This window comes from Cuculus canorus, chromosome 2, assembly GCF_017976375.1.
Source record: "Cuculus canorus isolate bCucCan1 chromosome 2, bCucCan1.pri, whole genome shotgun sequence".
NCBI classification, from domain to species: Eukaryota; Metazoa; Chordata; class Aves; order Cuculiformes; family Cuculidae; genus Cuculus; species Cuculus canorus.
Window position 1 is genome coordinate 150,091,152 of NC_071402.1, and position 1,153,433 is coordinate 151,244,584.

Below are 1,153,433 nucleotides of genomic sequence, written 5' to 3' on the forward strand. Positions count from 1 at the left end.
TCTTAACCAAAAACTGAGAAGCCCAGAAAAGATGCAAACTCACAGAACAAAAATTAAGTGAGCCTTTGCTATAAAAAGAAAAAAAGATATGAATCAGTAAGAGGAAAAGTTATTGAATTTGTACACCCTACTGCTTTATTTCTCTGCTTGACCATACTGCATTTTCCTCTGGGGTGTCCTGTAATCATAAAAAACTGAGCTACTACTGTTCAGGACTGCTCCATCTCCAACAGCTGAGCCAGCGCTTGCCTTTTCTTACCTTAACTGAAAAGTGGAATGAGTTAGCTTAAACCACCTGACTGTTCTCAGCACCTTTGGGACAGTTTGAAAGTCAGTAAACAATCAGTTACAGAAGCTGAAATTTGCTTTGCTGTGCTTGCAGCTTAGGATGTAATGTGAATAGCTCCTCTGATGCCAGGACTGTCCACATACTCAGCATTTATGAATTCTCATACTTGTTTGAAAAGAGGCATATGCTTAGACTATTTTTTGTATGTGAGCTCCTTTGGGTTTAACCCCCTGTATGGCCCAACTATGAGAGTTAAGCAGTGTTGTTTCTTCTGGGAATAGTCCACACAAACCACCACAATTACCAGCTGTAATATAATGAGAGGAAGCCTATAAGAAGACTTTAGCACAGGTAAAATTATGCATAGGTACTGTCACTTGTCTGTTCTGTCATGCCGAAACACGACCATTTTTTACCATATTCAGGCTCCTCTCTGGCACGTCAGATAGCTTGAGGCAACGAAATGTAGCTGGAATTGGACGCTGTAACTTTCATGGATTTCTCCTATGTATTTATATATATATAGGATAGATATGACCAGCAGCCAATGTACTAGACAGCTGTCCTCTCTTGAGCAGAAAGATGCACCAAAGCCACCTGGCAGAGAATTGGAGAGCAGTTCTTAAACAGTGGAGAACAAGCAACAATTCAGCCATGCGCTGAAGCACATACTCACTGAATCTCTACCTGACTTAATGTGAGAGAGAGCCAGTTTGCCTCTGAGGTCTCAGAAGAAGTTGGAGAAAAATGTGTTCTGCCTTCCTTCTACCCAAACCAAGTTTTATGGACACTAATGCACTGCACTTTAAAAAAGTGGTTGAAGCGTTGCACAGAGCAGTCCTAGCCAGGCATTGATTGTGACAACCTAATACAGGCATTCAGAATATATCTACTTTTCAAGCTGTAGCAATGATCAATAATTGTTACCAGCCGCAAAAAACAAAACCACCCATGCCAGAGATAGTATATACACCCAGCTTGGTATTTGCACGGTGGATATCACTGTGTGTAGTACATGTGTGTGTTGTGTGCAAACTGTACACAGAACTGACAGCCAAAACAAACAGGGCTTAACTTCACTCCTTGACTCTGACATCCTTGATAGCTCATGTTGAGCTTTTGCAATTTTCCTTTCTCTTATTGTGTCATCAGCCTCCTAAGGCAGCTGGTGGGGTTATGAACTTTGCTTCTGTATTTGGGCTATTCCTGTTCTGCCACAGAAGCACATAGCGTCCTGTGCCAGTTACTCACTCCTGAGAGTCTATGGGATGGAGAAAGAAGATGGACAGGAGATCAGACACCAGTGAGAAGCAGGAGCATATTGTGCTCTTAGTAGGAAGTGTCAAAAGACATTTTAAAGGCTACTTCATTCAAGTTTTAACTGCAGGGTGATGAAAAGCACTGAGTTGAAAAGGAGTGGGCTGCCCTATGCTTTATTTTTTGCAGAGGGAAGAATTTCAGCATTCAGCAGCATATCATACAGCAGTTCTGATTGATAGGTGGGTGCAGCGCAATCATAGCCAGAAGAGATAGTGATGACATGAGCAAAATAATTTCATTTACTTCAGGCTGTCAGCAAGTACTGTCCCCAAAGAGACGAGCAAACAGCATGCTTGCTGGCAGAAAATAATTTACAGCTAGCAGAAGGAAAAAACATTTCTGAATTTTAATGGGCCTGAATTCAGAGCCACGCGAGTAGCCTCAATGATCAGGATCTGGATGTGAGAAGTAAGATTAGCTAAGTTTAGCTACCACGTCCTAAAAGTGAGCCCCTTTCTTGTGGTCAGCTCAAGCTGCACCACTTTTTATACAGTACTTTGTTCCGCCTGACAGTGAATTTGCTCCAAGTGGCACGATTACGCCTACAAGCAAGTGAGAGAAACCAAGGAAAATGTATTCTGTGACTCTAATATTACCAAGAAAGAGACTATCTGCTGACAGATGACGTGAAATGACAGCAGCGGTCTTCTCTGTACCTGTATTTCTAGAGACATATAGAACTACCACCACAAAGCTTCACGTTTTATTGTGTATATATGAATTCGCTTCACTCCTTCGCAAAATTTAGAAAAGCCACAAGCTAACTTTAGCCTTCCAAGTGGCCAAGGTGAAAGAATAGCAGAATAACCTTCTCTTGCATGCACAAAGATTAGCAGCAGCCTCAGCACATCGTCAACCCTTGGGGGCCAGGGGTCTTAGGCTACTCTCCTGATTGCTTACCCCAAAATGAGCCCTTCACCTCTGAAATCCAGTAGAGACACCAGACACTTCACAAAGATCATAAGATAAAGAGGACAATTTTAGACAGTCCAAGTAAAAATGTCACTGCCTGTCATCTTTCAGATCTGGCAGCAGCTCAAAAACCTCATCTGGGACTCATACCTCACATGGACTGAGAACAAGGCAGTCCTCCACCTTACACGTGGCAGCATTTGCATGAACACATTTATTTTTAGGAACAGCCATAAAGAGACTGGCTGGCTAGTATGAATAAATAAATGATATCTGGAGCATTTCAATTTCAAAAACATTTCAAACAGGTAGAAATCTCCTAGTAACCATAGGATCAGAGAATCAGAGAATGGTTTGAGTTCAAAGGGACCCTAGAGATCATCCAGTTCCACACCTCCTGCCATGGGCAGGGACACCTCCCACTAGATCAGGCTGCCCAACGCCCCATCCAGCCTGACCTTGAACACCTCCAGGGATGCGGCACCCGCAGCTTCCCTGGGCAACCTGTGCCAGAGCCTCACCACTCTCATTATGAAGAATTTCTTCCTAATCTCTAATCTAAATCTTCCACCTTCCAATTTAAAGCCATTCCCCCTCATCCTATCACTACCTGCCCTTGTAAAAATTCCCTGCTCAGCTTTCTTGTAGGCCCCCTCCAGGTACCGGAAGGCCATCATATAAGGTCTCCCTGGAGACTGACATCTTTCCTGCTCTGCCCCAGATGGCAGACAAATGGTATTGTTTTCTCTATTTAGTTATTTGGAGGAGCAGTGCATTACAAAGTGCCTGAATTATAAACCGAACAATGATTTTTCACTTATCAAAACTTCAGCAGTGTGTGTTTTAGAATATCACTATTTATTTAAGTATTACCACTTATACACACTTTTTTTTTCCATTTTTTATAGCAATATCTTCAGACACATCCCACATCGTAGGCATTAATCTCTAGGATTGGGTTCACCTTGGCGTACATTCTCTTGCTTCTGGTTATGATGCTCAGAGGGAAATCCAGTACACCTCAGTTTATGATATAGAAATACAAAGAGGCTGGTGCAGGGCTGACACATGTAAAGGAGAGATCTCAAAATTCAGCTCTCATAAGTGATATCGTAAATCAGCTACTAGATTTTTTCATATTTTAGCACTGCTTGGGTCTGCAGGACGGTGAGGGATATATGGCATCCCCTCCCCAAGCTTTCAGCAAAGTGGCTGCAGCCACTGCTGTTGAGCTGATGCCAGTGGACATCACAGTCACTGTGAGTCCTTCTCTTAGCAAACTCACAGCTATGAACTCCTTATTTCAAATGCCAGACTTCTTTCACTATATGCTTTTAAATATCTGAGGGACCGGGGTCAGGAGGATGCGGCCAGACTCTTCTCAATGGTGCCGAGCAACAGGACAAGGGGCAATGGACACAAAATGCACTACAGGAAGTTCCACCACCCCAACATGAGGAAAAACTTCTTTACTGTGAGGGTACCGGAGCACTGGATCACGTTGCCCAGGGAGGTTGTGGAGACTCCTCCAGAGATATTCAAAACTTGGCTCAATGAGTTCATGTGCAACTTGCTGTAGGTGAACCTGCTTTACAAGGGGTTTGAACTAGATGATCTCCACAGCTTCCTTCCAACCCCAACTATTCTGTGATTCTCAGATTCTGTGGTGAGACAGGTACAGCCAAGATATAAGACACCAGCACTTTAGGTGCAAACGTAGTTTAATTAAAAGTTTTAAAAGTGACATCTGAAGAGAAATCAGGAATGAGTTGCATAGGTCCTGTAGAAAATACTGTTATGTGACTTTTGTTACCTTGACAGGTCTGCACACCTCTCATGATCTTCTAAGCACTGGTGACACTATTAAAAAGGCACAAAACACACTGAAATGCTTTTGAAACTCCTAACTGCTTTCACCCACCCACCTCTTGTGCTTTTTCTTCATATCTCCAATTTATCACAAACCTTTTCAGTCCCAAGGTCATTAAATCAAAGTTAGTTGTCCTAAATATTGAATTAGAAACCTGTCGTGTTGGCTCTGCTGTAAGCTGCTGCTCCACGGTGGCACTCAGCACTCTTGCTAAAACAGAAATAGATGGCAATAATCCAACCAAAGTCACTGCAGGAGGCACTGCAGGAGCTGGCACCCATCTGCTTCCACAGCACGGCTCCTCTGCCAGCAGGAATCATGATGGCCCCAGTGCCCTCTGCTCTTTTGAAGCACCTCCACTCTTGAGCATTTGAAAAACACATAATAAACACTAATTAACAAGCACTGTCAGCCACCTTCTTTCCACATCAAGATCAGCCTGCATAGTATTGAAAATATTTTGAGGTAATTTCATCGTAACATGTTTAATTAGCTCAGCCATTTAGATGAATTGGTTTCAGCACAATTAATTGCTCTCTATTATTCCAGTTATTCAGGATTGTGATACAATTTTTGGAGAAAAAAGGTTCTCAATCACAGTGTATTAGATAGACAAGTGCAATCAAAGAGCAGCTGTCATCAGGAAAAATGAAGAACAAAGACTGCCTGTCTGGGAACGCAAATGAAAGGACCCACACCTATGAAACACAGGCATCATCATATCAGACCGTGAAACTGCCCCCCTGCATGTGCTGCTTCTCCCACGGTGCTCAGCCCACAGAGGCTGGGAGGAGGAAGACACTAGTGCAAGAGGAGTTATCCTGCACTTGACTCTTTCCCTGTGTGTTCTCCCATAATTAAAGCATCGCTGGCCCCAGAAGCCGAGGACAGATTTGCTGCAAGAGCAGATAAATGGTAAAAGCATTCTTTAGCAATCTTGAAGCTGAAAGCAGGTCACAAGAGTACCAGGATAAGGCAGAGCTGATGCACCGAATAGATTGTCTGTTTCTTTTCCTAACTTTCCCTCGTGACACTGCCCACGCATGCAGGGAAGCAGTGCTCTTCAGCTTCCTCTGATCTGCCTCCTTATGTCCCTTCTTGTCTCTTTTCTGACCACTTTCTCAGCACAGACTCTGTGTCCTACATCTAGGCAGCAGCTGAGCCTGAGAAACTGCCCTCTGCCCATAATGGCACACACACGGTATGCACTTTTCCCATGATTTCAGCTTACCCCACACTGCTTACTTACAATTCATTTTTCCAGGAACCTTAATAGCTGAAACTTATAATAGCAAACTGTTTTTATGAAGGATTGTTAATTAGGCTTTCTTTGCTCTTGATATCGCTAGAATTGGGTTGGATCCAAGCACACACCCATGTGCCAGTTTTGATTTTATTTTCTTCAGTGTCTGTCAGGACTCAGGTTTTGCTGTGAAGATTCATGTTTTTTACCATTGAACTTGTTCCTTATATTTTTTTTTTACTGGAATATTTATCTTCCTCAACCCATTTCAGCATTCTCCGACTGCTCCTATCATCAGTAAGTGTCCATATCCACATAAAGACTATGCATTTGCTTTTTGATTATGGCTTTTCCCTTCTCTCACAGATAGAAAGCTGGCACGATTACTTCAGTTTGGCTGCTCTCTTTGCCCAAATAAACCTGGTCAATGAAAATAAAACAAAAAATGCCTGTGACTGTCTCATGTCATCAAAAATCCTGCAGGGATACAGAAGAAGGAATGGCAAGGGGATTGGGGCCTAGGTAATACAAAAGGTAATTTCACTCCCTCCTCAGAAAGGGCACTACCCCGCAAAGGCTCCCGTTCTTTCGAGCAGCACAGACATGCAGACAAGGCTGGCATGATCCATCATCCAAGGATGCCCAGGTGCGTAATGTAATACAAGCAGGTTCTTCTATGCAGATTGAGTGGGAAAAAGTCAGTAAGATCTGCAGTACCAATAACCCATTGGATTGTGGCACTTCATTACGTTACAGCTATCCCAGTGCTTTTGATATTTTATTAGCATTTTAGTAAATGGAAATGATGCAAATATAGGCAAATTCACAGGTGTTAAGTAGGACTTTTTTATCTGCATTCTTTTCTAGAACTAGCCGTTAATCCTGGTGATATCTATGAGATATCCATAATGTACACACCTCCTGGCAATAGCCAGACTTTTGTGTGAGGTACCTATTGCTTATTGGTTCCATTTGTGCTTAAAGTAGCTGAGCAGAAGCTTTCCTGTGGCAGAGCATTGGTCCATGTCAGGCTTCACTCAGTGCTGCTAGGCATTGTTTAGGAGTATATTGTGAACTTCCAACAGAAGTCATGTTCGATGGTCCAGGTGAAAAGGCTTCCACCACTGCTACCGCAGAGCAAGAGTTTCAGAAACAAGGCACAGCTAAATCATAGCAGCTGTGAGGGTAGACATAGCCCTCACTCCAGAGCCGGCTGGGTGCTTGTGAGCTTGTGTGGGTGCCTAAAAGTGTGATACCTGTAGCCTCAAGGTAAGGCAAAAAGGCACTTGGCCTAGACATAAGGAAGAATTTCTTCACTATGAGAGTGGTGAAGCACTGGAAGAGGTTGCTCAGGGAGCTTGTGGATGCCCCATCCCTGGAGGTGTTCAAGGCCAGGTTGGATGAGGCTTTGAGCAACCTGATCCGGTGGGAGGCCTCCCTGCCCATGGCAGAGAGGTTGGAACTAGATGAACTTTAAGGTCCCTTCCAACTCAAATGATTCTATGATTCTATGATATTATGATTCTATGATTCTAAAAGGTCAGCAGATTCTACGTGATATCAAACCCCATGTGGGATGAAGGTGAGACTCAGATTTGAAACCTTCTTTCTCCTGACATTTTGTAGGACTGGCTCTATCTGGCTCCTAATTCTCTGCAAAGTACATCAGCGTCACTGCTAAAACTAAGAGAAATGAAAAGTCATGCGTGACTTGCACTACAAAAATAGCTCCCAGTTTTCACTCCAACCTGCCTGCTTTCCAGGTCAGCCCATTACATGAGGATTTCCACCTCCTCATTTATTCTTCTCCTAACACTACTCATTTCATGATAAACAACAGCACAATCCTTATCTTCACTGCTTTTTTAACCACTGCCAACTACATGTATCAGATTGTTACAGTGCTGTCATTTATGGTACTATTACTCTTCCCTTAAGGTTTTTTTCAGCACTTGGCAGAAATCGTTGCAGCCATCTCTTTTAGAGTGAGCTCTCATAAAATTCTGGAGATCTCAAGGTTTTCAAACACTATCTCTGTCAAAGGTTTTTTTTTTTTTAGGAACTGATTAATTTTAAAGAACAAAAATGTATTTTACTGCCTAATTTAAGGCAGGTGTGAGCATCCACCACCCTCTTTTTACTAGAATAAAGGGTGTTGTATCATAGTGTCTTGTAATAATTGCTACTGTCTACATGGCTGGCATTAATTATCATTAGCTCCATTTTATCAGTGCTAAGAAGATTGTGGAATGTGGTGTTAGGGAAGAGAAAGTGCCAGAAAACTCAAAACCCCAAATAATTCTTTGGCATCAACACCCTAATATTATTTAGAAAATTCTGGGTTTGCTAATGATAGAGAGACACGGATGTGTTATCTTTACAGTTGGGTATTGAAAAATACTGATCACCTTTTATGGAATTCAGCAGCAGTCTGAAAGCATTAAGTTTTCATTGGAGTGAAAAAAAAACAGAAACTGTCTGCCACTCGCAAAACAGAATGGAAAGTTCAGAGAGGAATTGCAAGATTCCTCCCTTTATATATTGTCAGAAAGTATTTACCTCACAAATACTGCATCATTCAAATTCTCAGGAACACTTTTCCTCTTTTTGGACAATTGAATTTATTAATCTATTTACTTTTATCGAGGTCAAAGTAATGGACATTGGAATAACCAAGATCCAACATAGTAAGAGGACAGATTATCATCACTGTAGCTGTATTGAAGAAGAGGATATACCATATCTTTGAGGGTTGTTGGCGTCATTTAGATAGGCTGGTTTTAAGGATGCTTGGAGGATGCTCTGGAAAGATGATTGACAGGTTTGGGGCCAGCCTGGCAGGCAGGATAGTGGTACACAATGGGCTTGTGTAAGGAGGTGGTTAAAGGAGTGAAAGGTGGGAGGAAGGCATAAAAGGAAGCAAAACTATGGGTGTGAACAAACAGAACTGCTGTCTGGTTGAGGGAATAATAAATGTTAGCCTTTAATCATGTGCTGAGGTATTAGACAGAAGAGGTGAATCCTGCCAAATCCTGCACACAGCCCCTTTCAGGGCTCGTGTTCATTCAAGACCACCAATAATCATAGGTCCTGATCTGTTAGTGCCTTGCGCCTTGTCTTGTCCCTTGCATTCATGCAGAACTAGAGGGAGAGGGACTGGTAGAGTTTTATGCTTATTTTCAACTTACTTCTATGTATTTTATACTTATTTTCCACAGGTGCAATACTTAAATTTCTGGTGTATGTCAATGAAGCAGCATAGCAGTATTGCTCTACTACCTGTACTTATTTTCACAGGCTTAAAAATGGGTGGTCATCGTGGAAAGCTGGACTCAATTGGCAGAGATGACTTTGCCATTCTACAAAAAGGGTTTCTGAGGCAGCTATTTCGATGGTGTTTTAGCATTAAATACAGTAAGAGAGACTGAGCAGTCACTGCAGTTGGGAGTTAAAAACGTATAAGGACTTCCACTCAGATGATGCTCAAAACTTTATAAAGCAAACGGAAAACAAATGCTGGTAAATCTGTGAGTTTTGTGTATGTCCTAGCACTACAGTCTGTTTAGTCTATGCATGTGTCAAGACAGTTTACACTAAACTTCAAAACTCTCCATGGGCAACTTTTTACATTTGGATAGATCTGCCTAGCCTTAAAGCAACCTGCATAAAATATTTCTCTGTTCTTTCCTTCCTTCTGTTGATTAGAAGTAGTCTTTAACTAAGTGTTAAGTGATATTATTGCTACTATTGCAAATTGATATACGTGCTATAATGCAAAGAGCCTGTGGGACAATAACTGCTTTTGACTACATTTCAAAAACATCACAGTAATTGTTAAGTAGGCCATTATGGACGTTCAAGTTCTTAAAATGTATTTATTTAAATTATGTATGTTAATGCACCTATCAACATTACAAATGTAGTTTGCAGCAAACCACTTATAATACATGAATGATAAGCCATAAATAATAACTATGGCTGTAAATTAAATTACTTGATTATGCTGCAAAGATGCACTAATTTGGAACAGAGCTTACTTTGAAGTTATTTCAGCAGCTGATAATGCTTTTAGAGAAGCAGAGCTTTATGAGACATGGTCTTAAGTCAAACATCAAACTTTCTGACAGATTTTGCCCACTAACTTGGTTTGTATTGCTATGCCCTGAGTGCAATGGATGTGACAGATCGACAAAATAATGAGTGACATTTGGTTAACACTTTTTAACCAAAAATATACAAACACTTTAAATCAAAGACATAAATACTTTTCTGATAGACAGCAAATAACTATGGACTGGTTATCAGTGAGAGCTTAATTTTGAGAGAAAAGAGAAAACCATTGCATCTAAAGGACTTACAGCACCTTGGAATTTTTTAATATGCAAAAGGAAATAATGCTATTATTAAAACCTATAGCAGAATTTAACACAAGGCTCTGAAATATAAGCTGAGCAGAAATGCAATAATTAAGCACTAATCCCATTATTTCTGACATTGCAGGTATAATAGCTCAGATTCCAGATGAATTTAAATAGATAGAATGACCAAAAATAACTTATCAAACATGGATTTCTGTACTCAAAAGCTGCTTCAATAGTCTGTATGTACCTAAGTGGAAAGAGATGAGGTTGTGGGAAAGTACTGGAGAGCTTTTTTCAAGGAGCAGTGAGCCTCTTCTGTATATCCCAAGTTAAGCACTGCACCTGCAGTGCTGCACCTAGACCACCCTTATTCACAGGGTAAAAAACAGGGATTATTAAGGAACATGGGAATAGCTCAAGGACCACCTGGAGCTCAGTGCTGTGGTAGCACTACTATATATCCATAAGGAGACTCCTTATCAAATTTTCTTGGCCCTAAGGGCTTCTAGGTACTTGCTGGGGCACATAGATCCTTTGAAGAGTATTACATGGTGTGATAGTGGGGTTTGTAATTTGTGACCTTCTCCTTTAGAGTCATGTCACTTTTCTCCACGATCTTTGATTTCAAAGACCAATACCGATCAATACCAACCAACAAATAGTGTTTTTTCCTACAACTTCTACAAACCAGTTAATAGCCAGTTTAATCCAATAGCTGTCCACTGCTAAAGTGTTACACCTTGAGTCATTCTGATAGTCTAATTTCCAGCTGAAAAGATTAAAAATTGTAATATTATGGATCAAATACTATTTACATTAAAAAGATGCCTACTGAGGTGTAGTTAAGAAAAAGAGAATTGTTGTCTTCTATGAAGTCAAAGATAATCTGTTCCTTTCTAAACAATCACAGCTTTTCCACTGCACTACGCAGAGGGCTCATTCCCCCATGTACCAGAAGGGTCCTATAACTAGCTCAGTTGTGGATACTGTTTGGTTTTATTTTTGCACTTTGAAATGGAATGTGTGTCTGGAGACTCTGAAAACCAAAACATTAAAGGGATACACACGCTTATCGTATTCAAATTGGTAACTGCCTAGCAGTCAGTCAAGCAGTCAGCACCTAAAGGAAAGGTAGTTCATCCTTTAACAGTTGAGGCTGATGGAACACATACAGCTACACCAAAGGAGTTTTACGTTGCATGAATCTGGAATTTGTTCCTGAAGTGTGTGTAGATTTGGATCCCGCAACTCAGAGTTCACAAGCCCAGTTTCCAATGGATCACAGGGCATTTGTTCTTTGGCAGGTTCATTGTCTGAGGATGGTAACCCCATCACTGGCTTCAGTTGTCACTTGTCCTGCCCCCGTTTTAATGCGCCTTCTTTTCTGTCTTGCTTTGGAAATCTTCAAACTCTAAATGAAAGCTACCTTTCTTATTTCTCCAGGGAAATCAAACATGGATGGCTATTGCCACGTCACCTACAAACTGGTTGACCTACCATGTCACTTGCTTTTATTCTAGTGCAAGGCATCCCTGACCATGGCAGGGGTGTTGAATTTAGATGATCTTTAAGGTGCCTTCCAACCTAAACCATTCTATGATTCTGTGCCAAAATACGGATTCCTTATCTTAAAAAGTGATAACTTTAAGAGTAATGATGTGTTCTGTTGTTGAACTTTACTGGAATCAAACAGGCTACAACTACATTGCGCAAGGGCTGAAGCTCCCAGGCTCTGCTTGAGGCTAAATTCAACACACACCTACTTCCCTTATCAAAACAAGTGCCCTTGAAGCAGGGTCTGATGCAACTTACTGGTATTCACAGTTGTGACTATTACTGAAACAACTTTTATATTTGAAAGTGAGAAAATATTTGAGCCTAAATTATCTAAATGCAACTTACCTCAACATAAAGATGAATAAGGAATACTTGGAAGAGTTTCTGTATGAGGAGCCATTAATAGAGACAGTATGAGAAGTTTCCCTATTTATTTCCCAGCTAAAGTTTGCCTTTTCAGGTAACACAAGATCCAGGACATTGGTAATGGACTGATCAGTTAATAGGCTTAAAAGAGAATTTTTTATTTACACAGTGTAATTATTTGGTGGAATATTCTGCCACAAAATTTTTGCAGGCCAAAATAAAAACAGCTTTTAAAAGCTATTGGATGAATTAATGGGAAAAAATGCCTCTCTTTCTGTTAAACACTGTGATCTCTACCATCTGAGTCAGAAAATTCCTATGCCACAGATCGCCAGAAGCTTGGAAGACTTACCATACTTGGAAGAAAAGTATCATTGCGTGCTTCCTGTGTTATTCTCTATTCTTTCTTCAGTGTTTGCTGTTGGTCCGTGTCGATGGGATAGGATGGACTGATTGTCTGGATATGGCTGTTCTGACGTATGGATAGATTTTTTTGGTAAGACCTTAAACTGCAGGGATCAGTAAAGACACCAAAGAAGTGAAGTTTTTTATTTTTAAAGACATGGACGTAGGGATATGAAATGTAGTATATTGTGAAATCCTTACCTATGTAAAATATGAAAAATATGTAAATTGATGCTTAAACAAACGTAGACTACTCTATGTCTTTGACAATTGTGGATAGGTAGTTTTCATAGCATCATAGAATCGCTAGGTTGAAAAAGACCTTTGAGATCGAGTCCAACCATAACTGCCCACTATCAAATCGTGTCCCTAAGCACTTAATCTACCTTTCTTTTAAATGCCTCCAGAGATGGTGTCTCAAGCACCTCTCAGGGCAGCCTCTGACAGTGCCAAATAACCCCTTTGGACAATCATTTCAGGGAAATTTTTCTGATACCAGAAAGATGCCACTGGCCTTCTTGGCCACTTGGGCCACTGCCGACTCATGCTCAGATCAGCACCCCCAGGTCCTTCTCTGCCAGGCAGTCTTCCAGCCACTCTTCCCCAGCCTGTAGCGCTGCACAGGGTTGTTTTGTCCCAAGTGTAGGACTCGGCACTTGGCCTTGTTGAACCTCATCCCGTTGGCCTCAGCCCACTGATCCAGCCTGTCCAGACCCTTCTGTAGAGCCTCCCTACCCTCCAGCAGATCAACACTTCCTCCCAGCTTAGTGTCATCCATGAACTTACCAAGGGTACCTTCAATTCCCTCATCCAGGTCATTGATTAAGATATTGAATAGAACTGGACCCACCACTGAGCCCTGGGGTCACCGCTTGTGACCGGTCTTCCACAGTATTTACCTCCATTTACCAGGACTCTTTGAGCCCATCCACCCAGCCAGTTTTTACCCAGCAGAAGGCGTTCCTGTCCAGGCCAGTGGCAGCCAGTTTCTCAAGCACAATACTGTGAGAAACTGTGTCAAAGGCTTTAACATTTCAGTTGTATTTGTACAGCATGGACCCCATGCAGCCACGACAAAATTAACCATGTATTTGCTTAATAAATTAACCTTGATGAATGGCCAAAATTCTAAATATTGAACAACTTGAAGCTTAAGGAAACCTGGGGAACTTATAGTAATGCCGTGTCTTTCTGTGACCTGGGCCCTGTGTTCCAACCCCAACAACCCCATCAAAGGAATTTCATGATACTCAACGTGGATTTAATAATTTTGGATTAATTAATCTTTAAATTAGGCCACTTGACACTGTCTTATAATATGAAAAATAGTTGGATATCTAAAGTAAGCTCAGTAATCATTACTGTTATAAATGAAGGTTAAAAGGCCAGTTTCAGATCCATTTTTTTCTTTATCCTACTTTTCTGGTATTTATCATTTTGTCCTTTGGCTCAACTGCACAGGCATTAGCAGCATCATGTTACCATTGTAAATAAAAGCAGCAATCAAAAACAAAATATCGGTTCCACCCAGAGCACATAAGCTGAGACAAAGACTGTTTTCTTGGTTACTTATTTCAATAGCGCAATAGAATTTGACTCCCAACTGGCTGTCAAAGATTATTCCAGATGAGGAAAGTATTAAATTTTTCTCTTAATCCTTTGCCCTCAAGATATGCCATTTAAAATCTGCAGTACCAAGTGCAGTCACAGTAATTCAAATATTTATATAACTCATTGTAAGGGTTCACTGTTTGATATTTAAATACGATATCAAATATTTCATTATAAACTATTCATTCTCTAAGCCTCTGGAAGAGTTTTTTCATGTTTCTAAACAACACAAGCATTTTACCCAGCTCTCCATTCTTCTGTCTCAGAGAAGAACAAAGTAAATCAACAGTGTGGGTTTTAAAATATGTGTCTTATCAGCTGTTGTGTTATGTCTTTTTTCTATAACAGAAAAAACATTGCGGTCTGAGTTAGGGGCAGGTTATGAAATCCCTAATGTACAACAACTGTGGTCTAGATGAGTGGAATGGTTTTGCCTGGTCACAAGACAGACAGCATAAGAGGAATAGCACTGAAATTATCAACTGGTGAAGCAGCACTTTTGGCTAAGAAGCAAGGCCCCTTGAAGAACACTGCAGACACCTCAAGGCTTAACTAAAAAACTGGTAATATATTCTAACTGCTTTATATTTATTATATTAATCCTATTCAGCAGCAACAGGCTGCCTGACCTGTGCATGGGATTAGTTTCTAATGAAGCTGTTATATATCAGACTCCTAAAAGCAAAAACCACTTGACATCCGGGAGAAAAGGGCAACAAATATATTACAAAATTTAATGAATCCAATATAAGTAAGGGTTCAACTAAAGGTGAAAAATAATCACACTATAAATGTCAATGGGTAGAATAGGCTATTACAATACTTCTTTACTCCTGCTTTTACTAGGGTATCATTACTGTTTTCAATTACGTTGCACCTATGTAGAACTGGAAAATAAGAGTACTTAGGTTGCTTAAATTTATAACAGGATATAAACTATTTGGAGATGAAATTCCATGAGTTTAATGGCTTAGAGAAGATCTTTCTGACTACAAGTGTTAGTGCTTTTATTTGAGCCTGCATTTGACATTGTCAATAACCAATATGAAGACAAAAGCACAGTTTTCCTCGTGCTCAAATTCAAACCCATCAATGATAACAAAGAACCCTTCCCCCTTCATATTCAGCTTTTGCAAAACATAATCAGAAGAGTAATTTGAATAATAGATATGATTGTCTTTTGCTTGGCTTGGTTTGATGTCACTCTATTTCCACCTGCGAAATCCTGTGGGATGTAACTATTTCTGTGTCAAGTGAACTCTGCTTTGGTTTAAACAGCTTAAAGAACAGCAAATACTGTGAACTACACTGCAACTGCTGAAGCATCAGACACTGACAACACATTTCTTTCCCTTCATAAAGAGAACATGGTTGGTAACCTTCAGTATCTCCTCACAGAAGCAAATAGGTACCCTATTTATTCAATTTCAGAACAGTCTGAATAATGTCCAGATTCCAGGACTGGGCAGCCCACATCTCCCCTCCACCTTTCACGCCAATGATCTACATGTGAGAGGTGAGCAGGAAAACTCTGTAGTGATGCTAAGAGGCTCTGAGAAATCATCAGTCTGAAATATAATCCATATTTAAAAAGCTCCAGTGGGATATTTCACATAGCATTCAAAAAAAGGGATAAATAATTGCACATGCTACTCAGTTTTTATGGAACAGCACCCTAAATCACCACTTCCTATGTTGTAACATCCAGATGTAGGCTCTCCTATGGAAAAGGAGAAGTCAGCTGATTTTTTTAAGAGAAGCTGTAAATGGAATTGTCATCCTTCTCACAGCTGAGGAGGCTCAGAAACACAGGAGCATTTGTCTATAAATAGAATCCTCATAAGCCTGAGTGGAAACTAAGCTAGCAAGGAAGATAATGGCTCACTAGCCATTTTCCTGTCCCAGCATCTCCAGAACTTTGCCTCGTATGCACGCCAAGCATGCCACTGATGGTCAAATGCTGGTTACCTCCTAAGTGAATTTTACAGACAGGCCCATTCCAACAGTATTTGACACTTAGCATTCATTTTGCTGTGAATGCTACAATGTTCCTGTATCCTTCAACATGTCTTAACTAAATGACAGCTATGATTAATGAAGGCAAAATCACATTGGATAGGATGGTCACCTTCAGTACAACTGAAAAAAGAAACATTTTGGTACAAAACGTTCATGCTAATCCTGTTCTCCCAAGCTCTACAGCAAATATAGGCTGACAGGTTAATAAAAGCATTTCTAAACAGTTGTAAGAAATCAGCCATCTGATTCAAGAACTCTGTTCCTCAGATAAGTTATTATTCAGCTACTGAAAACTTCCATTTTCCCATCTGTGAGATGACAAAATCCAATGAAAACAGTATTAATATTTATGTTCTAAATAGAAAAAAGGCTTTCAAAGCACGTTCATAAAGCAAAAAATAAAAGCAGAAGTTTATCCAAAACTTTCTGGCATTTTGCATATTTAAAATTTTTCAGCCTTGCTGCCAGGATTTGTTGGCTTAAGAGCAAGAGGTTATATTTTATGAAGGTTATTAATGTGGGTGAAGAGTGATTCAACTTCCATATCATTTGAATGGCTAAATTTCTATCATATAGGTCAGTTAATTTTAACTGCAGTATTTCTGTTAATAATGTGGACTCCGAAATCGCTCACAGGTGGAAAACCAAATTATATATATTATTTGGTCTATTTTAAATGTTTCACTATAGCAGTGTTTGCCTCCTATACAAAGATCATTCAGCAGAATATGTGTGCATATGCATACATATCCGAACCATCAGTAAAAATGAAATGGATATAAAAATAATTTGGAATTAACGGTTAACATTTTTCTTTCATAACCAGGGCCATGTTGTTCTTTGCTTATGAAACATGAGTAAAATCCAATACCTTATGTTACCAATACAAACTTGGCAATCATGAGAAGTAGCTAACAGAAAATGAAGTATTCTTATGTTTGAAATGATTTTGTAAGTCCTTATGTATGGAATACTTTTCTTGTACTGCAGCCTACCAATACTTCCCACTTTTCTGACTAAATAGATGCTCAAAAATGGTTACATCAATATGCCCAGCTGCTAAGACTACATGAAGCATCACTCTAATGGTCTGGATTTACTCATGCAGAAGAGCAGCAACTTCTACACATTTTTTCCTCACTTTCTTGTAACAGCAATTGTCAGCACAGAAGACATTCATACTATTATATTATTTTGCTGCTCACGAGAGAAAAATCATCTTTTAGGCAAGAAACATAGGCCCAATGTGGGAACTGATTCTCACTCAGCTCTGCAGGCAGTACAAGCACCGCTGGCCCAAACTATTTGGGTCTTTGAATTCAAGCATTCCTATCAACAGCAGCTCAAAAACAGCAACAGGTTTTTGTATGAAGATTACATAATTTTTTTCTTTTTGCATATTGGGAAAAAGCCACCACCACTGCACACAGCCCACAGCAGAAAAATCCCAACCCTTTGTTTAGTTTCCATGTGCAAAAGTTACTGCAGTTAAGAAAATTGAGGGTTGTTATGTTCTGAAAGTGATGAAATTATAATACGTAACAAGTTTCTTTCAGAAGACTAGTATAATTTCGAAGTTTAATTTTGATCTTAAATTGGGAAGGGACAGTGTAGTGGGGTGGGTGCATGTCTGAGAGGGAAAGAGAGAGAGAGTTGGGTCCATTTTTCACTACAGCTCTCAGTAGTGATGCTCTGCTACTTTATTGTAAAAAAGTACCTGCCATTGTTCTTCGTCTGAATTATGAAAACTATTCTAGTTTAACTTGTAGAGTATATTATCAGCATATAAGCCCAACAATGACATGAGGAGACCCTTTTGCATTTATGACCCTAAAAGACCCCTATGGCCGATCAGGGAGTTTGGATAGCGAAAAGTCTCTGAAATATATGACTCCCTGATATTCATCAGGCTCTCTGGATTGCAGCCACAGCTTTTGAGAAAGAGGACCATGTAATGGACTACAACAAATTCATTGCCAAAGTGGTGTATGTTGTTTACATAAGGCACACACTTTCTACTGCTGTGACTTGGCACCATCATGCGGCCACTTTTGAGTTTGCTCAGTTTAAGTAACAATTTACATAGAAAAATGCTTGAGACAAATTAATTAGAATTGTTTCAGGCTAATTTAGAAGGTGCATATCTTCAATATATATTCACTAAATCCTAAACACACTGTCTTTATCTCCCTGAATCTGTGCTCATTTAATCATAGTTTTCCTCATGATCTTTAAACCAGAAGCTGTTAGGCTACAAAAGTTAGAGATAGTTTCTGTGGCTGGTCTTGGTTCAAACTTTACCAAAAGCATACAAAAATTAGAATAATTATATATATCAGCTTCCTCACTACAAGAGCCCTGGGAATGATCTGCAGGACTAAATGTTTTACATCAGAAATTCAAGAGGATTTAGAATTTTAGTTAATCTCACAAGCATACTGTTTAATACTGTTGATCCAAACAGGTAGTGAACCTATCAGGACAAATCGTGTTAGTCAGATATTCCTTTTGCAAAGTTTCAGGATCACAATGGGAAGAAAGATATCATGCAAAGTAAATTTTTATCCTGATATGTTTGCATACCATTTTTTTGGTGGATATAAGAAAGTTTTACCAAGTGCTAGTCTGTAGAATGCCCGGAGGTAGAAGTCTCCATACATTCGAGTTGCTTACATGGAGGCATAGCTTTATGCTGACCAGACAAGGACTACTATCATTTACTCCAGCAGAATAATGAGAAACACCACCATAATTTATAGGAATATATTTTCAGTATTTCTTTGAAAGTATATACATCTAGAGTACTTTCAATAATGAAATACAGTTCATCTTTGAGAACAATGCTAAATTCAGTTTGCCATTTTTGTGTTAAAATATATTATTTCAGCTGAAATACTGTACTGATATTCTTTGAAATATATACAACTTATATACAAATACAAAATTACATTACAAATCCTTTAATTACAATCTAAAAAAAACCCCAATCTAAATACTTTGCAGTACTGTGTGCACCCAGACGGGCGCACTGTTTCTAAAATGACTGCAGTAAAAGCAAATGCAGTTTTTCAGATTCCTCAGGCTGAGGTACTGCCCACTTCTTCTTTATGTACTGAATGTCTATCTGTCCAGATTCTTTGGCCAGTGCAATGCCTAACGGTCCACTTGATTTTTCTTTTTCTCCCAGCAGAGCCATAGTTACAACACTGAAATCAAAAGAATGAGGGAGTGTTTTTAAATTGAGGCAAAATTAATAGAAAATGGTGTTTTCATACATGTTTTAGCAGGTTATAGTTAACTAACTGATTCCTTTTTCCTGCTAGTCACAGTGCAATATTCCTCACTATTTCAAATCTCAGCACGTTCTGTAACTTTTCACCAGTTAGAAGCACTTAATGTAAACGCAACAGGTAATTCCTCCCCGTTCACAGATTCCCTCATCAATTTCTAATCATGTCTTAAAAATTATTTCAAGCTTGTAAAAATGAACTATGTTTTATGGTATTTTCCAGTACAGCGTTATCAACTTTAAAAATTATATTATTTTCTCCCCAAACCAGACGCACTTTGTTACAGTTTACAAGGGTACAAGGCAAACTTTTAGTTAGAGAGCTATTCACCAAGACTAACATAAGCCTAGGGAAGACAGAGCCTCCCAGGAGGGCTCACACCAGAAAGGAAGAAGAGAATACTCAAGACTATAAAATTCAGAAAGGCTAAATTAAACTCCTTTTCTGCATCAGTCTACAGGATACTCGTATCTCTACATTGGCTACAGGAACAGTATTGTTAGTGTTGGTGAACAAAATACTGTAGTATTTTGTAGTCAATACTACAGTCAATGCTTTAGTAATAGGTAGCCAAAAATATTCTTGTTTACTTTCTGACATTGAACACTATGTAACTTTTTATATTGGTAACCATACTATATATAGATATTTTAAAATTTTGTCTAGCACATCTTGATTATTTTAGGGATTGATCCTGATCCAGCAAAGCTATATTTGAACATAAGCGGTCCAGTGATTTTAGTGGGAACAAAATTCTTCTGTTTATTATAAACAGCAACTCTCCATGTACAAACATCTATCCGTACTGACAACACTGTAGCTGATTTTGATTAATAATAACATTATTTCTCCTTTATCAGGCTGTATAAAATGGTAAGTAAATAAAGACAAAATTTAGCTTGTTATAGTCTCTTTCCACACCTCCAACAATTTAAAAAAGATCTAGAAAAGCAAATCCTAATGAAGATTTAATGTCAAGCAAAAAAAACCCATCCAAACTGTAATGAAAATGTAGATGACAATAACATCAATATCTGTTAAAAACTGAGTAACATAATGTACTTACTTCTCTGATGGAATAGCCTGCTTTGCCACAGGCAACAAATCATTTTCCAGAAGATCCCAAATGTAAATATTAGATGATGCATCCAGGACAAAGAACACAGCGGGTCTTGTTAAAGCCCACTGCAGGGCAATAATCGGCTGGCCATTTGTGCTGTCATTCCACTGCATGAGGGGATACTCCGATGTCATCTGATGTAATCTAATACTTCCATCTGAACAACCAACCTACAGCATAGTGAAAGAGAAAATGCTTTCTGGGAACAAAACAAACTAAGCAGGATAAAAATGGCAAGTCAAATGTTCAGAATATCAGGCCTATCAATAAAATCAGTTATCTGACTCAAGTGGCACAGATCTCTCATATCTCAGTCTATGAACTATCCAGATTTTAACTCTGAGAGGAAATTTTAGTTCAGCAGCACTAACTTTACTGAGCATACCAGACTAATCTAATCACTAATCCTCTGAAGAAGTCCCAATTTCCTATTTTACAAAAGTTCTTAAACTATCAACTCTAGTAATACTATGACCCACCACAACTTGACAGTGGTCTGATCTGGGGTGAGGTCAGAGCCCGGAGACCAATTCTAACGGCGACTTAGTGACAGGTATAATCTGTAAAGCCAAGAATAGCCTCTAGCGGGACAGGCTGTGCTTAACAGTATAATGATATTAAACTGACCCATAATGAACAGCTAAGCCCAAAGACAGGCAGACACCACTGCTTCCAGACATTTTGTTATAACCTTTGTCTCGCCTAATATAATATTTATAAATTTGCTCTGATCCAGGTATAAAAGAAACTTCTCTATGAAAACAAAACCAAACTTATTCTTACTACCCTGGACCATCTCTGCATCAGGAAGTCTTCCTAGAATTTTCCAAGTATGATGACTTCTTACAGTGACTCCGCAAATTGTGCCTACATTCAAAAGGACTCTGCACATACAAACTTCAGAAATCAGTATCACTCAAAATAAATTCATTTGGAAAAAATGTAAGAATATCCACACTGGTAAAAAAGTTCTGACTGCCCAAAGGTGACACAAAAGACGTACACTATAGCCAAATACACCAGTTGTGTACCTCAGGCAATTTCAATGAGGTCATGTAAATCACAGCAAATTTAGCATTTTTTTAAGAGAGGATTGACTACAAATACATGCAGGGAGAAGCTGACAGAAGATCCTACCAAAGTTAGATTCAACTTGCGTTGAATAAACTTCCAGAAGGGAGAATAGTGAAAACAGTAGGTGCGCCAACAAAGACTGGTGAGGGCAGGTTTGAACACACCTGAACACACAACACACGTGCTGCCAGGCACACCCTGAGGGGCTGGCAGAGGCCAGGTGAGAGAAAAGGAAGGCAGGAAATGCCCAGAGCTGCCCCACAGACCTTTCTTTCACAGGTGCCTTGTCTCCAAAATGAATACATCACTAAGAGATGTATGATAAGAGTAAGAAACAGCCGAGGCTTCACTCACAGCAGAAGAACCACTAGCAATGCTGAATTTCAGGAAAACCAACCAGCAAGATGTAAAGGGAATGGCTGAAGCATGATCTCCATTGTTTCTGTGAGCCAGAGGCTCCACCTTTCTCGTAAGCAAAGTTCTAGCAATCAGGACACAAGATTTGTTGTTGCCCTTCACAGCATATCAGAATCAGTGAGGTAAATCAAAGTCAAATACGTCAAATTAGAAAATCAGAATCAGTGAGGTAAATCAAAGTTAAATACATCAAATTAGAAATATTCCGTTAGAAAGAAATTAAAAAATGAAACTTGTATCGTATTAAAATATCTTCATACCAAAAACAGTGGCTTTCCAAAAGGGAAGAAATCAATTGCATTGATGCTTATTGATCTTACACCGCTCTGTTGGGGTCTGAATAGCTTTGGAAAAACTTTTATATCATGTCTTGTACCATGGCCTACCAGCCCCTATAAAAATATTAAAAAAATTAATTAAACAACAGAAAACAAAATTTGCATTATCATTATTTTAAGAAAAAGTTAAATAATTCACAGAGCTGTTACCTTGAAAGTTTTTTAATAGCTAACAGATTTTAATAATAGTCTCCAATCATAAATTTTATGATTTATGAAATTAATTTTACCATATTACTCACAATGTTTGTTCCAACAACGAAACAATTAGGATTAGAAGTCAGAAATTTAATAGTCAGCATTTGGGGCATTCTCTGTCGTACATCCTTTGTGAGAAGGCTAGGAAAAATATAAAGGTAGAAGATGACATAAATACAGGAAGTTGTCTCCTAAAGCTATGCAAGTACATACAGAAAGCCTTGATCTAAAATGTCTATGAACAGCTCTAGGAAAAGCGTACTTCAAAAATTCCCCAAGCAACTAATGAAAACCTTGTTAAACATGTAACAGCAAATTAATAAAGTATAGGAAAAACTAGATTTGTGAAATACAAGTGTAAAACCTAAATGCCTCTGTTTTCTTACCTGTTATTCAATTCCATAGTAGAACTATGCACTAACTTCACTTTCCCTCCAGGAATTAAACCTAAAATTACATAAAATAATTGTTTAAACTGCTTTAATGACCTTACATTAAGAAAGCACTACGATAAAATTAAAACCCAAGCTAATAAAGGATACATCATAATTAAATGGTTTATTGTAGATGCAGCTTTAGATGAGCAAGACTCCTACATCATTTAGAACTATTTATTTCAGAATTCAAATCTGAAGGGTTGTAATCTTTGACAGAAATCGAAGAAAGAGAACAGAGAAATGGAAACATGATTATACGTTTGTTTTAGTTTTACAACATGCATATAACCCCATGTAGTACCACTCTACAAACCCCAACTCTACCAATGGTGAAAATGCACACTTATCTCACTTGGACCTCTGGCAATGAATTATAGTATCGAAAAACTGTAAAATGCTTCCATAAAGTTGGTCTATGTTACTTGTTAGTAGAGATTTGCACAAATAATTCTTTGCAAAGGAAACAATTGAATGCTGGCGGCAGTAAAACTATGTCAGCACATGACTATAGCTTTAAAATGTACATCTCCATAGACATAATGTTCAGCTTTAGCAGCTTCATACAGGCAGGCATTGCACATGAGTTTATAAATCATAGATCTGATCAAAAATTCTAGTTTGTTAACATTACTTCATTGTCCACAGATGTATTTTAAAATGTATCAGGATTTTAATCACAGCCTCTTCCAGTTAGATAAGTAAGTCTACATTTGTTCAAAGAACAAAAAAATGTAATTTTTTTCATTCAGATAAGTCAAAAAGGGCTGAATTTACTTTGTTCTTTACTTTTTTCATTGACCTTTTTTTCTTACACTCAATCTAGTACCTTACCCAAAAGACAACTCTCAGGACAATTATCAAAATGTAGATAGAGGCACCAATTAAAGCATTATAACTGATTTGGTTAAAACTAAAGAACAGAGAAGGACGTAAAATTGCATATTCTTCGGAAAAAAGCTGTGGAGGACACAGAGGTCTGCTTTGACATTATAAGAAATGGAGTTGGCTACGGCAGCAATTACCTATACACAATTAGCAGACGAAATTCAGGTAGCAGTGAAAAATAACTCTCTCAACACCTAACCAGTAACCCCAAATATTAGATACATGTCTTATTCAGAATGAATGTTTTCTTTGGTAATTTTACCTTCTTCTAAACTATTTTTGTCATCCCTGACTCATCCTCTCTCTTCTGTCTTAATAATCATGAAACTCAAGCACTTTACTCTAATGGACAGTACTCACCTAAATCAGTTTGTGAACCTGCTAAATCCACTTTTTGTAATTCAACGACTACCTGAAAAGTCAATATTCAACATTAATAACCATTTTTTTCACTAGCTGTAATAAAATACGACACAACTCTAAAGGAACGTTTAGATAGGTAGGTCCAAAATTACAATGATTACAGGTAGATTCTGTATTCCCTGTCAATGTCTGCAATGGTAAAAATACCTTCACATGCCTGCTGGATGTTCCTTGCTAGAAAGCAGAATACGGGAAGTTAAATCCTATGCTTAATCAGTAGATGACACCTTGTTGGTTGGGTTGGTCACAAAAAAAATCACCCCGAAGTCCCAAAAAAGGAATTGTAACACATTTCCTGTGTTTTTCATTATTCATGAAATAGAAAGGGCAGATCATGTGGCCTGAGTATGTTGCTATTAAAGTTACTTAGAGCTTTAAGACACTTAACTAGCGATACAGAAGGGAAATACTTCTCTTATTATTCACTGAGCCAATCAGTTCCTCAAGCAAGGCCAATTCAGATGGAAATAACACGTTCAAGCAGTTGGGCCAAAGCTGCATCAGAAAAAGACTGAAAGCATCCAATAAAAAGAATAGTTGTCAGGACAGTAATCAGAATCATAGAACCACAGAATTGTTTGGGTTGAAAGCGACCTCTTGGTCCAACAACCGTGCAATAAGCAGGGCCACTTTCAACTCGCACCAGGCGGCTCAGAGTCCTGTCCAATCTGACCTTGAATGTTTCCAGGGATGGCACATCCACAGCTTCTCTGAGCAACCTGTTCCAGTGTCTCACCCTCATTGTAAAAAAGTGTACTCCTTCCACCTACTCTGAATCTGCTTTCATTTATTTTAAAACCATTACCCCTTATCCTGTTGGAACAGGCCCTGCTAAATAGGGGCCCGAAATTTCTCATAAGCCTCCTTTAAGTATTGAAAGGCCACAATAAGGTCTTCCTGGAGCCTTCTCTTCTCCAGGCTGAAAAACCCCAACTGTCTCGGCTATTCCGCATAGGAGAGGTGCTCTAGCCCTCTGATCATTTTTGTGGCCCTCCCCTGGACTTGCTCTAACAGGTTCATGTCTTTGCTGTGCTGAGGGCTCCAGAGCTGGACATAGTACTCCAGATGAGGTCTCATGAGTGGAGTAGAGGGGCAGAATCATTTCCCTCAACCTTCTGGCCACGCTTCCTCTGATGCAGCCCAGGATAGAGTTGGTCTTCCGGGCTATGAACTCACATCGCTGGCTCACATCTACCTTTTCATCCACCAGTACCTCCCAAAGTCCTGCTCACCAGGGCTGCTCTCAATCCCTTCATCCCCCAGCTTGTTTTGATACTAGGGTTTGCCCTGACCCAGGTATAGGACCTTGCACTTGGCACTGCTGAACATCATGAGGTTTACGTGGGTCCACTTCTTGAGTTTGTCAAGGTCCCTCTGGATGGCATCCCATCTCTGAGGCATGTCAACTGCACCACTCAGCTTGGTGTCATCTGCAAACTTGCTGAGGTTGCAATCAATCCCACTGTCCATGTTATTGATGAAGATATAAAACAGTCTTGGTCCCAGTATGGACCTGAGTGATACCACTCATCACCAGTCTCCATTGGGACATTAAGCTATTGACCACTACCCTCTGGACGTGAACATCCAACCAATTACTCATCCACTGAGCAGTCCACCCATCAAATCCATACATCTCCAATTTAGAGAAGGATTTTGTGGGAGACTGTAAAATGCCTTACAGAAGTCCAAACAGACAGCCATAGCTCTTCCCTTCCCCACTGATGTAGTCACTTCATTCTAGAAGGCCACTAGATCGATCAAGCAAGACTACCCTTGGTGTAGCCATGATGGCTGTCTCGAATCATGTCCCTGTCCTCCATGTGCCTCAGTACAGCTTCTAGGAGGATCTGTTCCATGATCATCCCAGGTACTGAGGTGAAGCTGACAGGCTGGTAGTTCCCAGGGTCCTCCTGTATTTTTAAAAATGAGTCCAATGTTTCCCTTTTTCCAGTCACCAAGGACGTTACCTGACTGCCAAGACTTTTCAAATGGCATGGAAAATGGCCTGGCAACTACATGAGCCAACTCCATCAGGAGTCTGGGATTCATCTCATCAGGTCCCACATACTTTAATATGTTCAGGTTCCTCAAGTGGTCATAAACCTGATCTTCTCTTAGAGTGGGAAGAACTTTGCTCCCCCAGAGCCAAGGGCAGGTACACTTTCTTTGACCTTATTCTTCTGGCTGACACACACCTGTAGAAGCCCTTCTTACTATTCTTTGCATCCCTTGCCAAGTCCAGCTGAGCCACATACTGGCCTTCCTGATCCCATCCCTATATTCTTCCCAGGATACCAGTCCCTGCTTCCACTGCCTGTGCATTCCCTTCTTGCCCTTTAGTTTGACCAGCAGGTCTTGACCCAGACATGCTGTTCTCGTCTCCCTTTCCTTATTTCTTACACCTTGGGATTGAGAGCTACAGACCCAGTGCTCACTTGCCTGTCATATTTTAAGCAGAATAATCTTATCCACAGATTTTCACATTTTGCCTCTTGTACACTTATTTTATATAAATTATGAACATCACTTCTCACATTTTGTACAGTCTCTGACAATAGTGGGACTCAAATAAAACAAAATAGGTGAGTTAAAGAGGACCAAGGCCTATTATTCAATAAATAGAACTACATGCCTTTATTCCTATGAAGCAGAGTTACTGACTGCCTGTTTTCATGAATTCATGTATCTGATAACAGTTTTGCCTAAGGATAACATCATGGCATTAGGGAGTCAGGTCAAACATACTGAGGAGAATGCCAACAGAATGGCTAGCATTGCTGTAATTTTCAAGGAGAAAATTCTCATCAGAAATCCTGGATTTGGGGTGCTATATTTGAAGAAGTGTTTTTATTATTCCAACACGTGATGTTCTTTCTTTTCATAAAATTATTACTCACCCACATATTGAGGATTCCATTTTCATCCATTGAAGCTATCTGAAATGGAGGGCTTGACATTTCTACAGGAGGAATAGTAACAGTTTATTTTCATACACTGACCTTCATCCTGAACAATATCAAAGGATTCCTAGGTTAAACATTCTCTCAAACTTCTACGACCCTCTCAGCAGCACGAAAAAGGAAAATGCCCTAATTCTACCAAAAAAGAAGGCACGAAACTAGCATTTTCAGTTTGTCCTCCCAGACAGGCAAATGATCTCTGTCTGTATCTTTTAAAATGTCTGGATTCTGCACGGACTTTGGATCAGAACATAAAGTGCAATAAATGAACTCTTGTAAATCCTGCATCATGCAACACTTTTCATTGAACTGCTATGAATTTCAAAGTGAAAATCTGCACTGCAAGTAATGATGTCTCTTCTAGTGCACTGCCTGAGAATTAGAAGGCACGAGGATTCAAGTTTCTTTGTCAAGTTTGATCATTAGAAAATAAGGCAAAAGGCACAGGAAGAACCAAGTCAAGTCAAACAGTTTCAAGTGATTTCAGATACAAGCAAGTTGCTCCAATGATTTCTATAGAGTTTTTCTGGACATTATAGAAACACAAAGACTTCTCTAAAGGCAGGTTTTGAGTGATAACTTGTTTTATCATGGAAGAACAAAACATAGTCTTGAAGGCAGTCATTATAACAAACATGCCCACCTCTGATGTGAAATGGCACTGAATGAAAATTACATAAAAATGAGACCAGGAAATAAACATGAATGTTTCACACAATTGATACTACAGACACCTTCTGAGGCAGAATACAATTACAAATTGGATTTTGGCCATATTTTTTTTTACTAGATATGTAAAGAAAAACTCAAATGTGATGATGCTTCAAGAGCAGCCTACGTACCTTCCTGATAAGAGAAGCCTGAGAGCCCATAATTCTGATCAGCGTACAGGGAGGTTGAGACAGGTTCCACTGCTAGTATAGGAGAGGTGTGGTTTACTGAGTTTAGAATGCCATCTGTAATTAAAGATAATGACAGGTGAACACTACATTGTTTTCATTAAAAACAACAAAACACTAATCACTTTTCAGCTTATGGAAGAATGACAATTACCAAGAAAATAGAATAATGAAATTCATAAGAAAGTACTTTGTAAAAGTCTCAAATATAATACTGCAAACTGTTGCCTGAATTAAAAAAACATTACTAGATAAATCAATGTTTCACCATTTGTATTTACTTCTCATTTTCCACATGACTGCTCCATCATTTATGCCACTGTACCAGACATAATTTGTCAATTCAGGGTTACAATGAAGAGAATTGTTAATTTCAAGCTCCATAAACAACAGAGGTAGAAATAAATCGCTGCTTACTATAGAAAAGATAGAATTAAAAACAAAAAAAAGTTACTCTTACAAAGTATTATTTAATAGAAAGTAACTATCCTGAAACAAACAATTCACCACAAGAAAATATGTATTTACCCTTTAATAACATTTTGAAGTAAAATGTTTTGAAGTATATTTAGAGCAATTTCAAAATGCATCCTTTCTCAGATACTCTTGATTCCTGTATTTGTCCTGTGCACTGAACTTAATCTCACTTTAGACTAATGGCGTAAATCTTCCTAAGTGCACGGCATTAAAACCTGCTTGCTTACATAAGCAACCATATGAAACAGCACGCATACATTTGACTGCTGACACACTGCAATATACAAGACCAAGCATCTTTGATCTACTGAAGAAATCAAAAGTCTACCAACAACTAACTGATGTTTACTTCGGTGAACAAAAGAGGATTTTGTGCATGCGTGTGGTAGTATTATTTTTCTAACCCCTCCCCATGAGTGTAAGTTGAATGGTAGCACCTGCCCACACAAAAAAAGGAGAAATACATAGAGGACTTATTTCATCATCATAAATTTTTTTTTTAAAAAAATGTTGCTATGTGGTTTTTTTCTCTCTAGCGCTGAATATAGTGCCAAGAAAAATGGCAGAAATTTACAATTATGATTGAGACAAATCAAGGGTCAAAGCACAGAATCAATAGCATCATAAAGACAGCTGTATATGCAATGAAAACATGAGAAATTTCTACATCTAACATTGCTACAATAATTGATAAATTGGCAATAAAAAAGCACAATCCTGATTCAACTTTTTGTGTTTCTAGATAGAATCCAGAAGTGATAAAGTTACATAAGTGGAATTTTAGAAATGTGTAAGAGTGAGATTTAGGCCAATTATTATGTCACTTACAATGGTATCCACATTTAAGACAGCTGTATAACACCTATAAGTGAACTAAACCTAATCAACACAATCAATCAATCCAGCTAACCATATACAGATAACTGCATTAGAATGAGAAGAATAGTTCGCCATATCCTACACAGTAGCACTGCACTAATTCTAAGAAGTTATATATTTATACACTCGCATACATACCTTGCATGCAACCTCATCAAGCCCTAGGTGACAATTTGTACAGACTGTAACCTTTAAATGACATCTGAAAAACTCTGGTTTACAGTCTTAAATGACTTCAGTTTTTTTAAAATACATCTTAAAATGTGTGTTTAGATGTAGACAAAAAAAGAAATGTAGGTTCTATTGAAGGAGATAATTAAATCCATTTTCATTATTTTATTTCAGATGAGATAGTAGTTGAGTAGCCCATTTTGATATTAAAATGCTCCTTAGGTTCTAGATCCATTGCACCTCTGTACTCTCACTGCTTGATGCATATTAAGCTGGCTTACGTTTCTTTATGGCTATTACTGACTGTCAATTTTTACTAGATTAAATATATTATCTGAACTGGCTACTCAAGAGTGTTCTTAGCAGAACTAATAGTGGAATTGTTTCACCGCGCACAAAATGACTAATCAGAACGCATAGATACTAACCAGTGGAAAAAGTTGGAACTCTAAATGTCCAGTCAGTTTCACTGATTGTCATATGAGGGTGCATCCTTGACTCTTCTCGAAGATCCCACACCAATAATGAACCATCTATTGTTCCAGCAAAAACTAACGTTGTTTTATTGGGACTAAAGCAGCAACACGTTATCTGTTAGGCAGTAAAAATACATAGGTTGATATTACGAAAAAGACCAATGAAGTCATAAGCCTGAAATACATGCATACCTAGGCACACAAATCCAGAAAAGACAGCTTATAGGTGCCTTCTTAAAAGGAAAGCAGGATACAAGACTTTCAGCAGGCCTTCCCTTTTCAAGACAATTGTGTCATCTGCACCTACTACCAGAAAGCTGAAGAGGGTGATTCAACTGTATGATAGCAATGGTAGAAAGGTCCTGACAACATCCGAACCAGCTGTTTTACTTTCATTCACTATTCAACCATGAAATGGAATTAAAAATAAAAAATAAAAATAAATTAAAAAAAAAAACAAAAAAAAAGAAAACCAAACCACCACCACTACATTCTAGTACTGGAGCACGAAATGGAATGAGGATAGTGTTTTGCTTAGTAGGCTCAAAAGTGTTTCACAAAAGATGACATACAGTGCAGCAAGACAAGGAAACAAAATACACGTAAAGAAACCATTTAGTAAATGGGCAACTACACAATGCTATTAAAACATACCTCTGAGTCACATATTAAAACCTTCTGAGGACTGGAGGGCTGCCAGATGTTCCAAACACATATGATACTTTTTCTGTTCAGTTTAACAACACCTGTCTTTTCAGGTAAACCATGAACGGAGAGTAGTGTCTGCCTCTGAACTTGAGAGACATATAAGCAGGATATTTTTCGGTCTAAACCATTAAAAATAAATTAAGAAAGAAAAGAAAGAAAGAAAAAAGTAGAGTCACTGCAGATGAAAAAGCATATTTAGCTGCTATAGCAACAATCAAAGAAGCTAAAACATAATTACAAAGAATATTTCTATTAACAGTGGGTTGCTTTTGATGCTACATAAGAAGAAAAGGAGGAACTAGAAAAGGAATCCAAAAAATTAGAAGTAGAAAGCAAAAAGGAAGAGAGCTAGGAAGTTGACAGAATAACTATTTTGGGCACAAGCAAGACAATCTGATCAGACTTTCAGTATATGCACTGAAAATAAAACTACATCTCAATCAGGAAACAGCACAGGCCAGGATTTTTCTCCTTCATCTCATGGGTTCATGTTAGAACATAAATGGTTTCGCGCTATAACAGGTTTTCCTAACATAATTACAAACGTTTATTTTTTCATATCTCTTTTTTTCTGAACTTTAGCTGTTCATATAGGGAAGATACAGCTGCAGTTCAAAAATATCAGGCTACATAGCCACTGCTCAATAACCTTGCTTTACTTGCAATTCTGGCCCAACTCTCAGCATAAAGAGCCTAAACGAAATGACACCCTTTGGGATGGCCCTTCAGCAACAACGGCAAGAAATTACATCCAGGGCACCACTATATTATGCTAATCACTGGCTATATTTCCGCTTTCAGAGCAGCTAAAGTGCATGTTCCGTATGTGAAACCCATCTGCAGAGTTACCACAAAATTAGCACAATTAAAAACAAATTGGGCTTTATATCATCTCTATATCCTGATATGTGCTGTTTGCATTTCAGTCATGACAAAGGGCATGATATTTTGCATAAGGAAGAAGAGCACACAGTGTATACTAAAAGGTGTAGAGTAAAGTTCCCTTACCATGGAGGAATGGCTGGTTAGTATTTAACTGGAAACAGCTGTCACTAATAGACAGACTGGTTTGTTGAGATCTTAGATTCCAACTGGGTTGTGTTGCAACTTGATCTTCCTCTAGCAAAACAGCAATCACCTTTCAAACATAATTACATTTATAGAAGTAAAAGTGTCATCTTATCTTTCAGCTTTGCTAATTGCAGCTTTCTAAAGTATGTGGATTGATTTAATAAACCTTTACCAACTCTCTTGTTAATTTTGTATCCTTGCAAATAGGGCTTTAGAGACATAAAAGTTGCACAGCTCTGGTTCCATTCCTTTGCAGAGAGGTGAATCTCACTGACAATGAGTATTATTTAAGCAATTTATTTAAATTAGTCAGGACAAGTATTGTATTGTTCTTCCACACTGTATACTCATGCACACAACTCATGAAGGATACTAGTACATAAGTGTACCTGGCAAGCAGAGCGGAGGAAATTCACTAATTTTTGTGAATCGATTTTAGGTGTTAGAGCTCCATTCACTGATATATCCTGGCTATTTATGGGACCTAAGAAAAAAACAAAACCAAAACCAAAGAAGCTTCAAAAGAGAAGCAATTAAGAAAATAAAAGCAGCATGTTATTTTTTATGCGAGAGGAAAGCGACAGGGATCAACTTCTCTTCAGGAGCAATAACAGTACCAAAGAACGAGATCTGTTAGGGAATCATATCAGCTGCCAACAGACACACCAATCCAGGAGGAAGAAATTATTTCTGATGCTTTCTATCCCCTACACAAGTGGATTCAGAGTGCCTACAGCTGTTTGCTATTGATGCAGCCTGCCACATTGCAAATTCTGACAATAGGTGGGTTCAAAACAGAAAGTTTACAGGCATATATCCATAAATGAGTAAGATTAAATGTTCTTCACCTCCAGATACAAGGGCACTTTCTCCTGGATGCTGGGTCCATTTTTCCAATGTCTCAATTTCCTCAGTCTGAATGTCTCTCTCAAGATTGTCTTCGTTACACTGAACATATGCCTAAAGAAGATAAAGTGGTCATTATATGGATGACACAGCTTACAACAACAGCACATAACTGAACTTAAAACAGTCACATGTGCCCAATCTCTTCTGTTTGTAAATTCAGACCTAAGCATATTGCGGCAGACAGCGTCACCACTTTGTGCATGCACATTTCACATTTTGCACAAGAGAGTTACAGCTACTGCAAAAACACAGAATGTCTTACATTATGCACAAACACTAAACCCAGCATACCAGGGACAGCAAGCCACATTTACAAAGTCCTTCAGAGAATGAGTAAGGAACATGAGAGAGACCTCTTCTGACACAGAAAGGAAAAGGCCTGTCTGGACAAAAAGTTTTTATATCATTGCTTTACAGTAATTAAGGCTTAGATGTGAATATTATTATTTTACTGTCCTATTAGCTTTAGTAACTTCCTTTTATAAGGAAAATTACTTGTCAGAACAAGAATCAGCACCTTCACTATTTAAATATTATTACATATTTGTTACGCACCTGCTTAGTGTTCATTTTACCAAAATTCCTGATGTACATGTCATATTCATTTACAGGAGGCAAATCCAGTAAAGAAAAACTAACTGAGAAGTCCAGATCAATTAGTGGGAGGAGTTCCGAAAAACGTTTTCTTTAGAATGTATTACAAAAGAGGGAAAAAAAGCGAAAAGGTAAGATAAAGTATTTTGTATTCCAAAAGAAAATTAACCTGATTTTGCACAGTACCACTGATCTACATGAATTGAAGCTGTACCAAAATTAACTGATCGATAAAAATAACAACAGCAGTACATACAATACTGTTATGAGTTCTCAATGTTAATTTGAAAATGCAACACTGATTGCAAGCAGCAAATTTATGTAGTCAATTATAAAACAGACCCAAACTTTCAAAACCTAGCATCACCATCTTGCCTAAGCATTCAAAAGCAGTTCTGTGAGGCAACAGATTAATGTCACTTTCTTCCTATAGTGAAGATGCTGGCTAATTCTCCTATTTCTCGCCACAAAACTATATTTCAATCTGTAATTGGAAAACAAGTCTATCTTTATATACTCTATCTTAATCTGACAAGATGCTCAAAACACTTGCGTGATATTACTTATTACCATCAATTACAAAGAGATTCTTACCGTTCCACTTGTATGGATGTGTGGACAATGGAAAAACTGTCAGTCTTTGTCACAATTTACACAACTATCCATCTACTTTAATGTCATAAAACTGCTAAGATATTATTTTGTTTTAAGCGTTAACAGCCTTAGTTACAGAGGTCTGTTTACAAGTTAATTCCATGGTCTTGCTATCGCACAGATTTCTTGGCAAGAAGAAAATTTTTGTCATCTTTCCCCTTTCTCGCTCTGGCAGTTTCAGGGTTTTTTCAATACACTTAATATAAACACAAACCAGATACAATTACAGCTAATAATTCTGTATCTAAATAACCTTCTAGGCGCATAGTCTAGTTGCAATTTCTTCTCAGCTAGCTAGTCTCAGAAAAAGGAAAAGACTAGAGCAACATGAGCTGGAATTGCTCCTCCAATATTTTAAGCTGAATTTGTCTTTAAGCATAAGGACAATTTTCACATCTCCTTTTTGCTACTTAATGACATCTACTGCATTTTCTTATCCACATTTTTATTTTTACTTCTACTTCCTAATATACCACCTCTTCACAAACACTGTGGGCATAGATTGTTGAGATCTATTTAAAATGCATGAAAGTTGCTTCCTAGTTACTAATCTTAATGATACATGTAGACGAATCCTTAAAATAAACTCATAAGTCTCATACTAATACTTCCAACTCTAAAGTGCCACAGCTCACTTATGGGATGCTTTCAGTCTATTTACTGGCAGTAATATATTATCACAGCATCAAATTCCACAAACCTTTTCTCCTTTCCTAAAAATGCTAATTATTTTCATGGGCTATATGTGTTGTTAGCATGTACACAAAGTTACACACATAGGCATAACCAGTTATAGTACATAATTGGTAGCAGCTGAGAAACATTCCAGAAGGCAATTCTTCAGGAAGATGACTTCCTACATTTCGTAATCTGACTCTACTGTCTAGAGCGGAAGCCTAGACAATGAACTTGTGTAAAATTTAGGTATATACATTTAGGCCAGGCGAATTAGATAGTCCAAACAATAAAATCTCCCTTCTGTGAAGATCAGCTACTGATGTGCAGCCACAAAGCAGTGGAATCCAGTTGTATCAATAAAATCCAATATTCTTGCTTTATGCATCAAATTGATGCAAGAGAAAACTGGAGATCTACACAGTGCTTCAGACAAATCCAGAGCTCCTGGCAAGTTCCACCAGACACAGTTATCAATTTGTTTCTTTAATAGAAAGCTGTCTTAGATGTCTCAAATCTAGATCAATTTTAGATCAGTAATATCACGTTTTTACACCAGGTGGTGTTATTCCTGAAAGGGAACATGCTGTTTTGGCAACAATACGAACCACATAGAGTCTTGACTATTTCAAGACATTACAGTTTTGCAGAGCCCTTAGAGCAGCTAGAGGACTCACACTCTAGTGCCAGAAGTCAATACCTAATTAGCCAGCTGAAGAACCAAATGAAGACATTACAATCCTGGCGACTCATTCGGTAATAAAATCATACACAAATTGACATATAGATAAATTTCTGTTATGAAATAACACCTAGCAAAGCCCGTAAAATACATTTATTTAAGAACTAGTTCCTGCTAGGTTACAAAATACTATTTGACCCTAAAAGCCTCAAGTTAATAAACTTCCTGTATTTCAGATATAATAAAAAAATTACATCTCACATAGTGGGTTGTCATTTTTTCTGTAATATTTAAAATACACTTACTTCTGCTTACTAGCCATACTTCGGCTACTTTGTCGTTGGTTCGCCATTTCAAAATCCATGAATATTCCACAAAAAGAGTTTCTGACAGGGCATTGCCTTTCTGTGATATCACAAAACATTGTTAGTGTTATAACTCACACTTTAAAGAGCATTACAATGTAAAGAAGTAAGTCTATAAAGTAACAGATTTATTGTAATACAGCTTTAAACTTACTGGTTCGCACACTGCCCAACGTCTCCTAGCACAGTTATCAGCACAATAAGCTGCTTTAGCAGGAGGGCAGAATTTTTCCCTTATTATGGTCCTTCACTAGTCAATTCAAGATAATTGATAATTGTAATTTTTATTTTAGACTATTATCATGCAGAAAGTGCATCTTTCCTTCTCATGCCACTAGCAGGTCCCTTGTTTTCCTGTGTACAGTATGACAAATTCTAAAAATCATATTGAATTCACTTAAGACGACGCAAAGTGCATGCTACACCTCTGAGTAAGAATGCATCAGTACAGCTAGTGGAGAACCTCAACGACAGAAGCGTAACTGATGGCCTTGGATGAATACGCAAAACACTGAAAACTTGCTTTAAAAGACAGTTAATGGAACAACTATAATAGTTGACATCATGTTGATTTTACTCTCTGTCCAAGTCAATTTACCTTAATATTCAACTTCAAGTCAAGACCTATGATGTTTCACCTCCTCAGAGACTACTTACTGCCTTTTTAGATAATACTGTTAAGTGCTTTTAAACTTCTAAAAATCATTACCAGAATGATCAACAAGAATTGTAACTAAACAAGATCAAAACTTCACCAAAAAAGTGTTGTGTAATTTACAATAAAGTACTAAGTGCTATAACTCAGAATTTAGAAGTCTGATTCTATATCAGAATTCTATTAATTAGATCTGTAAGCAGCATTAATTGAATTATTTTATTAATTCCATATTGTTTATTAGAAAAATAATAATAATTGCATAAATCTTCTGCAAGAAGACATTCAGATTAAAATTTACTGGTTCTGACTTGCAATGACCACCTAACCAAAAATCTATCGATACTATAAAGACTTACAGAAACTCCATGCTACCCTTCCATGATTGCAACAGCTTTGTATTAACTAAAGTAAAAAACTGTTTAGATTCTTTTGCACAGTGATTCTATACTGTCATTCACATGAGTGGAGAGCGCAAATGGAATGCCAGCTGCAATGCACTCAAGGGATGAGACCAACTGCTGACAACAATAATTTCATGGTCATGCTTCAGAAAAAAACCTGCATTTTAGAAGTAATATAGAACCACGCATATCTGTATTTCTCTTGCCTTCCCACGCAGAGCAGCGGTTTCAACCTTGCTTAAAAGGCAAATTAATGTCACCGGAAGCCCCAAACTGTTCTAGCACTCCTCCGGTTCTCAAAATCCAGACTATCATATCCTCCTCTTACCCAAAATAAGACATACTAAACGTCAGTCTGTAAATTTTCACACTTCACATTTTAAATCATCAGTTATGCCTCTGAGTCATTCTTTAGCAATGTGAAAGTTACAGTACTTACCCACAAATCTAAGTGACTCATCCAGAGGACTAGATTTCTGCTTTTAAGCAGACTTCTAGAAAAGTGGCCTGCTTACTCATAAGTTGTACGTGTTACTCATATATTTGATAAAACCAGACCGGTATCTAGTCACATACCTACGATTGGTTCCTTTTTTTCATTTTCATTTTTCTCTATCAGCAAAGTATAAATTCTCTCATTTTCTGCACTAATTGCTCTTTGAATTTCTTCAATTTCTGATGTTCTGGAAAATGGAATCTCTTTTAGGTTGTCTTCTGATTCTCTTTCTTCACCACTTATGTCTTCATCATCCTCAAAATCATCTTCATATTCCTTTAAAAGCAAAAGGACTTTCAATAACAAATAAACATGGATTATAGATTTATTTTTCAAGATAATCCTAAGAAATTATAAAATGCCGTCAAAATAAAAATTAAGTTCTCATACAGACGACTATAAAGCCTCTGGCTGAAAGGCATTTTTAAATAACTGTTTGATAGAAACAAAACGGCACATCTTGATTGTGTGGTTATTTTAATCAAGAGAAGACAATCCCACATGTTGCATTTCAGTGCCCAACGACGATTCCTTTTTTTTTAATAAAAAGAACATCCTAAAGTAGAAACTATATGTTTAGCTGAATTATGTGTTCTTTAAAGAAATAAAATTACAATGTTCAGGGCCATAAATGCTTCAAAGATGTATAAAGTTGTTTATTTGACAGTTTTAATTCCAGCTGCCCTTCAATGTCAGGCTCAAATTTACCTCAATACCACACCACCTATTTGCAACCCATGCATAAGGCTCATACTTTAATAATTCTCTTAACAAATATATATATAACAAAATCAGCATTTTTCACAGAAAAACATTTAAGTAATTGAAATCCAGGATGACAGAAAGAGTATCTTGTGAAGACTTCAATTCAAAAGCAAAAGTTCGTGCCCAACTCGTGATGAAAACTAAGTAAATACATAGCAGAGTTTCTACATACCATTTTATTTTCTTATTACGTACTTTTAGCCAAGTTAATGTCACTGTCACCAAATAAGAACAAGTAAAAAACATGTAACATCCTGTAATTTTTATTTCTGTGAATAAAGTTAATCACTATTTTGATACTTGAGCATTGCTTCAGAAGGACAATTGTATGCTTTTAACTTACTTCAAAATCATCTTCATAATTTGTTGAAAAGTTATCAAATCCTGTGTCTGAATTACAGATGTGTGTATCTTCCGTTTCCTAAACAAGAAAATTAAATGGAACTGTTAAATCATTTTACCAAAAAAAATCTTTACCTTCCAAATCTTAGCATAAAGATAGATGAATAGTTGTTCTTCTCAGATATTTCTGTATTTTCAAGCAAATATGCAACAAATTCAGTTTAAAAATATAAATAAAAGAGTATTAACAAGTGATAATTAGTGACTTAACATAATAATACAGGAAGACAAAACAGAACTCAACCTTATATACCTAGAAGACCAATGATTTTTCCACCAGTATTTTTACTGCAAAAGACAAAAATGCTGTATTGCCTGTATATTTAACAGCATACCGCAGCTCTTATGATGGTGTAACAACAAAACAAGACTTTTCTACTTGTTTGAGGATTAGACAAAATTCTCCCTATACATAAGTTATACCAGAGGACTCAGCCTGTTAATAAAATAGTGCAGATGTTGGAATCAGGAAAACAGAGACATGGATACAACAGGAAAATAAGATATTTTTATACGTACATAATTTTGTTATCATTGAATCATTTCCTGTATTTACATGGAATAAGATCTATGTCATCCCTGAAATAAATTCAAAGAAATTGCCTTTCTCTAGCTATGGAACTTGATTAGAATAAGGCCATTTAATTACCCCAACATGTACCTTAAACGTAAAGCTTAAAATGACATATACCAATCTATCCAATCTTTAGTCAGCCTTTTCCTTCAACAGCCTCTTTTAAGTCCTAGATAAAGTTACCCGCAAGGAAGGGATTTCCACAGATTTCAAACCAGAAATAAATGCAAGGTTTTATGGAAATCATCCAGCATAACAGCATACCTACTATCTGCTTCTACTTTTACAACCAAACAAACCCTAGTCTATGCAGCTTACACTCCAGACTCACTCAAAACCTGCATCTGTCTGTACCTGTCCATTTAAACACACAAAAATATTTTTCTCTTCCTTACAAAACTGTTTTAAGAGACATATACAAATTACATTGCATGTTACTTACCTTACACTATGTATTATTTCCCTATGGCAGCTGTTTATAGGAAAAAAAAATATAGTATAGCCATACACAGATTATTTATATTACACAACTAAACTCTTCCCACTAATTGAGAATTATCTTTTCAAGAACGTGATACTGACATACAGCTGAATCGACAGCTACCTTCAATGCTTAGAAAATTTTTACAGAATAAATCCATTTTCTAATGTTGTATCCAGAAAGAGAAGTTAAGAGATATCTGAAAACAAATACATGTAAATCTTAGAATGGCACTGTATTGAAATGCATATTACAACTGTTATTAATCCCAAGAAAAACACAACATTCTAAGATGCAAAATCAAAGTTTTACCTCTTGTCTTGGGGTTCTTTCCTCTTTTTTAATGAGTTTTCCTGTATCTTTTACAGTCCTGTTGAAACCGAGAATACCCATATTATTCATTAATGCAGAGGAAAGCATTAATTTTTATTTGGGTGGGATTTTTTTGTTGTTTCCCGAGGCTTTGTTTGTTTTGTTTTAGAAAAAAATATTTCTTCCTAAACGGAAAAATAGTTGAGAATTTCCAATAAACTGAAATATTTATCATAGAATAGAATCATAGAATCATTACAGTTGGAGAAGACCTTTAAGACCATCATATCCAACTGAAAACCTTACACTGCCAAGTCCACCACTAAACCATGTCCCTAAGCACCACATCTACACATCTTTCAAATACCTCCAAGGACGGTGACTTCACCACTCTCCTCTTCCCAGGGCAGCCTGTTCCAACGCTTGCCAAGCCTGTTGGCAAAGAAATTTTTCCTAATATTCAGTCTAAATCTCCCCTGCAGCAGCCTGAAGCCATTTCCTCTTGTCCTACCACTTGCTATTTGGGAGAAGAGACCAACACTCACCTCACTACAGGTGGTTGTAGAGAGTGATAAGGTCTCCCCTTAGCCTCCTTTTCTCCAGACTACACAGCCCAAATTCCTGCTTCTCATAAGACCTTTGTGCTCAAGAGGAATTTCTACATATACTTTTATAGATCTGTATTTACGATATGAAATTATAATGAAACAGTGAAGTGGTTAATCAGCTACGAACTGCAAAAATCTTGTCCAAATTTAATATCTGCAATCTTATCAAAACGGAAGAAAAAAATAAGGAGGAAAGAAACTATTAAAACCATACATATATTAGCTGTATTAATATGTGCAGTAGCCTGGAGACCAAGATGAAGTTGGTGTAACGTGTTCTAAAGCTGTAAATTATGTAAATGACTGACATTCAAACCTGGTCTTTCATTCAGGAGTTTTATTTATGAGGACAATAGAATCGAGGTCAGAAAGCAGGGGAAAACCAACAACCAGCCTGGTGCCGTAATAATCTGTTTGATTATTTTATAAGCAGAGTATCACACTTCAAGAAAAGAATGTTCTGACTTCTTAACTAAGAGGGTATTCATGCATACTGCTGTCGGGACTGAGGAACATGAGAAAAGGCAACAATAAAAATAAAACACTGGCTGGATCCTCTCATAACAGATCAGCGTGATTAAACACTAACAGCGTCTGAGGCTGAACCAGGGTTTGGGGACAACCCATACTGCCTTCCTTGCCATTCAGAAATAGGAAATTCCTTTTTCCCAGATATGCACAAGCAGTGACAACGCTCCATCAGCAGCAGCTTCAAAATATAACCTGTATATTCAGCTCTGCTTGAAACAGAAATTTTACTTATCTTGCTGATGACCTGGACCTTTCCCTTTCACATGTAACAGCAAACTTGCTATAAATATCTAATGTTTCAGATGCCATCCAGAGTAGTAGGTAAGTAGAGATATTAAAATAAACAATTTAACAGGGTCCAATGTAGTTCATCACGAACCCTACATGTGTTCATATGACTGCATAGTGGATTTCCAGGTGGTAAAACACAACATTTCTGTCTCCCAAACCAAGTACTCTGCTAAACGTATATGAGTTTGCATGGACAGCAAAATCTCTCTTGCTATCCTGGGGGAGAAAAAAAAAAAAGGAATACAAATACACACATTTTTATACGAATTCTCCTAGACGGAACACAGACTTCTTCTTTAATTGCTATAGTATTGTACAAATGGCCTATGAAAAAAAATTACATTCACTCTAGATATTTGAGAACAGGAATCCACGCTTATTGTTTCGGTAGTGACTTAATCTCAGTCATACCATACAGTATATATTTACTTTAAATTTTTGAACTTACCTTACATCTTGATGGCTCATTTCTTCTTGAATCTTTTCCTCTTTTTTGTATTTGCTATTCTGTAAAAGAAATGAAAATATTCATGTATCACAAATGCTGAGAGGAAATATGGGTATGAACCTGCAATAGCATTAATGATATTAAACAGCAAGAAAGGTTCTAATGAATTATTTCAATGACGTGGTATTTTTCGAGTTATGGCTTGTAAGAAGTTCTGCGTATGAACTAACAGCAGAATAACCTCTTCCTCACAGATATGATAAGCAAAGAAAATAAAAACACATAAAATATGTGCTATATGCATAATACGAGCTTCTCCTGAAAATATTGAATACTTGGGAGTGAAGTTTGGCTACATTCCTTTCTGCAATGCACTTCGGAATGGAAACAAGAAGGGATCTTGGGGTTTTTCTTTTCTTAACAGAACCTTATGATGCTTTACCAGAGTAAATTCTGGCTTTTTTTAATAAGATACTTTCGCACTAATAATAGTGGTTAAAAAATGCTGAGCCCAGGTATACTGCTTAAGTTGTGAGCGCAGAGCACTTTCCTGAGTAACACCTAGGTGTGGCTGAAAACCTGGTAGGATGTAAGGGCTGACATCAGCAGGCTGTGGCCAGCTTGTTTCGAAGAATGAGATTTTAACAGTATGGACCGCACTGCAACAGTTCACACCAGTTGGAACCTACATGGAAGATGCCTAGCATTTTCACTAGAAAATACATTCCTGAACTTTTCTTTGAGAAGCTTGTGCATCTTCACCCTTAGACAGCAGAAAAAACTGCCCTGGACCATATGAATGGTTCTATGTTCTATAGAACTTGTCTCAGATTTTTAGAGTTACAAATTACATGTATTGCTTTCGTCATTCTTGTAGAATGAGTGCCTGTATTATAAAAAACAGTAAAAACATCGAAGTTTTCTTAACTCTCTGGTATTAGAGGTCTAGTATTGTGCTCGTATTAGAAACATGGAAGATATTTTATGGCTTCAGAAGTAGAGGCAAACTCTATAAATACAAGGGATCTACATTCACGAGCCTACTTGAGAGTTAAGATATTCATTGTCCTTTTATAGGCAGTATCAAAACCAGCTTCTATTAAAATATTTTTATATGGACATCCAGCCTAATCTCATCTCCGCTTCAGACTGTCATTAAAAAATTCAAAAGTCATAGCAATAAAAAATGTCATGAAAGAAAGACTACTCTAACACATAGACAAGTCTGTACTTTAAATTTCATGGAAGGAATCAGTGCTGGGTTAGGTTACTTAAATGCAGATGCAGGATTTTAATCTCCCATCTTAGCCTCAAATTTCAGAAAATGCTGACTTACAGTCCAACTATTTTTATTATTCATCTTATCAATGATGATATATCAACAATTAAAGTAGGTTATAAGGCAATATTTTAAAGACTTAACAAAACTAACCCTTAGATCATGCTTCTTTCTTTCATTTTCTCTACTTCTCACTCTCTCATTAGCTTCTGCTGGTTGCTTTTCTCTGTCTCTGTGGGAAGATCCCTCCTCAGATCTCTTTGATGTACGCTTTTCTTTCTCTTCCTTTTCATAACGTCTATGACTTCTCTCTTTCGAAAGTGTCTCTTTTCCTGGCCTAACAGAATGTTCTTTTTTTTCTTTGTGTCTTCGTTCTCCTCCTTTACCCAACTGTTGCTCTTTCTGTAACTTCTTCAGAAGTTCAGCTTCTTCAGCTCTGTAGGCTAAAAATTTGTCAATGCTCTTTCTGGTATCATTATCCTGGAAAGATAAAAATAACATTAAGAGTTCGAAAGTTCTCCAAGACCATTTTATTTTCAAAAACTATAGATTTTTTTACTATTAGAATGGTGGATTTGCAAGTACCTAATCTCTTCCTGTCATATGGATATTTCAATCACTTTTTTTCAGTTTCCTACAACAGCAAGTTTCAAATTATGGTATCAATTGAGATTCTGATATTTCTTCTGTGACACTGCGTACTTTGCAACAGCGAATTCTCTGGATTATGTATTCTTCACACAAAAATGTAATTCTTTTTTGCCTACGAGGTCCAGGATGTATACTTACCAATATCCTTGTAGTAACAGCATAGAAAGCAGGTAAAAAATGTTGATGCAGCTGTCTAAAAATATAGCAACACTTTGCTATGCAAGTTTTATTTTATTTTTACTTAAAAAGAAGAATTAAGTATGCCCTTAAAAATTTTTATTTAAAAAGAAGAATTAAGTATGCCCTTAAAATAGAAAGGCTCAGCTATATTTTGGTTTTGTGTGTTTTATACACTTGTAAGGACCCTGTGAGACTTGGGGACTGCAATCTTACCCAGTTTCTACATCATTCTACAATTTTATCTTAAAACACTTTGACCCTTTCCCTTCCTTTACCTTCTTTTCTGTATGCCTTCTTTCTCTCTCTTCATTTCTTGTTTTCTCTTCCTCTAGAAAATCTATATAGAAATGAATTAACAAATTTTGTTATACCTCAACTATCTACATAATGAACTCTAGCAAGTAGAAAACACTATTTCAACAACATGGGTTTTCCTAAACATAATGGCTTGCAAAAATAACTTAGTATTCTGTTGAAATTCTCTCTCCAAAGCTGATTACTGCTTTTTCTTTCCTAAAGAATCCCTCTGTTCTCTATTGTCCTGAGTAATGGTAAGCGTAATGACACATTACTAGCTTCAGCAATCACCCTGCAACTAAGGGATTCAAATGTACCACTCAGTAGAGAATGTTCAGGCAGGAAGGTACTTATTCTCTTCAAGCCAACTGACCAACACAACCAGTGACGTTCACTCTCTCTTCAGAGACAGAGAAGCGAGCACCAAAATTTTTAAAAGCACTAAATTAGAAATAGGATACCATAAGATCCCATTAAGATACACATTTTAGCAGGCACTCACACCTGTCTGTCTTTATCCTCTTTGTACAAATGGGGTGTGGCCTCAGAATATTCCTATCTAAATATCAAATATTTCAAAGTACAACAGCAACCCAAAGCAACTTACCCAAATGATGCCTGCTTTCTCTTCTTCTGTGTTGTTCTTTATCTCTTCCTTCAAATGATCTCAGATTATTTGGTGTATCTATTTGCCTTATGTCATGTATTTTATGCTTCCTGTCTTGTTCTCTATCGCTCTCCCTGTCTTTGTCTTTTGATACGCTGGGTCTTTCCTTCTCCAAGCTTGCCTCTTTATGCTTATCTTTGTGCCTTGCTTGGTCTCCTTCTTTTTGGTGCTCTTTTCCCCTTTCTCTATCTCTCATTTTATCCCTGTCTCTTTCACCAGATCTAAATCTCTCTCTCTCTCTTGTTCTCTCCTTGCTCTTCCCTCTGTCTTTGTGCTCATGTTTGTGAGTATCTGTGTCATGAACAGATTTCTCTTTTTGTAGTTTCTTTTCTCTGTGCTTTTGGAATTCATTTTGACTTTCAGGTTGCGATGCCTGAAATTAAAAAAATGAGTTAAAAGTCTGTTATTATAATCCATTTACATATATCAATGTGAACAAAAATACTATATTCCTAACTATTAATTTAATACCCCAAAATAAATTTAAATGCTTATATATTCCTAGGTTTATTTCATAAAATTTATAATATTATGTGTACATTTATTGTAAAAAGAACTAAGAAATAAAATAAATCATAAGCTGCATTTTCAATGTATTCCAAAGAATTTGGTAAAAAGAGAAAATTTGCTGTGGAACAATGCATTCTGTCTAGAATTAGGCCGAAAAATTACCTAAGCATCTTAAGGCTGTTATCTGATACAGACAGAAACTGTTCCATCTTGTAAAATATGTTACAGATATAAACAATCATGATAGATAACTGGGCTTCCAGCAGCTGCCTTTAGAACAGAAGATTAGGTTTTATTTGAACAGAAAGCAGCATAATAAAATTACGAAAGTTAATTTTAGGCCTGGATTCTTTGAGGGTGCAACTATTTTTATATTTTTCTAAAGTCATTAGAGCTTATATTTTAACCTTCCTGAATCAAGTGGCACAACTCCCACCAATTTCACTACATCCACGATTTCAGCTGTTTAGTCAGTGCAGAACAAACAGAAATTGCTTTGATTATACTCAATGAGTAAAGTGAACTGAACTTTATGCATCTGTTTCACAGAAATGAAAGTCCAAACATATCACTAGTTGGAACTAAAGCATTTCAAATCAAATTCGTTTGCATTAGCCTACACAGAAGTAGTGTGAATGTTACCAAATGTCCAAACAATACAAAATACTTTTACTGTAGCACTGGCACTGAAGTAACAGGGAGATAGGTAATGAACAAGTAGGATGCTTTAGTTTATCAAAGGACTAATGAAAATCTGCACAAGACAGAAAAGAAGACAAATATTAGAAAACAGCTTTTAAAAAAATTATAGTGCAAAACTAACACGAATATCAATGCTGCTACTGACTGGAGACTGAATGCCTAATTGACCAGTGGATAAGTAATTAACGAGTTTAAAAATGCATGACAAACATGATAGATGATGATAACAAACGCAAATACGCAATATACATGTATGAAACTGAGTAAGTATACACAAAGTGGAGCTATAGCTTGGATTTGGGTGGACAGTAAATCACACTCTGTTGTGTGCTGTGTGATTTTACAACACGGTATTTGTTCCATTCACCTAATCACAGAACCTGCAGAGTAATCTTGTATGACTTGTGCTGCTAGAAACAGTTGAGTGAGCCAGCCTCTAGGCATGCTTGGACTAGAGAGATTCTAAAAGTCAGATACAGCAAGAAAGTTACCCGCTAAACAGTTAAGAACTGTACTGTCTGTATTCCATGATGTGGATTCCATGCATCTAGTGTACCAAAAAGCCTTGAAGAGCTACTATAGATCCACAGGGCAGACTGGCTTGTAGAACAACCAGCCAACCCTGTACATTTAGACTGTTAATAAATCCCATTGCTGTAAAGTAATTTAACATCACAAATAATAGAAATAAAATAAAATTACCCTAAGATGTTTCCTAAGTTCTTCTGATTTCCAGGTATCTTCTTTGGTTCTTCTCTAGAAGAGAAAAGATAGAAGACTGAGTAATCAGTTTGCAATTTACAAAGGAAAGGCTCATGGTGCATATGTCAAGAACCACTGATTTGTGTTACGTAAACATGAATTTGATTTAGTCATAATGTGTATTGTTACAGTGTACTGGATCTGAATGCAGATGGAACAAGCCTGAAGCTCAGAGTTCTGCTGGGTTATCCAACTCTGTATACACACAGTAACCAGTTTCGAGGTCAGTGCCTACTGTGGATGACAGTGCAGCCCTTCAAGAGGGCTCATAATTGGCCTTCCAATGGTAGCCATTCAACTATGCTACAAACCAAGTGAGTACACAGTCAAGTCACCAACATCAACGTATCAATGTCATTAAGGTCAGCCTCCTCTATTAGATTTAACTTCAAAGTAAGTCCTGGTCAGGGACTTATTCAGGTGAGGTTTTAGTATCTCTGAGGTTGGAGCTTGCCTGGGCAACTTGTTTTTTAGGTTTGACCACTCTGGTTTGGAAGTGTTTTCTTGTACTGAATCCCGATTTCCCTTGCTGATAGTTACAGCCACTGCCTTCTGTCCTCTCACTGTACATCCCAAAGAATTTGCCTCAATCTTTTCCACAGAACCTCTGAAGATACTTGAAGACAGCAGTCAGGTGCCCTATGATTTGTATTTTCTCTAGCCTAAGCAGCTCAGCTTCCTTCCCACACACACCAGGGCTCCAGCCCCGCAGCCATCTCAGTGTCTGGCTCTAGAATCTCTTTAGTACCAGAGACCCTGAAACCAGACACAGGACTGCAGGCAGGGCCTTAAAAGTGCTGACAGAGCCACAACACATTTTTGTTAGATTTTAAAATACTATAAGATAAAAATAATTAGATCACTGCGCATTCCAGGTGAACCAGGGAAGCTTCTGGTTTAGTAATTGCATGCATCTCAAAAAAATGCTGGCACTATTTTTCAGCTGTCGCTTGATGTTTTAAAATGGTTCAGACTGTGTATAAGGGGACTTCCATATAAAATATTTGCATCTATCACTGAAGAAAAAAGGAAAAAGATAATGATAATAATCACAGCATACATGGAGACTCTTTCAGTAGACCTCTCTCTAGTTAAACAGGTTATATTTTATCTGTCCTCATTTGCAGTTATTGCCCTGAACTGCTTGGCTGCTGCTAAACAGATTGAACAGAAAAAAAAAATTATATTGTTTGAGATCACTAACACAAATGAGGAATTTTAATCTAGTGATTATTTTTAACTAGCTCACAGAAGAATGATGGCTATATCCAAAGTGACATGATCAAGCTACACTTGCTCTCAAATTCAGACTTGATAACAGTTACTAAAAATTAGCAAAATAATCACTAATAAATATCTGAATGATGAGCTGCATGGTGGAAGAAAATAAACATACGGTGCCTATTTTTTGCTAATTCATTATACGGAAGCTGCATTTTAGAAGTATATCTCCACGTTTTAACTATTCTACATGAGAACTTCTTGTCTTTTCAAACTTATTTGAATAGAATATTTTACTGAACTGGTAAAGTTCATCCAAAGTTGATCAGAAGTGCAAAGAAGAGAACTTTTGAAACAAAAATAAAGTGTCCTTCGAGTTTTTAAGTTTTATTTTCTTCAGATCCTTAAAAAAGGCAGAAATGTACAAATATTTAGTACTGCAGAAATTCAGATGAGAAAGTAAACCCAAAGATCATCTTTTTCTCAAGTGAAGTTTTAACAAAGCCTAAGAAACTCAACAGAACTTGTGTGAGGGTAAGCTGGAAGGAAGGATATGGATGGAAAGAGAACAGAGTGATGTACTATAGTATCCTAAATAGTAACCTATTTAAAACCCCTAATATTTATGAGATTATGTTTTGAGTTTAGACAATACTTTGGCATATATCAACAAAGAAAGAAAGAATGCCAATTATGTTTATAGACTAAAACCAGCAAAACCAATAGACAATATGAGATAAAGTAGTTCAAGATTTATTTCAAAGCTGATGCAAGGACCATGCAGCAAACATTTAGAGAAGATTCTCTGGTGCCCAGAAAGGTGCATCTGCCAGTTTTCTGGGGTCTGTAGTTTTAACCTTACAACTTTAAAAGAATTCATCAGTTTCTCACCTGTCTGCTAATTTTCAAGTCCTTATATACTCACTTGAATGCAGATTAAGATCAGTTACTTAACTCACACTGCGGTTTCATTCATTCACCTGAGAGCACATGGACCTCATCAACTCACACAAAATGCCACAGATTTACTTAACTCAGAAAGTGCTGTGAAAACGTCGAATATTTAAGAAGCTGTCCTTAAATTAAATGTCAATTATGTTGCCTAATTAAGTTAGTGGAACAAGCGAGCTAGCTACTTCAGATAAACTCTTCAGGAGAGATCAAGAAGGGTTTCTTCACGCTCAGACATAGAAAGACTGGAGATTTTCAGAACTTAAATCCCCAGCTCCTAAGCTAAGAATCAAGTTGATTTTCATTCTAACAAAAGAGAAAAACAGTAAGAGAAATTTCTGTAGTCCTTAAGCCAGAGAAAAGTACTTTATTTTTTACACATAAATCCTTATCTAAGTTCCAGTACGAGTTGCCTACTCGAGAGGCCTCAAACAAGTATACAGCACATGCAAGAGACTTAATACAACAAAAGCAGCAAAAGGAGGCTTTCTCATACAATGGGGTTGTCTGTAAGACTGCCTCTGGGACTTTGGCAGTCAAAACAATACATGTGAAAAATTTTAGATCTAAGTTTTACTTCCCATCACAGTCCACTAACTCAACTCTTCAGTAAAGAGGTTATTGATGTACTGCAGATAATGAAATGATATCCGAAAGGAAGTTTTTAGAGCGGTCCTAACATGCGACACCACATAGCCTGCCCAGCCACTCACTGTCTGACTCCATTTCCTACTCAGCATGATCAGAAATTAATTAGCTGTAAAATCCAGATTCACAGAACAGTAATCCACAGTAGTTCATGGCAAAGTGATTTGACAATTCTGCTTTCTCAAGTGAAAATGCAACACAATAATTGATGTGAGCACATCCACATGGTTTTGTCTCCTTTATTTTAGAGTTTTTCAAACTTTTCATAACTTAAAACCCATACACTGTGAGAAACACTTATGCACTGGTAAAATATTGAAAAGGACAAAGTCTTCAAAGCAAAGACAATAATATTTTTATTTTACAATTCAGAGCTGAATCAGATATCCTTCTAAAAAAAGCATCTCATCTTACAAAAGCAGTAGGCATAGATACTAGCTTTAGACAAAGAACCATGTCAGTCCCCAAAGAATGTTTACTTTTTTTAGGTTATCCAACCATGTCTGGAGAGTCTCTTCAGGTTATCTCTTGACCTAAAACAACTACATCTTACAAGACAATTAAGCATAGCAAAACTTATGAATTAAGCCTCACAGCACAAAAGTTATGCGAGTTCCTACAGAACTAAAACCCAACAGTCAGCAGCTACAGGGGTATCACCTATTAAATACAACTTACCTACAATCTGAAACAGTAATAGCTCTGGATATTTTCACAAACCACCTATCCTCTTCTGCAGAAAGCCCTACAGCTGACACGGTCTCACAATTCACAGAATGGTTTGGGTTGGAAGGAACCTTAAAGATCACCCAGTTCCAATGCCCTTGCCACGGGCAGGGTACCTCCCATTGGATCAGGTTGCCCTTATCCCTGAGGAATACAAGGACTGCCTTGCTAGCGCTACTCGGGCAAGAGCTTCACCAGGGTGGCACAGGGAGAACTGAGTTGTCCAATGAACGCCACGGAAGTTCTTGGGGCCAGCAGAAAAAACTGCCCCAGCGTTTCCCAACCTTAATCATAGAATCCACAGGTTGGAAAAGACCGCTTGGATCATCGAGTCCAATCATTCCTATCTGCCACTAAACCATGTCCCTGAGCACCTCGCCTACCCGTCTTTCAAACACTTCCAGGAATGGTGAGTCCACCACCTCCCTGGGCAGCCTCTGCCAGTGCCCGATGACCCCTTCTGTGAAAATTTTTTTCCTGATATCCAGTCTGAACCTCCCCTGGCCCAGCTCGAGTCCTATCCCCTGTCATCTGAGAGAAGAGGCCAGCACTCTCCTCTCTACAACCTCCTTTCAGGTAGCTGTAGAGAGCAATAAGGTCTCCCCTCAGCCTCCTCTTCTCAAGGATAAAATGATTCTATACAGATGGTAAACAGCCCCGCCCGCGCCCCCTCAGTCGCCCTGACCGATTCAAACCGAGGCCGCCGGGCGAGGGGCCGGCTTTGCAGGCGCCAAGGGGTGAGGGGCCGGGCTGCGGCCTCGGTGCCTCCTCAGGGCTCCCGGGGCGATGCGGGACGGCCCCTGTCGTGCTGTCCGCGGGAGCCGGGCCCGGGCGCCCCCGCAGTCCCGAGCGCGGCCGGGCAGCCCCTCACCTTGTCGCCCTCCATGGCGGGGGCCGCGCCTGGCAACGGGCGGCAAGGGGAAAGCAGCCGGTCGGCCGAGCGATGGATGAGCGCGGGGCCGAGCGATGGATGAGCGAGGGGCCGGGTGCTGCGGCCGCGCAGCATTGTGGGGAGGAGGCGGCCGGTGGGCAGGTCCCGGATTTGCAGTGTGGAGGGATGGCGTCTGCGTGCTTGTGGAGCTACCTCGGCTCGGCTCGGCGTGATACCAAAAACGCCAGCAAATAACGTCACTAGGGCTCGTTTTGGAGTTTGAGAAAGCAAGCGCCCTTTGTCAGGCTGGGCAGCAGGAGGCGGTGATCTCCATCGTGTGCAGCGAGACAAGAGCTGGGAGACGGTGTATTTCACGCTTCATAGAATCATAGAATAGTTTGGGTTGGAAGGGACCTTAAAGATCATCTAGTTCCAATCCCTTGCCAGGGGCAGGGGCACATCCCAATAGATCAGGCTGCCCAAGGCCCCATCCAACCTGGCCTTGGACACCTCCAGGGATGGGGCATCCACATCTTCCCTGGGCAACCTGCGCCAGTGCCTCACCACTCTCATGGTGAAGAGATTCCTCCTTATGTCTAGTCTAAATCTGCCTCTCTCCAGTTTATACCCATTCCCCCTCATCACTACAAGACTTTGTGAACAGTCCCTCCCCAGCTTTTTTGTAGCCCCTTCCAGGTACTGGAAGGTCACTGTAAGGTCTACCTTGAGCCTCCTCAGGCTGAACAACCCCAATTCTCACAGCCTGTCCTCGTGTGGGAGGTGCTCCAGCCCTCCTCTTACATGCGTTTAAATTTTCCCAGAAGTTTTATGCACATTCTGTTACTTTCCAGGGACTAATTTTAATGCTATTATGAACTTCACAACAATCAAAACTCTTGCCAATTTGGAGCTGGTTCCAGCTCTCTGCCTTTGAGATAGGGAGAGTCTCCAAACAGAGATGATCACGGGAGAAGACATCTGTTCAGCACTCACCATACCTCATACAAGACTTTATTATCTCCAAAAAATGAGCAGTGTCTGGAAAAACACTGTTTTAAAGAAACCGTGCTACCGGAAGTACACTCTGTCTAACTTTCAAGAATTACAATTACTTAGATGAAACTTAACTCTACCTTATCTTAAATCCACTTTTTGTAATAGTACCTACTTCTCGTGTCATGAGCAGCAGGTGGTGGCAGGAAGGCTTTCCTCCTTGAGTGGGTGCCCAGCTGGGCCCCCACAGGTGGAGGGAGCCAGGGGAGAGTGCAGACCCACTTTCACAACCTTTAGACTGCTGCCACTGTTGACCTCTTCTAGGCCAAGTATGCCACAAAACTGTTCCAAGCCAGAGCTGATTCACTTCTAGTGAAGCCCTGCTCCACTGCTATGGGAAAAAACCCTTACGGATAAGGGTGATGTGTTTAACTTAACCTGCCGTTTGCCCAGATGTTGGGTAGAGGCAGGTATGAAGAATGATGAAGGGTCCGGAGCACAAGTTTTATGAGGAGAGATTGAGGGAATTGGGGCTGTTGAGTCTGGAGAAGAGGAGGCTGAAGGGAGACCTTATTGCTCTCTATAACTGCCTGAGAGGAGGTTGTGCTTAGGTGGGTGTTGGTCTCTTCCAAAGTGACAAGTGGTAGAATGACAGTAAATGGCATCAAGTTGCACCAGGGGAAGTTTAGATTGGCTATTAGGAAACATTTCTTTACTGAAACATTGGAACACACTGCCTAAGAAAGTGGTGGAATCTCCATCTCCTGGAGAAAGTGTGTAGAGACGGCACTTTGTGACATGGTTTAGTACACATGGTGATATTGGGTTGACAATTGGACTTGATGATCTTAGAGGTCTTTTCCAACCTTAGTAATTCTATGCCTGTAAAAATAAAAATGTTAATAATATTCCCACAGTAACAACTACTGCGGTTATTTTCTGCAACAAGGAGCAAGTGGCAGCTTTCCAAACAGAGGTGACACAATCTTTACGTAAACAATGCTTGCCTGCAGGAAAGGTGTGTGCGATTTTCACAGCAAGTATTTACAACCTATTAAAGTGTGGTACAGTTTAAAACTGGGTGAAAATTACTCTAGGCACTTTTAACTTTGCTGCCTATTTTGGCGGTTTAAGAGTTAAAGAAATAAAGAAGTAGTTAGTATGTAACTGTTACCACTAATATTCATTATTAATGTTTGTAGAAAAGTGACTACTGAGGGAGGAAGCAAAGGAAAATGCTTTTTTTTGCATGAGAAACATTCTTGCTGCAGTTCAACAGGAGTTTGTTGCATTGATTTAAAAGAGGTAAAATTTAACTTGGCCTTAAATAATCAGTTGACAAATACATACAAAGTCATGATACAGTTGCCTCCTGTTCATGCTTCCAGAATAGATTAAAAGTGTTGTAAAAGTTGCCTCGCTGTCCAGACTATGAAATGTTTTCTTTTATCGTATAGCAGAAAAGCAAAGGCAATTAAAGCAGACAATTAGGATGAAAAAACTCCCAAAGCCCTTGATATTTTATTTTTAAAAAGCAAACAACAATTAACTGTAAGTATGACCTTTAAGGACTAAATTACATCCACTAAACATAAGCATCTATGGATACCGATCTATTTATAAACATTCTTCTGAATTATTTATTTGTCTTTGGTAGAGCAATAATGATTTGTAAGCATTTTGTATCTTCTTCCCTGAACAAATAAAAATGCATTTGGAAGCCATATTGGACTAAATCAAAGATTTCTTTAGACAAAGTGGTGATGGTGTTACAAACACATGGAATCAGGCATCTGCTTAGTGAAGGATACTCTAGAGAAATGCTGTCCTATATGTGGAGCCTGCAGGACAAGTACTACCTTCAAGTACTGTAACTGAACTTTGTGTTTAACAATATAGTAAATACATAACTAAACAGGGATAGCAAAACCTTGACAGAAGAAAAGGGTTTTTTTCAAGTTCTGGTCCTGCCATCTACTCATTACAATATGCATATGTATTTGTTAGGAAAAAAAACAGCCTGGGCTGTCAATAGCTTTTCCTTACCCGTATCAGAGTATAGCAGTCAAGCAGCTTTATGGCAAGAGAAAAATTACAGATGTGGGAAGGCACCACTAGAGGGTTTGGAAAGCACCTTGATGCCTGTGTTTAAGGTTTGAAAACTGAAGTTTAACTGTTTCATGACAACACAAGCTGGAATAACAGAACTAAAATTTGTGCATTTTCAAGTGTTTCCAACATATGTTAAAATAAACTACAGTTTCTCACCAGTGTAGTGGAAAAAATGAATACATCGATAGTTTTCTGGTTTTATAAAAATGGATGTTAGAATCATGTGAATACAGGCAATAAAATGGCCCATCTGTGTTATATTACTAGACAGCATAAAAAGCTGTCTAGTAATTTTCTAGGGCAGCAGAAAAGCTGCCCTAGCTTTTCTTGGGAAGAAAAGTGTTGTAAAACTAGGGTTTGGTACCGTGGGAATTTTAATGCAACCTTAGCTTTTATATGCGTTTCTCTTGTCTGGCTTGGTACACATTTCTTCTTCTTTGCCTGCAGTGTTATCTGAAAAACAGGAATAAAATAACTCACCTTTTTACACTCTGTAGTAATGAGCTAGTTTTTGTCTTTTGATGTTCCTCTAATCCTGTGAAGCAATATTGCTTTTTTTCTCCACCTCTGTGTGGAATGACACACCACAGTGTTGCACCAAAAAATTATTTGAAATATCAGCCCTCATAGGGACAACATTGCAACCCTACACCATGAGTAAAAATTATAATTCTGTTATTTAAAGGAATGACTATATTTCATATGAAAGAAGAGACTTTTTAGAATCCAAGCTTGATAGCTATATTTTTTTCACTTTTTTTTAAAACAGTTTCTGCTGAGGCCTTATGAAGATAAGAAGAAAACTCCAATATTACTGTCAATGTAGGTGCATAAATGACCTCTTGTGAAGTGTTGAAAATGCTTATGATATCCAGTCCTCCAGGTTCATAAATGGAAATGGCAAAAAAAGTGGATCTCTGAAGTAAACTTTGTGCCTTTAGTTCTGAACTACACTTTGTAATAATCCCATTGGGGGGAAAAAAAAGGAGATGATGATTAATGTGAAGACTTACGGAGAAACACAGTTGAGCAGAATGTATTCTGACTTCAGGAAAAATAAATATTTGAGGATTTTATCACTAGAGTACAATTTATGCATTCAGTGATACCAGGGATTAGACATGTTTGCTTTTGTTTCAAACAACAGAAGCTCAAAGCTGTGCATTGAACAGGTATGGAAGAATCTTCTGGCTCTTCTTTATGCTATGTATTAGACAATTTGAAGCAGGCAGAAAGTATTAGTGCTATATACTAGATTATCTGAAGCAGGTTGAGACATCTGCATAAAAGCAAACACAGAAGTAGTGGGGTTTCCATCATAAGAATTTACTAGGATGAAACTTTATGTAAACTATGTTTTCATTAATAATTCCATGTTTTTGGGGAGAAAAAACCTCCTGAATAAACATTCTCAGATTTCTACTCAACTAGTTAAAAACCTGCAAAGAGAAGCATCAGACTGAAACAACAATATCAAATACTGTTCTTCAGGAAGTTTAACTGTTACTGAAAATGGTCAAGAAGCAAGAATCAATATTGCTCCAAAACGTTTTCTAGTGTGAAATCCAAAGAAGTCAGGGAAACTTGGATTTCTTTTCACTGCATAAACAGAATTTTGCCAGTTTTTCTCATCCTCAGGAGCTCAGATGTATAAGATCTTTTGGAAAGTTATTCTGAAGAAGATTGTTGGTACCTACTGGAAAAAAGCATCATGGCAAACTGATGTGACAAGGTAAAGATAAACACAGGACAACGCTACTTTGACTCCAATGGAAACTGTTGAGTTTGAAAAAGCTAAAAAGGAATCCAATAAAAAGAAAGAGCAAACACACGTGGCTAAGAATGGGTATAAAGGAATACTGCAAGCAAAAAGTATTCATTAGCATTCTAAGAAGGCAACAGACCCACAAAGCAGGATATAAAAAGAATATTATCTAAATGAAATAAATATAATGATTTCTCTAGCTGATACAGTTCACTGTAGGATACTTAAAGAAAAGCCAGCATAATCTCTGTGCCATGAGTATCTTTGAGAGTTCCTGATGCATCCAAGACTGCTATCATAAGTATAAAAATAAGATCAGGAAACACGTAAATCAACAATTCCAAGATTCTGGAGCAGGATTATTAAACAATTTATCAGCACCAAAGCAATTAGAATAAACAAATAACTTGTGTTTATCAGGAACATTTTATCAAAAACTTTATACTAGAGTAATTGACCCTAATTTATCCCTTATCAGCAGTTTATGTCTTGATTTTAACAAGGCTCTTTTGTCTCTACTATAATAATGGCATGCTAATTTCGTACCACCTGGTTTCTTCATCAAAATACTGTGTGGGCCAAGTCAGTTATCTACAGAAGTTCTAAGTTGTCAGCGGTGACTTCTTTATCAGAATTTTCTATTAGTGTTACAGATAAATGCTATCAAATTAATGCTACAAGATCTTGCTTCTGTTTTCCTGTTTGATCAGCACAGTGTTCTGATCACCTTTAGTTCTGATTAATCAGACTTCCATATCAACTGATGAATTATTCTGCCCAAGATCAATGCTAGGCTGTCATCCTAAATGCTACAACAAGATTCATTTTTTTCCCAATGGGTTTCTCCAGTGTTTTAATACTAACTGTACAGGGTACTACTCTACAAAACCTATATCCATCTCATTTGCAGAATACACACTGAGACATAAAGGAGAGCAGAATAAGATTCAGCCTATGGTAAAGTGTTAGTTGGCAAACGTCATCTTAATTCAATACTTTTTTTTCTCATTTTCATTTGGGTTTGCAGTACAGTTGTATTCTGCTTCAGATACTGTAGAACCAAATAGGGAAGTAAAATGGAGCAGTAGAGTCCAAGACTGAGAACTAAGGGCTTGAAAAAGATAGGAAATATTAACAGTCTTGGTTATAATGGAGGGAGCCAACGTAGAATATGGCCATTTGTACTAGGTGGTACTGAAACTCATCAGCAGGGAGTTCACAGGAAGTCTGTCAGCAAATTAAGTAATGAGAAGAGGAATACAATAAATGCAAAAAATCACCCACATATACTGTAGTTTGATATTATTGCTGTCCAAAGGAGTCACAGAGCCATACTTGATACCCCAAGTTCACAGTAACCAGCTTTTATAGGGTCTTGCACTGTCCTTCAGTCCCCTGACTGTCACAGCCTGTAGGTGTTTTGATTCTCCATAAGACCCAAAGTAAGTTGCTATTTCAAGGCTTGGATTGCCATAGAGTTGTAAATCGTGGATTTTGTTACTGTTTTGTCTCACTTAGTCCCTACAAATTTTCGTCCTGACCAACCTAGTTATTCAGGTGGACAACACAGACCATCAGTGAAAAAGAGAGAGTAAAAGAGAGTGACATGGGTGTATGGCCAGAAATCATTTTTCTTAAGAATGGTCCATGGTGTCTGATTGCAGGTGTGGAGGGAATTTGGAAAGATGGTACAACAGAACAGCACATTTGTTTGTCAAGATCCTTTTCCCAATTCTGCTTTGCAGCACTGGGGAAACAGCTTTTCTTTTTGTGCTTTTGCCTTTCTGACTTCCCAGTTCTCTGGATAATTCAGATGAACTTGCCTTTGCTTATGAAAGAAATGAAGCTTAGGCAGCTTTTCTGTCTGTCTGTTTCCACAACTTTTCCACCTCCCCTTCTCTGCCTGCAATACTACCCTCATAAATTCCTACAGATTTTGTGGAAATAGGCAGCTGAGGAGAGGAGAAAGGACCCTCATTCTCGCTAAGTGAAAGGCTGACTATTTAAAGCCAAAAGAAAAAAAAAAAACCCAAACCGGTAAATGCTGATTAATGACCAAGTGTGCACCAGCAAACCGATAGCACACAGCTAAGGAGAAACAGCAGCTGCCTCTTCCAGAATGGGTGGTTGCATAAAAAATATTGACAAGATAAAGGAATGGTAGGAGCAATGATGTGAGAACTAGGTGTTACTGTGATGAAGGGATACAATTCTGTATAAAATCAGCTTTTTCAGTTCCACAGATAGAGCTAGTGAAATCCCAAGATTGTGGGTGCCACCTGCATATCAGAGAGATGATCAAGGAGCAGTTTTATCCAAGGATCACAGAATCATAGAATGGTTTGGGTTGGAAGAGACCATGAAGGTCAACTGGTCCAGCCCCCCCTGCAGTGAGCAGGGACATCTTCAACTTGATCAGGTCGCTCAGAGCCCCATACAGCCTGACCTTGAATGTTTCCAGGGACTGAGCATCTACCACCTCTCTGGACAAGCCATGCCAATGTTTCACCACCCTCAGCCTAAAAAATTTTGTCCTAATATCTAGTCTGGATCTCTCTTCTTTTAATTTAAAACCATAAGGTCCTGCTAAAAAGATATCCCCCCATCTTTCTTGTAAGCCCCCTTTAAGTACTGAAAGGCCACAATACAGTCTCCTCGGAGTCTTCTCCAAACTGAACCCCAACTCTCTCAGCCTTTTTGCATAGGGCAGGTGTTCCCGGCCTTTGATCATTTTTGTGGCCCTCCTCTGGACCAGCTCCAAGGATGTGTGAGCAAGGCTTCAGGAACACCTATTGTAACTCAGGAGTGGAGTGAGAGGCCTCTGGGTGATCAGTGGGGCCTTAATAACTTCCTTCAGCAGGCAAACTCTCGTGGCTCATGGGCAGCACCCACCCAGAGGAGAGCGAGGGGGCTGCCGTGGTGCCCTGGTGAGGAGGTGTTTGCCTTGGCTTGCAGGTTCTGCTTCTCCCAGCCGGCAGGAGCTCATTCCCTTCTCACAGTCCCGGCGCTGCTCTCCCACTGCTCCTGGCTCCCCTCATCCCTGCAGGGCCGGTGGCCGCAGGGAGAGCTCGGATCCTGTGGGGCAAAGCACAGCTTCCTAGGGCAGCCCTGGAGGGAAATCATAGAATTGTTATGTTGGAAAAGACCTTTGAGATCGAGTCCAACCATACCTGTCCGCTACTAAATCAGATCCTTAAGCATTTCATCTACCTGTCTTTTAAACACCTCCAGGGATGGTGACTCAACCACCTCCCTGGACAGCCTCTGCCAGTGCCTGATAACCCCTTCGGTGAAGAAATTTTTGCTAATGTCTAACCTGAACCTCCTGGCGCAACTTGAGACCATTCCCTCTTACCCTGTTGTCATCACCTGGGAGAAGAGAACAGCACCATCCTCTCTACAAACTCCTTTCAGGTAGTTGCAGACAGCAATAAGGTCTCCCCTCAGCCTCCTCCAGGCTAAACAGCCCCAGTTCCCTCAGCCACTCTGTATAAGACTTGTTCTCTGTCTCTTAAACAGCTTCATTGCCTTCTCTGGACACGCTCCAGGATTTCAATGTCCTTCTTGTAGTGAGGGGCCCAAACAGAACACAGGATTCAAGGTGTGGCGAGTGCCAAGTCCAGGGGCAAAACCGCTCCCTGCTACCGCTGGCCACGCTGTTGCTGATTGAGGCCAAGATGATTCTCTGCAGCTACCTGGGTGCACAGTGAACCTTGCACCTCGAGTACTGTGTTCAGTTCTGGGCCCCTCACTCCATGAAGGATGTTGAGGCTCTGGAGTGTGTCCAGAGAAGAGCAACGAAGCTAGTGAGGAGGCTGGAGAACAAGTCTTATGAGGAGCAGCTGAGGGAACTGGGGTTGTTTAGCCTGGAGAAGAGGAGGCTGAGGGGAGAGCTTTTTGCTCTCTACAACTGTCTGAAAGGAGGTTGTGGAGAGGAGGGAGCTGGGCTCTTCTCCCAAGTGACAGGTGATAGGACAAGATGGAGTGGCCTCAAGCTGCACCAGGGGAGCTTCAGGCTGGACATCAGAAAAGAAAAATTCACAGAAAGGCTCATTGGGCACTGGCAGAGGCTGCCCAGGGAGGTGGTAGAGTCAACATCCCTGGAGGTATTTAAAAGACGGGTAGACAAGGTGCTCAGGGACATGGTTTAGTGGCAGATAGGAATGGTTGGACTCGATGATCCAGGAGGTCTTTTCCAGGCTGGTGATTCTATGATTCCATGAAGGAGGAGCGAGAGTAACGGCGAGAGTGGCGCGGGGCGGGGAGCGCGGGGCGCCCACGGTCGTGGGCGAGGCCGGGCGCCCCCTGGCGGACGCACCCCCCTCCCCCCCCCCCCCGCGGCGATGGTTTGGGCCGGGCCGCCCCGAACCCGGAAGCGGGCGGCGGGCGGTGCCGGGCGCGGGCTGCGAGGAGCCGCCCTGCCCCCTGCCCGCCCGCGGCCGGCGCCCCAGGAGGAAGAGGAGCGGGAGGAGGAGGAGGAGGAAGCGCCGCTGCGGCAGCATGAACGCGGCTAAGCAGCCCCCCGGCGCGGGGGCCGCTGCCGAGGAGAAGGCGCCGGTTGGGGACTCGGCACCGGAGCCGTCGCCGCCGCTGCTGAGCGTGGACGTGACGGGTTTGGTGTCGCAGTTCGCCAGGAGCTTCGTGCTGATCTTCCCCGTGTACGTGCTGGGCTACCTGGGGCTGAGCTTCAGCTGGGTCCTCATCGCGCTCTGCGGGCTCTTCTGGATCCGCAGGCACCGCGGCGGCAAGACCTCGCGGCTGGGCCGGGCGCTCGCCTTCCTGGAGGACGAGGAGGAGGCGGTGCGGCTCAGCGTCTCCTCTGCCGATCTGCCCGCCTGGGTGAGTGGCTGCCGGGGTCCCAGACGCCACCTCAGTGCCTGGGGGGTTCCAGGAGATGCATGGGTGCAGTGAGGGCTCTGCAGCGCACGGATGTCGCGGCTCGGGCAGGAGGCGTAAAAAGTTGTGGTTAGAGGCAGGCAGAATGGGTATTGTAAGGGGTTTGTGGATTTCGGTGAAGTATTGCTTACGAGGGAGTGAGGGGAAGATGTGATGGTGTCTCTCTGCCTGGTTTCGGGGTCGTGAGATGAGGACCGAGGCAGAGGGGCTTTGGTGGCCGAGCTTGGACATAGCTGCGGTCATAGAATCATAGAATCACTAGGTTGGAAAAGACCTCTTGGATCATCGAGTCCAACCATTCCTATCTGCCACTAAATCATGCTCCTGAGCACCTCGTTTACCCATCTTTTAAACACCTCCAGCGACTGGGACTTAATCACCTCCCTGGGCAGCCTCCGCCAGTGCCCGATGACCCTTTCTGTGAAAATTTTTTTCCTGATATCCAGTCTGAACCTCCCCTGGTGCAGCTTGAAGCCATTCCCCCTTGTCCTGTCACTTGGGAGAAGAGGCCAGCACCCACCTCTCTACAAGTTGTAGAGCTAGTTGTAGACGCCAATAAGGTCTCCCCTCAGCCTCCTCTCCTCCAGGCTAAACAACCCCAGTTCCCTCAGCTGCTCCTCGTAAGACTTTTTCTCCAGCCCCTTCACCAGCTTTGTTGCTCTTCTCTGGACACAGGGTCGGTGTGGAAAGATTTTCTTCAACAGCGAGGTCTTCTTTAGGAAGTCTAAGGCTTTCCAACAAGTGCTTGGAAACTGCCATTATTATTATTATTATTATTATTATTATTATTATTATTATCATCTTTTAAGCTGAATCACATCTTCAAAGTTGAATACTTTTTCTCTGTGATTTTTTTCCTTGGAGGATTAACAGTTTTTTAAATACAGATGACACCAGTCACCCAGCAGTGTCAGTGCTTATCCAGGCCTCCTCGCATCCTGCTGTGCCCCATGAACTGCTGTGCAGAGCCTGCTGCTCTCTTCGTCCCTGTGCCTGGCTTCTTGAGTGTTTGGTCTATATCTTCCCTTGTGATTTCTTTGCTGCCTACTCTCTGCTCCTCAGTACCAGCCATCCACATCCCTGCTAGGCACTCTTTGCAGTGACTGTGCATGGAGCAGTGTTGGCAGTGATAAGTATCCAAGTAGCTGTTTTTGTGGGATTAAATTGCTGTACCTGATGTGACCTGTCCCAGTTCTGCTAAGGAAGTTGCAGGAGTTCCAGACATTTGGAGAGAATTGTGTGTAGGTGTGAGATGGGAGTCTTTTTTTCACTCGTACTTCTTCATATCTTTTACTCAGGTTGTAGTAGAAGATCATGGTAAAAATGGGGACGGTGTTTAAAAGAGATGAGGTGGTTTTAGTGCTTGCAGCCGAAATACGAGTCTTAGATAATGGGATTAATAGTTCTTATGTTGGCTCTGTGGTGGTGTTTTTTTTTTCCTGTAGTCATGCAGCCACGTAATGGAAGTGTTCTGAGTTGATGTATTTAAAATTAATTAATTAAGTTTACATTTGTTGTGGAGGGTTGTGTATAGCAACTATCTGCTGTTAACTAAGCAGTAGATATTCATGCTTAGTGTTGTATGTAAATGTTTCAAATCACAATTTTTTACTTTCCATAAAATGGTAATTAATTTCTGTGTGGAGTTATCCAAATACTTAAGATTTAGAAAGGGGCCTCTTGACTGAATTCAGAGGCAAAAAGTCATAGAGAGGAATGAGTGCTGCCTGCAAACACCTGCGTGTCCTATAGAGTTATGAGAAAGCAACTGATAATTATGCAGTGTTTTCTAGGAAGTGTGGCTTTCTGATATGCCTGTTGGCAGATGTATTGTAAATCACAATGTGTTTTTTTTGTGTGTTTGTCTGTTTGTTCTTTCCTCTCATTAATAATAATGTTAAATTTTGAAGGTCTCACATTTGTTTATTCTGCTAACATATATGGTATATTCTGGAAGTATCATGCTTCCAAATAAATGTAGCTACCGGATGAAGTACAATCTGGAAAACACAGGTCTTCTGAGAACTGAAGGCACACTTAAATCAAAAGTGATCCTCAATGTCTGCTGTCATAGTCATTAAGCTTTATATGAGCCTATGCCTCTGTAATGTATCTTGGAAAACTGTTGTTCTGCTCTCATCTGTTTAATGTGTGTTATCTTGGAGATTCATGGATTTCAGTTGCATTTCGAGGGCTACTGGATAGTATATGGAGCCTGACATCTCTTGTAATAGGTATCAATTTATCCATCTCAGTGTGAACTCAAACTGGGGTATTTTCCCTTGGTTTCTGGTCAGGAAAGTAGACTCAAAATTGCTTGAGTAGGACAGTGCTGTGTTTTAAACATAGGAAATTTTTTACTCTTCCTGGATGGAAAATAAGGTGTAATAAACCATTTTTCAACTAACATCACGTAACATCCCAAATATTAACGTGACACATGGTATTTTTCTGAGCCTTGATTAGAAAAGAACTTTAGCTGAGCAGTGGTGTATGTAAGGTGGGATTTCCTTCCCCCTCACTTACTTTGGGATTGATACTGCTCTAGTGACTCATGTTTAAATATTCAGCAATACTACATTGAGTTATTTATTTTTAAGACAGTGATTAGTGCAGGAGTAATGAAGTAAGATTTTTTTCTGCTGGCAGTATGCTCAGTTACAGTATTAAAGTTACTCTGTTGTGCTATCAGACTAGAGTTCATAATGTTAATTATTAGTTTTCTAAATTAAATTTGCTTCTTCCGTAAGCAGATGGTTATACAATAGGAATTTTCTGTACTGTCCATGTAAAATGCGTTAATTCAGCATGAGTACAAGTTATGTTACTTAAAATGTGAACACTGAATTATTTGAAAGAAATATGTTATAAAAAATATTTCATTTACTGTCTTAAAAGAATGAGATTTATACTTGTAGACTCGTCAGCTTGTAGTTATAACTCTTCTGCATGTTAGAAAGATGGTTATATGTGGTGAGAGGGATCAGAAGTGGGTGTTTTCCCAAGTCATTTAAAACTAGGCAGCAGAGAGTACAATGAGGAAGGACTGGAGATCAAAAAGGTCTTTAAATAAAGTCGGTATTTCTTCTTTCTTAGCAACGTTTTTATAGACTAGATGTATTTTATACTGGAATGAATGTAATTAAGATGCGAACATATGCAAGGAAAAGCGGCAATTTAGGTGTCACTGCTTAGAGGATAGATGGTAGAAAACCAGGACTCGGTTTTTAAAGGCTAGGTATCACATAGCCTTTTATTTTTTAAAACAGTAATGGAATTTCATGTTCTAAGTGGTACAACAAATTTACTTTGTTCTTTCTCAGAACAACTGGAAAAGTTAATCCAATTTTGCCACTGTGGGGGGCTTTGCTTGCCTAATGTAACGTTTGTAACATGCCAACATTCTGTGTTCCACATCTTTTTTGATAAGTGAAAGTTTTACTCCTGTTTTCTGCAACATAGAGAAACTAAGTTGACTTTTTGCCCTCTCCCCCAGATTAATTGTAAATTTGGCCTCGTGCCAGCAGCTGTCTCTGTGTGCAGTCTATCAGCACTCAACAGTAGACCAAAATAGGAATAAATCTTAGCAGTTTTAAATAATTGATTCTGAAAACAAATTTAGACAGTTTGTCTCCCTAAGCATGTGTCATACAGAAACTGAAATACTGTATGTCATTGTAATAAAAGTAATGCCCAATTAAAATATTAAGTCTGCTGTAGCATTTCGGATCCTACAGACTTGCTTGAGTTTCTGCTCTAGTTTGGAGTGGCTTCTAGTGGTTTGGTTTTGTTCTTTTGTTTTCTTATCTACTTAAGGTAAAAGGAAAAATCTGCCTAAATCTACATACGTTTCTTGTCACCGTTTTAGCTAAACTGATTTACGGTCCTATTGTAAGGAAATATCCTGCAGATTTTCTTTTTCTTGGAAAGCTGTATGAGATTCTTGCAGACTGGGAGTGTCATGAGTTACCATTGAGCCGCTGTATGACCACTGTACCTACAGGGGAGACTTAAGGTCAGCATGTACCCTTTTTAATAGATGCTGATGCGTAGTTACAATGATCAATGAAACAGTTCTCAAACTGTTCTTAATTGAGTGTTTTTGCAATGGTGGTGTTCAATAAAACATGACTTCAATGGCAGTTGCATATTTCTTGGTTGAGTGTTTTATTGAATGTTGAACAATCTGTTATTTGAGGAAAGGGGAACCACTGAGTAAAAGAAGACTTCAGAACATTAGACTTAAGGGAAAATTGAGACTTATAACGATGAAATTAATTTTAGTCGCATGTGTTAAAATAAAACATACATACCTTTTTTCCTCCCAAGCCCTTCCATGAGCTTCTTGTCAAATATACCAATTATGTGATTAGAGCGATGAAGACTTTGGTATTTACTGATACTAGGAAGACAGAAGACTGTGGAAGAAAAGTGGTTAGGTAGCTCTGCAGCATCATATCCTGTACTGAGTGACACCTGCAGAAAAGGCTGAGGTGGTTATGCTCTTATGTGTATTTGATAGGAAGATTTCTTAATGCTGAAGAATCAAACTTGCTGATTGGATCATTGACAGCTCAGGACAGGAATCTCCAAAGAATCCGTCTTGATGAGTGTTAGGTATGTGCTCACTAAACCTGATTAAAAAAAGTGGACTTCTGTGATACAATGTGTGTTTTTAATTGTCATAGAACAAAAAGATTTTCTTCTTCAGTTTTTCTATCCCCTTGGTTAATGTTGTTATTACTGTAGCTGTAGGAATTGTAGGTGGATTTTTATACAACATTCTCAAATATGAAAAGGAAGACTACGAGGCATTGTATCACATTCTTCTGATCCTTTCTCCAAGTGTTAGTTGAGCATGTTAGATTGAATTTAGTGAGAAGGAATTTATAAGAAAAACTACTTCCATGTCTGTCTGCTTAGTGCTAAGCTGGATCTAATCAGTTTATATGGTCAGTACTGCAGATGGCCATGTACTCTAGGCTGCCAGCCTGCATCTGGAAAGCAGGAGGAGGTGTAAGAACAGAATAATAACTTGTGAGTAATTAACAACTGAAGTCCATATCCTCCTCCTGCCTGATTATTTTCTTTCAAAAGTTGTTTAATTTGGTTCACTGTTGTAGTGTAGAAGGTAACTCAGGTGATGTTCTTAGAGTACCCCATGGTTCAGAGACACATCCATGATGGTTTTAGGAATGGAGAACCAGAGGAATGAAAAGGCATTTATGTTGGCTGATTCATTATATTTTCCTGTTTCTCAAATAAAGCTTTCAAATTTATTGTGTTGAACCTACGCTGAGATGATGTCTGTCACATAACACATTCTCTCACATAGTAATGTGGTAAGCATCACTCTGTGATTCATATGTAAGATCCTTTTCCAGAATATTTGTGGTAGAAAGCTGCGTAGTGAACTGATGTTTATGAACATGACATTTTTCTTCAGCGGTTTGGTATCAACCTGAAAACATTAATATGCTTCTTGAGCTGGTTTTAGGTACCACAGGTCTTCTAAATGTGTACATATAATACCTTATTTTTTCATATGACAAATTGATATTATGTAACAGTGATTACTGACTTATGGGACTACTTCTAATGTGCTGTTTAAAGGTTCATTTTTTTTTTTAATTTGCGTTTTAGTCTGCTAGTGTTATTTCGATGCCTGAATAGTTTTGCATATAAGGATTGGCCCAGCTTTAGCCATGTTTGAAAACGTGGATATCATAAGGGTCTTGTCAGTAAAGACTGAGGTTTTATGGAAGAAAAAAATGTCTAATGTAGCAGTCAGTCTTTTCTCCCTTTTCTACAAGATTCTTCTCTTTTTAAATTCTGCTGTACGAGATTGCTAGCACACCAGTGTGGTTGGACATGCATTCTAAGATTTTATCTTTTTGCCTCTCAAAAAAATAGTCTCCTGGGAAATGGGAAGATGAATCAGGTTATTGTCAAAATATTTTCATTGTATTTTTTTTGTAATGAAAGTGTTTTCTAGAAATGTTAAGTGTTTGAAACAGCTTTTTAGTGTTCTGTTCTCGCTTTTTAAAAATGAAAGTAGAGGCAGTATTCTGTTTCCGGTAAGATAAAAAACTTTTACTTAAACTGCAATATAAATCAAATTTTTTATCTCTCATTTATCAAATTATCGCTAATTATAGCACTGAAAAGGTTCTCTAGTTGCTGAAATTGCCTTGAGCATAACTTCTGAGCTTTGCAAGAATTTCATGCTGACCGTATGTCTGTACTGAATCTGAGGTGTGGGTTTGTAGAAGCTGTTTTTAAAATTTATTTTAAAATCTGAAGTTTTAAAGGAATGTTGATTTTTTTTTAAATATCATCTGTAGTATCTGAAAGCAGTTTATCAGAGCCCTATAGTAGTATATCAGATTTTGAAGGCAGCGGTTAACAATTATAAATGAATCTATGCCGTTGGTTTGGTATGTTTCAAGATGTGAATACAAGGTAATCAATAACAATATGATCCTTCTGGAGGGTTTACAGAAATAAGATATTTTGTATGAGATGCTGGCAATTCAGATACAGAGTTTTTTGACCTGTGAAGTCTAGTTTTTCTTTTTGTTGGATAATATAAATTAAATCTGCTACTGCCCTTTTCTAAGGAAGTTTAGAACAGACACTCCTCAAGCAGCTTTGGAGCTTTTCTGTGGCCTATCAGGGGACAGGTTCTAAGTTTTATGTACTAAACTTGACAGGTCAGCAGAACTTCAAATGTAGTGTATGTAAAGCTGCTTTTTTTGTGTTCGGGGGAAATACTACACAGCTCCAGAACAGAAAAATTAAATCCATATCTTAGACTGGTGTCTGTGAACACTTAATGAAAATAAAGGATATACAGAGATTCAAGTATTCAAAATAGCATCATGTGAATAAGAACAGTGGAGAAACATTATTTTGATAAGAAGAGTGGAGAGTGATTTTATTTTAAACAACTGTTTGAAATGAGTAAATTATGAAACTGAACTGTTTAGGGATGTCTATATCATTTGTATAACTTGTGGATAATACGGCACTTTGATATTTCTAGGTAAAATTTGTTTTGGTTGAATGAAGAGGTATTTCTGTGAAGTTTAGAAAGAAAATGTTGGATGGGGAATAAGAGGGAAGAATCAAATCAAGAATTTGCTAAAAGTGACCATGTGTGAAATGGTGGAAGGCAGTTGCCAGCTTGACAGGGTTTGTACTTGTCCAGCATGGCATGAACTGACCCAGGATTCTCCTGAATTTCCCATGAACTGACCCAGGAACCCTTCTTCAGTTGCATCTGCAATGTGCTTAGTGCTTTTTTACTTTTGCAGCAAAAGAAATGGAACTGGACAGCACTTGCATTTCTTAGACAGTTATATCTTTTTTGAGGAAGCCTTGGCCTCTCACTGGATGAGACTAGTTCTGTTTGGCAGGTAGGGAAAGATGATAGTGTAAACAGATGTGTGTATATGTTTTGAAAATAAAGAGCCAACTTATATTTGGTTTTTTTTTCTGGCACTTGCCACCTTTTCTGTGTTTTCATTTCACGGATGTTGTTCCTTTTATTATGTTTTTAATGCAAGTTTAATGACTTTTCTTACCTGGCCATTAAAGAATAAGTTACAAAATGGATCATTGTCAGGCCTGGAAACTGAGATTGTACAAACTTGCCACATCAGCCAGGGGAGTAACTGACAGCAATAGTAGGTTTCTTCTCCATTGACTAGAATTAGTCCAGATTAAATTTGGTTTAGAAGGAAGTTTCAATACAAAAGTGAAGTTGGAGAATCTTAAATTCTTTCCTGACTTTGGGGACATGCCTTTAACAGGTACGCTGGCCTTGCAAATTTCGTTCTATTTACCTCAGCTTCTCAAGATTCTTTGTTTTGTTTCTGTGTTCCTTAACAGTCTTGTATTTCTGTCGAGTCTTCGCCTTTATGTTAGGGTTCAGGTGAGGAGCTGTGTCCCGTATCCTCTTGAATCCCATTGGTATGGTGCCTGAGAGTGGGAGAAAAAGAGGCGCTCCTCGTCTTTCTTGCAGTCATTTGATCCCTATCCCCAAACTACTTCTAGTTTTTGTTCCCAATAGCTTCTATCAAACTTTGTGTACAAGTCTTTGGACTGGTGGAATTGTTATTTGTTTGCTGTTTAAATTATGCAGCCTTGTTTTGTTTTGTTTTGTCTTTTCTCTGTGCTTCCTGTGATATTGTTAAAAGTTAGAGGAACAGTGAGAATTTTCAAGTTTCTTCCTACCAACAGATCCTTATTTGTGAGAATATATATAAAGAGCATCCTTAAATTTTATAGAGATAGGCTTCATAGGCTTTTCTCTGCATTCAGATGCACTTATTGCAGAGAGAATCGGGGAGTTTAATAGTTAAAGAGAATGATTCTGCAGTTTCAAAACAACATAAATATGTGCTCCTGACAAAAAGGGTTTTCTGCATCCCATTGCATTTTCCCATTGCATTTTCCCACTGCCTTCTTGTGCCAGCATTAGAATTTACTTGGCCACCTAACTGTAGTTCTTTTGCCAGGCTTAGTGTTCAGCTGGATCAGTTCCCAGAGCTGGTTTACTGTGCAAGCATACAAGCGCTAGTACCTACAAAAAGAAGGTTATGGAAGCCTGTGGCCAGGCGTAAAGTGAAAAGGAACAATAGCCTGCATGAAGAGGACCTTCTTAGAAAGATGGGGCAAATTACTCTGCTGAGGTATCTTTGTGGGTAAGCAAAGTTTAAACCAGAACAGTTTATAATGTCAAGTTGCACGTCCAAGTTCTTTTATAACATGTCAACAGACCTGTTAACATAATCATCAAATGTAGAAATTCTCAGTATTTTGATCCAGCTTAAAAGCTCCCCATGATTTTAGTGTGTGGTTGAACCAGATGGACTCCAGAGGTCCCTTCCAACCTGAATTATTCTGTGCTTTCTGTTTTAAGCTGTCATTTAAATAAGCATCCAGTCTCCAGTTGTGGCTTTCAAATGGCAGGAAATGTTTTCAGTATAGAATACCAGTATTTGCTTAACTATTGTGTACTAGCAAAGAAAAAGATGGCTATCTTTAGAGAGGTGTTTTGTGGGAGGTAGTGAGACTTAAGTTGTTCAGATGCCTGTCAGCTGAATAGCTAGTATTAAAATTCTGTGCAGCAAATTGCTAAAACATACAGTTTTCAAATGGAGCTCCTGTTATTTATATAACCTTTGGAAGAGGCGTGTTCACGTAGAACGAGTCATTGCACAAAGTTGTGTCTGCTACACCCTGGTGTGACTTCAGAATTCTGCTTAGGAGTTGAAAATTTGAAACAGGGCTAACGGTTTTCAGCTGAAGAAGTCAGGAATTGCGTACCATGAAGTTGTTACTAGAAATACGAAACTAGTTTTACTTGGCTGAAAATAACTGTCATATGACAGACAGGCGTTACATTGTCATTTGACTGTCCTTATCATATAGCAGCATGGGTCAAGTTTACATTAGTTCAATTTCAAGCGCTTGCACCTAAGAAATTTATATTTGTGAGATATATTGCATGCCTTTTTGCATCTGTTTTAATGAAGACATTAATTGAGAGGTTCCGGTACGGACTCTAGCACTGTTGTTTTCATAACCTTTGTTTGCATTTCTTTGTTTGGATACTGACTTTTATGAATTATCCAGATCTACTGAAATAGTTTCCTTTGGGAACATTTTGAATTATGTAACACTACATGCGAAATTAAATGTATTGACAATCCAGTGTCTTGTATTACATCAGTTTCTACCTTAAAAGGGAGATGAGAAGCAAGTGGGTTTACAATTAGAAATGCAGTGTCTTGCTGCTTCAGTTTTAAAAGTAACCACACGATATGCTGAAGCATGAAGGCAGTTATAAAACCTTTATTGTTCCAATTCAAATTAATTGTGCAGTATTGTGAGCCACACTTCTGCTCTTAAAGTTTGTGAGTGTTCGTTTTTAAAATAACTTGCTAGAAAAAATGGGGGAAGAACCTCAAATGGAACTTAACAGCTCAGGCAGTCATAGTTTGCTTTATATGTGAACATTATTACTGCTTCTTTGGAATACATGATTCTTCATGCCTTACTTAAGATCTACACAGCTTGGTATAAAAAAAGGTATCTGTGCTTTCTCAGATGCCCTTATTCACATAGCATATTCTGTAGACAACTTTATCAGCTTTGGAAAAGTTTACAACTTTATATTCAAAGACTCGGCAAGAACTCTTGTGGTGTTCTTCAGGGAGAAATATTACAAGACACGCTCTGTGCTGTGAGATTTTTGTGCATGCTTAGAGCAAACTCTTGGGACTTGTTGGTAGTGGGTCAGTTTGATCTATCAGCATGTTTCAAGTAGACAGTTAAAGTAATGAATGATACTTCAAATGAGGAAATGTCTTTTCTGAATTTGTTAATATTCCCTAGTACAGTAAGCTTGCTGGTCCAGAATTTTGAAAAATTGTAATTTATGTAGAGGCAAGTCTCCTCCCTCCCCCCCTCAGTGTATGGATTCATGTTGCTAATTATTGAACTAGCATGCCAGATTCTTTTGCATGTGTGGCTAGGAAGTTGTCTTAGTCTAGTAATCAATTTTATGATACAGGCTAAATTTATTTTTTAAAATGTTGTGTTCCTTGCCCAATGACTCTCTCCTAAAATACTTAAACTCTAAAAAGAACACTTTTCCACCCACCTACCCACCCACCCTCTGCCAGTTAAATGTCAAATAGCAGCCAGGAAATGAGAAGTGTGTGTTGGGAGGGGGGAACAAAAAAATGCAGTGTTCAGTCGTTTGATTTGTACATGTTATAAGAATGTTCAGTAGTGACTGATTAGTTTAAATTGTAGTTATTTCTTGTTCTCTATTTGTTAATGATAGTCTTTATTTTGGGTTATATTTTAGGGAAAGCATTTGGGCTTTTGAAAGCGTGGGTGTTTTTTTTCTTCTTTTTAGGGTGTGTTAGGTATGAGTACTGTGTTGATGTTAATGTGCCTAGACTGCCCATGTTCCTTTGATAAAATCAGTGTTCTTGTTTCTGTGTTGTTCATATAATGTTCAAACATCTACCTGGGAAATGGGTCATAGGAAAACTATAGGATACCAAGGGACAGTCTCTGGTGGTTCTGGCTGAAGACATACAAACTTCCATCTTCACTTCAAGTGAGTTTGGAATTTGGAATGTAGAATATTTCATAGGTATTTTGTACAACAGTTTTTGGAGTAAGAAGTGGAGACATCTGTGCTTGAAGTGCAGCTCTGCTAAAGGGATGGAGGTGATTGTAACTTTTACTTACAGGAGCTTTAAAGCATTTATCCTTGACTGTAATAACATTGATTCACATCTGTGTCCTCAGGGTGCAAGCTGAAAAACTGAAGGATATCCTTTAAGCTTCGATTTATTGAGAAGCAATAGAAATTTATCCACTTGTCAGAAAGAGGGGATTAGTTCATCAGTGTTTCTAAAATTAATGGATTTTAAGCACTGACATATCACTTTGGAATTTCCTCTGCTGTAAATTTATGATTCTTGATTCCCGTGTAACATGAGCTTCTAGCTTAGATGTAACCTGTAAAAACTTAGAAGGTAATTTGCTTTCTTGCTTGAGACTTGCAGTTCTTGGTGAGGTTGTTCTTTTTTGTCAACTCAGTCATCTTAGGGGTTTCATTTGTTCTAGTTTTTCTTCCAACAAAGTGATGAGCACCAGCTCTACATTCTGCTGCTGTGGTTGTCTGCATTGCCAGGCATGTGGAAATAACATTCCCGTTGGTCATACTCTAGCAAAGAACACACTGTATAAGTAAGGCTGTTACACTGCAATCTCCCACTGAGTAAGTGAAATGGAAAAACCCTCTGATTTGGAGCAGCTTAGATTAGTCAGTGACATGGGATTTGTGATCTCACTATTTTAAGAGAAAGTATGAGTTCCTGCTGATAAAAGAAAACTTTGAGAATGAAACATTGAAATACATATCCCAAGGACTGTTTTAATTTTTTCCAACATAGTTTACAAGTTACTTTTAATTGCAGACGTTTCCATAGGCAAATAGATCTTCAGCTATTGACTGAAAACAAAACTCTTTGATTTACTAAGTTGAAAAAATGCATCAAAGATGAATGTTAAGCTTTCTGAATATTTGATGTCCTAATGATTTTTCCAATACATTGAGCAGAGTCAGGACTGTTTCAGATGTGCCAAATCACATATGGCAAGAAGAACGGTGGGTTTGCTTTCAACATCCTTTTGATATTGAAAAGAAAGAAAGAAAATGCTTCATTTTTCTCTCGGAGGCTAGTTGTACATTGAGAAGCCTTTACCAAGTTCTTGAAAATACTTTTTTTCAGATGGAATTATATAGTTGCAGATTAACTGCTATTTATGCAGATCTCTGAAAATAACTGTGGCATTTCACTCAGGGGGGTTTGGTTTCAGTTTAACTGTCATCACTGGATTCTTCCAAACTCAAGTGATGTCTTTTGCAAGAAAGCTATTACATGTGATTAAAAGCTGCGTACAGATCTTGGATGGCTGAAAATCTCTGTTAGTTGTACTGGGCTGGGATTCAGACTCAAACCAACATCAGCAACAGTAAAAGCCAAAAAAAAATTATCTATTTACAATTAGCACACACAGTGAAATCTGTTGTAACAAAGTGAAGTGTAGATTTATCCTACTGAACTTGGGCACATCATTTCAGAGCTGTAAGTCTCTTTCTGCCATCTGTGTTTAGTTAGTGGGAAGGGATGAGCTGATTTTTTTTGGAGGTCCCTTTTGTCTGTACAATAAGAACGTAGAGTAATGAAGTCACAACTTCAGTGCTACTTTGTACGTGCCTAAATTTAGCAAGTGATAACATGGGCTACAGCTGTTAGATTTTAATTACTATATGTAGTAAATATTCTATTGTAGAACTTCTGAAAGAAATTGTTAGCACTGTGCAGCAGCATCTGCTGTAAAATCTGCTGAGAGTTTAGGATCTTACAGTGACTTGGCTGCATATTTTACTCCTTGGGTGTGCACAAACTTTACCCACACCTTCAAGATAAGTGCAGGCAAAGGAAGGTTCTGCTTAGGAGCAGTCAAGTAAAGTGGCATAGTTATTTTGGCATTGCCATGGGTGAGATATATTGAAGGTTGTTTTAAGGGAACTGATTGACTGGGTAGTTGATTATTTGCAGTTCAGGCATTTGTCTTTGACAGAAATTTCTTTCTGCTCATGGAATGGATAGTCATTTTATTTCTAGACACAAGGTGTTTGGTTTCTACTTAGAGCTAGGATTTGCTGAACTTGAATTTAGACATATGAGTCTGAATTAATTTGAGATTTTCTTTGATCAATCCAGCCACCTCCAGAGGAGAATGTTTCAAGATGGCAGATGTATTTCTCTCCAGAGGCCCTTATTTCTCTCTATTGATGATATAGTACATATAGAGTGACTAGATTATTCTTGGACATGTGAAATATAGAATTTTTAAAAAATTTTGTTGATCACCGATATTTGAGTCTTTAAAACGGAAACCTCTGGAATTTCCGTGAAGCCATGTGTAGGTAAAAAGGGTTGCTGAGATGTAAAAAGTCTTCCTGTTGTGAACTGCAACCAGGATGTAGTAGGTATGGTCTGATCATCTCTGTTCTAGCTGTACACTGTGCAAATATCCACAGCAGGGCAGTAGGTGTGGATTAAAATGCAGAAATGATGAGCTGAAGTATCAGTTATAAGCACCTCAGTCTTTAAAGAGTCTATTGTATACTTAATGTTTTATGATTCAGTTGCAGGCAGTATGTAAGTGGCTAGTTGCTGCTGTCATAATTAAAATAGTATTGATTTATGATGGCTATTTTTGCCGAACTGACAAGTGCAAGAATGTGGACTGTTTGTTATGGTTGAGTTTGGGGTAAATGGTATTCAAGAGATCCCCAAATGCCTGGGTTATCTTCTACACTGATGACAATCAGTAATATGAGAGAAGAGGTGACAGCTCTGCTGCCTTTATAAAAGGAAAAATATATCCAACTCTCCTTTTTTCACTTTTGCCACCTCTCCAGCCTGTGTTTCAAACACCCAGTGATTCCAGCAATGTAATGCTAGAATTTTTCTCCTCTGCATCCAAGAAAATACAAATTTTCATGACTTGGCTACTTGCCACCCGTCATTTGTTTGAAGGCCAGTAACAGCCTTTATACAAGGACTGGTGTGAATTGTGGGCAAACGTCACCATGCAAACACCTCCTGAGCATAAGCAGTGGTTGTGTGTATAGAAACCACTTTTTGTGGCTCAGGTGCCTACTGGACTGGTCATGCTGCCTGGAAGGAAATCAATGGTATTATTGCAAATCTTTGGTGGATAATCAAGATAGTAGTTTCTCCACTGTTTACTTTCCACCAAAGGGCTGGCTTTGTAACTGCTTATGTAAAAACTACAGTATATTCTTTCGAAATCGTAGGACCTGTGCTCTATATGCAAATAAAATAAACGAATTTACATTAAAAACAGACAAATGAAAATGGAGTTTTATTTAAGACATATATTGCCAAACATAAACCTTCTCATCAAAGGAAGACAGATTCTTTACTTTCCAATAGCGTTTTTAAAAATAGCTGAGCTTAGAAAGAGGATTTATGTTTTATAGAGTTTATGATCACTTTCTTTCCCTATTTTTTAAGATGGAGAAAATCTTTAACAAAGGCTGGAGAATGTTTTGATGCAGAACATTGTAAGAGAGCTGTTTTGAAAGACGGTACCAGTGGTGGTTTGCAGTCATAACATGATAGAAAATGTGTCTGCAGGAATCTCGGATCTTTCCTGGAACCAGGTTCTGCAGGAGCTTTGGTAGGGTGGAGCATTGCAAACTAACAACTGAGCTTTTTATTTCTGTTTGTATTTTTGTATTTACTACTGATGTGTTAAAAGATGTTTGTATTTTTGTATTTACTACTGATGTATTAAAAGATGTTATTTTCCTGAAACCTGGTACTAATGTAAAAAACCCCTAAATATTGGTTTTAAATCCCAGATTTCCTACTAAGAGCAGTATTTTTTTTTTCCACTGACTTTGTTAATTTGTAAAGGCTTGCAGGGAAGGACAAGTGATTGAACAAATGTTGCTGTGTACACTAGTCAAAGGATAAACAGGACTGTCAAATATCTAGGCATGTTTTAACTAAAATATTGCAACATGCATTGGTGTGTTGGAGAAAAGGTACTACATGGCCTTTGGTACTCATTTACTCATTCGCTTCAATTACCCTTGAGGCACTTCATCTTCCTTGCTAAGTATAGTCTATGTTAAGTTGCGAACTCATTGGTGCCTACCAGGCAGTATTCATTTGTTTGTGGGCAATCGTAAGTCTTGTAGAGCTGCCAGCAGTGTGTTTTAGTATTGAATTCACTTTCTGATTAAAATGATTGTACAGTTCTAGAGAGACACTGCAAGTACACTTTGTCCTCCTACTTCTTCTGTGTGTAGTCTAGAACAGCAACTTCTAAAAGTGTGAAATTGTGTTTATTTTTATTTTCTTACTATTTTAAATGAAAATCGAGTTCATCAGCATCAATGTTAAGACTCAGTGCTGGGCTGTCAATCTGTTTTTAATGTTGTGTTTGTCTTACACACTGTATTTACATTCCAGGACAAAATTGTATATGTTGTGTCCACCTGCTGAAGGATTCTTCCTAGGAGCATATTGAATTCATGGGAGTTTGGCAGCTGACTTTTATTCGTACCAGGATTTCAGTCACATGTGCAATTCCCAGAATAAAACCATAAGACTTTGCATTTATGTATGAAAGGCTGCTGCTTCTGACCTTCCCAGAATACTTGTCTGTTGGTAACTGTGTGGCTGATAGGAGGCATAGGTCTTGCCGATTTGCAGCTTGCTGGCTGTTGCAATGTTCAGATGCCATGCATGTCAGCCCAGCAGCATCAGCATGCCTGTTTTCGTTGGAGGATGCAGTTGCAGTAGTATCCTTTCCTGCTGCAGTTTTGATTTAAGTACATCTACTCTGCTCTTTCTGAAATAGCTTCTTGGATAAGAGGTGCTAAGCACAGTCATGGGACAGGTATTCCAGCTGAAAGAGAGGCTGTCAAAAGAGATCCACGGTTTTTATGAGTACAGCAATTGCAAGCTGTGGGAGCAGACTGAAAAACATACTTGTAAGGCGTTTTCAATATATAATGAAAATACTTTTTCTACTTCAAAACCAATTTATATTACTGGGTGGGGAGTTTTATTTGTGTTGAACATAATCTGACATTTGATGAAGATTTATTTCCTCTAAAGTACCTTTTGTTGCTATACATAGAATCAATATTGTAGGGCAGATATTTAAGGATGAGGATAATAGTTAATTTAGTTGGGAGGCAGTCTGGGTTTTGGTTCCGTCTTGTAGCTCAAGCATACGGCGTAGCATACCTAAGTATAGAAACTTGGTTTGGCAGGGAGCGCTTCAGCGTTTTTCCTTAGCAACTCAGCATACCAAAAACACAGAGCTGCCCTTCCTGGTGTGTACTGAGAAATGGTAGCAAACTCCATGGTTTTAAGGTGGAGTTTATAAACAGAAATAGGATAGTGATGCCTACAATTGCAGGGGATTGGTATTCAGTGATCAGAGTGTTTTCTAGTTATGTATTTCATTGGTCTTGTATTTTTAATATGATACTGCGTAAGGACAAGGGCTGTCCTGAAAATCTAGAATGTCAGTTTTGCCTTAAGTAAGCTTACCTGATACAAGGGAATTTATAAAATGGAAATAATATTTTCTTTCTGCCCCCAGCAAGGGGCTGAACATTTTGGGAATAGAAGAGTGACTAAGGGTTACAGGCTCCCTTTGCTGAGAGGGTGTGCAGGGGAGGATAACTCCATAGTACTACTTTGTTTTTATTATTCTTAAGATGTCACTTCTGGTTCCTGTATTCTAAAGCTGGACCTTTGATCTTTAGTACAGAAGTTCCTACGTTGTATTGCCAATGAAATGTGTGATATATTTTGAGTACCTTTTTCTAACAAATAACATTGTACTGTATTCAATGTGAAATACAGTCCACAGGGGGAGGGCAGAATTGGTTTAGGGAGAATACAGAACATGACACGAATATTAAAAATTTTAATGTGCACATGATTATTAGAAATATTGAGCTTTGTAGAAGAATCTAGTTAAATGCTTGAATGGAAGAACCATAAAGAGTTACACGTCTAGGTTGTCATCTGATGCCTGGTGCTATCAGATTAACTAGGGCTTTTCTCCCCACCATTTGTTATCACTGTGTTAACTGAGACCCTGATTAAACATTGCCACTCTTTTTGATTTCACATTATTAGAATGTTCTGGTTTCTGTTACATTCTCAGCAGAGTTTTACAGTTTCAGAGGGAATTTTTCACTGAATGTGTGCAGGTTCAACAAAACTGCCAGATAGTCTGTCTATACTCTATATTTTCGGTATTTCATATAGTAAGGTTCTACTGTTTCAGCTAGAAATAATACAGGAGGGTTTTAAAATAAAGTCAATAAAATTATTGAATAATTTCTAATTATGTTAAAAATGTTTTAATACTAAAAATAAACACTGGCTGGATAGTACTGGATGCAGTGCAGTTCATAGACATTAATGTGCTTTAGCTGGTATTAGGTTGTCAGATTCAGTCAAAACATGTGCATATATTTTCTTTTAGTGTAAGAACTAAATAATAAGCAGGTAAGAGCTAAACAGTGAGCATATTCTGTAGACTTGTTTGACTTCTTAGACTGCAGGTTAATTTGCATGCTCTGACACTGTGTTTTAGCTTGAATATCACAAAAAAATTCAAGTTCTCTATTTTGTTCTTTCGTATTTTCAAACAGGAATTTGCAGTTTGCTCACCCTCAAAGAATAAAAAATAACTGAATGATATTTGTCTTGTCAGGGTTCCTAAGGATTTGTTTCAAATGTATTGTGAGTTATTAGTTACATTAAAAAAAAAAAAAAAGGTTAATTTATAAAATTTGGGATTCAGTACATGGACATATTTCATGCTAAAATGTGCCTGTTGAGTCATAGGAGATAATTTTATTTTCTTTAATTAGGTACTGGTAAGCCAGTTAATGACAGGGAAGGACATCTAATCTGCCTGAGGAAGAGGACAGGCAGTCCTGCAGAGGGTGGTCAGTACTTCTTCAAAGCTTGTATGTCTTGAAAGTTAATGTCCATTTTAACCTCTGTGGAACGTCTGTATGGTTCCCTTAGAGGGACAGGTTGTGTGGTCCAGCAAATGTTAACAGGAATGAGACCTTCCTGATGAGGGAACCTCGGGCTGGGTGTCTCTGAGGGTTAGTAAAGTGGGCAGTGGGTCAGTGGAGTGAAAGGCAAAGAAGCCTTCAGTGTTTCAGTCTAGACAGCGACAAGAAGGATGGTTGATAGTTTGGTGCGGAGCCCAGCACTGCTTTTCATAGCTGTAAACAATTCAGAGGATAGTGAGCTGTGCTGCAACACTGGTTGTATAAGCTATTTTGAAAGCTAATATTTAGCAATCCAGAGGGGAAAATATTTCTTCCATTGACCGTCAAGAGAGCAAGGCACTAGCATGCACTGGAGTGGGAACATGTCTGGATTCTCAAGGGAACTGAAAAGGAGTTTGTTATACAGACTTGAAAATACAAAAGATGTCACATTTTTGCAGTGTGACAAATGGAAAATAAGGTGCTAATGCCTTTATAAAATTTTTAAAACCTGAAAGCTTGAATTTCAAGGTGTTAAGACTTCATTTGTGAAAAGAGGAGAAGGAATGAAATGCCTTTTGAGAATAAAAGGGTGAAGTTGCTAACACGCCAAAAAGTAGTACCGTGCAAGATTTTCCAAGGAGTAAAATTCAGTGAGTCCTTACAGCTATGATCCTTGCTGCACCATTCAGCATTTTAAACTTTCTTTATCATCTGGGTCTCTGCTTTCGGTAATGACTGTAATGCTCGTAGGAATTTGGAGATGCAATAATGTGGGCTGTCATGAAATGTTTTATTTTGTAAGTATTGGTTGCACTAGGTGTCTGTAACCCAGTGTGACAGCAAGACTTTAATCAGTATGAATCCAGTTCTTGATATTTTGCTTGTGCAGATTGTTACGCTCTTCAGTTTTGGGGCTTCTTTTTTAAACTCTACTTGTCCTGGCCTTTCATTGGACATCAGCATTTGAAATATAATTGTTATTGCTATGAATACCCACTGAAGGTTGAGGCTGGGAAAGGGCGTCCTGCCGTCATAACAGTTGATAATGAATTCTGGTCTTCTAGATAAAGAGTTAGTGTAGATAACAGCAGTATTGTGAATGTGGGTATTAAGTGATCAAAATGTTAAAATAAACCTAGACTCTTGTGTTGCTTCACTTTTAAGAAGTGTTCAACATTGTTGCTGTTCAGTTGACAATTCAGAAGAATGATGAATGGTTAGATAAATAATGCCTTGAAATATTTTTGTTAGCAGTCTTCCACTCCCTGTAAACTTGAAGATTGCTGTCTTTCAGTGAGTCTCTATTCTTGATGGGTTTTCAATGATGGATATGGATTTCAACAGTGTCATCAAAGGGTTGCCCTTTAGCAGGCCTGCCAGGCCAGACATCAGTAAGATGTTGGGGGAAGAAATGCATGCTGAAACTAATGATAATTTTAGACCTTGCATTTCTAGTAAACACAGTGATTTAATAGCTGCTTTTAAAGGTAAATCCCTTTATATGAAATATAAAGGATTTTTTATTATTACATTTGTAATGCAATGCTCAAACCACAACAACATTAAAGACATTTTAAAAACTGAAGTAAAAAGCCTAGCAATCAAACTATAAACAGTATTATTTCATTTCCTCAGTCTGTATATTTATCATGATGAATTTTTTTTTCTTGTAGAGAAAGATTAAGGCAAGGTGAATATTTTTATTTAGTGAAATCAAGTCTTAAAGGCTCTAGTTCTTGTTTTCAGTAACTTAATTTGAGTCCTAGGAACACTCCCTGTCAAATTTGACATAACGTGCCAAGTTGCTGAATTGCTTATTGGAAATATCCCACCCTGGGAAGCAAATATCTTATTTTAGACATGGTCCAGAAACCTTCATTATATTTTAGAGAAAAATACTACCTAGATGTGAAAAATACATCTTTTTCTGTATCAGGATATCTGTCTGATGTCAGAGGTTCTGCCTGTGAATCCTTCAGAAAGTGGAATCCATTAAGGTTCCTGCAAGTTAATTCCCCCATATGAGCGATTGAGGAAAAATTACAAGGTCTTCTCAAGTGAGAATATTTCAAGATCTTCTTCAGTGAGAATAAAGCAGTTTGTTTCGAGAGTTGATCTCTGTATTGAAGCCTGAGTTATGATACATAATACTAGCATATTAGTACTTGGAACTGGGTGGTCTTTAAGGTCCTTTCCAACCCAAACAATTCTATGGTGCTCTGTGAAGGTGATTGTGAAATTGGGCTGCACTAGAAGATGAATCTGGGGTAGAGGACTGAAGGCTTAAAGATTTCTGTTTAGAAAGTGGAAACAGATGAGAGAAGGAAAGCTATCTGGTTCTCCCTAGCAAGCATAATATGCTGTGTTTAGGGTAGATTTTGCATCCAGATACGAAAGAAACTCATGGCAGTGTATTTCCAGGTGTTTGGAAGGAAATTGTGTAGCCATTAGTGGTAAAGCAAGGGATTTATAGTTTGTGTGTTGTTCTTCAGGTGATTAAGCCAGGATGCTTCTGGAAGTTAATGATGCTCAGCTTTTAATTTCTAGGCTGAACTGCTTTCCTTGAGCTGGAGTTGCAAAGGCTGAGTGTCAAGCTAGAAGTAGGATTTCCCATTTCCCTTACTTACTGGCAGCCTACTGTTCTGTCATTCTTCCAGAGCAGCTGCTTATAATGCCTATCCTGGAGGATTTTGTTATGGCAAGCTGTGGCTAAGTAGGAGGTTTCCGAGTTAACTGTATTGCAGCATGCTTGATCCATCTTTGCAAAAATAACAGCACTTAGGCAAATTTTATCTGTTTTTTATACTGGTAGGACAAGTCACTGAAAAGTAATAAAAAGTTAACAAGCCTCGCTGTGGGTTTGAGTGAAGCGTATTTAATAGATGCTGAAGGGAAAGGTGTACGAGGAGAAAATGAAACTGCTGCGCTCTGTAACATCTCGGTGTCCTTCAGCTCTGAATTACGTGACTGGCTTCTGGGCTGGCATTTCAGTAACTTCAGAGCTCTGGAGCCTCTTTTAGTCAGGGCTTTTCTTTTGCACATACTGCATTATTTTACATTGAGAAAGACGTTTTCCATATAAGTTAGAGGGAATGTGTGGGTGAGAATATTTTGGTGGTATTGCAAGGCTGCAGAGGGATGGATTCAGAATCCATAGCTACCACAACTTTGAGCTGATTTGATTTCTGCTAGGCTGCTAGCAAAACCCAGAGGATTGTTAATTTTCTAGATGCTGTTCCAGTGAATTCTGTAATGAGAAAGAAAACAGAGTAACAACATTCTGAAGTGCAGTCTTACATATGTATTTATAGATTTTTTGAAGTTTAAGCAAAGTAGCATCTTTGTATTAATTAAATGAGAATCATAGGTATATTTATGGTCATTGATAAATTTTAAAAAAGAAAACTATTTTGTATTTAATTTTATGTTTCAATTATACCACAGCAGAAAGGTTGGATGTGAGATCCCTCTGTGTAGTTTGGGCTTTAGTTAAATTCAGCAGTGTGTGTTTGGGTAGTGGTGCCTCTTCTTACAGTTTGCAGCATTTGATGAAGATCTGTTTTATGCCATTTTAGCCTGACTTTACAAAAACCAGCATATGTGCTGCTGGTTGTTTTCCTTGCCTCCCAGATAAGATTTCTGCAAATGTATGTTAGGAAATATGTCCTTCAGGACACTATGAGGATGCTGAAGTATCTTGTGTATGTAAGGTACTATTTACTCCAGGTTTGAACTGGTCAGTAAATCAGGCCTTTCATTCAACCTTGAGAAGAAGGGGGGAGGAACAGAGGGAACAGAAGGCTATGGTGAAAACTTTCTATACCACATAAAGAATCTTAGTTTTATTACTTAAGGTATATTAATTTTATTACAGAAGCTTTCCTTGTTAGTATTGAAACCCGGAGGTGTTGAAAAATCATTTGTTCCAGACTTTCTACAAGTGCCAACTTGTTATGTGTTTAATTGCCGTGTTGTTGAAAGGATTATTTTTCACTTTGATGCTCTTCCTGACTGAAAACACTGGAAAACTTGTGCTAAATAGCTGGCTATAATTTGTTGTGGCGGCTCTTGAGACTTGTGGAACTGATAGCGGCAGTTCACATGGGATAGCAGTGTTTGTGCTGGTGGAATGTTTTTGGAACATTTGGTGGGATACCAAGTATACCACCCTTGTCTCACAGGTGCAAATCTGGCTCAGAGGGTGTGTAATTTCTTTTTTCTTTTTTTTTATTTTAAGGTTTATTTTGTTTTCCGATGTGTTGTCCAAGTATTTAAATGGCGTATGTTCCAGTTTATAAATAAATACAATCCTTAACCTTGCCTGGCATCAGAACTGTTTCCTCCATTTAGATACGTGTCTACTTTTTCCAATATTTACATTTTAATTTCAGGTTTTATAGACATCAGAGTGCTGTGGCAATAAGTCCAGGGCCCTTCCCCACCTCTTTTACCTTTGTTTCTTATGCTCGGGGGAGGGAGCGCGGCGGTGGTTTGGGGTTTTTTTTTCTGTTTTATTTTCTAATGTTTATTTTGTTGGTTTTGGTTACTGTCAAAACCTGTCCAGCTTATTTTATATACCTTTTAGTTTTAGATTAGTCATACTGATGTACTTGGGTCCTTCCAACTACCAGCTTGGGAAGTACCCTGTGGGCTTTGATAGTGTATTCGATGCTGATTTTTCTGTATTCAGTCTGGACATTACATATGCACTATACCCATAATGATTCTCAGTGGAACTATTTAAAGAATCCTTGTTTAATCCCCGTTCTGAAAACATACAGCATCTGTAATGTGAAATATGAATTTTGCTGTGCAAAGGCTAATCACTTTAATATATTTAAGACTGAAAACACAAAATCCATGCCAAAGCATGCTGAACAGAAACAGAATCAGAGACAAGAAAAAAAATAATGGAAATAACAGTTGTTTGTTAATTTACTAGCGAGTGTTTGTGGTTAATTGCAGCATTTTTGTAGGAACGCTAATTATTAACAATTTAACTTCTTCTTTCAGGAATACTGAATCTTGCAGTAAACATTTAGTGTGTTTTTCCTTCTAATTCAGAAGGTATGGGAACTGCAGTGTTTCTGGGGTTGAAGTTAGGAGAATTGGTAAGATAACTCCAGAGGCAGATTATCGGAGTAACAGGAGAGCACTGGCTGCTCTGTTCTCCCATCCATCCCCTCTTCGTCACATCCTATTAGGAAGGAGCTGTTGTCCCCGTCTGTGTTTGAGGATAAGCCTCTTAGTTGGCGTTGACCAGCAGAGGACCCTGCTCTGATTCCTCTGTGGAAAGGAGCAAATACTTCACCTACTGCTGATCCTTGTTTCTCCAGAGAACTGCTGCCTGGAATACACAGGATTAAGCCATTAGCCCTGCTCAGCTCTGTTTTACCTAGAATGTCCTTTGGCTAGCCTAGCCTGCTTTACTGACTGGAAAACCCTGTCATGGACAGCTGTTAAATTGAGCTTGAATATCACTGAGCAACGCTTCATTCTGTTCATTCTGGGATTCTTCTCAATGCTTCTACTAAATTTCTCTGGCCTTTTTGAGTTGCAAGTGCAGTAAGTTTAGAGAAATTAATCTGACAGTTGTAATTCAAAGGTTCATTTAATTTTGGTGCATGTCTTTTTTGCCACACCACCTAGCTTTAGGCTTAGTAGTTAAAGAACTGCTCACACTGCATTCAGAAGGTGATTTAGAACAACTGTGTTGGAATTTTGTTCTGAACAGCCTTCTGTGGGATGTTCTCCCTCTTCGCTGAGGATGCATGAAGAGACTATGAAGACTTAGTGCAATACCCTTTTCTATCCTTGCATTTAAGCTAGGCAGATGGGCTTCTGTTAGAGGAGGATTTTTGTGTGTAATTTTAGCTTTCCAAAGTAAGCAGAAGGGATCAATCTCTAATGTAAGAGATTTGTGAAATAACTGGAAAAATGGTCAAGGTTATTTAGTTACGTCATAACTATATCAAGAAACTTGGTTATATTGTGTGACCGTCTAATTAAACTAAAAGTTACTGATACAGTTTCTTTAAGATTTTTATGTGGAGCAACAAATAATTAAACTGTGCAAATGGAAGGGCGTAGATATAAGCTAAGTAATGCTGACTCAGAAGTTTCTGTTAAATGTAACTATCATAACACATTATTTTTCATGTACTCTAAAATGAAATTCTTACCTTTTAACCCTTAGATGGGAATAGTGGGGTAGGGGGAATGCCAGTATGCAGTGGTGTGGGGGTTTGGGTTTTTTGTTTTTTTTTTTTAAATCTAAACTGCTTTTATTGCTTAGTTTTTTTACTTTGCTGTAATGCACAATTCATGAGGAAGTAATTGGTTTGTAGAAAAAAGCAAGTTTTCACTTTATGGAGTACTCTGGTCAGTAGCAGTGGTTTTGTGCTTTCCATGTAGGTGCCATTTCTGTTGTTTTAGTTCGCATTAATAATACTTAGGATCTATGTATTAATCATGTTCATTAAAGTTAAATATAACAAGGGTTGGCCGATAAGTATCTTTAAGGATGGAGAAGGCTGCAAAGATAATTTTACAAAGAAAAGTTTTTGCAGTGAGGGGCATCACTGAATAACAACAGCTACTCTGCAATTTGTATTTTTAAGTAGATTATTAATACATTAATCCTGAAAGTGGTTCACCATTACTCCCAGAAGGTTGTTGTAACTTTATTCTTTCTGATTTTTCTTGTCAATGCTTTTAGTGACAATTATGTGGATAATGTGAACCCCCTCCCTTATACGAACAAGTAATTATAATTAAGGCGGCAAATTTGGACTCTTGAAACTTATTTGATATAATTTACTGATTACTGTTCGACTTTTTCAAAATTTCCTACCAAGCCTTAGTGTTTAATGGTTATTATTTGTTGTCTGACTCTTTCCTCAGAAAGACGCAGGCTAGAAAACTTGAGTTAATTTAGCCAATATGAAGAGCGTATATAGAGACTTTGAATAATAAAAGAATTGTGGGTAAGAAATGTTTCTGCTGTTATTACAGAAACAAGAGCTTGTTAGTGGTCTTCTTTTGTCCCTCTTCTTTTTATTATCTTCCTGGACAGAACAAAGAACTGCATTCCTTAGGCTCTTTCTCGTGTTTTATTGGTTGTTACAAAACACAGTGTGTTCTGAATTTAGTTTTTGACAGTGCAGGATGTGGGAAATAGGAAGTAAACGTGAGAGTTTAGAGCTGAGCGCAAACAGTGATGTGAGAAGGCTAAATCCTGTATTTTTAATGTGCAGAATCACATCTTTTGAGCATTTCTAAGTATTTTGCAGTATAACTTTTAATATCAGAAGTTTCCTGGGATATGTGATTTTATAGTTTTGGTGTTGAACATGATTGTTAGGGTATATCTTTTTACAGTTCTCTCTGGTTATACCTTCCTTAGAATAATAAATAACTACACCAAGTAGTTGAAATGAGGCATTGCTCATGAAACCTGCATGAGCAATTAAATAACAGAAACCAAGTAGAAAATGCTTTTGGTCTTTGACTGTCTTTGCTGAAATCTTGACTTCTGTCTCCTTCCATCATGCTTGTCTAATAGATTTTATACAGGAGTTAACGGATTTCGCACATCAGTTAGTCTGATTTCTGTTTCTGGCCATAAGATGTTAGTGCAGTTGCCACGATGCTCTTGCGTCAGTCTTAACTGATCCAGAGTACTGGCTTCTGTCTCTCAGGTTTTCCCCAGTTGTCTTTGCTTAAGGTTGTGTTTGATATCAAAAACTCTTAAAGCAAAATATAATGTTGCTGTTAATATTGCAGTCCCCTATATCAGGCTAAAAATTTATGGAAATAGATTGATTGATAAGTGTTTATGCCTTGCGTTCAGCCTACCTGGTTGTGAAATATCTAAAGATTAAATAAAGCTTAACTTTTGATTCAAGTTTGGCTGGATAAAAAATTTAAGTGTCTTGAACATGGAAGATGTGGAATGAGTAGGAAAGCAAGGATGGAAAAGGGTGGAAAAACAGGAATGGAAGATATAATTAATTGTATTATTTGTTGCCTATGTGCAACTGTAGAAGTAAACTCAGCTTTTATAATTAAGATGACCTAATACTGACTTAAATAATGGTAGGAGCGTGATAGGTGTTGCACAGTATAAGGACAGGTAATTATTAAATCTGTGGAAAAATAAGAATCATGTCTTCTTAAGCAGTTTCTTAAACACTGTACAGTAGATTAAGTTCAAAATTAATAAATTGGTGTATATGGCTAGATATGAGTATATGTGTCTGTGTTCCTCAACCTATCTGAAGTGATTCTGCATAGTTCAGGACTGAATGTGAAGAGTGCTTGGTGGGTGCATGAGAAGGTAAAACAGGAGAACCTGTTTTGTTCCAGTCAGATGTATTGAATGGTAGCTATGGGCTTAGTGCAGAGAAGCTGGCGTATGCCTTGGGGAGTTTCTGTCCTGAATGGGGGAAGCTGCATCACTCTATGGAGGAAGATGAATTTCATCTGGGCTGAGATAATGTTTAGGGTGGGAAGTCATTCTCAGTCTAGTGCGGCTCTCCTGTTGATGTCAGCTGGATACTTGTGCAAAAAGTTAAAAATTAGTTGTGAACATGGTAACTCTGTTATGTCTTGCATTACTTGCAGGAGACAGATTTGATTTTGGTATTTCCCTGAATTTTCTTATCCTTCCTTCATCGCTGTGTTTAATTTGTTGTTTCATTTTAATTTATTTTGTTGCCATTCATTACAATGGCTGTAGTTCACGTTCTTCCCTGTATGGAACAGCTCTTGAACTCCCAGCCTGTGAACATCACTGATTGTTCTTCTAAGCACATCAGAATGAAATATTTGTGTTGGTCAAATACCACGCTTGAGAGAAGTAATTAGTTGAGAATTGGCACGTATTCCATGTGCAGATTCAGAAGGAAAATATTTTAGGAGAAAGATAGAAATGTTGCGATTAGCATTAAGGGTAACATAGTGTTTGTTCTTTTTATTCTTTTAACTTTTTGACAACTTGAAAACCGTGAAAGACAAAAGTTGAGAGTTAACTCTGTTCAGCTATAAATATGTGCATATAGTAATTACTTGTGTTGCATATGCCAAAAAATAAAGTATTTTTTATTTTTACGAAGGAAAACAAACCTCACACAACCCTCTAAGTATGGACTTCTGACATTCTACTCACCATAATTTTCTTAAAAAAACAACTCTGAATAAATAAAATATTATTACATGGTTCCAAAACTGTTCCATCCATTATTAATACTTCTGTTCTTTGAACTCACTATACAAAATAAATCCTATTGAATGTTTTTGTTACAGTCAAGCAGATCATCAGCCATTCTTGTGCCACTTATAATTGTTTTGATAGATATGTGCTGTACTTGAAACAAGTTATGGATCTGGGAATATTTAGACAGAAACAGACCAGAGAAATAACTGACAATATTGATGATGCTGTAGGGACTAATCCTCCAGCATAGCTAAACGATAGGTGTATAGATGAAATTAAGGACTGCTCTGAAGGTAACTTGAGTACATTCCAGAACATGTTGATGTTTATTAAATTCTTGCATTGACAATCAAAACTAAACAAAGCAGTCATTAATGGAGCTTGCTTTCAAATCTGACTTGTTGATAAAAACAGTTTACAAGTATGTATTTAACCGGCTGTTCACATTTGGGATATGTGCGTAGTAAAAATAACCAGTAGGTACTGCTGTTGAAACCTGTGGTTGAATCTGTTATGCTATGAAGAGATTAAGACTTCACAATTCGTTTGAGACAAAAAGTCAGTCAGATATGTAGGTCACAGTCTTTTAGTGTGTTCAAAGGCTCTTTGTGTTTCAGAAGTGTGATCTGCATTTTGTTGTAGAAGCTGTTGCTTTCTAAAGAAATGTTTGTTAACTCTGCTTCTGCTGAACTGCTTCAGGTTTTTATTTTGTGTGTATGTGTGTTTAAGATGTAAAGCTACTCGCCATGGTCTCCTTTCTGGAAAAGTGCACCTGTTCTTCCAGCATTTAACTGGTATCCTATTGTGATGTGTGCTTTCCATCCATGTATATACCATCATACTTCTGTCTCTGACTGATTTCTGCAGTTGTTCAAGAAAACTTATTGCTAAAAATGTCTTTTGAAGGGCTTTTGGTAGAGCTTAAATCCATATTCCTGAGCTTCAGCTTCACTGATTAAATGTTTCTAGCCATGATTTATTGATATTGCAAAAGATCTGGCATGAATGAAAGGAAGTAGAAGTGCAGTCAGGACTCTGGCAGTCACGTGTGTCATGTTAAAAGCCTCTGAAACACGAGGTAAATTTGGTTGACATTAGCTGGGTCAGCTATACTTATTATTCTTTTGGTTCGTTTATGGTGTTAAAGCGATTCTTTATTCCACATGCCACTACTAAAGATATGCTTGGAGTTGTATCTGTGTAGCTTAGAAGTGAGTTCACGTTTTATCTGCTTAAATTCTAATATTCGTGTTAAGACTGTTACCTGCTTAGTATGTTGTTCACTGTAAACACTGCTCATAGGGAGGTCCCTAAGCTTTCCATGTATTATAAATGACCGTACATGATTAACTAAAAAGTATTTGGTATTTGTACTAATTTTTTTTCTTGGTGTGATTTTTTCAGGTCCATTTTCCGGACACAGAGAGGGCAGAATGGCTCAACAAGGTAAGAGTAGTCATTAGCATCACTTGCAAATGGGAAGGAGGGGGAGGGAAAGTTGAGATTAAAAAGTGAGGCAAGAATCTGAGAACAGAGCAGTTGTAACTTTCTGTGCACTCTATACACTCCAAGCTTCTGGTTGTGGATCTATTTAGTCACAAGAAAGATTAAATCTATTTTCTTGAAATTGTGAGCTTTGGAGAATGACTTTTAAGTGGCATTAAGGTAATGACAGCTATAATTGTGTCAGTTATAGCAGCTGTAAACACAATCTTTTATGTTCTGCTTGTCTGGGATGCTTTCCAGTTACTGTAGGTTCCTGACCTACAATCTAAAAATAAAGCAATTTTGCATTTTGATTTGTATGTGTGAAATGGAAGATGTAGATCCATGTAGCTTGGGCTTTTAAGAAACATTTTTCATTCAAAGGGTATAGAACAACATGAGTGAATTAGAAAATAGTGAGAAAAAACCCCACAATATTTACTTTTTCAGTTATGACACTAAAATATTGTGTGTTTTACATTTGTAAACCTTATGCATGTATTTAAGAAATGCATTTGACCCATTTTCTGTTATTCCTTTCTTTACATGCAAATAAGATAACCCTCTTCACCCCATTCTGCAACATTCGGCATCAGTGGTGAAAGCATGTGCATTTTTGGGATACAAGAGGAAAAGTCTTAACATTGTTTTTATCCTCCTCCAGTGCCTCCTCAGGTTTTTGCAAATGTATAAAAGACATAATTGAGAATTCCAGAAAACTTTCCTGCATGTAAAAAGGAACTAGTTCTTATGTATGTAATGAACCATATAGAAAACTTACATGTTTAAAACTGTACTAAATTTCTTACCTATGTCTTAAAGAATATTTTAGTTATATGTTAATTTGTGTTCCATGTAGATATCTTTTTTTTTTTTTTTCTCCTTAGACTGTAAAACAGATGTGGCCTTTTATTTGCCAGTTTATTGAAAAGCTCTTCCGGGAGACCATAGAACCAGCAGTAAGAGGAGCAAACAACCACCTTAGTACCTTCAGTTTTACAAAGATTAATATTGGTCATCAGGTCAGTGTCTGGTGAAGGTTTTTTTAAGAGACTCTGTCTTACGGTTTTCATGTGGCCTGTTTAAATCCACACAAAAACATTTCTTGGTAACACTTGGTAGTAAGCCTGATTCTGGTTTCTGTTGTAACATTAGAATAAAAACATGCATGGCTTTTTTAGCAGTGTCTTCATTTTGATTATTTTTTTTTCCTGGGGTCTCTGCTTCAGAAATTTGCCTGACAATTAGGAGAAGAGTGGAAATATAGTAGCTTCTAGTCAAGTAAAGAGCTCATAGCAACAAGATTTTAGTAATGTTCATGTAATGCTTCGCATTAAGTGAGCAGAGACTATTATCCTTCTGTTGCCAGATGGTCCAAGTGCAATTACCTTTCTTGTAACAAATGAACTTTTAATCATGTTATGTACGGAGTCCAGTGACAAGGCTGGACTGCACATAGCATAGTATCAGGGAGCAGATAGGTGTTTACCTTCTGTTCGGCCCTACGAAAGAAGGGTTGTAATATGTACCTCTCACGTGCCTGCAGAAGAGTCTGTTTGACCAGTCCAAGCTAAGAATAAGTCACCTCTTCTTACAGTAAGTTCACCACGAATTACTTTTACCTGTATCATCCAGAACTTTACTTCTATAGAGATGTAGCTTGGCAGCTTTTTGTGAAGTTGTATTTTGTGTTCCTCTTCCTTGTCGTAAATGGGATTTTAAGTAAGGCTTTTAAATTTTTTTTTTCCTCCCACCTTTCCTTGAATGTTAGAAAAACTGAAATTAAGTTGCAGTTGCCTTGGAGGGAAATAATTTTTCTCTTTGTGACTCTATTTTCTGTATACTGCAGTTCACTGTACTTTACTGCACCTTTTATGTGATGGTACTTTTGTTTTTTTAGAAGTTCTAACTCCTTTTACATAGGGCCTCTGTCCTATCCTAGATACAACTGTGTTACAGTAGAACAGCATTCTTTTTAAGCCCACCATTAGTTTTAAGTAGGGTTTAAATTAGCTTCCACACCACTGTGTGTTCCTGCAGCTGGACCCGAGTTATCTTGAACATGAGAAGCATTTATTCTTACTTTCTATGGCAGATTTGAATGAGTTGCACCCTGTGAGCTGCAGAGCCCCAAACACAACAGGAATCCATTTTCCTTAAATTACTAAAAAGTAAATAGAAAATGCAAATAGAAATGTGGCATTTTTTTTCCAGAAGGAAAAACTCAAAATGTACCAGGAGGTGGTGCTAAGTAAGGTCGTCCTCTCCCACCAGTATTTGATGACTGTTTGAGTCTTGCGAATGTTTAGTTATCTGTTGTTTCTCTATGAGAGGGGAAACGTGTGCACAGCAACCTAGAGAAGAAAGCACAGAGTTATTGAAACAACTTTTTGTGGGGGTTATAGATTATTTTCCATCCATTCCGACTAAATTCCACTTCAGGTAGCTACCTTTTGGGGAATTAAATTTGGCTTGTTTTAGTTGCATGGAAAAGAATGCTTTGTCTGGGAGTGTTAGACAATAAACCTCATTTCTCTGTAATAGTTTTTGTGGGAGAAGAAAAGCTTGATGATAAACATTTGGTTAGTCTTGAAATCTAGTAGTCTAAACCCAGGGTAATTGCTCGAAGGGTGGTTGTTGAGTGGATCCCAGCAAGGTAATTTTTACCCTTGAAAAACCAGTTTGGGCTAAAATGATAGCATTTCTTTACACCTTTTAATAATGCTTATAGTAAATGTTTAACTTCAGGGATGTATATACATATATTTGCCTTTATTTTGAAGTTAAGAGTGGAATGTGGTATACTTCAGTAGAAGGATCCAACTTCTACTTGCTTCGTTGTTTCAGCCTCTGCGGATAAATGGTGTAAAAGTGTACACTGAAAATGTGGACAAAAGGCAGATCATTTTGGATCTTCAAATCAGGTAAACTTTATCATAATTACAGTGGTGCCCATGTACGCAAATTTAGTTAGTTCTAATGTAGATGAATGGAAGAAGGAACTGGATGCTGTAAATAGCATTTATCTGAGCGAAATATTATATCAAATCAGTGTGCCTGCATCATTAAAGTGGTGTTGGTTAATAAAAAATATTTCCCAAAGCTAAAGCACTCTCTTTGAATTTTTTTTTTAATGTTATGAAACTGTGCCATGAAGTTTAGTCTAGGCTGAAATAGGGATATAAGATGTTTGGATTTTTCACTTTTCTCAGTTACTTAATTTTTTCTATAAACACAGTATTAGAAGAGGAGTGTCATAGCTATGAAGTACCTTTGCTTGTATTGCTAACTAAAGTAAATTAATGTATTCTATAATGCCAGGGTGACTGTGCTTCACTGCTTCAGGTTTCTTTGCCCTTTCATCATGACTCTTTTTATATTGGTTATAAATAGATCTCCCAATGTTTGCCAAAGTCTTTCTCAACACACTCTGTAGCTACAGAGTTTTTTGAAAGTTCATTCAGTGAACCCAGCAATATTTTTATATTTTGCCTTCCTAGATATGTTTAACAATGACTACTTTTGCCAGATTGCAGCTTGTGGAAAGGCCAAATTTCTCAGTCACCGACGATCCACAGCCTTTGGGCTTCTTGCTGCTTCCTTGGCAGTAACCAGACCTCTCGGATTTTCTTTTTCAGAGTCACTTCCTAAGTTTGAATTTGGTTATTCTTGATTTTGAATTATTTATCTAAAACTCAGCTATGTTGACATCTGTGCTCCTTTGCCAAAGTTGGGCCCAGAGTGAGAGGATGCTGCTGCATCCTTTCCCTGGTTTCAGAGGGGAGTGAGAGCTAGGTCTGTGAGCAGGGTCCATTCTTTATTGAATTGAATCACTTTATTTCTGTATGAAGACTATAACTACTCAAATCAGGGATTGGTGTTGCTGGACAAAATACAGCAGGATTGTCTCTCAAGAATTTGTTTCACTGGATGGATGCTGTTAGCTCTAATGGAGTAATTTCCTTCTGTTTTCTGTTTGTTGCCATTTTTGATAGCAGCTATGAGAACAACCTCACCTCTTCAGACTTAGGCCCTCATGAAAACAGTCTGGTCTGACTGTTGTGGACACAGTGCAAATTGGTTTTGAGAAACTATTTTTGAGACATTTGAGGGGCCAAGTCTTGCAAGACCACTTCATCCCTTCAAAGCGGGCGGAGAGGGTAAATCTAATTCTTCTTTTTCCCTCTGGCTTATTTTCCTGAAGTAGTTTGGGACAGATAAACATAGAAAGGACAATAGGTTTGTACAAATATTTGAGGAATGGTGTCCTGTTACCTAGACATGAAGGAAATCTTTATGCATGTGTCTCACTGCATTACATTTCAACCTTCTTAAAGAAGTGATAAAAGCTGGATTAGAATCCAGTCTAAAAAACTGAAATAACTTCCTTGAAGTGGTTTAAATAACAATAATCCTGTTGAGTCACCTATGTACTGATTTACTCTAACAACCTGTCCTATGCCAGTGGCATAGGCTTCCAGAAAGAAAATGGAAATAGGAGAGCTATGGAGTGACTATCATAGCTTCTCGCAATTAAGGCTTAGACAAAGCTACCATCAAAGGAAGTCCTTCATATTTAGGACATGCCCTTGACACCTTCTCGTTGGGAAAGGGCTCTTTTCCAAAGGCTTATACTTATGCCAGAGTAAGACCAATGGAACCCCTGTATCAATTGTTATGGTTTGATGTCTTTTTTTTTTTTTTTTTTTTTCCCCTTGTATATTCTCTAAGGGTCTATCACTGGGATTGTTTCCGTAGTAGTGGGATGGAGGAACAGGAGTTTCTGGAATAAATATTCTTGGCATATTTAGAAACAGAGTTATGTTAAACTGTTTCTTAGGGAATCATCTTTAGTTCAGGTTTGCAAGGTTGTAAGAATTGGTCTTACTGCAGGAGAAAAGTCTGTCCTCCAGAGTACTTATCCTGTGGGGTTTAATCTCCAGTTAAATAAGTTTGTTCTAATTTTAATTTATTTTTAAGTGTAAAGTTAGGAGCTTTCTATAAACCCTTCATTCCTTAAATACTTTCTAAGCATTTGTAAGAATAGCTGTATGAAGCCAAGCCTGGGCTGTAGGGACAGAGGGGTGGGGAAAGAAAGATTTTATTTTATTTATATATTTAATTGTTACTAAGTATAGTAATTCTTCTAATGATCTTTTATTTTGCTCGTTCATCTTTGTGGCTTCCTTTAGCCCTTTCTACTGTCACTTGTTTGTGACAGAGTATATCCGTTTGCTTTGGACCTTCCATACAGTACATTTAAGTAGTTTCACCGTGTCTCCAAAACACTACTGCAGTACTTTTTACATCTCCCTTGAGTTATTTTGAGTTTTGCTTTTAATTTTAATTGCAAAAGGAGTGTGTTTTGGTTTAGTTTTTACTGTTTCTGCAAGGATATTGAGTTGTTATGATCATTGCTTGAGGATATTTTCCAGAACCTTTTGAAACGGGGGTCCTATGCATCATGCAGGATCCAGTTAAGAACTTTACTCTTGTAAGCTGCTTGACCAGCTGATCCACAAAGCAGTCATTGGAAAAGGTATATAAAGATTAAGTTTCAGGACCGTATTTGCAAAGGGAGTGCTTTACCTTTCTCTTACTGATGGTGAGTTTTATGTTAAAAAAATTGTCAAAGGTCATGTTATGATTTAAATGCCCAGTTTCTGGTGACAAAGATGTGCAAGGGAAAAATTCTAACTACTTGAGCAAACGGAAAGGAAGTCTAAATAAACTGTTAATAAATAGAAATCTTACGTTTGTTCAAGTGCACAATTGTAGTAAGCACTTAGGAAAAGTTAAAGGTTACAAATCTGCAGAAAGCAAGAAACTGTCAAATTAAATGTGAATTGTAGTAAAGAAAGCCAAAAAAGATAAAGAGTTTGAGTAAGTATTTCTTAATAGCATACAACTGAGCTTTTTACCTCATGACACAAAAAATAGAGATGCTAAAAGAAAGTTTTAGGCTGCAGATTTGAACACATGGAAATGTTTTTTTCATGTACTGTGCTTGAATGGAGAAACTCGCCACTGTTGCGCTTGGAGAAGAGAGTTGTAAAAATGAGGTTAAAAGACCTTCTAAAGACCTTCTAAAGGCCTTCTAAAAAAACGATCTGAAATACAGAACCACAGATCATTGTTATTTGGGAATTATGGGTGTCCTGTTCCTTGTGTTTCTTCTGGGTATCTTCTGTGCGCTACAATGACCATGGCTTGTGCTTCTCATCTGATTCAGTACAGCTGCTGTAATGTCCTTACAACACTGTCCTCATTACACTGTAATCTATCTCAGGGATCTGTACGTTACAGGGGTCATAAATATTTCAGGGATGTTATGATCTGAATGTGTAAAATTTGCTTACTAAATGAGCCTTGAAGTTGTATGTTGTGTTACAGTGGAATCCTGTACGGCATTGACTGTTAATGGACCCAGCCAAATATCTTAGGGGATAAAACCATGTTTAACTTTATAATAAAGTTAAAAGTTGTTTGTTACTATTTTTACTTCAATTTGTCATCATGTTATTATGGATTTTCAAATGAGCATGTTGCTTCCCAGTCTTCACAGCACAAATAGTTTTGATGCTATAAAATGCCAAGATTGACGTTTCAGTTGCAGATATTAATTGACCTTGCTTCTCTGTGTCATGTTGTTATGTAATTATATATGTGTATTTATATACATATATCTCTACTATTTCTATATATAGTTAGATAAAAATAGAAATTACATCGTTTTACATTGTGTGTTAAAAATTATATACCTATTTTTAAACTATACAGTCACACTGTGTTCTTTCCGGGGACAGCAGTGGTCACCTTACTTTCACCTAGACCCCTGTCATGTTGTTGTCTTCATATTCCCCAAACATGTCATTGTATCAAAATGATTCTGCATAGTGTTATTTTTTGAGTAGTCCAAAATAAATCCAGTGTCAGATGTTTACAAGAATGTCTTGGTACTACTGTTTATTTCTTTTGAAGGGGCTGATAAGATTTGCATTTGCTTGAAATCCAGGAGACAGCACCATCACACAGAGCACAGGAGGCTACTGATGATTTGAGTAATGGATATCCTGAGTGCAGCAACTCTCACCTTCATTTTCGTACTTCTTGATAGTACCTTGTGGCCATCAGTTGTTGGGGGGGCAGGGTTCCTGCTGCTCTGCTCATGTTGTGAGAGTAATTTATTTTATCGTGGCTTGATCCTAAAATGGCCTCATGAGGAAAGCAACTCCATTTACTTCATGATTTCCCAGACTTTTCTGTAATAAGATGCTATGAGACTCCTAAACACAGCTGAACAGTTTCCCATGGTACAGGCTAGATCTGAGGAACTTGATGTGAGGAAGCCTGAGTTCTACTGTAAAAGAAACAATTTTTCTGCACCTCTCAGCAGTGTCTGGCTTTAAGCTGCCTTATCTCGTCACCAGTTAACTCCTCCTTCCATTTTCTTAACTGGGTACTCTGTTCAGATTTTATTTGTCACTTCATTATAACCCATATCTTAGCCAGTCTCCTTGTCCAGCCAGTCTGTCCCTAGCTGTGGCTTGGTGTTCAGTCTATCAGGCTTTGGTTTTAGCTCTCATTATGTAGACTCATTGGCCAATTCTCTTGCTAAACCAGAGTCTCAAGCTTTCTTCTTAAATCCCTTGTTGAACCTCAGAATTAGTTTAAGACTCCATGTGGCTTCCAGCAGCAGCAGTTAGTGGAAAAGATCTGCTCAACACGAACCATACATGTTTAACCTACATGGAGCTTCAGGAAAAAACAGCTGCAAAAATCTGAATCTGAGTTGTGTGCAAATAATCTCCTAGCCTTGTAGCATGGGTCAAATAAAAGATGGTAAAAAAAGCTCTATTTACAATCTACCCTGAGATACAGGGCAGCATCTGCAAAGTTTCAAGCCCTTAACTTTGCTTCTCCAAAATGGTATGGAAGAATTTTTCAGGGAAAAACTTGCTCTGTTTTCAGTATATTGTTTTCTAAATTGTTTCCTACCTCCTTTCTCCCTTCAGAGAAGGGTCAACTGTTCTTGACTTAAACCTTACTTAGTCGATCATCCAGCTCAGCATGCTCAGCTTACTGAATTTCTAAATATGACTATTTTTGCAAGTCTCTGAATGTTTATGATTTTTAGCAAAATAACCCTCTCTGTGTAGCGCTTCTCATGATTACATTAGATGAGAGTGGATTTGGGTACTGTACTGTCAAATGAGACCTATGTAGAGCTTTCCTGAAATTAGCTCTGTTATTTCCCAAAAAGTAAGGCTACTTGCATGTTTTTCTTACATGTGATGGAGATGGTAATGTATCTCTGTATTAATTTGAGTGGTTTTGGATGAAAGTAGTGATATTTTGAAGGGAATTAATATTTTTAACTATCTTGACTTTGTTATATGTTGAAATGTTTTAACATGTATTTTTTTGTGCGTAGACTGAAATGCAAAATATTTTGTCATGACAGTGCAAAACAACTAACAGTGTATTGCAATTTAGTCCATAAAATTGAAATTTTGCTTTCGTTTTTGTCTTAGTTTTGTTGGAAACTGTGAAATTGATTTGGAGATCAAGAGGTACTTCTGCAGAGCTGGTGTGAAAAGTATACAGGTGAAATTCATTTTTTTTCTTTTGATTTTGATATTAGAACATTAATCGTTTTCTGATTAAATACTTTATAAGAAAGAACCAGTAATTGTGTGGTTTCATTGCTTGCTATTTTTTCTCAGTTGCATAATAATGATATTGCAGAATAATTTCAGTAACATGACTTAGTGAAAAGGGTAAATTCCTTTCAGATCTAGAACTGTTGTGCATTTAAAACATTTTCTACTGGAAAAGGCGGAGCTAATTTCACATCAAGCCAATGTTCATGTGATGTGTAGGCTCATAAAGGGAACACAAAGCTTAAAATTGGATTTTTTAATATTTCAGTGTTAGATGCAATTATTAGTTTAGATGCTTTTGTTACTAGTAGCTTTACCTTGTGATATTGGTTCTCAAATTTCCTTAACTTTCTGATAAGTTATCTCTCTCTAGTCAGGAAAATCAATATGATTTTTTTTTGTGTGTCTTGACTAATCTATAAGCACTTACCTACTTTTGCTGTAGTATCTGTGGATGCAATTAGATTGCTTTCTGCCTCATTTGTTTACATTGAGCTATATAGATAATGTACTTCATATTTTTAACAAAATTACCACTAACATGACATAGAATCTTGTAGATTAACATAATGAATTTGTAAGCCCGAGTATTTAGTGCTTGTGTTAAATTTTGGGAGGTCAGATGACGTGTAAAGCTGTACATATAAAATTCTGCCATAATCAAGAATTTAATTAATTGGAACTTTGAGTATTGCCAGTGAAGAAATTTTATTTAAAATTTAACTAAAGTCAATTCCATTCCCCTTTTTTCCACCCTGTCCACAGATCCATGGCACTATGAGGGTTATCTTGGAACCACTAATTGGAGACATGCCCCTAATTGGAGCACTGTCCCTTTTTTTCCTTAGGAAACCTGTAAGTACTTCTATCTCAAGTCTCTACTATTTAGAGTGCTAATGAAAGCAGTCAGAAAATTATGGAAAGATAATTAAGCAGCTAAAGCATTCGGGAAATCGCTACTGTTTGGTTGAACTTTCTGAGAAAAATAGTAGACAAATTTTGTGAATACTAGAAGAAACCAAAATGAAAAATTACCTTGGAATTAGGAAGTGTCTTTTGTCAAAGCTGTCAAATTTTTCTTACAGGTCTTCTGGATAAGGGAAGATCAATAGATCCCATCTAGGTTGTTTGTAAAAAAGCTTTTGTTGCTGTTTCTCATGACAGTCTGCAAGTGAGCGTAGTCGAAGTTAAAATTCCACAAGATCTGTGCAAGGTTGTTTTGAAAACCATGCTAGTGTTACTACAAATTAAAATCAGATTGGGTCTGATTGAGATTTCCCACTATGATGGTTGAATTCTTTATTCTAGGGGGCAATTTCCATTACATTTACCAGAGGTATGAAAATGAATGAAGTACAGAGTGAGATAGAATTGGAATTTAAAACAATCACGACAGTAGCAGAAGTTGGAGTGGGAGAGGGTGTCATGTAATTCAACTGGACTGTTCCAGGCCAAAGGGCAGATTTGAGCAGGAATAATAGCAAAACAAAAGTAAGCCAATAAGGTCTTGCCAGTACAAAAATGAAATAGCTAGACTGGCATCTATAAACAAGAGGATACCCCACAAGATGCTTTCAGTTCAACAAAGATACTGGCCAGTTGGAGAGTGCCCAAAGTAGGGAGATGAGAATAAACTTAACCCTCAAGAATGAAACAAAAGAATGGGAATTGTTTAGTTTAGAGAAGACCGAGGAGAACATGTTCTTCAAAAATGTGAAATGCTCTTACAGAAAAGAAAACCACAACCTGTTCTGCATATTCAAGGCTGGTAGGATAGCAAATAATCACAGCAAGGAAGCTGGGAACCCAGGTGCTGTAGTCATACAACTTCAGTTCAACACTTTCCTCTACATTAAAATTATAGATGTATGTGATCGAAGTTTGCGCTGTGATAAGGCCCTGTAGATTGTTGCGCCTTGGAGTGATTGTTTCACTTCAAAGGCTGGGTTGTGGTAGTCTGGGTGTTGTAGGTAAGATTGGCTGACAGACACTAGTGTGTGTCAGTAACTTGTGCAGTATTGTTGAAAGAACAGAGGTAGATAGGCAGTGTAATTTTCAATGTCTAAGAATGAGTAACCTTTTAAAATAAGACAGTAGTTCTAGTCTAGGTTTTACTACTTCCAGGAAATTTTTTTTTAGTCTACACATGCATCAGGAAATGTTAACAGATGTTTTAAAATCAATACAACAATCTTATTTTAGCAAAATATAAAGGAGAACATAATTAACATTACACACTTGCTGGCAGAAATTTCTTGAACATTTTCTGTGTGTCTGTAAAGCAGTTTCAGTGATTCGGAGTTTAATACTGCTTTAATAAGTATCAGTAAGTGAGCTTAATAGAAAATGTGAACATCATTGTAATTCTTATGCTGCACAGACTTCTTGAAAGAAATTAATTGTTTCCATGTCTTACTTAAAGATGTATTTCCTATTGGAAGCTTTGATTGTTTAATTAGAACAAATCCATGAAGCAGAACTTGTGATCTCAAGATTTAACAGTTTCAGTCTGTGCTAGGTCAGAAATTGCAAGTATACGGGTTTAGGCACTTTGAAACAGTCTCAGATTGATGAGTGTGGTTTCCTCCGCAGTCTGCAACTGTAAATAAGTTGATGTAGTCTTCAAGGTTTGGGGGGTGGGAGTGAATTCTTTACTTCAGCAGCTTTAGAAGGTGTGTTGTTATTTTCTGCAGTGAAATTGCGTTATAGTAACACAATTCTTTTGAACAAATGTCCTATGATAAATTTTTGCTAACTTGTTGAAAAGGTAGGCTTGTACAGGTGTTTATGTATGGCCTAGCAAAAACTTGCGTTGTCACTTTTGTTGTTTATATGGCTTACGTCATCTGTCTAAAGAAACCATATGAGCTTGGGTGAAGCATTTTTATAAAAATGAAATAGTTCATGTCAAAGAGATAAAACATCATTACTCTTATTTGGGAAGGGTTGGGGAAGTACATTGGGATTAAGCAAATTTGGATTTCCACACATTTCTTTGAAACGAGTCTAAACATTAGGAGATGTCTGCAATAAGGCAATAAGGTCTCCCCTCAGCATCCTGTTCTCCAGGCTAAACGACTCCAGCTCTCTCAGCCGCTCCTCATAAGACTTGTTCTCCAGCCCCCTCACCAGCTTCATTGCTCTTCTCTGGACACGTTCCAGAACCTCAACATCCTTCTGTGGTGAGGGGCCCAGAACCAAACACAGTATTCGAGGTGCAGTTTCACCAGTGCCGAGTACAGGGGCAGAATCACCTCCCTGGACCTGCTGGTCACGCCGTTTCAGATACAAGGCAAGATGCCATTGGCCTTCTTGGCCACCTGGGCACACTGCTGGCTCATGTTCAGTCGGCTGTCAACCAACACCCCCAGGTCCTTCTCCTCTAGGCAGCTTTGAATGTATGTATCTTTGAATGTAATGTATCTTTGAATCAAGTTGTTCCATGATTTTGACAGTTATACATGGATGTTTAGTTCTTTTCTGAGCATACGTCTCGCCTCACAGCAGTGTGTCTTCTTGGTATTTTTCTAACTTCTATAGAAAAATGTAAAATAATGCTTATTATCGCAATAACCAAATTCTGTCCTCTTACTAGAGGGCAAGTGGCTGCAGCCAAGGAAAGCTTTTTTTCAATATTTTTGTTAGAAGGGAAAAGGAGTTAGTTGGCAGCTAGCATTAGATTTTGTTCTCATATTTTCCAGCCTAAAGTAACTGGCAGCAATTCCTCTTGCTCTGTATCATCTGTTTGCTGGCCTTGATGACTATATAAGGCAATGCTGCCTAAATTAATAGTTCCAAACATACTTGTTTAATGAGTTTACCAGTCTGCTTTTTCTTAGTAATGCTTGAAGGGTTTGATGCTGCAGGAGCTTTTACTTTATATGAAACTTCTTGAATACTGTATTTTATTATTGTGAAGTAGGTACTTAAACTTTAATAGGCTTATAAAATATGTCCAAATATCTAACAAATTTCAAGAGAGAGAAATATGTGCATTCCAGTGTTTCAAAGTAGTGTCTTCAATTTCAGAGCTCCAATACTAGAGAGAAGTTTGCACTGTGTAAATAGTCTGGATTTGCAGTAAATAGTCTGCATTACTTCTATTACATTAACATTATGTATATTTACCATATATTCGTCGTCTTTATGTGTGGTTATCTTTTTACTTTTAGAACAAAAACTATCCTATGATCCTATGAAAATATCACATGGTTAATTATTTTGATTTTAGTTTAGTAATAGAGGTGTTTATGGTTTATAGCTGTACTGCAGATTGGTAATTTTCAAGCTTTAGTGGCATACTTAATATTGAAGGCATATCCTAACCCAACCTTTTTCTCTTTTTTAAAAAAAAAAGAACAAAACAGACACATGAAAATACCAATACTGTTGTTCTAAAATAACAATGGCTGGAAAACAGGATGCCTTCCAGGAAAAGTGGGCAACTCTTCCAAAGTTTATTTTTGTGTTCACAGTTTTGCCCTCTACTTGCCGACTTGAGCACTGTTCTCATACTCCCTTTACAGATTGGTTATGTCTTGTACTTTTGGTTTATTTACTGTTGATTGAGTTTCATTTAATAGTGATGACCACTGGAAAATTCTGTGCTGGATGTGGCTTACAAAATTATCAATACTGATAAAAATTAGACTCAAAAGGAGTGTTCTTACCAAGAATGAATTCTAGTGAAGCGGCTCTAAAAATACATACAATGGTTATGTAGGATGCAGAAGAATGTTGTTTTAGCTTGGTTTTAATTGGTAGACAAAGCCTTTAGAAAATATGAGACTGTTGATATCTTTGCTTCAAAACTTTTTAACCTCTGTTACAGGAGCTTGTGAAACACTTGGATAAATTCTGTAGCATCGGTACTGTTATAATAATATTTGTTAAGAATTTGTCATGTTACTTATAAAATTAGTTATTTGCACTGTTACTTTGTATACTTATAATTTGCTATAACTTTTATTTTGATAGCTTATGGGATGTTTTAAGGGCCATTACAGTGGGTGCTTCCACACTACCCTATTCATCTCTCCCTGTGCCCTCCCATTCAATGTTATTGTCTCTCATACCAGTGCTGAAACTTCTGCTCCTGATGGAAGATGGTTAAAGGATGTCAGCTGGCAGAATATTAACCAGAACAGGAAGTGACTAGTTTCCTCTTCTTGAGATGTATTTTAGCATCTTGAGCTAGCTCACTAAGGAGTCAGGAGGTTGTCTATATCAGTTTAAGGGTGTGAACCAAACTGTAGGACTGGTAGAAGGGCAGAAAGCAGTAGAAAGTGGAGAGGATTAGTTTGAACTGTAGCTTTGAGTAGCTGATGCTATGGGGAATAGCAAGGTGCACAAAAACTTGCCTAACCTTTCTCCTACCCCCAAACATATCTTATCTCAGCAGTTATCTCACTTAAATCTTTAAACATTTACCACTGAAGAACTTAGTACTGTTAAACACAGTTTCTGTGCAGAGATATGCTGTGTTTCCCATAGCAACGATGAAAACCAGTGTCATAGCTACTTTGTACAGTATTGTCTAGTCAAGCCTTATTTGAGAGGCTGAGTTTATTGTATGTTTACTGGTGAAATACACTGGATAATGTTACTTATTAAACTATTACAATAATGTTAGCACTTTAGCATTGTAGTGGTAATGGGCTCTACTAACAGACAAATGGTACTGTGTTGCTGCATGACAATTCACAAGTAACAGAAGAGGGCTTGTTAGTCCTGTTCTCACAGTAGATTTCTGAGAAGAAACACAATTTACACTATGGAGTTGTATCGTTGTGCCCTGCAGCAGACCTTAAATTTGTCCTGCAGAAATCTTACACTTCCGTAACCTGATTAGCAGGAAGTTGTTCATCACCATTTTAAAATATGTTGTGGCTTCTCTTCTGAGAATTAGGAGTGCTAATGGCAGCCAAATCAAGCCACAAAGCTGGCAGTGTTTAGAGGCTGCCTTCTGTCGTGACCCTCTATATTTTGCATTCCAGTACAGTCTTTTCCCTTTGTAAAGTCATGTAGGGTATTGAAAACACCAAGTATGTAAACACACTTATCGGTTTTTAGCCTACCTTTCCTTATACGCTGCAGGGGTATATATGTTTTTATTAAATCTTTCAATGTAACACAGAAGAAATCACGAAAGAATAAAATGTGAATATCATAGAAGAAATCTAATTTTGGTGCAGAACTGAAGGCAGCAGTCTGTGCTGCTTGCGTGCCATACAGCCAGTATAATTCCATGACTGAACGGAATAGAAAAAATGAACTGAGTTGTTACTGTCTCTGTTCAGAAAGGCAAAAGCTCAGTAACACGATTAACTTTAAAAATTGTCTCCCACTTGTCTGCTATTGTCAGTGAATGGTGTGTTGTACCAGGAAGTTTTAAAGGATTACTGCTTGCTGGATTTGATTTTTCTTTTGAATATAGTAAATGGAAATGTAAGTCACATCTTTACAATACTTTGTTTCTTGTATTCTAACAAAAGGTGAATGAGGCTGTCCTATCAATTCTAATTTGTATTCCTCCTTTTTCCTTTTAAAGTCCCAACTTCACAGGCTGTAGGTCTTTGCAGATTTTAGGAATATTGTTCTATTACTGTTTGTTTAGACATTGATGGACATCAGAATTGTTCTGTTCTACTACTTATGCATCCTGACATTTGTTCTGTGTTACATTTAATTTATTCAGGGATCTATCAAACTGATTAATGTAGTAATAGATTGAAGTAGAGCTTTATGTGTTTATTGTGACATGTTCCCCAACTGAACATGAACAGTTTCGCCAACACTGAATTTGAATACTGTGTTTTGTTCCTCTGCATTATTTTGCCTTATTAACAGTAAAATACACATCTTGCACATTAAATGCTCTTGACCTTTTTCACCACCTCTTGAAATAGAAGAAGTAGCGCAATAATTAGCAAATTCTTTTGTTTTGTTCTCCAGTTCTCTTTACCATTGCTTTTCCAGATGATTAATAAGCATTACGTGTAACCAACTGTCTCCATCTTTTACATATGAAGACTATATGGGAACTTTCCATTTCTGTTTGCTGCAAGCTGTCTCTTGAATAAGCTTTGGAAACCTTCCCCTTTTCGTGATGCTTCTGCCACTGTTATGTAGGTGAATTCCAGTGTTTGAAGGCTGCTTTTTTTTTTTTTTTAAGCATACTTGAAAGTCTCAAAGACTGTGAATAAAAGATGTAAAGAAGACGGGAAATAACAAACACGGAATTTCCACCATATAACACGATATACAATATGATTCTATGTGATAACTATTTTTGGTTGAATGTTTCATAAATTCCAAAATTGCATTATCCTGTTATGAGACCTTAAGTCATCCAGGGTTTCAAGGTACCCCAAAACACTTCTAATCACTGGGTATCCTTAAAACACAAAATAGTTGGGGTAGGCTTTAAAACATCTCAGCTCTAATATTTAAGCGGAAGTCAACTAGAAAAAATTGAAAACTAGTTTTGAGTATTGTTGTATGAGAGGTCCTTGCCCCCTTGCAAGAAAGGCTCAGAGAAGGTGTTTGATTGGTGCCCTTGCTGCATCAGTGCTTGCACTGTTTCCACCCTTACTATGAAGGCTTCTCTGCTCAGAAGGTTCAGCTGCTCTTGGGAGGGATGTAACTTCTGTCTCTTAACTAGTTGGTGCTTCAGTTGCACATCCAGTAGCCCAGTACGGAGCAACTAGCAGCCTTTTTAACCTTCATCGCCCCTGCCTACTACAGGCAGCTTCACTGTGAACTCAGTATATTAGTTAGTCCTTTGTGTGTGTTAGTAGTTCGAAACTTTATTTAACAGTGCATCCAGACTCCTATGTCTGCTTCATCAGATCACAGGTCTCTGCCTACCTTTACCACTAGCTCGGGGGCTAAACCAGTAAGCCCAGGACAGCCCATGAGCTCAAGCTTTGGACCAAGTCCATGTTTAAGTGTAAATATGTTTTGTTATAGCAGGTGCAATAACAGAGTTGCTGTACCCTGTGAGTACAAAGATGTCTGATCAATGTGGGACACTCACTGGTTTCCCACATAGGGATTGTCTTCCCTTCCTCCCACCTGCATAACAAAATGTTTATAGGAGTAGGAAGGATTTGTCTTGGTATGAGTACACTTCAGCGTGTGTTGCATTAGTTCTCAATACAGAGCATTGATAAGGCACAAATTTCTTGGTTTTCAGGGAGGAAACATGATTTGTTTTCACTGTTCTGAGCAGAAGAACAACTGAAAGAGAAATGACACACATACTCCCTCATCGGAAAGCATTAACTGGTGTCTGAAATCCCACTCCAGGCCAATGAGCTGGCTGTTAGCAGTTTCTGCAAGGCATATCATCTCTTTCAATTGAGACGTGGTGTGGAAAGACAGGACGTCTTTTCTGCCTCCTGGCAGAGTTTCACTTGGTGACACATCATGAGCACAGTCTTTCCAGTGCCCTGTTAGTTCTGCCTCAGGGAACCAGCTGGCCTTCCCTGAATTTAGCTAAATTAAGAGAATTATGCATTGGTCAGAGTGGAGACAGAGAAGGAAACGATACTATTGAGCTATTTTGGAGATCTGTACGTGAAAACTTTTTTTAAGTATGGATTTTTTTATATTCAGTGCTTCATAAAATGATTCATCAACTGGCAGTCTTTTGCTTGTTCCCTTTTTCTCCACAGGATTCTTCAGTTTGATAGTCTGGTGGCATTGCTTTAATTTACTGTCAAAATCACAAGTTAGGTGGGCTTTTTCTTCTCCAGCAAATCATGTCATGGTAATGCCGAAAATGTAGAATGAAAATCCTGTTATTCAGCTGGACTATGTTTGGAAGGACTCCCTCTTGCCTGTCAAGCAATGTGGTAGATTTGACTGCTTTCTTCTCTTTTGCTGTGCATTTGTCTGCTCTCAGTGCAATTTCCATTCTACTTGTAGGTATAAGTTTTTGGCCTGAACTCTGTTTTCTTGCATTACAAAATACATGTCTTATCCTGAAGCCTGTTTCTGTTTGGAAGCCAAAAGTGCAGGCTTGAAACAACCTTATTGAGAGGAGTGTGGGTGGAGAACACTAAAACCAAGAACTCCCCATTGAAAATAAAAAGGCATTTGTTGTTAGTATCTATGGACTGAGATTAGAGAGTGTGTGTTACCGCAGTGATATCAGCAAGCTTTGTTAGTGCTGGGTTTTTCTGGTAGAGGTGGAAAGGAAGTGCTGTGGTGGACAAATTTACTGATCTTGCCTGCCAGGAGAACTTAGCTTCAAAACCCCAGTAGTTAAAGCTCGATTTATGCCGGTAGTTTGAAGGCTTGTATTCCTTCCAAAACATTTTCGTGGCTTAAGATTTATTTGCAAAGTTCTTCTAATAATCCTATAAAGTGCTTAGGCTTAGTAATGTTTTTTAATTTCTTAGCTCCAACTTTGAATGGAAAAGGATTTGTTGTTAGCATTTCTGAAGTTGACCTCTATCTTTGTATTCATTCCTGTACAATAAGTGGATGAATAGAAATTTATGATATTATATGTACTAATTGCATTTCTTGCCTAAATGGCGACTCTTAGAAGACTGCTATTTTTCAGTTTCTTTGTGTAATTATTTTGTACTTACTTCGTGCTCCAAGGACTGATGACAGAATGAATTGGTAGCCTTATTTTTGAGCAGAGGTGTGTAAAAAAGTATTGATAGTGAGGATGTACTATAGGCACTGTACATATTTCATATGCTGTGTTGTAACCTTTTGAAATGCTTTTTAGTCATATAAATTGAAAGTCTTTCAGTTCTCAGTGATATCTTATAGGTTGTTTTTTATTTTATTTTGAGTTGTGACAGTTAATACAGAAACCACTGATATATATTTGTCTAGTGTAAGGGATGTTTCTCAATGCTGAATTTCAACATGCATTATATTGCTCAATTCATTTAGTTTGGTTAAGTCTGTCTAGGAGACAGCATACAACTTTATTGCACACAGTTTTTAAATCAACATACTAATCAAAGCATGAAAAAAATTATAGGAAATGCAAATATTTTCTCATTTTCTATTTATTCTGAAAACACCAGTATGTAAAAATTAAATATGGGGTGCAAGTATGAACACCTTAAGTTAGAGACCACTTATTGAGGTATTCATGATGTGTATTTGCCTTCTAATTTGCTTATGAGTAATGAAAAAGGGAATAAATTATGTAATAATGCGTAAGTTGTGTAATAAACTGGTTTCTTAAAACAGTATGAAATTACTTCTTCCAGAGTGTTGGTAGCCTACATAGATTTTTAAAGTGTGACATGATGTAATGTCAAAACTTGTGATTAGAACATGAAAACCAATCTGAAAACTCAAGTTGTGGTTAGTCTTATCAGCTATTATGTATGTTACATTACCTAAAGCTTTGTGGATACTTTTCATTAAAATTTCTAGAGTCTAAAAATCACCTATTTTATCCCAGAACTTATTTTTGGAAAGCTGTCTACTTCCACCTGTTCATGCAATTTGGCCTCTAGAGCTACTATTACATTTGGAGAATACCTTTCCATATAGTGTTATTTCATTTACCTCCGATGTGTGTGCATCTGGAAACATGAACTTAAAAATTCAGATTTATATTAAATAGTAGCTGGTGCTATGTTTTGGTTCATCCTGCAAGATAATTTTAATACACAGAATCAAATAAATAAAAAAGTGAGAGGATGACTTTGGAACACACTAATTATAAAGACAAAATACCATATTTGTGAAATGTAATTACCAGCAGACAAATATATTTTTTCACTTTTAATTTATCCAGTGGTGCATTTCACCAATTATATAAAGGCTGAAACAGAAGTCATACCAGGAGCTCATGCAAGAAGTATTTTATCTTTGTTTCTTTATCCTGTGAGCTGCAAAAAAGAAATCATTGCTATTTAGTAAAAAGTTCAAAATTATGTTACTTATTTTTTTTTCTTCCTTTGACGTATTATTTTCTGTGTCTGGCATATTGTGCTGAAAAGTAAATCAAAAGGAAAAAAGACCCCTTATAATGAAGCTTGCAAACTCTTTTAAAATTCAGTCTAAGTTTTAACAATAGTATCAATTTTGCAGTATCTTATTAGAAAGCTCCTGTTATTTCTAAGGCTAAGTATCTAAGGATACTTCGGGAAGCTGTTTTTTAAGAGTCAGAACAGAAAAATAAAAATATTGGGTTTTTTTTCTATTTTAATAATTTCAACAGTATTCTGTCTGTTGAGTTATTGAATAGAATTCCTGGGTAAAAATCAGTATATGGGAGGGAGGGAGGGAGGGAGGGATGGATGGATGGATGGATGGATGGATGGATGGATAAAGGGAATACTCCATAACTGGCAAGGAGAAAAGTGTGGAACAAAGGCATAATTAAATATAATAAAATACGTACCTTTGGTAGAAATTTATTGTTTACTGCTTTTTAACCCACACAGCTTAAAATTATGCAGAGTAAGAAAATGAATTGACTAGAACTAGACCATGAAGTTTAACTGTCATTCCAAGAGCTCTTCTCTTCTGTCTGATGCTGTAATGACAGAATGAGAAACTGTTTTTACTGTTGCTCATTGTTTCAGACTCTGGGAAACATGAATAGAGTTTAGAAAATTGCATTCAAAAGAAGCAAACAGATAAATTTCTTGCTTTCTATAAGTTTGTGGTATCTCCATTGGACTCATTTTGGTTGATGGAAGCAGAGAGAAAGCTTCCATCAGTCATCCACTGGAGTCTATTAGATGCCTGTATTAGAGGAGTCTGTTTCTTTTTCTCTCCTGCCTATACAGAGACACAGGAGTGTAATACAGGAGGCTAAGAAAATTCTTGCAATGGTTTTTTGAATTGGTATCAGGAGAGAAAGTAGTAAATTTTGAGCCTTCTGTTGAAGTCTGTAAGTTTATCCACCCTTCTGAACGGCATGGTTAGGAAGACATTAATCTTATTCCCTGGGTGGCATTAAACGCTTGTGTTCTGCTGCAATAAGTTCACAGACGCTTAGAGTAGTTGAGGTTGGCAGGATCCTCTGTAACTCATGTGGTCCAACTTCCTTGCTCAGGCAGGTCCACCTAGAACAGGTTGGCCAGGATCATGTCCAGACAGCTTTTAAGTATTTCCAACGATGGAGACACTACAACGTCTGTGAGCAACCTGTACCAGTGCTTGGTCATCCTCAGAGTAAAAGAATGTTTCCTGATGTTCAGAAAGTACCTCCTGTGTTTCAGTTTGTGCCAGTTGCCTCGGGTCACCGGGCAGCACTGAGAAGAGCCTAGCTCAGTCATCTTTGCACCCTCCCTTCAGGTTTTTATAAACATTAATAGATTCCCCCTTGAGCCTTCTCTCCTCTGGGCTTATAAACAGTCCCTGCTTTCTCAGCCTTTCCTCATAGGAGAGATACTCCAGTCCATGAATCATCTTCATGGTGCTTTCTTGGACTTTCTCCAGTATGTCCATGTGCTGAGGAGCCCAGAACAGGACAAAGCACTCCAGGTGTTGCCTTCTCAATGATGAGTAAAGGGGAAGAATCCCCTCTCTCAGCCTGCTGGTAATGGTTTTCCTAATGCAGCCCAGGATAGCATTAGCCGCTCTTTTGGCAAGGACACGTTGCTGGCTCATGTAGATTCTTGCAGTACATCCCATGATCTATCTTGCCTTTTGTGTTGGAACATTCAGTTATTAAGTCTTACTACGTTTTCCATTGAAAGGATAATGATTTTTTTTTTTCCACTTAATTGTTTGTTGCAGGCAGGCTAGGTGCTTCATAGATAACATTGTTGAAATATTTTGCGATCCTTACAAAAGTATATTAAGTAACAGCAGTGCTTATGTAAGTAAATGTATCATGTGTTATCTTTAGTCCAAGCATTCACAAAGGAAATCACTAATTAAGCTATTAATAGATCCTTTATAAAACAATGGTGTGTGCTGGGCTTTTTTTAAATAGAAGATGAATGTAGGGTGATTATTCTTGCCTGTTTGTGGAAAGATGCAACATATTATTGTAGAGTTGTGTTAGGTTTTTTTCAGCATTTAACTGAACCACTGCAATGAGAATCTCAAAACCTTTTTAACTTTTTCATGCAGTTGTTCTTACATTGGGTTAGTTCGATTTGGAGGTGTGGTGGTAGTTGAGTGGGTCTGGATTTCTTTGTTGCTTATATTCACTTAACTTCTATGGAATTAATAGAAGGTTTTCAATGAGAAGGGGGATAAGGAAACTGATGCTGTTAGTTTTGTTATCTAGAATTAGAAGATTTTAGGATTAAAGAGGACATCAGAAATCATTTGTTAATGCCTGCAGCCCTGACACAGTATAAGTACCTATATAGAATATGTATGTCTAATATTCTGATAAAAATTTTCCATGAAGGAAGTATGTATGATCTAACAATGAGTTATCATTATTAATTCTTTCTGAGGATTTTTCTCACTTCTGTGCTTAATCTTATTGATACCTTTCCTCTTCACTGCATCAGTGGTAGAATTAATTTGCTTCTTTGTAATTGAAAAGAGCCTCCCTTGTGTTTCCAAGTTGCTGTCATGTCCTCCTGCTTTTTTAAACGCAATCCTTCATTCTTTCCATTGGGCATGTCTTCTAAATGTTATTTTCCTGGTCTCAAATGCAATTCTTCATCAGCTTATACTTTAAATATTCATATTGGTGACTGTTATTCTGTAACAGGTCTATGGTGATATGAAAACATTTCCCCAGAAAATAGGACCACATCTCATTATTTGTTATTGGTTCTATGTAGTGGATACTATGTACATGTATATATGGAGGGCTCATGCATGTATTTATGTGTGGAAGGGTGGATAAGAGGATAGTGAGTTGTTCTTATAACTGTTGTACAAACTTGCTAAAAATTACTTAGAATAGAAGTTGTTCAAGAAAGTTCTGGGAACTATTATTAACTCTCCACTGAAGAGACTCTATAGTGATTAGATTTATTTCTTCAATTTTGTGAATTCTAACTTTCTTTTCTTCCCTCCACCTTTGTAATTCACAGCTTTTGGAAATTAACTGGACTGGACTGACCAATCTTCTAGATGTTCCAGGACTGAAGTGAGTATATGCTCATATAAAGCAGTGTTTGATGCTTCTATACCCAAATAAATCCCAGAAAATCTGAAGACTGTCAAATAAAGTATTTTAGTTTAAATTACTCTGAAAAATTATCTTTTCATTTAGAATTATATGCAGTTGCTCAATACGCAGAAGGTAGTGATTTCACTACATGGAAAGGTACATCAAAAGTATATCTTAGTTTTTTTAAAAACATTTTGAAAAGATAAATTTTAATCTGCTTTTTAAAGTGTTCTCAGCCTTCCCAGATGTCCAGAATCTTGTGAATTTCCTATCTGCCATCTCCTAGGACACTGGAAAGACACAGAGCCTCATTTTTCTTGCCAGTGGGTTCACAACATCTTGGCTCATGGCTTTGTATGCCAATACGTCTCTAGTTGCTTGTGTAAGAAATATCTTAAGACAGTTGTCAAATGAAATAAACTTCCTAATCTCTTTAAGTACATACTGCTAAAGCTTTCAGTCTATTATGTGAAGATCAAATGGGGTAGCAGAAAATTGACCATATATAGCTAGAAAAAATGACTGGCTTAATCAGAGCTTTTCAAAAAAGTACGTGATAAAACCACAATGAAAAAAGCAGAAGCAGAAATGAAAAGCAAGCTTCTTTGAATCACAGCAATCCTGATAAGGTTAAATCCATTAATATATTCATAATTATGGAGTTGTAATAGTTACCCAGGGGCTTTTTAATATTGAGACAATGGCTAAGGGGATAGTGGCAGATCTGATATACATTTGGATTTTATGAATAGTCCTTTTATTGGATCCCATACTCTCAAGAGCTGGCTGACTCCAGGATTATTTTTATTGTTTAAAAGCAAGACTGTGAATGTAGGTATTAATTTAATCCGTCAGTGCTGACTGAAACAGTTTTTGCTTTACTTAGATATGTGAAGCCCAGTTGAACAGTTTTAATTTCAAACTTGCTTTAAGTAGGTTAATGGCTGCAAGAATTGCTTATGTTTCAAGCCTACTTAAGACTGTCTCTGAGGAAAGAGATTTTCTTGATGAGTGAGAAAATAGTTCCAAAATACAGCTCCCGAGTAATAATTTGCTCTTTTGACTTAACACTAATAAATTTATATTTAGTACTTAAGCTTACTAGACTCTTGAGATTCATGTCATGCAACATACTTGTAGGAATGCAAACGCAAAAACCTCAGATGTAAACAAAGTCTCACCAAGTGTCTGAAGTTTATGGTTTCCAGAGCAACCAAGCTTGGCCATGTATGCATATAATGGTGCCATCTAGTCGTGGTATGGTTTCTATAGTAACTGTAACCGAGGTGACTCATGCTCTGCCTTGCAAGCAGATTTCTTCAGTGCTGTATTTGTTTTTGCTTATCTGTATAGACAGATTGTATATTTTGGTGTGATAGCTTGACATATTATAGTTGTGATAAACAATGATGAACAAGAGATTGCTGCCACCACAGGTACCTTTTTTGTCCTGTGGCTCTTAGCTGCACTACTTGTTTGTATTCTGCAAATGACTTCAGCTAAGTGAATTTCTGAATTTGCTGCTGGAAACTTCCTTGTCAGCTGTTACCAACTTCCATTGCTCTTTGTAAATGACTCTGCTAGGAGAAGGACACCAAATTAATTCATATTCCAGCATTAGTATAGCTTACAGAAGACTAGAGTTGAAAATCTGTGTGAGCAGGAGATAGGCTGTTAGAATAGGCAAGTGCTGTCAAGTGGGGATGTGGATGATGGGAAGATTAAGTCTCTTATGGTTGCTTGAGATGTAATAAAAACACTCTATGCACTCAGAGATGTGCTGTGTCTGCAGTATGGATAAAGATGATGCAGGAAAAATACATGACTGATTATTCTGTCACTAAAAATTAAGTAGAGATGAGTAGAGAGTAATACAACAGAGTAGGCAACTGCCAATTATTTTTCTGCAATTAAATTGAGTTTTGAAGACATTTACTATAATAAACTATCATCTGAAGCAATACACACATAGGTCATTTTTTTAATTGGAAAATATAATTATACCTAAAATCAATGACCTAAAGTTTTATGATCTTAAGAAACTGTTTATCAATGGCACATCAACATAGGAGTTTAAATTGGTACATTCTTCTCTGTTGGCACTGGAACAGTTTGCCTGGAGAAGTCGTGAATGCTCCATCCCTGGAGGTGTTCAAGGCTCAGGCTGGATGGGGCTTTGAGCAACCTGATCTAGTGAAAGGTATCCCTGCTCGTGGCAGGAGGGTTGGAACTGGATGATCTTTAAGGTCCCTTCCAGCCCAAACCATTCTATGATTCTGTGAAAAAAGATTGTAATTTTTGCCTTTTAGTCATGAAGAGTATTTTCCAACAGGGAGCATCCCAGTTGGCTAATATTTGGTTTGATAAGTTTTAGACAACTTGAAAGTGTCGTTTTGTTTCAGAATTCATTTGGTTCATTACTTGGTTACAATCTTCAGTGTTCTTTTTCAGCTCCCTGTTTTTAAAGACAGAATATCTGCTACCTCCTATGAGTTCAGTTTCTCTTTGTAAAATTTGTGGGATGCAGGCTGTACAGGTTGCAGATCTTTGTCATGAAAGATCAATGTGAATTTGAAATGGGGCAGATCATATTTAACGAGTTAATTCTGATACCCATCTCTATGATAATATGATTATTGCACATGATGAAAATGTACACCCAAGTGAAAATGTAATATATATTGCATACCACTACAGCTCCCGTGGTCTATAAGTGTGGTAGCTGCTGACTCAGAGATGGTCCCAACTGCAGATTGAGTCTTAGAAAAGCTTCACAAGGTGATTACAAGCAAGTGCTTCACCTGAAAAATGCTCTAAGTAATCAAACGTTATCTGCATCTCGATTTCGTGAAGGCTGTAAAAGGAGAATCTTAAAGTACGTTTAGGAGGAGAAATCGTTCGTGGCTGAAGCAGCTCCATCAGTTTTAGCAAGACTGCACCTGCAATGCAAAATATCTCAAGTATTTTTATAGTTGCCTCTCAGAATCTTTGTATATAGCTTTGTATATAGCCCTAGAGTCTTCCTGGATACTTATCTTCTGTGGCAAATTGCAGCATTCCAGTTCTGCCTTTTTGCCCATGTATATGGCCCATGTATATGATGTGTGTAACCATTGGTGTTCCTCTGACATCATACTGATTTGTAGTCCGTTCAGACACAAACAGGGCAAACTTGTAGCTGAGGAAATCTTTTTCTTTTCTGTGTTTGTAGGGGGCACAGACTTGTTTTTTTTAAATGATTCATTACCAGTGTGATTGTATTGCCACTCCCTTTTTGCCAGAACCTGTTTTGCTCCCCTAGGCTGTATTTTACTCAACCACAAAGGTTTTTTCTATTGTGTTTCTGTTTTAAATGATAGTCGTCCCAGCTCCAGAGGACAGCTTGTTTCATAACAGTACAGGAGTGGTTAGGCAAACTTTCAGGGACAGTTAAGTCATTATTGAAATACAAAAGTAGATTAACGTTTACCATCTGCTTGGTTATATGCAATGCAGGCAAGAAAATTTATGCAATGGCTTTCAACGCTGGGTGGCTTTAAAAAGGCAAGAGTGAGGAGGGACCGTGGTGGTCCAGGGAAATGGGAATTTTATATTTCTCTCAGTGGGTTCTGCTGTTCAGCGTCAGCTGCTTCCTCCTGGTGGCCGTTTTGGCAAGAATCCTTTATTTAAAAAAAAAAAAAGTGTTTAAAATACAGATATCTGTTCATCCCCCTTTAAAAGACAAATGCGTTCTCCATTTATGTTATTAAGCAGAAAAAGGAGTAGATTAGTGTGACATAACGTGTTTAATTTTCATGAATAAACTGACGATTATTTTCTCCAACAGTGGCCTATCAGATACGATAATATTGGATATAATATCTAACTACCTGGTCCTTCCAAATAGAATTACAGTCCCCCTTGTCAGTGAAGTGCAGATTGCACAGTTGCGGTTTCCTATACCAAAGGTAAGCCTGTTTCTGTAAATACTAATAATTTAGCATTTAATTTTTCTGTAGTAGTAACTGTTGAAAGGTATGCATATCTGTGTGAATTTCTACATATAGTTATTGCGGTAGGACAAGTTATCATGAATCCAGTCACTTAAAAGAATCTATTTTAATTTATAAATAATTTCTGTGAAGTTAGCATTTTATAATAATGCCAAGAAGGACTTTCTTGGTTTGATAGAATCTTAAAACATATTACTTGCTAAAATATAGTTCAACTGGAGAGATTAAAAATTAATGTATGTTTTATATTACCACTGCAAGTTGTTGTTTGTATTCTGCACTTGGAAGTTGTTACTACTTCCTGCTGCTCTCTTCCAGTAGCATGGCAATTCTTCATATAACCAACGTGTCTGATGATTGATTGCAGTTTTTCTTTTCAGGAATCTCTTCATAATTGATATCCCTCCACTTTATAGTTTGTCCACACTACGTTTTATGTTAAGGAAATCACAGTGGAAATTATAAAATATATATTGCATAAATTGTAATGACAAAGAAGCTTTCAGGTTATTACATAAACTCTTTTTTTCCTCTTTCAGGGTGTTCTAAGGATACACTTTATTGAAGCTCAGGACCTGGAAGGGAAAGATACTTACCTAAAAGGCATTGTCAAAGGGAAATCAGATCCTTATGGAATCATCCGGGTTGGCAACCAGATTTTCCAAAGCAAGGTCATCAAAGAAAATCTCAATCCAAAATGGAATGAAGTTTATGAGGTATAACCATTAAAACACCTCATTGTGAGTTCTGTGAAGTTGTTCTAAAGTTTCTTTTGTTAAAGAATGTGATAACTCTCGAGGCTTCCCCAGGGAGCTTCTTTATGTCTCCCTCTAAAAGCCCAAAGTTCTATGACGGAACAGAATTGCTTCATTGATATATATATATATATATATATATATATATATATACACACACACGTTTTTTGTCTGGACTACCTATCAGTAATTCTGAGAAGCTGTCTAGTCTCTTAAAGCCAGCGTTAGCAAATCATATTTGAAAAGCTATTATACTCGTTTTACTCACTAAATTGCTTCTTTTTTAAAGCATTTGCTTTTTGATATGTTTTAATACACCAAGGCAGTGCCGTTCAATGTTATACTATGCCGCTTAAAAAAACTAGTTAGTTTTACCATTGACACTGCCGTGTTACTGTACTTCTAGGCCTTAGTGTATGAACATCCAGGACAGGAGCTGGAGATTGAGCTCTTTGATGAAGATCCAGATAAAGATGACTTCCTGGGAAGGTAAATGTTATGGAGAATATATTTGCAGACCTAAAAAAAGATGAAATGTTTTTATGTAGGGTTTGTTTTTTTCTTTTTGCATTTTATTGCAGTCATAGTTCTTTATTTATAAATTATCTTTTCAAAATTATGGTAGTAAGTTGTCCCTAATTACTTCATATGTGTAAATATACGTATATAAAAATGTGCTTGCGTGTGTATATACACATGTATATGTTCACATATTTTTTCTAAAAAGGTAAGTATTGGGGGCAACCAGAGGGCAAAGAAGGTGGTGTTTTATTTAGGAATTGTGCCCTAATGCTTTAATGTTCATAAGCTAGCACTGAGTCTTAATTATTTCTTCAGGCAAAGTTAATACAGCTTTATAACTGTGCATCTTCTTCATCTTCATAGTTTTTAAATGGCTAGCTCATAGTTTATTTTTCTTAAAAGCTGATCTTAAGTATTTCATTAAAGAAAAAAATTTGCTATAATGCTTCGCAAACATTACTCACTCTTAGATTACATAGGCCTACCTTTAGTGTTTACCCATAAACGTTTCAGGGTTTTAGTCAGCTTCTTTCTCCAGTAATTTGTCACCTTTATTTCTTGCAGAGTTTTGGAGCTTCCCATTGTTGCTTTCCATACAGAGTAGAACTCCCTTTTCTTTCCAGCTCCTTCTCTCTTAACAGGAGCAACAGTACCTACTTCTCTTCTCATAAAAATAAAGAAGTAGGTAGTACAAAGGCTTCTTTTCTTTGCACTTCCCTAATCTTACACTGAAGTGGTGGGGGGGAAAGTGGAGTAATGTGTACATCAGTACTAATAAAATAAAAAAACATGACAAATGTTCGTGCCCTGGCGTGCAGTTGTCTGCCCTGTTTAATTTTTAGCAGAGTCTCTCATACGCTTTTAAATTGTGTGAACTAGCACTCTCCCAAACAATGCCAAAGCATGAATTTGGTCATAGCGTATGTCCAGGGGCTATTTCCAGTGGGTAGGTTGGATGTGGTCACTGTTTTGAGAATTTGGTCATATGTATGTTGAGCATATGTGCCAATTGCCCTTGTAGCTACAAAATGGGCTCTAGAATAGGCATATTTTCTGTTATCCTGCATTCATCTTTGTTCAGCCATTTCATTCCCTACTTCTTCCTCTCTTAGGGGCTAAAAGAATAGTATTCTGTTCTTTTGATCTCAGTGGAAGCCTGGATACTCAGCAAGCACAGGGTGGGGTTTGAGTTCTGTGTTAGATTTGTTTTTCTTCTTGGTTACAATACTGATTCTTCCTTTTTTCTTTTCTTTTTTTCTAGTTTGATGATAGATTTAATTGAAGTGGAAAAGGAACGTCTTCTAGATGAGGTCAGTGTTCACTAAATTTTCGTTTAAAGAAACTCATATGATGTGTAAGTAGCTGTTCTTGTATTATATGTTTTCCTGGGGATAGTTCCTGCATGTACATGAATAAACTTAATGTGACAGAAATAGATTCCCTGATGTTCAGTACAGTGGGTTTAAGTGATATTTGGACTGGTGAACTTCAAAGAATGATGCTATTCTTTGTGTCTTGGGATTTTAAGATTAATAGTGGGTAAATTCAGAAGAGAGTAAATTACGTATTTGGTGAGAGATTTCTCTTGTGGGAGAAGAGTTAATTGCCTGGTTTAACTACTGTTAGACTCAGCAGACTCATTTTTGTCCTATATGTGAGAGATTTTATAGTATTGTTTGCAGGGTTTGCATATCCAGAAGGTCTTTACAGAACTTAAAGAATTCTCTTGATATTTTATAAATGCTTTTACCCTATAACATAGTTTTGCATCGCTGTTTTTGTTATTCTATGTTGTAATATTTAGTGTGAAATAACACATTTGAAACAATGAATCAGATCTTTCAGGTTATGCAGACTTCAGCTCTACAAGATTTCTAGTAGAGCTTAGCATTTCCTAAGTGTCTTGAAGAACCAATTGCAATCATGTTATTGTTTGGTGTCAGATTATTTCATGTTACTTTGCTTAACTTTTAGTGGTTTACTTTGGATGAAGTGTCCAAAGGAAAATTGCATTTAAAACTGGAATGGCTCACATTGATGCCAACTGCTGAAAATCTAGACAAGGTATTAAAGGAAGACGTTACTTTTATCCTAATCTTAATTGTTGTGGGGTGTTTTTTGTTGTGTGTGTGGGGTTTTCTGTTAAGTATTTTAATTCTCTAGCTGTGTGGGCTTGGATAGACCTGTACCTTTATACCAAGCTATTTGTCTCTAGAAATCCCAAACTAGTCATAACTGTCAATCTACTCTTGTGGTATGGGATCTTAAAATGCTTTTGTCATCTTCTTCTTGTCTCTTAACGTTATGGTTTGAGAAAATTGGGTAACATTTCTTTAGCCTGGGAGATACAGCTGGATATGATATTATTATCTGTCCAGTCTAAAAATGGTGGAAGATTACATAAAAATGGGTTTGAATTATATATATGAGTCTTGAAAAGTTACTTTTTGTGCTTCACAGTGTGCATTTGTGAAGGTTTGTGTCTTGGAAGAGGTTTTAAAAATATTTTTCAGGAATGGGACAGAAAAAAATATTATTTGATTTTTCATAAAGGCTTACAGTATGTTTTTGGTTTAGGTGCTAACAAGCATTAGAGCTGATAAAGACCAAGCCAATGATGGGCTTTCTTCTGCATTGCTTATTCTCTATTTGGACTCAGCAAGAAACTTGCCTGTAAGTTACTTTCTGCTGGATACCCTTTTGTCATGGGTATCTCTTGCGAACTTCCAGCATGTATTGCTTGGTAGTACGGCACACGGCTTTACTAACACACATTATGCCATGTTTTCTATACTTCTCTCATTTCAAAACGTGTAATGTAAGGTCCACATTTTTAGCAGTACAGTAATACAGATACGTCTTTAATAAAACATAAGTCTCTAATCAGTGTGATTTTTCTTTAAAGAATGCTCCTTTCCTGGACTTGAAAGGCTGCATGTTTTTATTACACAGTGTTTTCCATAAATAGTGTGGGATCAGCATGGGGAATTTTAAGGAACTAACTGGGAAAAAGCCCACTTCCTTGAGTTCAGGTAAACTTGCTTGTTTTGGTTTAGGGTATCTGTTGTAGATTTGATGGTCCTGAAGTCCTCATAATGAAATCAGTACTGTTCAGTTGATTTTACAGTGGCAGAGCACTTGTATGAGAATTCACCAGGTTGTCCTGTGAAGTATTGTTTATTTGCTTGTGTGAAACATAAAACCCCAAAAATTAATGGTTATATCTTTATGTAGATTATACTGTGGCACTGTGAAATAGGTTGTTTATGACAAGCACAGACTGTTTCATAGTTTATTTGATGTTAGTAAAGTACTGCTTCTGGTTGTAAATGATAGCATTAAAAAAGTAAATCCTACCATAAATAGATATGCAAAGCATCATCCTGAGTTTTGCTGTTTTTCAGCATTGCTGTTAAATAAGGAATTCTGAAAGCGGTGACTAAAATAGTAATCAGGAAAAAAAAGCTTCCAAGCCTCAGATTTTTTTGACCACATTTTTCAAAGTTGTCCACTCAAATTTAAATTAAAATGCTGCATCAAACAGAGTAGTAACAAATGAAACTTGTGTAGCCTAGTAGTCCTGTGTTACCTTTTTAACCTCACTGAAATGAATTCAGGGAACTCTAACATAGCAGGAAGAGTAGAATTACCATAGTACGGGGTAATGAGAAATAGAATAGGATTATGATGTGCTTAACATCAGTTTGAGAATACTGCAACAAAAAGATACAAAAAGGCTTTTCAGTTAAGTGGGGGAAAGATATCATTGGAAGACTTTCTTGCAGGAGAACTGAAAAGACTGCTATAGATTCTATAAAGACAATGCTTAGATACTGTCATGGACCTGCTAGAGAAACTGCAGTTAATTATAGTGAATGCAGTGGTTTTGTGTCCATTTGATTCTAATGTAGAACAACATTTAAAGAACTAAGCTTGAAAATCTTCTGGCTTCTCATGTTGTGTTCCTATTCAGTGATAGCGGTTGTGTAGCTTAATAGCAAAATTGATCACACTTTTGGATTGCTTGTGTATTTGTGGGAAACAAAGTTCAAAGAGAATGAAGTCTGCTAAAATGACACCCTTATTAATAACTTTGAAAAGTTTTGTCTACAACTTTAATATTGCAGCTGAAATATTTTCTAGATGAATAAGTATTTTTTATTACCTTAAAAATGGATTTCTTAACATAAGCTGATCACTGATACATTTCAGATCTTGCATCATCCTTGTTTTGTTTGAATTATAGTGGATAATCCCCAGCGTAGGAATTTCTTTTGCATCAGATGCATCTTGGTTATGAGTTTATGAAACACTGGAAAGATTTATCTGAAATATGTTTCAATTGAAATAGAAATGGTGTGGAAAGCTGGTCTCTAAATTTACTTACTTAGTTCAGATTTATATGGCAGATCTGCCAACAGTAAATTTGGAAAGTGGGCTAAAATGTTTGAATAATTAAGAAATATAAAAACCAAAAAATCTTCTCACCTTGCTGCATTACAGGAAGTCATATAATGGAAGAAACTATTTCTTAATGAGAAATGTTTACTTACTTTTTGTTAACTGCTGTTTTCTCTGGAATCCCTTGACTGTTTTCCTTAAATTTTTTGTGTAGTAAAGCTGCTTATGCATTCATTCTGCCACAATCCCATCACTCTGCTTTCTCCTTCCATTTCCATCTTCCTAAGAGTATCTACGAGGGAAACTTTGGGTGTGGATACTTAAAAGAGAGGAGAGCATCGGGACTAGTCTTTTGTGAAAACACTACCTCACTCTATAGAGCACTATTTGTGAGTTCTCTGGTATTATTTGTATTGTACCTTTTATCTGCCAGAGTGTGGATTAGTGCTACTAAAGCCACTCACTCTAGTGGAATGAGAGCATGCAATTTGTTTTGCTGCATGGTTTCAACAAGTGTGCATTGTTTTTGTGCTATTTTTATTGCATTTTAAAGGCTACTTAAATTTCATTGATCAGCATGTCATTGGGTAAGTAATTAACTTTATAATAAAAACCCAAGATAAGTTTGTTGTAAAAGCTCTTACATTTAACTTAAATTGCTGATTCATCGAGAAATAAAACGCATACTCTACTGGCACACTATGTGCTGGTGAATTTTTGGCTTTTATTGCAAAGAAATTAAACTAATAAATGTTACAACCAACATCCCTGCAGTTTCTTTAAAAGGTGATGCGTTCAATGTTTGTAAGAACCTCTCCACACTGGTTCAAGTATTGCATTAAAAATGGGTGTAGTTCTTTGTGCTCCCCAAACTGTAAATTCCCTTGTAAATTCTATTTCACTCCATGATGCTCCTTGTTTTGCAAATTCCCAATCTCCTTTTCTTTTTTTTTCAAATTAGTCTGTAGTCAGGAAAATCCAGGCTAGGGAGGACCATGAATTAATAATAATTAATTAATTTAATATTAATTAATTTATTTAATAATAAATAATTAATTTGCCTGAATTTAATGTTACAAGATTATTACAAAGTACTGAGCGTCTGAATATCTTTGGTATCTTCAAAAAGAAGAATCTGTTCAGAGCAAGAACTCTCTTGCCAGAGAGAGGTGGCTCTGCCATTGTAGATTGTGCAAATCAATCTGTTGCTGGCTGGCTATTTCTGGCTTCTCTCATAAATTTTGATTTAAAAACACCTTTCCACCACCACCTTGAATCCCAAGAAAAACTTTTCTGGGAGTCTTTCAGTTAATTTCTGTGTAGAAGTTCATTTTAAAATATCAAAAATGTTACATCTGTTATCAAACATTGTTAAAATTTAATTCATAAGAAATACAGTTCATAAGCCGTGGTTCAGTTATCTTGGTATTAAATCTGCTAAGTAGTTGCTAGTATATACTATATCTAGTAGAAAAATACTAGATACATCCTAAAAAAAATAATAATTTTTTTAAAAATCAAAATGCTTCATAAAGAATGTAGCTCTGGTGTTTTTGTTAGCTTAGGGACTTTGCATTAGGACAGGTTGTCTACATATAACAGCATCTAGTTAGACGTTGGACAAAACTTGCCAAATCCCTGAAGCAATTTGTTAGCCAGAGTGGAACAGCAACCATTTTAAGATAGACAGGTCTGGATTTCCTTCAACAGCACTGTCATCTGCTTTGTTCTGCAGTTCTGTAGCCGCTAGTCTTGCAGCAAGCAAGAGGATGGATGATATTTATGGCTGGAGGCCAGGAGAGGGAAGAGGACTGTAGTATTCCAGAGATAATAACACCTTCAGCAGTCATAAAACTGCACCTTGTTTTCAGGGCATCTTTAAACAGGAGGTGTTATGCAAACGTTCACACCTGCAAGCTCACGTATCTAATTGACATGTAACACAAGTTATGTGGGCGGTTAAAAAGGGGACTCACCTTATATAGGGAGAGGAAAATCGAATGCTGTCTTTCTAGTATTTCTTTTTAGACAGTTTTCATTGACTGCTGGGAACTTAGATTCATGACACCTAATTTAGGCATTTACTCATCTAAATCTGATTTATCTGAAGTTAAGGAGTAAGTGAATAACACTGATTCTGTGATATGTTATCATTGGCTTATAACAATTTTTGGTTTTAATTTGTTGTCTATAAATAACATTCATATTTTAAATCAGCTCCTACAGATCAGTGACTGTCTTCTGGTCATCAGTTGAGGATGCACTCACAGATTTAGAAACTTGTGAAGCAGCTTTTTCACCCCAAGCAAGATCTAGTGAGTCAACAGAAGTAATGAGTTGTACTACAAAGCATATTGAATTAGGATCTGGATTAATACCAAACCAGCTTGTTAGTTGTGGTGTAGTTTATGGGTTTGTTCTTAGGATTTACTGCAAATGTCACTCACTGTTACAGAATGCTAGCCTGAAATTTGATTTATTGTACTGTGTCAGTTATCAGTATAGTTCTTCGATATCCATCCACTTTTCCTATAACTGCAGAGACACTCAGAACCATGGCAAGACAGTTTTATCACCTGAGGCAAGACCTTTTCTTGGCTTTTCTCCCTTTTCTTCTAGTCTCCTCCCGTAACACCTCTCAGCCACCATCCCGTTTGACCTGCAGCCTCTTCCCTTGAAACCCAAAGTCTGGCTTAAACGTAATTGCCCCAGCTGATGTCCCTCTTGGCCTATCCTTGCTATGATTCCAGAGGAATTGAGACATGTTCGATATACAGGAATCATTGGTTACCTGCCTTTATAATTGATCACAAAGGTTCGGTTTTTACTTTTAAAATTCTTTGAAATATATGATACAAGGTGGAAAAAAGATGTGCACTGAATATGCAGGTGCCAATGTGATGGCAGGATAGCCAGTAAGTTGAAAGGCAGTTTAAGGTTCAAAATAATTTTGATGAATTGCACATGTGAAAATAAGATACTTTTCCATAGAGGATGGTCATTGCACTCATATAAATATGGGATGGAAGTAGTTGTCTGACAGATAGCTGGGCAGAAGCAGATCTGTAGTGGTGTTGTATCATACCGTTGCAAAAGACAAACACTATACCGTATACAGAAAGAGGAGAGTAGCCTGTAAGGTATGTGGACTAATCCTTTGGTTCTGCTTTGCCGTTACGAAGGCCCTGATTTTGGCTGCAGCAATTTAAGAACTGGAGGGCAGCAGTGATGACAGTGAGAAAGCCAATAAATGTGACTAGCAGAGGAAGGGTAATGAGGGTGAGTTGAGCCTTAGGAAGTGAATATGGGGACGAAAATTATACAAGGCTGCTGTAAAGTGACTTTTTCATCTTTATCAGAAAACACAAAACGGTGTTTAAACTCCAGCAAGGAGCGTACCTGCTGGGCATTACAATTTTTTCTATTGAAAAGAACAGCTAAGCATTAGGATTGATGTGTTTGTGGGTATTTTGCAGTTTGATCTTTGAAGGTGTTTAGGTACAATACTAAATCCCTAATGTACCAGATAAGTAGCTGTGGAAGATTCCTTAATTTATTTTTTTTTATATTATTCCTTGATTTTATTTTTTAAATACCTTAATTTTATTTTTATAAGAATGATTTAAAAATACCCCCAAATCAGCCAAACCTTAATTATGGTTTTCTCCAGTTCCTTATATTGAATGTTCATTCTGAAATAGAAATTTTAAAGCCAAATGCCAGGAATCTCAGCATCTATATCAATCAAATTTATGGCATTCCAAAAGAAAATGTAAAGAAGTATTCCTGCACAAAGGTTAAATCTCTCTTCGAATTTAAGTAATTTTTTGATTTGAGTTTAAGGAAGGTGTTTCTTTTGCCAAAGCATTAATAATATCGGATTCATAAACCAGCATATTTAAAAAGGCCATTCTGCAATTTTTTTATTGCCATGCACTACAGCTTTTAAAGCAGAATTCTCCCTTGAAACAAAAATTTGTGCTTAAAGAAAAAGCCAGCCATAAGTATAAAGCTTGAATTCGTATTTCCCAAAATTAGTTTTTGAGTTGAATGCAGATTTTCTGTAACATTTTTGTACCTTACAAGTGTCACTTCAAGAACAGTGTATTATTCTTAAAATAAAACTTTAACATTTGCTTAGTTACTGGAAAGTTGTCAGAGGTTTTGTCCTACTAAATCAGTTCAAAATCCTCTTGTTAGTATATTTGCATGTCTTCATTCAACTCAGTGAACTAGTAGACCTTCATTCTAGTTAGTGTGCAGAGTGTGTATCGTTCTTCTCTTGAAGAGGCTCAAATGCCTTAGATTTTTATAATTATCTACGTCCTACCAATACTTCTAGCATAGTAATTTCTCCCATAAAAAGACTTCTTCACGTAATTATTTGATTTATCAGGAAAGTTTCTATGTCATGAAAATATACTTAACCTGATTTAAAAAGAGATTAATTCAGAAGGCAGTCCCCAAAGTATCAGGCATTTAGTAAAACCTATTTTGTGAAGTTCGTTATGGTAAAAAAAAAAAAAAAAATTATTAATTATTATGGTAAAAAAAATTGGTAAGGCGAGTGTAAGTGGACTGAAAGTGACTGTTTTTTTCAAGTAGAATACAAATGTCCAGAGAGGACAAGAGGAAAAAAAAAAGTTTTGTCAGGCTTCTTGTTTTGTTGTTGTGGTTTCTTCATTTTTTTTTGTTTGAAAGACCTGAAGATTTTTAGTCTGATTTTTTTTTCCCCTGCTTTGTCTTGTGTTGTCATGTTGTAATTACTTAATTAACCTAGTGAAATTGCTTCATTGCATGAGTTATTAACCCTTCCTATGTTCATTCTCTCCTGACTTAAAAGCATAATCCGTTAGAATTTAACCCCGATGGCTTGAAGAAGGCTGCTGTTCAGAAAGCCCTAAAGGTAAAACTAATGTAGTTGTCCATTTAAGGTCACAAAAGTAATTGGAAATGCACAAATGCCTGCAACGCTTCTCTTCTGACAGTGGATGGGATTTCTGTTGCCTGGTATATTTTTAGTGCAATTCCATTTTACTTCAGTTTGGTTTCAAGACGTGGTCAAGACATTGGTAAAGCACTCTGGGCTGTATTAATTTGAATTTTAGATGAGTTGAGTGGACTTCAATCCACTCCATTTACAGAATTTGGAGAAGAAAAGTAGTCCTGAAAACTAATTTGAAGCAGTAACTCAAGAACAAAGCTGACATGAAAGCTAAAACATCTTTTACGTATTGAGTGATACTTCATTGATCAACTCCTACTGATGAGCCAATCAATCTCTGCCATGTTTTGAAATAATCTTGTTTCTGCTTGATGGTTTTTTTGAAGGCTTTACATCTTTTACGTAGATGCTAAATAAATTTAGCTCGTCTTTTTGGTATGGAAGACGCAGAGTTGGGAGGCAGACTTGGAAAGCGTAAGCCAAGTTTTCAGCTGAAGGGAGTTGGACAAGAGGCAGTCTCTAGTGGGCTGTCAGCAGCAAATCTATTTAGGGGCAGGTGTTAGAGGTGTGATGTGTGTGTGTGTATACATATTGCTGCCTTTTTGGCATGAATTACAGTTATTTATGTTTACATATTGGCATAAGCAACAGAGTCTTGTCAATATTGGTAGTTTCATCATTCTATGAAGAAAAGCGAGTTTAAGGCACCTTTTTATGAACAAAGAAAAAAATGAAACAAAGGTCATCTGCCATTTTTAAACACCATCAGATGGAGTGTGATCTGGCTTTCTGTTGCTTAAGCATTTATATTCAGTTGTTTTTAAAAGCTAAATATATTTGATTAGAAATCATGAAAGAAAAAAATGCGGCATTCATCCAAGAAAGGAGTGCTTTCTTAAGTAGCTTTTTTTTTTTCTAAAGGAATGTATGGTTATAAGCAGAGTGTCACATTGAAGTCAGGTAATATGAGTGGAAGTTTGATGTCCAAAAATGTAATTTCAGATTGAAAAATACCTAAAATTTGCACATTCTTAATTTAAAAGTATGAAATACTTTAATCACTTGGTTGTAATTGTGACCTTACATGCATTAAGTAGATTTTAACTAACTTTCTGTTTACATACCTGATCTGTGCATTTTCCTGTGTGGTGGAATTCAAAGGATATTATTAACCATGTGTACTATGTTTTCTAGGCTTTTTAAACTGTGTTAACAGCTGCTTGAGATGATTAACTTTCATGTCTAACTTTTCTTTCTGACTTAAATTTTAGTTAGGCTAGTTTAAAATTTGTGAAAGAAACACGTAGTTGGAAATGTTTCTTTCTGTATATAATTTGTTTCTAAACTGATGTTTATTTTCACAGCTTGATGTAATGCTATACACCTGGTGAGCAAGGCAGATGGTTGATTCTCTAATAGAGTATTTGGTAAACGGTAGAAACATCATTAGGTACATTATAGTGCATCTTCTTTCTCCCCAAACTGAAAAGAGGAGAATATCAGTATTCTGATTTTACATTCCATTTAATAATATTACTACAGTGTAAATACAGTAAGCTTCCTGAGTTTGTGCTTTCTCCATATCTCCCATCTGCATGCAATATTCATTTTGCAGTTTTAACTATGCTTTATTAGCTTTGGTGGTTTTAATGCTCATTAAAGGGTAAGAATTCGCACATTACCAATTTCATTCAAAGAAAACAGAAAGGAGTCTAAAACTCCTGCTTGTTTGTAGTGTATTTAGGGTAGGTGGATATCTTCACATTAATGCGCTCACAAGTTACTAGCCAGTCTGCCATTCTAGCCTGTTGAATAAAATACTAAGAATAGGTAAGCGTATAGTAGAATGCATATGATTTGTATTATTAAGATGCGAACATATTAAATTTCAGAGGAGAGAAGTTTTGCTTTATTCTGAAAGCAAAGTTTTTGCTTTTTCTTTACCAGTCAGGAAAGAAATTAAACAGCAATCCCAACCCACTTGTTTTGCTGTCAGTTGGACACAAGGCACAGGAAAGTAAGGTAAGTTCCTACTCTTCATACTTGGCTTTGTCTGCAAACATTTGGTGGCTCTGTGTGCTTGGCATTGGCTATCAAGCCATCAAGTGCATCCACTGCATTCAAAGTTACCACCAGAACTGAAATTGCCAGCAAGAGATCAAGGATTGAATGGGTGCTTACTCAATTTAAACTGTCTGTGAGTAGAGACAAGAATTCTAACAGTTTGTAGATGTCCTTCCACAGTAGGCTCTGATCTGCAACTGGGATTCCTACAGTAGTGATTATATAAATAACAGTGTGGGCAAACAGCAGGCTTCAAAATACTGATCACGTCTGGAAAATCTACAGAATCACAAAGTTGTAGAAATGCCCAGGTCAAAAGGGAGCACTGAAGATCATCTTCTTGAACCTCCTGTTACAGTAGGAGCTTAAATTAGCCGAAGTCCTTTGTAGCTCTCAGGAGCTTGTAGTTTATCCTGGCTGCTTTATTGTTATGTCTGCTGCTGTTTCTGCTTTGAGGTATGAAGTACTTTAGTGCTTTGAGAAGGCTGTCCTCTAGCATTCTTGAGTTCCTTTGCCTTCCAAGGTAGACACTTATGGAATCCCTCCTAACAGTTCCTAGATCAAGGTGATATCTGCTTTTCTGCAGTCCAAGGCTTTTATTCTGCTATTTATTTTCCTCGTGCTCCTTAGGTTCTTAAGCTCTGTGATCTTAGAGTCACTGTAGCCAAGGCTGTCATTGATAGCTACATCTGCAAATCGGTATTCCTCTCCTGTAATTAGTAGGTTCAAAAGACACCACTCCTGGTCAACACATCCAAAGACAGAGAACAGCTGTAACACAACAGACTGTGTTTTCCAAGCACAAACTCTTAAATTGCATGTGCACCTCTGTGCTGCTCTCCTAAAAAACTAATATTAGAATAGTTGAAGCTGTCACTGAGAACCTGGCTCTGCAGACCTAAGACAGCTTTGAGTCGTGTTTCATATGGGTGGTCTGTAGCAGATGCCTGTCCTGAGGTCAGTCTTGAAGGTGGTCCTTCCGATTTTGACCCAGGGCATTCAAACATGTCTGTCATCTTGTCCATAACTTACCTCTGTGCATTCAAATAGCTCTTTAAAACAGAGGGTAGGTATATGCAGTACTTTTTAAAGTAAAAGTGTCAGTGAAGCAAAAGGAGAGGACATCTAATTTGAATTCTTCGTGGCCTGCCAAAAATTTGTCACAAAGCCTAAAGCAGATCTGATATGCAGTCTTAATTTTGGTGCTTATCAGAGAATGGAGAGAGCAATTCAAGTCTTTTGTTCCTAGAGATAGCTTCTTTTATGAGTGCTTTTTTCTCTACACACGCACCCACACACCCACATTAATGGGTTGCTGAAAGTAGTGAGATTTCGCTGTGAAATCTTCCACATGGCTACTTGGAGATTAGCAGGAAAATCAGTAAATTCTGGGAGTTTCATTTAGTTAGTTCCGCCCTTATAGGGAAGTATGAGACGAAAGAGAACGTACCAGTCTGAAGACACTGCATTTGTTCATAGACTGGAAGGTCTAAGCAAAATAAAGCTTCTTTAACATGAGTTTTACTTTACATACAGCAACTTTAATTCAAAACATTCTATTACTTTGTGTATAATTTTATGTGATCTTATATATGCCTTATGTAGACCCCACTTGGCCTTCGTTTAAATATGTGAGGTTTCAGACCTTAATTTTGCAAAGCCAAAATGAAAAATGTACTCAACTTACGAAACTGGTTTTATTTGACAAAAATATTTTGCAATTTGTGTGTTTCCTGTCCTCTAACTAGATTCGATACAAGACCAATGAACCAGTATGGGAAGAAAACTTTACCTTCTTTGTACACAATCCAAAAAGACAAGAACTTGAAGTTGAGGTATGTTAGCTCACTCTCTTTTACATAGCTTTCTTTTCTAAGACATTCTAGTAGTAACATTCTGACATTACAAGCTTTAATGAAATGAGGCTGAATATATTGTGAACACCATTAAAAATATAGTGTTTTTAAGACTAGGATGTGAAATGTTTATTTGTATTCACTACTAAATGGAAGAAAGACTGTAACCAGTCTCTCACCAAAAGAACTCAGGTTGTCTTCCTTGAAAAAAAGAAAACAAAAAAGGAAAAAAAGAAAATTTTGGTACCTGTTTCAGACTTTAACAGTCATTAACAGCAATTTTTGCTAGCAGTTATGTGTGGCTGATTTGTTTCCTCTGTCATCCTGAAGAGATCTTTGCCTTATCCAGATTCTGTATACCTTTACACTGTCATTTACATAGTTCAAAGAGACTAAAATATAGATGAGTGCTGTCCTATTTACTAGTCCTCCAAGAGCTTTGGGAATCCCCAGTTGCACACAGACTGCATGGAAACTGTGTAATTATTTGATCAAGGGACAGGTAGATGTAGCTGTGATGGTTAGTTTCTGTCTTGCTTTTGAGTGTATATGCTACTTCCTTCTTCAGCGTAAAGTAATCTTACGGTCAAGGAAATTTGGTTTAAGAACAGAGTAAATTCAATATTGTTTTGAGATTTTGTTTTTAAATAAAAATTTCATTTTCCTTCTCTGAATTATTACAAAGCAGATGATACAAAATGACTTGGCTTCTGTTTTCCTTTAGGTGAGGGATGAACAGCACCAGTGTTCTTTGGGGAACCTCAAACTGCCTCTAAGCCAGTTGCTGGAGAGTGACGATTTGACTATGCATCAGCGATTCCACCTGAGCAACTCTGGTCCAAACAGCACTATAAACATGAAGATTGCACTCAGGGTACTCTAAAACTTTTCCCATTGTAAATATTTGAAAGCATATCTAAGACTTGTGACTTCTGGTCATCTGGCTTTATGAAGAATATGCTATGTTTTCTTGGGTGTCACAATGCCAGGTGTCCTTATTTGTGGCAGCGCTATCAAGTATACAAAGTTAACCTCTAATATAAATATCTTCTATTTCAAAACCAGAAAATTCTCCAAACACCACAATAATCAGCTGCCTTAATTAAGATGGGAGTTCCCTTCGGTCTCAGGTTGAGAAATCGTTTGAAATATGAATTCCTTCAAGTCTCTTATGACTCAGTAGGCTACAGATCAGTGAAATCACCTTTATCTTATAGAAATGGAACGAACTGAGGTCACGACGGTTTAAAAATAAAGTTTCTAGGGAAAGGAAATACCTTCATAGCACTAGAAAAATTCAGACTAACTTTCAAGCACACTGGAGTTTTGAAGATGAAACTTGCATACCTGAAAGTTGGTTTGTGTTTCTCCCCAGCTAAGTTACTTTTTTAATAAGGTAGTGTATCTCTTTGCAAACACTGTCAGACTTCACTTAAGTTCTGTTATTTGTTCTTTTCTAAAGCATTGTTTTCCTTACTAGTCACTAATAAATGACAAAAACGTGTAAAAGAGAAATTAAGGACAATGACTAAGAATAACTTCCAATGTAGGATTACATTTCAGAAGATGAGAAGAAAAAAATTCTAGAACAGCTTTCCAGGTGGCTCGAGCTGCAGAGTTCTGGTGCTTGCACCAGAGCTGTGTAGAGTATGGAGAGAGAGTAGTGGGGAGAACAGTTCTAAATGAATGGAGAATTTCACGTTGTTTTATGGTTATTGCCATTTGCACAAAGATGATAGAGATGTCTTGCTGTGTGAAAGATTTCCTGTTCTAGAGTGAGTAAGTGTGAATATTTTTGGTCCTTCGTTAGTGTTTGAACTTAACAACTTGTCACCAACCAGTACTCTTGTAGAAACAAATCTGTTCCTATTTTTTATACTGGAAAATAGTAACATTATATATATTTTTACTGTATCTAGGTCCTTTCTCTTGAAAAGCAAGCAAGATCTCCAGATCATCAACACTCAGCCCAAGTAAAAAGGCCATCTGTTTCCAAAGATGCAAGAAAATCATCTTTTAAGCCTCAGGTTCCTATCTCACCACAACCTGACTCAAACAAACCTGTTCCAGCTTCCCCAGTGACTGATAGTGATAAAAAGACTGATACAGCTGAAAAAAGTCAGCCTCCCAATGCGAGCCCTCAGTGGCCAACGGATCTCAGCCGAAGTTCCTCCAGTCTTCATGCCTCTAACTTCTCTTACTCTCCCAGCCACCTCTCGGTCAAAGAACCCACTCCAAGCATAGCCTCAGACATATCTCTGCCGATCGCCACACAGGAGCTACGGCAAAGACTACGACAGCTCGAAAAGTATGGTGCTAATTACTTGGTTTTGCCATACATCTAAGTTGTTTTATAAAAAATGTCATCAGTGCAGCCAAAGTAAGAGTGCTCAGTTTGTGTTTCAGTAATATTTTTTCCTGTTGCAGTTTGAGCCTGGCATTTGAAAATCAATTGTGATTTTGTGCGTCCTCCCAGTACCTCAGCTAGACAGATTCTGCAATCAGAAGTTACCTCACCATTGCAATGATCTGCAAGATGAAGGCCACCTTGTTGTCATAGCTACAGTGTGTAGTGCTAAAAAGTGTGGGATGGCAAGTGTTTCAATACAACATTAATCACTTCTGTGGCAATAGTCGCCTGTTTCACCACTGAATCCTATTGATATTAAGCCAATTAAGCTGAATATAGCTGGTGTTTTTAAATTACTCGGAGAGATAGATGGCTATTAAGAACGTTAAGTGTCAGTTACTGTTCAGTTAATGAGGATTGCTGCAGCCACTCTTTCTTAAATTCTCTGATTTTTTTTTTTTAAATTGCTTCAGTGGGCAGCTGTATTTCCTGGTAAAGACAGCTGAGCAGCCATTCCTTTCTGAATAGGAGAATGGAAACCATTGATTTGCTGTTCATGTCCCTGTGGGATTAAGTAGAAAGATTTTATTTTATTATTTGTAAGGGACTGAACCGATTCGTCTTTTTCTATATCAGAGTTCATAGAATCAATATACTAATATGGGTTGGAAGAAGACTCTGGACTTCCGTTAGCTCCTTGTCCAAATAAATTTTGTTTATCTCCAAGGATGGAGATTGTATAAACTTTCTCAGCAGTTCCACTGTTTAACCGCTCCACTGTGAAAATGCTTTTTCCTTACTTCCAATTGGAATTTATCTTGCTTCAACTTGACTATGGCCTTTTGGTTTTTTACTGTGCCACGGAGTCTGACTCAGTCTTCTCTATAATGTCCGTTCCAAATAGTGAAAGACTGCAATTTAATCTGCTGTTGGCAACCTCTTGCATTCGTACGAACCCACTTCCTTCACCATCTGCTCACGTGCTTCAGTACCTCATTTATCTTTATGGTCCTCTGCTGTCTTGTCTTCAGTTTGTCAGTCTCTTTTCTGGCCCAGAGTTGGGTTATACTTTGTTAATTAAGATTAATGTTGAAATATTAGTTCTTAATTAATACAGAAATGTCATACTTTCTCATTTGATAAGAGTAGTAAAGCTACAGCTAAGGAGGGCCTTTATTGTATGTTTTTAGGTGCTCTGATTTTTGTTTTATTTTCTTTTAACTAAGAAAATAATAAACCGAAATATTTCGTTCTACCTTTTCAAGTGAATTACTTGGGAATTTTAATGGAACATACTGCAGCCACTTTGTAGTAGCTATTCACAGGGTTAAGTTATGCCTCAGGCGGTTGAGAAATGCCAAGCCTGCCATATATTGTCCTGCGTGAAATGGAAAATACTTGAGGTCACTTTACAGAAACTAACAAGCGTTTTATAGAGATGAGGAAACTGTCCAGATATTGGCCTTTATAACAGAAATTCTTAGTCATGGTGCTTGTTTTTTATTTAAGTATGACCTGTATTTCTAAGTGTAAATTGACTGTAATCATGTTTTCAATGTGGCATGAGCTGCAGCAAACTAAAATGGTTGTGTTTATGCTGTGATTTGAGCTTTCAATACAGTAAGTGGGTTTAAAGATCACTATTTTAAGCCAAGAATATTTATATTTATGCATTAGAGGATACAGAAAAGAGTGAACTGGTCTTCTAATTGGCCATGAGTAAGAGTGGCCCACCACTGAGGTTTTGATTGCAGTTTGCACCACTGTTCTTTCCAGTTTCCTAGATACTGGTTTAATGTTTGTTTTAAAATAAGCAAGTTCTTCACTGATCATGGTTTTCAAAGTACTGAAGAGCAACTGGCCTCTAAACTGAAAAGAATACTCCAGAATAGCTTATTTTGGAGAGCAGAGCTGTTGGACGAGGAAACGAAATACAAGAACCTGATGAAGATCTACTCGCATGCGAATGTATGCTCTCTTCTTCCACTTTGTCTAGTGAAAAGTTAAATGGATAATGAGGGATTTCTGGGAAAACGAAGCAGCATATATTTCAGTTGTCTTACTTTAAATATGTGTTCTGCTTTCTCCTGCAGTGGAACAACATTGGGGCACTCTCCGTTAGGACAGATTCAGCTAACGATTCGTCATAGTTCACAGAGAAACAAACTGATTGTGGTAGTGCATTCCTGCAGGTGAGCATCAAATACCACATTTTGTTTCTGTGCTTATTTCTTCGTAAATTTTGTCATATCTTGACTTGTCCTCTTAAATTGGTTGTCTGGGTGATCTTTTTTATTTTTAAAATACCGTACTGATTGTAATTATACATAAATATAAAACCATAGAGATTCAGTAAAAACTTGATTTAATATTTTGCTTTGATTTTGTGTTTATCTGTGATGCCTCTGTCAGATTTTAAATTAAAATGGCATGTAGATTTTTATCAGCAATGTCTGAAAACTCTCTTAAGAGACTGAGTTTCATAGAATCACCAATTTGGAAAAGACCTCTTGGATCACCGAGTCCAACCATTTTCATGGAATGACAAAAACACATGATTTTTGGAAAGCCAAATTTAAGAAATTTTATATTCCTACCTCTGCTGTCTGCTCACCATTTATCTGATATTGTACAAGTCCCTGACAAGCATATTTTAAGGTTTTTACCCCTGCTATTAGCTATTTGCACGTCCTACTTTGTGCAGGATATCCCACAACTTACTAATGTACTATACTGAGTGGCAGTGGTGTAGAAGACACTTATATGCAGCATTATCTCATTTATTTGCTAAGTATTTTTCCTTGTTTTTCACTGGTTACAGAAATCTAATAGCATTTTCAGAAGAAGGATCAGATCCATATGTGCGATTGTATTTATTGCCTGATAAGAGACGATCAGGAAGAAGAAAAACACATGTATCAAAGAAGACGTTAAACCCTGTGTTTGATCAAATGTATGTTCTAAAATATGTCGTTTATATCATGTAATTATACAGCTGTCAAATCAAGGTTTCTCAGCTTACTTGAATGAGTGTGCTGTTGAAACTCCTCTCTGTCACCACCAGATTTGGTCGTACCTTTTTTTTTTCTGCTATAGTAGCTCTTCCCATCCTTGTGTTCCCTGTTATCACTGTGGCCTTTTTTTCTCTATTACCAGCCACTTCTCTTATTTTCTGCCTTACTCTCTGTCACTCACGTCCCCTTTGTGCTAATAGCTTAGCAGCAGCATGCACTCTTCTGGCAGGTGGCCAGAACACGTGTGCCTTTTTGCTGGGCAATGCTGTTGGTATCCCTTCCTGCCAAGAGTTGATTCCGACTGGCCAGTTGCCTGGTTGATTGATGCTGCCTCCTCGGTAGGACTAGTCAGCCAGTACGTGTGTGTTACCGCATTGCTCAGTCAATCTACTTGGTGGCACTTCTCAGCGTCTGGGGGTCTCAGGAAATTTCCTTGTAGGTTATAGCCTGGACCATAGGTTGGAAGTTGTGCAAGCTTGTGCAGCGTTGTATTGCATAAAAATCCTCATCTTTGCACTCAGCTTTGTGATGGTAGTTTTGTTCACACATGTACCTCTCCCCCTCTACCCATGACTTATCGATAGAGATACCTTTCTCTGCAGACAGAAACTTAATTTGGACAAACAACCCTTGAGTCCATTCTCTGTGAGGGAAACCTGTAAATCATTAGTTAGGGGATCTGGTAAGTTTTCCTCGTACTGCAGCACTCTCCTGTTTATTCCAGGTAACAGACTTATTTAACTGGGCCTTTCGAAGTAAAACGTATTGCAAAGCAATAAAGCTATTTAAGAACTATAGGGACAAAGAGATATAAACTGTGGTATAAACTTGCCCTTACTTTCAGGAAGTTTCAGATCTGGCAAACAAATTACATTCTTCCTTGATAAGTTTCCTTGCTGTGTCAGGGAGGAAAAGGAACACTGGTTCTAGAGGACTGAGGATCAGTAAGATTGACCAAGTCTTTCCCTTTAGGAGGACAGTGATACTGAACAGTCAAGATAATAAGATTCTTTATTCTTTTCTCTGTAGAGTCAGCAGTTGACCTTCTCCTTGTTTTGTTTGGGGTTTATTTGTTTGGGGTTTTTTTTTAACCAATAGCTCCTAGAGGCCAAATGTAACAATTACCAAACATTTGATGTTGCTATTGATCATAGTATTCAAGAAAAATGTTAGGTAAAACATTGGGGCTTTTTCTTCATTTCTCTCAGACCTCATATTTTGTTTGAGGAGAGCGATGGTTTGGTTATGATTTGAATTGCTGTTTAGCTGTAGGAACTTGAACTTGCACTTCTGGTACAAAATTCTCTCTAAAGTGTCACTTTACCTGTCAGATTTGATTTCAGTGTTTCCCTGCCTGAAGTACAGAGAAGAACACTAGATGTAGCAGTGAAGAACAGTGGTGGTTTCTTGTCCAAAGATAAAGGGCTGCTTGGCAAAGTAAGTTGACAACAAGCAACTTCTGTTAATACAGAATGTAATTAGAAAAGACTAAAATCCTCTTGTGATATGAGCTTGTTAGCGTTGGTTGAAGCACCTGATTCAGGTACAAAGCTTTTAAAAATTATAAATGGCTTAGATGTTAAGCTTCAGCAAGGGAAGGAACAAACTGTAGAGACAGAAATCAGAAGATGAGGCAGTAATCTCTTCTAGACAATGGTAACTTCTGAGGCTCATGGTAACAAAAGAAACCTGCTTGTCAGACATGAATCACAGAGAAAAAGAAAATAACAAGTAGAAAACAGATGCTGTCTCAGGAAATGTTCAGGCAAAGCTGGAAAAACAAGCAATAGTATTAAGAGAAGCACACAGGAAAAAAAGGTATGTTCAGTAATTCAAATTCCAGACTGTAAAATCCTTGAGAAAAAACTACCATTGGAGACATTCCCAATGCCAAAACCAGCTAATGAGTTTACAGCCTCTCTTTTCTATAGACACTCATTAAATCACTCCATTTCCTACATGTGGGATTTGGAGCATGCAAAAAGGAATAGTAAGTTCTTACACTCTTGCAAATTGCCATTTTCAAGCTCTGTAATGAGGATGAGAGGTACCAGAATCATGATCAGTTCATGGTGAATGGGTTTTGTAATTTTGCTCTCTACCAAGAAGTCTGTCTGGTAGATGCAGCAGTTGATTTCCATTGCCAAGGAATGCCATGTTCAGAATTTAAGCCTGTGAGGTGCTCTGGGACCACAGCATTAAAGCATATAGATTTTTAGGTCAAAAACAGCAACTTGAAACTTTACTACAAGATGGGCAGATAACTATGATGGCAAAGGTGTAACACACTTGTTTATTAATGGCATTACTTATACTGTAGTTAACAGGCTGGTGAGATTTGATCTTTAAAAGATCTAGAATAAAAAGGTGCACACAGTACATTGATGGATAATTTAACTTTCCACAGGTATTAATACCTCTGGCATCTGAAGAACTTGCTAAAGGCTGGACCCAGTGGTAAGTAGAATATTTCTTTTATTAATAATAATGCTATACTAATAACTGGTGTCTTAATTATACTTTTAATAATGCCTGCTGTATGTAAAACCAAAAAAATGTGGGTTTTTTTATTTCAGGTATGATTTAACAGAAGAAGGTACAAGACCACATGCAGCAAGTTAGGTCCATGGATGCTGGGAACTCCCCACGTGTAATTTTGCCAAGCTCTATATATTTTTAAAGCGTTGTTCACACAGATGTACCAATATTATTTTTGTAGCTTTACTGATTTAGTTCTTAAGACACATCCCCAATAATTTTATAACACAGTTATTTTATGTAGACATAGCCTTCCTCATGGTTAAACTTTGTATTTTAATTTGCTTAACAATTTTATGTGTTACTGTAATGTGCAATAGTACAGTAAAGTAACCTTTTGTGTTTAAATTGATCTTTATGACAGCTGTACCTATTAGCAAGTGAAAAGATTATGTTCTGCTGTTTTCCTGTCTTGTTTTATATCTCACCAAGTATACTGTACCATGTAAATATATACTATTTTTTTATAATTCTTTCATGCTGGTTTGAATTCAGAAGAAAATTGGATAAAGGATATAGATATTTTCTTCTTAAATGCATGTTAATTTCTTCAGATTAATCTCTTTTGTCTTTGCAGCACAGTGGTCTTAATCATTTTGTGAAAATCTTCAAAAAGAAACTGCTGAAGAATGTTTTTACTTTATTGTGTTTCTGGCCCAGTGTGGCTAGCTTAAAATGTACAAAACATTAACATTTTAATATTTATATATAAATGTATTATTGGAAAAATCATGCTATAGAATATTATGAACAAATATGAGAATTCTATTAATATTGTATAAATAGAGAATGAGGTCCATGAATGACAGTTGCTAAATCTGAGTTTTCATTTAATGGCATAAACATTGCACCCAGTGCAGTTTTATTATACAGGTTCACTTGGATTTTGTTATTTATTCCTGGGCTCTATAATACCAGATGTGACCTTTTGAAGCTATGAGGACATTAATTTTTTCCATATTACAAACAAAATCTGTAACCACTTAGAACTGTCCTTACTGCCACATTTCACAGATTTATAAGGTATACAATCAGCTTGCAGTGCAAGTCCATACCGTAGGCATACATACCATACGTATGTTGTTTTTCTTATAGAATACTGTGCTAAATAGTCTATTATTACCTTCTATAATACTAAAATGGAACACAGATAAGTTAGAAAGTGTGAAACTAGGTTGAAACTGCCTGTCTTTGCAGTTGCTTCATTGCCCCTTAGTATGTTTAGTGCATGGAAGAAATGCACTTTCGTGGTCCCCGTGGGTTTCTTGGGGACTAACAGCATTCTGCCGAAGCATTGCTATAGTCGGCTGCACAACTACGCTTAGCTCAAAATGATAAAAGTAGGCAGTTGAGAGGTGAAGCCAGAGTATCAGTCTCAACAGCTGAGCTCGTAACTCTAATTTTAAGCACTCTGGGGAAATTTTTTGTGTTCAGAACTGTTTTTTCTTTTTCTGGTAGATTTTCTCAGACTGTTATAAAAATGTGCATTAAGAATCCAAGAGAACAGTTCAGCTCTTCCAGAGCCAGCACCCTCATTCTTGGATAAATATGCAACTAGACAGACAAAGTATATTATTTAACTAAGATTGTAGAATGATCTCTCAGCCAAGAAAGAATGTTAAAGCAGAATAATAAACTCCTGAAATTAGCTTTATTGTGAGATTACTGACAGAACCTTAATTCTAGATGTAGAATATGCCTACATTACTAGATGTACCAAAGTGCCTACCGTAGATGTAGCTTTTCATCTTTTTCATGTTTAAGATTTGACTCATTTCAGTTTGTCTCAGTTCAGTTTACCATAAACATCTGTCATGGATGTGTGACGCACACTTACACCTCTATACAGTGTTGGCCTTCTTTTTGCCACATTTTATACAGGACAATTATAGCAAACAACCTTACATTGTAAATTTTGCTGTTACTTTCTGATAGATTGGGCAATCAAGAGGAGTTATTTGTAAGAAAACATTTCCATTTGAAGGCTTTACTCTGTTAGAATGTATGAGTATCTATATATAGACACACACTCATCTGTTCATGTTAAATGTAATATATTATGAAATACATATTTTCTTTGCTATTTCTCCATTAAAATGTTAAGAATGGTAAGAGAATTATTGTTAGTGCAGAAAGCGAAAACTAATGTAAATAATGGAGGTCTGAGTGCAGCAGTTCAGCATCATCGTCTCTTGCCTTGGTTCAGGCTGGGGTAGAAGGCCTTTTGCTGTACTTCTTGTCCAGTGACTCCCAGAGTTTGATCCATAGCCAAGAAATGGGCTGTTAGACTGATTTGGTGTTTCAAGTCTGGAGCAAAGTCTGGAGACAGATGTTCGAAGGCTCTGAAATTAAACAAATAAAAGTACACATTTTCTTTTCTGATGTCTTGAGTGGGACAAAAAGTGTTGTTTGGGTAAATGTGGGATGATAGCATTAAGTGAGTAACTGAATAAAGAATATAGGGCAGTTTTCCAAAATAACTCACAACTTAAAATTAGGGATAAGTTCTTAAGAGATCTCAGTTCCTATTTAGGAATCTAAACTTAAGAGATTGAGTTGTCGTTGTAATTCAGTACCTGTAATTCACATCAATTGTAATCAGTCTTGTATGCTAAACTCTTTAGAAATGTTCTCTGGAGTGAATTTGGATCAGAATATGATGGCCTAGATGAGACTGATTCTTTTGATAGTGGAAACAAGCCTCTGATTAACAGTTATCATATTTTGATTATTCTGTTTATATGGAAGTAGGAAGGATGAACATCAGTTTTCCTCTAGGCAAAAATTGCACCTCATTATTCCATATCAAATACGTATTCAATATCAGCTGACAGCTTTTCATGTAGTTCTTTTTTATCCTGTGCCTTAAAATATGAACATATGATGTTTAAGAAATGGTTAAAAATAAGCTTTGTTACCTGTATGTACCAACATATTCTCTACTACTGAAACTGTTTTTAGAATTACTCTGCTTCATTGACAAGAAAACCAGCTTTCTTCATTATAGCAGTGGTATAAGCCGAACTCAAATCAGCATGCATATCACTTGGACTTGGATTAAAAGAATTTTCATTTTCTGTCTTGAATCCTTTATCAGAACTGCAGCAAATGGTGAGAGTTGAAATGAGAACAAAGGGTAATCAGTTTTGTACAGATTGCCTCTTTTGCTCATGTAATTCTACATTATGATGCATGTATTTATTCAATAAATGGTTCATATGGAAGTTGGTGTAGTTTTTCCCTCTTTTGTGTATCCTCATCCTAATCAGTAATATGATGAGGTGAATTTTTCAAGTAGTCTTGCATGCTGAGTGCTCTACCCCAGGTAGGCATGCTCTGAGGGGCACTGGCAAACTTTGGGGTTTTAACTGAAAGCAGTGAGAAGTACGGGATCCTTCCTTGGGGAATTCCTTGCTTATTGGTCTGGAACAGATTCACCTGTAAGAATTAGTAAGTTCTTTTTTCAACTTATGTGTATAAAATATTCTCTTAAAATGATCAGTTGGAGAGACTGTCTCAATCCTAGAACTTGCTTATCAACTGTAACGAACTATGCTTTCAGCAGGACATGGAACTCTGTGCAATTGCCTTAGATTTGGAACCAGCAGATTTTTACATGTTGTGATCTCTCTTGTCCTTCCACCTGCTTGTTAAGGCAAATACTGATAGAAAATACATGTATGGCATAAATAAGAAAAAGGGTATTGGATCTACTACAGAAAACCAACCACAGAAATACCGCTGTTTGCATTAAACATTAACATTTAATTAATTATAATAGCAAAATTATATTCATGTGGTTCATTTTTTTTATCTGTGAGAGATATATCTTCCTCTTTTTAGCAGAATGAAGTGTTTCTGCTAATCAATGGGAAGGGAGCTAAAGCCAAGGAAAAGCATGTCCATTTTCCCAACTCCCTCCTGGCATGGGGCTTCTGGCTGCACGCGTCCTGGCAGTGCCAGGGCTGATGAAGTATCTGCATTTTACAGATCTGGATCAAAATCAAACCTATTCCATCCCGCAAGACAGGTGGTAACTGGATCAACACCTGTGGAAGAATGCTGCCTATGTTGTCCTACGGTCTTGTTAGAGAGCAGAAATAATTGTACAAGACGTTCTTCCAGATGGATTTGGGATTAATTTGATGGGCTCAGCCAAGCCTAGAATTTATTTTAATACTTCCTGGACCATCATTTAGTTCATCCACTCTCCACGGAAGAGTGTTTGCTATTATAGTTACCAATGTGATTATTTTAGATATTTTCTCAGCTGAGAGCTGAATACAAAATTGGATGTGGTTTCTACTTTGATCAGTTTGATTTTGGGGAATATGTAAATAAATAACTCTGGATGTTGGATGGTACCTTTGATATTTGGTAGAAAACCAAAACTTCAGACAGTCCCAGGCCTATCTGTGCCTGTGGCTGGTTGCTGGAGGGATCAGGCTATTTAATCACAAATGATGTTTTTATACATCTTAACAAAGTGTTTCACTTGATAATTGTATGCTCTTCTACTGATTCCCAAGGCTTGCTGTAAGGCCTTCAGTCATCTCAGCTACCTTCTGGAGTAAGTTATTTGAAAAATGCAAAGCACCTAAAGAAAAAAAAAAATCCACTTTTCTTTCTTTCAGTGTTGTGTGTTGAATTTCGCTGCCAGATGAGATGGCAGCTCTGGGAGGAATCTTCTCTAATCTGTATTCAGGGGATAGAGGTGATGCGCTCTGTTCTCACCATCTGCAGGGAGCGTCACTTGCCTGTCACCTACAGTGAAATCCAATTTGGACAGACTACCACAGATCTTATTCCTCAGATGCTACCGAGGTGAAGCCAGCCGATCTTCCCTTGTGGTTTCTTTGAGTCCTCGGTAGCCATTAACTTTATTGCAAAGCAATTAAAGGCTAAGAGTGACCATTTTCCCCTCTAAGATCCCTACAGAAACAGGTTCAAGCTAGACAGATTCCAGCCCTTCACACCTGGGCGGTGGTAGAGGTGGTTCATGGCTTGGGGATGGTCGGTCCATTCCTGCCAGGACTTCATAACTCAGCTGCCCTCAAAGCTGGGCTTGTGGCACCTCAGCTTGAGCGCAAGAAATGACATAGAGAAGAAAGCTGTGAAGTCCCAGCACGCCGGCTGTCCTGTGATTTCATTCCTTAGGTGCGTGCTAAGAATCTGTTGTGTAACTGAGGATCAATTGTATGTATTTTCTACGCACAATTTATATATTTTCTCCTTTCAGCAGGAGGCTGAGCTAAATCACCTGCCGAGGTCCCTTTTAATCATTCTATGACTCCTGAGTGAATCTTCTTTAAATGTTGAAATGAGACCAGTCTATGTACTGGAGCTCCTGTGCGATCTCAGGCCTGTGCAGTACGCCTTTCTGGGCATTTTGCTGCCTGATCTCAAGCTCTCGGAGATGGGGACATAGAAACTCTGGTTTTGTGAAGTCAGGATGCAAGAATTGTGTAGTAATTAAAAATATAGCTTGAGTTGCAACATAGATAACGCTAGCAAATTGATAATTGTCTGTAGGTACTGAATGAAGATGATTAAATGCACTGGGTAACTGGGAGGAGATTCCTAAAACAAAAACCCGTTTCTGCATTTAATGGTGATTGTCTCCAGCACAGAATTTCAAATAATTTTTTTTTTATTTTTCAGCTGGCTTTGTAAGCTAAGGTGTTATTCCACAAACTCTCAGAGACTGACAGCTGCAGCTTACCCAGCATTTCACAAAGATTAATAATTTATTGAAGAACATTCCACAAGACAGTTCCATACAAACTCCAACGTGGGAGAAATCCTTCAACTGATATGCTGAAATCCCCTAAGTATTATGCATGTTTTTTCATCACTATCTGAAAGTTTAGTTGAAGTTACCATGTTGAATTTTTTTTCAACTTAGAATTGATCAGAGCTTCCACCTGTTCATGCATGAATCGTGAAATGTTCTCTAAGTTATAGTAAATATGATAACCGCTGAACAGGTGCTTTATTGTAACTGTCAGCTCAGAGCCCAGCTGGATAAATGTGATGAACTGTAACAACAGCATCCGAACAAAGAACTCTTGTCTCTAGACCTGTCCTTCACAGAGGCGATGAAAATGACCTCAAAGGGGATGAAAATGAGTTAATGGAAAAGGCTGGTCGAGACTGGTAAAAAGATATTTGTACCAAAGCTGGTTCTGTGTTTTATTAGGTAAATAATTAATGTGCATGTAAACTAAACTGGAATTGAATGTTTAAAATACTAAGATGAGCTTTCTGAAAAGATGTGTAAATGTTGGAGTTTTAGACAACTTTATTCTACCTTTTTTAATATAAATATCACTTTCAGGTTCAGATTACTGGAAATTTAAAAAATACTTCATTTTTAACATTTTTATAAAGCATTTTAGTTCTGCTTATCTGTCTTTTGCAATGAGACTTGAAAGTTTATGGGTTTATACTCATTACTGCACTTTTTGTTTTCTGAAGAAACCACTGTTTTCCACTAGATGGCACTGCACACCCTGGCCTGAAAAGGTTTTTTTTGCTGCTTCTGCAGTTTGTTTCTTGGAAGATAAAGCAGTGTACCGGATTTTAGGCATCTGTGCTGGTTTTGGCTGAGGTAGAGTTTCATGATAGTAGCTGGTGTGGGGCTGTGTTTTGGGTTTCCACTGGAAACTGTTGATAACACAGGGATGTTTTAGTTAGGGCTGAGCAGTGCTCACAGAGTCAAGGCCCTTCCTGCTCCTCACCCACCTCCACCAGCAAGGAGGCTGGGGGTCCACAGGAGCTGGGAGGGGACAGAGCTGGGTCAGCTGCCCCTGACTGATCAAAGGGATATCCCACACCATGTGACATCATGCTCAGCACATAAACCTGCGGGAAGAAGGAGCAAGGGGAGAAATCTGGAGTTACGGGGTTTGTCTTCTGAAGTCACCATTACATGCGGTGGAACTCTGCTTTCCTGGAGATGGCTGAATACCTGCCTGCCATTGTGAAGTAGTGAGTGAATTCCTTGTTCTGCTTTGCTTGTGCACATGGCTTTTGCTTTACCTGTTGAAGTGCCTTTATCTCAACCCATGACTTTTCTCACTTTTACCTTTCTGATTCTCTCCCTCATCCCACCGGGGCAGGTAGCAAGTGGCTGGGTGGTGCTTACCAGCAGGCTGGGATTAAACCATGACACCATCTTCTGAAGAGGAGCCTGAAGTCATCATCCCACCTTAAAAGCAGCGAAACCCAGGCATGGTCCCCACTGCACTGAGCTCTTCTCCTTTCCTCTGAGGCACAAGTGATACTAGAAGAACAGACTTTAATAATGAGGGTTTATTTTATCTGGATTCAATTTGCCAAAATATTTTTGTAAAAGCATTTAGTCGTGAGGCACTGGGAAATAAAAACAACTGGTTCATGATTTAAGGAAACGTGAAAACTCTGGAAGATTAAATTCTGAGTTCACGATGAATGCCTCTGTCAGCTGTCTCATAGGTGTTTCATGCCTTAGATACCTAGCCTAGACAATTGGAGCTGATTATAGAACTCTCAAAGAGCCAACACAACTTCCATAAGATTAAGTGCAAAAACTTGAAATTAATCAGAGAAGGGTCTTGACCAGCACGTTTCAAACAGCATCGTGCTTTAAGTATTTATTTCTACTGTTGGCTCAAGCATGAGGCTAGAAACTCAGGCTATCTAACAACTGTGAAAAGCATCATGGAGCAGTACCATAAACACAGGGCGAGGGAGAGGGGGCAGAGATTAAATTCTACTAGAAAAAATATCTTACAATTTTCTTTTGTTTAAGAAAATGATCAGAAAATATTTACCAAATCACATTGTCATGAAGTCTTCCAGTACTCAAACTGAGGCACAGAACAGGAATAACAGAGGGGTGTGTCTGAACTAGTGAATATTTGCTTCCAAGTACCTGACTCCAAGCCTATCCCCCCTGCCCGATATTGCACAGAGCCAGTACGACACTCACTCAGTTCCCTGTTTATTAGTATTATGCAAAGCTGGATCTGCATCCTCTGAGAAAAGCATGATGAGCTTTGGTTATGTTCCTGGCCTGGATCAGGAGCATGGGGAACACAAACATACAAACACATATACATAAATAATATGGATGATCAATCCATCTCTCTTCTGATAGAACGTATTTTCGTGTTTCATACTAGGCAGATGGAACAGAGATGGTGCCACCTCTATATGATCCATGTCTATCACAATGAAACTTGTAAGAGAGCTTATAGAATTAATAACAGCATTTTTGTACTGTAGAAACAATTCTTCTCCCTATCCATAAAGTCTAGAATAGAATGAGAACCAAAAGGAGACGGAACGCTTACAAGAGGTGTAAATCTGTAAAAATTCAGAATGTTAAATTTAATAGGGTTAAAATAATCTCGACATGGCAGATGTCACTAGAGTGTTTTATATCTGAAACAACTGGCAAACTAGTATCATCTGAAAGATGTTAATGACTTCATACTAGAAAATGTCTGCTGTAATTATGAGAAGCGATACTCTATTGTCAGTGGAATAGATTTAGCTCTGCGAATATTTATCATCAATTTTTTTGGTGAGCATTTTATAGCATTTATGAAATCCTTCCATTTTCATGGTATTAAAAGTGTGCAGAGTGAAATTACTGTGATTTGTAACACTGCCCATAAGGGAAGAGGGGTAACAGTAAGAGCATAATAATAAAGCAAATAATAGTAAATAAGTATTTTATAATAAAGCAAATAAATAAAGTTGCAGTGTTTTCACGCCTTAACTTCACCTTGGTGTGAACCACCTGCAAGACACCCAGCAGTCTCAGCAATCTCCCAGCAGGCAGCAATTCCACACTGCAGCAGCTATGGGGAGCAGCTCTCCAAAAAAGCTGCTGCATTCCCCAGCACTGCTTATTGCCTTGTTTTGGTTTGAGTTAGTAAGGATTGCTTTTTTCTTCTATACCGGATATTATTCTTCCTACTTAATCTGTTAAACTCTAAAATTGTTTTGTGTTAACATTAATAATTTAAGGGAAACAAGCAGTCTCGTGGTGTAATCACACCACCATGGAAAGCTGACAGTTGCCTCTGCATAAAGGATGGCATGATTGGCAGTATTACCTTCAGGCAAAGGGAGATCTGGGAAGTGGAATAGTGTGAAACTTCATCTCTCTCCCATACTGTTCAGATTATTTATCAAAGTATATGAAGATCAAAAAAAAAAAATGAAGAGAAATAAGTGCATGTAAATTGTTAACAGCCTGCCTCAGAGGATGAGCAGATTTCATGGATACTGTATTAACTAAAACAAATTTTATTATGTATTCAAATAAAAAGAAATAGGAGTAACAATTCAAACATGTTATGGGATAATGTGTACAATAATCTCATCAGAAACTCTTATCTAGAAAATAACATTGTAAATATGAAAAAAAACCCCAACCAAATGTCAAGAAAGCATCTGACACTCACAGTTTATTTTTCATAACCATTTATAATGTTGGGTTGCATTGGTTAAAATAGACTATTTGCTGCAGTCCAAACATTCCTGTGAGAGACATTTGTGATTGAGATCTCCGATACCAGCCACCAACGAGAATAAAAACTGGTTTATGAAACAGTAGCACAAAAGCAAATCTTTAATTGCTGTTGCTCAGCAACCGTGTGTGGAAGGCCCATTTTTCATTTTTGCCTTAACTTGACTTGACAGGAAAATGATAATAAACATGAGATTATTATCACAGGGTATAGATTATTTGGAACAGATAAACAGATATGTCAAAAAGAGGCATGTAATTTGGTACTCTTGAAAGGGAGAACATTAGAGACACTGAAAATAGAGTTGTAGCTTCATTACTAGCTCTCAGTTCATGCACAACTCTTGAAAAACCTACAAAACACTACTCTGCTTCTCTGGTTTCTCGGTGTGGTCCTTTAAAAGTAATCATTTGGTGTTATTCAGTCTGTTATTACCCGTCAACTTCTAGTTTTAATACAATGAAAAAAGTCATTCTATGGTTGCTATGCAATACAAATTATAAGCTAAAATATGGTTTAGTTTGCTAAATGGATACGTGCCCGACCAAATAAACAGTAACCAGGTGACTAATGTAGCATCTCATTAGAAGACTAATCAAGGTATAAATTAAGTATTCAGTCCACACAAGACATGAAAAAATAAATCTACCAGTTTGGGTCTAGAATGACAATTTTTTTTCCAATAGATGCAGAAAACGAAGATATTAGCACGATGTATAAATGTCAGGCTTCATACTTCTTAAATATGCTTTTACTCTTCTACAAGTATGATGATTTCTCATGCAACTTATTTCCAGTAAACTATTTCACAAGCTACTTGCACTTAGCTAAATCCCTAACTTAAGAAATATGTCAGGATCTGAAACAATCTTAATTCTTCACGCTTCTTCACTGTACCAGCAAAACGCTCCATTCTTTTTCACAGTCTACTGCTGGAAGTCAATGCCTGCCAGCTGTCACAGTGTGGGCATTAGGGTTAGAGGATAGATGCTATTTCCAGTGACTGTGCAAGGCTCTGTCTCTCCTGAGAACTTTCGCAGTGGGTAGATATTGGTAATTTGCTGGATTGTCCTCTCCACACTTCAATGGTGACAGGCCTTTGTCGAGATGGAAATACGATGTGCAAAGGTATGTGCACATTTAGCTTTGGGTGGAGACAAACATAACTGCTGTGCAGTTATGCTGCTCAAGAAGATGAGCTTTTTGGCTGCCAACTCCTGCCATACTGACTTTGTTCCGGGTATGCGACCATCTCAATTAGAACTTGCAAGTAATGTAACCCATGCTCCTACATTACCTGCAGTACCTTCTATCAGGCATATAGTTGGTTTAAAACCCAGTTATTTTAGAAGTTTCATATGCACTCAGTTGACAATTCAGGAATCCCATTTTTTAATCTTTGTTTCCAGTAACATCAGTCATTTGTTATATACATTTTTAAAGCAATGCAGAATAGCATTAATTATATGGGCTAAGGATATAATAAACTATTTTTCATCCTGTAGTCTTCAAACTGTATAAAAAACAGATAAACATTTACTCAAAACTATAAAAAATGTAACAGGAAAAATCCGCAAGTCAAATGTCTATGGCAGAAAATGTGAACAAGTCCTTATTTTAAATACAAATTAATACTGAGAGATGTAGAACGATTAAGGAAGATTCTGTTAAAAATGAAAATATTAGCAGAAGACAAATCCTGTAAATTTTTACATACGATATTAAATAACATCCAAATTACATCACGTTTTTTAAAAATTACAAACTAGAATAGTCCAATCAGATGTAAGAACTTTTATGGAAATTACTGTTGGTCTTCTGTGTATTTGGGCAGTAAAGCAGCACGCACTGAACTGCTGTGACTGACTGAAAGGTTATGACTTCAGTCAAGCACGTGCATCTTCTGAACAGCCATCACTGAGAAATATTGAGAAATATTATGCTACTTTGAATGCAAAACAAAGATATAAATTAAGCCCTTCACAAGTCATATTGACTGTTTTTGTTTTGCAGGAATATTCCATACAAAAAGAGTATTACAGAATTTGAAAGCTGATTATACGTCCTTCAAGGAACTGAGTTCAACTATATCTGAACACTGCAAAATAAGCTTGGGAAGAAAGAGAAAGCAGCCATTCCCTGACAGATTAAAAACCCAGTTAGATAACAAAGTCTAAATATAATCCAATCTGCATGATTTCCTATAAATTCTGCGTCACTTTGCATGTACTGCAATGTATCGTAGAATTCATGTACTCTTCACCATGACTAAGATTACATACATAGCTGTCAACACTAGCAGCAAAAACATTCTTGAAGAAGAAAAGTCACCAGTATAATGAACTGGATGATGCAGGCTTCGCGAGCTAGTAGAAATGCTTTTGTAAAAATATTATGTCCACGTTATCCAAGATCCGTGGAAGAAGGCACACCATTTCTGAAGCCTATACATGAATCTAAATGAACATCTCTTACCCCTGTTTGAAGGCCATGTGACTTAAGAGAGAGCTACAGGAAGGTAAAAGTGAGCTGGTATGTACTCCCTGTCAGCACCTCTGAGTAAACGATTGTGTGCTTCTCCAGCAAAAGGTGTGTAAGCAAGCCAGCTTTATTTATAAAGTGAAAGCACCAGGCAATCATATAATGGTTTGGGTTGGAAAAGACCTTAAAGGTCATCCAGTTCCAACCCCGCTAGATCAGGCTACTCTCAAGGCCCCATCCAACCTGGCCTTGAACACTCCCAAGGAGGGGGCATCCACTTCACTGGGCAACGTATTCCAGTGCCTCACCACCCTCATAGTGAAAAGTTTCTTCCTAATATCTAGCCTAAATCTTCCTCCTTCCAATTTAAAGCCATTCCCTCTCATCCTATCACTACAGCTCCTTGTACAAAGTTCCTCCCCAGCTTTCCTGTAGCCCCCTTCAAGTGCGGACTTCAGAAAGTCGCCTTCCTTTCTCCAGGCTGAACAACCCAAACTCTCTCAGCCTGTCCTCAGTCACCATGAATCCCAAATAATTTTATGAATCAGCACCAATGTCCCAGACCATTTCAGTGTATCCACATTGAAATCTTGAAAACTCTGCCTGGGCCATCCAGATGTGCCTATTACTTGGCCCTGTCTTCTCCAGACATTTACTACCTAGCACATTTTCTCCACCCCAGCTCCTTTGGTCCTTCCACAACCCCAGCAGCTGCAGCAGCCTGTTCTTCAGCCCCTTCCTCCATAAAAGGTGGTCTGGGGGATGCGGACAGTGGTGACCTCTGCGAAAGGCAACAGTGAGGAGCCAAAAGTCACCCAGGTATACAAGTGGCAACCGACTTTCGAGATCATTGAGTGTAACTGTACTGGTCCACTACTAAATCATATACAATAGTTCGAGTTGGAAGGGATTTTAAAGATCACCTAGTTCTAACCCCCCTGCCATGGGCAGGGACACATCCCACTAGATCAGCCTGCTCAAAGCCTCATCCAACCTGGCCTTGAACACCTCCAGGGATGGTGCAGCCACAGCTTCCCTGAGCAACCTGTGCCAGTGCCTCACCACTCTCATTGTGAAGAAATTCCTCCTTACGTCTAGTCTAAATCTGCCCCTCTCCAGTTTATACCCATTAAATCATATCCCTAAGTACTTCATCTACCCGTCTTTTGAGTACCCTCAGCGATGGCGACTGCACCACCTCCCCGGGCAGCCTCTGCCAGTGCCCGACAACTCTTGAAGAAATTTTTCCTAATGTCCAACGTGAACCTTCGCTGTCGCGACTTGAGGCCATTCCCTCTCGTCCTATCGCCACCACTTGGGAGAAGAGACCAACACCCCCCTCCTTACAACTTCCTTTCAGGCAGTTGTTGGCAGCCGTAAGGTCTCCCCTCAGCCTCCTCTTCTCCAGACTAAACAACCCCAGTTCCCTCAGCTACTCAACCAATCCCTGCTCTCTTTGCTGGCTCTGCTTCCAAATCTTTTGGCTTTATGCCATTATTTAAATGCACAGACCGTCCTGTTAAATGAACTTGCACCATGGCTAGATTTTTCTCCAATATAGTGGATTCGTGCCCTTAAAACCCTGTCAGAGTAACGCGCCTGTGACCGCCCCCAACCTCCCGCCTCGCCCCCTCTCCGCTGTATAACAGCCCCGCGGCTGTTCCAGGCAAACGCCTCCCCACCAGCCGAGTACCGGCCCCGCCCGGCTGTTCCAGGAAAACGCCTCAACACTCTCCCCCCCACAATGTAACAGCCCCGCACGGCTGTTCCAGGGCATACACACACACCCCCGCCGCTGAGTAACGGCCCCAGCGGCTGCTCCAGTGTATCCCCGCACCCCGTGTGCTGAGGAGGAGCCGCGTGCGGCTGTTCCAGGATAACGTGTGCGTGTGTCCCCGCAGTCTAACAGCCCGTCTGGCTCTTACAGGGTACGGCCTCCCCACCCTTCCCCGCAGGAAGCCCCCCCCCGGGCGCTGTGCCAGGATAACGCCCGTGCCCCTCCCGGACCGGCCGCGCGGGGGCACTCGAACTCTCGCGAGACACGCTGTCCGCAGCGCGCGCCCTCGCCCGCCCTCCCGCGCTCGGCGGGAGAATTCGAACGGGCCTCGCTCGGCTCCCGGGCGCGCGGCGGGGTTCCCGCTCCGGGCCTCCTCTCTAGGCCTCTTCCTGAGCCTCTTCCTGAGGCGGATCATCCCGCGGGCAGCGCTGCCGAGAGCGCCCTGCGTGTCGCTCCGCGCTGCTGGAAGCGGAACCCGCAGCTCCGCCAGGATTCCTGCCTGAGGGAGCGTCAGGTAAGCGGCCGGTCTGCCCGCCTGCGGCCACACCGAAGGTGCCGGCGGGTGACCTCTGTGAGGCTCGTTTAGGAGTTTTAGATTGCAAGCGCCCTCTATCAGGGCTGGGCAACAGGAGGCGGTGATCTCCATCCATCGTGTGCAGCGAGACCAGAGCTGGGGCACGGTGTGTTTCACACTTCATAGGATGATAGAATAGGTTGCGTGGGTAGGATCCTTAAAGATCATCCTGTTCCAACCCCGTGCCACGGGCAGGGACTACTCAAGGCGTCCCACTAGATCAGGCTGTCCAAGGCCCCATCCAACCTGGCCTTGAATACCTCCAGGGATGAGGCATCAACAGCTTCCCTGGGCAACCTGTGCCAGTGCCTTACAACCCTCATTGTAAAGAAATTCTGCCTCATGTCTAGTCTAAATTTGCCCCTCTCCAGTTTATACCTATTGCCCCTTGTTCTATCACTACAAGCCTTTGTGTACAGTTTCTCCCCATCTTTCATGTAAGCTCCCTTCAGGTACTGGAAGGCCATGTATAAATTTTATCCATGCGTATGTACGAATTTTCCCAGAAATCTTACGCATATTTTATTACTCTCCAAGGTTTCATTTTAATGTAATTATGAACTTAACAACAGTCAAATCTCTTGCTGCTTTGGAGCAGATTTCTGCTTGACCTTGCCTTTGAGATAGGGAGAGGCTCCAAACGGAGGTGATCACAGAAGAAGAGGCATCTGTTTAGCGTACGTCATCCTTTACAACAGGACATTATCTGTTCCAAAGAATGGGCAGTGTCTGGAAAAACAGTTTGAAAGTAAACGTGCTATCAGAGAGACATTCTGTCTAGCTTTAAAAAAATACAATTACTTAGATGAAGCTTAATTCTAATTTAGCTTAAATTGAAAATATTTCACTTTTTGTAGTAGTAACTGCTTGTATCACCGGGGGCACGACCAGCAGCAGCCAACTCCTGACAGTGCCCTTGCCACTGCCTGCCTAGTCCTAGGGTATGGTGTCACACACAGTTAGGGCTGTGTGAGGCAGCCTGCCCACTCTTGGGGAAGGGAAAAGCACATCTGGAATTACCCGAGGTGGAAGGAAGGCTTAGGTGTGCAAATTAAGCTCTTGGTATCAAAAAGTGGCCTTGCACATTTCCCACAGGCTTCGCTTGTGAGGAAAGGAGAGAAGCTTTTGCTGCCCATCAGTACTTTTCATCTAAGTCAGTGCTGTCATCAGGAATGATGGCTAGCTAAATAGGGGGTACGTGCTGGATAGCTGTTCCATTTCAAAACAAAAGCATCCATTAAAAGGTTCTTCTGTTTTAAGTCTTGTTTAGTAGAAAAAGAACTAAAAAAAAAAGACATGCAAGTACTGTAGTCTCATGCCATTATGATTCAGACAACAGTAAAGTATTTTGGAAGGGGAAACATCTTTTATTTATAACTATGGAGATAAAGAATATAAGTTCAGACATTCTTCATTGAGACCAAAAATCATCTTATTTTGAGATTCAGTATTTCCTCTAACATGTCTGTTTTATTTTGTTTATAAAGCCAGGATAAACAAGACCACAATGAAGCGCGAAGCATTTTTAAAAGTGGTGTCTAAAGACTCAATTGAAGACTTCTTGCATTATACGCAGAATTCTGTAAGTAAGCCATGATACACATGGCTAATAAAATTGTAAGTTTATTATTGCAGAAGTTTTGAGACTACTTGTCTGCTGCCTGCAGATATGTTAGAATAATTGCTGTACAAAATAGGTTCAAATTGCACTTTAGTGAACATAGCTGAAAAAGTTCTAAGATCTGAAATTTTGCTATTTATAAACCAAGTAATTTTTTAGCATTTGGTTGCTGTATATACAGTTGACATTTTTTAAAAATAAATGCTTAGTGCCATGGTAATACTGAAAAATACTTACTTGATGTTGATTAATTTCAAGCTATGAAAGAATTAGTTGCTGTGTGGTGAATATGAGCTCACATGCAAATATAGCAGAGGCACATTTCACTACTGTTTGTTCATTTGATCGTTTAGAGTCTCCACTTATTCTTTAGCCCGTGTGTAATTGTACTTGATAGTTCTTTTTATCACTGAATGTTTTTAGAGATGTGATAAATTGCTGTTTGTAAATGCAGTGTGGAAAGAAGCAGGAGGAACAACAAAACAAATACACTGGAACCTAGTGATTAGAAGTTCGCTTTCACATTGTATATATGATATAGCATAGTAATCAGAATAATAATTTATATTGTGTCCTTTTCCACTAAGCTTTGGTCTGTTTGGTATTAAGATATAAACGGTTTCTCTTAAACATCTTTTGCTAGCCTTAGTAAGTGTTATTGTCAGGTTAGTTCCTTAGGCTTCTGTATTCTCCTAATATTTAATGTATAAAGGTAAAATAAGTGGATCAGTTGACCTCTGTGCCCACAGAGGCAGAAACTAATTGACTAATCTAGCAGATGTGTTAAACCTGTGATTTCTGTAGTAGGCATCATGTTCTTTGTAATAAGCTTAGGAATGTTTGTCTCCTGAACATAATTGAATCTCTTTTTCCCAGAAATTTCTAGCTTTTTCATTTGCATTCCTGTATGTAATTATAGGTCATTGCTTAATTAACAGGTTGCCTTTGCTTGAAGTCTCCTTCCCATTTTTCCCAAAATCTAAACACTTTAACAAGAAACTATTCTGGTTAGGGTAAAATACTGTAGTTGCTGCATTTCCTTTTTGATTAATTTAGCCGTGTTGTTTCTGCCATCTTCATCCATTAATCTATCTTAACAAATATTTGCCTATTTGGATTAAAAAATGTTTTTCTGTCCTTTTATCATCAGTTCACAAGAGTTGTCTTGCAAGACCTTTCAGCTGTTGCAAATATTTCTGGAAAACTGTACGTCACCAGCTATAATGAATATATTGATTAAAACTGTCTTCATGCCTTTATTGCATAAGGGAACGTGAATATCCAGATTACTTTTTGTTGTCTAAGAGGCCTGAGTTATTTTTTTCATTTAATTTTGAAAGCTTCAGCGATGAAGAGTGTTTGACCATGTCTTATCTTAGGATGAGGATCTTCATTTTAGGATAATAATTCTTGACTGCTTTCCTGGAGGAGGCTGTGGTATTATATTCTGTCCTCTAGAAGTAGAGCTATAAATGTAGAAAGAAAAGGAATGCGTGGTTAGAACTTTACCACTTTCTGTAGTTTTTGTACTATATTTATGCCCTGCTTTTTTCTCCCTGCTTTGTGCTTTAGCCTCAGAATATGCCTTTTTGACTTTTCTTAAAAAGAAGTTCTGTTCTTAGCATCACTGCTTCTTTTAATGTCTCTCATTTCTATACCTTCCCACCCTTTTTTAGTTTTCCTTTTTCCTCCTGTCAAAGTTTTGTTTCATTCACATCTTCTAAAATTCAAGGGGTTTGCTGATTTTCCTTCAGGGTTTGCCTTTGGCTTTTCACTTTTCTTTCTTTATAATCCTTTTGAGATATTACCACATTGTGATAGTGTTCATTGAGGTCTTTATCAGGTGCTGTTAACTGTTTTCTACTAAATGCTGTTGTAATAGAAGAAAATACATTATTTCTTCGGAAAATAGGAATCATGGATTTGACTGTCATTCAATGCCATCCTTTTCTCTCATAGGTTTTGGAATAGTTATATCTCATATCATTCCCCAAAGAGATCAGAAAGCTCTGGTCTTATAGAGTTCATTCTTTTTGTTCAAACCAGTACAATCTTAATATCCTGTCTTCTGGGTTTGTTTGAAACGTGGAGCTGCAGAACTCCCTGTATTGCCTTTGGTTTATTGTATTTGTTTCCAGCTGTAGAATAGGATAGAAATTCTGCTATAAATATGTAACAGGATCTTTCTTATACCCTTCTGAGAACCTTCTATTACTTACTGCTGCTTTCATTCATGATTTTCTATTTTCTTTTTCCCTTCAATTTTTTTTCTTGATTCCTGTTTTTTTAATGCATCTGCAATCTAAAAATATTTTTACTTCAAGATCATGGGCATCTCCTTCTCCCCACCAAAGTGTTTTTAATCCAGTAGACCTTCCCTTCAGTATTGCAAATTACATCTCAAAAATTATCTGTATTTCCTCTTCTGTGTCTGTTTTTCCTTCTCTTCACTGCGGATTGCTCCTAGCAGGTTGCCTCTCCTTTGATCCTAACAGGCTCTTTGCGTCTCTAAGGTAAATTCTTCTAGATAGGTTCTTCTGAGGAAATAGTTCAGATAGAGGCTAATAGTGACTTCCCATTCAGCAGAGCATAAGAGGGAAGTATAAGGTTCATGTACTCAGGGGTTAGGTTTAATGGAGGGGCTTTAAAATAGGCTAGTCTACAGAGCACTGTTGTATGAGATTGTACTCCAAAACCTGCGTGCTGTCCTTGTGGCTGTACTGACTGTTAAGTTTCTAGTACTTGCATAAGTATTTTCTTTCAACAGTCAACATCTCTCTATATTTAACAGCACAGATATGATGAGGGACTTAATTCAGTGCAGTCGTGAGCTTCTTAGCTAAGGCAATGGAGTTCTCTCCATTGGGAATGCAGTATTTAGAATACATGAAAGGCAGAAGTTGATGTTAAGGTAATGTGATTTATGTTCAATAGTGTTGCTAAAGATTCTAGCCTAAAAGAAGGAAGCACTCTTGTTTCATGAAAAACTTAAGCAGCAGGAACTTCTTGTGCTATTTTTCAGAGAAATTCAACTTCTGAAAGATTCAATCAGAGGAATGGCAATTAATCCTTAATTAATCCTTAATTCTTAATATAAAAAAAGCCATGATCAAATACAAGCCACTTCACTGTTGTGGAATTGTGTGATATTTTCTGACTATTCACAGAAAAATACATTTGATCCTTTTGACTTGAATGAACTACTTCAAGAACTGCCGAGAAAGCAAAAAGAAGTGCTGTGGGTGAGACTGACACAGCTATTGACAGATACTTTGATGGAGAACCCTGTGGAAACATGGCAGAGGATTGAAGATGATGAATGTAATGATGACATGGAAGTTGAGATAGTTCCAGAAATGGTAAAAATCTTGTAAATAAAAATATGATGAGTATTTCATATTTATGATAGCATCTGAAACCATGCAAGGGTTATCAAACAAGATCAGTTCCAACCATCTCCCTGCTCCATTCTTAAGTGAATTCTTAACTGTCATGCTTGGGTTAAACTGAATTTATGATTGGTCTATACTATAAGAGATTAGATTTGCTGATAATATAAACTATGAAGGATAAGACCTAGCTTTTCCACTAGAGTTGAGTGGGTTTTTTGTCTCTTATTTCATTAAACAAACGTTGATCTCTCAGATGTTCCCTAAGTATCTGGCATATACTATAATGAATTCATTACCTGGTTTATCATGTCATTGTATTGAATAAAGAGCGTGAAGTTTAGATTTGAATGCCCCTCCCACAAATTTTACTTGTACAGATTTTCTCCGACTCAGACCGTTACATACTTTCTTCTGTAATGCATGTAGTCTTGAGAGTATTGGGGAAAGAAGTAATTCAGTTTGGGGGGGAAAAAAAAAAACGTGCAGTGCAGGAATCATTAGGGAAACCTCTAGAAGCTTTTAGAAAATCCGTTATATGTAGAGAGGATTTTGGAATTATGTACCTGAATCTAAAGTGACCAGATTTAAACTCTTGAGCTGCACAAGACCTGGCTAGTTAGGGTCTTTTTAGTTCTGGAAGGGGTGTGTGTTTCAGTGGTTTTGTTGCAAATGAATTTTTTAATGATGGAGCAGATACACACTTAATAGTTGCCGAATCATCTCCTAGCTGGAGCTGAAAGGCATGTTCAAACTTTTTGAACTGTATGCACTTTATGCTTTTGCCTCTTCTTATTTGATTAAATTTTGGCTTCAAATATACTCTTTGTAAAGTGGAACCATAATAACAATTCAGCTTTCCTCTCTACTGCTGAGGTTTATTGCTTGCCATAATTATCTTCTGAATATAAAATAAACTGCAGAATTGTTTCCTCAATGTTGCTTTCTTTCAGAAACAAACTGTAGCTGTGATCCAAGGAGTGACAGCTGTAGTTACTGCTTCCATACCTGCAGTGGATGAAACTGTGAACTACAAAGCTCTTCTAGAATGTGTTTTGATATTAAATGGTGAGTCAATATAGCATTATACTTATTTTTTATCAGATGAGAATTCTGGGCTTTTTGTTTGACCTGTCAGGTCTATGGAACAGAATTTACAGAAGAAAAATTGGTACTAATGCAAGCTCTTATTTATGAGACAAAATTGAGGGAGCATTTTCTTAGAAGTTAAATAGTTTTCTTTCACCCAACTGTTAGCTCAGTGACAGATAACTTTCTTTATTCTGTGACTTATAGCATTTTTAAGATAAACCTTAAGATCATTGTTAATGTTGGTTCATTGTTACTGATTAAAAAACTTGGCCAAAACTCGATAATTTAATAAAGCTCCCTAAATACCCACAATGAGAATAAGCCATTAGGATGTGTAAATGTGGCAAGAGCGAGTTGACATTGTGAGGTATAGTTAGTGTACTAACAGGCTAGTGTTTTACAGGAATAACTTTATTACTTTATTACTGTTTCAGGTATCCTTCCTGCATTATCTAAATCTGAAACCCCCCTACAAGGTGCTATCCAGTGCGTATGTGAAATGTGGTGGGAGAAAGGACTGGAAGGGAAGGAGCAGCTTGGGAAGACTCTGTTCATCATTCTGCTAAGAAAAAGCCTGAATAAAGCTTCTACGGTATGCTGAAGCTGTATTGACTTGTATGTGACTACTGAATATTCCAAGAGAAATTATCTTTTCAAAATATTTCAAGTTAACTTCTTTTCCATGTCTTAGTGCTTCTCAATTAATGAAATGTAGGGCATGTGTTGGTAACAAAGTGTCTTCTCTTTGGCTAAAATGTTGCCTTCTTTAGGACTAACTGAAAAATCATTGTCATCAATATCACAAGGGAACTTTATCTTCTTTCATTCTCTGTTTTTGGCATTCTTCTCTTTCTTTTTTTCATTTTTTATTTACTTTTTTATTTCTTTACCCCTTTATGAAGTCAGTGACTAAGGTTTAAATAGCAATGAACAATTATAGTTAATTCAGGTTTTATCTTCAGTTAGTCATAGAGACTTCTTATGTGGGAAGCTTCAGTTTTTTGTTACTGTGTATCTCTGGACAAATAATTTGTCTTATTTCCCAATTAACGGACTGAAATTATTTTTTTAAATGTGTGAGTTACTTAGAGTGTTGTGGTTTACATCTTTTGTACTGATGCAATAGATATCTCCTTATTTATATGTTCTTTTATTTTTTCCCTGTTAACTGCTTTCATTATATAAAACTTCAACAGTGGAATATTTTGCTTGAAATAGTAGCTTGCTTTCTGTACTTGAGCATGTCTTCAGTTGTTAGGAGTCAGTCTTTCTGCAGTTACGTATATTATTGTAATTTTTCCCAATTATGTGAAAGTCAGTTTTTGTAATTTTGCAATCTGAATGTCTTCTATCTGTAACAATGCATTTCAAAGTAATTTAAAATCCTTTAAGTGCTTCTTCACATTAAAGCTGTACTTACTTCACTGTAATGTGGACACTTCTTTCCTGTCAGAATGCAGATGTAGTTCGTCTATGGAATCTACATCAGACATTACTTTGTTTTGATTATGATTCAGAGGAGTGTAATGAAGTCAAGGACTTGTTGCTTCAGTGTTTTATGACTGAAAAACACATTAAAAGAGAAGAGGTAAGCAAACTTTTATCTTACTGTGAATTTATGTGAGTGGGCTTGGTTACTTTTAATGGATTTGCATTAAGCCTCTTTTTTTTACAGTGCCGATGATAGCAATACTATGCAAATAAATTCTGACTCCAAGCTACAAGTGGTTAGTATTTGTTTCATTTGGGAAACCAAAAAATTCATATTTCTGACTTAAATATAAAAGTGTATCTCTAAATCACCACTAAAGTTCTTCTATCCTGAGGTAATAAAAATGAAGTGCTTTGTTTCCAGCGTGTGTCCCTCAATACTTAAAACCATTCCCTGGTATAGTTATCTCTTTAACATCAGGGTTTCTTTTATTGGAGACCAATAGCTGTAGCAAAACAATTTCACTTCTATATTATTCCATTTAGAAGACTGCATTGCCATAATCTGTTTTAAAAGTAGCATAAAAAGAACCCAAGTTAACAGCAACATGAAAATTATTTTATTTGACTGCCTAAATTTTTCTCTGTGAAGAACTGTTGAGTTGTAGTATTTAGTTTGTGCCTGTGCACTAGACACTGCTGTCCCAACTTTTTTTCTGGTTGGGTAACAAGACAACCAGGCGTTCTCTGAAGTTCTTACTCTTCCTTGCCTGTTTAGTACACATTCCTATATTCCCTTTGATGGAATATACAAACTCCTGTCATGAAAGGAGCGCCAAGATTGCTTCATGTTTTAAAAATGGTGGTGGGGAATGTGGGGAATTAATTAGGTAAAATGTTCTGGATAGTTGACACTTTAGTTTTTTGTTGGTTTTTCTTTTACTTACACATCATAATTTAAGTTGCTTTATTTTTTACTAAAATTGGGATGTTCTAAGGCAATATGAGAGGTAGGAAGGGAAGAAGACATGGGTGCAAAGAAGGAAGACAGAATAAGACTGATTTTTCCATTTGGTTTCATGACCCTGGTGTATTTTGGTTTAGGTCATTTTTCGTCCCCTTGAAAAAGTGTGTACCTATGTGTGTTCTTTCTTACAGTGCTTAAAATACATTAATTATGTTTGAATCTGTATTAATTATTTGCTTCTGGTTTAATTGAATTGACTACATCAATTAAATATTACTTATTCATCTAGACAGAGTAAATAATTGGGAATTACTTACACAAAATGAAACTGTCCAGGCTTCAGAAAGAACTTCTTGCAGTTATTTTTTTTCTTCTACAACTTGTGAGATTTTTAATATAACACATCTTAATTACTGTACATAGGTTTTTCTAAAGAAAGGTCGTACCTTGAATATTTGGTGAAACAGCCTGCAGTATTAAGCTGGTTTTCTGGTTTGTGAGTTTTTTTCAATTTTGAGGGGAAAAAGCAGTGCTAATCAGACTTAGTACTGAATCTTTCTCTTGGCATAGCAAAACACTCTTTGCATGGCAAGAATATACAGGTTTGGTCACACTCTGCACATTTACTTTTCTTGCTAAGCTTTTTCTTTTCCCTCCTCCCCATGATTTCTGGTCTATGACATTTTGTCACGTTCTTTTTTTCATATGCCTGTCTCTTTCTAGGTACATATAGAGCACTTTTTACTCTGGCATATGATCTTTGGTGGTTTAATTCCTTAATCCTGAATTTTTAGCTTTATAGCTAGAAGGACTGACTGAAAGCAGCACGTCCCAGCTGAGAGTTGAATTTGCATTTTGTTAGTCCATCCATTCCCTTCTGATAAAGGTGAAAGATCTAAACCACTGTTCACAAATATAAACTCTTATGATGTCCAATGGAAACATTCTTGTTCAAGTGGGTGTTCCAATCAAACAGCTGGAGAACCCTGCAGAGTGTATATTATTGTGGTTTATAGGTAGACTTATTCTACTGTCTTCTTCCTTGCAAGTCTTCTGTGTGTATATACAGCGGACAAAGTCACATGTACTCCGTCCACAAGTACGAGATGCTCAACATGCTGTTGATGTATTAAGCCCAGAGATAACATTACAGTGTATTCACCTTTCACTAGCTGACTTCTCATGATACTGATAATGTTGATTACACTCATTGTTTCAGATCCATTGATTACAAGCAGCATATTAAATTAGTGGTACTTACTGTCGTTTTCAGGATCAGGGTCAATCTGTTGAAATCTAAGGTAAAAAAGAATTAGTTAAACTGCTGAAAGCAGTGTACCTTTTGAACTTCTGCCAATGTGCTCTTTACTGTTGCATCTCCTTATTAATATTCCTGATTTATTTTTGGCTAGAAAGATGACAGGAGCAAAGGATGCTTAAAACTGCCTAATTCACCCTTCTGTATCATGAAACTTTTCAGTGTCAGAAGATTAATGCCTTCACTTCATCTGAAAGACGAGCTGGAGTGAGGCTGTCTGTACAGATACTGTATAAGGTTCTAATTTCATGGGTGGATCTTGCTGATTCTGGAAGAGCAAGGCCTTATTTCCTCCATCCACAGCCTTCCACTGCCTTTTCTTGCAAAAATTCTGTGGCCATCAGATTTGTCATCACCATTTCGAACTTGCTAAAATGGAAGAAAACTAATTCAGGAAAAAAATGGAACAGTGTTTTTCTGTTTTCATTAATTAAAGCAGCTCTGGGAGGCTTACAATATTACTTTTCGTGAGGCAGTGGGAGTGGAATTGTCCTTGATAATCAGGACACTTATTTTTCTCAGGGGCCCAGTTTTTCTCCTTGGCTTTGTTAAAAAATGTTTCCATATCCAGTGCTGGCAAAGTTGTCATGCTATTTCATTTGTACTTCCACTGTCATCCTGGAATGACACTGCACTTGATGGAGCTCTGATGATGTGCCCTTATTGAGGGTCCTGAGCTGCATAATCCCTTATTATGCAGTACTACTTCAAGTCTCACCACAGGGATACTGAAAAAAAATCAGCCAGATACATAATCCATATGTTCATTTGTTTTGTGTTTTCTCTATAGTATAAATAACAGCAATGATTGAATTTTATTTAAAAATAAATAATCATAATTTTTTTTTCTGCAACAGTCTCATCTGTGCTGTGTAAAATTACGGGTGTCATTTCTTTTGATCTTTAAGCTCTGTATCTTCTGATTTTTGAGGTGGCTTTTAAACTGGGTATTCCTCTGAGGTTTGACTTCTCTTTTGTTGTTCCTCTTTTCCTCTCCCAACAGGGAAGAAGATTCTTGAGCTTTTTATTCAGCTGGAATGTAAACTTCATTAAAATGATACATGGAACTGTTAAAAACCAATTACAATTCTTTCCAAGGTATGCATCACTGTTAGAGTTCTTAACGATCATTAAGAGCTTGGCTAAAATCTTGCTTGTCTCACACTCTAAAACGCCTAGTACATTCGTAAAACATATCAGAATCCAGAGACCTTCAAATTTGCTGTATTGTTCCAGCAACTTTGTTTAATAGTTGCTCTGCACTTCTATATCTACAATTATAAGTGTAGTAAAATGCTTATTTGTCATTAGCTAAAGCAAATTACTTTCATATAAACTGTGCTGCATGTGTGAGAACTGTTTGTGTGAGAATACCATTTTGGTTTCTGCTTCTGCAAGTTGTTTTTATATTTACCTATGAGCGACCTCTAATTTAATGTTAAGATTCTATGTAGAGACATTCTAATAAGAAATGACTTGCAGGATCGTTGCTTGAGAACTTGATTGATGGAAGAAAAATGTGGATTTTCTTTTGATTATTTGATGAAATATTAAAATCAGAGGCTTTCTAATGCTTTCAGTTAGAATAATACATACCTGTACATCTTTATAAAGAATTTAAGGCATTCATTGTGAGATAAATGATAAAATATCTGTGCTAATGTTTAAACTTTCCTAACATAAAAATATTTCCTGTGTTTTTTAATAGTGCTTGAGTTCATTAATTAACTTTGTTTTCCATAATTATCAGTGTAGAATTTCAAGATAATTTCATCTTCTAAAAATAACACTGATACACAGAATTAAAAATTATATTGGGACTTTCAGGTTTTGCCTTTATGAATTGTGCCTAGATATGGTTAGGATGCTTGCTTGAATGTGTTTTCTGTATATTAATACAGATCCTTGATGGAGTCCATATCTGAAGTTTACTTTAGGGCCTGGAAGAAAGTGTCAGGAGAATTCTTAGAGGTAATACTATGCTTGAAGTTTCGTTTGGATGGTTTTGAATTTCAAAGTGGAGAAAAGATACATGTCTTTTCAACCTCGGAAAGGTTCCTAAGCAAGCCTTAAGTAATTATTTCCCGAAGGAAAGGGCCTCTTCAGCATTGTCAAGGAATAACAGCATGTCATGCTTTAAATATTTGCCCACTGTCATCAGCTTGGTTGCATTTAAGCACCTTTAATTCTGCTGCTGTAATATTGGTTCACAGAACTATGCATATATACAGTGTTTTTCATTAACACAGTAGTTGTCTGAGATATTGAAGTTTTTATTCAGTATGTGCAAGTCTATATATTTGATAGCTGAAATATTTATCTAGTTTTAGTGGATTTCCATGGAGATAATCAAAAGCATAATTACAGCATCACAGTAATACTATGGTCAAATTTCAGCTATTAAATAATTCTTATTTACCATGTGACGTTCTTTTGAATTCCAAACTTGGTTCCGAGAATCGGATTAATTGTAAATTCTGAAAATCAGTTTAAACAGACAGAGGCCAAAATTTGGGCCAAGCAGAAGCCAAGTATAAAATATCAAAGACTGTTTTCAGTTGTTTGTTTTAAAGAAAAATATAAAGTACTGCACAGCCTGCAGTACTTATATTGTTCTATCATGTGTTAACAGTAGCATGTATGTGTTTTTACTGTAGATACTTGAACATAACTGCATTCAGGATTTCATGCATCATGGAATTCATCTTCCCAGAAGTTCTCCTGTTCATTCTAAAGTTAGAGAGGTAAGTTCATGACACAAAGAGGTAGCATCAAAACCAGATGAGGTACTATAAAGTAGAAAACTTCCGTTTCATACTCAAACAGTACTAGGTCTGGCTGGGATAAAATCTCTTTCCTCCACAGCAGCCTGTGTGGTGCTATGTTTTAGATTTGTTGACTGGAACAGTGTTGACAACACACTGATGATTTGGCTGTTGCTGAGCAGGACTTGCATAGTGTCAAGGCTCTCTCTTCCCCACTCTTGTTTCCCTAGTGAGTCTGCTGGGGATGAGAAATAAGTTGGGAGGGGACACAGCTGAGATGGCTGCCCCAAACTGACCAATGTGCTGGGCCTTGGTAGGCTTGTGGGGAGGTAGCAATTGATTGTGTTTGCATCGCTTATTTTGGTTCACCCCCGTGCTTTTCCCCAGGTATATAGAAATTGGAGTGTATAGCATGTGCAGTAACAGCTTGATATACCAGCATGCAGTCCTATGTTGTTTTTTTGTTTGGGTTTTGGGGTTTTGTTTTTAATTAAATATAAAAAAAGATCCTCATATTATCTATAGTGGATTCCATTGTCCTCTGAGTTCTGATTGATGCCATAAGCTTTTGACAGGGCATTTCATTTTTTTCAGACTCAGAAGCTCATGATCTTGAAAGAGGACAGTGATGTAAATAAATCTGTCTTTGAGTTGTGAAGGCAGTGGGTCTTGGAATAAATTTGAAGGATGTTTTCTTTTTCAGTATGCAAGAGTTGGATCTAAAATGGCCCTTTAGAATCCAGAAGTTCCATTAGCAATGAGGAGAGTAACCAGCCGCAGTCACTCGAGCTATTTTATTGAAAGAATAAGGGCAGGGGGGAAAGCAACATGTACAACTCTCCTTTCTGAATTCAAAGTTCTGGTTATAAAACCCGTGTCCATTTTTCAAATATATAAGACTCACTGGTCTAATGAAATCTATTACAAAACAGTACTGCTTGGCCATTAATCCTGGGTTAGATCCATCATTCTCATGTATAAATAAGAGATACATAGTCTCTTCTGGACTTCATCATGTCTTCTGTATATTTCAAAATCAAAGAATAGGGATTCTTCCACGAAAGCATTGTTTCTGTGGATGATGATCAAAGGCTTAGTTGTCCAGAGCTGTTGCTGTGATACCTGAAGTATTCCAAGTTGCCGCTAGAGGGTCAACTTCTTTTCAAACGATCCAGTGTTTTGGGTGGAAGAATTACTTTATATCAAGTTACATGATGGCCTTTCTCTTATTCTGCTCTAGTCTTCTACTTTTCTTTTTTCTCTGTGTAATTCAGCTACAAAAGAGGCTTTAACTCTAACTAAGAACAGTTCTGAGTCACATGGAGTGCTGATACTTGCATTTCATCAATGCATACAGTATGTGTTTGTACACTTGTTTTTGGATAATTCCAACTACCTAATGATGTTCCTTTGTTCTTAACACAAAAATGGCTTATTTATGTTTAGTTGATAATTACATGGTTTCAAAGTATTTCTAGCAGTTACATTAAAAATAAGTTTTTACTGTAACAAAAAATGAGTCGTTGCTGTGAAATTGACCCTCACCCATGATTTTATTTCTCAGTTGTATATTTTTATATAGACTTATTGAATCTATGAAGTGATAAAATATTATATTTATTCTTATTTTATGATTTTGAGGACTTTTAAATAAAATACAGAGTCAATTCATATGTTTAGTTTTATCGTTTTCCATAGTATGGAAACCTCTTTAGTCTTATATAAATGATGAGATTGGACATCTCCTGCATGCTTCTTGAATGTAGAAAGTACTGTTAACAGTGTTTTTTTTTTTTAATTGATTTGTCTGTTTTTGTTAGATACTGTGTTATTTTCATAAACAAAGTAAGGTTCGTCAAGGAGTCGAAGAAATGCTCTATAGATTGTATCAGCCTATCCTTTGGAGAGCACTGAAGGTAATTACCCTTTTCAGAAAATAAGACTATCTTTCTCTAACTACTAAGTTTTCGGTCCCTACAGCATGTCCTGGTTTTAATTATTGCTTTTAAAATATAATGAAAAAGAAACTCGGTGTGTTTAGTATCTCAGCTGTAGCAGAGTAACTTTACCAGTCGTAATTAGGCATCGTTTACAATCCTGTATTCTAATTTGTTAATATAATTTACTTCTATAATTCAGTTTTATTTACCAGTACACAGAGTGCTTTCCAGGATTGCAGCCGGCAGTCGGACTAAGTTTGGTATTTTCATCTTCTCTGTTTGGGAATTTTGTGTAATCTTGTCTTCTGTTTTATAAGGTTTTTTTTTAATGGAATGGTCTGTGCTTTACTAATCAAAGCCAGAAGTGTTCGAAGGATGGTTTAGTCTAACCTTCTGATTATTTACAAGTCTTCGAATACAGCTCAAATAATTTATTTGACTATTATTTTAGAAAACCTTTTATTCTAGTTTGAACATATGTACAGACATTCATGCTATGGATGTGTTTTTAGTATTCAGAATGAAATTTCTGACTTCTAATACTTTTAAGGTAAGTGTGTATGTCTTCCTGCGGATTGCATTCACAGACTAAACTATTGCAGTTTACCTACTCAGTTGCACTCTATGATTAAGATAAGCCAAGCTTCCCTCTTTGAACAGTTTGTATTTTGACTGAGGTTATGGAATTCCTTCAGTGACAGCAGACACATACCATTTGTTACATCCAAATTAAGTGCTTTTTAACATTTACTGAAGTTTCACTTACAAATTGGTTATATCATATCTTCTCAAGCAGCAAGAGAAGCATTTGAAAACTCTTAAAATCTTTTTAAATGGATTTTATGAGTTACAGGAAGGATTTGAGAGCTGTTTGTTTTCAACAGAACCCTGTGGTAGAAGTGGGAAGATGGACAGGCTTATAGTATGTTGTTTGGGCTTACATTAAGGGTTTGATCCCATCCCTTTAGAATTAATATAAACAAGGATCCTTCTGGATGAAACTGATGTTCTCGGTTCAAGAGAATAATAATAATTTCTGTAATTTCTACATTTCTGTCTCTAAAAAGAATAAGGGTTTTAACTGTTTTTGATAGCATAGCAAAATTCCCGACTAGTGTGTCAGAAACAATTTCAGAGAGGTTAGCAAAACATGGCATTCTATTCTTAAGGGAGTTGCTATATGTAAATGGAGACTAGTAGTTCACTTTCCAAAGCCCAGGATTCAATTAAAATATAAAATTAGAGTACATTTGTAGAACTTTCTGTCAAACCTTATTAAGTGTGCATAGATTTGTTTGGAGAAATGTAACAAAGTTCTGGTTCAAGCTAAAAAAAGTTAATTATTGATTTGCAGCAAGACAGTGAGAGAAAATGCTGATTTCAAGAATGATTCAAGTTTTTAACAGCTGCTATTAATACTTTTCCTATGCCTCATTGTTCCATTACTAGAATAAATCTGAATTTTAGAAAGGTTTGGGAGATGTTTTTTTGTTTGGTTTCTTAAGGTTTATTGTGGATTTTGGTGGGTTTTTTTCTGTTTGTTTTGTTTTTGCCTCGAAGGCTTCTGTGTAGGTACTTCAGCACTTTAAGCTTAGACATTAACAGGCATATCAAACAGATCATGGAGAATTTGTTCTAATACAGCAAAATAGTTCAGCTGTTGTAAGTGCAGATTTCATGGAGGATAAAAAGGAAGGATTGTAAAAAATTGAATGCAGCAATTATGTTACTCATGTGATGATTCAGTGCAAGCAAAGAGTCTGAATTCCAAGTGATTTGGTGCCATATTTCATAGACTCACAGAATACAGGTTGGAAGGGATCTTGAGGATTGTCTGCTCCAATCTTTCTTGGCAAAAGAAAAAATTGTGATTGGTGCAAGGAAATATGTGACTGAATGTCAAAATTTGGCAATTTATTTTTGGATAGACCACTGTCTTGCTGTGTGGCTTCTGTGTAGTTAATCTTTCTTTTTCCTATAGTACTGCTGCAGTATTTGACATATTTACAATAACTTATTGTGATTCAGAATCACCAGTAATTTAAGATACAGAACTAAGAAGGTAAGCTTATAATTATCCTTACTAGTATGGATTCCACTCGAGAGCCTGTAATGTCAGTTTAATTTTTGTTAAACAGTTTAATGCTCCTATTTTAGCCAGCATACAATCCCTACTGTAATACAGTGAAGAACAAATCTTGTTCTAGAACACTGGTTACAAAATAGAAAGGGAACTCGTAGGAAGACCTCTTTGCCACTGTTTCTTGCAGAAAGGCAAGATACTTCAGCTGTAAGAACACGAAGGATTCCAGAACTGTGTTGAAACTACTTTTTCATCTCTGAAATCTTTAAACTAAGAATGCATATGTGTAATTCATATTTCTCCGTTTTTTCTTAAATTGCTTGCTTTGTGAATACTTAGATGGCACAAGCTTCCTTTGTGGCTTTTTCCTACAAATATTTTATAAGCCTTCATGCAGCTTTAAGTTTTTATTACATAAGCCCTTACAGAACTTTTTCATCTTTTTTCACTTCTTTATTATGAAAAGTAAGTCTCATGCAAACATAGCAGACAGTTGTGCAGTGATTGATTAATTAGGATAAGAAGCTATATAAATATAAAAATATGGATATTTATTGTGAGATAAGTAGTGATTAAGCTATTTCTTATCAAGCTCAAAAAGTCAAGAACCACTCCTCCAGAAACTCAAGCTGTTGAAGGAAGTGATTCCTTTGAAGTGGTGTGTTTGATTGGGGGTTTTTAACATTCCACACTTTTAAACTAACCTTTACTGGGGAAAAACAGTGTTTGAAATAATTGGAATTGAATTTCAGGACTTACAAGACCATATGAAACTTAAAAGAAAACTCTGAATATTAACTGAACAAAAAAATTAAAATTTTTAAATGTTCCATAAGTTCCTCAGAATAGTACAGTCAAGAGGGTAAAGAAGTATTACTTATTTAAATAACTGCAGGCTCCTCTTGCATGGAAAAGTCAGTGTGGAATAAAATAGGAAACATTTAAGGTCCTAGATTCTACCTCTGTGAAAGCATTTATTCTGTTATGAATTTGAATATGCAAATACATTTGGGATAAATTCCAATTAATTAAAAGCAGGAATTTAAACTCTGGATACTCAGTTCAGAATTAAAGTGAGCTTAATGGAATTCAGTGTAAGGCACTTAGGAAGTTTATTAACATTAGCTTTCTGAAATGGCCATGGTAGACAAGGTCTAGGTTATTGCACAAAAATATACTTGAATTAATTTTCACATGAAATATCAGTGCAGAAGAGTTATTTCACCCTGAATTCACATACTAGCTTGTTATGCATTATTTTTTCAGTATAGACAAGCTCAAAGTTAAAGGATTTTCTACAGCTTTATAGAATTGAATTAAGAATTATAATCTTTTCACTTTGAGACTGTTGGTATTATCCACAATAAACAAAGTAAAACACAATTCCCTAACTAAAAAATGTATATATAGGCTTTATTTCCCTTTGTAGCATTACATTTAGAATTGATGTTGATGTTGTTAGCTTGAAGAATTTGCAGTTTTTCAGTTCTACACGGAGATGTGATCCACACTGTGAGGATCAGTCCAGAAGGGAAATACAAAATAAATTTTAAATGAAGTAATTGTTGCTCATGTCTTTTGTATTTTTCTGTTTTTAATTGCCATTAGTTTATTTAGTTCTAAATATTGCATGGTTATCTTCATTTTTCTTTCCCTGTCTCTCATCTGAATGTCTCTTACAGCAAGGGAAGAAGAAAACTGGATGATCAGGATAATCAGGAGTTTTCCTGAACTGTCTCTTATCTTGCTGTTAAAATTAAGTCTACATTTGCTTTTTTCATTTGACTGTATGTATAGAGGTTTTTTTAACTTAGACCAAAATCTGAACAAAATTCATCTGTCCTTCTTCCTTCCAAGATAAGTGAGCACAGGCTCTTATCGTTGTACTGCTGTCTTTAATAAATATAATGAGATCTGATTGTTAGACTTCAGGTTTCTCCCTGAGATAACTTGAGTTACATTTTTTCATTGCCTGCTCTCTTCCTCTGTCCTTTAATAAGAGTCCACAGGGCCAATTATTTTTCACTGACTGTCTAAACATACATTCTCCATTTTTCTTGACGTTTGAAGCTCTACAACCAGTGAAATGTATAGTGTAATGTACTGAAAACTCACAAATGGTAAAATAAAATGTCTGAGGGTTATGAGGCTTGTCTTAGATTTTTGATGAGCTGCTTGGAGCTCAGAACATGGATATTTATGTGCGAAGATGCAGAACTGAGTATGTTTTATCACACACAGAATCACACAGAATCACAAGGTTGGAAAGGACCCATTGGATCATCGAGTCCAACCGTTCCTAACACTCCCTAAACCATGTCCCTAAGTACTTCATCCACCCGTTCCTTAAACACCTCCAGGGAAGGCGACTCGACCACCTCCCTGGGCAGCCTGTTCCAGTACCCAATGACTCTTACTGTGAAGAATTTTTTTCTGATATCCAACCTGAACCTCCCCTGACGGAGCTTCAGGCTATTCCCTCTAGTCCTGTCCCCTGTCACTTGGGAGAAGAGGCCAGCTCCCTCCTCTCCACAACCTCCTTTCAGGTAGTTGTAGAGAGTAATAAGGTCTCCCCTCAGCCTCCTCTTCTCCAGGCTAAACAACCCCAGCTCTCTCAGCCGCTCCTCATAAGACTTGTTCTCCAGCCCCCTCACCAGCTTTGTTGCTCTTCTCTGGACACGCTCCAGAGCCTCAACATCCTTCTTGTGGTGAGGGGCCCAGAACTGAACACAGTATTCGAGGTGCGGTCTCACCAGTGCCGAGTACAGAGGGAGAATAACCTCCCTGGACCTGCTGGTGACCCCATTTCTGATACAAGCCAAGATGCCATTGGCCTTCTTGGCCACCTGGGCACACTGCTGGCTCATGTTCAGTCGGCTGTCAACCAGCACCCCCAGGTCCTTCTCTTCTGTGCAGCTCTCCAGCCATTCTTCCCCCAGTCTGTAGCGCTGCACAGGGTTGTTGTGCCCCAAGTGCAGGACCCGGCATTTGGTCTTGTTAAACCTCATCCCATTGGTCTCGGCCCAGCAGTCCAGCCTGTTCAGATCCCTTTGCAGAGCCTCCCTACCCTCCAGCAGGTCGACACTTCCTCCCAGCTTAGTGTCATCTGCAAACTTGCTGAGGGTGCACTCAATGCCTTCATCCAGGTCATTGATAAAGACATTGAACAGAGCTGGACCCAGTATTGAGCCCTGAGGAACTCCACTTGTGACTGGCCTCCAGCTGGAGTTAACTCCATTGACCACCACTCTCTGGGCCCGGCCATCCAACCAGTTTTCAACCCAGGAGAGTGTGCGCCTGTCCAGGCCAGAGGCTGACAGTTTCTGAAGCAGAATGCTGTGAGAAAATGTTATGTTGGCTAAGCTACTCTCCAGGCTTGCTGGTACTTAGTTTCTAAATACTGTTTTCTTGAAGAAATAGGTGTGAGCTTTTCAATTAAATCACCTGTATCTTGACAGGCAATATAGTTAATTCTATCTGCTTGAATTCAAGATTCTTGTATTCTGAAGAGGAGCTCTAATGTGACCAAGAGAAATCTCAGCTATTTCTAATTTGCTCAGCATTACAGAGAGCAGAAGGGCTCTAGCTGTGACTCTTCAGGGTCACTGAAGTTGATATGCCTTGAAAGCTGATTGTGCCAATAACTGTGGTTTTACTGAATGGGCAAAAATGTAAGGTGAAAAAAATTACGTTACTATATATATTTCTTATATGTTACTATAAGTTCTTCCACATATTTAAAAATTCATCTCTTCCGTTTACTTAATTAAAATGCTAACTTGCTAGAAGTGTCTGAAGAATAGGACTTTACAGGATATGCCTTTTGATAGTAAAAGTCTGTACTTACTGAAAAAATACAATTTTCGTTCATTGTAACAGGCAAGAAACTCAGAAGTTCGATCAAATGCAGCATTTTTGTTTGTTGACGCTTTTCCTGTGCGTGATCCCAGTTTTAACACTGAAGAGATGGATAATGAAATTCAAAGACAGTTTGAAGAACTTTTTGTAAGTTTTAATTAATGAAACTAAAATGTTAAAAATGGAATTTTCATCAAAACTAACTCAAAAATAAGCTATTGATGCAATTAACATTTATAAAATTTCAAGATAGTATTCAAGGAAATATAAGCCAGTAGTGCAGAAAACACAAAGAGAAATCAATATTTTGAATTTATGTAGAAAGTTGACAACAGATGACATGCAGTACCTTCAGCTCTGAAAAGGAAATATTTGGCATATTAATCTGTGAATGAAAGATGCTTTTGCAAGACTAGAGGCATGAGTAATGGATCTTGATCCGTACTTAACTTGGTATTGGTGAAGACAACTCTACATTTAATATATAAGTATTCAATGGAATTTTAGCTCTGTATTGCTAAATACTTCTCAAATTAAACATAATGGAGACAAGAACCTAAAAAACTCTTTACCAGTCTAGATGGTGAGAATGGACATACTATTTTCACTAAGAAGATTTTGGGGAAATCCTGACTATATTCTTTAAAAATGTAAACATAGATAATTGAATGAATTTCAAAGTTTTTATATTGTTACACAGGAGCAATGGACAGTGTAAATTCATATATAAACAGAAGTCTAAATATTCTTAATTAAGTCACAGATGCAAGGCTTAATGTGAGCTCTTTTTTAAAAATGTATTTCAAAAATCCAGTTAAAAGAAGGCTGGTATTTGTCTTAATTTTGCATCTGATTTAAATTTCCTAGTTTGCTTCATAATAAAATGCCTTGAGGGATTATTAAAATTGCACTTCCTTCATAGTATGACAGTTTCCATAATGATTAGAAAGTAATGGAATGCTATTTGTTTATGATAGGTTAATGACAAACAACAGTAGTCACAATATTGCATATACTCACCTTATTGTTCTTCTGTTTGTTTCAGAATCTCTTAGAAGATCCTCATCCAGTTGTCCGCTCTGCAGGCATACTTGGAGTTAGTCAGATAACCTCCAAATACTGGGAGATGATTCCTCCACCAATTCTTGCAGATCTGTTAAAAAAACTAACTGGAGAGCTGGCATGTGACATAACATCTGCTGATGTTCGATGCTCTGTTTTTAAAGTAAATATTTTTTTTCTAGATTTAAAACTATAACTGTCTTTTTTATAAATTATTTGATGCACAGGTTTCCAGTATAGGCCACTTTAAGTCAAGGAAATTACTTATTCTTAAAAATGACCGATGCAAGAAAGTTCTTAATGCATGCAAGTTTTGCATGTTTTATAAAAGCCACACATTTGGAATGAACAAATGCCTTTTAAAATAGTGACTGTTTGGCACTTCTAGTCTTATATGCATAGTTTTGACCTGAAATTTAGTTATTTGAGCTATGAGAAGTTATGCTTGGATTTAAATGTAGACAGAAATGTATGCGGGCAGGTTCCAGCGTGTTTCTGTCTCATTGGTTTTAACCCATCCTTAGACATGCACAATTACGTTATGATTTTGTACCTCACTTGGTGTTTCTGAGGTTTAGATGACTCTAAGTACTGTTTCTCTGCGAATGCCAGCCTCCCATGCATTATTCAGTATGTTAGGATAGTTCATCTACATCTTTCTGTCATCTGGTAAATAACTAATAACTTGACAGAAAAATGAACTCCCTAAGCGGTATTTTCACTTAAAAATTTTGTGTATGTGTCAATTCAGCCTTGATTTGGTTGTCTTCATGTTAATCCTCACTTGCTCTGTGGCTTCATGATGGCCTACAATGGATAAGTAGAAAGTGCCGATTTAAAAATAACTTGGTAAAAAAAGACATTTTTAATATGAAATTAGCAGAGTTTAGGAAGCCCGTATTACTACCACAAAAAGGACCTGACACTGGGCCCACAGGTAGAATGCAAGAGGATGGTTGCCTCAGTGTAAATCTGAGACTGCTTCATCTGAAATGAGTTCACTGGAAATTTGAAATAACCACAGCAGTTTCTACTAGAGAACATTACAGGAAAAATATGCATGCATAGTGTCTGTGTCTACTTAATCTAACCTTAGAAGTGTTCTGGTCCAGTTCAACAATTTTTAGCTACATCTTTTGCATCTACTCTTTGGGGTTTTTGTTTCAGATTATTCTTTCTTTTCTTGCAGTGCCTACCAATAATTTTGGACAATAAACTAAGTCATCCATTGTTGGAGCAGCTCCTGCCAGCTGTCAAATACAGTCTTCATGACAGTTCAGAGAAAGTGCGAGTGGCTTTTGTTGATATGCTGCTAAAAATTAAGGCTACCAGAGCTGCTAAGGTAGGCTAAGTGGCACTTTAATAAGTAGCAAGAAGGAGATACAGTCAAGGCATTTATTTAAAAAAGACTGCCTTTTGAGACTTTTGCAGTATTTCCAAAAGGAAATGTTGCTGTTAAATGTATTAAAAAAGTCTTGTTTGAAAGTAGTCATTCTGCATGAAAGTTCAAGCAAACAATCTTTTTGGCTTTCCTGAATTCTTCTGAATTTTCTGCCATTAAAGACAGGAAAATGAAATTGTTAACTTAGTATTAGTTTGTTCTTTAGGCACAACATATCTCTTCCATCCACTCTGTGATTTATTTTTATGTTGTAAAAGATTCAGGTATTCTAAAGCAAGGATCAGGTTTACATAGAGGAAAAAAAAGTCCTAGAGTTAGATAAATTGTCAGTAACTTCCTGTTTATTTATAAACTGTAATGTGTACCTCTGGCAAGACCTGGGATTCCTTTAATGCCTAGTCCGCCCTTTTTTAATCTGAAAGTTCACAAGTTCAAGGCATAATTAATTCAAGATCATTTCACAAAAATTACAAATATGAGTGGTGTTACTGCTGTCATAACAAGCTGCTTATTCTTTCTGAATTTTATAGCCTTCGATTACTGTGTTACAAATAACACAACTGCTAAAGATGGAGTGCACTCATGGTTTGGGATGGTTTTGGAAAGTGTCTTGTTCTGTTCTTATACCATACTCGTAGGTAGCTTGGTCTTTGTCTTATGCTGAGAATAAGCATGGCACATAATGATGAATAATTATATTTTTGGTGATATCCTTGTAAAATAAATAGTTCTTCCCTATACCTATGAAATTGGATTAGCATCGCAGGTATATTGAACTGGAATTGCTTGAACCAGAGTTTTATCAGTCTGTCAGAGATACCAGGAAATTGAGAGGTGCATCAGCACAGTAAAGCATCATTGTTGCAGCAATATATGACCTCAAGTAAATGGTAAAAATTAATAAGGCTCATGCTTTTCTGTTAATAGCTGTTTGTATTTTTGAGACATTTGATATGGACAACACTTGCTAAAGTTGGTTGTTTTCCTCTTTTATTTTTAACTCCTTAATATCTTTTTCTCGCTTTGAAAAGTTCTGGAAAATCTGTCCCATGGATTATCTTCTGACTCGTCTTGAAGTTGATTCACGGCCTGTGTCACGACGCATAGTGGATCTCTTATTCAACTCTTTCTTTCCGATTAACCAACATGAGGATGTGTGGTGTGAGCGCTGTGTTACTCTAATCCAGATGAATTCAGCTGCAGCTAGAAAGTTCTATCAATATGCTCACGAGTATACTGCCCCCACCAATATAGGTAAAGTACAAAACCTTATGAGTCTTTGCAAATACCAATATCACACTGTGTAATTGCTTTTTTTTTCCTCTAACAGTGGTACATTGCTGCTAGATCTTTTGTTTTCATTATAATATTAGTTTGTAACGTTTTAAATTCTTGATGCCAGCAATGAACCCTACTGACAACAGTCAGAAGGTTTTTCAACAATTAAAAGACCAAAGTTTTCCATTTCTGCTCTTGCGTCCTGTACAATACTCTCTAGCTGTGGTGCTGTCTGGTCTTTCTTTTCCTTTCTCCTCACACGTACCTTAAGTTTATTATAATATATATGTATAGATCATTATTTATCATCCAAATATAGTGAAATAAAGTACACTGGTGTCTCATGTGATTGGAGATTTTTATGTGGAAGATTATTTAGAAGGTGAAAAGTATTTATGTCTGACAATCTGATTATCTGGGATTTGTGGATCAGTAGTATTTTCAAGTTGTTCAGAGAAAATCTAAAAATCCCTCCTTCCTATTAAAAGCTTCAGATACTTTCAGTGAAAAGCATATGTAACTGCACAGAGTGTAGCTGCTTTTTATAAAAGTGCTGTTGAATCGGGAAAATTGTGTCAGAGGAGTTCTGGTAGTATGAAAACAAAGTAGTCGGCATGCAGTGACTTGGGTAAAATGCACAAGCTGTTGCTTCTGGACTGATCATGTAACCCTGTGAAGGTTGTTTTGAAATAATACCTGCTAGTATGCTCATATTTCAGCTAGCCATACTCTCACCAGAATGGGCTTTTTACTTTTATCTAGAGATGAGCTCCTCATTAAGGAGTGCAATGATTAGACTACATCTTTTATAAATAATTGGAATTAATATTGGAGGGGATGTGTTATTGAACACAGGTCATTAAATTAATAGCAATGCCAGGTGAAAGTAGGAGTCGTGGGAGCTTTCTCTGGTTCTGATTTAATGATAGTTGGATTTGCATTTTTTAGTAGACTTTTTTTAATAATAAAATTGCAGAACCTGATGATAATGTTGCCATTTCTTCTTCGTACTTGAGGTTATGAAACATTTTTGCATTTTTTGATTTCTTTTTACCAAGAAATGTTCTTTTTTCCCTCGTTATTTCTGGTTCTGTTGTCTGCTTTTCAGACGGGCTTTCCAGTATTACATTTAGAAGGATTCACTAGCAACTTCCTTAATATATTGTAAATGTCTATTCATATTGTATTCAAATTTAGCTAAGTTGATGCTTACTATTCGGCGCTGCTTGAATGCCTGCATTCAGAAAGCAAGGAAAGAGAATCTTCATGATAGTGGCGACGACGACGACGATGATGATGATGATGATGATGATGATGGTGAAAGTGAAAAGGAGAATACAAGTGTAAGAAAGTCCGCTTTATGATAAGTTCTGGTAACTTTAATTTGTGACATAGGCGGTTAAAAATATGACAGAAATCTAAAGGAAAGCACTTGGGCATCTGTGGAATTAAAAGGAGAGAACTACCATTATGGTGTTTTCATGCCCTGCAATAGCAAAACTTTGGGTTTTAGTCTAGTTACTAGACTAAAGTAGTTAGTAGTAGTTACTAGTTTTTTAGTCTAGTTACTAGACTAAGATAGAAGAAATATGAAGAATATTTTAAATGAATACTTCCCAAATTCCAGTGTCAATTATAAATTGGCTTGATTCTGCAATTAAATTATTGAAAAAAATCAATGTAGCAAGGTGATTCAAGTTATATGTAAAGTAAGAATGAATTGTGGAGTTCATGTTTTACAACAAACTCAATGCCTTTCTGAAACTAATGGAAGGATTTTCAGGTGTTTTTGAAACCTTATTTTAACATAAAATTATATTTCATAAAATCATATAATCACCGGGTTGGAAAGGACCCACTGATTCACCGAGTCCAACCATTCCTAACACTGTCTTAAACCATATCCCTAAGCACTTCATCCACCCGTTCCTTAAACACCTCCAGGGAAGGTGACTCGACCACCTCCCTGGGCAGCCTCTGCCAGTGCCCGATGACTCTTTATGTGAAGAAATTTTTTTTTTTCAGAATATAAAAGGTAGTATAATCTAATTGTTTACGTTTCAGGTATTGAATAATGTGTTGTCAATAAATGATGTGGCCAGCATGGCAAGTTTATTGGAGATTACTGTAATTCTCTGGAGAAGTATTCACAAAGCACTAGATCACAATCAAGATGCCAAAGAATATGCTATCAGAAAATTTGCTTCTGTACTGCCTGAATATTTTAAAGTATTTAAGGTAAAGAGCCTAGATTTTCCTGTAAGTGCTTAGTATTTTATTCAGATGCTCTCATGTGTTATGTCTTTTATCTATTTCCATGGCATTAAGTATTCTTTTTTTATTGTTGCTGTGAACTATAAACAATAGCGAGTGTCTTGGAATTCCACAAAGGGGTAGGAGCTATTCTCCCATTGCAATATCTGAATGATGAACTATGATTTAAATGGTCAGCACAGAAATACATAGGCAATATATGCTCCACTTGTCATATTCTTACAGGATTCTGGTTTTTTAATGGTTTTGGATTCACTGGAAATCAGTAACTGAAATGCACTGTTGCAGAATAAATAGTGTAGATGAGAGTCCACGCGTTCTTCTGCCCACTCCTCCCACAAACCCTACCACCACTACTTAGGGTTCAACTGCTACTATAGACAGCTGAAGCAGCTGAGGCTTCTTTTACACTTTCTTGTGTTTGGTTTCTGCTAATTTGATTCTGTTCTTTAACAATCTTTTGATGCATTTATTTCTTGTTTGGGTTTGGTATAGCCAATTAATTAAAATCGGTCAATCTCATATTCTCAGTCTCCTTGACCTTTTTAATTGTTCTGGTGTTATTCTTCAGGATGCTATCTTTTGATAGTGGCTAACAGTTATCTGCTGCACCCTGTAGTGTATTTGGTAGGATTATCCACTGGATGTTTTCTTTTTTTATAGTTTTTTATGCTGACATATACCGAGTTATGCTGTCTGTTATACTGAAGAGTGTTCAAGTTTCCTTTAGACAGTCGGGGAGTGGAAGGCAATTCAATGCTATACAATATTCTGCAGCGCACACACACCAAATGCTCTCTCTACCCTGAAAGCATTTGGAAGTTGTCAAGGACATTTCAAATCTTTTTTTGGGAGAGGATGTAACATTTTCCCCGAGAGGCTCTGGTGAGCAGACAAGATATCCAGCTTTAGCAAGCCACCTCTTTGACTCTGATATTCTTACAGTGAGTAAGCAGCTTGGATCTAAAAAGACCTGTCATCAGAGGCTTAGTTTCTAAAAGACTACAGATTGAAGCAGCATGTCTCTTTCCTGAATAGCTACAAGTATATTTTTAAATGTTCTTTTAAAAATCATCTCTAAAAGATTTTAGCTCTTCAAATGCCTAAATAGACATTGTATTTGTGAAACTTGGACATAGAGATATGCTGTTTTTTAAGTCTTTTACGTAGATTCATTTGTATATAATCTGAGTGAGACCGTGTCATTGTAACAACTTATAGTGCATTTTATATTACTGGTCTAAAATAAGCACCCTTTCCTTTAGGGTTTTTTTAATAAATTTCTGAAGTGATTGAATATTCATTTAAGGCAGTAGTTAAGTTACTTGAGAGTTACACTTAGATGATGTCATGATTGTGCAATTAAGTATTAGCTTCTACTAAAAAGAAAAAAGTAAACTAGAGCTGTCATTTAATTTGCAGTGGCTATTAATCTCATGGAGCTGTAATTGTTCATGGTAGTTGTACTGACAGCTTGTCAGAAAGCTGAATGCTAATTGATAATTGACCTCTGACTTGATTGATAATTGAATCAGAAATTTCAGATGGCAAGCTCTATGTTTCCATGAACTTCTTTCAGTTCCTTTTCTTGTGAAAGAAAGGAAATCCTTAATGTGAGATTAATCATATTTGTTCAGCACTATCTTTAGTTTTGTGTGTGTTTGTATCTGTCCATGTACATCATATAGAGCACTTTTTTTTTTTTCTTAGGATGAACGTTGCATGATTCCATTGGTTATTCTGGCATCTTTTATGCCCCCTGCTGCTATTCCTACATTCAGGTATGATATTTAAGTCCAACATATGAATGACAAGACATCTCTTGTTTTTCACAACTTGACATATCAAATGTCCATTTTGATAAATTATTCGCTAAACAAATTCAATAAGTTAAATCTGTGAGGTGCAAATATGCCTTTGGCGAATCTTTTTTGTATCATAATGATTGGTTTTCATTGAATTAAGTCTGCATTTATGGTTGTAAAGCTAATGCATCTCCTTTTTGTGTTTGTTTTTCTTTGAAGCTGTGGTGTGATCTCCAGACTCAAAAATATTGACAGTGGAGCTGACCAAAGCAAATATTCTATGCTGATAGACTGCATGTGTCGCTGGGGCCAAGTGGGACACGTTATGGAATTAGTTTGTGATTGGTTGTCTGACACGCTAACCCCAAGAGAGGTGTGCATATGCATGTGTTGAAAAATTACAGAATTGCTAGATTACTTAAAGGCATTACGGCTGTGAGCTTTTTTAATAGAAGCTTCTTTAGTGCCATATTACTCTGCTTTGGAATTAATTGTAAAGTAAGATACTAACAGTTTTATACTGGTTTTGTGCTTTCTTCTCATCTATAGAGTATTAAGACATCTGAACGACGAGTACGTATTCATGTAACACATGAATCCAAGCCAGAATTAGCAATTGATTACCTCGAATATTTATTGACTCATCCTGTTAATCGTGATTGTCTACTCTCTGTTCCTAAAAAAAAACTGAAGAAGCTTTTGAAAATTCTCAGTGCTGCAAAGGTAGTGTTGTCCTTACCATAAACCATATTTATAAAAGAATGCTTGAAATCATATATTGCCTAAGTCAAATTTAAGACGTGCAAGAATAAATAAATAGGATTCATGAACCCTCCTTTCCGTCTATAAAATGTTTTTGCTTTTGATTTGTACTTCAAACAGATATTCTAGCCTAGAATTATATAATTTCAGAATTGTTCATAGGTAGCAAATTTTAACCAGTTTTTCATTCTTGGATGCCTTTCTTGGATGACCTAGTGTTGAGCATGTTTAAGAGACCTGACTTTTTGAATTTACATGTGAGAAGTAGTCTGAAAATTAGTTACGGCATTGCAAAATTAAAGTAATTGAGAATATGCCTGTTGGTCTTTTGGGGTTTAGAGTGAGAGTTTTTTGTTTGGTTGGTTTGTAAATCCCTTGTTGAAAGCTGTTGAGAAAGGAAACATTTGAAAGGATTTTCTGAAAAATATAAATGTAAACCTTGATATTTCAGGAGGTTCTTGGCTCAATTCTTAAAGCAAACGATGCAGGTCCTGGTAGGTGCAATCAAACAACTGCCCTTAGAGCCTTCAGCCTCTTCTGCAGATTGAATATTCATCTTCAGAACAAGGTATGGATATACCTTTTAAGTATAAGCTGTAGTTACAGCTGACAGTATGAGGAAATTCCAAAGGAATTGGAAAGACAATTGGTAACTTACTTATGATTTTTTTTTTCTAGTTTTCTGAAGAAGGAGAAGATTACCTCTCGCTTCTGAAGGAGACAGGTGCTTGGCTAGAAAGTCAAGTTATGCCTTTTATAGTAGAAAGTGATCAAGCGGATGGCATTTCAAAACACAGTAATGTTTCTGAATTAATTATCCAGGTTAGAGGCTTCTTATAACGTAAATCAAACACTTGCCAATCTGAAAAGCCATATGTGTGACAACTATATAGTGACAAACATAGTGCACTGGAGCTTTTTGATCCCAGCGAGTGAATGAGCTAATGAAATACAGCCCTGATTGTTCTGAGGTTACAGTTTTGTGCTTTTGCTATTCCTTTGATTGCTTAAAATCACATGCTTTTTTTTTTTTTTAATGGCTGTGAGTTTATACACAACCTTTGTATTTTATAACTATAAATTACATAAATGTAATTGTGCATACTCTACCAACTAAATCAAGTAGCTGGAGTTAACAATATCTTATTCTTATCTAGACTTTTTTTACCTACCATATATCTTCATCATATCTGTTCAAGTGAGGAGGAACATGTTCTATGCTTCATACTTGTGAAAGTGCCCATTCAAGAAATTTCTATCTTGGCAGGCAATGTAACCTGGGTCTCCCAAATTTTAGGTTTCTAACAAGTAAATTTAGTCAGTCTTTCATCCCTCACATTAAATAAAGGTAATGTTTATGCTGTTCTATGGCAAATGCATTAACAAAGTTAAGATTGCCACTGTTCCACAAAGGAAAAGAAAATGAGTTGCTGAAAAGGGTATAGTTATGTGGGATTCTACCAGTTTAGTAGCTTGTTCTGTAGTGTAGAAAGTCCTGGAAAGGACATAGAATCACTGCAGCTTGCATACGCTGTGTTGAGTAGCACAACAGAGGATGACTTTAGGACTAGGAAGGTGGTGTGATTATGAAAGAGGATTTAGATCTAATCATATTTGCTTGCTTCCTTCCTATCTTTCTTTCTTTCCTTCCTGCTTTCCCAAAAGAAATAGGTAAAATTATACTCTGAGGAATTCTGTAAGCTTCATTCTAGTGCCGAGTCCAATAGAATGTATCTTTGGAAGTCTGTAGAGAGGTAGGGCAGGAGTTTCCTGGGAATTTAATAATGTGAAGATCAGTCTTGTATTAATTCCCGCTGTTCCAGCCATATAGCTTTTTAAAAATACGAAGAGATAGTAAACTTAAACAAGTGCTTTAGTTGCTCCTGACACAGGTTTCTTGTGTGTTTTATGTGGTGTTGTCTCTTTTCTGTGAATGAAGAAAATGGTGTGCATACCATAGGTCTTTTGTGATTATATACCAAAAGTTTGGAGGCACAAATCTCAACCTTTTAGAAAGACAAACCACAAAATAGGGAATCTTTACCAGTATTACAGGAATGTTTACCATCCCTTGCCTAGATTTGAATATAAAATTAAAATGAAACTTTATTGATAAGCAATAAAATAGGTAGTTGTCAGCTATAAAAGCATCTGAAAATATTACTTAATTAGCCAATAATGAAACATGGTGATCTTTACTAGTAGATCTTAAAGTCCGTTTACATCATTATTTCCAGAGAAGAACTGAGGTGTAAAGACTGATGTGAGTTTTCTGCAAGTCAAGAAGAGGATCCAGGCCTCTTGCACCTCCTGGAGTAAACTACAAGCTTATTAAGCAGCAGGCTTTTGCTTCTCACTTTGTGTACTGTTTTTTAATTGGAATGAGGTATTGATTATGCTTTTTAGTTGTTTGGAGTGTACATTTGTTAACAATGTTAGCATTGTCTCAAAATATCTACATAATATAAAATAATTGCAGTTCCTTCTCTAATACTGTCGCACATGAGAGCGGACCAGAGTGTCTCTTGTTTTTCTGCTTAGGTTTCTCTGTCACTTTCCCTGAGACATATCTTGTTCTTTCCCATTTCCTCCTTCCTTCTCTGCTTGGTCTGTTACTGCACTTGCTGTTATGGGCAGGGATTCATTGGGAAGCTGTTCTCTTCAGGCCACTGATTTGTTGAACATAGCTGATAGGCTCTCTGACACAAAGAGCAATGTCCCCTACCGCTTGTCTTCATTTGCCCATCACAGGAAGCATTTGGTTATATAAAGTGTATGGGGGGAAGAGTAGCTAGTTTTTACTTGTCTTCTGTTACATTCCCTTGATACTATCACTTAACCCAGGGTGGATTTTAGCATTGAGCCATGGGTCCTATATGGTTTTGGTTAAGGGAAAGATTTGGACTAACTTTAGTCATAGCTGGTGTCCTTGAACAACCCAGCTCATGGATACACAGACTGTTTAAAAATTCTCTACTCTGCCTATACATAAGTATTATAATCTATTTCAAATGCAACTGTGTGTGTCTATGGAGAAAAGCTCTGTTTGTATGCTGGTTTTAGTTTTGCTATTGAAGATAGGCAGATATGTCATATTCTGCCTTGGTAATAATAGGTATTAATGCCTGTGAGCTAAGCCTCAGTGAAAAAGGGTTGAGCATTCACTGCTTTTTGAAAAACTGGATTTACTCAAGGAAAGGGCAATGGAAGCATCTGCAGAAGTTTGGAACTCATGTTTTTCAAAGGCTGCAAACTGACTAATGCCAAGTAGATGTACCGGCTTTCAAGGCAACTTGGCTAAGATTTTGTGATTTTATTATTTTCAGGTTTCACTGAATTGTTACTTTATACAAATTTTTGTTTCTTATATACGTTTTCATCTTTCTAGGCCTACCTCTCAGTATGTAAAGATGTCATAATGGTGGGCCTTGGAAATCTCGCGTTTCAAGCACAGCTATTAGATATGGCTCTTTCAGTTATACAAACAGGTACAGTATTTTGTACCAATATCCACATCTCCTTATATAATTACTTGACTTTTCATTTATTAGCAGAACTGTTGCTTTTAGCATTTTGGAGTCTGTGTCTCAAAAAAAATGATGTTTACATCTTATGCTAGCTAGTACCAATGTTATGGTTGAAAGCCACAGCAGCTTTTCAGGACACTGAAAACAAGCAGAGAACCACCTGTTCAAGCAGAACCATGGCACTTTTGATAATTGATGTTTCTTCCTTGCTCTTGGATTCCAGTTATGAATATATACTTCAGGGATGCATATATATATTTTAAAAATAGATAAAAAAAAATGTATATCGATATATATCTATCTCAGTATGCCTTAGGATACAACATTGTAGCAATATTTAAATTTAGCTTACATTTGGAAAGTTATGTCCACAGTACAGAGAGACTTACAAGAATTCCTGAAGAAATATGCAATTTTAATCCCTATACTTTAAGGATTGGAAGGAACACTGGATTTATACTTTAAATATTAATTGAACTGTATGAAAATTTCAGCTAAGGGTGCTCTGAAACTGAACATATCACCTACACTTGTAAATTGTGGCTATTTCTGGTATATAATGGAGTTTTATTCTAAGATTGTATTTTAAGAACTCATTACAGTTTTTGTTGTGATATTTATCTCTTTTTCTAGAGAGAGGCGGCTTTTGTGCTCCAGTGTTACTGTATACTTTAAAAGAAATTATTGAAGCTTCTTTAACTCAGAATACTGAGTCAGATGATGTGACAAGTCTTTTGCACACTGTACAGACTGTGTTCCAGAAAGTTTTAGAATGTGTGGCACATAGACTCAAGAAACAGCAGGAAGAAGGGATTCAGGTATCACGTTACTCTTGAAATTGCTACCTAACGTGTAGATGAATCCATGACTCGGTTATATGTAATGATCTTGTGAGGGAGCAGAAATTGTCATTATTTTATCTTATTTATTTCAGCCTGAATTATATCGGCTTCAAAATATGTCTGATGTCCTAAAGTTCTTCAAAAGCTTCTATCTTCACAGAAAAGTTAGCTTCTTGTATTTTATAGCAAAGACTAGATAGTAATGAGAACTTCTGAAAAACATTTCAGTTCTTTTTTGTTACAATGATTGTTTTATTTGTTTGTTTCTCTCAAACATATGAATAGACTTAAAAGTGTGTTGCTGATTCCCCTTCTTAATTCTAGGTGTGTAGAATACCTCAGTAGCTTTCAAGGTGTGATTTGCACTTCTTCACAGAGAAGCTTGCTAAAATATTTCAGTTAAACATTGTTAAACATGACTCTGTTTTCCTTTGGTTTTAGTTGATTCACACTATTCAAATGCCTCTTGGAGAATTCATACATACAGTCCAGTGCTGCCATTCGTCTTGCCCAGCAGTTCACAGAGGTGTACTCTCTACTCTCCTAGCTGCAATAATTGCAGAGATAAATTATGTGCTACAGAAGGTAAAGTTGATGCTGACCTGTTCAGAAATTGCCATCATGATTTTGTGTGTGTTGGCATGGAACAAACAGGAAATTTCATTTGCCATAATTTCTTATTACAGCATATCTCTCAGATTTATGAGTACAACTGTGTAAAAACAGAGTTGTCCTGAAACCTTACCTGCCTCTCACAGATTAGGCACCATGGGAGTTTAGCAACATTGTTTTTGAGATGTTCTCTCTATCCCTATTTGTACAGAGTCTGGCTAGGAAGGAGTTAACTTTCTTCACGGTAGTCCCTGTGCTGCTGTGGTTTGCCTTTGCAGCTAAAACAATGTTGAGGGCACGCCAGTTAGCTCTGGCTGTTGCTGAGCAGTGCTTGCAGAAAGTCAAACCTTTCTCTCCCCTTCATCCCCTGCCCTAAAAAACCCATGAGCAGGCTGTGGGTGGGCAAGGGATTGAAAGGGGACACAGCGAAGGCAGCTGACCCAAAGGCACATTCCATGCCATACAATGTGGTCAGCAGTAAAAGCTCAGGGAACAGATGAAGAAGGGAGGTTGTGCTAAACCTGCCTCATTCAATCTCACCCAGCATTAGGGAACCTAAGAAGTGAACCACTGATCTCTGAGAGTCCAGTGCCTTATTCTTGGAACTGTCCCATGAGGTTCTGTAATCCTGTTCTAAAGAAGACTGATGTCTTGTTTGGCACTGATCACTTATGTGTCCTGTGCTTCTCTTTTTTGAGTTCCTCTGTTTTTTGCCTAGAGGATTTGTGAATATCTGATCTGAGTTTCTTTGGAAAGTAAAGAGCTCTAATAATGAAAAGAATATATAGGCAGAGGTTATTGTATGTGCTGAAAATCCAAGGAACTAATGCTGTCCTTGAACGGGAGGGTAACATTCCCAATGCATGTTCCTAATGCACGTAGTGTTAGGAGAAAATAAAACTAGTAGGATTGGAAACTTTGAGAACTAACAAAGGGGAGCAGAGGTTGTTTAGCAGAGGCTGTACTCTTACTCTGGTTGTTAGATATGTCAGAAACAGGGCAGTAAATGATTGCTAGCAAGTACTGAGTACAGCAGAGCAGCTGCTAAGATTCTGCGTTGCAGAAGGAACCGAAACAATACCAGAGGTTTATCTGCAAATATTAGTATGCTGCAGAGTAAAAGTTTATGGTCTTGAATGACACCGCAGATTCATACCCATAGATTATGACTGTTTGTTGCAGTCACTAGTCTCAGCTGGGGTTTTCCCTGCCTCCATGTTATTGTACTAGTACCTCAAAATTAATTTCTAACTGAATACTTGTGATGCTACTCAGGCCTTGATACAAAAAACAGCTGACACAGGGGTCAGGAGAACGATGTCACCTAAGTTATTTTTAGTTATTATGTATGCAGACTTTAACTTGGAGACACAAAGGATACTCATTTGTGTTTAGTAGGCTATGCCTTTATAAATAGCTATCAACAATGTAGTTCAATTAAACTTCTATTCAGAAAAACTGTAGAAAATATTTACCTTGGTACAAATACTGTTCATTTGTTTTAGTTTTAGCCTTCCTAATTAAAGTTTATATTGTTTATTTGGACACAACACAATTGGATTAAGGCTGTGCAAAAAACATATGTGAATGTTTCTTCTAATTATTTAAGGATAGGTCTTGGTTAGTGTAATTATTGAAATAGTTTTGCTTCAATGTTTTCTGTGTATGTAAATTTCTTAACTTGCAACAGTTGCTGACTTTTTCAGACTTCCCGTGAAACAGACTTCACTATACCAAAGACGAATTCAGAACTTCCTCCTCTTTCAAGCAGTTTAATGTCCATAATTATGAAATCAGTTAATGTTGTCAGGTAAATGTTTCTACATTAATTTCTCCAAGGTTCTTGCTAATGTAGAACAGCTTGTATGTTGTCATTAAATTTTTCATTTCTAAATTCAAATACATTTTGAGAAACCAAATATACCTGCAATACTTCCTAGTCCCTTTCTTTTAGTATATTGCTAGATTTTATTTTACATGGCGTTGGTTCCTTTTTTAACTGCTTTTAAGAGTGTTTCTTATTTTACAAGACTGTTCGTTTAAAATGAGTTCTTTAATCGTACATCTTTTCTGAATCAGTAGTGGAGGCTGGTTCTTTTCTTAACTGCATGCTTCATTTTGATGTCTTAGCACAATAAAAGCCTGAAAAAGAATTAAACTCGAAACTGGTTATTTATGGTGTTGAAGCTATGGTAGCAGGGTAGTAAAATCACAAGCTTGTTGTGTTCAGTTCTATTTTGAAATAAATGTGATTTATAATGTATTTTTGCTTTATTTTTCCCATAGGTCATTTTTAAACGAATTAATGGAATGCATTCTCTCTGAAGAAATAGAAGGGATTTTTAGTCTAACAGCTACTATCTGCATTGTGATTATAATTAAAGGTCAGCCAAACCATTTTTGTCAGGTTTTCTTCGTTTATTTTATGTGATACATTTTGAAACCTGAATTCTTATACACTTCAACAGGCACATTTCGTCATCATGTTAAGTTACCAGTTTTCTACAAGATTTAAGGTTATATCATTTCTAAATTATGTTGTTAACCTTTGGATTTTAATTGTTATGTAGCCAGTTTAAAAATGCAACTGTCTGCTAACTCTGTAGTTGGATTTACTGAAATACACAGTAATTGATCCACGACAGGGAAAATTTATCTTAATATCTAATATTTCATTAAGCAATGCTTTATAGTAAAAAATATTTTATTAAAATATGCAGGGGTTTTTTTTTGATAAATCATTATTTTTGTCGAACTTCTCAACACAATCTTATTTCGCATAGGTAAGCACAAAACTTCACTTCTGAAAGATTTTGTACCTGCCATTCAAAGGAAGCTGATGACATGCAAGGATGCTGCCACAGAAGAATCTAGCAGCACTGAAAGGTAAATGTGCTGTAGGAAACGAATACTTAACTCCTCCTGTACCCTCTTTGCAATAATCAGCTGTTTTGTACTTATGTAATACACTTAAGTGTTCTGAATGATTGCAAGATTTAAAATAGTAGGTAAGAAAGTTGTGAGGTGTTGGGCCCAGCACAGTGTTAAATTTCCTGCCTATACATTTGCTGTGATTGCAATCTTCAGATATTTAGTTTGGGGTTTTGCATTTAATTTTAAATATGTTATGACTTGATCCTGTATATTGCAATATTCAGTTCTGTTAGCAGCAGGTGTTGAACAAAGTAATTAGTCCGTTTATTATTTCTTATTAGTAGAGTTTTCTCCCACATTTTTGTCTTGGGCATATGAATCCATACCTATGCAGACGGTAAAAAAATTACCCGACTCTGACAATGACTTTAAGACTTTCAAAGATTTTGCTCTTTTTATTGGATTTCAATATCATATCTTGTTGAACTTCAGATTTTCTGGGATAAGTTTCTTGAAGTGATGTGCTGCATTGCGTTTACAATCATTTATTTCAGACCTGCCTACACTACACAGTTATGATGAATGTTTTAGCCTTAAGTGTTTAAAAGTTGCTTAAGTCTAAAAATTTGAATGTTTGGTTTCTGCCTAGTTATTAAACTGCCCAAAGAATGAGAACACAGGCAAAGTAGACATTAAAAAGCACAAACAGTCTGTTCTCTTCATAGTCTATGGACATTCATCCAAAAATATTGAGAAAGTTAGTAATGCACCACAGTGGCCTGAGCCTACAGAGGTCCTTGCAATCTTTAATTGTTCAAATTGATGATCCAATGGATTTTTAATTTAAAATAAAACAAAACACCTTAATTTTGCTCAGCATTTTCTTGCATGGCTCTTCAGATCTAAGCACACTTCCACAGCATGCGCTTCTGGTGGATCATGAGCCTCAGGCATATTGTTCTCTGGCATTGTAGTAACTCAACATAGACCTTTGGCCACTGTCCTGTGACTTAACTTAAAGCCAATACTAAAGTTATGAGGTGCTACTGTATGGAAAATAAGATTATGAATCTATCAAGGAGTCCACATGGGCTATATCCCTTTCCTGCTATGATACTTCAAGTCTTTGGAGATTGCACTTGGGTTGTATGAAGGAGCTCAACAGCTGCACTAAGTTTTTTGGCAGTGGTAGAACTTTTAGAGGGCTGTGCAGTAAATATCCATTTGGAGTAAGTTCAGAAGTACTGAAGGTAAATTGGATTATTTCCAGGAAAAAACAGCCTGATTTTCAGGACAACATAATACAGTAGCTGTGTTGTTGCTAGCAAAATACACGTTCATTCATTTAAATCTGCTATTATATCAGAGCCGAAGAGGTATTCTGTAACTCTCTTTAAAGAGATACATAATCTTAAGAAGTAGACCGGAAAGTTTTATGATATATATGAGCCAGTTCAGTTATGTACCATCAAATGTGAATTTTTTTTTTTTAAGAAAAATGGAAAGGAAAAAATAATTCAAAACCAGTGCACCTTTCACTTCCATTTCCTGTCCAGGATACATAAATCCAAGAACGGAAATTTTGCTGCCAAGACTTTGAGCGTCCACATAGGACGCTGTGCTCATGTAACATGAAATTGATAATGAACCAAAAGATATCTTTTTTTTTAAAAAAAAAATCACTACATAATTAGACTTCTAAAACTCAGAGTAATTTTTCTTCATGGGTAGATTGTTTTAATTAGTTGCTGAGCTGTGAACAGATTTCTTTTGGTTGGGACCTAGCTTAGAAACAAAATCAAACAAAAATACACAAAACGCAATTTTTTTCCCATTAAATCATTTAATATAGGGTTGCCAACTGTTCTACTAGTATATTTTTTTAAAATAACAACAATGATTTGGAAAAGAAAGGTGAGCAGCTGATTATCATGATTCAGCTGTGCACTTTTAATCAAGACAGTGGAAAAAGCTGAGAAATTAAAGAAAATTTTAACATGATTAAATAGGCACATTAAAATGAATAATTGCTGCCACTTGAGTGCACTACTGGCTATAAATTTCAGTAAGAACACAGATAATTGCTTTATGAATCTGTATGATTGTCTCTGTCCAGTGAACAGGGACAAATCCACCCAGAAGTCGGGGTAGATGAAGAGCATAAGATACTATAGTATTTTATTTTAATTTTGTGATATCCAAATGGCTATCCTTGTAGAATACTAAACCAAGAGGTAGTTGCAGGAAAAATTAAAAGATTAGGAATATGAACATGATGATGGGAAGTATAATAAGAATCAGAATTGCGATATGTTAACAAAAATTCAGAATCTCTTCTGCAGTTTTGCAGAATTTGGAAGGATTCGTATTTGTACAAGTATGGGTTTTTTCTCTCTCCTGAGGTTAAAATTCATGATGAAAAAAGGTCTGGAGGAAGTTCTTCAATGACCAGGTTTTGCTTGACTAATTGACAGCGTGTTTTCACTTTCTCAGGCAGACAGAATGTTGGGCCAAGATGTGCCTTTTCTGACGTGCCACTTGTAGTGCTCTGGCACTGGTGTGCTAATCACTAACACGCCATTCTATGCAGTCTGAAATGCGCCCTGTTGTTTGTGAACTATTCGATCATCCTACTCTGCTTACCAAACCCTAAAATTTTAATTATGGTATGCTGCAAGCTCGATCTCTGATCATTACTTTGAGTACAATCTTGGAACACAACAGTGCTGCACTGATGCATGCTAAAATATATTACTGCTTTTTAAACTCATACTTAATAGTATTATTACTTTTTGCTTCTGAATGCATAATAACTCCTTGAGGCATTGTTTTATTTAATATCCAGGTATACTGGGAAATTTTGACATTCTTTAATTTCCCAAGAGACTTGGCATTCTGTACCAGCATCTTAAATTTAGACTTTGAAATAAGGTATTATATATTAGCAAAAAAAAAAAGAAAAAAGGAAAAATGCTGTCTGGTGTAGTAATTAAATTGCTGCCCTTAAACAAGGAATTGTTGCACTAATTCAGAGGTAAAACTTTTCATTGCAATTTATTCTTCCCTCTTCAGCTGAGTTAGCAGGTTAGGATGGCTCTGTGGGTCTATTATTTTTAAAATGCTCTTCAGTGCACTTTAAAATTCTGGACAACATATTGTATATTGAGAGAATTCCTCAAGAGTAATGGCACAGACATTAGTTTAGTTTATAAAATGCAAATATTTATGCCTAGCAAAACAATACAAATAAAGCTGTCAGTGCAGTGATTTGGAGGATATATAAAAATGTTCCATGCTCTGTAAAACCAAATGTGCTACAGAAGAATACATTTTATTTATTATTTTGTATTTACTTTAATTAGCATTTAGATATATAGGTACTAGAATTTAAATTTAGCTAATGGCTGTGCTGAAAGATGTTTCTTCAGTGTTGTCAATTAGCTTCCCAAACTCTTATTGCTCTCTGGTTGTATCTGTAAATAATGATTCTTGAGTTACTCTGTAATATAACTGTGTATCTGATTTTTTCTGAATGGTTATTCTGAATGATGGCTCGTTGGCCAACGAACTGCAGGTACCTGGTCCAACATTACAGATCTATTGTTTTATTAGCCTTAAATTGTAACAAAATGCAATTTATACAACACAGCATTGTGTCTAAACCCACAGTACTTGACTATTTATACTAGTTTAATAGTCCATTGTAATACTAGCTTATTTTGACAGTTGAGTTCCTTCATGGCTTAAAGGATCTAGCACTATAAGTAGGACCATGTGATGCACTCACGGCAGTCTGAATTCAGGGAACTCTAACATCTGAGATACTGTGATGAGAATGCAGAGTTGCCCCTCATATTTTAGGTCTTAGTGTCTCGTGCCAAATCACTTCATTATGATTAATGACTGTCTGACCTTGCTCATTTGGGGCACCAGTCTAGGACTATATGAATAAATATACAGAGGAAAAAAATGCTTGAGAAATAAAGATGACAGGATCTTTTACAAAAATAACGTGAAGGGTAAAGTTTATAGTGGTTAACAGTGGAAAAAATGTTTTGACAGAAGACCAAAAGTGCCCATTTTTGTCTTTGAGGATATTTAAGAGCAATGTTAGAGTAAGTTGCACGTGGATGCAAATATGAAGGCTTAGGTGAGTGACACTCAGGGAATACAGGAAAGTAAAAAGGGTCTGCCAAATGGAAATTTCAAAGCTCACCTCAGAGATGGTTTAGGGAACAGTGTGAGACAAAAGAGAGTCAGAAAAGGGCTAAGATGGGTGTATATGCAGCTGAAGGAGGCAATGGCTAATAAAGATAAAATAGAAAGCTCAGGTTTGGAAGAAAGATTGCTGGAGGTGAGGAGAAAAATTATGAAGTCTGAAGAATGAGGGAGAACAGAAGAAAGTAGAAGAATGAAAAATGGCCTTTGTATGAATTATTGGTAAAAGATTTGACTATTTATGTTTAAAAAAGAGTAAAAATGCTGTGAAGAAAATGAGTGAGTTCTCTGAATAGATGATGAAATATTAGAAAATGTGGTTGAACTGGCATAGTAATTTAAACTGGCTTGCTGTAGATTACACCATAGCTAGAGATGATCAGCAGAAAAATGGAAAAGTTGAAAGAAAAAAAAACCCAGCTATTTAAAAAGTAATTTGTAAAGACATATTTAATACTTAAACTGATATGGAACAACTTGTCAAAGAAATCATTTAGCATATCTAATCCTGCTATGCGTTGTTTTTTATACTGTTTCAGAATCCTGTATGCATCATCTCTGAAAATTTTGGATGAATTTTTGAATCCTTGACCACGCAGAAGCTTTTGTCATGAAAATTAATGGAAGGAAGGTGTATTACTTTCTGAAAAAAAAAAATTTGTAAACTTCTTAATAGTTAAAGTTTGGAATTTATTCTGTACATTTAAAGCAGGAAAATGTATAAAAGTGTGTATAGAAATGATGTATTAGTAAAGGTTTTTTCAAACAGCTGTAAAGAGGTTATTCTCTATAAAAATGTCTTATTTGGGGGTTGTAAAGTCAGTATTTTTGTAAAACTAATTGTGTCTTACATACTTTGAGACTGAGGTAGTATGTAACCTCCGTCTTGTGAAGATGAGAGCGTATTTTTAGAGTTTATGCAAAGGAATTTAATTTTGATACGCATGAAGGACAAAATGGTGATTGAGAATAGCTGACATGAGTTCACCAGGGGCAAACTCTGCCTGATCACCATCCCTTTTGCAGAGGAAAAAAGATCAGAGAATATCATCTTTCCTGTCCTTCCTCCTAACAGAGACTTTTACACAGGCTTATATAGTATCCTTTTAGTCAAGTTGGAGAGAGAGTTGGACTGCATGGGTGGACTCAAAAGTCAGGTGGGAAACTGGACCATCAGACTTGAGGAATAATAATGCTGCACATTAAGATTGCAAGCCAGTTACTGTGGCAGTCTGTGGGGCAGATACTGTTGCCAATACTACTTAACATTTTTAATAAAAGCTTGGGCGATGGGATGAATTGCAACCTTAGTCTGTTGGCAGATGACCCCAGCTTGCTACCAGTGCTTGATACATTGAGGATTAGAGTGGTCCTGTTCAATGGGATCCTGCCAAGCTGGACTTAAGGATCAACACATCTCATGACATCCAACAAAGACACCTGTAATGGAGTAATCCTGTGTTCCAGCCCAGGCAAGTGAAGAAGAGGGGTTGCATTGCTGTCTTCACCTACCTGTATGAGGATTAAGAAAAGATTTTACTCAGAGGTACCAATGAAGAGAATACGTGGCAATAGAAACAACTTGAAGTAAGAGAAGTTTTTGTTGGATGGAAGAAAAAAATTCCATCATAAGAGTGAATTGAAACTGGAAATGGAACAGGAACAGGTTCCTCAGCAAGGCTGTGGAATGTCCTTGCTCGAGAGGCGCGCAGAACTTGACTGACCATTGTGTCATCATTTTGAAGTTAACCCTGACTGAGGCAGGGATTGGACTAGTTTATATCCTGAACTTCTTCCCAGCTTGAATACTCATGTGATTCAGCCGCAAGTGTACAGGAGGGGAAATACCCTAGCTATTAAATGTATACTTTATTGACACATAAGTTAGATTGTTTTATGTTTAACTATTTTTATAAATTAATACTAATGATGCAGATGATAATGCAGACATGTAAGTCACTTATTTAATTCTGTTAATGCAGCCAGATGCTCTCTTAAGACCAGTAATAGTGCTGATTGCAGAATGTTATTTTGCCTTAACTGAGATATCTGTGAATTTCATGTCTAAGCTCATAGTGTGGTTTAACCCAGCCAGCAATGAAGCACCACACAGCTACTCACTCATTACCATGCCCTCGGTGGGGTGGGGAAAGGATTGTAAGAGCAGAAGTGAGAAAGAAGCTCATGGGTTGAGATAAAATAACCTGAAAATTGAAATAATTTTTAAAAATTGTAAGGAAAAGAGAAAAAAAAATAGGAGAAAGGAAAATAAAACCTAAAAAGACCAATGAAAACAATTGCTCACCACCAACTGGCTGATGCCCACCTGCTCCCATCGTGGCAGTCCTGCCACCAACCTCCCCACCCTGCTGTTATTGCTCAGCGTCATGCGGGGGTGTCCCTTTGGTCACTGGGTCAGCTGTCCTGGCTATGTCCACTCTTAAATTCTTGTGCTCCCCCAGCCTCCTTACTGGTGAGGTGAGGAGCAGAAAAGGCCTTGGCTCTACGTATAAGCACCACTCAGCAATAACTAAAACCCTGATGCTCTTAGTGCTGGTTCCAGTACAAACCCAAAACACAGCCCCATACCAATTACTAAGAAGAAAATAAACTCTTCCCCAGCCAAAACCAGCACAGCTCATAATGCTGGTTTTGTCTATTTGAGAAGATCTAATGCATCCTCAGAAAACAACTCACCAACAGGCTAACAGTAGCATACGGTGGCCAGCTTAGACCCGGATATCCAACAGTTCATTACCTACAACGAAGCACGATGATTACTCGCTGTGTCTATGGAAATGGTTGACTGAGGTCTTCAGTGGTATGGAGTGGCACTGAAACCAAAATTAACAAATTTAGCTGGATTGAGACAGACTCCTTATTCCTGATTCAGACTTGTGCACAGCACCGTGCCCCCATCCCTCTAAACAGTCATCTGCTGTGCTGGTTTTCTTGTGGTAAAAGATTGTATGATTTTTTTCCAGTATCTGCTCCATCAGGTGCCATGAACTACTTTCATCCTGCTTTACATCAAATTCATACTTGACCTTAGTGCATGAAACTTCCCTACTGGATAAAAGCTTATTTATCTGGAACACTGATATTTAAAAGCAATCAAATTCTTAATAAACAATGATCAAGGTTTGCAATGGGAAAGTTCTGGATTCAGGAATTCCAGAAGATTTACCTTACCCACAGCAGCAGCCTGAGCCAAAAAGCCTAATGCTGCCGCAGCAGATATCTGTAAATCTGCCAACTGTTTATCTATCAACATCTCTACAAAAACTATGTTTTTCGGCCTTCATTCTTATGCATCTGTTATCAGGCAGGTGTTCCAGTAACGACCTTTTAAATCTTCTGATTATACAAATTACTTAATGAATATGTAAATCAATTTCTTTTTTCTGCTTCTCAGTCTTTCAGTATTTGCTCATGTTATTGGATTAGAAGAGAATCCAACTTTACTGCCTTGGTTTTCCTCCGTGTATAGTATTGCTTTTTCAGCTTTCACTTTTCATGGAATACCTGTTACAGATCTGATATCCCTGGAGCCTGAAAGAAATCAAGGTAATGCCAAACATCAGAAATACACAGATTTCTTCTGAAGAACTCTGAGGTGATGCTGCTACAAATGTTAAGAAAATTTAAAGATAAACTTTTCTCCTCCTGGTGACAGGAACTCAGGAGTTCTCAAGATTGTTGGAATCGTTTTGCATCAGTTATGCAGCTGGTGTACAGATTTCAGCTCGCGTTCCAGCCCAGCTCTATCATGACTGCTCTGACAGATGAAAAAACATTGGCTCTTTCTGCAACACAAGCAGAGATTCCTTGCACCAAGGTCTGGCAGAGCTTAGGTCTTTGGCAAATTTCACAAAAATATCATGAGAGTTCTAGGTTTTACTTGCTGTTCTTAAATCTTTACGTTTTCCTTCTGTTTCAAAGGCATAAATAAATATTATGTTCCTTAAGCTGAGTTATCCTTTGGAAACCTGTGAAACAGATTTGTTTCATCTTATTAATTTAAAGTGCTGCCAAAGTGCTGCTGGGCTGGTCTTCAGGTTTTGTTATGGAACAATTGTGCTATTCAGCCAGCTGCACTCTCCGAAGTGTGTGTCTGAGAACTTCCTGTAATTTTTCAGACAGAACCTTTGAGATCGCTTCAGCTTTTTCAGGAAGCCGAACTTGACTTTGATTAATAAAATTGCCTGAAATATGAACAAGATAACAGTATTCTAAGATTCTCCTTTGAGCAACTTACATCGGCAGTCACTGTTAGTGTGCCTGAAGAATAAGGGTTCTAGTCACAATTGCACCTGTGAGTGGCACACCTACAGCACTCCACACAAATATATTTAGTATAAATATTGCTGAAGAAAGCAACAGCTTTAAACTCTTTGAGGTAATCTATGTTTTAACTTTATTTGCAGGGCCTTGGTCCCTGTTTTAATGATAGTGCTCATTTGCTCTGTTCTCCGGCTGGGAAACAACATCCAGCAGTCTAACATCTACCACAGCTTTACATTATCATGGAAACAGAATAGTGTGGGTTGGAAAAGACCTTTAAGATCATTGAGTCCAACTGTAAACCTAGCATTGCCAACTCCACCACTAAACCATGTCCCTAAGTGCCACATCTACATGTCTTAAACACCTCCAGGGAAGGAGACTCCACCACTTCCCTAGACAGCCTGTTGTAGTGCTTGACAACCTTTTCAGTGAAGTAATATTTTGTAATATCCAATCTAAACCTCCCCTGGCACAACTTGAGGCTGTTTCATCTTGTCCTATTGCTTCTTACTTGGGAGACTGACACTTATGAATTAAAGAAAAACCAAGAGAAGTTCTCAAGCTTCTCTCTTACCAAATAAATATCTTCAAGTATGGATCAAGAACACAAACTTTCAGACTTGCCAAGGAAAAGAAAAAATCCATCTTGCACCTGCTGTTTATTCTCATGATGACTGCAACTCACTTTGCATTTAAACACACGTGCTGCTGCTGCGAAGTGCTTTGAGGTCTCTGAAATCAGAGACATGAATTTTGATATAATCTTTCACCTCACTTGATAAATGCTTAGTGAAGAACTCTTATGATAGTGACTGCAATGTGAATTCAGAAGACACACTAGCTACCTTGTGTTATTTCCTGATCTGCTTCAGTGTCTTGTGAACCTGGAGCATAGAATCATTGAAGTTTGAAAAGACCTCTAAGATTATAAAGTCTAACTGCCAGCTCAACATCACCATGCCTACTAAACCATGTCCCAAAGTGCCATGTCCACATGCTTCTTTTAACAGCTTCAGGGATGGTGACCCCACCACTTCCCTGGGCAGCCTGTTCCAATTCTTTACCACTCTTTCAGTAAACAAACTTCCTAATATCCAATCTAAACCTCCCCTGGTGCAGCTTGAGGCCATTTCATCTTGTCCCAGCGCTTGTTACTTGGGAGAATAAACCAACACCTGCCTCACTACAACCTCCTTACATGTACCTGTAGACAACGATAAGGTCTCCCCTCAGCCTCCTTTTCTCCAGGCTAAACAATTCCAGTTCCCTCAGCCGCTCCTTATAAGTCTTGTTCTCCAGACATGTCACCAGCTTCTTTGCCCTGTCCTGCCCTGTCTCTGATAGAAGGACCTATAGTGACAGCTGCCTGTTTCAAAAGGAAGAGTGTGGCTTAGTCCTCACATCTCAGCAATTAATTGGGAAGGGCAGCTTTCAGAAACGGCTGCAAAACTTTCCACAGGCAGCCAGCAGTTTTTCACTTTCATTAAGCCATTGCAAATAAGCACAAATCTTACCTAATCTGCTTCAGATAAGACTTCTTAGTCCTGGGCTCTGTGTAGCTGTGTTGCTGCTTGGCTGAGCATGACCCTAGGCGCAGCCTCAGGCTTCAAATTGCTATTAATTTTAGCTTCAATTTACTTGGTAATTGCCGAGATATTTTCACTGGGTTAGGTTGCTCAGCATCGATGTGTCCTTACTCTTCTTTAACAACAGTGGGTCATTTGCCCGCAGAAATTATAAGTGTTGGTGCTGAGGAAACTTTAGCAGTGGAAATTCCCTTTCTGTTCTATTTGCTAGATAATATTTTGAAAATACTATCATGATAGGAGTTATTATATCTTTACTGCTTATGAGTCTAGGAAGTAGAATCTGCTACCAACCTTTTTCTCTTGGGTCATTTCTTTTCAGAGGACCACCCTGTTTTCAGCAAAATAACCTGGCTCTCAAACACATGACTTCACACTTATTTATTTCATGGTGTTTACATTTCTCCAGACTTCACAATACTATATTCTTCCTGTGTGTATTTCTAGTCCTCTGTTTGATATTGCTGTCAGCTTTGTCCCGGTTTCAAATATATGTTCAAATTTCATTAGTTTATGCTTTTTTTTACAGTCTTTAATGAAAATATTAAATAAGGTGCTGTTCCAAAACATCATTAGTAATTCCTTTTCAGCCTAATCCATTTCCCTCTTCCGTTCAATTAGTTCCTTCCCCATCTTACTATTCCTATAATAATCCTTGTCTTAGGTTAATAATTTTTTTACATGCTACAGTAACAGATGCTTTGCTGTAAAGCCTTACATTTTAAGTAGGTACATTTCAGCAGTTCTTGCTGGAAAGGTGCGTGAATCCTGCACAGCCATATGCCTACATCAAAGGACGTACAGAATTGAGCCAGCCCTGCCTCCTTCTGGGTTCTCTGCAATGTGTGATGACACATGCTTCCTGCCTCTTGGGGTAATTATTAAACACTTCCATAAACTGTCTGTGCCAGCTCAACTTTCATGTGAATAAAGAGTATTGATTTGGCTTTTTTTTCCGTTTGTTTCTTAATGTCCTTACTTACCAGTTGCCTAAAACTGTACTTGAGTACCAGCTTATAGCAAGAAATGTAGGCTTCATGCACTGGTCTTTCTGAGATCTTGCCTAAGGTTACTAGGAGAGTCCTTGAAAATGCCAAGCCACGCCAAAAAAAGGGTGAATATCGTTCCTAATCTGCAGTTCTCCCACCACTCCACTGAAGGGAAGCTCCTTTTTCTCAGAAAGCTCATTTTACCAATCATAATGGCAAAATCTGTGTCCTTGTGTACACTTTTCTTTATGACTGGTCACTGCTAATACACAAACTAAACAGAAAAGTTTCACTCTCAGGATTTCCTGCATTCCACAAGAGAAGTTCTAAGGTTTGTCCTTTATTTAGAAGTGGTTCTTTATTAAAAGTGACCATTCTTCATGACAAAAATAGAGCTGCCTTTCTCTCATCCTCAGTCCTCAGATTCCCTCTCTCGGGCAACTGCTCTGATCTGCAGGATGGCTGTTTCCATGTGGCTCTCCACCCACTATGTCTAAAATACTTATACTTTCACAGTGAAAGCTGTTTCTGTCCAGTGCCTTATCCAGTCACCGAGCTCAGCAGATGAATTTGCACATGTACAAGAGCTGCCAGGGGAATGCACATTCTGATGACCACAACAGCCTGTCTTCTTCAGAAGTTTCAATCCACACTGGATTCATACAACAATGTGCAAACTCAAGGACAGCAGCAAAAATCTCTGAGACTTAAACTGCCTGGTGTACTATATGCCTATGTCCCAACAATCTGATTTTTGAATGAAAAAAATTAAAGGTGATGTTACTAACTTCCAGTGTTTACCAGTTTTGGGGTTTTTTTGTAGTTTTTCAGATGTCTGCTAGTCTCAGAATTTAAAAAGTTAAGGTTATGTTAAGACTGAAAAAGGAGGAATGTAAAACTAGTCCATCTGCAAGAAAATGAGATAACTTATCACAGGATCTGATTATAGCTGCCTCATTCCCTCATTCGATCTATGCTAGAATTGACAGCAATATTTGGCCCCTCAACCATCCATCACAGGACAGACAGCCTCTGGGGAATTCTTATTTTCCCAGTTAAGATTAGAGAGCCTTAAACTGCCTGAGCAGCATGCAGAGATCAGGGAATCTAGCTTGCAGTTTTTAATTTATCAGTGTATCACAAGCCCTTGATTGAACGCTTAGAAGCAGACTTGTTTCAATGTGGTCTAATACCAGAACACACTCTGTGCTATTTGGTGAAAGACCCTCCTGGGCAATTCACACATCTCAACAGGTGTGATGCTTTTGGCTCTGGAAAACATAAAATATGGAAACAGTTTTATTTTTTATTTTTAAATTATGGTGAGGGGAAAGAGGGAAATTCTTTTTTTCACAAACATGTTGTGAAGGCCATCTTCATCCCCTTAGCTCTTGACCTTCCTGTTGCAGCTCTGGTTTAGGACAGCTCTTTTGCCTCTAGTTTTATTCACTGCTAGTGAAAGAAAATGCCAGTTGCAGGTTTATTTTTGTCTCAGTATTCTTTGTAACTATGTTTAGTGTAATTTTTGCCAATTTTGTACCTTTGCCACTTTTTCACTATGATATTCCTTTTCTCATTGGTAATACAGGAGATTTAATGATTGAACTCTAAATATCTATCATAAACCTCAAAGGAAGAACCTTGTTCTTCATCTGCTTTGTGAATCATTTGGAGAAATTCCCCTTTCACAAGATTGAACTCCCTCTGATAGCAGTGGATTCCTTCAGAGCACCATGGAGCCCAGGCCAGGCTCGTGCTCAAGATAGCTCGCAGTGAAGCACGCTGGGAACCTGTGATGGAAGGAATTCAAGTTGACAATCCCAGGTCAGACCACACTCACTAGTGCTCACTAAGCTACTTCTGCTATCCCTCAGCCACTCTAATCCCTTCAATGGGTGAGACGTCATCATAGTATCTTTGCTTTCCTTGCTTTCCCTTTTATTTTCTACAGGCCAGGGGCTGCCAACCTCATCACAATTTTCTCACGCTGAAGAGGCTAACTCTAGGTTAGGACAGCATAAGGAGATACGGATTCTTAAACAGTAAGATTTTTGCAATAGTGACCTGCTTTTTCAAAGCTGACAGTCACTCCTCAGCTTTACCAAGAGCAGCGCATGCACATTTATCAACGTTATTGTATAAGAAAATAATTCTGTGTGACTCAACCCACTTAGTCATATACAGTAGAAGCTTTATCATACAGAGTGGGAAAGTTCATGGAAAATGCTCAGCCTAGGAGGAAGATTCCCTTGAGAAGTCAAGTAAGTGTTTTTGTTTGGTCTTTGATGCTCTTTTGGAACATTCTGCAGAGAGCAAAGGCTTTTTTCAGTGCTGATTCAGAACAGAGCATCCCATGCCTTCTCTTATTCAACTTTTAATAGTTTCACCAAAACCTATGACTATTCTTAATGCAATTTTGTACTTACAAAGACACATAATGTAATTTCAGTGTAGTCCAAACAATGTTGTTTTCTCCAGCTCTCATTACCATGAACTTTACCTACATTTTTTTACTCACAGACACAGCACACCCTCAGTAACCTTCCTTAAAAGAAACACATCACAAGCAATGGTCAAAGCAGTCTTGTACTTGGAGATATCAGAATGCCTTGAGCAAGATTTTCTATTTTTTTCCACTAGAAACTACGTACTTGATTTCTTTTTTTATCTTTTGCTATTGAAAATAACCCATGTCATTAAGCATTAAGCTATAGAACTGAAGTGAAAATTATCTGAGCTCTGTTGTTCTATATCTATTCTGAGCTGCTATCAAACGTATTGTTCAATTGTAGATTTGCTCCCTGTACATTTCTCAAGGATATTCCAATTTTGTAGCCACACAGCTATAGCAAATATTCCAGCCTCTAGGTCACCAGCAGCTTTGCTTCTGTCTATTACAGAAAGCAGGACAACGATGTTTCCTGGACAGAACACAGAGAGAAGACGAGCTTAACACTGAAGCATATTATGTCTTCAGCAATAAGCAGCCAAAGCGAGGGAGACATGCTGGAGAAAAACAACTCATAGAATCATAGAATGGTTTGGGTTGGAAGGGATCTTAAAAATCATCCATTTCCAACCCCCTTGCCATGGGCAGGAACGCTCTCCACTAGATCAGGTTGCTCAAATGGAGAGAAGCACAAGTGACTTTTTGACTGTTCGCTGTTCTGCACTTCCTCTTCCACCGCTGCAAACAGCTGGAAAATGCAAGCATCGGCACTTTGAGCTTTGCAAAACCAGATCCTCCCTCGCATGTAACACATCGAAGCATGGTTTCAGAACAAGACTAGAGCTGAACAGTCAGGCATTCAAAAGTCAGGAGACATCAAAATGAAGATGTGCACAGCTTTAACATCACCTTTGATTATGTGTCGAGTGGCATGATATCTTTAATCACATTAAGACAGATTATTCCACACAAACTGTTCCCTACTCAGCACTCCATCTGTATCTGCTCTGTGGATGATTCAAACCCATTGCTGCTGATGACGCAGCAAATATTTAGTTCTTTTTCTCCACCTGTCGTTCCACATACAGCTCTACAATTAACCTGCTGCATGCTACTCATACACAGCTCTGAGGACACAACTGTTGACTTCCACAATGGCGTTACTATGGTACTGTTCACTGCAGCCCCAGAATTTCACAAGGATTCATGTAGCTTCCCAACTCCCTGTAGGTTTGCTTACCACCATTTTACAAATGTGCAGTGAGACTAAGTTAAAAAAATCTCTATGAATTTTGGGAACTCACTGGGAGATGTCACATTGTGTAGCTCTTGTCACCTCCAAGCACCCATCTCCAGGTGCAGCTGTGGGTGCTAATGCTTGAATCAGGCTTCAGGTTCCCAAGTCAGACACAAAAAGCAAGGGACATGTAACCACAGCTCCCCAGCAGCTTTAATCAACAGCAGGGCTATTCTTTCAGAACAACTACATGCAGCAATCTCATTCATCCTTTAATTTAGCACAAGAGAAGTGGATCTCTCAGGGGATTAGTAATTGGTAGTAAAATCCATTCACCAAGCATCACATCTAACATGTTAGCAAAGATGGATAAAACCAGATTTTTTTTTCCACTGTTTCTGAACTCTCTGCCATTAAAAGCACCTAATTAATTAAAAAATTTGGCTCTTTGTTGATATTTCTAATCAATTTTGATCAATGGCAACCAATTCATTGCACACCCAGGGGTTTCAACCTGATTTTCGAAGAACAAGAGCACATCCACAAAAAACATTTAGGAATGTCTAATTGTGTCATCTGAATTTAACATCTTGGTATGCTCAGATGGAAAGTTTTTCAGCTGTGCTTAGAACTCAACACTCATGAAAATCAGGAATTCAAGTGGTTTTGATGTTGAAATCTGTCTCCTGTGACTTCAAGATAGGCAAGTCACAGTTCAGCCTAGACATTGATCTGAGATGATGGTGGGCATTAGTAAGAGATCAAGCCTTTTTCAGTTAAAATGAGTGAGCTCTACTGCTTGTCAGTGGTCTGTGCCATCCCTCTCCCAGTGAAGTCTAAATCCCCTTTCCTTGCCTCACACTAGATATAAAGATGTCAGAAGTAGCCTCAGAGTTTGTATTCCTCAGTTGCTGTATCCCTGTTTTGAGACATTAGAGGTCTGTTCTTCACAGGGTCTGAATATCCATCCATTGTTACTCACAGGTGATTTCATGCCCCCCTTTTCCTTCTCTTCAACCTCGTCCGTGCACCACACAGCTTCGACAGCCTGTTTAATGCGGATATCATCACCATAAGTGATATTTGAACAAGTCAGCTGGAATTTTAAATGAATCTCAAATGAATTTGGGTTCAATCCAGATTTGCAAATACTTGGACCTGCAAAAGTCTACATTTACAGCAGCTGCTCTCTTCAGCATCCCTAGCAAACCAGCAGGAAAGATTATGGAAATTTTCCTCAAAGCTCCAACTACCTCACAGGCTGAAGTGGCTGGTCTGGTACTAAGGGTTCCTACAGCCCTAGAAGTCAGCTCAAAACATGCTGCCCTCAGCGTTCATAGACACAGATGTTTAGGTCTTCGGTTAATGTCAGTCACATTTATAGTTTGCAGTTAATGTAAGCCACATCTCCTGCTATTCTCACAGGTAATTTTCTCTAGCTGCATTTCATCTCCCAGGCCCTGAACACTCCATTTTAGGCTCCTTTCCAACTGCTCTTTCCAGCAACACATAAAAAACATTATCATTCATTTACAGCATAGGGAATAAAAGACCAGCTCACAGCTTACCAGTCAACTAAAATCAACCTACTTTTTTTCCTTTCCTTTTTTAAGGTCTATCAGTTGTACAGTGCTCAAGGGTTTTTACTTCTGGCTCTGTGCTGAACTCCTGCTCTTCAGTGATACAGAAATATTTAAAGTAAAACTTTTAGCATGCTCCTGAGTAGAGATATTTTCAAATACAATTTTGGAAACAAGAAGAAAACCTTCAAAATTGCTGAAAACAACAGTACATTAAAACACTAGATACAGCTGAATAGCTGTGACAGTCATAAAGTGAATCCCACCATACTCTTCCATCAAGCAATTTGACATCTTCTAGGCCCTGCAAATATTTATTTTCATGCTGAACTGAATTCAGTGTGAATTGATTTAAAAACCTCAAAGGCCCTGCTGGTTTTATAGATATGAAATAACTAATATAAAAAATAAGTACTTTTTGTATTGAATGATAAAATCCTTTCAAGTAATTTTAGTTACTATAAAATATTAAATAGTTGAGAAAGAAAGACCACAACCACTGCTGATGTGACCTGGGGCCACACCTTTTTACACAGTTAAAGATGTCTCCCTTTAGGAACTCTTCATTGCTTTAATGAACTTAGTCCCCGAATGCAGAATACAAAAAACAACTTGAAATTTAAGTGAGTATTTGTCTCACTTAAAGTGAGTATTTGTCTCACAAATTAAGTGAGTATTTGTCTCAGGCATCGGATCACTTTTTAAACATATTGCTTATGTATTGCAGGACAAAGTCCTTCAGTCTTAACTGGTTTAAAATATTAACTATTTTATTTTTACATTAAAAAAGAAAATGTGTGCATGGAGTAAGTGATACATTTTCTTTTAATGGAAAGGTTGACTATCCAAAGCTATATAACCATGCATACACTTTTTCACAATATACAAACAAAGACACCACTTGTAAGTGCATAGTGCAAAATTTCTGTTAACTTTTCTTGGTAGTTTTTAATCCCAAAAGCTATTATAGCCTGTACAATACAGTTGCAATACCCTTCCCCCTACCACTTTAAACTTCACAACAGTGAATAAATATAATCAAAACATTCCAGGATATGAATGTGTGAACTGTTCTGCAGTTCCTGTTCTAAGACTCTTTGCCAGATCATCCTGAAGAAAGCCCAGTGTTTGTCAGCCACTTAAAGCAGAGTTCATGGTTGCTCAAACCAACAGAAAGCAAAGGCGCAATTGGTACTTTTCCTCTTGTGACCATGGTACTCCAAGAGGTGGCTCTTGGATGGTTTTTTTCCTAGCCTTATTTTTCACAATCTTCTGATAGAAGTGTTCAAGTCATAAGCAAGGTTCAGGAGGATTGATGCTGCTCAAACTGGCTCTTTCTGCCCACAAAAATGTATGGTGAAAGTTACATGTGCAGCACTAGGCATCCAAAAGGCTTCCTTTCTGTCTCTATATACGTCTACAGGCTTTGAATAATTTATGTATGTCCTCTAGAGCCACAAAATGTAAATAATACAATAGTCTAAATTCTGTCTTGTCTGGGCATGGATATAGCACAAACCTCCCTCCTCTCTCGCCTCTACCCCCCTCAATATGTCTTAAAGCTCTGCCAAGACATCTAAGTTACTGAGTCTTAGATACACTGCCTGATAGATACTATTCCCTGGGGGTTTTGGACCCATTAACAGGACAAATGATCTGCAATTAACGTGCTCAGGAGCCTTGATTTGGAGAGGGAGGGACTGGGGACAGGAAGACGAGAAGAAGAAAAGGAAATGAAGAAGGTAATTATGAAGAAGGTAATTTTAATGCCTTCTTTTAAGGGCATGTTGGCCTATGCAGGTATTTAGCATAGCTTGTACTGACCTTTTGTTCAGGCTCTTCTTTATACTTGGATAAACTGACAAATAGCTCTGTGACCCTTAGATGAAACATGCAGTTCTATCCTGTACAAACACACATATACAATTTCTACAGTCCTGCAGACGTGGCTATGCTTGCATGTATAATTCCCATCTGTAATTAAAAGACAGACCTGCAAAGGCTTACAAATGTGACCTCAGTGACTAAGCACACAGCAAAACTCAGATTATACTATTGTGTTTTATAGTTTTCATACTTAGCCTTTAACTATCACATATTCTTTTTATCCTGTTTACGCTTTGTTACCTGTTAGTATGTAACTATTGAGAGTATTTTCCCATAAAAAAAGCTCAAATTATTTTGTAGTAATGGTCTTCTTTAACTGAATCAGGCCTGCAAGAAAGTGGGGGAGGTCCTCTTTATGAGGGAGTACAGTGATAGGACAAGAGGTTTAAAGGTGAAAGAGGGCAGATTTAGACTAGATACTAGGAAGAAATTTTTTACTGTGAGGGTGTTGAGGCACTGACACAGGTTGCCCAGAGAAGTCATGGATGACCCACCCACAGAACTGTTAAAGGCCAGTATTGATGAGGCTTTGAGTAACCTGATCCAGTGGGAGGTGTCCCTGCCCATGGCAGTGGTGTTGGAACTGGTCCCTTCCAACCCAAACCATTCCATGATTAATCTTGTGTTTATCTGGGTTTTTTTACCTCCTCTTAGTTTTTTTATTTATGAAATTTTGGCACTTTTTTCTTACATGTCTAAAAATTCTATCATTTACTCGACTTCCCAAATTATTAATACATTTCTCCTACTAACTAATTATAAACAGTATTAAATATATAAAATAACCTATACTTACTTCTTGCCTCATCCATGCAGCACTATTTCTGCCTGCCAATGGCTTTTCTAACAGGGCTGTTTGCTTTTAATGTAATCTTTACTGGCCCCCTGAAACTGAGAAAGTGCGAGGCTGGTCTTGTCCATTCATTAGGTCATATCTTTTAACCAACCACAGCAAAAACGTGAACCTTGAAAATGTCAGCCCAGGCAAGTGTCCTGGCTGCTGGGTGATTAACCATTCTGGGATCATTCCTGGCCCTTTCTGGATCTTTTTTCTGTCACTTACTAAGGTTTTTTTTTTTTTATTAAAACATGTATGTTTCTAATGAAAAACATTAGTCAGACAACACAGCATTTTCAAACAGAAAGTGTTTCTTTCAAAAATGGTTCAGCTGTGGTTACCATGGCTAAGGATGTAAATCTTTCAGATATATAAAAAACCCCTATAGATTATCCAGCCCTTCTTTTACTTTGCCTAGCATTTTTGTAACATCTATATGGGTATCGCATAAAGACATAGAAGGATATGCTAAACTTCAATATGCTTTTCACTGTGCAGAAATGTTCAGGTCCTGTAATTTCCAGTATCACTCTTCCAAGCAGCCTCCCATTCACCTTCAGACACTTTAGCAATGGAGAGCTGATATTCTACCCCTGCAGCCACCATTTAGTATCTGTAGTAGTTTAGAATCCCTCACCAAAAAAAATTTAAATATGCCCTTAGAGGAATAACTTACCAATACCCTCTTCTACTCCTATTTTCAAAGCAATCAAGTCCTGCAGTTTTGTTAGAGCCCCTCATCATCACAGACTTCAGGAATGGAGTTTCCTTTTTCTAATCTTTCTAGTAATTTTTACAAATAACTTCTGCCCTTTAGGATTTCTTTTTCCACAGTTCAGAAACTTATTGAAAACATGATAATAAAACCCACAATCAAAACAACCTCCCAAGGCTGGTAGACTTAACATGAGTTCTTAATTTATTATACAAACTATTAAAAACCTTGGCACTGAGAAGTGTCTGGGGGAAAAGATTGTGAACCAGCAAATAACCTGCATGTGTCATAACACGTGACTTACACCGTGATTCTGTTATTCATCTAATTTGCACACAGACTCAAGGCTTGCAGTTTTTACATGACATTAACAAACTCATTATACCTAGTACCACCAGTTTCTACCAGGCTGTTCCTGGGGCTTTAGGACAGATCTGTGTATCTTTGCTCAGTGTAGCCTACTATAAAACTGTAACATACAACGAGGTAGGGAATAGTTTACACTTTCCAGTCCTGAGAATTGCTACTTGAGTTATTTCCAAATGCCCAATTCACCTACTGATTGTCTCTTCACTCCTTCTTTGACACCTTACTCCTGTCTTTATTAGCCTTGTGTACTCAAGGACTTCTTCCCATCTTTGATGAATGCCCTTTCTCTCTTGATATCTGACATTGTTTCACACGCATTTGAACACATATCATTATTTTGCAAATCCTTTGCACGGAGTGGCTACAAGAATTTTAATTTCCTTTTAAAATCTGCGCAGCATTTGATCATAAATTGACAGGAGCTTTGCAGATCATTCGTTGCTGAGCTGTGATGACTTTCAGCAATACCGCTGCTATTCTGTGTTCTGACGAACAACTTGTTCTCTCGCTGTGCAAGCCATTTGCTCCTTTCTTACCTTCAGTTGTTTTGCAGTTCTCTGCTAATTCAGATGACCTTTTTCCTTGTTCCCACTACTAGCTTTTAAAGCCAGATGGTTTGCATAACCCATGAGAATATACTAATTTATGTTTCAGCACTTTCATTTCTCATCTTGTCCTTTACACAGAATGCTTTTCCCTCCTTTTTTTTAGCTCCCCTTTCAGTGCTCAGATTTCTTTCAGAGCTGTCAAAATTGATTTTTCTGAGGTAAAGGAACCTTTTGAGTTAGGGAAACCACTCCCCTGCAAGATGCAAGCATCCATGTAACAGACCTCAAGGACAGAAATGCTTGAAAAGACCATCCAACTGTTTTGCAACCTGTGGGGTAGAAAACTCGATCTAGTACTGATATATATATTTTTTAAATTTTCTGTTTTCTGAATCAAATATTGCCCTTTCTTGCATCTGAGTCACCTGCCTTAACCACAAAGGTAAGGAGATGACTTTGCACCAATTCTAGAAGCCATGACTCTTTTTTCCCAGCATAGACACTCATGCTTTTCCCTGAAAGCAAAACTGAGAGACTAAGAGAATTCTGCAATGTCTGTCAGGGCACCAGGAGCTGTAAGTGCCACGTGTGCTCCCATGAGCTCCCACGCAGCCCTCCTGCCCTCAGCCTGGAACAAAGCTCCAACCTGGACATTTAGGCTTGGCTGACCACTCCACAGCAGTCCTCACTGGTCCCGGATGTGGTGGCTGGACTCCTTCTGTCCACTCTGGTCTGGATGAGTTGGTGCTGTATCCTCTGCCACCTTTGAGGTGAGCAAGGAGGAACAGCTGTGCTCTTCCAGGGTGAGTTTGCTCTGTGGGCTTGCCTTGTTTGGTTTTCTGGTCTATAGCAAAACCACTTCATACATTACAGATTTAAACATAATGACTGGAAAGACCTGTAAGATCATCGAGTCCAATTGTAAACTTAGCACTGTAAAGTTCACCACTAAACCATGTCCCTAAGTGCCACATCTACACACCTTTTAAATACCTCCAGGGATGACGACTCAACCACTTCTCTGGGCAGCCTGTTCCAGTGCTTGTCAAGTCTTTCAATGAAGAACTTTTTCCTAATATCCAATCTAAACCTCCCCTGGCACAATTTGAGGCCGTTTCCTCTCATCTTTTCCAACCTAAATGATACTGTGATTCTGTGACTGTACCTGATGAAAGCCAGGGATGGATGAAGCGCATCAGGGAGTACAGTCAGAGCTGTTTACCTCAAGTAAGAAGAAGATTGTGAGAATCTGAAACATGAGGGAGGAATAAAGCAGATGTCAGGGTGAGGGAGGGGGCTGGGACCAGCCATCCCTCACTGTGGCACAGAGCTGGCTGTTCCAGTCAAACACACATACCCTGCCAGCAGGCATGGCAGCTGCTCTGTTTCACCTTGGTGACGGCGGCGTTAAAGGCTAAACATTATTATGCCAAGCTGGTGAGAAACAGAGAGACTGTGAAGGAGGAGGGAGTCAGTGAGCCCATACTGGAGACTCCTGCTCCCTCTGGGCAGCCCAGGTCCCACTCACGCAGAGTGAATCGGGGACGGGAAGTGGAGGATGAACACATCACTGCTGCGGACATCTTCCAGGCATGCCCTCCCTCAGCTGTGGGAGGTGTTTACCTGAGGGCTCATAAAATCCTTCAGGATGGCAAGTAGTTTTATGTGGAAAACCAATACTGAGGTGGCTGCAGGGAGAGTCATACAATGCCAGGTTGGAAGGGACCTCAAGGATCCCTCAAGGATCATATGGTCCAACCTTTTTAGGTGATATATAGTTTAAATGAGACAGCTCAGCACCCTGTCAAGCTGAGCCTTAAAAGTGCCCAGTGTAGAGGAACCTACCACTTCCTTGGGCAGATTATATCAATATTAAACTATTCTCATTTTCTTCTGGAATCCAATCAGAATCTCCCCAGGAGCAACTTAGACCCATTACCCCTTGTCTTTTCCATGTGACTCCTTGTATAAACGGAGCCTCCATCCTCTCGGCAGACACCCTTTAGGTACTGGTACATGGTAATAAGGTCTCTGCTAAGCCTTCTCCTCTCAAGGCTGAACAAACCCAGTTCTCTCAGCCTTTCTTTGTGTGGTAGGTTTCATAGTCCTCTGATCATAGAATCATAGAAGAGCTAGAGTTGGAAGGGACCTTAAAGATCATCTAGTTCCAACCCCCCTGCCATGAGCAGGGACATCCCACTAGATCAGGCTGCCCAAGGCCCCATCCAAACCGGCCTTGAACACCCCCAGGGATGGGGCATCCACAACTTCCCTGGGCAACCTGTGCCAGTGCCTCACCACTCCCACGGTGAAGAAATTCTTCCTTATGTCTAGTCTATATCTGTCCCTCTCCAGTTTATAACCATTCCCCCTCGTCCTATCACCACAAGTCTTTGTGAACAGTGTCTCCCCAGCTTTCTTGTAGCCCCTTCAGGTACTGGAAAGTCGCTATAAGATCTCAGAACCTTCTCTTCTCCAGGCTGAACAACCCCAACTCTCTCAGCCTGTCCTCCTAAGGGAGGTGCTTCAGCCCTCTGATCATCTTTGTAGCCCTCCTCTGACCTGTTCCAACAGTTCCACATCCTTCTTATGCTGAGGATTCCAGAACTGTACACAGCACTCCAGATGAGGTCTCACAAGAGAGGAATAGAGGGGCAGAATCCCCTCCCTCGCCCTGCTGGCCACGCGTCTTTGGATGCAGCACAGGACACGGTTGGCCTTCTGGGCTGTGAGCACACATTCCTGGCTCATGACGAGCTTCTCATTGACCAGCACCCCCCAAGTCCTTCTCTGCAGGACTGCTCTCAATCCCATCATCCCCCATCCTGTATTGAAATCGGGAATTTACCCGACCCAGGTGCAGGACCTTGCACTTGGCCTTGTTGAACCTCATCAGGTTCTCACAGCCCCACTTCTCCAGCCCCTCCAGGTCCCTCTGGATGACATCCTGTCCTTCCACTGTGGCAACTGCACCATCACCTCAGTGGCCCTTCACACCCTCTCCAGCCTGTCCGCACCCTCTTTGTATAGCGGGGGCCAAACCCCATCGCAGTATCTCAGCACTCCTGGCGTGATTTCCAGGGCAGAACTTCATCAGGGACTGAACTGGTTCCAGATACAGGTGTGCACAACCAGCGCGGTTAATAATTCTCCCCCCATTCCCACACCCCTCAGGGGGGATCCAAGGAAACAGCCCTTCTGGTGACTACAGCCCCCGCTGCCCCTCTCCCGGCCGGCTGAGCCCCTCCCGCCCTGACCCGCGGGGGCGGGGCCGGTGCCGGAGAGAGCCCCCCCCCCCCCTCCCCCCCCCGCGGGCGGGTCGGGGCGGGGCCGGGCAGGCGGGGCCGGTCGCTGTCCCTGGTGCTGAATCCTCTGCGTCTGCCGGAGCCGGGAGGCGGCGGGATGGAGTGAGGGCCGGCGGCGGCGGGCAGGGGAGCGGGACGGCCGCCTGCGATGGGCCAGGCATGATGGGGGCGCTCGGCTCCGTCCTGCCGCTGCTGCTGCCGCCGCTGCTGCAGCTCCTCGCCGCCGCCCCGCGCAGCCAGCCGCCCTCCGCCGCCGCCGGGGCGCGCACCGGTGAGTGGGGCGGGGGCGGGGGGACCCGCGCGGCTGCACGAGGGCGGCCCCGGGGAGCGCCGGGCGGCGGTGCTGGGGCCAGCCGAGGGCTCCCGGTGTGCTCGATAGGGGTCCCTGCCCTCCAGCTTCTCAGGAGCGGCTCCTGCTGAGGGTTCCTGTCCACCAGCTTTCCAGGAGCAGCACCCACTGCAAGTCCCTGCCCTCCATCCCCGCGGGTTCAACTCCTGCTGAGGGTCCCTCTTCTCCAGCCCCTCACGACCCGCTCCTGCTGAGGGTCCCTCTTCTCCAGCCCTGCAGGAACGGTTCCCTCTAAGGGTCCCTGCCCTCCAGATCCTGAGGGGCTCGTCCTCTGGCCTCTCGTGACAGATCCCACTGAGGGGCACCATCCTTTGGTACCTCACAACCCACTCCTGCTGAGGGTCCCTGTCCTCCATCCCCTCATGGCCCCCAGCCCTTGATGACTTTCCCTGCTCACCCCGAGGCTGGCCAGGGTCCCAGCTCCATATCCTGGCTGCGTGTCCTGGCACGATCTCTGGGGACATCTCCGAGGAGCCCATCTCACTGAAGCTCCCTACATACTGACAAATTCAGCCAAGGCAATCGTGAAGCCCCTAAAATCGAGGTACACCAGTGGGGAGCTACCAAAAATGCACACAGGCTCCAAATATCTAATCCTCCTCCCAGTTTAGAGGATTCAGCCCACCAACCTGCCCTGATATTTGGAAACCGTGAGAAATCCTCAAGCCACAGACCCTCAGGTGCAGCTCAGCTTTCGCTAGTGTCCACCAGTAACTCATCCTGCGGGAGGTGGAAGGTGGCACTCATTCCTGGTTAAGGCTATTTCAGAGGTGTCTAAAAATACCTGGTGAAGACCATTAAACAACTTCCTTCTGTTGATATATTCTCCGACCAATCCTTTCCTCTTTTAGAAGATGCCATCTGCAATAAACATCCCAGCTGCTAAAATGACCCCCACTAACATGCAGGGATCCTGAAAACAAACTCTGTGCATTTAAGATTGATGCTATTCTGTGCCACCCTCTCTGGCAGTCCTCTCATGCTGAGACACTTGTGATTCTATGCTCACCAGAATTATCTCCAATGATATTTACTAATACAACCAGTCTCATTTCACTTACTGTATCTTTCCAAAGCTCCCTGTAAGTCAAGAAGGTCATTATTTGGAGAATTTTATTTTTTTTTCCCAATTTAGTTCCTACCTAGATTGGTTATGGAGATCAGAAAGTGAAAGGTAAACTAGCTGTCCCTAAGAAAATATTTTTCTGAGACAAAAAATAAAATTACTTTAAGAAGCAAAGGAAGCTGTCTGCAAAAATATCAGTGCAGTCTTCCTCATGTACATTCTGTTTTTTAAGAAGGAATTAAAATCAGCTGACCATGTTTTTAATGAGGCTTCAGTCAAGTGGCAATAAAAATGAGCTATTAAATGCTAGCTGTAGTGAAGGTAGTGATGCAAGGTTTTAAGGAGAAATGATTTGGACTGGCTAGATCCCTCCCTTCTCTCTCCTGGTTGCTATAGATATAGACAGTTTCTGCTAATCTGCCAAAGAGAAAGCTTGCAAAATATATTGAAAGTAATAGCTGTAATTTTTACATTTAATAATGCAATAGGCAACACATTGTGCTTTCAAACTAGTCAGGTTTTGATTATCTCTCCCCATACATAAACTGCAAAGCAGTCTGGGTCACAAAGTATTTTTCAGCATGTTGTAGCTACAGAACAATATTTGTTTGTTTGTCACTTCCCTGTGTTTCTGCCTCAGCAAGGATGCCTTCCTGCCTGTTCCTTGCATCGAAGGGAATGGGGGAAGAGCAGACTCAATTTTACACAGTGAGTCCAGTGGTGTGGGAGGTATAATTGAGAGATATTTCAATAGCAGTAAGGCAAGCTGAGCCTTTCTACTTCTTGCTGAAATACAGAACTAACTCATATCTCATGGATGTCTATGAAAGATGGGAAGGGATTTATTGTGTTTGACAAGATGCAAGAAAATGTTTGCATTGCTGGAGGTGAAGCAGTTTTAGCTGTCTCTTCCTTTAGAGTTCCTTTATTTCTTTTATTGATCAATGTTTCAGATCTCATTAATCTTGATTTCAACTATTTATTATGATGGGTTCTGTTCAATATTAGACTACTATTTTTTAGACACAATCGGGAGATGCAACTGTAATTTTACAAAGTGTCTGAGTTTTGGGATCATTTGTGATTATAGATGGGAGATACTAATTTGGTTTCTTCTTGTGCATGGTCCCATTTTCTTTAACTGAAAACCAAACACAGGTGCCTTGTACAACCTCTGTAATACGTGCTAGAAACTGTCTTAAAAGCCATGTAATTATAAAAACAAGGTTTTTTTATTAATTTGCTCCTATTGTTCCAGAAAGTCTTCCTAAAAGCTGGTTCAGAAGCAGAAGTTCATGACCTTTACCGTTTCATAGGATGTTTTCATTCATTTAAATTATTTTCCTCTTTTTTTTTGTCAACTTTGGCCTATGCTTTAGGCCAAATATTACTATTACAATATAGTAATAGCCTCCAAATGGTGACCTGTTTATTTTGTAACATACTTACAAACTTGTTTAAGAAACTGGAATTTTTAAAGTTACAGTTAAATATAATAAAAGATTTGGATTTGAGCTTCTTTTTCCTATACAATTCATGAGGCTTTGTAGATTGTTCCTGTGAATAGATTGAATGTGTTTTTATAAGATGCTATTATAAACAAAAACCTGTATTTTTCCATTTCTTGGTATTTTAAGTAGCATTTTAAATGTGAATAAATGAGGTAAAGTATAGCCCTTCCTCTCTCATTGTCTTTTGCCCAGGTTTAGCCTAGGAGAGAGAGTCTTATCTTTCCCGCAGAAAAACATTTTCAGCTGAGTACGTAGTACATTTGTCTTTGGCCTGGTAGCTTAGTATTCTAAATAGATCTCTATTTTTTGATCAGACACAGTCCATTTACAATTCTGGAACTTCTTTGTAAAAGTGGTTTAGTAAGTAACCACATCTGAACAATATATCCTGATCATGTTTACTCAGTTCCCCAGGTCTGGGTTATTCTGCTCCTGTAGCAATGGTTGTAAGGACTTTTTTTCTCAATGAGACATTTTCTTATTAGCCAATAATTATGCTGAGGAAGCAGTTAAACTTAAAATGCTTTCCAATAAAACATAAGCAGTTATAATACTCAAGTAAAAACTGCAGCTCCAGCAACTAAAGTATTTTAGTGCAGTTGTACAGTGTTTTAAGTAGAATCATCTATTCAGAAAGTTGCAGTGGCATTTTCTTTTCCTATTAGATACTCTAGGTAAGGTGGACAACTTTGAACCGAAGTAAATTGTGAACATTGTTAATCACATTATTTCATTAGTCCTAAAATAATGATACATTCCTGCAGAAGTCATCCTTATATGTGTGTGCTTGCTGCAGTGCCTTCACAGTGACCTCTAATGTGTAAAATGATCCTTATAACCTTCAGTGAATACAAGTATAATTTTGCAATATAATTTGATATTTTTGTGCTGTGTGCAACCCCATTTTTTGGTCTGCATTTTCTTCTTCAGAAGTACATTAATATGCTGCCAAAATTTCTGAAAACAGCTATTCCATGAACCACGTAAGAAAAACTTCCTTCAAAGTTGTATACAAATCATCGTACGCAAAATTTCTACATGTTAAAGATGGGTGAATTTAGGTTTTAAGTAACTAACAAAAGGACAAGTCAGACACATTTCAGCTTATAAGCATGGAAGATGCTACTAAACCTGTGGCTGTGAGTTCCTGACACATACAGTGAGCAAAGACCATCTTACATTCCACTGGGGAATATTATTAATGGTAGAAACTTTACTCAGAGACACTTAAATAGTGTTGCATGTTAATTGTAGTACTTTCACAAAGCATGGTGTGTATGTTTCACAGCTGAAGAAAGTATTTTAGATGTGAATTAGGAATTTCAAATGATTAACATTGAACAGAAGTAAGAAACTACAAGGTTAGGGACCTAACTTAGCATTGGTAGAAAGGGTTTCTCCAGTGGTGATTCTTAAATTACAGGAGGATGAAATAAATACTGGGAAAAAAGAAAACATTTTTGGCTTTTCAGTCAATACTTCAAATACAATCTAAAGGAAGTAGTGATAGAGAGCTTTTACCTATGGCTGTTTCATGAGGAACAGCAAAAAAGTGGGTCTTGGTTTAGTTCTTGTTGGGTAGATGTTACCGTAACAAAACTAACAGAAATTGACAGAAATTGCTCTCAGCTGTAATTGTCACCCATCTTAGAGAGCCATGAGGACTGAAATGTTGCTTCTTGCAGAAACTATGAGCTGAGCTGAAGCTCATCAAAGGCAATGCCTACCTTCCCAATGATTTTGGCAGCATTTGGATCAAGATGCTGTTGAGGCTTGTAGCAGAGTGGCTGAGAAAGTAGGAGAATTACAGTGTTGCCATCTGTTCGGTAGGTAAAATCGCCTGGCTTTCCAGTTACATTACTTTTCATAAGCACTCAGGTATTTTGATACGTTGGTTGATTTGATGATGGTGTGTCATTTTTGATATAATGCTAGCAAATAAAAGTATCAGCAAAATAATTTAATTAGGATAATGCTATCTGCTCAGAATGTGAAGAATCCAGTGTAGGAAGCTGTATGCTTCCCTTCATTAAAAGTACTTTTGTATATTTTAGAAATGTTTCTTAAGCAATCAGTTTTATTGGAAAGCTACTTGAAAGTAGTTTGGTATCAAGACATGCCTATCTGTTAGTTCCACTGAACTAAACGTAAGAGTAAGTGTTACTGGTTTTGGCGTCATGCTGCGACTGTTCTACAACATTCTTTCCTACAATATCTTTTTACCTTCTCACGTGTACTTGCTCAAAGTTTCGAAAGGACAGGAAGTGGATTCTTTGTCTCTCAATAAAAGAAAGTCACTGCAGGGGGATCTAAAGGTTATTCATAGGGTGAGATTTTAAGGGAGATTTTTTTTCTTTTGGATTCTTTTACTGATTGAGAGAAAACAGACAGGATTTTTTTTGAAATATAAACTCCATTCTGCTTCCTACCTGAGTGTACCCCAACATCTTGCTGTATCATTTGGTGAAATACAAGAGAATATTTGTACTTGTCTTGTTCTATTTGCCTGTTCACAAAGGCTTGTAGTGATAGGACTAGGGGCAATGGGTATAAACTGGAGAGAGGCAGGTTTAGACTAGAGATAAGGAAGAATTTCTTCACTATGAGGCACTGGCACAGGTTGCCCAGGGAGGTTGTGGCTGCCCCATCCCTGGAGGTGTTCAAGACCAGGTTGGATGGGGCCTTGGGCAGCCTGATCTAGTGGGATGTCCCTGCCCATGGCAGGGGGGTTGGAACTGGATGATCTTTAAGGTCCCTTCCAATCCAAACTATTCTATGATTCTGTGATTCTTCCTTCTTTTTTTTTGCTACCAAGGAATAACACTAGTCGTACTACTTTGTTGTCAGACCACACTGTCACTCAGCGTATTGAGAGGACATTAGGTTACTCCTAGTTATTAGATCCTGGAATATTTGGGCAGTTCTGCTAAAATAGCACAGGGTAATTAATATTGACACATTAATGATAGCTAGGCAGTTGCCTGTGTACTTTGTTAGGGTGACCAGCAATGCTTATAAACCTTAGTGTTGAGAGAATGCCGTTAGTCGGAAAAGGGCCAAGGCAGTCCCTGGAGGCAGTGGAGCCTGTGGATAAACAGGGGTTGAGGTCTACTGCATCAATCAAATTCGCATGGGCTGGAAAGAACGAGAATACAAGCTCAAATGTAGGTGATTACTATCAGTCATTTGTATCCAAATGCATAAGAAGACCTGTGGAAGCCAAAAAGCAGTGAATATTCCAACTTTCTGAAAATGACAAATATTTTTTTGCCCTATCCTGCTTACACTGCAGCCTAAAATTTCAATGTAATCTCTGAAGTTATTCTTACAAAATCAGTATATATAATGTCTTGCTAAAATCTGTGTTGGTGTTTACAAGTGGTTTTAGGAGGGCATTCCATAAAGATTGATGGAAAAATCAGTCTGGTTTTGGTGATAACATTGGCAAAGCTGTGGAAGTATCCAAGAGGCAAAATCCACTTCTATTCTCTATCAAACACAGGATGCTGAGCTCGATGTGTATTTTGTTAGGCTCAATATGGTCAGTAGTAATAAATCCAGGAAGGAAGTAAATAATATTTTTGCTTGTGCAACAGAGTTATGTTTGCAAATGAAGAATAAACAGATTAAGATGCAGATGAAGTGCACGTTTGCAGGGGAACAATCAGTGACATACCAAGGAACAGAGGCATGTTGGGAATGTGGATGTTTAAAAGAGGTAATGAGAAATGAAATGTTTAGTAGAAGTAAAATTATTGGAATCGAAGATCAGGAATGGAAATTAGTGTTGTATAGGACCTGTAAAGATGGAAACTGGTGTCTGGGTGGAGTTACTTTTTCTCATGGAAGAAACAAATGCAGCAGCAAAACTGAAATGCTCAATGGACTGATTTGAAGCAAGAGAAGAAGAGGCAAGATGACAAGAAAGAAAAAGGATTCACATAATAGAAATATTAATTCATTCATTTAGGCAAAAGCTGTGGCAAAAAGGGAGTTAGGAAATGTGTGTAGACTACGAGAAACTGCTCTGGGGATAGAACAAAAGGATTTATTTCTCATAATGTAAGGGATGGGATTCATCTAACTAAATGTAATTATTTGAGCTAATCACTCTAGGCTCCTTTTAACCTATATCTAGTTTCTAAATTTGAATTAATTTTACCTAAATGTACTTATCAAACATAGGTCAGATAAATATCTCCCTGAACGCTGCTATTGCTTTCCACTTAGTATCAAGGTAATACATTTCTTAGATTAGGTTGAGTACGTGGCTGTAAATACCTACATGGTAGGTACTGCGCCTTAGGTATGCAAGAGTCAGATGCTCAGATTAAGCTCAGGGAGAGGTAGGCACATTTTGAGAGTGATTCACCTGTCTTTCCCCACTGAGGTGAGACTAATGAGGTAGCTGAAACTAATGTTGGGTTGGTTGAGGATCACCTACTACATCACTTCAAAACCACAGGCATGACTTTGAGATATTAGTAGTCCTAGGAAAAAATGTCTCTGAGAAAATCTCCCTCTGGTAATTGCAAAAAAATGAAGGTCACCTCTGAACAAGAGAGAGAAGAAATGGGCATGATGGAATGAGCAAGCAAGGGGGAAAAAAGCAGGTAAATGAAGAGGAGGTCTGCAGGTATGATGGACAGATAGTAGGGGAGCCTGGGATTGGAGAGCTGAAGGAAGGGGATCATGAAGACTTACTAGTTTTGGATAGTCAAGAGAAAATATAAAGGGCATGGGGGTTAATATGTACGTAGGATCACTGAGCTTTCTTATGTGAGTTTTAGGGGCTTTACTTGAGAGGGTAGTGGAAGGGCTGTATTTTTATCTCAGCCATTTCACAATATCAATACACTATAGCATTCCCAATAACAGTATGCTGTACAGAACAGCTGTGCTCACCAAAAACCAGGGAATTTCTTTCTGAAAAGATTACAGAGGCTTAGCTTTATAGAATTTACTCCTGTTGAGAAGGAATTTTTGAGAAGTAATGTAGATTAGTAAATTACTGCATCTTACTGCATTTTTTCCCGTAGTTTCTTTCAGTGGGGCATTCTTAAAACACTAAACATAGAGCATTGATGCACGATCTCTCTGAATGGAGAGTTAGCACTTAACATTGCATATCTATTTTCCTTCAAACTAATATGTTGATAAACCAAGCTATTTTAAGGAGTAAAAATCAGTAACTAGAAGTCTGGTGGGAAGTACAGCTGGTTGTAGTGGGTGTAAGGTCTTTTCTTTCAGTCATAGTTTAACAGATTGCAATGATGGTTATATAAGCTTGAAATCACAGGCAACAAGTCCAAGGTACAGAGATACATGTGCCTCTCAAAATGTAATGTACTTCCAGATGTCCTTTTAGAAAACAATAGAGACCAAACACACTCTACGTACTATATACTCTAATAAACTTACAAAGTTCAACAAAAGGTATGAAATACCCAGATACGTGTAAAAAAATCCGTTTTACCCCCTTCCACCCAAGTAATCTTTTATCTCTCGGGTTTGAACCTCAATAAATTCTACAAAATAACTTATGAAAATCAATATTGGATGCTGAAAAACTGACATATTTTGGATTTCTGGCACACAGAAATCTTCTGCTCTCATTATTCTGCAGGAGATAATTACCTGTCTATCTGCTGCTGTCCTAAAAGGGCGGATATTATAACCTCTTCTCTTGTTAATATTCTACTCTGCACCAGGTGCACTATCATTTCTCTACATCATTTTTAGTTGGTTAACATGATTCTGTTAAACTGAGAGCAGTTGTTCCAGATGACTGCTTTACTTCGCCTGGAAGGCCACGCCTCATCTTCAGGCCTGAGGAAGAGTTTTTATGTTAAGAAATTGTCTGTGGTTTTTCAACTATTATTGGACTGCAGCTTTGCAATACAGAACGTTTGGCCACAACAAAAGTTTATGGTATTCCAGCCAGTTGCTGCTTGATCTTGTCTTTGTAGAGGGTATTGGTTTGGCTGAAACAAAACCACCAACAACAAAATAATCTAAAACAGGGTGGATATTAGTGCTGCTGCCTATGAAATGGCAACAGGGAAACGGATTTGGGGATAGGATTAGTTTATGCCATCATTACCTCTGTGCTCTTCATGGCATGGAACCTTGACTTGTGTCCTTATGAAAGATCGTGTCCTGTTAACCTGACCTCACTTAAAGAATTGATTAATAAGTTAAACATTAAATTCTATTTATTATCAATGCTGAATTAAAAATGTGGCATCAAAGATTATAACCTTTGATTAATGCAGATAAATTACCACTAAAGAGTGTTAATGCTTATTCTATTTTTCAAAGAATGTATGCATTGTGGTGCATTTCTCTCGGCAAAGTGATTTGTTATAATTTTAGTTTAGATTGTGGAATACTTGCTGCTTATATTTCAGCTTTATGTGCTATCTGATATGATAGATGTTAGGCTATCAAATATATTCTGTGAGCTATTACTCATAAAATCTTTCTTCTTTTTCTAGATTTTAGCACAGATCAGTATTCTCAGTATGTAGCCAGTGCAATACTTTACTTACACTGGCAAAATATTATACCCAACTACTTCTATGACTTGTCCCCACATCTCAAAACAGTTCCTCAGCTAAACACAGTTTATCACTGTAATAAAATCATAGAATCAGAATGGTTTGGATTGGAAGGGACCATGAAGGCCATCTGCTCCACCCCCCCCTTCAGTTAGCAGGGATGTCAACTCAATCAGGTTGCTCAGAGCCCCATCCAATCTGACCTTGAATGTTTCCAGGGATGGGGCATCTACCACCTGTCTGGGTAACCTGTTCCAGTGTTTTACCACCATCAGTGAAAAAAATTTCTTCCTATTATCTAGTCTAAACTTATCCTCTTTTAGTTTAAAATCATTACTCCCTGTCCTGTTGCTACAGGTCCTGCTAAAATGTTTTTCCCCATCTTTCTTATAAGCCCCCCCCTTAAGTATTGAAAGGCCACAACATGTCTTTTCTGCACTGAGGGATCTAGAGCTGGACACAGTCTTCTGGGTAGAGTCTCACTAGAGCAGAGCAGAGGGGCAGAATCACCTCCCTCAACCTACTGGCCGTGCTTCTTTTGATGCAGCCCAGGATACAGTTGGTGTGACTCTGTCGATTATAGCAACTCCTTCCATTTGTTGGAGAAGGCTATAGTCAATGGTGACTATCCCACTACTTATTTATGTACTAAATGAAGGAAAAATGGAGGAGAAAAGAGAAATATGGGAATTCTTTCGTTGGGAATTCCATCATGAAGTTCTGGAAATAGCTGGATATTAATGGAGACAAGATACCAAGGTAAATATCATCAAGCACTTAGGTGGGTGAACACATGTTGGAGTTAGAGACACAGCTGACAGAGATGCTGTCTTCTCTCCCCTATTCTTTGGCACAGGGTATTCCTTCTAGATTTTTCTTTTTTTTTTGTTTGATCTGTGTTTAAAAAATGTCTGGATTTCTTGGTTTTGGTTTTGTTTTACCCTTGAAATCTGGGATCAGATTCTGTAGCTTTCCCTTTCCTCCATTATAAAGTAAAATTTTAAATTCATTACAGTATTCTTGTTATTACTACCTGTCTGGAGGTTTATTTTGGTTAACTAGGTCAGCTCATACTTGTAGTTTATCAATGTACATTGCAAGCAGGGAATGATTTCCAAGTACAAAGGCCAGCTATAAAAATTGCATATTCAGAATAAATGCAACAATAATAAACCCAGAAATTTTGAAGGAAAATCCAAAGTTAGCTGATGCAATCTGATGAATTTCCATCTGAGCTGCAGAAAAATAAAACAATCCTGCTCTTCAGGAGCAACTGCTCACACTTTTAGACCCTATACTATAATCAAATAACATCTAAAAAGCAGAATAGGAAGGTTGCTTTAGTGCTATATGTGTTTGGTTTTATGCTGCCCAACAAGACAGAGATCGACAGTTGAGGGCTCTTTTTCCCTGTCCATTTGCTTTTCTTTCTGTGAGTAACTGCTGCTCTAATGAGTTTATAATCTGAAAGTAAATAACTGAGAAGGGAGGAGGAAATGGACACAGGGCAACGGCCTGAGAATAAACAGCTGTCAAACGGCTGGCTGTTGAGAAAGTAGAACACACAGCTTTTGTGAAGGATCTGATTCAGCTTGAATGAAGGAACTGATCACACCCGGTTGTCAAACATCCTTAATTAAAGAATTACTTGAGAGAATTTTTGAACAATGCTTTATAATCGTCAGATTATGGGATTATTTTCATAGTTTAGCAGGTGGGAAAGAGCTGGGAAATGATCAGCTACCCAGTGATGGGTGGGCTACACAGGTGATTAAAGGGAGCATGGTTGTACTTTCTTCTCTTAACTTGCAGTTTGGGGAGGTTCATGCCGGAGAGACTAAAATAAATGGTGGTGTATGTAAAGGAGAGGATGAGCTTCACCTAAGCCTTTGCATGAAGCTGCCAGAGTCTGAATTTGGGTGTATATATGTTGGCTGTATACACTCTTTTAACAGGGTAGGGTCCTTGTCATTCATTATCTTTCTTTTGACCACTCAGTATTAGAATGATACTAACTTGTTTTCCAATGAAAGTTCATCGCTTCGCAAGGACACTCTGCTATCAACAGAAGTATATTAAATACAGCCTTTCATGAATAGCTTCACCTGTCTGCCTGAAGCTGTTTTTGTGTTTGGTGTAAATAAGAATGGTTGCAGGTTCGGATCCTTCTGATGTCACTGATATTAGTCCGGCGTTCCTGGATTTAAGGTGATTTAAGGCATCAAATATTTGAATAGAACTTGCCTAGAACTGGTTTTATAGAATATGTTTAGCTCTGTTTAAGACAGAGTACTAGCAAATAAATATTTGACCATTTTCTCTCTGACTAGTCAGTTTTCCATTGTCTCTGTTGGGTAGCCTTGGCCTGTGAGCTTCAATGCTACTTGGCAAAGGTACTTTGCTCATTTGACAGAATTCCACTTGCTGAAGGGTGGGCAATGGTGGTTTGATGGTTTGATGGTGTATCATCTTGCAATCCTGATCCTATCGAATGAGGTGTGAGTGTTACTTTGTTTGGGATTGTCACTGTCAGGAAAACAGAGGGTGTATTGTTCTGTAGTTTGCCAGCCACACCTAAAGCACTCCTCAGTGTTAGATAATGTTCATATATAAATGTTAAGAAAGCAAATATTCTACTCTATGCAGAGTTCAGTAAAAGAACTATTATATGATGAAATAGGTGCAGGAAAAGATCACAACGTTCTTATACCTGTAGAGCTGGCTTGGCTTCACCGGACTGTCTGATTAACCTAATTATCAGAACGCTTAATGAAATTTCCCGGAGACAGATTATTAGGTCTGTTTTCAGCCTCCAAAATGGGTACTGACTTGTGAAGAATCTACTTTTCTGCTGTGGTTTCTGTGGAGGGAAGACTCATTCTTACCTGGGATTTTTTTTCCACCTTCCAGTCCTTTCAGCTCTTGTCAGCTGTGCTAACAGGACTCTGTTTGACCAGCTTCACCATTGCCATGTAACCTTTGGAAAGTCCTTCCCAGCTGAGCAGATATTAACTAAACACCAGTTTGTTATAAAAACCCAACAAACCGTTTACAGACCACACATATGGCACTGGCTGAATATGTTAGATGCAATACGTAACTTTCTCATTACATTAATTTTACAAATATCTGTAAATGAAAGCAATGAATGCTGATAGAGACCTAATGTGTTGCCAAATATAAAAGCAGGAAAAAAAGTGCGTGTATGTGTGAGTGTTAGGAATAAATAGCCTTTAAACGTGGCAAGCTGGTCATTAGTGTACTATAATAACTTCTATGATGTTGGAGTCAGTAGATAACATCTCTTTTTCCTAGTCTTAGTAAGCAAAAAATCAGCAAACTGGCACCTTTGTTGGAAATAGATTAATTTCATTGTGTAGTTTTATTAACACTAGTTTATTCCACAGTATTTTATGTTGCATTAATTCATAATCTATTTTTAGCCACATTTTATTTGTGTGTAACGTGTCATATATTAGGATGATATTTTTTTCTCATGAAAAGTCACAGGACAGCCGTTTCTATAATTACCTGAAAGACTGTCTGTTTATTTCAGTTCTGATTACCAATGCAAATATGTATGCGTGTGCCTAACTATAGGTAAGTGCCATTGTCACATAGTAAATGGGACCGTTCACCCCTTTTGCTTTCAGCATGGGAAAAAATAGGCCACAGCAGTTTTTATTAGACCTTGAATTTCTGTAGAATCTGGGCTTCTATTTCACTCATTTCTTTGGCAATTGAGCACTTCAATGACATGAAAATTTTATGCACTAGAAGAGTCTGTAATAACAAACTTCATAGTACTGTCACCTGTGTACCTTTTTAGAGTTACCTAAAGAATTTATGGCATTTCCAAATACAGTATTTAGAACAGGGTTTTTAAAATGAGACTAGATAGACATTTCTTAAATGACTTTGAAGCTGCTATTTGGAGTGCCTTCTGCAATAGCAATACTTTGTGTGTTTCATTTAACTCTTTAAAAATTATATGGCACACCACTTTAGAACAAGTTAGAAGATATGGTTTTCATTCTTTGATGAGTAGGTATCTGGTGACATCTGGGAAGGATTGTAACAACCTACAGCTGATAAGTTGCAGATTAACTGAACATTTCTCTGAAACCAGATTGGTGCCAAAAATGCACTAACTGAAGCTTTGCAACTGCATGAAAACTGAAAGATGTTCCTTCTTTTCCAAAGGTGATCCTCAGCATGCATATTGCCAGCTCTCCCACAGAAAAATGAATTTAACTCTGGACCTTAAGGAGCAGTGAAAGAATCCCAGATATCATGTAGTTATGCAGAAAATAAATATATATTCCTTTTATAATCCCCAGGTGCCATATGAATAAATTTCATACTCACTCTGCAGTTTCTCAGTTCATATATTACCTACATGTAGTTATTCTAAATATATGACAAATGTGAAGTAGCTTTTTATTCTTTGTCTTATCTCTGGAGCTGCAAACTTACATCTGCAAATATATCTTTTCACAAATCTAAGATTTTTCTTTTTAATGAAGATGATATGTTGCTGTAGGTTAAAATATTATTAGGAATTTTCCCTTAGGGGCAATTGAGAATTGTCTTCTCAGAAGAGAGACTACTGGGTGGCTAAAAGGAAAGAAAGTAGGACAGACCACAGCAAGTGAGAAGTCATTATGGAAATAACTAAAAACTTTAGTTCACCTTTTCCATTGCATTCCTACCCATGGCGAATATAAACTTGATTCCTCTGAAGAGATTTTCTGTACTTTTTTAACCTGACCAAGAACTCTCTTAAGACAGTGTTTAAATTTGAAGGACTTATTAGGAAGATGTCACTGTAGCAGTAGAAAAGTAATATTTTTCAGATTTGATAAAAAGCTTTAGTGTCCTTTTGACTGAATCTTTTCCAGATTTCACAGTAAGATTTCTTTTCAGTGCTGCCTATGATATTTCTGGAATGAATTATCAAAATATAGCTCAGTGGTGTGAAGAGGAAAAGCACAATTTCAGATAGTGACTTTTTTTAAGAATCTTACCTACAGTAATATTTTGCCATTCCATTATATGAGGCTTTAAAATATTAATAGACTCAAGATTCCCTTTTTTCTGCACATCTGCTGAGGGATGCCTCTCTGTTGGTAGATCAGCTCTCCAAGCTGATATGAGGGTTGATAGATGTGAGGGTTGTCTGACAGTGGCAGATGGCTGGCAAATGGGAAGGGCCCACCAACGCGGGTGTCACGGTGGGTTGCCCCATTCTTACCCTCTTTCCCTCAGCGACTGTGGCTGACCACTGTCAGAGACAGATTTTGGTCCAATCTGATATGGTACCATGAGATCTGACACAAAAAAATGGAGAGTAACCCTATAGTTCAGGAACCAGGAGTGGAAGGGAAAAAGAGATGGTTGTAGAACATTTTCTAACCTGTCACAGTGAGACAAACCTCAACTTGATCGCTTCACTCAGTACAAGTGGGCATGTATTCAGATACAGACAATTTCTTACCCTCGGTCAGAAAATGTCACTGTGCACCAGCCCCCAACACTTTGTGGAGCAGTTCTTAGTTAATAACAATCTCGCTGTGCTTGATCACCTGACCTGTTCACTAGACCTGGCTCCCTGCGATTTCTACCTCTTCCCAAAGATCAAGTTGGTGCTCAAAAGAACCTATTTTTTGTGAAAGTAAAAATGACTCAGAGCCTCAACAGCCTTTCAGAAAATGATCTGTATAACTGCTTTGAATGTTGGCAGCATCATATGCCGCTGTGTGTTGGCTCAGAAGGGAACTATTTTGAAGGTGATCGTAATTGATTTTCATAATTTGTTAGATAAAAAGAGTTACAGGCACAGTCTCAGGGTTTTTTTTTTTTGTGTTGGACCTCATATGATTTGCTCCTAAGAAACTTTTGACTAGAGCTAATTGAGTAATCACAAATAGCAGCTCACCTGTGTTCCACTGTAGACTGATGGGGACAGGAGACTTGCAGCCCTGAGGGTATTCTAGCAACAGAACAATTCTGAAGCACACAAATATTCTAGGTGTAGATATACACAAACTTTCCTCAAAAGAAAAAAAAATTACAGTCATCACACTCATGACTTAAAAATTATGTGAGTATTCACTCATTAGGCTCTGAAAAAAGGGTATTTTATAAGAAACAAAACAAAGTGTATTTTTTCTAGTAAACTGCCAATGCAATGCTAAGTATTTCTTGCCACTATGGGCAGAAAATACACTAAGTTAAATGTTTTGTTTTTAGAACTCTGTTCCAGTCAGAAGTTTCTAGTTTGTTTTAAAGTACTCCCGCTGGGTTCCTTTAGCCATGGAATGTGTATAACTTTGATAGCTGGAAAAACCCATGCCCTTGCATTATACTTTGTGTTCAGTAGAGGTGAGAAAGAGTGAATGGAAAGATATTACATCAAGACAGAAAGCACATTTCAAGAATTATGGGCTTTTGAGATGGATCATTCTACCCACTGCAGAAATACCATCACGTCAGCCCCTGTCTGTTGCAGAAGGCAGTGATATAAGACAGCATAGCAGTTGAACATGGTAGCATGTCAAATGTATTGAAATCAAGTTGGACTTTTGAGTAATGAATATAAGTGGGGTTTGGGTATGCCCTTCAGCTAATGTCTTTACTTTTGTCATTAGAAAGGAATAGGACAAAGATTTGGTTTATTTCTTGTTTGTTTCTGGGGTTGTTTAGCCTAGAGAAGAGAAGGCTTTGAGACCTTATCACAGTTTACAACAACCTGGAAGGAGATTGTAGAAGGGTGGGTGTTGGTCTTTTTGTCTAAGTGATAGGATGAGAGGGAATTGCTTCAAGCTGTGCCAGGAGAAGTTCAGGTTGGACATTAGGAAAAATTTCTTCACTGAAAGGGTTATTAAGCACTGGCAGAGGCTGCCCAGGGAGGTGGTTGAGTCACCATCCCTGGAGGTATTTAAAAGACGGGTAGATTAAATGCTTAGGGATATGATTTAGTAGTGGACAGGTACATTTGGGCTGGATGATCTTGAAGGTCTTTTCCAACCTAGTGATTCTATGATTAAAGACTTATTCTTCAATGAACAGTTACCCTTCTGTCCCCTTTTGAGGCAAGGGTCCAGTACTACTCTGGAAGGTTGTGTGCCTTTCTCAGAATTATGGTTTCTACAACACTTAGTGTGGAGATGTAAGCACTGGTGAGATCCATCCCTGTATGGTTTATAAGAATTTCGGAGCTACTTGTCTCGGGTAATGTATTTTGCACGTAGAGAAATATATATGTAATTAGCAGAAGAGAATGGGTTCTTTTTTCCTCAAAAGGGTGTGAAATAATGAAAGCATGCATGACATCTGTGTGAGAGGGAAAATAAAACTGAAAACAAGATGAATTTAAAGAGAAAGTATCTTTATAGTGCATTTGGAGAATATATAGTTGAATAAGGTAGAAAGAAATGCTGTGGGTGTATGTTTTACTGATTTATCATGGTCTCATACCAGATTGGTGGATGGTGTAACCTCAGCTAAAACCTTTTTTTCATTGCCTTGGTTCACTTTTACAAATGAACAAAGCCTTAAAAATAGTCAGGTGTGGAGACAAGCAAATGAAAGATGATAATATTGGTGAGAAGGTAATTCCGCTTCAGGATGATCTATTGATATTTTGTTACCTTTAAGTCACACGATGTACCTTTTGAAGGGTTCTTTAAAGGAAGAAGGTGAGAGATTTTAACTAAATGAAGCAACTTTGTTACTTTTAATAGTACTGCTTTTTCTCAGAAAATGCAGTTGAAAACAGAACAGTTCCTTAAATGTTCTAGCTATCATAACAGTTTTGTTCTTCTAAAGTAAGCCCATAAATATATATTTGTCACTTTCTTTAAAATGAAGAAAATGCAAGAGAATAAATACATTTAACTCTTCACTAACAATTACTACAGTGACAGAAAGTGGCTGTTATTTTTCTCATCTTTGGCTATTGCATGTAAGTTATTTCAGCAACGATTGTGAGTTTTTACTTGAAGAGTAAGAGGTCCCAAATTGCTCCCATGTGTAATATGGCTATTACACACTGCATAGCTGCTATTTTAATTTCTTGAGCCACTGGTTTTATGTGATCATTGGATTAAATATCTACATACAGTACAGGTACTAAAGTTATGTTTAACAGCAGCCAACAGAACAAGGAAATAAATGATATTTTTGGATGGTTCTGCCACTATGCTGCTTTTTTTTTTTTTTCTTTCAGTTCTTAATTACAGCAGAGAATGTTTCTTGACGAGGTTTTCATTTTGTCTGTTCAACATTTGGAGTTTTTTCTTATGGGAGCTTCTCATATTTCAAAAATTGTTTTTGCTCCATGTCAGGACAAAAAAAGAAAAATAAGGATGTTTTACTAGAATAGAACATTTTTTTAAAATGATTTTTTTTTTTTTTTTTTAAGAAGCAAAATACTGAAACATTAAAAAAATTTTTAAGGTACCACTAAACTTTACCAATCTGGACTGCCAGGTTTGTCAGCCTGAGGGCAGAGAGAAAGTTTGCTACTCCTGATGCTATAATTTGTATCTTCAGGTCCTTATATGCCTGTAACGGGAAGGAGGGAAAGTGCGGAGTTACTGCTGTGCAACAGAGGCCGTGGTCTTGTCACTGGGTCAGGCTGCTTTGTTCAACTCATCCATGAGGAATGCCATGTCCAAGTCCTGCTACTCAGATCTGGCTCTGATGCACTGCAATGTTAAATTGACCCCAAATTAAATATTTCGATTTAATTAACTGGAATACTTTTTTGCAGTTCATCCAGTTAAGTGTGTTGTCAGAAGTATCCCATAGCACTTCGACTTTCTGAAAACTACATTTTTAATGGAAAGACCTGTTGACTATCTCCAGACAGCTTTAGTTTCTATAAGGATCAGAATGTTCAGAGAAGAGTGTTGGTTTTGTTTTAAAAAACAATGTAAACCAATCATTTAATTTTCTTACATAAGAACAGAATATCAGTGGAATTGTCATGAATGTGATATTTCTAAGCTTTTACATCTCTTTCTGAAGGTATCAGCTGCCTGGTCTGTTTTTGGTTTTGTTTTATAGCAGAAAAGAAACCTGTTTTCCAATTTTCTTCAAAGAACATGCTATTTTCAATAAAATTGGTGTGTGGTTTTATGCACTTTCAAAAGCTCTAGCTTTTTCGAAATAACATAAACTGTGTCAATACTTGTCCTCTAGAGGGAATCCCATCAAAAATAAGATTCTGATCAATTTTTCAATCATTTCCTAATCCCAGACACATTAGAAATTATACCTATTGACAAAGGCTGAGAGAAATAACATGCAACACATTCTTTTTCAGCTCTAGCAATTTAGTACTTCCTCAGAAATTAAACTGTACTGGATTAGATATTTAAAATTCTGTCTTCATTTTCTTTTGTTTAAATATCCGTTTCATAAGAAACGTTTCAAGCTTATTATGTTGAGAAAACTTTTGCAGGGTAGTAAGTTGTGGGGTGTTCAATTCATCTCCCAGCAGATGGCTGTAGTTGAGTCAGTTATTCAACGGCCCATTTACAGCCATTGAAGACAAAGAGGCACTTACAGAACATAATTGATCTGACCTATGTGTCTGGTTCAGGATGAGATGAGTGGTACTCCAGTAATATTTGACTAAACTGACTAAATTTCCATCAACTGCAGAAGCAGGGTGGCCTGGATACAAGCTGCATGACAGACAAGTGTAGAGGAGCATAAACTCCCATCCCAACTTTCTAATACGTTCTCCACTAATTTCTTAAACTTTAGATCTGCATCTTGCCTTCATGTGGGATAGTTTCCAAATCCTCTCTCTCAAGAGTACTTTTTAATTCAAAATTCATAATCTTTAGCAGTGCCTTTGTTCAACCTAAAAGCCATATAACATAAAAGGCAAATATAGTCTCTTGCAAAGTCTTTTAAAACTTAAGAGAACTCCAGTAACAGGAACTCTGTAGAATGATAGTGTGGTCTTCCCTCTGTTAAAGTACAGTTTACCAATGGAGCAGTGGAATATATTATAGTTTGGGTTTAAATGATATTTTTGAAAAATCAAGTCTTTCAATTTTTTAAACTAATCTTCTTGATTTGTTAGTTTAACATTTTTTTGTTTTAAATAAGCAATTAAGATATGAGAATTGCCGAAGTAAATTCCAATTAATCATTAACTCTAAATTGAATAGATGCAGTTAAATCCCAGATTTAATAATAATAAATCCCTAAATTAGATTGCTTCTAATCTCAAAAATATGTTGGCCATGAAAAATAAACATGCAAATGAGCCAGCACAGACACATTTGACTGAAGATACATTCCTTCCTTGTTCTACGGTATAACAGACTTCATAATTTTTGTTGATTATTTGCCTCATGATGCTTTGCTCGTGTTCTGCATATTCTTTTATTTTCTCAGAATACTAATGTGTCTGGATGTGGTGAAAAAGCACAGAGATACTTTGTAAGGATTTTTCTTTCACCCGCATTCATTGGAAAACAAATCTTGTCTTTACTTCTCATGTAGACTATTTTATACATAGAAATACCACTGTTTTTTCTAAGTTTCTATAAACAACTGTATGGTACTTATTTATGTTATCAACCAAGTGTGCTGGCAATTTGAAAGACCTTTGAAAAGTTGCAATTCCAGTCTGAAGGGTCTGAAGAATTAGGTAGACAATATATAAATGTAAGTTACATACATAAATAGTAATATAGAGATGGTTAACAATGATGTTTAAATTAACTTATTTTGAAGTTATGACAGTAAATGCTTTTCTGTAATAAGAAGAATCATTTTTTAGCTCATTGGAGTAATAGTGATATGTAGTTATTTTGTGCTGGCCACTGAACTATGTTAAGCTAGAAGGGCTGAAATGTTGTCTGTAGCGATGAGTAAGGACTGAAAATTGGTTACACACAGGGACACCTTCTGTGATGCTCCATCATCATGGAGCATCCCTCCATTCATGAGGGATTGTGTTTTAAGCTGACAATTAATAAATAAATGAGAATTTGTATCTTGATTCAGAAAGGGAACTCTAAATGTGTTACCAGCATGAAAGGAAACAACGAACAAGAACACAAGAATTTGGAGGACTCAAGTTGTCTGAGTGTTGAAAGAGCAAGGAGTGACAGGAGAGGAGAGGCATATTAGGAAGTAGATTATGAAGGGCTTTGAATGTCAAGTGGTCATAGAACAGGATTTGATTTCTGTTTCCTGCTATGTGACATTAGGCAAATCATGACATTTCTCTATTTTTTATGAGCAGAAAATGTGGATAATGCTTGCACGTCACGTAGAGAACTGTGGTGACATCTCTGGTCTTGGTGGAATGTAAATGAGATATTTATACTAATTTTAACAATTCTTGAATGAACATGGCAATGCAAAAGCATTAGATTTACAGTTTCCTTGACCTTACAGTGTATTTTTTAGCAGTACAAATTAACATATTTTGCTGCAATCAAGATTTCTGCAGAGCTTGATTTCTGTATATAAAGCCTTTTATTTATGGAAAGCAAGTTTCTGCAAGGTGTATTTCTCTCTAATCTGTGGCCATATTGAATAGTTAACGAGGAAGTGTGCTGCTTTTTGGACTTAACGATCCTAATGTTTTTCTTAAAATAGATAGATAGGAGATTATACTGTATCACTAACTGTTAAATTCAGTGTCTTTATTCCTTACATAAGACAAATGTGAAATAATATGTCCTAGTCATGCTATATAGGTTTTATTTATTGTTTGTCATATTTTTTTTCTAACACCTGAAAAACTCAATGAGACAGTGAATCGTATTCTACTGATGCCCTTCTTACCTGTGTCTTGTGCTATTTTGCAGTGCTTGTAGGTACATTTTGAGTTTATTTGGAAAGTCCTATCTATATAATTATGGACATTCGAAAGCTTCTGTTGGTCCTAGCTAACACTACTGAATTAAATCCAAATTCTTACAAGATATGCTCTACATTGTTCAAGGTTAGATCACCTAATATAGAATGCAAGATTAATAGAGATGCAAAACTAAGATTTTAATGTGGGACATTGTTAGACTAGAAACCTCTACAAGAATTTGAAATATAAAACTGCTTTAACAGAAGCATCATAAAAGGCAGTGTGGCTGGAACAATATAAATTGTTGGTGACTGAATTGCCATAAATTTATATCAACCTGAAATTAAATTGTTAGTATTTTAAAAATGCTTTTTTAGATTCATTTTTAGGAACAAATGCAAATATTTTGTAAGAACAAAAGAAAGGTGGGAATGAAGAGCTGGACTACACCAAGGGTCTTTAGTCATAATTTCCAGAATGGCGGAGAAGGTGCATTCTTCCTCTCTTGCCAGGCTCCTCAGCTGGTCCATTTTATTCTGAGCCTAAAGATTTTCAGAGGTAGGTTGGGCCTGTTCTGTGTAAAAGTAATTTGGTATTAAGCAGGCCATAGGAATACTGTTGGCTTGGGTTGTCCAGAGAAACTGGGATGGATGTCTTTTGTCTCAATGAGGCTGCAAGGGCATTTTTCCTCAAATTCCTCACATTGCCTTTTATCTAGCGGCTAAGATGCAGCATAGCAGAAAGCACCAATCACATTGTGCTTTCTCCAGCAGGACTGTTAGTGAAACTTGCCCCTAATTACTGAACTGGAGTTGGACTTACAAAGCTGAGATTTCCTTGAAATTATATTTTTGATGAATGAATCTTCAGTGAACAGTTAACGAGATCTAGTGTTTCAGAACAAGGTGGCTTTGGGTTTTGGTTTTTTTTTTTTTCACTTTTAAATCAAGTAAAAAATCCATACTTTTTCATGGACAATATTTAAAATAAAATATATATATCATCTAGTGGCATGTTCCTGCCCATGGCAGGGCTGTTGGAACTAGATGATCTTTGAGGTCCCTTCCAACCCAAACTATTCTATGATTCTATAATTCTAATATTTTTGCCATGCAGCACTAGAAGTATGGCTTAGGAGAACTATTCAGATAAGATGGTAACAGTTCATTTTGTCCAGGAGGGAGAATTACAAACAGCTATCATTACTATTTGTCACAGTAATAGTAACTATTTTAAATTGCTGACAGTTAATAATTCCCTGGAAAATGGAAACACCTACAGCCAGTAATTACAGCCTCTTCTCACCCTTCAGCCCTAGAGGAGTCTGGCTCCTGCCAACAATTACACAGTCTGGCACTCCTGGACCATGCTGCACATTAGGTTAAACTTAGCTGTCAGGAAGGGGAGATCTCATGCCCAACACAGACAACCAAAGTAGCTTTACATTTCCAAAAAGTTTGAGAATTGCTGCTTTCTGCAGTCCTAGAGGCATAGATTGGAATGAGCTGTCAAATACAGTTTTTCACAGAGTATTGTTGAGTTTATATAATGAGGTGGAAGCTACCCATAGAACAGGATGAGGAATGAGAAGATTAAGAGAGACATTGAGCTCCACTGGCTGAACTCTATGACAGCAACAAAAAAAGCTGAATGAGATTTTTTTGTAAACTTAGTTGAAAATTCTGTATCTAGTTATGATACAGGCTGGAATTGTACATTTTTTTTTTTTCTTTTCCCAAAACTTTATATGACAAAGTAAGAACCTGAATAATGGATTATTTGAGGTATCTCTTACAGAACAAATTGCATCTTTTTCAGTAGTTACATACAGTTTGCTGATCAGCTGGTAGTGTGGACATATCGATTTGAGTGCAATATCCAAACCTAATGTTTAAGTAGATTTGCTTTGTATCAAAGAGCAGGAATTTTATTCTATGAAAGTAACATATGCTTTTATTATTTTTTTTCCCCACTACATATGGCTCCTTTACCTTCTGAGTAAGATTTTGTTACTGTTACAGATCTACACACATTCTTAATGGCAATGCTAATAGCGGTTTACCATCCCACGAAAACAGATGCCAGTTTTCCAAGTGTAAACAGTGCAGAAAGAGATAAAAATTAAGATGGCAAATAGATGTACAGTGCCTGGCTGGAGGAGTTACATCAGGGTGAATGAAACATGAACATCTACTGAAATAATTTAATATGTGGCAGTTTGAATCAGTGATTTGTAAGAGATGACAGATGTAGCCAGAAACACCTTGCTAGCTGAGGATTGAATATAGTGTTTCTGACCATCTGAAAATGTTGTTATAAATGTCAGCTACAGGCTATGTTTTCCTTCTGCTGCATATCTCTGTTCAGACATTATGTACTTGTCAATTATGCTTATTTGGGTAAAATTGCAAGTATCCATGTGCTATGTGGTTCCCACAAGCTCTTAATTCAAATATTTCTTGTCTTCTTGGAGTGAGGAACAATGATAAGATGTAGAAATCCAGAATTAACAGACCAGACTATGCATCCTGTCTGTTTTGCTCAAAGAAGGGCTTTATTGGATGGATTTTGATATAGATTTATGTTGGGTTTTGGGTTTTTTTTTCTTTTTTATTTTGTTTTAAAAAAATAGAAAAAAAAAAGCAAAATACAGTCTGTTAAGGTGTGAGACCTAATACAAAAGCAATGTGAGGCAGGCTGTTTTGCATAGATTTTAGATTCTTACTTGACTGGCTAAAATCCCCAGAAAGCCTCCTGTGATTTAGTTTTAACTAGCTGGCAGATGTTGACTGATCTCAGCAAGTGTCTTTGTTGCTGTTCCATAGTAAATACATAGCAGACTGACTGTTTATAATCTCTGTAATAAGGGATTTGTCAGTCTTTCTTTATTACCTGTAAAATGGATTAGGAGAATAGTAAGATTGCACTGATCTCCTAGGAACTTATGATATTGGCAGACGCCCATACTTATTGGGGGTTTTCATGAAAAAATTGTCTCCAGTGCTTATTTTAAAAACATCAAGTCTACTGGCTCTGCTTCAGCCTTCTCTATTTCTCCTCGTCCAGCTAGAACCCTCTCGGTTTCCTCTGTTTCTAAAATTACTGGGAAATTACATTCATGTTTGGACAGAAAATGCCGAGCACCTTACTGGACTGAATTTAGGATTTTAAATCTGTTCTCAGTCATGCAGTAGTAATGAAGATGCAGATCTGGCTGGGGAGATAGAAACTGTTTATTTTTCCACAGATGTGTGTTTTTCCACCTCTTATGTTTACATGTTCTTTTTCTTTTCAGGCTTTATTAGAAATGGGTTTAAAAGATCAACATTGACACACGTGATGTTGTCTGTTATTCCAAACTAGAACCCATTTCTAGTTTCCTTGCTGTGGAAGCACAATACGGTTCAGCTGAAAAAAAGTCTGCAAATATGTTCAGTCAAATATAAAGCAGTTGCAAGAGAAAATATGCATTTTAATGAATTGATTTTAAAAGATCGCATAGCAACTTGGAAAACCCACACAATGTAAAATGAAAAAGGAAAACTAAACCACAAAGAGATATTTTGCATATCTGATTAATTAATATGTACACATGTTGTGTTGGACCTAAAGTGTATGCTGTAAAAATAAAGAACTTGATAGAGCAGGCTGGATAAATCACATAGTTAACAATAAAAGAGACACTAAAGAGTCAGCTTTTAATTTCATTGATGTGAATGAATCATCCTCTGTTCTCCTTTGGAATCCAAACCAGTTTGGTTTTTTTACCCGCTGCTGCTAAGATGAAAAAATTGTGTGTGAGTTCTTTTATTTGGAATAGTTAGAGAACAGAATACAGTCAGAATAATTTATTAGAATGAATATAGTCTATTTTGCTCAGGAAATAGCTCACAGTGAAACATCAGAGAAAAAACAGTACGAAGTCTGTCACGTGAGTAAGGATTAACTGTTTATCTGAAAAGATATTCACAGTTTCAGCGCTTCCAATGTAGCAGCTAAATAGTATTGCTGATACATGGCTTCAGCATTGTCTGGGAACACAGAAGATGGCTGACAGCAAATATGGAGTAGAAAGTAGAACTGTTTTATTTACTGAGGTATTAAGTAAATTTCAGCAATCATTGTTAAGGCTTTGGATGACATCCAGGTCACGTTGGAGCTGGATGATAGCTTTAAGGTCCCTTCCAATGCAAACCATTCTATGATTCTATAATCCTGTGATATCCAAAACTTGGACAACATTTTTTCTGTAGTTCAAGGTCAATAAGACTTGAGGAAAGGCAGGTAAAGGTTATATCTGTAATAAAACGCAGGTGGCTGGAAGTTTTTTTCAGTAATTTTCCACTTAAATACTTAAAAAAACAACAGCAAAAGTAATCAAGGTAGTGAACGAAACTGATGTGAAAATCTTGAGAACCCCATACCTTTTCTGGGTGGCATGGAATACTTAGAGACTTTGAGGGAAAATATAGAAATTACAGCTTTTATATGCCCTAAAGTAGCACAGGTAATTTAAATGATTTGTGCAGAATGTTTATGTGGGAATGCTGGATGGAAGGCTGCTCACCAAAACAATTTTGTTCCTAGTTTTCTTGATGAATATGCCTGTGAAGTGCTTCTGTACCACAGAGAGGTCGTATACCACTAATCTGACTTATAGATGGTTTAAGGCAGCTGTAATAAACCCCATTCCTCCAGTAAAACTGTACTTACTGGTTTAAAGCGTCATTCAATTTTACCTGTCTGCCACAGAAATCTCTGAAATATATTTGTATTCTATTTAAATTAGTTGCTATTCATTTCCAGTAAACAGAGCTCTGCAAAATTCCTTTGTTTTACAGAGCTTAAAAAACAATTAATGCTACCTGGTAAATTCTGAGATCTTTACCAAATAAATGTGTGTGAGGATTATAATGTTAAGAACACAGAAACACCTACACTACAAATTCCCAAAGCAACTTTTATCATACTCCTTTATTATTTCAAGAACATTTTTGCTTGTTTTCCAGATGCTGCCATTATGATGCTTCTGTTGTATTCACTTTTTTTTTCACTTCAGGATTTTTGCAATACTATCAGGTTTACTTGGAGGGATGGAAGAGTCTATACCCTCTACTAAATCAAGCCACTTCCACATAATATTGATGTGTAGATATGCAGCCTCCTTATTCAGATGGGCTGCATTAGTTCCGAAGCTGAAAGGAATATTGTGCTCATATGTTTCTCTATTTCTTTTACAAGTTCAATTTACACTAAAGGAATTAAAAGAGTATTTTAACTAATGTGGATATTAGCTGTGATTTAGAGTATTCTCCATATTTAGAGATATTTGAAGGCTAACTGGCAACTTTCTCCTAAGTTGCATGATACAGTTGAACATTATTGGCACTTGGACTACATGATTATGGATCTCTTCCAACTGAAATATGCCATGCCATCCTATCCTATCCTATCCTATCCTATCCTATCCTATCCTATCCTATCCTATCCTATCCTATCCTATCCTATCCTATCCTATCCTATCCTCAGCTGCTGTGTGTCTATTGCCAGAATGCTATAATCAGTTGTAAATGATGCACGTTTTAGAAGGGCTGGTCAGAAAATGACGAAAGAGGACAGGCTCAGAACACCAACAGTACAATGACAAGTGGGGGGAAAAACAAAAGATTGTAATAGTATTGGAAAACAGATAGAAAATTTACAAGTAGTTAAGAAGAGAAATGTATATTACAAAATCTCATTAAAATTAATAAGGAATATTTTTTATCACAAGTTACTTCCTGAAAAAAAAGTTTTCCTTTTGCTTTTTTAACAGTAGTAGTATTACTGACACATTTACTTTGGCTTCATGAGATGCTATTTATTATTAGCTGGAGGGCATAGTCATTTATTATCTTCAACCAATACTTCTGTCTATGCAAGCTATCTCCTTAGCAAACCAGGCTATTGTCAAATCCACTGAAAATTAGAAGAATATTTAATAATAAAACACCCGTGGAAGTGAAGTAAGTGTCAAAAGAAGAATCTTTCTATGACTGCAGTGAAAACAGAGGAGCAACATGACAGAAAAGGGTTAGTGGTAATTATCAGCTAATGATGAAATGCTATGCAAACCCTGCATGTGAATGGAGTTATAGAATCATCGATTCATATGAGATGCTTTCTGCAGCTCATTAAATAAAAAACTAAAAAGAGGCTGAGAAACTAGTTCTTGAATATGCAGCAAAACATAATGATTACAGTCTGCATTGATAAACCAAGTGTCTGACCCATTGTTTGACCCACAGCGAGAGACTATAGGCAATTAAACCAGAATTTATTAACTTCTGTAATTCAGACATGCTGCCATTCTAATTTTTAAAACAGCACAGATTGATCACTGCATTGTGGAACAAATCCAATATAAAATCAAACTCTGAATAATTTATGACAGTGCTTGTAAGCCTATATTAAAAAACTCCTCAAATATATAAGTCCTCTGAAGGCCAGAGAAAAGTAATGAGTTTATATTTGTCTTATTTCTGCAATGTAGGCAGCTTCTTCAGTATATGGTGAGAGACTATTCACAACTTGAAATCATAAAAATAACTTTTTAAAATGCTAAATTGTGGAATCTTTATCTTTTTTCAACATTCTTGTGATTTTTTTTTCCTGATTTTATCATAATGCTTGACAAAGACCAGTGGCATTCCACGTGATTTCCTTTTGTCATCCTCATATTGAAAAAGACTGTTTAAATGAAAACTTTATCACATCTTCAAAAAAAACCTCAGTATAAGCAGAAGCACTTCCTATTCCCACTAAATCTAGAGTATCTAGATCATGGAATCACAGAATGGTTTGGGTTGGAAGGCACCTTAAAGATCATCCAGTTCCAACCCATGGGCAGGGACACCTCCCACTAGATCAGGCTGCTCAAAGCCTCATCCAACCTGGCCTTGAACGATTCCAGGGATGGGGCAGCCACAGCTTCCCTGGGCAACCTGTGCCAGTGCCTTATCACCCTCATAGTAAAAAAATTCTTTCTAATATCTAATCTAACTCTCCCCACTTTCATCTTCAAACCATTACCTGTCGTCCTATCCCAGCACTCCCTGATAAAGAGCCACTCCTCATCTTTCCTGTAGGGGCCCCTTAGGTACTGGAAGGTTGCTATAAATTCTCCCAGAGCCTTCTCTTCTCTAGGCTAAATGAGCCCAACTCTTGTAGAATGGGGACTCTAGATATATAATACATTTCTAGCTATCTTACTGCCCAAATGCTGATAGCATAATGAGAAAAGGACCCAGTACTGATTGTGCTGGTGAGATTAGCAGTACAGTTCTGATTCAGAATATATTTCACCAGTCATGTTGCCAGAAATACATATCTGCTATTATGCTAATGAAATAAAACTATGTGACTATGGCAGCATGAACCAAGATTCTCTTCATAATTGTCACCGTAATATTTGCGCATGAGATCCATGGTTATTTATTTAAGCCTTATTGAAAATATGAACTTTTTAGTAATAGGTTTTATAAGTTTCTCCACCTTTGGGAAAAATTACCTATTGTTCTGTCTACTGTGCTTTCCTCCATCCCCCATCCAGACTCAGAACTCTGAGACGCTAATTCATCCTAGTGATAAGGCCACCAATTCTTGTGATAAACTTGGCTCTGTGCTTTCCTGTGAATTATTGACAAAATTAGGGAAATTTAGGAATGCTGCCTAGTTCTGCCCTGCTGAATTCTGAAGGACAGGAAAAGCAATAGGAATATGAACAACAACCCTGTTTTACTCCCCCAGGCCTGCTGCTGCTAGTGAGACCCTAAAAAATTATTGCTGCTGCTATATCAAATTTTCTCCCATTTCCTTCTTCCCTCATTGAATGTGGAAAACAATATTTAATTTCTGCTTGGAGCTGATAAAGATGAGGAAACCTTTTGGGTGGTATTAATTTCTCTGAAAAATAGGTAAAGGCCATCAATTAATTAGGCTTTGAATGTAGTAATAATTCTGGTGATAAACATTGGATTTCTGTGATCATGAGACTAGCTTTTTCAAAACTGGATCCCAACTGACTTCAGAAACTCTCCCAAACTTTATATTGCTCATATTATGTGTCACCCTCTTGTTGAGTTCTAGAAGTTTACCGGGCTGTGCACATATATATATAATGTTTATTTTATGGTAATACATTTTATGAGCCAAAATATAATATAGGCTTCTTAAATCCATTATTCAAAACTTACATTTCTGTCATTGCAGGAGATTTATGGTGAGTAATTCCAGTATTCTGGAAAGTAGCCATCAACTGAATGACTCAGAGTACAGGGTTTTACACAAATGTAGATCATAACAGTTTAAATTCTTTCATAAAAAGATTGAATCATTGACAGTAATTGTTCTCAATAAAGACATATTCCAAGGGCTCAGTTAACATTTTTTTAATGCAACCTTTGTGTCGTGAAAGAAAGAAATGATATTAAAAAATAGTTACATGTACTTTCTAATTTAATCTATTTTTTTTGTGTAAGTGTTCTGCTTTATCCATAATATCCTGATGGAGAAGAATAATGTATTACTGTACATGAAATGACTGGATGGGCTTTAAAGACTGTTGAATCTTTCAGGTGAAGAAAACATTTAGATGCTTACCTGTAAAGTTTACATTTTTATTTAGAATGTCTCTGATAAAAAAAAAAAAATAAGAACAGTAGGAGTGTATGGCAATGAAATAGCCCTTGCAACAAAACAAGTTGGTGACTGCCCAGACTTTTGAAGGGGTGGTAAAGGGAAATAGATGTTGAAATAGAACTGAAATGGTGAAAATATGGAAAAATGTAGAATGTAAGTGACAAAACAGTATTTCTAAAAGATTAGAAGACTGTACAGTTCTTACCAGGTGCAGATCTCGTAGTACATCTTCACATTTTATTTGTAAGAAAAGTGCAAGTGGATAGAAAATATTTTTTAGTGGTAAAGATAGGTGACAACTGAAGCAAACTGGGATTTAGCTAGTTTATATTTGTGTTCAATTATTTGTCTCCATGAGTCAATAGAATTAAATAAAGAAGAAGCAGTAATAAAGCTAGAGAAAACCTTGAAAGGCATGTTTTCAATTTAAGACTTGAAACTGTAGCTTTGAGGAAGAAAGCCTTTCTAGGAAAGGTATGGGAAAGAAGGAACGCACTAGAAAGTGCTAAGAAAGAAATTGCTAGACTCTTGGGAGATGCCTATTAATAAAGGAAAGCAATTACAATCTCTATATATCCTGAAAGATTGCGAAGAGAGAAAAGAGAAAAAAAATATTTGATTGCATGATTACAGAGCCAAAGTCTGCTTCTATCATAAAAGGTAAGATTGATACACACCACCTAGATAAAGTAGTCAAGAACAATAATGAAAGCAGCAAGAATCCTTTGAGCGTAATTGTCTCTCAGATGGTAAAAGCCAAGTGCTATTTTAGCAGAAGTAAAAGTCTGAATGAAAAATGGCTCAGAAAGAATCTGCCAGGGAACAGCAAACACTGTCTGTTCCCTGAAGGGAAGTGAACCAGGAGCTGAGGATGGTAACAAGGCTGACAGAGGCAATAGTCTCAACAAGGATCCAGTCCCACTGCACCTCTACAAGGCAAGCAGGGCAGATCTAGTGACCTTAACCAGGTTTAGCTGAGAGCCACCGAGGAAGCCCATAGGCATTAGAAAGGTCTGACATCAGGCTGGAATATTAAGTTGGAATGTCTGGGTCAGAGTCTGGATCAACAGAGTGCATGCCCAGGCATCGATGTGGTGGGAACACAACTGCAGTGTAGTTCAGGCTAAGGACCAGGGTCTCAGCTTAACAGCAGCTCCTCAGAGACAGGGTGGGAAGCCCTTGCTTGCAGCTCCGTTCTCATAACAGCTCCTATCAGTGAGCTGGCCCTGAGCTGCCTTACTTCTAGGAGAGGAGAGAACTCAGGGTCCTGAGAGCATCACAGTAAAGTAAATGATTTGGGTATCTGGAAGAGGATTGGGTGAAGGATAAAATCACAGTCTAATAAGGCAACAGATGATTTTTTTTAATGTGTAACAGAAGAGTCAGATAACAGACAAGAAAAGAATAACCTTTTCACCAGAAAATTACAGAAGAAAGAAAAGACGTGAAAGGAGAGATAAAGAAACATGTTTAAGGAACAACTGATGTGTTCAAAATAGAGAACTGAAACTAAAATAAGATGGAGGGACTGGGAATTACAATAGCATAGGGAAAGTGGAAATTATATCTGAATTCAGCAAGAAAAGGCAGCAAGAATTTTGAGAACCTGATCCAAAGAATTTGATTGCTGCTAAGACCACCTATGCCAGCAATGCATATATATTGGGTGTTTGGTTAAGCAATTTTGGTTTAGGCCACAGAATTTTCTGAACAACCAACAGGAAGAATTAAACACCTGATAGAAATGAGTGTCTTAACAGCATACAAGACACCAAACCTGGAAATACACAGCAGAAATTTGGAGGGAAGAAGAAACAATAGTCTAAACTCTCTCTTGTCTCGATTTCATCACCTGTCTCAAAGTTGTAGCTAAAATTCCTTGTAGTAGAGACTGTTGGTCTTCACCATTTTACTTTGATGCTTATAGTGTGAAGGTGACTTACATAGATGCTTCTCAAAACATTTTTTAAGGGGTTTGTTAAGGCCGTCTTCTGTAACTCATATGTCCTACCCTCTGCAGACAAAGCTTGCCACAGCCAAGATGTCACTAAGTGATTTTTGAGTGATTGTTCCATTTTCAGAGAATGTCATTACATCCTCATACTAAGAAAGGACAGAGAAAGATACATCCCCAGGGAAGAAGAAATATAATTGCTGTGGGGAAAAAAAAAATCTTCACTGTAACATGCCCATTAAGAGGTCTACTTATCCTTACAGATCCAGACTGAAAAAGTGCACTGCCACCCAAACTGCATCATACTCTAGAAGCGTGAGGTTATGTCTTTGTTAAGAAACTAATCATGGGCAGAATTTGGGCCTGAGCACAGATATGTGATCATCCATAATGCTGAATTGCTAGCAGGGCCCATGACTGAGTTTGGAGTGTTAAAAAACACCACTTTTCCAGATAAAACGCAATCAAGAACTGGGGATATATCAAGGGACAAAGACCACTGCAAAGAGGTAGGATGCAGCTGTTCTGTTTTGGAGGGCAAGGAAATAGGATTAGAGTGAGATGAGTCAGCCAAATGGATGTAAGCCATGTTGTGCTAATCAATACCAGGGTCAGAGGACTGTTGCTGTCCCGTTTCATTTATTTTTAGAAGCAGCCTGAAAGAACAAGTACCAGCATCCTATAATTATATTGACATTGGAAGTTATGTGTTGAGGAATCATAAGACTGGCTAGCAAGCTTGTAATTGTATAGGCATCACCTTTGGTTGTGGTCAGGTAAGTAGCTTCTCAACTTTGAACCAGTCCTTTAAAACATACTTTGTGTCAGTGATTACCTGCTGCCTATATTGAGACAGAGCTGCACATGTGAGGTCAGGAGTTCCAAAGAGTTAAAAACCCAGTTCCCAGAGACTGCTAATGAGAATTGAGAAGTGTAATCATTTAGGTCTCTTTGAAACTCTTATCTGAAAATAAAAATTGGATGAACTGTGAGGTTTATTGGTTCTGACTAAAAAAATGAATAGTAGCAGCAAGTTTTCAGACAAGCTGCAGGCTGGAATAATAGAGGGGAAGTAGTATGAATTTTCTAACAAGACTTGTCAGTCTTCCTATCCTTATTAAGAAGAACAGAACATCTGCAAATGGGGCAGACATGGTCTTGAAAATAAGTCCTGAAACAATTCAGCAAAGAACAATCTGTACAAATGAATTTGGTTTTGGCAAATCATCAAACAGCTACTAACTGGAGAGATAAATGAGGTCAGCAATCAAAGCCTGGCTGGAAGATAATAAAATAATAAAATCAGTGTAATATGCATTTCTTAAATATAAATAGTCAATATACATTTCAATTCTGTGTGACAGGATTCAGCTGCAGATTAAGACACCTATGTTTAGATGTCTTCTTGTAGGTGACTCTACACGAATTAGTTATCTAAGATCACATTATAATCAATAAAATCTGTCAAGTCTAGAGAGCTCTTCAACTGATCAGATGTGGGTTGTTAAATAAAGAATAGCTATTGGCTTTTGTGTCTGGTTACCTATCACAGCTGCTTCACTCTTTGTGAAGAATATGCCTTTAGTCAAATTCATCACAGGAAACTTCTACAATGCTTGTATTAGAAACAAAGAATTTATGATTGTTTCTAATATACCTTTGTAATGCTATTGACTATTTGTTCACGTTAAAATATATATCCCTTCACAGCAATATCTGTATGCTACAGAAAAATAATACCTGGAACTGAATATGACATAGAATATCTCTATCTGGTTTTGGCTCCTATTTACTTCTGTGTAACCTTGGTCCTATTTTTAACTGTGGAACATTGCTACCTGCCAGTGAACCTGATAAGAGCTGTTCTAGGTCACATTCAGGATCCATACAGCTCCATACACTCTCTTCACCTGTTGCCTATGGTATTTGCCTAAAAGGATATAAAAGAATAGGGCAAGCGTATAGTCACGGTTCTTTACTGTACTTTGCCAACTTCCAGAAGTTTTGAGCTCAAGGGGTCATAGACTGAAGACTGTTACACATACTTGAGCACTAATTTCTAGTGTTTTTTAAAGTGACATTTTTTAAAAAGTGTGCTCTTACTTTTTTGATGTCTTGTAATTATTGTGGTTGAGGGATGGTGAACTTAGTTCATGCTACTTACTTTTTCCATATGACTATGAATTTTTAAGCCTTCAGGTTTACATCTCCCTCAACTGGGGAAAAGGCTGAATCCTTCCACTGTATTTTCTGGATTTATTTATTTGAAGATAACTAAGGACAGAGATGACATTTTCATAGAACCTTGTAGCATAAGTCTAAGATCTTGTTCCCTAGTAATAATACTTAGAAGGAGAAATGAGTTCTTATTCATCTCGGTGTTGGCAAATACCATCTACATCCTAAGTGTCATTAATCTAATCTTAGTTTGCACTAATGTCATAGAATAATAGAGTCACGGACTGGGTAGGTTTTGAAGGGACTTGAAAGATCATCCAGTTCCAGCCCCCTGCCATGGGCGGGGACACCTCCCACTGGATCATGTTACTCAAAGCCTCATCCAGCCTGGCCTTGAACACCCCCAGGGATGGAGCATCCATTACTTTTCTGAGCAATCTGTTCAAGTGTCTCACCAACTTCACAGTCAAAAAAAAAAAAAAAATCTTTCTAATATCTGATCTAAATCTCCACTCTTTCAGCTTAAAACAATTCCCTTCCTCTGATAGAGTCCCTCCTCAGCTTTTTTGTAGACTCCATTCAGGTACTGGAAGGCTGCTATAAGGTCTACCCAGGGCATAATCTAGGCTGAACAAGATGAACTCTCTCAGCCAGTCATATTGGAGGTGCTCGAGCCCTCTGATTTTTTTGTGTCCCTCAAATAAACTTCATAGGGGACAGGGTAATTAAAACAATTTTTCACAATAACTGTGGTTCTACATTTTAGATTTTGCTAAAATTGAGAAATACTTTGGAATCATTCCTTTTCAAGGCCAAAGATAATGAAGGATAACAAAGGTTTTGTAAATCAATAGCAAACAGATGTAGTTCCCCAGAAAATTCTTGCATTCAGCCTGCTTTACTATTTTGTTCATAATATTAAAGCTCTAAAATTAATAGTGCTGTGGGGCAGAGGATGTCATTGAACTACCTGAGTATGTAGGGTAGTTTACAGGCATCAAGAGGAGTGGAAAATGAGAATAAAAGAAGATTGTTTGGAATATGCTAAACAATCTTTTTAAATATAAAAGGTCTGACATTTCTCACTCTAGTCAGGCTGAAAACAAAATTTCACCTTGTTACAAGGGAAGTGAGCAACCTGTGGCTTATTTGTCCTATAGCATATATGCTCAACTATGTAATTTAATCGTGAAGATTATTTATACAAAATAATATTACTTTATGGTTTAGGTTTGGGTTTTGCTTAATTTCTATATTTGAGTAATAAGAAAAGTCATGAGAAGATTACGCGTGGGTACTAATCTTAACTAAAAAGTGACAAATGGCATATACTTTGAAAAATTAAATCAGAAATTAATGAAACGAGAAGATACTGCTGCCTGAACTAGTGTGGATTTAAATCTCCAAATTATGCTTATAATTGGAAAAATTAGGAAAGAGTAAATGTGTGTTATTTGAGTAGAATTATACTAATTGCTGTAGTTTTGGAAAGCCTGACACAAACAGAATGGTTGAGGTAAAAAATAACATGTAACTTTTAAGGCTTTTGTGTGGAAGATGGTTCTGGGAAAATTTTAACAATTTTTAGATACACAATATCAGCATGGAAGTTACATTTTGCTTTAGAGATGCTAATTTTCTTTGTTTCATTAGGCTTATGATCATAGATATTAATATGGATAATAATTTGTCACTAACATAAATTGAAACTTGATTATAATTTTATGTTCATATTTAAAAAATGTTACAAAATCTAGAAAAATTAGATGAAAATATCAATCCTTTCCTTTTTGGACTGATTTAACACTTTTTCCCCCACAGTATGTTAGGCTTAATTTGACTTATTTTTAATTCTTTTCCCTAAAAAGCTAGTTTTGCACATAACCTGGAGCAAGGGCTTAACTAATAACTAATAATAAAGGGCTTAACTATGACGATTTGTACCATTTGCTTCTGAAGGGAGGTTGCCTGGGATTTTTTACGTCTCACTTTGAACACATGGTGAAGTTTGATCTCCCTAGAGAGCATTGCTATGGTGGGATAGCAGCTGCTCTCTGTTCTCCTTTACCTGTCCCATCTCAAAGGATTCAAGTTTCTGCCTCCGCATTGTTACCTTTCGTCATCACAGGGCCAAAGTGAGTACTTTGATTTTCATTCTGCATAAAGTACGTTGTGATACAATTTGGCCAATAATATTTTTTCCCACTGAGCTACAAAGCTGACTCTGTGCTGGAGCCTAAGGAAAGAAACAACATCAATAATAAAGTATTGTAAATTTTATATTTATGGACTTTTTTCAAATATGGAGATACATCACAGTGGCAAGTAAGAGCGGCTGAGATGTAGTGGTGTGGAATAACTGGTTTCTTATTGGCAGACAAAGCACTAATTTACCGGTGAGAAAAATTCCTCCTCTGTTCCTCTGACAATCACCAATAAATTACTGTGTCTTTTCCCTAAGTTTAAGTATTTACAAGCAGCCCTGGAGAATAATTTATTCTTCATTCTTTGTGCATGCTTTCTGTCGTGTTATCACTTACTCAGTATCTCAGTATCTCTCAGAATCCACACCTTTAAGGCATCTCTGTCTTCTATTCTGTCACAAATAAGGTGACATGTTTCTGTTTCCTTTTAAAGATGTCCTGTGGATGAGTTAAATTTAGTTGTTGAATTTAATGAAAACCTAGAGATGAGTTAAATCACTGACCTCCTGCAGCCAGCGATTATCGTCATCCACCTTGCAGTTTTATGAATGTCACTTTCGGTCACTGAACTGCTTTTAAGGCAAACTCCTCCTGACTCTACACTCATACAAATCAGAGGGACAATAAAGTAATTTCTCCTATCTACATCCCAGAATTTTAGAAGTTTATAAATGTGCTAATACTGCCAATCAAACTTGATTACTCGGGATTCTAGATCTGGAACGATGTATAATTTTGACAGAAACTATGGGAGTATTTTAAAATTAATTTAGCATTTTAGTCAAGTTTGAGGCCTGGGTTGTAATTAATTCTGTTGTTCCGCTTCATACAATGCTTGTTCCTCTAATCTTGAATTCTTTTTTTGTTGCTGTAGTTTATCCATGTCTGGTTACTTTTCCCATTGCTCATACATCTTTTAGTCTTTACATTTTAGAGTGCCATTCAAATACAGTTTTTAAAACATTATCTACTTTTCTGCACAATCATTCTTAATAAGAGTTTCCAAATAGAAATTAAGATAGACACATGCCATAATATGTTAGGAATTTAGAAATTTCACTCTAATAAATACAAAAGTAGAAATGATATAACATCTTAAAATATTTGAATAGTCATAGCAACACATTATTGCAAAAATCGGAAAAATTATGAGACGCTTCCTAAAATCAAGACCCCAAATTTATGTACTCTAGGTCCTGTTTTACAGCTTTCTTCCATGAACCCAAGGTGTGGAAATATATTGTCAAAAACCTATTTTTATTTGATTTTTTTTAATTGCATTTTATTGTATTTTCTTTTTCATTGCTTTCCATAAACCTTGATGGGTTGGTTTGCAGTAGTAATCATTTGTCCTAATCCAACCCAATCCCCTTGGATAACAGTGATTTTTTGCCCAATTTCTACTTTGTATAGAGGTGTTTCCAGAGACTGGAAGAAGGCATAGATCACATTCTGCAACTTAAGAATAAAACAATTAGAAAGAAAGCTTTTAATATTTTGGAGCAGATGTCTGTTTTACATCAAATTTGTACAGGAAGCCTACATGTTAGTGTAATTTAGATTTTCATCTCTTAAACAGTTTTCAGCTGTGAAACTGTTGAGAAGTTACTGGTTGAGCCAGGGAGTGTGCAGGAAGTGCTAGACAATCTTTTTAAGAAACTGGAAGCCAGATTTGTCCTCAGTTATAGGAATCAGCAAAATTAGTATTCCTTTACAAGGTGTATGTAGGCTGGCTTTTATGTGAATACTTATGTTCTTTATATGTAGTATCAAACTTGACTAAACCACATAGAGTAAGGAAAATGCTCAAGATTTGGATGGTTTGATCATCCATTTGGTCTGTCAGTGTCTTGAAAGAGTAGCAAAGGCAGCTAAATTTATTCTAGACAAATATATCTGCTGCAAAGGATAGCCTTGATTTGTAAATGACAGATCATTCAGCATTGCTTGCTAACAATAATTAACACAAGATCTGGTCTGGAATAAGGGATCTTTCCATGGGAGCTACTATCAGCTTGTTGCAAGCAGCAGGAAGGCACAGGGCTCTCAGTAGAGATAATGTAATTTGGAAGCAATACAGATGCTGAGTTGGGCATCAGTTTAGATTTGGCCACAACCTCCAGTCAAGAACTTGGGACAGTATATCTGAATAATCTTCATGCAGAATTCTAAGATTTGTATATGAGGCAGACTACAGGACAAAACAGTTCTTTTTCAGTTCTGACAACAATTTAATAGGCATTTACAGTGGAATTCCATGCGCGTTTTAAGCTAGCACATTACCCCACTGCCAAACAAGCTGCTTTTCCTTCTACTGAGCTGGCAATTATCTCCCACCATGCTGCCCTTGCACTGCTCCTTTCCTCTGTGGGCTGGGAGAACTAATCCCAGTTAGAACCAGCCAGAGGTGAAAGAGGAAGAAATGAGCAGTCAGGGCTGTGATAATGTCACTGTGCCAATATTAAGTACTCATGGAATTGTTATTTTCCAGAGTTTCTTTCCTTCTCTCTGTCCCTGCAGATAATTATGTTCTCTTCTTCCTGAGACAGCACCATGGTAAAATTTCCTCAAGGCTACGTATCATCATCCAGCTAATATATCTCAGTGTCATAGAAATATTTGCTTCAGGACAGGTATTCTTTTCCTAAAAAATGAAAGTGGCTGGAGCTGGTAATGGGTTGCAAATGACTCAATTAAGTTGTCATGTGTCAGAAGTCCAAGGGGGTTATGAGATTTAGTTACAATGAAATTTCTACCAACTACGAGGATTTTCTGCCAACGATGTGTTTTAAAAATCCATAATTACATATTATTATTGTCTAAAACTATCAGGATTAATTTTATTTTGCCTTCTGTCCTTTTGTCTCTTTTTACTGCTCTAACTTGGTCAGGTTATTGTGGTCTCTCAAGTCTACAAGGCCGTTTTCAGTTATTTGTTAGATTAATACACTGTCAGGATTTGTTGAAATTAACTCATAAAATTCACAGACCTAATCAAAATACTGCTTTTGACTAGGCAGAATGGGAAGAACAAACTAGCAAGCAGCACTAAGATTCTAGCAGAGGCTTATTTTACTTTAACCCAATGCCTGCACCAAAGGGCTTTAACAACAAGCTGCTTGACTTCAGAAGCAGAAAGGCAGTGAAAATGCAAATACTACTCTGGAATGAAAACCAGTATTAAAACAACCTCTTAGTGAGAAACTTTGAGTCAATGAACTTGGATATCTTCTAAAAGCATTTTTGTGTTGAAAGTGGAGCCGTATATTCTTGATGAATCACACTGCATCTGTAGTATATCCACGTCCCGATGTGTCACATCAATAGAAGATTCAAAGAGAATGACAAGTAAAAGCAAGGAGTAACAGTGTGATGGAATGTAAGTAACATCAGAGTGTCTCTTTTTTCCCCCAACATGCTATTTAAGAGGTCTGTGCTTTGATGTATAATACAAAAGGGTACTAGTGGAGTGAAATGTGAAAGATGTGTAGACATTATAATGTGCAAAATAGCAAGCTTGATTGTAAATGGTTTGGCAAAGACCTAGCTGTGAAAAATAAGGCACTGTTGACAACTTGGAATCCCCCAAAGTGTGATGTCCCTTCTCCTTGACAAGACTTAAAATTGAAATAGTGATATGCTTTTAGTTATGTTCATTTGCCTTCTCATTACTGAAAATAAGGTAGGAAAATTTTTATTAACTTATATAAGAAAAACCTGAAGGAATGCTTTCAACTTGAGAATTGCTTCCACTTTTAAATAATGAAGGTATTTTATTAACATGTATACTTACTTTAAATAAAAGAGGATAGAAAACAAGGAGTATTTAGTGTGATTATGTTTTATTCTTGTTGCATTATTTTGTGACAAACCAGGTTAATGTCTTTGCTGATGGTCCTTTGTGCTTCCTGGCGCTTGTCTTTCACGTTGCCTTGGCTTAAATTCCTGCATTTTATAACTTCAGGTAGAAAATGTTTTCAAGAAATACATGTGCTACTCAGTAGTTTTAAAACGAAATTACTAAACTGCTCTGCTACTCCAATTTGTGCAATAATTTTTTTGTTTTAGTTAGAGATCTGATTCAACTTTTAGATTGAAGGAAATGTTCCATTATGTTTTGATCTGAAAGTTTTCTTCGTGCTTTTATCTCCAAAATGGAAAAACACAATGAACCACCCAGGCGTAATTGCACATCACCTTTACAGAAATAACAGTCTTTGCAAAAGGAAAGCCTGACATCTGTTGAAGTAGTAAGAGGGTAAAGAATGGACTCCTGGAAATGTATTCCCAGCTTAAGGTCAGCTTGATGCAGTGCCAGTATCACAATCGTCTACTGCCTTTAGCAAAGGGTAAAGTCCTATAGGCTAAGTGGTAAAGGCCTTATCTACAGCTATAGACAGTTTTTTTTTTCCTTTAAAACAAAAGAGTATGAAAAACACATCCCCAAAATAAGACAACTTTTCTTTAGAGCTTTTCTGCATGTGCACACATAAACAAGATAACTTGAATTACTGGAAGTGTGAATAGAGGGAATTTGTTATGCAACATTTGTTACACACCCACTCTGTGTGGGCACTCAGAAGTAAAGTGATTTTCTTTGACTTTAGCTTAACTGGTGAGTTAATTTTTTTTCATAGAATCACAGAAAGATTGAGATTGGCAGGGACCTCTGGAAGTCATCATGTCCAACCCACAGGCTCAGCAGGTCCATCTAGAGGCCATGACCATGTCCAGATGGCTTTTGAGTACCTCTAAGAGATGCTACAACCTCTCTGGGCAATCTGTCCTCAATCATCCTCACAGTAAAAAAAACATTTCCTGTGTTTCATTTTGTATCCGTTGCCTCTAGTCACTGGGCACCACTGAGTAGAGCTTAGCTCCACCTTCTTTGCATACTCCCTTCAGGTATTTGTACACATGGATCCAATTCCCCGAGCCCCCTCTTCTCCAGGCCAAAAGGACCCAGCTCTCTCAGCCTTTCCTCACAGGAGATATACTCCAGTCTATTATCATCATGGCATTTAGTTGGACTCTCTCTGGTATGTCCATATGCCGAGGAATGCAGTACTGGACCCAGTACTCTAGGTGTGGCCCCATCGATGCTGAATAAAGGGGAAGACTGGCAACAGTCCTTGAATATATATCCTGGGATACCATTAGCCTTCTTTTGTGGCAAGGTTATTGCATGTGGCCACATCTTTGACTGTAGCATTAGGCACTTCAGCTTTGGGGAACACCTGGTTTAAATTGCTCTGTTTGCACACATACTCTCTGATGTTTTTTTTAATTATGTACTCAGAGACCATTCCTCACATCTCTCTCAATCAATCTCTCTTCAGTGAAAAAGTCTTAATTTAAGGTTATATTGTCACATTCACTACACTTTAGTTTTCAGAAGTTGTATTTGGTGAATACCTGGAACTTAAATTTACAGAAACATAAAGGAACATAAATTTACCTACAGGAACATAAATTTACAGAAATGTTAATGTATAATTAAGGTGTATATTCTATGAGGCATGCTCAGAAGGAGCTCACTCTTATTGCATTCTTATCTGTGTTGGAGATCCTGCATGTTACTTTAATGGAAATAATGATATATTCTTCAGAAGGCTTCCTCATTCTTTTCTGGCTTTGGGATTAGCCATCTGGTCTTCAGTCAAGTGCTGAGTTCAGCCAGGCTGTGAGAACAGTAGGAGAATATGCCATGCATATCTGAACTGAAACAATTGTAGTTATCTGCATTGCTGATAATTCAGTGCAATTTACCTCTCTGGCTTTCCCAGGTTGTTGTTCAGTAAAATAATGCTGAGGGCAGAGGCCCTCAGGCTTTGTGAGGCTTATGATGGTCCTTTGGATTCATCCTTTGGGGATGCACCATTTTATGTACTTCTGTTTATCCCTGTAACCACAAACGTCTGAAACTACCCTTTCCTGCACTGCACAGGAACCCAATGGTGTGAGCCTACATGCATTTTCCTTGTTAGTGGAGCAGAGGAGGGTATTTGTCAGAGCAATGGATGCTGTCTCAAAACTGCCCTGGCCTGAAGCCTGGTGGTTACACAATAGTGGCAACTGACTAGGAGACTGCATTTTTTGTTAATGTTTTAATTACTCTTCTCTTGTAAAAGTGTCACTAAAAACTGAGATGTGGTTTATGAGGTCTTTGTTATTGTCCCTGCTGCTGACTTGTACATATTTATGCAAATGCCAATGTTTTGTCTCCTGAAAGAGGAGTGGATAGTCTTTGCAGAAGATGTTGGCATACAATCTACCATCATGTTATCATCCAAGAAATGCAAGTGCAGGAGATGCGGACAATTATTGTGGATATTTTGGATAGCGCCATGACAACTTGTGGGCTTGCTGTTAGGCAAAATTTCTTCCCTAAAGCAAGCAGATTGTCTGTAATGTATTCAGTCCATACCTACCTCATTTTCCCTGTGCTCTGTCTTTTTGGGAGGTCATCTCCTGTGGTAATTTAAATGTTTAAATATTGTTTTCTGCTCTTTGCAGTGAGCAGGGTGGGAATAGGAACAGTTTAAGTGTAGAGCTGCTCAAAACTCAGAAGACCTCTCATACTCTTGGATGTCCTATTACCTCTTTCAATGAAAAGGTGACCTTCCTCTTCAGGGGTAAAGAGTTCTGTAATCAAATGCAGATATTATTGACCAGCTTGGGATTTGGGAGCAGTACACATACATGCTAATAAAGTGTATTGGTTGGGATAATTTATTTGGGTTCCACTACACAATCTAGCACCAAAGAAAACTTAGAGACATTCCTAGCAAGTTAAGATGCTGGTGTTACACAGCATATAGCAAACAAGACCTCTACATCTTCTTTTCCCAGAGAAAAAGATATATGCATCCAGACACATTGGCAACTGGCAATTTAAGAACTTACTAGGGTGACTGGTGAAGGTTTATTTAGGGTGTAAACAGCCTTGGATTCATTAAGCATTTCTTCCTCCTTCATTTCTAGAGGACTTATTAATTTATTTACTTATCTATTTATTTATTTATTTATTTTTGCTTTTGATGTGGAAAAGTGGTTGAATCTGTGGCATCTAACTTCTTGCACACTAGAAAACTATACAGATAAATTAAATCAAGATGAGTTTTAAACATCTGGTTTACAAAAAAGTGAACACTAGGAACCATTTTCTTTTATAAGTCTCTGCTAATGCTCAGATAACTGGAAAATATATAGTGCCGACTCAATTTAAACATAGAAGCGTACAATAAGAAGCTTTCTTACTTGTGCTCAAAGCATGTATATTATTTATCATCTTCAGTGTTTTGTTTCTGCTATTCTTAGCATGTGGCTTTGTTTCATTCAAGTAGTATATTGTCTGGGAGAGCTATTTAGGAGCAAACCACACAAGGTAATGACAGCCTCTTTAAATTTTTATTTTAGAAATCAACCTTTGCATGACAAAAGTTATAAGGTGCAAGGAATGCCTAATGCAAAGTTGCTTGCATTTTGGTTCTTCATTTATGAAGCAAAGAATTACTAGAAATATGAGTTCAGGCAAAATCTTCCATTTTTTCTATTGTATAGATGATGTGTGCTATGAAATGCAACCCGTATGCAGGAAAATTTGAAGGTAATATAGGTGTAGGATGGAGACAAGACCTTCAGTAAAGGTCTTTAGCTGATAGTAAACTGATTTTAGGTTGGCTTTTTTTTTTTTTCATTCACCTAGAATTGAAAGAAAATTTGATTTTTTGTAAGCATTTCTTAAAAATCATAAGGTATTGTTCTACAGAACTTGCGCTTCTCACGAGCAGAGAGTTTGATTCCTGTTTTCAAATTCCTGAGCTCTTATGCTTTCTTCCAAAGTGCTGAGTAACAGACTTGCTGTAATCTAGCACTCCTCCAGACTCATTTTTTTTTTAATACTTTTCACTTTAGTACAATCTTTTATATTTTGGCTTCTAATCACCTGGACACTGTTATTACAGGAAAGTTAAAGATCAAAAGTTTGTGTTCTGCCCTTTCTGTAAAGCAAGGCTCTCTCACGGTCTGTTTTGTTTGCTGGCTTATAGCTGTCACCTTTAGTTTGCTCAAACTGTGTTTTCTGTTCCATTTCTTATTTGTTGAGTGTCAGGAGCTTGGTCTTGTTGTCCTAATGGGAATCTGTGCTGCTGATTAATAGCACAAGCGACTAAAAATAGGTGGAATTCAAGCAGGCTGCATCGGCTGATAAAATTTTTTATGCCTGTTAAGCAGTGTTCTTGAACATAATTCAAATAAGGTGACAAAATGACCATTAATAGTCACAAAATTAATGAACCATTATATAATTTTCTTTCAGTCGTACTCTGCTGAATGAAAATTTCTTGTGTGTGTAAAGAGGAAGGCACAAATATGTTAAACAGTTCAAATATTATGTATTGTCATTTCTTTGCCATTGGTGACAGGCTCCTGCTGAAGGAGGCTGTTGTGAGTGGTGTGAAAAGCACCAGTTATGAACACCTTTTATTCCTTTCCAAAGTGAGAGACTTGCTTGCTTGTCTAAGAAAATATGAGTTTTGGTTTCATTTGCAATTCTGAATTCTATTGAGCAAAGCTACGCGTAGTGAAGTCACCAATCATTATCTTGTTGCTAAGCTGGAAATGTACATTCTAATAATTATGTATGTTTTTTTCTAGATCAATATGTAAATTGTAATTATTCTTGCAATGAAGTTTATAGTTATGGTTGTCATTACCTATCACGGGAAAGGCCAAGTACACGCAACTGCAGGCAACTAGCATACCCTGTGGCGCTTCCCTTCAGTACTACTACAGTTATGTGCACTCTGCTGTTTTGTACCATAAATTCTCTTTCCAAAAGGTGATAAACCTCTAGTGCACAATTATAAATATTACATGTTATGCTTTAGACATAAACTGGTAGTATTAATTAATCCTCGGATGTATTTAAAAGATTCTATTCACATAAAACTTGTAAAGCAACACAGAAGAAAACTGAGCACTTTTATAGGAGAGCAGGTGGCTCAGGCTACGCAGCAAGTACAAAAAGTTTCTGTTCATGCTCCCTTTTATCACATGCTGATGCATTTCCAAAAGTTTCATCTCTAGAGCTTAATCTTTGCAAGTTTTGTTCTTCCGATTCCTGTGACTGGGGAAAGTCTGGCAAGTCCTTTTGAAAGTTTTAGTTAGTTGTCTGTGTTCATATATTTGTCCACTGGAAAGGAAAAGTCAGGTAGTATACAGTAGCTCTAAGAGCAGTGAACTCTAAGATATGAACCACAGATTTTAGTTTTCCTTTGGATACCCATTACATTCTATAACTGAAATAATAAAATTCTTTTTTAAAAAATGCTCAAGTTGAAAATACTGTTTGGTGCATAAAGGAAGACATTTCATTAGCATGAAAAACACTGTTTGTTGGATGTAATCTGTGAATGATTGTATAACATTCCTCATATGAACACAAAATACCCTATCTTACCAAGATCTCCTTGGCATTTAGATACCATGAGTCTATCTCTAAATTTATTGAAAGTAAAAATTTCTGTTTAAAGGTAGAAAAATGAAATCCACTGTAACCTAATTTCTACCCTAATTCTAGTATTTGAATCTTTTATACCTTAGAACTTACGACTGAAGAACAGGAAAATAATATTACCTCGACTTTAGCAATGATCAAATTAGACTGTAATGAAGATGGTAATGCTTTCTAGCCTGTAAAGTAGTTTATCTTCTGCTGATGGCTTCAAAAAAGAATTGTTTAACTATTATATGTGGAAAAGTAATGTACTGAGAAAGCAAAAGAAAAACAGGGAAGCATTTTGCTCTGAAAGTATTGAATGCATTAAAATAGAAGAGGGAAAAGCAATCACCAACTCCTATATTTAAAACTAATTATAATAATAATAACAATAACTTTCACTGAGTGTCAGGCTAGACACTTTTCTGTTCTGCTGGAGTATTTTATGTCATCTGTTTAGACTGTAAGTTCTTTATGGCAAAAAGATACGAGTGGCACACAGACCACTTCTAGGACTGTTAATCGCTTACTTTTCATCTGACGCTCATCGTATAAAGTATTTTCTTCTGCCTGTTTAAAGTAGAAAATATTTATTTACCTGCCTGTCACTGGGGCTTTGAAGAGTCTTGTGGAAGCCAGAAGAATACATGAGCTCTGAGAGGGAATTTATGCTTCTCAGACATCACAGTGCAGATACAGCCTCTAATTCTGGGTTTTTCAAGTGTGTTGCCTCCCACTGGAAAAGTCCGCTTTCAGAGCTGGAATCCAGGCCCCGGCAGAGCTGTCCTGATGTAAAGGACCAGCCTGATGTTCTTAAAATCTACATGCTGTTTGGAGTGCATTAAGTTTCATGCTGGTGATTTTATTGTGCTATCAGTGCCACTTTGGTCAAGCAAGTGGCAGCTGTCATAAAAAGGGAAGAAAAACATTCCATCTTCTGTTGCCTGTGTTTCCTTCTGCTGAGCTGAGGAAACATAAAGGAGCCATTGGAGTATGGAAATTGAAAATGTCTCGGCTGGAAATGGTCATCAGTGCTTCCTTCTGCAGAGCAGAACAAGAAACGAAATAGGAGCAAAAAAGTTCACGGTGCAGGAATAGCATATAGAGAGTTAAGCTTGCACTGGGTCACATAGCAGGAATTTATTACTTTTTCCTTTCTCATTATTTCTCCTGGCTTTGAACCATTTACATTAAAAATGAAACGTCTTCAGTTAGTTATCATAAATTAGTCATCCACCAATGTTTGAGGTATTTGCCACAAGTGAACTAGCCTACTACAGCAAAGGACAATTCGTATCCTGTGTAGCCTTTCTTTGTCAACTGCAAAAATGAGCTTGGATGTGGTCTCCATTTTTTTGTGCTTGAATTCCAGCTGCTGTAACTGGTTATGGAGGCCTCATACGTTCTCTGTACAGGTCTTACCGTGGAAAGTAACCTCCTGGTGCTGTTCCTTACATCTTTCTGGCTGCATGAAACATCCAGATCCTATCTAGGCATATTTATCTGCATGAAGCTGCAGAAGCTATAAAGTCATCCCACGTTTTTTAAGCATATGTTGAAAAATGAAATACTGTCAAACTCCTACAGTACTTGAAATAGACTTGAAATAGCCTTACATTTTTGGTCCTTCACACTTTTTCTGTAGAGATCATTCAGGGATTCAGATGCAGTGGAGCACATAAATAGAGAACGAATCTCTCACTTGTCGAACTAAAAATTAACCTTCTGAACTAAGATAGTTTTTGATATATATAATCTCTAGTTTCATGCATACTTTCTGTGTTACACACTTTTAAAGCTTATTGTTCTGTGCAGAACGTATAATTCAATAAGTGATGTCCAGGTTTATGTTTTGAAAAGAGAATTGTCAAGAAATTTTGTATGAATGAGATCTTATATCTTTTAAAGGTTAATTACTATCAGTGAAGGTGACAGTCTGAAAATACACTATTTGTTATTCCATCATATCTATTCAGTGTGTCTGGTAATGAAATTTTATGTTCTGATCAGTAGTCTAAATCTGTAGAATAACACTCAGAAACAGTTGCCATGAGTGGGAGTTTACCATTAATTTTAATTTTAAAGTGGCAACATTTCACTGCTATGTATACAGTTAAAACAATCTTAGAGGTGGAAAATATACTGAATATCAGTGCCTTATTGTAAACAATTAGGAAAGCATCCATCCTTCTTTGAATGTGGCAGATGCTGTCCAACTTGAATTTTGTAGTTTAATTACTTTACCTTTTGTATCTGTATATATATGTGTGTGTTTGATGACAGTCTTCTTATCAGACTGGTTTATTACCCCAGGATTTTACAGTGATTAAATAGTAATAAAAGGTATATTGAAGTGTTAATGTCCTTTACCCTCCTGTTCTTTAAACAGCCAGCATAAAGTAGGGTAAACCCTGTTAGAACAATTTTTACTGCAGTACAGAATGAGATTCTACCTCTTCCTTAAGTTGAAAGAAGGAAAAAAACCCAAACCCACACTAAAGTTTCTAAATCATTGCCTCACTTCCACAGGTGAACATTTGTAAGTTGGCAGATGAATGTTTCTAGAATAAAAAATCATAATGCTTCCAGAACTGTTGTTTTGTTAGTTTTCTAAACTGCATTTTAAATACTGTTTAGATATACGTAACACATATATACACAAAATAATCCGAAATACATAGGCTAGAGGCAGACCTATGAGGAATGTTCTGGACTTTTCTTGTATGCAATGATTATTTGAAACCATTCCTGACTATGCTCTGTGGATGATTTTTGGGCTGCAGCTGTCTTGCTGAATATTCATTATGAAATGCTTGTATTTAAAAATAAACCCATTAGATTTGTTTTCATCACACAATCTTGTTTTTCACTATTTGCCAGTGACCTGGCATGGTGACTACATTTCTAAGCCTTAAATCTCCATGGAAAATCTTCATGGGTTAGTGTTCTTTTTCTAAGAATATTCAATAACATTTAGATAATTTCAAGTATTTTTTAGGAATGTATCCTAAAAATGTAATGGAAATTTATTTAGGTGTTTTCTACCCTCTCGTTTAAAAGCCAAGATGGGCCAACTTTCTCTTCGGCTAGGCCTACATCTCTACCATAATACTTCAAGGCAAAATTGTGTGCTTTTCAGTGTGGAGTTATTTCTGATTCACAGATTTGCTTATAAGAGAAGGCAATCTGTGCTACTAAAGCAAAATATAGGGAAGGGAAAGCATAATTCTTTTTCAAGGAGAAAGAAAATTAATTCACTTTTCTGTTCCTAGTTTATTTAAGGAATAGTATCTCTTCTGTAACTTAGCAAGAGCATTTTCCAGTGTGCGTTAGCTCCTGTTCCTATCCTGAATGTTTAGGATCCAAACTTGTTATTTCAAAAATCAGTGAAGGCTTGCCAGTGCCTGTGGGAGGAACAAGATAATCCCCTGTTGACTGTTGCGCTCTATGTTGTGGAAATGTGACCACCTGCAACACTGGAAAATGAGGCACATAGGAGCAGTCAAGCCAACGTTACAATGCCAACAGAATTAGTATCAAATAAGGACATTCAACAAACCTTAAAACAGCACAAAGAAGTTAAATACAACCGACAGTGGCTCTTCTTTAGTTCTTCCTTCCTCTTGAGTCCTTGTATTCTATGCACCTGTATTTTTCAAAAGTGTTCAGATGACCTAGTCTCAGCAAAATTACCAGTTTTGAAAAATTGGAATTTGAGTTTTGACTTTTCATAGTAGAGGTTTCTTGGGGCCTCATCTCAGGAAATTGTATGCTGAAGAGTTGACATTTAGCTCTAAAATCATTACAGAGAAACTTGCAAGACCAGTTGACAGAAATAAGAAGGTTATAGCATGATTCACTTAAATTATTTTAAAAATCAAGACTGGATTCAGTTGCCTAAAGAAGGTCACCATGTGTTGTCACATGCTGCAGGTATTCTACCTGACCTCCCTAACAGAAAGGACTGAATCTTCCACAAATCCTGTACAATCTTGCTCAGTGCTGTGTGGGTATCTTAGTCTGTAGTATCTCGGATGGCACTAGATGCCAATGTTTTGGACAAATTTAATCTGTATTTTAGCATAATAAGAGTAAGAACAACAACAATAATAATTCCCTCATATATAGTATGTATTCAATATATGTGCATTCATCTATATGTAATATGGATATGTACCCGTAGCTTTCAAAGACAAACATTGATTCTGTTTTGTGAAGTGGATAGCACTGACTGGAAATGGAAGAACTCACATGTAGCAGTTCACAAGATTAGCAGTCGTATTTGATCTGTAATTGCAGTTGTGTTGTTAGCCCTTTTTATCTGCCATGCCTCCTGCTGATACAGGTGGTTCGTCTTCAGGAGCTTCCCAAGTGAAAACGTAATGTACATTATTATTCTTAAAAAAAGGGAAGGTAGGAGCTAAGCAGAAAATAACAAGAAACAAAAGCAAAGTACTTTTACCTTCCCTTCATCAGAAAGGAAAAAACAGACAGGAGGAAAATAGCTTCCATATTTTTAGACATATTTGAGTCACCTTAAATCTCTTAGGATATTTTAGTAAAAATTATATTAAAAAATCTTCCAGGAAGTAATGAACTGGAAGGTAGCAGGTTTTTCCCTTCTGATATGTTTCACTTTTTTTTTTTTTTTTTTAAATTTCTTCAGGGTATATAATCAGTTATTCACCTGGGAACACAAATGTTGTGAAATGAGCTATGTGGATTATAAAAGGAAAGAAGATAGAGTAATCTTTTCTAAGGCTTGCTGTTAGCATTCTGCAGTCATATACCAGTCTAGTACTAGCAACAAACGTGTTCACACATCTGGAAACATCATTTCTGGGGGAGTAATCCATGGCCGAGACTCACTGTCCTACCCATAAGGTCCTTATTGGTATGCGGTACAGTACAAGCAATTAGGCAGGATATGGAGGTGTGGTGATGATCTCAGAAGAGGAAAGATTACAGCAAAGTCACACTGTTGTCAAAGAAAAATGACAGGGGAATCACATCCCCAGAGAAGGTTTTATTGACAGTGAAGGTAAAGGCTTGGGAGTTCTGGAGTGATGAAAGCATCTAGCACGCAATTGTTTTGAAAGTGTGCAGGCACTTTCATATTTCTTCATAAATAAAGCATTACAACTAAAATAAAGAGTAAATGTGTAGTAATTGTATTGTATATGCGTCTACCTGTAACTCGAAGTTGCATAAATTGCATGCTATTATATCATCAGATGTCAATGGACGGAGCTACTGAGTATAGGGAAAGTAACGATTTTCTGGGACTTAGGGAAGATTCAAGTATGTTCACATACTGTTAGGCATGAGGAGCCCTCTCCCATTCCATCACAATTTCACCCTGTCCTCATACTCTGTTTAAATTTGGAAGATGAAGAGCTGGGTTACTCTGATGTAATAATCCAGCAGACTTGGGCCACTCCAAGGACTATATTTTCATTGAACCTACACACGTTATCTTCATGTTTTTAGCTATGTAAAATTGTTAAAACTGTGGTGATTGCACAGAAAGTGTTGCAAAGTACTTTTTATTTTAGTTCTTCTGACATTACATTAATAGGTAAAGCAAAGTTAAATTGATAGACAAAACCTCTTAGCTGTAAAAATCCCAAGGCTACCCTGAACCAAGTGCCAATGCATGCTTTTCAGCAGCAGAAGAGCAACACAGCTCATATTCTCTGAATTTCATTTTTCCCCCCACATTCCTGTTCCTGAAAATGTTCCAGGAAACTTTACAAAAGGAAGAGAACTGTAGACATGGTGATTGTTGTTCTTGTCCTTGACCTGTTACTCTTCAACTGTCTGCAGGATACTAAAGCCACGTTCTCAACAAGGCTGGTACTTGATGTGAATTTGATAGTTCAGCTTTATTCTCAGAAAAGGTAAAGGAAGAAGGGTAGTTGTGTCTGTTTCCTTGCACAGACTACTGTGTAATAACATATTTCTCTTCCATGGTTTGCATTTTTTTAACAAACCTTCTATGAAACAATTTCAGAGCTTTCAGACATTCTTGTTGCGGTCTCATGATGGTTTGAAAGAACACTTCAAATGAAGTTGCACTGTACAAAAAAAAATTATTCATTAATTCATTTGGGCATAATTTTAATGTTCTTGTTCCTGTACATGTGCTGCAGGATGTATAGCTTGTAGAACAGAGGAATAAGGTAACAAAGGATCGCTTTGTTTGGGTGATTTATCTGTTGCTTTTTGTGTTTTTTTTAAAAAAAATATTATAATTAGGATTTTTTTGTGATCACTATATTGATGTACAAACCAGTGCATACACACTGTTCTTTGCTGTCTTTAGAGTATTAAATTCAGAAATAACACAAGATTAAACTTGTAAGATATTCATCAAATAGAAAGTCTCCAAACATACTTTTAAAGATTGTGATTTAGTGTTTTGGCTGAAGTTCAAATCCTTAAGGAAAGAAAATATTTTTTTGAATAATACAGGTTCATTAAAATAATTTAAGAGTTCTTAAGAAGGCTCCCATATGAGGTGCCAGACTGGTTCTAAACCTCATTGAATATCGTGTCTCACAGACTTATGCAAATGTCAGTCAACTCACAATCAACTGTAGACTGAAGACTCATGTCTGGGACTTCATGAAATGTTATCACCAAACATTAACTAAAATCCAGTCTTGAATTAATGAAACTTTGGAATAGGCTTGCAAATGATCGGTGGGATTATTGTGAAAGAGCTTCTGTTGTCAGGATGCCTGCAAGAAATGACAGCCCCCTTCAGCTAAACTCAGAGATCCCAAGGCAGTGTAACAGGCTATCAGGAAGCTTGGGTTTTTACCTCTGCCATTGGTTTATCTTTGTACTTCGGACTTCTTCTCACTTTTAACTCATTGTGCAGATATTTCTGTAATGCATTTCTCAAGGTTATTCTCCTTCACTTCCTTTCTCAATCTCTTTTATCTTCCATTTCCTCTTTTCATATACATTGTTTTCTTCACTTACTTCTCAGTGAAATGTTTACCATTTCCTCTATAAAACCATGCTTCTCCCTCCAGTGTTTTCTTCTAAATTTCTGCCTCTTACTGCTTCCAAGTTTGTAAGTTTCCTCATCGACCCTAATTCTGTACCTTTATTAAAATAAAATAAATAAATATATAAGTAAAAGATGCCTCTTTTGGTAAGCCCTTTCTGACATTAGTACGCCCCATTCTTTTTCCTTTGGGATATTGATTGTTAATAGTGAGAGGCTGGACTCAGCAGGCACAGCCAGCTCTGGTGTAGAGAGCAGCTTTGTGGGGCAGTGGAGGAAGCTGGGAGGTAGCTTCCCATTGGTGAGTACTGGTGCAAAATCCCCATGCCCTTCTCTTTTCCAGTATGTGCCTTCCACCTCAGGAGGAAGGAACATCCACAACATAGGATAGGGAATGAGCATAGAGGAGGTTGTAATGATGGGAGTGAAGACTGCTGCATAAATACAAGCAGGAAAAGGTACTCATTTTTTTATAAGACGATGTTATAACAATATGAAATTCAGTGAGGCACCTGCATATTCCATACATGTACATACCTTCTGTATGGAATTTGGTATGCCTTCTCCATGGAATTTATTTTCAGCAAATATGTTTTGGAGACTTTAAGTCTAAAAGACTAAAGAAATACAAATGTCCATGGCCCAGGGGTTGGAACTAGATGATCTTTAAGGTGCCTTCCAACTCAAACTATTCTATGATTCTATGATTCTATGATTCTATGATTCTATGACTTCAGTCATCAGCTTAAGTTTAGATAGGAATATGAAAAACACTAGCATTCACTTGTTCTTAGAAGTGGATTGTTACCCTGAATTGGATCATGACACCATACAACTCCTGCTCATCTAAAAGGATTATGATAAAGGATAGATGCAAGGTGCAGACTGGTTCTTTTCTTCTCTTTATATTTGCCTTTTCCCCCCTTTCATTAAAATCAAACTGTTAGTTAGATAAATCAAACTCACTGCTGAAAGAAGCAATCTGAGCAGAGACTTGAAAAACAATCTGTCACTTCATTAGAAGTATCTGTGCAACAAGTCAAAAAAGACTCACAGATAGTGCTCCTGAAACACTACTGCATAAGTTTCACACTGACCCTTTGGGCATTATTACTTACAGAGGAAAAATTGTTAACAAAGATTACAGACACGAACGAAAGAAGTAGGAGGCATTTGGGCCCTAATTCACAAAACTGCTCAGACACTTAAATTCCATCAATATCAATAGTTGTTAGATGCTAAGTTAATTAGAGCTAGTGACTATGTGGCTATAGTATAGTAAAAGTTTTGGGTAATCTTATTGGTGGAAGCCATGTATACTGGTGGAATGCATCCATACTTCATTTTTTTTCCCCATTTAAATGAATTTCCTTGGAAGCAGTTTTTCCTTCTTTGATAGAGTTTAATAGTTACATGAATTTCTAGAAACAGGGAGGTTTAGTCTTATAATGATCTTTGGTTTTTTTCAAGAGAGAAAAATTTTCTTTTCTGTACTTTGCAGGAAGGAATAAGAACATGAATTCTGGTGTTACTCTGTATGCATCATTATTTGTCATGTTTCAGAATTATCTCTGATTTTCTTGTCTTCCTCCCCAAATTGCTTTAATCATTAGTCTTTTTCTTCAACAACTTCTCTGATATGTGTCATTATAGTGCCTGCCTCTCAAAAGCTAGGCTGGATAATAAAACATCTCGCAGGGTAGGCAGAGCTTCTTCACAGAGACAATGGCACAATGTATTCTGGGACAGCTGGCTCTACGCCAGCCTCACCCTCATCAGGGTGAGTCAGGAGTAATTAGAGCACAATTACTGGTCAAAATCAGGACCATTCACTCTCAGTTCTAGATTTTCTTTGAAATCAGTGTAATTTCACAAAACTAAGTAGAAGCAGATAATTTTAATCTGTAATGTATTTAAACTACTGTCAGGAGTGAGTTTTGAATCAATGCAGGGTAGACTTAATTCTTTATCAGTGCAACAAAGTATTGTCATAAGTCTGTTCCTTCGTGTCAATCCTAGACAAGAAAGTGGAGTGATGCCCATGTATGTAGTTACATGAGTTACGATTCCAAGAGGACTCGAACAGAGATACATAGTGCCGCAGATTGACTCCATGTCAAGAAAGAATTTGTATAGGTTGGAACAGCTGAAGTCTTGGTAGCTTTAGAAAAAATTCTAGTGCGTAAATATTTATAAGATTCCTTCCTTTTTCTGTGGAAACGGAAAAGTCTTAGGCATCTTCACTAAGTAGTTAACTTTGATGTACTACCAGTATCCTTATATGACCTGTTTCTCATAACTCTGTCCCATACTGCAGCTTCATTCGCAATTCAAATTCCTAGGGTAAATTATATAGATAAATCTTGGTGCCACAGTCCATTGAGTTTTACCTAATATTATTATTTTTCCTTCAAGAACTTTCAGAGGCTATGACTTGCTGCATTGACTTTCATTATTTTTCTCCAACACATGAATAATTAATGTGGACTCCTCCGGACTGTTTAAACTCTTTATTAAAGAAATTACCAAGTGTATATTGTAGTTTCTCTTTCATGAGATGAGCTTAGGTGGTTTCAACACTCTAAATAAACATTATAATGTGATTCAAAATTGCATGATAAGGTATGAACCTATTTTTCCAAACACACTCCCAATAACAGCAATTTAAATTGTTTTCAACATCTAGCGGACCTCAATATGGATACACTGAAAGATAGAGGACTGGTTGGGCCCTGTCTCCCTATTTGGAGCTCATGTGATAACTGCAGCTCCAAACCCCATGTGTGGTGTTGTCCAGATTAGAATTATTTTCCTGCGATAAACAACTGAACTATCCCCTTGCACTTCAGACTCAACTGTTATAAAAAAATCTTTTTTTTCCTTCCAAAGTTGTTTTTTCCAAGCTGTCATCATAATTTACCCAACTCAAATTAACTGTGCAATAGAGATGGAACAAAGAGGAGAGTGATTTTCTAAGGAGAATGAGGACAGGAAGGGATCATGAGTGTCAGGTACTGGCTGCACCGCAGCTGTGGGCACAGGTGTCATCGATTAAAAGATGCTGCATTATTTTCTAAATAAAACAGAACAGAAATGTCAATCATTCCAAAGAGATCTTCTGCAAAAAATTTGTTTCTCTTTTTGAAGTCTTCTCAACACAGTGTTGGGAGAGGGACATTATCTCTGAATATTGGATAATTACTTACTTTTGGAGGCACTATAACTGGGTGAGGATTGCTGTGAACTCCAGTTCTGTTTTCTCAAGAACCAACCAGATATTCATTGAGATTTTCTGACAAATAAAGAAAACAAAATTTTGGTGTTGTTAGGGGAAAACGATAGATATACTTCTTTTCCTTTCTTTCATTGTGTGAATAGTGGGAGTATTCCCAAAACATGAGGCGCAACTTTAAAGAACTACTTCTTAAAAAAGCTATCACTGAATGTGCATCTTGGAGACTGATTAGCTTCAGATGATGGAACATAAGCTTCCTCATAATTTAATTGTTTTGGAAAATTCTATCTGTAATAATTGTCTTCCAAGGCATATAACTCCCAGACAGGTGGTTCCCATTTGCTCTAGCTAATGGTTCATTACTTATTTTACCCCTCTAACCCTGACTGTGGAAGAAGGCTAGAATTATGTTTTAATTAGGAGTTCAATCTATTCTGCAGTTTTGTAGAACAAGTGTACAGGAAGAGACTGACAGTTACTGATGGGTAAAATGAGGTTGACACATATAATGGTAATGGGAGTTCTGTCACAGAATAAATATGTCAGAGGCCACTGAGCTGCAATGCTTGCTGGCCTGTGTGCAATCATATCGAGGAACGCTTTGCAAGTAACATCGTACTGTGCTATACATAAGTCTCAGTGTTACCTTTTTAATATCTTATGGCTATGAACAGTTTTAGCAGGCTTTGATGCCCACAGATTTTGTGGGAGAAGTTCCATGCCACTTTTTGGTGTTTTTAAACAGGAAAGTGGGATTATTAATTTAGAGTCAATGGTGTTCAACTCTCAAATTCTCTGCTAAGTGCAAAAAAAGGTTTTGCTTAGGTTGCAGTTGTTGTGCGTTGGGTAATTTCAGTTTAGTGCCAAGTAAGGAAATTAATTTTAGCAACTGGTGACCAGTAGAATGTATTGAATTGAAGCTATTGAAGGCCTGCTCCGGGTCTTTATGATACTTTGTTATACAGCTTGTGAGCACTTCAGTTCAGATTTTATAATTTTGAAGGAAAAAAACATACAATTTATAATGTAATGATCCAAATTTTGCACAATTTAGGCTACTCACATGGCAAAGTTCTCGTTTGGTGCTGAGTCACTGGAGCAAAATCACATTTGGTTCCTCCTGCCCCAGTTAATGGGTGTGGGTAAAAGATTTTGGTCTTGATCCTAAGAAATAATCATTTTAATGTTACTTTTTAAATTAACTTCTATTTGTTCTCAAATAATGAGTTTGCCTGTAAATATTTTGTTTAAATGAAAAGCATGCTAATGTTCAAAGTAACTGAGTATTAGCGGTGCTACTTGTTTGCCAGAAGTATTATATATTTGTTCCCCATTTGCTAAAATTATCTGAGCTAATGGCTGTATCTGCTAAAGAAACAGAGTTTGGAAAAGTAACACTGAGAGAACTGTAATTTTTCCGGGAAGATAACGTCAGTTCTTTTAATATTTACTGTGAAAAAACTGACAAAAAGGCACACCAAAACGCAAATTGCCTATATCAGCCTATGAAATATCATTATCTTTCTGAGCCCTGGGCAAATGCAAATACTATTCTGGAGCTCTCCCAGTGATGGCCTTTTCCTGTCTCTTCGCCTCATAAACTATTACTACTGCTCACATCTTCAATTATTCTTAGCACTGACCTTTCCTCAGTGTTCCGCAGTAGAAAAGTCCTACATCATTGCAATCATGGCACTAGTAATCAGATAAGTTAATAGTATTTTCATCACAAAGCTTGCATAGTGACAAATAGTATCACAGATTTTTGGACTATTGTGCCTGGTTAGTGCATCAGTCCACGCACATTGAAGGGCAAGTGATAAAGTGATAAAGAAGGTAATTGAAGCACTAATATGTACTGTCATTGAGGCTTCAGGGGTAAATCTTGGTTTTAAGTTTAGTACTGACATTTTCCCTTCTTGAAGGAAAACTCTATTCCTTGGTGAATTATTCTGGCTAGGGTCATATTTCAATGTACAAAATCAATGTGTATGAAAAATGATTGAAAGAGGAGTAATTCTGAGATAAGGATGTGTTAATACCATGTGGTAACACTTACGGGAAATCTTTCCTTACCTTACTTTGGAAGCTTTTCATGCAAGAGATTAGTTAACCACTGCAGGGATTTCTTTTGCAATCTTTATGACTGTTAATTTGTTCTCAAGAGTTTACAGTATTACAAAAACAGGCACCTAATATAATGCATTCAAAACCCATAAAAGGTGGGGAACCATTTAGTGAGAAAGAGTTCCTTTAATATGTGCCCTTTCTTTATATTATTTTTGACCAAATTGATTTACTTTTCCTTCATAGATAAACGACTTTTCCAAGCAATTGTTGATAAAAATAGGTTCTGATGTCTTGATAAAATGCCTTTCTCAATGAAGAATATTCTGGACATCCTGCGAACCTGAGGAAAAAGAGAAGACATGTCTGAACCTACACCATTTCTTAAAAGCTCTGAATAAAGTGAGAAAGATGGAGCAAATTCTTTACCTCTCCCTTATTCTACACACGAGAAGGGAGGTAGCTGAAGAATGGTTGAGTGTGCTAGAAAAAGAGAAGTGGAGGGCACTTCCAGAAGAAGGTGAAACTGGATATCCAGAAATTCCTGGTGATCAGTAATGATGAAAAGGTGACAGACAAACTGTTTACCTGCATGAGTGAAAGCAGTGGGCATGGGTAGAAAGGGCGGTGCCCAAGTATGGCATGCATGTGCTTGGGAGGCACAGAAAGGGAAACCTGCATTTTATTGGTGGAACAGTGGTTTCTTGGAGAGCGGAAAGGAATAGGTATAAGTTAGAAAAAATACTTCTTGGAAACAGAATGCAGGAGTTTCGAACAGTATTTCAAGAGGAAGAGAAAAAAGTAAAGAAAAGGGGGATAAAAATAAAAATTTCAAAACTAGGGTCAGGGGATATCCAGATTTATTGTCAAAGTGAATGCAAAAATGCAACTAAATAAAATGTAGCTCATTTTTCACATGCACTTGATAGGTTTTAAATAATATTCAAGTTACACATGTATGTACTGCTACAACATCTATGTAATCACAGAGTAGGGAATTCAAGAGGAATGCTGCATAAACCAAATGATCAGCCTCTTAATTTTACTATAGGAAAACAAAGTGCTCTGTGTTCAGAGTCATTCACAGGTGAAAATAAAGATCTAATGAGGCCCATCAGGCATGCCCAGTGGTGGCATACCCAGGTGTTTACCTTTTTTTTTCTCTCAGGAGCAGTGTTAATAGTACTTACCCTTCAAGTTTTCCTTACTGGGTAACAGCTAAATCTGAAAGAAGCAGATGAATGTAGAGTGAGCTTTCATTCTAGACTGCTAAAAGTGCTAATGATCATCAGCATATGTTGATTAAAGAAACCCAAACTGCATGATGAGTTGAGGTTATGGTCTGCTGTTGTGAAGAGATGCAAGCTGGTTGCATGGTAGTTGGATGAAGACCATGAAAGGAAGAGACAGAGAACCTCCAGTAAGGATTTAGGAGGTTTGTATTTTCCAAATTTCTGATTCATAAGTATTAGAAAAACTTACTTATTCTTGTCTATTGCTTGTTTTATTGATCATAAGACAATTTTTGATAATTAGAGGTTATGGTCTTTTGTTTTTGTATCTTGATTAATAGAAATGCTTACAGATTTGCTGCATTCTTAAAAGAAATGTTTAATAAGAAATCATTATGGGTTGATTAATCGGGGAGAAGGACAGAAAAAAGCACAATACAATCTGTCTCGTCAGTAGATTTTTTAAAGTTATTTTGCTGATAAGTGAATTAGTACAGCTTTCCCTAGAAAAAGGGCAAGTGATTTCAACTAGTGCCTTACTGTTCTAACCTTCAGAAGCACCTCCTATAAGTCCAAGAAAACAGATGTTCCAATGTGGTTTAAGCTTTCTTATTTTGTCTTTAGGAAAGCAGAACTGCTGTGTACAGGATGAAAGGAAGGAGGGAATAATTTTACAGGTGTCTCATGAGAAGCATATCTTGACAAAGAGGTGTAAACATTTAGGTCCTGTACTTGCAATAGTGTTTTGTGATTATGTTGTGCTGATTGTCTGAGGAACAGTACAGGAGATGTAGGGTAGAGGGAGTGCAAAGGGAAGTAGGAGACTTTGAGACGCCCTATGAAATCTACTTTTCTGGCTAGTTCACAAAGAATGATCTACATAGGTATATTGTAGTATGTAGTACAGATATCTGCCCTTGTTTTAAATAGTCTTAAAGTTAAAAAAATCAAGAAAAGGTACGTAAAGATGAGTGAGTTCAATGCAAATGGTCCTCCTACCTGATACAATTAAGTAGAATTGCAGGATACTAAAGTCTGTGTTTGGGATGAAGTTAAGTATGTATGCAGGTATTTATTTATTTATAATTCTTGACTTCTCTCTGAAAGACCTATTTATCTTGCTGTATGGAATTTCATTATACTATCTTGTATTGCACAGTTGGCCTGGGCTTTTCTGGCCTGTAGTATGTAAACTTTTCTGGAATTCACTGCGGTAGATTATAAAGAAGATAATTTATAAGCACATGGCTTACATAAGTAGGTGTTAGTGGATGTATAACAAGACTCCATGAACCCTTGCATACAAGAATATAACACCTCCCGCCCCATATTTATCTAAGTATATGGATCCTTACTGCCGTGCTAACTGGATTTTAAATAGCTCCAATATATGGCAGGGAACTGCTCTCCCTGTATTATTAGATGTGCAGCATAGACATGTGTGCTTTGGTTAAACGGGGAGAGGATGATCAGCTGAACTTCTTGGGAGTGCTGGTGTGCCTATGAACAACTGAGTCATTGCTCCAACCTTCTTTGTTATTACTGAGATGCAAGGACCATACAAATGTTAGTGAAGAAAGGAATCATAGAATGGTTTGGGCCGGAAGGGACCTTAAAGGTCATTTAGGTCCAACCCCCCTGCCATGGGCAAGAACACCTCCCACTAGACCAGGCTGCCCAAGACCTCATCCAGCCTGGCCTTCAACACTTCCAGGAGATGACATCCACAACTTCCTTGGGCAACCTGTTCCAGTGCCTCACCAGCCTCATTGTGAAGAATTTCCTCCTAATGTCTAGTCTAAATCTTCCCCCTCTCCAATTTGGAGCCATTCCCCCTAGTCCTATCACTACTTGACCTCGTAAAAAATTCCCTGCTCAGCTTTCTTGTAGGCCCTTCTTCAGGTACTGGAAGGTCGCTATAAAGTCACCTCGGAGCCTACTCTTCTCCAGGCTCCACAATCTGCACTCTCTCAGCCTGTCCTTGTATGGGAGGTGCTCCAGCCCTCTGATCAACTTTGTGGCTCCACATTTTTCTTATGTTGGCGATCCAGAGCTGGACACAGCACTCGAGATGTGGTCTCACAAGAGCAGTCTTGCAAGAGGGGGAGAATCGCCTTCCTTGACCAGCTGGCCACACTTCTTTTGATGCAGCCCAGGATACTGTTGGCCTTCTGAGCCGTGAGCACGCATTGCTGGCTCATGTTTAGTTTTTGATCAATCAGCACCTCCAAGTCTTTCTCGGCAGGGCTGCTCTCAATCGTGTTGTCCCTCATCTTGTATTAAAACTGCAGTTTGCCTTGATCCAGGTGTAAGACCTTCCAATGCCATTTAAGTAAGAAACCTGTGTTTAAATTTTAGGTTGAGCAAAGCAATATATATGCACCTGTTTAGTTTTAGTCTCTATTAGCTGGTTAGTTAGTTATGTGGAGAATTTATTTCTGGGACGCTGTATGAAGAAACATGGGAGGTATAGGGTGTTTTGGTTTCTTCAGGGAGGGTTTGAATGTATTCAATCAACAGTTTGTGTTTGGGGAGATGATATCCAGTAGCGGAATTGTTTGATGGAAAATGAACATTAATTTTAATCCCATAAGGCATGAACTGAATTAAGTGATTTTTGGAGATGATGCCACTTCACTCTTCAGTGGTGACTTATTACCACCATTACTATTAGTAGGTAGATGATATTTACAATGAAATATGTTGCTTCTTAATGTCACAGCAAAGAACAGCAAAAGATAAATTAGTAGTTACATTAGCATATTGACTGGTTGGGTGAAATATGCATAGCAATCAACTCTAGCAATAAATAACTTGAAACAAAATATTTTCCAAGGAATTTTGGAGTTCCTTGTGTATTTTAAAGTAGTCGTAGATGGATATAGTTTGCCATGCATTGAGTTTATTAATTTTCTCTCCAAAACATGAGTTTCCAAGGCTAATTGCATCAGATGTCTTGCTGCAGTGAGCATCAAATAACCAACTCTTATTAAAAGAGAAACTAAAACATGATAAAATCAGTTTTCTCTTATGTTTTTCAGGGAAGATATATTAGGTAATAAAGCAAAACATACCAAGCACAATCAGAGTGCGTTTCAGTCAGACTTCTGTACTGAGGTAGCCTGGCTGTTTATTTGTAACTGAACACAGTAATTTTATTCATCTTGTATCTGGATTTTTCTGTTTCTGAGAGTATTGGCATAGTACAGGATGACCTGTCTCTTGCAGGTGGCCATGGGTAGCAGGTAGCTTGTTGTCCCAGCTCCCAAGTGTTTTGAAATCAGCAGGGTCTGGGTGAACCAGCTGCTGTTTCAGTGTGTGACTCCACTGCAAACATTCCTGGTTGGACCTTCTCATCTAACACCTTTTGGATCAGCAGCAGAGCCACTGGAGGATGGAGGATGAACCGCAAAACTACGTATCTTCCCTTTGTCACAGGACACCTTCTGCAGCCCTCTGTTGAACATGAATATTATATGCTTGTGGTTTTAACCCTTTTGTGATCTCTCAGGAAAACAAGGCAGAGAGATTTAACCAGGGATGTCTTCTAACCATAGAAACTTCTTTGCCTATCTTGCATTAGCACTTGAAGTTTCTTACCTTTTTTTTTTTTTTCTGTCTGCAAACATTGCTTGTTGAGTGGTACTTTTAAGTAGAGCTCTTCTTGTGCTGTATACCCGGTGCTGATACGTTTTGGTCACTGCCTGTCCTCATTCTAGCCTGACGTTCTTTATGAGTCAATGCATAGTTAAGGCATCCTTCAGCTTTGCTGGATCAGTAGCGAGGCTTAAGTGAGATATCTTCAGTGATTTTTCAGACGCCGTTTCAGGTCAAATGAATGTTACAGTAGACTTGGCTGGAGCAAAATTATATGCATCTCAAATATGCCATGAATAGATGTGTTGTCTCTGTTTGAAGAAGCCTTTCCTGGTCTGAAACTTCCTCTACCTTTCAAAAGCCACCAAGTGTATATCCACAGTTTATTGGTGCATAGTTAAAATGACAAGAGAGCAATGTTATTGGCATATTGTAGTCTTACATTATCTGCTTAATGTTTTGTATATGTGGTCATTGCAGTCACATGTAGGGTAGCTATAAAGGGCTCTGCCAGTGCTCCAGATGACTTCAATTCATATAGATGTGCTTGCACAGCTCAGACCTAGCGCTGTGCTAATAAATCCTGCTGAGAGACACAGTGTATTAGTTCAGGCTTAATGATGTGCTAATAGAGTTACCTGCTGAAACGCTGTGCAGGCATACATAAGTCACTCTGTCAGTCACTCTGTCCCCCAGAACTTTTCTTTTAGCAGGGTTAGGACTTGGGTAATTCATAGGCAGAGGGGACTGTCGAGCCTTTCAGGTTGTGGAGTTTTTGTTTTATTTATTTATTTATTTTTATTAATAAGAATAGGCTCCTTTTGGCTTTGTCTTGAGCAGAGATTCTTGTACTCTGTGGTTCTGCAGATATTGGCATGGCTGGGGAGAGACTTCGCTCCTCTGTTTAAATGTGGTGAAGCTCTTGGCTGTTTTTTGATGCATGGTGTAAAACTACCCAAGACTGCTTAATTTCTATAACTCTCTGTGTGCATTTATAAAATTAAGGTATTTCTTAGAGACACTTGATTGTCAGTGTGACAGTTTCTGTATTCAGAAGAGTCTATTTCCTTGAAGTTTATCCAGTTCTAGCTCTTTATCTTTCTCAGAAAACACAATTAACTAACTACTGTTTGTGTTAAAAGAGTGCACGCTCTTAATAAAGCACGGTATTTCATGCTGCTTCTGTACTTGTCGCTGTCTCCATCCCCTAATGTGGAGTAACCAGAGCAGAAGGCTATCCTGCCCACTTCTCTCCTGCCCTCACAAATAACGGCAGGATCTCATTTTATTTAAAGATAAAGGGCATAGTAACTAGCATATTTTTTGCAGACTTGTATGGATCTGTCAGCTTTCTGTGGAGGTATCACAGTGTTGAAATGGATGGCTTAGATTTTAGCCCCTTCTCCTAAGTGTTAGGGCTCCTGACATGGAGCTAGACATGGTCTATGGCTACTGTTACTAAATCCAAACCTAATTTGTGCAATTTATACCTGATTCGTAGGCTTATCTCATCATAGTAGGGAACTCCTGCTTTCTTGGCATATATATTAGTGCATTGCGGAATTGCTGTGCTGTGGTACAATGAGGTAGTCAAAATTGAGACAATACAAAGCTCCTCAAATTAATGAATGGGAGAGACATGCGCTGAGAAAAATGAATCCTCAGTAGGGGAATGAGGGGGAAAAACCATCGAAGGTTACTATGGCTATAACCAGTTAGTAAGATGTGCTGTCTAACCAGACCTGTTTCCATGTTCTTGACTTTTCTGTCCGGCCCAATTTAGACTCCTAAGGCCAACCAAATGTCTGACTTGCTGAGAAGTTAATAGCCAGAGAAGTCTTCATTCTGCACTGATTATCCACAATTTGAAACCTGTATTAATTTTTACCTTTCTATTGTGTTTTTAGGCTGCCTGTTTGAGGATGATCTTTGCAAATCTTTTGAAATCTGTGTAAATGGTAAGTCTTCAATGTTTGGCTTGTTGACTGCTCTGTCCTCTGCTGTGTGATTGCAATGTGGTTGATTCAATAAGCCAAATCCATATAGGAATGAGAAGGAGAGGAAAGAAAATAAAAAAGGAATCAGGTATAGATATTCTGGTCAGCAGTTAGGGGAAATTCAATAGATTTAAGAACTACATAATTGTTCTCTCAAACTTGAACAACATCTGTAATTATGAGAAATAGATTATAAGCATATTAAACACACTGAAATATACTACCATTTAATTTGTCTTGATACAGGGTACAAATAGCTGTTTAGTTATTTTCAGGTTGTTTATTTTTATAGAGGGTCATGCTGAGAAATTATCGGTTCCCTCAAAGGGTTTTTATTATAATAAGAAAGAAGGTCTAAAAGGAAAGGTCTTCTGTTCTTGATTATGCTGCTTCCTTTTTTGGTGATTTTACTTGAACAATGCAGAGGTCGTTTTCTCCTGCTCTCCTTCACAATTTCTTTTCAGTAGATAAAAAACAACCCCAACAACACACATGCATGAACAACTCTAATGGAGCAGTAGAGAAGACTTTTTCTGACAATAGTCAAAGATTGTTGATGTGCTATATGAAATAATTTAAGTCCTCATGAAGGATGGACCGTGTTTAAGGGGAAGCCTTTTGAAGCAATTGGTATTTCAAAATCTATGGCTCCTTAAGTAGGGATTTTGATTTTAAATTTAAGTATTATATATGAAATTTCCATTTGTATGTATGGCATAAAGCAGTAGTTTTGTTTTCATCAAATATGGGAGACAATAATATGGGTCTTTTAATAAATAAACTGTTTATTAATAGACTTTATTTGTAATTTAATAAAATTTAATATTATTAATATAATTTAATAAATCCTGAAGATGGGTTAACATTTCCAGTATTGTTGAATGCCAGGCAAATGCATGCAGGAGAGGGAATAAAAAAAAAAAAGTCTTATTTTTGCAGAACTGTAACACTAAAGAAAAGTCAACAATGAATAAGCCAATTGATCAATGATATTTCCTAGTGGTTGTTCTTAAACACATTGACAGAAACTCCTTTTTAATTAAGGTCACTGCAAGGTATTTATTTTTTTCTTCCCCTGATTGGGCAAAAGTTTCCTGGAGTGCGTTTTAATGTTATCCTTAAGGTGCAAGTAGAAGTACACCATTCTTGAGAAAATTACAGAATCTTTTGAAGGCTATATTTTGAAGTACTAAAATACTGTAAGAATTTACTTATTAAAGGTACCAAAAAAGAGCAGAGCCACTTGCTTCAGAGCAATCCTTCCCATTTTTCCTATCCAAACTCCTTCTGGTTCAATTGCATCCGTGAAGTTCTTCAGAAATCCTGAAATACTTAAATGTGAGTGCTTTGCTAGATTGAAAGCTCAGGAACTGAATTCTGTGGAGGTCACAGTGCTCAGGAGCAAAGATTACTTTTTGTATTACAAGGTCATGGAAAGTTTATCCTCCTTTGTTGTCACACAAGTGCATATTTCTGAACTACAGTGTGAATGTGGGTAAGAAACAGCAGTTACTTTTGGGTAGCATCTTTGAAGCATCTGTGATCTGCAGATCTGAGCCTGACTTCTGCAGGAAGGCTCATAATTTTGATCTTTCTCTCGGCCTCCAGCAAAGGTAACAGAGCTGACTGCATTTTCAAAAATGAAGCTGGGTTTGCCTATTGAAGGTATAAGTCACAGTACTTGCTATGTCACATCGTGTCATCAGCTGGAGATTTCACTTACTTCACATGCGTTGGACTAGTAAAAGGATAACCTAAGTGCCAATGGATGAGCTATTTCATAGCTTTTAAAAAAATTCTACCCCTTCCTTCTCCTTTATTTTGAAGAAGCGATTAAGTGCCTAAAAGATTTTGATGAATGTTCATTTGTATAAATAAAAAAGGGATGTTAAAAGAATTTTATTTTAATTGTTAAAAGCAAAGTAATCCAGTTGTAAGATCTGATATAAATAGCATAAGTATCAGTTGCAGCTCTTACATCTGTTTAGGTCATATGTCATTTTTGCAGGGCAAAGATCCTGCTGTAATAATATTGTTGACTTTTCCACTGCTTTCCCTTGTCATATAAAGGTCTCTTTTGGCTTCAGTGATGGGTTCTCGCTTATGTTTGTTTAATAGCTCCAGCAGTATTCATGCAATATTAATTTATTTCCATAAACCTTTTATCAGTTTCCTAAGCTGCACTGACTCATCAAGTGGTTAAAACGGAACACACTGTTTCATGTTTATCTTAATGGCATAAGGGTAAGTCGGGCAAAAAAGACAGAATTAGTTTTCCCAGACTCTTCCTTTGCAAAGCTAGGACGTTGTGGGATAAAGTGGCTTAGCTGTCATTTATTTAATTTCTAGTACACCATTACCACTATTTTACAGTTGGAGGAAGTGATATTTTCACACATCTAAAATGCCTGAAGCTTGAAAACATGCAGCTGAAAAACTTGACATGAAAGGTGGATATACCTATGAGCTGGAGACAGTAATAGAAGGTAATAAGGCATTTTATAAGCTTGGAAATACCTACTCCCCAGTAACGGCTTATAAGCTGCTACAGATGACAAAGGAAGCAAATAATGTTGTAATTAAAAAAAGATATATAGAAGGAGAAAGAATAATACAAGGAATAGGATTTGCAGTGAGGGCATGTGTAGCGGTGCAGCTGTGGGCAAAGAGGGATATGGTGTTAACACATTCACATACGTTTTGCCATCTGCGTTAGAAGTTTAAGCAAATGAGTTTTCCTCTGTGTGTATTTTTATTTTCTTAACTGTTATGCCTGGAATGTGTTTGTAAGGAAAGGGTGGGGGGGAAAAAAGCAACATCAAGAAGGAATTTTTAGACAGTCTCTGAGACAGTCATCCTTCACCCATCCTTGAACACTCCTTGTATTTATAGGTTAAACCTAGTATAGTTGGGTAAGTGGGAATATGTCATGTTCTGTTTTGCATTTTAAGTGATAAGTAAAGCCGTTCATGTAAAACATCAGCTCACACAGCTTCTTTGTTGGAAGGTTTAAACAAACTGGCTCCTGAAAGCAGCAAAGCAAAGAATCGTTCTTATCTTTTCTTATGAAATCACGCTATTGAATTCTGGCAATGCCACTGCGAAAGACACCATGTGGTATAGACAAAAGCATTCATTTAAAAATAACAATCCCTTATTGTCCTTATCCGTGCCTTTATTAAACTGTTTGCTCACTTAGGAGGATGGTATTCTCTCCTTTAGGTTTAATCTGCAGATACTTTGCTTCAGAAAGAAGCTTCGTGCTGTGTTTTATCCAAGTGTGGATGCTATGATATCTTTTCTCCTCATCAACAGAGTCTTTATAAATCAGGGCAGTTTTATTTATGAAAGATGTTGTGTCTGCAAGCCGTCCTTCGCACATGAAATTGTAACAAGGTTCATGAAGAAATGATCAGACTGTAGAAAACAACTCTGTGAGGCCAACCAAGAAAGTTAATTAAATACAGTCGTTGGTGCAATATGCATTATTAAGTCAAGCCTCACTGACAGCCACTAAACCTCTCCTAGGAAGACATGGTCTAATGTCTGCGGTAGTGTTTGAAGCTGCTGTGCCTCTGAAAAGCTGTACAAACAGCTCTGCACAGCTGAATCAATATTACTTTATGTATGCAAGCTGCACTTGTTAGGAGGGACTTAGGTTAGCACAGTGTGTCAAAGGCATCCAAGCATTGCGGTACAAAGTCATGAGCCTTTCCAAGTTTGAATGTCTCCAAATAGTTCAGAATATTAATGTACTTTCTTCCATAGCTACAGAGTTCCTTGAACATTTGAAGTATAAGCATGTGCTGGTGATGAGCCATAGATGGTAAACGTGTACTACAGATGATAAGGGAGAGGAGTCAAGATCCCTGAAATGGTTTCTTGATCTTAATGTGTAATGCTTTGAGGTTTTCCAGATAATTGCCTAGAAGAATGGAACTACAGAAGGCAATGCACTTCAGCATTGTTTAGCTAACAGAAGTCTGCAGCTACATCTGTGTTTGCAAGGCACAGCTCTTATAAAACCTATTAAAATTTGTCAGAAGACACTAAAAATTGTGCCTGAGCTTTCCAAAGATTTTCAGTAAGAATCAGTGCTTGTTATAACTAAATTCAGACTTCTGAGGAGTAATACCAAATGGAACCTCACTATGCTGTTGCTTTACTGTGTGTACAGAGAATTTCTGTGTTTTTCAAGGATGTGGGAATTCTTCACAAGTAACTGAAGTCCTAATACCATGAGGTAAACCTGATGTTGCAATGTCTAACTTGAATTCTGAGATAAATGAGGATATATGTATATGTGAAGTAAAAAACCCAACCAATTATTTAAATACAAAGACTTACTGGTTCTTCCATACTGGTTCAAGGAGATCTTTTTTTTTCCAGACTTGATTTTTAAAACATATGCTTTGAATAAGTATGTCAGAATCTAGTATGATACTCAAAAAGAAGAAAATTTTTAAATCTAACACCTTATGGTATTCCAAACCCCCAAATCTTCAGAAGTATTTGCACAGTTTGTTCAACTGAAATCAAGGGTGAGTTACCACCTAAATATTCTTGATTAGCTGTGGCTGTGAGGATAGATGCTCTAGTTAAGAAGACTTCTTACATACCTTTTGAATTAATTCTGTGTTTGCATCTGGGCAAATAAACACCAAGATTAAAATTTGCTCACTTTTCCCCCCTGCACTGATATAAAGTGACATTAATTTATGTGACAAAGTCATGTAATGGGGCAAATTGATGATACAGAGCTTGTTTGGGATAGAGTCTCAGACAGTGAAGGCGAGTAGGAAATGGTGACTGTAGAAGTTTTGGGATATCTCAGCTCTACTCCACCCAGCTACCACGCTTTTTTTCAAATAAATTGTACTATCTCAGGTTCTAAATGAGGGATGTCTGCTATACTACTAAGTATGCGTAGCCAGCATTCATCGAGAACACTTTCATCATTGATGCTGAATGGTTTTGAACTATTATATGTGAGGTAAAAACACTGAAAAAATAACCTTCTGGTTTTACCACAAGGTTAAAAATGCCAGGGCAGTGATGACTTCATCTGCTTTACCTTGGAGTGGAATGGTGGGTTTTTTTCTCTTTGATGAAAAGGTCCATCTATCTTCCAAACTGTCTATTTGTGTCTTCTTTTTCTCCTAGTGTGATGCTGAAATGGCTACATGTGTGACAGTGTGGTAGAATTGTCAAGCATGTGTGACATTAAAACTGGAGTGGTGATCAAAGGTGAAGTTGGAATCTTCTCCTTAGGAAAAGTTACTTAGTGGGTTAACACAACTGTGGTTATCCACCATCCTAGCTGTCACTAGAAGGTTTATTGTGCTTTTTTTGTGTGGAGAATCTCTAGTTGTAGCTCCTGCGGGGCACAAAACCATCATTCAGACTTCACTGACAGCCTGCCGTCCAGCAGCAAGGAAGAGGCAAGTATGTACAACCGTAAATCTACCACGAGCTGTAGGTAATTCTTTATATTCCTGTGTCCTCTGCTAGTAAATAAGTCTTGGAGCTGCTGAGTGTTGCAGAGTGTTATTTCATGTTGACAGGCCTCCTTTTTCTTCCAGCTCAGGCAAGAATGCTGCTGTGTTGTCAAATGGAAATGTAATGTCTGTCTTCGTATTGTGACTTGTGGTAGTGTATTTTCTTGCTTCGAATATCAGCGTTGTGTTTCCTAGAACCAGGGCAAGCATTGCAAGTAAAATTGTTTAATCAGTGTATGTTTGAGTGATTTTGTTGGGATTTTTGGTGTTTAATTCAACTTGTTTGACTACAGGACTCCACCTCCTCACTCATGGTTTGGGGAAGCACAGGGGCTAGATCTCTTAAGAATACAATTCATCTAGTATCTCCTTCTCTGTCAACTCCATTATGTATTTGCAATGATAGCATGTGTAAGTCTCCATAATGTAATAAAATGATCTGATTTTAAGCAGGATTGAAGATCTGGAATTCGTTGCTGGTTTTTTTGAAGAAACTATTTGGCATTTCTCCACTGAATACTTGAGTTGATATGAAGTCTTCACTCTTATAATATATGCGTGGGTTTTATTACAAAAAACCAGACAAATCCTATCTGTCTGCTGCTTTTTGCTCTTGTACTAGAAAGGATACATACAATTTAGGGTAAGTTAGAAAATGCATGTTACATCAGTATTTTCATGAAAATATATTTGGGTGCTTGAGATACTGTCTGTATCATGTATCATCTTACTGTGTGGTGGACCCCTTCATTAACTTTTTTTGGTTAAGCTACAAAGAAGCTGTTGATGCATCTGTTGGAAATGTTCAGAGATGGTCCTTATTTCATTATGTTATTACACTAAAAAAAAAAAACATTTGGGAGGCTATGGAAAAGTACGGCTTATTTAAAGAAAAGGCATTAGGGAGTGTCAGTAAAATTTGTGCCTGATGACTTGGGAAAGGCTTGAAAAGGACAGCATGGTCTGTAGAGAAGACAGCACCAAAAGATAATGTTCTGGCAACGAGGTGGAAAGCAAATGAGTCCTAGTTTAGAGTGGCACTGCAGCAGTCTACCTCTGCTGAAAATGCATCAGGCTTTCTAGCTTCCTTGTGTGAAGGGGCATTCAGAAGTGTTATGGTTCACTTCCTGATTAAGATGTTTTGATTGTGGCTTTTTGAAAACAGAAAAGAAGGTGGGATTCTTCCTTGAAATTGTTCAACCCCTACTAAAAAACCCCAAATGAACAAACCCAAACAACCCCCCAAGGACTGAAAAACCTGCATAAACATATTTATGAAAAAAAAAAAAAAAAACAATAAAAATTATCAAAACAAAGGCCAGGTGAAACTGGTGAGTTGGCAGTGACAGCTACAGTATTGTGATCACTGGTCAATTCCAGATCAGAATGATATATGAATGTATTTTTTATGGTGTTAAAACGTATGCCTTCTACATAGCATGTTGTTTGCTTATGAATGTGTATTTCCAAAAATGAAGTGCATGACTTTGGATCTCCTTGCTTAATTTCAGCTTCACATAATCCCCGTTAGAAGTGAGACTGATATTTGCCTTTGTCACCCTGTATATCAATAAGTGAACAATGCTTCAATGCCATGTTGGCTTAACTGGGCCAATCAGATTAATTATATCATTAATTATCAAGGTACTTCTGTAATTAATGGAGGCACTGATGGGAGTGCCTAAAATGGGATAGACTAGAAAACTTTGACCACATGACCATTTTCTCACACAGTCATGCTTTTTTAAAATAATCATGCCAATTGTATCTTTCTTTTCAAAACTGTCAGTAATCATAGAATCATAGAATTGCAGAGTGGTTTTGGTTGGAAGAGGCCTTAAAGATCACCCAGTTCTAACCCCCTGCCATGGTCAGGGATACCTCCCACTAGACCAGGCTGCCCAAGGCCCCATCCAACCTGCTGGCCTTCAGCACTTCCAGGGAGAGGACATCCACAACTGGCCTGAGCAGCCTATTTCAGTGCCTCACCACTCTCGTCGTGAAGAATTTCTTCCTAATGCCTAGTCTAAATCTTCCCTCTTCCAACTTAAAGCTGTTCCCCCTAGTTCTATAACTACAAGCCGTTGTAAAAAGCCCCTTCCCCAACTTTCTTGTAGGCCCATCTTCAGGTACTGGAAGGCTGCTACAAGGTTTCCCCAGAGCCTTCTCTTCTCCAGGCTGCACAACCCCAACTATCTCATGCTCTCCTCAGAGGGAAGGTGCTCCAGCCCTCTGATCAGCTTTGTGGCTCTCCTCTGGACCAGTTCCAACGATTCCATATCTATCTTATGTTGGGGATCTAGAACTGGACACAGGACTCCAGGTGGGGTCTCACAAGAGTGGAGTAGAGGGGGAGAATCACCTCCCTTGACCTCCTGGCCACGCTTCTTTTGATTCAGCCCAGCATACAGCTGGCTTTCTGGGTGGCGAGCACACATTGCTGGTTTATGTTGAGCTTCTAGTCAATCAGCACCTCCAAGTCCTTCTCTGATGGGCTGCTTCATCCTGTATTGAAACTGCGAATTGTCCTGGCCCAGGTGTAGGACCTTGCACTTGGCCTTGTTGAACCTTATGATGTTCACATAGGCCTATTTCTCCAGCCTGTCCAGGTCTCTCTGGATGACATCCTGTCCTTCTGGCATGATGACTGCACCACTCAGCATGGTGTCATCCGCAAACTTGCTGAAGGTGCACTTGGTCTTATCTATATTATCAATGAAAATATTAAACAGTACTGACCCCTGTATGGATTCCTGAGGAACACCACTTGTTATGGATCTCTATCTGGGCACTGAGCTGTTGATTGGTACTCCCTGAACGCAACCATCCAACCAATTCCTTATCCGCTGAACAGTTCACCCATCTAAACCATCTCTCTCCAATTTAGAGAGAAGGATGTTGTGGGGCACTGTGTCAAAGGCTTTACAGAAATCCAGATAGATTGCATCTATTGCTTTTTCCTGGGTCCATTGATGTGGTCACCCCATCACAGAAAGCCACTAGGCTGGTCAGGCAGGACTTGCCCCTGATGAAGCCATGCTGGCTGTCTCGAATCACCTCTTTTTCCTCCATTTGCTCTAGCATAGCTTCTAGGAGGATCTGTTTCATGACCTTCCCAGGCACAGAGGTGAGGCTGACAGGTCGGAAGTTCCAAGGGTCATCTTTTCGACCTTTTTTAAAACTGGTCACAATGTTATCCTTCTTCCAGTTGCCAGGGACTTCCCCTGACTGCCATGACTTTTCAAACATCATGGAGAGTGGCTTGGCCACCACATCAGCCAGTTCCCTCGGGGCTCTGGGATGCATCTCATCAAGTCCCCTTATATATGTTCAAGTTCCTCAGGTGTTCGCAAACCTGATCCCCCTCTACAGTGGGAGGAGGCTTACCCCTCTGATCTCCATTGTGTTGTCTATTGACTCAGGAGTGGTGAGGAGAGTGTCTGTCACTGAAGTCTGAGGCAAAAATGCTGTTGAGTACCTCAGCCTTCTCCTCGTCTGTTGATATGAGGTCATACCAATTTTACAGGGCCATTAATGAATGACTCTTGACTATTCACTCTTTGCATTTTCTTGGTTGTGTGGGAGGCGAAGCTGTAAATTTCCTAAATATTTCCTGAATAAAATCCTTTTGGATGTTTCTTTACAGTTTCTTTACAGTTACAAGTTTCTCTGTGCTTGAATTGCCATACTTTTTATTCTTCTATTAATTTTTTTTTTTCTTCTTTCAAAATTTATGACAAAAATCCATCTCCCTGTTTGCTGGCCAGACTGTGTATTGGTTGACTGCTCTTGCATTACAATAATCATTTAGTGAACACCTTTTTTGCTGCTGACTTCATTTTATTTGACAAGATCTAATAGGTATTTGACTCTCAATCTGCCTTTAGACAGTAAACATTATAGAAAATAATATTTATGGTTTGCAGGGGGAATGTTGTGGTGCTGGCTAAGTCTTACAGAATATCAGAGAACTGAATAGCAAAATCTTATGACTGAAAGCTTACATGCCTCAGCGGAGCAAAGCTCTGATGACAGTTCTTGCAAGAGTTAGCGACTTTTTTGTCTGAAGATAGCTTGTATGTGAAAATATATCCTGTAATAAATAACATCCATAATATCATATAGAAGATAAGGATGAGGGAATTTAATCTGTAATATTTTAAATATTAGATGCAGCTTCATATGCATGTGAAAAACATATAATATATATAAGGATAACTTTCAATGACTGTAATTGCTCTAAACAGCTGAACTAAAGAGATCCAAATTTTAAATAAAGAAGGCAGAGGTTTTATCCCAAGTTGTGTAACTAGTACTGGATGTCATTATTTTGGGCTGGAACACTTATCTGAAGCGAGCTAGAAAATATATACCTTCTCTTTATTCTAGTGCTTAGAATAAATGTTCTGTAATAAAGAACAGTGACAGGCTGTTTTTGTTCTATGTCCTCATTTAATAAATAAGAACAGTCTGAAAGTGAACTAATTGCAGTACTGTTGATTAAAAGGTAAAGACCTGTTAATGAAAAGTCATTCTCTCTTGTAAGGTATTTGAATTCTTTAATTTTAAGAGAGATTTCTTCCCTGCCCTACAGCCTCCATGGCAACAGCAACAGAAGTTCTTCTAGAGGTAGACAGAACAATAAATATATTTTATGATTCCAATCCATTTATTGCAATTTAGTCCTTTACTTAAATAACTTTGGCTGCTGCTCTGCATAAGTTGAGAAATATTTGTTTGCTTTTGCTGCTGAGTCAGCACATTCCATTGTCAGCTTTAAGGTAGGGTCAGCATGATTTAAGAAGGCTGGTAATAGCAGCGGATTTTAAGGGAGACTAAGGGAGTACAGCATTTAATGTTTGGGCTCTAATTCTGTACAGGAAGATGTCTATCAAAAGGAAAATGTTTGGTTTTTATTGCAATGCATCGAGAACTTGTGCTAATATTGAATTTGCAATAATATGATAAGGTTAAATGTGTACCTGATTTATTCCATTTAATCTTAGCCCTTTTAAGATTGTTTTTAGTCTTGTAGCTGTATTATCTCACTGACTTTTTGAGAGATTGGACTCTACCATCGTAGTTTCTTCCTGGAAGGAATGGGACAGGTGTGAGTGTGAACAGTGGCACAGTATGCAGTTTTTCAATGGCAAGAATATCTTTTGTTAGTTTTCTCTATCTGTTATTGAGCTGGAATTGATTGGTTCTCTATGGTGAGCTCCATAATAGATAAGAAAGAGGCGTATTATCCAACCAGAAACTATATAATATGCTGGTGGGGAGGAAAAAAATTGAAGACAGTTGAAAACTAATGAGGCCTTCCTTTGTATTTTTGAATTTGTCTTGTAGTCCTCTCTTTTGACTCTACAGCATGCTGCTGTATCTCTGTTCCTGTGAAAACTGGATAAAAAGAGTACTAGGGTATATTGACAGTTAGTTGGATGCACATTTTGTTGTTATGATTGCCAACAGTTTCCTAGTATACTGGGCACTTACAGAAGACAACCTACAATACCTGGTTGCTGAGGGTGTAGTTTAAATGGACTACAGTTTTTGAAAATTAAAACTATTTGTTTCCTTTGGAGGTGGAGTGGCCTTCAGGAGGTGGGTGAGGTGGTGGCATATGTTTTATTTTAAAACTTGAATTTTCTAGCTTTTAGTAATAAGTGTAATTTTTTTCTTCTGTTTGCTGTGACATGGAAAACTCCAAACCCCTCCAAATTAAGGTAGTTTCCTATTAGTTTCCTGATGTCATCTCTCTTTCTAGGATGTTGTTTCATTTCCCTTCACTGTTTAACTTCCAAGTTTGAGATGTAAAGATTTACTAGACTTCAGTAATTCAGAGTTCCTACTTCTCTTTACTGACAGCCTGCCTTTAATTTTAATGGAATTTTTCTGATGGCTTATGCTGGATAATTTAATGGAACAAACTCTTCTTTCAATGACAGTAGCTATTGGAAAAGTTCTCTCTTGAATTTGTACCTATAATTTTGATTGATTACTTCTGTTTGGTGAATGTGTTCTAAAAATTTGATTCCTAAATGTGGTAATATTTTTTTCTTTTTTTAAACATTTGCACTAAATTTTTGAACTCCGGAAAAAATCTGTGACTAATGAAGGATAGAAATGAGCCAATATGTTCCACAAAACATAATGTAATGCTGCTATGCAGTTAAGAAATATTTGTCCTATTCAGGGTCTCAAATTCTTTTTATTCAACTTCAGCTTTGTTATGGTAAATTTAATTTTAGATGCCACAGTTTCACTTAGTGATTTTGTTAAAAATATTTGAAATAGCCTAATGCTAAGATTTCCTTTTCCTTTAGTAGGTCAGTTGCTGTTTTAAATGGGGTCACTGCTTTTGCCTTGATAGCCCAATGTGTAACCTTTCTGCTCCTCCACTTAGTGCTCACCTACACAAATATTTGAGACAGAAATGACTGAAGAAATGAAAACTTCTGAAAGAAGTCTGGGCAGAGAAGGATCCCTATTTCACTGGAGGGTGTGGAGTGCTCATTGGCAAAGGGCCGATGAGCATGTTTAACATTGCAGCACAAATTATAAATCCATGTTCGCTAAAAAGATAATCTGCTGGTCAGTGCCTATTTCATGTCCCTAGATCTAATGCATTGCTAATTAGAAGTCACTCCTCCTTGCTGAGTTTTATTTCAAATTATTTGAAGAGATTTATACTAGTCCCCCAAAGTGTGTTTTACTGAAGGAATCGGGACATAGGGCTAAATTGTTTTAATTCATGAAATATTACCCTCAACAAATGATGGCAAGTATTTTGCGGGCATGGTAATTGAAAATGAGATATGACTGGAATAGAGGCTAGCAGCATATTTTAGAAGACCATTGCATCTTCAAAATGTTATCACGCCTCAAAAATCTGTAGAGAGAATCATTGTACCACAAACAAGAAAAATCCTTTTTCTACCCCCAGGCATCTCTTGACCAACATACACTAAGTAAAGCTCTCAGCTATGGAAATGCCATACTTTCTCCAGGATGCAGTGGCTTCTGAAGTTAATGCAGTTGTTCCTCCCTGCTTTATTTAAACAAGTAACCTACAAATGCAGACCAGCTTGCTCAAATAATACCTGATGATTTCTCCTCAGTTATGAGGAGGATGACTACATTACTTCACCATAGACTAAAGGAAGTGATAGTTGATAATTCCTAGGGCTAAGGATTTTTCTTCATACAGTTAATTTGCATATAAGTAGTACATGAATAAATATTTCCCTTCTTTTAGTCTGAAAGTCGGCACATTAGATAGAAATGGGAAATGGACATTTGTTAATTAAGCAGCAGTAAGCACAAATTTCAGTGCCATTGCAAGCTGCCTTTTTAGAAACCATGACAATGACATTAAGCTTTTACTAAACAAAATATGCTCCTGTGTGTCATGCAGTTTGCATCCTGTTTACTATTAAGAAGTTGCTGGCACAGGCAGAAGACATTTTGTTGAAGACAATAAACAAACAGAAGTCGTTTGGTCGGAAATCAGCTGTTTTCACAACTGCAGGTTTAGATTGGAAAAGAAAAGGAGACATAAATGGTTTTCTTCCTACCTGTTTTTTTTATGAGCTGGTGTTTGCACATCAGCTGTTAAGCTTTTATGGAGCCGCGCCTCTCATTATATGAACCTGCATCTTCAAGCGGAGAAATACTTTCTAACCACATACAAATCTCTCCCATCCTCACAAGGAAGGCTAAGGAGGAGCCATATACAAAGGTCTCCAGCAGCACACGGGGGGCCATAGTTTTCGGTCCCTGTCTGCACACAGGTGGAAATGTTAGTTCTTGCTCCTAGAACAGCAATCTGGGATAATCTCTGCCCTCCCCATAGCCGCTGGGATTTAATCTTGTTGTGTGGAGTTTGAGATGCTCCTTTAGATGTCAGTACGTATACTACATAGAAAGTTATTTTGGCTTAAAAAAAGACAAACAGCAACAATCTAGAGACATACCAATATTCCTTGAGACTGAAAATTGTATGCAAGTAAATGTGATGCTATGAACTGCCTTTTTTTTTCTAAGTGGTGCAAAACATAGTCCCATGCTTAGTTCATATCCTCTAGACTGTTCTTTATTTTGTTTCAGCTATGCAGGAATTGCTGTCCAAGCTGACTTTTTCTGGAAAAAATAGCACATTCTGGCTATATAATCAATGGCATAGCCTAAACCCATGCCATTAAAGAAGAAAAAAATGCAAACAGTGTGAGAAAACTCATCTGTCTGATGTATAGAAAGATGATTATGGTGATATAAGAGATTTTCTTGGTGGAAAATACAAATTAATGCAGGTCATTGATTTTAAAAAGCATTATCCTTTGCTAGACAAGACAATTTTGTAGGCAGTGTAACATGCTTGCAGAGAAGCAGAGCCATATGTCACTGCAGCAGAATCGTCCTTTGGCTGGAATAAAATGAGAATATGAATGATTTCATTGCTTTGTGTGTTAATACTATTTGTAATCAAGATGAAACAAAATTATCTACAATATCAGTGTGAGAGATACTGCAGTTCAAGAGGGAACAGTTTTATGGGAGAAATGATTGATTTATTTCTACTTGTTTACTGTCTGTGCTTGTGAGCCGTGCTGGCTGCATGGCTGAATCCGTGCTCTGCCGAGGTCTGCATGTGCCATGTGCTGAGTGCTTTCTTGGAAATGTCTTACATAATTGCACTTGAAGGAGCTGTGAATAGTATTGATTAGTGGCTGTTTTTACAGAAGGTGGAAAAGAATCAGAGCAGTGCCTTAACAATAATTTTGTCTTTTTCTATTAAGAATATCTGAATCAACATAAGATAAAACTGAAGAAAGCAACCATTTTTAGTAAAGTTGAGAAGATTACTATGGTGAGATACTTTGACTTCAGCTGCCCCTGCTTTGGTACTGGGGACAAGGCCAGCAAAAGTAGTAGTTTGCTCTTCTTTAGCTGGCCTGCAATAAACTGCTCTGTTCTGCAGAGCTGCTCAGCTCAGTGTTGTTTTTCCACATCTGCCCACACTGTTCTCACCATATCAGAGCAGTCTAACTGGCACCTCTGCTCCTTGCCATAGCCTGGAATACCCTATCTGAGCAGCATTAGTTACCTGAGGGAAGAGAAGCATATTTTATTACAAACTGAATGTGGAGATACTGAAAGGATGCTGAATGGGGAGAGAGGTGCCTTGGGACTGTGAAAGGAGGCTGGAGATGAGTAAGAGAGGGAGGAAGAAGTGAGGGAATCCTTGGCTACCCCCGGCCCTTTTTCCCTGTGCGGATCCTCACCCTTCTTTCCCAGGGTGTTGCCAGAAGTGAAATTCAGTTTTGCCTCCATGGCTGAGGGATGCCTTAGGCAATAAAAGAAGCCTCAGAGTTGGGTGAGAAGACTTGACTCTGTGTGCTTTTCTGAAAAGGATACCTAAGGAGGAAGCATGATGAAGAGTGATTGAAATAACTTTATTTTTGCTTTGTGAAGATGCTATTAAAGAAGATATTTCTGTTGGGCCAGGCTCTCAGATTAACTTGCACATTGTCTTCTGCAGCAGCCATCTGAGTCAAAAGCACAGGAATTGTTCAGCCTACCAGATCGCTACAGAGAAACCTTGGACATTCTTTCCCTTGACATTCCCTTATACCTCCACTTCCACCCACAAATCGGATACCAACCCAAATTATATTATTGAATATTTGTTCTTGAGATTCATAGGAGCCCTTCTCATCTCTTACTGTGCTAGCTCTTGACTTCAGAGTCAAGTGTCAAGGTGTATTAGTGACTTAGGTGTTTCTAAAACCTTATATGAACCCGAGAGATATGTGCGGTTTTGGTAAAACCATACCTCACCAACAACTTCAAAGAGAAACCTGTAAAAAATAGTACTTACTATATATGTTGTTATATGTATTCAGAAATTACATTAAAATACTGTTTGCTGTAGTCATGCCTTGACTTTTATATTATTTCATATTTGGACCTGTCCATAGTTTAATATAGTTAAAAAGATAGGTTTTTTTTATTTTCATATTTTTAAAAGATTATACACTTCTAAAATGGGAAACTTCCCCTTTTAATATGAGGGAGAAGTGTAATGCTCTTGGGAAAAATAATTTATAGAGCTGGTCCCTAATTTTATTCCATGAGTCATTGTTTACTCATTTGCATCAAGAGTCCTTGTGTGAGGGAAAGGCTAAAAGGCGTGGTTTAACTGAGGAGTGAGATACCTTCTATGCCAGAGGTCTGGAAGACCATACAGAAGATGGAGACACAGAAGGGGAAGAAAGTTTCTTTTTCTGCATCTTTAATGTTCTTTTGGGGCCCGCTAACGTTATTCTTAGAGAATATGAAGTATGAAAAAATAGTAAATTAAATGCATTTTCTGAAGTGAGAGCTTATGAAAGAATGTGTCAGAAAAGCCTGTAAGACACAGCACTTGCACAGGCATCCCTCTTGTGGAGATGTTGTGAGAGTTCTCTCCCTGTTGTCGCTTCCCTCAGCAAGGCAAAAAAAGAAAACATTTTGTGATGGGCTGATTTTCTTTTTAGGTTTTAATTACTCTCACCTGGCATTTCTGAGCAGTTTGGAGTCTATTTGTCATCAGTGGAGAATAAAGCTAGTAGGGTTAAGATATCTGGCTATCTCTGTTAATCACTATGCCTGTTTTAACAGGTTTAACCTATTATTGTCTTGCCCTAACCAGCAGTGGGATGAATTAGCTAATCTCTAAATCTCATTACTATTTGCTTTGCCTGAAGTGTTTGCTAGGTTGCTAAGGTAGGACAAAAGGTGCTTAGAAATATAGAGCTGTAAGATAGACAGGCTTGATTGACTGCCTCAAGACATCAGGTCATGACTGAAACTACTGCAAAGTGAAGCATAATTGGAGCAACATAATCCATGACTCTGCAAAAAAATGTCATTACTTAAGTAGCAATGTGATCTGTTGGAGGCTGGTGTCAATGTGGCATGTGTGGAGTTGTGGATGGGTGCCATAATGGCAACTCCATCAATATCACGGGAAATTCTGAATGAAAGGATAAATCCAGGTGTCAGGTTCTACTCCAGAATTACCTGATATCCTCCTTTGTGTATGTCTACTGTTATTTCAGCAGCAGACAATGTGAGACTGGTAAGCAAGTTTTGTTGACTTTAAAAGACTTCCTTACCATGAGGTGAGCTTGAGTAACAATAAGAAGGCTTAGAAAGTAGCTTTTAGTACTGGATTTCAAATATTTGATCTCTCACAGGAGCAAAAAGATAACATATAATTGAATTATCAGATGTAGCGGCATTATGTATGATAGAAAGGAAATCCACAGAAATTGTTTTGTATGAGATTAGTCTGAGAGAGCTAGAAATACTAGTTAATTTGCTATGTATTCAGCCATGGAACTTCTCTTGTTAAAATTAATTGTCAGAGAATGGAAGAGAATTGGTGAAAGAGGCATGCAATAACAATGAATAATAACATAATGGGGTGTGGAAAGCTGCTGGATTCAGGACTGGTTTTGGTAATAAGTGATATAGATAGCAAAAAATTTCATAGCTGCATAAGATTCAGAGAATTTAATATACCAAAGAGAAGAAAGAACAAAAATATCAAAACTTAGAAAAGCAATTGAATGTGAATGCTTGCAACTTTGCAAATCTTTCTGTCTAGAATGATTCAGCATCAACTGCAAGCAGCAGCAGCAGTGACTGACAATTTATAGTTTGTTTAGAAGTACTTGGCTTGCTTCTCTTAGTAAGGCCACTGTTAAGTCAGGAAGAAGTTTATAAGTTTTCTAATGTAGCTTGTTGAAATGCAATTATTTTTTCTTTCCGGCAACCACCTGTCTTACAACGTTCACATGTACCTGTAAGCAACATGAACATGGTCAAATGTGATGTGCAAAAAGCTTTAAAAGAAAATTGGTATTAAAGTGTTCTTCTACTCTATGAAGGAAAAGTGAAACTTATGTTTTGTTATCTATACATGCGATATAGTTTCTACAGGTTTTGAAAACTCAGATGCATAAAATAAGCTGTTATCCGAACAATAATGAGCTCTTGGGCATGGCCTCAGTAGTTACAGCTCTCAAGTCCACTTCATTTTTGCTGTCGTGGCTAGGATACTCTTTCCAAATCCCAAGTGTTGCTTGAGACTCTTGGCTGCTCTCTCCAGTTTCCAGGTGCTCCTTTCCCACCCTTTCTGGTGTCCTCATGAGAAAAAGCAGGCAGTCTGACCATTCTCATGGGTCTTTGCCTTTTTCTTTCCCTTCTCTGGTGAGAAATATCCCTAACATGAAAATAGCACTTACTCTTTTCTGTTCCTTGATTGTTGTGGCTGGATCATTTGGCTCAGAGTGTCTGTGACTGACATTGGCAAGATTGATGTGAGCTCCTCTTTCTACCTTGTATCCCACAAGGATTATGTCCTCTGTGGGCTGTGCAGTCCAGTGAGCATTAGGATGGATGCTCTTGGGCTGGAGTTGGGCTAGATGCACCTTATGGAAATCAGTCTGGCCCTTGGCATCTGCCTCTTGCTTTCACCCCAGTTGTCCCCTGGGTCCAGCTGAAGTAAATTCTTGGTGCATTCAGGAAGGCCTGGATATATGCCAGAAATGATGTCCCCTCTGCCAATCCAAACAGGCCAGAGGGAGCAAGATGTTCACCCAGGCTTTTGGCCTTTGGTTTGCATGGAGAAATAGTGAAATAAGATGATTATTAAGCTGGGTTGTATGTTCTTCTTGGCCAGAGGCATATTAATGTTGGCCAGACATAGCATGGGACCTTTGTGCAAATAGAAAGTGGTCTACCAGAGGCCATGTTGTAATATTTTACCTAGATGCTAACCTTCCGTATATGCTAACCTCAGAAACCTGTGAGCACAGAATTAAGGCGATACTGTGATTTAAATACAGCTCAAGGAGTGCCCTATCCTTGAAATGGCTCCATACCCTGGTAAGGGTGTCTTCACCAGTGATCAGAAAATCCATAAGCAGGAACACCATCTCTTTTTTTTTGCTGCTGCTGTTCCAGGGAACGCCCTTTTCTCCTCCTGACCCAAGTGAGTCTGAGGAAGAGCTTGCAGCCTACCATGGGTAATGGTACTTTGATTGCCAGCTGGGTCAGAATAAGTAATTGGGCTCTTGTGGCTGGAGGTATGAAGCTGGGTAATGAAAGTCCCAGGAACTAGATGATCTTTAAGGTCCTTTGGGTTGTGACTGTGGCTCCACTGCTGGGCTGGAGTGTCTCCTAGCCATGGGTGATCCTTGCCAGGGTGGTGACTTGGCTTTGTGAAATCCTCTAGTGGCTGAAGTTGTGCTCCCACAGCATGAGGCTGCTGTAGGTACATGGATGTTTCCCCAGGTTCTCTCAGTAACAGGGCAGAAGAAGTGGTATTTTTCATATATATACATATATATATTTAAAACCCGAAACTGCAAACCTCCAAAAAATACTTTTTTGCTGACTATGCTTTGGGAGTGAAATTTGGACCAACACTCTGCCATACACACAAGTTGATTTTGCTGCAATAATCACAGATGCAGAAATAAGGATTGTTCCATTTTTAGACAGTCCAGGGTTTTGCAGTGTTCATATTCCAGAGTGCGGCTTTAAGAGAAGTTATAGCAGTACTTGCTATTCAGAAAATGCACACCTAAAATGACTTATTCTGCAATAAACATATATATAGCATAGTGGTTATCTTGTATGTGATGAGAGTATTGTCTGGGGAGTAGCTGCAGCAGCAAAGCTACCCTGTTATCTTTGCAGTTCTGCTGACCTGTTTATTAGATTATATTCTTATTAAACAGTTGAATTCATATGAGAGGGGTTTAGGGGGCCTTTTTGTTATTAAGGGTCTGTCAGCACTTTTATTTTAGATGTTTTATGAATATGCATAAGCTGTATTTTAAGCAGCTGTTCATCCTTGGTCAGTAATAGATGGAATAGAGCCATATATGATCAAAATATTATGCTTTATTTGCAATTCTATATGAGAAATAGCTGTAAATAAAAGTATAGAAAATCTAACCATGCTAAAATACATAAATTTTATCCATAATTAAGATTGTACTTTTCACTTGTGCATAATTTTACAATTTATAATATTTTTCTGGGTAGTAGTAGAGGCGAAATGAAATGTTTCAGCAAAATGCAATATTTTGCATTTTGACAATTACTTAGTGGGTTTTTATGTCATTTTTTATCATAATAGGACTATTTTCGTTGAAAGGGAATCAGTGTGACAGTACTGTTGCATTTGAAAAAATATATAATTATGAGAGAAAACTCTTAACTTGAATGAAATTTAAAATAACGATCAGTCTAGTCCCTCCCCAAATGAATTTTTCTCCCTTTCTGTTCCCTTTTATTAGTCTCTCCTTGCATTCTGACCTTTTCCTGCATTAATGCAGCTCTGCCTCTTAGGTCCTCATCAACCTCTCAATCTTGTACCCTGCTGAGACTGGCATACTTTGGAAGCAAGTGCAAGAGTGGATCATACAGAAGCCACAGCTAAGGTTCCCAATGCACCCTGTGAACATCACTGAAGGATGTTGGCAGAGCTGTTGAGGAAGCAGAATTCATAGTCTGGGATGTTGTCATAAATCCTGAAATTTCACAAGGAAAGGGAATTTTGAAACCTAAGTTTTAGAACCACAGTCAGCCAGCCCCCTCTCTCTGCAACTAAAACAGCATCTTGGTTTTGCTATTCAAGAGAAGACTGATAATCTTCTTTATTTTCTGTTGGTTTCTTTACTGGAAAAGCAATGAACTAGAAGACTGCGGAGCCCAGGTCTTAAAACTAGTATTGCTACAGTACAACAAGCCTTAAGTGTTATACTTCTGTGGTATCTGGAGCAAATGGCAGCTGATAAATCCTTTTATTATATGATATAGTTGGCAGTTACACATGTAGTATAGCTAGGGAAGCCTCTCAGTAGTGCTTGCGCACCTTAGGAACTCTGTAGATAGTTTCAGCTCAGAACTGATGTGTTATTTATTAGTAAGTCAGCATGAATAGGTGTAAATTACTTTGATGTAACATTGTGCTGACCCTGCTTATATCATAGATGAGCAGATGGTATGAAAAACTTCTTGTACCAGTGCCAGAGAAAGGTTATGAGACTGAAAATAAACCTTAGGCTGTAAGTCTTGAGCATGGTGAGCTCACTGTTAAGGTCTCTGGGTGAGCTGTCTGGAGAACAGCCCAGGCATTGCAACTGTGCAGCACATTTCCTCAGGAGTAGCAAATCCTGCAGAAGGCAAGGGTTTATGAGCAAGGAACTGTATGAGGAATGGATAAAGTCACTTAGTCTGTTCAGCCTGGAGAAGAGGAGGCTGAGGGGAGACCTCATCATTGTCTACAGCTTCCTCACAAGGTGGGGAGGAGGAGCAGGCACCGATCTCTTCTCTCAGGTGACCAATGATAACGACATGAGAGAATGGCAGGAAGATGTGACCGAGGAGGTTTAGGTTGGATATTAGGGAAAAGCTCTTCACTCGGAGGGTGGTGGTGCACTGGAACAGACTCCTCGGGGAAGTAGATGTGGTGTCAAGCCTGACAGTATCCAAGGCTTGGAGCCTGACGCTCCAAGAAGCATTTAGACAATGCCTTCAGGCATATGACATGAATTTTGGGATTGTCCTATGCAGGGACAGGTGTTGGACTCAGTAATCCTTGTGGATCCCTTCCAAGTGGGGAAGGTTTTTTCATCTTGATGCTCTGATATGGTAATTGGATTTTCAGGTTTTGGAGTAAGGAATCAAGTTGGTGCTTTTTGTTAGCAGTGTTCAGTACTACAGATAAAAATGTGGTTCTCTGACTAGCAGTTGGTTGCTAGGAGAGCACAAATATAACACAGAAATGGGTAATTTAATTTACACTGGCACAAATGTGTAATGGGACTGGTTTCTGGAGTGCCTGTATAAGTTTATCAAAAAATTGTTCAGGCATATGCCAGCACAGAGTTATACCAGGTATGTATCATATAAATAAGCAGACAGATAGGATGTGTCATAATCATTAGAGGCCCAACTCAATCACGTGTAGAACTGCAGGAGAATATTTATTGCTCGGGCTATGTGAATTGTAACTTCTGTTTATACATACTTATATGTGGCTGTATCTTGCTTTTTATCTCAGATATATTATGGAAATCCACAAGGAAGCAATACTTTTGAATTCACAGAAGTCTTTTATTGAGCTAGAAATCTGTTCACACCCTGTACGGCCATAGATTGAGATGCCTAGTGATGAGCCTTCGACTACACTCTGAATCGGGAATGAGTTCTATAGGTTAAAAAATATTCTGTATCATAACATATATGTACAAAAAACTGCTTTAAGGAGCATAATCCATATAAGTTTTCTTTTTTTCAGGTGCTTGGCTTTGCAGATAAAATTTTTAGGCTCATTGTTGTATTTGAGTGATGCTTTGAAAAGCAACAGCAGTTATATTACCGTCTATGTAGTAAATGCTTACATTTCCAGTGCTTGCTCTTTCAGCAGAATAACACTTTTGAAATAAATGCAAATGCTTTACAGGTATTGTTTTTCTTAGTTCCTGACTTGTTTCATAAATGTCAGTAACTCTGTGGATTATAAATTAGCTAATCACCTAAGTATATGGTTTCTGTTTACTGGAGAAGATGGAAGGGGGCATACTAATAAATGAAAATTGAGCGGTGCAGGTCTCAAAATTTTATCAATTGCTGATGAAAACACCTCTTGGGAAGACAATTGTCCCAGCGTCATGGTGTGTCTAAAATTGAAGATGTTTTAAATATTAGTTTGATTTGTAGCTCTTACTGGTTCAGAACAAAATTGCGATACAATAAGTGTTGAAATAAGCCTCTAGCGTCTATTATGCTGTAGAATTGTACCATCCAATGCCATTGAGCTCTAAAGATTTCTATGCAACTGCCTTTTAGGTGATCTCAGATAATGAAATAAAATATCTCCAGATGCACTAAAATATGACATGATATGTTGGATATGGCACAGAGTCTAACAGACAAACACAAATTCACACACATTAAATGTTTTGCTTTTATTTGGACTTCTTGGTATTCAGATAGTGATTCAAGTTTCAGAAAGGAAATTGCATCTCCTTGACGGTACAATGGCTGTTCTAATCTGGAACAAATATGCAGTAGTAATTGTAAAAGTTACTCCTCTTCTGCAGTGATTTGGCAACTTTTCCCTTCTCATTGTTCTCCTACTATTTAGACCTTAATAAGATGTATGGTACTCATAACTGCTGAACACTTCTTCCAAAGTTCAGAGGGGCTCACAGAGTGAAGCAAAAAGGACTTCATAAGTCATGTCCGGTGGTAAAGTTTTTGAAGAAAAATAGTGTACAGTGTTGGTTGATGTGGCATGAGATCATTTCATTGTACATGAAGAAAATTTAGAGCAGAAGTGAGGAGGAAATGGGTTGCATTTTTTATGTGAATAATTGGCCTTTTAAAAGCCTAGTAAATACTTTAACCAAAAAAAATATATTGTGTCAATCCATCTGAATCCATCCTTCTTAAAAGGAAGAAATGAAGAATGAATTGTTGTTAAGAATACAGCTACTTTTATGAAGAATTTAGAGGCAGTTTGTGGTTTTTTTGATCTTGTTTTGCTTTTTTTCTGAACAGGAAAGTTGGAGTAATATATCCTGTCCATTTTATTTTAGAAATGGCACAAAAATTTACCTGAGGAAATAACACATAGTGCATGTGTGAAGGAGAAAGTCTCTTGTGAAAGAAATTTCAGCAGAGGCTCAGATCGCAAATTTGATGCACCAAGTTGTGTCTGTCACACACAACTTTTAAATTTGTTTCGTAACAGAATGAAGCCGACTCTACACAGGTCTTGAAACTGAAACTGCAGCTGCATAGTGTCATAGTGTTGGACTTCAAGCAGGTTTTCTCAGAGGTGAATTTTAGGGTGCAGTTTGCTATGGTTAAGATGACCAGATCAGCATCATGGTGGCTTCTGATTCTTCTTCCTCCCTGTGGCTTTCCCAGTGCCACATCTGGAGGTTTCCTCTGGTTTCAGAGTACTTGTTTCAGATCTGCTTTGGGTTTCAGCAGATCTTTGGGTTTCACAGACACGTAATGTGCCTACACAATTACAGAAGGGAAGAAGACAGGCGTACATAGTAAACTACAGGGGGAGTGGGAACTGTTGTGTTTGTTGTTGGCAGTTTTAACTTACCTATGATGCAAAGCAGCTTCCTTATTTTTTTTCTGCACTTTGTGGGCATTTCTGTCTGGCCTTTACTGCAGGTCCTCTGTGCCATAGCCTCTGCTTCTATGATTCTGCAACCTAATTTAAAACCATGATGTTTAATGAGCTTATTTGTCATCCGCACTATGGTCCATGTGTTGCTAGGGGAAGTGTGGTTTTTGAACTGGTCTATTTTTCCCCTTTAGAAACTGAATAATATGAATGAATAGAGGGTCAAAAATCAAATTAATTTAATTCTGACTTTTTTCAGAGGGTATGTTTAAGGAGATTTTAACAATAAATCAAGTTTTTACCATCTTTTATTAAATGGGTTTCAGTCAGTAACCTGAAACAGTTTTAGCTGGGGATATGTGGAAGAGTGCACCCTTATCTGTAGTAATGGCGTATCATAACTGGATTGTAGATTCTTCACAGAGAAAGCTTAACCTTTTAATGATAGCATTAGGGAATAAATAGTTGTACAATTAAAAAACAAATCTAGCTATTTCCAATCAAATATGCATTTTTTCTAAAACTGTTTTTATAAATAGGCACAGAATGCATAAAAATAAGCTTTGTTATGCAAGAGCTGGGCTTTTTGTTTACAAACAAGGTGTTGGGTTAAATTACTGATTTTGAGAGAATGTGATTATTTAAAATTTGCTAGCAATAGGTTTATTTTTTTTTAAGATTTATATTTATGTACCCAAAATAGAATTACTTGAAATTCGTTACCTTGTAAGCCTTTTTAGTCCTAGAAGAAGACAAAACAATATGTACTGTCCATTTAAGAAGCGTTAGATTCGTAGCACTCCTTTGAAGGCTTTATGAGGCTTCCAATATCTAAAAGCACACCAGATTTTAAAGAGATTTTTATCTCTTTATCCTTTTATCCTAAAGTGTAATTAAATTAAGTAACCATTTTGGCATGGTTGACTCAGTATAAGTTGTGCTGTGTAGGAGGCATGCAGCTACTTAGCTGAGTACTTTTATCGTGCAATGAATAAGCTTGTAAAGTTTCAATTTCAGAAATGTAGATTGTCTGAATTTTGAACAAAGAAATGAACCTACAGATTTGTCCAAACTTCAAGCGAAACTTCAGTAGTTGGAATAGGTAATGATTTTTAAGCTGAATTTGACGTTTTCATTTAGATTCATAAACAAGTTTCCGGGGCAGCCGATTAGAAAGGGTTCAGGCTACTTTGTAGAGTTGGGTTCAGTTAAGTACCTCACACTTGGAATGAGAAGATAAACCTTGTCTCTCTCCAGGCCTTTGCTGGTCTCACTTTTGCCCACAACTGTATTCTAGTCGGGATTTTCATGACGCATGTAGGGGTGGTTGTATCCATTCCTTAAGGATTGGATGGGGCTCATCAGATCACTTCAACATTACTACTTCCATTTTATGGCAAATGTCTTTAAGCTCCAATACAAGGATATGATGAAATGAAGAAATATGTGGAAAATGTCCAGCTGTGCAATGTCTCAAACTCTTGATGATTTCAGTAGACTCTGGAACTCTTATAATAGAGACTCAGAAGACTCTGGTATCTCTTATAATAATAGTATGAGATACCACTGTCAAAAAATAAATGTTGAATCTTCATGAATATTTACAGGCTTGTTGTCACTGGGCTTCTTTGGAATTACTAGTGAATTTCTGAAATGGACTTTGTCATACTTTTATAAATAAATGAATAAAATTTTACCAGTAATGGAGAGGGCAGCAAAGCCAAGGTGTAACTCTTCTAGAGCAAAGGGTCAGATTTTTTTACTTTTTCTTTTCCTGATTTTATTTTGTCCTTTTTTTTCATGGTTTTTTTTTTTTTTTTTTTTTTTTTTTGTTGGGAGGGTGCTTCCTGGCAGCAGAAGGATTTGCAAAGGTACAGTATCATAATTATATTTAGTGAGCTTTGCATATTGAATGACCAGATGTCAAATGAAAAAAACAAGCAAACACCCAGACAAAACCCAAACCCCAACAAATACATATATATGTGATAGGACTAGGGAGAATGGCTATAAATTGGAGAGGGGCAAATTTAGACTAGACATAAGGAGGAATTTCTTCATGATGAGGGTGGTGAGGCACTGGCACAGGTTGCCCAGGGAAGTTGTGGATGCCCCATCCCTAGAGGCGTTCAAGGCCAGGTTGGATGGGGCTTTGAGCCCCTGATCTAGTTGAAGGTGTCTCTGCCTATTCCAGGGGGATTGGAACTAGATGATCTTTAAGGTCCCTTCCAACCCAAACTAATCTATGATTCCATATAAACAAGTATGTGTGTATATATAAAAAAGAAGACATTTTCATTAAGGTATAGAAGCTCAGATTACAAAAATGCTCCTCAACCTCTTGATTCATCCTTCCTTTTTCACTGAATTAAGTTCCCATATTGTTGGGTTTTTTTTTCTTTCCAAACACACCGAAAAAGCTCAAGTTTATGCATAACTCAAGAAGTTGGGGATGATACTGAGCCACAGCTTAGTTCTGCTTTATTGATAATAGAGTTGACAGTTCAGAACAAATCTACAGAATGTAACTGCAAATCTTTTTAGCTGAGCAGCACGCTGAACGTCTGCAATGGAATTGGCACCTGAATTAAAGTTAAACATTAGTCTAAGTTCTCAGAAAGAAAAGTGGGAAGATAGCTAGATCTGTAGTTGCAACAGAGATTGTAATGAACATAAAGTTGAACTTAGGAATTATTTTTTTTAATTAAATAGCGAAAAACTGTAAACTTGCTAAAATGTAAGTATGATATGTTTATGTAAATGAATAATCAACATGTTTGCCCATCTTGCACACTTGCATGTTTTCACTATTTATATAGCTATGGTAGCAAGGAGCTTCAGTTATGTAGTAGATGCAGTATGAACAGAAGAGAAATCAGCTCCCTTGCCTGCTTCCACTGGACATGCAAAACAAAAGGAGACAGAGAATGGGAGGATGAGGAAAGTATAAATGAAACTAAATAATAATAATACAGTATACAGGATACTGAAAACATTGATGTGAATATACAGTTGTTAAAAGCAGAACATGGGGCTATGCAGCTTTGGGTGATTTTTCTTAATTTCTATGTCTTTAATAGATTTACATTAAATGCATTAATTAAATTAAAATACCAATTACATTATTTAAATATATTAATGAAGTTAAATATATTTTTCCAATTGTGAAGAATGTAACTATCCTTTCTCACTCTGTGCTCTCTCAAGATGTCTTGAAATAAAAACCCAAACCCATCTGTAATGTCACTGTTATTAAGGGAATAAGAAAATTTCCTTAGGAAATTTATGGGCCCGAATCCAGCATAACTATTTGGAGGAAAATCTAGCCATGGTGTAAGTTCATTTAACAGAAGTATCTGCACATTTAAATAATGGCATAAAGCCAGAAGATTTTGAAGCAGATCTAGCAAAGAAAGCAGGGGTATGGCTTGTTTGTGTCTTATGAAGAGCGGCTGAGGGAACTGGGGTTGTTTAGCCTGGAGAAAAGGAGGCTGAAGGGAGACCTTATCACTGTCTACAACTACCTGAAAAGAGGTTGTAGCAAGGTGGGTGTTGGTCTCTTCTCCCAAGTGACAGGTGGTAGGACGACAGAGGATGGCCTCAAGTTGCACCAGGGAATGTTCAGATTTGACATTAGGAAAAGTTTCTCCCCTGAAAGGTTTATCAGGCACTGGAACAGGCTGCCCAGGGAGGTGGTTGAGTCACCATCCCTAGAGGTATTTGAAAGACAGGTAGATGAGGTGCTTAGGGATGTGATTTAGTAGTGGACAAGTACAGTTGGACTTGATGATCTCAAAAGTCTTTTCCAACCAAGCAATTCTATGATTTTATGACTCAGTTTGTTCAGATTCTTATAGATTGAATGACTGCAGTATGATAGTAATGTAATACTCAACACATTTCATGTATGAGGACCTCTTCAAAGCAAGACAACGGTCTTAATGTGAACCAGTGGGCAAAACCTGAAAGTAGATAAATAGATTGTCACTTGTATTTGACTAAACCTGGTTATATATATGTATATTAATGTATTTTCAGTTTAATGTGCTTGTCTGCAGCATTGGGTAGTTGATATGAAAAGATGAATGAAGCTGAAGGCAGAACAGAGACTTGAACAATTTTGATTAAATGGCCAAATGGTCTCTCCTGGCCTGAACTCTGGCTGTTCAGTTTTTATAAAGCAATGGAGCAGTTTGGGTCACTCCTATATCAGTGCATGGAAGCACACACATTGCAATTCAGGAATGAAAGTTTCTGTAAATGCACTAAAGAACACTTGGAGTACAATTTGAGAACTGGACAAATAGTGCTCCGCACTGTTTCTGGCCTGTTTCTGAACTTCATGCTGCTGTAGAGACACAGCTTGTCATGGCGGAGTTTGAGCTGTTGCTAATAATTTTAACATGGCCTTAATCAAGTCTGACCACTTTGGATCTAAAGGGCAGGAACCGTTGTATTAATCAAAGACTACTCTGTTCATGAGACCAACATTTAACCGTGTGGATCCATCCATGCTGCCTTGGAAAGAGCCAGTTTCTAGTACTGGCAGGCAAAGCAAAAGAACTGGCAGGTACAAAGTACCTAGTACAGTTAGTGCTCCTCAGGGTAACCACTGCCCCCTTTCTTTCATTGTCTTAAAGTGAAATAAAAAACCTATGTACCCACTGTGAAGGACATTTACTCTAATTAGGTGAGGAGAGTGCTAGTCATGTTGGGCAGGTCAAAACCAAACCCTGGTGTAGCCTCGGCCAAGCAATCTGATTGCTCATGAAATCAGTGAGGATAGACCTCTGCTGGCACTAGTTGCTGTTGCCTCACACCCTTCCCTTCTTTTCAAGCAATGGTTGGTTGGACATGCTAGCAATTTAAGAAGTGTCTGCAGGATCACCCACAACTGCAGTCTGAGATCTTATTAACCCCTAGAGGCAGCCAATAATTACTAAGCAAGACACTGCACTGAGTGAAGACAGGCTTTCACTTTTGCTAAAGCCATTGTATAGAAAAGACAAAGATCTGCAGAGCTGGAAAAAAAGAGCAAGAGGGAACAGTTGTACCCTCATGGTTATGCTTTGATTGAGTTCTGTTCCCAAGATTTTGTCAAGTTTTCACTGAATAGCTACTTAATGTACAATGCATTAACAGTCTTGGGAACAGTAGCTGATAATTGCACTCACTCCAGCAGAATATTCTATTAGAGTGCAAAGTCCTGCTTTTCTTTTTGCTCTCATTCTGGCTTTGTGCAGCTTTTCTATTCACTGGCATGGCTTCAGCAAAAACGAGAGTTGTCCCAGCTGCTCATAAAGCCTAATAGGTAGGAACTGTCCTGTGAGCACTCGTCAAACTGAAGGACTTGGACTTCTCATTTCCTGAGCAGAAGTGCTAGTCAGTAGGCTTTATATATGTGTGTGTGTGCACATATATACATATAAACACACGTAAATGTAACTCTCACAGTTCCCATCAGCCAAGAGCTGCTTTTTAGAATGATATTGAGCATATGGTTGCTTTGAGTGTTTGGATCCAGTAGGTACTCCTGCACAATGTATACTGGGCTCCTAGCTTGTTCAGAGGCAGCTCCGGTTTGCTACCAAGAATGAAGGGAGTGGGGATCATATTTTTCAAAGCAGAAAAATACACGTCTGGTACTGGTATTTTCAGGATATTGGCTGGACTTTCAATTGCAGTCTGGCTCCAAGTGACTTAGTATTTAGGATTTATGCTAGCAGACAGCAGCAGAACTGTGAGTGCTTGCAGGGTCTTCAGATTAATCAGGATGATACTTGTCCTGCATCTACAAAGAATTAATGTTGTGGGTTTGATTATCTGTTTGTTTCTGTTGGGGTAGGCTTTGTTCCCTTCCCTGCCAAGATACAGAAAAGGAGTTTTATGCCTTTTTCACAGTGTGCTCACGTGACGTGATTGGTTTGAGCATTGCTGGTACGCTGCAAGTCACTATTGAGTTTTGGGATCTTAAGCACTCTACAGCCTTTTGAAAGGTTTGTTTTCTATCCCAGATTTGGGCTGGAGTGCATGATTTCATTTCTATAGTGAGGTCACTGTAAATAGAATGATAGTCTGATGTGTAGTAATATTTTTCGTACCAAATGCAGATTAAGAACTATTTAACAATTAAAATTGTCCCCCTGAGAAGGATTGGTTTGGACTGTGTGGTGGTAGGCATTATTTATCCAGAGGTTATTTTGCAATGCATCTTATGTTTTACATAAATAACACTAGATTTATTTTTTTTTCCTGCTACTCTGTCCTGCTTCACAAAGGAAAAGATGTTCCTGGTGACACGTATTAAATGAACTATGTAAGTCACTGCTAGCCACTCCTCCCATTTTGGTGTCATCAGCAAACTTGCTGGAGGTATACTCTGCCCTATCATACAGATCAGTAATGGTTTTTGTAACTTAGTGTAGAAGTATATAAGCTAGTTTTAGAGTAACTAGCTTGTCAAGATAGTAATAGGATGAGATTTGATCCTATCAAAACTTAAACTGTCCTATATGGCAAGTTTTGCTGCTGATTGTTGATATTTCATAAATCGTGCCTCCAGAGGTCACGCAAATGTAACTCATTGAAAGGAGTGAAAGCAAAAATCAATCATACTTGCAGCAATTGTTAGCAACAAGTACTTTTAAATGCAGAAACCTTTATTGCTCTTGACATGATTTGAAATCTGTCACTTTTAACTAAAGACGGAAAAGGGGATTGCAAATACTTGGGGTGGTACAATGGCACATCCTGGCTGGTCGTCCTGGAAAATGGGAAATGAGAAGTCTAAGAGATTGGTAGACTTCCCTTCCTTACTGTTAAGTCCGTATTTTTGCAGTGTAATGCTGTTTTCTGTATATTTTCTTCTCTCTTAAATTGATTCTGCATAATAGAAAAACACAATCAGAAAAACTTTCTTCTCTAGTTGAGACAGCAATGTTTCAGAGATCATGTACATACTAGAAGAATTCTTCATATTAGACATTTGTAACATTTATCCTTGAAATATATTATATGGAAAAGTTGTTAAAATTGACAGTTCCGTTTCTATATCAGATTTATTTATCTGTGCTTATTGCCTATTTCTAAGACCCGAAGACAGTGTTTGAAACAGGAAAACATTATTTAAGGCAAAGTTTCTGCTTTTGTATTCCGTTTCTTTGTACTTATTCTCTCATAGGAGATGTAAAAAAATAACATCAATTTTGGTAAACTACAGGGTAACAGGTAGCTACAGTTAAAAACTGCCTTCCCCCTCTCTTCCCCATAATTTCCAAACCTAAGCCATTACCTGTTACTGACTGAACAACATTTGTGTTACATTTGTTAGCCTCTGTCATGCTTTTACTTAATCTTCTGTTTGACTGGGAAAATGCTTGGGGATGTGGTTTAATGATGGACTTCTCAGTGCTAGGTTTACAGTTGGACTTGAAGATCTTAAAGGTCTTACCCAACATAAACAATCCTGTGATTCTGTGACATTTTTCTTTCAGTTTCAAGTCACAACAATTCTATAATGAAGCTTTCATTTGCTTCCAGGTGACTTATTGATTTAAAGTGAGTAAATCTGAGGACATTTGATGAGGGAGAAAGAAGCAGTGTTCCACATACCATGCTAACATTTATTCCTGAGCTTTATTTTGGGATTGCTCAGCAGGCGGATCTAGATATTGGTGAATATACACAGCTGATTCAAAAGTCTTCTCAGTTTTCATTAAAGGGCAGCAATTAAGACACCTAGTAGCACATTTGTTTATGAATCATAGAGCTTTATCATCACTAAATACACTGGCATCAATATTGTGGGAACTGCAGCTACTTCTAAGTGGGTTTGTTGAAAATTTGTTGTGCAAATACTGAAGTATTTAGTGGAAAGCTCTTTGGTATTTCTGGCTAGTCTAAATAATTTTGAAAATGGCTGGATTTAACCTTAAGTACCACAACAGTTATCTATAGAACTTGCTGTCATAACTTTCCGTAGGTGTTTACCACAGCGTTAACCAAAGCTTCTGTTTATTTTTGGTATTTTCCTTCCCTTGACTATGATCTCCCACCCTTTTTTCAAAGGCTATAAAGTGCTATTTCTAGTACTGTTGCTGTAGCTTATAGCTACTTTATAAAGCACTTTCCTTTGTCTTACCAGCAGTAATAAATAGAACGTTGTACTCACATTAAGTTGAGTTTATTGATTTAAATTAATTAAGTCTACTTTGAATTTTAATGTGTGACTTTAGTTTCTGTTTGATTTTTCTCATAATACTTTATGCATTACTGGTGGTTTTCCATCAGTGTTCTGAAAACAACTAAGAAATTGTTACATGAAGGTCCAGATAATTGCTGACCACTCCCTAGAAGTTCAGCAAGCTTTCTGGGGTAAGTCCAGGCAGGAGAAAACTGAGCTTTGCCACTTGTCTTCTACATAGAATCTGCTTCTCTGTGACATAAGCACAAGAATTTTCTTGCCTGTGGAATAGAGAAGTAAAGCAAAAGCAGTTTTCACTATGAGAAAAATCTCAACTCAAAACTTGGGACTGTACTGGGATCTGTTTAGAAACCTGTGCCATATCACGTTGTTGTTTTTTCCATTCCAGTGAACCTTTAGGCATTGCATTTCCTGCTTTAGATACCGTGTCAGAATATATTTCAGTTAAAAAAACAAAACAAAAAGGTCCAGAAGTAGGATTTCAGTTTATAGCACTGCTGTTGATTGAAACGCTTGTGTTTGAAGTGGGATAGATGAGAATGTAATACTTTTAATGGAAAAATGTAGTTAGGAGGTGGTTTAGTGTGGCCTGTTTCCATTCGTGAGATATGGATGAGATAAACTTTTATCCAGGTAGCTGAAAAAAATGAAGATCCAGAAGAAAGAACAAAAGCATTAGGCCAACTGATGTATGCTTTCAGATGTGAGGCATTTTCAGAAAACATTTAATTCATAGAATCATTTGAATTTAGCATCTCTCAATCAGGCTTTTCTCAGTCTGGTTGTCATCAGCACAGTAATGGACCACTGCAATTTTGATGCTTCCTGGCTGCAACAGTAGCAGCTTTGTTAAGAACCCTTTTTGCTAACATTCTTGTTGGCAAGCCAGGCTTTTCTGTTGGGATAATGTTTGTCACGCCCAGCACAGCCAGCACATCTCATGAGGTAATCTTTTTTCATCAGGAAATGGACATCTTGGGCACTGTAATTCAGGTGCCAAATAGCAGTAATTTGAACACTTTTTTTTTTTTTTTTTTGAGTGCCTGTCAGATATCTTTAAAATGCTGTTGAAGAAAAATGCTTGTATACTGATAAATATTATATATATTTTCTGTTACACGTTTCAACTTGAGAATGAAGGGTCTTGGATATAGTTATGCAAACATTGCTGACCAAGTTATTTCCCTCATAAAAGAAGAGAACGTGAAATTCAGCACACAAACAGAGAATGTGAAGTACACTTCATCCAAAGAGATTTTATAACCCTGTATGCTTATTTGCAATTAGCTAGACAAGCTGATACCAGCCATCAACTAACTTGGCTGGAAATGCATAAAGCAGAAATATTAAACTTTTTTCAGGTACTGAATTTTTACATTAATATTGTTTTGCTTATTACTCATGTTTTAATGTAGGTTTTGCTTTATCTTTTTTATCAAGCTTTCATTTTATATGTTTTCATTATTCTTAAGAGTTTTTTCACTCCTAATTTTTTTTTTTGTCTTAGCTGGGTTATCAATAAATGCTTAAATGAATTCTTACTTGGGATTACACTTCATATCCCAGAAAGCACAAGTATATCTTTTTTGATATTATCAACTTATCAGATGTGCAGAAACCACCTCATATTGTCTTTGTTAATAACATTAGTCAAAATAGGAAATTGCATGGACAGATACATACAGTTTCCAAAAGGGAACCATTTAAATTGACATTCAGCATCCAGCACTTCAGTTAGATGATGTATTTGCCGATAGTTGGCTTTTACATATTGACATATATTTTTGTTTAACTTTACCTGAAAACATCAGGAGGCAAGTTCAGAAAAAAACAGAAAAGAGTTTTTAATTAATACTGTTCACAGTGGGACACAAGCATTGTTTCAGTTTCAAATTAGATCAGTTTTCACTCAGGCATGCACTGCTAATATACTATAATTAAGCACTTGTAAAGCAAGGAAAAATTAATCGACAGCGTCTTTAATAATGATGCTGTACTGCACTCCTGGGTTGCATTGCAGCAGAGGGAATCAATATGGCGTCATGGTTCATTTGTCATTTGCCTTTGGTTCAGACAGCCTGGTGTGTGAGTGTGTGTGGGTTAATATTTATGTATGTGTGTTTGTGTATGACTAACAGTCATCAAAGGCCAGAAATTCTAAAACATATAGAGATTTCCTGTGTGTGTATATATATATATATATATAGTCATTAAATAATAAAAAATAGCTTTTAAAAGTCTAGGTATATGCCTGTGTCTGATATTTTGCTGTTGCAGGAAATTCAGCACATTTATAAAGATTTTGTCATCTTACGGCCCTACGTTTAATATTGGACTAAAATATTCCTTGCAAAAGCCTTACTGTCATAAAGAATCTTTTGCATTACAATTTTATAGGCAAACAGCTGAAAGGAATATTGATTGTAGAAATTATTAATACAGTTTTATCACTTTTGCCACTCCCTTTGATCTATCGTAAGTCAAAATCAAACTCTTACTTCACAGATATATACGTAAAATTGGAATCATTATATAGTTTATAGAAATAATCAAAAATTAGTGTACAGATGATAATTCAGGCAAGGAAATCTTCATGGAAGTCATAGTATTTATAAACATGATAATTGTAACAACAAGAGCGATCAGTTTGACTTGCTTGTCGTATAGAAGATGAATTAAATATTTAATCTCTTGAGTTTTGTTCAAATTTTTAAAACAATAGCCAACAACTTGAAGCATTTCTTCTTGTTTAAAAAGCTTCCTGCAGGAATTATGCTCAAGTACTCTTTGTATTATGGATCTGAAGAGGGCATTGAAGGTGGGGAACTAAGTTTTGTATTTGGTTTGAGTTATCAACAGAGAATCTGATGTTTTGTCCAGATGGCTGGTAGCTCCCGCTCCATATACTTGTGAAAAAAGATTGTCAGACTTTGTTTTGGTGATGATTCATTCCTGACTGATAGTTTTACACAATTATGTGATTCTCTGCCTAACATAAACCTAATATTTTTGTGTTGTGGAATAAAACATCTTTCATGAAAAAAAAATTATTATTATAAGCTTGCAGTTTAATTTCCATCCTAGGATTTACAAACATTTTGCAAACTTAAAAACATCAAGACTTGTAAGACTTGTATCTTTTAAGGATAAAAAAATACGGACATTAGATAAGACATCTAAGGCTGGTAAGAGTCTGAATCAACCACACAAACTCAATTTTGAAAACTTGTTGATTCCTAATATGTACTTGTACAACACCTCACAGGAAATTTGGCATTTAAAAAAAATACAAACAAAAAAACTCAGAAAACCGATGGGCAAAATAAACTTGCTATGAAGTGAATTTCTGGAACTGTCACTTCCGATTATCATTTTTTTGTATATAAAAAGAGAGGGCTAAAAATTTGTTTGCCTGGCATTTGAGACTATAAGGAGTTATAGATTACTTCTCACACCAATATAATGTTAATCCTGTAAGTGGACTATCTGAGTTCGAATAACTAAAGTGTCAGGACTAAAAGGCGTCTCTTGATCTCTATGAAATAGTCTGAGAGATCCCAATTTAAGCAATGTCATTCTGGCTGTTCAGTCTTCCTGTTTTATATGGGGGCAACACACAATGAAATGGGATTTTCTTTTTTGAGGGGGAAAGGGGCAAGGGAACTTTTCTGGAAATAATACTTGTTGTGTATAAAGTTTCCATTGCAACATGTCAAGTTCTCAGTTGTTCTGAAAGTGTTCTCAGTGCTAAAACCATCCAGGTATCTGTTGACGTTTACCGCTTCTCTTCCACCTCCTTCTCCACAAAAGACATACCATGATAGGGCTGCCTCTTAAGAATGTGTATTATACAAAGGCAATATTTTGGCAGTATGTAATAAATCTTAAATGTAGCACAGTATTAAGTCTAAACTGAAATCCTCAATTTGCCCAAACTGAAATGAACAAAGCTTGTGCTTAGTATTGTACGATTCACATTTCTGTTGTGACAACTCAGTAGTCTTCTGCAGTTTGAGGCTTCACTTGAAGTGTTCAGTCCTGTAATTGGAACAAACTTTTAATCCTACCAATTTTGATTTTCATATTTACCTCATTTATGTTTGTTCGATGCCTGCGTAAATGTGATGACATGGGGCTCATAGATGACTTTTCTTCTGAGGATTTTGAGGAAATACAGTGCACCAGCATTCACTTATCCAACAACTTTGTTTTTCCATGTACAGACTAATTATTTTGTTTAATATGACTGTTTTGTCTTAAGACAATTAAAAGGTTTTAGTGGGACTTCAGTATTATAAAATGCCTCTTATCTTTTCACTAAAGACAAGGTCTGATTTTTTTGATGCATAAATTGTTAAAGTCACTCAAGTTTGTCCATGCTTATCTGTAAACATATTCTAAAGCCTACTAAGATATTTAAATTCCTTACTTTACTCTTAATGTATTTTTCCCCATCATAAATCTAAATGAAATTGAAGTCACCTTCATTTATTTGGCATGTCCCAGTGGCATGGCTAGTTTCATGCCAGTTAGAAAGAATGTAGTTGTTCCCTTTTCCCAAAATTTCTCATCAGAAAGTGTCATCCACCCCAACTATTCTATATCTTGTACTGTACAGCCATTATTTCTACATAGGTATAGTATCTCACATTTATCCTTATTTAATTATGGCCTTTCTCCATGCCATTTTCCAATTTGTCAAGATTATTTTGATTCTAATCTTGTTCTTTAGGGGCTTGAAAGAAGCCACAGGTCTCATGTTGCGTGACATATGTCACATTTAATAGGCATTCTGTCTCTTCTGTCATATAAGTGACTAATGAAATTATTGAGTAAATACAACTAGACTGAGGACAAACCCTCTGTAGAATCCTTGCTTTTTTTGACAAGCTGTTTTGACAGTTATCCATTGCTAAGTCTAAATGTGGTTTTCAAAACGTTTTTTTAACCATTTTGGAAAGGGTGCATCTAGACTTGCTAATGAAAATACCATGTGAGACAGTACCAAAAGCTCTGCTAAGGTGAACATAAGACATCTTCTGACTTTTCCCTTCACACAGGGCTTTTATCCTGTCATGGAGAAAATCAACTTGATTGAGCAGTCTGTTCTTTAAAAATACATGTTGACAGTGCTTATGTAATCTGTCCTATCTTCCACACACTTTTTATTTGCTCTAGTGTTTTTCTGGGATTTCAGTTTAAACTAAGTAGTTCACAGTTCCCAAACTTTTCAATTTTCTCTCATTCTGAAGACGTGTATTTTGGTTTGCTCTTTCCAGCCTTCTTGAGACACACTTCCTTACCATTAGTCCTCTTGAATAACTACTATTTCCTCTAGTGTGCTTTCTAAGAATGAGTTTCATCAGGTCTGTTATTTGAAAATGTAGAATTTGGTTAAATGCTTGCTTACTTCATTCTAGCTTTTACTATATTCTTGTTCCCAGTATGCTATGATTAAGTGCCTGATGACAGTTCTCTTTCTAATGAAAAATGAAGCTAAAGGAATTTGGATGTTTTCTCATGGTCATCTATTGATAATTCTCCTGAGCCACATGCAGGTCTTATTTTCAATACACATATTTTAGTCGGGGGAAAAGAACCCCAGAGAAATCCATGCATCACCTAATAATTTTAAAATAATCTATGTTTCATATGATGTAGCTATGATGGCTTTTTTTTTTTGTGAACCAATTGCAGAATTTTATTACCTTTTCTTTAGTCCATTTTTCCCCTGCTAAATCCTGCAGAAAAATCTACAAATATTTTGAAAGTCTAAGTTAGTCTCTTTTTTATTGTAGAATCATAGAATGGTTTGGGTTAGCAGAAACATTTAAGGCCTGTCTGGTCCAACTTCCATGCAGTGTGTAGGGATATCTTCAACTCCACCAGGTTGCTCAGAGACCCATCCAATGTGACCTTGAATGTTTCCAGGGATGGGACATCTACCACCTCTCTGGACAATATGTGGCCGTGTTTCACCACCCTCATTGTTAAAAATTTCTTCCTCAAATCTAGTCTAAATCTCCCCTCATTTACTTTAAAACCATTCCCCCTTGTCACTTTTCTCATCTACTATAGATGAACCATTTTCTGAGGGGACCACTAGTGATCTATCAACCATAGACAGAGACACTGGGGACAACTGAACCATCTATTTTCTGACTGTTTTCTTACTATTTGTGTCTTTATAGCATGTCACTTTTGCCTATTCCTTTCAGTTAAATGCTATACTTTGATCTTTCGGACTTTTGTCCCACTGTGCTCTTACTATTTTTTATATTCCTACTTACTAAATTTATATTCCTACTTACTAAATTCCAAAGTGATTTATTTTGCAGAGCTTGTGATTTATCTGCCTGCCTGATCTCTAGGCATAGCAATATTGGACTTTCTGGAATCTAGTCTTCACTTCATCTTTTTTCTCTTATGACGAATTCACAGCCTTTGCATTTTACCATCTTTTTCACCCCTAGCTCCTTTCACAGATATTGAAAAGCTCTTCTTTTCTACCAGAAAAAGCTGCCAAGGGTCTTCATCTATTGCTTTCACATACTTTTATATAAATAAATAGTCCAGAGTGCAGCTGCATTCTGCTTCCAATGAGGATTTGATAGTTCTCATCTACTTTGTACTTTATGTTCCTGTCCTTTTTTTTCTAATTTTTTTTTTTTTGTGTAGTTGATGATAAAACATATCAGAGACCTACAAAATAATATTCAGTGATGTACATAAAATAAAGTGTATGCCTACAGGAATATACGTGTTTACACAAAATGCAAACAAACTGTAATGAGAATACTGATTTAGGGGTTTTTTTCAGTCAGGATTGGCAAAGGTTACTACCTACTTGCAAGATTAATGGCCTTGAAGACTGTGTACTTTCATGACGTCTAGCCAAGTCTTAAAATTTACAATGAATTTAAAGAGTTAAAAACTAAGTCAGTGTATTTTTAAAAACTTTTTTGGCAGAAAATGTTGTAAGCTGACACTTTGCCTTCCTTCAAGAAGTGCAAACTTAGGGTTTTAACGGCACTAAAATATTTTGGGATTTCTGGTGAAAATTATAGTTTTCAGACAACTTCCTAATCTGGGAAAAATCACATAACAAAAATGTTTTTTTTGTTAAAACTAGTAAATCATCCAGGTTACATAACACAGAAAAATTTATATTGGAATCACTTTGTGCTTATTCCTTCTTTCTGCCCCAATCAAGTACTATAGTAACACTCTTTCTGCTATTTTGATGTCATCTGTCACTGTTCTTTGTGGCAAGAATAACAGAATTTCAGTTGTTTACTCGCACAAATAACTGAAAAGAAACTTAAAGACATTTTTATTTTAAAAATACCATTAATACAGGGAAATTAGACAGTTGTAGCTCTCTTGCAGCTATTATTAAGCCTCTCAGAACTGGTGAATTCAATATCAGACAAAAATGATGCTATGTAGAGAAGATTCCTTGTTGTCATTTTCAAAATCTAGGCTTCAGATGTATGGTCAGTGTTTGAAATAATAAAGTTTGTGTAAACAGAATGATCTTAAGGAAGGAGTTGTTTTTCCAGAAATTGCATGACCTTCCACATATATACTCTTTATTTTTTTCTGTCCCAAAGTGCATACCCAGCAAAGCAATCATTGGTGGGCAAATCACTGTGTGCACACAGGCTTTGTTAGGATTTAAAGAAATTAGCATCTAACATGTAAAAGTGGTGGAAAGCTCATTCTTAAGTAATTTGCCCATTTAGACAGATTTCTTCTGGTGGCTTCATGGCAAAGACAGTGATTTTCTTTCCAGGCACCCTTCAGGCTGCAAAAAGAGAGGGATTAAGAGAAGTTCAAGACTTTCATGGAAGCTGTAAGAGGCCTTCTCCAATTTGATTTCTTCTTGTGATGTGATCACCACCTTTCTCTACAGATAAACCTATTTATCTGTACCTCTCTTCAGGCTTTTCCTCAAAGTATAATGAGTCCTCCACTCTTCAGTACCACAGCTGTGTAGTGTGCTTCCATCTACTATCTATGTTTCTCCCAAGATATCTTGCAAATGTTGTTGAGGAAGCTGAAGCTGCTAAACGTTACTGCACTTCTTATTTTCTCTAGGTGAAAGGAAATGCCTTAAGTATTCCGTTTTCTTCCCACTCTTTTAGTGACATACAGAGGAGAAAATTAGAAAAAAATCATTTAAATTAAGATTTAAATTAGGGACAGAGATTTTATTCTACTTTCCATCGATGCTGCTCACCTATGGTATTTTATTCACATAATTCCTGCGTATTAGCATTTGAATTTATGTGCATACCCACTGCAATAGGTGCCAATTGCCCTGTTTGTATAGAATAAATAAATTTTTTTTCTGCAGCAAAGTCTCTTTTGGCTCCCTTATTTTATGTTCTTGCTGCTTCAAAGCTGAACACATTTCTAAGTACCAGATGGCCAGGTATTAAATGCATAAAGTGCATTATTTCCTTCTCTCCCTTCCAGCAGTCTGTTTAGCTATGCAAATAGGAGTGGTTGAGATTAAAAGCAGGAGTTACAGCTGATAGAAACCCCAAGAAAATCAGGTGGCATTGAATAAGTCTGAAAAGTAAGCAACTTTTAGCATTCTTAAGCTGCTTAGAATAGTGTTAAATCAAATTGTTGGCTGAAGAGACTATTTATTCATTGTGTGTTTCATGCTGACTGCAGAGAGATGGGAGTTTGGAGGAAGAGCTTTTTAGTTGGTAATAACATCTGTTACCAACAAGCTGGGGTGGTTCAAAGTCAATGTGATAGACTGTGTGATAGAAGTCATTCTCAACTGTTAATGAGTTGAGGTGAATTTTAGCACAGCAGTGAGGAACATGTAGGGAGTTCAAACAGTTAACCGTGCTATTGTGAACTTGACATGGTAAGGCTACCGAAAGAAACTGTTATTCTCGTATGCTGATTTAAAAACAGTGAGAAATGCAGATAAAACTACTAACTCCTCACTGCTCATCTTATCCAATATCCAGTTAAGTCTTGAACAGGGTGTGTCTGAATGGCAGCTATGGGTAACATATGTGTTTCTGGTGTTTTATAACTTATCAAATAAAAAGTAGTAGAGTGTTTTTGCAGACACACTTTAATTAAGCTTGTCTCAGTAGGCAAAGTTGCATGATGTTCCAGCTTTGCCACGTAGACCTCAGACCTTTTTGCTTCATTGGCATACATTCGTAGATGGCCTTTTAACACTTAAGATTTTTGCAAGGAGATGTACTGTAGAGAGAAAAAGGAGCATAATAACGTCATGATTTTTGAGGTATCTTGACCTTTCATAAGAAAATATGAGGTATAATATTTTAATGACTTGATGTATCCCTGTATCTGAGGTGATTGTCACAACTTCATGTATATTATTATTGTTTCCAAAGTGTTTTGATTCATCTCAGGGAAGTGCCTCTATGGTGTTTGCTGTATATCGCCTTTATACAGGACTACTGAAATTACTTGTGACCTTGCCTGTCATTCGTTAGGGAATGCAGGAGCAGCATTAATCAAAATGTACTCATTGGAGAATTTTCATCTATAGCATACTGCTCCCATAACTCTTCCGTGCTTTTCCTGGTGTCAGCAAGATCTGACGTTTTTAGAGCAGATGTGTAATTTCTGCAAATATTTGTAATTCACTTTACAGGGCATATATATCATGTAAGAGATGTTACGATATTCAGGCTTTAACGTGTACAACGTTTTATGGTTTTTATGGGCTTGACCTCAATTTATTTGCAAAATGATTTTTTGAATTCTAGCACAGAAGCTTCATAATGCAAAGTATTTAAATCTCCTATACTATCTTGGGTTGGTGATCTGTCATAAAATAGCAAAATACGTTTTAGCCCTTGAGAATTATTCTGGGGAAATGCTGAAGCAGAACACCTTAGAATAATAGAATCATTTGGACCGTAAAGATGGAAGGGACCTTAAAGATTATCTTGTTCCAATTTCCCTGCCATGGGCGGGGACACATTTCACTGGATCAAGTTGCTACAGCCTCATCCAGCCTAGCCTTGAACACCTCCAGGGATGGGGCATCCACGATTTGTCTGGGCAACCTGTGCCAGTGCCTCACCACCTTCACAGTAAAAAACTTATTTCTAATATCCAATCTAAATCTCCCCTCTTTCAGCTTATCCCTGTACCTCCTGATAAAGAGCCCCTCCCAGCTTCCCCTTAAGCCCCATTTAAGTACTGCAAGGCTGCTATAAAGTCTCCCCAGAGCCTTCTTCTCAGGCTGAACAACCCTAACTCCCTTAGCCTGTCCTCACAGGGGAGGTGCTCCAGCCTTTTGATCATCTTCATGGCTCTGAATAAAAAAAAAAAAAAAAAAAATCAAATTGATGCATAAATCCTGATTTTAAAGAAGTCAAAATATCACCTGCTGCCTCTCACCCTGGTGCCTGTCATGCTTGGCTGTGAGACCTCAAGCATCACTTTCTTTTTGAAGTCTTGTTCTGATGATAATGTGAGCAGGCTGATGGCTTATTGCTTCTCATCCTATGTGTTTGTTGCAGCACCTCTTATCTGTATCAAAGTATGTGACACAATTTCATTCTTATTTTCTGAGCAAAATTAGGTCAAGTGTAGGTACATCCCTATTGTTTATCTGCAGTTTGCACCAATGGGAGGAAATCTCTTAGCATCTCTCTAATACCTTATTCTTCTCACTTCCACCTCTTGCTCTCTGTTTCTTTGCAAAGAATGAAGTCTTAAATTTCTAACTTAAGGCTGTGCTTAGCAGGAATGTTATAATTTGTTTCTTTGGGAGTTTATTCAGGAAAACAGGTGCATTTTTTAATGTACAAGAAAGCCTTGTTAGGATAGCCTTGTGCTAAGAAGGGTAGGAAATGTGAATGGAAAGCCATCTGGTCTGTGCCACTACCCCTGAGGATACGTCTGTGCAGACTGGAGTGACTGTTGTGGAAACAGCATGTTTGTAACAGTCGTGCTGGTTTGTTCCTCAGTGTCTCCTTACCTGTTCCTTGACTGTAAGCCTGGGGTAAGCCAGTGATGCTTGGTATGAAACAGCACCAGGTATGTTACATCTTAGTGGTCATACTGCCAGTCAGTTCCTTTGAAATATGAACAAACAAAGAAATTGCTAGAATACTTAGTTTATTGTTCTCTGCAGTCATCTATGTATTGCATATGCCTCAAATCATGCATTGAGAAAAAGGGCATTAGGTTCACATATTATCTTGCACCCTCTCGTATAACCTCAGTCCTTCTCCCACAAGAGGGAGACACAAAATATGGTTGAATCAAGGAGGGAAAGCATCTTCTATGAGGAGATCCTAATTAGCAAGCAACTTTACCATTCTGGAGGGAACAAAACTTGCAGAATGAGTAAATATCAGTGATGTGGGAACATTTGGTATGACAGAATGTTTTCTTCTGAAGGAGAGAGAAAGAGACTGTGTAAATGTTATCATAGATTTTGAAGGAAGGCAAAATGTTTCTCAGCTAGATTCTGGCTGTGTTTATGTTCGCACTTAATGTGGTGCAATTGGAGCAGACCTACAAAGTAAAACACTTGATTTGAAAACCTGACATCCAGGTTTGCACAGATTTCAGGAGGTGCTTTCCCTTGGATGAACTCTGATCCGGTCCCAGGACTTGAATGCCATTTCCTACCAAAAGGTGAATGTGTGTGCTCCACTACAGACACCAAAGTGTGTTCAGTGAAGGTGAAGCAAACATTTCCTGCAAAAACATGTGACTTGTGAAATAGAACACCACTGTACATACACCTTCCTCCTTCCATTTTTATAAGTCTTCATGCTGAAGATTGTGTTTGACACATGAAATTTCATATGGAAGCCTTATCCAAACTTAGGTTTTGTCTGAAATATGTTTTCTAGTCGGAAATCCAATGATTTTCCTAGAGACAAAAGCAGTGAATGGCAGCGCTATATCAACACCATCTTCCATTACTGAAATGCTTACAAAAAACTCTGAAATATATAAGTTAATATAAGACCATTTCGCAAAAAAGGAGGGCAGGCAGATGTGTTTGGGTATTTTTTTTAATGATGCTTAAATGTGGAGCAATGTTGACAGTCTCCCCTAAAATAGAGCAGTCCTATCTACACATTTGTCTGCAGACGTGCTGTCAAAACCAAGTTGTAATTGACAATGACTGCTACATTCCTCAGCTCCTGTTTGTTTGTTGCCACTGATATATTTTTTTCAGCAGGAGTCTTTCTCAGGATTATTGCTGCAATCAGAGTTGTGCTGCTTTCCGCAACACTGTCTTCAGCTTCTGATTCTGCCTGCTTGTTTTTCTGCAGGTTTGTGCATGAAGCGCCTGATGTCACTTAACCTTTATCTTCTTTTGTGAGCAGCCTGTGAAGGTGGTGCAGTAGCAGGGACTTCAGATTATTAGGTCAACAGGAAATTTTTTATTTTTTCCCCATCTTCTTCATAATTCCTCATTAAGAATAAAAGCAAGACTAAGCAAAAAAATACACCTTCCAATGCAATAAAATTGCGAATGATCTGAGAAAAATGGGATTAAATGAGTATATTTGCTTCCTTTTCTTATTCCATCTACTGCTGCATCTACTACTGATGACAAAGTTCTGCTACACAATGGAAAGATAACAGCAGAAGATGGAAATGTTTTGTGTTTTGTTCTCCCTCCTTCAATAACATGTATACAAAAAAGATTAGCTCAGTGTAGTTGACACAAGCAGGAAAGGAGTAATAACTCTGCTGGAATAGGAAAGAAGCGAAAGTCAGGAACAGTTTAGGTGAGATGATTTGAGATTGCCTCGCCCTATTTCCAAGAGCTTTGCAGTGAAATCTGTTCAATCCAGTATTAAGGCAGCAATTTCAGACAAGTCTTAGAGAGGATCTGGTGTTCTAGGAAAAATAAAGGATAACATAGACCTGACTCAGAGCAAAAAGGAGGAGGCAAGACAGGGAGAGGATGCATTCTCAGTTTAACTTAAATATCTGGGGAAAGACTGGAGTATGTATACTTCACCTGCCTGTTTATAGGCCTTTACCCCATTTACAAAAATATAAGTTGGTAAGTAACAAAGAGAAGACTTAGATTTGCCCTGCCACCTCCTCACCCCCCTGAAAAAAAGAAAACCTACCTCAACCAAAAACCCACCTCAAAACCCTCAAAAGGATTTCATGTGACCTAATTGTGTCCTTTGATAGGCTTACAAACCATGGGGGTAATTATACACAGTAAACAGGATTAAGTCATGACTTAAGGAGGTTTTCGACACATTCACACAAACAAGTTGCACGGATCCATACGGAAGTCCATAACTTGATGTGTGCGTCACTAGTGGAGCAAAACCAACTCCAGAATGGGACCAGGATTACCTGGTCCTGCCTGCGCTGAGTCGTTTCACTCAGTGACTCCTGTAAATGTCTCCATGGGGGAAGTTACTTACCAGCAGCATCTGCTTGTTTGGAGATGCTTATCTGATGTTTTTCAGTGTTTTCATAATGATTTACAAGATACAGCCGAGAGTGTGCTTATGAAATCTGCTCGTGATTCACAAGTCACAAGGGCCTGTCAACTTGTTCAAGGACAGGCTTGAAACCTGTAATGACTTAGAAAAAGATTGGAGAGATGGCTTGAAATATAAGTGCAGTGCAATCCAGTGAAGTGTAAAGTATCAAACTCATCTGTAGTGTACCACAGATGGAAGGCTAGCTAAGAAGCAGAAAAAGCTCTGGGATATAAAGTGCATTGTAAGCTGTGCTTGAGTTGGTTATATCATTATATTGCACAAATATCAAGTATCCTGCTGGTTTGCTTAAGGGGCAATGTTATGTCAGATACATGGGAGTTAATACTTGTACTCCCAAGAGCACTTTTGTGAAGCTTATTCTGGAGAAATGCCTAGTTTTGGTGCTGGAAGGGGTCCGTTCGCAGTGACGTAGGAGTGATATCAGGAAAGACTAATGAAAGAATTGATGTTCTGAAGAAGGAAAGCCTGAGAGGGAAGAAAATAGGTGTCCCTGTACAGAGAACAAAACCTTGTCATTTAAGATACATTATGGGATATGGAGAGAAAAGATGAGGAAAAATATCCAAATGCTACAGACAATGAGTACAGAAATAGATTCCTAGTGAGATATAACCTGTAGGAATGGTTTATAGGGATTTTCATACTGGCCTGGAGGTGAATGCTGGGCTGCCTGTTCTCATGACATCTGACCGTACATCCCGTTTTTGCTGAGATGCCAGCTTGCCTGTGTGGAGACTTCAGAGAGTCAAGAGCCAGAGGAACTGTGTGGAATAGACAAGAAATAGAAGAAAAATATGTTCAGCTTCCCAGGACTTTAATCTTTGAGTAGAGAAAGACACAGGTGCAACAAAATGATAGGCAGTAACTGAAATGCGCCAGAATACAAGGATATGCTGCGCTCTACCATCTGTTATATTAGTTATGATTCTTACTGCAGCATCCTTCAGGCCTTGCTCTTGCGAAGGATTTTGCCTGCCTACACACTCCTCTTGTATGCCAGCCTCAAGCTTTAAATTGTCTCTAAACTTTATGAGACATGAAAGTTTTTTGTCACTTTGGTCTTCTGTATTGCAAATCATTTTGAGGTATCACATGGCCTGAGAAATGCTGGGATGGAATAGAAACCTTCCTGATAAATTGGTTCTTGTGTGATGCCTGTTGTTGTAGTGTCTTGCTCGTCCATTCCAAACTCATGTCCCAAGTAAATCTAAATTTCTAGTCACTGTTACTTTTGCTGACAATTGTCACCACAGTTGAATTGTTTGCTTTGAATATGGGATTAATTTTGCCTAATTTTAGCAACTTGGATGTTTAGGCATTTAGTCTAAACAAATCCAGGTCTCCTCTTCAGACTTTGGATGGTAATAGGTGCATTCAGACAACGAGTTTAGTGGTTAACATTGAAGGAAAGGACTCTGCATCTTGAAAGAAAGGAGGAATTAAAAACTTGTATTACAAAAGAAGGGGAAAGTATCTAATTTTTATTAACTAGCTGTCAGTGTAATAAATTTTGCCATGGTTTGTTAGTTTGGCAATATGTTTTGCTTAAAATAACAGGATTTTTTTTAATATGAAGTTGTTTTGACTTAGTCATGCACATATTTTAAACATATCCTGACTAATTAGAATACAATTAAGTCATTATTACTGTGATGTGAATGCAAATGGAACTGCATTAAATGGAGAAGCTACTCGTATTTTGTTGTGGGATCACGTATGCAACCTATGAACCTATGATTGAGTGATTACTGTGGAAGTAGAATAGCATCATAGAATAGCTTCGGTTGGAAAGGACCTTAAAGATCATCTACTTCCAACCCCCATGCCATGGGCAGGGACATGTACGACTAGAAGTAAACTATATTGATGTTAAAGCAATGTCAAAAAATAACTTTTTAGGTCCTCTTTCCATGAAATTTCCTTATGGTATCTCTAGTTTAATCTTGTCTGCTGCATGCGAGTCTGGATGGGCTTGTCTGACTTTTGTAGATAGAAGCTACAGGAGATGAAGCCCATCCACAGAGTTATGTTTCTATTTGATTGAGAACAGTTTGCATGTCACTTAAAGAGGGAAGTAAATTGTGCTAGGCCTTTCCTTTGCACAGTGTGCAGCGTACTTAGTACAGTCTCAGGTAATCAGCAACGTCAGTAAAATTTATTGGGGATTAATATGATCCAGCTTTGTAACTGAAATCTGGCTGTTAGCTGCACTCCTATAAGTGGTAATACAGCCATACATGTATAAAATTTGTCTGTTCACGAGAAGTAGTATTTATTTAATTTGTTTTTTGCATGGCAAAATGCGAACAGCTCTTGGGTAATCTTACATACACGTATTAGTAAATTTTACTTGTAAATTTTGGTTGTGGAATAGTAGTCTACATTTTTGCCTTTGGAAATAAAACCTGTTGCAAAGTTATAGATGGAAATACGCAAAATATTTCCTGTAAGCTACTTTTAATATGCTTTTTTCTTAATAAAGTCCATCTTAGCTTCATGTTTACTTTGTTGCTTTTATTGATTATTTCTGTAATTAGTCCATATGAATAGGATGGTAAAGTTTGGACTTGTGCAATCTAAGACCTAATGTCAGTACGGAAAGGTCCATAACTGTTGGAAGTGATTTGGGATGACTCCCTATTCCCTTTTGGAGGCTGCCATCTTGTGTTCTGAAGTCAAAATTTCCATTACCATTATCCCTCTTGCAACTGTAGCTATGGAAGTGGCTTTTAAATTTCGAATGAATTGCGGCAGCATTTACCCCTATTTGTAGATAGCCAGATATTCTCACTTATAGACCTTATTTGTCTTAGATCAATGTGATTCTAATAATTTTTGAAGGTTCTTTACTCTGAAACCCATTGCTGGTCAATCTGAAGACAACTGATGAAGAACTTTGCAGAAGACTGTTGGATTTGATACTGAAAAACCATTTTGTTGTAGATTTTACATGAGATGACTAGCAATGTTTCTCTTATGAAGTTCTTACTTGAAGTGAAGAGTGAGGTATACAGGATTTGATATCAAAGAACACAGATTTGGGCTACCTCTTCAAATTTACTCCATGAAACAGTCTTAAAAAATGCTTATATTAAATGTAAAAATTCAAATGCAGATTCAAATTTCACTAAGGCTCTTCTATCTTCTTATTTTTTTTTTTTGTTTTAGATTTGCATCTAATTTTAGGCTAATTTTGTCTTCTGCAATACTTTCTTGTGTGGAAAGTTGAATGAGCAAACACAAAGGTTATCTCATGTTTACTAGTAGATTATCAAATTAGGATCTTTCAGAGCTTTGGGTGTTGAGGTGGACCTGTAATGAGATATGAAAAGTAAGAATGCAGTAGATTTTTATCGCCTATGTAGTGGTAAAAGTGACAAGCTGTTGCCTTTAATTTATAGCATGATGTGAGTTACATTCAGAACAAAGTTAACATCAGGGAAAATGTTTAGGGGAGTTTTCAATGCCTTATATACACAAATATGAAAGCTGGAGCTAAACTTTTGAAAGCTGATGTGAACAAGAAGTTTTTGGGTTTTTTTTTTGCAGACATCAGAATTGCTTAGAATTGTGCTTTTTTGTAACAGTAGTATATTTTCCTAAGCTCTTTATAGGGCGAGTTAAGCAGAACTTTGCCAAAGTATCTACTGCTTCTCTTTCTGAAATGAAATTCAAAGTGACATTTCAAAATTCACTTCAAAGTGTTGTTTTCCCCACCCATCAGCTTGTAAAGACTCTGAATTATTTTTGATTCATATATGAGGAAAGAAGAAAGTATATGTGATACACTCAGTGAAGAGGTGTTACAATTGTTCTTGATTCATCCATGCTCACGATACAGTTATAAATTTAACATGGCTGATCCACTATCTTGTATACTCTTATGATGCTTTGCTTATGTAAAGACTTTAATGTTTATTTTTAGCACAAACATACTTGGGGCTGAACATGAAAACATTTAATATTATAGTCTCTATTCATGATCATTAAATAAAGCTGCTTGAAGCAATCAGTGACAGGTATAAGAAAAGCAAGGCATTTCAATTCTGAAAACATTAGGAAGCATGTGAGGGTACTCGAATGCAAATTTAAACCGATCACTGAATTATGAATAAGTACAATTAGAAAAGATACTCTTTCTAGGGCTAGACTAGATCTATGGGCTCTGTATAGACTCTACAGTTGCTTTTAGCGTAATTTGTGCAATTGCTAAAGTCGCTGGAGTAAAAAAGAAGACAAGATCACAGTGCCAGTTTGTGTACATCCATAATCCAGTGAAGAAAAACAGCCTTCTTTGAGACAGTCAAGTAAAATGCAGGCACTTCTTAACAAAAAAATGAACAGAGGAATGGACAACCTGTAGGGTTTGTGTTCTAGAAATGACTTTACCATCAAAGGTCTGTCTGTTCCTATGCAGTTGCAGATCCCGAAGGGCCAGCTGAAATCCAGGATGCATTTGTTTATGCAAACGTGGCAACCTTCATGCCTAGCTAGATGAGGAAAGTAAGGCTTAAAATGCTGAAAAATCAGTACTTTGTCAATAGCATCGTACACAATTGTAGATACAAATATGGAACAGGTTGAAAACGTACTTTCCTATCACACTCTCAAATATTGCTGTATGCGTTAAAGGTGCAAACCTGTTATCCAGAATACCAGCAAGAACTCCCCAGGCTTGCTGTTACGCTAGCAGTCTTAGCAGATGGAAGAAAATTGCGATCATGTATGACTCTTAAAGACAATGCTAAAGAAGATGCTGCCACAAGGTGCGATCTTCAAATATTAGGGAAAGGGATGGATGACAGTCTAATTAATTTAAGACTACCGTTGGCCTGCTTCAAATTGGTTGAGCTGGTGCCTTATTAAAGCAAAAAGCAGTGTCTGGTGCTTTCCAAGGAAGAAACAAGAGGAAACAAGTAGTCTGGAAAAATAAAAGCTGCTCTAGAGGCTATTGGCTCCCATTAACACAGTTTGGATAAATCCAGAAATGGATTTTCTCTTGGGAATAAGATTCTTACTATCACCAAATGTATCTATCAAGTCTGTCACTTAATGACTGGAAATATGTTATGTTACAAATACTGCAGAAAAGACTGGCCCAGGGGTATTGTTAACATTTTTCTCAAGTTCATAGTAGAAACAGCACTTCAATTTCTTTGGATTAGCTAAAATACAAGAATTGTTCAACTCACTGAACTTGCGGGATCCTTATCCTTGTCCAAAACCTAGAAAAAGGCTTTTTGTTCTTTATCATATTCTGAAACTAATATGTTCTTTCTTTCAGTGAGTAGCAGCTTTTTCTCATCCAAAGCTGAGAGATCTTGTCTGCAATATCAGTTACCTTTTCATATTTTTTCTTTCAGCAGGGAAGAGATATAGCAATTTTAATGTGAAAAGTCTTCAATTTCACAGGTAGAGAACAAGGGAAAATAGGCAGAAATTAAACCAAAGTCAGGCTATTACTTGATACAGAAAAGAAAGAGGTGTCATTCTGTTGTTTTAACAGACATGCTAAAATTACCTGGCCTAATAAAAAAAAAGTAGACTTCATGATTTCAGAGAAGATCAAAAGCACCGAGATGAAATCTTGCAATATTCCTTTCCTAAGGGAAAAAATGTGTGTAAAATTTCCCTTAGGGCCTGTGATGAGTAATTTTTCTCCTCAGCTTACTAGAACAAAAAGAATTAAGTATGATCCAGTAACCTGTGGTTAAAGAAGCAAAGTTGTGTTCACCTTTTCTGAACTTTAGAGGTTTCCCACAGACTTCCTTCTCGATTTCCCCCTATGGAACATCAAGTTGCAGTGGCAGAAGCAAAAGGAGGGGATTGGAGGCATGAGCTGTAGTGTCCTGGAGTCTCCCCATCACCATGCTGTAAGCAAACAGTGTGCTGTAAGCAAGAAGTTGGGTAAGCTGGTGAGCAGCTGTTTCTGCGCATTCCCAGGCTGTTACCGATCCTGTAACTAAAAAAATAAAATACACGGGCAAGTCTGTGGGACCAAAGAAGGCAAATATCCCATGCAAGTGGGCTCTTCTTTCAGGGCACATGTCACCTGAGTTCAATCATTTATCATTTATCAAATGACGGTCTCCAGGTTACTCTGGATCTCTTGAATACCTGGCAGTGGCGCTAACCTGCTGAAAAAAAAAAGAAAGGAAAAAGAAAAGGCCTCCTGGGATGACTTTCTGGCTGAGGGCAAGAAGCATGCTTTGGTGTGAGTATGCTGCTCTTTTGTTTAGGTGCATCCAGCTTTTCCTTTACATTTTGTACATAGAACAGATTTCTTGAACAGGAGGCCTGAAGATTTGTCTGGCAGACTTTCCACCTGTGGGATTGTGCGCTCGGACTCGCATCCCACTAATTGTCCCACAAGGCTGGCACAAGATGATGCCCCACCTGCCCTGAACTGACTGAATTTAAGAAGTCAGCTGATTCTTCTTTTCCAACAAAGTATAAACTACAACTATTTTTTTTCTTTGCTCTTCAGAGATTATAACGTGGAAATGAGTAGCACTAAAACTACTTACAATTTTAATTGTGTTTAAGGCTTTTCACAGTGTTGTGTGAGCTTCTGCCAACGAGACCCTGAACATAACTGGCACTTCTTCTGCAAATGCAACAGAAAGCAGGCAGCAGAGGATTGAGCTGGTTATAGGCTTTCACCAGCATCTTGGGAATTTGCAAAGCCAGTGAAATTATCAGGTGTTCTTTCTGCCATCCTGTGGCAGTTCTGATACACTGCAAAGGGCTGATCTTGTCAAGCTTTGCTTAAACATGGGTTACAGTGTGGTGCTGAGGATATATAACAAATGATGCCCTGATCCTTGTTTTGAATGGAGTTGTTGTTATTCCTGGTGTATATCCATATGGCTCATGTACTTAAAGGTGTGATATGAACAATATGGATTTTTTTCCCTCCGTATGTGCATTATAACATGTGCTGCAGCCAGCTGTGATTATTAGTTCTTAGTAGGCAAACATGGTTTTTATTGTGCTCCCTATGAGAAAGATGCAAAGGAATTTTCTTCTGAATACTGCTCTGTGGATAATTAAATATTCTTGATGTGTTTCTGAAATAAAAAGGAGTTATATTAACTACTAATGTTAATTTTTTTTAAAAAAATTATTAATACACTCAGAAGTAATTTGTCTTTAGCTTTTACTTTAAAAAGAATACTTTTAATGGAATTTCTGGGAAGAAGTTCTCTTTGGTTTTGTTTTCCCAGACAAACCAGCATTATTCTTATTACAGTGTTTTAATCTTTCTGCTCTGGAAACGACTAATTTCTGTAAACCATTTTCATGACAATTAGATAAAATTTGATTTTTATTGAAATTTAGTGCATAATGACAATATGCCTTAAATTAGACCTCAGAACTTAAATTTCTTAACACTTCTGTGAGATAAACCTAAAACATATGTAATAAAAACATGAAACAGAGATGATTTTGTTTCTCAGTTACTGTTTTCTTAAACACACTTCGATGAATTGAAATTTTATGAGTGGAAGAGCCAGGAGTGGGGAGGAAGTGTTTGCAAGTGTTTGCACTACTAATATAAGCTGAAGAACGTTAGTGAACAATCTGAATGGGAAAATACTAATCTGATCCTTAAAACCTAATTTTGACTTTTTGAAAAGCTGAAAATTGTGCCTCTGTTTATGGATCGATGGTGGTATTTTATTCTGTGGCTATGCATGTCCTTCAGTGCTCTCCTAGGAGAAACATTCGGGTTTCTGTGGGAGAGGTGGTGCATGCTAAGTATTAAAACAGATTGATGATATAAACTTGGAGAGGTCATTCCATGTTCGATGGCACGTGGTCCAGGAGTTCACCTACTGCAGGTTGGTCTGGTTTTATGTGGCATGGTCAGGTCTTCATTCTGGTGTACCTGGCACAACTGTTTCAGTTTGTTCCAGGTGTGGTCTCCTGAATGCTTTTGTTTTTCCAAGCCTTTTTATGTAGTTTGGATTATTGGAAATGTTTTTCTAGACCATCAGAAATATTAAGTTTCTCAGACTTGTCAATCACCTTGTAATTTACTGTAAGAGCAGGATGAAAATATAGAGACAGAGGGATTTGAATGAAGGCAAGTTCTGAGTGTATGCTAGAAGCACTAAAACACAAACAGTCAGAACTATGGCTGAATTCATTCCTTCATTCTCTATTCCTTATGTTTAGATATCTGTATTTTGACCTATCTATCCATGTCCTAACTGGTCATGTGAGCCTTTAGTTTCTAATATTCACTACAAAACTAAATCATGTGGGAATATTGTAGTCTTTGAGGCATGGATATATGTTTATACCTTGCTGTATTCATCTTGTTTAATTGACCTAAGTCACAAGTACATTTCTATTTGGTGGATGCAGTTCATATTTCTATTTTCAGCACAGCCGTTCTGAAAAAATCAGGAAGAGCAAATGATTTCTCTGGTTTATGAAACCTATCTGTACTCATAGCCTCTTTGTCGTTTAATTATGTATGTATGTGAACTGGGCTTTATGTAACAGCAGAGGGAGTATTTTGTCAGGAATCGAGAAGGCTATTTGTCACTGAATCTCTGAGTACTTGGCTTATCACCAGCTTTAGCAAGATATAGTATATCTTTTACCAGAAACAATCAGGCAGAAGTGTGCTAGGTGGTATACAGGTGCATAGGTTGGATGGGGTAAGCTTTGAGTTACTAAAACCTTTCATTTTGTCAGCTTCTACAGAATAGATATCCATATTTCTCAAAATGGAGTGGAAAATGGATATGCAAGTTAAAGATGAAATGTTCAGTTGCTATCAGTGTTTCTTTTTTTCTAGAGACTGCAATTTTTAAATGTTCCTTGTGAATTAATTAGTTCTGAACAATATTTCTCCTCGCTCTCTTCCCTGATTCGTTATTTCTTAATGTTTAAGGTTTTTATGCTCTTTATGAATTTTATGTCTGTGTGTGTAAATTCACAATAGTCCGATACCTAGTGGACTTCATGGTATTTTCCACTGTTCTGCTGTAGTTAAAATGGGCATTGGTATCGGATCTAAACCGTGAAATGAGAGAAGAGGTGGGCAAACCTCTGCATGTTCTTTCATTCATGTTTTTTTTTTTAAAAAAAGGTTTACAATACAGAGGTTGAGCAGCAGGAATGAACAGGATCAAATAAATCCTGATATTCTTATGATTTATTTCATTACCATATCACACAGGTTTTCAAATTTTGGACCAGTGTCTTTTGTACAAGGCATATATTAAGCAAAACCTTCAAAGAACTCTTTGCTTATGTTGTTACAGATGAGGTGTTCATTCACAGCCTAGTAAACACAAAGGTAAATTGCCTTCAAATTCATACTATCTTTCTTCTATGTCCCTGTACTCCTCTCATAAAAAATGATTGCTTAATTCTATTGGAATTGTAGTAAACAAGCTGTCATTGCAATGCTCTCTTTTCTTTTTTTTCTTTTTTCTTTTTTTTCCTTTTTTTTTATTTCTTTCTCTCTCTTTTTTTTTTTTCTCTTTTTCTTTTTCATTTTCATCAGAAGCTGCTATTTGTACTTTGAAATCTTTATACTGGTAACAACTGCCAGTGAGAAAAGAAAGTGGGTACAGTGTGCTAATGGCTTAAAATGTTAGCTCACATTTCTGTTTCACATTTCCTGTTAGATTTTTCTTTGAAAACTAGATTTATTGTTATCTGGCATCACAAGAACTGGATAAAACCACTGTCCTTAACGGGAAGCTCTTGGCAGTTCAGTCTTATCACAGAAGTGTGATATGTGTCAACAACACAGCACTGACATCCTCGCAGAGTTTATTAAGTCTTCATTCTTGTAGGTTAGGCTGCTTGTTAGAGATGTGTCGGAATAAGGTGCATTCAGTTCTGTGGTAATGCGAGAGACCTCAACTGCTTTTTCATCTCAAAGATTTTTCTTTCATAAGAAGACAGCTGAATTAAAGACACAAAGGAAACTTCTCCACTGAATAAATAGGAAGCTTCCTGGCTGCCTCGCGCATGACAATTTTGTTGACTCCTCTATGTATATTTTATGTAAAAACATTGGATTTCCTTTTATACTGGATGTCAAACAGTTCCTTTTCCCTATCCAACGCAGACTACTCTACTATCTGGTTGAATCCACCTGGTGCACAAGGCTTGTCTGCAACTGCACCCAGAGCAGGGACCTCACGTTCTTCCAGAGCAGCAGGCTCTGGTCCCAGCTCACTTGTGATTTCTAGTCTGGGCTCTGTAAGGCCTCTTGGTGACACAAATTTGCTATCAGCTTTTGCTTCTGAAATAACGAAGACAAACTCTCCTAAGCCTTGATACTTGTGCTAAGACATCCCAAAGTTTCTTAGTTAACCATGGCCAGTACTCCATCATGGAAGTCTGAGTTACATTTTAACTGGGACCTGCCTTGCCAACAGAGGAAGAAACCTTTTGCTCTACTTTTTATTCAAAGTTTGTCTTTAAGAGAAAGAGCAAAAGTCTTGACCTTCTCTCTAGGCTTTACTTACCTTCTTATACATGTGCCCAGAGATAATTGTAGCCTCCCTGGTTTCCAGTCTTGAGATATTCGTCCCCCTCAGCTCAACTTTTCTCTGTACTACAACTGTTGGTCTAGTTGTGGAATTTCCCATTTAAAAGATGATGTCAGTGTGCAGTCATGTTGATCCTTCATTTTGATGCCCTTGATAGATGAAACGAGACAGGGCAGTGCATCATGCTGCTGTCTCAGAATAATACTTCCATTTCTCATGATTTTGTTTACAATTTTGAATACAGTGTGGGGCAGAGATCCCTGAGCTACTGCTGAATAATCTAGCTCCAGAACCCAGAAGCAGCAAAGCGATATCTGTATGGTGCTGTACGGGGAATAATTAGCCTTGCTTGAGAGGCAGGCATGATTAGCCCATGCACATTGTTGCTCTAACGAGGTTATATTCTCTCTGAGACCTCAGCTAATATCCCTGCATGGTGCTGTATAAATGTGCTAGTTTGACTACCTTTGGCACGGTGTTGCATAGCACAGGGTAAACATGCATTTGAAAGGGTAAATCGGGGTCCAGAAAGATCTTTTTTCCTTTTTTTTTTTTTTGTTTTAATCATTGGCAAAGGTATTATGTTTCTGTCTGTGTGTTACTGTTCTGTCATCCTTGCTCACTATGAGCAGCCTATGGAAATCAGCACAGTCACTTGCTTGTAATTCATTCAGAAAAGAGCTGTGTCATTTAAGATCTTAGAGTTATAGACTGGTGAAAATGTTACTTATCAGAAATACATGTAAAAACCACTGGCTTATCATCATGCGGTTTATTAGATTTGTATTAACGTGCCTCAGCAGGAGAAACAGACTTTACTTTTCTTTGCTAGGCCTGTTAAAATGTTAGGCAGATGTGGTTTAGCCAATTAAGAAACTTCCATTAATTTTTCTTCTGCCAAGTTAGAAAGCATGGCTGATGACCTAGTCTCAGTGCAGCCTGTCTTTGGTAATTGCTTTTCAGTTTTTAGTCCTGTGGAGTATTCCTGTTCTCCATAACTTTCTGGCACAAACTTGTAGAAGATATATCTGCTTTAGTGCCTATTGATTATGGGATTGATTTGTACTACGTTTTAGCATTGTCAGGGCTGAATCTGTTTCAACTTTAGTTTTGTAAAGTTTTCCCCTCTGTTGCTAATACAAACGTCTAAAATATTTAAAATGAGTCCCAAAGCATTTGACATGAACTGCCCTGAAAGATGTGATGACCCAAGCAATCTTCAGGTATTTACCTTGTGAATTTCTAAAGCTGTAATTGGGCAAAGTGAGACACTTGGTAATGGAATGTGCCCTGAGGCTGCAAACTTCCCATGCAGCAAACACACAGGCACAGCACCACCCTGGGTGCTGGGCACCATCCAGGTTGTGGGTGCTTAGCTTCCTACCAAGCTGTCCAGTGATTGCTACTCAGATAACTGAGAATAAGGCCAACAAAATATTTTTCCATACCACTCAATCTCTGAATCCACTTTATGGACAATATCATAAAACTTGTAACTTCCGCAGTGATGCTGATTGCACTGGGCTGGTCCAGTCACCTTCTTTCACCAGTGTAGAAGTGATGCTGCTTCTGGTCACAGCCCTGGGAGAACTAAGGGTCTTTTTAAACCCCAGTAAAATAGATCTCCTTTCACATGTGCAGAGTAGTTGCATCCCTACAAAACTTGATCTTGTATAAAAAATGAACTTGGATTTTATGTAGGAGGGCAGCTTAGGCCGTTAAGATTGTGGCAATGCTTTCACATGGCAGTGTCTGAGATGTGGTGTTGATTTTTATGTTATATTAGGCACTGTGAGTAGAATTCCACAGAGTTTGCAATGAGGAATTGATGAACAATGGGAAAGTAAAGTGCAAAGTAGAGGTGATCGTGGAATAAGCCTTGTCCTGAATTTGTGGCTCAGCTTAGGAATTATCAGTTAGGAATGCAGTAGTTTGTCAAATGGAATATTTTTTTCTGTATAATTTTTTGTAAGATCATCTGAGAAGAATTTTATAAACTAAAGTTTTAGACACTAAAATGGAAACTCCCTGAATCTGCAAGTTCCATGACTGGGATACAAACACCGAAGGTGGACTTACACTGGTAAGAATGATCGTTAAAGAACAGAATATTCCAATTGACCGTACTAGCTATGCTTAATGATGTAATCTCTTCGATGGTTTATGAAAATGTTTACCTATTAATTAATTGTTACTAAGAAAAATTGATTTCGTGTTTTCCACTGTAATTCTTGCTTTAATGTTGAACGAATTTATGAAATAACAACGTAAATATATTATAACCCTTTATGTCTCGATATAATTGGAAGTGAAGAAATACCTTATCTCATAGTAAGCATAATTGCAATCTTTGGATTTCTGCTATGATATTTATTGAGGATTTCATGTTGCTCTTTCAGTGCGTATTTGTAGAAATTCTTACTGGTTTCACTGGGGATCAGTGAAAGGAAGATATGCAGACTCTGAAGCAGAAAAATATAGTTCCTGTTCAATATTTCTCTATTCTTATTCAAGAGTGTTCCCCTCCCTACATCTAAAGTTGTTTTATATGTCTTTTATCTCAAATACTTAAACCCTTCTGAGATTTTCTTTCATTCTTTTCTTGGTCTATTTGATTATGTTTTATGTCTGTTTTCAAGGATAATTTTCATCTAAAAAAAAGCCTTGATGTCTTAGTATGAAACACGATTTATTTATTTTATTGTTAATAATATCGTTTGTGAATTCAGTCACACTGAGTGTACCTTGCCAGAATATTAATTTCCTACAAACATGAGAGCAAATAGTGAGGCATACTGTACATTTTGATCATGGGGTTAAGTGAATTCAGCTCAATGCCGAATGGAATATTGTTCCACAGTTGTAATTTTGTTTCTTGCTGTTTATTACCATATTTAGATCTAGAAGGAAGCTTTTTACAGGAAAAAAGCTTGAAGAAGTTATCAAAGAGAGATTTCAGGGTTGGGGAAAGAGGGAGATTGCACTGTAATTTTCTTACATGGAAACTAAGCATGAAAAATATTTCAATATTCATTTTTAAAGCAAATTAGATCAAACAAAACACTGTACTTTTGATCTATTTCAAAGACTTCAGACATTTTTTCATAGCATTTTGGTAATTTCTGGTGGCATTGATGTCTCTTAACAGAAACAAACCAACCTTAAAACATTTCTATTTCTATGCAGAATGCATAACTGAAGATGATGGCTGTACTGACACCTATGTGGTGAAAGAAACACATTTCCATCTGAAATAAAAGCAGCCTAACTGTTTGATAGTACCACTGCATCTGCACTGCAAGGTTAATGTGGACTCTTAATCACTCAGTCCCCCAAATATTAATTGTCCAGGTACTAGAACCTCTAAATTGAGCTTAAAATCTGTTTTAAATTTAGAGTTAGTCTTGCTGGAGGGATACAGGCTCGCTTTTGCATGGGACATGAGTGGATTAGGTTGCAGTGTACAATATGTAGTGAGTCTGCACATGACTGTATTTTCAGTGTATCTCCCAGTACCTAGACATAAATGTTATATTGCAAATTGCTTTGCTATCCTACCAGACGATGAAAGGTTTGATGCTGGGTTGCCATGAGCTCTCAATGTAAAGAGAAACTGGGAATGGCATGGGTGTGTATCAGTGAACTCAAAGAAGAAATTCACCCAGCAGAAAACAAGGACCTGTATTTTCTAAAACAAGGGTATATTTAGCCGTGGAAATATGAGGTAGGTACATTCCAGATAACAAATATAATAGTAACAACTTGTGGAGGACCTGATTGTGCTCATCTGTAATTCTGTCACCAAGATACAGGGACAGACTCCCAGTACAATTATTTGTAGGTGACTGCATACTCAGAAGTTCTCAATCTACTGCAGGCAATGGGTGTTTAGATTGCACTCCAAAATTTCCAGGCTGAGCAGGACTTTTTTTTCTACAGGTCTTCTCCATCAAATCACCATGCATTATCCTTATCAGAATACACTATCCAGTTCTCAGAGAATGAAGGTGTGCTGTTACCATGTGCTCCTTGTGTCTCCAGCCACAGAGCAGCCTCCTCTTGAAGGGATGCCTGCATTAACATAATTTTCTACAAAAGAACACAATTATTGGTGACAAGCTAAAATTCAGCTCAGAGAAACGCAGTTGCCAGAAATTGTTTCTAGACCCTTTTAAGGTGGAAGTTGTTAACTGAACTCGTGGGAAAAACTTTTCAGTGATAGTAAAGAAGATTACCAGTAGTCAACTCAGTTACACAGCTGATGCCAATAGCCTCAGGATAATTCAGTGGAAAACTTTCCGCATTGGACAGTTGGGTGTAGAACGGGAGTGGATATGAGCTGAGTGTGGATGCTTTCACCAAGCTAAGACTGAACTGGATGTAGCCCCAAGATTAACTCTACAATGAAAGCTCTACTTAGAATATCACATACGAATTTGATAATTGGAACAGGAAAGGGAATCAGCTAGAATGTGGGAAACACAGAACTAGATTAAGAACTTTGTCTTTTCTCGTTTTAATTGTGCTCCTTTGCTTTTGGAGCAGATCCAAAGGACACATTTCAAATTCATGGCAGCATTAGTCCTGAGTATCTCAGGCAGCTGAAGGGAAGCTGTTCCCCAGAACTTGCATCTTGCTAAACATGTTAAACTTCTTCTGTCCTGCACATAGTAATAAAAATTCAGAAAGCTAGGGAAAAAAAAAAAAAAAACACCTACATCTTTTGAGTCTTGCGTGGTGGTTACCCTATGGTTTTTGAACTGAGGTAATGGTTTTTTTCAGTGTATTTCTCTCTTCTTTTTACACGGGAAACCACTGTAAATAAGAAGCAAACACAGAAGAATAATCATGTGGTGAAAGCTTGTTTTTCATGTCAGCTTACTTTGCAACTTTTTAATAATGGAATTCTAAATGCTGATCTAAGTAAGTCTTTAGATCTTCAGTAGTTTCTGTATCCAGGTCTTGAAGTCCTGATAAAGAAACTGAAGAAAACTAGAATAGGTTCTTTTAGGAACACCTTTATCATTGAATATTCTTATTTTGCCGTGATCTACAGGAATATTACTATAAATAATGTCTGTATGACATAGATATAGATAGCTTTGTAAAGTATATAGCCAGAAGGGTGGTCTCACAGTGGGATGAAGGAATATCTCATAATTCAATTCAAATTTGTGATCTGTCACATTACTTATTATCTTCAAAATTTAAAAAGTTCCACAGTCTGGTGTTCTCCATTTTTTACCCAGAGAATTAATTGAACTGACAAGTTATGTGGAAAGTATTATAAATCTTTTTCTAATGAACCTACATGTCTGAAGCTTAGACCAAAAGCTATAGGCAGTTGTAATACAAGTTAGGTTTGACTTTATCTTGGCAATGAAGTCACTATTATTCTGCGGCAGCACTACCTCTTCTAAAGTTGATATTTTGCATCTAGTACCTTATGTAGATCACAAGCCTAATGACACCATGCCAATCTTTGCGCTCTGTAGAGGAATATGTAAAGATGCAAATCAATAGAGCAATCTTTGGCAGAATGGTTGGCTAGTAAAATTGCAACAAGTATTAATTTCCTTTTTTTTTTTTTTTTGCTAATGATATTTTATGTATACTCACAGCAAATATTCAGTCCTGTGGGGTTTTTTTTCTTCTTTTTTCTCAGAAAATAGTGATTCTATAATTTTTACCTGGAAAGAATACACGTTTTGATATAAAACACCCCATCAGACACAACCAGAGATTTTTTTTTTTCTTCTTTCCTGTGAGTAGCAGATGTCATAAATTACTGGCCATAGTCAAGTCATTTGTCATCAGTTTGACTAACACTACATTGTTACATAAAAATGTTTGCAGCTACTGAATGAAATCAATTATTTTTCTTACCGTAAGTATTTAGAGGAAAATAGAGGAAGATTACTATCACTAGTGAGCTGTTGGCTTTGTATGGAATTAATTACAGCTTTGAAAATATAAAATATGTCACTTTTATGCCAAAGTCCTTTTTATTACAACAGCCAAAAAAATTCTGTTTATGATTAAAAAAACTATGTTCTACGGCTGATGTCTTCAAATCTACTAGAATGTCGAACCCCACTTGAATTCAAATAGTGAAATAACAAATCTAATTTGTGCAAGAAAGAATGTAGACACATTAGATTTTACATCTGTGTTCTCAAAGGGTTTTTTATGGTGTTATGTGAAATAAATAAAATTATGTTGTATATTTTGGGGATATAGGAGACTGAAATAAAAGTGCTGGAAATCTGTTAAATATTCAGCAATGTTATTTAGGTGTATGCTAAATTCTTGGTGAATTCTTGACAGTTGAAGTCCACAGATTTACAGCTGTATTTCCTTTCATAAAGCTAGGATTTTTCCTGAACATTTTATGAAGTGTCTCTAGAGAAAAAAGTTATAGCATTCTGATTTTCATCCTGAATTCTAATACAGATTTAGATTATGAGAAAATACCCTGCTTCGTCCTGCCCACGTTTCCTCTGTCTTCCCTCTGTGGAAATACTCTGCAAGTGACGATTGCATAGATCTGTCTTGACCATTTTGTCTGTTCTGAGTGGCTGAACAAATACAGCTGTGTTATTTCATATGCTTTATGAAACTATTAACAGCTAAGAAGACCCCAACCTGCATGCACTTTCTAAACAGCAATATAAGGAATAGTCAGTGGGTAGCAGAAGTATTAATTCAGGTGAACGTTCATATCTAGTATTACAGAAGATAAGGAATTATTTTCAGGGGGGGAAAAAACAAACAAAAAAATCTCAATACTTTCACACCACTTTACTATTGGTAAAGAAAAGTCCATGGGCCAGAAAAGTCAAGGGCAGGACAGGAAAGTCAAGGACAAAATATAAAACTTAGGCTCAAATCTTTTCTCTTCCAACTTGAATTTTCTTTTTTACTTTAGAAAGGTTTTCAGATCACTGAAGATATTTCTTCTCTTTCATGACTCTGAGCCGGCTTTTCTCATAGACTGGTGTGATAAGAAGTGTGGCTTCTAGTTGGAAATATTCCATTTCCTTCGTGCATATTAATCTTACAGTGTCTGTGCATACCATTCCTTACTCTTTTATTTCTTGTTCTCTTTGTCTTCCCATTCCATTTTCTTGCCTTCGCTACTCAGGGAAAAGCAGCAATAACAAAACCCTGGGCACTTGTTTATTTTTCAGCTTATGAAATTTCTTAATTATTGGAAATTAACAGTTGCCCAGCATTGCCTATTGGGACGTGAAGTGATTTATTCACTGACAGTGTAATAAACCCTTCCTGAGCAAACTGTTGAATTCACAGGAAAATAAGTTTCTGTAGTATTTAGATTCATTTCCACTTAGCTACAATACTGACATTTATATTTTTCTCCTAGCTACTGTGCTTTTTATTAAGAGCAGTTCAAATTTAGGAGAATTTAGGACAATTGTCAGAGAGCTCTCTTAATTAATATAGCAGAATTCTGATAATTAAGGTCGCACTAATTAAAAAAAACCCCACAAACCTAAAAGAAAGAAAAAATGCAACTCAATATTCTGCTGCTTTAACTCTGAAATCTAGAATTTCTAAAGTTCTTTTATTTGATACCTATATGCAATGTCATGAAAGTTGATCACAGTTCCTCTATGCTTACTCTCTGCAGATACAGTTTGGGGTGAACGTAACAATTTCTTTATTAAACTGACTAAAAAGCTATCCTCTATCAAAATGAATTTTGTGCACTGTGCGACTGTGACTGTTTAGTGTCAAGGCCAAAACCCAGAAGCATTTCAGTACTGCGTATTGTTAGACTCTAATTCGGATCCCACAGTTACATCGAGCATGACCACTGCTCTTTTGGGAGTCTGGTTTAAGATCTGGTGCTATAACTTCTGGATGGCTAAAATTCTCAGGAGAGGAAATTGCAATAAACAATGTAAAGTCAAATAGGTGCCCTGAGTGCTTTATTGTAATGAACACCAAGAAGAAACATAGTCAAACAGTTCCCAAATCTACTTTATGCACTGGTGACCTGCTTTTTTCCTCAGAGATATTTATTTACTGAACATACACCATGTTCCGAATCCATTTCTCTGCCAACATAAATAAAGCTGCAAGGTCTATTTAAATTGAATCTGTAGCAATAATGATATTTCTTTGTTTCAAAACAACAGAGTTTTAGATATTGAATTTTTGTATTGCAGGCTTCCAAACCAGGTTGGTTAGTTCTATAATCTTAAATATTAAAAAAACAAGTGTTTGGGGTTTTTTTTTTGCTTTCAAACATGTGTGTATTGTTGATGAAACCAAGGCATTTACCCTTTTGAAAGATGATCAGATGTGTAAACCTAGCTACTCAACACAAATCTCAACAGATGTGCATGTTGATACTAGCTGGGCTACAAGAAAGTATCTTTCAGAGATACAATTTCTTTGTTAATATTAGAGTTCTGGTTTTCATATGAAGACATTTAGCATATTCCCATAGGTCATATTTGTCCTCCATGTCTATTCATATAAATATGTCTCATCTTACCCTTTAGGATGATGTCACAAATGATATTTATTATCTTACATTCAGAAGTGACTTATTTTAGGCATGAGGGGGAGAAAGGATTGCAGTTTTATTGCATACCTGAAAAAGGTTGAGAATCAGTGGACCCAGTCCACAAAAGCATTTATTCCTGCGACCAGACCTGTACTTATGCAAGTCTACATTTAAACAGCTCTTTGAATGTGGGCATCTGAGGGTGTCTCTTTGTGCTCAATGAATAGTACCTATTCCATGTTTATTTTTTTCATCAGTCCATGCATACTGCACTTCATATTCACACCGTATGCTGAATATTATTAATTTCTTCTTAAGTATTTCAGTGTCAGTCTCTAGAATTCTATTTACATTTTTCAACAAGATTAATGAGTTTACTCAATAGAGAAAAGTGATATTTTGCCAACTGGGAAATTGGAGACCAGGGAGAATGAGGCTGAAACTGTCAATGCTGAGCATATACAATTTTTTTTTCAACTCCTCAGGCTTATAGGTACACTACTTGTAAGTGGATTACCACAAAACAACTTTTGGAGTTGAGGACGATAATGTCCTATATTCTAATGTTTCCCAAAATGGTAGAAATATTGTTTTTGTTTTTATTTTATTTTGTTTTATTTTATTTTATTTTATTTTATTTTATTTTAAATATTTACAGATGAGGATGCATAGGGAACTAAACTGCTAAATCAGTGGCTTGCATGGTGGTTACCCTATAAATGGGCTGCAAGTGATCCTAGTGTACTGCAGAAGATGCTATTTGTGCAGTGTGCTCCAGGACCTGTTCCCCAGCTGGTCCAGCCGCCCTGTCACATCAAAAGGGAGCTGCAGATGGAGGATTTGTCTTTCCAGGTTTCGGACTATATAGACTACCTGGTGCCTCTGCTGGAGTTGGCAATGACATTGGCCTTCCCAGTGAGAGGTGTTCTCTGGCTGAGATGCTGAAGCATGTGGCCACCATGCAAAGAGCTGTCTACAGAAGAAAGGGTGCAGCCTAAGGAGCTGGGCAGTGTTTTTGCAGAGATCAGGCAGGGCAAAAGCCCAAACCCTACATTGCAGGGAAGGATGGATGGCTGTACCTTTATAAGCAGAGACTGGAGAATCCTAAGAAGGGGGTGGGAGGTTGGAAACTTGTGATTTCCAGGAGAAGGGAGGCTTTCTATCTGTCTACAGAGGTGCCCTTATCTGCCCAGAGTAGATATAAGGGCGTGGTAACAGGTGAAGGGAAACCAAGTCCTTCTGGGGAGACGTCAGCTGAGCCTGAACCGCTTAAAAGTGCCAAGAGGAGATGAATCACTTCTTGTTACCTCTAGGATCCTCAGAGGGTGGTTTGGCGAGTGTGGTGCTTGGACACGCAAATAGGCTGTGCGTGGAGTCAGCAGGAGACTCACTGGAGTCCAAAATCTGGCCTGATTGCTCCTGCCTTGCTGGTGAGGACAATGTTGTCAGAGGAGAAATGCTGCTTTAGCAAATGGAAAAGGTGCACTGCAGATGTTCAGGTGCTAGAGCAGTCAAGAATCATCCTCAAGCAGGTGGCCTGACAGACGTGCTTCGTTCAGTGTCTCTGGTCACTCTCTCTTTGTATATAACTTGGAACTGTATGTTATAGGAGACTTTAGGAAACAATTCCACATTTCTTCCTAAATGTGGAACTTTTCAGTTTGAAAGGTATATTCTTGTGACACAAAACAGGTAACGGAAAATTTGAAATGCCTGTAACTAACCCTGTGACTGAGCTTTGTAATTTTTTGAGGTCCTTTCTTTGCCTCATTGATTGCTTTTTGAGCTATCTTTGACATATCAAGAGTTTGTTTATCCATTTGTACTGATGTGCATCATCTTTCTCATCTTTCTTATCTTGATACTTATCTGAGATGTTTTCAGGCAAAACCCCCCAGATTCCATGTCCTTTATCCTGAAGGACAGGCAAGATTTTCTCCAAAGGTTGCATGTATTCATAAAGGATACTGACAACACAAAACTAAAGGGCATCCTCTTAGAAAGTCATCTGAAGCAAGTGACTTTTATTTTTATTACACATGCATACTGTCTCAATTCCTCGATCCTGAAAACACGAGTTTTCCTTCTGTGTTGTATATATCTGTGTTTTGCAAGTTCTTCTAACGTAAGAGTTACTGCAAGCATTCTTTTGTCATTTTTTCTTGTTGAATAAAATGTCACTAAGTGGTGAATCCATACTTAATTCATACTGTGTTATAACTTAACAGTATTATTATGAACTAGTGTCCAACTACAAAAGCTTTCTCATTGTGACAATAATCCTTACTAATTTATTTTTGAGGGCTAACAGTTGTATGTCTAGCCATAAATATTGCTGCAATCCAGTTGAACTCAACCATTAAAATTCAGCTCATTTGTCACATCTTCTGTCCAATGTTCATCAAAACTAATTTTATTATGTATAATCACAAATTGGTAACATTTAGGGGAGAGTCAGCATGGCTGCTTCTCTTAGTAACATGGCCTGGATAACCACAGAGAGGAGTGCAAGAGTAAACAGTGTGTGAATAGAATACCCCAAACTGAGAGGATTTTTGCCCTAAAACTGGTAGTGCTAAAGCAGAAACTAGAAAGAAGGAAGTTTGCTTAACTAGACTATCATCTGGTTTAAATGGTAGCCAGGAAGTTACCCAGAGAGTTTTGGAAGCTTGAAGTAGCTTGAAAAGAAATGTAAAAAAAGCATGAGAACTTGTTACAGTGGGGACATAGACGCATCAAAATGGGGTTTGCCAGTGCTGGAGGTTGCCCCGTCGACATCACAACTTGCATCCAGGATGGAGCATCCTGTCTGCTGGAGGCTGTAGGTATCCAGCACTCCTGAGACCCACCTTGGCTATTCATACCTGGCTCTGAGAGATCTTCACTGCCTGTAAATTACTCATATGAAGAAAGCAGAAATGGTATACACAGAGCTGGAGCCCCCACATCTACCAAAGGAGGTAGTTATAGATGGGAAACTGCAGCCCAGAAGAGGGAGATCCTCATATATTGCCAGTGAGTAGGCTGCACGAGTGCAGGCAACTGTGTGAATCCACGGGGATTAGAAATTTTGGGTGTTCACAGTAGAAAGGGTATTTAGAAAATTGTTAGGTGTTTGCTATAATTTTGTGCCTGGTATTGTGGTTTAGCTGTTCTTTTGCTGATATTGATCCTGAATGTATAGCCCACTCATTGCCAGTTAATTACGTACCATTAATAAATCAATAAACAACTTTAACACTCATTTTATTTAAACCATGTGACTTGGCCAATTTTTTTTCCTGTGACAACACTATATGTAAAATTGAGGTAAAGGAAAATAATACCTCCAGAAAAATACATAATGAATACCCACTTATTTAGCACATAATTTTAGGTAATGTGTTTTTTTAGTATGGTGGCTCAGGACTAGTGATGTATGAGAGCAGAGTGGACTTTGCTCCTCAAATGATCCTGTTGTTTTATTATGTGTGACAGACTCTGGTAACTCCCTCAGTATGGCTATTTTCATAAACCTAGTATAAAATAGCCATAATCTTTCTTCCAATTTAGAAGTTTTGATCTTTAATCAAAAGTATAATCTTTCTTAGTATTTTAGCATTTTTTGTCTTGTGCTTCAACTACATTCCCATTAAAACCTGAAGTGTCTCTAAATTGGAAAGCACACCTCAGAACATGCTATTCTGTTTGCTCTATATTGACAACCGTAATCACTTTCTGCAGCATCTCAGTCTAAGCCATAGCTCTGGCAATCACTTTCTATGTTTTTTTTTTATAGAAGTGGCAGATTTAAAAACAAAAAAAAGCAAATTCTATTGGTATTTATAGTGCCTGATGATTTTGCAAGGTGAATTACAGCGTTCCTCACCCATCATGTTTATCTCTGTATCTAGTTTGTACATTATAAATTAATACAATTTATAAGTTTTTTGTCAGTTAAATCTATACATAAAGTCAAAACCCCAAAGGTATTTAGTTTCTGAGTATATGCTAGTTTCAAATACCTAGAGCTTAGAATAACAAGATTAATGGCTATTTTGAATTTTTACTGCTGTTAGTGCCATTGCACTTTGTGTTTCAGCTATGCTACTCTCATTCATGCTGTGAACTTTTTCACTGTTGAGGTGGTGTTGAAAGATCCCTGAGTCAGTGTTGCGTAGGGAATTGCTTCATTAAATTTCTCAGTTCTGGTTCTAGATGAGTGTCTTGAAAATGGATTCCACTCTAGGATAAGAAAACGCTTTCATAAGGACTATAGTCATGTAGTTCACAAAGACTGTTTCTGCAGGTGAACAAAGCTAAAGCCATTGACACATTCATGTTTTACTGTCTTTAGCTAATGACTTGTAAAGTATAAGGAGAATATGGGAATTCTAACATTCATTGGTAGTGATAAATTATACCCATTAGATACTTTCAGTAAAGAGTATCAGCTTATGTAAAATGTTCCCCAGAAAACACCAGACTAACTTTAGATTGAGAAAACACTCATGTTGCTCTTCTGCAGGCTGTGACTTCAAATTGAAGTAATGAATTAAAGGGTTAAGATCTAGGAGGAGGAGAAGGTTTTGGTGCTAGTTCAAAGTATATATGGGAAAAAAAGATGATATGCAGACCCTGGGATGGTTGTTAAAAAAGTTGTATAGAACGAAATATTTGGAGTTAAAATATTATTCAGAAATAAACTGGAATTGTACCAACACAAGTGCTCTCATTTTACTTAACATTTGCCTTTTAGACAGTGGAAGTTATCTTCCTAAGAATATTGCATGTTGTTTAGAATATTGGGAACAGTACATGCAGGTAAAATATTTGTCAGCAGGGTGCTTTTCCTACCGGAAACCTTCAGGCTTGATTTAGAAGCAGTTTTTCCAGAAAATCACCTTCACTCTGGATGGTTTAATGCTAGCACATGCTAAGAAAAAGTCTGCTGTGTTTACTTTCATGACCTGAATAGTCTATTGCTTGTGCATCTGCAGATTGATCTGTAATCAAGAGCACTTAAAAGTTCTTTCTGTTATTGGGTGTTCAGTGACCACAGTGGTGACTGCTCTGTTCTTATGGTCCACAGGACAAATCTGGCACGACCTTGTATGCTAATTAGCAAAAAGACCCAAATCTCACAGATTATGAGGTTCCTCCCAGCCCTTCAGTGGTGCTGGGAATAGATTCAGGCCCAAGACAGGCTGGTGGGTAGCTGTATAAAGAGCACTTTCTTTAGCTCTGTGGAAAGCCAGGATTTTGTAGTTGGGTGTCCTAGCAATTTCTGATACATTTCACAAAGTTGCAGCTTGTGCACACTGCCATGAAGCCTTGGAAGATGGTTTCTGGGGACTGCACAGGGAGGTGTGCATGTTGATAGGTGTTGTATTCAACTTGGCAGGAACTATTCAAACTCAGTTATTTGTATAAACTGTGAGCATTTTCAGTGAAGCTACTAAATGGCTTTTATAGCTCAATGCAGATGGCATCACGACCTGGTTTTGGTCTTATGAAATACACATATATACTTCCATAGTTAACATTTTCTCAGAGTTTAACAAACTATTAGAAAGAGCATTATGGAAGATTTGTATGCCGTGTATTTCTTTCTGAGCCCTGAATTCTGCCGTTGGGGAACTGACACTGCTATTACTCAAAGGAGAAGCTATCAAGGGAAAAAAATATTGAAGATCCAAACATAAGCAAATAAGAGACGTTTTATTTCACCTTCCCCCTTTTCCATTTGCAAAAGACTGGAAAACAATTGATATTGCAACTGCAGTGGCAAAAAAACCACTGAGAAGAATAAAGGATCTGAGGGAAAGCAAATAATATTAGTGCTTTAGTCTGTATTATATCTTCATCCTAACCTGCTGGAATTACACTTGTATCATGGCTCTGACAATGGCAGGATTGGTTTTTTTCCTAGATTAATGTTATTTTTCTTTCAGTTGCTGTTAGAGGCTATAAATTGCATGTTCACAAATTTTCTATAAGGTTTTGCCAGAGCAACTAGAAATATATTTTTATATTGCATGTAATTGCTGTTATTTTGAATTTCCTCATCCTATAACCTGAACAGATTCTAGATCCCACGTATTAACGTTTCTTATGTTCAGAAGTCCATTCTCACCATGTCCCTAGAATACAGACAAAGACCATGCAAGAGAAGAACCATTTACTACACATTCAGTCAAGGGAGAAATCTGAATTTTCATGAGAATATTTCTCTGTGTTTTGAGCAATATATCAGAAGGCCTCAGTCCTGTACATTTGTCATTTAGTCAATACAGATTACTTCTCATTCTGAATCTTTGTGTATTGAGAACTCATACATATGTATAACAAAATCCACAGATTGTTTTGATCATAATTGGTGGTTTGCAATATCAGAAAAATGCAGTCAAAGTATGTATTTTCCTGAGGTTCAGATGTTTCCACAAGAGATGCACGATAAATGGATTTTGTGGCAGGACCCGGGCATTTCTTGCTGTATGTAGCAATATACCTTATTGTCAGCCCTTAGTTACGGTTTGCTGCTCACCAATTTGGAATTAGTCAGCGCCTCATTGAAAGCCTTGATTCAGCAATCACAAGTGGAAGTCTGTGTGTTGTTTTGTTGGTTTTAAAGGGCCTTTGCACAAATGGTCGAGTTCAGCACAATCTGATTAAAATATTTAGGGCATACGAAAAGTTGAATGTCTGATAGGAAATACCCAGGAAATACCCAGGATTGGGGTAACTTTAAGCAGTAACTTTAACTTCTTGGTGGCGTAGTTACACAAAAGAAAACTCTTTTCTGCTGGCTGCCTTCTCAGCTTCCACACTAAATAACTCTCCAGTAGTCTCTTCCTATTGCCCCCTGTAGACAGAAATGCAGTGTGAATAAATAAATGGCAAGTCAGATGGTATCTGTTTTAATTCTGGGTGCCAGAAATAGAGACATGACTTTTAATGCAGGCGCAAGCGCAGCCCCTGGCCATAAAGGCTATATCAACTCCTGCTGCTTTTTTTTTCTCTCGCTACTCTTCTTTCCCATTAATAGAGTCATGATGGAAATTGTGGCACAGACACATCTTCACTTGGGCTATTTGGTTATTTGTGCTCTTTTGGCTGCTATTGAATAATTCTAGAATGCAAACAGAAAGCTCATCCCAAATGAATGTTGCTAACCTATGTGTTATGCCACATGCTCAGAAAATGTGTTACTGAATAATTCACTATCATTGTGGGCCTTAAAGTTATTAGAAATCTAATGTTAAATATTTAGTTACTGTATACTTTATAGTCGCAGGTTCAGAATAATTTAAATCTTCAAAAACATGTCAAATCTATGTTTAAAAATATTATAACATGAAGATACGGCACCTATCACCTGTATAGCTCAATATCTCTTTTAGAAGGTGGATATCGGTGATGTTCAGCTTGGCAGGCCCACCAAGAAGCTGAGTTAAAAGCTTTTCATTTAAACATGTTGGTAGTAGTTGCTGGTGCTGAACTGATATTTCTAAAAGTGCTGTCATTTGAATATTAGCTTGGGTTATGGTAAAAGGTACACAGCATTTGTAGCTGTGCTATTCTGTATATTTGCAATACATAATATGTGTTTGTACAGACAATACCATATCTCATTAATTCATATGTAAAATATTGTATGTGAACATTACTATGGCAGATGCATTGGGAAGCTTAAGCCTGCTCATAAGGCTTATGTATAAATATTTTGATACTGAATCTATCACAGTGTAATAGAGGAGCGTACAGTCTGTGGAACATGGCAATATCTTTGCTAAGGTATAAAATTGCTTCTTGAGGTTTCTGGAGCTGAAATAACCAGCCGGTATTTGTGAATGCCAAACAACTGCACAAGAAACATCCAGAAGGCCAAACATCAGAAAATCTCTATTATCCAATAAAGCAACCTTCACATCTTATCAGTCTTTGCTTACTGATGTTGTGGCTACTGGAAGCGGAGACAGGGCTGGACCATTGCAGAAAAACAGATTTAAAGGACTCTAGCCAGAAGAAAACAAAAAGTTTATCTTCCAGGGTAGTGATGGATTGTTTTTTTTCTTTTTGCTGTTGCCCCTTTCCATTTTGTTTGTAGATATGGAAATTGGGGAATAGGTGAGAGTGTGTGTCCTGCTGTGTAAGGCACCATATTCTTTGCTTGACTGTACTAGTGAGCTAGCCTGGAGTCATGGCTGGTTTTCCAAAACCTTTCCTTTCCAAGGGCAACCAAGTTTGAATTCTGCTTTTGCTGTCCCCTTGGCAGCAACGCTGTGCACATAATTAATTTAGGGTAAAATTAAGAACTGCTTATTAAACTAGACTACACTTGTTACATTGCATTATGAGTAGCTAGTTGGAGAAAAAAGTTTGTATGAACTTTTGCTTTCATATTTTCCTTTCTTCGTATGAGGTCCCAATCCTCACCCCAACCACCAGATTTTGGATCTGATTCTTTTTCTGCATTTTGGGATCTAAATCTGAGGACCACACAGAAAAGCATATACAATGTGTTCACATATTTGATGAAAATAGCTTTTGAAGTTAGTCAGCAGATGGCTTTTGAATTCCTCTGGAGTGCCTGATTGAGCAACTTTGCATTCCTGTGAGTGATCCCATGGACTTCAGTGTGAGTCTGTATGAAAGGCTGTGTGCTCAGGAGCCTTTTGCCAGCAGCTGGCAGAACTTAGAAGGGTATTTCCTCCAGTCTTTTCTGCAGATATGAGAATAAAAAGTATTTGTATCCAAGAGGCAACATGCTAGAAATCTCTACACCTTCCTAAGCTCAGTGTCTGCGTCAGCCTATTGTCTGCCATTAAGAATGAGGCTGCTGGCGCCAGAGAATCGCTAAAAAGAGAGTAAGGCCTGTGGGCTCTACCAGCAGTAGACCTGTGAATTAGGACAGGATGTTGACTTTTCCTTTTTCCACTTTAGAAGCCTTGGTTTCCCTGCCTATGTGCTATTAAGCAGTAAAAGCATATTCTAATAGAATCTTACTTTTTGATCCTCAGAGTGATTGACAAGTTCCATCTGGCATATGCAAATGTGTATAGTGTGGGAGAAATTGGAAATAGAAAGGCAGAGGTAAAGGAATGACTTCTTTAGAGTAGCAGTCCTTGCATACCAAGACCAGCCAGAGTGGCCATCTTGTTCTTTGTGGGCTCCTGCTGGAGAAGCATCTGCCCAAACCTACAGAATAGCTCCTTTCTTTCAACATCACAGGCACAATGCTGCCAGTGTCAGAGCCGGAGGCAAACTTAAATAGCTGTAGATATATAAAGGAACAAAGAGAAAGATTCTTTTGAAGCCCAGAATCCACTTTGAATAATTTAGAGATCTTCCTTATCATCCTACTCTTTTTGTCGGCAGTTTAGATGTACAGATTCAGTGGCTTAGTTTGTCAGAAAGAAGGCAGAGGTTGGGTAAATGAAGCAACTCAAGTTTGGTTTTGTCTATAGCTCTTCATGCACAGTCTCTCCCTCCTCTGTTGGAAATAACCATTTTTTTTTTTCTGGAGATTTTAAGTATTTATGAATTATGAAGAGCATTTAACATAAAGAGTGGTGGTTGTGGTTTTTTTTTTTTTTTTTTTCCTGAATGTTTTTATTATAATGGTGCTGAGCTCTTGGGAAGTCAGTTTATGGTTATAGAATTGCATTTTGCAGTTTCATGCAAATGTCTTATTTCTCACAGAATACCTTTACTTACAGGGTGCATTTTGTACTTAAAATTACTAATCTGTCTTTTACCAAATGAAATAAGAATGCTTTTGGAAAAAAGGTGCAGAGAGGTTTGAAATATACATGAGAGTCTAAAAATGAGTGCTGATATTTTTTTATCCTATGGATTGCATTTGGCTTTCATGGAGATGAGAACTGGCTTTTAAAAGAGAAACCCAAATCCCCCTGAACACCTCATTTTGGGAAGGAGGGGGAGAACTGATACTGTCTGATAATTTGTTTTCATGAGATGTCTGCATTAGCTCTCAAATTATACAGCTGATTCGATGGAAAATTGCAAGAGGCTGCTCATTTGTGACTGACCCTGCCATCTAACAAGAAGATAGACCCTAGGCATAATTGGGTTGATGCTGATTTGATCGCACACAGAAAAAAAAGCTTAAAATAAGTCTTAGATCTGCAGAAGCAAGGCAGTGCTTCGTCCTTAAATTGTCCCTTCTTTGGTTGTCACAGGATTTTGCTACACTTGATAACTGCTTATTAGAAATCATATGCCTAGTTCAGTGAATTGAGGATAAAATTATTTTTACTGATGCTTTCTGAACTATATTTTGTACATGTCTGGAGAACGAAGTATTTGCCCAACATCCTACCGCCCAAAATTCCACACACCTTACTCTATGTAATTGAAAGGGAAACAATAAAAGTACTGAGATTAGACTCTCTGAAAACTTCTCACTGACGTGTTTTAAGTAGCCTTGCATTGAAAATAGGTAAAATATCAGATTTGGCTAAGGAAGGTAATATGAGTCTTGAATCGTTCATGGGGACTTGATACTATAGATTTGTTTCCTTCTTCACTGCAAATCCAAGAACGCATGAAACCACAAAGAGGTAATTTGTCTGGGAAGGAAGCACAGTGCTTATTTCACTGTGCATCTGTATACATCTTGGAAGATACAGTTGGATATTCCAAGGTTAATGCACATATATGAAGGCAGCCAGCATAATCTAGGATGTCTGGAAATCTTATGGGGGCAGGGCTGGCTTGATAAAGGAAAGAGTGATTTGGGACTGGGAAACGTGTGAGATGTGTTAATAGAGTACCTCTCTGAGCTAGTGTCCACTGCCCCTGTGGAGTATGGCCAGACAATTAAACTGCCTCCGCTCAACCACCGAGTCTTGCTCGGAGGCCCGTGTAGATGCAGAAGATTGCAATTTGCAACTGCCTATACAGGCGAAAATTTTATCCAAACACCCTGCTGTTTAAGGACCTAGATTTCGTGCTTACAAAAAAGGATCTTAATTATCTGAAAGGCTCACAACTTGTGCTAATAATAGGCTTGCAGAAAGATATTTTGCATTATGTTGATAGTATTGTCTTATATACAAACAAAACGTTCCTCTAAACATAAACTGATATTTTAAACCACCATTATTATTAGCTCTTATATATGGCAATGGAGAAAATTTTTTTAGGCTAATTCTAACAAAATCCCCAATGATGCTGCAAATAAGTTTCAACTATTTTTTTAGCACAGTTGCAGCCAGCATTGCTACGCTTGTGACAGACTCCTCCCTTTGATAAGGGAGTGAATTTGCATGGCTGAGTTCAGCCCTGTGAAAATAAGGGCTTACAATGAATAAAACACCAATGTACTGTACCCCCTTAATTACCATAGTTCTAAGACAGCATAGTTATAACATGTAATTAAATGTCATTGCATAAATGGAGCATGGGCTGTGGTAGGCACATCTTTCATCTTTTGATGTATAATGACATTCAAAATATTCTCTAGTACTCAGTTGATAAACAACTTGAAGAGTCAGGGTCTACAGAGCAGTTTGTTTGATTTTAAATTTGTAAGATTGGCACGTGGTCTCTTTTAACGATACTGCATTCTGATGTGATCCATTTATCTAATGTCATTAGCAGTACATGCTGAATGTACAATTAAGCTTAAAACTGTCAATGTCAGTGGCTGTTAAAAAAGGGTTGATAAAAATGAGAAGAGGAACTGCTGTTTTGTAATAAGCATCTGTGTTGCTTTTAAGTCAAGAAAAAAATTCAATGAATTTCAATATATTGCTGTCTTCATTGCCAGTGTAATTCAATAAATATGTTAATTTACTTTAGTGAACACTGAAGAGAGTTGAGGGCTTTTTGTGTAATTTATTTTTGTCGGTACTGTTTTTCATGGTTTTTTTTGTTTTAGTTAGACTTCCAGCTTAAGTGTTGTAACGAAAATGCTATTAAATTGGAGAGGAATTATTCTATATCTCAGATTTTTAACAAACTGCGATTTTTTTTCCCTACTTTTTATCTTTGAAATAGCAAACCAGTGAAAAATGAATGCATGCTTTTACCATTAACAGTTCTCCTCCTGCTAGAACAAAAAAAGGAGCAATTTAAGGCTGAAGAAACACTACAGTTTTCAGTCCACAAGCGAATTTCAGAGCAAGGGTTTCTTCTGACCGCATTGTTGGTCTTTGCCATGAAACATGATAGATAAACTTCGTATATTTTAATCCTATTTAGGCATTTACATGTTCTGTACTTACATGAATCAAATATGAAACATTTTTTTAAAAACTCCTTGACATAATACCATTATTTGGTAGGTAATCATATAAAGTGATATGAGAAATACCTGTATTAATGTCTTTACAGTGTTCTTTTGTTTTCTAATGGCTATATCTGTTTTCCAAAGAAGGTATTAAACTATTGTTAAGTGCAACCATAGAGGAAAGCCACAGAAATCATGTAAACTGCTGTAATAGTCTTTGCTGTTGTGGTTTCCAGAAAAAAATGGAGGTGTGCAAATACTGGACAGGAGATGCCTACTTGTCAGTGTGCAGATCTGCACACCCTTGTGTGTCTTACTATTAGTTCAGTTGCTGCATTTTGGAAAAGACCAAGAGGTAATTGCTAAATGAGCAGAAGTGAATGCCTGTTTTAGAAGCACTGAATGTTATTTGGGGAATCTGTGTAGTAACCTCTCAGGATGTGAAATCTGTTGAGATACACTATCGTTATTGCATCATATGTCTTCTGAGTATTTTCTCTTAATACTTTCTGGATTAATATTCTACGTAAAAGCCAAAAATCAGCATAATTATCAGAATATATTATTTATTTTTTCTTTTGCCTAGACAACGGCTGTGGCTATTCAGACCATGTGTTAGAATATCTGGAAGTAGTTATTAAAAATGTGGCCTTGTAAATGGACAGGAGATATACAAACAAAGCTTTGATTCATAAAACTGCTTCTCATGGGTTGGTATACCAGATAATAAAGCAATAACAGATTTGCCAGCCAAACTACTTTGACACTGATGAAGGTTTTCAAAGGAGACAATCCTGTAGCTCTGTAAATACTTTGCCTCAATTTTTATAAGATTGATATGAACAGAGAGGAATAATCATTAGCAAAAAAAAGGGAATTACTGGAACTAAAGTAAAACCCATTGAAGGGACTTGTTGCGAGATGATCTTTATCACAGTTTTCTGAAAAAGATGGCATTCAAAATGGTAGGTCTGGCAGCAAACATTGTAAACACAGCAAGAGAGTGAAGGAAAGATAGTATTACTTATGTTTAAGAAGGCAGAGAGTCTGATGCAGGCAAATGCGTCTACCCAAGAAGTGTCATAGAAGATTGGCCTGAAAAGGTTTGCTTTGCTCTGTTTTGTTTTATTTTTGAAGGAAAACTGACTTTCTAAACAAAGGACATAGAGACAATGGCATCTACTGGTCTTCAGTAAAGCACTTGGTCCATATAAGAAACTTTTATTTAAATTTCAGAATACAGAGTCTATAAAAGGAGTTGTAAAGTGAATACTGTGTCTTAATAGGATACAACCATGAGAGAAGCACTTGGACTGAGCTTACTAAAAGAATTTCTGAAAAGCTGATTTTTGTGAAAGATCTTGCTTTATATTTTGTGAGTGACTTTAGGACAAATATTAAGATAGTACAGAGAATCAAGATAACTTCTTGATAAAAGAGAAGACAAATATTACACCGGAAATAAGATGTAGCTTTAAGAAGTAGGATGCAAGCTTGATACGAATAGTACAAAGTGAAAGGTCATACAGTTGAGGACTATAAGCTTGACTATTAGAATGTTCTCAGTTGGAAATGGCAGAGGAAAAGATTAGTCTGGATGTTTTTTTTCAATTGTGGGACGGTTGGTTATACTTATGATGATGTTAGCATGAAAAATCATGGACAATTTTAGTATACAAACATCTAAGACATGGAGGAAGATATAAACAAGTAGCAGTGTATGTAGCCTCAACAAAACATCGCTTGAAATACTCTTGGACATTTTCTTTTAAATGTGTTGAAGAAGTTTTAGTTGAAACTGGAATGTGTGCAGAAAAAAAGCTGGTAATACAATTAGAGAATGAAGTCCCTCATCAGTGAGGAAACTAGAAGAAGACATCCTCTTTGACCTTGCAGACTAAGCTGGAGAGTTGATACTCAATGTGCAGATGGTACCTGATGATGCAGCTGACATCTCCAAGTACTTTATTGATTAAATACCAGGCAGAGAAAAGGGCTATTTAACAGCCAGTGTTAGCATGACGACATATAGGTACTAACAGTCATAGGTAGGTTCAGAGTTGTACTTAGAGGATCCTTCTGAGCCTTCGGGCTCTGGAGCCGCCCCCCAGGTAGGAATTTTGGAAGAAATAGTGATTGATGTCTGAAAATGAAGACTGATATATTTTTTTCCAATGGAATTCTGTGATGTGCAATGTCTATTAGAGGAAGTTCCTTTCCTTCTTCTTATCCTTTACTTAGCTTTAAACTCAGTTGCCATGCTGTCCACTACACAAAATTACACGTCTGTTAGTGGTCTCAGATGATTGTGAGATACATAGGTGTTTCAATGAAAAAAATCTGAAGAGAGTCAGTATCTGCTGCTGTTTACGCAGTGTGCTTAAAAGTATGTGGCGGTATGAGCTACAAATACAGCAGGGATCTGTTGCCTGGCCCTGCATCTGAGCAGCATAGAGTTGTCCATCTCTGACTGATAGGTGGACAGATATGCACTGCCTCCAACAAGCGTGTCTTGAAATGTGGTAGCTCGTGAACTATCCATATGGAATGTGGAAGAGGATTAGATGGGACAAAACCATACAAAAGACCTTTCTAACATGTTACTGATGTAGGGCAAATGCCAGTGCCCAGAAGGATTCAATAGAATGGTTTAGTTTACCAATGCATTCAGAGCTGTTGGGCTTTCTTTTAGACTGGGACTGTGGCTTGATAAGTACCTGAAATATAAATTGTATTACTTTGTTATTCCTGATGTAAAACAACAGATCAACTATTGCTCCTCTGTAGAATGAAACTTAAATATTTTTTTAAAAAAGCTTGGTAAGCTACTAATGAATAATATTTTCTTAGAAATAATGTATTTGTGGAAGGTTTTCACTGTGCTTCCTTTCATTTTACTAAACAAAAGAAAATTAATAACGTATTGAGCAGTAAGATTTTGTAAGAGGTTGTTAATTTGAAAAATACAGTTTTTAAAATTTTCAGTTCAGTAAAATACTTAGAATCTCTGCGTTTAGACATGTATTTTGAGAATTTATTCACATCTTGAATACAGGCTCAGAATGTCTTAGGCTTATTTCTTACAAATAATATAGATTTTGATTCCTTTTTCTGTTTTACCAGTCACCTCAGGCTTTATTTTCTTTGTATTCATTTTCAAATAAGCACCTTTGCCCTTCTCCCTTATATTCCCCCTGTCTGACAGAAGCTGTTTGTAACCATTCATGAGCCAACTTAAATCTGTCCTTCGTATTCCTTCTTGAAATTCTTCTCCATGAAGCATACAAAATATATTCAGAGAACTGGACTGTGTTTAGTATTACTTCTCATTTTGTCTGGTATTGCCCAGATCTTACTTTGTATATCCTTATCTGAAGGCCACAAATACTCACTTACGAATGTAATCTTCTTGAGGTGAGATTTTTTAATGTTATTTGATTGTACGTATAATATTAATGTATATATGCACATATAACCTATTTTTATACATAAATATGTGTACAGATGGGGTTTTTTTTGCATGTTTGTACTTCAAACATAATCTCTGTACAATTATTGAGGATGCTAGGCACTACTATGATTTCAGTAATTAAAATTACTGGTATATGCTGGAAGACTTATTGATCTTATAGCACATGTTATTTTCTATTGGTTCTTGGTGCTATTTAACATATGCCTGCTACCTTGCAGGACAGTACCATATTCAAATTTTTGACTTAGCGTGCAGCATGTTACTTCTGACTTCTGCTTTGTTTTGATTTATTACGATTCTGACTTTAACTGCCATGTTACGATGTTTGTCCATTTCTCTGAAATGGATGTGCTGATGCCCATTATTAAATAAGTCTCATGTTAAACAAAACTATGAAGCTCATAGTTTTAGCTGTTGTTTTTTTTCTATAACAGACTATAAATTTTTACCATTGTTTGAAACTGATATGATTATTTGAAGGAATGTCTTAATGTTCTGCATTTCATGTTCACTTGTAGTATCAAATGTTCAGACCAATAGATCCCATTGAATCAAGAATAAACACTTGATACATAAGCATGGTTCATCCAAGTGATTCAGCTGTAGCAGATACTTCTCTCTCAAGTGATTTAAAAATTAACTGTTAGAAATTGACAGTGATACAAATCACAGAAAACCAGTTCTAGTTTTCTAATAATAAAAGTAAGAATTGAGAATTTATTTGAATACACTTTAAAAACTATACTTAAGAACATTCTGCTTAATGCCAGGAAATTAACAGTCATTTTATTCATTTGGAATAAAAATGCCTTCAACCTTTTAGGGAAAGCAAGAGCAAATTACAGCCAAATTTTCATTTCACAAGTCATCTTCATCCAGGATAAGCCAGGGCCCCAAGGTCAATTCTTCAATTTGGTATCCTATTTCCATAATGTTATTCTGCAGTGTACTTTCATTATTACTGGAGCAGTGCTCGCTTTCCTATTAGTTTTATAAATGGCTATGTTAATGCCTTTTTGCAGACAAAACCACCTTTTGTTAATATCCCAGTGGATTTCTTAAGGATTAAAATATATTTTTAATCCGCTATTGGTTCTATTTACATTTTTTCATTGATGATTAGCCCTTGTCACCTACCCTAAAGTGGCATTGTTCAAACAGAGATCGAAGCAGTTTTTAAGAAGATGTGTTGAGTGATTGGCTTGACTGACAGAAAAGAAATAATTAGAAGCTGAAAATTCTAAGAATCTTTGTCAAATTTAGTAATATCTGAAGCAATGCAACAGTAGGGAGGAGGAGGGGATGTATTCTGGCCAGGGAATAGTCTTTTGTTGAGGCCTGGATTTCTGGAGATAAAACTGTTTTCTTTGTCTTCCCTGTGCTTTTAGTAGTAATAAGGTACCAGATCAGATCAGCTGCAGTACAGCTGTTACCCCTAAAAATTGGCCACTTTTGTTTTAGATGGTTAGATATTTACTTCTACACTTGAAATATAGATAAACTATTATATTGTATGTAATATCTAAGACAAAAAGAGATGGAAGATAGTTGCAGTGTTCAATAGTGTACATCCTGGATAGGAGGATTTATGTTTACTGTGCAGCCAAGTATTGAGTAAGAAGTTCTTGCACCTTAGATACAATGGAAAATACCAGTACTTGGGAGTGATATTGATAGATTTGTTTTTTTTTTTTTTAGGATGTCTTTTAGTAGGAGGATAAGTAATTTATATACATTAAATAGAAATTTATTCAAAAATAGGGTGAAAGAAGCTATTGATTTTCCTTAGCCTACATAGCTTGTCAACGCTGTAGAAGCATTTTAGTAAATATGCAACAAAATCCTCTTGGTAGTAACACAGTAGTATTCTGTTTTGCTGTAAAAATCTACTTTAGAACAGACTATTTCAGTTGGAAAGGATCTGCAGTGATCATCTAGTCCAACTGCCTGACCACTCCAGGGCTGACCAAGTTAAAGCATGGTTTTAAGGGCATTGTCCAAATATCTCTTAAACACTGACAGGCTTGGGGCATCGACCAGCTCGCTGGGAAGCCTCTTCCAGTGTTTGACCACCCTCTTGTTAAAGAAATGTTACCTACTGCCCAATCTAAACTTCCCCTGGTGCAGCTTTGAAGCATTCCCATGTGTCCTATCACTGCATGCCAGGGAGAAGACATGTGTATCTTACTCTCCATCTCCCCTCCTCAGGAAGCTGTAGAGAGCTAGGTAACCCCTCAGCCTCTTACTCCAGAAAAGACAAGCCTAAAGCCCTCAGTCCTCACAGGATATTCCTTCCTGCCCTTTCATCATCTTTGTTGCTCTCTTCTGGGCTCATTCAAAGACCTTCACATCCTTCTTAAATTGTGGGGGCCAGAATTGCACACAGTATTCAAAGTGAGGCCACACCAACAGTGAATACAGTGGAATAATTGCCTCATCTGACCAGCTGGTTATACTGTGTTACGTCCAAGTTAAAATGTCTACTAAGTGGATTTTTGTACAGAAGATATATCTTAAAAGGAGCTTTATGTCTCTGAAAACAGCTACTCAGAATGTCTCTGTGTTTAATTTCTGAAATCAGTGATAAATGTTTGGTACCCGACCCTGACCTCCTGCAGCTGGAACCAAAGAATTGGCCTTAGTTCCACCAAGACAAGAGCGTTCCTTTGGCTTTGTGCAGCATTGCTCTCTCTTGTGTTTTAATCAGGTCTTTTATAAAAGCAAAACCTTTCTCAATGAATTTTTTTTGTACATGTTGACATATTTGTAGGTCTTGAAGATGTATGGTCTAGTAATTTGCCATAGAGCTCAGGCATACCTGACATATTGCCTCTGATGAAGTTATTTAGGTTGATGTTTTCAAGCATGAGTCCTTAAATATGACTATATAGGACAACTTAATGGTGATCTGCTCATTATAGTTTGCTGTTGTGTCAAAGGCAACTTGAGACAAGTAGCCACTTTAAAAAAGACCAACAAAAAAGAACATTTTTATTTAAGTATATAGTAATCCAGGCTTTCAAGGTATGCTGTAATTGGATATAGAGCAAAGTTTAGAGGTCCTTGAAGTGATGAAGACTTGAACTAGCAGCCTATGCTGTAATGGAACAAGTATAAATCCTAAACATAGGTGCATAGTCTCAGAAAGGCTTATTAACACCTGTGAAGGAGAACTTGTTAAATTGTTCCTGCACTTCCTCTGCATGTGTTTAACTACGTCCAGTGCACCAGTTTTTCGGGCTTTCCCCAAGCGTCCTATTCCTAATTAGCTGCTGATGTGAGCATCTGTTGTTGGAGATATGCTCTAGGTTCACCTTGACCTCAGTTCAGGCACTCTGCTGAGCGTGAGTTAAGAAATAGCAGTCTCACCAAAGTCAATGTAGACAAGAACCGTTGCGGAGTGTAATTCATCCGTCATAAAATTTAGAATATCTTCTAAATGTACTCTCCCCTCTCTTTCACTTTTGGAGAATCTTGTCTTGGAGAATTTCCCTGCAGTGTTCTTTATTTCTTCCAGAAGTCTCCGTAGGCCTTGTGGCTCCCAGTGTATACATGCTGTCTACTAGTTAAGATACTTTATATTAAGAACTGTCAAAGAAAGGAAAGCAATTTCATACGGTTCCAAAATTAATGGCAGTCTGCTTGCACATTGGTTGCTTTCTGTTGGCATCTGGGTCCTAGTAAAGACTGCCATTCTTAATCATATTTTAATTTTCAAATAAATTGCTTTCATTATCCTTTCATTTACAATACCATGTGTGTATTACTGCTCATTAATGTTTGTCATCTACTTTGCTGAGGCTGGGTTTTTAAATAGCCATGGTTGCAATGCAGTAATTAAAGGTGATCCGTGTTTTTGTAGAAATTATTCTGAAGCCTTCTTACAAAAAAAAAAAAAAAAAAAGAAACCAATCTGAGAGTGCTGTTGAATTCAGTTCTTTAGCATAAGAAGCAGCTTAGCATTAAGTGCTTTGCCTGTAGGTAAAGAAAGGGCACTTAGAATGGTTCTTACTAGAATGATGCCTAATGATGGATCTGTATGGAAACTATATTTGTCTATAATTACTGACAGGCCTGTTGTTTCTGAGTATAAGATTTTATATTCAATAGAAAATAAGATTTGTTTTTTTATATTTATTTTCAAAATTTTTATTCAAATGTCTGTTTGTCGTTAGCTTCTATTCAGCCAATTCCTTCCTTCCCTTTTTCTGCTCCATATACCAGGAACGTGAGGGGGCTGAAACAACTTGACAAGGATTTTAATATTACAGCTTTGGAACAGAATCCCTGTGGGACAGAAGCCAAAACAGTAGCAGTAACCTCTGCCCTGATCTTGGCCCAACCGTCTTCCCCAGGCTGTACATCATAATATGATAATGCATTCTGTATCTGCAGTTGCATTTAGTCTTTGCTTGCATATGACACAGCCTGTATAACTGATTTTTATGCACACTCAAATCTGTGGATCTCCATACGAGTGACTATCTGATATTTTTATTCCTTTACTCCTTAAGTGTATTTGCTCAGCTTTGAAAAGGTGGCCTTTGGGGATCGTAATATGAATGTTCAAAAGTAATGTCACTATTGATATGGCATAGGAGTAAAGGAACAATTATACATTATTCAAAGAGAAATTTAAATGGATTTTTAAGATAGGAAACTATGAACTACCAGAGAATTTTTTTTTTCTTGAAGTAATATTTTAAGAAGCCACTTCAGGTGATGAATACATCCTAAAACAACAGTGCTTGGCTCCAAGAGTTGGTGCAGTCTTCCTGGTGGGACTTGAAACTTTTATGCTGCAATCATGTACAGTGCTTCTACAACACATGATGCGATCATGACTGAAAATGTGTCTCACTTATATCAGGCTGCATTTGCTTCTGAGATGAAAAGATGAAATACTTTTGGTGTGTTTCAGTCTATGCTATGATTTGCTTTTAATGAACATTTTCACCTCTCGATGACCACGATCTTAACATACTCTCCCTGGCTCAGAGCAAAAAGCTAAAGTCTTACACACCAAAACTAGCGATGCTCCCATTTTTTTTTTCCTACCATTTATATATATTTATGGGAGCGTAGTAAAGAAAATATATTTGTAAGCACAGGGTGTTTTATTAGTGTTGTCATACTGGTTAAAATAATGCTTCATAAATTATTCAAATAGTAATAATTTCAAATAGATTCAATTACTGATAAATCAATAGATGTAAATTAGTAATAAATTTATAAATTTACTTATTTGAGTGATAGAAGAAAACTCAACACCTCTCTGGTTGAACTTTTTTTATTTTCTTATTGTACTCAAGCCCATTAAAATAGATGTAACACCTCCTTTCACTGTTCATTAGCTGAAAACCCAAGCTGGGTGAAAGCTGATAGTAGCACTTCAGCTAAGGTTGAAGGAACAGATTTTTATACAGTTTATTCTTTCATTATGGTTAATCCATTCATCAAAGCCTTGAGGCTTTATTCATAGCGAGACATATATCTGTTCAATTTAATGATTTAGATTTTAGTTTATCCAAATCACTTTCAGAGTGTGCCTCTGTCTTTGTTAGCTCCGGAAGAAGCCTGTAGCAATTACACTTCCAGCTTACCTATGCAATCTCCTATGCAACGTTTGGTGGGCTGAATCAGATTTAAAACCCCTTTTTTGCTGAAACTCAACCCATTTAGTATGAAAAGAGGTGTTACCTTTATTTGATTTTATAAATAATACTTTCTCTTATTTGAAATTTCTTTGTTCTCTTTAATGGTGAAAAATAGAAGATGAGTAGGTGAAGATGTTGGTTATCCTTCTCTAGGTCTTCTAAATATTTTGTCTAGATAAAGCTTTAGGAGCATATCTCAGAAGTAATTTCTCACTGGGAGGCTTACAATAAATTTTAATTTAGACACGTGCTTAACAGTAACTGAATACATTGGAGTTTGTGCAGAAACAGACTGGGTAACACAACATCTTTCAGATGTACTTGTAACCTCACAGGCTTATCAGTATTCACCTTAAACCCAAAGCTGAACTTTGTGTGAAAGACAGAGCATTCCATGAATGTAAAATTTTTTTCAGGCTATTCCTTCTATTTTCTGGGCATGGATAAATATATCAAAGATAAAACTTTGTAAGGTCATAGTTCTCTGGATATATTGGCTTTGGGATGGTTAGTTATTCTTTGGGATTGAACAAAGCTACACAAATTTATTTTCTAATTTAGGCAATATTTTGCCATATTCTCTGATGAACTGTATGTCTAAGCATATTTTATGCTTTCTTAATTATTTACCACTTTTTCCTGCTGTGGGTAATGATATAGTTCTGTGTATACTGATTATAACATGTAAATACAATGACAGTTACCATTCATCATAATTCTGGATGGCCCCAGATTTAAATTTTGGTAACTAGATATTCAGAAAAGATTATTATAATAAAAGAATGATAGTAAGGAGAGATGGAATAAGGCTTTGCTATTCCCTTCCAGCAAAAGAGTAGTATCAATATTCAAACAGAAAATCAGATTCTGTGTAGAGATGAAGGCAGGAGAGAGTAGTAATATTGCTAAAGAAATGTAATGCTGTCAGTTTTGTATAGATTTTCTTATTTTGGTCATGGTTATCCAGGTTTGAGGAACATCCCACCTACTGTGAGAAGACTTCTCTCAGCACATTGAAGCTGCTGCAGTGGCTTTAGAATAAGCAACATGTTTCAATCGCTTTTCAGTAATGCAAAAGGGATCTGCACAGCCCTTGTCTCCCTATACAAGAGGTCTCAGTAATGTCAGTGAATTGCTAAGGACCTACCAACAATGTTAATAAAATAATCTTGTTTATGTTGATGTATTTTTCTGTTTGTTTTGTGATATTAAAATAAGCAGAGGAGAAAATGATCGATATTTTTGTGGGGTTTTTTGGGTTTTTTTTTTGTTTTTTTTTGTTAACATTCACCGTCTAGATAAGGTGAGGGCTAAAAGATTTCTCTTCTTCATACCACATAATATGTCATTTTCATTTTGTGCTGCTTATAACCCTGAGTGTCACAGCTTTCTATTCTAGTCTGAATAGTCAATGAAACATTATGAATCCGATAAGAAAAGCTGGTCTCTGTTACTTGGCAACGGCTGTTAAGCAGAGCTGAGTGCTGTTGATTGAGGAGATTAGCTGCCATAGATAAAACTCCTCTTTTTGCTGCCCTGCTGCTTATCTTTCCACCCATAACAAGTTGCACCAAATATGACAGCAGTCAGTGGTTTAGGCAGAATATGAACTTTGTAGCAAAAAATATTGTGCAAAAGACTCAGGGTGCTGATTTTAAAATCTTGAATTTTTTTAAATTTGCAGGTTATTTTCTTGACTTTCCCTTCACGGCTTCAGGGTGAACATTTCTATTTGAGAGGATGATGCTCCAGATGTGAGAGACATGAGATGTCCTGTTCCCACACTGTCCATTCAAAAACACTATAAATAGAAGAATATATTTTTAACAGTTGTGCCCGGCTTTTGTTCTTATTCACACTGAAGAAATACATAAAATATGCTGTGAAATTACTGCAGTTACTACGTATGTAGAAGTTGGATTAAAACATAAAAAGTGACTATTTTGGTAGATGACTTCGGGAGAAAATGCTATTGTAGATTAAAAAAAAATTCTGGATGTATACAAAACTGTTTATATCTGTATGTGGCTTGGAAATCTTTCTAGTTTCAGCATATCTGAAGTACATTTCATAACAGAAGCGTTTTATTGGCTGGGAATTTAGAGCTGAAATACGGCTAAGGATAGAAGCTGGTGCCTTTTTCCTTCCTCAGAACTCACGTTTCGTTTTCCTTTCACTTTTCTTTATAATGTTGATTTATCTCTCTCTTTCCATTACTGAGTGTGCAGTTCTGCTTACAGTTTAGCCTTTGGAGAGGTCTTCAGCGATGTCCATACTACCACCATGGAGCTGCTCTCCCTTTGCAAACCTTTCTGCTGGCAAGGATGGAAGTGTAGGCTTGGCTGGTTGAATAACTCAGGAATGCAGATCACTGGTGAAACTCTGAGGTGCCATGCTTCAGAAAAGTAATCTTTGTGCAGAGGTCCAGGTGAATAGTTGTCCTCCTTCGCTTAGGACTGCAATCCCCTTTTGTTAGTGCTATCAAAACACAATAAAAAAGTGATGGTTTCTGTCTGGAAAAGCATTCAGCTGTAGCATAAGAAGAGGCAACAAACAGATATCTTATACTGTTTTCTGTGCAGTTTTGTTATCCCAAGCAAGAATCTGGCACTTCATAAGCAATACAGTATGGGGAGAAATTTAGAAAGATACAATATGGCGCTCATCAGTGAAGTATTATTTTGGTTGGTATTTTTGCTAGTCCTGTAGGCTTGACTTTCAATTTTTTTTTAGTTTTGCATCTTTGATGAACAGTTATTTCCTCCTTTTGTAGCGTGAATACTTTGTTCAATATTACTTTGATTTATTCTGTCTTCTTTTAAGAAGAATATATGCTGAGTATACAACTTCTGTCCTACCACTCAAATTGTAAAAGAATCTGTGATTCATCTGATGTAAAAGAAGCTGTGAACAGCTTAAATTCAGCCCCTAAACTCTAGATAAATTATGGCTTTTAATTGTATATGTTATTTTAAAAAGAACATTACAACTTATAAGTATGATCAAATGTTAAATATTTACTTGAGCTTGTGTATTTGGTGAATAATTTAAGAAATTTGGGGTTGCAGGTTTCACATGCATTGGAGGGTCTTCGCACCCATTGCAAAAGCAGAAAACTCTTCGCTTTTCAGACCCATTGTTACCATAGTTTCAGACATTGCAAGTCCTAAAAGTTGTAATGAACTGTTACACAAAACTGAGAATTCAATACTTCTGGAAGTGCATCCAGTCCTATTCCAGATCTCCGTTCCCACATAATTTCATCTGTCTGTTGGCTTATTTACAGAGACAAAAGATCATCGTTTATTCTGAAGACTTCTGTGCTGGGAAAGGCATTTCACTTTAAGGCTTTTTCCAGACTGTAGATAATCTCTTTCGCTTCTCCCAATGTCCTTTCCAAAATTTATCGCTGATTTTAAAATCTGGACACTATTCCCAAACTGACCTCACCAGTGCCGCATACTGAATGACATAATTTCCTTATTCCAACTTATTGCTGTCATGTTCATATATCTACAAGCCTTATTAGTAATTTTGCCGTGGTATTGTCAGACTGACTGCTGTGGTCTGAATCAGATGAGGAGGACCGTAACATTTCATGCCCTTCAGTGACTGCTGTTAACAAAGCAACAGGGCAGTGCTGAGACTCTGTCACACGAGGACGGAGGGGGGGGAACAGCTCTGCCTGGACCTCTAGTTCATTCTAATAAGAAAAACTTCCTAGCTGCAGATTCTAATACATGATCGTAGGTATGTGACATCATATTTAGCTATTTTAAAGCATAGTTCTCTTGAAAACTGTCAGACTTTTCATTCTCTCCAGACTGTTGGAAGGAAACTGTCAGCAAACATCTATCAAAGTTTTAGGTGAGGTTCTCGGTGCTTCCAGTGCCCATGTGTAAGCTTCCAGAGGCAGCTTGATGTGCCATGATTTCGAGAGGTGTGCTGATATTTCATACTCAAGCAAGGTTCAGAGATTTCTGAAATAGCTCCAACCAATTTTAATTAGTCCACACGGCAAGGCACCCTGTGAAGTTACCCTAGTGTATAAGGTTTCCCCCTCCTCTTCTTAAAGGAATGCATATAAAATTTCTGCTGACATATTCAGGTTGTGATACCATAATTTTCCATAATTTTTGCAATACTTCACAGCTAGGGAACAAGACGGAGAACTTTATTACTATAATTTCATGCACATCTGAAGTCAATTCTGTTTAGGATTGAATTAAATAGCTCAGATTACAATAGTAATCTGCTATCTCAGTAAATATTGTCCTGCAAAGATCTAGAAAGCTTCAAGTTTGGCAAAGGTCAGAAATAAAACAAGTTTGCTTTAATTGTTAGATACTGCATCTGATGAATGTGAATGGAATGGTCATTAGTCATACTTTCACGAGAACACTATCTCCTGCAAACTCGTAATAAATAACCCATAGCATGAGCTTTTGGCAGTTAGACAGATCAAGTTAAAACTTTCACTACTTTGTTTTAAATACAAAATGAAAATTAATGCAGAAATCCATTTTGCTAAACATGTTTCCTTGCAGAGTTTTTTTTGCCTTGGGAATAAAGATGCAAGAGCAGCTACACTCTGATCACACAGTCAAGATGTTGCCAGGACCAAAGAGGTTCTTGGCACCAGCCAAAAATGTAATGGGGATCCTTGAAGTGACTGAAGTACATCTCAGTGATACTTGGAAAATTAGTGTGCATAAATAAGCATTAGTATATTTGCATCTCATTGTTTCCATAAATAAATTCTTAATCCCTCCAGTAACCTCTGTTCATAAATGCATATTGGGTAAGAAAGAATTGTTTGTGTTTCTTCACTCCCCATTGTTCTGGTTTAATTTTAAACAGTGCAAGCTCCATTACTCTTCCAAGAGGGAGTGGAACAGCTTCAGAATAGTTTCTCCCTGCTTGAAACACGTTCTGATTCAGTGTTCATTTTTTGTCTTTTTCACTCCATTGCTCCCAATAATGTCATAAATAATCAACTTTTAATGTTTTCCCATAAAGATCAGATAATTCGATGCTTAAGGATCTATGTGGCTATCTCCTTTCTTTCCTTTTTTTCTGAATTCTGTAGTTTATTTATACCTTTCTGATAATGATGGGGTCAATTTTGGTCTTCTGGAAAAAACCAGCCTTTTCTAGGTGGGGTGTAGCGGTACGTGTCTCAGATTTCTCACTAGTGAGGAGGTAAAAATGTAAAGTGTAAACTTAGGTGTTAATCTTGCAACCCAGTGACTAAATGTGCTACAGAAAAAGAGATAGCTCTATTGTAAGCCTACTAGTACTTAACTTATACTTGAATTTAAAGTATTTTTCCTCTTGACGAAGGATTTATATGTTTAATTCTCTCTTTTCTCTTTAGTACCACTATTGACAAAAAAAAGGAGTAGCTGTTCATACAATTTTAATTGCAAGCTCTTTTTTTTCTTGGAGATATCATAGCTCATAATAAATATATAAATTTGCTTAGAAAAGTCCTCTTAATATATTACAATTAGAGCTTCTTGGGTTTTTGTCAAAAATTTTCTCAAGTCTGGATTGGTCTCTGTGATCAAAAGGAGAGGCAGATGGTTTCTGTGGCTTACAAACTTTAGCAGTCATCTGGATGTGGAAGATTCTGATTCAGTCACTGGTTTGTCATCTTTTCTTGTCCTCATCATGGAGCCAAAAAATACAGCTTTCATTCCACATAGTTACCTAGGCTGTGGAAAATTCAAGTTTGGTTCTCTAAGAAGTATCAAGTTAGTCAAGCATTATTCAACTGGAACGTTAGCTCTACCGGCAAAAATTTAAGTCTTGCTCTCTCTTCATCTCTACATTTTCCTCTCCTTAAACTCCCTCCTGCCCTTTCCTCCCAAGGCATGGCGATTATTTCTGTGGCTGAGGGGCCTGTGTACAACCTATTAAGACTAAGGTTCATTTCTGGGCTTTGAATCACAGAAAGTAGGCATTGAAATCTGGACCTCTCATTCTCTTGGCTTGAATAACTTAACTTAGGGGCTTTTTGGAAGCAAGCAGCACTTCTTTTCATGGCAAACATGTTCTCCTCTTGCTTTGTTAAACTGCAGCTAGCTTTTTCATGCTCCTTTCCTTCCCCCTTTTTGCTGTACTCAAGAGAGCAGGATTTTTTAGCTGCTTTCTCTACAATTTACATATTTCTGTTTTAACTTAAAAACCTTCTCAAGTGCAAATGTGCCTAATATTATAATAAAATAAAATCCACCACTTAAATTAGCAGGTTAGCACAGAAACAGTCCCTGAAATGGCACTTCCCCTCTGTTGAAGGTTATATATCTTTTTTTTTTTTTTTTTTTTTTTTGATGAAGGAAGAAGAGAGTCGTCCAGAACTTGCTCTAAGAATTACTCCTTGAGACAAGGAGACTAAACCCCAGATGAGCTATTTGCTCTCAGACAAGCCCTGGGATGATTTGGAGTTTTGCAAATCCCAGCCCTATCACAGTGTGTACAAAACAGCTAACTAATGCTGCTGTTAATGTGAACATTTATCTCTTAATACAAGTATTTTGATAATCATTAACATGCCATCCAATTCTTTCAATCAGCAGAAATATTCAAAGATTTTAGGAATTTTGGGTTGAAAGCAGATCAGCCATCCCCTATTTTTCCTTAAATATCTGTGTCCAAAGAGGTGAGGAAAGGCATTAAATCTTGTTAGAGTCCTTTTATAGGGCTGTTAAGTGGTCTGGATTTCAGGAGAATTTACAAAGTTACCTTTGCCTTCCCGACAGCGGATTATTTGGTAGCTAAGGATGAGTGTGTTTACTGGACTCTTAGTATTCACTGCATGGTATTTTCTTGTCAGATAAAAAAAATCTTCAAGTTTACAATGTCTTACATTGTTATTTTCTGGTTTTTAAGGTGTTTCTGTTAATCTTACAATATAAATCTACAAAAAGTATGCTTTGTGTTTTACTTACAGTTAAGGATTCACTTTTATTGCATACTATTTTGTACCCTATACACTAGCAAAAGCAGAATACCACAATATACTCCTTTTGAAATAATCCATATGTTCTTTGGTTACTTGTCTTAATGCATTACTTCTAGAAACAACTATCTTAGCTTCTTTTTTTTTTTTTGTTTCCCCCTGTGTATTGTATTTTAAAATTTTAAATAACTGCCTTAAAAACTTCCACATGTCTATCAGCCATTAGTGTAGGGAAGCCTGGGGAAGGCTGTATCTGCATGGCTACGTATTCAAGATGAAGTCAAACAAATCTGAAAGCAGTAAATTTAGAAGGTAAAAGATCCAGGATTTATCCCTAAGCATGAAAGCGTCCACTAGATGCCACTATTACTGCTCCGAAATGGAAATAACCAAGGACTACTGAGGCTGCACAGAGATAAGCAAAATAAAATGGTAAAAAGGTTTTCAAAGTTTAACATGGGGAGATTGTCTCCTAGGAAGGCTGCATTCTCTGTGGAGCACTGCAGGTTTGCAATGCAGTTAACCGTGATTGCAAGCAGCAGCTTTTCTGATGAACTGCTGCAGTGAGACTTGTAAGCATTTGCTGTTTGGAAGCGTTGGAGTAATATTTTTGGAACATTGCATGAGAAATGACACTGTTGAAGCTGCTGTTGCTGTATTTGCAGGACATCTACCTCCTTGCACAGAGAAATTAGAAGTAGAAGTATAAATGATGAAGATATCTTTTTTAATAAATCGAATATTAAAAATGTGCTGTTTACTGAAGAGCTTACTTGTAAATGTTGAATGTGGATTTGTAGACTATGTCCTCCTGGTATGGAACTTAATGTCCTCTTCAAGGAACTGTAACATTAAATTTATTTTTTCTTTTTGGAAAAGGATTTTGAAAACAAATGCCTTACTGGAAAGAAATAGCAGGGAGATAAGAGTAAGATACTTTAAGAATTTCCTTCATGCTTCCTGGAACATTTAATGACTGTGACCTTGAAACTTTTGCGATGCAAATATGATGCTTCTTATTGGAAAATTATTTTATCTTTCCAGTAGGCAGCTGAGGCTCTAACCTTGGAATAAAATGTATCAAGTACTGGTCTTTTCACTACTCCTGGACTACTCTTGCACCTTGCAGTGCCTTAAGCCAATAGTTTGCAGAAGGAGTGTGAAGTAGTTTCCATATTCAGTGAGAAAAGAGAATCCTTTTTCTTACAGAAGGTTAAATTGCTGGAGAATAATCTGCAGTAAAAACTGTGCGGAAACATTAGAGGAAGTTCTCTGATGAACCAGAGGAGCACAAATGATTCTGTCAAAGGTAGCAACGGATGCCATTTGACACACCCTTGGGTCCGTAGGCTTTCTTGTTTGCATTATGACACAGGAACAAAGCACAGTGCCTGCAATATGCAAAACTTACCTTTTATACAGGAAGGTATGAGAGATTAAAAGATATAAATCTTTTAACAGTTGTCAGGCTATTAGAGCATGGAAGCTGAAATGTTGGTCAACCAATGTATGTGAATATTGTCCCTGCCTGGAGAGCCACTTCCTTTCTGGCTGCTGCAGGAAGTCTGAAGAACAGAAGAACTGGGTGTTTCAAAGCATCTGCTAGAAGGGTCCTTTGCAAAGGTCACTTGTCAGCACCATGTGAAAATTTCACTGCATGTAAGTCTAAATAATTAATTGCTGCAGAACACAATCTTTTAATTTACGTCTATCAAACTTCCATCAGCCTGCAGACAAAGTCCAGTGTCTGCATTAGTCCTCATAGCTTTGCTCAGTGGCAAAATACACTTGACGATAACTCTTTCTTTTTTTGCTGGTATTATTCAAAACTGCGCCAATTCTTCTACAATGTGTCAATTGTTAGCCATACTTTCTGATTCCAGGATGGGATATTTTTCTCTGGTGAAGGACAATTTATTATACATTAGGGTTTTTTTTGTAGGAAACACTACTGTAAAATAATTGAATGAATCAACTGCCCACAAATGGTCCTGCCTCCAAAGTAAAGGTGGTCACTCAATGTAAATTTCCAAAGACTTTTTAGTACCTGTTAAACACATAATGCCTTTCTGCCTTACCAAGTGAACATGCTGGCACAATCAACTCTTTAAAACTGTTTCAAACTATAGTTTTTTGATAGAATCATAGAATGATAGAATGGTTTGGGTTGGAAGGGATCTTAAAGATCTTCCAGTTCCAACTCCTCTGCCATGGGCAGCCTCATCCAACCTGATCTTGAAGAGCAATCTGCTCTTTTTGTGCTCTCCTCTTACATAATTCAATATCTAGATGTCAGTCATGAATGTAATGTGGTGCTTCCTTCCTCAGCACGTAATAGAGGTCATAAACATCCATTAATTCATGTCAAATAGGCAATAATAATGAATTAAGATGGAGGGCGTTCCATTTGCTTCTAAACCTTTCTCAAAAATCACCCTTCCAGAATTTGTGTTTTGACTTGTTCATGGTTTAACCTATCAGTTATTTTTTTTTTTCTCTAGAAGTTAATAAATATTCAGTGTAAATACATGTACCATGCCCCAGGGTGTTGTCCCTAATAAAAGGATCATCTGCCACTATGTGAGATCTTATTTGGTCACCTGGGATACATTAAAAGACATTTGCGTCTTTTAATCTTAGCATCTAACTTTTTAATATATGTTTGTTAAAATTCAATATTTTAAATTACAGCTTGTAAAAATTTACACTTGTTTTTTTTCTCAAATATTAAACCTATTAGTAAAATATCCAAATACATAAAGAAGCATCTCATTGTCTCCTTAGGTGTATTATTCTTCTGTTTTAGTCTCTTCTTTGGAAGCAAATATAGAAGCTGTCTAAAAGTCAACATTACCATGCTGTTAAAGCAGATGTTTCCAGGTCTAAGTATAACTTCTAAGATACTGCTATAGAAATTTAAGATACTACTTCTTTTGCTAATGGTTAGCAAATGATAACACTTTAATAGCAACCATATGTATATATTGATTGGTTGTCTCAATCTTCCCTCAGTCTGGGCATGTCTAAAGAGCAGATATCTTCTGCGTATTATGTTCCTTGTCAGAATACAAATTTAATCTAAATTCAATATGAACTTGTAAACAGCTATAGGCAAACAGGGCTCTTCCTTGAATGGTGGATATTTAAGCATCACTCATGTTTGAACTTCCTCTGTCATATGACATTCACTGTAAAATCTGGGAGATTTTCCATTTTTCTTTTTGCTTCATGACATCTTTGGGCTATTTTCTCATTGGAGACTGTTAGAGGTCAACTGGAGGCATGACAGAGCTCAGACACCAATACACCGCAACAGCCCCATGCAGCCCCACACTAGACGTGGTGTGAGAACCATAGATTTTATTCACTGTAAACATCACAATGGTTTGTGATAGTCCATGGTTGACTATGCTGGGCAGTTTTTAATCTTCAGTTTAATTTTAAACTGTAATTTAACTGAAAATTAGTTTTGTGCTGTACCAAAGTAAATTCTGAATTTAGGTCACGTCTGCCAAATAGATTTCTTGGAAAGAAGAAGGGGGAAACTTTTACAAATACTTTTTTTTTGTCACATCACTCTGCCTTGCATGTTTTTCCCCACAATAGATGTACATTTAAGAAGGTTTAATTAAAAAGTACCCTGAAAATTAAATGCTCAACCTCAATTTAATTTTTTAGGTTTCAAATCTTGCTCCATAAACCTTGGTATCAAATAAAAAAGTAAAAATAAGAAAAAATACAAACCAAACCAACCCCAACAAAAAAAGAGAAAACCCTAAGGATATAGAAAAACTAGAAAATTTCCTACTTTTTTTTTTTTTTTTTAAAAAGCTATGTAACTGGACTATGAAATCCACTATTTACACAAACCCAGTCCAACTGAAATCCCTGCTATGAAAACCCTCTGTATTTTAGAGATGGTATTTGCCAACTGCTCCTTGGGGCCCACTATGCCTTTTCCACTCTCCTAGTACCAAATCTAGCAGAGCTGAGCGCTATTTGTGATTGCAGCTTCTTCAGTGCTTATTATGACCATATTTCAAGTACAAAAGCTAAAGTGACTTGCAGTTTCTCCCTAAGCAGTCCCAGTGTTTTTGGATAGATTATATAACGTGGTTCAGACTCATATGCTAATTGTTAATTTCAGGATTTAAATAGGTTTTGTTCTATTCAAAGACAGTCGGCTAAAGGTTTCTGGAAACTCTGGTTCTAGAAGAAAAAGATTAAGTCTCTCTTAGAGTTTGTGGGTGAATTAGCTTTTGCATCCATGGTGAGAACTTTAAACAACACAAAAACCTTGAAACAAAAATGAGTATGCTTTTCTGGACTCTTAATTAAAATTACAATTATTTTAAGGTATATTAGCCTTAAAAAAGAGATCGAATAGTAATTATTTATATAAACATAGATTTTGTCCTAATTATTTGTAGCTGGCAATGGTGGTATTCAAAAATAAAGATAGCTATGTGAAGGTATGTTTCATTTTCAACAATCTTGTTCTTAAACACTGAAATGTCCTTCTATTCCTTTCTGAGTTGGGACCTTATTTATTCCTCTTTTCCATCCATTTATAAGTGGCTGGTATTTATATTTAGATACTTTGCTTATTTCCAACTGCAATAGGTTTTTAAAAAGAGAAGGATATTTTAATCTGCTGTTGGACTGCTTTATACGTTATATGGCAGAAAAAGAAACCAGATCTATGTAGCAAAATTAGACCCAGAGGTAAGTTTTTAATTTGAATTAACTTAATTTGGCAGTTGTAAGTGACAGGAGGATTGGAAAGGCAAAGAAAGAGAAAGTTGGCTAATTTCAATGAGGTATTTGTGTTTAACAGTGAAGGCTAATAATGCCCTTTTTCAGCATCCTGGATTGTTTTATTTTCTTTTATGCCATTATTTGTGTTTAGTGAACAGCTCGGCCAGTAGTTCCCATTTGTAGTCCTTTAGGTCTGTGAAGTAGCAGAGAAAGTACTGAACATTTGCAAATTAATACTTACCGTTATTTTCTGCTAATCTGATATAGCTATCCTTTTTGAGCAGAGATGCAGTATCAGAGCTGAAGTAATTACTGTGTTAAAACTAGTACTGTAGTAGAATATTTTGCTAATTAAACTTGTTGCATTTAAATTGCTTCCTTTGGATCACTATATAGAAGAGAACTGTTTTGAACAATAAATGAAACCACTTTCTTTCTCAGAGGCCTAGAATTGCAGATGGTCAGATTGTATGTGAAGCACCTAGGCTCTGAATTAATCTTTTGTATGAAAGAGAGAAAGGTAATTTGAATGTTTGAACTCCCTGTTCCTCCCACACATACATAGGAAGCTTGTCTCAAAATGAACAATTCTCTAAATAAAGACTAATAAGAAGCTAAATTAATTAGAAGGTGTAATTTGAAAAGACATTGATGAGAAGAGTCTGTCATTTTAGACAAATGGAATGGAGCTAAATAAATTAGGCCACATTAATATCTCATTGTTCTGTGAGCAGCTTTCTTTTATTGCATTCATTAGAGGGTACTTGAAATGAGCCTTTGCTAGCCATTATGGATTCAGTTCTCATTTACCAATGCCTAACACACAGCTCCTGCATTAAAAATGTTTCAGCAAATCCTCATAGTTTCTGCAAATTAATATTTATATTTCTGGATGGTGCACTTTTCATCTGCAACATAGTAGGTGCTGAACATTAATTTTTTTCCCACTGAATTGTCAGTAAAGAACTCTTACATCAAAAGATTTGGGAGGCAAAACTCCGAAACTACTTTATAAAATAAACCGTATGTATAATTTGTATAATAAAGTCTTCCTCCAACTAATTCTTTTTTTCAGTATTTATATATTTTGATAGAAAATACCATTTCTTGTGACTTCAGGAGTTCTTTGATAGCTTTTAAAAGTGTCTTTTAAAAGGTTCCTTCAGTATATAATTAGGATACATTGGAAATGCGCATATCATCACACATTTCTTCCTCTCAGAAAACGAAATGTATATTTTTCTTTTTCTTTTTCTCGCTCCTGTAGATGGACTGTTTGGGAGATGTCAGCGAGTGCCAGTAATAGACATCTACGAATACGACATTTCACCCCCTGTTCTTCAGCGCCTAAGGATCATCCTGGAGAAGCTCTCACAGAAAGGTATAGTAAAAACTCTCACATAGGGTTAGTTGTATTGGGGGTTACAGTTATTTTATGCTCCCTCTGAGGTAACTTCTTCAGAAGTTTTTGAACACAGTGTGTTTCAGGCCTGGTAGTGCAGATTTTATAAAAGTAAAAAGCCTTTTGTCTCACTAAGTGTGCAACAAGGACTTAGTGAGGCCATTTCAGGAGATGTGCTTCCTCCCTGGGTACTGCATATCCATGACTGTCACTCTATTCGATAAAATGTTACAAGCTGTGAATGACGATGTCATATTAATAAATTAATAGGAAAGAAAAATACTTTTCCATGTTTACTTTTGCATCACAGCATGTTTGAGGGTACAGGGACAGAAAACACACAACTTGTGGCAAACTAGAAACAGTTCTTAACCTCCTTATTTATTTAGACAAGTAAAACTGCTCTGATTTCATTACAAGCTATATCTGCTGCTTTCTTTTTAATTTTTATTCAGCTTTCTGAAGTTAATCTCTGTGTTGTTTCCAAAGCTGGAAAGGATGTTCTCGCTTCTGCATGGTGTAACTTGAACTAGTGAATCAAAACTTGGATAAAGAGAAAGCTATAGATGAACAAACTTTTTAGGTGCTGATACATGGAATACACCTCTATTGTAGACAGCCACAGGACAAAAAACCCCATCTTTGTAATCTAAGTTGTTCCAAAAAGATTGTTCAAATGGTTAATTTTGCACTTATAGCACGTGTGGGTGTTTGTTCCTAACTGTTTTCTATTTACTATCTCAATTACAAACTAGTAATATAATATTAGCATGTTGCTAATTTAATTACTAGAAAACACTGATTTCTTGGAAGATCAGGACTATACTTAGAGGCTGGAATTCTAGTTTGGAAACCATACATTTAGAGGATACAGAAAATTTCCAGGGAATTATTTCATTTCCAGCAGGAATAGGAAAATCCAAATGAAACAAACTCAGCAAACTTGTTTGTAGTAACTTCTGGGTGATTAACAGTTACTTGTGAATAGTACATCTCTTTTACTTGTCATTTTCTAAAGGCTAAGTTATGCAAGCAAATTTGTGAAAATACTATTTCATTAGGGCAACATTGTATGAGTGGAAAAGCTGGTATCTGCTCTGTGTTTGAATGTAGTGAAAAAGAGGGGGCAAATTAATGGCATTAAGAAACCTTAATTGGTATCTAAATTGATTATGCTTGCATGGACAGCACGCACTCACTTATATTGCCTGAATATCCGTGATGAGTCCTATGTAAATCTTTCTCCATTGTGGTGTCAGAGGAAAGAGACCTTCAGGAAACCCATGCTGGTCTTGAAAGGGACATAGAGAGGCTTGTGGGACACCCCATGCTATCTCGTATTATCCTTACCTGTCTCTGTCTTCCTGACTATCTTAGCATTTTGATTAGTTCAGGTGAATTAATGTGATGTCCACTTACTAAGTGGTTCTCTGATCAATAAACCAACCCTTCCTAGGAACTCTGTTATCAGCAACCCACCTCCCTGGATGTATCTCCTGCAGTAAACTGCAGTGAGCTTCTTTTAGAGAAACTTGGGCATTGAAATTTGGACTTGTCTCCTATTTTTTCATAGCAAGAGAATGATAAGGAACACACAGGATGAAATTGTGGTAGAGAATGAAAGTACTTTTGCTTTTATCTTTCCTCACTCATGACATTTAGAGGTGCATACACAAATGTGTATTTGCTTTGAACTGATATAAAACTTTTGCAGGCAGTTTTCATAGCCTGTGGGTATCCCAGTGATAAGAATCTTAAATATATCTGTAAAAAGATAATAGAATGCTAGAATGCCCTTGTTCAAATGATTGATGTGATAAAATAATTTTTTTTTTTTTTTTTTTTTTTTGACTCTCAGTATCCTTGGCAAATTCTGAAGTGTTTAGTGAGGACAGAAATATGGAAGGAGTAAAATCAATACAGGCTATCAGATTAATGGATAACTGACATGAGGTTGCTCAGAGAAGACTCTGCTTCTTGCTGGTGCTATCAGATGTAATACATCCAGCCCTTGGGTCATGTTCACTGGCTGTGATGGTCGCTTACACAATCAATACTGTCTCCTGCAAATTGTGTGCAAAACATTTTTGTGTGCAAAAAAAAATGTCCATTTCTGCAGTATGAATAAACCAGACATTGTCAGCCTCAGAAAAATGTTTCAGGTAACCTCAAGAAAGGACTTCATTTTTTCACGGGTTCTATTTCTTTTATCTAAGTAATACCCAGTTGTTCTCCTTTCAAAAAGATTACTGGCTACCTCCACTTGGTGCTACTTTCCTTGGAAGGGGTAGAGGACAGCATCTGTACTTTCCTTTTTATAAAGAGCGGAACAAATTTCTCTCAGAAGACTATAAAGTAGGTCCTGTGATAAGTTAAAATTTTAATAATGTCAGTATTGTATTTTTATTAGATCCAAATATGGTTAAGGAATGGATATTATTGGAGATTATTAACTTTAGGTTCTTATTAATTTATTTTTCTAGTGTGACTTGGTCTTTCTTTTTTGTTTCCTCTTGATGTCTTCTTACAGTATTACTAATCTCTTCTTTTCTTTCTTGCAATAATCTGTTGACATCTACTTCCACCGAGTTAAAAAAAATCCATAGAAAACCTTGTAAAATTCACATTCTCTTTCTTTCCTATTTGTGATCACTTCTAAACAATGCCTACATTTGAATTATTGTCTAAATGGAAGATCGTATGATCATGTTCTATAAAACAAAGGACAACATATCAGAAATAGCAAATATGATTTGTTCTTCTGCTTGCTTGAAATGTTTACTATAGTGGGGAAGCATACAACAGAAGCCTAGATGAGTGACACACTTGATGGTAATCTGTTTAATAAAGGATTTTGACAAAAATAGAGTTCAGGTTTCATAATGATATAGTTTTTATGTCTTCTTTACACATTGAGTCTATATTTGTCTATGCCATCTACTAGTAGATTGATGATAGTAATGAATGCCTTCTAATATTAATTTCCGACAAAGAAACGATCTGTTAGCATTCAAATAACCTTGTTCATGGTGTTTTCATTCACCCTGTCTTTGAGTCAGTTAAATGTTTTGAAATACCATTCATGAAGAATACTTTCTGAAGATTTAGTTTTTATAAATGCGACTATATGGGAAAAGACCCTCTCACAGCTGCTGAAACATGATGAATCGCTTTCTGAAATTGGTAGTGCTATAATTTATAATTTATGAAGACTTGAAACATTTCTCACTGTCTGATAAACAGAACAATCAAAAGGATTCTGTTTAGATAACACTAAATCATTGGGAAAAGGGAATAAAGGAAGTATCAGCATAGAGGGGTGAATGAGTAGTGCCTGGAGGAAATGGAAATACTTATCACTGTGGCTGATCTTCTGCACCTTCTTGTCCAGCTTGGGAGGAGATACTTCTTGGAATATACCAAGAATATTCCCTGATTGAACTAAAATGCACCAAATGTTTTTCATTTACTTAAATGGATTAAATAGAGTATAAGATGCTTTGTTTTCTTCTTGTCCCAACAATATTATTATGAAGTCAAAATGATCACCTCACTAAGACTTTTAGCAATGTTGTGGAAACATGATTTCATGGCAACGACCTATAAGACTAGAAGCATGGAAAATGAAATAGGAGAACTAATCATGGTACATTATAACTCTAAGCATGAATGCATAAATAGTACTTGAAACATCAGCATAAACAATAATAAAAGAGAACAGTAGTATTTTTCAACTTGCTTATTCCAAGAGGGATTTACATTTCTTGAATAGTTTCTAACCAGTGATTTAGGCTAGCTGATAACATGATATTAACTTTGCATAGATGTATCTGCCATAGAAATGAGCATTACTAGAAAAAAGAGCTCAGGGCTGGAGCCTGGAAGACACAGTTTCTTCAAGGCATCAGAACAAGGGTATTTGCCTAAGGTCACAACCATCTGGCTTAGGATTTTGCCTCTGGGAGTTGTGACTGTATGTGTTTAGGAAAAAAAAAATGTGAGGGAAGTTCAAGCATACAGAAGCGTTTCACAGCATTTGTAACTTCTTAGCATTATGTGCTTGGTGGCATGTGGTTCTCCTGAGCTAGAAGTCATTTTTCTGTGTTTTCTGTATGCCCAGTGGCTCTGTTTCTAGCACAGTTCGACGGGACACTGTGTATTGGAAACAAAGCAAGTTAAGACTTGCTTAATCTGTAGTTTGGCTTCTGTCTTCAGTTTTACTTAAGTTTTAACAGCTGTTGTTCCTTTGCTGCTGGAACCGTGCAGCATGCCTGTTTGGAAAATGAATCAGAAAAGTTTTTTTGGTTTGTTTGTGTAAGTTGGAGTCATTACTAAGTGATTGTCAAGTGTGATTCTTGCCACTTGATTTTTGCTATAACAACTTCTTGTTTTAAACTTTACTTCCAAGGAAAGCTTTGTTATGAAGAAAATCCCGATTGAGATATTCAAATATCAGCAGTGTTATTAAGAGAAGCAAAAAGAGTAACATACACTCTTAAATTCATTTAGCTCAAGTCAGTGAGATATTCTTGAGAAGCTCATAGGCTGTTTAAATAGCCAACAGACTTACAGACTATTTGAAAAAAATAGCACTTTTTTTTCCTCCTTTGTCTTCCTTGCAACTCAGAAAGTTCTTGACAGGGAGAAAAAAAATATTTGTTCTAAATTAATTTTAACCAGTTAAGTGTAAGGTGATTAATATAGCTTTGCTAGGAATAATTGTATACTCTTACAGCAGATTTGTTTTAAAAACCAAATGATTTACAATCAGTTATGTTGAAAATTGAAATGAATGTGACTTGTCACATGCAGCTTGTGAAGTAAGAAATGATTGCTAAATATTTCAGTCAGGACGATTTTTCAAGGCAAAGTATCATTTGTTACTGCAACAAAGTAATGGACTTGAAAGTAAACCTGTAGAAGATCAGTTTTGAAATAAACTTAAAAGGAATAATGCAGTTCTTGCACCTATTTGCAAAGTGATTATCACATCATTATAGCGGTATATGGAAAGCTGAAAACAAGAGAGGTAGGAGAAAGTTTTTTCTTTAAATTGATAGAAAGGAAGGCAAACTCTTCTTTTGGCTTTCAAGAAAAAAAGAAGTATAGTTTTACTTGCATAGAGCAATGCGTTTTCATCAAATTTTCCAGGCATTGGCTTGCTCTAGACATTTGTGTACTTAGCAAATCCTCCTAGATGGCTGCTGAAGCCAGGAATTGAAGCATAAACCTCATGACATGCTACACTGGAGGAGCTCAGCTGGGACTGGACATATTTACCTTCTCTTGGTGTCACTGTCACGCTGCCTGAACTTTTTGGCTCAATGGACAACACACTGAAAAGGTTGCAAAAAAAATCCTGCCTTTGTTAAGTGCTAAAGCACTACTGATATATTTTGGTCTTCCAAAACTTAAATAGAACTACAGAAAACAAAGAATGAGTTTCAGAAAAAGCAAGAAGTTTTCGTTTGCAAAGCAACAGAAAGAATATGGTTTGAAATCCCTTTCTGAACACCTGAATGAATTAATGTATTGTTGGACAATACAGAATAAAAAGAAACCAGATTTTTTTTCCTATTTAGTTTCTTGTATGGCTGCTGTGCTTGCCAGACATAATCTGACTTAGCATTGAGTTATTTTTCACCGTATAAGATACTTACGAAAAATGTTCTTGCCAGGAAATTGATATTTACGAAGAATGCATTTGCATTACAAAAAATGATTATAGCAACAAAGCAGATTCTATATATTGAGGGAAAGATATTTGAATGTACAGAAGAAAACACTTAAATATAAGTCTGGTTTTACTTGAACAGGTTGCCCAGAGAAGTTGTGGATGCCCCATCCCGGGAGGTGTCCATAGCCAGGTTGGATGAGACTTTGAGCATCCTGACCCAGTGGAACATGTCCCTGCCCATGGCAAGGGGGTGGGACTTGGTGAGCTTTAAGGTCCCTTTCAACCCAAAGCATTCTATGATTCTATGATCTGAATTCTTAATGGTGTTCTATAAAGCTTTTTGATTTTGCATCATTTGACTATTGTTATTTGGTAGATAGGTAAGTCAACCCAATAACATCCTATTCGTTTTGTTTAAAAAGAATGATCAGTTAGAGATTTTACTTTTGTTTTTGATAAAATAGGACTTTAACTAATGTGTTTGATAGGAAGGAGAAAAGGTCTGCATGTCTCCTTTGTGTCATTTCTGTCAACTAGTAGCGGCAAGTGCCAAGTAGAATCAGAATGTATGAAAGTTTTGGTGGCCCAGATAACTTTACAGCTCTTCTTCCAAACGGAACATAAAAATTTTTGGTAATATAATGCAAATATCAAGGGCTGTTGATCATTTTCTGCCTTGCATCCTTCGTTTTGAAGATCTCTGTGACACCTCATGGATTTTAATCTCTGCATTAATGTTTAGTCTTTTCCATGAAGCTCTCTGTGCTGGCTCATCCACAGTTTGTTCTCTCTCAGATCTTGGAAATTCAGAGACTCTACCTGGATTTTTTGCCCCATGGAAGAAATTAAAGATATTTCTTCTTGTTCCCATTGGATTTCACCGAGCAAGCTTGCCAGGCCTCCTCTGGATGGCCTTGTTCTTGAGCAACAGCTCAGCAGCAGAAAGCCTTTGTATTTGGGTTATTCATTAACACGCTGTCTGTTAATGGTGTTGCATGCAGTTCTGAACTTCATTCTTATCCTCTTAGATCATTCTTTAAAAAAACTAACACCTTCCAGAGCACCTTTGCACTGGGCATACACTGGGCTTGAAGTGAAATGGGTACATGATATGTTTTTAAAACAGACTTGAACACAAAGCAGTCAAATTGCAGTTCTTTATCAGTTGTTCCCATACTTGAAATGTCAGCAAATATCAATTATAGCATGAGATTACTTCTTTAACTGCTGGATTCTCTAATAGCGCTACTTTTAGAAACTGTGAATAACAATATAGCATATCCAAACTAATCATGCCATTTTGTATGATTAACTTATAATTATAGTGCATTTACATATTCAACTTAAGACCATCTTTTATCATTGCACTACCAGTGTTTTCTTCCTTATTTGTATTTTTTCACTAAGGAATTCTTTTTCCTTTTCTATTTCTATAATCATTCCATTACTTTATATACAGATTTCATCTCTACCTACAATGCCTCAAGCTCTTTTAGGATAGGAAAACCTTTATGACATCTGGTGTTTTATATGTTTTAGGTTCATAATAGGTACTCTAAATTGTGAAACTTTTAGATGCACTTTTCCAAAGTCATGGTTTTAATCTTATTCGTATAAAACATCTATAAATAAGTTGTGTCCCCCATGGTGCACCACGATATGATTGAATTTTTACTTTGTTTTAGTAGTTAGTATGAATTTCCACAAAAATTCTTTTTTCCCTTTGCTATATAGAACATGTACACTCTCACAGTTTTTTCAGTTAAGATGTTTTCATTCCTTATCTTACGGCTGTGATAGAATGCTTCTGACAAATGTAGCAGTTTCCTGCAGCAGCTTTCTTTTGGTGTTGTCGTTATGTGAAAGGGTTAACAAATACAAGTCAAATAATTACTGCTAAAGGGTAGTGCTTAGAGGAGTCACAAAAGTGCTGATTAGATGGACCTCTGGAGGCCAGTTCTAGTCTCTATCTAGTCTCTGACTAAAAGCAAGATAACTAGAAACTATATTAGATTATCTGCTTGAGTCATGAATACTCTAAGGTAAGGGATTTTAAAACCCTATGGATTTTACCCCAGATTTGAGCTGTTTGGCTAGCTGACTCACCTCTGAGCCAAGAGGTTCCACCAAGGTCCAACCTAAACTTCCTGAACTACAACTTGTGGTTTCAGCCTCTTGTTTTGCTATCAGCCAAAAGTAGGAAGAATGGGACTGTGTTGTCTTTTCAACTACACTCCATGCTGCTCTAGGCTGCATTGGTAATGGCTAAGGTCCACCCTTAGCTGCTTCTTCATGTTGCAAAAGCAGCTCTTCTGTCATCTCTTTTACTGATCATATGACTCAGCCAGCTTGGTAACCCTCTGTTGGACTTTCTCCGTTGTGTCTGTTTCTTTACTGAATCCCAGTTCAAGAAACTGGATCAAAAATCGGACAGATGATCTAAACGTAGTCATATTGCTGCTGAGTAGAAGGTGATAATAGTCTCCTTTGAACTGCTGCTTATCCTCAATAACCCAATACAAACTATTAGAATCACTTCTGGTTTACTATTTTCTATTTTCTCCTCCTCTACTCTGCCCTCCTGAGACCTCATCTGGCATACTGCATTAAATTCTGGAGTCCTCAGCACAGGAAAGACATGGAGTTGTTGGAGTGAGCACAGAGGAAGGCCACAAAGATGATTGGAGGGTGATGAAGATGATCAGAGGGCTGGAGCACCTCCGTTATGAGGACAGGCTGAGAGAGCTGGGGTTGTTTAGCCTAAAGAAGAGAAGGCTCTAGAGAGACATTATAGCAGCCTTCCAGTACCTAAAGGGGGCCTACAGGAAAGAGGGCTCTTCATCACAGAGTGCAGTGATAGGACAAAGGCTAATGATTTTATGCTGAAAGAGGGGAGATTTAGATTAGATATTAGGAAGAAATTTATTACTGTGAGGGTGGTGAGGCACTGGAACATGTTGTCTAGGGAAGTCACGGATGCTTTATCTCTGGAGGTGTTCATGGCCAGGATGGACGAGTGATCTAGTGGAAGGCGTCTCTGCCCATGGCAGAGGAGTTGGAATTGGATGGTCTTTAGGTCTTTCCAATGCAAACCATTCTATGATTTTTTATTTTTTTTTTTTTCAGTATGCCAGGAAAGCAAGCAGAGGTACTCCTTGGGCAACATTACCTCTTTGGTAAACTATTCTTTGAGTTTACATAAGTACTAAGCTAGCCAGCATTATTTTTCACCATTGTTCTGAGAGTTGCTTATGCATTTGATACAGATGCTCTCTTCCCTCTGCTACCACTTAGTAGCAGGAGAGCAGGCATGTGAAAAGACTTTAGCACTCCAGTTCTGCATTTTCAAATAGTTTGATGAGTTTCAAGTCTTTCCAGGTAGACTCTAACAGTACTGCGCTCATTTTTGTTAATATTATCATTGGTGACATTCAGTATAGTATCAAACATCAAGACTTTAATTTCATTTATAGTTATTAGGTTTCAGCATGCTTTCAGCTAATAGAATCATAGAATCATAGAATCACCAGGTTGGAAAGGACCCACTGGATCATCGAGTCCAACCATTCCTAACACTCCCTTAAACCATGTCCCTAAGCACTTCATCAACCCGTTCCTTAAACAACTCCAGGGAAGGTGACTCGATAACCTCCCTGGGCAGCCTGTTCCAGTGCCCAATGATTCTTTCTGTGAAGAATTTTTTTCTGATATCCAGCCTGAACCTCCCCTGGTGAACTTCAGGCCATTCCCCCTTGTCCTGTCCTCAGTCACTTGGGACACATAGTCACATTGAAGATGATAGAGAGACTTCATCTTAGCCAATACTGCAAAACAAGGTCAAAAAGCCCTCCTAAATCAAAAGTCTACATGATCAAAAGGTCAGTTATTTGGTTCAGCCGCATACATTTTCTCTTTGCAACTCCTTATGATATAGATCTGTTCTCTGTAAAATTCTGACTTTCCCATTTGAACAGCAGCGCAAATATATAAGCAAGATACAAATCCAAAACAAAAAGACACTTTCTTATATCTTCTACTTCTTCTGTCCTACAAATGTCAGTTGAAAGTGCAGCACTTCCCTGCTGTTAGTACCTTTCCTCACCCCTGCATGGAAGCAGCACACAGCCAGTTCTTGTGCAGAGATCTTAGCAAGTCTCTCCACATATGGAGACCTCCTGGATCTTTGCTTCGGTTTTCTCTGGGGTAGTTGCTAGACAGCATCACTGCTTCCAGACACTCAACTCCTTCATCTCCTCCAGGTTGCTTGCTGCTCCTACAAACTCATTTTCCATACAGCGCATTCATGAAGTTCCAGCAACATCATCTTATCTAGGAGGAGGGTTGGTGCAATATGTTCATGCTAAGTGACCACTTGAGTCTCTTCCCCTCAGTATCCTCCTTGTATCTCCTGTAGTTTTATTTCTAAAAAAAAAAAAGACAAAATTTTAAAGGTTTGGATTTTCAGCTTTAAAGAATAATCCTTAGACTCTTAAAACAATATTTGACATTCATCATCCAGAAATTTCAAGCCTGCTTTTTATGTTTATCTCCATTCCAGAAAGAACTATACATATACCTACTTTAATGAGTATCACCATGCATTCAAAGTATTTGCTAGGTTCAGTTCTGTGTGTCTTGGGCCAGTCAATGGAAAAAGAAACAGAGGTTAAAAAATTATTTAAGTTTCAAATTGTTCACCTAAACACTTCATAAAATAGTTATGAATAATGAATACTTTTACAGAAATCAGAATTGGATTGGAAGCAATTTATAAATAGAAGAAGGGTTAAATTCATGACCTAATAAAATCATAAATTGTCAATCAGACCTACACAGCAGGTAAAATGCATTATTTTATGTTTTGAGTTATAGCTCTAACATTGCCACCAATCTTCATTTGGAAAATCTTTGCAAGATTGGGCATTAGCATTGTTTGCAAATATGTGGGAATAATGGTGATAAAATATGCTTCCCTTTCCTTCCATCAAAGTGAACTTTGTTTGGACACTGCGGGCAGGGTTGTTCAGATGACAGTGAAAGCTCAGAGAGGAATACAGCACTTTAAAATTTAAAATAAAAGTGTTCACTGTCACTGAAAACTACTTAGTACCATCATATTAACCTGTGAGGTAATTCTACCAGTCAATGAATAAAAATGAAATGTGGACGTTGGTGAGAGTTGCTTAAAACACGAGAATTTTCTTTAAGCTGAGAATAACACTAGAAAGACTGAATACCAAATTCTATTCATAAATGAGGAAAATACGTCTGAGCCCATCTTAGAGGAACACGGCTTCTTCTCCCTTGTGGGCAGTGCAAAACCTGTCTGCTTTTAAATTTTAATTAAAGCTTAGATTAGTTATGATCATCTAATCTTTCCTTTGCACTGCAGTGTCTGATAGCTATGTAGAAATATCCAAAGTTTAATCTACTTCTGCTCCTCCTAGATTTGACAGTCTAATTAAGCACTCAGCTCTAGTACTTAGTATATAAGGAATCCCACTTCATGTTTTGGTATGATTTCAGATAGAATTGGTCACTTACCTCTTCTGCTGAAATCTTTCTGAATAATTTTATTGTTTTCTCCTTACTACTGTGTTCATCTGCTTTAGGAACCAACAGATTTCCTCTCTTCGTTATGCTACAAAAAATTTTTGAAGGCTCTGCCAAGCATTGATAGTAAAGCAGTAATAACATTGTACTGTGTTGTGTTAAAGACATACCTTCAGTATCAAAATTAGTACAGAAAAATATGTGAGCACAAAACCAGTGGCTCTAAAACTAGTGACTCGTTGTTTATATAATCCACTCTATTTCTCTCCCTAGGGTGTGATGACCACGTGCAAATATCTTTGTAATTTCCCACACATGGCATTGCCCTTGTCTGTGTTGACCTGTTCTTCACTTTTCTTCTGCAGGCCTCTACCCTTTACCTCATTCCAGGTTCCTTGTGACTAATTTTTCTCCTTTGAACTTTGGAAAGAGATGACACTAATATCTTATTCTTACCCTAGCAGCTAATCATTACAGAAAGCTTGGCTCAATGTGTACAGAGGCAGGTGATCCACATTCTGGTAATGCCAGCATATGTTATAGGTATGGATATGTTATTTCAATTGCTGTTAGCACTTCTGTTAATAGTAGGCTTAAATTTGTTCTACAGGAGTCCTGCTCAACTGTAAAAACATTTTAAGGGATTGCAGAGTTGCAAAACTGTTAAACCTCCACCCCCTCATTTGCGACCCACACCATTCCATCCCATTCTTAATGGCAGCGAATCCCTAGGCAATGCTTCGAATGCTCTGGCGCCTGGGCTGACTCTGCTGTTGCTGGAAAATGCGTACTCTAATTGTGTGGATGGCATCTGTCTCGCACAGCCATGAGTCTACAGTCTCTCTCTACAGGGGATCCCTTTATAAACAGTAGAGAAATGGGTGCTTTTAGGATGTGATTCATCTGTGTGATTAAGTGGTTGGCATCCTAGGTTTCAGGGACTGTGTAGTTTAGCTTTCCATTGACTACAGAGTCCCCAGCTAATTATCTCTGCTGTTTCATTTAGTCACATGAATTTTGTCCTTTGTGTTTCATTGAGTGTAGTATTTGAGGTCGGCTGTGTTCCAGGTCCTATGGAGTGGTGCTTAAAGGAATTAAGTTCTAGTATAAGGATAAGTAGCTTCTGGTACAGCTTTAATAGTCTTATGTAGACTGAACAGAACCTAAGAAACATTTTCAAATTCCCTGTGTCACTGGGGAAAAAAACAAACCCATCAACTTTGCTGCAGTTGGCCCTGACCTGTACTCTTGCAACACTTTCATTTTTGTTCTGAAATCCTCTGGATATTCATCAGTTACCCCTGTAGCAATATAAACTAAGTAGTGCTCAAATTCTGCATTTTGTTGAATATCAGGCAATTGCTAATCCTGATGTGTTAATTTGGGATGAACTTTTTTGTGCAACTCATGCTAGAATAGATCCTGGATTTGTCCTGAACTGTAGTTTGACAGGTCATGGTACATGTCCTTACCAGACAACTGATGGCATTCACTTATCTTCACTGAGAGGAAGTTCAGCCTGGAGAATATTCCTGTGATCTTAAATTTTCTGTTATTTTGTACTTCACCACTCTTCTTTAAACTAGGGACAAGATAAACCAGTTTACCTGTCTTTTATTTTCTAGTGCATTTTCCATTCTCCTTAAAACCATGCTTTAAAGCTATGCAGTAGATTGACTTGGCTCTTCCAGAATGTGTGTCTTTTGTGGGGGAGGGAAAAAAAAGCTGTTTTATCTTTATGAATTTCACAAATTCTGTGGTAACAAATCTGTTGGGATAGTCAGACTGCAATATTTTCCCTTCTGTAGAGAAAGTAGATCTGCAATGTCTTTATTTGATAGTGTTTAAAAATCACAGAACCACAGAATTGTTTAGATTGGAAAATACCTTTAAGATCATCAAGTCCAACCATAAACCTAACACTGTTAAGTTCCAAACCACAGCATCTGTCTCTTCTTCTATGTTGGCTGTTCTTTGCTAATGCTACTGAAAGCTTCACTTCTTTATCATAAAACCGGCAATTTTAGGAGCTTTCATCTCCCTGCTGTTCTACTGAGTAAGTTGCAGCCGAGACTGGGTGATGCTGAGGAGGAAATGGCTTTGATTTGCTATATTTGGTCATGCAGGATTGTTCAGGGATGTTTCTACTTATTTTCATTATTATTTCAAGGATTCAAAAAATTAGAACTCAAATACTCAGAAGTATGAGTCTAAAACTGTGAAATCAAAGCAAGCTATTTTCTGGAGGATTTGTGCTGACACATTGAAAGGCTTGGGTGAACCAGAATTTTTGGACTGTGTTTTACAATGGTACAACTCTCTAGGGCTTGAGAGATCAAAGGGCAAGAATTAAGACTCCCTTAGTTTCTCATATGGATGACTGAACAACAGGCCAACAAGCTCTTTGTTTTAAATGAAATTCTTGAAGGATAGTCATTCTGGGAAGCATCAGATTACTAAATCAATATGACTTCTTGTTAATATGCTACCAATGACTAATGGCATAGAGAGTTTTTGCATCCAAAACAAGATATAAGTGTAATAGCTATTCTTTATTTATTTTCAGTGATATTATTTTATATTTTTTATGATTTTTTAACCTGATTTCTAAGTTTTCCACCTGCATAAATAGTTTCATAAATGTATCTACAAAAAGGTCTGATAAGCTAACTGTATGTCTCTGATAATATATTTTGGGTGAGCTGAAGAGTTTCTTTTACAGCCCATTCTAGGTATGAAAACCAAACATGATGTCAGAAACCAAACGAAACCTTTTGTAAAAGTCAGAGCATTTATAATCTTTTAAAACAGTCTCCAAATATCCAGCATCAGCCACTGTAGATGCTGCAACTTTAGCAGTGCAATAAAAAAGAAGCAGCAGGTGGAGCATGCATATTGATTTTTGCACTGCAGGACACTGAATCCCACAAAGAAAGATTTAAAGGAAATACGGGAACTCTGAGAGTAGTATCACCAGTCGTTGTATGGGGAAAAATGTCCTGTGGCTATTATCTCTGTTACAGATGGTAGCATGGACTTAAAATTTGCTTCTTGGTGATGCTTGCTGTATTACTCAATACTTTGAATAATGAAACTTAGATTTTGCATGTGGTCATTCATTTTTCAGAGGATTCATCATGTGTTTGTGTCTGCTTTTAAAAGAAAAATTATCAGTCTGGGTTTGAGTCATGGATATATAGAGAAAACTCAACAATCAGTCTCCTCATCTCCTTTGCTAGGACTCTGATTAATAGATTTAAGTTCAGTACTTCTATGTTTAGTATGTTTAGCTGTCGTATTTAGCACAGTCCGTAGCTGGACAAGTGGTGCTTACGTTCTTTGAGATTTGAGAAATGCATACTACATGTCCTGTAAATAAGAGCTATAAGGAACTTTAGATCAAATTAAAGTGGGTCCTTTATCTCCAGACTGAGCACAAGTTGCTCAGCTTTCTTTCACTGAGTGAGGTAGGTAATAAAATATCAATCATTGCAGAGTGTGTATATGTTTCCAGGCTGTGGTGCTGGAAGTAAGCTAATTTTTATTAGTGGGTTTACTGCAAGACCACATACAATGATTGAGCTATATGGATTCGGTCCATCAGCATCGGTCTCGTGCTATACCTGTTAAGACTACGTGGCTCTTTGTGCCAGTAATTATTTTGTAATTCATAGCTTTAGAATTGTGAGAATTACATTATCAACTTCAGTAATAATTTTCATTAACCTCTGTATCTATTGGCTTTGCTTACAAGTCAAACATGAAGGGCCATTGGGACTTTGGCTATTTGCTTCAGTTGCCCGCCACCACCTCCAATGTTTCTATCACTGAGCTCTGAGAACTTGACCTGCAGAAAGAGTATTTAAAGAGAGTCTTCGAGCTGCTTGGATGACTCATTTCTATTTTGCTTCCCTACATAACACGGGGCACAGAATAAAATACAATGTGACTTTGTGTATTGGCAAGGGGGATGAAAACTTTTTCAGAAGATACCTGGAAGATGCAAAAAGCACAGCCCCATCATGTAGCTGGTGTTTTTGTTTGCAGTTGAGCTTTGTTTGAAACAAGGATCTGTTTTTCTTACCCTAAGGCAGCAAAATACTGTTTTGAAATTTTACATTTGTTCCTGTCCTGCTCTTTAAGCCATTAGGTTTGCTAACGGATTTCTGTGTACTGAAAGAGCAAATCTAGAAGCACTTGTTTGTTTTAACCACCTAGCATGTCTGGATAGGCATAAACCCCCATTGCTCTAGGCTGGTAAACGATGAAGTGCAGTATTAGCTCACTCATATGATTCATCTTGCAGAACATCCTCCTCTGACAGTGTTCGGTAGCAGATACTTAGGGAAAGAGTATAAGGTACAAAGCAAGTAGAGAACCAGCTTTTTCCCTTGTATGAATTCTGACACTCAATTCTTGTATATTGCTAGGACAAAATTATTTGGAAATACTCAGAAGGAACTAAAACACTAATGTTACAGCAAAGAAGCCATGACCTATGATGAAATAGAAGGAAAGATTGTCAATAATTGCAGCTAGTTGGCACAGACGGTGTCCTTTGTAGACTAGTGGCATTCATAGTCTCTCAAATTTAGTCTATGAAGAATAGAAACATTTTTTTGGAATATTGCCTTTACTCAAGCAAAAGTTTCTTATTCATAATGACTCTTGAGTTCTCTCAAGAAAATGATACAGCACATTCCTGCAATAGCTGTCCTGTTTTTCATTAAAATAACTTCTACAATAGTTATTAGTTTTTTCTTTATGCCAGGGCTTCCAAAGGTCTTTATGAACTCTCCTTGGCATGCCTCAAAGGAGCCTGAGTTATTCTGAAGTAGAGCCACAGCTGGAAAAAGTTCTGCATTTCCAAGGACAAACATTGCACTGGTGCACGAGCCTAGGGAGGGCGTGCTACTCCCCTGCCTGCTCCACCAGAGGACACTTTCTCCTTAATTCTAATTACAGCAGTATGGTGTAAAACAAACCTGGATGCAGTATTTTTAGCCTAATGTTTTTTTGGCATATCAGGAGCAAAGGCTGGTTTTCTTAATAAATTCAGCTAACTGATTACTTGAAATCAGATTTGTAACTGATGAAGTACACTCTAGTGATATGTTTCATGGGAGCCTTGCTTTAGATTTTTGCAATAACAGATCATTGAACCACTCTCCCACCCTCACTTTTCATGATATCACAGAGCCATTTCCATGGTATCTTCTGTTTTCTTACTTTGGCTGTATCACTGCTAATTCTCATGATGAATTTTTCATAGATCATGTGTTTGTGCTTTTAATGGAAAAGAAAAACATCAGCACCTTCTGGTTTGGGTGGTGAAACAGATGGACTGATTTCACTGAAATGATGACGTTGTGGAAAAGTACAGGAAAGTTTAAGCTCAAAAATGAATCTGCCATGGATCCATTTCAAATCCTGTTTTGGCACCCCAATCTTAACTGTGATCCAGCTGTGGAAAAGACCCAATTATTTGCTCCTTAGTCTTTTGCAAACTGAGTTTCTGGAAGCTGCGCTCCATCTGCCTTGAAATCTGTGTATTGGCTTATATTTCACCAAGAAATGTTGCAGCCTCTAAAGATGGACAGCTTTGGGACTCAAAGTGACTATGCCATATGATACATCATTTGACTGTTAGACAAGCTGTTTCTTTATGGACAGTATACTTAGTCGATAATCTAATAGGTCCATTTACCCTTTAATTTCTTACATTGCTGTTAATTAGTATCAAATTCTGGCTGCATTTAAACACTGCTGTTGGCCCCATTGCTATGTCTGGGATCAGTTTTCATTTTTAATGTTCTGCAGTGAATTTTCATTACTAAAGAAAAAAATAGGATTTTTTACTATACCAAAGAAAAGATTGGGTTTTTTTTTTCTTTGTGTATAGTAGCCATGCCAAGGCTGGTGCTTATGGAGAAATTTGTTGGAAGTCTAATACTAGCAGAAAAGAGGTGCCTGATCCAGGCAGAAAAAGCATGACAGCATACTCTAGATGTTGCCCCTAAACAGTTCAGCAGGACCTGGACTTGCTATGTCTTCCTTGCCTGTATCCTGTTTGTGATCATTACTACAGGGCGTTATTTTGGACAAGATGCCTTTTTAAGATGCTTTTGGGTTATCCACTAACTCTCTAGGAAGTTGGCTACCTGTGGTAAGCATAAATTGTAAAGTGCTCTTCTGAAAATATCTTCTGAGGAACGAGACTCATACTATCTCAACTCTACTAAAATAATAGAGAGGGTAGCATCAATTCACTTGATGCCATCTGAAGCAGAGCAAACACATCTTGATGGAAGATGTCTGGGTGTCTCTTTGGGCTGAGGAGTGGTGTTCAGGGTCTCTCTCTCTCTCTCTCCCCCTTATTCTCAGAGACCTCAGAAACATTCCAGGATCCCCAAAAAACACATTGTCAGGCAAATAATGTGAAACTGAATTAGTTGACTCCTTTGCTTCTGTGTTCCTGCTAAGAAGCAGATTCATCTCAATGATGCAGCATAAACATGAAAGAAAGTGGTTTGGCTTAATGTTACAATTTATGTAAAAAATCGTAACTGTCAAACACTTAAAAGGTTCGGCATTTGCTGTATCATGTATGGCTTTCCTCTGCAGGGTTTTTCAGGGCACCGTGTTCTAGAAAAACAGCAATAAGATAAAGGAACTATTGAAGTTAGAAGTCTTACTTTGTCTCTGAGAAGGCTTACACTTAAGACTAACACCTCACTGAGTCATTCTGTGTTTCCTTCCCTTCAGACACCCACTCTCCCTACTCCCCCCGCTGCGATTTTAAAAGCTTTTTTTTTGTTTGTTTTTTCTATTACAGTGCAAACTAAGCACCTTTTAATTTTTGGTATTTGTGTTCTCTGTCTCTGATAGATAAAGAATTAATGTTATCCTCATTTTACAGATGAGGCGTAGAAGGACTAAAGGGTCAGGTTCACAGAGATATGTAAATGTTTGTATTTCCATTGATTTTAGTGGCAAGTCTCCTACCTATATAAGATGCTTAAATATGTTTTTGGTCATGGACCTTAGTGATTAGCTGAGATTTTACAGGAAATCAGTAATGGCACAGGGATCTGAACCCTTTAGTGTTCTTTGAGTTCATCTTTTTTGTTGTGTGCTTGCTGGGATTATGTGACGTCTAAGCCTTCCATTCTCACCAGGCTGGCTTTAGCATAATGGTACAGAGATGGTGAAAGCTGCTTTGATAGCTGTTTGCCTTGGGCATTATAAAACAGAATTGACTTTAAAAAGACATTTACAAGTGACCTAGTGCTTGCTGGGAGATGGCCACTGCTGATGGGTCAAAAGCTGGAGGAGATACAGATTCAGGAGAGAGGTAAAAGTCTCTCTGTACTGTTGAAAGAATTAGTATTAGAAGAATTGGAAAGAGGGTGAGCAGAAAGTGCAGAGTAGGTAAAAGTGATAATTTCTGAATATTTATAACCTCTTTTGTGCTATTGCACAATTGAAAACAAAGGAGGTGGAGCCTGTGTTCATAATTAAACTCTAATTCTCCAGGTCAGAGGGTAAGGTGACCAGCTTGTGCTTTCTGCTTTTCAGGACAACATATGGTGTGATTGATACTGGCTCTAACAAGCAGTAGTCACAGTGCTGTAAAGATTGGGATGTGAATATGATATCAATTCTCTAGAGAAAACTATCAATTTAACATTGAGGTGTAAAGTTAATACAGTATCAATAAAAAGTTATTGCTGCTATTTTTGTCACTTGTGTGCTCACACTCACAGTATTGGCAATAACATGCAGGTCAAAACAGCTTCCAAAAAGTGAAGAACTGTTACTCCATTCTCCAGTTTCACCAACTGGGAACACAGATCTGATTTTAAAATAAAGTCTCTTGCTTCCACTGTAATGAAAGGGCTTTTGATACAGTAACAAAGGTTACTTGAATTAATTCTGGATAGGAATGTAAATGTCAATACCAAAATGCAGGATAACAGGATAATTATATTGATTGTTACAGTAAAGGTATTTTTTCCCCTGCATGAAACAAAATCGTCTTTCTGTGTTAAATATAAAAAGAAAGAATAAAGGCTGTTTAAAAAAAAACAATATAGGAAAAACAGTGGTGAAAAAAGATAGAAAAAGCTGCTTGCCATCAAATATATTATCTCTGAGTTAGAGAAGGTAATACATGATGCAGGGCTACTGATTTAGGTTAAAGTTGACTTGCTCCTCAGAATGGCATTTTTTTTTAGTCTTTCTTATGTTGAAGGATAAAGTTAAAGATAGTTACTTATTCAGTACCTATACTTTTATAGCACTTCCATTTTTGTGGCAAATACAGTAGTGAAAAGAGAAGCAGACTTCTTGTGTACATGCAGACTTTTTTTTAGCATAAAATTAAATAAATAAATTACAAAACATAGAATCATGATTCTTTTAAATAAACTCTACAGCAGTATCACAGTACTTAGAAGCTTTTATGCACGTTGTTTTGTTTACTACAATATGGAATCAGTACAGACAGCTTCTAGAGAACCTACAAGTTGAGAGACAACAGATGGACCCTTAAAGACCACCAGCACAGTGCAAGGAAGCTATGAAACAATGTAGGTCAGTATATAGACACTTAATTTTGCTATGACAGGAGCCCTACAGAAATGGGAAAAAGGTGGTATGCCTTTGCATCAGCAATTCACTTTCAAGACTTGAACATGCAGCTTTAGGCAAGAATATTAGATACCTCAAGTCTGATACATACAGAAGCATTTTTTTTTTCCCAGTTCACTCACTTCTGTACTTTCCAAATGATTGGTGAAAGGAAATCAATAGGTTATACCTGGGATTTCTGGCTGATTTTTCCTTCCATTGGAAGGCCAGGAGGAAACTGAGAACTTCTCTGGAGATTTTAATGGGGAAGATTTAACAATGTAGCCTTATTACCATTCTGTTATGGATTCCCTTGATCCAATATCTTGGCATTACTTGACCACTTACAGCAGTAAAATTGTTTCAGTTTATTAAACTAAGTGCTTAATAATGTTTAGTGGGAGAAAATAAAAAGTGCATGCTAATGTCACTGTATTGACAACCCTTCATCCTTACTGCTGGAGTGCCTGTATCTATGTTACCATTCAACGGGAGGTTCTTTATGTGTTTGAAACTGAAGTGATATAGAAGACATTTCTGTCCGGTCACTGCTGCTAATTAGACAATGTTGCTTTCTACAGTTCTGCCTAATAGCTCTACTCTTTAAATAAAAGGCTTTACCAGTGACTTGTGTACATTATGACTTGTGGAACGTGATCTCCAATCTGAGTATTTATAAAAATTCAGTATAGAGGTATGCAGAATGATTTTAAAAGTCTTGTTCTCTGTTGGAAATCTGGCAGTACAAAGAAGAGTTTTGATTTGCCTAATTTTGTCGTGTTTGCACATATATTTTAGAAGTAAAATTTAGTGTTTCTAATTAATTGACCGAGGCTTGATTGACAGACCAAAATATTTTAAAGTGCAAATCCTAAATCTAATTTCATTTGTTCTAAAGAAGTTTGACTGATTAAAGGCATTTAATTCTTTTGCCATGCAATGGGTGTTATCTTAGTGCCACCTTTTTTTACCTGGCTTTTCAAGGCCAACAGTGAAAGTGGAGCCTGTAGTTCTGAAAGGAGACAGAGTTAAGTAGTTGCCCGAGTATAAAACTTGAGTATCTCATCCACAAATAGCAATAACAAAATACGAAGAATAGGAGAGGTTACTGCCTGGTCTCCTTTAAGTATACACCTTGAAACTAACTAATTAAAAGTTATCATCATCATCAGTGCAAGTGTCAAGATAACAACTATTGGAAGAAAAAATGATTTAGAGAGATAATGGTAAGAACTCAACTCTCATCTCTGCACTAACCAGCTTAGCTTTCCTGCAGGTGATCTGAAGTCACTTCTTATCATATGATTTGAGCAGTATGAAAGAAGTTAAAGTTACTATCAGTTTGAGTGATGTGTGCTTTGGAGGAATAGGTAATATGATTTTTTGATAAGTTTATGATATGTCAGCATTCCTTCTGAAGTATAAACGGTGGGTGTTAACAGGAATACGAGCTGAATTGATGTGCCACCCTAGATGGAGTCACATTGTCAAGACACATAAGGAATCATGCTTTGCTGTTTCCTGTGCACTAATTGTTTTCTGGGAGAGATTTCAGCCTCTGAAGTTGACATTCTGTTAGAAGTAACTTCAGTCTTTCTAGGGGAGAAAGAAGGCTCTGCATAAGTGTCAGGCATCAGTGAGTCACTCTCACTGATATCTATTTGTTTACCTGTTGTGATTTAATTTGTTCTTTTTTTTTCTCTCTCTCTCTTTATTTTTTTTTATAACATAGTATTGTAAGGGTGGGCACTGCCTGGCCATTACATTAGTTCAGCTCAGCCCTTCAATATCCAATTTAATAGAAAGGTCTCAAATACATCCAGTAGCTATGAGCTTTGTGGAAATTGCTAGCTGGGTCAAAGAGAGACTCCTAAAGGAGTACCCCTATTGAAGGACAGACCACTCAATGGTTTGGGTGATGTGTTTGTCTGGGTGATACACAGATATTTTGAAATGAGCCACAAAATGCAGGGGGGACCTGAAAGAGAATGGACATTTTAGAAAAATGAGATGAGTAAGTAAAGATGAAAAATAGAGATACCGGAGGAGGAGATGTTGATGACTTGAGGAGAATGGTATGGAATTGTAGAAGAAATAGCAGAGAATATTTGAAGGGAAGCTGGTCTTTCTGTGGAGATGGGAAGACATAAAGTATTCATTAGTCTTTATTCTTGCTTGAAGAGTAGCTCTACCCCAGGCTAAGATTGCCCATTCCAATCTTCCTCCGTAACTATGCTTTCTATTTATTTGGTCATTCTTCTGGTCTGCTGTTGAACCTGATCTTCCTTTGTTTTTAGATAAGCAGTGCAAAACTGTTCAGAATGTTTTAGTGAGGGCATTCAGACATTTTAATGTCTTAGGACTAGTAACAACCTTTCTGTATTCCTTAGCACTTTTTTATTGTCCACACTTGCACATTGAGAAGCTTTCCATTTATTTCAGCCTCTAAATGAGCAGAATTAAGCTGGTTCCCAGCAAAGTATAGACACAAATTATTTTTTCCAGTGTACACAAATTTGCATTTTTCAGCAGCTAACTTTCTGTTTTCTCACATTTCTGCACATTGTCAAGAACCTCATTCTTGACATTTTCTGTTTTTACTTAATCTGAGTATGTTTGTTAGCCTGTGAATGTATCTATTCCACCTGTCACACCTCCTTTATAGACTATTATTAAACAATCCAGAGATCCTAAGGGACCTTATATGTAACAAGAACACAGAAATATATATCATTGCAATTGCAGGAGGAAAAGGGAATTCTGCTTACTGCTGTTTTTAACTTCAGTATCAACACTTTATATAGCATAAGTGTTTACCGGTAGTGAATGAAAGATGTATTTCTGGAAATATTTGAGATAAACAGTGAGGAGGAAATACTTGCACGTGACTAAACATGATTAGAATATATTTGGTCAATCATTTCTCTGATTTAGTCTCTGAAAATCAGTCATCACTACCTCACAGTCCAAGGAAAAAGAGGAGTAGCAAGCATGTGGCAGGAGTGTCGGGCACTCCTTCTCCCCAGTCTGCCAAGTTCATCTTTTTTTGCTTTTGATGAAATCGTCCTCTGCATGGAAACCTCATGGAAATGGATATTGGTAGTAGTTTCCCAAGGAGTATGACAGAGGCAGAGATCCGCTCTACCAGTGGGAGAGGAGAATTTAACTCCTACTCATATAGCTCCTTTCTTACTAAATGAAGATGTGCTTTGAGAAATATAATACGTTTGACACTGTATTTACCATTCATGTCTACTATGAACAGAATTATTTTATAGACAGACACATTGTTCGCTCACGTATTAATTTTTTTAAATGCATTTCACTTCTGCTGACAAGCCATTAAAATTCAACACTTAAACGTCACACTTTGGCATGTAATTTACTGTCATGAAAACAACTATGGAATTATTTTCTGGTGAGGTTCTTGTTAAGTATTGAGCAATATGTCAAAACCAAAAAGTGTTGTAATTTCTTAAAGGAAAAAAGGAGCAATCCCCAAGTGGTATGGAATATTAAACATTGCTTGAACCGACAGAAAGAGTTTCAACAGCATTGGTTATTGTTTTTCAGTATGGGAAAGGCAATATAATTGTTCTGGTGAGTTGGAATTTTGATATAGTTCTGAATAGGTCAGACCAACAAAAATGTTAGTGTTAATTATTGAAGCTGAGTTCACTCAATTCTTGAATGGGAGACCACCAGTGATAAACTGAAGATGCAGTTGGTTTGTTGCTGTTCCTTTTTATGTTTCTTTTTTTTTTTTAAAAACCAATAATCCAGCATGGCTCCAAAGAGGAGTGCGCTGTTTCAGGCACAGATGCCACTATGGAGTACAATGCCTTGATCCCCTCTTTTATTTTAAAGATGATAGATATCTTTTGCAAGAAGAAGAATATAAATTTTGGACAATTTTCTTTCCTAAATTTCTGCCATACTTGTGTAAAATTCACTATACTTATTTAACCATTGTTCTTAGCAGCTGTTCACTTTTGCGTTGTACTACCAGACAGACACTGTATTCCAGCCCACGTAAGGCAACATATTCACCTCAGCTGAAAAAAGAAGCTATAATTTTCCTGTGCTTTCATATTACAAGTTGTTTGCAACAGTAATAAAAAAATGTTTCATGCTTAATAATTTCTGATTTAGTAATATTTTGGAAATCCAGCTAATAGCTTATTTTTCATTCCCATATTATCCATAGAAACTGCTTTACTTTGTTAATTGTCTTAACACTGATACATATATGACTTGAAACCAAATAGCGTATTTGTTATTTCAAAATAATTTCATGGAAAACTATTCTCTATAATGTGCAATAACATATTAAATAACAGAAAATGTGATTACTTTGTTAGATAAATGTTATATTATCTTCCAGGCTTCTGTAAACTTCCTCTCCAAATTATTTCTCATTTTTCCTTCTTTGTCTTAATTTTCCTGGAAACTATAACACTATGTGTAGATTCAGTGTTGCTACAGAACTGATTTTCACATGCAAAGTACTTTGAAAGATTTTTAGTAACATATTCTTTCTGTCAAGTTACCCTTTCTTTCAAGCAGCCCTTTTAGAAATTCTGTTAAAATGGGTGTCTAGTGTCAAGAGCATCAGACACAGGCAGGGATTGGCAAGCGTTCCAAATGACCTGTCATTGCAAGAGGGAAGTGGTAAAGAATATTATGCTGCTTTGAAAGAAACCTATCTGTGCTAAAGACTATGAGAGCTTCTAAACTGAATAATGTGTGGGGCTGGGGGGGAAAAAAATTACACATTTCTATAGATTTTTTGAATGCAGTTGTGAATTTTGTTTTGGATAAATAATTTTTAGAAATAAAATTAATACTATAGCAACTGTTGCTACAGAAAAATGCTTGCTTGGATTTTGCCTTTAAAAGTCCTTCTGCACTCCGTAACAGAAATCTAATATTAAACAGCGAACAAAGCCTGCCTCATGTAGGGAAAGATGCCGGCATCACACAGGCACATCACCTGTTGGTTGAGGTGAGGTCCAGGGATTCGGCACTAAGGGCACTAACCTCGTTACTGCAGGCAAAGAGGTAATCTTGTAGCTCTACAAAGAACTTATCATTGTTAAATGAGTTAATGAACACAGCTTCTTCCCAAGGCCTCATTGGCATCCTGGTTGCTTTTACAACAAAATCGTATTGTAGTTCTGGCAAAGCTCATGTTCTTTTAACAGACAAGACTCATACTGGCTGAATGGAGACAGAGGTACATGATGGGGAGAGAGTGTCATACTCTGCTTTTAACAAGGGAAATGTGATAAATTGAAAATGGGAGCTGAAAAGCACCCTATCCCCTCTTAATTGAACTTCAGGTCGAGGCAGGCTCACTTCGACTGGATGCCCTGCCTGGAGTGGTGACTATGATGGGCCAGGTGAGAAGCAGTGGGGCTATGTGAAATCTCACTGTGACTGCAGCAGGCAACTGGGCTGCATTATTTATGGGATAAATTCCTCCTGATTATCCATCTCAAAGCAGATTAGGGCCCTGGCTTAAACCTGGAGGACTCCCTGGAAAACCAGCCTGCATAATGGCTTCCATTTAGAGCCTGTCAGAGATCAAAGCATGCAAGAAGAAACAGCATAGTAAGAAATTACCTAATAGCATAAATAGCAAATAAAATAGCAGAATAAAGTAAACAGCTGTCGTTAAAAGTATTCCAATTTATCTTCCTTTTTTCATTGTTCCTATTGAAGAAAGACCCAGTTCAAAGTTTTAATCTATTTGTTCCCTTCTGCTGTATATTTAAGTTTTGGAAAATGTGAGATTAGTGGAAGAAGGAGAAAATGCAGTGACGTCTTTCCCTTGCTAGAAAGCTGTAAATACCACTTAAGCAAAAATGCTGTTCAGAGTACTCTAAATCAAGTCTCCATTCTCCTCTTGTGTCTTGTCCCTGATTTTCCTTACCCATACTGCCACAGAGACGAATACACAAAGATATTTATTAACAGGTCACCACGTTCAGCTTTCAGTGTGCTCTGACATGTCAAGTGAGTGAAACCAGGTAGAAACTGTAATATTAAAATAATTAGTTTAAATTTTTGAGATTTTTTTTGTCTTTGTTAGAGAAATAGAGCATGCTTTTGTTTCTTTGCATCCTGGTTAGCAGTGAACAAGAAAGCTTGGATAGACATAGTGCTCTTCTTAGGTTAATTACCCCCACTAAGCTCTACAGGGCTTTGTTTTGTACACATTATAGCTTTGCCAGTGCCAGCTTAAGTATCTCTTCATCTTAGTCTATTTGCTGTGTAGATCTATTTATGGTCAAATTCAGAATTTCACTTTTTTAGGGCATTAAAAATGCTAAACCCTTACCTTAAAGTTCTATCATTTTTTTTTTTCTAGGCACCAGGTTTGTGCTTACTCTGTTTATTGCATTTACTTAAATTTTGCTTAGTTTTAGTGATTTAATCATATCCATCATTAGAATTAGAGTGGGTTGTATATCATTGCTTAAATAGAATTCAGAACAAGTCCTACGTGTATGGACTTCCTACTGTGTCCAGTCTTGAGACATTCAAATTTGCTGGTTTACTTCTCTTTTCACAAAAGAAATATTTTGAGCTTATTGATAATTTACCATGGAAATCTAGCCATTTATGGTAAAATTCAGTCTGTATGCACAAAAATGCTTGCAAAAGACCAGCATCTTCAAATTAACCATAAACACCAGTTGTCTGGTACTTCTCCCTGAGGATCTTTTTTTTTGTGTGTTTTGTGTGATAGTGAGCTTACATGCAAGGGTTTTATTTGCCTTTTATTTACCAGCAGTTTTGTAGGCTTTAAGGTTTGTGATCCAGCTCTATATGAACTATCCAGTTTACAAAAATCTTCCAACCAAAATCCCTGCCATTGCAGCTGGTTTCAGAGGCGAAGCCAATGCATGAACTGGCCTGAGACTGAATGATGAACAGCTGAATCCAGTGTTTTCCAAATGAGTGAATCAATGTTTCTGTATTTTGTACATAATCCTCCTCCTCCATCTCTGGTGAGTAGATAATTTAAGGTTTAGATGCCCTTTAAAACACCACTTTTTGCTGCTCCCAGCTATAAATGAATGGGTCAGCATTGGATGCTTCCCCATGAATGCCCTTAAATGGGAAATGAGGGGTAAGTTAACCTTATATCACCTGTGCAGAAGGAGGAATTTTACCTAGTAGATTTGGGAAGAATTAAACTGAGAGGAGAAGATAAAGTTGGTTGTTTTTTTTTCTTAAGAAGACTGAAGAAGAGAAGTTTTGCCACTGATAAGTGCTCTGTCTGCATCTCCAAGGATTATAATGTTATTACTAGCTAATTGATCCAAGCCTTTGCACTGCCCATAGTGGATCTGAAGTGTTCACCAGGGAGATGCTCTGATTAGAGGCATAGCCCTTTTACTTTTCACAGAACGTTCTGCATCCCAAAACACAACCTCTTTCTTCCCATTTACATGGCATAGACTGATAGTTAGTGCTGTCTAAATGCTGCAAATGAGCTTCTTGCTACACTAACTGTTTCTAGGAGTCATAGATATATTCCCAGGCCTAAAGCTGTTTATTGCATCCATCATCAATACCATTAAAAGGTAGTTCATCTAATCTGCCTTAAGGGACACAAGTGAATTTTGTCGAGGTAGTCTCAGACAAATGATTGTGCAATATGCATTATTTCTCCACAGCTAGTTATAAATACATTTTAAGGGGAATAAAGTACTGTGGGAAAACTGATTGGCTTCACAAGAAGTAATAAATGAACTCACATTAACCGCAAAACATCACATTCATTCAACAGCTGTGCAAGCAGTCAGGCACTGCCAACATGGATGTCACGTTCAAATTTTACTTTGACACCCATTTGTGCCTAAATTCCTGCATGATAATGTCTCTAACTGCATGGACACATAAAATTTTACCACTTCAGAGTGTTAATTCAGAGCTAAATATTTATTTCCTTAGTTGAGAAGTTAGGACCAATTCAGATAACTGGGTCGGAACAAGACCTCATTTGTGAAAGGCATGGGCTAACTCCTGTCGGACCAAAGACTTGTCATTTTTCAGGAAGGAGTCTCAATGCCTTACACTGAATCACAGAAACCTGTACGAGGAAAAAAGGCTCTCTTCTCCCATGGGCATGCCAATAAATTAAATATATCTAAACAAGTTCTTAGAAACATTCCACAGACTTTTCTGCAAGATTATACATTGTTAGATGAAAGAACTGCTCATTGACATTTTTTTTCCTGAAGATTTACTAGTAAGAGCAAATCCCAACACAAATTTCTTTCAGTACAAGAAAGTACGATGGATAATTTTCTGGCTTATTTTATATCTTCAGACCTCAATTTTTCAGTTTAATACTGTTCCAAAGAGCGAGGCCTGCATATAAAAGTAAAGGAATTTTTACTTTCTCTTGAAGTGCCTATTAGGGTACTGAAATTCTTTTTAAGAAAGAAAAAGAGACTAATCTTAGAATGCTGGACCTAGAAAACATTACTGCAGGACGAATTGGTATCCCATGAAATGGGGGTAGGGTAAAAGCCCGGAATAGAAATTATTATGTAAAAAAAATAAGTGTATATCATTCTGTTTCCTACTGACTTGTTCTAACTGAGAGAAATTTTTGAGGGTTAAGCAGATGAGAAGGAAGGGAAGAAATTCAGAGAAAGAGTTTTATAGGGATTTAAGCTTCACGTTGGTCATTGTTTAATATTGTCTCTGAAAGCGTTCTCCCTGAATGGATTGTGTGACTGCCACTTTTAAGTACCCTGTGCATTTACAGTGTGATGCACTGGAAAGATAGTCACAATTCCATCAATAAGCTTGAGTATTTTCCTAAATTTTGAGTATTGTGGCAAAATAGGCCACTTTTTCATCTTAACTTGGCATAAATTATTTAAGGATTGTCATAATAATGTTGAGCCAGAGCAAACTGGAGGGCAACAGATTTAGAGTAAAAATAATCAAATACTGGATTGTCTCATCTGTGAGAAAGTATAACATTTGAAAGAGATTGTCTTGGGGATATCGATTGATGTATAGAGAGAAGTTTTGATTATTACTAAATAAACTGTTGAAACTCATTATTTTAGAGCTCCCAGAGGCTTGAGGAGCACCATGTACGCAAAGTCCTCAGAGTTCCAGCTCCCAATGGATTGAAGATTTGCCAGGATTGCCTGACTCTGTACTGGCATACTGGAGCTCCCAGGTCTTCTGAGGCGAATGAGCAGGAAAGCAGGGTGCTGGGAAATATTTTCTGGAATGTTTTCTGAACAGAGCTCATGTCTCTGAAAATATTTTAAGCTAATAGAAGATTCAAATCATGCCTTCTTTTGAATAGTCAACATTGTCTACTCATAGCTAAAAACAGTATAATAAATCTATGGGTTTTATTTTTCAAACTGGTTTTTTCCTTCAGTATGTGGAATTATCACATTAGGCATCATACGGACCTAAAGCTGAAGTATTCTCCAGTAGGGCTGAGGAATTACCCCAGGTATGTCATACCTCTCTGATCAGATATCACAGCTTCAAATGAGACAGAAAGAGAGGTTGTTGGTGAAGAGGAGAGATAAATTGTATGAGGGAGCATTAAACTCTAAATTGTATTAATATTGGTTAAATTATTTTGTCTGGAATTTGAGCGAAACAGATGATATCCTATATGGCTTGGAGATGTCATTAGAAAGAGTGATCATGCTCTAGTATGGCCAGTGATCATCTGGTGATTGTTTTGTGATTTTCTGGTGAATTTGATGCTGTGCACTTAGATTTTCAGAGACATGGGTGGGGGTTATGACTCCACATTTATTTACATACACAGTTACTCTTAGATGGCAGTATTTGACAATAGTTAAACTAGTGCTGTGAACCACTGTGATTAATCTCTGTCTTTGATTAGCAGCAGGAATGTCTTCCTGTGACAATATTCAGCTACCTACATGAAATTTAACACCTTATGGTGATACTTTTCACCATTAAAAATGTTTCACAATCTGTATTAAAACAATACTGATTCCAAAGTTTTCTTTCATTATCTAAGGTACTTAAAAAGAAAAAATGAAAAAGCAGCTGTCATTATTTATTATGAAAAGTTGTCATGTAGATATATCAATGGAAAATGTGATGGTGAATTTAAGTTTTTGAAAGGCAAGGGAACTACAAGGCAACATAAGATTAAAACCTTCCATTAACTTACTGTCATTCTGACCAGTCTTATTTGGTTTCCTATTGAGATGGATAGGATAATGTCCACAACTTTGCAAAGAATGAGATAAAATACGCTTACTAGATGATGAAGGAAGCAGTATCTTCCTTTCCATCAGTGGTTTAGCTGTTACTGTAAATTGTGTTAATTTTCTTATGAAGAAGGCCCCCCCTTGTGTTAAACATGATACAAATATATAATGAGAGATTGTTCCTCCCCCACTGACTTAATCTAAGAAGACTATATATTAAATAATGGTAGAAGTCATAATGCTGATCTTGCGAAGGCCCACAGATAGTGGCGTTCTCAGACTCTCTACCCAGGTCACTAATATCTGTTCAGTGAACAGCAACATCCCTCCTGGTAGCCTCCGTTGGAGATCTCAACCAGATGTTTCATAAAAAAAGCCTGATTACTATCCTGGTTTTGTACTTTGTGCAACATTATCATCCCAGCTAATAATAAGATGTTCTTTTGATTCCCCAAGGATAATTGTCATAGAGTTCAAGTTGTCAAAACATATTATTAGAATTGTTGAAAGAAGACTATAAAGCTTTGTATAATCATTAGGTGAAGCTGGCAAAGATACATACATGGAGACACCTGTTTCAGTGCAGAAGGTGAGAGATGATGGAGGAGAACTGTAAGACAGGACACTTGAGTAAGGTTGTTTGCTGTATGCTCCTTTCTAAGGATACAACTAAAGACCTCTGATCTTGTAACTCCTCTCAGCTGTTGCTGTGTACTGTTGGTGACTTCAGTGCAGTAGAGAGCCAGGCTGGATTACTACGAGCGGCTGAGGTAGAGAGGGAATAATGTGTTTGGGGTCAAGAATAATAAAAACATTGGAAGACAAAGTTTCTTACCTGCAAATGGGAGTTGGAGAGAAACACAGATTTTGAATTGTTCAGTGGAAATAATTAGGATTACGATGAGTTGAATTGCTGGGAGTTTAATACTCATGTGACTAAGGTGGATTGCTTTGTACCATCAATGCATAGAAGATGTTGCTTGAACCTGAGTCTGGCTACATGTTGTTGGATAGTTTACCTTTTTGCAGTCACTCTGGAATCAACGGAATCTTCAAGTATAGCTGCATACTTGAGTTTCAGCCAAAACGTTGGCAATTATTACAGCTCCTCTTCTGATTATCGGTAGTTTCCTTCTGTTGACTGTTTCCTTTTTGAATGAACTTCTTTGTAGCTGTTGTATCAATCAATACTGCAGAGACTTAAAGAAAGAGAAGAGGAACTACCAGTAATCAGAAGGATTGTTGAATACAAAGGGGATGAAAAATCGGTCTTTTTCCATGATCTATCTGATAGAATCCTCCTTTGTGTTTCTCTATTTTGATGTTACTAATAACAGTTGGAAAGTTGGAGGTGAGAAGTTAGTGACAAACATCCTGAGCTACCACACACTTTTCATTACCTCGGTGAAAGAAAAGAAAGCCAAAAAGGCTTTGACCCCGAACTGCAAGATACATTTTCAAACCTACTAGGCTGTTCTGTTCTGTGTTGTTGGGATCGTTTCCTACTGAGGCATAAGTAGCCAGAGAAAAGAACAAATGTTTTCAGATATGTTACACTGCCTTTATTGTTTCTTCTGTGCTTGGAGGACATTATTGATAGCTTGAGAAACATCTACTAGACTTCTGCTGGAGCACGTAGGTTTCAGTTCCCCTGATCACTCTGGCTCAAGGCAGTCCGGAAAATAATGCAAAAATACAGGGTCACTCGAAGTCACAGAGGGTTGACAGCTTCAGAAAACTAATTGAAGTAAACAAGACTGTAGTCTGAATTTCATAGTGATAAGTATATATAGTATCCACAATTTAGTGTGTGCATACCAGACTGTGACATAAAGCCCATAAGATTTACTTTGCAGGGTAAAGACTGTGTATAAAGAGAAAATCTGAGTTACTTATCACAGAAAAGTCATTAATAATTAGGGAAATGGAGAAACAAAATGGAGTCTAGAAGTTGTACCACTAGGATTTGGAGCAGGATGGCTCTGAGAACAGCACTCTCTTGCACATCTGTGGATAGGAACCTGCAAGATGGAGTGAGAAGACAATAGAACTGCCTTTGAAATGGGAACTGTGATGGGCATTTTGGGCTGAAGGTGTTAGGGAAGGGAGAGGAGAAAATGTTATTCCTTCGGGAAATGCACATTTCACTGCAAGTTAAATAAGAGCCTCATACAGAATCAACATCTCAACCAACCAAATTAAAGGCAATCTGTACATTAAAGAAGTCAAGAATATAAACACGAGGGAAGGAGAGATAAGATTTCAAACACTTTTAACAATTACCCTGAAACTAGATTAGAGTGGAATCCAAAGAGAGATATTTTATCCTCTGTGGAGCCCTATGAATAATTCTTGTTTTCATTAAAAGTTTTCATTTTTTTAATGATGTTACATTTGCATTCTCCTCCCCCTGCCAAAAGATAAGTGTTGATTAACAGTGCAGTGAATTTTATTTCTATATTCTTACCAGAGTTTGTTCTGGGAGTTTATGGTCTTGCTGCTTCTCTTTAACCATGTTTGGCTGGTTCAAAGGTCAGGTGCTGTGTTCAATGGGGAGAAGGATAAAACACTGAAAGTAATTTTGCGTCCTTATATTTCTGCTGGCTGAGTATTTACACCTTCCTTTGCCTGAGCCACAGAGCTCCCCCTATTTGTGTTCTGAAGATGACATTTCACAAGGGACTGGATGTCAGCTGAGTGCTATTAGGGCACTCCCTACACTGGTTTTGTATCTTTTTTTCCGTAAGGTGTGCTACCTGAGAAATTTCTGCCAACTGAAAACAGTCATAACCCAGAAGAGGATTTGTCATACCCTTAGCTAATTTTGCATCTGATTGGATGAACCATCAAGTCTGTGCTTTTATTAACTTGTTCATCCAGCATTAATTTACTATCTAGAACACAAAAGCTAGCACAAGCAGGAAAATAGAAACCAAGCAGTTTTCATCTCCATCTCGCTTCCTTCCAACCTTTTCACCCAAGAGAAACCAATTGAAGTTTGAGAGCAGACTGAATAACCTAACTTGGAGTATTAGCAAATAAATCAGCAAGTTTCTGTGACATTGTGTACTTTACTGTCCCTTCAGAAATGAAGTTCAAGTGAAACAAATGTTGGAAAAAGACATATGGCTTATGGGGACAGGTTTACTCTCTTGTGAGAAGTAAAGTTATTAAATGAGCAGTGCCTGGCAGTTGCAGAAAATTTGGCAGGGATATGTTGGCACTGTATTTTTTTATTTATTATTTAAAAAGCCTCATGCAGAACTTCTGAATATGGCCGTAAAATGCTAGGCAATGTATGAACATACAGAGTTAATGCACAAATTATGTATTGTGTTACAAAAAGGAAGAATATGATACTGCAAAAACCCTCTCAGAAAACTCAGTAGGCATAGTAATAAAAAGATCTGATCTTAATGGATTAAAACCCACTTTTTTTGAAGGGTAAAACTGTATAGAGGGAAAGAGCTATTTGTCTAACCCTTTCTGAAGTCAAAGCAGAAGGCATTCCTTTTTCTTCATGGCAGGTATATAAAATCAGTTGATTAGCAGGAAAGAAACCCAAACAAACAGGCAACTGAAAATTGTTATTTTCTTAGGAACAGTCATCCTAAAAATCCAGAATATTCATGTTAGTTTTGGCATAATTTGAAAAAAGTTATATTGGTAAAGAAATCCATCACATTTCCAAATCTATTTACTAGTGCAAAGGAATCCTGACATACATGATAGAAGGTACTTCGCTTAACTATCCAGCTTATGGTTAACAAGACTAGGATGTACGTTTTTATCCCAGGGAGCTCGCTCTTACCAAGATCCAAAATGCTTTCGGAAAAATACACTTAATTAATACTTGAGTCTTCTGAATCTTTGGATAAAGCCAACAGAACAAACCCAAATATTCTTTCTAAAAATTAAATGGTTCTGTAGAGATATTCTCCCTACAATATTATTAGTATAATATTTTTAATATTTTTAACATAAGAGTTCACTGAAACTACCATGTCTTCCTGGAAAGCAGTTTTCACTCAGCCAATAACCATAAGTAAAAAAAAAAAACATGTGGAATCAACTTTGCATGAAGAAGTTGCAGCTAGTATCCCAACACAGAAACTTTCCTGGCTTTGGATCTGCAAGACTACACTGTATGTTCAGTGCCACTGTCTGATCAAAAGCCAGGCCTGCAGTCACCTACTGAGACATTCAGAATCACTTTGTTGGCATCAGGCAAAAGGAGCAGAGGTGATTGAGTGTGGTGATCTGAATATGGTCCTCATGCTCTGAAAATGTTGCATTGTCTTCTATTAAATTTATTGTAACTACTGAATACTTCCCCCCTTTACATTAATTTGTCTTTATTTTAACCTAAGAGAAGCAATTCCCTGATATTTTTGTACCTTGTAAAATATTTGTTTTACTTACTATGTTTTTATGCTAGAAGTTTTCTGGGTGTGGGAAGAATTCTAGTGTTGAGATTCTGTGTAAAAATAACATTATCTTCTGGTTTGTAGTTAACTTGTAAGTGTGTTGGAAAGGGTTTTTACGGGGAAAGCTTCTGCTCTTTTGCAAAGCCAGAGCCTTCACTTTCAGGAGAGAAAAATGTATCAACATTGGAAGAAACTGAGTCCTATTTAAAGCTGAAAGCCTACTAGACGGCACAACCCCCCTGCATTTTTAAAGGGAGAAAGAGGGGGGAAAAAGCCATTCATGAGAAGTATAAAATGTAATTTTGTTTTAAAGCTCACTAAAAGCTATATAGGTCATGAAGACAATCAGTCTTTTATTCTTTGAAATAATTCACATTACAGCCCTATGTATTACCGCCCTTATCACAGAAAAGCCTTTAGATTTGTGTTGGCAGATAATTACAAATTGATTTCTGGACCCTCATTTTGACAATGGTTTTGAAAACCTTTTCTCCCCCCCCCCCCCCCCCCCCCCCTTTTAAAAGCCTCTTATGATTTCTCCCGCATCATACTGAAGAAGTACAGTCATGATGAGCTGGCCAGGTGTACTAAGCACTTATACAAAAGAGCCATAGAGTACAAGACCCAAAATATTCTGGAAATGAACAGTGAAATGCTGCAGGTAACTGCATATGCTTAATTTACTCCTATCTTCATCTTTCATACCGTTCAAACTTGAAATAATTTTACAAATAGATGGTAATTTAACAAATGGGTAATCTGAAATTTTACAGCCTGCGGCTTTCTTTTTTCACTAGCATACCAAAACCTAATTTCCTTATATTTTTGCAAAATTTAACACTATAAAAAAATGTTCAGGAGCCAAAAGCCTTACACTTTGTTGCTCATATTTACCCCTATGGGGTCAAGTCTACCTCCAAAGACGCCATCGAGTGATTACCAAAGTCTGGAGTAAAAGTTTCCTTTGCTATCTTAAGACCTGTTCTGCAGGTAGTAACCAAATTTAAGAGTAATAATTTCTGCCTTTAGGAGTCTACGGTTTAAAACTCAGCATGTCAACAGCTGAAAAACACATTTAGTTAAAGCTGATGAGTAGGAACAGAGAAGATGAGTAACAAAAATAACTAGCTATCTTGGCATAGATTTGCTGTATGCACAATCCGCAGTCAATCGGTGACAGTGAGCGCAGTAATCACTACTCACCACCTGCTTAGCTGTGCTATTTTTAGAGTATAACTGAATGACAGCAGTAGTGGGGGTTTTTAATTGTTTATTATTCCAGAGAATTAAATAGCGTTATCTCAGCATTTGGTGTACATTTAAAGGATTCACAGCTCTAAGAATATCCTAGGCACACAGGTAAGTGAAGCAGCCTGTATGACATGCAGTAAACACTGACATAGTGTAACTGGAGGCTAAATTGAAATTTTTTAATATTACAGGCTTTATTGATTTGGTTTTGAGTCGTTTTCCTTTCTAACAGACTTTATGTAATATTAAAATATTTGCAAAGCATCAAGTATGATACCATTTTTCTTAGGTTTATTTTTTTATTTCAAGGGAAAAATAATGATCTTTCAGATACACAGAAATGGTGGCCATTAGCTTTAGCTAAAAACCCTTGTGCATGTCTCTAAAATACAATTTTTTCTACAACTCCCAGAAGGTTATTATTTGTAAACAGTATTAAGAAACGCAGATGAAGTACCACTGTCTTCAATAATCTGTAACTCTCAGGAGAGGATACATTTTGATTATGCTTCTTGTTGAGATTCAATCTGAATCTGAATTCTAAAAATTTACTTCTATTTTCTTGTTCTTAATTTTTTTTGCCTATGTGTTTGTAAGTAATTTCTTTCATTAATCATTTCACCTTTCTTTTACATTTCAACATTCTGTTTTTCTACTTTTCTTTGGACAAAGGAAACATCTCACTTCAAAACTAAATAGAAAAAAAAACCCCAATTATTTAAAATGACCAGTGGGATACATAAAATTATATGAAATAAAAATAATAGTCCCTCTAACTTTCTGTTTAATTAAACAAATTCAGGAAAGCAGGATAAAAGAATATTGAGAGGCAATTTTCATTTCCCAGTGACAGAACCTTAGCTGGAATTAATTATCAGAGTTCCATTTATTTCAATGGGCATTTAACAATTCACACAGCTTGGAATCTGCCTCCTCATTTCCTCCATTTTTTACAAATATTTGTCAGTTTTGTCTGTCTTCAGTTCTTTCCTGTACCAGACCATGTGTGAATATTTATGTATATATGAATGATATTTGCTATAAGCAGAATTTATTTTTTCTAGACAAACAGTTCAGGATTCTTCTGGAATATCACTAATTTGTCTCAATGAGAATGGTGGTGTCCTCTTGCCTACATGAACTGCTGCTTTAGACATGCTGGCAAGAAGCAGGAATTTATGCCAGCATTTAAAGTATTTAAAATCGGAGAAAGAAATATGAGAGAATGATTGAGGAACAGAGGGAAAAGCAATTAGGAGTATGTTCTTTCCTTATCCTTCAAATGAGATCAGAAAAGAGATGTCGTAAGTGACATGGCTTTTTTTTTAATTAAAGAATACCATTTGAAATGAACAGGATTCACGTCTTCTGAATTCAATTGCGTGTGTTCTTCTGTGGACATGAATCAATAGAGGAGGGATTGTATATAGTGCCTAATCCTGCTCAAGTCTCTCCATCCCTCAGTCAGAGGGAAGAGAGCAGTGTAGCTCGGGCTGTGCATAGTAATATTCTTTTGGACCAGTTTCTATGCTCTGGTGATGCAAATGCAAAGATTTCATTTCTTCCCTGTAAAGCCAATGCTCAGACAATATTGCAGAACAAACCTTCCCTTACACAAAGGTTATTTTCTCTCTGGAGCATTCTCTTTTTTACTGAAAGGCATTGTAGACTAGAAATTCTCTGAGAGTTCATGACACCCTGAGAGCCTTCCTTTCAGAGACAAGCTGTATAATAATAATGTGGTGACAGAAAAATCGAGGAGAGGTGGCTTTCTCTGATAGAGAATTTGCCTTTAATTCTACCCTGAAGAGATTGCAATGGAGCACCAACCTTTGTTCTAACTGTAGCGCTTCACTGCTATACCAACCATTTGTTAAATGGGAAGTAATTGATGTCGAAAAAGAATTGAATGAATAAAGCTATTGGCAGGGAAGAGGAGGAGGCAAAGTATGGGTTAAAGGTTATTACTTGCAGAAATTTCGTAAAATGAGAGGTAATGTGGCTTTTGAGCTAGAATTGTTGGTGTCTGCAGAGGGGACTTGTGTAAGAGAGAGAGTAGTGCAGGCTGACGGAGGGAGACTGAACTTGCGGAAGCACAAGAATGGTAAACTAACGTCAAATATTCAGTTTTGTGACATCTTATCAATTATATTACAAATTTCATCCTGAGGTGTGCAGCCTTGGCCATCTGTCTAGGTGAGTCGAGAATAAAGGAAGAGGAACTTAAAAGGAGTCAGAAGTAGTATTACAGACGCTCCTGAGAAACTTTCCTACCCAAGAAATACTTTAGCTTTGCTGTAAGTCACATTTGCTGCTTACATTGGAACGAATGGGCTGCACATTTTGGTGCTTCCCTGAATTCTGGGGTTCTGATGATTCGAAAAATAATGAAGATGATTTTTTTTTTTTTCTGTTATGAACTTGCACCTGCTTTCAGAGTTCCTCCTTCACAATGATAAAACATTTTCCTCCCTGCCTTCTTCACCTCCCCAAAGGAAAAATGTCTGTCATGGAAGTGAATCTTGTGTTATTTGGGACCTGGGGACTCTGACGATAGGCAGAAAGGATTTATATCCTTGACAGAGCCCATGTTGAATAAAATATTGCCATTAATGTATTTCCATCTAGTGTGCGTTCTATACTGTATTGCAGTCATTTGAAATATTCTGTTTATTTAGTGTAGGAACATATGCATTCTTTATTTGTCATAGTATTATTTTGCATTCTTCTCATGCACATAGGCTTGTGCAAAACATGAGGTCTAAGATATACATACACTAGCTGCCAGTAGAAAAACTTCCAAGATGACTTGTAGACTATTGGAATTGTCAACAGTAATTAAGTCCTACCAGAAAATTCAGCATGGTTACCAATGTGGGTCATTCAAACAAAATGTATGAGGAGAATGCAGGCTGGGGGTTGCAATGAGGATACCGATCCTGCTGAGGATTTCTGCTTCAGAAAGGTGTTAAGGTCATTGAGGCTTTCTATGAAAGTTAAGGTAAAGAAGGCTAACGTGGATGTTGGATATATTAGAATAGTGACAAAGGGAGGAGGAAGTGATTTTCTCTACCTGTATTGCATTGGTCAGGCAGCTACTGGAATATCTTGTTCAGTTTTGAGTCTGCATTTGTTTAAATTATGTTGGCAAATTGAAGAAGGTACATGACAGGGCTGGAAAAACCATTTTGAGAGAATGCTTATAGTGAGAAACAGAGCTTCATCTGTTCTGCTTTTCTCAAATAAAGAGAGGTGATTTGTTTACAGTGCAGAAGGGTCTTAATGTGTTGAAAATATTGGTTATCAGTAGCCTCTATAATAAAGCAGAGAAAGACAAGATTTGGCTGAAGTAGGCTGGAAGCTGTATTCAGATGAATTCAAATGGGAAAGCAGAAACAAATAAACAACAAAAGAAGCAAACTTAATTGCAGAGTAATACTTCCTGAAAAATGGAAGTCAAGATAATATTTTTTTCCAGCTCAAATAAATCAGCCCTCAGCACAGTATCGCAATTGCCAGACTTGCTAAATACGTGGAGAACAGTGCAAAGGATTATTCTGTGTTGACTGAATATCATCACCAGTAAATTTTGAGAAGGTCTTGATCACATTTTGAATCTTGCAATAATCAAAGTACCAGACTAGCAGCCTCTAGCACTCATGAATTTGATACTTTATTGTTTTGTACAAGCAGTATTGTAACAACCAGAGTGAACAGCTTTCTTCATACTGTTGGAGCTTTGCTGTTCCCTTGAACAAGATATGGACTTTGTCTCCCAAATTGGGACTGTTTGTGAAGGCTTATATTTTCCAGGAAAGTTCTCTATATTCTCACAACAGGGCTAGTGCTCCAGCTTGTGTCCCACACTACAGCTTCATCCAGGTAAACAGGAAAGTAGTGGTTACTGCGTTATCATCAAGATACTGAACCAAAGATTACTTTAATATATCTTTGCCTACCAATTTTATATAAATAATTTCTTAATATGTAATGTTCAGGAGCCCCTACATCATGTCCCAGTCAGCAGGTCGTAAAGCAGAACATAAACCTTTACATGAGCCCCAATAGCAGGTTATCTGCCTATTTGAAGATCCTCTGTGCAGGGGCTTAGCAGCCAAACCCTGTCATCGCTGCCTTCTGCTTCTAGGAAGGCTGAACTCAGATGAACTGCTATTACTATAAAAAAGTCACGAATCATTCACAGCTGAAATAATTTTTAATATTGGAGTTGGCAGATAGATATAAAAAGTGTTAATTCTGTAAGTAATGTGTTATAATTAGAAATCATCATTAATTAAACACACTCATTTACAGAATGAGGTATTTTCTTTGTGGCATGTCCGGGTGTTCTCTTTACTTATATTTTTATTACTTGCAATTACAATTTATTAGTTTCCATAAAAATGATAATTTTCAGGCATCCTAAGTTAAATAAATGATTCAGTAATTTAAAACTGAGTATTTGTTATCTTTGAGGACTGTGAAAATGAATTGCACATCTCTGAATTTAAAATGCCAGTCTTGTGGATAAATCAGTCCCCAGGGAAGCTGTGAGCAGCACTGTCACAAAGAAGGAAGGGGAGAGGTTGCAGGGTACAGGTATTTATTTCTCTTATATTTATGGACGGATAGTCAGAGAGGCTGAGCGTTTGAAGATTCAGCTGAAGTGAATTGAATTGAAGGTGCTTCCCAAAAATCAAATCTTCATATATATGTTTGCAGTTGACTGGAGGGAAAGAAAAATGAAAGCAAGGAAATATGGGCAGGGAAAAGACTCAGGCATGAGAGCAGTCTGAGATGTGTGAAGTTAAACGTGGGCTGCTCTTTCGCATCTTGAGAGATTCCCTTTTTGTCTGAGTGGAAAACTTCATACAGGTTTTGGAGAGAGAGGACCTGCTGTCCTAGACCAAAATCACTGCCAGGGATGCTCTTTGGCAGCTTGGACTCCATGCTGGTTTTGTGACTTTTACTCCTTACAGAGGAGGCTTAGGCGGCTTGAGGCTGACAGGCACCGTATAAATGTAGGGTGCTGTGTTATGAGCAGCAGTATCACTTCAATTACTCATTTTCAGGGATTGCCTTGCCATTCTCGACCATTTTGGTGATTATAGGAGGGGGCTGTAAATGAAGTGCATATGGCACGTGCAGCAGTTTTGCTGAATTCAGTTAAAACTCCTGGGTAATTTCTACAAATTAATTTGCTGTAGTTGTTTCTCAGACCCTTGAAATGAACTAAATTATTACAAATCAGATCCATCGTCATTATGCTTCATGTAAAAATCAACAGTCATGGATCACATAGGCAATCTTGAAGATGTTTTAACATGGTGGTACACATGCTATTAATTTCTGGTGATAAAAGAACACAGGCACGTGCACACACACGTATGTATTTAATCTCTGTTGTTTCTCAGTTCAGGATCACATATTCAGGATCTTTAAGAAAAAAAAGCAATGGCTTTTGGCAAGGGCTGGGAAGGTAGCAAAACTAATAATTGAGGGCTTGAGTATGAAAACCAGCTTTGTGTCTCCACTTTGTCTAGAAGAGGAAGTGAGAAGATTTTTATCATGTGTGGATAGTGTCATCTTCTTTGTTGAAAAGAGAATAAATACCCTGCCTAAATTGTTTTTTAAAAAAAACCCAAACATTACTTCAGCTTTCTCTGAAAAAATGTACTTTATTCTCTTTTCAAATGAGTTGTTTCTGCTAGCATGGCATCTCCTGCCGTTTGGTACCTTAATTGAAACTGTAATAATTGATGCCACCTTCACATATTTATTTCCTGTAGAAATACTTTACACAGATTCGGTAGATAAAAATAGCATTCTGGTCATGGGGTTCTCTCCTCGACCCGCTGCAATGATAAAAGTGATTTCCTGTTAAGCAGGCAGCCTGGGACCACAATTGCATGTGCATGAATCTTCTGATTTACAGGGGTGCTCAGCACCCTCAACTCCAATTTAATTCGGTGGGAGCTTTTGCACCAATAAATTACAGTCAAGGATGTGGTTGAACATATTTTATATACTGTGTGACTGGTTCTGATTACTTTAATTGTTGGATAAACTCAAGCCTGTTGCAGTCTTTCCCCGCCCACCCCCCCCTAACTAAGTACTTTGCTGTGTTTCTTATGATTATGTAAACTATTAGAATGAAAGACAAAAACATCCCCCTTCCCCCAGAGCTCCTTCCCTTATTCAATAGGTGGTTTAGGGTTTGCTTTACCACAAACTACAGCATAAGGTACAGAATATCACTGAAGCGGATTCAGCAGTATTTATCAATGGTGCATCAGACTTGGCGAAGTGGCACAGGTTTACTGTGTTGTGACCAAGCTCAGAAACTGCTCAGAGAGTTGTACCTATTTTCAGTAGTGCCAATCTTGAAGTCACAGAAAATTCTTGAGACATCAGTGTTTATGATAATAAAGGTTAAACAGAGTGTGTGAGTCAACCAAGCAGTCATATGCATGAATGAGCTGATGTACAGAAAGTATGATATCATTAGCCACTGGAATATCCATGTTAAAGGAAGAAAAATACGAAGGCCATTAACGAGCAGGAGCTGCACACAAGAGGTCTCATTATTGCTCGGTACTGTATCATATTCTCTGTGTGCATTTTACACAATAGTTATGATTAATAAAAATAATAATTAAAAATAACATTCTGAGGACTGCAAATCAATCATTCAGAACGTAGACAAATGTAATTCTGGCATTTTCTGCACTGCCTTAATTCAGCATCTTTATGCTTGTGTGTTCCAGTGCAGTGTCTGATTACATGATCGCATACCATTTTTTCCCACATAATCCCTGCATCATTTAGTTCATGAGGAGAACCTATTCTTTGGATCACCTGGGATCTGAAATAGCTCCATTTGCAAGCTGATAGTTTAAATTCCTAGAAACCAAGATATGCCTACATAACCACCAAGCTTATCTAAAGTCTTCTGTCCCAAGAAAGATATTAACCCATTCAATCCCAATAGCTAACCATGAAAAAGAAGAGAATTCAAGTCATGTGATTTTTATTTAAAAGAGCAGCAGTTATTTACTGGTTTTCTACAATCCGAAGGCTCATTAATCTTTTAAATATTTATTGGCAAGAGAGTGTGAACATGAATGAGTAGGATGTCACCATAAACAGATCATTGTCTATTTTGCTTCCTTTGAAAACTTTATTTTTTAATTTATTGCTATGAAAAAGAAATAATTCTGTGTCAGACTTGGACTGCTGTGTGGAGCACAACTACCTTTCTGGAAACATGTTAAATCAAAGAGGGGTATATTCCTGAATAGAGATTTTTAATAGGATATGTGCATGGTTTTGAAACCCTAGTTACTATGAATGCTGGAGGGAAGGAACGTGTTATTGTATCTGCTTCTGAGCTGTATTTTCAGAGAGAGTCTGCATGAGTTGTCAAAGGTGCCTGTGTGAGATGTGACCTTTTCAGTTCATATTTATTATGTCTTCCCAAATACACACCATAGCTGTGCAGTGCCTGTCAACATTACATTTGGTGAAACTGGTTCTCTGAAGGAGAGAGTTCTTTTTTAATCCTTAAATACTCCCCTTCATAAGCTAGTCCCAAAAAAGAAAAAAACACTGTGAAGAAAATTGTGGGAAGGAGAGGAAGAAACATATTTAAACTTTCTTTTTCCTCTTTCTTTCCCCAAATCCTTCCTCCTGCTATCTCATACTTCTTGTGATTTATTCTTTATTTCACTTTGTTCTTCTGAGGGTTTCTTTAATAATTGAAGTGCAATTATCCCTTCTCCAAAAAACCACAGTGCATTTGTACGTTGTTGTATATACAGTGGGTAATGCACCTCCTTTCCCTGAAGTGGCTCAGCTATAGCACCTGTTTGTTGCTGCCTGTGCCCATCGTAGAAGGTTGTATCAAAACATTTTCAGCCTTTCCAACACTTATGGTGTCTTCTTCTAACTTGCAAGGCTCTAATGACAGCCTTTAATGTCTCACTGGGTTTGGGTGTCTACAGCATGGGTCAGGAAGATCAGAGCCATGGACAAGAAATAATGATGTGTATATTAAACCCATTGAAAACATGGAAAATATTCTGTACTATAACCCTAGCTACCTGGTCAGTGTGCCACTCTATTTCAGTACTATGGATAAAAGCCTTTATGATGGATACTGGTCTGGTGGAGACTTGTCAGAGTTGAATTCAATCACTTGTGCCTTCTGAATTTAATAGGGCATTCCCTACTTCCTCACTCTATATGCAATAAAAAACCCCAACAAGACATTAAGTGTAAATACAGGGTACAACAAACTGTGAAGAGTAGTTAGGATGGGTTAGTTTTGATTCTGAACAGGAACATTTTAGAAACTAGCTTTTAGAAAATGCTGGTCAGTAATGTGAAAACTCATTACATTTCTCTTTAGGCCTGAAAGTGAATCATACCAGATGATCTGATTCGTGTCATTGCAGTTTTGCAAATCTTTCAGCTACACCAGGCTATCAAAATCTTCAAGAACTGTCCATCTGGTCTTCATAGTAATATGCCGTTCTGAAATCTCCACTGGGAAAATAGTTGTCCTTGAGTGACCTGGATCTCATTCTGTCTAGAGCAACCTCATCTGTCTTACTGCTTTGCACTGCTGCAGACAGGCTGGAACAGCTCTGAGCACAACTGGACTCTGATCAAGGCCTTTGGGCTTTATTTCAAATAAAGCAAAATAAAGTGGCCAGCTGCTCTTTCCTGTCCTCTTATTGGGCTGTGTGTCTTGTTTGAAATGGGAGAATGTCTTTTATGGAGTATTTTGGCAGGGAAACAGAAATAGCCTCCAGACCCCTCAGGTAGCAAGTCTGGGTGATGGGCAAGCAGCTGGCAAGGACTAAAGTTGTGGATGGCCGTGGGAGCTACAGGAGTACAGGGAGAAGAAGGAATGGTAGAGGAACATGAGTTTTTGATCTTGTGACTGCACAACACATCCTCTATAGTGTGGTGCCAACAGGAGGGCCAAAGCTACCTTTCGTTTCAATGAACTCTTTTTGCTATCCACAAACAACACTGGAGAATGGGGAGACAAATGCAGTGGCTAGGATTTATAACCAGAATGACTTTGGTCTTTTTATTTATCTTTTATTCATCCCTGAATTGAATGGTGACTGACCAGCTGAATCATCCTTCATAGTCCTCATGGGCATGCTTCAAATAGGATATAGGTGCCGGTAAGTAAGCAACAGCTTCTGTACGTTAAATTCTCTGTGGGCCTCATCGTCCTTTGCATTGTAGAGACTTCACATTGTTGTGGCTGTACGGGGTGGAAATTAGACTGCTCTTATTTTCTCATATATGAATCAGCAAATAGTCCTATTTTTTTTTCTCTTATTGAAAAACTGGAAAAACCCCAATAAATAAGATTTAAAGAAAACATTCCCAAACTTCTTCTGTGTTCTAACTTTCTGCAAAAATTTATGCAGGTCTAACAGCTGTATACTGTATAAATCATTATAAACAAGGCTTGAAAGGAACTTCACTGTTTATACTATAGCTTCCCTGCCCATTAGCAGTGATAAAACCAAAAATACCAGTGCATCTTGAATTCAAAGGAGAAAAAAAATAGATCAGAGACCATAGAGGGGTAATGCAGTTCAGCCAGACTCAGTGTTTGGAATATTAAGCAGATTTGACCCATGCTGAGAAGAGTCTGAAAAGCAAATTTTTCTCAGCACCATCTCTTGTGTCAGGACTCTGATTAACAAAGACGTTTAAATAATGTCACTGCACTTCATACAATTTGAGCCTATTTTCTCTTTTGTATAGCTTGTGAATGTAATTTTTTTTCTTTGCCATATCTGACCTCTGTCTCCTAATAGTGGCAGGCAATGATGCTTTGAATTATTACGTTGAATATAAATGTAAGCTTCAAAACTAACAAAGCTTTTGTTCCTTTCCTGATGAAAGCACAATTTTGTAGTTGCTTTAAATATTATAGTTCTAAGTCTGCCATTGCTACTTCTACTAAGGATTTCTCAGTGAATTCATTAGAAGTGTCTGTTTTCATAGCCTGGCTTGTACAAATAAGAAGGAGGGATTTGAAAGTTCAGGGTATATCTTGCTGTGCTTAAGCTGCAGCAGTGTTACATATGCTGAACCTGTTTTTATGTTACTATTGAAGAATAATACAAGCTGAACTCTGAATTCCCTCATTAGAGGTTTAAGTCTCTAAGGCTAAAACTAAGACTGAGTTTTGATATTTGTTAACAGAATCCTGTGTGAATTAATGTTTTCCACAGAGCACACAGAGTTTTGCAAGAACAATTTTAGAAAGATAAAGGTAAGGAAAAGCCACATGTGTTTTCCAGGCATGTGAAAATAATTTCAAGGGTCAGTGGCTTCACAGCTGGAATTAACAACATGGTAACAGAAAAAGGAAGAGAAGGCAACTGTAGTTCCATTTTGATTTTTTTTTTTTTTTTTGTGCAATGCAGAGAACGGTGATGTTCAGGGAATGCCCCTAATGAAATGATAATGTTTCTAAAAGTACAGTTTTTTCTCTTCATCACACAAATTTCTTTCTTCTTGTTGTTAAAATCTCCTTAGTTAGATCTGTGCGTAGATGGAGAAGGGATAAAGGAGAAATGAATGAACTAAACCTCTCAGATTTATTCCAAGGTACATCTAGAGATTTAGGGCACAACAAACTTTCCATGATGATAATTTCAGCTTTCAAGTGGTTTTCTACCTTACTGCTTTTGAAAGAATGGAAATGAAACTACTGTTCATTTGATTGATATATCTGAAATGGAAGGGATTTCAGCAAGAACATATTCTTCCCTTACCTAGTTTCTAAATCAGAGTTTGACCAAACCCTCTGTGCTATGCTTCAAGGTAGTCTGAACTGTAGTGAATGACTGCCAACCGTCCAGATGGAAACTAAATCAGGCAGCAGATGAATATGGGATTGCCTCTGCAAAAAATATTTTTTCAATTGTTTTGCAGGTTAGGAACCTGTCATCCTTCATCTCCATCGTACAACCCTCAACATTTTGTAGGGAGATACAGGGAGGAGAGTAAAGATAAGACAGCTAAAAACTTTCTTATATAACAGGAAAGTGTATTTTATTTAGATTTCATTGCAATCCATACCACAAACATGTAGCATTTCTTCCCCCAACACTTATTCTAACACTTTAATTCGTTGCACTTAGAGAACATTAAAAATCTGCCCAAATTATTATAAATCAAGGCTATCAATTAGAGTTATATGGGTTTAGAGCCACAAAGACTGAGAAGATAGAAAGTTATTTCCTCTTTCCAATAGGTTCTTACTTCATTGTCGTGTAGCCAAGGAGAGTTAGTGAAAGGGCCACTTTCCAACATCTTGACACCTGGCTTTGAGTAGTTTTCAAGGAGGAGGGTTGGAATCTTTCCTTTTATCAATTGAGATATCTTCGATATTGGTGATTGAAATGAAAGACTCAGCATTACAGATTTGGAAATTTTGTAAAATGTGTAGTGCTTTTGCTGATATTTAGTGTTTGCCATGTAATCCACTTGTTCTGCAAAGATCCAAAATATGCTGCTATTGTTTCTTTAAAGTAACTGTTTAACAACATATACAGGAATTAGTGAAAAGTAAGTGGTATGTGATTAGGAATTTTTTATAAGTTTTACAAACCAATGCATGTTGACACCAACTCCAAACTAAATTAGAAGGGTAGTGGGTTTATCTGTTATTTAGAATAAAACAATGCGGCATATTTTCTAGAGTCTAATGGAACACAATAAACCTCTTTGCACCAGACACTACATACAGTCCCCAGGGTTGTAACTAAATAGAGTTAAATTGCTGAATGAGGTTGTTCATCCTACCTGTGTGTCTATCAAATGTTACTGTAAAGAATGGAAAAGGATTAGAACTACATTTTATTTTCTTTGGTGAATGTGCTTTGTTTAACTTAGAAATAAAAAGTACTAAAGTATCTTGTAATCTTTTCGTTCTCTCTTTCACTGGATGTGTGCTTGAAAAGTAATTTTTTTGCTTCTCATCACCATCTAGGTGATGGGGATTTGTTTGCTTTTAAACTATTCTCATTTCAAAGCCAGTTTTCTATTTGGAGGCAATTAGCAGCCTGGCAGCTGTCAATAGATGGTGACTGGTTTGTTTTTTTCTTATTGTGATGACTTCTAGCAATAAGCAGAAGGTCTTGATTTGAATCAATGGGTTTTTCCATTTCATTTCATATTTTATCAGTGAATATTGCCCCAAGATTTCATCTACCATTAGAATGTCATTTCTATGACAAGCTCTGCCAATTATTTTCTGTTTAATTAATGTCTTTAGCACCATTTGGAAGTGAAACAAGTGTAGGTTTTGCTAAAAAGAAAAGAAATGCTGAATCTGGTTAGTGAGGCAGGTGCACTGAAGATCATAGAATTATAGAATTGCTTGGTTGGAAAAGTCCTTTGAGATTCTTGAGTCCAACCGTACCTGTCCAATACTAAATCATATCCCTAAGCACCTCATCTACCTGTCTTTCAAATACCTCCAGGAGTGGTGACTCCAAAACCTCCCTGGGCAGCCTATTCCAGTGCCTAATAACCCTTTCGATGAAGAAATGTTTCCTAATGTCTAACCTGAACCTTCCCTGGCACAACTTGAGGCCATTCCCTCTCATGCTATCGCCTATCACTTGGGAGAAGAGATCAACACCCACCTTGCTACAACCTCCCTTCAGGTAGTTGTAGACAGCAATAGGGTACTCCTCAGACTCCTTTTCTCTAGGCTAAACAAACTCAGTTCCGTCAGCCATTCCTCATAAGACTGGTTCTCCACCTCCTTCACCAGCTTACCAGCTACATTGCTCTTCTCCAGCACCTCAGTGTCTTTCTCCAGCTACCACATCTTGCATAAGGCCTTCTCTGTTCACAAACATCAGGTCCAGCGGGCACCTTCCCTAGTTGGTTCACCAGCTGTGTCAGGAAGTTATCTTCTACCCATTCCAGAAACCTCCTAGACTGTTTCTTTTCTGCTGTATTATGCTTCCAGCAGACATCTGGTAAGCTGAAGGGCTGGTGATCACGAGACTTATCCCAGTTCTCTGTAGAGTATCTCATCAGCCTCTTCTTCCTGGCTGGGTGATCTATAGCGGGCTCCTTCCATGGTATCTGCTTCACTGTGCATTCCACTGATTTTTACCCACAGACACTCAACCCTATCATCAACATTATTGAGCTCAAGACAATCAAAACACTCTCTAACGTAGAGGGCTTCCCCACTGCCTCATCTTTCTTGCCTATGCCACCTGAAGAGTTTAGAGCCAGCCATAGCAACACTCCAGTTATGCAAGTTGTCCCACCACGTTTTTGTGATGACAATTATATCACGGTTTTCCTGCCTTACAATGACTTCTGGTTCCTCCTGTTTGTTGCCCATGCTGCATGTGGATGCATTGGTGTAGATGTGTTTCAATTGGGCTACTGATCCCACTACGCTCCTGATGGGAATAGTCTTAATTCCTAAGCAACTTCTCTCTGCAGTTTCTAACCCATCAACAACTTTTGCATCTTTGCTAGCACTTGGAGTGCTGTCCCTCACTTCCTCTGAGGTGGCAGACCAAGGGGCCTCACTAGCATATGACCCCTTGGGCACTGCACTGCCATTTCCAGTCTTTTTTTCCTACCAAGCCTGGTTATGTCCCCCTCCCCCTTCACATCTAATTTAAAGTTCTATAGATGAGCCCTACTAGCTTCTTGGTAAGCATCCTTTAGTCCCTATCACTGGTGTGTGTGCCCCATCCTTTTTCAGCAAGCTTGGTGTTGTCAAGGCCAACCCATGGTCAAAAAACCTGAAGTTTTGCTCCTCACACCAGGTTAAGGGCCAGATATTTATTTCCTGGATCTTCCTACTCCTTCCATCATCGTTCCCTGTAATAGGAATGACAGAGAAGAACACTACCTGTGCACCTGATCTCTCCACCATTCATCCCAAGGCCCTAGGGTCCCTTTTGATTGCCCTCAGATTTCTTGTTACGTTTTCATTACTGCCTACTCAGAAAATCAATAGTGGATAATATTCCATGGGCCTGACCGGAGTTGGAAGTTTACTTTCCTCATGTCTAACCAAGGCTCCAGGTAGACAGCAGACTTCTGCATGTAATGGATCTGCATATCGGGCCTTCTGTTCCCTTCAGAAGGGAGTCCCCTACGCCAACGACCCATTCTTTCTTCTTTACAGAAGCCGTTTTAATGGATGGCTTAGGGTGTCTTAACCTGGGCAATGTTTCTAGGCTGTGAGACTCATCATCCTCATTGAGTTTGGTTCCACTTGCAGAACTTCATATCTGTTGTGCAAGGGAACCTGGGTGGGTGAGGCTGACACAAGGGAGATGCCTGCTGTGCTGGGCAGGAACCTGCTGCCACTTCCCTCCATCTCCTAAATTTCTCTCTTCAGCTGAATGGAGAGAAAATGGAGAGCCCTCTCCTGCCTGAAGCGTGCCTCCCTGTAGGACTGTGGACAAGGAGCATAAGGTGTTGTTCCAATGATCAATCTCCTTCTCACAGTTGCTAATGGCCCACAGCCTGCTCACCTCCTCCCTGAGTTCTGTCACCAAGCGGAGTTCCTCCACCCGAGAGCAGCTCCCACAGGTGAATTCCCCACTGGTGTCCAAAATCAGTGCAAGAGGGGGGCATGCCTCACAGCCCAGCATCTGGGTGGCGCCATGCACCCACCGGGGCTCTGTCTGGGAGGCTGCATCATTTATAGCTGGCACAGAGCTTGGAGAGGCCTTAATTTTAGACTAGGCATGGGACAAGTCAGGAGAAACACTCTTCCAGTGTCTTCCCTGAAGGTCCCTGTAAAAGGAGTGAGCATCTCTGACTCTGTGGCTGGGAGGGTACAGGGTGCTGTGGATATTTTCACTTTGAAGGAGAGGGACTCTCTGTTGCTCGATCTCCTTGGATTGTCTTTTTCATGTCGCTTTCCTTGCACTATGCTGACAGCATTTCCCCTCAAGGAAATTCCACTTACACCGAGAAATCCACCACTGGCAAAAAGATGATATAGCTGTAGCTCTGCCATAAAGACATGCCATTACAGTAAGCCAGCTGACATGATCTTAAAGAATACTCTTCGCTGTAAAATTCAGAACCCTGAGTAGACTACCATATACTCTTAGCTCATGGCTGTTGCAAAAACAGGTGGGAAATGAGGACATTGCGATGCTTTCCTTTGAAAAGCATTTAGGTTACGCCATGTCAAGTGTGGCAGCAAATCTGGACTGTGCTGCTTAGCAGAACAGCTCAGGTCTTTGGAGATGGGCATCCTGCTGACACAAGCAGAGTGTTCCACAATTTAGTGGTGACGTGCAAAAATTAGAGGGAGATTAAAATTTTTTACTGTACTGCTAAGTTTTTGTCTTTAGTTTCTCTCTGTGCTTGAATATATAGTAAAAAACCCCATAATTATCATTCAGAAAATGAAGTAAACATAAGAAATACAAATAAACATACAACACATAGTATTGCCTGATGTTATGCCAGAGTAATATCTAGATTTTGTTAGAACTGGGTATTATAACTCTATATTTTGATTTTTCAATTTATTTTATAGTGATATTTATTTCAAGAGGTGCCTAATGTGATATTAAAACCATATCAAAATCAACTGATTGCTTTTGGTAGTGTATGGAAGATCACTGCAAAACATTCCAAAGAACAAAAATATGTTAATGGGCTTTGTAGTAGCATATTTCACCTAGTTTACAATGGAAGTCTAAAATAACAATAGACAAGCTCTCCTGTTTGTATTTAGCATTAGGGGTAAGTTTTCCTTTCTTTCCTTTGTGCTGCTGGTAAATTGCATGTGTGTTTACACTGTGTGTGTTTCTGAACAGGTTTTTAGAATTTGGACTTGGATCCAAACATGTAAAGTCTTCAAGGGCAAAGGCAGCATAACTTGTCATTGATTCTGCCAAGCATTTAAGAAGAAGTGACATTTACCGGGGCTTGTTTTGTAGATTTATAAATGCAGTATAGATTTGGCAAGAATAGCTGCTTCATTAAATGTTGTGCTGTAGCATGTAAGCATGAGCTTTACCACCAGTGGGTACGCTAGCATTTTGTCATCCAAGTAAAAATAAATATTCAATAAACAATTTAGTAGGAATGTGAGTTCACTTCTGCTTCTTCCACTCGGAAAGACTTGACATCTGTTGCCTACGTAGTGTTATTAAGGACACAGTGAAATGAAGACAAATTAATTGTGAAATTACCAAAACTATGTCAGGGAAACTTTCCCTTGCTAACAGAAATGATGTGAAGAATTATAGGAGAAGGTTTATATCCAGGCTGTATAGAAGAGGGTGTTTGGTATAATACCTAGGGATAACTGAATCATGATACCTGACTAGAAACTACTCTTTAATGGGCCCAACTTTTGTTCTAACAAAAGTACTTTGCATTGGACAAATTTCTGGAATCAGTGGTATTTTTGAAAATACATTCACTTGATATTAGTTACTAGTCCTTAAATAGCACAAACACACCGAAGTTAAGAAAAAACCCAACTAGCTGCTGCTTACCTTTTGACACATTGCAGTAGATCCTGGCAAACTTTGTCTTTGTCACTGTTTCTTGTCTATCCTGGCCTGGTTCACCAGTATTTGAATGGCTCACAAAATACGGTCCAACTTTAACCGCTGAAATTATGCTAAGTTATGTCTGTGTTGCAGATAGAGAAGGGAGTTTGTTGCATTACAAGCTGAAAAGCAGATTCAGAAGGCAAATGTGCATTCATTCCCTGCTCCATGTGCTCATTCTGATGTGGCTCGTCCTGTAGGTCCAGACTACACCTCAAACCTCAGCCTTTGCCCAGAGGAAGTTCTCTTTAGCTTGTTTTGAGCACAATGGTTACAGCAGGTCTGTGCAGTTAATATACTTTTGCAGCATTAAGTTAATGGAGCTATTTCAGAATGTTCAGATTTTGGCTGAGCATGGAGATGTATAATTGCTCCCAAGAATAATAGGAAATTTATATTCCCTCTGTGTGTTTTGTTTCAATGTTATGTCATCATGACATGTTTTGAGGCATTTTTTTAATGTTCAGAGTTTTCAGTTAATGACATTTAAGCCTTGCATCTCTTGGTGGTTATCATCAAAAAATTAGAGTTTTTTTGAATGAAACGATGTATTATCATTGGACATCTGCAGGAGCTGTGATCACAAAGACTCAAATTTTGGGGACTTCCAGTTTACATCTGATTGTTCCAGCTCTTCCAGTGTAAATATTTTAATTAATTGACAACCTTGCTAAAAACCTGATTCAGATCATGATACATTGGGATAAAATTGCATCACAGCTTATAGCATGGCATACTTTAAGTAGTCAGTGACATCAACCATCAATTCAGCATCAATTCAGAAACAGTAAAAAAGCTGGAAAGAACTAGAAATCAGAGTGTGTGCAATTAACAAAGCACCAACGTGAATCTGTGAATCAGCATTACATGAATTGTGCAATAATCTTATGAAAGCTCAATGAGGTATCAACTCCATAAAACAAGGGAGGGAAAACAAACACCAAGTAGGAAGTCATGTTATTCTGAGCTTCTCTCACTAAATTCTTTTCATTGTTGGCTAAAATAAGTCACAAAATCTCATTTTTGCCCATGAACACCAGCTAAATAGATGGGCAGATGCTGTACCTTAGCTGACAAGTGGTACAGGAGTTTGTTAATCGGCTTGTGAATCACACTGAATTCTACATCAGACTAAAAATGCATAAATGAAAAAAAATATCTGCCATGCAGTGTAAAGTGCATTAAATACTCTGTTGTGATTTTTGCACGGTCAAAACCCCAGAAAGTTTAGGCTCATAGCAGGATAGGAAAAAAGATAATTTGAATTCTCCTCCAGCTGAAAAAGCTATGTTGCCTTTCAGGGTTGCACCGATTCACAGTGTGTATTTTCTGTACGTGGGATGAATTAAAAATGAAACCTGAAGAGAACTAATCAGATTTTTTGGGAGCAGTGTGACCTGCAGATTGTTCATCTTTGCTTCAGGCAAACGGACTTGCCTTCCATGGAAAAATCCCAGCTTTCAGCCACCGAGATCTTTACAAGGTTCCTAAGGGAACCCTAACTTCTGCAACAGCTATGCTTTTATTAATAATAATAGCAACAATAACAATTATTGTTATTGGTTTTGTTATTGCTGTAGAAAGGGACTGTACAAATATATATGCAATATATGGCCTCTGCCTGAAGGAATTTACAGTCCAAGAGAAGAGGCTTAAAATTGGAAAATCGAGGATATTGTTGCACCCAAATTATATGTGGACTTCCTGGCTATCATTTAAAATTAAAAAAAATATCTTTTTTCAGTTTTAAGTTGCATTAGTCTTGATATAGGACAGAGCACGGTGAATAGGAGAGAAGATGTTTCAAGTATCTTGGGTTTCCATGTGTGTTTCACTGTGAATATCCTGCAGAAGCCTTTGCTCTTATTCATTCTGACATTCTCTCCATACTGTTTGTACAATGGTCTGTACATCAATCTTATGGACTTTGTGTTCAGACCCAGTTGTGAAGATGCATTTGAAGATGCAGTCTTTGCTGCACTGCCTGCTTTGGCACTCCTGTATATTGACTTTGCACATGCAATTGAAAGCACTCCTCTGACATCTGAAAACTGATTATTCACAAACATCAATGAGAGTTCAGCAGTTATATAAAATGAGAGTGAGAACCACTTTGTGGAGCTGAAAGAACAGTTCTGCTCGCAAGCATTTAAAAATATATGAAGATCTATAGGTCTGAAATTAATTTGCTAGAATATGTGTAACCTGTATATCTACTCAATTTTCTATACTTATTTAACTGCCAGGACATTTCTGGCCAATTCTACCTTGTTATAAATGATGTTTTAATTCCAAGACTCAAGGCACTTCAAAAGTCCTTTCCCAGGAACTATATATTTCATGACAATAAGGCTGTTGTCATGCTGTTAGCATGAAATAAAATGGGTAAAATAAAATTAGAAGGATGACCTGCTCATTTTATATGCATTGTTAACTACTATTTGGACAGCATCTCCATTCTTAGCATTGCACAATCCAGCATTACTACCAATTTCTGCATACTAAATAAATTCTGCACTATTCACAAGTGAATGAAAGTTGAGAGAGGTGTAAGACATCTTATAAAAGAGTAATAAGATAGAAAAAGAAGGGCATGGGGGATGGGAAGAGAAAAATGAAAGATATTTTGACAGAAAATGAAAGATTGCCGCTTCTTATTCTAAAAGATGATTGCGGAGGTTTAATGTAGTAAAATGAGCTGTTTTGCAGTGTAGAACCAATGTCAGGCTTTTTGGCTTAAATCTGGAATTAGTCACATGCACTTTGATGTGCTTGTCAGCTAACGCAGGTGCGTTCAAAGCTCCATGAAACAAGCAAGGCAGCCTCATCTTTGTTTTAGTCCCACTATCTTGGCTGAAAGTGAAAATTTCCTCATGCTCATGAAACTTCTTTGTGCTGATAGCGTGGAGAGCACGTCTATGCATAGTCCAGGAGCAGAGGGAGACGAAGGAATGGAAGGCACACCTTTACTCACCATATATTGGAATTGATTGATTTTTATGAATATGTCCCTGCCGAGACACTACAGCCAGCCATTCAAGTTAAAGCTGTAACTGACTACGTGTTACATTATGGTTGAACATTAATGTAAAGTTGTATCCATGCAAGAAACCCCCTTTTTGTGTATCTTCCTTCCTAAAAGGAATTTCTGTAAATGGAATCATCTGCTTTCAAGGTTGAAGGTAATCAATTTGTGAAAAGGATTATATGAGATAGTGAATAGCATGATATTTATCCACAAGGATTTGGGAGGTCTTTTTCATGTGTCCAGTTCTTTGCTGGACTTTGGAATATAGCCTTGTTATATGTTCTAGTTAGGAGTTAGTCGATATATTTCGTGACATCATATTATTCTTTTATAGCTGTCACATGCAGTGGCAGAAAAATCTGCAACACTTAGAAACTTTCTCTTGTATAAACCAATTATTTGTAGCTGTCTACAAGAGCTGAAATAAAGGTAAGGAAACATTCCATACTGACTCCTGTGAGAGCATTTTGTAATCTCCTTGGCAAATGAAGCACTCATTTGTCTTTTCCAAGTAATTGAAATTCAAAAAAACTGAAGAGAAAAGCCTTCCCTCCACCTTCTGGGATAGTTACTTACAGTAAATTAAAATCAGAACTGTAAGGAGATCATGTTGGTAATTTAATTCTGTGGAGGTTATCATTTTTATGTATAATAAAACTATATATGAAAGTTTGAAACCATAATCCTTAGGCAGCTCTTTCGTTTGTTCAAGCTCTTTGCCTGTGAGTGTGAGTGAATTGCTGCTGAGTGCAGTGACATAAATTCTTGCATATTATAGAGAAAATCTCACTAGAAGCTCCAAAAGAGGGCAACAAACCCAAGCGATGCAGATTTGGTACTTGGCAGCGCTGCCAGAGAATTCAACGGAAAAGGAAAAGAAACAACAATAGCTCATGAAGACTTTCACGAAACCATGACCATAGTTCTTATTGAAATAGACTAAACAAGAGTGGTGATGACTGCTCAGAACTCTCCATCATTTTGTCAAATACAGTCTGTACCAGGGTTTCTTTTCAGCTGGGAGACAACACAGTGTTTGTCCAGAGCAAACAAATTTAATAAAAGTAACCATCATGGAGGTGTAGTGCAAAACTGTCCTGGCAGATTTTCTTCCAGTTTTGTGGAAACCCTCTTTAGTAACAATTTTCAGAGCAAGTGAATATTACAAGCCAAAGGTACAGGGGAAGTAAAATATTGTGCTGCGCCAACTTATGGGAAAAGTTGGTAGTGAGCTTAACTGTGCGGAGGTGGGTTTAACTTCTCTGTTACTGTTTTTTTTGCCATTAACCTGCCCTTGTATGTTGTATGGCAAAATCTCTTTCAGTTGTTGTTCTAGTTTTTTTCAGATTGTAATGGGAAACATTAGTATTTTATCTTTTAGCTGCATTCCTATGTAGAAAATACACCAATAGAAGGAATGAATTTTGTTATATGTGCAGCAACCTCCGCATTAAAACCGCAACTGCAATTTTGACTTAGCCAGTACTGAAATATGTGAATATTACTGGGTATGTGTTTGAGTTGTGAAAACAGAAGTCAGGGATGAGGACAAGTGCTGATCCTCTGGAGAATGTGGAAAGGCAGCCTGCAGAAAGGCATGTCTGTACGTTGACCTGTCTGTTGTGAAAATAGGGAAAAAAGCCAATCATTCCCAATCATTCCCAGTTCGTCAGACATTCTGACAGCTAAAGTAGGCATTAACAATTTGTCACACATGGCATGGAGGATGGAAGTCTCTGAGCTCTACAGCAGAGAGTTTCCTGGCTGCAATGAAGTATCAGTTAAAGGTAGCTCAGAAATAAAGTATTTTATCATCCACCATGTAGGGAGAAATACTCTTTACCATTTGGACATTACCAAAAACTGGGGAAAAAATAATATTACAACTCAAAATTAGTAACATGCTCTGGCCTCAAATCTGAATTCTTCTGAGGCTTTTTTTTGCCTTTATACAGGTCTTTTCCTGACAAATGATCAGATTTTAGTACATAGGTGTTTGCCTATATATAAAAATCTCCTGTCACTTTGAATGAACTTGGTACACAAAAATAATTTTGTGGCCAATGTATTGATGCAGAAATTGTAATTTTTCATTTCAGTTGGCACAAGAGTGGAGGAGTGTTACGGTATTATCCTGTTAAATACAGGTTTCACTTGACTTACAGCCTCATCCTGACTGATTGGGAAAAGGGTTGGGAGTACAAGCAGGAAGATTTGCATGGCCAAACCTTCAGGTGGTGAGAACTGTTGCTTTGAAGGACTAAAGCTGGGCGCTACTGATTTACACTAGAACACCTCTGCAAAGTCAAAAAGCTGCTGTTTTTCATGCCTAGGCCTTTAGGGGGGTGATGATGATTTGTATAAATAATTTTGAACTAGAAACAGTTCAGATGGAGAAGTTGCAGATTAATGTTTTCAACAGTTCCTAATAAAATTTACATGAAGTAAAAACGTGGTCAGGCATATTTGCAGAGGTATCAAGTTTCTCTGAGATGAAAAACAGAGTCAAAACCACAGAAAAGGATGTAATTATTTAGAAAATTGAACAGCTGAGAGAAGAAAATGCAAATTTGAATTTGTATTATTTTTTGATAATTCCGTGTAATTGGTACAGCAGCAAAGCCAGTTAAGCAAGTTAAAAGTGAAATTTTGACTTTACTTTTCGAGACAGAATCTAATATTATCTCTGAAAGTGTAAATCTGTGAAAATCGTTTTTCTTTACTATTTACACTGCTTGCTTTCAATTTGATTTCAATTAATAAGATAATTCTTGGGCATATAATCTCTGTTGCCATAGATATTGCTAAGGAATTGTTGAACACACTGACATTATTTTTCTAGCTGTGAGTAATAATAATCATGAATTTTGCTATGGAAAGAAAAGAACCAGGGAGATACCTAATTATAATAAAGAAAGACGAGGTTGTATCTAGAGCAACTCCGTTGTTATAGGTGTTCAGGATGGGTTTACTAAAGGTATTAATGCCTTGTCTTCACTGTCTCTATACTGGTATTCCCGTTTCACAGACATTTAGGATATGGAGTTTCAATTAAAAGAAAAAGAATTTAACTTTGGACTCTGACACAAATGAAATGTGCTACTCTTTGTGGGGAAAACTTGGCTTTCTTTCATGGGGATTCACAGCACTCTTCAGCTGAGAGCAGCTTTATATCTGGGGCTGCAGTTGTGGTTGTCATCATATTTGCGTCACTCTAGTGTTTTCCAGACTCCTTCCCACTTGGCATTGTCCTTCTGTGAGAATTCACAGTTGGGAGACACAGGTCCTGGGCAGACCTACAGGGAGGATGATTAATCAGGGGCTGAGTGTCGCTCTGTACCGTTCCCCGTTAGTGACATGGAAGTAATGTGCCTACAAGAGCAAGGCTGTGATCCTGCTCAGCCAGTGGAGATAAATTATTATAATTGGATGGTGAAGCAGGAGCTGGCACTAGGTGTGACGGCAGAGACAAAGGGAACAGGACATTGCCATGTGGCGTCATATGCTCCTTCTCAACCTTAATTTTGATTGCAGCTGTCAGTGTGGCATTATGGCTCTTGAATGTGCTGTTTTATTGAGCTCAGTGTGTGGGAGAGATTTTTTTTGAAACTGAAACAATGCTGGAAAATGTTTGGCATGAGGCTAACTTTAGACATGTTGCAGTTCCTGAGATAGCTACATAAGGAACAACAAAATTAACTTATTGATGAAGTGACTTTTGAATGAGTTAAAATTTGTATTTTTCATCCAAGGCTTGTTCTAATTCTTTTCTGAGTTGGAAGTGCTAGGAGATAGAGACCATATTCCCTTAATTCTAGTTTCTTAAGCTCTGTAACAAGTACTCTAGTTTCTTTTCATCTACTTACTCTCCTTTAATGACACAGTGTGTTCTTTTGCAGCATTAACGATGGTGTGCTTGACATGCGTTAGGAGGAAATGTTAAAATAGTGCTGCGGGAGAAAGCATATATACTGGAGTTAACTAAAGATACACTGTTATCATGACCAGTGAGAACTGGAATTGCAATGGCTTCTTATGCTCTTTTACTAAAAACATTGTTTTGTGGAGGCATAAAAGCATAAGAGTTGACCCCTCTGTCTGCAGGCATTTATTTCGCTCAGGACAGAGAGAGATGATTTTTCCTGCCACTAGGCAGGTACCACAGATGAACTGTTCTTACTTTAATGTGAACAGAACTCTTCAGAGTAATTCTGTGTATTTTTCAGAAAAGTTTATGCTATTTATTGTCTATTCTTTAGCCTTCAATAGAGGTCATATTGGTTTAGATCATAAAGTAAAACTGCAGTGATTTTGGACACATAGCTCATAAACTAGTAGTTGTATGGCTATGCTAATGATTTTAGTGTGTATGTGTTTTGGCTGAACTTCTTTATTGCACATTCTTCTAAATCTGAATGTTATATTAGTTTTTTCATGTGCATGAATTTATAAAAAAACCAGAAATATATAGTGTTTAGTGACAGAGGTAAACTCAAACATGTGTATATATATATACACTTTCAAGTAAAAATAATTCTAATAACTCTACAGCAAAACAATCATAGTCACTCATTTTTGTGTATTCACATACACATCTCAATCTAAGGCTCTGATCAGAGCCTTAGATTGAGATTTGTGAAATTATTTGAATCCATCTACTTACATGGCACATTTGAAAAGGTAAGATTTGCATTTGAAAAGGATGAATCAGAACTAAAAGTAGATTAGAGATAGAGATGCTTCCCCCTCCCAAGGGTCTGGAGTAATTTACTGTAACCATTAACTTCTAACATGATTTCAGGTGAAGCGTTTCCTCAAGAAACCTGAGTAACATTTTTATTTAAGAAAGGAAGAAAGTAGGAGCAAAAGAAAAGTGTCAGAGAACCATTTTGTTTGTAAAAGCCTTCATGCATACTTACATTAGTTCTAGATCTTTTATTATTGTTATTTTCATTAATGAAAAAAATAAAGTTTGGGATCTTGTCCACTTAAATCTTGCCCAAATGGGAACTTTGTTTCCTGAAACTTGTCTAAATCCCACACAACTGCACAGTTTGAATACTTCCTAGGCCTTTCTAATCTTCTACCAAACTATCTCCTCCTTAGGCTGAAAATTTGGTATTAATGTATTTTTTACTTCTCCGTGCTCAAAACGGTCTGCTTTGGCAGAATGGACAAATCTGATGTTTAGACTTCTTTTTTTTAATCCTGACCTTAAGTAAACAGACAGAGAACTCTGCCTCAATACAGTGGAAAAATCTGACGAATACAGGCTTTTTTTTTAATAGCTCACTGTATAAAGCACTCATCCAAGGAGTGAGGTGGCTACGTTCTGGATTCTGCTGAGACTGATGGTGCTTTAGCTGCATCCTAAGAGACTGCCTTTACCAACAAATCTGATATTGACTGCAAAGAGTGATGAAGTTTATAACGTATGTATGAAATAGGGACTAAACCAGAAATCCCACATCCGAGGCTGATTCTAACAACCAGATACGTCCCCTACTACCTGAGGCTGGAGAGGATTAGCTGGTTTCTTACAGGAAATGATTATCTGGAACTTTTATCAAAATTCATTTGAGGATTTTGTGGTGTTTTACTGCACGTGATGTAAAAGCAGAAATTCTCTTCAATTATGTGATATTTAGTTATTAGATAATTACAGATAATTGCATGGGTAAGTTCTATGAACTATAATGTTACTGTAACATCTAAAATCTTCAAATTGGGTAACAATTATGTTTGGACTTCTGTAATTATTTCAAGTATAATTGCCATGAGACTGACAGTGTGTGTAATTATGAGTAATCACTGGAATTTGCCTTCATAGTTGCGCTTCCTCCTTGTTGTAAACTTCTTTGTCATAACATTTAAGTATAAAGATAACAGAAAGTGACCTTCACATGTGTGATACTAAAACTCAAAATACGTATTTCTACTGCAGTACTAATTCCTTAATGTTTTAAAGATGTACTTTCATGGAGAAAACATAGAAAGGACAATGTGCTGTGAATGGGGAAAAAGCAAAGCAACCTTTCAATAGATACCGGCAAGTGCGTTTAATTCTTTCCATAGCTATCTGAAGTAAACCTTTCTTATCTATTAAAGATAGATTGCAAGTATATATATATATAAGTAAAATCTTTCAAAATCTTTTCACATCATCTACTGTCTTCCTTCCCTTGTAAGGAAAGTTTTATTAACAACTTTTCATACAGAAGAGAAGAACTGGTAGTTCACTCTTACATTCCAATTGAACAAAACTTCTTTCTTCTTTTGTTTGATATTGTTTATATAGGACACATGTTTATATAGTTTGCCAGACTTTCAAGTTGTTCAATAGAGGTTTTCATGCCTTTTTGTTTGTTTCATTGTTTATCAGGTTTTACCTGGCAAGATGATTATACACAGCACGTTATTGGTCAGGAACTTGCATCTATTCACAAAATCCACAACAGACGCCCTGATCTATTTGCATCTGAAGGATCTGACACAGCAAGGTAAGTCTTCCATGGTGTTTTTGCCGGTTTTGGGGAGAATTTGCAAATGAGGAAAAACAAAATTGACACTGAAGCTGAAATAAACACATCACCAAACCCACTATCTACATGATAAAGGGACACCAGTTGTGTACAACAGCACTGAAAATGCTAGTTGGAAACTAGCAGACAGAATCACAGTTACTTGAGTTGGAAAGGACCTACAAGGATCATTGAGTCCAACTCCTATCCCTGCATAGGACAATCTCAAAATTTACACCATGTGTCTGAGTATATCGTCCAAATGCTTCTTGGATATTGTTAGGCTTGGTGCCATAACTACTTCCCTGGGGAGCCTGTTCCAGTGCTTCACCACCTTCTGAGTGAAGAATCTTTACCTAGTATCTAACCTAAGCCTCCCCTGGCACATCTTCCTGCCATTCCCTCAGGTCCTGTTATTGGTCACCAGAGAGAAGAGATCGGTGCCTGCTCCTCCTCCTTCCCTTGTGAGGAAGCAGTAAACTGTCATGAGGTCCCCCTCAGTCTCCTCTTCTCCAGGCTGAACAGACCAAGTGATTCCAGCTGCTCCTCATACGACTTTCCCTCTAGACCCTTCACCAACTTTGTGGCCCTCCTTCTGTTATTAGCATAATTTTTAAAAAGCCCTTTTTATTATCATTCACAGTGCTGGCCAACTTCAACTCTACTTGAGCTTTGTCCACATGAATTTCTGCCCTCCAGTAGCAAACAGCATCCCTATAGTCCTCCCATGTCGACTGTTCCTCTTTCATGGGCCATACACCATCCTTTTATGCCTCGATTCTAGTAGATCCCTGCTCAGCCAGGCTGGCCTTCTGCCTCGCCTGCCTAGCTTCCAGTAATGAATGAAAACACTCAAGCCTGTTCTTCAGATTACCATCAAGTTAAGAAAATATACCTTCCACTGTTAATTTAGGTTAATTTAGAATTCAAAACATCAGGCCTTTTATTTAGTTTATGGAGTGCCTAATGTCAGTTCAGCCAGCTCTACTTATGACTGGCTTGAAAAGGCAGACTTACACAGTAGCTTATCTGTAGGAAATATTTTACTTTAGAATAAGCCAACAAAAAGTAACAAAAAGAAGTATTGAATGACATTCTTAGCTAATTATCTTCTCAACTTGTATTTTTCTGAAATATGGTGGTAATTGATTTGAAGTCCATAGTTTCTCAGCTTTAGTTGCAAAATTTGAGCAGAAAGTAGAGATTCATGCAAGTTCCCATGACAGAAAACAATGTTGGGGCATTTCTATCTGTTATTTGTGTTATAACAGCCATCTTCCTCATGGCTTGAAAGATATTGAGGGGTGACATAGTGGTTCTTAGTAGTAAGAGACACAGCATCTGTAATTCTGTGGAGTGATATGGATGTAGGACCAGCAATTATTTAATCTTCATATACACATACTGTATAGATACTCTTTTACAGGGTTTATTCTGTCCTGCAGGCTTGTAAGTGCAATCTAACCACACAAACCACAGAAGGAAATTTTTAAATGCATAACATTTTTTAATGTTAAAACCTGTAAATTTTGCTTTCTCCTGATGATTATAAGAAATACAATCTCAAAATTAGTGAAATTGAAATAAAGTACCTTTTGTTAGAAAACTATCTTCGTAGTGGGACAAAGCTTAGGCTTCCAACACTGTTGAGCAAGAATTGAATGTTGGACTTGAGATCTCACATACAACAGTATGTGGATTGCTTATACTGGAGAACTACTTTTCTAGATTGCTTTTCTAGGGAAATTAAAATTCTGATGCCGCCCAGTGGCTTCATCTACCTTTGTCTCATTTTGCTTTGATTTAATTCATAGAAATTGACCCCCTATTTTGCATATTTGCTGATTCAAGAGCACTCCTTAAAATCATAGCAATATCAGGCGTGTACTAAGGTAGAAACTTAACTTCTAAAGAAGATACTGATCTATAGATTATCATAAAGGTGATATCAACATATGGTTGACTCCATAAACTTGTTTTCACTGCTTAGATACACAAAATGCCATAACAGTAAGGAATAAACTGTACATGGTATCAGAAATTATTTTGGACATCTTCTGGGGGGATTTTTTTTAGAATGAGAGTAAGATAGAATTTTATTCATGAGGGTAAGATAAAACATATAAGAAGATATAAGAAATAATTTAGGTTTTAAACTGGGAACAGATAATCAATTTTAGGAATTTCTGTTGTGATCAGGTTTGAGCTTTTTTGCATTTTTAACTATTAGTTGAAACGAATAACGCACTTTGTATATTGACACTTCAGGAACATCAGAATTTCAAATATGTTCCACTTATAGCAGTTCCTATTGTGGATAGATTTTCTGAAGTTAGCAAGCTGTGCTTCTGAAAGCATTATCTTATGTGCCAACAGTTTAAAGCATTAATTGATTTTTCTGGTTGTCTATTTGCAATATATTCTGTAGGTCAGAGAACAGTAGGAACTTTTTCTCTGGCATCTTGTAGATTCTGATCAAGTTTGCTATATACTCCGTGTGTACAATACACTTGCTGAAATCTTATCAGAGAATAATTAAATAATTTAAAAAGCAACTTAGTGTAGGTAGCTAATTATCAAAGAAACATTATGGCAGGAGGATCTTTTATTAGGGTTAAGTGTGTAATAAGACAATATGAAGTCATACTAATGAGTCATTAACCCCCACAGAGCTAGTGAAAGCAAGAAAATAAACTCATACACTTGGACATTTGAAAGGTAAATTGACTTAGGTTAAATAAGTGCATATGAAATCTGATGGAACAGAAGACGTGGATTTCATCATTAAAAAAGTGCTGAAACTGGGAGCTTGATTTCAGGATGAAAATTCTTTCTTTGGTAGCTAACTGGTGTACATGGTATTTCCTGGGCTCTTATTTAATTAAAAAAACCCCAACATTCTTCACACAGGGAATAAACGTTAGTTGTGTTCATTGGTGCTATTAGGCAAACCCACCAATGTTTCCAGCAAACTTCAATGTATGAAATAGAGTATAGCATTATTTCTATAATAAAACCATCATTATGCAGTAATAAGATTCTCAGGGCATTTAAAAGGAAGAAACCCTGTTCTAAAAAGAGTGTTACCTATTCGTTGATAACATTCTAGAAATATCTGAGGTGCAGTGATTTAGACAGTTCCACACAAAAGCTTCTAAAGAGCTACTTTTCGTAGGAAATGCTTAATTATTTCTGTGGTTAAATAATTACATATGTAATTGTCTTTATGCCCTAAAGTTCATTGTATGTAGTCTTTTTTTCAGGCCAAATTAAAACTGATAATTTCTCTAAATAACTGACAATAAGAACTCAGCTGACAGATATGTCTCCTACTCACCAGGCACTTTTATATATGTAACTTCTATCTATACTCCAATATCACTTTGTCATATTTAAAAGAAATACTTTAATTCTGTTGCAATAACAGCTCATTTAATGCATTTTGCTTTCTGTGTTAACAAAGTCAACACGAGTGGTATACTGGTTAACTACAAACACTAAAAAATCTTTCGGAGGTATTCATAGGATTTTGTCATTAAATGAAATGTTTTTCATTTGATTTTTTAATTTGCTTTCATTTTTCATTTTTATATGTTTTTAGCTTTGTTATACATTTTGATTGTTTAAAAGTTTATAGCAGTAAATGTTACACCTAATGTGGAATTTAAGCACAATTTGAGTGTAATTACTGTCTCAGGAAGAAAACTGAGAAATCTTAGACACCAGGTTTTGCTTCTACCACCAGTGTGAGTGGTTATATACTGTAAATAACGTCTTGAAAAGCTAACCTAAATACTGTCTTTTATCTGTGTATTCAGTTCCTGTTAGCTCCAGTGGAAATTTTTGGGACAGAATTTGGTCTGGTATTTCCATTTTCCCATTCTTTTCAAAGTTACAGAAGAAAGGAGAAGATAGATGTTGGAATTAATTGATGAATGAAAGAGGAATGTTTGCAAGTGGGATGCTTTCTATGATGAGAGCCTCTTTGGATTAGTTCATCTCTATTGAAGCAGAAAGCATACTGTCCAGCTCTTTCTAAAACTGCAGAGCAGTTTTAGTCTAGCTTTAAGTTGAAAAAGAGGCAGATTATTTTACTTACATGTCCACTATCCATCATAAGGCAGAATTTAGAGCTCTGGAATAAGAGAAAAATGAGAATAGGATGAGGAGGAAGTAAGAAGTATAGTGAATTGTATCAGATTGTTATAATGCTCTGTGGAGTAAACCTTCATTTTTCTAGAGTTTGTGTGGAGGATGAGTGGTTGGTTGTGTTACACTGGGAAGAGGTGGAAGGTTTTAGTGGTACTTCAAAGTGAGCAAACGTGTGAGCACTATTGATTGCAATCCCACCACAGTAAATTAGATTAATAGTTACATTTATTGGTATTAAATGAGTCAAGACAGACACTTGATACAACTCTGAGCATGGCAGGAAGTCTATTACTTTGTGCACAAAGTAATGTAATTAAACCCAAGATCTGGAAAATTACATAATGGTACTTTCTCTATCTGTGCCCCTGTATGACATGGGCCACTAGAATAAAATTTTTCTTACAGTGACACAGAGATGTTGCAAATCAAATGATGCCTCGTCTCCCTCGGGTGGAAAACTCTTCCACCTGGCATTGCTCTACGTTGAAGTGTGTGGCCGTGTGGGCAGGAAATGATGACAAGGAAAAGGTGATTTTCCTCAAACAGTGTGTCACACATAGGGAAGGAAGCAGACTGAGAACCCTCTCTCTGCTTCCTTACGCAAGGAATTAAATAATTGCTGACGTTGACATTTAAATTATCATCATCACTGACATCTTGTTGAGATAGATGAAGAGAGCTGGTAATAATTCAGATTCATTGCACACAGCACTGAATCCAATATAAACATCTCTACACTGCTGTTGTTTAACCACATTTTTAGTTTTTCTTTGCAAAACTCACTAAGATCTGGTTAAACCATTCAGAAATACTGCAATTCGGTGAATCCTAGGCACATGAGAAGACCAGAAGTGATACTTGTTCCATCTCATTGTTCCATTTCTAAGCCCAGCTGGCTTGCTTAGTTATGTCTGCACATACAGTAGTCTTACCATATTCTGTGAGTTGGTGCAGGGCCGAATTGATGTTGAATCTCATCATCATCCAACAACTTTAAAAAATCTTAGATTCATGTGATATTTCTTTGGGGTGCTCTTTAATCATACATAATTTTGTTTCACAAGCATTTTCTTCTGAATGTGGCTTTGCCTTGATGTAGGCATTTTATTTGATTTACTGTTAGATCATTAACTTGGATTCATGCAATAAATTGTTAAAAGTGCAAGTTTTTTTTGACTGCTTTTGCTGAGACATTGAATTTTCTATACCTTTGTGGTTGCTAAACTTTTGAGTGTCTTTTTTTGTTAGGTATGGAACTAACTTCAGTGGTTTGCAGTGCCTTTTATAGTTGGGCACTTTGTACATTGTACAGGCTGGTAACTTACTTTTTTTTTGCTGTGCAGGACCGTGGGCCAGAATGCAGATAATGAACGAAATTACAATCTGGAAAATGATATGAACTTGGCCAAGTCTCTTCAGCAATATCTTAAATATCTCAATATTCTCTCCCAGTCTGCAGCCACAAATTTGCATCCAAGGAAGACGAATGACAAAGCTTCTGTCAAGGTAGTATTTTTAATGTGGTTCATACATTGTGTGATTTTGGCTTCCTTCTCTGAATTCTCCTTACTTTTCTGTTTTCTCTTCTTTCTCAAGACCAGATAGTGTTTCTTACTGGCACCTCCAATCGATCTAACTGCACTAACCAAGTCCTCTCTAAATGAGCTGAGTTAGTTTCAGCATTGTAAACTATGGAGCTCTTTTTATCTAGAGCATTTTACCTTAACTAGGGATGGATTGTATATGAGGAAGAAAGAAGAGTGGGATAAAAGTGGTAACATCTTCGCTGGCTGATCTGAAGACCTTCTTACAGCTTTTAAGCTGCTCCTCTCTGAAAAGCTGGCTGAAATAACTGGTGAATTTTTACTGCTGATTATGGTGCTTAGAGTAAAATTCATATAATCTTTGAGCAGTTTTTGACAATGGATCTGATGAATTATTCCTCAATGCTTCCTACTTCTTATTGATCATAAAGGAAGCCTATCATGACCAATTAAGGTCCATATGTAAACATTATAAATATATAGATAGATGGGAAGATAAATCACAACAATTAAATCTTGAGTATTGGCTATGTAAAAAATTCACACAAACGTCTATTTGAAAACTAAAACATTTTTTCTTTCCTGGAGAAAATCTGTCCTGTTCTAAGATGGAGCTTGATGAATTTATTAAAAGTGTTGGATGAAAGGGTTGTATATGATAGGCCCTTAGAGCCCTATATCTCTTTCTCAAAATATATGTTTAGGCAAAGCAGCCTATTACTTTAAAGAAACTGCTGCTATTCTAGTGATTCTTTCAAATAATTGGCATGTGCTATTAGCATGAATACAGTGTAAATGCAACAACCTTAGCTAGAAAACATACTGAGGTTTTAAGAAAAAATCAGGCGAAGAAAATATTGTGTCAAACTCAAGCTGCTATTTTTTTCAAGGAAGTAACTCAGAGACACAGAGCTACTACAGTGAATCTGCAACAGCAGTTCCCAAGAACTGCATCAGTTCTATCGACTATTTAGTTGTGGTATATCTGAAATGTTATTATTCTCGTCAGAAGCCATAAGTTTCTGATTTCACTGATGGGCACATATAACAGTTATGATTTATGGCGTATGTCATTAAGTGTAGGGTAAAAGAAACTTGCAGGCAGCTGCAAGACAGCTTTGGGGATGGATGAGTGACCACCTTCATGGTTCTCTTCCTCTACTCTCTACTTGTGGGCACTGACTGCAGTGAGGATGCCGTGCTTTGAATCCCTGGCTTTCAGAGACAAGAAAACTTGCTCAAGAAGTATTTCAGTGGGTCTGCTGCTGTCATGCAAGTTCATAAATAATCCATATGGCTGAGACCTTCTGTGGGAAAGCCTGCTGTGATAACACCACCCACCAACCTTATCGAGTGTTGCCATGGAGATGGGTACTCTGAAGCCTGGGGGAGTGGGATAAAGAGAAGAAAATCTGGAAATGAAGCACGTATAGGAGCAAATTGTGCACTTCTATTTACTAAGGAGCATTTTGAAACAACAGACGTTGAGTCAGACCTGTTACCTATAATTTAAAATTACAAAAACAAAAATTATCTTAAAAATTAGTAACCAGTCATGAATTTTAAATGATCCTGGGGACATTTTCCTGCAAATCAAATACAACTGCTATTCTTTAAAAAGAGAGAAGAGGGACACTGTGTTTGTACTTTGATTCATTGGGTTATTAATGGAATAAGATTTAAACAAAAGAGAAAGCAGGATTTTTGCTATTCCAGAAAGCAGAAAAAATGTGAAATTTAATTATTTAGAAAAAGTAGCAAGGGGAGTAACTGAAAGAGCTGTGTTTGATATAGCTATGCTACTTGAAGTTGAAAATGAAGTTATCTTATGCACTTTAATTGCATGCTTCAACAAAATCTTGGTACTTTATTTTTGTATTTCATATAAGATAAATTATGAATTAAATAATTGTAGCAAGATCTTATCTTTGTAATTTTTTTCCCCTTTTCTGATTAAAAATAAGGGTAAGATGGAGGTACTTTACCCTACTTAAACTTAGATTGTCAGCTTTTGGGCCTTCGGTCTTCTTAAAAATCATTTTCTTTCAAGAATGTATTTACCTCTGTCACTTCCTTCTTGCTGTCAGGGAGCAGGAGATGTAACACTACTCTGGTTGCTTTGATACCTTACCTGCTATGAAGTTTAGCTGAATCTTGCAGAAATTTAGTGCTTCTAGGCAGACTTCTGAGTGAATTCTGAGTTGCTCCAAAACTGTCATCAGAAGACTCTGGCCAAGAGAAAAAGAAAGGAGAAAAATAAGACAAGGATTTAAAATAAACTTAACACTCCAAAAGTGTAATTTAGTATGTTGATTTAAATATTTTAATCAAAATGTTTTACATACATTTTTCTTAGTTTTTCTGCCTTATTCCACATGTATTATTAGACTAAAATTACAGAGCTTCAACTCTAATAGGTAGAGAGTGTGGATGCAGTTATGCACAAAGTTGTAAAATGAGACACAACAAAACCTAAATCAGGTTACTCCTTTTCTGTTTTTCCCTGTTCAAACAACTGTCAGCTCGAGGCTTGGTACAACAGTGGCAGAAATAAGATCATTAAACTTAAATCATATAGTGGATCAAAAATACTGTAATGTCTACCCTTTATTGCAAGATCTTCTTTGAGTGATTTTTTGAAGTACTTGAAGTTCATCACTAATTTAGATTTTTTTTTTCGATATTTAGACAGTGTCTGCTAATTGGAATCTAACCAATTGATGATGATTCTGCTAGCGGATAAATAGCACTAAAACAGAGGATTTTGTGGGTCTGTTTCCTGACGATTAGAGTTGTAAAAAACGTTTCACTTCAGTTCAGCAGAAAAGAGTTTTTCAGAAAATGGGCACTTGGTGGCATTTTTTACTTAAGCATCAGTCAGTGCTTTCATAGTTTTGGAGTTTTTTTCTTGCACTTGGGCTTATTGAAGGTTTTGCCATTCACAAAATGCTCCATTATCAGTCTTTGTGATGCCTGTCTACCAAACCTGGGCTTAGTATTGAAAACAATGTATAGCCAGACACATATACGTAAAGAGAAACCTTGGTTTACCTTATATACTGAGGCAAAACCGTAAAGGCTTCAAATCACATGTGAATTCCCCTGCTTTTCTCCCTTGTAGTTAGAGCAAGCCTCTCTCTTATAGAGAAAAAAAACCAAACCAAAATCCTGAAAAAAACACTATACTGTTGTCATTCCTACAGAAACTGAGAAGCAGAGTTTTGTTGGGTTCGAAGGGACAGCAGAGAAATGATATTGCTAAAGGTAGTCAGCTGTAAAAGGAAAGCTTGCTTACTTGTCTGCTGATGGCAGCCCTGCTGGTGAGCTCTGTGTAAGTGCTTGCATAGCAGGGCGCATGGGAAGCCTTGAGGAAATCTTTAAATAAAGGAGATGGAAAAAGAAAAAATGGCTATATCTACAGCTGCCGTTCCAACAAAAAAAAAAAGAGAGGCAGCAAAAATGATCAGTATAGAAGCAAATACTCCTCTTGTCTACTTTTCACTAAGCCAATGAGGAATGATCTTACGTTACAGTTTTGTTAAAAGTCTTAATACCTGCAGCTGAATAGTTACAGGAGATTGCGATTATACTGCTTTCATCTGAACCAGAATAATTTTTTAGTCATCACAGAAAGAAAACAGGTTTGAGATATGATCCAAATAAGTCTCAAAATCTCAAAAGAAAGTGAAAATAACTCAGCTGAAACTGCTTGTTTAGTCTTTGAACTAGCTATGATTTTTAAATATTCTCATGCCTTCTAGTAGCCTGATTGTGAATTTTTTTAAAGCCCCAGGATGGCAAAAGTGCAGTGCTCCACTTTGAGGCTGGAAAATCCACAGGCTTCTCTTGAAAAACTAGAAGGCTGTAGGACTAGGGAAGTTCCCTGCTGCACTTACGCTACTGCTACATTTCTTATTGCAGGAGTCTTTGGTTTATGGTTTAGGTTTTTAGGGCTAGAAGATGAGTGTAATTGCTCTTATTCCTTACCATGATTTGACTCTGAGGTCTTTAGACATGGGTCCTACCTGCTGCTAAGGTTTCCCTCAGGCTGGTATGCCTTTCAGGCCCTAGTAGATAGCGTGGGGAAGAAGGGAAAATTATCTCAGAGTCCTCAGGGAATGTCATTCATTTTCTGCTGTCTCTGTTTCTTTGGGTTTATAATACTTACATTTATTTTCAAGGTAAATTTTATGTATAAATATTGTGATTGCAGAAATCTCAGTGTCTTGAGTATTCTCATAAGTTTTAAAGCAAAAGCTTGGGAAAAAACTCAGAATATTTACATCAAAAAATCACTAACAAACTAAAAGGTCTTTGCAGAATCATGAAGGGAAGAACAAATAGATAAATTGATTGGCTTGTAACAGAGGGGTATGGCCGGTTGTTAGATCAGCAATACAATGGTGCTGAAAGGGGAGAAGTTGCAAGTAAATCAGTTTGCTGGAGTCCTGAAGGGTACAAAGGTTAGAGAAGACATTTAGCAAACCTTGTATTTTAGTCCTCGATACTAGAAGGAACCTTCCACCTATTTTCCCTTTTCACATTCAGGGAAGATTACTCATAGCTTGCTGGGTTAAAAATCAATTGATGCTTTGTAATTGATCTGAAAGAAATAGAATGTGTGATAATTATTTGAAAGGATTATTATTTATTTTAGGAAACCTGAGTGCACTAGTGCTCAAAGCTATACTTGGAATTTATCTGCAAATAATAATTACTGTGATTAACTAGTACGAAATTATGCAGTCATTGCTCAATTTAATCTGGAACTTTAATTCAAAAAAGTGCGACTTTTATTTATCTAACACTGATTAAAGTACAGTTCTGAATGAAGATCATCAGAAATTGATTTGATGACTGACTGGTGAAAAGTCAAAGTCCTTTCTGCAATGTATACATTTAAACTCTGCTTATATAAGTGTAAAATTTAATAATATTTATGTGTGGGATTATGTATAAGTAAGAAATATGTAATTCACTCTGTGCATAAACTCTTTCATAAAAATATTAGGAATAATTTGTAAAGAAATGTCTCCCTGAAGCTACAAAATAGCCCATCTATTGGCATAACTATAAAAGCATCTGAAACATCTCACAATTATTGTTATTATTGTATTATTTTATTAGCTAAAGCCATTGAAAAATAGGGGATAACTAAGATCACTGTTTCACAGACAGATTGAATCTAATTTTTTGATGTTATGCAAGAAATTTTTTGGTTGAGTCTAGACCAAAAATTAAACCTCAAATCCCAGATATGTATTTAATCTTTTGGATCATTTTCCTCTGTTGCTCTTTTCCCATAAAATAGAAATGTTAAAATCTTCTTGAAAAACAAACACACCTCCCCACACTCAACAACCCCTTCCCCAACCAACCCCACATAAGCAAAGGAACAGAATTCATTTGGCCAAATACAGGGGTTTGTGTTGGTGTAAGTCAGCCTCAACTCATTTTATGATCAGTGTTGAGTAAAAAGAAATTTCTAAATTGTGATTCCTCCATTCTTAGTTACATATATAAAATTAGATGTTGTAAATTCTATCCTGTTTGCCATTCTGCATGAATCTGGTCTAGGTAACAATTTTTTTCTGGGAGGACTGGTACTCATACATTTGAAGATCTAACCGAGTCATGGCTACAAAGCCTAGTAAAATTACAATCAGGTTGTTAGCAGCATAAACACAGGGTTTGACAATCTCATGTGATCTGTGATTTAATTTTTAAGCTCAATAATTTGGCAAGTGAAGATTCTAGTGCCAGTGTTATGCTCTTCAAGTCTCAGACCAAACACCTACCTTTACCCACAAACTGTCGGTTTATACATGATGTAGTGAGAGAATTTCCACCCCTTAACATAGAAATCATAATTTGCCTTATCAAACAGCTTGTAAAGATTTGTAAACTTGTAAAGATTAATTATTTGTGCAATGATTTGAAGATACGAGTGCTGTAGAAATGATACTATGAATGATGTGTGTAGGCCTGGAGCCTTATTCAGGCTGGTTCCTTAATTTGTAGCATGTCCCAGATGAAACATAGGTTGACAGTTTTCAATCTCAAATACTGATTGGACAACAAGATTTGCTTCTTTTTCAGACCTCTTCCCACCCATTCAAAATCAGCTCCCTGCATTTGGAGGTTTTGCTTCTATCATTTCTTCTGTGTCATTTCTCATGCAAGCTTGCTATTTGTCACACAAATATTTACTCACTGTACTTCAGTACACTGGGCTCAATAAATAGAAGGTTGTGGACATGCTGCAAATTTTAAAGTGTATTCCAAAATTTTTTTAGAGCATACTTATCAAATAAGAAGGTAGAGTTCACAAGAATTTAAACTATCTAAACTCTGTGTGAGCGTGCCAGTGTATACAATACAGGACAGTGCAACAACCATTTTTTTTAATGATGGGGATAAAACCCCTCACCTTCCCCCTAGCAGTTGTCCAGGGACTAGTTGATTGCTTTCAATGGAGTCATAAAGCAATGTTACATACATGGATCCTGGAGATATCCGTTCACTTGCATTTCTTTGGGTAAAAGTAGTCTCTACATTCATATGTTAGAGTTATAAATATATTGAGTTGGTGCTAATATGCTCAACTTTTGGCAGATGAAGATCTTCATGTTTCTATGTAAATCATCTTTAGATGAGTTAGCTCAATATACCAGCATATGCCTACAGAAAATGTGTTTAAACATCTTTCACTGAAACCTTAAGTAACAGGCTTATTTAAATACGAGCAAACTATTCTCAGACAGGGGAAGTTGATAAACCCTGGTATATTGATCAGCACTGATAGCTTTGCTGCACAATTTCTACCATCTGCTGGGGGCTGACTTTTTGGTTCCTGTTAGTAGCATCAGGGAGTTGCTAAATCTGGTAGCCTGGCAGAGGTGAAGCTGCCTCAGGACAATAACCTCACATCTAGCCAGTTGCCAGGTGGAACAGGTGCTGCCAACAGGCATCACAGGACCCATGGTCTGACTCTGGTTGCTGACACTCAGACCAGAACACACACACACACACACACACACGGGTATTGAATAGAGGACTTCTCACCCAGAAGAATAGTTAGAATTTATTGAGAAGTCAGGACATCCTGAGGGGGTGCAATAATGGACCTGATGGTCACCCATGCAAATGAGCTCATCAGTGATGGCAAGGTTGGAGGCAGCCTGGGCTGTAGCAATCACACGTTGACGGAGGTCAAGGTCCCAAGGGATATGGGACAGTCGAGGAGTATAGTCAGGACCCTAAATTTTAGGAAAGCAAAATTCCAGATCTTCAAGGAGTTACTCAGTAGGACCCCCCAGGAAACAGTCCTCAGGTACAAGGGAGAAGAACAGATCTGGCAAATATTTAAGGATGCTTTCCACAAAGTGTTCAGTTCCCACATGTAGGAAATCAGGTGAGGAAGGAAAGAGACCAGAGTGGCTGAGTCTGGACATGCTGGTCAAACTGAAGACCAAGAGGGAGCTGCACAGGCAGTGCAATCAGGGACAGGGAACCTGGGAAGATTATAGGGACACTGCCTGGTTGTGTAGGGATGGGGTCAGGAAGGCCAAGGCACAGCTAGAGCTGAACTTGGCAAGAGAAGCAAAGAATAACAAGAAGGTCTTCTACAGGTATGTCAACCAGAAAAGGAAGGTTAAATAAAGCATACCTCAGCTGATGAATGAAAATGGTGACCTTGTATCAATAGACGAGGAGAAGGCTGAGGTACTCAACAATATTTTTGCCTCAGTCTTCACTGGCAACTGCTCTTCTCAGCATAAGAAAGATATGGAGCTGTTGAAATGGGTCCAGAGGAGGGCTACAAGGATGATCAGAGGGCTGGAGCACCTCTCATACAAAGACAGGCTGAGAGAGTTGCGGTTGTTCAGCCTGGAGAAAAGAAGGCTCTGAGGAGACCTTATAGTGGCCTTCTAGTACCTGAAGGGGACATGCAAGAAAGCTGGGGAAGGAGTTTATACAAGGGCATGTAGTGATAGGACAAGCAGGAATGACTTTAAATTGGAAGATTAGATATTACGAAGAAATTCTTTACGATGAGGGTGGTGAGGCACTGGAACAGGTTTCCCAGGGAACTTGTGGATCATCAGTTGTTTTCAAGGCCAGGTTGGATGGGGCCTTGACCAACCTGGTCCAGTGGGAGGTGTCTTTGCCTGTAGCGGGGGGCGGGGGGTGGAACTGGATGACCTTTAAGGTCCCTTCCAACCCAAACCATGCTATGATTCTATGACTGGTGATCAGATAGCAGGCATGGTCAGACAAGTATACTGGCCAGCCTGCTTACATGCTACTGGTACCTTTTAATCACTTTTCCCTTTGTTTTACCACAGCTGGTCCCCAGTCCACCTCAATGACTCCCTCTCTGGTTCTTTTTCTAAACATTCCGTAATATGCCTTGTGTAATGAAAAGATTCTCCTTTTGGCATCATCTCTGTAGGCAGTAACCCCTACAATCTGCTGGATGATCGAGAGAGCTTCTTCCATTCATTCATATGATGGATGACACTCCTGGGCGTCATGGCTGATGGCTCGCTGTGACAGCCCAGAGATAATCTGGGGCAGGGGCCCCTCAGCACTGATCAGGTTACTGGGGTTTATCCACCTGTCATTTTTTTCTGCTCTATTATGTGTGGAGACAAGACTGTTATCACATAACGCTGTGCATAAAACTAACATTTCTGTTTGTGGTGAGCTAATGATGAATGCCAAGGAAAGACAATCTAGCACTTTTTTTACACAAAAGGAAATATTTTAGAAACTTTGTTTTAAACCATAGGATGGAGATTTGTCAGAAACAGAGAAAACAACCAGCAGCTAGTTATGAAGACTAAACCTAGCAAGTTCCTCAGTGATGCAAGGAAACGCAACTAATGATAAAAATTATTCATGCAGGAGAGTCTTTTGGAGAAGGTTGAAGGGTAAGCATGCAGCTAAGAGCATCCCTAAGGAGACCAAGAACAGACAGAAACATTTGAAACTTAAAAGTGAATTTCTTAAATAGTAACTTATACATGAAAGAAACCAATGTATTTATCCCCTCTGCTTTTTTCTTTTTTCTTTTTTTAATTTTTTTTTTTGGGGGGGGGGGAGGGGAGTGTGTTTAAATGCTGCTCACAAATTTCTGTCAACAGAAATTACAGCAATGTAGATTGTTGAACGATATACATTGAGACCCCAGACAATCCTGTTACGCTGCAGACTCACAACCAGAGTGAGGAAGCAAAGTCATCACTAGTTTTGATCAAAGGAGACTCTGAGGATCCCTTTTGCTGGATCAAGCTTTTGACACTGTAAACTACAGGGTGTTAATTAACTATCTTTGCCATCTTTACTTCTCTGATGTAGTTCTTAAATGGTTTCAAAGCTATTTTAATTCTCAGAAAGAAAATAGGAGATAGTTACAGAAAAGTATTAGCGAAACAGCAGATCAGATGAGATGACTGTGATGGTGCCCATTGTCTTAAGCCTGTGAATCTGTCAAAAGATCATGGACTGATGTTATCCCATCGCTACAGGAGGCACTGCAAGAGGTTTGGCCTCTTCATCAGTTTCTGAATTCTGAATTAATCTTCCAAGTCCTTGTATTTTCTGCAGTGATTTCTTGCATGGTATAATACCATTATCTATATTAAGTGAAAAGGTCATTATCAGTTGGTAGAAGAGTCTTTTGGTCTTTTTTTCACTGGCTTTGCCTGTTGTTTTCAGACAAACTTAACAGTGAATTTGGTGCAGACTCTGTAGCATCATGTCTGCAGCACGTACAGGCTTGTAAAGCAGAGGTCCCCCCTTTAGGTAGCTTGAAGCTAGCTGGGAGGCTGCTAAGATATCCTCCTGACAGAGCATCAATGTACAGGAAAAACAGCTCATCAGCTGAAAGAACAGGGATTTGTTAGCAGAGGTCTAGCTACTTGAGCTGTGATGCTCTAAGGACAAAGCTGTACCACTTACTCAGTTCTATCCCAGGGACTTTTGCACTGTAATCCATCCTGTGAAACCCCTTTGGCCCTCAGATTTCATTGTTGGCTGGATTTCTCTGAAGGTAAATGTAAATCGAGGTGAACAAATTCACAGCCCACACTCCAATCTGCTCTTGCTTGTGCTCCTGTTTAGTTAGAGGCTTATGATTGCATGTATTTCCCATGTAGTGAGTTTACATGAGGCAAGTCTGTGTCATTCACAAGGTTCCTAGACTGCTTCTGGTAGGAAAAGCTAAACTGCTTTCATTCCATATAGATATTTAAAGTATGAGATCGGTTACTTTTTAGTAGCCGTTGGAAACTTTTATTTTATCTCACCATTGCTAAGGGAGGGCCTAGTTCAGTGTTTTTTGTGTTTTTCCTTTCTAATTTTAGAGACCATACTGCTGCTATCTGAAATAGACACAATAAATAAAATATTGTAGGTGGTATAATGGTCCAACCAAATTTAGGTAGTAGCAAGCATTAAAATGCATCAAAGAGAAAAAAATAAATTAAATTGAGGGAGGAAGATTTCTTTTTTATGCATTCCCAAGTGACTTTTTCTAGCTCTATATGCCTTTGAGATTTAGCAATAGTATCCTCAAGAAAGGAAGTATTTGTTGTGAATTTAATTCCATTCCTTCTGCACTTTGGAAAAAATTCAGATCAATCTACCCTTTAGTGAATAAAATGAGTAGTATGTCTCTGTGCCTTTGTTTGTTTGTATCTAATCCCACCCCCTTTGTAAATTCTTTTTTGTTTAAAAGAAAGCGTGTAGTCCATAGACTATTGCAGTGTGCGTCTGCAGGGCGTAATTTAATGTGCCCTTCTATGAACTTTCATGCAGAAAATGTCAGTTACTTGCATACCTAAACCATACAAGACATTGCCCTAACAATTCCATCTTCAGAAAGGTTAGTGTGTGGGGTTTTTTTGATAATGTGTGAATTATTGAGATAGCTTATTTGAAAAGTGGTGAAGGAGAGGAAAGTCTTGCACTGATGGAGAAATAAAATCTTTTTTAAACTGATTTTTTTAGCAATCCTGAGTACTTTTAAAAGATGCTGTTTCAGTGACATGAGGTAATTGAATAATACCTTATCTATTAATAAAAATATATTCCTGATAATAATAGAGACCTGTATTCTAACCCTATTCAGTATAAACCATCTATATGGTAACTAGAGTATTCTTTCTTAGCTTTGCACATTTCATTTAATATTTGTCTTCTTTTTTGTTGTTGTTCCTGGCAGTACTTTATATAAATCTAGTTTAATCAATGCAGAAATTAATTTTCTTTTAAATTATTCCTGCTCCATCTTTCCCTTTGCTTCGCCTTAATGCTAGTAGTTTCTCCAAACCAACAAGGGAATTTAGTGAGTCTTCTTTTCACTGACTATGGGTTATGCCTTTTAACTCTGAAGTAGTTCAGATTAGCAATATCCATGTTCAGGAGGTTAGATTGCAAAAACACTTCAAAGAAGATTATCACAGTGCTCTGCAATTGTTATTAGTAACATTGTCTATGTATTCTAAACTACATATAACAGGTATTTTCCTCTTATCTTTTTCTGTTAAAAATGTATGGGTTTTTTCCATGACACTTAGCACAAACCCATAGTGTAGGGTTGTATTTATCCATGCTGCAATTTTACTTGGATTTCACCTTGCATATCTCAGTTGCCGTGGTGCTATGTTTTGTTTGAGGATAGGGGGTGGAGGGCAGTGAGGAAGGGGATTTTTTCCTTCTCTGAATTGAGGATTGCCATACAGCTGTGAGACCCCTCTAATTAAGTCAAACTAAGCTATATCAGGTGGGCTGGTGTCTGAGCGCACCGTGAAGGCAGCTGAGCTGTTGGTGCTGTACTATAATTAGAACTTTTAATTTTTCATCCCTTACTGCCCGAAGTGTGACCTGTCAAGCTGCTGAGAGGCTGCCCCTTCTTGATAGAGGTGCAGCTCTGAGACTAGGGCTGGCACCTGCTTATATCTAATTTGTATAACGTCACTCGGTGGTTTTGTTGTGTTTTCTTTCTAGATGTGCTTGTTGTCTGCAAGAGCAGGAAATCGCAGCTCTATTAATGTTACAGGCTATTTGGACTTGTAAAACAGCTCATGAAAAGCTGGTCCACATCTCCTAATCCTAATCTTTCACAATGGGTTTGAGAGTGTCTAGGAGTTTTAGTCCCACTAAGATGTGATTTATTAGTAAAGCTTTCAAAGCAAAAGAGGCAGCTGGATGTAGGATAGAGATATGAATTAGGAAATAGTTAAACAAGATGGATTGAGTCGACATAATGTCTTTCAATGGCTGAACAGGGAATGCCCTGTTCCCCCATCATGTTTCTCCCATTGTCCAGCTTCCTGTTCTTTCTTTCTCCACAGGATGTTCTCCAAAAGGTGGCAAGGTAGGAAGTACAGCGCTGGGAATGGGAGACTGTAGTTCATGGGAATTCTCTGTAAACTACTTGATGTGTTTGGGACCGCTTCATGCCGTCCTCTGCAGTTCTAGGGAGTATCATTAAAGAGTTAATCGCCCCATGCAAATACCCCATGAAATCAAGACATAAATATATACAACTAGATTTTTTTCATATCTAGGATTTGCTATTAAGCATGTAAGCAGCGTTCAACCTGTATTTTGAGTACTGTCTCCCCTCTTGGTGTTGATCAGAGCAGTGCATACCCTGCAGCTGGTGCACTGAACCGGAGCTGCACTGCTGTTGTTTGATACGGTTCCCAGAGGACATTAAAATATTTCATACACAAAGCCGCTTGATCTCTAGCTTTATATTCTTTGACACTGTCTTACTCTAGCCCAATTTCTTGACATTAAAGAAACACGTTTCTATGTTAAAGACCACCTGCAGAAGTCAAAAGCCTTGCGTTGGTGGATCACAAGCCAAAAAAACCCAGTGCCTTTTTTTCTGTAATAAAGTTGCATAAGCCATAAATGTACAAATCATGATATGAAATCATGGTCTGAACCTCTTCAATCATTTCTCAGGGGGAGGATAACTGTCTTGGAAAGCAAGGGTTATGAATACATATTATAAAAAAGACTGGTTGTTATCAGAAGAAATAAAATTGTACAGATAGAGAGCAAAATTATTGTCCATAAATAAAGAACTAGATAAAATCTAAAAGACTTTATTCGTCTCTGGAATAGCTTATCAGCCTTACTTATTTTTCCTTTACAAAGTCCATGAAGAAATATATAAATAATGGGGTTTTTTTCTGGCCTAATTCTGCTAATTGCTCTCCTCTGGGGTGTATACTGTCTGCACTCTAGATGTATTTTGCAGCCCTTTCTGTCCTAAACCATTATGCTATCACTACACGGGGACACCAGCAATCCGCTATAATTATAGCAGTGAGAGCTGAAATAATTGCCGTCCTAAGTTTCCCACAATGTAATGTAGTTTGTATGACCACTTAATCAAGAAACCACACCTGAGAAACAGGACCCATTCTTTAATGTCTATACAGCACATGATGCAACTTCAGCAGAGAGTCCTGAAGGATTTATAAACAAGGAACCTAACAGGAATAATTCTGAATATAAATAAGTCTCTCAGTTCAAATTGGCCTTTAGCAGGGAGTGAAGGAAAAGACCTTTTTGAAATTATTTAGGGAGGTGGAACTTATTTGTTAAAACCAGAAAACATCTTGTATTCAAGCTGTGATTATAACAAAAATTTCCCTAGGATTAAATAATAATAAATGTAATACTAATTAATGAGTTTATCTTTTTATGTTCTGAACAGAGATTTTAAGTACTTAAGAGGAACATAGAATTTGTCCTCAAAGCTGTCCTTATCATCAACAACATCAAAAGGTCAATGAAAACAATAGATGTCTTGCAATGCTAGATTCTCAGTACATCCTTGAAAATCTGAAACTGAAAATAGAAAACTCTCCTGCCAGCACAGAATTTCCACTTTTTTTACCAGCATTTTTTGCAATGAAAATGTGATTTTAGCATGATTGAAACATTTCATACATTCTTGTTTAATTTGCTGAGTTGTTTTACTTAAAAATAATGATGTTCAAAACCAATTTATTATTTCTTTTTACATTTCTTTATACTTAAAAGGGACATATTCATTAGAGATTTCATGTAGTGGGAAAAAAATAATCAAAGATTTAATTTTAAATTTAACAAAGTCTTTTATATATACCAAACATCTCTTAAGTTTTCACTGTGTTCTCTAAAAAAAAGGCTTTTTCTTTACTTGATAGTTTTTGGTAAGTAACCCTATCAAAAAAATTATTCTCAGAATCTTGTTATAAAACAAAGTGTAAGTGGCTTTACTAAATTTTCTTTGTCTGACTGAATACAAATAGCGCATACGTAGTTCACATCGAGTCTGAGTTTTATCATTCTCTCTCTAATAATCTTCTCTTGCTTTTAAATAATTTAATAAACTGTTTTAAAAAAATTTTACCAAAGTGGCAGTGCCTCTTTAAAGCAAACTTGAGGTTTGCACTCTACCTACCCTTTAAAGATTGTATTTATTGTTTATCTGGTTGGTAAAACAGTAGGGTTTTGCCTATGATTTCTGAATAATGAAAATCATTACAAAGCAATAATGACTCAGTCCTTCTTTCCACCTTCTACTCTCTCTAGAGCTACGTCTATAAAGACCCTACCAGGTACTACATGATGCAAAAACCCAAAGAAAGAGCACCTCCTTTGGCCCCTGCATCAACATCCCATCAACAGCATGCTGAAAATTTCCATGGGAGGACCTTCAACCAGCCTCAGCCAGACATGTTCTCGCCAGAATCTGAAACGGGGCTTGACCAAAAAACTCTGATGGCTGCACTGCATTCGTACATCACTCAGAACTTGTCAGCACAAAGCTATGATAAAAGCTCTCACAGCAGGACTAAAGGGTCTCACATTTATGCCGATAGATTCTACTCTTCACAAGTCAGTCCTTTTGATGGAACATTTGCCAAAGGAAAATCAGAAGATTTTAAAATGAAGAAACTGCTCCAGCCAAGACCTGCACCAGGAGTGCTGAGACCAACCCCTGAGATGCTGAATCATAAATCTGCTTTCCAGGATGATCCAAAGGACCCTCTGAGTGTAGTGGATGGTAAAGTTGACATTAACTTATTTTAACTTATCTGAAATTTCCTTCATTTTCACTGAGCACTTTTGAGAAAAAAGGAAAAAATAGGCATTCTGATATATCTCCTACTGTTGGTATATTTATATCTGTTACAATGCTCACTAATAATGTTCACCATCATAACTACTCTTGCCTTGCAAACGTCTACCCACATTCTCCAACCCACCTTCCATATGCATGCAGAAATGTATGGCAGTCAGTAAGATGTATCATTTATGTAACTTGCTATATTTTCAAAGCATTTTACAAACAGCACGTAATTATGGGTGTATTTTTGCTGTCAAATCTGGTTTTATGCACGGGTCCCATGTTTTATGTAGGTAATACAGAAATGCTTGAGCTTTTTGCATTTCTGTGTATTTAGCTAGAAATTCAAACACTATGGATAAAATTCAAGTTTAGACACAGAAATTAACACTGAGATACATTCTGACACGGAACACAGTGAGGGGAGGAGTCTGTCAGTTATGTGGATAGGGGACAGTAATACAAGAAGGTAGGGCTACAGCTGCTTTTAGCTGGTCATTCTACAACAAACAACCCATTTTCTCAGTTTTCATCTTTTTTTTGCTAATCCTAATTAAGTGTGATCAGGTCCTGATTTCTTTTGTATGTAATAGTTTGACAAATATTTAAATGAAAGTGGAGTGTAACATCTCACAGGATACTCTGGTTTTAAGTGCTTCTTTGTAAGATAAGATGGGTTTTTACATCATGGCTGGGAATCACGTAGAGTTTAGAAAATAATTGTCATTCATTTTGTTACTTCTCTAAACTAACCTAATTAATGTGATTATTCAAGTGGTTCAGAATGCCTGAAAAATGACAGAATCGATCCTCAACCATTGCCAAGCAGTTAGTTTCATCTGTTAACACTGTAGTCACCACTATCCCAAAGGATTTTGCTGATGTGTTAGAGGCTTTCTTTTACTCCCTCTGTGGTTATTATCACCCATAAATTTTAATGTTCTTTGATTTTTTTTTTTTTTGGTGGTGATGGATTTAAAAAAAAAAAAAAAGCAAACCACAACAAAACACAGAGTACATAAAGATGTTAATATTTCAGCAGAAGAAAGAAATCTCGCAATCTAAAGGATGCTCAGAAGTTAAAGTATTCCTGGTATAGTGCCCAGAGATAATAGGTTTCAGGGTACGAACTGTAACACAAAATCAAATCCAGGTGGCACTGTAAGTCTCTTGCAGAGGTTAGACAATTTTGTTACTAGTCTCAAAACAAACCAGGCACATGCTGGTTTCATTATTCTCCAGCTGTTCCACTTCACCTTTCCTGGTAGGAGCCAACTGGGGAAAGAATGCTTAACACTTAGAGGGAATAACATGTTTCACAATTCATAGCACTGAACTGCTTTGACTTCCCATACATAATGTGCCCTGTAGCACCTTCTTCCATTGCATTAGCTTTTAAATGTTGCATAGGCATAAAATTGTGAATCATTTGAGGAGGAAATAATATGGTTTCCTTTGTATTTTTTAACAACTAAATAGTCCCATAAGGAACTGGTGAGGACAGACCCCAGCAAATTCATTGTTTAAGATGCTGTCCATTGAAGTGATGATGTTTTGGGTTCAGATTTGCAGTGCTGACCACATTGTCTCATTCTGCTTTCAACCTTTCTCCAAGCTCTCTGGACCTTGAGGACTCTTGTAAAAAAAAATAAAAAAAAAATCTGCGGATTTTTTCTTTCTCGCACTCTCTAAACAACAAAACTGTTAAAAAAAATGGAAAGCGTGAGGTACAGTCACACGATCTCAGTTCTTGTCTGCATCTGATACAAGATTAGACAAAGGAACTCTACTGAGAGAACATTCCAGAAGGTGCTGAGCAGATTAGCACTGAGAATTGCTGCAAAACAGTGGCAGGTAAATTAGCTAATAAGGCACCCTGAGGGAGAAATACAAGAGAAGGAAATGTGGAGCTATTTTTCTATCAGATTTGGAAACTATTACCTTTAGGAGGAGCATGATGTGTGTGGGTACTGCCTTTGTAGTCACTGTGCAGTAGTGGAATCATTAATCTGTTTTATATGCCAGATTAATTGTATGATTTTTGTCAAGTTTAAGTGATTAATTCTAGTCTACTAATTTTTTTGTGCATTAGATATTGCAGACTATATCTTTCTCTTGCTTTGAAAAGCTCACAAAAATAGTAATTCAGATATCTATTTTTTTAAGAAATAGCAAACTTCCATGTTTATAGAGCAAAGATGGTTTTGTATGTCTTCAATCTTGTAAAGGCAACTGGCCTTCTTCAGCTCAGAAGCAGGAGCTAAGTGAGAAATGTCTTTTGCCCTGAGAAACATGGCTGAGCGTTGCTGATTCTATTATATTTAAAAGGGGTCAGAGTATGAAGCATATGCATAAGTAGACTCATGCTCAAGTACATGTCCTGCTTAAACAATGCGCTGGTGCAGTATCCATCTGCTTCTTGGTCTTTCTCCAATATTTTCTGATTTTAATATAATCATAATTTCTTTAAATTAACCAAAGTTTTTTTGTAAATAGGTGCACTGATATCTATTTGCATATCAGACTTATCCAATAATATGTGAATGATATACAAACAAGGAGAAGTGCCATAGTAAGAACTGGAAACACCCATATTTAGCATGGGCATATATTACTACTGAATGATAACCTTATGAAGTTAGGAAGACTCTTTACATAGACCTCTACTTCACTAGGCTGTTATAAACCTTTTGGTGATTTGCTATTAGTTTACTGAAAATGTATCTAGGAGTTTGGCTGATGAACTGTATCCAGATGGCATTGACCAAGACAGGAATAGCAGCATCAGAAAAGCAGGAGGATCCCCTTTAACGTGTGTGTTGAATGAACCAGGAGGACCTGCCTGTTTGTGCTACCTGGAGTAGTCCCTTCGACCATTTATTTTCTCCTGTGACTCTCCACACCATTCCCCAATTTGTTTGCTATTGAGACTGCTATTTTATTGACCTGTGGAAGTAGACTGGAGAGATAAGACTTGGCTAAGATATTTGGTACGAAGAAAAGTTAGTTTGGAAAAAATGAAGTGGAATGGCAAGCCTATATTACTGCGTGTTGTTGAATAGCTCAGTAGCTGGTCTCTACAGATGCCTGTGAAGGAACTGAAATAGTAAAAAATCTAGTAGTGCTATATTAATACAGTTCTTTTAATTATCTGTGTCCTGATATATAATTATCTTTCAAGATTTATCTTCCAATATTGATATAATGGCCAGTGACTATCTTAAATAAAATTCAACAGGCAAATTATTTTTCTGAGGCTCAAAACTTGCTTTCAGCTTGGAATCCTTGGGTTGCTGCTTTTTGATACCAGAATTCTGGGCTACATTGAACATGACTCTACTACTGAATTCCTGTATTTTTAATTAGTTTTTTTTTTATCTTAAATAAATGAACACAGTTTCTACAAATTTTACCTGATGTCACAATTGTTTTTATGCTGTTCCCTTTGCTGGGGTTTACTTGAACTGCCCTGCTCTGCATTTTGCTAAAGACTTCAGAGTATTACTAACCACTTCTTTGTAATACCTTAAGAATCTTGGTGTTGTATTCAGAAAATAGATAAACTTTCAGGACTCTGAGTACCATTAACACTGAGTAAACTAGAGAATCTGAAAGAGTCTTAATTTTGAAATAATAGTGCCACTATTATTTCATATAAGTGGTTTTCAGTTGTTTTCTTAAATCCAATTCCTTTGTAAGATGTTTCCTAATAACTTGAAAATCACAGTAAATAATGACAGTCTTCTCAATGTGTTATAGCTAGAAAGCAGGGGTTATAGATGAAGGGAAAACAAATTTGATTTCTGTTCTGAAGATGAACAAATTAAAATGCTCAAAAATACTGTAGAAAAGTGAGCGAATTATCCTAAAGCAGTCAGTACCATATAATAATTAAGAAAACTCATCTGGATTGTAGGAAAGTCATGTTGAAGGCTATAATCGGTTGAATATTTTGAGCATGTTCTCTCATTTTTGTCTAAAATTGAATGTTAATGAGTGTTTGTGTGATTCGGAAACTTTATTCTTAGCATGGAGATTTTCTAAGATCATTCAACGTTTACAAGGGGTTTGCAGAAGTGGATTCTTCATCTGCACTAACAGTCATCATGAACATTTGTAAATATTATTCCAGATGACTGCAAAAATCTTCAAAATCTCATCCATAGATTGTTAGCTGCTGCACATCTTGGATTGTCCGTATCAATGGAAAAAGGGTTAATATACTTGAAAAAGAAAGTCACTGAAGTCATCATAGTTTTCATTCTTTTGTAGCTGTACCAATGTGAGGTAATCAGTGTTCCAAGAACAATTTTTCCAACTAGGATGTGCCTTGCAATGTGTCTTTATACATTTAGTTGAAAAGTTTTAGTTTTGATTAGGACTGACATATATTCTCTCTTTTCTTTGCTGGGTTTATTAGCTCTGCTTCAATAATTTAGGATTTTGTCAGGTTCTTGTCTGATAGTTGTATAAAACATAAGAACAGAAATGATTGCTAAGCAGGCACAGGCTTCTGTGTTAATCAGAAAGTGCTGGTATTTCCTACGTCTTAATTTCCTGCTTTGCTGCTATATGCAACATGTCCTAATGATTGTCTTCCAGACAGCTGTTGTGCTTCTTGAAAAAGTTTCTGGAATTCAGCATGATCAGGCCTAGTGGAAACTTTTTTTTTGCAGTTTGGATCAATTTTCTCTTATAGCTTACCTGCCTAAACAAAATTATTCACTCATTATACTTTTACTGTATTATTAAATTCATAACAGAGGATGGGATGAAACATGGAAAGGAAAGTGTTCAAAATTTTCCATGAAATGTTACTCAGCTTCCATCAAACTAATTTCTCTGCCTTCAAACGTCTTAGCCCAGAGTCTGTCATAGGTCATGAGATGAAGTCTTTGACTCTTGCTCTCTTGTACAAAGCACTCTGCTATTTCAGTATGTTACCATAAACTTTGTTGGCTACCACAGTTTGAAGCAGCAGCAGCATCAATTTTGCCTGTCTTTTTTACTGATAGTTACACTTAAGTGTGTTTCAAACTATAGTTTTGTAAGTAAATTTTAAAAATTCACAGCATGCAACTTCAACTGAATTTTATAATGAAATCATAATTTTGTAATATCGTGATGGTGGATTATTGGAAAGACATATCCTTTTAACCTAGAAAAGAAAGTACATCGAAGAACAACCTTCCCCATGTGTCAAATCCGTCTTTGACTCACAGTAAATCTACTAGTTAAACTGCTTAAATTATCATGGTTTATATTGACTAATTAGTTTTGGGAAAAGAACATTAGTTTAGTTGGTGAGTGAGGGGACATATCAGAAGAAATTAATCTCTACTTTGAGATGGCATTGTGGGATCCAAAGAATGAGATATGTCCAAGGTCTTGGCCTCTTTTCCCAATGACAAATAATCCTTTATTCTTGTCTCCCTGCAAAATCACAGATGTTCTGCTGCCTCTTCCCTGGAGCAGAGGAGTCTCTAACTGCTTCTTCTTTCCTAGTCTCTAACTACTTCGTCCTTTGCTATGAGTAGAAAAACCTTCTCTTTAGCCCTTTTTCTAGTAGTGTTTTCCCCTTTGCACACCTACTATTTAATTCAGGCTTTATGTAAGCCTGAAAGCTGATGTTATGGTCCCAAGGTCTTCTTTACAGATGATGATGAACATGCGCAACGACAGAGTTTAACAAGGAGAATGTTACTATAAGAAAAAAATTTGGATCTTGCCTTCAATGTGCTTGTATATAAATTCACACATTCAACAGAACTTTCAAAACAGTCCATATCTTCCTTTTCTTTCACAATACTACCAATGTGAGAGAATCTTCTTGCTTGCATGCATCTGCTAAATGTCTGATAAGCATGAATCAGCAGAACAGAGGCATGACTGATAATGGGTTTGGTAAGCTAGGATAAGCTCTGCCTCTAGTTTGTCAGCTCCAAGGGTTGTTAGGCTGAGTTATACAGAGATGCTGAAGGATATGCACAGTCAGAAAAGTATCTTCGCTGAAGATCTCTATGTTACATTTTATAACTCAGCTTTAATATCCCTTATCCTTGAATTTCCTCATCTTCACAACTTCCACGTCATGATTTATTTTTAATGTTTTTGGGGGATTTATTTGTTTGTTTGTTCCAAAAATATAATCCATTTTCTTTACCTTGCCTGGAATGTCATCTTAATATTTCTTTCCTCGTTGTGATTGTTCACTTTTGAAAAAAAATATATTTCCCAAGAGAAATCAATACAATTTAGAAGGTTGGTCCATTACACACCCATGCCTGTAATGCACATATGTGCATATTCATTTCTAGTTTCAGAGGAGATTTTTGATTGAAAGACAGACCTATCTGACAAACTGCGTAGAATTCCTAGAACTCTGTATGGCTATTTGCCTTACAAAAATCAAATCAACAAAGAAACCTGATCTCTAATAAACAGTAGTCTTGTTAGCTCTATCTCGGCACAGCTAAAATAAAAATAATTAAGTTACCTTAACACTTGTCTTTAGTTTTTTGTGTCAGTTTACACTAGGAAAAATGCTCTCCTTGTAAAGAAAAAGTGTCAGTTTTATACCACTCTCTAAGAAAACTTGCTGGGTTCTAGTGGCATACATCCCCCTGTGCCTGACATGTTTTCACCTTATTGCTATTCTAACATAGATTTATAATACTGTATTTTCTATAGAACCATGGCTCATGGAAGCATGACTATATATGCGCTCTTTTGGGAAACACTCTTCATGATGGAAAAGATATCTTTTAGGAAAAATGAAAGATGCTTACTGATACAAACATATGTGTTTCATGCATACAGCTAAATCTTGTACTTATGTTGTTTTGTGATCCAGAGACACTTATTAAAGGTGTATTGAAGGACCTAGAGAAACACCAGGTGAATGTGGAGAATCTCAGCTCAACAGAACTGGATGAGATTGCTGAGACTATTGCCAATGCAATTCAAACAGTTGGCATTCAGGAAGAAATCAAAAAGGATGCTGAAAAACCTACAGAAGACAAAATAGAAACACAAATGAAGAAAGGAGGTGCCCAAGAAAAGACAGAGATTCAAACTGGATTAATGGAAAACAGTGTTAACATACCAGGTACTAAATCTAAGAGTTAAGTACAGCAAAAGATAGATAATTTCCCTTTATTGTTTCACAGTAGGGCTAGACTTTATAAAATCAGTTTTAAAGAAGGCAAAGGAAAAATTTCTGAATTTTTTCCTGTAGGGTATACAATTTTAGCTTCGTTGTTTTCTTTCTACAGTAGATGCTTTATCAAAATTTGCCTCTTTGTGAACCCTTGATCTTTAATTTCACAAACAAGATAAACATACACACTCAATTATATTTAGATACTGATTGTTTTATGCTGTGTGGTCTAATTTTCCTTTCTTGAACATGAGATGTTGAAGCAAAATGATAATGAAAAATTACTATATTCCATGAATGTATTTTGAAATAAGAGGGGGGAAAATTGCATTTTAAGATATTTTTTTAATATGCCACAATTACTTTCAGAAGAAAGTCTTAGACAGGTAAGGGTATAAAACTGTTCATTCCCTTTCCTCCTTATGGGAATAAGAGTTACTATAGTTGTTTGCTTGTATCTGGACAAATATTTTCCTGGTGATGCAGATTCAGCAGCTACAGTTATTGCCGTTAATGAGTCAACACCACAGTACAATGCAAGTTACCACTTACCCTTACCCTGTTTTAGGAATGTTATGGTGTCTAGGAAAGCAAAACCATGTAGTATAACTATATAACAGTGATTGTAACTTATTGTCTTTTTTTCATGATGGTATGTTGAAATTCTTACTAGTTAGGGATATTTTTTTCTTAATTGCCAGTTCTATGTGAAGATTAAAATGAGCAGATGAGAGTTTGTCTTGAATCGTGCTGGGAGAGATGAATAAGGTTAAGTTCGTAAACCGAAAAGCCAGCAATATTTGACTAGGGTTAATGATGTGACTGCATATCATCACTGTAGTTAAACTGTAACATGTTTTTGCTCGATGATAACTGTAAAACTAAGTTGTTTTTTTCTACCACAGTGTGTGTAAGGGGCGTGGATGTTTCCCTTTTCTTTAAGGTAAATGTCCATTCAGCCAGCTAGAACTTTTTTTTCCTTAGATATTGATAAATTGATATGAAGATCGGACACTTAATTAGCAAAATAACACCATTACATTGGCTCTTCAAGTACTCTGTCCATTGATCTGGCATTAATTTGCTAACAAAGTGGGGTTAGAATAACAATACTGAATTATACAGTACTCTTTACTCTGCCCTTTCAGCTTTGATGTTTTCATGTTTAAATTGTATGAAAAGGCCACCACTATACAAGCAGTCTATAAGCAGTGTTTGTTTCATATATAATGTTTTCCTTTCATAACTATGCATGTGTGCTTTTCATATCCTCCAGAAAATGACGTGCGCGAAGCCAGTGCCAAAACTGATAAAGAGGTAGAGTACCAACATCTTAACAAAAGTATTTCATATCAGATTGCTGGGCTTATATGTTGTGAAGGTCAAAACCACACTTCTGGAACATAAGAATTGTATCTTGTGTGGGTATAATTCAGTATCATAGCACAGGCATATTGTTAATGTGTTGCAATATTAAATGAATATTTATTTAACACTTAAACAAAATGGGAGTTACAGTTCAAAAGAACAAAATCAAGTCCTGTTATGCGTCTCCCTCAGTCATAAATTGACAGAAGTCATAACAGATCCCAAATTTCACACAAATTCAGGATTTTCCTCTGGTTAGCAAATTTTGTGTATTGAGAAGTTCTGTTGAAAACACCCTTCTTTCACCTGCCCTTTAGCTCTTTGTTCTGGGGAATGTAAACATCCTTGCTTAGGTAGTGTCTCTGGTTTTCAGAAGCAGACGAGTAAACATGTTCCCTCTGATGGTGTGTGTTCATGGGATGGTTCAAAATTCCATCTCTTGTAGGTTCTGTACTCTTTACCATTAATTCTTCTCTATTTCTGACTATATTTCAAAAGCCCTGGGCATTCCATCTTGCACCCTAGGTGGTCAAGGAATGAAGTGCTAGCTTCACATTAGATGTACAGGGTACCCCATGTACTGATTTCTTAGTGATGGTTTGAATAGGGTGTGTGGCAGAAAAGATTATATTAACCACCATCTCCTCCAGAATGCTTGACTATGATAAACTTATATAATGGAACTAGCCAACGAACTGTTCCAGGCATGTGTTTTGACTTTGCTAATTTGCTTATTATTCCAATTTATTAGACAAACTTTTTCTGTGATCATCTGTTTAGCTTAGTGATTGCTAACAAACAATGTGTCACAATTTCTAGAGGTCAATAACTGAAATATAATTTGTCACATATCTATTCGCTTTCTTGTGTTATGATTTATGAGATCCAAGAGCTATGTACTTTTCCAGACCCAAAATGTAAACAAACTGGTGGATATTTCTATTATTTATCATTTTTATTAATTTATTTGATAACAAAGTTTTATTGTCATCAATACTTAAATATATGAACACATCAAAATGAACACTGTGAAAATACCACCAGCATTTCCTTCTAGCTGGTCAAGACAGAGAAAAGGATAACTAGATTATGTGATATTTGAAGAAGAAACTGTTAACCATATAATTTCTTCTCTCTTATTAAAATATTGCAAAATACTTGATATTCTTTTATTATTACAGAATAAACATTGTATTTTTATGTAATCTTGCAGCATATAGAAATGAGAAAAGGGAGGTAAGAGACCATAGAGCATTTGTAGGAACACACTCCAGTGTATCAATAAATGTTTGTAAGATTATATCCAGTTTTGGCTCAGTATAACATTCATGTGTTTAGTTTTAAAAATAATAATATTTTTTTAATACAGGAGAACACTGCAAAACTAATTAACTTCTTGAATGAGAATGCATTACCTGAAAATATGCCTGAAGATCTTGGACCTGAAAAATCTTCCAAGTCAGAAACCAAGAAATCTGACTCTTCTTCCTCAGAAGAAATGGATGCTGGTGTGGAAAATGTAAAAAGTGAGACTTTCTCAAGGAAACTGATATCTGCAGAAAACAGTGAATCTGACTCCAAAGACCCAAGTGAGACCCGCTACAGGATTAAGAGCCCTTTAATGCAGGATGGAAACTCCCATGGAGAGCCTCAGAAAAATATGGGACAAGGCTTACAATTTGAAGTGAAGTCTTCAGAAGAGAAAGAATATGGCTATATTGTGACAATGAAAGAGTAAGTACAGTGGCCAATTTGAATGTCATTTTTAACAGGGGATTAGATAAAGTCTTTGAACCTAACGTTTCATTAACGTACAAGAGGAAAATGGCACAGGTCTGATTTTTAATGCATCTGAAACTGTTTGGAACCAGTTCAGTACTTTGATGAAAATGTAAGAAAACAGTTCCATTTTCTTACAGTTGCTTTTCCTCCAGAAAGAAGATATTTACTTTCTAGGCCTTTTGCTTAGACCTCTCTGTATCTTCCCATGTTCCAGTGACCTTCCAATATGTCAGTAAGTGTGCTTATAGTTAGGATGTGGGCTTTAAATATTTAACTTGAAAGTAACCTAAATATCAATGTCTGAGTCATTCTTTCAAAAAATGACACACAGTAATAAAGCACAATATTTTCTCTGTGTTTCATTGTGATCTGAAAATAACACATATAGGAATCCAAACATGGAGCTAGTTTAGAAAGAAAGACCTAATGATCTCAGGTCATGTCACTAATGAATTTGACATTTAATACTCTACTTTTAAAAGACAGCTTTTCCCCCCTAGTGATACATGGTTTTTTAAAAGAACATTTGGGAGTTTAAAAGAATGTAGGCACTTTCCCCCCACCCCCTGTTATATTTAGTCAACAATCCTGACTCATGTCAGAGAAATCAGGAATTTCTGGGATGCGCTTACAAATCTCTACCCAGTATTATACAGAAACTGAGACAGAAGCTTCTATTTCATGGATTGATTCTTTTGACTTTCTCAAACTTACTAATGGTCTCAAAGGCAACAAGACTGTAGAGAAACCTTGTTTTTACCACACTGTGTTGCTTTGGAATGCATATGGCTGGGTATCAGATGACAGCTTCTTCTTTGGCTTCTCCAAGGGGCTACGCTTGAGAAAGATGGGATCATGAAGAAAGGATGCCACTTGGGAGGGGGAGAGAGTCTATACAGTGCATGGAGGGAGAGGTAGAAAAGAGGAGAGTGAAAGCTGAGGCCTGGCAGCCTGCAAACATCAGAGACAGACAGAGAAGGAGACATCAAAAAGTAGGGAACAAACACCGAATCCTCAGAGATATGGAAGAAATATATTTCATAAGGACTCAGAGGTTACTCTGCACAAAGTAAAAGATACTTGGGTACTGGAATGAGACAAACTAAAGGAAAGGGCTCACCTTATGAATACATAACATTATGTAAACAGATGCTTGTATTGCTATCATGTCCCGTTCTTACATTTTATTCACTTTCTAAAGAAACCCAACTCTAGAGTTTAGAAAAGACCTTTTGGGAATTTTGGAGTACTTGCTTTAAGGAAAGTCCCAAATGATTTGCGGTTCTCATATTTCTGTTAACTTGTCTATGTATCAATAACCACAGTTAATAATTTTTTGACAAGCAATTGCATTGGATTTAATTAACTTGTTTAAAACTGCTTTTGCAATTACACTTTGCAGTTGTTCTCTTGTAATGTTAATTTTTGTGGACTGGTTCAGGTAGCAGGCTCACTATTTTCTAGAACCTGCTCCAGGGCAAAGCCAGTAATTACAAAGTATTCTTGCAGGTTTATTTTCTAGCACGTATCTTATTCTTTCAGGTGGCTTGCATTTCCGTTTGCTTTTTTCCAAGGGGGCAATCAGATGTCTCTTTCTGTGTTTTTGAAACCAGTCTACCAGAAATTGATAGGATACCCTAGTTCAACCACATCACTTCGTTCCTTCCAATGAATGCTATATAAAGTGGTAGAAGCCAATTTTTTCTGAGGGCTCAGGGCTACTTTTCCCAGGCCTTTTAACTCAGATCAATCTGGAATGTGCCTTTATATCCAACAGTATCTTAATAACGCCATCTTCCTTGACCATCCAGACTTATTTGGCTCATAAATTCTCTAAAAGCTTAGAGCTTTCATGGCTCTGTGTAGTGGGAGACATTCTGACTTCAGTCTTCACAGCATGTAGACTCCTCACTGTGTCATCTTATCTGGATTTCTTTCTAGCTAGTCCCCCGCTGATGAGTTTGTCCTAAATTATGTCTATTACTATTCAATGAAGTTTGCTGAAAATTGTCATTTGTCCAAAGAGTCTCAATCTGAGAAGACTCATAGACACGAATATAATTTAGCATAGACTTGTTCAGCTTCTTTACCATTTTCAATACCAGAAAGACAAAACGTACTTTTCGTATATAGAAGGTTATTAAAATTTTAGTAACTTTGGGGCAAGACACTTTTAGATAAACATTTGGATGTTGTTAATAATGCTCAGAAACTATGAGGAAAAAAATTGCAGTGAGTTAGATGAAACTACTTCAAAAGCTTTGAATTCAGAAACAGAAACTTATCAAAAATTTTAATGATAACCAGCTCATTACAAAAAGCACATACTCTCTATGTTCAAAAAACTTGACTGATAACTCCTCACTACACTCTCAGCACTTTGAGTAAAAATAGATGTCATCTTCTCCAAAGTCACTGAGGAAAAAAGAGAATAAGCTTTCGTGCTTTCTTTTCATTTCCCAATCTAGAATGAGTTAACAGTTAAAGAGAATTAGCTGATTGAGTTGAACAGAAAAAAAATTTTGTTTGTAGCAGGATTATGTTGCATTTGACCTGCAGTAGACAGGTTTTGGTTCAGGGCTCTTAGCCAGTGACTGATAACTTTTCAGTAATTTGACACTCCTCAACATTTCAACTCCGAAATACACTTATTTTTGGTTTTGCTGTTGTTAAACTTGTTTGTTTTGAATAAGTCTGTCTGAAATGTAAGAGTAACATTAAACCCCCCCAGTCTAAAAAATAAAATTTATGTATTCTGAAATTTTATAATAATGAAACCTGTTAAGGAAATTTCACATACTAGAAATGGACTTGTCCACTCTGCAGGAACAGTGAAATCCTTTCTACAGCAGCTGACGGATTTGTTACTTACTAGTATTTCTCACAACCACTTATTTTGTACCAAAAGTGGACTTAAAGAGCAATAGGATGAGTGTCAGCAAGAGTTTCAGTAAGGACTTGTTTTCATGAGTACTTCCATAATTCTTACTTTTTCTTGAGGGAGAGACGATAGAGAAAAGGGTGTTTGTTGATGATCACTACACAGAAGAGAAATTTTAATGTCCATTTAAGGAACATTTCTTCAGTAAACTTTTTGTATTCTAAAGGGTTTTTTACCAAAAATCCTACCAGCTGTTTGTAGTAATTAAATAATATTAGTAAATGGCTTAGGTGTATGCTACCCATTTACATAAATATACATGCATGTAATATGTGCACACTGAAGTAAAGGGGCTGAAACTATTCCTAGTTAGATCTTTAATCTATGTCAGTCTAAAATCACTCTTATTTGAGAGATGATTGTAGTCTTTAAGTACCCAGGAAATTGATTTCATAAGTGATCTTTGATGTTTTGTGTTTTGATCTTTATGCTGTTTTAAATTTCTCTATTTTAAATAGGAAGCTGGAGGTAGGCATGAAATAATATCTTTCTAATACCCCAAGTGTCAGTCAAATTCATATGTGAAGTATCTTTCTAGCAGCCGTTAGCAGATTTAAGATTATAAACCGAAAAATGTGTTTTAGGTGTGGTTTTTAGTTCCCTTTTAACTTGTGCAGACAAAATGCAATGCCAAAATACAATATGGGGTGCTTATTTATTTTCCAATATTTCTGTCTTTGCATGTTTTTCTTCCTTCATAAAACAATAGCGTGTGCTTTCAATCCATCATTTTTTTTGGCCATGACTTTTTTGAGCAGTACATCTTCATTTTTACTGCTGAAAAAGAGGTCTTTTGGTAAGGAAGGGAAATATTTCAACATATTTGTATGCTAAGGATAATAGCTTGAGTTCTTTTTCAATTTCTGATCTGAAAATGGAACTGAAAAGATTATACTCAGTGGTATAGTTGACAGATGTCAAGGGTGATCCATTCACTATTAGATTCTCAGGCTTCCATGGCTTTGCAAGTGTGACCCAAGGAGATATTAAGACTGCTTCAGTGAACTCCTAAGATGCCAGCTTTTAATTGTGCCACAAAGCAAAGATAAACATTTCCGTGTAATACTTGAAGAAAAGATTTGTGATAGTTTAAAGACTTGTCAAAACGGCAGTCTGATTGTCAATGGTAAGAACAATAGGTCACTCCTGCTGTGTTTGTCGAGTGACCTTTCAGATGGTTGGAGCAGTGCAATCCATACCAATCCATAATATCCATCAGCACTAAGCTTTGGAAAGAATTGACAGTTTCAGTGTAGAAAATTGTCCAGCAAATCCTCCACAGTGCTGCTTCAGCACTTTATTATGCTGGGAAACCAATCAAGTTGGGTGATTTACTTTGCTTACTCTTTTCTCCTTCAAAAAATTGGTGTTCTACCACTGTAAGATATGTGTGAAAGAGGTTTGCTTCTTTCTCAGTGTAATTGTTTTGAGCTGTTTAATTTTAGCTCAGAAATTACAGAGTAATTTTATAATAAAAAGTTATCTACAGGATGTTATTTGACTGTAGGTATATGACACTTTTCGGTTATAGGAGGGATACATCAGCATGCGCTCTCAAATAGCAGAAGTCTTTGCCTTTGACCAGAGAACTCTTTCTATTTTCTGAACTTCTAACTCTGCTAGTATGAAAAAAAAAAATTGAGGGTTGGAAAAAATGCCAACACTCCCATTTGTCTGGCAGGATATTCTCCAAGTTGAGGACCATCAAAATCAAAACATTTAAACGGTGTTTAGTCTCCTGGTCCCTCATGAGGAAATTCAAAGTCTGACTTTCCAGAACGTGTAGTTCTTGCCACCTCCAATAAACCTAAATGCAAGCTGCTACATGCTCAGCAGCTTAAATAGTCAATCTGGTGTGTAATTTCTTGAATATGAGATTGATTAGTTAGACATAAGCGCAATAAGAAAAATCCTAGTTTGGGAGTGGAAACTTCATCTCTTTTAACTGCTTATCACAGTCTTTCACATTTCAAAGTGATGCTTTTCTGAAGGCATGCTTGGACTTTCAGTACAGAGGAACCTGTCCTGTTCTGTGATTTATCAGCATGCACGTGCTCAAAGTTTGTCATATAAATTCAGGATCACAGACAACTCATGGCAGCTCTGTTAGTTTGTGAGTCAAATTCTGGTGTTGTATTAGTCAATTCCTGGATATTTCATGTTTTGTCATATGTTAACTCTCAATTCCAGACTGTCTATGTGAAACTATACTGGCTGCAAATCTGTTCACAACATGATAATTCAATTGGATCATGCATAAATTTTGATATGTTTAATTCGAGGTAGCTGATATTCTGCTCAGATGCTGTGAAAAAGTTGAAAATAGATCTTGTGTTCATAGTACAAAATTACTATAGAATATGATTAGTCTAACCCATCGAATGTGCCGAAGGGTTAGGCTAATTCCAAATGCTTGATATTATTTCTTCACCTTTACGAAGGTGATAAATGATACTGTTCTGCATATAGTGATTACTTTCCACAGGATGATGCTTGGGTTAGGACAATGAAACTGGATTGTACAGAACTCTTTGTTTATTCCCCAAGTTTTCTGTTTTCCTATGCAAGTCATTAAAAAATTGTGGGTTAATGATCTTCATTTTTTGTTTCCTCTTTCACAGATTTCACTATGAAACAAGGCTGATAGTTTTTATTGTTCTTTGTTACTGAAAAGTCTTGATGTTTCTTGGAAGCTGAGCTTTTGTATTCCAGGAGGATTTTCAGCTGTTTTTTTAGAAAATAATAACAAAATGTTCTTGTCCTTTAATACATATATGCAAACAAGAACGCTGATTTGACCTTCTCTGCACATCTCAATGTCCTCTTTGAAATTGTTATTCTACCTGCAAGTGCACTTTATCAAGGGAAAAAGATTTCTGCATATTCTTCACTTAACATCTACAACTTGCTTTAAAAACTAAAAAGAAATTATCAGCACACATAAAACAGAAAAGCTCTTGCTACTAAAGTCTGTTAAAATCATCAAGGGACAGCATAGCTCTCCTTAAAAAAAAAATTAAATATAAATTTTCATCCCTCACTTTTCAACCTATCAGACTTTACTGTTGTATAAGGAAGTTCCATAAATGTCTGTCATCAATTTTGAAGTGAAAAGTTTTGCTTCTGATATTGACCCCCTACCTAAATAATACAGATGGAAAATGCTTGCCTGTGAATTTATCCAGCAGAGACAATTCTGTTATTGTGTCTCAGACCCATAACTGGTGGAGAGACATAAATCCAGAATATTCCTTGGCTGAATCCTTCACATATAATTATTCACACTCCCTAGAGTTTTCTAGACATAAAATCATTTTTTCCTCTTTAATCCTCCAGTTTTCTTCTGATACTTAGAAAGTGACAGAGATCATATCCCCCACATTACTGCTTCAGTGCCTTAATTCTGGTGTTATATATTCCCACAGGAAAGTGATACATCATGCTTCTTATTCATACACAAGAAAATAACAGAAAAACAGAAGTTCCTGTAGCTTTTCCATAGAGAGCAATAGTATTGCTGGCTTTTTCTTTCAATACGAAAGCTTAACTTTGAATATTTTGAATTTATGTGCAGAGATGAGAAGAGCCTGTTCTACTTCTGTTGCCCTTAGCTTTTGTGCTTCCAAAATCTGTTGAAATATATTATCCTGAACCATGATTCCCACCTGCTCTTATAGATGACTTTACAAGAGAAGAGTAGTCCTTTCAAGGGCCCATCTTTCCTTCCTCTTAGGGTTTCACATCCCCTGATGTTTTTCTTTGCTTTCTGTTGGGACCAGCTCTGCATTTTGACCTCTGGAGGGACATTCAAAGCAAACTTTTTAGTCAGTGTAGCTGGTGACCAGCTGATCTGTCACACTAGAAACAGGAATGGCAAGGAATGATCCTGATCCCTTGAATCGATGATGGGTAATGGGTAAATGTAGAAGTACACCCGGAGTTCCCAGTAGTGCCAAGAAAACTAGGTCATGTTTGTATCTCTCCACTTAGCTGGACAGATACGTATTTTGGCCAATTTTCCTAGAACAGACATTCACAGATACTCCTGTTTCTGTCTATCCATGCCTTCAGTGCCCTCTTATCGTCCCTTGTTCATGTCTCACACACTGGTTCTTTCCGGAGAGCAGCCTGTGCGGGTACTCCACAACCTCTCTGTAAGCAGGGTCAGGTTGTTCTGCTGTCCCCAGTCTATAGACCTTTAATTGCTGGGCTGCACATTACATATCCTCAAACTAGGGATGGGGCTGTGAGCTGTGCTTTGTTTTTATACACAGTGGTAGTCATTCAAATCTTGAGATGCTGCAATATTGCACAGTACCATATGGTCAATACTATCACGGTGTTATTTGGGTGATAACCTTGTAGTTCATTATAAAAGCGTGATGAATTTTAACCTTTTGAAATGAGTGAGAAGAAAAAAGCCAAAGATCAGGATTCCTGGGAATGCAGCAAACTGAATCAGAGCGCAGTCTCTTGTCTACCACTGTGTTTTCATCAGTGCTGTTTTGTCCAATCCTGGGAAGCTCAGACGTAACATTGCCATCCTTCAATTTTCACTCTTTAAATTTTTTTTTTAATTCTTGACTCAGATAATGTGTACACAATGTAAACACCTGACCACTAAAAATTAGAATGAACTAATTTTAATCTCACTCTAAATCATTTTTATTTCGTGCAAATTAAATTTTGTAGTTAGGAAACCAGTGAGGGCTAATTCAGAACACAGACAATAAGTAGTACAGAGGAAATATTTTATTTTTTCTTTCAAGAATGTACTCTGACTTTCCACTGGCACTCATTTGAAGAAAGTATGCTACAATCCAAAGACTAGGTTTATCTGCTATGGAAATAAATCTAGAGATTTCTTAATAGTGTGGCGAGTGATTTTTTAAGAAGTCAGTTTTAAAAACTTTAAAGTTTGGATCTCTTACCAAAATATTTGGGCCTCTTTAACTTCTTTCCTTTAAGATTATGTTGTTGGATAGTCTTTGTCATTTTAAATTTAAACCATTTGCATTATAAATTTGTCTGGGCTTTAAGCTGCCTTGAAGGAAGAGGGTAGATATGAAGGAAGGGAAAAAACGCAAAGTTGGAAGTCCATTAAAATATATATCATCAGTTGTCCTAAATATTAATTACTTGTATGAGGGAGTAATTTGATATAAAAGAACAATTTTGCATTTTCAAACCTTTTTTTTTTTGCATCAGATACTCAGGATTTGTGACAAGTCGACTCTACTTCTGCTTCTAACATTCAGCTTAAAATGCATTAGGGAATAGTTTGGTCGGGTCCCTTTCAGTCTCAGAAAGAAAAGTATCACAATTATGGCACAGATTATTGTCATTATTTCCATGCTAGTAACAAAGCATCTGTATGAGTTTGTTGCTATTAACGCAGCTGGAGGTAGTGCGTGTTTGAAGTAATGCAAGTACAGGCTGGCACAGTGTCACACTTCCATTATAACTCTGGAGAGTTGATCCATTTCGGCTGCTCTATCACTCTTGTGTTTCCATGATGCTGTTATCTCCTCTGACCTTCATAGCCTGACCACTGCTATTGATTTTTACCAGGTGTCATCTGTATTACAAAATCGTCTGGACTTGAATTTGTCTGTATTAAGAGGTTTAAATTCACACTTACTGGTGGTGGGAAAAGATGAAAAAAATTGCAGAAAGTGGGAATTTGCTGAGCTGTCTAAACAGAAGTAAGCTTAAAAAGGTTTTAAGGCTAATAAAGCCTTTGAGGAAACAAGCATAGAAAAATGAAACTGCAACCCAATGCAATAAAATTTCAGTGTCCTTAAAACGATAACAATAACAGTGCTGTGAAGTCAGCTCTCAAACAATCCCATGAGTAGCTCTGTGCTCAGAAGTTCTTTGGTTGCTTTCATGAATCCTGAATAAATGTGAACTATTTAAAACTTAACCATTATTCAAGTAAATTTAAGGCACAGACTGTGTTCAAACCAACTTAAATCCATTTAATACTAAAACACATTCCTTCTCTAAGCCTTTACTGGGGATATATGCTTCAAGATGCATGAAACTACACTGAAATGTGGACAAAAGACTCAAATTCAGACAAACAAGACAGGCTGTTGTAACTCTATGGTCTCGAAGAATCAGTACCCAGAACTTTCATTAAATATTATCGGATGAGTTACTCACAGGGGCACTTCCAGATAAAAGAAATAAATTCAATTCTGGTGCCTAAATGTGGTTTTTTTTTAATCTTGATAGGCTCAGAAAGAATTTATTGGCAATACTATAAATATACTTTGACATTAATATGTTCCCAGTAGCCCTTGCTTCCCACTTACCTCCTCTGTGACCCGGAGGAAACCACTCTAATGTCTCCACTTCTTCTCCATTGTATGGATAACATGCATTGTACTTGGATGAGTGAAACTTCCTTTGTGTCTAGAAAAAGAGAAGTAGGGGTTGAAGAAGGCTGGATTCAATAGTTTCATAGCAGTGTTTGCCAACATGATGGGAAACGGAGGGTCATGTCATTGGATTGCCCTGTCTGACATGCCATGTGCTGCCTACAGTGGCAGGAGCATTCATATCTTCCATGGGACATGTGTAGCTGATACCATACACCATTTATTCCCTCAGGCAATAGCAACATCTTTCCTCTGGATTGCAGGGCACATGGCTAGCAGCGAAATCAGCCAGGTTTGGTGAGGGACCTTTCAGGTCAGGGAATAGTGGTGTTGGTATGCTACAGAGTGCCATGAAGGCAGTTCCCAGGAGACCTGGGTCAGTGGGAAGAGGGGAGTGAAAATCTCTTAAGGTACCTTAGTAAAACTACATCTGTTTGTTGTGATGGCATAAGCAGCTTTTCCATAGTTCAGTTACTATGGGAATTTGCACACACAGTGGTTCACATCCTTCTATTTCATCCTTCAGTAACTGAGTTTCCCATTATTTTACTTGTTAAAATATTTACTAATCTTAGCAGATAAAAAAAGATGGGGAAAAAAGGATAAAATAAAAAGAAAAAGAAATTTGGCAGTGTCCTTAAAATAAAAGCTTCACTAGTGTTGTTTTCAGCTTCAGCTTGAGCTGAAGTGCTGTGATCGCTGATTCAGAGACCACATCAATGATAAGCTACTATTCACATTTTAAATCTTGGCTATTTATAGCTGAAGACCACTGAGTCTTGGCCTCTAGGAGGCAGTGCCAGGGACCCTCTCTTCTCCTTCACAGCAGCACCATGCGTGGAACACCTGCAAGGGTGAAGGACCTTCTGTTGAGATACATCAGACCCTCTCAGGAGAAAAGCTGCTGTTGTGGTAAAACCACAAGTTGTATCTACCCTTCAAATCAACAGGAGATAAATGGGATGCTCTTCATATAGACTTTAAGGGGAGTGAGTCACAGAGCAAGGGCCAGGGTGTCACTGCGGATTAAGAACTGGTTATGAGATAGGAGAGAAAGATTCGTCATGAACTGCTGCTTCGCAGCGTGTAGAGAGATTAGTGGTACCCCATGGGCAAATTGTCTCTGTTAGGAAGAACTATGGAGGATTTAGAAAAATTCCAGATGGATTTAAATACATTGAGGGATTAAGGAGCACAATGGTAGATGAAATTCAGCTGGAATAAGTGTGACAGAATAATAGACGTTAACAAAACAGAAAAAAAAAAAAAAGAAAAGGTATTCTTAAAACTCTTCGTAGTCTGAGTTCTGAGGCTATAGAAAATTTTGAAGAAAAAATTTACCCTGTTTAGATACATAAATCCTACACTTGGTAGAGTGGTACATATTTTCAGGCTCCAAAATTTACAAGAAATCACGCAAATCCTGATCTATGTGGCCCATTCCCCTACCATTTATTTCTTCCTTGTTTTTTAATAGTATGAACACAACAGTGGCCAAGAGGGGAAAAAAAACAAACCACCAAAAGAACCCCCCAAAGAACTAGTGGTTTGCATCTGTCAGAGCATTGTTTTTCCCAGGGTAGGCTGCTCCTTAGGTAGTCCTTACAGAGATTTATCTCCACTGACCACTTCCTTCACCGTCCCTCAGAACTTTTCCAGTATTGTCCTGGGCTTTTTTCGTTTCTTAGGTGTTATTTTTTAACTCTCCTGTGTCCACTGCTGCCTTAAGAAAGTCAGGCAGTATCACATTTGAGGTAGTTAAAAACTGAGCACAGGTGTAGCCAAAGTTTTGAACCAGGGGAAATGGGTGGAGTGGAGATGCCACTGTGCTTGAGTTGGAATGCAAAAGAGAGGCTGTGTGTGAGTGGCACTTCGCCAGAAAATGCGCTTTCTGATACCGCTGGGAACACTTGTAGTTAAGCACCATGCAACTTTCAGGCCATAGAGAATTGCCCTGCAATTTTAGTGCAGTGCTCAGCACTCTTAAAAATGGACAAACTGGCCTTCCTTGCTTGTTTTCTGATTTAAGCAAATTTTAGGTGAATTGAACCCTACCTTACTTAAGATTTCAGTGGGGATTAGACTGACATTTAGGTTTAAGGAGTGCAGTTCCCAATGCCAGGTCTCTTTTTGTACTGTAGATTATTCTTCATTTTTATACGAAATGACACAATTGAACTAATCTGACAGGGCTGACTGGATGTCCATTACAGTGCTGCATTACAATTGCTAAACTGAGTACTGGAAGGACACTAGGTACAGTCTGGTAAAGGCAATACTTAATTTGAGTGACGGCACTAAGGGAGCATCTCAGGGTCCAGTAAGTGGGTTTTCAAAGACACTTGGCAACTGGGAGGAGGAAAAGCAAATGAAAGCAACTGCTTGTGAGACTGACATAACCTTAGCATAGCATTGAGCTACATGTTCCTCTTCTTGGGCTGGGAGCAGGCTTGGCAAACGCCAGCAATCAAGCCCTCTGTATAACTGGATTAGATTTTTCTCTACCAAAATGGATCAATTTATGGGATTGTTTTGACAGGAATGTTGGGAATACAGGACATATAGTTTTCTTCACTGTTTACTTCTGTTTTTCCTCTTGTTCCATTTGACATTGCCCACTGGCTTTTATTAGAGTTTGAGCTCCGTTTAGCTCAGCATGTAGACCTATCCATGCTGCCAGCATAGCTCCCCACAGAACTGCTCCTGTTCATTCATTTACATGTTTCCTTCTTGTTCTTTAACTAGAAGAGGAAGCTTTGAGCTTTGAATGCATAAATCATTAGGTTGAAGCCAAAATAGATTATCCATTATTCAAAGTGGTTGTTCTCAGTCATCAGATTTATTGTTTATCTTGGGAATTCCTTGGAAATGTGGCATTCATTTGTAGCATTGCTTGGATAATTGCAGCATGAAGCTGAACTGGTCTTTAGATCAGAATCTAATATATGGCACTACTCTTTTGTCGGAGTGGCCATTCATGAGGTATGTCTTGACCCTTGCATTCTACTCCATTTGCCCACGGCAGGCATTTAGCAAGGCTACTGACTCACCAGTGAGAGAGAAGTTATCTTCACCTGTATCCGGGTGCTCTAAATATGCTCTAAAATCAGTCAGATCCCTTGTGCTGAAAAAGTGTTGAACACAATTTTTGGTAGGGGAATGAGAGAAGGTTTTATTATAAGTAAAAGTTACTTTTTGTGTTACGTGGTCTTTCCTACCACAATCTCTCTACATTTGGTAGGCAGAAAGGACAGCCAGCAGTGTTGCTCTTTCTGATCATAGGTCCAGAAGAGATGTAAGTTAAACAGTAATAGTCTTTTATATAACAGTACTAACAATACTGGGCATCTGACAAAGGAAGTTGGTATCACTGTCTTCATTTTATGGATGGTGAAATTGAGGGTCATGATAAGCCTCTTCCAGATGATTATAAATTCTATTCCTCATTCATAAATCTTTCAGCAACAGATATTGTGTCACTTACATATAAAACCGCTTAAAACAGTGGGATTATATAGACAGATTAAAAAAATAGCTAGCAAATTCCATATATTTTGTAGCAGTGAATGGAAGAAAATCACTGAATGTGATTGTTCTAAGTTGTACCAAGTTTCTGGAACAAGATTTTAAAAATAACTCTTCATTACTGTATTTTTCTTTTAAATTGAACGAACAAAAAGAGAAATATTTAATAGACAATAGCAGAGGAAGACTATATTCCAATGTTCTATTATTTAAATTACCTTTGTAAGTGGATTGTTCCTTAAAATATTTCTGTTCCCTGACTGGGAGAGATTTAGATATTGGAAGATACAGAATATTATTTTCACTAGGCAATCTAGTTTTCCTATATTCAATGTCCAGTACACATTGTGGAAATGTTTTAACAATTATATATGTTGGGCTGCCAAATCTGCCTCTGACTATTTAAATGGATTACACTAATCTTCAGAAGTGCTCAGCAGCTCACATTAAAGTTGAGATATTTGTTCCTGTACTTTCATTTCAATTTTTTCTCTAACTAAAATAGCCTAGATCTGCCTTTTTACTTTGTTAGACAATACTTCTGGTGAAGCTATAGGGAGCAGATTGGCTCATGATTATTTTAGCTCAAGTAGGTATGGAATGGACTATTTATTTTTTACATGGTTAAAATGGATAGGGAAATTTTCATGGTTATGTCATGATGTTAAATCATGACATCAGAGTCTTGTACTAAACTGGGGAGTCATTTCTTCTGAAGGGATAATGTAATACTACTATTTAGGACTGACTATTTTTAGCTTGGATATAAGCCATATGCTCCAGCAGGTAAAACTATTTTAGTGCAAAAGCTGTATCCTGACAAGTGAGATTAAACAAAAGCAGCAGTGAAATAACAGATGACACTCTGACAGACTTTAAAACTACATATATATACAAAACCCCACAAAGGTTCTATTTCATTCCCCAATTATTTCTTCATTGTTGTTAACCTGTCAAACAAAGTATATTCTACAAATAATATAAGATAGAGTCTGGCATCTGAGCAAGACAGAGTTCTGCTACTGGTTCAGTAGGGTCTGAATTTGTAAACTGAATAATAATATTTAGGCCACCACTCACAGATAGAGATGGCACTAGAAGAAAATGCAGTGGATGAAAGGAAGTTATAAATTAATTTTCTATACTTCCTTACTCTCTTTTCATCTTTCAACGTGTAGAGAACTCAAGCCGGAAACCTGAAAAGGACCTCAAAAGAATTATTGTAAACTGTGAAATGTATCACATTTTGTTTGGGCTACTGTTACCAATCTTAGCACGGTTTAACTTGAAGGAAGATGCAGAAGACAAAAGTACAGCAAGTGAGATGAGAACACAGTTAGGAAAGCCAAAGTAAGCACTGTCTCAGTATCTCAGCTGGCAACAATTATGTCATCTGCAAAAAGGTTTTATGCCATCCACCAGTTTATTTTTCCTAAGACCAAACTTTAGACCAAAGTTAATTAGAAACCTTCAAAGGAATTATAAAACGGAGATCTAAAATCAAGAAGGACTATTGGAGACACTACAGGAGTCATTAATTTAGCAGTAGAAGGATTAGCCAGCTTCAAGCCAGCAAACCATAAAGCATCCATGGGTAGGACTTTTGCCAATTTTATTGTTTCCAGTACCTGTTTTGTGTCTCTGAGGCCCATGTAAGTTGTGATTTCTCTTTTAAGGCTTCATTGCCTTAGCATAAGGGTTCAAATGTCTTAGCGTAGGCTCCTGAAAGGAGACACCCATGTTGGACCCATGTTGTAGCATGTCTGGAAAATGAGGGCCATAGCCCAGAGACTTGTGCTGTGCTGTACTACTCTGACTGAACTGGAACCAGCCCCATGTGTCATCAGAAAGGGAGGGCCCTCTCTTCTCTCCCACTAAAGGGAAATAAAATGACTGTCTTGACAGTTCAGACAAAGTAATATGAACTCTACCTCCACCTTTAGCTTTTCTCCAACCCTTGATAAAACAGTTTCATCATCAGGGTTGACTAAACACTTTTCTTCCTACTATTAATATTTCTGTCTGGCGTATCTCTCTGTTTGTTCCTTATCTGAATAACTGTTTTTTGTCTTTCTTTCTTGGTTTATGTAACACTTTCTTTTGAATTAATTCCATTGTTATTGAACCCTCACAATCATATTCATAAAAAAAAAAACCCAAACAACCCACTCCATGATACAGAAACTTCTTCCCATGTAGGACTGAATCAAGCAAGCTGAAAACCAAAAACAGTACATGAAAGATCACAAATGGCTGTTCTTCCAAAAGTACTGTATGCTTGTACTGCGGATGTATGGGAGGACCATGGCTAGAAGGATAGGTCATGTTTGCAAGTTGTCTTCTGGTAAAAGTCCTTGTATTAACCTGAAATCTGGTGGGTGATGCGGGTGTATGGTGCTGTTGCGATATAACCAGTTTGCTTGACACTCTGCTTGTGGGAACGGTGTACTCTTTCTGTGTAAACAAAGCTAAAGGCAATCACTGTACAAGTGCAAGCCATGCAATGCTGAGCAACACTAAACAAAAGCAAAGCAGAAACAGAGTGTGAGAAAGATATTCCGGCATTTTAAGGGAAAGGTTTTGAATATTCAAATCTCCTACAGTACAACTGTCACAGAACTGTAGTAGAGAATACCAGTATGTATGAATGTTAAGAAGCTGGAAAACTTGTACTGGAAAACATCATGATATAAATTAAGCATTCTTAATGTAAATCCTCAAATGTGATAGTGTGATCAATAATAGTACTGGTACCAAAGAGTACTGATTCTGCCACTTTCCCATGCTATCATAACTGACAATTTCTTAGCCTAACAAACTGTATGTGAGTTTGTGAAGGCTTGTATTGAACCTATGTGTTTTAGTTTGGTATTGGATGAGAGTTACTAAGATAACTAGATACTCAGACTTTCAAAAGAGTGGCCTTCCAGACCATTTTGTCTCTCATTTTTCTCCCAGTCATTCAAATGCTTTGATTATATCCCCATTGCTACATGGGCTTGTAGCAGAATACCTTGGTTTTGAAGTTGGAGAATGTTTTTTAGGGCAAGATAGGTAAACAAGGAGCAGAAGGTTGAGTTTTTACAAATAATACTGCTATGGTAAAAAAATGACACCAATGTATGCAGCAGACTTTGCCTGCGCCACTGCATAGACTTGCTATTAGGGTAAAAGCCCACATGCTGACACCAATCATTTCCATAAAATTTAAGCCAATATCTTTGAGAGAAAAGATTTAATTAATACATAAGCCCCTGAGTCACTATGACAGTCTGCTTTCATAGTGATGGGAATAATCACATTTCTACCCACTGTCAGTCTTTGAGATATAGGGGTTTTACGAATAATCTATAGTACGTTTTTTTTCTTACAGAAACAATCCGAGTCTTTTGTTACATTCACACATGAACATTTCTGCCTTAGACATCTAAAAAGCTCTACATTTATCTGCTGCCTTGAGGGGCTACCTCTGCTTGTGTGACAGGAGGTCTCTTGAGCATTTTGGGTTAGTAGCATGAAGGGAGGTTGAGCAATTCCATCTTAACCAAGATCCACATGAGACATCCCATTATTTAAGGAGAGGTGCCCTAGGGCACTGTATGCAGAATACAGTGCAATAAATAAATAAATAAATCAACAGTGCTCATTGCAGACAATGAATAAAATTGTGGCAATGATTACCATGATATGAAATTAGGTTCAAAAACTTTCACTGTGAAGCAGAAATAATAACCTAATAAAAGAGCTTTAAAAAAACCTTTTCCCCCCTTAGTCCAGTTGAAAAGATCATGTCTAATAGTACATACTTCTTTTGACACCTCCTTCTCCTACTTGTTATCAATCCTTGAAGGGAAAAATACAGAACCTTTTTTCTCCTTGACTAGTCTCATCAAAGCTGTTTCTGATTTACTGTGGGGTAAGTTAAATGAGTATCACGATTTTAAGTTTGAATTCTATGATCTTTGAGAATAATTCCATAATCAAAATTTAGACAGAAAATGATGTATCTATTGTTCTCACTGGACAGTGATACATCTTTTCCTTATCTTTTTACTTTCTTAACACTGTTGCATTTGGTTCCACAGCACTGAACAACTAAACAAGGTATGATCTGTCTATTAAGGGCAGAATGTTCTTAATGCATCTTTAGAGTTGAAACAGCTCTAATAGCCTGAAACTTTTGCAAATATAAAGTTTACATCTAGATAAGAGCTTTTTTAAATGATAGCGGTTCTCTTGTGCTAGACTTGATTGCAACCTGTTTTCTAAATTAAAAAATGCAAATGTGGCATTGACAAAGGTTAAAAAGATTTAAAGTGGGTTCTGTCAGCAGTGCATGCACAAACCAAACTAAATCCTGTGTATTTAATCAGTGTCCTCTGGACTGTGTGCTTTGCTCCATTGTTTACTCTCAAATCCATAATAATTTTGTATCCTTTCACTGGGTGAAGATTCATTTTAAAAACTAATGAATTTAAAAATATGCTTTTCCCTTGTCCATTTGATACTGTGCCTGCAATTTGACTTTCATTGTTTGTTTCCCTCCTTGTCTCGTCAGTCCTCTTCTCTCTTTCTGTCCTTTTGCTTTATTACATTTTTTATTGAGGACTGAGATGAACTGGTTGCTGCATCATGGGCCCATTACACTTCCTAACAATTCCATTTACACCTTATTGTTTGTCTTATTGCTGGAAAATTCAGGTGATTCATCATGCCTGAAGAAGCACCTGATCCCAATTCCCTTGATAGCACGATCACTATGTGACAGAAATACAGTTAGTGGTGGCTTTCAGACTCTGAGAGGCCAGGGTGATAACTCTTTTGGGACTTTTAGCCTCTCAAGTACTGATGAGTTCCATTTTTGTAATGCTCTGTTTTCTTGCTCCCTTTTCTACAGCCCCCTGAGTGTGGAAAAGGGCTCGGAGTTAATAAAGGAAGTGGCAGATCTCCTGAAGCTGCCGATGAGTGCCTTCAATGATGTCAAGTATGTACACGGGATTTTCCCCTTTTTACTTTATTGAATTTCTCATTATTTTTGAATAGTTTGTCTTACAAGGAAATATCTACTCTTTAACGCCAAAATTAATGAGAATGTGTGAGAGATAAAAGAATATCATGATGATCTTTATAACATACTCTGTGCACAGTCAGGAAGAAATTATTAAAAAAGCCCCAAACCTATAAAGACTGAAATTTTCCTATGCTTCCATTGGGAAAAATAGTCTGTTCAGAGTGCTGTAAAAATATTACCAATCTTATTTAACAGTTTCTAGGTAAGGAAAGTCTTGTGAAGGGTCATTATACCCAGTGTTGCTGAAGGGGAAAATGACGTCAGTGATGGATAAGAATTTGGTTCCTTGGCTTTGAATCTAGCACATGGCACACTAGGTCAACTACAACTTAAGTCACAGGGAGTTCAGCTATGTTAAGCTGCTGTTTTTCTTCGTAAGATTCGTATTGATGAATGCTTTGCATCTTTGTCTCCTGAACTAGGAGGTTATGATTTGCCAAGTCCAGTAAAACCTTTTAGATTGAAGATTTTCTGAAATCATTTTGGTAGGAATATTTGCTTCAAAAAACTTAATTCCACCTCTGTAAAACACAAAATAAAAATAGTTTCATAGGAAAACAATGAAAAGAAGGGTCAGCTGTGGGAGGTTTTTAACAGCTTGATGGAAAGAAGTCACATTGTGGTGCACAGAAAGTAGCTGATGTCTAGGAAGCATCCTGTTCCTGCCTACGTTTCAGGAGATTTGGGACTGCTGGTTTTGCCCTATGCATGTTGCTGGAGTGTAACATCTTTATCAGCATTACTGATGGTGCCATCAGCTTTTGTTTAACCTTCAGTTCCAATGAATGTAATTCATAGTTTCATACTGGTTTTAAGCCATAGCCGAAGATATTTTATCTTTAGTGGAAGGGCCTACTAATATTATTTGGAAAAAAAATTCTACCCCTTCTATTATTGTACAAGTCAGGTGAAATAGACTACTGGTGAAAACCTCTGTTTAGAAATCTGAAAAATACCAGACATATTGTCTTTAGTGGTTTAGAAAGAAAATATTCCCATATTTTGTTTGCTTGTATTGCTGAAAGTCTTTTGCTTGTATTTTATGAAATGTATTTTTAAGAAAACTGAGTTTTCAAATTACAAATAAATGACAATACTATGTGGTCTTTCCTGTAAAGAGAATTTGCAATCTGGACTTTGTTTAGCAGCAGATAAAGTCTGCTGCATGTTTAAAAGGGTAATCCCATGGAACAATTTCTCTGCTGGAATCAACGGGTTCTGCTTCATTAACTTCATTCATTTACAGTACAACAGCACTTTCACCTACCTTTCTAATTGTTAGCATAAAGCCTTTTGGTTATTATTTCATTTGATAAATCACAACAACATTGCAATTGGCAGACTGCAGATTCATTCTCTAATGAAAAATATCCCTCCAGTGATATAGCTATCTATGAACATCCTTTCTATTTTTTAATGTGTGACATTAGGGAAGATAGTTATTTTGTGTCCATTAATATGCAGTCATATGATTGTACTGAAAGTACTTATATTTCATGGCCAGTGTATTAAAAGTGTGTTTTGAATGACAGTAACTCAAAACAGGACCAAGTATTCTATCAACACTAACAGTCTTTGCCTTTTTTAAAGATCTATGAATCTGTGAAAGATTATCCCAAATCTCAAGTTAGTGATGAATTCATCCATAATAAATTTTCTGTACTCAAGAAAATGATATGGTTAAACCCATTAAATGCTAGAGGAATATGGAGCTAGAAGTAGGTTTACCATTAATAGAAGGGTGTAGAAGAAGGCCTCACCAAGAAAGAATTAACGCATTTTGGATTTGTCTTTTTGTCATCACTACACTGCCATCGTGGGAAAACTCTATGAGTTTGAAGTCTCTGGTTAGCTTCTGAGTGACATCATGGAGAGAGGTTTCAAGAAAAACTTATGTCACAGCTATTCCTAATCCACCTTTGACATGTCAAGGTGTGAGAATGAGGCTTTGTGGGAAATCTGCTTCTTAATTGGCCTAAGACATAATGGATGATGTAATTTTTATTTACTTTTTTTTTTACTGGCAACTAAAAGTATTCTTTTTCTTGGGAGTTCGGGTTTTTTAAGTCAACTTTAAACTCAAACCCAAGTATTAGCTGGGGATAAAATTCTCAATTCTCTCTTTCCCCTCCAAGAATTCTGAATGGTAAGACAGTGACAGTGTAGGTCTTAATTTTTTAGACTATTGCACAGATTTCAGAGTAAAGACATTAATAAAAAACACACGTTAATTTGAGAGTATAAACAAAGCCATCACACTAAATAGGATTAAATAGGAATAGTGCAAAAAGAACTGAGGAGAGAGGATGAGCAGTGAGTTCTTCTGAAGTTCTTTGAACTCTCAGTTAAGAGTTTCTAGTCCTTTTCTCTGAATAAAATAATTTTAAAGGGACTGCTTCACAAATATGTTACTACCTTAAGTTAGTTTTGTCTGTAAATATCTTTTGTTCTTCCCTATATTTTTAGTTTTTTTCCTGTGCTTTGGAGTTTGGTAAGTGAAAAATTGCTTTTGCCATGGTTTCCTGCAGAGTCCTGTGTTAGTTCTTGGTTAGTTGATATATGGTGGTAATCAGTTTATCTCCTCTTCTCTCTTTCACAATCCTGCCAGCTTTAACCGATGGCCTGCAATTCACAGTGTAGCCTCAGGCTCGGCTCCCAGAGCGCTCAGCCCACTTCCACAGTTGGTTTGTTGTCAAGTTTGCATTGTCATAAACTTTGCTTGCCCTGTGAAGCAGATGAGTCGGAATAGATTTGGGGAATTCATAATTAGAAATATTTCAACATTCAAGAAAAGACCCAAGATGTTAGTTGTCACTTTTGGATACAGCCTGGATCTTTATGGAAGTAATAGTTGTGCTTAATATGTTTTGTTAATGGTAATGTAGCTGTCAAATAAATTCCATTATTTCTTATTACATCATTAGAGACCATTAAAAGGATATTAGCATGCTGATGTAATTATGCAAGCAGACGTAAAATGACTATAGTTATGATTTTATAATCTAATTATGGGTGTCCAATGCCTCTGGTGATTGATTGTTGGACTTGTATAATGGATTGAAGTAAGATGGGTAATAGTGTTGGGAGGGCTTGTATTTATTTTTTTAAAAAATATTCTTGTCACTCTGCAATCTGCAATATTGACCTTTTCTGTGTAATTAATGTTCTCACACATTACAGAGTAGACTTACAAACACCAGATATTATCAAGAAACATCCAAATATAATAAAAATACTAAAATCTGTGAGCTAAACTGCGAGGATAGTGGAGAGGACACTCGGAAGTATAATCAATCAGGTTTTGTTTCTGACTAGAATACAAATTATTTCTGAATTTTTATTTGATGTTCCCATACTTGGGGTGTTTACGGAGAACCTTGACACACTTTACTTGTGAGAAATTGGGTATTATTAGGAACATACAGTGCTGGAGTTATGCATGAAGAGATTAACATCAAAGCGTTCGCTAATATGAGGTGTCCAATTTGATGTCTCACAGTATAACTTATTCAGTCTTCTCTGTGAAGAACTTCGCCTATTGAGACAGAGATCCCATTGGCTTCAGTTATCATTCAGAGTGTTCAGCAGTCTCAGGAATCAGCTCTCAGTTTAGACAGTGCTATTTGATCTGTAAAAAAATATTACCTGACATGATTTGGCTTCAGATGAACTGAGTCTGAGTCTGAATCTGAGGCAGAACTGGATGGTACTTGCAGAATTCAGAGTAATGGTAGAACCTTAATGTCTTTATAGCTCCATACCTTATTTGCAGCATACTTCTTACAGTATGATAAAAATGAAGGGCCCTGAAAATATTGGTCTTCTCTACTATTTGACCACCATTCATTCTTGGATGTGAGGGATCCTATTGAAAAAAACACTTTGAAAAGAAAGACTGCATATCTAGATATGAAGTAAATCAAGATTGTTTTTTCCCGTTATACTGTAGCATGTCCTTAGTGTCAGCTATGCTTTTTACATGTTTTTATGTCAACAGTGATCTAACAAAGCTTGAATTTGGAAGGCTTATTGTGAAGAGAGCCACACGCACATTCTTGCTGTACTTCAAATCTCTGTTTTCAAGTAGAGGGTTTAGAGACACTTTACACCTCCTTTTAAAGAAAAGGCTTTACACAGCCAAACAAGACCTGTTGTTATCCTTGTTCCTAGGAAGGGCTGAAATGGTTGGGCTGGAATAAATACAATTTGAAAACCCAGCCAACCATCTCAGTGAAAAGAACTTGAACTGAGGAAGATGTCTGAAAATCAAACCAAGTGGTGAAAGTTTGAAGAGTTTTAAATGCGTTCAAATAGAAAGTATTGGTTGGGTAGACTGATGAGTGAAGCTCCCAGCCTCGCCTATTATGAACATGTGCATTGGCTCTAGTGTACTAATCATGCTATATAGGTTTTGTTCATTGTTTGTCATGTTATTTTTCTAACACCTGAACAACTCAATCAGCCAGTTAATCATATTCAGTCATCCAGAACCTAAACACTGGAACAGTACTTGGTATTTTCATTTCATCATGCTGATGGATTATGACATGTTGTATATATATGCTCTAAATGTGAACATCTCAGGAAATTGTTGGTAGTTTGAGAGACAGGATAGTGTGAGGGAGGATTATTTAAACGCTGGGGAGTAGTGGGACAGGTAGCACAGTGTCTTGCTATGTTTGTATCTGCAAACTTCCCTCTACTACACAGATTCTCCATGACTTTTCTCTTTGATACAGTGTAATTACTCTTTTACTGTGTTGTATGGTGAACACCTGTGGATTAGTATTCTTGAAAATTTTTTTCTAGATTGGTAGATTCTGGATTCTGCCATCTATGCCATTTAGATTTACTGAAAGAAGTGTTCAAGTATTTTGATTATGTAAAAAAATACAGTCCATCATACTCCTTTCTAAGGTGCTGTAGTATAAATTAGCAATAGAGCAAATGTTTATTTCCATTCCATTTATTGCCCAGAAATTAAGCCACACTTCTATTTCAATCTCAACTCTGCTGTGTTTGGTCTCAATAAGAAGATACACCTGTGAAAAAACATTAGGCGATATATGTCGTCTGTTCTTTGATTTTAAATAGTAAACGAACTGACTGAGGGTTTTTGGCATTATCTTGTTTAAAATGTTATAAAAGCATAACTCAGAAATAAACAAATTGTCTGAAAAGTACACTACCATATCTCATTGCACGCAGGCTTTTATAAAAAATTACATTGTGATTTCTGGTACACATTGTCTTATTTGACAACTAATTTATAACATAAGGATACATAAATTTTTAAAAGAATAAGGATAAAGAAACAAAAATAAGGTGGAAATTTCAAATATGCATTCTTTTACTTAAAAATGAGTGATTTCTCAGCCTTAGCATTATGTTAGTCTTATGGCTTTTTCCCCTGAGGTACAATATATTTTGTATGCTTCTCTGTGATAAATGTGCGTATAACCAAGTTCATTTTGCCTTCTCCACTGTAACTTTCCAGCTAGAGAAATATGAAAATACATTAAAATAACAGGAAGGATTTTGGCCTGTAGCATTTTATAAATTCTAGGTAACAAAACAGAAAGACCATAAGAATCTAGGGAGACTCTTATAAATAAAAATGTACAAAATTTGACTTTCCATGTCAGCATTTTACCTCATTAAATCAGAGGATTTGCACCTTTGTAATCAAAAGCAGAATGAAATCCAGTGTTCTAGATACATTTCCATATGCTCCTAGGTCCTTACTCCAGAGAATGTTTTTACAGATAAGTGAGCTTCTGAAATATTTCTGTCTTTTTTTTAGCTACATATTTTTCTATTACTCATCCCTCTGTGTGACCAAAAATACAATCACATTAATTTTTTAATAACAATAAAGTTAATAATATTGTAGGGTAAGCAGGTTATACTCCTTTGTTTCAAGTAAGTCACTGAACAGATGCCATTGCATTTAATTTATATGACCTTTCACATATTATTTTTTCCATTCCATAGATGGGTAAACTGAAACTCAAGACAGTTTGCTTGATTTTCCTGAAGATGGTACAGAACATGGTGACAGATATGAGAATAGAAACAGAGAACTGTGATTCTCACTCTTGAACTAAAGCTTGGTCCACAAATAGAATAACTAATTTTAGAAATGGAAAGTTTATCATATAGAGGTTTGTTTAAAAGAATAGTTCCTTATAAGAGATATGCAGAATTAATCTAATGTCTATGTCTTTATCAGACCTTCTGCCCTTGGCTAACTGATTCTCCTACATTCACAAACACAACTTTTTTCCTCTGTCTTTGTCACCTAGAGGATTGCATGAATTTACAGACCTGCTGACCCATCTGAAAAAGATAAATAATTCCTCTGAACACTTTTTTTTTTTACACACTAGCCAGTAAATATTGCACATCCAGGCCCATGAGCTACACCACAATCTGCCTGTGGAAGGGTTTGCATTCCTTAGGAGCCATAAAGGCAAGCAGGGCAAAAATACATCTGAAAGTGCAACTGAAAAAACCAAATAAATTCTACTTACAGTGCCTCCTTTGCAAAGCGATTTCTCTAGCTCACATCTGGCAGGGAAGGCTTGAGAACACGTCTGCTAGTTGCTCTCCTTAGAGCTGAAGGAAAAGCCAATAGGTTCTTAAGGAGACAAGCAGGAGGACTCTTGCTGAAGCACTCTGAGTTTTCTTGCTTTTTTGATTTGAGGCTGTAGCTACATGCAGCTTATTGTGAAGAAAGTAGCTGAGTTCTTTGGTCTTTGGTGGTGCTGCCATTCTCATCGAAGACGTTTGTTTCCAATTTGTCTCCTATCAAAGACATGAGCATGCTGAACCTTTACCTCTGTAAAAGTCCTAAAGTGAGTCATGCTCTTCATTAATTATTAGAAGTTACTTACATAAACTGAGCATAAGGTGATTATCATCCCAGTAGACAAGTTTTAGACATGATTTCAACAGACTTCACTAACAACACAGGTGTGCAGCATGTGAGTAGACCTGGAGTCAGTAATATACCTTGAATTCTTACAGGCTAAAAAACCCCTCTGCTGTTTGTACCAGGTAGCGTACCAAAATCTATAAAGAGGAAGAATGGAAATATAAATAGAATCTAATTATCTTTTCTTTTTTTAAAAAATTACATTTTTTTGTCTTTTAGCTTAATCTTTGGGGAGTGGAAGAAAAATCACTGTACATTTAAGTGGCATTTTGAGACCATTTTCCCACTCTCACAGGGTCCAAACACCCTTTTGCTGTAAAAAATTATAGCACTTGTATGTTTTTCTTTCTATTAAATACTGTAATTAAGAACCTTATTTGCATGGCAGGCAAAGCTGGCAACTTTCATGTACTCAGCATGGTGAAAATGTCAAGTTTCTTGGCTTGTGACAGATTAATAGAAAAATTATTTTAAAACTCTGCAAATTATTCATAGGCATTGAGTAATCATCAGAAGTTGCATTTTGTGAAGAATAAAAATAGGACAGAGTGCAGTATCAATCTCTGAATTAAGTGTTGCCTATTTTTTAAACCATTTAAATTGTAAGCTTAGGAAAATAGTCTTCACCTGAGATGAAGTGAGTTGTAAAATCTTTAAAATATTCCTTAATTGTCTTTTGCATTGTAAATTAGAATCAGTGTACTTAACATAATTTTGTTACCTATAGATCAAATGATTAATATAAAATTAATGGTTAAGGTTAAATAATTAGATGTCCATCATTTAGTCTTGGCTGGTATCAGAGAAACACAAGATATGAACTGCTGTCATTGGAAAGCATCCTTTTATGGACTAGTCATCCCTTTTCTGTGACTTTACTCTTGAAAATACTCTAATGACAGTAGAGTGTCAATCAGAATGCATTTCATTATTTGGACACCCTTTTAATGCCCTCTTCTCTTCCCCTGAAATGATGCTGTGTGAAGCTCCATTGATTGTTTCAGGGAAGAGGGCAGTACAAGTTGTTCGAATAATTACCTGATTTATAAGGGCTGTAGACCTTGGTTGCAGAGGTAATTCTGAGCTGCAACCATCAAATCCAGACCTAAGTTTTGTTTCCATGTAGTAACATTTGCAAAACGGATTGCTCTGAAACTGTCAAATCTGTCTGCTCTTTGTGGTCTGTTTGTTACACCTCATCCAGTTGCATGATGTAAACCACTCTAATGAAATGCAAGTGGTGGTATAAAATCAGCCAATAACTGGTGAGCACTGTAAGTAATGTCTTTCCCTTAGCAGGAATTTTGCTTTTTCATCTTCAGTACTCGGTCATTGTCAGCCATAAGGTCTAATGTTATTACAACAAATCTGCGGTTATATATTTAGTGCAGGTCTATAGACAATGTGGCAAACAAAAGGTTTACACTTAATGTGTGCAAAGTGCATAAATATGAGTAGATAATATATTTTTGGCTGCATTGCAGCATGTTGTGAAACATTGTGTCATTCTGCAGTTTAAGGAGCAAGTTAAGAGCTTCTAGAGAAGAGTTCAAAAAGTTCAATTTGCTAAAATGAAAAAAGGCGTTTTAATTGATCACTGGCTCTGAGTCCATATATGTCAATAGAAACGTGAGAATACATACAGCTGTACACTGACATTCGTTCAGTTCAGGTGCAAAATGAAGAAAATCTTTGAACGGTAAAGATATTAAAGAGTGAAAGATGTGTAAGTTTTTAGTGTTAAGTCTGGGAGATGATCAATATTCTCTACTCAACAGTTCAGGGAAGTTATTTTGTAGTAGGTCAGCATGATACATCCTTCACAGATTCCCTAAATCTTTGAATCAGTTTAGTCAGGTACCTGCTTATATAGTATGAATAGTACAATGCAATGTCTCACAAAATAAATTTTGGTCAACATTTCTGGTCAAAATTGTTGGGGAAACCTGAATGAAGTGGTCAATGGATTTACAATGGTCTGAGTAAAAGAAGGAGAGGGAAATAGCCAGTGTACACTCCTTAATCCATTTATATGTTATACGGCGATGACCAGCTGCAATTTTCTGCCTTTGCTTTGCTGTGTAAATCATATGTAAGCACACTGTATTACAAAAATGCCTCTTTTAATCATGTGCTTTTTCCCTATTAATTTGATTTGACATAATTATGTTTGTATAACTATATTTGTAATATTTAAAGCATTTACAACAGTATGAGCGTTTAATTATTTCCAAAATTGAAGAGGTGAAAAGGAGGGTCCAGTGCAATACAAACAATGGACATAAGCTTCAAATTCCCAAACACAGTAAGCACAGAAATGTGTTCACATTGCAAGTCATTAGTTCAAGCCCACCAAACATTTCCTGAGACAATTACCTTCACTGGTATAAAATTTACTTTGCACAATCCTCTGGAGCGTTACTAATTGCTTTTCTTAACCTCTAGAGATTAAAGGATTTTGAAATGAACATATAGACAAGCAGTGACTCTAATTTCAAATCTAAGCTTTATTAAGGCAAGCTCTGTTTTATGAAATAGGGTCATTAAGAGAATGTTTAATGTTGGAAATATCCAACCCTAATCCTCATCTTCCTCCAATCTTGAGAAACTGCGCTCTGCCTGTATGTTTATAAAAATGCAGTGCAACCTCTATTCATTTCCATCTGGCATCAGCTCTATGTCTCATCCTCAAGAATACACATAACCATGTTGGCACTTGTTTCAAATCCTTTTCCACTAGGGGGTATGATAGACTGTGACTGTATTTTGCAGAAAACCTTCTGTGATATTGCAATACTAAAGTATACACACATGAGGGAGAAGACAGGCATGCAAATCTTGGTACATAATTAATGGAGATTTAAATCCTGTCATTCATAAATATAATTATAAACTACAGCTTGAAAGTGATACGGACCTATCCATATTGATCATGCTCTAGCTCTATTTATTCAGATCATTCATTTATTGACAGGCAAAATATAGTAAGAATGTTGTTAGTCATTAAAACAATTAATAAAATGAAATATTTCTTTTTTACACAAAGAATATTGTTTGTTTCTGTGCAAGTTCTGCACCCTCCCACCTTCAGATAGGAAATATAAACCCAAGGGGAGGGGATATTATTAAATCAGCAATCAACCTTCAAGTAATTTTGGTATAAACACTGTAATTATTTCATCTGCAGTAAACAGAATATAAGACAACAGCACATAAAGGTGACAATTTGCAATATGCTTTGAATGTCTTTGTTAAAAAAAAAAAAGCCTATTATGGCTGAAGGCAACATTATTGAAATTATAAAAAAGCAGAAGTTGTGACAGCCAACAGAGGGGGTAATTAGTCAGGAAATTTCAAGTAATAAATTTAACAGGTCATTACAACAGACATTACATTTTGTGTGGGGAGAAGGGACTGCTTATTAGCCTTGAGGCCAGACCTGCTTACCTTTATTAAAAAAAATAAGAAGAAAGCATTAGAAAAAATGTAAGTAAGTGCAATTCTAGTAGTATAGTCCAGATGCATTCTAAAACTCAGAATCTTCTCTTATTTGGGTGGACATAAATTCACTTACATTGGAAGAGTCAGCTACAAATTTACATAGGTCTAATTGTAGTAGCATACAGATTGGGGAGAAAAAATGGACCAAAAATTCTAATATACAATATTGTCTTTCTAGATGGAAAGTGCTACTAGAGATTTTTACTCTCAGTTGCAGCAGATGTATATCTTAGACGTCGTTTAGGTTTCAGGCTGGGCATTGTGGTTTACATTTCTGATCGCTTTCCCCTACACAGCTGGATGAGTTCTGGCGTGATGGAACCTGCCAGCCAGGAGCGAGGCCTCTGCTAACCAGCACAACCCTCTCTGATCTGTGCAAAGGGTTTGTTTGCAATTCATCAGGTCATAAACAATTGGGTGCACTTCAGTGAGCCACCGTATTTAGAGTGATGTAAAGACAATTGCCATTAATATTAGCTAGGCATCAGAGGGTTTGACAGCCATGTGAAAAAGCAGTCTTATCTATCTAATTTAGAGCTCCTGGTTAGAAAGTATCAGGGTGGCATTTTATACATCCTCGAACTTCTTCTCAGGCTGATTGCCCTCATGTTAAAATGTCTTTTAAAAATATTTTGCAGTCAAATAATTACTGGTTTTGTTTAAATATTCTCGTTCAATACATAATGAACAGTGACGAATTCCCCAAAGAGCATCAATTGTTATTGAAATATTTATTTATTGAGTGCTTTTGCTAGAAGCCGCCCATGAGAAAAATCTCATTTTATGACCTCCTGAAGAAGTCAGTTCCCAAAACATCAAGCAGAAATCTCAAGATCTTTTGTTTGATTTTAAATAAACACCAGAATACCAATGTCCAAAAATATTGTGACAAGAGCTGCTTTTTTTTCTGTATTTAGTAAATGTTCCTAGTGAAGCTGTGCTTATGAGGTGCACAGGTGATTTCTTATGTTCAAGCATTCAGTTGCTACAGTAGAGAAAAACAATATTCCACAAAGCAATATATGAATGGCTAATTAAAACGATTCTGAGATTTATTTTCCTGCAATAGAATAGTGTTAAACCAATATCATCCCACTTGCATAAGGAATTTTTGTCCCACCTTGTTTTTTTCTCTTTATTTCTCTACATTTTCTCAGCAGCAGTAAGGAGAAAAGACAGTGTTTATGGCAACGCATACGTAGGCACAACTCAGATGCTCTCATGTTCCTGGCTTATCCAGGTGGAGTCACTAGAGAATAGTGAGATGGTCCCTGCCAGGATTCAGCTCCTAGGAAATCCCTGTCTCTCACTGTCTATGTTGTATCACTGAAATGATCCAGTTTCATTCTGCAGGACTTTCGTGATGCCATTAAGTGCACAGCTGCAATGAGTGGGGAACAACTGGAGGTGTAGTGAGGTCTGGGCCAGAGGCAGGAACAAAAAACGCAGGCAGGGGAGGGAGGGAAGGAAAATTCCTACGTCTTTGCCACTAAAGCCAAAGTATGATTACACTGTGCGCAAAAGTTTGCATTTGTTCCACGTTCTTAGCTGTAATGCAATACACAGTGTAGGTTTGGGGGGAGTATCTAAAGTTGATTTTTCACCTGGTCTTTATCATGGGACAGTTATGTCTTTGGTGCCTATTTTTATTTGAAGTAAAATACTAATTGCACTGTAAATATCTGAGCATTCAGAGAGGAATCATCATTTCTCTTAGGCTGGCAATGCAGGAAGAGGGACAGTGCATCTTTAGTTGTGTTTAGTGTATGGTATCCTGAAATTCGCAGGTGCCTTTTACACTTGATTATTTCAGCATTAGTGACGGAATCAGGCAATGGCCTGAATTTTTGTAAAGCAGTTATCACAAATAAAATATACTTTGAAATTGTTCAATATTATAACCTAAAATATTGTTTAAATGATTTTGATAAATGCTTTGTAGTTACATAACATTTTAAAAATACATTCCTTGCACATTAATGACTTGGCATCTGGAGTGTCCTTTAGCAATAAAAATCTCCCTTTTCTTTTTCCACCCCTCCCCCACACACCCTGAGAGTATTTAGAGGAAAGTGATTAATTAATGGCAGTTCCTATTAACTCCAGAATAAAATGTGCGCAGTGCATACTTTGTTTGTAAAAGACAGAAAAGATGCTACTTAGTCTTACTCTGATTCTCTTTGTAACTTCAATGCAAAGTCTTAAGATTAATAATAGGGTTTTTCTTCCTGAAATGGAAAAAGTTTAAGGGTATTTCTGTCTAGGATACATGTGATGCAATTAAGCACACTTCATTTAGTGTTCTCCATTGTATAAATGCAAAATAATAACATGCTAGTAAAACAATAATTTAATACTTCATTTCAAGCCCTGTAAGAAAAATGTTTTTCAAGTTATTTCTTTTATGCAGCAATTTTCAGACCAGTCTTTTATAAGCTACAGCTCTAGGAAGTCAAAGCACATTACCTGTATGGTTCCAGCCAATGTACTTCACCTTTTAAACACGGCTGTTATTCATAGAATAAATGTAATTCCTTTATGATTATATGAATAGTAAGAACTTAAGAACTCACACAATACATAAGTAAACTTTTTTAACAGTGCCAGTCTTTTCTTTGTTGAGCCCTTCTGTAAATTGTTAGTTACAGTTTCTATAGGCTCTTATTATCTGGAAATTTTCCTTAAAAATACATTTAATATATTTGTGTGTGTGTGTGTATTTTTGTATGGTTTTGATATATATGCGCTTCAGTATAGTTTTAAGGATATCAGAACTGAAATGGTTTTATTCCTTTCATCGATGTGCATATTATTGGAATGGGTGGAGAAGGAATGCAAAATTATCTATACGGATTTATTTTTCTTTAAAAATGCACATTTTTTTTCTTTTTTTTTTTTTTTTCAAAATACTGAATAATTTACCTCGCCATTCTTCATCTGGCAAATCAGAGAATCATAGAATTGTTTATGTTGGAAAAGACTAGGATTATGGATTCCAACTAACCTAACACTGCCAAGCCCATCACTATACCATGCCCCTAAGCACCACATCTACACATCTTGTAAACACCTCCAGGGATGGTGACTGCAGCATTTTCCTGGGCAGCCTGTTCCACTGCTTAACACTGTCAGTGAAGTAATAATGCCTAATACCTAGTTTCAAAAATGCATTAAAATCTATAAGACTGAATCCAAAAGGTCACCACAGTGTCAAATCATTTCTCCTTGTAAATTGTATACGGAGGTGATTACCTCTGTTGTTAAAAGATAAATACCTTGTGGTATCTCTCTCTGGTTAAAATCAGCCATCGGATGAGATACGTCCAAAATCTTCTCCTCACAGGAAAATGCAGAACATGATCAAGCCAGATATTCTGAGTTTCTGTATTGTCCCTCTGACTTACAGTCGTGACAATAGGACTAAGCTTGTATGGATGCTAGGCACATAAAATTTGAAACTGCATGAACCTTCTTTGGATGCTGAATTCCAGTGATGATCTATGCTGTACTTGGGTGAATAACAATTTCAGTTCCTCTGTTTCACCATCTTCGTAATAAGAACAGTATTTACCAGACTGTTCTGAAATTTAGTTAATGTCATTAAAATTCTTTCAGACAGGCACAAGATACACACAAGAAACCACAAGAGGTATAAAAATGTATGCAAATGTAACTAATGAACCAACAGGAAGAGGGCTAAATGGTGTCTTAATAGGTTCTCTTTAAAAACCTATTTTGATAAGGAATACTATGCCACATCTCTTGATTATGAATTTTACATTTTTTAATAATCTCTTCCAGCGTGCTGGGACCAGCTGTGACCTTCAGAATGCACTCAAATCTCCAAAACATTTCAACTGCAGATGTTGCCAAAGCAGCAGGTAAGTCCTTGCCCTCCATTCCAAATATGTGACCTCCTACACGTTTCTTTAGTGAGCAGTAGCACTACAAACAGCACAGAGATGTCCCGTTCTCCCAGAAGATTGACATTTAAAGAGGGAGACAGTCAAGAGGTGAGTGGCACATGGAAAATCGAAGTGTAACATCTCTAAGTCAACTGAAACTGCCTGAGACTTCCTTGTTTGTCAAGGAAATGGATTAAATAGACGCTTGTAGTCAAGGCCTAGCATGGTGAAAAAGTCTTCAGTGTTGTCATGAACCCATAAAAACAGACTGGTTATTTGCAAATGAGGATGTAATTATTTTGATTTCCAGGGAACAAAAATGTTAATACATCTTAGCCTTAATTTATGGATCAAATGATGGTAGAAATATATGTTCATGAACTGTTTAGGCAATATCAATCACAAGTTAATCTTAATTCTTGTCAACTTGGCCACCAACTATATTACGGAATTGTTGACTGCAAGACATAACTTCTGTAAAGTAACTGAACTGATACCTGACTTTCTTCCAAATTACCGGGTTGGTAGTTTTTAAAAGTAATCAAGTTGCAATGTGATTAAAAATAGAAGGAAAAAAAAGGTTCATTTAAATAAACACCAAGTGCCCCAAACTGTCCATTAAATTCTTTTGCTTCACCATGGATAAATTTAGTTGCAGGAAGAACAGGGGTATTTCTCATGACAGAACTTTCCTTTGCAGGACCCCATGGAGAAGGGTCTTGTTAACTGGTGATTAGAGTGCAGCGGATGAGATACCATTTTTCCTAAAAGGTTTTAACATGCCAAAAAGCCAGAGATGTGTACTGTCAAAACTAGGAAATTACAATAAATAGTTATTGAATTATGGGACACATTAATGCGTATGATTTACCTGGGAGAAAATGGTATGGCTTCTTTACAGCAATGCCGTCTTATAAACCTGTTGAATGTCTCTGAAGGGATCAACAAATACGATGCAGCTGGTAGAGCCTGCCTGGATTGTCAAAGAGTTTTGACACGGTCCTTCAGTAGAAATTTCAAAGGAAACAAATCATTTCTTAGAGTGTGGAGTATGGAACATGAAAATGATGGATCAGTAATTTGTTGAGACAAGGAACAGAGATTAAGAATAAATTATTGGTTTTCTAAAAGGCTAGAGATAGCAGAAAAAAGGGGAGGATCTCTGCTGGGACTGTGGCATTCATCATATTTATAAATGAGGTGGAAAAGAGGGTGAGCAGTGTGATGAGAAATCCTGTTAATAATACTAAATTATTCACAGTATTAAAGGTAAAAGTTGATTTTAGAAATGTATAAAATCCTTAACAGACTGAATGACTGGACTCAAAATGGCAGGTGTAATTCATTGTAAATTTGTGTTAAAAAAAAATCATGTGGAGAGAAAAATAGCTTTACATATGAACTTATGGGACTCAATAGACCAGTACTGCTCTGGAGTAAGAACTTCATGTACTAATATGCAATTTAATGAAAATAACAATTCAGTCTATTATCAGTCAAACAAGGAAAGTATTCTTAGGAGTTATTTGGAAAGGAATAGAAAACAGAACAATATCATTTGTTCTTGCACAAATGTATCCCCTGCGTGTATTTAAATATGATGTACAGTTCTGCTTCTTGTGTCTAACCTCATGAGAGGTTAGAAACTCTGGTTGAAATGGAAAGATGCAGAGAAAGGCAACAGGCATGACTGTAAGTATGTAATATCTTCCGTATAACAAATGGTGAAATCTTTATTTTAGAAAAAAAAGTATGATATGAGAAAGGTCTGTCAAGTCCAAAGTTGCACAGTGAACGTGGACAGGATTGTGCAGTGGCTTTTATAATGCAATAATGGATGAAAGTGGCAGAAGGGAGGTTCAAAATAAATCAGAAAGCAGTTTGTAACTTTGCCTATTGTGGATAATGAAACTTATCTGTGTTCAAAAATTTACATGTGAACAAGTTCGTCAACTCCACTGAAATTTAGCAAGTCCATGGAAAGCGCGTTGAGTTCAGGAGGTTCCTGTTGCTCTTTTGCACATTCCTAGCAAGCTACTCTGAAATGTATAAATATTGGGACTCACTTGTTTCAGTAAAACTCAAGAAGTAACATTGCTACTTTTCTTACCACTGGGATCAGAGTAGTAGTTTTCCACTTCCCTAAGTTAAATATTGCTGATAAAGTAGGAAGGTTCTGAAAACAAAAAATGTCACCCTAGAGAAAGTTCTACAGATTTAGCGGCTTAAATCAATCTTTTACACTGTAATTTTATCTACTCTATATATTCATATCCCAGGCATGTCCTAACTTCTATTTGTTTAGTATGTTAAAATGTTCTGGGTTGTATGGCTGCAGAAAGAGGTTTGTAGAAGTTTTACATCAGGTCTTCTCAGTATGTCTTAATTAAAACTAAACATTGTATTTTTCTTTGAAAAAACAAAAGAGCAAAAACCAAAGTTCTACTCAGCCCTGAAATATTTTAAATTTTAAAAAATAAAACCTCAGTTTTCTTTTCTAACGCATAAATATGGTTACAGCAGTTTGTCAATGTACTCACTAATCAGTTAATTTATTTTAAGCAAACTCCTTTCTTGCAGATTTCAAAATGCAAAAATAAATTCAATTAAAAGATCAACATCCATGTATACTTACATAAGAAGTTTTTTCAAGCTTTATTTCCAATTAGCAATTTTAAAAGTCAACACTGCCTTGAACAAAATCATTCAAAAAATTTGATTTACCAAAGGAAACCACAGCAGAATATATCAATGAGTACACTACACTTCCAGAGTAGGTACAGGTAAATGCATTACTCTGTGCGGTACTGCTGTTAGGTAACCTGGCATTCATCCAGGAACTCTGAAAGCAGATTTTGTTTACAGAAAATGAATAGACCACACTGAAAGAAGAATTTCACTGAAAGTCACACCCTTAGACATGAAAAGAATTAAGAAATTGAGGTAATCAGATACCATAGTAGTTATGGGAATATAAATTATCCAGATTAGCAAAAAGGACTCTATTTGTGCTGAAGTCATGTACATGTAGGTCTCACTGTTATCCAGAACAGTTTCTGTGTGGCAGTTTGATATTATTATTCGAGCAGTATATATTTTTGTAACCAAAATGGAAAAGCTGCATATTTCCCTTGCATTACTTAGATTTAAATATATGGACTTATATTTAAAGTTTCCATCTTCCCCTGTGAAATCTGACAAATGTTCAGGTGAGGGAAGTCATGGGACTTCTTAACAACTATGCAAACAGATAAAAGACTTAGAATATCTACTAAAAAACAGAGATATGGAAGTATGATGATAAAAATGGTTTCCTATATTTTTTTTTGGAGTTTGAGATCTGTTCTTCTTGGTAAACACAAGATTGAGCTTGAGGAGAGATAAAGCTCTCTAAAATCCTTAGCCATATTCTCGCTGATAAAACTTTTCTTTTAGTAATCCACAGTTCCAATGCTGTGTAAATGTTTTGATTACATTTTTTGCAGTTTCTAGGGCTACATAATTATGTGGGAAAGCTGAAAACAGAGTAATATAGAATTGTGAATAGCTAAGCTTCTCACATTAACAATACCTTTCTTTACTCTTCAACTAAAGAGCAGAAGGGCAGCCAACGTTTTGCTAGCGTCACACACTTTGGTGTTTATAATATAGAACATATTTTGCATCTAGTAGCTGTCCTCTGGTCTATTTCTGTTTAATAAGTGAGGAACAATGGTGTGGTGTAATTTCCTCTCAACATTTCAAAGAAATAAACTTTCTTTAGACATAGATGATCCTCTCTAGAAGTAATTACACTTGGCACATGACATCATTTAGACAAATGAATGTGGATTTCATTTCTCTTCAGTTTAAAGGATAGGAGAAATCTAGCAGACAACAATTATCAGTAAGATAACTCTGTATAAAACTGCAATATAGTTAGTATAGTAATGAGCAATGAGTTTGCTTTATAGGTACTTTGCTTTATAGGTACTCCAGAATCCCACTATTTACTCAAAGTCATCTACCATAACAGTGATAATTAGAAAAGAGGAATCTTCTGAAGTTTCCAAGCACAGAATTTTAACATCAGATGGCTGTAACAATCATATATATGCTGCACACGCAAAAAAAGAGTTGTAGGAGAGAAGTCTTGAGACTTCTCTCTTCTCTTGAGGGAATAAACACTCAGTATTGCCAGAATGAAATAAAAGCATTTTCTTACGTGTAGCTGCAGCATGTTACTGATTTGAATCATACAGATTGGTGCATATTAACCAAATTAACCAAAGGAAAATCTGCCTCCAATATGTTTCTTTAGCTAGGCGGGTCTGAGCTGTATTTATAGGCATCAAAACTTAGTCTTCTGAATTTGTAGGCTTAAATATCTAAATCAGTGGTCTAATTTCAAAGGCTGTTATTTCCCACCTTACAAACCTTTAATAACCTTGAGAAGTCAACAGACTTGAAATGCAGAATTTTCTGAAGAACTACCAAGAAATTTAAATTTCAAAGCCATGTCAGAGAGTGAAGCATCCCACCTGCATTAAAAGTAGTGATTCAAGGTTCTATTTCTGCATTTGAAATACTGGTGATGACCCTGCCTTACACAGTCACTGCATAAATCTGTTTATTGCTGCCATTTCTTAAGCATGTTCAGCAGAATTGCAGTTTTGTCAGATGTCAAATCTGGGTCTTATTAAAAAGGGCTGAGACTCTGACCTGAACATATTTTTATTTCCTTATAAATTCACTGCTAGCAATATTCATCAGAAATGTATTTTTAAAGACTTAATTACAAAATACAAACAACTGGTTAAAGCTATAATTCTTAGGTGCGTGTTTCAGCAGTTTGCAGCAATTGTTTTTGTTACCCTTCAGCATGATTGAAACATATATTTCAACTTCTGGTAAAACAAGTGTAAGTCTAAAATCTGGATTTATGTGATTGTTCTCTTGAGTTTGTTCTAGTTATGAAATATTGTCTCCTATTTATCGGTCAAAGGCCATTATCTTTCCAGTTTGCTGCATAATAGAAATAATTATAATAAAAAGCATGTTTATGGAATACCTCTTGCATATCTTTTAGATCTATGGTCTGAAATTTAACAATATAAGGCATAGAGGGAAGATAATTCACTCAACATTAGAAAGTAATTGATGAGGCTCTGGTACGTAACTTAAATTGACTGTTCATTTCTAGAAACGCTGCAGAAGCTGACTCTGCTCTCTAGTCAATAAGTATTGAACATACTAGCATTGTTGACAGAAACATGATAATTCCATATTGCTATCCATTATTAGCAAGAAAAAAAAATTAAGAGGTTCTCAGGAGAACAAAAAAGAGAAAAATATCTTCAGATTTATCTTCAGATAATAGAACTTCAGATCTTTGCATCATAAAGGTAGATGTAATGTGTACATGTAAAGGATGTACAGATGTAGAGAAGGGAGACTAGGAGAAGAAACAACAGAACGATGAAAAATAAATCATCAACTGCAAGAGTAAGGCTATGCAAAATTTTATTTAGCTATCTATGTATTTAGTTAAAAGCATATTTAGAATGGATATGGCTGGCTCATGTCATAAATATGTCATAAAAATGTCATAAAAATGTTGTGATCTCACATAGGAATTTGAACAAAAACTGGGAAATGTCATTTAATGCAATTAATTCAGAATTCTGTGATTTTCCCTGGTTATTTCACCTTGTGATTAAACTCAGACTGGCCTTTGATGTTTTTTAGTTCATTGCTGGTTAACTGTTAGAAGTTCTTTGCATAAAATATTTCACTTAATATTCTTTGTACTGTGTTATTGCTGACAAAAAGAAACTTGGCCATGTCCATTGTGTTGTTTTGGTACTGGCAACATCCATCTTTTTCATGGTGACTGTCAGTGCAGGAAATACAAAATTGGTATCATCAAAGGCAGGAAATTTTGATTTCTGGATAAAAAGTTTTCCTCTTGTCTAAGAAGTCCTTGCCCTTTCTAAATGGCTATAACCAGTCTTGTTGATATTCGGCATAAGTTTTGCACGTCTTGTGAAAAGTCTCAGAAAGATGAACTCTATTTCTTCAGTCAGAAACATGTCCATGCTGGCATACTGTCTCTGTTTCCTTTTTCTACTGCACAACCATGGGCAATAATGGTTGTTTGGAAAGTATTCATTGGCCAGCCATTGTCAGATTCATAATTTGGCTGTGATGAAGTGAACAGAACAAGATGAAAGTCTATAGGTGAATTCCTTCCTTTTATCTAGATCTTTGTAGACAATGTAATTAGATGTTTTTGTGCTCTGAGATGGTGATGAAGAGTGTGTATATGAGCAATTTGAAGTTTATCTTTGAAGTGAACTGACAGCTTCTTTGTCAGAAACTTTGAACAACTTATCCAAGAAAATGTGATGTCCATCTAATTTCATTTTTGGTTGCCCTGATTTGAGGAAGATTACAATTCTTCGGTCTATAATGTGAAACTTAAAGGTTTGACAGACCTTTTTCTACTGCTAACTGTCTTAAGTATTCTGGTGCAAATCCTGATTTCTCCTACTCAAACCTTGTTCACATTGTCCTTTTTCACCTCTTGACTGCTCTGTAGCAGATCAATTCTCTTTCACTTGCTGTATCGTCAAATCTATCTGAATTATTTTCCTCAAATCCTTCCATTGCTGAATAAAAGATGCCATTATATTTTTCAAGTATTATTCAGAATCTAAATTGTCTCCTGCATTACCAAATGCCTGATACAATGATTAATATGCTTTTAAGATGGCATTTCCTTCCCTCCTTGTCCTTATGTTGAGAAATGGAATGAGTTTTAGCAATTGTGATGGGTGCTGCCATATGGTAAATAGCAAGTTTATTTGGTTATGACTCTTCTCTAGTGACTTCCTTATGATTATGATATTCATTGCTGTGATTTGGAAGGGTAGATTTTTTTCTTAACATACACTGCTCCTTTCTATAAAATAACTGTGAGGTATTAAATTTTAATAGGAAATTACTTCTGGTTGTAACAGCAAACTTCAATATTTCCTTCTGCTCACCTTATAAAGTGACGTAATCTATTCCAGTGTAATCCCCTACATCAAGTTTCTTTGCTACTGGTAACTCTAAAACTATTTAATCGTTTTTTAGTACTGGGGAGAAAAATAACTAACTAGCATTATGTAGGCAACGTTCTTCAATTAAAGCAATGGTGATTTATGTCATTACTTTCTTATGTACCCTATTAAACACCCATTCATAGAAAACCATCAGATTGGTATTAAATTAAAACAAAGAGAAGCACATCGTTGGTGTAGAATACAATTGTTGATACCTGAACCAGACAATTCTATTAAAGTTTCAATGGAAAGAGCAGAAATGAAGCTTAGAAAAATATATAGCTGCAAAGATTGATTTACAGCTACTCATGTGTTTCTGTCAGTTGCTTTTTCTGAAATCTATAGGCAAGCCTATGAAAACAGGTGAAAATAAGTCCTCTATTAAAGTAATTTATGTCATGGTTCAAAGGTTAATAGTGATTTTAATGTTGATTTTTTAAAGAGCCCTCTGGTAATATAACTAAATGCATCATAATAGTGTGGGCAGAATTAATCTAACCTGTTTTTAGCTGCCTTAATGTAAGGATTTATTCAAAAATAGTTGTCTAGGTTGCCTCTACATTCAGAGAAAAAATAGATTGTATTGAATTGGTACTCATCATGGATGGCTAAAGGTAGGCAACAGAAAACCATCACTGATATCCACTGAAATGTATAGATATTGTTGATGACAGGATTGCCATACATAAATACTGCAGATCAATCCAGGGGGACTGACTTACTGTGGAAAGCTTTCAGGATCTTCCTGTAGTTCCTGCTTGGTATTATATTAAAAATATTTTTTTCTGTTGCTAGATATCTTAAAATCTTCTGATGCAAATCCTGTTTTCTTCTACTTAAGCCTCCTTCACTCACATTGTACTCTGGCAACATATTCAAAGCTCTTTAAGAATTCAAAATTAATTTAAGATTGAGTAAATTTACAAATATTTCAAGTTTTATGAATATTTCCATGTGCAACAATCAAATTCCTGCAGCCACCTTGTTCACATCTACAACTTGTAATGCAAAATGAAGCTGCAGTGTAGTTTAAGTGCAAAGCACTTTTTTTTAAGCTCAGCAAATCTCCCAATACCTTTTTGACTATGGAAGGGTGAAGTCTTTTTCCATAGTAAACTTTTTATGTATTTCCTTACACAGATGATTTAAACTGACCTGCACATTTTTAAAAGACTCTTTTCAGCTGGTGTAACTCAAAATATAGCTGCACTGAGGTTCAAACCACTGAGAATGTATGACTGAAACAAAAAGGTATTTTCTTTTTTGTATAGCAGTAGTGCTATAGGGTCCCACTGTAAACACGGCATCAAAAAGTCCCTGTAATAAAATAGCTGAGAACTAAATTTCATTCTAATTTAAAGCAAAGCAAGTAGAAATCTCCAAACACAAAGCAACCTGCTTAATGTCATACTTCATCGTATTTTTTTAGCAAAATTGCTTCTATCTAGCAGTTTATGATGAGCAACACATTTTCCAGGAAAACAGAAATATATATTCAATATGCCATATAAAACAATAATACAATTCCAGACGTCTTTAAATGTTATGGCCCTTTAATAAATTTTCATATATTTTGTGCAGTGTTCTTAAGAGATTATCTCTGTTTACAGCAGATCCTAAACATAATGAAACAAATTATTTAAGAATGTTACAGTTAGAAGAAATCTGGTAAGACAGGTAAATAAAAGTAGCTTTTGAGTAGAGAATAGATTAGCCGATATAATATTTTTTGGTTAATATGTACCTTTGTAGGTAAGCATAAAAAAGGCAATTAAAGAAATCCTAATTTAGGTCAGATAGTATTGTAACCTAACCTTTACCTTGGAAAGAACCATCAATAGTATTGATTATACTTTTGATTATAGAACAAAACAGTCAGTACTGTTGATTATAACTTTTCTAAATGTGGAACAACAAGATAAACCTAACAATTTTAAACCATGCATGCATATAAACATTAGGCACCAGGCGGAGCAGGAGATAATGTTCTATTTTAGTTGTTAAAAACAGGAAAATTTTGTTTATTTAAGTAAATATCCTATTTTTAATATATGAAATTGGATGATTAGCAATCTTGTGATTGCAAGTGATCACTTTTGTGTCAGCCAAGTAATAAAAGATTGTGAGGGAGAGCAGTGCTACTTCAGCAGTCTATGAAAAATAGTTGTTATTTAAAATACAAGAAAAAAAAAAAGCACAAAATCAATTACACAAAAATATCATCTCAGAATCAGGCTGTTATTCCTTTTTGTTGGGGAAAAGTAATAACATTAAAAGAAACTTCTCCAGAAGCATTGTGTTTTGGTAACAGTGCGCAGGGGTGGCTGACCCAAACCTGGTAACAATCTGTTCTCTTCATAGAACACAGTTTATAGGATGACCTCTTGGGAAGGAGACACAAAGGTGACCTGGGATGAAAGGGCAGGTGGAGGGTTTCTGGCTGAAAAAGGCTTAGTTGGGAGGTCTAGAGGATTCACATATCATCTGTCTTGAAAATAGCCACTTGCATGACCTTCTGCTGCTGATACCTCATGAAGGAATGTATCTGAGAGGAAAAATAATGAGCTTTTGACAGTGGGACAAGGAATTATTTGAGAGCTTTGGGATAGTTCTTGAAGATAAGAGAAGCTTTTTGGCTGTACTCGCAAAGGCACACTTGTCAGCAGTATTCAGTTATGTGTTTGAGTATTGCCTTCATTTTGAGCAGTCTTTCTCCTATGGTTTGGAAGCTACATCAGCAGCTGCTGCTTGTACCTGATAAGCCTCCCCAATTGTTAGGGAATGTTGTGACTACAAGACAAGTGATTTTATTTTCATGAATTTTTTGTTCTCTGGGCCATCTATGGTCAAAGAAGATTTTATTTTCCCTGAGCTTTCCTGACTCTAGATATCCATTCTGACATGTAACATAAGATGTAGTCAGATTTGTGGATTTTTGATCTTATTCTTATTTGCTGATGATGTTTTCCATTGTCTGACAAAAATTGTACTCAGGATTTAGAGATTAATAGCCATTGTAATAATCTGCATGTCATGTGTCGAGAGGGACAACATGATTAACATTATGAGCAGGTAAATTTGGAAATATATATATGAGAGACTTCAAGAGGAGACTTTATCAATCTGTTTGATGCTTTTTGCCTAGCAGTATTGCAAGAATGGAAAATATCATCACTCAGCCTGCTAACCAGTCTTCCAGACTGACAGTGACACAAGGGTACAATGCCCAGCTTGTCAAAACAGTAGCAATGACACAAGGGCAATTGCTAATCACCCACTTTGCTATATATACAATAGGTAAAGTAACAATTCCCCACTTCAGATGCTGATACGCCCTTGATGCATTGCTTTCTGTTGCAGGACCGTGGCAAGGAGGAGGCTGGGGAAGGGCAGGGGAAAGAGAAGTGGAAACACCCAGTGTCATTTCACCTCACATTCAGCCCCATTCCCATGCTTAGCTTTTATTCCCCTGTTCAGCCTCATTTCCCACACTGCAAATACTTAATCTTTCTAGTTATTATCTAGTCTTCAGAAAAACATGTTAACTTGCTTTGTTCTCTTTAGAAAATATTTTCTATAAATTTGAAAGATCTGGATAAAGAGCTGGATGTATAGCTTTATGTCTGCTGAAGTCAGAAGACATGCTAGATTTAATCTAGCCATAGATTTTCAAGAAGTACCTGTAAATTCTCTGTGCCTTTCTTTTCTTAATTGTAATGCTGAAATATGTATAGGAAACCAGTTGGGTTTTTTTATTAAAAGATAGAAAAAGCTATAACATCATGGGTTCATAAGATAATTTAGAGGATAAAGAGTGTGGTCTTCTGTAGAATAATTATGATCATTTCACAGAATCACAGAATCACATAGAATCACAAGGTTGGAAAGGACCCATTGGATCATCGAGTCCAACCATTCCTAACACTCCCTAAACCATGTCCCTAAGCACTTCATCCACCCGTTCCTTAAGCACCTCCAGGGAAGGCGACTCGACCACCTCCCTGGGCAGCCTGTTCCAGTACCCAATGACTCTTACTGTGAAGAATTTTTTTCTGATATCCAACCTGAACCTGAATTTGTTCCTGTGTTGCTTCTGCTGCTTTTTTTGCATTTTTTTTTTCCTGATTGCATCAGTGTAACAAAATCAGGATGACAGCAATCATAAACTTATTTTGGTTGAAAGATCCATCTAGTGGGTTATTTATCCTATCCACAAGAATTGTGATGGTATTGGCTGGCAGGAGATCATATAGCTAATACTTGATAGTCTGATAAAAAAATAGAGACAGATGAGAAAAAAAAATGTATGCCAAAATCCAGAGGGTGCCTCTTGGCAAAGTTTTATAGACATTTTAGATCAGTAACAAGAAAAGGTAGGTAACTACACCCCATTACTCCCTCCTAAACTGCCAGGTAATTACTTTTGGCATTTTGACAAGTGTTTGCTGGAGTGAAGGTCAAAGCTGTCAGCAGAGAAGATCTATGCTAATCTGCTCAGCTGGGGAAGACTCAGGTAGCTAATGTTTTGTAATTAGAAGTTGTGGAAACCAGTTTTCACTGTAGTTTTTTTGCTAAGCATAAGTGAACTAATAATATAGAGTAATTTAGTTTCTGATAGTTTACAAAATTGGATAAACGGATGCTTAGGAGTAAGTATACAAGGTGGAACTGGATAAACTTAAGAAAACGAGTACTGTGGTACAAATGAAATACATATTTCTATGCAGATATATGCATGTATGGTATTGCACATACATACAGATATATACATATATATATATATTATATATTTATTTGGCTATACATATACATAGACTTGTATAATGCTAATAGTTTTAATTTACATTGCAAAGATATTAATCATAAAAAGAAAATGAAAAGAAAAAATATGCCTACTGTACTTCATAAGGCTGCAAAATTTTGCTGGAAATTTCACATGTAAAAATTCAATGCACACGAAAAACTCCTGTTTTTCTTGTGGGAATTATCAATATCACTTCACTCACAAATATTTTATGAATGGGTCCCTATAACTGATTTTAAACTGATAAAGTACTTTAGTGAAGGATTAAAAAAAAAGCAAAATAACCCCGAATAGGTGTATTTAAACAATTACAAAAACAATGAAGATTTTTATAAGAAAGATAATTTGTTTTAGAGTGTTGACTGCCTTTTCATGATGTTGTATTCCTGTTTTTTCAGATTAAACTAAACATAATTTTTCTCCCTTATCTTGCTATTCTTTGTGCTACTGAAAGTGTGTACATGTTTATATGTACAAAAGAAAGGAAGAGATAAACGGAATTTTTCAGAGAAGCTCAAGCTGTTCAGCTATGCTCCTATGCTCCAGCTGGAACCTCAAATCTGCAGTGATTTTGCATGCATTTAACTGTTCCTTCCCTCTTATTTTTCTTCTTGCACTGAAATATCTAATATAGATATATGGTGACCATGAAATTCAGTTGGAGCTGGACTCGAAACTTGTAATAGTAGCAGTTAAAAAGCATCACTTTTTTAACCTTAATCAGCTCTGCCAGAAAAACTGTTGAAGTGCCAACAAAAAAATAAAAAAACAACCCACAGAGTTGCAGCACTAATGAACATATTCCTCTAATTCTTTTTGACTCGACATGGAATCCGGTGCATTTAGATAAATGGAAGACAGGAGGACCACTAAAAGTTTAAATCTAGGGCTAAGAGCATTAGGTGCATCTGACACATAGACTTCAGTTGAGAAGAAGGTGCTTTTTTCTTCTGGATTTCATAATTGGGCTTTTATAGGAGACATTAAATCTTTTTCAATTGTTATATTATTGGAGGGAACCCAGAACACAACTGATATTGGAAAGAAACCAGCAAGTTCTTCCTTTCCCCACTTCTCATCCTTCCTTTCCTGAGTGGATTTTGTGTAATATATTATTCTTTCTTACATTTCTTTATTTGGCATTTTTCCTCTTTGGGGGAATCTCCACACATTCATTCCCTTCTTTCATTGCCATTTAACAACTTCAGAGTATATTCTCTACCCATGTGCAGTGATACAGCTGTGAAACTCCCATTAACATTAATAGGAAATGTGCAGCTAAAATTAACCACATTAGGTGTAGTTACAACCAGGGCTAGGCTGTAAAATGGTTTAGCATGTTCAAACAGGAATTATTTTGACCTAAGAGTGGAGACATTGATCAGACTATTACATTATTTTATGGTTAATTAAAAGTATTTTAACATTAATTCCTTAATACGTTCGAAATTGAAAAATCCACCTGCTGTAGAACCTGTTGTTTTTTGTTACAACAAAATGTTTTCAAAGTTAGGTGACATTTTAAGCAAGTAAGGTTTCACTTGGCAGCTCCCAGTATTTGGCTTTCTATAAGCCTTAGGAAAGTATGTTAACAATTATTGTTCAATGGCAAGTTAATATTTTGTTAACTGTGAAGAATCAGATGCCCCTCTCATGTTTTCTGATCTGAATCTGAATATGGGTGAATTTGAATGTTTGCAATGGTTTTCTCAATCCTTCTATGATTCTGTTTTCATTCTGGTTGCTTTTCCTCTCATATTCTATCCATAATTCTTTTTCCTACTGGCAGCAGAGCTCTCATAGGGTAATGAAACATCTGAAATCAGCAAAGTGGACAGAAAAGAGCTGAAAGCTGGAAGTGTGGGAAACATAGAATATCGGAGGTTCAGGTAGCTGTGTCCAGAAGTGCCAGTATGGGTGAGGAAGCTGATCATCTTCTGTTATTGTTAAACGGTCTATGAGGCAGCGTTTGCATATTTATCACATTTTTTTCTACATATTCCTTCCATTTCTCTTGATATCCTTTGCCAGTGTGAAAAAGAATCATAGAATCATAGAATCGTAGAATCATAGAATCACAGAATCATGGAATGTTTTGGGTTGGAAGTGACTCAGAGTCTCCACAGAGCCTTCTCTTCTGCAAGCTGAACAACCCTAACTGTCTAAGCGTGTCCTCATTGCAGAGGTGCTCCAGTCCTCCGATCGTCTTCGTAGCCCTCCACTGAACCTGTTCCAAAAGTACGACCATCTTTCACATTACATTGGTTTCTAGGTGTGTTGCTTGTAGGTGAAGAGTATCAGAGAGTTTAAGAACTCTAATTTGGTGTCTTCTGTCATACGGCTACATGTTGATATCTGTTATCTGCAAGCAATCATAAATGTTAGAACTGGCATATATTTATGCGTAGAGGCGCTATGTATCAAAATGAATTATAACTTGCCCTTAAGAGTTTTAAACAAACTTAGTGAAATATTGCCATGCGGTTAAATAAATCTTTCCTTTAGACAGAAGGCAATAAGTATCAAATACTTCTCATTCCAAAAAATGTTTACATTTCAGATTTCTTCACCAAGGAAGAGAAAAAAGTGTAAATGGAAGCTCTCAAGACAGAATGGTTAGGAAAAGAGCAGACAGTCCACAGCATGTTTTCACTATCACATGTATACTTTAAAGTTCAAATTCCGGTACTCCTACAAATAAGTTCAATTTGGTTCTTAGTGTGTATCATTGAACGTACTATTACTGCTGGTGATCATCTTTCACCCCCCTAGTTGCTCTTCTGTATAAAAGCATGCAATTCACAAGTGTTCGTTAAACCACTGTTAGTGGTTGGTATCACAGGAAATAAAACTGAGTTTGGAGTAGATCCATGCAGAGATGTGAAAACAATTGCTGGTGAAGCCCTACCATCATCCTGGCAATTACGTGAGAGAGGTTGTCTGTGTTGTTACTTACACATGCTAAAATTAGATAGTACATTTATACCTTTTACATTTAAAGATACTCTGCACTGTTTTAACACCTCTATCTCATTAAAGAGGTAATACCTAGAAGGCAATGTACACATATTAAAAAAATTAAAAAGTGAAACCAGTTACCTGATTTCCAGTCTTTTCCTTTGAACACTTCTGGAGATGGCTAAAGGAACCAGATATGGCTATTCACATAAATATCAGCTTCAGGGAAACATCACTTTTTACAATTTTTAGATGTAATAAGTCTTTCTCTGTATATTTCTCAAATTCTTTTTCTTATGTCTGAACTTCAGCCATAATACAAGTAGTTCCATTAGATTTCCATTCTTCAGTGTTTTATTCAGAAACAGTTACAGTTCCTGATAGAAACGCAAAAAAAAAAAAAAAAAAAAAAAAAAAAGGCAGATTGAAATGGTTCAATCTTCAACGTTTTCATACTTATAGCAACTTTGTGCATTCTGCACTTTTAAGGCATCTTCTCTTCATGGACCTTAAATAGCTTTTGAACATCTTCCAAAAAATGGAGGTGGGTTCTGCCTTTGTGCTAAGGGAAATAGAAGTCATAGGTCTTCACCAGTCTCCACTCATGTGCCTTTGGGCCTAAGCTATTTTAGTGGCTATTCCAGTATCACTTTTTAGAGTCTGGTATTTATCATGATAAATTCAAATGTCTATGATCTGGGGTGAAATACTTATTTTTAATTCTGAGAGTTATCCAGATTGTCTAAAATATTGGCATACAGAACTCTTAACTGCAAATAGCACACAGAGGTGGATCATGCCTCCCTAAAATATCTTCCATATTTATTTCCAAGGATGTTTAGCTTTCAAAATGCCATATACTTATGGGGTTGACAGTTATCTTTTCTCTGGGAAGATTTCTGGGAAGATTATATGAACAAAAATTCACTTTAATATTTTAGATTACTGATGAAACTTGTGTGTGGATTACGAAATTTAGATATGATATTTATTTTAATTGTTAGCATAATTCCTATGTCAGGATTTTTGTGCATAGAAGGGAAAGAGTTTCTCTATGTTTGACATGCCAGAAACCAAATCAAATTTTCATAAGCATGCTTGACTAACCTAACCCTGGAATATTCTTTTGAAAACATTGCAAGTAAAAATATGACATTCTAATTTCCTTTTCATTAATATTATTGCTATTTTAGTTTATGAACATTCTTTGCTGCTTTCCAACATCTGCTCAATTTTTATTTTTTAAGGCATAATTTCCCACATTTTAATAGAAGATATTTCTTTTTATCTGTAATTAAATCTGTAACTTGTTATTCTCAGAAGGTTATTATGGATTGTGACTTGACTGTTGCAAAAAATTAATGACTTAAGGAGGATCCTAATATCAATTTAGTGTAAGGATTTAATTTATTATTCATTAATTTTGTATTCGTTGTAATAACATTAATCATTATGAACTTATTGGGTAGGTATAAGAATGTCAGGCATGCTATATTTCCATAGGAATTCAGTTTGTTATTCATCTTCAGCAAAACATAAAATGTCATTAGGGCATTAATGCTGTCACTTGTTTCTCTTTATAATTCTATGCCTGTTATTTTACATAAATATCTTCATATGCATCGGCTGTACTGGAATTTAAAAGTTTCAGTATCCGTATAAACTACTTGGTGAGTATGGCAACAGAAATTTTGCTGGTTTAAATCAAAATAGCTTCACTCAACTGAAGAGAGTATGCAGACAAATTTCATGTCTTATTTTAAAGAAAATATTTTCAAATCTTGTCCATTTGTTTTGGCAAAATGTGTCAACTTTTAAATTCATACGGCCCTGCTTTTTTTAAAAAAACATTTGGTTTAGAAATACAGAATGTGAATTTTTATTTCAACCCAAATTCATGTGTTTATCAGAACATATTTAATTTCCCATTTTAAAATTGGAATTAATATTTTATGTTAATAAATATTGTATATTTTAAAGTGTTCAGAATAGAATTGCAATGGATTTTTTTCCTCAGAAATCCCTCAGGATCATTCTTAACTGTCCCATATTTCTGAGACTGCATCCTTTGACTGGTAAATGATTCTGCTCATGTTAAAAATGAGTTGATTGAATGCCTAAGAAAAAAACAAGTTGGGTTTAGCATAGTGTCAACTAATTACAGTAGCTGCCTTGCAGCTCAGTGGTGAATTGGGGTTGTCCTTCTGTGCACAGATCCAATCAGTCACGGTCAGTATTGTGTCAGCTAACTCAATTCTTTGTAATCAAATTTAAACGTAAGAGTGGGTTTCATCTTCTCTAACTCAGGTGTCTATCTTTTAGGTACTTTAAGTGTAAGCTAGTCAACCTCGGCTCCCTTTACAATCAGTTGAATGTAATAAGTGCTTCCAAAGGGTAATTCCTTTCATCCCATGAGAGGTGTCTGTCTCATCTATATCTCCTGTAGCTCATCTGTCTCATACATGTCTATCACATTTACGATTGGTGTCTAAGATAGGTTGAGTGTGTGTCATTCCCTTGAGGATCCTGCTATTCTTGATTAACTACAGTGGGAGTCTTGCTTAAATTTACAGCCAACCAAGATCTCCCAATGAAATCTAATCCTTTAGATCTCTTTCAAGCACCCTTAGAGCACATTTCATAATTAATATGAACATAGAAATCTGTTCCTGAGGGATAGGCGGCATTTTTGGAGCAAGACATTTCTGCCTTCCTTTGTGCAAAGAAGACAGGATGTAGCTCTCTAAACTGCATGGTCTTGTAGCACTTTGGACAGTGAGCAGTAACTTGTGTAGCTGCCAAATGCTGATCCAAAAAAGTGCTGGTTTCACATGGCCCTGTTTCATGTCTGCCCACTCCCTGCTGATATCATAAGTTCTTGGGTCAACTGAAAGGGCATGTCCTGGTGTATTTAGCCAAGAGAATAAATAAGTGGGTGAAAAGGGGAAAGGGTAACATTTTGTTGGCTGTGGCTATTTAAAGTTATACCCGCTTTACCTATACTTCTATCTATGCATATGACATAGTTTTGAGGGTGACTGTGAGGCAGTGAAAATCTTCATCAACAGCTGTGTGGCCCTATTTATGATGTCAGATTTTTTAACATTTGAAAGGGCTTGATCTCAGCTTGCTTGAATCTTAGGAGACTTCCAGCCCTACATAGTTGAGCTGTGACTCTTTCCTTTCAAGTAGGATGTTATTGAATTGTTAATGAAGTTCATAATTGCAAATTCCCTGGAAGACGCTGACCTTCTACACATCACAACTGTGACATATGTTCTGAATTTTAAACTTAGGTTTTTGTTAAGGAAACCTGCACTCTTTATCAAGGAAATGCAGGATTCTTCCAGTCCTTTAAAAATTACAGAAAACAGTCTGAGGGTAGAAATAACAGACATAAATATATACCTGGAGATACCTATTGTTGTTTAGGTGGGTCATTGTGTTCACCTGCATACCTTTGCTTTTACATCACATTACAATATTTCTTAGTATTAATGACTTTTTAATTCTCAGCACACTGGATGTTCAATAGGAGATGCAAGTATTTCTGTAATAGTTTGTTCTGCTTCAGCGTACATCTTAGCTTCTGCTGAAAGCAAAATCCATTCACTTAAAAATAAGTAAATAGTACACTTAATAAAACTCTTCCTTTCAAATTCTAAGAAAAACCCAATCAAAAACTGAGCTATCATTACAGAAATTACTTTTGCAGTTTCAGTGTTCCGTAGCTGTTGATGGCTTTGGCTCTAGTCCAAGGAGACTGCCATTTTTTGGCAGAAGTGACAGTATGTGGTGGAAATAAGGTCACCAGTTTGCGCACCAATGCATAGGAACAGCAGACCTTTTTGAAAGATGTTTTCTGGTAGGTTGCAGTTGATATTGAAATTAATTTCTTCTAAAGGCTAGCTTGTTTCTGATATAAACTGTCACTCCTTTTTACTTTTCTCCACCTCCCTGTCTTCCTCTCCACTTCTGCAGTAGCTCTTTCATTATTGTAGCCTGGAGCATCTCTAAGTATTTTTCCAGAAGACGGTGGTTTAATAAAAGTGTCTAGTATAGATAAATAATGCTGTTTCCTACACAAACTGCATATGTATATCGAAATCTCTATCTAATTTGCTGGCAAGAACAGTGAAACACAATATTGAAACTTGAAAACCAAAACATATACATTCTTAAAATCCTCCTTCCAACTTGCTTCTTACTCTTGGTAATGACTCTTGTGTTTTTCAAACCGAAATGATCCCTATTTTTTCATTTTCTGATGTAATTTATAGCAATAAGGCAAGGACATCCTTTCAGGGATTAACTAGACTGTAATTTGGATTTCTGTTCATCATCATATCATAGCCTTCCCATCATGTTTGTCCTTTTAGGAGAAACTTTGGTTCGCCTCTTCCATTTCCTGGATATTGAAGAAAATTTTGGCACAAGACATGCTGCCAAAGAAAACCATTCTTACTTCATTATGAATCTGCTGGAGGAGTGTGTCAGGCCAGTCTGTGTTAGGGAGACCTTCTGGAGGTCTCCTGTAGGCAAGCGATGTCTAAATGACCCTTGAAGGTATAGCAAATTCAACATTTCCTACACACAGTCCAGTGCATTTCACCTTGTATTATTAAACACATAGTCAATTGTATTTTGGCGCAAAATGCGAGGAAACATTTGCTTAGGCAACAGGGAAAATTCCAGCATATCTATTAAAAGATTTCTAGTCTTTCTGCTACAAGATACAGTCAGGATGTGCAGCAGTGGAGCTGCTTGGAAAAGTCATCATCATTCCCTTGTAATTAATTAATTGATTAATGAATTTCTTCCTTGGGAAGTGTATGTCCTTCGTACATTCATTTCAGCTAGAGGATTACCAGGAAGTTTTAGCCTTGCCTTTAGTTGAAACTATTACCTCCCTGCAGTTTGGACTTGGTAAAAAAAAATAAGAAAAAAGAAAAAAAATCATTAAATTTGGAGAGGGGGGATTGTGATGTTCTCCTTGGAAGAGGAGCATATATAATTCTATCAGTCATTAGATTTACACTGTTAGCCTTCTTAAGCATGCAATCAATGTCTTCTTACTTGTAATAAAAACAATAGAAACAGGAATAACTTCCTAGTCAAATAATCTTCTATGTTATTAAACAATCTTTTTTGTTATTTTAAGAATAATTTCAATTTTAGTTGTTATGAACAAAAACTCAAAGAAATCCCACTATGGACATATCTTAGTTAGCAGCTTTAAATGTCATTGCCTTTAAAAAATAAGGAAAAAGACATATGCTCCTAAATCACAGATGTAGGTATTGTCACTTCTACTCAATGTGTAGAAGTGACAATACTCTACTTTCAGTATTTTCTTTTGATTTTTGTCAGCTTTAATAGGGAGAAAATTACAAGCATTGTTGGTCAAATTGTGACTGAATTGTTTCCCTATTGCAGACAAACAGTGAAAAGTTTATACATTCTCCAAAAAGTACACAGTAAGACTTTTATGACTGATTGTTAAGAGAAAAAAGTTATACAACTTTATTAACAAGTGAAAGATGTTCTTCTTTAACGAAGGGGTTTTTTGGACATACAGTAATCCAAATCTAGATAAATTGAAATAGTATATTTTTAAGCCACAGGTTATGCAGTTTCACACTGTTTTGAATAAATCCCCTTTAGAAAATTGTCTATATATGCTTCTTTTTCACAGGGTATATGTGTATTCTTTTCGTCCATACAGTAGTAGATTTTTTCTCTTAATAAACTAAAGCAAAATCTTTTTTAATGAAGTATAATTACTGATATATTCCACAATTTTTGCAATACCTGATGATACAATCTAAAAGAAGATCAGATACCAACTTTCTCCCAAACAACTTGCATGGGACAAGTATAGAAGACTTAATCACATCTTCTCTGGTTTATAATGTACATGAAGCACTGTTTGGCTATCATTAGATTAAGGAAATATTTAGATGTAACATTTTTTGTTGTTGTGTGATATAGTCTGAATGACAAGTTGTACTAAAAGCAACCGTCAACCAAAATTCCAATGGTACAATCTCCTATCTTTGAACTTTTGTCTCTTCTTTTCATGGAGTTGTTCCTGAAGTATCTTATAGAAGATGAGGGGGGCGTTCCATGCAGTATTTGCTCAGAAAATACATATTTGGATGTGGATGTGTACATATAAGTGCCTATATTTGAGCTACATGTTTAAGCATTCATTATAGCGATGCTGAGATTTATTTGCCTTAGGGAGTTATCTGGGCCCACTGAAGGTGCTGCAGCTGTTTAAGATATTTGCCTCGACTTCACTTATGGGGGGGTCCATGTCTTTGTGAAGGCCAGGTGGGATAACCAACAGGACTGACAAGGGCACTAGACACTTAGGTACCTAAGGCTTACTCCAGGTTTCTCATCAATCTGCAGTCGGTAGAGCTGAGAGTCATTCAGCTGGACAAGAGTAGATAGCCAATTCAGGGACATCTGAATAGCCCTCCTAATGGTTTTAGCTTCAACCTTTATTAAATACATTGGGAGCTTAGGCAACCGACTGATATGTAGGCATTTCTGTGCAGGCACTTGGGTTTAGATGTCTTAATTTGAGAGCTGAATTCTGCACATAGCTTCCTCTGAATTTGATGGCCTGGCACTCTTGATACTTCTCAGTTCTAAGCACCGAAATTGCTGGCAATGTTTATTAAGTGTAGGTCTTGCTTGACTTTTCTGCAGAAACAGTGTGATATGCCCTTCAGATTGCAAGTCTTAAATGAAACCTGGGAAAAGAAAGTAATTATTTTTGTTAAAATAAGAACTTTTCTATAGCTTTCCATTAATAATTAAAACATCAGTAGTTACTTAGTGTTACTAGTGATAAATTTTCATTAAGGGATATGCTTCATTTTCAGGAAGTGAAAAAGAAGTAAAAAGTTTCCTGCAGGTGATTTTTTTTCTGTGATTGTCTAATAACAATATGGTTACTATTATTAAGCATCTGTACGTGGCTTCCAGCAAATATAAAATAAATGGGTAGGCAGTCAATGTGAATTCACTAAAATAACAGTTTTTTTCATTGCTGTAGGATTTGAAAATTTTAAATCACTTATGTGTGTATTATAACATCATCCCTTTGACAGCAATTAAAGCTAAAACAATAAATTTCTGCTTTCATTTTCTTTTAGAACATTCACAATTCAGATTGCTATTAATATAGATTGAAGGTTGTGATGTAGACTCAAACTTCTTAAAATAATTTCAGCAATTTTGGGATAAAAATTAAGCTGCTTTTAATTTTGCCAGTATTAAATCTGGCAAAGAAACATTCTAAACTGCCCATTTTAGTTACTGTAATAGGCACAAAACTGTTCTAAATTTTTTGTATATTAAATGAAATAACAGGACCTGTGCCTAGATTTAATAACAACCATTGATACATATCAATTACTTTAGATTAAATGAGACCTGTGCTTTTTTAAAGTCAATAACAAGTTGTCATTTTATTGTTCTGATTTTTCTGTTATTTCACTATTTCAACATCCTAAATTTATTTTGAAATGTCCCTCAATCACATTTCTTATTTCAGACTCTTACTTGAGTTGAGTAGTTTGTCTGTCTGTGTGAGAATGAACAGGATATTGAGGCACAGCAATGGTAATAAGCATATGCAATTTGATAGGACATCTCACCTTTAGGAGACACATTGTTGCTCTGGAGAAAATATCTCCATGCTATGTATTGTTCCTCCTATCACTCTTCTGATTTGTGTGAAATAAGAAGCAGATAAAGTGGATCAAATTAACTACGTATTTATTTACATGTAGGATCTCTTTAAAGTCAAAGCTGAGGCTGTGGTTTTGCCTTGCTCAGTGGTAACTTAATCCAGTTTTCCATTGAAGTCTTTGGAAAGGCTTGACTTCACCTAGAATTGTTTGCAACTGTCAAATGGATCTTATCCAAGTACAGGGGTTTGTCTTTTGCCCTACAACTACTTGCTACTTCTGTGGTATGTTGATCCTTCTAGTCTGTACTGCAAACCACAATGTTGATCTGTATAATCAGCCTTCCTGATTAATATCTATAGATGAAATCTCAGTCTCCTCTTGGAAATGCACTTGGTCAGTATGAAGATAAGAATTCACTGTTTCCCTCTGCCTGAGGGAGTTTGAACACATCTCCTTAATCACAATGCTAGTGAAAGTATTGGGAGGAGATTCTCAGCCCTTCCTCTAGAAGCACCTACGGAATTGATTGAATGTTCATTGACCTTGAGTGCACAAGAGCAAAAGGAATGCTGTACTGTAGCCTAGTATGTGGGCACTCCCCACGATTTTGATGCCTCGTCTCCAAGTCCTTCCTTCATTACATTTTTAATATAAACCAGTGAACTATTTATTGGAGAAAGAATTGAAACCGGAGTCACCCCTTTGCTGGTTAAGAACAGTAGCTACGATATCCACTTTGTGAGTCCAGTCTTTTACGACTGACCTCAATATTTTTTCCAGTTTTGGGGTATTAATTAACTGACAACAGTGTAATTTTTTTCTACTGTTTTGTAATGTGTGTTAGCATGATTGCATCTTTAGAAGTTTTGGTTGGAATCGTATCATCTGTGCTTCATAAGGGGTGCACTTTGCTTGTTTGCTTTTCACTTGGAAGGAAGGTCAAAAGTAATGAATAAATGTCAAGAAAGATCACTTATGAGAAGTGGATGCTCTGCATAATAAACATTAGCACATGTTTAACAAAAAATTTCCTTCAGTAGAAGTCATTCCCATATTAATTTGATGCTGCTGTCTAAGATAATACAATCTCTTTTAAACAGTCTCGATTCTTAGTGCATAGGGACTTTTTCTGGATCAGAGGCCAAATTTCCATTACCTGATGAGCTAATCTGACGTGACAGCCTCATATGCAGATGGGGAATCTCTTGTCAATAGTTTTCTTCGGAGACAAAGAGAGACAAATGTCTATATTCATTCTCTCACTTCATGCATGAGTAACATTACCTTTCTGTCTCCTTTTCACTCTATCTTTATTCAGGTAGTCATTGAGAATTTAAATATAAGCTTTTGTGTTTCTGACTTAGCTTATGCATGCAAAGCTGTTTACAGAAGACTGGCATCCTTGTCTGTTTGTTTAAGTACAGTATGTATTTTGACATGTAAATTTACGTGAGGCATATTTAATCAGTCACAATGATATGCTAATTGGATTCTTGTATGAACTGCATAAAAACAGCATTTGAAAAAAATTATGAAGGGAACTTATTACCAGCTGAGACACTTTCTAATCAGTATCATGCGTCATCAAAATGCACAAACATAAAACTGTTAGATTTTTAGATCTTTTCTAACCAATAAAGAAAATATGAATTAAGGAAAAAAAAAAAAAAAAGCCTTTTTCCAAAGGAAAGCATGAAACTTAGAAAACAGCAACTGAAATCCATAGATTAGAATGCCAAAAATCTCTGAAATGCCTCTGCAGGTTTTGGATGTTGTTCACTGACACAATTTGTGTTCTGATAAGGTTATAGGTTGATCTTGTCTCCCAAAGAGCAGTGACATTTAGACTTCAGCTCTGTCTACCCTAGGGATTTGCCGAAGTATTTGGGATATAGTATTTTTTAATACATATTTTTATAAGCAAACCTCTAACTTGTTCAGGTGTAGCTGGTTCACTCTCGAGCAAAAGCAAAACATGCCAGTGTAAACCAGTTACTATATATTGATATGTATAAACCTAAAACACTCTCCCATTCCTGTTCTGGTCATTTACCACTGATGACAATTTGCCTGGTAACAAAAGTATTAAATCTTTAACATAAGAATGATACGGAACCATTGGAATGGGTCTAGAGGAGGGCTACAACAATGATCAGAGGGATGGGGCACCTTCTGTACAAGGACAAGCTGAGAGAGTTGGGGATGTTCAGCCTGGAGAAGAGAAGGCTCCAAGGAGGCCTTACAGCAACCTTCCAATACCTGAAAGGGGCTACAGGAGAGCGGAGAAGGGACTTTTTACAAGGGCATGTAGTGAGAGGATGAGGAGAATGGCTTTAAATTGGAAGGGGGAAGATCTATATTAGACTTAGGAAGAAATTCATCATGATAAGGATGGTGAGGCACTGGAACACGTTGCCAAAGGAAGTTGTAGATGCCCCATCCCTTGAAGTGTTCAAGGCCAGGTTTGGCGGGGCCTTGAGCAGCCTGGTCTAGTGGGAGGTGTCCCTGCCTATGACAGAGGGGTTGAAGTTACGTGACCTTTAAGGTCCATCATACCTCGCGGAGACTGGAAACCACAATTTTCCCAGCCTTTAAGCTGACTCTGGAGAGCAGGCTACTGGGCGTTTACAGGTGAAAAGAAGGGAGAAGAAAGAGATCTTTCTAATTTTGCTGTAGAAACCTGCTCACAGTTGTCTGAGAGCTGAGCCTCACTGCCTCCAGAAGTGACCAGCCTGACGGCAGCCAGAATCTAGCCTGGTGTTTGGGACTCTGAGGGGAGAATAGGAAGGACTTTGGAATTTGATCATCTTATGTCATATTTTTGTACCTTTCAGTGATGATGGAGTGTAACAATATATAGAAACTCTGGGAGGAAGGGATTTTTTTCTCTCCACTGTTGGGTACCGTAACTACTAAATTGAGAAGGAACATGAGATTTCAAAGTACTTGTACTTCTTCCCACACAGTCTCACATTCATATTATAAGTGATTTATTTATGAGTATGTTGGATCAGACTTTAATACATATTTCAGTTCAGGTGAACATATATGCAGCCTTTGTAGTAATGACCCAGTTATAATTAGCAGGATGTTATGAATAACTTTTCATTTCATACTACTAAGAGAGAAGAAGAAAGACAGTTGGTACATCTCTGATTTTGTGGTTCAGGGAACCATTCTTAGTGCTTTCCGGCAATAAAACTTGTATCTTGTGCTGATACAAGAATAAATATTTATGTGTGTGCTGTAATTGTTCATCATAAAATTTTCTTGTTGTCTTAATTTACTCTTTACCTACGCATGTGTTAGGGAAATAAAAGCCTAGTTAACATATAAAATAGGGAAGTAATCAATTTAATTGGTTAAGATGAAGAATTTTAAAATTACCTAGTTAAGCTAATGTGAATTTCACTGTAGGTACTATTAGTTTATTTACTCTAAGTAGCTCACTTGTTTGGGTTTTTTTGGCTGAGGCCAGACCAACTGGGAGGACAATAAGTGTATGATGGTCTCATCACAATCTTTCACATATTAAACTCAATCAGTTTGAGACACACCTTTAATTTAACTAGTGCCATTTGTGTGACCCCACCTAAGACACTTAGATCTTCCTTTAACTGGAAAAAATAGCAGGCCAGACATGCAGAGAAAGTTTTCTGAGGTTTGACAAAGTTTGCAAAAAAGTGGGTGATCCTCTGAAGAGAAGAGTTCTGATACAGAAACTGTGTAACACGTGCGGTGATGAAAAACACATCTGTGGTTGCACAGCTGCTTAATACCCACCAGTAATTGCCTTTTATTTCATATTCTTCACTGTCTGTTAGCAATATTAGCAAATAGTTAGATTTCTTTACTCACAGTAGGCTGCATGGTGCTCCTGTACCCTGTGTAAAACCCTTCTTAGGAGGCGGGAAAGCATGTGCTGCTTCTGCACATCACAGAGCGTGGGGAATGTTTACAGCACAATGTAATATTTTGCGATGAAGGTTCTGAATCTCCTTCAGCATACGCAAAGGCAGAATGTGGGCACATTTTTTCCCTTGAGATGTGGAGGTATTTAAGGCATAGAAAACGGCACATCATGTGTGCATGTATAATGTATGGAAAATATACTCTACCATTTGGATCTTACTGAGATTGCTACAATGTGGTAAGAGCCCAGAATTGCTGAGGCTTCTATGTATTCAACACATTTGCTTCAGGTTCAGCATATTTGTTGCCTGCCTGAAGTCTTAATAAAATCTCTGTGTGTATCATCCCGTGGTTTTCTGAATTGTAACTGGTATTTTATAATGTTTTCATTGGTGTATTGTGCCTAGATAAATGACACTGATATGTAACATAATCTTTTAATGATGTTTGACATTCTTCTTATTCTGTGAATCAATTATTATGCTATCCATAAATGTTTCTCTGGTTTGCTGTTTTGCAAACTAAGAAAAAACTAAGGAAGAAACCTAAGCTTTGCAGTGTCCTTTTACCAATGCTAATGATTCCAAATAGCTACATCTCCATGCTAGGTCATAGAATCCATGTAGATTGTTTTAATTTGCAGGCTTCTCCAAAAAGGCGTCATCACTTCCCTTTCTATACCTGTAGGAGCTCAGTAGTTGCCTGGTAATCAGACACCTCACAAATCGCATTTTCCCAACTAAGCAGCTGGCCCTAACGGAAAGGCTTTGGGTCTTCTAGTCTGGGCTGTCTGCAAGAGCAGTGAGGATAGATGGAATCCAAAGACTCATCCTCAGTTTAAGTGCATGCCAACGTACCTAACTATTGACATAAGAACTATACGAGAAATTTGGAATGAAGACTGTATCAGGATACAAAATATGCAAGATGCAGTGTGACTTTCTTGATGAATTTTGTGGATTTACTTTCAAGATTTTATATGTTAAATAAAGCTGACAATCAAATCAGATTAGCACATCATGCAAAGCCATGTTGGTGAGTTAAGATGGAAATGCCAGTTCTACATAGTAAAAGGAATACAGAATACAGAATAAAAATAATAAAAAAATTATATAAACAGGTAATCAAATAGGATAGACTTGCATTGGATATAGTGACATGCTGAGTGAGATTAGGAAGGCTGTGTCCTGTCTGGATGAATTGCAACATGTACAGTTTTTGACCTCATTCAGAACAGTTTGATGGAAGCAGCAGTCAGGGGACTCGTAAGAAGAAGCAGTTTGGTCCTGAGCACTGGTGAGAGATTTGACTGAAAATAGACCTTTCAATGAACTCCTCTGTAACAGAAACCGTGTTTTACTGAGATTCACTATGCCAATATATGCACAAAACCTCACTACCACTGTCTTAATTTCAAAACCAGAAATTGTATTAAAGATGAAGAAACATGATTAAAAACATGCTAAAGGGGCTATGAAAAGTGTTATAAATGTTCAAGTTCTAAGGATATTATTTAAAGACATCCTATTAGGAACTTCAGCCAAATTCATGTCATGTAGTAAAAAATTTGAGGAAGATCAAAATCAAGCAAATTGAATCAATCAAGCCAATTAAAACAGAATGAAAATGGAAATTACTTGAAGGTATGACAAGAAATCTGAGATATGTTCAGGAGAGGAAAATAGAAAGGATTGTAATGGAAAGTAGAGTGTAAAAATGTAGTAAAGTTGGCAAAAAAAAGACTGGACAAGCAACTTGCAGAATTCCTAAAAACTAATAATAAATAATTTCAGATTAATTAGGGGCAAGAAGCCTTTCACAGAGTCCATAGGATCAAAGGTGTTGTAAAAAGGAAAGGATACCCTAAATGAAAAAAAGAAGTTAATTTTACAAGGTTATGTTCACTATTTAAGTATTTACCAAGGTTTATGTGAAAGAATCCTTCTTAATGGGAAACTCATCAGACAATGTCTGAAATTGAATCTGTGGAACAAATAGACAAAATGAAGAAAAGTAAGTCACCATGGCCAGATGATACTTGCTTAGGATCATTCAAACAGCTCTCCAGAACGAAACAGCTGAATCAGTAGGAGTGATTGGAAACAGGTTGGAAGATGGTAGATATAATGGTAGTTTGCAGCAAAAGCCACAGAGAAGACCGACAGAAATGGCAGATCACTGAACCTGGTATCTCTATTGGATGAATTACTCTTAGTACTAAATTAAATGGACACATGGATGTGAAAGGCATATTAGGAATGGCTCAGTTTTTGAAAAGGAATGTCCTGCCTCCCAGCTTCAGGTCTTTGAATTCAGTAAGAAGCGTGCATAGAAGAGAGATACTATTGATATGGTTTCCATGGAATTCCAAAAAGACTCTCAACAATATCTCTCAACAAAGCAGCTAAGTTGCTCTGGGATAATAGGGAGGTCTTCACATGGATAAATAGTCAGTTCAGAGACAGGCCGCAGAGAGTAAGAATAAATGTTGCATTTTCACAATGCAGAGATGTCACCAGCTGAATTCCACAGAGGTTTGTGCTCTTCAAGAGATTCATAAATGATCTGTGAAAAGGACAGAATAGCTCACTGATGATTTTGAGATATTCAAGATATTCAAGACAAGGGTGACTGTGTAACATTGAAGAAGGACATATGAGTGACTGGCCAATAAATTAGCGGATGAAATTCAATTTTATAAACGTTATGTGATACTTAAGGGTGAAAAAACCTCAGTCCTGGTGTTACCTATACAGTGATAGACACTGAGCTAACTATAAGTACTCAGGAATGACATTTGAGGTTAGAATATATCATTCTATGAAAATGCCAGTTCAGTGCTCAATAACAGCAATGAAAGCAAATTAGATGTTAGAGAAGCAAAGGGAGGGAAAAAAACCAAAGAAAACATCATTATGTCATTGTTACAAAACCATGTTGTGCCCATGTCCATAAAGGCATGAAACTCAGCTCCCCTCCTCCCCAAAAGGTATATTTTTATGGGCAAAGATATAGAGAGGCATGACAGAGAAGATCAAAGGCATGGAACATCTGGTGTACAGGGAAAGATTAAATAGAATAGAAGTCTGTTTAAAGTGATATGACTGATGGAAAGACATGATAGATGTCTGTAAAATCATGACTGGCATGGAGAAGTTCTGTAGGATTTGAATATTTCTTCTGTTGTCAGAACAGGATCTAGGGCCCAACAATTTTGTCATGTTTTATATAACAAACAGTCCTTCCAACATTGTGTATACAACGTCCTCACTGCTGACTGTTTGGAAATAAACTAACAAGCAGAAAGAAGTAGCTTTGCAAACAATACAGTATCAAGCTGGCAAAGTCAAGTTTGTTGTGAATACTAAATTTTATGTGGATTAAAAAAGCCTAATGCACAAATTAGTGTAAGAATAAGACATTAATTACTAAAACACAAAACACCACTTCTGACCCAGAAATGCCCTGACGTATTTTGCAGCACTCTTCTGGAAAATATTTCTAGCAGTCTCCCTTTCAGTGTAAGATTCCCTAAGTATTTGGGATTAGTCATTGTCAGGGACAGTGTTTTTGACAAATTATTTGTGCCATCAATTGTGTCATCAGGTGGCAGACTTGCTATATTCTGCCTTTTTAAAAATTTTTACCACTGTATTATTGCAGTTGGGACTCAATATTTAAGGGACGTTTGCACTTGCAGCTTGGCATCATAGTAACAATTTAGACTAATTAGTAAGTCCTTAAGTGCTCCTAACAGAATAATGCTATCTTCAATGCTATTGGTCCAGATTTATTCCTAGTTGAATTTATCTGAAATCAATGAAGTAACAATGGTAATGAAGTCAGCTTTAGGACAATTTTTTTCCTTCATTGGTTTCAAAGACTGAGATGTTACAGAGATGTGAATGTCAAAGCTACATCAAACAGAGTAGCCACAAGGCAGTTATATATTTCCTACTCATCTGACAAGAATGTATGATGGAGAAAGAGTATGTGCAGAGAACACACTAGAGGATAAACACCAGTGCAAACTGGAAAGGAAGGAATTTTGGAGCCTTTCCGTTTGTACTGGTGGGTGGGGCAGGACATTTGTCTTAGAAGGCTTAATTAAAAAATGGACATTAAGATTATGCCGCTTTTCCTACTTCTGAAAAATCATATGCAACTTTTTTTTTTTTTTCCCTAAGGAAGTATCATGTGTTGAAGAAAAGTAAAATAAACTAATCTTTGGATATTTGGGGTTCTTCTAATATGTGCATTTCCTGGGTGTGAAAATTTTAGTTACTCTTCCTTAAAAGCATGATTAAGATTCCTGAGACCAGCCTCAGCCCCCTTATATAAAAACTTCTTTGGGGCCATATGAAGTGTTTGGTTTGATTGAACAATCACCATGGCATTCAGACAGAAGAGTGACTACAGCAGAAAGCAATTGGGTCCTAGTCAAAGGAAGTAATAAAAAGCCCAAAACCGGAGCTAGTGTTCTGCCAATTCAAACCTGTGAATATTAATTGCTGCAATTTTATTTAAAAGTAATATTTAGATTCATAGTAGATTTATGAATCTTTAAGATACGGTTGATAGTTTTGTTAATGATAACTCTTTATTTTGCTGTAAAAGGGACAACAGTCTTCTTTGATTCATATAGCTACAACAAATGAGAGAGTATGGATGTAAAGCATTTTTTATAAGATCCTTTCTAATTTAAAAAGTGTAGAAAGACCACCGGAGATCATTTTATGCTGGAAACAAAGGGTTTGTCCTGAAGTCACTGGTAAAATACTTGCTTCTTCTGGACAAATACTCTGTTCTCTGGCACTGACACAGGGATGCAGAAAGCCGTGCACAGGCATTGGAAAAGTTACACTAAAGCTGCTGAAGAGGCTTCAAAGTAGTGTGAAGTTACACACTATTTTAACTGAAAGATGTCACAAACACAGAAAATCTTCTATAAAATCAGGAGTACTGGAGCTCACGTCTTGGGACTTCCCTTAATGAATACTGACTACCTCTTTAGACTCCAGAGATATGTGATTTGTGTTTGTGTGCATCAGTGTACTAGACATAATTATTAATAATATTTAGTATTCAGGCCTGATATGCTGCATACATGGATGTAAGAGAGATTTTAATTAAATATGATAAATATTAACATTGGGGAGAGAAGATAACTGCCAGCATTCCCGTATAGTAAACACTGTAATTTTTAGCTCAGTTTCTGTTTTAAAATGTAGCATGTTTGTTTTTTATTAACTTTTAGCTAGCTGACTTTATTTTTACTTATCTTAGGTGAAACAAATAAAATACCCATTTTAGATGTCTAAAAACAGTGATATAGGAAAAACACCAGGGACAAGGCATCATCCGCTCATAGTCATGTCCATACAAGAAGCAACATCTCCCTGGTGCTAACAAATGCAGAGGGCCATGTCCAGGCTCACTAATTCTAACAAGGGGCAAGCCAAGTCTTTCAGGTTTTGTTCTTGAGGCTTACCAGTAGCAGAATTGTCCTGCTTAACCTGGCCTTCATGTTGAATCCCTCCATTGGTTAAATTTGTATATTGTCTCCTGTCTGGACATGGATTAGTGGGCTCTTGGGAAGGTGTCCACAACCCCAGAAACCAGGCCACCTAGTTCATATGGCTAAATTAGGAGGACAGTCTCCTTATATAGATTGTGTCCTCAAAGGACAATGCAGAAATTCTAAGTTGCATCTCTGAATTACTCTATGTAGGAGGTTCTTTCTTTCCATTCTCTTACAAAGGTCTTTGGAAAATTAGACTCTTCATATACGTACTGCAAGTTAGATGCCTAAACTTAATGAGTTGTCCAGTGGTGAAATACAGCCTGGTGACATATGAGATAGCTGTTACTTTCTTCTTTTGAACTTGTTTTTTTTGCTAATAGACACTCAAATCTGTTAGCATATGCTGGTTAATTTTATGAAGAAAATTTGAGACCTTCATATTATTTCTAACAGATGCGTCCACCAGCCATAAATACAAAGCTGGCACTGCCAGTAGAGTTAGAGCAGTTAATCTCAGTGCTGTTTCTAGCCTATACATGAGGGCTACAGGAGCACGTCAGCAGGGCAATACAGAATTTTGTGCTGCCGCTGCCTGCACTTCAGCTCTTCTGTGGTATTTTATTCTGAGGTCTTTGTAAAAATAATTAAATGAATAGATTTGTAAAAATTTATTCATTTCATTTTTAAGATAAAGCTACTCTGGCCACATTGATGCAGTATTTTCTAAGTGCTAAAACTGGAAGGCTGCACGTTCACAGTGGTATTGTGTTGTGGCTGGGAACCTGACATTCCTTCCTTTCATTTACTTATAAATTAGAGGCAATGTGAGCCAGTATATGTAACAATGTTTTAATTAACACAATGCAGATGCAGCATCAGAAGTTCTAGAGGAATTATAAAATAAGATACCTAGGATTTAGTCCTCTAAATAGTAACTGGTTTAGATCTGTCTAAATTCCTCTAGTATAATGCAGGCTAGTCCTGTATTTGCTGCCTTTTTATATCTTTTTTTTACAGTATGTTATGCTGGGCCTGGATAAAAGGGTGCTAGCATTTCAATTTGAAACCATGGCAACTAGAAGTGGTGATTTGCATGTTTGCATTACAATGTGATCATGTTATCTCTGGAGATAATGCACATAATATACATAGTGGAACTGCTCTACCTAAATCTATAATGTGGAATGGAGGAGGGGCGGGGAATCACCACCATTGCTGCAGGAATCATGGATAAGAAATGAAGTTATTTTTTTTACCCTTGGGTGAATTGGAAGGTCAAGAAACCTATAAATGTGCATGAGTTCACCTTTTGATTCAATATATTCAAATGCTGAACTCAACAACAGCTTTCAGGGACATCATCAGCAAATTAAAAACTCCTCAAACTTCCTTTTCTATGGATTCCTCTGGCCTCACACATGAAGAAGGTTCCACTAGAAAACGTTTCTTACCATTGATACAACTTTCTTCTGAAGTGATTGGTAAAGGATAGCTGGAGAGAAATTAAAGTAATCAAATATGGAACAGAAGTTTTTAGTTTCAGTTTTATGAGCAGTTTTGAAACCAACCTTGTCTCTAGCATTGCTCCCCTTCCTCCACAGCGTAATGGAACCTGAACTAGGTGACTCCTTTGATTAATTTATGCTGAAGTCTGGCATATATTTGGCACAACTGACTGTGGAGTAACCTTCAGTAGATTAAATCAGCCTTCCCAAATAGGAACCAGAAACTCTCACAGCACCAGTGAATCTCTCTGCCATGAATTCTAAAGACAAATAGCAAGAGCAGGGCATGATTTTTTTTTCTCTTCTCATTAAAGGTGGAACAAACAGAAAAAGGTCTCTTGAAAGTTAAAGCTTAGCTACTGCAGAGTGTCCTCATGTATTATGAGTGAGAAACAAAGGAAACTGAGAAACTTCAAAGCTTCCTGTGGCATTCAGAGCGTTCCGTCTTCAAAGCACCTCTCTCTTTTGTAGTTCTGCTCTAGGTTTAATTAATACATTTTAAATATTGTTACTGTAAACAGCATCATCTTTGTTTTCCACCCATTTCTTTTTCAGAGTAATTTAAATTATTTTATGAAGCTATCTGTCATCTTTATTTAGTACCTCTTAACCTCTTTTCTTTTACAAATGAGTAGTAACCCCCAGTTGGGATTAAAACTACATTGGAAGGAGGTGCATGTGCATGAGAAGCAATCCCGAGGAAAAAAAAAATCTTTGCCTGCCTTTTACCTACATTCTCTAAAGTAAAAATAGACATAACCCTCTCTGTTCATGCATTAGCAATATTTTAATATTTTAACATGGGAAAGAAAGATTTAGAGGTTATAATGCACCTTTTTTACTTTAGAAAGCTAATTCCAGACAACTGCATGAGAAAAAGGTGTGTGAAAATTACACATCTGCATACTTGGAGTCTTACTTTTTTATTCATGCTGTCATTGAATTTTCTCACATGTATTTTGGTGATTTGGAGATGAAGGAGAAAAAGAAGAGAGGTAGGCTAGAGAAAACATAACATTTTGTGCCTTATTAAGCTACTTTTGTCTGTGGAGACTTAAGAAGTTTTACCTATTAAATTCATGTATTTCTTCCCTCACAATATCTTTTTAGTTCTTTCTTTAAAATATTCATCAATGAGAAAAGGTAGAACATAATATTGAGGAAACATCATTTTGCCAATTAGGCAAAATGCTGCCTTGTAATTAACATTACATAGTTGTATGAGTCTAAGTGAACTGATTGTGTTATAGATATATCACAATACTCAACATTTTAATATTTTTTCTGTGTTCACTAGCAATAGAAACAAAAGGAAAAAACAACTAGAGGTAACTTGAGGAAAAACATGAAAATATTTTTCAATTCTAGTAAGTGATATGAATGCAATTATGCTTTCGTGACCAGGAGTCTGTTTGCAATCTTATTCCTGCCCCGAGTCACACGATTGAGATCATGCCACACTTGAGGCAGAGAAGAGGCATTTTTAATGCCTGCATAGCATGATTTCAATCTCTCAGCTTTCCAAAACATAATCCTTCCTGCCCTCCAGAATGTAAAAGAACTCGAGTCAGAGGGCACTGAAGCTAATGAAAGCTTTCCTTTTGACATCCTTGGCCCTCAGTTCAGGCTTAAAGCACACAATGATTGCTGCTACCTTTAATTCCTTTTTAAGCCCTCTTTTCAAATCATGACTCATCTCTTCCCTCTCCTACCTGAATATGTCCCATTGTGGCTTAAACTTGCCCCAATGTGTGTAAATTGGAGGTTCCCCAGAGCCTGGAAAGGAGCAGGATCAAATTTTAAACATAGTTTAAACACAGCAGTCAGCAGAAGTGCTACTGCTGATACAGGCTCCCCCTTCTCTTCCCAAGGCAATGAGTTATATTAATAAAATATTAATATTATTTTTTAAGTTGGGAGGAGGTGGTGTGCAAAAAAGCAAACATCTTGACTGTCTATGTTTGTACATGCATGTAGACTGTAAATTCTAGCTTTATGTCAACATTACTACCTAGAGTGGAAGAAACACATACTGAAAATGTGCTGTATAAATATACAAAAATCAATCATTGTTTACCAGACCTGTGTCAGACAAGCTCTTATTAGTCCTACTTGCTCCTGCAGTGTCTTAGGGATGATGCAAGTAGATACTACAAACTCAAGACATGTTTCTATTACTTATGGAAAATAAGACACATCTTCTAAGCTGGGCTTACATTGTGAATGACATGTATTCGCAATTTGATTATTTCGTCTTTCTAGTTGTACAACATCTGTTTTGTATTCATCTCTTGCATCTTACTGCAAGTTGCATGCAGGCCTTATTCAGCTCTTCCAGTTTAATTCTTCTTCTAAGTTAAGGGTCTTTTTCTTTCTTTTTCTTTTTTTGTTCTAACACATTCTGCGTTTGTGATGAGTGCTCTATTTTTCTTTTCCTTTATCTTATCTTAAAAACTTCTTTCCTGTAAATCTTTTTCACTTCATTTTTATTTCTGTCTAATTTTCTGGTTCCCCAACTCCCTATTTTTGGTGACATTTTCTGATCCTTCCTTTTTCATAATCCATTTTTCCTTATCTTTCTTTCTACTTCCCTGTCTCTTTACGTCTCCTATCCCCACTCTCCTTGCTTTGGATCTTGTTCTTGTTTTTGCTGGCTGACTGTCATTCAAAATACCGCAGTAACATAACAAGAAGATCCCCTGAGACTTCATGAAAAATCCTGTGAAAGCAGTGGTTCTTGTGATGTTTTCAGCAGGAAAAGTGCACAGAAAAGACTGTCTGGACCTGGACCCCAAATTATGGTGCTGGTGAATGGCCCCTCAGTGTTCAAGGGTGGGAAGGGGTGTTCTTGGAGTCCTGATTTGCCCATGTTCCTAACTATTATTTAGAGCTGCCATCAATAATATCCTCTCAGTAAATTCTTGCAAGATGTGGTCTGGGGTTATTTGTCTGTATGGTTTGCTTGGGATCTTCCCAGACAAAACGTGATTTAAATTATACTTAAATAATAAAATGTGGCTACTTCCAAATTTTAAATGCCATTTTGAAGTTTTGATTGATATAAATTCATTGATACGGCCTTCAAGGGATTTCCAAACTAAAAAAATGGATAATAGGAATGAAGCCACGACAGTAACTTTTTTGTTTGTTTGTTTGGATGCAATTCCACAGCAAAATACATGCACTTCCAAATTAGGTTATAAATAAAAATATCTGTAATAAAGACAGAATCCTAACTTTAAAGATACAAATTTAAATGTGTCCAGAATGATATTATATTTCTAAGGTACATCAGCATTATAAAGTGCAATTGCTAGTATTAATTATAACTGGAAACTTTTATTTGTTGTGAACTTATGCTTATTCTTATGCCGTATTTAAATGGGGTACTGTATCCAGCAGAAAATAATAATAATTCCAAATAATTACAAAGAAATAATTGACAGCAAAAAAACAACTCCCATTATGTACATTTTTGGTAGAATTACTATCGGTTTTTTTTTAACTACATAACCTTTACATTTTTATGCAGATGTATGTTACACAGATTGTGATGACGCTTGTGACAGGTTTAAATGGGTTATTTTTCCTTAAAAGAAGTTACTTGTCAGGTGAACCATAGCCTAACTATTAAAGTCTACTAAATCCTCATCTAATGTTTTGGTAGAAAGATACAAGAGGAAGAATTTAATTTGTTTATTTGAAAACAGTTCACTGTTAGAAGGTTTCAGCTCTTACAGGCTTGTGTGTAGACATCACCTGCTTGTGTGTGCTTGATGAGAAGTTGATGTTTCTGCACTACTAAGTTAAATAAATGTTTCCATGTGAATACATCTATTTGCCAGCTGGTTATCAGAGATTGCACAGTGTTTCAGTTTGATCTGCAAGCTCTCATTCACACAATAATCCTTTTGATACTAATACTGTTAATTAAGAATGCTTCTGTACAAATGGCTGGTAGATCAGAATCAGAATGACGGGATGAATATAGGGATAATGGTTGTCTTCTGAAACTTCTGCATTTTTCAGTCAGTTCCACACTGCCCTATAATAGTACACAAGTTTGTTAAGGATTGCAAAATATTGTATTCTAAACAGCAAAATATATTCAAAATATTTTCAATGACATCTGAGGGTTTCAACTTTTTCTCATGTTCTTCACTGCATGTGTAAAGTGCTCATTAAATATTACATAAATTATTGTAATTTCATTCTCAGGTACAAGATCTGGCCAAAAAAAGTACATTATCTTAATGATTTATGTAGCTTTCTAAGGAAATTGGGGTATATAGAATAAATACATTCATTTCATTTGATGTGTTTTGAGTCCAGGAATTGCCCTTTGTCAATCTCAGTTAAAGACATTATAAAAATGTGGAAATAAAGAGAAAACATTGGGATTTTAATCCAAGCTACTAATTTAAACGTTATGATCTCTTGTGACCTTTCTGTTCTTTCCCACCTTAGTTTGTTGAATACATTTTTCTTGCATTCTTCTTTTGCTTTTGCCTCGCTTACTCTGTGAATTTTAGTATATTTCAATATTAGAGAAATTCCCAGTTAGTTGTCTCAAATCAATTATTTGACATCCTGAAGTATTAGAACCAGTGAAATTTGCATGATAGATTTCTGTAGTCTACCTGTTTGAGAACCAAGCTGGTAAGGCTATTTTTCTTTGTTTTTCACAATATGGTACTTTTTCCAGGTATATTTTTCAAGTAGAAAAAAAAAAATAGATCATCACTAAAAGCTATTTTCTTGGTAGCTACAAGAACAAATAAGTCATATCCTCGGTATCTCTTTGGTTTAGAAGTAATTTGATGTACCTGTATTGAACGCAGTGATACCGATTCTATAATTTTATCTAAATAGGCACTAACTTCAGATGAAACTATGAAAGCTAAATAATGCATACGCATCAGAAAGCATACTGTGCCCTTTCTATCTTCCCCAGCCCTCTGGTTTCTATCTAAATCAATATCTGTGTACTGCTGTGATGGCTCACAGCACGACGTGCATTTGGCATACTGAAAGTGTTACCTCCTTTAAAGCAACACAGGATCTTTTGGAAAGGCACTTTTTCTCTCAAAATGCTACTGCAAATGAAGCCCCATACAAATGGTCAATAACGACCAATTGCCTCCACTACAGAAGTCACTGAAATGGAAAAGTAACCCACACAAAGAAAAATAAACTGAAAGGAATTTTTTCTTCTGGACCATAGGATGTTTTCTGTTTCACTAATCCAGAAACCTCAGCTTTGCTAATATATGCTTCTCTTTATCTGTGTTTCTTTTTGGTCTGTATCTGTTATTATATTACATCTCTTTTACAATATAATGCATCCCTTCTAGAAATTAATGAATTTGATCTGCTGAATTATTTTAGTCCTTGGATTTTGATTTTGGTTATTTTTTTCATTTTGGTTGGGGTACTTTTACCTTTTTTTTGGTAATGTATTGGAGAAATATACACATACACAGCAGCAATTTAATTCTGAGCCATTATTAAAGGTACATTAGTACCTTTATTTCTAGTTCTACAGTGCTAGAAATAAAAACAGAGAAATAAAATGTAATGACTGGTGACATGTGTTACAAGATGCTGCATTAGAAATATTAACCAGTACCTGAATTCAGGGATTGAAGAGGGCTTCCTAATTTATATGTGGTAACATTTATTCCAGCCAGGCCTGAAAATAGCCTCTGTAGCTAAATATTATAGTTACATCATATCATTCAGAAGACAAAATTCTTCCCGGGTAATAGCTTTGTAAAAGGTGAAATAGGTTTGTTTCCTCCTTTTTTTTTAGTTTTTCTAGGGTGGATTAACAGGTAGCTATTAGATCTCAAGTAATGACTCAACTGTTATGGTATTTGTCTGTTTTTACTGCATGTGTTTTTTGTATATAACTTCAGGTTCCAGGTACAAACTTGTGAACTAGAACAATTTTTATATGATACAGGTTTTGAATAACCTGTCTTGGCTATTCAAAAAGTATCCTGTTCTGACTATGTCCCAAAGAGGACAAGTTTCATCTTTCAACCTTGGCTACAGGTGATGTACAGCTCCAGTGCTCTGGAAACATACAATTTTCTTCTGCTGTAATTTCCCTGGGGAGGGCTGTGATCCCCGTCTCTACCTGCCTGGAATATAGTCGAACATGTGGGAGGTGATAACACTTTTGTGAGTATGCGTTTCTTCCCAAATTCTGGGAAGCCCTAGGAAAACTCCAACTTCAACCAATTCGTGCTTACACTAGCCTAGTGGAACTATAGGTTAGTCTTTATTATAGTCTTGAAAAGAAAATTGAAGTCTGTGAGTCCAAAGGTAGAAATGTTGCCTTAAAGTTTCTTCTGGTAATTTGTGCTCTCAAAGTGAAGGTATTTTTTTGTTGTGTACAAAGGTCAATCAATACACTAAAGGTACCATACATCTCTTTTGTTTCTACTTTCAAAATCTCAGGACCATTAGAAAATACATTTGCAACTCTTCAGCAGCCACTCTAGCAATCATGACTGTACACTGTGCTGTTATTTGAGAAGGTATCTTTAAAAAGAATGAAAAAAAGGAAAGAAAATGGTGAAAGAGAATTTTTTGTCCTTATGGCTTTCTTTCAAGTTTCTACTTCTGTTTTTAGAATGCTATTTAAATGTTATGCATTTCCATTCTTTCATGCCATTGATAATCTTTCATTCATATCTGTGGGAAGACCAAATGAAAAAATATTGTTTGTTTGTGTAATTAACTTTACAGTTTGCTAGCTAGGGTTGTTCTGAATCTGCACTAAGATTTCCCAGTTTATACATCATATATTTCTCCCTTCTAAGTCCAAAATGTGTTATGATTCATACATTAGCAGATTCAATAGATACGATTATATTTAACCAATGTATTTTAACTGATTCTATTCTAAAATAATTTATAATATTAAATGTTCAGATTTTAGAGTACTAAGTAAATAGGTTTGTCTGAAGATACCTTCTAAAATTAGGTCAAAGCTTTTCAGTGCAAATGTAAATCCTCAACACTAGCACCTGAACAAATATATTTCCAGCTTAACTATGGTCCCTGTTGCAAAGATTGATTTATTTTGCCCATGTTATCTTACCTGATTGCTTCAGCCCACTGATTTCACATGCTCACACAGCCACATCACCAGGCTTGTCACATGTGCTGGCAGATCCCCATTGTGACCCTCAGGTTGGGCTTGGTGTGTCCTCTTCTTCTCAAAGTTTGTTTGCTCCCGAATCTTTATGTTCGCAGGGATGTCTGAGGTGGCTGCCCTTCTCCCCTCAGTCTTACCGTAACTGCAGGTCAGTGCTGTATCACTTTGTATTCGGTTTTGTATATGTGGGATGGGAAGTTAATGTCACACTCTAAAATGTTTCTGCCTTTGAGACTCTTGATAAATGGCACGGTCTTTGTGCATCATGTGCATATCAGCTTACTTTTGATTTGATAACCATACTGTTTGGTGTAATGAAGGTCATAATAGTAATACAGGTCTCGGAACCCAGCTTAAGGGATGTTCTTGCATCACCTCTTTTCATTTAGTCTTAATCCACAAGTGAAAATATACTTTTTCTATGATTTCTAAGAGAAACAAAGGTTTTTCTGTCTAGTCAGTAATTCTTAACAAATTCTCCTTGTGGAAGCCTTGCAGGAATAAACCAGGGCTTTATTTTGTTGGTATAGATTATTTTGGAAATCTAAGGAATACTTTAGTGCTTTGTACTGTAAATTATACCTTTCAGACTCATTCTGGACTTTGATTTTACTCTCTGTGGAGGTCTCTGTTACCTATGGAAAAAAAAAACCTGTTCTTTTTCACACTAGTATTATAAGAACTTTTTAGAGGTACAAGTAGGATACACATACACACTAACATGGGTCAGATTAAGAATCCAAACACTTCCTGATTCCACAAAATATTTCTCAAGGTACGTAGTCTTCATCTCTTCTTTACAATTTGATGTCCAGTAGTTTTTTGAAGGAGTTACAGAACTTGTCAAATTAATTACTCTGACACATTTTGGTCATAATTTTATAATTCAGAAATTGCAAATTTTATTCAATGTAAATTGGAAGTCAGGAGGATTGGAGGGAGCATGGAAATGGGATTCATATTGGGCCAAGAGAGTGTCTAGGTATTTTATTTACCAGGTTTATCTTCGTTATTTTGTGCTACACTTTGTAACCTTAAGAGATGACAACCCTTAGAGCTACCAGAGCACCTGGACTTTCAGTCAAGAACAATTATGCTGACTGTGTGAAGAAGTCTGCTCAAACTCTTTTGGTTAGTAGAAGGTAGCATACCACTGTCTCATGCCAGTGTGGCTCGAGCTCTGTGATACTTGAATATCAAATGTTTGTTGGCTAAAAGACAGTGAGATTTCTTTCCATATAGTTTCCATCCAAATTTCAGTGATGTTATTGGCTGTGGCTTGCAGAATGCTACATTCACACATTGATTCATCTCTCTGTAGACAATATTTATTTTTAGTTCTACAGTCGTCATGATGCTTGTATAATAATAACTTGGAGATGTTCCCTGTTAACATAGTAAAGATTGTCATATGTGATATCACATCTTAAAAGTAGCAACACTGAGTAGAAAATAATAGAAAATCAACAATTCAGATTTCCATTACTCACAATGGATTTCTCCTTCCAGATGTGTATAAACCTACTTAATTATGATGAGATTGCAAACTCTGGAGCAAGATGAAGCTTCAGTGTCCCAGCAATGGAAAATAACAGTCTTATTTATCCATGTCCTAGGTATTATTGTAGCCACACCTTTCTTAGTCTTCTTTATGAGGATGGGACATCTATTCCCAAGTTAGGTCACTAAGGTGAATTATTTTCTGATTTTAAATCCTTTCTATGACACCTGTAAAATGCCGCCTAACTCATATCAGGAACTAGGAACAATATATCCCCAGCAACCTGGAAAACAAAAGTGTGTTCAAGGATAATCAACTGTGTCATAAAACATTGCCTAGTTATGATTTTAATGATTTTAATGCTTTCTTTCTCACCTCCTGCCTGGTTTCTTGTCTTTTTAATATCCAACAGTCTTCAAGGAAGAGATCATCCATCCTTCTATGTGTTTGTTGAGCACAAGTGTATTTTGAATGTAGTGTCAACTGTTTATTTCTACATTATAATTTTAAGGGGATGGATTTCTGTGAGTCTTATGTGCTGTGCATTTTCATATTTGCAAGATAAGCAAAAGCAAAAATTAACAGAAAACAAGCCTGAAAAAAACCCTGTTTGAAAGATTCCAGTTTTTGGCTTAAGTTTTTCTTCCTTGAGTTTATTACTGTGAGCATATCAATTCTTCCCAGCTGGTTGATTAAGCCTTGCGAAATGTCTCTCATCTCACCTATTGTAAGTGTAAACTAATAATCTGTAGTATTTGCTTTATGTTCTAACCCTTGTAGTTTCCTTCGGTTACCATATAGTCTAATTCAAAATTGTGGCTTTCCTTATACCATGGTACTGGACAACCATTCATGAAAGAATTTTAAAGCGATATTTCTTTATCAAGAACTAGAGCATTTGTTGCTCTGCTGTTGCAGCTTCAGAGATACAAGGAAATAATCATTTTGTCATTCATTGCAAAACTATCTTTTTTCCTAATAGCCTCCACACTTCCAATAATTTCCAGCAATCTGATAGCTTGTTTGCAGAAATAATCAGTCAGATATTTCAGAGGTTTACAATGTTCTGTAACAATTGTGTATTGTTATCCTTTGACCATTATCTCAATTACTTTAATTTTTCTCTTTCTCTTTAAGACTAAGATCCAAGGTCTTCAAATTTATACATTGCAACAATTGAAATTGAAATGATTTCTGGCCACTTTTGAATGGTTGCTAAGTTCCTACAAAACAAATTTTACAAATCTGTATCTTTTAAAATTATGGACAATGGAAGTGAACAGGCCTGCCGTAAATTCCTGATTAGAAGAAAACGCTGAGGAGAATTCAAATCTAGCTATCAGAGAAGTGTATGCCACTAGCATTGGATGTCTTCAGCATCCTATGAATCAACCCAAGAATATGAAAAGCTCGAGTAAATAAATACACAAAAGAACAGAGGGAACCATGTTGTTTAGGTGCAATTCATTTCTGACATGACCCATCTGTCTTCCAAAGCGCATAGAAACTCATCCCTTCTAATAACCATTTTATCAAGTCTGACAGAGTTTCTCTTGCTGTCTTAATGCTGTACCGATCTGGGCTAAGCACACTCTGGCAGCAGTTGAGATTCAAATTTGTATTCTGTCTTTTGCTGGAAAATAGATGATTGATTGCCAGTGCAGTTCAGAAACACATGGGCCATTCATTCCCGGCTAGTTTTCTTCATGCACTTTCTACAATTGTCACTGTTTCCCTCAGTTCTTATTATAGAGCAAATCATTCCCTTGCCCCTCATCCTGCTGTGCATTCAAGGTTCCCAGCTGTCCTCATTTTCTCTATTCTTTTAGGAAAATCTCTTCAAGAATCTGCTCTTCAATGCCTTTTCCTAATTTTCTGTGGTTTTAGGATCTCTTGTAGTGCAAACCCACATGGGATATGGTCATTTGCATTACTCAAACCTATTATCTTGTTACTTTAAGCCACGCCACTTTCAATTGAAGTTGTCTAGTGTATTACTCTAGTTGTGGTTATTCTTTGCAGCATTTACTTTGATCCTCTTCTCTAAATGCAACATTTGAAAACCCTTTCTGCCTGATGTTTTCTTCTTTTTGTAAGTGTTCTGTAGATGTGATTGCTGACCACAAGATATATTAGTTTAGCAAATATTTGTGCTTTCCAAATATGTCATGCTGCATGCTTTGTCTCCTGAAAGACAAAAATACAAGCATAGAGATATTTGGTTTTACAAATTAATTGATGCAGGAGATTTCATATCTAATTCCATGTGATTGACACAGTTAAGGAAAGAGGCACACGAATCGTCTACAGAATGGGTAAGATCATACTTCTGTTTCCCATAAAGATTCAATGAATAATTGATTAAAGATTCTAGAGCTTTGTAGGACTCCAAGTCCTAAAAGTACTATGGTCTTTATCACATCTGAAGACAACTGAACCTACTTACTCAAATATACTTAGGAATGACTTGGTTTTATTTGTCATCACTTTTTAATTTAATTTGACAAAGGAAACAATTCAAGAAGTCTGCACAATGTACTTCAAACTTTCAAGTGGATGAGATAGTGGTATTGTTAGTGGCAGTGTCTGTGGTTCAGTGGCAACATTTTTATGTGCTCTTTCTGTCTAAATATTCACCAGGTGCATATCAGAAAGGTAATGTCAGTTTTATCTAATGCTTAAACTTCAATGTCTCATTTGCAGAACAGAAAAGTAGAAAATTAATTTGTCTTTTTCCCATACCAATAAATTTTTTAGAAAAAAATGAAATTCAAGTAAAATTTCACTGTTTCTTGGTATTTCCATATAATGAGAAACTTTATTGAAGGATTTAATTTAACTATTTTTTATAAATAGTCCTTATTAAGGGTTCCCCTTACTGAGGTGATTTTTACTCTTGGAGAAATAAGGCTTAATTTATGGTGACATCCAGATACAGAATCTCATTCTCTGCCCTTTCCTATACTGAATTATATTAATTCAAAATAAATAATATCTTAATTCTGTTTTTCAAAAAGATACTACCCATTCAGACCAGTTAGACAAAAGGTTCTCTTCATAAGCCTCTCTTCAGGCTAACATATTCCCAAATCCTGTCAGCAGTCTGGGGTCTTATATATTGGTCTCTCCTGCTGTTTGTAAAGTATCTAGTAAACCTCTCCATAGATATACATTATTCTATTTTCTTTTGGACTTTTGATCTAAGCATTTTCCATCCTCATTCCCAGTCTTCCTTTGGACTGATTCACTCAGAAAACTTCTGACTCATTGACGTCTTTACCAATCTCTTTTACCAGGAGGATTTTGATTTGGGCTGAATAGATTATACTTCTCTTTGTTTTGTAGCAAACACATGCACACCAATGCAAAGTCACTGATTGGTATTTAGTTGCTTTCCTTGCTGTCTATATCTAATTTCCTTGGTTCCTCATGTTCCCCAAAATTCAGGAGGGTGTACTAAGGTTTGCATTTTCTTCTGCTGAAAAATTTTATGGTTTATTTTCTTACAGATTAGTGAAAGTGCAATACCGAATCACTGTAGGTGGTAAAACCCAGTTATCATTTATATGATTAGTTTCACCTTGTAGCCGTGTCTCTGAAAAATGCAATTAACAGTTTCATATTCAGCATAGCTGGCTTTTATTCCTGCTGCATGGTGTGCAAAATTTGCATCATAAAAAAAACCCTAATTGGTAAACACAGCCTTGCCAGATTCTCTGCAATTCACCCAATTCTCGTAACGTTAATTGGCTCAGCTTCAACACACATTGGATGGGTTTTCAAAGGCAGCCGCAGATTAGAGAGCTTGCAAGCACTTGTGTTTCACAGTACTGACTCCAAGGAGACTGAGGAAGGAAAAAAAAATATTTCAAATTAATGCTGAATGCAGGCAAGCTCTCTTGTCCAATGGTTGCCATGGAAACTGTTTTGTCTGCTAATCTGATAGCAGAGTGTATGTTTATTGGTACACATCTCTAATGACCTTCAGAGACTAAACTCAGCTGGAAAGTAGTATTCTACCACTGTGGTCAGAGACAACAGCTAAGTGATTACATCCTAAACTCTATTATTGTAGCTTATACTGTTGTGGGGGATTTCCCCCTTCACTATTGTTTCCTGCTACGCATTGTCCCAAAAATGACAATTTGCACTGCTTAGATGTCTGTCTTTGGTAACAGATACAGTATGTCAGATACTATACGTAGAGTTTTTATGGTGAGTTCCTTTAACTGCGAATTTTTGTATTACTGACCTGAAGTAATTTTTCACTTTTGTATCTCACATAGTGGATTAATTAAATATAGCTCTGATTCTAAAAATCCAAGAAAAAAGGAGAAATTGATGGTGATGCTTTATGCTTAAAAAATAGGAGGAAGCCCAATACTCCTCTTCTTGATGAACAAACTCATTTTGGCAAATCTTTTAAACTTCAATAATGGTGTTTCTCATACCACTAAAAGAAAGGTAGCTCTCAACATTCAGGTGTTATGCTTTTAAGATGGAAACATTAATTATAGCTGCTTTGCTGGCTGTTTTAGGTTTTGTAATAATAGTATAAAAACTTATTATTGGAACAGTTTCTAGTAGCATACAAACCCAAATTGCATACTAATTAACCAAGCAATCTTTCTTTAAATCTGGGGGTGTATGAGTGTTGACTCTGCCTTAATTACCAGCACTGCATGCATGGATGCCATATGATAGCCAATTAATACAGGAACTGTCAGACTCATACAGAGAGGGATTGTGGGTTTGTTTTCAAATCTTACAGACCAAATGGCACATTAGCTATGTGCAGAATGTTTACATCGACCTCTACCAGGTATAATTTTGATGTTTACGAATTAAGCATCAAATAATAAAATTTCTTGGCTTTGAGGTATAGCAAATTGGGAGGTGCTGCACAGGCATCACCAAGGTGGTGCATTTCCTGCCTCCTGGGCATGAGGGCTGCACAGTGCAGAGCATATGGGGGAGTACAAGACGCAGGAGAGGGACGGGCTGCTGCCTCAAGTCATTGACAGTCCCTGAGGTTTGCTGGCTTTTGCCTAGAGGAGAAGCGGGAAAGCTGCTGCTGCTGCTGCTCTTCTCTTCCTGTCCCATGAGCAGCCTGTGGGCAGGAGCTGTTAGAGCAGCTCCTTGCCCGTTCCTGAGCTTCCCATGGGGGAAGACAGAAGGTCCAAAAGTAGAGAGGCACAACAGAGAAACACCTGAGGGGTAAAAACACAATAAAGAGTGAAAGAACCAAACAGAAGATGAAAACAGGCAAGGGAAAGAAGCTGAGTTAGGAAAGAGACAATTATTCTGCAATAATTCAGAAGTGATTTATCTACCTACACCCATCTCTGCCATCTGAGTGTGTGTGAACTGTGAAAGCTACCAAAAAGAATAAAGGAAAGATCTTGAAACAGAGGAAAAACTATAGGAGACACTGTTAGATAAGGGAAGTATCTAAATCATTTTTCCTAACAGGATGTTAAAGTTTTGATTTCCTCACTTTGAAATCTTTGATTCATGGTGAAATGCAATAATTAGCATAATGGGGGCCATGCCCTTGCTGTGATGAGTTCCTCTGTTCTTTTATTATTATTGTCAGAGCGTAGGTTCCTGGTGATCAGGTCTTCGAATCTTCTGCAGATCTTACTAAGTGGTAGAGCCTAAGCCTATGGTCCTGCAGGTACTCGTCTCCGGCTGCACTTTTCCCATGGGGCTGCAACACCAGCTTCTTGGGGAAAAGGGATGAAACCTGTCTCTGTACTAAGATTTCAAGTGTTTCCTTAGCCAAGCTGCAGACATGCTTGTGTCAGATCTTCAGACTGAGTTAGTGCAGAGAATTTATTTTTAAACCTTTGCAGGAATGATCTTTCAGTCCCTCTGTGTCATTCTCCTCCTATTCTTCCTTGCTAAAATTTGGTCATTTGATGTGATATCAAATCATCTTGTCCTCAGCATGTTTTGTTTCTGGGTTTGACCCTCTTCCTTTCCCAAGCTTCTTTCCTTAAAGTGAAATAAATTGGAGATTAATGTAAACCCTTCTTTTATTTTCATCTATATTAGCTGTTATTTTCTTTTGAAAATATCAGTCCCTGCGTTTTATGAATTTGATTTAAACCATTGGCTGCAGCTGCTTCAGCCTCGCAGACTGGTGTGCCAACTTAGCAGTGGATGCGATTCAAAGCTGTTTATTTGTAAAAGGGCTTCAGGAAGAGACTCTGCTATGTGTTATTGGAACAAAACAGGCATTTTCATGCAGGAGTTTGATTCCGCTCTCAATGAGATAGAAAAAATGCATAAAGTAAAGGCTAGACAGATTTTTTTTTTATATCCTTTTGAAGTTCTGCTGACCTTCTTTACAAGAGTTGACTTATGTTCACAAACCCAAAAATCTTCAAATCACCGTTGGATAATTCTCTTTCATCAACTAAGGTATTTATCTTCATATATATTTCAAAAAATAATGGCAATACTTTCTGTTCTTCCATATGAAGAGTACCCGAGACCCTTGTTTTATCCAGAAATTGATTTTATCTCCCCTTTTTTTTTTTTTTTTTTTTTGGTAATGGGAAGAAAGCCAGTTGCAATTTCTTCCCTTTTTGTCATTATTCCCTGAATGCGGTCCTCCAGTCTGGTTCTGAAGGTGCTTGAGAACCCGCATTTCTTCCCCTAAATTACCAGGTTATTAATGATCAGCTTTGTAGCTAAGTACAGAGTGCAGATAGGCCCATGTACTTAGTAGGCTATTCAAAGCTGGTTTCTACAATTCCTTTATGGCCCCAATCCCAATGCAGGTAAAGTTAATTTAAAATCTTCAGTGAGGAAGGATAAAGTTCTAAATTGTCCTGTTTCTCTTAGTTATTGTTTGCTCTGAGAAGGCTCTTTCTTAAAAGAACAGTTCATTGGCTGTTTTCTTCTTGAAAAGCACGGTTAAAGGAAATGTATTATTTACACTTTAAAGAGCTAAGGGAGCAGAAATGGAAAGCTGATTTTTTTTTTCCTGAACTAGAAAAGAGTATATGTATTAGTGCTTTTTACAGTTGCAAAAGTGTATATTATGTCTCAGTAAAAAGATGTTTCCGTAGTATCCACTTATGTGTGTATCATGTCTGTATTGCTGTACATACTTTAGCTAATATTAATTGAACAGATCACAGTTGAACAATTTTTTAAATATAAGGATATTTGCCTCAAAATGCACTGAAAACATATTGAACTTTCAGCCTTATAGAAGATAAATAAACTAGATTGGAATGAAAGCATAGTTAACTCTTTCATTTGACACAAAATACTTTATTAAAGACTTCCTTTACAGAGCATTCCAAACTTCCTTAGTTTTCAGGCTGGTTAGGAAAAAAAAAGACTTTTTTTTTTTAACTCTTTCATGTCTGATATACAAAAATAAAAAAAAATTTCTGTGGAAGAATTTGTCAAATTTGGTTTTTGTTCTTATTCTTGCAAATGTAAGTGTTGACACAACTGGTTTCACTTTTCCAGCAGTTCAGTTTTTTTATAAAATTCCATAATATCTGGAGAGGGAAAGAAAAGTCTTTTTCTAGTCCATCTGATTGTCTGGACACCATCTATCATCTTAAAGGTATATAATGAATTTGATGTATTTTTCCTTATGTTCGTAAAATTGATAGCAATCATTGAAACTGAGTCATCTGTTTGATTTGTCATTTGCTTTGGTTAGTGATGGTAATTATTTCTAGAAATCTAATTAGTGTAACCTTTCTATATCTAACATTCAGCTCAGTTTATTTATAGAGACAAGGAAATGCTGTAAAAGAATATTAGGTCTTTTTTTAATATCTTTTAATCTATCTTTTTATATTCCCATATTGAGTAAAAAGGCATTATGCCTGCTTCCTTCTAGGAGTACTCGAGTAATTTTTTTGTCCGTTGCTACCTTGATAACTACTTCTGTGGTAGCGAATCACTGTTGAGTCATTATCATCATCAGTTGTAGAGTGCTTTACTGATTTTGCCCAACTAAAGTATGGATTTTCTCCTGCCTTCTGTGCAAGAGTGAGTTGGCTAATCATTACAACACCCTCAGAGTAGGTAAATACCACAGGTATCAACTTTGTAACTGTTTCAGGAAAAAGTGAGATGTCCTGTAAGAATTGGAGAGAGATGCAGATCTGTCTTAAGAATGTGACTGAAGTCCAGCTGTGTTCTAAAATATCTGTCTAATCTTCTGCTTACTTACCCAGATTTTTGCAAGTAGCTTGCCAAAAATAGTGACTTGTGAAATAATAAATAAATTATGCTCATCTGATCCTGATACTTAAGTATCATAGAATCATAGAATCACTAGGTTCTAGAAGACCTCTAAGATCATCAAGTTCAACCATACCTGTCCACTACTAAATCTACTAGGTTACTATTTAATGACATGGAGGGCTAAATTTCCCCCAAATCTCATTCTTAAGCGTGTGCTCGACTTCAGATTATTGGTGTAAACAATGCATATCCACTGCTAAGTACACACAGATTTTTGGACAATCATGTTGCTGAAAAAAAGGACATATATATCTTACTTCACTTTTCTCCTCATGAAGCCCTGCTATGATCATTGCCTTCTCTATTTCTCTGTAACAGTTTCTGTCAACTGTGTCGCATTCTCTAGTTTGTGCTGATTCCCCTTTCAATACGAAGGAGTAGTTAAGGCTATGATACATCTTCCAACAATTAAAAGGTATCTTCAGGACTCAAATTAAGTACTATAGAGAATTTCAAAAGCAACTAATTTCCAAATGATTCCACCTACATTTTCCTTGTCTTGCAAAAAAGCTAAAGATAAAAAGAAAATCTTTGTGTTTTCTTGACCTTTATCTAAACAAGGCAAAGCATTTGACATGTATACTCAAATGAAAATGCAGATGAAACCTGAAATTCTTTTCTCCTCACTACACTCCATCTAGACGTAACATCATGCTTGGTTTCAATATAAAGTTCGTTTGAGAAGCAAATTCAGACTGAAACTTTTGCCTATGTATACATACATACACAAATGAATAAGCTCAGCATGAGAAAATGGTCCTACCATTTAAAAATTCTATTTAAATTGCCTTTTATTAGATATGTCATTCTCTGTAATAGAAAATGGATAAATTAGTGGTGCTTATTTCCAGTGCGATGTCGGTAATTATGTCCCTTAATTCTGTAATCTCTATTTTTAAAAATATGAACAATGATCACGTATGCTGGTGCCAGCAGCACCAGTCATTACAGTGAAAACTTCCATTGTTTTATGACTTCAAAATTCCTAAAATAGATTAACCTGTCACCTAACAATGAAAGGACTTTCATGGTAATAGTTACATATTCTCATAGAATCATTTAAGGTTGGAAAAGACCTCTAAGTTCATCAAGTCCAACTGTCAGCCAGACGTCACCATGGCTATTAAACCATGTCCCAAACTGCCATGTCTACATGGTTTTTGAATGCCTTCAGGAATAGTGACTCCACCACTTCCCTGGACAGCCTGTTCCAGTGTTTGGCCACTGTCACTAAAGAAATGTTTCTTAATATCCAACCTAGACCTCCCCTAGTGCAACTTGAGGCCATATCCTTACATCCTATTACTTGTCACTTGAGAGAAGAGGTTAACACCTGGTCTTACTATTAAAGAATGAGGCAACAAAAGAATTAAGTACCTCAACCTTTTCCTTATCCTTGGTGGAAATGTTCCACCTCCCCATCCAATAAAGGGTGGAGATTCTGCTTCACTCTCTTTCAGTTGTTAATGTATTTGTAAAAACATTTTTTGTTATCTCTTACAACAGTGGGCAGATTGAGTTCTAGCTGGACATTTGCCTTTCTAATTTTCTCTCTGCGTGACCTAGTAAGATCCCTGTATTCTTCTTGAGTTGTGTGCCCCTTCTTCCAAAAGTGTCATTTTTTTCCTGAGTCCCAGCAAAATCTCACTGTTCAGCCAGGGTGGTTATCTTCCCCGCTGGTTCATCTTACTGCCCATGGGTACAGCCTGCTCCTGCACCTTTAAGACTTCCTTCTTAAACAATGTCCAGCCTTTCTGGACCCCTTTACCCTTCAGGACTGTCTCCCAAGGACTTTCTCAACCAGTGTCCTGAAACGGCCAAAGTATCACCTCTGGAAGTCCATAGCCGTGGTTTTGCTGATCCTTCTCCTTATTTCACCAAGAAGCAAGAACTCTATAATTTCGTGGTTGCTAAGACCAAGATGGCCTCCAACCACCATATCTCCCACCAGTGTTTCTGTGTTTGTAAACAGCAGGTCAAGTGAGGCACATCCCCTGGTAGGTTCACTTACCAGCTGCATCAGGAAGTTATCTTCCACGCACCACAGGAACCTCCTAGACTGTTTCCTCTCTGCAGTGTTGTACTTCCAGCAGATGTCCAGTAAGTTGATGTCCCCCATGAGAACAAGGGCTAGAGACTGCAAGACATCTGCCAGCTGCTTGTAGAAAGCTTCATGTACCTCCTTATCCTGGCTGGGTAGTCTATAATGGTCTCATAGCAGGATATGTGCCTTATTGGCCTTTCCCCTTATCCATAAGCACTCAACCTTACCAACACAATTGTTGAGCTCTATATGATCAAAACCATCCCTAACATACGTTATCCTTCATTCAGAAGTTATTCTACCATACAGCTCAATTCAACGATGTCATTGTTTGCACAATTATCTTCAAAGCTGATCCTATACACAAACAAGAACCCTATTTTGAATTCAAAGTGTAAAATATTCCCATTAAAATTCATGGAATTTAGCTTATCTATATTATTCTGAACATTTGGCATTTTAAATAATATAATAACCTCCACAACAGGAAAGATAGATGAAGGGTAATGCCAAAATGTCAAGATTATGCTGCTTTTTCCACTCTGTCATCACACTACACAAATACTGTAGACAAGTTGCTGCAAACCTAAAGGGCCACACACCATGAGAAAAACACAGAAATACATGCAATAGTTCAGAATCTATGAAATGCATATTCTGTTGACATATATACGGAAATATCCTTATTGAAAGACAATGAGTTTCGGACTGATTTTTCTTAGAAAAATCTTAACTTTTGTTTCAACAGCCTCTGAAGTGCACCCGAGAGTGCATTTTTGATTCTCTGTCCCCAGCTTTGTGTTTAGCTAGAAATACAAGTTTATAGTTCTCTCAGATGACCTCCTGACCCCACAGCTTCTAGATATCACCAGGGGTTTCCACAGTAGATCTGACTTATTTGCAAATCTTGCACTTATTGACACCGGTAACAGCCAAATAATGAGTTAAAAGTCATTTTTAATTTGTTTAGGGCAAAAGCATGCCAGAGGAGAGGGACATGGTCTTAAACTGAGACTGCATCTACGTTTTCCCCAACCTGGACCTAAGAATGAGCCGTGCTTCTGGACACACTTTGCAGAATCCTAGTCAGTGCAACCCCGTCAGTCCAGATTGCCTTTGATAGTGCCTCTCCTCTCATCATAGAGTTCCTCTAATTTAAACACTTCTCTATCCAAGCATGACAGTGCTAGTTTGTATCCTCCTCGGATATCTCTCAATTGGTAATTTAGTACTTCATGTTAAAGTCTCTTCTTGACCTTGCATTGTCACCCTGCATGCTTTTTCAATCACTTCCAGTATAGGCTTGGTCTACAAAACTCAATATACAGTAACTTCTTTCACTGATCTGGACAAGTACAATTTTCATAAAATTGTTAGATCCAGCATTCATTACAGTGCTAGATGTCAGCTCTACTGTCACAGATATATTCCTCAATAACGTGTTATGGTTCTCCAGCCTTGTACTTTAAAAAGCTTTATTTGGTTTGTAAATATTTATTTAGTGATCAAAGTCTGAAAGTAGCTTTCCTTTCTGATTTTGGGGTTATTTTTTGTCTGTCTAAAGAAGGTTTCACAGTGAAATGCCACTTTTAATCTGATTTTCTGTGTCTAAAGTATATTTTATTAACCCTTTTTTATTTTCTTCAGTGATAGATTAGTAAATTCCAAAGTAGCTTAAAAACATTGCTTAGTGACCTTTTTGTTCTCTGTATTTTTTTGAGGAGAAATCAACAAAAGACAACAATAGTAACCTTTCCATATTCATTACCATAAGCTGCACTGACCTTAAGAAGCAGACTTATGATTCCACACTTGTATACAGGGTACAGAATCTGAGCTGATTTCAAGAACTTGACAACTTTTCTCTTCTTAGAGCTCTGATGAAAAAAGAAATTAGGTATATTATAATACCTGTGCATTTGCACAGAGCTTAATGACAGGGGAATCTCCCAAAATTGGTATGGTAAGAGTAAATGTTTGTGATTTTTTCTTAAAAAAAAAAATAACTTCTAGGTGATATTGAGTATAAAAGTGTCTTAGAAATCTGGTAAGAACATGCTCAATTTAATTATTGGGTTTTGAAAATAAGCTTTATGTTATTTGTATTTATTTTTGAGAGAATAAAAATAATTTTAAAAAATTTCCCTTCCCTGGAGAGGAGAATAGGCCAAATGAACCTACATTATCGTATTAAACTTGTTTCTGGAGATTATTGATATCTGATCTTGATAGCTTAATTAGTGTTGCTGCTAAACTCTACAGGTTTTGTTTTTTTTCTGGAAGATTATCTGAAAGAAAAAAGGAGAACAGAAAAATAAAAAAAAATAAGTATTTGTAAGTTACAGGTTTATCTGGTGAAATCTAAATAATTTCTAGGCAATAAAGAATTAAGTGATGATAAAGCTACTGTATTCTACATTGAGCAACTCTGTGGTTTTAAGAATGTGTTAGTTGATGATAACTTAAGTGAAAATTAAAATAAACCCCCCAAAACTATATTCTGGGAAAACTCTGAGCTCACTGTCCTCTCTGTCCTGGAAAACCTGAAAATTTGCTATGTGTCTGTTTTGCTGCTTACTAACACGTGATCCTTTTCTAGATTATTAATGAATCTATTAAATAGCCAGGGATCTAGAAAGCAACCTTGAGATGCACTGTCATTAACCTTTTGCCACAATAAAAATGCACCATTTAATCGCATTCTTTCTTTTTTCTTTTCTGGCCATTTCTTGGTCTGGGGCAGTGTTCTCCTCTTTACTTTGTAACTCTTTACCTATACTTATTTCTTACAAAGGACCTTGAAAAATTGTTTTGGCAATATGAATAAATCATGTCAAAAGATCCTTCTTTATTCACTATTTTATCGACGTATCACAAGGTTTCTGAGATTGTAGCTCTGAGACAGGCATTCTTCAGCACTGAAAAAAAAATAAGGAAGATTTTACTTTCTTTTCTGTAATCACTGCCTCCTCTGTATTAAGTGCAGCTGTTTGTGGAGCTGAGTTATACAGTCTGATTTTAAAATATATAATTTAATCTAATTTGTGGGGAATTTTATTTTAGTTGTAATATGTTTTAGGGAATAATTCCCAAGCAATTATAATGATACAATTGTTATAAGGGCATCATAAAATATGTGAGGGGAGTGGAAACTGGGGGAGGGGGACATTGAAAATGGCTTTTCTAGAAAAAAACCTACAGATCTATAGTCTAAGAGACAATCCGTGGTGTTTCTTCCCAGAAACATTGCTAATTATCCTCTTTATTATCATCATCTTCCAAGTATTTTGTTTTTCTGATTTGAACTGTCAGTTACATCCACTGGTCAGTAATTCCCTGGAGTTATTCTATAGCTCTGGTTTGATTTAAATCACAGCTGCAGTGAGCTGAGTGCAACAGAAGAAGCAGAGAGAGTGTGCTTTATAAACATTTCAGCTAACTTGTAGATGAGCATTTTCAGAAACTTTGGATGCTTTCTATTTGTTCCTTATCACCCGACACCTTTGTTTTGATAGTATTTTATCTTATTTACTGGAAAGTTTCAAAGTTCTCTTCTTACACTGAGGTGAAGGATCATTTGGGTCCTCAGATGGACCTTTCTCTTCCTTAACTGCTTTAGTAACCTTTTCTTGTCCTGAGAAAATCTTTCTCGTGCTCCTCATTCTGATGTCTGCAAAGTATCCCTTATTTGGTTTTCACTTCAAGTTCATTTTAGACTCTCAGATTTTCCTCCTATACTTCCATTAGGGCTCTACCAGACACTTTAGTTCTAAATATTAATTAATTTCCATCTAACTGAACTGGCCTCTTGGATCTGGCCATTAAAATTTATTCTCATCTTCGTGCTTTCTTCATCATGCATTTTGATACCCAATTTTTCCCTGAGTAGTACCAATCACAGAATCATAGAATCATAGAATAGTTTGAGTTGGAAGGGACCTTAAAGATCATCTAGTTCCAGAGACATCCCACTAAATCAGGCTGCCTAAGGCCCCATCTGACCTAGCCTTGAACACCTTCAGGGATGTGGCATCCATAATTTCCCTGTGCCGATTCCACTGAAATGTGGTCTCTTCTGTGTACTGGATCAATATAAACTGTCTCTCATCACCAGAGTGTGCAATAATATTATCCCTCTAGGCACAGTACTTTTGAGTGAACACTAGTTAGAAATTAGTAGTCCCTCTCTAGTCAAAGCAATGGGAGTACCTCCAAAGAAAGATTCATATATTCTGTTTTGCAATTCATATATTCTGCTTTAGAGATTTATTTTAAACACCACTTCTGGAGCTGCCTGCCTGCCTCCAGCAACCACAGAGCCTAAATAACAGACACGTAGGTGGCAAAGTTAGGTGTACTCAGTCCTACTGTTACTGTCATTTTAGGATTCAGTAAAACGTGCGACTCCCGGTACCACCACCACCCCCTTGGGCAGTTCCTGCTGTGTCCATGGCTTCTGTGGTAGATGTGAAGTGGAGTAGGATTTTCCCCTCAAATATTTTATGGCATATATCTACAAAGGTCATAATGTTATATCTGTTTCTTAAATGTTTTTTTGCTACATATCTCTAAAGGTCATGTTTTGCCACAGCCTGAGGTGTCTGTCCTAACCAAGGAACTGTGTTAGCCTGTTTCTATTCCCATTCTGTCATAAAATACATATTAAAGCATAAATTGTGTTATACAAATATATACTCTACTGTTCCAAAAACTTTAATGCCTCCAGTTGTTTCCAAAATGTTGATAGGTATTCTGCTTTCATAAAGTATGGTTGGTGGCTTTGACTATCTTGTTTTTTCTCTATTGAAGTATTATAATTATGTAATAATTTCAGGGTTTTATTAGGAAATAAGAAAATGTCTCCAGTTATTGAGGCTTCTTTCAAGTAAACACTTGCAGAATTTTGCATTGCATAAATTTTAGATGCTGGACCATCAGGTGCGCCAAGATCTTTTCAAGATTCTGGGTTCAGAAAGGATAAAACTGGGGACTGGTTCTCAGTTTTCTGCCCTTCATAAAAACATGTAAGGAATCCATGTTAATGGTACTTTTGGAAAGGCATCTGTAAGGCCTCATGGCTGCTCACATTCTGGTTCTTGAGAGGTCGCCTCATGATTCCTTGTATAGTCAGGACACTAAATTTCAGGAAAACGGACTTCCAGCTCTTCAAGGAATTACTCGGCAGGACCCCCTGGGACATGGTCCTCCCAGACAAGGGAGCGGAACAGAGCTGGAAAATACTTAAGGAAGCTTTCCACAGGGCGCAAGAGCACTCAGTCCCCATATGTAGAAAATCAGGCAGGAAAGGGAAGAGACTGGCATGGCTGAGTTGAGACCTGCTGGTTAAACTAAAAAAAGAAGAAGGAACTGCACAGGCAGTGCAAGCAGAAACAGGTAACCTGGGACATGTATAGAGACGCTGCGCGATTGTCTAGGGATGAAGACAGGAAGGCCAAGGAGCAGCTGGAGCTGAACTTGGCAAAGGAAGTAAAGACCAACAAGAAGGGCTTTTACAGGTACATCAATCAAAAGAAGAAGATCAAAGAGAATGTACACCCACTGATGACTGGAAATGAGGATCATGTATCAACAGATGAAGAAATGGCTGAGGTACTCAACAACGTTTTTGCCTCAGTCTTCACCAATAACTGCTCTCATTGCCCCTCCTGGATCATGGAACAGCAAGACGGTAACCAGGGGGGTAGACCCTCTCCCACAGTAGAGGAGAATAAGGTTCGCGAACACCTGAGGAACCTGAACATATATGGGACCTGATGCATCCCAGAGTCCTGAGGGAATTGGCAGATGTGGTTGCCAAGCCACGCTCCATGATTTTTGAAAAGGCATGGCAATCAGGAGAAGTCCCTGGTGACTGGAAGAAGGGTAACATTGTGCCCATTTTTAAAAGTGGTAGGAAAGACAACCCTGAGAACTACCGACCTGTCAGCCTCACCTCTGTGCCTGGGAAGATCATGGAACAGATCCTCCTAGAAGCTATGTTAAAGCACACGGAGGACAAGGGAGTGATTAATATCAGCCAGCATGGCTTCACCAGGGGCAAGTCTTGTCTGACCAACTTGGTGGCTTTCTATGATGGAGTAACTACAACAGTGGACACAGGTAAACTGACGGATGTGATCTATCTAGACTTCTGTAAAGCCTTTGACAAAGTCCCCCACAACATCCTTCTCTCTAGATTGGAGAGATAAGGATTTTATGGGTGGATGATAAGGTGGATAAGAAACTGGTTGGATGGTCATACTCAAAGAGTAGTGGTCAATGGCTCAAAGTCCAGATGGAGATCCGTGACAAGTGGTGTCCCTCAGGGGTCTGTACTGGGACCAGTGCTGTTTAATATCTTTATCAATGATATTGACAGCGAGATCGAGTGAACCCTCGGCAAGTTTGCAGATGACACCAAGCTGAGTGGTGTAGTTGCCACATCAGAAGGATGGGTTGCCATCCAGAGAGACCTGGACAGGCTGGAGAAGTAGGGCTCTGAGTACCTCATGAAGTTCTACAACGCCAAGTGTAAGGTCCTGCACCTGGGTCCGGACAATCCCTGTTTTCAGTACACAGTGGGGGATGACGTGTTTGAGAGCAGCCCTGCAGAGAAAGACTTGGGGGTGCCCCAACCCTGGAGGTGTTCAAGGCCAGGCCAGATGGGGCATTGGGCAGCCTGATCTAGTGGGGTGTCCCTGCCCGTGGCAGTGGGGTTGGAACTAGATGATCTTTAAGGTGCCTTCCAACCCTTACTATATTATGATACTATGATACTATGATACTATGATACTATGGTACTATGCATTTGCAGGACATGTGAGAAAACTGCTATTTTCTTGTTATTGTAGCCATCACACAGGATGTTGCCTTTTGCTATATCAAATTTCAAACTTTCATTTCTTGGGGGTGTGTATGCATGGTGGAAATGGGAATGTAACTGTAACTTCTCAGATATACCACCTAGCTTCAACATGAGAGGAACAAAAACATTATAATTACTGCCTAGTAATAATTCTATGGTATATTGTGGCGTTGAGAATATACCAAAGAACTCGCACTGTAAAGGGCCAGTGCTGGAGTTCCACTAGCTGAATTTTATCAAATAGAGGGAGGAGCAGCAGCAAACTCTAAGAGAGTAATTACGAACAGTAGAGCTTTCCCTTGACTTGACAGTATGGATTGGATAATTTTCCAAATCACTAATTCCTCAGTCTAGCGTATGGCACAGGTGGCTGCTAATAACTCAAGCCTATAAAAGAGACCCAAATCTGAGTTGTTTGCAGCATTGCTGCTGCTGCATAAGTTGGTCTAAAATACACAGCAAGCTCCTAAAGAGGAGAAAGAATGAGAAATGATAACATTAAATCAATAATCTTTATTTGACTCCTTTTATCTTTGTTCAGCTCAGTAGCACAAGAGAATGAAAGCAATGGTTTTTGTGAGAAATTTGGATAGCAGAGAGTGCTCAGCCACCATGAAAGTAATTTCATATCCAGAGATGAGCTGTGAAAGCAGCTTTTCTGTTTATTTGAAGGATAGAGCAAAGAGGCCAAATATGACCAGGAGCAGCCTGAAAACAGCAGAAAGGTGTGGCTGCACATTTCTCTCAAAGTGTCTTAAATCTCTTTCAGATTAGGAAACCGATCTCATGAGAAGGCATTAAACATGGCACAAATCTTCAGCCTGCTAAATGGTGGAAGCGCTGCCATCATCAGCTACAAGTTTATTTTGGTAGCATGCAGAGATCAGATTGTATAATTAGTGCACTGGCTCTTGCAATATGTTATTGGCTCAAACCTTGGCAGACACGCAACAGCTGACTAGACTGATCAGGTTCAGCCCTGAATAGTCTGATTTTTTAGGATATGCAAGCCATATGACATACATAAAAAATAAGGGGTTTAAAACTTTCTACCAATATCAGGTACAAAAGGAAAAATCTTTTTGTGGACTCTCTGCTGTCACAGCAACATTCTTGTTGTAGACCAAATATGTGAGTATTATCCACCTGAGGAGCACATTTTAAAATAAAATTCGGATCTCACAGTCGAGCCACGCTATTATCATTCTCAATGTGTTCATCATTCAGCAGTTTATAGTTTGGATGGGGAAATATCTGCATGTGGATACAGAATGCCTGCTGTACTTTGACCACTACTTAAAACCTTCCTGTTGCAATATGGTCGTGTGTTAGTCTAAAGGGAAGTGGAAAAGGCCAAAGCAGAAAATCCTACCAGCTGAGACTATTTAACCTACCATCTGTTTCTGAACTGCCAACTAGCCTCTAGTTACTGAGAAAGCTGCCATCCAGTTAACCTTACTGACCAGGGTATTTCCGGACTTCGACTAATGGAGACAAAATAGGAAGAAATGCATAGATTTTAACCTCCATGCTTCTTTTAATTGAGAGCTTGTAGTTCGCATTACCTTTATGAAAGTAAAATCGCAGCAGCAGTATTTCTGAGGTTTTCTTGTGCAGTTGTGTAATGTGGATTCTATGCAAGTATTAAATGTGCTGTATTACTATGTCAAGTACATAGGAAGACTGTATATCCAAAGCAGGCTCATCCTAAGCTGGTAAGATTATTTCTTATAGCTGTAGTAATAGCAAGTTTTTCAAACATCTCTCTCTTTTTTAGCAGCTTTGCTTTTACATTACTTTGCTTTCCAGTTAATTTGTTGGCTCTGAGAGCACTGCAGCTGGGATTTAATCTCACCAGACAGTGCTAACTAAACATCATCATAGATGGTCTGCAAATGGAAAGGGGACCTAATGTTTTGAGGTAAATATTCCTAGTAATTCTGTAGGTGGCAGTCTTTGCTCTGCATCAGTCTTCAATTCCGGCCCTTACATAGTGCTGGTTGTTTTCTGTACAAGATACTAGGACTGGTATCTTTGTTTACAGATAATTTAAGTAGGCAGGATCTGTGCAAGTGATACTTTTAGAGTCAACTATGTAATCTCTACTGGCTGTCCTAGACAATCACGTTATATTGCTGTCTGTCCTAAACTCTTAATGGTTTATTCTAGTGTGATATTAGTTCCTGCATTATTTCTTTCATGATGATCTATACACACACACTTTTGCTGAACATAAAAATTGGTTAGTCAATTATTACTGTCGTTATGATTATCAACAGAAGCTCTGTGTTGAGTTCTGTTATTTTGTCTCTTACGAAGCAGTACCTGTAGCTGAAATAATCCTGTTGACATCAGTGAGGCAATTCAGAAAGGACAGTTCAGCTTGGTGGGAAGTGAGGGTGGCTGACTCTGCTCCAGTGCTAGGAGGCTGTCAGCTCTGAGGAGTTAAATATTGGACTGCTTTCACAGACTTGGGCAGTTTCCCAGGCTGAACAAGGAGTGGGATGTCTTTCCTCACAACGAAGCATTGTCAGACCATACACGACATACACGATAGAGTAACAGCTGCATTGTGCTTGGTGTTTCCAAGAAAGAATAATCTTTAAAAGAAGTCTTATCTTTTCATCAAGACCTTTTTTCAGATTATGGGTAGAAAAAGACTGGAGATGGCATTCCCTTTATTAAAAAATTAAAAAATATGTGAGTTGGGAATGAGACAATTTCTTGCTCTACTAATGGCTCAGTTGTCCTTGCAACTCAGAAACCCTTATTTGTGAAGTTCCTGGGGAGGGAATTCTGACATTTCAGCCCACTTACCACATCTGAAATACAATAGCTTAACTATCTAGCCTTAGTTGAAGGGAATGCCTGAAAGGAGAAACCGTGGGTGCATGCCTTCTTGAACTAGTAACAATTTTACCAACTCACTGACATCAAGAGATGTGAGACACTGATGCCACCTCAAAGGCTTCCAGCTTGTTAGCCTTTCACACTCCTATTAGGATGCTCCTAGTCTAGCTCGTTGGATAAATTCAATAATTGTCTTTAAGAGATGTATAGAGATCTGAAAGGTGGCTGTCAGCAGAGCATTAGAAGCTGCAGGCTGGTTAGCAAAAGGAGCAGAGGAAAGCTGAACAAAGTGAAACCTTTACCTATAGCCACGATGGTTTTAAAACTCCTCCCCTGTTTCGGGCAACTTTTAAAGCATTTACCTTAATAATTATGTATACATACTAATGTAAAAGAACTTTCAGAATAGCTATTTCAACCATAGGTGCAACAGAGATCTTTAGGTAAATGTGATAACTAAAATTAGATTGTATATTTCTAAAGAGAAAGATGGAAAAACATGTAAAGGTACAATATGATGGCCCAAATTATGCCTTCATGGAATTGCATTGTGCAGTGAAATATTCTTGTCAAGTGCCTCTGACTCATGAAGTGAACCAGATTAATAAAAAAGTAGAGGAAAATTATCTTTTTTTTTTTTTTAATGAAGCGTTTAGCTGATTGGCAAATATAGAAATTCAGAATAGAGATGGAGAAGATACTCGTAGAGTTTTAATTGGGGAAAATCTGCTTTTTTAGAAGGTAGGAATTTCTTCTTTCTCTTGGCTGAGTAGAGTTTTCCTTCTGTTTTCTGTAAAGATGAAATTTAATTTATTCAAGTGTCTCATTTATGTTACATCTTCTAGTTTGCTGGTTTAAAGCTCTTCTGTAATTTGTACAGTCTTTTATAATATTTCAAATGTAGCAAAAGCAGAAAAGTCAGATAAATTTTGCCTAATTAATTTTCCTTCTTAAATAAGGATAATAACTCTATGCATGAAGCTCTAAAATAAAGCACCTGTCATTTCGTAGGTTTTGCCTAATAATACCTACTGGCTTAATTCAGCTGGTTCCCTCCACTCTTGTTGAAATTATGTAGTATGTTGCTGCTTAAGAAATCATACTGAAATAGCTTCTACTTCTAGAACTACTTCTGGAGAGGCAGGTTTTGGCCCTTGGTATTAAGTCTCAGCTGACCGAGGCCACAGACATGGATTATTGTCTATGTAACATCTTTTATTTAATTGCGGATCATAGGTCCACTTGTATAAGGCAAATTCAACTTCTTAAATGAGCCTGAATCAGAACCACTGAGTGAAGGCTCCTGAATACTCACACTGAGATCATTGACTGTCTTATTCCTCATAAATAGGGATCTATTTTTCACATGGCACAGTCTTGCCTTTACCATAACATGAGATAGTTGTTTCTACTCACAGTGCTGAGGAAATAATACATGAGTCTACTGCTCACTGCTGCCACTGCGCACAGAGATAATTTTAGGAAATTCTACCTAAGGGCCTGGAGAGCCTAACCTATCTTTTAATCACAGGATTAAAGAAAACCAGATTATAGTTAGACCAAATAATAACTGATGCAAAAACATTTGGCTTGACATTGCTGGGTGATCTTCTCATCCTCCACTTGCTCTGGACCTCTGCAGGAAGAGTTTTTAAGTGGATTGTGGGTGATCTTGTACTCATCTGTCCCCAGTCTCCTTGAGCCAAGCTTTGGAGGACAAGTGGTCAGGAGATGATGGTCATATCGACCACAGGCAACTTTTTTTCTCAGAGTGGCACTCCTTTTCCCTCCCAAGTGCTCAGGAGCCCAGCTGTGTGCCAGCCAAGACCCTTCTGCATGGGGTTTTGGCTCTGCTGTTTGCAACTCAGCTAAACTGGTTAAAGTGAAGACTCAGAGCAAAAATTCATGCATTTCTTTATGCTGACTTCGTAGCATGGTCAGGCATAAAAACTTTTCCCTTGAGTCTGTAAGCTTATTCTGGACATTGCATCAGCATCAGTCTTTCTGTCTCCTCAATAAATCACAATGCAATTACTAAAATTGTTTTGGGATGAGTTGAGAGGCAGAACTTTGCTGGACTGTTTTGCCCTGGCCAAAAAGAGAAATGGTGCAATGCATGCAATTAGTTTTCAAGAGGCTCTTAAGAAAGACTTCTGAACCAAAAGGAAGACCTATTCAAACTTGGCTTACAACATTCATAGTCTTAGTATTCAAATCAGTTTGTTCATCTGGAGAAAGACATCTGTTAGGACTTGTGCACTGAGAGATCTTTTCAGGCATGAAAAATAACATGCAACTGGAAGGAGAACCAGGTTTGTGAAGCTGATAGGTTTTGTTTACCAAACTACTGTGTTATGTACAAAGAAATTTTTTTAACTTGGTTCTGCGTGCTGTGTAATATAATGTGACATTTCTGTATATGACAGCAGTAGATTCAGCACTCGAACTTCTCACAGCATGACTCAACACCTCCTGACAACTCACCAAATAACAACAAAAAAATTATCTTTAATCAATTCCTTTACCCTGTAATCTCAGCTGCTATCATATGGGCTTAGCCATTAGTCTCAATTGGGATCACATGAAATCACTGCAAGTCTTTCATGACTTCATATTCAGCTTTTTCCACCAGAAAAAAAAATATACGCAGCTAATGAAAAGCTAAACTTCCTGTGTACATACTGACATAAATGTCAAATTTTAATGATTGCCCTCTTTGAACTTCGGACAACTCGTACATACTGTGGGATCCTGCATAGGAAACAGTAAATGTCATCAAGACAGTGCATGAGATGTAATACATTATAATAAAAGGCCAAGTGACTTGAAAGTCAGGTTTTCTTGCATTTTTTATGAAAGAAAAATTGACCCATTTTTGTGAAAGATGTCACTAAATCATGGTATAATTTTTGTGGCAAAATTGAAGTCAGTGACCGAGACTTGTATTCTGAGAGACAGCTAGACACTTTTGGAAATGCTTCTCCCAATTAAAAGATACTGGCTGATTCAACCAAGAATGCTTTCATCTTTCATCCTGTAGAAATTGGTACATGGCCATGAAAACTGACTTTTTTTTTCCTCTTCCTCTCTAAGCCTTTGCAGATTTTAGCTGTAGTATGGAAACAGACTATATTTTTGGCTGAGCAAAGACCCTTCTGTTGAAAATAGCTTTGATGTCTAGGAAAGAATAGTAGATGCATCTCTGCGTTTGACATTTTTCTTGAAATTAAATCAAAGAAAATCTTTATTTCACTGCCTCTTACTTTTTTCTATATATGTATATAAAGGTATGTATATATTTGGCAGACAATGAGGAACTAAAATACAAAGAGAATTTGAATTTAACTTTTTCCTACCTTAAATGATTATCTTTAACACTGTTTTGCAGAGCACCTCACTCTAAGAAAATACATGGTAATAATTAGTGTAAGCCAAGAAGCTAATCTAACATGATGATTTTTTTACACTATCAAAAAGATTGAAAAGTAAAAATGGGAATTAAACATAAATAAATCTAATTTCTGCATTAGGTCAATCTCTGGACATGACTAGACACATTTGGAGTAGAAGTATCAGTTATTCACCTAAAAATGTATGTTTTCTTCTCGAAGTCAGCATTTTCATGAAGTTGGGGTTAATTTAGTTTATGTAAAAATGCATAAGTAGTAAGATTTAAGAATTTTAAAACACTCCCCCTCCTTTGTTTCACATACTGTCAGTACACAAACATTGGTGGGTACAAAGGAAAAAAAGAGAAGGGATCAAATGCAACATTAATACTTCTGAATCCCTTCTCATGAAATTCACAGCAGAATGCAGCAAATTGGCCATGAACATTGGAAAATTGTGTGCAGGATGCTCATTTTTTGAGTTTGCCCTCTGTTTTAGAACGTAATATATATGAAATTGCTGTGGAAGGAGAAGAAGAAAGAATGTGACACAGAACAGCAGGGAGCCTGTTTAAAAACACAGCTCAAGCCTCCCACGGTGGTGCGGTTTAGCTGTGGAGGGAAAGGAAGCCGTCCTATAGCCTTTCCTCGTGAATCCAAGCAACAAAAAGGGCATGACAGAACTACAGGCTTGATTTCAGTGCCAAGGGCTCGGCAGAAGCAGATCTCTTGGCTCGGCACCCTTCTCCTTGACAGGAGCAAATCGAGTTATCCTGACTTCCCTGCAGGGCAGACGAGCTCCAGAAGTGTGCAGGCTGGTCTTGCAGCAGCAGCTGAACACTTGGAACAAATTAGGATGTCGAGTTGTACCAGTGACTTCCCATCATGCCGGCAGCCCCAGTGGGGAGAATGCCCAAAGGCAGGATGTTGGAAGAGGAAAGTGGGGATGGAGCTTTGAGGACCAAGCATGCGTGAAAGCAAAGCAGGCAAGCCAAGATCTCCTCAAGAATGTCTTGTGTTGTGATTTTCTTCAGTTTCTTGCCCCATTCCTTAAACATAATTGTACTTCATCAGCCGCTCTTTAATTGTTATTTACTGCTATTGGTAGCATATATGGAACCAGCAGCATACGTAGGACTGGACACACAGAAAAATCAGAGATAGCTGTGCAGCATATACAATTCCCATAGGCGAATACCTATACCTTGTATCATAGACTTTGCTAATGTACAAGCCAAATTTCACACTAAATAATGGTAAACGATTTTGACAGGAGTAGGAAAACAGATGCTGCTTTCAGAATCAACCCCTATGACTCATTTCTTTATCATTTCTGATTTTTTTTTCTTTTGCTGAAAACTTCACAATAGAATGAACTCCCGTGGAAAGTAATGTTTGCAAGATTAAGAGAATTCTTCTTAATTTTTGTTCATTAAAGTTTTCTGGTAATAATTGCCTGTCCATATTATCTGGAAGCAAATTAGCTATCATCAGACTTGACAAAGTGCTGTGGATTATCTGTAGGTTCATTCTGTTCATGTTCCTGTTCAGGGTCAGTTCAGTTCAGATGGTCTGTACAGATGGTTCCATTTACTTTTTAAGAAACAGTCAGCACAAAAGGAGAATGTTAAACATATTCCAGAATTTAAAATCCTTATGCATTTATTGTCATATGAGACTACTCTGTTCATATTCAGTTTGATAGTCTCATAGTTCTTTCACTGAAATTAAAAGCTTACATTTTGAAGAGCTTTCTTTTCAAAATAACCCTTCTTCCCCATAATTTATGGAATGTAGTTAATCAAAAACAGAAACATAGGTAGAGAATTTCAAATTCCTATGATGGAGGGTAATAGGTATTTAGGAAGATAGAGTTAGCAGACCAGAATAGTTTAGTAGTTTAGGAGAGGAATTACATGTGCAAAATGCAATTAAACCAAATTGGGTCAGCAGAAATTTAGGGGCCAATGTCTCCAGAATTAGCAAAAAGTACTGAGGGTCACCCATGACTACGCAGCAGTCAGGAGCTCTTGTACCTTATATGAAAGATGGCAGTCCCATTGGTGTTCTCTTCATTAGCATCTTCCTGAGGGACAGTTATATGTTACTTCTGGCAACATTTTATGCTTTCCTTTAAGATATATCACTCAAGTCCCACTTCAGCACCTCCTTATCTGAAAAGCTCTGTTTTCAGTCTCTATATGGGGAAGTAAAATTTCATAGTTCTAAAAGTTATTGTACAATAAATTTCAAATTAAATCATTCTGCGTTTGTATTAAAGTTCCACAGTAGGAATTGCTATTTTTTCTTAATATTTTACCAATTTAATTGCAGGTGAATGATTTTGCCTAATGCATCTCAGTAAAGTATAGCCCTATTTTCAAACAATTTGGTTAAATATTAATCATGAACAGTACACAAAAGCTATTACAAAATAATGAATTAAAAAAATCCTACTTCAACTCCACTTTGTAATACGAGCTTTTAAAAATACTTCGATACATTCACACCATCCTCTAAATTAAGAATTGCTGCTTGATGTTCCTATGTAAATGTAACATAGAAAAGGAAATCTGCTGTCATTTTGCACTGAGTATCAACTTTAGTATTAAAAGATGTGAAGAGCTGAACTTCCTGATTGTCAGGCAAGCTTAATTCATGCATGAAATGATTGTGCTTGCTCATATTGTAGGACTATATGCATATTTAGATCCTCCTTATGCTGTCTACAACTTCACCTGCATACACAGCACTGTGTTTTGTACTTCAGTGGACTCTCAGGGCCACAGCCACGATGGGGCCAAGAGGTGCATGTACATGGGATGATGGTACTCACTGAATTCAGGAGCTTTAGTAGTTTTCTAACTAGAAAGAAGAAATAAGAAGAGCACAAACAAAAGAAAAAATGACCTCTCTGTGCTGCTGGGAAGCAGAGTTATGCAGAGGCTGTGTCTAGACTTCAAAGCAGTGCAGGCTGCTCCTGTCCTCCATTTTTTTTTAGATTTGAGTTGTAGCCTGAATATGTGATAGCTTACTGCACTAGTTTTGAGGGTTTTCTTCCCTTAGAAACCAAGACATCCTTGTGGGCTGATGAATACTCATGGGTCATTTTATCAAATGAAATCAAATCTCCCCTGTGCAGCATTTTCTCATCACATATAACTAAAATAATGTGATGGATTGTGTTGAGGAGCTTGAGCATTTCCACTTTCTATATATCACCCCAAACATTTATCAGCTTGTATCGCTATTCTAGGAAACATATCTTAAGTGTTGCTTTACTGAAAACAAAAATTAATTGCTTTAGTGAGAAAGGTTGGTGATTTACTGTGTCTGCAAGTATCCATCTATTGTTTCACTAATCAAGAAATTGACTTAAGAAATGGTTCACTGTGTATCTTTCTTAAGACTGATATCCATATGCTGGAATTTTATATTTGCTTATTGCAAATACTACCTTGTTCCTTGTTGATTGGAACGGAAGTGTCCCAAATGCTCCCTGTCTTTAGTGCTGAGAATGAAGTCAGAGGTAGGTGTGAGGGCCTTCAGCCTACCCAGCTGTGGGGAAACCACAATTTTTCTTCCTTATTTCACACGAATAAGTAACTCCTGTTGAAAGCAGTGGTGAAAGCAGCAGCAAGAGTGAAGGCTTGGGAGCTCTGGCTCTGCCACTGTTATCTATCTGTGCTGCAGTAATGCGCATGTGTCAGGGCTCTGTTGTGCTGTGCAATGCATAAATGTGACTCTATGGAGTTGTACAGAAATGCTTTCTCCTTTTTAAAACAAATTCAGAATGAGGGTGTGGGTCTCTCCTGCATTAAATGCTAATGTTGATCCTCAAAGCATTTGGTAATAGACAATGTTTTTTCATGCTATTTTTACCCTCTCTATTAGTAATGGACCCATAAAAAACTATTTATCTGCATTAAAACTTCTCTTGCTGTGCATTTACTGCCACAAGTAATGGTACAACTTTCTCAGATCACCCTCTGCTTTTTTCCTTTTCTCCTGTGCATTTTCTTAAAATCTTCTACCATGTATTTCGTAAGATGTTTGCCAAATAATCATGGTTATCATTACTCTTCTACTCTATCAGGTGTATCAGGAAGAATCCTGACAGCATTGTGCAATGAAATCTTGAGTTTTTCTATATTCCTACAACAATTATCAAAATATAATCATATTGCTCATTGGGGTCCATAGACAAAACAGGTAACAGAGAACAAACAATTATTTAAATAAGAAAAATGTGTCTCCTTGGTCTCTTTTTTTTTCTACCCCAACCCAAACTTTTTGGATTAAAGAAGCTTCCTGGTGCTTATATGAAAAAGGAAAAAAATCTATTACATAGAATCATATAATTGTTTGGGTAGGAAGGGATGTTAAAGATCATTTAGTTCCAACGTCCCTGCCACAGGCAGGGAAACCTTCCACAGAATCAGGTTGATCAAAACCCCATCCAATCTGGCCTTAAACACCTCCAGGGACTGGACATTCACAGCTTCTCTGGACAACCTTTTCCATGACCTCACTAACTCACAATAAAAAAATTTCTTTGTGATATCTGATCTAAATCTCCCCTCTTTCAGCTTAAAACCATTACCCCTCATCCCATCACTGCACTCCCTAAGAGCTTTTGTGTAGCCCCCTTCAAGTACTGGAAGGCTGCTATAAGGTCTCTCTAGAGCCTTCTCTTCTTTAGGCTAAACAACCCCAACTCTTTCAGCCTGTCCTCATAAGCGAGGCACTCCAGCCCTGTGGTCACCTCTGTGGACCTCCTCTGGACTTGCTCTAACAGGTCTATGTCTTTCCTGTGTTGAGGACTCCAGAGCTGAATGCAGCACTCTAGCTGAGGTCTCACTGAGCAGAGCAGAGGGGGATGATCACCTCCCTTGACCTGCTGGTGACACTTCTTTTGATGCAGCCCAGGATGCTGCTGAGCTGCAAGCACGTACTGCTGGCTCATGGTGAGCTTCTTATCCACCACATTCCCAAGTCTTTCTCTTCAGGGCTACTCTCAATCCATTCTCTGTCCAGCCTGTATTTGTACTTGAGGTTGCCACAACCCAAGCACAGGACCTTGCATTTATCTGGATCTAACTACATCGGTTAAATAGCTAGTTTGAATCCTGGGAGGAATAATACCTCTTGTTCATGGGCATTTATTGCTTGCAAGGTGGTCAGCCAAATTAAGAAAAATAGCCCTTCTATTTCTAATTTCTTGATACTCAAATAGAATTGAGTGAGAAGGCTCTTCTAAATGTTCGTTTGTAATAAAAATATTATTAACTACATAGTTGCTTTAGGGATTAACCTGTTGAATATTTAAAAACAGTTTCCAAAATATCTCTCTAGGTCTCTAAGATAGGAGGTTCCAAGTTGTGGTTCAGTTCACTTACCATGTTTTGCTTTGCTCAAAGTTGTGCATATACATTAGAAACACTACTTTTAATAAATAAATTAAATAAATAAATAAAGTGGATTTTCTTCTTAAAATTAATAAGATGCAAGGCGAGACACTTACATTGGTTGTTCAGATACATACTTGGCTGGAGGATTTCAGTTGACTGTTCACCTTGGTTTGATAGCATACAACCTCAGTATTAAAATGCTGTTTTAATTAAGGCACAAACATTAAAGGGCTTCATTGGCTCGGATACAGGTAGCAGAATATAGGCCCATTAAACCCCTTTTGCTGTGAGGGTGGTGAGGCACTGGAACAGGTTGCCCAGAGAAGTCGTGGATGCCCTATTCCTGGATGTGCTGAAGGCCAGGTGGGATGAAGCTTTGAGCAACCTGATCTAGTGGAAGGTGTCCCTGTCCATGGCAGGAGGGGTTGGAATTGGATGATCTTTAAGGTCCCTTCCAACCCAAAATATTCTGTGAATCTGTTTGCTTGCTGCTTATTTAATATAGATCCTTTGGTCTGATAAGATCCAAAATAGGTGCAGTCCTATACTACTATACAGAGACAAGTAATGTGCGGATGGTTTTTCACATAGGATGCACCACCACAATTTAAATTACTTCAATAAGTCTCTGACAGTTTATGCCATCCGGAGTTTGAATGAGCAATTTATGCCCCTGCTTGATCTTAAGGTCCAAGTTGCAATCTTTGTTCTGCTCTGTTCAGGAAAGCTTACAATGAAGATGTGAAAGTTTAGGAATATTTACTATTCAATATGTAGACTAAGGATTGGTAATTTTTATGAATAGATATTTTTTCCTCTTCTGGCTAATCTTCTTTAGCCCAAACACTGGAAATCATCAAGAGAGGATACTTCTAAACTTTTCCCTTCCCCTCCCCCTCCTCTTTCCCCTTCCCCTTCCCCTTCCCCTTCCCTTTCCCCTTCCCCTTCCCCTTCCTCTTCCTCTTCCCCTTCCCCTTCCCCTTCCCCTTCCCCCTTCCCCTTTCCCTCTCTAAGTAAAAGTTACTTTTATTTCCTTAGTGATTGAAATAATTTTCTTTGCTCTACTAAATTGGTTTTGTACTTCGTAATTTGCATGCAAATCTAGTGAAAATACTCTGACAAATTACCAACTTCATGAATGAAACTGCTCTAAGCTTTAAAAAGCAGGCATATTGTTCTGAAATTTTGAAGATACATGTTTGCATTCTCACAGGCAATCAAATTTAAAACATACCTTTAAGCCTGCCTTCTCTTCCAGTGTAACACCTGAACTTAATGCTGAAAAGGGCTGGCTCGGTTCATTATAGGAAACTTCCATTTTAACTTGATTCTATTATTTGCTGATATATGAGCTTCCATGTGGCCTGTAATTTATTTTGGCAAAGTGAGTGTCAGCTGTAGCAGGTATCGGAAAATAGAAGGCTGCAAACCAGGGTGAACAGTAAAACAAAGCATTCAGCAGTAATCTTTCCCACAACTTAACATGCGGGTTTTATAAGCAAAGTCATGACCCCCTCACAATATTCATTTCCTTCCTGGTTTTCATATAATAAGAAAGTTAGTAACAAGATAGGGCATCCCTGCATTGTGATATCTTTATGGTATCTCCAAGCTGTAGTGAATTGCCAGTTTCCCCAGTTACTTTCTTCCTCCAGCTGAATCTGTTTGTATTAATAGGAAAGGGCAGTTCTCCCCTGGGTTTTCAGTCTATGTGAGTACGGGTGGGTGGCCTCAGTGCAGGCACAAGTCAGCCAGGTCATACCTCAGATCCACCTGGTCACACATCCTGGCCTGGATTTGATAGACACGATGGTGGAACTGGCAAAGATAAGCAGTGAGGGAAAAGCCAACTTCCAGGGCAGACCTCAGCCTGCCCAGCCCATCTCACAGAACAGCTAAGATTTATCATCCTCTGAGCTCAAGAACTGAGAAGTGGATGTCCACTGGTGGCCTCGTGTATTGCCTGGTCAGCCATGGCCTTCCTTAATGAATCACCAGGACAATGGGGTTCTGTGGGTATTTTGTCAATGTAGGAGCATCTAGTTTTTATAGAGCTAGGTAAGACAGGCCTATTTCTGAGAACAAGCCTTGGATACAGCCTTTCTGGACAATAGAGCCACATCCATCTGGATGTTCATTCAAAGCCACATCAATCCGGATATTCATGCTGAGATCCAAGGTGTTCAGATTCCACCTCTTCTACACCTGTGTGAAACATGGGTTTAGATTCAAACTCCATTTAATCTGTGGCTTAGGTTAGAAACGGGGAAGGTTTCAAGGCCAGGTTTGATGGGGCCTCGGGCAGCCTGGTCTAGTGGGGTGTGTCTCTGCCCATGGCAAGGGGGTTTGAACTAGATGATCTTTGAGGTCCCTTCCAACCCAAACAATTCTATGATTATATGATTCTATGATTCTAAGGTTGTAGGTGCCTGAATTCCTCTCTTCTTCATGTAAATCCTACCATGTACATTCAAATGCTTCTGAGAAACAGAAAACACAAATCCAAATTTACATGAAGAGAACAAAATTAAGCCCACGTGGAATAATGACAAGAGTAAGGCTGCTTCTATGAAATGTAATTTGGCTCTTTTGAGTGTAGGCACTCTGAAATTCTTTTGAAAAGTAACATTTTTTTTTCCACATGACTCTGCTTCATCAGCAGTTAGCTTGTGTTTCTTTCCATCCTCTTTATGTAGTATTTGGCCCCAGGGTTTTCCTTACCACACATCATTCAAAACCTGCACTGAATACAAAATTATTGTTTGCTTCATTGTTCTCACAGCTATCATACCTGAATGCTTCACACACAGTAATGAAATTACCTGAATAATAACCTGGCCATTCATGGGTTTGTTATCCCTGCCTCACAGGTGGTAGACGGAGGCACAGAGACAGGAAGAACAAACTAGTTGACAATTTATCGGATAATTTCTAAGTAATATTTTTTCATAGTTTCTATAATTTTAATCTTTATGTGTATATAAATACAGTTTTAATCTACGTCAATTGCAGCTACAAGTGTTCAATAGCTCAGCTCAATTGTCTTGTATAGAGGCCAGAAAATGGGGAACATCAAATTAATGGTCATCTCTGGGAAATGTGAAGTGATTTGTCCGACATCATATAGAAACTCTATGACAGAACTAGAAATGGAATTCAGTTCTTCAGTGGCAGCTGCTTTAACCATTAAATCTTATTTTCTCATTCTTTAGTCCCTTGCTGGTTCATTATACACCTTCCAGTTCCTGAAACAAACGAGGCACAGAGAGATGAAAGCCTCGTTCACTACATAAACCTGATTCATTCCCAGAATACCATTTCTCAAAATATCATCTACAGTGCACACTAAAAGAGCTGCAGCCATGATGTGGAAAAATAGTCCGTGATAACGTAATTGAGGATAGTTTCATAGCAGGTAAATTCAAGAGGCCCAAATTGACTCGCATAAGCAATTTTAATCTGACATTTCCTACTTTTTGAACAGCTGAATTTGAATGGGGTCCATAGTAATTATTTCAGATACTTCGAAAGGGAAAAGTAAAACAGAATTTCTGCTCTGTTGAACAATACTGACCTTGAGCTTAGATGATCAGAATTTATATCTTCATCTTTACAGTAGAGACAACTAGCACCTGAGCTCTTAAAGTAAACATTATTCATAGATGGCTATTTAACTTTTATGAGAATCAATCACTGGAGTGAAAACTAAGCACACCTTCTGTTAACAAAAAAACCCTGTAAAGAACTAAATCTCTACCATCACGCTTTGGTGTATACAGGGAAGATCTATCAATTCCCTTATATCTAGGCTCTCTTTCTCTCTTTGTGTACCTGTTTGTCCTTTCACCTTGCATATCTTCTACCTTTTCACCCCCTTTTTGCCATCACACACTTCAGAAACTATTTTTCTTTTCTGTGCCTGAGGTTATTATTATTGGTTAATGGGTTGAAAAAAAATGATAAAAAGAGAGACAGCAAAAGGAGTGCCCTATCCAAACACTACAAGCGATAACCATATTTGGAGAACAGGAAGAGCACTGAATTGAGCAGAAATGCTTTTGGGTTGTTGAGTACCTTCAGAAGGCTGGAATGCAGAGAAGAGTAGATGGAATTAGGCAATTGGGTGGGGTTCATGATATTATTCTTGCCAAAGGGATTCAGAGTCTCTAATTTTTGACCAGATAATTAGAGATACTCATTGGCAAATGTGCCAGGCTACTTCAGTGTATTTTGATGTTCAACTCAAGGCAGTAGTTCCAGATGAAATACACAGCAGGATGCTGCAAGCCTGTACTCCCTGTGGCACAGTGTTTCCTTCCATGCTTTGGATCTAATGCTATATACATTGACAATTTTCTACCAGAGGGACAGAAAATACTGGTGGGTCAAATTTCTCTGTGCGTTTGTTGTTCTTAAGTGAATCACAGCTGGGTGATGAAGCATAACCTTTTAGACGCAGATTTGTCTGCCGTTTTCCACAGTTCTAATGCTGCAGTGTGGGGGCTAAAAGTCAATGAGGAGTCAGGCGTGAGCATGGATAAATCTATTACTTTCCTAAAGAATTTTGGCTTAGCTTTCTCACTTTGCTTTTTAGTACATTTTTCAGCTTCTGGTTTCTTGATCAGGAGCCAATCTTTCCCCTCCTCTTACATGCTGCTGTAGGGGAAGGGTAATCCCTGTGGCTTTGGCAGGTGCCGATAACTTCTGAAGGGAAGTAGCTTTTGCAAAGGCATATTGTGCCGGGGAGCACAGCTCTATAATTCATTCCTATCCCATTTGCCTGTCATAATTCAGCTGTGCAGGACCAGCTCATTTGAAATAGCCTCTCATTTGTTAGCTATTAGTGCATGTCAGATTGCAAAAGAAGCTATGGCTTGTTTGCATACTATATATTTTCCCTTCAAACTTACCCAGATTTCTCAGTATGACTGCTGCAGCTGTAGTGCACATGCAAGGAGGATTCCTTTTACATTATTGGGTTGGCTTTAAAACAGAGTTTCTCCTGACTTATACCACAAGATTAAAACCACATTGGTCTTGATTTCTGCCATGCTTTTGACACCTACTTCTTTGGTTATAATCTGCCCACATAAATTTCAGGAATATAAAATAAAATTAGCAAAAAATTACTTCACTTTAAATAAATACCATAGCTTCAAGTCTCTTCTAGGTCTTGGTTCTGGTCTAACTAGATTTTTTTTTTTTTTATTTCACACTAGGCTATGTACTATAAATTGTTTATAAATCATGAGTAAAATGAATGGCTCAAATGGAAATTAATTCTATCCCCAGGTAAGAGGTAACACGAATATGAGAGTAAGCCTCTGGCACAGCCCCCAACACTTGTGTCCTCTCAAATCCTTTTTTGAAGATGCCTTGAAAAGAGGGAATGATATTCTGATTAATATTTCACAAATAAATTCTTATCTAGGAGTATGTTTTATCAATCTGAGGTACACAGGCTGCAAGAAAAGAAGGAAAAGAACACACACTTTTTCTCACATGTAAGAAAATGAAGTTAGAATAACAAAAGAGTCAAAGTTTTGTCTATTTGTTGTTTGTTTTTAAATAAAACCTATTGTGATGAATCTGTACAGGGTGAAGCAAGATACTTCCTTTAGAAATTGTTTGAATAATTTCTAAAGATATTTAATTGCATTTTAATTTCACAAGACTAGGGACACCGGTTGGCCAGACAACTCGTGTAGGCATGTTATCATTAGTCTGCACGAGCCCATGTGGTTTACAACAGAAGCCATAGAGACAGCCTATTCCCTTGAGAGCAGAATCTGGCCCTGAAAGGTCAGCAATAGAAATTGCATTCATCAGTTCCAAAATAATGAATTTCCCCCTGTTTTTATTATTCTTCCTTTGTCTGGCTGGTATTCATGGTAAAACTTTTCCATCTTTACAGTAATTGTCTCCTCACAGCCTGGTTCTTCCATAAACGTTGTGCTAGTTTACCATGCTGTTGTTTATAAAACCTGTAATCCTTCTCATTGGATTATTGCAGGTTCTAGTCATTGGTTCTCTGGAGGTTTGGTTAGTTCAGTCTGTCAGCATGTTCAAAACTGTGACAAGAATGCTGTTGTGCAGAAGGTATATTGCTCAAGGCCAAATGCAAATATACTGGTTTGCCTACACTCCCAAAGCTTTTAATTGCTGGAGCAAGGCCTTGCACTTAATAAACAAGTATTGGCAAAGCTCACATCTGGAATAACTAGTTATATTACTTTTTATGAAAAAAAAGAGGTCTTTTTGATTTTATTTTCAAATTCCGGAAGAATTCTTTTGTTTATTTGAAGCTGTGTTCCTGTTCATTTAGTCCCAAAAGGTAATCATAGCCGCTCTCTGCTGTATGTCACATATCTTGAAAAATTTTATATGATGATTCATATGCCATTAGAAAACCATGGGAAATATTTTTCATGGATTTAGTTTTTGAAAAAGTTCAGTACTAGTAATGAAGATGAGAGTAAGAAATAGTTTAGTAAAATTAGTAGTATGCTGGGCTCTCCAAGGCTCTATGCAAATCCAGGCTTGATGCCACCACCACTTTTCTTGAGCTTGTGGTCTCAAGAGACTAAGAAAGGGAATGATTATTATTCAGCATTGAAGGCAGAGATACTGAGCTGTTAGCTCAAGGTTATGTGGTTCAGTCTGGGGCAGAGCAAGGAGTGAGACTCCTGAGAGCTTCTGAATCCAGGTCCATATTTTAACCACCACAGCTCCTTCATAGGAAAGTATGATTGTCTGATATATTTTGTCTTGCAATCAAAATGAGGGAATAATTACACACTTAGAGACTGTTTCCTACAATGATGAACTGAATGAAATCAAAAGGGAGACAGGCAAAAATTTTTAATCCTAGTCTTGGGTTTGAGGAAATCTTTATTCAAGCCACAATGAGTTATGAAAATTAATCGAAAAGCTAATCATAATTATTATTTTTATTTGCAATGAAAAGCCAGAAGTAAATTTTGGATGTTGCTTAGATGGAGAGTTCTGTTTGTAGCCCTGGAAATTTCTTACCAATTAAAGGCAAGCCCAGAAATGCACAGAGAAGCAAGACCTTCATTCTCAGCATTCCATTAGGTTGTTAATTAGCCATAATATTTATGACCTTCTAAAACAAGTTGCTGGAACAGGCTTAGGGTAACGTTCATGTTCTTTTTTGACCTGTCAGTTTATAAATTGCAGATTACTGTAAGTTATATCAAAGTGTTAAGACTTCACACATTAGATTCACAGATGAATCTAATAGATATAATTTGTTAAGGAAAATTGGAGAGTATAATATATGCATTTCTTACGCTAAATGTATGTACCAAATACATTTTCCTGCCTGCAACTGTGGGAAAGGACATATTTCTGGTTATATCTATGCAGGGGCAGATTCAACTTATTGCTTCTATTTATGAAATGGTTTTATTTTTTGTCTCAGCTAACTCTGCATGCTAGGGTGTATTTTTTTAACTTCTCTTGTGACCTCTTCGTATTTCTTAAAATACCCCCTTTTCTACATAAAGAAATGCATGTAGGGAGGAGGAGGAGTGTGTGACATTTTTTTATGAAGAGCAAAGCAGTTCTTAGTCCTGATGCAATACATTTTAAATTTTTGAAAGTAAATTTATTTTTTATAACGTTGAAGTGCAATAGATTTTTTTATTTTCATGGTTTCCACAAAAATTCTGTTTTAAACATTTTAAAAAATACTTGGTTTAGTTTTTCATCATGTAAGACTTAGAAAAAAAACATACAGTCCAAATTTTATTTAATAAATAAAGCAAGAGATCCTAGAAAAGCCATGTAGCTATTTTTGGTGATGTTTAGTGAAAAGGTGACAGCATTGACCTTTAGAGTGTTTGTCAAGTAAGAGCGAAGTGCTTGAACCATTCACTCTAGTGATGTAAAGCTGCCAAGAATATAACCTATGAGAATAGGTGCAAGTACAGTAATAATTCTTTATAGACCTAAGGTTTTGTTCTAGCATTTTTAATACCATGCGTGCTTATCCTTTTTTTTCCTGTTACAAGTTTACTGATGGTAGAGTTCATGTGTGAGCTGCATTGCAGTATGCCAAAATAAAAGGCAAACTGCATGGCCGTACACTAATCTACAGCATGGAGTTGGGCTCATGTAATTTAAATTACGGCCAGAGGTAATAAAAATTCCTATTGCTAGTTTATATGTGAACAACATGAACCCTAACAGCTGTAGAACAGTTCACAAGAGACAATTTACCCACAGTTGTGCTGAGGCTGGTTTATAATGTATGATGAGCTGTCATGGGCTGGACTTCTCATTTTTAGATTGTTCTCTTTTTTTATTGGCAAAGTTAATAGTAGATTAGGACTGCCACTGCACCAGATAGGACTAATAAATGTAGTAGATACCAATCCGAAAATATAGGGGTAAAAAGTATACATCTTGAGTAAAAAATAAATTATCGTTATTATAGTTGAATGTGTGGGGTTTGACATTCTGCAGTACTGTTAACACTAAAAGGTATTTTACTGAAAGGGGAAATTTCTGAAATATGAAAACCTTGGAGAGATTATGTTTAGATTTGACTGGAAAACAAACAGTGGATTTTCTGAATGCAGTGATCGATAATGTTACCTTAGAGTTCAGAGAGAAGGGGTTAACCATAAATGCATTTTTTTCAAGCAAACATGCATCCAGGACAGAAGTCCAAATGGCAAAAAGGAGAACTAAAGTATTTTCAAGAGAGGATGAAGAGGGTAGGTTGAAAAACTCACTTATACTGATTTTGACTCAGTTAAGCATTTTAACCACTGTAAAAAGATAGGTAACTCAAGATCCCTTCTTCCCCCCTCCCAAATCTAGATCAGTATAACATGAATAATTTTCAGCAGCAAACCAGCTGCAAAATCTGTAAAGAAAAAAAGAACAATAGCTTCTTGCTTTCACGCAACACCTTTAATCCTGTAGACTTCCCAAGTCTTTTTATGTTAAGATAAACCATTCTGTGATTCTGAGATCTGTTTTGACTCATCAGCTCTCAGGTGGAAAGCTACCATATTAAAGGGAATGTTAGCAACTGTTCAAAAGTCTAGGCCAGAAACAGAAAGCAAATCCACTTCATTTTGCTTAGCAGTGACAATTTTGATAAGTAGAACGTAATTAGTCAAACTGGAATTTGTCATAACATTTGGAATGATGTCCAAAACTTCCACTCTTGTTCTGGGACACTGCTGCAAAAAAACCATCTTGAGATCTTTGATAGTGATAAGTAGTGAGCACCTGGCTTTAAGGACCTTTTTCTTCAGTGAAGGTAAATAATCTAAAGCCTTAACATCTGGCAGTAATTCTCATTCAAATTATTGTGCTCCAGGAGGTGTGTCCTGAAACTACTGAGAGTCTTTGGGGGGACTCGCAGCAGGATCAGAGAATCATAGAATCATAGAATGATTTGGTTTGGGCAAGAAATCCTAAAGGCTGGATTGACCCAGATCTTTGGTTACCAAGGTGGAAAAAGCTGGGAATGGAAATTGCCAGTTGTCTGGACCATTTAATTCCTCTCACTAGAGTCTTTGCCAACCATGCATCGCTTCTGGCTAGGGAGATGTCACCTTCTGAATTGGTGATATCATTCCTTGCAGCTTATGGACTTAAAGAAGGTTAGGAGAAAAATTGGTCTGATTTAACCATAACTTACAGTTGTGAAGAATGAAGGCATGTTAGGCAGTGACAACAGTCTGCACTGATAAATGCGAAAAAGTCATTTTCCAAGTTGGCCTGCTGCAACTGCGGTAAATATCTTTACACAACATGATGGCATCACTACCAAAAATGCAGCAATATGTTACGCAAAGTAGCCGGCCACTGACTATCGGCCTCTGAAATGTTCTTCAAGAAAAGGTATAGTCCCTTGTGAAGGAGAATTAACAAATAGAGAAAGAATAAAGCCATAAATGCAGTAGTGACAGATCCAAGGGCGGGGGGTGTGTGTGTGTGAATGAATCTTAAACACTATACATATTTCTTTTCCATCAAGGGATTCTTATGGTGTAACAGTATTTTTCATCTCTAATCACTGGCGCTGCATGTCAGTATCTCTTATTCCTTTACCGATTTGAGTGACACAGTGTGATATGTCTAATGACAACTGGAACAAATTTCAGTAATGAGGTCACCTTGGGCCTGTATTACTGTCTGACTGCTGTTTTCCATAGAAATTATTTGTGAAAGCAGACCACATGCTCTGCATAACTTCCTCTGCTTTGCTGAGAGTGACGAAAGGGAGATATGTTAAAACTTGCAAGGTGCAGATGGCTTGCATTGATCTATTCCTGATTTTGAGCTGTAAATTGATATGTAATGAGAAAGCTGCCACTTTGGTCTCTAGAAAGAAGTTTATGGGTTTGGTTGAATTGCTTAACTTTTCTTTATAAATGTAAAATCATGCAGAGTCTAACTGACGATGGGCAAACATATGTCAGCAAGGAAAATAATAAGTATTTGAAGGATGAGCCCAAATGAAAATCGAAAGTAAAAAACCCAACTTTGCCTCCAGCTCAAGATGAACTGAGATTTTGGTAAACCGTGCCGGATAGCAGTGATCCTGAGAGTCTAGGAAATAGCAAGTGAAATTAGAACTTCTCTAATTATAGAAGAATTCCACTGTTTGATGCAATACAATATAAAGTTTATTTAAAAAAGATAAGTATTTCTGCTTCTAGTACGTAATGGAAAAGTGGTTTAGAAATTTTGCACAGTATTCCCAACAGGGAGGAAAGATCTACTGACATACCTTTGGAGGTGGTCTCAGGACATCCATGCAGAAGTAAATCAGGAATACTTGGACAGCAATATCATCTTATTTAGACTGCATTAATTTGAGAGACTACAAGGGATTTGAATATCAGTGATGTAAGGGAGCTCAGGATATATCTACTGGGTATGCTCTAGATTTCGTCCTATAAACATCAGCTGAGTATTCACTCTGAGAACAGTATTTCTGTGGGACTACTCATAAAGATTCTCTCCACTGTGCGAGGTCAAGCCTCAATTAAGTTTTTTCACTAGATTCACAGGAATGTAAGGAATCATGAGTGGACAGGGATATGGATTCAGTGCTTTAAAACAACACTTATTGAGGAAAGGTCCAATAAAGAGGGCATATGTATTTGAATTTTATTTTTTTTTTGCTTTAGTAGAATATTTTGATGTGTACTTAAGAGTTCACTGCAAACAAATAATTTCAGCTCTCCTTTTGGGTTTGACAGGAATCCCCTGCAACCACATATTCTTCCAGAAGTAGTGATAAATATCAAACTCCCATCCTTCACAATGCCACTGTTCTCTCATTGTTAAATAAGATGGTGCTGAAGCAACAGACTGTGTGAAGTTTGTGCGAGAATCCCCACCAGAAAACTAGCCATTTGTCTTAAAAATCTGCACCATTTCTCAAGAATTGACTGATGATTGTTTTATTAGTTAATGGATTTCATTACACATTCGTGTGCATTTCAAATTCACAATGGACTTACAGAACTATATAAAGATGATCACCAGAGCAGGAATCAAATTATAACTAAATCAATACATTGATCAGAAAGAACTTTTCTAAATTAACTCAGTTAAGGTGTTTTTACTAGTACATGGTCTTATAAAAATCCATACAAAGCTTACACTGACTGTTTCGTGCCTTCCACAGAGAGGTATAAAATATTCCAGATTGAAAGCTTTTGCTTGACAACTAACCCTGAGAGTTTTGCTGGCTCCATGCAACACTCACAGTCCTTTAGGCAGATTGGTCCTGATTCTGTTCTGATTTACAGTTAGTCAGAAGGATAAATTAATTGAAATCAATGGTACGAGGTATTCTGATCCCATATTAAATGCTATGAAGTTAAAATCAAGTCCAGTGTTTTCTCATCTGTAACTCCATTAGTTCAGAAAAAAATGTGTTCTTTGAGATTTGTTACTATGTTTACAAGCAATAGAACACCTAAGGGAAAAGAGCTGCTTTTTTACATACCATACATTGTCACTGTACTCATTCATTTTTTGTTTTCTAAATCTTGTATTTTAATGTCCATCACCACTTTTGTTTGGAAAGATCTGTCAGTTCTCTTAACTCAGAGCCTGACCGGGTGTAAACAGACAGTGTCCTGCTGATAGCTGGTGTGGCCTCAAATTTCACTTGAACTATTTCATACACTTTCCCAGGGCTTACTCCCCAATATTTGCTGGAAAATTTGTGTCTCAATTATTTATTTAATTTATTGAAACTGTATCTCAGAGTTGAGTTAAAATAGAACAGCAAAATTAAAAACGTACTGAACTTCTCTTGGATGTTGCCCTGAAACTTTTAGAGAGTAGAAGTATCTAATGGAGGCATACTGCTGATGACAGCAACAACTTCCCCATCAGCTTGTGTCATTTTCAGTTCTTTTCCCTTGTTTTTTTTTTTTCCTCAACTGTAGGCTGTTCATAAATTTTACTGACTCTCCAGCATTTTCTCTTTGCGTCTGCTCTCAGTACTGGCCAACTCAAAACAAAACCCTGACACATATCAAGTGTAGATGTTAGATTTCTTATATTTTGGTTTGTGATTTGACCATTTCAATCCTCTCCTTAAGTATTTCTGCAGGCTTTCTTTGTTACATTGTAAATTTATAATTCTTGACTCAGTCTTCCCTTTTTACATGATTATATGTTTTTATTCTCTCATATTTACAACCTTCCTGATCTGGCTTTCTTTGATCTATAGACAGTCATGCTTTACTTTAGTTTTCTAGTGTCCTTACTGTAAAGATAAATGTGCAAAATTAAGCTTCCAAATCCACATTTAGGTCCACAACTGAAAAAAATCTTTTCTTCTGAAGTGTTGTGTACTTGTACTGCCCAAGGAAATCGGGATTATAGAAGACACGTTAACAAATTTATCTTGCTTCTTGCTAACTAGAAAGAAAAATTATTTCATTATGTTAAAATTTACTTTCTTGAGGGTTAATTTTGCAGCATAATGCTAGATTAAGAATTGTTGGCAACATGACTTGTGTTTTATTGCAGTGTTCTCAGAATCCCAAACGTGAAATGCTGTATAATCTACATTATGATGGTGTGATCATTCTTTCTAGGCCTATTTTGTGCAAGAGAGTATTGATGCCAACTAAGAAATTTCATCTAAAGTTATTACACTGTTGAAATCGTCATCGGACTATCTTTAACTTCAGTGGCATTAGACTGGATTTCAGACTGCATCCCTTAGTTCAGATATCTTCAGTTCTCTAATTATATATTCAGCATATGTTTTGGAGGAACCTCCCCTACTTCTTGAAGAAAGATGTGTGGAATGGAGTTAGCATAAGTAGTTAATGTAGGTCAGGTAGGCTCCTTCTTTTGGGCTTCATGTCATCTTACTCCTATCAAATATTAAGCATCTGATCTAAATGCTCATTGTGCTCCCACGACTGCAGGAAGGACTAAACTACCTTTTGAAGGTATCTTCCTGACTGACAAGAGTCCAGATGACTGACTTAATACTTCTGCCCACCCACAGGTATCTGATGCTTTTTAAAGTGGTGCTTGATACTTGCACATGAATTGTTAGGTATGATATAGGACATGGAGAAAATCTGTGCCTTTCTTCAGTGACTCCAGGAGACTGGACAAAGTACTCAAGGGCATCTCAGATAACACTTGAGTAATTGGTCAAAACTATAGTTTAGATGGCAGATGTGGTTCACCTTAGACATGCCAACATAAGAGATTATTTGCATTCTTGTTACAGCCAACATAGTCACTTGTATTTGCTGAAATTTGTGTAGGCATCTACTTTATTTAAATGCAATAGCTCTTTTGACTCTCTTGGCCTTTTTGATTAAGTCAACATGCACCAATTTTTGGTGATATTCATCTTAGAATTGACCACCATCTTTTAGATTCCATCTTTAATGTTTAGTTGCCTGAAGAATTAAGTATTTTATTACAAGTTTACTTGTCCTATAGACTATGTAACCTTCTAACTGCTTTAACCACACAGGAAAAAAATACATTTGTCTGTATTGCAAGGTACGCATTTTTTATACTGCTAAATAAGACATGGACAGAGAGTAGTTTTGAGGAGTGGACCACTGACTGTTGTGGTCATTGTATTGTGTATCTCCCAACATGATCCAGAGCACAGGTCTGGCCCATCTCAACTAGGATTTTTTCCCCATTTCTTGAGTATGGCTGAAGGAGTGGCACACTCCAAGGTCCATTACCTGTAGGAAATAAGACTGCACCAGATTTTCCCTTCTTTATAAACCTGAATGTTTTTTGGCATGAAATAAGCTGTGTATGCCTTCACGGTGCACACCAGCGAAATCAGCATACATGGTTTTCAGGCAATGGAAATGTTTCTCTGGCAGGTTACAACACAGCCCTTATTTCAGACATCATGAACCCAGTCCTGCAAACACTGACTAATTATGCCTTTTGGTCACAGAGTTGTGGGAGGGCCCAGAGGAAGCCTATGGCCAAATGCGGGGGTAGAGTAGAAGGGGCCTGAAGACTGGAGCTCCATCACTACTCATGTTTTGTATTGGAGTATCTGCATTTACAAGAAATGAATTATTGAGGTTCTTAGGATTTGTAAGAGTTATTGTTTAAAAAGAGATTTGATGGACAAGAGGTGGTAAATAATAAGTTTGAGTTATAAGTAGTGCATAGATGTTAAAACAAATAGATGATCCTGGGGGTGGGAGGAGAAGCTGGTAAAGTGAGCCACTGGAGATTGTGATAGCTTTATATTTTGAAGAAAAACATGGAAAATTATCAATTATTTTCCTGGTACAGTGAGGGAAGTCGGAACAGTGGCAAATGTTGGCTGGTTTTGCGCTATAGTCCTGATGAAAGTGAAAGATTTGGTGTCTCAGGAGGTCGATGTTAGTGCTGAATAGACCCAGTAAAAATCAAAAGGAGCTAAAGAACATTGCTGATTCATTAAATCTCCAAAGTTGACTTCCCATAGTAAAGTTATAGTCACACAACTGAAGTACTGAATGAGTCTTATGTTTTTTCCTGGTCAGTGAATACAACCAAGGAACATAAGTGATTTTTTTTCTCTAGGATAGTAAAAAAGAAATTTTTTTCCTGTATGTTAAGAAAGCATGCAGGCAGGCATAGATCCCTCTGTTGGAATACAGTTCTTATTTTGAATACCTCATGAAAATTCAGTATCATTATTCCATTCCTAAAATATCAAAGAAAATTATATGATAGATTTATTGAGAAATTTGCTCATAGATACCAAAGCCATGAATGATTAAAATCAAATTTGAAGCAGAGGTAATGAACAAACCCCCCTCATTTTATCTCTTAGTGAGAAATAATGTTGTGGACAGTTTGACTGGCCATGAACGTTAAGAAATTATTTGAATATCAAGGGGAATTACAAACACTAACATATACTATACTGTATTCCTAACGATCTTAAAACATACTTACTGGTCTTAAGTTCAACAGAAACAGGACATTTACTTGCTACTATGTTCACAGGGGCTTATATTGTCCTTAAATGATTGAATAATCTTCGCTTGAAATTCAGGATTGGTTTGAACTCTTTCTATTTTTTGATGTGGTTCAAAACATTTATTGAGTTTCTGACTGTCCCTGCATGCAGGGAATAACTGAGGCCACAATATCTGAGCCAGCAGCACTTGTAATGTATATTGTTGCTTGTTTTACAATTCACTAATCAACAGTGAAAGTCTAAGCTCCTTAGCACACTGATCAGGAGCAGGGGCTGCACGACATGTCCATATCTCATATCCTTCAAACATAAAAAGGAACGGTCAGGGAGATCTAATTAGAAATGTGTCATTCTGTATTTACTTTAAAAGAAAAGCTCATTGAAGTACTCTTAATGTAGATGACAAGTGAACAAACTGAAATGTATCCCAAGCTGATTGCTACCAGAGAGATTACAGGATTAAAGGAGCTGTGCTGCTTTTCTTTTTGTCTCTTAAGAAAAAAAATCTTTAAAAAATCCACCACATAATACATTTTTTGGAATTTCACAGTGTATTTCTAATGATAGAAAGGTATTTAATATTTAAGCGAAGCATTATAATTTGGGTTGATGAACACAGATAATGAAAATCTTCCTCCTTTCCCTTACTATTTTTCTATTGTTATATTGTTAGCATTATTCATTTTGAGGGAAGCATAACTAGACGCTAACTGCAGAATACATGTTCCTTTATGCAGTGCATCTCCTCTGAATAGTTCAGTCTGGTGTGAGGAAGTCATTTTTGTCCAGTTACTGTGCAATGCAACTCTCTTGTTATTTTCTTAACATAGGTCCTGGCTTTTTTCCCAGGGGGAGAATTCTGATTTTTTTTTTCATCCCTATTAAAGGTCTAAAATATTACTCCTCATTTTCCCTTCTGATTTAACCCTTGCACAAAAATTGATAAGGTTTAATCAAAGACACTATCTTCTTTTCGGCTACAGGCACTGTCTTGGATTCTCTCTGGAGCCAGGATATACTATTTCTAAACTGGCTGGAAGAATCACTGTGGAGGAACATGTGGTGATTACTGCCTACTCTAAAGCTTTGCTGCTCTTTGTGCATCACACTCCTTCTGGAGGGTTAAACGCCCTGTAAGGGTTCCTTTGCTGTAGTTTCCTTCTTTCCACACTGCCCCTCAGCTGCACACCATCCCTCTGGGAACAGTCAGTCCTGTTTATTTGCATTTTCATGTCCTTGAATGCCGGTCAGCAATGCAGTGTATAGCACATTGATTCTGGCTTTCATCTTTTGGAGTGTGGGTATTATTTGTTATATTTCAGGTGCCAGTATGAGTGATTGTCAACCATAGACAGATGTGCTTTTGAGGTAGCAAAAAAAAAAAAAAAGATTGACATGACTTTTGACATGATTTTTGTCAAGACTTTAGCATGCCATTTGCTGGAATACCTAGTCTAATGAATACCTTTTACTCCTCTGAGATATGCAATCTAATGTTATCCTATCTTTTTTTCCCTTTGATATCTAAATGTCAATCATCAGTGGGAAAATTATGTTAGTGAATAGATAGCATGCAATTTATCCCATAGAAATTAAATATCTACCTGGGATAACAAAGAATCTTTTCCATACCCAAATGTAATTTCTGCATATAATTTTGTGTTTGCCAAAATCTCATTTGCACTTATGGAACATTGTTTTTATAAGTCATCTTGGAGTGAGTGTTTAATACATGTAGTATTATTTTAAAAATAATTTTGTACATGTGTTGCTAACAAAGGGAGAGTGACCGCCAGCAGTAGAATTAAGGCTTCTTGTTTCCCCAGGGAGTGATCTGACCATTGAGTTAAACTAGTAGCTATTGTAGCCCGAGGCAAGAACAGTGCTGTTTCACCGTAGACTTTCTTACAACAATTCAACACTCTTCTTTTTTAAATTCATTTGGGGGTTGTGCTTTAATGAAGATGTGAATTGTACCTTCTCTTGGCCGGTGCTAGAAATTCTGATTAATGCTGAATTGTGGTGGAAATACCATAGGGGTACTACTAAGGAACTCCTTGTTTACCATAAATTATTTCATCATGACTAATGCTATCACAAAGCATTCCGGAGAGCTAATAATGATTTTCATACAACCAAAACACTATGGAAAATAAGAAAGAAAACATTATTCCTTATTATATGTGATTTAAAATATACGCAACCTTTTGTTCTGTTTTCTGCAGTATTTTGTCTTTTGTGCAAAAGACACAGTGAAGCTCTTGACATGAAATTTCTGCTTAATTTGGACAGTGTGAATGGTCACCAGCTTTATACAAGAAGTGTCAGAAAAATAAACTTTTTAAATTCAGGGCTAGACACATTGAGGCTAATTGGTCTTTCTACAGTATTTTTTTTTTCTTTTAAATCTAATTTCTAAGGATAAGCAACATGAATTTTGGCTGAATAAAGGCACAAAAAAAAATCACCTCTGAAGAATGGGATGATTAGGCTTAATGTGTGTGGAGTTTTACATTTCAAAGGCAAAAAAAAAAAGGAGGTAACAGAGCTGTCTGTGATTACGTTGTGCCAAATGAGCCAGGAGACCAGGCCACAAGATAGTCAGTGGGTGTCTGAACCTTGGGAAAACCATGTGTGAATGTAGTTTTCTCCAAGCTCTTTGTTACCTAAGATAAAACAAGAGACTGTTGAGGGATTTAGTACTTCCAGGCAAATGGTCAGGTCTCATCCATTCATCATCTGTCTTACTGGACAAATTTTCACCTCTTCTGACCAGGGAATCAATCACATTATAATTAGACAATTTGACACTGTTATTGCAATATAAGCAGTGCCTAAGACTATCGTAAAATTGCATATTAATGCCAAAATCACAAGAGACAAACTACATTTGTCTTTCAGTAAATGCAGCTGCTTTAGATATAGCAGATCAATAATACTGGAAGAAATTCGACTTCAGCTTCTAAAATATCATGCAGCAACTAAAACTGGGAGACCTTCTACAGTGTTTTCTTTAAGTTTTCTTAAGTCATCAGAGTTCACAACTCATTAGGTGACCTAGTAAATGTATAGTCAAAACATCTTTCAACAGTAGTGTCTCGGATGAGTGTGAATTCATACACAGAGATCTCCACACCAAATCAAATATTGTGTTATATCTTAAAAAAATTTACCAGTTTTGTTAAAAATTCCTTCTTTAAGCAAGAAAACCAATAATATGCACAGTTTGCAGGCAATGCATAGCAGAACATTTGTTGTGGAACTTGTCCATGTGTTGCGTGCTTTCTAAGGACATTGAACTACCTGTACCAAAAGAAAGAGGAAAATAAAAACCTCACTATATATAAAACTGCCTACATGAACTTGCCTGCTTACATAGTTATTAGACATTGGACTACAAAATAAAATTTCGTCTTCAGGGAAATACAAATATTTTAACTTCCTTTCAATCTGCATGAAATTAAAAAATTACAACTTAGAGAATAAATTCTGAGAAGCAATATTGAATTAAATACATTTCTAAACATCTAGACCACTGTTACTTGAAATTTCATTTCAGCAATGTCAAAACAGTTCAACCTGACAATATCAGCATATTAGAATATAATATTGAATTATAGGAAACAATATTGCATTATTTAGAAATTAAGTTTTAAAATAAGTGCAAATTGAAATAGAACAAGATTGTACCATCAGGACAAAATCAAGTAAGAAGGCCCAGTGTTCCATTTTTATTTGAAGCATTTAAATTTTTCTGTCAAATACTATAAAAATCTGCATGTTCACTTAAAACTTTCAATTTCAATGAAACAGTATTTTCTGATGAAGGATGGTTCTTCAGAAAAACATTACCAGCTCTAATGGATAAATGCATTGAGATAGGTGCTTTTCTCTGAAAAGGACCATTAATTTTGAGGGTGACAATTTCTGCAGTAAAGGACTAAGGTAGACAAGGATTGACATTGCTTTGTCAAGAATGTATCTAGATAACTTCTTTCTTCTAAAAGAGAAAGAGACCGTACATTCGTTTCCTCTTATAAGTTGGCTGCAGCTTCATTTTGGGCTGGAGAGAAGAGAAAATTTGATCAAGTGAATGCATGTATACTGCATGTGTGTATCTGTGTGTGACTGAGCAGTCATAATATTGTTAGGGCAAGAGAAGGGTTGTGTATTTTTCCACTGTCATGCTATTGTCTTAATATTGTAGCAAAAAGGGGAGAAGGTTTTAAATGACACGTGCTCGGAGGTACAGCTGCCTGGCAAAGTCAGACACCTAGTGATTACGAACTCATTCCCTCTCTGAATGAAGATGACTTCTCACATATAAGTTTTCCATTTCCTATCCCGTCTTCATGATGTAATTTCAGCAACTTTTCCCTGAACCTATAAAAGAGAAATGCTTAGCATCTTTGTCAGTTACCTCAGTTACAAGAGGCAAAAATCCCACTACTCCTCCATTCATAAAAACTAGTACCCCTGTAGGTGGACAAATCTTTTTATTAATGCACACGTGGAAGAGGGAAAAGTGCTTTGAAGAGAAAAGCTGATGTGCATAAAAGTGGTCTCCAGAATACATTTTTGAAGAAGTGCTCAAATTCACACACGACTTTTGTTAATGGAATTTCTGCACTTATCCCCCCTGAAGGGCTTTCAAAATTTACTCTGTTTATGAGCAGCTAATTAAACGTGCTTTCCGGTATTCAAGTAATTAGTTGTTTTTAACAGTTATTCAGGTGTTGTAAGTAAAAGGCAGCGACGAATTTTAATTTTCAAATGTTGATTCTTTTCCCACAGTGAAATACATGTGCTGTAAACTAAAAGGCAGCTGCCATCATCTTTACAATTTGTCAGTCACATAGCCAGAAAAGAAAACTGCATTTCCATTTTTTTGAAGTGTCAACTTTATGGTTGTGATCAATAATCCAGTGGATTTAGCAGACTTAGGTCCTGGATCAGAACTCTAGTTGTTATGATTGTAGACACTCAATTAAAAAAATATACATATATACATGTAGACATGCATGTGCATACACTCTCTCAGCATGAACTTAATCAAGAAAAATGTTCTTTGGTTTATGAGGTGAGATTAGATGATCATAGTGGTCCCATCTGGCTTTACAAACCATGAGGTTAATTTATTGATACAACTGAAAAATAATGTATAACTGTGCAAAATTAAATTTGATATATGAAGACTGATAGCTGCTAAATAGAAAAGGTAAATGAAATTTCATTAATAGTGACAGGAACTCAGAGTTATTTGTTCTCTTAAATTTTATTTTCCATATCGCCAGAAAGAAGGTATTTTTGTGGTGGTAGTTTGAGGCTTGTCTTTTTCTTTCTGTTTACTTCAGTTTCATAATTGTTACTTCAGTTAAGCAACTCTTCAGATTTTTCAGTCTTTGTGAGCTCATTATGTGCTCCAATAATTGTGAGGAATTTTTGACAAATATAGGAAAAACTTTGTTTTGCCTAATTTGTGTTGTCATCTTATATATATCTAAAAATTAATTAATACTATCTATGCTGCATAAATTAACATTTATATAAGGTAAACATTTGTGTTTCTGTCAGGGTTGTTGCACCACATTGTTCTGTAGAAGGCAAAGGCAAGCTCAGTTTACCTTGTGGCTCAAATGGCACCAATGGATGCTTTGATTCACCAACATAGTGCAAAGTAATCAGCATTTCTTGGTGATTCCATCCTATTATTCCAATTAGTGCTTTTTGTCCCATAATAACTCTATTTAAAATAATATTATTTAAGCCTATCTGTGGTTGAATGCCTTTCTAATTCTCAAAGAGCAGTGTAGTATCTTTGCATTCATTTCAAACATAATAAATCAAAATTGTTGGGCCTAGACATGGCTAACACGCATGGCTCATATATATAACTAGTACCTTGTCTAAGATGAAGCTACAATCCTTGAAGACTACAAATGATTTTAAAATAAATGTTTAACACACTTCAGAGTTGCATTGTGGAGAACGATGAGGTAAGACCCAAAGTTTTGCACAGCCAGAGAAACAGAAGGTCTGCCTTCAGTGGAGCATAGACATAAACACATCCTTAGCCCTTTAGAATTGCGCTCTATTCATAAAATGATTTTTGTTGCTGTTCCGTGTTGGCATTCTGGTGTTCTTATGGTGATAGTGAAGGACAAATTTGACGATTGGCAGCAGCTGCAGCTGGTTACTGACTGTATATCTTTCCTGTGGTGGAAACAGAAGGGGCAAAAGTATGGCTTCTTGCAGGTGAGGACTTTTGGTGAAGGAAAAGCAGTCCTGGAGAACTCTTTCAATTCTGGTAGAAAGGAACAATTGGAGCCACTGCAGCTTTGCGTTAGTCACAGTTATGTGGTAAAGTATTTTGATCTAAATTTATCAAAGGCGTTATTAAGACCACTGCTGTTTAACTTGACATACTATTAGAGTGTCTCAACACCAGTGCTCATGAAAAGAAAAAGAGAAATATGATTTTGTTTTTCATAATGAAACGTAATTTTGTGCAGTAGCATCACACTGCTGATGTATTCTAGATTTTGTTGTATTTTTTGCTACACTAGTGCCATGAAGAAAGGCTTCTCAGTACTTCTCACACTCTCTCACAGATGCTCAAATTTGAAAGTATTTCATGACCAACAATTGAAGATACCTATTATTTCTAAGCATGTTCTCTTTTCTTGTGATAGTGCACTTAAAAGGGAGAAGCACATTTTTCCACATCCACAAATCCATTTATTTTATTGTAGAAGGCAATGAGGTTGGTCAGGCATGTTTTACCATTGCTGAATTCATCTTGACTGTTCCCCGTTACTTTCTTCTCCTCCATGTGTCTAAAAAAGTGTTCCAAGGACAGTATTGAATCTACAATAATATTTTTCATTTTGAAAGACTAACACCTCTTTAGCTGATAGAAATATTTTGGGTATTTTTAATTTCAAAGACTGTATAAGGATTTTTACATTGGCCTTACATGTGAGAAATAATATCACAAACTGTAGAATATCTGTTTCTTTGCCGAGTCTGAAGCTTTCGCTAGTCTCACTTCATTCTGTTAGATCACAAATATATTTCTTAATTGATCTGATTGCATAAAATTAAATAAAACCTGCTTCTGCAGTTTAGGTTTCCAGATTTGTTTGCTTTCTTCTTCTTCGGCATTGATGGCATTGCTTACAATGTTTGTTACTGCTGTTCTTGTGACGTACTTTGCAGAGCGTCTGAGTCCTCTGATGATCAAATATTTTACAGAGCCACTTGGAAATAGCCAGAATTTCCTATTCTCTGTTTCATTAACTAAACACAAGATTTATGGGGAGGAGAGTATCCTCGGGAAGGTTCTGCAAGTTATTGTAGAAATGACATATCATGCTTAATCTGTGAGGTCAGCTGAGCCTCAATTCTTAGGATCAAATTGATCCTAAGCACTTGTACATAGATCTGTAAACCTATACCTTTGAGGTATATTGCCCTGAGAAAGAGCTACATTTCTGTGACTTTGGGAATGCCTTTACTCCCTCTGCAGTCCAAAGGATATCCACATGAATACCTAAGTGGGAGGTTAAAATTGGAATTGTATGGTTCACAGCATTTCACTTTAGAGAGACTAAAAAGAATCCTTCTCTCTGTGCAGTTTTTTTTTAATTTTCTTCTGCTGAGTATCACTTGGCCTTTAGTTAACTGAAGGCTTTTTAGGCTGCTGGAAAGAAAATATCAAATTAGGTTCAAATAGCTGCCTTTTTATCATGGCAGTTGCTTCTGGCTTCCTCTCACCTGGAACCTTTTTTTTTAACTTGACACTCTTCCCCCAAACCTCACATAATAACCTTTTACACATTTATCTGCTTTTGTGTTCTGTGGGGGATATCATCCTTAGGATGTGAGGTCAGCGGATGAAGCATGAAACTGATACCACACTGGGGAGTGCAGAAAATGCTGCTCCTCCACACCACTCAGTGCAAGCCACTGGAAAAGAGTAATTAATGAATGGCAGCTAGGTGCTGTTGATAGTGGTACCCCAGAGGCCCCCAGCAACTGGCAGGGCACAGCCCCCACTGCTGCATGTGGTCCCTGGAAGTGATTCCCTCACTATCACTGATCACTGAAGGTCCGGGTTTGCTGACTTGGTTCTATATCCAGGAAATGCTGAAGACCATTTTTGCTGTTTTCTCTACTTTCCACAAACAGCTTTCTGTTCTCAAACAGATGAATTTATCCTCTATTTTTAATTTAGTTTCCACAAGGAGCCAAAAAAGCCCACAGTATCTTCCATTTAGAGCACATTCAGAGAGTTTATTCTGAATGCCACTGGTTTGGGGGTTTTGTGCTCTTATTTTTCTTACATATTAGATTTCTCACTGAAGTCCCAACTGTTTTCTTTCATCCTTTCCCTATGGTTTTACAATAAAGAAGCTGCTGATGAAGCATGATCCTATCAGACGTGGGAATCAGCACACAAGAACTGAAATGCTGGTTCTCCAGTGTGCTTTACTGGCAAAGCCATTTCTTTCACTTTAATCAGTATTTTTATTGGCTTTTTCATCTACGCTGAAGCTTATTGGACTCTGCAGTTCTAACAAGTGCAGGTTGTTATAGGGACATGCAGAAGTGCATTGTTTTAGGTGTCCCATAGGAAGAAATACAGAAGGGATTGCTCAGTTGATTACAGAGATAGAGAAGTGGTGCATGACTATTCAGAGTGGATGTTATGATTTGTCTGGTTAACTCTGATGCCAACTGAGATTGCCATGATGACTAGAGGTGCAACTCCCAGAAGGTCAGCCTTCACTTGAGCCATTCCTGTAATGGAGTTTCAATATATTTTTGTGTTAGGACTTGGCTCGGATTGAACTCTGCACTGATTGAATTACTTGATGAGGACCAGCAAAAGCAATGATTCCTCTTAGGAGTTTCTGTTTGATAGCACTCCAGTCTCTAATTTACTATGTGAATGTGCTAGGAAGCAAATCATTCTCACAGGGCTGCGTAATCAGTGTTTACCCTGACCTATTATTTGAATAAGTACATTATGTAATGACTCTGGTTTTATAATTTTTTATTTTTTATAAAAATAATAGCTCTTTTCCTTAGCTAAATTAAGACTTAGGACTCCTAGAACTGACTTAATAGCCAATATTTTTTTCTTCAAATGACTTTTCAAAACCTATCTTTGTCATTGTACATCTTCTCTGTATTGTAATATTCTTAAAGTTGTGATCGTTAAGGAAGTGAGAGAAGGAAGGACTCTAATGCTAAAAAGACTTATTTTGGACCCACTATTATAGCTGCAAAAAGAATGTAAACTGTATAATCCATTGAATAAAAGCTGTTGCTTTCTTTTAAAAATCTTGTCTCATAATATGTGTCAACATAAATCACTTTCCAGCGGGCAGGTTGGGGACAAATGAATATAGATGATGTTTACAATTCTTATTTTATAATAATAAAAAATAATGATGCATATATTTGACTGTACTCTGCTCCATCCTTCTAAGTCACTTTTTTCTTTCACAGTATGGAGCACATTTATCTGCTGTAACCTCAGCTTCAAAAGTTAGACATATAAGTCTAGGTTAGTCATTTTATATTCCCTGGTTGTCAGTATAGAGAGGTAGATACCTCTGTTTGCCTTATTTTCAGATCGGTATCCAGGATCTGATAGAGATTTTCCTTCTTGATCCACCTATGTCTTTAAACAGGTAATTAAGTGTGGGTTTGAACATCTAACTTTTGAAAAATGATTTATCATGAATCCATGATGTAGCTTTTCCAGTAAGAAAACTTTATTTTTTTAATTTTTTTTGGTCTTTGCACCACTTAACACAATGAGGCATTGAACCTCAATGCAACAGAAGTAGATGATAGTGGCAGTATCTTTTCTCAAAGAAAGAAATGAAACAATCAGTAGAAAACATCCAAGTTTAAATTGTCAGCTAGGTAATTATTAGTTAGGGCCAGTCTTTACATATAGTCTCTTTATATTCTATTTCTTGGCATGAAAATTGCAATCTACATACATAAGTGTGCTTGCCTTGATCACTGCTAGCTTTCTCCTTCTGCTACTACACACGTCCCGTGTTCAGTACCAGAGTTGTGCCAAACATAATTCATGCAAAAGCTTGGATCCATGCAGAACAAAGAGACAGAGCCCTAAGCTCTGGTGATTCAAATTTTTATTTGTGTCTTCTTCTGAGTTTGAAAAGCACAATACATTGGTACTAATAATTGTGCACATGTGCTAATACTAAGTAAAAAGCTTGCAAACTTATAATTTGAGGTGTAAAACTTGAATCATTTAGAAATCCATAGGATTCATACTACAATACCGGTATATTCTTTGAAGCAAAGAATTAAATACTATGGCAGATACAGATTAAATACTGTTCCAAGCAATGCTGCAGTCAAGTTTAAGTAGTAGCAGTAAATTACAGAAGTATTTAGAAAGTGTCAGTTCATATGTGTGAAAGGTATGTTTCATCCACATAATTGAAAAATGTTAAAAAGTAAGCAGACTAGTGGAATTTCTAAAATCATGAACAGATACCAGAATAACCAATTAGAAATAAGGCCAAATGTTGTTATGCGGTGAGTCACCTTGTTCCAACAAAGTACTCAGCAGCCCATGGTTTTCACTTGATGATTTTCTATGACTGTCAAAGTAGTTAACATTAATTGAAATCATAGAATCTATACAAACTCCAACGCTTTTTTTAAGGAATAAAGTGATTATTGCAGATGCAAAAGTAAAGCAAAGGGGGCTAATTTAACATAAGACTAGAACAAGGTAGCTTTACCATTCATGGCTGTCTCCAAAACCTCGTGTTTCTCTCCCAGCAGTACTGGACAGAACACTTATATTTTAGATGGCTTGGTTGTGTCCTGGAAACACACTTCTCATGCCTTTTGCATCTTTTGGTATTTTTAGAAGTAGAGGTAGTATTTACCTTATTAACTGTATTTTTTAAGCTTAAAGTGAAATTATTCAGAGCTAGTGATATTTTTCTCTTGCATACGTTCATCATCTACCTTACAGAGACTTCAAAATAATTTATGTTCTGCCTATTATCTTGTAGTATAATTAAATGTCATTGCTAGATGATGCATTAGTTAAAAGGTATTTGAGATTTTTATTCCATATCTGCAATATTTTTCTCCATTTGTTGTCCTGCTTTCTGTGTAAATTTGAAAAATGCAGCATCATAAGCCAAGAAAAACTAGCAATGGTGCTAAGGCCAGAGTCATGTCCCTGAAAATATATGACCTATGAATATTTTTTAAAAAAGCTCTAGTGATTTTCTGGGATAAATAATTTACATGCCCATGAAATATATTCATAGAACTTCTTGCCTTCATATAACCCTGAGATTTTAAAAACACGTTTGTCCTGTCATGAGGTTCATCCTGGTTTTCTGTTTCAAAGAATGGTGTTTTTGAGAGACTAAACACAATAGAAAATGAGTTTTTTACTTCTTTCTTGCTTCCTTTGTTCCCTAATTCATATTCTCATTACTTGGGTTATATTACTAAGTAATGTCGCACAATTGCAGAACCCTGAACAGATGCCTAAGACAGCATTTAGTGAGCTGACTCAGGTACAAGAAACAGGTTGGTTACATTGTGGTGTTTTGAACTGATTTACCCATCTTCTCTGCAGGGATAATTAACCCAGGCAAAGTTCCATGTTAAATGGTCCTGCTACTGATGTAGCCTTTTGAAAGATATCTCATGTTTCTCTGCTTGCTGCCAAATTTGCTATGAAAAGTCATCTGGGCTACCAACAAAGTCATGCTGGGATGCTTGAGCAGCCATGGAGAGCTAGACTTGCAGAGCAAGCTGGGCTGTGCTAAGATGCTTGGCTGCAGCAAAATTATGGTTGACCAAAAGTCCGTCAGGTGCCTGGGGCTTGGCATGCTGGGTAATCTTACATTCTCTGTTCAAACTGGTATGTTCTTTACAATACCTGCAGATTTTCAGCCTAATTTTGTATGAAGTATCCTTTTATATATGTATATAGTCTTTTCCCCCTTAGTAATTACGCTACTGAAGTGTAGACATTAGTATGTAACGATGATAAATGTATTTTTTTCGATATGTGTATGTTTGGGTTGAATAAAAGGTGTGTGTATGGGATATCCATATGCTTAGTAAAGGATATGAAGTATTTGAAGTATTAATATAGCAAAATGGCCATAACAGGGCAAGACATGGCAGTCAATTTCATATGGCAAATGTGTAATTTCTGTTGTTATTAGTGGCAGTTACATATCTGCCCTAAGAAGAGAATAGTTCCTTGAGAAATGTATTTCCTACAATGTAACGTTGCATATCCTGCACCAAATTGCACCTCAGCACTTCAGGTGTTCTTCCATTCAGAAGAAATAAAACATTCAAATTGCTGCAGACAATTTAATTCTGATCTTTACTCTCTGAAGGCAGGAAAAAAACCTCCAAATCTCTATAATATTATAAACACTATGCATTTTCCAATTCTCCTCTTTGCCATCTGTACAGAAAAAAAAAAAAAAAAAAAAAAAGTAATAAAATTTTTCCTGCTGGTAAGCAAAATAATAACAAGAAACATAGGATGGGTGATAAAGAGAAAATTAGCTTTTGGTTTTCTAAACACAGACTGCTTGACACGCATGTATAGCAGCATTTTTTTTTTTAAATGTAAGTCCTTGCTCTTGACAGGGTAAATATACTTCGATGTGAAGCATTTGAATGATATAATCCAAACCATTCTTCTAGCAGGGGACTGTTCCACAATCTAATAGATCTTACCTTTAGGAATTTTTTTTTTTTCTTGAACTTACCTTGATGTTTCTTATCTGAATTCCACCCCAGTACTGTGTAGAATTCTCTATGGACTTCCTGAGATAATTCCTCTTCTTTGTTATTTATAGCCTTCAAATCACTAACAGAGGTTCTTCTTTCCCAAACCTACCTCATGTTACCTTTATTTGCTGCTTGTGATAGGACCTGTTGCTGCTCCTTCCTCTGTCTAATCCATTCCAGCACATTATGATTACTGTGGGGTGGAGGCAAGAACTGAAGCTGACTGGTGTTTACAAAGTAAAGGCAAAGCACAAGGTCATCATGGAATAAATTTCTGCTTGGTCCATAAGGAGAGCTTCCTGTTGTCTTACAGGTCATTTATCTGTCCTTTTTGAGCAGCTCCTTATACAACAGTTCTCTAAGTGTTTAGTCCTGACTGTCTAGTGAAAAGGCTATGGGAGCCGCTAGAACATCAAGACTCAAATGCTGATAACTTTATTAACACATTCATTTCTCAGAAATGCTTTAACAACCTCTTGGAAAACTTCAAGTAAAGAAAGACTAAAGTAATGCTTTTGCAGTTATTCGATATCTTCAGAATTAAACGTTAGTAGTTGTAATAAATAAATAAGCAGATAAAGTTATCTGAAAGGAGAAGTCATCTCAGATTCTGACCTCACATATTCTAGTAATAAAGTCTATCAACAGAGAAGGAGTTACCAAATCTGAAGCCTTTAAGAGTAAGGAAAGACTTAAAGAGTTGAGATCCAAACCCCTGAAGCTTTGGTTCCTGAAGACTGAAAGGTTTTTTAGGTGGACTGAATACTTGTTTGAAAAATCCGAAATGCTATGAGGTGAGATAATGCTGTAAGACCACAAGAGCTTTGAGTATTCAGACATTGTCGCCTTTGCTTTTTTTGGTCATATTCCCTGATTAATTTAGAGTGTGCCGCACTTAAAAAAATATCAAAATCATCCCAAGAAATATCTTTAAGTTAGGAAGAATAAAATCCGTGATGCCCAAAATATGGTGAACTGCAAAGATTATTTAAAGCTCTTCAGAAAGGCAAGACAGAGAAATTATGTGAAGTAGTGAAACTTAGGGTGCAGTTCTGGGTGGGCTCAGCTACATTAGGATCAAACAGATTTTTGCAAAATTTAGACAACGTAACACACATGGTAACATTGTGTTTCATTGATTTGATTCTCTCCTGCATCACATCTAATTTATATCTGTGCAGCTAGTATGATTTAGAAGCAAATACCTTGCAGAAATAGTAACTGACACCATATAGTGTCAAGGTATAGACAATGGCAATTTGTGAGCTAGAACATTGAACCAAAGAGGGACTGCAATCAGACTTAAGGAATATGTTCACAAAGAGGGTGTTTTTAAAACAAAATGAGACTATCCCAAGCCACTACTATTGTACAATGTAGATAAGTTATATAGAGAACTCACCACTACAGTTCTTCCTAGGCACAGGGTTATCTGAATGCAGTCTAAATGCACTTAGTTTGAATCTGGAAGGAAAACTGGAAATCCAGTTAGAATGAGTTAAATAATTTTTCTATACACATATCAACATGTATAATTACACTAAACGTATGCTGATTAGTGACCATAAAATAGGGGAGTTTAAGATTTTGAGGAGAACAGGGAAGACATGTACCAGGCCCTGGACTTCAGGAGACAAGACTTTAGCTTCTCAGGAAACTGATAGGCAAGATGCAGTGAGAGACAACCCTAAAGCGAAAAAGAGCTCAGGAGAGTTGGCAGGTTTCTTGGGTCAGAAGGCACAAGAACACTATTTTGTGGTACTCAGGAAAAATTATTTGAACCAGGAAATTGTTTTGTTAAGTCAGAACAGAGTTCCAGTGCAAAAAGGGTGTATACAGCAAGGACAGGCTACAAAGGAAGAATATGGAAAATATACAGAACCCAGGATGGCAGAAGGAAAGCCAACACGCACTGGAGTTCAAATGGACAAGGGATGCCAGGAGCCACAAGAAATGCTTCTAGCACTGCATTAGGAGTAAAAGAAAGAAAAGAGCCTGCTTCTGATTTAGTGACAGCAAATGTAGGTAGGCTGAATTGCTCAATATTGTCTTTGTGACCTGCAGTAAAAAGGTCTCTCAAGCCTGTATCTGTGGAGATAGTTTTCAAAGAGAGAAACTACAATCTACAACAATAGACAATTGACTCAAAAATCTTTTACGAAATTTTGGCACAGGGAAGTTCATGGGTCAAGATGGATGCGTAAAGGATGCTCAGAAATGTAACTGATATCACAGAAAGGCCACTCTATTTTCTTTGAAAATCGTGAAATTCAAGGTCAAGGCTGGAGAAAAACAGATGTTGCACCCATTTTCAGAAAGAGCAAATGGAAATACTCCCTGAAACTAGGGGCTGGTCAGCTTCACTTTGATCCCTGAGAAAATTATGGAGTGTGTCCTCTTGGAAGCTATTACTGGGTGCATGAAGGACAAGATGATGACTGGGACTAACCAGTATGGATTAATCAAGGTCTAATCAGCTCTGACCAACCTTACTGCCTTCTACAATGAAATGACAAGCTCTGTGGATAAGCAAAGAACAGTGGTTGTTATCTGCTCTGACCTAATCACAATTTTTGACATGATCTCCTGTAGCATTCATGAATTCAAGTTCAGACATTTCAGACTCAATGAGTGGATTAGTACAGGGCTGAAAAGCTGCCTGAATTGTTGGAATCAAAGGGAACTAATTAATGGTCTGTACTCTGCCTGGAGGCCTGTTATGAGTGGAATAACATTGTGAAATTGGCAATATTTGCTAGAAAAGCAGAAAATGTGACAGCCAGGAGACAATGTTGGAATTCATGACCAAGATATACCCCTGTGTCAGCATATTGTCTGGCTCTCTAGATGCTTGCTTATATTTGAGATAACAGATTGCTTCCATTAAGAAAAAAATAGGAAATTAAGGTGGGAGACTTAGTGCAATATTGAATTCTTTGTGACAGTCAGAAGGAGAAGTAAAGGGGTCTTAAACATGCAGTTTCACCTGGAGACTCTGGGTATAATGACTCTGACAGGAGTGTTCAAGCCTGTCCTGTAAGGATTCCTTGGGGAGCGTATTAGAGTGAGGGTGATAAAGAAGCCATATCAGGGACAGAAGCAAAGTCATGTGGTAAACCCAGGTAGTGCTCCAAGACAGGGCCATCCTGGAGGGAGCTTTGAGGCATAGGAAAGCGTGCAGACTACAGGAGAGTTTCCTGCTATTTCAGGAGAGTTTCCTACTATTTCATGGTTCCTTGAGGAGTTCAAAAGGAAAAGATACAAAATCAATTCAGTGACATCTTATCTTTTCCTTTTGGCAAAGTGCTAAGGCTCATTTTACAATAAGCCTTCCAAATATGCATTAATTTCTTCTCAGAAATTGAAAATTTTCTATCCCACCGTTCAACTCCATCATAATAACCTGTGTTATATAGGCTTTTATTATAGCATTATCATCTTTACTTCTCAGCAGAGCACAGTTTGGAATTTGTTGTAATAAAGCCCATTTCAGATGGTGACTGGTCCACGGCATTTATCCAAAAACTGTCTGTGCTTACAGGAAAGGTGTTTCTGAAAACACTACTCCTATTGTCCAAGGGCCAATAGTCACCCTTGTAAGTCACATTCTCAGTCCTTAGCATGTCTTCCTCAAATTTAACAGAAAAGAACAAACCACAATTAAGTTCTCATCTCAGTGAAGTCCATGGCAAAATTTCTGCTCTGTGTAATGATGACAAGGATGTTCCCTTCAGATCTAGAAATAAAAGGTCCAGAGGATGCCAAGGTTTCAAAGGATTTAGACAGCTGAGGGTACTGCTAGCAGTTTAGCTGTGGCTCCTTGGACCAGTTCCTCAGGTTAACCTTCATGCTGTTGAAGTGACATGGCAGAGCTGCCCAACTTCCTAGGTTACCTGGGCCTTGGTTATGTTTGCTCCACACAAGTTCTTCACAATGTCTCTGAAATAACCATACCCATAAAGGGATATAAATAGTGCGTATGTGAGTTTTGTGTTTTAATGACAATCTTTATATAAAATAAATAGAATTAACAATATAGGCAGAAAGATACAGATGAGGAATGAATATGAAGCCATTTCCCTTGCTAAAAGACTCTTATTTCTGTCTTGTGCTATGACAGGGCAAGTTGAGAACCTGTAATTGTGCTTGCTGACAGGTTATCTTGAGAAAAAAGCATTTCATTGTGATCATCCTTGACAAAGATATAGGGCACAAGCACCCGTAGACACCTAATTTATGGATCTTTACCTTGTTTTATAAACTGTCTGTAGAGCTAAACTTGTGAACAGGAAATGCAAAGTGAGCTGGAGACAAGGTATTTGAAAAGCAGAACTCAAGGAAGAGTAAGAATAATGATAGACTGAGAAGATCACAGAGCTAAAAGACTAGTTCAGTTAAATAAAGAAGGAAGCCTCTGATCCCTCTGAAATTCGGCAATCTGGTTACTAGTCTGGGAAATAGTGTTGCTTTATGAGCTCATTTCTAAAAAAAAAGAAAAGGTCCAGCTGGTTTCTTTAGCTCTATAATGTTATTTTACTTTTACTTATTTATCTTTATCCTGCACCCTGCCATGGTAGCATTTGATCACAAATTAAAGGCTGGGGTGAACACATCAAACTATCAGTATTTATAGAAATATTATATTTTTTCACTGTTGAACCATGGGATGAAATGTAGCGTCACTGAGTTTGGCTTCAGAACAGTGAAGAATTTCCATTTCTGGCAGTAGGCCGCTGGGTAACTCATAACAAATCACTTTTATCTCACTGTTTCCCATCTCATGTGGCAGACAAACACTATAGGTATTACTGTGTAAAGGGGATGTGTCTACATTATGCAATCTCTTTCCAATCACAAAACAGAAACAGCTTGATGTAACTTTTATGTCTAACTGAAATTGATGCTCGGTAGTTATATTTTGAGTGAATTGAACTGAATGCCTACGAAAATGCGACCCTATAAAATCAACAGCATAAGGTTCTCATTTGACAGTGCTCATATGGAGCACAACAGTGAAATCAGTGAGGCAAAAAACAGTTATGACCTCACACCAAGATTCAGCCCTGAATCAAATTCTGAATTATTACTTAAGAATTATGCCCAGAAAACTGTTCTTCAAATTAGGTCTAACAAAGTCATAACACCAAGTTGCTGGGAGGGAACTTACAGAGGCATAAAATTTTGTATAAATTTGTATTTGTAGTTTTATAGTGCTATTATAACCACAAATTATTCAGACACATTTCCTCTCATCAGACAGGTAACCAACAGTACGTCTAGTTAGCAGATACTCAAACAAAACCACAAAACAGGAAAAATGCAAGATCAGTAGGGAAAATATCCTTTTTTCAGAGTCAAATTCTTAATAAAGTGAGAATGATTGGGTTGTATTAGATGCAGGGATGCATGGGGGTGACTTCAACTATGGGACTCAAGCAGACATGCTCTGATAGTTTTCCTGTAAAATGTGAAATGCTGTGTACGGCTTCTACTAATTTATTCTGCCAAGGGCTATCATTGCCATGGCAAATCAACGGATTTGGGCATATGTCCAGCTGTCCCCTGTCATTGCCAGGCCCAGGGAGGGCAGAGCATGCCAAGATGCAGCGTTTCACCTTGGCAGCTCGGACACAAACACATATCCTGCTCTACAGTGGTAATTTCTATGAAAGGAGTACCAGCTGCAACTATCATAAGCAACATCTTAGGTTCTCCCAAGTACATGTTCTAGACTTTGTCAGGGAGCTTGCCTGTCTGTAGATCAGACGCCAATTATATGAACAGGAGCAAGAATTGTATTAATATTAGAAAAAGGTATTTTAAAATACGTTTGAATCAAAAGCTAATAAAGGAGGGAAAAGACAATTTTCAGTTTATTTTCTTTTCCCTTTTCATAAAACCATTTTCTCTGGTTCTCCAAAATAATTTGTTGAACATATGTGAAACATTCCCTCCCATACTGGTGCATCTTCAATTTATGCAAAGGAAGACAATTTTTTTTTACAATGTCTCAACTACAGACAAAGACTTCTTCAAACAAATTCAGTGAAATCAATAAATCAAGTTATATTTCCATTATTATAATCCTAAACATGCTTTGGATTTTTGGAAAGAGTTGTATGGAAAAAAGGGAGTGGAGGGAGGCAAGAGGGATGTTCTGTTTTGATGGGTTCTTTGATAACCAAACCAAACTTTAATTTGTTTTGGCTAAACCCCAAAAAGAACATTTTTTTTTCTTTTTTACATTTCCCTATATTTCCTTGCATTATTTCTGTTTAAACTAAGTATTTGATTTCAAATGTGCTTTAAGCTTTGCACTGACCTTTTCAGCAATCAGTTCTAGAAAAATTAATAACAAACGATAATCAGAGTAAAAACATAAAATGTTTTTCACATCAAACAATGCACGTTGGTTTGTGGTTTGGAGGAATGTTTTTTCATTGTGTTTAATCAAAATTGCTAGCTGGACATTGTTTGGAAAACTTAACTCAGGTCTAATCTGGAACCAGAGGGCTCAGTGACTTAACTAATATCGGGCTTGTATAGAAGTGTAGGTCACGGCAGGATGGTAGTTTAGTAACTGTCCCAGCTGATCAGCTCTTCTTCATCTTCTTCGGATCAGTTATAAATCTGAAACATCACTGAAAAATGACAAATTGTTAATGGAAAATATTTTAAACTTTTTAAGTTGCCAGATGTGTCTAATCCTGCTTCATTTCTTCAGGCTTCATAGTTTTAAGATTGTGGACTCCTGCTTAGTTTTGGCCCAACTAGATATAACATTTGAAATACATATTTATATAGAAAGTACTGTCCTAATGCTCAGATGTCCAGGTGTCATTTGGAGAAAGAAAACCAAATATCTCATACTATGCTGAGAATATTCTTGATTCTCCTTCACCATCGTCACTTTATTATCTAGCACTTAGGTTTAGAATGGATATGGATCATGGGTATGACAAGAAACTCTTGATTTCACTACATGAAATAATGAACATGGTACTTTTGAAAATCAGTATTAATTAATAATTGAAGTAAAAGGTGAATAAAAGTAAAAGCTGCAAGTGTGAAAAGAAGACCTAATACTGAAGTTAAATCTAATAGTTACTTTAATTGCTTTGTAGCTTGTCTAAGGCTGAAACCATGTTGCATAATGTTAAACAGTAGAAAAAGTAGGTTATTTAAGAATTTTAACTTAAATTGTATTTAAAAAAACTACTGCTGCCTACTCAATGAAAGATATTTCAAAGTACTTTCTTTTTTTAGTCTACTGAGGATTGTAAATACAAGAAACATTTGCATATTTTGTAATCTTTCTGGTCCAAAAGCCAAAATGTGTCATAGGTGTCTCTGAATTACTGCCCTGTCTGCTGATAACAAGCACAATGATAGAATAACCTGTATGTCCTTCTCAAATATTACATTTTACTTAAAACAGGATTTAAACTCATTTGGGTCAGTTTAAACTTTCATTCGATCTGCTAAATATTCAAGGTAAAGGAAGCCTTTCAAAATATGAAATCAATACATGCATTTTGTGGCATCAGATGGTTGGTCCTCCTTTGATGCTTCTCTGCTCTTCTATCCCAAGTACTTCATGTTCCACACCAAAGGCGACACTTCACTTTGAACAACTGGAGTTCAAACTGTGCATAGAAAACATATTTAGATACTCTGAGTGCTTTTCCCCTCAGATGTACTAGGCTTTCTAAAAATGCTATTTTCCTTTAACTCTAACACTACTGTGGTCTAATGCATTTCAAGTAGACAGTAAAATTACACAAGTAATAATATGGCATTTAAAGGAATGAGGTAGATGCAATACTATGATGGATATGATAATGGAATTGTATTTATATGTTGTAATTACCAAATAAGTGATATATTTTGATCCCTTTTAATGAATTGTCAATAGTACCTGCAATTTGATTTAGATAGGCTTGTGTCTTTAAAGTAGTGTAACTACTAATATTATTTCTACAAAGTAATACAGTGCTATATTTAAAAGTTAATTTTATATTAATTATAATTTAAGTATTAATATCTTTGAATTTAATTTAGGGATTGTAATTGAATGCAAGATTACAATGCATTATTAATGTCTATTATTTAATGTTATTTATAATATCAAACCTCTTGTTGATATTTTAAGATAAGAAAATAGATGAGTAGATCATTATGCAGTGTAAAATTAGGAAAATGAAAGAGATGCACCTTCTCCCTGTTATCTCTGTTACTTTCTTTATTGCATTTTGTTTCACAAGATATTAAAGAACTAATGAATATTCAAATATATGCAAATCATATTCCAGCACCATACATCATACACACAAAACACATACACTTTACATATAATTATTTCCTACATATATCTCTATTTTACAAGACTATGGTGCTTTTATCCGTTACAGATGAGGTTTTGTAGGAATTGCATTCCTAAATTGACCCAAGAAATTGCCCAGATACAAAATTGTAGAACATCTAATTAAGTTTGCTATCAAAAACAATAGATGCAGCAACCTGTTAATTATCTTGCACTCCTCTCCTCACCCATCCTACACACGAAAAACAAGCTTTCTTTCTCTTTCACATCTTCACTTGCAAGACAGCAGGACATTCAGACTCTTTCAGCATTTGGTGAGACTAATTGCTCAAAATTGCTCATTTTTTATGTTTAGCACAATGTCACCTGAAGGAGCACCAACTCTTCCTGCTGCAATGTAATACAGAGAGCTGTGCTCTTATGCTGGTGCCTCCATTTATATGAATTGTCACAAGAACCAAATCCTTTCAGGATAACCCTGTAGGCACTTGTTCCTCCTAATAAATCTTCAACTTTTTCTGTTTAGCAAATTTTTTGGGTGGAGGAAGCTTTTTGTAGATCTTATCAGAAATTAACCAAAATTGATTTTGATAATATCCAAAATTCTGTGCTTTTTTCCAAATAAAAATATAAAACCTATGACATGCCATTATTTGAAAACAGACTGCCAAGTTCCAAATGAAACAATTTATATATCAAAATAATTAATATAACATAATTGCAGAACAAATGCCCAATTTATCATTTGGGAAAGTAAAAGATGCTATAGTGTGAACTTGGTGAAAACTGTCCTTGATGTTTTAAAATGAATTAATTCGTTCTCAACTATCATTTTAACTCTTGTATTCTCTTGCTAGATTAAGTCAATCTTATCACTCTATATCAGTACTACTCATTAGTACATTACATCCTAGATTATATGGAATAATACAAATAAATGGGTGTAGAAAAAATATTGAATATTTTTAGGAGAAAATTTTTGAGTTTGAAACTACAGTCTCAGAATTATGGGAAACACCACTGTAGAATTTTACCCTTCGTGATTCAGTGTGAGCGATGAAGACTGCAGTTAGCAGATTCATCCCCTTCTTTCCATCTTGTTATTTTATCCATTTCATATAGTTTTCCCCTTCCTCGTGAGATCACTTACCTATTTCTGTATCACATAAACCAGTTTCTTGCTGCAAACCCCCAGCTGCTTTTCTCTTATCATGACTGCACATCAAAAGGATGGTGACATTTTATTTACATGTGAATGATGCCTTTCTGAGAGAGGAAGAAGTGCTCTCTGGAAGTGCTGCTCTGTGTCTATCTACTATAGGAAAAGTAAGCAAGAAGCTTTTACTAAATACCTAATTTCCAGATGTCTAAAACTGCATTATGAAACCACCTTTGGAACACAGAATGTAAAATTCAGGGAGTAGCTAAACCTAACCTGTAGTCCTGGGTAGTTTTTTCTTTACCCACACCCCTCTTTGCTTCGGTGGGTCCATCTCTCTTCCTCTATTTTTTGGTCTATCATCTCTCTGCCTCATGCTTTAGCACCAGTAAAACTCAGCTGTGTCATTTAGTCACCTGCTATTTATGCAGGGACATTGCGCTGCTTCAGGAAGAGATCTTTCTTCATACTTGAACAACATGGCATACTATTCTTTTTCTTCTGTTTATTTTGCCTGTTCTAATATTATTATTTCCTCTAAAAAAAAAAACCTTTTCCTTTTTTTCTTTCATGATGCATATGTTTCATTTTTTAATCTTTTCAATCTCTCCAGTTACACTTTCGTAACCTTGTTCAGCTCTGTAGTGATGACTGTGCCAATTTATGTGCCAAAAAACCTAAGAAATAAAGCCCATATGTTACTTTGTTTTGAATTTTCCCTAATTTCTGTGTTTCTCTTCTCCACTCCACTCCAGTGCTTTTGGGTAAAAATTCATCAGCTGAACATGTCTTAAAGTGCTTTGCTGTATAAGAACAAACTGAACCAGAAATAAAAGTGCTTTGCTGAACTCAGGTCTGAGAGAAGATGGTACACTTGAGGGCAGCAGCCTTTTGTCATAAAAATGTGCAGAACCTATTTCAAGGAAGGGTTTATTAGTATTTCGGTAATATCAGAATGGAATTATACAGTCTCTTGTGAAGGATCATTGTCTTTTAATATGTTATATATATATATATATGTATTTACAAGCACAGAAAAATTTAAGTTGGAAGAAACCTCTGCAGGTCTCCAGCTCTGACAACCAGTGTAAAGCAGTGCCAAATCTGAAATTTGGCTTCTTGAGGCCCTACTCCATCTGAATTATGGAAATCTCAATGAATAAAGATCCTACAGCCTCTCGTGCAGCCTATCGCAGCACTCAGTCATCATTTAGTCCCTAAGAGAATAGTTTTTTCCTTCTGTCCAACTACAATTTCCTTTGCAGCAATTTGCATTGAGTCTTTTTGGTATGAGTCTCTTGAAAAGTCTGGCTCCATCTTTGTTATAATCCTCCCAAGTAGCAGCTGGCAGCAGTTCAATCACCGTTTGGACTTCTCTTTCCCAGGCTGAAAAAACCCAGCCTTTCCTTGAATTCATGATCCAGTCCCTTTGGTGGTCCTTCTCTGGTCTCTCTCTGGTTTGCTGATGTCTTTACTACACTGGGGACCCACAACTGGACATAAAGAACTTGAAACTATTACATGAGCCAGCCACAAGGTAATAAATCAGTAGCTGGAAAACATTGCGTCTGGCCAAATAGAGCAAAATGCTGGTAAATTTCTGCAAAGATGAAGAAGAACAAGACAGAAATGCCCTCCATCCCCACAGTGTACGGCAAGGGCACTAGGGAAATTCAAATTATGAAACGTTCTTGATGAAATATTAATAAAACCATACTATGGTCTTAATTGCTATAATTTAACACCCTGTATGGTATAAATATTTTAGAAACATGGTAAAATGGAACATTAAGAAGGGGTCAAGGGATAATAATATACATTAATCTCGATTGGCGGAGATGTATACTTCATACTTAATTTATGTTTAAACTACTGTTCTATATTCATTTTTGAAGAGCAGTGAGTGGAATAAGCTGTATGTATGTATCTTACTTTGAGACATACATATTATGTGTTTATGTGTAGGTTATTGTAGGTATTTATAAAGTAAAGGGCTCTGTTGTGTGACACATATATATATACATATAAAAGGAATTTATTTGCTTTCACAAGAGCTTCATCTCCTTTAGAAATCAGTCACGGATCCAGCAGTCTACAAAAGCAAGGGGGAGAGGAAATATGCAAACCATTCTCACAAAATTCTTTCCTGAGGGTCATTATCTGCACTGCCCTTGTAACAGCCACCTTTCTTTTTCAGTAACAAATATTGCTTTTAAGGCTGGTTTCCATGTACTTGCGTCAAGGGGAAGCTCTGGAAACAAGCCTGTGCTGTGGCCGTGCTGGCAGGGAAGGGAGAGTACTGCAAGGATGGCTCCATGTGCAGCCTTAGGTGTATTTTACAGTCTGTCTTGGTAGGAGAAAGTCTGCCTGCCAAACGGAGCAGTCAGAGAGCAGTCAGAAAACATTTCACCAAGCTTTCAACTCTTTTATAGATTTTCACCCCATAAGGAAGATATTGTGCTATTTTTTGCAGAAAATAGCATGCAGAAATTGCTTGAAATTGCTGGCACTCTAGTAGTGACCTATGCCCATGTATGCATAAAGCAGATGGGCATTTCATTTACATTTATCGTAAATTGTATGCAGTAATGATTTCTATGTGTTAAATAGCATAATCCATACAAGTCTGACAGTCTCACAAAGGCTGTGGGCCAATGTCCTCTTTTGAATGCATCAGTTCCACTGAAAGAGGTTATCGTACCCTTGACAAATGTTACTGCTGCCTTGTATCTGCTGGTAGAACTGCTCCTGTGATCACTCTCTAAACTGCATCAGTCAAAATTTACCAGGTAAACCCAAATGGTTTAAATAGTAGATTTTTTTGCTAATGATGCATGTTTTGCCAAAAGAAAGCATAAGGGGCTACCTACAAGAGTGCATAGCTGGCATTTTGAGGGACAATAACCTCTTTTACCAGCAGAACTTGCTTCTGATACATAGTATTAGTCCACAACCTCACACTCTGTTGTCTGCCTTGTTTGGTTCTAATATTTCTGCAGTTTCTTGTGATTTGTTTGGAAAAACCCAGCATGATAGAAAAGATTTTCTTTCTGAATGTAGAATTCTTCCACAGCATGCACAGAGATCTGAGATATGGGACAGCATTTTGCCCAATGACAGGTTTATAATCCAATTTATAATCCACTCAGATTGAACTGGAACCGCAGGGAGTGGGACAGTCCAGGTACACTCTTTTACACTATGTAGGGATGTCTTAAAAATTATTTTCATAGCATTGACAGAGGAGCGATGGTGCCAGCAGAAACTCATGCCGCTAAGTACTGGGTCAAGCCTAACGCAAAAGAGACACCTCTAGGTCACACCAATTACAGAAAAGGAAAGTTTTGCCTTTGCTTCCAGAGCTTCTGGAAGAGCTGATCAGAGTGCCCTTTCCTGCCATTTCTCCTTATTTTAAACCTGACAAGTCTTTTCTGCTCTTTTAAACAGTGAAACTGTGAAAGTGCTGCAGTTTTTAGAGGATTCATAAGGATTAGCTAATCATATCAACACCTGAACCAAAAAAATAAGAAAGAAGGTAGCGTGGATGGATGTTGCTTTGGTATTATGCTGTCTTGTAGGCTATTATTGATTCCTCATTATCTTTACTCCTATCTCTGTAGGCATTTACTGTCTCCAGTTTTTAGTAGCTATAAGCTTTTCCGCACAGGAACCACCTTTTATCCAGTGTCTTACCCAGGAGGATCCTGGCCACGAGAAGAATTTGTAGGTGAAATAATAACAACGATAACTATACTTTGAGTATGACTTCAGCAGTCCTGGCTGGCTAAAGTAAGGAAGACTCTGGGGACAGGAGAAAAAAACTGTATAAGAGCTCACTGGGGTTTTGAATTTCTGGTACCTACTGAACAAGCTCTGAAGAAAAGCCTTCAGAGTCTTGCAATAGGAACTTTAACCTTATCCTGTTAAGCTGTCCCCAAGAGCTGCAAAGCAGACATTCTCCACACACTTAGAGCTTTCCTATGAAGTCCTTCTCATTCCCATGGTATATGCATGCCTGCACACACCTGTTCACATGCAAATTCTGTAAACGCATTTAGGACCCAGTTATTTATGTAGACAAGTATTTATCCTCCTTAATTTGTACTTCACCCATCCAAGGATAAACATAATCAATTTTTATTCTATGATTTAAGTTTATAGCCTTTCAAAATATTTGGCCCGTATGTCTGAACTACAAGCAGGCTTCACCAACTCTTCCAGTTTTGCTGATTTTAAAGACATTATTTTAAAGGTAACAAAGTAGTCTTCAAAGTTTTCATTAAGGCAGAATTATGAAATTTTTTTCTGTGAAATGATGGGCAAGTTAACATTGTCCCTATTCACTCTCACCTGGAATGTTTATTGTGATTCCTGTTACTAGTGGCATCCTCGGTAATAAATATTTTCATTTTATTCTGAGAGTACAGCAAATAGATTTTGTTAGTGAATGACCTTGTGCATTAGCTGTGTTATTCATGATTTAGTGAGCCAGTCAGTTGAAATATTGCTAATGCTTTTCCAACTCAGTCTTGTTACATTTGTGCCATGAGGATGACATTAAGTGTAGTTGTAGATGAATAACAAATAACACGGCTTGTAGTTGTGTTGTGGATCATTAAAGAAATGAACCTACAGGGTACTGTTTTATTAACTGAGGAAATGATTGAAAACAAATGACAGTTCTTGGACGTGTATTTATTAAAAATAGCAACTGTTTGGCATGCTGAGTTTTAGTGATAGGGCCTCTTAAATTTTTCATATAGTACTGCAAATGCACTACAGTGTCCATCCAAAGATTTTGACTGATTTTTTAATAAGAGTAAGAATAATTCATACATTTCAGGCTGTTTAGATGACAAGATTCAGAGTGGTGTAAGCAGGAAAATGCTAAAAATGTACAGCATAGCAGGGATGAGAATTAATAATTGGATGCCAATATGCTTATTTTTAAATATTATAAATTATAATTTTAAAGAGTGTCAGTGTATTTTACAGGGAGACCCTTGAGAGGAGTGGAACACTTCTTTAAAAGTGCAAAGTCTGGGCTTGTTTATGTTTTTCTGAGTCCTTTGGGGTTTTTTATGTTAAAACATAATAGAAGCCATAGAAAAAGTAGCTGGTAGGCTTTGGAAGAAATGGTCTAGTCCTTTTCCCTTGCCCCAATAACACATCATCCATTCGAAAGAAAGCACACAAGGTTGGTTAAATTCCAGATAACTGAAACATTAACATTACTAGAAAAGTGGGAACAAGGGAGAAAATTGTATTTTAGATATTACTATTCCTGGACACAAGGTAGGCAAATATTTTTGTTTCCATTAGATGGAAATGTCCATATCTTATTTTTTCTCTTTTTTTCTCTTATTTTTTCTACTTTTTCAATAGCATTAAAAGGATAAGGAATGGATCTTATATAAAAGTTTATATTTTAAAGAGGACAGGTGGTTCTTATTTATATAAATAAAAAAAAAAAAAGGAGGAGATGCAGTAGATATCCTGAGGGATTAAAATGAAGTACATGAAAGGAGAGAATATTCAAATAGAAGTAAAAAGCAGGTACAAAACTAAAATACATAACTACCCTTGCAAAGCCAAGTAACTGCAAATACCTGTTTGATTTTTGGTAGCATTTTCATCACAAGAAAAGTAAAATAATCTGTTGAATTCTTGATAAAAGAAGGCAGTAAAACTGTGCTTTTCTAATGCTATTTCAAAAAACATACATTTTAAAACATACATAGCCAAAACATGGTTAATTTTCATTGTTAGTACTCAAAATTCTTATTGACAGGCACCAACTTCCTTATATTATTTAGGAGAATATTTTTGATAATGATTTTCTGAAGGTCTATGAGAAAGTATTTAGAATAGATAATGATTTTTCATTTCTGCAGTTCTAATTCATATAAACTGGTTTTGTTCATATTTCAAGAACACAACTATCATGCTGACACCACAGTTTGAAAATTCTTCTCTGTAGCCATGGTATCGTCTATAGGACTGTTTCACTGCTAAAGTATTTTGGAGATTTTGTACATACGTTCCTTATAAGGTTATGCCTGTGGGAAAAATAAATTGGATTGATTGACCTAACAGGGCTTTCCAGGCCTATATTTATATATGATGAATAAATGATACCTATCTCAGGGTGTGATAAGTATACCTCTGGCAATATCTACTTGCTTCTCTTGACTAGTGAGGGAACCTTGACTGGTTTCTTAGTTGAGACAGCCGCATTAGTAGAAATGGATCCCATCATTAACAAAAAAGCTCCAGAGAAATAAAAGAAAAACTGTTATTGCATATATCCCTAACTCCTTTACTACAATTTGAATATCACATTTTAGTACAGAAGTATGCTCATTTTAAACAACAGTTAAGACAATAAACACAATTGAGCAGCTATTTATTAAATAAGTAAAAAAAAATCAATGCCACCAATCAGGCAGAAAGAGCGTATTGGAAATATATACCTAACCTATGCGAATAGACAGCTATGTGAGGTCCTGACGTATCAGGTCTTTGCTACTCTGTCCTTGAATTGTATCTGACCATAGGATATTAGGGACATGGAAAGCAGAAGGTTTAGAGAGTGTAAGGTGATGTTATTTTAGTGAATGAATTTGAAAACACAGACAGTTCTTGCCAGCCTCTCAAATATGGCCCAGTTTTTCTCTATCTGCAACTTGCAGTGCCGCTATTTGCCTGACAAATGGATTTGGTGTGTATTTTTTGAACAGAATTCAAGACAAACAGAAATGGAAAATTCCTTGATTGTGTGCATGGAGATTTGGCTGTCTTGTACTAAAAACTATGAGAATGCAAAGGTGCACTGGGAGTGCTGAGCATAGCCTGAATTTCCATCTACTGGTTTTATTGGCTAGAGTAGATTGTAAAGGATGTGTGCCCTCAGAATTGCTGGAGATGCAAACAATATTTTAAATTACTCCAGGCAGCAAGGTACTGCATCTGAACAGATTGAAATCTGAAATGTTGATATCAGAAATTAAATTAATGCATGTGAGATTGAAACAATATCTAATTAAAATAATTTGAAAAATGACTTGAAAATTGAATATGACATAATATTTAGCAGGCTGTCGCCAGTACAGCTATGCGGCTTTGACTTGTCTGCAACCATTTTCATTACAGGCCTGGCTGCCAGTTAACTAGAAATCACACATGAAGCAAGGATCTCATACCATCAGATTGAAAGACAAAATACCCCTTGCTCGCATGCTGTGTACTTGTCCCTCACTAATTGAATTGTAAAATTTAATGAAGGGACCCTTCTCCTCCTCGTATCCATCCTTCTTCTCCGCTTGAATCCATAATTTTTGTTTCAAGCTGCAGCATTTTGAATGTTCGTGTTCTCTTTTTTACTTACTTACTTGCAGCCTGATGCTACTCCTGCCCAGGGAGAGGAATTACAGATTCACAGGCTGTAGCCTCTGGAAGAAGTGCCCAGGGCTGGACACAGGGTCTCCACACACTACCCTGTAGACATACACCGAAGTCAGGCAGAGTGTATCTTATATTACAGAAAGTCTGTTCTTCTGAACATGATCATACCTAAGTATCTAAATTAAAGTTCATTGAAGTACTTTTTAATTACTTCCAACAAAGGAACCTGAATAAAATGGAAAAAGCATGTGTATCTCTGGGTTGTTCTGTAGGGAAAAGACCTGGAGAGTGCTGAACTAACACTGTGTTTTTCCTCTGTCTCATTCTCATTTAGTGGTGTGACTGCTTCAGCAGTTTCAGGACATGCATTGACTGTGCAAAAGTGACTGTGCTCTTCTCAAAGGGGAGAGAGCCCAAAAGTTATGGGAATCCATTGTCATTGAATTGCAAGGGACAAAGGTTTTAGTACCTGTTATGTATATGCATAGTGCAGCGTGAGTGTCTGCCAGAAAGTAAAGGCAGTTTTTCTGGACCACCCTATGAAGAAGCTTTCCATATAGTTGAGGGTTCTTTGTAGGGAAGGAGGTGCGAATAAATGCAACATTTGTTTGTCTTAGATTTGGGAGACTTGTTTAAAAGTTTGACCTGTAACAAACACCTTCTCTCTGGATTTCCCTTCCTCCTTTTCCCTTTCCTTTTCTCAAACAGGGGATATAAATTATTTTTTTCTGAATGTGGCTCTAAGGAAGCAACTTTGCAACAAGCTGCTGGGAAGACAGTTATTGTAGAATTTCTCTGACAGCCTACAGTAAATCTGAATTAATTGCCCTCTATCACTTCGTTGACTGGAGGTCCAAGTCAATATAGTTAGTGAGTCTGGGACATGAATTCACTCATTCTAAAATGGGCATGTAATAGAGGTCAGGGGAATAATATGTCTGTTATTACTTTTTCTTTTCCTATGTTTAATTAAATATAGCACACTCTCAAAGTGAGATTCACAGCAGAAAAATAAGGTTTCCTTGTGAGTGACACCGCCTTTCTGCAAATATTTAAGTATGGTTTCTTTTCTGAAGGTGATAAACCCTGCAGCAGCACAGGAGACAGACTGAGGAAGCCTCCTGCAGAAATCCTTCCCTCATTGCGCTTGTGCCAGCGTGCTCTCCCACGGTTAAGCTGGAGGGTGCAGAAAGGCTTGGCAACCTGCTTTATAGCAGACCTTCGTAAACCACTCATTTGTCAGGGCTTCCTTCTTCCAGAAGTGCTTTAATGAGACTGGAGGTGTGCTCAAAGCTCTGTGTAACTTGCTTCTCCTAATAACTGTGGGACTTTAAGGTTAAACCTGCCAACTGCAAAACTAGACACTCAAATTCCTGACTATGCAACCGATGGATAACTTTTCTGAAGGAAATAAATGTTAGCCCCCAAGAACACACATCAGATTTTCCTCAGGCTAGTGATGACTACTAACAGTAACAACCCCTTCCCTTAAACACTCAGTAGCACCCGCATCGTGCTCTCTAATAGAGCAAAGCCATTAAGTTGTCCCCATTGTAATTTAGATCACAGAAGAGACTTCCACAGATTCCTTCAGGTTAAAATAACTGGTATATGGAGAGTAGGCAAAATTATTCCACTGTAGCTGCGTGCTTAATTATATGGAATACTGCATAAATTGTCAAGTGCAAAGAATTATTCTGATAAATTAAAATACTAATTAAATAGGCTATTGCAGAATTTTGAGAACATTATAGGGCTCCGCTTCTTCAGGTAATTTGCATATCCTTCATCTAGTGAATTTAATTTAAAGGCCTCCTTTTTTGTGTGTTTGGAAGCCCTTTTTGTTTCAGAAGATTAAAAAAGGGATTTATATGTTGCTAACTGGGTTGGGTTTAGTTTTTTGTTGGGTTTTTTTCCTTTTTTTGAATAACTTTTATTACGCCTCTTTGCTAATGAGTTTGAAAGTTCTCCATTAGTATTTCAGGACTTTGAACTTTGGCCATAAAAATTCAACTTTGGTGGAATGTGCAATATTACCCAGAATTATCATTTCCAGTTCATAAAATTTGGAACAGAAACACCATCTGCTGTATATTTATATTGGAATAAAAGCTAGCATGTAGTACACTAAAATACTTTTAAAAAATTTAGGTCAGTTTTCAAAGTATTAGTAGCTTGTTCTTAATATCTGAATTTATTTTCCCACCGCTTCTTCCTTATCTACCTGTAGGCTTCTGACTGTGTTCTGTTGTCTTAAATTCTCAGTTGTTGTTATGCATAGAAAAAGTTACCTAGTTATGTTCACTGCTCAGCAACTTCAAGCAGTTACTTGATACATGGTTGATGCTTCAGTACCACTGTTTTTGACAGAATTTCTTGACCTTCCTGAGCTGCTTGTGGAGTTCAAGGTTAGCTAAAATATGTTCCTGTACACGTCTGGAGTGAACATGCTGGAAACTGTCTGCCGTGTCTCTCTCCGCAGCCTGACAGTGCCTGAGCTTGACCATTTTCAGGTTATGATTTAATCAATAACACATCGTGTCTTCATGCCTTCTAACTTTGGCAGGGTTTATGTCAGCATGGCTGTCAGAGCCGTCCTTTGTGTTTTAGCCAATATGAGAGGGGAAAGGGAGGTCTTAAGTGATTTTTTTTGTTTTTTTAATATCAAAGCTTCAATAATTAAAGTCTGCGGGAAAACCATAAAAAGGAGGTCGAATATGTAGTAGTAATTATAAAATTCAGTGATTCAGCAGACCCAATATTTTCTATTAACTCTTCATGTGGTAGGAAATGACGCACAGGGATTTAGGCCTTGTTCTCTATTTATACTCATTTATTTTGTAGGCACTCTACTGTGTAGTTTTTTCAATCCAGAGCTACTAAAGAATCATTTGTTGGACCATTCAGTTTCTGTAGAGGAGGTCATGCACTTTCTGTTTTTATAAATCTAATTTCTTGCATTTAGTACAAAACTGACTTTACTGCATACGCTGTATGTGGGGCAGTTAGTGTGGTCGCGTAGCACACCTTTGCAGCAAATGGCACATCCAAAAGGGAGAGAGTTGTTACATTGCATGGCAGGTCATCAGCCATCATGAAGCTCATAGTCCAGAGTTCATCTCAAGGCTGAAAATCTTACTTATTGTTTGGAAATTCATACTCCGTATACAACAGTGAAAATGTAGCCTCAAATCACATGGTCCAGGTGACTCTAATTCTCACATGATCCCTGTGCCTCTCGATAGAGTAAATATGTTTGTTGATGTGTAAATCATGGCATAAATATTAAGTATGAGAGTATTGTATGCAGTCTTTAGGCTGTCGACCAGGAAAACACGCATTTAAGCTTTCTTATCTTGGGACTCAGTGTTACTATCTGCTTAATCAGTAGCATATTAAAAAAGAAGGAAAATAAAGCTGTGTGAGTCTAAAAGGTGCATAGAGCTTCCCTCTCTGTTTAAATTGCAGGCAATATTCATCCCTTGCACAAGGCAGTCAGAAAAGTTTCCTTGTATTAGAATTACTTGAGTTTTTATTTCTTAGTCTTTATACATGCAAACTCTTAGCAAAATCTTTCCACATTTTGGATATGTGATGAGAGATTGAGTCCTAATGATATGACTTGTCTCTAAAATAAATGTGAGTCATTTGTATTGCACTTTGGACAAACTAAATAAAGTATCACTTCACAATAATACTGCTTCTGAGATTTGTCTGCTGCAATCTGAACTGTTTTGAATGCTTCAAATAGCAACAATTAAAGCATATTTTTCATGATTTGTGAGAAATATCTGAATTATTTTCAGTATTTTTATGTAAATTTACTATGTATGATATGTTCTTATCGCACTTCATGTCCTTTCTGGTAGGAATGTTTCCTTTAGGCAACTTAAATTAAGAAGCTGAGTCTATCCAAATTGTCTCCATAATCAAAGGAAAGAGATAGGTGCCCTGCAGACGTGTGTAAGATATGTTGGGTGACTCATCACATTAAATGCCCATCTCTCTGCATTGACTGCAGAGAGAACCTAGATGACTCACTTGGAGTAGATAGTCAATGACTAGATGGCTAAAGGGAGGGGAGTTAAACAAGGCTGAAAGGCTTCATTTCTGCTCATAAATAAATCAAGCCAGATGCCTGGGTTCTGGCCATGAATCCAACTGAGAGAGTTTGCATCTAGAAGGTTGAAGTCTTCGCATTGAAAACAGGATTACCATACTCATATCCCAGCTGGGAATAATCTCATTCTTGTGCTGTCCCCAGAACTGTGGTTGACCGTGGTTTTGTCAGAATACTAGTAGGCAAATGTCAAAATCATGTGAAGAACATAGTAATGATTTTAAAGCATAGGCAATGGTAAGAGTGCTCAAGTTCATGCCCTGAGCATGTTTCAGTTGCAAGTATAGCTGTAGTCTTAGTGATTATTGCCTCTGTTTTGGATTTAGCTGTTTTATTCTGTATTACTTCATTTTTGTTTTGAATGCTTTCACTGATATAGAAGCTGATAATCAAGAAAAAAACCTTAAATTTCTAAAAAAACAGCATTGTGCATCACATCCTGACGTTGTGAAATAAGCTATTTATCTTACCTGCTAGGTAAGACTGTATGTCTTGTGGCATTTCCTACACGGTGACAGTTCTGTCATAACTATAATGCACTGCTTGTCAGTGCAAGGAAAACAGTGGGAAGTTTCCACTGAAGAGAACCGTCCAGACATGTTGTGTATATGTGTTAAATGTGTGTGATGCTACGTGTACAAGGGAACTAGAATTAGTTTGGTTTTCTTTTTCACAAAACACCAAACAATTAATCGCATACCTATGCATTCAAAGAACTGACTAGCAGCATTACTATCAGGCAAAGAAATTCCATAGATGGCATAGGTAGAAAATGTAGAATAAATTTATTGATTTATTGAAGGCTGGTTATATTGTAATGCTGCAAAATCATGGTTTCAGTTTCAGCTTTCCTGTAATTCTTTCAATCTTAATTTTGTTTACAGCCATAAACAAAGAGAAGCTTGAAAAAACAACTGGACTGAAAATTCTGCAGACTGGTGTGGGGGAGGTAAGTGGCTTGAGGGTCTTTTGCGCTCTCAAAAACATTTTAATTGTTTTTTTTAAGAAATCTTGGAGCTCATGAACATTTGTGAGCTACCAGTCTGATAGTGCTAAGGGCCTTTTTATGATATAGTCGCATCTGTCAAAATACAATCTGCTGCACAAATAGCACTGTGTCCCACAGAGAAAAAAGATACCACCCTTATGAGAAAAATGTAGGCAGCTTTAAGAAATGCAGGGTGTTTGCTTTGTTGTATCAGAAGAACAAAATCCCTAAAGATGAGCACAGCAACTGAATTCATGGTACTATTCTCCTTGGTTTTGATGGAGTGCTACGTCATCTAGATCAACGAAAGTTTAAATTTGGGGTAAAGAGTCTTCAGGTGTTAGAGAGAATCTGACAGTGAATGACTTCCTTATTTTGGATATAACTTGAAACACAAATAAAACGTGTCTGTTATGGTGATATCACTAAGCAAATACTCCACTAAGCGGTTCATAATTTATTAATAAAGATGATGCTGTCTGCTAAGAACCTTGTATGAACTACAGCTGATTGCTAATTCTCGTGCTAATTTTGTGTACACAGTGGGGTTTTTTTTACTCCTAATAATTTAAGTAATTTTGCTAGTGGTGAATGCTCACAAGGCTAGACAAATGCCTTTTTCCTGTGATTACATTATACTCAGTATTAAGAATAATGAATTACTAGCTTGTAATCTACTGAAGAAATGAACTTTTTTCCCTTTTTTTTCACTGATTTTCATTTTTTTATGTTTCTACTTTTTATCAGCTCATGCCTAGGAAGTTAACTTGCCAGGATTTCTAAAATTCTTTGTGCAACTTTATTTGCACTATTAAAAGACTTGGTCCTGAAGAGGTACCAACATAGAGACCTGCTGAAATGCTATGGGTCAAAGCTGTGAGATCTAGAACTTGGAAACAAGCATAGATTACATCATCAGAAAATGAAAGCCAGCACCTCTCCTTAACAGGAGCTGATTTAAGCAGTTGAGGTTCTTAAGGGTGCATAATGTCAGGAGCTGGGAAGTGTAGCCTGGAGCATAGCTTTGCACCTCAGGCTGTGCCTGGACTTCAAGATGGAGTGAAGCTTGCATTGTGCTATCCACCAGCCCTGTTTTTTGATGAACAAGAGAACCAGGACTGTGGCACAGACTATGGAAGCCACATTCAGTAAAATTTTACACAACAGGAATTCCTCGTGTTAATGAAATACCTCCATGTAGTTTGTCTGATTTCAGTCATTGAATGGATTGCAGTTGGCTTCTAAGTCAGCTGGAAAATGAAAGCCCACTTCATTTCAGATACTTAAATGAGGTGTTATCTTATATGTCACAAATGGAGAAAGCAAGCATTTTTGGATATTTGAAATGCAAGAAGCTGTCACCTGTTAAAAGCATCATTAATCCACATCGTAATAATAGGGTTGTTGTAACCATAGTAGTCTATGGATATAATGGAGATATAGCCTTACCGTATAAATAGCCATATAGACTTGTCTGCTGGAAGTATGATACATCAGAAAGGAAACAGTCTAGGAGGTTCCTGGAGCGTATGGAAGACAACTTCCCAACACAGCTGGTGAGTGAACCAACTAGGGAAGGTGCCCCGTTGGACTTGTTGTTTGTGAACAGAGGAGGCCTTATGGAAAATGAGACAGCTGGAGGATGCCTGAAGCATGGCTATCATGAGATGACAGAATTCTCAGTTCTAGGAGGAGTGAGGAGGGGGTGAGCAGGACAGCCACCTTGGACTAATGGAGGACAGACTTTGGACTGTTCAGCAGGCTGGTTGATAAAGTTCCTTGGGAGGCAGTCTTAAAGTTCAAAAGAACCCAGGAGGGCTGGATAGTCTTTAAGAGGGAAATCCTGGTGGATCTTGACAGGCTGGATCAAAGGGCTGCAACCAACAGTATGAGATTCAACAAGGCCAAGTGCAGAGTCCTGCACTTGAGACAAAAAAAACTGTGAACTACAAGTGTGGGGAAGAGTGGCTGGAAAGCTGCCTGGAAGAGAAGAACCTGGGGACCGTTGTTGACAGCCAGCTGACTATGAGCCAGCAGTGTGCCCAGGTGGCCTAGAAGGCCAATGGCATCTTGGCCTTTATCAGAAACAGTGTGGCCAGCAGGACCAGGGAAGTGATTGTGCCCCTGTACTCGGCACTGGTGAGGCCACACCTCAAATCCTGTGCTCAGTTTTGGGCCCCTCACTACATGAAGGGTGTTGAGGTGCTGGAGCATCTCCACAGAAGAGCAATGAAGCTGATGAAGGGTATGGAGCACAAGGCTCATGAGGAGCGGCTGAGGGAATGGGGGCTGTTTAGCCTAAAGAAGAGGAGGCGGAGAAGAGACCTTATCACTGTCTACAACTCCCTGAAAGGAGGTTGTAGCAAGGAGGGTGCTGGCCTCTTCTCCCAAGTGAATGGCAATAGGATGAGAGGGAATGGCCTCAAGTTGTGCAAGGGGAGGTGCAGTTTGAACATTAGGAGAAGGGGTTATTGGGCACTGGAACAGGCTGCCCAGGGAGGTGCTAAGCCACCATCCCTGGAGGTGCTTAAAAGATGGGTAGATGAAGTGCTTAGGGATATTATTTATTAGTGGACAGGTACGATTGGACTCAATGATCTCAAAGGTCTTTTCCAACCTAGCAATTCTATGATTCTATGATTCAAGGATTTCTTAGTTTATTTTAAGATCAGCTAATAGAATTGGAAAATATTGACAAGTTCTTAGGCTAGAGATGTCCCCAGTCTGGTTCTTGTGCTTGGTTGAGTAAAAGTCACTGCAGAACTCACCTGCCACATATTTAGGCTATTATACCTGTCAAAAAAACTAGTGATACTACTTGGATTAATAAAGACTTTGACGGAAGGCTGTGCTTTACAATCCACCAAATATGCATTTTTAGAAGGCAAAAAGCAAAAATGAAGTAACTAAAGGGAAGCAGACATTTTGGCCTAAATATATTCCAGGTTACATCTGAGATATGGTGATCAGCAGCGAAAGAACCAAGTGGTTTAGAGCTTTAAGGTGGTGGAAGAAAATTTATTCAGCTGCTTATACTGGTGGATGTGAATTCTCTCAGCTGTGTACATTCCCCTTTCTAAGTCTTATCAGATATGATTGTGTACATAATGAATACTTTTCTTCAGTCTCACCCACGTGGAAAAAAAAATGGAGTGCTGTAACCAATCTGTTTCTTTGTTGATAGGGTATCAGATTCAGGATGTTTCAGGTCAAATCTATGTTAATCCAGTTTCGCAGTTTGTTTTTGATTCACACTGGTGTTTAACAGTGTTAAAATAGTAGTACATATTTTAACACAGTGAAGGAGCCTTTTGTTGAATAAGGATTTCTCTTTCTTCGCATTGTAGAAATGGAATTATATGTAATGATGATTGTAAATCAAGGTCAAAATGCTGAAATCAAAAGTACTGAGAAGAAACCCTAGTTTCAGAATGGGAAATAGCCTTTTGTTTGGAGAGTGGGTCACATTAATGACAAAGGCAATGGATATATAATGTTCAGTTGCAAGTCTATGAAATAAAAAGGATTGATTTTGCATGGCAAGTTTCATATCTGAAATAGTTCAAGAGAAATATAGCTGAGATACTAGTAGCAAATGGAACAGCTGTATAAACAAATGCAGGAACTGTTCTAAGCTCAGAGATAATTCATGTGTTGCTCTGGACAGTGGAATCTGGTTTAGGTGTTGATCTATGATAACAGGATTTATGCCTCATTCAGAAATGTATAGACACCAATAACTACTCAGGCCTCACGAGCAGTAAAAGGAAATTCTCTTTCTCTGTGCAGAAGGGAAACACTTCTCAGAGCTCCTCAATGTCTTGCTTTCTCTTTCTGTTCCAAGAAAAGCATTTCAAAAGCTACGACAGATTATAAAATTCACGCTAAGCTTACTGAGCCATTCAGTCAAGTCTGGGGAGGGCTGATGAATTGCTTTTATGATACAGCATAAACACGTGCTATGCAGTTATTAACAACACAGGGCTGGAGTTTACCACAGCTACAATACAGTTCGTCATCTTTATGTCACATAAAAGAGTTCCACAGCTTCAGTGAGTTTTTTGGTGACAGCTGATGTTAGCTGCATTTTGTCAACGTAGAAGACCCTCTGCTTTAGCAAAATTAAATATGAGTTCCTCAGCTGCAACGTCAGAGCCTTTTTGTGTGTTGGGTGTTGACTTAAAAGTTCTATACATTTCATGGGAAGGTTTTCATGATATAGTGCAAAGCATTGCCTGGACCATGGGTAGCAGACCTACATTCAGATCATTGTGGAATAACAGACCCTTACTGGTACTTCCACAGCACATCCATCTCAACATCTAACATATTCGATGGTCCAAGGATCCAGAAAGTTGGACTGGAGTTTGATGTGCTGTTTATCACTAAAGTACTAGTTATTCAGTACCTATCTTGTTTGTAAGGGTGTTATACCAGAAAATCAGGAATAACTGCTGTACAGAAAAACAGTGCTGATATTGAAATCTGGAGGATGTGTGCATTGCTGCAGTACTGACTACATCTGGAACAATATTTCCTAGAAGGTGTTTATTTTCTAATTTGAGTTTTCTACCACCTACAGCAACTTTAAAAATCCTACATAGTAGCCCTCCAAGATTTGTTTGAGTCATTGTCATGCATGATGCTTGTGCCACACAAAAGTCATCATGAGCTTTCCGCATCTTGGTTATTCAGAAAAAATGAAACTGCTGTTGTCATTGAGATATTTTCTTTTGCTCTCTCACACATAAAATAAATCTCTGAAGTCCTAAGGTCAGAAGAATGTAGAAGTTCAAGAACCTCATATGATTGAGTATATGTGAGGGTATGAATGTAAGTGTTGTGTTATCTATGTGATTATGTATTTCCAAAAGAGTTATACTACTGAAAAAAAAAACCACGAAGAGCTAAACAGCATTTAATCAAGACCCGTAACTCCATTTTCCACTCTGCCAACTTGATGTGGACCATCGTGTTTTTCAGAAATAAGAGTTGAACTTGTTGCTCTGCATGGCTGAGCAACCCTGCAAGATCCTGGGGACAGCATTTGGTCTCGTGGAAAGAAAGCCTCCTTAGCAGCAGCACGGCTCCACCTGACTCCTGCTGAGTTCAGGATTTAGCAAGGTCAGGAGCACACAAACATTAGTCTAACTGGACTTGCTCTCCAGCCTAAGGGAGTTCAGCAAGCACCATGAACCACAGCCCCATACAGAGATCACCTGGAATTCCTTCCACATCCCTTATAAACTGAACCACTTGTTTATCTTCACATAAGCAGTTTCGAATTATTATAAAAGTGTAACTTCTTTCAGCTCAGGCTTTCCAGTGGCTCAAGCAAGTTTAATGATTCAGATCAGGTTTTGGAGGCTAAGAGTCTGTGATTTGAAAAATAAATTATCTGAATCAAGGCCTGAAACAAACCCAGGGAATGGCACTGTTCCTATCTTGAACTGCTGTGACAGAACCCACCCCAGAATACATTATTTTACACTAATTCTTTCAATTTCCCAGTAGGACTGCTCAAAATACACCCATCACTGAAATTGTAAGTTTGTTTGTAGTATTTGAATCACGGTTCTCATATGGAAGACATAAGAATTAGACTAGTTTTCTAAACCAAAGGGAAATAAGCCAAAATAGGTGTGAAATGAACACTTTGCCACAACTCTACATGTTCTAAAATAGAGCAGTAATATTTTGACGTGTTTTAGGATATTCTTATTTATAGATATTTTGATAGGTGTGGAATTATGTTGATGTTGCATAAAGTGATGATACTACAATAAAGAAATTTACATTTAAAAATTCTAGTGAAACTAGAGGACATGATAGGACAGATTTTCCAGTCACATACAAGCCTCTCTAAGACAGCAGTGAGATTTCTAGCTTATTATCTTCCCTAATGTTGCCAAATTTCATCATTAATGTCTATGTATCCATATTTTACCCAGAATGGTATTGAAAATCCATGAAAAATTGGAGTGTGGAACTTTACAGTCATTATCAGTTGCTAGTAAGAAGATGTTGGCTTTTTCTGATCTTCTTCGACTACTAGGGAGAATGCTAAGAGTTTGGCTTGTAAAGACCAAACGAGCCTGGGATCTACGCCAGCTGCCTTTCTTACACCAACATCATGGCAATCAGCAAATGCTCCTGATCTGGAGCAGGTATTGCACCCAGAAGTAGATTGAGATAGGAAGGCATGCTTCACCCAGGATCACTTAGCTAAGGTAGCTTTGAGTCTGACCGTGGTGTAGGAACAGTAGCTGTGCATGCATAGATAAGCTTTATGCCAAGTCACAGGTAAGTTTTTCACCTTCAGTTAAAACCCACCCTCCTTTAACTAGAGCTAATCAGGCTGAAGCCAAGCACGGGTGCATATAAGGGAAAACCCCTCTGCTTACAGCATAAGGATTCGTAGACCAGGGGACACCAGGGAGGGCTGCTTCTATGAGCCTTTCAGCATTGTTTCCTACAAAAAACATGGCTTAGAGATCAACAAATTCTTTTTTTTCCTGTTATAAGAGATCTGAGATTGGAGATTCTGCAGGCAGCTTTTGCTGTTTGCTCTTGCTGATCACTGCGGCTGTGCTGATCAGCGGTTGAGCAGATATTGCCAGGAGGACAGTGTTTTGGAGCAACACACATTGCCATGTGCAAGGCACGTATCAGGTCACAGAAGAGCTCTCTGCTTTAAGGCATGCACTTTAAGGTCGTGTATACAAAGAAGAAAAATAATCATTAAATGAAAAAATATAAAGAGTACATTTCTAGAAATATTCTTGGGGGAAGCACAATGAGGAAGGTTTACTTTATGCTCCATACACAAATTGTAGATTCTAAACCTGTGTAACCCTTAAAAATTCATAGATTATATTTTAAATAGAATACTACTAGGAATATTCTACTTTATGGAATTTTACTGGCAGTGAATAATATCTCACTGCTACAGTTTTGTGAGTATAGTAAAGTGATGCTATTATAAGTTAGTCATACAGTAGTGTTTGGAAGTAAAGCTTCAAGAACTTTAAGGAATAAAGCTGAACAGAACATTAAATTTCTCCAAAGAGAATGATGGAGCTCTATGGCTCATTTATTTAACATGGTGTATGTTTTTGCAAAATGCATTTTAGCTAATATTTAGAGATAATTTTAATGCTATTTATTAACTATTCATTATGGTACATAGCCCACTAGAGGGCTGCTTTTCAAATAAATTGCATCCAGAGTGTTAGTAAACAGCAAAATAAAAACAAAAAATATGCAGCATGAATATGTATATTATTTTAGCACATTATTTTGTCATATACCATCTGTAACTGCGTGTTATATACAGGACATACTAAAACAATATAAATCATGGCCCTAACAAACATTTAGAATATGCTTAGCTTTAAGTATATAGTTAGACTTTCCTTTTAAGCTACTCATAAGATTAGAGAGATGCCTGGATGCTACTGAGACTGTCTTCTGTCTCATATCACACCGTCTCTGGTTGTGAAGGGGCAAAGTTCCAATGTTTATCTCCTGTATTTGATTTGAATATTGTATAGCAGAGGTATTTTGACATCTGAATGACAGGTCACAGCTTCAGTTTGGAAATCAGGTGTCAGTAGTAATTTCTTTTCTTGTGCTCTGATTGTGACAATGCCCTGCCCCTTCTTTACAAATTTTTAAAGAGTGCGACAAGGAAATGGGGAGATTATAATGTTAAGAAAAATACAACAAACCTGATTTTCAGAGGCAACTATCAGTGTATATTGATTTATGTTTTCCTCCTGAAAAAGTATAAAAAGCACATGTATTCAAGTGTCATGTTGGTTCATGAATTCCTTTACAGTAGCACTGTGTGATTTAAAGGAGCAGAAGTGCCAAGTGATGTGGCAGTTGCCATGACAACTACAGCAATTCAATTTTTATTCAGTATCATGTAAAATGAAACAAGATACTGTTTGCCTTGTAGCTTCAGGAACTTATGCATCCTACCAGTGTTGTTGCTTTTTGTCTTTTTTTAACACTGTTCATTTTAAAAAGTAGCGTACATTTGTTTCAATGATTTGCCTTGGTTTTAGGCCATGTCATGCTATTGTTTTTAAAGCACAATTTCCCTTACAAACCATTATAGATCTGTAGAGAAAAGAGATTTAGATACCGGCACTGACTACATATAGCAAACTGCAGGGTAATTCTGCTTAAAAATCGATGTTATTATCTACCCTATGATTTGGCAGCCTGCATTTGATATATTCATAAAGATATATAGGCTCTTCACATAAGAGAACATGATTGTACTAGATATTTTCCTGATTCATTAAATTCTGCATTCTCCCTTTACTAGCAGCCAGTTCATTATGGCTCAAAAAGAAACAAAATCTTCAGTGGTGTAATGGGTTTGCTGAGGAAGCTGTAGATTAGGATTAAATTTTGTTTAACTGTCTGAACTTTGGATGATAGAGCTGTTCAGAAATTGTGAGAAGAGAGATGATCCTTCCACCTCCAGAGGCAAAAGCTTGATCCCAGCAGGAACATGTGAATTTCAGGCAATCTCAAATACGGATTTAACTGTTTGAGGAGAGGAAGAGGTGGCAACCCTCTCTCTAGCAGTCCCCGGGCAGCAAATTATTCCCTCTAGAAAGGTGTGGAAAGCCATTCTCTGGGACCTCTGCTCTTTTTTTGTATGCATAGGAGAGTAAGTGTCTTGGGCTAAGATCCAAGCTGTGAGAATCCGACCTTTCTATGTGTATCCCTGGCATCAGTGGCCTTATAGCTATGTCAACATTACTGAAATAAACAAGAACAGGGCACAGAGCCTGTCATGGTCCTGCATTTGGCTGTGTTGTTAAATTGTTGGCATGGTCACTACATTGTGTCCTGTGCCAACTAGTGCTCTTCTAAGCTGTTTTGCTTTTAAGTCTAAGCAAGATCCAGGCCAGGGACTGTTCATAGCAGGCAGCTTCAATGTGGTCTGCTTTGGAGCACAGGTGTTAAAGGCATGTGTTTTCCTTAGTATTAAAATTTCAGCTGCAGGCGGTGACTTTTTTTTTTCTATCTAGTCACAAGACTTGCTGTGCCATTTATTGTAGATTTTCTACTATTAGGCTGTAAACTTTCGGATGGGATCTGCTTTCTGAGAAGGCTGAGTGTTTGGCAGCACAATCCCAATCCTCCTGCCCAGAGCAGTTTTTCACCTGTACATCACTAAGCTTCCTCTGTTACAGGGTGGCTGTAGAGCTGCTGCTGCATGTCCACCACCTCAGCATCCCTCAGAATGCAAGGTTCTATGTGCTATACATATAAAACAATATTTTAGTCAGAACTTTCTTAACAAGGTTCGAAATTTAAGCATGAGGATTCCTATTCAACAATTTTTATTGAAGCTCAGTTTTGTTTTGGTTTTCCATGGATCAGCAAGACTTATTCTGTTGAAACAGTTTTAAGACTTAGGCAGACATTTCAGTTCCTTTGACTAAGCATAGTTTTAGTTTTGTTTGCATTTTGGCATCGAAGGGAAGTGTTGGGGTTCTTTTAAACAGAATTGCAAACCTGCTTAACTGAATTCATAACTCAAAGCTTCAGTAGAAGCAGCAATATAATGGCTCTTGAACTGCAGAATGTCACCAACAGGTCTCTATTTTCACTTTAGAATGTGTAGGTATCTCTGATGCCTCACAAGCATCAAGGAGATAACTGATCCTATAACTGTGCTGTACGCTGCAACTCCAGCTAAATACCCATTTCAGTGAAGAATTATATGTGTTCATGTACTGCACACCAAGACCTGGATAGAGCATGAGCACAGCACTTTGGCACGCATGGAAACAGCTCCTGGGTCAGTATCACTGCTTTTAAAGCTATGGATAGATCTGTCACAGAGTGTATTTTCAGTGTGATCTGGGCATATGAAGTGTTTGACTATCAGAACCTGTGACAAGGAAAAGGGACATCATTCTGTGCCTTAGAAAAATTACCCAGTCCATTAATGCCCAAGGACTATTGCAGCTGACAACAGTTCATTGTGCACTTTGCTCTTGCAAAGGGATGTCATTTTGCAAACTATCTGTCTGGCTCTTTACCTTTAGCAGGTAGAGTAATGACTTCATTTTACAGACGTCAGCCCTGGTTTTATGATACAGTTTCACTTCATTGTTAAACTGTTAATTTACAGATCTTTACTAAGTGCATGCAAACAAATTCTGGTCCTCAAAGCACTGCTAATGCACAATGTTCGAATTTTAATTTCCAGTCCATCTTAGATTATGGTGATGAAAAACAATATTTAATCCCTCGTTAACACATGAATAAGCGGAAACTGTCATTTCCCACCAAACAATAACGGGATTATCTCAAGAACTGTCAGTTTATGTGAAAACATTATGTTGCCCAAATTTTCATAAAAATTAGCAGTGGGTAATATTCAAGATCAGAGCAATGGAAAGAGGGAAATCTGCATTCATGGTAATAAATATTCATATTTGTCTGCTCAGGAGATGAAAATCTAATCAAGGGGCTATTGATGCACTGGCTTTTTTTTTTTCTTTTTTTTAAACCAAGATGTTTCATCTAAATTGGGTTTGATATGGAAATTAGTCTCACTCTAAGTCCTCCAGGCCATGAGCATGCTGGGATAACACGGAGGTGTCCAGTACATCAGATGTTGCTGCTGGCATCTGCTTCTACAGACAACAAGCAATAAAATAAAATAAAAAATTGACAACATCTCAAGGGTCGAGCTCCCAGTGGCTTAGGGTGTTGTGGAGTTTCTTTCTCCCCCCTAAAGATTTTAATTTTATCCCAGTTAAACCCTCAGTACTGCAGGGTTAAAATCGTCGGCATTTTTTGCTTTTGTTGACAATTACCATAAATCAGAAGACACTCTGCATGAAGCTTAACAAAATATGTATGATCTAAAAATGGGAAGAAGATAAGCACAGTATGTTGCTTTAGGGTTTTGTGTGTGTATCTATGTATCTGTGGGTGCATATGCACAATCTGAAGAGCTAACTTCTGTGTTGTGTGCTGCGCACTGAATGGAAGTCAGGCAGCTACCAGCTGGAGAACATAAAACATAAAAATTGCATCATGTGAATAAAATTTATCAAAGTTTCTCCAAAAGTGAGAATAGTATGTTTTCTATGTTAGTTAATGCGTTCAATTCATATACTTCTCTGTTAAAATGTTCACTTAAAAAATATTTTATGATACTTATATTAACTACACTAATATGAAAATTGAGTCCATCCTAAACGCAGCATTTGCTTTGGCATGCATCATCATCATCATCATCATCATCATTATTATTATTAAATTAAACTCAGTAGTTGTACATGATCTCGTGTCCTTTCTTGTACTTGTTTGGGGTTATGTGACTTTTTTTAATATTATATATATAATTAAGGTCCTGATCTTACAAATAACTGCATATATATATTTAAGCATATCCTTTAATGGAAAGGTATTGTGTTTCCTGAGATCCTAGCAGAGTTGTGAGTGCTACTGGACAGTAGACAGTTTCATCTAATGACTTATCACTATGTAAACACTGTCAATGGGTGACTCAATCCTTTTAAAACTCAGAATGCCAACAGTGAGTTTTTTCAATTCCTGGAGAACTGGTCATACAAAAAGTTTCTTTTTTAGATTTGGAACTGGGCAGAAGTCATATCAGCAGCATTCAGTTAAATTGCCTGTAGCAGGAGAGTAGAAAAGAAAGATAAGCAGGGACTGCTCTGAAAGAAAGGATATTCTTGCTGGCCAAGAAAAGAAAAAGAGCTAGAATACAAATGTAGCATGTTGAGGAGTTTGCATCCTTCCATTATCAAATCTCTACCAAATAAAAATATGGAGATATTGCTTGCACTATTTCAGAATTCCAGTAATTTTGTGCAAGAAATCATTGAGATGTAAGTGTAAGCAGCCTGCAGAGTGTGGTGTGCATGTTTTGACAGACCTGATATCTTTTACTGTACAATCTGTGCTGGCATCTTTGTCCAAAATGTTTTTCAGAGACTTTATCTTTCTAATCAACTCCTGTGCCAAGCTTAAAAAAAAAAAAAAAATGCATGTAGTACATATAGCAGATGGGTGTTCAGGAGCATACAGGTGTCTGATACACAGGTGCCAGATAATATAAGGTAGTTAGGTATTTTTCTGGGAAATGGTATTATGTATTCATAACAGAAAGATTTTCTCATTCATCTCGCTAGCACAGGTAGCAAGATATACCCTGAGAATATTAATGATCCCTCTTAACTGTTACCCACTTGACCAGAGTGTTGCTTAGACCAGGGCTGCGTTTTCACTCTTTGCCTTTTCCCAAGATGCTAAATTGACTCTGTGAAGTTCATCATATTCCGCAGCAGAAGAGCAGCAGTCTTCAAGCTAGGCAACGCTGCTTGATCTAAGTTCTTTATTCACTTCACCTTCTTATACATTTTGCTATTAATTTTAGTGTAAATAATAACTGTTTCATTGTGGACATAATTGGGAATTCTTCATATTTAGCAAGTACTTTTGGCTGCAATAGGTGAATATTTAGGAAAAAAAGAAGATCGAATTATTTACAGTAGTTTCTACTACAGTTTCATGTAGTAGCTTCATGGTGTGAATTTGGGGTGTTTCCTGTGTGGGGGGAGGCGTTGGACTCGATGATCCTTGTGAGCTCCTTCTGATTCAGGACGTTCTGTGATTCTATGGTACTGAAATGTTGATTTGAGTTTGTTTTAAGTAGAAAGAATATGATGACAATCTGCTGATTAGAGAAGCATTAAGAAGGTAGTATCTACAGATAAGAAATGCAGTGCTACTTGTAAGCAATACATCCAATACAGCATAAGTACTCACATCACTAATTTCTGCAACCTATTTTAGCTGTTTCATACAATCATAGAATTGTTTTCATTGGAAGCCACCTTAAAGATGATCTAATCCAACCCCCTTGCCATGGTCAAGGACACCTCCCACTAGAAGTTACTTTGTGTTAAGTAATGTCCTTAGGTTCTTGTCACAGGTAAGGATGAGGCTTCAGGTGCTTCATGGCCCTCAGCTGTGGTCCTGGGCCCCATTTCCTGTCACCTTCTTGAAGGGTGCTGCTCCTTCACACTGCTGAAGTATCACAGGCAGCTTCAGGATGGGCACTCTGATTTTCCCCACAAAAGCAACATGTATACACCTAGCAGTGCTCAACAGGATATGGTTCTGCGTGCTGCATCCCATTTGGATGATATCAAATCTTTTCCTAGTTTTTCCATAATAGAAGCACAACAACTGAGACCCAGGATAGAACGGTAGTGTAAGTCCTCGTGCTGAAGGAGGGAAACTGGTTTTCTGCACTGCTTTTCTACCTAGGCTAAACCTCATGAGTTACACAAGGTAGCAGCCTCCTGGAATTGTTTCATTTTATGTAGGTATTTTAATATGCCAGATAGTTTATGAGAACCTAGGACAGGTAGGTGTTCAGCATAGCTCCTGGTTCATATTAAGATCCTTGCTGTGAGTCAGGCAAGTGAAGGCTTCAACTTTGGTTTCCCATAGGAGTGCTTGATGCTAAACTGTAGGTGGTGGTAAAGCTTTCTGTCACCTAAACGCTAACAAAAAAAATCATGCCTTTGATATGAAAAAAAATCCCTATTCAAAGTTTCCCTAAAATTTGTGTTCATCTATGAAAAAAATCATACCGTAGAAAATTGATATTTCTTTGTACAAATCATTTAATTGAAAAAAAAGTCTGAGTAGTTTTGATTAACAGAAGCATTACAGTAATGCTTTCCACACAGGATTTGGATCTCACTGGGTACCTGCCCACACATAACGTGATAGGAAGACTATGCCTTTGAGTGATTACAGATAGTCACTCAAAAGACAAGATTAGAAAAGAAAGTGAATAAAAATTATCATTTTCTTATTTTACAAATAAGGATCTGAGTTATAAAGATATTAAATGAAATTGTCCAAATTTGAAAACAAGCCTGTATGAAATTTGGAACTGGATCCAAAGCCTAATCCAGTGCCTGAACCAGATGCTTACCTTTCCTATCCATTAGTATGCAATTCTAGGAGCATCAGGATGAAAGCTTATCTTCAGACTTGACTTAACAAACTGTTTCAATAATCCTAGCTGTGAAATGCTAGGAGCTGATCTTGGATTTTACAATAAGACACAAAGTGGCTGTGATACAGTATGGTATGTAAATTAGATGCAAAGTATATTGGCATGCAAATTTGAATGCTAAAAGGAAAATCATTCTTTTCTAGAACCAGAGAAGAGAGTTCTTCACCTGCTGAAGCTAGAATCTGCCAATAAAATTTTTTAAACAAACTGACAGGATTTCATTACATTTTAAAACATATTTGTCTTGTCATGCAAAATAATTTTATCTCTTTTCTAAGCAACCTCAACTTCTTTACTTTGCTGATACCAAGTAGGCAAAGATTCTAACAGCCTGTCAGATAACTAAGATCTTATGAGGATGCCATAATATAAAAAAATTAATTATTAATGTGTGACATTTTGAATTGTCATTTGAAGACTTTGGTCTTTTGGATTCAACAGTTAAAGCTTGGAGCAGATCCAATAGTTGTCTGTGACTTTGTTGGTCAGTAACATCCATAGTGGCTAATGCCATGTTATTGCTGTTTTGTAACCATTAGACAATGAAATTTTCTTCCATCTATTGCCATGGTGAACTTTGGAAACATAATGAGCGGATATAGAATATTTCAGGAACAGGTAATATTCGTAGGGCATGACGAGGTGCACTTGGTTGTGTCTCTGCCTCACCAATAACAAAGGTGTTATTAAGCATATTCTGTTTGACAAGAGAAAGCAGAGCAATAGTAGCCGTGTCTGCTGCCTTTTCTCTGTTTTATTTTTTTCATTTTGAGCTTGAGTTTTGTGCCAGACTAATAGCCGATGGCAATGGTCTGGGGAAATGAAACTTCCGCTAAGATTAGGGAATGTGCAGAAAACAATGTGTGAAATCCTGATTTGACAAGGATGAACAGACTGGTGAGGGCACAGAGAAATTTTGTGAAGTGAAACCATGTTTGTACCCAACACATCTAGGAAAAAACCTGCAACAATCAAGGTGGCAAAAGAGACAATAGGATGATATCTTCATTGTAGCAGTCAGAGAATAAAGGAGGTGTGGGTTTTATTCTGCTCTTTTTAATTACTGGTAGCTTATATTAATTTATGGTAGTGGAACAATGTGTGTTTTGTTGTGCTCTGGGGTGATTATTCTTGTGAGACTGTAAGTTCAACAGTTGTCATGCAATTTGGAGTTGCAGACTGGCAATTTTCGTAATTGAATCTCAGGAAATAAACAAAATATGGCAACTCGATACATTTCAAGCAATTAACTTTCTGCTGAAATTTCTTCTTAATCCTGGGGACTCCCAGATTTGCTCAGCCATATTTTGTGTCTGATTAGGGATGCAAATAATGTCCAAGGAATGGAATAAGGCAGTCATCTTTATTACATACAATGGCATAACAATATATAGTACTGGCACCTGCTCTTAATAAAAAACATAGTCTTAGAAACCTGCCATCAGTCCACAAGTCAGACTTTAAAAAATTGTATCAACTGTGTCTTTTCTGAATCAGCAGAGGTGGAACCATAGAATTCTTCTGTCATAAAACACTTTATTTGTAGAGTATGAATCCAGCACTCCTACTCAGCCCACTCAAGTTTTCAGAGCAGGGTCTATTCCTTGCTGGCATGTCCAATGTCTAATACCTTTATTATTAATTACCATGATGTAACAGGTACGGAAAACCACAAGGCTGGATTTCCTCATGCTAAATACCTGAGAGATTAGCGTATACTCAGAGGGTTGCCGGATCGTTTTCCTGAGAAGATGAATGAAGTGTGTAAGTTATTTCTTTGGTACAATCCGGTTCATTTGCTGAAGTTGTATGCCAGCTCTATTTCACGGGATACTGGAAGAACAAGAAATTGCAGGCACAGAGTTTCCAGGCTCCCAGTTCACAAGATTGGTTCTGACATTTTACAGAGCCTTGAAAGACTGGTTCACAATTTCCAAGACTTCCCTGAACCCTTACCTCCTCCAGTAAGATCTGAGTTCACTGATTAGAAAAGTCTATTCTTAGCTAATATTATCCACCCCTAACATACTTGTACAGACACTTCACTGAACCATGTATGATAGCAGTGTAGTCAACTGAGCTCTACAATCAGCAGGGTCCAGCTATGAATGGAATTGCCTTCTGTCTCCCATCACTGATTACTGAGAAAGCCAAAAGCTAGGCCTGCATAGTTAAATGGGATTCTGTTTAAAAGCTAAGATTGAATAGGTTGGATCTCCACTAGATCTGAGGTGTCAAGAGGATTCTGTCATATAAATAACTGGGTAATTTTGTGATATCACAATCTATACATTATACAATCCACACATCACAATCTGACATCTGCTGGAAAATTAGCACAGCAAGCCTTAGGCAATCCAAGAGACTCCTAGGATACATCAAAGGTAATTTCTTAACCCAGGTAACAGACACCCCTAGCCGAGGGCATGGACCTGATGGTTACCAATGCAGTGATGTCAAGATCAGAGGCAGCCTAGGCTGCAGCGATCACACATTGGCAGAGTTCAAGGTCTTGAGGGATATGGGACAGGCGAGGAGTATACTCAGGACCCTAAATTTTAGGAAAGCAAAATTCCAGCACTTCAAGGAGTTAGTCAGTAGGACCTCCTGGGAAACAGTGCTCAGGGACAAAGAAGCAGAACAGAGCTGGTAAATATTTAAGGATGCTTTCCATAAAGTCCAAGAGTGCTCAGTCCCCTCAGGAAATGAGGCAGGGAAGGGAAGAGGCCAGCTTGGCTGAGTCAGGACCTGCTGGTCAAACTGAAGATCAAGAGGGAACTGCACAGTGCACAAGCAGGGACAGGTAACCTGGGAAGAGTATAGGGATGCTGGCTGGTTGTGTAGGGATGGGGTCAGGAAAGCCAACACAAGGCTAGAGCTGAACTTGGAAAGGGAAACAAAGAATAACAGGAAGGGCTTCTATAGGTATGTCAATCTGAAAAGGAAGGTTAAAGAAGCATACCCTGACCAATGAATGAAAATGGTGACCTCATATAAACAGATGAGGAGAAGGCTGAGATACTCAACAAGATTTTTGTTGAGTCATCACTGGCGATTGCTCTCCTTACCCCTCCTAGGTCAATGAACAGCAAGATGGAGGCCAGGGGAGTATAACCTCTCCCATGGTAAGGGAAAATCAGGTTTGTGACCACCTGAGGAACCTGAACATATATGGGACCTGAAGAAATGCATCCCAGAATCCTGGGGGAATTGGCCAATGTGGTTGTCAAGTCAGTCTCCATGATATTTGAAAAGTCATGGCAGTCAGGGGAAGTCCGTGGTGACTGGAAGAAGGGAACATTGTGCCCATTTTTAAAAAGGGTAGAAAAGACAACCCTGGGAACTACTGACCTGTCAGCCTCACCTCTGTGCCTGGGAAGATCATGGAACAGATTCTCCTGGAAGCTACGCTAAAGCACATGGAGGGCTGGGGGGTGATTCGAGACAGTCAGCATGATTTCACCAAGGACAAGTCCTGCCTGACCAATCTAGTGGTTTTCTATAATGGTGACCACATCAATGGACATGGAAAAAGCAATGGATCTAATCCATCTGGATTTCTGTAAAGTCTTTGACGCAGTCCTTCTCTCTAAATCGGAGAAGTACATATTTGAAGGGTGGTCTGATCAGTGGATAAGGAATTGGTTGGATGGTCATATTCAGAGAATAGCAGTCAATGTCTTGATGTCTAGATGGAGATCCGTGATGAGTGGTGATCCTCAGGGGTCAATACTGGGACCAGTGCTGTTCGATATTTTCATTGATGATACAGACAGTGAGATCAAGTGCATACTCAGCAAGTTTGTAGATGACACCAAGCTGAGTGGTGCAATAGTCGCACCAGAAGGTCAGGATGTCATCCAGAGGGACCTGAACAAGATAGAGAAGTGGGCCTGTGTGAACGTCAAGAGGTTCAAAAAGCCAGGTGCATGATCTTACATCTGGGTCCTTATAACTGCCTCTCAGTACCTGAAGGGGGCCTACAAGAAAGCTGGGGAGGGACTTCTTACAAGGGCACATACTGATAGGACAAGGGAGAATAGCTTTAAATTGGAAGGGGAAAGATATAGACTAGACATTAGGAAGAAATTCTTCACAGTGAAGGTGGTGAGGCACTGGAACAGGTAGCCCAGGGAAATTGTGGATGACTCCTTCATGAAAGTGTTCAAGGCAAGGTTGGATGGGGCCTTGAGCAGCCTGGTCTGGTGGGAGGTGTCCCTTCCCATGGCAGGGTGGGTTGGAACTGGATGATCTTCATGGTCCCTTCAAACCTAAACCATCGTACAATTATATGATCCTATACTATTGACTGAAGATGTGAATGGTATAAATAATGTTCAGATGTTGGTCTGATAAGTCTGTCCTAGGGATTCCCAAGTGTGAACTTCAACCATTTGTGGCCATCCTTGACTGAGCACTGAGTCTCTCTTCATAGAGTGTGTGAGCATACTGAGCCTGAGCAGTCAGCTAATCAAAGCCCAGCAGTTCTCCCAGCCCTTTTACACTTCTAAGAGGCCATGCAAGGCCATAATTAGGTTTGTCCTATGCTCCATGTCTCCAAGACTAGGTTGAGGTGATTTCTTGAAATGAGGCTGCAAGTGCCTCTGTTGTAAGGATTTCCATGGAAAGAGGAATTGAGACTGAGTGTGAGGGGAAATGAAACCTCATATGAAGCTGGACCATGTTATTCTGGGCCAGGCTGGATGTTGATGGCCCAATGGTCAACCTACCTTTCAGGGCAATCCTTTGAGACCTACTGGTCTATGCAATGAATAGTCTTTAGTAACATTAGTTTTGTAGTTGACTCCATTGAAGAAAAGGCCTCTTCTAGTGTACAGAAGCTCTTCCTTTACAGGTGGTGAATTCCCTAATATTAATTTCTGAAGATAGAGACAATGAATATTTCATTCATTTTCAGCTGGTTGTGTAAAGTGGCATGAAGGTGGCCACACTGACTGGGCATTTTGCAAGGAAAGAGAAAGGTGTCTACTGTAACTAAAGGATCTTTCTTTTCTTTTCCTTTTTATTTTGTCTTAAAGATGTATGACTTCCTGTTTAGCACAGCTTGCAGAGCGCCTTTGTTTTCCAAATTAGAAAAACAAAGCAAGCTGTTTCTCAATATAGTCGGGCAGTTTGTTGCTTCAAGCTGTGAGCAATGTATGCCATGGAAAGAGCCCTGGCTGATGCCAGCAGAGGAGATGTGTGACTGGGATACAAAAATAGTCATGCCACTTGGAGTGTATGGAGGAACTGTGTTTCTCTTCTGGCAGTGTAGAAATCCCTGTCCCCTAACCTTAAATCTAACTCAGAAGAGAAATATAATGATGTTGTCATATTTTATTTTGTTCTTTCTTTCATCCTTGTCTCCCTTATTTGGACTATTATCTGATACAGTGGAACACACCTTTTTTAGGGAGAAGAATTCCCGTTTTATAGGGCACCAAGGTAGTCCCTCAGCCTACCTGAAACTGCTATAAGTGGGAAAAAAACTCCCTAGTTGTCTGAAGAAGGGGGCTGATAACCGATCATCTCAACCAGGCATACTGTGTAAAGAATGCCCATCATTACATTGTTACAGGGCACTTGGGCATTCCTCAGTGTTCTTTGGGTCCTGTGTGCCCTGGCAGAGGCCCTGCTGTTGCCTGAGAAAGAGATTGACCAACAGCCACACTGCCCTGAACACCTGATACTCGGGTCATGGCCCCAGTGAGGTGGGCTGTAGCAACTAGTGGAAAGTTCCATTAGTATGACTTCTTCCAAGTTGCAGCCAAAGGGAATATTAAAACACCAAAATGAATATTCAAATATCAGATGAAAGTCAATTATCTCAAACCCCTTTAAGTGTGTGTTTATGTAGGCCCTTTGTTCTCTTCTGGGTGGCAGCCGGCTGATACCAGTAATCCCCCTGAGTTGGGACACCACTCAGGTGTAATGTGCAATCTCATTTGCTAACAGAGCAAATGAAAGGCTTTAGGTCACGGCCTGTTGGGAATGCTGATGTGTTGAATCTGATCATTCTTGCCCATCTCAAGAAATCTTCTAGATTCCTTGAGATCTGTCTATTGCCTGTTGGGAATGCTAGTGCATTATATGTGAGTATTCTCACCAAATCTCAAAAGGGAATTTTTCACACTAGTCTCCCCCTTTCTCTTTGTCATGACCTCTACTTCTCTTATGCTTAAATATTGATATATTTTTGTATGCATATATCTCTCTATATCTCAGTGCTTGCATATATACTTATCACATCATGTAGTAAATCTTATCACATCGTGTAGTAAATAGGAGTATATCTTGTTATTTTTTCAATCTGATTAAGTTGCTGACCAATTTGATTATAACACACACATTGAATAATTTTTAATTACTTTGGCAATCAATTTATAATTGTTAATATGAATTTTTCGCTCTTACTATAATAAATTCTAAATTGCTGATAAACCAAAGTTTTGTAAATTCCTATCCATGACAAATGTCCAGTTGCAAATCTGTAACTGTAGGTAGATGCTGCAGTCTCCATGTAACCTCACACACATGAGAGAAGCTGACTGGGCTATGCCCACACTACACCTGGAGCCTCATGTGTTTGAACAGTCGTAGGTCCCTTGAGTTGTCTAGATAAACCAGAAGAGGGAGACAACTCACACATGCCATAAAAATCATAAGTTCAGAAGAGTGGAATAGCTTTTAATTTATCTTAATTCCTTTTGAATAATTCACTTGAGACTGCCTAATTTTCCAGGCAAGGAATAATATTAAGACTCATTGTTAGAGATATAGCAAGTATTTTTGCTAAAATAGTTTGCAGAGTATGTATATTATACTGAATGCTAGACAGTTGAGTAAAAATAATGAAACCTATCATTTCTGCCAGCAGTTTCCATAGAGTTCTTCATATTTAGGTTGTCTTTTTCTTCTCTGTTTTGTTTTCAGTCTTGGTTCTGTTTTTATTTTATTCAAAACAAGTGAGGGAGTATAATATTTCTTCAAAAACTGTTTACTGAATTGGCTTAGCATTCTTTTTATTTTAATATTAATTCAGTGAACCAAAATAAAGAAAAAAATGCTCAAATAGTATTGAATTTTAGGTTTCATCAAACACATTAATGTGATAGCGTGAAATAGAGAGTAAAAACTATAAAAAGTAAAAAGGCAACACTGCTCACATTTGCCAGTAGGTGTCCATTCCTCTTTGATTTTCAGAGTCTGTTTCCAGTCATTGGATTCCACATCTTATGAAATATAATGCAGTATATAAAAATAAATCAGTCGGAGAACTCAGAATTCCAGCATGCAGTGTTATGATGTCAAGAGTAAATGAACCCATTGAAAAAACAACAAATGCACTTCAGTGATTGCAATTTTTTAGATTTTATCAACTAGCGTGCAGATTTCATCTGTCTAAACACAATGTAGTCAGCATTTATCTCCTATAAAATCAGTCAAAACAGAAAATCCTATGTAATCAGTTTGACTCAGAGATGGTTGTGGCAGTGGCAGTGGTGGCGGCGGAGGGAATCACTTTTCTCTAGTAATTCTTAGGCAACCAATGCACACATCTTATCAGGGGTTACCTAGCAACTGTATGCTGCCATTAGTTGAAGTATAGTGATTAGTTAATAGCCCATGACTTCAGAGGTTACTCTTTTTCACGATTTTATACAAGTGTTTAGCATTTGATTTCTTCTGAAAATCTTTTCTCATACAGAAATTAATATCAAGTCAGATCATGACTGGCGCTTATCTCTCCAGTATACAGTTAGCAGTAAGTGCTTCCTTTTCTCCACCTCCCCCATCATTTTTTATGTCTTCCAGGCAATTGCTACAACTTAAGCACTTTACCAAAAGAAAAATTGCGAAGTGTCAAAAGGAGATCAGTGCAATTTTCTGTAACTTTGCTTATATTTTAAATTTTACCCTGCATGAAGGACTGACTGCCCATGTCTCCCATGTCATACTAGGACCAAGGAAGAGGAAAGGCCTTGCAGATAAAATAGTGTCATAGAAGCCCATTCATGATCCACTATTCCAGGTTTTACAACATGGTAGAAGTGCATGGTGACTGCCTTACACTTAGCTCAAGTACACAGCAGCTTTTGAGTATTTTGACGCAAGCTTTTACATAGTACTTTTCTTTGGGCTACTTTTTTACTTTTTTTTTCACCTTACAACTTTGTACTAAAACCATACATTTTTCTCTTTTATTTTGACAATAAGCACTCTGTTCACAAAGATCTCTTCACTTTGAGCATAAGTTTTTCATCCAAACCTAATAAATCCTCCCTCACTTCTGTATGGTGACTATGAAATTTGGAAGTGTGCATTCCCTAGGCTAGCAGGAAAAGGAGATTCTTGTACTGCCCAGGTGAATTAGACACCCATCAGATGTGCGGCATTTGGAAGCCTGGAGCCCAAAAGAGGAGACAGAAGTGAACTGTCAGCTATGTCTTATTCTTCCTATGGCCCAAATAACCAAGACTGTAATGCCCCTCCCTACGGACCTCCATAATTGTTTCTGAAAAGTGTGGTCAAGATTCTTCACATTGCTATCATATTTCAAAGCCTGTTGGCTCCTGGGACCATCTGGAGAATCAACTGAAAAATCATGAAAACATTGGCTGAAGAGAAGCTGGAGTCATCTTTTCCTATTTCCTGCCTGAAGCGGAGTGGTTGACAACACTATCAGGGAGATTTCCTTTCTATATAGGCAGTTCCAGCTTAAGTGTTAGAAAATATCAACCAGTTTTTGAAGGCTGAAGGAGAAGGGTGGAACCCCTTACTTTACCTGTAAGAAAATTTCGTCCTTTGGATGCTCCCAATACAAACTTGCTTGTGTTACCTGGGCGCGTACCTTTTCAGAGGATTTGTTATCTATGCTCTTAGTCTTTTGCTGACTGCTGGTGATCTTGGTGGGTCCCTAGGACAACCATCCTGATCCTGGCATTGCTGCTGTCTGCCATATGATAAATAATAACGAGTTCTTCACTGGCTCCAAATCCATGCTCAAAGCCATACATCAAAGCCATGGCATGTAATAAATCCATCTGCCACAGATGACTTTGGGGTGACAATCACCAGTGATCATATAGAGCATCCTTTCTCTTCCTATGGGGACAGAGTGGTTGTGCCTTGTGCCTTTGTGCAGAGTGAGGAATGTCTTCATTTTCATGGCTTTCCCACTACCTCATGGACTGGCTGGTGTGAGCTACCTTGACAAACAAATTTAAACTTCCCTCCAGCTACTTAGCCTCTGTGAATCACCAGGGGCTTTGGGTGAGTGTGCTGTAGTCTTGCTTGGCCCTTTACAATTGACTAGTGTTGTTCTGGACACAGTCACTAAGAGAGCTCAGTGCTCTGTGCCTGCCTCCAGTTCTGAAGAAGATCAGGACTGTGTGCCAACAACAGTTCTGATTCAAAATGGAACATTCAATGGAAGACCTGTTTTGATTTAGGTCTCGCACAAATGCATTAGGATCATTAGGATAAAAGATAGTAGAAAGTCTACTGCACCCAACTGTCCTTCCATACAAGGGAAAGACAAGGAAAAGGAACAGCTCTTCTATAGTTCCCCGCTCCTTTTGGTTCACTCTTGTGGCTTAATTCCAAGCCGAAAACACCAGTCAGCGAATTTCCTAAAAGCAAAAGTATAACCTTGCTTGCCAACACGCTATTCAACAGAGCTGGCCTTGTTGGAAGGCAGTTGTGTACCTGTCCGTTGTATTTCCATGGTCTTTCCAGGGATTCCCCTGGGATTCTTCCAGTGTGAACTAGCACATTAGTCTGACTTTTAAATAACCAACACACAGCCTTTGGTAGTCTTAAAAGCATAGACTATGTTTTGTATAACTTGTTTCAGATTCAGGACTTTCTGAAAGCTAGAACAAGCTTTGTTCTGTTTGTGTTTTTCAGTGGGACTTGATTTGTAATTAATAGCTCTGAGGGCAATGTGAATTCACAAAGAGATAAAAGTGCAAAATAATTTATTTCTACTGTGAACTCAGGATAAAAATATATTACAAGTTTTATAAAAACTTTGTGCTCTTACTGTAACTCCTATTCCATGCACCCAACATATCTATGCATCACATAAGACCAGTCCATATCAACACATATAAGTTAATTAAAGAACAATCCATTTATAGTTTTGTAAAATTTGAAGTGCTTTGTGGGTGCAAGGGTTGAATTTTGGTAATTGTAACTGGGCAATAATTACCATCGACTAGTAGTTAGTCATCTTAAGCTTTGACCTCATTAAAGGGGTCAGATTTTGTTACTCTTGGGAAAGACACTTTAAAAGACAGCTGCTAGAATTTCTGAATAGAGACCATAGTGGTTGGATTAGAATGACAAAATGATTTATGTGACTTCTGAGATATTTCGTCATACAGAATTAAACACAAACTGCCGGTACAACAGATAGATTTTTGCCATATGATCCATTTATGCTTCATTCTGTAATGTGTGGTTATCACTGCACGTATACATGGTGTTTTCTCTAGCGGAAGAATTTTTTCTAAAGGATTGCAGCAGGATCTATGCTGTCATTTATTAAACAGCAGCTCTGGACCACAGAGTGGTGCTACACCATGGAAGCTGCTGTTCTTCACAAAACCAGCATTTTTCATGTGCCTGAATCTTTCTTGCAGACAGCTCCACAGCAACTTTAAATCATTCATCTCTTTCTTGGTGTTTTGAGGGGGAAATTTAGCTGGAGATTGAGTTGAGGACTATTTTATCATGCTTGGATCTCTCGTAAAGAAGTACTATGTTCATTTATAAAGTGGTTGATCAGTCCAGTGAAAGGAGCTGTTGCTACATCCCTGCCTCATTAGCTTTTTAACTGACTGTACTGGATGTGAGCCCTGCTTCAAAGTACAGGGAGGTGGTTTCCTTTTGTTCTTATCAAAGGCGGCTTTCAGGCAGCAGCCTGAAGATATGTGAAGTTATTTGTTACATTAAGCTGATAACAATGAGACCAAAGGTGTGACCAAAGACTCCTCATTCCCATATTCCCATATCCTTTTTTATCCTTTCCTGATTGTTTTCAAATTCTAGCAGGCAGATACAGAGTTCCTAATGACATTTTTAATGGAGCCTCCCTGTCATCCCCAGGAGAGTGCACACAACCCTGGGCCACGGGCAAGGGAGCACTGCCTTGTTATTTAAGTGGCGACTTCCCATGCACGGCTCTTTTGTACCTGGCCATATTATTTTTCAATATGATGTAAGTATATTATTTAACACCGACTACATTAAGGAGTTTTAGCTCCCAGAGAGTATTTTATTACATATCTGATTCTCTTCTAGTGCCACATTTCACAGTCAACAAAAGCTTTGAGCTGAGAGGCTCTGTAGCTATTGGCGTTGGGTAACAGCAGGTTTCATGCCCTTTTTTTAGACATCTGTTTTACCAATCTGAGCACCTAAGTGCAAAATTTTGAGAACAGAGCCTACATAGCCAAATCCCTCCCAAAACCAAGATATTCTAGATACAAATGGCACATATTTATATTTAATTTTGAAATATAAGCAGATAAATATATAAATGTATATCAGTATATAAATATTCATATATTTAATTAATGAATGGTTTATCTGAAATACGTATCGTGCACTCAGACACAAATTCTTGCCTAGCAGACATAAGCAGCATCTGCCCTAGCACCTACATCTCACATTCACTGGTAAACTCTCCGTGGTCTTCCTCTTGAAAACCGTATTCCCTGTGAAAGAACTTGTCTCAAGTAAATTATCTGCAAGATCATTAACTCTGTATCCATCCCAGTGTTAAATTCCTAACAATTTATGTCAACCCTCAGTATCAGCAATGATGTTTAATGAAAAATGTTGTGATATTAGAACTACATCTTCTTGGCATGGGTGATGATGAGTCAGAAGGCAGCCCTGTTCTGACCGTACTGTTAACTTATTAAATAAAGAATTCCTCCTGGAGACATTTCCAATTGTAGAGATTTTTACTTCTGCTTTCTCTTTATTTTTAATCAAGAGGAATAAACATCGAGATTTGTCTGAACTGGTATTCCTATTGAAGTGAAAGATGAGCAAGTTTGTATCCAGGTTTGGAGTTTATTTCTTACAGGGTTCTTATAGATCTTCAACAAGGCACTTTAAAATAGGCTTACCTAAGTAAATAATCTTATATTGCAGGTTAGAGTATAGAGATTTTTCCTCCTGTGGCATTTATCAATCTCCTTAACAATTTCATTCAGTTGTTCTATAACTAAATACATCATTTACATATGCCCAACGTGAAAAAGAGAGCTAGATGCAAATACTATCTGTATTTTAAAAGAGGTTTTGTTTGTCTAAAAGGAAAGAGAATGAATACCGAGAAGTTCGAAATACTCAACAGGTAATCAGGAAATTTCTATGAGTAAATGATCATTGTGATAAATTTACTTTCATAATTTATGGAGATATGACATTTGGATGTTATGCACCATCCTTTAGGAATCTGCTTTCAGCCTTGCTTTGCAGTCTTTATTTAAATACTACAGTTTCACCATCAAAGTGCAAAAACCTGTAAAATTGGCACATAGCTCAGCAAAAGAGTGTTTCCATCCTCAGCTCTGTGAATGTGACAGAGTGAAAGCTACTGGCTCACAACAGTAATTCGGCAGAAACTGAGATTGAATTCTGGTCTGTGGAGCAGGTAGGAGACAAACCTTTCAGTGTTTCTGCCTGGAAGGGATGCTGAGCAGCTAGCAAGCTATGCACAAGAGCTTTACCGTGCAGGTCTGTGAGCATAAAAGATGAAAATAAAAACTTTAAAACAGTGTTAAACAAAGCTGCCTGCAGTCCCAGAAGTGACACTTTTGAACTTCTAATGATAGGGCACTTCAGTGCCTGATACTGACTCCAGCTCGTCCTCTGTTTTCACCCAACCTGCTAATGCAAAGAGCATGTTTGATTACTGACTCAGGGAGCAGATATTTGCTCTGCTTCCTGCAGTTTGGTAGATAATGTTTAAGAACAAACTATTTTAATAATAATAGTTTAAAAAAAAAGAACAAAATCCACTGGGAATAAACATTATCCCTTAATTTCTAAAAATAATTATAATATGTATCTTTAATTCAGAAGAGTGTGGCTCATGAATAGGAATGTAATTTCATTATTTAAATGCTGATGGTACAGCTAGAAAGCAACTGAAGTACATTATACAGCAGCCTAAGATTCTCATATTTTTCTGTAATATCAATTCAGCATTAGCAACGCTAATCCACCTGCTCTTTCCTTAATAGAGCATGAGTTATTAAGACCAATGTTTTGAATTACGTTTATGCTCTAATAGAAAGGATCTGGTTTCTTAATTTAAGAGGTGATTTAGTTTACCTGCTTTACTTGGCATATTAATTTTTAAGTCACTCTCTGGGTGTCATTTAAGATAGAATCATGCTGAATTGCTTTGAAAAATACAATCAGGAAAGATGGTCTTAAGCAACAACTCACACGAAAGAAGTTAGCATACGCTAAAGCAGAACATGGCTTAGAGGGGTCAGGGTAGTCTTGCGGCCATGGTTGAGTATTTGTAGTTAGGGGACTCAGAAATTCTTTTGCAATGTGCTAAAAGCTTTATTTTCATCTCTTACCAAGAGATTCATCACTTACTAGAGATTCAAAAGAACATTTTCATTTTTAATAGATTTGATTTGAGGCTCGGTGTTTTGCCTGTGTCGTTGCAATTTGATTTTCAAGGCTAGTGAACACTCAAAGCTACAATTTGAATTATGTGAGACTTGGAAGTCAAGCATTTTTGAAAATAAAGCTTTATTTTTAAAATATATAACATAAATTACTGTGGAAATTTTGGTAATCTATTTTTCCATCTCACACATTACCTAGTCATATTAATTAAAAGATTTATTAAAACATTTATTTCCATGTTTATAATTTAAGAATGAATTCACTTAAGTTAATTTTAATTTTTAAAAAAAATTTAAATGGTAACTTTTCTGATTACAAAATATCCAATTGGAATTTGATAGTCTAATAAATTTTCTGAAAAGGAAAATTTATCAAGTTTGCTATTTCTGAGTGATGTCAATGACTCTAATGCCTCTAAAATACTTTTGCTTAGAGATTTCCTGTTAGTTCTAGAAGTTGAATTTTCTTGATGTTGTTTGACAAGGCAAATTCGTCAAGATGATGGAGTTAATTGTTATGGAATTTATGGATGATCAGCACAAAGCATAACTCTATTGAATTTCTTGGATATCTTTGTGTCACATTGCCAGATGTGGAGGAGACAGGCAGCCACTGCAGAATTACAGGAACAATTGCTTTGTTGGTTCAGCCTTTCCTTACATTACTTTCTCATCTCAAGGGAATACACAGTTGTTATGCTTGGGAACTAAATATTGTATTCAAGCTCCCCTTGAAAAAGCTTTGCAACCAAATCTCTACCCATACTATGACTGAAAAATTTGGATCTTCCTGGCCCTTTTACTAGGCAAGATCAAGGCAAAAGTATTACAACTTCCTTTATATCTTTGTCACATCTTTATCTTGAAAACAGTTAAGGTGGTTCTGACTAGACTAAAGGTTCCCAAGGTTCGTTATATGAAGGCCATTTAAATGAGATGCCTCTACAATGTCTTGTGGAGTAATACACATTCCCCCTCTGCTTGAAGGCATGATTAGATGCACTCATGTCATGCGTTGCCAAGGCATGTTTCAGATCAGATAGTGTCCATAGAAGACCTCAAGGTCCTTCAGCCTCCAACCTAAATCCTGCTGATTTACAGAACGGAGGCTGGGAGAGAGCACAACATGGTCTACATGAGGAAGTGTCATGACTTGCTACTCTTATACTCTTCTCCATGTACACACTAATGGCTGCTACAATAAGCAGAATATTGAACTACGTGCATTTTTTGTCTAACACAGTATGGTCACTCCTATGTTTTTTAAAGATTGAGTAATCCATGTCTCAAATTTTATTTGGTAATTAAGAAAAGAATAGTTCCCAGTGTTGATCAGATTCCATTATTGTACATAGATGTTATAAATGTAGGAAAACACATTTATCCTGCAGAATGCTAAAGAGAAAACTGTCAGAGAGAGAGACAGAAACTACTCAACAGAAATTCAGTGACAGAGTATCTTTTCACAGGTCCAGATAAGAGGATTCCCAGAGATGTTTCCGTGAAAACCAACTTATATGTGATCCTTACCATGTTGTTTATCATAGCCAGCGAAACAGCTATCACAGCAGGAGTACTCTTGGTTTTGATAATCCCAGTGCGCTACCCAGTAGTGCTCTGTTCCTGGATTTCTTCATTTTGCAAGTGAATCTAAAAAATTTAGTATTTCTTTCTGAAAGTTATCTATGAAAGATACAAAGATAATCTTCTAGTCTCAGCTTCCCCCTATCCAACCAACCCTCCCTTCCAAACTGAGGCAACTCCTAGCATCTGCAGAACGGTGCCTATCTTTTTAACTGCTGATTTCATCCCAGTTTTTGGAATAAACTCAGACATTCTCTCTTCCAAAGGCTAATCCCTCCAGTGCCCTGTTTCATAGACAGTTACTCCCACTTATGCAAAGTGGGAATAGAGAGTAGGAACATCCCAATAGTGGACAGCGATACTGAACATTCATTTTTCATAGGTACAGACAATAGCAAACGGTGCAAGAAATCATATCTCTATGTATGCTCCACTGCATCAGGTTTTCATTTTTAAGACAGCTGACTTGGACCTGTCCAGTCAAGTACTTTTATATCTTTTGTTCAACTGCATTCTCTTTTATGAAGGGGTAGCTGGTTTTGATAGAAATTGGAATGTCAGTTTTTCTTTTCCCACTCACTGGTACAGCATAAATCTAGATTCCTTTTTAAATTATGCAAAAACAATTTCTGTATTGATACAATGAATTAAGGAATCTTTCCATTTGTAGCCTGTGCCAATTTGATGCAGACCCAGCTGAAATATTTCCAGGAAAAAGTCTTGGATATCTGAGCTGATTTTATTTCCTAAAAAGTGATTTAAAATATGTCTGTCTTGTCTCCAAGTATCACCTCTGAGTCTAGCAGAGAGAGGAAAAGGTAGTTCTTATTTACATGACCCAAATGGTGATTTCAAAGGACTGCAGAAGCCCATCTCTATGCAAAATCAGACAAGGTCATGTGTTTGCTCTCAGTGGAGAAGTTTAGTGAAGTCATTACTATGCCAAATCAAAATATAATCCTGTCCAGCCCTCCCAGCAGCCTTGTGACACTGACTTCACTGGGATGACAAGGCAGTCACTGTCTCACACAATGGGTCACAGACCTCCAGTAACAGCAAAATAGAAAATAAGTGATCTAGAAATATCCAAATGCTGTAAGACTCTAGCTTCCACCAAAACCAGTCCCAAACTCACTGAAGGAAGAGAAAGCATTGCAAAAAGTCACAGTTCTTCCTCTGGAAACATTTTTTGACTCTATGGGGCAAGTGGCAGACTTTTTGTGCCTCAGCCACTGGGTGTGATGGTTCCATTCACTCTGGTGATGCCCTGTAAATACCTGGGAATGATGCAGCAGTAACCAGTGGCTGAATCATGCTGGATTTAGGGAATTCGGATCTTATCATATGTAAGTAGCTCTTTAATACAAAGTGGCTATTGTTATACAGCTTTGCTCCAGTTCTTAACATGCAGATATCTGCAGACATCATTTTCTCATGTGATACTAACTCTGCCTGTCTTGTAGCCACCCTCACTTCTATGGTGTGAGGGCTCCCAGCTGTTAATGGAGGGATGCTGGGAACCCCTCTGAGGTGCAGCCAAGTATTATAATCACTGTTACAGCTGGGAGCTGGAGCGTAGAAATGAACTGTGAGCATCTAAGCCCACATGGAAAGTCAGCAACAGACTTGGGAATTGACTTAATTTCCTCTCAGTCTCATTTCTGTACCTCCTTTTCTTTGTTCTGTCTTGTTCTCTTTCCTCACTTTGCTCCTTTTCCCAACTGAGAGAATTACCTGGGGGCTAAGGGAGGAGTGCACTGACAGCTAAACTACCTGTGAGCAGTCCCAGAACACCATGGCTCATAGGCCTTATGGGAACCCAGCCTCTGCCAAATTTCTCATAGAAAGGGCTTACATTTCTAATAGTGGCACATTTTACAAGGACTCATTTATTTTTTAGTTTAAAATCTCTAATTTGACAGCCATGTAATATTTAAAGCTTCTACCTGCGCTACTTAGCTGTCTGCTTATACGATATTATCCAGCTTCCTGGCAGTCTTTAAGGCATTTACTTTCCTGAGAGTCCACCAAGGTAAGGAAGCAATGTGTATCCTTCACTTACAAATGGGGAATTGAGTCATGGAGAGGCTGAGTTAGCCCTGAGGTAGTGTCTGGTAGCCGAGGTTTCCCCAGACCCAAGCCAGCTCTCTCACCACTGGGCCATCCTCTCAGCCATTCCTTGGAGGTTGTTGAATTACAGGACTCTGCTGTCACAAAAAAACCCCTTAATCCTTTCATCCACCCTACCATATCAGAAAAAAAAAGAGGAACAAAGACCAATGCTTACCATAGGATGGTTTGAAATCTTTGTAGTTGGCAAATAAATCAAAGGAATGCTTATGTTTTGATGTACAACAGTCTTAAATAATTTGTAATTTTCAGTCACCTTCTTTTATCAACAAATTAACATCTTGATATATAAGATCATCAGTAAATTAGCAATCAGCACCAGAACACAAGTTTATTTTTAATGTGTGTACAAAACAGTGGACAATTGATAATATGTGGTGCAGCACTTTACATTTTAAAGAGAAAATACAAATATTTATGTATGTTATCATATTTGTTTATTCCAACACCTGCAATTGATGGATTTCTCTGCACTTTGTTTCGTGTGGATGTATGTGCTGTACAAACTCTTTCTCTTGCAGAGTTTTGCTTTCTCATGAACAAGAGGGGAGCATGGGGAGCTATATGAAGGAAAAGGAAACACACCTGCCTCTCTCTCTAGGCAAACAATTTAAACTTAAAGTTAAAACCTCACTAATTTCAAAGATAAATTCTGTGTGTAAAGTGAGGGCATTCCCTGTAACCAAAGCAAAGTAATAGTTTAACATGGATTTAAAGCTAACATATAAAATTGCAGATCAAATCCTCCTTCCCCCAACAATCATTAATTCATTAATCCTTGAAACCATCACTGCATTGTTTTCTGGTAATTATACACACCTCATATGCTGGCTTTTTAAGACATTAATTGCATGATTAGTTTTATGATTTCTTCTGATTACCAATTAAGTTACCTTTTTCTCTCTTTTTTGTATTTCATACATACCATTAGACTTTATAGTGCTTCTTTTTTAATTTCTCACCTAGCAGGGGTTCTCACACATTTGAAGACTGCATTATCCACTCAATAAACAGAGAGAGAGTTTAATTTTCTGTGTAAAGTATTGGTGTGGACTTGGAAGGATGATGTTTCAGATATTATGCTATCAAGAGTGACATTTAATTTTACAGGGAAAAAAATCTTGTTTTTCCCTGTCATAACAATGTTCACAGAGCATGATTTTAAAGATGTGCAGAGATAAAATCAAGTGATTCTGTCTGTGGGCTTAGCTGAAGTTGTCATATCTTCCTTTTCTTGCCCAACATGTATTGCCAGCTGATCTTCGATCCTATTAGTGTAATTTCTGGTATAGAGTTCTCTGTGTCTGTGCATATATGTATAAGTAGCATCTCATATACTATAAATCAGATACTCTCAAAGACTCAAGAAAAAAATAATTGATCAGTGTGACTACAAGTTTGACTAGAACTGAATTTCCAAATCCTCAGTATATAACTGCATCAAAATTATCTTGTAGCCCTGTGTTCTGCAAATGCAGAGAAAACTCAAAATTTTTAATATGCGTTTGAGTTTCAGCAAACGAGACTCCCATCAATTGCAATGACAATATTCTAATGCCTATACACACTAGGTGAAGTTCAAGTGGGCATTTTTAGAGACTTGTAGATGTAAATATTGCACAAAACACAGAAACACAAAAACAGACGTAAAAGCTGTTTTTTACTTTCCATGTTGTACATACTTGGACAAAGGCTGTATATGTTAGTATGTGTGTCTTTCTGCAAACATATTTCTATGCTTGGTACATCAAATATTTGTGTGTGATTCATATACATATTCTGCATCATCTTTTTAGTATAAAAGCAATTTTCTCTAATATTCAACACCAGACAAGATGCCTAAATCAAAATTAATTTATAAAGGCCTTTATGTAGAGGAGACATGGAACAGACTCATCGATCTTCTTGAAGAGAATAATACGATCCATACTATATTGCATGTGTGTGTTTTTAAGACAATCTGGTATCGATTTAACCAAGTAGCACTTCCAACTTCCTGACAGCTGTGTCAGGTCAGAGAACAGCAATACTCTGGGAGTTGCAGGGTAACTCTAATTGGACTACCATAGAAAATAAACTCCCAAGTTTTCTGTTGATCCTTAAAACGCTTGCTTGACAAAACCATACTATGGTTCTGTAGTAGGAAAAAAAAACGTCCACAGTGTACCATATGCTGTTCTACAAGCACCCCACGGACAGCGAGTCAGCATGGAGAAATGTGCAAAATTGAAGGTGTTCCTGTAATAACAAGTAAAGACACCTCCAGCTCCATGAAAGCTGCAATTTCTTTTTTATAAATTATAGGAAAAAAATATCAGGTTCTCCGATTAACCTTTATTCTTCTGTCGTGGTTTTCCTCTATAAGGGATCTTTTAAATTTATTTCATTCGGCCCTGCTATGTATTGAATAATACATGAGGCAGCAGCAAAGTCTGTCAGTCCAGAAAACAGAAGACTCAAGGAGAATAGGCGCTGGCTGTCACTGGCCTGACAAGGTCAGGAATGGATTTGGAGTGCCCAGAGCTTGTCATTGCATTTAGTTGCAACTGATAGTAACTTCAATATTTCAGTAACCAGGTGAATTTTTCTTTGATGTTTTTAGAAGTATGTTTTAGGCACAATCTGCATATTTCACTCATCTTTTATACTGAATAACCAATATGAATTGTTCAAAATATTTTTCCAGCCCTTCAAAAGACAAATGTCTATTTGAGACACTTCTATCTGCCTTCCAGGCTGTGTCAGACTCAATACTCTAATCAAAGCAGAAATATTTTCTTCTAATAGCTGCATTTTTTTTTTGTCATTGCACTCTTCTTGTTTCAGCCGTTCATAAAAAGTTATACATAGAAGAGGTAATGAGGTAAGACCAAGTGTTGTGACTAACTTGAAAAAAAGATGAAAAGAAGTAGCATAGACTTTCCCGTTTCTTTCTCTTTGGCAAAAATTCTGGGCTACTATTTCTGAGGAAAGAAAAATTGTTAGTAATTTGGAGGAGAGGCAGATGGGGGGAAAAGAAGCCATAATTATGTCTTGCTCTTGTATAAAGCTTTTGTTGGCAACAAGGCAAACAAGACTTTCTTCAAGACACATTCAATATTTTCTCCAAAAGATATTTAGAATTTAGATTTTTTTTTAATTCTTTTGCTTCTTTCCAAAAGTGTCCGAATCATCATTCATCTTTTTGAAGGCTGAGGCCATGACAAATACATGCTTTCACGGTATGGAGACAGAAGCTATAGGCTATCCATCTTTCATCCTCATGCCTTAATTAATAAATTAATGTGCTTGGAAGTCATTAGATCTACTTTATTTATGGCATCTCAAGGTTTTAATCAAATATTATAGGATCAAATAGTAGTCCCTCTTACAACTTTGTAGCACTGTAGACAGATATGTTCCTAGGCATCGAGGACCATCTCTGTTTACAAAGGCTTGTAGTGATAGGACTAAGGGCAATAGGTATAAACTGTAGAGGGGCAGATTTAGACTAGACATGAGGAAGGATTTCTTCACCACGAGAGTGTTGAGGCACTGGAACAGTTTGCCAGAGAAGTTGTGGATGCCCCGTCCCTGAGGTTTTCCAACGCCAGGTTGGATGAGGCCTTGGGCAGCCTGATCTAGTGGGGTGTCCCTGCCCATGGCAGGGGGGTTGGAACTGGATGATCTTTCAGGTCCCTTCAACACAAAATATTCTATGATTCTATGTTTCTAAATAAAAAAAGACACAAAACACCAAAATCTAATAAATAAATCAGTAACATTAATAAAATAAGTCAATAGCGAGTTTGGTTATTGTAGAAAAAGGATATGTTATGCATCTTTTCCTGTGGCAAGCATTCTCCTCGGTGGTTTTAAAATCAGAGCAATGGTGCATTTCAGACAGAATAACTATTAAAAAAGGAAATTATTCTGCATAGTAGAGATGTCAGCTGGGTGATGGTGGGCATCAATGACCGCCCAAAGGCCTATAACCTCTGAATCATCTCTGTCTGCATCCACATATTTCCTGTTATCATGTGCGAAGTGAAGATGTTTGCAGTTCAGATCTAACACAGTACTGTCCCATGGCATGGCTGAGATGCTGTGATAACACAGGAATCTGCATTGCACTGCTGCTGCTCAGAGATGCTACAATCCCATCAGCCTCCCCTTCCTTCCTCACTCACTCCATTGCCCAGTTTAGGTGTGCCTACAAGCCTCCTGAGCAAATTCCTTGATTTTTATCACTGACCTGATGTGTGCCCTTGTATAGGTTGCTGAGTACTTTTCCTTCAGTAAACGAACTGCATATGTAGGCAGTATGAGGAGTACTATTATTATAGCTAAGCAATATATGTAATATTATTATAGCTAAGCAATAATAATAGTACTGTGCTGAAAGTGTTTAGTGCTGAGGAAATTAGTTACTGTCCTCAGAGAATGCTATAGTTTTTAGAAGCTTCATTGGTATATCAGAGAAGGTGCTTTCAGAGAAATGTAGTGCATCCTTGAAAGTAGAAAATACAGGCAAGCAGCATGGAAATACTGTCAACACATTCTCTGATAGTCTTCAGCCTTAATAGAAGTAAAAATAAATGGACCAGTAACAACTTCAGATATTCCATAATCTTGCAGACCGATGTAACCCAAAACTTTAACAAAAGGTTGGTAATATTCAAATAGTCATTTGAACAATGCGTTTTCATCGTCTTGCACTTCCTGCATCTCTGGGTTTCATATTCACTGGATACTTGGAGTGCTGAAAGTGTCATGAGAGGCTTTTCTTTTCCTAAGATCATTTGCAGTTGCACAATGTGTAAGCCCAGGAGGACTGGGAAAGCAAATGTGTGAGTCCCTTTCAAACCGAACTGCACCTCCAGAATTTCACTTTGCCCATCACTTATGTTTGTTCAAATCCATGTTTAAATTGGGAACAAAACTATCTCCAATTTACAGAAGTGTACCCATCCATAGCAGCCCAAATGGATTAGGATTGCTGCATCAGAGAAGTCCATTAGTGTAGAGTGAAGTGCAGCTACAGTATAAACCATTTCAAAAAGTACAGCTGCCTCCGATCAACCTAAAAAAAAAAATCCTCTTACTTCTGAAAACATGACATAAAAATGCACAGCATGCTATGGACCTGATATGCCAAGTACTTTTTTTTTAAAAAAGTGGAGTTTAACTCATAAGAAACATCATTCACTATTAAAATTCTTTTATTCTGCTATTCTTGACACCAGCCCAATTTGAATGGGTGCTGAAGGCCACAGTGGACATTAGCTCCACTTGATGCAAAAGGAACTTGATGCAATTTTTCTGGCCTCATGTCTCATGTACTGACCTCCCATCAATGAACTCCATACAAACACTGCATACAGCAGACCAAGTTCAGGCACCAGATGACAGGAACCAAAGAGTAGGCAATCCTAGAGTATATTATACAATTGTTATAGTGGGGGATAGCAGAATTAGTATGAAATTTCTCATTTCTTTGATCATGAGAAGGGGCAAGCTAGCCAGCCTGCTTACTCTTGCAACGTACTCCCTTCTCATTTTGCTGCAATGTTCTTTTGTTGCAAGAGATGGACCACTGAGGGAGTCAGCTGCGTCACATGGGTTTGCCAAGGAGGGCTGCTTTTCCTTGATGATTTTCATCTATTTTTCACACTTATCAGAGGATGAGATCCTAACCAGTGCTGAAGAACAAGGTGGTTGATGTGTATCTAAGGTAGATATATAGTAACACCTGGTTTCTATCTGTATTAACAACCAAACATAAGCACCCTGGTCCATGCCTGATTGTCCAAGCATAACTAAAGATGGTTTCTGCAGCTGGTATCAATCAGAATGGAAGGACAAAATTGCATGACATAAAACCACTTCATCCTATAGCCTCTGTGGAAGTTGTGAATCTAAGTACAGTTCTCATTACACGCTGTGAAGCTGAAAGCAAAGTGGTTCCATTTTGGAAAATATGGGGGCAGGTTTCAAAATGGGAAAACCAAAATGCCACACTAAGCTGCTGTAGTCATACTCTCACTTGAGATCATTTGTCTCCTACCTCCATTTTCCATAAAGCAATCTTCAAAACTTCTTTCTGAATACAGGATCTCTATTTATAGGAAAAGATGTTGCTTTTTTTACATTTTGCAGCAGCAATCTTTCATATTGAGATCTGTTTGATATGGAAATATTTTATACTTGCTGCTTTTAAGCCCACCTACATGCACACCAAGTTTCTGAACTACCAGTAAAAAATCTATAGCCTTTTGTGCACAAACAAACTCAGCTTTTTAATATGCACTTGCTTAAGCAACTTCTTTGAAAACAGCATACTTGGATTTTTGGTTTTTGTCTATTAATAGCCTTGCTTTGTAGAATGCAGTTTATTGCAGGCTCTTTTAAATACATTTCTCAGGGGAAATATGTAGTTGTCCTTATTAAAAATGAATTATATAAATCAAGATTTAAGTTGTTTGCAATAACGCAAGAGTCTTCTGCATCTTGTGCTAACATCAGTGCAATCAGTGGAAAACATGAAAGGAGATATCCCATAAACATTTGAAATTACAGTTACGGTGTCAGGGGAGGAACTTTTTTAAGTCAGTTTTATTTCCTGAGAACAAGGCTAATTTTCTTGAGGACTTGTGTTTCCCACAGAGCCCTGGCTCCAGTACAACTCTCTGAATCAGCTTTAGAGCAGAAGGCTGCAGGAGGAGGAAGTTCTGTGTCACACATCGGGAGATACCATGAAGCTGCCTAGAATTACAAGATAGTTTAAATTAAAATAAATAAATAAATCTGTTAATGAAAATTATATCATTATCTTTGCATCACTTATGAGACACAAAATACTTTTTCCTACTGGCATTAGATTTTTTAGGTTTGGGGTTTTTTTTTTAACTGTTTTGCAGATAAAACTGACTGCTGGGTCTATTAAAATAACTCTGTGAACATAGTTTCTGTTTTGCAGCAGTCAATCAGGAGTACGTGTTCCAGGATAATTTGACTGATCCATGCTACTTTTTTTAATTTCCCACAAAAGAATATTTAAACTTATCGATTGTTGCTTGGATAAGACCTGAAAAATACAAGCAATGTGATAATTGGGCTGTATTTCATAATAACTAATTCTTTTGTAATCTATTAATCTTGTAGCTATGATCCAGAATTTTGGACTATTAGTCATTCAATTCAATTCAATATGATTTTCATCATACAAATAGTTGTCAACTGCTGGCAGACTACTTAACAACACTGATGCTTAAAGTTCATTTCATTTCTGTCTTTGAATGGGTGTTTGAGGTGTGCATGGGAATGTCAGAAGAAGGCTTTTATGTAATGTTATCTTATTGGGACCTTAGTATTTTATTTCTTTTTATGTTTTTCTCATTTCTAGACTATCATGAAAATATTTTAGCTTCCTGGCAGTACTGGATAAGTAAGCCTATGATCTAGTGTTGATAGACTCATCAAAGTTAATCACAGCCTTAATAAGATAACCCAGAAACCACAAGCAATAAATAGAAAGCAAGGATTCAAGCATTTTGAAACAAAAAGCGTAAATCCATTATCATATTTATACTAAAGACCAGGCTCATATCACAAAGTTTGCTTTTTTATTTTGGGACTGACATAAGTACAGATTGATTTTTACACATACTTTAGTTTTCCTTTGAGCTAACTGCTTCTGCCAGTCCTGAGAGCTGAACAGAAAGTTATGACAACAGCACTTCCTAAATGAAGTCACTTCAATATGCAGCAACTCAGCATGTGAACTCAAAACTGGATTGTGCACTTATACTAAGTATAAGTTTAAACTTAAACAGAAGATGCATTTGTATGCTGTATGGGGGTTTTTTTGGAAGATAAAAGGCACTTTTGATGGAGGTGCAGACTCTCCTCATTCATGGTTACATTCAAGGTATGGTGAAAAGATGTCCTATATGACACATTGAAATTTCTTTCTTAGGTAGATCGGTAGATTCTACCTACAGGTAGATTGGACAGCATTACCAACCAGTAAAGTTTCATGGCATTTCCTGTTATAAATTTCATCTGCAAATTTAATTTCTGATTAAGAAAACTGAAAATTTCTAGCATCTACTCTCTGCCTCTGGCTGAATTTTCTTTGGAAAATACAACACAAACCTAGTAATTTCTGACACTGCACTGGGGAAAATGAAGCTCAAACCAGTGTTAAAGAGCTGTGGTGCTTTGTTCTTTCAGCTGTCCCAGTGATCCATCGCTGCTACCTTTGCTCACTGCTGACAGGCATTGGGAGCCATGTGACAAGGATCTGCCTTTTGGTCTTTTTTTTTTTTATGGAAATACAGGAAATCTTTTCCAAAGTAGTTATAAATCTGTGTATAAGTGTGGTTTGCATATGCCCTGAAGAAACTTGAGGCATTTCAGCATCTGAATTTACCAAGGAATCCATCCCCATGGATGGACAGATGGGGTCATACAGGATGGACAAAAAGATGATTGAGAGCTTGTGGATCATGACCCAGGGAGTTTGTTACAAATTACACAATCAGGGTAAGAAGTGGAAGAGATCTTTTCTCAATAATTTAAGGAAATGTCTGTAACACAGACCCGGTTCATAGAGGGGACTTCAATCTCCTTGACCATTACTGCATCAGCAATGTCACAGGACAAAAAGAATGAAGAAAATTTTGGAAAGGTGTTAGGGATGATTTCTTGGTATAGGTACTGCCTCCAGGATCAACCAGAGGTGATACATGCCTGAATCTGCAGAAGTGGCTGGGAAACTACACCCAAGACCACTATGGAGATAAACTTCCTAGCAGAGAGTTCTGGGACTGAGTAGTCAAAGAATGAGGTCCTGGAGGAAAGATGGGTTCAAATTTGGTTGGCAGTAGTCACAAAAGCTTTGCATAGAGCGCCTTCCTTCAGACTGTGTTCTAAGGACATTGTTTTTGTCTCAACATGCCCCTACACCAGCACCAGGATGTGGAAACAATGGTAATACTTCCCCTCTTTCACTACTCTTGCTTTATTCCAGTAACTCAAATAGTAGAAGTCTGAATGATGGATGTTAAATTCTGTGATGGCCTATTTTGGTGTCAATATGGAAAAAGAAATCAAATTACAGAAGGGAGGGTATTTTTTTAAATTAAAATATTTTGCAATATTTTTATTCTGAAAATAATATCTTTGCAAAAAAAGTTGTGAAGTTAAGCCCTCAAAATTTAACAACTTATTATATTTTTTGCACTCCTTAGTTCATCCCACCTTTCCATGTGAATTAGGGTAAAATCTTTAGTTACAAAATCCTGCTTCATTTGTACACAGAAAGGGTCAAGTCTGGTGATGAACTAGGACTTTGTGGTAAAACAACCAATTAGGTGGCACCTTCCTCCATTTCTTAAGTAAGTAGAAAGCACAGAGCGAATGAGGCAGGATAGTCTCTTGGTTAAAACAGCACTTATTTTGTTTTTACAAAACAATTTTGTATGTAATTGGGTTATTTTCTTACATCAGTTTTATCAGATTGCTGTTTCTTTCTCATTTTCTAGATATACAAGACCCTTCGCATAGGGCTTGGTCCGTAGGTTAGATGAACACTTACACGACAAATGTATGAACTGGTGAATGCATGTGAATATATGAAACAAAAAGACAGTTCAGACTGGGAACCCAAAATTAATGAGTACTTTTTGACATAAATCTCTGTGTGCAGGAAATCTGGGCTTTATGGAAGGAACAATACTCACTCGTATCCCTAGCAGGATATGAAATCCATTAACCTTTTGGAGTGTTTGCATACTGGAATAATGAGTGCCAAGGAAGGAAATAATAATATTGAAAATTATTAATATATCCATACAGATGACGTCTGCCATCACAGAAGGCTTTATGTAATGTGAGGTAAATAACGCCAATGGCCAAATGCAAATATGAGCACAGAAACCACTGGCCCTCTGAGCCCAGAGTGAAGAGGAGTATTCTAGAAAAACACAAATTCAAAATACATGAATGGGGCTAGACTGAGTTGAGTAGGAAACTATAATCCTGATTTTTCCTGACATATAAGTGCTAGGTTTTCCAGCCTCAGTCCAGTAGTTAAGAAAGGCTTCGAGGAACACTTTGCTCCAGCAGCAGGTAAGACCCACATGGACACTAAAAAACACCTCCTCTGGAGCATGTAAGTTGACTTAAGCTGCACCCCAGACACAGAATGCAAAGTCAAGTTGTTCCTCCCTACTGCAGCATTTGATCCACATGCTTGGCCCTTCCAGCCTGTGTGCTCAACTGAATACTGTTGCCTCTTAGTCCTAGTAAATACTTCATAGAAAATACTTTAACATTCATCAGAGCAGAGATGGGAATCTCTCACTGGGGACTGCCATAACTACTAAGCTACAATGTGACATGCACTCTCTAGAACAATTAATATTTAATTGCATGCAAAGAGGAATAGTTTGACGGAATGGACAGAGAGGGGCCTCAGTGGGAAACCCCAGTTCTGATGGCTTCAGCTGTCCAGCAGGAGGGATGAGTCTTGATCCCTTAGGTGGAGGAGCTATTTGATCAAGGTAGGGGACCGCATGATATAGACAGCTGCTCTAATTATTGAGCTACTTGATGAAAAGGGGGACTATCAACTTGCCCTCATCCTTTGAAGAGCAGACCTCCTTTGCTTATCTAAAGAAAGGGTTTAGCTATGTGAACCCTAAATGCAAATAAATGCTTCTGTGCAAATGAGTCCCTGAATAAGACACGGCTGAAGCCATACCCAAACGTATGACATCTGCTTCCTATGCTGGGCAGATCCAGTGAGAAGGTTGGTGTTAACCCCTCAGTCTGGCCTTTTTCATACCACAAAATGCCTGATTCAGAGTTGGGAAAAGCCCTCAGTGGCAGAGTGCCTGAGAGGCAATTGATGCAGTGACACTAAGAAACTCCTTGGGTTACCGTAGCCCAAGGCAAAAAAGACGGATATTTAGGGATGGCAAGATGTAGTCCACAAGTTGTTAGGTAGCATCTGCAGGGAAATCTGCATAATCTCAGAGGAAAGCTTTTCATTAACATGAAATGCAAGTTTGTTCCTGAGGAAGCTTTTCTGACGTGTTTAAACTATCCAATTCAAAGCAGGCTGGTGTTTCTGCAAGCCCTGCCTTCACAAGATACTTCCTCATAGATGCAAAGGAGGAGAAAAATCTCCAAAGAAATATATGGAAATAAGGAAAGGCTGCTTCTTTTGCATGAATGCACCTGGCTTTGACACAAGAAAGGAAACAGTAGACAGAAGAAGATCAAACCTCTGTTGCAGCCCTTTTATTGCAGTAATAAGATATGGGCTTTAGCCAAAACTAAACTTTCACCATCGATTCAGTCTGCTGTTTTCTTGCTCATGACCTGTCCAGCTTGTATCCCAGAGCATCATACATGTCAGTGCTTTAAAATGCCACAGATGTACCCTTCTCAAGATAACTGAGTGCCAACAGTAGGTGGAGATACAATCCAATTGTTCAGTAGTGTTTCCAACAATCCGAAGCCAGCCTGACGTGCTATTAATTTTAATTAAGCTTGCAATAAAAATCAACAGAACAGTGAAAGGCATGAGCAAAAATAAATGTATAGGTCATGCCTTTAGTTCCCTGAATGCAGTAATCTGATAGCTTGTTTTGGCATCACAGGTGGAATACACAGACATAAGTTTAATCTTTGCTGTTTGTTTTTCTCTCAAAAATCATGTCTTCTGCTTTTTGTTTACCTCAGCAAAAGACAATTTTACTGTAAGAAAAATGCGTTCTGAGACCAGTTCAAGCATTAGAATACAAGCTGATTAAAAAAAAGTATCAGCTTATTCAATGTTCCTAGTTTGTGCGTCTAATTTTTTAAAGAAATAACAATAAGAAATGCTGACATTCTTTTAATTTTTACCATATAATAAATAAACTTTTACCATAGCTGGATTTGAAAGGATGTCTATGATCTATGTTTTATCAATACTGAAAGATGATGACTGTCTTTCCTTGTGGGTCTAAATTTTGGTGAATGAAAGCCACAACCATTTTTCTGCTCATGCCGCTACACCCACTTTGACCCCTGGACAGTAGGCACTGAGTGTTGATGGGTGCTAGTAAGAACTTTTAATCATTTTTTTAAAGTGGTCCCAGATGTAAATCTGCAGAAAGAGCAAAATTTCAGCTCTGGGAATGGTACTGCTGAACGCTTTATGTCTGTCCATTTTGATTGCACCTGCTGCCCAAGTTTTCATATCTTTGCCAGCTAAATATTCTCCTTTGACCTGCATCCTTTTCACTCACAATGAGTCTAATCCAACTGGAACAATAGTTTTCCTCTTTTCAAAATCAGAATTATATCCTAATTGTGGCATGGCACTGCCTCTCCTTCTGGAAAACTCCAGAAATACAAGACCAGGAAATCCAGCCAGCAATAGACTGAGGGATGGCAAAAAGATAAATGTAGAATAAGGTGCAGCCAAGTGTTTTTCTAGAAATAATTCCCTTTTCTGAAGGTAACTGTTATTTTGCTTTGTGCTTTTATGCAATTTATTTTACATTGTCTTTATCCTGTCCTCTTTTTCATGCATATTAAATACTTGATGACAAATGCTTGGTTTATCCCTATATCTCTGGCAGTGATATAAAGACTCTCTATCTAGAGGTAAAGATATAAGGGAAATAAAGAGATGAAGTTACTAGGCTTAAAGCAGTCTGGGGCATATCTTACAGGTGTATCTATAGGTCCTGGAAATTATTTGCTCCTCTCAGTAGCCTCTCCCAGTTTACAATGCCTTATTCCAGTGGCAAAATGGTCAGATGTGTCACAAAAGGTTATACTAAGATGACAAAAATTATAGTTAATGGAAAGCTATTGAAAAAAAGCACTGTCTTTCATATTGTTACTTTGATGAACTCAATTTTCAGAAGAAAACACCAGAACACCAGAAATTCATGGTGAACTTTAAGGAAGATGCTATTACCTCACATGAAAAACAAGTCACATAGGTTTCACCGGTGTTTTTTAAATCTCACATCAGATAATTGCTATTGCTGGAAAATATGTGTCTTTCAGTGCTGCATATCACATTCATCCTACTTATAGGACTTCTTTCATCAATAATTGCATTAAAATATCACCCCACTCATGTTCTAAAGCAGCACTCAAAACTAAGTAATTACTGAGTTTTTAATTTCATGATTTTGTTATTTCTTCACTGAATTTAAGTTCTTTGCTTATGCCCGTAAAACTAAGAGGGAAAAATAGATAAGTGTCTAATGAAAGAGTACCTGGAGCTTGCGTTTGGATAGTTATGTGCCTGCCTTTCATATAACAAGCTGAATCCTAAATAAACAAAAAGAAAATGTGAAGAGACAGCCACATCTAGAAAACACCAGGCTTCTAGAAAATTATGGTGTGGTCCACCGTAACCCAAAATCGTAGAGTCATAGACTCATAGAATAGTTGGGGTTGAAAGAGTCCTTAAAGATCATCTAGATCCAACGCCTCTGTCACAGGCAGGGATGCCTTCCACTAGATCACGTTGCTTAAAGCCTCATCCTACCTGGCCTCGAACCCATACAGGGATGGGACATCCATGACTTCTCTAGGCAACATGTTCCAGTGCACAACTACCCAGTCCTGTGCATCACCACCCAACCTGCTCCAATGCATCACCGCCCAATCCTAATAATGAGATATATTACTTCCAGCAATTGTGCTTTGTCTATTGCATCATTTCATAGCAGATTGTGACAGTAGAACTCCACACTTATACAACCTGTCAGAGGCCCTTAGTGCCCCCTCAAAGCAGAAAGAAACCTGGTTTCAAATGAATTCAATTGATCCTTGCTGGTTTATGTGTTTACTGATTTCCTAGCATTATGTATGATGTAGCAAATGATTATAGTTCATAGTACTTCTCTCATCTCAATACAAACTCATCTTACCTTAGGCTTTGTCTCTATAGGAAAGTGGTTTTATAGTCACATTAATAATTTATATCCATATATTTGAAATAGTATGACCCATTTCTGGATCCTTGATTTTAATCTTAGAGTCTCAAGTTTATTTCAACTTCCATGCAGACAAATTCAGCTGAACTAGACAACTTTAAGAAGACCATAAGGGTGTTCCTCATGTACATTCCATTAGCTTCATTCCCTCAGTCTGGATCTGTGCAATAGGCCCCAGAGGTTCAACTTTACTTTCTAGGTGATGTCTTATAAAGCAGAGGGTGTGACTGTGTTGGGGTCTGATCCCACAGACCCATAATATCTGGTGCAGAGACCAGTGAACACTAAACCTGTGTTTGTTACTTTGGTGACTTTTTTTCCCCTCCTTCATTTATTTTGCTGATAGCCATCAATAATAGTTTCGGTGTATGCTGCGACCGTGCATCTATTTGTGCCCTGGGCTGTGGATGTGTTTGTAGCTTGAAAGATTTGTGATCTGATAGACTGTATTTTAACAGTAATTAGAGCACATGGTGATGTTGAATCTTAATAGAAACAACTCTATTGCAAAGATTTCAGGCTGCCAGTAATGGAAATCTGACATTTATGCAGGCTTTGTGTTGTTTGAAGCTACTGGCCATTATAGCTGAATTGCCATGCGGCTCCGCTCAGCCATTCTGTCTCCCAGAGGTGTTTCAAGAGCATGAATCCATTTCTTTTACTCTTTTGTTTGTTTGTTTGTAAAGGGCCTAGTGAGTTATGTAGCTTTCCCTAGGAAATGACAAGACTTGCAAACGTAACATTTATTCCTCCCTGACATTTCAAATCTATGTGTTGGTGCTTAAACATTTAGTTACATGGCTATTTTTCTAATGAACTGCCTTACTTAAAAATGAACTCTAAAATGCCAGTCTGCCTTAACAGCTATATTATGGTCCAATTCGCTGGTGAAGCATGGGTAACTTGCTGACTTCAGTGGGAGCAACACACATTCAAGAGCAAAATTTGTCTCATGGATTGATTGATTGAACGATTGATTGTCAGAAGTTTGGTAATACGTGCCAGATATTCAAAGGCTCTTAGCTCCCAGCAACTCCTGTAATGAGACCTCTGGCTGAATTTTCACAGTCTCTTTGTGAATCTCACTTACAATGTGTAAATAAAAATGGACCTGAGTCCTTATGTTCAATTTATTCTTAGGAGTTGTCCCACTGTTTATCTAGATCCTATTGAGGTGATTAAGTACTTAACACAGGTAAGAGTTACAGATTACAGCATTCTATTCACTATTTAAAAAATCACGAGGCACGATTTATATTAAAGTCAATCGGCAGAGAGAGGAGGAGCAGGAAATATTTGTTAGAGACTTGGACTGCACCAGAGTCCCAAGGCGCCTGTGCTTGTTGAGCTTGAGGTGTGATTTTTAAATTGAATCTCTGGTTTTGTGGGTGCTACTTTACACTTGCAAGAAATTGTGCCCGACATTTTGAACTGACAAGGTATTCCTCTTCCTCTCAGCTTTTCCTTGTGGGCGGTAAATCTCAATCACAGAATTAGAATGCAATTTAAGAATAAATTTATGAGAGAATGTTGATTTCCAAACTGATTTTCTCTCTGGACTACCCCACTATCGGCAAGATATTTACATTTTCCTTCCTCAGGTTTACAGTCTGGGGAATGCAACCCAGGGTACTAAGTACTGGTTTCCAGCTACCTTTCAGGATCACAGTTTCTGCCATGTTTAAAGAAGGGTTCTGAGGACTGAGAGAACCCATGGAAAGCAGGATTGTGATAACCCCCCCCCCAAGTGCTGGTGATGTTATACAAGAATTGGCCCCAAGCCTGAGCTGTCTGCATCAGATTTAGCCCAGGAATTCAAGCTCTTAGGTGTGAGCTGTGTTTTGAAAATGTTTCTATATACATTGGACATCTTTAACAGTTGTTTAGAGCAGAACTTTTAAATTAGGGGCATCCACCTATCAGACCTACCATCAAAGTTGAATACCAGGACATTTTTTACATATTTTGTTAATGAATTAACTTGCTTACTTGATGGTGAACATTTATTATTTCTTATTGATAGAAAAGCAGCACACATACATTGATCATCACTTGTATATTGGTTGATGGAGTCGTGCAGATTTGTGAGCCAGAGAACCTTAGACTGGAAGCGGTTTACACAGGAGAGAGGGTTTTTTATCACAGCAGAAGTCATTCACACAATATTCTGAACTATTTCATTCATAATCTAACATATATTTCCTCATTTTGCATTAGCAATAATGTAATCAAAGCTTGCTTAGCTTGTGTTCTTGGAGTTCAAATGGTTTGGATATATCTGAAGAATGCGTGTGTGTATGCACACGTAATTATACAAAGGCGCATTACATCGAATGACTTTCAGCTAAATATCTTGGATTGAGAAGGCATATGACATTTGTGTATTTTTTATCGTGTCCCGTGTGTGTATACATGAAGATATATATATAGTAAAGAAATTCATAGACCTAATAATCTCATGTCCCATGATCTCAGACAACGTGATATCAGCCCCTTGTGATGGTTCAGTTTATATTGGACATAAAGGTTAGGGGTTTTTGAGAATCAAAAGAGTATCATATGGTTGTTAAAAGACTTACATTAGCCCATTCTAGACATACAGTCAGGGAGAAAGATGCATAGATCTAGGCAACAGCTGAGTATACTATTTCAGAGTTTTTTAAGCATAAAAAAAGAGGCCATCATGAAACCATAGAGACCTAACTTCGAAACAAAATTATTAATAGCCAAGAGGGTAAGAGCTTCAGTGAAATTTGGAATCTAGTTTTAAATAGGATCTCCACTTCAAGAATGAATAATAGATGGAGTCCAACTGTTCTGTGGTTGAGCACAAATTAGTGATTCATTGATTGTAATCAAAATCAGCTGCTTGTAATCAAAGCATAGGTTTTGATAGGTCATTATCAAATGATATGATAATTTTCTATGCATATAAAGAGCAGAGATGGAGCTTGTCAAGAAGGGTTTTGATGATACAAGATGCAGATTTTGTAAGAAGTTTACCTCAGTGCTTTCTCTGTTATGTGTCTTATTTCCCAGTCTCCATCATTAGTTTGAATTTTGTGGCAGCTTATTGGAAACTAATGTCTGGGCTGGTGCAGCACAGCACAATAGTGTATTTGTAGGAAGAAAGCAGGTTTTAGCCCTTTCTTTTAGAGTTATCATTACTAACGTGCAATGGATATCCTTCTCTACGAACGTAAATTTGTGAGTCTGAATTTTGCTAAGTGCTTAGGCAAGTATTTTCAAATTCACTTGTTTAAAGTTGGAAGACCTAAGTAAATGGCAATAGTTAGCCAGTAACAGCTAGTGAATGAGAATTACAGGTGTTCAGGAACTAAAAATCACATTACTATTTAAGTTTTTAAATTTACAGACACATTTGGAAGAGCCTTGCCTTTCGGTTTCATGGTATCAAAGTTACCTGGGACAAAACTCTACACAAGATTAATTTCTTCAGTGGTATCAAAGATCCCATATTTAATTACACAACATCTTTAAAGTCCAAAATCTCCTTGACATACTGCCATCCTTTGGGAAAAGATGTTATTATTTGGCTGTTCATTGCTAGGAAGGGATTGTTAGTGTCATCCCTTGGTAGGAGGTATCTGACTATAACTCCTTGCTGACTCTGAAGCAGACCTATGAGGCAGAAGGTCACTCTTTGGGTTTGAGCTTAGGCTGTGGAACTGAAACAGAGGAGGTGAGAAGGCCAAGAAGGACAGTCTGACTTCACAACAAAGTAGCCAGTTCAGTGGAAATTAGGCCAAGCTCATCATATTTCAAAAGGAGACTCTAACTATCCCGTTTTGCCATAATTTTCATTTGCCTTTGATTCTGATATTTGCAATCTGTAGTTATTGTTCACTGTAGCTGCTTTTAGGTGCTCAAGAGGATTTTTCCATATCAATACAACAAGGATTTTTTCCATTTGAAAATAGGCAGGATGCTAACTTCTTTTAGCTTCAAGCCTTGCTTCTGTAAACTACTCCCTACGTCATTGCTAGACAGACTTGCTGCGGTTGCTGTTTAAACTGATTTGGAAACTGAAACTATTACAGCTGTGTAATAAAACTGTCAAGCTGAGCTAGTGACCACTAGATAGGTTTTAGATAAGTATTAGAATAATATGAATATGGCAAACAGACAGCTCTCAGATGTGTGTTGCTTGTCAGCCCAGTTCATACAGTGCGTTGTTTGTAGAAGCACTGGTAACTTGGCACATTAAGCTGGATTTCTACTTCTGTGACATGATTTTTTTGTGTGATTTTTACTTTGGGGATGCTTCCATTTAAGTATTTCTGATATCAAGACATGGCTGCAATGGGATGTCTTCTGTAAAGAGGAAATCCCAGAAGCCTTGCACTGATGCGTAGCTACATGATGCATGTCTGACATCTGAGACTAGATTTGCAGAACAAATCATTGAAGGCCTTACGAGGGAAGTTCTGCCCTTCCAATTGCAGGATTTTTCATCAAGGGTGTTGAAAGACCTGTCCTGTAGTCTCAAAGGGGACCAGTGACTTAGGCATTGGTACTGTCACGTGAAGATCATACCAGCATCCCCCGTCACCTGCAGTAGTATATTACCTCTTTCCAGCCCCTCTGTGTAAGAATATGATCATAGCTGGTCTTCAGCGTTCTCCTAGTGGGTAACTAGAACCTCTCTAGTTCTTTAAGTAGTACCAGTAGCATAACAAACATTTCTAGCTTATCCTCAGCTTTTGCCCTGGAAACATTCCAGGTGTTGGAACCATTCTCACCCATCCAGATGTGCTTATAGAGCAAATACAGTTCAGAATATGCCATAGCTTCTAATGGGAAACCACAGGAAAACAGAGGGTGCTTTTCTCACTAATCATGGGTACTGTAAGTCAGAAAATGCAGACAAATTAGTGAAAACTGTTGCCATAGGCTAAGTGGGTAGTTGTTTTTTTTCATTTTCACATTTAGAGAACAGAGGATAGTTTTCTTCAGTAAGGAAATGTAAGGTGATTCTTATTGATAAATTATGAATGGATTTAAATATCCCCTCACTTGTATCATGTTTGAATATGGCCCATGATATGTATAAATGTAGATGGACACAAACCAGCAATGTCAGAAAAATAAGTGAAATCTCAAAGAGCTATTTCTCTTTGCTTATGGCTGAGCATAATCTCTCTCTTAATTAGAAATATGGTGAGATCTAAAGGCCAGTTAATTGTTTACAATATTTCCCTGACCATACAGATATCAGTATGCAATTAATATTGTATTTTTAGAATGGCTGTTGTGTGAATTTTTCAGTTTTGGGCAGTATGACTGGAAAGAGTCTTAAGGTAATTAAATATTTTATTTCCAAACTGAGCCAGTAAACACACAAAAATATTTTTTCATTACATTTTTCCAAAGTAGACACAAAAGTTTAATGGAGTTATTCTCTCCCACTCATCTCCCTGCTATTTCTCACTTTTTACTCTCTTGTAGCAAGTTTAGGGGTCTAACTCTGAAAATTAGATGGTCTGGTTTCTTCCATCTTGAGGTTAATGTGGAAAAACAGAATTATCATTCAGTCAAAACTTTAAATTATTTAAGTAAAAAAATAGATGTTGCTGTTCCGCAGTCCAAGAGATAGGCAAGGCGGGGGGATGTGGGGAGGGCATGAAGCCCTTGCTGCCAAGATGTGAGGAACAGGCATGGACACAGTAGCAATGATGTACTCTAACCTTCACCCCAGCATAAGTCACATCCTAAATTCTTCTCTTCTGTACAATCATGGTGGCAGCCAGCCTGGATGATTAGTGCTTTGGCATGAATAAAGTGGGCAGATCAGCTGAAGGACTTCTATTACCTCTAACAGTGGTTGATTGCTAGCTTTGCCTGTATGTAAGACGAAAATATATACTCTCATAAAGAATAAATAAGAAATATAAATTCAATGTAAAACTAACATTAAATTTCTTTCTTGCAAAGGTTTTCTTTGAAAAAAGAGAAGAAGATAAATGATGCCATCTCTGTTATTTTTCTAGTCTCAACCCTAAGCCATTATAATTGGTTGAGTGAAGGTGAACATTGAGACAAACCAAACCATGCATTTTGGCTTCCCATTCGGCTGACTGATGTATTGTTATTTGAAGTATTGCATATCTCATTATGTGCAGTTAATAAGGTAGTATTGTGGGCAGATCTGCACTGCACTCAGATCTATGGAGCAGGTTAAAAAGTGGACCGGCACTTAAAGGTTGTGAGGCAGAGAAAATGATCTGCAAAATTCACAGTGAATAACAATGCATGTCTTCTGACACTCTGTGTTGTCCCCCTTCCCCTCCCCAGCCCCTTTTTCCTGCTCTTAACTACAGACACAACAGCCTGTTTTCATTTTTTTTTTCTCCATACATATTCACCTTGGTTCATTTCTTTGTCCATTAGTGAAATTGTAGTCAAATATTCACACTCTGACTGCAAGGCTATAATGCTATTTTCATTTTCTAGGTGAAAAATATCTCAGTAATAAACAGGAAAAGTTTAAATTTGCACCTGACTTCATAGATGGAATAAAATATTTCTTATCAAACTGGAATTTGATAAAAAGTATACTGCATTTATAGAACACAGCATTTCTGTATTTGTTAGGCTGTGGATAAGGAAACATAGAAATTTTAACAATTTTCACACAAGACTTCAAATAAAGGGATTTCAAGTAAAGATTGCAGAAATTCAGAGCTTTCTGTATCCAAAGAGAAATGTTTTAAGTAAGTAGTTGCTTACTGTTGCTCTCTACAACTACCTGAAATGAGGTTGTGGAGAGGAGGGAGCTGACCTTTTCTCCCAAGTGACAGGGGACAGGACAAGGGAGAATGGCCTCAAGATCCACCAGGGGAGGTTAACGCTGGACATCAGGAAAAATTTTTCACGGAAAGGGTCATTGGGCACTGAAACAGGCTGCCCAGGAAGGTGATTGAGTCACCTTCCCTGGAGGTGTTTAAGGGACGGGTGGATGAGGTGCTGAGGGGCATGGTTTAGGGATTTTTAGGAATGGTTGGACTCAATGATCCAGTGGGTCCTTTCCAACCTATTGATTCTATGATTCTATGATAAATAAATATGCCCAAGAGAGTTTTAGTTGATAGGATCCCATGCCTACTCCTGTTGTGGATGCACCAATCATCAGAAGACTAGTAGTACGATTGGGTGTCCTGGAATATGTTAATTTTGTCTTCTTGGCCACTTCAGGTATAAACATTTCCTCTCTGTATATGATTCGTTCTTACACCTTCGGCGTGTACAAAGGCACAGAAGGGGACAGAGACACTTCTGCAACAGATCTCAGAAGCACTCAGATACTCACAGCCTCTCTGTCCCTATGCACCACAGTGACCCTTGCAGTAGGCTTTGAAAACCTCTGCCAGTGGAAAGCATGAGCTCTCAATAGTGCTAATTAGTATGGCAGAGGAGTCAGAGCTTTATAGGCACATTCACTGAGCAGCAAGCTCCAGAGGGTCCAGATGGTTTCAGACTTTGGACCACTAAAACATGTCCGCAAGGAGCAAGTTCATACATGCTCTGAGCAATCCAAGTTCTGAAACCTTGAAGGGTTTGTAGTTCCCTGATAATAGTTTAGGGATCCAGGTTAAAAAGTTTGAAGCTGGTAGTTGGATCCAGGAACTTAAAACAGGAAAAAGGGATAGTAGAAGAAAAAAGGAGTATGAAACAAATATGTAAAAAAGCTCTCAGCCATTCCTCTATTTACTGGAAGATGACACCTAGCTATTGACTTTACTTCTTGGTTTTTTCCTACAGGCCTCCTTTATGGAGAAAACAAAAATGAGTAAAGCATAGGCAATCAGTTAAACAGAACTAAATTAAAGTTGTTGACAAAAGATAATAATGTGCATTTGATTATTCAGCTTCAGTGAAACAAATATTTAAGGCAGCATCGAAGGTTTTATTGTTTTTATGACCAGTATGTTTGCTGGCATGAACTCAATCACGGCACAATAGGAGGTGAGACTAAATGGTTTGACACATAACAAGTAATCATGATAAAAGAATTGACACTCTATGCAGTGCAGAGGCTGTAACATTTTTAAATGCAAAATTAATTTCAAGATTGATTGAAGTTTTCTCCCTTTCTTCAAGCAATGGAATTAGCGTATTATTGTGGGCCTTCTGCAGCTCTTTGTCTAGTATGTGGCATCTGCAGTGAGTTCAGCAGTGTTTAAAAATGCATTTATATTTGAGCTTTAGAATAACCTTTGCGAATACTTTTCCTCCTTGAAACTTCGCAGTGAATTTGATATGGGAGATGGAGGAGGGAAAGGAGGAGGAGTTGGCATTAGAGCTTTAGAGGATACTGAAGGATTCTGTTTATCCAGAGCCCAGGTAAATTGCTGAAGATTTAGCACACAGCTCATGCCATTTGTCTGCACATGACCTTCAGAGGACACCTTTTTTCTGGTTTAAGGGGGGTAATTTTGTTTCATGCACTTGTCAATCTTGTGGCTGTTTCTCCAAAATCAAGCAAGCGTGCTGAAGGAAATGTGTGATAGTGCTGAGAGGTGGCCCACAAAAGTGTAAGGCTTGGTTATTAATTAAGCTGAGACTGCATCCAAAGCTGCGGTGCTACAGCACAAAAACGTTTCTGTTGGTTTTTTTCAGACGGTATCTTTTCTGGGCTAGCTCAGTTCCAATCTTACACACAGTGTCATTCACAAACAAAAGCAGTCATCTATGTATGGCAGCCCACAATTTTTTTTGCAATTCTTCCTGCTAACAGCGGCGATGAATTCACACTTGCTGGAGGGCTGTGTTAGAACAGATCTGAGTTAAACAAGATGAGTTTTTTACTCTTGGATATTCCTGTGGTCTGAACTAAGTCAGACTTGTAGGGCACTTCTAATTGCTTTACTGGCTTCAATATGCTGTCACAAATGAAAATGGCCTGTCCTAATGCCTGTTTTCAGCATCAACAAGTTGTGATGTGTTTTTATGTGAGAAAGCAAGCTGGTATTATCTGGATGGTCAGTGCTGGCAGGAGACTGGCTTGAGGCTGAGGCTGCAGGGGAACAGAAACAAGGGAAGTTTCCTCATCTGTTGCCTTTGGTATGCAAATGTTCATGTTCATTACATTAACTCTAGCATTGCAATTAATAAGATGAAAGACAATAGCAGTAAATAGTGCAACTTTTACAATACTGAGGTATAATACATCCTACATCTGATAAGCCCTGTCCATAAACTCAGATTAGTCAAAATCTGCTTTTAGTTAAGTTGGGAGAGCAAGTTCTCTGGATTTCTGTAGTTTTCCAAAATTGGATATATTTCTTTGTACTTCACTTGAACTACAGCAGGACTACATGGAGAATGAAGATCTTGCCACTTCACTGATCCAACCTACAGAAGTTACTCTTTAAGGAATCTTCAGCTTAGTTTTACCCAGAGTCCCAAGACATGAGCACTGGGAAGATCTGGACAGTTTACGAAGCCTCTGGGTCCCCCTTGACTCCTTCTGCCACAGGGTGCAACTCACCCACAGAGACTGGCAGGAGGAGACATTCACTCACATCTCTCCAGCGTAAAGCCAGGAGGTTAATATGAACCACTGCTCCTGGGCATTAAAGCTTTTGGTTTAGTACTGAAGCAGCTGAGTGCAGACACATTTCTTTCTGCCACTTCTGTCACAGCCAGGTGATGTTGGCATGAGGCCAGAGGAGAGCCTTAGGAACATTTACAACTTCACCCATTTTGGCAGTGATAAAAATGACTATTGGGAACAGTATACATATTGCAAGGAGCACTTTTTTTGGTAATTTGGAATAATTTGGAAGTTGTAGGGATAATGCACAGTCAGTTGTGTCTTCCTCAGATGATCCCATTTGCCAGGAGGCAGGACATGGACACAGAGATGCTTAATGCAGGACCCATCCACTGTTTCTAAGAGGTTTGCCTGGTTTCTGGGCACCAAGCAACAGCCATAAGGGCCTTTTTGTCTCTCCAGCAAGGAAGTTAGCCCAAGGAGACTATCCCTCCTTATGATTTGTGGGTTTTTTTTTACCCGGTGATCCAATTCACAGAGAATTAGTCTCTTTCCACTCGCATGCAAGTTATCTTACAGATATAAGTGACGTTAAGAATGCAGAAACCCCAATTGAAAAGGACTGTCTACAGATTTCTATAGCAAATATGGGATGGTAGTCACCAGATTTATTTTCATTTATAAGCTGAATGGCTTTAAATATGTAATAAAGGTCTTCATAGATCTTAATCACTCCAATACCCTACATTCAGGCTTGCATATTCTCTCCACAGTGGTTAGTAAAGTAGTAAAGGCAAAGCACTAGAAACAGAAAACATGTAAATAAAATTCCTGCACGTCCTTCAGAAACTGCCTGTGCAGCCTGCAATTTCTAGGGCAAAGGTTTGATGTCTGATGGTTCAACTGAATTTTGAAACTGAAACAAACCCTGGCTCCTGTGGAGAAGAAAATGTGTCAAGGAACTTTGTCCTTTTTAATCAAAGCACCTAAGAAAAAGTGTTAGATTTAAAATATATAGGTTTTGTCAGAACAAGCTTCTATAAAAATCCAAGCCAAAGAAATGATTCTGTGGGGTTTTTTTCAATAAGATCTACATTGGAAAATGAGTTTTTAGAAGACTGTTTCTTAATGATACCAACGCAGACAGAGCAGTAAAGGAACCAGGAAGCTAAAATGGCTTAGATTTGACCAAGTAAGAAGTATGATAGATTGTCTTTTTAGCTGAGGATGAGAAATGCAGAAAAGCAATATGTACCAAAATAATTATATTTAAAGTATTCTTATAAAAATATTTTGTTATTAAACAGTGTCATAGTATTTTACTTAGAAACAAACACTTCCCATAGTGATTTTTCTTCTACACCTTTTTTGATGTCTCCATCCCCCTGTAAGACTATTTCTTCATGAAAAATTTTCAGTAATTCCTAAAGGCAGATCCCTAAACAGAGCATCTGCCACCAAGTTCCTGCTATATCATTGGTTTGTTATGTTGAAATAAACATTGCAGGGGCTTTTTCAGTGGATTAAATATTTTTTAGCAAGTACTATTTATTGCATCATTTGTAAAAGTTTGGAAGACATATGACATCATATAGATTTCTTACCTGTGTATGAATATTTGGCTTAATTCTTTGAGCTTCCTTGAATTCACAGCAACTGAAAGTTATTAATTTTGTCAGCAGTTTCATTATTTGGTGTCCAAAGGTAGGCAATCACATTTTATATTTGAATTTCAAACACCCTCTGAAAATCAAGTGATTTATTTAAGTGTTTCACTGTAAACTTAGACCATTTTCTGTTACTTATGCAGGCATATATTGGCTAGCATTCTTCAAAACTTTGTCTCAGAATTAACGGGCGTATGGAAACGCATATTTTGATCTGCTCCATTTTTGTGTTCTTGTTTCTTTTAATAGGTATTCAAACATCACATTTAACCTTTTGTCCATCTCCTTTTCCAGAGGGCTATATTTATAAATCATTTCACCTTTAAGACGGCCCTGCTTTCCTCTTTCAGAGAACAGGAATGACTTATCAGCCTGGTAGCAGATCCTTATTTTGTCTGCCTCCCACAATCCATCAGGAGAGGGTTAAGAAAAGGACCAGTTATCTCATAGCAGACAAATTCTTTGTACATCATTGAGTTTTACATTGAACATCTCTGTGTGCTGTCAGCTGCAGAAAAAGAAGATTACACTGTGTGTCTGCTACATGAATACCCTGTAAATACTGCTTCAATGCAAAATGCTGATTTCTAATCAGCTATGAAATAAACAGAAACTGCTAGTTATTTTAGCATTCAAATAGACAAATTTGGTTGCTTTAATGCACAACAGCAATTTAATTAATACATTAACAAATATCTGATAGCATAACAGCCAAAATATCCAAAGGAGTAAAAGGAACCCCACAAATGTGAGTGGTTATGAAAATATTCAACAAGAGCAGTCCCACATACTAGGCTGCTCACCAGCATGTACAGTGCAAACAATTCTTTTTCAACCTATAAATGATTTAGAATCACTGATCCCCAAGTTGGTGGGAAATAATAAGGATAGTAGGGGGTGGGAGATGCAAGATTGTTTGGGGGTTTAAGTTTGTTGCCTTCCAAGACTGTCTTAAACACTGTCTTTCCAGGCACCACTGAGTAAAGTCAAATAAAAGCTTTTACCTAATATGATAGGAAACAACAACATAAGGGGGAAAGTGAAGGTATAGTTTAGATTTCATATTTTTAAAGCATCAGGCTGCATCTTTGTAAGCATGCATGTGTCTCTGGAAAAGACAATGGGGAAGCAATCAATGACCAGTCTTGAATGTGTCTTGTCACCTAAAGTATGTCTGTATACAAGAATATATAAGGGACTAGTAAATTCTAAAGGAGAAAAAAGTCTGAATTAGAGCAGTGAAGGTTTCTTGTAGGATGCTCTCATATCTTTTGAGAAATGACAGGGAACTTTATGAAGTGATGCAACACCTGTAAAATCACAGGAAATGTGCAGATTGCTCATTCTGCTGCTGGTGGGGATCATAATAGTATAGCCTGCATGGGGCTTTGTTTTCACAGTCAGACACAGAAACAAATCCAAACTTCATAATTAGGGCATAACCCAAACATCAGGCTTTTAAAAACCTCTATTTACCTCTGCTGTTCATCATGTTTCCCTAAGGACTCAATACTGACCAACAGCCAAAATTTGAATGCTGGCCATAGGGGGCTTTTGCAAGTGATGGCCCTTGTAATGTCTACAGTGCAACGAACAGCATTGCTACTACAGATTCACTGCTTCAGAGATTCCTACATTTAGAAGCCCCTTTCTTTTGGCACTTGTAAATATTATTGTTTAAAAATTAGTGGAGACTTAATAGAATGCTATAAAGAGACTCTTTTACACTTTACAGAGAAAACATCAGCTTCTATATTAAATTATCAGGTTTTGCAAGTGATACGATACAGCAGGGAGACAGCCATCATGATTTCTCAGTTTAATAAAAAGAAAATTCTGCATGTCAGTAGCTATTCTTTGACTTTCAGGAGTTTTATTTTCCATTTTCATTTCAATACAGGGGAGTCTTCAAACTTTTTAGATATTTTCCTTGCCTCCATTACTTATACAAGCATTAAAAGGGTCTGCTTACAAACAGGAATGCTGTCCCACCTAATGAATGTGGTGCTGTGGGGCACAGGGATTTTCGCTCACTTCCTACCTTTGTTCCTGACCTTCTTGTGACCACAGGTTAGCTGCATGGTGGCTGCATCCTTGGTGCAAACAATAGGTCTAGGTCAGCATCCTCAAATTAAATGGGTGGAAAACGCAGTTTAGTTACTATGGTTTGGTTTCTGATCCACATGCTTTAAAAAATGCAAACTTGCAAATGCCAAAGACTCTGAAAAAAATGATATTTTTCTTAGGTATGCAGCTTCTGTTGCCAATTTGAAATCTACACTTAATTTAAAAATTCCGCTTATTCAAATCTTGGGAATGGCATTTTATTCGAGCCTAGCCTATAAGGAAAAAAAAAAGGGCTTTGAACTCTTAACCAGAACACTTTTAGAAGGCGAGAGAGAAAACATTCTTTCATTCTTGAAATCTGGCATCCTTTATTATTTTGTCTGAGCTTTGAATTATTGTTGGGTATTTTTTATTTCTCTTTTAATGAAAGTGTTGTGGGAAAAAAAAAAGAGATGCCTTTTTACTATGTGACATAAAAGAAATAATAAGTGAAACTGAAAATAGCTGGAAGAAATAAAAAACTCTTTTGGTCTTAGTTTTTTCTTTCTTTCTTCAGCTTTCCATCTAGTCAAGCCTGGGCGATGGCTACATTAGGATTAGCTTTTCTTAAATGAATTTGTAGAAGCACTTGTTTCTTCAGCACATACAGAATTAAACTACACTATTTTCTTCTACCTCTATTCATTTGTTTTCTTCTAGACCTATTTGTTAGAGATTGAGGTCCTAGATTTGCTAATCGAACTACCTCTCAGAAACAGATACGCACTGCCTGGATCTAATAAAGGTCAGGGGCTTCATGTTAAAGTAATTTATAATATAGACACATTTAATTTTTTAATTACTTTTAGGGTAATAAAAATAATATATTTTAAATAATACGTAACCTCTGATCATGCGACTGACTTTGCAGTGTATGCTGGCTCTAGGCACAGAGTCAGTTGCAGATCTGGAACCTTGTTTTATATTTTCAAAACAATAAGCATCCCATTTCCCACGGTAACATACAGGAACAATACTTCCTTAGATTTATTCTGTTCAACCACAGATAAGCAAATAATTCCAACTTTAAAATATTAAGAACTTGAATTGTTGCCAAAAGATGTGTTAATATTACAACAGCAAGTCTAAAAATCAAAATACATCATTCATTCCCTCTGGAATGGATTCCTGATGCTCAAAGACTTCATTTCAATCCCAAAGTAAATATGAGCAACTTTGAATAGCTGTGTAACATCTTTTGAAGTTATTTTTATTCAAAAAAAAACCCACAAACTTTTCTTACTATGCTGTATCCTCAAATCTTATTAATCAATAAAGCCTTAAAGTGGCAAGTCAGTCACATCCTCCTGCTAGGGTAAATGATGGTTTAAACCCTCTCTAAAAATTGCTTCTTTTTTTTTCCTCTCTTCTCCATCATAACATTTGTTTTGCTACAGGCTGCAAATGTGCTTTTCTGACTGCACTTTGTCACCCACAGATTCCACAGCACAGTGGGTAGAGAGCTGGGTATTTGTGTTCTGTTTTCATGCAGAGCTGTGCATTAAAAAGTGTGCTGGTGTTGTATTGTGAGCACAACATCTTACCAAAACAGATTAATGATAGTCTTTCCAATCTAAATAAAATTAAATAAACCAACTTGATTACTATCTATTCAGAAAATAAGAATACAAATAGTATAGAAAAAAAAAAGAAAAGGCAAAAAGCTTAAGTCTATGATGATTCCTATGCATGCATATTTGGTTGTTGCTCGATTTATAATACACTAAAGCCTAGTCCTTTAATGAGGCGACAAAAGGCATCAATGTACCCCTTGGTATTAGTTCAACTTTTCATTAAGAGTAATTCTGACCTGTATAATGAAATCAGATTATGTGTGAAAAATGGAGAAATGCTATACTGAAATGCAGTGTGAAGGTCAAATATGGATTTTGTAGCTATGGAAGAGTAAAACATAGTTCATTTTTTTTATTAGACTGAACAAAATATCTCTGATTCTGAAACACGATTCAAGAGGAAGATAAAAGGAACAAGAAGAGAGGTGTGGTTTGAACACCCAAAAAGAGAAAAGCAGCTGGAAAATATCATTTCCTAAGACAGCCTCTGACATGAAGCATGATTCTAGTCACTAACTCTCGTTCTGTTTTGTTTTATGTACACAGGGAATTACAATACTCATTAAGGGTGTGGATCAGGACCTTAGTGTTGTGAATGAAAACATATCCACTGCCTGTAGTAGTAGTTCACCATCCAGTACCTCCACAAATTCATGCTTGTTTATAAGCAGATTGCTTTTGGATTAGTTTTTTTTTTTACGTAGCAGTGAAAAAATGTCATCCTGATGCTCAGGAAGTGAAATTAAATGACAATATTGCCTCTGCATTTAAATGTTTAAATTCTGTGCAGTGCACGTTAAGTGAAATGTAGATATATTGAGAATGATTACGACATTAATCAGATACCATCAATGTGATTGGGATGGATTTAATACATTTAAAACACAGCTTTGTGTGTTTCCTTTTTCTTTCTTTCCCAGAATCTGAATTTTGCAAAAGTGAGAGAAGCAATGAAAAAAACTCTGATTTTAATATTGTTGAATGTAGTTGAAAATAACAAAGCTGATAAAGAACAAAACATATTTCTAAATAATTATTCCAGAATGGAAATATTTAAAATATGCAAGTGTTAGCACAAATTATCTACTTTGCTGTAGCAAATACTCTCCCTCTGCTTCTACTAAGAAAAACAAACGAACAAAAAAAAACCCCAACAATCTAAATGCACTCACAATAAACAGTTCAGAAGATCTGTTTAAATTTGGAGAAAAGAATTATGTAGTTCAGAAATAATTCCAAAAGGTTGGAAGAAACAAAATATGAACCAGAAACTCTGGGTCTGGGAACCTGCAGCCTACAGACCATAAGCAACAAGGCTACAGATACAAATCTATGTCCTGAACTGTCCTTTGTTTGTAAACCGTCAATCCGCATTTTGATCTTTGAAGGAGAAAAATGAGCCATATCTCTCCGCCAGCTCAGGCTTTGCTTTGATTGACCCTCTCTGGCCACAGCTGTCTTCCCTTTGGAAAGGTCTCTAGGGCTGCCACTCTTCTTCCAAACGCTGTTTGTTATAGGCATGTGTTGGGGTGTCTCAGCCTCAGTGGAAGAACACAGCCTTCATGTACATCCAACAAAAGGATGACGTTTCACCTGTTTTCCATCTAAGCCTAAAGAATATGACTCTTACAAGGCGATGTAAATTCTGGTAAGACATCAATGACTGGATTATTTTATTTTACTGGTATTAATATCTCAGTTTATTTCACATTTTTCAACAGACTATCTTAAATGCTGCTTTGTACTCTAACAAATTAATCTTTTTCTATTCATTAGTGGTTTATTACTTTTCACAGAAGTAGGTATGAAAGAATAAGATGGTTTCATATTTAATGTTGTGTGTTGTTAAACCAATGCTGACCTTCAGCAAATTTGTCTCTCTAGTTTGCAGATCAGTTTACATTTGTGAGGGACTTTGCAAACTTTTAGATGACAGGAAATATATATAAGTGAGTTTTATTATGCAGATAAGCAGAATAGATCCTAAATGTGCTTTCACACTATCCCACACAATTTCATGTGTTAATATGAAGAACTTGTAGATTGTCAGCACTAACAAAATAATTTGCTGAGCTGCGTCTTTAGGACAGCTATGTATTACTAGATATTCATTTTTGGTCTATAAATACAAGTCTATGTAAAGAAACATCTATGTCCCTAGATGCCACTGCAGCAGTGTCATTTCTCTATGGAAATTCTCAGTTTAAAATGGTGTTCCAGTATTTAATCTTAAATAAGATCAAAATTAAAAAAAACACAACAGAGAAATAACTACTACAGTTGATGGTGTTTCAGTCCCCAATGTAAATAAAAACACAGTTTACTAGGGAAAGAATAATATCCTGGATTTAAGATATTAGGAGAGTTGCCAATTTTTTAATTAAAGTATGGGGAGTTGCATGTAAAGCGTCAGGAAACAGTGGGAGAAGGGGAGCATAGGTCGCTCTGTTTCATGCAGATTGCACTCCTCCGTGAGGGAACACTGGTTTCCAGCAAAGACTTAGTTTATGCCAAAGCTTGAATTCCTTTACCTGAGCTTGTCAGTTTGGCCTGAAATGGAAGACTCTTTATCAGAACACCTGGTTAATTGTGTATCATAATGTCTGATTCTGCTGTTGACTTCAGTTAGCTCTCACTTATCCAAGTTTATCCAAAACTGAACAACAACTTCTTGGGCAACTAATCCTTTATTATATTAGCCCAAAATGAAACACTGCTGAAAAAAGGATCTAAGGTTTATCTCACTCTGGCAAAGGTATAATTAGCCAATTGATTTGTTTGCAGACTATTCATGTTGTGTTATACATGCTTCCTCTTGGCTTTAAGCTCCCCAAGGAAGGCAGTTATTTCCCTTTCTCCTGGAAGAACCAAGGACACCAAAACTCAGAAAGCCTTTGGGAGAAGCATGCAGGGCTCAGGAACTGCAGACAGGAGCCTACATCTCAGTAATAAAGAAGGAAAGATGCTTGGGAAGAGGCAAGAGTCATGCATGCCACGGGGGTGGCCAGAATATGGCAACTTTCCCATGTATTGAGAGGTGAATGTCAGGGTTGTTTTGACCTAGGAAGGCTCTGAAATTAATCTCTTCCAAATATCTTAGTTTCACTGTTGCGGGGCTTTCACTACATAGTGAATAACAATTGCATTTAGTTTAAGTATTTTGTGCTGCCATGGAAATTAGTGTTGAAAAATGAGAACCTCTTGGTATCTCTGCCAGCGTCAGTGAAAAGATGGTTTCTTTTCTCACAAGGGTCTGGCTGCCTGGGTGTCCTGTCACATTTACTTTCAGGGTGATGTTGTAAAACAAAGCTACCTAGCTCAGAGGGACTAAAGTCTTTTTGCTGCAAAAGGGACCAAGTTAGATCTGGTCAGCCTCATTCATATATTGTCTTGTTGACTTTACCTCTGGTTCCACATCTCAGGTTGGGCTAGTTGAGTGAATGGTGAGGGAGGCTCTGGCCTAGAAAGGCACAGCAATGTTATGGGGCTGGACTCTGCTTTAGAAACAAAAGATACAATAGCAAGTTAAAGTTTGATGCCTTGTCTTTGAGAACCAAGTAGTCCACACCGGAGCTGACTCTGAGCTTAACATTACACTAGGCTTTCTCAAGTGTAATGGAATGTACACATATATAGTACCAGAATTATTTCTTTTACAAGAACAGACTGAGAACCCATGAAGACAAGTCCCATTTGTCCAGAAAGAAGCACACATTTCTCCATTTTACTGATTCATACTCAACAGTGCAAGGCCTACAGTTACCAAGCCTTGGCAGTGCTTGAAAAGGCTGACCCATATTGTCATTTCCATAGCACTGGCTATCCCAATGGGCAAGGTTTATATGGTACTTCTAATCCTGTTTTTTGAGATTACTTAACTTCAGGACTATAGCTCTATGAAAGCTTCTGGAACTGAAAATTGCTAATCTTGCATGACATACTAGAGTATAATAGTCCTTTGTGAAATCTTAATCCAATGGTTCTGTACAATTCTCATAATAGAGCAGTGTTGGAGGAGAAAGAGGGCCCTAGAGTGAAGACTTTCTGCTGTTGAATGCAAACTCATCTCCCAGGATCCATCTATTTCCCAAAATCAGAAACCAATAAAATGTTTCTTGGAGTTTTTATTAGGAATCAGTTAGTGTTTAACTGATTATAAGCATGTTATGAAAATAGAGCTGTGCTCAACTTGCTTTATAGTTGGAACTAAATCATTATTGATTTTATATTTTTTTGACTAAATTATATATCGTGGCTTTAAAATGCCAAATGTATGAATAAATAGAACCCATTTTTAAAGCAGGTTGTTACAAGTATTCTCCCAGAAGGTGGCAGCTGGGGACCTCATACCACTATGTAGTACACTCAGTCTACTACTGCGTGAAGACTTTCTGTAGAGGAAATAAGATTATGACAAAGCAGAAAAGGGGAACTACACCTCCACATGACATCATTCACACCATTAAGCTTGAAGTGGAAGCTGCATCAGAATGTTGTCCTGAACACTTTCAATGGTATGAATATCTTTTTCGAGAAGAAAGAAAAAAAAAAAATAAAATTTATAAGATATCTTTCTATTTTATCTATACGCACACATACAGGTAAAATAAATATCTATGAGAGAGGCAAAAAGTCTTTGCACAGGGAAGATACGAGAAGCCAAAGTGAAGTAGAGCAGGGTAGGTCTAGGTGGCTGAAATCCAAAGACACTGATTTGCCTCTTAGGTCTGGGTTGAGATGTTCCAGTGTAATGTCACAGAATTTGTGTCAGAGGGCAGAAAGATGCCTTGTGATCCAAAATGATCAGAACAAACCGGGAAATAAATATGGGGAGAACTGGACTCTGTGGTGGTAGTAGATGCAAATTCCTGCAGAGAGGGGGTTTTGGACTGACTCTTGATACTAAAGGAAAGTTTGTTCAAAGTGATGACATGGTACGTGTGAGAAGGTGGGTGGCATCTCCCAGAAACTGAAAAGCTGGGGCCTGCTAAGGTCAGAAAGAAGATTTTTGCAGCTGTTGAGGCTACAGGCAACTTGGTGACTATATAGCAGGGTAGTCTGGCTTTTCCTTCTTCTGCGCATATTTTGAATCAGTCATGAAACACTTGTGGCTTTACAGGGATAGCTGTTCTTTCCTGGAGTAACACCTGATCACACTTTAATACCTTTTAGAAAAAAATGAAATGTTATATTTCATTGTTTAAGGGAAATAAAACAATCTTGAACAGCATAATGGGTTTTTTTTAATAAAAATAAAAACAGAAGGAGTAAGCTACATATTTAGCAATTTAAGTTAAACTTCCTGTATGTTAAAACTCTGCATCATTGAAAGTGTACCAGTTTCAGAAATAATTTTGAAAGGTCCAGCAGGACAGTCTGTGCTTTGCATCTATATAAGAAAAATACATTTCAAAAGTCATTTCCAGCCCCTTAATGCATGTGTCAGCTGGCAATATGAAATACCAAGTTTTTGACAGAAATGTTGTAGTTACACGAATATGTCATGCATTTATGTGCAATGGAAATCAGAAAATAACCTTGCTTGTGATGAGCAGTTTCGATGTTGCTTGAATATTAGAATGAGAACAGGTTTTTATAAAGAAAGCTTTATTAAAAGATCTGCTAGATCAGCAGCAATAGTTTCAAATTCCAGTTTCATTTGTGCTCCCTCTTTATTAAGAACAATTATAATTAACAGTTTCTGTTGGAGACTCTCAATTTTAGCTTCAAACCTTCACAGGAATCTCCAGAAGAGCACAACTGTTCTCTGTACTATGAAATTTAATTGGCTTTAACACGGTTCCTGCTAATAAATTAGAAAAGTAATATATCAGTAGGTGTCCTCCCTTGTTGCTTTCTCCTATTACAGCAATCCCACATCAGACCGTGAGTGCAATTTGAGTTGCAAGTACATCAGGAACAGTTTCTTAAAGGGCGATTTGTGGGGCACACCATTGCTGCAGAAAGTAGCTTGGATTAGTGAGCAGTTTTCCTTGAAAAACCTTATGTTACAGGGAGCATTTTGCAGTACTTCAGGTGAAGAAATTAAAAGGCTATTGATCTCTTATTTGTTAACAATTTTATAACACTTTTGCTAGACTGGCTGCCTAATGCCCTGTCAAAATTCATGCTCGGCTGCCTGCCACACATCTGCATGTTCTCCAGCGTCAGCCTTGTAGGATAATATGACTTTTTTTACCTTCTCCCTCAGACTGTTGTGCAAGCTTGTCCTGTGATATTTACACTTATGCAGAAGCAGCTACATATCAGCACTTAGTGAGAGACTCCCTAGACACACTTGAGTTATACAAACGTTAAGGCCCCACACTTGCAGTAAATATTCTAACACTCATACAGTATTAATAATACAAATTCATAATATTTATAATACATCCCAGGGGAGAGGAAGGGAGGTTCACTTGAGTGTATTACACATCATTTCAAAAAGATTGGGAAACAGCTGCCTTCTCTCCTTTCTCGTGGCAGCTGATGGATGCTACTGCCGTTGGAGACGGTGCTGTCTGACATCAGGTAATATATGTGCTGCCAAGGAGCTACAACATCCCTTGGGATACAGGGAACCTCATGGTACAGTCATTCAGTGTGATCTGATGTAAGTGCCAGTCATTAGTGTTGTAAGAATAGCAGTTGTAGGAAAGCCAGTACACCCATTGCCAAATGTGATGATAATTCAGCTTCTAAAAGTTCATTGGAAGAAAATACTTAGTAAATCTCACCTCTGGGAAAATACTGTGTCACTCTTATTTCCCTGAGGAAGATAAATTGCAGTTCGATAAATAACAAGTCAGAATCATCAGTCACTTTCGAGAGTAAAATCTTTGTGACCAGATGCCATATTTTTATTGAGTTCTATTAGATGAACCCAAACCTCACCTCTGTTGCCTTTATATTTTAAGGATAGTAAAGATACAGTAACCAGTGAAATGTCCCATCAAGAAATAAGGACAAGAGTTTATGAAAAAGATCCTAAATGGAGTTAGGGCTTCAATCCTTTGAAAATCCTACCCTAAGTCTACATGAGGCTGCAGCTTCTAAAGGATGACATGATCATAAGCATTCAGAGCATCCGCCAGGTGATCCAAAAGAAGACAGATCCAAAAGAAGAAAAAAATCAAGTCTTTTACCATTTCAAAATACTCGCCACTTTCAGTTCACATGAAGGGTTTGTGATCAGGGTAGCAATAATCTTTACGGCTACCTTTTGACTAAACAATGTAATTAAGATTGCTTTGTCAGATTCAAAAAGTATTTTAAAATAGATGTTGTTCTGCTACCTATATTCTGATTGGACATGTGCTAGTTCTGTTTAGGTTGGGCCATTGCTCAGGGATGCCTTATTAAGTCCACTTGCAGGTAGTTTTAGACCTGTTAGTTTTTTTATGTTGAGCACCTCCTGTTCTCCTAATCCCCTCATTATGCATTACCGTGTGCCAAGTAGGAAGAGTTGATGCTGTGTTATTTTTAGCTGAAGTAACAGGGTCCAGGGTAGGGTTTTATTTGATAACAGTTAGGATGTAGCAGATGAGTGACTTTGTCAAAGGAATATTTAAAAAACCACCAAAATGCAGTTCATGATATATAATAACTTGAAAAAAAATTCTAAACTGCAGGAACTCAACAAAAGTAGCTGAAACTCCTTGAATATCAATGAAATTGTAACCTAATTAGTACATCTTTGCTTATAAGCATCACAGCTAAGAACTTAACCAATGACTTTATAACATCTTGTGACTATGCTCGTGTAAGTTGCTCACGAGTTGCATTAAAATTGTAGCTGCACTGTGGTAGGGATCTAACATGTATAAAATATATTTCTGTATAACTGGATAATGTCTAACTATTTGTCAGTAACCAGCAGCTAGCTCTAAACTAAAGTAGATCAATTTAGCTGTTGCTACTTGAAGAGAAATTTCTTTGGGGGTCACAATAAGCAATGATCTTCCCAAAATATCAATGAATTTGCACCTTATAAAGTTGAGCAGAGGGGTTAACTCAGTTTGAGTTTGGTGCAAACATTCTGAAAAGTTCTATTTGCCATCCCTCCTAAAAGAGTATAAAAGTGTATAAATGTTTATAAATTATGTAGAAATCTTTTAAAAAGAGGATAAAATATATAAAAGCCACCTTTTTCCATTTTGCTGTAAAGGGGCAAGGGCTGATTCACTCATCCAGTTATTTTTCAGGGAGACTTTGGACCGGGACAAGGAAAGGGAGAAAGCAGTTTCCATTGGTGAAGAAGAGGATGTTGATGCTGCTTTTGCTGTCTTCACTATATTGACAAATGGGAGTTACTTACTTAGCTGGAAATAAACAGACAGCAAGATAATATTCCTCCTGAAAAAATGCATTTAAAAGCTGCATTTCTGCTGTTTTTGAAGGGCAGGTTTCAGAGAAAAGGTCTGAGCATTCTTTTTACCCAAACCATCATGACACAGTGGTCCACCACTATGGAGACTAGGAACCTACCTCACAAATCCATTGCCCAGCTTCCAGAAGCAGGAGTGCAGCAGATGCTACTCCTGCAAGCAGTGACTTGGCTATTCTCTTTTTTCCTGTGCGGTGGGGGATGAGAAGATAAACGTGATGAGCTCATTATAAAAAAAAAAAACCAAAAAAAAAAAAAAAACCCCAATTTTCCAAACTGAACAAGTGTAGAAAGGAGAGATTATTTGTAGCACCTACTATATGCATGCGTGTGTATGTGTGCCACCACAGGTCAACAAAACGATTACTTAATCAGAGAGCTGAAAAGCGAAGACCTGTATCTGGTTTTCATCATAGTGATCATTCTGGAAATGCCTTTATATCTCCTTAGTTTTATCACCGGGAAAGTCCCTTTGCTCTCATTTTGTGCTAGTCTGAGGGCTCAGTTCTTAATGCAGCCCTATAAAAACACAAACCTGTAATACATGCCTGACTTCAGCTGTAAAAGGCTTTTGTTCCTACAGTGGCCTCCCTTTGCTGAAAATCTGCTCTGTGTGAGCTTTCTCAGTGTGTAATTACTCGAGGATCTATAGGCAAGACTTTTCAGTACTTAAATAACTAGTATATGAAAACTCCATGGTGAGGCCTTTCATAAATCAGAGGAGGCTTTGGTGCAATTGATTTGACGATGCAGTTCACTCTAGGGGCTGGGGATAGTGGAGTCTAATGAAGAATATTGAAAAGGTTACAGAACTTTCTCTTGCTTTATGTGCTTTTTGTCTTGAGGCTGATGCCTGACTGGTAGAAAGAGTCAAATAATTAAACCCCACATCCTTCCGTTCTATTTAAAATAAAAATCCCTTTAATTTTGTTTCAAAACACGTATTTGTCTACAGGGGGGTTTTGGCAGAGCAAAAATTATTATTTCTGGCTAGCCATTACTGGTTTCTCTTTCTCAGGCTAACTATTTTTTTCTCATGTGCATACTGTAAAAATATGCAACGTATCCAATTTAGACCTGTGTCATACTAAAGGTGTTCGTAAAAGAACATACTTCTCAGAATTACCTTGGCTGCTGTTACTTACTCATAACATTTTCCTTCCATCTTCCCTCCCTTGCAAGGAGTTATCATGGTTTCCATGAGTTCTGCATCGCATTGTAAGGGCAACGTTTAAGGTCTGTCAAGGATGCATTGCAGCAAAATGGCTAACAGCAAACAATTTTTGATATGGCATTTTAGCATAAAATTCTCTGAAGTCCTGTTATTTCTCTGTTAAGAAAGAACAAGCACAGAGTTATTCAAGATCAGGCCGGTGTTTCCACAAAATATCAGTGAAGCCCTTTCTGTGGAGGACAGAGCCTGTAACTCAGCAAGCCTGCAAGCAGCAAAGCTTTCCTCTAGTGCATGTGTTTCTGGGTTGGTTTTTTTCTGTATGTGAGTCTTTCCAAATTAGATGTTTGGAATTAAGTAAAATATGTAGTAATGTTAACTTGGATTTCTTGATTTAGTCAAAAAGACTTGCATTTCTTTCAATCCTTCTTTGTGGTTTTGGATTTGGGGTTTTTTTAACATACCAGAAAAGACTAAGGCTGTCTTGTTCTGATGTGGTTAAAGAAATCTTTAGATAGCAGTGCTAAGCTTATGGCACAAAGGCAAATGCCATTGCACTCATATTGCTTTTACATAGCAATCACATTGTACCAGAAATAATAATGTCTTGGTAAGCTAATTTCAAATTGATGATAATGACATTGATCTCCTTTCTAAAGTGCTTTGAGATTTGCTGATGAATGCCTCAATGCAAGAAATAGGTATGAATTATCATCAAAAGCATTCATGTACAGAAATTCCAAAGAAAATTATCAGAAAATTTAGGTTCCAATGTTTAGTACTACTATGGAAGTTCTCTGTTCTGCCGTTACCATCAGTAAAGAGTGAAAATGAATGTGAAAATACACAAGGCCAACAAAAAAGCCCTATGTGTGAGCCCCCCCTGCTGCCTGTGACTGCCATTATCTGGCAGGCCTGTTCCCTAGATCACTACAGTGCTTAATTTGAGGTTCAAGGAGAAGCAAAAAACTTGTGGGAGACATACTGGTTGGGATGAGGATTAAAAATTCACTCAAGACAAAGATTAAACTGGAAAGGGATACTTTTCTTCACCCAAAGCTCTAAAAATATATTTTTAAGAAACGAAACATTTGAAAAACTTCGTCAAAGCTAATGACATTCTTTGCTTTCAAAGGTATAACTGTTACTTTCAGAATTTCATCAAACATTAAAATAACATTAAAATAAAGGGTCTTTTGCATTTATGCAACTTTAGCAGAAAATTTTGATGTCACTGTGTTTTGAAATAATCTCATCTCTGCTAAGATTTTAAATGATATGTTTCCAATAGAAAAGATTTAAGGAAAGTGCAGGCATAAGGATTTATACACTGCAGCCTTGAGACTTCTTTGCTCATTTTCACCTGCTCAGCGGGAGAGGAGAGTGGGAGTGAGTGCTACAACAAGAACTATGGCACATTATACCTTTTGTGCAAAAGTATTGATATCTAGGCGAGGCAGTGAAGGATCAGGTCCGCTGGGAGGTATCCAGGAGAACAAACTGCACCAAAAGTTGTGCTCCTTCAGCTGAAGTGGGAGGTGGATTGCTTATGAAAATTATCTGTCAGATTAGGTTTAAAATTTAGTATATATGGCTAGATATGAGACCATTCCACATTTTGCAGCTCTTGGATGTGCTGTTTTATAACTGATGCAAATATGAGCCACAGTAAGAGTGTAAGTTCTCTGGTTTTTTAATTCCACAGAATTACTATATGTTTGTATATTTTGCTTTCCTGGTTTAATTCCCAACACAGGCTGAATTAATAAGTAATTTCTTATTTTGATCAAGACATGAAGGGCACAGGTAGGAATACCATATATAAGAACATCTGTGTCTCTATCTATCTACTCTGGTATCTAATATCAATCCTCTGATTTGGTATGACTGAGCTACTGTCTAAGAGCTACAAATGAATAGATATAGTTACACAGGCAAGGAAATTATAAACCAGTTACTTTTATTTGAACAATGGAAAGCCAACAGAAGGAGGAAAATATGGAGGTAGCTTGTCCACTACTGCAACTCAGCTGCACTGTTAGCAATGTAGAGATAACAATGGCAGATTTGGGGTAGGAAGATGAAGCTGAGAAGACCACAGGAACTGAAGCAAACAGTGTTGCTGAATACCAGGAGACTGAAAGTGGTGTCTTTCCTGGGAAGCCTGGACTCAACTGCTGTGTCACTCCCTGAAGGCTAGAGACCTTATTTGGAATTCAGAGACTTTGGGATTCACTGAGAAAGCTGTAGGAGAACACAGTAAATCTTGTTCAGGGATCAGCTTTAAAATAATTAAAAAAATAGGTCAGACAAGGTTGTGTTTTCAGAAGAGATTCCAGGCAAAGCATATGCTGTTAAACTGTTATTATATTGTACCTACCTGGAACTAAATACCTGTATAATCCCAGAAATGCTGTTTTAAAGTCAACTTTATGTTTTCTTCCAAAGAATTATATAGATTTGCTCTAAATTGTTAAATAGTTGTTCTCTATCAATTTGAAAGCTGCTGAACTTCAGTAGTGTATGTATCTGTGGAATACTTACGTAGCCTTCAAGATGAACAGGACACAATGGATTTTATCTGAAAGTCAGTGGTAGTATTTTATCTGAAAGTCAGTGGTAGTATTTGTAAGGACCTCTGTGGGTTTTGGCTTAGACTAAGCTGTTGTTTACAAGTAGTCGAAATAAGGAAATGAGGGTCACTGCTTGGCAAAACTTAGCACTTCCCTATGTCTTGGGAACCCCTTCATGGCTTAACAAACATAGGCAACAAAATTGAGGTCAAGGTTCTATTATCTCCTTCAGATATATCTGCTGTTAGCTGAAAGCCCTGAAATTTTTAAGCTGTGAAACTTGTGGCAATAAAGTGTCAAACTGTCTTGCGTAAAACTTTCAGCAAACTGGGAATCCATCACAAGTGCTTAAGAAAACTCTTTGAAGGCTACTGTTGACCTTGGAGTTATAACTGTCATGTTTTTGACATTCCTTTTCTTATTTCAGGTGTATATTCACTTTGCACTGTCTTCATCACAAATACAAGCTGAGATTGATGAGACCCATCCATTAATACCAGCTTTTTTTCATGACATGTCTTACGCATCTCCTGTCCCACCTCCAGCTTGTGCTTTTCATATTAAGTAATAGCTTGAACTTGACTTACAGAGATACAAGAGGAACTTGGTCTTTCTAGATAGTACAGCTTAACCTCTTGATTTTAAAATGTGATTCCTTTCAGGGATACAGAATGGTGATATTTCTATTTACTTGCTGAAAGTCACCGAGACTTGTACTAAATTCAAGGCAGCACCTAACCGCTTTGAAGGGCTGGAATCAGGGTCCTCATTGCCTTGCCAGATTAGGTCTCTAGTAATCTGCAAATTGACACTCATCCTGTTTTTCACCCAGATAATAGTATTGAGTTCAGCATTGTTATTCATCCTCTAAATTTGTTTCAAGCGTTTATCCCAAAGCCTCAATAACTAGATAAGATAGGTGACCTAATACAAGAGACTTTCTTTTGTTGAATCTGCTACCAGAGGCATTGTAGAGCATGCCCATAAGGAAAATCTGGTCGCTCCTGAATCTGGAAACAACACAAACAAGTCAGACAATGCAAAGACCATAAAGAAAAAAATGTAATAGTCAAAAAGGCAAGGTATCTTGCTTATTTCAGCCAAATTCTAAATTGAAAAACATCATTTACTCACGCCTTCATCCTAATCACACTGCAGAATCTGAAAGACGCTTCTGGGATGAGTGTAATAAAGGATTTCAGGTACAGCTGCTTTAGTGCAGTGAATTTGCCACTTTTGCTTTCTGACCTCTTGATAGATACTTTTTTTGTAAAAGCTCACAGGAAACAACTATTGTACAGTTAGTGAGCTACACGTGCTAATAATGGCACGGCCTCCTAGGCTGCTGGGCAAATAAAATACTGGTTTTAGGAAAGTGTTCTTCACCTTTCCCTTAGGTGAAATAAGGAAATCTTGTCTGACCAGAGCACAAAGAAGGTGAGTATAGGGAAATTGCTTTTTTGTCACCTCAGTTCACCTATTTGGTATTTTTCTGCAAAGAGTTAAGCAAGGCCTTTAAAGAAGGGAAAGGGGAAATGGAACAAGGAAAATCAAGCATGAAGAGGTCATGGGTGGTAACAGGGTTTCTGTTAATTGGGGAGGCCCTCTAAACCTAACTCTATCTAGCCTGGCAAATTGTAATCTTTCCAGTCTGAACCTATAATCACATAAACAGTAAACCACGTATATGTCTGGGTAATGGCATAAAGCTGGGGGAGCTACCAGAAGTAGCCAGTTCTTAGTGAAAGAGATCCTGAGCGTGTGTTGCAGTTTTGCATCTTGCATGGAGAAAACTGTATGGAGGGTTACGTTTGCATATACGCCTTTCTTGTATTTACCTCATTGACATGCTATGCACTGCTAGTAAGTAAATAGTGCATTTTTATTCATCAGAGGCTTTAAAAGTGCCAAGTAGAATGGTGATCCATACTAATAGAACGTGGGGTTCTGATAGCCGCTGCTCTGACACCCAGACTAGCCACTTACTCTGGAAACTGGTGAACGAGGAAAAGCAAAAGAAGTCCTATTCTAGTAGGACCATTCAGGTGGTTTTTTTTCCTAGGCATGTTCTTGTGGACAGTTAAGTTATATTTAATTTTACAGAATCTCTTTTTTTAGATGAAAAATGGGTATTTTCCTCCCTCTTGCTGTGTAAACAAAACAAATGCATTTTACTTGCAAATGAGAGACTTTACAGATGCAATTAGTTTTGTTTCTTAAAATACATTTTCCAGAGGTTTTGGACATCCTTAGGCAGCTTAAAAGGAAGGAAAGGAGATGGGCAGTGCAGTAAAGGGAGAATTAAGAGTAATGTGTATGTCCATTAAGCACATAATACCATAGTGCTAATCCTGCCATTGGATATTTCTGCAGGACCCAGAGTTTGTGTCTGTTCAGAACCACGGGATAATGGTCAAGAAATATTGTGGTTTGTTGTGTTTGTAGACTGCACCTGAGAGATTGGGGTTTTATACCTCCCTCTAATTTGGACTCTTTATCTCGGGGCTGTTGGCTTTGGTGAGACAGCCAAGCACTGCTTGAGCTGAATGCTGGGTGTTGCATGTGTGCATAAGCACGCAGCAAAAGCTTAGTTATTGTCTATATTATCTCTGTGCACTGGGCTGTGATTTTTCATTTCGTAGCTCTGTCACAAATTGGTGTGTTTGAACTGGTGACACAAAGGAAAGGATTTGGACCCGTATTGGCATGAGTTTCATTAGCCACAGCACTGCCCTGGTCTGAGCTGCTTTTACAGATAAATCCTGTATTTTTACACCAGAAGTAAGCAACAGAATAATTCTTTAGGGATGTATTTTGTGTAAGCTCCATATGGGAATAGTCACATTTTACTTCATTTTACAACAGGAACTTTGTTCTGCTAAATATTTTCCTTTCCAGGGAGGTGGGAAGGGTTAAAATAGCTTTTCTTTAGTGTTAAACCTGTGCTACCTCTCTCTGTCAAGTTACAGAATAATAAAATAGATTGCAACCCGCAAACTTTGCTTTGGTTTAGCTGCAACTTCACTGGCCATTGTTTCGACAATCTTCAGCTTCCATAATTTTTCGTGAATCTTTGGAGTATTTTGGAGGATGGGCTAACTGAAGGGTCAATATCAAGAAAGGAGGTTTTTCAGCATGGGATAGGTCAGGGAAGCTGAACACCCTGGTAGAAGGAGAAGAACATAGAAAAAGCATAATGGAATTATTGAGCTGCCTGCCCAGAATCTGAAGTGCTTTGGATGTCTGTTGCATCTCATCCCTCAGCTATTTTTTTTTCTCTTTGGTCATTATTATTTTTTTCTTAGAACAAAGGCCATATTTACTGTGTTTGTGCAGATATTAACACACTTCTAGAGACAGCACAAACTGAGAGCTCTGAGGCTACATTTCTGCGGACGCCACTGTTGGCATCAAAGGCAGCATGAGCTGTTCCCACTCTTCTCCTCTTCAACTCCATCTGCTTATTCCATTTATCTCCAACTGTTCACTCCAGGGTGGCTCCTCAGTGGTGCCATTGCCACTTTTTGCAGAGCTAGAGATGAGCTGGTTGACCTCAGCTGAATTGAAAATATGTTCAGTTCTTTTTTTTAACAGGATTACTTGTGAGTTGATTTTCTGATTCTAGTTCACCACAAGGCCATAGTCAACCAGATCAGCAGGAATGAGGGGTGAAAGCAGGAAAAAAGAACCATGTTGGCCTGTTTTGCCTCTCAGAAATGTGTTCTGAAACTCTGAACTGAAGCATAGTCAAGAGGCAGAACCAAGAGGGTCACTATGAGCCTTGTGCCAGAGACCATCTCCTCCCATATCAGGATGATTAGAAAATAAATATGGGACCAAACTGTGCTTTCCAATGCATTCTTAACACCTTCTCAGAACTGTGGAGAGGTGAGTGGGTATTTAAGGATAGTGCTTGGCTTATTGTTAGGTTCGGCTTTTAAACTGCCTTCTACCCTTCTGGGCAATCTATTCTATTTCCTCTTTATTTATATCCAGTATGTTGTGAGGTTGCCTTTATCATCTGATTGTTATCCCTTTCCCAGCCATGCAGGAACAAATTTTGGCTTTCTTTGCTTGCTCACCTTTTAACTTCTCTTGTTCCTGTGCGGTTTATCTTTTTCACACTGAATGCTGCTGAGGTACTATTTGGTATGTCTTCAGCAGTTATTTTCTGGGTAATTTCTTTAAGCAGCAAACATTAATTCCTCCCACTCTTTAAAGCGCCATATGGGATCAGATTACCAGATTAAATATGAATCCATTTTTGGATGGCATTTCTGTCCCATGCAAATTCTATTAAAATTATTGACTCTCTGGCCAAAATAACTGCCTTCTAAAGACTGACATGCAGCTATTTTCCAGCCAGACTAAGAAGGGCAAAGGGCCATTTTCAAATGTTGTTTCTAACATCTTTATCACAAAGTTTGCACTTAATGTGAACATATTGCCAACTAGATTCCATTTGTTCATGCTAAAAGGCACTGCTACAAATGCAAAAATATGTTTTTAGCAGTTATCCTCCCAAGATGTATTTCCAATCCCAGCTGACACGTGCAATAATTTTGAAAGATCTTGGGGGGGCTTCAGCAAGAGAATGTGGCCCTAGAGATTATCATCATCATTCAGACAGTAAAGTTGCAAGCATTTTTAGGAGCAGATGATAGTTCACAGGCTGATATTTGATAGCTTTAACAGAGTTAGATGTTTGTTAAAAGAACTGGTATAAGGAATATTTTTAAAGCAATAATGCTGTTCCCCTGGATGAATATTTCTGGTGCATTAACACATAGTGGGTGGACTGGGTTTGGTAGTTAGGGTGGAGCAGCATGCTAGTAAATGGGTATCAGGTAATAAATGTTATTATCTCTTGCTACTTTTATGATTATTTGGTGAAGCTGAGTAATGCAAGCTCAATGGCATGGTTCCTGCTCTGGAAAGGAGGAAGAATACAGTACATTTAGTCTGTGGTTCAAAGGTAGCTGCCCTGTTTCCATACCCAACCCACTGGCCCTCCTTTCCCCTTCCCAATAGATGTTATGGTGCAGTGTATGGGAATTCCTTCACACTAGAGGCTTCTGGGGAACGAGGGACTACTCCATCAGCCAAAAATTGTATAAATGAGATTTAAAATCATTAAGATGGCTTCTGCCATTATGCTCTCAGCAGATATTGTAAACTTGCAGGATTTGATTCATCATTTGCATTGGTGCAAAATTGGCCGTGACTGCCAAAAAACAATTGACTGTTCCTTCACAGCTGTTTTCTAATTACATTAGAATACTGCGATGTCTAATGCAGCCACTCAACCATGGTGTGGACCTGTTTTCTCCCAGAGGGACCTTTGTAGAACAGCAACACTTGCTTTGAGGTGAAATCTGTAACAGGGGTGGCTTGTACACAGGTAGCAGTGACTCTTCAGTCATGGCCAATTTGTATCTTTCCTGGGAAGCCATCCTGCAGGACAGCCAACGGCGGCGAAGTCAGGGTTTAGAAAAATAGCATTGAAAACATCAAGTCATCTCACATCATGCTGGCACGCTGCCCAGAAGCTTTTAAAAATGCAACTTCATCAAACAAAAAGGAGTTACTGGGAAAGGAATGGAACAGAAGAGAAAATGCCTTCCCGCCTGTAACTTGTGACACTCCTGTGTTTTGTATGCTACATGCAACTCTTGTTACCCTGTCTCCAACGAAATGTGATGGGACTGGAAGAGCTGCAGAGAAGACGACAGCCTGAGCAAAGGAATTGAACAGTTTCCGTAGAAGCAGAGACTGAATGCCCCAAATCTTTTCACCCTGGGGAAAAAGGAGTCTCACAGTGCGCATAATACTGTGAACAACAAAGGTGCAAAAAGGTGTACAAAATTATAAATTATCCAGAGGATGCAGAGAGGAGATGATCATCCCCTGTTACCACAGAGCAAGAGGTAGGGGCACCCTGAAATTGGTAGGCAGCAGGAGAACATTTTTTCTTCATAATGCAAAATAAATTGAGGATTTCATTGCTACAAGATGTTTTGAATACCACATGTTTAAAGAGGCTTAAGAAATGATTACGCAAATTCAAGACAAAGATACATCAAAAGTTATTAAATGCGATGGTCTGGATATAACTTCCAGTTCAGGAAAACACAAAGCTTCGACTGACAGAACCTAGAGGATTATGGTAGGGAAATATCATTTTACAGCTTTGAGCTAAATGAGAACAGATTAGTAAAAAGATTGGTTTTTCAGCTTTCTTCAGTTGTCCAGTTATTTTATATGCTTTCTTTCCTGAGAATGGACCAGTGACACTCAAGCTTGCAAAACTATATTATTATTTTAGTACCTTTCCCAGCAATCTGAAGAGGATCCTTCTACCCACACCCTGCTTCAGTGTGTGCTCTGCTGGTAAACCTCAAGCAACACAAACTGGTTTTCCCTTTCCCCATCTTTCTGGCTTTTCAATCAGCTGATTTGGGTTTTCTTCCTATCACGGTCCCTTTGACTCCTTCTGTTAGACTGAAGCTCCTTGGAAGATGACTTAAGCAGGAATAGACATGTGCTCAGGAAAGATATAGAAAGTAGTTCAACTGGCTCAAGTAGCAAACACCAAGGGGCACAACTCGAGAACAGCAGAGAGCAGAGTTTAGCCTGTTTAGAAGCCTTGTTGACAGAGTACCCTGGGAGGCAATCCTGAAGGACAAAGGAGTCCAGGAAGACTGGACATTCTTCAAGGAGGGTATCTTAAAGGCACAGGAGGAGGCCGCCCCCACGTACCAGATGAACTGGCAAGGAAGAAGTCTGGCCTGGCTGAACAGAGAGCTTTGGCTAGAAGTCATGAAAAAAAGGAGATTATGACCTTTGGAAGAAAGGGCAGGCAACTCAGGAGGACTACAAAGATGTTGTGAGTTTATGCAGGAAGAAAGTTAAAAGGGCCAAAGCCCGACTAGAATTTAATCTGACTGCTGCAGTAAAGGACAATAAAAAAATATTTCTATCATTATATCAGCAGCAAAAGAAGTGGTAAAGGCTCCATCTCTTATTGGATATGGGGGACAAATATAGTGACAAAGGATAAGAAAAAGACTGTGGTACTTAATGTATGTTTTTCTTCAGTCTGTAGCAGTAAGACCAGTTGTTCTTTGTGTACCCAGCACCTGGAGCTGGAAGACAGGGATGAGGAGCAAAATGGAGCTCCCGCAGTCCAAGAGGAAATATTTAGTGACCTGCACATCTTAGACACACACATGTATGGAGCTGGAAGCGATCCACCCAAAAGTACTGGAGGAACTGGCAGAAGTGCTCACCAAGACACATACCGTAATTTATCAGCATCCTGGCTAGCTAGGGAGGTCCTGCTTGACTGGAGATTAGCAAATGTGACACCCATCTGCAAGAAAGCCCAAAAGGAGGATTCAGGGAACTACAGGCATGTCAGCCTGACCTCAGCATTGGGCAAGATTATGGAGCAGATCATCTTGAGTGCCATCATGCGGCACTTCCAGGATAAGCAGGTGATCAGGCCTAGCCAGCATGGGTTTAGGAAAGGCAGGTCCTACCTGACTGACCCAATCTCCTTCTTTTACAAGGTGACCTGCTTAGTGGATGAGGGAAAGCCTGTGGATATTGTCTACCTAGACTTTACTAAAGCCTTTGACACTGTTTCCCATAGAATTCTCCTGGAAAAACTGGCTGCTCGTGGCATGGCAGCAAGACATGTAAATGAAATGCCTAAGGATGTGGCTTAGTTGTGAACTTGGCAGTGTTAGGTTTACAGTTGGACTTGATGAACTTAAATGCCTTTTCCAACCTAAGCAATCCTGTAATTGTGTGATCTATAAGGACAATTTATTTGTTCAGTAGCTCAGGTCCCTTTGCCCGAGGGCAAAGGAGAACCGTCCTTACAGTGGGGTCTGGCTTTTTCTTTTTTTCCCAGGCAAAGAAGACTAAAAATATCTTAACCTATAGATTTTTTTGCCTGTGGTTATGTCCTGAGTTTCTAGTTAAGTAACAAAGTTACCATCTTTTTATGCTTGAAAAGATAATGAGGAGGCAAATTAAGTGTAAACTAACAAGCTGAGACTGAGTCAAAAGACAGTCTAAAACAAGAAAGAAGCAGACTGCCTTCATCACAGTGATGAGTTGCTCAATGTCCATTTAGGACGTTGTTGCCTCTTTTACTGCTGAGGACGACTTTAAAGGAGAGAGGTAGATAATATTAATATATAATATTTTATACATGTATTATAGCATAATGCATATGATGCAACTGCCTGCTACTGTCCACTGATGTTGCTTTAGCATAGCTGGGAAAGAGTAAAGCACAACGGTCCATACAAAAATCATTCTTTTATATCACTAGTGCTATTTTAAGACATATATGTTGCATCTCTTACTATTTACTGAATCTTATGAAGATACCAAAGAGGGAGCCTAAAGATTGCTTGTGCATGCTTCTTTTTCTTCTCTGTAAATAACGTATATAAGAAAAATCTTATTTGAGGAACATGGGTGAGAAGCTTAGCAACGTCTTCCCCAATAAAAATATTTGACAAGGCATGATTTAAAGAACTCTCAACATGCTTGAAGATGTAATGGAAAGAGTAACCTGAGTTAGTTTTCTAAAGGCTTTCAATATCCTCTGGGTTATGTTGACAAAGATGATTCATATACCAAACTAAAAATAGTTTGAAAAGGAAGGTGGGTGTTTGTTTCTCTTCCTGTCCTACAGAGATTATTGTAGGAGATAGTGCAGTAGCTGTCATGTGAGAGAACTGAATACTAGGGGCGGGTAAAATGGCTGGACTTATTTTTATCATTTCAACTGAAGTGATTAGAATCTTTAGAATTAGGGAATTACCTTTTTTCACCTTTCCGCTATCCTAGAGCCCCTACTTTGAAGAGTGTCTCAGTGTTTTTGTAATGGTTTCAGGAGAGAGGGTTCCTGCTCTTTGTCATTCCTGTAGCTCGCTGGCTAAATGTGGTGATCTGATGAATTTGGAGGCTGCAGGCTGGCAGACTCACAGTGCTTACAAGAAGTGAAAGTCTTATGCAAGCCTAAATTTTGGGACCACGCAAATAGAGACAGCTGCAGCTACTGATATCCCAAAAAGTGCCTCAATGTGAATACTGAATATTGCTACAGGAATGGAAGGAAGATTGCCAGTATCCTTTTAAAGAGTTGCTGTTTGGTACAGAAAGGTTAAAATGAAGTACTATGCACAACAGCTTTGGGTAATACAAACCAGTTTGTATCTGGGCTTCTTAGGGCTGTGTTTCCAACTCTGCAGAGGTTCTGTACATCCATCTCGAGCTGTTATCACTGCTAACGATGAAGATTATTTCTCATCAGCAATAGAAGGTCCTTTGATGTTTCTCCTTCGCATTGATGAAAAGCAAAGTGAGGTCCTGGCTCTGGAATTTTGCCTGGTAGAACAGGGTAACAGACACTTGCAACAGCTTTGACAGGATCCCAAGAGGACACACAGTCCAGTGGGACATAAATATCTAAACTGATAGTTAAAGATGCTGTCACTTATGCAAGTGGGCTAGTAAAATGTGCTAGCCCTTCAAAGAAATAAGACTATAATTTAAAGAGAAGAAAGATTGGCAAGATTTGGCATTTTTTTTGCCACTTTTAAATTTGTATACAATTTTCAGACCAATCCTTTTTTATCCGCTGTGCATATGAATTACATCTGAAATTTTCAGTGGAAACAGCAGGTGTATACCTAACATTTTCCTAAAATTACTTAAACTATCAAACGGGAGAAAGTCAAAATTCAGGTATGTTTTTCGTGTTGCTTTAGAGATAAATAGTAGATTTGTTTCACTTGCATTTTTATGAGGATAAGAGAAAATTTAAAAGTAGTCTTTGTTTTTTAATTATTATTTTAGTGTATTATTATTATTAGGATTTCAATGATATATTATCGCTTATAAGACAGGGGAAAACCTAGTTTCTTGCCCAGGTAACAGCTAAATAAGAACAACACATAAACTGGGACTCAAAGAAGATATCGAGGGGAAGATACACAGGAAGGATATATCCAGGCAACTGTGACATTTTTAAGCATCTGTGCTTTCTACTGTTTCTTGCAGATGAGATAGACAGTGTCATCTTTTGGAGAAAATTGCTATAATAAGGAAAGTGTCTGGGAGCAGAAGTAGGATGTTGTACAGATTCCATGGATGGAACTTGTGAGAAAACATAGTGAGAGCAAAGAAGCTGTTTTCAGCAGCAGAGTAGGGAGGATGGGAGCAGTCACAAATAGTCAAAGGTTGCCAATATGATCAAACACTGATGAAATTCATTTCACTGCATTGTGATTCAGAGTCATCTTTTTCAGAAGTAAAATTCTGGGAGTTAGGTGGAGGGAGGTGGTTCTCTGGATCTGGATGATTATTCTTGAAAAGTTCCTGTGTTGAATTCTCCCCATTATCCTGTGTGTGCTTTATAATTTTAGAGACAACATGAGACGTAGTAAAAGCTTGATCCCTAGGGTCCAATGAACAGCAACAAATAAAAGTCAACACGTTAAACCTCATACAGTACTGTAGGGAAACCAAAGCAGGCAATTAGAAAAGTATCAGTTTTGAGTAGTAGTGGTATTATCCTAAAAATGGAACCATGTTACAAAAAAAAACATAAGGGTCTTTGTCATTTTTAAATCCTAGATTGAAAATGTAGGTGTTAAGTCTGAGAAGCAGTTATTTGCAGAATTCGCAGTTTAAGTGAATGATGAATGCTTTCCCCCGAACTATGCTCCCGTGCATTTAAGTAATAGGTAAAATTCCCACTCATGCCCAGACCTCTTATAAAGACATACCTTTCAGGCCTCTTTGTAGTGTTCAGGTGGTAGTACTCATTAAGCTGTTTTTCATTAGCAGTGAATATGCTCATCTTCCAGGGTTGTTTCAATAAATATTCAGATTTCTGTTCACTACTAGGGATATTCAAATGTGCAAATCAATTGATAATACATCATCATTTAAAAAGATTCCTGGTTTGGGGTACATCTGGCTTTCCACCCTCAGATGACATACCATGAAGGGCACTTGTTTTTAACCTTAAAATATGAAAATCAGTACCTTTAGTAGTATCTTTTCATAATTTTTTTCTTTTTGACCACAATAGTAATTAATCAGAAGAACAGATTAAGACTAGGACTGAAAGATTATCCCTTGAATATTAAAGCAATTGTTTGCTGTAGTAAGATTTCAGCTTCATAGTGAAACTGTATGAATACTGAACTCTTCCATTTATGTTTATGACTGCTAAAAGTATATCTGGCTCTACAGAACAATATTTAATATCAATATTGTATGCCTTTTTGCTTTCTGTTAGAGAATGGATAATTTAGGTCTAACTTGAAAGAGCCCTTGGCTCCAATGATTCCGATAATTGAAATGTATGAGAATTCTGTTTAGATACAAATCTAATCAGGTTATTGCTGGTTGCTCAAGTGGAATTCAGAGTGCTGTAATACTTTGATCTATGAAGGTCTTTTCTAGCAGGAAGGGGAATTAGTCTTGGTTGCTAAACAAACGAAGTTTGCTTTCTTTTATTTTCCTTTGCCTCTGACGTTTGTTTCTGTTTTAATATCTCTACAATTTTATTCATTTTGGTTTTCTCTCTTTGTGTTTGCTTCAAGTGCCCTCTATTTTGATTATTCTGTGTGATTCTTCAGATTCCATCTTTCCACAGCAGTAACCTGCTACAGCTGTCTACTCCTATATTGCAAAAAACTCATCAGCAACATCACTTTAGAATAATAGAAGGCAGTTTCTTTATTATAACTTTGAAGTTGAGGCAGCTCGAGCTGTGCAAGAAATGCAGTCTCAGCAACACCAGATCTGGCCACTTGGTAGATTATTACCTGAGAAATTCCTTTTTTGGAGGGAGAGTACCAGAATACCAGATCCACAGCTAGCCAAAATTGATGACCTCCAAATTCACAATATCCAGAAGGATATCTACCTGGATATCTTGACAGTCTGCTCTTTGGTTTGTACCACCTTCATGTGACAGTTTGCACTACCTTCATGTCCCTGTATTATTGTAGAAGTCTTTACTCATCATTGTGTTTCAGGGTCCATCACACCACACTTTACTAAAATACCCTACATCTGTTAATGACATCTCTTACTTGATGCCTGTATCACTTTAGTGACAAAAAAGCTTTAGACTTGTATTTGCAATTCCTGTTTATGAGAAGAGAAAGACAATTCAATGGCTGTGATACCTTTCATTATTCAGAGTGACCTAAAATTTGTTCCCTGCTCTACTGCAGCTTTTCAGTGCAACTTGCTCTCTTTGACTCAAATTTACAAGGCCTTAGTTTTGCCAGAGTTCCTGTGTCTGCTACTTACTCTTAACTGACAAGTTTTTATCAACATAGACCTTCTTATGGATATTCAATAAAAGGGGAGAACTGAGTCAGAACTACAAATGAGAGTGGCTATTTCCTTGCCTTCTATGTTGGAGCACATCTATATGGACAACCCACTGCTATATTGGATATAATGAGTTTAGCTCAGATTGAGATAATATACGGGCTTAAGTGGAGTTCAGTTCATTTGATTCTCATCTTCCAGTTGTATAGACACTCTTTTATTTTTTCATTACTATTAGAACAGTGTAAATAAGTACTGTACCACTTTCCTTCCTTCTCTTCCACCTGCTGTACTAATAATGTTTGAGGAGTTTTAAAGTGAACCAAATCAGACAATTTAGCTGTATATGGAAATGCCAGTTTCATTTATAGGGCTTCAGAGCTTCCAGGTATCTATACCACATCAGTTTGGTGGCATGAGATTACATTCTTGCCATATAGATACATTCTAAGATAGAAGATAAGGGAATTATAACTCTTTCACAGACAGTTTGAATTTTGCAGTTCCCTACAGTATGTATATTTTTACATTACACACCAATATTTCCCAGTTCCTCAGAGAGCTAAGGCAAGTGACTATAAAGGAGACGTACCAATGGAGACAGGTGAGTTCTTAAAAACAGATGTTTTCTTCTTCTTTTCCTTGTTATCTCTTGTGCCTCATAGTTACACAATATTACTGTCATTATTGTCAGAATTCTACTTCAGAATACCTGAGGTATTGTGGACGGTGGGGTTTTGTGTAAGGTTTATGGCATAGTTTGACTAGCACCATTTTAACGTCTGCATCAACAGGGTCTTAATCACAGTGATATCTCTGGATCTCTTAGATTTATCAGGAGTTCTCCAAAGAAATGAGAATTGCAAAGGCTGCAGAAAGCCCCAGAGGCTTTCCAACTTAATTAGGAGTGGACTCCTCCTCTGTAAATGAAGTGGTTCTTTAAAATGACTTGGAGTCTCCATTGGCATCTTCTGACAGTGCTATGAACAAGTACAAAATATTATTAGAATGACGTTCCCCTCTTCTGACACTCTCCCTCATATATCCTAAGGAAATAGCCATAATTTGTGAGTACATTTTTTTTCCTGTATTGAGACGCAGTGGAAACAAATAGGTAAAATATGTTTAAAAACACTGCAAAATACCAGATCTCTGAAGCATTACAGTTTGGACCTTTCTGTTTTTAAATATGACATTGTGAATGTGGAACAATCATTGACAGAACAGCTCTTTAATGAATGAGATAAAATGATTTATAATAGACTTAATCCTATAAAGTGTCACTGTCTTGCTATATTATGCATTTAAACGACACTGCCATGAAAAGCAAATGGTACATTCTTGTATTTACTGGTTTATTAAACAACTTTAGCTGCAAAGAAGACATGATTTTCCAATCTAGTCAGGTATTCCTAGGTGCCACAAAATTCTTAAAAAGCTATTTTCCTTCAGGCTAACTGTGCAACACCAAATTTGAAGTAATGACAGGTAAACTTGAGACAAACACAAGACAAGCAGTTCTCATTCTTCAGAATTTGCTCTAAAACTTCTATTTATGGTTGATTTCTCTATCATTCTTCCTCCTGTGTCATTTAACAAGCAAAATATTGCCTAACCTTCTATTTACATATCATAAATCACACACAGTAGCACTGAAACATAGTTATTCTGATTAATTCAAAATGGGCCAGAGTCTGCTCATGGCTCACCAGAGTAAATATGAAATCACTGTATGAAGGTTGCTGAAATATCTAGGATTTACACTGATGTTAAGGCTCTTGCTTCTAATAAGTCGCCTTCTGTTTGGAGCTTCACATAAGTATAAAATGTTTTGTACGTTAATCAAATCATCACAGTTAAGTTTAGTAAATATTTCAAATAGAGATTCTGCTCTGAGGAAGAAAAAAACAAACAAAAATTTATCTGAAAGAACTCATAACACATCCAATGGATATACAGAAAAGCAAGTACGGGGCCCGATTCTTTTTATTTTCCTGGAGATATAGAGGGTGTTTGGGCTGATGTGATTAAGAGAAATCAGTCCTGAAGATTTTTTTTCTCTACTTTTCATCATCTATTTCAACAATATGAAAAAAGCACAAAAAAAGGGAGGATGCACAAGTCACTGCTCTTGGGTGGTATTGACTGAAGGCATTGGTCGTTTTGCAGAGTAGATTGGTATCCAACTTCATAATTAATTCTTTTTACAATATAGCCCTTTCTGAATATTATAGGTTCTCTTTCACAGTACCATTGTAGATATTTTCATTCACTGCGTAATTCAGTGATACCCAGTTGCAATAATCAGAGGCCTCCATCCCAAATTTGGTCCCAGTGTGCCACCAGGGATGTTCTGCGGTTGAGTCAGTGGTACACTAAGGGGTCTTTCCTAGTTATTGACTATATTCTTTAATCAAAACTGTTTGTAAACTAACATTAAAAAGGGCTTAAGTGCAAAATATAAAGGAATCCTTTGGTCTGCTTCTGAAATAACATGAAATACATGAGGCTCTTCTGTTCTCTCAACACAATTGTGCAGAGAAGGAGAAATTATTTATTTTGGGGCAGGGGTGTTTTAATAAAAAGAGAAGAATGAAACAGGGTGAATTTAGCCATTATTGCTTTGATTGCTGCTGGCTCATTAGCATTGGCCACGCTCCTTCAGATTAGCAGTAATTAAACTGTGAAATCAGACCGATTGCCTTAAGCTGAGACACCATACCAGGCTGTCAAGAGAAATCACAGGGGATAAATCAAGGGCCCCGTGCATCTCGGATCACCCTTGGCATGGGTGAGAGTGTGAGAAGCGGAATAATGAGGACATTCAGTTTTTTGTATCTGGTGAACTCTCAGCAGACAAGCTTTGGAAGCGTTGTCATGACAATGACAACAGCAAGGATAAACTCTTACTCCCACTAGCTGTGGTTAATGAAGATGATAATGAAAAATTATGCCAACATTACTGCAATTTTTTTATTCCGACTGGCACTTGTAACCTTACGCCTAATGACACAACACAATAGTGACAGTAATTGTGCATTGATAAATGGGGTAAAGATGCTGAAAAAATGTCTGACTCAAAGATATACAAGTTTAGTTAGCTGAGTAATTTCTTCCAATAAGCATTTGCTTTGTTCTTTGAACTCTCACTAGGTGGTTTTGGGCTGTGCATGCCAAAAAACATCTCTAATCACTTTTCATTCTTTACTAAAGAATAGGCCCAGCAATTAAAGCAAAAAGCGCTTGTGTTTTATTTCTTCTAAGCAGAACAAACGCGATCAAGATAAATAACAGTAATAAAAAGTATTGTTGTTCTACAAATCCTGAATGGGTTTACAAATTCAGTGTTTGTTTAACTGCTGGTTACTGGGACATCCAGTTTGTCCCACTCAAAATGTAAACCTTTGGTGGATAAATCTCCAATTACATTATGTAATGGCTGTCTCACCCGCCCATTGCCCCTGCCTAAATGCTGCCATTTATTCAGATTGCATTAGCGCTTACGTAAGTGTCTTTTTCAACCACAGCTCCTAAAGTATTGCACATGGGGAAGGATTTATTTATAGATAGATAGACAGACAGCCACATAGATAACACTGTAAAAACTTTATTCTGTCCTAACTCAACCATGTGCCTCCATTTCCTTTCTTGTGTTAAGCCTGTGATCACTCATGGTGAACCAGTCCAGGGTGCCACACAGGCAAAAATCTGTTCACTTCATATTTTTTAATAGTCTTGTACCAGGTCAGCTCCTTGATCAGATGAGGGCTGGTGATGTGGCAAGAGAAGCAGCAAGAGCACATAGGCAGAAATGCTAGTGAAAGCCATCCTAACCTAAACTCAAGTCCCACCTTGAAGCACGAAGGGTGCACGTGACTATGGGGAGAGATCTGCACTTGAAACTCTCTCTGCCTTCCGGTTAAGTACTATGGGACCATAATCCTGAAGAGGCTTATGGAAGCTGTTCAAAAAGTGCTCACTGTGAGAACAGTGGCAGCCACCAGTGCTTTTGTAAACACATCTCTCGGTGATTCCCAAAGGGCCACACGGCATGTCAGGAATCCCTCCTGCTCGCCAGGCGTGTGATACAGACAATACAGAATGGCAAACTCTTTCAGTTTATGTAGTGGATTTCCATCCCTGCTGAAATCCAGCATCCACACTTCCACTTTAGAAGCCACACCACTTGGCTTTAAAGAATAGCCCAATTGAATATGTGAGTATGCTGCAGCACAATAACCTCTCTGGGATTAGACAAATAAATGCAAATGAATCATTTAATGCAAACAAATCACTTAAAGGAATAAGTGTTGTTTTATTTACTCCAAAACTACCTAAAAGAATAGCTCTTTTGATAGTTTTAGTAAAGTGTTTGGGGTTTTTTCTATGTAAAGTTCTACTGTTGCTCACCAATGGCCTCATTCCATCAAAGCTTTAGAAATCTAGATTGTCGGATGTGGGATTTTTTTTTTTGTTGAACCAGTGTTTGTGTTGTTTTGTTTGTTTTTAAGAAAAAAAGATTAATCACAGAGCATTTGGAGGTGTATCAGATATATGAGGGTTTCTCCTTGTCTAAGTGGTATTTGGCTCTTCAGCTCTTGAAAGGCAGTATTAAGACAGCACAGTACTGTTTGTGATTCATGGTTGCAATTCTCTTTTTATTGCCGATCACCAGCAGTGAATAGGAGCTGCAGAAGGACACATTTCCAATTACTCTATCTCAGAGTTCTCCACTGCTCCTTAACAGAGACTTCTCTATCTCTGAAAGTGAGTGTAACGCAAAAGTTTATTTAAAAAAACCCACATATATACACGAAAGAAAGTTTTCTTAGCTCTTTCAGCTACATTCTGTTTCAGTGTTGAGTCTCCACCACCTTGTTGCCACTCCTCACTAGAGGAATAAAGACTTTTTAACCATTAAAGAAAGGCAACATGCCAACAATATGAAGCGGTTTCTGAAGAATAGTAAATGTTGTTTGGAAAGAGTGGTGGTCTCCTTGCACAGCATGGCAGAAATGGCTTATCAAAGCAAGATCATAATTCCCTCAGCATGCAATATGAGGGATGGGGGTGGTCGATCTAGAAAATGGAGAGACTGATTTCTTCCTTCTGAAGAGAACTTCTTGAACTCTGGCCTTTAGTCCTTGGTGAGTTTGGGCCCCTATTCAGTAGTAGGATGGACCTGTGCAGGTGCAGAACTTGATGCAGTGGAATTTCTGGGCAATCAACAGTTACATGACTATTTCTTCATATAATAGTGTGAAAGCGGAGAGGAACACCAAAAGCCTCAATTATATTATCCTTGAGCATCTTTAACCTTTATCAGCACCAGTTTTAAGAGAGAGATTTTTTGAAAGCAAGACAAGAAAAACATCAAAATACACCATCTAAACATTAACACGGAGCACAGCTCCCAAATTGACAGAGAAATCAGTGCTAGGGAGAAGTCTGGAATAAAGGATCAAAAGCAGGCACACTCTCTGAAGAAAGGAGGATAACAGTACAGAGAGGCATGCACTGAGCGATTTTGATTTGAAGCATTTTAAAAGAAAACTCCGTTTACTTTGGAGACTGACAAAAGTTTATACATTCATGAATGAGTTCTTTATGTATTTAAGAGAGATGACAACAGACAAAGGGAATATTTGATGAATGTTAGGCAAGATTCTGAAAGTCAGAGATCATTGAGAGAGGACAGAAGGTTTTGGCTTTTTCTCACAAATAGCTGCATCTGTTTGGCACTTTGTGTTTCCATTCTGTGTGCTGGAATTGTGATAGAACCAGAAAAGGCATTTGGGAGCTGACTGAAAAACTTAAAAAATATAAAAGGTTTAGGAAAGCTACGGCTCTCATCCTTTCATAACTTCCTTTTCATCTTGCCCTGTAATGGAGGACCCTGGCTAAAATTAGCAGCTAGCAGAGACAGAAAAGTTGTAGGCATACAAGGCTGTGACTTGAATTCATTGAGAGAACAAGTCGGAGAGAGAACTGAGGCAGTTTTAATGCAATTTTGTTTTACCATCTTTTGTTTTTAAGGATTTTGATGGAGATATTTCTTTCAATTTTTCCCTGTGCTGTGGTCAACAGAAAAAGACTGGGTACTGGTACCTCAAGGGTGTCACTTCGCAGACTGCTATCTCAGTAGTTTAAAGGGTCTGTGTGAAATACGGGTCTACATTTTAGTTGTGCTTCTGTCCAGGGGCAGTAACTTCAGTAGAAGGGTAGTGAGAGCAGTAACATCTAAACCTGTTTGTTACAACTCATCTTTTCTGCTAAACCAGCAAATTTTGAGTTTCAGACAAAGTTCTTTATTATTTGTGATGGAGTTTAGCTTGGAGAAGAATAAAAGACCATATGAGAAATAAGCTGGTTCCACAGGCATCCATCTTAGGACCAGTACTCCTTAATATCTTCATAAGTGACCTGGATGCAGGACTAGAAGGTTTACTAATCAAGTTCGTTGATGACATCAAACTAGGGGGAGCTGTTGACACTCTTGAGGGCAAAGAGGCCCTGCAGAGGGATCTAGACAAACTGGAGAGCTTTGCAATCACCAACCACATGAAACTTAACAAGGGCAAGTGTCGGGTTTTGCATCAGGGACAGAGCAGCCCTGGATACACCTATAGAGTGGCGAGTGAGAGGCTGGAGAGCAGCCCTGCAGAAAATGATCTGAGGGTTCTGGTTGCCAGCCAGTTGAACATGAGCCAGCGGTGTGCCCTGGCAGCCAAGAGAGCCAACTGTACCCTGGGTTGCGTCAAGTACAGCACTGCTGGCCAGTCAACAGAGGGACTGTCCCATTCTACTCTGCATTAGTGCAGACCCACCTCGAGTATTGTGTGCAGTTTTGGGTGCTGCAGTATAAAAAGGATATCAAGCTACTAGACAGTGTCCAGTGGAGGGCCACGAAGTTGGTGAAGGGTCTAGAATGGAAATGGTATGAGGAGCAGCTGAAGTCACTTGGTCTGTCCAGCCTGGAGGAGACTGAGGGAGGTCCTCATATCACTTTACTGCTTTCTCAAAAGGGAAACAGGAGGAGCTGAGCTCTTCTTCCTGGTGACCAATGATAGGAACCCAGGGAACAGCAGGAAGATGTGCCAGGGGAGGTTTAGGGTGGATATTATGAAAAGGTGGAGCACTGGAACAGACACCTCAGGGAAGCAGTCATGGAGCCAAGCCTAACAATATTCAAGAAGCATTTGGACAATGCACATGGTATAAATTTTGGGGTTGCCCTGTGCAGGGATAGGAATTGGACTCAATGATCCTTGTGGGTCCCTTACAACTCAGGTCATTGTGTAATTCTGTGATTCTGTGAAATATTGCAAGTAGTTTTAAATATGATGACCAGTATTATAAACTATTCAGATCCTCTTTTGCTGAGCAAAGTGATTATTTCTTATTTTAAAACATTCCTTATGACTTCAAATGTACAGAAGGCAGAGCTGCTGGTGAATGAATTATGTTAATGAAGCATCATGGGATGTGGGTTACCAGGCTTTAAGTAGCAGGTGTAGAGACCTCTAGGTCTCTACAGTAGCCTAAGAAACAAAGGCTGTAGCTTGGCAGTAGCAAAGAGGGCTCTCCGTGCTTTGCTGTAAAAGGAGCCACCAGGTGACACAAATCAGCGATTACTGTACACCACACTGCATCAGCTCAGAACCACTAACAAGTAAATAGATAATATTCATGGCTGAACTGATGTCAGCAGACCTTATGCCACATTAAGTAACGTTTGCCCATAACAGAGTTTAACTGCATCTGCCACTGTTTCCACACAGGCCTTTTCTACTGACCCACTTTCAGTTCTCAAAATGTAATCACTGAAGTCACTGCACAAGGATGTTCCTGTCCCTTTTTTCAATGCAAGTTCAATGCAAGTCACTTCACATAGTGCTACAGCATTCCCTGGGTGTTACACTATCTTTTTCAGTAATCTGAACAGGTGGATTTTTCTACCCAGTGCAGCAAAGTGCCAGTCTTTCTTTGGCTTTTTCTGTCTTGGTCTGGCAAGAGTAGTTGCACATCAACATATGGGAAATTTCTGAAATGAGAACTGGGTGATTACCATGGCCTTCTGCTTCTGCTTCTACTTCCCATGCTGTGTACCTGTGCCTGTTGACAGGGAAGATGGTCCTTGTGTCCCTTTGTGAGCCAGGGCAGCAGAGGGTAGGCAGAAGTCACAGTGCAGGAAGGGCAATGAGGCTGTAAAAGGCTTCACACAAGCTACATGTGGAAGAGGATTCACATCAGCAAGCTCCTACCAGTAGCCAAACTGGAAATCAAGTATACACCAGCATCTTGTACCTTAGCCCTCAGCTGAGGTATGAAATAATCCTAAGCCCCTCTGTGCTCATCTGTAGTGCGTCAAAAGGAGGGATGGCAGCAGAGGAAGGATGTCTTGTGTACATTGTGCTAGGACTCTGATCCTCATGGTCTATCAGTCAGATATTACAGGAGTGAGGAACCTCTCCCATGGCCGCTCTAACCTCCCCAACTACAAAGAGTGACTGTTGCTTTGGCAAATGAAGACCTGTGCTCCTGCTGCTGCAAATGAGGTAGTCCAGGGCTGCTCTGATGTTGTTGAGAAGCTGTTGCCAACATGGCAACACCTCATCTCACACACAGCGGGCAGAAGGAGGTGGGAGCCACTCAAACTAGCTCGTGGCTGGCACCCGATGATCCACAGGGAAGGCAAGTGGTGGCCAAGCTGGCAGGCAGTCTCGGATGTCAGCAGCATGTCTGAGGCTTGTGCCACTGTGTAAAACCCTCCTGCAAATTTGCACATTTGGCAATGGCCATGCAGAGTGTGGCTGTTACACTCATCCTATGCGTGTGGTCTCGTCCCGTATCAGGCTGTTTCCCCACTGTCAGTGCCGACATTGAATACAGGACAACAGACAAAACAGTAACTTTCAATGAGACTTAAGCCTTGCTTATGTTTCAAAGTTTTTCATCTTAAAATAACAAGGCAGCTCCACAGGGCTTAGCTGCATGTGTTTTGGTAGAAAGGTTTGGACAGGAATTGCTTACTCCTTTCCTTGTGATTCCAGACTTTTTACCCTCTATCTCTTCCATACATATCACTCACGCCATACTATACATACCATTTAGAAATCTAACTCAATGTTTTTCTGCTCATATAGTGATATGTACATTTTGAGGTATATTTAATATTCAGATTTCTCTGTTAATTTAACTTTCAAATGCTGTTCATCATGTGACTGACGTGATCCGTGTGACTGACATGATCCGTGTGACTGACATGACCCTTGTGGGCTTTCATATCAAAACTTTTGTATCAGTGGATTTGCCTAAATGAACACGGCAGGTTCCTGTCACCCACAGAAATAGGCCAGCTGTGTTATGCTTCTGAAATGTAACTTTGAAGACAAAAAAGGAATCATGATGAAAATCATAATTTATTTGTTTTATATTCATTGACCCCAATGATAATGCCTTTATAAAACTGACTTCTTGTTTTCTCTTACTTAAAATCTTTTCCTCCTTCTTCTAGCAGAAATAGTTGTATAGAGACATTACAATGACATATTGTCATTTCATATTCTGAAAACCGCCTCGGATTTTTTCGTTCTTATAAATGCCGAAGGACTGAAGTTGTGAATCAATTTAAGTCAGTGATAGCTTTGTCATTAACTTCACACATATCAGGATTTTGTCTAGCTCTTCCTAATGCATTTGGGTCAGACTTTCTGTATTATTTGTGCTGTTACATATTTAGGGATTCCTCGAGAAGAAAGTATGACAAATAAAAAGCATGTCTTGTCCTTTCTGTTTTGTTTTTCCCTATTGAAACTGCCCCCTCCTTCAAGTAATTTCCAGCCAGTCCATTGTACCACAGCCCACTGGTAGCCAACAACTTATTATATTTAAAAAGTCATCTAGAACTGCCCTGTAGGACTATTTGTATGGCGAGAATTAAGCAAGTGTGCAAATACATGAAAGGTTAGTTTCGCTGGGAAAGTATCACTCATTTTTAGGTGGTTTGACTTGTAGTGTCTTTTCAGTGCTCAGCCCCAGAGCTAAAATCTCAGACTTGGAGTTTCTTTTCGCAAGGATTTCGCTGCTTTCTAAAGTGGGTACATGGCATAAACCAGCCCGTTTTCTAGCACTAATAGTAGTTACCTATCAGATGCCAGTTAAAAAGTATAAAAATCTAATTTCAGTTGATCCCATTGGCATAAAACTATCAAAACTACATTTTTTGCCTTGTGGCTTTCTGCCTCTGCATTAATCACTCCTGGCTTTCTTTACAGTCAGTGGAGAGAAAAAGTCACTTTTCAGATGTGATTATTCTGGCCTATTTTAGATATCTAGTTTAGGACAAGATGAACTGCAGCCTAGAAGTGTCTATTTCTCATTGCTGATTATAAAAGGAGTCTAGACATCTCCCAGAGAAGTAGGCAGCCAGATTTCAGATGTTTTTATTTGGCATTGTGTGTCTTCATGTGGCATGGGTGACTAAAAAGGCTTTTAAGCTCTATTTTGTTAGAATTATTCCAGTACAGTAGATTTAAGCCTAACTACTGAAAATGAGAGATCTTTTTATAGGTTATTATTTTGTGGATAGCAATTAACCACTCAGAAGAGCTGCTAGTTTTGACACGCACATGCTCAGCCACTTCATGCTTTAATGTTAAATTATATTTGACATTTAATTTAAGCTCATATTGCCTTCATTCAAAAATAAACCCTACTGCATTAGTAGTGAGAAGGTGGAGGGATAATTTTTCTCCCCAAATTCACCCTCAGTGAAATCTAAACTAATTCTTCATGCTTAGTTTTTCAGTATATTATGTGCATTCTTCTGAATATGTCTGTGCAATTACTTCTCAGATGTGAGGGAAAGAAATCAATGCATCTATCTTAGTAAGCAATTATAAAATAAAAATATACTTTTGATATGTGCTTTGGAGGTTGCACATATTGTAAGGTTTGTTGCCCCCTTGAACAAATTGTAATTAGAAGTGACATATACAATTATTTGTTGGGTAAATCACCCAACAGGATGTTGGGAGCATCATTCTTGCTTTTAAAAGAGCCAGGTCACACTTTACATCTGTCTAGCTTTTACTTCATATCTATGCACACCACAAAAAAAAACGTTGCCATTCCAAGCAAAGAAGTAGAATTTCTCTCCTCTGGAGCACTGCAACACTGCTGAGTGAGGTTTGAAATCGGCATCTTGCTGCTTTCTGTGAAGGACCACATGTGACTCCTTGGAGCACAGTTTATTGAGTCAAATTATTAATAGAACTAGGCCATCTATATTCTCTTTGTCATTTAACCCTTCAGACCATCTTGGATGTTTTAGGCTTTCTGTGCACACCATGATGAAGACCTGCTGGGGAAACTGAAGTTTCAGCAGTGGTTATTACCCGTGAGATTTGCAGTTATTGGAATTGGATGGTGATTATTTGAGGGAGCAGGTCATCCCTGTGTTTGCTTTTCCTGAAACACTTCCAGTGACCACAGGTCTCTGGGTCCTCCAGACAGAAACAAAACAAAACAAAAAAAAAACCACCAAAATTAGAACCTCCTAATATCAAATAAGACAGTGCAACTACAGCTCCTCCGCACATTCATCTTTTCTGTTAAATTGAGTGATTTATCCACCTTGCAAAAGACATTAGCATTAAGGGACATAGTCTTTCTCAGATGTAATTCATTATTAATCTTAATGGGATTATGCTTCAAAGACCACTAAATGCACATCTTCAAAGTACTTAAATTACTCCCTATTATTACTTCTGACAATAAAATAAATAAAGCTTAGTTAAATTCTACATGCTAAACCCAAATTACTTTATTCTTTTCACTGTGCCAACCAAAGCAAAACAGATCATTCAAAACAAAACAAGACAAAACAAAAAAACCAAACCCTCCACTCAAAATCTTAAGGTTTTAATGGATTGTGATTAAGAAATAATCATAAAACCAGGTTGAAGACATTTAAAAATGCATGTTTTCATTGTAAATGTATGCAGCATCAAAAGTATGATTACAGTGAGAGAAGAATAAATATTTAACATCAAACACATTTCTTTATTAATATAATTATATGGTACAAAATGCATTTCCTAAAATTGCTTTAAAATAAACTTTAAAAATTCATATTATGAATCTAGCATTATCAACAACAGAATCCAGATAATAGGTAAATAGCTCTTTGGGTGACATTTGCTTTAAAAACAGCAGTGAAAGCCAAAATTTCCATTTGTCTATGTTTTCTAATGCAAATTCTTCGTGAGCTTTGCACAGAATAAACATGTTCAAGCTGTGCCCTGGCTACGTGGGGTTATGTGACATGGAGACATTTTCTGATGTTAGCACTAATTGCATTGGAGCTGGACTCTTCCTAGGGGTCCACTAGGTTGCTGCATGGAGTCATGTGGAGGGGAAAGAGAATATCTTGGAGTAATGGTGTAGAACATTTCTGCAGACAGACTTTCCAGATGCTTGGATTATCCTCAGAGAGCTCCAGGCTGGAGCATGTGTCAGTCGCCCATGCCATGGTGCCTCCTCACCTGCAGCCCGCACCTCCTGCCCATGCACCTGTGTCCTCTGGCACACTCCCATCCCTGATACTTGGGGCTTGAACTGAGGAGCAAGCACCTTAAGGGCAGAAAAGATACACATCTGTTTTCAGAAACAACAGGATTGGGACTCAAGGTTTGTGCTACGCAGCCTAAATCCTGTTAGATCTTATCTTTCTTTGCTACGAGCTGAAATAGGCTCCACTACTCCATCTGTGCACAGTTCAGCTTTGTATTTCACAGGCTCTTCAGAAATGGAGTGATCTTCTTTAGCCTTTCAGCAAGTTTCCCAACACACTGTTTAATTTTGCAGTCACCATTAGAAGGGCTTCAAGGAGTGACATCTCCTGACACTGGGGAGGTATACCGTCTATCAGGAGGTTCATCTGTGTTGGGGCATCTGTCATACAAGCTCAGAGTTTAGGCTGTTCTTTCAGGCCTCTTCTGCTTACGGAGGCTGTAAAACTTTAGCTTTCCTTCCACGTCTGGGGCACTGCTTGCTCTGTCATGTGTCTAACCCATACAAAAGAGCTTTATGCTGTTAGCTGGGGTGAGGGCATCATTCCACTCTAGCTGTGCCCTTTTCGTCCTCCTTCAGTTACTCCAGTGACCTCTGTGAGTCCCTCTCAGTGAGTGCTTGGGCTAACATCCCTCTACCCACTGCTATCATCTTACCACTGCAAATGAGGCAGGTCATTTGGAAAGGCACTACCTTAAACTTTATAGGGACACATTCATACAGGGATATTGCTGTTCTGGAAGATGTGCGTTGGTGCCATCAGTCAGTTCTTTGGCATTCAGGTAATTGCAATGGTACTTGAAACAGAGACTCCACTAAGCAGATGGCAGGAGTTCCGTCCTCAACTTTCAAGATTCCCCCCCAGTAAATATATTTGATTATAAATGTTGATAAGGATTTTCCCCTGGCTACCTGAGAACATGAAAATGTCTTTCTCGGACTGTCTGAGTCTGTGTCCAACTGCAGGCAATAGTGGGCCAGAGTAGGGCGTTGTGTAGTGACACTTTGCTGATGTATTTCCTCAGCTTCTGGTGATTTGCAGTCCAGGGACTTCCTGAACCACAGATGGTATCTTTGTGTTTAATAGACTTTGACATATTTTTCTTCCTTCAACTTGCCTCCAAAATTCCCCTTGAAATTGTGGAGGAGAGCAGATGTGCAATTCCCCAAATTCGTCATGTTACATTCAATAAAAAAAAAAAAAAATGACACTGAGCAGAGACTCTCAGTCTCAACAAGTTTCTTTCACTATATGTTTACGGAAGTCTGAGTTCTCAAACTTGGTAGAAGCAGATGCAGCAGGTTGGAGTCTGATTCATTTTGTCACGACTCGGACGCAGGTGGTCCTGCCTGTTGGTTAAACTCAGTTGAATCAGAGTGAAAGAAGTCAAGACAAATCTTGGCAGGACCAAGAAGTGGAGAAGTCATGAAAGAGTTAAATCAAGAGACAGGGCAGGAGTCTGGTATGGCGTGAGGATTTCAGATAACAGGAAGATAGGATGAAGCCTGAGAAAAAGAAGGTACGCAGTGCAAGAATAATCATGAAGATGATGCCACAGAAGAGAGGACTCAGCACAAGAAGGACATCCAGTTGCTGGAGCATGCCCAGAGAAAGGCAGCGAAGCTAGTGAAGGGTCTGGAGCACAAATCTTATAAGGAGCAACTGAGGGAACTGAGACTGATTAGGCTGGAGAAACAAAAGCTGAGGGAGACCTTATTGCTCTCTACAACTACCTGGAAGGAGGTTGTAGCAAGGTGGGTGTTGGTCTCTTTTCCCAAGTAACAAGTGATAGCACGAGAGGAAACAGCCTCAAATTGTACCAGGGGAGGTTTAGATTGGATATTAGGAAAAATTTCTTTACTGGAAGAGTGGTCAAGTATTGGAATAGGCTGCCAAGGGAAGTGGTGGAGTCTCCATCTGTGAATGTGTTCAAAAAGCATGTAGACGTGGCTGTTCAGGATATGGTTTAGTAAGCACAGCGGTGGTAGGCTGAGAGTTGGACTTTGATCGTCTTAGAGGTCTTTTCCAACGTTAATGATTCTAAGGCTTTAAGATGTTAAATCTAAGGTCAGATGAAGACAGGACAAGATGTAAAATCCAAGGACAGAGGAACAGGGCTTCCCGCAAGAGGAAATATCAGTCTGAAGCTAGCAGTCCAGGCATCATTGGGTTTCAATGCAGGACAAATTCCTAGGGTGTTTATCGCACAGATACTTGTTTCATGTTTATCTGCTAGTTTAAAATCATTTTTGGGTGATGTCCACTCTACCTAACTTGGTAGAGAGTAACTAGCCACCTGGAAAGATGTGTCAGTTCCAGCTGGGAAATAGGCTGTTGCCCACCATCCTTACACACAGCCTTTATGCTTAAGTAAATCCCCATTGATCTGGAGTGCAGATTTGTCTTTAGGGCTAGGGCTTCAATGGGTTTTCCAGCTACAAGCCCACATTTGTAACTGTTGGAATTGAGTTAAACAGCAAGACTTGTATTTAAGTGTATTGTATTGTATTAAAATAGGTACAATTCTCCAAGTAATCATCACCTCATGTCTCAACTTAGGATGAGTTACATGTGCCTAACCAGCTCTTTAAATCAGGGCAGTTGGGCATGTCTGTGATTTATTTGTGCTTAGAGGAGACTGCTGAAATTCAACAGTATGGCACATACTTGTCTCTGCTTACACAGATTTTATCCGAATCAAGTGACTTTAAATGTTTTAGTAAATGTATTAAACAAATGCGTCTATTAGAAGCTGCGGTACCAAGGCTGAATGGAAGTATTTAAATGTTTTATAGATGTCTGTGCTGACTTAGGAATACAGTTGTGGTGGCTGAAGTCGATGCAAAACAGAAAATGTCAAAATGTGCCCAGTATAGAAGACATTTGTTTCTTTGAAAAACACCTTATGTTTCTACATTGTAAAATTCAAGAAAATTTATTTTTATTGCACATTTATTTTTTATTTTACAATGTTTTAGCTGCAGTGTGAAAAAAAGAATTTTGGTCTGCCGTACCAGCTTTGGCTTCATATTATAAGTGGTTCCTAGGAGAGAAGCAAGTCCCCATACAAATATCAAAAATGGACTATTTCATGTCAGATCAGCTAAGAATTTTCATTTTACAACTTAGAAAGAATATAACCGTAGTTTCAAAATCACAGAGGAAAAAATTGCTGTTGAAGAGAAAAATCTTAGAGAAAGTCTTGCATTTATTTTAGGTGAATGAAAATGTGCACAATGACTGCATAGAGCTGAACAGCTTTGGAACAAAGAATTGTTAAGAACTTTGAAAAAAAATGCATCATTAGGAAGACAAGAACTAGGAAAGCAGAATCTAGCTTTCTTCTTCCTGGATATTTATTACTTCTATAAACAAACTGACTGTCATTCGTAGTAGCCTGAACTGTATTACGATGTGTATATGTATTTGTTACAGCAATATATCAGCAAGCTACCACACCAGGTCAAACCTGGTTATATAGGTTATATTGGGGTCATATGCAGGCTCAGGATTTCTCTTTGGATAGGGCCCTTTGTGTCCTTTGCATATAAAACATTTATATATATATAAAGTCAACTGCTACAAGGACTAACTGTAAAACATCTAATCCAGCAAGGCACAGCATTGTCACTGCCAATGTAATCACTATTCAGCCAACAGAAACTGGAAAAGCAAGTTTTCTCCTACAAAAATTTTCTTTTCTGATACGTGCCTCATGTATAGCACATAATAGTAAGTCAACAGTGCAGGAATTTGGTTAAAACTTGGTTAAAATCATGCCATAGTGTGGTCTATGCTGTAGTTTTGCTGTTATTTCAAGGGATAGGGTAATTAAGGTTGCTCACCTTTGTTTAAAGATTGTTCCTCTTGACTGTTCAAGACAGCCTGCTCCAGTAGAGTCATTCAGATGCTGAGGTTTTTCTAGACCAATTCTTTCCATGTTAGTATTTTCAGTATATATTTAAACATTTCTGATGAGAAAGGGTACATATACTTCTTAATTCTTCCAAATCTATGGTTCTGGTGTATTAGTATTTTAGCACTGCATAATGTGTTTGATTTTTTTACTTCTAAGATCTTCCACTGCCTAATGCCAGGGAGCCTTACCCACTGGTACCTGCGATCTTTTCTTAGAATGCTTTATGAAACATGAACTTTCTCTTTGTATCTTAGTGTTTCATACTTAACGGCTTATAGAACCTGAATACTTTCATTTTAAAAGTGCCAAGGTCTCAATGAGCAAGCTTTCAGGTAAAACCAGTATAGAAAGCTACATGATCAGAAACATAGTTTTTACAGTATCTAGTGAAGCAAAAGAAATCCCACAGATATATGGGAAGTGCTGGATGGCAATGCATTGGATCTACAGGTACGGTCATGAGTAATTGATGTAACATTTCAGTTTAAAGTTCCATACCACATCTTATGCAGGAGGGAAGGCTGAGAGAAAAGACTAGAGGCTATTAAAGGAGGAGAATTCCTCCATTTCTGTTTGTCTCGATATCTGTAGAATTGAGGTTGGATCCAGTAGACCCAGTTGATAGATGATTATACCTGAAAGAGTTTGAGAAGCAAGTAATTTCAATGAAATATTTTGTCTCCAATGATAAACCACACTCAACACCACTGTCAGTTTTAAGGAAAATTTTACAGCTCCTGATCTAGAGCAATCTAGGCTTCTCATTTCTAATTATATATATTCTAAGTACACTGTATCTATACAGTTTAAAATTAAGATAGATTTTAAATCTAAAAATAAAAATAAGGTTTTGAATAGTCTCAGAAAAGAACAAGTTATTTCCAGAACTCATTCAACTTTTATGGTCACTTCCACTTAATAAATGAAAGTTCTCCTAAAAATACTGATGTACCATTACCTAATTAAACTATTCCATGCAGTACAACCTCAGAAGCCTGGATGCTTCTAGATTTAATCTCTAGTAAATGTACCTTCCCACAGATAGAACAAGGAGTTAGGAAAATACCTGATTTTAAAAAGATTTGCAACTGAAATGACACTGTTTCTCATGCTAATATAGATCAATCAGTATGGATGAAAACAGAAAAAAAAAAGAAAAAAAAAGAGGGAATTTGTCTTCTTGCCACAGGTCTTAATTTGCATTCCAGTTGAACCTCTTTTGTATGGACCTGTGTAGAGGTGTGAATTTCAGAAATGTCTAGAGGGGTCACCGGAATGAGAACATCTTTCCCCGGGGTCAGGATTCAACTTTTCTCAAGGACTAAACAGAGGAGACTTGGTATCTGGTTACGTGTCACAAATCCCCATGTTTAACTTCTGCTCTGAATCAGGTTTCCTCTATGATCCTATGGGCTGTTAACAGAAAGGATGGTAATGGGGCAAAAATTCTCCCAAAAAAATAATGAGCTGCACCTCGATGTAAGGTTTACCTGGCTGATTTCTGCTGAACTTTGACCTCCGAGCCACAGACTCTTGAAAGGAGGTATGAAGGAATCTGAGGAAGTCATCATTGTTACCACCAACCTGGCACAGTTCTCACCAGCTCACTTGCAGTTGACACAGCACAGTCCTATGCCCCAGGTGAGCCACCATGTCCAGCCACACCATGTGGTCCCTCCAGATTATCGTGCATTGATCAGCAGAGAGCAGGTCTGTTCCTTGACACCCGCACACCTGAAAGAGAGTGTGTGACTCCTAACAACAACCTGCAAGGATATCGCTATGCTTCCTTTAATTTTAATTTATATTGTGTTTATAAGTAGTCAATGGCAGGCAAGGATTAACATTCAACATACCATATGCTGGTTGATTGTTAGGAGTAATGCTATTAAAAAGTGATAGTGCTCAAGCTATAAATGGATGCAATTTAATGGATAGTATTAGTAGCAGAGCTGTTCAGCTGAAGCCATGGCTAAAGGGACTCTAGTTTAATAACTTCCTAATTACATCTGTATAAGCTGGGTCACTTAGCAGTAAACTGACAGGTTTACGCTTCCTTATATACTAGGTATTGCTCTGTGTATTAGCCCTACCTTAGAATTGCAAATAGAAAATAATTGGGTAGCTTTTTAGCCTCCCCAAATGGTTTAAATTAATGGCAGTGCAGATCAACACAATGCCTTTGTGTGTGCGATTTTAGCCTTCATTGATTTTCTCAGTTCCAGGGCAGCATGACATTGGCTAGAAAGCCATGCTGATGCGATGGCTGTAAAGCCAAGTGTTTAAAGGAGGTTCACACAATATTAGATTAGTTCTTGGTATTTGAAAACACACATCATAGAAAACTGAAGGCTCTGTTCCCCAATTTTTAAATGTTTGGTATTATTCCTTTGGGCAGAGAAATTTAGTATTTTGTTTATAAATGAATGGCGGTGGTTTTGCATGAAGGTTTGAAACCTCTGAAGAAAATGCCTGACTGAGATGCATCAGGTGAATTTTCAGAGAGTAAAATTCAGGCAGGCAGGAGTGGCTTTAAACAAACAAGATCATGGAGGTTTCCACCTAACATCTTCCACATAAAGCACACTTCATTAATTGCAGTCGTGCCGGTTACCATGACAGCTAGATGCTGCTATTACCTCACACCTCTGGGAATTTCGTGCTTAATACAGCATTCAGAGTCTACTTCCTTATATATATTTGCAACTTTTTTGTACTTTGTACTTCAGGGAAGTATTGTAGGAAGCAGAGATGTGCTGTGAAAGAAAACTGCATCTTTATAGTCCTAAGGCACCACAAGCCCTATTCAGCCATGGCCTGAGGAAACAGTAAAATGTAATGATCTCTGTGGGGATCAAATGCAATGATTGTGGCTGGTTTTTTTTTCCATTACAACTGCCCAAGATGGCCAGGACGCGCACAGAATTGCTCCTCTGTGAGAAGAACGTGCAGGACTGTAAAATGACTTTGCCACAAGCTTTTCCAGGTGAAAGCCACAACACCCTCATCCAGAGGGATTAGCCTGGGGTCTAGCCATGAGCTTCTGCATAATCTAGGCATTGAAGCCACAGCAAAAAAAAGAACCCTGTATTTGTGAAGAATATCCTTTTCCATGGGCATGCCTCTTAATTGGAGGGCTGGTGGCCATAACCAGATGTGCCAGGCATGGGGGTATCAGAGCAGGGCAGGGAACAGAGCGTTGCAAATCCTGAGGCAGAAGTGAAGAAGAAGGAAGGAAGCTCACACACAGCGCTTGAGAAAATACAGCTGTTAATCCCTTCTTTAAGGTGTTAAGCAGGCACAGCTGACACGCAAGCCTTGTACTGGTGATCCACTACAGCATTCTTTTTTCAAAGCAGCTGATGTGAAACTCACTTAAGGCACAATATTACTTTGAAGAGTATTATAAACAAAGTGATATAGTCAAAGCAACATGCCCTGGGCAAACTTGAACCCTTCAGGCTGAAGCTGTGGATTCCGACATTTACAGTCAACCAGTTCAACTGCATCATTTACAGATCCAGTTCATGGATCAAGTTTCCCACCTGATGTAGCAGCAGTGCCATTTTATTTGAGTTTGTCAGCACTTTCACATCATAAACCTCAACTGTGCAGTATATCTCAGCTGTTTCTAATCTCCGAGAACTGAAACTTGGCATATGAATTGCTAACCCATATAATAATTTGAATAGAAGAGGATAAAGCTATGTCTAAGTTATGCAACAAATTCTATTGATTTTTATTTCATTACAGACGTGCTCTCTACCAAAGCCTTGTAAAATATGTTTTTCACTACAAGGAATTGTGCATTCATTATGTTTTTCATTAATTGGTATCTTTTACATTGCTTTTAACTACTTTTGAAACATCTATTATGTTTATATCAAAAAAGCTTTAGCTAATATTCTTTTTTGTACATTGTTATCCCTAATATTAGAAAAGTATTTGTGAACCAAATGCAGATCCTTTGGCTTTGGTCTTGTTCTTAATTTATGTAAAAGTTTGCTAGAACATTATTTTGAATCTTAAACCTATGTATTACAGTATTTGCTGACAAAAACGCACATCTTAGTGAGAAGCAGGAAGATTATTATCATTCAAATGTCACAGCATTCAAATATTGGAGAGATTTCTAACAGCATTAATAAAAGCGCTTTTATTTTAATCTTGGGTATTTACAGAAGAATGTCGGTTATGTTTTTGACCTTAATCCCATTGCTGGTACAAATTTATTTACCTGTGTGCTGGGAGGGGACTCAATTGATTCTTTCTTGAAAAGAGGGGAAGGAGGTAGGAGAGAATCCCTAGCTGATATAAAATAACTTCCAGCAAACAGAAATGATGTATCTAGGATATGCAAAACAGAAGTGCTCCCTTTCTCTGTGTAATGCTGCACTCACATGACAGCTTGGCAAAATCAAATTTGCTTCACCTGCCTTCTAATGAATTTTGAACGTTCTATAGAGCCAGTGCTATTGTAGCTGGAGTGAATAAGGTTTGGCGTATTACTATATACCAATCCAGAAGCCAATGAGTTTTCTCATGACTAGGGAGTTTTTACTGAGATATTTATTCAAACTTCAAAATTGTGAGACAAATCAGATTCTCCACTGATTTAAATCAATTCGGTGCTTTCCGTCCCCAACTCAACTCCTACTGCTCAAATAGACTATCAAGAAATAGTGATGTTCAGGCAATAGAACACAAGTCAAAGTCTTTGGAGATGAGCTGTCAAGTAATTAGTGATCCTGAGTTCAGGGTGCAGTTACTTAGCAACTTCTGAGAATGGATTAACCTTATGCGGGCATCCCTTGTGCCGCACATATAGCAAGACTGCTTCTTATGCTCATTCATATAGTCAGATGTAAGTGTTCTACAGATCAATCAGAGACTTCCCTGAAAGAAATATATGCATTGTGTTGCACTGCATGTGCAGTGAGCGGAGTGCGTTTGAGAGAAAGTGAACTGCAATATCAGTACTAAACAGTTGATCTGCCCATATGCAATAACACAGACTTACATTAAATACTTTTGTCATGGATAGCAATAATACTGTGCATAATCCAGGGTTTCGCTATTATAATAATTCATAGCTCAATGTGGTTTAATATATTTGTTATAGCAGGTACAACAGAACAGGCTGGCACACCTGCAGGGATGTTTTCTGTGAGATTTCCAGGCAATGCTTTGATCAATATTGAAATAAGCCAAATTCTCCTGCACAAAAGAATGTAAACTTCAGAAAGTTTAAATACTTGGGAAACCTTGTTAGACAATAGAGTGCAGTGTGTGCAGTGTGGAGACTCCTTTTGAAATGAGACCCATCTGGTGGTGAGCATTGTCTATTTTATGAACTATTCTTCTGATGTAAGTATAAAATCCCCAAGAATATTAACGGTAGTTTCCTGTGAATTGTCTGAACAGAATGAACAGACGCTATAAAAAAACAATTCATTTGACATGACTAGTACTGTACTAAATTGTCGGAACCACTCTTTATCCTTCTGAACAAAATTACTCCTTTCATGATTGCTATACTTTTTACTATCTCTTGTGTAAATCATTACATTCACTATGTTAACTTTCATACTTAGTATTATATAGGATAACTGAAACGGTGATTTAGGGACATGAGCAGGTCTAGGCCAACCTCCAGCTCAAACTGCACTTATCGCAAATAGACTCTCAGGTCACTCATCATATGATCCTCCTAAGTCATGAAAACCACAAAGGCTGGAGATTCCACAGCCTCTTTGGACTATCTTCATCTCCCAGGCCACAGCTGATGACCGTTTTCCTTGGCATGTCATCTAACACTGCTGCAAAGAGTTTGACTGCCACCTTTGTTAACTAACACTTAGGTACCTGTAGACTGCTATTGATTCTCCTGCTATTTCATCTCCTCTTAATCAGATGTACAATTAAGTTAGAGTATAAGCATTTGCTTAATATATTTTTGTTCATGTGTTACTTCTACCCTGACTGTCCAATTGCTGTGTGTTCTCTACTCAAATCACTAAGGTGTAATTTTCTTTTAGTGCAGCTTCTTCCCAGCTTTTCCTGTATTACATCTTTTCTGGTGCATGTGGGGAGCAGAAGGCTGAAAGCACCTGTATAACAAAAAAGTTTCTCCACACTCTAGTGACTGATTTCAGTAGGTGGAGACAAAGATTTCAGTGATAGCAAAGAGCAAGATGGGGCCCAGGTTGTAAATGATCTGCAAGTTAAAAAGACAGCCACAGCAATATTTTGCTCATCTGTTTTGGCACAGAAACAGTCAAGAAAAATTACATTCAAAGGCTTCATGCATTTATTTTTCTCCCCCACTTTCATTAACCTGGGATGGCCAGCAGGTGATAGCAATTTATGCAAATCCTCTATATAAGACATTTTACCTTTTGACAATAGCCATCCAAGCAGACGACACAGTTACAGACAAGAGGGTTTTGAAGACCCAATTTAAAATCTGAGCTACCATATTTTTTTCAAAAGCTTTTCTAAGGATAAGATAAGAGTGTAATCCTTTAGTTTGGTGCAAATGTTTTAAGACTTTGTGTTTCTAAAATCCAATTTGAATTAGCCTTGAACTTTAAAGCTGTTTATGTCTACTGAACCAAAAGACACCATGTGATGCATATAATAGAAAGTATTGTATAGTCTCTTTTTTTCTCCTCGCCTTCTGACACTGGTCTATAGTATTTCCCAAGAAAATCATCCAAAGGCAAAATGTCATAACTTTAGAAAAAGAAAATGCTAGTCCCTCTGCAGCAAAAGACTTACAAAGCCTCCTTTTCCTTGGAAATCTCTAGCCTTATAATTTATTAGGAACTCTTGCCACCAAATATGCTTAGAATGAATTTGACATTGTGTGTGAAATTATTTTCTATAGCATGTTGTATTAAATGTTTTGTGATACTCATAACAGCTCGGACAAGTCTGCTGCATGTTTGGGGATCAGCACTTTGGGAATCTGCATGCTAATGTGACTTGAGAGGAGGGTACATCAGATAATGAGATGTTGACATGGTCTCATTTCAAATCATGCATTATTTAAGAAATGAGAGGAAAAGGTTGGGCAAACTGTCATGAGTTACTTTGCTCCTGACATCAGCTAGCCTATGCTTTTAGCCAAAATAGTCTTCTTTATCAATGGTTGCATACTTTCAGAATTTATCATCAGTTCCTTCCCAAAGCTGTCTGTTTTCCAAGATAAACAAACCCAACTGTCTTAGCCTTTCTTCACAGGAAAGGTGTTCTAGCCTCCTGATCTCTATGTGTCCATTCCTAAACAATTATACAAAGGACTAGACCAGTATAAGGTACAAGAAAACTGGCAGCAGTGCCTTTGGCAGCCTCAATAATAGGATCTCCCTAAGTATTAAGGTTGCTTGAAAGGAAATTTAATTTATTTTATCATTAATGACATTGTAGACCTTATCCTAGGTTGCACCAAATCCCTTTTAAAAGGTGCAAAGATCCTCACAGCAAAGTACAATGAACACACCTGCTGTCTGCTTCCTACATCTGTAGGTGATGCTTATATTCAAGGACTAGAACCTGTTTCAGCTATTTTGGATTAAACTGCAGAGAGGACCAAAAAAACGGTGGCTTAACAAAGGAGACACTTAGAGCAAATGGATAATTGACAAAGCTTTATTTACAAGGTATCAGGCCATTATATTAATGTTTTAAATATCTGGCTTTGTGTCTCATTCATCTGTGCCTGAGTGGGAAAAAATCCGTAATAAGTGTAGCTTCCTAATGAAAATAATATTAACAAGAAAAACCTTCTTAGCTCTAAAAGTAAATGTCAAAATCTATGTAGAAGTTAGTCTTTTGATAGTGTTTGCGAGACCAACATCTTATTGAATTACCTTTGTGCTACTTTTCCACTCTCTAAACCCATTCTTCAAAGCTTTATGGCTGCACATTACTGTGTGAATAGGCTTATGGATGCTATGAACTCTTAACAAAAAATCCATTATAATGATACTTTGCTGTTTCAGGGATATTCACTGTATAACAATCCTAATGGTTCTGGTGAAGTAATAGGTATGGAAATGCTGGGTAGAGGATGGCTTCTCCCTACTTGAGTTGCTATATGAAAGGTTCTGGCTCCAGTTATCGACGATCTAACCACCTGCAGCACTTAAACTTGCTTTTTATTTTTGTCCCCACCAGTAGTGCCATTGCATTCAGTAGAACTGCATACATGATTAATCTGATCCAAGGTCTAATTAGTGAAAGAAATGCAGCCGTCCGTGTGGTAGAGAGAAGGCTGTGGACTGAGCCTGTCTTCCAGTCCCACTTTTTAAGTCCTGTACCTTTACACATGCGCTGACACAGGCAGGAGCTTGGATGTGTTTGCACACAGGATATTATTCTGAACAAGCATTTAAACCCAGATGTAAACTAGTTTCATATTTTGAGTCCTCTGGAGAACCAGACTAATACTACCCTTTTATATTCTAGACTATTTCAGAGGCTTAATCAGGAACATTTGGTGCCTATAGAGATCCCTTTCAAAGGGAAAAGTAGCAAGTGTATATTTATTTGTCCTGCTTTTGAAACAACAGGAACATCTTCAGTCAGTAGCTAAGGACTTAAGTTCTCCATTCAGTCATTAAACAGCAAAGCTGCTCTGGCTGTATGTGGACCCACCAGAGACAGAGCAAGTGCCTCCTTAAAACAGCTCAGCCCATAGCCAGAATTGCTCTGTAGAGCAGACTTGTCACTTTCTGTAGCCTAAATAGCCTACAGAAATTAATTACCCAACTTAACCAGCCAAGGAAGATGCCTCAGGTTGGATAATCTCAATCTTTCAGGTCTTTTGCTGCTAAGCTCCATTAGAAATGCACACTGATGGTAATGATTATTTGCCATACCTAGCGATATATGTTTTGCCGAATAAAAAGCAGTGATTGAGCTTTGGGGTCTTTTTTTGTTAAGACCACCACAGTCTGACATGTCAAAGATGCCTTTGTCACATTTTCTAATGTGACAGGGTTATAAAAGGCATTTAAGTTCTTGGGGAATTATTGAATGGCTACTTTAAAGGTATATTTTTCTGTAAATACTGATAGCGTATAAACATATTCCCACACAAACTCTGATCATCAAACTTCAGGTCATCATTCAGATACTAATTATTTGAAGTTGGTAAGCACAGAGAGTAAAACGGAGAACTGGCTAATGGAACAACTGGGAAATAGGAAAGCTCACAGATGAAGTCAAATAGTGTGAGTGTATGTAACACGAATAACTTCACTGAGACTGACTCTAAAAATCACGTTGTCTGTGAACATGCTGGTGAGTGCTCAAAGTATTGTGATTTTTGAGGGGCACTGAAAAGTCACACTAAGTGAATTTTCCTCATTCAGCATTGACAGTGACTTTCTTTTCAATATTTGAAAAATTTCACTCATTGAGTCAGGATAAAGAAAATAATACCTTGTTAATTAAATGCCAAACTAAAAGACACAAATAGTAAGTATGTAATAATTAAAATGAAAAGTTCACATAGTAGTTCAGATAAATTTTTTCAGATTTTGAATATTTGGCAAATATTTATGAATTATAAATGAACAGCTAGAAAATTAATTATTGACTTGTGAATTATTTACTAACCAGAACAGATGTTAAAGGTCTGCATTATTAATTATGATGCACTTATTTCAGTGCTGAACAAAATCTATGAAGATAGTAGTGATATTATAACTGCATTATTTAAACAGGTTGATCAGTTGTAATTATTATCCCTATTTAACAGGGAACTAAAAAACACAGTAAGGGAGATTTTCAAAGGATCCAAGGGGTGGAGTTTCACAAGTCTAATGAGACTTCCATTTCTAAATCCCCGTGGTGCTTATGAAAAATCTTTCATAGGGAGGTTAAATTGCATACGCAAGAGAAATTAAGTGCTAGCAATAGAGCCTGTGAGTTCTGGTCCCTGCTTAAATTTACTCATGACTGCATGAAATGTCTCCTCTGTTTTGGGGACAGTTTTTTTTCATGATCCTGGAAAGTAAGATTCTCCTTAGATACCAGGCTTTCCTAGCAAAGGCAAGTAGTTCATCCCTCTGACCACCCTGCAGGTAACAAATCTATTGTCTGGTTATTCATATGTTTGGAGTTTGACAACAAATTCACATCTCTCTATTTTTTCTTCTCACGAAGACAACATTGAAACAAGAGGTTGTTCTTGATGTTGTTTAATGAAACTACCTATCTCTTATAAGCTATCTCATTAACCTGTATATTTTGCATGTCTTAGGGGTGGAGCTGAGATAGATTGTCTGACTTGTCATATCACATATTATAAGATCCCAGAAAGATAATGAAATTGCAGTGTTGGCACTACAAGGATATGAATGAACTTTGAGGCATCATTATGAAGTCCAGTTAGAGTTTTTATTTATTTTTAACAGAAACATATTTTTTTGTCCCTTATCATACTGGTTTGGACATTTTTCAAATAGACACCTTTATTTATTCGTGCTCTATGGCACTTGTTACAGGAATCTGTCTGAACATCTGTCTATCAGCAGTGATATTTAAAATAACTGCATTGTGCCCCTCTTGCTTATTTTTAAGTCAGGTTAAAAATATTTGGATGACCTCTTTAATTTAATTATCCTTTTTTAGCACCTGATCTGATTTTCAACTTCTTGTTAGCAGTATTGTATCAAAGTCTTGCAGTGAGCTCTGAGATCTGACCTCATCATCAGTGAGTTCATGCTACTTCTGTTAGCTATAAATCCACACAATCTGGAGGCAGCACTCTTTTGGTGGTCACAAAGGGGACTCACGCCTTATTCAAAATGGATTTGCCACTTGTGAATACCTACCTATAACTTTTCAGCTTCGTAATAAAGAAAAATATAGAAAATGGCTTTGGTAGCTCAAGGAAACCTGTATGCATAATTTTTTTATTTTTTTTATTTTTTTCTGGTTTGTATTTAGCTGTGTAGGGAAACAGATGTTACAAGCTTTGCAATTCATACAGCAACTTTTGGCTAAAAAACTGAACATATCTTATAAATTTTCATGAACTGAACTCTACAACAGCCTTGTGAGGGCCTGAAATTCTGTTATGTCCATTTTACAAACAAGAAAACTCAGAAACTGATAAACGTAATGACTCACAAAAGGTTATAGCAAACATCATGGACAGACATGGAAAGAAAACTAGAAAGTCTATGCCTACTTATTGCTTTACCTTGCCGAGTTCCAAAAGTGTATGAAAATACCTAAACACTTTGCTATCATTGTTAGCTCTGGAAGGTTTTGTGTGCTGCTCTGAAGAGTTCTGGCATGAGTCTAAAGACGGAGATCACCCTCTCCTCCTCCCACCCATCTCCTTAGCTCTGTCTGGCCCTTTACGTACCCCAAAAAGTACTGTAGTTTGAAAAGTAGAGCATTATATATTGCAACTACATTGTTTAATTAGGGGATGGGCACCTTAGAGGATTCAGAAAGGGCTGATAAACCCTGTAGGTAGCATTCAGAATCTGCTGTTAAGGAACGTTTTGTTTCCCTCTCACCTGGAGTAGGCGCGCTGATACTAACCCAAATTGTGGATTTATTGGTCCAGCTTGGGAGATGGTTTTATGCTGATGTAATTTTCCTTGTCTTACCAGGGCATAAGAGGATAAACAGGGCTTTCCAAGGTGTCTTGGCCTGCCCACAGACAGGCATCTTGATTTCTCCTACTAGTGGCCCAATCAGCCCATAAAATCCACATCCCCCTCCCATCTGCCCAAATTCTCCCTGCTAGCAGCTCTTGCCTAGATCTACCACTAAAAGCCTGTGATGCCAACTGTGTTAAAAATCCTCTAGGCTTTAAAATAAACTTTTTCCTGTTGTTGTTCTTATTAGGCAAATGTAAGGACATAAATCAAATGTTAGCATCTTATATAATATTTTTCCAGAGGTCTCTGTAATCCTCTTTCACTTCAGTTTTTTAAAAAAAGCATCCCATCTTTCCTTTAAAATCAAATTGAGGCCCGTTCTTATTAAAATGAGATTCTCATTAAAATGAGATTCTTATTAAAATGAGATTTAAATGGAGGTGTTCAAGGCCAGGTTGGATGGGGCCTTGGGCAGCCTGATCTAGTGGGAGGTGTCCTTGCCCATGGCAGGGGGGTTGGAACTAGATGATCTTTAAGGTCCCTTCCAACCCAAACTATTCTATGATTCTAGATACCATTCTGCAATGACAAGTTGTTCAGATCTGATCATTATTAATAATAATAAATACAATAATAATAATAATTTGGTATATAGAAATCAGTGTGAGCACACATTTTCTGCTGTAAGGGGCAAAAAGTGATCTATAACAAGAAAAAACACTGTTGGTATTCTTTCTAATAAAGAAAAGCAGCAAGCCACTGGAGAGGTGTTAAAGTCAAAGCACATCTTAGTCACAGCTTATAGCTGAATTTCAACAGAATAGATGTTAAGGTATGCTTTGGTGTTCCTGTAAGTAAAATCTTCTGCACCACACATACTTGATAACCATTTAGAGTTTTTCTAACAAATAGATTCATTTTAATATTTTAAATTAATATATAAGTAAGAGTGCTTGATTTTCTTAAATGATAAATAATCCAGCAGCTCTGTAGATGATGAATGCCCCTGCTCTCAGAAGCTTGAGAGCTGACATTGAGGAAAAATACATAATGCAGCTGCTGCCCCTGAAATCTTGGCTAAATTCAGTGCAGGATATAGAAGCCTGCAATGAGAAGTGTCTACACCCAAAATTGCAATCCAGCTGCCCTCGCTTCTCTCTCCTTTGGTTACTGCTTGTCATTAAACACATCTCTGTGTCATTATGAGGTCTTGTAGCACTTGGGCTTGATTTCTTCAGTGGTCACGTGCAGCTTTAGCCTGGTAGAGTTGTCAGCCTGGGTCCAGCCAGCACCCAGGGACCTGGGCTTTGTTCCAGGACACAATGCGCTTTAGGAAAGGTTGCCTGCAGCACCCAAGAGCACAGCACCCACTCTGAAACTGTGCATTTATATGAAATCATCAACTTTCACAACTCCATCAGCTGCAAGTATTTGTGCCATCCACTTCAGGTCTCTCTGCAAGTAAGCCTGGCTGGCCTGCTTGCCCCGTGGTGGTCATGCAGTGTTTCTGCAAAGAGGCGGTGATGGGCTCCACTCAGCATGGACTGACAGCATTTCAGAGGCATGGAGGATGGCATTGAGGTAACCCTCTGCTTCTTTGCTCCAAGTGCTTCAATGTGCAGGAAAAAGTTGCAGGTTGGAGGCTACAGACCCTGCCTTCAGCCTTGCTGCCTCTGACGTCCGGCACCACACGAATCTGAGGTGCATGAGTTCCTGGAAGTCATGAACCTGCTCCCACCGAGCAGCATCACATCTGCTTCCAGCAACCTTCTCTCTCTCCTGCAAAAAGGCACAGTTCAAATATCTAAGGAGCCTTCCCCCATCCAAACACTGTAAGAAAGCAGTCAGGGAGGAACAGCATCGCACTTAAGACCTGCAATTAGCACTGATCTGCTGATGCTGGGGAGCAACAGCAGCTGATGTACTGACACTGTCAGTCCAAGCATGTTTCCTTAGCATGCAGCTAAGGGACATGGTCACTCAGCTAATTTGCTCCATTCAGGGAGCCACCCTTGAAAATTATGATTCGTATAATAATTGTAGCCCTAAACTATACACTGTAACTGTGAAATAATACAGTTGCCTGATTTCTTTTCCCATAAAAATGACTTTGGATCTATTCCCTTTCTCAGCCACTAGAAAGCAATTTACAGCATTCTTGTTCTCTAGTTCTTGATTACAATGAGGTCCAGCTCTCTGGTCAAATGTAGAGCTTATTTTGTTTAACATCCATTTTGTTAAATGTGTTAAAAAATTGCAATCACAACTGTATTTTGCTAATACACGCTTAAGAAATTCTCTCACCCTCCTTACCACATGTCATCAGTGACAATTACACAGCCAGGACTAAAGCCGGACTTTTGGCTCTTTTCATTTAGTGTTGTAGTAGGGTGCAAAGCAACAGAGCTTTCTGAGCTGCAGATCCATGGTCTTCTTTAACTCTGTTCTGCACAGAAACAGAGAGCAAAATTCATAGCTCTGCGAGAAAGCTATAGAAAAGAAACAGCTCAAAAATAAATAATGATCTTGATGATCTGTTTGTTTGGCTTTCTGCTCATTATCCTTTAGGTAAATGAGTTGCCCTTTAAAATCCTAAGTTGTATGGAGAAGTTGTTTCAAAGATGTAAGGGGTGAGGCAGAGCGGAGAGTGCAAAGACAAATTAGAAACTGGTCTGATATCAGGGCAAAGAGACAGAGCTTGTTCCTAAGCATCTCCCCTCTACTGCTCCGTCAGCTGAAGGAACCTGGACTATGGAGTAAACACTTTGGCAGAACCAATGTGCTACCAAGCAAAATGGATAATATGCTGCATTTTAGCTCAGCCATGCATTTATTTGCAGGCAACCAAGTGAAATGGGGTAATTTCTTGTAAAAGAGCTCAATTTTAATGAGTAGTCCCATTGAAAAACTAACATATCAAATGGCTAGGATGAGCATTAATAGGGACCCTTATTCCATCTCTCATTTCCATGTGTATGGATGCTCAAAATTGTGACGAGTGTGCAGGATTTATAGGCCAACCCACATGGATAAAACAGGAAAGCTTTGGTCATCTTTGTGAGACATTTCCCTTTTTTAGGGACCACTCACCTAGCATCACCCTGATAAAAAGTGAAAGAGGGCTTTCCAAAATGAAGCTTGATGTTCTTGTTTTAATATCGTATTCCTGTCCTGAAGGAGTGGCCTTTCTGTAAAGTCTGGGAGGAATCAATACAAAGCCACTCTTCTGCCTCTCTGATGAGGGAGCATGCTTGGGGACCTGCCTACCCCAGCCCTGCAGTCACCTAAGAGCTGGAGAGCATCACGAAGCAACTGGAGTGGGCCAAGATCCAACCCTCGTCTATGTATGAGATAAACTGACAGAGAATATCATTTTTCTTTGTCATATGTATGATAGTCATGTTTCCAAACCCTGCAATTTCAAAATTGTTTAATTTTCATATAATGTTAATCATAGTTATTACACTACTCTATGTTATGTCTAGGAGGGAAAATGAGTGGGAAATTTGTTCTGCATGAAACTACCAGACAGAAGTATAGAACAGACACATAAGCTTGTGTCTACATTAATTTACCCACTGACTGCATCTTAAATTTCATATCTGTTCTATCATACTCTTAATTAAGCCGTAAGTAATTTAAAGCTTTGAAGTGGACTACTGTTTTATTTCTAGCTACAGAGCATGGAAGTGTGATTCATACGTGTGAATAAAAATAGATGAGGACAGACGTTTCCCAATGTAAACTATTACAGCTCCAGCAACTTGTCTTATGGAGAAAAGACTGCAGAAAGGGCATTGAGATTTTTATCATGATTTTAGGGCAAGCTGTGTTACTCATACATGGCAAAGCTACAGGACGGTGCAGAAGGGGCTTCAAGGGTGAGCCTCAGGTCTTTGTGTTGGTCGCATTTCATTTTTGTCCCTATCTAACAGCAGATGAATGATGAGCTGAACATGGTGAAATCTCACAATAGATAAAGTAAATACATCCTACTGAAGAAACTAGCACCTCCCTTTAGCAAATCTCACACTTCACATAAAAACAGCTCATGCTCAGATGTTTGGTCAGCAGGGAGCTCTCTGCCAGGGCAGCTTCAGCACATTAATTGTCTGCATTTGATATCCATATGCAAAGTCCAGCTCTCATGGGCACTGTGTGATTTCATGGACCTGAGTCCATATACATAAATGTGTTTTGCTGACCCAGACCACGTTGAACAGCTTAGTTTTAAAATAATCTGACCTGTTTCTGTGTGAAACATCTTCTGAGGTGCTGGATATGAACATAATTACCAAAGACTTAAAATCCACTTCCAGCTGAAAACTTGCCATGATATGCCCCTGTTTCATATCTAAACCTTTTGCTGCACTCCTTGCTGGCAATGGTACACTCCTGCCTCTTGCCAGGCCTCTTTGCCAATTGAGCAAAGTCTTTCATCAGTGTGGCTGGGGCACAATTTGAGCTCAGTGTAGGATTATGACCATTCACGAGATCAGTGCTGGTGAAAAAAGACAGCTAAGTGTTTCTAAAACCTGCTCTTTCTTTTTAGAAATAATAAGAAATTAAACTAGATGCAAGATATGAAATATATCTCAGTTATAGCTGTACTATGCAGTGCCCTTCCCAGTTTTAGGAGCAAAAATAGTACCATTGTTTATCTTTCTGGCTGGCAAACAAATTATAATAAAATCTAAAAGTTAATTTAAAATTTTATATCACTTCCAGAGTATGTTTTTCTGTTGGTGTCTGATACCACACCTCTTTTCATCTTCACATAATCTGTTTCATTCCTCGGGTTTATTCTTCTTTTCCCATGTCATTTAGCTGAAGTGAGAACAGAAAACACAAATCTGACAGCATAAACTAAGGGTGCATTGTAACTATCAGAGTACGATGACTATATAAATTAATAAGTGGTTAAAAAATATTTATTTGAGATCTGTCTTTACTATGGGAAATATTTGCAGCATTTTTGATCAATTTAAATAGCAGAAACTGAGTATTGGAAGAAAGGAAAGTAGTTTTGTTTGGCTTTTTTTTTTTAAAACTGGTTTTGTTTTTCTTTTATCTGTCCTTTAGTGTTCATTTCTCTCTCTAAGTAAGTGACAAATAGGAGGGTAGAACAGAGGAAGAAGGATAAGAAAGGTGAAAATAGGACTAAGCAGGAATGGGAGGACTTATATCACTAAAAATCCAGCAACAAATTTTGAAGACTCCTTGCATTAAGAAAATGAAAGAAATAAAGCATTTCTATATGAGCCTGCAGAACAAAAAATAGTTCAATTTTGTTGGCTTTCCTCATTTTCAGGTTGGCTCTACTACAAAGAAAATGAGAAAACTGTCTTTATTATCATTAATCTGGTTCCATTCAGCCATGCTATTTATCTACAGCAGAGCCAGTAATGCAAAGAGAAGGCACAATGCCTTTATATTATCTCCTCTAAATATGCAAGAGTTTATGAATAAACTATTGGCTTTCTTTGTGACCAGTTCCAAATTTTCTTTAAATTTACATCATTATTACTCGTGGAGCACCTTCCACTTTGACTCCAGCGTATTTTCTTTTGCTTCCTTCTGATCAAAGTGTCTTATGCAGATGGACCACCTTCTACTGTGCCAAAATCTGTCAGAGTTTGCCAGTGATCCCACAGAAGAAATGCTGCATAGAAAAGTCTGTGATACTGATGTTATACCACAGAATGGCACAGATAAATGGAAATTAGCTGTTACAGCACAGTACCATAGCCTCAATTAGTTTAAATTAGGACATTTCTCAATTTAAAAATTTCTTATTTTAAGCTACAACATTAAAATTCTCTCTGTGTGTGGAGAATGTCAGACACTTTTCTCTCTATTCATCTTATCTACTACCATGAAAATGTGTATTAAAAGTCATTCTTCCACTCTGATTAGCTTTTGCTGGTATTTCTCACACTCTGTGGTTTTTGTCACTCTTGATTTTTGTTCTCTCCTTCCTCAAACAGTTGTTAGAACAGGAAACAACAGTATTCAAGTTTTCTCTGGGAACGTAAAATAGAATAACATAAAATCAAAAGTTGGGTCCTGCCATGATACATATTTACTGAGACAAAAAACATCTCTGTCTTTGAAAGAGTATATATTTATGGATATATTTTTAGACTAATGACTCACTGAATATGTTACAGTTTTTAATGGTGCGTGAGTAACGCTTGGGAGTCTGTATTTAAATCTGGGGGAAATCTGGACATTTTTAAAGGGAATTCTCTGGTGATGTTTCTATGGCAACTTTTCTAAAGAGATTATATTTGTTTCAGCTGATTTTTAATTGTGATCAACATTGGAGTAATGAATATATTGAACATAAAAGAAAAGGAATTATATGTTATGAGACATCTTTCAGACCAGCAGGAGATGAAGACACCAGTTGCATCTTACTTAAACCCTTAACTGGAGGTCTAAAGCGCTTCTATGGGTTTTTGGAAGCAAGAAAGCAGGGTGAAAGGCACAAACATATGTCAGAGGACATAGTGGGGTTACATAGCAAAGTAGTCCCCAGTAGTGCCAGGTGAAATATTTGGCTTACTGAAACAGAAGACATGATAATTAATCCCAAGATGTAATTTGTCTAAAGGAACAATATTAAAAACAGTGAATTTGAGGTAATAATGTAGGAAAACGGAGACCTTACAGAATGCCTTCACACATCCTTTTCTCAACAGTATCTTCTCCATTTGCTGAAAAAGCTGAACAGCAGAATGTTTCTATTAATCAGAGTTATAACTCTTAAAAATTCTCGGTACCTTTATATTTTAAATGATGCAGTATTTTAAGGCATAATTTCCTTTTCCCTGCAAAGACAGGCCCTGGTGTGCTTTTGTCCTACAAACATGGCTAGGTAGTAGGAAAAGGTGTAAGCTTTGATTGTGGCACTTATTTCCTGGCCTCTGAAGTGCTTTGGGGAGGGTTACGCTTTCACAAAGTGATTGATCCAAGCACCAAACCTGCAGCTCTTCCCTGGGTATGCTTAAAGTCCCTCCTGAGATCTCCACAGTGCCTTCAGGAGCTCTACGGACAAAATCAGAGGGAGGCTGGAAGGACTTTCCAAAGGAATTTTGTTCATAAGTACTGTTTCTCATTAGTTTCCTTGAATTCACAAGGAAATATAACTCATTAAACTTAGGAGCAGCTATGCTGGAGAGTACCTAATTCGTTGTGGAAAACTAAATTCTATAATTTAGTTTGGGACAGTGAACTCCTAAATTTTCCTGACCTCTGTGTTTGAAAGATTTGTATCCTTCCAAGTGACAGAGGACAGGACAAGGGGAAATGGCCTGAAGCTCCGCCAGGGAAGGCTCGGGCTGGATATCAGAAAAAAATTCTTCACAGAAGGAGTCATCAGGCACTGGCAGAGGCTGCCCAGAGAGGTGGTCGAGTCACCTTCCCCGGAGGTGTTTAAGGAACGGGTGGATGAAATGCTCAGGGACATGGTTTAAGGGAGTGTTAGGAATGGTTGGACTCGATGATCCAGTGGGTTCTTTCCAACCTGGTGATTCTACGATTCTATGATCCTTAGTATTACTGACAATTTTAAATTTGATATTGAATTAAGAGAAATCTTTGAGATTAGAATTTTTTCTTCTGTACAGTTATACACAGCATGATTAAAAGGTGGGAAGAGTCAAGAGAGTTTTTCCTTTCAAAAGTCTGAGCAAATCACAAAAAAAGTGATAAAGACTTTTTCAGAAGCTCCAACTTTCCCTCGGCAATTAACTTTGCATGAGGGGCTTGTCAGTGCATCTTATCAAGCTCTGGCCTGATCCCTTCATTCTTTGCCCTTCTAAAACTCTGACAGTTATGGGAATCCAGTGATAGTCATGTGGTTGTCGCTCTCAGTGCCACATCTAAGATGACTCTTTAAGGGTGAAACCTTCTGTATGTATAGATCAGCACTGTTGCTCTTCTTCCATTCAAAAATAAACCAAAAACACTTGAGTGATAGTTGTTTCAAACACCAAGTGTGTGAGAACAGGTAAAAGCTTACAGACCATACCTACATTTAGTATAAGTTGGCATACCTGTGTCGGCAAAGAAGTGACTCTAAAGCCTTCTTGGTTTAAATGGAAATTTAAACTATATTAAGAAAAACTTTCTTATGTAATTAATTGAGAAAAAAATCTAATGAGTATTTATCTGCATGCTTCATTACATGCAAAATGCAAACCATAGGGTATTTTTTCAATGATCTTTCTGATTTCATATGTAACCTGAAGGCATAAATTTAAAGTAAGTATTTTTAAAATGACTGTGTGATGCATTCATTTTAGCACGCTGTCACATGTAATTATTTATCTAGGTTTTAGAGCTTGTGGTTGCATAAATCAACGTAGTCACCTTTCCCTTTCTAAGTCAGAAAAGGCAAAATATTTCAATGTTCTTGAATGCTTGTATGACTCTGAGAAGAAAAGGGACTTCCTGAAAGTTATTAAGTCTCTGTCCTCCTTCCTATAGTTGTCAGAATCTTGTTTCTCTTTTTGGTAAATGTGCAAACTTTAAGGAATCCAGTTATATTAAAAATGCCATGCACATAAGCTACTTGCTTTACTGACCAAGTGCCTGGGTACCTGGCTACCCTTCAAATCAAGGGTACTTTGTTGTTTCTTCAATAGGAAGAGAAAAAGAAGAAAAAATGCTTTCTAAAATTAAGAACCGGGGGAGAGTAGGGGTGTTTTCTTTATTGGATATAGTGAAAGTATAAGAAGGATTTTACTGGGTGTCTGGCATCTCTGCCAAACTATCACTTAAAGCCCAGCTCCAGGACCAGTATTACTGGTGATATTGTCAATGCAGTTCAGTCTTCACCATTTTATGTGTCACAACATAAAAGCAATGGCAGCACTAACTAGAAATCTTAAATAAGGTGGAGTGCTACTGGTGCATGAACATAGGTGATCTAACAGCACTCTGTAGTCCAGACAACTGTTAAAACTTTACATACCAATTAAAATGCTATCTTAATAAGAGTCTTTTCGTAAGAGACACTGCTGTGTTTTCCACAAAGATGGTCTTTCTCTGCAGTCAGAAATGGAAGATCAGTTTAATAAGAAACTTAGTGGGACTGTATGAAGCCTGTAAAAACTTCGCAAACCATCTGCTTTACAACTTTAAATGATTTATATAAAAACATTTTGTTATTTTAAATGTATAATGCAAACAATTTAAAACTAATAAAAATGTTCTAACATCAGATTCAGGTAGGCTGGAAATGAACTTCAATCAATATAATGAAGGACAATTTTCTAAAGTAATTTATGTTTGTCCTGAGGCTACCATTATTAGAAGATAAGATAGAAAGAGCAATGTTTGTGTCAAAGGCAGAAAAAAACACATCTTGATTTCAAATCTCATTTGGATTTGCAGCACTGGCTACTAGTTTTTTCACAAATAAACTGTACTAGCATGTTTCATCTTGGGAAAGAAGAATTAAATACTCTTTTCACAACAATATTAAAATAACACTTTCACAGAACTAATCTGCTGATATTACAGTAGAGAAAATTGATACCTAACAGTTCTCTGAAATCTCAGCACATACAGTCCTGATGTGTAAAGTAAGTTTAGCATTTCAATGATAGCTACGTTTTGGTATAACAAGATCCCAGCGCAGAATCATACATTTCTCATCATGTTTTACTGTTAAACAGGTTTTTTGAGTTGGCTTTTTTATAGAAGATTCTTAATAAGGCTTTCATAATAAGAGTATTTAGTCTCATGTTAAAACTGAATATTTTTACCTGTATTCTGTAAATACAAACCTACTCGCAATGAAAGTTTTGATATTGCGAGTCTTTTTTGTAAAATATTGATATACATTAAATCTGGCCCTGAAAACATTTACTATTGTGTTCTGGTTGCTATTCTGATTAGTTCTGTTGATTTGTAATTAATTTCTCAGACTGAGGTGGGCAGGATTGGGCCCTAAATTACAAAGAGGCTCAAACAGTTCTGAAATGTTTAAAGGACGTGTTTCAAAATACCTGCTGTGACTCCCAAGGTATTTTGAAACTTTTTCTTCAATATTTAGTTTTTCTTCAGCTGCTGCTGCTGCTCAAATATTTGAAGGATAGAATTATACCGAACTACGCAAAATGACACTTTTTTTGATATAACCACTAGCAAGACTGTCTCTGTCTCGTCCTGTGGTTTATCTTATTTCACTTGCAAATGTAGAACATATTAGCTTTAATTAAATGGAATATTAAAAACACAATTCGTCCAATTGTCTTGTAATATTTTGTCTGCAGCTTAGTAAGCACCACAGGCAAGTGAATCAGAGAGATCAAATAGGTCTGTTGAATTTACCTGGAAAAATGTAACAAATTAAAATCCACATTTGTTTAAAAATGTCTGTAAAGGCATCCAGTTTTATATTACTGATTACCTTTATAAGCAATATGTTATGAGAATGCCACTTTTACAGGGCTGTATCAGCCTCACAGAAAGCTGAGCTGACCTTTTCAGACAGTTGGTCCTCATTTCACTAATGGGAACCCCCAAACATTTCTGCAACTCTTTCCTGTTTAAAAATAAACAGTCAAAAAGGCCATGCGAACAGAGAACTAATCAATACAAAATTTGCATTCAAGTGTGTTTGATTTGATGAAGCATAGAACTATTTTATTTATTGAAACTGTATTAATGTAATTAAAATAAATGGAAAATGCACTCTTTACTTAATTAATATTTTAAGCTGTCTCTGAAGAACAGTATGCATCTTGAATGTAGTTATCATTTTTAAAATGCAAGACAGATTAATTAGATTCAAATCTTAGCCAGAATGAAATCATTTTCTTAATAAAGCTAAGAGCTCTAGAATACACTTGGAAGTAGAAAGTGCCTGGTGTTGATCTTCACAGAGAAGCATGAAAAGGTGATACATAAAAGTCCATGAAGTCTAGTGGTTAAAATACTGCTAAGTCCGTTTTCAAATTATGGTCATAGGTGTTTGTTTTGTTTCTAAGAAAGGTATGATGGTTTTAAGAAATGGGGGTTCTGTCTCTTTCTTAATACACAAATTCCTAAAATTAAGGTAGTTCTGGAAAAATGTGTATAGGAAATTAATATTTGGAGAAGACTTCTTGTTCACAGGAGTGTAGGAAATCCAACTTCGATCTTAAGATCCTCGCAAACAGAAAATCTGCGAAAAATCCTCTGCAACATACTTGGATTTGTATTTAAGAAGCAAGGGTCCAAAGGATGTTAGATAAAACTTTTGAACAAAACAATGAATGAGATTCAATGGTGTTTTAGCTTTATCATACATCCTCTGAAAGAATGAAAATCTATTTTGTGCTATAGAGTGTGCAGGCATTTGCAGAAAGAAGGGACTAAAATTCAAATTGCAAGGAGATCCATAGTCAGAAATCAAGGCAGAAAAGACAGTGTGATTTTCAGCACTCAGTCAGGAAGAACGGGTTTTTAGGCAGTCCTGGTTCTCAGACAAGGGTTCTGTTCTGTGCAAACTAGAAATATGTTTCAGCATCATTCTCATTGAAACGGCAAGATTCAGAATATTTTGAGTTTAGGCGCACTTCAAATACAGCTCTTGAATTTGGATGAATGCTAATATGAATCTTCAAACTACCAGTATTTTAGATGTGCAAAAACCAGAGAAACTGTCTCATTTTTACTTTCTGTATCAAATGTTTTCCAAGAAAAAGACATGAAACTTTGCAGAAATTCAATAATGAAATGCTGCTGATGTCAGGGTTTTTTTGGTTTCCCATTTACAAATGCATTAAATCATATGAGAAAAATGTATTTAGATTACCTAAATGTAAGTTATTCAATTGAAAATGAGGTTTTATCAAGAACCAGTAATGCAATTCACAAATAAGGGCCATGAGTAAGAGTACTACAGAAACTTGTAAAACAGTTTTTAACTTTTAAAGTAAACTATTGAAAAGTTTTTCTTGTATCTGGCAACACAGCCTATGTTTTTAATGAATAGCACCTTAAGCAATATATGTTTAAATAATTTCTTCCCTGTGATATAACCAGATATATGCCATCCCTTCAAAGGTTATATTTACCACATGATAGAAGTAATGAAAATTAGTGTTTTAAATTTCACTACAAATTTCTCTGAATTTCATTGTTAAAAAAAAATAAGTATTTTAAATAGCATTTTGCTGTTAATTTCATGTTCAACCCATTCGGTACCTGACAGTTCTGAAAAAATGCAGTATTTGTCCAGGAAATGATAATTAATATATTTGTAAATAAGAAATACAAACTACAAACCTAATGGAAGTATTTATCAGTTTCAGACAGTTCATTAGAAGGATCAATATGCAAACATGTGTCCTTTTAATGAAACCTCTTGGCGGGTTCATTTATCTTCTAACTTATGTAATACAGGTTAGTGAGCAAATTATGTATGCTGTGGCTCTTACTGGGGCGGGATAATATTAGATGAAGAAATGTGCCATCAGGCTGACAGACTGACAAAGTACTAAGTGGGTACCCTGCACTAAAAACGTAGCTGATTAAACGTTTGGAGAAGCCAAGTGTGTTCTTCTGTGGGAACACGAAGGATGTTCCGTAAGCAGGAGCCAGGTGGGAGCACGAGGAGAACCTCTTCTCCCTGGAAACCTTATTGTCAACCCCAGTGTTGATGCACAGAGCATCTTCCTCGCTCGGAGGCGGTGTGTGGGTGTTGGGAGGCAAGCACAGCCTCTCTGCCCTTTCCGACCGCAGCAGAGCAGCTCAGGGCAGGGGATGGTGGGGACACTTTTGGTGCTGTGGTTTAAGTGTTGCTATAGGGAGGGGGATTCTGCGGGGGGACAGGCTGCCCTCGCCCACCCCTGGCTTCCCGGACAGGCCTGTGTGCTCACCCAGGTGCCTGTCGGGGAGGCGGGGATGCGAGGAAGGAAAAAAAATAGGAGAAACAATAAAGAAAAATCTACGGGAGGGATACTGAGACCCGCGGGGAGCCCTAGCGGAATGCCCCCCGACGGCTGCGGGGCGGCCCGTCCCGTCCATCCCATCCCACCCCATCCTCCGTCCCCTTCGGAGAAGGGAGAAATGGGGGGCAGCGAGAAGCTCCCCCTCCCTGATTTTCGGCTCTCTCGACCGCAGACAGAGGGGGAAGGTGGGACACAGCGCGGGGGAAGAGAAGCGCCGGCTGGAGGGGAAAGGGAAGGGGAAGAGAGACTTCCCCCCACTCCGAGGACAGAGGAGAGCTAGCTGTGCCCTGCCTGCCATCCCCAGCTGTGCTGGGAACGGGGAACAATGGGGAGAGGAAGGCGGGAGGGCTCTCCATCGGGGAAGGGGGGGCTCCAGAGGGGCTGTCACCTGCACCCGGCCACCCCCCGCGCTCCTGCTCTGCTCCCGCAGCGGCCCAGCGCCTCCGCAGCTAATTCGGGGGAGACGGGGAAGGACGCGGAGTCCGTGGCGTTGCAAGGGTCGGTGCTGCCGCGGGCACCTTCCCGAGAAGCGGCTTTAACGGGGGCACAGCCCCCGCCGCGATCCCACCGCCTCCGCCACCGTCCCGGGACTGGTCGCCGCGCACTACTTTTTCCGAATTCCGTGTGTTATTTGGAGAACCAGGACGGGAGGGGGAAAAGTTTGGACCTCCTTTGCTTGTCACTGCGTGATGGGTTGTTGGGTTTGTTTTGGTTGGGTTTGTTTTTTTTTTACGGAGGGAAGTCTTTTCAGGAAGAAACGTTGCGGGTTTCTTTGCTGTATTGTCATGCAAATGATCTTTACGTTTTCCTTGCTGGCCTTGTTTGATTTTATTTTTGGCTTTCCGTGATTGTTCTGCGCTCCGCTTCCATCTTGCAAGAGTGGCACCAATAAAAAAAAAAAAAAGAGAAAGAAAGGGCGGGGGGGGGGGGCACGCTTAAAGAAAAAAATATGAACCAAACCCCCCCACACGCACACATCCACAACAGAAACCCCAAACAGCTTTTCCAAATGAGTGACACCGCCCGTGTCCATTCATCGCCGCACTCCGGCGAAGGGTTTCTGCACAGCCCAGACCTCCTTAGCCAATTGCTGCCAGCAACATGTGGAGGGGAGGCATCGCTATAGCAACCGGTGGATGGGCCATGTGCGGCAGCCGGCAGGGGCTGCCAGCCGCCCGATATAAGGAGGGCAGCGCCGGGGCGCGCCGGCATCTCCGCCCGCGCCCCGCGGGGACCGCCCGGGGCCGCCGCTCCCCCCGCGCCGTCGTCGCCGCCTTTGTCTCCGCCGAGGAGGGCACTGGGGAGCGGGAAGTTTGGGCATCGGCGGAGGATTGCTAAAGCCCGACGAGCCCTCCCGGGGAGGAGCCCGTCCCGGCGCCGCGCCATGGTAGCAGGTAAATGCGGCGGAGGGTCGGGGGGATGCGGAGCGGCCGCCCCGTCGGGCCGGGTCCCCGCGGAGGGGCTGCCGCGGCGCCTTCTCCCGGCTCGGAAAGCGGCGCCCCGGGGAATGCCTCGGGCTCAGGACTGTCTGACGGCAGAGGAGGGGAAGGGGGCGGCGGGTCCCTCCCTCCCCCCTCGTTCTCGGCCCCCCTGCCCGCGAACGGAGCTTCCATCCCCGGGCAGGGCGGCCCGCGGGACCGGCCCGGCTCCCGGCGAGACGGGGCGGCTGCGTTACCGAGAGGCTCGTTGGCGCTCGGGTTTAAGGGCGTTTATCTAATCCCTAAATTATGTGCCTTCAGCATCAGCATTAGATCAGCGCTGGCACTGCGGCTTGTGTTTCTCTTGTTCGCTGAAGATGTTTCATTAAGCTGGGCTACCGCTGACCGTCTTCTTGGCGCGGGCTCGGACGCTTTGTCACTTGGACCTGCCGAGTCCCTCGGTTTGTTTCCCTCTGGCTTACAAAAGCCTGGGCTGAGGAGGAAACCTGCTTCCTGGTGCTCCCATTCTGCTGCTTTCCCCTAGTCGCTCCTGAGTCCTTAGAGATGGGAATCGAAGCTTCTTCGCCGCCGTTGCTCCGCGCCCTCCTCTTCGCGCTGCCATCCCAGAGGCACACTGTGCAGCTTTGGGCAGGACGGGCGAGCTGCTCCGGCTCACCTCCCTCCTCCACAGGCGTGGATGTGCCTCTCTGGATTCCCAATTCATGTGTCATCCCTACAGCATCTCAGTGATGCTGTAGGCTTTTGTGCTGTACTCTTGAACTAAATGCAGACTTAAAAAAAAAAATCTGCAGGAAAATCTCGAAGCTCCTTAAAATTCCTCTTCTGCAACCTTATTCCTTCCACGCCACAAACTTCTTTGGGGTTCTTGGACATTTTGGCATTTCAACGTCACCTTGTAGTGGGACTCAGGATAATAGCTATAATTTCTTGTAACTCTAACCAGAAACTTCACTTCTGTTTGCCTTTAGGAAGCCAGAAGAAAATATCTACCATTGATCAAGGGATCTTTGAACTCACTGAATTCGTGATTGTATTCAATCATTGTTCACGGTATTAATCCTACTAAAAGATATAGAGACGCTCCAGAGTGCTTTGTGGTGTTGAAGGTTGCAGAAAGATCATTGTACCCCTACAGATGAATAGATCTGTGGCTCTTGCAGTGACCTTTCTCAGTGATTTGAATAAGCTGCAGTTCCCAGAAATCCATCTGCCTTTTGTGTTTGTCGATTTGTCTAATCTTTCCGACCCCTAAAAGAAGCAAAAAGCACCTTCCCATCCGATTTCATCCTCCCAAGTAAAAGCGTTAAATTGACCTCATTTCAGGTGATGAACTGACATCTGCTGAAAGTGATCCTGCCATCAGGAGAGCTTTCTGGGAAGGAGTGAAGAGGGAGGCAGAGGACAGCAGCTCCAGAAGGCTCTTACTAACTCTAAAGATAGTACCTTAAAACACCAACAAGTAGCCTGGACTGTACAGCTCTGGAGTGCAGTACTGAATTCAAGAAACATTATGTGCACTGAGGGTGAACATCCGCAGGCCCTGCCACCCCGTTCTGACCTGACTGGAAGTGCAAAGCAGGGCAAGAGAACCAGGAACCCAAACAGAGGGAGATGCTGCTTTCCCTTCTGTTTGCTTTCCTATTTTACTAAAGGAAAAAAATTTACCTGTAGGTTTCCTGGGGACAGACTAGGGTAGCCAGGCTCCTCCTGATGTGAAGTATTTCTCTGGTTTCCTAGTAACCTATCAAAACTTAACCCACACAGTGTATCCCAGCCTATGTCTCAGATAACCTTACAGAGGAAAATTACTAGAAGTGAATTGAAGTTTGCATTTATTTAAGCGAGCAAACGTACACAGGCGTGTGTGTATATATATCTGAATATACATTATATATATATGTACATATATATATATACAACCCCATTCACATCCCTTTCTTCATGCTTTCTGTATTAAAGAACTAATACGCATATCCTTTATGGTTTGTTTTAATGTCAGTGGCTGCGACTACTGACAGAGGATCCTCTTGAAAAAAAAAAAAAAACCCTGATGAACTAAAACTTATTTTAGTGAAGTTTATGTTTAAGAATAATGATTTTCTTGTAGAATTCTTTTCTTCTGCCTAGGCACTTTTTTCCTCCTTGAATGGCAGATTTGCAAGTACAATTTCATCTGCACAGAGGAACAATAGCTTTCAGTTGCACAAAGGATTTCTCCCACCCTGAATCCAAACCACAATGCCTCTTGCTCTGATAATAGCTTCTGAAAAGATTTTGTAATGCACAGAATTAATACATGATTATTTCCACCTCACTTCTCTCATTTATTAGATTCTATAGTGAATTCCAAATTAAAAATAGCACCTCTTGAGTTTTTTAACGTTCTAATATTTTGAAACAAATCATACTCTGAAGTTCCTCTTTTTGCCCATGTTTACTATGAAATCTGCAATTTTTTAATTATTGCTTGAAAACAAAACTGTCTGATATAAATGTAAAAATCAAGGCATGTAAAAAATGCAAAAAAATATAATGTCAATCTGTTTTAAAATGAATTGTAGTGATTTTTCCTTTGGCAACTGGAAGAGAGGTTGGGATGCAGTAACTGACAAGCTGGGTTTCAAATCAGTAACGTCTTTTTAAATTTATGAAGCAAAACATAACCTCAACTTCAGTTAAGAGTTTTGCTTCAGCAAAGATCAGAATCATTCCCTGTGTCCTAGAGGAAATAATGAGGTGTAATTGTGCTGAGACATCTGGAAGGTGAGCTTTCACATCACTGCATGGGAGTTCCTCTCTCCTCTTACAAAGACTTTCTCCCACACTTCCAACATAGGTGCAAGAACTTATTTACATGAAAGCGTACATTAAATATTTACTGACATTTGCCTGGAATTCGTTTGAAATGTCGGCTGTTCTGCTGCATCATGGGATGACGCCGCAGAATGGGACGCTGCTCTTTGATTAGAACAGTGATTTGTGACTCCAGTGTTATGGCTGCTCTGGTTACTGACTCACTTTTGGGTGTATACAAAATGTGTTCTGTCGAGGGACCAGGAAAGCCTGCATGAGATCATGAGACCCTAAGCAGTTTTTCTTCCCTCTTAAAAAAACCCAGCAACCACAAACACTCACAGAAGTAGTAGTGCACTTCAGGAAAACACTGTTGAGTGTCAGTGGTAGGTGTGATGTTGTTCTAATAGTGTTCTGAGACACGGTAGAGTCTTGGCCTTCTAGCATTTATGTCCAGGAAGATTCAAAGCAAGGAAAGAGCATCTCCCAAGCTTCTGTGTTTAGAGTCACTTCCTATACCATCCATTTAGGAATTAGTTGGTTTTCCTTCACTGGGACTGTGCGACAACACGATTTTCCATGGAGGAAATAATTCAGAGGAATGTCAATATATTCCATTATATAAAGTTTAAAAAATGCATGATTACATGTAGCCGAGTTTAATATTTAATTATATGTAATTTATGTGGTCTATTTATTTGTTAAGCCTCAGGGGAGGGGAGAAAAAAAAAAAAAAGGTGATTTGTTTTTCTTGTTATGCAACAGCTATTGTTTCCCTTCCACCCCAGGCACAGGCATCATGGCAGCCCCAACCAGCACTGGGAGAGGTGTTCTGCTTTAAAAGACATCCGACTGTAAATGTCAAATTCATAAATATTTAAACATTTTTCTTTCAATTTCAAGTCAAGTCTGACAGGACGCCTCTAATTAACCCTGGGCTCCATTTCAGGCTGGGGCCTTACTGCAAGGAAGAATCAGGGCTTTAGGTGAGGGGGAAGAATCCGTGCCTTTGGCTGGAGGGGTGGGCAAGGAGGGAGGGAGCTGGCAACTCACTCCGGATTAATTTTTACCCGTTTCATAATTGGATGTTTGGTCAGGCACCAAGCAGGATGAAAGGGCAGCGGGGACTGTTCCTGGCGGGATGTGCCCAGGGAGCGCTCCGGGGGCTGGATTCGAAGCCCGGCGGCGTCGTTCGCCGTCGGTTTTCCTCGGCGGGTTGTGCGGGGTCGCGCAGCCGGCAGGAGCCGCCGGGCTTCCCCGGAGATGGTCCCTAAGCACCAGCCTCCCCGGAGGCAGGGAGAGGACAGGGGAACCCGCCGGGCTTCCCCGGGGATGGTCCCCAAGCTCCATCACCCCCGGAGGCCGGGAGAGGCGAGGGGAACCCGCCGGGCCCCGACGGCAGCGGCTCCGCAGGTGCGCCCGGTGAAGCGGGACGGAGGGAGGAGCGGGGAGAAGGGCAGTGGCGGTGCCCCTTCACCCCCTCCTTCCCGCTGCGGGGCCACCATCCCCTCCCAGGGCACGGAGGGTCGGGGCAGTGCCTGCCGCCGGTCCTCTAGGCGTTTAGGGGGTGTGCGAGCCCTCGCCTGCCTGGAGCCCGTCAGTAGGGACACGGCTGCTCCGGGTCTCCACGGAAGATGCTCACCGAGGTGTGAACAGCCTTCAACGCCCCACGGAAGGTTTCAGACTGTGTTTGGCGTTCCCTGCGCTGGGGACCTGCCGGGTATCTCGGAGAACCCTTCTTTTGTTAAGGGCAGCCAACCCCGGGGATGGCAGCCCCAGCTCTGCTGGGAAAACTGCCCGGCAAAGTTGGAAGCAACATCTAAAAATCACTATAACTACCGGGAGAGAAAGGCAAGCACGCTCTTTCTCTCCCCCGCGTTTACTCGGAGCGTTTGGCAGCACTTTGTTCATCATTTTAATTGTTTCTCTCGCGCAGCCCTTTTCCCAGGCTGCTTGCGCGGCTCTCTCACACGGCAACCGCAGGAGGAAAATCGTTTCAAACCGTTGTTGCCAAAGCAGAGAAGGAAGAGATTCAGGAGCAGTGCCCGAAACCGTTCCCCTCCGTTCCCGATGGCAGCGCTGCCCCTGCGGATCCCGAGCATCCCGGGGGTTGGGGGGGGACGTAGCGGGGACGCGGGTCGTCCCTGCCCCGCCGATGGGAGCGCAAACCCGCGGGCGAGGCGGATTAACGTCCCGGGGCGCCTCGCTCGGGGAGGGGGCGCCGGCACTTTTGGCGGAGCTGCCTATTTAGATGCAGATCGCGGCCTCTGTCCCCGAGGGGACGGCGGCCTTTCACGTTGATGCTAATGGCAGAGCGCAGCCCCGCGCGACCCCCGGGGCGGAGCGGGAGGCGCCGCCGTCGGTGCCCGCGGCTGCAGCAGCGCGGAGGCGGCCCCGCAGCCCCTCGGGACCGCGGAGAAGGGGGGACACGCCGTCCTCCTGGTGGCTGTTGGGATTTGGAGGAGGGGCCGGCGGCGGGGAGGGGACGGCAGGCACATGCCCGGCCGCGGCGAGCCCTGCGCCCGCCCCCCGCCGCCCGGGGTTTACAAACCCGGCGATGCGCTCGGAGCCGCCGGGCGGGAGGATCCGGGAGGCTTAGACCGAACCTGCGTTTGCATTAACTCAGCCTCAGCCCCGGCTAATCCGCAGCACTGAAGGCAAGGAGGCTAATTAATGACAAGCTTTTACAGTCAAGACCAGCGATAATTGCTTTGGTGGCCTTTATGATTACAAGATAAAAATGGACCGGGCCTGACATAAGAGCCACTGTGTACACTGCAAGACAGGAGGAAATTAAGAGCTGGCTAGCTGAATACGGAGCAGAAAATTACTAATAGAGGAGAGATAATGAATAGGCCGGCTAGGCATTCATGGGGAAAAATCCATTTTGTTACCACGCGAAATTAGGTGGTGGAAAGGAGTTTGCTAATTGTTCTCATCTTGTAGCAACCAGGACTGAGGCAGGGGCGTGCTTTTCAATTCATTTCCCTGGTAATTGTGAAAGGGGGAATGCAGGCCAAATGAGTCTTGCTGCAATTTGCGCGCCTGGTCTTTTCATTTTCATGTTGCGTTTTTAATTGTTGCTAATATAGCTTATAATGAAGCTAATGAGGGGAAATTATTGTACAACTTTTTAGCACATGGAGACAAGTGAAATGCACTATAAGGATACTCTCCTATTGCTGCAAAAATAATAGTAATCTGGAGGAGTTTGGAACTATCGGGCTTTTTTTTATCATTTTCCTCCTACAACAGACAAAACGAAGGACTGCCACCTACTTTTTTTTTTTTTTTCTTTTGTCCCGTCTTTTATTTTTCGCTCCAACAAAATAAAGAAAAGAGTAAGAATGCTTTTCCGTTGCTGCCCCGGTCGCATCCCCGGGCCGGGATGGGGTCTGCAGAGGGGGCGCGGTGGTTACGCGCAGGGAACGCGCTCTCTTTTCGGTGGTTCGGTGCCATCCGGGAAGGGGTGAGCAGGGAATTGGGGGGGGGGAGAGGGGGAAGGGGCAGGACAGCGGTGCTGCCCCTACCCCTCCGTTTGCCTCCATCCTTGGCTGAAAGTTAGCGCTGCCCCCCTCGACGTGGTTCCCCCCCACCCCCCTCCGCGCAACTCAGGCGCTGCCTCTCTCTCCTCCCCTGCAGAAAAGCAACGTCCCGCCGCTCCCGCAGCGCGGGGAAGAAGCAGAGTCGGCCAAATTCCTCCTCCTCACCCTCCTCTCCCTCGCCTGCATCGCCGGGGTCCTGGTGGCGTCGGGGGTCGCCTACTGTCTCCGCCACCGCGCCCGGCACCGGCTGAAGGAGAAGCTCTCGGCTCTGGGGGCCGAAACCGGCTCGGACGCCCCCGCTGCTTATCAGGTAAGGACCGAGCTCTCCTCCTCGGGGAGCCCGGGGGGACCCTGCACGAATTGGGAGGCTGAGGGGTGGGTGTAGGTCCAGCGCTGCCTTCCTCCCTCGCTGGCTTCATTCATATTCCCGCGGATTCACTGTAGCGGCTTTTTATTGCTGGATGTCAGTCTGGGCTATTCTGGGAGTTGCTGTAAATTCGTGCCTAATTAGAAACATTTTTAAAAGAAAAGAAAGAAGCCCTTGCCATTGAAATTCTCTGAAAAATAACATTAATATCCATAATCTGTCACCCTTGCCACTATTAATAACGAAAAATCTTTAGCATTTATGAGGAATGGATTGCACGGTTATCTGAAGATGTCTCTCTTTTTGAGTAATCGACTTCTTCAGGGTCTGATATGAAAAGAGCCTTTGACCCGATCTGTTGCCACCTTCTGCCGTTATTCAGATAAAATGAAATCTAATGCTGATAGATGGGGAGGTAAACCAGGGCTGGTTCTGGCAGAACAATGGTAGCAGATGTGTACCCGATAATACAGGAGGACTGTACTCATATTTGCTGGAATAAATCAGAAACCTCAGGCTTTTTCTTTCAGTTTGTTTTGGATTTGGCACTCATTTCTTGGTGTGTTACTGCTGTGGTAGTGCATGTGTTATGGTCCACACAGCCCTCATCTGCTATCCCAAAATATTTGGAGTGTGATCAGGAAAAAGAATTCAAGAAAGTGTAAACTTTGTTGCTGTAGTATCTGTGTCTGCTGTGCACCCGTAGGGTCTCACTAATGATGCTTTTCTGTCAAGTTTTATTTTACCTTCTTGTTCTGCTTAGCATCAGACATTATGGCCTTTCTGTATTCTGGAGCTGAGATAGATTCAAATTGGCAGCTGGGAGTCATACGGGAATAAACTCATATTTCCTCCCAAAGTTTGGGTCTGCCTGTACCTCTTATATGTTAAAGATGTAATGTATTAAGTACGTCTCCACAGGCTGGGTCCAGGGAGATTTTAATACAGAATGATAAATATGAATGTTTCTGTAACAATTAGTATAATATCTTCAGGAATAGCTTTCAGTTTAAATGAAATGTTTGCTGTAAAAAAAACAAAACAACTTTTAAGTTACTTTACATCTTCAAATTTAATGACTTCCAAAGCAAGAGAGAGCGAGAACATTTCCACTGGAAAAAAAGGAGTGTCCTCCAGGATGAAGTGTGAACAAAACTGCAGTTTGTCAGGTCAGTTTTGTTTGCCAAAGAGACCATGACAGTAAATATTTTTGTTTGGTTTTAATAGGAAACTTACTGTTGACTTATTTAAACCTCAGAAGCTATAGGTAGGCTTTTTTTTCTTCCGATAAACGTGAATACAAGAATTCTTAATTTTTTTAAAAAGCCCCCCAGGTTCCAAAATCACACTTGAAACTGAATTTGTGATAATTAACAGGACAATCTTCCTACTGACAGCTCTAATTAATAGTATCTGTAATTAAAATCGTGCCCTTCCAGCAGGAAAATTGTTTGAATTTCTTGGAGTGACCTTTTTTGCCATTTCTCCTGGGAGTATGGTGGTTAAGTTGATATTGATTTTATAATGAGCTCTGGTTTGTTTAATAAGAATCTGTAATCCAGACACTAAATGAAATGTGTGCTTCATTTCTTCTTCCCAGATTTATATATATTTTAAAATCTTCCTAGTTAGATCTGGGGGTGACATTTTCTTTTTAAAAACAACAACAACAACGCTTTAAGGATGCTGCTTGCTTTTTCAGTAGAAAGACTGCATTAATACTCTTTGTTCTTGGCCTTTGGGCCCAGTCCTAACCACCTGACTTCTTAAACATTTCCATTGGCTTTTCAGGGGAACTGTAGTCATGAGTGGGAGAAAAAATGTTTTTCCTTAAATGCAAAGATTTCTAAGGGCTTGGCTCTCCTCCCGTGGAAGTAAATGGGAGTTTTGCCATTTGTTTCAATGGCAGCGGTAGGAGGCCCCAGTATAGGCAGACAAAATGCTCAGGCAGTTTTGATGCTGCTAAGTAGCATTTTATCAAAATGAATCACTGAGCCTGGTTCTGTATATAATAAACTATTCACGTGGATTTGGAGAGAAATAGGATTGAGCCCTATTCGCATCATCAGAGTCGCCTTATGTTGAGCGGTGTTAAATGCAATGGATTTCTGGTGTGGTGCATGTTTTGGATAGCATCAGTTAGGTCTCAGAAAAGCATTAATTATCTTTTTCCTCATCTTCTCTCATATTCGCAGGGGAATAATGTCAAGCTTATTAATACAGGGGAAGAAAAAAAGCAGATAGCTTTGAAATTTGTACCTACTTTGTTCTGTTCTATTAAATGTTTCCTAAGTATCTTCTCTGTTAACTCAGTGTGTATTAAAATTATGAAATATTTCAGAAGCTGCTGCCACTAGACTTTAAAGCGCAATATGTTGCTGCTTACAGCTTAAGTGAGAATTCAGCTTTACTTTTTTTTTTATTTTGAAGGGGGGAAATTGGTTGATATAAAAAAAAGAGAAAGAGCTTGGTGGTCTAATGTGATTCAGAGAGAACGCTGAAATATCACTTCGACTCACATGGTTCTCAAAATGTCAGTGGTTTATATCTTCACATAAACAAGACTGACCTAAATTTTCAAGATTTAGCAGAGGCATTTTTCATCCTAACCCACTTCAGCCAGGAGAGTTCATTCGGGGTTTTACTCCATCCTTACTCACCCTGTGAACTTTAAAGAGTTTTTTCCCACAGCTGCTTTTGTTTGTTTGTTTGTTTGTTTGTTTTTCTCCCCGCTTCCTAGTTTTCACAGTGAAATACCAGCTTAAGAAAGGGAAGTCAGATAAATCGTATTTTCAGGGAAATAGCAGTCTGGCTGCTGAATCTTCCTCTGCACTGGAGGCGTAGCACCTGTCATGCAACGTCACTCTCCCTCTGGCACTCACCTGCTAGCATGAGTGACTCTAGTGTGAGCACACTTACCTACTAGCATGAGTATTTCTTGTGTAACTGCGGGTGGAAGTGACTGGTGTTAGGCAGTTTGCTGTTTAAAAGTTGAAGCAGGCAAGGAAAATCTCTGCGGTGCCTCTGATAAGCTGCCAAATGGCAGGATACCGCTTGAGGAGCCTGTGGTGGGAGTCTGGCTCTTCAGAGGTTTGGTAAGACAAGCAGCTGGCCTTCGGAGTGTTAAAGTAGCCTCTGGGAGACTAAAGGCTGTTAAGTAATATTAGGAAGGGTAGATACACAATTGGAACTTTATTCAACTCAGAATCACTAAAGGACAAAATTATAGGCTGGTTTAATTAGACAGTGTCTAAGGAGCTTTTCAAAATTACTGGAAGAAGTGTATCTCAGAAAATGTTGCACGTGCATAAAATGCATTTTAAACATAAAGGCAGAGGATTTTTGTGTATCTTTTAAACATGTCTCCCGTCCTTTCAAATCACACATGTAATGATTAGATAAGTCAACGTTAGCATTCAGGGATGACTAGAAAGAGGTTCTTGCAGCCTCCACGGTGTCCCTGCGCATGCGCACACCTGCGCCCGTGCTCTTAATTGTTGCTCGTGTTGCTTTGATCTTCTTTGAAAAGCAAGTTTAGCATTCTGCAAGCCCACTCTCTGGTCCAGGAGATTAGGGCAGAAGCATTTTAGGAATTTTCAGCAGACACTCTTTGATTTATTTCACAACACTGAGCAGATTTTCTTCATGCACTTTGAAGCCTTCAGAACATAACCCAGAGAAAAACGTGCATTCAGACATCAGGGGTGGGCTGTGAACAGGGCCACTAAGTGCACATCTTACTTGTCACTGCTCCCATTAGTGAGCGATTTATTAATGTAATGAGTGTATGTTAGTGACTGCTACTATTTAGGGATGCTCTGTTTGATTCAGGGTGATGTATTTGTGAGTCCAGCTGAAACCCTGGCTTTTGACCCTCGTATGGGGAATGCTGGGTTGTGTGAGATGTTAAATCATCAGCGTATTTTACACTTTGCACTGCAGAACTTCCCTATAAGCATGGTCTTCTGCATCACTGATAATGCTCTGCAAAATGTTGCCCATAATGGAATTTAAAGGCAAAAGTTAAAATGCACTGAAGCTGGCTTCAGAGAGCCTGTCTTTTAATATTTTATGTCAATAATGTTCTTTTTAATTTTCCTTCATCTCAACCAAAAAAACTTTCTTTAAAAAGTGAAAGGGCAAAGACCAAACAGTTTACAATGAAGTTCTTTCTTAAACTGCTTGAAGTATTCAAGGTTACATGAGCTGTGCATTGTCAGTGCAGCTGGATTACATCATCAGCTGTTTTAAAAACTAGTTCAAATAACTTGGTTTGGCAGGCATATAATTGTAAATTATATGTTAAATTCTACATTATTACATGTATTATATTATATATAAATTATATATTCCTTTGTCAAGTACAGTCTTATTAATTACATGATCCTTCTCAATTCAAAGCCACTAAGGACTTATCTGTGCTTTCAAAGATTTGGTCCTGCTGCTACTTTTTATTAGAGATGTTAAGAACACAGTATTTACAGCAATTACAATAAATATTTTTCTGCAGTTATTTTAAAGGGCTCCAGATGAACACTGGAATCCACTGGAAACATGCTCTTTACTTAACCTCATGCCTGGTTTGTGTGTTTAAATACAGATAATTCATTACTTCTAATATGGCTTCATATTTTACCCTCTAGACTGACTTTCATAAGCAAACAAGTTATTATACTATTAGACTTCAAAGTTATAGCAACACTTATATCAGCTCATTAGAAAATGCAATTTTGTGAACTAAGTGAGATGATGAAAGAAAAAAGGAAAACAATGCTGGTTTTATTTATCAAGTTCTCAGTAATGTTCCAATGAGCATCAGGATTGAGACCAAAGAAAGCTGATAAACTGGGGATAATCAGTACCATAAAGTATTATTTTGTATCTATATAAAATTTCATTTTCAAGGACCCTCTCTACTCTTAAGCAAAAAAAGATACCACTGAAGATGAAGTGTATTCAGTACATGAGTATTTAATAGACATTTCAGTAAGGAATACCTGTAGTAAGGATTTTGTATGGAGGAAAATTTTGCCTTAAAGCTGAATGCTTATGTTTTCTTCTGGGGAAAAAAAAAAGCAAACTGCATTTTTCATCTTTTCTTCTCTCGAGTGCTTATTAAATGAGAAAAAAAAGAGATCATCTTGCGTGACTATGTAAAGCAACAGGACAAGCTGTAATTGTTTGGAATAAAACGTGCATGGGGCGGTTTATGTATTAAAAGAGTTATTCTTGTCCTTTTAAGTCTGTTTATCGTGTACTATGTGAACAATTTTATCTTTAATTAGAATTTTGTCTTAAAATAAATTCTCAGAAACCTGCAAATATGTTGTAGGTAATGTTGCTAAATAAACTACTTTGAGGTAAGACAGTTTTCACAATGTACAAAATATATTCCACACTGTAGTCATGCATAGCAATAATGGGACTGTAAAGAAGAAGTGGGAAGTGTTTTGAAGTCTGCCTTATGTTTAAACACTTCATTGAAGTCAGACAGTGGATGACCAAAGCATAATGAGACAAAACAGGAGGTGTACAAATATGGATTTAACTTTTAATCTGTTTTTTATCTGATTAGTATTCAAACAATCCACAATTCCTGTGGTGCAGTGGACTATGTGATTCCCTAACCTTGCTTCCTGTGGTAGCCATAAAATTGAGTTAAATGGTAGTAATGTTCAAAGTAACATTTCAAAATATTGTATTAATTTATAAATCAGCAGAAATTTATCAAACATGCCTATTTGATAAATAGAATATAAATAAATTGATAAGTATGTTTGCTAACATGCCTGTGGCACTATAATTGACTTCAAAATACTGTTTAATGAGAAATGCCCATCTTAAGTGCTGAAGCTTGATGACACAGATTTCAGAGAGCACTTCAGGAAATCTGTATTTGAGCTTGTCGTGTCTGTCCGTGAGGAATCACTCTCTCCCATCACCTCTTCCGCTGCTCTGCCCCGCGCTCCAGCATGCACAGCCCTGGTAGCCCCCAGGAGAGCAGTGCTGGTTGTGCGAGAGGGGGTTCATTTGGCATGTTACAAATAACTCTCCTCCAAGCTTTTCTTAATTAAGAAAATGTGTCTTGTAAATTACTCAGTATTGGAGAAACGGACTTGCCCTGACCAAGTCTTGGGCTGCTGCAGTGGCAGTACAACAACACTTTTGAGTAAAATACTCTTTACATGAAAGTAGACAGGTGGAGGGTGAGTGTTTTGCAGGCATAGAAGGAAAATGAGTATATGTGGAATTCCTAGAGTGCTTGGATGAGAAGGTGCCATGTGGGTTTAGGCTTGAGTAATATAAGCCATCTTTTTCAAGTAGCTGGTTGTTTATCTGCGTAGGACTAGTGCAAAGTGGCAGAGAGAAGGTGATGTCAACCCTCTCCCCTTACCTGACTTTGTTTATTTTTCCCTGTCTGAAGAATATGGTGTTTGAGCTTGGTGTTTTGTGGAGCAAGGGCAAACATGCTCCAAGCATCTTACAGTATAATTTCTGTGTATTTAGGATGTAAGAAAATGCTAAGAAAAAAGTAGTAGGAAGGGAAATTAATTTAGTGACTCATTTTTTATTACTGGGAAATCCAGAGTTCTTACCCAAACAGGCATTTCTTAGAAAAGGTGCTGGAGGTGCTCTAGGCTTGCAGGCTGCATCTCGCCTGGTAAATTAAACTGGTAGATTGTTCAAATGGCCTTGGCACTGTTTCAGGCCAAGCCACTCAACTTTCTCCTAAACAGTTTCTCAGCACAGTTAGCAGAGGCCAAGAAAAAGACATAAATTCATTCACTGGGCAGTTTTCTTAATAGTTTGGCTGTGGCCACCCTGTTTTAGAGGGTGAGAGTTACTGTTGCTTTATCTGCCGTAACACCCCATCCTGGACCACCTAGGTCCAAGCTCTTGCTCCTGAGCATCCCACTCCAGAGCATCCCACACCTTTCCACGCATCTCTGCAATGCCGCGGGCTGTTTGCCAGCTGAGCGTGGGCTGTTTCTAGGTGAGTGCAATGGATTGTCTCCCTCTGATGAATTGGTGATGTCCCAGTGCCTGTACATTATAAAGAAGCCAAAGGTAACCACAACCTTGCCTAATGGGCTGGAGAGTATTTGATCTGCAGTCCCAAGCAGTGCATCATCTCAAGTGTCCCGATTTCTTTCTGGAATAACTATGCTGTCTTCAGTGGCTTTTTTTTCTGAGGTAATGTAGAGGATAATCAGGCCTGTCTTTCCTACGCACTTCTGCTCTTTTTTCTGTTTTAGGATTTTCCTTTTTCTTTCGGAGCAGCTCTGTTATCATGTTTCAAGTTTGACACATTCTTCTATGGTGTATTCTCTGAATGCTCAGCAGCTAACACTGCGATCTGACTTACTGAGCCTTTCATGTTCTCTCAGACTGCTGCACTAGAAGAAAAAAACATATTTTTAAAAGTTTTTGTCCAGAAAGTTTTTTTGCTTGCAAAATGAGTCTTGTACCAGGGTCGTGTTCCCTGTTGTAGCTGATACTCGGTGGTGTGTGTAGGAGCATGTTGCCTGTGAGCGGGAATAGGCTGCAGTTTATTCTCTCAAGTCTGTAAGGTACATAAAAAGCATTCTTCTTACAGCTTTCTTCTAGGTAGTCTGTTCATCCTGCACACAAGTCTCAGACAGTGGGCAATGAAAGGCAAGAGGAGTGGGGCATGCAGTTGTGCTTCCTTTCTTCTTCGTGCCGGCGTGGAAGATGTGCTGTGCTCAGCAGCATAGTGGCAGAGTCGGCCCATGACCTGCCCAAAGCCAGCAAGACCTCAGCCTCAGGGATCTCTTGTCCTTCCCGTGCTTTGTGTTTGTGCTTAGCCTTTGTGAAGGAGACTGACCACAGCCATCTAAGATTTTACCTTGGTAAACCCATACGGGCTTGGCTGTTTTGTGGGACAGAGGAACAAAAGTAAGTTTCAAATCCTCAGCTTTTCTCTGTCTGAAGCCCTGTTGTGCCGCTTTTGCAGGAAAGCAGATGTTGCAAAGTCGAATATTCTGGGGGTCTGTGATATTTTTTTTCACTTCGTTGTGGTATATGCTGTGAGAGAAGAAGTTTACGTAGAGCAGCGGGAGCTTTGCTGGGGTCATGTTGCTCAACTGCTCCAGAAACAAAGCTACAGCTCCAGGGATGAGGACCTCCTATCCAAGATATCCGAGCAGTTTAAAGAACTGTAAGAGAAAATTCGAGTCATTCCATGCATGACAACAAGGTACAGTAAAGGACTGAGATAATTCAGCTGATTTCTTTGTGCTATGAGTTTTACTTTTGCAGGTTCTAAGCTCTTGTAAGTACCTGTGTGTGTCACTGCAGCCAAAGTCAGCAGGGGCATTCCTGCAGCTCTTCATCTTCCAATTGAAGTTCTCAGCTTTCAGGTTGCAGATACAGTTCTTATCACTCATGTTCTTACTAAAAAACCAAACTAAGGTGGAAGAAGGGAGTCTGTAAAAGGGTGCTCCAAGAAGTTAAATCCTTCAAAGAACCAATATTAATTTGGTGGGGCATGGTAGAGAACAGCTTTCAATTTGGAGAAAATCAAATTTAATGTAGATGGCTTGTCCAAAGGAGAAAATGCATGAGATTTTCTCTAAACTTTGCTGACCACTTTCTAGACTTTTTGCCAAAGAGAGATGAGAGATGTTTTATTGATGTTTGCTTGGGATGACTGCATTCTGAACAAGCACAGATTTTGATCAGGGAAATATTTCGTTAAACATTTTGTGTTTCAGACTGATAAGATCTTACTCATTTTTGGTGCAATCTTTATTTTTCTGTTTACCTGTCTCGCTAGCATAGTTGCAGGCTTCTTGGCGATTCCTGCTTTCTCCTTTTACAGAGGACTGCTGTTGCTTTTCAGAACCATGTTCTGGCAGCATCTCAAAGATCTCAGAATTGGCTGATCTTGCCCTCCATAGTGGGAATGACTCATTATCGTGATAAAACTCACTTTTGGTATTTGCTTTATGTGCTTATATTGTCTGATTAAATTCACTCCCTTTCCCTTCATTAAATGTCACCTAATTTGGAGATACATGCATTTCGTGCAGGTGGGAGGGCTTTTGCTTGGCTGTGCTGCCTGACAACAACAGAGATATGTGGTTTGAAAGTAGAGCCATAAGTACAAGCCCTACCCGTTAACTAGTACTGTTGGTCTGAACATTCTCCTAATCTTCAAAAATGTATTGGGCAGAATATTCATTCACATCAGAGAAATATTGATCTTCCCACTAACTATGAATAGAAGAATGAGGGAAAGATGAAAAGGAAAAATTCAGTATGCTGCTGCTTTTCTGACAGCATGGGGAAAAGAAACTTGGATTTTACCTTTTTCCAACTTCTTCACTGGGGTTCATCCTAGCTTCCTGTAGAAAAAAATGCCTCGTGGGAAGTGAAGTGCTGTGATCAGCTGGAAGAGATTTTGCTGCAGTGGATCACAGTGAAATGTGCCAATGGTTGGCTGCCCATGTGAGATAGGAGAAATGTGATGGAGTTTAGGGAGCAAGAACAATTTATATATGTAAATTCATTTTATATAGTGAAATTATGTCAAGCAGCATCTCCCTCTCTACAGTAGGGAAATAATATATACAGTAAAATGGGAATGTGAACGTCTAAATTCCATACTGTCACCCACAAGAGTGAAATAAAGACCTGCAATTCCTATTTAACCTCACTGGAAAGCTCTTGGGTGTGTGGTTAATACACGCAGAAGGGTTGCCTAGCATGCTGTTCCAAATTTCAGCTTGTATTTGAAGGTCTGGGTCAACCCAATGGCTCTCCAGGCATTGTTGACTAATAATTCTGCTTGCTTGTTTGAGGGCCTGAAAAGTTAATTAAGTATAAATCAATGCTTGAGGCTTCTGTGAATGCTGGTCACTCCATCGCCGAAGGAACACTGCAGAAATGAAGGAAGTGAGGAAAAGGTGACAAGAATGATTAAGGGCATGGTAAATTCATGTGAAGAGAGATTGAAAAGACAGATTATTTCTTCTGAAACAGTAACGAGTGGCAGTGTAGAAAAGAAAAGAAGTATATAAAATGAGGAATGGAAGAAAGAGTGACACTGTTATTTTCTCTTCTGCCTAGCATCAAGGAAAAGACATTCAGTTATATTAGATACATAAAATGAAAGACTAATAGAGGAAAAGCTATCTGTGTAACACAACTGCAACGTGGAACACTGTTTCTACTGAATGTTGTTGATGCGCCAGTTGTTAGCAAGAATCTCAAAAATCAAAGAAGCACATGAGAAAAAATAGTCCGGGTAATAAAGTAGCTGATGATGTTTTAGAAGATGTTGGTAACTTCATGCTGCGTGTCATAAAATAATCTAGAATTAAGATGTGACTGTTTTAGGAATGTCTACTTTGTATGTGTTCTCCTGTGTCCACCTGTTATGGTGGTGCTTCTTGCAGAGTAATTAGTGCATGGTGGAGAGATCTAAGGTGGAGTGACAGCCCCTGTGCTTGCGTAGGTTGGCAAAGGGAAACCCAGGAACTTCAGTAATGGCCAAGAAAGTTCTTTTCTTTAAAGAAAACACCCACATTAAGTCCTTGCCGCTGCTGCAGGTTATTTATTTTAAGCGGTGTGGTGAGGCAGGTCAGGGATGGCAGGGAGGTCTGCGGCTCTCCTTGAGGCACACAGTGCCAGGGCACAAACGTGATCCAGTTGTGGGCACTGTTGCATGGGAAGGCAGGGGAGAGCAAAGGGAAATATGCATTTTTTGCTGTTGTTGCTGCTTTTTCCAGAATGTGAAGTCTCCCTATGTCTCTGACCACCAGGGCTAAGATCTGAGCATAAAATCCCTCTCAGTTTTTCCAGTATCACCCTGTAACACTGATAAAGTGAATGTGTAGAAATACCGAGCATCATTTTTAATCCTTGGAGACTTTTGTGTATGTGTCTGTTCTCAGAGAGACACTGGAACTCTTATATACTATATTTTTCTATAGTTTGGAAGAGTTTCTGTGTGTTATTGTTTTTTTCTCTTAACAGCTCACTTTGACTTACTGCGAACTTTGTGCTGTATAGATTTTTTTTTTTAACACTGTTTCCTCATTCACAAAATTTGCATTTGTTCTTCCTTGCAAAGTTAAACGAGTGATTTCATTTTTATTTTCAGTGGGGAATGGGTGGAAAGCGGTGACTTAAGTTTTCAAATCGGGAGAGGGTAACGACTGACAATTTCAACTGTCATGATAGATGATGTTGTAGAAAAATAATTGTCGCTGGTGACCAGGCTTGATAAATACTTCCTAATGATGGCATCACATCTTTGGTGTATAGCCACCTTCTATAAAAAAAAAAAAGTATTTTATGATTTTAGAAGTTTTTAGGACTTCTTTTTTTGGATTTCTCTGCCTGTGATTTTAGTACCTCTGTTACCATGAATACAGTTACACAGACTTAAGGAGAAGAAATAATAATCTTTGAAATGAGGTAAAATAACATTTTTAGACATAAACTTGTGGCTATACATTTGATTCTTTCTGAGCTAGAAGTGCATGCTGAGTCCTGCTGGCAAGCTGGGAATTCTTATTGCTAGGAGAAATTGTCTCCAATTTTAGGTTTGCAGGGCAATAAAATAGTGGACTACACTATCTTTCCTGAGAAGCTACAGCTGCCTTGGGACTGCATTTTTTGCCTGCTTTGGGCCCGAGGCCACTGTAAGTGCTGGGGTGGAAAAAGAAACATTTGTGGCAGTTGTCTTTTAGAGCACTGGCATCTGATGGAAGCTGGTTGAGCTTTGGGTGGGTTAGACGAACTCAAAATACATGATGAATTTTGCATATGGTTCTGCATGGCCTTTCAGGTTAATTCAATCGTTACAACAGTTTATTCGTAACTCATACTGTGCTGTATGGCTCTTACTGTGCTAGCAGTGAATTTACTGTGCAAATTCATATTAAGAAGCAGCTGTGCCCTTGCGTGCATGTATTTGAGTTAGTTAGGATGAACAAAATATAGAAAAGGTGAAGTTTGTTTTGCAAATGATTTTGCTCTGTCCTAGTTACTCCTTAAGAAATCTTTCATGTCCTGTCTTCATACTTACCATATATTTGTCAGATGCTATATGCAACCACAGCTGAAATGTAGGAAACACAATTCAGAAACCTGCTTTGTTTCTTACCAGAGTTACAGCTGTTTAATTGCAGGACCAGTAATGCTGTCAGGCACATCCTGAGAAAAATTGGGGTGCTTCTACAACAGTAGGTCTCAGGTGACTTCAGGTCTGTGGTTTGCAGATCTTTCCTATTAGAGACAGTTGCAGGCTTCCTAGCAAGTGTCCAGAAAGTCTCTTTACATCCTGAGATAAAGCACCATAATGTCATTATGACCATGTTGACATAATGCAAGGAAAATATCAGTTCAAATTAGTTGAAAGAAGCATGAACTTTTTTTCTTATACATCCTATCTGTGAAGTCCAGGATACTGCAGTCATGTTAAGTTTGTTTCATAAGTGTCTTCCCTTTTTTAGAAATCAAGGATACGAACTGCTGTAGTCGCTCACAGTCCCATTAAAAGTGATCTCTTGTATTTTCGTTTAGGAAAAAATCTCCAGTAGAGTAATCTAAACAGGGTCTTCAAATGCCATCAATCCTCTGGAAAGTGGCATCATCCCCAAAGCCGCTTGTGCTTTCCTGGAACAGATAGCAGGAAAAACAAACTGCTGTTATTTCAAGGCAAGATCATTAGACCTATGCTGTCATGTCTTCCTTGGTGACATGAGCCATGTAAAAGACCTTTCCCTCCTTCGGGAACTTGTGGGCTATTTAGATGTCTACTTTGGTGATGAGACCTTACTGAAAGAATTACAGTAATATTTCCTTAAGCTGTATTGCGTAGTCAGTGTCTTTGGTTCTATGAAAGCCAGAAATTTTTACATCTCCTGGACTTCGGAGATGTATACAAGCCTGTGATGTTTTTTCGTTTGTTTGGTATGATTGGATAAGGCTGTGCAAATTCTTGAATTTAAGGAGGGGAAATAAAGCAAACAACCCAAATAAAGGAAGAATAATTTTCCATGTAAAATACCCAGGTTTTCTTTGCCTTTCCCCTCCTGCATGGCCTCTACTTTCTTTGTGTACATGAAGAAAGGGGAATCACAATTACATGAGTCACCACCAGGAAACATTCACAATACTAAAATAATTAAAATTTTTAGTTTCACAGACCATAATCAAAATTGGGGGTTTGTTGGGAGGATGAATCTCAAACCTGCGTTTGCCTCTGCTGCTCTCAAAGCAAAACAGCAGCCCTGCCTTTTAAGTCATTTAAAAGCCAAACAAAGCAGAACCCCTACACCGAGACTCGGAGATATATCCAGATACACAGAGAGGGTGGTGCGGTACAAGGGGGCAGATAGTAAAGTGAACTGAACAGACTAGGGATACATTGACAATCAAATAAATACATTTTGCTTTATGCTCTCCCACCCTCTATCTACCACAAACAAGTCTAGATAAATACGACTTGTACAGAGTATGGATGTGTAATGATAACATTTGATGCTGTAGCAGAGATGAGGTCTCTGAAAATATTATTCTCAAACATTATTCCAATATTTCTCTTTGTTCTTTTTCTGAAGGCACACTGATCTTTGTAGTTAGCTCTTCTGGCAAGGATAGAAAATGCATGTGCGAATATACCACATATGTGAACAGCTCTTTTACTCCTGGACTAAAAGTGTGTTAAAATGAAACTAAAGGTTGAAAGTATGTTTCAGTAACTCAAAAATAAATGGTAATAAGCTGTAATTATCCCCAAAGCTACAAACACAGTAAATAAGTTAAAGTTAAATTTATGACACCTGCAAGCATATTAAGTATGCAAAAGCAAAATAAAGGCAGCCAAATGACTTTAGCTTCACCCTGTAGTAACACTAAGCAAATTTAGTTAGAGAATAATGATGTTTGTAGTCCTAGATTCATTTGTTTTAAAAAAATGAGCTTACCTTATTTTTTTTCATTTTTCAAATCTCACTGTGTTATGATTACATCTGTAGCAGAAAGGTTAAGTCTATGCTGTATGTGCAGATTTCAGCCAATCCTGTGAATAATGTCTTCTTAATTTAAAGGAAAGTAAGGCAACTATTTAATTCAGTATATTAAGGCTGAGAAGAAGATAATTTTTAAAGATTTTATTTTTCCATATGTAACATGTAAAACGTTGCATGTATTCTTAGTTTTCATTATCTATTTTGTTATAAAGCATAGACTTGAATACTTTAGAATTAATAGAATTTTTAATTTTAAGTTTATAAAACTATTTTGATTCACATGTAAAATGAACACAATGCTATTGTGATCATGTCTACTTTAGCAGACTTGTTTCTGGTAGAATATTAGCAGGTCAGATTGAAAGGGGTTGATGTACACTCAGCTATCACTTTAATAAATAGTGAGTGTGTTATGTTGCTACGTTTTCTTAATAATTATATCATGGAAGGGTTTATTCTCTCCTATATTTTGTTAATTCTGAAAATAACCATGCCATGCTTGTCTCTGGACTAGCTCAGGTGATTTACATTTTAATTTGTTAAGTAAAAGATTTTTAAAAGTATGGAAATGTCAAGCATATTTCCTGGATTTTATTTTTGGAATTATGTAAATTTGGGTATCAGTTACAAAAACAGATTATTTTCCTTAATATATAGTGATAAAATTTTCTTTTTTCCTTAATAAATGGGAAAGCTGGAATTTCCCTCAGTTCCCAGGTCCTATTACGTAGATTTGAGGTGGATGTAACTGGGGAAGAAAAATATTGTTTTAGCTATGAAGCTGTTTTCATTTACTTTGGACCAAACTACTTTGTTTCTAATGCACCTGCTACCAGCTAGTCCAGAAAGATTCACGTGCAGTGGTCAGTGGCTGGACTTGGACTACCTAATGATACTGCATATTGCATTCATACCATGTAAGTGTATTTTAAATAACAGCAGACTCCTCAGTGGAGGCACCTTTGAGGTGGAGTGGCTCATCTTTGAGAGTAGTGAGCAGAAAGCTGAGGTACATGTTGGCCATCCTGTCTCTTAACGAGAATGCTCATGTCAGGTCTCCTGCCTGCAGTGTACCACCCTGAGGTTTTCAAATTTAATTTTTGCAACTAAAACAAGGGGAAAGGTTCATTATTGACCTTTCAAGCCTCAGTTCCAGCTGGTTTTAGTTGTGTGTTTGCCAGTATTCTTAGACCTTTCCACAGACTTCTCCGCAAAACCAAAAATTTTAGGAAATTCTGTGGTCTTAATGGATTTTCTGAATGCCTAATGTATTACCTGAACTTGATGGAAGATAAAATTTTCTCCAAATTATTGTTTATTGTCTTGCCCTTCTGTAGTGCCAATGGCCACTGTGCATCACAAAGCCAAATGGCAGCAAATGGCAGTGCTGTCACTTGCTGGGAATGTCCAGAAGAGGTGGCCTGTGGTGGTAAGCAGGTTGCATGTGAAAAACAGACCTAGACAAATATCTCTGGGATTCATTTCTAAACAGGCTCTTGGTTGAGAAGAGAGTTTCTTACTCATTTCTTGAAGTTCAGAGACACATCTAGCCAAAGAGCATGATAAGGGCTGGCTCTCCATTGTTTTCCATTAGGTCTTTCAAAGCCCTTCTTTAAATATGGGTAAACTAAATTTGTTCTGGGATGTGACTCATTCACAAGTGGACTGTATGGATCTGAAAATCCATTTGTTGTACCTGAGGAAATAATTGTTGCTTCATGTTTCTCCTTGTCTCTATGCAGACAACCAAGTATTAGAAACACTTTCAAAACCTCATTGAAGATGTCCAGGGGTTTTCTGAGAATACTGTTTATGGTTTGTTTAAGGTTATCAATTATGTCTCAAATAAAAAGCTCTCTACAGATGATCATTGTGCTGTACTTTGAACTCACTTAAGTGGACATTATTTACAGAATATTTATCTTGGTTATGGCAGTTTTTGTCACACAGCGATATTACTTTTCCATTATATATTGCATGTGACCACCGCATAAGTTTGATAATAAATGCTGGGAAATAAAAAACAGAGTAAGTGCCTCAGTATAATAGCAGTTCTCATGTGGTGAGAAATAATGTCATAAACTTCAAATTACCTTTTAAATAAATGTTTACGTCCAACCCATCCATTAGATCATAGCCCGAAGGGTCAGGAGGATCATTTCTTCATATTTCACTGTATGCATTATGATTGCTTTTTTAGGAGTAAATGATGTTTTTAAATGAAGAATGGCACTCGAACTATACACAAACAAGGACTAGACATTACCAAGTCACAGTACAGCAGAAATAGCCGCAACCGCTCAGCTAAATATAGAAGTGCAGCAGTAAATTGTATCCATTCTTAGAAAATATCTTTAGTGTTGTACATGCTGAGACAATATAGAAATACAGCTTCTGTCATTCTCACAGTTTACAGCTTTGACAGTTTATTCAGATTTAGATTCTAATTGTAGTTTGGTGGATGGCTGGTTTGCTAAACGCTTATCAGAGTAAAGATTTTGGAGAGTGGGGAAGGGCATACCTTCGTGTGCAGAGAAGTGTACAGGGGACGGTTATATTATTAATGAAGGTCTTAAACGTCTAGGACTTCGTGCACTTGTGAAGTGATGCCACCTCTGTAAGTGCCCAGGGATAGTGTTTCCCTGTGAGCACCTGGTATGAAACACCCCACACATGGATCCCCCACTATTCTTTATGTCTTTGATAGGCATGGGACATAGCTGCCCATCTCTATGGGCAAACCAAGGATGAAGCAAACCCATATTCCACATTAGACATTTCCCTGCTCTGAGCTCAACCTGCCTAGTCAATATGTCCCCGAGGAACCCTTTTGACTCCCTAAAAGGCCCCATACATCACAACTTTTATATGTGGTGGTGTTAGCTGTGTTATTGCTGCAGTGCTAGGCTAAAAACCCAGTCAGGAGTTGAGATGGTGGGGCTAACAGAGAGGTGGCTTTGAAGAAGCAGAAGGTGTAAGTGTCCTGAGAGTGCTGATATGCTTGTGGGGATGGGGCAGGTTCCTCAGCTTGGGCTGGGCTGACTGGGAGTAGGGGAAGGAAGAGCTGTCAAGGGCCGTTACATTGATCTGGAAAAAATAAAAAAGCCTCTTCTGTTTACAGGCAGGGGAAAAAACATTGCCTTGGAGATTTAAAACACCAATCAAGAAATTCAGGAGTGTTTTTGCTGCAACTATGATTTGACCTTCCTGTTTACATTAAACATTTTTCATGGTGGCTTGCCGTGACGCAGCTGCTTTGTTTAAGGTATTTGAGAGTTACAGCAGTTCTGGGAATAATTGTTTTGGTTCTCTATATGTCAGGAAAGAAGTATGCTAATATTTGAGAACAGGTTACTATTTTTTAACAACCTATTTATATTTTTTTGTGTTTCTCAACCCTACCTTCTTTTATAGGGTCCAGGAACATGTTAAATTTAGTTTTAAAACCACAATTCTTAAACCAGCATATTAAACACTTTATGTACAAACCATTATTTTTAGTTGGAGGTTAATCTACTGTAGAACCAGTTGTCTATAGTATTGCTTCCTTTGTCATTATAATTTGCGTAAAAATGGTATATTAATTTCTTAGAGTTCACAGATCCTGATTCTTTTTTGTTAGCAGAGGTCTATAATCCTTTCCACAGCAACCACTTGTAAAAGCAGAGGATTATGACTTGAGGCAGGATATGAGCAGCAGGAACGGATCAACTTAAAAACAAAGATCCTGTTTGAGTACAAATGCTATTGTTAGCACAGAGTTGGGGTGAGTCAAGTGGCAGGATGTCTATTAGAATATAATAAATTCATATCTACGCTACATGGCATGATAGCCAGAAGACATCCTTTTAACAGTTATGTGATAGCCTACGTATTTTTATGCCTTTACTTATTATACTTTTGCCTAGTCCAATAAACTATTCCCTCTGAGAACAATTGATGTCTAAACATCTGAACAGCTTTTGCTTTTCTGTATTTATTTTTCTGTCTAAAAAGTTTCCACACTGTTGTACTTTTCCCCAAATCAGCTAAAAGCAGGGATTTGAAATTACACTAGGCAAGGTCATTCCAAGGTTAGTAATGGCCATCTTTGGCTGCTGCTGTCTTTTCTTATGACGTATGTGATCCTTCAGAGAAAAAGGAGGAGGCAGTGTTTTTTTCTTTGTCCCTATATTTAAAAAAATAAACACAATAACATTTTTTCTTTATTAAAAGCTTGTGGGTTTAATACTGATAGTTTAGCTGACCTATCTAACACTAATATATGTGACTCCATTTCAAAGTATTTTTGAAGTTTAAATTATTTTTCCTAGTATTTTTCCTGTTCAGTTCATGAAGAAGTAATGATGGTACAAAGTGACAGAAAACATTCTAATTAAGTGGGGGAAAAAAACTACTTTTGTAATAATTAAAAAGAATATTACATTGCATGGATGACATTAATAAATATACAAAATGCAGTGATGGAGTCAGGTAGCAGTTTCATTTTGGACAGTCTTACAGTTATTCCAACAACTGAAAGCACTTAGAAGGAGTACTCTGTGCTTCCCAAACTTCTGTTGACTGTATTTTTGTAATAGACCACAAAATGTATCCTTTTTATATGTACGATACAATTTTTGTCTCAGTGTTATCTTAATTTGTACATGCATATATACATATATATAATGTATTTTGAACCATAAAAATAGTAAAATTCCACATAAGAATTTCTGATGGCAGGTCAAAGAGAAGCTTTCAGAGAAGAAAATGTTTGCAGGGGTCTTTAATCATTGTTGTGCAGTGGTGGCAAGAGGAGACCGAATGTAATGGTTACAGTGGGTTTGTTTCAGTGCTTACTGCTGCATGGGTTAGGATCCCTCTTCAGTGTCATAAAGTTTGAGAAGTTAAAAAACACCCTCATACTTTTGAAGTGACGTTTCTAACTCCTGTCTGAAAAGATTTTATTGCACTTGATATGTGGAGGTTTTCAGATCTTCCTTCTGATGGCACTCAGGCTGCAACTATGTTATCAATGACTAAGAAAGCAGAAGCCATGGCATTTCAGCAGTATGAATTCTTCAGATTGTATTATTTTGTTAGCCTGAGGCAAGAGACTGCTCTTAGTACTTGTCTGTGCAGAATGAGTAATCTAAGACAAATGTGTAGCTACATAGCGTGTGCAATATGTCCAGATACTATGGAGTAGCCCGTCTTGCTGTGAGCCACAGGCAGCCAAGTATCTCTAATTGACAATAGACATACGTAAAAAATGATAATTTTATTGTGCTGTCTGGGATTTCACCACATATAACTGATTCTACAAGCATTATAACAATGATGGTGTAAATGTGGGTCTGTTTATCCCATTAGAGTGAGGATTTTGTACTGTAAGGAGTTGATTTTACCAGCAGGATTTTCTGTAACCTAACCAGAATTCTGTATTTTTATGTGAATTTGGTGCATGGGAGCAGCGTATTCCCAATGTGATCTATTTCACTGTTTTAACATGGATTGCATTAGCGTGCACGATAACTTGAATTTTCTTTCTTCACTGAAGCAGCTTAAACAATACAATGACAGATTTCTGCTTTTATTCTTCATTAATGTCATTCTTCATCCTCTCTGCCCCACATCAGGGAGGAAGTGTTGTGAGTTTGCTATTTTAATGAAGAGAAATGAGGCATCTATCAACTAGGATTTATACTGGAGAGCACATCAATTCAGTTGCCTTGAGCTTGCTGAGTTTGCATATCCAGGGCCAAGCAGTGCTCTCAATTACTGCTGTGCAACCCCATTAACTTCAGGAGGTTGCACAGTTCAAAAGTGTCTTCACAGAATGTGGGGTGATATTGGGGGGGGGGGGGGGGGAAAGGGATATCTGTTAGAGAAATCAAGCTCCAAAATACTATTTTCGGTTCTCTAAAAGGAGATGTGCATACAGTCATAATTAGGCTCTTGAAAGGTTAGGGTACTCATCCTTTCATAATTTCATTGAATATTTCTTTGTCGATGTGCCTAACAGAACAGACAGCCTTCCAAAAATCACTGCAGTGAGGGGGAAAACACTTCCAGCCCTGGCAACATATTGTAAATCATATGTCTTTAGTAGACTGTATCCTGTAATTACTCTCGACTGTAGGTTGTTTCTTCCTCTTTCTCTCTCTAGGAGCTATGTCGTCAGCGCATGGCAGTGAAAACATCTGATCGCCCGGAGCCCCTCCATGCTTCTCGAATAAACAGTGTTTCTTCACAATTTAGTGATGGGCCCATTCCCAGCCCTTCAGCCCGGAGCAGCACATCGTCCTGGTGTGAGGAACCAGTCCAGTCCAATATGGACATCTCCACCGGTCACATGATTTTGGTAAGGCTTCTTTGTCTTCACAGCATGAGAAATGTTGTCATGAGAAATTTAAGGTACCTGTTCAGCTTTTGGAAAGATTTAACTTTTAAAGAAAGAGATGCTGTCTTTTCACTAGTAAAAAATATTCCTGAGCTTTGTAACCTAAAGGGATTTTTATTTCCATTCCTTTTTCATTATATTGGGGTTTTTCCTCTCTGGGGAACATTACTTCATCTTGGACATGTGAATTTTGCATGTTTGCTTTAAAAAGGATAGGCCCAGTGTTGTCCTTATGTCTTATTAATTTATGTTTACTTCATCTTGGACAAATGACTAAATTTCCAACCAGCTTGCTGCTTTCCCTCATGTATCGCTGATGTGTGGAGGTGTCTGAGCTGAGAAGGCAACAGGATATTAGGGATATTGAGCAATATATTTTTCATTATGAAAAGAAAAAGGAAGGGAAGGGAAGGGAAGGGAAGGGAAGGGAAGGGAAGGGAAGGGAAGGGAAGGGAAGGGAAGGGAAGGGAAGGGAAGGGAAGGGAAGGGAAGGGAAGGGAAGGGAAGGGAAGGGAAGGGAAGGGAAGGGAAGGGAAGGGAAGGGAAGGGAAGGGAAGGGAAGGGAAGGGAAGGGAAGGGAAGGGATCTGAATTTTGAGCCTTGCTTGAATCTTATTGTCCTTGGCTGGATTTCTTCCAAACTGGATCTCTTCTACATTTGAAATGATCCAAATATACCATATTAATGACGTCTGCATTGGAAAACCTGTGTTGCTTCCAAATACCACTTGCAACCAGTAGCAGAGTAGAAGACAAACACTTGAAGATCTACGTTAGAAATACCTTTGGCAGCCCAAGCCAGAGTCCAGTGATTGGGACTGGCTGCATGTTGTTTTCGTCTCTCTCTCTGGTAGAGTCCTGCTGGGAGAGCTGTGGAGTAATGCCCCATTTTTTGTGCTTAATTTCCCTCCTCCTCTAAATAGTAGCTGTCATTGTAGAGTGCATTGAAATTAGCTGAGAATTAGTTAGGTGATGAGTAGTTAGAAGATGAGTCAGGTGTTATTTTGCTTTGTATATTTGATTTCTGCTGTTTATTAGTTTAGTTGATCTAAAGTAAACACCCTTTCCAGTTGGTAGTATTGCTGTGCTTTTAGAAACTTCTCTGTTGATTTATTTATGCACTGCCGAGAAGACTCAACAGTGGGATTTCTCAGAATAAAACTCTCCATCATGCTGTACTTTTTGGGTCATAATGTTTCAACTCCTTTTTTTTTTCTGGACTTAAATTTGAAAGTACTGTCCTCTCAACTGTTTGTCAAGTTCTTGTAAGCCACTTCACCTAATGGAGAGAGGAATGAAGGCAGATGAAAAAGAGCTAATTTGACCTCAGCCAAGTTACTGACCTCCTTCAGCCTTGATCAGGTCAGCTATAAAACTGAGCAAAAGCAGGGCAGATTGGTAAACCAGATGCTTCATCAGTGTATGTCATCCTAAGCAAGTACTTCTTCCCCTGCCCCTGCTTATTACCCCCGAAGGAGTTAATTAAGTATTATGTTAAAACCTAGTATGCAAGTGCAGTTTGGAAGAGTTGCTCCCATGAGAGAAAATCATTTGTTACAGTTTTTATTGTTCCATTTTTGCCTTATCAGAATTAAAATTCATTCAATTTCCTTTTGTAGTTAACTGAAATACTTGGGGAAAAAAGAACAACTTCAATTGCCCAAGCTCGAAATCAAGTACAAATTCCTGTCATAAGGTTTGAAGGCAATATATATGCATGGAAATAAGAGCAAAATTTCCTATGTAGTTGGAAGTACGCATTTAATATTTGTAAATAGTTTCAACTACTTTAAATTGAGCAAAATTGTTTTCAATTATATTATTGGGAAAAATTAAAAATCATAAAATGAAGCTTAAAGGAGAGAAAGATGCATATGGGAACCAGTTATTATGGATCTGGGAATTTCTGCAAAATTGTAGGAAAGAATTGTCATCATACAGTGATAAATAAACTTTAAAAGATTGACAGATTGATCGAGATCACCATTACGGTGTTCAGTGTCCATAATTCAGTCAGTCGTGTTTAACCCTGAATGAACTCATACATATGTTAGCTATCTAACAGCATATGTTATATCTTAGGTGGTGAGGGTTCAAAGAAGGGTGAAGAAATGCTCTAGTGTCTCGAGAGTACCAGCCTCAGAGAGAGAGTAAAAATAGTTCGTTTAGTCTAAACTGAACAAACAAAAATCAGTGATTCAAGGGAACAAGATGGGAAAAAATTGTTCTTAATGGGCACAGATGATACAATTAGGTAAAAAATACAGGTTAGAATCTAAAGGATGCATTTAGCCTGGATATAAGGGCAAGCCTAATCGGAGGGTCAGGCAGGCGGTGGGATGTTTACTTAAGGGAAGTAGTTAAACTGTAAATTCAACATTTGCTGAAGGCAAAGCTGGGTTATATTTACATGGGAAGATCAGCATCACTCAACTACAGCACTGGCACAGATGATTGGACTTGATCAGAAATGGTCGTCTTTTGTGTCACCGTGGGTCATGCTGAAACCAGAGAGCTGACCCACTTTATGTTTTGCTCAAAAATAAATGCACCTATCTGTAATACCTTATTTGCCTGAATTTCTCTCTCTTCGGAGATGCTGAGGCTTATTGAACTTCAGCAGCAGGAAAGACTCACTAGAGGTGAGGTTTTTCTCTCCTTACCCTGCAGCTATGGAGGAGGAGGAGGGGCCAATTCTCAACTTTTATACCATTTGACACAAGTTCTCCAGTTCTTATTTCCAGCTGCCACAATCCTCTTATCTTTTGAATTTTGTAGATATTTTTGGAGAAAAATATCTCAGTGCCTAAAAAAGCAACGAGAAATATTAGCAAGAGGCCTAGTAAGAACAGCAAATACCATCTGCTTTGCAGGGTAAATGCACTCACAGCTCTGTACACGTGTATTTCGGCTCCACAGTGTGCAGTGAAGAGCAGTTGGCTGAGCTGGGGCTCTTCAGTTCATATGTGCCAGGACCTCCCCAGAGAAAAAAAAAACAATGGCATACTGTATAAAGTGGCAGCAGAAAATATTTTATTTTGATTTATAAACAGAATAAATCTTTAATGAAAGTAGCTCAGAAGAAATATGTCTGTGACTGCTGAATGACTCTATGTAGTTTTGCTGTGAGGCAGTGTTGGTCAGAAACATTTCTGTAAAGTCATTTCAGTTGCTGGAAAATGCTAGGAGGTCATAGCTGAAGTGATATCCAAGCCACCGTGTCTTTAGTTTTAGTGGAGCTTGTGGTTGGCCACATATACTGTTTTCTTGGAGGACCTGCTGACTTGTCTTTGGCCTGTTGTTTATAGTACTCAGGGTCTGGAGAAGCCATGAGTCTTCCAAACCCATGTGTCTGTGGGGCAATCTCCTCACTTAGACTGAAAGGAGTCTTTCCGAGAGAAAAATGCTGTGGTTTTGCCACTTTCCTGCAGAGCCAAGACAACGTCTATATACTGCTGACAGTAGCATGAGGTAGTTTGTGCTGTTGGCAGAAGGAAGCAGGGAGGACTCAGGAGGCCCAGAAGGACAGCGATAACAACATTCAAAGCTTTTTTTTTTTTCCTTTTTCACATTCTTTTTCTTCACATTTATAGCAGGAGGATGGCCCATATGGCATTCTTTGATTCTGTCTTTCTAAAAAATCCAAGCACTTCAGAAAGTGTAATTAGAGGAGCATGTTTTATGCAGTCATGTTTGTAGCAATGACTGGCTGGTTTCAGCACGAGAAACAACAGAGAATTGCCCTCATTTAGGTCACTGATGGTTTTGCAAGGAAAAAATGATACTTGGAAGGTCGCAAAAAATAGGAACTTGAAAGCAGATTTCCATCCACTTCATTCGCATACATATATCTAAGTGCCTTGAGAAGTCTTAATAAAGTGCAACATATCTCTGCAGGACAGCAAGAGAACCAGGGAGGTTTGAAGGTGTCCAGGAGAGACTTAGTCTCCCTGACTTGGTCTCCTAACCTATACCTATGTTTTTGGCACTTAATGAAGTAGTGTTGTTTACTTGAGTCCATAAACTTCCCTTTTAGTTGGTGAAGTGAGTGGGTGGCTGTGAAGGTCTCCAGAGTATTAGACAGAGAGAGGATATCTCTTGGGAGGACTCTTGTTGTGCCTGCACCATCCCACTGACATCTGCAGCTTAGATGAAGGAATGTCTTTTGTTTGTGCTGAAGCAAAAGTTCAGCAAATAAGTTAGGTAGATTGGATCCCATATATGCTTCGTATATTGCCATGTTTCTTTGGTTAAAATAATCATCATCTTTTATGATTTTTAAATGAAGAACAGTACTGCAAGAAGGAAGTGTATGCTTTTGATGATAACATTTTGAGGTTGTTATCTGAATACCATATACAAGAGGGAATTTGCAGAAGGAAAAGTGATTTTTCTGTGGTTTGGTGTTTTTTTTTTTTCCCTTTGTAAAGACAGATGTGCAAAATCTGGAGCATTATACATAAGTTAGTATTTCAGAAAGTGTAAATTTCCAAAAGGTCCTCTTCAGGACTCATTTAAGCTGGAAGTCGAAAGATTATTCTCCCTGAGGGTGTGAAACTGTTTTATGTATTGGAAATAATAATAGTCTAAGATAGTTTGTGTGTACTGTTCTTTTCAGAAGGAGAAGAAAGTTTCATAACTGAGCTGAACAAGACAGTGGTAGCAAATGAACTAGAGACTGAAATATAGGGTCTCAAATGTAGGAGCTGTAAGTCGGCTTGATCCCCTTGTCTTTGGCAGTTTGCCTGTGAAACCAAGAGGACTTTCCCCGTAGAGAAGTGAAGGATGGCCTCATAGGAGATGTGTCAAAAGAAAGTTCTGGGACAAGTTCCTTCCCAGAAGGTGAGCACCTCCTAGGACACAGCCTGAGCTGGGAGCACATCGGACAGACACCTCCTGTTGGGAAATCAGGCAAACCCAAGATGCTGAATTTTGCAGCCAATTTAGCTTTGATGGTGAATGAGTGGCAGAGTTGCTGTGGGACTGAGAAGGGTTACGAGTGGGGAAAGCTTCCAAGGTTGAACCTGTTGGGTTTTGTAACACTAGTTTTCTGTAGTCTCTTCAGAGTAACATTATTATGGTTTCTAACCAGTTTTCCATCACTCTCAGTTTTTTAAAATATACTCTGTTTGAAATGAACTCTATGAGTTAGTTACTACAGATTTTCTTTCAACTGAATGTAGAAGAGAGGGGGATTGTTTGATAGAAGACACTTTCCAACAAGAAAAAATATTTGTTAAATCCTGTGCTACATTTTTCTGAGATCCCTTGGTTTTATTCTTAAAGCTGCAATAAAAGCTTGAGCAAAAGGCATCTATATACTCTTTTCTAAATAAACAGAGAAACTCCAGCATGTGAGGACTGATAGCACTGTGCTAGATGCAGGTGTACTTTCCAGCTTGAGCTTAATCCATATACACACACAAAACATTTCCCGAGCAAAGGAGTGTGATGCACGGTCTGTAAATGCAGTGCACTGTCTAGGGACACACAGTGCAGAAGTGATTAATGCTAGCAGGGACAAAGGTGAGGATGGCAGGTATGGTAAACAGGGTCTTTGTCACAATTATAGTGTGCTTGATTATTTAGTAGTTGGGGTTTTTCCTTTTTTCCACCATTTCCTTCTACCACCATTAATATCTCTTTCACTCTATGAATTTCAAAAATAGAAATGCTCTGTTTAAAAAAAAAAAGCTTACAATTGAGAAAACAAGAGCAAAATTCCTCCCTCACATGGGAAGAGAAACAAGTCAGTGGCAAAGTTTAGCTAAAAGCATAAACTCCTTACACTTATGCTAAGTAAATCCCAACTTATCTTCCAGCTGCGCCAGTGTAAATAATTGTAGGAGTCTCATGACATGTAAGTCCCAAGAAGTCTTTGGCCATGAAAGGCCAAAGGCTGATTCCGTTATGAAAGTCAGATGAGAGGAGTCTCAAGGGAAAAGGCTTTTGTGTATTGCAAAACTCAGTGACAAGATAGTCCATACCCCAAAAAAAAAAATACTGTGGATGGGAAAATTTTTACCCTTCTCTCTCTGAGTTGTCATTCTTTTTAATGACAAGTGGAGCTGGCTGCCTCCTGAAGGCTGAAGAAATGGCATTTATCCCTTCAATTTAGTCCAGTGCCCCCCAAATGTTTAAGTTCTTTTGAAACATTTGGCTCTGTTTGTTTAAAGCTGTGACTTGAGATATGGGAACAAAGAAAAGCTGCAAAGACAAATGCAAAAAATCTCATTGCATATAAAAGCAGCTCTACTAATAGAGCCATAAATGTAATAAATCAATATATGTACTCCATAGATTTCATCAATAAAACATAGAAAAATATTCATGAGCAGGTTACCCTTTGAGTCTTCCATTCTTATTTGCTTTGTGTTCAGTTGTCTCCCTTTTTCTGTATTAATCTTGTTGAATGGGCCTTCAGAAATAACGACAATTGTAGAGTCAGTATTAAATCAAGCAAAGCATTCTTCTTGAACACGGTATGAAATTAATTTCAAAATATTCTTTGTTTCCCTAAATTCTTCCCTTTCAGTTGTTTTCCCCAAATGTATTTATGATTAGAAATAACTGGCCAAATTTCTGTGACTATGCTTTGATCTGTTGCTTAACTGTTAGGTGTTTATTCCAGCTGTGTTTAAGCTGCTTTGGTTGAACACTTTTAGCCACTTTTTATCATTTCCTAAGGCTTTTAGTAGAAAGATGAAGAAAGCGTTTCTATTGATATTTTAGAGTACTAATTTTAAAAGCATTACATTGGGAGAAATACATGACACAAAGCTCACTTCTGCAACTATGTGCACAAAATAAAAAGAAAGGATCATCACCATGGCTGAAGCAAAACTTGGTGACTATGTGAGCTTTTTTCTGTTTCACTCAGCTTTATTCCGTTTCTGGAGAACATCCAGGTACTGTTAAGGCAAGATAAATACCATTTTTAGCAAGTAGCAAGAGATGCTAGGAAGTAATTTAATTAAAAAGGTCTGGGTTTTGATGCTTTGCATTGAAGATAAGGGATGTTACTGGGTCCTCAGCTGCTTCTGAGCTTCTCATTAGTTGCAGAAGCCAGAGGTGAACACTTGTCCAGGCAGCTATTGGTCTTGTCTTTTGGCTCTAAATGCATACTTACTAATGAAGTGCTCTTTGCTGTATTTGTCCTATTGTGCATGCTCACATCATGCATTAAGTCATCGATAAGCCATTGCAGCAGGTGTAGCAGTAAATTGTATTTTGGATCTAACAGGTGAAATACCTGTTTAGAAGGAGAAGGATACTAGAAAAAGGGTGGTTCAGGAAGACTTCTCAGGCAGAAGTCCCAAGGTAATAATACATGTCATAGAGTATTTTTTAGTTGGTAGCAACATTTGGACTTGAGAAGAACATGAGTTTTGACTGGGATGAAGAAATGACTCATACAGGTTGCAAGGCATGGTGCACCGCTAAAATCAAATGACATGGTAAATGGGACTCCAGAGCTTCTGAAAACACGTAACAGTTCAAGATGAAACTTGGACTCACTTCATGGTACTTATAAGGAGAGGACATCATACTGGCAGTATGTTTTTGCGCTGTTACACCAGCTGCAGTTCAAGATACCCAGGAGAACTCCAGTACTTTTGAGAGCTCCTTCTCTTCATGTGGGCTATACTAGCAGAAGTTATTGAAAGTGCTCTGGTTAAGATGCTGCTGGCAATGAAGACAGTTTGGTCCCTCCGTTGATTCAACAAAGTCTGTTTATTCTCATCTTCAGGGCAAGACAGAAAAAAATATACTTTGCTTTCTGAAATTCTTTTTGGGACTAGGCCTTAACTTGGCAGTGTTTTGTGAGTAGGGTATCAGAATTCGGGTGATATTTGAAAAATTCAGTGTGTAGGACACAGACAAAATGCTCCTGTGATGATCAAATTTTGCATGTGCACCCACGACGCAGCTGTGGAAACATTTTTAAATAAGGAGGTAAACATTAAAATCTGTAAAGTTCACTTATAGATGACAGTATTTGCTGTTCCTTGAAGGAGAGCTATGTTACTTTTTGTTCAAAATCAGTTAAAGACTACTACCCTCAAATATTACATCCCTCCCCCGGTATGTCTTTATCAAATGCATAGTTTTACTATGAATTTATATAACTTTATATAACTCTCCTTTATATAACTCTCCTTGTGTTTCAGACTATAGTAATATCTTTTAATTTTTATAGTTGGTGCTCTCCCTCAATGCTGTCATGTCTCCCTGACCCTCATGCCCTAAACTCACGTGCTGATGCTGCTACAGGTTGCCCAGCTGGCCAAGAAAACCCTAACAGTAGCAGGGCAGAATTAGGAGTTGTTTCTGGCTGCTTGCTGTACCATTGCATTGAACTAAGAATAAAAGCGAAGGGTGACAAACTGCTCACAAGCATCACCTCCTCCAAGCATGAACTGTTATTGCTCTGGGAATTATTCTCTTTTCTTTCTGGAATGACTGTGAGGGCTTGGAGTCCATGTTCTAAAATGTTACTGTCTTCAGTCTGGTTAGTAGTAAATCCATTAATGTCTGTTGAAGATGGTTGGTTTCTGGATTTGACATGTCTTAAAAAATATTTCTGACTCTGTATCACAACTGTGTTATTTTTAAGATGACTTATGTGAAGGTTTGCCTCCTTATGACGACTGGGCTGTTTCTACTAAGATGTTCCCCTGGACATCCAATAAACCTATTGCACGTAGCAACTAAGCTGTAGTAGCTGCCAGAGTGTAGTGATTTGAAGCACATTTCTGTACTTCTTTAATTAAATATGTGCACATGCAACATATTTCTTTAAAGAAAATAAACCAAAAAATGGCAGTGTCTCCTTATTGGATATGTCATTTTTATACTCTGAACACTGAAGAGAGTCTGATACTTAAAAAGTTGTTTAAACATTTTTGTTTTAAGATTTAAATGATACTGAACTTGGGAAAACAAATACAGTCAGTTATTTAGTACTGACTATTTCTTACATTCTTTACATATTTAATTTAAGTGGACTTTAGTTGATTGCAAATAAAAATACTAAAGGGACTAGCAATGCACACCATGATTTGTGTTCTTACTGTCATCCAAATTCACAGAAAGAAGGAAACATATTAAAGAAATTTGATAAGACCAGGTGGTCTGAGTGAATAATTTCCCTTTCATTAACATATTCCCCTTATTAACTCTGTAATTAATTGTACATAGCTAAGGAAAGCTATGGAAATTGCATTTTGAGATGTATCAAAGCTGACTTTATGCTTCAGACTTCCATGCAATTTACTATTAATGAAGCAAGAGATGGAGGCCCCAAATCTGTAATTATTACTTTACTATTTGAATGACAAGCAAAGAATTTTATCAGCACAGTTTCAAATGAAAGGGGATTAGCAGCTAATGTTCAAATTGTTAATCTTTCTTATTAAAATAATTTTGACGAGAGTGTTTAGCCTGAAAGAGGTTTCTGGAACATCATTTACTATTAAAACAGCTATTTTCTGAAGCTCAGTATGAATTTGTCTAAGTTTGACAGCAGGGTGCAAATATTTTTTTAAATGAATGAATATTTTATGGAAGCTAAGGCTGTTCCATGTGTGAGCTGATGCCGAGTTTCTTGCTGGGTGCATATTCCTGGAATGTGTTGCAGGATGGTAGTTCAGTATCCATCTTACCAAAATGAAGTTGTCTACTGAGCTAACAATGGAAGAAAAGCTACAGCAGAAAAATCTGAGAACTGAATTTGCACCCGAGGCAGTATCGGCACATGACAGATTAGCAGGTGGGAGCCCAGTCAGAATCAGGCCCTAGATCTTGGTGATATTTTTATGACACAGAAAAATCCTAGAATTATGCTTGATAACAATGTTACTTCATTTTCTTTGCAATATTTGCAGTTCTGGTCTCTTACAGGAGTGTACAAATGAAGCTGACAAGGCTGTTTTCACTCCTCAGGAGGAGGAAATTGCAAATATATAGTGACATAAATGGTGAAAAGCAAAGCAGTGATGATTTACAAAATTTAATTTGCAGTGGTCTCAGCCACATAAGTACTGGAGGAGACGTATGTTCAAGAGCGCTATTAATTTGCCTCTGTCCCATTATAGAAAAAAGCTAATGTGAGAGGTGTCTCATGTCTTTGCCAGTGACAAATCTTACCAGCAGAATAGACTTAGATCATTTATGTGTTTTGATTAAGACATTATTTATGTGAGTAGATGGACTTCATATAAAGATACCGTCAACACAACAATCTCCCATGTCTCTTCTCTACTATGAGATTACTCCAAGCTTTACCTCTGTGTGAACCATATGGAACTTCATTGGGTTCACTTATAAAATTACAAGTTACAGAACTGTGGTGGGTTTGAGCCCCTCAGTTGGTAACAAAGAGCCACGTGACCACTGGCCCCAGCAGGCAACAAAGAACCATGTAGACACATGCTCGCTCTTCCCTCTTCTGAGTACCTTTGGGGAGTAGAATTAAAAGAAACAAAGGCAAAACTCGTGGGTTGAGATAAGGATAGGGAGAGATCATTCACCACTTAGGGTCACGGGCAAAACAGACTCTACATAGGGGACAAAAAAACCAGTCTAATTTATTACCCATTAAACTAGAGCAAGGTACTGAGAAACGAAACCAAAACCCAAAAAGAACACCTTTCTCTGACTCCTCCCCTTTTCCCAAGCTTAACTTCTGCTCCTGGTTTCTCTCCCTCTCCCTCGTAGGGAATGGGGCTTCTGGTGAGTTATCATGCATTGTCTCTGCTGCTCCTTCCTCCTCAGCAGGAATACTCCTCAGACTCTTCCCCTGTTCCAGCATGGGATCCCTCCCATGGGAGGCAATCCTCCATGAACTTCTCCAACATAAGCCCTTCCAGTGGGATGCAGTCCTCCACAGCCTGTTCCAGCATGGGTTTCCGTGAGATCAAGGCGTTCATAGGGCACCTCCACCTCCTCTGGTGTGGGGTCCTCTGTGGTCTGCAGGTAGATATCTGCTCCACTGTTAACCTCTACGACATGCAGGTGGATATCCACTAGGACTTCTCATGGGCTGCAGGAAGATAACCTTCTTGACCACATCTCCTCCATGGGCTTCAGGGAAGCTGGGCTTGGGCATCTGAAGTACTTTCCCCATCTCCTTCTTCACTGAACTCAGTTCTCTGCCATGCTCTTTTCTTCACCCCAGGTGTTTCTCTCACATCTGGTATCTGCAGGACTGTTTCTCCCGTATCTCACTTCTCTCCTTCTCTGCCACCATGTCAGGCTAAGCCGGCATGATGGGTCCAACCAGCCCTGGCAGCCAAGCTGCAGGTGTCTCAGAGAAGCCAGCACTACACCCTCTGCATTCCTCTCCCTTGCTGCTGCTGCTGCTGCTGCTCCTTGCCAGGTTTTGGGTTTGGGTTTGTTTGGGTTTTTTCTCCTTGTTAAATATGTCATCACAGAGGCATTACCACCATTGCCTAGCCTTGGCCAGAGGTGAGGCTGCCACAGAGCCAGCCAGCCCCAGCTTCTAACAACCTCCAGCAGAAGCCACCCCTGTAGCCACCCTACTATCAAAACCTTGCCACGCAAGTCCAGCACAACACCTGCCCTCTTATCTGTAGTTCTGTGAATGTTCCATTGCAATAATCTTGCAGACAGTGTGGTATTGTAGCAAAGTGCTGTAGACTGTATGTTTGCTTCATCAGACAGAATCAAAGGGTTTTTACTTTAAACATAGCAGTTGTTAAGTAGTGTGCAGTAGCAATATCTGAAGAAGCACTCTAACTGTAAAATGATGTTTTGTATATATCACAATTATGTGTTAGGTCAAGGGTTCACCTTAATCTTATAGAATCTTAGCAAATCACATAGACCACAACAGTAAGGGACAGTCCCCATGCTAGTGTCGTAGGCTGATGTAGTTAAGAGGTGGAATTTGTCAAGGATGAAGCTAGTGCAGAATGCAAAACCAAAGCTTTCCTAAATGCAGGAATATTTCTGATGCAGATATTTCTCTACTGCTTTAGTAGGAAGACACCCAGAAGAGTTGGTTTGATTAACCACAGCAACCCCACAGAAGCAGCAACTAAAAATGCCCAGGGCAGTGCTGGCTCACAGTGGGAGGGGTTTCCTGTTACTGCCCAGGTGGACATGTGTGATACTAGCCCAAGAAAAGTGCTTCCTACTTTCCTTATTGCCTCCTTTCAGCTGTTGCTCTTTGTTTGCATTAATCATAGAATCACTAGGTTGGAAAGGACCCACTGGATCATCGAGTCCAACCATTCCTAACAATCCCTAAACCATACCCCTCAGCACCTCATCCACCCGTTCCTTAAACACCTCCAGGGAAGGTGACTCAACCACCTCTCTGGGCAGCCTCTGCCAGTGCCCAATGACTCGTTCTGTGAAGAATTTTTTTCCTGTTGTCCAGCCTGAACCTCCCCTGGCAGAGCTTGAGGCCATTCCCCCTTGTCCTGTCCCCTGTCACTTGGGAGAAGAGGCCAGCTCCCTCCTCTCCACAACCTCCTTTCAGGTAGTTGTAGAGAGCAATAAGATCTCCCCTCAGCCTCCTCTTCTCCAGGCTAAACAATCCCAGCAATCTCAGCCACTCCTCATAAGACTTGTTCTCCAGCCCCCTCACCAGCTTCGTTGCTCTTCTCTGGACATGCTCCAGAGCCTCAACATCCTTCTTGTGGTGAGGGGCCCAGAACTGAACACAGTACTCAAGGTGCGGTCTCACCAGTGCTGAGTACAGAGGGAGAATAACCTCCCTGGACCTGCTGGTCACACCATTTCTGATACAAGCCAAGATGCCGTTGGCCTTCTTGGCCACCTGGGCACACTACTGGCTCATGTTCAGTCGGCTGTCAACCAACACCCCCAGGTCCTTCTCCTCCTGGCAGCTTTCTAGCCAGACTTCTCCTAGTCTGTAGCACTGCATAGGGTTGTTGTGTCCCAAGTGCAGGATCCGGCATTAGTCCACTTTGACTGAAAGCATTATAATAGTGTATAGTTACTATTAATGTACTGAATATTCTAATGGTGCCTAATACATGAGAAATAATTGAAAGTCCAGAAATTACTTTTCCATCATTTAAAGTTCCCCTGGAGTCAAAAAACCTCTGCAATATCTGAGGATATGTACCAGCCTTTGACTTACCACATGTGTATCCTCACATGTGGAATTTTGAGAAACTTTGTCCTTCAGGTAGGATTCTGATACAAGAAATTTTGATTAAAGTCACCAGAAGCCTTTCAAGTCTTCTTCAGTAACCAAAGTTACTTCAGTGAAGTCTGCTTCAGTAACCAAAATAATAATAAGCCAACTCTTACATAACACTTTTGATCAGTAGGTTCAAAGCTGTTCTTAAAGGTCAATATCATTATCCTGTCTTTTTGGTTTGAGGAGGCTCAAGCACAGACAGGGGACTGTCTTGACCAAGACTAACCTTAAGGTCAGAAGCAGAGGCGGGATTAGATATACATTCTCCAGTCTCCCAGTGCTCTGCTTTCACAACAACTTATATTTACTTTAATAGAAAAAGGATCATATTGAAGGGTAATATTTTTGCCCTTTTTTGTCTCTCGTTAGTCTTTTTTTAAAACATGAAAGTATGACATGAAAGTGTAAAAGAGCATTGCACTGGTTTTGTAAGGTTCGATTCTGTAAGTTTAGTTTTGGTCTCATTATCGAAGAGCAAACTATGCCATATTAGGAGAGCTGGCTGAAAGATATTAAATAAAATTTGGAAAAGCTTGTGAAAACCAAACTAAAGATTTGCAGACTATAGTTAGCTATTTCTGTGAGGGTAAAGGATGCCATCTAATCATTTCTTGAGTCTCTTCTGAGTTGGCAACAGTTTTCTTCAAGAATATATTCCAGATCTGCTGCTTCCTTAGCCATTGCACACATGCAGATGCACACACACAATGAATTTTAGGTTCTTCATTTTGCTTTACTGTTCTGTTTAGCAGTAAGCAGTACTTGTACTGTCTCCTCAAAACTACCACTGTCCCTCTCAACGTTTTCTCCTTGGTTCAGCATGGGAAGGGAGGTGTTCTGAGGAAAAGAAACAGCACATGAGGAAATGTTAGCAGTTAACAGTTATAACCAAAGTTTTCTTCTTTTAGCACTTTCTTCATTTGCTGTGTTTTGGTTTTTGTGTTTCTGATTTTCTTTCTTTGCAATACAGTGCCTTCTTTCATTATGTCACTTTGTTGACATCCACAATCTGTTCTTGGGCTCTTTTCTGCCCTATTTTGCATTGTCTTTCCACTGTTCTTCTCTTGCCCTCTGTCACTTCAAATATTCTCATCTGTGGATGAGGCCAGTGTTCCTCAAACTTCTTCTTCCCTTACTGGCTTCCATGGAAATGCAAGAGTCCTGAGAGTAGGTAGGATGTCTTAGCTTATACACTTCTAAAGTTTCTCTACCATCACTTCACAATCACTTTTTGAATGCTGTTTAGAGAAAAATATTTGAGAATTTGAGAATCACTGAGCTAGACCAACCTCAGCTGAAAATCCCATGGAGCACAGGTAAAAGGTTACCTAAAAAAAGGGAACACTTTTTGTGAATTTGGGAGCTGGGTAGATGGCAGCTGCATCTTTCTCCTGGCCAGCATCCTCCATCTCCTGCTGCATGCTGGTTTGGCTGTGGCTGTGACTGTGACTGTGGCATGGAAGGAATAGGGCAGGAGTCAGGCATGTCTTCTCCCACAGTTATCTCTGTTAACTCCTGAACTTAATTCTGTGGAAAAGGTGTTTCTTCACTGCTTACTGTTCTCTCTGACAGTTACTCTAATTGGGTTGCTTCTCTGTGTTTCCAAAACAGTCTTGAGTGTGAGGATTTGACCATTGAAGGTGTTCGTGGAATTTGAAGTTTCCTGTCTTCTGGCTGTTACAGGAGTTTTCGAAGGAAAAGCTGATTATGTAGCCTGTGCTTTCCCTGCATTTTCTCACAGGTGACCATATGTTCACTTGTGCTTATGTATATTCTGCTGCTAGGCTGTGTGTATGGGTTGCAAAAGTTGTTGGATTTCACGTTGCGTTTTCTCAATTTTTACATAAACCTGTGTGTGTGTTTGTGTTGACTCGCACTATCAATTTTGATACCTTTTTTTTTTAACAAAAAAGACTGAAGAGCAAAGGGGTTTTCCTTTGTAAGTCATTATTTGCTTCTGGAGAAGCACACTTTTATTCACATATTTAAGAAGAGTAGTAAGACTATTACTGTCTATCTCTTTGCTCTAGCAGGTATGTTACATCTGTAGAACTAATATTTTCCTTTTTATTCTCAAGATGGCCACTGCCTAGCAGAGGCATAACTTGCCATACTATCTGTAAATCATATCGTGTGCTGTATCACTTTGATGTTCTCGGTCATGATTGCTTGGGCTTTCCTAGTCTCATTATCCCTGAAGAACTTGACCATGCTTGAAGAGAAGTTTATTTTTAAACATGACGTTTTCAGAATTCTATATTTATCTGTTGGTAGTTTTTTATAGATATAGTAAATTAAGATGACTGTACAAGTACTCTGAAAAGAAACACATATTTTAATTCAGTAAAATCTAAATTTGCAAATAGAGTACCCAATTGGGAACTCGAATTTAGATGTTTAATTGAATTAGCACGGCTTGGAGAGGAAGAGAGTAGGGATTTTGGGTTTGTGTTTTCAGCTAGGTAATTAGTATGTAGTAATATATTTTTAAAGTTTTGGTTTCAGACACACAACATCACTAGCAAGCACGTAAATGAGTCACAAATATGTCTTGGATTGTGGCACGATATTGAATTCATTAATAAAAAATAAAGTGAGAAGAAGAGACCATCTGAAAAATAGGTTTAATACGTAAGAATAAAATTGCAGTTTCCTGTAAGAGTGGAATTGGGTGTCCATAATTATTACAGAGTCAAAGGACTTAATTTTTCTTTTTTTTTTTTGAGTTTTACTACTACTCTTTTACTCAATTGTGTAGCTTGTGCTTTTGCTTTTTATCAAAACTAACAGAAGCATTTCCCAAAATGTTTTAGTTGACAAATGCAACTTACACTGTCTTTGGCATGAGTTCCTGTACTGTGGAGTTGTCTTTAATGAGGAGGATTGTGGTTTCTATTGTTTGGATTTATTTTTGTTTTTAAGAAGCTACATGTCCCATGCTGTGAAGTAGCAGTATTTGGCTAGGAGGTCTAGCGCTCCAATTTATTGAAAGAACGTACTTCCTTTATTTAAAGGCTATTTAAGATTCAAGACTTTATTGTGAAATCTACCATAAGAAGTAAAGAAAACCCAGAAACTGATTTTGGCTGATTAATCTTTTATATCTTTATTATTTAGTTTGGCATGGGATCTAACACATGCATAAATTAAATTCCCCTACTCATCAACCACTTAAGCCTTGTACTCTTAAACAAAACCCCCAAACTGAAACCTGTTCTAATTTCATTGCAGTTAGAACATTTGGTATGCTCTAATTACAAAAATTTTATCAGATACAGATTTGTGAAGGTTGCACAACCTCTCACCCATTCTATAAACATGATCGTGGGAAAAGGAAAACAGTGGTCAAGAAGACTGAGTTCGGAATTTCCCTGCAAAATAAGTGTTTTAGGAGCATATTCTGTGACCCCAGGAAATTTGCTTTGACGTTTCTGCCCTTTTATTTCCCTTCTGTGAAACAGCAATGATACTTGCCTCCCCTGCAGAAGTAATGTGAGTACTTGCAGACAGTTGGACAGAAGGAGCTATAGAAATACAGAGATTGTAAGGGAGCAAATTATATTCCTTTTATGGTAATCATCTTCTCCTTTTTGTTGAGGTTTATTTAAAGCAAAGTAATTGCAGGGGTGAAACTTCATAGGCGTAATTTAGATTTCAAGAAAGGGGTAAGGAGGAGGAGATGGAGGTGGTTGTATTTTAAGACCTAGAAGACACCATTAAGTAGCTGATAATCCTTGAGAATAGATTCTTTGTGGAGCAAATTTCTTCGTCTTTTGCTATATTTAGAGAGCCAGGTATTGTAAATATTTCATAATGAACCATTCTGGTTTTTTTAGTGTTTAATTTCTTAGCTACTTTTCCTTTCAAAAGCATAACTGCCTCCATCACTGCTGATACCAACAGTGCTTAGTATCGCATGTGTCTTCCAAGGTTTCCTCCAGAACTGAAAACTTGCATCAGTCCACACCAGGTTGTATCCAGCCATTTCACTGGGATTTCATTGACCACCTTTGCAAGCTGGGAGCTGTAAGAAAAGAGATTAGTGAATGTTTGTCTGACACACACTGATCCCAGCACCTGCTGATTGGATTGTAGTAATCCTTTTACAAGTTACAAAACTCTATTATCAGAGCATTAAGAGAGGGGAGGCAGTGGTATACATCAAGAGTATATTAATTTAGGTAAATGGTGTATAGGTTGCCATTTAATGTACATTACAAATAAATAATGACTGAATTGCAGTCATTATTCTAAAAGTTGCTTTATCTTCCAGTCTGGTAGATAATGCCATACACTGCTTCTGCAAAGACGATATGTCTCTAGAAATGCAAGGGCAATAATTTAAAATTATTTTCAATGGTATGCTTAAAGCATGGCTGTGCTCTCTGTATATATGTTTAGTTGTTTACAATAATCTTTACATCTAAAAATATGAAATTGAGACTACTGAATGTCATTTTTTATTGTTGGCTGACATCACGATGGAAGTTAACTTATTTCCTAATAATATTTGAAACAATCTAGGGATATTATTCTTGACCAGGTTGAATAGTTGCTTTGTCAGAGAATTGCCTCCTGGATTGGTTTTGTTTTCCTTCAACACCTACAATATTACGTGTGATATTAGTAGTGGTTCATGCCAAATTACTAGTAAAGCTTCATAGTAGTTTTTCAATAATTAATTGAAAAGGCTTCAAATCTATTCTTTTCACTGGTGTATTCAGGTGCTGATAATTAAGAAAAAACATAGATCAAAGCACATTATGGCAGTAATAAGATTCCAAACACTCAGGAGGAAATATGATATCTTAGTGCATTTCCCATGTTTTTATTTTCTAGAATTTTTCATTTGTGTTTACCTTAGACAGTTCTCACTGGTAAGATCAGGACATCTAGGACAGCACAGGACAAGTTAGAAATGAGAAAGAACCCTCCAGCTGGAACTGGCCAATCAGATGATGAAATCTTGGCTCCAGTAAAGTCAGTACTGTTTCCATTCCTAGTGGTGGATGCAAAGCACTCTACAGGATTGCAGGTATGGGGAATTTTATAGCCAGATGTTAATTCAGTGGGATTTCTTCCAGATATGAGTTCTGTGAAGTACTGACAGTGAGTTGCTACAACAAAATCTATATGTATGTACAGACACATATTTTAATTTTTGTGTATATATATATATATAAAAATTCAATGTAACTAGCTCAATAAAGTCATGCTTCTCTACAGTTAACATTGAAAACTTGATTTGCATGCTAGGAATAAAGCCTAATGGTTCTAACAACCATTAGGAAGTGACGTTTCAGAGGTGGAGTTGGTCTTGGTAACAGCTATAGACTGCAGTATTGCGAGGTGGGTGGGTCTGAGCATCAGAAACATCTATGATACTTCAACAGCACTGTAACCATTGGAGAAAATAGATTTTATTAATGTATTAGTTGACTGAAAGACTCAAACAGGTTCAGGTAGTGCTTCCTCTTTGTATTTAAGGTCTGCTTCGTTAAGGAAGAAAGGTAGGAAAGGTAGGGGCATAGTTTGGCTCTGCCTCTGTGTTTTCTTCTACATGGGGCACCACTGAGAGTATTCTTTGAAACATGTGGTAAGCTCCCAGCCCTCAGTCTCTGCAAGAGCGCTTCGGCAGCTCAGAGAGAAAGACTGACTTTCTGTAAACAAGGAAGAGCCCAAAGTAACTTCAGTATTGCTATGAAACTGTGTTAGGTGGTGTGAGAAATGCTTAGAAAATGTGAAGAAATATTGTGGTGCTCTGCATGGTCTGAATATGGGTCAGGATTCTAATAGTGACATCTCGAGGAACTTTATTTGAGCAGATTTGGACCAGTGTGGGTGAACCAAAAATAGAAGAATAAACTAATCATTGTTTTATGAAAGAGTAGTGGAGAGAAGGAAAGCGGAGAAGAGAAATGAACCTTTCTATTGCTATTCCCTGAGTCTAGACTCCAGACCTAGAAAATAATGGAACACATATTGAAAAAGAAATTGCTGATTATCTAGCAAGAGATTTTTCAAGGGCGTAAAAGGGAGATAAGTGTGAGGATCTCATCTGAGAGAATACAGAAGGCTGGAATCTTTCCTTTGTGCGCTTGCTAATCTTTTCTATTGGATAGCTGCACAATGAGTAAGAATGTGCATAATTTTATAAAGAATAAATCTTACCTGGACAAACTTGATTGCTTTTTATTTAACTAAAATTACAAAACCAGTAGAAGAAGTGAAAACAACAGATATAATATATCCAAGTTTTAATAAAGCCTTGAAACTGTCTCATGAATAGTTAATTGAAAAAATAATGTCTTTTTTTTTTTTTTTGGAAGACAATTACGTGGATTGAAATGTGGCTAAAGGATGATATACAAAGAGTAATGATCAAAAGCTATGTATGGGAGTGTCTGGCAGAATACAGGAATTACTGCTATATCCAATTATATGTAACTTTTTAAATAATGATCTGGAAGTGGGTGGAAGCCACTTAACGTCTTTTACGAGTGGTAGTGTTAAGTTCTGCACAGAAGTGATGACAGAGGAATAATTCAGAAGTTTTAAAACCTTAGACCTGAAAACACACAACACAAATAATAAAGTTGAATTATCTTTGGAGGACAGAGTCACAAGACATGCCTATAGTTTGTACAGATCCATTAATTCATGATATATGAAGACACTAAAAGATGTACAACAGAAATGCTACAGAACAGCAGTATTCTGTGTGAACAAACCAGGGTTGAAATTAATGTAGTGGTGACAATTGGTAGCAAACTAAGTTTGGAATAGAAAAGTAATATTGTTTGCATTCCTATGAAAAAAGCTATCTCAAATGAGGACTACTACTTCTTATTGAAAATATTTGACTTTTTCCGGGAATACAGTGTGTAGTTCAGAAGAGTTTGTGTCCAGAGGAATAGTCATAAACTGTGTTTTAGGCTTCTACTTCAGATACAGGATACCTAAATATTAGCAAAGTTTCTTAGTGAAGTACAAGAAACAAGGGATTATTTGACAGCCTGGAAATGGGTAATCAGATAGGCTTCTTCTGTCTCTGAATTCTAATGCGCTGCTAGTAGTATGGGTGGGAACTGAGAAGTTTACTGTGAAGCTGCTAATGATAAGGTATTAAGTTAGAAAAAGAAAGGAGAAAATAATGTGCTGTGCTGAAAGCAAATTGGATTTATGCAGAAAAGTTTTTTCTCTTACCTATAGTCAGTGTAGTTTGTACTGAAGAAGACAAAGAATTTTGTCTTTGTTTAAGCAGAGTAGCAAAAATACTGGGGTGTCCTGTGCCAGAGCAGTGTAGTCTACAAGTTAGCAAGGAACAAAGGCAAAAACATCCTTTACTTAAGTCAATTGGAGAGAACAACAGAACAATTTATTTTTTTTTCAAATACAATCATTTAGTGCACAATTTGCTATGTAGCAGCTAAGTCCAATTCTCTCGTATCCAAATTCTGTCAGAGGACTGCAGTGAAGCACCACAGCCCTGCCTGGCCCTCTGCATCTCTGCAAAAAGCAGTAGCAGTTTGAAAGCAGTGGCTCTCACACTGTTTGGTGAAAGGTGTGAATTCGAGTGGTTACCATTCAGAAGGATTAAGATAATGTCCTATCCACTTCTTCAGTGGACATTTGAGATTCGATTAGACTTGTCAAGGTCTGCCAATTTAACAGTTGCCCATCTTTTCATTAAAAGAGACATCCTCAGTCATGTAAAGAAAGTCTAATCAAGTACCGTATTGGAAGTAAGTTGTTAAAAATAACCACTTTTTGTAATAGCTGAACATCAGCTGATAAAAACCAAATTTTTAAGACAGATATCTTGACAAATGCAAACCATACTACCTGAAGAAGGTATTTAGAGACTGATCAGACAATAAGAATTTAATTGTTACATTTGTTAACCTTAATTTAGTCACAGAGCACCCACTGGATGCAACTCCTTACAAGAGAGTTTGACACCATATTACAACACCGACTGAGTGCTCAGGAAGTTTTACGAAAGCCAAGCCAGGCTGTTGTGCTCTGGCTTTGTGCCCATGTTCAGACACGCTGAATCTGTCTTAATATGTGCCACTGGCACTGCTTCTCTTGGCCAGAGGTTCATTGTCCCTGGGACAGTTTTTCATCCTCTAGCTGAAATCTCATCTTTTACCTTACGACTGGCACGTCTCACACAATAATAACAGATGTTACAACACATTCTCCCCTCTCCACATAACATCGATGCATCCTCCTTATCCCCATAACATGTTTGGCATAAAGAGTATCTCATCTGCAAACGAGAGAAGGTATGAACTGGGCTGCCAATTGTCCTTGCAGGTGAGGCACTGTGGAAAGAAAATTAAGACTTAATGGAATTTATAGTACATCAGGAGATCTGTCCAAGCAGACAGTGTTTGTTTAAATAATAGCATATACTTGGGATTACAGGATTTGTCCTTATGTGGGTATATTGGTGAGACCAGACCTCTACCTTTTTCAGCAAGCTTTGAGGAATGTTACAATAACAGTGGTGACAACCTCTATTTATTTTACCTGCTGCTCTGGGACAAGGAAAATCATGTGCGTGTTTGACATGTTGGTAATGAATTTCTTTTGTACCAGGCAAACACTGCAGAGTGTGTCGTGAAAACATCCTAATTAGGGAGTGGATTTGAGTAGACGTACAATTTCTAAAATATCAGAAGTTCCACCCAATTTAATGTACATCCAGCAGTTTTCAAGGGAGTGTTTCAAAATCACTGAGCTTCTGTTTAACAAAATGAGGATGAGTGTAGGGGTTCTGAAGGACCATGAATGAAAGATTACTTAACTCTGAGGGAATTGTCTGACTCCTAAATGTTTTAAAGCAAGCTTCTTTCTCAGTAGCTTTTTTAAACATGTGTAAAGCAGATGTTCATATTGTGCAGAACCTTTCATTGGTCTGTTGAAAGAGTGAAGCACCTTTTCAAGATCTGTCAGGAAGTGCCCTGTGAATCTGATCCATGCGATGCAGGTGTTGAAACTACACAAAAAGTGGTTGTCTGTTTAAAGTAAAGATTTTGGCGTGCTTTCATTTGAATATTCATTTCTCTTTACGCTCAGGATTCTCGCAAAAAGAAAGGTAAAAATAAGAACGGTATTCCTTTTTAAAGAGAGATGAGTTATTATGTGCAGTAGAAGCAATTGTATTACTTTAGCTGTGTCACATTTGATGATATAAAAAGAAAACAAAATTTCTTTTTAAAATACAATCCTTGAAATCATTAAATAGACAATTTGGAGCCAACAGGAAGCTCCTTGCCATCTCAGAGGAATCAAATGTTCATGGCCCTTCTCCTGCAGCTTCAAGGATCTCGCAATAGTTTGGAGAGATTCAGTGTTGGCAGATCTGTACATCTGCATAAAATGTCCCTGAAGTCTATGGGACATCAGAGATGGGCATATCAAAATGAATCAGATTATAAAACTGTGGTTTAAAATGGGAATATGCTACAGGCTGGTCCTTGACTGCCTGATCTCTGCCTGCTGCATGCTAAACATCTTTACTGAAGCCAGGAGTCTTGGCTCGGTGGTATTGTAAGATCTTGCTGTTTTTTTCCATTTCCTTCATAAAAATTCTTATATACCAACTAGTCCTGCTCAGGAGAGATTATATGTACATATATATTTATGTTTGGTATACGTATCTACAAACAGGTTTACTAGGATAAAAGAATGGGATCTTTAGCCTCCCTCCTTTTCCCAGCAGCAACAGCCTTTGGCAAGGACAAGCAACCTACCAGAGGATGGTTTTCTCCTGTTAATTTGGAGGTTAAAGCTGGGAATGTGTTAGCTGACCCACTCCCCTAACACACGACAGCACTGCACAGCTTTCCCAGCTCCCAATCCGTCAGGTCACGGCACTGTCCACTGCAATGCTCTTTCGTTTGTTATAGAAAAGAAGCAATCACACAGTAGGTGTTTTCCTTGTATCTAGGCCACTGCTATTTTTCACCTCCCTTAGAAACCTTTCTTCTGATGCAATATATTTCTATGTCTTTAAAGATATCCTTTCTGGAAGTGTCACATCTTGAATTGCTTTTCAATACCAGATTTGATTTGCAAAATCTCATGTAAAGACACACACACCAACAAACCCTGCACAAAACAAAGCTATGTGGCAGGAGCTCTTTTGTAACCGAAAAAACATTCAAGCTGCAATAGAAAGCAGTATCCTGCTTCGCCAGTCGGGTGGGAAGCACAGCAGAGCAACAGCTTTAGCAGAGCTCCTATTTGGCAGAAGACAAGCTGCAAGCTTTTTGCACCTTCTGTTAAACCTGCTGAGAGGGCATGAGAGCCTTTCTTCTTTAAATAATGTTTGGGGAGCACTATTCAACATAACAGAGATTGTCTACGGAAAAGGTTTTGTAAGCAATTAAACTTCTTCTTACGCATTTCAGTGAATCCTTTCCATGAGCTTTTTCTAGACAAGTGTTGCTACAGATTGGGCTGTATTAGTAAGTGCTCCAGCAGGAACTGCTTTGACCAGCGTTTGGGTCAGAGGCACCCACAGCTCTGCTCCTAAACCCTGTGCAGACCCTGAGTCTGTCCTCTAAATGGTCTGTCCCTTTTTAAATCTGTTTAAGGATGTTAACTTCAACCTACCTTGTAAAGGCAGCATGGAGTTTAATTTACAAATATGAACTGGGTATAAGTGAGATTATTCTGTTGCTTACTGTTGGAGAATATAACAGGCTCTGAAAGGTAATTTGGCTGTATAAATAAGTTTACAGTACCAGGGTGATCGCTTTCTTAATTTTCATGTTAAAGGGAGAGGAAGATTTCTGGTTCTCCTCACCCTTCCTTCTTTCTGGCCTCTTCCCTTAACTTCTTGGATGCTTTTCAGCTCCAGAGGGTGGAGGAATAGGGTTTTAGTTCACTTTTGGTAAACCTCGGAAACTGAATTCCTCATCCACTGCTGTCCTGAATCTCTAGCCTTGGGAGCTCTTAAAAACTGAAGACTTGCACCAATGTATTCTGATAGGCCATCATTCCTATCACAGCCAGTTAATTTTCCTTTGGTCATGCTTCTTCCAGCAGGGTTGACTATTGAATGCCAGGTCCAATCTTTAACAACATCTATTAATATTAATTAACAGCACCATCTCAGTTCAAGTCCCTCTCTGTGTCAGTCCATGTGCAGGATGAGTTCCTAATGACCTAGTGCTTGAGCCATGACACTTCAGGCTGGCAGTTTTTTAGTTCTCATCAACAAATGTATCGTTGTTGTGGCTTGCATATGTGCTTGAAATTTAGTTTTGAAAGCCTTTGTTTTGACATGAGCTTTTGTTGTAGTAAGTATTTTTTTTTTCAATGGACTTCTTTTTCTTTTTCATTGCCTGATAATGAGACATTTGGTTGTACATTTTCTAGGGACCGAAGGAGAGTTTTCTCCTGAAGCTTGGCAGCTAGGGTTTTCAAGCATTTCTTCTTTGTTAGCACTGGTACATGTTAGCATTCTTATTTTGTGTAGCACAAATAAGCTTAAAGATAACTCTCTTTAAGTGAATGAATTAGCCATAAGACTGTGTTTTGTCCCCAAAGCTCAGGATTCCCAGGCTATCTATCCTGAGATACTTCCTTTTAGCTTAGCTTCTAGCCTAGTTAAGTCAATGCTTAATACGATATTCTTTTAATTCCAGTCCTACATGGAAGATCATCTGAAAAACAAGAATCGTCTGGAGAAAGAGTGGGAAGCTCTGTGTGCTTACCAGGCAGAACCCAATGCCACCATCGCTGCGCAGCAGGAGGAAAATATCCAGAAGAATCGCTCACGAGCTGTAGTGCCATGTAAGTATGCTTTAGTTTGAATTACTATTTTTAAGTTCTTGATAATTTTCTCAGTGTTCTTTGCACAGTGGTTTGAAAGCTACAGATGACAGGCAAACAGAATATAGAGTAGTTTATACATGTGCTAGAAAACTGTAGTTACAACTACAGGTTGGGTGCGTGTCCTGTTGTCATGTCAGGCACTATTTATCTCCTTATAAGTTATATATATCTCTTGCAAAAATGCAGAGCCATGTCACACAGCTCTGCAGCAGCAGCAGCTGTGCTGTTTCATGAAATTCAATAGCCAGAGTGCTTTTCAATGTTGGAATATACTTGTACAAGAGTGTCTGTAGCCATTCAACAGAAAGAAGTTTGGCTTGTGTTTAGACAAGTTGGTATCATGTCCATCCAACAGTAATACCAGCAGTCTATAATCAGAGCTAGATAATCTGTTTATCAGATACTCAGCTGTACTGAATGAGCTCCTTTAGGCTTCAGTGGATAAGCTTGCAAACTGGCTTCTCTCTCTGCTAGGCTTAGGATAAAAAGAGAAGAGGGGGGAAAAAAAAAGGCAGCCAGTGTTTATATTCCTAGAATCTACTTTTTCCTGCAAGCAGCCACCTTTCTGAGCCTGAAATAAAAGCAACATATTTTTCCTATGCAAATATATGTATCTTATAGATTACATTGGTAATCCATGGCCACACATTTTATTAAGCAACCAATGAAAATGAAACTGAGAATATATGCACAGTCCACAGCAACAAAAATGCTCTCAATCAATGTGCCCACAATCCAGCTGGGTAGCTTGGCAAACATATATAGCTATTTTAATTTTTAAAGTGCCCTGAAAACATTAATTTTCTATATGAGAGCCTTGAGTAAGTATTATTCCTCCTTTGAAAATGAGGAACTGACAGGTTAACACATTAAGTAAATGTCAGTGACAAATTTAGAGTGAAGATCTTTGGAAGTACATAATAATTTAACTGAGCCCATCAGTCCTTGCATATCTGCTTCAGCAGGATTTCTCTCTCTTGTTTATGTAGCACGTCTTTTTGCAATACTTTGCTACTTACGAGAGGAGTTTGGCAATATGCATTCTCCTGAATAAATATGGTGCTAGCTGAAAGGCTTTTGGGGCAACAACAACATTTTGCAGACTTCCATGTGTTTTGGAATCAGGTCTGTTGAAAAGTTCTAAAGAAGTCACTGTGAAAGTTAAAGAAGAGCAAGACTTCTCTGTTCTTTTCCATCCTGAAAAAAAGTACCATTTAACCAACATGATAGGAAGTGACAATGCTCCATGATAATGTGTATTGATCCAAGTTAATCTTCCTGCTTAAAGTGTTCTTTTCAATGTAGCCTTAGAGTCAGACCATCTTAAGCTATTACAAGTCCTTCCTCATAAATTAAGCTTGATTTTTTCTGGTTGCTGCCTTGGATGTGGCATGGTATCTACAAGTGTTGCCAGAAAATGATGCTGGTTATTCAGTCAGTGCAGGAAATGTGTCCACGTAATACAAGAAGCAATACGACAGGGACTCTGAGACTAGACGGTCCTAGCTCTGAATTTAAAATCCTTTGGTACTATTTCAAGAGTAAAAGCTGGTTTTTGGCTTTGTTACAATGTGGAAACTTCTGTTCTAGTTTTTGGTGGACAGGGAACATTCCTTTTTGCCTGAAAATTGAACAAAATTGCGTGCCCTCACTTTCTAGAGTTGCTGTGTACTGGTAAACAGCTATCACATTGTACGTTTAAAATTACTTTGATGATGCGTGGAAAGTGTGGCATAGAGTTTAAATAATATTAAATTTTGATAAGGTGATGGTTTATTGTAGAATCTATGCTTAGAGTGAGATGAGAAAGAGCCCAGTTTGCCCACTTGTTTTTTTACTGTGCTTGACACTAAAACTATAGCAAAAAGTCACAGATTTGCTTTGTAATAAATTAAGAAACAAAGCTGATATACTCTTGATATGCTATGAATTTGTTATGCTACATTCAAAGTATTCTCACGGAGTAATGCCTTGTTAGCATTTTCTTGCCTCTTTCATATGCATAAACACCTTGACAAGGTAGAACAAGATTGCCAATTCATGTAACAGATTTCATCTTGGGAAGGCTTCAAAGAAGCTTCCGTATCATGTTGTATTTACTTTGCATTTTCCTTTCTTAACTAGTATATGATTTTTTACTGACGATTTAAGTGATGTCATTTCTAGATGAACATTACCCTTAGTCTCACATGAGCAGCTGAATTTATTGATGCTCAAAACAGAGCATTGCAAGTTTTATTTTCTCTTCTTGCATCTCTGTAAAACAAAACCATCTTCTTGCATCTCTGCAAAATAAATACTGTATGTTGTTATTTATATGTACCATAGATAGGGATATAGTATTGTAAATGTTTGCAAGCAACTTTTTGCAGTGAGCATCTGTCAAAAGCTGTCTACCATAGCTGTATCCATGGTTCATGGAATATATTAAAGCAACCTGCTTACCTCTGTGCTTTGATTTTCCTCCAAAGGAAAGGAAAGCATTTGGGAACAGAATGTGCACCTGGCTCTGAGGCTTGTGTGCAGTCAGAGCACAGCCAGGGGATGAGCACCAAGGACAGGAACACCTAAGTAGAGGGTACTCATTCTGGCTGTGTGCGTTTTCCGTATCAGTAATGCATGTACAAATAGTACTCTGGGATAAATGAACTTGATTTCAGTTCAGACCTAAAAAGAGTTCTATTTTGTGCAAATAACCTACAGGCAAAATAATGATAATCAACAAATAATGATTGTTCCAAGTCTTCAGGCTGCTTCACTTTTGCTTCTCAGTAGTTCTTCACTTTCTTACTTCAGTGTAATACTATAGTGCTTTGTAAGGGAAAAAAGTGTCAGTCTAAATCTAGAAGAAAGAGAATGATGATCTGGGCAGAATGTGACGGGTTGATTGTTGAGATTCACTTGGCTCTGTGGTGCCTGGATTCAGACAACCCAAAGTCACCCATACTCCTTGTATCCAGCCTTTCTTTGTTGGTTCTGTTCTTTCAGAAGTATTTGACTAAAAGCAAACAAAAGATAGAGGGAATTAGGTAAGATGCCTTATTTTCCCAAGCTTTCAATCGTCATCTGAAAAAATAAAAAAGTAATAGTGTTTATTAAGTCACAGGGGCACTGTGAGATAAATAGAAGACTGTTAGATGGTATGATACTGTAGTCTTGGTTACTGTTTAAATAATCCAGATAGATATGAAGTTTTGTGCAAAGCTCAGTTGTTGAAACACAGGAATCTAGTGATGTTTGAGGTGCCTGAAGTACTAAAGGTACCCATGCTGGGCTAGTAGGTATAACACAGTCTCTATGGGAGACCTGAGCCTTCCTAGCTGCTATATTGACTGTCTTTAGGGCATCTCGGGTATCACTAGAAACCTACACTGAGACATTGAATCAAGTTTGCTGGGCACGATTCTGTGAAATTGTATACTAAGATGCTAAAATGTAAGTGTCTCCATTTTACTGCCGCTGTGTCAGCCAGGTGTCAAATCACCCATTGCATTCATTGAAGAGGTAGTCAGTGCAGTGGCATCAAGAGATTTGTGCGATAGCCAGAAGCAGGTTTTTGATTTACAGTTAAATGAATAGCTGTAAACATGGCCTTGGATATCCCATGTGAACTTCAGGTGCTGGGCCAATAGGACAAAAGTCATTAGGTCTTGGGTCATAACTGTTATCCTGGTGCAATGTCTCATTTACATTTTTGCAAAATAGTATTGCATGTTCATGTTTAGCCAACCAAGTGAAGTCTGTTTAACTGTAACCTGGCATGTGAAGATATCTGTAAGTAGACTCCAAAATTTAGGTTTCTCAGTCTATAAATTAAATTTTCATATACTGCAAACTCATGTGTGTTTGCTTTACATTTTATCCTTTATTCACTATCATTTATACTTCATCTTTTATGTGTATATAAAATACAACGTTAAGAGTCATTGGATACTGGCAGAGGCTGCCCAAGGAGGTGGTCAAGTCGCCTTCCCTGGAGGTGTTTAAGGAACGGGTGGATGAAGTGCTGAGGGACATGGTTTAGGGAGTGTTAGGAATGGTTGGACTCGATGATCCAATGGGTCCTTTCCAACCTTGTGATTCTGTGATTCTAAGCTGTAGGTTAGTACTAGACCTTTTGTTTAGGAAGCCTCTCTTTGCCACACTTATCCATGCATTTTACTTTTCTTTGGAATATTGACTGGAGCAATAGGAAGTGCAAAGTAGTTTGCAGTTCAGCAGTAGCTATTGTAAATATTTAAAATGTTGACTAGTTGTAGCTTGACCAGATTGCAGTAGCTAGTAATAGCGTTTATCTTTTCTCTCTCTTCCTTGTCACCATCCTTCTCTTCTTCTATTTCTTCGTCTTTCTGTCCCACTTTTGAGATTCATCTTAGATCTTCCTTCTCTCTCATCCCCTTCTTTTATTTCCTGCTTTCCTTGCTTTTCTTTCCTTGCTTCTAACATCATCAGTATGCAGTTTACAACCAAAAAAAATATGTACAGTCGGCATTTTCCCTATAGTTGCTTATAGTTAATGTAGGAAAATGGTGTGCATGGTATTCTGTTTTTTCCTTCTTTTTCTCTCTGTTTCTGAAGAGCTATTATGCTAGTTCCTAGAAGCTTTGAGGTGATAACAGGCATAGACAAGCACAATCTGTTCATTGTCAATATGAATGCTTGATGCTGCAACTAAAGCACACATGGGTGCAAACTCTTGATATATGCAGAAAACACATGTACAACCTTTTCTGCGCACTTCTTTTTTTCTTTTTTTTTTTTTTTTCTGAGTGTAAATGTTGTTGTTGCTGAAGTTTCACCCCCTTTTCATGACCAAAGCCTTAAGATGTCTCACCCTCTGATAAACCCTCCAAAACAGCAGGGTAATGATGTGGTACACTATATCATAGAGTCTGGATAAAACATTGTGCTTTAAAAAGAAAGATACTGAAGTTACTGATCTGACACTTGACTTGTATTGGAGAGTCACACTGACATCTTGTTGCTAAATAGTGATGAATCACTGTCTGCTTTCTCTCCCTCATCCATTTGAAAACATTTCACACGTTTTCTTTGGTGATTAGTTCAAACACTTTTGCTATCCAATGAATAGGGCTTATCCTGCGTGCTTACTTACCTTAAGATACATGAGAGACCACATTTAACATATGTAACTTGCATATCTCCTGCATAGCCAAAAGGTTTCAGAGCTGTAGTTCTTCAAGCACTCTATGACTATGCTTATTGTAAATCTTTCTGTACAAAATCTTGGGTAGCCCCAAGATCTCAAATGTCACAAGTTCATTTTTATGTTTCAGACTCTTTGTGCAGGGGTGCTGAAGTGAGGTGGAAGTGAATTAACGTGCATGAATGTGTTGCCTTTCTTGTCTTTTTCATCCTTCTATTGTGCTGAAACCTTACCAGGGTAAATAATTTTATGTGAGTAGTAAGCAAAGGCTCTTCATTTATTTGACGTGACTTGTCCACCTCTAATCTTATACCAGGAGAAGGTTGCTCATGCAGGTGGGTTAAATTTTGCTGATGAGATTGAGTGACTATAAAAAACACTCTCACAGGCACACCTTTGACTTGTCCACATGTTGAACTGCCTTGACGTTACTGGTGAATAAACCTAAGCAGAGCCCAAACCCTCTGTCTCTGCTTTCCTGTGTAGTGCTTATAATGTTTGATATCTCACATTATTCCTCATTATTAAAATAATGATTGGTACTTAATCATTTTAAAAGCCGACATAATTTTTTTGTTAAGAACAGTGTCACAGGCCACTAGACAAGATACAAAGGTGGACAAAGTCTACATCATCTACTCTGATTTTGTCTATTTGAATAATTGATAGATAGACCTTCTCAGAACATCAGCATTTGTGTTCATCTGTGGATGATTGTAGAAAGGGTAGCTCCACAACCTTTCACCACAATATACTGTGCAGTATCAGTTTGCTGAGAAGTATAAATTGTGCTGGTTATGTATCAGGTGCAATTTGTTTGAGATTCATGTGTAAAGACCTGGACATCCCTAGCATAAATTATCTTCATGTGTTTTAGTCTTCTTTTCTTTACTCAGTGGAAAAAAAAAACGAAGCACTTCTCAAGTGCAGCTTGTCCTGTTTGAGACAGCAGCATCACTATGAGATGATTTGTGATGCAGAAATATTTCTTTTCTCTTAGCAGAAAGTAAGCCTAGATGACTGGAACAGAGGCGGACGTGCATTGTCACTGTCTGAATACAGACAAGTAGGAAAAAAATGTACTAGAGTTTGGAGTGTACCAGCTTGAAACATAATTGAGCTAGCACCAGTAAAAAATACAAATTAAAAAATGATAAAAGAATTTTGACAATGGGCAAATAACTTAAGTAAGTCTTCCATGCTCAGGGATTATTAGTGGTGTCTGAACCAGCTACTTTATCAATAGTGTAAGATGTCTATACGTGCTCCACTTGTACTTTCAGATGCAGTTGTTGTCTGTGTTTTATCTCTTCCACAATGCTCTCCAAGTTATATCACCTCCCTATGTCACTAGTGTAGCTGGTCTTTAATCAGGACAGACTAATGTACTGTTCATCTCTAAATAGCACTTCATTGTTCCTGCTGTTTGTTTTATAGAGAAGCTAGATGGACGAAGTCCATCAACTTACTTCTTCCATGAGACTGCAAACACAGGAGTGCTTCCTATAATACTGTTTTTTCTCTGGTGGTTTGCCTGTTTTGAACTGTAAACTTCCTGAGCAGTAGAGATCCCCTTCTTTCTACAAGAGAAGCATATCTCATGAAGATATGCTTTCTGATATTCAACCTGTGAAATCTTAGTGCTTCATTCCTGAGTCAGGCTGTCATGCTGTGGCTGCATCAAGGCTGTGCTAGTTTGGCAGCTAAAAGGAAATATACTTTCTCATATTTAGCATTTGCCTGTCTTGAAATGCACATTAATATGACTTTGAATTGTTTAACTTAAAGTGGGTTAGAATACTTATATAGAAACTTTCTTCTCTTGTTTTCTCCTTTGCAGATGATCATTCCAGGATATGTCTTAAAGCTGAAAACAGCCATGACAATTCAGACTACATCAATGCTAGCCCAATTGTAAGTACAGTTGCCTATGAGAAACAATCCAAGTAGTCACTCCCTGTCTTTCCTTGTTAAAATATGCTGACTTGAGGCATCTCACTGCTCAGGTTGTGCAACCTCAGGTTGTGAGCACTTCACAATGCTGATGTCTTTGGCTGTCCTTTCAAGCTGAAAAGAACAAAATCTTCTATATGTGTGTGCAATACCCTTGATGTTTATGTTCTAAGAAAATGAAATAACTCAGTAATTGTTGCTCTACCTTATAGTACTGTCAGGTTTTCTGTACTTGATATTATTAATTTATAGATTACAAAACTCAATTATACACTCTTAATGAAGCTTTTCCTTTGCTGTGGAGGTAAAACTTGATTGGTTTTTTTTTTTTTTTTGCTTTACCCTACTAGCTGCAGTTGTAGGAGGAATGGTTTCTGTATGCATGGGGAGCTGAACTCCGTAGGTTTCTAAACATCTGTGGTAGGATTCCTCTTACCTGTCTTCCTCTGTTGCCATACAGATGCATAACTTAGTGTGTCTGTAGCTCTCCCAGTTCTTCTCTGAGCTTGCTGTTCTGAAAGTAAGAACGAGATCACTTACCACTTGTGTATTCATTCAAACTACAAAACAGGTTGAAGCAGTTTTTGCCTCTGAGTACTCCAGTGTAGCCCAGTGGCCTTTTCTCACCCTACATGAGCTGAATCTTCTCTGTGGAAGGTTATAGAGAGAAAGTATCTCTATTTTTAGTCACAAAACAAGTATGATAAAGGCAGTAGCATTGCTCTGTCATAGCATCTCTATGGTAGTGTTATGATATCCATTTGAAGGGAAAAAAACGTCGCTGTGTTCTTGACCTCTGTGAGACTATTGGAATTGGAGTTACTTTTGCTCGTGGTTCTTATTCATGTTAATTAGGCACTAAAAAGTTATTATAGGGAAACTTTACAAGAAAGAACTTAGGATAGAGAATTAGATTTCACTGTAGTGGGCTGTGTATGCTATTACCACCTCATTTTCCTGGGGAGTATCACTCTCCCGGTTAAATCACTTTGTGGGAGCAAGGCAGCTGACAATTTGCAACAGCATGAAATTACAGGCTGCTTCCTTCCAATGTTGTTGACAATACTTTTTTTCTTAAAAAAAAAACCCCACAAGTACATAGAAACTGTTCTCTAAGCTTTGTTCCAGTTACTTTCAGCAGAGTTCAAAAGCTTCATTTCCTTGAAAAAAAAAAGTTATATTCAAAGAGTTAAAAAATCCCAACAAATATTTTCAGGATGCTTTTGTCTTTGGCTTAGGGTGGAGGGTAAACCAAAGCACCTGCACACTTCAGGGACTGCCAGCTGACATTTTAGAAGACGGTGTAAATGTGCATAGGTTAGAGCAAGTTTTGGACTACTTTTAAGTATATCTCTGACTAGAACAAGTTTTAGCTGAATCAGCAGTGCATCAGAGTAACTTGGCACTCCAGTGAATGTGTATCCTGCTTATAAAATCATCCACAGTAGCCCAGCTTCAGGGCCACTTTTTGCCTGTCTTCAGGGCACATTCAGTGAATTGTATTTGGTCAAACCATAGTAGAAACTGAGAGGTTTTGTAGCAAGCACAAGCGTGGAAGGTGTTCACTGGAAGTGAGATACTGTGTTCTTGTAAGAGTTCGATTGCAATTCACATGACTACAATATGGTTCAGAAGTGTAATTGCAGCATCTGTAGGTGGGCTAAGCCATGTTCAGCTTTGGCAGCAGTACAGATGCTGTGTTTTTATTGACTAACTAAGGCTTCTGCATCCTGCCCTAAAATCTTTTTAGATGCAACTTAAATGGTTTTATTACACAAATTTGTTTAGGGGAGAGATCAGTTCTTGCATGTGTGTATATGCCTATTGCAATTGTAATTCTGATAATTATTTACACTGATGAGAGAAGTATTAGATTAAGTAGTGTTGGGGTGGAGAGGTAGGACCAAGATATCCCATTGGCATAACTGGTAAGAGATTTCCTTTGTCAGGATGCTCAAAGCTAATGCAGGCAGAGGGGCTCTGCGTCCATAGTTTAACTGTCATGATTTTACATGGGTTTGTAATCTGGCCTTTCCATCTAGCACTTAAGGATGCTTTCTTCTGGAAGCTGGAAGGTATTGCTTTTTTGTAGCTTTTCCAGACTCAAGAGTTTTGTCCAATAAAACAAGTCACATTGATACAGCAAAATTCTTATGGTTGTTTCTATATGTCTTTCAGAAATATTACTATGCTTGGAGGTAAGTGGGTGCACAAGTGTTTCTTTGAGTTGGGACAAGCACCCACTATCTTGCATAGCCATGAAAAGCTGCCAAGAGAAACTCTTGAGTTCCTGTTCTTTTTGGTAAGATAGGGACATGGAGTGCCACAGCCCACATTTGTGTAGACGACCTGTTATTCCAAGGAAAGAGATGCTCCAGATGGTTTTTTAAGTTTGTTTCACTAAGTCAATAGTCGTTTTCTATTTTGAAAGCAGTAGCAAAAATGTGTGCTTCCTGGAGGTGATGCAGTGGGAAGCTAGTAGGAGGAAATCACTACTTTGCAAGCCTGTAGTTTGGAAAGAGTCTCTGCAAACTAGTTTACTTCAAGACAAATTAAATATCTTCAGGTTAGTGTAAGCATATTTGTTAATCTGCTATAGGTCTTCTATAATGAGGTAGATTACAGGAATGACAGAGACTTTCAGTCCTGCTCCCTGCCGCGGAAGCCTACTGGAATATTACCTTGGGCACTTGATTCTGCAGTATTTACTGTGGCTGTGCAATCATTGCAGCCTGAGCCGGACACACACACTCTCACTACTGCTGTTTATTTGAGATATTTTCAGTTAGCAGACACACATTGAATTGACATCTTTGTAAGTGTACAGTGGATGTGGAGTGCCAGTAGGTTGGCCTTTATTCACTCTTGCAAAAATCCTACCACTTCTTTCCTTCACACTGCTGCCTTTCAACTTAAATAACCTCAGTAATTATCACGTCAATACAGTGATGTTTCTGGTGCATTTGCACCTTGCCGGTGCTTGGGTTAGAAGTGCGCATTGTAGCGAACTGCAAGATGGGCATTAATAACATGGAATAAGCACAGTCTGAACTGACTGGAAGAGCATCTTTCCTCCCTGCACACATGAGATTTCTGGTGAGGGAAGAGTGTAAAATAAAGTAATTATATTTAAACTTCAGGAAGAGAGGCCTCCAGTCATGTACATGTCGCTGGGTATCTCCAGCTTCTGGGTCAGTGGTCCAGTCTCCAGCTGGGGCTCACTCAGCCTTAACTTAAGTCTAAATGAGTGCAGCAGTACACCGTAAAAAAAAAAATCCCCATGCTAGACAATGAGCTGGCCACCTGCCCACGTTTCTTCCTTTTGAGAAGTGCTACCCCCTCACGATCTCCTTTCCCTCCAATATGTTGTGAAAACCAAGGTTAGGTTGATGGCCTCACCATGGCCGGGAGTGGGTGAGGAGAATAAGCAGAGACTTAGTCCAAGTGCTTCCCGTAGGTCATTAATTTCACTGCAGCGTGAGGACAGGCAGAAAGAGTCCTTAGGAGAATTTGCAGGGTAAAAGTGGGGTAGAAATCTGTTTCCCTCCTCTCTGAAATAACATAAAGTACTATGATAATAACTCTGCTATTGGCAGCTGAATGAAAGGCTTGCAATTACAGCACAAGGAGACCCTGACTGTGCAGAATAAAACTGTGATAATTACATCTGTCATATTTGTACTTAGTCCTCATTAAATTTCAGGAAAATCATCCAGTAGTAAATAATGTGCAATCTTTGCTTTTAAATCAGAGGTCATGAAAGTAAATGGGAATTCTGTTTTTCCTCATAGGGTGTCTGAGAGAGAAAAAAATCCCATCAACAACATTTAAAAACTCAGTTTGCTTATTATTGAAGACACCAGACTGAGGAATGTCATTAGCATGACAGTTTGTTCAAACACAGCTTACAAATTTCATCACCAAGAATAGACTCTCAAATTCATAATGGCATTCACAATCAGATTTACTTCTTTCATTTCATTAGGGGTTTTAAAGGAAGTATTTAAAAATTGTTTTAAATTTTAATTCAAACATGAAGACGAGGACTAGTGTACCTTTTTCATTTTAATGCTGAGACGAATGTGATTACAAAGTTCATCTACATTTGCTGGATATGCTTTCTTCTACAAAAACAAATATGCTTTTTTACTTCTCAAGACTGACTATACCCTGTGTAATAAATACATGTATGAAAGTAGATTTTATTGGTATTATAAACACAGTAAATCTGGAAACTCCATGGTAGCATGAATCTGTACAAATTTTAAGGTGTTAATGAGAGCTCAACTTTCTTTACATCCATGTTTAGTCTACACTGGGTCTCATTCTGATCTCATACAGTTTTAGGAATATTTCAGCTGGACTCAAGAGTATTTAGATCAAGGTAAAAATGGTGCCACTGAGACCACATCTCACCCATCGTTTTTCTCTGTGGATAGTAAGGATCTGACAAGCTCAGGGGGAACGTGAAAGGCTGGAATGAATTGGTGTATCATTTACATGAGATTTCAAAATGGTCATTGATACCTATTGACATTTTACTACCGTATGCAGTTTTAGAAAACTATTAAATAAAGAATCCATATGTACTGCTTTTAAGTTCAAATACAATAAATTTGAGGATTTGCTCCCAGAGTGTATTGATTTAGCTGTATTTCATCAGCATTATCAGCAAAATGACGCAGCAGTGCAATCTCTTACTTTAAGGTAGTGTAAGTCTACTTCTGTTACAAAGCCCTGTAGAAACACATGTCGTGCCACTTAAGTTCTCTGTAGTATTTGGAATAGGCTGCCCAGGTAAGTAGTTTAGTCTTCATTCCTGGAGGTATTTAAAAGACGTGTAGACGTGGCACTTAGGGACATGGTTAAGTGGTGCACTTAGGGACATGGTTGGATTTGATCATCTTAAAGGTCTTTTCCAACCTAAAAAAATCTGTGATTCTTTTCTGATGGTAAATCTGAATGCTCCTCCTTTTTATTTCCATTTGCTCTTGACAGTGGTAGTGACAAAAGGCACCACAGTTAGTTGCATGGTCAGTTATAGTAATCCTTGATCCGTTTCTTTCCCTAATACAAAATCATGGAAAACAAAATTGAAACATTATCACCAGACTTGCCTTTTTTGTACTGCAGCAGAAAATTAGAATTCCACTGTAGCAGGACAGTTGTAATAATTGCAGGTTTTCTTTTCAAAAATGGCTGTTCGATCCAGTTCCGATATAAGCTTTGTGAACTTCATCCTTTGATGGGGATATAGAGTGAAAAATCTTGTTCTTTTTGAACAATTACTATTAGGGCGATTTCTGAAGGTTGTTCCAATGTAAAATGTTAGCAAGCAGTCAATTTTTGTTTTAATGCTTAGTACGGAGCCTGCTGTTCTCTAGTCTTCTCTGGAGAATACGTTTTCTGTTTTATTTTGTGAAGTGAGGAATCTGAGAGATCCTTGAACGAATATAATGACTAGTGACATAAAAAAATAAAACGTTTTACTTTGATCCTTGATTAGTTAGTTTAAAACCCACTACTGACTTTATTTCTTTATTCAACTTTTGTTACCTTTGATAGATTAAGACGCCCTTGGTGTTCTTGGTGACCTTGAGGGAATAAAAAAAAAGAACATAACAAAAACATTCAAGAACTGTCCCTTGCAGTCAACTGCTCACATTAAATCAAGCATTACCAGAACAGTGATTTTTTACATTTTTGTTGAAATATGGGGCCTTTAAAACAGTACGTATAATAGAAAATTGATGAAAACAGGAATTGCATTTAATTAGTTTAGTCTTTTCTCTTACTTTTGTTCAGTTAAAGATCATTTAATAGTGTGATAGGGCTTTCTGCCATCTCCTATTTATCCCAGGCAAAAAGAGTTTCTGCCTGTAATTGTTTCTGTGCAACACAATGTGCTTGGAATGTAATAATTGTAATTGTCTTTTGAATTATTGTTAAACTGCTGATACACTTCACTACTCTGTGCTTATTGTAATGTTTGCCACGTTCCAACAGCACCTTTGTGACAGTGGTTGATTAATGCTGAAATGCCAAGATTGGCCTATTCCTGATTTATCGTCTGAATGCTGAGAAGTATTTCCCCCATGACAGCGCTTTTTGCATCATCCTTGATTTCTTCTGCCTTTGTTTTCTGGCATGTCTACATACAAAAGAATTTAGCTTAAGAAGAAATTCAAAGTAAATTATTGTTTTTCTAAAGTTTGGTGTATTCACTGTTGGTTACATTTCTAAGTCAGGCTCTGAGCTGTTAGACAAGTGACATCATTTTCAAGTAGATGCAGCCTACAACAGTTTCCACTGGGAGCAGCAAGTCCTCCACAGTGCAGATCAGTTTTTCTAAGCTGAGATTTTTAGTTCCCAGCATAGGAAAGCATTTAAGCACATAATTAAATCCCATACATCTCTGTGAGATTCAAAAGAAAACAACAACAGGAATTATTTCAACCATAATGAAAAAAAAAAAAAACCAACAAATTTTTCGCCTGACTTTGCTTGGTGACATTTGCTGTTGTTTTCAGCTGGTTTTAGTTCAGTGTCTGAATTGTTACAAAACCAATTTTGACACGGTTCCTAACATTTTTTTGCTAATGCTGCCGTCTGAAGAAAGCTAGTTTTTTCCTGATCTCAAAATACCCACAATAGTAATGTCCTGCTATCAGAATTGCTTTTGTCAAAAGGCAAAGAAAGCGAGGTTGAAATTTGTTGTGAGCAATTTTATGTTGTGAAGAGTTATTTACTGATAAGAGAAGCATCTCAATGAAGCACAGAATGAAATGGGGGTATTATAGACACACTGGTCAGCGATTTTTAGAACTGTGGCTGGTGAATTAGAAGTTAGCTTTTAGCCTAAATGGGTTCAGTAACTTCATTCTACCTGTGTTGTGTTGTGTTGTCATAGAGAATTTTAATATTAAGTCCAGCTTAATTATACATCAGAAAATTAAAAACATAAAAGTGATCTCTTCTGTTTTGCAACATTCATCATGTAGTTGTTCTTTTAGAATAACTTACATCTGTTCTTTTATGGTTCTTCCCTCTTTTATGTTGCATATAATTATGAGGTTCCTTCTTTTATGCTGACATGTAGCATCACTGAAATTTTTGATAGGCTATGAATAAATTTAGTAGTTGCCTGTTAATGTAAATGTGACTCACATCCAGTCTTATTCAGGTCTTTACTTATAGGACAGAATTGTGCATTGAGACAAATTGTGTCATCGGCTACGTGGGTGAAAGTTAACTCTCACCGACTTCAGTGTCACCAAGTCACACCCATACATCTGAGAGTTGAACGGGGTCTCTTTTCTTTATGTTCAAAGTTTTGTCTTGCCCAGTCCAGGGTTAGAATGAGTTTGTTTGTATTTTAATCCCATCAGCAGATCTACTTTTTCAGCAGAATAGGTCCCAAGATTTAGAACCAAGAAAGCCACCCATCAGTTCAAAAACATTCATTGTAGCACACTAATCCTATTTACTCTTGATGGCTTTGTTTCTTAGATTCTTTATTTTTTCTGCTCAGTGAATTTTCTGCTACTTGAATTAAATGTAATAATTAAGGTCTTTAAGCAGAACTTCCTCTATTGAGGCCAAATCCATGCATTTAGATAAATCAGCTAACCAGAAAAAGCCAGAAACTGAATTTGTTCCCCATTTTTGCTGGGTTTTAGTTACATGTGCCCTTGTGGAAATGGAGAACATTTTTAGATGTGTGGAGAATTCTTAACACTCTATGTAGAAAAAAGTTTGAAAGGACTTCTAGGTTGCTATGAAGCCATGAATACTAATCTCAAATAAATGCCTTTGTCAACCGGCATAAATGATCTTGCGCTGCATATTGAGGACACAGGACATTGCTTATCATGTGTGCCAGTATTCATCTGGAAGCATCAGTCTTTTGTGGAAAAAGTTCTCCTGTGAGCTTATAAATAGAAATAAAATTCTTTGCTTGCCAATAAAGGATGGAGGGACATGACAGTCCTTTAGGAAGTCGCTTGTGTCTGCCCTCGTGTACTTTCTGTCTCTAAAGCAGCAAGGGATTTGCTTTTAAATAAAACCAGACTGTATTCTCTCTCCGTATTCCAGATGGACCATGATCCCCGAAACCCAGCATATATTGCCACCCAGGGCCCTCTCCCTGCTACTGTTGCTGACTTCTGGCAGGTAAGTTAAACATGGTTTTGAAAATTGAATTTATGTTACAAATGACATTTTCACATGCTTCTAGAAATGTAAAGTGTATAAAAATCTCTTCCGCTTGAGTTACAATAGATGGAAAGACCTTCGTTCAAATGTCTTTAAAGATCTAGTACATGGATGTTAAGGACATTTATTTATGTGACAAACCCTGCTAAGAAATAATTGATCTGGAAATTATATTGAAAATCTCAGGCCAAAGTATTCACATTTTAGAGGCAAACTTCAACCCAGGTCTCCATAATTAAACTACTGCCAAGGACTGGATGATTTTCAGAGGTCTTGACCTTCTTAAGAGTGTAGCCAGAACTCATTGTCATTCTTCAGATCAAAAAGGACCTATAAGTATGTGCCGTGAATTTTTCCATTAGAACCTACTTCTCGCATGCCCCAGTTCCCCAATATGTTTAAATTCTTATACATTTTCCCTATTGCAGGTAGTTGAGTTAAGGGCCGAGTTAAGACCCTGCTGCATAAGGTTACACAGGTGTATAATTTTTGGGGGGACTGGTGCTAAAGGCAGTAGTTACCAATGCACGCACACGAGCATGCAGGTTTTTTATGTGCTCATGTGGCTCTCAGGTTTGGACATACACACACTGCCAGGCGAGGTGTGTGCGATTGCGTGATGGATGTGCTGCATTACATATTCCTTTGTAGGTGTAAAAGCGTGCCTGAAAGCTTACTGAAGCTATTTGGGGAAGAGGTCAACTGGGACTCACTGTCAACATGAGCATATGTTGTTATTTTTCGGTTTGCGTTGTGAATTTAGAAACTTTTGTTCTGAAGATAAAGAATGTCCACATTGAAATTTCAGAAGTGCCATTATGTTTTAGGCGGTTGCATCAGTTGAAATCATCTTCTGTCTTCATCTGCATCACTTGTCTATGATTAGAAAGCGTTAACTGATCCCTGTCGAAGGCACTTCTCATGTCACGGTTTCCTGCTGTCTCTAATGAGGAACCAAGAAACAATTTTCAAAGTTTGTTTGATTTTGGGTGCCTGGATATATAAAAGCTCAGTTTGAGATATTTTGGGTCTATTTTTTAGAAGTCCAGAGCAAATTCTTTCTGCTTGATGCCAGTTGAGCTGTTGTTCTGGCTCAAATTTTCAAGTAACTTGCAATTTTTTGTCTTCAGTATCTTTTTTTCCTTTGGTGAGTGGATTTCTTATATCAGGCATGATACTTGAAAACGTGTTTCTTAAGTTAAACATGTACAATCAAGTACCTTGTTAGCTATTCTGTAGTAATACTTTATTATTCCCAAGGCCGAGGGTTTTTAATTGTGTATTCTTGAATTTTTGTATGTTTATATTTTTTATATTTTTACCTGTAATTGCACCCTTACGTATTGAAAAAATATATATTGTCATTTTTAAAGGAGATATGTAAAGAACAAACTTTGTATGAGCATGGCTGCTGACACAGAGATCAAAATTAGTCATACCAACATAGTAGGAACAATATATTTTGTTCTACCTTTCTAATCTGAGCAGCTAGGCAAAGTGTTTGCACAGACACAGAGTGAGTAGAACTGAAATGCTGTTTCTTTGTTTCGTGATCCATTCTTCTTCATTCCAACTCTATATTCAAAAGGTCGCTTCCTTGACTTTATTTCTTCAAGCTGTTTGTGAGTGAAGAGTCTTCACTCTCTTTCACTTTCCTTCTACTGTTTTTAGCTATTTCTCCTCCCAATCATCTGTCAGTGAAAGTTCACTCCATCTCCCCACCAGATTTGTTGTATACATCTCCACGGAAACCATTTGGCAGATGTGGTTCAGGTCAAGTGTGCTGCATGTCCGTTTTTTGATTTTGTATTCTTTTAACGTTTCTTCTATTAGAAAAGTTTGTTTCTTACATTTATTTTGATGATGTCTGTCGCTTCAGCAGAACAGTCTACCTTTGTCAGATGGGTGCATCACCCACTTTTCTTACTCTTAAGCTTCCTACAGACCACATGTCAATGTACCAATTCCTGTCTCAGGCTTTTTTACATTGCCCAGGGTATCAACTAGGTGTAATAAATAAGCCAGGAGAGATTAACTTAAAGAACATCACTGCTGAAATGTAATAGGCACACTGTACATATCAAAAGCCGTGGCTTGAACTTCTTGTGTCCAGATGCAGGAGCAAAGTTTGCATCAGTTATTTGCCTAGTAGTACCTATTTTAAGTCAATGCAGGGAAACCTGAACTCGTTATAGAAAATGGAGTGTTAACTCCAGTCAGGGCAGAGTCCTTGATGTTTAGAAGAATATGGTTTTCTGTAGTTTATACAAACCACGGTGCTGCCACCAGGTTTTTTTATAGATTCAGTTATTCATTCCTGATACATTTTCTCAGTGGTTCTCCTCCCTCTCGCTTCTGCACTTAATACCAGCTGTTGCTGAGCTGTGTTGCTTTTTTCCCCTTTTGTGTGCTAAGTGAAGCACTTTTCTGACATGGAGAGAAGAGTGACTGACTCCAGAGAGACTTGGGACTATTCTGCTCTTCCTTGTCTAAATGCACAATGTCATGCTTTAGCAAGTCCAGCAGAAACTCTTGGAGCTTGGCATCACTGACTGTGGAAATTTACTAATGTATTGCTTCCTATTTTTGCAGAGACTTAGCTGCTAAGATTCCCAAAAGCCTAGTTGCATGGTGGGCATCAGCCGTTCTGTTTTATCTCGGTTGAAAGGCCAACACAGCAAGAAATTGCTAATTTTTTTTCTGCTCCTGTAGGCATTTCAAGCTGATTTCTAGAAAACACTTGTCTATAAGTCATTTGTTTTACTTGAAAGGATAAGACAGCTTTCTTGGCATTTACAACATAGCTGATACCCATAATGAAATCCAAACTGGTCCTGATTTGTCCTGACTGTCTAGATTTCATGCTCAAATTCCAAAGATACAGTTTCTAAACCTAATTTCCCTTGAACTTGCTTTAGATTCTTCCACCCATCAGTGATTATTTCTACATTATCAAGCAGTGTGGCCCACTAGGAATGGATTTGCAGAGCGTCACAGTACTTAGTTCATAGTTTTTAATTTAGACCGGCTTTTCAGTGGTCCAAAGAATCAAATACCTGTTGGTGAGGGAGAAGGCTACAGATGCACTTGAAGGGAAGCCTCTTCCAAAAGGAACCCAGTTCTTGAGCTCTAACAGTGTCTTTAGTGTCTGCTGCTCTGCATGTCTGTTACCCACATAATCACGTGGTCACATCCATTATCTCTTATTTAAGACCAAACGGATGATTTAGTTTTGAATAATCATTTTTCCTAGTTTTATTGGCAGGCCCCTCTAAAACCTGTTGCCTTGATTCAGTGCCCAGTAGTTTTGTGCAGGTACTATTAAGATACTCAGCAATCAAATCCTCATTTACTGTTTTCAGTTCACCTAGATCTGAACAAAGATCATGGTCAGCTCAGTGTCGTCTCTTTCCCAAACCGGACAAACCTTTTTCATAAAACATTGATGATGCTTTGTCCAAGCTCATCTTGTTTAGCATTCTTACTACTAGCAAGCAGATCCATGCCTAGTACCACTATGGGACTGGAGTGGGACCAGTTTCAGTCATCTCACTAGTGACCACTTCTTGGAAGATTATGTCCTTTTGGTAAGATGAGGAAGTAGAGTGGGTTTTGTTTTTCAGTACATCTAGCTTGAGCCACTCGAGTTGGCCATTAGACTCAGCATTTTCTGTACATCTTTCTATTCATTTGGGGTTTTGTGTTGACCTGCTAGAAGTGGAATTTTTTCTTCCAAGGATGCAGTCTTTGAGCTGGAGATAGTCCTGACTCCTAATGTTGATCATTTTCAAATGTTGTTCAAATGTGTTCAAAAGGCAAGAGTCTTAATCTGGATTTTCTAATGGCGTGAGACCACTTCCAGGCATCAAACTTCTACAGTTGTCTGTGTTCCTTCAGTTTACTTGTCCAGCTCTTTATATTCTTGGCATATCTCCTCTAAGTCAGCAAGTACCAACTTAGTTCCAACTTTCCTGGCTTACCTATTTCTTTGAAAACTTTCTAGCCTGCAGGAGTTGTGTTGTCAGTCACGTCATTGATCTGTCTTGCCACAGGGCTTCCTAATCTGCCTGGATACTCTGTGTTTGCGGCTCAAGCAGAGATTTCATCTTTGCCTGCATGTCATCTCTTAGACTGCTCTGGAAATTTTCCAGCTACTACTTTAATTAATTTTGAAAAGCCTCCAGCTGATTTAAATCTTCTTTTAATTTCATCTGGTCTTGTTTTCATCTCTTTTTACCAATTACTATTTCTGAGAGATATCTCCTTCATTGATTCTATTTTGATTCAGTGGGAATTCCACCTTACAATTCCCTTTCTTGAAAACTGGATGCCTCTCCTCACATGGTATTAATCCATTTTTACCTGACTGGTTAAACAATTTGCCAGGTCTGTGGGTTGTTTTCTTCTCAGCTGGAAAAAGAATTCATCCCTAGGATAGGATTTTGCTTTGATATAGTTCCATTTTATTTACAAAGAAAGTACAGAGTTTTATTTCCTTGAACAAAGGCAGAGTCAAATAACAGGCAATAACTTCTTTTTTCTAAACCTCATTCACCCAGTGTTTTACCCCCAACCTTTCTTTCTGTTTTTGTTCTACTACAGTCACAATGCTAGTTTGTCGAGCTGTGCTCGAGGTTTCTTTATTCCTTTTACATATTTTTGCTGCTTATCTGGGTTAATCATCTTGCGTTGATTAATGCTTCTCTCTCTCCATTAAGCATACCAGTTTCTAGAGAAACTCATGGGTCCATATGTTTCACATTTCTCTTGTTTTTGATGATAACTTCTATAATTTCAGTTATCAGACTCCATAAAAGAGCTTGCTTGTTTCTTACATTTATCATGTATGAAAGGTGATGATTTTGTCCAGCAGCTTCAGTGAGATTTCACTCAGCTCTTTCACATAATGCTATTAAAATTCAACATCTCTTTGAACATAATTCAAAAGAAAAAGGATGTAGAACATTTCTGATCTATAACAAGTTTTCGCAGCAGGAGTTCCATGTTGTGAATAATTCTGGAGGCATAAAATTTTATTATTTTCTGTATGTGCTGGGTTATAATTCCATGAAGCATTTGACGTGAAGTACATGTCTTAACTTGCAAAGCATTCTAAGAAGCAAGGGATGATAATATGCAAGAAACTTTTCTAGGAGTTAGGATATTTAGAACTAACTGTCCTTGCAGTGAAAAATTGTTCCTAATTATGCCAGTTTTATAAATTGCATGTCTCCTAAGGTTTGTCATCTCCAAATGGAGATTTCTGTAGGAGGCTATAATTTTTCCCTCTGGAAAACACCCCTCATTATGCTTCCCTTTCATAAATTTACCCACATTTGCCCTTATTTCCCATCACCTCTTCTTAGAGGGAAGTGTACTTTCGTGGGGTTTTTTAAATTTGTTTTGCCATAGTAGGTAAAGTAGAGGGAAGGATCAGGCTATTCTTGTCACGTGGCCTGAAACAATACGCCAATATACTTCTTGGTTGTCCTAGAAAATCAAATCATATGCAATGTATATTTATGTAAGTATTTGTTGTTTTTCTGTGATGTCCCCCCCCCATGACCAACATAATTTAAAAGTGTATGAATGTTATGTAACTTCTATGGAAGGAATAGAGAAATATTATTTACCTCATTTTGACGACTTTCAATAGAGTTCAGAGCACCTACAGCAGTAAGTTATGAGATTAAATACAGTCAACACTTGTACTTTGGACAAGAAAATTTCCTGGCTTTTTGCCTGCATAGGTCTGTAGCCTAGGTTAGGTGCCTTAGTCCCTGGAGGACTTCAGTCTGGCAGGAATGACAGAGCAGATACCACTCATGAGCAGCACTGAGTCAGACACAGGACAAGGAAGGCAGACTTCAGGTGCTGCCCCTTTGTTGTTAGGATGCTCCTCCAGGAAGTGAGAAAGAGCTTTAAATCTACATGTTTTGAATCGAACTCGTGCTTTTCATTATCCCATCTTTCCTTCATTATTTGCCAATACATGAAATAGTCTTACAGTTGGGAATGCTCTTCATTCTTGTTAAAGTTGGGTATCTATTGCTGACAAACAAAAAGAAAGCTCACTGGAGTGGAGGTTTGCACTATTGTGATTATAGGGAGTGATGAGAGTTCATCTCTTCTCCTTTGATTATTTTCTATTTTTATTGCAAGACTATTAAATGTAAAGTGCAGAACAAGTCTCTAGAGTAAAGACCAGACCCCTTTTGTGAGCCCGGGAGTTTGGTTGCCATTTGCTTTTCATTGTCCCTAGTCCTGCGTTTCATAATCTGTACTATTTTTAGAATAGTTTTTCTTTACCCAGATTCAGGACCATATCACCAGCATCAGTTCAAGAACTGACTGTTGTTTCCCTCCCAGATCATACCTGCATGTTAAGAACTGAACTCCTGAATTATGATCTTGAGGACATGTTGAATCTTTGTGTATCTGCTTGGCAACACTTGCTTTTATCTTCCAGTTTTGGAATTCAACAAAAGAAATATAAAACACTGTCAGTTGATTGCTTCCTGTGCAAAAAGGATTAGCCTTCAGTGATCTCCAAGGTCAAATCCATGTGGGCCCTGTGGACCACATCCTTGTAGCTGAATGAGTCTCCCTGAAAAATTGGTGTTCCAAGCCCATGGGCTGCATAGGAGCAACTGTACCAAACCATCCCCTGCTCTAATTCCTGGTTTCTGTGCTCCCAGTTTGGCATGTTTTGTGAGTGCTGAAATTAATTTACAGAACAAATTATTTTTCTGCCTTTTTTTTTTCTGTGTAGAATACAGTGCTTTCAAGCAATCTTGATTCTCAGGTTTTATTTTTCTTGCCTAGAATGGGACTTCCTGCATGTCTAATCAGTTCTCACCTTCAGAAAGAAGAGCAGATGAAAAGCGACACAAAGCAATTCAATGTGTAAAATATGCATATTTTAATTTAATAAAAGAAAAACAGCAAGGGAGAGATAGGCACAGAACAGTAGCCCCTAGAGCTCCAGTAACTTGTCAAGCAATGTGAAATAAATACAGCATTAAGAATTCCATAGGCGTTCAGGAAAGGAGTGTGCATTTACTATGCTCACTTCTAATTATGGCTCCTGTTGGAGAAGGTACTTGAAGTAGTCCTTTTAAAATGTCTATCTATTTATTTTTTAGGTTCCACCTTTCCAATGCTAAAGTGAAAAGCTAATTACTGACTATTTTCCTGGACTTTCCCTTCTTAATGTGGTTTTGTCAGCACTGCAATACTAAATAGCACTCATTTAAATTATTTAATAATAAGATTTGAGTTAAGAGTGTATTGAGTCATCTTGAGTTTGTCTTTCCCATTGATTTTCAAAGAAGTGTTGCTGCGATAGCAGGGGCATAACACATGGAGCCAGCCATGTTTATATATGGTCCTCTCTGAAGCCATGTTTTCAACTGAAAGGGTCAGATATTTTTTTACTTCAATAAAGATTGCTGATCGTTAAGTTTTCAACCTACAGGTTTACTTAGCTGTCTGACACAGCTATGACTTTGCAAATGGCAATTCTGACTTTGCCAGATTTGACCCATTTCATGTAAAATGATGTTGTTTCCAACCGAAATGTTTCACAAAAAAAAGGTTTCTTTTTGACATGCATACATTGTGAAGTTCTAGTTGACAACAAAAATCAGTTAAAATTAAAAGATCCCCTCCTTTTTTTTAAACCATTAAAACATTGGGGTTTGGTTTTAAAGTAGTTCAGAAAATACCAGTTTCAGACTATCTCCATTCAGTACAGTGTTTCCTATTTCCAAGGGAGAACTTGAAAGAAGTCACGTTTGAGTTAATTGCTTTCAAGATATGTAATGGGATGACTAATATGTTATAGAGCAAAGCTTAGTACCTGGTTTTGTTGTTGCTTTTAGGAGTTGTGTTTATTCATGTTGAGTTTTGGTTATGATTAGGAATTATTTGGGGTTTGTTTGCTTGTTTGTCTAATTTTCAATATAGTTGCATTCACCAACTATTTGGGAAGTCTAAAAGACTGAAAAGCTAAATTGTTTAGTTTGCTGGAGATCTCTTCCAGAAAACAGCTGGTGTGACTAGCCTGCTATTTTTGGTGAACAGGCTGGTTTTAAGTAATTGTCCCATCTATTTTCTTCTTCTAAATCATCGCATTTTAGAAACTTCTCCACCAGTCCCTGTCAAAAGGAGAGTGTCTGGTTGGACCACATACCTTGTGATGTCTCGATCACTAAAATAAAGAAGAAAATGGCTGAAGAAGAAGGGTGAAGGGGTTCATTAATTATAAAAAGAAGCTTCAAAACTATGAAGGATCTGAAAAAAATAAAGGAATTTGTGTTAACCATTTTATTTACAAGCTACTAAACAAGGAAATTTTAAAATACAAGCTTTCAAAAAGTGGCGCTTTATCGGATTTGTGGCAATGTCGTGGCACTGTTTCTCCTATTTGTAACTTGATTTTTTTCCTTGCTTGAATCTGCGCTTCTTTGCAAGTAATACATAATAAATATAATTCATTCCAGTGAGGAAGCCCTTTGTATGGGACTGGCATGCCAGATAACCACAGCATGAAGTCTCTACACATGGTGGATTTCATCAACAGGGCATCCTGTGGATGTCAGGCTGCTCGTCTTCGGGTTGCAGAATTCAGCCTTTAATTTGCAATAAATGGAAAGGGATGGTGTTTTTCTTGTCTAAGAAATGTTTTGAGAATGATGCAGACAGCAGAACCTCATTAACGATCATTAGCATGTTACTCTAAAGACTGAAGGTAGACATGTCACACGAAATTATACACTGCTTTCCCTTTTCAGTAAAACGTGTTGTAGAGTTCTGTAGTATGCTCCTATATGGAACTCAGACTTTATCACTTACATTTAGAAGACTCTTCAACATTTCTGCTTCTCCTGAAAGTGTTACCTTAAATTACAAATGTGAAAAGTTTCATTTAATATGGTTATTTCCACAGTAGTAGTTAACACTTGGAGTCTAAGCCTAAATTTTGTGTGTCTCTACCTAAAAACAAAAACCTCTGCCCTTCTGACTTTGTATTCTCTTTATTCTTATATCATACGCAGTGAGTTACTGTCTATTGTGCAAGCACGCAAAGTTCAGAATTGTGTGAATTACTGTGAATTTGCACCTGAACCTCCTCCTCTATTCTCCAAGCCCAGGTTAAATGTCTCTTTCGTAACCAGAGGTGCTTCTCCAATGGCTAAACTGGGATTGTGCAGACCAGGTCTATGATACCTGTTCCTTCACTCATCACAAAAATTATCACTTTTTCACTAGTCACTCTTTGGGGCACTTTCTAACATGTGGGCGTGTCTGGGCACTCAGAGCACAGCAAAGTATTAGGTGTTGGGAGATGTAGCTTACAAAAAAAACTACCACCGAGTTAAACACGGGGTGGTGAACAGGCAACAGTGTAAAACTATAAACTGCCTTTGAATCATGCCACTTCTGCATTATTTGGAAAGAAATCCAGATTATAGCCTGGTGCTCTAACATTTAAGTTATCGATTAAACAAAGAAAATGCTGTAGTCCTCTACTCACGGGCCGTGAGTCTTAGTGAAAATCCCTTCTCAACGGTAAGCACAGAAGATGCTGTGACAATTGCTTGTAACAGAGATCACGGCACTAGATTGCATTGCCTTCTTGATTTAGTAGATTTGACTTCTACATTTTCACACAATGACCTAAAAGAAATATTATACCCAGGAGTAACTTTGAAATTGTTTGTTTAAATTAACTTTCATTTGGATTTATGCTTAATGAAATCTTCAGAGATGCAGGCAGCCTTTCTCTAATGAAATGCTGTATCTTTGAACCAATGAACAGGGCTGTCAAACCGTAAGGATTCTACTCTAAACGAGTGGGCTTTTATAATGTTACACTTGGGTGGCACAAGCAGAGTGCTAGATGATTAGTTTATGGTCTAGATCATTGTATTTTTATTATACTCATAAAAACTGTGTTTCTCCTCATTTTCGTAATAGCTTCAATGAGCTTCTATACCTTCTAGAGGGACATTAAATCGTTATGTGATGAAAGTACTGATTTAGTGGGGCTAGTTTTAAAGTAAGATACATGTTTTGAATTCTTATCTTAGTAGGTGAAACTAAGAATGAATGAAATCTGTATCATCTTTCTTACATACAAAGATTTCCAGCTGTGGCCTAAAACAAATGCAATATGAAAAAGATACCAATGATAAATCTGCATCTGTCTATAAAATAAATCATCTATCAATTTAATGTATTTTTGCTGGGTTTGTGGCATTGTTAGTTTTTAACAGGAGGATGAGTCAATTACAGATAATTTCAGTTACAAAATCTTTTTACGGAGAAAACAAAGAAGAAAGATTATTTTTATTATTTTCATTCAACTGTAATTTTTTCTCCGCTTCTTTTTAAAATTATAAAGAACCTTATTCTGTGCAAACCCTAGATTAATTTATCTAAATAATTCTAAACTAGTTTTAAAAGTTGTTTTAATTATGTTGCAAAATAAAAGAAAAAAAGCATGAAAACTGTTGTTTATTTCTCTATATGCAAGCAATTCTTAAAAGAGAAGACAGCATCATTATCCATGAATGGGAAACCTTTTTATTTGATATGTAATTAAAAAAAAATAATCCTTGAATTGAATGTATCATCTCATCTTTGCACAGTTTAGACAAAGGCCTTTTTTGTTTACAGAATTTACATGTCAATACAGTTGCTTATAAATATTTCTGTGAAATAAACATAACCCTTCACTGAAAAGAGCAGTTTACTCTTCATTCAGTAATTTTGTATGCTAGCAAAAAGACAATGAAAGTTGTATGCAAATATAACATCAATGTACAGCATTATAATAACAGTTTTTAGTGATTATGCTACTTGGTATTAATTCATAGGAGCCTTTTTGTTTAGCCGTGGGCTGTGTTTGGAACAGAGATATGCCAGACCAGAGCATCTCTGCTTGTTCTGCAGTTGTGGGAGACATCCACAAATCCTTCAGTTGTGAATGCGCAGGATTCCTGTACCCTGCTCTGTAGCTGGTCTAAATTATTAGCAGTAGCGCTTGCAGTGAAGGTACATTGTTTTCCTCTGTTCCTGCTGTACCTGTGCTTGGTGGGTGCATGGTCTGCAGCAGGAGCTGGACTTCCCTTCTGCCTCCATAAAAAGGGGGGGAAAGAGACATGTGAGAGAAGGAAGAATGAAAAAAGTAAGCAAAGCAAAAATAAAAGAGAAAGGAAAAGAAAAATATAGGGAAGGGAAGGGAAGGGAAGGGAAGGGAAGGGAAGGGAAGGGAAGGGAAGGGAAGGGAAGGGGAAGGGGAAGGGGAAGGGGAAGGGGAAGGGGAAGGGGAAGGGGAAGGGGAAGGGAAGGGGAAGGGAAGGGGAAGGGGAGGGGAGGGGAGGGAAGGGAAGGGAAGGGAAGGGAAGGGAAGGGAAGGGAAGGGAAGGGAAGGGAAGGGAAGGGAAGGGAAGGGAAGGGAAGGGAAGGGAAGGGAAGGGAAGGGAAGGGAAGGGAAGGGAAGGGAAGGGAAGGGAAGGGAAGGGAAGGGAAGGGAAGGGAAGGGAAGGGAAGGGAAGGGAGGGGAAGGGGAAGGGGAGGGAAGGGAAGGGAAGGGAAGGGAAGGGAAGGGAAGGGAAGGGAAGGGAAGGGAAGGGAAGGGAAGGGAAGGGAAGGGAAGGGAAGGGAAGGGAAGGGAAGGGAAGGGAAGGGAAGGGAAGGGAAGGGAAGGGAAGGGAAGGGAGGGGAAGGGAGGGGAAGGGAAGGGAGGGGAAGGGAAGGGAGGGGAGGGGAAGGGAGGGGAAGGGAAGGGAGGGGAGGGGAAGGGAAGGGAGGGGAAGGGGAAGGGGAAGGGGAAGGGGAAGAGGAAGGGAAAGGGAGGAAAGGAAAGGAAAGGAAAGGAAAGGAAAGGAAAGGAAAGGAAAGGAAAGGAAAGGAAAGGAAAGGAAAGGAAAGGAAAGGAAAGGAAAGGAAAGGAAAGGAAAGGAAAGGAAAGGAAAGGAAAGGAAAGGAAAGGAAAGGAAAGGAAAGGAAAGGAAAGGAAAGGAAAGGAAAGGAAAGGAAAGGGTAATGCATGTTTGCAAGAAATCTTTTATAAATGTGCTTTTAGAGGGATGATTTCTCCGTCTGAAATGTTTTTGGAAAAACAAATTTGGTTTGGGATTTTTCTGCCTTTTCATCATTACTGTTGTTCGGGTGCAAATTTTATGATTGTTTCATCAATGCAGCACTTCAATAGCTTTACATGGCAAACTGTAAAAAACCCACAGGGTTGAGGATACAAACAGGTTTTAGTACATGTGACCTGAGTAGCTCCATGCTGTTTAGTGTTAAATATCAAATCTCAAATAGTGGTTTGCTCTGCAAGCATCGTTTAGTGCTCCCTTTGTGTATCTAGAAGTTTGACAGAAAAGAAGCTGAGCACAGTAGCAGGAACAAGGAGAGATTTTGTGGAAGACCCAAACTGAAATCGCTGGAAATTCTTAAATATTTCATGTAAAATATGGTGCCAGTTTATTCAGAGATTTGAAAGCAGCTGCAGAGTAAAAGTGTCTAATGAAAATGAAATAAATTTCCTGTGAATGGAATAAATTTTGATTGTGTGTCTGAGTGCAGTAATTATACATGTCACGCAGTAATTAGACAGTCACAATGTGGCCACGGTGTCTTTCTTTGTCTGCAGATGGTCTGGGAGAACGGCTGTGTTGTTATTGTCATGCTGACACCCCTGATGGAAAACGGAGTCAAACAGTGCTACCACTACTGGCCAGACGAAGGGTCAAATCTCTACCACATCTATGAGGTACCGAAACAAAATACCCGGTTGTAAATGTGACAGTAAGTGTACAGGTTGATTTTATACAGGCAAAATGGTGTTTAAGCTGATCTGTCTTGGCAGTTGAGCTGAAGGCTCTTAAATATACTTAGTGTGCCTTTGAGTAGTTTTAGATTTGTAAAAAATTCAAGCACAGTTAGTAAAACAGCAAGGTAGTTTCCGCTGAATAAAACCTACTAAATAATGAGCCAAGTATAACAATGAAAAAAGGACAACAATTTTGTTCCTCAAATGATTTTCCAGGTGGTTGAAATGTGAAACCATATATTTGTATTTTATAGAAAATGGTGTTTTTAGAATTAGTAAATTTTGCCTTAGGAAAGCCATATGTATATCTTCACAGAAAAGCCTCTGTATAGCTTTAATTAATGCTATCTATTTTTACCTCTTGCCTTAGTCAGAAGAACAAATAGACATTTTTTTTCCTGCTTTACATATCTAGCCCAAAATATCATATCACCAGTTTTGTTGCAGTGTAATGTGGACAATGGCTATCAGATTTTTCCAGTTGTCTGGCTGAGTAGAGGAAGAAAATAATACCACAATGCCAAATATGAAGAATAGGAAAATGTGAAGAAATATTGGTATTTAAATTAAAATGTGAGCAAACTCATTTTCTGAAAAATTATCTCTGTAAACGAACTGTGGTTTTTATGCTTATTTTTCTTCATAGCAGAAGAATCTGACTTTTCACTTCTCGCGTGAATTCAACTTCAATTCTTTAGACCACTGAGAGCAGCCTGGGCAATGCATTGTGGGCATTTCAGAGCAGAAAGTGACTGGCAGTCTAGCGTATTTTCAGACAGTGTCTTTTGCATTCATGTAATGATGGAAAGTTTCAATTTAGTGCCTTTTGCTGTTGCATTAAAGATGTCAATTTTTTTTTTTTTTCTGTTTTCAATAAAAAGCAGTGGCAGCTAACCCCTTCCTGACAACTGCACTGATTGCTAAATGAAAACAAATTATTTTCCCCACACTGGCCAATTTGCTAATAAAAATAAAACTTACCTGCGGTTCCTTCATTCCAGACCTCTTTTACACCTGCAACCCTGAAGATGTGGCTTGCAACTGAAATTGCTGATGTCCTTTTGTTCCTTCCTGTGGGGTGTAGGTAAACCTTGTCTCGGAGCACATCTGGTGCGAGGATTTCCTTGTGAGGAGCTTCTATCTGAAGAACCTGCAGACAAACGAGACCCGCACAGTGACACAGTTCCACTTCCTCAGCTGGAACGATCAGAGGGTTCCTGCTTCCACAAGATCACTTCTGGATTTCCGCAGGTAAAGCACAAAATATGACAGTTCATTTAAGACGATACAGCTCTAAGGAATTAAAGCAGTCATTTTAATTGTCTTTTAAATGTTTCTGGTTTGAAAGAGGGGGGAGGGTGGTGTCCTCAGCCTGCGATGTCACAATGCTAAACTAACACAAAAATCTGCAGTAGGTTGATGTTTAGTGTTGTCTTACACATAGATGTTGCCTGGTTTAAAGCATACTCATTCCCCATTTAGAGATCGATACCTTTCTTCCCTTTATTCAGCTCTTCAGTGCTTCTATATTTCTTTGTTTTCCAAGTATTTATCCATTCTGCAACTTCCAGGCTTTTCGTATGTCTCCCCTATGATCCTTGTTGCAGGCATTTCACAAATAAATTACATAGTGGAGTCATATGGCAATAACAACATTCCCATGGGAGCATTTGCTCTTAAGAATCAAACATTGATGTCTCTAGACCTTCTTTGGCTTCAGGAAGGTGGCAATTTAAGAAAGCAGATGAAAATGTTGACAGAGCATACCCTTTGGAATTTTAAAGAAAGTCAAAGTGGTTTTAAAATATAAATATACAGAGGCAAAACCTGTGAAGTCCTTGCCACCTCAAATGTTTGCTGTGTCTATCTAAATTTTAATTTGGAAATTAAAGCCATGCGTGATAAATACTGGAGTGAAATAATCTTCATTTGATTGCAAACCGTGCCCAGTGCATCGTGTGTAGGTGTTAGCATGTATCAGCTAATCCACAGCAATGCGCTTATGACTAATGAAAAGAATCTCCAAGAGGTTTGGGGAGTTGGCTCTCAATCCACAAGCGGCCTGTGGGATCGCGTGTTTTCCTCTCTGTACTACAATATTATCTGCAACCCCCCAAAGTGATTATAAGGGCTCAGTGCTCAAAAGGTCCAAACTTGTTTCTTTCAATAAGTGCTGGGAGCTCTGACTGATGCCAGTCAGAGTTACACAGCTGCACCTGGGGCGAGAAACTGGCGCATATCCAACGGGAGCTGGTTGCAAAGCTGCCTGTTGGCAGAATCTTACCCTTAAAAATTTAGGACTGAATGCCACCCTTCATCCATCAGTATTCTTGTACATATGGCTTTTCAAAGCAGAGAGCCATCTCACACGGTGCAGGTCAAATAACACAGTACAGCTGTACTGAGTCACTGGGAGCTATGGCTCAGTAAGGCTATAAGGATATATTACAGAGTCGCAATGGAAAAGCAATAGTGGAAGGAGGAGGCACAGACATAAGATGGAGTAGAAACTGTAATTGAATTTTCAAGGTTTTCCTGTCTGAGTTCAAACTTTAACATTATTTTTATAGGCTGATTTCCCTTTGCTTGTGGCACCATAGAAGTTGCCTGTAGTGAATTTCTGTAGTGAAAATTCTGAAGTGGTTCCATTAAGTTGCATGAAGCTGCAGCATGGAACCAACACAGTGTCCAATTTTGCCCTTTTTGAAGTTAGTGGAAGATTTGCTAGCAATTGTAACTAGACTATAAATAAGCCTATACAGCCAGGACGTCTGAAGTTTGGAGAAACTTGACTCTGACTTGCTTCAGTAACAATTGAGATCCCTGCGTGGACTGCAGGATGAGATCTACAATAAAGTGTAGCTCGCATCACCAAGAAAGCACTGCTCAGAGTGAAATTGTGTAAGGGTTAAATAGCCATGTTGAAGAAGTGTTGTGCAATACTTTGAAAAAAGAAAAATTATAACTAGATGAGAAAAGTAGCGGAGCTGCCATTCTTTGTATTTAAAGCCAGTATGGGAACGAACTTGTTAAGATTTAATTGAATTCTGAGTGTTCATTTAATATGTATTCACAGTCCAGTGTAGGGTACTGTAATCATTTGCTACGTGCGCATTTTGTACAATGAACTCATAATACTGAATGCATAGTAAAATTCCGCCTGAAAAGGAATTTTGGCATGCACAATAGCTGGTCTGTGAATCTCAGTTTTCTTGGTCATTTGATGCTGCTGTTTTTTTTTAAAAAAAAAAAGTTAATTCACTATTGCTAAAATAATGTATTTTGAATTCATTTATACAATACATGTTTTTGCATCCAAAGCTTCCTATTTAAAGTATAAACTTCACTGAATTACAACAGCTGAGTCATAAAGCCCCCAAAATAAATGTCTGACAGTGCTACCATACTTGTAGGGTAGTGCTGGGAAGGGGCTGTTCTCATCTCTTTTAATCTATGTTTTTATGTGCATTCAGTGTGTTTGTATATATATATGGATATGTGTGTATATTTATATATTCACATACATATATGAAATTAAGCATATACATAACCAACCCTCTATTTTTTATAATTCATCACCAAGAAAAATTGGATTCCCAAAATTACCTTGCCCAGAGTCTGTGGAAATATGGACCTTAAAATTTTTATTGAAGTAAATTTTGCTACTTTCTTTGAAAGCTGAAAGCTTACATTTCTCTTACTATGTATCAGACTGTTTTAGATGATTTTGCATTTAGCAGATACAATAAACCTTGCAGAATAATCTCATGCTTTCACAATGTAGGTATAAATTGCCAAAAAAAAGATTATTCTATATATTTTAAAAAATCTGTGCAAAAGACAGTCCCTGAGAGGTGAGGCTACTACAGAAACCACTGGTCAGTTTTAAATGCTTCTGGAGTCCTAATTTCATTTTGAACAATAGACCAATCATTATTGCTCTGGACTAGCTTGTTAGTCATGCACTGATATGTGTAATTAAATATTTCTTGAGCCCAGAGGGAGCACATTTACACTTTAAAGAGGGACTGCTAAGCTAAAAGATAATTAGCATCACATATGAGGGCTTTGCTTAAAATATATATCTATTATGCTATCACTTCTCGCTGTGTGCAATGGCATTTACTAACACTGCTCACTTTAAAAATGGACAAATTCTTATTTTGCCAGCTAATTAGCGGTTGCCAGTGTCATTTTTGTGATGTTGCAGCTAGTAATATGAGCCCAGTTGCATAGTCACAAAAGTGATCATTGGAAACTGTGACTCTGCTGCAGGGACAATGTGGGAAACCCCTTTTCTGAGCCTCTAACGACCTCTGACCTTTGCTTGCTGATGGTTTGCATGATGATTTCTTTTTCACTCAATGAGCCAAGGGTTGGTTTGTATTACTAATCATTCTTTCTAAGTTAATTCTTCCTGTATATGTGTATATATATATATAAAATATATATTTTCTTCAACATTCAAGAACTTGCTTACTGATGAATTTTCAGCTCACTATCATTAGCCAGAACTAAGAATGAAATGAGACATTGCTGCACTTCTAAATATTTTCATAAACTATATGTAGACAAAGCTATGAACCAGCTGGATTGAAACTCTTTGTTTTAATGTGTTTTCTGGAATGTGTGATAATGAAAATGTTTGAAACGCCTTCAATAAAACTTACAAACCTAAGGTGTCTTTCCCTGACGTGTGTCTCTGGCTGTCTGATTTACTGAGAGGTCTGATCTACTGATAGGTTTAGATCAAATTTGTCATTGAAATTATATTAGGGCTTTGGTAGATGACTAGTCACATCATGCGAATACCATATTAGTGGTGCCATGCAAAGAACAAAGAAAACACACAAGCAGAAAAAGAAATGATAAATAACCCACTGTAGTTATTAGCTTTTATTTAATACTTTAAATGCAGGAACAAGGCTTTACTATTGCACATGACGGGGATTGCGGGGAGGATGACCAGCTGCACATAGGGCAATGCAGACTAACTGTATCAGGTGTTATAATACTGATACTGTTGTTACAGACACTTCAAACATAATTTACTGTGCAATTAAAAAAAATCAGGCTTTATATATTATAGAAAAATGTTGATCCTTAGATATGACCATCAAGAACTGAATAATTCATTCCTGTGAAAGCTACTGCAGCTTAAGTCATTTAAGTTTTGATTTGTAGTGCCTGTGTACATATGCATTTATGGACATATGAGTGGTCCATTTAACTTCTAAAGTCAGGTGCTTCTCAGTGACTTGCCACGTATTTCATAGAATGTTTGTTCTACTGCATTCCTGACTCACATCCGAGGAATATAGGTAGAGACAGAATGCCCTTGCAAGTATGATTTACATCAGTAAGCAAATAAGTGAGAATTGTGAAAAATTCCTGAATACTAATATTTAAGGGAATCATTACAAGACTCTAATATTGTTATCAAGTTTGCTTAGAATCTTAATTAATAAAAAGCAGAATGTGAAGACACAGTTTCATGGGACATCACCAACATCTCCGTAGCCTGTCTGGGTTGAGTTCCAGGTATCCTGACTCCCTTGTCAGATTTAGAAGTTTAGGGATCTTCAGGCTATCCTGTAAGCAATGTTTAAAGATATATGCATGTTTTCACAGCACAGATGTTAGTGAATAGATGAACAGCCAAGAACTAAATGATTCAGTAGGTTTGCTGTGTTTTAAAATTCATAATAACATTGTGCCACAGTTTTCCAAAATCCAGCAACTCACTTAAGTTTATCAGTCCACATCATTTGTAACACTTGAATGGAGCTGGGGACTATTAGATCACCTGGGCATCCCTTGGAAGCTACCCTATGAAATAGTTTTATAGGAGACCTTCCTAGCTCCAGTAAACTCAAGCATCTCATCAAGGAAATTGAATGAAGGGGTTTGATTTCCTGAAGCAATGCTTTCCTGTTTTAGCCTTTATTCAGCTTGTCTTGTTAACATATGTGTGCATATTTTATGGGTTTTGGGCCTCTGGCATACTTGATATGCAAAATATGTCCTAGACCAGAAGAGAGGTTTTGGAATTTGGGGGTTTTTAAGGCAATTTAAATAGATTTAAACCAATTCTCTGTGCTCTATTCTTAGACTGAGTGTCTTGCTTTGCTTCAGCACTATTTAATTCCTTCATTGAGTTTACTTATCAGCAGACCAGTTCTATACCTCTGCTTTTGTTGATTGACTTCACATATATTCTCTTGCCACTGAGAATGTTTAACCAGAAAGTTGTAGATGACAATAATGTGTAAAGAGTGTAAATATTAAATATACAATACAATTTAAGACTCCTGCACTAGCGCCAAAGCAGTAGAGCTTACTGATAATCTTAGTTATATTTACCACAATAGATGACATTTTAGAATTTTTGAGAAGATTTTCAGGAGTTTTGGTATTTTCCTTCATGAGGAGAACTGGCCTTACAAATCAGCACACCTTGTACAAAGTGTACTAGAATAGCCATTTTTAATTCTGGGTTCAGTTTGGTGTCCCTTGATATTTCTTAAAGCAAGCTCATGTACTCAAAGTTGGCTTTAAAATTAAAGCATCTCAAGACAATCTTAGTTTTGGAGCTAAGATATGAGACATTTGGGAAGACAGATCATTTATTTTGCCTAGCCAACAGTGATAATGGGATGTTAAGTGGTTTTTCTACAGCAGCAAAGCAGAAGCAAACTTTAGACAAGACTGTATATAATAACTGCTTGTTATATTAGGAAATTATCAACCTGATTATTTCTTTGAATATGCAATATTTGCTTTTTCTTATTGCTTATTTTTACAGTTGGCTAAAGAAAGAGTCTGCAATTTGCTTAATTAATTTTTTGTGTCTGTTTTGTTTCAGAAAAGTAAACAAGTGCTACAGGGGTCGCTCTTGTCCAGTAGTTGTTCACTGCAGGCAAGTACAATTTCTAAAACAGCATTAGAGAGATTTGTATGTGTAAGAATTTAATATAGATATAAACAAAATGGGCAAATTAAAGCGTTAGATAAATCTCTGAACAGATAGCAAGTTAGGCCAAAGGTATTCTATATAATTAATCTGATTTTTAATGCTTAGGATCCATTTACATAATAAAATTATCCTCTTCTGTGTTTTCATAGCTGTTATATGGGTTAACAATGTATGGCCACACTTTAGAGTATAAGTAGGAGTTGAATTTCATAAACCTCCTTGAAAGTGATAGTGGTTCCTCGCATTCCCTCCCAATTTATTCTTCTACACTTCTTATTAACACTTAATTATGTTTTATTTCTTCTTTGCCTGCTTTTAGTGATCATAGTAAGAAGAGGGTGAAGTCAATGGAAAACTTTACCATAATAACATTAATGTTTGCTTTTGCCATTGGAGGTTCTATATCATAAGGAGAATGTTACACTTATTTATTGATAATGTCCTTATAGATAAGGAAGATAGAAAACCAGTCCTGCTAAGAGGCAGGTTGTTTGACCTGTGGCACTCCACATTGGGTGGAGTGAGGAGGGAGAGGACATGTTTCTCACCTGTGGCACAGCAGACTCCCCTTCCACAGGATGCAAGGAGGCTCTCTGCAGAGGTGAATGCTCTGGGGCAGGCTTGCTTGCATTGCCTTCAGGATGCCTGAGAGAAGAAACATGTCATGCAGAATGAAGAGCCCTCAAGTTTCTTGCTCTTTCCTAACTGTGATGGATGGAAATGTCTATGGTTGGCTCAGTAGTTTTTGCTTTTATTGGGCCTGATCACTGCCTTGTCTCTCGTTATTCAGCTTAACTAGAAGATTATGTCTTTGTTCCATTCATAGACATAGAAAAAAATATTATTACCATTACCTCCTTTTCTCTGAGCAGTGATCTAGTAGCTGAAACGAAAAAAACTGTGTCTACAGAGACTTTACAAAAATTAAGTTTCATAGCCTGCCTGTAAACACAATATAATAATGTGCTTCATGCTGTTCCATTATTTTTCTTTCCATTAATTCTTGTACACGAATTGGGCTATCAATAAAAATAACGGCTTAATTAATAAAACTACATGCCAGTCTAATTGGTCACACATGCATCTTTGTTAAAATTTTGGGAGGGAAAGAAAAAAGGCTTTTACTTAAAATCTTAATTATGTTTGCTAACAGCAGCTCTAAAAGAGCATCACGCTGGCGATTACACATTGCTCTCTGAAAGGGACACAAGCTGCATTCAGATTAGGGAGCTTTGCCCTTCCCAAAGCTTAGTCCCGCATCTCTGAGGGATGGCTGATGATACACAAAAGTTAAAGCTGTTTCTTAAGAATTACAAGATAGTATTTTTTTCTGATCATTGCAACTAAGGAAGAATTAAAGGAAAAAGTAAAAAAAAAAAAACAAACCACACTTGATGGATAGCAAAGAAAGATTGCTGACCCTTAGCAATCAAATATTTTGGTTCTCAGACAGGTGTCTATATACACTCCCTCTGACTGCTGTGTTTAAATGCAACTTGCAACATTTGGGGACCATTCTGGATAATGCTCTGGTCTGGTTTCTTCTGTGGTTCTTGGTCTCGTACATAAGTGACTATAAGCTCGTTGTATGTACACTTTTTGAACAGAAATTATATCCTGTTACTAACTTTTCCCCTATCACTTAAAATGCTTTTGTTGCATAAACACAATTTGATTTTAAAAGTCAAAATAAGGCCTCTTATCCATGTAGGTTAATAGTTAATCTTCCACTAATAGCTTGTGTCAGTTCAGTGCAAGCTTTCTCTCCCCCTCTCAGTACTCTGCTTTAGCCCCTTGTTCTGTCCTCTCCCTCCATGTGCAACAGTATAACATTAAGGGCAGGTACCTTCACAATGAGTCTGCATGCACATTGATAGGCTTTATTTTTTCTTTTTCCCTTTCTGTTGGCAGCGATGGTGCAGGAAGAAGTGGAACCTACATTCTAATTGACATGGTTCTCAATAAAATGGCCAAAGGTGAGAATCGAAAGGCTTGTTACTTCCTCGGTGCTGAAAGATGTGCTTGTGTTGCCATGACAACATGAGGAGCAATATTCGCAGAAAATCTGAGAATAAATTAGAGGCAAATTGTACTCTTTCCTGAACATTCTTGAGTTTTATTTTCATAGCAATTTGAAACAACAAACCTGAACACAAATGCTTCATGAATGAGCAGGTGTTTTCATACTGTTTATAATTTAAAATAAGTTATTACAAGTTTTAGAAGAAGATTCCTTGGGGCTGCACAATCCTTTTTTAATAGATAAGAGATTTAGGTCCCTGGGCTGCTTCATGACTGTTGCCCTATCTGCCCAGCCACAATGGTCAAACGTGGCTACTTTTCTTTTTGTAGCTGCCTTTGCCAAAAAAAGCGCCTAGAAGAGCTGGTACCAGACATGGTCTCATGTGCTGCACCAATTTATCTCTTAGGATTAAAATGACAGTAGTGAACAGGACAGAGGACTGAAAATAAATCATCTAATGCTCTGTTCCTAGCTCTGCCACTGTTTGTTCAATACTGAACAATTTATTTAACTTTTCTGTTCCTTCATTTTCTTATCTGTGACATGCAATTTTATGAAGTGGGAAATTATCTGTCAACATAAATACTGTTGGTTGTTTAAAATGAAGTCTATAAACTCTCTAGAGACTGGGACCACTTCTTTACTTTTTGTTGATCAATAAATGGCTCATGGTGGGAAGTACTTGACATATGCTTAAATAATCTCTATATTTTAGAACTAAAATGAATTTTTAATACTGATTCTGTCTTCAGAAGGAAGGAGGGTAAAAGTAGGGATGTAAGCCTGACTGTATGTTAAAAACATGTAATAGTTAACTTTATTTAGATAGTGTACTCTTACCCTGTGCCTTTGGTCACGTTTGTATCACAGTTTAATAGAACTGCATTTTAAGATGAAAAGAAATCTTGAGAAGTTGAAAATAAACAAAAAGATAGCTATTTGCCTTTCTTAAGCAGACTACTTAAGTTGCCTTAGTCTCGCATTTTGCACATAGATGTATCTAAAGAAAAATGATTCATTGTAAAAAAAAAGTATTAATTTATACTTAAAAACTATATTTAGGTCATTGAGTTCTAATCACAGTTGTTTAAAGTCCTCTGATGTCAACATATTTTTATATGTAGTTTAAAAATACACTCCATATTTTGCAGTCATCTATTGCATCCTGCATATCCCAGTTCTGTAGGACATAATGGCGTCCTGTCCCTTTAGAAAGAAGAGTTTAGCATTTTTTCCTTTCCGAATTCTGACTGTTAACGTGTCTCGTCAAATGTGGACTTAATTTTCTGCCCACAAGCATCCTGTGGAACTTCCTACTGATGTTAAAAGAAATTATGCGTTTGCCATCTCGTTAGTATTGTACTGAAAATAAATTTTTCAGTGGGATGAGATTAGTTTTTCATGCTCATTGGAAAACGGGTTTTGATTCTGTGAAGGAATAGGGAGATATTTCCAATGCTTTTTCTGTGCCACGGGACAGCCTAGTCTTTAAAAACAGAAGCAATGATACATCGTAAAATTAATGTAGAACTTCGTTAGGTATTTGTTTGGCTCATTTCAGTCAACAGCAATGAGAAGATGTAATGAAAACTAGATTTAAAGCATATGCAATTTACTCGCATAAAGAAGTAAATGAGAAGTATTTTCTAGCTTGGGGCTTTCAGCCACTTAAGGGAGGGTTGACTTTGTTGTAAAAGCACTGAAGAATGTCATTTATTGACTCCATTGTACCATGTAATGTCAAATTCCATTTTAAGTGTGGGCTTAGCACTTCACAATACCAGACAAGTCATGTGAAACTGGCCAGAGAAAGGCGTCACAGGGCTTTTTGCAGATCGGTCACCCCCATTTTGTTCTTGACCTGCTCCCCTCTGCCCATGGGGGTGTGCGACGCGAAATCCCCTGACCTGGTGCTTTGGCTGGGGTTTAAATGAAAGATCAAAGGGCAGAGCGGGCATCTCAGCCCTGCTGAGGTGGGCCTTTCCCAGGCTGTCACACTGTGCGGCCGCCAAAGGTTTTGTTCGGGCGGGAACCGAAGCCCAGCCTGTGCGGCCGGGACCCTCTTTGTCTGCCCTGAGAAGCTGGAGGCCCAAGTTGAGGATCCAATGTTCATCAAATGATCAAAGGCCTTGAAGCCCTGGACATGAAATCTTTCTTTCCATTTCCTTTTCTTAGAGAATGAATTGCACGAGTGGCAAAGAATGCCCTTTCCAAAGCTTTTATGTGGAGTGCGAGGGCTAACTTCAGAGTCCTTCAGCGCTAAACATAAAAATCTAAGTGCACTTTCAATCTGCGCCCAGCTGCCAGGCCAGCATCTAGTAACATTTCTTTCAAAAAGGCTTTTAAGGATTAAGGCCTTCAGTCTTTCAAAAAAAAAAAAAACCAAAAAAAAAAAAACAGACTTTTAAGAATAAACTTAGAATAATTTGAGTTTCTTGTTCCGCTGTCTGGTTTATTAGAAAGTAGACAATAATGCATTTTTAAATCAAAGTAAATAGAGGAGTACTTAGTTTCAGCAGTGGGAAAGTAGAAAGCAATCAATAAATGCCTTGGCTCTTTAGTGGGGTTTTTAATAGGGTGGGTTGAGAAAAGGAGCTCCTTTTTCATGTAATGATTTACTTCCCTGCATTCTCTTAGACAGTTAACTGTAAATGCCTTTGTCATTTACAATTTCTTCTTGTACTGCTCATTGAATTAGTGCTAATACTTAGTCTATTAAACATGCTATAAATTCATATCCTCTACTGCCTTGCCTGTTGCCTTTCCTCATACTGTTTTAGATGCTGAAAACCACCAGCGAGGGACTTGTTCCTAGAGCCCAAAGCAAGGGAAGAGAAGCCGAGCTGGGGAGGACTTTGTGCGAAAAGAAACCAAGCTGGGGAGGATTTTGTATTTGAGAGCCGCTACATTAGACTGACAGCCCCAGCACCTTAAAGAAAGCAGGAATTAAATTTTTAAAAAGCAAAGCATTTTATTTCAGTGCACTTATACAGGGTGGTAAAAGTTGGTACTGAGTGTAGGGATGTCCCCTTTGGTGTTCTGGGAGTGGTTGAGCAGGCAACAGCTCACACAGAACTGACAGGAGCCCTCGCTCACCAAACACCTTCCTGGCCCCCCATTGCCTCTGAGAGCCACACAGTGCTGGCCTGCAGGACTCCCTCTGGCTCTGCACAGCACCAGGAAAGATTTCCTCTTGGTTTGAGTTTTTAATGAATTTTGCTATCCTCTGTGCAGTGAATGTAATGAATGCATCTGTGCATTCACTCCAGACAGCCATATTAAATAATCTTATTAGATACTGGAACAGTCAGAGAACAACAGTGTCTATTCAGCACTATCATTCCTGTATCATGTCACTGGAAAGTTTTAAGTGCAAGCATATCCTTTTGTTCAGTTGTTCAGTAACGTAGTGCTGCTATTTATCTGGTAGTTTATTGCTATAATTATTTTTCTTGTTAGATTCATACGCAGAGTAGTTGCAAGACCCTAATCATATACCCATCAAAGTGATAATAAAAAGGAAACAGTGTTGAATTGGGGCCTACAGTAACACACTTAAACACTATTTAATGTGATTTAACTATGATAAATAATTAACTGTGATGTTATTTTTCCATGGGTGTAACAGTTTTAAGACAGTTACCAAGTCACCTCTCGTTTTCCCAACAGACAGCTTAGGACAAGCTTTAGTTTTCAATGAGAAGTTGAGAAGTGATCTATTTTGACTCTATGTGCACTTCTGTGATTTAAATAAATACAGAAAATTATAATGGATTGATTTAGTAGATAGCAACGCTTGCTGAATTTTTGACAGAGATTGATTTTCTGAGGGTGATTTCTGCTGAGAATTTCAACATTCTTGATGTATTTACAAGTTTTATCCCTTGTTAATAGGGTAGATAAACTGATTTAGATTTAGTCTACTTGGTATTCCTTCATCACACCAAACTCATAGTAGCTCTGAGCTGATCAGGTTTTTTTCTTTTTGTGTGATCTAGAGAAAAGTTGAGAATTTTCTCATGTCTTTCTGGCAGGTTTATTGTAGTGACTTAAAGTCTGATATATTGCAAGACATTTTTATTGAGTGTGTCTGGTGTGAAAAAGGAAAAAAAATGAGATTATGATTCTTCCTACTTTCATTTTTCTGAACTGAGAGGCTTGGATAGTGTAGATAATAGTTTGATTTTTAGATATTAATCCAGCTAGCAGCTGCTTGGTGTTTGCTGACCGTCCATTTTCTTGTGTTTGAACCAGCTGGAATTAGATGAGTCAAAGGGAAGGCAAATATAAATTTTAAAATCCTTTTAAGGTATTGATTTCCAAATTCTAAAACCCAGCAAAAGATTCAATTTAGCAAAGCCGAACCAACAGTTTGTTCTTGCGCATTCAAAAGCTTGGATTATAATTGATAGAGCGCACACTCTGGCCTGGGCTGGCTGCAGAGGTTATCTCCCCAAGTCGTTTCCTTACCCAAGCTACTCTATTGTCTGAGGGTCTTGTGCGTCAGCTCCTGAGCAGATGCAGTTTATACCATGACATTTTAAGGCAAAACAAAAGATTCCTTAATTCGCCTTCTGACTCATCGTGATCAAATGGTTTTGGCTGATCTGAACCCTTGCTGAGGTTTTGCTTATCTGCTGTGTGGATTTAACAATCATAATGAAGTTGTGGGGTTAGCTCCTCTCTGAAAGGATTTTATGAAAGAAAATGCTTGCCCATATTCATGTTAAAATGGATTCAATCTGTTTATTTTTGAGTCCTTATGCAAAGTCTGAGAAAATTCTATTGTTCGGTTGTGCTGATACAAGTCTAGACCAGGCTATTGCTGACATACTCTTGGTGGTGAATGAGGGTATATTTCTTTAGCCAACGATCCAGCTTCTCCTGTGAAAATAAAAATTCACATATTATGTTTCACACAGGGGTTGAGAGAATATATAGTGTAAAAGAGATAGTACTTTTTGCTTAGATAGTACTTTTTGCTTAAGATGATATTTAATAGTAAGGGGGCAAGAACTAGGATTAGAAATGGGTGGTATTGTGGAGAATAATTTAAAATGCAGGACTAAAAATGTAATTGTTTTCATGTTCTAAGTTTGAATCAATCACATTTCTGTTCTTTGAGATTTGGGTGAGATAAATTGTTTACTCTAGGAAAAAAAATCAGGCCGGTAAAGCCAAAAAATTCTATCCACAAGACTGCCTCAGTTCTCAGCAGCAATAATGCTAACCATGTAACATCTGAAATGTTGCTATTTCGAATTCTGAAGAAAGTTCTTAGTGTCCATGTAAACATATCATGTTATAAGGCTGGTTTTTCAAATGAGCTGCGTTTATGTATTGTAACTTTTATGTAATGAGTTACCCTGGAAACACAATTAGGCAAATAGTGCTCATTCTTGCAGCCTTTCCCAGCAGATAATTAATCACAATGAGAGCTGGGCCCCCCAGCTACACGCCAAAGTGTATGGGGAATGTATAGAACAGTTTTTTACGGTCCAGCCTGTGATGCTCAGGGAACTATCACTATTTAAAACAAGCTGTTTAAAACAATATTTGTTTCCTTTGCAAAACACATTTTGACGCATAAAGCTTTAAAGCTTTTGACATATTATCGACACTATAGAGTCATCAATTCATCGTTCATAAACTGAATATTAAACAGTAGAATGTTCTGCCAACATCTGTTGCTAAATGAATTTGTGACCACAGGGAGGGTAGTGTTGGTTGATATTTCCTGGTGTATGTTGCATGGACTTGAATTTTCAGGTGGTTTCCTTTATGGCGTATAGAGATTTCAAACAAAAAGCAACCTTTATTGATGTAACTTTTTCTTTTCTATTTTAAATAGTTTAGTGTTCAGAAATTCCAAAAGAGACATATTTCTTCAGTTATTTGCTGTTCTGAGGATTTTATTTGAAAAGAATTTGGACAAGGAAAGTGTGGTAGAAAGCAATCCTAATTATTCAGGGTTTGAAGCAAATGAATTCTGAAGAAAGACTGATCAGACATGGGCTACTCCTTGGGAAAGGGAGCATGAAGGGGGGTCCCCATAGAGCATTAGAAGACCCTGAAAGGAATGTATTGATGTCAGTAAGCAGCTTGAGATAGTGACTAATTTGAAAACAAGAGGTCATTGACTGAAACTAAGGAGGAGACAAGCAGATAAGGAATTTGGGCGGCATTTTTTTACACAATTGGTAGGTTAGAATATGGAAAGGGGGAAAAGCTGGTCAGAGAAGTACTGTGTGATTGGTTCAAGAAGCAGCTGGGCAAATGTTTGGAAAAGGAGGTTTATATACAGAGTGAAGAACTACTTTTTTTTGTAGCTAATCTCATGCAGCAGTCCATAGCAGGATTTGAAGAGAAGTGTTTAATTGACCAGATGGTAGTCTTCTGACTCTAAAGGGTACAATGTGTATTACCTAACTAAAGTGTAATTATTCTACAACTTCTATAGCTGGATCAGTTTAGTCACTTTTAAGGATAGGCTTCATAGAAGAATGAATCTGTTATTCAAGTTATTCCATGTACTATCTTGTGAAAGCATTGCCACCTACATGCAGTGTAAAATGAAAGTAATACAAAATGTACTTCTTACAATTCAATAGATTCATTTGGGTGAGCTACTTCTGCGTCCCCTGTAAATAAAATTCATGTTTTCCAAAGGAGACTCCAAGATTTTTGAGGGCAAATTGAGATGCATTTTCAGAAATGCCATTTTTGCAATTAGCATCTTAACCTTGTTCATGTTTGATTCAGCATGTGGAGCTGAGCTGCCTTTCAGGTAATTCAACAGCACTTTCTAGAAGAGGTGCTAAAAGAAGCAAATATTATAGAACTCTATTGGAGCTGATACTGGGGAACACCTGTAAGTAAGCAGTAGCAGCACATCCACAATTCTTGCTATTGTTACCTCTTGCATGTGTGTGTGTGTGTGTAAGTTAAGTTTAGACGCATGCACCAGTATTTTCTAGAGTGACCACAGGTTATGGTTATCTTACCCTGTATGAAATGCAACTCTAACTTCTATTTCTTGCATGCAGTAATTTAGGCATTTTCCTATTACTTTTAACTTCTGGGAAGGCTGGAAGAATCTAGATGTAAAAGAGGAACAATTCCTATATGGTGTAGAATGTGATGTGACATAGTCTCATGCACAGTGGAAGTGAGGAAGGATTTGACCTCAAATCAGCATACATTTGCATACAGTTACAGTGAATGGTTTCTGAATGTTTTTTCTGCATTGATAAAGAATATTAGCTTAGAAGCCGACGTGTCAGTAGTAGATTTCTATCTCTGAAAGATTTGAAATCAGTGTATGCTTAGAAGCATTGTTTTTTAAATATTAGGCTGTTCCTAGGTCTTCCGTCTTCAGTATCACCTTCCTTTGCACTGTGTACTGACAGAGTCATATCTCTGTCACTGTACTGACAGGGTCATATCACATATTTTATACATTTAAAGCATGCAGTTTTCAAGTATTCATAGAAAATGTGTAAACAATAATACATTGTGTAATTTATACTCTGTGTGTGTATGACTGTCACAATAATTTTCATTACTTCATGTCTGTTGCTTTGAGTACTCCTTCCTCCATTCATACGCTTGCATTGCCTGTTGGGTTTTTTAGTTGTGATTTGGGGTTTGGGTTCTTTTTTTTTTCTGGGGGGGGGGGGAGAGGGGGTTGATTTTTTAAATAAAGGTATTGAAATTTGGGTGATTCTTAGTTGTCTAGAAGCACTTATCTATTTTGTCTGAAATTCCAGCCAATTCACAGATTCAGGTATGCTTGGATCCATCTCTAACTACATACACATGTGCACACAAATTTTGTTCCTCTCAGAGAAAGAATAAGCTTTTAATGAAAATGCCATTCTGAATACATTTATCCCTTTTGTTATCTTTAAAAGTGTGTCCCTCACTAGCTTTTTGCTTCCATGAAAAGCATCATATGATCCTGCTGGCCAATAGCAGAACTCCAGCAGCTACAGCAGCAGACATCTGGATAACTACAAACAAAAACTGCTTTTATTTTTGTAGTTTATAGCTGTTATTCAGCTCCCTTTTTTAACTCTAATATTTACAAGAGTTTTTTATTTAATGGCCACTCAGACAATGGAAGCTGAAAAAAGAAAATGCTCTTGTTTCTTTACTTCAGAGCATTATACAAACAGCAGATGCTCTTACGACAGGTTTATTCACTTCCATAGTCTTCCCTACACTGCCGCGACTGATTTATCTTTTTGTGCTTTTTCCATGTTGCTTTTTCTGTTGTCATTTCCATCAAAATTGCCAAACTTGGTGTGCATGGCCGGGAGAGGGAAGAGGGGAAGGCAACAGACATAAAACACAGATCTAAAACACTGCTAGTTTTGGCACGTTCTAGGATTCATGAGCCCAAAACTGTAGAGCAGAAACTCTGGTCTTTTCAATCCAGGTTCATTTCAGCTAACTTTAGCCATAATAAAGCACCAAGCATTAAGCATCTCACCTAACCTAGTTGTCTAGGTCTCCTCAGTCATCAGTGGAGAACGATATACACCTCTGGAGGGTAATTCTCAGGCAAATGAATGGTCCATCAGAGCCTCCTCTCTCTCTCTTAGCTGTTGGGAGAGGAGATGACTAACTCTATTTCAAACTTCAGGGATGGCTGGAGTGAATGAGATGAGTCTGGGCCTTTGAGACTAAGCTAGTTAGTAAATATTACCAGTATGCCATTAAAACTAATGGTCAGTGAAGAAGTGCTGTTACACTCCCCCTAGTTATGACCCTTTCTTCTTTAATCATATTGAGTTTGCCCCTCATATGGTGTGATTAAATGTTTCACTACAACATTAAGTACTCAATGGGGCAAACACTCGCTGGAGCAGCTAAGCAAGCTGTCCTTTAGAAGTTGTCAGTGGGAAGCTGGAGGCATCTGGAGCTTTGGGGACATTGCAGATCTGCAGCGTGTCTGCACTACGTCCAGCTAGCTTGGATATTGGGAACTGCGTACTGTGACAGTGTAATAGTCTGTGAGTGCTGATTTCGCCTGCTAACTCCCCAGAGAGCCCGCTTCTGTTCCTATACGCTCTCACAGCCAACAGTATAGATGGGCCCTTTTTATGGGTTAGGTTCCTAGCAGGCCTGTATCGGTTATTGTCTGTCCTTCTTAAGGAGGTTTCTGTCCTTAGGTCTCCACAGTTCACTATCCTACCTCCTTGCTAAGTCAAAGCTAAATGCAGAAAATTTTGTACTAAACCCAAGAAAGCTATTTTTCAGAGTCGTCACACAGGGAGGGAAGAAAAGCAGCATAAAGCTGCTGTGCACAAGTCTGCTTTGACCATGAAGCATCTCTTTTAAGCATGAGTCATGCAGTCATCACCCAAACATGAAAACCACTTGTATTCTTCCTAAGCACAGACACACTGTGATGAGACAGCTGATTGTCCTTGCCCTTATTTTCTTTCTCAAGTGTATTTTTGCTATTCCATAGCATTACAAGTGATTCTTCCACAGCACTCTCAACTGCCTGTGAAGACTGCCTCGTGCACAACTGAGGCTAAAAGGCTGCTGATCAGCGGTGTCTTGCAAATATTAATTGGATCTTTTTCAGCTTCTAGCAACAGCAGTGGAAAGAACAGTATTAGGGACTCTTCCTTTGAGATTTTAACAAGCCAGTTTTTAATCTGACCTAACAAGTCCTTTTGCCCTTCAAGGCCTAATTCAAAATCTATACAATATAATAAATATAAGAAGATGCATTAAGCAGGTAATATCTGACTAGAATGAAACTGAATACGTACTGCTGCAAAAAGAAAGGCACTTGACAGGTCATTTCTGTATTCCCCTTAGTACTCTGTTTTTTTTCTGTTGGGATGAATGCTTATTTCCACACAGATCATCATCATCTCCTTAAGGAGAAATGGTAACAGTGCTATTAATACCACATTTACGACCACTCAGTATGACTCCTACATCATATATTCAGCTTTGTGATTACTTTATGATCAAAGGGAACAGAAAGAGGGCTGAGAAAGGTGCAAAGGGTACTGGAAAAAAAATATCTAGAGTATCTATCTAGGTCCTCGCCTCTCTAATGTCCAAGTAGATAGTAATCATTAATGCTTTCATAACAACTTATTAGGTAGGAAAAAGATGGCTCATTTTATAAATGATGATGTGAAACAAAGGGAGAATTTAATGATTTAACCATACTTGTGCAGGAAGTCAGAGTCTCAGTCTGGAAGAAAATTCAAATGCATCTAAACATCTAGCAACCTAATGACCAAGCCATCCTTAGGACTCACAGTAACAAATTTATAGCCATTCTGCAGAGTTCTAATCCTGTCTTTTTGAGGATACATGCCAGTAGATCTGAAAGTTGTTCCCAGCTAGAAAAATCCTTTTTAATTTAATATTTATGAGTGCTATGTATTTGTGAAACATCACAAAGAAAACTCTTCAGTTTGGGTTATTTAAAAAGAACCCCCCACCAAATAACTGCTTTGATGAAGTATTTAAGGATCATTTTATTTTTATAAATACACAGAAAATTCAGAGCATCTAGAATCTAAAATATTCCTTTTAATGCAGTCCTTTAATATAAAATTCTATTAGTCTCATAGATTCTACACTGCACTTTTCATTAGTAATGAATAAAATAGAACTTTTGACTTCGCTTTCATTGCAAGTGTGTTCAAGCTTATTCCATAAAAATAAAATCTCAAAGCTTGCCATAATTAAGCCACAATTTTCATACATTTATGTAACAAATGCTGATGGTTCTTATAACTGAAAAAAAAAAAGAACCGAGTATATTTTGAGGTACACAATCTCTTTAGTTTGCTGCACTTGAAAACACCTTTTTCTTCCCTATTAAAAGATGTCACCCCTTTCAACAAACTTTGTCATTTTCCTGTACCATCACAGTGACAGCAATGCTGCTACAACGTGGAAGGGATTATGAGTGTTTCTCATGTGTTTTGTGCTTATCAAAATGGGCCTCCTCCCATATTGAAGGGGAGGAGAAGAGAGGGAAGATTTAATTACTGTAGTCATAAAACCAACATTAGGTAATTTGTGATGATTTTAAGTATTGCGGGCTGCTGCTAGTCACCTGATGGAGCATATTGCAGCAGAATCTGCCTAGCTCGTTATTTATTGCAGGAGAAAAAGGGAATTCAACTTTTACTCATGTTTTTATGGCATGCTGGATACTCCACTTATATGAATATCTAAGGGCAAACACTTTAACCCCTTGAGATCTGCTAATCAGGAGCACCAGCTGTTACGTGCCAATGTGCATCCTGCATTGGTGCCTGCAGGGAATGAGAGGGTTGCAAAGGAGGTGACCCTAAACTTCAGAAACTGCTTCTTTCCTTGGGGGCAAAGTATCATTCAGCTTGCTGCTTCTCTCGTTTTCTTTTAGTTTATCCAGTTAATGTTCCTGATGTAGGTTGTTGTGCACTCACTGTGAATGCTTCAAGCCTTTAGGAAGATGGTAGTTAATTAGTGAAGTTAAATTCTGGCTTGCAGTGGTGTGGCAGTGCTTTCGAAGGTATTTACTCAGCTAGCTCACTCAGCTGCCAAGGGCAGGGGAAAGGCTGGGTTCACAGTGAATTACCGCAAATGCATGTTCTGTTTAAAAAAAAATAACGCTGCACGTTGCACAGTCATTTTTCACAATATTGCTGGTGCAACGTTAGTTCAGTCTCACACTGTTACATTTGTATGTTCATTCAAAATGGGCAATGAAAGCCACTGTGAAAAAGGAACCTGTCACAAATACAAACCAAATTTATTCCCCATAGAGTAAAATACAGTCAAAAGGTGAAGAGGCAGTCCTTTATGCTTTAAATGCTTCCTCTTTTATCCCCATTTTTATTTTCTCAGATTAGTAGCGGTGTTAAGAGACACATATGGATTGGTGGGGAGAAAAAATGGAAAAATATTGCCTTTTGACACAGTTTGTGTTCTCTTTTCCAATTGTCAGTGCTCTCCAGCCTAGTATTTTTAACTCTTCCTCTAGATTATTTGTTTTATGACAATAAATTGATGTCTTCATCCATTACTGGACTTCATAGTTTAGTAGCCTGAGCAAAACACTTTCGATAACAAGATATCCTCGGAATGAGAGGGTTAAATTCTTCCAGCTTGTACTTTAAGCCACTGCATCAAATTTAGTCTGTATGTGGGCTTTCCAGATAAGCAATGTTTAAAATACCTTAACAGAGTGTGAATATTTCAAGGCCATCTCAGTGTAAGCGTGATTTGACCCTAATGTCCTTAGATGCAATATCCCTCTCTCCCAATGTCATGTAACATATGCTCTATTTTTTGTTACCTGAAATGGCTCAAAAGCATAAATAAAGTGCTATTAGGTACTATAGAATGTTATGCCATACTATTGTACACTCAGATTAAAGAGAAAGCCTCACCATGGCAAAGGTGATGTTGAATTTCTGTCAGATTTCAACAAAATAATTTGAAAGATCTTTGAAAGCTCAGACTACATTTAATCACTGAGCTTCTCTTACCTGTGAATGCAGGTTGTGTTCAGACCTCCCTTTGTGCCTTGAAAATTTCTTCCTTTGTCCATTTCTCTCATCAGAGAACTTTCTACAGACTGTCATCACACACATCAGTGGAAGTGAGCTGAATTTACATAATATAGCAGCAATCTAGTGGAAGTTTGAATAGAAAGAAAGCCCTCATCACAAAATGAGATTTAATAGTGTACTAGCAATATATATTTAAACTCATTTGTTTTAGGCACAGTAAGGGAATAGATGCAGAACACATAGTGGTGGATGTGGGGGAGGAAGAGAGGTTTGCTCCTGTAGAGAGAAAACAAGTCATGCTGGCTTTATACTATGCCATTGATTTCATCCTTATTCCTGTGAATTTCCTTCCAAAATATTATTCTTCCAAAGCAGCTGACCATCTTTGCAACACTAAATTTTGTTGATAAGCCTCTCTAGGTGCTTAGGCAGTTCCCATCCCTATAGCACCAGAGGCATTCAAATATGGAAAAAAGGAGGTAGCAAACTGATCTGTACCTCTGCTTCGCCTTGCCTCTCACCCCCCTGGCCTCTGAAGAAGACACTTGCTTTGGGCAAAATCGTATTGCCCTCACTTTCCTTTTAATTACCTATGGCTGAGAACATCAGAAGTGCTTGTGGGTGATGTGCTGATCACAACCTATGGGCTAGGAGGTACTGATCAGTACAAACTGATGTTTCAGGGAGTTCTACTGGTTAAACACTTCAAAACAAGCTTCCCATTAAGCTAACTGGCCCACTAGGACTATTCTTGCATTCCAGTGCAAATATATGCTGTGGTATTTTGCTAAATCAGGATTTTATAATCAAGTGTTTTTCATGCTAGTTAATGATGATAAAAAAGCAAGCATCAATTCAGTAGTAAATGCCTGCAATCTACATCACTGAAATGGAGAAATTAACTCTTTTAAACGTAGTTTCAGAAGCCCACCTGGCCATTAAAAAGTGCTACTAGGTCTTTTCATTAAGTTTTTCCCTGCATCTAGTATGTTACTGTGTTGGCCTGAGGCTAGAGTATTTTCAGATGAAGAACATCCCTTACTGGAGGGGCAACATAGACGTTTGCAACCGTAGGGAAGCCTATGTGGCACTTGAGCCTGCCAGCTCCACTGGGAGCGTCTCCAGGTTCATCCTCACAGCACTGGCTCAGGACTGTGGCTAACCTTGTCCATGGATGTTATGTCTTAAATTTTTCTCATATCTTAAATTTCTGAAAGAGGTTGTTCCTCTTCTGTTGAGCGAAGATGCTACTGGACTTTTTAATTCCTGGTAATCTAATGAGGCCATAAGCAAGGCTGTAAAAGCACATGTAGTACTCACACAGCTCTGCTCCCATGGACATCTATGATGAAACAGGAAATTCACACCTCACTGCATGTGGATGTGCGAGACTAAACACTGAAATGAGCTAGCATGTTACACCACTGCGTAGGTCTACAAAGAATGTACCTTTACTGATTCTTTCCAGATGAATTGCCACCACAAAACCTGCAACAGACTTAAGGTATAATTACTGTCACTATTACCAGACTTTATAGCATATGTGAGTATATATTACTCTGCTCCATTGTAAAGAGATTTTGAGGTTTTTTTTTTATTTTAAAATAAAATTTCCTATTTTTTTCCAAAGCTCATCCCTGTAAATTCCTGTACGAGGGGCTGGGGAAGGGGAAGCAAAAGCCATACAATGCCCCAGCTCATGGCAGTTAGCAAAACTATCTGCCAGCTACCTTTTCTAAATTGTCACTTTTGTATGTATGGAACAAATTCATTCCATTTCTGATAGGTCTGAAGAACATATTTTCATCAATACGAAGAATGTATTACAAATCAATTATTCTTCTAGAGCTGATGTGAAATATTTTCTCATATCTTTTATGAAAGGAAACAAAATTAAATAATTTAGTACTAGTTGCTTTTCTGGATTATTTAAAAGATGGTGCTGAGTTACAAAGTTGAGTTAGGTGAATGAGGAGATGCGTGATGTTTACATTGACATGAACCTACTAACAGTTAGATTTAAGCTCTTAAATTACAAGAGCTTTAGAAAGAATGATCAGTGTTGGGTCCTATCTTGCAAATCCAGTCTTAGGAACTAACTAAGTATATGTTTTTTATATATATATATATATATATACAAGTGAGCTATTGCAGCAGCAGTGCTTTAGGTGTGCGGCCCCCAACTCAGGCACTGAGCCCTCTGTGAATAGTTGGGGAGTTTTAAATGCCTCCAGAAGGAGGTCCCAAATTGATACAGGCTGTGGCAGGAGATTCCGAGGGCCAGGCAATAGGAAACAGTTGTCCAATTGCACATCAGTGGGCAACAGTCTTCTTCAGAGTATACCAGAGTGTCCTGCTAAATGGATTTCAGAACATAGCTGGTCCGTGTCCTTGATAAAACATCTAATGATGAAAGTGTATGTGCCTGAGAGGGGAGACCCGAGGTCAGCATCTTCCTCAGCTGCAGAGGCTACAGAACCACATCTGCCCTAGGTGAGTCTGTGAGCATCCAGGGCAGTAGGAGATAAGGAAGCAGAGACGGAAAAGTCACACTTGGTCCAGGGTAACCTTTTGCCTATCTGCCTAACACTTTGGTGCTGTGTGATGTTCCTGCAAGATGCAGAAGGGGATAGATGCAAGAGAGACAAACTGTAGTACAAACTTCTTAGCACAAAGGGTTTTCAGCTGGGCTTCTATTCTTGGAGGTCATAGAGGAAATTACAGGAGGAACCAAAATCCCAATTTCCTCTCAACACCTTCAAAAACACATATCTGGTTAGGCGCTGGAGGAAGTTGAGGTGGAAATCAGAATCTCCTTGTTCCTTTCAGTTCTCTAGGCTCTGGGTTGTTCTAAGAAAGGTGAGAGACACAAGGACGTGCTTTGCTCTCCACAGATCATGTCTGAAAAGAAAGCGCCTCCATTTGCATGGAGGAAGGGAGCCAGTCCGCACAGCAGTTAGGCTTCATGTGCCTATTTTCTACATCCTAGTGCTGCCAGTCACTATGAAGCAGTAGTGTTCAGACACCCAAAGTATAACCTAAAGAGAATGCTGTAGATTTACCAGCTGAAACAGTGGTTATGCAGTGAGGTGGTCTGGCAGGTCCTGAACTAGGAAAACACAGACAGGTTTTCTGGATCTCAGCTGCAGGTGAGAGGAGTCTTGTTTTAACAGTATAAATTTTGGGGTGGTTCAATGCTCTTTATTCAGTACATACTCTTAGAAGAGACAAGGGGGCACTCGATGGCATTGGCACAATGGACCTTTAGGTCTGCAAAATACATTCTGCTCTAGGTGCAGAAGTATTCTTAAGAATTGGTTTTTCTCTGGCTTTTCTTGAATTAATGTTAATAAAAGCTGCCCCAACCTCTTATTTTTCTATATGAACACAAAAATTGCAGCTGCCTGCCAAGTCTGCTGAGAGATGGATGTAATAATTTTCAATTGGACTTTTAGCCCAAAGGGAACCCGATAGCAAGAGATTGACAGATGCAGCATGGATTATCTTGTGCTCTGAACTCAGCCCAATTTGTGGTTTGTTGCAGGTGCTAAAGAGATTGATATTGCTGCTACCCTGGAGCACTTGAGGGACCAGAGACCAGGCATGGTCCAGACAAAGGTACTGTCAATAAATCCACTGGGATTTTAAATACATTAAAGGTCTTTCACAGTAGTTGTTTTCATGACAGAAGAGAGAGGCTATGACCTAATTTAACGCAGGTCGCTTGCTGATTACTCTGTTTGGCTCCCTACCAACTGAGGTTTATTTATGCTGATGATTTATCTAGGCTACTTTCTTTGGTGTTTACTGCTCTTTCTTGTAACATCTCCAACATCTATCTTGATTACCATATATGAAGGACAGTCAAGACAACAATCTATAGCCTACTAAAGAAAACATGCATTTGAAAGAATGTTCCTGCTTTCATCCTGAAATATGGATTATTTTCTTAGAGTATCTGTGGTTAATTGTGCATGTAATATTTTATCTAAAGCTTGAACTCATTAAAGAGAATGTATTGCTGCATTTGATTTTTTTCTGGAAAAAAAAAGTTTTTGAATTAAAGGAAATATAATTTTGTAGAAATCAAGTCAATTTTAGTATCTTAGAACAGAAGAGCTTACATCATGCCTAAAGCCGCATCCTTTATGGATGTAGCATGGCGACTATATTTGTACCCTTCGGTGAGGTGAACATCTTACTCTATAATTCCTCTCAGTTGTAATAGTTTTGACATTTTTCCACAATGTAAAACTTCTAAAGATAGCTGATGGTGTGATTGTAGTGCCTTAAATTAGAAGTGAAATTTTCTATTATTAACAATTTCAGTGATGTGTGGAATGATATTTTGGGGTATTTGCTGCACGTTTAAGTGCTGCAAATATCACAATAATGAATCTTGTTCATAGCATGGAGACCAAATAAATCTCTATTTGACATTTAAAATATCAAATGAGAGTTATAGCACCAAAATGAGTAACAAGAGCAACATGACAGCACTCTGTCTTGGTCAGGCAGGAACTGAAGGGAAGGTCTGCAACATTCAGGGAGTTGAAATTGCTGAGGAACAAAAGTGAAATAAATGTCTTTTGCAGGAATCATTGATTCATAACTTTTCTTGAATCTCTTCCTAGTCATTATATCTTCCCACTAAAACTAGGAAAAGTGGTGCTGCAGAACAGTTGGGGGGATGATAATTATTATTTAACAGTTAAGTAATTGCATGAAAAATAAAGATGAGCCAGTCAAAGCTAACTTTATCTGCAGGTAAGACATAAAACTGCACAAATCTTTCTTCTGCTTTGATTATTCAGACTGAAAGAAAAATACATATAGCACACAGTATCCAGTGTCACATATATTTACATCCCTTGGAAGATGCAAGTCCTGAGCTACTCTGCAAATGCATCTAAAATATGTGGCAGGTCTGTAGAAATATAGAGTTGAGACTCCATTTTCCCTCTTCAGAGCAAAGAAATGGCAGCTTGTTGCTTTCAACAAAAGAAAAAACGTAGCTCCGGAATCAAAGAATGAGGTTGTGCAAACAAATTCAGTTAGTTAGCTCAGAAATAGTTACCCGAGTCCCATGAAAATCTCACTCAAGATGTGTTTTTCCCCTCCAAACATTTATCTGGAAGAGCTTCAGAAAAGAATGTTTTCATCCAGGATGAGAAAATTTCTCAGGATATTGCTTATCTCTCCTCTTGCTTCTTCTTCAGTCATTGTCATTTTCTCAAAACCACCCAAATCACTTATTCAAGCTAATGTCTTGCAAATTATAAATATCTGGTTACATGCTAGCAAGGCACAATCCCCAGAGAATTTTTCTGATGGATTTAAATAAACCCCTGTGCTTTCCCAACTGAATACAAATGAGGACTATTAGACTCTTGGAGTAATTTAAAACAATGGATTAAAAGTCAGGTTAGAAATGCCAATTACAGCATATCCCTAGGCAAAATAAACACCAACTTACTTCAGCAATGTTATTGTGTTTCCAGCAGGCAGCGCTCCACATTTTCAATAAGCATGAGAAAGATTTGTTTCCAACATTTTGTCTTCTGGAAGGGATCTTTAATTCAAAAGCACTGTATATAATAAATGGTAATGAAATTATCATAACGACATTCTGCATTTCTGAGAAACATAATAGAGGGTTTGTGGTTTTGTTATTTTTTTGCAGTGGAATCATAAAACAGAATTGATATGCCACATGTGAGAGGAAAAAGTAATGAAGGAGAAAGCATATTCTCTGTGATGGGAAAAATACATATCTCCTTTATTTCTCTCTCTCCTATATCTTTCCTCTTGTAATCTGTAATATTTGGCTAAAGTTCTTTATTTTGTCAAATATGCTACATGTACTGTTTGTTTTCCCAAGAATTTTACTTGTAGACCTAATGAAACATAACTTTTTTTTTTTTAGATATATATGCATGTCACCTCTGCATTGTAGTGAACTGACACCACGAGATGCCTGTCTGGCTCTGTTTTCTAGATGCATAAGATCATCTCCAGTCATTCTTGTATATACAAACAGCATATGTGAATGACAGTGTAGCTGTAGAAAACAACAAACTGAGCTCCTTTAAAAATTACTGAAATTAATTTGATCTAATTGTAATTTTTCTCGTGGAAAGGTGGGGGAAATGTTAAAAGGCTTTTCTTTGGAGGGTGGTGGTACACATCAATGGAAGCTGCACTATCTGCATTTTGCCTGCACATATTATGCAGAAGGAAGGAAGGGGAAGAGCTCAGCTGTGCCATCCCAGAAAGACCACGTCCTCACATGTCTCGTATCTGCTCTACTGTCTGCTTTACTGCAGTGTTTCACAGTCAGTTTTGAGCTCTGCCTGTAAAGATTATGCTTTGTAGGTTGTTTTGCCTCCGTAATTTAGGGTCAAACCTAATGTTAGCTGGTGGTGTCCACTAAACTTGCCTCCAAAATCTGTATCTGAACTTAGGAGTTGATATTGATCAGTCCACAATCCTCAGGTGAGACAGACACTTTTCCTCATGTGGCGCAATAATTCCTTGTGCTCACTTGAGAGGTACCTCTCCATGAGAGGTAAAGGCACACAGATGGTCTACAGCCTGATAGTTCTTCACAATAAGGTGAACGCTTCTTGGACCAACAAGTTTAAAGGGTAGATCCTCTTAGTTTAGATTAATATATTTTCAGCAATAGGGCTAGTATTATTGTAGTCCTCAATCTAATGAGCTTTTCCTGACTGTGAAATACTCAGCTGAGGAGCACATTAGGTAGCCTCATTACCATGAGCAGCTTCCTTTCTTCCGAATTGACACACGTATCTTGGAAGAGGCATTTGCACATCTCTGAAATTTGGCTACATCACCGTGTTAACCCCATCATGCTCAGAACAGACTGCTGTTATTGTGCTCCTCATGCTCCAAGGACTGGCAGCAATGGGGACCAACTGTCCTGCTCACATCTGAGCAACAGCATCCTGGGAGCACCCACCTGGCCCCACTCCTGCCAGCTCTGGCTCAAGGGTCTCTCACCCTGCCCAGGCTGCTCTGCAGGTCTCTGATCTCACAGGGCTGCATAGATCCAGTCTGGTGTCTGTCAACTCTTCCTGCCAAGGCTCTTTTTCTTGGAGGCAAGCACTTCTTGTACATCAGCCCAAATTTCCTGAAGCTTTCTGAGCCAGTACAGGCACCAGGTTTGGTTCCGGCATGGTGTGTTCAGATGAATGCCCTCACCGCCCTCCTGCTGTTCCCACACATTCAGTGTGCTCCAGTTAAAATATAACTGCTGCTTCTGGGTGGCCACCAGCATTTCCAGTCTTTTCTTTAATTGCAGAGACCTTGGGAAGTGTGGGGAGGCATAAGCAAGCATATGCACCATTTTTGTGCCTAATGAGGATAAGTCCTACTCTTCAGGGTGAATTGATGTCTGATTAAAAACTATTGGCTGCAGTCCAGTAAAAGTACAAGGATGCCACTAACAGGACCAAGCAGGCAGCAAAATTCTTGAATGTTAGTGTCTCTGAGAAATTATTCTGAGTTCTTTTTCTGCTCAGGAACTGTACCCATCATTGCTTCTCTCTGAGGCATCTCCACATGGGAGATGACTCTGCAGTGGAGTAAGACAAGGCAGAGAAGACTGGCATTGAATTGCAGTAATTAAAAGTCAGCTGTCTTTCTGAACTGAGTTGCACATCTGTAGTTTGTTCTTTCATCCTTCCTGCAGACTTGCACAGTAAAGATGAAAATGAATGCTGTTAGGCCAGGAATCACCTTTCAGGGCTGGCTCTATTCTGCTGCCATCTGCCACTGCTGTGTACATACCTGCAGCCATCCCACACAGCCCCTGCCGGCACAAACTGTGGGGCTGGAGGCACCTACCAGATCATCAGTTTCCTGATTGTGTAGTATCCCAGCAGCGATCTCAGCATACTTTGCAGACCTCCATTCTCAAAGCTGGTTCTTCAATGACTCTTGACCCTGGCTGGCTTAAACCACTGGAGTATTCTAGAGAATCCAGAAACTTCTGCCAAGTCCTTGTCTGGTGTCCTTGATTTGCCTATACTCTGAGTAAACTACTCACATTTCTTTTTTCATCTGGAAAGTTGCGAACACTAAATCATCCTCTCAGCTATTTCTAGATTTCTGAGAAAAATTGCTTGGTTAGAAAATTTAACACCTGTTAACCTTGAGGAAATAAAGCTCCTTTGTCCTTCTGTTAGGACTAGACAGTTTAGGAGTGTGCTTGGATGAGGTGTCATTTGTGGCTGTGCCCTTCACACTTCTGCCAACCCAGCACAGAAGACTGTTAGTAATTTTGATTTTATGCTTACAGTAAGTTAATAGCAGAGTAAAACCTTCCAAAATATTTCTTAAATAGGAGTGCTCAAAACATCGTTAGGTAAGGGTAAAAAGGACATTACAACAGGAGGCTGAAAAAGAACAATAATAGGTAAACCAAAACGTAGATCTTTTTTTTTACATAATAGGTAACAAGGTGAGGAGATATTTACTTTAGCTGACCTCACCTAGAAACAGTCCTGAGAAAAGCCAAAAACTATACTTTGCAGCATCCCGCCATGTCATATCTCAATTATGTTAACGGGTTTCCATCTCTGTGTCAGAAGGAAATGACTGGTGATCAGCTACTCCCAAGCCCTTCTGACCATGCGATAGCAATACATCATTGTGTCCCAGTAGCTTAGTTGCTGCTACCAACATTTTTCTCAATTAAAATGACTCTGGCTTCAAGATGCTGTCAAACATGTTATATGGCATCAATAATCCCAGAACATTTTGTTCCTTTCCATTGCAGTGTACAATTCATCCTGCATATTCATATTTTTAACCATGTCTTGAGGGTGCTCGGCTGCAGAATAGTGCACCAGGCTTTTGGGAGATGTTTTGTTTTATTATTCAGAGTATGTGTTTGTTCTCTCTGCAGGAGCAGTTTGAGTTTGCTTTGACAGCGGTTGCAGAGGAAGTGAATGCAATACTCAAGGCACTTCCCCAGTGAGCAGCTCAGTCTTCTGTAGGTTCTTGCAAGATCCATCCCTCGTTTTCTTCATCCTCAGTCCCTGTGAATGTTCTTGGAAACCGTGACTTGAACTTACCTGTGTATCTTCTGTTGTAACCACATAGTGATAGGGTCCTTATAAACTCCTTTAGCTGGTAAAAGTTCAACAGTTAAAATGTGTATTCTGTTTTTTGGGGTTTAAAAGAAATTTTTAAAAGTACATTGAAGCCTCGGATTAAGTGACAGAACAATCCATCTGATTCCTTTCACAATCTCAAAGCCCTGAATGTCACACTTTGAAAGCACACATTCATGTTCTTAATAGCAAATATACAGTATTGTGGGTAATTAGTGCAGTCAATATAGTCTCAGAAAACAGTGTTCTGTTATATTTTGTAACTTTTCAAAGGCTGAATAAGAGTAGAGGGCCTGAAGAGGATGGTGATTGTTCCTATACAATGCCGAGCAAAAGCATGGAACAGTGCTGAGGGTGTGAGTAAACACAGATCCAGGCTCTAGCAAAGAGAGCTTGCACCTCCTCATGCTGGGCTTTGGCAAGCAAATGTTCTCTTAACTGTTGTTTACTTTTCAGCTTTGTGTCATGAATGGAAGAAAATCTGAACTGTAAGTAAATAGGCCTGCACAGTCGTTGCAACAGGGGAGAACAAGTTGGTCACATTAATGGGAACCAGAGGGATAACGAGCACCGTGTGCTCTGACAACAACTCTGACCATATACCTACCACTGACAGCAGGGAAAAGGAGAAAGTAGGCTCACCTCAGGTGATGGGGAATGGCCCTGTCAACAGTCAGGTAAATGTCCAGAGCTGTTATGGAAACGGGTCGTTGATTTTATGGGATTACTGAGGAAGAAAATGGGACTCTCCTCTTTATATTTTTGCATTTCCCTATGTAAAACTGTGCTGTGCCATTCGTTTTAGCCAGGAAAATATATTTCTGTAAAAGCCTGGCTGAAGGAGAAATCTCCAGTCTGCATTTTATGATTCTCATCGAGTTTGTATGATACAGACGTTCGTTGCACCTTTCTGCAGAGGCTCTGGTTGCTCCTTGTTCTGAATGATACCTATTTTAAATAACCATTAAGGGATACAGAAGCACACAGGTTGAATTTCAGAGATTCTTGTGTTCTCAAAATTCTAATGCCTAATGTTGCAAAGTAATGCTAAAATATGTCTGTAAATTGTTTAGTTATGCAATCTTGCTTACGTGAATTCAGAGGTTTAGTTGTGGTGGTCTTCTAAAGGATGAAATGACTGATAAAAAAAACTCTGATAAGTTTGAATAAAGGGCCTGAGAGTAAAATCATCAAAGGTACCTAAGTGATCTAGGCTTTTAATTTCTATTTCAAAAGTGAATACTTGGATGCTTTTTCATATTTTATCCTAAATCTCTCTGATTCAAGAATTTGGGATGCTTTTTTTTTCGGAAATCCTAACAGTGTTGTGTGCTTGAAACCATATTAGGCTAATCATATGACTTCAGTGCTGGAAAATATATCATTGAATTTAATTTGGGAAGGGGATGCTTTTATAAACTTCTAATCAGTGAAATGTTTAAGATACAATATTGAAGAGTTTCGCAGGCACCTGTCAAAATCAACCATGTTGCAATTCTGTGTTGTAGGTGTGGATATTGGTGATTTCTTATTTTTAGCTATTAAAGAGTTACTTAAAAAAAAAAAAAAGCAGAAGGCTTGTTACTTTTTGCCATACATTTTTTGTATGCTTTACTTGATATGTGTTGTTGCTTAATTTGTGCGTTCCATTACTATAGCAGTACAGAACGGTTACTGCAGATGCCATCATCCTCTTAAGTACACATACTGTACATTAAGCCACATGTTTATTTTATGGCCTAAGCATTTTAGAGCTTTCCTAGCAATAACTAAAAAAACTAATGGAGTATGAATGAGAAAATTGCCTTTTTCATTTGATAATTTAGGTTTAACAGGATTCTTTTATTACTTTAGCTAACACAAAATTGCAGATCAGGGCAGATGAGATCAGTTTGAGCAGTATCAGCAAGTGTTTGAAGTAGATTTACTCTGAGCCATGTACTGCAGCTTTCTGAAAATATAGGTATTTATATCTGAACAAACTGTCCAAAGAAGCAAACTTAGAAGCAAAATATAGGTATTTATATCCAAACAAATTGTCTAAAGAAGCAAAATTAGAGTATCCGAAGCCAAGCCCTCCAATTATTGGGTTGAATTATTTCCCATTGCAAGATGTTATGACATTACCTACTGCCAATGGGATAATGGGTTTTTAGCGCAGATTTCTGCCCTGGGATTCATTAGAGTTTGCATTCCGACTGTCCCTGTGCATACCACAACCATGGCTGACAACACTTTCGTTTGCACTTCAGGAATATTTTTTAATTGTTCCTTTGCAAATATTTGCGTTTCGTAATAGCAATTTCAGGGTGATCCCTATTAATTCACAGGCAGCTGAGTGTAGGACTTAAATATTGTTCTTCATGCTTTGGAGTTTATTTAGCGTAGATTAGAGGGCATTAATCTTCCCCAAGGCTAATGGGGCAAGGATGTATTGTTTTATTCATACTTGTAGACCAGTTTACACAATAGAAAGATTCAGTCTTACTCAGAGGGCTGGAGTATCTCCCACTGAATGTCATTGACAATTGTGTGATTTCAGCTGTGGTTTTTATGGTTCTTCCACAACGAGGTGCCAGGCTTATTCTGTTAACTGTAAACTATCACGCAGAGTATTTCATCTGTGCGGGTGATGTACTATTCACACCTCTCAATAAACGCCTGCTTCTGGGGGTGATAATCTGCTGCAGGGCTTATTAGTGAAACACAGGTTTCACTGTACCAGGGTGATCCTGAGGGGTTTGACAATCCATTTCCCCAGAAGATGCCAAAGCCATGGAAGAAGCCACAGAGATGGATTTCTTTACCCTTTTCACTGCACTTGGCTTAATCCTTATGATTCGGTGAAGGATGTTGTTCAGGCCACCATCTGGCCACTTGCGCTGGACGTGGGATCTGCCTCATATTCACTGGCAGGCAGAGTTGAGCTTCTTCCTGGAATCTGAGATCATCTGAGAGCCCAGAGTCAAATAAGTTCTTCCCTATTCAATTTTCTGCTTGATCTTTAGTAAACTGCTTGCAATTGAAGCTTGGGCTGGTGCCTGACATGTAGCCATAAACAGCATATGTTTAATACTGACCATCCTCATCTTCTCTATAAAGACAAATTGAATCTACAGGTGCTGTTTGTGTGGTTGAAACTTTAAATGACATTTAAGGGACAGAGCCGCAGGAGGGCAATTTAACCCTGGTGCTCACAGCTTTCAGAGCCTGTGGCAGAGCGAGGAAATAGGCACAGGATTGGGCATAGCTGCTGGTCTCAAGCAAGGCATCGATGAGCGAACCAGACTCCACACCTATGCTGTCCTGATGGGTGCAGACGTGAGAGATGAAGAGGTGGTGGTTGTCACCAGCATAGATAGATCGTAGGAGTCACCCTTCCCATGACAGGGGTCAGGATTTGGAGAGATGAAGGGGCAGGACAGCACCGTTCCCCAAGCCCCTGGAGGTTCAACCGTAGCCGCTGGGAAAACTGTGTGAGGTTTTGCTGTTGACTTCACATATATCAGGTGAGCGCTCCAACCATTACTATTGATTCATCTGTGGGACCCAGTGCAGCCCAGATAACATCCAGTGGAAGTCTTTGGCGATTGTGAGGGACAAGAAGGAATTTCAGTAGAAAATTCCTTATCCAAATCTCAATCCAGTAGCAAACCACTCAAGATTATTTTTATAAACTAAACATTTAAAACATTTAAAAATATTTTTTTAAATCTACACCAGTGACTAAACCTTATTCCGTTCTCTAGCTTGCATGCAGAACCAATCTTCATCCATCCCCAGGGGAATGACAGCTATAGTACCTGTAAGGAGTTCACGCTTTATTAGCCAAGTGGAACATTAATAAAACGTAGCCCATTTCGTAATTTCCAGAATAGTCATTAATTTAAAAAACTGTTTATTGGAATAGAAAACAAGTATTTGATTAGCTTTGTTACAGAACAATAGCTCTCTTAATTTTTATTCTGCATATTTTATTCTTTGTTTAGAAAATTCTCTTAAGATGCAGTTGAGATAATTCGCTTTTTAAAACTGTACAGTTTCTATGGTTTTTCTTTTTAAATGAAAGAGTACACTTTGTAGATTTGATTATTATATTTTTCTGTCAAGATTACATTGGGCATTACGAAAGCATTCCCCACCATAGTGAAAAGAAAGCTATCCTGTTGGTTTATTGTAAAAGAGAAAAAAAATAATTAAAACAAAATTGCAGAGCTGTGGCATACTCAATCCAATTAGAGCATGACTCTTTACTACTCTTCATTTACCACATTAGAAATAAAATAAAGTTACACCAGCAAGATTTCATTTGAAGCTGTTCTTGCATGCTGTTTGTACTGTATTTGATGGCATAATATTGCTTTGTTTACAACCTTTTCTTTGTCATTCTATTATATTCTATATGTATATAGTTTAACAAAAAAAAAAAAAGATTATATAAAGTATTTTGTTCTACCTCTGTAAAAATCATATTTGTGAATAAAGTCACATTGTCTGTGGAGTGTGATATTGTGAATACAGTATTACCAGCTGGTGCTTTGCTTTTTTTTTGGGGGGGGGTGGGGTGGGAGCAGTACCTCCATCCATAGCTGGAGAGATGGATTCTGAATATCTGAGGTGGGCTGGCAGGGCCACAAATGTCCTGCTGACAGCTGAGGTCCATGCTTGATCTGCTCTGAGCAGAAGAGATTCCAGCCACCTCTGGGTTGGGTGCGTGGCCTGTAAAATTGCAGTTTCCAGCGTTTTGGTCAAGGCAGATTCCTGTGTTCAGACCAGAAAAAAAATGACTAAATTACAGTGACCGTCCTTGTACAACTGAGAAGTGAAAAAAATTGGTCTGTAGTATGTGTCACAGAGTGCACAAGTTAACAAACAGAATAAATAATACCCTATTTAGGAAAATCAAAGGCAGGAGAATGTTATGGGGGGAGGGAAGGCTGGTGGCTCAGAGCATCACATAATGGGTGGTACGGGCTGACCAAGGATTTATAGTTTTAAAATAGTAGCAGGATTCACAGAAGGATTTGACCAGGTAATGGAAAATGCTCACTGTTATATTAAATAAGTTTAAGAGGAATAAAGTCTAAGGTTCCCACATAAGCACAGCATAAAAAATAACTAGTCTGTTCTCCAGGGGATGGGAAGTAATTTTCCCATAAGTACTGTCCATTATATGAAGGTTTGTATCTTCCTGTGAAATGTCTATTGTTAGCTGTTATCAGAGGCAGTCTTGAGGATTAGACAGCCCTAGTATGGCAATTTTCATGGTCCTGTATTGTGTGTTAAAATTTCACTTGTGTTTTGAAGAAGACTTAAAATAGTTTGCCACTTACCTGGAAATAACTAGAAAAAATGTAAATAGAAAGGTAGAAACTGTCCTGGTCCAGCTCACTCCCTTCCCATCAGAATTACATTTTACATTCTTTAACCTTGTTTATGTAGTTGCGTGTTTTAATATCTATGCCTTTGTTAGTGTAAGAAGGTGACTTTCATCTTGGAAGCAAAATATACACACCATTATGGCTATTTTCCTGGTGGTGTAATTTAGGAGAACTTTGATCTCCAAGATAGCTTTCCGAAGCCTCTGGTAACGTCGGATGGAGGACAAAAAGAGAACATACTTTTAACTACATAACTACTATGTGTGGAGCATTATGTGTCTCCTAGGCAAACATGAAAGCCATCAGTTGTGCATACATTGATTCACACAGCCCACGCTTGCTTTTCTTCATGCTCCACACACAGACACGGCTTCGTGGTCTCGCGTTCTCTGGTTATCTGACTAGGATAGCATCCTAGTTGCTGCCAAGGGGCATTATTTAGTTCGTTGCTGTTTTACCTAGTTTTGTATTTATGGCTTTAGCTCATTAACAGTACAGCAGACTAAGTATTGACTTCTGGTGGTGCTCAGGGAAGAACTGGGCTTGAGTATCAGCCTGGAACATCCCCAGGGCACCTGAATACGCTTGTTGCACAGCCCGTGCTGTCATAACACACTTCCTCAGAGTCTAAGATGCTCACGCTTTTGTGGAAGCCAGGGTACACAGTGCTCAGCAGACTGGGGGAGAGGAGGAAAGAGCTGCCCATCTGCTGCCCTGCTTAGTGCCAGTGCAAAAGAGAAAGGCTGCACCCAGCAGGCCCTCATAAAGTACAGACACCTGGAGCATTTTAAATTGTCCAAAGTTTCTCAGGATTTTATTTTCAGAACTTGTAAAATGTCAGTGCTGGTGGGGTGCGTATTTCTGTTTTGCATGCTGAACAAATACAAAGAACTACAAACTCAAAGGGTAACAGGTAGACTGAGTTTATTCTTCATTTAGTGATAGGGTTGACACATTCTATGTCTGAAAAAAAAACCTGAATCCTTGGGGAAATTCTTCTTACTAGACTGGAATTAAGCCAGAAATTAATTTCTCCCCTCGAGAATGCACCAGTTATCCCACACACACAGATAAATCAGCAGCACAGAAAAAAGACTACATAGATGACCATCCTGAGAGGTACAGACTTAAATTAACTTTTGTTCTATATGACTGAGATATTTGCCCTGCACCAGGTATTTCCCTGTGGGACCTCTCACCACACTTCTCAAAGATACAGGAATGTGTTACTCCATCATTTCCAGCAGAGGTTAGAGATGGGATTCATCTTTAACCAACTTCTGTGTAGCTTTTTCATGGACTTCTGCAGACGCGTGACTCATCATAAGGTTCCTTTGTAGTTAATGAAGGAAAATAAGCACTTTTAGCTTGTGATTGATCTGATCTGGTTTGGTTATCTGCTTCACCGTAAGGTGAATCATCCTATTTGCCCGACACCCTGAAGCAGAGGGCTCCAAAGTTTAGCTATGTGTTAGGTAGAAAAGCACTACCTTTTGATATAGTAAACCTTTTCACTCGTAACCACGTTATATCACTTGTTAGAAAAAGGGATGTAATTTCTGATTTTGTAGATCATGACTTCATAAACATCCTTATACTATTCTTCCTCAGTTTTTCTGTTCTACACTGAAAACTCATTTCTCCTCTTATAGAAGCTGTCCCGTGCCTTTGATCACCTTTACTACCCCTTACCTTACCTTGTCCACTTCGGTTTCCGCTTCTCTGAGGTATACAGGGCCCAGGCTGCACTGCACTATCATGTAGTGATGGTTTTCTCTTATTTTTTCTTTTCTTTTGAATTTCTAACACTCAGTTGCCCTCTCCACTGCTGGGCACTGAGCTGCAACTCACAGATCACCTTCATTCACAGCAATACCAGATCCCTTTTTTTTTTCAAGGCAATATCTCACCCAGAGGGCATTATTATGTCTTTATTGTTAGGGATGTGTATTTCATGATGTGCATTACTTTGTGCTTATCATCAGTGATTTCATCTGCCATCTTCACAGTCCTGCATTATCACAAGATCTCTCCAAGACACTTCACAGTTTTTTTACAGCCCTAGATAATATGTGTCGTTCACGCTGTCCCCTTCCTATCACCTCCTTTTTCACGTTGTTTATATTGGGGAATCATTAGGACTGCAAAAACTGTTCCTTTCTTCACAGCCTGTTTCTTATCTTTAATCACTCATTAATCCACAAAAAAAATCTTCTCCCTAATCCCATGGCAGCTCAGTTTCTGTAAAAACCTTTCATTAGAAAGCCTTTGCTAAATGTTTTCAGGAAATCCAAATACACAATATCAAATAAATCATTCACATCTGTATGCTTGCTGGTTCCTTCAAAGCCTCTTAGTAGGCTTTTGAGACAAGACCTCCCCATGCAAAAGCCATGTCACTTCTCCTTCCCCTTTACACAATCAGTTATATAGGATCTAGACAGCAGAGGGTGGATGCAGCTTATAGAGTAAGACACCTTCTACAAAAGCTGTGGTATCCTTTTGGAGTCAGTGAAGAGCAACTGAATGAACTTTAAAACGGAGCTCTAAACCTCAGCTTAGTGCAACCTCCCCAGCTCAGAGCAGCACTTGGAGCACTTTGCTCGGGGTCATTTCCAGACAAGTTTTGAGTGTCTCCAGAGATGCAGATTTTTCCGGATCCTTTTTGTGAACTATATCTTTTCAAGACCTAATTGAAATTTTCCTTGATGCAGATTGGTTGTTAATCGTCTTCTCAAAAGAAAACACCTACACCTGGACAGCCAAATCTCTCTCTGGGCTCATCCAACAAGGTTGCCATTTACTACAATAGACACTCGGGCACGTAGCACACATGGAAGCATTTATATTTAAGTGTCCTAATCCATGAGCTGAATCCCATTCTCCGGGCAGGATTCAGTGCTTGTTTGTAAGTGTTCGATGTCACTGCAGATGCTGTGGGTACCCTGCTTATTCTCAAGTGCTCATACCAAATGGCTGAGGGTCTGAACTCATGCGGTTTTTTTGCCAGCCCTCTGCTAGTGGCTTAAATCTCCTCAGGTGCCTCAAATGACATTGGACGCCTACATTCAGGGAACTGAATCCTACACCCTGTTTCTACCAGCTGGATTCTGTAGCTTCTACTGAAATTCAGAGTATGGGAGGGATTTTCACAGGGCAGTAGTTTCCCAGATATAACTCACCGCTCCCAAACCGGCAGCACCTTTTGAAACCCCTCCTTATGCCTGAACATCCATCAGTGCTGGATTCACGGTAGGGCTATGACTGCAGCAGCAGGCAGGATTGCTTGAGCGTACACCAGCCTGGGCAGTTGGTGCTGTGATGACTACAGCAGAGCACAACTGGAGTGTAGCCTTTCTGCTGGGTAGTGCCTAATGGCTTTGTGTACCTCACAGCCAGTGAAAGTGTTGTGTGGGAGCATAAGCACTGTGGCTTTCCAGCGCAAGAGGGGAAAAAAGAGAAAAGTGGCCAAAAACATGGTATTTAGACTTTTGAGTTCATGTAAAAAAAAAGTAGTGAACAGCAGTGTTCTAGTAACACTTGTTTCTAAATGTGGCATCCATTTCCTTCTCACAGGAAATCTGCTCCATTTTCCAGCAGATTTCGTTTGTGTTGTCCAAGTCAGAAATGTTTGTTCCTGCATACGGATATTATGATAGAGGGTGTGCATGAGCAAGACCAGTTCTTGCAGTGTTACTGATGCTGCACCTGATCTGTTGGGCAGAAGCCAAAGTGGACCCACAGCTTTGTGATCCTGATAAAAGCAGCGCCAAGGCTGAAAGGAAACCAGTGCTCTCGTGAGCGGCAGAAGGGGAAAAACAAACCACCACTTTTTCCAGAATTATCTTTTGATTACTTATAATTTTTCCATGAGCAGGAATACACATCTTTCTTTGAAAAGGGAGATTAATTTAACATCTGGTGTGTCTACCCATGCGTGGTTGAAGGAGCTGGGTAAGTGACCTGACAAGACGACATTCCTTACCAAACAGAAGGTCTTTAGCGTTGACTTTTCCTTTGTTCTACCATTCATTCTAAGTAGACTCCAATTTTTGTTTGGGGTTTTTTTATTGATTTTTTTTTAAATAAGGTGTTATAGAAGCTGAAGTAACATATTGAAATCTATGAGGATACATCTGAAATGAATTACAGTTCTGCCCATCCCTTATGCTTTGACCCATCCCTTATGCTTTGCAAAGACTAACAAGACAGGACACCACACCAAACTGTGTTCCTACACAGTTGAGTAGGACTTTGCCTTCTCACAGTTTTACTACTAAATGCTGAGCCTTTTGGAGAAACCCTTATGTTATGTCTCTTATTTTAAATGACCTTTATTTTTCTCTGAGGCTGAGGGAATAACAACATAATGAGATAATTGGACTTGGGAAATAAAACATTTTTGTTGCACTGCTGGCTTGTAGACTCAGGTATTTTGTTCTGTAAGATTTTCTTACAGCTGTGTTTGCTAAACCAGACTCTACACCGTGTCCTGCTTGGAATCTTGGGCCAAATTCCTGCTCTACTTGACTTTCACCTCCCTTATCCTTCATGGATGAGATGCCAAATGAAGATGGACATAGTTTGCAGGGTGGTACCCCCCTGGCATGACAGTGTAAGGCATAAGAATGTGGTACCTTGAAGATAGGACTGCTGTTAACATGCTCTCTGCAGGAAAATGCAGGTCCTTCCCCCGTGGCAAAGAGCTTATAGGAATAATCTCATACTGTAACATTCATCAAGGAATGGGACAGTTGAACACCTTTGTAGTGATCTGAGAGTGCTGTCATCTCACTGTCTGGGCATGTTCCAGTCTCTTACAATGCTGTTCTTCTCAGTAAGAAAAAGAACATATTTTTTTGTCAGTACTGTAGGTATTTATCCTGGGAGACCTTCACAGCTCTTCCTGTTCTGCATCCACCGAAATTTACTTTTCTGTAAGTTGCTAACATACCTAACATGAAAAAACTATATAAAGGTCCACAAATCTCCTTTTTATCAGAATTCTGGCTTGTAAAAGCTTTTGTAATTCTCTTCAGTGAATTCCAGTCCTGTAAAAGCAGAACTTATGTAAATGGCAGGCACAAAGAGTCCTGCCATACATAACCAATGCTATTCTCCCGATCTGAAAGTAGACTCCTGCTGCTATATATACAAGTCTAACTGGGTCTGAGCAGCATGACCCACTAAGACCATCACATTTTAAAGGTTTGTTCTGAATAGATGGCTGATGCATGCGTTACACTTTTTCTAACGTATGTCAATTAATTAACAATTTCATGTTGGTGGAAAATGCCATTATAGATTTTACTCCTGGATTCTGTGAAAGCTCATTTAATATCATTAAGTTTTTTATGTCAGGGAAAAGTAATTTAGTCACCTGAGTTCCCCTTTAATGTACAATGAGATATGGAACATTGGGCAAGAGGGAAAGGAAGTATCAGGATCTTGATAAACTTTTCCTGTGCATACCTAGGACTGGAAAATGCCTGGTGCCTCAGTGCAGGTTAGACCTTCCAGGGGACAATAGATAACAGGACAGCAGTACCACTAAATTGTTTTTATAAATCTTCTCATAAGTGTTCACTTACACACAGACTTTTTCTCTCCTTCCCACCTGCTCTTTAACTCTTTAGCCTGTAGTGTAGGCATAGAGGGTGGGATCCACCTCCCCCTACGCCGCCGGCTAAAAATTAAGTGGTAGTCTTAGCTAATCACTTCTGCTACCTCACAAATCACCAAAGAGAGATAAGCAGGGGTGAGTTATTTAGCCTAGAATCATTTAGGGGCTGAAACTGGACAAATACTCTTCCCAGTGGAAAATTATGAGGAGAAGTTAAAGGAACTGGGTTTGTTTAGTCTGAAGGAGAGGACTCTGATGAGAGACCTTATCACCCTCTACAACTGTCTGAAAGGAGGCTGTAGAGAGGTGGGTATTGGTGAGAGGAAATGGACTTATGTTGCTCCGGGGAGGTTTAGATTGGATATTATGAAAAATTTCTTTACTGAAAGAGTGGTGAAGCATTGGAACAGGCTGCCCAGGAATCACCATCCCTGGAGGTGTTAAGAAAAATGTAGACGCAGTACTTCAGGATATAGTTCAGTAGGCACATTGGTGGTGGTGGGTTGTCAGTTGGACTTGATCTTAGAGGTCTTTTCCAACCTTAACGATTCTATGATTCTATACAGACCAGGCATTAAGTAGATAGGACATTACTAAAATAGCCTCTCTCACAGAAGGAAAACATCCTAAGAAGTGGATGGATTCTCATGTGGCCAAGGGGTTTATGTTTCCCCTCGAAGTAAATGTTCTCCAGCATGCCCAGGGCTCTGGTCAGGGGAAATGCATCTCTTATGGAAGTGTTGGACTGCCAACAGGCAACTACTAGATTCAACTCTCCCTAATATGCCAGAAGGACTGCAGTATACTGCTGCAAGTGGGGATTGCCCACGTATAGGCTAATTTTGTGTGAGGATGATGAACAACAGACATTTTGTCATTGCACAGAAAAAAAAATATTACTATTTTTTAGCCAGAGATTCTAAAAACAATACCAGAGAGTGCTCCAGCTCTCAGGGTTGTCCTATGTGCTATGACACAGATTCTCTCTTTTGCCATTTTCAAACTTAAGTTTGCTAGATATTGATGGTGGGAGTGCAGGTGATCAACAGTACCTCTAGGGTCCTGAGCCAGGGTTGAGAAGCTGCCTTGCATGGTGTTAGATGGCTCAGAAATAGATGGGGATGGAAGATACCCTGTCTTTAACAAAGTTTGAAGCCACCTGAGTGACGTTGTGGCCATGCAGGTTAGTACTCTGTCCACACCAGAGACACAGAATCACCTCTTTGCCCAAGTCCAGCCTTCTTTTGACAACATTTTGGCAAAAATTTCACCCTTGTTCAATCTTTGGGTGCAGTATAGGGGAACCTGTTCTACTTGGTATGCACTGGGCAAGTTGAATCAATGCAGGGGCTTTTTGCATGGGGTAAGCACCTCCTGATCTGAGAAAGGACAAAGGTTTGGGGGTTTTCCATAGCACACTATGTTCCATCCTGATCTTAAAGGCCCTGAAACGGCAGCAACATTGAGCAGAGCAGCATCAGAGATAAGCAATATCCTGCTCCCTTACAGCACTCAGCACAGGAGGAAGGAGAGACCAGCATCAATGAAGCTGAGCAGGGACTTCTTCCTCTGCCTCAGCTTGGTGTGAGATATGCTGATAATGGCATCATTTTGTCAATGACAAGATCTTCTGGCCCTAGAGAGAGGGGGCATAAATTCATTAGCCAAATGAAGGGCTAGGAGGTGAATCATGACAAGCTTGGTAATCTGATAAAAAGGAATGTTTCCTTATTAAAATACAAATAAAAACTTCATCACTGTTAATTAAAAACCCTGTCTTTCCTGGTGGAAAGCCAGCAGATGAAGAATGTGATGCAGACCACTTTCGTTGGCTCTGGGAAAAAGTGAGATATGGAGAAGAGGGAACAAGGCAACTTTTCACCTGGATGGTCTGGAGACTTCACTGCTCTATTCCTTATGTCTTTTCTCCTTGCTGTCCACCAAGCTACTGTAATCTGGTCTACTTTCCTTCCGTATTTGACTTAACATAAATAGACCCACTGCCTCTGAAGACCTTCTGGCATTTGCAGGGAAATAAAAGGAGTTTGTAGTGCCTTGTTAACATCCTTCCTGATATTTTATTTTTGAAAATGCATTTCGCAGAGAGTTGCAACTAATAGGACTGTGCCTGTGACTTTTGACTGCAAATTCTCTGCTAACATGGTGGAGTTTTCCCACTGTGGACCATACCTTGCCTACAGATGTTTATCTTTGCAGCTGTATGTATATCACACATCTATATATACATAAACAACAACAGAACAAAAAAAAAAAAGGGAAAAGGAAGAGCACAGCTATGTGAATAGCCAACAGATGGATAAGTGCACCTCCAGACATTTGTGCTGGATAAAATAGCGTCACAGCACTCCTACCAGGCACATGTTCACTTACTCATTGGGCATCTATAGCTTTTGGTGTAGGAGACGTCCACCCCTTCGCTACCATCTTGGCTCTGCAAGGATTTGGGAGTCATTTTGCCTATACTAGTGTCTCTGAACCTGGTTGGTAGCAGTGCCTCTCCCACCAGTTCCCTCCACTGACTCCACCAAAGCAAGGTGGTTCTAACTGGTAGGGAAATTGCAAATCTGATAGGCTGCCAGTAAGGTCTTTGTCATTGTAGCTGTGATTTTTGATGTGTTCAAATTAATTAAAGGGAAGTGGTGAGGGACAAGGTTGTAAAGAGGAAGTCAGTAAATTTGGTTTCCTAATGGAACTTCAAGATAAACAAGTCCTTTTGTTGTGCCACCGATAAAATAAGGGTGGTGATGTTCATTTTTGTTGAGTCCTGAAATGGGCGTGCAGATAGTGGGACAATCTGTGATTGTCCTGATTCTTCTCTCTCCCTTGTATGGTTACATAGATTGGGTCAGGGTGCAAATACAAAGATACCGGAGTTGTTGTAAGGATTTCTGAAGCTAGTTTAGGAAAGAGTTGGAATAATTTATATTGGATTTTTTATTAAAAAAAAAATAAAATCCACTTTCCAGCTAGCTTGAGAGTGAGCTGTAAAATCGATGGATTTCTAGTGCAAAATTCCAGTATTTGTTGAAAAAAAAACTGATGGAAAAAATTTCGCTGCAAATTGGTTTTTCAAAAACCTCTGGTTCAAAGCACCCTTTCCTGAGACTTTTCTACCCTGGACTGAGACTTTAGTTCAGTCCCCACAGCTTCTGGTTTGAGTAAGAAGCATCGCACAAAAATTCAGACTGGTTTCTGTGCACTTTGCCACCTGTTGAGTTCTGAGGGAAAAAAAAATACCACTTACCATGTCCAGGAATGTTCAATCATAAAGTCATCTCATCCTTTGAGGAGCTTCATGGCTGCAGATATAGTCAGAAATACTTTGCTTTAATACCATTAGCCTTAAACCCCAAAAACAGAAGATAATTCAGAACCCAAATGGATGTTCGAAAGGCTGTGATAGATGTCATTTTAAGGATATTTGTCCTTGGGGCTTCAGTCCTAATGGTTCCACGCTTGAGGACTGACATATGTCCCCTGGTTTCCTGTCCCATATCTGAGAATCTTGTATTACCTGCCATGTCCCAACAGCACAGACCAGCAGTAGGCATTAAAAACACCAGCAAGGTGTTCACGTCTGTAGCTTCCTGCTGGAAGGACCATACCCCAAGCAAGATCTATATGAGTTTTTCTCATCACACCCTTCCCAGGAATGGCTTGGCATTGCTTGCCCTGCCCACAGACACGACAGGGCAGACGCAACCCTGCCAGATGTCCCTCTGAAGGGACTTGTGCAGCCCAGTGCTAGTGGTGTGCTAACGCTTCACCGTGAATGCAACAGGCAGCCGGGTATACTCACACCATCCTCCATTAAACAAATCGCCCGTTAAATGCATTCACTGTTTATTTCCTTCTTTTTCTGAATATTTAAAGAAGGCTTAGGATTCACTACGGTACTCACTGCCTTCAGAGCAGGTAGGATAATGAGCTTCATTATCCCAGATACAATCCTGATACCATGTTTTCCCACAAAAGATTCCTTAAGAGTTCTATTCCCACCCAGCCATACTGCACAAGAGGGTTGGCCTTTGCCCCCATGCTGGTTTGGGGTACTGGGCTCTTTTGTCACACCAACTTCTGCCTGCCCTGGCTGCCTGCCCATATGCTCAAACCCTGCCTGTGTTTATGTAGGGGGATCCTTCCTTTCCCTCATCAGGACAGCTTGTGCTTCCACGTGATAGTTCTTTTGCAGTCAACACTTGGAAAGTTGCCTCTGCTGGCTTCAGGGACTGTAGTCCTTCATCTGCTGCACCAGGATGGGAGCACCTTTAATAAGGTTAGAAGGAGACTCCACTGCTTCCGACGGCATTTCACTCTCATCCAGCCCTCAGCCGGGCACTGCTGGTGGCTAATACTCCAGACACTGTGGGAGGTATTCACACCAGCCTCTTCACGTGTCTAAATTACAGGCCTAAATTAACAGCCTGAAGTTATTAGCTCATCAGTGGATTGAGGTAAATGCTGTTGCTGGATGCTGCGTTGAGGCAAACCTGCTCCCGATGCCACAGAGGGACCTGAGATCTCACCTGTGGCATTTAACAGAGACACAGAATTTTATGTGAATGGCGTTTCTCTCCGAGAGGCGGGCGAGCCTTGGCACGTCCCTGCCAGTCCCTTGATCGGGTCACTTTGGCTTCGTTGGCCTCAGCCCCTCCCCGGAGAGCCCAGAAGCAAGGCAAGCTGCACCGCTGTGTTATTAGAGAGGGAGAATGAATAATTTTCACAGACTCAGTTAGGAGCTTTCAGACAAATTACTAAGACAAATCGAAAGTATGTGACAGAAGACTAAAAGGTGAAACTCTGAAAATGTAGAATTATTCTTGCTCTTAGCTCCCTTGAGCCTTATCCAGCAAATGCTTGACTTGGCTTTTCCATATAGCGCTGCTGGTTTCAGGAATAATGCTCACAGCATGTTGTATAGAATTGGGTCCTTATTTTATCCATTTGCATTTCTCCTTTAATTTATTGACATCTCCAGTTCTGATGATTAGGTCAGGCAGTGTAACATGCTTCAAGTACCGAGGCCAATTAACACTCTTTCTGGGTGACCAGGACTGCTAATCGATTAAGCTGCCCCATCCCACTGAGATTCCTTGCTGTTGCAAAGGCAAGCATGCAGTCATAGAAAATACATTGAAATAGAATTAATGAAAAGGCAGGCCTGAAGGACAGCCGAAATGTTTTTTATTTCTGGAAGGAGCCCAAGGAGGGGTTTATTGGACTCCTCTTCCCAGCGCTTGGAAAGAAATAACAGCTGTTATTAAAGAGAAGGCCTTCTGGGGTGGGGGATGGGGGGGAATTAGGTTCAGCAAAATGAACAGAACCAGTTAAAATAACTTCTGAACCAAATATCCCTCTCTCTTCCAGAAAATGTTGAAAGAGGAAAATCACAGCAATAAAAGTGAGGCTTGTTCTAAAAGATACTGATATTTTACATATCCAGGAAAGATGTCATTTTAAACAATATTCCACAGCTATACAGCTCACACTCCTCAATTTTTCAACACCCACATTAAAATGAAATTAACTGGGTATAAGCATAAACATGACCCTGAAGAGCTGCACCTGCAATGTTTCTTTCTGGAAATCCAAATGACATTCCAGCTTGCATGATGTTATGAGGGACAAGAGTCTGCTGCATTCCCTTGTAGTACGTAACAGGGGCAGAGGAGAAATGGAAAGAGGGTTTTACCTGCTGGAGAAGGTGACTCTCGGCCCACGCGGTGTTGTCACTTTCTAAGAGTGGATCAGACCAGCATGACCTAGCACCAGAGACATCCCTGGGGCGTCGATCCAGTTTTTCCCACTTCCAGCTGGAATAGCTGAATAGCAACCCACATTATTGTATAAAAAGAAAACTCACAGTATTTTCCAAACTAGATGCATCTACAAAAGAGCACTGGGCAGTTGAATAATCAACAAACACTTCAACATAAGTGAAACTTGGGTGAATAACCCCTCTAATTTCCAGTCTGCATCAGAAACAGAGTTCATACATTCTGAGTTGCCCACGCAGAGCAGGGCCACAGCCATAGTAGAGCTTGGAGCTGAATCACTGGATGATGACAGCGTTTATTAGCTTTTTCAGGTACCTGGAGCCTAAGGCCTCTCAGAGAAGCTCAGCATAAGCACCCTACCACATTTCACATTAAATAATGCTCGACTTTCCATTTTCTCTTTTGTAAACCGACAAAAGACACTTCTCTGACACTAACGCGAGCTGAGCTGACACTGAGGTTTACGGTCTCTGAAAAAAAAAATAATCAGTGAGAGTGCAGTCATAAATGAGGTTTGGGAAAGGCAGAGCAAAGCTGGAGTGAAAGGCAGGCAGAGGATCCTTCCTCCTTTCCTTTCAGTTGAGAATTATGGTTTACCAAAGGGCAGCTATAATACCCGTAGCTCAGATTTGCACCCTCTGTAGTGGCACAAATCCACCACAAGGGTCTGCTTCAAATGTTGAAGCCTGCAGGTGGCAGGTGAAAGTTAAGGATGGAAGGAGCTAAATGATTGCTTTAGCTGAAGATAATGGAGAAAACCTGAAGAGTTTCCCAGTCAGATAGGCTAGGCTCGCTTGGCAGAACATCTTTCTGTGGAACAACATCCTGTTCCTAGTTTTGAGTCCTCATCCTGGGATTTGCATGTAACGCAAATCCAGTCTTAACCTGGCTGAAGATCTAATAGGGCTCTGTCTATGCAAAGGATCCTGTTAGCAAAATGTGTTAGGACCACTGAAGATTTGAATGCAGCAGCCCTATACAGGACACTGTGAAAGCGGGATTGTGCTGTCTCCAAACCTTCTCTTGGGTGTGCAAATGATTTCCCCTGTGATCTATATTTTCTGGCTCCTTGGCTTGGATGGTCTCTAATGGCAGTCAATTCATCAGCTCTCTGCAAAAAGAGAGTCATTTTGGAAAGCTGAAACATGGTCTTAATTAACATGCTATTGTGGTTAATCTGTTTTACCAATCCCTTAATACAGAGAATCAATAGTTACAGACATCAAAGTTGATGAGTTCCCTCATAGGAAAAGAAAAATCTATAAAACATAGATGGTTACACTTCTTAAAGCTACAAATTAAAAACAATGAGTTCCATTAAACCTTACCCCAAAGTGAAAATTGCTGGTGTTTTAACCCAGTATACAGCTGGCTCCTGGGCCAAAATTGTTACAGAGCCCTTTGAGCAACAGGAGGATTGTGACAACTGTCTTCATAAGCATCCTAGCTTGAATAGTACTTCAGTGCATAACTTGGTGGATTTGCAAAAGTAATAACATTTTTCTTAGTACAGACTACATCCAACTGTAGGTTGCTGTAGCAGTTATCTAAATATAACTGTAGAAACCCTTAGCCTTGCAGTTGTGTTGAGAAAGTTTACCAGGCACATTATTAACCAGCCTTACCTGACTTTCACTGTGATTCATCAAAGTCAAATGTGAATCATGAGGTGCTTACCCGTCAAAAAATTCTCTGTCACAAACTATACTGGTTTTCAGTTTCTAAGTATGCAAGAAAGATTCATCTCTGCAATAATTTGGTGAATTCCTTGAAATTCTACAGTCTAAAAAAAACAGAGTTCTGGTCAACTTTGACCTATCTTGGTGGAGCGGAAACCCAGCCACTGGGGGTATGAGCTTCATCCATCTTCGCAGGTGGTTGTTCTGGTCTAACTAAGATAAGCATCTCTAGAGCTGGTCATTTGTATAGTGGTTTCTCCTTTGCTTCTGTTAGACAGATGACAGGAAATGGCCACATCATACAGTAAAATGGTTTTGAATGGTTTCTTATAGCAGATTATATGCATGGCTATTCCTTTTGTTTCTAGTGAGTAGAAAATCTTCAGGAGAGCTAAATCACATGGCATACTGACAGGACCCATAGAAATATTAGATACAATGGAATGGCTAACCCATTAGAGAAGTTCCTTTCAGATATGGTGTCTAAAACCAATCTCAGCTTATACCTCCTTAGATGTTCTTGCAAAAGGTCTACATTAGCCTCAAAACAGCATTCAAATAAAAGCCCATGTTTTGTCAGAGCAACCAGATGACTTTGCATCAGAGAAAGGACTACCTTGTTCTTGTCTGGAGGGTACTTTGATGTGACACACACATGGAGACAAGCTGAGCTGCCAAAACTTGTGAGCTCAAGCTGTAGGTCCTTCAGCTGCTCCAGGGAGTGTGTGTTCAACATGGGTCAGCGAGGCACACAGCTGGACACAGACAGTAGGACAGCTTTAAGGGAGAAAAAGGACTTACTCCCATTCTGCAGGGAATATGCAGGAACTGAGGCTTGCTGCCTGTGTCTAATCACATTTAATTGTACACTTACAATTTATTTTATGATTATTTTCTCTACAAGTCTGCTACAAAAGGCTAACAAACTACTCATACTTCTCAGACAATCTGAACATTGGAGCATTTACTGTGGGGGAGAGATGTAGTTCTGACTCTGGGAAGACAAACAGCCCTGACCGGCAAGTAGCAGTTTCAGTGCCAAAGTCTTATTTCAATCCATGTAGTCTCGCTATGCTAAAAGCCATTTCCATTAGATGTTTATAGCTCCCAGAAAAGAGGAGGCAAGTTCATTTATGGGCCATCCAATAGAACTCAAAGACTCTTTTTTGAGGTGTTGTCTCACCTTTCCTTGGACATTGGCACGTTCCCTCTGGGTGTGAAATGACCAGATCAGAGCACAGCTTACTATAGAGGTCTAAGTTGTAACAAGCACAGGTTCTCCCTTACTCTTGGTATTTCTCATATAGGAATATTGCAGTTTTCTAGCCTTTAAAGTTTTTATATTTTCCTTGCAGAATAAATTTTACAGAGGTGCCCAAAAGCCAACCAAGAATAGAGTAAGGAACATTGGGTCAGTGTAGTAATCGATGCCTGCTCAGAAGAGCTTTTACAATCTCAAATACCATTATTTAAGCTCTTATTTATAGCTATAGGTGTCTCAGCACGGTTTTCAGTCAGAAAGCTGAGCAAACAAGTACATCATCTGTAAAGGAAAAGCGGTCTTTGGGGTCTCAGGGCATCTGAGCAAATAGTTAAGTTCATGGTTGAGATTCTTGCTGCTGCACATGGGGTATTTGAGTAATGTAGTTTTGCTGTGTGTCTGCCTGTCGGTCTCAGGGGGACACACAGCGTGAGTAAGATGCACCACCGTGAATCCTGTTACCAAAGCAGACCGTTCGCTGTACATCTGCTATCACAACTTCTGTGTCAGAAAGATTCTCTTCCAATTTTCTGATAAATCCTAACTGCTGCCAGCCCGAGTTACTGTTGTGACTTTCACCTCTGAGTTGGTCTTCCCCAAGGTCATCTGCTTTACTGGACTTGTACAAACATTCTGGATTTAGTGAAACTTAATAACAGTGTGCCTTGATCCACAGTGTTGTTTCCTGTGCTCCTGCAAAGACTGATGTCATCATGGTAACATCTGATGAGGGAGTCCCAAACATCTGATGAGGTCTGGCTCACTGGGACTGTGTTGTCACTGGGGGAATCACAGATGCCCAAAGTGAAAAAAAGAAATAAAAAAGAGTTAAGTACCGTTCGACCTGGCACTAAGCAAACAAATTCCCAAAGCAGGTTTGTAAAGCATCCCCTATAATATCTGTTTCTCCATCTGATTAAAACCTCTTCTTTGTTTAAAAATGTCTCCCATTCTTTCAATTTTCTAAAAATATTCACACTTCTAGCTGAGCTGCTGCTAATTGGTAACATCTTTGTATTCTGAATCTTACTCATTCCTCATCAAATAGAAGAGGCAGGCTTCACTGATTCTTTGTGTTGGTGTTAAAAGTTTTATCCACTGGACGTACCTTCCCTGTCTTGTGAAAAAAAACAGCTTGTATTTTTTTTTCTCTTAACGTGCATGAGATTTTGAAGGTCATTTCCTGCTAGGGCTCCTGACCTGCCTTATTACTGTTTTCATATGTTTCTCTTTTCTTTCTATGGCATCCTCTTTGTAACCACCAAAAGAAGAAGCTGCATATTTTAAAGGTCTGCTGCTGAACAAAGTCACGTCCATGAATAACTGGGCACCAATCCAGTGCTGTAATATATGTGTGCAGGATGCAGATCCATTAATTCCATTAGAAGTTTGTGTTTAGGACAAACCAGTGAATAAACCCAAGGAAATCAATGACTTCTGGTGGGTTAAATTCATTGGCAAGAACAAGACTTGCATATGGGATGGGAGTGACAGAACATATAAGGTGAAATCTCATCCATGTTAGGGATAAGAGTTTAAGTCAGTAGTTTAGATTCCACTCAGGGTTGGTTGCTCTCCTCCCTCAAGTTTTAAAGACATGCAATTATTTGCACAAGCGGAACAGGACTGGCAAATTCAATAAGGCAACTCTTTGATAAAGGTCTTTTGCTAATTTAGTACCAGACTTGGAAAAAAATATGTAGCCTTAGGTTGTTGAGATTAATGAAGTGCTCTTTGGAGGTGTCCTGAACTGGATGCTTTAGCAAATGTATCTAAGACAAGAAAGCACCAGCAGACAGATCAAGCAAGGTGCTTGACTTAGGCACTTTCCAGCCACTTAAGAGAACACTGAGGAGCCAGAAGTAAATAAAGCCATAGTGTAACAGGGAGGCAATAGGCTACTAATTGCTGCAGGTTGAGCAGATACAGATCATCCTATATTTGAAGAGAAAGAAAATGGGAAATCCCTCCTGAAGGTGCCGGGCTGACATTGCCTCTGTACAGTAGAGCATGGATGAGCAAGCCACCTCTCATTATCACTTCCATCTCTCATGCTGGGTTTAGTAGTGTGATAAAGAATTAGATTTAGCAAATTAGGTAAGGGAAAGGGAATTTGGAAACGACACCCCCGATGATTGATGATACTAATAAGTATTGTGCCAGGGCGATCCTCTTCCCCAATAAAACAGGGCACGTGCATGCACAACCTTACACACTGCCTGAACATAAAACATCACTGTACACAACATATATTGAGGTATTTAGAGAGGGGAAATAAAATATGTACACAACTTTTATTCATGCAATAGCTGTACAATGCTGCTAAATATAGGCAAACTATTCGTCTAAGTAGAAGCATGCAAAGAAGTACACAATTTATACACACAGAAGTATGTATATTTTAAAAATCCCCCTGCGCACATATCTCCCTTTACAAAAAGATGACAGAACTAAACCATGACAGATGATTGTTAATCTTGTGCTGCAAGAAACTGTAGTTCCCTGGTTTTGCTTCATTTTAGGCAAAATTCAAACCTTTTGCCTGGGGGGAAGGAGTTCTGCAGAGAAAATCTTTTTGCTTCAGCCTGTTCATTCAAACAGGGAAAACTGGGAGTAACGTTATGGTAGGATGTGGGAGAAGGAGCTATACTTCTCTGCTTCAAATGATTCAGAGTAAAATTTGAATCTGTCTGTCACACATCAGCGCTTTAACCACTAAGCTGTATGGGGTTGACAGGATGGCAAGACTAGCAGGTATAAAAATGAATATATAGCTATACGTGTCCAGAGGCTGTCCACTGTGAGAGCCACGGTTCATTTAATCATCTTCCCAGGGTGTTTCCAAAGCACTGGAGAGTTAAGTGGGGAAATTCTCACTTTGAGGATCTGTCTTCAAGTCCTGTTTTGTCCTGAGCCCTTGGCAGCTTCTCAGCTATGGACAGCATCTGTATTCAGGCACCTTGGAAGCACACAGGAGTGTATGAAAGCTTAATAACATTTCTGTGACTGCAATAGTACCCAGCTGGTAGATTTGGGTGCCGAAGGATACCTAAATACCCTTTGAAGAGCTGGACCTCTGTTGCTATGGTGATGAGAACTGTATAAAAAGCTACATGGAACAGAATAAAATATTGTATTTAAATAGATCCATGGAGATCTACAAGTTTATTTCTTTTTTAGGTTTCATATCCATGCACACTGATATGTGCCTGCCATAGTTTCAGTCTGCTTCTTTGGTTTGACACACAGCATTAGGTGAAATGGCAGTGCACTGTTTGGTCTCCATGCAGCAGCCAGCCCATACGGTCAAAGACTTGTTATACAGTGAAAACTGGAAATGCTACTTTTACCCACTCATCAAGAATGTGTTAATGACACAGGAAGTAACCAGCAAAGAGTGCTAGAAGGTATTTGAATGATGGGGTAGATGTGTGCATGTGTTGACAGCAGACTTCTTTGTTGCAAACTAAGTTGTGGGCTATTGCTACATGGATAACTGCAAGCCTGAGACTTCAATACCACTCCCAGACCCCAGTAACAGTAAAATTAATGTCAGCTTCTTTCCTTAGGGTATTTTCTTCTCTCTTTTTAACATTTTAATCCAGAGCACTACCACTGTCAAGAGCTGGATGGAGCTCCCCACATACAATAGCTCCTTGGTGTCTGTAAGAATCATTTTAGAGTATAAAAAGACATTGTTCTGCTGTCAGCTGAGAGGTAGCTTTTCACCGCTTCAGCATACCAAGTCTCCTTCCAGCAGATTGTTTCTGAAGTTGTCCCCAGCTCTCTGTACCGTGACAGCAGACTCACTGTGAGCCCAATCATATGCAATGGCAAACATGCAGCTCTTCATCTGATACCAGCATATGGATAAAATCATTCCAGTCTTCTGGTGCATTGTCTTTTAGTGTAAAAATTTTGTGCTCACACTTTTTTGTTCTAGTTACCTGGTCTGACTCAGTCTTGTTTCAGAAGCCTAGAACTTCATTTGTGCTACAGATAACAACTACAAAAATGCCCAGAACTGTCTACATCACAGAATCATAGAAAAGTTGCTTGGAACAGACAAATGGAGGTCTCTAGTCTCTGTCTTCCTACTCAGCTGGACTATCGCTCACAAGAGACTAGGTCCATGGCTTTGTGTAGATGAGACTTGCAAACCTCAAAAGATGGGGTCTGCACAGCCTTGCTGGTGAATTCTTCCACTGCCATGCCCTCCTACTGAAACATGTTTTCTCCATGTCCAAACTGAAATCGCAAATAGCATTTTGTGGTCTTTGCCCTTCTTATAGGGCCTGGCACTACCAAGATGAATTTGTGTCTTCCATATTTGTAGCCATTTTAGTTACTAGCTTATCCCTCAGCCTTTCTCCACAAAGGCAGAACAAGCCCAGCTCCTTCAGGCTTTCCTTGTGACCCATGTGTTCCCAGCCTTAGGCCATTTTGGTAGCCGTCCATTAGACCCACTGCAGTTTCTTCCTATTCTTCATCTGGGGATCCAAACTGGACACAATGTCCTGGCTTGGATTTCACCAGAGGCCAATATCCTGCTCATTATTGGCCACCAGCTGGACATCAAGTCATTGATTACTACCCATTAAGAAGTGTCAGTAATACTGTTTTCCTGAACTGCAATGTGGATCTTGTGAAACTCTTCCACTCTCATGCCTGAGTCCTCCTACTCTAATTGGGGAGAGCTTCAGGACAGAGAGCATCAACACTGTGGCTAGCTTTATCATAGAGGAACATGAGGGTGGGATTAGGAAAGAGTTTGTACATGATCACTGAACAAATGATGAGTACATAGACTGTTGTGGCCACTTTTGAATCACTTCTGTGCCAACTGAAGGGTAACGTATTTATGCTTTTCTTCACTGAAAGCAGGTAAAGGACTTGGCCTCAGTGAGTCACTGGCGCAGCCTTGCATCCACCCAGAGGAATGTCCACCCCCAAGCCAGACATCTTGGCTCCCCATACAACAGGCAGGGACAGCAGGAGCCTGGGTGCCGTATCCCTGTAATTCATCCCCAACCCCAGCCAGGGAGCCAGCAAAACTGCGGAGCTGGCAAGGCAGCACAGAAATATCAGGGACTTACAGGCTCACACCACTAGTAAATCCTTTTTAGGCTTAAGACCTGAAAAGGTGGTACCCCCAAACCAAATCTTCCTTAAACTTGGTGGTATCTAAAAATCTACAGGCATCACAGCCTCAAACACCAGTGTTCCTGAGGCAACAAATGTTATATTTTTGAACATGCCCAGAATTTTCTCAGTTTTAACAGGTCTCTGCAGTTCAACATCTATTTTGGACATGACTCCTGTTGGTATCCACAAATTAGGCATCTGTCTTGCATGCAGGGGAGCCTAAGCTAGTAATTCAGGGGCAAAAGACCAGATGATACACAGAGAGAAAGACAGTAAATAACCAGCGAAATCTACTGTGACAACTCACTGCCAGTTCCCTGTCAGTATCCCTGCAGATCTTCTCTTTTTCAGGATATTGGCTGCCTGTGACAGTTTTTGTTCATCCAACATTCAAATCAGAGTGATCAGAGGCTGACCTGCAGAGTCTAGTTCATCAGGAGTTTTTTCCTACTGATTATAGAAATAATCACAGGAAGGAAAGTGCTTTTTATGTTGACACACAATTGCACAAGCTTTTGTAAGGACATAAGAAGTATGTTGAGTAGTAAAGCGATGCTTGAATTGGCTTATTTATCTTGGGAGTCTAAAGGCTCATCATCTGCAAAGTGACAAAGCTGTCTGTTTAACCTAAACTCATCTCCACATTGTAACCCATTAATGCATTTGGAGTGCATGGGTAAACAACAGTACTTAGCACTGATGTTCCTCATGATACTTGTTTCTCAGGATACTGGGAGAGTCTGTACATTTTGTACCCTTCTTTTCTTTTTGAGAGGGATTAATGGCAGAATCATGGGCAAATTCAAGGGATTAGGATGGAATTCTTTGTTAAACGAAAGAAATGTGCAAAGCCAAAGTAACAGCCAGCCTGTCATGCAAATCAAAACTGCAGGGTCAAGTAGAGAATAGACTGGGAATTGCCCAGAGGAATATGATGAACAGAGGCCCGGATCTTGAAAACATAGCAAGGGTAAGGTTATCAGCTTACTGCATTCAAGAAAGTACGAAGACTGTACTGTAAGGTCAGAACAATTTAAGACTGAAAAAACTACCTTTTGGGACAACCACCTTTTGGTCTTCAAAGAGAAAGGGGCAAATGAAGCACAGAAGCTTCTTCATCCCAGTGACCAGAATTTCTGAAAGAAACTCTCCCAATTTCATGTTAATAAAGTGACTTTCCAACAGATGACTGAAGGTCATAGGAAAGAAGATTGTAGCTTCTGTATTTGGTTGTGTAGTTGGACTAGCAAATAGAGAAAATGAGTCACAAGCTCTAATATTAAACATAGATGACTTTTTATTTCCCAGAAATTAGCCTCTATGCCTAGGCTCTGCAGCTATTCAGCCAGCTGGCACAGGAGCCCAAGACACCTTTTGAGCACTCTTTCATGTCAACGTGGCAGAAGTTTCCTCTGTTCCCTTCTCTTCTGGCACAGTTATGGAGCCTGCTTGTGGCTCACCAGAGTCTCTTCAAGCTTCAGATCTGTGTTCAGCATCACAGCTGGGTCCTGCTTTTACCAGAGCTAATTAGAGTCCTGCAGGTCACTGCCTTCATGAAGTTGTTTTTGTTGTTCTGGAACTCAGTACCCTGTTCCTTTGCTACTGGCACTTATACTGCTTTCAGCACAGAGCCCTGAAACTCCAAGACACCAGTGAAGACAAGCTCTTGGTACAATAATTAGGCTCAAATAAAGAAGGAAAGCAATCCATTTTCTCCTGCCTCAGCTAGCATTGCTTCTTAAGTCTTTTCTCTCCCTCATCCCAGACTGTTTTATGGTAGCACACTCTAATTAAGGTTCTAGTTTTTTGCATCCATGATAAATAGGGGGTCACAGAGAGGAATGACATCTATTCACCTCTTAGGGTGAAGTTTCACAGGCAGATGGGGCAAGTTCATGGGTCACTGTTCTGGGGGAAGCCTCCATCCCTGCTCATGCCCCACTGCTGGTAGCACTGCCCCATCCTGTCCCTCACATTGGCTCAGCTAGTAACATGTTGAGATAGGTCAGCTCACTAATCTAAACTGTCATTTCTTCTTTTTCCCCACACTAATCTTTTGCATCTCTAATGATACAGACTAGTTGCTAAGAGGTCCAAAGAACAAGGGGAACAGTTAGTTAGACCACAGGATCCACATTGGGGAGACTGTGCTTTTGCAGACTGTGGGCTGTAAGGCTGAGGTGTTTCATGAAACCTTATCCTAAGAAGCACCTGGGATCTCACGACTTGGGGTGGCTCAGAGAGGAAAATAGAATCCGGCCTTAAAATCTTCTTGAGAACATATAACCTTAAAAATTCACACTCACTAAGCAAAGATCTAGCCTGAAAGGTAAATGTTGTACCCTTCCACACAGTATTTGTGGTGTTCTGTTAAGGCTGTTATGCTAAAATGCTGTATCTTACACCAAGAAAATCACCACTGACCATTGCATCTTAAACACAGTAAAATCAAATGAAAACTAGTAAGGAAAGAGAAGTTCTTTATTTTCTGTGTAAATTGTGGGGCCTTTAGGTATGCAGTGAATGTCCAAAGAGGAAATGTTACCACAGCGTTAAAGCGAGAGACACTGTCTTCTGCAGGTGTACAGATTAGCCCGATGACAACATTATTATCTGGTTAGGTAAGGAACAAATCCCTTTCTCAAAGAGGCAAATGTGAAACACTGTTTTGCTGATCAGCTTCAGCAATACTTATCAAGGATTACATCACTGCAGCATCTAGAATTATGCCCTTTGTGCTTAATTTTCAGGGAAGGTAAAAACCTTTTTGAATAATCTAAGTATATGAATATAGACTGCATATTGTGCTGGAGCCTCTGGAAGTAGATGCATTGGGGTGTTGGTGGTGTCTAACTGCTGTTCTGTGTGCTAGCTTCCAAAACAGCTATCCTCCAGACCTTCTTGGTGCCTAAATTACACAGATACCAGGGCTCTTCTCTTCTCTGCAGCAATGCCTATGGCACCTGCATTTCAGCTACTGCTGCTCCCTATCTCAGGTTCACAAATTAAATATTCCCCTTCTTGCTATTGTAATGGGACCTGAGCTATTCCATGCTGCAAGAAAGATATAAATATTCATTAAGACACAGGGAACAAGAAGCTGCAAAAAGTTGATTCTGCAGCCTTGGGGGTCGTATCCTTACTTGCGCTGGGGGAGAGGCAGGGCTGCGGCCCTTTGTCTGTGAATACTGAATAGCAAATGCAGACGAAAAATGGAAATACCTGTTAGGGGATTGACAGAGACAATTGCATCCTAGCTCGCTCAGTACCCCACTGGGAAGAAAGTCTTCAGGAAGAGGGGAAGCCTGGCTGTGAGTTTCTGTCCAAAAGCAGGTAGAGCTGGGATTTGATCTCAGGGATTATCAGAAGACCTAGTAGAAGGGTTTGTAGCAAGCTGGAGTGCTTGGCTGTGTTTTGTGAAAGATGCAGGGAGCTGCGGGGGAAAGCATGCTCCAAGCGTACCTGCAGGATCCTCTCCTCTGGGAAAGAGCAACAGTTCGTCAGTGCACATGGATGTCAAGCAACTCAGTGTCATCAAATTGCAGGTGAAGGTCTATCTGTGCAAGCCCAGTGCCATGACACCCTGCAGACTTTACCAGTGGAAACTATGGAATTTAGGGAATTAAATGTTTCTTGTGAGGGAGGAGGACAGAGTTAGAAACTTTACATTAGGACTTAGAATATAAAATGTCTGTTAGTGTCCTGAGTTGTCTTTGTGAATCCAGTCTCAAGGCTGTCGCTCATTTTTTGTTGTAAGCTACTGTTTCTAACCACTTGTTCCTTTTCCCAGGATTTTCTAAAAATAGTAAGAATAATAATACAGGGAAAAAAAAATACAAGATCCAAATGCCACATAGGGCAGAGCCAGCAGCACACAAATGGTTGCCATCTCCCCTGACTGTACAGCAGGCAGTTATCAATGTCAATCCAATTTCCCATCTCTGCTCTTGTGATATCAGCTAAACAAAAGGGGCCAAGCAGATCCTTGGTGTCAGTCCACGGAAGTTGATTTAGCTACCTTAGGCATCGTTTGCCCAGTGCATTTACCAGTGAGGTATGTGAGAATGTACAGGCATTTCCCTGGGTGAATCTACACCTGGACGGTGGTAGAGACCCAGTATCTGTCTGTCACTGCATTTCTCTGCTTGCCTTTTAGTTTCCTGTGAAATATATTCTTGCCTATTTTGTCTAACCTTTGTCTTCCAGTTTTTGTCTGCCTTGTGAATTCTGCCTAATTAGGAACCTTTCATATTCCCCTGTGGCCTCGAGTATTCTCATGCAGAATTTGGAATTAGTGCATTTTTTGTGGCTAGTTTTCAGGGACAGGTTTTTAAAGTGCTAAAATAACAATTAACAATACTTTGCACTTCTGGGGTTTGCTGTTTTTTTCCTCTAGGGATCTCAAAGCACCTTATAAGTGGCATTTAATTAAAATTCAACATTGTGAGGAGAGAAATGCATAGCAAAACATTTCTTTTCCACTGTAGGAATGCAGCTATCTCTAGGGTAGGCAGTAATAAATGGTTTAGGAGAGTTACTACAACATATTGGATAACAGACGGCAGTTTTTAGGTTGCAAAGTATAAAGCAAGGCAATACCCAGTTGAATGCGCAAAAGAGATTTATAGAATTAAAAATGAAATTACCCAAACGAATTTTAAATACAATGCCAAGGTTAGCCCTCCTCCCATCCCAGGCCAGAATCAGAGCATCGCATCTTGCACAGAGCCAGACAGCCCCAATACTGGGCTGGAACAGGGACCCTCTGCTGCCCTGCTCCCCGCACACCCTGCTGGGATGCGGGTTTGCTGCTAACTCAAGAGGAAATAGTGCCACCTACTGAAGCATCAGCTCCCAGTGCTCACCGACCTTCCAGCCAGAGGTGCAACTGCTGCCCAGCATGTAAAATCCAGCGTGTTTTCTAAGTTACGCATATACAACACAGAGAGAGAGAGTCAAACCTCGGCTTGCTTAATGATACCACTGTTTTACTATGGTGATGAGAAAAGACCTGAGAGAGGACCAAAACAGCAGCTGTTTTGGCCCCACGGTAGCTAGCAGTCGTGTCTTGCCTTTGCTCTGATAGTCCTCAGAATATTAATGAAGGAAAGAGTGTTTATTATTTTCAACACTCCCTTTCCCTACAAGGGTAATAATAATGATGTAAGGAAGTAAACAATTCACTGAGCCACAGAGCTCTAACAGTTATTAATTCCTGAAGAGCTATCCTCACACCAATCTAGGAACCGAAACACTGGAGAATGGTGTGAATAAATATGAACACAGGCACACTCTTGTTTACAAATATCAGACATACATCCAGTTTGTCAAAAGTGCTCCTTTTTAACACTCACGTATTTGGACATTGACAGCTAAATCCATGCAGGTTTAAACTGAAAATTGCCCAGGCTGCATTGCAGCTGCTCATGCAGGTGGCGTGGTTGGGGCTACCTATCCTAAAGTAAACCAAATACAGGCAAACAGGCACCAACACGTTGCCTCAGCTTACAGAAGATAAGCCAGGACTTCTGATACCACCAAGGTGGTGCACTCATTTCCTCGTTACGGCTGCAGAGACGCCGGGGCGTCTCTGCTGTTATGATTCAGCATCATAGAATAAAAAACAGGAGAAAGCCATGACAAAATGCAGCACTGCTCTTGCATGTTGATGAGTACCTGGCTTCTGGCTGCTGCCCACTTCCCTCCTGCTTGCTCTCTCTTCCACGGGACTCTTGACAGCCTGGCTGTACCATGGCTTGGCTTGAAAAGAAGAGTTGGCAACTGCTCTTGTCCAGGATGCAGGGTGGTCTGCTGATCAGGGCACTCTGGAGATCTGGGAAATGGGAGAACATTTTACCTCCATTGGGGGAAAGCTGAAAGCTAGATACCTCCATCCTAGGTCAGTGGTCTAATTACTGCCACATAGTTCAGACATAAAAAGTGGCACAAGCCAGTACTAGATTCCTGCCTTTAGGAAAGGATGATGAAGCAGATGCTAAAAGCATGAAGACAACTAGCATTTCCAGTGGTTCCTCTCTATTTTACTTACACCTCACAAGTAACGGAGAGAGGAGCAGCCTCTGCAGGTCTTTATAGCTGCTTATGCCTTTGCATTGACTGGCAAATAAATCTAGGTAGCTGTATCTCTCTCTTTTTCCTCCATCCCAGGTCCCTAAAATTTCAGCCATGTGTGCAAATCAGACCAACTGAGTTCAGGCCTCTGGAAGTAGTTCTCATTACCCCTTTGTGGGAACCCATCAGGTCTTTTTGTGCAGTAGCAGGAGGGTCAGACCTCAGAGAGCTCTACAAAATCCAGGCAGAAAGGTGCATTTTGGAATCAGCTCTCAGCAGAGCTCAAGAGCACAACACCTACTCGAGGGTGATCCTTACTACAGGTAAAATTCAATTCTCTCAAGAGAAGATTTAGAGGAATGTGTAAGAAAAGCTTCCCCCAATTTTCCCCAAATTGGGAGAAGATTGCTTTTCTAAGTTCTCTCTGGGCTACTGGACCATCTGACCAAACATTTCATGAAATGTGGGAAATGGGAGATGCTGGGTCAGAAGAGAGAGGGAAGGGACAGACCTAGGAAGGAGAGCTGGACTTGCTACTTCAGTTGTTTCTGAGGAAGAGGAGGGAGGGTGCTGACCACCAGAATAGTAGTTGTTGTCTCCTACAGTCTCTGCTTGCAGCTGTGCAGGTAGACACTGGTGAGACTGGGGACGGGGGCAATGCTATGCCACAGAACTTGTCCAAGTGAGGCAGTCTGCAGCCTCTGCTACTGCAGGGAACCACCAGCTGTGCCTGTCTGTAGAGACAGCCCTGAAGGAATGAAGACAGAAGGGTAAATTTCTATCTTGGAGCCCGATGTTTTCCCCAAATCTCTGCATTGGTGCAGAGCTTCATCTTGCTGAAACATTATGGAGGTATGTGACCTTCCTAAGGCAGCTCCGCTGTGCAGTTGTAGCTATCGTTTTCAACCACCACTTTCTGATCTTGCATTATTGACCTGTTGGGAAGGGAATTCAATTTTTCTGAAAGGGAATGGCTGGTTTCATTTTCTTATATATGAATCCACATTCGATTGCAAGCTGTTTGTACATGGTACTGAGCACAGAGGCCCTAATCCTCACCAAAGCCCCTGGGTGTGCCTTCGCTACAGGAACAAATAAAGATAGTGATTGCATTAGGCGTCCATTCATCAAACCCAGGTGCCATCTTAAGATGTGGCTTCTTATTGTCCTTCTGAAGTGCATTCTCTTCTAAACCAAAAATAATTTCAAATAATAATAGTTTAAATTTCAGTTTGCTCAAAGCCAGACAGTCGTGAGGACAGGCTGTCAACTTCCTAGCACCAATTAGTGTATTGATAAAGCTTCTGGAATAGTGACATTAACAGCACCTTTTTACAAAGATACCTGCAGGTAATATCAACCCAATTACTATTGAATCTGAGGGGAGGGAACTGGTGAGTCTGTGTTAACAAAATTACCAAGATACATTGAATTATTTCTGCCAATATGGAAACTTATATAAGAGCAAAGCACTGAGTGAGACATACTTGTCCTTGTTGAGCAAAGCAGAAGCACAGATGTTCCCCAGGCCATTCTGGCCCATGTTGGCGATGTATTCAGAGCTCTGAATGTTTCAAGTAAATACATCCTTAGCAACACTCCCTCTGCCATCCATAGTGATTTTGATTAAAGGAACAGAACCTTACAGCAAAGAGATACCCACTAGCAGAAAAGTGCTTTATATCTGAAACACCACAGCCAAGGAGGACACTTAGCACCAAGGTGAGACATAAAAAGAAGATGCTTTTACCAAGGTACGAATTTGCACCAACCATTCATCCATTTGCACTCCTGTAGCAAAACCCAGTGCCCAAATCAGTGTTTAACATACTTTGGACTTACTCAGTCAATTCAGAGATGTTAGCTTCAGGGTGAGGAGAATGGAGAATGTGATCAGACAGGAACAGTTGCAGGGCATTTCAGTGTAAACAAAAGGAAAGGGTGCTGAATGAGAGAAATTTGGGTTATGTCCATCTTAGCCTTATGTGGCAAATGCTTCTACCCTCAGAATTTTTGTATGCCCTTCAAACAGAGCTTTTAAAATCCTAATGTGCCCCAACCATCGCTTACCACTGCTTCACTTAATCCCTGCATACATATATACACGTATGCGTATATGCGCATATATAAGTATTTATTTTTATTATTATTAAGTGACCCATTAAAAAAAAACCAAAGGAGCAAACAACACACAGGGTGAACAATCCTACTTAGTGACATTGACTTCACTGTTTCTTTTCCTTCTGTACGTTGTTATATTGTGCAGTGATATCTGTTTTCTCTTAATTATCCTTAATTCTATTAAACAGACAAACATCAACTGCAAATAATGCATGCTTAATTATGCAGTGTTGGTGGTTGACACTGTATTAGCATCAGCTTTTCTTTTAATATTTTGGCAGCACACAAATGGAACTGCTACAAAATGTTTAAAAAGCCTCTATCCGTGTAATGGTCATGAAACCATCACATGCAGTTGCCTCACTTCTGTCCATAGAAGGCCAGCAGGGATCATGAAAGGGAGCAGCTCCCATCTCAAATGAGCTTCCAGATGCCCTCGCTTGATATGGATCTGATGGCAGGAGGCTAGCAAATGCGTTGCCATGTGACCCTGGAGATAGGCAGGAAGCACCCTCGTGCAACACAAAATAATCATTTTCAAAATAAAGCAAAAATTCTCTGGGTTTTGTCATCATTATTATTTGTAATCACTTCTGAGGATGGAGAAGGCTTTTCAGACCAGATGGGACCAGAATATATAATGAATGACACAGTACATTGCACAGGAACCAGAGGTAGCTGAGGGGCCCCAAGACTGTCACTGCTGCATCAATGACAAAGAGATCCACAAGGAAGTCAGTGAAAGATGAAACCATTTTCACAGAGGCATTGCAAGGACGCCATGGAGTGCACAGTATTTTTCACCTGTGAACGTAAAAAGATCTAGTAGAGCAACCACTGGAGCCACTCTACCTGTGCCGTGGTAGACTTGGGCTGATCTTCCAAGGGTCCAAGATGTTCTTGAGTCTGGCTTTGTGTGACATATTTGATTCAGGATCTGTAATTAAAATCAGAATCTTGTTTTATGTTGAATATTTCCAGGAACAAATCCACCAGGAATAGACGTAGGTGTAAAAACTGCAAGATAGTATGCATTTTGCTAGGTGCTTTACTTTGCATTTTTTCATTTATTACTTTTTTCATTTATATACTGCCTGCACAGAAGTGGTACATACATATGAAAGAGCCATGTCCCCATTTCAGAGGCCACAAAGCACCTCAGGATGGCCCTGTGTTTCAGCCTTGCCCCGACAGCCTCCCTTCATTTACCGGCGTCCAGGCAATAGGAAGCACTAAACCGATTCCTAGACTGGAAGGCATTGAGCCCGAAGGATGATTGGGAAGTATTATAGCTAGATAGGGCAGGCCTTTTAAAATTAATTGGTCAAACTATGCCAAGCAGATTTGTCCTCATGCTAATCTACAGGGCTAAATACTGCTTGAAGATGTTGCAATTTACTCAGAACGTAGCTATGAAGAGGATTTGGTCCTTAACCTGTGAGTATATACCCTACTAAAGGTAACATGTTAGATGCAGTTGTCCCTCCAGACCTATCTGAAGTACTTTAAATGGGTTGGGCAAGACAGGTCCCAAGACAATACTGGCTCTGCTTGGAGGAGGGGTTTGGACAAGGTGGTCTCCCAAGTCCCTTTGCAGCATGAATTAAGCTGGAACAGTGAAGTGATAAGAAAGAAACTTGGGCACTGTGAAGCCTGTTTAGAGGCTTTGAAACATCCTAAAGCTCATATTGTCAAAAGAGACAGGAGTAGACAAAATCTTCTTCACCATCATCACACAGTGGCCACCAACCAAATTGGTTAAGAGCTTGAAACAGCTTCATGGTGCTGAAGCATCTCTCTTCATTAACATGGCTGAGTCACACAAGCCAGAGACAGCCTTCCACTAACACAGCCACAAAAGCTGAATAATGAAGAGAAGCTTACGCTGCTGCTGCCGACTTTACTCCGGGACTCATTTTTTTCTTGCAGGCTCTTAGGCAGTCACCATTCATGCACAGGTGCAACCATAAAGGAGCCAAATGTGGAAGGCAGGGTGTGACTAAGCCCAAAAATGAGCGACACAAATGCATTATTCATGCAGAAAGCTTACAATGCTCCATGATTCCTTTCTTCAGAGCAGATCACTCCGCTATCAACAGCAGCTACACAGTCCTTTATTTCTGACACCTGCCTTTGTTTCTTTTCTACCTCAGAAGCGAGGTGACCCTGGTATTTGCACGAAACATTTGCTCAGGACGTATTTCCCAGCAGTGCCAGGTAACTCCCTGGGACAGTAAGGGAGCAGTGGTAACACAAGTGGCGATGAGGTCCAGCCTTCATATGCCATTTATTCCTCTGAGCCTAGCAGTCAACGTGTTGTCAGGAACTTTGCTAGAGAAATGTATTAGAGGAAAATAAAGGTAAAAAAAGAGAGAGGAAGAGGAGGCCAGAGAAAGCAAAAAGGGGAAGTGAGGATGGGAAGAGACAGGAACTTCCAATCAACATAAAAAAGCTGGAAGCTTGACTTCATTGTTGGAAATAATAGGGTTTTTAACAGTTAAAAGGTTTAAAAAGGTCATTATGCATTTAGCAGCAAAAGAGCAATATGAATTTCTAAGCAGCAACATCTGGAAGATCAAAAGAAATCATACTTCAATCAACATGAAAATCTCTGCTCATTACACGCAATCATATTTAGTTATTAATAGACACCGGCTAGACACTGACATTTTACACATTTCATCCTATGATGCGCCAGGGACACTTCTGGCATTTAGTTTATCATTTTCATCAGTGTCATGGAAAGAGTGACCGATATGACCCCAAAAAATCTCACACTGTCAGTCATCGTAAGTGAATTTATCAACACATACAAAATCGTAATCCACATGAGAGCTTTAACTGTTTGCATACTAAATTACTTCATTCTTCACGCTTCAAAAAAAAACTCAGTTTTGCATAATAAATAATGATAAGGGCCAGCAGACAATTATATAGGTGGAAACAGTATGCAAAATACTTAGAATTCAAATTTGTTGTGTGAATATATCCAGAAGTTGCTTAAGTAATCAGCTCGGCGGCTGTATTACCCATTGTTAGAGCTTAATACAAAACCTCTTCAGCTTATATTAAAAGCAGTCCAACTTAAACTGCAGTTGGCACATGTCCTATTAGTATTTTCCTTTTGTTAGATAGCTTCCAACTGATTCAGATGTGCAATTAGGTCAATATTAAAATTAAATGGTCTGTTGTTTTAAATCAGAAAATGAAGAGGTCTGTGGGAGGAATTAGTCAGTCCAAAAATAATGTTGACAGCAATGTGAGCACAATAAGAGTGTTATAAGCCAGCAGCCCTAGCCTAAACCCCTACATTGCAATCTGAGAGGGAAGACTCTCTGCTGAGAATGCTTTGCTAAACTGGCACATTCGATTTCATGACTGATTTTTGTGTGTAATAATTGCATTAAAAAAATAATGAGAGTGAGTTTCTTTCTAGTTTTACCAATCACTGTGGCAAACATGCTGAGACGCTTCAGACAGAAATGTGATTTTACTTCTAATGACAATTATTTTTGGACTGAATTGTAATTTAGTTCGTTAATTAGATCTGTCAGTGCGTTTTCTAACTTGGTTATTGCATCCTTTGATGATTTTACCAGAATTATACTTCTATTTCTGCCACTTTGCATTCTATGCTTTAATAATTCTTCAGACAAATATGCTAGGCAGTTGATTACATTTTGTGGCAGCAGTAACATAAGCCCTCTCCTGTGTTACATTGATTCAAAAATCACACTGATCACTGAACCAACAAGCTAGGCCAATACTGCTCTGAACGAGTGAGCTATTCAGAGGAATTCAGCCAGGGACAGATAGTGGACAGGCATTTTTAGTTGTTAAAAGGATATAAACAGTTACAAGCAATTATAAATGAAAACAAGATTTAAAAAAAAGAAAACCACCTTGAACGTTCTAAAATTCATTTAATTATTAGCAAAATGAGATCTTATCTAGTAAATAATTTCAAGGCAACATGGCATGGGGTTATTATATATTAATGAGCTGACAGATTTTTAAAAATCTTGTCATTCTGACAACTTTAAAAATTAGATTGTTTTTAAGTGAGTCTGGCTTTTTGCTGATCCAGAACAGTGGAGGTAGTTAGAAATTCACTCTTGGAACACAGAAAATACAATCAAAACAGTCACATCAAAAAAATCTCCAGCACTTCTAAGCTACCAATTCCTCCAGTCCTCGCTATGTATGCAGACATCTGCCAGGTAGGTGCTGTGTAACACAGATTACAACACAAAATCCTGATTCTGAAAATACCCACCACTGAACGTCTGTTGTGGCAGCAAGCAAGCCAACTAGGCTATGCTGGATTGTAATTTAACTGTCTGCCCTGAACAGGCAACGGCTCCTAGCTGCCCTGCAGCAGGGACAGAACAGGGAGTGATCACAGCTTCCCTCCTCTCTTCGCTTGCTCAAAGGAGAAACTTTTGCTGTGCTTCGTTTCCCAAAATTAAAATGCTTGTTTTCTCCCTCTCTCCTATTAGAGATGGATCACAGAGCCAGAACTCCGTAAATTACCTAATATCTGCCTATCTTCTTCTCATCCAACTCAGTCCCATCCCTAAGAAAGTGCATGTGATGTACAATTTTTCTTAACCAGATTCAGTGAGATTTTTTATTAACCATACTAAGTGAGATTTTTAATGCCAGTTTAAGAACATTTTCACTTCCATCATAGCATTGGATATTTTCGAAGTAACTATGCAGCGTCCTAGGAAGATATCCTGTGATCCAGCATTCGGCGATTTGGCTCTAGGGATGCTATGAGTCTCCTAGCAGTGCACTAAATGACTCTGAGGACAAAGGGACCAGCTAATCACTTCCCAATAGTCTTCCTCCTGCATTTCATGCAATTCATCCAAGTGGGCTCAATTTTCAAACCATTAACCAACAGCACAGGGTAAAAATATTTGTCATTATAATAGTTTTACTCAGATTTGTAATTATTTCTTAACCTCCATGGTTTTCCGTTCTGTAAGTGGATGCTTTCTTGAAATGTTGGGCTGTAAACCAGAAATGGCTAGTACTTTACAATCCTTTAAAAGACTTGGAAATGAAGCAATAATAATGTACTATGTTAGTGCTTGGAAAGGCCTTGCTGGGCTAGGAAGGAAACGCTGAATGAACACAGCCCCACGAGGAGGCTGTGTATTATTCTATCATCCAGGCTCTGAAACTGTCACTAATTCTCTTTGTTTAAATCCTCTCCCATATGTTTTTCAATCATAAAAGTGCTCTTAAAAAAAGTACACTTTATAATAATAGGTTTGACTCTGAATTGTTAAAGATTTCAAGGATGCTACTGAAAATAGCCAAGAATTCCTTGTACTGCTGCTCTCCAGACTGAGGCATGCACTCCAGTCAGGAAATGCTGGTGGGGATGAGCTCATGGTCTTGGAAGAAGAGTTGCAAGAGAGGACGTCTGGGAATTTCTGTCTTATCATCTCCACAGGCTTTTGTAAAGTTGTCATTTCTTTAATTCTGGCAATTTAACTCATCTACTATAAATGTAGTTAAAAATTTGAGAGTGTTCACTCGTGGGTTTTTTTTTCTGAAGGAGGGGCTTTCTACCCTCTTAAACATGCTGTGCAAAGCACTGACACTTTAATGTCTGCTGTGCTCAGTAGAGATGGAACACAGGCAAAACGGAGAGTGGTTAAAAAGACACAACAAAGTTAAAGTACATGGACATGTGGAAAAGGTGGGACATTTGTCCAATTATTGCAAAATTAGACACTTTGAAAAAAAACCCAAAACTTAAAAATATAAAGCTGTAGGAGCACCATATGAGTAGGGCAGGAAGGAGGTGGGTTTGAAGGGAAACAGTAAAATACAGAATCACTGATCTTATAATGACCACTATTTATACCCACATATATCTTTGCAAAACAGGTGCAGAACTTTAGGTAGAGGAAAGAGTACGAAAGCACTTTTATATTATAGCAATGCTCCCAGTATTCCTTGAGTGGGTGCTGGCTGCTGCCCCCACAATTGCTTTATTCCTGCATGCTCTGCCCCAGCTGCTGGTAGGTTTAAACATTGACTAATTCAGTGAGGACTGGACATGCTCCTCTGGGAGAGAAAAAAGCCCTGAGAAATTCTGGGGCATGGCATCCTCACTGAGTCAGTAATTAAGTGAGAGAAGGAAGAAGTGGGAAAGGAGCAAGATGAGTGTCAGGCAAGCAGGAAAAGGAAAGGAGCAAAAGCGATTGCCTCTTGGCATGCAAACTGCCCTGTGACATCTGGTTAGGATGCCTGTAGAGCAATAGGGTTCATGCAGGTAAAAAATAACCAGGTTGATGGGGACCTGAAGCAAGGCAAGGTGGGCTAGCTGTGGGAGGATTGTCAGAAGGGATGTAGTCACTCTGAGACAGAGATGCCTCCGCACAATACTTGTACCAGTCCAACTCATTCCAAAACAGAGTCATGCTGTTTCTAAAGTAGTTTAATTAAAGCAGAATCAAAATGTCAGCTTAAAAAAGAAAAAGAAAAGAAAAGAACTTTTGTATGAGGACACAAGGCAGCTGATGCCAAAAAAAAAAAAAAAAAAAAGTTACAGGGGAAGGGAAAAAAAATCCCAATATTTCCATGCTGCCAAAGACCTTTCTCACTGGAGGGAATTTCAGTTGAATAGTTGCCACTGCCAGCAGCTGGAGTTGCAAACTGAGCAGGGAAGCAGCAGGGTTCTCGTTCTCTCTCCTTGCTGACGGAGAACTCTGACAATCCAGCTCATTATTTTCAAAAGTGCAGCTCAAAGCAATAGGCCCAGAGCTTGCTGGGCCCACATTAGTCCATTTACTGCATTTGTACCAGCCAGTGACCAAGATTCTGGCAGGGACTGAGATAAAAACCGTCTCAGAAAGGAGGTCTGGCAAACAGCATCACTGAAAAGCACTTCTGTTTTCACCATGCAGGTGGAATTCAACAAGAAATACAGCACAAGGCTGCACTCAGCTGTGGTTATGGAGTGGCAGGTGTGGATGGAGAGAGTTTTACCTTGAGAGGAGAAGCCATAGGTGCCCTTCTTCCACTGAGTGTTAGCAGCGGGTTTACGGACATCCACATGCACTTTGGAAGTGGAATTGAAGAAACCAGACTTGCGGTTGCTGCTTTTGCCCCAGACTGGCTGGGGCATCTGAGTAATTCCTTAGTTGCAAAGCAGCATCTGTCTTTGCTTGCCATTATGCACACCACAGACGGAAGTCCAGATAGCAGCTCAGGAACTGATTTTGGAAACTGTACCTCAGTTGCAGACTAATCCAAGTCAGCTCATGACAAGAAGTAACTGGGAAAACCTGCAACAAAGGCAGTTATTTTTATTAGGCACTGTTACAGATTTTCTAGTCTAAAACCAACAGTAAATAAAATCTAACAAAATTTCCTGTAATTGAGAAATTTCACCATAGAGGAAATTTTCATGCCTGAGTTATAACCAAATCAATTAACAGTGCTACAATGGAAATGATGGTAAAATCCATACTACAATAGTGCTATCCGGACTGTCTAATTCTGGTAAATGTTCTTCCCTTTGTCTTGTTACACTTCCTTTCTGCACAATCTAAAAATAAATATATAAGTTAAATGGAATAAAAATGCTCACCTAATTGTGCAGATGCACAGTTAATTAATCACTTAATTTAACCCACTTAGCTTCAACAGGAAAGAAATGCAATCTGACAGTCAAGACAGCAATATTTTTCCATTCACTCCAGTGTTTGAAAACATCTACATTTTATAAATAGCACTTGTATTCAATGGATTGATGCTAATGTTTGTGCTTAATTTGGTTTTAGAAAGGTTGTATAATATTTAATAAGTAAAGCATACACCCTGGGTAAAAATTAAAGTGTCATTATGTTTCTGGTAAATATTAACGAATTTTATTAAAAACAAATATATAAGTTTGTGGATAGTTAGAGAGCTACTTACCTGAGAAAATTTGCTTTGGGCTGAAACCTGATAAAAATAAAATATGTTTATGACTCCAGAGTACACACTGCTACAAAATACTGAATTGTGTGGTTTGTTATATTTTAAATCTAAGATTCCCATGTTAATGGCTCTTAGGTACGTATTAACATAATGCAGCATTAAACAAGCTATGCTACACTGCCTGCACAATGCGTTTCTGCCCATCAGTAGGGAACTGGGCATTGGGGACCTGGTCTATAGCTCTGCGCAGCCAAAGGCTGATCTACTTCTACCTACAAAACAAGGTGGCACCTGTGCCCCAGTGGAGCACTCATTTTAGGCACCACCGAGCAGGTTGTGCTGGTCTTGCTCGACACACACTATCCATACAAAAAGGCAAGGGCAACTCATTCTGACTCAGGGGGCAGCCAAACCTGGGATTTGTCCTTAAGGGTGAAGGATCAGGGACTGCTTGCTGGATTCATGCCCAACGGAGATGGCTCAGAGCTGAATTTACCAATCCTGCTATTACCAGAGATGGCAGCAAGCACACCTTCGCACACCTCTCTCACTTCAAAGAGTAGCTACAGCCCTCAATACCTTATGCACTGTCAGCAGCAGTGGCAGATCTGCCCTCCAAGGCATCTGGACCATAACTCTTCTACAGCACGCTACAGCTCCACTTCTTTTGTCTGCTTAGAAAACTGGTCCTGTTTGAGGAAATCAAAGAAAATCTGGGGTTCAAATACTTGGCACATACAGCCCGCACGTCTAAGCTGCATATGCCCACATCACATCTTAGTGGTTTCCAAAAAAGAAATGAGGGTTATTAGGGACTATTAAAAAAGTTAGTAATAAAATCCCTCACCATATATTCAAGGAATGCTTTTGGGAAAGATTTAAGGAAAACTTTCAGGCAAAGCTCACTGCAATTACTGATACACTCAAACAAAAGTGTGTGCTGAAATCTTGCACTGGTTCCAAGGTTGTAATGAAATAATATCCATAATAATGCAGACTGCATGCCTCTCCATAAGATATGTTGAGCTATTATATGTGAAGACAAATTGTCTATGATGCAATCTACTTGTTGTTTACAGATATGCACTTACACAGTCATTGTATATGTATATAAACACACACACAAGTATTTTTATATATATACATACTATATATATGTAAGCCCAAAACATCTACCATCTAAAGATCCTAGGATGCTTTCGCATAACATTCATGACATCGACTGTGTACTCTGAGCTTTACAGGTAGTGGATTTTTATCTCACACGTAGCTCTGGGAAAAGGTAATTGGAATAACTGTGTCTCATTCCAAACCGGCATTTTAGTTATCAGCAAACAGAGAAATATTTTTTAAATCATTGTATCAGGTTAAGGAAAATGTTTCATGTACAAAGGTAATTTATTTTCTTTCTGGTGTTAAGAATTTAAAACCTTTTTTAAACACATTTTCATGCCATTTCTAGCTGAAATGTACTTTTCAATTAAAAAAACAGAATATGCTACTATGACACTATTAGAAAGAAGCATACTTTCTACAAAATTAGAAAAAAAAAAACCAATGAGATAAAATTTGTTCTGAAGTAAACATTTAGTATCATGGAATCTTCCTGGTTCACCAGAAATTTTTCATAAAATAGTTCAGCCAGTTCTGTCTTTTGGACCCAGCATCATTTTCCCAATTGTAATTTTTAAGTTGTAAACAGGTTGGAGGGATTTTAAGATATACCCCTGGTCCGCTAATCTTTTTTGTGAATTTATATATTTTTTACTATAGAGTAGGAGACGTGGAGTATGGAATATATATGTAATAAATGGTACTCGGGCTGCATTAGTACTGGGAAGCGAAATATTTACTTCGGCAATGAATGTATAAATTACAGGAAAGAGGTGAAAGGAGAATCGTTACTTGTCCAGAGTGTGGGAAAGCATTTTGTGAAACATATTTCTGGCATGCATCACAGTCAAGGCCCTGCAGATTTTCTCCATCCAGCTTCACCTTCATCCAGAAGACTACTCAGCAAACCCAGCAGGGGTGCATATCCTCCTGCCTCCATCCACAGCCATGGCAAAGAGGGTGTTACCTGCACGATGCCACACCAGTACAGGGTGGGAAGGGATAACCAGATGTGGCCCAGATCTCCCTGGGATGCTGCCCCTGCATCTGGAACTTCTCCTGCCACCTTCACTGAGCACTGAGGGATAAGGGAAGGATAGAAAAGGAAGAAGCTCAAAGCTAAGATCCAGTGCTGCAGCCACCATGAGCTACAAAAAGCTGTTTATCTCCTGCCTCACATATAATGATGTAATGTTTGTCAGAGGCATCCTTCTCCCAGGAGAGAATTGGGGTCCATGGTTAATCCTGGCACTGCTGGGTTCTCCAGCTGCCTGCAGGCAATGAGGTCTGACGGTCCCATGTTCAGGGAGTGGAGTAGGAAACCAGCCTTCAGGAGATGGAGACGGTTGGAGGAAAGAAAGCCTAAAAACTGTTATTGCCTAAATGCATAGCAACAGAATTTAATGAATATCCAGCTGAAAAGATAAGCACAGGCATGTGGAAGAAAGCCTGAGCAGTAAATAACAAGAGCAGAAAGGCCAGGCTATGCTATGATTTGTTTAATCAGAAATATAATGGCTGACGGTGAAGGAAAAGGTCTTGCCAGTAGTGCAAGCTGGATCCTTAGCGAGGCGTAAGCTTTACTCACAGAAAGTAAAAATAAATCCATATTGGCTTGGATGCAGGCATTGTCACAGAGAGTGACAACTGGCTGAGTGGCTGTAAACAAAAGGTAATGATAAATGACACTGCGTCAGGTCAGTGTGTCTGTGTGGAAGTGACAGCCAACGAGATACCATTGAGAAGAGGCTGGAGCTGTCACAGAGCTGGCCTGGTTTTATTTAACATCTTTGCTAATGATCTGGAAAAGGAAGGAGAAATGCACAGTATTTACTTTATTTGATTTTCAAGAAAAGAGGCAAGACTCTCACCTGGTCCTGCGAGACCCCTAATATCAAAGCACTGTTATCCTACTGTCCGCAGAGAGATGGATTGCTCCGAGGCTGTGCAGGCAATTGTTTGAGAAAGCGCCCGATGGTGGAGGTGGTGGCAGCAACACAAAGAATATGTAGTAATTATCTGCCTGGCGAGGGGGCTGTACAGGAGCAATCCAGCTCTTGACATAAGCAAAATGCAGTAAAGCATATATATAAATCCATCTGTGTCGGGGGGCAGGGAAGATGTTTTCTATGAACCTGCAGGGATTTATTCTCCAAATTATTTTAAGTTTCCATGATATTTCTGGAGGGGCGTTTCTTATCTCCTCCTTTTATTGTCAGCAGGTTCATTCATCTCTCAGTAATACGAGTAATGAGAAAGTGGTGAAATGGCATTCATCACCTGGATGTTGAGGTTTCACATGACAAGGGAGAAAAGAGTAGCAGGAGGAACATTTGAGTTGGCAGACCAAAGGAGGAGCAGAGATGGAGAAATGGAATGAGGCGCATCAGGTGGAGATCCCACAAAATACACTAAAGCCAAAGGGAAAAGAACTGTTTTCTTTCTGCCTTTTAGATGGAGGTAGGCCTGGCTCTGCTTTGTCCTGTACCCCTTGCTGCCAAAGACAGAGCGACACTGTTTAAATGAGAGAAGGAAGACCTCAAGACAGGGAAAACAGAGTAAATGACGGACAAGAAGAAGTCAAAAATAACCCCTTCATGCTGGTGAAAAGGATAATCCCTCCACACGACTGGCCCAAGGGATTGAGATTGCTTCAGTCCACTCCTGTAACTAGGGGAAAGAGAGGGGGAAAAGCAAGCAAGCTCTGTTGGATTTCTTCTACGATGCACCTGACTTCTTTCATTCATAGAGGAGATGGCTCTTAGCGGGCTGCTCAAGAAGCAGATCATCTAACCACTTCCCTTATTCCTTTATCATTTCTGCTGTATTGTGTAGGTGGTGCTGTTGTCAGATGCTGAAAAGCATCAGGATTTGAGGAAGAAAAAAATAGACCAAGACAAGGAAAACGAAAACAAATTGCCAGTAATTTTTTCAGGAATTCAGCAAGTGACTCTAGAAAATAATTCAGCTCTGTGCTTCTGTCCAGGTTTTGGCAAGCTGAGTGTACTGATGCTTTTTCTCAATTTTGCCTATTTTTGTAAAGGTATTTTTAAGTGTGTTTTCCTTTACTGTTGCAGTATAAAGCAGAAAATAACACCCCCATACACAGGTATGGGGTATTACCCTGTCATTTCACTGTGGTGTCCAGGGGGAGGTATGTTGTTGCTGAAGATTAGTATGCCTGCAGTACCTTGAATGTTGAAGCTGAGAGGCAGAGTGATGGTCCCAACAGCCTGAGTCACATCTTCAAGTTGTACAAGTAGAGAAATGGTAAATAGACACAGTTTCATGGAAGTCAGTCTTGTTGTTCTCACATCTGCCCTGAAAGCTGGAAACTAATTACTTTCAAGCAATGTCACTGTATATGTTTGGGCAAGATACATGAATTCATAGGTGTTGTTGGAGCACAAACAATAAAGATGACCAAGCATGTGTCTAGTAACTGCTTCAGCCACGGAATATATACCAGCATGCAGTGGCCTCTTAATTTTTTCACATTTCCATCATAAAATAAAATTGGGCCTTGACTCTTTAAAAGGTTATTTCCCTCAGCACTGAGTGGTATAAATACAATATGATTTCACGACTTTAGACTTGTGGTACTGTCCAGAGCAGGCTATTCTGTATCACTGAGATACCTAAATCTAGCTAGCAGAAGTGGAACCGCAGCAGGTAACAACCCAGCAGAGGCAGTCTGATGAAGCCGTTTTATTCTGTGCTGTGCTGTGATCCATGTTACAACAGAAAAATATACCAGCGAGAGTTGTCGTGCCTCCCTGAGGCACAGTCATGACCCCAGGTCAAGAATTACTGGCACGATGGTCTAATGAAACTCTTTTCTTAGGCTACAGCAATCAGATCATGCTGGGAAACTTCCACCTCTCTTGACATAAGAGATTCAACAGTCAGAATTCAATCCTATTCCTATTCAAGGGCAAAGATGCCACTGGCATCAGTAGGAGCAGCGCTGGTATGAAAGAGTTCAAATGTCAAGTGTGTATTTGCAGAAACTGATTCTGCTGAAGACTACGCAGATTTTATTATGTTGCTCTCTTCCCCGTTGCTCTGCTTTTGTGTTATCTAAGGCAGAGTGCCCATAGAGGACACAGATGCACTCTATTAGATGTAGAGTGAGTATTGTTAAAAATATCCTCTCTAATACCAACTACATATTTACTCCTTTGTAACCTCATCAACTGTGACACTATGTAATTACAGATTGTTCAAGAGTCTGCCCACTTGGTGCCAGAGTGAAAAACAACTACAGAGCAAAAAAAAAGCAAAACAGGCAACTGATCATGAGCCCTATGCAATGTTCCCAAGAGGCTCCCCAACCAAGTATACCCTTCACATCTCAAGGTAGATAATGCCCATCTACAGCATTCCCTTCCTCAGGGAGATGTTTTTACTACACCAAAGTTGTTAACAAGAAAACAGCAACATGTGGGAAAGTAAAGGTTCTAGAGGATCATCATGGATGAGTCACTTTTAATTTTTTATTTCTGCTGCACAAGCTTCCAAAAAGAGCTTGTGTTTTTTTCTGGGTAGTGATCTCTTCTCTCACGTTGTGTTGGTGCAGTCACTGCTATGCCTAAATGCCTCAAGAAACTGCTGTCCCTGTTGCACAAACCTCAGTCTTTGTCCTGTAATCTGCTCCTCATCAGCAGAGCATCAGTACATGCAGAGCTCTGCTGGGTTTTGGTAGCTCTGCCTGGATGAGACAATCTGCCCATGCAGACCAAGGATTGGGAGTGAGGCTTAAGAGAGGAAATAACAAACAAAAAGGTAAAACCAACTGTGAAATACTGAGTAGAATTTTAAAATATAATTTAGCAGGTGTTTAGTTATTACGGTGAAAATAAGGCACGAATATTTTCATGACTCATATTTATGCTTTAGTTAAATTCTCTCTTCCATGCTATAGCTGTAATTTAAAACATTTGCTTCATCCTGAGAGAAAAAAAATGCAGATGTGTGAAATAAATCACTGCTGCAGAAATTAGCCCCGCAGGGTACACACAGAAACACACAGGCTAATGTTGAATTCTGATCATCATTCCTCCTTGGGGAAAAGTTGTACTCACCTTCTTATTTTGGATCCCTCATTCCTTCTGTATCAAATGCTTTGATCTAGTCAGCTATAAATAGCTTATGTTACAGTCCCACAAGTTTGCAAGGATGGGGACTGCACTATATTTTTGTCCTATTCTAGCGAAGTGCTAATTAAATATATGAATAAACAGATGGGCAGGGTGAGAAAACAGGCTGCTCATGGAAGATTGGTAGTGAAATTTCTACCGTTCCTTTATGTTTAATATAGACTTGGTAAGTTAAGTGGTTGGGGTTTTCCATAATTTCACTGCAACTCTACTCCCTTCCCATGGTTTGAAAGGCCCTATATTTTTACTGAAGCTGGGAGAATTAAGGAGACAAAGCATTGTGCAGGATGCTACAGGTTATCATTGCTGTAGTCAATGTTCCTTAACACTCACATGCCTCTTCAAAAAGCACTTCCTACACCCTCAATTGATACAAAGCACAATAGTAGAGTGGCAGGAACTGATCTTACTGGAGGGTGGCTGATTGATGCAAGGTGTGGTCCAGGACAAGGGCATTGCTTTTCAAACCTTTAGTATCCGTATTGAAGAAATGAGCTGACAGCCTGTTTGGCAGTAGGTTGGGAATGTTTAGCAGAGATTTGCTTTTCAAGAGAAAATGCCTCTTCAAAATACAATAACGGTGATCAATCACCAAGCAATACCTTTTGAACCTTTCCTTTTTCTTTCTTAGATAATTTCTTTCTCTTTCCTCATCACTTCCTAGAAGACAGTGTTGGTTTCTGACCATGCAGCACATAGAAAAAAGTAAGCTCTGACAGGAAGATGCGGGGAGAGCAAGAACTGGGAAGTGCTTTTTAGAAGCAGAACTTCAGGCAAGTTACAGAATCATTCTATCAGTTTATATAGGTATTTACTGGTGGAAAAGATACCTAATAAAGGGCTTTCAATCTTGTTGACAAAAGCTTGAACAAGATTGAATTGCTGAAAGCTGAAGTTAGACAAATTCAACCTTGAAACAAGATGTAATTTTCTTGCAGACGAGGGAATTAAACACTAAAAGATTATTAATGAAGGTGAGGGTCTCACTGTTGGCTGGAGGTTTCAAGGTGATACCACACACCTTCCTAAAAGTTGTTGTTTAATACAACATCAGAGGGCAGGGTAGGAAGGATTGTCTCTCCCTCCCATGCACAACTGGCTAGAAGATCACTGGAGGTTTGGAGACAGATTTTTTGTTTATTTGACTGTTTGGAGGGGCTGGTGTTTCAAAATTACAGACTCGCTCTAACTGACAAGCAGGCATGAAACAAACTAGACCTGTGTTCTGAAAAGATAGAGAAAAACATTCCTAGGTACTACATTTGCATTTCTGGCTTACATGTACAGAGTCATATTGATTGACAGACTTAAGATTGGAAAGAATTTTTCTTAGGTCAAATTGGAAAGTAGTTAGTTAGAAGATGGGAGAATGTATTACTTTCACTAATTTGTGATCAATTAGGCATGTCCCATTTAATAAGCTTTCCATCATCACTGGAGCCTCACACATATTTAGTGCTATAACTTGCTCTTTCTGTTCTATGCCTGTGTCATGCAACTGTTTTCCTTGAAGATATAAATTCTTTAATCTAACTAAAATCATCATGCTGAAAATATATATTAATTGTGTGAAGCTGTGTAGACTGTGTTATACAGGACATCAAACTGGATAACATTATGGTCGTTTCTTACCTTAAATGAAATTAATCTTAAGAAGCTGACCGCAGTATGGGTTTTGATACCATTGTCAACAAAATTCCTGTAAATTCAAAGCTAATGTAGGCATGATTCAAACATGCCAACTTTGCTAACAGCTGTGAGTTCAAAACCTTCTTGAAAAGCTCAAACAATGCAAAACACAGCAGCCCACTGCATTACACAGGGTTTGCTGATGGGAATCGGTGCTTTTGCTTGCAAGTAGGCTGAGTAACTTTAAGTACTACACACTAATTATCTGTGCTACTTTTAATCACACAACCAGCTACCATTTTTCTGCAACATGGGCACTTACTCCTTATGAAAAGTCCATAATTCTGGTATTATTGTCCTTTCTCCAGAAAGATCCTGCCCATCATGGTACCATTTCTATCCAGGCCATACATAATAGGAGCTATTTGCAAGCCAGTTGAATTATGGCATATGGAATCCATGTGCAAAGTTTGATTATTCCTCCTATGTCATTGTTTTGTCACAGTTTTGGATAAATGGCAGCATTTTGACCTATCCTATTTGACCACAGAACATGGACAAAACAGTGTGCTATGTCACTATGACAATCACAGTAAATACACAGTGGTTTCTGGAGATGTATTAGACATCTCACTGCCGGCTGGCTTCAGCTTCCCAAGTCAGCTGCCAGCTGAGTTGGAAAGCTGAAGCGGCTACCAAGCTGCTTTTAAAGCAATTTCTGTGGCTACACTTGCAGTGATCCTACCAACAGCTGCTGCATGAGAGGGGGAAGGGAAGGCCAGTAACCAGTTCCTTTGGAGCAACTGTTCTTGGCTCATTCAGAAAAAGGTTCTTTTCAGGCTCAGAAACAATGTTGTGTGTGGAAGAGCATTGTGCAGCAGACAGAAAAGACCAGCATGGGTGAGATGTTTCAACATTATGCAGAGCTTTTTTGAAGGAGACATTAGTTGAGTTTTCTGATGAGCCTGGATCACCACAACTCATTGTTTTGAGCCTTGTGATCTGAACACACATACTTCCAAGAAATGTTTGTTGCAGCCTAAGGAACACAGCAGTAAATGGGTCAAATCAATTACATGCCAAAAGGGCCTGTTTATCTCCAATGCCTGGGCTCACTGGCTCTGCTGTAGATGTCTCTTCTGCGAATGGCTAACATATGATGAGATAAATTCCTTCTCCGTGAAGATGAAGGTTTGGATCCCTAGTAGATGGCTGTTCCTTCTTCATTTTGAAGGATGATTTCTTTGCAAACAACACTAAGTAAGAAACACCACTTTGCTCTAATGAGCAAAAAGCTCTGTGGCAGCAGCAGAGTCTGAGTCACTCAGCCCTCTTACCAGTCTATAGCTCCAACACTCACTATTTGAACAAAAAAATTGTCACAACGCACTTGTAAATTATGACAACCAATGCTTGTCTGAGCTTACAGACTCTGCACTAAAGAAGTGTGTTCCCTAGTGCTGTATGATAAAAATGTACAAGCCATATCCCACTGAATATTACCAGTATGCATGCTAGGAAGTACATTGCAGTGTTACAATAAGAATTTTCCTCTGTACAAAACACAGCATTCAAGGAATAAATATGCACTTAGGGGATCCCTGAAATTTCATAGAGAGGGTGAAAATATTAGCAAGAAAAGAGTCAACCCATGCTGTTAACTTGCAAAGTTCTGAACAATTATTGCAAAATTCTTAACAACTATTGCAAAATTTTAACATTATTGCAAAATTCCTTGTATTTCATAGCAGATTTTGCTCAAATCTACAGAACGTCTACAGGAAACTCAGGGACAGAAAGCACCTATTATGCCTGTAAAGTTACAGGGTCAAGTTGCTTTGCTGTTCATTCCAGAGTGTATGTCAACACTTCTAATTTTGCAGCACCTTGCTGGGGATATTTTGTAAAGCTGTATTGGACCATATCATGTTAGTTGTCCCAAACCAGATTCTGTTTCCTAGTCACAAGATGTAGTTCCCATCCACCATGAAAGAGCTACCTATAGAAAAGTTCAAGCTATTAACCTGCCCACACCGTAGTCCTATTTCTTCAGAAGTTTCACCTGCCAATTTAATGTTGTAGCAAGAGATACAACTCCTTTAATTAGTGATAAACAAGGTACACTCACCACCCATCTAAATGCTCCAGAACAGCACCAAGCACTCGAAAGCAAGAAATGGGTTTGACACAGGTTCTCTTAAATGTTGTGGCAGAAAAACAAGAGGTGAAGATACTTCCTGTCATAGGAAGTTCTAAAAATAGCAGCTGTCCACTCTTTTCTGCACCTTCAAGGCTGACACTGAGCCCACATTTCTGCTAGGAGCACAATTTTCACTGAAATTCCAGCCTTTAATGAACCTGATGGGGAACATTAGAAAGACTAATGTGGGTATGTTTTGAAAAAGGTCCAGCAATCCCACACAGGTGAGCCCAAATGGGCCAAATTCATGTCTGGGGACCTAGAAGGAGGCCTAGGGACAGATTAAAAAGGACTCACCATATCCTTGTTCATACTAATAACAAGAGCTGTCTGTCTTAAGAGTTTACTAACAGAGTGTTCCCAGTGTCCTTGACCTGAAACTCGCTTTACTTTTGACATTTCCAGAGCAGCTGGCATTAAACAGTAGGTTTCTTTATCTGGGCTGTGATGCTCTACTTTATCCTTTGTTGATTCTCATCAGCTTCATCACACTATACAATGTTTGTGGATTAATGTAAACCCTATGAAGATTACCGACAGCATAAACTGGTTGAAATTACTTCAGCTGAAAACATTTTAAATTATAGAAGGATCTTTGTGAAGAATATGTTTGTGATAAAGCACTGTTTTAAAGGTATTATTGTTAAAAATGCAAAGCTCTTTTGTTTACAGTCCTTAATAGGAAAGGAGCCTTGGAAAGTTTTTGTTCTTTCTAAGTAAATTGAAAGAAGCCCTTTGTTTCTAAAAGAAACTTGTACTGAAAAAATAACACTGAAAATTTGGAAAAAGAAAAATATAACTTTGATATTTTCTTTGGAAATAGATGTGTTGGGTTTTTTTTTTTTTCAATTAGATGCCACGGATGTATACTTCCTCTCTTTCCTTTCTTAAAACCAGTCTTGCTTCCTAAAGATTGCCTCCCTCTCCCCCCCCGGTGGCCACACACCAGCCTTGCACTCATCATGTTCAAAAAAGTTATCTCTCTTCATTCAGCTCTTTCCTTAAGAGCTGCTGCTTTTGTGCAAACTTCCTGCATCGTTTTTCTCCCTGTTGATGGCTCCAGACCTTCTTGCACTTGAACTGTTGTCTAGTCTATATTGTATCTGTTTGAGTCAGGTTGTTTGGTCCATCCTGTAAAGGTCCCCAGAGCCTCTTTCACCCCTCAGCACACAAATACAGCAAAGGGAATTATAAAATCTTAGTTAGAAAAACTCAGAATTTCCTCCTGAGAAGCTGCCTACCAAAACGTCCTAGAGGGAGATGTGCGACTCACTGGAGTGGATGACTCTCTGCCCTACAGGTTCAAGCACTCTTTCAGTGAAGTTAGGACCAATGCATGAAGGCAAGAGCTATGCTGCAGATATCTTTATGATGCCCAGCACTTCTAAGGCTTTTCCACAACCTGACAGCGTAGCTACAGAAGGAGCTTGGCTGGCACTGTTTCACTTTCTTGGGCCTCCTCAACAGAAAGCACATGGAGATACTGAGGCCATATATAGCACCAGAAAGATGTATCTGTTTAAATTGCATGTGTCCTTAAGAAGTAATTTGCTGCCTCTTTGCTGACTGTTTAAGCTATTCCAAATCTCATGGTGCATGCTGTACTTACATAGGTGTGGGAATAATCATCTTCCAATGGGTTTGACGTACAGAATTACATACAAAAATAAACATCACTAAATGAAAAGTATAAACCACAATCATTTCTTTCACAAAACCACGACCTACATTTCCTGCAAGTTCAAACTCTTAACATACTTCTCATTTTAATGTATGTCACACAGAACAACTGTCAAACAAAAAAAACCAACAAATTCAACACGTCCATATACAGAAATGTTGATACTGAGTTTCAGCAAACTGCATCTCAGACATTTCTGAGCTTTAAGCATCATTGGGTCTCTAATGACACATTTATAGCTTGGATTTTTTTTTTAAATGGAGTATGATGAATGCTCTGTCAGGAATGGATGGGGGAGGCAATACAGTTTTGCCTAAACCATTTTCTTCAAAAGAAAACATTTTAATAGTAGAAAATAACAAAACATAAGGGCCATTGCAGCTGAAGCTCTTAGGGACTGCCTGATGGCCAGAGTTGAACATGTTTTCTACTCCTACATGCACGGTTTAACAGACTTTCTTAATTTTTTTTTCCAGCGCTCATTGGTTTTCACACAACAGAACAGTTTCTTTAATAACCCTAGGAATAAGGTATCATTCTACTCTGAATCACAGGAGGGTTGGATACATTTCATCTTTATCTCAGAGCTCTTGCTCAAGTCATTTACTTCTCCTTGAGGAAAAGCCTTGAACCAGTCAGGATTTGGAGTGTAAAAAGCATAAATGCCACAAAATAATATCTGTAGAAATTTGTCTAACTGCTCAGTCATTTCCTTGTTGAGTAAATTACTTAGTGTGCAGTTGCCTTAAAGACAGGGCTTTCAGGAGGGGTCACCCTCACAGTGGTCATGAACCTTCAAGGTACCAGAAGACCTTGGTTGCGGCCAATATTTGAACAGATGAGGATGCGCACACTTGGCTGAATCTGTCCAAAATAACACAAGCTTAAATACGACTCAAAATACAACACAGGCTCTCTAAAATTAATAAGTTTTCAATTCACATTTGTCCATGGAGGCTTGACACAGAAAGGATTGAAAGAGTTTTTCACTAGTACAAAAAAAAACCCCAAAACTAAACCGTGCATGAGAACAAGCGAGATGTCTCTCCTGACATCAGCAGTCACTAGGTTTAGGAAAATATTATAATTTCTGTAGCCTAACAGCCAAAAAAGTATTATAATTTCTGTAGCATAACATCCATCCTTAACAGATGAAGATCAGGGAAATTAGATTAATTGCAGCAAGCTGTGTATTCAGGTATGAAGCATCAGAGGCTTTGCTGATGCAGGGGCTTCCAGAGAGAGAGTTATCTGTGGGTAACAACAGCCAGTTTTGCACTTGTGTGAAGTGTGCACGTTATAGATGTTGCTGTCAGAGGGAACCCCTCTTCAGCCAAAGGCCATTGAAACCATTAATGAAGGCCTGAGCTGCACGAACCACGCTGATGGAAGGTCTTAGGTCGTATTTGGGCGAAGGCATCTTTTATGAGGCGAGAAAAGCCGGCCTGGCTGCTGGATTCTTCCAGCTCCGTCATACTCCAAGGGAACAATTTCCTCTCCAACTGTTAGAAAATACCACTTCTGGTGTTTGTATCCTATTTTGTCTCTGAACCAAAGAGGGGGGAAAAAATAATACCCCAACAGGTCACAGAGTTCAGTGAAAATCCTACAAGCTTTTCCTGAACAAATAACAGATAGTGACCTCTGGCCCCGTCTTTGCATAAGAATTAACATCAGTATTCAAGAGTCACTGCTGTGGCTAGGGACAACACAAATGCCAGATTCTGATTTAAAACTCAGATTTTTTTTCCCTTTTTTTATTTTTTTTAATTTTTTTTTTTTTTTTTGAGAACCCAGAAGAAAAGGGGAGCCTTACAGCTCATCTGCATTACAGATCAGCCTTCTTTGAGAAAATCAACCATCCATAATTCATTACGTGTTTCCTGCAGGGCTTGGAGACGGACGAGGCCTTAGCAACAGAGACATGGCAACAGCAGCCAACCGTGGCCAATCATCAGAAACCTTTCTGACACCCCTTAGCCAATCTGGTTGGGCAACAGAGGCAGAGGCACCATCGCCCAATGAGGATGCGCAAGGCAGAGCCGTTAATGGCCAGGAGGGCGATAGGAGAGGGGGGAGGCGGAGCTGGGTTTGGGGGAATTCTATGATTCTAATCTATGAATTCAGGAGTTTTGAAACTCTGTCCAGCCAAACCTTAAAAGATGCTAAAAGATGTGCTGGGTTTTGACCTTGGAAGTGGATTAACGATTTGTTTATGTTTTATGGCAGACAAGTGTATATATTCTAAAGTATTTGCACCTTAGGAGGACTTTTCTGAGGAAAAAATAGGCTTGTGCTTGTCTAGCATAAATCCTATGTAAATCTCTTTTTCTTCCCCTAATAAAGATTTGTAACTGCAAGTGGCTGCATAATTCAAAAAACACAGTCTTGTATTCTGTTGATATTCATGAAACAGAAATACTCTGCTACAACTCACTGTAGTGCTCTATAACTGAGAGATGACTTTTGAAAGAACCTGATTAAAAATTATTGGTTTTTTCCTCAGTTGCACCCTACAACAATTACTGTTTTGTGACATTGCCCTTCCGTGTCATAGGATGTCTTACCTCGTACGACACAGTCATTGTTTCCAATGACATAGGGGAGAACAAAGCATGAATGCAGGAAGTGTGGAAACAAAACAATTTTTGCAAGTAATACTTGGAAAGAGGAGTGCAAAAGGCATTGGGCATTTCCACATGCAATTCTTTTGTGAAGTTAACTGGTGTAAAGTCATAATACTGCTACACACAAAAAAAAATGTCTAATTTCCTTTCTTTGAGGGTGAGGAAAGGCAGTGAGCTTTTTTAGATTAAATAGGAGTAGTGTAAGCAGAAAAGCTCTTTGATCACTAAAGGCACATGATGGTGGCTCATTGCAACCATCATACACTGTAAAATAACATTTTTTTCAATGGCACGAGAAAATACTTGCTTTTGCAATCTTTTTTATTTAACATAAATTTTAACAGAAATACTTGGTGTCCATGTATATGCAGATACAGAGGTATATAAATCCTGGTGTAAAATTCTATCTTTTATGACTTATCTTCGGGGAAAATGAAAAGCAATCATTAATCCAAACCTGCAGGTTATCTAAGTAAGCATTTTACCCTTCAACCTAAAAGCCAATCCCAAATTCCACTCTAATGCACATGTTCCTCAGATAGTGAAAGCGGAGATTAGAAGATTTGCTATGGATGCTTCAAAGTAAGTTTTGGGACCTGGTGCCCTGCATCGAACTTCAACAGACGATGCACAAATTCACTAAAGCCATGGAAGGCTGCCAGGGGAAGACTGAAAAATACCTTCCAATCTCCCCCCATATAATTTATAAAATGTTGCAAACGACCTACTTTGTCAAGGCCATGCTTTCTGAGATTCCACAGATGAAAAGATACCATATCCTTAACTTTCTAAATCTGAAAAATGGCTGAGAACTCTGCTTTACCATTCACATCTTTCAACAAATTAGTAGTGCTAATTACTACGTTTTCTGTTTAGAAATGGCAGTTTTTCTCATTTGAAGAGGGGCTGTGTTAAGATTTTTACAGCAGTATGTTACAGCAGTTAAACCTGAAATCAAAATGTTTATTTCAACTAAAAAAAAAAACTAAACAAACCAGCAACATTTGGTCACAATGGATCTGAAAACATAATTACCGACTGTAAATTGAAATTTGGGGTATTTTTTCTTGGCAAGAAGGATCAATTTAACAATTTCTTATTTTGTTTGCAATTAGACACAAATGAAGATTTGAACATCAGGCCGGTGACTGTTCATTAAAAATCATTTAATGAACCCTGTGGTCTGCATAGTTTAAAATAAGAAATTGCCTTCCAAGATGGTTAAGTTGTCCCAGATCATTATACTTCAATTTGACAGGTGCCACGTAGGGCTGGAGGCATGCTCACTCTGAAAGGCATAGTGCTCTCTAATGAGCTGTTACAATCACACAACTTAAACTAATGAATTTCTTATTCTCTTGTGTGGATAAAAGTTTCTGTTAGAAGTCAAAAAAAATCTCTTTTTAAGTGGATTTGTACTTGCATTTGGTGAGAGTGGGGGGAAAAGAACACTACAATGACTGAAATTTATTATGTTCTTCTGAACAAGCAGCGCTGTCTGGTGATAACAATATCATCACAATTAATAAAAAATCCTCACAAGCTCAGTTTGAAGTGTGGAACATTCCAAGACAGAGCCACGGATCCATGGGCACAGGTGGAAATCAGAGCTCATCTTTGAATAAATCCAGTGAGTCTGTGCAGATGAATGGATCCCGTTCCCCCTCACATTCTTGAATGAATCTGGGTATGGGCAGAAAAGCTCAGTGCTGTGTTGAGGACCCACATCCCACCTACACACAACTCAGCATGTAGAATAATATCACTCCCACTTGCAAAGGCTAAAAATCCCTCATTTGTAAGTGGAGGGTCATCTAAAGCACTGATGAACAGCATCAGTCCTGAACTTCACAGTGATGAGGTGCTGTAGAATAACAATATGACACACTTACACAGGGACCTCAGAGTATCTTGTAGGCCATTTGCAGCCCAAGCCCTACAGCATCATAGAGTTATATTTCACTTAGGGCACAAAAACTGTGTCATTGCACATCTAAGTGCTACTGCTTCTATAGAAAAAATGTGCTATCTCAAGAGCCGGATTGGAAAGTCCTCAATTATTTCAATGCACTGAAATGTGCAGACTGCAATCATGGTACCAAGGGTCAACATCTGCCTTAAGAGAAATCATTCTAACTTTGCAGAGGAAGTGGGGAGGAGGAGAAAACAAAGAAAGAAGTCTTAACTACAGTTTGTTCTCCCAAAAATGGTCTTGAAGTATGTCAAAAGGAGCTTTGAATCTTGCCAAGCAGTTCATGTGGAGGTTCTGGGCACAGGTTAATTTATGCTGCTGAGTTAGTTTCTCTACTAAGCCAGTCTTGTGAGTATTTAGAAAGTATATGCAACTGTTCTGAGCAGCTTGCTGTTCCTGCTGTTTAAAATAATGAAGGCTGAAATTGTAGGATGCACTTCACAATGTAGAAGTGTATTTTTTACTTTAATCTTAGGCAAAATTCTTTTTCCAAGGTAAATACTTATTTCCCTTAGCTCTGCTTTGGGGGTGGCAAAGACTAAATCATGAGCTTCAATGGGAATTACAAATTCCTATCTCTGAACAAAATTTGTCCCCCAGACTGAAATGAAGCAGAAGATCATCTGTATAAAGGTTGTCCTTGACAACAGCCCTTAATTCCACAATAGCTCCACCCAAAGCACATGAAATTTAGCTGTAAAACTTGCATTTCATAGAATTCAGATCAGTCCTTAAAGGAGTCACCTACAACAGTTCAAAGCCTAAACAAGAAGCAGGGTAGGTGTTTTTATTTATTGTTTCCTGTCTGATAGCGTAAACTTGAATTTTCCAGTGTCTTTCACATTATTCGTGTTTTTTTGCAGTGCTTCACAGGAGCTTAATGTTTTTCCCCAAGTTTAGGGCTGGTGTGTACCCAGAGCTCAGTAGAAATTTTGCCATGGATTTGCCACTGTGCTGGGCAGCTTCATCAAAACCTTCAAGTGGTTCAAAACCCATACTTTGGCATTTCACCTTTATTTCAATTTTAAGCTTTTCTCAGCTAATTCTACCATGCCTCAGTAGCCTGAAAAATCCTAGGAAAAAAAAATCCTTAGAAGAAAACCCTAGGAGCTGCCCTTTTGTTATGGTCGCTTTCTGAAAGGGGCCCAGGTAGTGACTTGTGAGTTCCTTTTACACAAAGCAGAGAGAGAAAAAAAGAACTAATCTCCCCTGCCCCCCATGTGCGAGAGAAAGCAAGCACGCAGGAGAGCGTGTGCATCCACAGTGAGAGCAGGGCTGGGGCAGGGGATGACCTCCAGCTGCCTATCCACCACAAAAGGGACCGTGGCATTGACACAGCCTAACTGCTCTCCTTTGGAGGGGACAGATTGAGAGGAAGTGACCCTTGGTGCCCCCCTTCTGCAGGGGACCTTGTGAAATAACTGTTGCTCTTCTCTTCCTTCCTTCCTCAGGCAGGTCAAAGAAATTAATGATGAGAATTCTCTCTGTTTTACTTCGTTGTTGGGAGAGCAAGAAAAAGGAGACTTTTTCCTTGTGAAGGATAAGGAGGAAGCGTATAGGTGCTAACGTGGACTATATACTTCTGTCTTGGGAAATGCAGAGTGGTTCCAAAATTAGTCCATTGGGTGGTTCCAAAACCGGTTCATGGGTGACAGCACAGCAGCACCTCTGGGTGAAGCTGTGTGAGTCTATCTGGGTTTGTTATCTAAGGGGACTCATAAAATCATGCCTGCTGTTCCGTCCCTAAGAACCAGGAATATCAGTGAAGTTCAGAGCTGTTCAACATTGCTCTCTAATGGCATCTGCTTAATTCCTAGTGCAACACAGATCTGGGAGGGAAAGGAGGATTCCAGAGATTGTGGGAAGAAGACAGATTTGGGGAACAGAAAAGGAAGGAGAAACGGTGAGACCCACTTCTCTGCTGCATGAGGAATCTCTGCCTTTCCCTGCTGAAGTTCACAAAGTGCCAAACCTTGAACCCAAGGCCAGGACTGAGCAGGTTTGAGCTTCAAGGTAAACATCGCGTGCACCACCCTGGTTCACATCTGTTGGCTGTTGAGGGGCAGTAGGTAAAGCACATGGACTCGATCTCTCCCCTCCTTCTTCAAAGGACTTTTATACATCTTTCAGATGCACTTCTGGTGAGTTGGGGAGCGAGGGAATGACCTTTGGATTCTCCCTCCAGAGGGAACCTGAGAAAATGACCTTTTGGCCCTTAGCTCCACAGGGGCTCGGGAGAGGTCGGGAGAAATGACTCTTGGTCCAGTCTTGCTCTCCACAGGGGCTAGAGGGAGAAAAAAGAGAAAGAACGCTAGGAATATGTGATCACGGGAATTTTTGTCTTCTTCTGAAAAAAGGGCATGTTTCCTTCATAGCCCCTGTAAGAAAAATAACCTGCCACTGAGAAACAAGCAAGTCCATTTAAAGAAAGAAAAAGACTCAACTCAGTGACCTAGAAATCAAAGCAGAAAGTAAAAGCTAATAAATAAATAAATAAGTAAATAAAATAATCAGGGATGTCGCGCAAAATCAAGGGGTGCCCTCTGAAGAAGTGTAATCAAGGCTCTGAGCCATCACTTATAATGGTTTTGATTAAAGAAAGCTGTGCAGAAGTAATCTATTTTATTTTTAAATGGCCTGATTTTCCCTCAGTAGTCTCTTGGAGGCTGAACCTAGAACAACTTGAAGGAGGACGTGAAATATTCAGTGAAAAAAGGCAAGTGAAAAGGTATAAATTTAATTGAAAAAAAACCAAATCCCACATCTAGTTAAGTTACGCTCTGGTTTTGATAGCACACATTAAAATTGGCTGAAAATACCAACACTTTAGCGAAATAAAAACATGAAAGACCTTCCAAACCCTGGCTGATCAAGGCACACAGTTATTCACTTCATCCACAAAACCTGCAATATAATTATAGGAGCAGTTGTCACACTAGCTGGGAATGGGACTCATCATATGCTGTGTACCAGGAAGCCCAAGAGGTTTTAATTTATTCTGTGTATTCTTCACAGAGCAAAAAGCTTACATTAAAAAATTCCTTCCTGAAAACTTCATATTTATTCAACATTTTGAACCTCTTCGCTTGTTTCCATTGTAGTTGAAAGCTTCTTTAAGTCTAAAAAGTCTTCTGCTCTTATATAGGGTCAAACATACTGGCTTTGCTTGATAAATAAAGACAAATGGTAGAAAAGAACCTCAAAAGAATAACAGCTGGGGTAGGAAGGGAGGGGAATTTAAATTTTCTTCATCAGGAAGGTCAGATGTTTATCGAAGCCTATCAAAGCCTTTCGAACAGAGTATGGGCTGTGCTGGAAATCTCATGGAACAGTATTTCCTGGAGAATGGAAAGGGTATCTGTTTTCAGAACAGCCATCCACAGAGTGCTCTGCTGGTTTTAGAGTCTGACAGTGCCAAAGTTTCACTGAAATACAAGGTGCAGAAATGTAGCCTATTTCAAAATGTTTATTTCAATAAAGTGAGTTAAGTTCTTGTAACAACCTATGTTATGGCAATGAGAATAAAGTCTGCCTTATTTCCTGCCAGTTATGCTCTGAGAATTCCTCCAAATTACTTACATATTGGTAAAAGGGTGTGCTGTGCCCTTGCCTAGGGTTTTACAGGTCAACATTTTTAGTTGCTGAGGTTTTTAGGAGAACGCAGAGACATTATTATCAACGCTCAGCTCTTTCCGATCTGGAAAAGCAAAGGGAAAGCAATCCTTCTAAGTGCACAACTTTGGTTTGGTAAGCTAGATGTTTCAGTGGGTCCAGTTGCTGCTGAAAATCAGACCTTGTCTTCACTTGTCACTGGTAAAATTTTTAGGAGAAATAAAGAAACAGTTTGCAAGTGGTTTTATTTTGACACCTCTTGATGTTTCCGGCTCATGACTGTGTTATTTTCACATTCCAAGCCTGACATACAGTCTAACACACACAGAAAGAGGCATGTTTTCGGGGGGAGGGGAAGCAAACATTGTATAATTTGGCCTACAGAAGCATTAACAGCACATTTACAACATGGCAGAGCTGTTTAAAGCTGAATATCTTAACACTGATTCATGGAGGATGGCTGTGAACATGAGCACAGGCAAGACACTGACGTCCTCTTCACAAAGGTAGGTGATGGCGTTAGACAATGCATGCAGCTACAGCTTCCTCTGCAAGGACTAGGAGCTGGAAATATTGCTGCCTGATAAAATACAAGAATACAAACAGACCTGCAAAGTACAATTTTTGTAGAGGCTGGGAAATTGTCTTTGGCCACAATGAATGGGCAAAAGCTTATTGTGTCCTCCAATTCCAACTCATAATTAACATTTGATTTCTAAAAGCACGGCAATCTTGTATGTTCTTTTCAGTAACAGCATGTGTTCTCTATTCGTAGGAAATCAAAGCTGTATGATGTTTACATTTCAGCAGCGTTCTTCAGAGAATAAATTTAGGCATTCAAAGCAAAGCTACTTTTAAATAATATTAAGATAACAAAAACCTCATAGAATAGAGGACCAAATGAAGTTATGTCCCTCACCTGCTAAAATTACTTTTTTGATATTCCGTCTGTTGCCTTAGCTTCTCAGGTCTGGAGGTAGAAGAAGCAACGGTCTAAAATAAAGCTGCTCAACCCATCTGCAAGGAATAATGTAATGGCACTTGCTGGTATCTGGAACATCCCTTTCTCAAAGCAAGACTCACCCTCCCCAACTATCTGGGAGCCTCCTACCCAACAACCCAGTAGCACTTCTGCTTTTTTAGATCCCTTCAAAAAAATTTTTACAAGATCCTTATGCACTGATATGCTGCCCGTTCTGAGTGACAGTTAATGTAAAGCACCCCAGCTATCATTGATAAGGCCTACGGTACCCTTAGATACCTTGGTTATCTCTGCATAATGCTGAACTGTGTTGTGCAAGTACACCTTTGTGTTGCTCTTCAGCAGAAAATCTACTCCTTTAACCATGAGAAGCAGCTGGATTAAATTGAATTTGTTCAAAAATAATGTCTTTTTTATCCTCTTCAGGTAGCAGTTGTTTAGGTCTCTTGCTACTGCAACAAACGTCTTTTTCAAGCTATGCAAAGAAGGAAAATAATAATCAGCTCTAAGATACACAGTCACTTTAAACAAATGGAATTCATCACCTAATTTCTCACATGAACGTGGTGTACAAATGCACTGAGCAAATCCCCAGAGGTTGCATGATGTGTCACCTACAAAGCTAAGACCTGATTTCAGCTGACTGTTCTCCTCTTGGTTTGAGTCTCAGCCTTGGTCAGTTTGTGTGAACTCTTTACAAGTTCTGCAGTGATATCATGGAAAATAATCAGAAAGACGACTGGAATTGCAGCAGTGTAGGGATACAAATGCAACCACAACTGTTGGACAGGGACTGGCTGCCATGCTCTTGGCATGTGTTTTTGTCAAAACGCCACTGAACAATACGTGTTTGTTGGGTATATATTACAGCACATATTAACAGGAAAAGGGGAGGGGGCATTCAGTGACACATTCTGATTAATTGGTTAACAGGAGCTTCCTCGTACTCATTACAGCTATTCAGCCATATCACTTTCTGAATCTGAAGACACAATTTTATCTGTGAGTCCATATGGCTTATCAGGAAACTGTGCGTATAGAAAACTACCAGAATCCTGAACCAAGATAATATTTATCTAATAGACCGTAACAGCTTGGAAAGAGTCAATATGGTCTCTCATTTGAGCATGCATTTTGATATGCATTCTACCTATCCAAACACAAGTCATTTACATTGCAAGCTATCTGCCTGGTAAATCCATGTTTAGGTAATTCTTGTAGCAGTGGATTTTTTTTATAAGGAAGATTATAAAGATCACTTGAATGTATTGTAGCCCATGGACTAATTTAGAAATTACTGAGTATTTGCCTGGTAGACGGTAATGGACTCTGATGGAGCTGTTGGCTTTTATCAGCTAAACCCATATTTTGGTATGTAAGCAAATTTGAAAAAGCTAAATATTTGCAGAACGATCAACTAGGCTGCTCTGTCTGACTTGCAGCATCCTGTCTGCTTTGAGTCACCAGGTTGATGAAAAGAGTGGACTGTCTGTTACCAGGGCCCAGATCTGGCAGAAATTAGTCATAACCGTAAATTCTCTCTCATCCCTTCAACTCAGAGAAGCCCAGGAGCGTGAAGAGCAGATTGCTGAAGGTTAATGGCTGGGTAGAAAGTGGAGATGTAACGCTGCGCACCTAATCCCATACAACTCTGCAGAGAATATCTTCTGGTGAAGCCATACTCACACTGAGAGTCTTGAGTGGTTTCCTACCTGTGCCTTCAGAGAGCCTTTAACAGTGTGGGTAAATAGGCTTAAACTTCCACTCTCTGTATTTTCTGTTCTGTTTTCCTTCTGATGGAAAAGCAAAGGAGAATAAACAGAAAAATGGAGATAAAGAAGGGAGCGTTGAAATCTGGAAAAAAGAAAACTAGCAACATGACATTGTTTAGGTTTAATTTCAGTGTTTCAGTACTGTTGCAAGTGAAGAATCAGAACATTTTCAAAGAACACAGATTTTCATGAAAAGGTCGTTTAAAGAGAATTTTATATTAGACAACATTTTTTGCAAACTACAGCAAAGGAAAAGTAAGTCTTCCTGGGGAGGGACTGTCCAAAATCCCAGAGTGGCCCCTCGACATAAACTCTGAGAGCCCATAGTGAGAGGGATGAAGGTGTCTCTCCCCTTCACTGAATGTAGAGGGACCCCACGTGGCTGGTATAGACCATGTGCCCTCTTCCTAAATAAAACCTCAGGGGAAATGAAACCTCCTTGAACTCTTTTTCACCAAATCCTCTGGTTGAAGAAAAGTGGAAAAGCAGCCAGGCAGTACCAGCCATTCCAGGAACTTTCTGTGAGTCATCAAAGCAAATCTTCGTATATATATCGAAGCTCACAGTCCTTTTAAGTAAATTTATTTCAATGAAGTGTTTATACTATCTCCAAGTCATCTGGTGGCATTTCCAGAGGAGGCAGGAGGTGCTAACACAGCATGGAATAGTTACACTGTGTTGGAACCACACAGATAGCAAGTGACCATGTGCTAGAGTTTCGGTAGGCTCAATGCAACTGTGCATAGGGTTTTAGTTACTAGCATTATGAGACATTTATGATGTCAGCCACAGAATACCAGAATTAAAATTCTGATAAATAATGTAAACGAGATGCAAATTTCTATAAGATCTCACTTTTCTGGAGGAGTATCAGTAAAAAAAATTACAGTTGACATAGTGCAAATAAGATAGTATAATGAAAGGTGGTATTTAATTTCCTTGAAAATGCATTTAGATTTTATTATTGATGGTCTGTCATCAGCTGTTAAGCCCCTAGAACAGACATCAAGACCTAGTAGAATGATTACGTTACCCAAACACTTCCTAGCAGCCAAATAAACAAATATAATCCATATTCCACTGAAGCTATTGAAGAAGTAAGTTGCTGTGTGGAAGAAATGAAGGGGCCCTGAAGAAATGAAGATTCTGACCATAGAGGTTGCACTCATCACTGCAGCTTTGCCTTGGGTTTTAAAACAAGATTAGAAAGTAATATACAGAAAATAAATGGGCCTATTTCCCCCCTGCCATGTCTTACTCATCTTGCAAAGTGAATGAGGGGAGAAAATGATCCTTTCCCTAGTATCCCTCTACTTCCTTGTTGTAATCTTGGGCTTGATTAGGAAGCCCTGAGCTTGTTGCTACATATTCTGCATAGTGAGTAAGCGTGCCACATCTAATTTCCACTGAAATAGTAACATGGATCCAACAGTGCATCTCTCTGAGGCTCCGTACGTGCCCTCATATCTTGTCCGTCACCTACCAGCCTCAGTCCTTCCTCACTTCCTCCTGCTATCAGGTCAGTGATTGCTGTGTCTGATGGTCTCAGCAGTACTCCTAGACCAAGCCCATCTCTGATCGTCTTATGTTGTGGTCATCAGCCATATACATAGCTTTGGTCTCAGCAAAGTAAACATAAGCATATTTCTAATCATAGAACAATTCTAAGTGTGCACATCACATTATCTTAAGGAGGAGGAGTTTGAGACAGACAGTGTTGAAGTTCAGGAAAGTAGGGTTTGCCATCAGTGAGATTGGTCCATGCTTGAAGCATGTATTTAAGTGCCTTTCAGAATCACCAGTGTGCCTCAGTTTCCCCATTATCGCTAGGGGCATACCATTTACTCACATCATGGTTGTGTGGTGAGCTCCCGCTGATCATGGAAAAGATCGTGTGCTTGGAAAAATTCCATTAGCTTTTCCAAAGGTCTGAATTGCCTGACTTTTAACCAGTTTCATTGATAACCTCCAATGTTCTTTCCCTGTAGAGTGCTTCTGTATGGGATTTCTTTATAGGTAAAATTAAAATGCACCAGCAAAGTCTCTGAATAACAAAACGCAGCACTCCAGCTTCCTGGAGTTTAATTATATTTGTATGCCCACTCCTGCTTCAGTGACTCTTTCGAAGTTTCCCACTCACAGCTCCAGCTAAGTGGGCACATCTTAAGGTGACAGATTGAAAATGCATGTTCAAATATATATATAAGTCTATATATTGTTTTCCATTCCTCCTTTGTTTCTCCCTCCTGCTCATTGATATTAAAATAACACACTTGTAATTTAAACCCAAACACACATTGTTATTTGGAAAAAATAAAAGTATCACTCACCTTCATCCCTCACCTCTAATAGAATTTCACACTTTATTTGCCTGCTTGCTCACCCTCATTCCTGGTTTGACAAGAGGCTCTCACAAAGCTAGTGATCCTTTTCTTTGACCATCTCCCTGTCATCCCAGCAGAAGTGTTTCCGCACCACAGCATTGCCATGGAGGCCTAAGCTGACAGTTGACTATAAAAGCTTCAGATCCAAATCAAACTTTGTGACACAACTGATATGTTCCTCATAAGACTCTGTGGGTTCTCATGGCTTGTATCCCATTATATTTACCTGAAAAATTGAAAGTCTGGTCAATGCGGCAAAGCTCTCAAAGTTTAAAGCCCTCACACTGGCATGGCAAAGGGAAGCCAGGATTTTGGCTTGTATTTTTAAATCTGCTTGCTCCAACAACACTTGTGCTGCTTCTGTGTTCACTTTCTTTGAATATTCATGTGATTGAACTCTGTGCCTATTAACATTCACAGAAAGTGAACCTCAGAGCTGCACATATATTTGCAGAAACAGTGGTTTACATTTGCACACTTAGGTATTCATAGCTAAAAACACTCTCTCAAGGACAAAGTCACTACCATTTAGCCCATCGGTCCCATGCAAAACTGCTTATTTTTGATCCTGCTATAGAAATCCTTTTGCTTGCCCATGGACAAAAAAAAATGTGTATTTTACTTTGCGCAGGTAGAATAAAGGCTTAGACAGACTACATGTTATAAAGTATTTGTTCAGAATTTGGATCCTCCTGCTGCAAAAGCATGACCTCTTGTAGATGTTAGCAGTGCAAAAACTATGACACACAGCTGAGCAGATACAGGCTTTTCAGCAGAGATGTTACACATCCACCTGACACAGTTAATTAAAATGTCACTTCTATAGGAGTAAGGGAGATGAATGTGAGCCAAACAGCTGAGCAGAGAATTTTGTTTTGCCTTTGAGCAATTCACTGTAATTTTGTTTAAATACAGGGCGGGTTTTTTTCTCATTGTATTGATCAATATAAACCTATGAAATTTACCCTAAAAAAAAACACTGGCAAAATCAACCCATTCTGTTCACAACTTAACATTTATTAATCTTAAACTCTTCAGCCTATTCGTGGTGGTGGCCTGACACATTAAGATCAGTGCAAAGACCCCTTTTGATTTCAGTGGGAGTTAGAACAATCTTGCTGGGAGGGTGTTTAACATCAAATGCTGTATTAAGTGACAACGGGGGGTTAAGTCATCCTCCAACAGGGTGCGTGAAGTAGCATGTGGTTTGTTGAAAATGTGGCCTAAATGGAAATGCTAAATTGGCACAAATGTCAGGACCACGTTGCTGGCACAAAGACAGGAGGTGTTCTCAAATAGAGAAGAATTGGTATGTTGAGCGGGAGAGATTACGCAACATTTCGGAATGGAATAACAGCAATAGGGTGAAATTCATTCAAGGTGTAAAATACTGATATGCATGTAACTAACAACAGAAACACCTCCTGTAAGATGGGAGCTCAACATTGGGAAATAACTGAAAGGTCATGAGTTGATCACAGTTGAAGGACTTTTGCCAAGGTTGTCTTCAGTTATATCAGGAGTAATATTTCTAGGAGAGATAAGGATGTATTAAGCGACGTATCATGATCTGGTGGGCTGATCTAATGGCTCACTACGGCTTTAGAAAGGGAGATATAAGTCATGTGTCCTTTCCCTGCTCTCAGCCACACATTCTTACTCTCTCCTGTGCATCATCTCCTCAGACCCTTCTCATGGGCTGCTGCTGCCTGTCAGTCTAGTGTCCTGTAATTTTTGGTAACCAAGGGAAAAAATGTTTTTGTGGAGTAAATGAGCTGCATCCATTTGCAGAGGGATCCAGAGAGACGCAGATTTGCCATGTGGTAAGTGACAAGAAGGCATAGCAGGGAACAGAGGTGGTGGAAAGGGAAAGGAGTGGTCCTTCTACTGGGAAGTATCTGTTAGGTCAGTGCATCCCATTTTGGGAAAACTGCTGCCATTTTGTCTTTGAGTAAGGCTGTGTATGGGCAGGAGTTCATCTGAACCATTGCATAGATTGATGGTGACACAGGTATGGATCTTTTGGTGATATCTTTGCAGAGCAGCCAAAGAAAGAGTGTTCAGACCACCTTGCTGCCCTCCAGAGATGCTCCTGTAGAAGTCAGAGGCTGGGAGTTTCTTGCAAGTTGAAAATTGTATACTGTGAAGTGTCAGCCTCTGTGAGAAACTTATTCCTGGATCACTAGTCTGTGATAGCAATTAGTAAACAAGAAGCAGACAGTGCCCTGCATCCAAGGAAGTCTCAGACTTCCTAAAGTCTGGCACTCCAGCACACATGCCAGCACCAAACAAAATTATATGGCCCTTTTTGTAAGCCTATTAGGGTTTTTTTCCCCCTTTACTGAAAATCTGGTCTAGAACCTGATTCCTCTAACCAGTAAAAAACTGTTGATTTTCAGCTAAGTGTTTTTAAGACCAGCGTACACAGAGGATGAAGTAAACTCAATGGCAAAACAAGAGAGGAGGCAATTAGCAAGATATAGGCTGGGCTCTTAGTTACCACATTGAAAGCAAATAGTCTTAAGGAAACAAATACAAAAGGCAAATCTAATTAGGGATGGCAACCAACCTCCATGACCTAAACTCCCCAAGGGCCTTTACAGATGCAAGACCTGGGAATCAAGAGCTCCTGGAGACACCCTGCCTTCCAAATGACTCCCCTATTTCCACTTCTACTCATATTCCTGGTGTTGTAGCAGCTTCAGGAGCTGATGACCTGGTTTTCATTCAATAACCTCTCCCTGAGCATCCTTTCAGCATCAGGATCTTTCACTCTACAGCCACTTAGCCATCTTTGTCAGGGGGGCTTCGGCAGATGTTACAGAAAGGTAAGCAACCTTGACGGCTCTCTCAGGACCCAAATCTGGAGTAGTGACAGAGATCCTTTTTTCCTTTCCCGTGTAATAACTTTGCAGTAGCCGTACCACACAGCACTCTCTCCCCCTGCAGATACTCCCTCACTGCTGTGCCCAAGTCTGTAAGTGATGCCTGACGGGATACAGCACAGTGGCGAGGTGTGCCAGGGACCAGGTCTGAGCAGCGCGGTGCTTGGGAGAACAGGAGCATGAGGAGGCATGGCAAATCACGAAGGACAAAGTGGTTTCTGCCTTTCAGAAAGAGCACGGGAAACAGGTCTGGAAAACAGAGCTGGAGGTGTAAGAGGAGGGGGGGTGAGAACCAGATGATTTATGTGTATGTACATAGGAGGGAATGAGAGGCAAAGTTTCAGACTGGTAATTGGTTTGGTTTTCTTATTGGTTATAAATTGAAACTCCAAGCTATAATTAATAACCTGAGCCTGGACCATACCTGTTATACAGAGTTGCTAACACATGTCTACAAAATGCCTTGCTAGGCAGTAGCTAGACATAAATTCTGTGAAGCTTATGATTTCCAGCATGTTACAAACCTTCTATAAAGACAATCTGTTGTTGTAAAACATGGCAGCAGATGTGGCGATGAAATGCTGCTTGGTAAGTCTTTTCTAAAAACTATTTTCAATTTTTGTGTAACCTTTTTTAATGTTCCTGTGACCCACTTCCCCCTGCATTCCCCTTTGATCTTGAATAAAACAAATTGAATAGTCATATGTGAAAGAATATTCAAAGACCATCGATGCTAATTTAATTTCGGTGTTTATGTCATAATTCACTCTTTTTGTGAATTATGGCAGTGATTTATAGCCATAGCTGAAAATTCAGATTTTGGCTTGGGGCTGTGTGCTTCGAATCATAGAATCATATTATGATTTGGGTTGGAAGGAACCTTAAAGGTCATCTAGTTCTATCCCCCCTGTCATGGGAAGGGTGGGCTGTGTTGATATCACCATGGTTTGACTTTGTGTGTGGACAGGATTTTAAACAAAATTCTTTTGACTTGACAGGCCTAAAAAGGGGGCAAAAGCACCCAAATGCATTTATGTCTTTTCTTACATATGATTCAAAAATAATATAGTAATTTTCATTTTAAAGTGCAGTAATGCCATTTTAATAATTTTCTAAGCAACTAACATAGTACAAAGGGAAGAATGAAATGGAATATTTGTGGCTGTAAAGACAGATATCATTATTCAAGGGTAGGAGCATGTGAAAGGGTAAAGGGGTTTTAAAGAGATACTCTTTTGTTGTACTTAACACTGATAAATGACATACAAGTCAGGATAACAGGGCAGAGCTCCTGCCAGGGAGACAATGATAAATGTGGAAACTGGGACAGAAAGGTCCACTAAACAGAAATCTGTATATGGCACGTTGTACATTTGATAGACTTGTCTGCATGGTCTGACTAAGCCACAAAGTGTTCCTCTTGGCCCGAACTATGGCCCTTGAGCACATTTTATGCAATCACTGAGCTCATGTTTGCTTTCCCATTTTTGTATGGCAGCAAAGATCAATTCCCCTTAATCAGTGCAATATACAGGGCTAAAAACAGCGAGGAAAAATGTTCTTCTACAAATATAATTGATATTTCTTTCAGGCTAATCATTATGTAATAAGAAACAAAAAGAAGACAGACCCTTTTATTAATCCTACTGTCTCAAAAAAAAAATACTTCTTTTAAAAAAATGCCTAGTATCAGACAGTTAATCAAAAGATTTTTTTGAAAGAAAATAGAATCCCCGATTATTTCTTCTTTCTGAATAAAACAGGATGTCCGTGATTCATGCATTAAGCTTCCTGCATCCCATGTTCCCCTGCAACATGACCTGTACTTCTCAAACGTCCTCGATGTCAAAGACAAAGACGGAGGAGTGGAGACAGCCAGGAAAGGCACTCATGTCCTCAAGAAGCAATTTTAGCTGTTCACCAAAAAAGAAATAATCCCAGAATGCATTGATGCAACATTCACGGCGCCCTCTGACTAAGGCTTGAGCTTTCAATAGGAGGAACATGCATGAAGGGATACGTGTGATATCAGGTAAGAACACAAAAGAAGATTGAATGAAAGTAATTCAGCAAGGCTGATGGAAGCTTAGAGGCTGATGGTCAGTCCCATCCCTTTTGGATTCCTTTAAGCACACAGCCATTTTTACAGGCATATACTGCCAGTCTCTCTCAGCACTATATCTGACAGAGTAGTAGAGAATTGCCAAGTTCTAGGTGGAAACGCTTTCTTTGTTAGAGCAGGTTATTAACATAGTGAGTATCATCTCATACTTCAGATGAAGCTACATATGCCTGTGGGTACCAATGTGTGCTGACACACTATACAAAGGTGAGTCACAAGGGTAGCATTGAAATCTGAATTGCAAAGCTATCCAGATCCATGTCTACAAGTTCTGGTGCCTGAGCATCAGTTCAGAGCCACCTATGGTACACTGGCCATCGCGTCCCTTCCCATCTCTGGTACAGTCCCAGGGAGGGACGTACCAAGTGCAGCGGCATATCTGCTCTCCCAGCCACGATTGCATCTCTCTCAGGGAATTTAGGACTGGGAAAGCAGATGGGGCAGACCCTATGCCCCCTCTCCAGCATCGTGTAAAGGAGAAAAGACAACAGCACAGGAATCTGTGTTCACTTTTCTCCTGAAAACTTCCCTCTTCAGAGTCTGCTGGGATTGTCAGAGGAACCAGCAATAGGGCTGTCAAAAATATTTCATAATGAAAGTAGGTTGGAGGCCTTCGATATAGGTGGCTCCGCTTTCCAAGCACTTACTAAGTTCAAGAGTGAGTCCTCCAGTCTGTTCCGCAGAGGGGAGGGGGTAGAGACCGTCTTTACCACCACACAACTGAGGAGAAATCCAAGGGAAGGATCCCTGTGAAGGTGGCCAAACCCAAGCCCCTCTTTCAGTTATTGGTGCGGGAAGTGTGAGACCCATAGATTTTAACACAATGAGGTCAGGTAGCTGGATGGACACAGGAAAGCTGCAGACTCAGGGGGAATCTAAAAGAGAAATAAGCCCCTTAAATAAATTCTGATACATTTGCGACCCCTGCTTTACAGAAGATTTGTTTAATGTTAATATAAGACAACCTCCACACTGCACTGACATACTAACTTCTTCTGTTACTATCCGCACCTGTCCTTTACCTCTGAATCTGACACATCCTCCATACAGAAGAAATAGTGTGAGGAAAGAGTATACTTGTGTTTAAAGTGACTTTCCTCCCCAGTATCCCCAGCACTTGCAGAGAGAAGAGCTTGCTTACTCACCTGTGTTTACAGGCATGTTCTGCACTGTGCAGGACTGCAAACTCAGTAAGAAACAAGGGTCTGTACATCCCCAAAATGGCCCGCAAAATGCTCTGGGAAATGGATGGGAGCCCATTCAAAGCACCTCTTTTCATAACGTGTTGCCTTGACGCAGCAGCTGCAACTCGGTCAGTCTAAACAGTTTGATTTGGAGGGGAAAGCAGGAGAAGGGAGAAAAAACATACGCTGTATTCCACACACTGCTTTCTCTCTTGTTTGTTACCTCTTGTGATGTGGGTAAGAGTTACCATCTTGATACAGAAATCTCCTGCAAGTCCGTGGCATCAAATAATGCATTAGAACATGACCTCACATGCATGATTTTAAAACTATATTACAAGCCTTTCTCCAACTAAAATGCATTTCTAGTACTGAGCCCAAATATTTATTTCAGGCTGGGAAACGTGGCACTTTAGAATAGAAAGTTAGAAATGTACTACATTTTCCCTTTTTTTCTCTATCACAGTACCTTTTTAGGTATTCAAATAGTAAAATGGGAAGAATTTATTAAATGTTAGCTGTTTGTTATGTATATCTTGTTTGGTTGGTTTTTTTTCATTTTAATTTTTTTACAAGAAAACGTCTGAAATAAACTCCGGCGGCATTTTTTGAAGAAGGAAAGTCTACTCAATAGTAATGTAAAATGCAAATGAAATATTTGTGCAGTGTTTAGTCATTCCTCAGAGACTAAAAGAAATTCTTCATTACAACCTCTATGCTGACCTTCACATCAAATTAGAAAGTTTTAATGTTTATATGGAATTATATACATTGTACCTATAAGCAATTGTAAAGAAGTAATGAATATTTTACAGCTATTCCAGTTTGTCTCAAGGATCATTTTGTACAATATCTGCTTGCTGAGGACTACAATTTACCTTTTTACAATTTCATTTAATGATCTGACATTTGAGACACTTCCTAATTAATTCTGTCTCTGCCTAAGCCAGCTGTGATAAATATAACCTGTGCATACAGGATTACATTGTCGCCTTTAGAAAATATATCCAATAAGAAAAAGTGAAGCTTTCATGATAGGTCATGCATATCAACCATATCTTAAATGATGAAACTTATTGTTAATCTGAAGTAGCTATCGTATAAATAGCTAGTGTGAAAGGCTCCACCAAGTAATGGTGGGAACGTAGACTGTTTAATCCTTTACATAATATTTTTTGTGGTAAAAGAATTTTTTTAGTACACAAAAACAATTATTTCAGAGTCTGGGACTTGTAAGATATTCTATTAAAAAAAAACTCCCTAACAAAAATAATTCCCATATTAAGCACATCTGCATGACAGCAGTCAACACAAGGCAATCCAGCATGAATTGTAATCCCTTTCATAAAACAGAGGAAACCATCCTGGGCAGGGACAGAGCGTGGGCTGCTGGTCATCACTGGGACCAGGGGATGCTGTGGTTAAAGAAGTCACCTACAAAAATGCTCTCCTGTAAATCAGTGATGGTTCGTTTTGAATATGGCTTCATAAGCAGAAGCTGTGACAACTATTGACACGATCGGTAGAACACCGGACCATCAGGTAAAGCAAATTTTTTGATAACTGTGTCTAGCTGGCCATGGAGCTTGCTTATTAATCAACAAATGAAAAAGCATTTTTAAGTTTGAAAAACATGCTACCCTAAAATTATGCACTGCAAGTTCAAACTTTGTCCTTGCATTTTTACTTTCAGGTAAATATTCCAAGGTTTTTTGGCTTTTGTCTGGTAAATTAATGCAGGGTTTTGAAAGCGCCGCTTTACATGCCTCTAATTTTGGGAATTTTCCATCAAAGAGCAAAAAACTCTAGAATAAGATTATAACAGATCTTGAGGTGATCATCATTTGCTATGTAACAAATCATGCTATGGAAGAAATAGTAATTTTAGCAATGGGAATAAGTCTAATGCTTCTAAATTTCTATTTCTACGGTGACTTTAATAAATATTTTTTTCAAGATAAATTTAGAAACTCAGGAACAAAAATGTGTCCTGCCTTCTGTTTCAGACAAAAATAGCATCGTATTTGCACAGAGATATGTTTTAGACACATTTGGCATGTCTTACCCACATTACCACATTTTCAGTGACTATTATTTTTTCTGGAAAAGCAGTGGATAGCCATAAATAATGTAGCTTAGAAAAATTGTGGTTTGGCAAGAGTCAGCTTGCACTAACAAGAGTAGAGTTGATGTGGAAAAGGGAAATCCTGCAATATCTGTCGATTTCAGGTTTGCTATGGCAATCAGTCCCAAAAACCCGCAGCTGCAAAGGGAAGGTCCTGGCCATTAGGGATGACTCGGTTGCGTAAATGCGTCCAGTGGCTGCAGACTGTGCTGCAGGTGTTTGTGGTCTGGTCTTGCAGCCTTTGCTTGTGTGAGATAGCCTCGCATCAGCACAGGGCACCCTGCAAAGTAGGGGGTGCAGGAGCAGGCTTTCTGATGTCCCCTCGTGAATTTTTGAGCTTTAACATTAGTCCAAAGTGACACAAGAGCATTTTTTCCTTTCTTTTCCACCTATGTCTATACAAATAATAACTTTAGGTGATGTTAGATCTTTGATTTCTAAAAAGAGATAATTTGTAATCGGCAAAATAATGTCTCTGTTTGGAGTCTTTCATTGAAGACAGAGCAGGGGCTGGAAGTGCTGGAGCGTGTTGCAGCTGGGTTTAGTTTTTGTAGTGGAGGTGTCCCTCCAGTGGCTTCTCAAAAAAATGCAACATTGAAGAAGCTGGTGTTTTATACTGCTGACTGAAATTAGATGCTCTCACGTTTCCCAAAGATAACAACTCTCATTACCTCAAAAAAACCAGCAATGATTTAGGCAAACTGATGGCAACACTCACAGCTCCTAACAGAGTTCACAACGTCCAACTAATAAGAAATTTTGGCATGTCCTTCTCTTTAATGAAAATATTACCCTCCTCTATTTATCTTTATGACGTATTAACATCTTCTCAGTTCTTGGATTCCTAATAGCAAACCCCTGCACATGATTCTTATCCAATAGAGTTTATAATCAAAGTGTAAGAAAAAATATACAGGAAATATGGGAAATCATGAACAAATACATTATTTGGCATAATATACTTTCGCAGTCTATGTAAAGTCAAAAGTGTTTTCTTTCTTAAGCCTTATGTCAGAGGATAATTTAAATAAGAGCTTTGAAGGCAGGTAAGGATGTAGTTTTGCGGCTGTTCACAAGATGCGTCTCCCGAGCCCAAGGGCCTGATGGAAGAGGCTATATGGGTGCTTGTTGGAAAATTTACCAAGAGGATGACGGCACCCTGGCAGGCAGTAAACTTTTTGACAGGCAATAAAAGCTGATGCAGAAGTTACGGAACTGGTCAAGCTATACCCGGAAAGCCAGGGCAACAAGCTTCTGTTCAATGTATTTGAGAAAAAGGTGTCAGTGTGGAAAAAGAAAGGTGACAGGTCATCGAGGCTAGAGGATGACCTTTGATAGCCCACGGGCAGGAATTTCTCAAGGGTGATTGAAAAGAACCTAGGTATGAAACTGGGCATCTGGAGGAGAGATTTACCTGCATGCATTGCTAGGAGGGATTGGCTGTTAGAGAAGGCAGAAATCAAGAACAACCAAGATTTCAGTAATTACAGCTCAGCTAAATCTCAGCTGAAAAGCAGACACTTTAAGTCAGAAACGCTGTGCTCTCTTTACAGCATAACCCTTCACTGGCCAGGTGAAATCCACAGTTTAATAAAGCACATTGTGAGCAGCATAAAGGTTAACCCCTCCTGAAGCTGGCAAATGATTCACTCACTTAAATGCATCTAAACACATTAACCACAATCACAGAAAATTATTTGTTTAAATAGTACCAGGAATCATGTCGTTCCCCAGACTCATTGACTTGAACAGTACTTGAATATTTAGTATTTAATATTCAAATATAAGCATTATGATCTTTATTTTTTATGCGTTTTTTGCTATATGGCTGCTTAATTCTCTGCCATATCTGGAATTACATTTAATATGGATGCCAGCCACTAAGTTGGTGAAAGTTTTTCTGGTTCCCTGGAAACCTTCCCCAACATCCCACCCTGCCCAAAGTTTAGACAATGATGCATCTCAGCATTACATACTTCCCATGCCATAGTTCTGAAAAGATTTTTCCCCTCAGAGTATGAAGAAGAGCTGACATAGCCTAGATCATCTTTTCAGACATTCTTGGAATAGTCGAGACGCTCCATGTTTAAGAGAAATATTTATTTTACAGTTCACAGCCAAGGGCAGCTGCCCTGGCTCAGAACCCATTGACTCCGTCAGGAATTGGCTCAGGCTGATAGGAGCTGCTCTCAGCCAGCCAACACATACATGACCAACCGAAAGCGTAAACCTGAGAACTGGAGAAATTGTGCTGCCAGTTAATAATAGAGGGGAAAAAAATGAGCTTATATAGATAAGACAAAGCAAATGATGTTTGGTCTGTAATTTTAAGAGGATTTACTTTCACCCAAGCCTTAAACGGTTTAGAGAGCCACTGAAATGCAAATCTGGGCCCCAGTCCAGCGCTCCCTGGGAATAGAAGAAGAGACAGATATCAGCAGCTTTGAGTACCAGTCTCCAAACTAAGAGACCCAAATGGAGGAGAAACAGCTCCTGTAACAACATTTCCAAAGGGAGAACACACAAAAGAAAAAGAACTAAAAAAAAAAAACAGCCCACAGTATAACTACCTCATAACGATACTCCTCGGGTTCTTTCTCCATATGAACAAATCCTCCAGTGCTTTCTCAGGCTATCAGAGAGATTTCCAGTAGATTTCCCAATTTCCAGGCTTTTTGCACTGCCTTCTGTTTGCAGAGCATCTGTTTTTTCCAAAATAAGCAGGACTTATACTGGTGTTTGGAAAACACCAGTATAAGCTGGTGTTTTCTCTTTTGCACATAAAATAACCTGGGTAGAACAATAACAAGCAGATATACGATATATCATAAACTATAACAGCAACATTTCTCTCCAGCCCAAAAAGGTTATTTAATTCATCAGGTTTAATGAGTCTTCAAGCAGTTTATGGCACGTACTGATTCATGCAATCTAAATGCAACTATGTCATTAATATCAGATAAATCTTTCTAAGCAAGAATCTATGCTTTCACAAAAAAAAAAAATAATGGTATCTGTGCTACATCAAAGGCTTATATTTCAGCAAATAAATTCAATTGGGGTTTAGGCCAGTGATTTTAAATAAAATTATCCTATACTAAAAGCAAGTTTAATGCTTTCTAATACTAGCTTTGCTCCTGTGCTGCGTCAGTAGGAGGGTGCTGAGATGGTGCAAAGAGCAACTGGTTCCCATAAGAATCCTAGCAGGCAGATTGGTATATGGGAGTGTCGTGCTAATGGTGGGATTTTATTCCAAGTTTAAAAGCCTACACAGAACACATATTACAAGTAAAGAGAAGAGACAACATGAGACTTGAATTAATAATATAGTGGTTTCTAGCCAGGGGTGAAGGTCAGAGAGCATACTGATAGCCAAATCATCAGCTGTTATTTTCATGTGCCTATATCTTTTTTAAATAGTAATGGATTTTCCAGCGGGTGAGAGAGGAACAACTAAAATATTTCCCTGGTATTAGAGTTATTCATCTTAAATAATCCAAGTAAGGCAATACTTGAAAATCGCAGTTAGAAGAATTTTTAAAACAGGAAAAGTAGGCAGAGTAAGGATTATGGTCATTTTACTAACAATATGGAAAAATACAGGTATGTTTATTTTGAAAGCTTATCATTAGTGCCAGTCATAACAAAGTGCCTGAAGCTAAATATATGAACTTGTAAAGATATGGAATCCATTTTAACGACATATTGAGCAATGAATTTTTTACTACAGCTAGCCTTAATGCAGCCATATGTAGATTGGCAGCATCCTTGAATAGTGTTTGATAACACATGTCGTGGTTTAGCCCCAGCCCAGCCTGAATCGGCAGCTAAACACAAGCACTTGTGAGTGGTCCCAATTCCCTCCCTCCCACCTCAGTTCCAGGAAAAGGGAAAAGAAAGGAAAAATACTTACGGCTCGGAAACTAAAACTAAAATAGGTTTAACGAAACAACAACAATAATAAGGAAAATACTGTTAATAAGAAAAATAAAATATGTTCAAATATACAAAATTTCTGCCCTGCCCTTTTCCCAGAGACTATGTTACCACAGATGCTGCAGATCAGGCACAGGGAAAAGGTCCTGGGCCAGACTCTGTAGCAGGAGGGAGCTGGACTCAGGAACTGGATTCAGGAACGCACAGGTCTGGAATCAGGGCCAAAAGAAAGATGAGGTCCTCACTGGACATCGGCCGTCAAAGAAGAAAGTTTGAGCCAGGAGATCATCAAGTTTTATACTGAGTATGGCATATATGGAATGGAATAATCTGTTGGTCAGTTTTAGATCACCTGTCCTGTCCACCTCTCTCTGTGGATACAACCAGTTTATTGCCTCTTTGACTTAGAACATTCCATAAGCTCAGGATGGCCCTGGTATCTGTAGGAACAAGTATAAGAAATGGCCTTTCTGCATACCAGTTCCCTGTGTTATCATTGCTAGAGAGAAGAGCCAACATGAGACTTGAATTAATAATATAGTGGTTTCTAGCCAGGGGTGAAGGTCAAAAACATGCAGTTAACACTCAAAAAATGAAGTTATTTAGACACGACTTGGTTGAAAATTAGAAAACTGATTCTATTTTAGCTCAAACCAGAACAATCTAATATCAATATGCTGAAGCAATTGTATTTAGAAGTCTTGAGTTTAAAAAGGGACAATGTAAATTCAAACTGGATTAATATTTTAGTTTCAGGTTAAATAATCTCTTTTAACTTGAGTGAGTTACTTAGAATTAGGTTTATAAGCAGAACTTGGGCACTCAAGTATCTAAAAAGAGCACTGTTGCAAGTTAGACACCTTGGGGAACAGTATCGGGATAAGGTAAACTGACCTTACAGAGTCTTGCAGGGGAAGGGGCTAAGAAAACCAACTTCCATGTGAAGCTCCCCTGTGGAGAGGACTCTTTTAATGATAGACATTCAGGTCAAGTCTACCATATTTTATAAAATGTGACATCTCAGAGGCAAGGTTACTGCTCACAGTCCTCATGATGCTCACCAAGTCTGGTATTGGGTGTATGCTTGTGCTGAAGCTTTCCCATGCCATATGAAATCCTTGGATAACTATTTTAAAGATGCCTAGTTATTCTCCTCCTTCAAGAGAAAAGCCTTGTGGGCACAAGATAATGCTGTGAAGTCTTCAGGCAGCTGAGAGCTGTGAACCTAGTCTGTCCCAGCAGATTTCATCTGCTGAGCATAAATTGAAACCATCTTTAGGCACATGGACCTTTTCTGGATAGGCTCTGAAGGTGAAAATGGGCACAAGTACCTTGTTGCTAACTACCAGCAGGAATGCAGGTGTCTCTGAATGCAGAACATGTAGGGATGCCTAGGAAATCTCCAAGGAGAACCTGAGGAAGCTCCGGGATTAGGACACTGTCAAGAAGAGCCGTTACTGAAGGCTGAGCAGGTAGACTTTGAGCTTTGGCATTGGAATTGCTTTTTGATATCTTCACGCTCTGCCCATAGGAAGGAGATAACAGTTTTTCTCCTGTCGGTGATAGAGTGGCAAGGAAAATTGAAGAAAAAATAGGAAAAGAAAGGGGGGCAGTTATACAGTGATAAAGGCTTTATAACTAAAAGCTAGACAGACAGAGACACATTACCTCTACAGTAACATGGTCTGAGGCTGAAAAAGAGAGAAAAAATTGTATCTGTCTGGGAATTAATAACTTTTAGAAGAGTGAGCTGGAAGCCCAGAAGACGACTCCAAATTAAAACTATATCTATTCTCTCTTTAGGGGAAAACTGGATAAAGACACAAAGCTCGTTGTGAGAGCAGGGCTGAATCACAGTGTGGCAGTGAAGGAGCAGTCATTGAACACACAGTGCACCAGCAGGTCTGAAAATGGGCAAGTGAAGATGCCCCGCTATGCTGCCCTGGCATAGTTTACTATAGAATGATTGCAGGAGCCATATAATAGGAAAGGCAAGGGACACACGAAAGGGAGGTGAGCTTGTCTGTGCCCCCTGAAAGCTGCCACCAGGCCAACCTGAGAAGCTGCAGGAATGAAAAAGAGAGGGCTGGAGCTGTACTGAGCTTAAAGGAAAGGGTACCTGGAAGGATCTTGTAAAGAAAAGGACCAGAGCAATGAGTGACTTCTGCCAGAGCTGAGGACTACACAGTAGTGATGTAATCAATCTCCTCCCCTCAATGCTTAGAGTCAGCCACACACTTGAGCCAAGCCACAGTCTTAAAAGCTGAAGGCTCAGTGAAAAATACTGAGTTTTAATAAGGAATCCTTTATTCACACGCCAGTAATAATTTGCCCAATTTCTGCTCTTTGGAAGTACAGTCAGATTGTCTTGCAGCAGCAGAGGGGTGGCAAGGCAGGCGAGTGCAGTGCTCCTAGCATGGAGCAAACAAGCTCATAGCACGTCATCACAGTGGCGGCTGTGCTAATGTGAGTATGCTCAGAGCATGACTGGTATTTTTGGAAGCCTGAGTGTATTCCAAATAGCTGAGTGTTGATGCGTCTGGGATCAGGGGCCGAGGTCTAAGGGGATTAGGGGGCAGCATTCATGGTAGCATAGCTGCTTCCAGCTTTCCTGCATCAGGCAGCATTCAGGACCCTTCGTCACCAACTATGTCCTTTCCTTCTCACAGCCAGACCAGCCCATTCTCAGCACTGCAAAACATGAGTCTTCATAGATTTAACCAAAGGATTAAGTGTTTCATATTGCCTTTGGCGGTTACTGTGTAAAGCACAGCAGTTTTGTAACTGTTAAAGCTGATGAACCTGGAGGGGGTGAGGGGGATGTAGGCATTGGTCCCACTGGAAAGACATTACCTTAGGGACAATATCATATATAATTTTTCTTCCATCCATTGCCACAACTAGAAATGGGGAGGGGGAAGTAAAAACAAACCTCAAACCCCACCACTTTCTGTTTAAGTTGCTGTAAAAATCCAGTCCTTGCGTGCTTTGATAGGAGATAGCCTAATTCTCTTCTTGCTTGAGTGGTCTCTCCAATTTCTACCGACAGCTGACAAATCCCTTTGGATTTATGGTGAGGGATTTTTTTTTTCTTTTGCTCCACTGATTTTACCTCAGGGGAAATCACTGCAAAATTTTCCACAAGCAATATCTTCTTATTTATTTAGCTAAGCTATCTAATTCCATTAAAGGTAGCTGGTTTGAGGGACTTTTTAAATGTTCCTCATTTTCTTCTGTATTCTTGAGATCTTAGAGCATCTTTTTACCACACTAGTTGGCTTGGATAGCTAGGCTTACATCAGGTTTGTCTAATGAGCAGGAAAACATATTTAAACCCCTCACAGAGAACAGTTACAGGGTCTGTTCCACTCCAGTGGGACTCATGTCCAGTGTGCTGGGGACAGAGCTGAAGGAATGCCAGAGAGAATTGGCTACAATCCTTCTGCACTAACCTATGCCCTGAAAATGCAAGTTCCTACAAAAGGACAAGTTACAAATGCAGACAATAGATAATTGAAGGAGTTTAGTAACTTTTCCTGTGATGGATGTGGTGAAATTTACCTCTAAATCAAGAATATATCTTCCTATAGCCCTACTCTGTGTCACATCCCGGAGTGGTGGAGATCATAGCACAGGAACAGCTGGATATGGTACAGGCTGAATTACACTAAGGGGCAGGAATGCGTTGCTCCTCCAAATACCATTTAAACTGATCAGTTTTGTTTTCTCTTGGCAAACATGGGATAAACTAATTACGTTATTTTGTGGATAGATCTGGATGGAAGTGAAATAAACCCCCTTATCTCTGGGAAAGCCCTTGGATATGTAATTGTACAAATACTTGCAATGCAAACACAATTAGGCAGAATAAAAGGGGTTGCAATGAGAGCCACTAGCAGAAGGGTGGAGCAGGGCGCTTAGCAGACCTCACCCATCTCCCTCTCTGGTGTTTCTAGATTTCAAGGAGGGGGAGAAACATGTTGTCTCAGTATTAGTAATAAGAGGGAATAGTCTGTAGGACTGAATTTCATTTTTATAAGCACAGGACTGTTTAATCTGCATTGTTCCATATTATTTCTCTGTTTGCCTTGTGAAAAAGCATGATTGAGTTCCAGGCCTGAAGAATTAATGAGAGAAATGGAAAGAATGAAGTGCAAGAGAAAAGGATTAAATCACCTTATTTTATATACGGGGAACAGAGACATAGGCTGACTGGTAACCCTTTTAATATCAACTCAAGAAGGCAGAAGCAGAGTCAAGAACTGCATGCAGATCCTCTGAGTCTCAAGCTACTCTCTTAACCATGAAAGCTGCCTTCTCAAGCTCTGAGTTATGTTTGTAATGTGGACATGCATCATACATCAAACCACTTTCTGCTTCCAGCCCACCCTTACTCCAGCAAATTTCCAACTTTGAACTTCATATCTGTAAAGGCTGATTCTTCCAGCAAAAATTGAGCTTCCAGTTTAACATGCTTCACAGCATGAGATGCTCAGGAACTGCAGAATACCAGAAGGACTTTAAGGAAGAAATCATAACAGATTTTTTTACAAAGCTTCTAAATACTAGGCTAATGTGCTACGAAATTCAGCTGTATAAAAAATGAGGGTAAAGTAGCTTGCAAAGTAGAAAGCTCTTGACTGATGCCAAAAAGCTGCTTTAGTAACAGTCAAGAACGCAACCTCTTCCTAGAGAGAGCAGATCACTGCTTTATTTATGAAGTCAGGACCCTGACAGGAGTACATAAAGCTTTGGCAAGTAAAGCTCTTTCTAGGCTCATAAGCGATAGCAGGATTTGGAGGTTTACTATGTAAGTACTGAAGTTAACTCATCGCTGTAAAAGGCTATACATGTGGAGCAATACAAATTAGTTGGTGAAGGCTGCTTTAAGGTAATGTGAGTTTGATGTGACTTCTTCACCACTGCAGATGGAAGGATCAATCATGATTTAATTCACTGAATATCAGTACATATTAGTGTAAACAGCACAGCAACTGCCAGGGCTAAACTAAGGAATGCTTACTTCCATTCAGAAAAGTATTGTGCACCCCACAAGGTTTAAATTAAATAGGAAAACCTTTTCAGGGCCTTTTATAGAGGACACATCACGATAATGTTATCAGATTATGACCAGATTCTGAGGTAGCAATGCAGTACTCGTCACTTGCTTAGTCTGTTTCCTGATCAAAATAAAACATCCTTTAAGAGCGAGACTCAGTGCAATGATACACATAAGAATAGCTTTTTTATTTTACATATGTGAAGCCTTAAATAAGTCCAGAATTTTACCTCAGACTGTCTGTGTTGGTATACTCAATGTATAACGCCTCATCAAGTTCATGTGTCATTATCCCGGTAAGGGTACTTATAACTAGAAATACAGTGCTAAAACACACAGTGCAGAATCCTGCACCAATAGCAAGGTAAAGAGGCAAAATACATCCTGTCCGAAGTGGGACAGTAGGAAAAGCTGCACCTGCATTAAGCACATCCACATGACAAAAATCCCAAACAGAAGGAAAGAGTCTGGTATAAAAACTATGGTATTTATTTTAAATTAATCCTCAAAGTATGAGAATACAGCTGTGTCCTGGGGCTCTAATTTCAGATAAGGAAATAAAACTGTAGAGTCCCTTTGACAGCTCTCTATCTCTATCCAAGTCTTGTAAACTGAAGAAATAATCTACAGCAGACTCCCTTTAACAACAGTGTAATTATATTTATCAAAGTCTGTGTAATTATAGCCACCCTGGCAGCTGTATTTATGCTATTTTACCCACTGAAGCTTATTCCATGTAGCTAACCGGCACAAACCCTATGTTTAGTCTTGGCCACAGACAGTCCTACCTGTGCAAAGACATTGCAGCCAGACAGGCAGTTGCTTGGAAGAAGCTGCTGTTTGAGGAACTGAGTAAATTGAGGTAACTTCAGTAAGAGATGATGCCTAAAAGACATAATCATTCCAGCTGTGGATGGGTGTTTCTCTACAAGATACAGTCTGGGTTTGACATGAGATCAATGCAGTAAGTGAAATTATATGGCTCCATGTTATGTAGCAGATCAGATTTTCATAATATTCTCCTCTTGACCATGAAATAAAGGAGTTCCACTGAGGAGACTCAAATCAGGCATAGATCACCCCAGTGTTTGGCAGTGCCTGAAAATAAACTCAGAGGCCTGAAAAATGAAGGCACTGCTTAAAGATATTCAGAAAACTGCTGATTCTACTCTTTTAAAACTGATAAAGGCAATTCTAGTTTGTTTCATCCTCTTGGCTTAAGAAGAGTAGGTGAAAATATCCGGAAGGGTGCTTAAGGTACATATACATATGCACACCATATGCATAATTATTTCTATGGAGAAAGAAACAACTTGCAGGTGTTCACTTCAGCTTAATGAGAAATCATCCCCAAGGCAGAGCAAGAAGCCTAGCAGAACAGGATAGTAAAACACCTCCAAAATAAAACTTTACCTGACAGAAAATTGACTTTTTAAAATTAATGATCCAGCTTTTCCCATCTGATATATTTGCTTCCTAAGGGAATATTCATCTTTGTCCAAATACCTTAACAAAAATCTCTTGAGCAGCTCAGTTCTAGAAAGAGAAATGGTTTGGGCCATGTGTTTTTGGCTCTTTGTGCAGCAGTAATAGGTATATATTCATCCTTTCCTAAGCAAACATGCAGACGTACCTTTTTGGACACAGGGCTTCTTTCACCAGTAATATTGCAAAAACCGTGGTCTCTTATGCAGCACATTGTAGGACAGAATCTTTTGCTGAGGTTAAATTTGATTCCTAGGATAGGCAATAAACCCATAAAAAGACAACTGATATTTTCTTTATTACCATCTTTAAAACAATTCTTCAGAAAAGGTGCAATTTAAAAATATGTATTATAATTGCTCTGCAGCACTAGACAAACAGCCCTCACACTCCAGAACTAAATGCTTTATTTCAAGAAAGCAAGCACTCTGACGGAAAGACGCAGACTGCTATCGATTGCTGCTCCCATAAATCACATTTATTCTCTAAATAATAGGAAGATTCATTGTTTTCTGCCAAGCAGCGTCACTTAGTAATAGGAGTCAGTAAAAGCAACAGTAATTTTCGCAGCATAAAAACAGTATAAACCCTGTTCACTGAGTAGGATGAGTACTATTGATCAGGGTGTGGTGGAGGGGGGAAACCTATAAAAACAGGTGGCAAAAGCAAAGAAATTAAGTAATAATGTGTCGGGCATGTAATGAAAGGTATGTTAACATTTGCATTATTCATATTCCCTCCCCAGGTGCCGCCTCTGAAGCGTTTAAAGCCCTGCTAAGAAACACTCTCCCCAAACCAGGGCTGCAAGGGGTTAATGGTGTGAGACCAACACTTGGAGAATGGGAATACCAACCGCAGTATAAAGATGAAGGGAAAGGTCCTACTCTTCTCTCTGTTCATTGACACAGCAAAAGCCACAGAGCATTTCACTAAATTGGCTTTTTCTGCTGCAGAGAGATGCAGGGCTAAAGGAACACAGTCAGGAGAGGCCAAAGCTGTGCGAGAGGTGACACATATATCTGCCCTGAATATCTCTTCTGCGTGAGGGGCTGGAAACCACAGCCACCCCCCCAATGAGCCCCCCCCCCCCATAGTCAAAATACGTAGCTCAACAACAAAAGCTGAACATGTAAATGCTGATTCTCAAAATTTACCTAAGCTTTTGCAAAAAGTGACCCTCACCCAACATCACCACAGCAAATCCCATACACCAGATGCGTCCAGACTTCCCACTGAGTGTCTGTTTGCTTGTGTAACCTTGGCAAATCCACGCACATTTCAGCAGGAGATGAAGAAGTTGGCTGAGGGTCTCATCAAACCCCTGGTGGAGAGGGACTAAGACCCTCTGCCTCTGACTCTTCCAATTCTATCACCTACGTGCCATAGACACAATTTCATACCCAGGGCTGGTGTGACATCCTGAAGGGTCTTCTGTATACCTTCTTAATGACCACCAGCAACACAGTTGACAGTAATGGAAATTAAAAACCTACCTTGAATATCATTTGAGTTTTTTCTCTCCGTGCCTGGGCATCTGTCACTCTCTAGATTAAATTCAGTAAATACAGGGCAAGTCCCTGTCCTCTTGACTTTCCTAATCATGCCTTCATAGTCTCAGTCCTACAGTAGCAACAGGTGATGGCATCACCACCTTCTTCTACCCAATCCCAGCAGAAAGCAGGCCTAAAATAAAGACAGTCTTGCAACTTTTCCCCTCTGCCAAGACAGACAGTCTTCTCCTGATGACTTGAGTTTTCGAACAAGGTTAACACTTGCTAACAAGACACTGATGACTTTTCTGGGTCGAAAACAGATTCTGAGGCAGGTCATTGTTAGAAACTTAAACAAAATATTGCTAAACCACAGACCTAAATCTATCTGCTAACTAGCCTAGGAAAAACTTAGTAATCTCTGCATGAACCAGCGGTTGTTTCATAATTGGACTGGTAGAAACACCTATAGCTCTCTAGTTTTCTCAGCTGACACATCACAATAAAACATGATATGAGGTGACTCATTACCATCGTGTTCTATCACATCCCATCTCTTAACGCAACCTGAGACTTGCATTACGCATGAGCTGAATAATATTTTCCTAAGTAGAAAAATCTGTGGTTCCAAGGGAGGTAATTTTGTTGATTAAAAAACTACCACCACCCAATCTGAATCCTGCTGAGAAAGAAGAGGCCACAGGCTTAGGTGGACCCCAAAAAAACCCATCTTTCCTGCAAACCACAGCTGGACTATCTGCTGGAGCAGAGGAACGCCAAGGAGAGGTTACCTGTCACTCAAGCCTGTATCTGCATTCAGATCAAAAACCTATTGGGCAAAATCATGTTTAAAGTGAAGCTAGATCTGAACCAGAACTGCAGAGCCAGACATACTCTTGAGCTTTGACAGATCCTGACACAACCTTTTGGCAAGTCAGATCAATGAGTCAGTTTTGACTTTGCACTTTAAGACTCAGTATTTTATGTCAGGCACCCCCTCATCTCTCTGGGTCCTCTCTAGCATCACTGATGTTTCCTCACAACTAGCTCCATAGCTGCTTAAGATTTCCCAAATGGCATTGGTGACCCTAAAACACAGTAAGTGAACACTTGCACACAGTTGTCTCTGCACAAAAGATGCTGAGAGGAATAGGGGAAGTCACAGCCCAGGTTGCTACAGATGAGAAATATCATCTGTATATTGGAAAGAAAAAAGGAATTGGAAGTTGAAAAGCTGTTGTGCTGCCACAGGAGGTGCTGCAGAAATTAGGGATGCATGGAGTCGCACTGCCCACACCTCCAGGCACTGCCTGCAGGAATGTGTCATAACCGGAGCAAGGTGTCTTCCCAAAGTTACCCAACCCATCTCCCTGGTCAAACAGTCAATGCCAATTTTCCATGGGAGCAGGAAAAGTGGCATTGGCAACACCAAGTGTTTCTTACAATAAAACACTTACTGCACAGTCCATGTACTGCCATCCTGCCAACCAAGCAGTTATAGACAATGTCTGCAGCCAGAGTGGCAGCAACAATGCGTAGTGGCAGGAGCTGCACCTGAGTCAGGAGGTCCACATCCCATTCGCTGCCAAGGAAAGCCCCATGACGTGATTTTGGCTGAGGGGGTGGGAAGAAGGGTGGAGGTGTGTGGGACCACACTCTAGATACCATCGCTGCCATGAGCTCATGCATTCCCATTCCAGAGCCTGTGAAAGCCTGGCAAGACTGAGGGCATTAGAGCCAGGTTTTAAGCATTAGGTTGCTCTTCCTGTGTCCTGGGATTTGTTTGGTCTTTTTCTGTCAGATGATGATAATGGGGTATTAGCAAGTTGCTAAAATCCTAGTCATTCTTGTCCAAACAGTCATCACAATTTATGGAGCTGAGCAACAGACACTGTTTGATGAGCTTTCCTAACATAACTGAGAGGGCGATCAAAGGTAGGAAATGACATTGCTATGAGGAAGGGTTCATCAATCAATGTGCTGGATGTCTTGAGCCATAAAAAAATTAACCAAAGGCTGACATGAGCAAAATGTGTAAGACCACGAGTGGCATGGGAAAGGTGAATGAGGATGTAGTGTTCACTGCCTCTTCCAACGTCAGGAGGGAGGAAGGGAGAAAACCAAAAGAAGCTCTCAGGAGGGAGGTTCAAAGCAGAGGGGATCTCTCTTTACCCAACATCTAGGTAAGGAATTCTGATCCATAGGACACGGAGGCTTGAGAAGTTTTCAAGGTAAACAGTCAACTGAACAAACCAATGGAAAAAAATACTGGGTAACAGAAAGACTGTTTCTAGATCCAGGAGCCTCTGACCCACAGAATGCTGCAGCTGGGAAAACATTTTGGTTAGGTATAATTACATGCTTAGCCTGTGCTCTTCCCTAAGCATCCTCCATTAGTCACTATCAAAGATAGGACAGTGGGCCAGGCAGCTGACAGATCATTTTCATGGGTACAAAGCATGACTCACAACACTGGGAAGGCTCTAGTGCTGGTTACCTCCTCACCTGGAATCCTGAAGCAGTAAAACATATGTTGTCACAACACTACCAGTATGGCAGGTTGTGGCTTGCGTTGGCTGCCAGGATCAAGTCAGGCACCTTTGGTGAGCATCCCTTCCAGGTGCCGTGGGAAATGTCAGGTTAACTCTCCTTACCATCTCCTTAGAGCTTCTTGCCTTCCTCAGCTTTGAGCGTGCAGTCTTTCAAAGGATCTCCAAGCTGTCTCTTGGCCTCACGTAGCCATATGCTCAACTTAACATAATAAAGCATCCAAAGATGTCACACATTGGGACTCCAAAAGTCAAACAGAAACATGTATTTTGTAAGTTCTAACCTAATATATTTAAGAAGTGTATTAGTGTATTTGCCTACTGGTTTTCAAGTGGACTACCATTTTGCACTGTTAGCTTTCATCTTAAAAAACTGGAAGTACTTTTAACTTAAAAAGCAAAAGAAATTTTCTCAAATGTAATTCTTAGTAGTGAGATAATGTGAAAATAATACCTGCCATATTATAAGACTTCATTCAATTGCAAGCACTGGCAGCCTAAAGATCAAGCAAGCCACTCTGCACTGACTAAAGGATGAGAGCACTTCCCAAACAAGGCATGGAAAAAATTATGTATGCTGTTTAAGTAAAAAGGTGTATGTGTATGCCAATGGAAAGAGGCATTGAAGAGATGCAATTAAACATCCAGTCAGGGCAGTGAGGTTCTGTTCCCTCCTTGGAGACATCCTAGAAAATCTGTGATCACTTCCAGGCAGACGTGGAGGCATTTCCCTGAAATCAAAGCATTAAGACTCATTATGAGAGCACACGTTTTGACCTTCCTCTTGTACTCACTTTTTGAGCCTGCCTTGCAGTGACAACATGAGGTCTTCTGGAACAGGCAGAAGGAAAGTCTAGGATATTCAGCAATGTAGTTCAAGATGTGCCAAACAAGCAGTTTCTGCTTGTTGTGATGACAGCAGCAAAGTAACTTACCCTACTCATGGAAAGGTCATCTTGGGTCAACTCAGCCACTTTGGAAGTGCTGCTCCTGCTGTCAGTAGTTAACAGCCGGTGGTTAAGAGGGCACCAACAAGGTACTTAATAAACCTGACACTTCCCAACGCCCCACCTAATCCTATTTGGCTAGAAAATCTTGTGAGATATCAGTGTGCTGACACAGGGCAGCTGAATCGATCATACTTCTCAATAACATTTATTAAAATTGAACACTTGTATGTGGATTTGTGTCCTGTTTTAATTCTCATCAGTGGAGAGGAAAATGGCCTTGCCTGGCATTTTCAGTGCTACAGGTAAATTACAAGTAAATTTTTGCAAATAGTGATAAAAAGTCTTTTAAGACCAGATTCCAACTTGCTCAGTGGGAAAAGGAGAATTAAGTATACCTAATCATGGGCAATCATACCATCCCCCGACTAATATATGAGTTACAAGGGAGTAGAGCTGTCCGCAGGCAGCGTAATACGAGAGAGCACTAAAACATGAACTAAGTCTGGACATAAAGGAGCAGGATTGCACATGAAAGAAGAAAACAGATCTGAAACGCAGGAAGGACTAACCTGTGCATCCCAGGAATAACTGTCCTGTGCTACTGGCACACCAAATGAAGGAAAAAAATGGAATGAATGCATTTCTGTAGAGACAGAATAGAACAATGACATTCAATACAGCAACAAGCTAATCCCACTACTTGATAGGCACTGGTTTGGTAGCACGTCTAGGAACATTCCAGAAGAACAAGTAGGTGTAAGTCACACATTTCAGGTGTGGTTGGGAGAACATGCAGTTTAGTGCTTCCCTGATGACTACTATACATTTTCCATATAGCTGACTCTCTTCAGAAGTGTCTTTTCATTGTGTTATTTCAAAAAATACATACAAAGGGTCATGAAACAGTTCTGAAATCTGTGGAAAAAATCAAGTCTTCATAAAGGCAGCTAAGCTGGCAGATAAAAACTGAGGTGTTTGTTACCTGTAGAAGTAGGATTTACAGGTCTGCTAGCTGCCCACGGAGGTGGGAGCAGCAGCCAGCAGAGACTGAGCAAAAACTTGAAAAATATATATTTATCATTTTGACACCTACGCTCTCTGAGATCATTTATTTAGGCTCAAAGTGTTGCCAAACCTTAGTTCAAAGAGCAGACTGTGCACATCTCTAAAAGGTGTGGAGAAAGAACTGAATTTAACCCATTTTCATAGGGGCAGCTTCCAAGTGAGGAGCAGGAACCCTTATCTGTCCATATTTTGCTTGTTTGCAATTGTGTCCCACCATTTTAAGATAAGACTGCTTTGTTTTCACTGTATCATTTTAATTATACTGTTACTCAACTCACTGTTTGTTTTCTACCAGAATAATTTAATTTTCTTCTGGGATACTTAAAGGGGATCAAAACCACTTTGGGTCTTTGAGCCCAGGTATCTGCTCTGCAAAGAATTATTTTGCAATACATTTTATAAATCACGTCAGGTCTGTATTTAAACTTGCTCAGTTTCTGTCCTCAGCTCTTCCAAGAAGTGTTGTAGGATGGTCAGGAATCTTTCTCCAACTTGCACAATACATTTATTCATAGTCATTCTTGGGCCAGTATCACCTGTTATCAGTTGTGGTGTCTCACACCCACCTGCATTTTTCCTAGCCCAACACATACTTTAAGTAACCGTATCGTCATGCAGCCTTCACCTTTGGCAGATGGATGCACAGGGATACAAAGATTTCATATATGTGCCGGCTCATACATTTGTGGCAGACGTGGCACCAGATCCAGGCGGTCCTGCAAGCAGCATACCCACGTAAGCAGGACGCTACACCCAGGCTGCTTCACGCTGCTCAGTTAAGCAGTCACCTTTCAGTTAAAATCCAGAAATAATAAGGCTGAGAGAATTATGTTCAATGGCCATGGGCCCACATTTCTTAATTTCTGGGCAAGCTTGGGCAGATTCTAGGTAGTTATAGGAAAGATGATGCCCATGGTTCCCTTCTCTGGGGCCTCTGTGTTTCCCAGGTGTTTCTCTGCACAGGAAACACAGGACGTAGGAACTCAACTTCAAGCTTGCCAGCACCTTTCCAGTGGGATAAGGATGCTCTTGGTAAGATGAGCTTCTGTACTGATTTAGAGCCTATCTTCACGTCTCCTATGTAATTACTGCTCTATTCTCCTTCAAGTCTAACACAGGGATCAGAGTCAAAAAAATATTCACGCACCAAATCCCGGTCTGCTCTAGCTCTTCAAGGCACATTCTCGATCCAGAGCCACTCTGTCCCACGACGTTCGGCTGCTCACAGCATAGGGACAGCCTGGGGAGATCAGCCCTACACTGGTACCACCTCTCCCTTCCTACATCTCTCCTGTTTTTCCAAAGCACATACCATTTTTCCAACAAATGAGGAGCACTAGTAGGTTAAAATCGGCTATGTACCAGGGAGAACTTCTCCCAGAGTACAGAAAGCGTACTAAATGGGATGCAAGTCAAACTGTTGTTTATTATCTATGATGAACGCTCCTTGCATGGCAAATTTGCAAGCTCTGTTTGACATATACACTCCTTAAGGTGATGTTTCCAGCCAGAAAGAACCCTCATTTTCCAGTATCAGCCATTTGACACAGGGGCTGTATCAGCTTGCTCATGGATTTAGCAAAAGGAAAAGCTTGGTATGCTTCTGGGTGTTTTGTGAATGCAGACTCTCCACTTCAGGCTTTGAGCACAAACTTTACTTGAAACTAAACGTGAACCACTGAGGCCAACTGTAGTTTGCAGCACAGTGCAAGAGGACAAAGTATAAAGGAGAATTTTCTTTATTTTAAAATATTAGTAACACTGCACAAAACAGAAAAAAAGTGGTGCTTAAGTGACAGAAAACCAGTACTCAGTCTTATTTCATATTAACCATAATTTAAATCCCCTAACAGAGTTCATGTACGGCTATGTGTTTGCACAGGGTTACATTGGGTAATGTAAGCATTTGAAGCTAAACCATTCAGATACCAGAGACAACAGAATTTGTTACATCAAACCATGCTAGAATGCAGACTTGATTTTTTCGTTTAGCTTCTTCCTTACACCATTATATGCATTTCTACATCTTTTAAACATTAGGGTGAGTGAGTTTCTCCAGAACTGTGGACTTTCAATATTGCCAGGTTTAAGTCTGTTCCATCAACAACATATCGTCAAGAGGAAGACAAATAAAAACCCAGAACAAAATCATAAGCTGCTAACTCCTACCTGGATGGAGTTTAAAAAGAGGAAGCAACAGACTGACAAGAAACATGCAGGTAAAAGGCAATGGAGGGCTCTGTACAAACTAAAAGGTTACGAGAAGCAATGTGTCATGCACATGAGACAGGTATGGGAAGCAAGGAAGTAATCTTGTCAGAAAATACATATTCCTTTTAAATTGAAGACATCTTTTCAAGCTAAAAAAAATCAGTCCTGCAATGAAACCGATGCAAAATGCTTTCATACACGAAGGTGTAAGTTCTTTGCAGAAACAACTTGATAAAATCTTATATAGATGCTGAAAAAAGTCTTTGTTATTTAAAACCTACTCAGCAGAAACAAAGAGCAGTTTTGAAGTACCACTTGGATGATTTGTCTCTAGGTTCTGAAAATAACTTTTAAAATAAGGAATGATTTCACTAAATGATTCATCGGGAGTCAACTATGCTTAAGGAAATTGGTAGGAGAGCTTGCAGGAGACCATCATTGCACTAAGTTTCTTAAAATCAGAGGATATAACTTCATGATACAATTTAAAATGAATGAATATTTTAATAGCAGGGACAAACCTTTGCTGCCCAACTTGGGAAAAGAAAAAAAAAAAACCATAAAAATCACTCATTAATCTTGCACAAATTACCCTATAAGAGCTCACATCTCAATCCCATTCCCAATGACATGGGTGAATAGGACTCTTCTTTCAACACACCTGATGTTGATGCTGGAGTGACCAAATAGGCATTTGCACAACCCTTTAAATCCTACAAGACAAATAAACAAACACTAGACTAGAGTTGTTTTAGTCCCAGGGAAGGAAGAGGTAAGAAATTCTATAACGCTTTCCAATCTTCAACCATAACACTCTTCTAACCACGATCAGCCTTGTTCAAATTCCCTAACCTGACTGGCAAGAAAGCCACTCTGAGAAACTAAAAAGAATAACATAGTGCAATTTTAGTACAGTTTTAAATATGAGTCACTTCCTTGCTAGCTGTGAACAATCAAAAAAGATACACAAAAGAGGTGTGCTCAAATGTAACATTAAAGTTGTAGTTATTATAAAGGCATTGGCATAGCAGAGAAGTCCATTTTAGTAACTCCCTTTGGTTGACTTCTTCTTCTTCTGTTCCTCTCTCTGCTTCTGCTTCCTCCTCTTGCTGCCTTCTTTGTATCCTGAGGAAACATGGCTTGTAAAACACTATTCACAGCATTCATGGACTTTTCCTTCTAGCAAAAGCTCACGTTTTCTGAATGGTTTAAGGAAACTTAAAGAAAAGATCTGGCTTTCTAGAGTCTTTTTTTAAATGATCAGTTCTACTATAACCCCAGTTCTACCTTATCCCTTATACAGTATAGAAAGAAAACCAGCATCAATCTTTGAAGTTTGGAAAGCTCTAGAGAACTTTCAGAAGACTTCAAAGCCATTCAGGAAAAGCTTCAAAATTAGAGCACATGCAAAACCATAATAATCTTCAAAATGGGAGCAATAAATAAGACTTATATAGCAGGAGCTATTTAAGTACTGGCGTTTCCTGCTCACAGTAGTCAGAGTTACCACAATATTTGCATTTCCATTTTAAGACTACGAAATGCTGAGAGTCCTGAGTAAATAAGAAGGTGCTGAGTGTTTACCAATATGCACTTTATCTGTAGGTCATCAGCCTGCTCATGCTTAACTATGCACCACAGGTTATATTCTACTGCAGCTCCAATGGTGCATGGAAGCATTAAGTTCAAGCAACAACTCTTTGCTACGGGTTCAGTAGGCACAAGCTTCCAGCCATGTGATCATCATCCCAATGATTTTTTCCTCCCCACACAGGTGCCCGAAAAACAGTTCTTGCTCTGCATCACACCATTTCCTCCAAACTTGCAGTAAATTGTAACTTGCTAGCAGACTTGCTAGGGCAGTGAACTGTGCAGAACCAACACTCCATCTACCCAAGTGCACTTATAAATCGAAACTCAAAGCAAGCAAATGCTTTCCTCAGATAATCATTCTGTGATGCTTCGAGATAGCTGGAGGGATCTTTTTGCTCAGTAGTGCTCTGTCACCGGGAATCAACACTGTCCAGTGAACAGGGCCAGCATGGAGCAGAGGAGCCCCTGCAAGCCGGCTGAGAGGCAGAGCTGGGAGTCAGAGGAAAAGCCCAGGAAGGGCACAGTTCTGCCTGTCTGGAAATCTCGTTCTTTTCCCCATTTTGTCCACAGGCAGGCAGAAATGACCCTGAGGAAGCCGTGTCACCATTGCACCTTGTTCTCCATCAATTTAGCACCAATAGTGAAATTAAGATGGGAAAAGGAAGTGGTGAGAGGCCAGAGGAGTCTGAAGCCACGCTGTGGCTGACGCGTGCTCCAAATCGGAGATCCTCCCAAGCGCAATTAGGATCGTGCCCACAGCAGAACTGCAGTTCTTTGGTTTAAGACTTGGGGAAAACCAAGAGAGATAGCCTTTGGGCTAAAATCACTTGAGACACTATCAAAAGCTTGTGCGTTAGAGGAAATACACTCCCTTGTAGCAAAGGGGAACTTCCTAGGTTATCATTCTAGCTCCTACGCTGTATCAACAGCATGACTTCATCTTTTTGCAATCATCTGAGTCAAGAAGCAGGATATTTATTTAGAAATTTTGCCATAAGTGATTAGCCTGTGCAAAGTTAGAGTGGAAACCAGTTTTATTGTTTAAGAAAGAGAAAAACTGGCAGTGCTTTGCAGAATTGCAAATGACACTGTGTTTGCCTCCGACCCTGCCACCCTCCTGAGCAACAGTCATGTCCCCGGGGACACTGGGGGAACCTCTCCTCACTGAGAACTCCATACATGAAGTTTACCTCAATGTCAGTCCCTCGGTCACCTATACATTGTCAAAAATAGGATCCCTTGGCATTAATATACTGCTGTAAGGCACACATCTCAGAAGGGCTCAAGTATCTCTTTGCTTTTCCACAGAAGCCAATGGAGGCAGAAGAGACATGCTGACTCTTGAGAACCAGTCATCCAAGGGGTGTTATTCAAAGGATTCTTTCCTTTACTGGAGGGAAAAACAGCATCATATCAGCTGATCAGAACTAGTTCATGTAATAACTATGAAACATTAACATAGATATTTTGGGAAAGGATCATTAAACCCTAATAGGTTATTAGCTTCATAATTTTCTCATTTTTCACTCTCAAAACACTGCCAGTATTTCTAAAAGCCTTCCACATCCAGGCATGATTGCATTTGACATTGCTATTCTATAACATAATACTTTTTTCTTTTTGCAACAGTACATTTTCTTTAAATGTTTGAGATTTTGAAAGCAATCCTAGCAACTCCTTCTTAAAAATACTGTGAGTCAATATAAATTATGACTTGAAATGAATGCCACGTAATTCACTGTCTTATAAATGAAACAACTCAAATGTTAAAATAATATGGTATGAAGATATTTAGGCATTTGACAACATGGTCTCCTACCAGCCTCTGGAATGATAAGGGTGAAAAGTGGAAATCTTTCAAGTGTTATCACTGACACGCAGAAACAGATTGGCCAAAGTAGGAGATAACGCATGAATACAGAGTATTGCTCAAGAGAAAATTGCCAGGTCTTTTCTGTTTCAAGCCTGCTGTGAAATATAATTTCACTCTTGATGATTTCCTTTTCTGTCCCCACCTAAGAAGAAAGGATAGGTCAAACTCTGTTGGTCTGTTAGCTCCAATGATGCTATGCTGAGTGATAATAGGACATGGACCTGCTGGAGCGAATTCAGAGGAGGGTCACAAAGATAGTCAGGAGGCTGGAACACCTCCCCTGTGAAGAAAGGCTGAGAGAGTTGGGATCGTTCAGCCAGGAGAAAGAAGAGAAGGCTCTGGGGATACCTTACAGCAGCCTTCCAGTACCTAGAGGGGGCCTACAGGAAAACTGGAGAGGGACTTTTTACAAGGTCATGTAGGGATAGAACAAGAGGTAATGGCTCTAAACTGAAAAAGATTAGATTTAGATTAGATATTAGGAAGAAATTTTTACTTTGAGGGTGGTGAGGCACTGGAACAGGTTGCCCAGGGAAGTTGTGGATGCCCCCTCCCTGAAGGTGTTCAAGGCCAGATTGGGTGAGGCTTTCAGCAACCTGATGCAGTGGAAGGTGTCCCTGCCTATGGCAGGGTGCTTGGAACTAGACACTCTTTAAGGTCCCATCCAATGAAAACCATTCTATGATTCCATGATCAGCCAAAAAAACTGATCCAAGAGAAGCAGCTTCTAACAAAAATAATAAATGCACACTAAAGATTCAATACTTCGGTGCTCACTTCACTTGAGTACTTCAATCAGCACAAATTAAAAGCTTGTTTAGCTGCCTTGGTTACAAGACTAGCCGCAAAGTCATGAGAGAAAAAAAAATCTGAATTAGAAAGCTATGGCCCCATTAGTGTTTGAATAATTTGCAGTGAACCCATGTCCTGGTGAGTTGCCAGCATCATAAGGCACTCATAGAAACTTTCCATAGTTAGTGCCTGGATGAGCTGGCTTCAGCCAAATAGTTCTGGCCTTGGAGAAGGGCTTTTCAAATTTCCACCCTTAGAAGCAATTGTTAGCCATCTACACTCTAGAAATGCATTTCAGGGTGAAGGGAGGATAAGTTGCTGAGAACTTCCCCAAGTTTTGACATCTGGAAAACCAATTGACTCAAACATAGATACATATTGCCCAGATTTGCTATATGGTTGCTTTTATCAGCTGTCAGGAGCAGAGATGGACAAAGCAAGAATCCACACCATTTGGAATTACACCTGGTTTACAAACTGGATAATTCTTGTCTGAAACAAACAATATCTGCTGACCCGCTCTTTCTGTTTCACCCTCTTCTATTCCACTCCCAAAACCATTAAAGCACAGAAGCTACTCTAGCTTTCATAAAGCAGCTGAAGGCTGAAACCAACTTCCAGTAACACTTAGTAGCAACTCCCTTAAGCACTCAGCAAGGACCAAAACAAATCAGGAAGCCTCTCTGCTCTGTCCCAGATTGTCTTTCCTTCTGGCTTTCTACTTCTCTGCCATCTGCACCTCCCAAAGTCACAGGTTTGTTCAGTCACTGACTATGAAGCTTGTCACATTCTTGTGTGGCAACTGCAAATGAGATATGCACATTGAGTGACTGATCCAAAGAAAAAATGTCCAGGAGTGTTGTCCTGGGGAAAACACTCCTACCCAACCCATTTGTGGTATCCTACTTGTTCCTGCCCTGCCTGACACCTGCCTGCTCTACCAGGATGCAGAGAGCAGCCATCGGTCTGTTCGACCTTCCTTCTGCCAGCACAGGAGAGCATAGGAGTCGGGAAACAAAGTGTTCAGTCACAACTGACGATTAACATGCAGCACTGCTGCTTCTCAACACACATCAGTCAGTAATAAAGGCCACGGACTGATTTTTATAGATCTCCTGCAAAAGTGAGCCTCCTCCCACTTTCAGGCTCTGAAGCACTGAGGCAGGGGATGGGAGGGATTCCTGCTTTCTGCTTAAGTTCCAGAGAAAATAGTTTTCAAGAGCTACTAACTTTTTGCTAAGACTGTGGCCCTTCTTCTTCCCTCCTTCAAAAGATGAAAGCAGTCAGGGCTCCAATATGCATGCAGAGCTTTAAGAGGGCAGTGGGACATGTGCAAGTTGGGTTCTGTAATACATTTCCGAATTTTCTGCTCTTAGAAATCTCTCTCTAATCAAAATAATAAATAGCAATGTCAAAGGCAGCTAGCTTACTCCTAGGTTGCAGCCACCATCTGTTCTTTGTGATTGACCACATTTGCATATGCCATTAGAAAAATTCATCCCAGATCACAGCTTCAGTATAATTTCATATATGTGACTCAATTTACAATTACAGCTTTACACTACACTTTCACATTCCCTCCTTTCAGCCTGAGCCACTGCCCAACACACACCATGATTTGACCTACTAATTCTCTCACCGCATCCATAGCTCCTGCCCATGCCACGGAGCATCACTGAGAGACAAACCACCTTTACATAAAGACCTGTGGTGACAAAACATCCCACCCTGTCTAGGTATGCCGCTCCACTGTTCAATTATCCACACTGTTAAATCCAAGGGGCGAGTTCTCCAGTTTCCCTGGCCAACCCAGTGATGTAATTCCAACTTTGATGTATTAGGGGACTGAAAAGCTTTAGCAACTTACTGGGGCCTTCTTTCACGCTTGCTCACCATAGTAGTTTCATTAACAATTCTGCCTAGAATTGCTACAAGAACATACCATGCCAGACACAACCTGCTATTAATTAAGGTAATACTATTCATTAAGGTAATACTATTACTGAATAGAGTCCAAAGCTTTACTCCCACATGGCAAGCAAAAGCTTGCAAGGCTACGCAGCCTTGGAAGCCCTGCCACGTGCAACCCAGACATCTTCAATGGGAAGTAAATGGGTAGCAGGATGCTCTTGTACTAGCAGCCAAAAAACCATGCGTGAATGCAGCTCTGGCTAAGCCAGGGAGCTACCAGCCAGCCTCCAAATCCACCAGCCAGTCTTCCCACTCTGCCCGCAGCAGAGTACAGCTGTCACCCTGTCCCACTCACACACAGTTACAGCCAGGGAATGTGGAACAAAGGAGAATGAACTCCCTCCCATCTCCACACCCCCAGCATTCCACACATATTAGATTTCAGCAGAAAACAGTGGCTTTTCCTTCCTTTCTCATTCCATTATATGCCCAAATACAAGCATGCAAGGGAATTGTCAAATAATTAGGTTGGATAACCAAGCATATCAATATTACTAGTTAGTAAAGTGTAATTCAGGAACTGTATGTCTGTAAAAAGAACAGAGACTGCATTAAAGATAAATTATAGTACAAACAGCTCAACTTTCCAGAAGAGGAATCCATGCCAGAAAGGGATCGAGATTAGTTAGTCTAGTTCTTTTAAAGTGTTTTTTTTCTTCAGGGATGCCAGTGGATGAAAATGCAGCAAAAATGAATTATTGATGTTGTAAGTTTTAGGTTAATGCAAGCAATTTCATTCCAAAGGAAGAGCAAACCTTGCAATATTATCTTGCAAATAATGATCTTTTATATCATGTATTTTTCAGTATTTTAATAACTTAACATTTCAACCATTCTTGCCAGATAAAGGTCAAAACTCTCAGATTCAGAGAAGTAGTTTTTTAGGAGTAGTTACTATTACCTCTACGATAAATGGCTGCAACCTCCAGTTCTCTGCTGGCATTAATACCACTTTGACACAGCTTGGATACCACCAGGTAGTCATACGTCACATGATCAGGGAGCATATTACTCGCAGTATCTGAATACTTATTAACAAATTGCTTGTTTGTAGGTAGAGAACTGTTTGAGATACGCAGTGACTTCAGAGCAAAAGAGGTGAAGTTTTATTCTAAAAGGCCATTATGAAACCAGGAACACTATGAAACCCAGAGAAATTTCTACTAAAACACAAAGTGTAAATGTTAGATGAAGAATGAAATTTAACTCTAGTTATTTTGTATTAAATACCTACTATAATGAGTGGAAATCCTGACTAGGGAGAGGATTCATCTCACTTCTGGATATCGGTTACCAGTCTAAATGAGTTGTACAGCCTTTCTCCTGGGTCACTATCAAGAGATGGCCACTTCCAGAGTGATTTCCAGCATGTAGTCAAGATGAAACCTATCCCCTTCTCCTTCATTTAAATTTGCTACAGACTTAAAAAATAAAACTCAAACATCCTCACTCTTAGAGCTGGGAAAAAGAAAACCGGTTCACTGCAGGTGAATCATTAATGACTGATGATTTGCTTGAGGTGCTCTAACTGGGACAAAGTCTGAAACTGCCACGCAATCTCACTGCCAAGTGCCGCACAGCAGCAGTGGCAAAACCATCCAGTTCAAGGTGGAATGGAGCCCAGTTTGTGGCCATTGAACTTAACTATTTTCCACTGAATTGAGTGGGCTTTGAACCAAGGCAGAAAGAGATGCTATTCTTTCCCAACGCTGGCCCATGTAAGCATGGCAGCTGTCGCCGTGGTCAATGAGAAGCCAAGTGGGAGCAAGTAAGTGGTCTATATAATTACAGAGCTGCGCTGGTGAGACCTGCTTGCTGGGCAAGGCAGTCAGCAGAGGTGAATATCCACGGAGGAAAAAGGCACTGTCGGGAACGGCTGATGCACAAACTTCCCAGGGAGGGATTAAGACACTCACGTAGGTTTTTATGACTGATTCGACCAGTCCTTCAGCAGCCCTGTCCATCAGAGGAACAGTAGGCAAAATATTTAAAGCAACAGTAAAATCTTACTCCAAACAAGTTTTCACCCTGAATCTTTTACGGTCAGTCACAATCTACTGGACAGGACTTTGTGACTGCATAAATACTGCTAGAAATTCATTTTAATTGCAGACTTGTGCATCCTGGAGCATAAATAGATTCACAGCAAAGTCCTAAGCAATCTTAAAAACTACTCCAAAAATCGCAAGGTGCATGTCAAACTCAGATGCTCTTTGGAAACGATTACTAAATACTATTATGATTGCAGGAGAACCTCAAGTCTCCAAATGCAGGGCCAAGGTTTTGTTTTGCCGGCTACAAATATGGGAGATACAACCTGTAACCCTTACATGGGACACCAGCCCAGAGGTTACATTCAGCATTCAGGCTCCTGTGGACAAATTTTTAAGTTTGGTTTGCTTTTTGGTTTTGTTTTTTTTTAAGAAAAGATTCAACTTAGTCATCCCGAAAGAGACAGAACTTCTAGCAACAATATAAGGAGGACATTTATCTGACTGTATGTTTTCAAGCTGTCACCCCATCTGATATCAGAAGACAGTGTTAGATTTAAAAGCTCATAAACATGGAAGAAGTTGATACAGCACTGGGAGTACAAGAGCACAAGTTTTGGGGTAAAGTGCATGTTTTTCATGCACTGTGTTGACACTGAGGAGCCTCATGTGCTTGCACTTCCCAGCACCAGAACCTCACCTAATTCAGCACTACTGAGAAGGGCCCTTGGCTTATGCATGGAAGTAGAAGAGCATCTTCCTGTTTCAGAAAAACCTGTCCTGGCAGTCCTGGATGATCTTTGACCACAGGTTCAAATTAAATCAAGTAGTTATGAGGACTCTGTTGTTCAAGATAGCCTCTGGACTACATTGCTGAAAATTACAGGAAATATACCAAAGGACTAATTAGTTCCAAAAATAACCAGGACAATTACCATGCTCTCGCGCTCACCTGAACAGTCTCAGCCCTCTCTGTTAGAATTAGGTGCCTAAAATTGCAGCTTCCAGAAATAATACCAAGTTGCTGAACTTCTCCTTTGGCAAAGAAGCCAAGCACAATTTAAATAAATGAATGCGCAAAATATTGTGATTAATCTCTAAAAGGCCTCAGTTTTGAGAACAAAGAGCATAGGTACTTTAGCAGCATAACAATATTCGCCCTGGATCCTTGAATACCCCAGGGCATTTGTGAATCTAGGCTAGATTAAATTGAAGAGCAGAGCTAAGGCAGGATGAAGGCACACAGGCTGCCCTTTATTATCTACAGGGAACTAACGTTAAGTCAAAACACAGCAGCAAACTGTTGCTCGGCTTTTTGGTTTTTCCTTTTGACTAGCTGATGCTTCCTTTTCTGCGCATTTCTCATCAACATGCTTGTGCACACCTGATAAATAAAACGGGGTCTCCAAGCTGCTCATAACGCGGCTTCTATCTTGTTCTTCCACCTCATCGCTATTATAATGATAGGCATATCTGGGGGAACTGGAAGGCTTGTGAGACTTCAGCAGGCGAGGGTTGGTTGGCTGGGAAGGCAAGGCGTGTTGTCCTCTCCGTCTGCACTCCTCGGCAAAGGCTTCTTCATCTGGCTCACCTGAAAAAGCAAAGTGTGAGAGAAGTCAGCTGCACCCAAAATGCTTACAATTTGCCTGGAAAAAAACCTCAAAACTTGGCTGGAAATTGCGTGTCACTAAACTACCGCCTTGGCTGTGGTTAGCTTTCAGATACCCCTATCTACAGACCAGGGAGTGTCCAAAGAAGAAAGCTCCACCACCGGCCACACTGGAGCCACCCAAAGAAGTCAGCTGGATAGGACAGCTCTGGTGCCACTGTTTCCTTTCTCCCAAAAGGCACAGCCGATGAGCTGAGCACATGGCCCTGGACAATATTTCTGTCCTTTTGCAGAGTTTGTCACCTCATCCCACCTCACCCGGACAGTTTGCCTAGGACAAGCTATAGGGGAAGGAGGGAGAAATATCCAAGCTGGCTACAGGGAGAGTGGGAGAAAAACAAAGCCAACATGGGTTCAGAGGGGCTGGATATTGGACATCCATAGATGGAAGGATGGTAGAGAAGCGTGAAAGATCACATGAAGATGGGAAATGGGGTTGAATATGTAAGAGGTGAGCACAGTCCAAGGGGCAAGGCAGGCATGCACAGCGAAGGTGAATGAACACAATGGAAATAAAATCCCAGTGTCTGCAAGAATTAATATGGAAGATGAGGTATTCCAGTCATACTCATGCTATTTCCAGATGACACTTCCCTTTGCTGCAGAAACTGTAAGAGTATTGGTGCTGCAAAGTAGAGAAATTTGCTACCATAACATAAAGAAAAACCAGCAAACCCACACATCGAAAAGCAAACAGTAAGGTAACAAATAAAAAAAGCCAATCAAAGACATTCAACAGGGAAAATAGTAAGAAAAAAACAAAATAAAGAGTGAGAAGAAAGGCGTGTACTACATTTGTCTCTTAAAGGCTTCTTAAAGTTTCATTAATTCAATTACTTAAGTACTTTTAATAGAGCTGATGAAATACGGCGTCATTTTATTTGCATCAAAAGTGGTGTGTCACATTCTGGAAGTTTTTCCTGGGATGTGCCCGGCATCAGCTGCTTAGGGAGGGGTGTGTGCTCTCAGCTAATGCGTATGCTCTTAGTTCATGGCTGAAAAATGCTTTGAAGATGGAAAAAGCACCACGTATGCAGTAAGGAACAAGAACAGTAATACCCGCTTCATTGTGTGCACCAAACCACCGAAGGTTTCAAACAGAACAGGTTTCATGGTCTTTACCTTGTAATTGTGCATGGGGAGAAGCTTCTGAGGGCATGAGGAAAAGGAGGCAAGGTATGTTTAAAAAGTCATTTCACAGAGCAATGCGGCACTTGAGGTCTAGCAAGAGAAGACTCCAACCCATGCCTCACATCGCCCCACCGTGCATTTGAGCACCTGATGTGCATGGATATTACATAGAAGTCCCATCTTCCTGAGCTGTTAGAGGCCAGTTTTCCCCCAGCAACACTCACGCTTTTTTACCCTGGGGTGTCCTGCACTTCCAAAGGCACAAACAAATGAGACAGAAACACAAGTGACGGTAACAACAAGGATTTCTGCATTTAGACACCACTTGCCTACATCATACCAATGTGAAATTCTGGGGGTGCGGTCCTCTTTGCAGGAGGTGAGGGCTGGCAGGACAGCTTTTTCCCCCCTCACATGGGGCACGGCACTTCAGGTACAAGAGTCAGCGGGCAAGGAAAAGCTCAGAAAACACTGGATGCAGAACTACCAGCATTTTTCTATGGGAAAGGCTAGAGGATTTTACATGCTATACAAACAGCACTGAAGCATGTAGCAGTCTATAGAAGAAGCCTATAAAATGCCAAGAGTTGAAAAAAAATGGAAAAAAAAAAAGCATAGGAAACCCATGTACACTAGTTGCACATACAAACAACAGTCACAAGTGCTTCCTAACAAATTATAGTGCACCAGAAACAGGTGATCCCTCCCCTTCCGTGGAAACATAAACTGCATTGGTTTCTTTTTGATGTGCAAATTCTTGCATGTTTAAAATTTATATTGGCAGCAGATGCAGGACTGAGAAATATCCTGCAGGCTGCTCTCGAAGCTCTGCATGCACATTGCAGAGACACCCTAGTCAGACATATTAACAATTAACACAGTTAACATTAAACCAGATGCCCTAAGCTCTACACACACCCCATTAAATTCCTCCTAACTACATTAGAGATCAATCTCGACACCTTTGGTCCAATTCAGTTAGTGTGAAAGGCACAGTTTAGCACTGGAAGAATTCAAAATGATCTCGCTCCTCCTTGGTGACATACTCTTGGCATCACTGCACGTGTGTGGTTGCGTGCTGGCCTTCTTGCACTCTGATACCTCCTTGATCTGCTGCTGGCAGTGAACGCTCCTGCAGAGCTCCTTTGCTCTGGGACTTGAGCTGTGCCACCAGCCCCACAACCCTAAGCACCTAATGGAGTCACAGAAAGATCTTCCAGCAAGCACTTACTGCTGGAGTCTAACTTAAAGCAAAATGTTAAAAAACAAAAGACATTCTGTACTCCCAACTTTCCAATTAAATCAACTGTAATCTGGACAAGGGGCAGGAGAGCTTGTCTTAATTTGTCAAACTCAATGGCAGCTGCTCTCCAGAGCAGGTTTTAGCCATCAGTTCCTGAAAGTGTGAGCACAGCTTTGACCATGGAAAATGACAGTGCCTGCCTGTTCCTGCCTCTTGTGAGTTTTGAGACAGATCCTTATAACTACATCACTTTTTGTCAGTGAAAAGTCACAATACACCACTCCAGCTTTGCCTGGAGTTTTCTCCAACTACAGTTCTTCTGCAAGAGGTCCAGAACAAGGACTGTCCCCTCAGATCCACAAACTGTCCTGCAGCAGGGTTCACGGTTCAGTTGCTCGATAAAAGATGATGCACACAAAAAAACACACACACACACAAAAAATAATAATAATCCCACAAACAGACAATTCTCGTAATGCCTTTTTCTCTTTCCTTCAAAAATGATCAAAAGCCCCCAAAGCTGGACCTTGTCTTACACCATCACATTGGCTGAACATGTCACACCACCCAGGAAAACCAGGAGAGCCCTGGCTTTGCTTGGTCCTACCAGCACACTGCCTGCTCTGCCTGTACCAGTTCGAGAGGCAGGATTTGGCTGCTCCAGCTTGAGGTTTATCTGTGCAACACAGCTGTGGCTGAAACACAAGGAAAGGGCACATGGCTGAGGGTGGGAATCAATATGAAATGCTTAGATGTTGTCCGCTGAGAACAAGCGGTGAAGGGACTGTTTGCAAATTTGTTCATACTCACCCTCTGCCCCAAAAGAGGTGGCAATCTATGCTAAAACCTAAAACACAACTTCTTAGTATTGGACTCAGGGCACGAGGATCCCTTTGGAAGTTTGTGTTAAACCTTTCCTTGTAAGCTCCCTGACTTTCTGGCATCAAGGATTTGTAATTAGCATTTCTTTGAAGCAGAGCTGACCTGTGTTACTTACACTGCAAGACGATTCCTCCTTACACTGCCATTGGCATTATTCTGGTGTTTGGGGCGCGCTGTTAAAGCATTCGCACCCAAGAGGGGCTGTATCTGCACACCACAAAATGTATCAGAGTGGCAACTGAAGCTGAATACTTTATTAACTTTGATTAGACTATAGAGTTACCATGTTTTCCTCCAGAAGAATCATTTGTGCTTCCTATTTCTAGGCTGCCTGTGCCTGCCCCCACCCATCCTTTGTCCCCCAGCAGAGCCCCTGGGGGGATGCAGAGCTGCTCCTCACCACTGCATAAGCAGCACATTTTGCCGATGAATCACAGAATGTTTTGGGTTGGAAGGGACCCCTAAAAGCCATCTGGTCCAATACCAATGCAGTGAGGAAGGACATCTTCAACTTGATCAGGTTGCTCAGAGCCCCATCCAACCTGAGCTTGGATGTTTCCAGGGATGGGGCATCTACCACCTCTCTGGACAAGCAGTGCCAATGTTTCATCACCCTCACCTTCAAAAAAATTTCTTCCCTATATCTAGTCTGAATCTGCCCTGTTTTAGTTTAAAACCCTAACACCTTGTCCTACCACACTAGGCCCTGTTAAAAAGTCTGCCCCCACCTTTCTTACACGCCTCCTTTAAGTCTCAGAAGGATTAAATCCATCTCAGTCACCCAAGAGTCATTCAGTTTTCTGTCTCCTCCTGGAGTAAAGACAACTTTTAGTTCAATAAATAGGCCCCCCAAAAATGTCCAGATTTCTTCCCCTTTCCAAGTTGCAAGAGAGCAGTATGGCACCACAGATTAGTTAAATACCATAACATCATATTGGCTGTGATTCAAATATTGAATTATCTACGGTGCTGTGCACAGTATGATACTCCAAATCTTTGATCATCTATCTTTAAAGCCCCTCGCACAGCAAAGATGAAGTGTCACTTGCATCAACTATTTTCTCTTGTTCTACATATCTGAACATACTTGAAACATTCAAACCAGACTCTGAATAAAGCTAGCTGTACCAAATATGAAACTTTGTGCTGGTTTTGGCTGAGATACAATTAATTTTCTTCATAATAACTCATCTGGGGCTATGTTTTGGATTTGTGCAGGAAAGAGCACTGATAACGCAGGGATGTTCTAGCTATTACTGAGCAGTGCTTACACAGAGCCAAGACCTTTTCTGCTCCTTCCATCAACACACCAGCAAAAAGGCTGGGGATGCAGAAGAGACTGGGATGGGATACAGCTGGCACAGTTGACCTCAGTGAAGCAGAGGGATTGTGCTCAGCAACAAAAGCTGAGGGAAGAAGAAGGAAAGGGGGAGCATTTGGAGTGGTGGTATTTGTCTTCCCAAGGAACCATTATATATGATGGAGCCCTGCTTTGCTGGATATGGCTGAACATCTGCCTGCTGATGGGAAGCAGTGAATTAATTCCTTGTTTTGCTTTGCTTGTGTGCACAGCTTCTGTGATCCTATTAAACTGTCTTTATCTCAGCCCACAAGTTTTCTCACTTCTACTCTTCCAATTCTTTGCATCATCTCACCACGAGGAGTGAGCAGGCAGCTGTGTGGGGCTTAGCTGCTGGATGGGGTTAAACCACCACAGACTTGGAAAAAAATGTACTCCGAGAAAGGTCAGCCACACACACTGAGAAAGGGCATCACCACCAAAAGCACTTAAACACTGCTGGAGTTTTGTCAACAGTGGTGTTTGTCCTGGAAAAGGCTTTTAGGAAGACTAGTTGGAAAGAGGGAGCGCTCTACAGCCAAGTTCAGAGCTGGGATACCCACTCGAGAAGCCGCTTGTAGAGTGCTCCAGCTTTAAACAGCCCTCTGTTCCCCTCACAGCTCCTTCTTGCCGTCCCTCGTGCCTCCAAGCCAGCACATCCACGTGAGAGCCTGGGCAGCCGCACCATGAACCCAAGCAGGAAAATGACCTGAGTTAAAAATAACACTCTTTTTGCAAGCTTATTTTTAACCCAGCTCAGTGCCTGGATCCAGCTCATCATGTAGCCATCCCAGCCTGGGCAGGGAAGGGGGCAATTATAAGGGACTGTTGGAATCAGCATCCAAATCACAGTGTTAAGCAAAAGGTCTTATCTACCAATGCAAATAATAATCTAAAACCTTGCAGTTATCTCACTTGCAAAACCAGTCTGGAGAAGTTATATTTCTAAGGGTTAATTCTGAAAATGAGGGATTTGGCATTACTAGTAATATTTAAGAACGATATTTAACGTTTGGTGCTAGGGTGCTCCCAAATGAAAAAGAGCTTCTTGGGGGAAATTAAACATGAGCTGTAGCATCCTCAAAAGTTGCACTAGGACCAAAACCTGCCTTCTCCTCCAAGCAAGAAAGGTTGAGAAATAATTTCTCATACCAGTGCTGCTACATGAAAGAGGAGAACACGGATCCTTTAACCTGTAATTAACCAGTAGAGGGCAATATTGCCTATCGTGAGGGGCAACAACATCAGAAAAGTCACTGTCAACTTTTATTTATTCGGCAATACATCAATTTTTCGTGTTTAAGGCAAACCATGAGTACAATTCTTGGACTAGGAAGGGGCTTTAGGGGACCCACCAGCTACAGCAAGAGGTCCGTGTGCACTCCTGGAAAATGGAAATAACGCATGGAACTAAAAGCAGTAAGGCAGAGGATATTCCAGGTGAAGTGGAATGGGCAGGTCACAGAGCACTTTGGAGAACAGCAGCCCTACATGAACTAGCATTATTATTTTGTGTTACATTTAAATAACATCCATGTACATCCTGGAATAGAACTGAAATCCTACCAGGACTCTGCAGTAATTAAAGGCAAGACAGTAATTAACAGCAACATGCCAGTAAACATCCTGAGGATATCAAACCATTGATTTACATTTACTACATCCCCTCTCACGCCAAGAGGAAGCGGAGCCTTTGTGGTTCCCCACAGCAGCCCTACTGCTTGCATGCTATTTTCTTATACACCTACCCATCTTTCCTCCCCCTCCAAAAAAACCCTCAGATATTAAGAAACAAAAAGTAGGTGCACCAGTTTGCTCAATCCAGGGGAAGACTTCCCCAAGGCTGTGAACAACACACAGCCCTTCCTGTAAGCAGCACTAGAAGATGAAACTGGTGAGGGACACCTGGTTTTATCGAATGACACAAGACGGCTCTGAACTAAAACTCCAGCCAGTAGGTTGTGCAAGGACATTTTGCAGGAAACTTACTCCATTCAAATCTTTCCTGAATGATGGCCAGCAAAGTGTCTTTCTAATAGTTTAAGACTTTGGAGTTAAGAAGCAGTGAATTTTCTGAAGCTCAGAGCAAGACACTGTATTGCTGCTTCTAGAGAGGACTTAAGTGGAAGCATGTATTGAACTTGCTCAGGGTGGTGTTAGTCTCAGCTGATTCTGATTGACAACCAAAAAAAGAATACAAAAGAGAGAGCTTTACTTGACTTTTTCCTCTTCCTGTTAAGAGGACTAGGAATTTACCCTGCCCCTACGGAGGGCACTGGAGTTTCTGATGACTCAACTAAACCTGCTGCTTCTGGGCAGAACTGAGCTGCAACTGAAGGAGCGACCCAAAGCGAAAGAAAAAAAAATCCCCATGTCAATACACTTACCTGAAGTCAATAGCACTTTGTTGATAAGATTTTTGTGCTGATAAAGTTTTCCACTGTTACAGCAGCTCTGGTATTAATATTTACCTCAGCAGAAGATACCAAGGTCCTTCTGATACTCAATTCCAACAGCTGCTGGGAAATCTCATACTTTAGAGGAGCCCGTTTGAGATAAGACCTTACTTAATGGAAACAAACTTCCACCCTGTGCTGAAAAATTCTTGGAGATTAGTTCATTTTTTTTTTTTGTTGTTTCTTCTTTTAAAAGCTCCATATCTAATGTATTATAACACAGAAAAAAACATCAGGAGTCCAAGTATCTCTATGAAAACACAGAAGAAGTGGTCTATTGTCGGGACTAAACTTGAAAGTTGTGTTCAGAAAGTTGCCAAATCAACCTATCTTTTCAATTTCTGTTGAGAGTGAGGGACTCTCATTGTAAGATACCAAGCCCAGGGTATTTTCCAAAACCATATCTGCATACAAACACCCCCCTCCTGAACCTGTAAGCTGCACACTCAGCCAAGAAAATACTCCCTCACCACTACTGGAGGCTATGTTGAGCAAGTTCTCCTGATTAATCTTTCTTAAAATTGTTTCTAAATGCCAGGAAACACTAATATCGTGACACTTAATAGGAGGAGTTATAAAACCCACTTTCAGGCTGTGTCAGATTCAAAAGAAACCAAAATTTGCATCATGTCCTCAGTGGAAAACATTGCTGTCTGAGTCCAGCAGGGACAGCCTTCTCTCTCATGCTATCTGAGGTGATGCTTATAAGAAAACGTAGCCATTTTAAAATCTACTGATGAAAAAAAACCACAAAAAAAAACCAACAAAAAAAATGCAAGCAGTTCCAAAAGCCCAAAGAGCCTGAAATCACTCAGAAACTATCCTGGAAATGCCAGAGCAGCTGCCCCATCTGCACCATCGCTTCTAGGGGCAGAGCTTTTGCAAACTAAAAATGAAGTTTATTTCAACACTGAAGTTTATCAGCTAAAGCACAGGACAAAGGATGACGTTTTGAGTAGTCTCACACACAAATCAGTGTCTTTCACCAATTATTGGCAATCATTTTTCTTCTAGAGCAATTGCCCATTCCTCAGTGCCACTGTTTTAGAAAAAGCACAAGGAGATTCGGGATTTGCTGGGGTGACAGACACGCTTCCTGCACAATGCAAGGAGATATTTAGCCAAGCAGTGCCACAGACATTGGCAGCTCTCAGTCCATACCCTTGGCAGAAACCTGCTGCCGTGTCCTACCTCATCCTCTCCCCATCTCACACCCCGTGCTGGCTCCATCGCGCCCAGACGTGCATTGTGTCTCCCTGCTCCAGCTCCAAACTTTGTATTAAGTTTACAACTTGGGGAATTTGGGCCGGGCTTTCCCAGTCCAGGACCAGCACTAGTACTGCCCCTTCTATGGGACCCGAGACTTTCCTGTGACGAGACAAAAAGTGACAAGCGGCAGGGGACAACACAGAAGGTGATGGTGAAATCCGTGGGAAGTGATGGGAGAAAAAGGGGGGGATTTGGGAAAAAGGACAGAGACTGATGGAGTGACTCTCCCAGTGCTATTTCTGTCCAAGGAGAGCCATGGCTTGCAGCACATCCAGTGTCCACGAAAGGGCAGGGTTCAATACTTTTTGCTCAACACACATAGCAATCCTCTGCCCTTCTGGCTTTAAAAGCTGGCAATGGACTTGCTCCTTTTATTTTTGCCCTCGTATCCAGCTGCTCCGGTGCCAGCTCATGCTGTTCCCACCCAGCCTGTACCCCTGCGGCACAGGGCAGGGGCAGGGAAAGCCCCATGCTGGGTCTGCTCACCCTCCCTGCCCCACAGCACCACCCTTAGAAAGCTCAGCCTTCTTATTTTGTTCTTTTTTTTAGCTATCTGCATTTCACATACCGCTCCCACACATGCCTAAGAACCCCATTATATCCTGTATTCAGCCCAGCGTGTACCAGCAAGAATCCTGCATTCCACCCAACATGTACCAACACGAATCCTGCATTTCCAATACACCGAGATACTCTAGACAACGTTTCACCACAAAGATAACTCATCTGTAACAGATTGAGAAAACAAAATGAGTATGCACTGTACACTATTCACTAACTGCACCAGTGGTGCTTTGAAGGACATGTCATCGTGCTGTTCCCCAGCAGCTAAATGGGGATCAATGGCTAAAGCCACTCCTCTCTGACCGCCTCAGGTGACACAGTTGCGGAAAGAGCCTGGATTTACCTCCTCATTGCCAAAACTTACTCATCAGAAGACCTTTTAAAGCCCAATTAACAGTCCTACTTTAAATTTGAGGCCAAAGAGAAGTACAGGCTGAGCACATCTAGGTTTCTGCAGTTATTTTGCTTCTGTCAAAGTATGTATAGATTATGCCAACTGCTCTCAAAGCTTTGGGATGTGGGAAATGCAAATAGCAGTAGGTAACACAAACCCCCACGTTTCCGGCAAGCAGAGAGATGACCCCATTTGCATGCTGCTGCTCAAAGTGAATTTTATTAAATTTAAAAGACTTTATCACACAGGGGTCTCTTACTCATTGCTGCATGATTTTTTAAAGGAATCAAAGAGCGCGGAATGAGCTTTGCAGATTGACATATATAAATACAAATTAGTAAGATTTCAAGCTCAGAGTCTGAACAGTGGACCTGATTTTTAAACAGCAATTGAGATTACTTAAAAGATGATGCTTTCTACACTTTCCAGGGTCATGCCAGATATCTACCATAGTTTCCTGCAAGTCACGTTGTATGCCGCTATGACGTAGTGCTGTCAGTCAGATCCCCTTAAAAAGTTGCACCAGAGGCTCCTACTCCTGGGGCTTCTCTCCTTACCACACTCCCTATGCAACCTGAAAGTAAGATGGGTCTCAGATCACTGTAACTGCTTCCCTCTCTTATATGGCCCTTCCTCCTCCAGAATTGGTATCACTGACATCAAAATACTTGATTGGGTTCAATATTCAGAGAGGTTTTCATCTCACCTAAATTTCAACCTCAGGGAAAAATCCCTGCAGGTTTCATCTCCACCATGAGAAAGCCCCACAGCTCACATTTCACTTTGAAATGGGATTTTGAAGTGCAAAACAAAATCCTACAGAGAAAAACAAAGAATAGGCCCCTACAATGCAACTTAATATTCCTGCTAGACAAAAACAAATAAATAAACCACAAAATCCATGGTGCAACTACATACAACCCAGCTTGGTCCTCCATCACGCACCCAGACACGAGGTGCCTCCCACTGGCATCTCTTCTTTCCTTGTGCCTGAGCAGAGCCCCACACAACCTTCAGACCTCTCACGCTTGTGCTCCAGAACCTCCCAATGCCAGATGAAAAGGCCCCTTTGCTGCCCCTAAAGACAAAACTGCCTCTTGCCTTCAGCCCTCCCAGTGGTTACCATGACCAGGTCCATCAAAACTGGCTACCAATTAGAAAACTCCTCATACAGCGAGCAGAGGAAAAGTGCTCTTCTACTTTCACAATGAACATTTACGATTCTTAAAAAACAATGAGTTCAAGTATCAAGACATCCTCTTATATTTCCATGTGGCACTCAGGGAAAGGACCATCTCCACAGTGCTGTTCTGAGCAAGCCCTAATTTACAAATTATACAGCTTTGTTACACATTTTTCCCTTGATTATCAGCTTTAAACCAGTCTTCAAAACTTTAACTTACAGCAAATCCAGATTACCAGAAGAGAAAATATATAAAGCAAGAAGCCATGCTGTTAAATTCAAAAAGAAAAGAATCTCATGAGTGACTTCAGAAAAATGTGATGAATGACTTCTTCAGCTGTTTTGTCAACATTTCCATAGTAATTTGGCAAAAGCACAAAATCATCAAGTTTACATTTTCATCAAAAGGCTATTAGCGCTTTTGAAATCTCACAGACACATGACAATAAGAGTAAGGTCCATGTTTCATATTGCATTGCCTGTGCTCAGTTTGTAAGCTCTCATCATTTTGGGATAATAATTTGAAAAATACCCTCCCTTCTATCCTGAGCCTTAAACACGATTCTAGGGGTTTCACATATTAATTACAAAGAATTACACTGATTACAATTATACCCCACACCACAACATTCACTCCTCACCCGTTCCGATATTATTACAGCGAGCAAATCCCAGCTCCTAGTGCCTGCACACATCCTTGATTTACAGACCTCCATGTAAAAAGACCACCATCCTTTAATGACCCTGAAAATTACACGTGCTCAGAGTACAAGGAGGTCTCTTCTGACAGCTCAATAGGTTTTCATGAGCCACAAAACCCAACCCTATTTTTGACATCTTCCTGACAACAAGAGCACCAAGCAGTTAGCTGGCATTTTGTTTGATGATACTGAAATGCTAATGAGTCTGAATTTGAAAAAATAGCATTTCAAGTTGATATCAGTACTAATTTTGACTAAATACTATATTTTATCAGGAACCTATGCTTCCCAAGCTGTACCACTTTTTGTTGTTCAGCATCTCCTATTAGGAACTCTCAAAGCCTTCAAATGATCTTTTTTTTCCCCACCCATAGTCAAGCTCTTCAGCTTGTGCCTTAAAACTCACCATAGTTTAGAAATACAGGTAATTTTTCAAATCCAAGACCTATCAATAACTAAATGTTCATACACACAAACATATACACACGTACGTATATTTATATGCACAAAGAGAGACTGCTCTGTGTACATTGCTCACACTGAAGTCGTGACCAAAATAACCAATAAATGGAGAACACAGAAATCAGAATTTTCTCAATTAAAAGAACAGACACCAAACCAGAAACATGACTACCATCCAACAATAACAATACTTACAAATATCTTTTGTGCCTGGGAACAGTATCATCAGTCAGGTTATAAGCTCCTTCTGCAGGCATCCAGGAACATTTTACCAAGAGAGCTTTGTGAGTTTTGGAAATAGAAGGAGAGTTCAAACAGTGACATTAGTACCTGGTTGGTGTACCCAGTACAGCTACACATCTCCTGGGAAGGCCACTCCAGAGCTGCCCATGCCTGGAGCTATAGCTGTTCCCATCCTATGTTGCTGCAGCAGCACCATCACACTTTCCCTTTTTTTTTTTAACACAGCTCTGAGATCGAAGGGATGCAGCACCAAGGACAATAACAACCATTTCCAACTACAGACTTTGGGGCCTGAGCTAAAAAGTAGGGGACTTGTACTTAAGAGCTACCACAAAGGCAGAGAAATTGGAGAGTGTCACGTTCCAGAATGGGGCAAAGAGCATCTGAATGGAGAGATGTGCCCATGGAAGGGATGCACCCACCAAAACCACACAACAGGACAACTCAGCACCTGAGACTGCCGTAACAAGCCTCTGCTCAAATCACCTGGCATACGGACATACCACGCATTCTGCAACTCTGTAATGGCAATGAAAGCATTTCCAAATATGAAAGTAACTATTTGTCAGCAGAGTCAATGAAACAGTGGTAAAATTATTTGAAAAACTTTAAAAGCAAATCGTCAAAACTGCAGAGCTTCGAATCATTTTATCACAGACTATTTTGTACTACTAGTAGACCAATGTGCAGGATCCACCTCCCTCTTCAACACCAGCAAACTCAGAATCTTCTAGGAAGCATTTGCCAAGAGTTTTACTAAGTCTGAAGATGTCAAGCTTCATTTACACTACAGCGTTTCTCCTCAGCCTTGTAAGATTGTTATTTCTGCCCTTGTGGGGTTGAAAATGTCCTGCAGTCAGCACTGTGATATCAAAAGGAAATCCAGAACAGATGCACAACAGATAAGACTGACGTTCACCTACATTTGCTACCATGCAAGTCAGCAACTGATATAAAAAGTCTCGGACTTTGCACTTTTGAGAACATTTCACCACTTTCTAATTACAACTCTGACCTTGCCTGAACTCTTGGTACTGGATACATCCAGTTTCTCTGCAGAAACAATCTCCTTCAACAGTAACTTTGAAAAATACCAAATGAAAGAATTAACAACTGTTTTTTGAAAGAAAAAGTTGCTTACTTGAGACTGAATAGTGGTCCAGAGATAAAATTACAGCAGACAATGCAGTCATTTCACCTTCCAGGAGCTGTCAAAGCACTAAACTTCTATTGAGAAGAAAAGACAGTAAATAAAATAACACTGTTTTAACACCAACACACTGGACACTGGTAGCAGTTCAACTAGGAGGGCCCATCTATATCATAATTTCAACTGCAAATTTTGAGGGTAATATCTGAAGGGAAGATTAGCCAGAACTGTCACAAAAATAGAAAACTGGAGAGGCTTTGACCTCTGTTAGCAATAGATCAGCTAACCTAAATTAACATTGCACTTCAGGCTGTTAGCTTGGCTCTGTGCCACTCACAGGCCCATACTCAACACCCAAGACACAGATAATTTGGGGAATTTTGCTGCCACACCCAGAAAACACAACAGTGAGTGGAATTTGGAACCCAATGTTAACGAAGGGTTGGCTGCTTCTTTCAGAAGCTGGAAGGCAGCAGCCAAAATCTCCCCCTCAAAGAGCACTCGTAAAAAAAAGGCTCTCCACTGTTGGAAACTATTCTGTCCAGGGCAACAAGCGACTCCCTTGCAACACGGCATGGGCACGCACTTGGCTCTGTGATTTATTCTATGAAAAGAGTTACCAGGGATGAAGTCAGCTCCTTCTATAAACATTTCATGAGCAAAGCGCACATGTGATCCCAGAACAAGTGCTAGAGCAGAGGAAGAGTGGAAACCACCTAAGACTAATTGATTAATCTTTTGTTCTTGATGCTTTTCATCGGAAAGGCTCAAACACCTGGTGTCTTCTCAGAAAAATGTTTTATTTCCCCAAGCTGAGCTTCTTGTTTTAAGAAGTGATTACAAGAAGTATCTTCTTGGTTATTTACTGCACTAGAAAGCACTTAAAATCCACCTTCTGTAATACGGCACTTCTCAAGACAGAGTTACATCTCTTAATAAAGAAGTTATTAAAGTCTACAAAACTGCTATGGGTAGCATTCAGGACAAATTACTCAGCTTTCCTTTAACTTTTCAATCAGGACTATCTTCCAGTTCTTTCAGGCTAATACTTTCAAGATGTCAATACCGTTTCAGAAAGACTTTGAGAATGATTTAGACAGCCCCCCTGAAATAGATACTGTGAGTTATATACCCTATAGTAGAAACTAGTACTTATATAGCACCTCAAAAATATGCATATGCATAGTAAAATACACAGTGGTAAAAACTATCATCTACTTTCTCACTTTCTACCTGATTGTCTAGAGAAATTGCTATGTTTCACCCAAGTACACTCAGAGACATCTCTTCCAGTGATGTAACAGGGGACTCAAGTTGTACAAGAGAATGGAATTGCATGTCCTAACTCTGAAACAGGTTCCACATGGGATGCAACTAAAAAATTGTGAACCTCCTCAGAAAATACAGATAAAATGGATATAATTCTATTGCTCTGACAAGTTACGGCTCTAAGACACTTAAAAGTAACTAGTTTTGAAGTGGTTTTCTTCCAAGCAGCCATCAGCACACACAAGGTGTACAGTGGCTATATACTTTGCCAACTACAGGAAGTTCTAAGACTTCTCTTGAGCCAGAAATGGGCAGAGCAGTACAACAGACTTACTTGCTTTCTCATCAACAAAGTTTCTTTGTCACCCTCCAGCTGTGTCCATACTGGTGAAGCAGAATACTCCTTGACTCTACTGCAAGGCAAAAGCCTCACGGTTTTTATTATTTGTACAGAAAGGAGACTGCACAAAAGCTATTTTAAGGGCTGAACATTTAGACCTCTAAATATGGTTAATTTGACCACAGAACTACCAAGAGTCACTTGCGGCATTCCAGCACTCCCCAAGCATTATACCTTCCCCAGAAAATTAGGAAGGACATTAGAAATACCAGGACTTTGCCTTACAAGAGTTTATGCTTTGGTTTTGTTCCAAGCTATGTTTATAGTTATATGACCCAAATGCTGCTGAGCTGTTATTCCAGGAATTTGCCTGTCCACATTTCACTTAGAAATAAACTTGATCAACAAATGCGGCTCCGAGTGAATTTAAACCCAAATAAGTGTACACAGACAGTTTTTTTCATGCATGTAAGCCCCGTAGGAGATGCTTTTCTTGCTGTTCCCTATAGAAATATCTTCCTGATAGATTGCAGTCTCAGGCATTTAGTACAGTAGTAAAGACGATCTGATTAAGAAAAAGCCAGCTTTTTTCATCGTAGTCACTTAAAATTCACAACACACGTATAGCTACCCATGCAAGATTTAACACACTAAAAAATAAAAAAATATACACCATTAAAATGTTGCCCAGATTTAAGAAAGTGAGTGCTTCATTGTGCTAAATGAATCGTTGTCCTAACATTACACTCATTAACAAGAGACCTCCTAATCTTCATCTCGGGAGCTGAAATTGGGCTCTCTCAAGCTCCGCAGCCTGCTGGTGGTGAGAAGAGAAAGCAGATGTACAAGGGCTCACTGTAATGCAAATTCCAAATCAAATTCCCTGGTACAGACATCACAGCCTTCAGCCTTGTTCCTCCTCGTCACTAAACACCAAATTTGTCCACTACAATAAAGCAACTACTTACCTTAATAGATCCAGAATGTCTCCTCCCATATGAAGTCCACGCTGGGCACCTACACATCCCAAACTGGATACTTTAAGGCAATAGCCATTAGGGGATATCTGTGTCCTAGATGCACATGTTGCATTTTCCCAGCTACGCTGCTTCCCCAGCACCTTCTGAGAGGCAAGGTGGGCCCTGCAGGCAGCCCCAACCATCCCTCGAATTCCTTCATGCCGAAAGCATCGCCCAGTCTCAAAACCATGGTAAGAGAATGTGTCATATCCATTAATGTTAACAGATCAGGAGAGAGAGAGAAGAAACTAAGACACAGATTATGAAGAAAGCCCCAAAGGAACACTGTGCCCTATGTTGCATTTCAATCTGTGCTTCAGGGTCCTGAGGTTCCACTACTTCTCTGTAAAGCCCAAACACTCGCTTCTCACTAAACACTTTTTTCAGAAAGCTAAGTCCTTTAAGATGCTGAAAGCTGAAGAAATCGCTTCTCTTAGCAGGTTCTTCCAACAGTTAATCACCCACATGTTAAAAATATATGTTTATCTTCTCTTTGTCTAGACTTCTACAAATGTTTATACCCTTTTTCCAAACAAGGTGACCTTTAACATGCACAGTTTTATTTTACTGGTGTACACATTTTTTTAATCCAATCTGGATCAAACACACCATCCTCAGGCAGCAGAAGCACCTCCTTCCCCGTGCTGGCAGGGAAACAAGCATCTGTAGCAGCAGAGAGCTTGCGCCAGAAGAGAAGAGGTGAAGAAGAGACATGGACAAATGCCCTTTGCTTCTGCATTCACCACAATAACTTGTGATGGGGCTTTCCTGATGCAAAAGGCAAAGGCCAAATGAGAAATTTCACTTTTATTAACAGCACAAAACAGGCTGTGTTGGTTTCCTGGTTCTCCCTCACTGGTTTTCATGGCTTGCAAGTTACACTGCAACACCGTGCCTATCAAGAATTATCTTTCTTCTTAGGGCTAAAATATACAAGCCCAGAAAAGATGGAAGCAGCACTAGAGGTATTTAGCAAAAGAAACATTTTGGTCGTTGTCCCTAGTCAGGTATCTTCTCGAGAGAAAAATCTTCTACATCTTTGCACCCATCCAGGAGCTCCAAGACTGAGGGTAGGAGGTTCATGAATATTACTTGTATTTGCAGGCAATACCAACGCATCCAAAACAGTTTAAATTTAGGAAGAATTTCTTCACCATGAGAGTGGTGAGACACTGGAACAGGTTGCCAAGGGAAGTCCTGGCTGCCCCATCCCTGGAGGTGTTCAAGGCCAGGTTGGATGGGGCCTTGGGCAGCCTGATTTAGTGGGATGTCCCTGCCCATGGCAGGGGGGTTGGCACTAGATGATCTTTAAGGTCCCTTCCAACCCTAACTATTCTATGATTTTATGATTCTACATGAATGAGCTTTCTCTCACTCTCCTGAAGACCCAGCTCACAGTTTGTGTGGAAGAGCTGAATAACATCCTTTCAGGACTGAAGCGCAGGGCACCTGCTGACAAGGACCAGACTGTATTTCCCATAGGCTTCCAGTACTAAGGAATGTATATATACATCAAGACCAGCAGACTAATTCCGGGAGGTGTCTGAGTGACTGCTTAACAGGGCGTGTCCAAATCAATCAAACTAACAAAGTGCCTTTTGATGAGAGACAGTATTATTGCGTAAAGTCTGGCCAAAACCCTCTGAAGATAAAATGCCTAGTACTTTTCCACTGGCTAAGAAAGACTGGAGGAAGAAAGGCTGAGCCTTGGCCCTGTGATTCTTCTCCATTTTTCTCCAGAAATACTTCCACAGAGAAGTCCAAAACTATTTTACAATATACATAGCCTAGCTCCCTTTGAAAGAAAAATGACGGAGACCAACACTACAGAATATGTGCTTCCAAGACAGTACTCTGTTGCCGAGTAAGAAAAACATCGCAATAGGATGACAAATTTTAGTTTATGTACTGCTCAAGAGTGAAATGCTCAAGACTGAAATGCAGCCGCCAGCTACACACCTAAGAAAAAAGTTTGCCAGAGGTGACAGTTACACAAATGTGTGAAAAATATGTGAGCTAACCGTACTCCATATCTCAGTTACAAAGATTAACAGAGACATGGCAGGTATTCCTGGAGAGAAACCGAGAGATCGTTGATCTGCCCAGCTTCTCCTCCAGATGTGTCAAAGTTGCAGCCTTTGCTGAGGCTGCACCTCAAATACTGTGTTCAGTTTTGGGCTCCTCACTACAAGAAAGACATTGAGTTGCTGGAGTGTGTCCAGAGAAGGGCAGTGAAGCTGGTGAAGAGTCTGGAGCACAACTCTTATCAGGAGCAGCTGAGGGAACTGGGCCTGTTAAGTCTGGACGAGGCTGAGGGGAGACATTATCGCTCCCTACAACCACCTGAAAGGAGGCTGTAGTGAGGTGGGTGATGGTCTCTGCTCCCAGGTGGCAAGTGATGGGATGAAATGGCCTCAAGATGCACCAGGGGGCATTTAGATTGGATATTAGGAAAAAAATCTTTACTGAAAGAGAGGTGAGGCATTGGAACGGACTGCCCAGGGAAGTGGCGGAGTCACCATTCCTAGAGGTGTTCAAAAAGCATGTAGACATGGCACTTTCAGGACATGGTTTAAGTAGGCACCGTGGTATTGGGCTGACAGTTGGACTGGATGATCTTAAAGGTCTTTTCCAACCTTAATGATTCTATGAAAGCCTCTGTAGGCTTAAGAATTTTTTTTTCCCACGTAAACTCTCCTCCTGGACCACATTCCAATCAAGCTTGTGACTGCAACCGAGACAGAAGAATCCTATTCCAGATGCTGCTTTTGTAACAGCTTCAAGCAACTCCATTACAGACACAAAGTTACGTTCTCTTCTGACCACCAGGAACGTGTGTTCCAAACTCAGAATTCTATAACCAGTCACCCAGACTGGATTCCTCTCCCAAAGTAACTTATTTAAATAGATTTACAAGTAAGAAAAAATGCAGTAGATTTCATACTTGTTTTTTAACAGTCAATAAAATGAGGAATTGAAGCCTTCTCAACATACCCTGCCATTTGTTATACTACGTAAAAGGCAAGCATCCTTAGTGTAGACTTTACAAACTAGGCATTAATATTTAATCTCTCTCAGAATTAACATTCGATTGTATGGAAGGATTTGGCTTTATTTTGCCTGCTGGTAAACCAGCAGCTACAGGGGTTTTTCTGGTTTTAGGAAGTTAATTCGAAGTTGTCTGCATCCAAAAGAATAGCTGAAAGAGCTCTCATTTGTGACTCAGGATGAAGTATAAGTTATAGGGCAAAGTTTTAAGAATTATTATCATAAGCCTGTAAAAATCTATTTTCTTGATTGTCAATTTTTAGTCAAGCTCAAAATTGGTCTATTTTTAGTGATATTAAAATGAACCCACTGTGCTGCTGAAGGCAGCATTATTGAAAAAGCAAGAGAACTAAGGAGACAATTCCACTTAATAACATCCTCTTGATAAAATTTCTTACTTATCTTCTGAATTAAATACACTTTAATCCCCAACATTACATTTCGAAGCTGACATCTTCTCAAGCAGAAGATAATTAGCACTCAGACCACCAATGCAATCTACCTCACACCAAGACCTCATCGCTTTCAGATCTGGGTACTATCACATCCCAACTACTGCGCATATTTCAGACATGGGAAGCATGACAGGGAATAGAGCACTCTCATAGGTTTTCAATTAACTTTCTACCAGCTGCTCTAAGCAAGATAACACCTAACCCAGTGCTAAGTCTGCCAGAACATAGTTTTCAGAGAAGTTTCAATGAGTTTGAATCAGCAGGCGGTCACAGGTTCAGAGTTAAGGCTCAGATGGTCACAGCATTTTTTAAACATAAAGTCTGACAGCAGAACCTCAGAAGCAAGGCTGACCACTTTGAGAATGTTCAATCCACATAGCAGAGTATAAACCAACCATTTCCTGCTCTAACTTTTCAGTAGTTCAATTCACTCAACCACCAACACCAGATAAGGTGTTTTCCAAAACCAAAGCAGATCAAGCAGTAAACCAACTATAATGATGAATTCAAAAGGTTTAATTTCTAACACTAACAAAGTACATTTGTTTCATTACAACACTATCGCAACAAAAAAGATCATTTCAATTTTTATCTTCCACGCAAAATGCTAAGACAAGGAATTGAAGACAAGCAGTAACAACAAGAAAACCAAAACTGTCTATGTTGAGTCCTACATAATGCAAATCTGTGGTCACAATTCAGTCCCAAAGTAAACAAGACCAGAGCGAGCCGACAGTGCAAACAAGCTTCCTTATTTTACCTTAATAAAAGGAAAGTTTCAAAGTCCAGGTTACTGCTGACTGGCAGATCACTGATGTTCATAATGTAAGTACCTTCTCAGCACACCACGACTTAAAAATAAGCCTGAATATCAGACCAGAGACAAGTTCTCTAAAACTACTATGAAACGCTTCCCACAAAAAGGTTAACAAGAATCCTAACACTAAATTAATGCAGTGCATTGAGTGCTTTTGGAAAGTTCTCTGACCACAACCATCGTACAGTCTTAACATTCATTTTGCAATGCAACACTTTTGAAAGGTAAACACTACGGTGTTACAGTCACAAGGCAAAGCAGGAAATAAGCTCGCTTCTCAAACAGAATAGAAGCTAATTCAGGAACAGGACTCAGGTTCTGTTCCATTTAAAAAAAGTCCATCTTTCTATATCACTGGACCGCCAGAGATGGTCTGAAACACATAAGCACAGCTAAATACAGAAGACAAATCTCCATTTACATATAACACCAGAACACTGAAGAAGACAAGTAAACAGGACAGTCAAATATGAATACTGAGAGATATAAAACCTTTGGGCCTGTTTAGAGAGATACTTAAAGTCTTTCACAAGCCTTGTTTTAGTATTCCAAGGCTCAGTCCATCAATTAATCGCAAGCTGACACAGCATACGTCTTACAAATGGTAAGTACACTTACTCTGCAGAGCAACTTTGTCACCTATACCACAAAACAATGTCTGTGATTCTCAACACAGCAACTATTGTAAGAACTGAGAACTACAATAGCTGCAGCAATTTTTAAGTGTGAAGCATTCCAAGGCAAAATCCCAAACATCTTCAGGAAAGCCAAGTGAAAGCGATAGGTGCCATGCAATCGGAGGAGAAACTTGTGTTACAGTGTATTGCACTGAAACTACTGCCATGCACAAAGACAAAGAGGTTGCACCAAGAAAGAGCATTACAAAGTTATTGTGTTCTACCAATGAACTTTGTAGCAGAGCATGAAAGAGTAAGTTTCTTAGCAGGTTCAAAAACTCCATCTCAGTTTTTCCAAACCACTGGAGGAAGCTTAATATAAACTGGATGGTGTCCCTAAATATTCAAAATTAATCCCTCCTGCATGAAGAAACTAAACGTTTAATCAAACAGTACCTGTTTTGGAAAGCTACCTCATCCCACTGCACCTTTTATGCCTAGCATTTGCTAGAATTAAGAACCTTTTCTGTTATTACTTTGTGCTATTTTGGCCAAAATTGAAGTTTAAGGAAATTTGCTGCCTTTGATGATCCATTACCTCTAATAAGTAGGGCTTGTAAATACATGCAAATTACATGTTAGTAAGAAACAATATAAAAGCTTTCAGAGTAACTTAAGTGTGTTTTCAAGAGAAAAGAAACTCATTTCAGCAGCACTATTAGTAAGTCTACATATAAAATACATATTAGGAAGAAATTACGTTGGACCCACACTAAATATAGAATGAGGATTTATTTTGTGTAAAAACGAAGTTGGATGTAAGAATAAGGAGCAGTGTTCTGTGTTCTACATATTGAAACAGGTGGAGACTATCAGGCTCAAATCAAGTGTAAGATGGTGACAGTTTCTTCCATCTGGAACTGGGACTGCCAGTCCAATCATATACTTGGACCAAGACCATGTATCCATCCAGTTCAGCCACCAGCCTAATCAAATGCTGATCTATGGGTATCTGCTTACTACTGTAGAAATCTTCGCTGATTAATTCTGCCCTCCACTGGCTCATTTCTCCTCGTCTGTATTTCTGTTCTACCAGCTTCTCTTTTTACCAAGAAAGTGCAGCACTGCCTTTTAATGCTGCATTTTGTCCAGCCCTGACGATAACTGGCTTCAGGGATCTGAAGGCAGACAAGAGACTATCCAAAACAATGAATCTTCAGCAAGTTTACAGTGTTAAGAGACTTCATTACAGAACCCTGGAGTAAACAGTTTGTATTTAACACTGTGAGAAGGACCACACTTTCCTGGGTAAGAAGATCTACAGTGAGCATGTGGGTACAGACTGGCCACTAGCAGCTATGCTATCATAATTGTGTTCTTAACCTGAGCTAGGTAATTTGAATGTTAGAAGAAGATTACCCAAGATGAAAATAGAAGGTGATGTTTGGCAGCTTAATATAAAATCTATGGGTATCCACAGGAAGGAATTCAAACTCAACTCCAGATTGTCCTAGTTTTATTTGAGTTGGGTAACCAATTTTGAAGCACTTTTTACAGTTTACATAACAAAGGACCACACTGTGTCCTATAAATATAAATTAACATTTTTAATAGACATTACAACAAAGCCAGATTTTTAAATAGTCTGTTTAGTTATCTGGATCAAGAAGGAACATACATGAGGAAAGAAAAAACAGCATTGACAAGAGAACACTGTGTAGCTCTAAACTGAGTTTGTGCTTCTACACCAAAAATACAACATTGAAATATCAAGAATTCTGCAAAGAACTTGAAAAAGTACACAACTTTCATAGTCCCAAAACCAAAGCACATATTTATTTCTTCTTCTACCCGTTATTTTGTTTGGCTTTATGAAATTAGCATTAATGGTAGAGGGACAAATGTAAGATACGCTAATTTTGCAGCAAATATGAGGTCTGTTGTAGCAGACTGTTGGTTTGGGTTAACTTCAAATGGTTTTCCTGCACAATAAACAAGAGCAAATCTTTATGTACTTAATAATTAATGCATTTGTTAGTACAAAGCAGATGGTGTCCATCAAGAAGGTATTATGTGATCATTTGAAAACACTGTGCCTTTTTTTTTATTTTAAACACTAAGTCATCCTGAAGAATTTGGTGAATGCCCGATGTTCAAAGCTGGTGCACAGATAAAAACTGCACAACCATGGTTTATGCATGAAATTACCCAGAGCCTGGCAGGTGTTAACATATATCAAGAGTTATTTGCATGCTTTCTCTATGACACACAGAAATCAAGTCATCTTTCACTAAAAACTTTGAAAATCTGGTCTTAGCTATAAATTAACACTTTGCTTCACTCCATTAGTTTAAAAGGCATTAATCCGTCTTTCAATTTCTGCCTGACAAGAGAAAGATATTTTAACCCTAATAATTTTGTACAGTTCTTCTTCAAAGCAATTACTTCTTGAAATTCTTCCTCAAATCTTATGGTTCAGAAAGTCTTTTTTTAAATTATTAAATGTTTGCCTGTATATTTATATTCACTACAGGTTACTGTTTGAAGTAATCTCAGAAATTAAAACTTTAGAAAACTATTTGTAAACAGAAAGTTACTTTAGGCCTACACAAAAATTATGTATTAGACAAGAGATGGAGTTAGAGAGTCAGCCTCTGAATGCTTCTTTAAAATAAGTACTTCAAATACAGGTTAAGAAAAGAAAATAAATATGTTTTCAGTCACATTGAAGAAAACATCTGGAAAGAAAAAGGCCCTCATCCTTAAGACTGAAGAGAAAGGTGGTAGGAGAAAAAAAAAAAGCAGCACTGTTTTCCCAAGTTGCCCAAATCACACACAGACACAAGAAGGTTACAAATGCCATTCATGAAAGAATGCACCACAAACATCAGCATTTATTCATTTTGAATTTTTTTTTTAGCAAATGACAAAAGACCCAGCTCACTGGCTTCACTTTTACCTTTTGCTTACATTACACATTTAAACATTTGTCAAAACTTACTAAGTTGTCTGCATTCATGCACAACTAGAAAACATCCTTATTTATTTAAACCAGAAATGCATTACCAGAAATGTATTAACATTTTTACTACTAAACATTAAAAAAAAAGTTGAAATTATTAAAAGTTTATCCTGGAAATGTTAACTTCACAGCAGACTTAAACTACTAATTGGCTCACATTTCAAACAAACTGGAAAAAGCAAGATTCATGCTAGTGTTAGTGTACATCTCGCCCTAACACTATTGAAGGATCATGGTTCACCTTGATCATATATAATAAAAAGAAAAGTGCATACAGAAATTTACAACAATTTTAAGGACAAAAAATGGTCCAATTGATGTGGTCCCAACAATTAACTCAAAAGTCTATGACAAATACGAGCTTCGGTGAGCTATTTATACTACTTAAGATTAAGTACCGCTATACAGAAAGTTGAGTTCGTTTGAAATCTTCAAAAAATGTTCCTGTCAATCCTCAAATGGTGGCTGTTATAGCTTAAAATTTCTGTTAAATGCGTGCGTTGAATTACTTGTTATCCAAGCGTAGCAGCTGCTCCTTACCATTTATTGTTAGCGACCTTAACTGGCCATCTTCTTCAACTTCTACTCTCTCTTGTCCATTCTCAACAATTCTGTAGGACAAAACAAAGTTAGCCACTTCAAAGCACTTAGAAAATATACACATCAGACCTAGGTTTGTAGATAACAAGCTGTAAGGGAGCACTGCCTGCTTAATGCAACTATGGTTGGTGAGCTTATCTATCTAAGAGCCCAGAAGCTGTTAACTAGTAGCCATCTGCATTCCCCATAGATACTGCTTATTCATAGCAGGAAAATTGCTTTCTGGAAGTTTGAGTCCTCTGGTTTGTGAAGTTCAGTTACAGCTGTCACCTCATATGCTGTCACAGTTGTACTGACACTGCACACTAATATCTACTTGCCCCATTTGTTAAACGCATAAACTATTACAGACCCAGTAACAATCCTGTGTGATATAAGGCATGCAAGACAGTCTTTAATCCACTTCTAATTTGACAGAAGCACTCTATTTGAACACTTCCTGTATACCAACTTCACAACTAGCACATACTAGACAAAATTTAAGTGTCCCTAATTGGAAGACAAGATTATTAAAGTGCTCTGTGGGTTTGGAGGTTTTAATGCGTTTTAGAAATGGGAAAATATGGAATATTTAAATTATTTTTAGAGCAGTTGATTGCCATCTCTTCTATGATTCTGTGATAAATTATCTCAGTGGAGAGACACTAGAACAGGCTGCCCAAGGAAGCTGTGGATGCCTCCTCCCTGGAGGTGTTCAAGGCCAGGTTGGATGGGCCCTTTGAGCAGTGGGAGGTGTCCCTGTCCATGGCAGAAACAGATGATCTTTATGGTTCCTTCCAATTCAAACCATTCTATGATTCTATGATATTTAGACAGCTAATTTATGCCCACATCTTAGCTATCTGAGAATTCTCCCCTCATGATTCAAATGAGGAAACCACATGGATGAATAAATTTTTTTTTCGGAGACCAGGCTTATTGAAGAGAATATATCCAAATTAAAAACAGAGGGAACAGCTTCTTGCCTGAAGCAAAATATTACTCAGAGATTTTCACTGAGTTTGCCAGGATATCAATCTTCTTTACAAGGCAACGAAAGATATGACAGCAGGATACCCAATTTAGCTCATTGTTTTAATATTAAAGCAAACAGTGCCTTATCTTCTTTTGCAAAAACAATTCAACAATTCCCTCAAAAGCAGGCAACTTTCCAATTTTTCTGGAATACACTCACTGAAATACATCATGGCCACACCACCACATGATGACAACGGCTACATTTAAGTGCTCAAGATGATAGGATCTCTCCAGTACAAGAGGACACAGAAAAACCTTGCACTTTGAAGTATGAGCCACAAGTTACAAAACAAACCAAAAACTGGTTCCCTTGCTTTTTTGTAAATTTGTATTAAGCAATGAAATTACATTGAATTACTTTTCAGTACTCCTATAACTTATTCTACAATTATTGATCATAATGTTCCGTGTAGATTACTCTATAGCCAACTAACACTTGGGTTTCACAAATGTAGTGATTTTCCTATCACAAGCATGAAACAGAATCATAGAATAGTTGGGGTTGGAAGGGACTTTTAAAGATCATCTACTTCCAAAGCCCCTGCGATGGGCAGGGACACTTCTCACTAGATCCAGCTGCCCAAGCCGCCAGACAACCTGGCCTTGAACACCTCCAGGGTACAGAACGTACACTGTGTATAACACCTGAAAACGCACTTTCCAACAAAAAGCGGATGTTTTCTCTAAAACATGTTTCAGTTGCATGTTTCACTTAACAGATAAAAGAATATGGACTTTTTACACAAAAACTTATCTCAAACACTGCACACTAGAGCAGCTGTCAGGAAAAATTGTTTCATGTTTCATAATATTAAAAGCTTCACTATCAACAGAAACTAAGTGCGCTTTTTTCCTCCAGAAGCTCAAGCTGCCTTGGCAGACAGTAATCAAGGACCATAATAAAAGATGCATCGCTATACAGGAGGTTCCGAAGGCCTGAAAGAACTCCATTGCCAGGTGCCTTTCAAACAGCAAACAATTTGTAGCCTTCATTTTTCATCAAGGCAGTTCTAAAAGCACGTCTTAAACATCTGAACTCTCCTTGACTATCAAGAGCTTAGACAAAAACACACCATGCTCCCATACTACAGCTTCATGTAAACTCAGCAACGCCAAGAAGAGTCAAAGAACCCAACAAAAATTTTCTATTATTTTCTTAAGCATTCAGAGAAATCCAAGTAATGTGATGACCACAACAAAGGCAAAATACAGGTATTGGTATATTTATGTGTATTTACACGCTTGTATCTCTAGCTATGTATCTCTACACAGTTTCACACAAACATTTATATCACTTACCTCTTGGTAGTAATTTTTCTGCCATTAACTATTTTAGTTGAGGTTGATACTGATTTGAAGTTACCCATCCCACTGCCACCAAATGACGTAGAGGAGAACGAAGTAAGGCCTCCATGTCCCAGTGAGCCAAATGAAGCAAAACCTATTGGGAAAGAAGGGATGTATTTTTGTCATGTATTTTTGCATGACTGTGGGGTCCACATTTACTATCCGTTCATAGTATTGTCCTAGCTTCAAGATATCCTTATTTGGCTGCATCAACACAGCCTCAGTGACTTATGGCATTAAACACCAGTGTGAGAATAAAAGCGTGGTTCCAGCACCATCAATTTCTCCCATGTGCACCCATAATTCAAATTACAAAGTACAGCATCATTCAAAAAAATGTTCATCACCACCTCCCCTGAAGACAAGCATTTACACCTGTCTGCTGAACTCAACCATCTCATTCTTCCCACTCAAGGTAAATCTAATAAGCATGAGTCTGACGTTTTGCTTTAATATAGATGTTGGGATGTCCTGAGTCAGCAGTGAACAAGTTTTCTATCACCAACATCCTAAATAATATCCAGAGCCCTAATACTGAAAAGATGCTGACTACCAGCAACTCTCAGCAACCTCTGAGATACAGACATCAGCACCCACATGACCACCCCAGAACAGATATTAAGTAGTACTATGGGTTTTAGGCACACATTTTCCCAGGGTATTTTTGAGGCCTTAAAAAAAGGCCATCACCCCCAACACCTAAAAGAAAACAGAACAAAAATAATTCTAAAGCCACAGAGAAACTGTAGCACAAAAATTACAAAGTTCTACACCTCAGAGGCCTCTACTTTTTATGAATGTTCAGGTAAAACAAATACTGTAATTATGGCTTTATTTACATTCAGACCTTAGAGAGCAGCTTAATCTAAAATAAATACAAACATACATAAATAAGGCTTCAGAATTTTCTGAATGAAGAAGGTAACTTCTAAAAAATATTTATCAACATATTGTATTGAGAACTTTTGTGAACCAAAACAGCATTCCTTGTTAAATGTTGATATTTACCTGTGTCAAATGAAGAAAAACCACTTCCAAAAGCAGGGAATCCACCAAAGGCAGAGAAAAGCGATCCACCACCTCTGCTTCTGCTTCCCCTTGGACCCCGTCTGCCCCCAAAGAAGTCCTCAAAAGGGTCTTCTACAAAACAGAAAGCAACAATAGAGATCAATATTACATAGTGAGTCTGTATTTAATCACTGGGGATTCTTCATTAAAGAATGAAGTTTCCTGTTACAGGTAAGATTCTTCCTTTGAAACGTTTGATGCTACTTGAGCTGAACAGTCCACTAAAGAGGCAATTCCTGCGCTACTTCAATTCTGTCTCATTCCTGGACTTAAGAATAACAATAATAAAAAGTAGCTGGTTTCCTTATTTTAGCTATTTAGTATTAAAACCAAGTAAACCTAATATAAACACTTTAATTTTTCACTATAAGGGAAGTGGCAAGAGCTACAGTATTATTCCCACATGTTCATACAGCATAATGCAGGGGAAGCATGATAAAAACTGAATTTGAAGTTAAGTATGTCCAGCCCATTAGCATTTGACACAGTTGACACTCTTCAGATGTATAACCATGATTCTCTATACACCAAGTCACCATAAAGCAAATCCTTCAGCTGTTCTACAGAACTCTCTGCTGTCAGACTAAGTTTTTCCAAGCTGTAAAATAAAGGGCAGCACTGCAGACAAATTGTACTCTTGGAATCCGAATTTAACAAATCATCTAATATTACACACAGGTACCTGAACTTTCTAGCTTATTTCTATTCAAGATTTTATGATGAGGTCTCTGAAAAGCAACCTCCAGATAAAACCTATCAATTACTGAAATACAAAAAGAGCAGCCAGGGATTGATGACTCATAATCTTAAAGTGTTCAAAGCGTTTATTTTAGTGCTTGCCACATGAGGTACTTTAAGCCCGTATTCTGATGCACATTTAGGCAGCAAAGCATGGAGGTTTACACACAACTTCCTGAAGAGGCATTCATTCTCTACCAAAAGCAGGAAGAAGAGAGGAGAAACAGAGAAAGGGAGTCTGGGATAAAATGCTATTTCAAATTCAACTACAACTGTTAGGTCATTCAGAACAGCTGCTGTTCTATCCCCATCAGGAAAACAATAATCTCTTTCAAAAAAATAAAGGGTCGGGGAGGCGTGGACACAACACCACACCTCTACACAAGCAATCCTTATTTACTTTATCACGCTCTCCTAACAAACAGTTATTACTAGAATTATCTGAAAACTACTTTTTACTAAGTTCTCTTGAAGAACAACATATCAAACCGCAATCATCTAACAAAAGTACAATAAACGTAATACTTGGATTAAAATCAGACAAGTTTAGGAACTTCAACTACTCTCTTCATCAATCACAACTCTCCCAGAATGAGTTCTGTACAGTACCAACAATTTAACCAAGTTTTATAAGTGGGGACTCAATACTGAAAGAGAAGTCTGAAACACTGCTTAGAATAAGCTCTTTCTGAAAAACGCAGAAACCAGTGATAACAGCAATAGTAGCATGAAAGCAACAAAAGACTCTCCTAACTGTGTGACTATTCCAAACTACAAACAGATGAAGTAAAGGTCAGAAATGCAGTATTTATTCCATCTCTGGTACCCATAATAAACCAAGCTGGTGCACTATAAATCACCAACTTAATGCGATAACGAGAGAGTCCTAAAGCAATCAATATGATAATAAAAAGATATTAGTAACAATCTGGTTGATGTAGAATTACTTAACAGAAGTGAAACCACACACTGTACTGACGATGAACAAGACAGTCTCTCAGATTTGAAACATAATCCCATCAGCAAAGCCATAAAACGCCAAGAACAACAAGAATATCCCTATCCTTCCCCTAGCTTCCACAGTTCTTGAAGAAAACATGGCAGCACTGAACTTTTATCTTACATGCATCAGACAAGCAAGTGATAAGATTTGTCTTCTTCCTCGGGCGCCTTTTTGTTTTGGGCTTTTTTTAATATAGAATGACTTTTCTTCAATATAAAGACGATCTGTAATTAGTTTTAAAACAACATACATTAAAACCCGCTCTTGGGCATGGGAATATGGGATCCCATCACCAAAATTTCCAAAACAAGCACTATACCCATGTTGAATAAGTTATTTTTTTTTCCAAACTAACATATCAGCTAGCAAGCGAAACCACTGCCGTTAATTGTTTTGTAGTCCAATTTATTCTCACTGGAATGACTCATAAGTTAGTTATGAAGGTCATTCACTCACGTGTACAAACGATTATATTACTCCCACTGTTAAGCTTTCTATTTATAATCCAATTTTCCTTGTTACCTGGAGTTCAAATAAAAACAAAACAACCTATCATGTAAGCTTTGAGTTTTTAATCCTCCACTGTGTATGTGGATCTCTCCCCCTCAACACAACTCCAGCAGAAACGCAACGGCTTTTAAGGGAGGATCACAGAATGTCCCAGAGATGCCTGCTATCAGGACAGCTTCTAAATGGATTATTGCCTACTCCTAGCTACAAAAAAACCTAACCAAGTCTTGGACATCCTTATTAGCCTCTGGAAACCCTACACACCAAAGAAAGAGCCAGCACTGCATGTTAGCAAATGTTTCTGACAGCAGCCCTGCCAATAACCCCCCACTGCTTTTCCAGTAATTCTCTCCAGTAAATAAGATATTCAAGTCACTCTTCTGCAGTGGACTGCAGAATGCTCAGCAAGATGGATTATGCAGAGACAGGAAAACAGGTAGGACTTTCCCGAGCGAGTATTTCTTACTATCCTGACAGCCGTGGAGGTACAGCATACAGCGAAAAAATAACACCAAAAACACTGAGGACAGAAGGCAACAGGAGACCTCTCCATTATCATTTGCTGTATCCACCATCAAATACACATTAATATAGCAACCTCACAACTACTCTGACCATGTTTATGCTTTCTGTCCCTGAATCACGATGATTAATAGTACCACTCAGCAAACTAAAACATTTCAGCCTGGTAGGTCTATTTTTGCGATTTAGCACAACCTTTCCACGCATGAGAACCTTTTCACATAGATGGCTCTTTCCAAATAGTCCAAATGCAGCACATATCACGATACCAGAGTGTTGGGGTTTTTAAAGGACTCTTAAGATTATGATTTTGTTGCAACTTGCAAACTATGTCATTTTCTTATTGTATGTTAGGAGCATAACACATCAACAGAACTAAGCAGTAAAACTCCCACAAGTGAAGGCCTTTCCAAGAAAAGTAACATACTATATAAATACTATACAACGTAAAAGGTTCAGAAAACCAAAATGCCAGACCAGTGTTACCTCAGAGCACAAGTATTTATCTCCTGTTTGGAGATAAATCCAGCATTTAGTCTAATCTGGGTATTACCAGAAGCTTATGGGAGGGCGCAGTATCAGATTTAGTTTCAACAGAAATGTTGGAGCACACTTCTGACATGGAACTTGTGGTGCTGTCAAAACAGCAAAGATTAAGAGAGAACAAAAGGTAAGGAATTTCGAGGAAGCCCGTGAGACAGACTTCCAGTCCATCAATGACAGGAGATGACACGAAGCTTTTTGGGGAAGAAGCAAATGCTTAAGCAAAGAACCTGTTACCAAAAAAAGAGACACAATGAAGGACTTCAGGCTGTTACTACGACAGAAGACTGCAGTTACAGGAGCCTAAAACTTAATGTGAAGGTAGGAACACAAAACCTCCAGGAACACAAAAGACTGCATGCTAACAAACCCACCTAAAAATAATGACGTTAGAGCTCATGTTTCCAAAAGAATTTATTTAGAAAAGTCTTTGCTAATTCAAATGCAGCAATTGTCTCGTTCCTCTGGGTAAACCAGCTCACTACGCACCATGAAACACCTTGCTTTTCTGTAGTCACAAAGATGGACTTTCATCTCAAAAATCAAATAGTAACAACTAAACTGCCTATCTCTCTGCAGTTCAAAATGAGGTACGTCATGATGCCTCATCCTCCCCAAAGAAGTCCTCACCTATAACACAGAAACAGGATTTTCTGATTTTCAGCAATACAATACAAACACTGAAGATCACTTAAAAGATGTAATCACTCTTCTTTCCTGCCTTTTGATCACAGAACTGAAAGACAAGTTACATTAATTCATTGATCCAAAAGAAAACACTGAGCATTTGTATTGTCAGTCTTCTGTTGAATCCATGAGCTCATCTAACTCAATACGAGCAAGGCTGGTTTATCTGAAAGAACATGGGCAGGAAAGCACCGTACAATAGGGTAAGGGAAGAAAGAAGGTAAACCTCAGAATTTCTGCATTTGAAGCAGTCCGCAATTCAGTTACATTTCATTAAATTCATTAAATGAATCTAAGGCACTAGCTGAAATCACCACAGTACACTGTAAATTAGAAGTGCCACATTTCCTATAGCTGTCACTGCTATCATGACAGTTGTACCCTGGCAGCTGCTAAGGAACCAGATCAGTAACTGATCAGCTGAACAGAGAATCTCTAGGTGAAAGGAAGTTCAGCCACATCAATTCTTTGTTGAGAGTTCACGGTGCTGGTTACAAAGAAGACAGAAGGAAAAAGTGCCCAACAGTCAAAAGCAGCAAAAGAAGATGCTTTCAGCCATAGAACAACGCTATCCCCGATTATAGCATTAGGCACATTCCGGTGCAATGCCATCATTCACCTCCAAAAAATGAAGCGTTGAGATAAATTGTGCACTGTCAGCAAGCGTTCTCACATGCACGCACTGCTGCAGCCAGAGATTTGATAACCCTATAGGGACAGTATGCACAAGAACGTTAGCCTGTGAAAACATGATCACTGTTCAGTCACTACTCACTGGATAACTTCCCCACCCTGTCAACTCTGTCCTTTATTCTTTGCAATCAGAGCCACGCTACTGTCTCTGCCAAAACATGACACTGAGGAAAAGCTGAACACTGTACTGCAGATGCAGGAGGATGACACTGTAGCTGCAACACACTGAGCAGAAGAGCACTGAAAGGCTGTTCAGTCCCCGCAGAAGAAAGCAGACTCAGCAGCACTGAGTACTACAGTCTGTGATGTTTCAGTAAGTAAAGGCAGTACAGGCTGCCTGTCTGCCATCATTTCTTTATATCCAAATCATACAGTTATTGATCACAACAGAAGACATTCTGAAATGCCAGTCTGAATAATGCATTTATGCAATGAGCTATAGGTACAATACATCCAATAAAATCAAACCCTTGTGGTATTTCTATCTTGTTGCCTATTTGAAAGTTTCAAAGATGCAGATTTGCAGTAAAAACACAACCTCAGGCTCCAGCTCTGGAGTGTACCCAGGCACAGTAAAGCATATCAGAACTGCACACGCCAGAGAGACATATAAGCACTTTCACGAAATATTTTCATCCTTAACTACAAAATAAGTGTACTGTTGATGCCACTTGCCCACAAGAGACACTACAATGCTGTTGCAAGCACTGATTTACCTGCCCAGAGTGGTTCAGAATGTTTTCCTTTATAACTGCTCACTTCCACAGATTACATCTCAAACAGACATTTGTCCTACTTAAGAAGATTTACCAGTAGGTAATCTATAGGAGAGATCCCGGGATTGGAATTTCCTAGGAAAAGGAGATTTAAAACACTACCTTTGAACGCCATCTACACTACAATTACCTAGATGCTCAATTATGGCATGTGTCACTCTAATTGACATTTCATACTTATCAAAGTGCTGCCCAAATGTTCAGATATACCTTAAAAAGTGAAGGAATGTTCCACTACCATTGTATGACCTGCTCTCCTTCTGCTTTGCTCATGATTTTTCCTCTGAATAATTTAACCAGCTCACTATCCGAGAAAGAGGGAGAAAAAAAAAAAAACACACAAAACCCTTATTTTCTCAAGGACTAAGACCCAGATGCCCAAGACAAACTTTGTCTTTAGCTCAAACCTCCTCAACCATCTTCTCAATGCATCTAATGCGATATTGGAGCAAGGCCTCTTCCCTTGCAACAGCAGAAGCTGTATATTATTTTAGCTACTCACAGAGCTACAGCATTAGTTCCATCTGTTCCTGTTTGATAATGCTCTAAAGGTGAGAATTCCTGTGTTTCAAAGACCTTTGAACCTACTGAGCTACTCAAAAATCAATAGCAGTGAGATTTGGACCACTCAGTACATAATTATGATCTAAAACTGGTGCCCACAAAATACAATCATGCATATTCATACCAAAGCAATGAATGCACAAGCAAATCTGTGAGCACTTCATAAATACTGAAAGTTGCAAATTTATGTCAACAAAAAGATTAATTAGAAAGAGGACATTGTTGAGGAAGACATCTTTAATTGAAAGTCTCCTTCATGTTTGATTTTAAGAACCCATTTGACTAACAAGTACATTTTGCATTAGAACACTTACACATCATAATTATCAGAAATTACATTACATGTGGATTAAAACTATCTGACTCTTATGCAAACCTTTTGACCCAGCAAGACAACTTTCTGTGCTTGATGAAAAGGTTGATGAAACTATCCCATTCCTAAGCCACCGATCACATAAAACAGTTTACCATCTTTACTACACATAGGTTTTTCCTCTTTCCTGACAAATGAAGACTCTTTAGCCTAGATGCTTAAAGTAAATCACTCTACTCTTCCAGAATACTACTCCTTCACTTTATGTAATTGATATTATTAGTCAATCTGCAGTAATTCTGTTTGATGAAAGTAAACTACATACCATATAACTAGCTACTTGATGTTCTGTGACCAATATTTGTATCTAGCTAGCCATATAAAGATGTTGAATTTAACTTTATCTTTGGTTTCCAAGAGTATAGATTTTTAAATATCATATAAACCAGGTAACCAGAATTCTCCAGGGAAAACAAAGAATGCATATGGGTTTATATGCATCACGTGCTATTAAATTTAGATTAAAATACATCCTGAATTCTAGTTCTACAATCAAAGGAAAACATTTAAGGCATTTATCAGATACCATCTCAGAAGGTACAATGAGAATACTAAAGTGTTCACGAACTATAGCAAAACTGTCAAGAGTATAATCTACGTGGGAAAAGACTCCACAAACAGTCTCTTGGACATCAAGTCTAGAAAAGGCAACCATCTGCATCACATTATTAACACATTCTGCCACAAAGAAAAGCATGATTCCTTGTGGCGTTCATTTAGCTAGACATACAGGCATCTAAAGCCATTTGAAATGCTATGAAACATCCCGTCTAGCTTCCAGACACTGCTGCCATAGGATACTAGTCTGATGTACTTCCCAAATTGTACTTTCCAGCCCATACAGAAATTACTTGGGCAGATCAGATACTCTAAGGCATTTCAAATGTCACTAGATGCATGTGAAGCTCAATGTGTATAGAAGATGACTTAACTACTTAAGGAGTTGTTTGAACTACTAAATAGCCTGAATAATGTTACCATCTTGTGACATCCATTTCATCTTCCAATACAATTCCTCCCACATAATCCATTCCTGCACATAACCCATTCTTGAAGTGAAAATCTGAAAAGCCTCCAAACCAAAACTAAGTCAATTCTTTAATGTCCAGAATCTTAATCAAGCATTTTTTCCCTACACCAAAATACATCAGTTTCTCTTCCTCACAATGCTTGAAGCAGCAGTCTTTAAATTAGTGAGTACACCTCTGTTACAAGAGGTAACATTAGGATCCTTTCCCTCACTATGAGCTGCTAAAACACAACAGAAGAATGTCCTTGAAAAGTTCACAAGCAAAACACGAACAAAACACTACACAGAACACAAACCAGATCAAGTCAAGCTCCATATATAATTTGAGCAGGATATAGTTGAATTTTACTAAAATGGGAAATCAATCCCTATATTCAGAGTAGACAGTTTTAATGTCAAAGGACACTCAAAGAATGGAAGACGTATATGGTACACTACTGAATTAACCAGCAGCTCCCCAGACACTGATGTTCCAAGGCAGTACTTTGCAATCCAAAGTGTAGTACTGCACAGGAAGCATCACCTTTTCTTCCCATTATAGGGATTATCATCCATCCATATGTCAAAGATATTGAAAACTATCAGTGGGAGAGCTCACTAGGAGAAAGCAGACTCTGCTGTAACAAGGTGGCACAGAAAGCAAGCCCACGTGTCTCAGAAGTTAAAAGCTAACTTGCCGTCATAGTATCAGACTAAGTTTAAAAAAAAACACCAGTCTCAGTCTTATTTTTAAAAAGAATGTGCCACAATAACAGCAAAGAGAACCTGTGACTGCCTGAGCTAATTCCAGTGCAACAAACACTACGTAACACCAACTTTACTCCATTTGGAAGTGTTCAGTCTTCAACAGTATTATAAATTTTCATTCAAAAAATCTAAAGGGACTCATGAGTCAAAAATCACCACCGAAGTCTTGATACATCCTCCTCTTCTCTACAGATGAACAAAGATGCCTCTTTTTATAAAGAAAACTTTCTGTAACTGCAATATCAGTGCAACACAGCTCAGTGGAGTTTAACAGACTGAATTCACAGCACAATTCTATAAATTCTTCACATCCATAAGTTTCCAGAGATTATGCATCTGAATGCTATTTTTTACATATCCAATGGCAACCAGAATAGAGAGTCCCACCTGCAGTCTGTGGGCTTCACTACATGGCACTATACAGTACTTCAAACTGTATAAAAGGTGTAAACTTCGAACTGTATAAAAGGTGTAAACATTTCGAAGTATTTACCCAAGTTCATCTTTGATTCCAGCAGTGTACATCTCCAGAAAGCATGACCTCACTTCTTATTCAGTAGTTTATAAAACCAATTATACCCAAGTAGCTCCTTAAAAACAATCATTAGTTCCACAGAAAATTCATCAACAAGTTTAAAACTCCTCATTTTTTGAAGATAAGATTCCCTTATTCTTCAGGACAAAAGCTGTCCCACCAGTGATTCAACAAAGTAGAAACTACAAGGGCTCTTGTTCACCAATGCAAATGTTCAGGTTACACGTTATCATTGTACTGCTTACTTTTGGCATTATTAAATGCACTACATTCAACTGAAAGCACTCATATTTTCACATTTTACTACCTTAAACATTCACAGAACTATCACAAAGACCGTTGCAAACACTTTTTATAGAAAGCTGTGAAAAAACTAGTTTGAGTTACACCTTTCCATGTTAGAGAATATCTTAAACAGCTTAAAGACCCAAAAAAAATAAAAAAAAAAACCTAAGAGGTGCTCATCTTGAAGCCTTCTGACTGGAAAAACTACAAGAGCTTTTTACTCAAAATCCAGAGTTGAACATGGGTTTTAAGACTCTGGTCTCTGTCACTGCAACGATCCCATGAAGGGTAGGCAGCTTTGAAACAGTCAGTTCTCATCAAGTGGAGTATACATAACACTGCTGACAGTGCCAGAACCTTACTGCGCAAGAAGAGGAGCCTGTGCCACGTTGGTCAACATTTTAAAGCTGACAATGACAGTGTGTTGGGTTTGCACAGCAAGATTTTGGTAGCGGGGGCACTACAGGAATGGTTTCTGTGAGAAGCTGCTAAAAGTTGCTAGAAGCTTCCCCCTACATCCAACAGAGCCAGTAACAGCCGCCTGCAAGATGGACCTGCTGCTGGCCAAGGTCAAGCTCACCAGCAACAGCCATAGCACCTCTGTGATAATGTATTTAAGAAGGAGAAAAAAAAAAACCTGCACACCACCCACTGTAGCCAGAGAAAGAAGAGAGAACATGAGAGATACAACTCCAGAGACAAAGAGCTGTGTTGCACTGATATTGCAGTTACAGAAAGTTTTCTTTATAAGAAGGGGGAAGAGGTGCTTCAGGTGCCAGAGCAGAGATTTCCCTGCAGCCAGTGGACAAGCCCATGGAGGCTAATGGTGGAGCAGATATCCACCTGCAGCCTGTGGAGAACCACACAACAGAGCAGGTGGATACCCAAAGGAGGCTGTGACCCTGTGGAAAGCCCACACTGGAGAAGGCTCCTGGCAGGACTTTTGACCCCAGCAGGGACCCACACAGAAGCAGTCTGTGAAGAACTGCAGCCTGTGGGAAGGACTTGCACTGGAGAAGTTCATGGAGAACTGCGAGAGGGACACCATGCTAGAGCAGAGTAAGAACATGAGGAATCCTCCCCCAAAGAGGAAGGAGCAGCAGGAACAATGTGTGATGACCACAACCCCCATTCCCTCTCTCCCTGGGCCATTTCGAGGTAGAGGTATAGGGCTGGGGGTAAAGCTGAGTCTGAGAAGGAAGCAATGACAGGAAGGCATTTTAATATTTAGTTTTTATTTATCATTACCATACTCAGATTTGATTGGCAAATTAATTTCTTCCCAAGTTAAGTGTGTTGTGCCTGTGATCATAATCATTGAGTGATCTCTCCCTGCACTTACCCTGACCCATAAGCCTTTTGTTAAATTTCCTCTACCCTGCCCAGCTGAGGAGGGGAGTGATAGAGCAGCTTTGGTGGGCACCTGGAGTCCAGCCAAGGCCAATCCACCATAAATACTAATCAGAACATGAAACATATAGCCTGTTTCTGAATAAATAAATAATGTGGGGTGTTGAGTAGTGGGGAGAATGTTTTTGGAACCCTGACTTGATGAAAATATATCTCTGTGCTGGTGACAAGTCCACTGTTTCCCCAGGGTAAGATACATCATTATTTCTACGCAGGAGAGGCTAAGTAGCTTCAATATCCCAGAAAAACTTTGGCAGTAGTGGTACCTCCATTTGATAAGCTGTATTATGTCATACAGCCTTCCTTCTAAGCAGTCCACAAGGGAAGCCCTCAGGTTCTTTTTAAGCCCATGATTTCAACTTGCAGAACTTAACTTCATGGCTTTAAGATTAGTCACAAACGCCGACATTCTCACAGACAGTGAGTTAAAGCTTTTGCTGGTGCTGATGAAGTAAATGCAGTTAACATCAAGTAGATTCTATGCCACTCTCCCAGAAGTTAGAATATACCTGAATGATACAGTTTACTCTAGTTAAAGATATTTGATTGAGGTCAACTATTTTAAATATCTTCAATTTAAAAATAAACAAGAGAGCTGAACACCCTCTCCGAGCTCCTCCTTACTAGCTTCCCACTCAACATCTTGCTCAGATTTTTCTAGGCTTTCTACCACTCAGTCACAGAATGGCTGAGGTTGGCAGGGACCTGTGGAGGTCATCTGGTCCAATCTCCTGCTCAAGAAGTGCTATTCTAGAGCAATTGCCCAGGACCATGTCCAGGAAGCTTCTAAATATCTCCAAACATGGAGACTCCATAACCTCTCTAGGCAATGTGCTCCAATGTTCAGTCACCTTCACAGTAGAAAAGCGTTCCCTTACATTCACGCAGAACCTCATAAGCTTTTGTTTGTGCCTACTGCCTCTCAGCCTACTACTGGGAACTACTGATAATAGCCTGGCTCCATCTTCTTTACACTCTCTCTTCACATATTTAGTTATACTGATGAGACCCCATTCTGAGCTTTCCCTATATTGAACAGCTCCAGCACTCTCAGCCTGTTCCTCATATGAGAGATGCTTCAACCTCTTATTTGTTTTTGTGGCTCTTCACTGGACTCTACCCAGTAGTTCTGCCTCTAGCACCTGGGAGCCCAGAACTGGACACAGTACGCAGATGTGGTCTAACTAGTCCCAAGATCTCACTTCATCTAAACCGAAATCCTTGTCTAGTATTCCCTGATTCTTCTGCTGCTGCAGGCACAGGGGTTCCATCTTCCTAGTTCATCCACTGTTTCACCCATTTAGTATTTTGCTAGATGATTCCTCCAATCTACCCTCTACTACTTCTGCTAATTTCCCATTGGATCTAATTGCTCAAGTTCTGCTGCTTATCTTCTACCAGATTCTTCCTCTAGCTTCTCATCTCATTCATCAAATAAGCTTCTACTGAAATCAACCTCTAGCCATTTAAGCCCTTTTCTAATCCTTCGTTAGTCATCCAACAACTGATGATCCCTGAATAGCAAACCCAAAAGATATAATTAAAATCTGAGCTGAATTAGCCTCTTAATGCTGCCAGCAAAGATAAAAAACTACCTTCAAAAATATTAAAACATCTACATACATTATTGTAGAAATTAATCAATATCAAGGCACTGAGTAGGAGGACAGCTTTGATTTTCAAGTATACTTCTGGCAGTTTATAATATGGGACTTTTTACTTTCTGTAATTAAGTACTGAGCACAGGAACTGTTCCACTTTATACAGGTCAGCAAAGTTTTATACAGTGGAACATACACAGATTGAGTAAGAACTCCAGCACCTCTGAAAAGACCTTCAAATACAGTAGAGCAAGCAACATCACAAGCCAAAAGAACATCAGCACTATGGTGAATACATTGACAACTTTATCACATATTGCTTCGTTTTACTCAATGAAGCTTCAAGAACTACTGAAGTTGTCTGAGCCCTCAGGGGCTCCATCCTCCCAAGCAAACATGGGACAGGAATATGGGAGAATGTCTAGAGCATGTATGCAGCTATTCCTATTTTCATGCAAGAAAATTATTCCTGTGATGATATGAGTTCATACTGAGAGCTATACTGTAGCAGTTACAGGTAACCTGTCCAGTTCAGAAGCTCTAAAGGCTACATTAAATACTTAAAGGTCAAGACAGATCAAACTGAACAGACTAAGTTCAGTCACTCAAATTCTTGAGAGGGAATTCCAGTATATACCTTTTCTGTTGAATGTTAGTTCCTTCCAACCTAGGAAGACATGGCAGCCATTTTATAGCTTTTTTAAACCTGGCTGGCATGGTTTAACCCCAGCCAGCAACTAAACACCACAGAACTGCTCAGTCACACCCCTCCTACCCAGTGGAATAGGCAGGAGAATGGATAAAAGTGGAACTCGTGGGTTGACAAAGACAGTTTAATAGGACAGCAAAAGGTAGAAAGAGGAATAGAATATACAGAACTAGTGATGCACAATACAACTGCCTACCACCCAGTGACTGATGCCCTGCCCTTCACTGAGCAGCCATCACTGGCTCCCATCAACTACCCTAGTCTACAGACTAAGCATGACTTCATACGAGTATCCCCTTGGGCAGTTTGGGTCAGCTGTTCTGACTGTTTCACCTCCCAGCTCCCCGAAGCTGAGAAGTCCTTGACTGCTTGTCAACAACAAGAAACTTCAGTGTTATCAACATTATTTTCATCCCAAATCCAAAACACAGTGCACACATCAGCTACCACAAAGACAATAAACTCTACCCCAGCTAAAACCAGGACACAGGCCTTCCAACAAAACATGAACTTGTAAGGCATACCTGTTCTGTACTATCAAATCAACCAAGAAGAAACAGGTAGAAGCAAACATTTTAAATACAATATAAAATACAAATTGTTTACCTCCAGTTTTCAAAGCTATCTAATAGTAACAGAAGCTGCATTAACTATGTTTGTTTTCTAAGAGTAAATTTTTAGATACATATGACCAAACCCACTGGATTACTTACCAAAGAAATCAAATGAAAAGGGGTCCCTTCCACCAAAAAACTCCCTAAAGACATCTTCTGGGTTACGGAATGTAAATCCAAACTCGAACTGGCTGTCAAGATTATTTCCACCTGCAAAAAGAAGTGAAACTTCATTTACCCTCATACATTCTGACTAACAAGAAAGCCGAGGACTACATAGTATTTTAATAATTTAAAAATATAAATGCATCAAATTCCTAAAATTTCTCTTTCCCTTTCAGGTATCACTCTAAGTATACATAACACCTTTTATAATTAATTCTCTTTTCTCTGTTTCCAGGTAACAGTTCCAGCAACCAGAAAAATTGTAAAAACAGTTGTAATTTCAATTTTCAGAAGATTGCGTTTTAGGCCTTAGCATAAGCATTTCCAGATTCCTGTCTTAAAAAGAAAGCTGCAGAAAACTGCTTTCCATCAGAACAGAGAAAGCATTTCAACATACCTCCGCCTCCATTTATTAAGCCTTCTTTTCCATATCTGTCATAGATGTCACGTTTTGTAGCTACAAGGAGAATTTGTAAATCATGTCAGTAAATAAGCACATTGAATGTAAAAAAAAAAAACCAACACAATTTAACTGGTATTCTCAGCTAAACATCCTCTCAAAGCTAGTTTATTTAAGAAAGTTCAGGCATGTAACTGGTTGTTGAGGATTGCCAAAGCAGTTTAGGTGCTGAAAGAACAGGTACTAAACTTCAGACTTATTACCATTTAGTTGTAGAAGCTCAGGCCCTGTTGTAAAAGAACAAAATTCTGGTACAAGGACAAACTTCACAAGACAGTTTGCCTTTAAACAGATTACTGCAAGCTTTCGATTGTAACGGCCCTCTGGAATTCAACTTTCTCCTCCAAACAAGTCTAATCTCAAAGCTGGTGAAAACTTGCCTGGATAAAGCCCTGATGTCATCAATCTCCAAGAAAAGACAATTCCACAGGCTCTCTGGAAAACAGTTCCAGTGCTCAAGCATTCTCAATTGTAAGCATTGTCTTCCTTCTACTCAATCAAAATTTTTCTTATTGCAAATCATAACAACTGTCTCTTTTCCTTTTACTACACAAGACCAAGCATTTTGTGACAGTCTTGACAAGGGAAGGAAAGCTTCTGCATGAGTGACTGCAAAACCCCTCAAATTAATTACAATCACTCCTAGTTTAATAAAGGGGAAAAAAGTGATGTTAAGAAAATGCCATTGAAGGATTTGACTCAAACTGCTTCTAGCTATTACTATAGAAGACAAGGAATGGCTCTTAATTTCACTGCAGACTAGCTGTCCTGTATCCACGAGAAAGGGGAGGAAAATGAACACTACACTACTACATAAGATCAGTCTGCACTGTTGGTACAGGAAGGGAACCTGAAGAGCTTAAGGAGATGGAGAGCCAGCTTATTTTGCTTGTATTGGCATGGAGGCATCAGCCAGAAGCCAGTCAGGGAATCTATCTTAGACTCTTTAACACGCTATTCCCACTGGAATCTCTTCAGTGAAAGATGTTTTTGCATTTAAATAACATCACTGGAAGAACATGCAGTTACCTCAAACAGCTGCTGAAAGGAGGTTAATCTGAAAAATGACCAAAGCAGTAAGGTAGACAAACTGTCAGAAGGAGCAGGGAACAGCGAGGAAGACCTGAGGGCTCACAAAGCCCGAAGTTCATCTTGAAAAATATAACGTTCTTGAAACCACAAGGGAAGTGTGTTCTATGATCGTCCAATTTCAATGTTCTTTGCTTATGTAACCCCTTACAAAACTATTCTTCTGCCAAAAATTTGTCTTCATTCAAGCCTGTAATGGTGTCAGAAAATCTCATTAAGTCTGTAGGACAGTTGACTGCCTTTTAACCACAGGGCTCAGGATTCAGATACCTGTGCTGCACAAATGGTTAAAACACCAGTAACTTAGGAGCTGAACTAGATCCAAAATCAGGCAGCAATTTTAGAAGATATTCTAAAATTCTAGCAATGTACTGCTTCCAAAGAACTTAATATCTGTGTTAACAACCAGACCAGTATCCTATTTTTATCTTGCTCAAAAAACTTAGTGAGAAGGTTAAATTACTCCAGAAGACAAGTATACAACGAACTGCCCATAAATTAAGCTCTGCTTCTCTCATGTCAATTAATTATCAAAACTGACTGAAGAAACAGCGTGTACAAGACCACAGCTCTATAAACCAGCCGAAATTCTGAAAGGTAATTTAGTTGCTGCTAGAGCTTTAAATATAGCTTTCCCATGCTGGTCTCAGGTGAAATCAAGGACACTTCAGAAATAGCACACAGACAGCTGCAGTCAATTACAGGGGACAATCACTTTGTTATGATTCAGACTGCTTTTGCCAAAACACCAACAGAAGTTAATGATACTTTCCAAACAAAAACATAAGGGTGAACTGTAAGGTGAATTTCTGCATCACATGGGTTAGGCAAAGCAACTGTTTCAGAACAATTCAAAATATAAACACTCTCCTCAATATCACAGATGAATGGATTTACAGAATTCACCCAAACACCAAAATCCAAATTTTCAGCAAGGTTTACAGTATGCTTGGGCTTTGTGAAGACTAGTTTACTGTAACAAGGACTAGAATCAGCAGCCCCAGCAGCAGATACTCCAGCGCCTGTCAGGCCTGTTTTTTACTGGATAACAACAGTAATTCCCCTATACCAATGGCAACATTGGTTTTACCTCCCAAAAGAAAATTAATCATGGTATTCACAGGTACCTCTTCAGGAATTTCTGAAGAGGACCTGGCAGACAAGATTTCAGTGTCTAGAAGGAAACTCATTTGGTTAATCATCTAGAGAGATCCTGATTTTTTCATTTCAAAATTTCTGCTTATTCTGTCTGATATACAAGCATCTTTCTCCCCTTGTTTTGAAAAGACAGTAGAGTCAGATGCTAAACCAAAGTTACAATACCCACTTAAAGCATTATATCTCCGCATTTTCAGTCTGATTACCAGACTAGAGAACTGCAGTTCAAGAGACCTTTTAAAATACCTACCATCTGACAAAACTTCATAGGCCTCGGCTACTTGCTTAAATTGCCGTTCTGCCTCTTCTTTATTGTCTGGATTTTTATCAGGGTGCCATTTTAATGCCAACTTACGGTACCTAAATAGAAGGAAAACAAAGGATGTCTTACCCTGAAATGAAGGAATATGCTACACAAACTGTTTCAAAAAAGTTGGCAGGGATTAAAGTATTTAGAAATTCCCCAGTGCTTTGTATCTTACTTCTAGACCAGTATCAGCAGATTCTGCAGGTACACAAAGAACCATCTACTCTGATTTGCTTAAAAAAATGAAGAAAAAAAGTGGGTCTGGGTTTCTTTAGTAATTTTGAGATTATTCCTATGCACTTCTGATGATCCATCACAAACAGAAATACTTTACAGAGTTATGATTTAACGTAGGTCAAATTATTAATTTCTTTACCAGGACCTAATCATAAACTAAATTAACATCTAGCAAAATAATTACATGAAATCTATTATAATCAAAACAGTGACTTAATTACAGATCTGAAAATTACAAGTTTCACTTCTATTTACTACACGGTATGATAAAAACAAACAAATACAGAAATAGAGATACGTATGCATACAAAGATATGCCAATATTTAAGCATAGAAGGAATATAGATAATCACAATTACAAGTGTCGATACATAAATTTAAATACACAAATAGATAGAAAAAGGAATAGATACAGAGGCTACAGTGAAAATTTCCCTCTTAAGATTGGTGAGAATACTCACATACAATGCACCAGCATTGCATGACAGGCACTACTCAAGATATCAAGAAGTCTGACTGAATGCTTGAGATGGGCGAAAGTACTCACATTCAATACATCAGCACTGCCAAGGGGCGAGGGCCTGATCGCGAGGGGGGGCAACTTCACCTAAGCCTTCATTTGCTGTGTTAGGGAATGATATTGTGCACTGCACCCAAACTCAGGACGAGATTACTGTTTCCAGCCTGCTATGATTCAGAAGAGTTCAAAAGGCTCTCCATACAATCACTTAAATGATTTTGAGATAATCTACTTTCATCAGATTTTTGAACATTCATTTGAATGTTTTAATATTCGTTTTGGCCTCAGCTTGGAATTCTGGCAACTTTTACCAGTTATATCATATAGCACCTCACCTGGGCTACAACCCAGCTATCAGGTGTATTCGGCTGTAAGGGGGTGACAGATGGTCTATCTTCTTCTCAAATGAAAGGGTCTTTTCAAAAGCACACAGGACTCCAAGAACACTGAGGGCATGGCCAGGTGCTCTGGATCACTGCATCATGACAATGGGTATTATCTCCCCAGTGTGCCTGGTTAAGATGATCAGTCCCCTTCTTCAGGCTATGAGGGAGTCTTCTTTCCAAGCACAGCAGTTTCAGGTAGGGCAACGGAATGCCCTGGCCTGAGTGACTGCCTCTGTACAACAGGAATTCTCCCCAAGCAGGCTGCATTAACACAAGCCTGGCTTCCCTTGATCAGCAAGTAGCTGAGAGATAGGAGGACAGTGTTGTTACAAGCGAGTCAGAAGTTGTGCTAAGGGGCCTAACACACCCTGTGTGTGCTCTAGCAAGGCCAGGGAGGAATCGCACCATCATATGATCAACTTCTGTCAGGTCTAAGCAAAACATTCCTTAACGTTTCTGCTATGGGATTTTCCTTAGAGCTCCATAATTATTCAATACTACAACCAACCATGGAAAAATATCAAGAGTACTCTTCTGCTACAAAAATTATAAAGCTCCAAGAGTACTCCGATACCAAACTGTGGCAGTATCCTGACATCAGTGGCAGTATCCTGACATCAGTGGCTTCTTTGACTGCTCCATCTGCACAGAACTCCTATCATCAAATGAAAAGCTTTAAGCGAAACTTTTTTGTAACTACTTAGAAGGGCAAAGCTAACCTTGCACTTAGGCTGATTTGGAGTTTTACAAAGTCACACAAGACCACAGTTCAAACGTTTGAGCTGACTAAGTAGTAAGTGCAGGAAGTTGTAAAAGAACAAGGGAGAAGAAAAAAAAAACCATAAATCGAGCTTCAAAATGCTGGTGCAATTTGATTAATTAAGCTCAGGCACCAAGGAGAATGCAAGAGAAATACAGTCTTTCCAGGTCACTAGAAACTGCAATTTATTGTCAAACTATTTCAGTATACTAGAAATGTGAACTACAGAATTGTTTCCTCGCAACTGTTTGTTAAAAAGTAAAGACCATCTTTTGAAAAAGTGTTCCAAACACACATCTTAAAACAGTAAATAAACAGTGAATCTAAACAAAGAACTGTGTTTCATTCCTCTGAACACTCCTAATTTAACCAGTGTTGTGGTTTTTTTAATAGTAACAGATGTTCAGTACATCAAAATCGAAGCACAGAAACCAGACCTCCTGTTAGGAACGAGTGAGTATGCAAAAAAGTAACATGCCAAATACTTGTTAATAACTTTGAAGAATCAAATGGAGGGGAAGACTAGTTAGTGTCATTCAGTTACAGAAGAAGGGGCCACCACTGTGAGTATCATATTAAGTTTGGAGGCACATTTGTACAGAAACGTATTTAACAGTGATCTAAAACCAGAGACTGATGTCATTTTCACTTTAGCTATACTCATCGCTCTTTTCCTAATCTCACAGAAATGAGCAAACTTTTTCTTCTGAACACTGACTACTTCTCTGCTAGCAAAGGTATCACCTCAGATGACTACTCCCCATCCTAGTATTGACAGTGACAATCCACAAACCATGCGATTTTATTTGTTCCTTAAAATGCACAACTTTTATTTAAATATATACTAGTAATACTTACGCTTTCTTAATATCTTCTGCTGAGGCATACTTTTGCACTCCCAGAACTTCATAGTAATCCACCATGTTTCAGTAGTTGTCTTGTTAACAAGAGCTGAATCTTTCAAGTCCTGTAAAAACAAAAACTTGTAAATGAAGCTTGTCCAGTTACACTACCTCATAAAAGTCAGGTAAGAACCCAGTATCTTCCAGTACCAAACCTGATCCAAAAGCTGCTTCTTTTTAGAAATCTGAACATTCCAAACACCAAAACATAAAACCACTTTATGTTGACAGATCATTTGGATTCTGATTTTTATGTTCTTTAATCCCAGTGAAACATAGTGCAAGGAGATATAGGCAAACCACTGGTTCTTGGAACAGATTTTCATCAGTATATTAGGAAGAGTATCTATTACTGTGACTATTTTGAAATATACATTAGTAACTCCAGACTCAAAAGAAACCGTGTATCATGCTTACTTTATGTCATCTGTGACACCTATCTCATGTCTTAAGTACGTACAAGCATAAACAAGGAGCCACAACTTTCATCTCTACTGTTCAGAACATTAAACCACTGAGAGGCAACATACGTGCAGGTCTCAGAAACCTAAAATTCCACCTATAGCTTCCAACAAGCCTTTCTTAGACTCAAACTGACAAAAAATTCACTCATTGTCAAAGATACTGAATTCCACTTACTTCCTTTACGTTTACCAACAAAGTACATAGCCAGGCAAGATTACTCAAACTGCAAGGTTAACCAACCAACTCATATACAGAGGCACCTTGTGTTTCTTAGTATAAAGTTTGCACAATAATACTAAGACACCTACAAGTTAAAAGAAAAGGTATGTGCCCTACTCAAATTTAAACTGCCAGTTTCTTGTCAATATTGGGGAATAGTTACAAGGAATACTTCCACTAACGATTACTTCAACTAAATGACCCCTGAGATTAAAGAATGTTTCTAAACAACTGCAAGACCATTTTACCTCTTCATGCCAGGGCATCTCCCCACCACTGCAGCACATCTCCACTCTGGCAAAACTTTCAACCACCTTCTCATACTACCACTGCCACTGGCTCATTCCAAGTTCCATGGGAAAGTCAGCACTGACCTTTCCAATGAGTTATCAACTCACTGCAGGAAAAGTCATCCAAAAATACTTAGAACATAACAATACAGCAATGCATCAGTCATATTTATATTTCCTCATCCCATGCATCAAGAACAAAAATTCATTGGAATCACTCCCCTCCTCAAGTCATTCACTGTTTCTCATCTCAGCCCAGGCAAACACTCATTTTCATATTCTTTCACATAAATGCTGAAAGAATTATGCATGATATAATCCACTGAAATATTCAGAAATTGATTCATTGTGCTAGTATTACATTTATCTTTCAACATCCTGGATACAAACTTTAAAGAGCAACTTCATTTTAAAATAAATTGGTACATCTTCAAAATACATTGCTGTTATAGGTTAAAGCTTTATTAACTTTAATTAGCGGTGTGGTTACACACACCTTTCCTCAAATGGCAAAACCAATTTAAGAGATACCCTACCATGCTACCTCTCCCTTCCAAAGTACTTACAGAAACAAACATACTGGAGGAGCTACATGTTTCAAAACTTGGGTGGTTTCAGCTATCTAGTTAACCATACAGTCCCACAAACATTTATTAAATATTAAAGTGTAGCAGGTGAACAGACCTCTAATTGACTCGCCATTTGAAGAAATCTCCTCATTGAAAAAAACAGTAAGGGTATAGTTAATACTCTGACCAACAACAAGGGAAGCTGGGAAACATGAATTTAAATGAACATGTAGAACGCCAATACTAACACAGTAATGGCAGGGTTCAATATGTAAACACATAGATTACCAAAAATATCCCATAATATTTCCTATCAACTAGTCTCACTAGTATTGCTGTTTCCCAAATGATAAGGAGACTAGCTCTACAAACACACAGGTGAGGAGCATGGCCAGCATGAGTTATGTTACCAAATCCTGTAGTCAATCCTTATGTGTAATAGCATATATGGAACATATGGTTACAAGAAAGAAATTTGGGCAGAGGGGAATTTAGTGTAAGCCAAGCTTAAGGCTAGAGGTCAGAGCCCCTCCTAACAAGGGATACTAGCCTAAAATCAGTGAGCTAATAGCAGGAAGCCACAACACATAAAAGAAAATACCTTTCTGCAAAGGTTTTATTCCCTGTATTGTCCTTTCTTTCTTAAATTCAAGACTTGCATTAGCACTTCTCTCAATTTAGTCAGATAACTCAGAGGTAAAACTCAAAACTCAAGCTTACACCTGGAATATCAGATAGGAAAATTAACTAACTGATAAGCAAAAAATATATGCACATTGGCAGTCATATTGATTTCAATATATATTTCTATAAACACTTAAAAGGTTTGTTTAAAAACAGTGCTGCAGTGTTGTAAGTTCACACTCAATACAAATACCAATATCCTACACAATAGAAGCCTGAAGCTGGGACCAAAAATGAGTGCTGAGGCAACATGACTAGCACTTACTACATGTACTCTGCCCATAAAAAGCAACTTGGAGCTCCAAGAACAGAGGAATTATTTGTTTCAGAGAAATGTCTGAGGCTTGCATATTATATCATTTGTGAGCGTGTTATTGTTCAGTTTTTAGTTGCCACTAAGACAAACTCTAGAACTGAGACAAGCCAGCAGCTCCCTGAAGAAAACAAACTGTTTATATTCCTCTTCTCTTAGTCAAGCATTCAGATGACAGGAAGAGTTCATCTCCAACTAACCATGACTTCTAACTGCTAGCAATCATAAAGTATGAACTGCACTGCAACAATTTCAGGTATCACAGAAATTTTTGTCGTGTGTGCACAACTGTTTCAGCAATATTTACACGGAGAAAATTCATCTGCAGCTTTTTTTTTTTGGTCCAGCTTAAGCAAAACATCCAAAACCATGCAACACCATCATGTAATATTTAACCTCTTAAAAATACTTGGATTTTTGCTCAAAATCCAGTAAGGAGTAAAAAGAAACCAACCAAAAACACCGCTCAAAACTAGAAAAGACTTCTGCCTCCAATCTTTCCAGGAAAAAATATTTAAAATATTCAAGGAAGAAAACAACCACCACCATCAACTCACAACAAAACAGAAAACATCTAATAGAACTACTGGTTTTCTTTTTCGTTTTAAAGGCTAGCAGCAATCTGCATGGTGGCAATGCCTATAGATTCAAAGAAGGAAACTGTATACCTTCCATCAAACTGACCAGGAACACTCGACTGTTCTAACCAAAACTACATCACAAAAACCTTTTGATCCCAAATCTGTCAATTTGTCTCCAAATATATAAGCAAGGCTCATTAAATAGGCACTCAAGAGGTTTTTCTTCACAAGCCACAAGGAAGCCAGCCTTGTGCTGCTAGTTTCCTTCACCAACCACGGAAAATCTTCAGTCTCAGAGGCAAAAAACTCCAGATGAAAGAAGTTTCACTGTCTTCGTGTTTGCTTGCAAAAACCTACAGTTCCTTGCATTCATAACTGCTCTGTGCTTAAAGTATGCTATCAGCTACTTTAACTCCTTCTCTGGAGCATGAATAAATCATCCAAATGTTTATGTGAAACCGAAGTTTCCGTGGCTTATAGATTTCCTGGTCATCACAGGAGAAGTCAGCTTTCTTCAGGCTCACTGAGCAGAAGCGATGAAAGCTCATACCTCAAGTACAGGACTAGGCACCAGGCCTCTCCCTTACAGCACAGCCCAAAGCCACATCAGTTTAGAGTTATCTAGAAACCTGGCTCATAAACTCTCTTTACAGCAAAGTCCTCAGCTACACAAGAGACAAAAGAACAACAGAAGGCAGGTATCTAGAGAGCTACAAACTTTTACAAGATCAGATGACAAAGAAAACAATAACCTGACACACAACCAGCAGGGATGACAAAGCAGCACTCCTAACTAAATATGGAAGGGAGGAAGGTATCCAAACAAGAAATTATTTAATTGGTCAGGAGGGAATTCAGACAGCAAAGGGCATGCAACCTTTGCAGTTAGCCTAGTCAGAAAAAGTTATCTATTTCTGGCCGCAAAGCAACAGGGCAGCACAGAGTCCCGAAAGACACCAAAATAGCTCAAGCTTAGTGCCTACAGCAGTCACCTGGAAAGAGGGAGACGGAGTTCCAAATTCCTGATTCACGCAGTTCCAGTCATCAACATGCTGTGCAAGTTGCACAGCCATCCAGTTTCTAGTACCCTGCCTGCTTTCTATGAATGTATCTCAAGGATTGCATCCTGCTGACAACATAAGAGGAATACCCTGTGCTGAATCCCAGTTCAGCTTGAGCTTGTACCTGATCTATTCAGCAGCAACCCAGCAATTTAGAGATGTCCCTGGTATGTCAACAGATGATGCACACACTCGAGGATCTTTGGGAACTGCAAGCAGTAGTTAAAAAATATGATATTTCATATTCCAAGAGTTTTTACTAGAAAGCATCGGGTCAGATACACCTGATAAAATTTTACACCCATTCCAAGTATGAACAAGACTACAGTAGCATACAAAAAAGGCCAAGCAATACACGCACTTTCAAAGTTTTCCAGCATTTCTTCATTTGCAATTTATGTAGCAAAGACACCCTCGTTAAGCTTCCTATTATTTACAGTACAGTAAATCCAGAGACACACACAAATATTTTCAGTCTTAAAGGAACAAAACTTCAGCTTAAGTTCAGTCACTTCATTGGCTCACAAGCCACAGATCTGAAATGTAATCCATGAATTGCAATTAGCCGCCTACATCTCTTCAAGTTACTCCTCTAAAAGAGGAGTAAATAGAGATCAACCTTAAAGCACTGTTTGCTTCCAAGGAGTCCTCAGGCACTGCCCTTTACATACACATACTGGTTACAGGAACTGCCTTCTGCTGTCATCCAAAAAAAAAAAAAAACAACAAAAAAGACAAATCTAATAATCTAATACCACAGCTCTTCAGAGTGGGACACCACTCAGGCAACAATCACATCCATTTTACCTAGTTCATCTTGGCAACACAGAAAGCTATACAAGTCCCAAAACCCTGGCCAAATCCCCAACCAAGTGAAAAGATCTTTATCTGTTCTAGCAACAATATCTGGGATGTGCCACACGTAACTGACCCACCAGCAGTCTCTTGATTCTCCTAGCAAAGGTCCACTGTGCCAGCGCTGTACAAGTGCTAACACAAAACCACCGACACTACATACCAGGAAATCTCTGTAAGACGAAGCATAAGAATGCTAAGAAACGGAAAGAAAGTTACCTTAATTCTGATGAGTTTAACAATACAGAGCAAGAAAACTTTCATCAAGTTTGTGGCTAATTAATCTAACAAACACATTTAAACAATACAGAGACATTAAATTTTTCTTCCCACTGATACATGCACAGTGAGGTGCAGACTAAGCTGTATTAAAACCCACCCCACTTTTAACTTCTACTTACCTAAGCTTAGAAAAGCTGTCACAGTTTAACTTCACAGGTTCCTGAAATTTATTGTTTTGTGGAAAAATGTAAATTTACTACATAATTAAAGTTAAAAATGTAGTTAAATAGCAATGTCTATACTCATAACATTAATACTACCACAGCATCCCCATGAGATGAATCTAATAAAACAAACATTCCAAAAAGCTTAGCCTCATGTTTACACCAAACATCCTGTTCTATGCTAGAAAACACAGTGGATTTGAAAAATGATTATTTTATGAGAAGATGCAGTTTATGCAGGGAAGAAGGTACTGAGGTCAACTGCCTCACCTTGCAGTTCAAACTCTATTTAAAAAAAACCTCAACAATAAAAACCCACCACAATCAAAAAAGAGCCACCAGTACAAGACTCTCTCACTCCTCAAGGTAAAAAGTTACAAAGAACCCTGTCCACTCCTCTCCCGTGTAAGAGAAGAAAGACAGAGCTGTGGCAAGAACTACAGGACTTTGCCTGTATCACTGCCTGGCACGTGGAAAGCCCTCAGAGTCCAATAAGTAAGAAACCATTAAAAAAACATAATTAACGTACCAAAAATGGAAACAGAAGAAATAAAAAAATCTGCATCTGTGAAAGAAACATAAACCAGCTAACACACACTGGAAAAGTAAGTAGCTCAGTGAACAGGCTACCCTAACAGCTTTGGCTGATACTCCACTGCCTATCTGATCCATCAGCATGCCCTAAATCAAGGGGTACTTATTCACAATCTCTCCTTAAAGCAGAGAGGCATTTTTCCAAAACACGACTCAGGTGTCCAAATTTGGAAGCGTGTCACACAAATATCTGCAACACTGGCACCCTCCTAAAACTAACCATAAAAGGCTATTTTATACAAACTAAAAATATTCCTAACTCATTCTAAAAAATGCATGATTGATGTTTGATTAAGCAATTAAAAACAGTGAAAGCCTCAACTGGCAAAGATCAGGTCCAGAAAGTTTCAGCCAAATAATCACATGCAACCAGATAATCCTTTAGGGAAAAGAAAATAGTTTAAAGTCTCCACACACTTTCCCTGAAGTAGTTTTCTAGAGACATAATTTTACTTAATCTAACCAGGCAAAAAAAAATGCTATATTAAGTCAAACACCAATTTCTTTTTCAGAACATCAACAACAAGCTGTCAGACAACATTTGAAGACAGAAAAGAACTTCTTATAAGTGAAAGAATTGACAAAACCTGGCACTAATGTAGCCACAAACAGCTTCAGACTTGTATGAGTTATAACATCCTTGTTAAGTGCTCAGTCCTTGCTAATACATGAGGGATTTCGGTACTTATCCAGAACAAATAGAAAACATCAATGAAACCTGTAACTAGAAACTGTAGGAGTGAATTCATATGCATGAATTATTTCTTCCCTAGCAGTTAAATAAACAGAAGCAGAATAATGCTTTCATTAAGTCTAAACTTAAGAAAAGTCTAACATCCATCCAAATGCAGTATTTAATTTAAAAGCAAAGAAAAGATAATTTAAACTTACCAGTATCTTCAACTACAATTTTCATTTAAATCTATCTTGAAATAAACAATCAACACAGATAAGATCCAGCAAGTTCTGACAAAGCTAAACAATTTTTCACTAATCCTCCCATTCCTTGAAAAGTCATGACAAAAAAAAAGCTGTCAACAGAAAATGTTTCCAGGACATCACTGACGAGGTTTTTTGTAAATGCAATTAGAAAAACGGAGCACTTCCTACTTCAGGAGCAAAAAGCCAGAATATTAAACTTCACGTAACTAAGTTGAAAATCAAGGCAATATATTCCCTTCAAAACACTGATGTTTACATGATAAGAAACAGATGGTCTACTCAAGTATGGAAGTCCAGTGCTTTGACACAATCGAGATGCATCATCCTCCACAGGCAGAAGCACAAGAGCAGAACACGGCCAGCACGGGTGGCTGCACCAGCCTGCTCAACCTGGTCTGACACTGCCATTAATTCCAGGCCAGAACTTCAATGCCCCTGGACTCAGCAGTAAAACACAGTCATCACCCTCATCCCACATGACCTCAGCTCCAAGACCTATCTGCATCAATGCATTAAGCACAGATGTAGGCGTCCCAACAGTTTTACAGTTTAAAAAACAAACCAGATATTTCTTTCCTTGTACAGTCCAAATATTATTAAGAACTCATACATCCTTGTTATTGAGATGATGTAATAATCAGTTGTTTCCTTTCTTCACCCGCATTCCAAAAATTCCAGTGGATGAAAAAAATTATATAGTACATAGAGACAAATGTATGCATCTATTAAAACACTAAATAGTACAACATATTATTCCTCCAATTAAAAATGCTGTGTTATGCAAAAGTGAAGCCTTGAGTGCTCTTCCTCAAAGTAGGAAATCTAAATTAGTAAACTGCATCAATCTAGGAAAACCAGAAGAAAACACCAGAAAGAAAAGCTATTTTGGTAATGTTGTGCTGTAGTCAGAAAGCACAAGTGCTAAAAAGACAAATCTGATGGAGAATGAAAGGAACTTTACAGTTTAGAGATAAAAAATTTATTAATAATGCAGTTTAAACAGTACTGCCAGTAGAAATGGCAATTTAAATATCTTCTCCTATGTTTTAGAATTAAATTTTCTTAAAGAATCTCAATTTACTCGCATCTCAAACATTCCCTTGTTCTCCACTGAAAAGGCAGCATGAGAGCCAAGAGGATGAAACAAAGTTAGAGCAGCACTGTGTGCTAGTCAGTACTGTGGTTGTTTAAAATGAAAAAAAAAAAAACACAAAAAAGTAATCAGAAAGACAAGATCTGTAAATACATTTACTCATTGATCCAAACAAATCTTGTTTGACAACATAATCCAGCAAACTAAATGGTACTTTACCCACTAGGCTCTTGATCATCAGCTGAACATAAAATCCCTCCTAACTAGAGCACAAGGATCTCCAACTGGTAAACAAAAAATTAAGGTCAGCAGGCAGCAGTAATTGCAGCCTCCTAGGACCAGAGAGGCATAGCCCAGTTTCATTCCACCTGTTTTCTCTGTGTCAACACTTTGTTCTTAGCACTTTTTGACACTTTACATCCTAAAAATTCAGAGCTTGATCACTGATAGACTATGCAATGTCACAAGCTTGACTATTTGCACATTAGCACTGTAAACAAAAAGTTTATCACTAACAGAATTCAAACCAAACTTCCTCGATATTTTGAATAGTCTTTTCTAATGCCCCCATTAGAACAGCTCAAGTCCAGCACATCCTGACCACAAACTATTTCCCTTACCTCTCAGGGACAGATTTCAACTCAGCTTGGAACTCGGCAGCAGCAAGTTCAAAACACCTGACCACGACTGCCTTCAGCCACAACAAACCTTACTACTGACTCTCCTCTAAGTTAATGAGTGCAAAACAGAATTTAACTAAACCACTTCCATCGTGGGGGAAAAAAAAAAAACACTCTAATTTACAAGCATACTAAAAAAGTATGCTGCAAAGAAGAGAACTTTAAGTAAAAGGTCTGTCCAAGAGCAAAGGGTGAACTGAGGCTCTTCCTCACTGTTTTGTAACTGAAACCTCTACAAGCACACACAAAAACGTGAGTTTGTTTTTTCCCCCCCGCAGGCCTTCTCTGCTTGGGGCAGACAGCACACAAATCCGACCCGGATGGTTAAATCCCAGGGTCCCAAACTGCACCTCCCCCATCCCGAGTTACAGGACAAGCCCAGGGCAGGGCCTGATCCCCTCCGGGTGCGCCTGCCCTGTACAAACTCTACTCCAGCTGCTGTCAGGCACCTCCCCAGCACCAAAGAACAAAAATGACAGAACGGTGTCAGTTTGAAGGGACCTTAAAGACCATCCAGTTCCAACCCCCTGACATAGGGAGAGACACCTTCCACTGGATCAGGCTGTTCAAAGCCCCATCCAAATTGGCCTTGAACACTTCTAAGGAGGGAGCATCTACAAGTTCCCTGGGCAACCTGTGTCAGTGCCTCACCAGCCTCAGCGTGAAGAATTTCTTCTTTAGAAATTTCTTCTAGTCTAAACCCGCCCCTCTCCAATGTAAAGCCATTCCCCCCAATCCTATCGCTACATGCCCTTATAATCAGTCCCGACACAGCTTTCTTGCAGCCCCCTTCACTTACTGGAAAATCACTATAACGTTTCCCCGGAGTCTTCTCTCCTCCAGGCTGAACAACCCTAACTCTCTCAGCCTGCCCTCACAGCAAAGGTGCTTCAGACCATCTCTGTGGCGTCTTCTGGCCCCGCTCCAACAGCTCCATATCTTTCTTCTGTTGAGGATGGCAGAAGTGGACAAGGCACCGCAGGTGGGGGCTCAGCAGAGCGGAGCAGAGGGGGGAATCCCCACCCTCTCCCTGCTGGCCGCGCTTCTCTCGATGCGGCCCAGGACACGCTTGGACCCCGCGGCTGCGGCCCCCCAGGCTTCCCGGCGGCCCCGCTCCCGGCCCCGCCGCTCTCCCCTCCCCCCAGACGGCCGGCGGAGCCGAGCCCCGGCCCCCCGCACTCACCCGGCCCCGGTGCCTCCACTGCGCGGCCGCTGCCACCCGCCCCGCCAGCAGCAGCGCACGGCACCCGTGGATCAGCCGGCAAACAGGAAGCTCCGTCAGCGCACTGCGTCACTTCCGCTCCGCTGTTTCCGGAAGTTTCTCGAACGCCGTCGCTCCCGCCCGGCGGCTGCGCCTTCTTTCCCCCTCCGCCTCGCGTGCGAGCAGAGCCCGCCCCCTGCCGGCAGTTGGTGGCGCCGCAGAGGGGGCGGGGCGGGGCAGGACGGGCGGGCTATATATGGGCGTGGCTTGTGTAAGGAGGCGTGGTCTGTATGGGGCGGGGTCTTCGCGCGGGTTACGGGGCGTGGCTTCGCGCGGGTGTGTGAGGGGCGGAACTTCATGGTCGAGGAGAAGCATGGCATGAGGCGGCGATGTGCGCTCACAGCCCAGGAAGGCAACCGTGTCCTGGGCTGCGACAGAAGGAGCGTGGCCAGCAGGGCGAGGGAGGGGGTTCTGCCCCTCTGTTCCCCTGTTGTGAGACCTCATCTGGAGGATTGTGTCCAGTTCTGGAATCCCCAGTATAAGGATATGGAGCTGTTGGAATGGGTCCAGAGGAGGGCTACAAAAGATGATCAGAGGGTTGGAGCACCTCCCATAGGAGGACAGGCTGAGAGAGTTGGGCTTGTTCAGTCTGGAAAAGAGAAGGCTCAGAGGAGACCTTATAGCGACCTTCCAGTACCTGAAGTGACTACAGGAAAGCCGGAGAGGGGCTATTCATAAAGGCTTGTGGTGACAGAACAAGGGGCAATGGGTATAAACTGGAGAGGGGCAGATTTAGACTGGACATAATGAAGAATTTCTTCACTATGAGAGTGGTGAGACACTGGAATGGGTCGCCAAGGGAAGTTGTGGATGCCCCATCCCTGGAGGTGTTCAAGGACAGGTTGGATGGGGCCTTGGGCAGCCTGATTTAGTGGGATGTCCCTGCCCATGGCAGGGGGTTTGAAACCAGATGATCTTTAAGGTCTCTTCCAACCCTAACTTGTCTATGAGTCTGTGGGGGTGTGTTTGTGGGAGTGTGGCCTGTACAGGGAATAGGGCTTCCCACGAGGGGCGGTGTCCACACCTGTCCCACAGACCCTCCCAGGAATCACGGAATCATTACGGTTGGAAAAGACCTTTCTGGTTTTGCCAATGCCATGGTAAAGCTGAAACAGGTTTTCTGAATCTAACAGCTTTTCTGTTTTGATAGTCCTGTCAGAGGTCCAGTTCAACATGGTGCGTCTTCCTGCAAGGGCTGCTCCTAAGATCTTTGGTGGAATCGCAGCATCATTGAAGTTGGAGATGACCTTTAGGGTCATCCCGTCCAGCTAGCAGCCCAGCACCACCACGCCTACTAAAACATGTCCCAAAGTGCCACGTCTGCACCTCCAGGGATAGGGGCTCCACCACTTCCTGGGCAGCAGTTTTCCAATGCTTCACCACTCTTACAGTGAAGAAATTTTCCTAATATTCAATCTAAACCTTCCCTGGCACAACTTGAGGTCTTTTCCTCTCATCCCATTGCTTCTCACTTGGGAGAAGAGACCAACCCCCACCTCGCTACAACCTCCTTTCAGGGAGCTGTAGACAGTGATAAGGTCTCCCCTCAGCCTCCTCCAGGCTAAACAACCCCATTTCCCTGAGCCACGATAACAATTTTAACAAATACTCTTTGGATGGGTGAGTTTGGCTCCTGGATGCGAGAAGATGGAACTCTTTCCCCCATGAGCGTCTTTGTTTCAGCCTTAAAAACAGTCCATTTGCTGACACAACATTTTTACAGCTGAATTTGTCATTTTCCAGCTGGCACCTGCACAGATTCCTCCCGCTGTTTGAGTGTTTTCAGCATGATGCTTTGGGATCCAGTGGAAGGTGTCTCTGCCCATGGCAGGGACATTGGAACTGGATGATCTTTAAGGTCTCTCCCAGCCCAAACCATTCTATGATTCTATGTGGTATTCAGAGTGTCGTGGCTGACAGCAAAGCACAAGCATCCAAGTTATTATTCTATTTCAAACATATGGACTTTATCCATGATTTAAATTGCTCTAAAATAATATTTCTTTCACTTTATTTTAAAAGTTGGAGGAGGCATTGATTTGTAGATCAGTGAGGGGAAATTAGGGAGTTTCCACACCCAAAATATGTGCTCCACAAATAAAGTCAATTGAAAGGCTACTCATTGATTTGGAGGTGTTTATGTGGGAGTGGGATCTGTTTGAAAAGCAAGAAGCAAGCTTGAAATAAGACAGAAGAAAACCTAATACAAATCAGGAAGGCAAGTAGCAGGACAGCCCTAAAAAGTGTCGGCTTGGTGCTTTGGGGGAAATACAAACTTCGAACAATAAAAGCTTGCCTACAAGAAAGCTGGGCAGAGGCTCTTTATCATAGAGTGCAGGGGTAGGATGAGGAGGGCGTGGTTTTAAGCTGAAAGAGGGTAGATTTAGATTAGCTATTATTTCCTGTGAGGGTAGAGTGAGGCACTGGAGCAGCTTGCCCAGAGAAGTCACGGATGCCTGGTCACTGTAGGTGTTCAAGGAGAGGTTAGGTGGTTCAAGTTCCTCTCGTTAGTAAACACCCAAGCACTCCATCAGAAGCCACCTTGACAGGGTTGAAACCTACTCACTTTTTCATGTGTAGAGGTGGGTTACGTGTTAACAGTCATTTTGGGAGTACCAGAGTAACAGGACAAACCTATAAAAAGATGCACGAAGACAGCTTTTTATCCCTTTTGCTCAGCTTAGTTTTGGAAACACAGACATTCATGGCCTTGTTTTCCTGGCTTCTGTTTTCTGATCAGAACATCTCTTGCTGGTAAGCCATGAAGGAAATGCCCAGTGCCCAAGTTCTCTCAGCCCAGCACGGCAGCACACCCACCTCTACCCTCTCAGGTCTTCAGTGGGTCAGCTCAGCCTCTACGAATTTTCACACTAACATGATCCAATCTGTTTGCATCCAAACATGGTCTCTGCTTCTCCCAGATCACCCAAAGCTCAGAATAGGTATTGTGGCTATGATTGCTTTGCTTTTAAGAGTAGCACTCTGATAAACAATGTTTGTAACTGTAGTCAGGCACTGCTGAACCACCTTTTCACCCCTTGTCTCATTCCAGTTCATAGATCAGATACCAGAGGACAGGATTGACTAGTTCCCCAAGAATTAATTCAAATTCTTCTGAGCCATGGTTTTGATTTGATCTGTGTATTCAGTCACAGTCATTGGAGATAGGATTTCTCAGAACTATTTGTAAACATCAACATTAATCATATGTAGGTGTCTTACAATAGTTTGAAAACCTTACATGAGAGCTAGCCATGCAAGTGCATTCCATGCAAAGGAGGGACCCTGTGTAAAACAGTTAACTCTGAATAAAAAACCAGGAGAGCTGCATAAGATAAAGAGACAAAATCACCTTCTTCCTCATCAGAGGTAGTGCCATGGGAATTGCCATTTGCTCTCTACAAGTAGCTGAAAGGAGGTTGTAGCAAGGTAGGTGTTGGTTTCTTCTCCGAAGTAACAAGTGATAGAATGAGACAAATGGCTTTAAGCTGTGCCAGATGAGGTTTAGACTGGATAGCAGGAAAAATTTCTTTACTGTAAGAGTGGTGAAGCACTGGAACAGGCTGCCCGGGGAAATGGTGGAGTCTCCATCCCTGGAGGGATTGAAAAAATGTGTAGACATGGCACTTTGGGACATGATTTAGTACACATGGTGGTGGTGGGCTGATGGTTGGACTTGATGACCTCAGAGATCTTTTCCAACTTTATCATTCTATAAGAGATTTTAGAAGCAGCACTCATAGGGAGAGGTACCACGTTTAATTAGACTACTTATAGGACTAATATAACTGAAAAGCTTTTAGATTCAGAAAACCTTCTTCAGCCTTACAATGGTATTTGCAAAAATATAAATAAAAGCATTCTATGTTTTTATGGCTAGCTGCTTGCAAGAAAAACTTGGAATATTATATTAAAGACCATTAAATCTGATGTTGCTGGCAGAGGACCAATATTCTAGTAACAAAACCTGATAAAACCTAGTGGGTCTGTAGAAGCTTGTACCAAAGGTCCAGCCAGACCTGGGCTGGTCTCCAGGGGTGCAGTCATAAGTCAAAATAAACTCAGTTATCAAAGGATCAAGAACTGTCAGCTCCCACCTGGGAACAGGAGGCAAACCTCTGGTTTCACTTCAGCTGACTGAAAGTTAACCAGCTAGTTTAAGGCTTCCAATTGTAAAGAGAGAGGGAAGGAAGGGGCACCTCCAGGGCGTGATTTATTCCACCCACTTTGAAGATGTGTTTTGGTAAAGAAGGAACAGCCCTCTGGAGCTCTGCCTTTGGGTCACTTCTCTGTCATCAGAAAAGCCTCCACAAGTGGCTGAAGTTAAGGGAGATGAATTCAGACCGAACTGGTAGCTATAACCTAATGATGGAAATAATGTGGCAGCATTCCAGGAGATATTAGCAATTCATGTAGTTCCCAGATTCTTTTTTTTTTGTAATTTTTTATGACTTATGGAGGTCAATTATGAAAAGCCTATCAGAACACAAGAAATGCTTGAAAATGCTGCATTAGAGAGATATTAATATTAGTCCCTGCGATGTGGTAATGGCTGTAGCCTTCCTGGCCTGCTGCTTAATGTGTTCAGTTTTTCTATTTACAGATTTACAGATTCTATTTTTGGTATTAGCAAAGAATACGAGCACATGTATCAAAGACTGTTCTCACATCATTTAATTATAGTACTACTGGCAAAGTAATTCTGGAAAGTGCCACTTAATTAAATATAAGCATTAAGGTTTTGCTGATAGCTTATCAGAAACAATTAGACTTGAAATATGGGCAATACACCTAATGTTTAAAACTCTAAGTAGAAGCATTAAAAGCAAAAAATAACCAATTTTCATTAGCATTCTCCAGATTTTTTCTGCTGAGCGCAACCTCAATTTTCATTGCTCTGAAGCTTCTCATGTAATCAAAAGGCTGCAGGCTGACCTGGACTCCTCTTTGTAACCAAAACCTTGAGCAGAGTGGATGCTTTTGGACATGGCCAAAACATTTCAGGATAGTTGGGGGTTTTGCCAATTCCTCCTGATGTATTAGATGTATTCTACTGATAATTTGGGGGGTGCAAACAACCTAAGAATTGTTGTGGGCAGTGAGAAGACCTCACAGCTTACACAAGTGCATATTCTTTGCAAGGACAGCTTGATCAGCATCTGTGTTCATTAAAATGATCAGGGACGTGCTTTCTTATACATATGCCGATGTCAAATGTTAGTTAATCCCATGTCACTTTTCATCAATAACCAGATTTATCTAATAGATAAGTAGATTAAAATATCTCTGCAGAACTTTGAGCTCTGCTTCTGTCTGAAAGGACAGAAGGAAAAAAGAACACTAAGCAGAGCTGTAATGAATAGCATTATTCTTAATTAAAGACATAAAGGCTAGAAGGAACTAATTTCTTTAGACGGTGTTTGACAACATACAGTAAAACTACAGAGCAACTGATGAGAGATGCTTTTCTTAGGTATAACATTTGGGCAAGCAGAAGCAGCAAGATGATCTGAAACAACACCATCTGGTAAACACCCGTTTCCTCCTTCAGCAATCAGGAACTAAGTGTAATGATAAATAGAAAATAAAACAGAAGCAATGCAAAACTACTTTTCAGTCAAATGGTACACATAATGAACTAACAGCTGCTCTGGGAACACAGAAAAGAATGATCTTAAATATAGCAGGACATGTGAGCGTGCTGTTCCTACAAAAACATTAACACTGCGAACAGAGTGTATGCTTTCTACAGAGTTGTGGACAGGTAAAGTTAGGGCTAAACTGGACAGCAACTATTCTGGCAATAAAATGTAACAATGATTTAACCATCACACATAAAAAAAAAGTTTATCCATTGAGAGAGTGAAATCAAACCTGTAAGAAATCCATGCATGCTTTTATGTATTATACAAGCGGTGCCATTGGTGTCAGAATTCCCATGTTTCCAGTTTGACTTGGCTGATGTGCTTTGCTGGATTGCACCTAGGACTGGTGTAGAAGACAGCCAAGTCACAGCAGTCTGGCCAACAAATCACACCTTTGTAAGAATTGAATACACACAGAGACAATTTAGCATTTAGCATTGACTAATGCTAAATGACTTCTACATTGATGCTTAGTGTTATATCTATAGAAAGATAAGAAAACTAAGACCTTCGTTTTATTTCGTAGTTGATAACAGATTTGCAAAATTAAATAAGCGAAGTCACAAAAGCTTAAATCCAACCTTTACCAGGTAAGTGTCATTTATTAACAACTGGAGACATCTACAGGCATCCAACCAGAAAGTAGTGTGGTACACTTGGTTCCGTCACATAAAAAACTACTAAAGGTATTTTGAAGATGCCACTGTGTTCACTGAACAAGCAATTCAGAGAGAAATTATTGTCATAGGAGTTTATATCTGACAGGAATCAAAGGCAGTGTGACAGCATGAGTCAGTATCCGAGATAAAAAAGAAATTCATTTTAAAGTCTGCAAGTCCATAAATCAGAATATTCGTCAGAATAACCTCAAAATGTACTTTCACCAAATTAAAAGCAAACACCCTCCTAAGTTCTAGGTGGTTTTGAGCTGTCAAGAATTTTCCCTACATACCTGTTCATCTTATTTCCCCATATTTTCCGTAGTCACTGTAGCAATATACTTAAATTATATGGGATGCTTACAAGGCACATTAAATTTAACTGTACACAGCAGTTTCTAGTTAGAATCTGCACAGGAAACAAGCTCAGACTTCATACAGTTTATGAGTAGTTAAATGTGGGGAAAGATCTGTAGAAACCGTTGCTGCGGCAGTGAATTATTTGCTTGAGTCTTACCAAGTCGACTACATGGGGGCAACAAAGCCCTATCCACATAGAATAGAGTTGAATGTCTTCTGTATTTTCTTAGGGAAATTCTCTACTTTTATTCTTTATTCCAAAGTCACGACAGCATTATTCCTGGAATGAATTTCCATATACCTCAAAATCTGCAGCTCTTCTAAGAGATATAGCCCTCATGAATGAAACACTGACACTGATAGCGAGATGGAGTAAAGCTGAGCCGAGAGGTTTGCTTTCAAACAAAGTCATGCCTCAAGATAGAAAAAATGGACAGTCAAACATTTTCTACAGCAAACAGCCCAGGAAAGAAAGCAATGAAACTAAGAAATCTTTCTCAAGACCTCAATACACTTCTAGTCCTGTCCAGAGTTCTGCATACAGAGAGAAGTAAACCCATGCAAGAGTACAGGCAGGAGGTCGGTCACTGAAAGCAGCTTAGTAGAAAACAACCCAGGGGTTCTGGAAGGCAAGTTGAAGTTGAACCAGCACAGTGTTCTTCCAGCAGAGGCAGCCAACAGCATCGTGGCCTCTGTTAGGAGGGGCATTGCCAGCAGGTTGAGGGAGGCCATTACTCTTTGCTCAGCACTGGTGAGGCACATCTAGGATGTGGGGTCCAGTTCTGGGCTCCCCGGTACAAAAGAGATGGACGTGCTGGAAAGACTCCGGTGCAGGGTCAGAAATATGAGTAAGGGTTGTGGAGCATCTGTCATAGGAGGAGAGGCTGAGATATCTGGGGTTGTTCAGCCTGGAGAAGGCTGATACTCCTCTTTGCAGTGCCCGGTGACAGGACAAGAGGCAATGGGCACAAGCTGGAATACAAGGAATTGTGTGTAAACCTGATAAAAAATGTTTTATTGTAAACGTAATTGAGCACTGGATCAGGTTGCCCAGAGAGGTTGAGGAGTCTTCACCCATGGCAACATTCAAAACTCCATGGAGCAAGGACCTGAGCGACCTGCTCTGGGTGACTCTGCTTTGAGCCGAGTGTTGTGGTAGGTGATTTCCAGACATTCCTGCTGACCTCAACTGTTCCGTGTTCTTTAAAATGGATTCACTTCTGCATGACTTTTTGCCTTGTGTCATCTCTCTATACACATCCCAAATTTTATGAGCTTTCCAGACTACCAGATACATATTGAAAGCCAGGCAAGACACTGGGCGTTTGTCTTCCATTCATGCTATGAATTATAAAGTGCTCTGCAAGAGGACTTTTTCTGTTCCATTTACTACACTTTTAGTGGCAGCTACACTAAAGGATATATAGTGCTTTTTGTAAGTATTCCAAAATAAACATGGACAATACTAACTTTGTAAGCACTACTGTGGAACTAAAAGCGTCTTTAGCTATGGAAATAAGAGAAAAGCAAAGGGAAGCATATGATTGTCATTATCAAAGAAGATAAAAATTAAATTACACCTTCAAAGGGGCCCACGTATGTGCTAAATCATAGAATCACTGAATGGTTTGGGTTGGAGGAAACTTAAAGATCATCCAATTCCAGAAAATTCATCAAGTTCCAGAAGAATCTGAAAGACAATCTGTTTGCTGACAGAGCAGCATTCTTCACTATAAATTAGTCTCAGTTTTTTAATCCAAGGAGGGAGTTTTGTTCTTTTCAAAGACTCTGGAGGGAGTTTGAAAGAGACACTGAAATACAACTAAACCTTACAGTCACAGTTTGACTGACACAGTGGAAGCTACAGAGCTCAAAAACTGAAGTTACAGATCATCCAGAAGCAGTGGTAACTTCAAGACCAACAAAGAGTCAATATTAGCTTCCCTTTCAGAACCTACTTAGTACTACCGATCTTTAGCAAGTGAATGTCAAATTTACTGCAATCCATGAAAGAAAAGTGTTTCTGCAAAGCTTCAAGAAAACTCAAATTATTTTATTCACAAAAGCAGAAGTCAATAAAAATATAGATATCCTGATCAGTTTTACAGACCATGTTCATTTCTTCTCTCCTTCACTGACAGGCAAAGCATCATGAAAAAAAATAGGAACAAGCATTTACATCACAAACCATTATTAACACAGATTCATGTAAATAAGCAGATGTTTTAAAGTTTTTGCATATAATTATAAATACAAAAAAAATTACAGCTCCAACAAAACATTCCACAAAACCCAACTCTGTTGTTTTTTCCTTTTTGTTTTTCTGCTGTACTAGTTTTCAGTGGTGAACAGAGTTATGTGCTGTCTCACTGGCATTTAAAAAACAGGTTTTCAGTTAAACTGAAATTTAGCATAAGCTCACTGCACTTCTTAAATTCCAAACCCCTTTATAGATCACATTAGGATGTTTGTGCTACATTACCCAAGTGATGCCAAAACAACCTGTCCACATTGCTACTAACAGCATCAGGAAGCCCGTTTTTTTAAATTATGGAGCATCCCCCACAAAAATAGCTGAAGATATCAGCTTCAAATCAAACTTCTGTCAGCTCAGTGTTTACATATGAAGGTGGAACCTAATCTATCCTCTTTTGTAGACATGAATTCTCTCTAGAAATCACGAATAAATTTTGTGAAATTTATACATATCTGGCTTTCACGGTCATGATGGAAGACAACTGAGATTAAGGAACAAGGCCAATAACTTCTGTTTGGTTTTGTTTTGGTTTCATCCAGCCAGCAGGACTAAACCCACGTCCGGAAAAATTCTCACCAAGATAAACAGACCAAGTGCTACTTCTATTTTTTTTTAATTCTGCTTTTATGCCTTTTAACTTGGGAGAGAGATGAAGAATTTGCAACTTCTTCCACTTTGACAAAAATGTTTTTAAACAATTTGCAAAATTATAAATAAAAAAAAAAATGAAAGCAAAAACCAAACAGAAAATGCTGTTATGTTTCAAAAAGTAAGTACTGAAATAGGAGGACAAAACACTGAGGTACAGAAATTGACTTTAAGGAAGGGTTATCTTGCACAGAAAACAACTGCAAACCCATAATCACTACTGTCATAATTCTGATGATCAAAATCTACAAGAGTATTTCAGGTTACTTGCATGCAGAGCACTTCCTGTCTCTGCCTACCTAAACTCTGGGAGCATCGCAACTGGGAGAAAGTTTGCTCTTCTTTTAAAAAAACAGAAAATCCATTTTCATATATAAACAATTCTTGCTACATAAGAGCTATAAGAGATCATTTAGACCACCTAGCTCCTTAGGACATGACTAACTATACCTATATTTTACCTTTATCTCCTGTTCCTAAAAATATCCAGCAATGAATTGCTGAAAAGCAGGGACTCATGCTTCATCCTGACTATACGAAAACAGCTGACAGTCAGAACTGAAAGCACTCGCTGCCAAAGGAAAGCCTTACCCTCCTCTTATTGCAGTTTGGATACTGACAGTGGTGTAAGCTGCTGCAGCACAGATTTCCAGCTGCCTACCTGCACAATGAAAGCTGGGCTATGATCCCAGTGACTTGAGTGTGTCAGAATGTCATAATACACAGAATATACAAAACAAGATTATTGAGAACTATCTATTATAGGAATAAAATGTCAGAGTACTTGCAACAAACTCAAATTCTCTACTCAAGTTTTCTGCAACAGTGCGAATCTTGCAATCCCATGACTACACCAATCTGCAACTCGCGCTTCCCTCAGCCTGCCCTCACTCTTGAACTTGCATTCGTGGTAACAGACAGGAATAGTGCACACCGTCTCCTTTTACAGAAGCAGAAAGAGTACATCACTGGTCATGATTACTTGGCATGATTCCAACACAATCTTAAAAACATGAATATTTAATAGAAAATTTAAATTTAATTTTACAAAATACAGGTGCAACACTGCCCATTGTCGCATAATAATGGAATTGAATAATAATTTCAAAATATTTAAAGCATTACATTCTAAAATAAATAATGCTATCTAAAAGACATCTTCAGGTTTTGCAATTAGGAGACAGTTCGACTATTACTGATCTCTTTCTCAATTTCTTTACAAGTTTCATAATTTATGTAGAAAAATATACAAGAAAAGAATTTTGGGATAAGGAATAGGTTGGGAATGTAACATTAAACATAAATAAAAAGCCTAATGCAAATCAGAAAAGAAAACCAATTGTTTTATTTCTGTACATCAAAACTACAAAGAGTGTTTTAACACTTCATTTATTACCCAAATAAAGGAATTATACATTTTTATATGGTTACTAGTAAACATCTGAAAATCCCTCAGTTTCCCCACATTTAAAACGATATTGCTGGTTACTGCTTATTAAATACGAAATCATACAGAGTTTCCAGTAACAGCACAACATTTTTTTGCATAAGAGATGAATACATATTCAATTGTGAATTTTGGTGATTTAAAGTATAAAACTGAAGTTCAGAAGGATGCATTTATGAATCTTACAGTTTGAACTACAATTCCTTTTTGAAATTGACTGCAGTTCGTGTACATACCCAACAATGTGCCTACTACGAGAGGATCAGTTCCTTCCCTGTGAAAGCAAATTTTTTCCCAGGTATCAAATTCTATAAAGCAGCATATTCCCACCTACTTTTCTTTGCAGAGATACTGCAGGCAGATGGATATAAAACCTGTTTAATCACAGAAAATATAATGGATTTGACTAGTCTCTACTGCACAGGTATGGTATTTAAGATGGAAAGAAATGACAGAGAAAAGGAATGTGAACACCACAGGCTCCAAGCATAAAAGATAAAGCCTGATAACTTTGGTTCAAATAACTTTAATAGCTGTTACATGTATATTTTTCCCAAATGATGACTTTTGTATGTATCATGTATGCAATAGGAGCCTGATACATTAAAAAAAAGAAATCTGTACAGATACAAAAGACAGAACAGAGAAAACATGGACAGTCACACCCATTCACCACAGTGTTCAAGTGATAATGACGCAGCCAAAGGTTGAACTTAAAAGAATGCAAATCTGATTCCTCCAAGGTATTTCAGAAACCACAAATGGAATATTCAAAACATTTTATCTCAGTGCCTACCATCTCGAGGGAAGGTAGTATAAACCAAAATCAGTTCTGCAACAACTATGATTTGTAAACAATTCTACAATGTAAGTAAAGATGTTAGGTTATTGGTAATGAGCATTTTCATCCTCTCAGTTCTGGGGTATCTGCAAACATCTGCTTCACTTCCATCTAAAAGACTAATGACAGGATGTTATCCGAGTCTCATCCCAATGCGCTGCACAGTACACAACTTTACTGCCAGTTTGTGAAATTATTTATGTTTGAACAGCACAAAGCCAAAGCTTCATCTTTGGTTAATTTCACTGAGATGTCACTGTTCTTTAAATGTGCTCTTTCTTCACGTAAACACAGAAAACAGCCACACTGCACACAGCATTCATTTTTTTTGAATCATAAAGCAGTGTCAATGTAATATTAATTAATGAAAGCTAACTAAGAAATTGTGTTTAAAAATGAAACCTACTCGAGGGTATTTGATAAGACACAAGAGCTGCAGAAATCTAGACAGAATTCCCTTAAAACTGCTTGAGTATGGGTGCTGCTTATAGAGTAGGCACTGGTTAGTTCTCTGCAGATCATCCAAATAAGCATCAGTTCAACTCAGCTCAGTTCAAATCCAGCAGCACATTCAATGGCATAGAGAAGCTTGCTTCGCATAAGATTTTCGTCATAAAACTCGGGGAGCTTCAGCAAATTCATGCAGGTACTGGCAGTAGGCAGCCTGTCTAAATCAGATCCTCCATTGTGAATGCAAAATGCAGGATATAACTCCTGAAAAAGACAACAGAAGAAAACAGATCAGAAAACACAAGCCAAATCCTACCCTGTAACAGCTGGCACAGGCTTCTAGTAAATAAATCATTAGATTAAAACTTGTCACAATGACATATTTAAATGGCATTTTCTTTCATTCCTGCTGGGCCCAAAAGCATTCTTGAATTGTGTAGTGCCTCTCTCTACCTTGTCCCCTCCAAGATCTATTAATTTGCCAAACACAAAGCAATTTATTTGGCTCTAAGGAGAAAATAATAATGTGTTATTGTTCACACACTCTATTCTACAAATTTACAGTGCGACAAAAACAGTGAAAACACAGAATAAAAAAAGTAATACAGCAGCACACAAGAAAATTTGTTATTGTATTTGGGAGAAACAGCTGGGATTCACAACTTCAGACTCCCCTTGCAAAGCCTCCCGTCTGCCCATGTATGCTGTTTATTCTATAGAAACAGGAAAATTATGGGTTCTTGCCACACTGAAGTTTTCTAACAGTGAAATACACGCTGAACATATGGAGCAATAGACCACTAGCAGTAACAGAGGTAACGGGATGAGGGTGTTCTGTCAGGTTTGAATGACATGTAATATTTATCATCGTATAATGACATGGCTTCTTCTGAGAATTATACTTTGTTTTTTTTCTTTCCAGGCAGAGAAGACATTGTTTCTGTAAACACAAAAATCTCAAAAAAGGCAATTTTGCTCTAGCTAATGCAGTGACATGTTATGCCAGTTACAACATTCTTCTGTTAAAGAGTTTGAAAGTATTCCAATTTTATGCACAAATTCTATAGGAGCATTTACTTGTCATGTTGAAGTGATGCTCTGAGAAGAAAGAGGATGAATGAGTGACCAGATTTGTAAAAAGTAATTCTTCTTGTCAAAGAACAAATTTTATAAAGTTACAGTACTATATCAAGTTCTCTCCATGATATCCAAAAAATCCCTCCCAAACAAACAATGATCAAACGTATGCTTTAAGTGTTTTTTTCTTTTAGAGCTCCAGTTTGTTAGCATACCCAAGATATACAAAACAAATTCAAGTGGATGAGTATCAAGCCATCATTTTCTTTCTACTCCTCACAATATACAATGGTATTTTCTTTGTTAAACTCAGTTGTCTGTTACAATGCTAAAAGCATTTCTTGCCCTAAAGGGATTTCTGTCTATACTAATCTTTCAGCAAGACTGCAATTTATGAATTTCAAAACAAACAATACTAATGATTTCAGTTTATCTGATCATGTTAAGATTAAGCAAGTATTTACACTACTGTGGTCTAGAGCTCTGAATCAGTAAGTACTTTATAGTCCCCAAATACAAATCCAACTTTATTTAAAGCAATTATACTCCATGTTTCTTCACAGAGTGATTAGAAAGTCACTCAGCTGTTATAGGGATGAAATTGATGTGTATAGTGACTCTGTAATGATATAAAACTGTCAAACCTGATTATTATTCTGATGGAGAACTACTGATCTAAGGAAGAGGTTTTTAAGACGTTTTGTATGCAATATTTAATTGTTTCAGTAATACCTGATTTTTTTCTTCTGAGGAAGAGTATACTGAAGAGTATATTTATTTGTTACGTCTAAAGCACTGCTTATGCTGGCAAAAAAGTATTCATTTTATCTTGCCTGAGGTAAAACAGGTCTGATTTTAGAAACTGGGGAAAAAATCCCAGCTCTAAAGGCAGAAGGTCAATTAGATTCTAAGCTAAATTATTGTTCAAATGGAGGCCTTAAAAAGTATTTCATGGCTAAAATGCTGCATTTTTAGTATTCCTTTCAAAATGGTAATTGAATTCCCCTACTTTAGCTTTAAAAATGGAAAAATGAAGTTCTAAATTGAAATGTCATGCCAAGGGCACCATTTGTTGCATAATTAAATACTGTACAGCGGGAAACTGCAATAGTTTGGAAGTGAAAAGTATCATCAATTTATTATGTGACCTGATTGGAACTTAACAATTTTCAACCATCCTTTAATGATTTTTTTTTTGTCCCTAACACTCACATTTATTAAACTTATTAAACTTTAATTAGCTTTAGTAAATGTTATTCTGAGCCTGAATCTGGCAGTTAAAGTTTAAAGTTTTTATACTGTGCAAGGCTAGACTGTGCCTTCTATAAGCTACAAATGTGAAGACATTCCCTTATCTTAAATTAGGATGCACTGACTTTAAGAAAATGTGAAAGTTCCACAGTATAAAGCATACAGAAGATTTCAGAGTGAGAATAAGAGACTACGTTCCCCTCAGAAAAATGTAGTACAAGAAAGCTGAAGAGGGACTATTCATAAAGGCTTGTGGTGACAGGACGAGAGGCAATGGGTATAAACTGGAGAAGGGCAGATTTAGACTAGACATTAGGAAGAATTTCTTCACCATGAGAGTGGTGAGAAACTGGAACAAGTTGCCAAGGGAAGTTGTGAATGCCCCACCCCTGGAGGTGTTCAAGGACAGGTTGGATGGGGCCTTGGGCAGCCTGATCTAGTAGGAAGTGTCCCTGCCCATGGCAGGGGGTTTGGAACTAGATGATCTTTAAGGTCCCTTCCAACCCAAACTATTCTATGATTAAAACATAAACAAACACTGGATGTAGCTTGTGTTAAATGTCTACCATCAAAATACATATATATATATTCAGACAGTTATTTGGCTGGCGACACTCAGCACTCCTGAGGCTTTGCACTCTTCACCTTCAAAGCTCTAAACAACACACCATCACAGGCTTACATGACATTATTGCTGATGACAATGCCAGTTACCGACTTCCTTTTCTGGCAAACATTTCCTGGCAAAACCCTGGTTTGTTGGTAAATCCATGTTAACAAGATACTACTGCAAGCGCTGTGTAAGTGCTGACATAACTTGTGCTCAGTGCTGCCCAGCAAAGCAGCAGTAATGGCTTTTTACTCTGTTTTCTGTTGCCAAGGCTGTTGCATATGGCTGAGCTTGCAGTCTGTCTTACAGTGAATGAATCTTTTAACTTATTGCTATCATGCTGAAAATTTGATGACTGTTTTAGGTCCGTTTTTTCCTAGCCAAGTATGTTAAAAATCAGGTCTGATTTTTAACTGTCTCCCAAGTACAAACACACACTTCAACTTTCCACATTTGGCTTCGCTACATCCTGTTTCTGAAGTGTCACAGTCATCCTTAATATTTTTAGACTTTTGATTCATTTCCTCCATCTCCTCAAATGTCATGCAGCCTACCTTGTAGCTGGGTAGCTACATCTGCATTTCCTGCTCTTCCCTTGTAATTAAAAATGATGACAACAAATGGAGACTTCTCTTTGTTTCCACACAACTGTTTCCTAATTCTTCCTTCACTACATGGCTGATGTGCACTCTTCTATCTAGGTTTCATCCCACAGTTTTCCAATTGTTCTTCCTACTGTCCTACAAAATCCTGTGTGTTGCGGAGTGCTGTACAGTGATATTGGAGATATAGGAGATATGATATAGGAGAGTTTAAAAGAGATGCTCGCAAACTTCTAAACAATCACAGAAATCAATCAATGAATACCCTAGATAAGATTCATGTGATTAAATAGCCATCTCTGCTGTCTCCGTATCCAAATCTAGTCACCCCAGGCTCTCTTTATTGATAAAGGGGATCTAGCTAGTGCAATCTAAGAAATTATTCACTTCATCCTGAACCAGATACATAGAACGGTCAGAAAAATCACCAACTGAAAGTGCTCATTCCTCTCCTAGATGCCTACAAAAGAAGTGTAGCTGAGCTAAGGATTATAGATATTTCAGTTGGTGGATATGATGCCTATCCACATGCTAACAGCATCACACAGCACTTGCTACAGCAGCTGAAGGGATTATGCAAAGAGTGAGACTGCACAGCGGTTTACAGAATGCCTGTACCAAAACGATGACACACTACAGCGGCACTGCTGCATACCAGTGTCAGCTTACAAAGAAAGAGGAAAACAAACAAAAGGACTGGAGAAGCAACAGAACATGAAGCTGCAGCATGAAAGAACAGATGGAAGTCAAGGGCAAAGAGCTATGTTCCCCTGCAGAATGTGGCACTGGAAACAACTTTTACACTTCAAAATCACTCTGCAGCCTGGATAAATAAGCACTTTAAGCTACTGGGAGCATTCTTTCATCACACCCAGCAACTGACCCACATATTAGTCTATGACAATCCACATATGCTTTTATATACGCAAATATTTTTATATTCTATATGTTTCTATATATTTTGTGCCTGAGATCACTGTGATTTCAATAGTGGAGTGTCTTCTTGTTTGTTTTCCAGAGGAAAACTGTATTTATGAATTAAATCATCAACAGCTTGAAAATTCTAGAACAAATTTTGTTTAATTCAGTAAGAGTAAACAGTGATAAGGTACTACAAATATCTAAGTTGTGTGTGTGGAAGAGGAAGGTGGAAGAGGAAGGTGGGTTTTCCATTTTATTATTTACTTCTGACATCTTTATTATGTGTCACCCCCAGCATATGCACAGGAAAAAGCCCAGTTCCTAGAGGTGAGAAGAAAGTTTTGTGGCATTTTTCTTTGAAGTATTTTTTAAATGCTGATAACCTTCCCCACTGAAACAATCCCCCCCCTCAAGGCCACCAGAATGAACTTTCACAATATGATTCAAGAAAAAAATTGTGCAGAATTCCAAGTATATTGTTTCCACCTCCAGACTATTATGTATATCCAAATTCCTTGTTCCTATATAAAATGTAGTTAAATATAAATCTATCCCTGAAGTATTTTTGTAATGAGAGAATGTTCATTCAACACCAGTTATTTTACAAAGCAGCTAATAAACCACTGTGCTATAGGGGATGGTGTTTGCTATGAAGCCATTTACTCTCTTATTTTCTTAAGGAAAAGCATTAAATATTCCCACAATGCAGAGCACATGAAGATCATGGCTAATTCTTAGGCAGAATTTTTGCAGCCCAGCTGAAACTCAAGGCAAGAATACCCCCATAATTTAGCTTCAAAACATCTTCGACTTGCCTAGGCCTCTCTTTAATTTTATAAGCTATAGACAAAAGTCTTCTTCGTACTTAAACTTCATTGTAAACAGTAATCTAAAAATAGCATCAAAATACTTAGATATAGAAAGTAATGAGCTGTGACTCTAGAAGCAGAATAATGGTGAAGGAAAGAAAATACATGTCTCGCTTCAAATGGTAAATTTAATAGCTCCAAATGTAATACCTGTTTTTATATCCTAAATCCTCTTTTGCCTGATTTTAAAGATGTTATTCTTAACTCAGCTTCTTCCTTGAAACTGGTAGCAATACTGCTTCTGTACAGTAACATGAAACAGCAGCAAGGATCTTCCAGGACAAAGAGTGAGCTCTCTACTCAATGTGGTTTTAGGCATATTAAATTTTTCAGTTAAAAGAGAAAACAACAGAACAACATTGAAATATTTAAAAACTATACACGTTATATGTTCAAGTGCAAATATTGAAGCTGTTTCTGCAGTCACAAAGGAACATTCCTCTCAAATTGTAAATGCCTACAGACAAGAAAAGCTTTTATCATAAGCTGTTGTATTTACAAGAACTTGCCAGAAGTCAGGAAAACAAATACCTTAAAACCCAGCAGAGGCGGTCGAGAGCAGCTTGTCACAAACTTGAGGAGTTTGCGTTTCTCTTCATCAGTGAAGCTTTCTACAACTCTCCAGAATATTTTAATTACAGGATGGTCTGCTGTGTAGCCACCTATAATTTACAGGTAGAATCGTTTTATGAAAGAAAACATCTTCAGAAAACCTAGCAACAACCTTGTAAAGTTTAGGGAAAATATCACAGCCAGCAGGCTTATGTTGCTGACTTCCAGCATCTATAGATCTGTCCAACCACTGCATTTTGAGTTTCTCATTCATTGCTTACCTATGGCTACTCTCTCCCTCAGCTTTTTAACTGCAGATTTCTTCACTGAATCCTACTTGTTTATCTTACATTAATTTTATTTAGTATAGCAGCATTTTGAGTTTCTCATTCATTGCTTTCCTATGGCTACTCTCTCCCTCAGCTATTTAACTGCAGATTTCTTCACTGAATCCTACTTGTTTATCTTCCATTAATTTTATTTAGTATAGCATTTACCTAGTAACTTTGGATTACTGCTTTTTACTCCAAGAGTCTGCAAAATCAGCAAGACTCGGGATGTTATTTAATGAATTAACTTACCCTGAAGTAAGTTCAGATGTGAACTGATGATATAGCAGCTACTTTCTGATTACACTCATGACAAATGCAGGGAAAAATGAAACAAGATACTTTGCATTTCTCGTAAGAAAAAACTATGAGCTCTCCAGACTGTCTGAGAAACACCAAGTATACGAATATGGTGATAGAAACAAATATCCAAATGTCATTTGCAGACTTATTTTCAGAGCAACCAGACACAACTATTGACTAACATCCGTTTAGAAAAGAGACGTACGTTTCTTCTAATTATCCATCTATAAGTTCGTATTTAAGTGTGTGGATAAAATAAACTGCACACTTATATTTCCCAGCATTTATAAATTTAGTTGGATTTTTACCCAATTTCCTGCAAGTCAGGCACATCTAGAGAGTCTGGCCAAAGTTAACAACAAAAGTTATCAAGAGAGACCCTACAATTTTTTTTTAAAAAAAGCTAGGATAAAAAGCATGTTTGCTTATTCCCAAGTCAGTCATAATACTTTTTTTTTAAAGTAAAATACTCTTACCTGAATAGTTTGTGAAAGATTTAAGGTCATCCAAACTAATAGGAACCTGGGCACCAGAAATCAGAACCTGATAGTGAAGGAAATTAGGTAGTTACATTACCGGCAAAAATTCACATTTATTTCTGTTCAATGAGTTTTTTTCCTGCAGTTTTAAGCAGAGATACCTGTATTTCCTGTTGATCAAACATTCGAAGCCATTCAAGATTCACAACATTGGCCAGTCCCTGACGGAAAGCAAGGCAGTGCTGTCGGATTTGTTTGTTTAACCTATAGTCTGCCACCAGATGGATGTATGCGATTCGGTTGGCGCTGGTAACAGGAATATCTTTTCCACCTGGCTTCAGCTCAACCACCTACAAACATAACAATTTTCATCATCCTGGCAAACTTTAATTCTGTGTGCTGTCACGGTAATAGAATGTTTTGCAGTTCAATTGTAAGTGACATATATATTTACAGTTTACTAGAATAGACTCGAGAATATTCATGTCAAAATAAGATAAAAGATTACAACAAGTTATTAAGGCAGATGGTTTCTTTTTACTCCTAAGAGCACATTCTATGGCATCCAGTCTTTAGACCTAGACCTCCAGCTGATCGTGTGGCCCTGTGATATATTACCAGAAAACAGATTCAGCAAAGTCAGAGCTCTTTCATAGGAGACTGTAATACTGAATTCACCACTGCAAGTCAGACAGACACAGAGGTGAAAATCTTCCCCCTGGCAAGCTCACTCCTACCTCCACTGATGCCAATAAGTGCCCTGGAAAAGAGAGTAGCCTGTACGAGCACAGAGCTCACACAGAATGTTTCCAGTTGTATTAGGAAAGCTGTGCTTGATCGGTTTGGCTCTTCTCTAACTGGAGATCGTGAATAGCGCAGGATCACATTATGATAAAAGCAATGTCTGCTGAGGCACAATCAAGATTTTGATACAAGCCTGATTCACATAAAGTATTCACAACTGCTACAGTTGAAAATCCAAATTACACATGCTCAGCACTCTCAAAAAAAGTACAAAATAAGCAAACAAAATCAAGTCTAAAACTTGTTTCTCTACCAAGAAGTTTAACTTTTGCCTTTCAAGTACACCACAATACCCCTCAGCACGGAAGAATTTTTCAAAAAATAAAAGAAGCAGACCAAAGATACGGTAATTGCATTAAGATACAAACCTGGATCAATGGTTGCTATTATTAAAGACTAAAGACCTTTATACATTCTACTCTTCACTATGTGAGGTTACTTTGAGTAGCAGCCCAACTGGAAAGCATTATTAGAGCACTAGCAGGAAGACAGCAATTTTTTAATTTTTTTTAAAAACTGCATTTCAGCTTGTGGTAACGATCACATCTTTAGACCACAAAGAATTAAATACATGATTAGCTTCTTTTATATCAGGCTACCTAATAATGTAAGCTTTTCTAGTACTAAGCAAAATGCAAATGGTAAGATTAAAAATTCATGGTGCTCTTGAACATTCAGGTTTTTACTTGATTCATAGCTTTTTAAGGCTAAAAGAGAACATTAAGATCTGTGATCCGACCTCCCAGATAACACAAGCCAGAAGATTCTGTCCAGATTCCTGTATTTAACTCAATAAATCCATCGATGAGTTAGAGCACATTTTTCAGAGAGACAGGCAATCCTGGTGTAAAGACTCCATGTGATGGAGTATTTACCACTTTCCTTGATAACCTAGAAAAACCTGAATTGCAATAGGTGTTAAAAATATGTCTTACTTCCCACTTTATTCCTTCAGCTGCAAGCTTCTTGCTTCCGTTACACTTACAGTAAAAAAACTCATCAATATGGCATCATATCTGTGTGTAGGTACAACTGACTATGCTTAAATCCTGATCCCCAAGAACTAAGGAAAATGAAGGTGTCAGTTAAGCTGACCCTTTCACATGCCCTGCACACGTTAGCTTGGTCCCTTCTGAGCAAGTCTCCTTCAATGAGAACCATGGTCACAAAAGGCAGGATAGCTTTTCTCTGAGGTTCACCCCATGGGGAGCCTAGCGCGCGAAGCAGCCTTATCTTCATTAATCTTCCAAGAGACTTTTTCACTGAACTAAAATAAGTCAGGTTCCTTTTATTTCCTCCTAAAAAATGCCCTTTCACAGAGCCTAAAAAGGTGAGAAAGCTTTCTTTTACTCATTATTTAAATTTCTGTCTGTAAATCTTTGCAGGATCAGAGCTACCAATGAGGTTCCACATAAGCAGATTGTTGTTGAGACCTCAATGCTACTAATACTTCATTCACTATCTGCCCACTTACAAATTTTCTCTATAGTTTTGCAGAACTACATAATTACTTGGGTTTTTGTCACTACCTCACCAAATACAATTCCTCTCCTTGGAGTACAGACACACTGAATTTGGCCATATTAAAGCATATTTATATTAACAAGCTTCTCTTAAGAATCCTATTTTTCCTTTTACTTTTATTTTCCTAAGTAGCAAACCTTGATTTCTGATCTATCAACACTTCTGTAGCTCCCGTTCCTCCCAAAAACTAAGATTACAGCATTCAGTTAACTAATTTTCCCAGGCTTTTCCAGCAATCTAATTATGAATTTTCAGAGTTTGCCAATGTGATATTAATTCTACCACCTTTTGTCGAAGTATCATCACATTCTGAAACAAAAGGGCTAATACAGCAGGCCTAATAAATATATTATGCCATACATTACATAAAATAGAAGGCAGAAAATAGTAACACTTATTAGCAGTAAAAACAGAGTAAATGTCAATGTCGTTCACTTCTTACTCATTCTATGTTTTCATGGCATTTTAAAGGAATTATTGTATAATTCTCACTTAATTCTAAATGTCAGGAATGATTGTTAACAGTTCCTTTTTAAAAAGGCCACAACACAATTTATTACATCTTATAAGGTTTATCAGCTCGCAATTTGTGATCCTGTGATTTTTATCCATCCAATTTTGACCACTAGATGGTGCAAAGGTAACAATACAGGTTACAGAATAGAAAGAATTATCCAAGAATAGAAAACTACCAAAAACATGCAGACTTGTGTCATTGACACGTTTTCTATTTTGCAGATGTAAGTTTAAACAATAAAAAAATCATTTGAACTCGGTTCATTATCAAAATCACATATTTCAAAAGCAATCAAATCATATATGTTATGTATTCAGATCATTACAATAACACCATAAATTCAATTCTATACTCACAAAGTTACGTCTGCAGAATAAAGGGAAAATATGAAAAAGGGATAGAAAAGTCACATAATTTAAAAAAATCTGCAAGAAAAAGTGCTTTTTAGTACTGTGGATAGAGGTGCTGCATTAGGCCTCTGGCTGCATGTTAGATACACTGGGAACTGGAGTTGCATGCACTTATGGTTATCCTGGCTATAAATTCAAATTTCTGCAGGCACATACTAAAAAATTGCTATCAACTTGCATTCATTTCAGATGATCATTTTGAGTTATTTTATCTACTACTTTGAGAATTTTCATAATAACTACATAAATGCACAAACAAAAAAACTACAGGAAAACAGTAATTAGCAGAACATATGTAAAGCAGAATTCGGAGAATTTATCTTCTGGCTTATTGATAATAATCTGTCACATGAAGTCTATTTGTAATGTGATTATGGGCAAAAAGCTGTTGTCTGCTGGTAGACAAACAATGCTAGCTGCTGTTCACAAAAAACTGGCAGTAGTAGCTGCTTCCCAAGCCAACAGAGAAAAAGGGAATATTTAGAGGGTAAAGTGGGGAATATTTCAGGAAAGAATAAGGGACCTGTCATCTAGGGATTCTTTTTTTCTGTATGAAGGCGTAAGACGCATATGTCTTACACTTCCAAAAAGTTCTCATAGTTCATCAGAATTCTTAGAGACTTGTTATCAGGACAGATGAAAATATTTTGTCTTTTCTCTTATACTCTGATCACTTTTGGTCATATCGCCCTTGAAGTTTTTCACCATTCTGAAAATAAGTTACTAAGGGTTTTCTTTCTTTCTCTGTCATCTGCCTTCCAGATGTTCAGGCAGGAGTACCAGGTAGGATGCTGCATTTGAATACCTAAGAACGCATTTGCCATAACTGTTATAAATCTGCCCGAGAAGGATCAGCCTCAACTTAAATATCTGGCTTCTGAAAATCCTCCAAAATCATTCATCTAAGCCACTGTACGCTAGTAAAGAAACTGCCAAAACAGAAACTTTCAGAATTATTTTTAAGGCCTCAAAATTTTCTCTTGGGGAAATTTAAAGGCGAAGAACTCTGCTTTAGTGAGTCAACACTTTCAGTAACAGCAGTGGCATTTACATCTGTTTAAAATGCCAAAGAAGGTGTCCCAACACCAACTTCTATACTACATGGATTTCATAGGAAGTGCTGCCCCCTGTATTACAGTGCTTCTCTATGGATTTATGGAGACATATGATTGTGTAGTCTTTTGATCATATGCAACTGTTGCTCTCCATGTAATCTCAGAAACAAATATTTGAGAAGACTCACTATAGCAGAGAACCTAACAGATCTGAAGGAAGAGCAATACATATTTGAATCTTCTTCTCTTCCCTTAGACAGGCATAAAACTTCTTCCTCACCGACACAGGGGGGAGGGAGGTCTGAAAAGAGGAGGTATTTCCTTGAATTTGTTAACCTTATTCTTGTTACAAGCCTTTTATAACCATTTTATCATCATCTAATCTACAAGATAAAAGGAAAAATAAAATCAATACACAGCTACTTGAAGGCACTTGTAACTACAGGCTGACATTCTTTTCAGGGTTTTTTACTTGCCACCATTTTATGCAGCAGATCCAACAGCTGAAATCTAGGCCTGTGTCACTGCATTAGATAGTTTTTTATCAAAAGCTAAAGCTATTTGGGGTTGGAAGATAAGGTTGATTGCATAGCTCCCCTAATTAGCAGGTCTAATGTGCAAATTATTAAGTACCTTTTTCAACTTCTGGTGAATGCACTTTGACAATAGTTTAATGGGATCTAAAAGCACATTACAGGATTGGAATCAATAAGCTGGTAATAGAATTTCTACCTTCTACTACTGACAGAGGCAATAGAGCCCCTTTTGAATGTGTCTTTCATTGTGGATAATGCTTTAGTGACACAATTGCTGGATGGACACTGTCATGAGGACAGCTATTTACAATGATAGATTTATGATGCATTTATTGGGCACTAATTTATTAGACACTAAAGTGGTTGTTTAGCTGAAAACTAGAGATAATGCACATTCAACATAAGGAGTGCAAATTGAGCTCTTTTCCCAAAGTGAATTAGCCTTACCTTGACACAATCAATTAGTATGCAATGGTTACAACAACTCAAATAACCAGACAAAATACATTTATCCATATGAGGTTTATTAAGGTAATGAAAGTAAGTATAAAAAGTAACTTGTTGCATTAAAACACAGAAGACAGTGACAAGAACCAATTAGTTCTGTTGAACTACACTAACATGCATTCTCATTAAAAGATAGTTAATATTTCATGGGTACAGTGTTCTCTCTCCAAGTATAAACATAGCAAACCAGCATCAGAATATTTAATTTAACTTACATTTCATTTAGTTACTCAGAAACTCACTATAATATTTAATCTTCCTTTTAAGGTTTTGCCAAACAATTAAAAACCAAAAGTGTTGATAATACTAGCCACAGCCCTCAGAGAATTTTAAAGAACAAATCTGGCTTCCTGGCAGGAATACACTTCCCACAAGTTTTTGTTGCAGTAAGTAAAGCTGGTAACATCTCTAATTTGAATCTCCTTATATGTTATTTCTGAGCTATTTCCTCTTTTCTATGTCCTTCTACATTATTTGTTGAAGTAGGTTCTAACTTGTGTGACTGTTTATTGAGGACGTACAGAGTAGATTTATAAAGTAAGGAATCCAAAACCTCTCCAGAAAATATTGCCTACTTCTCGTTTTAATTAGAGACATATGGCATATGTTCAATGTGAAACATTATTTGTACCAGGCAACTGCTGACTCTCCCCTTCAGCATGATTCAGAAACCCCAAATCTGAAGATAATATTCTAAAACTGAAACACAATCCAGGTTTTATGATCTTCCAAAAGGACACAAGTGAATGACAGAAGAGTAAAGTTTGACCCTTATGCTGATAAACCAGAAGTCTTAGACATCAAATTTGCTATGATTTAAACAGTAGCAGAGAACTCAAGCAAACAGTTTCCAGGACCAGCATCACAGTGGTGCTGTTGCTTCTGCAACGTGCACAGTCCCAGGATTCCCTGACCAACAGGCAAACACATGAGAACTGCCTACACATTTTTATAGTCTCTGTTTCTTCCACAAGAAACAAGGCTGAATTCAGGTGATGCTGCACATCACAATGTTGTCAGGCCTACCTTTTTGATCCAATTATTAATTAAATACCATAACCAAGTATAAGTACACCACGAGTAGTACACGATTTAAAATCCTCAAAAATGAAAGAGGAAGCATGACAAAAGACTTGAACTAAGGAGGTTAACTGTATTAGTAAATAAAGGTGAACTTCTCAAGCTCTGGTGGTAATTGATTTTCTACTATGAGTGCAAGTGATCTTTAATACTCACAACACAGCAAATTAAAGCCATAATCCAATTATATCTTACAATTGCATTAAAAACTCATACTTAAGGACCCATCTAACTGGCCTAACTTTTAGAAGCACTGAACACCTATTTCTCCTCTCTGACTCACTTGGTGTCTCAGCCCCTCAAAAAGAAAATAGGATTTAAAAAAAGAAAACACTAACATCTAACTTCAGGCCCTCTTCTTCAAAAAATCACAGCTAAAGGAGACAACACTTACCTCATAATAGAAGTTCATTAATATTTAAAACCATTCTAATTTCTAACTCCAGACAGTTCTTCTATAGTTTACAAATCAACTAACTTTTACAGCTACCTGAAGTACAACACAGAATATTTCATTCAATAAATTATTCTCAGGCAATAGAACGTTTCACATATGACTGTTAGAAAATAATCACTATAGTTTACTATTTAAATGACCAGACCTTTAAATCATCATCAAAATTTATATGTTTTTAAACACATGATTACTTACTGTCTACTCCAAATATTAAGTCAAAATCGAAATGATGCCCCAAACGCTTGTAACAGTTGTTTCTTACCATTTTCAAATTAAAAAATGAATTAGTAGGGGTAGGAATATAAAAGGAAAAAAGCGAAAGCCATCCTTACCTGTGCTTCCCCAAGATCATTATTTACCACCGTGAAGTTTAGTCCAAGTTCTTCTACATCTCCTTCATAGCTCTTAAGAAAAAGCAAGTTTTTATACATTTCTGGATCTAATGAAGCCAAATGATGAATGTCAACATCAGCACTTGTCCCCAGTAACTTTGAGAGGAAAAAACTAGCAAATGGTAGCTCCACCAGCATATTTTCATACAGAGCCTGAAAAACAAAGCAATTAAAAGCACATTACATTTTTTATTGTCGTACATGCTGGACTTCTTAAAGTTATGGTCTATTTCTGAATATTCTGGCAATTCCTTCTTAATTTGGTGCTTGAATAGGATCTTCTGGTATGACAATAGCCCAGATGGTGCACAGACTTAAAAATACTCAACTGAAATTTGAAATTTGAATACCCTTGTGAAATACGAAGTTACTATATTGTACAAATTAATTATGTGGCGATTTAAAAGGTGAGGTCACTGCTTATCTGTCAGTATCTTCTTGTCCAAAGTACCACAGCAAACAGGAAGTGCACCAATAGCATTGACTGGCAAGGAAGGCAAGGTTTGCTGAAGGACAGTACAACTCCATCAAGAATGTCTTCCAGAAAAATTAGCACCTCTACCACTAGCACTGTCATACACAATACATTCCATTCGATATCAATTGCTACATGTGAAATAGCCTGCCCGTTAAAAGTAACTATGTAAAAATAGTACATCTTAAATTAATCCAAATAAGCTGTTTCTCTTGCATGTTACAGAGATTCAAGAGCTGTACAGTTTTCATGAATTCTACTGCTTTATGGCATTACAGAACCACTTGTTTGGAAAAGATCTTTCAGATGATCAAGTCGAACCATACCTGTCCAGTACTAAACCATATCCCTGAGCACTCCATCTACTCATCTTTTAAATATCTCCAGGGATGGTGACTTAACGACCTCCCTGGGCAGACTGTTCCAGTGCCTGATAAACCTTTCAGTGAAGAAATTTTTCATGATGTCTAACCTGAACCTCCCCTGGCGTAACTTAAGGCCATTTCCTCTCATCCCACTGCTTGTTACATTGGGAAGAGACCAACACTCACTTCCCTACAACCTCCTTTTAGGGAGCTGTAGACAGTGATTAGGTCTCCCCTCAGCCTCTTTTTCTCCAAGGTAAACAACCCCCATCCCCTCAGCCGCTCCTCAGAAGACTTGTTCTCCAGCCCCTTGTCCAGCTTCATTGTCCTTCTCTTGACACGCTCCAGCACCTCAGTCCCCTTCTTCTAGTGAGGGGCCCAAAACCAAACACAGTATCATCAATACATCCTAATATCCAAGCCAAGAGCTTATCAGTTATGCCTGTATTGTATGTCCAATCCTTCCTATGCCTGACACTGTTAGACCTTTCAAAAGATTACTGAACCAAAAATGAGCCTGACCTGAACTTGCAGCACTCATGAAAAATTTATTTTTACTGCAAACTGAGTTTCCTCGAGAATTTTCAAAAATGCACAGAACCCCAGCAATACCACTCTCAGCTGATCTACTGTATGACCACATTTTGATGTAACACAAAGCAATTGTGTGTAAGGAACAACTCCTTGCTGACTGGAAGAAAGTACTTATGGTAGGTCTCAAAAGGAGAGATGGAAACTTTGGAGCTAGAAAGCATGACATCATTCAGAGAAACTCTGCATTAATAAAGGAAAAATTAAAAAAAAAGGCATCTTCAACACAACAGCATTGTTTGTTCTCTTTTTACTCTTCAAGAGCAGTGTTTTGACACACTTAATTCCTCCATAATCTGCTGCAAACTTAGAAAAGGAAGTAGAATGAACCAAAAAAAAAAGGAAAAAAAGAAAAATAAGCATAGCCGTAATCATTCAATGATATTCCAACAACGACTCTAGGAAAAAGATACACAATTTCTTCAACTTCTGAAAGAACACTTCTATGAGGTGAGTTAGACCTTGCAGAAAGAAGTGAGAATAACGAGATCAAAGCCAAAGGGTGCATTATATTTAGAGCTATATGATTTATTCAAGGTGTAGAAGTCGAAATCCTCATTTGTATAGTTGACTTTAAAAGCAAACTAGAGGAATAAATCATTAATTTGCAATGTGTAAGGTCAGTGTTTGCTGTTTCTGCATTAGTAACAATAAAGCCATTGTAATTCCTTAAATATATCAAAGCTACTGGAATTTAAATGGAATTCCATCTATGACTCATAAAATGTAAATGCAGAGGTGTAATTTTTTACACCAGGCAGGTTTAAGCCTTTAGAGCATTTAATATACAAGGACTAATAAATGATAGCACTAAAAACTATGATCACATCAGCTAAATGGATTATAAATTAAATTTCCATAATGTATGCAACTGAAATACAAATCTAGACATAAATCAAGGTATTTTCTAAACACAGGTTAATTACACAAATTCAAAACCTGTCTATTTTTTATGCAAAATAATCCACTTAGCATTTTTCAAACTGGTCTTAAGTCTTAACCACTTGCAACATTTGATCCTAGAAGCCTATCAATAATTCCTTGTCAGGAAAAAACAGCAATAGGTATATTGAAGAAACTTGTACGTTGTTTTTCAAGTGCCTGTCTTTTATGAGTGTTTATTGCTAGAAATTGTGCCAAAATGATTTGAAATAAAAAGGATTAATTATAGTAGAAGCTTTTTAATATAAGTGAGTGCAGCTGCAATGCAATTAATGCAAATTGTGATGCTATCAGGAAAATAAATGTGAACAACATCACTGGCTATTTCTGTTTGCTGCCAAATAACTTCAGTAATTTACTACATTAAGAATCAATAAAAAAAATAATGCATTTCAAATGCATCACTATTAATCTTCAGGTAGTTCCAAAGTGAACATTTATAACTTCATCTAAAAACTATATAAAACATTTTTAAATAAACTAAATGGTGCAACTTGAGAATCATTTTAATTACTCCTTCTCTCAGCTAAGTGATTGCAATATTAAAAATAACATATTTTTGGAAACAAGACAAACAGTAGTTTTAATTTGTTTGAAAGTCAAGCTATCCTATAGTTCAATAAAAAATGTACTATAACTCTGGTAAATAACATCATGCTACACTTCACTTTTGTTTCAAAGAGGTAAATTACACCATTACAGCTCCAGCACTGTGCAGAGATACTGAAAAATGCTGCATACAACAGAATATAACTAAATCAAGTGAAACTTTTTCAGTTTCAATCTAGCTTCAGTCAGGACAAACTGATCAAACTACTTGTTGCTGCCAAAAGATATCATTCCACCCACTGCTGCCAGAGCGATGAAACTAAGGAGCTTGTTGATTCAAGTGGGTTTGTTTGCGAGTGGTTGGACAGCAGAGGTTATGTGAGCATTACAACAAGCTGAATAAGGTTCAAAAGATGCAGATTATTTGTACTGTACTTTGTTTGGAGTGTTGGGATTTGGGTTTGGGGTGTGGGGTGGGTGTTGGTTGACACAGGACGGACACTGAAGTTGAGCTTTCTTTCAAATTACAATCAGATCCAGCTTGCAGATATGGTTGAAACTGGGCAGAACAACAAGACTACTTGTTTAAACGGGAGTACAACCTTAGAGCAGCCAGTTGCCCATGAAAATGTATGGGAAATACCATGGATATTCTTTTTACTGCAGTTCATCTAATAGCCAAAAAGGGGAGGTTCACATTTCCTCTCTTTCCCTGTAGGGACTGTCACGAGGAACTACAAGTTACGTGATTTTAAGCTTAGTCTTCCGCCTGTTGACCCTCTGAACTGGCCTTCTACAACATCAACATAAAATAGGCAGAAGCCCAGCATCAGTGACAGGCAAGGGAATAGCGACCACCTCTAACAGAGGTAACCACCTGCTGGATTAATTAGCTGCAATACGAAGCTGCACTGTCAGATGATCCTTATCTATGTACTTCAGTACAATATAAGGTTCCACTCTCCCCACAGAAGCAGTCCTTTTTTATTCTTCCAGAAGTCAATGAGCAACAACACTGGCAAAAGAAACTGGCTTGCTGTTGGAGGGAGGCAACTTCTGTTTGTCTGTAAGTCAGAAGTTCCTGCTCATGCACTGTTTCAAGAGATGAAAGTCAGCAAGTTTAACTAAAGTATACTTTAAAAATATTCTCTGCTCAAACTTCAAGCACTCTCACCCACCTGCAAAAGCTTTCTTCAACTCTTACGGTCATGATCTACAGGAATGACACCATTTTATAATGAATTCTGAGAATTCACATTCCCAGCTCTCACAGCTAATGAGTCCGTTGACTTCACTGTCTCTATCCTGCAGTTCCATAAACTGCAATTGATTTATACAAAGCAAAAAATCCAGATAGGAAGTCAAGAAAGTAGAAATTGGTGGTCGAATATGACATTAGACTTCTAGTCTCTAACATTAGATGGGGACGGGAGAACAAAAACCTTAACAGAGCCTACAGAGTCTATACATGTTTGCCTCCTCAAAAGCCTGCGAGTATTAGCTTTCCACTTTCACAAAAGTGCAATTGGCAGATGCAAGCTTGAGGCAAGAGGCCAGTCAGAAGCAGAGACAGAGATGTCTATACCAAGGGCAATCACACAGCACCATAATGCTCGTAGCATGATGCATACCCAGTAGCTAAAAAGTTACATCTGCTGAAAGGGCCAGCCTGGATTTCCCAGCACTGTTCCAAACTCATATAAGTTACAGAAGTTCTTTAGGGAAAGTTATGACACCTACAGATAATCATTAAAATAACTTGAAAGCTTCTGAAACAACTGAACAAAATAAAACAAACAAACATTATAATAAACTATTTTGGCTACTCTTCATCCAGTGTTTTCCAAAGTATCTCAAGATGCCTTGCTAGCCTTCTTTTTATATGAAAGTGGTTAAAAGATTTTTTTCTGCTAAAGGCAATTATTTCACTATGGAAGAAGTAGTATTCAGTAAAAGGAACTTCATACATTTCCCTTCCCCTGTGCGTGAATGCCTGTAGAACACACCAGAATATTAAAACCGATAAAAACAGAACGCTGACTGTGGTCAACAGGTTTTGACTTCACACACAAAGCATACAGGTAATTGCAGTCTAAAGTCTATTGTTTGTTTTTTAAATAATATTAGCTAGTTGTGATTACAATATAGTTCAACTATAACTGATTGCAACATGGACTAGCTACAAGAGCCTTTACTCAATTCAGCAACCCAGATCACAATTTGTGATCTAAAGTGAAAAAAATTATGTTCAGATACTTACGAACATACTGAATGCTTTCATTAAACACCTGTGATGTGGGGAACAAGGAATAGTTCTTTAAGGCAAGCAACTTTCTGAATACAGGCATGCTATTAGCAGCTGTAATATATTATGGAAGGAGGCTCTCAGCTGGAAAGACAGCATGGTAAAAAAAGAATAAAAATTACACAATTCTCTGGACAGGGAAGAGTTTTTTCGTTTTGAACATAATGAGAATAGTACCTGCCTGTGACTATAGAGGGCAGCTATTATAATATTATTTAAGCATTACATGGCCAAATGAGGTACCATACAAATACAACCCCAATATTTACGAAACAGCTCTTCAGAAAGAAAAGACTTCGTGCCACATTTTAAAACCAGACAAAATTTAAGCTACTCTAGTAATTTCATATAGATTAACTATATATAGTAGTGGTTACATGAGCACTACAGCACGCTGAATAAGGTTCAAATTGTGTCAACAAATTCACAGATGAACCAGCTAAACCTCTCTGACTGAGGCAGCTTTAGTGCCATTACACCTTCAGGTCTAGAATTAATTATCTCATTTATAATTCCAACTGAAATCTTTCTTAAGAAAAATAATTAATCAGTCACTGCCTCTACTTTCCATTAATCCTTTACAAACCAGAACTGTATTTTAAAACCTAAACAATGCTAAAGTCATACCCCTAGAAAAACACACGGCTTATGGGCTGAGGCATTAAATGACTGGGCTTAAATTCAGTTATTTCCCTAATCAGCCCCCCAGACGGTAACCCTTCCTGCTTCAGTCATTTTAAACAGTTACTATTAAATAATACTTAGCACTTACAGAGTGCAATAGATCTTCAAAGCTGTACAGAACCATTAATAAAAATGATAGAAAAATAGCAAAACCATTAGAACTTCCTTCTACCATATAATTTATATCCTAGAAATATCTCATCACACCCACAAAGCCTTCAGGGCCAACAATGCCTTTTCTAACCTAATGAAAAAGATAAAACCAAAAATATAAGCTACATTAAAATTAACATGTACTCGTAATTTTGAAGCATTTTTAAAGCTAGCGTTTAGCACTTTTAGGATAAAAATATTTCTTACAGATATACTTAATAATGTGCTTTAAAGTGAGCAAAACCAAACTAATATTTTTCCTAATGCCAATATGACAAAATAAAACCAATTCTATTGGGTGTGTGTCACAACACAGTTAGTCTGCTAACTGGTAGCTTTAAGTCACTGTTTCGCAGTTCTCCATGTTCTACAACAGCAGAGCCCTCTACTTGCATTGGCATCAGGTAGTAATGGATAATCCGGTACATTATCTCCCCAATATGACTGTAAAAATTCAAAATGTACTTCTTGTTCAAATACTGGATGACTTTTCTGTCTTTTGAAAAAGGAATCCAAAACTTCTCAGCTAGATGCCTGTAAGCAGGCTTCTGAGAGCCTACTGAGCCTCTTGCAGCAGTGCCAGTATCTTCAGATTTACTTTTTTCCCAGAAAAAAATAAAGCCTTTTGTAAATTGGTTTTACTTCTGGTTTCCTACTCACTGGGAATCTGAAGGTCAGTAAGTACAAGTTCATAAAAGTTCCACACATTTGTGGAAGCAAGACTCAGATGTGAAGGGCCTGCCTGTCAAATTTGCTGCAGTCACTGTAAACACCCAGGATGGACTGCAGGTGTCCAACAAGCACAAAACCATCTCATGACTGACTTGTGAACACACTACCATAAAAATGTAGGGATCCCTTTCCAACGGCCCCCATTGGAGCATTCCAAGCACAATTACCTTGAGTTATTTTTTAATTTGATAATGGAAAGTCATCTTACTGCTTTAATCCTAGGAATTAAGGATATATTTACATTTTTATTATGACAACAGAGTGCTTCAGAATTATTGGTAGTGCAGAAAATCATAATTTCATCATCCCTTCCCATCGGAAGGGACCTTCTTTCTATTCTAATAGGAATAGTAATCTCTGCAAATTATGCCACCCTACGTGATATAAATTGCCACCAAAGTCATTTGTGGGTTTTGAGGGATGGGAGAGGGAAGGGCTACAGGTACCTCTGAATGCACTGGATAACTGATAGTTACCATTCACTACTGAAATTCCAGTAAAGGCTTAATAGATTTTTCTTGTTCCAAGTTTAAACATAATTTAGTAAGAACTGAAGATAAAAGGAAGGCATCTCTTCCTTATTTAAGTTCTAATCTTCAGAAGAACTGAAATATATACTACTATATAATTAACCTCTGGATAAGCTTCTAAGAGAAATCTGTATTTTAATAGAAGGGGAAGTAGGCATTTTTGAAGACAGTTCAAATAGAACAAAGAACTTCAGTAAATATTCCAAACCTAACTGACTGAAATGGATGTTGGTGTTCCCAACTGTGAAAAAAGATCAGGATACCATTACCGCACACTCTAACTGTTTATTTATTCCCTGTCTAGGAACCTGATTTAGGGGCAATAAAATGCAATCAGTACACAAACCAGAAGCAGGAATCATCTGCTAATGGAACTTTTAATTGAAGAGTGACCACTGACATGAGGTAATTCTTTCCATGCAGAATTCCTTGCAGAGACCTCTATGCACTTTATCACGGTAAACAATCACTAACATATGCATTATAGAAAACTTAAATACATTATGATCCAATAAATATCACAATACATCAATACACATTTTTCCTTCCTAAAGATTTAGAGTTAAAATACCATATTTCTGTAGTCTTTTAGTTCTAGACATGTATTTACAAGGTTAGTATTAATGTAGCTATTTGTAATCAAAAGATAATTGGTTATGTCAAATGAACCAGTACACAAAGGAGTTGTCAAGCTGAATAACCACATCAGAAAATAGACTCAGATTACTTCATATCTACAGTCATAAATTATGAAATAACTTCCATAAGGTACCTGTTTCACTCTCTTACTATTGTGTTTCTGCACTGGAAATGCCACTTGACATGGTAAATTGCTGTTCTGATTTTATTTCAGATGACTGAGGATTTCCTGAGACAAATGATCAGCTAATTTGCTTTTAAGCAAAATGCTGAGTCTACAAAATCATGTGCAGGGTAACTGAAATTAATAAACCAAAAAGTTTATTAAAATTACCTCCTTTTTGTATCAGTATCACCAACTCCAAACCTACCTTCCTAGGTACTCGTAGTATCAATTGTGGCTTTAGCACAAATCAATTAAGAGTGTACTGATTTAAGCCAAGCCAAACTGGATCTTAATTACCTGAAAAGAGTAGCCTAAAAATCAGAAGGGGGGAAAGAAACCACACTCTTCAACAGTCAGAGAAACAGAGCAAGAGTAGCTGCACAATGCTTGGCTCACCGTCCTATCAAATACTCAAATTTAGGAAATCCAGTTCTCATCATTGTAAAGTTTTCTTGGTTTAGTGTCTCTCTTCAAACTTTTGGCACAAAAAGGGCACACAAATATGTTACAAGAAACATTTGCTTAAAGGCTTTAACTCCGTATGTGCAGCTTATTAATGATTTAAGAATGTAGAAACCAATCCAGATCTTGCTGTGAAGACTCCCGCTGATTCAATCCATTTTAGATAAGGCCCCAAGATGATTAAGAACTACTTCAGTTTTTCGGCAAAATGGATACCAGTAAAGACTGCTAATCTCAGCCAGGAATAACATCTTGCACAACAAATGACCTATCACAGTTGTATTCAAAGTTATAAGCTAGAACCACAAGTCCCACTCTCTAAGATACAGAAAAATAATCTAATCAATAATTAATGATGCCATAATTACCACTTGGTAATAAAATTTGTCTTTGATCTACTATTATCCTGCTAATATTTAATTTTACAAAAATACAAATTTTACAGCTTTTTTTCAACTATATATGTTTTAAAACTTTTATATATGTGCACAGAACAGTCCATTATATCTTAAATTACTACAGTAACCTATAAAAAGTCATACGGAAATAACTAATTCATAAGTATAATATCCATCAGGCCATGCAAATTACTAACTTCCTATATAACACTAAATATTAATGATCAAAGATTAAATCTAGATTGCCTCATCTATTCATCATAAAAATGATGCTAAAATTGAAAATAAACACATTATTTTTGCTCAGCCCTTGCTGCTGCTTCTAGCAAAGTTCCTTATTTAGATCCAGAAATGATGGAACTCTGCTCAAAACAGCAACAGCTCAAACTTTTGGCAAAACAAATCTAAATCTTTTCTGAAAACTCCAGTGTCTTACAAGGCCTGCAGGTTCTATTGCTCAGAAAAAGAGATTTAATGTTCTCTTTGTTGACATTACAAAGTCAATCATTACAAAACATAATGTAACAAAGAATTAGCAAGTTTATGTCAAAAAGGAAGAAGATGTAACCATAAAAATCATCCTAATCTTTCTATGGCCTTCCTATCATGTTCTTAAACTACTGCCATTACTTCATGAAATTTAAGTAAACTTTGACTTGTTGTCAAGTAATTCCACAGGCAAAGAATGCCCTTTTCCACAACATCTGTCACATCCGTACCATTGAATAAATACAAATGTAAACTAGAAATGAAGAAAGATAGTACAGTGTACAAGACTGAGTTCAGGTCTGAACACGGTGAAGTTAAAATTTTCCTTGTATATCTGTCACTGTTCTACTTATCACTGTTTCTGCTGAAACGGTTAATCAGCATTTCTCTCTTTCCAGGTTTGCAGCAGAAGAGTCAGCATGGAGAAAATCCTGAGGTATTGCTTCCAAATTTCCTTTCTCTGGTTATGTTGCCTGAAGTTTTGGCAGCCTGTCAAAGTAGCAACTTTTGTGTTCTCCTGAGCCAAGGCCAGTACTGTGCCAAAAGTGCAGCAGGAAATTCTGTATATGGAAAGACTTTTACTGCTGCCAGAACAACTACTGCATGTGGAAAAAGACGTTAAACCAAATCAGGTGTCTCGCTATAGCTCAATCCTACCCAGAGAGCGATGGGATTACAACTACAAATTAAATTACCTGTATTTCTGGGACACCACATGGGACAACAATATTTCATTTTCCAAAAACGACAACAAAGAGAATGTGGGGCTAGAACATCTCTGTCTGAACATCCCCCGCAGCCCATGACACTCTCAGCTCTCGAGCAAAGCCTGGGACTCATAAATCACTGCTTTGCTTCCAGTGAGTGAAGCTGAAAGTTTCAAAGCCCGCCAGCACCGGAAGACTGCTACCAGAGGTTTGCATGGTAAGCTGAGCTTTTATTTTTAAGAAGAGAAAGGAAAATGCTCAAAAGCCACCGATGTTAAAATAATATTTACATTACACAGTAAAGTCACCGAAAGTTGAGAAGTGTAAACTTTGGAAGTGTTTGAGTAGCTGTTGTTTAAGCAAACTCATTCCTGCTTTTTTTGTATAGAATGATTTCAGATAACATACGCAATTACATGATCACAGGGCATTCTTTCTACAAGACCTTTTGCTCATTCAACAATTAGTAAAAGTTGCATGAACAGCCGCGCAGTTTGTTTTGTATATGGATTCCAATTTCTTCACTAACTACAAAAATCCATCCCAAATAGCCAATAATTTATCTAGGGAAAAATAACTTAAGTTTTTAGACACACCATTTTTCAAAGTAAGCTTTAAGTTTTCAGATGTTTCTTCTTCTGAACTTACCAATTAACACAGAAGATGTCAAACTGTTAGAAACTTCCTGACGAAAGGAAAAGTATAAATCTATGGCACTGAAATGCATTTGGATATTACTATGAAATGGTTACCAAGAGACAGAGAGTTTCTATACAATATTATATTTTAATATATTTGTTTTCTGATAACATTGAAACTTCTTATGTGAGAGTTTTTGGTGGTAGCGCTTTTTACATACTGGTTTCCACAAATAACAAATTGCTGTGGATGCCTGATTGCTTCCTTTGCATTATATCTATTTTGTTTACAAAGGGGCTTTTAATAATCCACTATGGCTCTCAAATAACCCTGTGCAAAGCATAAAATGGACACATTTTTGAGAACGGGTGAGTGAGTATCAATAACTTAACCACGAACACAATACTGGCAGGTTTTGAATGCTATGGTCGTGCCTTATCTTTCTGTTTAATTCATCAAGTCTCTAAATACACTACTAAAAAGGTGTCTGTGCAGCTGGGTAGAGGTAATTATTAAGTAACACCGTCAACTCTTACCTTATGTAAACATACTGCAAATACAAAAACAATTTATGTTTTCAAAATGTTAAATAACAGAGATCCTGATTCTAAAAAGACAAAACCAAAACTATACTTGTAGAACTCCATGGAAGATAGAACACACTTTGCAGCTTGTCTTTATGACAACATTTGAAATCCAATTACAGAAGGCAATGTGCTGTTTTGACAGAGGAAGTTAGAGATTCAAGATCAAAATCACCTTTTTGCATTTGTGTTTCAAATATCTCCCCGACAATTGAGCCCCGCCTCATTCCTAGATAAACACTAAACATTTTTGGAGCGAAGTAACTTCCTCACAATACCACAGCAGTATTCACCTCCCCAATCCAAAAATCCATAGATGCAGAAAGAAAATGAAGCCTTGGATATTTAACATAGGCTGTAATTACAAACTACTGTATTAGTACCGATTCCATCTCCTATTAAGAGCAGGAACATACTTCACAGATTATTTTATTTCATTATTTAACAACTTTGGATATTTCAACAGCTACGATGCATTAGCACAGAGTTCGCCTACAAAGCAGCAGTTTGATCTAAATCAGTTGACTTGCAATTCTAAAGAACAGCACTGTTTCAAAAACCAAAATTTGCCAACAACATCCTCTTAAACAGCTTCCAACTACGCTAAAAAGACATCCAAATATACATTAAGTCTCACTGCCAGTCAGCAGGATTTTAGCTTCCAAAATAATTCAAGCAGTTAAATGAGACTTTAATATATCTTTAGTACCTTCAGTTTTAAATAGCTGGTTAGCAACAATATATCTTTTTCTGAAATGGAATTTGTATTCCAAAATTTGTTTCATATTTATTACCTTTACAAAAATTACTTCAAGGGCTTAGAAGAAAATAAATGACTAAACCTGACCATAAAAGAAAACTCAATGTAATGAATGTTTGCAATGGTTTCTCTCTTCTCCCCTCCTTTTTTCATCTAGCTCAACAAGTATGTGCGAGTCTTGGAACATTCACAACACCAAAATGTCAAGCACTAGAACTCAAGAATGATGCAAAATGTATGAAAAACCAAGAATAACAACTGGAAGTTGCATATGGCTCCTAAGTATGGTAAATGCTCATGGCAAATTTTACATGCTAGCAAGAATTGTAAACCTCATATAATTAGAAACTATTTTGTTTCTGAAAATAATATTTTCATATATTCCAAATGACGAAAATCTAACTGCAATCAAACTCCAGACAGCTCCAGAATAAAAAAAATCACCATAAGCAGAGTAGTTCTATTGGCTTCAAACAACTTAACTTTAAGCAAGTTGATAAACACATCAGTAGCCATATGCTCACTTTGCTCACCTGGTCAGGGTGTCTCAAATTCTCTGTACTTCTCAAGTATGTAACATTAAAATGAACCAGAAATTTGGGCGGTATGTGGAAATAATCATAGAACTATTGGATTGGAAAGGACCATGAAGGTCATCTGGTCCAACCTCCCCTGCAGTGAGCAGGGACATCTTCAATTCAATCAGGCTGCTCACAGCCCCATCCAACCTGACCTTGAATGTTTCCAGGGGTGGGGTCCCTACCACCTGAGCAAAATACCTGTTCCAGTGTTTCACCACCCTGAGCAAAAAAAAATTTCTTCCTATTATCTAGTCTAAACCTCTCCTTTTTTTCAGTTTAAAACCATTGCCCCATGCCCTATTGCTACAGGCCCTGCTAAAGAGTTTTTTCCAGTATCGCTTATAAACTTCCTTTAAGTATTGAAAGGCTGCAATTTCCCCAGAGTCTTCTCTTCTGCAAGCTGAACAACCCCAACTCTTTCAGCCTCAATGTTCAGAATCAACATCTAAAAGTTTGGGGTTTTTACAGTTCTGGAAGAATCACCATCTTTTCCCATCTACTCCTATCTAAAAAGAAAAGAAAACATTACTGAATAAATTCAGTACTGCTATAGCTTTATATTATACAAGACTGGTTTTACCTTTCCAAGCATTCTTCCAAGAAAGTAGTAATGTCGGGCATACGAGTCTCCAACGAGCATCTGTGCTGCAGGGTTAGGGTAAAGAAGTCCCTCATTGGTGGTCTTAAAAAATCCCTGGTTAGGGTTAAATCCTGATTTAAGCAGTTCATTCAGAAATTCTCTGAAAATTCCACCACCATCAATACCAGCTTCATCAAGACCATGTGCATTAAGTAAGTGAACACGAATGCGCTTTTTTAGGTCAGGTTCTGCAGAGAAAGGAGAGACACAAACTCAAATACAACTATCTGCTTGAATATTATTTGGATAAAAACACATGTAACTACATACACAAACATATCTACACTAACTTGATTTTTAAAAATTAAAACACTAAATAGCAAAAATCTATTACTGGCTTGAATTTTGGAGTAGTCAGTATGTGAAAGCTACTTTGCACAAGTAACACTCAACAAGCACTGCATTCTCTTAAAAGGGCTGGCTGTTAAACTACACCATTAAATAATATGCTTTGAAATCAAACTTGGAACTTTTGTTACTTTGGATTCAGTGCTATGGCATGTAACTCCGGTGAGCAAGGTGTGGTAAAGACAGAGATGTTCTGAAGGCAGGTGTTCTGTTTGTTTCATAGAAGGCTGCTCCTTGAGAAAGCAAGCAAAATTTAGTCCTTGAGCTATGTATACACAACCAGGAAGGAGGACCTTTTTGCTCAACTCACTGAAGGCTTCCAAAGACCTAACCAAATGCATAGCTTTTATTTTAACCCTTGCATTGACCACACTTGCATCTCAGCAAAGCAATCAGTAATAAACCAGTAATCATAAAACTTTCAACTGCTTCTATGTGCTACAAAAGCACTTACTATGGATGGACAGCTGACGTTCATGAACAATCTTCAGCAATTCATAGCAACAGAATTTCTCCTGAATGAGTGCTTTACACTTTCCTGTCAGCGAATGCCTCTACATCCATCAGTAACTTCCCAATCTTTTCCTAAGTTTCACGCTCAGCTGTTTTTTAAAAAATTACTCATTAGTTCTTCATTTGAGTGAAATGCTTTCCTGCATAAGAATTCTGCTGGCTGGAAATAAAGGACAGCTGGTTCTAGCCATAGAAACTGCAACAGGTCCGCTGCCTCATCACAATTCAAAACAAGAACACTGAACACATACACTAGCAACAGAGAGTTTCAAGCATACAAGCATGCTTTGCCTGAAGACTCCTGAGATACTGAGCACTAATGTTGAAACTTTTATATATGGAAAACGTTGCTTTAGTGTTTTGGAAGCCTTATGAAGAAAATCAGATATTCATCTCTTCCTCTGTGTATGGAGGGGGGGGGGACACGACGGTCCCAATACAAATTCTTATGACAAAACAGGCAACCAGGTAGAGGTGAACACCAATGCAACTTCTGAAAAAAGAGTTCAATTTTATGACTCGTATGGCTAGAATGTAACTGAACTGTTACTGGAGTCCACTAGAAGCTACTATGGACTATGCTGAAAATTCCAGTTACAGGGCGGAACTGAGAAATGCTTTCACATTATTAAACATATGACAACCAAATAAAAACTTAAATCCACAAGAACCAACCTAGTACATCTCTACTATTCCAAGCTTGTTTTCTTAATGCTCTCAGTTAAGGTACTATGGAAACATTAACTCTGACAGCTTTCTTCTCAGGGCAGTAGACAAACTAGATGTCACTACCAAATCACTGCTCTTCATTGTCTCCTGATTAGGACCTCATCTATCAACCATTCAGCCTCCCAGATGGATTTTAATCAATTCTCTTTACAGTCCTGAAACTGTCCCTTGCTATTTTCAGGAATTTCTTCTTTTCTGCTTTCTAACATGCTGCCTCACCCTACTTCAGAACTAAAATTATTTTAAAGAATTGTACTGTCTGAGAATAACAACTTTTTCCAAAATGTCCAGCCTTCTAATTTAGTCTTTACTGATGCTAAATAGCACTAGTACTGTTCATATACGTGCGTGTCTATGTCTGCACATATATGGTATATCACAAACACATGCAGAAAAATATATTTTCAGACCTCAATGGCAACCTACCACTACAGCTTCTCTGTACTTGTAAATGAGACATAAATCTTCACCTAGAGATCCCTCTACTTCCAATTACTTGCTACAAACTTATTGGGCTCTTTCTTGTCACTGTTTTATGAATAATCTTCTTCCTAAGGAAAGGCTGAAAACATTATCCTGAACTACATCCATGTATGTGCAGATAAATTTCGTTATTGATACAAAAGCTCTATTTGCTAAACAGAAAGCTTGACAGAATCACAAAGTAGTTCAGGCTTGAGGAGACCCCTTATGGTTCAAACCTCCCACACCGAAAGTGAGGCCAATTTCCAAGTTAGTTCCAAGTTAGATCAGGATGCTCAGTGCCTTGGCCTATATGAGTTCTCCAGTGATGGAGATTTCACAGCCTCTCTGGACAGCCCTTTTCAGCGCTTTACAAGTCTCACTTTGAAATGCTGCTTCTATGCATGTCCAGTAAAAATTTCCCTTGCTGCTACACATCACCCCTGCACCTTATCAAACTAGCTTCTCTAACCTCCCAGTTACAGCAATAACAGCTTCCATATTTTCCAATTCCATTTTACCCTTCTCTTTTTAAGAAATCAGTAAACGACTTATACTAAACCTAGTATGATGCAACTGCTCACAACCACTAGGAAAGAGGCTGAATAGTCAATTGCACATACAACTTCCAGATGATTATACAGGGACAGCTCCAGATTAGCCTTTAAAATTTTCCAAAAGTAGGAGAACTTAAATTGTACTTAATTAAAAAAGTATATATATTAGTCTACATGTATCTTTTTAGATACTTACAGTTTTAAACACAGGTACTGAAATACAAAATCCTATTTATAAATAGACTAGTATCTTTAATACGACCAAAATGGAGGAAATTAAGAAATGGCATGATCTCCGGTAACTTTATACAAACCAAGAAAACCAACACCTCTTCTTCCTCTCCAAACTAGGCAGTTCTCCAGGAGGGAGCTTACATAGCACAGCAGGTGAGATTCACATGGCAAACCTCAAGTATTTGGCAAATATTCTTTTTGTATGTGAAAACACTATATAACTAATAATTACTTTATTTTGGCAGGCTTTATCGACATTGGCATTTTGGCTTCTAGAGCAGCTGCACTCACACAAATTCACACTAAGGTGCAATTTAAATCAATGTGATAAAATACTACTACATACTTTCACTACAAAGGGCACGCATTAGCCTTACCAGCCACACCGCACCTAGCAAATCCAGTGCAGTGTATTTTTGTTTACATAGATTACCAAAACAGATAATATCTAATGAACTACATAGATAGAAATACAAAATACAGTTACATGGAAAAGTAAATGGAAAGAAAAGCCCCATTACAGTTGGCTTGAACTAAGGAAGGGTCTGTTAAAGAGAACATGACTGCAATAATCAGCAAGAATGTGGATGAGAATTACTTTACATAAAAACAAGGGAATTTAACTTTATAAGGACATAAACATCTTAGAGCTGATACACTTTTTACATCCTAATCAAGTAAGCAAGTATGTAACTACATGGTAAGAATGGTTTAATGTTATAAACAAGCTGATGATAACTTAATTATAAACCTACCATTTTCAGGAGAAAGTTTGTCATAAGCATCTTCATAAATATAATTTCTTCTGATAGTGACATTAATTCCATCCAAAAATGGCCCATCTCCTTGAACTTCTTGTTTATCAGCATATATCAGTCGTTGAAAAATCTGTTAGAAAGAGTGAAAAGAGAAATCATATCATTGTGCAGATCTAAACATACAGTGAGAGATGGTTATTCACTATTACTATCCTCTGAGTTGCTTCTGGGCATTCACTTTTAAGTGATTTGTCCTCTCAAAGCAGTAGAAGCATAATTTGTCCTCATCAAGCTGCAGAAGCATAATAGAGACCCATGTCCCAGCGAAGGGAAGGAGAGGGGGTAACATGCAAAAAACTTATTCATGCTACATTATCACCCTCAATTCTTTTCACATAAAGAGACATCATGTCAGTGATTCCAATTTCTTCTCCTTAACTATCAGAGTTCTGCACTGTAAAAGCATTCAAAACCAAAGGGAAAACGTCACAAGTATTTTGCACACGCAGAGGCAATCCTCCACACTGGTACACAGCCTGTTGTTGGTTTTGTAATCCTTAGGAACACTCCCAGTAACAAGAGACTAGATATCACTACGCTCAGGAACAGTGAGCAAAGAATCAAAGCAAAACAGTGGTTAGCACTGAGATATGAAACAAAGAAGCAGAACATCTGCCAGCTGAAGTACAAATTGAACTTCCCATTGCCCCTTTGCAAGTCTTCACAACATGAACTTGTTTGTTCACCTGAAGAGTAACTGCAGCTACCTGTGTTTCTATGCCAAGATGTAGCATGGGAGGTGATGGGATGCCTAATGCATAACAATAATCTTCAATACACCCTCAATGCAGGATGTGTCAGTTTACTACGCCCTCTCTTGCAGTTTTCCCATATTCATTAAATAATCTAGTACATTTCCCAAGAGATGCAATCTCCCAGTGATATCACAGACTAATTTCTTAACTAAGAAGATTAAGAGTCTCCAGGGACGTTTGAAACCAACAAATCTACCATGAAAGAGGTGAATTTGACAACAACAGATAAAGCTAGAGTAAGGTCTCAAATCTACTGTTTCTATGGACAACTGTAGCTAGTGCAGATGATGTTCTCCAACCAGGATTAAAGTGTAGACAAAGACAGATTCTTCCCTAAAGTACAAAGCAGGAAGACAAGAGAAATTAGTCACAAGCTCCAGAAAGAGAAATGCTGAATAGACATAAAGGGGAAAAAAAAAATCATTATAAGAGTGTTAAAGTACTGGAAGATGTTACACAAAGAGTTTGAGAAATCTCCATCTTTGGAGATGGTCAAAACTCATCTGGACATGAGCATCTGGCCCAATTTAGCCCAGGCCCAGCCAATTTCGGCAGGTAAAACTGACCAGCTGGGCTCACAATTTCCTTCCCCTCACATTCCCAGAGAAAGGGAAATCAGAGGAAGATTTGTGGATTGGAAATTAGAACAGCTTTAATGAAATAATAATAAAATACTATTAATAAGAGAATAATAATATAATCTATAGAAATACATGAAATTGTGCCCCACTCCTTGATGACTATACGTCACCGCAGATGCAGCAGGGCAGGCCAGGTGAGTGGCAGGAGGGAGGCTGGGCTCAGGAACTGGATTCGGGAATGCACAGATCTGGGAACAGGGGCAAACAGACAGACAAGGTTCTCACTGGACATTGGCCATCACAGACGAAGGAGTGAGGCCCTCATGACCTCTCAGTTTATACCAAGTACGACATACATGGGACGGAATACTCTGTTGGTCAGTTTGGGGTCACCTGTCCATTCCGCCCCTCCCTGCAGGTGCAACGTTTTTGCACTTCCAGCACTCCACTAGCTCAAAGATGGCCTTGGTTTTTACAATAATAAGTATAAGCAATGGTTTTTCTGAATACCAGTGCCCTGTGTTATCAGTGCTAGAGAGAAACACTGTCTGACACTGTCTGAAAAACATGCAATTAATTTTCAGAAAATGAAGTTTAAGACTTGGCTAAAGTTAGAAAACTGATTCTACTTTAGCCCAAATGACAACGGCATCCTGATCCAACCCTGAAGTCATTCCTGTATGAGGAAGGATGGGGACTAGAGAACCTCCAGAGGTCCCTTCTGATCTCAATTTTTCTACAGTTCTATGACATCAAGACACACAACCACAAACACATTATCTTTATGTACAGGGCATAAGAACATGCTCACTCCCATTCTCTTTCCTGAAGCCTGGCTAGATATAGTTTATTAACCTTTGCCACACAATGCTAGATGGAAAGAATCCCTTGGAGGTATATCACATAGAAAAATTCTTGATACACAGTCTGGACTTCTACATAACCCCATGTTCACGCATATGTTCGTCCTGAAAATTAGAATCCTAACACCTAATTGAAGCATTTGCCATGACTGCAAACTAACACGTGGAAAAGTAAGCAATGCTGACTGAGGTACGCACTATAGAAGCAACTATCATCATTGGCAAGCTATGGCTTAAGTAAGTGAGAATCAAGGCACTTGATACCAACTGGATTAACTACCTGCCACAGGTAAATATTAGATTGAAAGGTGCGCACCAACATGCCCTAAAGCTAAAGAGGACAATATACGCCAAGGTCAAATGGCTGAAGAGCCTACCATGAAACTGATCTCAGTAACTCCTCATAAGAGCATGTAATATCTGGTAATTCAAGGTAAAAATCTCATGAAGTCATAAAATGAAAGGACACGTGGAATGACCCACATATGGAAATACGTATTATCCCATATGGAAAGCTGTATTGCCACATTAAATTACAGCATAATAGATGGCAACTGAAAGAAAAAACAAAACCAAAAACCATGATAACGTATCCTCTTCCCTACTGCAGTGAGCGACTTCAAAAGGATGTTGACTCCCACTATTACGCAAAAGGGCCATATTTGGTCCAAAAAGCAGTATAAGAGGACTACAATTTCAGGTTTTATGATAAAACCACATAAAGTTTTATGATTTCTGGAAACCTAAAACACATGCATCCCAATGTAGCTTTAAGACATCTAGAGGCTGTAGACAGTGACTAAATTGTGACACACAGACCTCATATTTAAGGTACATCCAACTGTTTCCCTGTAATGCTAGCGCAATACTGCCAGGCAGTATTAAGGTATTTTATTGGAACAACTCCTTCACAGAAGCCAGGAAAAAACACTCCTTTACTACCAAAGCTGTCACTGTCTTTTTTTGATACTGATTTACTTTCCCTATGGAACTATTCCTCATTCCCTCGATGGTGTGTCTTGCAACTTATTGTTTCCAACACAATTCAGGGACCAGTTTTCAAGTAATTGATACTGTTGACAACAAAAGTAGTTCAGAAAAAAAAATGGGGAAAAAATACATGATTCAAACTGAAATAGCTAAGAGAACTAACAATTCCACATTTAAAATCAAGAAAACATTCGACAGCAAATCAAATAGTATAAGAATCTTGCAAGTTTTAAAACTACATACTCTATTATAAAGTTCAGCTACTCAGCTATGAATGCAGAAATTTAACCTCTAAGTGTTATTTTCCCAAAATGGAAATCCATCATCTCATTCTGAGTAAATCCGCCCACTGCACAAAAGTCTCCAGTCTTGACCTTGCAATCTGTTTATTACAGATACACAACTAGTTAGTGCTCTGGGTACCACAAGAGGGTGCAAACATGGAGATCAATCATTGAATCTGCAGTTTATTATAAACACACAACTGCTCACACAGATCTTGGAATACATGTTTTTAATTTTAATGCAATTATTACAAAAGGTAATATAACTAGCAAAAAAAGAGAAATGTTATTAATCTCATCTGTTTGGTTGCCACATAAATACTTAGGAAAAACAGTCTGGCCTGTTATATCCTTCTATAGGGAAATGATACTTAGCTAAGTGCTCTTTTTACATTTATTGAAAACAAACACCTAAAAACTCAATTGCATATTGAATTAGAAATTAGGTACCTTTACTCTTTCTTCAAAAGGAACTACAAAAGGTAGCTCTGTCAGAATTGCGAGCTGTCGTTCTTCAGATACAGAAAGAGGTGCTGGTTCCAAACTCACTTAAAAAAGAAATAATAATTTTAAAAATTTTGGAAACAACATTTTTAAAAACAGTTTATTTTTAATCAAGTGAGTCAATTCACTTTGTATAAAAATACATACATTAAAATAGCTTATTTACTGAACAGTCACACCAAGCCTTACCTTTCTTTAAACATTAGAAAACTGAAATGCGAGTAGTGAAAACACACTGAAGAAGAATGTGTACAAAAATAAGTACTCCAGAATTTATTATATTCAGAAGGAAAAAAAAAATATTTTCTCATTATCGATACTTTAAATATTCAATTAAGAAAAAATACATGACAGAAGACAATTAAGAAGTTGTAAGTAATTATAATTTTCATTGCAGGAGTACATGATATTCCCGTTCCAATAATCAAAACAGTTTAAAGGTACTGTGCGTTCAACTACAACATCTACAAATCATTTTAGGCATAAAAACTAAGAATTAAACTAAATCTAACGAAATGAACAGGGCTTTTTTTTCCTCCCAACAGCAAGGTCACAGTGATCACATTAAATCATCGTCCCCGCAGAAATAGTGAAAACATCAAGAAATTGTATAACGTGCTCCATAAAAAAAAACATCTGAAGAGTTCAAGAAGCCACAGCAACAGAAAGACTCAATCACATGAGGTTCCCAAGCTACCAAGCAGTTCCTTTGAACACTTATACCCACAGAGGATGTTTTTAAGGAATCATTCAACTTTGGGTGATGCACAGTAGAAATGACAATCCTGCTCTAACTTCATGACAAGAAACTCAGTTGCTGAGCACACATCTCACTTTAAATTAACTAAGTGCAGGGGAAAAGAAATAATAATGCTTACTGGCCTGACACTGTGGTTGAAGTCCACCTAGCCCGTCTACAGAGCAAACAAAACCCACAGCTCCTCAGTTGTTTCATTTTCAACTTTAATAACCATCTTCTCAAAAAGATTATTCTATAGTCTGGACTACGAAGCAAATGCTTCACGTTACTACCAAGTCTGGAAGCTTATGACGACCGTTCCAGGTTCTTCCTTTGGCTCCTGCCTGTGGTGACTAGCATCTTGCTGTTTTTCTGCAACTGGACACCACTTCAATGTTTTTGGTTTGGTTCTTTTTTCCACTTCTCAAAGTCCTTTAAGTAGAGATATTTTAAGCACCAATTTAATATGACGTGACTCAAACCAAAACATCCCTATACTTGATGTATATTCATTCGGGGCAGGTTTCAACACTGCAAGCCTTTGGAATTTCTGATAAAATGCTTATCTGTGATTACCCTTAATTTACTTAGCAAACATTTTTAATTAAAGTCAATGTATGCAGCCTATTAAGCTAAGGGTTAAAAGCATTTTAAATAAAAAGTGCATGTACAGCAAAGGTAAACTACTACATGACTTCGACAGTTCAATTATTCCAGTCAATTAGTCAATTTTATCTGCATTTCTCCATCACAGCTTCTTTCTCTAAAGAGAAATATGGGATGGAGTCATCAATACAGAAAGCATTTAGAAGTCACGAGTCTGCCATTTAAGCAAATGAAAAAGCACAAATAAACATGACCATATGTGATTCAGCAGGACTTTCATGCTAATTGGCTTTAACCCATATGGAGTCACAAGGGATTAAACAAGTCAACGTGCACATTGTTACCTGCTTGTTTTCACACATTCATGTTGACTGCACTTTTTCAGCCTGATTTCGTATGAAAACAAAGTTTATGTAAACTCACTGTGCCATCCTTCCTCAGCATCTCACTTTCAACACACTTCTTGAACGAATCAGCTGAATTTTAGTTTCAACAGAGGATAGGAGATTAAAAAACACTAAGCTTTGTGAAAATTTTCAACTGCATAGAGAAGAAAAATTCCTTTAGTGACCCAACTGCCAAAATAGCAAGGACAGCTCAGTTATCTGCTTTGTTCAGTGTGTCAGCTTCTTGCACAGCCAGCCAGAAAAATGAGGGCACGTAGCTGCTCCCCACTAGCTACAGCATGCACATTCCTTATCCACCAACTACCCAGACCAAGGCAACTAATGAAACTGAGGGAACTGACACTCTTACGGGAAAGAAGAAAAGGGAGAGAGGTCAAGATACTGTATGTATGAGAGGAAGGAGACCAGCAGGCTAGTAGCATGGGGCAGAATCTAGAGTTAGTAAATATGGAATGGGTCTGACAGCGGAGAACATCAAGGAAGTACAGCTGTCAAGAGCCACGTAGGTCAATGGAAGATGCAGATGACCTGTGTAGAGTCCCTAAAGCACACAGAATACAGGCCTGTTGAAGCCCAGCAATTTTTGCCAAAACACTTGCTGAGTAATGGAATAATTATTTTACCTCAGTATAGCAACATAAAATTCTACAGTAGTGAAGATACGAAGGTATGAAAAGCTAAAAGAAACAGACTATCTACATGAGAAAGTATATTGGCACAAGTAGATTTGTGTACATTTACCCTGATTACTAAATTGGTCCAATTATTTCACCTTTCTTTAGGAGTTCCATAGAGTACAAATATTTTGAGTAATTCAAAGAGTTAAGTTTCTGCCTTATCTACTTAGAGACAATATTTATGGTACCTAAAGCTTGTCTGTTACAGATTCATATATAATAAAGAAGTTTCTTTATAGTGTATAGTAAAAGCAAACCTTAACATTTTATATCTTCTGCAACTTTATTAATTTTGCATCTTATGCAACTGCCTTTTATACGTATTACTATGTATATTTTTAACGCATTTCATTTGTCCACCTCACCAATTCCCCTCATCAGTGCTTGCAGATTCCTGGGGAAAACTGTTACACATTAAGTATTCTAAGGATATAAACAAAGGTGTATACAAATACACATTTTTAAAAATACCTTAAACAAAATTATGAAAGATTGCCTTGCTTTTGGCTATCATTAAGACTTCTATATAAGATACTTAACTGAGCTCTATAAAAAGTCAATTTTCTTTGCATAAGGCAAACCATTATTTTGACTTAGCAAAGCAAAAATTGCATAGACAGTATCTTACCATCCAAAGTAGACTGCAATGGTCCTATTCTTCCCATTCTTCTGACCCTCCAGACATGCCTAGCAGATGGCACATACAGCTGCGTAACCTAATAAATTAACAGTATTTTAAACATTATCTAATTGTATATTACGATTTACTACTACACAGTAAATATGAGGAAATTGCCATGTCTGAGACCGTCTGACTGCCCAAGCACCTTCATTTCTAATTCCTCCTCTTTACACTTATGCCTTAAAGCTTAGCAGCAAAACTAACAGTGTAGTAGGAAGTCCATGTATCATTTAAAAATACCATGCAATGTTACATTAAATTCTAGTATTCTAGATACTACAGAAATTAAGGTTGAATTTTGAGAGGTCAAATAAATCCTGTTCACTTTCTACTGAGAATCAGTTTAAGACCACTACCACTTGCTCTAAGGTGTGCACGCACTGTTTCCTAAGAACTATAAAAAAACTGCCACAGAGAGAAATGGAAATCTTGAACAGAAGGCAAGCAACTGTGCAATCATCAAAAATAAAGAGAAGAGTTCACTGTTAAATATTCCATGCAAAACTTCCAACTGTTAAGACATCTAATACTGCAAGGTAGTCTATCTGATGTGTAATTCAGATTCTGGAGATCCAAGTTTTCAATGATTCAAAGGATGTACTTGCACGTTCATAACAGTGTTTTCGTTTGCATGCATATACACACTTTATAAGCTCAAACATCTTTTTTTTCAAAAGTACTTAGGAAAAAAAATTTTTAGGAAAAAAAAAGTACAAAAAAAGCTTTTGAATTTTCTTTTATTTTGGAAGAGAATTTTGAGGGGTTTTCTCCCACTATAGAGCAATTATTTTATTTAGCATTTTCATTATGACAAATACTTAAAATAACTAGAAACTAAAATGCAACAAAATGATACCAGATTTTCCATTCTCCTCTGCTACAAAGGCAGTGACATGCCGTCACACTGTAGAGTGGGTTCTACTTTACTGACTGGAAATATGTTTTAACATAAAAGATTCTTAACAGATTCGAGACTTTCACATTTGAAAAAAGAAACATAACCTCAGGTTTTAAAACACACTAAATCCGTACAATGCCAACATCGCTGATTATGTTAGGAATCGAACACTTTATTATTGAAATTTGGCACCTGTAACACTATGTGGAAAAAGGATCTTACTCCTACCTTATCTGCTTTAATGTTTTCTTGTTCTGAGAGCCAGTGATTTGGTGGGCAGAAATTTCTCCTTGTATCTCTAGATTTCAACATTTTCACTAAGTTTGTGATGACCTAGGTGTCAGAAACATACATTCAATATACATTTCATACTGTGAATGAAATCATATAATCCACAAGCAAAAACTTGAGAAAAAACCTCCAGTAGTGCATGAAATTGTTATATACGCTTAACTTATAAAAATTTTATTTTATACTTAAATACCTTAGAATGTGAGTAAGTAATTGCAGTTCATTCGTAAGTATTAAAAAAAAGTGGCTTATTAAAGTCTCATTCCAAAACCTAATAACTACAATGACGTAGGACTAGCTAATCCTTGTATGCCAGTTCAGGGAAGACTAAACAAATAATTACTTTATTTTTTAATTAAATTTTAATTAAAAAATTAATGCTTTAATTAAGCATTAAATTACTTATTTAAAAGAAAGTAATACCTCACCAAGTCATTTATATAATGATCTTTATTTCTATAGATTTTTATTTCTTTTTTTTTTAAATAGGTTGTCAGAAATTAAATGTATGACTACACATATGTTTTAGAAGAGAGAACTGTACAGCTATTCTTTACTATGTCTCACACCAAAACCGAGATTCTGAAGAATCAGTTCGATTTGTAGGTTTTCTTTGTCCACAAGGGCAAAGATTCTTAAATTTCTGTGCATCTTTTTCAAGAAAAATGCTCCACAGAAGAATGCAACTTTTGCTTGTCATCTCAAGACAAAGGTCACGTGCATCCCTAGTGAGACAAAGGTCACGTGCATCCCTAGTGAGCACAAGATCATATTACGTGCTCCTTAATGGCCAAACTTTTCAAACACCAATACCAACTCCAGAAAGCACAGGAGAGGGCAGAAGCAGTAAACTGGAAGCAAAATGTAACAGCAAAAGTTACATCTCTAAAGTACATGAAAGATTGACTATTTCTGCTTATTCTGTTCTGAATTAACAAACTAGAGCATTTCAAGCTGAAGGTGTCCGAGAGGAATCATACATCTGCTGAGGGTATCAGCTCACCAGACATTGAGGTGATTATCCATGTGAAAAAACAAATGCTACTATTTTTAAGGGTAAGGGCCTACATCTGAAAAAAGATGCTGTAGGCTCCTTTAAATGTCAATTAGCACCTTGTCAGCATTTTCAAAGCTGGCAAGAGAAAAAAAAATCATCCCACCCAGAAGTAGCAAACGATTTATCAAATGAACTGTACCCTCAAAGTTCTTGTCTCTATTAAAACAGATCCTAGTGTGACTGGCTCAGCTGTTTATAGTGTAAAACTTAATTAATGTATAAAACTTAATTAATTAAGTGGAATCAATACTAAATTACTAGCCTAGAAGACGGTATCACTACTATACTGAAAACCATCTGGTTTGCAGCTTAGCATTACAGCACTTGAAAAATGGATAGAAAAAAACATTCACAAAGCTTTTCTGAAATAATCTTGACAAAAGACGGTCGTAATGGGCAGGTGTCAATAGTAACAAAGAGTTTAATGGACCTTCTAAAGGATTCTGTGCCTAGATACTATACCAAAGACCTTTTAAGATCAAGTTTGTAAAGTAATGTCTTGAATAAAGAAGAATGCTATTAAGGGAACTGTCTGATTACACAGGAATTTTCATCACTTTGCCCTTATAAAATTCATTTCAGGTTAAATGAGTCACTGAAGCTCTCTGGTCCCATTACCACTACACTTAAGAGAAATCAAAAAAAAAGAAAAGGAGGAAGAAAAGAAATCAGAAAAAATTATCCACATGAAGACCATGCTAATAACACATTTTGCAAGCAGTCCACGAATCCTTAAAGGATGATGAATCAAATTAGGTGAGACTGGAGTTCCACCTATATAACAAATGGGTGCTGAGAATACCTGCAATCTGAACTCGAGACTCCTTTGCAAAAAAATTTAGAAGTATATATTTTACCAAAAGGAAAGACCCACCACAATAAATAGTATTAAAATGGGGATTTCTTTCCAAAAAAGTGCCAAACGCAAGTAAAATTCAGAACTAAATCTCAACAAAACTAGCAGCTTAATTTCAAAGGATTATCTCAAGATGATTAAATAATTCTTTTATTTGACAAAACACGTTTTCATGTACTCATAAATTCAGAGCTCCTATGAAATGTGTAACAGTTGACTAGACTACTCAATATTAGAGCAAGCCAAAAAAGGGGGATTCTACTGAATAAAGACATTTCCACATGTAAATCTCACCATTCCAAAGACCCCCAATCTCCTAGCAAATAAGCACATCATTGTCAGCAGTCTCACTGTTTTCAGATTTACCATTACCTTGCAGAAGTAAGGCCTATATTTGCATGTACATCCAGGAACGTATTTCGTTAGATATCAGTGGCATGGAAAATATGCAAGAGGAGTGCGAGAAATTGAAAGAAGAAAGACAAATTAAAATCACAGATGATAAGGAAGGAAGGTGCCTTTTTTGCAAGCTGCTTGCAGAGAAAAGCTTTAGAAAAGATAAATCTCTTATGTATTGGACATAACGTAGAAGAAAAGTATTTTCTACTTCAACACCTTATATTTATAATGAACTACTTTAGCTTTGTTTTAATGATTTTGAAGAAGATATTCCTGCCTGCTCACTGCCAAGAAGCTATTTTGAAGCTCCCCTCGGGAAAGACTCAATGGTGCATACAGTAGTCTTCTCAATGAGCTGAACTTCAGCTGTGTTGAATTACTAGCTGTAAAAATATGTATCTGAAGGAGCAAACAAGGGAAGCTTTGTCATTTAGCTACTTTCTTGGGTAGAATCAAAGCCTTCAAGATACTCTCAAACCCTAAATTTGTAATTCACCCAATGGAAAACAACCCTGGCTACTGAAAATTTAGGAATACATTACATTTAGAAAGTTCCACTACGAGTTTAATTCCTGACTGCCAGCGTGTAACAGAGTAACTTGAGATTTTACAACTTTATGACTGACACCAAAATATCATCAAATTCAACTGAAATGCAAGAAGCTTATCAGAAGATTAACTAAATATTACAAACTAAAGAGAAGAAACAGAAGATGGCGTGATATAAACTGTATACATAAAAATACCCCTGGCGTGCCATCCTTCTTAGAAAAACAGATCCATTGAGGTTTTTAATTGTGACCTTTAAATCGAAAGTTTATTTGGCAATTTAAAGACAAGTAATTAAATTAAATTGTGCAAACATATATTAGATCAATCTGCGCAAATTACAAATTCAGTGGTGCATTAGGACTGTATTCAATGCAATCAAAACATTATCAGTTACTCTCACTGCTATTAATGCTTATGGTCGTAAGTGAAATGTGTTGTAAAATCAGGCAGAATAGGCTGGATAGCTGCTATCTTAGACTTGTAGAATGAATAAGCATTCCTTAATTAGCCCATCAGGTTAAGTGCAAGCCTTAATGGTCCTTTCCTAAAGTCTAGCATGACATCTTTCTCCAAACATGGCCAAGAAGAAAGTTCCATTAGCAATATTAATACAAGCTTAGTTGATCATTTTCATTCAATTAACTTCTTTCAATTAAATAGATAGCTTGACAAAAGCAATGATAAAAGACCTGAAGGGACAGCTGATGACTCGAACTGAACATTAGTGTGCGAGAGGTCACCAGTATTAAACAGACTGTAAATCTAACATTCAATTTGGAAAATGCATTTCTTCAGCTCCCACTTCTTTAATGAGCAATTCTAGCTGACTAGATGTGTTTGCTGCAGAATTTTCACGACAAGTCAAGCACTCCTTTTTTTCGGCAACGGTCCTATTAGATTTTTTTCCTGCCAATGTTTCCAGCTTCTCTTAACTCATGTCTTAGGTAGGATGCCATGGATAAAACCAGCAGAAATACACTGGTAGAGATCCAGAAGGAGCATTCATTAAGTCTGCATCTGCTAAGCTGGATTCACGATCCCATTAGTATTCCAGCAAACCCAAAAGAGTACTACCAGCATGGTACCAATTTAGTGAAGCCTCTGATACAGAAGTAAGTATATTATTCCGCAAGAATTTCATACCTGAAGTTATAATGACATGCTTAAGTAGCCTGCTGAATGGGCGTTCAGGTTAAAATCTGCATTCTATACAATAACTTTTTTATAAATAGGATAAGCAAGAAAATTTAAGAGTTGCCAGAAGGAAAAAAAAAATATTACAGTCCTTAGAACTTCTGTTACTCAAAGCGTAGCGTATACACCAAAAAGCAACCTTCAGAAATCCATATTCCTTGTAAGAACTGTGTTGAGTATAATCAGAGAAAATTATACATACCTGCTCTCAGATCTTCAGCAGCAGCCTGCAAATTTTATTTATGTATGTTCTGAAAATTAAACAATTTACCTTGAATAACTGAATCCATCTTTTTTGTTCTGTCTGTATGCACTGCTGCATTTCTGTATTTTTTGTTACTCCAACGCTTCTAAACGCTGCAATGTATTCCTCACGAACCTCTGGTTTTGTTTCTGGGTAAGCCAATTTGATGATTCCTAAACATGCATCTCGAAGGCAGCGTGATAATATTACAAGCTCTTCTAGTGTGAAAGGCATCATTGATGATTGTCTTTGACCTACAACTACATAAAACACAAGTTTCAATGTCTTTAAACAAATTTTTCCTAATAATTTTGTTATTAAAAACACACTCTATTTCATTGGAACATTAATATTCACACAGCAAATCTAAAGGTAGACAAAAGAAATATCCAAAAAGAGAATGAGTACACATTTATAAAGGCAATCAGGTCTTGTAATTATTTGCAGTCACAACGACCTTAATCACAGTATTCTCTTATTCTCTCTTGTGATTCCTGCTATGTTAATTTTTTACATTAGAGTTCAGTCCAGAAGAACTTCACTCATGTTAAAATCATCATGATTGAAGTTCCTCCCTATCAGACCCTGGACAGCTGAGTTCCCAAGGTGCAGACCAGCTATTCTTCCTCTTTCTTCCAAATGCAATCACCACGAAAAAGCCAGCTGACAGCTGTGTGCTCAGCAAGCCAGCCCAGAAGAGCCCTCCCCACAGCTGTCAGCAAATCATTGCCCAGGGAACTCCATAGCCTTACACAAAACCATTCTGCACAACACTGCTATTTCTTTTGCTTGAAACTCACCTTCTATTGGATCACCAAAGAACTCATTATCATGAATAGAAATAAGCGAATGACTAAACAAGGAACTAAAAAGGTAGAAGAGAGGGATAATTCGACTAGAGTCTTCTAAAGACATTGGAGAGCCTCTTGAAATCACTTGAAGGAGTGGCACCATTGACCTTGAAATATAAAATGCAAAGTTAAAGAGATGGTTAATTAAATACTCTAAAATTTAAAGTAGTAACTTCAGCATCCCAGAAAAAGTATTTATCAGTAGCTACTACAGCAAAATAAGGACAGCACTCCGAGTTTAATAACTACTATTTCCCATTCTTGCAAAATAAGATTACTCTTTGTAAGTTCTTGTCACTATAGTATCTGAGTGTATATAAACTTTTACGTTAATTATTACAGACTGCAGATAGTTTATGGTTTAGAACAGAGACATGAAGCATGTCAGCACAGAACAGATCTCTAGGTCTAATGCCTCAGTTCCTGGAAACATGCTTCTGTTGCCATCAATTTCTTGACTAGTCAAAGTACACAAGATAAAACTCACATACTTGGGATGAAGTACTTGGACCTTCAGTGTCATACTGATTCTAGTAAGCATTCCAAAAACTACAAAACATCCATCTTAATTAAAGATTTTATTTAGTCACCTGTAATTATTCACAACTACCCAATTCCTAAGATTTTTCTGTTTTATAAAATCACAGGAGCTAAGTAAACATTAACAGTTTTGTTTCCAACTTCCACGACCACTGTGATACTCTCAATTGTCTCACTCTTCTTCACTAGATGCACTCTACTTTAACAAAGACTCAGTTTCAGAAATGGTATCATACATACCCTGTAATCATTCGTGTAGTCATTGAAGATATCAAATACCAAAGATGCCTCAGGAATCTGGCATTAAAGGCTAAACTATAAAGAAGCCTGCAAGAGGAAGTTCAAATAAATTTTGTCTTCCAAAATACTGTATTCATAAAACACTTCTGTAAGAACTTTTCTGTCAAGCATTTCTCAAACATTAACAATTCAAAATTATTTTTTCAAGACAGACGTTCTTATTCTAATTAAACCTGGTGAAAGTCTCAAAGCTGAAAATCAAGCATATGAATCCTTATACCTGAAATATAGTTTGCATTAACTCAGCAACAAACCAAACAATACAGGCTCAAGTTTACAGTATTCCACAGAACTAGACACACATTAAATAAAAATAACATATGCTCTGAGTTATTTATCTGGGATTTTAAAAAATTCTAATACAGAAAACCACACCAAATTGTTAACAGGTCACTTCTGTGGTTCTGACATTTACAAAACAGAAATAGATTAGAATATTTCTACGCTACAAGCAATTACTGATTTAAAATTATGTAGCTATTTTACTGTTATATTCTGCATGGCAAACATAAATATAACAACCTTAATGGAACAATGTCTTTGAAGATTGCTACTCATACACATAAACTAATCTATCTATAGACAGGAAACAGTTTACACACCTGTAAAAATAAAAGTGTGTGTTCACAAGTCAGTTATATACAGGACAAACCTTAGCCACATTACTTCAGACATGATTACAACATGATAAACTTTTTATAGAAATGAGAAATAAAAAGCTTCCTGGAATTAAAAGACACCTCCCAGCTTATTTTTCCCTCTGCAGGAAGTAACATGTGTGATAAAACATCATTTGAAACAATTCATGTCTTTGAGGAAACCAAATGGGATTTGACTGACTACACTGACATTTTTCGGATTCTGAAGAATTATATTCAGTTAGCTATCCTAAACGATAATTTCCTAGGTCTCGTAGTTACTATTAAAATAAGTAAATTAAAACAGATACTGAGGTCCATAGAGGAGCTCTCAGAGGTCAACAACCTCATAATATCAAAACTCCCTGCACACAAGAGGTAGGAAGGCTGGAAAACAGGAGCAGGAAGGGTAGACAAGAACTGCTACTGCCTGAAAAAACCCAATATTTATTACAGACCACAGGGATATATTAAAATTTGCCAGACAGCAAAAGGAAAGGAAGCACATATTTCATTACAGAAAAAAGTAAAGTATCAGTAAACACAAACATTTGAAAATGGTTTGGCTTAAGCAACAACTCATCTAAAGACAAAACCAAAAAACCCACAAGAAAACCTATACACAGGATCACAAACAAATATGCACAAATACGCCTCTGGGTCCTCCATACTGCCTGCAGAAGCCCCCACAGGCTTTTTTTTGCTATGGATGCGCTCATTTCACATGCAAGTCACACAGACAAGAAACTCTGCAAGGATAAAATAGCAGTAGGAAGGGCAGAATTCATCAGCAAACAGAAAGGATAGTTTCACAGGTACACAGAGTTGTGGAAATAGCATGAGAGGATGCAGAAGAAAGGAAAATGAAATATTAGCAGCCTCTTTTTTGCAGCATGTATTTGTTGAAACACCACTCCTCTTGTTTCAAAATTCTTGGATTTTAAATGCATAGCTTGGTACTCTTAAAAAGAGCTGGGAGGTTCCAACATTGCAGAAGTTGCATGTTCATGATCATTACTCAATTTCAATCAAGTCTGAAGTAACTGCAGCAAACACCAGTTTAAGATCTTAAAGTTCTACTGTAAAATTAATCTCAACTTTAAATATGTGGAATTTTTGAAAAAAATTAAACCTGAATTTGATACATGGGAATTTTACTTCCTTCTAAAGCCACATTATTTTGACATCTGGGTGGAAATTACGCATTATCATTTAAGGAAAGGCTTATTATATCTAGCTAATTCTTTGTATTTTAATGTTTAAACATCTGAATTATAGCTCAGATGTCTTGGTTTCTGAAATGAGAAATTTCCTCAGTGACCTTCAGTTTTCAGACTCATATTTGAAATGAAAAGTAATTTGGCACAGTGCCACTAGGTCTCATAGGGCCTTCCAAGTAAAAACTTGTTAATTTTACAATCATCCCTGGAAATTATGTAATAGTTTTAGCAGAAATGAACAAACATTATGGACACTGAACCTATCATAATGTAATTCATTTTTTTGTTCTAGTAACATTCAGCACTAATGAAGGGAAAAGAAGGACAAACCTTAAGAGCTTATAATAATAACCTTTGTCTAAGTTTTAGCCATTTTTATTCCATATCCGCGATTCAGGTAGTCAATTGTAGCAACTGCTATATTTCATGGCCCGATTCCAGAAATGCTAAATGCATTCAACTTTCACATTTCCCTTCCCTGAAAATCTACTTAAACACCAAAACGCAAATTTGGTAGAAGATGCTATGATACAGCTTATTTTGTCAATACACCTATGAAATACGAAGCAGATGAACTCATGAATTCTAAAGTTTCCATACTGTTACCAAAAAACAAACAAGAAACTGCAAACTAAATACAGGAGGGTGAATTAGGCCTTGCAGTACAAAACTTCTACATCACTGGATTCACCTGAAATACAATCCATTGTGACAGGAAGGAGAGCAGAAACAACCTACTGCCAGTCACTCTAGGTATAGAGAGTAGAAGATAACAATTGTAGCAAAAAAAAAAAAAAACCACAAAAACCACACACGGAAAGGAAAGTCCTATCTCTGCAAAAGTTCAAAAATCGGCTGTACTGAAAAGTTTTTGGCTACGCATTGAAAAAAAACATGAAAAAGCCTAAAGAAATTAAATTTCAAAAATTTAAAGTTAAAAAAATAGATATTTGAGAATTAAAATAGGTCAAAAACTGCCTCATTTTTTGTCTTTTTCTTTGGCAGAGAAAAGATGTGTATCTGGTAAAAAACAGCATTTCCAGGTAGAACTACATTAGAATGACACAGCGCAGAATAATAATTCCTAATAAACTGCAGCAAATTACAGGGACAACTTATATATCCTGAGGACAAAGCATTATCAATCCACAAAGTTTAGAGATCAGTTAATGTAAACCTTTACTGTCCATACAATATCGATCACTTTTTCCTTTGAAGAGAAAAAACCACAAACAATAGAAACCAACAAGATTAGACATTATTTATTTTTATGCAAATTCTTATAATCTAACTCAGAGGTTTGATTTTCAATACTTGCACTCTTCTAAAAACAAAGTGCCTAGAGTTTAAACTCTGGCTTTTCATTCATTCAATCTGGTGCTTCTGCATTTTCTTGAAAAATCTCACTACATACCAACCTCCTTGTCGTTATGAGATCATTACATGTGGTTTTATATAGTTGATTCATTAATAGATTTTCTGTAAAGTTTAATAGTCAGATTTAGCACTGTAGTTTGAGACAAGAACCATTTTTTAACTACCAGAAAGATAAGCTCCTTTTAAGTGGAAAAATGCACACCGTCTCAGCCACAGGCTATGACAGAGTTAAATTGACTCCAGAGATTTCTGTTAAGTATCTGTTTTAATCATACCAAATTGAATTATCTGCTCCCGAACATAGGTACATAGCAATCATTTATTTAGAACATTGTTTCTCTCTGTAGGTATCTAATTGTCCACAAAGGCCACATGATTTATGTGTACTTGCCAGAATGGTATTTTGGGCACCTCTGGTGTAAAAAAAGTGTCAAATTCCTCCTGCGCAATGGGACAGATTAAATGACCCATTAAGCTTAATTTAGTTGAGGCACCACTACAAGTTAATTAGTTAAAGGCAAGATTTTCAGTCTAGGTCATAAATTGGGCCCAGTTTCCCACTGAGACCATTTAAGTTAATGAAGAGAATACGCTAGAATGAGAGGAGCTCATACAGCCTGTGAAAGGTCAGTGCTGCCAGGGCAGTGGATTTTGGCACTTCAGGACTGCAAGGTGTCACAGGTACGAGACAGCATGCAAAGCCATTGTTAAATTAACTACGCCACTCTTTAGGCTGCTTTATGCTTCTGCTTCTCTTCATATTGAACAAAGAATACAAAGCAAAGCTTAAAAAAAAAGTAGAAACTCAATATACAATGATTCTGGTTTTAAGAAAAACAGCGCGAGAACATTCCTTAAAGAATTACTAAAATAGCCTTAAGTAAAGCCTATAGATTTTCAGCACATGTATGAACACAGGCTGCTCATATTACACCAGAACGTCGGCTTTCCAAACAGTTTTCAAGCACAGGTTAAGATTAACATTACATTAATTAAACGGTAGTAATGTATAGTCACTATGAAACTGTTAAATCAAGATTAGCAATTACTCTGAGGCACTAACCAGACGGCTGATAGCAACTCAGTACAAGCACAGCTTGCATTGCTATTTAATATTATGCAGTAGTGATAACCTAAGGCCCATGGTATTATATTATGCTCCTAAGTATTTTGCAGAAACAGAATCTACTATTTATTTAAAGTACACTTTTGATGGACAAAAGCCTTACAAATCTCTTTACAATTAACCAGACGGCTGATAGCAACTCAGTACAAGCACAGCTTGCATTGCTATTTAATATTATGCAGTAGTGATAACCTAAGGCCCATGGTATTATATTATGCTCCTAAGTATTGTGCAGAAACAGAATCTACTATTTATTTAAAGTACACTTTTGATGGACAAAAGCCTTACAAATCTCTTTACAATGAAAACTACAATGCAAGACTCATGCTTTTTTTTTTTTTAATAACTGTATTGAACAATATATATCAGCTTTACAGCGGAAAGATAAAAGCCCTGCCACCCTGAAAACAAGTACGATTCCTGACAACTTCATTACAAACAGGATTTTATTCTACACCTCTCATATGGCTTACAGAACACTAGCTACAGCTATGGCTTTCTAGTCTGGTGGGCTTTTTTCTTTACAGAATCAGAGAGGAACTGTAGGAAGCTAGCTTCTGCTGCGCAAAACTATATTGTAATTTAGGTATCTTGTTCTTTCTCCCTTGGTCTCTGTTGCAAAACCAAAGAAATCACTGAGCTAATACAGCAACATCGATGTTCCTAACACTATAAATCATCATCATCGGTGAAATCAAAGATGTAAATGAGCCATCAGAACAAAAAGCATTCAGCTTTAACGAAAGGACATAAGTCTATACTATGAGTTTCTTACTTGTTTTCAAGAAGGGAAAAAATCTCAGAACTGTTAAAAAAATAGATATTTGTCATTTCCTTCCTTCCAAAGCCTGTGTTAGCCTTAGTCTAATTTTCTTTAGAGCTACTGAAAAGTTATTTACAGTTATTACTCTTTTTTTAGCATCCCACTTTGCAGGTCTGCAGCCTTTATGTTTTTAATTATCATTTTCTATTACAGTTGTAAATGCTGTTAAATACACAAAGTCTTTGTAATAACCTTCTGTATCTTTTAAACAATTTCACCCAGTATGTTTGCAAACAGAAAATAAAGGAGCATTTCTGAACTCTTAGAATACATTAAAAATAATTTTCAATAAATTATTCCTGCTTAACTATTTCCTCATGGTTTAAGTAAATAGATAAAGTTTACTTAGAATAGTAAACAAATTAAAAATTAGTTTTAAAATGAAGCATCTTTCAAAAGACTGTCATGAAATTATACAAAATCATTTTGGCAATTAAAAAAATCAAATAATTTCAAAAAGTGGAAATTCATGAAGAAAAATCTTTCTTTAACTGTCTTTTGAAATGGCACAATCTTTACTACCTTTAAAACAGGCATCACGTGTCCTTTGAAAAACACTCAAAAACAAAAAGTGTAGAATAGATGCTTGGTAACTCCAGTCAGGCTTAAAACGCACTGAGAATAAGACAAAAGATTAGGACCCCTGACACAAGGATGCTTGGCAAAGCCAACACTTAAGATTGACTTGCAAGTCAGAACCACTAATTAAATGTCTACTTTAATTTAGACCATTAAAGTAATGCCATTGGTATTACTGACACAAATCTTAGTAATCTCTACTACTTATTTCTGAAAATCAGTAACTTTAACTATTTTGGAGCTATTCAAAAGTTAAAATTCATAAATTGCTCTCTATTATAAGACAGTGCATAAAACTTTCATAACTCCTGAATTTAGCCACTGTTTAACTAGCTTGTTATCACAAATAACTGCAAAATCCCAATATGACTTCTTAAAGGAAATACATCCCACACTCACAGAATTAAAGTTCTGTGTGACTTCTTTATTCATTAAACATCCTGTTCGACACAATTCACCAGCAAACCTGAAGTCAAAGCAGTGATGCATTTAAACTCAGTAATTACTATCCAAGGAAATGTACTACTTGCAACAATATAGCGGACATACTAATTCAACTGCTGCTATGATCTTCAGCTCTCACATCCTGCTCTAATGCAATTAGTCTACAAAGAACTAATTACCCTAATCGAGCAATCACAGTTTCAATGACATCTTACTTCCTGTAACAGCTATAAACACCACTGGGCTAAGATAGCACCTAATTAGTTTTCTGTATCACTGTTTACAATGCAGTTTGAATTGATTATGTTTACAACATTCCCTAAATACTTACTTTACTACCAGCAACTACATACTTATTCAAAACTACCTGTACCAGAACACTGTTAATACTTATGGGTCTTAGTCTGATGACAAAAAGGTCAAAAATCTTCTGTTGTTACTGACATTGTCGTTTGCAGTCTTTGTAAAACAATGCTGTAGAAACAAACAAGTCTGTTTTCTCTGTCTTGGGTGCCAAAGTCCTTCCCAAATAACAACAGCGATTTTCAACAGTCAGGAATCATTTTAGTTTGTGGCAGCAGAGATTTTGGCTATACATTAAAAAGAGTAGAGAACAAGTTGGTTTCAGTGTTCAGTGAGCTACAGAGGCTGTGGAATCCATATCACAAAGTATTCAAAACAAGCTAGACAAACTCCCGCTAGGATGACACTTCACACTGCCTCTGAGCAAGAGAAAGGATAAACTTCTTTCCAGAATCTCTGCAAGCCCTATTGCTGCGTGATTTTCTAATCACAAACACTACCTGTTCCACAGTCTTCAGTGTGGTGATGGACTACTAACTTATTTGTGACTCACTAAATGAGCCAAGAGCATACAGTTTTGGATTCAACATGTACTCCAAAGATGACATAGGGAAAGACGAAAAATAAGACACAGAAAGGATCCACTCTTTGGTTTGCCTGGAATTATTTAAAAGCTGAAATTCTTATTTAGTTCACTGATCATAAAACACAGAAAAAAATCCACAAAGAATTTAAGAAAAGTTTATCTAATAAAACCAATTTTAGATGTAGTGCAGTTCAACATCACCATTATTTACACTTGCCTGACTTTTGGCACCATCATTCGGTGTTGTACCATTAGCGTGTGGCAGATTGATGCCATCAGCGTAAAAACCTCTTCACTAGCTGAATCTCTCCAAACCATATTCAGTAGAGTGTTCGTCTGCTGCTTTGTATCCAATTTCTTTAGACACTCCTCAGTTATGTACTGAATTGATATTCTCCCATCACCCTACAAACATATCAAAGAAAAATTTACTTTAAGTCTTTTTAATGATCCAGTATCCACTTTAAGAAAAAAAAAAACACTTCAGAACTTTACTAGAACATAACGTTTTCTTGTACAATAATTAAAGCACAAGCACATATATATTAGCATTCTTAGAAGTATGAGACCAACTGAAATCCCTAGGGTAGGCAACTGTTGCGTCCTGGTATTGATCTTTTCACTTACACTAGTGAGAAAGACTCCCTTTAATGTAAGCACTTCTGCAACACTTGGATTAAGTATTTTATTCACACTGTCTCAGTAGTGATTTTGGTAATGTTAACATACTGCATGTAAGTATGGCCAAGTAAGAGATTGCATGTATTCCCCAGTAGTATGGCTCCTTATAAGAGGCCACTCTCCATATTGAGGTCTTAAAAATACTGCATCTTTCAGTAACGTACATCACTTTACATGAACTGTAAGTAGGCATTATAGGAACAATATCTCTTAGAAAAGTTGGTACACTTCTGCTTTCAACACTTTACCAAGAAAATGCCAGGAAGCCTGAGAATGCCCAAGAGAGACAGAAATACAGAATTCCCAGCTCAGTGTGGGGAGGCAAAATAATCTATAAGGCTTCCTTTAAAAAAAAAAAACTAATCATAAGCACGGTGATATATCACACATTCCACAAGGAAAGACTGCAGTTTGCATAAGTCCTTTGAGTGGTAGTGCCTTTTAAGAAATTATTATATAAAGGTCAGAAAGAAACCATTGAATTTACTTCTCCTACTTTGTTGTTCAAAGCCTTAATTTGAATGTTAGGAGGTCAAAGTTAGCATGGATTCATGCTCCTGGTTGAAGTTTAAACTGCAGCGAAAAATTCTTTTTATAATATAGTCTCTGTACAGAATTATAGAAAGCTCTGAAGGCTTTTATGGTAGCGGATATATTTAAATACAGAGCTACTTCTACAAGGTAATGAATGTAGCTGAACTTGTAATATGTTCAGGAGAAAAAAAAAAGAAAACACGAAGTTGGCAGATCAGATTGGTAAGCTCCATAACATCTTGGCATCACCACCGATTTCAAGAGTAATACAGAGCAATACAGTTTCTGTAAAATACAAATTTAAAGAAGGGAAATTTAAACTTTTTTAATTAAATAAAAGCTCTCTCCTTCAGCAGACACGCTATCTGTACTTTAGGATTTCTTACTGCAGTAAGGGGTTTGTTTTTAATGTAAGCAACCAGTTCCCTTTGCTTACAGTGAGCAGCCGTCTACTTTTAAGAAATAAACATGCTTCCTTCTACACATAACTAGAAAAATACCAGACTTACGGTGATCATGTTTTGGCTTAGACTTGCTGCTGCTATAATACAAATTCATTCAAAGGAATTCTGTACTGCTTACTGGTGTAGTCGTCATATTACTGATCTCTTCATCCTCATCTTCAGAATCACTGTTTGCATCTTGACAGTTTGTACCAGCAGTAGACACAGGCAGCTGAGAGAGAAAAGTCTGGAGAACCCTCAAATACACAAGAAGTCCTTCCTCTGACAGGGATCCTATAGCACATACATTGAGATAAAAGATCGCCAGCCAGACCACACTGAACTGTAAAATATATTTTACTAGAAATACCCAACCAAAACCCATCATGACAAGTCTTCCCAAATGTATTTTTTACTGAAAGGATAAGAACAGATAATAAAGCAGACTTCTCCAATACTTTTATCAAAAAATGTCCTTTTTGCTTGGCAATTAACCACATTGTGGAAATAAGTAACACATTAACTCAGAAAAAAACCCAACAATTAATTGGTCATTGGTCATTCAGATTTCTCACCCAAATATGTTTCTCCAACTGTTAATACAAAGTAAAAAAGCCATGGGGCTTGATCACCACTTCTTGAACATCCACTTTCTGCTAATAATAGTGCATTCAGAAAGAGTTCATAAGGGAAAATGGTCTGCACATCAGCAAGCGCTGGAATGATGAAATGGAATATCTGATCTGTAAAAGGTGCTGCCAGAAACTCCTCTGTGAAGGCTGCAAAAATCTGCTGCCTGAAAAGAAGAAAAAATGTCATTACAGAAAATACAGGCAACATTTCCCACTATTATATGCATGGAATAACAGATCAATTTGCCAGGTTGAATGTGTCCATCAAGAAGACTGTGCTAATGAATCAAATTTCTTTAATTTCTCAAAAATTAAGTTCTTATGCTACATCCTTTCCCTGATGTTCTTACATGTAATTTTATCATTTACACTTTACATGAACTCACAGAAAACTAACTTGAAGTTAAATTTGTTTATAATCTTGAAATTTAAAAAAAAGCACAATTAGTCTTTTTCCTCCAAAACACTACTCTAACACAAAGCACTATCACATGGGATATAACCAGTTTGATTTTTTCCATCTTTCTACATACCTGACTTTCTGCTTGTAAGCTATGACTTAAGTTATTTCTCTCCCTAAACCTCAGCTCCTGTCATGAAGTTTTTAACTCCAAAATTCTTTTCATCTGCCCTTAGCTCCATCTCTGCTCTCATCTAAGCTTTTCCACACCTGTTCCCACATACTGTGATGCCTGCTATTCTCTGTGCTGTTTATTGTAGCCTTCAGCATTTTATTGCCTTTTTCTTAAACACACCTGAAATTACATTGTTTCATCAACGTACAGCATTATCAAAAAATATTATAGCAAATAAATCAACAAACTGCACTGAAAGAATAGCTAGAGACTTAACAACAACAAACTGCATCTTTGACAATAGAGAGCATACAAATATCTAACATTTAAACATCTAATTTACCTTGAACCTTCTGGACAGGAGCTATATGTAAAGTGCAATGGCTTCAGAACATTCTCCAGAAGTATTTTTGCAATAGGGACTCGAGAAACATCAGAATACTCAATACTTGAGGGAAGCTTATTATTAATTAACAAATAAAGCGATTTGTAGTAGCCTGCAAATAAGAAACACCACTTCTTACATACAGTATTATTTTTCTTCTTTTCCATATAAAATAGCAGATACAGAGAATATTAACTTGAAAAATACTTTACAATGCATTCCAAGAATCTTCATGTCATATTCACATAACTAACAGGTTATACCAGCAACCTCTTTCAAAACACCACTTCATAAAATCATATCTAGATAACTTCATTCAGAGTCAGTTTGATTTTCAAAGACTGATTGCTCCTGCTGATGATATTTTTTTTAAGCAACGACCTACGAAAAATATGTTCTCTTCTCCAGTGAGTGACTCTAGTCATGTTTGACAGTTGTCCTTCCACCCGCTCTTTCAGAAACCATGACTATTTCTCTCTACTCTAAAACATGACTGCGTCACACAGGTAAGAGTCCCGTTGGCACAATGTCTTGATTCTATAAACATCTTGCCTGAGCAGGCTGAAGAATACAATTACTGTTTCCGAAACAGGGATCTCTCAGACAGTAATAAAATGCATTACCACCCAAGCAATGAAGACACATATTTAGGGTAACCTATTTTTGTCTCACTAAAGGACAAAGCGAATCACATGATTTCATACCTTCAAACCAACTTTCTTTTGCTCAATGAACTCCTAAACTAAGACACAAGTTCCACCACTACAGGAACTATGCATAATGTTGCATCATTGAAAGGTTCAATCTAAGACCATTCATTGGGGACTACATAGTTTGACATACAATGCAACAAGAGGAAGTCACCATAAAGGAATAACTTAGCAACATCAACGAGACACACATGGAAAACAAATTACATGCAAAAGCATATACTAATAAAAGCTGATTACAGATTATTTATAAATTAACCATAATAAATTATTAGAAGACAGAACATTTGAAGTCGCACACAACTGCTTCTTTTTGTTATTATAAAGCACTCAGAAAGCTGAATTTTAAAAAAAATTTTAGTCCAACCTCTTGATAAACTTAAATGCATCAGTTGTAAGTACCGAATATTAAACTAAAAGAACAAAAACATAAGTATTTTGGAAGATATATTATATAGCAAGCAACGAGACAAATACAAATACTTCTATATTTTTGCTTATGCCTAGGCAAGTAAAATAACTGTCATCTGGAATAATTTTCTTATTACTCTATATAAGTACAGTAATAAGAGTGTACAATAAGAGTAATTTTTTTTTCTCATAGAGGCTTCAATACATAGTACCTAAAACCAAATCCTTCACCACAGGGTAAGACAGCCAAGTCCACTGAACGCAATTTAAAACTTATAAACACAGATTTATTCCAGCAATTAACTAACAAATTGGAAGGTGCTCTTTTTACATTTTACACCAACGACACTGGATCACAGATGTTTATTTCACAATGTTTTTATCTTTTCTCTCCATCCACAAGTCTTGCAAACTCCTGCTACAGTATCAGAAAGCCAAATTAATTTTTTGCACATCTCCCAAAGGCAATAAAGTTTCTTCGAGACAAAATATAATTTTGGTGATAACTACACAATTCATTAACTTCCAGTGTGTTTGCACAGGTGTAACTGATTGCAGCTTAGCAAACAGTTCCGCTGATGATGGTACAAGGGAAATAAAAGCCAGGTCTCCGTCTCTTTGCTAAGGTGTCTCTCATCTTGGCAGGATGAAAAGGTCATGTCAATTTGCAATAATAATGAATGTTAGCAGTAACAGAGACCAGTACTGCCAAACATTGGCCAACTTTTACACATATGAAACTCATATCTGCCATGGGCTGTGTGCCCATGTGCATCAGTTTGTGTTTAACAGCTACTGGAATAGAACTTTTGTTAGTAAGCATCCACTTACACTCAAAATCTGTGGTAAAAGTCTGTATAAGTAACTTGGTAGAATATTCAATTTATAAATAAGATTTCCAAAGAAATCAAACAGTAACTTCTGAAGCAGTGATCTCCTCACAAGCAAAATATCTATCTAATATATAGGTTACTGTATGCAGTACTTAATTAATTGTGTCTGTAGCAAAGGCAAAATTTGGTTAAACAACACAATCCTCAAGTATTACATATCCTGTTTCATTTTTCAGTATTTTCCAAAACTTCTAGTTCCTAACTACTCACCTTTTTGAACCATGTAGTGCAAAATTTGTTCAATTAATGATGTCACATAGCTGACATCTTGTAAAACAGGCAAATACGTATTCTCAGATGAAAATACCTCAAGCATCCTCATAGGAAGTGCAACATTCAGACTGTCATCATTGCAATTTTGCAATAGCCTATAAATGAAATTAAAATTATTTAACATGATATTTCTCACCACAGGCACATACACACTGATTTAAAAGTAAAACTACAAAAAACTTTTCACAGTCACCTTAAAATAACTTATTTCTACTTGGTTTCCAGTGTTCTCAGTAGTTTAGCTACATCCTTTTGTTGGCCCCTTTATAACAACAATTCCTGAATTTAGAGTTTCTATGAATATGTCACACTCTCTTTAAATCCTACTAAATTCTCGCTTTCAATGACTTGAAAGTTCGGAGGTCTACTGCATGAACTGGAAGAGAGGCAAACAATAATATGTGCTTTTCTAACGTGTATTACTACTCATATGGAAAATGAAGTCATGAAAGCCCCAGAGCAATATGGGCTGTGAACAAACACTGGGGAACGTCATATCTACAACTAGGGCAATATGTGCTTGATTACAGACTGAAACATTAAAAACACAATCATCCACATTCTTTCAGCAAATTGCTTATGAAACAACTACCAGTAACCACAGAAATGAATATTAAGAGCCTGTCTAGAATTAAAAGGACTTGTTAGTATGAGATACATACAGGCATAGTTGCCGTAACAATGAGCTTTCTTTCCCAGTCATTCAAAAAGACAGGACCTATCAGCAAACTTATTTTGACTTCATAGCTAAGACATTTCACTAAAGATACTTTTGACAAGATGTTTTTTGCAGACTTAGCTGCATTCAAACTACCAATTTTTGCTATGATATTACACAGTCACCTTTTTTTCCGTAGCATCAAAAGCTACAGCTTCTTATGAATCTGAACTTATCCCAGGCAAACACTTTTTTGGCTACCTGTCCCATTACTCGCTTACTGGGCTTTTGCAGAAAATTTAAGTCGCTCAGAAAGCAAGTATAGACAACCACCATCATGCTGCAAGGTGAAGTCAAGAGCAGCTTCTTCCTTCATCCTCCCTATACACAGAAGCAGTGAAAGCTCTTCCACTACTTTTTTTTCCCACATTAGACAGTCAGAAAGGGAGAGTGGAAAAACCAACAGAACTGCATTTACAAAACCACAATTTCAACTGTAGTAAAAATGTACAATTCAGTCCAATGACACTACAGCTGTGTTCCACAGAATGTGGACTTTAAAGCTCGGCACTCAAGACTTCTTTAGTAGCTGGTGTCACTGTTTATTAAACATACAGCATATACAATAATAATACACGATTTAGTGACTTGAATGAACCAGTTTTCTAAAAAAGCTTCAACATAAAAGGAAAAAGAAACTACTGTAAAGCTCTGGAGAGTAAAACCACTTCACATTATTGATAAGAGCAAATGTAATGTTTTCTAAGACTAAGCTTTAGCTCCTAGATATTCAAGTCACCTTGAGAGATCTACCTTCCTGTGATCCTCCTACTACAAAAACATAAACGTACTGCTGAAGCCAGTAACATAACTGCTTAACATGCCTTAGATGTTGTTGTTAATAATAATAATAATAATAATAATAATAATAATAATAATACCTTCTAATCGCTATCACTTCCCAAGAAAACCTTTCAGTCTCCTCGGATATTGTTAAGCATATCACTACATGCAAACAGTTAGGAACATACATTAAGGTTAAACCTAGGCAAAGGATCTCTTAAGCACATGTTGAACCTGAGACTCAATGGAGCTTAAGAACATCCTGCTGTTCTTACATAGGAAGAGGTATACTATGCTACAGCCTACACATATATTTAACATAAACAATCCTCTCCATAAAATAAACTTGCATATAATACTTCATCTACTGCAAAATATAAGCAAACGACTGCCCAACATCATTTCTGAACACCTTCTAGACAGTAGCACATAGGAAAAAGAAATTACCTGCAACACAGCCCCAACAGTCTTTTTATTTGGAATAAGCAAGTAAGTCTGTCTGGACCATCCAACTGCTTAACAAACTGAGAACTCTGTTTAATTAAATTCTGACACATCCATACCTAGGAAAAGATACACATGACTTCACTGTTTATAATTACAAGTTATATTATTTATTGCAACACAGACAGTAATATTTTAATCCTTTTTTGGATACCTTTAGAGGACTTAAAAAACATAATCATGCTCAGCTAATTAAAAAAAAAATTACACAAGAAATGAAATGACTGCCAGTACTAAACTTTCAAAGTTAACACTGAATTACACTCGCAAATAATTTTACTCTTACAACAAATGTATCTGGGTTTTTTGTTTGATTTTAAATAGCCATAATTCCTTATGGATTTATATGATAATGACCATTATCAATACCTTTTATGAATCATGCTTACTGGTACACTTGGAAAGTTCACAGTGACTTTGCAATGATACATCAGCATTACTGACCAGTGAAGGGGAAAAAAAAAAAACTAAATCCAAACACTTTAGGAACGACTAGAGGCCTAAATGGAAAATACTGTTCAAAAGTTCAATTCTAACAGAAGTATATTATTTTTATTAAATTACTTTGAATACTGCACACAGGATTTTCCAAGGCCTCATTTCACAGATTTTGCACTTGCATGTGTACACACGTATAAAATCTAATTTTAACTTATTCTGTCTAAACATAAAAAAGCAGAGTAGAGGAGACTGCAGGCCAGCAAAAGCCAGAATTCTTAAATAAGTTTACTAAAGCGGTCAAAGTCTTTTGCATCTCTTCAAAAATCTTCTAAGTAAAAGAGTACTTTAAAAGTGCATGAAATAAAATTACTACATACCAAAGTATGTAAGAATACTCACCAAACGCTTAGAATCCTCATTCTGTCTATAGAAAAAGAGCAACTGACGCACTAAAAGGGTCAAATTAGCTCCATTAGCAGTGGAAAAGGTTCCTCCAGATTGGGCCAAATTAGCACAGCGATCAAATTCACTTCTTTGGATAGAGTACTTAAAAAAAAAATAAGGAACATATCAATATATCAGTAATGATTATGAGTTTAAACAGAGATGCAAAACTTTAGAAGAAGTGTAATTTCAGTTTCCCATCCAAAGGTAGCAAAGTAGTAAAATGAATACAAAACATTTGTTAAGAGATCAAAACATACACACAATATCATAGTTAAAGCTATAGTTGCTTTCTGCAATTCATAAAGTACACATTGCAACAAGTGCTGTTTTTCAAGCACGGAATATCACAAACATTTCCATATAGTTTATTCAATAAATATTAGTGAATTTAAATAATATTAACTTTCTTAGAGCAACGTACCCAACAGCAGCTTAGAAATAACATATTTTTGACTCAAACTACCACCTGAGTCATACTGGGGAAAAGTTTTGCTGTTTTATTATTAGTAAGTCTCATTTTCAGCAAAACTGTACTACATCTTTCTAAATAGATAAATAAATACATACTTGATTATTTCTGTCTCTGTACCCTCTTACGAATGATTGGATTATTATTGCATTTTTCAGCCTCCGCCTTTCTTCCTGTATAACAAAGCGAGAAAACAGAAATCAACATTATAGAACTGAGTAATTTCTACAATTTTATCAAATATATTTGTATACTAAAGAAAGTTTTTTAATTAAAATTAAGCACTAGTCATTAGTAAAATAAAGTGTTAATATTAGTAAAACAAATCATGCAGAAAGTAAGTGAAAATTTGTCGTTAATATATTGCAAAAGAATTTTTAACACTCAATAAGTATGCAATACTACTGAAATAAAATAAGCATTTGTATTTTATTAGATAAAGTCTAAATACTAAAATATTGAAGAAGTCCTTAAATTCAACGACACCATTCTTCCTTCCGCACAGACGAGCTGACACTGAAGACTTATTTATTTGTTTCTATTTAAATAATATATCAGTATTATGAGGCTGGTGCAGTTGAGATGTGGGGGAAAAAGATAAACCACAAAAAAAAAAAAAAAAATCAATCTTTTGGAGACGCTCTAAGTCTAGGAGTCCAACATGGAAATTAATATAAATTCTTGCTCTCTCCTCCAAAAGTGACATATAAAGCGAGTCATTTTATGTCTTCCTCAGTAACTAAAAAGAGCAGTTAAAATCATCCCTTTACAATGGCTCGCTTTCTGAGGAACTGAAAGCCAGCTGGCTTCAGGTACTATGGAAAGAGCACTCAGAGATTCCCCCTGACAACACCCCCAGCATATCCCACCACAATAAATGTCTAAGGGAAGTGGCTACTGTAATTATGTTTCTAATAATGTCCATATAGTTTCTTAGGCGATGAAAGAGGGAAGCACATAAAATAGCTGCTCATGAACCTAGAGCTACTAAGCAGTGGTAGAGGACAGGAAAGTAGGAAGATCAAGAGCAGAAATCAGAGAAGTCTGCTTTGAGAAATTTTAAGCTAAGCAATCCTTGAACTGCAATAAGCCTGTAATTCTGAGGGCCACCAAGCAAAGCAAAACACAAAAATGTTTTTTAGAAATTTCATTCAAATACATTTGGTAAAGTTCACAAGAGCTTGATTTCTAATTTACTGTGCAATAAAGACACATCAAACTGACCTTAATCTGAACTGACTAGAGAAATACCAGAAGAATTTGCTATCTAATGCCTTTTTTATTGTCCTTGGAAACCCTAGTTCCTGAAGAAATTTCTCTGAATAAGCATACACTCGAGAGACTCTAATTACTGCTAAAGCATGGACCAAAAATCAAAATTTTGATAGGCCAAAGGGTATCTTTCACCCTAAAGCATTTAACAGTAAAAGTGCAAAGTAGGGGGCAAGCAGGAGAGAGCAGGAGAGGCACTGTCACTTCATAATCATAATGTAATGCTCAACTAAAAAGTATGTATATTCTCCTTTACTCTAGATACAGGTTTTATCCTAAAATACATAACTATCAATTAGTGACCCATAACGGCAAAGGTTTTAAGTCTGAGGTCACTGCTAAGCCTCTGCTGAAGGCATTTTTTTAAAAGCCATAACTAATTTTATTCTCAGAGGAGTAATTCATTTAGTGAGAATCTCATCTATGTCACAGAAAACTGTTGTATGTGTGTACATACACAGATATGAATGACTGCACCAGCTTTGCAGCAAAGAATTAAGCAAATGAGTAGGTTATTTTCCTATATGGCAAAAGCTAACAAAGTGCAAATCTTTTTTGCATATGTTGGTAAGGACTCACTGATCATAAATGTTATTTGTAACACAGCATTCTCAACTAACTGGTGAAATCCTAGTAACTTCATATTTAAATTTGATTCATAATTATACACCTAGGTCGGAAATTAAAAAAAGCAGTAAGCGTACTCAGAAGCAGAGGAGTCATTGCAGAACCCCCATTTAAACTAGCAAGGGTCAAGCACATCTTTAAGAGGCAAACAGCTGTTTCCTTGATTAGCATGGAAACTACACTGCTACCTTTTTTTAATCACTTCTAAGACCAAAATTGTTTCTACTCCTATCAGAGGGGAAAAAAATGACAAAAAGAACACATTTACTTTAATTCTCTATTACTGATTTTTGTTTTCTACATTATATTGCTACATATATGAACGTTTTAAAACAGGTATTTTTCCTTTCAATACCTATTCCCCCTTTGCATTATTCTAAACCGAATCACCCACGGCAGTAAGCTTTCACCACAAACCATCGTTAAGATTTCCTAAACCCTCACACATCAGCCTCACAATTGCTTCTCTTTGCCCCCCAATTATCTTCTGATTTCAAAGCACTTTACGATGTATTCAACTATCACTGTTCCAATTCTTTCTCCATAGAACTGAGACCCACATTGTGGAAGTGAACTGTTGAAGGACATCCAAAAAAAAACTGAACAGAACCAGGATCAGATGACAATTTCCCAACACCAACCCACAGTAACAGATTATGGACAAGGCAAAAAAAATGCAATTTACTATTCAAATACCTGTCTTTTGTCAATAAAGACTAGATCAAATGAGCTCCGAAATAAAAGGAAAAATTCCATTAGCACCCAGTGCATGCTAAACTACCTTCTTCTGAAATGAAAATCACTTCTGGGAAGCATCTTAAAAGCAGTCAAACAGTTTGTCAATTCTAGTATAGCGAGAGACTATGTCAAACTTTCGAACTGAAACATAACATTTCTGAACTAAGTATGACTGCAGAAGAATAAAGTACTCGGGACTGTAAATGCTACTACATCAAAGAAAAATCCAGTGTGCATGCAAACGCCTACAGTCTACTTTACCTCTCGTTTTCTCCTTTCTTCCTGAGTACGATGCAGGAGAGAAGCCTTTTCTTCCTATAAAGCACAAATAATACATATTTTGAAAATACAACTGCATTTTCATTTCAACACAATTCAAACGTGTTCTTGATATTTAATCAAGACTTCACTTTTGGGATTGTTCATAGTATGTAATACCTAAACCACTGGAGAAACACAAGCGTTAACCATTTTCCACTCTTACCAATACCTGTAACACAACCCTCTGAAAAGTGCAGAGATAGAGGGAAGCTATGTAAAAAGAAAATAGGCAAAGAGCAGCAAACCACACTCATCCCTATACAGGTTTGTGTTTTCAGCATCCCAATAATCTAGGCAAACATCACCCATTTACAAAAGAAGAAGTTGAAACAGGGTCCCAATCCTACCAGGTAGCACTAAATGTTTATCGAGTGTTTTCCTTGCTTAAAGCATACATAACTCATTGACCCAGGTGCGTGAAGCAGGTTGTGGCGTGCTCAAAGTAACCACATACTATTCCAAAGCCCCATGCCTTTGTCTTAACTTGCAAAAAAGCATTAAGCTCTTAAATTTACTTATCCATTTCCTCAAAATCTGTCCGGAAAAGATGTCAAAACAGACTTATAGAACATAAATGGTAGGAATTTCTTTCTTTAAAATGTGAACTCTTCACCCAAATTAGAGGGCAGGTTTAGAAACACAGATTGGTTTGGGTTGGAAGGGGACCTTAAAGATCATCTAATTCTAACCCCCCGTAATGTGGAGGGACACCTTCCACTGCATCAGGCTGCTCGAGGCCCCATCCAATCTGGCCTTATGTTGTGGATTCCAGAGCTGGACACAGTATTCCAGGAGGGGTCTTACAACAGAGGAACAGAGGGGCAGAACCACCTCCCTTGCCCTGCAGGTCACCCTTCTTTTGACGCAGCCCCAGGACACAGTTGGCCTTCTGTGCTGCAAGCGCACATTGCCGGCTCATGTAAAGCTTCTCATCGATCAGCAGCATAGTCACGATTCTGTTCCTGCATGTTTCTATCTATGTGTGTCTTGTGAGCAGCAGTATTATTGGACCTGCAATATTTTTTTAAAGATGGGATGTACTTACCTGACTATTTTATTCTTTGTCTTAAGACAGTTCTTCTATTGTATTTAATTTATATTTTAACAACTTGGTGTTTTTCTTTACAAATATGCAAAGCAAGTATGCGATATTGACTAAAAACTTAAGAGTTTCATTCTTTTTAAAAAAGTGAATTGGTTTAAAAAGTGCTCGCTTTCAAGACCCAATTCCTGATCTCTGCAAAGCTGGTGATACAGTGAGGATACAGTAACCTCTCAAAATACTTAGTTATTCGGTTTTGATAAGCCCTCTGGCTGCTAATTCTCCTCTATCTACTAATCTCTTGCATTTACTGTGTTTGTATTTTTTTGTACTATTGTCTCCTTCAAGCAAATGTAGCAATTTGTCTTCCCTGTTCTTTACGTTCTTTTGCTTTTTCTTTCAACCTGCTCTGAAATGTAAGGACAAATTCAGCAACATTACTTCTAAACAGGAATGCTTTCTACGTGCACTGCCTGCAGAATGAAAATCTCCAAGCACACTGTCACTCTGATCTCTTCCAAACAGGAACATTTTACTAACTTCTTTAATGCATTTGGTATCACCTGTTTAAAAAGCAGTAAACTATTTAAAAAAAAGTCCTGAAACTTAAAGTCATCTATTGGTTTTTTCTTAACTTAGTACACGGTTTTGTGTTTTTTCTGTGTGAGCAGTCACAATCTCTTGCCTCACATTACCAAGCATGCCTGGAGCCCTTCCTTCTGCTTGAGTCGAGATATCCATGTTATGTATGGATCTTGTTAACGTTTGTTTATAATGTGTTTAACGCATGGGGAAAAAAAATCTGTCTTTAGAGGGTAGTGCCTGTACTTAGTGGTGTCTTTGGTCATAAATATTGTCTTTAGAGGAAAGATGGTTAACCTTGTGGGATTTTTTTTTCTTTGTGCTTGCTCCAGTAAATGATCGGAAATAAAACCTGAATTTCAAATTTCTTTTTTACATCTGTTTTTCGTCCTGTCTTGGTGGTCTGCATTACAGTATTTTAAGTCTTAAAGAAACTAGAACCGTGCTTTTTGTCATCAAAAAAGAAATGCAGAAGTTCTGCCCTCAGTTTTTGTATCTGCAGACAGACATTGAAAATGTTCCAGCACAGTTGTTTTAGATGTGGTGAAATATTTCATAAACATTTGTTTGCCTACTTCAAATTTATTTTTATATATTCAAAAATGATACATTTTCAGCTTGAGAGTGTTTTATTTCTTAACTTCTCTAGATTAAGTGTAGGGAGAAAAAGGAAGTAGACATATGTGTCATAAAAGCAAAAAAGAAAATAGTTGCCTTAAATATATCATCTGGATATAGACTGGATCTGGGAAAATGCCAGGCTAGTTTCTACTGTTACTGTCTGCAATGGGAGCCGAATAGTCTGCATAAAGAAGAAATTATTTTGTATATTTCCTTGGAAACTACACAGAGCTATCCAGTAAGAGATTCCTGCAAATAAACATTACTTATATTTTATAATCTATGTGTACTGATTTAAGATTGTGGTTGTAAAGCTAATGCACAAGTTTTGTATTGTACTTGTATTGTCCTTCAGAGGACTCATGAATAGTAGTCTTTTCCTTTTCTCTATTGGAGAAGTCACTGTCTTGAAAGTTTCTGTCTGTAGCCTTAGTTTCATAGAATCATAGAATGGGTGGGTTGGAAGGGACCTTAAAGATCAGCCAACGTGGCCTATAACACCTCCAGGGATGAAGCATCCACGACTTCTCTGGAGAACCTGTGCTAGTGCCTCATCACCCTCACAGGAAAAAAAATTCTTCCTAACATCTAATCTAAACAGTTAAGGCCAACTGTATTCTGGGCTGCATCAAAAGAAGCGTGGCCAGCAGGGCAGGGGAGGGGATTCTGCCCCTCTATTCATCTCTTGTGAGACCACACCTGGAGTGTTGTGTTCAGTTCGGGAATCCTCAGCATAAGAAGGATATGGAATTTTTGGACTAGGTCCAGAGGAGGGCTACAAGGATGATCAGAGTGCTGAAGCACCTCCCACATGAGGACAGGCTGAAAGAGTTGGGGTTGTTCCACTGGAAAAGAGAAGGCTCTGAGGGGAATTTATAGCAACCTTCCAGTACCCGAAGGGGGCCTAAAAGAAAGCTGGGGAGGAACATTTACAAAGGCAAGTAGTGATAGGATCAGCAGGATTTTAAATTGGACAGGGAAGATTTAGACTAGACACAAGGAGGAAATTCTTCACAATGAGGACAGTGAGGTACTGGAACAGGTTGCTCAGGGAAGTTGTGGATGCCCTGTCCCTGAAAGTGCTGAATGGAACCTTGAGCAGCCTGATCTAGTGGGAGGTGTCCCTGCCCATGGCACGGGGGGGTGGAATTAGATGATCTTTAAGGTCCCTTCCAGCTCAAAACGTTCTATGATTCTATGCCAGAAGAATATGTAAGGTCTGACACAAAAAAACCTGGACTGTGTCTGTAACTCTATTTATTCTACAAGTTAAGAAAATCAGCTATGATCTACTTTCAAACAGTTCCCTTCTGAGTTGACACACAGCTGCCAACAGGCAAAGCAATTCTGCAGATCATTTTCTGAAAGGCTGTTGAGGTTCTCCGTCATTTTTGCTTTCACGTCTTCTGCCACAAAAAAGTGGATTCCTTTGAGCATCAACTCTACCTTTGGGAAGAGGGAGCCAGGTCTGGCAAACAGGGTGGTTGCTCAAGCGCAGTGATGTTGTTATTAGCTAAAAACTAGTCCACAGACAAAGCACTGTGGCCTGGCATATTCCAACATTTTGTGATCGAGGGCAAGAAAACCTCTGTATTTGATCAAGCATACAGAGTGAAGCGATCGACCTGAGCCTTGTCTCACTGTGACAGGCTAGAAAATGTTCTACAACCATCTCTTTGTCTCTCTCCTCCCACTCTTCGTTCCCACAGTACAGGGTAGGTCTTGAGGTTTTTTGTGTTGGAGCCCGTATAAAGACTGAATAACATAAAAAAATACGAATTATGATTCATTTTGTTCTGCATTTTAACACCTTGCCTTGGTGAAGAGCCTGGAGAACAAGTCTTCCGAGGAGCATCTGAGGGAACTGGGGTTGTTTAGCCTTGAGGAGGCTGAGTGGACACCTTATTGCTCTCTACAACTACTTGGAAGGAGGTTGTAGAGAGGTGGGTGCTGGCTTCTTCTCCCAAGTGACAGGTGACAGGACAAGGGGGAATGGCCTCAAGCTGCACCGGGGAGGTTCAGACTGGACATCAGGAAAAAATTTTTCACAGAGAGGGTCATAGGGCACTGGAGCAGGCTGCCCTGGGAGGTGGCTGAGTCACCATCCCTGGAGGTATTTAAAAGATGGGTAGACAAGGTGCTCACGGACATGGTTTAGTGGCAGAAAGGAATGGTTGGACTCAATGATGTAAGAGGTCTTTTCCAACATAGTTGATTCTATGATTCTATGAGAGTGGTAACAAACTTTGTCCTCTTGGCAAAAATTCAAGTTTAAGAGAAAAAAAGGATACATAATCAAATATTTTCAAATACTCCAAATATTTGTTGACATAAAATCTGAAATCTTAACTCTCCCAGACAATCATGTTAATCAAGCTATCTTAGCTCCACACAAGTAAATATGAAACCTAAATATGCTAGATGCAAAGGTGAAACTGAGTAATTATTTTCAGGAACTGTCTAAACAAAACAAACAAAAAAGCATTCATGCAAAAAAAATGAAGTATTATTAATAAATATGTGAGATTTATTTGTAGATCATGGGCGGGTTCGTTAAGAACACTAATCTAGTCAACATTACAATAGATCATGCAAAGTAAAAGACATGTCTTTTAGGAAATTTCAATGGAAAAACAAATACGCTGTTGATCTTCCTTCTTTTGGAGAAAATCATAAAATCTTGTATGGTTTTCATCTACAAAACCCAGGAACTTTCATCTTTTTTCTTTCCTTAAAATGGGGAACATGACTTTTCAGCTGAATTTAGGTTGAGTCACATAAAAATCAATAACAACTCCCAAAGCAAATGGTGACCTAAGCAATTTACAGAATAAGATTCCTTTTAACACAGGTATTTAGGAAGTCCAAGAAATAAAAAGAAGACTTTGTAGCATTTATTTGTAGAGAACAAAGGTGGATACTGGAAGATATCTCCCTCCAAAGTGGTTCTCAACAATGTTCCCAACGTTATTTTAGACAAGATAAACTCCACTTCACTGGGCTTTTCTGAATATTAAAAGAAATTAGCACTGTAAAAGACTCACAATGTCTTGAACAGAATCTCAACAATTTAGATTCCATTGTACACACAGCTCAGCCAGCTTGAGTAAAACATGTTCAGCAGCTTGAAAAAATCTGCTTTCAAACAGTTTAGGGCTCTCTGTCTTTGGTTATTTACATTATGGTTAAGTTTACATGTAAGACCATCTTCCAGAATAAAGCATTTAGATACTTAAAATATGCCCATGAAGTGGCATATGTGTATCAAGGCTGGCTCTTCTGTAATCAATGTCACAGCACTGGCAAAAAAAAATCTCAGTACTTTAGCTTGAGTTTTACTTCAGGATGTGGAATATTTGGAACCACCCTTACCATGGTAGCTACAAAGCCATGCACAGTGGAACCAAGACTTGACTGCAGGCTCTAGGTGCCAAATGAAACAAGTGGCCTTTAAATTTACTCTCAGTTTGCCTCTAATATAGGTTTTAAGATGTATATTTTGCACATCATTGTAGCTGAATGACTTTGCATTTTCTTACAAACATGAAGGAAAAAATGTATCTATAAAAGCAGAAGTTTTTGTTTTGAATTTGAGAAAACAGAACATAACTGAAAATAGCAGTGTAATCACTGCTGTCAGCTAACTACAGCTCCATCATTCATAGCTTCCTTTCAAATGAGGTGAATTTTAAATGTCACCAAGAGGGGTGGAAAAAATCCACAATAATCTAGTATGCATTATTTGTATAGTTTTCTACTGACAGTCATTATTTTACAACATGATGGTCTCACCATATTTCCACATCACAGATCTGCAATTCAAAGAGTATTTCAAGACTTATAAGCTTTGGCATTTCAATATTCTGGACAAATCACAGTTCTGACTCAGAGTGAGGTATGTACTTGCATAAGGATCTATTCCATGTGCCTTATGGGACAAAGGTCTTACAGAGAAAAGCAGTGCAATGCTTTCTCACCACTGAAATGTAAATTGTAAATTTGTAATTGTAATCTAGCAATCTTGCACTATAAATCCCGAGCAAAATTTCATTTCCATTGTGACTTGGTAGGTTCAAGTAAGATACGCTTGAGAAGAAGTAATACTTCCTGAAATTATTAACAACTTGCCTCAATCAACCAGTAAGAGAAACAAAACTATTTTTAGATCTGTCCCATCACTGCTGAAACCCTACAGAGATCTATGAACACAGGCAATCCCAACCTGCACAGATCTCTCCATACACCAGCAATCTTATGGCCTACTGGTTTTAAATCACTAATTTTTATTTCACAAGAAGTTACTTAATGTGTGGAAAACAGACAACAAAGAGAAAACAAGATGCTTCTGGAGTTCTATCTCTGCACTTCAGCTGGGGGGGGGAATACACATGAAATTAATGCTTAATGTTATGCTATTAATTTAAGAAAGCGTATCAGTAAATACTATAATAAAATAAAAACAACTCTGTAAACTGGAGCTCTCGGGTTACTCAAAATGTCCGTTTTAAAAGAAATTAGAGAGTCTTTTTAAAATACAGATGGAGTCATCATTATTTGTTCATTAGCCATTTTCCACGTCTTCCACAAAAGCAAACCAAGAACCAAAACGAAACTTAGTGAAGTTGGTTTCACTTTCACAACAATGCTAACTCATCCATATTACAAATTCCTGAAAAGGATTTTTGTAACACCATCTCATCCTGTATTATAATTTAAAGATACTCTATTTTAGACAGTCATATGATTTGTAAAAGTGTGCTTTACATACCTGATGTGATACTGGGTATTTGACCTCCTATTATTCTTTTAAGCACTGTCATTAATACACTTTATAAGCTAAATGAATAACACAGAGCTACAGAGCCCCTTGTACACCTCAGTAAAGGAATGGGGATCCCTCTGTATGGACATACTAAAGGACTGGTACCTCATATTTTTCTTAATACTGGTAAAAATAATAAAGAACACCGGCCTGAGCTTACCAAACCAAGCTGATGTGGTTAATTCTGCACTATGTCACTATGAGTCCATATTCATGATAAAACTAGTGAAAGCTGCAAACTGCCACCAATGGTGACACTCAACCCCGCAGAAATATGTTCACCACAGGGGATGCAAAGGATGAGGTGGAAGTCACCCAGGTGAAGGACCATCTGTTTCAGTCCACTGTGGTCAGGTTGGGTTATCTCAATTTGAGCTGCATCCCAAACCAACTCTTCAAGCACGTCTTTCTTCCTGTCTGACGCATCACAGAAATTCTGCAGCCATAGCCTTTTAGGCAACAATTACTGTCCTGTACAAAGAGTCCATGAGTAATTCGAGATACTCCTGTATTGAACTCCAGTAACAGTATTCATTTTCAGAGGCTACTTTATTTCAGAATTAAAAAAAACCCATGTCTTGCCAGTTATAACTACATTCTTAACTAAATCTGAAAACAAATTTTGAAAAACCTCAGAAAGCAGGAAAACCTATTCTAAGGGAAAGAATAAGCACTCCTCGAAAATTAAAACAAAAACCCACAAAAATTAACTTATCATATTGTAAATAAAACACAGTATCTATGCTCCCAAACAAATACACAACTAATGCAAAAATGCACTGATTCATCTTGACTACTTGCAAGTAGCTGTGGAAGGAAAAGTCCAAACACCTACAATACCACCTATGTTTTTACACTTATGTACAATGCAATATTGAAATGTTACAGTAGTATTAGTCATTTTGAGAACATTAATTTTGCAATCCAGGATTTTAACAGAAAGAACTGATAATTAAAGACTATTTTTTCAGTAAAACATTGGTTGGATTGAAGTGACTCTCAACAGCATCCGCAATTTAGGCCATCATAACACACACAAAGATAGGATACAAACAGCATAAAACCAAACCCGAAGCTCTCTGCTTTTGTAACTCAAAAATGCCATAAAAATTAGTGGTAACAAAAGCACAGTAGATTCATAACCTTTCTAACTGCAGTAATGCCACAAGTCCCCAATTATATCTCCAACCTACATTGGCAAGGGAGGCTCAAGGAAACACTACAGGCGCACATGGCCATGTCAGATGGGGTATCAGCACACACAACACACGACCAATAGGGTTACTGTTTGCAGCTACAGTTAAAATAGCAAAACAACTCTTTAAATAGTCAGGTTTGCTGATGGTTCAGTTTGGTGCAGTTGTATCCACATCAGGAAGACCCTGCTAACATCTTCAGTACTATCTCCTCAAATAGTACTCCCTGCTGGGCAGGAAGCAAAGTCTCTGGGAGGGTTTTGCTAACGCAGTTATAAAGGTGCAACAACATTTGTGAAACATCCCCAAAATGGGTAGAGAGTTATTCCCAGCACTATACAGCCTGCATACAGATTCTACCAGTATGTCTGAGTTGTGATTTATTCCAACCAAAGAACTGAAATAAGCAATACTAAACATCCAGCTAACTAATAGAGCACCAGAGGTGCAGGGTTGGAACTATACACTAAAATCACACACATTTGGGAGGTAAAAGGCATTTATCAAAGAACACTTTTTTCCCCCCATGTGCCCAAAATGCCAAAAAGAAATGTTACAATTAAGCCTTCTGTAAAACTGAAGCTTATAGGTATGAGAAACATGACCACAAGGAGCCTGTGATGCAAGATAATGAGAAGCTCATGAAACCCATGTAAAAACCTGCCATACCGATCCATGCTGTCACGTTTACACAAAAGTTCAGTTAAACTGTGTTTTTAAAAGTAATTCTTAGTATTATTCAAATAAACTCTTTCATTAATACTGTACACAGTTTCTGAAAATAAGCAGCTATTTCAAGGGCATTCTACGATGTCCAAAGCAGCAAATAACTGATGTGCATTGATGCAGCACACACTTCACTGTATCAACATAAAATCACAAAAATCTGTGGACCAGCCAGTATCAATCTGATAATGAAATACAATCTTTGTTGTGTACAGAATGAAGATTATGCATTAATTTCAGTTTCCACTTCCTTTACCTTTCAGCATTTGTCCTTGGAATTTTCTACCAATATTACACTAATAGCTTTGTCCCAGGTAATTAAAATAGATAGAATTCTGCTGAATTTTCATTAAGAAATCCATATGTGTAAAAGAACATATCCTTTGGTTGCTTCCTTCTGTAGAGGGAAACATGTTCTGCAAGTAATACTATCAGCAAGTTAGTGGCAAAAGCTGTGAAGTACCTAAAGTGTGCAGCTGAAGACCAGGGGCATGATCTGCCAATTCCTACTTCAAATGTAGAATATTTATCGTATTTTTGACTTGTGTGATGCTCTTATAAGTAGCCTAACGAACCGAAATGTCTTAAGATAAACGGAATATGACTCAGATGAAAAGCTGTGTGATTTAAATGCAGTTCTGCTACACATTCTCTTTAATAACTTACATAACGGAACATACCAAAATACAAACTGTGATTTTAATATCATATCATGCAGTACTTTAGCTCAGTTTTCTAAATGAAATACCAAGCCTTGAAAGTCTCAGAGAACCAAACTTGCCTACAGTGCACAACAACAAAACTTATTTTTGCCCCATTAAGTTTCAAAATACTAATGACATTCAATAGCATCCCACACAATCATGTTCCATGATAACACGAGGAATCAGCATTTTAGCAGTGAATTAAGAGTGGGCCTTACAAATCAGGCCACTTCTAAAAACACTTTGTCCTTTCTCTTGTTCTTCTGTAGTTCTGTGTCCTTCAGTGCTTGACTTAACACTTCACTACCCTATCCAATCAGCAAGACCTAAGTAAACAGTTTCGCTTCTTTTCCATCAATAAACACAAGGAGATTCAATAGCCTGGCACGGCAAACCATTAATTGCCGTTCACTCTGCACACACCTAACTGATCGAATGTAAACTTGACAGTGAAAAGCTAAACTTGTGTGACTCCGCAACCCTGTGGACAAAGCCTCCCACAGCAATCAGCACTGATCTCGAGTGGTCCCCCCCATCCCTCCAGCCAGAGGGCTTCTCTCCCTCCCTTGGGGAGAAACAGAATCATAGAATCGTTAGGTTGGAAAAGACCTTTGAGATCATCGAGTCCCACCGTACCTACTCATTACTAAACCTGAGCACTTCATTTCCCCGTCTTTTAAATACCTCGAGGAGCGGTGACTCCACCGCCTCCCTGGGCAGCTGTTCCAGTGATTAATAAACCTTGATGAAGGGTCTATCTCACCCCGGCAATCCAGGTTGTGCCACCAGCCACTACAGTCGGCTGTGTTGAGTAGGGGGACGAGCTAGGGAGACATTTCCTTGCTTCCCACAATTCTCCCTACACTACAAGGGTGGAGGGGGGTGTGTGGCCTGAATTTAAAAAAGAAAAACAAACCCAACGCACACACACAACACAGAGCCAGGGAGACGACAGACAAACACATCATCAGGAGGGAAGGATTTCCTTCCCCCCCCCCCTCATTAAACCTGAGTCACAGCCGCTCCCGTTCCTGAAGGCCCAAAGGCAGAAATCACGGCGGGGGGCGGCACAGACAGAACCGCGGGGGCAGGCAGCGTTCCTTACCTTCCTGCTCGCTCCTCCGAGAGACACCTTGGGCCTCGTTTTGAAGTCCCCTTCAAAGCTAAACATGTTTACAGCTTATCCCATGGGGAGCGGCCCCCCGAGCCACCCCGCGCTGGGGCCGGGGCGAGCGCAGGGGACACCGACACACACACACACACTCCCACACACACCCCCCCACGGCGGCCCCGGCTGCTGCCCCTCCTCCCTCCCCGCGGCCTTCGCTTCCCCGCTCGCCCTCTTTCTGACCGGCGGCGACGGCGGAGTGTAAGTGGGAGGGAGGAGGAGGAGGCGAAGGAGAGAGGGAAGGAAGGAGAGCGAGGTGCTGCTTCGCTTGCACTGAGGGAGCAGCCGGCTGTGTAGAGACAAGATGGCCGCCGCCCGCGCGCGCACCCGCGCAGCCCGAGGGGCCGCGCCGCCCGCGCGCGCGCGCACCCGCGCAGCCTCCCCCGCGCGCGCCCCGCCCGCCCCGCGGCGCTATGCGGGGGGGGCTGATCTCGCTCCCAGCTCACCCCGAGCCTCCCCCGAACCCTCCCGCCTCGCTCCCCGTTTCCCTGAGAGCGAAAATGCGGGCAAATAGAATTATAGAACGGTTTGGGTTGGAAGCGACCCAGGAAGATCATCCAGTTCCAACCCCCCTGCCATGGGCAGGGACACCTCCCACCAGACCAGGCTGCTCAGAGCCTCATCCAACCTGGCCTTGAAAACTTCCAGGGATGGAGCAGCCACAGCTTCCCTGAGAAACCTGTGGCAGTGCCTCACAGCTTTCACAGTGAATAAATTCATCCTTGTGTCTACTCTAAATCTGCCCCTCTCCAATTTATAGCCATTGCCCCTCATCCTATCACCAGTTTTTGTGAACAGCCCCTCTCCAGCTTTCCTGTAGAGCCTTCAGGTACTGGAAGGTCACTATGAGATCTCCTCAGAGCTTTCTCTTCTCCAGTGGAACAAGCCCAACTCTCTCAGCCTGTTCTTATATGGAAGGTGCTCCAGCCCTCTGATCATCCTTGTAGCCTCCTCTGGACCCATTCCAACAGCTCTGTATCCTCCTTATACTGGGGATTCCAGAACTGGACACAGTACTCCAGATGAGGTCTCACAAGAGAGGAATAGAAGGGCAGAATCCCCCCCCCCCTTGCCCTGCTGGCCACGCTTCTTTTGATGCAGCCCAGGATACGGTTGGCCTTCTGGGCTGCGAGCGCACATTGCCAGCTCATGTCGAGCTTCTCATCAACCAGCACCCCCAAGTCCTTCCCTGCAGGGCTACTCTCAAGCACATCATCCCACATCCTGTATTGAAACTGTGGATTGCCTCGACCCACGTGTAGGACCTTGCACTTGGACTTGTTGGATCTCATGAGATTCACACAGGCCTACTTCTCCAGCCTGTCCAGGTCCCTCTGAGAGACATCCCATCCTTCCACTGTGGCAACTGCACCTCTCAGCTTAGTGTCATCTGCAGACTTGCTGAAGGTGCACTCAATCTCACTGTCTATACCATTGATGAAGATATTAAACAGCACTGGTCCCAGGACAGACCCCTGAGGGACACCACTTGTCACAGATCTCCATCTAGAATTAGAGCCGTTGACCACTACTCTCTGAATACAACCATCCAACCAATTTCTTATCCACCGAACAGTCCACCCATCAAATCCATATCTCTAAGACTCATTTTGGAGTTTTAGAAAGCAAGCATCACTTTATCAGGGGTGAGCAACATGAGGCAGTGATCTCTATCAATCGAGTGCAACAAGACAAAAGCTGGGTATGGGATATATTTCACACTTCCATGTACATGTATAAATTTTCCCAGAAATCTTATGCATATCAATGCTGCATTTCAAATCCTGTGCTCAGTTTTGGACCCCTCACTACAAAAGGACATTGAGGGGCTGGAGCTTGTCCAGAGAAGGGCAACAGAGCTGGTGAAGGGGCTGGAGAACAAGTGTTATGAGGAGTGAGTGAGTGAGGAAACTGGGGTTGTTTAGGCTGGAGAAAAGCAGCCTGAGGGGAGACCTCATTGTTCTCTACAGCTACCTGAAAGGAGATTGTAGGGAGGTGGGTGATCGTCTCTTATCCCAAGTAACAAGTGGTAGGATGAGAGGGAACGGCCTCAAGTTGTGCCAAGGAAGGTTCAGGTTGGACATCAGGAAAATTTTCTTCATGGAAGTGTTTATCAGGCACTGTCAGAGGCTGCTCAGGGAGGGGGTTGAGTCACCATCCCTGGAGGTATTTAAAAGATGGGTAGATGAAGTGCTAAGGGACATGATTTAATAGTGGACAGGTACGATTGGGCTTGATCTCAAAGGTCTTTTCCAACCTAGTGATTCTATGATTTGTTATTCTAATACTTTTCAAGGTCTAATTTTAATTTTATTATGAACTTCTCAACAGTCAAAACTTGCAAATTTGGAGCTGATTCCAGCGTTCTGCCTGACCTTGCATTTGAGATAGGGAGAGACTCCAAACAGGGGTGATTACAGAAGAAGAGACATCTGTTCAGCACGCATCATACTTCACACAAGATACTATCATCTCCAAAGAATGAGCAGTGTCTGAAAAAACACTGTTTGAAAGCAAACATGCTATCAGAGGGACATTCCGTAACTATCAAAAAAATACACTTACTTATATGAAACTTTAGCATAAATCAAAAATACTCTACATTTTGTAATAGTAACTATTTCTTGTATCGTAACAACCAGGTTGTACCCCCTTACCCCTGTCTACAGCCCTAACCAGTATCTAGTTTGTCCCAGCTGCAGTTGTTCCATCTAAAACTGCTTTCTCATTTTGAATATGAGCTTCATGTGGATGTATGGGAGTGCTGGGAGCTTGACTTGGAACCACAATACCACCTGCAGCCCAGGCAGGCTACACCAAGACTGGAGCATGAGCTGAGGGTCCCACTTGGCCTCGTCACAGGGCTGCCTTCCTCAGCATCTGTGAGCTGTGGTGTAGAATCATAGAATCATGGGCTGGTTTCAGTTGGAAGGGATCTTAAAGACCCTGCCATGGGCAGGGACACCTCCCACTGGATAATGTTGCTCAAAGCCTCATCCAGCCTGACCTTGAACACCTCCAGGGATGGGGCATCCACGACTTCTCTGGGCAACCTGTGCCAATGCCTTACCACCCCTACAGGAAGACATTTCTTCCTGATATCTAAATTTCCCTTCTTTCAGCTGAAAACCATTCCCACTTATCCTATCCCTGCACTCCCTGATAAAGAGCCCCTCCCCAACTTTCCTGTAGGCCCTATTTAAGTGCTGGTATCACCCATTATATATCATTATGTATATTTAATTTGATTGTTTTATAGGATAAGCGTATGACAGACATTCCCTGTGGCAAATACTTCATGACCAGCCTGAAGACTGGACACTCAACACACAAACACAGGCTTTGAAACTGACACTGTGAAAATACATTTGGGAACGTTCCTAGTGCATGTGGTGTCTGCGCTGGATCAGGGCCTCAGTGAAGAGTGGAAAGAGGAAAATACTGTATTGTAAAATCAGCAGAGACGAATGGTGAAACTACACCTGAGGCTTCTCTGGTTTGTATTTCTTAGGCTGTTCTCCATTTTTCAGTGCTGTGGTTGCATCATTCCAGATACAGAAGTTATATGGACAACAGCAGTAACAAAAAGCAATTATTTAGTCTGCGGCTGCAAGGTGCTAAATAAATAAGTGTGGCCAAATCCAGCTTTCATTTCCTTCAGTGGAAATTTAATTGAGCCCAAACTCGTGAATTCTCACATCAGTGTATCACAACAAACAAATGGCAAGTTTCCATGTCAGGAGACGATGTATGCACTTCACATCTGTTCATACAGGGAACATGAAGCTTTTAACTATCACCAAGCTGACTGATGAATTAAATATTTGTTGAGATTTCTTTGGATTTGGATGATTGAAAAGAGTCTGAATTTTAAAGTCTCAGACTTTTCATAAGTGAACAAGTGCTTGACGAGAGTAAACATTAGCCCTGCACTTTCCAATATAATGTAGTTTCAGAATAAGAAAGCCTGACCTCAAATACTGTTTACGGATGGAGTTGAGGTTTAGGGCATTAAGAAATACCTTGTCAAATGTTCATTCATAATTTCAACACATTGCATCGCTGATGTAATATGGGAGTGGTAACAAGTTTTTTTCCGAGCATGACAGCATTCTTTACAGGTGGACTTCAGCCTTGATAAACTGTGTAAGTCTCATGCAGAAAAGGACTGGTCTAGGTGAACCTAGCATTTGAGTCATTTGCTTTCATTAACAAAGAAGCAAACTGTTAGGTCATGAGTTTCTGCCAGTTTTTTATCAGTTACAAAGCCAACCTAGGGATTCAATCTTTCCTCATGTAAGAAGCCAAACAAACATGGAACTGCAGAGACAGGGTTTCTGTGAAGTAGGTTTTGAACCAATACACATCTGACAGGTTCCAGCTGTAATGTCAGAAGGACACAAGATCCTCTGCTGACTCCAGCTGTTATGTTTTGAAGAAGCAGTTGGTAAATAACATGGGCCCGAGAGATGAATGTTTGAGTGAGAAGTCTTAGTGATTTGCATGTGCCCTTAGAGGCCACTCTAGGTGTAATTTTATTGAATGAAAACGTACAACAGAATAAACTAAGTGCTTGTACCTTGAATACAGTGACTTTATGGAAGCATAAAAGAAACTGTTAATGTGGTTTATTTTTATATTTGTTTTTTAGGACAAAATATAAATTTATACCACAATGGAGAAAACACAGAAAAGTCAGAAAATTCGGTGTCACTTAGTCAAAAACTCATGCAGAGGCTGGTTCAATATTCTCAGGGAGCAGTAAGGGCAGGGCTGCCCCATGAATGGAGGCAAGTGGGCACTGAGCATGATCCCAGCACAAGGCCATGCCCTCCCTAGTCAGGACATAGTCCCACAGGATCCAGACACAATGGGCAGAGTCCAGCAATGGTTACAGAATCCACCAAAAGCCCCAGCAGGGTGAAGAGATGGATCTGGAGGGTCAAGCCACAAACAGAAGACAGTGGTATGACGTGGGTCCAACGTCCATTCAGGAGGCAGGGCTGGAGGCAGCCTGCACTTAGATAGACCAATGAGCAGTGGAGTGAGTGAGTGTGGGTCCCAGCTGAAGCTGCTCAGGGCAACTAAGTTCTACCAGTGCATTCAGGACCCTGACAATCATATACTCAAGGATCTAGGAATATTGCTCTTGTACAGACTAGACCTTACCGCTTTCTACAACTACTTGAAAGGATGTCGTAGTGAGGCAGGTAATACGTGATAGGATGAGAAGAAATGGCCTCAAGTTATGCCAGAGGAGGTTTAAGGTAGGTGTTAGGAAATATTAATTCCTTGAAAGGGTTGTCAAGCATTGGAATAGGCTGCCCAGGGAAGTGTCTGAGTCACCATCCCTGGAGGTATCTAAAGGATGTGTGGATGTGGCGCTTAGGGATGTGGTTTAGTGGTGGATTTTGTCATGTTAGATTTACAGTTGGACTTCATGATCTTAAAGGACTTTTCCAACCTAAATAATTGCGTGATTTTGTGATTCTGTTTTAACACCCATCTGCCTCACTTGCTACAATAAAGTTAGCTCCATATGCAGTTTCTCATCTTTCTCATCTCTTTATTGCACATTCCATGAGGTTTTTTTGCTTTATCCTAATCATTTTTCTCTGTATTTTGACTGTTCCTTTTTCCCTCTGCAGGCAAATTGCTTCCAGGTACAGCTGGACTGCAGAATTCCTATCGTTCATCAGACTATAGTCTGTTAAAAAGATGTGACTGATCAACATTTTCTTCACTCCTCACAATCAATATTGATCTTTTCTACTTTTTATTTGAAATCAGATATGTGGGACTATTTTGTCTGCATACATGAGAATGACCAGTGACAAGTATTCTATTTCTAAGTAAATTAATTTCTTTTATTTTCAGGATTTTTGTTAATAGTCAAAGAAGGCTGTAAGTATTAGTGTCCTGGGAAATTAAAAACAAAGACTCCTAGAAATACAGGTGTAGGACTGACCTCTGGTCCACCCCTACACTCTAAGAAAAGAATCAGTATGCAGTATAAATTATGTCTAAGTGCATACATCTCTAAATATGTGTTGCTCATGAGCACCTTTCACACAGTACTGAGTACAGTTTCAGTAAACAACTGCAAACCGGGAAGCTCAATAATGTGCCTCGCTGCTCACAACAAAATGTTGTGGATTTTCTCCTAGCATCCAATTTATGTTTCCATCCTTCTGTTGTGCAAGTGAATTCTGAATCATAATGTATAGTGGCCCAGTCTCAATGTGCTTTACATCTCCTCTGAGATGCCCTTGATTGCCATTTGCTTCCAAATGTGGGACAGAGAGGAAGACTTCAAAGGCAGTTGTGCCTGAGCAGAAGGTTAAGTTCTGGCATTGGCCAGGAGTGGGGGTAAGTTTTCTGAGGGTGTGCAAATACCTTCTTTTTCTTGTAAAAGTCTACCATGGAATTGAAAACAGCAACACACGCAAGTTAGTCACAGTTGTTGAGAACAAGTGCAAAGTGTGATTCAGTCCTCATTAGAGAGAAACTTAACTGTAGATTCTCTCCCGGGCCTGCCTTTTGATACCAAAGGACAGGAAATATTTGTGGTTCATATCTGACCATTGGAAAATCATAGATCGCTGTGCTCCTTTATCTTCTTTTCCTCTTTTCACTGTGAGTGCCTTGGAGCAAAACCATATTCTAAATGTAGCTTTTTTGACACTTGAGTACTGGGCAGAAGGAAACCAGGAATAAATATTTGCTGGGGAGCAATAATGAAAAGAAAAAATAATTCCTTCCCAACAGTGATGAACATCCTGAGTTTATGTTGTGATGGATGCTAAGGATAACATTACTGACATGACTTATGAAATTTTAAAATTATGGAGCTACTGGTATTGTCATGTAAGTAGTGGCACACACTGCCTTTGTCAGGGAGATTTTACAGTTTTTGTAAGCACTCTTTCCACATACTAAAAAAATCAATGGCATTTAAAAAGAAAAAAAAGTATTCTGCATGTTGTTTTTACCCTTTTGGTGAGTACCACTTTACGTCTATGTTCTTTTTCATTGTCAAACTAATCCACAAACAATTTAACTTCTGATGCATTGTCCTCCTGGCCCCATTCTGTGCATATACTCCTTATTTAGACAGCGTAAGCAATCAAGAGTATATTTGGCAATTGCTCAGTACTGTAGGGTATGATGGCCAAATTATCACCATCTAACCATTACTTTCCATTCCACATGCAATTACAATAAAGTGTCCTAAACTTTTATGCTGACTTGCTGAACTCAGATGAAAATCTAAGATGCACTGACAGCATCTCACTCTGGGTTACATTACTTGTCAACATGCAGAAACATTTTTTATAAGATTGCATAATAAATGAAGAGTAAATAAGTTAGAAATACTTTAATTTACAGGAGATGAGGCTTGAGATTAGTCCAAACGCTGTGATAGGCCAATATCTGATTTCTAGTAATGCTTTAGTAAGATTTGTTATTATATGGACTGATGGTGGGAGGTAATTTATTTTTTTTAATTTATTTACTCTGGGTAAAACACTGAAAATTAAATCTATTCTATCAGAGAAGATACTGGCAAGACCGTAATGTAAAAAGCACTTCACTTAAGCACTTCCTTTAGTTAAACCTGTGTGCCAACAGACACTGCCAAGGAATGAAGACATTTTATTTAAAATTACACTGGCAAGAGACCATCAAATTATCCTTAACATTTTCATTAAACTGAGATACAGATATAGTTAGGGTAGTAAATCTTTTCAATACAACGAGTTTATTCCTGAGCCAAGGCCAGATTCAGCAGTAATTGTAGGAACTATTAAGACCTAAAGCCTCATCTACATTACCAAAACAACTCTTCAAGGCTTTAGCCCAGTTTTGGAAAATGGATAGGATCGATCCTGGACTATAGAGCTAATCAGACAGTGAACTACAATGAAGCATTTGGATTCCAGTCTAGGATGATCCTTCCGTGTTTTGTTGCTTAGGTTCAATGAGATTTGGGGGGTTCCATTAGAAATCTGTGAATATGTATGGGTTGTCTAGAGTCCGTGCTCTCAAGGCTGTAGAACAGTCAAGCAAGTGGTACCTTTCATAATATCAACACATCATTCCTCTGTAGGAATGTCGAGCAGAAGAGACAAAGGAACATTGTATCCATAATTTCTAAGAAGTTATTATCCCATGGTCTCAGCTTCTTTTTAAGATATACGTAGTGGAATTTCCCCCCAGAGATTCCTACATTTCATTCACAGCCTCTGATGGACCAAGATCATTTATTTTAGGCATCCAGTCTTCTGAGACGTGTGAGGATAAGGGCTTATTATAGTTTTATAGCTGTAATTGTGAGATATTATTATGTTACTTGATAAGTGTAAGTTACCCATAAATCCTAGTTTGTTTTCTGGAGTTAAAAACTATAAATGCATTTAATTCCAGTATTAGTGCTGCAAAGATGTTCAGCTAAACAATAAAGTAAAGATTGGGATACTCTTTTCAAAGTCTGCCTAGAAAAATAAGTATCCATTTATTTTAATAGGAATGGAGCATTCAGGATCCTTAGATGTCTGTGAAACCCAATTGCAAAGAATAATTGCCCTCAAGTGAGCACAAATATAACTTCATATTTACCTTTGTTATCTTTGGCTCACCTTTAATACACCTGGAAGCTTTCCCCTTATCTAAGATTTATAAAACTGCCATTCCAAGCAAATTCCAACATGCTCATTTTAGGCTGACAGAAACATGAGCGCTATGGGCCAGTACACATCTAGCTGTTGTTAAAACATGTTCCATTTCATTTCCTATTCAAATTGGTTGGAGTATTTTCAGCTTCCCTTGGTGCTCATGTAAACAAGAGTCTTATCAAAGTCAAATGTTTCATGTGGTTTGAGGAAAACCAGACCAGATTATTTCTTTGGTTTAGGTCACCTGAACTTCCTTGTGAGCCAGAAAAACACATACACACACGCACACTTACATGTGTATATGTTGATGTGTGGATATATGGAAATGTATTCTTGCAGAAATTCTAAAAAGAATTTAAAGATGTTCTTCAGAAGAAATTACTCCTAATTACAAATCTTAAAGGTCTTGAATGTCTGAAGAAGCTCCCAGTACATGCCAACCTATGTTCATTAAATATGAACACTCAGAGAGGCTGTTTGGCATACGGGGATTTGGGTTTTTATTGTTTAAAAGGCACAAATTATGAACTTGTGGAAAATAGTTAAGATATAGCCAGGGAAGGAAGGAAGGAAGGAAGGAAGGAAGGAAGGAAGGAAGGAAGGAAGGAAGGAAGGAAGGAAGGAAGGAAGGAAGGAAGGAAGGAAGGAAGGAAATGATACCTAAGAGGAAACAATAGTATTCCTAGATTTTAAATTAATTTGAAGAATTTACTACAGCTATGCCGTGGAATCCTAGCAGATTGTTCTGATTTACTTCCGTGCGTCATTGAAGTTATGCAGATTAATTTTCTGCATGAGTATATTAACTTAGTTCTAAGTAAGCTGTACGAATTCTTCTATAAACTTAGTTTTTCGTAACTCAGATCCATTAATTTAGCTTTGCCCTTGATAAAAATCAGTGAGGTTACACAGATTTCAGTAAGAATGAAGACAGTTTATGCTGCCTTAGAATAAACCTCCTGAATTTTACTCTTACCTACTCTTATTTTTCTTTATGAGTGAGATCAGTTTGATCTAATTTTAACTGTCTGAATATTAGGCACCTAGTCTAGCTTGTTCATCTAGACCTCTCAACACAGAGAGGCACTTCCTTCCTCTTCTGAACTCCTGTCTTACTGGATGTGTTTACTGACTGAAAGTTCCTGATGAGATTAGCCACTTGCCATGTGCATGGCTGAAGTCAGCTGGGGTGAGTTCTCCATGTGTGTGACTAAAGATGAGCCACAAAATAAAGAAGAAATTAATCCTTCATCTGTAAAGAAGGAGCAATGATGCTTGGGCAATTCTAAGCAGACTTTGAGACCTCAATGACAAACCAGCTAGAAAATTGTTCGGGATTATTACTAGTTTTACAGAATGATGTAGAGAAAAGTGCCAGAGACTGTTGAATAGTTCCCATTTTATTTTGATATTGATTCTAAAGGCTGTAGTTAACATCTGCTGTGGAAAAAGAAAACCCACAGGTGTGATACTTGTGTTTTGATGTCTGCTAGTAAATTTGTATTTTCAAAATACCATTAAGAAGAGATGAATATGCCATAGCCAGGATTCAGGAGATGTAGTTTAAATGCCCAGCACTCCCACTACCATTCTGTATTATCATGATCAAGTAAGCTAGTTGGAAAGCATCTTTGCAGAGAAGGACCTGGGGTCCTCCTAGGCAAGAAGCTGAACATCAATCAGCAATGTGCTGCTACAGCAAAGGCTCCTCAGGGCAAGAACAACATTCAAATACTGGAACAAATCCGTCAGAGGACCAACAAGATGATGAGGGGCTGAAAGAATGGGGTTTGTTCAGCCTGGAGACAAGAAGCTGAAGTAAAGACCTTACTGCAGTTTATAACTGTCTAATGAAGGTGTATAGAGAAGGTAGAACCAGGCTCCTCCTCAGGCAATGGATGTAAGTTGCAACCAGGAGGCAATGGACACAAGTTGCAATAAGGGAAATTAGAGTATTTTCAACTAGATATTAGAAAGAAAATTTTCATGGTTGAGTTGGTCAAACACTGGAACAGGACCCAGACAAATAGCTTGTGAAACCTGCATCCATGGGGTTACTCGAACATACACTGCCCGGTGCTGAGCAATCGGTTGCCTTGCTCTGCACAGGGGGACTGAAGTAAGTCTGCAGGCCCCTTCCAGCCTCAACTGTCCTCTGATTCTGTGATTCTGTTCACATAACTAATAGCTATAGTGTGATCCTTCACATCTGAGCTGGTTGCTCCAGGTTCTATTTGACATCAATGCTGTGACTCATCCAACACTGACTTTAAGATGAGACGTATCAATCCGCGATCAGTATTGTTGCTCAATTGCTAAGACAGAGAGGAGTTCCTTCTAAGCCACAATGACTTATTCATACTAGACCCACACTCTTTACCTCTCTTGGACATTTGAAAAGCAGAGATACTCCTACCTGAGTATTTTTTTTGGAAGAACACGTCTGTTAATATCTGAGCCTCACTCAGAGACCATGATATTGGCTGCTAAATATGGAAAGAGAAAAAAGAAATAGTCTTCCAGATGATGACAGCACTGTGGCTCCCTTCTCTCCTAAGCAATGGCAACCATAATTTTAAAAAAGCCTTTTATCTTCAAATGTATTTCAGAGCTACTTCAGAGTAAGAAGAGCTTCTTAACATATGAACTTTCAGATGGCTGCGTTGAAGAAAATATGGAGCTTTCCTTTAAACAATTAGAGCCCATTTTGCTAATCAATTTTTGTCAGGCGCCTAGAAACATTTTTCATTATCTGATTCCAAATTATCTTGAACAGTATGAACTCATGACCTTTTATCAGTCCAGTTTGGGACACTGTCATACGTCCCTGCTCGTATTAAATAAATCACAAACCTTAATTAACAAAGACTGGCATGATGGCAAAAGCAATGAATTAGTTTGTACGCTGAGAGATCACAAACGCACTGTAGTTACAATTAATGGATTTACTTTTAAATGATAGGGCTTCTGCATGAAAGTGCCTGAGAAGTCCATCCCAGCATTCTTATTACTCTTTAATTATAATTGATGTACCTGGGAAAGATGTCAGCAGCGTACATTTTAATATAGGTGCTAGTATCCCTTAGCTCATAGTCCTTGCTTGAAACAGATGATGATATGCAACAAGGATTTGATTAAATCCAAATTTATTACAGTTGTTAAAAGTCATTAATTATTTGGCACTGTAGAGATGTAATCTGGTAGTATTTTTTTTAATAGACAGCTTTATATATTTAAGTTTGAGAACTAAGGTTTATTTTTAGTTTAGAATACTTCTGTCCCTCTTGGCTTCCTCCTGCCATTCCTGTTTCTTGCAGATTTCTCCAGTTTTTTTTCTCTCCTTAGGCTGAGCGCTTATCTTCCAAGCAGATATTTCCAGCTATTTTTCACGCTTTTTTACAGCCTCAAGAGAGGTCTTCACTGCTCCACTATCACTGTTCGTATGTGAAGCAGCTCCCAGAAGGCTCAACCAGCAATGAATAGTTCGTTAAGTCTTAAAAATGAAGTCAGCTAGCATTAGTAGAAGATAAATCCATCTTCTGTAAAATGACATCAAGTCCACTGGCATTGTTTGAGGTGTCAAGCCTGATCTGAACATGAATGGCCTGAAAATTAAATGTTTTCCATATGTTGTCCTCTGCTTCCCTCCATCTTCCCGAGCACAGAAGACAATAGTTGCCTAGGGCAGCCAGCTGTCTAGGGCAGAACAACAGCTCTGTTCCCGCTGCACACTTGCCTGTGCCACCTGGAGAACAAGTTCAGCAACTCCTGCCTCTGTGGGAGCAAACGTGCTATAAAAAGTGACAGCAACAAGGAATAGGGTGGATGGACCCTGAAGTAGACAGCATTACCCAACCTGTCTGCCCCTGCGGAGCAGTGGCAAGTTCTCAGCCGGGATCTGCATCCCACTCTTCCTCTCAGCTTGGTCCTTCCACTTACTCAGCTGGCTGGACCAGAGCCCTTCATCCCAAGGATACTTCTGCCCAGTTAATCAAATCTCCCTCTGAGACACTCTACCCTTTTCCCACAGGATGAGTTTAAAATAAGTATTTGTTATCCAGCTGACTCTCACAATTGCAGCACAAACCTTATGATAACTTGTCCTTCTCTTATTACCTTAGGTTCTGGAGTTATTAGACTATAGGAAAACTCCAGCAGTCAGTTAAAGAGGAAAATTAATTTTCTGGTTACAGAGATTGGAAATAGCAAGTAGGAGAGTCTTGGAGTCTCATAAAAAACAAAAGGCAATTAAAATTAATCCCATATGGATTTCATCGCTGACTTTACAAAAGGTTTGTGATTGATTTCAACACAGCCAGAATTTTCTTCATTCCTTTTAAAGAAGTGTATTTTTTAAGGATACATCATTTTTTAATATTTGGGGTTGGCAGTAAAATATTTTGCAGAACTGTGTTACACACTGGTATGATCATTTGCTAAGTTTTGTATATTATGCACCTTTGCAGCACAAGCCTATAATTTAAAAAATAAATAAAAGAAATAACATCTAAACTGTGGTATTTAACTAACTTTTATCAGTTTATTGGTTGTCCCTCGATGTTTATGCCTTTCCCATTTTCCTGACTAACTCCATTAGAAGCTGTTGCAGAATCTGACTGATATGTAGCCTAAACCCCTTCTGAATTCTAGCCCAACTCTGTTCGTGACCAGTTTATGTCCATTTGTTCTTGCAACAGTGTCTGTTGGCCTCTGTCTTATCTGGTTGAGTGTTGATAGACAAAATCTTTCTGCCCTGTCTAGTTTTGCTAGACTGAGCAAGCCTTGCTCTGCTGAGTTAGGTGAGGTTGCCAGAAACAGGCTGAGTCAATCTATTTGCCTCTTGCCATTGAAAGGGATGATTCCTGATTTTCTTCTCCTCCTCCTCTCTCCTGGCCACGTGTATGTTTCCTATGCAATCCGTTCTGGCTCTTGTATGACCTTTTAATTCAGCTAATTAAACTAGCAGAAAAAGAACCTCAAGGCCAGGCTGGATGAGGCTTTGAGCAACCTGGTCTAGTGGAGGGGGTCCCTGCCCATGGCAGGGGGAGTGGAACTATATGATCATGTCTCTTCCAACCCAAACCACTCTATGGTTCTATGATAACTCAGCAGAGAACATGAAGAGTTTTCTGCTGGGTTATCATAGAATCATAGAAAACTTGAAGAGTTTTCTGCTGATTTAGTGAGCAGCATCAGTTTGGAAGGCAGTCAAAGCTAGGCTGATTCAGGCTACCTCCCGGAACCACACTGACTCTTGGATCCCCACTCCCTTCATCATCCAGTTAGTCCTTCTCCACAGTTCTTCGTCAATCCAGCTGACTCGAGCTGGGTACTGTGCTGCAGAGCAGGTCTCCCCTGTCATAGTGACACTTTCACTCTTTGAAGTACTTCTGTGAATGCACTGTTTCCATTTACTTTTCTTGTCATTGAATAATGTGGTTTTCTTCTAACAGTCCTGGTATTCACTGGTGCATCCTGATTTTCCTTTTCCTCAGAAATTTGCAGTTAATGAGCTCAATTCACAGCAGAAGTTCCTCTGATGGTTCACCTAAAGCAGGATATTTTTGAACAGTGTAATGTAGTCTCAGGTTTGGATTCCAGTACTTTTGGTTATTCAGTACTTTTTTTCTGATGGATATTCAGATTCACTTGAATATTGACAGTGCCTCTTGACTTTTTACAGTTGGCAAATTCCTCATGTGTGTGTTACAGTCTAACCGAAATATTGTACAAGGCAGGCTTGAGCCTGCACAGGCTCTAGAGAAAATCTCTGGTGGTCCTTCATCTTAGATTGTTTCTGTTTGACTGAGGTTTTTCTTCCCTAAATTGAGATTACAGTCTTCTTAAGGAAAACGCAGTGTTGCAAAGCAGCTGGATTATGCGAGACAACTTGACCTTGATTGTCTTCCTCACCGTCCAGAAATCTGTAAAGCCTAAACAAGAGTAAAAGTGAAAAAAAAAAGAAAAGAGTAAAAGGTATACATGTTAAATATAATCAATTACTCTCATCCTCTTGTTCTTTTCATTTGTTCATATGAAGCTTTAAAAATAGGATTTGTTTCTAGGGTAGGCTATCTTTGGAAGGCTTCCTGGAAACAGGATCTTTTAAAGTAACTTTAAGTGAATAGAAGTTCATGGATTTGTTTCAGGAGACTGACTCTGATTTCCTTATTGCTTACAACTGGTGGTAATAATTGTCAGGTGACCATGGTAAAGGATATTAGGAAGTTTATTGTTATTTATTTTGCAGCTAACTAAAACTCCTGCCTCCACTTGAATTATTTTTAAATTACAGTGATGCGGCACATTTAACATGGTTGGGAGTCATCAGATAGTGTACCACAAATAATCTTAAGATATTTATTTACCTGACTGTAGAGATAGAACAACAAACCCTTGAGTATTAGTTTGTTGTTAATTATAATGAAGTTATTTTTAGAAACTGTCATAGTAAAGTTCAATCTTTCTTCCTGACTCTACACTGAACTGACCTAATTCCTAGTTAAAGCTCCTGTCCTTAGGAGCCACGCAAGCAAACAAAACACCCAGTGATGCAAAGAAACTTACACCCTGTGAAGAGTATTTGGCCCTATACTGCCCGCTATCTATTGAGTTCTCAGGACTGAAAAGGGAACCAAATTTTACAAATACGTTTAACTTTTGAACTCAAGAAAAACTCTTTACTTAGTTTCAGACTGTTGCTGCTAGAATGACAGCTTTGCAGAGCAATCTCATGCTGTACTGACTATGCTGGCAACGTGTCACTGCTGGTCGTTAATTTACTAACTAAAATATCCCTGATAACAGTTTCCCAAGACATGGGAAATCTTTTGTAGATTGTGTTTTGGTTTTAAGAACATTAATCTCAGGAAGTGCAATAACAAGGCGTGATGGAAAGTAACATTTTCCCTAGCATAACCCTGGTATCTGGAAAAAAAAATTATAGCTGAGTGAATACAGAGAAAGTATAATTATATTCAAAGAGCAGTTACTGCTGTACTTGCATTAACCTTGCAAGTTTCATGCCTAAAATGTCTGTATAATGGATTTAACCTTGCATTTGATAATGAAATATGATGAACAGATCACTGTAGCAAAGTATAGAAGATGATCAGGAAATGTTCACCAACCAGCCCTTCTAGAGCGTACATGATCAAACGCTGTGATATGAAAACAAGAAATATGGCTGTAAAAACATGCAACGTGACAGATAAGGAAAAACAAAGCAAAAGAGAGAAATGTCAAGAATTCAAGTTATTTTGATCATGGAGATCATTGAAAGACTTCCTGAAATAAGAATTTTATTGTTTTTGAAAAAGTAGTAAAAAGCAGACATTACTTTTGAGAGTTTGGGTCTAATAGACATGAAACTGAGGGAAGGCTGAAAGTATTTATTGCCCTGAAGAAATGAGGCAGAAACTGCACAGGTTCCCCTAGACCAGGTAGGAAAGCACTAGTAGAGATCAACAGAATTCACTGTGGATTTATTTTCGCCCTCTTTCATGTAAACAGGCTGGGCTGCAGAAGTTTACTTTAGCATGGAAGTTTAACCCATAAAGCAGAAAATGCTATCAGTAATTTTGCAGCGAGGTTATCTATTGTTCGTGTTCAAACATGCCAAAGTTATTGAATCACACATTTATTCTATGTGTCAACATTTAAATTTTTTTTGTTAATTCATGGTCTGCCAAAAACTCACAGGTTATTGATGTTCAGGCAATCAAGTGACAAGTTCAGAATTAAAAGAAAATAGGCATATGGCTGCTTTAGAGAAAGTTTAGCTGAGTCATCACTGAAATGTAGTTTCTAGTTATAGTCCAGTCCACACACAGAAGCTTTTAACCTGAGAGAGATGATGCATTGATATCAAGTTGGATAAGCCAGTAGGGGTAAAGATGCTGAAGTAGCCTGGTCCATGCTCAGCATTTACATAGCCACTGGGTAGTGTGAACCCAGACCAAGGCCTTCTCACAATTTCTCTGTGAGCTCAAAAAAAAATGTTCTTCAGTGTTCACTAAGGAAGTTGCTGAGCAGTTCAGCTTTTGCCAGTGCAATGAATTATAAAACTTGGCTCTGTCAGACAAGTGAATAAATGCAGAACAATATGGGCACAATTTGAAAGTTAGTTTGCTGTGAAATTCAATTCAAGTGAGGCTAGCCCAGAAAAAGAAACCTAAGCGAAAATAAATTGTGTTACCTCTGTAGTGATGACGCTACTAAGGCTAGATTAATTCATAGCAATTATGGACATTGACCTCTCCTAGAATCAGGCCATAGTTGGCAAATGGTGCAATTTTCCATCACTCAAAAAAATAGAACATTTGTGCTTAATTTTTGAGCATTAAAACTGCATGAGGTCTTTTAATGATAAAATTTTTGCATCATTCCTTTACAGTTATTTGTCAGCTTGCACAGAAAAAAAAATCCAAGACTTGCCAAGCAGTGGAACGGGTTGCCCAGGGTGGTAGTAGATGCCCCATTCTTGAAAACATTCAAGATCAGGTTGGACAGGGCTCTGGACAGCCTGATCCAGTAGAAGATCCCTGCTCAATGCAAGACCAGATGATCTTTAAAGGTCCCTACCAACCCAAACCACTCTATGATTCGTCTTGCGCACTTAATTTCTATGGCAAGATGACAGGTACAGTTTTGGAGGCATGATTTAATCTGAAACCAGATTATGTCTCTCCATTGAAGGTTTCATGGACATACAGCCTTAAAGCAGGAATTTAGATATTTTTGTTGACTATAGCATTTTTTCTGAAAATTTACAAATGCATTTGTTGAACAGCTTATATAGTGCAGGAAAATAAACATTTTTTTTTAGGGAGTATTGTTATTTTTATATTTTTAGTAGTAGTAATATGGAGCTTTGGTCCTCTTTACCCTGTACTGAGGCCTTCATATGAAAAGCAGTGTTAAAGGTAAAAAATAAAACATTTCAGAGATTTACTGATGTGAAATCCAGCTACTAGACTGTAGTAAAACAGAGAGAGAAGGTACCTTACAGGTGTATGAATCTGCTAATGTAGCATCTATGATTCCTTGTATATTCTGCTCCTTTTTCTTTTTAATTAAGATTTGGGGAAAGGTGGAAAGTGGATTCAGTAATATCTTGTTGTGTCTTGCCTCTGCAATCCGCAGAACATTGAACATCGTGTGAGTGTGGGCAGTTGATGTTCCACTGATGATTATTTTGGAAGAAACATTGTCTAATGTAACAAATGGATCTGATCGCAAATGGACCTGAAATTTGGAGGATTAATGAATTTGGTGACAGATACTTAAAAGACAGCCCAGCACTTAGAGTTACATGGACTTTTGTGTTTAAAACAGGAAATAGATTATTTTGTAATAGATGAATAATAAGATGTCTCTATCCCAAACTCTTACTCATAGGAAACCAAACCCATTAGCAGAAAATGCTAGATAAAGCCATTACATTATGTTCTAAACATTTTTAAAGCAGCTCCTTTGGAAAATTTTATTGGCAAATAAAATTCTTCTTTGGATCTGTCTAACAATAGAGTTTCTCAAGTCTGTAGGCTGAAAAATGACCCATTTGTAGATTATACTAAAATCTAGGACATGGACTATTTAAAGGTTTACTAATGTGTAAATGTCGGCTTTAATACTGTCACCACTGTTTTTTATGTTCCAGAGAGTGCCATATAACACTCTTTCCAAAATGTATCTGTTGTCAATTAGTTTCCAAATCAGTTTGTCATACAAGATTTTTCGTGGCAAATATTGTGTCACACAGTCGATTTTGTATTAATTACTTCTGATGAAGAATAAGCTATGCACTGTATTTCTCCAGGACAAGTGAAACAGAGAACAGCAGAAATAACATTTTATCAGAGGAGTAACTGCAGCTTTGCCAGTTGCATGATCCAGAGTTTCCTCGGGTTATGAACATATCTATTGAAGGATGAGAGCCTCTTGGCCAAAGAAGCCCCTTGCTAAGGCCCCATCACCACAGTCTGAACCCCAAACTTTGTCTTTTTCTTTCTCCCTGCTGCTCTGACAACTCCTAGAGCAAGTGGCTCTGTGGGAGTCTCAGCTTTGAAAGTTACAGCTCCCACAGCTCTAGTGAAAAGCTTGAAATGTGAGTCAACCAAGGATGATTACAAGGTAAAAATCAATCATAAGCACTCAACTATTTTGTTATCAATTTTAAGCCATGAAAGGTCTTGCAAGAGAGCTTTCAGAGTGACACAGTTTGGTGTCTTCTTCCATTCCCATGTACAAGGGATTCTCCCATTGCACTTAAACCCTGTTCATAGAATCATGGAATCATAGAATCACCAGGTTGGAAAGGACTCACTGGATCATCGAGTCCAACCGTTCCTAACACTCCCTTAAACCATGTCCCTAAGCACTTCATCCACCCTTTCCTTAAACACCTCCAGGGAAGGTGACTCAACCACCTCCCTGGGCAGTCTCTGCCAGTGCCCGATGACTCTTTCTGTGAAGAATTTTTTTTCTGATAACCAGCCTGAACCTCCCCTGGCAGAGCTTCAGGCCATTCCCTCTTGTCCTGTCCTTTGTCACTTGGGAGAAGAGGCCAGCTCCCTCCTCTCCACAACCTCCTTTCAGGTAGTTGTAGAGAGCAATAAGATCTCCCCTCAGCCTCCTCTTCTCCAGGCTAAACAACCCCAGCTCTCTCAGCCACTCCTCATAAGACTTGTTCTCCAGCCCCCTCACCAGCTTTGTTGCTGTTCTCTGGACACACTCCAGAGCCTCAACATCCTTCTTGTGGTGAGGGGCCCAGAACTGAACACAGTACTCAAGGTGCAGTCTCACCAGTGCCAAGTACAGAGGGAGAATCACCTCCCTGGAACTGCTGGTCACGCTGTTTCGATTCACCAGCCTGATATAGCAGCTCTGGGAACGTGATGATCAGCCATGAGTTTGAAGGTCAGAGCACCACGAGAAGTGAATCTGATCCCATGTAACTAAAACCAAGGAAATCCAGCAGCAGTCCCACACCTTCCCATGAAGGATCACTTACTGCACAGTACTGGGGGGCTGGTGCCAAAAGTTTACCAAGTCACACAGTGGCTTCTTCCAGTTAAGCCATTTCAGATGTATATGATCTCTGACTATTGTAGAAACCATTTTGTGTATGTAAGCAGTACAATAACATGTATTACTATGCCCGCGCAGACAGAAAAAGAGGAAATGCAATGAGACAGCCTGAATATTGGCCAGGAACCACCCCTTTACAGGACAAAGATTACCTGAAAATTTTTCTTTTAAATCAGCTTATCTTTATGACATTCAAGGAAGACCTGAAATCTGTTCCATTTATATATACAGTCTGGGCTTCATGAGAAATTTTTTAGGCTGTGCTTTTATTTCTTTTTTAGACTTCTTCAGCCAGCTCCTGGCTGGACCAGAAGTCTGTGGTACCTCGCAGCTGGAGATTCAGGACATCACAAGAGACAAGACATTGACAGTAGTGGAGATGGTCAGTCAGATTGCTTCCACAAGACTTTTGCGTTGTTTGGGTTTTAACAGTTGTTTTGTTTCGATTGCTTACATTTGGGATATAAGACATCAGCTCTCTCTTTTAGAGACAAAATAGTCCTACTCTGACAGCCGTGATAAGAGAAATCGCAGCATGCACCTTCCAAGTTACCCAACTCTACCTAGAAAAACCAAAAATTACCAAGATACAAAACCTCTTCTAATTTTTAGGCAATAATGAAGTAGGAGAAACCTTTTATTTAAGAAATGAGGCAAACTCTTCAAATGCTCTTTATAAAAGCCTTTAGTAAAAGTCACAACCTGTTGTTAAGTGTCATTCTTGTATTGCTTTTAAAGGATAAGATGAAGCAATTGTGTGTTCTGAAGGAAGGGAAAACCCTAAAGAAATTATAGAGGTCAGTTTACCAACCAAATCAGTTGTGTTTAGTACTCCATACTTTCATACTTCTTAATCTTCATAGAGGAAACTTAAAACTACACAAATGTTTGATGAAAGATGGCCATCAGCTGGAGTTTCCTCCTCCTAAACTACAAGCTTTTACGTGGAGAAGATTAAATTGGCTGGCTTCACAGCCCTATTTCCTCCTAAGCTCATTGGTCCGTTCACTCAGTCACTGCCCACCCCTTGCCAACATTATAGCTAGGAAGTTCCTTGCAAAAGCAAACAAGAAGGATGTATGAGAAATCCCACAAAAGCTTCCTCAAAAAAAAAAACCCGACTTATTAAAATGCTTTTAAAAAGCACTAAATATATTCCTCACTGATTAAAAAACATAGAAAAATAACAGTATGGTACCATTTTTCATCCCTGGCCCTCTTCTACGCTAGTGCTGACTCACAGGAGCCGCTTTACACTGCACTAATTCACTTGCTTTCCAGTTGGTATCTGCAGCCACAACATATACACCATGAAGCAGCAAAATATGAGGCTTTTCCCAGTATGAGGAGGAGGTGTTCTGTCCTTCCAAGCCCCTAGATGTCCATGGGATGGGAAACCCTCTGTTCTTCCAGGAACACATCTGTACCATCACTTGTACTCTCATTCTGCAAGATGACAACATATGTATTTAAAAACGAGTATGGCTAATCTGCATCCACAAGTATTTGCCCTGTAGTTACTGGGAGAAACCTATATGAAAAGCAGTGGCCCTTGTCTCCTCGTTTCCTTCTGCCTTGCCAGTACCTCTTTCCAAATCCTACAGAATTCAACTGTTCTCAGTATTATCCTTGGGATCAATGGAAGATGCAGGAAGGCAAAAGGAATGATGTTACTTATGCAGTTTCTGATCCTTCTAACGGTTTTCTAGATCTTCTGGATTGCTGTAACCAGTTTTGTGCTAAAACACAGATTTTCAGCTTTGTAGACGCTTAATTAAATACTGCCAAATGCAATAATAGAGGATAAGGTTTCCAACTTCGAAAATCATGGTTACAATGACATGGTGGTCTGGATTTTTTTTTCTCAGTTTCTTTCAGATCACATCTGGTACAGTTTCAACATTTTTTCATTAGCAAACTACATGTGGAATGAGAATGATAATAAAGTCACAGCTACAGAACTGGGACTGATAATGAATAAACCAGAACAGAATCCAAGGATCTGGGATGGAAAGCATTGTGACTTTGTTAGCCGAGTTTTCATACCGACTTAGTTCCCAAAAGTTTAGAAGTCAGGCCTCAGATTAATCCAGCAGGATTTGGATCTTTTATTATCTTTACTACCTTTTTTTTTTTAGGTTTTTACAACATGAAGCTGCCACTCAAGTTTCTCAGCAGTTTGAATAACTCACACAGGAAGGGTGAACTGTATTTTGTCTGCCAGAAAACATCCCCTGTTCCCCTTACTTCAAAGAAGGCAGGACTGAATCCTGATAGTCTGCTTTGCTTCTCTGTCAAAAACTCTGTTTTTCTCAAGGTTAAAGTACTACTTTACAAATCCTGTTAGTACATGATGATCCAAGAGGGTTGGGTTTGCCAGTCAGGCTCAGCTGTGTTCGGCCTAAAGGAGACACGGGGACAAAGGAAACCTCGACACAGCTATCCTAATCCTGAGACCAACAGACTGTTCTTCATTAATCCCACATGCCCACGGCCCCCAGAATTTATGGTTCACCATAATGGGAGGATTTTGGCTCTATCCCTTACTCAAGGAATGCATACAAGGGTCAGGGTAAAGCTGACTTCCAGGGTCTTTGTGATATTGAATTGCTAGAAAATAATTACGTAAAATATAAAAGAAAATTAAATGTCTCCTCTCCTTCCAACTCCCATTTGCTTTGTGCACTTTGGTGCCTGATGAACACTTGTCAGTAGTTCTGATAATCTGGAACTGGTGTCTGTCGAGGTGTTTCATCATTGTTTTGTGCTTTCTTACCTATCCCTATTCTTCTTCAACTCTCAGGCTTAGAATTATTCTGTCTGGGGTTTGTAAAACACACAGCACACAGGGACTCAACGCAGACAGTAAATAGCATTGCAACAATAAATAAAATCAGAGGCCAGTGTCCAGTACTGCCAGGGAAAAACATCAGGTTTTCCCATTCAAGGTATTCCTGAGAGAAAGCAAAAGCAACATCCCTTTTCTTTCTTGGCACTAAGTCACTGGCGTGACTGTCAATTAGACATTTTAGGAGCAACAAAGATTATGATATGAATGCAGTTTAATCAGTCATTTTACAACAGCAACACTGGCAATTAGAAGTGTTTTAGGACTTACAGGTCAAGACTAAAAATGATAGAATTTATTGCTGCTGATTTAGAGATTAACATTGTGCCAATTAATCAATTACTCAGTCTAAAGCATTGACAATTTATTGACATTCTTATTCCAGGCTGGCAAGCTACTATTTAATAGTCGAGGATTTAAATATATGTAGATGTAGATGTAGGCGTAGGCATAGATGTAGATGTAGGCATAGATGTAGATGTAGCTAGAACAATAGCTGTTTCAGAAGAAAGGCAGCTGGGAAAATATAGGAAAAATAAAGATAACATTGAGAACCTTGGCAGTTTTTGCCAACTTCTGTAGCCACAGGGTTATTTCAGAATGAAAAATCAGACTGGTCATTTGATTTTTGTGCAATACATAGAAGTACTCTAGAGCAAACATCCTGGGCTGTGGTACACAGGCAGTCTGGGAATCACCTCCTCTCAGCCCTTGTTCTGCTGCTGCTTTTCTTAACGAGTTGTCTGAAAGCGTTTTGGGAGAGTGGAATGAATGAATAACCTAACAGGCAATTCCTCTTTAGGTTTCTTATTGGGCTTGACCATACCTACATTTCTTGTCTCAAAGTAATCCAGCCTGCATGCTAAATCTAGGCTCCAAAAATACCCATTCCTACTTGATGCCTTGTTTTGATGCCAGCAGTCAGGATTGCCTGGAGAGCTATTTCTAACTTGTACAAAAGCAGAGTCTTTGAATGATGCCGTCAGGCTAATTTCTGTGCTGGTGCTAGAATTAGCACTGAAGCAGTTACATGGCCATGAAATTTGTGTGAGAGAGGACCAAGTCCTGAACTTTCAGTGTGATTCCCACCTAGCCCAGGAGGGAGAGAGATTATTGTTTCCAAGGTGCTGAGAAATCATTATCCTGTTGGCTGATGGACTCACTCTGGTTTCTCTACTCAGAAGACAGTGGCTCAGTAGATAAATCATCTACATCAAAGTGATGTGGCTACTATGACTACACAGTATAGTGCTACTCCACCAGAAGAGTGTACACCAATATCCGGAAGGTGTATTTGCATCTGCACATATTTGCAAGAAGGAAAAAGAGAAAGAAGGAAAAGGTGCAAATTCCTTTTGATAGGAGTACTCATACACACACAGCAATGGTATAAATGCAACATATCAGAAGTTTTTTGTTATATTCATCAAATCGACCAGTAGAAAATGGAAGAGTGGAAGAGGGCTTTTGCATTTAAATAACTTTTTAATGTCTGGAAACCAAAACAGTCACAGAACAGCAATAAAGAAGCTCTTCAATTGTTGCTGGAGGATGTCCATAAAGAGGATATAATGAAAAGGACTGCCCAAATGTGCAAGGATAATATAGTTAATGTATTACTTCTTTTATTATTTTATCATCTTTCATTAATTGCTGGCATTTTTCCTGCAGGAGCTGGTTCCACGAAAAGGGCTTTTAGTCAAATGTCCTAAATGAAACGGCCACTTAGAACCCAAGAACAAGGTTGAAACAAGGTTCACCTGACTTCTCTAAGTCACCCTGGAAGGAGGAGGGCAAAATACCACACTGGTATAGTTTTGTGGCATCCTAATGACAGGATTGGACTGGACTTCACAAAACAATATCCCGAGGAGTACAGCTACATCTGTATTCTGGAGTAAAGACCAGGTCTGAGAGCACTAAAATTTATTTCTATCCACCCTGCTGGCTGTCAGTTCACCTGGGCTTGGACTTTAATCATCTTTACCGAATCAAGCCTGGGATATACGCTGGCCAGGCAGGCTATAACATTTTTTACTCTTCTTAGCCAAATGGCCAACACTTAAGCACTGAGCAAGCTTGGACTCTCCCCTCCATGGAGCTTTGGGCTTGATTTTGAACAAATAAAAGAATGAAGCTTGGCCAGTGCAAATATTTCTCCTTTATATTGTCTATTCAAGGTCAAATAGCTCTTCCAGAGACCCCATGAGCACTTTACCAGGAGAGGAGAAGCATCACAGAGGCAATGTCCTTGTGCATAGATAGCTATAACAACAGGTGAATGGATCTCCAGTTGAAACAATGGGGAGCCGAGGCTAGTACCAACGATAGCTTATGTTCATCAGGGTCACTCCTCTACATCTTGCACTCACTTACCTAAGCCAGGAGAAGTCTACTGGGTAGGAATGCCCGTAACGAGCACAGGGCCTGATTTCAGGGAGTAAGTGAGAGGGCCAGGCAACATTTAGATTGGCCTATATCAATTCCGTGCCATGAAGCTCCCACATATAGTCCCTTCAGAAATATAGTCCAAGCAAGGGAACATATTCCCTTCTCTGAGCTTTGGGCCGAGTCCAGTGAAGTCTACAGAAATGTTCCTCCTCCATCTCAGTGGGCTTTGAATCAAATCATTCCTGTGGGAGGGTTCGGATACCTTCTCTTCAGAAGCAGCAGTGACCACATCCTATCACCTGTTTGAGAATATCCCCGCCTTTTCTGTGACTTCCAGGATCCACAAAAAGTCCAATGGTTGTTCCATCTTCTTTACAAGAGAAAGGTGATGAACTCAGCTGTGCCAGGGATTTGGAAATCACCAATGAAATGCAGATGTCACCGCTTTTGACTGACTGATTTTTATTAAAACTCAGTGTGAGTCAGGTATGATATTTCCCAGCATTCAACACGGGTACTTCTTTAATCATGAGATATCATTTTTATGTTCCCATTGCAATCATTTGCCATTCTTTTATAGCAGAGACTCACACTTGTCACTTTTCCAGCTACCAAACATTCATCTCACTTTGAAAATATAAAACAGCAAAGATGTTCTGAAATTTGTGGAGAAAAAATCTAGAAACTCATGTGCTGATACTGGAGTAAGCACCACAGAGACAACTCTGCGAATCAGAAGCAGCCAGAAAGGAAGGCAGATTTTCTTTGTCAGAAAAAATTTTACAAAAAAATCTAGTCCTTTTGACCTTTAGACCATAACAACTGATTTTAGAGAAATTGCTCCCAGGTTGCTTGACAATAGTTGGGAAAAGAATGAATCCATATGTCTTCGCTTTATATTAATTTCTAACACTGCAAGTACACCTAAAGGGCTGTTTTGCTCTAGGCAGTGTGTGCAAACAAAAGAGCACCCTTGCCTCTTGCACAGGGTATATTGCTGCCTTTGCTTAATGACTCTAATTAAGCTATACTTAGTTAACTGGATTTATCCATATCTACTTAAACTGATATAACATACTAGGGAAACATATGGAAGCCTGGAGTATATTGATTGGGAGTGCGCCAGTTTGTAGCATTCTGGTTTGGGTCTATTTGCATCCTCCCATGTTTGCTGGGAGTTTGGGGTCAGAATGCACTAGAGCTGAAGAGAAACTTTTCAACTAAATCCTTTCGAATTAACGAGGTGTTTTTTGCAGAAACACACTGGTTTAGGAGAAAAAGTGTTTCCTCACTCCCTATTGGAATTTCTAGCCAGAGAGAAGAGCTTAAAAAATTATTTCAGGACCCAGGTGTCTCAAGGGGAAAGGGACTACATCTCTTACCGAAGCAAGTACCGACAGCTACCGGGTTTGGTGTGTTAACAAGGTCTGTATGAAGACTCAGTACTTTCTACTCACAGAGTACAGACTGCTCTCATCTGCTCATACCCATGTAAGGACTTTCTGACAGTGCATTGAATACTGGCCAGCCCTGGCACATCCATTCCCCATCTGGTTTTGGGAAGACTCTTGTCATCCCCAAAAAAGAAACCTATATCCCTGAGACCTAGAGCTATAGATGTGGGAAACCATCATTGCATGCAGCCTCAGGTATCATTCTCTCCCAGTCATGCTGCCCCAGCACATACTTGGGATATCTGATGCTTTGTATCAGGGGCAACTGCTGCTCATAACTAACTGCTAAGGTAATTGTGATGCCACCCGAGGTAGCATTACGACCATCAGGTACATCAAGTTCATGGGATCCCATCCAAACCCATTGAAACATAAGAATGTTTTGTTAATCCAAGTAACTTCAAAACATGAAGTTACTGTCCATCCACAGGTAGGGAGAGGGAGGCACAAAAGAGCCATCAGATCTGGCTGTTACAGACCCAGTCGCAGGTAACATCTACCCTGCTTATGAAGAGTATTTCTGCAAAAGGAAGTAAGACCTTGAAAGCAGTTCCTTGCTGAACAAATTTAACTCTTCTCTTTCATTATTTTGAAAGATCATTCAGAAATTACCTGGGAGCTGTAAGCAGTCACCAGGTAATTGGGGGAGCAGTTCTAGCATGTGCTTGTAAATTACAAAGATATTTTTCACGAAGTATTTTCTCTCTGTGATATGTGCTATATGGTGATCTTTCAGCTGATTGAATAGCCATGTGAAAACTTTGAGCATGAGATTTGTGGTGATTCACAGTATAGGCCATCATCAGTAAATAAAATGAGGTTTCCCATTTGTAAAGGTTGACCATGATTACTCAGAACAACAGCAGACAACACACTTGCTCCACAGACACAAACCATATACCATCCCAGCCTTGAAGAGCAAATTGAGACAGACGAGGGCTCACCTGAATCAAACAGCTGGGAATCTGCATGATGGTTCCTGTGCTCTGGTGTGTCCAAGCAGCTTCAGGGCTTCTGCGATGTTTTTTAGCTTTCCTTTTTAACTGAGGACGGTAGAGCAAGGAGACTTTGTATTTCACATAAGACTTGGAAATTTGTGTGAGCTCCTGTGAGGTGGCCTATACATGCCCAAGACTGGGTATTTCTACACTGACTGTTGAAGGTCACTCAAAGGCAGCCATCCTGGCTACATTCTCTCCATGTAAAGAGAAAACATTCAGTCACTGGTTGTGTTAGGGCTCACTGGGGACATGAGGAATCCTTCATCCCCAAGACTTGGTCATTTAGCATCTTGCAATTGGAGATCTTAGACAGGCCCAGGTAAGCTATCCACAGGTAGCCTGCATGGGAGCTATATGGGTGGAAGATCACAAATGAATTTGAATCACAATGTGTTGGCTTAATCCACCCATCAGCTGAAAAACTCACCTTAAAACCAAAAATGGTCAGTCTGCAGGCAAATCAGCAACATGGATTGCAATCAGATGATGACTAGAGGTGACACAAGGCAGGAGTCCCTGGCTGAGGATGAGGAGGGGGCTGTTCCACTGGGAAACCACGGCTTTTCTCACTGAGCAGATTCAAGGAGGATTTGTAACTGTAGTTCCATTACAGCCAGCTGCAAGGTTATTGAGAGGCTCTGATCTCGGCCTGGGACAGGATTGAACAAACCTAAGACATCCCTGGATGCACTGTTTCTAAATCCTGATTGTTTCTCAGACTTCATTGCACTGATTTAACCTACATCCATGTTCCTGTAGTACTTTCTGTTAAGAAAATCAGCACATTTTCATTTGTTTGTGTGTCATTTGGTTGTTGTGGGGGATGAGTTAGGGAGGTGGCTATGAGAAGGTCAGTATTTGGGAAGCACTTTCTAAACATGTAAGGAATAAAAAGTCTCCAACCAGAAAAAAAAAAAAAATCCTTAGGTTGTTGAGTTCAGGGATACAGAGAGATGGATTCTAGTTTGTCTTCCTCATCCACAGCAGCAACTTCCACTGTTAATCAGATTCAACTGGAGCTTTCCCACTTCATCCTTTAGACTTGGTAAGTAAGGGTGTGCAAACATCATTCTCCAGGGAGGTGGTTCCAAAGCTCTCTTCAATTTGCTTTTTTTGTGCATACTCAGTCACTACCAACTATTTCTTTCCACCCTTCTGCTTTCAAGGTCTAGTGAGACATCAGACCTTCTTCAGCTTCTTCATTTTTAAGGAGTTGGCAGTCAGCATCTTAATCCCTGTGGTCCCGGAGTAAGTTCAGAGATCATCTTTCTGCAGAGCCTCTCCTCATTAAGAAAGGCTCCTTATTCACTGCAGCATTTTGCTGACTCTTGCTTTCTTTCTCAAGACCTTAACAGTTGTAGGGTTTGATTATTTTTTGCCCTGCTTGCCAAATGCCAAAATATTTAAATGTTTGCCTTGCCTCTAGCCATGGGAAGAACCTATCGTGCTAAAATGTGGCTTTGGGAGTTCAAAACCCAGGCAAGAAGAGATTGCCAATGTTTTAAAGTCATACATTTCCAAAACAAAGAGGAAAGCAATTCTGTCATGATCGGTATTTTATTATCCATCTCACGATTCCTGCACCAGGGGGATAGAAGGGATATTTTCTCTCTCTCAGATTGGCCAGAATAACTCATAGCACTTTTTAAAATCAATTGTATTACATAGCAGCTTTTCAGCAGTTCAGCCTGGAAGTGCTGTCAGATCTTAGAAAAGAAGGTTGTCAGAGAGCTTGAGAAGCCCTTGATCCAGCCCCGAGGTGTGATCGAAAATACCTACATAATCTCTGATTGGTCTGTTGCTAGCCTAATCTACTAAAAATTATTATAGTGCATTAGACTTCAAGTCCCTCCTACTTCTGGATGTGTCCGTTGCTGCTTTTCAGGCTGCTCATGCAGAAGAACTGACCTCTGCAATACAATCCAGTCCTTGACCAAATTTTTATTCTGTCCACCACCTTCTTAAATTCCAGTTTTACTGCATACCTGGAGTAGAAAGTTTATTCTTAACATTTTGGTGAAAGTGAAATACCCAAAAATAGGTATGTTTGATGCTACATAATTGTGTTCCCCCTGTGGTTCTGTTTTGATACTGGATGGTTCTGGAGGTACCAAGACTACAGCTACTCTAAAGCTGCTTTTTTTTAACCGGAGCAGGTGGTTTTCTAGAATCTGAAAGACTGCACAGGTGACAAATTAATAAAGTTTTCAGAAATGAAATTTCTGAACTCCTGGGTAACCCCCAGGCCGCTGCAGAACTGCAGATGGAAAATGGGTCTTGCTTTGCTCCCATTCCAGATGCCTGTGAGCAGATCCACTTCTTAGGGAGCAGCCAACCCACAAAACCTCTGACTGTGGGTTTAAGAAAAGGGCTGATTTTCATAATTCCCGCATTTCTTGACCCCTTTTTTCATATGGGTGGGACAGAAAGAGATAACATACCAGAGACTGGAGATGAATTGGCTGGAAGGGCTGTCAGTCCCAATCAAGTGAGGAAATGTGTTCAGGGTGAACAATGTAGCCCTTGAAAGTGAGCCTGAAATCCCTTACTTAGAAAGGAGGCAATGTTTCTGTTGGTGTGGGAGAGATGATCTACTAATTAACAACTCCCATAAACAAAACTTCACTAGAACCTTAGAAGCCGTTCTTTTTTTCTGCTCCTTGTGCAAGTTTTCAGTGTTCTGTGTGTAGTCGAATGGGCTCATTTAATTCCAGTCCTGAATGGTGGGCAAAGGTGAAAATCTCAGCAGTGCCACTAAGTGAAACTGTCCTGCACCAGCAAAGTTGCTCCTTTCAATGAGCCCATCTCTCGCTGTCCCACAGAGGTGGCTGCTGACATCATGATGGGGAATTTTACAGTAGATGACTCTTCAGCCCTATCCACCCACAGAATGGAGACTTTGCTTGAGAGCAGACTTGGTTAGCAAGCCCAAAATAATCCAGGTAATCACTGGTGTCTATTTGTGTGTAAGATTGTCATTGCATTACAGCCAGCGGTTCCGATAAAGGTTAATTGCTTAGATAAATTGAAAAATCTATGTTCATCTACAAATGGATATAAAATGAAGTCTCAATTATTATAATTTATTTACACTGTCAACTTAGATGAAAGCATATTCAAAAATATTGCTGAAAGCTGGGGCCTTGGGGCCTGATTCTTCAAAGCCTTAATGGCACTAGTAGTTCTTACCCTTCAGTTGGCAGCGTTTGAGTCAAGAGGGTAAAGAGAGAATAGGACTTTTGTTCTGCAGAGAAATAAAGTTGGGCGTATATAAGAATAAAACGCTTCCTTCCTTGCCTAAAACTCATGCATATTTAATATGCGTAGTCTAGAGCATTTTTGTGTTACAGTAAATTCATAGCAAATATAAATAGACACTTCCATATATTTATTACTCCAGAGAGACTTGTAGATGGATTTCACCTCACTTACCATACCACAAGCAAATTATGTTGAAATCCTTCCAAGATCTGAAATGATATGTTTATAAATTCTCCCTATTGAACTCTTGGCCTCAAGTAACTTTATTATAATAAAACATTTAGGTGTTTTATTTATTTATTTATTTATGGAAATGCTTTCTGTTTACTATGAGAGAAGTGGCAGCAGTTTGTAATTTCACATCCATCGGCTGAATTTTATGCTGCAAAACAATCATAAAGCATAAATGCACCAAATAATAAAATAACACCCCACGGTATCAGACATGTAATGAATTTCTGCATGTACTGCTGTTTTCATCATGCTGATTTACAACCTCTTGAGTGTATACAGTCTTCTTAAACAACTTAGAGTTGATTGTTCTGGAACTAGGCTTGATTCAAGATAATATACTGACCCTTTGCTGTCTTTTAGGGAAGTTATCAAAATCCCTCTGGGGGCAAACAGTCTTGGATTAAATAACATAGATTATTCAACACAAAAAATATGTTTAGCCACTAAAACGAATTGCTCAAATGTGATTAAAGCAAAACGAGCACCACTGCAACTGGAGACAAGGAAGAAATGAGGGCCCGGCAGTGTCCTGGAAATCACATGTCAATCTTGAAAATCTTAAGAATTCCTGATGCACTCAAGGTATTTTTGCTTGAGGATGTGCCTGTAATGCCATGGTGCAATTCTAGCAATAGTGTATTATTTGTATTCACATGCAATAACCTGGCAGAGTCCTTTTTGACAGTGGCACTCTGGCTGGTATGTGCACACGTGAAAGGATGCAGCATGAAAGCCTTGCCATGGGACGACAGAGCTTTCCAGCATGGTTGGGGTTTCAGACAGTGCCCCAGATCTCCAAAAGCTGGAGGAAGGAGACTCTCTTTGGAATAGAGTCAATGGTAATGTGCCTGCTATGCTTCCAGGTATTATTTGTGTCCTTTGAATAGCAGAGAAAAAAAAAAGGCAAGTTTATACAGCCCAGAGGGAAATCAATGTCATTAGAAAAAACTAAAAGTCCCATTAAAGAAAAGTGTTACCCCAAGTTTCCATTTTCATTTTCTATTTACTGTCAGAAATCTAGCCGAGGACAGATTACCACATGCCAGAGTTCTGCGATGCTGGTACCTCTCCAATATCCCTGCTGTGCGCAGAGCCCTTCCTCACCCCATGGAGCTGCCTTTGCTCAGCATCTCGGGACAGAGGGGAGTGACACCAGTTTCCAAATTATAGGGCTGCTTCTTAAAACATTATTTGGAAATTCCGCACTCTGATCAGTGCGATGCTAAGCCAATAACCTTTTGTTGTAGCTGCAAATTTTCTGGTTTAGTGGCAAGCCTGGGAATCCAGGTATGAAACATAAATAGGAAACACCTCACAAAATCTTGTGGACCTCATAGCAGCCACGGACCATGCCAAGAAGGAGCTCTGCCTTTTCCCTCTTGAGAATCACCCTGTATCACTGCCACAGGTATGTGCTGTCATTGAGTTCCTTTCCAACTTGCCCCATTTCATCAAGACAGATCTGAGCAGCAGCCACTAACGTACTGAACAAAACAGAGTGACAAAAATCTCTCTGATTCATTCCCAAATCTGCTTTTTCCTGCTCAGCACCCTCTGCTTCTCTTTACTGCAAGCTCTCAGCATCCTCAGAGGAACATCCTCCTGAAGCTACAAAGCACTAAATGCCAGCAGTGACTGTATCAGGACCTAAAGCAAGTGCTGTACTAGAGTCTGCTGCCAGAAATGTGGCTGGAATTACTACAACTGTTATCTCTTTTAATCTTATCTCTTTTACAGCTCTCTCACCCACCTCCCAGTGAGCTGTAAGTATTGTAATAACATCAATTAGGTGTCCATTAGTATTGCCGATATCACTTTTCATGCAGCATTATGGCGATACGGAAGTATAAAATGTCAATATTTTCTTTCCCTGCATTATGTTAATAATGCTGTAAGTTGCCACACTAACAGTCTTCATGGAAGCTGTGATATTTATGCTGATTTAACATTTACAAGCCGCCAGCCAGCCTGGGTGCTGCGCTCCGCACAAACACATGTGAAAGGCTAATGGGCTGAACTGAAAGATGTGCCTGACTTCTGTAATTTTCTAAACACTTTAAACACATTAGGACACTTACACTGCTTTGCAGACACGAGGCCTGGTCCTATTCACCATCAAACTGATGGCAAAATTCCCACTGACTTCCCTGAGACGCAACTCGCTCTGCCTTATCTAAATAAATGTACAGCAAGTGTGAAATGCAGAACCGCTGCCCACCCACGGCGGCGAACTCCCCAAGTACAAGATACACGGGCTGCTTACTGGGAGGTGGGACCTGCTGGGCTGAGGTGAGGAGATGTTTGTAGAACAGCAGCATTTGGAGCAGGATTGATTCCTCCTCCGTTCTTGGGGAGGTGACTGCTGTACCCACGCCATGTGTGAGCTGCATCGCAGATACTTAAAATTACATAGAGTGAACCCTGCCGTCCAATTACTCATACCGTGATGTCCTTCTAGGCTTAAGGCTCGACTAAATGGATGCCTGTAGCGCTACTCAGCTGTGCTGCACGTGCAGTGTTGGACGAACAGGTGGATCGGGGCACAGGCGGGGACATTTCACAACTTCACTCTGCAAGGAATCAAGAGGGCGAGGTGTCTCAACTCACTCCCCCAGACATATTAGTTTTCTTCTTAAACAAGGGGTTACTTGGAAAAGGTGTTGAGTGATTTCACCATCAGCTTTTCCTTCCCATCCTCTTTATATTGCCAACTCTCACTCCAGGTCTCCAGCCGCCTTCCCATTCTGCTCCATATCCCCATATAGACCACAGAGCACCACCCTCCTGGTTCTTCATCTCTCTGTGCTGCCTATAGAAAATTCAGCAAAGCAGAAGCGGCTGCCACCATGCTGACCATGTTGTCCTTTTGTCCCTTCAGACACAGTCGTGTTCCCTTCACAGACATCTGCTGTTCCCCATCTTTGGCAGCTTTCTGGGCCAGGAGAGTTTGTATAGGTGTGTGTTTGCTCAGCACTAAATGCTCCACCATGGGAGCTCACAGGCCTGATGAAGCACAGTAGCTGCTCTTGCTGCTGCCAAGAGCTTGATATGGACAAGCCTGTTGGTCTGTTGATAAGAAAATAATTTCTGTTGGCATTGTTTGGTCTAAATGTCAGTATCATCCTCATTTTGCAGCAGTTATTTCACATAGTCCTGACATGATAACAATGTCTGCTTGATCTTGCATGGAAATTTCCTCTCAGTGTCCTTTGGTCTCCACTGATTTATGCGGACACTGCTTTCTTCTGTCGCTGTGAACTGCTCTCCATAGATTTTCTGTGTCATTGATTTGCCATCATCTCCACAATCCAATACAATTTGCCTCCACTTGCCTTTGATATTCTCATGTTGACACCAAAGACCTGCATCACTAATATTGTATTAACATCATTCCAACATGGGAACAAATCCTCGTGCTGATAACATTTACTGATGATAACTCACCATAATGCACTTACCAGTAATTTGCTTCCACAGGATTCCAGTCCTTAGACTTGACGTCCAGATACCCTCTCCAAAGTGTTTCTCTTGATCATACCCTGCAATGTGACTTCCTCTCTAAAGGAGTAATAACAACTGCAATACCTATAATTTGACAGATTAGATTTTCAAAGACCTTTCCAACAACCTAGGCAAGAAATAAACTTCCCATTCCATATCAGAATAAGCTGTAGAGGTTTTTTGAGTTTGCTGGTGTGAAAACCTGGTGTGAGAAACCATTAGAGAATCCTTGAAGTAAGCAACAGCCCAAGAGCTATGTCAGTTATGTGGAAGACCCATGGTCCATTCGCTCCTCCACCTGACCCAAAGAGGGCCCAGGTGGCTGCCCTGACCTGCTGGCCATTCCCCATCCAAGGATCTCGGGTGATGTCACAGCCAGAAATTCTGGCTCAGACTCTAGCAATCTCTCTCAACAACATTTAATCAGTACTGATATGTTCCCATGAAAAGTTTCAGTTCCAATAAATCAGTATTTTCCAAAAAAAAAAAAAAAAAAACCCATCTGGTTGGAAGACTCCCAGCCCGCTCACATTTCTGCTATCAGCTACAGAAAGTCAATGTTATTCTCCATCATCAGAACTACCTCTATGTTCCAATTTTTTTTTGAGAAAAAGAAACTAAGGTCCTGATGAATTATATGATTTCTTTCAAAATTACACAGATGATCGAAGGCTCCAGCAGTTTCATAGGACATCTGTTCCAAAGTCATTTGTAAGCTTTTGAAAATCCCACCCCAAATCTATCATTCTGAAGTCTGTTCAATTTTTGAAGTCCAAGGTTAAAAAACACAGCAAAAGCTAAACAAAAGTTTATTCAAGACCACACAGCAAAATCCACGCTGTGATGAGAAGTGAAAGTTTTGAATGCTTTTGCAGCCAACACATGGGCAGGACAGCAAATCCAGGCTCTTTGCAAGCCACGCTGGTGGAGGTGGTGTTTTTTCCCCTTTAACAGCCACGTGTCACCTGGTCACATTTCCACTCGTTTACCAAAATAATTTGAGCTGCGCGAAGCCCCAGCAGAGCTGCCCTTGCCAAAAAGAGAGGTTAGGGCTGCTACCCACAGGTGCATTTTAGCAAACTTCATTGAGAAGGCTCCTCTAAGCTCAACCAGCAGAAGCTATGGATGAAACTGCTCCTCTGTATACTGTCCATTTGCAGAAGATCAAAAATATCCCAGTACTTACGTTTAGTAGCTAAGCTGACGTAGTCATAGCCAACTGAGGAAGTTTGGGGAAAACAAAAGGATTTCCTGAGTAGCCCATACTCCCTTTCTCTTGCTGAAGCAATCTATTCAAGCAGGGAGCTTTAGGAAAGCTCAGTATTAAATTGTCATTTTGTCAATAAAATGTCATTTCATCAATAGTACGTCGAGGTGGCCAAATGTTTCTGCATAATTAATTCAACTGATGCATTAAGGAATGTTATACATAATATTAATCAAAAGTACTGTCAATAAAGGGGCTATATATAAACCCAGCTAAGAAAACTATAAACCTGTTTGAAAGCTAACCTTTTTTCCAAGATGATCCTTCAACCTAGAAAGATGTGGATCCTGCTATTGAAAAAGCAATTACGAAATTAACATGGTGGTCTGTGGAAATACATTATTTAATTCCCTAAACTATTTACTTATCAGTAGGGCTTTACTGGGACCTGAACTTAAGTTGCACCATTTGATACAGAGAGATTACTGAGACAAGGACCTTAATGGAAGCAGGATTTGTGGTTCTTGGGAAATCCTACAATTTCCATATTCGGGGTTGTTCTGAATAAAGATAAATTGCAAAATGTTGTAAAGCTGTCTAAGAAACTATGGCTTTGGAAATCCATGGTCGAGTTAAGTGAAAGCGTTTTCTTGCAGTTTGGATTGAAATGCTTTGCTGTGTAAAATTTTTACCAAGTCAATTCTGCAACGAAAATGAGAGTATTCAATCCTAGGGCTGTCAGAAATTCCTCTCCGAGCAATTGCTGAGTGCAGCAGCAGCCAATCACGCAAGGTATTGACCACCACTGACCTCTCCCTCTCAACGCTGGTGTTCTGTCTGCGTGGCGTTCTCCAGACGCTGCCTCTCACTTCCCTGCTAACCCTCCCCATCCCTGCATCACAGACCCGTACCTCTTGCCCATACACATCCTCTCCATCCTTCCTCACCTCCCATCACCTTGTCTCTCCCCCTAGTCCCTGCAGAGCTGCAGCTTTAGCATTTCTGGCTCTGTGGTCACCGCACCTGCCTCCATCATGTCCTGCTCTCGATCTCCGTGCAAGCACTTGTTGCAGGTGCGGTACCCACGATGCTCAGTGAGCATCACTCGCTTGGCTCCCCGCCACCACCAGCTCCTTCCTCAGCCCGTTTCCCTCACTACGGTCAGGTCTGACACCTCACTTCTCCAGTAACGGCTGCCGCAGACCATGGGAAACAGAAAAAGCAATAACAGGGAAAGAAATCCTGCTCAGATCCTGACCAGGGTTATCTCCAGAGCAAAGGCAGTTCCTGGGAAATGCAGCTAAGGAGGCTGAGCAGCTCAGGGAGGAGCCGCTTTTGAAAGTTTTATGATTTGGCCAAAGGCTGGGTTTGTGGGATCGATAACAGGAGGTGTGCCCTGTGCCAGGGGGGCCTGATCCACACCAGCTGTGGCCGTAAATCACAGCTCAGTGGGTATGTGGATACCCTCACTGGGAAGACTTTCAAACAGGCAAAGAAATGACATTATTCCCTAGCCTTAGTCTTGGAAATGGCTGAGCCATTTTTACTGACTGAAAAAAAAAACCACCCAATATTTTAGCTCAGGAATTTCACCCTGCATTCATCAAATGTGCTGAAATTAGAAGCAAGTAAAAACAGGTCTTAGAAGGGGTATTTTAGGCATATTTATTTACAGACAAAATCAGCATCTCTGCCAGGAGCAGTGATAATTCAGGCAGGGTGAGTACAGTATCACTCTCACTCCTTAGAGAGAAACCATAGTACAAGGCTTAAGGGAAGAAAGCAGCAGCATCTGGAGGAACGGCGCTGAATTTTATATTGCAAATATATCTGAAAACCTTCATAAAGTTTTCAATCATTTTATTTGCTTGAATTATTCTACCACATAACGTCTGCGCTGTCTGCACAGAGCTGCATGAGCAAAGCAAACCAGTTCTGCTCTTAAAATTAAGCATTTTATTCTGAAGTCAGTAATATGAACTTTAAATGATTTTCTAGCCTTCTATAAATAAGATCGTGTTCTAGAAATTTTCATCAAAGATGTTATTAATTCCATTACCTTCTTGTAATTATTTCCTATATTTAACATGGGAAAATTGATGCCACAAACTGTTATCTATCCCCAGAAAATCACAGATGCCACAACAAGTTGCCATGTTCTGCACAAATAAGCCAGAAAAGCAGAGAAACCACTTAGATTGATCTATTTTATTTGTGTTTGATATTTGCAGTGTGTCTGCATTTTAAACGTATTTTAATGTAAAGGTTAATGGAGTTTTAATAAAGGGCAGATGGCCATTCTAATTGCAGAACACCCAGCATACTCTTTTAAAAACCTTTTTAGCTGGCTAGACAGATATTAATAATTCTGAATGCCATTAGAAAAAGAAGAGGTTTGAATCAAATGATTCTTCAAAGTTAAATTTATTATTAAACCAAAACTGCAACCATTGCACACATTTTGTGAAGAAAAATTGTATTATCAATATATTTCCCATCAAGTGACCCTATGACCTCTCTATTATCTATTATCTATAGCTAAATTATATATACTAAAGCACCAGATGTCGAACTTCCCGTTATATATATTGTTTTTAATGCAGATGTCAACTTTCAGGCTTTTTTTTGATTTTATAATTCTCTAAACATTTTGCTAGTCACGCAGCCTTCTCCACGCTTCAATAATTTGATCTTTTTTTGCAAAAGCGTGATTCCTGGGTCACATAACATTATGCATGCACATCGCAATCCCCGGTATGTGTCTTAAAAAAAGAAGAAAAGAAGGAAATAAAAAGCATGAGCTATTTTGTCCTGGGCCCTGTGCCAAGCAGAGCCTCCCTCCTCCAGAAAATACACTGAAAAGCAAACTGTATCTATGAATATCTGAGGAGCAGCCGGTTCACCAGAAGTGGAAGGTGGCCAAATGCTGCGCGGGAATGAAGAAGCCACAGGTACAAATCCTGTGGGTTTTACCACCAAAACAATGCGATTTTTTTTAGAATTTAGAGTCAGGCACTTCAAAGTCCCACCTAAAGTCTCAGGAGCTCAGACGTGGATCTGAAGTCACAGTAGAGTAATCGTGTAACACCTGAAATAATTTAAACTGGACAGCAATTTTCTGCTTTGGAAATAATTTCTATAGCCTCTTCCTGCCCTTGCTGCAGACCCCTCCACACGAGCCCATGTACACCATAACCATCACCATCACCCTCTGAAATTAGCAGTTACTTTAATAAGGTTTTGAAATATTGGCTGGAATGCGGTTTGAGGCCCTACAATGGAAAAGAAGTAAGTTTTATATCATTTTATGAATGGACATTAATCAATGTTAAATCACAACGAGACTCTTATGAAATCACATATTACAATCTCCTAAATCGCAGGAGGAGCGTGCCGTGATTAATGTTACTACAATGACATTTGATACAATTAATAGTGGGAGCAGTTCACGTTTAGGTTTTACCACATTAGATGCTTTTTCTGAGCCCACCATGGAGGAGGGACCTTTGCAGCCCAGGCCAGGAAACAATAGTATTTGTCACATTATTAATCCACTCTTATGATTCATCTTTCATCCTTCTTGACATTTATGTTCTTCCTCTGACATGCACACTGGAGACCCAAGTGGTCCCAAAGCTGAGCAGTCTTCATGTGTCTCCTGGAGAGGTGTCAGGTTCCCCCACTCTCCATCCACATGGATCTGTTATTTCTCCAAATAATTCCTCTGAAATCAGTTGCGAGAAGGCTTGCATGGTCGGAGAGGGGGTCCTATGGAGGCAGGACTGGAGACTGGGGCTGGGACCCCTTGAATCTCAAAAGCTCGAGGCAGCCTCCAAGATCTAGAGACCTGAGGTCCTCCTGGGGAACTGCAGTTTGGAGGGACCAATGACACAAGGTGAGCTGGGGACAGCAAAGCATGACTCTGCCTGCTCCAGGGCTGACTCTGAGCCCAGATTTTCTCTGTCCAAGCCCACAGCTACATGGGAGATGCTCAGTATCGCGACAGATGTGTCTGGGAGGCAACTTCTCTGTTCCAGATGTTTAAGTGCAAGTCCGTGAAAGGCCACCCAGAAAGCCCATTGGAATGAAGGATGTCCCAGGTACCTGCGCACAGACATGGTACCCGAGACACACAGCCCCTGCAGAGGCTCCCAGGCCCTCACGTGCTAGAGGACATCATGGGGTGGGCTGGACAGGGGAGCAGGCACCAGCTGGATGTTGAAGGAGACCTGGGTTCTTCGTGTCCTTCTGTGTTAAGGGAGAGCCCTGGACAGAAGGGAGAGCAGAGAGCAGAGCACGTTCCCCACAGCTCAGCCCACCTGCCTGTCCCCATTGGTGCTTCTGCCAGACCTCTCCCTGAAGTCAGCCTTGTGCGTGCTCCGGTGTCCCCCCATGGGCTTGTGGGGTCCCCCCAAGCCTCGCAGCCTTGGGGCAGAGCCAGCCAGGCTCATGGAGCCTGAAGGTGGGGCTGCAATGGGCCTACAGCCGCTCTCAGAGCGGTGCCTGCACCAGGGGCGGGTTGGCCTTAGCAGGAGGTATTAACCCAGGTGACCCCCACTGCCTACCCTGTCTTTTAAGACAGCCTTTGGGGGTCTTTCCCGCGGGGTAGAGGTAAGCAGAGAAGGTGAAAGAGCACTGGGTTCCCAGTTCCTGATACAGGAGGGACATGTGTGTCCCTCCATCCTCATACATCCCTGGGGCAGTGCCCAGAGGTGGGGGCGAGCCTGCAGACCACCCCATCCAGGAGGCAGCAGGTTATTTAATACTCCGTTATGTCTATTTCATATATGTTTAATACTCTGTTATTCTCTCTTTAGTCCCCAGGACAGGCTCCTGGCAGTAGGGGTGATGCAGGGAGGGGGTGTTCCCTCTCGTCCTCTACAGCCACCTCCCTGCTGCACCTGCACTGAGGGGCAGAGGAAAGGTTTTCTGGGGAACCTCCAAAAGCATTTTGCAGCCCCTTGAGCCCCTCGGGGCTGGGGGGGGAAAAAGCCAAACAAACAACAACAAAAACAAACAAACAAAAAACCCCAACTCTTAGCTTTTCCTCTAACCCGCACGGTTCGTCCTAAACCTGTTTCTTTGCAGCACTGGGGGAAGGCGCGGCGCAAGCGATTTTCAGCATCCCGCATTCCCCAGCATCCCGCAGCATCCCCCAGCATCCGCCAGCATTCCGCAGCACCGGGGCCGTTCCTGCGGAGCGCGGAGGGTCCCAAGCGCGTAAAAACACCTGCGGTGTTTCCAAATGATGCATTTAGCCAGATGTTTAAGACGTATGAGAGAAGAGTAGTTAAAACCCACATTATATAGTTCTGCCTAGTCTAAAATTGCATGCGCTGACCCATATATTTTAAACTGTAAACGGACTCCAGTCATTTAAAATATTGCAACGTCGATAGGACTAATTAATTGGAAATAAGAAACGAAAGAATACAATTAAACGAGGAGAGAATCATTTTCTAATTTAATAGCGGGACATTTATAAAGATCACAAGCTAAAAGGCATCCAATGATCCTATCGACGGAGTGTTAAATCAGCGCAGCTGGAGGGGGGGGCACGGCCCCGGCTTCCATCCTCATCCTCCCCATCCCTATCCTCATCCTCCTCATCCCTATCCTCATCCTCCTCATCCTTATCCTCATTCTCCCCATCCTTCTCCTTCTCCTCCCCCTCCAGGATGCTGTTCCCACCCCGGACCCCACGGCATCTCCCCATCTGCGCGGTGCCCTCAAATATTGTGATATTTTATTAGCCCCCATTTCCTAACAATAATTTATTGCGATAAAACAGACACCCGAGGTCCTCTTAAATTGTCTTTTCATAATGAATAAATTTAAACCGGCTAATTAATATATAAACTAACCCAATTTGTCAGGTTGATTTGTATTTTAGTTAATTGTGAAAGTAATTACCACATGGGCAAATTAACAGCTTTCTGGAAATGACCAAGGCAGGGTTTTTATTTCCTTCCTGGGTGAAGAAAATTCATTTTTCCCAGCTCTTGATGTGATGAATAAAAGCCATAAATCTGGGTGATTGGTGCAGGCAGAGTCTAAATGGCTTCATATTTCATTTTAGGTTTAATAGAAATATTCATGCTCTGTTTTAATGAAATTAAATTGAAGGGGGGTGGACTGAGAGGCTGTCGGTCGGGGCTTAAAGGGGCAGCGCGCGTTTGGTAGGCTTTTTGTTGTTCTCTTGCGGATGAACAAAAACTGCCCAGTTTTCGTTATTTCGGACAAACCGCTCCCGAGGCGGGGATTGCGGCAGGAGGAGAAATAAATTTAAAACGTTTGCTTTTTTTTGTTTGACGTTATCGGCAGAGAAAGTTCAGGGAGAGCCAGGCAAAACTTTGAAAGATGATTTGTAGGGAAAAAAAACCAAACCAAAACTAAAAAATTATCCCGCCTTTTAATGCGGGGAATTTTTTTTTTTTCCCAACATGCGGGGTGTTGGGGTGAAGAAAGGTTTTTGGCAGCCCATTTTCAAAGAGTCCTTTCTCTCCAGAATTGATATCTCGGGGTGCACGGAATGCCTTTTTCCTGGGAAGGATGCGCAGAGCCCCCCACCAAGTATCCAGTTCATGGGATGCAGCGTTTGGGACCTGCCCGATCTTTTCTCCTTTGCCGGACGAAAGAAAGAAAGTTTTGACAACGTGTAGACATTTTCCAAATGCTCGAGGCTGGTTTTGCCACCCGGGGG

At 38.2% G+C, this 1,153,433-nt stretch overlaps 6 protein-coding genes across 10 annotated transcripts; 3 read left to right on the plus strand and 3 right to left on the minus strand.

Moving 5' to 3' along the window:
- Positions 1–18,702: 18,702 nt before the first annotated feature.
- Positions 18,703–51,182, minus strand: DYNC2I1 (dynein 2 intermediate chain 1). The gene is made up of 24 exons (XM_054059367.1): positions 51,091–51,182; positions 46,614–46,667; positions 44,640–45,072; positions 44,011–44,072; positions 43,058–43,384; positions 41,626–41,684; positions 39,748–39,805; positions 38,322–38,399; positions 37,294–37,489; positions 35,599–35,698; positions 33,244–33,373; positions 32,628–32,739; positions 32,169–32,263; positions 31,717–31,846; positions 30,655–30,827; positions 29,953–30,115; positions 27,941–28,054; positions 27,036–27,097; positions 24,073–24,124; positions 22,777–22,837; positions 22,435–22,531; positions 22,115–22,246; positions 20,310–20,533; positions 18,703–19,159 (listed from the first exon to the last, which is right to left on the minus strand). Exons 1-24 carry the CDS (start codon positions 51,103–51,105, stop codon positions 18,988–18,990), a joined length of 3,099 nt encoding a protein of 1,032 aa, XP_053915342.1. The 5' UTR covers positions 51,106–51,182; the 3' UTR covers positions 18,703–18,987.
- A 9,130-nt stretch (positions 51,183–60,312) lies between these two features.
- Positions 60,313–142,497, plus strand: ESYT2 (extended synaptotagmin 2). Of its 4 annotated transcripts, XM_054058125.1 has the most exons (24): positions 60,313–60,799; positions 89,656–89,697; positions 90,624–90,758; positions 92,584–92,660; positions 98,271–98,343; positions 99,165–99,254; positions 112,400–112,455; positions 116,306–116,426; positions 117,011–117,187; positions 117,633–117,715; positions 119,010–119,058; positions 119,723–119,812; positions 120,326–120,421; positions 122,437–122,538; positions 126,993–127,055; positions 129,042–129,116; positions 130,907–130,993; positions 131,739–131,888; positions 132,934–133,322; positions 135,458–135,556; positions 136,186–136,317; positions 137,710–137,815; positions 138,786–138,835; positions 138,955–142,497. In XM_054058125.1, the coding sequence occupies exons 1-24, from the start codon at positions 60,461–60,463 to the stop codon at positions 138,998–139,000; spliced, it is 2,727 nt and encodes a 908-aa protein (XP_053914100.1). In that variant the 5' UTR covers positions 60,313–60,460; the 3' UTR covers positions 139,001–142,497. The 4 variants fall into 4 exon arrangements, with proteins under 4 accessions (XP_053914100.1, XP_053914101.1, XP_053914102.1 ...); XM_054058126.1 differs by lacking the exon at positions 126,993–127,055 and having other exon boundaries at positions 138,955–142,496; XM_054058127.1 differs by lacking the exon at positions 122,437–122,538 and having other exon boundaries at positions 138,955–142,494.
- Positions 142,498–152,995: 10,498 nt separating this feature from the next.
- On the plus strand, positions 152,996–196,870 carry NCAPG2 (non-SMC condensin II complex subunit G2). The gene is made up of 28 exons (XM_054060548.1): positions 152,996–153,212; positions 154,760–154,854; positions 158,061–158,252; positions 159,236–159,350; positions 159,809–159,966; positions 160,828–160,962; positions 164,094–164,188; positions 164,992–165,061; positions 165,748–165,834; positions 167,676–167,771; positions 173,758–173,883; positions 174,782–174,961; positions 175,988–176,140; positions 177,232–177,454; positions 178,676–178,821; positions 179,543–179,716; positions 181,463–181,533; positions 181,777–181,930; positions 182,107–182,280; positions 182,771–182,887; positions 182,998–183,141; positions 185,708–185,807; positions 186,480–186,664; positions 187,130–187,273; positions 189,007–189,110; positions 189,587–189,684; positions 190,084–190,186; positions 194,932–196,870. The coding sequence occupies exons 2-28, from the start codon at positions 154,780–154,782 to the stop codon at positions 194,981–194,983; spliced, it is 3,471 nt and encodes a 1,156-aa protein (XP_053916523.1). The 5' UTR covers positions 152,996–153,212; positions 154,760–154,779; the 3' UTR covers positions 194,984–196,870.
- A 17,340-nt stretch (positions 196,871–214,210) lies between these two features.
- Positions 214,211–867,751, plus strand: PTPRN2 (protein tyrosine phosphatase receptor type N2). The gene is made up of 23 exons (XM_054058934.1): positions 214,211–214,453; positions 279,081–279,131; positions 378,018–378,131; positions 439,959–440,076; positions 445,593–445,755; positions 460,401–460,875; positions 467,792–468,046; positions 469,374–469,414; positions 470,835–471,199; positions 488,997–489,083; positions 503,410–503,489; positions 624,742–624,806; positions 758,653–758,865; positions 779,077–779,271; positions 804,174–804,321; positions 811,371–811,444; positions 819,578–819,655; positions 832,365–832,484; positions 833,629–833,795; positions 839,410–839,463; positions 841,432–841,496; positions 857,633–857,706; positions 863,021–867,751. Exons 1-23 carry the CDS (start codon positions 214,342–214,344, stop codon positions 863,090–863,092), a joined length of 3,186 nt encoding a protein of 1,061 aa, XP_053914909.1. The 5' UTR covers positions 214,211–214,341; the 3' UTR covers positions 863,093–867,751.
- An 88,218-nt stretch (positions 867,752–955,969) lies between these two features.
- Positions 955,970–1,023,428, minus strand: DNAJB6 (DnaJ heat shock protein family (Hsp40) member B6). 2 transcript variants are annotated; one of them, XM_054057192.1, is made up of 10 exons: positions 1,023,272–1,023,428; positions 1,013,253–1,013,361; positions 1,010,435–1,010,544; positions 1,007,875–1,007,934; positions 1,007,412–1,007,522; positions 993,913–994,044; positions 992,857–992,998; positions 990,481–990,551; positions 966,052–966,258; positions 955,970–957,572 (listed from the first exon to the last, which is right to left on the minus strand). In XM_054057192.1, exons 2-10 carry the CDS (start codon positions 1,013,315–1,013,317, stop codon positions 957,490–957,492), a joined length of 981 nt encoding a protein of 326 aa, XP_053913167.1. In that variant the 5' UTR covers positions 1,013,318–1,013,361; positions 1,023,272–1,023,428; the 3' UTR covers positions 955,970–957,489. The 2 variants fall into 2 exon arrangements, with proteins under 2 accessions (XP_053913167.1, XP_053913166.1); XM_054057191.1 differs by lacking the exon at positions 955,970–957,572 and having other exon boundaries at positions 961,572–966,258.
- An 8,636-nt stretch (positions 1,023,429–1,032,064) lies between these two features.
- UBE3C (ubiquitin protein ligase E3C) lies at positions 1,032,065–1,111,383 on the minus strand. Its single transcript, XM_009558309.2, has 23 exons — positions 1,111,005–1,111,383; positions 1,100,147–1,100,200; positions 1,097,347–1,097,421; positions 1,096,732–1,096,878; positions 1,095,835–1,095,950; positions 1,093,824–1,093,981; positions 1,091,558–1,091,711; positions 1,090,583–1,090,803; positions 1,090,147–1,090,301; positions 1,088,567–1,088,754; positions 1,081,194–1,081,280; positions 1,080,363–1,080,520; positions 1,079,590–1,079,822; positions 1,075,198–1,075,302; positions 1,074,018–1,074,105; positions 1,070,907–1,071,004; positions 1,066,921–1,067,053; positions 1,063,263–1,063,510; positions 1,049,872–1,050,084; positions 1,042,811–1,042,999; positions 1,042,647–1,042,713; positions 1,041,518–1,041,648; positions 1,032,065–1,035,920 (listed from the first exon to the last, which is right to left on the minus strand). Exons 1-23 carry the CDS (start codon positions 1,111,068–1,111,070, stop codon positions 1,035,750–1,035,752), a joined length of 3,255 nt encoding a protein of 1,084 aa, XP_009556604.2. The 5' UTR covers positions 1,111,071–1,111,383; the 3' UTR covers positions 1,032,065–1,035,749.
- Positions 1,111,384–1,153,433: the final 42,050 nt, after the last annotated feature.

Bases quoted from the DNA above. Each gene is read 5' to 3' on its own strand.
- DYNC2I1 (XM_054059367.1), bottom strand. The intron at 43,385-44,010 runs GTAAAGGAAGGG...TTATCTTTCCAG, and splicing joins GAAGGCATACAGAAAAGAAG to GATAATGATACCAGAAAGAG. The intron at 33,374-35,598 runs GTAAGTGTATTT...TACATTCTAAAG, and splicing joins AGTATGGCTAGTAAGCAGAA to AAAACGTTTTTCGGAACTCC.
- ESYT2 (XM_054058125.1), top strand. From the start codon at position 60,461: ATGAACGCGGCTAAGCAGCCCCCCGGCGCGGGGGCCGCTGCCGAGGAG. The intron at 119,059-119,722 runs GTCAGTGTTCAC...CTTAACTTTTAG, and splicing joins AGGAACGTCTTCTAGATGAG to TGGTTTACTTTGGATGAAGT. The intron at 135,557-136,185 runs GTGAGCATCAAA...CACTGGTTACAG, and splicing joins GTGGTAGTGCATTCCTGCAG to AAATCTAATAGCATTTTCAG.
- NCAPG2 (XM_054060548.1), top strand. From the start codon at position 154,780: ATGAAGCGCGAAGCATTTTTAAAAGTGGTGTCTAAAGACTCAATTGAA. The intron at 165,835-167,675 runs GTAAGTTCATGA...TGTTTTTGTTAG, and splicing joins TTCATTCTAAAGTTAGAGAG to ATACTGTGTTATTTTCATAA. The intron at 174,962-175,987 runs GTAAATATTTTT...CTTTTCTTGCAG, and splicing joins TTCGATGCTCTGTTTTTAAA to TGCCTACCAATAATTTTGGA.
- PTPRN2 (XM_054058934.1), top strand. From the start codon at position 214,342: ATGATGGGGGCGCTCGGCTCCGTCCTGCCGCTGCTGCTGCCGCCGCTG. The intron at 214,454-279,080 runs GTGAGTGGGGCG...TTGTGTTTTTAG, and splicing joins CGCCGCCGGGGCGCGCACCG to GCTGCCTGTTTGAGGATGAT. The intron at 440,077-445,592 runs GTAAGTCTTCCA...TTTGCTGTGCAG, and splicing joins GAAGGATCTGACACAGCAAG to GACCGTGGGCCAGAATGCAG.
- DNAJB6 (XM_054057191.1), bottom strand. From the start codon at position 1,013,317: ATGGTGGATTACTATGAAGTTCTGGGAGTGCAAAAGTATGCCTCAGCA. The intron at 1,007,935-1,010,434 runs GTAGGTATTTTA...TTCTCCTTGTAG, and splicing joins CTATGAAGTTTTGTCAGATG to CTACAAAACGTGACATCTAT. The intron at 990,552-992,856 runs GTAAGTGATATA...TTTGTCCTACAG, and splicing joins AGAAAAATTACTACCAAGAG to AATTGTTGAGAATGGACAAG.
- UBE3C (XM_009558309.2), bottom strand. From the start codon at position 1,111,070: ATGTTTAGCTTTGAAGGGGACTTCAAAACGAGGCCCAAGGTGTCTCTC. The intron at 1,100,201-1,111,004 runs GTAAGGAACGCT...TGTGCTTTATAG, and splicing joins TCGGAGGAGCGAGCAGGAAG to GAAGAAAAGGCTTCTCTCCT. The intron at 1,090,302-1,090,582 runs GTGAGAAATCTG...TATGTGCTATAG, and splicing joins AGTTGGAGAAACATATTTGG to GATCCCTGTCAGAGGAAGGA.